Source organism: Lepisma saccharinum, chromosome 4 (genome assembly GCF_977018435.1).
Source record: "Lepisma saccharinum chromosome 4, izLepSacc3.1, whole genome shotgun sequence".
In the NCBI taxonomy this organism is placed as follows: domain Eukaryota; kingdom Metazoa; phylum Arthropoda; class Insecta; order Zygentoma; family Lepismatidae; genus Lepisma; species Lepisma saccharinum.
The window spans coordinates 87,105,603-88,089,302 of record NC_139232.1 but is presented as its reverse complement, the minus strand read 5'-3'; the positions used below and the strand labels follow the sequence as shown (position 1 = coordinate 88,089,302).

Sequence of the window (983,700 nt, the reverse complement as noted above, 5' to 3'; positions counted from 1 at the left end):
AAGAAAAGAGACAGTAAATATCCAAAATACAAATGCTTCAGTGTGTATATCTTTAAAAGAAATGATGATGATAATAATAATAATGAACCTAATTCATACACAAAAATTTAGTTGCCAAGAGCATTCCACGCGTATTTTTTCTCCCGTATTATTAACGAAAGTATGACGATAACAGGACGTGGTCGACTGTCTAGAATGTTCGTTAATATCTTCGCGACCACTATACCAAATATCATAGCAATTATCACATTCATAGAAATGCTTCATGTAAAAGAATCAGACGTTGCAGCGAAAACTCCATTTACTTCCATTATAAGCAGACGAATACCAAGCACCGGGTTCAACACCAGCGCCTCTAACGGATCATTTTGGAGTGGAACCAGCCAGAGCGCTCAGAACTGTGCCGTTTTCCACACTACGTTATTCAAGGCGCTGTAACATATGTATACTATGTTAATTGATAACAGCGTCAAAATAAACGTTTTCAACCGATATAGATCGTCACGCAGCACAACACACCGAACCAAGTTAAAAGCAAACTAGCAAAGGAATTGTGGGTAATTGAGTTGGTGGGAAACGCCGCACGTACACAGGCCGTGTTTAATATTATCTGAAAAAGATAAGGTATAGGGGTATTTTAAAACATGTGAAAATTGTTATTAAGCTAAAAAAGAAACCTTTTCCGGAACTTTGTGTATTATGTGAGTAATATTTTGTAGCCAAGCGTATTTTTAGCACCAGAGAGAAATATTTTTTTCAAGCTTGTGTTTGGGGCAACGATACATTTTTAACAGCGAAGCCATGACATGCGATATTCTCACTAACCCTTGAAAAATGAAACAGGTTTTAGAACTACAGTAAGCAATTTGAAAGCAGAGTCCAGTCATAAAAACAGTACTAATATAAGTGTATGTTTCATGAAGTAATAGTATTGTGTAAGCTATGTCTTTTTTCATCACAGCATTGACGAAACATGAAAAATTGCATAGGAAGCCGTTGTCTACACTGTAGTGCCGAGCAGGCCCTAGGGAGGGGCAAATCAGGCATTCACCAGATAAAATAATTGTTGGTGTGCGGTTCATTTTGTGCTTCCAATAAGGAAACTTATCTGATTTTTCTGACTTAATTGTTTGTCCAGAATTGCTAAAATCATATTCTAAAAAAGTATTACAGTACAATTAAAAATCATGTAGAAATATTTCAACCAAAAATAGTTTATGTGCACTAGACGTTTAATTGTAAGTCTACCTCTGAGGCGGAGTGGTTATCACTGCGGGCTACTACGGTAGATGTGTCAGGTTCGAATCGTCGTCACGATTAGCCAAAAGTGGCAAAAAGTGACGTTAAATAACAAAAATGAAATGGTTTAATTACAGAATGAAATCATAAAGTGAAAATACTATGTTATATGATACAATGTAAATTCACTACAACTTCAAAATCCAATGAAAAGTAAACAAAAGAGAATTATGATAGAGAATATTATTAGGTATGATTAAAAAGTGCCACTTTGATAGGTAAAATAATAGTTTGATAATGAACGCACCCGGTTTTGTCATTAAATATGGTGAACGTCGCACCAGGGGCACATCGGAAATGAAAAGAAACAATAGTTCGTAAACTTTAATTAGCCCCTGTAATTTTTATCTTGAGCCACCCGTTTCCGTGGGAGCAAATTTTGTGCCAGTAAAAATGATTTGGATCCTAACCTAAGAACTTCACTCTTTTTAGCATTTATTAAAATCGATTATTGTTATTTACCGTCGCTTTTCTGTCACTTTTGGCTAACGCGGCGATGAGGATGGATATGATAAAATTTATGAATACCCATACTCATGTCAGGATTCGAACCCGGAACCTCTGGCGTCGTAACGCGCTGTGCTAACCACTGCGCCACGGAGGTCGACAGCATTTATTAAGGTTTAAAAATTTGTTCTTGGACCCTATTCAGTTGCTTCTCTTGGCAAGTTAAATGCTACCTAGTATGTGTAACAATAACAACGAACCATTTTGATTTTCTAAACAAGAAACTCCGTTATATTTACTATAAAATCGGGACCCAACAAAATTTTCAATCTCAATAGGAATATGATTTCAAATACACGACGCTACATATTAGACTTCGAAAGCTATCAAATACTTTCAAAAACTGCACGCCTTTACGGGGCATGCCATTGTAAATAAATTTTAAAAAATTCGAGGCACTTTCTGCACGCACCGTATTTTCAGGTGGTCTCTACGGTGATCGGGACTGTTAAGATTTTACGTATATTTGATCCAGCTGGCCCCAGTGGCGGAGTGGTTAGCACATCGTGCTACGACGCCAGGGGTCCCGGGTTTGAATTCCGGCCTTGGCGTGGATGTTTGTGAGTGTCCATTCATCAATTTTATCACATCATCACTCATATCCATCTTAGCAATAGCCAAAAAAAAGTTGAACATGATGCGAAATAAAATAAAGCAAATAAATCAATTTCTATTTGATTCACAGATTGCATTTAATTAATCCGTGGTGTGATACGAACAGAGAATGGCTGTTTGTGCTAATAAATAAAGGCTGTTTATGAAAACAAATCCGGACGAGTAAAATTTTTTGTGCGAAGCTGGAAAACATTGTATTTTTGGATTTTCGGGGATAAACAAGAATTCAAGAGCAATGTTCTAGCTCTAAAGGTACTAAGTTGGCAACAGTGCAAGCTCTACAGACAGCTGTTCTTCGCATTTGTATGATAAGATACGTCACACGCCAGTTCTGCAAAGTCAACCGTCAGTCAACCAATCAGAGAGCACCTTTGCTGGATGGATTGAATACGTCGAGCACGTGAGAGGAGATCGTTTCGAGCTCTGTGGAAATTTGCTGTACATGCTTCTTTAGTTTTTCTGTATTATCAGCCATGAACATTATTTGTTAGCACGCAATTTCTTGCATTTTCGCCATTTGAGGACAAGATTGTACAACTGTCGGCGAGAAACCATTCAAACAGCCAGGTAAGATGGATCGTAGTCAACATCGTCCAACACAGTAACATGGAATCTACGAATATTTAAGGTAATTATCATCCGTCGTGGTTTATCATTGAGTAAAATGTGTACAAATAAAGTGTCTGTAGCCGAATTCACATGTGAAATAGTAGTTTTTGTAATAACAGATTTTTATGAAGCAAGAATATATACATTTTGGAAACTGTCACAAGTCGACACTGCTGTGATTTGAATGAATGTACAGGTAGCAATTTTACTTGCAACGAGAATTTGGCACGATACAATGAGTGGGATATCAGGAGGAAAAGCTCTTTTGGGGGGAGGCACTTGCCAGGATTTAGGAATGAGATTGAAATTTCACTTTTTTCTTGAAATAAATATTTGTCAGCATGTTAAAACCTCGCAGAATGGTTTCAAACTCTTATAAAATTGCCTAGAAAAGCTGGAAAAATCTGCAATGTTTTTTACGAAAATAAGTGAGAAGAACCTGTTCTTTTCCAAGGATTATTATTTTTTTAGTTTATTCAACTCTCTCCTGCCTTTGTGCACATGGATAGCAAGAAATCCTACATCTAGGGTCCTCAGTTCAGCCTTGCGCGCCTTGACTGCGTAAACGCTTAACGGCCGCCCGGACGCCAACTCCCGTCAAATTCCGTGCAATATCTCCGCTATGAAAGCCGCTAGCTTCGAAATGATTTCCAGTTCTCAGAATTATAGTTACAATTACATTCGAAATAAGCACGTTAATTGTCACGGTGGATGTTGTCCTCGTGCTTCCACTCATTTTTGTCATGTTTTTAGGAAATTTCGCGTAGCTTTGGTAACAAGACACGCTAAAAGGGAACTTAAGTTTCCTAACCGCGTGGTGCCAGAGTGCCAACTGAAACACATGGCTTTGAGCATAACTTGTGGATTTCTTTCTTAACCCCATTCCATTTCAGTAACTTTGCGATTTCAGTTCAGTCGTGTTTTGAAAGTGGGTACGTGTTACAAGTGTTCTTGCGTTTTCCTATTGTTTTATACAGCGTTTATTAAGCGTATACTGTTCCAAGTGTTATTTGTGTTTTGCTTATAATAATTGCACACACGCACACATTGCAACAAAACGTAGGGCCTCCCTGATGGCGTCTTGTAATCAAAGGGTCCCGGGTTCGATTCCCGGTGGAGGCGCATAGTGGTTCGGATACCACTTTAATCTGTAGGTTCAGTTCCGATTAGCCTATAAGTGGACTTAAAACACCAATTCAATAAATCAATACAACGAAACTTTTTTATGTACGATTTGTATCTGATTACAAATTCTTGAAGGGATGTTCGTAGACGATTTTCAACAAAATTCCCAGGTGTGCCTGTTCCACACAGATATACCGTTCGAAACCTTGTGAACAAATTGAGAACGAGAGTCAGTTAAATTTCTGTAAATTAATTATGGGGAATATTAGTGGTGGGGTAATTGATCCACGATTAATATTCTTCTCTAACGAAGCAAGGTTCCATTTACAGGGAACAATGGAACCTGACTTCCGTTGTGAAATCATTTTGAATAAGGATATCTAGCCTATCTTTCTAAATTTAATTTTATTTGAAAAGAAACTATTCTTTATCACATTTTGATAAAAAATTGCGACTTTATCTCTCCTTTTCGAGCAGAAATGGGACCTATCGTCCATTGTTGAACTCGTTTTGAAAAAAGGATATCTAGTCTTTTCAAAATTTAATTCTCTTTGAAAAAATTCACTATCCTGCAATATTTTTCACATTTTGATCACACACTCTGACTTTAAATCTCCTTTCCCAGCAACAATGGGACCTTTCGTTCTTTGTTGAACTCCTTATGAAAAGTGATATCTAACCTTTTCCAAATTTAATTTTCTTTGAAAATAACTCACTGGCCTACAATACTTTTATCACATCACTTTCTAAGTTTCAGATTTGCAGCCTTGTTTAAATTTAACTTTCTTTAACAATCTCGCATTTCTGCAATGTTTCTCTCACATTTTTATCGCATGTTGTTCCATTTCCCAGTTTCCCGCCAAATTTTAGCGAAATCAACCGATTCAGTGTGCATGGCTACATGGACGTGTTTCAAGCTCATCTCGTAACTCGAACCCGCTACATATCAATCCCTAAACTAACGTGACTACTTCTCCCGTTCCTCTTTTGTCACCCTGACTTATTGGTTAGCGTTAGTAAGGTGTTTATCTATGGGGGAAATTGTAAAATAAAGTCAATGCAACAAAGCTTCAGACATTAGAAGAACTGAAGAAGAATATCAGGAGAGAAACTGTAACAATTTCAGAAGCTGAACTGTTGCGTGTAAATGGATATTTCTGAAAAACATGCCAAAACCTTGTGGATGCATCAGGACAACATTTCCAGCATCTCTTGTGACAAGATGTGTGCCTGACGACGCTTCGGCTGTACATTACATGGGTAATGTAAACAAACAAGAAACAAATAAACAAAAGGCAATGATTCATACAATATTTACCTTTTGTGCCAGGGTAAGTGCCATCAGTTGGAGCCAAGAGATTGTATAGGGTAGAATAGATGCTACAGTTGCAAATTACACACCACAGGGTTAGTTTACTTTATATGATATAATTGCTAGATAAGAGAACATGCATAATACACATGCCCCTTTCATTCCTACATTCACTCTCTCACGCATACTTAGGCATTTCAAAAGACATCATTAATTAATACAAATTTAGTTTCGGGTGATGTTTAAAGACAGTAGCATTGATTAAGTCTTTAAATATTTTTTCATTCAAGTTTCCGTTTCCAGGTATCTTATGTTCATTTTAAACATTTTATTTAGCTTTCCTTAACTTTTTGGTATCATAAAAATGAAAACTTCACGTCCCTATATATAGTTAATATACATGTTTTAAAGGCTTAGGTTTGTTGGAGGAGTAGCCATATTAAATGCAGATATGTGGCCTTCGGACGAATGTGTGCTTTATGGTGACATGTCAATCCTTCATTTGAAAGCTGAAATTTTATGTAAGTAAAAGCATGTGCACGTTACTATGCCTCTACAAAGAAAGTCCAAAACAGATTCTCACTCATAAGATTGTACAAATGTCTACAACTGAATGTGCCATGGATCCTTTAAAACCTGCTTTTTATTTCAGTAAATGGACCTCCAGTGCATTGCTCACTGCAGAAAACCTTGCAGCAAAATGAATCAAGTCTAAGATCAGTGCGCTTGGCAAATCACCTGACAAACCATCGAACCTGCAGGAACAATTTCCTTCATCTCGTCTATTCAACTGGTGTAAGTGTCTTAGAATGGTTGTAAAATTTAACTTAAAATGGTTTTAATTTGTTTTCCATTTGATATCAGAATTATTTTGAGCAATTAATATCAAAATGTAAGCATAATGTAAAAGTTGAAAAAAGTACTGCATGCAGTGGTGGTCTGCAAGGGGTAGGGCACATTCAAAATATATATTATATCTTAGAAGTAATGGAAGTCATACCAGCGGCATGTAATATAAAACTAACTAACTAACTCTCTAGCCTTCTTAAACTTGAAGTTTCATGGCTGCAGCAACACAGGCCTTCCATCTGTCCCTATCCTGAGCAAGATCTATATACGCTTTTCCATCCCTACAGATTTCCTTTAGGTCCATCACAACGTTATCCCTCCATCTTTGTCTTGGCCTTCCTACAGGTCTCTTACCATCAGGTTTCCCAACAAGAATCCTGTAAACTCCTCTCTCCTCTCCCATTTGTGCCACATGACCTGCCCTCCTAAGTCTTCTTGATTTAATTATTCTAATAATATCTGGACATGAATACAAATTATGTAGTTCTAAATTATGTAACCTTCTCCACTCATCCCTTTTAGGTCCAAATATTTTCCTAAGGATCTTATTTTCAAATACTCTCAATTTATGTTCCTCTTTCTATGTAAGGGACCAAGTTTCGCATCCATATAATAATACAGGCAAAATTACTGTTTTGTATATTTTAACTTTTAGTTTCTTAGATATTAAACAAGAAGACAAAAGTTTATGAAGAGAAAAGTAACATGCATTTCCTGAATTAAGCCTACTTTTTATTTCCTCTTTAATATAATTTTCATTTGTTAGTATTATTCCAAAGTACTTTTTGGAAACTGGTTCAAACGATTTGTTATCAATAATTAGATTTTGATTATTACCTAACACTTGGTTTTGGCCTGTAAGCATCTATTTAGTTTTCTCTTTGTTAACTTCCAAACTTATCTCTTTAATTGCTTTGAAAAATATTTTAGCATTATTCTTAATTGTATTTATATCATCCCCTAATAAGTCTACATCATCTGCATATGCTAACAACTGAGTCACACCATTTAATTTTAGTCCTTCGTTAGTTTCTTTTGCCTTCCTAACAGCATATTCTAAGGCAAAATTAAAGAGCAATGGAGATAATGCATCTCCTTGTTTCAACCCATCATGAATTGCAAATTTGTCAGACACATTAATACCCATACAAATTTTACATCTCCTGGCCACCTAACATCCTGGACAGCTACTACATCTAATTTATACTTAACTATCTCATTAACTGTACACTGAAATGCCCCAGGCCAGTAAAGGCTCAGAACATTCCGGGTGCCTAATTTAATATCCTTATTCCTAATGTAGTAGATCTTATCCTTAGTCCAGGGACCTCCCAAAGTAGTCCCCACCCAGAGATCAGAATGGGGGACTATTTTACCTTGGGAACATCCATGGCCTCATATTGCTGTTTCTTGACATGTCTTTTTACAGTGCAGAGTTGTCAGCTCTACGCCTAACCCCCAATATGAATGGAGGACTGCGCCTGTCGTTGGTCAGCTGATCCCTCGGATCTAGCTGGGAGGATCACGTAGTAGTCCACCAACCGTCCCCCACTTCTGCCAATTGTGGGACGCTCATAGAGCCGTGACAGGACAGCTCTGTAAATCCCAACAGAGCAAAATGTTGACTATTTCACTCTGTTGGTTGACTAACTGCAGTGAACAAGTTGCTGGGCGATGAGATCGTCACATCCCTACGCCACAAGTGATTTTTAAAGTACTAAAAAGAAATAATAAGCAGTAAGGTTTTATGCACTTTATAGACTGCCCATTGTAGAGGTTGATACAATAAAAAATGTACTTGAAATTACTAAACTCTCATTCTATTTATAACTTGAAATACGTCAAAAGTTAAGTAACTCAAAAAATAGTCAGTGCAAGTATACAGATTTATCATTAAAATTTCAACTTAAAAAAAAGTTTATTTTAATAAGTTCATTTTTCTTTCCACTTTGCTGAAGAATTAATGAACATTCCAGATTTTGCATTACCTACAGGGTAATCCTGACTTGGGAAAATGTTTTGTCAGCAAACAAAGTGCAACTTTTAGGCGTAAGAGCTTATTTTGCATATAATTTCACATCATTATTGTCACAAAATGTATAAGAATTCATTTCCTACTCTTTGAAATCATCTTCAATGTGTAGAGGCACAGATCTTTGGTAAATAAAAAAGCAAAATTTCGGTACAAAAACAGTCAATTCCGGGTTCAAAAGCAGTAAAATAAAATAAAATTTTGCTCTTATAGCGGTGAGAAAGAGGTACATAAAATGACATTTTGATTTTAAAAATGTGAATATAATCATAAATTTGATTTAAAAACTGCACTTAATACACAAAATAAATATATCCCTTCTAATAGCACATTTATGTCATTACCAGAATAGTCTATTCCTTAATAAAGTGGTCCATTTTTCTTTCTCAAATATTTACAGCAGAATTAATAAATTTTCCGTGAATTGCATAACTCACAGGAAAATATAAAGATAACACAATAAATTCAAGTCTTATTAAAGTTACTAATAATTTACTTTCTGACTTGAGAAAGTGTCACGTCGGTTTATAAACTCTAAATTTCATGTTTAAGAGTCTATTTCGTATTTTGCAGTTCATTTCGCATAATTTTGTGACAAGGCAGGGTAGAAAAATGTACCTCAAATCTTTCAGAAACATGAAAAATTAACATTACAATGTGTTATTTCACATTTCATGTTTTCATCAAAAACTAAATATGCATGTCCTTACTAGGGCTGAGCAGATACTATTATGAACCGATATCCATACCGATGATGATAACTCATACTGATTCTCACCGATACTGATACCGATGCTTGAAAATTATAATAATTTATAATTAATAATCATAATCAAAACATTAGTGTGGAAATATTACATTCCAATTACAAGGATCTATATCAGAGTTTTGCTTCAAAATATTCAAGAATTCATCATAATATTAACTTACCTCTTATGTAATCAAATAAAATACAATAATAATGTAATGCATGTAATATACAAAAATCAAATTAAAAATATGTAATACTTTAGAAAAATTTGCCTTATTTCATTTCTTGTATGTCCTGCTCTGTTTTTATCTTTGAACACTTGATATAGGCAAAGCTATGGTTTTGGCGGACCTAATTATTTGGCCAACAATCTGTCTTGGTGATTTAAAATTTGACTTTGTAGTATCTCACCTGATTCATTTCGCTTTATTTTCAAGTGCACGGTAACACGTCAGTATATAACTCATAAAACCAGTTTATGAAAACTTTTCAAAGCACATCGAACCTCGACTAGACTTCCCCAATTCCTTCTTCCAAAGTTCCTTTTGTTCAGTAAGGTACAGTAATGGACCCAGCCACCATCTAGCGGAAAACCTAAAAACAACCCCCCAACCCAAGTGTGGGTCCTAGGTCTCAGCCATATTGTGACCATTCACAATGAAAACATCCATAAACCCCTGGACCTCCCCCACAGCTCAGAATGTAGGGATGATGTTAAAGCAGTGAGGCAGGAAGTCGGCAGGCAGAATGTGACCATTGCTATGTTGCCAAATTTCATCCAACCCACTGTAGCCATCTTCGCTCTGATAAAGAGTGTGTGCGGCAAAGCAAATAAAATACAAGCATTGCAAACAAGTGTAAATTATTATAATTGTAGTTATTTTTAGATACATAAAGGATTGAGGGGCGTGTGACCTAAGGGTAGAACCGTGCCTGACTGCATGTGGTGTTTTAAATTAATGGAATTCTATTTTTCTGAGAGCTATTGGCAAACATCTATAAGCTTAAGATAGTAAATCCGCTAGCCCATTCCCAAAATCACAAATTGCACCCTGGAATAGACTCTTGAAATGTTTCCAGATGCTGAAAATGTCTGATATAATTTACCAATACAGATGACCTGTAACTGATCTGAAATGAAATTAGGAATGTTTCATAAAATACCAAGGACTTGTTCCCACTTTAATTTCTGCAGCTAAATAAACTTGACATTAACTCTGAAAAAGCAGAATTTTTACCCATATATTCATTAACAATAACAAAATGGCAGAATTTTGCACAAACTTAAAGGTTGTAGAAGTATTAGAACGGTAAAATTGTTGTAAATTCTACTTATAATTATAATAATAATAACCCGTGGCTCGACAGCCCTAGGCGATCTCCCGACTGCCAGCCTTCCTCCCACAATCCTACCTAGAGGTCTGGAGATCTTCAACCTGTATTGTGGTGACGTGGGGTCAGCACGTTGAATCCCAAGCCATTATGGGAGATTTCTGAGACTGGGGGCCTCCCCAATGGTGCAGTGGTAGCGTTGTCACCTTGTAATCAAGGGGTCCCGAGTTCGATACCTGGTGGAGGCAGATAGTGGTTCGGATTCCACTTTAAACTGTAGGTCCAGTCCCAATTAGCCATACTGTGTATAAAGTGGACTTAAAACACTAAATCAACCAACCTAATCTGAGACTGGGCTACACTTCTCACTTGTAGCTCCCCAATTTCCTCACAATGGTGAGTTGCCACAAGTCCTATACACAGGCCGTGAACCCAGGTGGACTCTAACCCATGCCGTCTCAAAGTCTGAGCCCAAAGCACAACACCTTAGACTGCAATGCCACGGAGGAGGACAAATTATACTTATGCTAATGCCGGTTAATCTGTCCTGTTTCTACTCCATAAAAACTCGTTTTGTGAGGACATATATATTTATTGGTCTATTTTCCGTAGATCCTTGGTGAAAGGGTATGGAAAATGCCATTTACAGAAATTGTTACAGCTTTTTGTGAAATGAAAATATTACTTTTTATCTATTGACACATTTGTGAGAGTTATAAAATTTTGTGAATTTCACAGTACACAATGAACAGGTTAATATATGTATATATGCAGGTTAATAGGTTCAGTAGGGTTAGCCACACATTTCTTAATCTCTGCCATTCGATTATTGTCATGTATCAGATACCTGTGTTTTATAATATTTGTTCAGCATAAAACAAAGTGCAAATACAGGGAGGTTATTTCAGTCGTTTACCGCGAGAGCGTCTGCCGCTCGGCTGCCCCTTCATGCAATAGGTCCCGGCAAATTACGTTACAGGAAGTCCGTAACAGATACCGCTTGTTTTGTAAGGTTTCCACTTTTCACAATTACAGTTGAAATAAGCACGTACCTTGTCACAAGGATGCTGGAAAAAGGTCCTCCCAAATACAAATATTTCTAGCACCTTATTACCGACATCTAATCTTAGATTAGACATCGCTACTTTATCCTAAGTTGACAGAAAGGAAAGACAACATCCTGGCACATGACGCAGACCGAAAGCATAAAATGATATTTAAAGGTAATAATAATGATGATCACAAACCTCCTGTGTTATAAGAGGTGTTGAAAATGACCTCCTTCAACAGCAATACAACACATTTCTTAGGTTCAAGAGATCCTCTCTCTCGTAATTGCCTGACCACTTTTCTGCAAGAGTTAGTTTTCACGTAATTATATCAAGATGGCATATTTCCAAATAGACACTGGCTTCTACCACCAACAGCAACAACAAGAGGGCATGCCACTGGGTTCACCACTATCACTAATATTTAGCAACATGTATATCGAGCACTTCAGGCACAGAGCCCTCACTCAATGCACCAGTAAGCCTAAAGCCTTGTCCACACCTAATGTATTGTCACTAGTCTTGCATGATCATGTCAGAAGAATCAAACAAAACATTGTGTTATGTGTAGACGACAGTTTGATGTCTTGCATGAATTTAATGAGATTTGATGACCGCTCGAAAGATGGATTAACTGGAACATTGTTTTCAAGCAAAACTGAAGATAAGTAATTACATGTACTCACATCTGTTACACTTTGCTTAATTTTGTGCCAGGTCTTGTTGATATTGGATGAGTAAGGTCTTATTTCTCAATTCCTGTAATTACTAGCATTAATAATTTGCACGTATCCATGTGGAAAATTATGCCAATCTTCATTTGCATGGAACAAATTGACATCTGAGAATTTGCCTCTCTTTAAGTAACAACTCTTAAGACCACCATGAGCAATGTGCAATTTTCTTTATTTTATTTTATTATATTTTTCAATCTCTTTCCACACACTGAAATTATACTTGTCAATAATGCTACATCCATGGTGTTTTTGGAACTACTGAGGAAGACTGAGAAAGGATGAATAGTGTAGATGCATGTTTTGAATCAGTCTTTTATGTCACACTTACATTATCATGCAAAACTGAGGACAAACCATTGTGTGGATCAGGCTTAAGACACAGGTTAGATATATAGATGATACATTCATAATGTGACCACATGAAGACCGCACTTGATTGCTAGACATTTGCTGTTCAGCTTGTTGGAGGTTGTGCAAAGTGTCTAAATTTTTTCTGTCTGGAAATTTTTTAAGTACCGGGTGCCATGAGGGGTATTCTTGTCCAGTGTCTTATCTGTTTCTACTCGATTATTGCATACGTTTTCTTTGATATTATCTGCAAGTGAGCCTGTTTGGTGAAGTACAGACATTGCTATGATGGGATTGACTGGGGTGTTGTGCAAGGCCTTATTTTAGTGATTCTTTCTAGACATCGCTTAAGTGCTCTCCTATTGATTGTACTTCATGGATGGTCCTGTTGATATAGTGAAGATGGCCTTGGTGTGTAGCCTTGTACACATTTGAGGGATGCAAGATTTGATAAGCAGTATCACGTGAAGTTCTGTAGCATAGGCATCGGGAGGTGGGTCAAACCACTAAATCAACCTTCCCCTCCCCACTTCCAATATCCATACATGTAAAATGTTATTCTTCATAACTCTATTAACTATACTTGTTTCAGAAGCTACTAGCTCCGTAGCCAACAATCCTATGATCATACGCATGTTTATGTTGGAGTGTGTACAGTAACATACCCAGGATTTGTGAAAGGGAGTTACATATACTGTTTTTAGCGGTCAGTCCTCGCACATGCATTTGGGAGGGCTACAGAATATCACCCCTCTATCCTTTTATCTATTACTCCCTCCCCTCCCCTCATTTTTGGAATAAATCCTTTCCTGTACAACTCACTTCAACTGAACCACAGCTTTCCTGGCGACGAATGATGAAAAGATTCTCTCAGGCTATCGACCAGGTGAGTTGTGGAAAAGATTCCATGCTTTTGAGAGCTAACGTCACTCTCATCTTCAGGGTAGAAGTGCATTCCTGAGTGTCAACTCTGTGTATATACATTCATGGAGGGGGGGGGGGGTTGCCAGTGAAGATGGCAGGCCAATCAGGTACCGTATCTGCTACATCCGTGCTGCTGGTAGACTATCGTTAGCCAAGCTGGGTCCAGTTCAAGCCCTGTGCACGATTGAGATTCTCTTACAATACCACCACGACTGTACGGACTCCCCAAAATACACAAGACTGCAGTGCCATTAAGACCAATTGTCAGCGCCATTGGATTCCCAACGTACAGACTCGCCAAATTCCTGACAGTCTAGCTTCAACTACTGATAGGCAAATGTGAACATCATGTGAAAAAGTCCACTCAATTCATCAAGACACTGCAGCAGATCAGAGCATCACCAGATGACATTTTAGTCAGCTTTGACGTAGTGTCACTCTTTACAAAAGTGCCACTTCAAGAGTCACTGGAATTACTAGAACGCCACTTCACACTGGAAATCATCAGTTTATTCCAACATACACTGACGTCTATTACTTCAGCTAAGGTGGACAGTACTATGAACAAACCGGCAATGTGGCAATGGGCTCCCCACTCTCGCCTGCCATAGCTAATTGTTTCATAGAAAACTGAGCACGAAGCCCTGCGCACAGCTCTGCTGAAACCTGGTGCCTTCTACAAATACGTCAACGACACCTACATTATCTGACTGCATGGTAAAGAAACTCTTCAGCCATTCCTAGGTCACCTAAGCAATCAACACCTAAATAACAAGTTCACCATGGAGACTGAGGAGAATAGCAGCCTGCGGTTCCTGGATATTCTTATCTGATGCAAGCCAGACGGATCCTTGGGACAAAGTGTATATCGAAAACTGACTTGCACCGATCTACATCTAAATGCCAATAGTTTTCACCACCCATCTTAACGAGCTACAGTACTATCCACCTAATTCCTCCGGGCCATCTCCATCAGTGACATGGAGCATCTATCAGAAGAAATACAGCATTTTTGCACTGCTTTCAGACAGAACATGGTACTCGGAACACAACATCAATAAAACATTAAAACAAGTACTGTCCAAGAAAACCAGCACACCATAAAATCTAGACACGCCAGGAAGGAAATCCAGACGAAGGTGACATGAAGATAGCCATCCTACCATACACTGGAAATCTCTGGATTTATGAGCTGAATTCTAGAATAGAATAGAATAGAACAGCACTACAAAGAACACCAAAGTTACATCAAGAATTTCCATCCGGAAAAGTTAGGAATAGCGGAACATTCAATCAATGAGGGCCATATACCAGATTTCAGCAACACAGAAATTATAGCCAAATCTTCCAACTACTGGGATCGCATCATAAAAGAAGCAATACTCTTGAAGTTCAGGCATTAGCATCAAATGAAGTTGCTTGGAGGAGTTTTCATCCAATTTCTTTGAATTACTTTATTCATGGGGAAAAATAGAATCTCAATCATGAAACGGGGCTCGACTGGACCCAGCTTGGCTAGCAATAGTCAACGAGCAGCGCGGACGTAGCAGACATGGCACCCAATTGGCATGCCATCTTCACCAGCAACCCCCCACAAAAATGTTTATATACCAGGTTGACGCTCAGGACTGCACTTCAATCATGAAGATGAGAGTGGCATTAGCTCTTGAAAGCTTGGAATCTTTTCTACAACTCACCTGGTCAATAGCCCGAGAGAATCTTTTAATCAAAATCCTTTTGTTGGTCCCAGGTGACTGCCACCAAAAATTTATTATTTCTGGCATGCCGCCGAGCCCATCACCAGCAATCTCAACAACAACAAACACCTTCAAAAACTGTCCAACCTATGTCACCAATCTTTTCATGCTGGCTGCATTCTCTCACTTCCACTCCCACCTAGATTCACTCCCAAATCCACATAACCGCTAATGGCTGATCCTCCCTTGCCGTTGGCCCCCCCCCCCTTCCTGTACCACTACCAAACCCCCACGAACACCAAATTTGCACCCACAATGCTCACACCTTGAAAAATAACCTGTCCACGGACAAACCCAACCCCCACCAGACCCATGGTCACCAATGACACTATCCTATGCCAAAAGAAACAAACTACTGAATTTATCCAACTAACATCTCACTACTGCCGAAAGAGATGTTATCCAAAGGCCTCACCTTCCCCTCCACAACTCCCCACATGCAATTCTGCCTGCTTTTTGATATCCAAACTTTTGCCAAGAACCTCATTTCTGGACTATTAACCCCTTGCTCCAGACCACAACCAATGAAACCCACCCAAGCCTTTTCCAATTTTGTCCACCTTTCTCCCAAGATCCTGCCTCTCTGCCCATGAACCACCCCCTGGGGAGGTACATGACTGCCATCATCTCCACCACCAGTGACAGCTTATTCCTAGACGATTTCCACAACAAACCTAACCTCAACTCCTCCCAAGAAAAAGCCCTTCAACATCTCTGGCACAACCATAACATCAAAATCCTCCTTGCTGTCGAGGGGTCCACCACAGTGGTCTTAACTCTCAAGATTACCAGGTGGAAGCAACTCGCCAGCTGACACTCTTCCACTTACAAATCCACCATGACTGATCTTTCAGCCACACACCTCAACAAAATCCACGACATCATCCACACCCGAGGTCCCCCTGAGGGCCTGACAGCCTCTACCACAATATCATATCAAAAGTCTTGCAACATTTCAAAAACCTCTTTTCTTTGCATCCTCTGGGTCTGCAGATAAGTTCACATAAAAGAAATACCATATGTCACAAGATATTTTAAAGTGTTTTAATGATATATGAGAATTATTAGGGAGTTTTTTTAATGCCGGTAAAAGAATGTGATGAGTTAGTATGAATCGTTAACTAGCCTTTGTTATTTTATCCTCAAATTTTACAAGTATCTGTACCGGTTCAAAGTGGTATGAGCTCAGCCCTAATCAGCACTCAAAAAATTTTATAAAAGCCTCAAAAAAGACTAATGATGGACTTGTAGCCTAATTTTTGTGGTGGAAAATCTAGGTTAAGAAAACCTGAATTTTCAGCATGTGGTCATGATGGAATCAATAGTTTTTATGTTAAAAATCATTGCAAAGATATGCTCTTTCTCTACAAAGAATGAAATTTATCCATTTAACGAAAATTTTAAGTTTTTTGAACATTGTGGAAAATTTCAGGTCAATCCATACCAAATGGTCCAGCACTGGTCAGACGACCATTTTTAAAAATCTTCATTTTTTTGTTGTTCTAACCCCTATGCAAGGGTAGTTCAAAACTGGCATTGTTTTTCTAAAACTTTACTTCGTTTCAAAATGGCGGCCATTTTTGTTACATGACTTGAAGCATTTTTGGCCTACATTTTATGTTCTGTACCTTTTTTCACCATCTCTAATGCAAATGGCTGAAATTTAGGGCCAAAACTGACATTCAGTTTTGAAGAATTCAATGTTTAGAATTATTTACAATTAAAAGTATTGTATTTATTAATTACATCATACAAATGACCTAGTAAGCCCATTAGTAGCTATTATGAATGAAGAGGTGTGTAAGACAGAGATTTGTCAGAAGAGGTTAGTTCCATCAAAAACATTAATTTGGGAATTCACTGCACTTAGAATAATTCAGATCAATCAAAGGGCTACTGGAGTAGTTGCAGCTTGCCCCTAGCGGTACTCCACTTGCATGTCTTAACCTGTTCAGACAAACACCTGCCTTACATACCTTTTCATTTACAATAGCTACTAACAGGCTCACTATGCCATTCGTATGATGTAATTAACAAATACTACAATTTGTTACGTACAATAATTTCAACTGCACGATAGTTCATTAAAAGTAAACATTTATAATAATTATTTTGTAAGAACGTAAATTTGCCAATTTGTCTGTTTTTGCCCAACTTTACCCTGATGTATGTAACTTTATCTATGGAATATTAATGTCTATTTTTTTTTTCAGGCACCTCATTGAGTATACTTTACATTGTAAATAGAGCAGCTATTGAGGCCAAAATTTTGAAATGAAAATGAAAAATGATCATTTTCAAAGAGCTGTAACTCAGTGGAAACCAGTAACAAGAACTCAAATATTTCGTGCTAAAACTTTGGATGAACGTATTTCCTCTACAAAAAAATATAGCTCTGATATTACATTACTTCCCTACCAAATGATTCTGAACATTGATTTCTCTTCAAAACTGAATGACAGTTTTGGTCCTAAATTTCAGCCATTTGCATTAGAGATGGTGAAAAAAGGTACAGAACATAAAATGTAGCTTGAAATGTACTGAAAACAATGTTTTTTACCCCAGCTTTCTACCAATTTTTGTAACTGATTTATCATAATTGTCACAACTGTCTGCAAAGGCCAAACATGCTTCAAGTCATGAAACGAAAATGACCGCCATTTTGAAACTAAGTAAAGTTTTAGAAAAAAATAGTGCGTTTTGAACTACCTTTCATAGGAATTAACAACAACAAAAAAATGAAGATTTTAAAAGTGGTCGTTTGACCAGTTGGACCATTTGGTATGGATTGACCCTGAATTTTCCACAATGTTCAAAAACTTTACATTTTCAGTACAAGGAGTAAAAAAAACATACATTTCATTCTTTGTGGAGAAAGAGCATGTATTTTCAATGATTTTCAACATAAAAAACTTTTGTTTCCATCATGCCTACATGCTGAAAATTCATGTTTTTCCACCATAAAAATTAGGCTACAAGTCCATTCTTTTTTGAGGCTTTTATAAAATATTTTGAGTGCTGATGTATTTTTTTCTGACATCCTCATTATTTCATTGAGGTTTGTGTAAAATTTCAACCTGCCACTAATCCCCCTTTTACTTGTCACCCAGTATCTCCCAACTTCAAGAAAATCTGACACACACTACCTTTCCTCCTTCTCATCCTTAACAGTGATCCAGACACCAGAAACATGTTCCCGACAAGCCCAGAATTGCTTCAAATGATCCCCCCTTCCCCCCTACCTCCATAACATCCTGATCCACCATACCCCACTAACTAAACCATTATCATTTTTTTTCCATTTTTGGAATGAATCCTTTTGTGTACAGCTCACTTTAACAGAACCGCCTGTGATCCCTCATTGTTTCCTCCATCCAAGCACTGTCCCAAGCACGTTTCCTGCACCATGCTTGATATTGGGCCTAACACATAAAAACCTCATACCTATACGGTCTTTTTCCGCCATGCCCCCAAGAATAAAACCTACCATCTTTCCACTAGCGAGAAATTTTGCTGTTGAACTCACAGACACCATGTACCAATCCCAGGTGAATTGCACTTGGGAACTGTCCATTTCCATCCAGTCCCTAATTAAAATCCTGTTGTTGGCCCCAGGTGACTGCCATGAGAAAAAAATATTCTTTATGCCTCAGATTCTATCACCAGCAATCTCAACAACAAACACCTTCAAAAACTGTCCAACCTCTGCCACCAAGCTTTTTAGGCAGGCTGCACTCTCCCCTTCCACTCCCACCTAAATTCACTCCCAAATCCACATATCCCCTACTGCCTGATCATCCTTTGCCAGTGCTCCTCCCCCTCCACTACTGAACCCCTCGTAACACCAAATTTGCTCCCCCAATCCTTGCACCTTATAAAGTAACCAGTCCACAGACAAACCCACCCCCACCAGATCCATGCTCAGCAACAACACTAACCTATGCCAAAACAACCAAACTGTACTGAATTTATCCAACTAACATCTCGCCACTGCTGAAAGAGATGTTTTATTCAAAGGCCTCGCCTTCTCTTCCACAACCCCCACAACCAATTCAGTCTGCTTTTTGACATCCAAACTTTTGCCAGAAACCTCAGATGGCAACATTTCTGGGCTTAAAACCCCTCCCTCCAGACTACAACCAATGAAACCCACCCAATCCTTCTCCAATTTTGCCAGACTTCCTCCCAAGATCCTGCCTCCCTGCCCATGAACCATCCCCTGGGGAGGTACATCACTGCCATCATCTCCACCACCACCAACAGCTCAATCCCGGATGACTTCTACAACAAACCTAACCTCAACCCCTCTGAAGAAAAAGCCCTTCAAGACCTCCGCCAGTTTGACATTTCAACCACACACTTCTACAAAATCCAGGACTTCATCACACCCGAGGTCCCCCTGAGGGCCTGACAGCCTCCACCACAGCTGTGCTCATCTCAGACAACCCTCGCTTTTGCATACTGCCAAAAATCCACAAGCCTGGCAACGCTGGTAGACCCATCGTGTCCAGTCTGGTCTGAACAAGTCCACCCAGTAATGTCCCCCATCCTCACCACCCTTTGCTTCCCACAACCCCCTTTCCCCCCCAGTGGTGGTTGTAGGTTTTCATGACAGAGTTACGTTACTCTTTCTTAGCTCCCAAATTTCCTCACAAAGATTGGTAGACACAGGTCCCACACACAGACCGAAATATCAGGAGAAAAGATATGCTTTCCTCCAGGAGAGAGAAACCCGCACACATCCCGTAGCCGGAGCCCAAAGCATGATGCCTTATGCTTAATGCCCAGTGAGACACTGAGAAACGTGGTAACAGAACATCTGTTGTCTGCTTCTATTGAAATCAAATGGTGTAATGCCCACTACAGGGACATGCGTGGAATATCCGTGCCAGAAGTCTGCATTTTATCTTAAGGGTTATCGCCCACGTCTGTTGCCGCATTTCTCCGAATCTCAGTGGGTGTTAAACTTTAGACCACATGGTCACTGTCCGGGACAAGATCATATAGTGTATCCTTACTAATACAGTTTCAGTATTTTCTTTTAATTAAGCCATATTGGCTAGAGAATATAGTTCCCCAGTTAGCATCTGTTTTGGTATTATAAATTTTTCCTGATGACATCTCTTGCCTCTTTGACTAGAGATTGCTAGGATGTTGACAACTTGATTTTTTTGTAGTTTGCATCATTTGGTTGATACATTCAAGTTGGTCTTGGCCTATACATCCACTTGGTCTATTAAGTTGTAAAGTCACTGATAAAGAGATTATAGTGCAATTTGAAGACTGAATTCAAACTTGTGTAAATAAGGTATCATTCTTAATATGGCTGTCTGCAACACAGTGTAATAAAATACCAAGTACCGTGCGTCCATTTCGATCTGCAGCCGAGAGATCGGGAGAAGCGTGGCGGGCGGCACTGACAGATGCAGACATTTGCGGCCTGAAATGCCCGCTTATTTTTATGGACATATGCAGACATTTATATAAATATTGCAAAACGAGCACTAACCTGTGTTATAAGAGTATGGTTTTAATTTTAGTAGCTTAGTGACTGTATGTGCCGATGATTTTGACATGCCCACCTCTTGTGAAACACGGCGTAGAGGTTTGTTTGGAGAACGTTCTAACGCTGCACCAATATCATCGAGTTTTCCTTCGGTTAGAATCCGTCGTTTTTGCTTAGGTGTTTTAAAATTTAACGATACAGTTTCTCGTAATTTAAGGACAAGATGTCTAACCGTATCTCTGTGTAGAGTTGAAACGCATGGGAATTTCTGTACAAATTACCTACACACGTCTCGACACGAGTTTGTTTTCACGTAGGTACGTGTCATACATAAAAAAATCTTTGTTCTAACGTGAATCTTGCGGCTGGCATTCCATTCGTCTTACTGACACGTCACACATACACACTACAATAACACAAACAAGTAACTGCAAGTAACAAGAATAACACTCTTGCGCACAGTACGAAATTAACACGCTCTTGGTTTACATTGCTCGCCACTATATTTACAACTCTGTCTTCATCTAGTCGCGAAGGAACAAAAAACTCGAGCTCGGAGATTTCGGATTGCAAGGAAGCTCACGAACACTATTGACTTTTAACGGTTTCTTCTACAGCGTAATCTTGATACAGTGTTACACATTCAAAACCTCCAAACGATCCCAATCGGCACAAAACTCTTTCAAGGATATAAACTTAAGCAGGACGTTACTGGTCAAAACTATGATTAAAATGCTTTATTATCTGTGGCTCTTAACATAGTTTCTAAAGCGTATTTTTTTTGTGTATATAAGAGCAGAACTTGGATGAATTACAGAACTTTTGCGTGTTATAACACAGGTTAGTGATCGTTTTGCAATATTTATATAATTGTCTGCATATGTCTATAAAAATAAGCGGGCATTACAGGCCGCAAATGTCGGCATCTCCGTCAGCGCCGCCCACCACGCTTCTCCCGATCTCTCGGCTGCAGATCGAAATGAACGCACGGTATATGAAGCATCAAACTTCATTGCAAAAAAATAAGGAATGGGTACAATACTTGACAATTGCAGTGTTTCTCAACTACCAGGCTGCGAGAAGTTCTCCTGAAATATCATTTTTGCTTTGTGCAGCAATTTTAATTAAGAAGCATTCTGAGAAGACTTAGTGTTCTCGAATGAGTCAAAACCTCTCAGATCACCTAAATACAAGAAAGGTATTTAAAAGCTTTTTTTTTAATGGATTTACCAGGCTGTAACCTCATGAGGGTTAAAAACACTGCAATAATACTGCTGTCTTTAACTAGATCATGTCCTAGTTGGATTGAACTATTGTAAAAAACACTAAGATGCTGACCAAGGCAGTTTATTAAGATATAAAAACTTAACGTAACTAGTTTAGTTCTTCGTCTGAGGAAGACCCTGATACAGGTTTGAAACTTTACATGTTAAGTGTTTTTATATCTTAATAAACTGCCTTGGTCAGCATCTTAGTGTTTTTTAATATGGAAACAAGGCTTAATTATATTATAATTGAACTATTGTATATGTAGCAAGTTTTACTGTGAACGTGGATTGTCACGCTTCATTTATTCCAGTTTGATGCAACCATGACTGACAGCTAAATTAATGCATTATATTTGATCAGGAATAGGCCAAATTACAAAGATCATTTCCTACCATACAGTTTTTTTTAATACTTTAGTAATAATCAGTGAAGTCTTTCTCACAGAGCTTAATATTACGTCGTTCGGAAAGTAAGTTCCATCATGCAATAAAATGAAAAATGTAAATAGTAACATGACCTTTATAGGGGTGAGAATATATATACATGGTACAACATTCACAAATAATCGCCATAAGAATTCAAGCATGCATCACAGTGAGATACCAACTTTGTTATACCCCTATCATAGAACGTTTCTGCCTAATGGAGAACCATTGGGAAACTACACGTTTCAGTTCTTCGTCAGTACCATAATGTTTTCCAGCAAGGAATGCTTTAAGGTGGAGGAACAAATGAAAATCAGATGGGGTAAGATCAGGATTGTAAGGGGGTGTGGTAGTTTTTCCCATTGGAAGCTCGTCAGAAGTTCCTGAATTGCATTTGCCACATGCGGACGAGCATTGTCATGTAGGAGAATGACACCCCGACTGAGCATGCCACGTTGTTTGTTTTGGATTGCATGATGCAGGTTTTGAAGTGTCACACAATAGTTTTCGGCACTGATGTGCTGTCCACGCTCCATAAATTCCACAAGCAATACTCCATGCCTATCCCAAAACACAGTGCACATAATTTTTTTGTTCGTAAGCTTTGGTTTTGGTTGCGTTTTCCGCGGTGACGCGGAGTGACTCCACTCCATGGTGATTCGTTTCTGTTCTGGGGTTTCATGCAAAACCCATGTCTCGTCTCCAGTCACAATCCGATCCAACAACTCTTTTCCCTCCTCACTATGCCGTTTCAAAAACTCTAATGCACTTCCCATTCTTTCCTTTTTGGCATTTTCGGAGAGCTGGTGAGGGACCCAACGATTACACAATTTGCAAAATTTCAAATTCACTGTTACAATTTCATAGAGCACAGTTCTGGAGATTTGTGGAAACTCTAATGACAGCTCAGACAAAGTGAATCGTCTGTTCTCCCTAATCTGCTCTTCCACTAAACGAACCAAATTGGGATTCACAACAGACGGTCGACCACTTCGTTCTTCATAGTGAACACTAACCCGTCCACCACGAAACTGTCTCATCAATCTTCTTACCATTGAAGCATTATTCCTTCTCCATACACCTCACAAATCTGACTGGATCTCCGCAGCTGGAACATTATGTGCATCCAGAAAATGGATCACTGACCGCACCTCGCACGTGGCGGGAGTTCGGATTGTCCGAAACATAAAACTACGCACTACTCTCCTGACCAACTTGCCTCAGACTGACGTCTGCACTTCATCAAGGTTGTGGCTACACAAGGTGCATGCGCCACTTGCAGCGCCACGGTATTCCATCAGTGGAACTTACTTTACGAACGACGTAATATTTATGCATGGTTTGATGCAAGCCCATTGCACACAATTTTGATTTGCCATGAATATCTTTAACCGTCTTTATTGTGGACCCTCAAGACTTACTCAGTCTAAAGTCCTACAGTGTTGCCCATCAAGTGCCTTTTGCTACCATTAAACAACCCAATTTTATACAAACTAGTGTTTTAATTATACTGGAAACAATAATATTGCATATTATTAATGAGAAGGCTAGTGCTTCAATTCACTTAAGTCTCATCATATTGGGCTTAATAGATGAAACTTGTATTTTGACTTGTTTTCTGTATAGAAACTGATAAACATAATTATTTACAGTGTCATCAGAAGAGGCATGGTTCAATGCATGTGAAACTAAACATGCATCTGTGTACTCCACACTGTGAAAATAAAGAAACTGTTTGTCTTTGGGTGGACTGTAACTTTGTGAGTGTTTACTCATCCTTATCTTCGCGATTAGCCAAAAGTAGTGCAAATGCGAAGTAAAATAAACCAATTTTAGGAACTCTGAATCTTTGTCTGCAATTTTAGTACACAAAGTTCCATTAAAATTACCTCTTTCATCAGATTTCTATGACTTATGCTAGAGAAAATTTTTTGCTTTCTTGATCACATTGGCACTGCCCATCATAGTAGCTGCCAGCCGCCACTGCTATATCTATGGAAGCAAGTGCTTTTTCTGAGGGCAGAGCCATGGCACAGCAGCTCTCTCCTTAGAGGTGCCTCTGGAATATAGTATGGTCTATGGATTTCAGTGTTAAAGACACGTTATGACTAGGGACGTGGAGTTTTCATTCATTACTGCCTTTGTATCAAAACTTCTCTTGTATGTGTGATGTGTTTAGTTTCTTGTTGAATGTCTACCCACCATTAATTTCCATGCAATGGTGTATTTTACCTCCGTGATAGGTAAATTCTGAATATAAATTAATGATTTGAAAGTGTCTGCACATGGCAACCAATGCTCATTATACCGTGTACGCTTTTAGAAGGAACAGGAGTTCAGCCAATACAGCCAGTGCTATTGCGCTGTTAAATTCACTGTGTGTCCAATATTCAACTACTCTATGTGGTCAGAAGTATTCGGACACCCACCTGAAAATAAAGTACAAGTTTGGACAACTCTCTATCGGAAACACTGGCTGTCAATAGAGTGTTGGCCCACCCTTAGCCTTGATGACAGCATTCACTCTCACAGGCATACTTTCAATCGGGTGCTGGAAGGTTTCCTGAGGAATGGCAGCCCATTCCTCGCAGAGTGCCAAAATGAGAAGAGGTATTGTTGTGGATCGGTGTAGTGTAGCAGGAAGTCGACGTTCCAAAACATCCCAGAGATGTTCTATGGGTTTCAAATCAGGACTCTGTGCAGGCCAGTTCATTAGTGGGACGTTGTTGTCATCAAACCACTCCCCCACAAGCCCTGCAGTATGGACGGTTGCTCGGTCGTGTTGAAAGACACAATTGTGATCCCCTAACTAGTCTTCGATGGTAGGCAGCATGAAAGCTGTTAAAATGTCAATGTAAGCTTGGGCTGTGACATTGCCATGTAAAGCAACAAGGGGGCCAAGCCCCCTCCAAGAGAAACATGACCACACTGTAACCCCGCCAACTCTGAATTTCATTGTCCACACTATACAGGCTGGTAGATGTAGTTCACCAGGCATTCGCCACACCCACACCCTACCATTGGATCGCCACATTGTGTACTGTGATTCATCACTCCACACAATGGTTTTCCACTGTTCTATGGTCCAGTTTTGATGCTTCTTGCACCACACGAGGCAGCGTTGGGCATTTGTCTGTGTGATGTTTGACTTATGGGCATCTGCTCGGCCATGGAAACCAAGTTGCCGCATCTTGTGCCAAACAGTAATGGTGCTTGGAGCAGATCCTGATGCAGTTCAGAAGTCCTGTGTGATGGTGGCGATGGATGATTGACGATAATGCTGTACGACTCTCTTCAACACTCGATGGTCTCTGGAGGTCAACATGGGAGGTTGGCCTGCACGCTTTTGGGTTGTACACATCCCTTTACTAACATTGGAAACAGTGGACAGAGGGATTTTTAGGAGGGTGGAAATCTCACACGCATACTTCCTACACAAATGGCACCCAACCAACTGACCACGTTGAGAGTCTGAGAGTTCCTTAGACCATCACATACTGCTGTCTCACACTGTCCGCAGACTACTGAGTTCGCTGACTATGTGTTCAACGTGGTAGATGGCAGTACTGTGTCACCCTCTATGATAAACACACGTTTCGCGGTGTATCCGGATACTTTTGATCACATAGAGTATATCTATGTTTAATCCTCTCACAACTGTCCTTTGTGGCATAAGTGTAAACAATAAGTGAATAATTTAACATTGCCATTGCTACGAAAACTCTGAACTCAAACTGACTCAGACTCACAATGTTCTAGAATGCCCATGACAATGATGAGTCCTTATTAAGGGCATCCATTTTTCGTTTGTGACAAAACGAAATGATACGAAATGAACTGCAAAGTGTGAAATAATCTCTTCAACATGAAATTTAGGATTTATTTACAGACGTGACACCTGAGGTCTGAATTATCCTGAGAGTTGTGCAAATCACGGAAATTGATTAATTCTACTGTAAACATTTGAGAAGCAAGAATGGACTCCTTTATGCAGGAATAAACTTAATACTCTGATAACTATATAAATATACTATTAAAGTTAATGGGACTTGGACAGTCAGGTTCAAAAAGTGTTGCACCATCTTATGATGAATCTTAAAGTGGTGAATTTTATGAACTTCTTGCACGGAAGGAAAATTCAGTGTTTAACTTGCACGTGGCAGTTTCCTAACTGTACAATGTTGCACTCCTGCCATAGGTTGGTCGCCACAGACAGGCTCTGCGTGGTCCCACCCGGTATTTCTCCTAAAACCGTATGCTGTATAATCTCTCACATGTGGTCAAATTTGTGGTAAGAAGCTTCAGTTGTGCATGTGATGTGTTGATTGCATCATGCTTTGCTTCAACCTTCTCATGTGATTAATGTTCCATCTAGGCAGTTCCAAGTCATCTATAACTTCATCCTGTAATGTGCCACTTTCCACTTCTATCCTGTCTTACTTTTTCAATATTTCCTTCGCTTTCACTGAACTGATCAACGAACATTTACCTTTAAAGTCTACTTGCAACTGTTGGTTGATAAACTAAGCATGTTTGAAATCAAAGCATTATTCACTCCTACAACTTGAGGCTCATGTTTATTTTCTTACACTTGTTTAGGAGCATTGGGATGGATTCACTAACTAACTAACTCTCTAGCCTTCTTAAACCTGAAGGTTCATGGCTGCAACATCACAGGCCTTCCATCTTTCCCTATCTTGAGCAAGATCTATATACTCTTTTCCATCCCTACCAATTTCCCTTAGGTCCATCTCAACGTTGTCCCTCCATCTTCGTCTTGGCCTTCCTATAGGTCTGTTACCATCAGGTTTCCCAATAAGAATCCTGTGAACTCCTCTTTCCTCTCCCATTCGTGCCACATGACCTGCCCACCTAAGTCTTCTTGATTTAATTATTCTAATAATATCTGGACATGAATACAAATTATGTAGTTCTAAATTATGTAACCTTCTCCATTCACCTGTCTCCTCATCCCTTTTAGGTCCAAAGATTTTCCTAAGGATCTTATTTTCAAATACTCTCAATTTATGTTCCTCTTTCAATGTAAGGGACCAAGTTTCACATCCATATAATACTACAGGCAAAATTACGGTTTTGTATATTTTAACTTTTAGTTTCTTAGATATTAAACGAGAAGACAAAAGTTTATGAAGAGAGAAGTAACATGAATTTCCTGAATTAACCCTACTTTTTATTTCATCTTTAATATAATTTTCATTTGTTAATATTACTCCTAAGTATTTGAATTTGGAAACTGGTTCAAACAAGTTATCAATAATTAGATTTTGATTATTACCTAACACTTGGTTTTGGCCTGTAAGCATATATTTAGTTTTCTCTTTGTTAACTTCCAAACCTATCTCTTTAGCAGTTTTGAAAAATATTTTAGCATTATTCTTAATTGTATTCACATCATCCCTTAATAAGTCTACATCATCTGCATATGCTAACAACTGAGTCACACAATTTAATTTTAGTCCTTCTTTAGTTTCTTTTACCTTCCTAACAGCATATTCTAAGGCAAAATTAAAGAGCAATGGAGATAATGCATCTCCTTGTTTTAACCCATCATGAATTGTAAATTTGTCAGACATATTAATACCCACACAAATTTTACTTTGTTTCACTGGTGCATATTTTTATCATATTAACAAGCTTCTTAGGTATTCCAAACTCTACTAATATATTATATAATTTATCTCTTTTGACCGAATCATATGCTTTTTTGAAATCAATGAATAGCTGATGGACATTTTGATTATATTCCCACTTTTTTTCAAGTGTCTGTCTGATGTGAAAAATTTGATCTGTAGTTGATCTGTTACGTTTAAATCCACATTGATAATCACCTATAATTTCATTAGCATATGGGGTTAGTCTTGTTAAAAAAATGTTAGATAATATTTTGTATGTTGTTGAGAGTAGAGAAACTCCACGGTAATTATTGCAGTTCGTTTTATCACCTTTTTTAAACACAGGAACAATTATGGATTCTTTCCACTGTTGAGGTATTTCTTCTTTATTCCATATTAAACAAATTAATTTATGAATTTGACATATTAATGAATTTCCACCATATTTAATTAACTCAGCTGGTATTAAATCAATGCCAGGTGCTTTGTTATTCTTTAGCCTTTTAATAGCATCTTTAACTTCAGTCAAGTTAGGTTCTGAAACTAAAGAGTTCTGCTGTGTGTACTTCATTTACTTCAGATTTATCTCCCACATGGACATTTAAAAGGTCGTTAAAGTAGTTCTTCCATCTATTTAGAATATTGCTTGGGTCAGCTAGAAAATCACAGTCTTTATCTTTTATCAAGTTTACTTTAGGTTGCCACCACTTTCTAAACTCATTTACACCTTTATATAAATCTCTGATATTTTTATTTTTGCTGTTTGTTTCAATTTCGTTAATTTTACTTTTCAAGTAATCTCTTTTTTTTTACTTCTAAACGTGCGGTTAACTTCTCACTTTATTCTATTATAATTGTTTAGATTTGTATCATCAGAGTTATTTAACCACCTAAGTCTAGCCTGATTTCTAATTTCTATTAGATTATGACATTCATTATCAAACCATGGCTTACTTTTTCTCGGTTTGTGGTATCCTATACTTTCTTTAGCTGCTGATTCTATTGCATTACGTATGTGCTCCCAATTCTTATTTATGTCTGTTTCATTTATATTTTCATCATCATTTAAATCCTGCAAAACATCAAATCTATTTGACAGTTTAATTTGGTAATCTTTCTTAATTCTTTCATCAGCAAATTTTCCTTTATTAAATTTTAGAACTTTTAGATTTTGTTGCTTATGATTTATCACTGAGAGTCTTTCTCTTAATTTAGCAATTACTAAATGGTCACTGGCACAGTCAGCACCTCTGTGTACGAACGTCAATTATACTAGTATGCCTTCTCTTATCAATGAGAATATGATCTATCTGATTATGAGTTTTACCATCTGGAGAAGACCAGGTATATTTATGTATATCTTTATGTTTAAAAGTGGTACTTTTCACAATTAAATTCTTTGAGGTTGCAAAAGTAATCAATCTTATACCATTATCATTACTTAATTCATGAAGACTTTCTTTACCAATCGTGGGTTTAAATGTCTCTTCTTTGCCAATCTGTGCATTACAGTCACCTAACAGAATTTTCATATCATACTGAGAAAATTTATCAAAGACCTGTTCTAACTCTGTATAAAAATCATCTTTAGTATTATCATCTTTATCTTCCGTTGGTGCATGTATGTTCATTAAAATAATTTTACATCACCTACCCTGTAAAACTGCATATGATATCCTATCATTAATAAATTCTACTGTTTTAAGAGCCGAGATAATTCTATTATTTATGAAAAAGCCTGTTCCAAAATTATGATTTTCAGTACCACCATAGAAAAAAGTATAATTTTTAGTTTTACAATTCCCTTCTCCCAGCCACCTAACTTCCTGGACAGCTACTACATCTAATTTATACTTAACTATCATTAACTGTACACTGAAATGCCCCAGGCCGGTAAAGGCTCAGAACATTCCAGGTGCCTAATTTAATATCCTTATTCCTAATGTAGATCTTATCCTTAGTCCAGGGACCTCCCAAAGTAGTCTCCACCCAGAGATTCGAACGGGGGACTATTTTACCTCCAGAATATTTTACCTTGGGAACATCCATGGTCTTATATTGCTGTTTCTTGACATGTCTTTTTACAGTGCAGAGTTGTCAGCTCTACGCCTAACCCCCAATATGAATGGAAGAACTACTACACAAGACAAACACAAACACATTAGACAGCACAATTACTACACAAGACAAACACAAACACATTAGACAGCACAATTACTACACAAGACAAACACAAACACATTAGACAGCACAATTACTACACAAGACGAACACAAACACATTAGACAGCACAATTACTACACAAGATGAACACAAACACATTAGACAGCACAACTACTACACAAGACACACACAAACACATCACAACTATAACACAATATAAACACAAACACACCACAACTACTACACAAGACAAACACAAACAAACAAATTAGACAGCACAACTACTACACAAGACAAACACAAACAAACAAATTAGACAGCACAACTACTACGCAAGACAAAACAAACATACTAGACAGCACAACTACAACACAAGACACATACATACACACCACTGATACTACACAAGACAAGCAGAAACACATTAGACAGCATAACTACTACACAAGATAAACACAAACACACTAGACAGCACAACTACTACACAAGACAATCCCAACCACACTAGACAGCACAACTACTACACAAGACAATCCCAACCACACTAGACAGCACAACTACTACACAAGACAAACCCACATACAAGCACACCACAACTACTACACAAGACAAACCCAAACACACTACACAGCAAAACTACTGCACAAGACACACAAACACATAACAACCACTACACAAGAAAAAACACAAACGCACAACTACTACTACACAAGATTATGAAAAAAAAAAGATTTAAGGGAAATGGTTCCAATGCAACATATGTAACAACGAAAATACAATTCATTTCCTGGAAGTTTCGGTTTTGACTTCAGGATGGATTAACCTTAGCTTAGTTGGAGGTAGTGGGGGTTTCCAGGCCCACCACTTCTTGATTGATTGTTTGATTTGGTGTTTTTAAGTCCACTTTATGCACAGTAAGGCTAATTGGAACTGGACCTATGGTGTAAAGTGGAATCCGAACGATGTGCCTCCACCGGGTATCGAACCCGGGACCCCTTGATTACAAGGTGATGACGCTACCACTGTGCCATCGGGCCCACCACTTCTTGTTTTTTTTAAATTCAATTCTGACTATATTTATAAAAATTGAAAATAAATTACATTCTTTCTTAGGGTCTTCCCAATATTTCTGTATTACTTTTGTTCATAAAATTCATAAAAGTAACGTACATATTCTCCTTGTGGACCTTTAAGCCCCCTTCCCCCTCTCCTTTGTAGTGTGTTCGAACATGAAGGAATGAATGAATGATTTATTGTACTTTGCTTTTCTGCCACTTTTGGCTAATTGCGAAGATGAGGATGATGAATTGAGGGACAATCACAAACAGATATGGACAGCCCACAACACAAGTTCTATAGAGGATTATACTGGCTATGGGTACACCCCATAGCCCTGTTAGTCTGCAAAATGAAGTCCAGGGTGTACTATGTGGAAGAGACATGACGTGTTCTGACATGACACCCATGCCTGTAATGATGGTAATTTTTGTAAATTTATTATAATTACTACATACAACTGCAAGTAAATGAGGAATAAAAGCAATGATGCAACAAATATATGTTTTATGTGTGTAACACTCATTCTACAACTCGTTCTTACTATTTTTTTTATTAATGATGATAATTTTTGTTGATGGATGATGGATTCACTATTTTAATGAATATTAATTTATCTCGTAACTGCTGCTGTTCAAGCAATTTTACACGTAATAAATTTTTTGAAAAGTGTAGTGTGTTCATGAAATTCCTCCTCCCTATTTTGAATAAATCCTGGCAGTAAATTTAATGAATAAGCGAGTTAATTTTTCCTGGTCATTTATTACATGCAGCTACTTTTAAGTGCATTTCAAGTAACTAAAGAAACAATCAAGCTAGAGTCATATTAGGAGCTATGCTCAACACCTGCTTCATTTCTAATTTCATTTCAATGCTACTTGAGAGGCTAAGATATTTCTTACTTCATAAAAGTTTCCAGATGTAATACATATTTGTGTAATTAATAATTGATTTAGTAAGTTGTTGCAATTCTTGTTTAGTTAGCAATGTTTTGTTGCTAAAGCATGTGAAAATAGCACTGAACACCACAAATCATGGCCAGTTTTTATGCTTTAGCAACAATGGATTTACCGGGTAATGCTAATGAAAGTAATTGTTCTATATTTTTTTCTGTTATTGTTTTTCATTGTCATTGAGTATTATCTCTTTGTTTTTCAATTGCACCTTTTTCTTTGGTTTAATATTTTTCAATTGCACCTTTTTCTGTAGTTAATTTTGTATACTCAAAATGACATTGAAATGCACATTAAAATACTGTAACATCACAAAGTTTGTGAAACCTCTATTACATACTTTTGAGTACAGTGGTTGTAAATAGATCTGATGACACTGTACAATATTAACCATGAGATCAAGTGAAATGACATAATTCACTGAAATTGGAAACATGGAAGGAACTCTCTCATACTAGCAAAGCTTGAGCAAATGATTTTTGGAATGATCAAATATATATAGAGATGGGACACATTGTAGTTTTTGTAATAAGGAGCCTTGTGGGGCACATTTTATTGTTGAGGCTACTTCAAACTCTAGGTTCAACCTATTAGCCTTCCTTCATGTGTACATTTGAAAGGTCCCCTTATCTTGACCAAAATTGGCTTTCTCAACAAAATCTAGAAGATGTACACAAATGTATGGTACTCTGTGGAATACTCGTATGAACGTCAAATTGAGACCTTAGAGTAGGTTCATCTTCCAATATCCCCCTCCCAATTCTTGTCAGTGGTAGTGATGATCTCAAAGTGGTAATCAAAGTATGATGATCACTGAAGGCTGTCATCTAACTTATGTAATTGTTGATTTCAACTCTTGGAAAATGTACCCCCCTGTCTAGTCGTGAAGCACTATTTGTGGTAACGTATGTATACCCTGATGCATTTTCTTGTTCTTTTTCACACATTCTTGAGATTTAATTCATGTACTGTTTTCAAGAGCTAGTGAAAAGTTGTATCCCGGTATTTGATATGAATCAGAGAGCACACAGATGAAGTCCCCTGTAAGGTACAAGGAGCTGGCACTCCATGCAATGTATTGTGGTACGTCATACATGTAAAAGTTATGCCTCTCTTTCTGGTATCATGATCCTGACAGAGCATAGACGTTAACTATAGACAAGGATCCCATTTTTCAGGAGATTATTCTTCCATTGGAGTCCTTTTTAACTTGGGTGAAGGATAATCCTTTATGGTACTAAAATTGCAGTTCCTGTACTACTTGGCATGTAATTGTTATATTCAATATATTTGTTATGGCAATCTAAGCACTTTCTATAGACTTTCTGCAGTGGTGTTACATCAGTATTTGAATTTTGTAGGAAAGTGCGGTGAGATTTTAACTTTGTTTCACTTTGCATTTTTTTTTGTTAGCTACCCATATCATTGCATTTGCATATCCTATTTAACGCTGCAACTAACCAAATTATAACTAGTATACACTTTATGTTGTTTATATTCCCTATAATTATTTGTTACACTGGTAGTAGTTTTCATGTACCAGTTTTCTCACCTTCTGTACCAGTGTTATTTAACATTGTGACGACTTCCTGAGGAGTTAGACTGAATTTTGAAGCACTCTTTTGGGAGTTGTTTCCCATTTTGCTGGTGGAATGTCATTTAGCTACTGAACTTGCTTTTTCCTCTAATTTCTGTTTCGTTTGCAATTTGGATTTTGGTTTTCTTTTAAGACTAATTTGACTTACCTTCATTTTGTTGCTGGTGTTGGTCTCATAGCTTGAGAACAAGTCGCTGTCTTCTTCAGATTTTCTTTTTTCCACTTTGAGGTTTAGTGGTGAGGTCGTCTTGCTGTAGGATGTGGTGTGTGGGGGACTTTTACATGTTGTCTTCCTGCTTCTCTAAACTAAATGTGGTTGTTGTTGTTGCCAGTTGGATTTTGGTTGTAGTGTTTTTTTATTTTTATCCCTTCTTGTTGCTCATGTTCCTTGTCAATATGTGACTGGTAGATGGATAGCTACTTCTTCTGGTTGTTCGGTTGCCTGCAGTTGTGATGTACTTGCTGTTTCATCTACATTCCAGTCATTGGTCAAATTGGGCAAAACTGCATCACTGTAAGTTCTATTTGGCCATGTTGGTACATGCAGTATTGTTGATTTTCACCATTGGTAGGTATATACAATGTTCATTCAAGCCAAAAACCTCGCAGTAGGAGGTCTGACTAAAATAGATCATGTTAACCTTATAATTACCGACAGTCACAAAGGATGGAATAGGCTTTTTCAGGGACATACCAAGTGTACCCCACTGGACACTTGGTATTGGAAATTTGTGCTCCATGTTCATTCCATTGGTAACATCATCTACAGTGCCATATTTGCTAAGTTTTTCATGCACTTGCATATTATGCACTTTGACTGGTAAATTGAATGCACAAATGAATTTCACTACCCTACCTGTGTTACTTAATGTCACTTTCGTGACTGTCCCATTATTGTAGATGAAGTTTATTTCACCAGGGTATTGTTCAAGCAATTTTGTCATCCTTCGCAGTCACACTAGTTTCAAATACATTTTGCATTTGTTGAAATCTGTGTTGCAGAGATTTTGTTAAGGTTTAATTAGAACGAGGCAAGTGAATAATAAGACAAGAACTTAGAACTGTGTTAGTGCTTTTGTTTAGTAAAAAATAGAACGACAAATATGAATCAAGAAAATACCATAATCATAAGCTTTGTGTCTGTCTCTGCAAAACCCAGTGCAATGAACGTTCATGAATTTATACGTGGACAGTTTAACCTTAACGACACACAATTCAATATTTTTAAATTACCATTTTCTACCTGCAAAGACAAAAATGGTGATTGGAGGGGGGAGGAGGGATAGATACATTTACTGCTTTGTTTTTTCTTGAGTTTTTCACTGCTTTGATTTCAAAATTTTGATTTTCTGAAAATATTTTTGGGGCTACTGTAGCCCCTCCAGGGGCTTATGGATCAGGCACTTTGAAATATATTTAGTATTTTATATTTTCAGTTTCTAGCATTTTCCTATTAGCACCAAGAATATATACATACATAGTGTTTTTCTTTTCTGGGAAGAAAGATTCTGGTACTCTTCAAGTTGTTTGTTATTGGGTTCATCATAAGAATTACTCAAAATTTTGTGGTGTGTTTATAAATGATCTTGCATCCATGTAGGTGTACACAGATTGCACATACAAAACTTTCAATAATATTAAATATTAGTTTATTCTCATCCATGAAAAGGTGCCAGTACAGCGTACCACCAGAAAAAAGCAGTGTGTGTGTGTGATGCAGACAAAATTAAAAATCTGGAGATATGGAAGAGAATAGTCCCGCACCTTGGTCGTGCAATCTAAGGTGTCAGTTTTTGGGCTCGGGCTACAGGACGTACGCTGGTTCGAGAATTTAACAAAAAAAGAAGCAGTTATACAATGGATCTTGTCAATGTGTCATTGATGTAACATAGCAACTTATCTATGAAACAAGTAGTCTGTTTGTTATTATTTAATTAATAAATGAAGATTTTTATCAAATTTTAATTATATCCCAAATATCATCAGGCATTTCAAAATCATCATCTGTTTTACACAAGATGGTGGCTTACCCCACTTGCGAAGAAGTGGGTCTATGTTGCCATTCTCATTATTTAATTTCATCCAGTATTCTTCTGCGATGAAGCCTCCCAGACATTCAAATCTATATCTCTTGTCACTATTTTTAAACCCTTCTCCTCGATGATGATGATTATGAGAGCTGTCAAATTCATTCTTGGGTTTAAATTTATATTATGTCCAAATCATGTTTGTGCCATCTTATTACCATTTTTTTTAATATTTGCCCTACATAATCTTTTGAACATGAACAATTTATATCCTTCTGTAAATTTCACATCTGGCATTGTTTTTTTTTATTTTATATTCATTAAATGTCCATTCCAAATTTCTTGGTGATTTAAAAACAATTTCCAAGTTAAATCATCTTATATATTTGATAAAGACTTAACTACTATTTATTTACTATACTAAAAAAAGATTGCAATTATATGTGAGAATCCCTTGTGGAATGGAATGCAGACAAATTTCTTTGCAATAGGTTTCTCATCTGTGTCTGCTTTTCTTTAGTTTTCTTATAACTAATTTTTTATTTGGTTAATTCTATTAGTGTTAAAAACCCTTTTCTTTTGCTACCTCAAAGGTTTTTTTCTTCATGATATCTTCATCATTTGAATGTAGTTTATGGTCCTTTTAGAAAAAAAAAATAAACACATTGTTCACTGTTATATGAGAAGGTTCTGAACTGGCATGGATGTATTTTTTTCCTATTAATTTTTCCTATGGACTGATGTTTGAATTGTTATCCCAGTTCTTTTGATTTTCAGATCAAGAAAATAAGTTGCATTGATGTTTAGGATTGACAAGTGTATTAATTGTCCAAATTATTTTTCAAGTTTGTTCGTGCATTTTATTTCATTGTTAGGCTTCTTTTAGGATTAATCTTTTTAATATGTTCAGAAATCATGGAACTGATGCACAATATAGTTATTAACTGCACCTAGACTTGCATACCTCAGCAAAATTTTGAAATACTAAATTTAGTACTTGATTTGTAATGTATTTCACATTAAAATTACACATGATGATGATTTCTAATAGAAGTGTGATATTGAAAACTATAAAAAACAGCTTACTCATTGTTCCCATATGTTTTGAAGTGTGATTGATTTTACCACCTTTCTGGCAGCATCCTCAAGCATGTATTTCTTGCTGTGGGCTTGGTGGCACTCATTGATAATTTTATTCCTTCGGTTCAGTGTGCTAGTACCTTCATTGTCCAGTAATGGGAGATTTGGTGTATGTAGTGTAGTGCTGCCTCCTAGAGGAAGAAGAAGCAAACTACTGTTGCTATGGATATAGTCTGTGCAAACAAGACTGAATGTGGAACATAATTTCGTTATAATGTAAAGTGTAACGTTGTTTGAGAGTTTTCTTAATAAATCCAGTTTATCTTGTTAATGCATGTGTTTGCATTGCACAACAGTGTGGTGTCAGCAGGTTTCAGATTTGTCTGCTTTGATCTAGTTTATCCATTAAATTAGGCGCACACAGGAGATGTACTATGTACATCTCTACATTTGATCTACCAGCTGTAGAAGTATGAAACCGGAATTTGTTTGCAAGAGGTAAACGGCTGGTGTTTGCAACTGAGAAACAATATTTTATTCAAAGTAAGCTCCATTGCTAGTTACACATTTCTCCCACCTTTCCGGCAGGTTATGAATGCCACGCCAAAAAAAAAGTTCTTCTTTTGAAGCGAACCAGTCCGTGAGCCATGTTCGTACATCTTCATACGAATTGAAGCGCTGTTCTGCAAGAGCGTGTCCCAGTGAGGCAAATAGATGATAATCTGAAGGAGCCAAGTCGGGAGAATATGCCGCATGCCCTAGTATCTCCCATTTGAACGCCTCGATCGTTTCCCGGACCCGTTTTGCTGTGTGTGGTGAGGCATTGTCATGGAGCAGGATGACCTTGTGTTGCCTTGATTCATATTCCGGCTATTTGTCACATAATGCTCGATGTAAATTGATCATTTGCTGTTGGTAGCGATCTGTGTTAACGGTTTCACCGGGTTTTAGCAGCTCATAATAGATTATGCCCTGCTGATCCCACCAAACACAGAGCAGTGTCTTTTTTCCAAAGCGATTTGGTCTTGCAGTGGATGTCGATGGTTCGCCTGAATTCACCCACGATTTACGACGCTTAGGATTCTCCAAATATATCCATTTCTCATCGCCAGTCACTATGCGATGGAGAAACGACTTACTTTTGTATCTGGCGAGCAGCATTTGACAAGTGGTCTTGCGGGATCCTTGCTGTCTTTCATTCAGTTCATGCGGAATCCATTTGCCCGCTTTCTGCACCTTTCCCATAGCTTTCAACCCAAGAGAAATGGCTTTCTGCGTCACATTCAATTGTTCCTCGAGCTCCTGCTGCGTTTGGGTATCATCTTCATCCAATAAGGCTTGCAATTCGTTGTCTTCGAACTTTTTCGGAGGTTTCCCACATTCCTCGTTTCGCAAGTCAAAATCGCCACTTTTGAATTTCTTGAACCACTCGAAACACTGTGTTTTCCTGAGAGCATGTTCGCAGTAAGCTTCGACAAGCAATCGATGCGATTCTGCGGCGGTTTTCTTCAAATGATAACAGAACACCAATGCTGTCCGCAAATTGTAGTTCGTAGGCACAAAACTCGACATGTTCCGGGTGTGCAACACCTTCCTCTGTCTGGCACTCAGGTTACTGTGTTCCGATATAACGTCCTCGGGAGTGGCAGGCAGCAGCTGGCGCTGCTTACGCGATCTTCCCGTGCCCTCCACTGCCGGCTAGCACCATCTGTCGGCCAATTCCGGTTTCATACTTCTACACCTGGTAGTTTACATGAATGCCCAGAGTTCAAGCATGTTTCTTTGAACATGATGATGCACCAGGAGGGTGTGGGTGTCCACATTTTTATGATAACAGGAAGCAGTCTTATTTATTGCATCAAATTTGGTGTTGAGGTCAGCAGAGATGGTCACTAGTTCCTGGATAATGTTTGCTTGAATAAACCTTGGCATGGTCTGTTTTATGGTTCTCATTGATGAGGTTGTTGCAAACAAGACCTCTCCTCCTTCAGTCAGTGGTCTGAATTCTACCTTGAAGTCTGAACTTGTTCATTCCTGTATATTTGATCCTATAGAGACAACTGATCACATAAATGCTATTTATTTTCATTCAGATTGTGATACTGTTCGAAGATTGTTTCAGTGTGATGCCTATTGTGATCAGTATTGATTGCCTATTTTTCAATTCTTACTACAACTTTACAGTTTTGGAAAACTACCCTGTTTTTTTTTTCTGTTTTTGATTGCTGGCTTCTGTTTTGTGAAGACCAGGATATAAAGTTCATGTAATATTCATTACTGGTGTCCATGTAGGTGTGGAATTTCCTTCTGAGAGTCTTCAGGTTCTGACATCAGGTTAGGGCTATTTTTAAACTAGTTGGTCCATGTATTATTTTGTTTCTTGGTGTGGTCAGTGGTTTTGAATTTTTTCCTACTGATTGTGAGGCCAACGTGGTTAGGAAGCTGCCACAAAATCAGTGAAATACATCGCACTTCAAAACTTGATGTGGAACAATGAGTAAGTTGTTTAGAATAGATTATCTTCCTCTACAAACCTGACAAACTAATTTATTTAGATATAACTTACGATTTTAAACCAAAGTTGTCCATTAAATTCAATTGCTTATCCCAGTGGACCTGACTGGATAGAATTTATATACTAATAAGCATTATTCCTGTAAACTGCATGTAAAGGATCCCATGCATAGTTTTTGTTACAAACAGAATTTGTTTTTTTGTTTCTTTTTTGTGTTTGTGTATGATTCTGTATGCTTGCCAAGGTCCTGTGTAGTTTGAAAGAGCCAATAAGATTTGAACTTTCAGCCCTCCCCCATGCAACGAGGGAGGAAGTATAAATATAGCCTGTGACAGAGGACAGGACAGAGAGTGTTTATGAACCGGATAGCAGAAGGGAGAGTGATCTTCAGTCTCCAGTGGCCTCCCATGAGAAAAAGCATCCCGAGTCAGTTCTGCCGATGCTTAGCTTCCCCTTGGCAGTTCTGCTATGGGGCTCAAGTTAGAGGAATGTAATAATGTAAATTAGAGAATTATTGGAAGAATCCGAGCCTTGTTTTGTTGAATTGTAAATAAATGTATAAAGCCCATTTCTAAGAGTTTTCAGCCATCACCCTGCAACATTAATTCAGTAAGTTCTTGCCTGTGATTGATTCTTTGGTTTCGAGAGCTCTGGTGAGGAACGGGATGGGAACCCAGGACTAACAAGCCTATGTAGTTGTTTATTTGGGTTTTTCCTGCCAGAAGCGGCCTGGTAAGGTTGGAGTGTTGCGGAACATTTTGGAAATGCGTTATTGGTATATGATTCTTCTCCATTCCAAGAAAAGTTTTGCATTAATGCCAGTGTTACATATTCCTTCTAAAAATATTGTTTCAATGTGAATGTAACCTTCTGCATCTACACTGGGTAAATATATACTTGGTATTGTTGTCACACATGGCTTTGTTGGATTACAGCTCAAAAAAAGGGACTGATTTTAGTTTTTGAAAATTCACTAGCTTAATACACAATTTCAATGACAATTGCAGTTAATTTGTGTGTTAATTTAAATGCAATTTAACCAAAAATGGTCAAATTTGAATGAAATGTCTCTTAAGATTTGTCAGATCTTCCACAATACAAACCCATAAAACCTCTTTCGATTCTGCTCTGACCTCACAGTTGGTGCCATTATCATGTGTCACCCACAGAATTTGTTATTGTGATAGGAAGTACTGTACAGCAGCATTCCTATGCAAGCAATTTTATTTAAGTCAGTGTTAAATTACAAATCCATTTTGCATTTCCTCTTCTATATCTAGTTGCATATTAATTTACCATTGCCACAGAGCTGGCTCAGTGCTGAGAATGTTAAGTGATCTACTTAACCTCCCCCCCCCCTTTTTTCTTCCCCTCCTCTATGGAAGTTCAGGCTTTGAGTCCCAGCATGGGTGTTTGTGAATGTCCTATCATCAATTTAATCCAATCACCACTCAACCTCAATGTTTCAATTAGCCAAAAGTGGCAGAAATTTGACTAATAATAACAAAGATACAAATACAGAATCATTGTGTATGTAGATGCCTTAGTCATAAGTTGCAGTGCACTGATTGTGTGAGAGTATGAGGTTCTATTGAGCAGATATGCAGTACATAACAACTGTCTGCATGTTCTTGTCTGAAGTCCATGTTAATTGGATATGCACCTCTTAATTTGTTTTTTGTTTCTAAGTTGGTGTATGATGGTCGTGGATTTTGGAATTGTGTATATGGCATTAGCTGTTATTTCACATTCATTCATAAGAATGTAAGTGTTGTAGAACAAGGAGTTCCATTCTATTCAGTGATTAACTAGATTGTTGTTTGATTCATTGAGGTTGTCTTGGATCATCTGGTTGGTAAATTTTACTAGAGTCCAAATAAATTAGTGATACTCTTGTTGGTGTTTAGTTTGCCTATAAGGTGTCTGAAGAAGGCCCTGATACAGGGTCGAAACATAATGTTTATACATTATTAAAACTGCCTTGCTCAGCAGATTTAGTGTTTTTGTAACATGGAAACAAGGCTTAATTGTGTTTTCATTGAAATTACCTGACTCTTCATAATCTCAAACTAAAAAAATTACTTTCCACAATTTGAATAATCTCCTTATAATCATGATCCCAGGTCAACACCATCCGGTGGAGGAACATAGTAGTTAAGATGTCATTTGAAACAGAGGTCCAGTCCTGATTAACCTACATGAGCATAAAGTGGGCTTCAGATAAAAAAAAAATGGGGTTTTCTCCCCTGGGTCGGTACAAAATCTTTAGAATCCTGTATACTCCTAGTGTTCTCCTAATACTTGAAATGGGTAAGAGTATTTTTCCCATCGTTTTTCAGTACAAAATCAAATTAGCTTTCACTTACATGTATTTCCTGAGAGATGATGTACTTTCCGAGCTACATTGTTATTATTTGAGTGGGGTTAAAATGTAAATCTTTCTCATCACATCGAACAGTCAGATATTTACATGGCAGTTCTACATCTGTGGTAATACAATTAGTTCTTTGGGATTTATGAATATTGCAAATATAACAGAAGTGGACAATGAAAGCTAATTTTACATGGTTTATTTTTAGTACTACTCTTTCATGAATATTTCGGATAAGGGGTTGAACCACTAAATGTCCTCAACCAAATTTTGTCCAATAAGTGTTTTGATTCTAATGAAAGCAGCATTTCTAGCTACTAAGCTATGAAGCCAGTTCTTAGTCTACAAGAATTTAATCTAGTTCCTTTCTATTAACAAAAAGTGCAGTGGGAATGTTATTGTGTTCAACTATTATGGGAGAATTGGTCACTGATAAATTTAGAAAATCCATCACTAAATTGTAGCTGGAAGTAGTTTATCAGCAATATTGGACAATAAATTTTAGATGCATATTCTGTGATTCATAAATTACTGGGAATTCATTTTTTTAAAAGATTATATAAACTGGGTGATGAAAATTGTATGGTACTAGTTATTGCCTTAATCTGTGTGTGAAGTATCTGGTATTAAGAAGTTGGTGTTGTACCGTCATTAAAAATGCATGGTGTTGGAAGTGATGTAGTGGTAAAAATTGTCATTGTTACAGTGGAAGAGAACTTCAAAAATTTGCCTGCATTTTCTGCTTCCAAGCACTGCTTATATGTTAGTTCAGAAAAAAATAAATAACTTCAGTAAATTTTAATTGCCACATAATGGTAGCTGCTCGACAAAGTCTGTGAAATGACCAACAAACATGGTCATAATTTTGCTAACCCACTACTTGGTGGGTCTGAAATGAAAGGGATTGGTTGATTTGGTTATTTTAAGTCGATTCTGTACCACTTTTGGCTAATTGCAATGATGATTGGAAAAAATTGTAGGACAGTCGCAAAGAACACATCCATGCCTAGGCTAGGATTTGAACCTGGAACCCCTGGATTTGTAGTATGCTTTGCTAACCATCAGTTGACATTGAACTGGTCAATTTTGAATGGAATTGCAGATGCATTTTAAGAAAAGGGCATCCTCAATGGCGTAGTGGTAACGTAGTAGCCTTGTAATCAAGAGATCCCAGGTTCGATTCCCAGTGGAGGTTCATGGTGATTTGGATTCCACTTTATACTGTAGGTCCAGTCCCAATTAGCCTTTCTGTACATAAGGTAGACTTGAAACGTAGAGATGTGACGACCTCATCGCCCAGTGACTTGTTCACTGCAGTTAGTCAACCAACAGAGTGAAATGGTCAACATTTTGCTCTGTTGGGATGTACAGAGCTGTCCTGTCATGGCTCTATGAGCGTCCCATAATCGGCAGAAGTGGGGTATGGTTGGTGGACTACAATGTGATCCTCCCAGCTAGATCGGAGGGATCCGCTGACCAACGACAGGTGCGGTCCTCCATTCATATTGGAGGTTAGGCGTAGAGCTGACAACTCTGCACTGTAAAAAGACATGTCAAGAAACAGCAATATGAGGCCATGGATGTTCCCAAGGTAAAACATTCCGGAGGTAAAATAGTCTCCCATTCGGATCTCCGGGTGGGGACTACTTTTGGAGGTCCCTGGACTAAGGATAAGAGCTACATTAGGAATAAGGATATTAAATTAGGCACCTGGAATGTTCTGAGCCTTTACCAGCCTGGGGCATTTCAGTGTACAGTTAATGAGATAGTTAGGGATAACCTTGAGAGTGACCTAAAGGAAATCGGTAGGGATGGAAAAGAGTATAGATCTTGCCCAGGATAGGGACAGATGGAAGGCCTGTGTTGCTGCAGCCATAAACCTTCGGGTTTAAGAAGGCTAGAGAGTGAGTGAGTGTGAGTGAGGTAGACTTAAAACAACTCACACATTTTAAGAAAGCACCCCCACACCCATTGTATTATCTCTACACATGCATCCTATCCCCAGCTACAAATTTATATTTTGCCACACTGTAAATTGTCTACTCTTAACAGTAGATCAATTGGGGTTTTGAAATGCTACTGTTTTCAGTTGACCTTTACTGCTGAGGTTTCCTACTGTGTTTGCTGTTTTGTGTACTGTTATACTTTTTACTGTTTTTCCTAGTCCAATAATGCTACTTTTTTTCTATGGTTTTCAGTAGAACCTAGGGTGTTTTCAAACATATACTGTTTTCAGTGTATTGCCATACAAAAACAGTACTATTATCAATAATGAAAAAAGTTCTTATCTATACAAAGTAATGGACAAATCATATAAAACAACTAAAATGTCTGGTAAAGCATGAATTTGGAATCCTTGCATGAAAAAATGTAGCTGGGTAATGCTCCTATGGTTTAACATGGTGACAGTGAAACAGCTGGTGGGTCGCTTTGCGAAAATTTTGCTAGCTTAGGGGGATGCCACCCTCCCTCCCCCTTCACTTCGAGTATTGTTTCACATACAAAAAAATATAAGTATCTGGTATTAAGAAGTTGGTGTTGTACCGTCATTGAGCATATTGGCTCCTTTTTTCTTGCTCTCATGTTTGTTTTGGAAAAGTGCTACAAGGGATTGTTGGAATGTTTCTATTCCACTTATGCTGTACAAATTATCCTTTTGATGTAGAACTGATGCTAGTTTATAAATCTCCATAGAATGAACCATGTCTTTCACATATTACCTTCAAATACTTTGCAAATTTGAACTGCTGGTTAATATATCGAAATTTCTTTCTACTGAGCTGCGATTACAAATAGCTATCGCATAATTTCTTTATTCCTTACTTCATAATGATCTTTGGATTTGACTATCCATGGTATACAAGTTTTTGAAAGATTCAGAATTTGTAATTTCTAAAATCTACTTTTCTAGAGCTCCACTGGGTATAAGAATTCTGTAATACTATTCGTTGCCTAAAACTGTGTGTGAGGGTCCCATGCATGGCATTGGTAGCGATATAGTGGTGTAGAGTATTTTGCCAGTGTGGGCAAAATTCTTCGCATTGTTATTCCTAATTCTGAAACAGTAGTAATTTCATTGCAAACCTGGTTCTGAAATGCATCATACTTCATTCAGCATTTACTGAAATTTGTCTCCAAATCTGGCTAATGTGTTACAGGAGGGACACATAACAAAATAAACTTCAATTTTGGTTATCTTGATGACTCGAAGACCTTCCAGTTTCCTCCTTGGTTAATGACACTTGATTTCATTCAAGGACCGAACACTTTTGGCTATTCATGAAGATGGGGATCAATGATAAGATGATGGTCAGAAATTTAATTTTAACTAATAAATGTGTGAAATACTGTAGCACAAGTTATTTGCCTTCTGAAAATATGCCAACTACAGGTTTCATCTTTCTTCAACTTTGCTATTTTCCCTATTGCCATCTGAGACTTTTGCATTGTATAGTAGCACATCTGACTCCAGACCTGAACTAGGAGTATGGTGGTGGATGAGCAGAAATATGTAAAAATATAATGGTGGGCAAGCCTGCACTGAGGGGTAGAGTGTAGCAGTGCAAGGGTGCCCACGATATTTTTTTTCTCAGTGAGGGCAAAGTAAGATTTCACATTTTGCTCTTCAGCCACACAAACTTATATTTTTCATTATTGTTATTATTTAAGAAATCATAACTCTGAAAATTGGTGTTGTTGAATCTTTGGTTCAAATCTCAGCCTGAGAATGCATCTTTTTTGTGAGTGCCCCTTCATCATATCATCACTCCTCCTCATTGTCGCAGTTAGCCAAAAATAGCATAATACACAAATAACTTAATTCAATCAATCATAAGTTCAGACTGAATTATACAATTTTATGGAAACTCAATTAGCCATGGTTCCTTTCCATAAACATCTATCCATGGATGTCTGGAAGGGGGCAGAGCCACCCCCTCCTACTGGAAAATGAATGTCCATCTAAAAAGTATATATTTCACACATAATTTAATTTGACATAGTAATTTATGTTAATTATTATGAGTGTGTTGAAGGGACATAATAATTTCAGACTGAAGCAGTGTTTTTTGAAGGGGCAACACTATTATGGAGGAAAATATACCTCCTGGCCCCCCTCCCTGGAGAAAAATTGCCTTGCTTGCTCCTCCCTGGAAAAAATCCTGCAGACGTTCACACATATATCACTTTGTTGTTGGTTGAACAATAGTTAAGTCTTTGTATTTACTGCACTATATGTGTCTAAAATTCTTGCAATTGATATTTTTTAGTCAAGAAGTGCAAAGACAATAAATAATTTAAAGGGGGAAATAGTGTGTAGAATTAGATTTTCACTGTGTCTGGAAGTGGCAAAATTTTTAAGTCTCGAACGTCTGGAGATTGTAGATATTTCTTTTCCCAATTCCATCCAGACCAAAAATTTCCTAGTTATGGCAGTTAACAGGATTCTAATGTCTCTGGTGAAATCATTTTCTCATTTTCAGGACATAGCAGTTATTTGCTGTAACTTACAGCCTGTATATCATAGAGAACAACATTATTTGTAATAAAATATCTTGACAATTTCACCATTCCAGATATTGGGGTTGGGGGGAGGGCAGTTTCCCCTCTGTGCCTTGGGGGTGTCGTTTTAGCAGTGACTGATCACTTGACCCTGCAGTCTTTAAATTCTTTAAAATTCAATATTTGTCAACTAGAAGTTGCAGTTCATGTGAGACACATTTTTTCATATGTCAGTATTCAACTCTACCAATTTAATATGGTTTCTAGTTCCCCATCCCCTTGCCTCTAGCCTATTGGTCACTGCAATAGGTCAGTAGCTGTGGTTTCAGGTAGTCTAGTGCATGAAATGGTTTTCTATCTCCTTTTATTTCATCAGTGGAACTTGGGGAAAAAGTTTTTTGCAGTCATTACAATACCTACACCACAAATTATACAAATAGCATAATACAATGATATGTTTTTGAAGTTTTATGTATGAAACTGCTAAATATTGTGTGTGTAAGGACACAAAATTATTTGCAAATGTTGATTTCTAAATTTTTCTCGGTAAGCGAGGTACGAGACTGTTTAATTTTAGTAGTGTTTTCTTTAAATATGATAATATATCTGCTGCAAATACAAGAATTAATGAATCTAGTTGAATGGGCATACCATCAAAAGTGTGTACAAACTTCATCAGTTTTCCACACTTTACTGCATTGCATTTCTCTCATTACATAACTTTTCTAGCTTCAAGTTAATAGTGAATAAAAAAATGTTTAATGAACCCGTGAAGTTTTGATGGGGATGCATAAAATGCAATCATTAACTTTGAAGGAAGGAAATATCACTATCTAAAGGACAATTGGTAACCAATAAAATTTACGTAGTCAAGAAAAAGATATTGTCTTTACTGTGACTGTACAGCTGTGAAATCGCCTGTTCCTTTCTCTTCTGTATTGCCACAAGCAAAAATAAGAAATTAACATATGTCCCCTGTGGAACATATTTTTAGTTTTTCCCTTAGCAAATTCTCAATATGCATTTCTAGCTTTGATGGTTACGGGAACATTTTATTCCAGGTGTTTATTTATACGTTCTGTATATTATAAAATGAGAAACTAAATTGGCAAAATGCAAATTGCCAATTTATTAGTATAGCAAGTCTTTAATCCTAAAATGCCATACAAAGGTCACAGTAGGTCCTCTCTTAATGTATGTTCATACTAGTAGGAAAATAGCCAACATAAAATATGATTGGAACATAACTTTTGGGATGTGTAAGTTAATAACACAAATGCAGAAATAATGGTTATATTTAGGAAACTTGAAAACAATTATTCTGTAAACACTGAATACTGTCTAATGACATTTTTTTCTTCTTGTACTTGTTCCTAGTGGCCGCGGTGGCTCAGATGTCGACCTCCGTGGCAAAGTGGTTAGCAGAGCGCACTACAACGCCAGGGGTTCCGGGTTCGAGTCCCGGGTAAGGCATGGGTATTTGTGTTTGTCCAGATGATACGAAACTGAGAAACTGTAACAATTGAAAAGTGTAAAAGTGAGAAAAAGTGTAAATGGTGGGGGATACCTCCGTGTAGGGGGTATTTCCTTTAAATAAAAAAAAAAAGTCTAACACATCTGACTACCATGCTCAAGGTCCCGGGTTCGATCCCCGGCCGGTTCAAATCCGGGAACTTATCTAACGTTGGAAACGGCTCCGGTGCCCACCCAGCATCGAATAACATGGGTACCTGGGCCCTGGGGGGTAAAGGCAGTCAGGGGCGTGATGCTGATCATGTTACCCCCACACCCCCTATACACCTTCAGGCCTGGTGCTAAGCACAGGGGAGCACTTTACTTTTTTTTACTTTTCTTTACTTTTTTTTACTTTACGTGTTCCTATATTTTTAACTTGAAAGAAAACTGTACACTTATGCTCATGGTGCTACCATTTCCTGGTTTATTCCTTACTTTTTTTATAACATTAAAAGAGTTCATTTTGCACAATTGTCATGGTAGTGGTTGGTGTTCTGTAACATACGCTTGTGCATCTCTGTATATACATATGAATGAGAGCAAGTTATTTCCCTCTATTAGTATTTATTTATTCAGGGTGTTACTTTCTGTGAACTTTCATGAGATTAATTAGGTCAGATAATGTAGGTTTATAATGTTTTTCTCAATTACAATTGTTTGCAAAGAATCAAAATTATGAATGTGGATGTCCATGTATGTCTGAAAATGTAAAGTGCAAAATTTATTGTATTAAATCTTTGTTGTAACTTGTTCAACAATCTGGCATACACAGAAATCAACATTATTGTAACTCATTACTATAATTCTTGAATTTCATGTTCTGTAATATTTTGCATTACTATTTCCTGATTTTGTTATTGAAATCTTGTAATGTTTCGTTTCTTATATTGCTTGTAATTGTATTCATCTTTATTCCATCAAATCTGCTCATTGATATAAACCATTCTTGAGAAATGTAATTTTGGACCAAAAACACTTTCTGCTTTGTTTCTAATAAAACAAAAGGAAAGGTTAAACTAGAATATTATTACCTCCAAAAGTTAATGTGGAAATTTACATCCTGAAATGCCTGTAGTATGAAATGTACTAAATTCAAGGTAGTGCAGCTTTTTTTCTTTTTTTGGACAACCATAACAAGCGTTGGGAAAAAAAACACAACCTCCAAAATGTGATTGGAAAGAAATGTAATTGTTTCTAAAAATGTGAACCTCAGCAAAATCCTGTTAACATGCGTTCATCTTTTAGTTAATATTTCAGTTCCAATTAATGTGGCTCTTACTTCTCAGACTATATGGACCAATGACTTACAATCTAAATGAATGCAACTAGTTTATTTATGCAGAGAATTAAATTTCAAGTTGGAAGTATGGGAGATAACAAGCAGTATTACTAGTCTGTTATTTCAAAGCTTTGAACCAGCTGTATGGGGAAAGAAGAGTTAATTTTTAAAATCCATTGCAGTGATAGTTCCAGATTTCTTCCAGTGCTAAATTATTTAGTTTTGAAGCTTTTGACTAGCTGTTTCTGGTTCTTAGAGAAAGCACCATTTGAGACACATTTGTGTTGCCAACAGAACTACAATACATGTCATATATACTACTTAGTATTGTTCTAAAGTGTTCCGACCTGTTAACTTTTCCATACTAGTGATTGCTTAAGTTTGTGCCAATCCGAAAAAAAGAAAATATCATCTGCTGAACAGTGGACTAATGGAAAACAGAGAAGCATCACTTATGTGCATGGTGTTACCACTTCCTAGTTTTTTCCTCACTTTTTATGCCATTCAAAATGTTCATTTTGCACAATTACCATGGTGGTAGTTAATGTTCTGTATGCACATTTGTGCATTACTGTTTAGCTTATTTGCATAGGCCTCCCCGATAGCGCAGTGGTAGCGTCGTCGCCTTGTAATCAAGGGGTCCCGGGTTCGATACCCGTTGGAGGCACAAGTGGTTCGGATCCCACTTTAAACTGTAGGTCCAGTCCCAATTAGCCTTACTGTGCATAAAGTGGACTTAAAACAACAAATCAACAACCAACAACAGCTTATTTGCAGCCTGGCTTGCAAAGGGGATTGACAGTAGAGGCGACAACACTGCATGGTTTCTGCTGGAAATGTCAACGTTCAGTGAGTATAAGAACTACAACAGCCAGTGGCATATTCTCCCATGTTGCCTGGTTAACTGCCAGTAAAGTTCTTTTCATATATGTAGAAATTGTCAAACTTCACTTTTTGTTTTATTTGCATGCCTGCTTTCTATTATATCTAACTAATATGTAATATATATACAATAAATAAATATTGCAGCAAGCCAGGTAAAATTTTTAGAATATGCCACTGGTTACAGCTTATGCAATATGTGGTTTATCCCATAACATGGAATAAGCATTAGAAGGGTGTTTTTACACTCTCCTTGTATTCAGGGCTGCACTCCCCAATATTTCCATCTCAATAGTACATCATTTCTCAACCCATGGGGCACGATGTACTGCTGAGTCCTGAAAGGGCATTTAGTGGATGGTGAAGTCTGTCTTGAAAATTGATTTACTGTGTCTTAAAAAGCTATTACATGAAAATTACTAAGATATATTGATTTAACAAGTTAAATTCAATCCACATTGAACATAGTCTAAACTCTACATTTCTGTTATTCCGGCTGTACCATTGCTTTTTACCGGCATCTCTCTGATGTTTAACTCAATTCATTTCAGTCACAGCAACGAGTTCTTAATTATTTGTGTCGCAGGCATGTAGCCTTAAGGTGTTGCTTCATATTTCAAGGTGGGTCCCAGACTCAAGGTTGAGAATCACTGTAATAGTACATAGTTCTCAATAGTTATAAACTTCATTTTTAATTTCCATGCTTCCAAAGCACAGACCACAAAAGCAATTTTTTTTTTGAGAATCCTATTTATATGCTTTTGAGCACATGAAATTTTCAGCTATTGAATTTAAAAAATACGGTCAGATTATAGTTTTTAAATTTATATTTAAATCCTTTGATCTGAAATAGAGTATGCTCTGGAAGTAAATTTTCACAACTCTAGAATAAAGAGGTGGTTTGTACTTAGGGTTCTTTATAAAATGTCAGCTTCAGTATACATATACCTATATACACATAGGTAGCAAAGTGATTTTTTACCTCCAGTTTCGATGTTTTAGGGTACATTCACAAAATTCCTATTTGGATATTGTTGATAACTGTACTTGAAATAAATAGAAAATATGATTAAACATAAATGTATTTCATACCTGCATATGATTTATGTAAGAACAAGTTTGTAGCTTTTCATAATAAAATGAAGAAATGAGTGTTGTTCATTGTAGCAGACAGGAGTGGGGATTAGGGAAAAAAAGGATATTTTAAAAAAGAAATTTGCATTCAAATTTCTCAAAACCTATAAACAATAAATACTTCTATAATAAAGTTAATTGCATTTAGGGGCAGGTTGAAACATTATAGTGGCAATATTTGGGGATTTGTTTCTAATCTTTTTTTTGTGTGTGTGTGTGTGTGTGTGTGTGTGTGTGTGTGTGTAGGTAGAAATTCACATGCAATACTTCGTGGTATTGCAAATTGTAATTCTGTATATGGTGCAGAACTGTACTGTGTGAAGGATAGTGGTTCTACCGTGGTGTTAGAGTAAAGTTTTTTAGAATAAAATGATATTACTATCAACCAGAGCCTTAGCAAGGGCAGTTGGTGATTTGCTGAGGGGGAGAATATATCAAATTAATATTGTCAGTTTGCAAAGAAATGCTTAAATGTTTGTCTGCAATGTAACCTTTTACTAAAGTATGGTACAGTTTATACTTTAAAACAATGTCATCAACCTGGTCACCAGTATTGCCAAACCTTCCTTCTGGGGTGAAGCAAATGACGGGAGCGTATTGGTAACAGCAGCCACGTAACTTGGCACACACTAAGCGTGAATCTTTTAAGAAAAGAAAAAAATGGGGAAAGTAATATCTGTGCTTTAGTCTTGTGTATATATCTGGTTGACATTTGGCATTCTAATTCTGTTTGGGAGTTTAAATTGTAGAGTACCTCGCATTCCTGAGCTACTCTGTCCTTTGTAGAAGGCAGGAAATACAAAAGAATGTGTTTACTACAGCAGTATGCATTTCTAGCAACAGGAGGGAGAGGTGAGATTATTCGGTGTTTGGCTTCGGGTGTAGGAGGAACGGAAAGGATCAATTGGAGGGAGAAGGGAGTATAGTGATAGGAGTTCAGGAGAGAGTAAAAGAGAGTGTGAGTGTGTGAACATAGGAGGACTTATTGATCAACTATTCAAGTATGAGACGGGTAATTCCTTTCTCTAATTATGTCCCTGCAGATTCAGTCTTAGATCATAAAACCCCAATTTGTGCATCGCCATTCATTTCAAGAGTATTGATAGAGTTATGTACATTAAGGCACGCCTCAAGACGAAGGCTAGATCTAAGCGAGTAGCTGAGTTAACGCCACCCAGATATGGTCCCAGCACCTATCAATATTACATGAGGTAAGGCTAGGTGTAATATGTAGTAATAGACGGTTGCTAGTGGTGTTATATGAAATAAAGCTGAGATTGATATTAAGGGTGGGTTCTATTTGTTTTCTGACTAGAACTAGACACCTTGCACAATCCTGAAGTAAGGAAGTTGTGGATTTTTTAGTTTCAGAACACTGCTAAGTATCAGCAAACCCGGTTTTAACTTTTGAAACATGCTGTATGAGATATAAACAATTCCTTGAGCCTGAATAGGATGAAATAGACTCCATGCCCGAATCTGCATAACACTGTTACTTGCACATTGTCACTTTCCTTCAATTCTTCAAGACAATTGATCGGCTACAGTCGGGAGTAGCAGGATTGCTACTTTTCCCCACCAGCTATCAGCTGGACTACCACCTACCGAGTGCAGGTACCTATTTACACAGCTTAAATTTTAAAAAAATATAGAATATTGATTTTTTCAATTTTGGGCCTAAATTTACCTTTACAGGAACTAAATATGAACTTAAACCCAGGGTGCTGCTGCTTTTTCAGTCCAGTTAACCCATTAATGCATGGTGTCCGATTAATCGGACACTGACATATTTGCATTTTCTGTAACACTGTTTCACTTTAATTGGTTATATTTATCAAATCTAGTTCCTTGGTACCTCTGTGATGCATATGTCACCCCACGGGTTTGGCAACATTGTAAATTTCCCGCGAAATTGTAAAGGAGTGAAACATATTGAGTGAGCTGTACTACGTTTCTGCGTAACGGGAAAGATAATTTCAATTCATATGTAGGAGTTGACATTTATCCGAGATGTGTTTTAACAAATATGAATAAGAGACATTAGTAATCAAACATGTAACACTAATTTCTGCATTAGTTTTATCCCTGAGCTGCTATTGCGAGAGAAAATATAGTGTCCGATATATCGGACACTGTGCTCGTTGAGCATTTTATGCAGATTTTCCATTTCCTGTAAAATTTTCGATACCTTTGATGTTTAGACATTGTCAATTTATATATATGTGTATGTATGTGTGTGTGTGTGTTTGTGCATTAGTGTGTGTATGTGTGCATTAGTGTGTGTATGTATATATGCATGTATGTGTGCGTGTTTATGCATTTGTGTGTGAATGTGTGTGTGTTTATGCATTAGTTTGTGAATGTGTGCGTGTTTGTGCATTAGTGTGCGTCTTTGTGCTTTAGTGTGTGTGTGTGTGTGTGTGTGTGTGATCAAATTTTGGCTAGTATGGAGAATGAAGATATGGAGGAGGAGGAGGAACAACTCATTTATGTTACACTACCAGTGGATGCCAAGGATACAGACGAAGACTGTGATAAATCTAATGATGAGCATGCGGCCAAACTAAACATTTTTTGGCGAAATACGCTAATGAGTGTTTGTGAGGTGCAAACTAAGATATGAAGTTGTGTTGATTGTGAAGGTTCATCCAGTAATGTAGCGTCTACATCTACCACTACACATAACACTGGTGCTTGAAAAATAATAATAATAATAATAATACGTCTTCAGACAAAATCAAGACCCTTGTGGAAGAAAAGTCTACCTTCAATCTAATTACAAACTGAGTGCTGCCCTATTGAACCATCTGAACAAGCACGAAACTGTGAATCACCATTAGACTTATATAATTTATTTTTTGATGAGGACATGCCAAATCTTATAACAAATCAATCCAAATTGTATGCTTCGCAAAAAAATATTGATCTTGATTTGACGAAAGAAGAACTTCTTGTTGTTCTTGGTGGTCTCTTGTTGTCAGGTTATGCAAAATATTCAAACAGACGTATGTTTGGTCAAAAGAAAAATATACTCCTTCGATTCTTTCTGAAATCATTCCTTGTGATCGGTTTGAGACTATTCTGCATAATATTAATTTGAATGACAATTCACAAATAGATGAGTCCGATCGTCTGTACAAGATACGGCCATATTTCGAGAAACTTTTCTTCCTCATCTTTCGAACAGCATGGGGGTGTGGACGAAATACTTTCCATCGACGAGAGTATGATTCCTTACTACGGGAGACACTACGCAAAACAGTTCATTAGAGGAACGTTGATCCATTTTGGGTTCAAGAACTGGGCAAAAAAGCTCTAGTAGTGGTTACATGATAGATTTCCAGTTGTGCACAGATACAATCTGATATCGGACCACTGGGTTCTGTACTGTAATAATAATAATAATTTTGTGTATATTTGTTGATTTCTGTTGCGAATGTTTCCATTTGTATTGTTTCTTCGAAATATGTGTATGTATTTATGCAAACATACATGACCAGTGGCGACGATTAGGGGGGCAGTTGCCCCCCCATTTTTCATCACTTTTGTACCTGCACTATGATAAACCTAATCTGCAAAGGGAAATATACTGTCTTTGCCCCCCTACATTTGGCACCTTTCCCCCCCCCCCCTGCAGCCCGGTTTTGGAACCCAATATCCGCCACTGCATATGACTGATCTTAAGTGTTTTATTTTCTTTTGCTTACATATTTTGCACAGCAATACTTTTTCCTTGGGACAGCTATTTATAGACAAAACATGAAAGTGATCATTGTGCACAGTGTCCGATTTATTGGACACACGGAAGTGATCGTAGTGCACAGTGTCCGATTTATCGGACGCACTGTATCTCTTACATACAGTGTAAAAATAAAAATGTATCGTATATTGTGTCTTATTTGAATTGTACTGATACCAAAACCATGAAAAAAATTTCATGAAAGGGGTTTGTAAACTTTATGCATTAATGGGTTAACATAGAGCTTTTTAACTTTCAATTGGTACTTGAATAGAGCTGAGGATGGATTTTTAGGGCAGATTTTATTTCTTCTTTGACGAGAACAGGACATCTTGTGCCATCATGAAGTAAAGAAGCTGTAGATTTAACCTAACTACCATGCAAACTGAAATATTGTTCTAGAATATAACTTTTTAATTTGTGATAACTTTTTTGAGGGGGGGGGGAAATCAGATATGCTATGAATGTTGGACATAATTGGCATTACACTCAATCATTTCCTGTTATTCACATTTGTATATATCCTATTTTAAACGGTTGGACACTAAAGAACCATCTGTCTGAGAGACTGGTCAACTTGGCCCATCAAGCAGGGACAGGTGGGAAGAAAGTAGAAATATGTGCTGCATGCCAGAGAAATCAATTCGATTTGCATATAAGGCAGTGGAGTCGCCAGAAATTTTTCATAGGGTGGGCTCAAGGGTGGATATAATTTTTTTAGGTGGGTTCTGGTTTGGTGGACATGGACATGGGTTGGCACTTAGAATTTTCCAAGGTGGAGTGACGTTTCATAATGGTGCCCCCCCCCTCCTCCTTCCCATCAATGCATTGTGCTGTATTGGAGAATTTTTGTTCGTGAATGCAGTTATTACAAATATTTTTTAGGCAATTTTTGTTAGTGTTAAGAAATTCGGCATTTCCTGTATTTTGTAATATGCTAAAGAAAAGCTTCTCTATGCTTTTTCAAGACAAATGAAGCTTATAAACAAGCAATGCAATGATGGGGAAAATAGTTCTCAAGTGATAACATTAAAAAGGATTTAGTTTATCAAAAATAATTTAGTCACAGTTACTGGAATAGTAATTTTAATATTTTTCCTTAGTGTTGTAGGTTTTCTCAGTTTTTATGTGTTAAAATTTGATCATTTTTGGCACCCACAGAAGACTAATCCCAGCACAATTCAAGTTCTTCACTAAATTTATTTAAGACTAATTTTGCAAATTTTTTTAACAATTTTTAAGAGAAGAGAGGAAATATTGGCATTTTGTCTACCTTGGTTTTAAAATCCTCTTCTCAAAAGGGAGTTGGTTTTTGAAAAGAGGTCAACCAATTCAAGGAAATTACCTTTATTAGAACTTTGGTTCGATTCGTGATGCCCTCTTTGCACTTTTCCGTGAACAGCAGTGTTTCATAATATGTCTATAATTTGTGTCAAATATTGTCTTATTTTATTTGAACCACATGCGCTTCATTTACTAGACTACAAACTTACACTTCTTTACCTTGTTCTTTCATTTTACACCCACCACAAAATGACTTCGGACCTCATAACAAAAGGACAAAAAATTCAGAAAATTCATGTGAAAAGCTATTATTTCAGATTCCGTAAAAAAAATTTCATTCCATGTCCAATATTTACTCTTAGTTTCCATGGAAACCTTTCTAACAATGGAAAGTTGAATCTCATTTTTAGCCATTGTTGTTGTTTCCATGGAGATGATTTGAAATAAACAATTACCTAATTTCAAATGCCCATATCTCCGTTGCTAATTAACATAGAGAAATGATTTTATGCACAATGAATTCAGCTTGATGCCTTCTATCGGATTCCATAGAAAATTTCATTCCATGCCAAATATTTAGGCTTCGTTTCCATGGAAACCTTTCTAACCATTGGAAGTTGAATCTCATTTTTAGGACTTAAATTACTTCCGAAATCTTAGTGATTCCATGCCCAAGCGCATCCAAATGGTTCTCAAAAGTAAAGGCAACATGACTCCGTATCCATTTTTTTTTTAAAACTAACTAACTAACTAACTCTCTAGCCTTCTTAAACCCGAAGGTTCATGGCTGCAGCAACACAGACCTTCCATCTGTCCCTATCTGCAAGATCTATATACTCTTTTCCATCCCTACCGATTTCCTTTAGGTCCATCTCAACGTTGTCCCTCCATCTTCGTCTTGGCCTTCCTACAGGTCTCTTACCATCTGGTTTCCCAACAAGAATCCTGTAAACTCCTCTTTCCTCTCCCATTCGTGCCACATGGCCTGCCCACCTAAGTCTTCTTGATTTAATTATTCTAATAATATCTGGACATGAATACAAATTATGTAGTTCTAAATTATGTAACCTTCTCCACTCACCTGTCTCCTCATCCCTTTTAGGTCCAAAGATTTTCCTAAGGATCTTATTTTCAAATACTCTCAATTTATGTTCCTCTTTTAATGTAAGGGACCAAGTTTCACACCCATATAATACTACAGGCAAAATTACTGTTTTGTATATTTTAACTTTTAGTTTCTTAGATATTAAACGAGAAGACAAAAGTTTATGAAGAGAGAAGTAACATGCATTTCCTGAATTAAGCCTACTTTTTATTTCCTCTTTAATATAATTTTCATTTGTTAATATTACTCCTAAGTATTTGAATTTGGAAACTGGTTCAAACGAGTTGTTATCAATAATTAGATTTTGATTATTACCTAACACTTGGTTTCGGCCTGTAAGCATATATTTAGTTTTCTCTTTGTTAACATCCAAACCTATCTCTTTAGCAGTTTTGAAAAATATTTTAGCATTATTCTTGATTGTATTTATATCATCCCCCAATAAGTCTACATCATCTGCATATGCTAACAACTGAGTCACACCATTTAATTTTAGTCCTTCTTTAGTTTCTTTTACCTTCCTTACAGCATATTCTAAGGCAAAATTAAAGAGCAATGGAGATAATGCATCTCCTTGTTTTAACCCATCATGAATTATAAATTTGTCAGACATATTATTACCCACACGAATTTTACTTTGTTTCACTGGTGCATATTTTTATCATACTAACAAGCTTCTTAGGTATTCCAAACTCTACTAATATATTATATAATTTATCTCTTTTGACCGAATCATATGCTTTTTTGAAATCAATGAATAGCTGATGGACATTTTGATTATATTCCCACTTTTTTTCAAGTGTCTGTCTGATGTGAAAAATTTGATCTGTAGTTGATCTGTTACGTTTAAATTCACATTGATAATCACCTATAATTTCATTAGCATATGGGGTTAGTCTTGTTAAAAGAATGTTAGACAATATTTTGTATGTTGTTGAGAGTAGAGAAATTCCACGGTAATTATTGCAGTTCATTTTATCACCTTTTTTAAACACAGGAACAATTATGAATTCTTTCCACTGTTGAGGGATTTCTTCTTTATTCCATATTAAACAAATTAATTTATGAATTTGACATATTAATGAATTTCCACCATATTTAATTAACTCAGCTGGTATTAAATCAATGCCAGGTGCTTTGTTATTCTTAAGCCTTTTAATAGCATCTTTAACTTCAGTCAAGTTAGGTTCTGGAACTAAAGGTTCTGCTGTGTGTACTTCATTTACTTCTGATTTATCTCCTACATGGACATTTAAAAGGTCATTAAAGTAGTTCTTCCATCTATTTAGAATATCGCTTGGGTCAGCTAGAAAATCACCGTCTTTATCTTTTATCAAGTTTACTTTAGGTTGCCACCCCTTTCTAAACTCATTTACACCTTTATATAAATCTCTGATATTTTTATTTTTGCTGTTCGTTTCAATTTCGTTAATTTTGCTTTTCAAGTAATATCTTTTTTTACTTCTAAACGTGCGGTTAACTTCTCGCTTTATTCTATTATAATTGTTTAGATTTGTATCATCAGAGTTATTTAACCACCTAAGTCTAGCCTGATTTCTTATTTCTATTAGATTATGACATTCATTATCAAACCATGGCTTACTTTTTCTTGGTTTATGGTATCCTATACTTTCTTTAGCTGCTGATTCTATTGCATTACGTATGTGCTCCCAATTCTTATTTACATCTGTTTCATTTATATTTTCATCATCATTTAAATCCTGCAAAACCTCAAATCTATTTGACAGTTTAATTTGGTAATCTTTCTTAATTCTTTCATCAGTAAACTTTCCTGTATCAAATTTTAGAACTTTTAGATTTTGTTGCTTATGATTTATCACTGAGAGTCTTTCTCTTAATTTAGCAATTACTAAATAATGGTCACTGGCACAGTCAGCACCTCTATGTGTACGAACGTCAATTATACTAGTATGCCTTCTCTTATCAATGAGAATATGATCTATCTGATTATGAGTTTTACCATCTGGAGAAGACCAGGTATATTTATGGATATCTTTATGTTTAAAAGTGGTACTTTTCACAATTAAATTCTTTGAGGTTGCAAAAGTAATCAATCTTATACCATTATCATTACTTAATTCATGAAGACTTTCTTTACCAATCGTGGGTTTAAATGTCTCTTCTTTGCCAATCTGTGCATTACAGTCACCTAACAGAATTTTCATATCATACTGAGAAAATTTATCAAAGACCTGTTCTAACTCTGTATAAAAATCATCTTTAGTATTATCATCTTTATCTTCCGTTGGTGCATGTATGTTTATTAAAATAATTTTACACCACCTACCCTGTAAAACTGCATATGATATCCTATGATTAATAAATTCTACTGTTTTAAGAGCCGAGATAATTCTATTATTTATGAAAAAGCCTGTTCCAAAATTATGATTTTCAGTACCACCATAGAAAAAAGTATAATTTTTAGTTTTACAATTCCCTTCTCCTGGCCACCTAACTTCCTGGACAGCTACTACATCTAATTTATACTTCACTATCTCATTAACTGTACACTGAAATGCCCCAGGCTGGTAAAGGCTCAGAACATTCCAGGTGCCTAATTTAATATCCTTATTCCTAACGTAGATCTTATCCTTAGTCCAGGGACCTCCCAAAGTAGTCCGAACGGGGGACTATTTTACCTCCGGAATATTTTACCTTGGGAACATCCATGGCCTTATATTTCTGTTTCTTGACATGTCTTTTTACAGTGCAGAGTTGTCAGCTCTACGCCTAACCCCCGATATGAATGGAGGAACTACTACACAAGACAAACACAAACATATTAGACAGCACAATTACTACACAAGACGAACACAAACACATTAGACAGCATAACTACTACACAAGACACACACAAACACATCACAACTACTACACAAGACACACACAAACACATCACAACTATAACACAATATAAACACACACACACCACAACTACTACACAATATAAAAAACAAACACACATACACATACACACACTCGTGGAAGTGATCGATTTGCAATACCGGGACGGCGCCACTCGTGGAAATGAGCGATTTGCAATGTCGAAACGGCGACAAGACGCCACTCGTAGAACTGAAATTTGGCGCTCACGTATAGAAATTCCTAAATTATAATGCACAAATCAGGAACAGTAATATGGTATCTGATAATGATGATGCTCTAAAGAATGAAAATCTGTAGAGTCATTGGCAAACGCATGTCAAATTCAACTGTCTATGGACAAGCACGTATCCAAGGAGGGAGGGGGGGGCTTAGGGGTCTCAACCCACCCCTCAAAGTTTTCGGTTTACACTAGATAAAATTAGGTTTTTGGTTTATTTTAGCTTGAAATAAAAAAAATGTAACGATAATTTAAGGAGAGAAATAATTATCGAGGCAAGATTTTTTGCTGTATCTAATAGGTTAATAATAGCTTTTCACATGAATTTTCTGTATTTTTTGTGCTTTTGTTATGAGGTCCGAAATCATTTTGCAGCGGGTGTAATGTAGGACTCCCACGATATCTGTGCAGCTTTATGAGCCTGACTGGTCGCGTTTTCGAAAACCAGAATATTTATCCAGAGCTTGTTTACAGTTATTAAAGTCAATTTTGTGAATGTGACTATCTCATGTTTGCTTTCCGTTCCAAAGAACAGTTGAATCAGCTTGAACGCTGTATTCCAACCATTTAAGAGACTTAATAAAACATTAAAATACTGACCAAGGCAGAATCTATAGTATAAAAAATATATACACTAAAAAGGTGTTTCCACCCTCTAACAGGGTCTTCTTCAGATGAATATTCACAATATATAAGGAATCTATTGTGAATATTCATCTGAAGAAGACCTGTTCGAGAGTGGAAACACCTTTTTAGTGTATATATTTTTTATACTATAGATTCTGCCTTGGTCAGTATTTTAATGTTTTATTAACATGGAAGCAAGGCTTAACATTAAAAGACTTATAACAGACAGCTTGGAAACTTTTCTTTATACTGCCAAATCTTTTCTGAGGAAAATGCATTAATACAGGCTGTTGTGGAAGTTCGTTTGGAGTTGCGGCAATATTGCTGGGAAGAGAGTTTGAAACAGCAGTCACTTACCGATACGTCCCCTTCGATTGTGTCTTCTGAATAAACTTAAACTGGTGAAATACCTTCAAATTCCTCTATGCTGGCATCAAAATGCCCTTTATGGATGGCATTATCAAATTTAGACTTTTGAGTATCTTGTCTAAAATAATAGGATATACTAACTTGTTTGCCAGACATGTTAAGCCCTCTTGATCTGCTTGCACTAACAAAAATTTCATCCTCACACAGACGCAATCACAAAAGAGTGCTGATTTACACACAAATTTTCTCCAAATAAAGGCAAGATAAGAAAATATATGGGTACAATATGTAAACGTGCAATACCATGCCACTAACTTCGCCACCAAATGGAACGTTGCGAATGAACCATGACTGTTAAAATCGATTTGTTCAATTGTATAAAGTCGAAGGAAAACAAATTATCAATGATGCCGATGCTCCAAGAAGCACAAAAGAATGAAACAACAATCACCAAGAGTGGAAACTGATTGACGAAGCATTCAGGCATCTCCTAACTGCCGAACAATGATGTTAATGAAATGAGATCAACTGACATGGAGAAATGTTCTTCATTTTTGAAGTGAAACTGAGTTATGCTAGTCAGTTGTTGAGGCCGCTTTGTGTGCTTTACAATAATATAATACCTCATATAATTCTTTAGCAGTTTGTTATTTAGCATAGCGCTAACCTGCCCCTGCACTGCAGTTTATCATGCAGGAGTCCCTACGCCATCCTCTCACTAAGTACAGTACATCTTATTTGAGCTACATGCACACTATTTAGCATAGCGCTAACCCACCCCCACAGTTTATCACGCCGAGGTCCCTATATATATATGGCGCTCGCTCTCTGTGTATCTCTATGCATCCATAAAAAAAAACTGCCTCAATCCATCTGGCCTTGTATTGGAATATCTGAAAGAGTCTGCAACTGTCTGAGTGTCTGAGAGTGATCATCAAAGCATAGAAACGTATTTTGTTATATAAATATAATAATTGCTTGAAGACATGTTATGTAAAACGTTTGAAAATTTGCAAATATATGACCTGTTGGTGATTTATTTCAAAAATACTTCAGATAAACAGCGCAATCCCCTCTGGACTGCTGTTCCAATAATGGAACAAGTGCCCCAGAGATCAATATAAACAATATTATGCAAAATGGTGAATAATTACTTGCCTATAAAAGTGGTTATGCGAACCTTTAAGAACAACATAGATACTGTACTATGTAGAACTATAATACATACAAGTCCAACAATCCTTTGTGGGAACGTTTTGAGAAAAACATGTTCAACGCGAAGTATTATTATTTCAGTTTACATATTGTGCTGAAGCTAATATAGCAGAAAACGACTTCCTCAAAGCAAGTGGCAGTTTGGTCTAGTGGTTAAGACAGCTGCTCCACAATCGAGAGGTTGAAGGATCCAATCCTCCCATCGGCAAGAACTTTTTCAGAGGCATGTGTTCATCCTGAAGTTGTATGATTTCAGTTTACATATTGTGCTGAAGCTAATATAACAGAAAATGACTTTTTCAAAGCAAATGGCAGTTTGGTCTAATCACTCCGCGACGAGGCGAGGTAGAGAGCAGACGTGTCTAGCGAGCGCTCCCGAACTTTCGTCAAGTAGAGTATAATCAACACTCGGAATTAGTTTTCTACAGACAGGTGAATATTATATTAACAGCAGAGCGAGCAGCTCAGTACCAGTGACATATAAGTGAACGTAAGTAATTTCTGAGTCATGCCGGTCAAAAGGTTAAATACTTTGCAATTTTCCTTCACCCGTGTGCAGCAAAGACCGACCACGCTCGCCATCCATGAATGGATGAGAGATGTAGTGAAATTGCGCATTGCGGACGTATTGAGTATCGAAGTAGACTTTGTAAAACACCAAGTGTTTGTTAAATTAAGCACCGAACAATTTTGCACGGAAATAATAGCACGTAGTAAAGGAACCTTCGTATTCACAGACGATACGGGAGAATACGATATACCAGTACATAAAGCAGACAAACCTGTCACAATCGTTCGTATCCATCTAGTGCCCATGGAATTACCAGACAGTGCCATAACAACCGAAATGTCCAAATAAGGAATAGTACAAGCAGTACGAGATGAAGTTTATTCCACCACCCTCCCCTACCCAGTCAGAACGGGCAGGAAAATAGTACGCATCATCCTACAAAAACCGGTGCCATCTTACATACAGTTAAATGAAGAGCGTTATTGGACTACTTATGAAGGACAACCTAAACTCTGTTTTAGATGCAACGAGCAGGACCACTTACATCATCAGTGCCAGAATAGGGTGGCAAGGCCGACACGCACTGCTGGATACGCTGCAGCGATGGTAAATACACTCCCCAGTTCTTCACACCCTCCGAGGGATTCAACTGCTCATGTCCAGGATATCCGAACCATTTTACCAGTACCGGCATACCGACAGGCTACACCAGAGGACCACAAGGAACAACACGAGCAGATGGAAGTCACTGAAGACAACGAGACCAAGGTCAGTACTAAGATCTCCAAACCCCCACAGTTAAATCCGCAAGAAAATAATGCAAGTGATGGGAACAAGGAAAGTGTGCACGAAAGTGCAAGTGAAAGTGTAAGTGGGAACGAATCTATAGTTCCATCCACCCTATTCGAATTCCCGAATCAAGACCCCCAAACTCCAACAAGTTCGATGTTCACAGCAGCAGAATTTCCAGCACCTACCCCCAAAAAACCCCGCTCACGATCCGCCAGGGATGCGAGGAAAAATGCAACAGACCACATGACCTTACGTCCGAAGAAACAAAAAAAGGATGACGTGGTAAGTACAGCAGTAGAAGTACAGCTCAAGCCCAAGAGAGAAAACCCTATTCAACCAAACCCTTTTTTAGGAAAAGAGGAAAAAAGCTTAGAACTAATAGGGACAGGGACACATAAACCAAGTGATACAGAAATGCCTACAGTTCATATCTCGGGTAGTGAAGAAGAGATATGAGTGAGTATGCCCAGCGTCAAAAGTGGAACAATTGCAGAGCATAAAGTACAAAAAATAATTAATGCATTGCTTAAATAAGATCCTGCCAACCCTAATGTACACATTTACATTAGCAACGATTAACCTTAACAAATTACAAAGTCAGAATAAACTAATGGCGTTAAATGATTTTCTGTCACAGTCGGATATTGATATCGCCTTCCTACAAGAAGTAGGCATTGACAATTTTTCACCCCTGACAAGGTACAAGGTTCATAATAATTTTACTGCCACATATCAAGGCACAGCAATAGCGGTGCATCAAAGAATTGAATTACATAATGTCACCTTCCACCCATCAGGAAAATTAATAAGTGCGGAATTAGGTCCTTTGTTTTTATGCAATGTATATGCGCCTTCAGGAAGTCATAATAAGCATGAACGAGAACATTTCTTTTCGACAATCTTAAGTCCAGAATTAACATCGCATACATTAAATGCGTTAGTGGCTGGCGATTTCAATTCCGTCCTAGACAGGCAAGATCAACAACCAGGTTATAATTTCTCCCGGGCACTCTATGAATTGACAAAAGGTTTACAGTTAAAAGATGCATGGAGTTGTAAAAATAGAGACCAACCAGGATTTACACATTTTACAACTCGAAGTTCCTCACGCATTGACCGCTTTTATATAGCGAAGGGTTATAAAGAAAATGTACAAAGTGTAAGTGTGTTCCCTGTGTGCTTCAGTGATCATAGTGCCTTAATTTTAAAAATAAAATTGGAACAAAACAAATCACATATGGGAAGAGGATACTGGATGCTAAATTGTTCCGTATTGGCGGATAAAAATTATGAACTGTTAATAAAAGACACTTGGCAAGAGTTAGTTAGGCGTAGATCACCTAGTAAGACTCTGACAGATTGGTGGGAATTCATTGTAAAACCAAAATTTCGTTATATTAGTAAAATGTATAGTATAGACAAAAGTAGAGATTTTAACAACATGTATAATTTCTATTATGCCGTGTTACACGACTTACAAAGTCAAGCTTTACAAGGTCATGTAAATAAGCCTTACATTAACGAGATGAAATCAAAATTACTTTCTTTACACCGAAAAAAGAGAAGTATCGTAAAAATCAAAAGCAAAAAGTTACCCTTGGATAATGACGAAGAGGCAAATTTATATCATATTTTACAAGAGCATAGACATGTTAAAAGTCACCTAATAACAGAGATAACAGACGCTACGGGACAGGACACAACTAATCCTAGAGTAATTCAGAAGACATTTTTACAGTATTATTTAAACTTAATGGGTCAAGCTTATAATCCCTTAGAAACAGAGTGGGACTTCACAAACCATGTGACAGAAAGACTAACAGAAGAAGAGCGTACGGAAATTAGTAAACCCTTTACGAATACCGAAGTAAGAAATGCAGTTTTCAAAGCGGCCAGAAATAAATCAACGGCAGAGGATGGCCTGCCCTCAGACTTTTACCAAACCTTTTGGAATCTCTTTGGGGATGTTTTCACGCAATGGGTTAATGAGGTATTACAGAGTGGGAAATTAGGGTCCTCAAGTCGAACAGGAATAATGGTTTTTATTCCAAAAAAACTGAAACCCAAAGTGGTTTCTGACTACCGCCCGATTACAATTCTAAGTAGTGACATTAAGATCATTAGCAGATGCTTAAACACCCGCCTATTTCCTTACATGCACAAACTAATAGGGGACACCCAATATGCATGTAATCCTCAAAGAACGATTCATCAATTATTACAAGCCATACGTGACGTAATCATTACAACACAAAACCAGCAAGCTAGCAACGCAATTTTATCGGTGGATTTCTCACAGGCTTATGATAGAGTTAGTCATAAATATATGTACAGTGTTTTAAAGGCTTTTGGTTTTGGAGACACCTTTATAAAATGGATACAAATTTTGTACGGAGACATTCAGTTAAAATTAAAAATTAATGGGTGTTTCACGAAAACTTTCCAAATGAAAAGAGGGGTTTTACAAGGAAGTCCACTTAGTAGTGCATTATATGTATTAACACTGGTTCCCTTACTTAAAAGAATACAAGAGATAAATGAAGGCATTTCTGTCATGTCAAAAACGATACAAGTTAGTAGTTTTATGGACGACATTACATTATTTTTAAATAGCGAAAGGGATTTGGAGAATGCCCAACAATACTTGAAATATTTCGAAAATGTCTCGGGCGCAAAGCTAAATGTAAACAAAACGTTTTTGTTACCTTTGGGAGTCAACAATTTGTTTAGTAATAACACTAGTGTACGTGTAGTACAGAAAGTAAAAATTCTAGGTATACAATTTTATGCAAATATTAGTGACACCATTGAGCATAATAGTCGGTTAGTAACCGAAAAAGTGATATATACTTTACGTGCAAATCAACTCAGGTTTCTTTGTTTGAAATCGAGAGTGAGATACGTAAATATTTACGCTCTATCGAAGCTTTGGTACCTATCCAAGACATTGACCTTGTCCGCGAAGCAAACAGCCAGGGTAAAGCAACAGGTTGGTAAATTTCTCTGGCATGATTCAGTGTTCCGTGTGGCTATGAGCGAGCTATACCTCCAGGAAAAGAGGGGAGGTATGAATCTAAAGAGTGTGGCGATACAATCAAAAGCTTTATTTATCCAAAGCGGTCTTTCAGCGATATTTTCTCCAACTGAATCCACCACGCAACGAATAATAATTACAATGTTAAAAGATGTACCATTAACAGCACCAATGGATATAAAAGTTATACCCAGAGAATTAGCGTTTTATACTGAGTACGTTATACATACATTTTACAAAACTGTGAAACAAACTTATGATTGTCCTTCTGTTAAACAGATTTACAGAGAGCAACTTAACGCAAATATAATAACCGTTAGAATTGAAAGAGAAAATCCACAATGTAATTGGAAACAAATATGGAACAATGTAACGGCGAAACACCTAACGAACAAGGCATCATCTATATGGTACAAAGTGATTCAACAAGTTATTGTAACGGCAGATAGATGTCACAAATATGGTTTTAGTAATTCTCAAAATTGCTATGATTGCCAAGCACCAGATTCGATTACTCATAAGATAACAGAATGTAAGAAAGCAGCCACAGCTTGGTCAAAATTAAGAACAATGCTAAGTAGAATTTGTCGTATTTCACCAAACCAGGTATCAGTAAAAGACATTATTTTACCAGAGTTCCACTTGTTTCCAAGCACAAAGCAACAATCAGTTCAGTGGCTTATAGCACAATACTTAATGTTTGTATTTCGTGTGGGGAAAAATTATAATTACTTGGACTTTGGATTAACTATAAGACAAGAATATCAACAAATGTCGTTAGGTTATAAGAAATTACACTATGCCAACTTTCTAAATGTAATACTTGAATAACATATCTGTAAGAATTGTAAAGATTTACTGTAATTGTTGACTAAAATGGAATAAAAAAAATTAAAAAAAAATAAAAATCGTTAAGACAGCTGCTCCACAATCAAGAGGTTGAAGGATCGAATCCTCCCATCGTTAAGAACTTTTCAGAGACATGTGTTCATCCTGAAGTTGTATTATCTCAGTTTACATATTGTGCTGAAACTAATATAGCAGAAAAAACTTTCTCAAAGCAAGTGGCAGTTTAGTCTAGTGGTTAAGGCAGCTGCTCAACAATCTTGAGGTCGAAGGATCAACTCCTGCCCTTGGCATGAATTTTTTTCAGAGATGTGATTTTTAGTAAAATGACAAGAGGTGCCATCTAATATCAAATGTCTGAACTATCATCAGAAATTTTTCAAAAATACCCCTGTTACCTCGCTCAGTAAGGGTGTTTGCTCCCAATTCCCCGACCTTTCCCTTGAGTGACCATTGTCTTTGATTAGGTAATTGGAGGTATGTGTGAAGGTAGTTGTGGACTCTGCGAGCCCCGACGGGTATGGCCCCTTAGGGCGGTATGGGATCCAGAGATGGAGCCGAAGAAGGGGTGGAGAGGTTGAGAGGAAGTGAGGACTTGGGTAAAGTGGAAGGTAGAGAACACCAGAGGAAGCTCAAAACCAATGTACACCCTCAGGATTCGAACCCGGGACCTCTCGATTTGGAAGCAACACCCTTATCGATTGAGCTAACAACAGCATTCACTTGATGTTCTTTGGAACTTATATTTCAATCAAGTATGACCTGCTCATTGCCTGAAAAAAGACCCACCTTTCTCGGAGGAGATTTGAACTCGCAACCTTTCAAATTCCAATCAGCCCTCTAGCAACTGAGCTAGGGTGGAACACTAACAACATTTCTTTAGAACTTGTATTTCAAGAAGGTTTGACTTGAATGTTGCCTGAAAAAATATCTGACTTCCTCGTAGGAGATTTGAACTCGCAATCTTTCGAATTCCAATCAGCACTCTTACCAACTTTTTTTTTTTTTTTTAAATTTTTAATTTTTAAAGGAAAGCCCCTAAGCGGAAGCTTTCCCCATCACACTTCATTCACTCATATCATTTACATTTCTATTTCAGGACTTTTCAGGACAGAAAATCACAAATACCCATGCCTTACCCGGGACTCGAACCCGGAACCCCTGGCGTTGTAGCGCGCTCTGCTAACCACTTCGCCACGGAGGTCGACATCAACTGAGCTATGGTCGAACATGAACAATCTTTCTTTAGAACTTGTATTTCAAGAAGGTTCGACTTGAATGTTTGCCTGAAAAAAGATCCAACTTTCTCGGAGGAGATTTGAACTCCCAACCTTTTGAATTCCAATCAGCACTCTTACCAACTTTTTTTTATTTTTTTTATTTCCAATTATTCACACAAATACAGTAATCTTTACAACTCTTACAGGTATGTTATTCAAGTATTACATTTAAAAAGTTGGCATAAAGTGATTTTCTATAATCTAAAGACATTTGTTCATATTCTTGTATTAGAGTTAGTCCAAAATCCAAGTAATTATAATGTTTTCCCACGGGGAACTGATTTTTGCTTTGCACTTGGAAACAAATGAAACTCTGGTAAGGTAATGTCTTTTGCTGATACTTGGTTTGGTGAAGTACGACAAATTCTGCTGAGCATTGATCTTAATTTTGACCAAGCTGTTACTGCTCTCTTACATTCTGTTATCTTATGTATAATCGAATCTGGAACATGACACTTATAGCAATTTGGAGAATTGCTGAAACCATACTTATGACATCTGTCTGCCGTGACAATTACTTGTTGAATCACTTTATACCATATAGATAATGCTTTGTTCGTTAAATGTGCAGCCATTACATTGTTCTATATTTGTTTCCAATTTGTATTGAGGATTTTCTCTTTCAATTCAAACTGTTATTATGTTTGCGTTAAGTTGTTGTCTGTAAATCTGTCTAACAGAAGGACTGTCATAAGTATGTTGCACAGTTCTATAAAATGTATGAATAGTGATCTCGGTATAAAACTTTAATTCACTGGGAACACTTTGTATGTCCATTGGTGCTACACTGCTCCACAAAACTTAAGCAACTCGAACAAAGTAGGACTAAATGAAAAGAAAATGTCAATTCACCAAGTTTAATGAACATAAGGAAGGTACAGATGCACAATGCAACACAAATGAACACCAACAATGCAGATATGGTGTACAGGGTGGCCAGAAAGTTCAACACCACTATAACCCTACATGAAAAGCTTGCATCTGAGAGGGCACAGGCTGGCAATACGGTGTGTAACACCTCGAACAGACACACAGGCATGACATCTGACCTCCATTCTGTGGATCAGAGTGGTTATCAAGTCTTGAGAAAGACAGGGCCATTCCTCTAAGCGGGCTGTCTGCCGTCCAGGATTTGTTCGTGGTGGCGAAATGCACTGCACTATTCTTCGCCCAAGAGCATCCCAAACATACTCGATTGGATTAAGGTCCAGCGAGTATGCAGGACATACAATATGGGCAATGTCTTCTGTCTCCAGATAATCGGACACAATATATGCACGGTGTGGGCGTGCATTGTCATCCATAAAAAGTAAGTTTGGTCCAAATGCTCCATGGATGTTGCGAACACGTGAATGGAGAATTTCATCCCGATAACGTTGTGCCATCAAAGTTCCATGTTCCACAATATGGAGGTCAGTTTTCCTATCCAGCATGATACCACCCCACACCATGATGGAACCACCTCCAAAGGACGGCCTTCAACAATGAACTTAGGGTGATATCGTGTTCCTGGCTCTCTCCACACGGATATCGGACCTGAATCAGACGATAGGCTGTATCGAGACTCATCAGAGAACATTAGTAGTGCCCACTGGTCTTCTCCCCATTTGACATGTTCCTGACACCATGTGTATTGCACACGTTTGTGCTCCCGTGTCAATGGCACACACAGTACAGGCCTCCTGGCATACAGTCCTGCTTTACTCAGCCGCCTACAAACATTTGACGACTAACACGTCGTCCCGTAGCTTGAAACAAATCATTTGCCAGTTGAGAGCAGGACTCTTGGTAGTTACGTCTGGCAGTGATTGTGAGAAATCGGTCATCAGCTGCTGATGTCGTCCTCGGATGGCCTCCTTCATGACGTCTACTGACAGTAGGACCATTTTTTAAGCAAAGCCACAACCTGACACGACACTTTTATTCACATTGAATTCACGTGCCACTTCCACTTGGAACCGACCCATTTCCAGTCGTCCAATTATTCGACCTCGATCAACGTCACTCAAATGATGTCTACGATTCATTTCAAGGTGTCTACACTTGATATCCCACTCACTAATCACCACTTCACTGCTTGAGGACTGGGACAATACTAGGCTGTGGTTTGCGCTGGCAGGCACAAGCTGTTAATCTTGGTTTATAAGGTGCTGCTCACGCATTATAGAGAGCATTCGCACTGCCTGTGCTTCCTTATGTTTGTACATGTCTCATACAAGTGTTGAATGGGCACCACATCTCACCTATCCCACGTTGTACAGAGTTGCTTAAGTTTTGTGGAGCAGTGTATTAATGGTACATCTTTTAACACTGTAACAATTGGAGAATATACCGCTGAAAGACCGCTTTGTATAAATAATGCTCTTGATTGTATCTCCACACTCTTTAAGTTCATTCCTCCCCTCCTTTCCGGGAGATATAGCTCGCTCATGGCCACGTGGAACACCGAGTCATGCCAGAGGAATTTACCAACCTGTTGCTTTACCCTAGCTATTTGCTTTGCTGACAAGGTCAATGTCTTGGATAGGTACCAAAACTTTGATAAGGCGTAGATGTTTACGTATCTCACTCGCGATTTCAAACAAAGAAACCCGAGTTGATTTGCACGTAAAGTATATATAACTTTTTCGGTCACTATCCTACTATTATGTTTGATGGTATCTCGGATATTTGTATAAAAAAAATACCTAGTATTTTCACTTGCTGTGCTACACGTACAATAGTGTTATTGCTAAACAAATTTGTTGACTCTCAAAGGTAGCAAAAACGTTTTGTTTAAATTTTAGCTTTGCACCCAAGACATTTTCGAAATTATTTGAAGTACTTTTGTGCATTTTCCAAATCCCTTTCGCTATTTAACAAAAGTGTAATATCATCCATAAAACTACTAACTTGAATCGTTTTAGACATGACAGAAATGCCCTCATTTATTTCTTGTAATTTTTTAAGTAAGGGAACTAGTGTTAATACATATAATGCACTGATGAGAGGACTTCCTTGTAAAACACCTCGTTTCATTTGAAATGTTTTCGTAAGACACCCATTAAGTTTTAGTTTTAACTTAGTGTTTCCGTACAAAATTTGTATCCATTTTATAAAGGTATCTCCGAAACCAAAAGCCCTTAAAACACTGTACATATATTTATGACTAACTCTATCGTAAGCCTGTGAGAAATCCACTGCTAAATTGCTTTGTTGACTTGCTGGTTTTGTGTTGTAATAATTACATCACGTATAGTTTGTAATAACTGATGAATTGTTCTTTGTGAGTTACATGCATATTGTGTGTCCCCTACTAGTTTATGCATGTAAGGACTTAGGCTAGTGTTTATGCATCTACTGATAATCTTGATATCGCTACTTAGAATTGTAATCGGGCGGTAGTCAGTAACCACTTTAGGTTTCGGTTTTTTTGGGAACGAAAACCACGATTCCTGTTCTACTTGAAGACCCTAATTTCCCACTCTGTAATACGTCATTGACCCATTGCGTAAAAACATCCCCAATTAGATTCCAAAAGGTTTGATAAAAGTCTGAGGGCAGGCCATCTTCTGCCGTTGATTTATTTCTGGCCGCTTTGAAAACTGCATTTCTTACTTCAGTGTTCGTAAATGGTTTGCTAATTTCCGTTCGCTCTTCTTCAGTTAATCTTTCTGTTACTTGGTTCGTAAAGTGCCAATTGGAGTCTTCGGGATTATGAGCTTGGCCCATTAAATTTAAATAATATTTTAAAAATGTATTCAGAATTACTCTAGGATTAGTTGTAATCTCGCCTGTGTCGTCTGTTATCTCTGTTATTAGGTGACTTTTAACTTGTCTATGCTCTTGTAAAATATGGTATAAATTTGCCTCTTCATCATTATCCAAGGGTAACTTTTTGCTTTTAATTTTTACAATGTTTCTCTTTTTCTGGTGTAGTGAAAGTAATTTGGATTTCACCTCGTTAATGTAAGGCTTATTTACATTACCTTGTAATGCTAGACTTTGTAAATCATGTAACACGGCATAATAGAAATTATACATGTTGTTAAAATCTCTACTTTTTTCTATACTATACGTTTTACTAATATAACGAAATTTTGGTTTTACAATGAATTCCCACCAGTCTGTTAGTGTCTGGGTGATCTACGCTGAACTAGTTCTAGCCAAGTGTCTTTTATTAGCAGTTCATAATTTGTGTCCGCCAATACTGAACAATTTAACATCCAGTATCCTCTTCCCATACATGATTTGTTTTGTTCCAATTTTATTTTTAATATTAAGGCACTATGATCACTGAAACAAACAGGAAACACCCTTACACTTTGTACATTTACTTTATAATCCTTCGCTATATAAAATCGGTCAATGCGTGAGGAACTTTGAGTTGTAAAATGTGTAAATCCTGGTTGATCTCTATGGTTACAAACACATGCATCTTGTAACTTTAGGCCCTTTGTTAGTTCATATAGTGCCCCGGAGAAATTATAGCCTGGTTGTTGATCTTGCCTGTCTAGGACGGAATTGAAATCGCCAGCCACTAACGCATTTAATGTATGCGATGTTAATTCTGGGCTTAAGATTGTTGAAAAGAAATGTTCTCGTTCTTGCTTATTATGACTTCCTGAAGGTGCGTATACATTGCATAGAAACAAAGGACCTAATCCAGCACTTATTAATCTTCCTGATGGGTGGAAGGTGACATTATGTAAATCGATTCTTTGATGCACCGCTATTGCTGTGCCTTGATATGTGGCAGTAAAATTATTATGAACCTTGTGTTTTGCCAAAGATGAAAAATTGTCAATGCCTACTTCTTGTAGGAAGGCGATATCAATATCCGACTGTGACAGATAATCATTTAACGCCATTAGTTTATTCTGACTTTGTAATTTGTTAAGGTTGATCGTTGCTAATGTGAATGTGTACATTAGGGTTGGCAGGATCTTATTTAAGCAATGCATTAATTATTTTTTTGTACTTTATGCTCTGCAATTGTTCCACTTTTGACGCTGGGCATACTCACTCATATCTCTTCTTCACTACCTGAGACATGAACTGTAGGCATTTCTGTATCACTTGGGTTATGTGTCCCTGCCCCTGTTAGTTCTAAGCTTTTTTCCTCTTTTCCTAAAAAAGAGTTTGGTTGAATAGGGGTTTCTCTCTTGGGCGTAAGCTTTACTTCTACTGCTGTACTTACCACGTCATCCTTTTTTTGTTTCTTTGGACGTAAGGTCATATGGTCTGTAGCATTTTTCCTCGCATCCCTGGCAGATCGTGAGCGGGTTTTTTTGGGGGTAGGTGCTGGAAATTCTGCTGCTGTGAACATCGAACTTGTTGGAATTTGGGGGTCTTGATTCAGGAAGTCGAATAGGGTGATTGGAACTATAGATTCGTTCCCACTTACACTTTCACTTGCACTTTCATGCACACTTTCCTTGTTCCCATCACTTGCATTATTTTCTTGTGGATTTAACTGTGGGAGTTTAGGGATCTTAGTACTTGCCTTGGTCTCGTTGTCTTCAGTGACTGCCATCTGCTTGTGTTGTTCCTTGTGGTCCTCTAGTGTAGCCTGTCGGTATGCCAGTACTGGTAAAATGGTTCGAGTATCCCGGTCGTGAGTAGTTGATTCCCTAGGAGGGTGTGAAGAACTGAGGAGTGTATTTACCACCGCTGCAGCATATCCTGCAGTGCGTGTCGGCCTTGCCACCCTATTCTGGCACTGATGATGTAAGTGGTCCTGCGCGTTGCATCTAAAACAGAGTTTAGGTTGTCCTTCATAAGTAGTCCAATAACGCTCTTCATTTAACTTTATGTAAGATGGCACCGGTTTTTGTAGGATGATGCATACTATTTTCCTGCCCGTTCTGACTGGGTAGGGGAGAGTGGTGGAATAAACTTCATCTCGTACTGCTTGTACTATTCCTTATTTGGACATTTCGGTTGTTATGGCACTGTCTGGTAATTCCATGGGCACTAGATGAATATGAACGATTGTGACAGGTTTGTCTGCTTTATGTGTATATCGTATTCTCCCGTATCGTCTGTGAATACGAAGGTTCCTTTACTACGTGCTATTATTTCCGTGCAAAATTGTTCGGTGCTTAATTTAACAAACACTTGGTGTTTTACAAAGTCTACTTCGATACTCAAAACGTCCGCAACGTGCAATTTCACTACATCTCTCATCCATTCATGGATGGCGAGCGTGGTCGGTCTTTGCTGCACACGGGCGAAGGAAAATTGCAAAGTATTTAACCTTTTGACCGGCATGACTCAGAAATTACATATGTACACTTAACGTCACTGATACTGAGCTGCTCGCTCTGCTGTTACGATAATATTCACCTGTCTGTAGAAACAAATTCCACGTGTTGATTATACTCTACTTGACGAAAGTTCGGGAGCGCTCGCTAGACACGTCTGCTCTCTACCTCGCCTTGTCGCGGAGTGCGTACTGAACTGCAGTGGAACACACATAACTTTTGATCAGAATGTGTATTTCTAGAATGTTGAACTTGAATGTTGCCTGAAGAAAATAGACTCACTAATCTTGGAGGAGATTTGAACTCGCATCCTTTAGGATTCCAAACAGTGCTCTTACCAACTTTTTTTTTTTTAACAAAACTTTATTTTATCAGCATATATACAAAATAGGTCTGTTTTCTTAACTAATATCTGTTAAAAGTATTGTATAGAATTTTTAACATAGTAAGTAATATAGTAAGAGTCCCATTTTCGCTATCTGATACAAGATTTTTGGCGTAAACATACATTTGTACCTGTAATATAAATATACATTTTTTCATATATTAAATACCTGTTTACACTTTCACACCACAAGTATACAATTATTGTTTTCTAAACAACACTGAGGTAGTTTCCAAAATACTCATACATTTTTGGATATTGTAACATTTTCCATCTAGTTCTTTTTAAATACTGTGTGAACAAAATGCTATTGCTCTCATACTTTTTACAAAATACATAATATATTGTATTAGCTATTAACCAAATTACTGTATTGTTTTTCTTTTCTGGAAAATATTTGAAATCTGGTCTTGTACACATAGACGGTTGAAAGTACTGGGGTGCTGTTCGACATATTTGTCCTAGATATGTCATTAGGCATTTCCAAATTCCCTTTACTCCATTACATGTTGCTATTCTATGCTCAGTGGTGTCTATCTCTCTACATATGTGGCATTTATTAGTTGTTAGACTCTTGATATTATGTAAGTGTTCATTAGTTGGTATAATATCATGTATTACATTGTACCAAACACTATACACTCATGTATCCAGAAATTTATTATTTAAATTTTTCCAAATATTTTGCCATCAGTTATTGGGAAAATGTTTTTCAATGTGGTGAGTCGGTATCTGCAACTGTTTGTGAAACAATGTATATAAGTATTGTATGTATAAGTATGTATAACAAGACAACAACAATATGACAACAAGATGGCGCCAACGAGCGAAGACGTGCTTTTATCAGTTCCTCTCAAATTGAAGACAAAATATGATGATAAATGTGCAAAGTGTAAAAGATCTGTAAAAAATGGAATTCTGTGCGACATGTGTGACGAATGGTTACACTTTAAGTGCGGCAACCTGAATGCCGATGAAGAAATCGACCAAAACAGTGAATGGTTCTGTCCGCAATGTGAAAACGGAGAAAAAAGTGTTGAAAATGAGGAACTCGCGAATCTTTTGCTGGTAGTGAATCTACTGCAAAGTGATATAAAGGAGTTAAAAAATGAAAATGAAGCCCTGAAAAACAGACTAGAAACTATAGAAAAGGCAAAGGAAATAACAAATACTACATCCTCATGGACTCAAGTGGTTAGGAAATCAACAAAGAAAAAACATCACATCGATAGCATACATTTCGAAAGTAAAAACAGATTTTCTACACTACAAGATTTCCAGACTGAAGAAATACACCCAGAAACTAATTCGAGAACGTACAGAAGAAATGTGAAGTCAAAAAACACAACCACAAACATCTCGAAAATAGAAGAATCGAGTGTTAGTCAACCAGAAGTGCTCATCTATGCTGATAGTCATGGTAGAGGAATGGCAGAAAAAGTGAAGAGTCAGCTAGGCGATGTTTCAGTGTTAGGTATTGTCAAGCCAGGTGCAAAAATTGGGCAGGTTGTAAGTAGCCTAAAACCTCAAAACAAAGAAATCAGCAGCTGTGTAGTACTAATGGCAGGTGCAAACAATGTAGCATGCAATGAAGGTCACGATGTGATATATACATTGGAAAAGAAACTACCTGAAATAAGAAACTCTAAAGTGATCGTAGTTAATATACCAACGAGATACGATCTCATACCAGAATCTTGTGTTAATGTGGCCATAAAAGAGACAAACAAGAATATCAGACACCTGTGTAAAAACTTTAGTAATGTCGATATTGTTGATGTAAGCAGGCTAGAGAGAAACAATTTCACAAATCACGGCATGCATCTGAACCGATCTGGAAAAGAAAAGGTGTCAAAAGCAATAGGTACGGTGATAACTGAATACATTATAAACCAAAGAAGAAAGTGCAATCCTATTGAACTGAAATGGCACCCCATAAATAATCAGGAAAGTGAAGTGGTAAATGGAAAGAAATATAGTGATGTGGTAAATAGCGGAAAAGTCTGTCTTGTGATAAATTGTGAAAAATGCAGTAAAATGGTAAGTGATGAAAAAGGTAGTGAAGAAAATGAACGTTACAGTGAAATGAGAAAAGATGAAAAAGACAAGGAAGTGGAAAATGACAAAAGAGTTAATGTAAAACAAAAAGAACCAACTGCACGAACATCCGATAGAATAAGGAGTGTTCCGGGCAAATTTAAAGATGATTTTTTATTGTAAAATGTAAAAATGCAACAAATATTGTAAATGTTAAACCTAAGGAACAGGGTCTTACAACCAATAGTTTCTCTCAAATGAAGAAGAGAGTTATACAATGCAATATTGTGCATCTAAACATTCAAGGTATTACAGGCAAAGTGTTAGATTTAGAAATATTCCTAACCGATGAATGTTTAGATGCACATGTACTGTGTGTTACTGAGCACTGGCTGTCAAAAGATGAAATTACTTACCTTCAAATTCCTAATTTCCACCTAGCTAGTTTCTCATCAAGGTCTCTAATAAAACGAGGGGGAACAGGCATATTTACAAAAAATGATATAATTGCCAAACAAATTGTCCCCAAAACTGTGAAACCTATAGAAAAACATTTTGAAGTTAGTGTTGTACGTCTTGCACAGTATAATTTAATAATAGTATGTTGCTACAGAACACCTGATGCAGACTATACAATATTCATAAAAAATCTGTCAGTATTGTTAGATGAATTAAAAAGTTATACATGCGAAATTGTGGTATGTGGGGACCTAAACATTGATTTTCTAAAAAATACAGGACGGAAACTGCACTTTGAAGCCACAATAAACACTTTTGGCCTAAAGCAAATTATAACTACACCCACGCGCATAACGAAAGACACACTCTCCCTCATAGACCACATGTTAATAAGTGTACACTCAAAAGAGTTTCAATGTGAAAACATATCAGTCCACTTCTCCGACCATGAAGCACAATTTTTATGTCTCACATGTAAAAGAGAAGCTACTGAATATCATAGAAAGCCACTAAAAATGCAGAAACGTAAATATGATGAAGGTTCTATACTCATGTTTATTGGAAAACTAAACAGCGAAAATTGGGAAGATATTTATAATTTACCTTCCACAAACGAAAAATTTAATCTCTTTCTGAACAAAATTATCTTGTTACACAATGAATGTTTTCCACCTAAACAAGTTATCATATCCACTGAGTGTAAACCATGGGTCACAAACGGAATCAGAATCTCAAGTAGAAAACTAAAAATGCTCCACTCTGAAAGTAAGGTGAATCCCAATCCATCTTTTCTGAAATATTACAAGAGGTATAAGCAAATATATAAAAATGTACTCCACCAATCAAAAATTAATCATAATGACCGTAAAATCAATAATTCAAACAATAAATGTAAAACAATGTGGGAAATTATAAGAAATGCATCAACAAAACACCAATCTTTACATAATAATATGGTGATATGCATTAATGGAAAAGAAGTCCAACATCCCCCTAATGTTGCGAATGCTTTCAATGAGTATTTTGTAAATGCAGTTCCAAATAAAAGGAATGGGCTTATGGCTGCTCCAGAAGAATGTTCTACACACATAACAGTAAATGACAAGTCCTTGTTCATTTCCCCCATTACTGAACAGGAATTAAAGATAATTTTCAGGCGTATAAAAAACAAACGATCTTCGGGCATTGATGAAATACCAGACTTCCTAATTAAGAAATGTTATAGTTCCCTATGTCAACCATTACTACATATAATAAACAATTCCATTGAACAGGGTATTTTCCCAGACAGGCTAAAGATAGCTGTTGTTAAACCATTACTGAAGAAAAATGACCCAAAGGATTTATCAAATTACAGGCCCATTTCGCAACTCTCAGTCTTCTCAAAAATTATTGAACATGCAATAATGATGAGAGTAGAAAATTTCTGTAGTAAACACTCAATCTTAAGCGTGTCGCAGCATGGTTTTAGGTCTGAACGAAGCACGAAAACAGCATTAGCAGACTTAGTAGAATGTGTCACACAATCGCTGAATAATTGTAATCACACGGTAGGAGTCTTTTGTGACCTATCAAAAGCTTTCGATTCTGTAAATCACGAGATATTGCTGTGGAAACTTCAAAAACTTGGTATTCGTGGACTACCACAAAAGTGGTTTCAATCTTACCTTACCAATAGAAAGCAAATTATAGAAATCGCTAACACCACAGCAAAAGGATATGTAACACATCAGCACTCCACCATGAAAAGTGTAACATGTGGGGTGCCTCAGGGAAGTATTCTTGGCCCTCTTTTGTTTCTTATGTACATAAATGATTTACCAAATGTTATACCCGAGGCAAATGCAATATTATATGCTGATGATACAAATATTATAGTAACAGACACTTCCAAAGATGCTCTACAATCTAAGGCTAATAACGTATTAAACAAATTAGATGACTGGTTTTTAAATAATAATCTACTCCTCAACAGCAAAAAAACAAATTACATTACATTTTCTACAATCCAAACCAGAAACCAAATAAGCCTCAATCTAATATCTGGGAATACACAACTAGAGCCTAAAAAAAAATCAAAATTTCTGGGTATCATTCTGGATGAACACCTTAGCTATACAGAACACATAAACACGCTACAATCAAAATTAAGTAGTGTGTGCTATGCCCTTCGAGAAATGGTAGACATCTCAAGCACCCAAACTGTCAAGTGCCTTTATATGGCAAACTTTGATGCTGTACTAAGATACGGGATTATGGTTTGGGGTAACAAGGGCCACTCCAATGTCCTTTTTATGCTTCAAAAAAGAGCTATAAGAATCATAACTGGAGTAAGGAAAACTTATTCATGTAGAACTCTTTTCCGTAAACTTAATGTGTTAACTCTTCCCTGCATATACATTTATGAATGCTTAATTTATGTTAAGCAAAATATTTCCAACTTTGCCACAAATGAGGAAATACATGGCCTAAACACAAGAAATAAAGACAAACTTCACATAAAACACTGCCGCCTTAACTTATGTAAGAAAGGTCCCTTAAACTCTTCAATAGACCTCTACAATAAACTACCACAAGATGTGAGGAAAGAACAAAAATTGATGATATTCAAGCACAAGATAAAATCAATGCTTCTGAAGCATGTTTTTTATTCTATAGCTGAATACATGGAAGCAACTTTTACATAAGACAAATGTACATAATGCAGTATAATCACATATTTTTCTTGTAAAATTAAATGTCAAATGAAAGTGGATAATTAGTATCACCTAGAAGTAGGCTGCAATGTTCTATATCTTCTCATGTTATATTTTTTTTTTTTGTTGTGATTTTGACATAATACGAGAGTAAGACCTAATTTTTTACAATTTTTGGCTGTATATTTTGTATTTGTAAAATCTATTAATGTAGTATTGTATTGTAATGTAAGTATTGACATGTCCTATATTACCATGTACTGTAATTTGTACACACCGGTAGTCCTTGGACGCAAATAAACTAAACTAAACTAAACTATAAGTATTCTGGCGGAAGCACCACATAACTGAATTCTTGCATCAAACTTCGTAGATATATCGGTCCTTCTGCGTAGATCTGGCAGATTTTGGGGTGGAAATTCCTCCATCCATAACTGTATCCATAATGATGTAATGGAATCTTCAATGCCATAGAGCGTATAGGATCTTGCCAGGAATAGGGATTTGCATTTGATCTCAATATTTGTGAGCTCCAATCCTCCTTTTAGTTTCATTTGCCATAGATTGGATAGTGGTATTCGAAAAAAAATTCCATACCACATAAACCAACCAATTGCTGAATTCATTATTCTGAGGTATTTTTGATTGATTGGGATCACTTGGGCTGTATAGTTTAACTTACTAAACATATATGTTTGTAAAAACCACACTCGTTGTATCATGTTCAACTGTCTGCTTCGCATTTTATAACATTGTATGCGAATGTCTCTCGCTATCTTTTGCCAATTGGATTCTAACATTTGTTCCTCGTCCCTGTGAAAAATTATTCCTAATATTTTAATTTCCTGTACATATGGGATCCCTATATCTGGATATTTTTGATCCCATGTGCCAAAGGGTAGCACCTTTGATTTTTCCATATTTATTTTGGCCCTACTAGCACGGCAGTATATATGTATCGCTGCCATCATTTTTTGCATTTGCTCGTTTGTGGTGACACAAGCAGATAGATCATCTGCGAAAGCAAACACTTGGTTTTCCTTAAAGGCGTGTATCGCGTCGGGAGTAGTTTTCCTGGTATATTGCAGGAAAGGATCCAGGGTTAAAGCAAACAAGAGCATACTTAGTGGACATCCTTGCCGAATTGATCTTGCATATTTATTTGGGACGGCAGGAATCCATTGACCATTATCCGAGATGTTGCCTGTTGATAGAAACCTTTCAAAACATTAATAAATTTATCACTGAATCTGTATGCCTTTAGCACCTCAAACAGGTAGTCATGCGACACTAAATCAAACGCTTTTTTTAAATCAAAAGAAAGCACACATGCATCAAGTTTCTGCACCATACGAGGGGTAGTCATAAAGTTTTAATTATCACCTCGAAAAAATAAAGCTGCGACCATGAAACTTGGTGATGATGTTAGTCCTTCTCTACATATTCACCCTTCAATGCGACGCATTTTTCCCAACGATGGATGACTTGGCAGAGACCTTGGTTGTAGAAGTCTGCATTTTGGCTGTTCAGGAAACGTTCCACCTCGAAAATCACCTCATCGTCATTCTGAAAATGCCTGAAACGCAATGGTTTCTTCATCCGAGTAAAGAGGAAGAAGTCACTGGGTGCCATGTCAGGAGAATATGGGGGGTGAGGCAAAATTTGATAGGCCAAAGAAGCAGCATGTATGACTGTGTCCTGTGCGGAATGAGCTGGGGCGTTATTGTGGAGCAAAAATACCCCCTTACACAGCTTCCCGCGAGGCTTGGTCTTGACAGCCTCCCGTAACCTCGTCATGAGATTTCGGTAGTATGCTTCTGTGATGGTTTACCCCTTACGAGCATAATCTGTTAGCACCACACCATGGCAGTCCCAAAAAACACCCAGCATCACCTTGCCCGATGATGGTTTGGTCTTCGCCTTTTTCGGCGGTGGTGAATCCACATGTTTCCATTGCTTGCTTTTCTCCTTTGTCTCGGGGTCATAGTGATACACCCAGGACTCGTCCATGGTCATTAGGCGGCTAAAGAAGTCATTTGGATAGGCCTGACACAGTTGCAACATTTCCGCTGCTGCCTCGGTTCGGCGGACTGTTTGAACGGGTGTGAGCAGTCGCAGGACCCAGCGAGCGGCGAACTTTGTCATGTTCAAAATGTCGTGCAAGATGTTGAAAACTGATCCATGACTGATTTTCACTTTTTCCACTATCGCCTCGATTGTGATACGCCGGTCTTCGAGCACCAGGGCCTCCACTTCTCTTGCGATTCCCAGTTCTTCACAGAGAGATGGTCTGGCACTTCGTTCTTCGTCATTCAGATTTGTTTGACCACACTGGAAGCGTCTGCGCCACCTAACCACTGTGTCATATGATGGTGCATTGCAGCCGTACACTTCCACCAACTCAGCATGGATTGTTGCAGCATTGTTCCCCTTCAAATGCAGAAAACGAATTACTGCAAGATACTCCACTTTATCAATGGGCTGCGCCATTTTGTTTTGGCTCCTCTAGCGGGGTGCTACGGTACTGTGGCGCGAGGATTTTAATGTGTACCAGGACTGCAAACATGTACCTGCAAACACACAAAAAATTAATTACATAACTTTATTTTTTCGAGGTGATAATTAAAACTTTATGACTACCCCTCGTATAGCAGGATATCAGATTGCGAATGCCTCCAACTGCACTGAATATGTTATGCTTTTTGCCAATGCATGTTTGTTTCTCGCTGAGTATCCATGGTAAAACTATCTTTAACCTATTTGCTAAGATCTTTGCCATTAATTTATAGTCACAATTTAGTAATGTTATTGGTCTGTAGTCGTCTACTTGTTTTCGTGTCTTTTTTCGGTATCAATATGATGATGCCTTCATTTTGTAAAACTTTTCCATTTTTAAAGGCATCTTGTATGATTTTGATTACTTCATATTTTATAATCTCAAAAAACTGTAAATAAAACTTGTAACCAATACCATCTTTTCTTGGTGCTCCTTTAAGTTTGCATGTTCGTAACACTTCATGTACTTCTTCTATTGTTACTTCAGTATCTAAAAGTTGTCTATCCTCTTCTTGCAAACCATTAGTTAGAGATTTCAGTAGTGTCTCTCTTGCTTCTGATTCCCCCTCCCTGGTCTGATAAAGCTCTCGATAATAGTCATAAAATGTTTGCATGATTCCTGGCTGACTCACATGCGATTCTCCACCTGAATCCACAATATTGTTTATCATGAGTGTTTTTTGTTGTTTTTGCATCCATACATAGTGATACATCGAAGTTCTTTCATCTTGAATTAAATTCTTGGAATTGGTTCTTATTGTTATGCCTTCCATTTGTTGCCTCTGGAGTGTTAAGATTTTGGCTTTATACTGCTGTATGGCTTGGTAATTTTTGGTGACATCTCTCCTTTGACATGCCACGTGTAAACACTGGTAATAAAAGTTGATCAATCCGTTTCTGTCTTTTGCATTTTCTTTTCCATACCAGCAGAAAAAAGTTTTTTATTTTGGTTTTACATATCGAACCCACCAGTCATTATAATTACTGTAATGCTTTTGTTTTTTACACCATTCGGCCCATTTTTGTTCAAATATTTCATTGATATGTGGAAGCTCTAATAACTGTATATTTAGCTTCCAATATGAAGGACCCCTGACTAGTTTTGTTTCTTCCAGGTTTATTGCCATTTTTATTGCCATATGAACAGTAAAGGGTGCTGGCAAGGCTTCTATGGATGTTATATTTTTTATTTGATCTGTATTTGTATATAACCTATCGATTCTCGATCCAGATTTTTTATTAAAATATGTAAATATTATATCCTGTCTCTTCTGTAACCAAATATCTTTCAAATGCAATTCTTCAATTAATGTTGCAAGTGCTGGACTCTTTTGTTAGGCTCCTCTACAATCGCTGGGATTCAATACCTGATTAAAATCACCCCCAAGTATTATTTTAGATTCATTTAATGGTAGCAAATATAATATGTCCTGATTATAAAATTGTTCACGTGATTGTCTATTTTGATTACCTGAAGGTGCATAAATATTTACAAACGTATAGTTGGTACTTTGAAAGCTAATGCCTCTCCCATCTACTAACTTTTTTACATTATTAATGGTTAGGCCGTTTCTAACAAGTGTTGCTGTCCCACGGCCATTTGTACCAGTATTAACTATGGCTTCGTAACCATATATTGATGGGAAGTCACACATACAAACTTCCTGCAAAAACAATACGTCTATGGAGTGTACCCTTACAAATTCTTCTAACATTTTACATTTTACAGGTGAAAAGATTCCATTAATATTAATAGTACATATTCTAGTGGTATACACCATTAATAAATGAATAATGTAGCACACAGTTAATAGTACTTTACGATCTCCCCTCATAACGTTGAAAAAAAATTATACAAATAACAAATGAAATATCAAATTAAATTTCTCTTTTTAGGGTTTACTTCTTCTGTTCATTACTCTATTCATACCTCCTACCTCTCTCACTGATCTCCTCTTCGCTACTGTGTTCTCGCTACCTTTCGAAGTATTCTTCGTCCATTTTCTTGCACACATCTGCTGAGATTTTTTCCACTTTGACACTGAAGTGGCACTTTCATCACTTTCTTCTTCGGTATTCAATTCACTTTCCAGCTCACAGTCTTTCGATGGTCCCTTGTCCTCCTCTTTTTGGACATTGTCCTTTGCCGCTGGGATGGGAGGAAGATCAACTGAGTTCCCTTCGTCCTGCATCTGGTCATCCTCCATTTCTTCACTTACTTTTTCCTCTTGTTTGTCTAGGTGGGAAGTTCCCGGTTGTTTTGTGTCTATCGATAAGATTTTCTGGTTGTGTTCTTCCTTTGTGGTTTCCGTATTTACCGGTGGGAACAGTTCCACCGGGCGGGTGTCACTTGGCACATTCTTTATCCCCTTATCTTGCTTTTGTTCTTTTATCACCTTTTGTAGACCTTCCGACCTGTTTTGATTATTATCTGGTTGGAACTGATTTTTCACGTTCGAGGAACTTCCCTGTTCCACTATTATATCACTATAATTTCTCTCTCAGTTTTTATTCACATGAAGCGTTGTTATCTGACGACTATCACATTGCCAGCTATCGTGTCCTTCTTTTCCACATGCCCTGCACGTTCTTGGCTGTCCGTCATATATCACATGGCACTGATGAGATTTTACTGTAATGAACAACGGAATCTGTTTTTTTAGTTCCATTTTCACTATTCTCACCCCGTTGTAAACTTGATATTTAAAGTTTTCAGACCACGTTTCTTTGTCTATACATTCCACCTTCCCAAATTCCGTCATATTTTCTTTCACACAGTCATCATCTAATTCTAGTGGTAAATTAAACACTCTTACCACTTTTCTTTCCCTCCCCACATCACTCAAAAGCACTTTTACAGTTTCACCATTTACATAGCAAAAGTTTGTTTCCGGACCACATTTCTCTAATATTCGCGTCATTGTTGCTTCTCTGATACATTTTACGAAAACACATCGAAAATGCGTAGGTATTTGTATTCCCAAGATCTCATCTACATGGAGTTGAAATTGTCCATGTATAAAGTAATGAATTTCTCGTGCCGATGGCCTCGGTGCCCCAAACAGAAAACTTATCTGGATGGTATTTTGTCTAACGATATTCATCTTTTTACTATTCTAAAGTACTTTTCCAATTCTACTTAGTCGCCAGCCAACTGCACCAAACGCCACAAGCAACACACACACGGCACTCCCGCTCATTATTTCCTGAAGGCAACTTTTCACTGACCTTCATGGAGCAACTAGTTTCCGCGTCCGCTCTGACTGAAGGCTTCCACGGAACTCTTGCTCCAACTGAGCTATGGTGGAACACAAATAACCTTTGATCAGAACATGTATTTGTAGAACGTTTAACTTGAATGTTGCCTGAAAAAAGATCAAATTTCTCAGAGGAGATTTGAACTCTTCTCTTTTCAGATTCCAACCAGCTCTCTTACCAACTTTTATTATTATTATTATTTAAAAAGGAAAACCCATATGTGGTAGTATAACCATCATTGACTTTTCACAACTTTTACACATCAATTGTTACTATTTTCTCTCTTTTTTTCTCAGTACGGACAAATACAAACATTCATGACTTAGCCAGGATTTCAACCTGGGACCTCTGGCATCGTAGCATGCTGCGCTAACCACTCCGCCATGGTACTTGTATTTCTATCAAGTTTGACTTGAATGCTGTCTGAAAAAAATCCAACTTTCTTGAAGGAGATTTCAACTCTAGTGCTTTCGGATACCAAGCAGTGGTCTTACCACTTTTTCTTCCTTTCTTTTACATTTTATTTCAGATGTTACTTTTACATCATTGTTTATACAGAGATCATGAGTACATAAATTTACAGAACATCTAAATGTTTGCCAAAATTTTGAGACACTGTGATATTCTGCAATTGTTTCCACCTAGATCATTTGAGATACATTGATCAAACTTTTACTACATATAGTATATTTTATGGGCTATTAAGCACATAATGACATTATTTTTCTTTTCAGGTTAATGTTGAAAATCAGGGAATAAGACACATTTTTGGTTGAAACCATTGTGCCGATAGATGAGATATTTTGGCAAAGCACATAATTAGAAATACATTTCTAGCTAACTCTGCAAATTTTCTACATGCATACATTGGTAATCTTTTTATATCGCATAGTCATAACTTTGTTGGAACTACATTGTGTACTAGTGTGCACCACATGCTACATATGTCCATTTCAAAGAAAGATTTGTGAAGATTTCGCCATGTATTGAACCAAGTAACAATAACGAAGTTTCTTTCTATTCGTTAGTCTGCAAAGGAAAGTTGTCAGTTCCAAAGTTCATGCAGATGTTTTGACATATTATTTCCCTTCAAATCTATGGAAAAATCAACATAACTCCATTCTTGAACAAATACTCATAAATACAAAGGACCATTTTTTAATCTATTTAAGAGATGGATTTTGCCGTGTAAAATCATGGGTAAATATCTTATATATGCAACCACATTGACGTAATTGACCCATCAAGTAAATGCAGTTTGTAGTTTCTAGCTAACAATAGCAACATGCATTAGTTTTTAATGTTTCATAGTTCTAGTCCACCTGTCATTTGTATTTCACACTTACTATTTTTGTCCAATTTAGTTCTAACAAATAGGACTCTTGTTTGCTCTTTTGAGATTAAAAAGTTATACCCAAGATTTTGAGTTCATTTACATATATCATCACAATATCCGTGCATTTGGGTTTCCATTTGCCAACAGTTAAAGCTTTTGATTGTCATGTTTACTTCGCCACTTGCAGAACAATTCAAAAATATTACTTACTCTCTAGCATTCTTAAACCCAAAGGTTTATGCTTACAGCATCACAAGCCCTCCATCTGTCCCTATGGCAAGATCAATTCATCATTACAGATTTCCTGTAGGTCCACGTCAACGTTATCCCTCAATCTTCATCTTGGTCTTCTTACAGGGCTCTTACCATCAGGTTTCCCAACAATAATCCTGTAAACTCTTTCCTCTCCCATTTGTGCCAAAATACAAACATAACATTTATTAAATTTTGTAGTTGTGTTGTCGTCTGCAAATTTAAATTTATGTTTCAAGGAAAACATTCGCTGCCCATTGGGCTCTGCACCAAATATATCAGAGTAGTGGATCCAATGTCAAGGTACAGCACCTTGAATAACATAGTGTGGAAAACGACCCAAGAAACTAGTTCCCAAGACGGATGACAACATAGATGGCAGTGCGATCAGTACGGCTGTTAATTTTCTTATGAAAGTAATGCGGCTTAGTTAGTTTTTGGAATACATTATGTAGATTTGTTTGTCTTGAAAGGCGGTACATTAATTGATGAAAAGTTATATTTGTGGAGTGATTTGCAGTCATGAAATGGCATTAATTTGGAAAGAAAAGTAAAATAAAATTAATAAATAAATAGCATGCGTAACACAAGAAGGAACATCACAATGTGATTCCAGATGTCAGGTGTTGGATTGTGTACTAGAGTTTATTTTTCTGTTATTAGAATATAAATAGTATCCTGAGAGATATTTCATATCAAGCCAACAAACCACAACTGTCACTTGGAAGTGAGCAGTCGGTAATCAACCAATGCAGCCTTCCGAACCATAGGAAGCTCTGACTGCACCGTTTTCTCAAGGAGATTTTAGACCAAAGCAACACGCGACAAACGATACGGGGATTTCACACCAAAGCGACACGGGTTCTTCGGTCCAAGGCAACTTCATACCGAAGTGACATGCAATGCATGTCGCTTGGAAACGAGCCAATCAAGAGCAACATTTTACATCATAGCGCCATGACTGGCAGACAGCGTTCGGTTGGTGAAATCCTCAAGCGATAAGTTTCGCGTGCCGCTTTGGTGCGCAATCTCCCTAAAGCAAGACACTCATTGCATCGTGCATGCGCAAACAACAAACCACGGCAAGATGTTGTAAGCTATTGTGGAAATGGTCCAGTTTGAGCGACACAAAGGTGACAAAGCGATATGTGTGGCTTATCGTGTTGCCTAGATCTGTTGTTCTAATGTGCGGTTTATCATGTTGCCTAGATCTGTTGTTACCACAATTAGCAGCAAACGCTTGCTAATAGACTGAAGGCACCATGTCGCTTTCACTTAGTTGGGAACTCCCCCTGTGGCATGTCGCTTCGGTCTGAGCACCTTTCCTTTAAGGAGCTTTCTGACCGAAGTAACAAGTAGCACGTGAATATGCCATATGAACGTGTCGTTTGCTGTTTGGACCCTCATGCGCAATGAATGCTATTTTACAGTCTGGAAGTGTCTGTGTCACTAGTCACATCAGTGTGAACATCCAGTGTCGCTTGTCCCATTGGTCTGAAAGTTTCTTTACACTCATGTTGGCACTAAGTAAGTTTTGTGGGTTTCCCTTGTATGTCGATGGCACTAAGTAAGTTTTGTGGGTTTCCCCTTGTCGTTTCATGCAACCATCATTATAAAAATACAAATACTTCAGTGTGTATATCTTTAAAAGAAATTATGATGATTATAATAATGAACCTAATTCATATACAAAAGTTTAGTTACCAGGAGCATTCCACGCGTATTTTTTCTCCGTATTATTAATGCAAGTATAACGATAACGGGACGTGGTTGATGTCGACAGTCTAGAATGTTTGTTAATATCTTCGCAACCACTGTACCAAATATCATAGAAATTATCACATTCATAGAAATGCTTCATGTAAAAGAATCAGACATTGCAGCAAAAACTCCATTTACTTCCATTATAAGCAGACGAATGACATGCAGCTGTACCAACACCAGAGCCTCTGGCGGTATCATATTAAGAGTGGAACCAGCCAGAGCACCCAGAACAGTACCGTTTTCCATTCTACGTTATTCAAGGTGCTGTAGTCAAGTGGAACAGAAGCATACGCAAAGGGCACCCTTGGCAAATGAATCTTGGCAAGAGTATTGGCAGAGTCACAATTGATATTGAGACTGGAGGTTGCCTTTCCACGAAAACCTTTCAAAACAGATATAAAATCACTGAAATGATAGGCTTAAGGTACTCCAAACAAATATTCATAAGTTTACGTGAAAAGCTTTTGCAAAATCCAAGGATAGTACCTAAGCTGCTATTTGTTGCAAGCCATCAACTCGCATAGCCACAGCTGAAAAAATATCGAGTTTTACTGATGCATGTTTACTGTACACTAAAGACTGCATCACATGATGCTGGATTTGCTAGTTGTATTTGGACTACTGATGATCTTTCTTGCCTTCTACTTTTCGCCTCACGATACTTGTTACCACACTTGTTGGTAGTCTTTTGTTCCCACAAGGCATCGTGCATGGCAGACAAGTTAAAAATATGGCAACTTAGAGGAAGAATGTTGATTGAGCAGTAAATGAAAACATCCACCACTCGAAAACCAGACAAAAAAAATATATATTTTCCTTGCCAAACTCAGATTATCTTCACATGAGTAACTTCCACTCTCATTTGTTACCACAGCAGCTAGTAGTGGACAGTTGCAATTAGAACACAGATTAGCCACCAAAACCAGTTTAGCACACATCATTTCTAGCCAGGGAGCCAGTCCAACATGAACTAGGGCATTCCTATAGGAAATCCAGTTCCATGGGATTCAGCCTTTAGTAAAAAAGATAGTATAGGTTTCAGTCTATTAGTAATTATTTTTGCCAAAATTTTATAGTCGCAGTGTAACAAAGTTTTGCTTGACTGCTTTATATTACTTTGCTTTTTGTCCACTTTTGGCTAATTTGCAAAGATGGGAATGAGTGATGTTATAATGAAATTGATGAACAGACACTCGCAAACATCCAGGCCAGGATTCGAACCTGGGGCCTCTGGCATCATAGCACGATGTGCTAACCACTCCACCACGGGGTCTGGCAGTGTAACAAAGTAATCAGCCTATAGTCAGTCACTACACACTGATGAGAATTTTTTTGGAATTGCACCTTCATTTTGTAACACACACCTACTTCGAAACACATCTTGAATTATTTTGACCATGTGTTTAATAAATGAACCAATTATAACAAGGAATTTTTACTCTTATCAGAACAGGTAACGTTAATTATCACCATTCATATTTTGACCATCGAAACAGCATGGACTGTCCACTCAAATTACATCTGAACTAACCGGGGGGGGTAGCTATTCTGCCATTTCCATCTATACGTTTAAAGTGTAGAGCACATATTTTAGTTGGATTCTACAAGAGGTATTTCACATACATTCAAAACAACAGACCCATTACTTATAATATCAAATTTACTGAACCATGCAATATTAATTTACACTAATACTTATCTACAAAAAAATTCAAATGCAATTTTATTTCTGATATATTTTTATTTCATTTATTGCAGCCATAAATGTAAGTAGAAAAAGATCAACAGATTTCCAAACATGGAGGAAAAAGGAATAATAAACATTATTAATCAGAACTTAATAATTCTATGAATGAAAATATCCACAAAAACAGCTGTATTGTGTAAGGTATGAAAAATAACACTTTCAGTATGAGAAATTAAGGATTTAAAAAATCTTGAAGATAGGCATGTTGTTAATTGTAACCACTTTAATTACACTAGTCAACAACCATTTTGCAACATCAAAGGTAACATGTGTTCTTAACTAATTCGGATGTGCTGATTTCAGATCTGCAACTGAAATTTTTGTATCACGTAACATTTCAGAGATACACGTGACGTCATATCCGGCATAACGTGGATACGTTATTTACATTTGGATTCCAAGGCCGAATGTTGACAGAAACGTTGAAACAAGCGTATTATAGCTACTTCGGGTGCAATGTTAGTGATAAAGACAAAGTGCGGGCTCCCCATGTGTGCTGTGTGACTTGTTATTCAACTCTTGTGAGGTGGTTTCGTGGAGACAAAACCCGTGCTATGGCATTTGCGGTGCCAATGGTTTGGCGTGAACCGAGTAGCCATGCTGAGGACTGTTACTTCTGCCTAACAAGCATACCGGGACATTCTAAACGAACACAATCCAGTATTGTGTACCCCAATATTCCTTCCGCTATGAGACCCGTACCACATTGACCTGAACTCCCAATCCCTAGCCCACCCTCACGTTTAGAGGAATCTCTTGGAGAAGAAGAATAGCCACCCATCCCATCCACTTCCAATGATCCAAGCTATTTTCCACAACCAGAGATGGAACCACTCCTTGTCGACCAGTCCAGACTGAATGACTTGGTTAGAGATATGTATCTAACTAAGCAGCAGGCTGAGGTGCTTGGATCTCGACTTCAACAGTGGAATCTGCCGGCTTCCGGAACTAGATTTACCCATTTCAGAAAGAGACATGAACAGTTTTCAGGCTATTTTGAAATGAAAAATTCCCTCTGTGTATGTACAAATATAGACGGTTTAATGGATAAGCTTGGGTTGGAGCACATTCCTGAAGAATGGAGTCTGTTTATAGATTCATCCAAAAGTAGCCTGAAAGCAGTGTTGGTACACAATGGCAACCAAAAACCATCCATACCAGTCGCACATTCTGTTGAGATGAAGGAAACATATGACAGTATGTCTGTCTTGTTAAATATGATTCCATATAATAAGTACTGCTGGCAGATTTGTGGCGATTTAAAGGTCATTGCCATATTAATGGGACTCCAAGGTCGGTTTACAAAGTATTGTTGTTTCCTTTGCTTGTGGGACAGTAGGGCTACAGAATCGCACTACACTGCGAAAAACTGGCCTCCGAGAGAAACCTATATACCAGGGCAACAAAATGTGAAGTATGCTCCATTAGTTAATTCTAACAACATATTGCTTCCTCCTTTGCATATCAAATTAGGCCTCATGAAGAATTTTGTAAAGGCCATGGACAAAGATGGAGATGGTTTTGCATACCTCAGGAGCTTCTTCACAAAACTAAGTGATGCTAAAGTGAAAGAGAGAATATTCGTTGGCCCCCAAATTCGGAAACTGTTAAGAGATCACAACTTTGATAGGAAGTTAAGTGTCAAAGAACTAGCTGCCTGGAAGGCTTTTAGTGCAGTGGTGAATGGATTTCTGGGCAATACTAAATCACCAAACTATACTCAATTAGTTCTGGAACTCCTTGATTCTTATGCAAAGCTTGGATGTCGAATATCGCTCAAAATCCACTTTCTCCACTCCCACCTGGATTTTTACCCAAAGAACTTAGGAGCCGTCAGTGATGAACAAGGGGAACGATTCCATCAAGACATTCGCACAATGGAGCAGAGATATCAAGGTAGATGGGATCCTCACATGATGGGGGATTACTGCTGGTTCCTAGTTAGAGATAGTGATAAATATTACAAGAGGAGGAAATAAGGGTAAGTGCATCCATTGTGATAGCTGTATATTGTGTATATTACATATACACACACACACACACACATATATATGTGCGTGTTTGTATCTTGATCTCTTTCACATCTTATTGATGATATTTACTCATACAAGTGTAATAACTGCATTCGTAACCTAGTTAAAAATACAAGTCACGTAATATATTTTCATCGCCTTCACTACAATCCTCTTTACCAGTGTAACACAAAAACGTTACGTGTTACGACATTTTTACTATCATTTTCGTGTTCAGGAGGTTCGATTTAGTTAAACTGGCCCTTTTTTTCCCGTGTTGCAAAAAAAAAGTTTAAATTTGTTGACTAGTGTTATTGGTATTACTGACTAGTATTACAACTAGCTGTTTCTGAATATATTTATCTCTATTTACATTGATATGTACAGCTGAAAGGGACTTGTAGTCATAACAGGAAATTAATCAACAATATTTTACTCACAGTGACAATTTTCTACATATAAATAAATAATTCCTTTTCTACAGAAACAACATTAGATATAGCTTGAACTTATGTAAGTGCATGTTACAATCCAGTAACAGATCATGATATGAAATGTCTAACATGTTATGCAAATATTTGCACATGCAAGTCCTAGAAATTGTAAAATTTTGGAAAATAAGTAAAAAATAATGTATGATATTACCCTTATACTTCTTTTACTCCATGCTTTTTGAGTTTGCTTTACCATTACACTATCTATAGTTGAAAAGTCTTATATTTTTATTAGTTGTACATATTAACCAAGCAATTATGGAAAGAGGAAAGTTATTGACAGATTTCTATCATTGATAGTATTTTTCAATCTTTGTTAATAAATGGTACATTCTGTGACAACATGGCAGCAATATAATTTCCCAATGGAAGTTGTGAATACACATAAATTCCAGGATATGTTATTACAACTAGTGATAAAATTTTTAAAATTAATTTGGTCAAAATGTTATGGGAATTAATATTTAGCTTTACTCCCACAGTGGAAAGTATTCATTACCATACTTCAGTTGTTTTGGATATTTGAATGTTCGCAATAAAAAACAACTCATGCATTAAAACCATTCACTCATATCTACACTCAACAATTTAACTTATTTACAAACACACTATCAATCAACTACCCTTGCACACGATTCTGTCCATATTATTTTCCCCCATGTACACTGGCACAACATGAATATCATACAGGAAAATGTACATGTATATATGGAAGGGCAGGCATGCCACAATGAACTTTTCTTCAACACACACACAAAAAAGGGGGACTAATAACTGACTGAACTGTCCAGTGTATCTTATACACATTTGTTTATATACACCTACAAGCACTTACTGAACCATAATTATCAAGGGAGTATTTAAAATTATGTACAAAATGATATGAACACAACACAGAGGTTTTTAAGGAATAATGTTCAACATTCGTGTCACTTGTATCACTATCCTTACACTTGCTCCATCTTGTGTTACACTTTGTTACTGGATTCAGGCACAGCTTTCTCGTACTGGATTATTTTGATTATGATATTCAGGCTTTTGGTCTTGATCCTTCTCGCCAGTACTGGACGACACTGTACTGTTGGATGAGGTTGCACTGTTCAAGAAAGCACTACCATTGAAAACATTGAGCTTTCGTTGACTAAGAGGGCCGTGCCCACCCCCGCTGCTACTCATGGTATTTTGAGAAGACTGGGATGTAGGGTAGTTTGGCTTTGAGTAAGCGGGTATATCATCTGGAAAGAAATAAAAAGGAAATATGTAATTAACTTCAACAACTGTTTCTTTGTACTGAACACCATAGGAAATCATATCACAGAAATAAAGACAAGTAAGATTTTGGCTAAATGTCCATGTCACCACATAAACTATATCAAAGCAATGAAATACAATTGCAATATGCAAATAACTACTGAACTTTCTATGGTAGGCATATTTTGAAGGGACAGAATGGGGATAACTAATTTTTTACACTGATAATTGACAGGTAATAGCATGGATTTGATCATAATTTTACAACTAAGAATTCCATGGTGAGCTGGTAACTTAGTGAAATGATAAAAGTTGCACAATTATTTCATTTTGCAATTCTCCTTATGACACTTGAAGAAAATACCATGTGCTCTGATAAAACTTTGAATGGTTTCAGTTTTTTCAGTTGTTTTTTTTCCAATATGGGTTTCTACTGCTATCCTTGTATTAAAGACTGCTCATTGGTTTTGAGGCTGTATTGTACATTAGTCATGTTAGAAGACACTTTTTTATGATATATTTCTGAACTTGTCAGGGTATGATATAAACAGAAAGAACCAACTCTCACAAAAAATAATGCAATATGTATTTCTAATTTTATTACCATGATTATTTAGCACAAGAAAGTTAAGATAAATTGTTAATTAAAAAAAAAGTAATTAAATCTCTACAACTACCCATCCCTCTTTTCTTTCTCCCACCCATTCTAAAGTGTTACATGCTTGTGGTTAGACATATTAGAGTTGTTTGCATAACACACATTCCTGTTTACTAGTTCTATGCAAATGCTCTACAAGGAAATAATAGTATTTTTTTTCCTAGTTAAAGATTTGTCAAATTCTAAAAATTTATGATTGATAATCGTTAGTTCCATACTAGTGATTCCATTAGTACATTCACTAGAACATTCATTGAAGTTTATGTAGTGACAAATGATAAATATATTCTCTCTTGAGCCACTGATCAGCGATTTACAATCGAACATAAGAATAAACTTCTGCAGTACAAAAAATTGTACTATCCTAGAATATTAGATTTCATTCAATTCGTACAAGAGTTTTGCACATCTTCATTGTGTCACAGGCACCCAGTTATGTAAAAAATAATGCACCCTTATTACTTGGAACTTTCATTGGCTTGAATGCTTCTTAAGAGTGTACAGTAATATTGTTTATTAACAGCGATAAAATTCTTTTACATGCAACTTCTAAGTGAAAATATTAGGGGGGGGGGCAACCATTCCTATCAGTTCATACATTATTGTATTGTAGAAATTCACCCTAAGTAATCAAACACTTGCAGAACCTCACAACCAGGTAAAATAATCCTAGGTAATGATGAAATGAGATTGTTCAGATAGGACATGCAATCCAATAAACAATGTAGAGGTCCCTTCCCTTTGACCACCACCTATGGTTGTAAATTATATAAATTTTACCTATCCATATATTTCCTTTGGGAAGGAGAATGAGGTGTAGGGTGCTGAAACATCAGGTCCACTGCAAAAATAAAACTGCACGTAAATACTTTACATGTATGAAATGATGGAATTAGTTCTAACAGGCAGTACTGTATCAAAAGGTAAGCCTAGGAGGTTTGTGAATATTTCATTGCTACAGTTGAACCTTTTTTTTTATATTACTCAAATTCAATTTTATGGTACATCACAAGAAACATGTTTTAATTTTTAAGGAGCTCCCTCCAGAATATAAAGAAATTTAATTAAAAAATCATGTCTAATACTTTTGACATAATGCAACATTAGGAGTGGGACAGATTAGTAACAACATTAGCATTAGTATGAGCATTCAATTGACTAAAACAAACTTATTCTTATTGTACTTGAGAAATTGGTGGACAAATGAAATATCTTGGCCAACCAAAATCACCAAACATGCAATTTTCATATCAATCAGGATTTTAATAGTGATACACACGTCTTGCCTCTTCCCCTTCTCTTCCTTTACCAATGCACACAGAGAAAGGGGGGGGGGAGAGAAGAGAGAAAGGTTAAAAGAAAAACAGATAATGAGCTTTTCCTACCAAAAGAGAGGCAATGTGAAAATATTACATCTACCCTCTACTCCTCTTAAACAAAACTCCCTGATGACACCACCGTGACTTGGTTAGAATATATCCATAATTTTCATTGTGACAACATGGACAGTAACCGAAAACTCTTATCAAATATTCCATGATAATGTATTTAGTTCAAAAGAGATTAACAAGTGGCTAGTGACAGCTATGGCAACTTGGAGATATACTGTCAGCAGTGTCTTAACGATGTCACGTATTTATTGTACAAAATATCCTAACAGCACTAAACCTAGCTTGCCTAACCTATTTACATGTTTATATCTGCTATTAGATGCATATCGTCCCACAGCATTAAGCTGTAAGGCTTTGTGCTTGGATTACGGGACGTACACTGGTTGGAGGCTCCTGGACTCAGCTTTTCTCCTGAGATTTTGGCCAGCGTGTGGAACCACCCACCACTGTGAGAAAATTGGGGAGCTACAAATGAGTAGCTTAACCTGGTCATAGAAAACCTACGATAACGACTGGGGGTTCGTCGTGCTGACCATACATCATCCTGTAATGGTTGAATGATCACCCACCTCTGCTGAAGCACGTGGTGAGGCCGGCAGTCTGTAAGTAGGTCCTAGCCCTCACCATGGGATATTTGATGCTATTTGATGTACATGTGAGTAGGTAAGGCAGGTCAGGTTTGGTGCTATTAGCCTCTATATCTCAAGGTTGCTATAGCTGTCAGTAGCAGCTACTCAAGACATTAACATTAATGTTTATCACTACAAAGAAAGAACTAAGATACCTTTCCTATTTTGCCCTGATGAAGCATTTTGGTTCCTAAAAGAATGAGGATCATTTGGCCGGTCTAATGAATTAATAGTATGTCCATTGTACTGCTTCTTGCGATGAGCTTTGGGATAGGGAGGTCTAGCGACCATGGCACTATAATTTGAATCTGTGCTATAAGGAGATGAAGGTCGTTTTGGGCGATGGTATGTTTTCTTATGCCTTCTTCCAGGATGAGGACACACAACCGAGCCCTGTAATAGAAGAAAAATATATATTCACTGAATAAATCCTGTCCATGACATGCTTACATGCAAAGACAGAGGAGGTTTTCTCTCTATTTATAAGTCGTTTTACAATGTAATTAAATATTTTGGTACAATCATTGAATTTATAAATAAAAATGAAAAATTAAACTACATTTACAGCATAGTAAATAGCAAAAAAATTATAATTTTGATATCTTGGTTTTGGGAGAGATGATCTTACTTTTTACTGTAAACTATCTTCAGTAATTTGAATTGAATTTGAACATATTCTACCATTTGCTCCTATATTTAGTACTTCTGTACATCCAAGCCCAGGCCCGGATTTCCCACTAGGCCTCATAGGCCTGGAACTAGAGCGGCACTTTGGTAGGGGCAGTACGATTGTTTGTTTTAAATTTATAAGGAATACCTAATTCTCAGATTGCCTCTTTTTTTCTCCGGACACACGAATGGAATGACTTAATGTAGTTCTATTGTAAATATAAGTTAACGAAGAATATTTCTTAAGAGAGAGAGAGAGAGGCTAGCAGGGCCTGGAACTAGTTTACTAATTTGTTGTTTTAATTACAGACATTGTTGTTTCGAAGTATTGTGCTGAGCCGAGTCGGCGATTGCGGCAAGAACATGGAGCCTGCCGCTTGCTTTTGAAAGACAACACCGGCTTGGCTGTGCTGCAGGAACGCAGTTCCTTGTTATTACCGGCATTGGCCGCATATCAAAAGCATGTGATTCGCGTTGAATTGTTGAGAATTAAACTGTCGGCGCAAGCATTATTAAAGGGGTTTCGCATTGTACTCTTCTACTGTTAGTTGCACGAGAATATTATTCAAGAAGTAGGTGGTGTGTTGCATCTCGCGTGTGTCAGTGTCTGACGTGCATTTTTTGGGGATAAGTTTAAAATGTCATGACGCTCATTATGAGTGTCATATCGCTTTGTTACATTTTTTGTATGTAACTATCATTTAATTAATACTGCATGTTGTTATTAGTAAAAATAGTAATACAGAAAATGATTTTTTTCATTATTGATAAACAGTATGGGGGGCGGCAGAGCTTGTTTGGCCTAGGGACGGCAAAGAGGTAAATCTGGCCCTGTCCAATAAATTTTACAGTATAAGTGGTGTCACTGGATAATCTACGTACAATTCTATCTGTTATGAACTAAATACAAGAAAAAATATACAATTAAATTATTGAAAACCTCTTACAGTATGATTCAATTAAATGTCTAATACAGTAAGCATAAACATAGGTTTATCCACACACCCCCAAAATTTCCTCAACATCCCACCAAACTTTTTCACAAAGGCCCAATTTATCGTCATTCTGGTTCTAAATTTACCATTACAATGTTTCTTCTGACAGTAGAATACTGCCAGTATTTGGAAGTAATGGGTTACTTGCAATGAAGTTACTATTTTTTAGCAGTGGTAACTGTAAACATTGCTTCAATTGTAATTATCTGTCCTTTATAATAAAAATTAATTTAGATTACTGTGCCTGCACCCCTTACCTTTTGTCCATTACTATAACTAGTTACTTCTTGAAATGATGTATTGTTAATCAGTTACTTATTTAGGCGAGTGGTACAGGTAGTTTTGTACTATACCATCCTCAAAAATCACACATGGACAAGACCGTAATTAATATTTATGGTAAGTTGTTACCTCTATTTTTAAACACTGGAAGTGAATTACATTTAATAGGAATTACTACTTTTAATTTTTGACTGATTAGTAAAAATTAACACCTCACTTAATATTATTTATTATTATTATACATGACATTAACATTTTATGCATCTTGGGCTTGTGTTGCACAACCCACACATGTGCTAATGACTGTATGCAAACACATATGTAACCAACTCCTTGAAGCTGGACAATCTCTGAAACACTAGATAAAAACAAAAAAATTTCAAATTTGTATGCACAATTGTGTTTTCATTATGTTGTATACATCTGTATGGATGCATGAAGTACCATGAGTAAAAATTACAAAGAATGATGACATCTTTTAAATCTATACAAATGTGGATGCCTTACATGTTGACAACTTTTCAAAGAAAAATAAATATCATGGTAAATTATGCATATATTATACCTGCACTTTCATCCCTACATTTTCTGCTGCCTGAGTAACCGCTTGGGCAAAATCTGCTTCTGCGTAGAATGAGGATTCTCCATCACTACAGGAACATGATCCTTCACTGCATGAACTACCTTCCCACGAACCAGCATTTTCTCCATTGACACTGGACTCTGGAGTATGGTCCCCCACTCGCGCATAGTTCTCAATGTCACTATAATCTGGCAGACCTTCTACATCAGACTCTAAATGACTTCCTGTAGTGACAAATTATAAAAATAGAATAAAAAATTTGGAAAATAATTTTATGTGAGCAATGTAAATGATAAGTAGAAATGAGTGAAGACTTAAGAGAGAACCAGGGTCATATGGAACAGAAAATTTTGAATTCAACACAGCATTTTCCATCAAGTTATTGTTTTTGCATTTCTGGAATGATAACTGCCAGTTCAAAGATATTTCTGACAATCTATAGTTCAGCAAATGCCGAACATTTACAACACACTGCCGTTTGAAGTTTCCAGACTGTTTGGGACCCTGCAAAATTGTGAAGCCATTTCCCAAAGTCAAGATTGAAGTGGAATTTTTTTCGTAATGCCTGTTATCAATATTGAGGGATTCTACACACCACACTACACCAACGTTTTATTCTACCGCATGTCTATTTGCAATCTATGATAAAATATAGTTTCCATATCAGAGCGTACTCTTATGTGAGGAGTGAATTAACGATGAAAAGCAGGGTTACTGAAATACACAAAACTATTTCAAATTACCCACGGAGACATCAAACCAGCAGCAATAGAGAAATCTGATTTCCATAGGTACAAATATCATAAGGCAACAGTGCATTACACAAATTTTCATTATTCTTTACCTTTACGGAATAGGTGGTCTAAAAACCCCACTACATTGATACAATTCAGAACAGCTGGTGTATATCAACCCATGTCATTTGTCCAAAACTACAGATTAGTGGATCTCACATAAATCAAGTATCAGCAGTAAAAAAATTAGAATGGTACAAACACTTTTTACAACCAATGTGGTCACATATACATGTCTTGCTTGTTATTTGCCATTTCATGCATGTGTGTTGTCACCAACTATGTTCTCTGTACCATGGTTGCACATACGCATTTCATTTCTTTGTCCTCTCTCTTTCAGCCAGCATGCTACTTGTAATTTGTGGAAGTTATCAAGATATTTTCAAGATATATCTGACATGCATAGTTCAGAAAACTTTGATAATTAAAAACCAACAACATTATTGCGAAGTTATTGAAGAAATCTCCACATACATTTGTCAATAGTAACTTTTTTTTTCTCTCAAAGAAATGGTAGACTGAACTGTCTGGCAGAAGACTTCAGCTTCCGAAAAGAATACTTTGACTGTCAAACAAGTAAAGAATGTATTCCTAAATGAAAAGACTGAATAAGATATTTCAATTGAAGATTTGGAAAGCAATTTTCATGTCACACTTTGGTATTGGGTATTCAACATGGTATTGAGAGCACAAAGTACTTTACAACATTAGTTTGCAAGAATTCTAACTTGACAGGGAAAGGGTTAAATTATGAAATAAAAATCTCACAAACTTACCTCGATCCATATTCAAATGTTGTCCATTATTTCCTTGCATGTGAATCCTATTAGATATGGGTTCAGACACTAGGCTTGGAAGAGATGACTGAATACCTCTGTCCATGAGAGGATTCCCGGTACTACCATTTGGTGGGGACTGGTAGTCACAATAATTTGAAAATCCAGGGCCATAGATCACAGATCCGCTTTCATAAATACCGTCACCACCTTGAGGTTGATATGAATTGAAACCCATTGGGAAGTTAGGTACGGGTGGTGGATGCTGTTGGGGAGGTAATAACTGTCCACTTAACATGGGATACCGTGACATCCCACCACTACCCCCGTATCCTCCACCGCTACTTCCACTGTAGTTCGAATGGCTTTCCAAATTTCCTGCATGGTGCGGAAGCCACGAGTAACTGCCTCCACTGCTACCTCCTCGTACAGGTGGTAGTGGAGCACCATTATTTTCACTAAAGTGCATCGGGGTTCCTTCCCGTGACATTCCATGGAGTCCTCCAAAACTTGACATGTTCCCACGTTTGGCAAGAAGGGGGCTGCTAAAGGCCTGAGTGAAATTTGGAGAAACTCCTCTTATTGAGCTGGCACCTGAGTTTGGAAGTTGCTGAAACGAAATGTATAAATAATATTATGAAAATATATTTCTGAACTGCAAAAAGAGATTAAGGACAATGAGTACAGCTTAACAGGCTTGTGTCAGATGGGGGCCTTCCTGATGGCACAGTGGTAGTGTTGTCGCCTTGTAATCAAGGGGTCCCGGTTTCGATACCCAGTGGAGGCACAAGTGGTTCGGATCTCACTTTAAACTGTAGGTCCAGTTTCAATTAGCCTATCTGTGCATAAAGTGGACTTAAAACACCAAATCAAATTTTAAAAATCAAATCGTGTCAGATGGAAGCTGGATTTTTATGTGGGTGCACACAGATATACAACTTTCAAGACATATTCTAGGGATTTTTTTTTCCTTGTATGGGTGCATTGCTTGCTTGCATTGTAGAATTATTTCTCTTGTAGTCTACGGTTTGTGTTTTTATGCTTGTAATAACTGTAGACTACAAGAGAAATAATATTCTAGGGATATGTAACTTAATATGCTGCCCAAAAACACATGAATGGAAAGAAGTTTTGTTCAAGAGGAACTTTGCTTTTCGGGAAAAGCAACACACTACTCTGTTAGTGAAACTTTTAACTCAAAGAGTGAGGTGTTTTCATTTTCCATAATAAATACATGGAAATAGACACACACGTAATGATAGTTTTAATTAACTTAATAACAGACATAAAAATTCACTCAACTACAATTTGAAGATAACTCCACAATCTAGATCTCTTTTTTTCTAATACTTGCAAACATTTTGACATATTGAATTACAAATTGATGGTCCAGCAATGTTTTCCAAATTTCTTGATTTTTAAATTTCTGTCTACTCACTAACACTGTCAAAATATTGTGTTATACTTAATATTACTATATAATTAAGTTGCAGCCTTGGTCACACAGATACAAGTGTTTTGTTTTAAATATATATGATGATCTACAAAAAGTTAAAACCCACATTACAATAAGGTAGGAACAGTTGAGGTTCTTCATGGAACATTTATGTTTTTTACATCTGGTGCGAGCCTCAGCAACTGAACGGGTCACAGGTGGCGAAGAAGCTGCGAATAAGGGGAAACCCAAATAAGCCATCCCAGACCAAGGTGGCAAAACTATCAGGGTGTGGAGGGTGTCCAATGACATGTACATACTCAGCAAATACCACAAATACCCATCAACAGCCTTGTGTCATGGCAAATAAAAACCGCCATTAAAGTGTTTGCTCCCACTGCCTTGTGGGCCTGGAGGGATCCAGAAAGGCTAAGGGAGTTGGAACCCTAACAAGGGTGTATCTGGGAATCCACAGGTGGCAGCCCCACCATCCATGTGTAGGCTGTGACAGGCCCGATTAGTAGACAGACGAAAACATAAAAAATCGAGGAAAGAAAGAAGCAAACCAGACTGAAAATTTGAGATGATGCAGGCTACGAATAGGGACATTGAATATTGGAACACTGACTGGAAGGACTGAAGAAATTGTACAGGGAGGTTATTGCAGCATGCCACCGCTTCAGCATCGGCCGCTTGCCGGCCCATTCATGCAACAGGTGCCGGCAAATTGCGTAACAGATAGCCCGTAACAGAAACCGCTTGTTTTGTAATGTTTCCACTTTTCACAATTACAGTTACAATTACAATTGAAATAAGCACGTACCTTGTCGCACGGATGCAGGAAAAGGTGTCCTCCCAAATACAAATATTTCTGGCACCTTATTTCTGACGTCTAATCTTAGATTAGTCATCGCTACTTTATTCTCAGTTGTCGCGACAGCGCCTGCAGCTTATCGGGGGTTGGGTGAGTTGTCAGCCGCGAGATGGCGCTTCATACTGCACGTGTCGGCAGTGATGCCAACCGTAGGGACATGTCCCTACGCATAGGGACTTTTCACTAAATTTCGCCCGCGTAGGAACGTAGGGACAGATTTTGCCAAATGAGGGAAAACGTAGGTACTTTTTTCAATCTTGGTAAATTACATTTTATGAATTAGTTTATCTGGATACTTTAGCGAGGAGGAGAAAAAAGAACTAACTAACAGATCTCCATCAGAATTTTGGAACATGTTATCGGTTACCAAAAACTTTCAAGGCAAGTTCCTTTTTGAAAACATTTCCACTCTCGCGAAAATAGTGCTAACATTGCCGCATTCTAACGCGGAAACGGAAAGAATATTTTCAATGTTAAGTGATACAAAAACAAAAAAGGGAAATAAAATGGGACCAAAATTGTTAAAGAATGCAGGAAATACAGCATCACCAACCAACATCTATCTCTTCACAGCAGCAGCATGTATGACTTCAAATAACATAATCAACAGTAAACGACTCAACGTTATTCATTAGGGGTGTGCTGGATTCTTTACTTTAAAAAGTCGTTAATTCTCGACGTTTTCTGCCTTGTAAGTTTCTGGAACTTATCGAAAGTTGTAAGTTTTTATTCTAGAAATGCAAAAACAATCACTTAAAGTGAAAATGACTTGTAAAATTCGAGATTTCCAGTGCTTCGGGAAATTTCGAACATTTCCCGTCCAGAAAATTTTCCGACTTGGTCGGGAAATTGCAAATTTTTCAGTCCCGAATGTCGGGATTTAAAAAAATTACCGTCCCGATCCCGTCCCGACCCAAAAAATTCTGTCCAGCACACCCCTATTATTCATTAAGGCAAGAATTTACAATACCGGACCCTTCTGTAATTTCTATGCTACGTCTTATACTCACGAAATAATTATTCGTGATTATTTATCTCAAGTTAACATGTTGGGGTGAGGGGGAAAAAATGTTCATTAACGTGTAGAAGTTGTAAAATAAGCTTTTCAATTCTCGCAATGATTCTCCGTATACAAGTATGGTAGCCATATTTGTTGATATGAACAAATTAAAATTAGTTACGCTGTCTACAGCGTTGCCACACTGTTGATTTCATACTTGGAGAGCATGGATCGTGTAAGAATGGCGGAAGAGAACAGTAAAAAAGTTGTTAATGTTGTACAGATTGTTAGGTGGAGTGTGCAGGAGGATGGCTGTGGGCTAATTAATAAACTTATGGATTTCAGTATATTGCCCAAAGAACGTGCTTACATGTGACAGCGACAATCACGATGTAGAAGAACTGATTTGATTACAGGTAAATTTGGCAACAGTACATCAATCATAAAATTGCAGGATACGAAAATGGCCTTCGATGATGAACGTTTGCCGTTAAAGTGCTACGAAAATAATATTTTTTATCGGTTCGTAATCACAATTACCGCAAAACCATTCAGGAATAGCCCCACTGACCATTCTCGGTAAGTTTAGGTTAAGTTAGGTTAGGCAAACATAGTTAAAATTTGGGCTCGAAAAAAACATGCACGGGTAGCCCAACAAACCATTGACGGATAGCCCCACGAACCATTCAGGTACGGTTAGGTTAGGTTAGGATAGGCAAACATAGTTAAAATTTGGGGTCGTAGTAATATCAGGAATGTATATTTCGTTTTTTAAGTATTGGAAACACAAAATCTTCCGGTAAATAATAAGCAATCGTGCCGATCGCGGACCACTCAATGTCACTTATTTTGCAATTTCTACACGTGACCCCCCAAATTTTAACTTCAAATTCGTGATTAGGAGGCCTCAATTAGTGAGTATGCGAAATATTACAAAAAATCGGGGAGAGGTCCTGTATTGTAAATTCGCTCCTTCATTAATTGTGGAAGCACCGAGCAGAAAGATTTGGTAAGTAAATGTGTATATTTTATCTTCTGTTTGCATGCTCATGAGGTGTTTTTTTTTTAGTCACTTTACTTGGCGTAGGGACATTTGGTCAGTTGTAGGGACATTTTGACTACGTCTGTAGGGACATTGCCGAAAAATGGTTAGCAACACTGTCGGCTACCAGACAGTGAGTCTACGCTCATTCATGTTCACTTCTGTTCGCGTTTATCAGTACGCGTTTTGTTTATACTGTGTTATTGAGTTGGTGTGCTAGTGCTTTATTGTGTGTTAATTGTTATTCATTCATTACTTATGTCGTTAAACAAACATAGAGTTTTTATGTACGATAATTACGTGAAAACGAATTCTTGCAGAAAAGTGGTCAGGGATTACGATAGACAGGATCTCTTGAACCTAAGAAACGTGTTGTATTGCTGTTGAAGGAAGTCATTTTCAACATCTCTTATAACACAGGAGGTTAGTGATCATCATTATTATTACTTTTAAATATCATTTTACGCTTTCGGTTTGCTTTATGCGCCGGGATGCTGTCTTCCCTTTCTGTCAACTGAGGATAAAGTAGCGATGTCTAATCTAAGATTAGATGTCAGAAATAAGGTGCCGGAAATATTTGTATTTGGGAGGACACCTTTTCCTGCATCCGTGCGACAAGGTACGTGCTTATTTCAATTGTAATTGTAACTGTAATTGTGAAAAGTGGAAACATTACAAAACAAGCGGTTTCTGTTACGGGCTATCTGTTACGCAATTTGCCGGCACCTGTTGCATGAATGGGCCGGCAAGCGGCCGATGCTGAAGCGGTGGCATGCTGCAATAACCTCCCTGTAGATCTAATGGAGAGAAGAGGAATCGACATCTTTGGAATGAGCGAAAAGAAATGGAAAGGAAGAGGAGAAATGAAATTGAGGAAAGACTATAAACTGTACTGGGCAGGTAATGAAGAGGGCAGGAGAAGTGGGGTTGGATTTGTGGTCAGAAGTGGAATAAGTGAGAAAGTCGAGAGGGTAAATGACAGAATAATAAAACTAAAAATGAATGTAAGAGGGAAAGTAATAGAAATAATTCAAGTGTATGCCCCACAAACAGGATGTATAAGGGAGGAGAAAGAAGAATTTGAAGAAAACTTGGAAGAACATGTAGGAAAGGAATGGCAAATTGTGATAGGTGATTTTAATGCGCAAGTGGGAAGAGACAGGAAATGGTATACGGAAATACTTGGGAGCAGATGGATGGAGACAGAGGAATCAGGAGGGAAGGAGGCATGACAAAGCGTATGGCAGGCACAAGCTGCAACTTTGAAAAACTAAAGCGGAAATTACAGGGTTTGGAAATTTTACTGCATTACGGAAAATTTCGAAATTTGGGCCTTTACCCCCACTTCCCCCAAGGATCTTTAATTCTCGGATGTTACTTACAATGTTGCTTTTTACTCATTCTTACATTTAGAATTAAAATTGTTCAAAAAGAGGCAATAGTTCAGGAGTTATAGCCTTTTATATTCAATTTATCCCTTAGTAAGAAAAGGGAAACAAAGGGCTTTTTCAAACTGCACTTGCTAATAATAGTAACAATGGATTAATTGTTTTGTAATTACAGTATATAATACCTTTAGACGTAAACTAATGAACAAAAAAGGGTCATTCCATGTCAAATCATCCAGGCCATGTCACCCACCATCCCCGATTTTGATGAAATTCGGTATACTGTCACAGAACTTTTGATGCTGATTACAAAAATGACAACTTTTTTGAGTTTGGTCAAAGGGTTCAGAAATTACGAGTTTTTAAAAATCTCCGTGTACGTCACATGCGGCTCCACTTTGAATGACACGCATTAGGTTATAAATTATAGTATCTTCTCTCAGGTTTGCTGAAGAAACTTCAAGTTTCTTTTCTTTTGCTCAGGATAGTGTAAGCTTTCATTTAAATAAGGTTTCATAAATCATGTATCATAAATCATGTATTTTATGTATAGTTTCATGTATTTTTTTAGAAAAATAAATGACTAACTTCAAGAGCGAATTTCGTGCAATGCCCCCCCTTCAATTTCCCCCAAATTTTATATACAGGTAGCTCAGAGTGGGTACTAATGTTTGATGGAAAAATTGGGATGGGCGGTTCAGAGACAGGGTGATAAAAAAATAATTTGCATTAAAAGTTAATCTCGTTAAAAATGCTTATGTATTTAGCACAAAGTCTGAAGTATAATATGTTTTGAGGTGTAATATTCAAAATTTCTGTTCACTATGTGTGAAGGTAAGCATAGGCGTAACCTGGCGGGGGCAAAGGGAATCATTTGCCCTATCCAAAATGTATAGATTAATTAAAACCTACAAGTTAAATATATTTTGTGAACCTCCTGGTACTTGAGGAACAAACAAAAAAAGAGTAATTATTGTGATTTTTCAAATGTATTTAGCAAATAATCTTTGACACTATTTTAATGGGATGGAAAACTTTATGATTCTCTCAACCCAAAGATAGTTCCCAAGTTATGCCCATGAAGATAGTACCGAAAATACTTACTCGATTGTATTATATACATTGCAAAAATTTCATGCACTATAAATTGTGCCGTTCACATTTTCTGTTCCCAACTGTAAAAAAAATATATCTGTACCTTCACTGGAAGCTACGTAAAAGGATTTTCTTGGAATTGCCGGCCTTTCAAGGAAGCTATGCTTTGTTGCATGCTAATTTCATCCACGCTTTACTTCAATTCATATCTACTTGTATGTGAAAACTTCAGTGTTTTAAGTGGACTGTCGAGCTAGAAAAAAGTCATCATCGAAGTAGTGGATCTTTGGATCTTGTTGAACTTGGAATGTAGGAGAAAGAAATAGGTGGAAGTGGAATCAATGACACCATATTCAAAATACCATGGTCAGCATACAAATGATTTCTTAATTAAAATCGTTCAAGCAAAGTTAACTGTGTTTCATCATTTATTTGCAGTAGTAATGTAAGTATATGAAGACATAGTATGTACTAGAAACGCAATTTGTAATTTTTACACAAATCAATGATCATTAACTGTAAGTTTCTTTCACAGTAACTGTAAAGTAACTCACAGTTACTTTCAAAGTACCAGTAACTGTAACTGAGTTACTTTTTAAATGAGTAACTGAAACTCGGTTACTTGTAAAAAGTAACTTACCGAACACTGCAAATAGCCTGTAGCCTAAGTTCAAAACAGTGCATTCTTAATCTTCCTGGTGCTGTTGTATAGTACTATGCAATCGCTGACACATTGTAGTGCGGGTTGTTGTCATTTCACCTTACGTGATTAATAAGAAATTTATGCCTCTAATACTATTTCTATGGAATTGGTACTTCATTGCTGAACTTGTTACTTGATACTGTTCATGTCTATACAAGTCTTCTAAGTGTTCCAACCACCCCATCACAAGGAGATTTTCTGTGGTATGTGGCAAAAAAAGGTCCATTTGGAAAAACTTCAATCAGCACAAATGAGTATTATTAATTCTTACTTCATATTACGTATCTCCGTGAAGAGTAGCAAAAAAATAATTCCATATTGAGATAAAATGCACAAAAAGAAGAATGTTCTCGAAGAAAATTTGCTAAACTTGGGAATGCTAATGATGAGGATTATAGTTTTTTTTAAAAATTGAAGACAGTTGAAACTAACTTAGATACAGTGGAACCTCGATTTTACATTGTTCAGGGGACCAAGCTGAAAAAATCCTGAATGCAAGAAAATGTAAAAGCTAGGAAAATTTCTTAGCAATTTGCTATTTTGGGACCACCAAGATTGAATGTAAAATGCAAGAAAATGTAAAATCGAGAAGCTTGAAATCTGGGTTCCACTGCAATTATTATTTTAATTAATCTATAAATTTTGAAGGGGGAAATGATTCCCTTTGCCCCCGCCAGGTTACGCCTATGCTTACCTTCACACATAGTGAACAGAAATTTTGAATATTACACCTCAAAACATATTATACTTCAGACTTTGTGCTAAATACATAAGCATTTTTAATAAGATTAACTTTTAATGCAAATTATTTTTTTATCACCCTGTCTCTGAACCGCCCATCCCAATTTTTCCATCAAACATTTGTACCCACTCTGAGCTACCTGTATATAAAATTTGGGGGAAATTGAAGGGGGGGCATTGCACGAAATTCGCTCTTGAAGTTAGTCATTTATTTTTCTAAAAAAATACATGAAACTATACATAAAATACATGATTACTGATACACTGATCTGAAACCTTATTTAAATGAAAGCTTACACTATCCTGAGCAAAAGAAATCAAACTTGAAGTTTCTTCGGCAAACCTGAGAGAAGATACTATAATTTATAACCTAATGCGTGTCATTCAAAGTGGAGCCGCATGTGGTGTACACGGAGATTTTAAAAACTCGTAATTTCTGAACCCCTTGACCAATCTCAAAAAAGTTGTCATTTTTGTAATCAGCATCAAAAGTTCTATAAATATACCGAATTTCATCAAAATCGGAGATGGTGGGTGACATTTTCACAAAATTCTGGATGATTTGACATGGAATGACCCAAAAGTAAGAACTGAAATACAGTGTATAGTTTTAAAGAAATGACTCATTAATTGCTGCCGCGTTGTAACATGTGGTCGGGCCAAACTCCACAATCGGGCCTTTGCCCCCTCAATCCTTAATAGTCGGACAGAGCTTAAAATGTTGCTTTTTACTCATTCTTGCTTGTAGAATTTATTTTCTTCAAAAAGATGCAGTAGTTTACAAGTTATATACACTTTTAGAAATCTATCTAATATGGCAGTAACAAAGGGAAACAAAGGACTTCTTCAAACTTTGCCTGTTAATAGTAGTAACAATGGATGTATTGTTTTGTAGTTCGAGTATGTTATACATTCGTATGTATACTAAAGATAAAAAAGACAAAACTGAAATATCGTGTGTAGTTTTTGAGAAATTGCATGCTAATTGCTGCAGCACGCTGCTGGTCGAAATATCGACCATCCGGCGTTAAGGGGTTCACATGTGGCAGTTGAAATTTTGACAGTAAGGAGGCTAAAGATTAATGGTATCAGTAATTTTCTAGCAGCAAAAATTTCATATCAGTCTAACCCTCCCAGTTTATTTACTTCGTGTATCTGATTCTGGCAATAACGACATTCAATTTTGGATTCTGAAAGTTAGCTATTTTGCTACTAGATAAGGGTTAGTTTACAAGAGTGGAAATAGTAGTACACAAAATATACCATAAAAAAATTGGAGACAGGAAAGCTTAAAAAATAAACTAGGGTAATATCCTGAAAAATGAAATCAAAATATCAAAATCCTAGTTTAGTCATGTTATATGTGACTGACTTATGATTGACTATAAAATGTTTGTATGAATCTATTAAGTCTCATAAAAAAATCCATGTGAAAAATATTTTATTATACTGTAATTAGGAAATAAGAACAACTGATTACGTTTACTATCAAGTTTATAAATACTTGATCTAGTATCATCAATTGCACATAAGAATTTGTTATTGCTTTCCTGTTCATTACACAGAAATATGACAGTTATTGTTTTCTGAAATACATCTATAACAGTGTAATTTTTATCAACATATAAAGAATAATTATAGTCTAAATCTCCAAAATGTAACTGGGTAAAGTACATTTTAATACGAGCTTTGTAAAGAAAAATCAAAACTTTCAAACGATTACATAATATCAGAGTTTCAAAACTTTAACATCCATACATATATGAATTGCTTTAAAAATTGGCATTGATTCTAAAAACAATACAAACATTTTTTTAAAAATAGAAATTAAAGAATACTAGTAATGTTTTACCTGGACTAATAAGCGGTTATTTGGTGATGCACGAGTCCTGGCATCACTTGGAGTGTCAGGCCGTGATGCTTGGTCCGTGGGTGGAGGGTGCTCTGGTGGTGGTGGAAGAAACTCCACCCAATTTGGAACCAGCCCTGGCTGTTGCTGCTGGCTTGGAGGAGGAGTGTTCAGTGAGAATTTACTTCTCAGACTCAATTGCGGTTTCTTTCGATGCGAAGGGATGCCATTCTCATCTGAAAAGAAATACAAGTAGCAATAGTACTTATCCAGATAATATACATGTATAATCTGATTATACACAGTGCATATCAAACAATGGATGCAAGGTAAAGCTAAGAACCTTCTATATATACACACTTTTTTTTAAAAAAAAATCACAACCTTATTCTTTCCCCTGAAATAATAAAAATCGCAAGAAAAATAATATATTACATTCTGATTTTATACATCACTAGAAATCGTAGTATATTTATATGCAAAATGCAGGAAAATAACCAGAGGAAAGTGCTTGAAAACTGCTAAAATTATTTTAGTTCACAAAACATTGTTAACACATCTTTTGACAAGAGAAATTTAACAAAGGAAAAAAAGGCTTATGACTAACTGAAAAGTTACGCGATAATTGTGGCTTGACCAGGAATCGAACCTGAGTTACTGAACCAGTCCTTCCTTTGCCCAATTTTTTGCTTCTGCTGAGAAATGGCTCAGTATGCTAAAGACCCAGGTTTGATTTATTGTTTATTTATTGATTTAGTTTATTTTATTTTGCTTTGTGCCACTGTTGGCTAATTGCAAAAATTGGAATGAGTGATGATGTGATGAAATTGATGAATGGACACTCACAAACACCCATGTCAGGATTAGGACCCGGGGCCCCTTGCATCGTAGCGTCATGTGCCAACCACTCTGCCACGGGGACCGGCTGGACCCAAGTTTGAGTCCTGGCCGAGCATGCAACTTTCATTTAAATTTCTTCATAACGTATCATGCCCAAGGCATGGCTCGAAACTGGGACCCCGGGCGCCATAGTCCAATAGCCTAATCATTTCATAAAAAGGACCCGAGTATGAAAGAAGCTGGAAAGAGCTTCTTTCAAGCAAATGCCACCTGCGATCTTCAGCGGATGTAAAAATCCGCTGATACGAATTCTTCCGGAATCGCAGGAAAGATACTGTAAACACAGCCTTACGCTGAAAGCACCGTTATTGAGAGACGCGGTCTCTCAACGGCCGAAGTTCGAATTTCGTTTAAATAGCTTGAGAGAATATTTCTCGCCCCAGTCGCACAGTTAGTGCCTCGGAATTATACAAGTTGTTGAACTAAGAAAGTTATGGCATAAATAGTTGTTTCCGAACATTACAAAAGGAGTTACAGCGAGGAGTAGTACAATATCGGAAAGGAGTTTTATTTCAGGAGAGTTTCATCAATGAACCAGCGAGTCGATCGTCACTTCCAGATCTACAGGTAACGAACGTTCCTCTATCCTTGTCTTTCATTCTCTCACACCCTTGCCAGACCAGTCAATTGTAGTATTTAAAGTTAATCGTGAGTGTTGTTCTTATTTCACGGGGCTCGCCCCCTTGCTTAGTTAAGCATAGACGTAGCTTTTCAGAGCTATACCCCCCCTCTTACGATACACCTCTCGCAGCCAAATAACTTTGAATATCAGGCTTCACATAGCCTATCTACAATCCCTTAATTTAAACGATCGGGACTTTGTACGATAATACATCCAGTGTGTACGCCAAACCATAAGGTTTATAGCATTGTGTATACTTAATCGTATTTAGGCATGAACTATTAGTAATCAAGTTTTAAGGTTCCACAAAATTAATGAATTTGACCTCTTGTTATTTAACATTGAATTTCTGTCATTTTTTGGTGAAGATGGGTGGTAATAAGGTGAAGGAACACTCACAAGAAGACCAATACCCAGACTTGGACTCCAACTCAAGAACTTTAGTGTTCATATCAAACGTGATTGGTCACAAAAAAATAAAAGTGATTTAAAGCCAAATTGTAGGTAAGTTATTGTAATATAATTCAAACTCCAAAGGGACATGAAAAAGTTTGAATATTCAAAATTTGAATTAACAAAAACATTACATTATTAAACATGATTTCAAGTTCAAATTAAAGAGAGAGTACTGATATTTCATGCACAAAAGGAATTTTAGTATTAGATTGGTTATTATAGCAAGAAAAAGCTACAGAATATCACAATTATATTACACTTTATCATGAAATGATAAAATATTAAAATAATATCTCCAAGATACTTCAGTTGCACCCTATTGTGTTATGGCCATACTAGAACTTACCCATATATGAGCCACCCAGTTCAGAAGTTGGGCTACTGGCTTTCATAAGATGAGCCTGTTCAGGATTTGTATCTGTAGAAGATAATTCTGCTTTCATGCAGGAATCATTGGAGCTGGATGTTTTTGCTTCAGCATTGCTACCCATGGCAATGGGAACAAACAACTGTCCATTTTCCTGAAATACAAAAATTTGTACAATTTCCTTATAAAATTTTAACTGTTACATATTTCAATCTTTTGGAATGTATTTTTTCAATATTTTCACACAAGTTACAAATTAAGAAAGATATACTTTAAAAAGACCACAAAAAAAATCATTTTTGCAAGTTGAAGACATGGCAACAAAGACATTGCTTCATATATGCATAAATATAAAAATATAAAATTTTGGTGTTATAGCGGTGAGAAAACTCATCAAAAGCTGTATATAAAATGACATTTCTGTTTTAAAATTGTGCAACATACTCCAAAATTTGATTTAAAAACTGCACTTATTACAAAATAAAACCCTTCTAATAGAACATTTATGTAGTTACCAGAGTTTTAAGTTTATTACTGTATAAAGTGATCCATTCTTGCTTCTCAAATATTTACAGCAGATTTAATCAATTTTCCATGAATTGCAAAACTCGCAGGATAATTCAAACTTGAGAAAGTGTCATGTCGGTAAATAAACTCTAAATTTCGTGTTTAAGAGGCTATTTTGCATTTTGCAGTTCATGGCATGGTGCTATGCACAGGGGAACACTTTACTTTACTTTTGCAGTTGATTTCGCATAATTTCGTGACAAAACAGTAGGAAAAAGTCCTCACACCTTTCAGAAACATGAAAAATTAACATTACAATGTGATTTCACATTAACGCAAATTTTAAAATATTGCACTATTCAAATACTTCTGAATTGAATGTAAACAACAAGCTGTATGCTGGGTGATGCCCTTGTCTGGAGTGACTGTTGTTGAATGTCGGGCCAGGGGGGAGGGGTCTATAAGTGGGTTGAATTTATTCCATTACTTTGACCCATAATATTGATACTCAGCACTGTTATGTCTAGCTACAATACTACTAGCAATGTAGATGATTGCTGTGTATTTTTTTAAAAACTCAAAATTATATAACATCATCTGCTCTAAGTACTTACCACATTATCTCTCCGTTGAATTGAATTTATAAGTGTTGTTGTGGCATAAGGTGCTGGAGGTTCAGATTCTTTCCGGCTATAAAATGTAGTAAGGTTTCTTGTATCTACTTCAGCATAATCTGTTGCAGAACTTAAGTCATTTGTGGGGCAATTCAGAAGTTTCGTTTCAGACATATTAGAATCCTTATCACAGTCGGCAGGCCTCCAGCCTCGATCAATCCAAAGTGTTTCCTTTCCATTAAGATTTAGTTGTGTGATGTCATTGGCATTCACCACAGGCACTGTAATGCAAGTGCCAGCTGTTAGGGCACAAAGTTCATTAGTATTACAGTTGCTTACATGACAATACATTTTTAATAACGTTTACGTGTAATTTAAAATGTAAACTAAGGTAACAGTGAATGATATTAAAGTAATTTTTAAAAAGTTTTATATTATCAAGATTTGTGAAGCATTGTTTTTCTATATCTAGGAATTATTATATTCTTAACAACATGCCTATTTTTAAAATCTTGTGTACATTCATTACTAGGTGATGATGTAAATACAATTAAGAATAATGCTAAAATATTTTTAAAAGCACCTAAAGAGATAGATTTGGAAGTTAGCATAGAAAAAATAAATATAGGTTTACAGGCCGAAACCAAGTATTAGGTAAAAATCAAAATTTAATTATTAATAACAACTTGTTTGAATCAGTTTCCAAATTCAAGTACTTAGGAGTAATACTAACAAATGAAAATTATATAAGGGCAGGAAATGTGTGTTACTTTTCTCTTCATAAACTTTTATCCTCTCGTATAATATCTGAGAAACTAAAAAGTTAAAATATACAATTTTGCCCGTAATATTATATGGATGTCAAACTTGGTCCATTACATTAAAAGGGAAACATAAATTAAAAGTATTTGAAAATAAAATCCTTAGAAAAAAACTTGAACCTAAAAGGGGATGAGGAGACAGGTGTGTGGAGAAGGTTACATAATGTAGAACTCCATAATATGTACTCATGTCCAGATATTACAATAATTAAATCAACAAGACGTAGATGGGCAGGTCATGTGGCACGGATGGGAGAGGAAAGAAGAGTTTACAGGATTCTTGTTGGGAAACCTGATGGTAAGAGACCTGTAAGTAGGCCAAGACAAAGATGGAAGGGTAATGTTGAGATGGACCTAAAGGAAATTGGAAAGGGTGGAAAAGATTGGATTGATCTTGCCCAGGATAGGGACAGATGGAAGGTTTGTGTTGCTGCAGCCATAAACCTTCAGATTTAAGAATGCTGGAGAGTAAGTAAGTATATGACAACTAGAAAATATCTCTTGACCATGGCTTTTCATTTTTCAAATATTCTCAATATCTTTAGCCAATGTACAACCTGACACACATTGTGTGTAGTATGTATATTTTGGGAATAGAAAACACACCAGAAATTTGCCTCAATTAAGTTTACATAAAACCATTTTCCCTCCAATTTCTGTTATTTATTACTTTGCCCTTTGTTTGTTTTGTATTCCATTAGTTCTGAGAATGACAAGGGTCAGCTCAGTGGTTCAGTGTGCTATCTGATCAATTTTTGACCACCAACGTTCTGAAGTTCAAGTCTCAACCTGGGCATGTGTACTCTTTGCAAGTGGCCTTCATCAATTTCATTTAATTATCAACATTATTGCAATTAGCCAAAGTAGCAGAAAAGTTACAACTAAATAACAAAAAGTACAAAATACAACAACAGTGGCGGATTAGCATATCCTCAAGGCAAAAAGTTTCACACATTGCACTGATTGATTGATTTAGTTTATTTTACTTCGCGTTTTGTGCCTCTTGGCTAATTTGCGAAGATGGGGATGAGTGATGAAATGATGAAATTGATGAATGGACATTCCCAAACAACCAAGCCCGAGCAGGATTCGAACCCGGGATCCTTGGACACATTGCACTGAATTGATTGAGTTAACTTAGTCATGACATTCAAGTGTAAGAAACATGACAAGCATGTTGTGTAGTTGAAATTCTTTAAAATATCGTGACATGAAGGTATACATACCATTTAAATGACCCAATTCCTTCTTCATTGCTTGTCTCCTTCTGATGTAGAGCATCACAACAAATATAACAATCATCACAAACACCATGCTGCCAATCAAACCGATGAACCAGGCTTCCTTCACAACGCTTGAGAAATCATTCTCAGACCCTTCACTGGGATGGGCCTTGGGATTGTGAAGCAGCGCCGGATCCATGACGAGGGTAACAGGGGCCGAGTATGGACCAGGTCCAACCTTTGTGTAGGATACTACTCTGGCTGTGTATGTTTGTCCCGTAGTTAGATTATTCAGAAGAACTGAGGTGGTTGTAGCATTCAGGGTCATTTGTGCAAGCAGCTTCGTTCCATTTCCCTTCACTTGAATCTAAAAGGTGGACAAGAACTAGCATTAGTTACATGTGGAACAAAACATTCAAAACTTCATTCCATTTAAGTGAAAGAAGGAAAGAATGGTAAGAACTAGTAAATATTAATTTAAAATGGAAGGAAACATACGAATCAGGAGACAATTCAGTACTTTTCAGTATAACCACATAACCAAGGAATAGAGATAAAGATGCTATTCAAGAAAATGCAGTGCAGCCAGATGTGATTCCTAAATAATGCTGCTGATGTGTCCTAACACCATCTATGATTCTGCTCTGAAACTGCAATAATGCTGCATAATCTTGGATTAATTTCTGATTGATACATGTTTCCCATACCCTTTCAAATGTACAGGAGGTCCAGAACTTGCAATCAAATTTACATTTTCACATGAAGAAGTAACTTGAGGTCTATTACATGTCCTGCAAAATCTGAATACATATTTCTCTTCTTTTTAACATGTTAAATAGTCTAAATTAAATAGATAATTATTATTCTTTAGATTTTTAAAATGGTCTTGATGTCATCAATTTTAAGACCACATAACATTTACATAGAACATTACTTCCAATACAGACAATCACTAGCAGCCAGCTGTTGTTTTATCCATAGACTGACTATTTCAATGGCCATCACAAAATGATGAAACAAAGTTGTAGACGAATGATAAATATAAGGAAAATGGACATCAAAATTGCTTTTACGTTAAAAGAATGAGAAAGCTACCAAAGTCTTACTTTATATCCCAAGAGGACACCATTATGATGCTGTGGTGGAGGAGAAGACCATCGAACAAATGCTGCCGTTGCATTTAGCATTCCCGCTTGCACATTGTCTGGAGGAGCTGAAGGAACTGAAAAAAACATGATTTTTTCTAAGAATTTAATTCAGTCACCATTCAAAATCGACAAATTAAAATTAACATCTTGCAAAACTCACACATACTTCTAATGAGAAAGTAACTATGTTAAGGAAAGAAAATCATTGCATTCACTGTTGAGGCTGAGGCTTATAAAAAAAACTTTTATCATGCTTCTGTCACACACAAAAGATAGAAAGCTCTGAATTCTATGTGGTGGCACATTATGCATTTGTTGAGTGAAACATGAACATTAGGTAGAATGTTACAAAATGTTAATAGTAAACTCTCAGTGTTAAACTTCGCTTAAATTACATGTGTGTAGCAGTAATTATTTTCAATGAAAAACAGAATTTTCATAGAAATATCTAGCACTAACTAAAGATATTTACACAGCCAAGAATCATACAATTCCTACTAACAGCCATTCCAATGTTTTCTCATTTGGCTCTTGAATGTACTTCTCTCAAAAACTAGCAATAATAAGTGTAACTTTATAATGACTGAGCTATACCTACCATCTTCCATTGTCTGCACATTCTTGGAATTTGATGGTTGGCCTTCTACAGATTTATAGAATGGCACTAGGAAGAACTCATATTTTGTAAATTTCCTTAAGTTTGTAATAATATAGCTTGTAGCACCAGCATTTAAAACAGTCACCATGTTGTACTTTTGTGATCCACCAGACATGTCTCGAAATCTTACATAGAAGCCTTCAACATATTCATCTGCACTTAATATCTGTAAAGAAAATTATGGTATTACTGCATAATATGTGAGGTGATACCATTTACTACAGCAACATATAATTTTATGATCAAAAAAATTATAATTGATTTAGGAATAAGCACATTTGCCTAATTTTGTATAATTTGAAACTCAAAATGTAGTACAGTATAAGTACACCCTGGTGAATTTACAGCAATGTTACATTTGCTACTAACTGGTCTATCATAATACATGGCTGTATGCATTATGCCCAGGGTGTGAAATCATTGAAAACTGGTGGGAGGGGATAAAGTTCTTAATCTACAAACCAACCCCCCTCCCCACAAACATATGTGTAAATTATAAGATATACATATTTGAAATGTTATTAAAATTATAAAATAAATTACTCACTGAAAATATATTATGATTATTAATTACATAAAGGAAATTAATTTGTTACTTTTATACATATCAGATAGTGTAAAGCAGCTACCTAATTGCTTTACTAACCGGTTCAAGATGTTAATAAATTATGAAATAGTTGAAGTGGTTTTATTATGTGTAAGTTTTTGTTTAGTTTGTGCTTTATGTTAATAAAAATCAATTAGATTTCATAGTTATCATTGTTTTGCATTCTTGATTTACTTTTATTGTGCATATTGATGTTGATTTGTTAATGATCTCTTGCGAGAGAGAAAGCATTCAATATTCACAACCACACTAATTTGTGTGTGTTTTCAATATTATTCTTAGTAAAGTGTATTTAAAATTAAGAGTAATTGCTTATCTTTTGTTTGTTATAACAAAAACTCTCCCTCCCCCGGAAATTTTTGGTGGGGGGGGATTTTTGAAACAATGATTGTTGGTGGATTTCGCACCCTGATTATGTCTGTACTTCAGGTTCATATCTGACATGCGTCTTATCACTAGTGTGTGGATTTTTGCCTATTTGCCTTTTTTAGTTCTATGTAGTTTTACTTTGTAGGCTTTCATGTTTTAAGCTCATTTCATGCTGTTTCTGGTCTGAAAATGCAGTTTATAGTGTCTATGAATGCCTATTTTGCTTAATCATGCCTATTCTGCAATTTTTGCTTACTTCAGCTTCATTTTAATGCACCTTTGACTGTTTAAAGCTGAGAAAGCTATGTCTTTGTTAATATTGGACTGACTGAAACCTGGTCCTTGCCAGATTTGAGGGTTGCAAGGGATGTCCGATCTTTGTAGATTTCAAATGTCCCTCAATCAGGATAAGGTAACTGGACAACTGGTTGGTGACTCATGCTTGGACAAAATGACGCCAATGCACCCCTTCATTTTTTTGCCAGCTGAAAGCTTTGAGTCAATCAGTACACTGAAGGTTCCCCATGCTATTCCTGAGCTGGGCAGAAGTGTTTCTTTTTTTAGCATTTGTATCCAATTTTAGTGCCCTTTTGATTTTCAACTGCCTATTTTCATGATTTTTAGTTCCTATTTGAGAGTTTTTTAGGTTTATAAATCCGCACCCTACTTATCACTAAAATTTGATATTAAAATCTCCCCAACCATGGCCATCAAATATTGAGTTCTTTGTATCAAATAACACAGTTTTATGTAATACAATATCACAACAAAAGAATACATACACCATGCATAAATCTAACAATTATTTAGTGTCCATGCATACAACAATGTTATGAAATATAGCTGATACACTGGTATTTAATGTCAATGTACTGTGGATCATCTCTTGACAATATGTCTGTAAAAGTAATACCATCTTTACGAAATGATTAAATTCATATTTCAATTCAGCTCACAATCAAAACTTGGAGAATACCTACTTTGGATGGGACAAAATATTGGAAAGAAATTCCAGTATCACTGAGACTAGTTTTATAAATTAAGCACATTCATTTAAATTCTGCCACAGATTAAGAATGTAGGAAGGGAGAAGAGCATCTAAAGACACAATAAATGTTTGTTTAACAAAGATTCAAGATTTGGTTGTTTCTATACACTATATTCACTTCAATTGTGAGAAATATATATGCATAGTAATGTTGTTATAGGTGTGAGAAAGGACTACGTAAACCAGCAATAAGTAACAGTTGGGTTGCACCACTAGAGTGCACTAAGGAGATGTGGATCAAGTATCACTTGTGTAGATTTTTCCAAAGTTCACACAGAACATTTTAAAGTACTTGTTCCTTCCTGCATGCTCTATGATAGGATAAAGTGTTCTGAAAACCTGTAGCAAACATGATTACAAAATTCACCAGCGATACCATCTACACAATTGTAATGGTTTCTAATTGCTTTTAAATACTTTCTTTGTCTTGCAGGTTTGAACTTGCAGATGTATAGTATTATGTCATGACGATAGTTACAATAATAGAAATTACATAATAATTACAGATTTGTGTGAAATGAAAAATATTTTCAGTCACTTTCCTGACCCCAAAAGTCACCTCACATCCCTGGATTGCACCAGGGGTATATTCATAATTTTCCATTGATAATAACCCACAGCGCGACAGCCCTTGAGAGCCTTGGCTTACCTACCGACTGCTGGTCTCCCTCCCACACTGTTCCTCCGTCACCTGTTATAGCATGGAGATCTTAGACCAGTATTGGGGTGACGGGTGGTCAGCCCATCGAACCCCCAGCCGTTGTAGGTCTTCTCGACCAGGTTACCGCTCACTCATTCGGAGCTCCCCAATTTCCTCACGATGGTGGGTTGCCACCGGCTCTATACGTAGGCCGAATAAATTCCGACCAGAGCCGGATTCGAACCTACGCCGTCCCGCAGCGAACGATCTCAAGACGAGTGAACGCCTTAACCCGCTCGGCTATGGAGGAGAGCATGTAAAGTCCATTTCAGAGAGACTTCATTGCATTTTAGCATGAAAACAAACATTTATCAAATTGCAGGGAGTGTTCGAACATTCTCAGAGGGGTGTTGGGAGTGTGTGATAAATCAATGTGTTGCACATGTTCCTCAAATATGAACTCTGTAAAATCTTTGTGGTGCACTCAAACAACAACTTCCCACACTGGACTTTGACCTTTGCCAACAAAGTCAGCTTAGAAGATTCCTCTTAGTTTCAAAAACTGCAATGATATTGTGAATTCTGGAAAATTATATCTGTCTAGATGTCCTTCTAGAGCATTCAGGTAATTTATTCACGTGGTTTGCATTTGATGTTGTCTAGACATCCATGATAGAAAATAGGCTTATGATGTGATGAAATTAACACAAATATCTAAACAATAGCAAAACCACTTGAAAAGTCACCTCCGTGCTCTTATAGGAATTGTAAAAAGATGTGATTATCTCGAATTTACAATATCATTGCAGTCTTTCAAAAACAACTTTGATGCTACAGGCCAGTTCTAGATACAAATAAAACATAGTACAAGTTTACCACTGCTTTTCCTTACCTCCCAGATGAGTCGCACAGCTGTAGAACTGATTGCTTGAACCTCCTTCAGCTCGACAACATTTGTACTTAATCGATTACGTGCTTCATCAAGATCATAATCAGGTACATTTCGATCTGAACCAAGAGTTCGAGCTTTGTCTGATACTGGACTTGGCAAGGAAAGACCATGAGAATTTTCAGCACGAACTAGGAACACGTAGGAAGTATTTGGTTTAAGATTTCCAACTGTGTACGTTTCAGAAGTCACACGGTGAGCCGAGACTACCCAGCCCGTTTGCAGGTCACTGCTGAAATATTCCACAGTGTAGCCAATTAAAGGGGAAGAACCAACTTTAGTATTTCTTCTCCAAGCCACCGTAACGGAAGTTTCAGTCTGGTTCACAATTTGTGGTTTAGTTGGTAGCCCTGGAAATGTCGATGGCTCTGGCGTTCGATGAAGATTTGGATTTGAAGGATTCTCTACTGTGAGTGAGGCTGACCAAGATGTTTCACCACTCTCTGATGATGCTGTGCAAGTATACAAACCAGAATCTGTAAACTGCAAGTCTGGAATATAGAAAAGAGGAACACTGTTAACCATTGTTCATGAATGAGTATTACTCCTGCAAAATAAATTTTAATTGAATGAAAATGCATTGCTTAAACTCTACATAAAGTTTACACACTTTTTTTAGTTACATTTTATGTAAATTTCATTGCTACAATGTAGATCAACTGTACTCTTACATTTATGTCCACAAAAGTACATTTTCACATTGTCAAAGTGGAGTCATTTATATATAGGGTGGTGCGGTGCTGAATGACACATTTCAAATGGCCATAGATAATATATGGAAACAGAGAAAAATAAGCGAAACTGTATATAAGTACATCCAAGTATGCTATTTATTACTTGTAGATTACAAGCTGTTTCTTGAAAACCACACCAGGAAGATGGTCTCCGTTTACATCAATGCATTGCAAGCGTGTCCGGAAGTTGCCTCATCAATAGCCGCAACTTCATCAACGATGTCTTGATGGAGTTCTTGAATAGTCTAGTTAGTCATCATATGCCTCCGGAACACTCTTTCAAGAACCCCATGAAAATATCTGGTACACTAAGGGTGGGCAGCCAAGCAATGTTGGCAAAATATGAGAGAACAGTTTCGTACACAGGTAAAAAATATGTCCTTGTACGTTCTAAAGTACAACTGTGACTGACTGTATGAAGCGACGTCGTCTCCTCTACTGTTCCCTTTCCTGCTTATTACCAGAGATGGCCACTTGACTTTGGCCTCCCAAGGCCCAGCCTCCAAGTAGAAGGTCAGCATTACATGGCCTCAGCCTCCGAACTCGAACTTGTCCAGATCCTGAGGCTGGACATCTCTGGTTATTACAAGTCAGTTGCGGCTGGCAGTTAGTATGATGGGTAGTGCCAACGTGATCAAGAAATCGAAAAATTTTTGCTAGCATATGTCATATAAATCTAATGAAAGAGGTAATTTTAATGGAACTTTGTTACTAAAATTGCAGACAAAAATACAGAGTTCCTAAGATTCGTTAATTTTACTTCGCATTTGTACTACTTTGGCTAATTGCAAAGATAAGAATGAGTGAACACTCACAAAGAACACCGATGCCCAGGCCAGGATATGAACCCATGAGCCCTGGCATCGTAGCATGCTGTGCACGGAGGTCAGCCCGAGTTTCTATTAAAATTTCGATGCCTGTTACCTTTACCACTTTTTTTTTTTAAAAAAAATAGAATTGATTTTTAAATCTGGTGTCGGATGGCGAAGTTGTTTAACTTTGAATTTAATAATGTATAGTACCTTGGAAAACTGTGTATGTAATAATGCTCTAATCTGACTCATCTTCACTGACTACCCTTCCTTTCACACACCATCAGACACTTTCACTTCACTAAAAAGAAAAACACTGAACAATTAGAGACACCAAGTCGAAAACAGTATTCTCGCCTTCCATTGTTTATAATTTGCAACCCAAGCACGGCAGACGAGACGATACATCAACAATCTGTGTTAATAACATCTGAAATATGATTATCTGCTAAATGAACTGTGGATCTACAATTTTTAAAATTCAATGCAAGAAATTGAATTATATCTCCAAGCGAAATTCTTATACAGTTAGATTTTCTGTGTGATTTTTTACAAATATTAAAGTAAAAACTCCCTTTGATATTTAGACAATTCTTTTTTACAGAAAATGTATTCAATATTGTCAACGTCAGTTGCAACACGTGAGTGTCTGTGTGCATGAGAGCAAGGATATATCTTTTCTTAAGGAAGAAATCTATAACAAAGTCTGGATGGCTCTTTAGACGCATCTATCTAAATGGTTATTTAAATTTGAGGAAGATATTACATTCGTTCTTGCCAAGTAGGCAGGAAAGTATCTTTCTTGCGAATTACTTCTCCAACGAGTATTACAAATCGGTCAGGATTAGTCACTTCTCTATGAAGTTTGCAACTATGTCAACACAATGCGAAAGCTCTCGCGTCGTGCCAGCCATTTCCTGCGGAGACTTTGTATGCCTCCGTGCATGCCTTTGCGCAAGGGCAACACTATGCTGGCCCAGAGCAAGTGAAAGAACAGCTGAGGATGTCCTGCAGGAACTGAGGTGGCTGTAAGCTCGAATGCTTATGAGATTCGAATCTCCTTGTTTGTAAATGTATTAATTTAACTATACTTTGGTGAAGCAAGTGCTTTTTCTGAGGATAGAGCCAAGGCACGGCACTACGGCTCTCCACTTAGAGCCGCCACTGCAACAAGGTATAGTACAATATTCAAATTTGAAATGTTTGAATTTGAATTAAAATTTTTGGGTGCATCAGCACTGAGGCTATTTTGCACACGTCACACTATACGGCCAGTCACCAAAGCCTCGTTACTCTGCAGTCCAGGGTGTACTATGTGGAAGTGAGGTTGACTATTGGGTGCACTACATGGAAGGAGCACCCCTTACACCCCCAAATTTGAAATGTGTCAGTGTACTCCATGCCACCCTATATTTAACACATAAAACAATGTAATAGCCACAGACTAAAAACTTGAAAATCTTTGAAAATTGTATAATATACTCTTCAAGGTTTCTATCTGGGGCTGGCCATCATAAAAATAGTAAATCCAAAAAGGGGGAGAATAAGATACACATTGCATTTTTGACAAACTTGATTTTAAATTAGCATTATTCACTTACAGGCAGGTTTGTGTGCACTAGCAATTAAACATGTCACAAAATAGGTTATAAAATGATGATGATTTGGAGAATTGGATATTCCGCACCTCCTCGAGAATTAAATCGAATTTTTAATATACAGATTTCAATGTTTCACGTAATATAAAAGTGGTTCCAGCATTAGGAAAGCACAAATAATGGAAATATTTGATCCCAAAATATGACTCATGTAAGTTAAAACCTGCAATTTCGGAGTACTTTCACCACTTTTGTTAGTAAAAACAGTTTATATGCACGCTAAAATAACGAAAGAACACATTGAAAATAACTATCAGTACCACACCTAACAATCCTAACCTAACTACGTAAAATTATAGCTGCTGTTGTGGAAAGTCGTTTTGGGCACTATATTCACTTGCACGAAGCCTTTGGGCAGTTCTGCTACATGGTAAAGTAACACGTTAAGGTAACAGAGGTACTTTACTTCACAATAACACATATCCACGAGCAAAAATTAACTGAAAACGTTCATAAACAACAAAATCTTCATAAACCATGCAAAATATTTCACTTTCGCCAGGGAATACAGAGGGTCAAGGGTAACTAAAATGATATAAATAAGAACTAGCAGTATAGAAGTTTCATTAATATTTTATGATCATGAAAACCTTTTAGAGGTATTATTGGCATGTTGGCACTGATGCAGATGTCTTTGATGTAAATAATCTGCTTGTAGTCTAATGCTCCTAACCCCCCCCCCCCACACACACACACACCCAGAGTGGTGAAACCAGAAAATGGAAAAGCAGACACATGTGCTTCATGTAACTATGCCAATGACTAAGGTGTCGTCATCCATCGAAAGCAGTAGTGGTGATTAGGGGGCAGTAAGTCTACTGTTCATCTGGCATTAGTTGATGTGGGTGCACTACATAGAAAGCATTCTATAAGCAGATGTACTTTTATAAGCCATAGAAGCCTTGACTTCTCCATATTAACAAAGAGGAAAACACATATTTGTCATACCACTGAGCATAATGGAAAGTTATGTTGGGGCTCCTGCGTAGTCAAATGGTTAACACTCTCACCTTTGGTGCAAGCAGACTCAGGCTTTATCCCAAAATTTCAGCATTGACCCATCATTTTGAGAACAATTGGGGAGCTACTTCACAAGAAGAAGTAGCAAGATCTGGTCTTGAAGGTCAGAAAAGAGTGGCTATAGCACACAAGGCACTGACAATGTGTTACCCAATGAACAAGCAGCTTGGAACACCTTGGCTCTTAGAAGGCCGATGCACCATGGAGTTTCTTTTCATAGTTTGTGTGTTATCTAAAAGCTATCAAAATTTGTACAATTCAATCTTGGTCTTTATTATTGTATAGAAATGACCATACAGTTGTGTAAAATAGAGCACTCAACTATTGCTGCCAACTACGATTAATATTACTTACCATCTATTTGTAGTGTGCCTGTATCAAGAACAGTAATTCTTGGGCTTTGGCTGACAAGGGGAGACCCATTTTTGTACCATTTTATCCTTGGCGAAGGAGTCCCAGATGCCTGGCATGGAAGCATAGCAACAGATTTTAGAGGTAGAGTCTGATTTGCTGGTCCAATTTGAATAATGGGTGGTGGAAGATCATCCAAGGATGTCACCTCTAAAAATGCTTTCACAATAGTAGAGCCAGCCACACTTAATGCAGAGCACACATAAAACCCCGTATCTTCTCTTTGCACTCCTTGGATCATTAGTGTTCCCTCAGGCGTAACATGCAGGTGCCCATACTTGTTCCCTGGAAACATAAGCTGTTGGTTGCCTTCTTTTGTCCAAAATACTGATGGTGGAGGATTGCCTGCGGCAACACATTCGAACGATGCGATGCCGTTGAGTCCAACTTTTTGGTCATCAGGTCGCAGATCGAAGGAAGGAGGAGCTGTGGACAGAAAATAGTACATAGTTTATTGCCAAGGATCTAATCAGTATTCACTGCAAGCTACTTAAAGATATAAAAGATAATTGTATACTTAAAAGGTACTAGCACAGTGAATGATTAAGTTTAAGTACAAGTAGCAATAATTGCTATTAAACATACAAATAGTGCAGATTTTTTAATAACAGGTTAACATGTCACAAAGTTCCACGAACTTGGAATAAACAAAAAAAAAATTGGATTAGATAAGTTTACTGAATCCAACATTTTGTTGTTGAATGTCAGTACAGTTGGATTCAGCAAACTATGTAATCCAAAATACATTTCAAAATACATTTCCAACTTCACTGAGTTTCATGATCATAAAAAGAAGTTTGTGAAACATTACCTGTTAAAAAGAAACATTAATCAATGAACTGTGTACATATTTTCTAGCACAAGGAATGAGACAGTTCCTTGTGTCAAATAGTGAACTTTCACTGCATGTGACAATTGGAGGGCTAGATAGAACACACATGATTCACAGTAGCAGAGATTCTTTTAGTAAACTGTGTAAATTAGAACCTTGTTATTAACCAGACATGTCACAAACTAACTGAAGGTGGGAGGAGGGGGGGGGGGTTAGTAGTAAACTGACTTGACATGATCAAGGATATTTTAATTTGTTCTTGTAAAAGTTAAATATGTGAAAAATCTGGACACTTTTGTAAGCTCCACATATATTGGAGAATGTACATTGATAATATTATATGGATTATTTGAAAAGAAAATGCAATAAGAAATTAAAAGAAATAGTGTTCTATGAAACAACCCAAATTACAGAACATGCAATATATAACACACAACATAAAAGCTTATCTTTTATATATCAACATTTTACAAAACTTATTCAACTCACAAATGAAGTGCTCTGACTGGAGAAACCCAATGTGTCATTGACAGCATATCATACTTAAACCCTTCCAAACTTGTCCACGTTACTTTCAAAGTTTTATATAACTGAACAGAAGATTTGTTAAGATGATACACATATGCGGTCTACATCATAAAATGAAATCACATATAGTTGAGGAAAACAAGAGAGGAAAGAAAATTCCAAAGATACGAAGTGAATTACATCTCTAATCCTTTGGAGACAGAGACTGCATATCAATCATAGAGAAATGGCCTTCCGAACTTCACCAAGTATGAGTGGGAAACTTGTTTCTCGCAAGTTCACCTCATTTCCAATGCTTCCTACACTCCAGACAGCCAACATCTACTTTGAGGCAAAATTGCTTTCAGGGAAGACAAAAGTTTTGTCATTAAAACTGCTCCAGATTGAAAAGGAGAAGGGGGGATGAAAAAGGGCAATAAAAAAAGCTGGGGGTTGCTTGCTACTGCATGATATTTTTCAATGGTTTTGAGTTGATTAAGGGGAGGAAGAGGAAAACAGAGGGTGGGATTCTGGTGTTTTTCACAATGAGACAGCTCAAACCGAAATATCTTATGTGAACAATTTCTTAGGTTTATATTCTTCTTTCCCCTGGAACACCAACCATAGAAAGGATTATATTGGGCTTTCATTGAATGTACCCAAATTTCTTTATTAGAAACTTCATTTGTATATTGATGGAGGGGTGACTATAGGTTATGTCCAGTGTTTGAAAGTAACGAAATACTTGTAATGCAGGTAAAGTAAGAATTACTTAATTTGTAGAACAGTAACTGTAACTGGTTACTTTTTGAATTGAGTAACTATAATTTCTCATAAGAAATTAATAATTACTTTTACAGTTACATTTTGCACATTTTAACAGTAATTAACAAAATTATATTTTTGCTGAAAAAAAAAGTAGAAATACATTTTTTTAATCGCAGAATAATTTTTTGTGTCACATAATGTATAAGTTATCAACTAAAGTAACTTTGTTACTTTGTAAAATAATGGCAACTATAACTAAAAGTGAGTAGTGAAAAATTCACTTCATTCTTACGGGAGAAGTAAATTGAATGTTATTCCCTTTTCAAATAATTCAAAATAAAGAATTACCCTTCCCAGGAAGCCTCTGAAAAAAGTTTGCTTGTCCCTTCCCCCCTTGGGAAAAAAAAACGTCCTGGTACCCACATGTTTGTATCTATCTGAAAATAAGTAAAGGAGTTTCAACAGTTAATACCTTGAGCACTTAATGAAAGAAATTCGTAAATGTTTCCATAATAAGGGAATTCTTTGTTACAGGCCCAAATTTTACATAATTTTAAAAGTATATGTCTTACTGAGAAACACTTACAATGGACAAGAAGGGAAGCCCTTGCATAAATCGTGCCAACTACATTCTCTGCTTCACAGATATAAAGCCCTTCATCTCCTGCAGCAACATGTTCAATGTGGAGTGATTTGTCATCTTGGATTTCGGCCCGGCCGATGGGCATCTTCCCATCGTCTCTTCTCCAGAGGATGTTGGGAAGGGGGTCGCCACCCACTTTGCATTGAAAATCAACGTTTCCATTCACCAGCACCGTAACATCCTTTGGCTTCTCTTTGAAAAACGGCTTTACTGAAATTACAAAAGGAAGAGTATAAATTGGAACAGAAATCATTAAAATGTAAGGAAAGTTCGCATAAAACTACAAGAAAATTGGCAATAGTCTACCCAATACAATATGAAAAATATTCTGTGTTACTCCCGTCCCGAATGCCGGGATTTAAAAATTTCCCGTTCCGATCCAATCCCTGCCCAAAAAAATCTGTCCCTCACATTCCTAGTTTTACGTAATCACGTAATGAGAAGCCTGCAGGTTTCTTTTCTGCCTTTTTATCAGTGCTATCCGCATAGAATTTACAAAATACAACTTTCAGGCAGGTTCTTCCGTGATCATGGCTGTTACCAAGTGGCGGCGATTTGGGGAGAAAGGGGCCCTCACACTTTTGGCCTCCCTGCTATGGCCTCTTAATGTTTAGCCTTATCTATAACCAAGAGAAAAGTAAACTGTCCTTGTTTATATATATTTATATTGTAATTATATATATTTATAATTTTATATGTATTTATATTCAGGCTGAGCCGATGTCAATGTATCGGTATCGGAAAGTATTGGTTGTATTTTGTTCACCGATACTTTTCGGGCGTTTTGGTCTTTCCCGCAAAATGCCACGTGACATTTTCGAGGAGTATAATTTTCATGCAAAATCTGAAGTTCCATATATTCGGCAACAATATTATGCAGAATTGTGTTTTTCGTGTTACGTAGGAAGTACTTCAATGTTCTCATTCAACTGTTGAATATTTTGAAGGAAATCTCTGATAAATGGATGCTTCTAATTGGGCTGGAACACTCACCCAATAATATTAATCAGTAAAGGTAAAAAAAAGGTAAACTGCTCCCCTGTGCATATCACCACGCCATGAAGGCGTATAGGGGGTGTGGGAGTAACGCCCCACACTTTCTTGATCCGGTCGTGAGTGGGGGTGATGTGATCAGCATCACGCCCCTGACCGCCTTTACCCCCCCCCCCCCAGGGTTTCCCCCACGTACCCATGTTATTCGACGCTGGGTGGGCGCCGGGGCCGCTTCCATCGTTAGAAAAGTTCCCGGATTTGAACCGGCCTGGGATCTTCATTCACGTTTGCAAAATTTAGTACATGAAAGTTGCGTTCTTAAAAAATAATAATAATAATTCATTAAAGAAAAAAGAGCTCTTATTTATCTGGAAAACGAATACCAACCTCCTCACAAACAAAACATTTCACAACATTACCACTTTTACCATGAACACAAGCATTAGGTACTTTTCTAAATCTTACACGTCTCTAGTTTTAAAATCCTTGTTATATACTGAATATACGAGTAGAAGAAGATAGGAAATCTCAGACAATGACGATAATATACTGCCATTTTGGATTCCTCTGGATGTACGCATACCACTTCAGACGTGTCTTTCGCAATACTTTTTAATGTATAGCAGCTACTACTGAATAAGCATCTTCATTTATGAGCTTCATTCACATTTCTCCTATCCTATCAGATGGCAGCACTTTCAGTGATCTACAAGATGCCCGCCATCCTTATGATCGCAAATCTGCTTTCATTACAGGCAGATATCATTAATACATAAAATACAGGACACAAAATATGCTCACGCCCATCATTACATAATAAAAAAGAAAATGACAGTTGCGAAAACACATAAATTTTGCATTCTAATCGCCATGAAAGCGACGAAGCTCCTCGAGAGTACCTTCTGATATTGCGTTTGTTATTTGCAGCTGGCAGTGAATAAAAATTCGCTTTCATACGAAGCCCTCTTCTCGGGAACCTGGCTAAAAACTTACATAAATCATCGCCCATTTTTCTTCATTAAAGCTCGCCATATTCAGATATTCATGGCTTAACACAAGAAATATAGGCTATGGGAGGAGTTCATGAGATGGGGAAGAGAAAGAGGCTTAATTTTTCAGACAATCACATGAAGAACTTTCCAGATACCATCCTCTTCTTTTAGTGGGCCTTTTGGGGATTCTGGTGCTTGCATCTTAAGTTTTATTACCGACCGTAAAGCCATATTAAGCTGCGGATGCGAATAAGGAATACGAAACACTATCAGCTTCCTTTCCACTTTTCTTCTTCATCTTCTCTTGCTTCTTCTTCTTCTTAAACTCTGGATAATGCACACATTCATGGTTTCAGAAAACTTCCCGGGTTCTTTCCGTGAAGGAGAAAAAGTGTTGTAAAATCCTTGAACGAATTATAAACAAAAATTTTTAAGTGGATTTTTTTTAGTACACTGGCTCATGTATTTATCTCCTCCCTCTTATCTTTGCGTTACAGAATTTGTACCTACCACAGGCTTTTAGCTGTAGGCAAGGAAACAAAGTGCAACTTAACGTTGGTGTGAATTAACCAAACCCATTACCGATTTGTTAAGAAGATTTACAAAAGAACTGTTTCCTTAGGTTTTTGTGAATTTGGGTAAGCGGTAACATTCGTTTAGAGCAAAATAAACTTGAGGATGATCTCTTGTATGCTGGAAACTTTTGCCCAAGTTTACAAGTTCCTAAAATCTTGGTCTGTTGTGATATGTAGAAAGATGTAAATGTAAAGAATGTACAGTTTTTGTTTTCTTTTCATACGTGTCTCGTTTAATGCTACTATCAATGTTAACATCTCATTTCTCAGATATCAGTATAATTCTGATAAAATCTGTTGACAGGTTTTGCTCAATTTTAAATTGGAATCTTGTTGGCATATGGATGGAATTGTTTTTGTTTTTTTCATTTTTTGTAAGCATTTTCACAAATATAAATTATAGTATTAATTTTACAATCAAGAATTTCTATCGTCGAGTGTATCTATAGATTTGAATTTTTCTCATTACTGAACTTCAGATTCAGTGGCATTTTTCAATATTATTTCGGAAGCTGTGATTTTTTTTTTATTCTCTTCGTTGGTGTAGATATGCAGATGGGCTACTCATGCAGTTCATACGCTGTATAATTGCACCACTATTATGCTGACATCCAGAATATACTTGTAAACTAAGAATTTCCAAACTTTACGAAATAGTTCAGTCTACAATAATAGTTCTATAGATGGAGTACACTTCGCCGGGATAGACTTAAGTGGATCACTTTATAGATCCCTCATTCAGTACTGTGGATCTCACGGCAACATTTACATATTATACACCGTCATTCATTAAGTCACATTTTAGAAATTCACCACAGATAAAACAGGGCGTTTTGTGTGTTGGAATACGCAAGAACTTCTTTGTCCGTTGTGATTCCGCAGTGATGATTTCGAACAGGATTTCTGGAGCTCCCACTACTTGCTAATCTCCAGGAACTTCGCAATCGTATGACCGCTGCTGTGGCACTGATCGACCGTGATATACTAACACACGTGTGGGACGAAATGCAGTATCAGTTAGGTAGCTATCGCGTCAGCAGAGGTAGACATGTGTGTGAGGCATGTACACAAAACTTGGATAATTCGTTGTTGTATCGGCATAATAATTATCACTGTCACTTGTATAGTTTATCTGTAGTAAATTTCTAAATGTTTCACAGAATTATGAATCACCCTGTACAGAATTTGCCATTATTTAATACCCGGATATTGCAAAAATTTCACGACACTTTAAAATGCGTGCCTTTATTTTTAAATGCGTACCTTTATTTTAAAATGCGTGGCTTTATTTTAAAAGGCGTATCCTCTCGGATATGATTCACAGATTGCACAGTCAACACACTAACGTTGCCACAACGTTGTATGCATGTTGTATTTATGATGAATGTTGTATGTAGGGGAACAACGTTGTGATAACGTTGCATCAACGTTACAAAAAAAACATTCCACTGAATAGGCTTTAGTTTGGATGGTCACCACCATGCGCCACAAGCGTGAGATGGGAGTGTTTTGTTTAATATGAATTTGTGTGTGCACTGTCCACCAAAGCTTATATTTCCTACAGCGTACACTATTGCAGATGGCAGTGCGACTCAAATGCAAAACAAACATAAGTTTTAGCAACACAAATAAGGATAACTTCGATTGTAATTAGTGAAAAAATGTGTTTTATTATCCTTAGAAAGATGTGTGAATATTGAAGTTGTAAGGAAGATCAGAAAATGAAATGTGGTGAATATCGGAATATGGCGAGCTTTAATGAAGAAAAATGGGCGATGGTTTATGTAAGTTTTTAGCCAGGTTTATTTTAAATATGCATTGTTTTTATATTCGTAAATTACACAGGCAGTAAGGTAATGTTGAAAAAAAAAGTTGTGGCAACGTTAACCCCTTACATACCTAACGTTGCCACATAATGTTCAGTATATGTTGCCACAACGTTGTCAACCTACGTTGCAGCAACGTTGAAATAAATGACCCTTAAACGTTGACACAATGTTTTCACAACGTTGTATCAACATACACTGAACATTGTAACAACGTTAGGTATGTTAGGGGCTAACGTTGCCACAACGTTGTGGTAACATTACATTGTTGACTGGTAATTAAAAGCAGCATTATAAGAAATAGGAAGAACTATATAAGAACTGTACAGGAAGAAATGCACTGATTAATACCATTCGACTACCGCCAAGTAAATGCTACAATTTTTGGTCCATTTACTTACCATGTACAGTGAGTACTGCCGGGTTGGTTTCCTTCACTCCTACCATGTTCTGGGCCACGCACTGGTACTTGCCTTCATCGCTTTGGCGGACATCTGTGATCATTAGATTGCCTCCATCAACAATGCGCAACCTTGGAAGCAATATAAAAATGTAAGTCAGAAATGCCATAACTTCAAAAGCATCAAAAATGACAAATTACATACAAAATATTGACATTAAAAAATTGTACGATGTTTTAATTTTTTAGCCTAATTCAGGTTTCTTGAGTTTCCCTTGTTTTTAGAAGTGGTTCCAATGGGCAGATGAGGGTACACAAAAATTCTCACAAGTTCGGAGTACGTCACAGTAATCAGACCTAAGTATATGTTGCTGCATTTGACGTTATTTCTTTCTGGAATATTGGGCATAAAAGGGGAGATTTATGTCCCAGCCAACCCCCTTCCCCTCGCGTCAGGCATGGTTATTTCGTCCCTTTTTAAAATCAAAATTTTGTTCACTAATGTCAAAATTGTGATGATAACAATAAGTTATCAAAACTGAATTGGCAAGCCACTTATAATTCAGCATTTCTACTATTCTGTAAAAATAGTAAAAGTATCCTCTAGATGGAAATACCGTTAGGAAAATACCTGATATCGTATATATTTATAATAAACAATTATTATTTACATTGCATACAGAAATAAATTTTATAAATGTGATTTTACATTTCCTTTACAAATTATAAAACTCCCCTTTTTCTTTACTCTGGTGCATCAGATCATTGGTATGCAATTGTTAAAGTCAGTTTTGAGATATTTTAGAAGAAATACCAAAAAAATGAAGCATGGCATGTTCTCTCGAATTTCATTGTTCTGAGCTCCTCTGGGACAAAAAAGAAATATGCAAGGCTCACTTTACGAATGAATCTGTCCTAACGAACGACAGTATGAAGTGGGATCTGAATCATTGGACTGGGCACTCACCCCCCTCACTTCGTTTCTTTGCACATAATTTTTGTCCAAGGTGTAGTTCGACCGACATTATTCTCTTCTTTTTACTTAGATTTTTCTTCTAGGTTAAAGTTAACACTGTCATAATTAATTTTACATAACGTTAAACGTGTGAATGGAAACTGTGCAGTATAAATTACACAATACTACTAAAATTCTATGTACACATCCTTTCACCAAAGATGGACAAATGGGGCACTACATTCCCAACTCTCTATTACAGTACAAATCTCCTTTTTGTTCACAACAGGGTAAATCACAGAAATAACATAAAAATATTGGAGAGGGTTGGAACAAAGGAACACCAGCGCCGCCACCATATTTCATTTGAAGGGTGACGTAAACTGCCTACTCACCCCTGGCGCGCGTTATTTATGCCGAACTGTGGAGGCACGGTGCTGTTTACTGCATTACCCCAGGCCAGCACGGCGACGCTTCGGAAAAATAAAACAAGAGGGAAGGCTACTGTAGGATGTCAAAAGTTATACGATGATCTTTGTATTCAATATTTCTCGAGTCTGCGTTGATCTTGCGGTAGTGCGTTTCGTTTATTCTTTGATTGGTCCTTATGGTTGACCATGAAATACAATAATTGTAGGGGTGTAAGGGGTGACCTTCCACGTAGTACACCCAAATGTCAACCTCACTTCCACGTAGTACACCCTGGACTGTATTTTGCAGACGAACGAGGCTCTGGCGACTGGCCATGTGGCCAGTATAATTCTGCGTGGTGTCCTGTTTTTGTCCTTATGTGTGCCGAGTGCTCGTTTACAGCCTCAGCTTTTAACCTAAGTCAGAATGTTTTAAGATTTTAGTTATGCGACGTTACAGCTATGTTATTTGTTATGGTAAGGGGCTGGAGGTGACGGGTGCAAAATAGTCTAAGTGCTGACGCACCCAAAATGTTACATTCAAATTCAAAAACAATAATTGTAATTCTAAGCGAAAATCAGTATTCGAAATCTGCAGTGCTGTTTCAAAAAAAAAAAAAAAAAAAAAATTGTGTGTGCTTTGTACAGTCACGGACACTTCTGGGCTATAACGATTCTATTGAAAGTCAATACGTATTATTACAAGCCAGACGTGCCCATGGCTGTACGTATAATTTAATTTGCATCTAGACACATGTTCAAGGAGAATGGAAAGAGGGAGGACATACATGGTGCTACATATCAAGACATTATGACATTGTTGCATTTCTTTTTTAAATGAAGTTTGAGGGTTTTTTCTTTCTTTTTTTTACTGAGTGATGGTGGAGGCACATATTGGTTCGGACCCCACTTTAAACTGTAGGTCCAGTCCCGGTTAGCCTCTCTCTGCTAAAATTAACTAGTTGACGATAACGTATCCACTTGAATACTCACCTTTTCGATGTATCAAGATCCAGTGTTTGCTCGTTCTTCCGCCAGTTGACACTAGGTTCCGGATGTCCCTTTGGTGGTCCACACTCCAACAGCGCAGTTTCACCCTGAGCTACCCGAGTGTCCTTTGGTTCCGTTCGAAATTCGTCCCTGAGCACTGGAAGAAAAGAGATGCAGGCATGTTAAAGCAAAGTCAGCAGTTAAATCACGATTTCAAATAGACTATCTAATGTAGAACTTAAAATGTTAGCTAGGAATCAATCTGATCATATCTCCAACTATATGCTACTGTTGAAACTATCACAAACGCCCACGCCTCGCAAACGATTCGAATACGTGTTCTGTGGTTTTGAGGTTAGGCCAGCACAATGAAACTCCCCAGTCTGAGCATCTAATATTTTTACGTTTCAGGATATACAGATGTGCTTCATGTGGAAATGTTGTAATGTGCATCACGGCCGCAGTGTCGCTGCAATCAATCGTATTCTAAAATGGCGACTTATAATTGATTTGAACCAGCACACAAGACATTTAAAGGAGGGCAAGGCAGGCACGGCTCCCCTGGAAAATGAATGTCAACCTAAAATTACATTGTTCACACACAGAATTTGTTTCAGTGACAGTAATTTATATTAATTATTCAGAAGGAATGTGATAACTTCAAACTCAGGGAGTGGTTTTTGAGGGAGCAACGTTATTGTGTGGGGGGGGGAGAGAATGTGTCTCTCGTTTGCTTACTCCTGGAAAAATTAATTTGCTTAACCCTCCCTGGAAAACATTCCATAAAACAATAGGTAAAAACACTTGTGTGAGATTGACTATGCTACCAAGGTGAGATGTACTGAACTGAATTGAACGTACCTGAAAATTTTGTGAGTTTCGCTATCATGTTCACGTTTAGTAATAGTTGTGTACCTATTTTCCATCAGGGTGTGTTCTAGTGTTGGACTCTCATGCTCGTCAATTCTATGTGCTTCACACAAAATTAATTTTCTCGAACCACTCCGCTTTCTGAGCAACCAACCGGCAATATCGTTTGTCGACTTTTTAACTACATCCGAATCGTACACGGAAGTCGGTACATGCATCAAAGAAGAACCAGGAGGGTGAGAGGGGGGTGAAGAATCAATTTATACAGCCGCGCACCAACCATGCGAAGGCGAATCAATTCCTTCCACTTCGCCAACCATTCATATATTGCTCGTGTGTCCTCACTACTCCAGCACACACACACGCACACGTTGAAGTCTTCTTTTTCACTTCTGACTCACCCAGATAGCTTAGCTTGCCTTTTCCACCACTCATTCCCTCCCAACTTTTGGTCCTGCCGTCGACATTTCGGATTAGCACAACGCGACGCTCTATTAGTTCACAAATTTACAGACAGGGAGGGGAAGGGGGGGATTTGGGATGAACGCCTCCTCTTCTTGAGTCGGAGGGTAAGGTCATGTCTAAAAGCGCCCTGATATTGGCAGTTCATGCTTGGCTTGGTTAAGCGGATGCAAGATACAGTGTTGCTAACTCGGAGTCTCCTTTTCCCTAATCTTGCATAGAAATCAAAAAGTTACTTTCAAGGGTCTGAAAGCCCCATGGATCAAATATGGTGTTTATGATCTAGCTTCACCAAGTAGAATAGGGTGGTCTTTTATTCAAGGGTTCCTGGCTTCGATTCTAGATTTCTGTACTTTGAGTGATTGAATGTTGCTATCCTGCTTTTTTGGGTAATCGCGACGATGAGAATCAGTGATGATATGATGAAGGTTCGCTCTCAACGGACACCCATGCCCAGGCCGGGATTCGAACCCGGGATCCCTGGCATCGTAGCACGCTGTGCTAACCAATCAGTAGGGAGACAAATTTATGGTATATAAAAACTGTGGAGGGCGGTAAATAGAATGTTAGCTCAGCGGTATAAACCAGCGGTGGAAAAAAAAATTGGCACACACTTTTTCATTATGAGAGAAAACAACATACAAAAGAGCTATAAATTGATAAACTACTTCATTTTTATATACTGTACACATACACAAGTACTTAGCTGTCCAACCAAAAATAAAACATCAACACAAAATCACTTCATTTCTAAATTGCATATCTCAAGCGATTTATTCATTGTATGTGTTTATAGGATATCCTTACTGTCCAACATATAAAATAATCCCTACTGCACATACACAAATACATGTTGAAAATCACATGATGATAAACAAAATTCATTCATGACGGAACAAAAATGACACCATTGTTTCCCTTGATGTGCGGGAACAGACTAATCTTATCGCTGCTACAGCTAGAAAGTTCAATGAAACTGGAAGTTGAGTAGACCTTCGGGGGAAGAAAGGAATGCAGCTTGACAGGGAGCGAAGTTTTCGAACTGAGATTATGTGCATGGGAAATCCCAATTTGCAGCGTCTTCCTGATGTGATCGAAGATAAAACGTTCTTCAGCTGCAAGTGGTAGGAAACTTTAGGTAAACGTTTCGTTACAAATCGAGAGTTTGCGCGCACAACCTCGATTGCCTGTTTTTGCGTGTTTTCTACTTAATTTGATGATATTTCACGGTTATTTCGCGAAAAAGCGTTCATTTCGTGGAAAGCACACATTTCGCATTACTTCGCGAATAAAACTCATGCATATTTCATCATTGTAGGTGTAGTTACGTGCAGAATGTTCAAAATTGCATCTTTTTTTCACATTTTGCGATTTCGCGCATACGAAAATTCAATGTCCCTACCAATCAGCCATGGAAGTCCGCTATTCGGCACATTGAACACACTTTTTTTAAACTATAGGTCCAATCCCAGTTAGCCTACTCGTGCTGGATTGTAACAAGGTTACTTAATTTTTTAGATTAATTTATGGGGTGTAAGGTGTGGCCCTTTCTAAAGAAACCCCAGTGTCAACGTCCCTTCCACGTAGTATATATACACTGTACTGCATTTTGCAGCCTAACGAGGCACTGGCGTCTGGACTCACACACAGCCATCATAAACTTTCTGTGCGACTCGTGTTGTCCCTATATTGTTTGTGATTGTCTCTTCATCATGCATCTCATCATATCACCACTCATTATCATCTTCGCGATTAGCCAAAAGTGGAAGAAAAGCGAAGTAAAATAAACTAAATCAATCGATTAATGTATGATCGTATATTTCATTTAGAGACGTTTACAGCTACAGTAGCACCAAGCTTTCTTAAACCTCGGAAAACTACAGGCTTACCCCCATGCTAGTTTCAAAAGCGGTGGTAGATCTATACCTTCCAGTGTGTTATGCCTTACTAAAAACTAAAACTAAACTCAGTGGTACAGTCAACGGCAAAAGATAATGGTAGGCAAATTGTCCATCGCTACTTTCATTGATTTTTATTTTACATCCTGTGTGGTTTCAAGGAACGAAATTATATAGGTTCGAAGCACGTATTGCCCTCTGCTTATTGACGTTTTTGTTTCAATAATTATCATCACATTGTGTAATTTCAAACCGAATGAAACTGGTAATGGACATTTCGCCTACTCTTTCTTTTGCCGTTGGGTGTAGAAGCGCTTTGAAGAACGGCCTGTCAAGTGACTTTTCCCTGGGTGATGCATTGTCAGCGCATCAAGTCCCATCGCCGCTGTTATCTGGCTTTCAGACTTAAATTTTTCAACCCGATTTCCTCACAAAACCGAAATCCGGAGGATCGATTCCGAAACCACTCGCACCGACGGTGAGAGCGCTAACCTCAGGCACAAAATCTATACGCATAATTGTAGGGAAACACTGCAATCCACTAAACAAAATGAAATCCGGCGTGTGCCTAGTTTCATTACCAAAACCTTACGGTTGGCAACCCTACTAATTACGAGACGAAAACGGCCAAGAGGCTGTTGGACCCACTGCTAGGATGATGCAGTAAAACAAGACAACACACACACGTCATCTCCCATTGTGGGCCCTCTGCAGCGTTTCCGTCCAGGCGCCCGAGGACAATGGCAGTCCCTATCACTCATGCAAGAACTGTCGTGCTGATAGCAAGATGCTGAAGACGGGAGAATCCAAGCAAGATAACAATTGCACGAACCAATGGGTGATTGGGAGACTGCATGAATCACATCCTGCCCCTCCCCTCTCCCGGCAATTGTCACATACGCTGTCAACCGCTCGCGTCTCTCGCAATCACACGCGCCGCGGATAAATCTTTGGGTGACGTCTTCGCTTCTTTATGGCTCTTTTATAATTCAATTGTGAGCAGTGGCGTGCCAAATGTATTCGAAAGGGGGGGGGTTACGTATACTTTTTTTTAGCAGTCAGCCACATTTTACAATCTTTTCCTACCTTTCACGTTCTTTCTTTTAGAAACACCGGGTCAAAGTGGGGGTATGACCCGCCACCATCCCTCATTGAGCACGCCACTGATTGTGAGTTATCTTTTCGTGTGAAGAACAACTTTCCTTTTCATGAAATTGACGATGAAGTTACAGGATACTCTTCATCTGGTGTTAACTGACAGCGTAATTTATCGCAGGAATACAAACAATTCTTTCTTTTCCTGGTCGACTTAGAAATTTCTCACTAGATGGCACTGATTCTAAAATATGCTTTAATTTCTCCGCTTCCTACTTCTTTTGTCAACACATTGGCATATTGAAAACGATTAAATTGCAATAATAACAAGTCATTGTATAAAATTAAACTTTGATTCAAAATTTTGTGTAATTAAATCGAAATCATACTGTGACGTAAATAATCCTCCTTAGCAATTCGTTAAAATACCTACGACTAACAAATCGAGAAACAATATTCTGTTTAATAGTCCGTAAAAGAAAACATAGCAAGTGCAAATTATGTAGCAAATGAGCAAGAATAAACTTTATAGAAAAAAAATAATGATGAAAGAAAGGTTTGTCTCACGTAGCCCCCCCCCCCCCAAACACTAAAAAGCTCCCATACCGCTGCGACGTTTGCTAAAATCGGAAATTGCAAAATCTCTTGCGGCAGACGTCTTTTGTGACTGAACAGTGGCTGAGCTTCCTCCCCTTTCGAACTTACTCAGCAAATTCACCCCTCGGTGCTTCCTTATCGACTGCTGATATTTTCCACTTCAGTTCACCCTTACTTTTTCTTTTTTTTCTGCTTCCTTTCTTTTTTCGGTTTCGGAAGGAGGGGAACGGTACAAAAAGGGAGGAGGGGATAGACGATCTAGTTTCCTTGGCAGACACTTGCTAAAGCTGGCTACAATCTTGACTTTGGCATTGGCGATTTCCGCCAACTGGCCAGAGCAGGAGGGAGCCAGAAACCGTGAAACTACATCTCAATCTATGTAAGTGACTGTTGATTTCTCCTTGGTTCCTTCTCAATAAAAATCGAACGCAACCAAACTCCAAACTCGAAAATAAGTGTTTTGTATTTTCTATTTTGCATGTTCTATGTTGCTCTTATACAGTGGAGTCCTCAAGGAAGGTTGGTGGGGGTCATAACCCCCTCCCGGTTCAGTATTTCTAAAAAAAACGGAAGTCAAAGGCAAGAAAAGGGGGTCAGAGGAGGACTCACTGTTAAAAAAAAGTATACGTAACTCCCCTTCGAAAATCCTGGACACGCCACTGCTTTTCTAACTTATTAAGTAGACCTAGGTGTAGCAAGGATGAGGATGAGCTGATGAAATAGACAAGGGAACAAAACGCAACGAAATATCCACCCAGGAATCGAACTTCTGGCATCTGGTCTCGAAGGGAGCAGTTTTAATCAATCATATCAAACGCGGTCGATGGATTCGTGTAAAATATTACTTGTAGGTTATGAGGAGTTACACGAAGTCAATGGGGCTGCTGCAACCCAGAAGTGTCCATGATTGTACTAATAGGTTTACCGAGACATGGAGGATGAAGGAAATACAATACCAAGGAAGATGTAATAATCTGTCGGTGGCATTTGTTGAAGGAAACATACCAAAACCACAATCAGTATAACCTCTGAATCACAGACCGTGGTCTAAATCAATCATCTGGACGTAGATCTCAGAATGCATCAAATCAGGGTTGTTTGATGCAGCAGGTGCATCAATTGACAAGGAGTGAAGGTGTAATCTTGGTTTCTTTGAAATGATCGCGTCTGATGCAACAGAAATATAAGGAAACTAGACAAGACAAGTTGAAAATAGAGAGAGGAGTTGAGGACGACAGAAGAAAAGAGAACTAGACGACATATTGGAAATAAAGAAGAGTCAAAGATGACAGAAGAAAAGAGAACTAGGCAAGACATGTTGGCAAGAAAGAAAGAAGAGTCAAGGATGACAGAAGAAAAGAGAACTAGGCAAGACATGTTGACAAGAAAGAAAGAAGAGTCAAGGACGACAGAAGAAAATAGAACTAGACAAGAGATGTTGGAAAGAAAAAAAGAAGAGTCAAGGACGACAGAAGAAAAGAGAACTAGGCAAGACATGTTGGAAAGAAAGAAAGAAGAGTCAAGGACAACAGAAGAAAAGAGAACTAGGCAAGACATGTTGGAAAGAAAGAAAGAAGAGTCAAGGAAGACAGAAGAAAAGAGAACTAGGCAAGACATATTGGCAAGAAAGAAAGAAGAGTCAAGGATGACAGAAGAAAAGAGAACTAGGCAAGGCATGTTGGCAAGAAAGAAAGAAGAGTCAAGGATGACAGAAGAAAAGAGAACTAGGCAAGGCATGTTGGCAAGAAAGAAAGAAGAGTCAAGGATGACAGAAGAAAAGAGAACTAGGCAAGAGATGTTGGAAAGAAAGAAAGAAGAGTCAATGATGACAGAAGAAAAGAGAACTAGGCAAGACATTGTGGAAAGAAAGAAAGAACAGTCAACAACAATACAAGGATATAAAACTAGACAAGACAGATGGAAAAAGGAGAGAAGAGCCAAGAACTAGAGAAATATAAGAAAACTAGACAAGGCTGGTTGGAAAAAGAGGAGAGAGAAGTCAATCGCTGAAAATTTGATACTTTAAAGCGAAAGGAAACAAAATGTAGTTTCAGTCATTTAACATTTTTCTACCGATAAAATAACATAGGATGAAATTGCTACGTGATATCACCTTCTCGTAAACATTTACTACATGAAATAATTCCAAGGTACATAACCGAAACGAATATAAGCGAAACAATAAACTTGTTTTTTATGTGCGGTTCTGTTCTCACAGAGAAAAAAAATATTACGTGGCTGTACAAGAAAAACAATAGCGCCAACGTTTGTTGCCTCTCCGATAAAATTATTATCAATATATACATTTAAGGTGGGAAAATAAAAAAAAACTGCTAATAAAAATAATACAACAAAAATTCTTTATTTCCGCCAGCACACCCATTTGCATGATTTAGAAAAAGTTTGTTTCTCGCAGGGTTCTTTTTTTAAACCTGGAGAGATAAAGAAGTGACGTAAAATATCGTCATGTACTAATGTAAGATTACTAAACACTATGCTATCAGAGAAAAAAAAAACCTTTGTATTAATCTAATTCCAGTTATCTTCTCGAGCTTCTTATTGTAATAAGCTCTATATGAGTAAGTAAAGACCAAGAGACTACATGGATGACGTAGGGATGGGCACTGGAAGTGATCATTCAACATGTGATCTTTTGACGAGTGTAAGTAAATTAGTGATGTATTCTTGTGAAGTTCAAATTTGAACCTACACCCATCCCGGGAATCTTTGGAGCAAGGGAACAAAAAAGAAGTTATCTGAGAACGTATAACTCGAGAGGGCTCAACCAATGAATCTCTTGAGGAGGAGGAGTGCACGGAGGCGGAAACGCGACTGCAGCCACCAGCAGTTTGCAGCAGCGTGCGTTACTTTACTCCGCCCACTAGATTTCTACCCTTCTCTGCCGTTATGCACGTCCTTGCTCCACAGATTCCCGAGAGAGGGCGGAGGTGAAGCATGACATGCATTATTGTCGAGTGTGCCATCATTTATTTCACTAATCATTCATCCCCAACATCGTGATTATCCCAAGAGATAGACGTTAAGCAACAGAGAAAGAAAGAAATTAAAAGAATAACAGAAATAAAAATAAAGCAAGAGATAAGAGAAGGAAATAAATAAAATTAGCAAGATACAAAGAAAAAAATATCACGCCTTGAGAGTATGAGACCGACGTTTCACAGCTGCATAACTGGTTGCATACCTTCCAAATCCAAAAAGCGCAAATCTCCCAGAAAAAGATGATTGAGATAAAGAAAGGAAGTAAAATTAGACATTAGAGAAATAAGAAAGAACGAAAGAGAGAGACAAAAGAGATAAACGTTGAGAACTACATGGATAGTATACTTAAACTTAGTGGCCACTTCACTCACACCTTGTGATCGAAGGATCCCAGTTTCATTTTCGGCAGAGGCACATTGCACATCGATTCACATTTCATTATAACCTGCTTCCCTCGCTAGTAGCTTACGTGTGAGTCAAGTGAACTAAAACTCTGACCCTGACTGTGTACCAAAATATATCACGCCTTGAGAGTATGGAACCCGACGTTTCACAGCTGCATAACTGGTTGCATACCTTCCAAATCGAAAAATCTCAAATCTCCTAGCGAAAACGGCTGCTACCTTAGCCACGTCTTAGAAACTGATTAATGCCCTTCTTCAGAAACGGGCACAAATTCTACAGAACCTAATCAGTAGCACCCAGCTTTTCCCTAGCTTCGTCTTATCCCCCCACAACTTCCTTCGCGTCTTTTTCTCCCTCATCCGCCTCCCTTCCCAGCTTCCCCTTCCTTGGCAAAACGAATCTACAACCTAAACGACCACCGAGATAGCGCTGGCAGAATGGGAAGTTTTACACTTCGATATTAACTACACACGGGGGACACCAGAAGCTAGAGAGGAGGGGGAGGGACGTGTCTTAGAGCCTGCAGCCTCCCTCGTCGTTTCTAGGGAAACCTAAGAACTCAAAACTGCCTGGGTCGTAATCCTCTGCGTCTCCTCTTTCCCTTTTTCCCTTCTTTCTGTGCATGTTTTTTTTTTTTTCCTGGAGAAAGTTGCAGGGCTGTTAATGCTTGTTTGACGCTTTTTTTGGTTGCTCTTGGACCTATCTCTGCATTTGTCTTTGCACATAGCAACCGCATGTCCAGTCTAGAAAAGGAATTGTCCCAAAATTTAAGGGATAACCTTTCTCTTAACGTTTCAAGTAAGATAAACTGTCATACTCAAATATGCATCTGGTGGGAAAGTTCACACATAATTTCTGAACTCAGTGCAAGCAAGTGGTGGAAAGCAAGAAATGTTGAAGAAAACTTAGTGATCAAAATATCAAAATTGTTAGTTTTTGAATCGACATACGTCACCTTTCTGCCTTTTTAGGCTAATCGTGACACAGCAGTTGGGAATGGCAACTTGAAAGCTAAGAAGCTGGTACATAGCACTTCGGTATGGCAACTTGCAAACGAGAAGGCGAGTACATAGCAGTTGGGTATGGCAACAGGCAAAAACAATGTCAGAGAAAAACTTGAAACCTTCACAAAACGGCCTTTACAATACATATTGGTGGATACTAGAGTGTCTATACTCTCTGCTACACCGAGTCCAGATACAAGCACAAAATCCTTTCAAAATATCAAATTACTCTGAGTGAATTTACATCGAGCCACATAAAACAGTTAGCCTTTGTTTACGTTTCTTAACCTGGAGGTTGCTATCCGGTAAAATCAAGCCATCAGAATGATACATGACAATCAGAGCTATACGTACCATTGCTTTCAATCCAATTAGCAGAATTGCTAATTTCCTTGATAGCCACACTCAGCCTCCTCCCCCAAGCGCCATTATCCGATTAAATTCTTATATAATTTTCCCGGAAAAGAGAATTACCAGTGTTCCCAGCGAGCTGTACGAACGTGATTTAAATGCATCGCCGCCAACCACTGGTGGACTGGATTTTCCCTTTTTGTTTCCACGGTTTTGTGCCTGTTGAGGGATCATGTTAATTTTGCACGTTCAATCACCGCTTACTGGACCAATTGAAAACGCACATATGTACATACTCGGAGGGTCGATGTGCTCAAATTATAGATGCTATGAAGACATGAGTAGGGTTATTGAAAACAAAAAATTCGACAACACAGTGGGAAAGTAATGAATGAAAACTTCTTTGTAACTCGATCTTAAGCCTATGTTTTTTTTTCTCTTTGTGAGTTTTGTGAAAGATTTGGTGTTTGGCCCACCCCTGAACGATGAGACTCGGTGTAGTACACAGACTCCTCTCAGGTACAGGTATAGTGTTAGGCAAGGACAATATTCACAGCACAGAGAAATAAAACCACATTACTGCAGTATGTATAAACTGAAAGGTTTTATTCTTTATTTATTGAAATTATAATGCAAACAGGCTCAGTACGAAGGCGAGGATTTCGCTTTGTCGATGAATTGACTCAACTAAAACGCATAAACTCAATGCGTGGCTATCGGCAAGCCTATGATCACATAGACCTAGCTTGCGTCCCGAACTACCACACCAAGAGATATGCAATGATTCCAAATTAATCCTTAGGCTAGCTTTATTATTTAACGTAGAATGGTTGCAGTATTGTGCATAGCATCAATGCATGGCTATCGGCGTACCTATGATCACATAGGCCTAGCTTGCCATACCATACCAAGATGTATGCACAACACCGAGGAGTTCCTTTTAAGTTTAAAAGCTTCGTCGTCCGTGGCGAAAGTGTGTGATATTTCTTACTCGATATACTATTTTCGAGAACACAGATTCAAGTACAGATGAATCACTCACTATCTACAAAAGGATACTATCAACAACTGACATCTACACATGTTTCTTCTTCCATTAGCATCACAACCCTTTGTGGGTTTTAGCTTTCTCAGACAAATCATTCCAATCTTTCCTCTTCTTTGCCATTTCTTTCCAATTTCTAACTTTGAGAATCTTTAAATCTTCGCATACATCTTCAATCCATCTCATCCTAGGTCTTCCAATTGGTCGCCTTCCCATAGGTTTCCATTCTAGTATACGTTTTATAGTTCTCATGTTATCCATTCTTTGTATGTGGCCTAACCATTTAATTCTTTGACTTTTAATATATCGTATAATGTCTGCACCATTGATTAATTTTTCTAGTTCCACATTATTTCTTATCCTCCATATATCATGTTCTATCTGTACCGGGCCAAAGATCTTCCTTAAAATTTGTCTCTCAAATATACTTAGTTTATTTCTATCTTTCTGTGTTAGGGTCCAGGTTTCAGCAGCATATGTAACCACTGGTCTTATCATAGTAAGATATATCTTCATTTTTGTATTTCGTTTCAGAAGTTTCGATTTTAACAGGGATACATTTGCATAATAGGCCTTATTACCTTTCCTTATTCTTTCATCTATTTCAGATTCTATTTTATTGTTTTCATTAAGTATAGATCCAAGGTATGTAAAATTACTAACACATTCAAAGGAGTAATTATTTATTAATATTGATCTATTATTATTCATGTTAATTCTATTAATATTCATGTATTTGGTTTTCTTTTCATTAATTTGGAGTCCTACTCTTGCAGCTTCCTCTACTAGGTTTATAAACGTTTCTGAAAGAGCTTTCTTAGTTCTTGCTACGATAGCTACATCATCAGCATATGCTGTTACTTGTTTTAGTCTCGTACTGATGTCTCCTCTTACATCTAATTTTTTAATCACCGAGTCCAAAACTAAATTAAATAATGTTGATGAAAGAGGATCTCCTTGGCGCACTCCTGTCATGACATCGAAAAAGTCCGATCTTGCATTTTCAATTTTAACTGAGGCTCTAGTGTTTTGAATTGTCATTCGAATTAATCTTACTAATTTATTTGGTATTCCAATTTCTTGTAGCCTTTGTAGTGTTGTTGGTCTATATATTGAATCGAAAGCTTGTTTGAAATCAATAAACAAGACATGCAAATCTATATCATATTCATAGCATTTCTCAAAAATCAAACGCATCATCAGGATGTTATCTGTAGTACTTCTGTTGTTCCTAAATCCACTTTGATACTCTCCTATGATGTCTTCAGCATAATCAGTTAGTCTGATGTTAATTATTGCTGCAAGTATTTTATATAGGTTGTTTAATAGTGATATGCCTCTATAATTTTCACAGACTGTTTTATCTCCTTTTTTAAGTATAGGGCATACTAGTGCTATGTTCCAATCATTTGGCATTTGTTCTCGATTCCATATATTAATTATAAGTTTATGTATTCGACGATACATTTCTTTTCCAGCTGCTTGTATAAGTTCACTATTCATATTGTCAATTCCTGGTGCTTTCATCTTTTTAAAGTTTTTAATTACTGTCTCCACTTCTTCGTATGTTGGTGCATCAACTAATATGTTTTCATTATCCTGCTGATTCATCGTATTCCTATAGGGCACTTCTAAATCCTGGTTGTGTTGAACTCCCTGGAAGTGTTCTTTCCATCTATTCATTATTTCTGCTTGTTCAGTTAGGATTTGACCATCTTTGGATTTTAGATTTCTAGTTCTTGGTTTATACTGTTGTGTTATAACTTTCTGGGTTCGATAGAATTTTCTATATTCTTTTTTGGTGTTTAGGTCTTGTAACATTTCTATTTGTGTTTTTACTGCTTGGCGTTTCTTTTCTCTACACGTTTTCTTAGCATGCTTTTTCAGATTTTCATATTTTTCTCTATTTGCTCTTGTAGTTCTATTAAGACATCTATTTCTAGCTTCATTTTTTGCTTTAACCACCTTTTTACATTCTTCATCATACCAATCTTCATTTTTTTCGTATGCTTTGGTTCCTAAAACCTGATTAGCAGTACTATCTATGATGTTTCTTAAATTATCCCATTCCACTTCTACATCATCTTCTTCTCCTATTTCATCAAGTTTCGTTTGTATTTCTTGTCTGTATGTGTTTTGTATAAAAGATTTCTTCAATTTTTCTATGTTCCATTTTTTAGTTTTCTTGTATATTCCTTCATTAACCATGCTAATTCTTTGTCTTATTTTAGTTCTAACAAGATAATGATCCGTATCGCAACTAGGTCCTCTATATGTTTTGACATCAATTATTAATGTAGCTCTCCTCTTATTGATCAATACATGATCAATTTGATTACATCGTTGTTCACCGGGTATTTTCCAGGTCCCTTTGTGGATTTTTTTATGCTTAAATCTAGTGCTACTGATATCAAGATTTTGTAATTGTGCTAATTGTATCAGCTTTTCTCCATTGTGCCTGTTGAGGGATCATGTTAATTTTGCACGTTCAATCACCGCTTACTGGACCAATTGAAAACGCACATATGTACATACTCGGAGGGTCGATGTGCTCAAATTATAGATGCTATGAAGACATGAGTAGGGTTATTGAAAACAAAAAATTCGACAACACAGTGGGAAAGTAATGAATGAAAACTTCTTTGTAACTCGATCTTAAGCCTATGTTTTTTTTTCTCTTTGTGAGTTTTGTGAAAGATTTGGTGTTTGGCCCACCCCTGAACGATGAGACTCGGTGTAGTACACAGACTCCTCTCAGGTACAGGTATAGTGTTAGGCAAGGACAATATTCACAGCACAGAGAAATAAAACCACATTACTGCAGTATGTATAAACTGAAAGGTTTTATTCTTTATTTATTGAAATTATAATGCAAACAGGCTCAGTACGAAGGCGAGGATTTCGCTTTGTCGATGAATTGACTCAACTAAAACGCATAAACTCAATGCGTGGCTATCGGCAAGCCTATGATCACATAGACCTAGCTTGCGTCCCGAACTACCACACCAAGAGATATGCAATGATTCCAAATTAATCCTTAGGCTAGCTTTATTATTTAACGTAGAATGGTTGCAGTATTGTGCATAGCATCAATGCATGGCTATCGGCGTACCTATGATCACATAGGCCTAGCTTGCCATACCATACCAAGATGTATGCACAACACCGAGGAGTTCCTTTTAAGTTTAAAAGCTTCGTCGTCCGTGGCGAAAGTGTGTGATATTTCTTACTCGATATACTATTTTCGAGAACACAGATTCAAGTACAGATGAATCACTCACTATCTACAAAAGGATACTATCAACAACTGACATCTACACATGTATAGAAATACAAATTCACATAGTGCACTCTCGCAAACATGAAGATACATTAAGCTACTCATAACAGAGCATAAAATACAATAAACATTAAACAAAAGATATACATTACAAACAGGGTGTAATATTACATATAATAGCACATTTAAGTGTCCTTTCATAAAAGTATATTATATCAGTAACATATTTTAAAGTTGTGACGTCACATAAAAATATGGATCATATCAGTTTTGTGAAAGATTTGGTGTTTGGCCCACCCCTCCCTGCTACCTTTGAAGGACTTTTGAGGATGGAGACTTGACACCATCACACAAGTCAATCTACGAACTGGAGAAAGTGTAGGCTGAATTTGATTATCGTCTTGTCGTGTGTAGGGTTGAACTTGGGAGTACACATCGTTTGTAAGTAAAGTCTCAGGTGTGCCAACTTTCATCTCAAAACCATTTTTCATTTAACTAGTTGCAAACCTCTATTATATTTAGAGTTGTCGACATTATTTTGATTAACTCTGTACACGATAAAAAAAAAAAAAATAAACAGGTACAACAGCAGAGTGGTTCGATGGTTCCGTGCTGAATTCCAAGGTTTCGACTTAAGATTCCTTCTTCTGTGAGCGGTGTTACCATTCACTTTATTCCCGATGGAGGCGAAATGAAGGCTCGAATCCGATATTTAACTTTAGTTCCAGTTTGAATTAGCCTGTCTCATCATAAAAGCCCACTTAAAACACACTTTATAGTAGAACCACACACAAAAGAACCTGCACAAACATGCGACTCCTGTGTGCTCCCGCGTGGAAAGGAGGGACACAGTGGACCATGCTTCCTTATGGACAGAGTTGAACGAATGGAAGGGAAGGTGCGCGAAGGATTTTGGCGGAAGGTTCTTTTGTTTGTGATCCCTCTATACTAAGTTTGTTCATGGTCAAAATTTCGCTCAAAATTTCCAGTAGCTACACCTCATATTTACTCAACATATCTGCAACTGGAGTACTGGCAAAACTAACGAAGAGGATACCCAAAGTTAAACGACACATTAACAGAAAAATCATTGTTTCATCTTCCAAGAGCACTTACATATTCTAGAAATAGATTAAGGATTAACGTAGTGATTACGTTTAATGCAATGCATAAACAACGTCTTTGTCAAATATTCATAAATAAATAATAAAATTAATAAATATCAAGAGCTTGTTACAAATCTGTGATTTGTAATTAAATGTGCTATTAATATATACCCTCTAAGAGGAAATGCCTGATTGGTCCAATTTGTTCACATGTTTTATGATGAGTTACAGTATTGAAAACCGTTGTCGCCTATGTGAAACATTGTGCTTACGAGGATATTCCCACTTTATTATCAATAACTAACAGAGTGGATAATGTTGGAATAACTCTCGCACGCTAATACCTTATAATTAGTGTTAAATCTTATAAAGTACAAATGGACGAAATCTTTATGTCCTAAATAGATTAGGTATATCCTTGGGAGCTTCGTGCACGCTTAGCATTTTGATGAAACCATCAAAACATATTTCCTCTATTCAACTCAGCTGCTTCTATGTCAAACAGAGGGCGTAGTCGCAGCGTTCATCCGCCAAATACGCAAAACAACTAAATCTACAAGCCTATTGTTTCCCTCCCTTGCAGCTTTTCATCCTTAATACGCCGTTACCCTCCCTTCTCCACTCCCAATCTCATCATTCTCCACGCTTTCTTCGTGCGGGCTACACCTTTTGTAGCTCCCATTGTTGAGGTAGGGAAAGGACGATGCTTTAATGGAAGATCAACACACACAGCCATCCTCCATCTGCTTGCACTCTTCTTTTCGGTAGCAAACAATTTCTCCCAGGCTTCGCGTGCATTTCGCTTCATTTATGTTCCTCATCTCGGTTGTGATGCTGTCATAGAAATGTTGCACGCTTGTTAGGAGCGCCGTATATTGTGCTTCGTATTCAGTTCAAAGCTTCCACGGGTTGCCAGTAGCCGGGGAATTGTTGGGCAAATACGACTTTTTTCAAATTAAAGCTTCCTGCGTTTCAGTATTGGAATGAGCATTTGTCTCAATCCTTCTGTTTTATAAAATACACATCAGACTGATTAAGACTTAAGGCAAGTTTGAAAAATGTTAAAAACCTGGAAATATTAGGTACTCCACACCCTCTCGCGGACACCGAATGAATACACGCGAGTTTTCAAGGTGACCGACTCATATCCTGGAGTACACTCGTTCAAATCCTATGGTCTCTCAGAATAATCGAGTTTTCCGTGCTTTCCTCCAAGGCAATCCAGGCAAATGCTAGGAAAATATAGCGAAGATCACGTGCACTTTCTGCCACAATCACAAACCCTTTCATGTATTTATAATTTATTTTACTTTGCTTTTCTACCATTTTTGGCTAATCGCGAAGATGAGAATGGTGATGTGATGAAGGGACACTCACAAAGAACACCCATGCCCAGGTCGGGATTCGAACCCGGGTCCCCTGACGTCGTAGCGCGGTGTGGTAACCACTCAGAGTCATCACATAACCATATCATAGCGGTTAATCTGATTGAAAAATAAGGGTAGTTGATTAAAATCCACACACATCTAAAATTCATTTGCTGGTCCCGGGTTCGATTCCCGTTGGAAGCACCCATAATTTCAGTGTTGATCTAAGATCGTGAGGTCGATTGGAGATACACTTCAAATGGAAGAAAAGAAAAAGTAGTGGTCTTCTGAATCGAAAGCCAAAAAACAGCGCCAATGGGACTCCATGCGATAAGCACGTTACCCAATGAGAAAGTCGCTTGGTAGACCCTGGCCCTCGGAATGTTTTTGCGCCATGAGCTTAGTTTTATGTATATGTGTAGGATTGTGCGTGTGTGTGTGTGGAGAGAGAGGGGGAGCGGAACAAGATGTTTGCGTTTTCTGTGCGAAAGAATTGAATCCGTGATAGCTTAACACATCCGGCAAAATCACGGACAAACAAGTGCTTCTTTATACCAGTTTTCCTTTTCATTTCGTGTTTATTTCATTTACATTTTCTCGATTAACCAACTGAAGTAGGAATGGCGCACAAAAACGAAAATGTAAATACAGGAAGCGAGACAAAGCGTGAGAACATTCTCAAAATAATCGCTTAATTAATGAACAATCACTACCATTCTATGACAAAAACACAAACGCTCCTGGCAACCCTGCTTGGCGTTCACAGTTAAATAGCTTTCTCCCTCTTGCCTTTCCAGAGCACAATGTGGGAGCAGATTTTTTTGATCTTCCAATATATATAATCATATTAATAATATTCAACGATAAAGAGCCGAACAATACACTCCAGGCAGAATGAACAGAACCAGGTTTCAATGGACGAGACGAAGGGAGGGGGCTTTTGTCAAAGAGAGCCCCCCCGGCCCCTCAAAGAGCGTCCATTGTGTTGGCGTATTGCTTCCGAACAAAGGATGTAACAGTGGGTCTATTCACCGACGTGCTCCTGGCGAGCGCCATTAACAGTGACCAAACGGTGCGTTACCATTAGCTACATGATTTTGTGGCTGCAGAGTTCAAGAAATTTGATACTCGTTGTTCCTGAAGGGGAGAATTAGATGTTACGCTCAAGTTTCGTTTGGTTTTCTGCAGCTTCAATGTTGCATTCGAGTCGGAAAGACATCTGCTGCTCTAGAAATAGCTTAAAAAGGGAGTCAGTGGATTCATATATAGCTGCTGGCTGTGAAACATCATGTTATATGCCTCAATTCTAGTAGAACATCTCTTGGATTTGTGTTGTAACTAGTTGGCGAGCCTAAATCCTCTACAACCCTTTGCGCATGCGCGTAAGGAGCGATTCGACGCACGTGGTTGGTAGATAACTGATAAGATAACTTGACTACTTGGCAGATGAAATTGCTAATCTACAAATTAAATGTGAGCTTTCGTGAATGACCTTACAGTGTCACCATCTGGTGATTCAAAAATTCATGGAAGTGTTTTTTTAAACCAACAGCCTTTCACCTGCTTAAAAAAAACTGCTTTACACATGTATATTCTCATGGCTGGTAGTGGAGTGGATCCAGAAGACATGTTGTATTGGGCATTTCCATTCCGGTTACTCAGCACTGAGATTTAATACGAATCCCAAGTGTTTTGCTCACTCAAGCAACTGAAGCTATTTCCTCCAGTACTTATGGTTTTACTTATGTTACATGGGATTTACCTTCTGAAGCTATTTCCTCCAGTGCTTATGGTTTTACTTATGTTACATGGGATTTACCTTCTGAAGCTATTTCCTCCAGTACTTATGGTTTTACTTATGTTACATGGGATTTACCTTCTGAAGCTATTTCCTCCAGTACTTATGGTTTTACTTATGTTACATGGGATTTACCTTCTGAAGCTATTTCCTCCAGTGCTTATGGTTTTACTTATGTTACATGGGATTTACCTTCTGAAGCTATTTCCTCCAGTGCTTATGGTTTTACTTATGTTACATGGGATTTACCTTCTGAAGCTATTTCCTCCAGTGCTTATGGTTTTACTTATGTTACATGGGATTTACCTTCTGAAGCTATTTCCTCCAGTACTTATGGTTTTACTTATGTTACCTGGGATTTACCTTCTGAAGCTATTTCCTCCAGTACTTATGGTTTTACTTATGTTACATGGGATTTACCTTCTGAAGCTATTTCCTCCAGTGCTTATGGTTTTACTTATGTTACATGGGATTTACCTTCTGAAGCTATTTCCTCCAATGCTTATGGTTTTACTTATGTTACATGCGATTTACCTCCTGAAGCTATTTCCTCCAATGCTTATGGTTTTACTTATGTTACATGGGATTTACCTTCTGAAGCTATTTCCTCCAATGCTTAAGGTTTTACTTATGTTACATGGGATTTACCTTCTGAAGCTATTTCCTCCAGCACTTATGGTTTTACTTATGCTACATGGGATCTAACTTCTTAAGATATTTCCTCCAGTACTAACGGTTTTGCTCAAGTTGCGTGGTATCTAACTTCTGACGAAATTGTCTTCAGTACTAAGGGTTTAGCTCAGTATAAGCTACACCGGACTAATGACTTTACTCAAACTACAAGGATATCTATGTACCTTCTGAAGCTATTTCCTCTGGTACTAGCGGTTTTACTCAACCTACGCGGACTGTCTATCTTCTGCACCTATTCCCTCCAATAGTAATTGTATTACTCATGTTACAATGAATGAATGAGGTTATGTTACGCCGCTTTTCTGCCACTTTTGGCTAATTGCTACGAACCTAGGACTTACGGTTGTACTCAAAACAAGTTACGTGGGTATCTATAAACTATTGAGGTATCTTCTCTAACGATTCGGTGTAATATGAAATAAGCAAGCACTCTTAATTTTACACAATATATTCTCTATTTTTTATCTTCAAGATATTTGAACACAATATTTGAAAACCATCCTTTTTACTCGCTTAATTATTGATTTTGTTTTTATTACTGACGCAGGGCATTCACCACAAATATTATGGGTGTTACTCATCATCTAGTAAACAGTTGGACTTCTACCGGAAAGAAATTAAATACTTGTGTTCACTTATCTAATTTGTATTAACAGTTGATATTCCAGCAGTGCAGTATTGCCTCCACAGTCTTCAGATGTAGAATGACACTAATGAATGCCTGCCCTGACCTCTCGCGGCCGCTTTGGACACTACCCGCTCCTTGGCCAGAAGTTCATTAGCAAAGCGATTAATCGAAACTGTCTCTCGAGAAGATTGGCTGGATTGAGGCAGGGTGGTTGGGGGAGGAGGAGAGGGTGTGAGAACGGAGCAGAATGGAAAGGGGAGAAAATGAAGATACGAAGAAAAAACAGAGTGGAGAGAAATGAAAGCTCCAGATTTCCTTAAAGAAACGATCTGGGTGGAAATCAGGACAAAGAAAAAGTATTTTTGCTTTCTTCCTTCAATCTTCGAGGCAGTAGAATTGAGGCTAATTCAAACCAATCCGATTACTTTAAAATATATTTTTTTTAAGGAGAAGCTTTTCTTAAGCTTTGCCTCTATTTTTCATGCGTCTTTTGTGGCCTTTTTTTCACAGCGAGAAAAGAGCACTGAAAGAGTTTTTTCGTCTCTCTCTCCAGCAGATTTTAAAAGATAGCCCGCACTGTTAAAACATCAACTAAAAAGCATTAAAATTTTCTTCCTTCCTCCTCTGTCGAAGAAAGAATGTGATTTCAGTTACTAGTTATTTTTCTTAGTTTGTGTAGCTTTTTTCTGCCACTTTTGGATACTCGAGACGATTAACAATGATTGGACTGAGATTTGAGCCCGGTGGCGAAATTGTGATTCTCAGCGAATGGTTTGTATTGTTTCTCTCTACGGTGGCTCAATAAGTCACTTAACACCCCCAGTACAAGGCCACTGCGGCATGGAACGTGAAAATGGCGATGACCAATCGTTGCCTCGCCAAGGGGGAACCGTCGCACGACCCCCTTCCCATTCAAATTTCTGAAGTTGAATTCAAGATGGCGGACATCAAGATGGCTGCCGACCATGTGGGTGACGTCAATGTGGTTCCCCCTTGGCAAGGCAACGATTGGTCATCGCCATTTTCACGTTCCATGTCGCAGTGGCCTTGTACTGGGGGTGTTAAGTGACTTATTGAGCCACCCTGTATATAACATTTATGGCTTTGTGGACTAGTATCTACATTTAATTAGCTATGTACGTAAATTTATATTTAGCTTCTTTCTTTCTCTCTCTCTCTCTCTCTCTCTCTCTCTCTCTCTCTCTCTCTCTCTCTCTTCCTCTCTCTCTCTCTCTCTCTTTCTCTGTGACCGTATCTATCTCTCCCACTCTCTCTGCCCCTTTCGCTTTCCTTTTTTTTCTCTCTGTCTATCACTTTTCTCTCTCTATCTACTATCTCCCTTTGCCGTTCTCTCTAACTCACCCTCTGTCGTTCTCTCTATCTCTCTTTCCTTTTCTCTCTCTCTCTCTCTCTCTCTCTCTCTCTCTCTCTCTCAAATGATTCTCCTGTTTTATTTTTTTAAAAAAGTTTAATCCTTCCCAGTTAAGTGAACAATAATAACGATATGATGCAAGTGTGCAGTCTTGAGGCTTGTTTACGAAAGTATCGAATGAGACCGAAAATGGCAGTCTCGTCTCGATTTTACAGAAGATCGTCTCGTTCTCGGTCTAGTCTCGACAAGTCTCGAAGGATCTGGTCCCTGCCTTGGTCTCCGTATCCTCAGTAAAAAAAAAATGTGTCCGGTACTTATGAAATCGTAAACAATACAATGAAACCGAGAAGAATCTCGTTCTTGAATAATGCAGTGCACATTTTCTTCCTATACCCTAATGTTTAGTGTTATTGTTGTAATCAAGTGATACCTGGGTTCGATACTCTGTGAGAGAGCACTTCAATGGCTTCGGCCCCAAAGATCCAATCCCCGATTATTTTCTCTGTGCACAAAGCAAATTTAAACTCTGCTCTTTTTTAGATTGTTAAATGAGAATAGGACTGGAAATCACGAATCTATCATTCCCAGTTCCGGTCCGGTCCAAATTCACCAATTTAACTCCACAAAGCCATTTCATTTGGGGTCATTGTGTCTGACCGCCCGCCGTTTGCGCTTCGCTGAGTTTGTCCGCAGATTCGCTTCCGCTGTCAAAACTTTTCCAGCGATGACAACCGCTGAGGCCATCGGTGATGCTGACGCTGTGTCATCAACGGCTCACCCCGATCCTGATGCTGCAAAAACCTTCATGCTTATTGGTTAAAAATTGGCGCCATTAAAATAAGGTCTCTTTGTTCTATCGCTGATGGATATTTAAAGAAACAAAAAAATATTTTAGGTTATTTGCGACAAATCCTGAACATTCCTTCTGCACAGTCATTTGGTTCGAGGTTCGAGTGGAAAAAAAGTGAGAGCTAAGAAGTTTATAACCTAAAATAATCTAAAAAAATTACCTATAATTACCTTAAAATTATTAAAAATAATTTTCGCTCTTGGCTTTTTTCATAATTTACAAGAGAGTAGCTGAATAATTGATAAAATCCATTAAAACTACCGAAACAAAGAGGAAAAGTAACTTCAAGGTTGCATAAAATACATCGCAAGGTGTATAATATTGCGCCTTGGTTTCGATTAAAGGCGGACTTGCTGAAAAGACAATGTCGAAAAATGAAATATGTAATTATGCTAGCAAATGGATCTAAAATGAACGAGACAACAGGGCAGGAGCCAGGAGCATATATATTATAGTCTAGCTAGGCTATCTTTGAAGCCTGAGGTCTAGAGAATAAAATACAGGAGAAAAATCGACCAGAAATTGTAAATAATATTATTGATATCAGTGAGATGATGATGATGATTCTGGGGTTGGCAACGTGATTTCTTATGAGTTGGCAACGTGATTTCTTATGAGTTGGCAACGTGATTTCTTATGAGTTGGCAACGTGATTTCTTATGAGTTGGCAACCTGATTTCTCATGGGTTGGCAACCTGATTTCTCATGAGTTGGCAACCTGATTTCTTATAAGTTGGCAACCTGATTTCTTAGGAGTTTGCAACCTGATTTCTTAGGAGTTGGTAAATTTATTTCTATTCATAGCCTAGGACCACATGACATAGTGAGATTGCCCAGGTCTTGGACTCAGTATACGCCACTGGCAGGAGCAAAACTAGACTTCAAAAATTATATTAAGGACATTCGGGACAGTCTCCACGATGATCTTCCCAAGCTCTTCCCCCGTGGCAGTGTTGCCAACTTAGCTCTTTTGGAGCTAGGTCTGGCTGCACTCGTTTGGCTGTAATCCGGGGCGCCTGCCCCCGTCCTCCACTAAGATGCCATCACTGGTTCCGGCACGTGACGTGATATTGTTATATTGGCTGCGTCGAGCCCCCCCTCTTATATTCTCAGCTACTTTTTTTTAGAGCGCCGTGTTGACGTGAAATTGACTTAATATTGTTATCAGGGAATCCTTTATTTTCGATTTCATACGACCATGATTTGGGTGATGGCGTCGGATCTACATGGTGAAAACTAAGAATAAATTGTCATCAATTTATAGTTAACGGCAATAGCAGCCCCCAGCCCCTTTGACAACTAACATTACTCTAGGAAGCACTGCGTAAATCTAGCTCCTTGAAAGTCAGTTTTAACTCCATTTAAGGTGAAATTTAGCTCCTTTATGCGCATCAGGTTTGGCAACACTGCCAGGATGGCCGTAGGAGGCAAGGAAAAATGCATTGGGTTTATAGGGAGTATTATTTGATTTGATCTCTTGGGAATATCAAACTTCCGATGGAACAGAAAATGATATCAACGGAAAGAGGGTGGTTTGAAGATGTGTTTGACAAGCGGAAAAGTCGAAATTTCCATTTGATTAGCCGTAACTTGATGTTGAAGTTGATTTCCCATAAGGAATACATGGGATTCCGAAAATTATTATTCAAATATCGTGTCCAGCTTAATAATCAACATAAAAAAATGCTTCCACTTGCAACATGGAAAGAAATTCACTCTTGATACACCGATTTCTTTTATTTTATTGATTTTTTTTTTAGTAGCAGTGCCCACTCGGGCAATATTGAAATAAATGCACAATTGGTACGTAACTGTACCTCCTCCCCTTAAAAAAACTTATGGCAAACAGTCTTTTAGCAGGTTTAGCACTGTTAGACCCAGAAAAAATATGATTCTTCATCAACTTCCGAGACTTGTGATAGGAGTTGCACTTGTGTGTCGATTTCAACGTTTAAGAAGACAGTTCTAAAATTTGGAGGAAGAAGAGTTCACGATAAATTGATTGAGAAATCGTTAACTTAAATGAACGTCAATTGTTTTCTAATACAACGTGTTAACCTTTTTGTGAAAGAACTTATGATACATAGACGAAGACGGCATGAGTACTTTCAGTGTAGGAAGGACACGCCCTTTGACAGCTGCCGACCGCAGAAACGGGGGAGAGGGAGAGAGACCACCAAAAGCCACCAAACACATGGTGAAGACAAGAACTAATATTGCATCCAATCGCATTGCTAAATCTCCTCCACACGTTCACACGTGCGTAAAGCTCCCCCATCCTTCCCTCTATTGTTTTAATATATTCTTCTACCCTCTCCCTACCATCTTGCTCCCCCCTTGCTCCTCAATTTTTTAACAGAAGCCTTCCTTCAGACACCCCGTTCCAGATTCCTAACATATCTTCTCCCAATTTTGGCAGCTACCTTTGAAACGGGAGGGTCGCTAACTTCCTCTTGGAATTTTGAAGAGCGTGCGGATGCTGCGTGCGTGAAAAGCTTTAACGAAGGCGACTCCCGCGAGGGGGGCAGGAGAGAGGAGAGGGGGATGAGCTATGACATCTCTGTGTGTTTTCGTTGCAGATTTGGGTGTCGGGCATGTCCTGGTGTTTCCTGTTCGCAGAGCTAATCCAGTGGAAATTGCCACACATCAAGATGGCTCAGCTGTTGGTTAAGCCCGTAAGCTTACATCTGAATTCATTTCTGTGAATAATTTCAGGCCTGTTTTTGTTCGCAAGAACGTAAATGCATTAACAATGACAATTACGAGGCGGATTAAAGAATATATATCGAACTGTACCTTCATGCATCAATTGATGAGTTTTTATGCACGTTGCTATGCACGTTGCTGCGTATCCTGGTCGATTCCTGGCGCCTTCGGATATATTTTGGAACAGTAGACTTCTTATATTAGCAAATTGAAGACTTAAAACAACCTTTTCCCCAAACAACTTCATTGCACGAGAAGTGCCGACTGAGAGATTGAAACCTATACATTTGTCAACATAAAACTAGATTCCAATAGTAATAGTTTTGTATTCATAACTAACACATGGTACATAACTTTTTACAAACTGTTTACTATATTCGATAGTCAGATGTTTCTTTTTGGACATGTACGTTCATGAATTCACACCATAAAGTCACCACAACTCAACATAACATAACATTGTAACTTTTATGCTCGTCACAAGATACAACGTCACGATTAATCCTGGAGGTAGAATATTCGACCCGAAATAACCGAAAAACGGAAATGTTGGGCCTGTATGAACGCCAATTTATGTTGAGCTTTTCTTCAGTTTGACAAGTAATATACACACTATTCCTTTTCCCCTTTGTGTCAATTTCATAATGAAAGCAGGCCTCCAGTTCATACTATGAACATATCCTGCAATTTGTTATCTTTGCATTACAATACCAATTAATGGAAAACGAAGGTAAACATTTTTCGTACCTAATGCATGTTTGTATAACAGAGCCATCGTGCATTTAATTAACTTTTGCTTCGTTTACATAATATGAACTAACAAACTATATTCCCACGTTAAGGTTATGTGTACTTCAGAAAGTCATGTATTCCCCGAGTACCTGACATTCACAACTGATGGAACAGAACAAAATTACTATCCACAGTGTAGAAACTCTCACAATATGCACATGTACACATAAAAAAAAAAAAAAATTAAACCCATTGCTTCACTACATTATAACTAGGGGAACGGATTTTAAGGTGCGGCACCTTTCCAAAACATACCGATCGTTTCAGGTATGTATTTAGGACATGTAATCAAGTAGAATGAATACACTTTCCTGTACCATTTATCACCTTTTTATTCCCTCCTTGATGATTCATCATCTTTTACCTTCCTTCTCTTTCACGTTTTGTTAAAAAAAAATTGGACAGAAAAACAAATAATTTTCACTCTTCTTGAACAGCTACATAAAATCCTATGGTTTCATTTTGTAAAGCAGAACGAGAGCTATGAAATGGTATAATATAATCATTGCAGCCCCAATAGTTCCCAAGATAATGTAGCAAAACACGCAAGAGAAAAAACAAACTTCAACAAAACCTATTCGACAGAACAACAGTTCTCTATGCGGTCCGCGCTCATTATATCCACAGTTCTCTACGCGGTCCGCGCTTATTATATCCACAGTTCTCTACGCGGTCCGCGCTCATTATATACACAGTTCTCTACGCGGTCCGCGCTCATTATATCCACAGTTCTCTACGCGGTCCGCGCTCATTATATACACAGTTCTCTATGCGGTCCGCGCATATTAAGGAGCAGAAAAAGAGAACATTGAATAAAGGCATTTTATCGGCACCTTTTTGAAAACATTTTCAGCACTTTTTTTTCCTTTTCCCGACCATAATTTTGAACCTCAAAATCATTTACCTAATTATAACAACAAAGCCACAGAATATAAACAGTTAGGTCAAATCCGGCTTAGACCATTTAGCCAACTTAACAGAATGCATGAGTTGCAGCAGTGATACAAAAATTGGAAGCATATTGCTAGGAGATCTCTGTTGGATCCAGTCAAATATTTCGCAACATAATGCTGACGTTAAGCTAATTCAGTTCGGCTGATAAAAAGGACGGCTTCTTGCCGCTACAGGCAATCTCAGCACTATCAGAGAGACACTGCATATGTGGAATTTCCTCCCTAGCTAATGCACAAGGCTTCCTTTTCAGCTACTGAAGGAACGGTTCGCGGCGTTAACATAAACAAATTTCTCTTTCAACTTCCACCGGCACGAAATCAGAAAGACATTCCATCTCGTTAGCGCATGCACAGCTGATAAGTCTTCATCAGATATCGAGCTTTGATTTTCATGTCGGTGCCAGAACTAAATGGATCCTTCTGCCGCGAATCTGCATGGATTGGCGCACATAGCAAGTATAAATTGTTGGGAAATCAAATATGATAAGGACGGAAATGACGAGAACGGTGGTTTGAAATGTACATCCGGCGGCATACTGAATGACACTAAGGTATAGGCCGCATACGGGGGTGCACTTCACTAGGGCATGCTACCACACATGCGCCTGGTTCCTACTTGGGGGTTGGAGACAACATGACTTTAAGGGGCTGGATGTTGTGTGGTGAGAAGACGAGGGAATATGTGCTGACTGAATATATTTGGTCATCACACGTCAGGCAACGAAAATGTGGGGAGATACCAGAAAGAATATCATTACCAGGACAAGGCAAGCTGTAAGAAATGTGGACAGACAAGGGATGAGGAAATCAGGATTCTTACAATGTGATTATCTGGAAGGATCCCACGAGTACAACTGTAGGGTACAATCGAAAGTAATAGCAACGCAGGTATAGGCAAAGCGATTGATTGATTTGTTTCATTTTACTTTGCTCTTCTGCCACTTCTGGCTAATCGCTAACATCGGGATAAACGGTGATACGATCAGACGAATGAAGGGACAATGAGTAACACACATGGATGACACAACACGAGCCCCACAGTGGATTATACTGACGTGAGTGTCCACCAGGTTCATCACATCATCATCACTCTCATCTTCCTGATTAGCTGCCAAAAATGGCAGAAAAGCGAAGTAACATAAGCCAAATAAATCAATCAATACAGACGCCAGAGCTTTGCTAGTCTGCAAAATACAATCCAGGGTGTACAACGTGGAAGGGAGGTTGACATTTGGGTGCTTAAGAAATATCACCTCTTTCACCCCATAGGAGAAATGAAGGAGGGGAGCAAGTGTAAGCGCAATGTTCTTATTGTACAACCACCGGCAAAAAATGGAACACATTAGTACTGAAATATTCGCTTCCCTGCAAGGCGGTATGTGTGTTGCCTATCTCAACGGTGGTGGTAGAAGATTCCATTGAGAATTTGCTACTAAAATACACTTATCGCTGTACAGTTAGGCAACACACATAACGCCTTGCATGGAAGCGAGTATTTCAGGATATAGGTGTCCAATTTTTATTGCCGGTGAGTGTACATCATTGCCTACAGTTAGGCATTGTATGATACATACAGCCTATGGGCTCGTAAACACCAAAATATCACTACTTCACAGCACAGTACTCTACAACCAGTACTTCCTTCTAGCGACTCAGGATCTTTCTCTTCTCCTCGTGTTGAAACCTCCCGTCGTTCAATAGCTCCTTCCTTCCCCAACCATAAATAATTATGCAGAAGTGTTCAGTTCAGCCCTCTACGCTTTTTGAAGAGTACTAGACGTTTTCACTGGCTCTTGAACTTCCTTCCCCCCCCCCTCCCCTCGTCTCTCGCCTCCAGATTTTCTTTTCTCTGCCTCTCGGGAGTTTTGTCTTCGGCCAAAAACCGCAGGAGGAACCTCTGTCAAGTTTCTTTGTGCGCAACAATTCCGGGAAACAAAAGAACTCTGCAACAATAGAATTACTTTTTCCCCGGGACTTACTAATGACCGTAACCCTGTTTTCATCAAATAAAGAAGATGGGGGAAGATCCGGTGGTTCTATGAATCAGACCATCATAATTCTTCCTTTCGCGTGTATCACGAAAATTGTTCACTTGTACGAAAACGTCACAGGTTTCCTGGTAAGAAAAAAGCTTCGTCCCATATGCTCCTTGCACACAGCATACATCCGAGATTGTTTCATGTTTTTCGTACTAGATGGCAGTGCGACCTTCACAGTGCACATTGCATTTAAAGTGAATAGCATTGCTTTTCTACACGATGCATGCTTATGTTAGTATTGTCAAAAAGAACCATTCTCTTTACATTTCTTTACAATACTTCTTGTTTTTCTTTCATCTAGACCTAGAGGTAACGATTCCAAATCATTGTACACGATGTTACTTCATTATTTCGATTCTTCTTCCTTATCCTTGTCCCATCAACGTTAGTCTATCGAATTCCTCAGTGTAACTTGGACAATAAAAATTAAATAAAGTATTATATTTATTGGTTTGGAGATTGCTAGTTGAAAAAGCAACGTTTTAGGTTGGTTCATTTCGTTCTATTAAACTGTTAGGGAGAGATTGATGCCTGAAGCCCGATTATGGCTTAAAAGGTTGTCAGTTTATTCGCAAATTTAACTTATTACAAGTGGATGAAGTAATCATTACATCATTTTCCCTTCAGACTGTGATACTAACAAAAATATATATCACCCAAGACTGTAACGTTTAAAAATTCAAGCACAGATATTTAATGATGAGATTTTTCTCTGGATATTGCGACTAGAAAAGTTCTGGATACGAGTTCAAAAGCTAACACCATCCTCATATTCATGACTCATGAGTTACTGCAGATGAAGATGAGTGACGTCACTTCTCGGAAGGTTCTTATCAATCGCCGCCAATAGAATGTTACATATTCACTACATGATATCCTGAAAATAAAATTGTAAAATTACTGATATGACGATTAGAATACAAGCTAGGAACTTGTAAAAAAGAAAAGGTGTACTATTATATCTTTGGTCCGCAACAGTAAAGTTGCGGACCAAACAAGTAAACAATTCCTCTTCTTTCGAAAAAAAATCTCCACGATATTCGGAAATTCTGTAATTTTACATTCGTTTAAAATACATACGTTCTACAACATGCAAGTGGATCTGCGTGTGGTTTGCTCTATGTTGTCTATATATCTGGGTAAGTTTCTCATGTATATAGCACGAGGCTGGGTGGGCCATAGAGTTGCTTTATGCGGGGACAAGGCCGGAATAATTCCGATCTTACATCACCCATCCCGGATCTCCCGCATGGCAGTCAAGAGTCCTACCGACTAGACCAAAGCGATTCTTCTTGTCTAGACATGTGATACAGGATAGGTTAGGTGCCACGAAACTTTTGCAGGTACCTAAACAACAATGAAGGAAAATCATAAGAATGCTTTAATGATTTTGAAAGATGTAATTTGGAATATCATAATCGGTTATCGACTGCAGCGGAAATTTTCGAAAACCACCCTAGCGACGGCCAAAGATCCATTGCAGTAAATTCTAATTCTATAATTCTCAAACTTTAACTGAAACGAACATTTTAGGATCTCTACTCTTCCTCGGACTCCCCCTGTCTAAAGGACACCCGCTTTATGCATAGGCCTACATGTGTATCAATCCGCGGTACAACACATGCACTATATCTTCCAAGAAAGCAATTCCTTTGAGAAATACTACGGCAGTACGCATTTCCACTAAGCCGTAACGGATTGAACATTTGGCGCATTTACAAGTAAGATATAAAGAGGTGGTTGTTACAATTTGGCAAGCGCAGGATCTTGGCTCCATTTCAAATTGATTGCAACATTTGAGAAAGGTGATTTTAAAGCTTGGACTTATAATCAATTAATGTCTTCTCATCTCGAGAGAAACGGGAAGGGGTTAATGGAAACGTGTGGAACACGGCCAACGAGTCATTCAAGCATTAGCTACGAATGAGAAATTGCACATGTGGTATTAAAGCGTTTTGAAAAATTGGGCCTGTAGAAAAAATATTGCCCGTTCATGATATACTTCGGCTGTGGAACTTCTCGCAGGAGATAGAAAGACGAGGCATTTTGACCGTTTCAGTGGCTTTGTTTGCTGAAGTCAAGTCTACTAGCAGAATGCCAAAAACCATTCAGTTACAGCAAGTGTAATGTCTCGATCCTCATTCATTTTTCTGCGTCTTCATTACGTCTTTCCTATGCATATTCAACTTTTCTCTCTTTGATGATACAACCCTCTCGATCACAATTTATTTAATCAGAGTTTCTCTTTGGAATATTTTGTTCCACTTTGTTACATCCAGTCCAGCGTATTTCGTTCAACTCAGTCTCGTTTAAAATTTGCTTTACTGTGAAACTTATTGAGGTGAGGTGTGGTGTTTATGGTCTTGAAGACCTAATTATCCACAATCGGGACTGGTCCTATAGTTTATGCTGGAATCCGAACCACTATGTGTCTAGATCGGGAATCGAACCCGCCGACAAAGCGAGAAAAGAGGTTTACCGATTTGTTTCTTTTAACGTAATTGAAAAAGTCAAACGGATAACAGAGATGTGTCGACGCTCAACAGGATAACGAGATGGGAATTTGTAATCTAAAACAAGGCCAAAAAGAAAAAACCAAGCATCATTTTTCATGATGCAGAGATTGTATTAAGTATCGTTTCTGTATCATCCCCATATACAACCATTTCAACAAGCTTCATTTATATTGCGTACCTTAAATGCACCTAGAACTAACTTCGTTTCTATTTCACTTTGTCTGCTATTAAAGGTAAAGGTAAAGTGCTCCCCTGTGCTTAGGGCCACGCCATGAAGGCGTATAGGGGGTGTGGGGGTAACGCCCCACACTTTCTTGATCCGGTCGTGAGTAGGGGTGATGTGATCAGCATCACGCCCCTGACCGCCTTTACCCCCAAGGGTTTCCTCCAGGTACCCATGTTATTCGACCCTGGGTGGGCGCCGGATTTGAACCGGCCGGGGATCGAACCCGGGACCTTGGGCATGGTAGTCAGAAGCGTTACCGACTGAGCCACCGCGGCCACCTACGCACTGTAAATTCAGCTACGACTAACTTCATTCCTATTTCACTTTGTCTGCTATTACGTACCGTCAACTAGCTTCATATTTATTTCACTTTGTCTCCCATTATGCACAGGAAATGCATCTACAGTTAGCTACATTTACACTTCCCTTGTCTGCTAAACCTGTATGCTGATCCGAGACGAGAGACCTTAGGGATTCGGGAGCGTAAAGAATACTGTGCGACATGCGGCTCAGCACACGATACCCTAACACACAGGTGCACAGATACATCTCCACACGAGGCACAGCATATTTCTCACTGGGACACCATATCCCAGGAGGAAGGAGAAGCGAGCTTAGATAAATAACTCTACTCCTATATTTAATGTTCCGGTGCTTCTTCATCAAAACAATGTTTTCTTTTGTCTTTCATCAAACAATGCTATTTGATATATTCGCATCTGTCATGCATCTCCGCAAGATTTACTTCTCGGGCAAGGTATTATGTATACAAGGCAGGTGCCTCCCCACGTTCCCAGCATTCCAGAGGAGATCGATGCTTGGTAAATGCTTCGTTCGTCCTATCGCAGCTGTTGTCTGCAACAGTATCCTCCGTCTGTTATTATTTCCCTTCCTGTTTGTTTTTTGTTGTTGTCTTCTATTTCACATCAAAAAAGATTCGTTTGAAGGGATGCGAAAGAAATACATCACAGAGACATGTGGGTAAAAATAGTTTTCAAGAAAGATCTTTTGTATTTAGTACCCTGCCCTCTCTCGCCTTTATATAGGTATGTCTTTTTCTTTGCCATCTCGTCACGTGAAGAATGTTGTTCTGTTCGTATCTATCTGCAGGAAAAATTATAAAGTTCCAAGTAAATTCAAGTATCAACGATCCTATAGCAATACTAATACATTTGTAAGAGTTTTAATTCCACAAATAGTGAACCTGTGCTTTATCGGGCTCCTCTGCTTGGTCACTGTGACAAGGAAAGATGAACTAGTGGAGAAACTCACTGGAGAATTATAACTTATTTGATTGATTTACTTTAGTTTAATTCGCTTTTGTGCCACTTTTGGCTAATTTGCGAAGATGGGGATCAGATATTGATGAATGGACACTCACAAACATCCATGCGCAGGCCGGGATTCGAACCCGGGACTCCTGGCGTCGTAGCGCGATGTGCTAACCACTCTGCTAACCACTCCGCCACGCTATAACTTACGTAGAGGATCTGAACGAACACGTATGAAAACTTGCAATCTTGTAGATGATGACTCGGTAATTTGTTAGGTAAACGTCGGATGGCTTCCGTGACTGAGGTGAAGGTATGACGACAGGGGGGAATAAAACGAGGGGGAGTAAGCGAGACGGGGCTTTCTGGACGGAGTAATTGGAGACAGAAGGAGGTCGAAACGGTGGAGGAGACGTTACATCTTCGTGCCGAGACTGGGTAAACCCTACCTTCCCCTCATGAAGTCTGCCATTCTCAGTCAGAAGGTATTGGTTCAATGTAATCTCTCGTGTCATTTCCCGAAGTCAGGTTTAGTATCCCTATGCACCTCTCAGGGGGGTTTATGCTAAGCGAGTGGCGTACCTGAGAGTTACGTTACGCTTACTTGAAATTGAAACCCAAGATTCCTATTTCAGTTCTGCTAATCATTAATACAGAGTTAATTACTAGGGACGTTCAATATATAAGTTTCCCTGTGCTATAAAATATTGTATAAAGCAATGCCATTAAAAAGAAGCACATGGTTGACAAGCGCCATCCTTCGTCTACAAGGAACAACAATCGATTCGTTATCAGACGTGAAGGCGCATGCGCTCAAGGGCGAAAAGTAAATGCTTGTTCGGAAAACGCGGGCTCGCGTTATACGGAGTTCAGAAGCATGGATGCTAAGGGCGCTCTGCTGATGGACTTTTTGCAACGAGGAAGAACAATTAATGCTGACCGTTATTGTCAAACATTGGATAATCTGAAAAACGCAATTCGACATAAGCGACCAGGTCTCCTGTCAGCTGGTGTCATTCTTCTTGACGATGACGCTCGCCCCCACTCAGCAGTGCAAACACAACACAAAATTGAGAAATTGGGGTAGGAACGGCTGCCCCACCCTCCATACAGCCCCGATTTAGCGCCGAGTGATTTCCATCTATTAAAGTCTGAATTGAAGGGTTTCCGTTTCGAAACAGATGAAGAAGTGAAGCTGACTGTGAGAATAGTGCTCAATAGCCAGAGCCCTGATTTTCTTGCAAAGGGTATGGACAAATTGGTGCAACGGTGGGACAAATGCCAGAATCTCTATGCGGATTATGTGGAGAAGCGAGGAAGGATCCTCCTACACACGTATGTATAGTTTTCTAATGTATCTTAATTATTTTTTTTACAGCATACGGAAACTTATATATTGAACGACCCACGTAATTTAACAACAGTCATACTTCATACAATATTTCTTCCCCCACCCACTCTCTCTGCATCACACAAATCAGATTACCTCCTTGAAAGATTGACTGACTTCGCATTCCTGCCACTTTTTGGTTCATCGCGAAGATTGGGATTAATGGTGATTAAGGGACAATCAAAAACACTTGTGGACAGAACACTAGCCTCACAGGATTATACTGGCTGTGAGTTAAGACGCCAGAACCTCCTCAGTGTGCATTTTTTAAAAAATATCTTCTAATAAGCTACATAGTAAAGGAGTTTCGATTCTGAAACGTTCATCTCGGTTTTGGTATTGCCTCTAACAGAAAAAGTGAAAGACTGAGATAGGAACTGAAACATAGAGAAGAGAGAGGGACAGAGGCGAAAATAAGCAGAGAAAGGCAGTGAGAGATAGACCCAAGAGAGACAATGAGTCATAAAAGGGTGAAAGAAGGACAAGCTCGCGCACGCGTGTGTGCGTGGAGAGGAGGAGGATTTTACAATCCCGCTTACCAACAATAGACTCCCGTATTCGATTCTGGTGTGGCACAGTTTTGTGATTTAGACCGAACGTTGGTCCGTACATTCAGTCGAATGCAACCCATCTTATGCATGAAAAATTTACAACGAGACGAGGGTAGGTATCGGGACAAGAATGAAACCGAGACAAGCATTTACAACTTGAGGCACGACAGGGTAGGTATCGGGACAAGAATGAAACCGAGACAAGCATTTACAACTTGAGGCACGACAGAGTTTCCTATTTCGTGCCAAATTTCGTCTTCGTCTTATTTACACACTCTCAAACTCTTTCTCCTTCCTCTCTCTCTTCCTCATCTAGCTCCGGTGTTTTCTTTCTCCTTCACGTTCCCTCCAACTCCTGTTTTTCTTTCTTTTCCTGTCTCTCTTATCTCTAACTACCACTTTTCTTTCTCTACCACGCTCCGTCTACATCCTGTCTTTCTTTCTCCCCTCTCTAACTCAATGTTTTCCTTCTATTCCTCTATTCCTCTCTCTCCGACTACCACTTTTCTTGTTCTTCCTACTACTCAAATTGCCAGCCCTTATTTTGTTCTCTCCTTCTTTATCAAAGATCCATCTATCTTTCTCTCAAGTTCCTGTTTTTCTCCCTTTCTCTCTCATTCCATGTTTTTTTCTATCTCTCATTCTCTCTAACACCGATCTTACATTCTCCTCTCTCTTTAATCCCATGTATTTGTATACTCTTTCTACCTCAAATTAGTCTTGCTCTCCCTCTCTCTCTCTCTCTCCGTCTGTCTGAAACGACTAGCCTTGTTCTTGCACCCACACACCCAAACTACCAGTCTTTCTCTTACTTTCCACATCTTCGTCCCTCCATCCCTCTCTTTTTCTCTCTGCGTGTGCCTCCGCCGTCGAAAACCCGTTCTCCAACCCTATCGGAAATGTGGTTTCTCACCGTCACTGGGAGGAAGCTAGGCGTGAAGGAAATGGCAGCGACCTTCCCATTTGTTTATCACCGAAGAGAGAGAAACGATTCTGCATCCACTTCCATGCTCATCTCCGCTTGCTCATCTTGCCCCCATTTCTTTCCCAATTCCATTACTGGTGTGTTCTTGAACCTGCATCTCGACCCCGGCCTATAAGCCATAAATAAGCATGTACCACGCAAGAATATTCAGCAGTGGTTCCAGCTTGGTATTTTTCTCACTAAAATGTAGAAACATTGATGCGAAATTATGCACGCAAGAATTACCAATGTTGCCAAAGACTTGTATCTCCGTGAACAGTTCCGCTTTTGCACTGGTGATATCTTTGAAATTTACAAATGTGAAGAGCTAAAATTTTCACCAATTGAACACCTAATAGATACTAGTTTAACGCAACATAAATTATTTTGATTTGTTCGTACGTATCTCTGTGAGGGTCAAATTGAAAGTAAACAGCTGACATGTTTCTAAAGCTTCGGTATCTCGGGAATAATTCGAACTATAAATATGAAATTTAGTGGATGAATAAGCTGGGTATTCTCTACATGATGCGATCTCGCACCTTCTCCATTTGTATGTTCCGTAAACAATTGACACATATGACACAAACTTTCTAAAACAAGTTCTAGGGGGGGGGGGAGGGGCACGGCAACGTGCGGGGTCCTCAGGGAAATGGGAAAGTATAGGGAGGAAGTAGACGCAAAAATGACAGGTTTCAAATATTGGGCAAGACTCCTAAATATGGAGGATGGAAATCTAAAAAACTTGCGTTACAAGCGCATAGCGCATAACAATGAACCAAAGGAACGCCAATGGGGAACAATGATAAAGAAGGAACTATACACCATAGGGCTGGGGTGGATTTGGGAAGGAGGAGTTGAGGGGTGGGCGGGCATGCAGGAAATGGAGATCATACGGGACAGATTGGATTGATTGATTTAGTTTATTTTACTTCGCGTTTTGTGCCTTTTGGCTAATTTGCGAAGATGGGGATGAGTGATGAAATTGATGAATGGATATTCACAAACAATCAAGCCCGAGCGGGATTCGAACCCGGGACCCTTGGCGTCGTAGCGCGATGTAGGGGACAGATTGGAGAACATCAGCAAACAAAACATTTTGGCAGAATGTGCGGTGAAAGTATCTTTAACTTCGGCACAAATCGTGGATGGGGATAGGCAATGGGGAAGGCGAAAATACATAGACGTGTGTGGAGCGAGTGACAGGACGGGTTTGGCATGGTTCAGGCTAGGGGGGTGGGCACAACTCAAGCGCGTGAGAGAAGACGGGAGTGCAGAATGTCCAATGTGTGGGGAGGACGAGACGAAATTCCACATTCTCCTTCAGGGCAAAGAAACAGCAGAGGCTAGACGGAAATATATAAGGGATATGAATCTAAAATGGAGGGGCTAATGAGGGCCATTACGTGGATGGAAATGGCGGGAAGGGAGGAAACTCAAAAAATGGACCTGGGAACCATCCTACATTACGTCTGGACAAAGAGGGCGAATAAGATAAGGGACGGGAGTGAAAGTGCCTGAGAGCGGGATGTAGAAAGCTTCTTGCTGACAATATAATAACTAGTGATATCAGTGTACAATTATGAAGAAAAAGTTGATAATTTTAACGAGGGAAGAACCCACAACTAATATGATTTGATACTTAGTGTCTTAATTCCACTTATGCACAGTAAGGCTAATCGGGACAGGACCTACAGTTTAAAGTGGGATCCGAACCACTGTGTGTCTCCACCGGGTATCGAACCCGGGACCCCTTGATTACAGGACGACGACGCTACCACTGAGCCATCGGGGAGGCTCCCACAACTAATACGTATGAAAGGTGAAGTTGAACATGTGAGGACATGAGGGGATATAAAAAAAATTAAAGAAAGAAAAAAAAACTCATCGATGTATGGAAATGTGTGTACAGCCGCAAAGGCTCATACTGAAATAAACCTATATTCTATTCTATTCTATATATCGTCTCGGTCAATCTGTCCGTCTGGCTGCCAATGGGAGTTAAAAATTAACTAGTTGCACTGACTTAGCAGCGCAGGAAATCATCGAAGCTACAAAGATAGAACTGTGTATTATTAATTCACATTCAATTACTAATTAATTGTAATTATCCTCATTGGCAATTAGTTAGAAATCTATAACCAATATACTGGGAGATGGGACAATTATTAGTTCCTACAGAACATGTCGCGATTACGTAGTAATTTGCAGCACAAATGTTTCAAGCAACTAAGGTGGTGTTATCGTTGAGACAGTCTTCAACTTAGTATAGTTGAGGCAAAACATTTCGTAATTACCTGAATGCTAAGTTTAGTTTTTCAGTGTGCAATCATCGGTCAGGTTTCAACGTTCTACCTACAATCATCAGAACAGTCTTTTTTGTACAACTTTGCATGTCAAGATTTGTTTTACAGACTAATTTCATGCAAGTAGTCTTTCTAAAACATTACATTCATACCAAGTTCTGTTTTGTAACCTACTATCATGAGAAAATTCTTTTCTAAAACTTATATGCATGCAAAGTTTTACTTTTGACCCTACTATCTTCAAAGAAGCGTATTTAAAAATTTTCATCAGCACATTATTTTATGAAATTTTACATCCTGCCAATTGTTGTTCTCAAACTGCTATCATCAGAACAGTTTCTCTAAAACTTTACATCATGCAAACTTTTGTTTCTGAACTTATTATCAACTGAACAGTCTTTTCTAAAACTTTACATGGATATCTACGTTTTGTTTTACAATCTACTATTGGAAGAGCTTTTCTAAAACTTTACATCATGCCAACTTTTACTTTTTAATCTACTATCAACAGAAGTCTCTTCAAAAACTTTACATGAATGTCAAGTTTTGTTCTTCAACTTCAAATAAATATATGAATGACTATTTATCTGCTTGTTAGAAAACACGATTGCAATTCTCATGCTTTACCAATTACGAGCAGCTCACAAGTATAACTATAAATCCTTTGTGTAATCATAACTTCCCTTCTAGAATAGAACATTTAATGAAATAAGGTTGCTAACACTGTTTTCTTGTTGATTTTTCACCCCAAACAACCAAGCGTGCAGCATTTCTGGGAATGTTAACCCCGCCTTTACATAAACACTCGAGCAAGAAGGAGGCAAGAAATAGAAAGTGGGGTTCAGGGTCTTAAATCAGAAAATAATAAATTTTATGCTCTCCCCGAAGAAAGAGACAAATGCGCTTGGTTGGGAAGAGGGGAGAATTTCCCCTTGTTCTTTCTCTGCTTCGTGCTGAAAGTCATAACGAATGTTCTCGAAATGGATTACACACTTCCATCTTTTCCCTTCCCTGTAGCCATCTTCCTACTTTTCTTTTACTTTATATCTATATCTATCTATCTACTTTTATTTTCTCTTTCACACATATGTTGTCTATTTCTAGTTTTCGCAGATGTTACATGTAATCTTTCACTTTAACACTTTTTAATTATTTTTCTAATGTGTAGTTATGCTAGATTTACATGGAGAGAGAGAGAAAGAGAGAAGGGAAGAAATACTAAAGAGTTAGGGACAGTAGACAAGAAGAATGACAGAGAGAAAGAGCAGACAAGAGAAGAAGGGAGACTAAGAGTTAGAGAGAGAGAGAGACAGAGAGAAATAGAGTAGACAAGAGAAGAAGGAAGACACAAGTTAGAGAAAGAGAGAGTAGACAAGAGAAGAAGGAAGACAAAGAGTTAGAGAGAGAGAGAGAGAGAGAGAGAGGGAGAGAGAGAGAGAGAAAGAGAGAGATATAGCAGACAAGAGAAGAATGACTAAAAGAGACACAGAGAGAACGACAGTAGATAAATGAAAGAAGACTAAGTTAGCGAGAGAGAGATAGCAGACAAGAGAAGAATGACTAAAAGAGACAGAGAGAAAGACAGTAGATAAATGAAAGAAGACTAAGTTAGAGAGAGAGAGAGAGAGAGATAGCAGACAAGAGAAGAATGACTAAAAGAGACACAGAGAGAAAGACAGTAGATAAGAGAAAGAAGACTATGTTAGTGAGTGAGAGAGAGAGAGGGGGGAGATAGCAGACAAGAGAAGAATGACTAAGAGAGAGTCAGAGAAAAAGATAGTAGACAAGAGAAGAAGGAAGACACGAGTTAGAGAAAGAGAAAGTAGACAAGAGAAGAAGGAACACTAAGACTTAGAGGGAAAGAAAGAGCGAGTAGACAAGAGAAGAATAAATTCTAAGAGTTTGAGAGACAGAGAGAGAATATACAAGAGAAGAAGGAACACTAAGAGTTATAGAAAGAGTAGACAAGATAATAAGAGTTAGAGAGAGAGAGTAGACAAGAGAAGAAGGAAGACTGAGAGTTAGAGAGAGAGAGATAGCAGACAAGAGAAGAATGACTAAAAGCGACACAGAGAGAATGACAGTCGATAAAAGAAAGAATACTAAGTTAGAGAGACAAAGAGAGAATAAACAATTGGAGAAGGAACATTAACAGTTAGATAGAGAGAGATTGATTGATTGATTGATTTAGTTTATTTTACTTCGCGTTTTGTGCCTCTTGGCTAATTTGCGAAGATGGGGATGAGTGATGAAATGATGAAATTGATGAATGGACATTCACAAACAACCAAGCCCGACCGGGATTCGAACCCGGGACCCTTGGCGTCGCAGCGCGATGTGCTAACCACTCGGCCACAGGGTCGGGCAGATAGAGAGAGAGAGAAAGAGAATAGACATAAGAAGGAACACTACGAGTTAGTGTCAGAGAGAGAGAGAGAGGGAGGGAGAGAGAGAGAGAGAGTAGATAAGAGAGGAAGTAAGTAGAGGAGTGAGAGAGAAAGCAGACAAAAGAAGAAATAATACTATGCGTTAGAGAGAGACCTGCATCCACATATCGAGGATAATTCCTTTATCTGGATTTCTATCCATCATCCAGATAATCTGTTGCTTTCAGAACATTTAGGATAATCTGAAAACCGAATACGAATTTCCCAGTCGTCTCATCTCAAAACAGGAAACTTTCACAGTTTCGTTTCAATATCCACTCGCAATAACCCCTTCCCTTTTCTCCATAGTTTTCGCAGTCAATTAGTCTTTGGAATTTCTGCTTCGTCCCAGTCTCTTAATTAGGGTTAAAATCTAGTGGATCGGGATATCGGGTTCCTCAAGGAATGGAAAGAAGATTCTGTTTTTTTCTCCCTGTAGGCGATTTCATCCGAGAACTGGCGGGCACTTTAATTTGCGCTGGAGACGGGGAAAACGAACCGATGAGAGACGCTAATGGTGGAGGGAGCCCTTACGGATGCTGCATCCCAGGGAGATGATGGAGAAAAATATCTCGCTTCAAAGGATCTGCGTGTAAAACTCTTCAAATCTGGTTTCTCGAGCATGTAAAGGGCTGAGAATTAGTGGATCTATTAGGGCTATGGTCGCTGTCTGTTGGTTTCAAGACTGGAAACTATCTCTTTCGAGACAGTAGTGCTCGTGTAAAATTACTCATATCTCACGAACTGCTGGAGGGATAAAGATAAAATCTGAGAGATAGCGTTATTAATTACTGGATGGTTCTGCCGATCTCCGTGACGGAGTGCTACAACGACAGAGGTTCCGGGTTCAAATCCCGGCCTAGGCATGTGTGTTCTTTGTGAGTGTCCCTTCATCAGTTTCATCATTATCATTAATAATCCTCATCTTCGCGATAAGTCAAAACCGAAGTAAAATAAACCAAATCACTCAATCGATGTATCTTTTTTTTCTCTGTCTCTCTTTTCCTCTCTCACACACAAATTCTGCAATGTTTCTATCGAATTACAGGTCTGTCTTTCTGTCTCCTAAAAAGTCAGGCTACTTCTTTCTTTCTTTTTCTCAAAATCCCTGCATTTCTCGTTCTTCTCCTTCACACTCAGATTTTCTCATTCTCTGTTTCATACTTTTTCCCTCATTCTTTGCGTTTCAAACTTCGAGTGTCTTTCTCTCTCTCTCTTTTTCCAGTAATTCTCCTCGCTTTCTCTATCTATGTCTCTCTTTCGAAGTGCAATTCTCTATCACTCATTCAAACATCTTCCTCTTTCTATCTTTCTAATTTATCTCAAATTATGATTCTCTCTCACTATTTCTTTCCAATTACAATTTTCTTTCTCAAAATCTGTTTTCCTCTTTCTTTCCTTTCCCTTCTCAAATTCCAAGAATTTCTTTCTTCTTTTCCTCAGAAATATCAAGTTCATCTTTCTGTGGCTCTTTCTCATATTCCCAGTATCCTTCTTTCACTCTAAAACCCTCTGGCTCTCCATTTTAACAACCCTCTACATGGGCACCAATAATGTTAGAAAAATTCTCATGATTATGCAACATGTTACACAGCTACATCTTTATGCGTTTCCAGAAAACTTTTTACAATTAAAATAGACTTTGTGAGCTCCCTGTATATAATATGCAAAAGACATCTGAACGAAGCATCCAGTAAATTCCTAATATTCTACAGTACAATACGGGATTCTTCGAACAACAATTCAAATATAAAGACAGAAAGAGATCCCTTAAAGACAGGCAATTTAATTTTGACAAGAATGAAATAGCTAAATAACTAAATGAACAATACGAGGGAAATAACAATCCCCTTTCAACCCTTTTATTCCTTGGTTCCTTTCTTGAATACGCATTCTATTTCCATCAAGCGAGGGGAAAAAGAATGGAAGATGGGATACACGTGTGCACCAAGATGCTAAGAGAAAAATCATCTTAGGGACTCATCGATTTTTATATTATTCTTCCCTTGTCCCACCCTCCACCCCTTCTCCCTTTCCCGCATTCCCTTTTTCCTTTATCCTGCACAGATATCCTGCTGAAAGGACGTCTTAGATACACATTGTTCTCCTCCAGTCTTGAGAGAAGAAAGGAAATGAAGCCTTCTTTCTATTAAGACTATTTGTCGAGCGGAGAATCAAGAGATCTAAACTTGTTTCGTTCTTCGCAACAGATCGAACATTTTTTTTGCTTTTATTGTGGTGTAAGAGAATAAAGGTGGAAATGAAGGGGAAGATGAAAGGACCTTCTTTAAAAAATGTTTTTTTTTTTCGCCTTTTGAACCGACAACATTGTATGTAATTGAAATTTCTTAACAGGACATTTTCAAGTAATGAAGCAGCAACCACTGAGAGACATGGAGGAGTTGCTTCATGATGGAAGGTAAATCATTTCGATTTTAGGAGAGGATACTAACAGTGAGAGAGTGTGTGATATATATATATATATATTAGGGTGTTTCATTTTGTAAGGCAAAAAATAAAATGTGAAATTTTTGCAGACTTTGCTTACGCCCCGAGTCTCAATGATGTAAAAGATATATATTCCAAATTTCAAGAAGATTGGATAATATTTAGAGGTTGCACACTTTGATCACTTTTGTACAAGAAGGCAAAAAATACGATTTTTCAATGTTAATAATTTTTATTGGGAAAACTAGAAATTACAAACTTAAAATAATAATAAAACTAGACACTAAGATTAATAGCTAGTATGAGAGGCAAAATATGTGTTATATTAATCAACTTTGAACGATGCAATCCCTTCTTTTGTTCGCTTGGTGACGACGTTTCTGCGATGCTCGACTACCCTCAACAAGAATTGTTATTCTTGTTCGTCCCTGACCGATTCGTTAAACTTTTTTATCAGAGAAATTCCTCTTTCTGCGGTGTCATTGACCACCTTAAGAGCGTTCACATGGCTTCTTAGAGAATCACTACCGTATTCTGTCACGTCGTGGACCCCAAACAATTCAAAAAAGTCTTTGTTTTATTAGTAACGAAATGGCTCAGGTATTTTCCTTCAAAAACTAGGTTTTTACCCTCTAATCGTTTCATTTCCTTTTTCTTTGCAGGTTTGGTTTCTAAATTTTTAGTCATATTTTCCTTATCAGCCTGAGTAATGCGTTTGTCCAAAAAAGCCAATCCTACGTTTGTTTCTGACAGATACCAAAGGTGTCTCTTAGCAACTGTGAGAGCACTTTTTTGACGTCTGCATCTGGGTAAGTGCTCAGAAGCTGTAGCATATCCAAATCATTCTTTGGAGCCCATCGACTTACAATTGCCTCGTGCCAAAAGCCAACATATATGAGGCTGACAAAATGTGCAACCCGTTTCATTCCTTTTAATTCTTGTTGAGGAATATTCAACTGTTTAGTGAAGAGGACAATTTTAAGTGCATATATTATCTTTGACATACCTTGCTTGATGCAGAGCTCCTGCGATCCTGAAACTGAAGTCGTCTTGAGACCAACCTCCTAGGTACAGGAGTGAGAGTTGAAATAACTCTTTGTAGTCTACTCTTGGATAACTTCCGTCTTTTAGGACATTTTGGATGTAGTTAACCATTTTCACTCGTTGTTCTTCTAGAAAGCCTTGAACGGAACTTTCTTCATCCAACATTGTCGTATGTGACTTCTTATCAAGTGAAGCCCACAAACTTTGGAACTTCCGAAAAATCTGGATGTCAGGACCACTTGATGGTACGCCACAACACTCCTCGAACACTCCTTTCAATATTAGTTCATGGGTGTGATGACGGCAAGCCAACCACAACAATGTTCGTCCGAATTCCCTTTCAATTCTGGTGCATGCTCCTTGGATCAGTCCTGTATTAGATGCTGTAGTATCGAAACACATACCGATGATATTGTCACGTAGCCCAAATCGGCCCACTTCCCGAATAACTACTTCAGCCATCAGCTCACCGGTCCTTTTCAGGGCAACAGGTACGCCAAGAAAATGCTCAAAATCTTTGCCAGTCACTAGAACTGCAACTCTATCTCCCAAAGTTTTGACACTCCCATGGGCAACTGAGGGCAACAGTTTACTATCCCAATGCAAGAATAAATGGGGAGGATTTTCAAAGAGTGACTCTTCGATTTTCTTTTCCATTTTACTTCTATTGATCGCCCGAGCTCGGTAAACGGTAGCTGGAATTACGGAAATTTTTGAAACATCGTGGCCAAGGCTCTTTGCAGTTGCTATAAATGAAGTACTTGCTTGTCGAATAGAGAGCTGTTCTCGATCCCAAGTAGACGTGAGTGTCTGATCAAGAGGTTTTAATCTAGGACTTGAACGTAATTGTTTCGTTGCTGGAGGCGAAAACTCAGCCTCTTCGTCACTAGGTGCTAATGATCATGGAGATGAATCTTCCAGTATAACTGTCTTATTGATTTCAGCGATAGCTTTGTAATGTGTATTCTTATCTGAATCATTTTTGTCTTCTTTTGTACACTTAGTTCTTATTTTCGAGGCGAAAACCTTGTCTACTCCACTCATTGACGAACTCATACGATCTTCTCTTTGTGACCTAAGAAATTCTTTATCTTTTTGTGATACGCTAGTCATGTCCATCACATTTTGCCGGTAAGTGTTAAATAACTCGACGAGATCACCTTTCCAAATGTGCCGTTTCACATTTGCTTTATCCGTGTTTCTCGATTTCTCTTTACCCAGATTTTGGTATTCTTTGTACAGCTTCTGTATACCGGCACGGATATTCTCCTCCGTCTTAACAGGGATATTTGCTGTAGTTTAGTACTGGTAGATTTATCAGCATCCGAAAGTGTTTCTTTCATTTCCTTGTGATGGTAAATATAAACTAAAAGTACTTGTTCCTCTGAAGGAAGTCGAGCTCCTAAAAACTCACCACTAAGCACCTTTTCTAGCAGCCAAATTCCTCTTTTGGTTCCCATTTTAAAGTTCCATTAGTACAAAGCACTTCAATATTAGAAATTTCACTCGTTTGAGATAAAAGTGATCAAAGTGTGCAACCCCTAAATATTATCCAATCTTCTTGAAATTTGGCATATATATCTTTTACATCACTCAGACTCGGGGCGTAAGCAAAGTCATATAAAAATCACACCTTTGGAAAAATGAAACACCCTAATATATATATATATATATATATATATATATATATATATATATCGAGTTAAGGTAGAGACAGGGCCATTTTAAGGGTTACAGCGAGAGAGAAAGAAAGAGAAACATTAACATTAGGGGTTAGAAAGGGTAGAGAGAGAAAGAGAAAGAAGAATACAGAAATATTACGGATTAAGAAAGAGAGAGAGGCAGATAAGGACGACTGAGAATTAGGAAGAGAGAAAAATAGGCTGTGAATTGCAGAGAAAGGGAAAAGCTATGAGATAGAAAAAGAGAGATAGGGCAAATACTATAATGGGGGGGGGAGACTGGGAGTTACAGAATAGAAGTTGGAATGAAAAATGAGTGACAGGAAGAGGAGTTAGAGAAATCGAGCCTTGGAATTATTAGAGGGAGGAAAAAGACAGGAAAAAAGACGAAGAATAAGAGGTGAAGAAATTGAAGCGAGGGAAACATGCAGACTGGAAGAATGAGAGAATACGTGAGAGGGAGGGAGATATATGGATTAAATAAGAGAGACAACAAATTTAAGAGGAAAATATTTTTAGCAAATTCAGGTTGTTTAATAAAGTAGGTTGCTTCAAATTTTCGAAAAGAAAAGGAACATGTAGGAAAACAGGGAAAGCTAAAACAAAATAAACTATATCTCATCTATTATGTATATAAAATAAGAAACCATATCATCTATTATATACCTATCTCTTCCTCTTCGAACTATTTGAGACTCGATCGTGTAAAGTGTAACATGATTTTTGGAATAATTCTATGCTTTCGAAACTTGCTATGATATTAGAAATTTACATTTGTTCAGAATTTCTTCTTTAGTATCACCGTAAGCCTATTTGCTATAAAAGATATGGACAACGAAAGCAAGCTACGTAAAGCTTCAGTAGAGTATTCGCTCTAGAGAGAATTTAAAAGACATGTAATTTTTCAGACTTCTTATCACAGATGTTTTCTGAAACTGGGGAAAGGGAGGGGGGGTGGATTATCGAAAATATCTTTGCAAAAGATGAAGGCTCAGTAGAATCTTCACGCTACCGCCTTGTAATGACGGGGTCCTGAGTTCGCACCTCTCAGTGGTTCGAATCATCTTCAAGCGGTACAACCCGCTCGGGCTTGGTTCTTTGTGTATGTCCATTCATCAATTCTATCATTTCATCACTCATCCCCATTTTCGCAAATTAGCCAAGAGGCACAAAACGCGAAGTAAAATAAACTAAATCAATCAATCAAGCGGTACAAATCAGATTAAGTTTGATTTGACTTGACTCTTTGTTATTTAGCGTCGCTTATATTCACTATATGGTTAATCGCAACGATGAGGATGAGTGATATGATCAGGCGCGTCGCATGATAATGTTCGTATGAGCACGTGAACACACATGTATGTGTCTTCAATTACGTACATATTAAATGCACCCCCCCCCACACACACATACGTATATTTATTCGAAGAAATACTTTTTGTTGAACGAGTATTTACACACAATTTACTCTGACACGACTTCTTTCACGTCCGATTACTTTTCTAGATAGTTGGTAACACTGACTCCCACGGTGTTCCACGGAGGGCGTTGAACAGAATTGCTGTGCGTGTTGCATGGAGCTGACAGCTAAGGGGCTGTTGGCCACTATATCCGTAAGATGTTCACTTCGCTGTGCGAACACCGATGCAAGCGGTAATACTACTTATGGCACCAGAGTGTAGCAACGCATGTCTAGGGGGACTCGAAAAGGTCTGCGCTACATAGTTGCAAACTTTACCGAGAATTCGCTAAACCTGGCGGATTTTAAGCGAGAGAGGGATAATTTCCCCTAGGTCCTTCTTGTATTACTTCAAATATAGCGTGAATCTGGGGGGAAATTCTTTGAAAATAAATTGAACCGTTAGTCTCAATTGAAGATGAAGTTACAAGGGAGAGGAGTAAATCTGCGTTCAGTACAAGAACATTATTGTGAACACTCGTATGTGAACCGCACGCGACGCCACTGGACATGATGAAGTTTGATGAAGGAACACTCACAAAGAACACACATGCCCAGACTGGGATTCTAACCGTGAACCCCTGGCGTTGTAGCACGTTGTGCTAGCCACCACGTAAGTCGGTGCTGGTATTAAGCGTTTTGGTGCATAATGTGGACTATTTTTACGTTACTGGCGATAGCAGTGAATGTATTAATACAACCAATCCAGAATTTCTAGTACTACTTGTCCACTTGAAGGGGAAAAAAAACTTAATTTTTCTTCCCGTTCTAGAAAGCTCATGCACATTTGCCAGTCACCGCATCTCCCTCCTACCCCTTGCACCAGACCTCCTTCAAAAGGCACACGGGGGCATTATACAGCTTCCGGTTTACCCTTCCTCGCAGACCACTGAGCAGAAAACGCGGGGAAATTCTCTTTAACTCCGCATCTGTCAGCCGAGCAAATGTCTCTCTCTCTCTCTCTCTCTCTCTCTCTCTGTCTCCCTTCTCTCCGAGCCAGAGTGCCCTCATCTCAAGGCGGATGGTACCGCAGGATGCCGAACAGAAAACCCCCCTTGAAACTATGGCTCACAAACTGCTTCCTCTGTGAGCGTGGGGCGGTTTTAACAGCAGGAGGAAATTTGGATGAGAGGAACAAAGTTTCAGGCAGCCGTTGTGCGGGTCAAAGCGACGACATTAGAAGCGCCGAGATCTCCCAGTCTCTTGCCAAATGAAACTGCAAAACTTTACGAGTACGAAAGGAGAACATGCACGATAAAACGGATGCGCCCCCAAACAATAAACTTACTAAGCACTAATATCAAACAATCAAATTATATCTGTTTAGTATTTCCTCAGACTTACACGAAGCCAAAGATTAGATTCGGATTGAAGATTTATGCACACTACCACTTAGATTAATATGTATAAAACATTAGGGCCTCCCCCATGGCGCAGTGGTAGCGTCATAGCCTTGTAATCAAGGGGTTCGATACCCGGTGGAGGCACAAGTGGTTCGGATCCCACTTTAAACTGTAGGTCCAGTCCCGATTAGCCATACTGTGCATAAAGTGGACTTAAAACACCAAATCAATAACAACAATAAAAAAGTATAAAATATTAATCAGGATTCATTAACTACATTTAACTTCCTCTCTTCATATTCAATAAATATTCGACATATTTACGAGGGGCGTTCAAGTCAATCGAGGACTTATTTTTTTTCCAGGTTTAAATAGACGCCTAGGCTGGAGGTTTTGTATGCAGTAGGAACTGGCAACTGTGTGCTGTTACTGGTAGGCGGCGCTTATTTCCCGCGCTTCTGCATAGACCGTTATTCAAGATGGCGGACAACAGTGTGGACGTCTACATGGAACAGCATGTTGTGATGAAGTTTTTTAGTGAACGAGGACAGAAAACCTGCTGAAATTTACAGAAGACTTCAGGCTCAGTACGGTGATGAGACACTCTGTCGTAGTAAGACATTTGAATGGTGTAAGCGCTTCAAAGATGGCCGTATCTTTATTACTGACGATCCCGGTCGTGGTGGATCACAGCCCACGCCAGTCATTCCTGGGAACATTCAGCGCGTGGAGCAGCTGATCCTGGACAATCGTCGCATAACCTGTCGTGAAATTGCAAGTATCAATACTATACTATCAACAGTGAGTATTACTGCAGTGTTCTGCGTGATGTGCATAAGAGTTTATGGAAGAAACGTCCGGGTTTCATCACAGAGGGTGTTCTCTTTTTGCAAGACAATGCACGACAGCATACCGCTCAACGCACATTCCAAACATTCAAGGAAATCGGCTGGGAGATATTACCACACCCCCCTATAGTCCTGACTTAGCGCTAAGTGATTTTCACCTGTTCGGACCCCTGAAGGAATTCCTTAGAGGAAAACATTTCAACACTAATGATGAAGTAAAGAATGCTGTCCTACAATGGTTCCGCCGTAATGATAAATCTTTCTATGCCGAAGCATTCCAGTCGTTAGTTAAACGCTGGGATAAGTGTATAACTGTAGCAGGAGGTTATGTGGAAAAATAAATCCAGTTACCACACTTTGAAATTTGTTCTTCTATTTTTTTTAAAAAAAAAAAGTCCCCGATTGACTTGAACGACCCTCGTACATCAATATCCTTGCTAGGACAGTTGTTTTTATGCATATTTTAGGAATCTTGGCTACATAATGAGTACGTGCTCTTATGCCGTCCGTCTTTTACCTATTAATGTGATAATAATATCAATTATTTTATCTATTTTAATAATTATTACTATGATTAGACCGAGTAATTGTATAAAAGTCCTCCCCTGTGCTTAGCACCACGCCATGAAGGCGTATAGGGAGTGTGGGGGGTAACGCCCCACACTTTCTTGATCCGGTCGTGAGTGGGGGTGATGTGATCAGCATGACGCCCCTGACAGCCTTAACCCCCCAGGGTTTCCCCCAGGTACCCATATTATTTGACGTGGGTGGGCGCCGAGGCCGCTTCCAACGTTAGAAAAGTTTCCGGATTTGAACCGGCCGGGGATCGAACCCGGGACCTTTTTTATTAACGTATTAATTATAAACATTGTTTAATAATAATATTAGTGTTATTTTTTGTGAGATACTTGGTTTGTGAATGCTTCTAGTACATGTCACATTATAAAACTACATATTTTCGCACTGTGACTTGTTTTATTCCGCTTTATTTATATATTTTTTTTTTTACAAGTAAGAGCACTTTTTGCGATATACCGTTGCATATTTTTGGGGCTCAAGCCTGACGGCTACCCCTCAAATACGAGACTGTATGGTAGTACTCTGAAGGTAGCTTACTTACATATACTGGATGAAATGTTCAGTCCTAACTATTCAGTCATCTGAGTTAATGAAATCATAATTACATTTGTACTCACAAGATGTCAGGTTCGTGGTGTAATGGTATAAGACTTCAACTCACCTGTAAAGAAAACAAGAAGGCATTATTTTAGTTGTGAAAAAATTAGTAGTTATTACTTCTATCACACTAAATGTTTTTGCACCAAAATATTTGTTAGTCTATTTACATAAATAAAGTTTCTATGGACCAACACATTTAGACATTAATATAAAATTTGGAAATGCACCCAGACCAAAGTACACGATATATTTTAGAGTAGTTGGACTAATTTCTCTTATGTTTGCTGTATTCTTAGTTTTCTTGTGATTTTTAACAGAAAAGAAGTTTTATGCTGATACACATGAAGATTCGTTAGACAGGAACGAGGAGAGAATGTGAAAAAGAGATACAGAAACAGGAAACAGAAGCAGAGGGAAAACGTGAGAGAGAAATATTGAAAAAGATAAAAAAGAGAGAAGGGGAAGAAAGAATGAAAAAGAAAATAATAAGAAATAAAAGAGTCAGACAGTAATAAGAAGAGAAAGTAACGAAAAGATACAACAAGGAGAGAGAAAGATGAAAAAATATATAGAGAGAGAGAATACTGCAAACTGCAATAGAGAAAGATTTTGAAAGAGAGGGGGAAGGAAAAAGAAAATAAGTAGAAAGAGTCAGGAGAGAAAGTGGTAAAAAGGGATCGAGAAAAAAAGAAGGAGAAAGAAATATGGGAAAAAAGCACAAATAGTTAGAAAGGAATAAATACTGAAAAAGAAGATAGAGGAACGAATCAAGAAAGAAAGAAAATCAAAAGGAAGATGAAGTACGAAGAAAGTAAGATGAAAGACAGTTAGACAGGAATAAGGGGAGAGTGGCAAAAAATAATCGAGAAACAGAAGTAGAGAGAAAGAAGGGAAAAAAGAAAAACAGAGAAAGAAAGAAATATTGAAAAAAGATAGAGAAGGAGAGGGGAAGAAAGATAATTAAGAAATTAAGGAGAGTTGAAAATAAAGGGTGAGATTAGTAAATAAATTGAGAAACAGAGGAAGAAAGAAAGTGAGCAAATACTAGAGAGAGAGAGAGAGAAAGAGAGAGAGAACCCATCTGAAAATATTTTTTTCTCATTGAGTCCAGGCGAAGGATATCGGTTATTGAGCGTATGGGTATTCTAGGATTTATATGTCGACAGCGCTAACGAAAAGAGCTGAAGCAACTTTATTTTTGGCAGACATTTGATCTTGGCTTTAGAACACGATTAACCCAAAGTATTTATTTATCTGACTCGTACCCTAGGCTTCCGGTTGGATTTGGAGATGCAGGATACGCAATTTCGAAATGGTGGCCTTTGCGAGAGTCACACAAAAATGGGCAGAATCGTAAAACCGCTAAAAAAAAAAGTGGAGGCGCCACAAAATCTGCTTCAACTTGTTAGCATAATTAAGATCAAGGGAGAGGTGGAGAACAAATTACGTATGCTACAAGCGGAGTATGCTTTTGGTGATTTCGATTCTGGGAGAATGAGGAGGGTTATGTGAATTTGCATTTTATACCTCTTGCGGACTCCCCGCAGGTTAGACGCTGGAAATGAGTCAAAATGTCTCTGATAGAGAAGAGGGGAGGAAGGAGAGAAAGGGGAGAACCACGGAGGAAAAGGAAGTAGAAAGAGATAATAGTTGGGAGATAAGGAAAAGAGAGCTAAAAGAAGAGGGAAAGGATGTCAAGAGAAAGCAGGAGGCATACAGAAACAGAAAGATACAAAGAGACAGGGGGAAAGAGATACAGAGAGGGAGGAGATACGGAGGAAAGGTGACATAAATCGGGAAAGAGATAAACAGGATAGAGGTATACAAAGAAATGGCGATAGTAATACAGAGAGAGAAAGGCGTGACAGAAATGGTAGAAGCATACAGGGAGAGGAGAGAGCGGTGGATGATAGACATGGAAAAATTAAATAGACACAAAGAGAGAATGGGAGAGAGAGATGATGGTGCAAAGGAAGAGAGGTAGAGGAGGAGGCATGAAACATTCACAGAGAAAAAGAAAGAGAAATCATATGGGAAAGAAAGACGGAGAAAAAGAATATAGAGAAAAAGGAAATGGAAGAGAAAAGGAGATACAGAAAAATAGAGAGGGGATTGAAAAGGAGATGGAAATATGACTAAAAAGAGAGACAAATGGGAGAGAAAATGAGGCAAAGACGGACGGAAAGAAAGGGGAAGGGTAGAGAAAAGTAGGTAGAGACAGAGAAAGAGAGAAAAGGGATTGAAAAACAGAGAAATAATGAAAGGAGATGTATAGAGAGAATTGGAGAGAAAAGGAGCCAGAGAGAGTGGTAGAAAAGAAGGTAGAGTAAAAGAGGAAGAGGAGAGAAAAAGATAAAGAGAGTAGGGGAGAGAAGAGTAGATGGAGAGAGAGAAAGGAGGAGGTCTAGAAAAGAAACACAGAGAGGGTGGGAGAGAGAGAGAGAGAAGAGCAATTCTAACATCTACTTGTAATCTTGCCCATTTCCGTTAATCACACACGAAATTTACTCCATTCATCTCGGCACGCGGTTATGGAGGCGTAGAGATACTACTCCTCTTGGAGGAAACTTTCTGAATTAACCCTCCGAAGAGGAAGAAGAAAGCAAGGAAGTTTTCGACATCACAAAAGTTCCAGGACGTGGGTGGAACTTGCTAAAGACAGCCGATGTCAATGGCTGGAGTTCGCCAATTTTTGACTCCCTCCTGTTGCGAACTTTTGGTAGCTGTTTCCAGCCGTTCTGAGTTCAACTCTCCTGGTTTCGGGGGCTGCCGAAGTTAAACGACTGCTAACGCTTACAATGGCTCTATTAACGTTGCTGCTTAGCATAATAGAATGTCGTTTCGTGCTTGAGCAGCGAGATGGCATTGCCGCTCTTTACAAGCAACCCCAGGCGATGTGGGAAAATGCGCAGCGTTGGAGGAAACGGGGGTTGTGGGGGGGGGGATTAAAGGTGGGGGTGGGTGTTTGCTGAGGATGTTGGATTGAGGTAACGACGTTGCGAGCTTCATCCATTTTCGTCTCCGCTACGATGGAGAGTCGCGGCAATAGTAAAGCAGTAAGTTAACACCACGAGAGTCAACTCAAGTTTATTTCTTATTGGACTTTATTGATTTATTCGTAATTCGTTCCTTTCATTTTTGATTCTTTCTTTTCAATACGCATAAAGTATTATTCTTATTTGATATCCTGATTCTTGTCGTCAAGTTTACCTTCCCTGGCTTCCATTGCTATTGGCTGGTTCACGTGTTACTCTTACCGTATGGATTCTGCTGCCCATACACCTGCCTTTAGTACAGTGAGATCCATGAGCATTACCGTGCAAATTGTCCATCGCAATGTTCGTGCACTTTATTTGGTCCAATAAGATCTTCAAGAATTAAAAGAAAACTCAAAACAAGCCTGTTGACAACTTCTGCACCAGCATACATAGAAATCCATCGCTGATGTACGAGAAAAAATAATGAAAATAGTCATGGACAATTTGCACGGTAATACTCATTGATCCCATCGTACATATTCTGTGATCCTTAAGGTTTAGCTGGACCTTCGGCAGACGCCAGGGCAGCTCTTATTATAATTATCCTCTCCTTTCGAAAAGGATATTTGAAAATCCCAAACATTACATCTTAGAATTCCTTCTAGAGCATGTACGTGAATCTTCATGTGGTTTGCTTTCTAGATATTATTAATAGTTTAATAGGCTTACGTAGCCACGAAACTATTGGGAACATCCCAGCAACACCAAAAGCAATTCTAAGCTGATGTAATTCTTCAGATTTTGGAATATCACTACGGTTTTTCGGAAGGAGGAGATAATTCGAAAAAAAAGCTGCCCTGGCGTCGAACAATGGTCTAGCTGAGCCTTAAAAGGGCAGGATGACTATGAACATGGCTGACGGACTGGAGTATTTTTTGTTTCGTTGCCTTCCACTGCAGTTGACTGCTTCACTGGTGTTCTTCTTGCAGTATGGATTCTGCTACCCCTACGTCTGCCGTTGGGAGTACTACTCTAGTATTGAGTCTGTGGTCCTTCCAAGGACCGAATGGCTGCGAAGGTGGCTTACTATTTGGCTTTTGTTGCTGTGACGTTTCCTTTCCCTCACTTCCATTGGAGTTTTGTGCCTCACTGACGTTCTTCGTAATGACTTCTACATGATGTGATAGTTTATATGGTTGTATCAGGGGCGTATTTTCCAGGCTAGCTTGGCTATATGCGAAGCCTGAACCTTAGAAAGCAAAACACTGAACAGAAATATTTTAGAAACCGTGTGAATTAAGCTGATTTGAAAAGGAAGATAATGGCGATTCTGAAGTTGGCAACCTGAATTCTTAGGAGTTGGCAACCTGAAATCTTAGGAGTTGGCAACCTGAATTCTTAGGAGTTGGCAACCTGAATTCTTAGGAGTTGGCAACCTGAATTCTTAGAAGTTGGCAACCTGAATTTTTATAAGTTTGCAACCTGTGTACTGTTAGGATGGCAACGTGGTTTCCGTGAAGACGTCAAGAATAAGTCTAAGTATTCTCCCTTCCTCCATAGCCTAGAACCAGATGTCATAGTGAGAAAGCCCAGGTCTTTAGACTCAGCATACAACTTGAGAGGAGACAAACAACCAAGTCTCGGAATTTTTAAAATACCGTACTACATGGTACTATACAGAGTGTTCCCAAATTAATAATATGTGACTGCAGTTTTTATACTTTTTTTTAAACGATTGAAGCTTATTTAATGGAGTGCCAGGAAGAGAGGAAATTATATACGTTCTTTGATCTCTCTTATAAGCGTCAGGCACATTAAAAGATGGTAAAATACGACACTAACTGCAAGTTATGGCCACAAACCCATTTCGAAAGTCCTGTGCACGCCACTGAACTTACTGCAGCTTTTTGTACGAATGCGCGTTCGTACAGTTATACCATGGTCGTGTTTACCACTTCTGCCACCAGAGTCACTGCGAGGCGTTCAATTGTGTTGTATCGCTCTCTGTTATCGTACCGAAAATCTTTATAACAGTGTAAATAGAAAAATTAGATATAAAGTTATTTGGAAACGCGTATTAGTGAAAGAGAAAAAGCCAAGGCGTCGTTTCTGATAAATTAATGACAGCTGTTATATGTTTCAAGCCCACTATATTTTATCTTCGTATGCCTAGTAGTTTCGTTCTTCCCAGGCAGATAGACGCGTCTGTTTAAATAAGCTGTAACATTGAGTCAGCCTATCCACTTTCATCTCTCGAACCTCTACTGGTCTGTTATATACTTGCCATACAAGCATACATTTTATTCAGCTTCGCCGGTTGGTGACCCCCAACACCCGTAACATAATGTTCTCATGTTTCGTGTGAGTTGGCAACTCTGAGAGGTTTTAAATGTCCTCTCATCGCCCATCCTCACAGTAACAAATCTGCGTTCCTCCAAACCGCATCGATCCGCGTCGCTTTATTTTTGAGTCATTTGGTTCCATCACGAACTGCACCACACCCTGATGTACAAGGGAAATGCGCTCACCCACGCGGGGAGGGGGTACGGCGTCCTTTGTGGAACGATCCCGACGCTCGTGGTAACGGCATCACGCACCGGAGAGTTTTGTGGTGGTCCCATTAAGCGAGAAGCAGTTGAACGATTACTACGAGAAGTTGAAAACCTACGAGAATATTCTTATTCTTCTATAAGATCAGCTTGGGAGCATATATCTGCTGGCGAAGTATCTGGAGATTGTCCCCGTTCTGTTTGGAAATCCTATAGTTGTTGTCTCCTGAAAACCCATGGGATTTGCCTCTACTGATGGCAAAGCTCGTCGGGTTTGCTTCCGAACAGTTCGGAAGAACCATGGGGTTTGCCCCCAAACAGTTTGGAAGAAACATGGGGTTTGCCTCCAAACAGTTGGAAAGAACCATGGGGTTTGCCTCCAAACAGTTCGAAAGAACCATGGGGTTTGCCTCCAAACAGTTCGAAAGAACCATGGGGTTTGCCTCCAAACAGTTCGAAAGAACCATGGGGTTTGCCTCCAAACAGTTCGAAAGAACCATGGGGTTTGCCTCCAAACAGTTCGAAAGAACCATGGGTTTTGCCTCCAAACAGTTCGAAAGAACCATGGGGTTTGCCTTCAAACAGTCCGGAAAGCCCATGGGATTTGCCTCGATTGACTGATTGATTGAATTGTTGTTTTAAGTCCACTTTATGCACAAAAAGGCTAATCGAGACTGGGCCTACAGCTTAAAGTGGGATCCGAACCACTGTGTAATGTGCCTCCAACGGGTATCGAACCCGGGACCCATTGATTACACGACGACGTCATCGGGGAGGCCCAGGGTTTGCCTCGAAACTGTTTGGAGATCTCCTGGGGTTGATCTCCAAACTGTTTATAAGTTCACTTGGGATTGTCTCCAAAACTGTTTGGAAAGTCCCCAGGTTTTTCTCCAAACTGAAGAAATCCTGGGAATTGTCTCCAAACTGTTTGCAAAGCTAAGATTGTCTGCAAACCACAGAGCCTCTGCACATAGTCTCCAAACCATTCACACGTGCCAACTATTTGTAACAGCGTACTCGGAACTCCTTGATTAACAGTGAGAACACATTCCAGTGTTTCAAGACTCCACTTTACTTGCAAGCATTAATTGAAAAGCTGCTCTCATTGAGGGGACACAAATCATGGATCATAATTATTCACCAGAAACAAGAACCTCACTGGAAAAAACCTATATGCCGAATGATTTCTAACTTGACAATTAAGATCATGTGATAACAATATTATATTCAACATCTCTTTTTCTTATCTCGCGACATTTTCCATGGCACAATTTAGATAATTAGGACGAAATTCCTAGGGGTAGCAACTCTGAGGAGCGGAGAGGAACTCCTACAAAGGCGTTGAAGACGTTAAGATTCTGAGGACGAAGACGGCTAAGTCTGAACAAGAGCACCATCCCGTTAACGCAATTACTTAACACGAAGGAGTCCTTTGGGCCGTGGATGCTTCAGTGAGGAGAGGGTGGAGCCTGGAAGTTTCAGGGACACAAAAGGGGTTGAGAAGAACCGAGTCCCCGCTGCCTTGTTTTTCACCCTCTCGGCAAACTCGCTTTGCCTTTTCTTGTTGACGGCGGTTGGTTGTCTGGCGCCGTAGGACTCCAAAACAGTAGCGCGTCGTCTGTTGAAGGGGAGGAAAAAAGATAACGTCGAGAATACTATTCAGGGAGATGTGACAGATGAGTTGTTGGTGATGGGAGGCAAACTAGTTATGGAGGAAACGGTTCAGATGAGACTCATCTTGATGCTTGATGTACGTCACAGAAATTATGTCAGTCAATACCATAGTTACTTCACAGTAGAAGTGACATCTGGTTTTGAGATTGAGTTTCTTTTTCTTTTATGTCCACTTTGTGTGCAGAGAAACTAATCGGGACTGGGTCTGCAGGTTAGTGGCACCTGAACCAGTATGTGCCACCACCGGATACCGAATCCGGGACCTCTTCATTATAAGGAGATGACGTTACCAATACGTCATCAGGAAGGCCTGTGGACTGCCATCGCACTAACCCTTCCCTAGTACCCTTTCGGAAATCATAGTTGAGAGAGAACCGAGCGATAACAGTTGTGGACCCTTTTGTTTAAACGGAAAATTGCTTCTTTAAAGATTCATTTCACAAAACTTGTTTCTAGTCTTCAAAAACTGCCATCGGTCTTCAAAGAAATCTGTTTTCGGTCTTCAAAGAAATCTGTTTTCGGTCTTCAAAGAAATCTGTTTTCGGTCTTCAAAAATATCTGTTTTCGGTCTTCAAAAAAAACTGTTTTCGGTCTTCAAAAAAAACTGTTTTCGGTCTTCAAAAAAAACTGTTTTCGGTCTTCAAAAAAAACTGTTTTCGGTCTTCAAAAAAACTGTTTTCGGTCTTCAAAAAAAACTGTTTTCGGTCTTCAAAAAAAACTGTTTTCGGTCTTCAAAAAAACTGTTTTCGGTCTTCAAAAAAAACTGTTTTCGGTCTTCAAAAAAACTGTTTTCGATCTTCAAAAAAAACTGTTTTTGGTCTTCAAAAAACACTGCTTTCGGTCTTCAAAAAAAACTGTTTTCGGTCTTCAAAACAGTTTTCGATCTTCCAGAAACTGCTTTTGGTCCTCCAAAAAAACTATCGGTCTTCCAAATTTCCGTTCTGAGTTAGAAACTAACTTTCAATTTTGAAAGCAAAAGGTTATTCAGAAAATCGAAAGAATTAAAAACTTCAACAGCCCTAAACAATACAGTGCTTACGCGGAACAAGACAGTATGACGGATTAACAATTTTCCCCTGGCACGACAGCGGACGTCTTATTTTTCAGCTCCCACAAACTTTTTTACTGTTAGTTTCAGAAACTCTCGAGGATGACTGCTAATTTTAGACATAAGTAAGTAGAAGGTGGATCGTCATCTAATCTCATGTTACCTGCCAATTTCTTCTTCATCTTAGAATTTTCGAGGAGATCGGTATTAGTCTTGTATTAGATGTCTCGGGTACTTTCTGCCTCTCCTCAATCTGCCACTGTCTCTTGTCTGTAAATACTTTTCAATTCTAGAGGGTCCATAGAAAAATCTCAACCTTTAATGCAATGTATGATCTTCCTCCGTGCAATATAGGATATCAGTGTGACAAATTAGCAGCACATTCTTCCACTACACCAACGTTCGCCAAGCCCTCAGGCACGCATATGATCTGGCAATAGTGACGCCGAGGCCCTCAGCTGGTTTGGCCGCTCATCAAAAAATAAACCAGGGTAGGAAGCCCTGTCGAGCATCGTGCAAGACAGAAGATCACGGGCGGCATATTAAGTCCCATCATGCACCTCTTCGCCTCCCATGATCCCTCGCCAGCCACGTGTACGACATCGTGCCACGTGCGGAACCCTACTCCACCTTTTCAATGTAGGTATATGTCAAAGGAATTGCCCGCATATCTCCTCAACACAATGGGACAACCTTGCATACCACAATATTCATTCTTCGGTCGGTTCTCCTTTGCTCCTCATTGTGCTATTTGGCGCACATGTCCTCTTACCTCCGAGCTATCTAAATATAAACCGGCATTTCTCTGCTTGTAATGAAGAATGCGTACTGCTCTTCCAAGCATCCTGGGGGCTTATATTCATGAAGTCCCAAGGAACAAATGAAAGCTTCCGGCATTGAAATATGCAAAGTTGTTCTTTTTTCGATCGTCAAATACGCTTGAAACTGGACTCGTTATTTCCTGTGGAGGCTCTAAGAGTTTTCCAAGATGCCTCTAGCAACAATGGCGTATAGAACATCTGTAAAATAAGACTTCTTGGGAGAACCAATCTCAAGCCCAAAAAAATTAAGCCCAGGACATATTACAGAAGCAAATCGCTAAAGGATCTGAAACGTAGTTCTTGAACGAGCTTCTCAAATAATTTCAATATGAAATATTAAGGTGGTTATATGCATAGACGTACCTACGGGGCGCGCGGGGGTAGAGGGTACACCGTACCCCAAATTTTCAGGATCATTAAAATTTACAAGTTAAAGGTAATTTGTTAATCTCCTTGGGCCTGAGGTTCATGTTCCCCACCTCCACCCTAGCAAAGCCACATCACGCTGACAGATGGACCAATCAGAGATGAAGACAGGGATGGTCTCTGGTCTTTTTTGGTAAATGAGAAAATCTCCCGGCTATTCGTCATCTGGATAAGAACGGCGGTTTTATTTACTTATTTCAGGACAGTCCAAATATAATTTATAAGGATAGCTTCCCTGCAATGTCAGTACTCTTCGTTCAAATAATAGATTCAGACCATATGGAGTTTTTCTGTTGCAGTGTCTTTCAGGCAAAATGTTAACGACCTTGCTTTTGGAAGAAGCAGTTCCGGGTTAGTTGAAATTTAGTTGCTGACACACTATCGTGAAGAAAATTGGGAAACTACTAGAGAAGAAGTACCAGGCTCCAATTTATGAAGGCGACGATCGGACTAGGCAGGGTGCTGATGCATGGCCCAATGGAAAACTGCTTGGATGCTTTGCTTTCAAAAAGCTGCTTTTCCACGTAGTTTAGAATATCGTTCATGCGAATAAGGGTTTTCTTCGGAATTACGTTTTACGGATAACCCGGCAATCTTTGTAGCTAAAACTCTCTTGTTCGGATAATCCAATTATCCATTCTGCAGATAAATCTTCATCTGGCTTTCACCAACCCCTGTTGGAACAAGTTCAAGAAAAGACGGGAAGAAACGCAGCACAAGGCAGATTGAGCCTCAACTACAACTAATGGTTTTATTGCACAGACAGTTCTTTAGCATCAACAACAGAGCCTATTGGGCGGAGTATTGCCCTTTCTTCAACCCCAGTACCACCCCCAAACAACCCCTCACTTTTTTTTCCCTTCAACACAACAAAAGCCATTCGCCAGCATCGCACGTCCTAACAATCAAGTCTTGTTGTCGACGATGTCGCCTTGCACGCATGTACGCGAAAGCTACGCACTTGGCTGTAAAAGTGACTTTTGTCAGCAAGTGTTGTAGGCTATATCCTCCCTCCCCCCTCCCCTCGCAACCATTCTCCCGATGCTATTGTGCGTGTCTGACTCCAGATGGCACTGACAGATCGAAATGAATCACATGAATCCCACCCACCCTAGCGCAAGAGAAAGAAAAAAAAACGAAGCAAAAGTGAAAATCATTCATAGTTCACGCTGAACTTTGCCATCTAACCCAGTAGTCAGACTCCACATCATCATTTCTTTCAAACAACCCTGAAAGCGACAGTCATAACTCAAAATTCGTCATTTGTTACGGACTTCAGGGGGTGTGGGAGAGATAGGGTGGGGCGCATGCTAGAATAGACATGTGAGAAGAGGGAGGGCTGCGGGGGGGTTCCAGAACGGAACATGAGACGGGGTATCTCGAACAAAGGCCTATCTGTGTCATTTCTTTCCTTCGGTGTCTCCATACATTTGTTCAGCAATTAGGCGGAACGAACATATTAACTTTCAGACACAATACGTCTTTTGTTCGACGCTAATACAGTGATCAGAGTACACAGATCGAGAGTAAAGTACATAATCCAAAATATATGGGCGTAAATTAGTAACCTTGGGCGTGAAGGACGAACAAATGTTCCAAACATGCTTTTTGGGCTGTGTATTTTGTTACAAAATCAACCCATATAAGTAAAGGCTACGAATAACAGCAGCTTTTCACAAGAAAAATAACCTCACAAATTCACCTCAGCATTTTGGAAGTTTTTAGTAACGAACACTAGGTGACTCTGCCTCTCTGGTATCCCACACATCGGCCATTTCACATACTAGGAAAGTTCAAATCAGTAGCATAATGAGAAAATTTGGTAGTTATTACGACCTAAAATATGAAATCAGCTACCATTTAAAAGAGAAGTGCGAGATAATTAAAAATAAAATTTGATGAGAAGTCCTTGGTTTCATTGACAACATGCACGCACAAGTGTGCGTGCCATAAGTTCCATATTGGGGAAATGGCTCTCTCGCACTCTTCACTCTTACTCTTACTCATCTCCTCTCCTTTAATTACCTCTTTGCCCTTCTTGTCTCCTCTGTGTAGAAAGATATTCTAGATTCGAATCTGGGTGTATGTGTGTGTTGGATTCACAGAGCTATTATTTATTATCAGCTTTAACCTAATTAGCAATAACAGCTTCATCAACCCATCACTGGCGGCATGCTCTATATTTCAGCATCTTATAAATAATTAATAATTGTCTCAAAATAATCACACTCAATCTTCGAGGACAAAGCTACATTCAAGAGAAATTATTTATTCTTCAATTTCTCCTTTCTTTCTTGAATTCAAATTTTAAAAACTTTAATCTTACTTCATATTTATAATTTCCAAGTTTCTCTCAGACTTCATGCATGAACTGTTTTTGAATTGCTTCAGTTCTAAACAAATAGCAACAATAAGAACAAGTCACCTGTTTGGAAACTCCTGGAAAATTTCTCATCTTTGACTTGCGTGGTAAAACAGAACTGAAATCGTTATGCATTCCTCTTGCAGAGTTCTGGTGGGCGGGGGTTGAAGGGTGAATGAAACCGTGAGGGGTCTAGAAGGGACGGAGCGAGTCCTGTAACAGACCCCATCGTGTAATAGTTAAGAAGATGCGATAAGCTCCGAATGCCCCCACAGTTCGACAATCAACCCTTATCTCGAGTAGGACGGTGGTATGAGGGGCTGGAGGGAGTGGAAGTACGAATCACGCACGTGAAAGGGCTATAAAAGCTATGCATACTCGGTGCAAGGTGGAATTGAGCGGGGTTCCCCCCTTTGCGCCACGCCAATTTCTTCCTGCTCTCCCAGCTGTCACGAGGGTGCACCGGCAGTGTCCCCCCCCCCGCCTCTCCCCTGCCCGCGAAAGACTGAGTTCATGAGCAGCATGGAATTGCAGACACACGCAACCCCATACCTTCATCATACCGCAACATGAACGGGCTTATATATTACATTCAGCGCATTGGTCAAATGGAGGCGGCTTCCGTATTATTTCATTTTGTTTGCATTCTCGTGACGAAGTACTATATCCTTACCTCATTCCCACCCTCCTTTGGCAAGTAAATCGTGTTCGTGCCTACAGTTTGTTTGGACAAGCAATAATATTTTAAGTAGCTCTTTAGGATCTTACTCTCTTCCGAGAAAGGAGGTTTCCTTTCGCAATCTAACCACCGAGATCTGAAGACCACATATACGAGGGTGAATCAATAAATATAGTAGCAGAGCTGGCCACCAGAGCCCGCCAGCTGTGATACTAAACGTCTGACATCACTATCAAGATGGCTGGACTCCTGCAGTGGTGTGGTTGAATTTCTGCATGCGAATGGCACATCATCTACTGGTGGATAGGTACGGAGAGGCATTTGAGTCAAGAAAAGATGTAGTTGTGCTAAGGTATCATTTTTGTTGCACGTGAATGCCACGCCTCATACAGCGCCGTGCACTCATCAGCGTGTACAATGTACAATTTCCTGTATAGCAGGGTGAATATCACATGGGAAACGTGCAAAAGGGATGTTTACTTAATTTAATTACTTGAGATGCTTTGTAGTGCATATATTTGTGTTCTATTGTTCACGTGCTCAGTGGGTAGGGCAGTTATTCAACGCGTTATCAGGGATGAACTCTAAGAACTAAGGAAGAGACAATCAATAGTACTGACATTTCTAATTGTGGTGAATAATATAGTTTCGCACCTATGGCATAACCATCGGCACTTCCCTTACCACCGAGTTAGCAAAACTATCTCGGTGGGCCTATCCTCAACTTAAATGATATTCCGTTACAAATGCGTTTTCTTACGCCTTCTCTCTTTCTTTTGGGCATCAATTAATCAAATACGGAAATATCCACATAATCAAAGCTTTTTCTAAAAGGGGACTTGGGACAGCAACAGGGGCTGGCATAACCAGATGCTACATTATGATATCCAGTTTAGCCACCATAAGTGGACTAAACTTGAGGAGACGTTCCTCTTTCGTCGATCAATGGGGAAACACTGTTTTCTAGCTAAAGCCCACTGGCTCTTTTTATAGTCGGGGTAAACGTCCGTGGACGTGGACCCCGTAGCGTTGGAAAATTCCACTGCCAACGGTCCTTTGTAAGACAGCTAGCTCCCCCAACCGGGGAGGTAAAAACAGGGGAATCTAACATCCAGCAAAGCACAATCCAATAATATACACTTACATGCAAAATTAACATAAAAGTACACTTATGGAAACATATTACTAAACCCTACACCTTGTAGCTGGCCAGCAATTAATTATTACAATATACCAAAACCAGTAATGGTCAATCCGACCGTTACAGGTATCATTTTTGTTGCACGTGAATGCCACGCCTCATACAGCGCCGTGCACTCATCAGCGTGTACAATGTACAATTTCCTGTATAGCAGGGTGAATATCACATGGGAAACGTGCAAAAGGGATGTTTACTTAATTTAATTACTTGAGATGCTTTGTAGTGCATATATTTGTGTTCTATTGTTCACGTGCTCAGTGGGTAGGGCAGTTATTCAACGCGTTATCAGGGATGAACTCTAAGAACTAAGGAAGAGACAATCAATAGTACTGACATTTCTAATTGTGGTGAAGTCGATTCGATTCCAGTCGTCCAGTGTTTGTTTTAAAGTAATAGAATCAGGGAATCAGTAGTTCAGAATAAAACACACTATTTTTTGGTCCTATTACACAACACACAGGATTACACTGAAAGAGTCGACTTTACCACTATTAGAAACCTGAGAGAGAGGAGAGAAGAGATAGAATAGAGAGGCAGAGGAGAGAAAGAGAGAAGGGGGGAGAATGATGCTTTCTCTCTTGATTCCTTCTCTTCCTAGTAGTCACAGTTCTTCCCGATAACGCGTTCAATAGTCCCTCAGAGTAAAGAACGTTCTCCTGCCACCTAGGGTTGACAAAGAGAATTAACACACTGAACACAATGCATGTATACGAACTACTTCACACATGAATACAACACAATTAAATACATGCACTGCAATATCCCAAACACTACTTACTGATTCGAATTGTGAATATAAATATAAAAAAACAACACCTTATGTAAAGATAAAAACATCATCTTATCACATTTTCTGCCCACTTTATCAATTTTTCTTGCAACAGATTAAAAAATCGAAAGCAACAATTAATACTTTTAGCAACTAGCACAAACTTGTATAGTGCAAGTATCGAATAGTACCCGTACCACTGGACTTCAATTCTCATTTTATGTTAATTTCCCCCAGCGGGTTGTACACAAGAAACAATACATCCATGATAATTTTGACAAATAACTACTGAGGATCATTGTTGGAGAGGAAAGGGAATCATTGTTGGAGGGAGATGGGAAAGCACATGATATCCATGTACTATATACCCCTCAATCTTTTTTTCTTCACTGTGTCACTATTGTCAGTGTCAGTGTGTGTGATAAATGAGCAAGCAATAAAAACTCTCCTTGCTTATGACTATAATTTAGAACTCATCGCGACTTTTTTCCGTTCCGAATCAGATCAAAACGTTGCACAAATCAAGTAATTGTACAGCGTCTGCCTATAACCACTCTGGGCCTTTAATATCAGACATTTAGTGACTTGGGTTTTAGTGTGGGGGAGGTTGTAATTTGAGATTCAGATTTTGCTCTATAAATATACTCATTATGTGGGATAATGGCTTTATAATAACCATAAGGGTAGCAAAGTTTTTTTAAAATAATATACCTGCATTTTCCCTACCCCTCGTAATCGCGACAATGACTTTCTCATTAAATGCTACCACTATCTTTCTACCCTTTGTGCTACTGTATTTTATACGTAAGAAAAATAAAACCACGTGGAATGTGGATTTTTTGTGGAATACTCATTAGGATGGTTAAAATGTTGTACCAAGTTCCCTACCCACTATTAACTTGATGTCGCGCCTTATACTACGTATCTTTAATTATGTATATATGTGTAGATATAAAGGTCAAGCGACATCCTTCGCACTGCAATGTGTCGTGAAGGCACATTGCAGATTTTTGGTGGTGATCAGCACCACGTTCCTGCCGCCTTCATACCCTGCTTTCTGCGGGTTGAGGCAAACACCAGGTTAAATAGGAAAACAAATACGTGCATACACACACATGACTGATATGTAATGGCTGCGGTTATCGTACAATCACGGACACTTCTGCGTTGTAGCGATTACATTGAAAGTACATTAGGCCATTAACACCCAGAAGTGGCCGTGACTGTATATAATATATGCAGCATCTGCTTGAATGTATGCTTCAATTCGATTAAGAGGTCTGCCACTGTAGTGGGAGTGATTTGGGAGATGACGCCTCTGATCCCTTCTTTGGATATTAATTTTCTTATCGTACACGATGGCCTTTACGTGTCCCCACAAGTAAAAATCCAAGGGTGTTAGGTCTGGCGATCGTGATGGCCATTCACCTATGTAATCTGACTTTTGCATTTGCATCACCCTGTAGAAAAACTGTCCCCAGGTACTCGTTTATTAAGAGGCTGGGTGAACTCCAGAGGCCCTCCATGCATATGCAGGGATATTACTGGAAAAATCCCACCTGATTAACCCACCTCGGGAATCTAACCCTGGTCTCCCGCGTAACCGTCAGCTGTCACCGGATTGGACCACCGCAGATCTTTGTCTCGCACACTTAAACATTAGGTAATATTTAATGAGATCATGGAAAATAACAGTACCCATTACTTACGTATTTGTCCTCTTATATTTAAACTTTTTATTGCAAATTATTCGATAGCCATTCCCTTATACACGATTATTACAACACCAGTAAATTCCAGCATGCAGCGCCATGAAACGCCAGTGCACTGCCCATAATGTTCAACGAGCGAGTTTAAACTAACGAAAACTTCAACCGCCCCAAGGCCTGGAGCAATCAGAGAATCGTATTTTCAGTTGGACTTCCCAGTTTCAATATTGGATTTGTGTCGCCGGAGTGCAAGTCAGCTCGCTGTTCGGTCCACTGACGTTCGATCGTTTAACGGCAAACGCTGGGGGTTGTCAAGAGCTTAAATTCCGCGGAAAAACCTCGAAATTCTGACCGCTAGATGTCGCGCTTTGGTTATTTAGTTAAATCCCTTATTTTGGCGTCACCTTTACTGGCTTTTGCTGCCAATACGTGCAGGATATTTATGCTTTTCAAAAAGATGAAAACTCAAATCAATGCGAATCGATTAGAAAAACGTGCTCGCCAATTCAAAATTTCTTAAAATTATTTCTCAATTACGAATGCCTCGATTTTAAAGCTAACTCTGTCCTGGGAAAATCTGGAGCGAGCGAACGGGAACAAGTAGTATTTGCGCAAGTAGTGCTTTGAGAGGAGAACGTAGCTGCAGCTACCAGCCGTTAGCGGAAGCTCGCACGGCTTTGCTCCGCCCTCTCGATTTCTCCCCTTCTCTGCCGTTATGCGTAGCCTTGCTCCAGAAATTACTGAGCCATATACCCTGTCTCAGCTATCTGGGGGATCGAGTAGGTAACGTGTTTATTGGTGGAGTCGTCTAGCGTTACCACTTGTGCAGAGATTTGTTTCGTTCACCTTCCCCAGAGATATGTGGGACAGATTAGATTACGGTGGGAAAAAATGTTAAGTTCCTGTATTATGCAGTAGGACAGTAGAGAAGCTTAGCGAAAGAAAAATGAAGTTCATGTATTATTCCTTACCCTAATAAAACTGCACACTTGGATTTAATCGCATTCATTTGTTTCGTTTGGAAGTTGACACATTCATTTCGATTACTTGGAAAGCAGCCATTAGAACGTACAAATTCAGATTTGATCTGCCTTCGCCTCGTATACAAGCTGTTTATTAATCTGCAAAATTGGCTTAGGAGTCGTAAAACTTGGCTTACGTTAAGATTAATGTAGTTATATCTCACCTATATTTCACATGCTTGCTCCCTCTCCCCTCACTTCAATGAACCTGCTTTTTTTTCTCCTCTTAAGCCATCGCTCTTCTTGTTTTTAGTTTACTTTTCCGTCGCTAGATGGCAAGCTGAATCGGGTAGTTGCCAGACGCGACTAAACGCGACACGAGAAGCCGTGCTAATGGGTGGCCATTTATCAAACAAGCGACTGTAGGAGAGTCGCCGTTCAGCCAAAGTAAGGGAAAGTGACGAGAAGGGGGCGGTAGCGAGGGGGAAGGGGGTGGTTTGAAGTGGAAATGAGAGTAGATTGAGGAAAAGTGGTACGATGTTAAATCCGCCTGCTCCTGCTAGTGACATCTAGTGACAGCTTAAGAAACGATTTCGTGAAGAAAGGGAAGAAAATCGCTCAGATAGGCATTACAGAGGCTCCGTGTCGAAAGACAAGATTTCTTGTTTGGTCTTGGATTTTGCTGGAACTAAAAATATATTCAGTGTTGGATTTAGGAAGAACCTATGCCCAGATGTTTGGGATGACGGGGTTAGTACAATTAAGGATGGTTCAGAAACGATTATTCACCAGAAAAACAGTTGTGGCTTAACAGAAAAACTTGTATACGATTTAAATGGTGGTGACGTTGGAAATGATCTGTTCGAAACAGGCATGCAACGCTTCTGAATTGAAACCACGCCTTCTCGCCTGGATACTGTAAATGTTGTATTGGATTCGTCTTGATGTTGTAAATGGTGTTTCGGCGTGTCGTCTTGATATTGTAAATAGCGTCTCCAATTCGTTTAGATGTTGCAAATGGTGACTCGGCGACATCTTGATGTTGTAGATTGTGCCTCGGCCTCTTTTAGACATTCTAAATTGCCTCACCGTTTCGTCTCGATATTGTAAATACTGTCTCGGTGTTGTTTTGTAGGGGTGTAATCTTACACCCTTTCACTTAAGGGGATGATATTTTAGCATGGCACTCAAATGTCTACCTCTACTCAGTTAGTGCACCTAAGTACACTACATTGTTGCAGGTTAAAGTGAATGGAACCACAGCCAAAAGAAAATCCTGTGCGCTGTTGCGTGTAAGCGTGTTCTGTTTTGTACTGAGTGAACCCTGAGATCGTAATTTTAGTTATTCGATACAGATGATAGAAGTCTTGAAACTTCCCTGGAGACAACTGACGAACAGATTTCTCTGGATATCGACCAGAGGGCAGAGTTCTGGAAGGTTTCCGAGCTAACGAGAGCTCTTGCTGATGTGGTAAGCGTGCATAAATACATTGAACTTTCATTTGCCGGAGACTTTCTATACGTTTTAGGCTTTCAGAGGGCAACAAACCACTGTTCTTCACTGGTGCGTGGGTGTGAAGTAGGTGTAAATCTTTAAAATGACAAAAATGATGTTGTGAAGCTTACTTGATCAGTGTTGCAGCCTTGAGGTTTTTTTATACATAAATAACAGTTGATACCTCGTGCAAATTTGAGCTGTATACAGTCTGTCATGTAATTTTTGTAGGACTATTTCATTTGACTGTCCCTCGTATATTTAATTACTGGGTAATGAGCCCGAATAGTCATAACTTTAATATCAGTCAGTTTTGTACTGTAAATTGTTTGTAAACAGTGCGCGGTGCCTTCTGAAATTTACTCGACCCAGATAACAAAAGTATTATGATTATCAAAATTTAATGTTAATTATAAGACCACTCATTTTGTTAACTGGTGTCCATTGTAAATATGCCACCGACTGACACAAAATTCGTCACCCAAAGTCATTTCTGATAATTCCGGCCAGAATTCTTTTTATCTCGATCTACAGTCACATCTTGAAAGGGAGTTTCACAGACTTAAGGTTGAAGGCGAAGAGAAAGTCTGAAAAAAAAAGAAGAACATAGAAAGAATAAGAATTGACGCATACCCTTCCTTCCATCCTCCAGAAATCCTGGAAACGGGAGTGGCGGCTGGAATTTAATCTCTCCAGATTGCATCCCTCCACTGATTTGCATTATGAATCGCTCCACGATGCTCTCTGGTCGATCCCCTTCATAAAACGAGCGACCGGGAAAACCGCAGGAAGATTTCCCAAACTCAAGAAAAGGGGACGAAAAGAAAAAGGCAAGGATAAATATGTATGGATTTGTATTTTACTTGGATTTTTTTCTGTTTCATTAGGTAAATCGCGACGATGAGGATGGATGATGAAGTTTACGCTATTCATGACGGAACTCCTCTATGGCCGGCTCGGACCGTTGATCTGAAACATTCTACACAAAGCAACATTCGTGATTCGCCCAAGCACTTAACGTGTTCAGTCAACCACAATACTGTACAACACCTCGGTGTTATAAGTCTACTTAATGAACAGTAAGGCTAATTGGGACGAGACCTACAGTTTAAAGGGTGATCCGCCGAACCACTATGTGCCTCCAGCGGGTATCAAACCCGGGAGTCTTTGATTACAAGGCGACGACGTTACCACTACGCCACCGGGGAGGCTCAACACATTTTTGAGGTATTGCCTAAAAGCAGGGCGGGCTTTATAATGATTGGGTTAATTTACATTGCATTTCTGACACTTTAGGTTACTCGCCAAGATGTCGATGAGTGTCAAGAACACCCATGCCCAGGACGGGATTCGAACCCGGGACCCTTGTAGTAGGTAATTACTTATTGAGTATCGATTTTAAGTGCACTTTATGCACAGATAGATCAATCGAGACTGGTCCTACACTTGAAAGGAGGGTCCGAGCCACTGTGCAATGTGCAAGAATATTGCATTCCAACGGGGATCGAACCCGCGACTCCTTAATTACAAGGAGACGACATTGGGGAGGCACAGTAGTGGGCTTATAGAATTACCTAGACTGTATTATGCAATTACTTTTCGCTCCCTTTCAGACTATCCTCTTCTATAATGTCATCACAATTTGCCGTTCATTTTTTTCTAGTTTGTCCTTTTAGATTTACTGTGATCTGTTTTCCTGTGGTTTCCATATGGATTTGTTATGATTTATATCAGGCCTGGTCAACCTCCAACCTGCCATGTTTGTGAAAGAGCGCTCTCGTATGCAAATATGGATTACAGAGCGAGCGGCCGTACTGTAGAGCGCAGCGGAGCGAGTTAAGAGGATGGAGGCTTCGTCGGTTACGTTCTTGCATGGAGAAATCTCCCGTCATCAGATTCGTGAAACAGAAGATCGTTTACGTGAAAAACAGAGCGCGTTTTGCTAGATTATTTTTAACCTCTCAATTTCCTCTACTGCTCTCCTGCTTATTGACCGTGATGTAAAGCGTGCACGCGGGAATTTCCTCTCACCGCACAGAACGTTCGTTGGCCTCCACAAGTGCACGCAAGTTACTCAATCAGACATAGACCTGATACACACTCATTTCTCTTGCTTTTTTAGGAATAGGATTCTCATGACTTAGCATATTTTTTTCTGTTGGTAAGGGTGATGTGTTGCCCAAACATATAGAAATTCATATTATGAAGAAACTAATTAAATTAAGGCACTTTTTAAGGGCATATTTTGGCATATTTGGCCATTTTTGCGTGATATAGCATATTTGGATTGATTTCCGATCATATTCATCATATTTGTGCACTTTCAAGAAATATGCAATCATTTTCGAAGTGGATTCGTTCTTATTACCATGTTTACTCCAGAGTTTCTTTTCTTTTTGGACTCTAGCAAAATCATTTTTATTTGAAAATTTAGAGAAAGTATTCATTGTGCATTTCAACTCAGGGCCCATAAAGTGATGTGAAAATATCTCAGCATTTAGATATTGATGCTTGAAACAGTCCAATTATAATGGCATATTTTTCAAATTGTAGTGCATATTTTGTAAAATTTTAGGTTATACGAGCATATTTTATTTTGCATATTTTGGTGATTTTAGGTCATAAAAATCCTAGCCCTCATACAGGGTGGTGCAAAAGTAAGTTGACAGTTTTATTTTGTATTTTTTGTATGTTACATTGAATGGTAGTATTGAGTGAACTCGATGATCCCCAGACATTACACCCTTGGATTTCTTTTTCCGCGGTGTGGTGAAAGAGAAGGTATTCTAAAGAATACTAAACCTACTTGGAAAATGTCGAACTGTCAACTTAATTTTGTACCACCCTGTATTTTCCTTTTAATTTACGTTACGAAGGAAGATATAGCGAAGTTGAGAGCTATCTCTGTTGCAATTGAAAAGCTATGTAATTAGACCACGCGGATTCTTTCAAAGTTGAGACAGCAGCTTCCATTTCAATGGCTATTTCTATATTTCCTTCGTAATCGAACCTTCCTCAACAAGGTTCACCGTTAAAGAAAGAGCAAGAGATGTTGATTGTTAGACTATGTTATTCTCTCTCTTTTTCTCTTCACTACATATCAAAAAATTATAAAGCATCTTCTAGAGAGAGCAAACTAATCTAAAACTCCAAGTACTGGCCCATTCTATTTCTTCTTTTTGAACAGTTCAATAGGAACTTAACGCAACCTTCGTTGTACACGTTCATCCATCAGCCTGTGCTAGAGACACTGTGTGTGGCAGTCTGCGTTGTCTGTTAGTCACGTGTCCTCCACGCCCACCCCTATTTGCATACAACCCCACCTGGTACGTTAATGATATGCACTCCGACGGCCCTCCCCTTCCCATGTCTTCATGCGACCCCCCTTCATCCTTCACAAATTGGTTTGGCTCGGAAAGATCACTGTAGCAGCTGAGATCTAGTGTACCCAAAGCATGTGTATCTATAGAGATAGAAAGAGATTGTTCCTTGCCTTTAAAAAATAATATGCTTCACACCACAGAAATAACATCTCCATCGATTTCCCACTTTTAGAAGAGCCGAAAAGTTTCAACAACAAAGGAGAGAATTTAAGGGCTTTAGCAAGAAAAGTAAACATTCTCAGTGTAAAATGCTACACATACGTTAAAATGAAACATATCTAAATTATTGTTTTTACTTTAATTATTATGATCGTTATCTTGCCTGCATAACGTATGTCACTTCCGCCAGAAATTAATATTTATTACTTGCGCCATCTTGTGTTTGTCACGTCAGTTCCGATTTGACTATGATATACAGGGTGAGTCAAAAGTCAGGAACCACAGTTTTATTCGCTTCAGTTTATATTGTCTATATGAGATACTCAATATTTGACCCTCTGCAGCAAGGCACGTGTTCAGACGACGCTCCCAGTTCTTCAGGACACTGAGGATTGTGGCAGGCGGTATTTGAGAGGCACATTCCGTTATCCTCCCTTGCAGATTGTGTGGGTCGCGAATCGGGGTGGAATAAACCATTGCCTTCAGGTGACTCCATAGGTAGTAAGTAATTAATTGCTACCATATCAGCAACTCAAACACATTAGTCACACTTTAGTCTTATGATTCATGACTTTTGACTAATCCTGTATTAGTAATCCTGTATAGTAAAGTACCGTAGCTGAGATGTTAAGATATTTTTATTTATGGGTAATATTATTAACACACCACTCGATATTGACTATTTTCAAATGTAATTTATGCATAATTTTATGTAAGATTACTTTTGCTTTCAAACTGTTTTCAGTACTGTAACATTATGTTATAACATAGGACCGACCAGTGGCGGCTCCAGATATTCTGATATGGGTGGGGCCATAGGATGTAAAATATTTGGGTCGGCGTATCTTCAAATAAAACTCATTCTGATATTCACATTGCTATTATGTAATCTTGACAAGAAAAGTTTCCATTAGTTTTTGCCTATTACATTTTGACAAGGTTGGCGAGGGCCCATTCAGCCCACCTTTGGCGTCGCCCCTGGACGCCTTCTTTTACATACAAAAGGGCCAAGAAAGAGTATAGGTAAACAGGTTTCTTGTAATGACGACCCGAAAGTGCAACCAGGTTGTACAGTACTGTTAACTGGGATGCATAACTTCCAGGATGGAGACCGTATTATTCTGAAAAAGAAGGTACTGGTTCTCGTAAACGAATCTTCACGTATGCAACCCACATGAGATTTCACTCCCATGCTTTCAGTCAACTTTATGCATCGGAACTTCGTTTGCAGTGGGATTCAATAAGTTTATTTTTTATTATGTAAAAGTAACATAGCAGCAAAACAAAAATAATTTTGTCTTAATGGAAAAAGCATTTAGGAGGAAAAATTGGAGCGATGCTTTCAGTGACGTGTGGATAAATCTCGGGGGATCTGATTGAGCATCGGAAATCGAACACTGAACCCACTGATTACAATTCAATTACGCTAGCGAATTGGGTTCGTGTTTGTTGACGATATTTTGTACTGTGCACCTTCGAGTTTATCAGCTTTGTGTCAGATAGTCAGATCTTATATCTTGATCACACTTACAGCTGCCTAAAATAGGCTATGACACCTCTTAAGATGTTCTAAAACCATACAAATAGACTGAATTTACTTTAAATATCAGTACTTTTGCCACGCAGACTTAAGACAGCTTTAGACGAAAGCATTTTCCTTAGCATTTATGCCATGACCAAAAAGCTACCGTGTAAAATAAGAAACGTTATGGCATTTCAGATACCATGGCATTTCTCAAGGATAGGCTCGGTCCGTAGCATTTTTCGTAGCGTAACCAATCAGAAGCGACCTCATGGTCACGAGCTATCTGTATAAGATTTTTGGAAGCATTTACGTAGCATTTATGTTAGCAAGAATGTTAAAGGAAATGCTTTCGTCTAAAGCCGACTTTAAGCCACTTTCTCATTTTTGTCGAGTTACTGGGATCAAATTTGGCAGTTAACTGAGCTGACACTTTTGCACATATGATTATTTTCAAAAAAATAATTTAGATAGGCAATTTTAGGCACAAAAACAGTAATATAAGCGCTACATACCAAAATATACACTCTAGGCCACTACAAAACAATGCCAACACTTGCAAGGTTACAGGCTTCTCAGATGGTGTAGCAGTATATCTCTCACCTAGTAAGCAAGGTGTTACGGGTCCAATCCCCGATAGACACATTGCACAATGGTTACAAACAAACTTTTAAACTATTCGTCCAGTCATGGACGTCCGCAAGATATTTTCCAGGAAGGGGCAAGCAAGATTTTTTTTTTATCCAGGGGGGGGGGCAAAGGAGGTATATTTTTTCCATAATAGTGATGCCCCCTCAAAAAACACTGTTTCAGTCTGTACTTTCAACGCACTTATAATAATTAAGATAAATTGCTGTGACTGAAATGAAATTATGTGTGAAAAATATAAGTTTTAGGTGGGCATTCATTTTCCGGGGAAGGGGCGGGTGCCCCTCCCCATCCGGACGTCCATGGGTCCAGTCCAGATTGGTCTATCTGAGCATAAAGTAAACTTGAAACAGGCTTTATGAACTTTTTGACTTGCAAATTTACATGAAACGTGAGTACCAAGTCCGTTTTATACTCAAATAGTGTAATCGGAACATGACCTACAGTTTATGGAGGGATTCGAACCATTACCAATGTACCTCCACCGGAGATCGAACAAGGAACTTCTCGATCACAAGACGACAGCGTTAATACCACCACACGATCCAGGAGGCCTTAAGACATATTATTAATTTTTCGTGAATAAAAAAAGACGTGAATCTTAAAATCCGTGATCATTTCGAAAACATTTTGTTCGCACCTCGTATAATTGGAAGGTGTCTCTTTAAATGCAACGCACCGACGTTTCCAACAGAGGAAGATTACTACAGCCGTTCCTCCGGCGTGAATGGGTTTTATTATCCGCCTGTGACATATTTCCCTCGCAGCCTCTTACGTCGAGGAGCGTGACGTATGCAGAGCACGACACTGACGCATGCATATGCTAACCTCCTGCATGCGTAATTCGTGGCCCGAGGTTTTCACGAAATGTTATTGTACTCCTGGGCCGAGCAGCGCCGTGGCTGTAAGAGGAGTTCTGAGAGCCACTCGTGTGGGCGACGAACTGTCGACATCTCGAGGGTGCTTCTGGTGGAGGTGCGAGAGTGCTGCCTCTCTGCGGTTCGCTCAAGAACCATATCTTTTTTTCTTTTAATTCATTTTTGGATTGTCTATATCCTCTGCTCCCTCTGTGTCTGTTCTGGCTTTCCGTCAATTTCCAGAGCTATGGAGTTGTTCAGGGGAACAGCTTGGTATCTATCTGAATGCCCAAAAATGATACGCATAGACAATGTAAAAATGTAGATAATACAGGGGGATCAGAACTATGGACTTGTTTAGAGGAACAACTGGTACCTGAATGATCTAAAATAACACGCATAGATAATGTATAAAGATGCAGATATCAGACCTATGGAGGTGTTCAGGGAAACAGCTGGTATCTAAATGCCCTAAAAATCGTACGCGTAGAGAATGTATAAAGATATAGATACTAATAAAGGGGTAACAGACCCATACATAGCGTCATGCTAGGAAGAGAGTATTTCAGGATCAAAGTGTGCTATTTTTATTGAGCGTGACTGTACATCTCTTCCTTTAAATCGCTTCTCCAATTGGCATGAGTTTACAATACCGGACCACTCTCCAATTGCTACAAAATTTCGCCTACTTACTAATTTGGGTGTCCTGATGACGTATCTGTAGTTCATATTTGGCGGTCACTTGTTAAAATTGTACATTTATGTGTAGAACTTGTAAAATAACCTTGCGATTTGCCACGGTTCATACACAGCAATTCAGAACCATCTTTCTTTCGCAATTCATTAATGGTCTTCCTTTACGCACAACAATCTGGCTACCTTGAATATTGACATCAGACGAGGAATGCCTACGAGGTTAGGTTAGGCCTGTTAGGTTAGGTTTCATTAGCATAAATACAAAGAAAAATTAATATTTTCGCTAAGAGACGCGTTACCTTGTTTTGCCTAACATGAAAAAGCTCTCTCCAGTGACGTCAGAACACAATGTTGCTAAAGTGTTGTGCGATAAGTGACACCCATTCGGGGAAAATGGCGCGTTCCGAGGAGCTGCTGTTCTTATGGTAAGGTTACGTTAAGAAAACATAGTTTATTTCGTTTTTTCTCTATTTCCATACTCGACCGCCAATTATTACATGCAGATTCGTGATTAGGAGTTCACAATTAGTGAGTAGGCGAAATTTCATAGAAATTGGAGAGTGGTCCGGTATTGTAAACTCGTTCCCTCCAATTTTAGAAGGTTTTAACGTGAACAATCGTACATGTAACATAACAAATGTAATGAATAAGAATTCACGATAACACTTGAACGTCAAAAACCGTTGGTATACTTTGTTTCTCTACATTGTGAATTACATTCTAGTAGACGATTAGAATGAGGTTATACTTTCAGAATCGTAAGAGGTTGTTTGGAATAGAAGACGCTAGGTGGCAGACGACTTCATCTCAAGGAATAAACAAGAATCCGGATATTTTTTCCAGTGAACTTACATTCAACATAAAGTTTCATTGTTGCATTTATTCCTACTGTGAGCGCGTGATTATTTTTAAATCCACAGCACTTTTTATCATTCCTTCTTTGTTATTCACGTGAACACACTCAGTATGGTAATATTGACTTTGCTTAAGAAATTTCGCAAGTGATAATTATGCTAATTTAATTTTGTTTAAATTTGCATAAAAATTAGCAAGCAGGCAATGAAACAAACATAATGGTATTGAGAATTCACTTTCCTTTTCACAAAAACGTTCATGAGAAATGGAACTAAAACAAATTCAAGGTCGAAATTATTGAGGGACTTACCTTCCGGTGTGAGCGTGTCGCAGCGACCAGAGTAACTGTACTAACTGGAAATTAAAGAAAAGAAAAGAAAAGAGAGAGAGAGAAGGGAATGCAGAAACTAACTGCAGGATTGAAAGGAATGAGAAGGGTAGCCCATGAAAGAGAAAAAAAGGTAGGAATATTGAAAAACAAGAATGCAAAGATGGAAACGGAAGAACGCGACAAGAATACAGAGAAGCGAAAGCAGGAAAAAGGCAAAAGGTGAGGCGTAACAGATTTTGATATAACACAATTCGTGTGGAGGTAGAAAATGAGAGGAATAATTATGTAACTCACAGGACGTCAAACCTGTCGGCTTTGTTTTCGGGACGCCTTTACATCAAGAGTTGCGACCACGTCCTTGGACGTGATCTGCATGCGAAAACGCCTGGATCTATTCAATGTGCGATTGCGACTTCTTCTTAAGGTTTCACGCTTGTTCGACATGAGGACACTGGAGTTCGTTAACCGTTAGATGCTCCTGAAGTCTTGGGGAAACGTGTACATCATTGTCCAGGTACTGTGGAATGACCTTACCTTTCGGAAAAGGTAACGACACGATCTCAAACAGCATTCAAACAGTCATTTGTGGTTCGGAGAGTCGACTTCAATGGCACGTGTACACAGACTGTTCATCGCCATTCTCATCCGGTTGATGTGCGCTGCGAGGTAGTGTGCTTGAAAATAATAATGGACAATTCACTTTGTCTCGGGAATATGTGGAGCAAGGACGCGCATAACGGTACATAAGGGGAGAAAGCGAGTTGGCGGAGCCCTGTTGCAAGCGGCTGGTAGCTGCAGACGTTTCCCCCTCCGTGCACTCAATTCTCCCTTTAGCTATTGAGGGACCTTTACACAACACATATGCGCGTCTACTGCTTAACAATTGTGATTTTATTTTTCCAAGTACTCGGGAACACTTGTCCAGGATTCGAAGGTGGAATCAAGAGCTTCGTAGCGCGTTACGCTGACCACTACGCCACGGGGGCAGACTCGCACGTCATTTTACAAACAAATGTGATTTAGCAGATCATCCAAACATACACATGCGCGCATCAATTCAACACGCATATCTACTCGTGACGAATAGTGGTTTAATATATCGTCCAACAAAACACGTAGTTCCATGCACTCGTAAACAATAATGGGTTAGCATACACCATCAAAAAACCAATGGTGTGTTAACATACGCCGTCCAACAAAATACCTAGCTCTATGTACTCGTAAATACTAGTGATTTAACACGTCGTCCAACAAAGCACGTAGCTCTATCCACTGACGGTAATACACAGTCTAACAAAATACGAAGCTCTTATCTACTCGTAAACAATGGTGGGTTAGCATTCACCGTCCAACAAAATACGGATCTCTACGCACTTGCAAGAAATTGTGGTTTAACGAACACCGTTCAACAAAATACTCAGCTCTAGCCACTCGTAAACAAAAGTACTGTTAGACAAGTCTCTCAAAAATCTCTTAACACAAAGACATGAATGTCCTCCACCACTTTATACACACACGTACATAGATTTACTGGCCAGAAACTCAGACACAACATTATCAAACCACACCGCCATCCACGGACTAAAAAAGCGTTGCAAATTTCTTATGACGTTAATTTGTTCCTCCATCTTCCTTTATTCCTCATTAAGAGCACTTAGGGATACGTTGCAACACCAACGGCTCATTTCATCTTATGGTACTTGATTACAGAGAGATGGGTTGTTGAGGGCATTGCAAATACTCTTAATTCACACGTAAATCATTAGTAATTGCTTCCCACTTGCGGCAAGTAATTTAAATATCACTGAACCTCGTCATTAGGATAAACAGCACGTAGGTGCTAAGGTTTAGTTTCAAATGTTTCATTTTCTTGTCTTAATCATACGTGTCCTTAGTTAAACAAACAACTAGAGAACTTCAGGATAGTCAGTCCCTGGTTTTCACCTGTGTCAGCTGTCTTTGCACATATTTTTACAGCATATTAGATTTGATTTTTACTTAGCGACGTTTTCCTTCCACTTTTGTTCAAGCGGGAAGATGAGAGAATTGATGATATGATGAAACTGATGAAGGGACACTCATCAAGAACACGCATGCCAGCCGGGATTCGAACCCGTCGTAGTGCACTGTGCTAACCACTCCGTCTCGGAGGTCGGCTAAATGCTGAGAGATGTAACTTCCTGGCTACCAAAAAGCATCGCTAAGAGGTAACATGTTCGAGGAGCAACATAAGAAGTCTTTAATATTCACTGGTTATCACCATGCTAACTACATCGATCGTAATACTCGGACGAAAAACACCTATATACGAGTAGATCGTAACTCTTTCACTCCTCTAATCGTAACTCCTTCACCCAATATCTACGAGGAGGTCGACGGCAATTCACACTTAACACCCTTGCACTCAATCAGTATCCATTACAAAGCATATCCGCTACCAGCATATTTTTTTTCTGTACCAGTGACACACATTCCCTTGTATCTGCGGATATTGATAATAAATCGTGTTCAAAGCGCCATAACTTTATAATGACCCAGTATATTAGCAACGACCTAGGTCCATGAGCAATTTATCCACGACGCTAGACTGTTTAGGGGGTTCCATATACCCCCTCGTCCCATTAACTTTCCGGACAATTTCCCCACAAGAACATTGCCCCTTTTTATATTGGCTCTCGCCCCCTCGTCTTAAACTTCTAATGGGATGCTGTGATCTGCTTTTGGAGCGGGTGCTTCTATGAGAAATGGGACGTTTCTGTCTTGTGTCGGAGACAGGGTAAGATTTCCGAGTTCCGAGCTTGTATATTCCTGTTGGGAGTTTTTTCCCTCTCTCTCTCCTCCCCTCCTCTTTTCGGTCCAGGAAACGAATCAGATAAGAGTCGGCGCCTTATTAGATAAATAAGACGAGACCAACGGTCGGCCAGACTCTCTTACATGACTCGCTAACTCACTAACTGACCCAACCCAAAGTCAGGCACAACTTTTCTTTTACCCCCTCTGTCTGTCTGATTCTTTCCTTGTTTTTTTCTCTCTTTCGCTTATTATATGTCTACGTCTCTGTATGTGTCCTTTCTCTTCATTCATCTCTTTCTTTCTCCCTCCACGTCTGCATGTCTCTGTCTGTCTGTGTGTCTCTCTCTCCCTCCCTCTTCCTTTCTGTTTACTCCTCCGTGTTTCTCTCTCTCTCTCTCTCCCTCCCTCTTCCTTTCTGTTTACTCTTACGTGTTTCCCTCTCTCTCTCTCTCTGGTTATTATTCTGTGTTCCTATTTCCTGTTTCTGTCTCCCCTCTGTCTCTTTCTTCCACTGTGTTTCTCTCTCCTGTCTATTTATTCCTCTGTGACTCTCTCTATCTCCTCTGTCTGTTTATTCCTCTGTATCTCTCTCTCTTTCCCCTCCCCTCTCCCTCTCTCTCTCTCTCTCTCTCTCTCTCTCTCTCTCTCTCTCTCTCTCTCTCTCTCTCCTCTGTTCATTCATCGGTGTCTCTCTCTTCCATTCTCCTATCTGTCTGTTTATTCCTCGGTGTCTCTCTCCCTCTCTAGCACCCCCACCCCCACCCCTACCCCCTCTGTGGGTGCGTGCGTACATAAGTATGTATGCGTGTGTGTGGCTCTGGATACCACGATTTCTCTATCTTCAAATCAATTTATCATAATTCTCTCTCAAACTGGCTAATTCTCAAAACAATTCGAGGCAATTCAATCAGGCTACAAAACTCATCAAAAATTTCATACTGCGTCGTCGATTAACATAATGAATTTTCACAGACGAATGGCGTGGATCTTAAATGCTAAGCCATCACCGAAACTGGCCATGTGGACTGATTGATTAATTCTGGAAGTCGCAATTTGATAAACGTATCCGTACATACGTTTCTAAGCTTGAATCTGGGTAACGCGACATTTGCTTCAATTTGCACGACTCGTGGAAACAAAGTAACCACTCAACATGACTAAACATAAACATTTCTACTTTTCACCGTCATTCTGCCAGAATGCAGGCACTGTTGCGTTTCTTAATTAAACACTGGACTGATTATATACACTATTTAATGTACACTGACACTGGACTACATTGGAATGGAGTCGACCACCTTGTAGCAATGTCTCTCGCTGTTTTCTCGTACAGTGCGGGTATTTCCCGATAAGTACCACGCCCTGCACAGTCTCCGAAGCAGAGTCTGCACTGTCCTGCCACCTAGTGGCGACAAGTATAATGAATACTTAAAAATATAAAAATTTTCATACATTGATAACACAAATAATAATACATACACTAATCTATCCCAAACATAGTCCCCCCTCTTGATCGAGTCGATCAACAAAAGTACAACTAATGATCTACTGGAAGAGGCACTAGTTTGTTAACTGGACGTTTATAAGTTGAAGACGAAGTGCGAACAGTTGCAACACGCACTAGTCCATCCGCACCAGGATGCACTTGTTCAACTATAGCAAGTTTCCATGTAAGTGGAGGTAGGTGATCTTCCTTCACTAAAACCACTGTTCCTGGTTCCTAATTCTTCTTTTGGGTGTTCCACTTGGCCCTCTGCTGCAGGGAATGCAAGTAGTCCTTTGACCAACGGTCCCATAGTTGTTGGTACATCTGCTGCAATTTCTTCCATCTGGATAAACTGGATTCTTTGATGTTAGTTAGACTAGGCTCAGGAAAACTAGTTAGGGGTGCACCAATAAGGAAATGGCCAGGGGTTATAAAACTGGGATCTGTAGGGTCATGTGGAATACTGTGAGGGGCCTTGAGTTAAGACAGGCTTCGATTTGAACTAAGAGTGTTTCAAGTTCTTCGAAAGTGAGAGCAGAGTTCCCTACGATTCTCCTCAGGTGATGCTTCATGGACTTCACTCCTGCTTCACAAAGTCCAGCCATATTTGGGCTATTGGGTGGTAGAAAATGCCATTTGAATCCTTCCTGAGCTGCATGGTCTTCTAAAGACTTGTTGAAGTCTGATGATTGGAATAAATTCTTCAAGTCTTGTAATTCACGATTGGCACCGACAAAATTTCTTCCGTTGTCGCTGTACAAGTTCAAACATTTTCCTCTGCGTGCTGTAAATCTTCGCAAAGCAGCAATGAATGACTTGGTGCTGAGATCTCCGACCAATTCTAGGTGTATAGCCTTGGTGGCAAAGCATACAAATACTGCTACATATGCTTTCAGCCTTGATTTGCTTCTAGTGATTGACGGCTTGATGATAATTGGTCCAGCGTAATCAACTCCAGTGTTTAGAAATGGTCTAGTGGACTGTATTCTGGATGATGGTAATTGTCCCATGAGTTGGTTGGAAATAGATGCTCTTAATTTTAAACAAATGAGGCACTTGTGCAGAATAGCTCTGACCACTTGTCTGGCTCTTGGTATCCAGTACTCCTGTCGTAATGAAGATATAAGGAGTTGCGGTCCTGCATGTAATAGCCTGTGGTGTTCTGAAAGAATGATCAATTCAGTTAAATGATGCTTCGGTGGCAATATGATTTGATGTTTGCTATCATATGGTAGCTGCGAGTGTCTAAGTCTTCCTCCAACTCTGAGTTCTTGCTTGTCATCGAGGAAAGGATGCAAGTATGAAATTTTACTATCCTTTAACACCTGACTGTTAGAAGATAATTCTCGTATTTCCTTGCCATAAACTTCGTGTTGCACGCTTCTAATGCAAGTATGCAATGCTGATCTTAAGTCACTTGCTGACAATGATCCTATGTGTTTCTCTTGTTTGTTCCTCGCATTGTGTAGAAATCTCAAACAATATGCAATCACTCTTTGAAGTTTCAATAACGACGAAAATCTGCTGATAAATTCTATTGTTGGTGCATTTATGACTAGACTTACTGTAGTTGTTCTTTGTTCTTCAAGTTCATCGAGTTTGAAGTCATCATCCCTTGACGATGTTGGACTCGAGGGCCATGCTGTTGTTGGAAGTGATAGCCAATCAGGGCCATGAAACCACATTTGAGAGGTGTGTAGTGAGTCTACATTTGTCCCTCTGCTGATTAAATCTGCGGGGTTCTGTGCTGACACTACATGTTTCCAGTACTGAGGCTTCGTACATTCTTGAATTTGTGAAACTCTATTCGCTACAAAGGTTTTCCATCGTCTTGCAGGTGATGCAAGCCACGCCAGTACGATCCTCGAATCGGTCCATAGATTGATTCTACTGACTTTCAATTGTAGTAGTTGTAACACCTTGTGTGTTAGTTTCGCCAGCAACAAAGCAGCGCACAATTCAAGACGAGGAAGAGTGATCCTTCTTATAGGTGCCACACGCGAACGTGAACAAAGTAAATGTACAGTGGTTTCACCATTTTCATTTGTTGATCTAAGATACAAACAACAGCCATATGCAACTTGCGATGCATCTGAAAATCCGTGGAGTTGAATGTCAACCACTTTTCCTTGAACTAGCACAAATCTGTTAACTTGTATCTGATTAATGTTTGGTAACTGTTGAAACAAACGTTTCCACTCCATGTTGAGCTTATCTGGTAACTTATCGTCCCATTCCATGTTATGGAACCATAATTGTTGTAGAAATATCTTGTAAGAAATTACTATTGGACTCACTAGTCCCAAAGGATCAAAGATTGATGCGACAATAGAAGCTACTTGTCGTTTAGTGATGTTGTCTTCAAAACATGACACTATCTCCTTGTTATTTGCTTGCAATTTATCGGTGACTGGATCCCACGTGAGGCCTAAAGCCGTAACGCTTGCTCCCTTGTCGAACTGAAATGGTAGTTGCATTTCTCTATGAGTAGCTGGTACTGCTTCAAGAAGTTCTGGATGATTAGAACACCATTTCTTCAAAGTGAATCCTGCTGAATTCAGTAAATCGATTAGTTCTCCTTGCAATTGTCTAGCTTCTTCAATACTGTTGGCTCCAGTGAGAAGGTCATCAACGTAAACATCTCGTTGTAAAACTTTGGATGCATTCGGAAACTTGGTTGCTTCCTCTTCAGCTAACTGCTGCAATGTTTTGGTCGCCAAAAACGGTGATGATGCCAAACCAAATGTGACTCTTGTGAGCTCGAACGTTTGTACTGGCATATCTGTAGATTTTCTCCAAAGTATGCGTTGAAACTTAGTGTCATCTGGATGAATCAGGATTTGTCTGACATCTTCTCGGCGTCTGCCGTAAATACAACCTTGTGCGTTCTGAAGCGAAGAGCTATAGACTGAAAATCGTCATGTGTGGTTGGACCGACCATCAGTATATCGTTTAATGAGACTCCATTTGTTGTTTTTGCTGATGCATCAAAAACAATTCTGGTTTTCGTGCTGCTGCTGCTAGGTTTGAATACTGGATGATGTGGTAAATAGTATGACACGTCATAAGCTTCATTTGGATCTGGTTGTACTGGCTTCATGTGTCCCAACATTTCATACTCCTCGAGTATTCTGCTATACTCCTCTTTCAACTCTGGTTGTTGTTGAAACCTCTTCTCTAACTGATGTAATCTGAATAATGCCTGGTTGTATGAATGTCCTAGCTCTGTATGATCTGATCGAAATGGGAGACGAACAATGAAACGCCCTGTTTCATCTCTGGTGGTGTGTTGATTGAAGTGGTTTTCACAAGCTACTTCTTCAGCTGTTTTTGGTTTCAAGTACATTTCCTCCAACTCGAAAAAACGCCGTAATTGAGAATCCAAATTATCCTCCATGCGCACAAAACATGCTACTGTGGGTGTACTAGGTTGTACAGGCTGTTCCATCCGACCAGCTAAAATCCAACCTAATTCAGTATTTTGAAGAACTGGATAGTTTTCATCTCTCGTTTGTCTTTCAGGAAGAAGTAAGTGCAAGTAAAGTTCCGATCCAATTAGTAGATCTATCCCTTCTGGTTTGCAGAAATCTGGATCTGCTAACTCAATGTCGGTTGGTAGGTTCCAATGTTCATGATGAATAACTTGAGAAGGTACGTTCCCTGTGATGCGTGGGAGTATCAGACAAGTAAGTGAAGTCTGGAAGTCTGACGCTCTTGAGCGCAGCTGAATGTCTACACTGTGCTTGGCTTCCGATGAAACATTATTGATTCCTCTGATTGGAATATGATTTTTCTGCTTTCGCAACTGTAGTCTCTGAACAAGATCTTCCTTGATGAAATTTGACTGAGACCCACTGTCCAGGAGAGCTCTACATGTATGTGGCTGTCCCCTAGAATCGACGACTTCTACTAAAGCTGTTGATAGCAGAACGTGTGATCTTGGTTTACTCTTAAATGTGCAGTATGAAGATTGTACTGAAGTTGTCCTTGCAGCTTCATTCCTCATGTCTGGTGAGTCATTCCTTGGTTGGTCTTGCCTTAGAGGACCTCCTCGTTTACCGCCTTCGTCTGGATGCAACAATGAATTGTGTTTCAATCCACAGCGTCTACAATTACCTGAAGTACAGTTCCTAAAATTATGATTCGATCTGAGACAATTATAGCAAAGTTTGTTATTGCGCACACACTCTTGTTTCTGCTTCAGACTGGCGCCTGCAAAAGACTTGCATGAATATAATGAATGTGCTAATTTACAAAAATAGCATTGTGTATTTGTAGTTGTCAGGTAAGAATTTGACTGACGGATGTGTTTCTGTTTAGGGCTAACCTTGTGTTCATTGATATTTTTGTTTACGTGAACAGACTTCATTGATTCCAAAGCTTGACATTTTTGTTCTAGAAAGGTGAACAGTTCCTTTAGTGTAGGGAACGACTGATTGGTATGGCTTAATTCCCATTCCCTTCTTGTGTGAGAATCAAGTTGAGCCAAAAAATGATGTATCAAAATAACATCTTCTAACGGTGTTTGTAATTCAAGAGCTCGAAGAGCATTTAAGTTACTGGTGACGTCATTGATGAACTGACGTAATTCTGTGGCATTTTCCTTGTTAATTGCGTTCACATGCAAGATGTTATTGACATGACTTGCTGCTATCAGTCGTTTATTTTCATACCTATCCTTCAACAATTGCCATGCAATATCGTAATTTGAATCAGTCATGGGCAAAGTATCTATAAGTGTTCTTGCTTCAGATTCCAATGATGAACGCAAGTAGTGAAATTTCTGTATTTTAGGAATATTGTCATTTGTGTGAACCATAGCCTGAAATGCATCTGAATATGCTAACCAATCCTGATAATTACCGTGAAACGTGGGTAATTTGATGTGCTTGGTGCCTAATGATGAAGCATTGTTTACAACATCCGAACCATCTGTAGGTGCAGCTTGTGCTTGTTTATGTTTCTCTATAATGGATTCCATTTTACCCCGTACCTTGTAGTAAACTTCTTCAAAATCCTCCCTGTGAGGTTCGTGATTCTCGTTTATATCTTCTACTTCTAAACGTGTTTGAACTTCATCATATTTTTCCCACAAAGGTGTTAAATTCTGTAAACGGACCCTTACCTCTTGAACTTCCCCCGTATCTTCAAAGGCATTGACAAATGCTTGTGTTCGTGTTAACTGGCCCCTAAATCCAGCTCTCTTACGTATCAACACTCTTTTCTCTTCTTCATCCATCGCGAAGGAAAGAGGGCAAGATATGTAGGAAATAGTACGTGAGGGAAGAGTAAACAAAATATGGTGCGAGCCTAGCTAACTACTGACCTTGACCTGAAGCTTCCCTGGGTGTTGGCGATGACGTCACTTCAGCCGACAGCAGGATACTGTAGTGGATGCTTGAAACTGTCCAAATTTATGATACTGAGTCCCGTGATGAGTTATCGTAACAGATAACTTATTGTCCACTGAATACAACCGTGTATAATTCGGTCTTGTAACAAAACACTCGACGTACGCACGATATAACAATACGGAATGTCTGTTCAAACCACACGCGTAACGGTTGTGATCGAAAATTACACGTAATACGTAATAAGTACTGTGACACAGAAAGTTCTACGATTGAGCACATAACATGCAACCATATATTGACGTAAGTACGAATGTCAGTACACATCTGTAACTGGAACACTGCATACAAAGTCACTTCGATACCGCGCGAAAACACTCGTTCTTTCCATGGCGGGCGAGTTGAGACGTTTGTTCTGATGCGTAACACGTCATATCTCACAGAGATTGTTCACTTGGTAAACTAATCCTGCCCGGAGATGACCATAAAATGTTGCGTTTCTTAATTAAACACTGGACTGATTATATACACTATTTAATGTACACTGACACTGGACTACATTGGAATGGAGTCGACCACCTTGTAGCAATGTCTCTCGCTGTTTTCTCGTACAGTGCGGGTATTTCCCGATAAGTACCACGCCCTGCACAGTCTCCGAAGCAGAGTCTGCACTGTCCTGCCACCTAGTGGCGACAAGTATAATGAATACTTAAAAATATAAAAATTTTCATACATTGATAACACAAATAATAATACATACACTAATCTATCCCAAACAGGCACTATTAAAAGATCAAAAGCGGATAAGAAACAATAGGAAACGTGTCTGCTCATCCACAAAAATCCCACTTGGGTGCATGTATCTATGACAAGAAAAGCTTTTTCTAGTCTGGCCCGCAGCGAAAAACCCTTTCGCCTTTAATGTCTTTAATTATGGTGTAATTACCGGAAAACATAAAATAAACCGGCGCTGGCTTTCTTCCCCGTCCGCTTTTTTCCACCAGCCAGGAATGGCGAGGTAGGAAAGGAAGAGCGAAATGATTTCGAGAGTTAAGTCGTTCTTGTTATGGTTCACTTCCATTTCGGTTCGGAGCGTGAACCAAGATCACTTCAGGGTGAAACGGCACGCGGTGGGCCGGTTATCGCGAGAGAAAAAAAAATCCCTCCTTGCTCAGGGATATGATTTTTTCCCCTTTCGGGGCCCCAGTTATCCCCGGCTGATGATATAACCTTCTGGCTGCAGTATTCGTTCTGCGAGGGGGTGTGTGGGCAGGATCGAACGGCCTCTGGGAAGATTGGCTCGTAAAGTCGCTGTGATTCGATTGCTTTCGCAGCATTTCCATGCGGTTCGGCTGTATCTTCGCTGGTTTCCCGGTTCGATCATGTGGTGCCATCTACTGATGCTGAAAGTTACTAACCCTTGCCTTGAGGGGACTTAATGTTGTAATCGGATTATACTGGACCAAGTACATTTTCAACAATAGGGAAAATATTAGTATAATGTTAACGTAAAGCTGAAAATTAACCTTACTAAAACTGATAATATCTCACTGCTTACTTTATTGGATAAGAGAGAGAGAGAGAAATGAAAGAAGAAGCAGAGAACGTGAGGAAGGAAAAAGGGAGAAAGACGAAAATAAAGGGAGGAAAGAGGGAGTGGGCGACGGAAAAGAAAGGAACAAGGAGGGAGAGGAAGAAAGAAAGGAAATGAGCGAAGAGGGAGAGAGAAAAAGGAAAGGAGCAAAGAGAGAGAGAAAGGAAAGATGCAAAGACGGACAGAGAGGGGGAAAGGAAAGAAGCAAATGGGAGATAGAGACAGAAAGCAAAGGAGCAGAGAGGGCGAGGGAGATAGGAAGGAGAACGTGAAGGAGGGAGACAAAAGAAAAGAGGGGAGAGGAACAAAAAAGGAGAGGCAGACAGAAAGAAAAGGAATTAAGACGGAGAGGGAGATAGAAGAGAAACGCACAAAGAGGGTGGGAGACAAAAATGAAAGGAGCAAAGCGAAGAGGGATTGAGAGAAAGGACAGGAACAAAGGGGGAGATTGTGACATAAAGGGAAGGAGTAAAGAGCGCTAGGGAGATAGGAAGGAGAGAGAGAGAGTGAGACAGAAAAGAGAGGGAGGTAGAAAGGAAAAGGGTAAAGAGGACAAGGGAGACTGAAGAAAAAAGGAACAAAGAGGGAGACAGAAGAAAGGGAACGAAGAAAGAGAGCAAGAAAGGGAAGGACCAAAGAAGTAAAGAGAAAGAAGAAGAGAGAGGGGGGAGTAAAGGAGATGAAGAGAGAGAAGCAAAGAGGGAGATAGGAGGGAAAAGGAGATACATGTATTTGTATAACCACTGGCCTATGCAAAACCATTCTAATGTATGAAGTATCGAATTATGCTACAACCCGAAAACATTTTCATTTTGATTCACTACTTCATTCAGGATTGCATTGTGAAATTTCGCTCTATATGTGTAAATTCTTTAACAAGACGTCGCACAGTTACATGAAGTCTGGAATATTACGCGCGCACCATGGTTTTTACATGTCTAGAGCGCAATGGAATATTATTTTTATATTAGTCTAGTGTCAACAGATTCTCTGTTGTCCTATTTACTGGGTATTGTATCGAGGGGAAAAAGAGAAGCCACTCTCCTCCGCAGCCCCCCCCCACACACACACACAATCTGCTCTGAAAAGCAAACAAGAAGTGACATCACACAGCCAGTAAAATCATCACCCTCCAACCCCCTTTCCCATGTTTGTTTCAGTCCTTCAAAGTGAACGTTTTGCTGAAATCCTGAACGTTCTTCATTCCTCCCCTCCTTCTCTTACCCTCCCTGGTCGCCCCTTTTGGGGGCTTCCATCAAATGTTTGCTTTTAATTAACCAACTTATTCATCGCCCCCCAACCCCCCTCTCTCCTACTCGCTTCCCTCATTGCCATACCGCTCCCTCGAATTTCACTGACGGTCTATGCCAGAGAGCAATTGCAAGAGGAGAGGGGGTGGACATTTTTGGAGTGACTTTCCGACCATTTTCACCCCCCAATCCATAAACGTTTACTGCCGGGATTACTCTAATGAGGTACCAGATACCCCCCAACCCGGAAGCTCACCCCCACCCTCTTCCACCCCACATCAAATCTTCTTCATTAACGCTGAAGTCACCAATCACAGCGTGGCCCGACCTGCTTTCAATTTCCTTGGTGGACGTCAACCTGATCTTCAGCTAAGAATCGCGATTTTTTTACCCCTACCAATCTATCATCCCCCGCAAAGGCGTTTCAATTAGATTAACTCCAGGAATTCAAAAATTTGGGAGGAAACTGTGAGGAAATACACAAGGGACACCTCCACAGCATTATTTAGTTATTGCCATGTAAAAAGGAAAAGAAGAATAAAGTTCATATGAAATAACCTTACAATTTTCTCTAAAAGATGGCGGCACTAATCTCACCCGAGATTGGACTTGGAACACACAACCAAAAAGAAAAGACAGAGCAAATTGTACAGCTCCAATAATAAACAATATTAAAACTAGGTTTGTGTTCTTAAAAATAATAACAATAATTTTGAAAGTAGTTATTCGAAACATTATTCTTTTGTAGTAACTCTATAGAAGAATTATTTTCAGCCCATAAATATTAATAAATGGTAACGATAAAATTTTAATTACATGAAAATAAAATATAACTAAAGATTAACTAACTAACTCCCTAAACTCCTAAATTCCTAAACCCGAAGGTTCATGGCTACAGCAACACAGGCCTTCCATCTTTCCCTATCTTGAGCAAGTTCTATATACTCTTTTCAATCCCTATCGATTTCCCTTAGGTCCATCTCAACGTTGTCCCTCCATCTTCGTCTTGGCCTTCCTACAGGTCTCTTACCATCAGGTTTCCCAACAAGAACCCTGTAAACTCCTCTTTCCTCTCCCATTCGTGCCACATGGCCTGCCCACCTAAGTCTTCTTGATTTAATTATTATTAATAGTGAGATTAGTGCCGCCATCTTTTAGAGAAAATTGTATATTTAATTAAAATATAACTAAAGAAGGACTAAAATTAAATGGTGTGACTCAGTTGTTAGCATATGCAGATGATGTAGACTTAATAGGGGATGATATAAATACAATTAAGAATAATGCTAAAATATTTTTCAAAACTGCTAAAGAGATAGGTTTGGAAGTTAACAAAGAGAAAACTAAATATATGCTTACAGGTCGAAACCAAGTGTTAGGTAATAATCAAAATCTAATTATTGATAACAACTCCATTGAACCAGTTTCCAAATTCAAATACTTAGGAGTAATATTAACAAATGAAAATTATATTAAAGAGGAAATAAAAAGTAGGTTTAATTCAGGAAATGCATGTTACTGCTCTCTTCATAAACTTTTGTCTTCTCGTTTAATATCTAATTAAACTAAAAGTTAAAATATACAAAACAGTAATTTTGCCTGTAGTATTATATGGGTGTGAAACTTGGTTCCTTACATTGAAAGCGGAACATAAATTGAGAGTAGCTATTTGAAAATAAGATCCTTAGGAAAATATTTGGACCTAAAAGGGATGAGAAGACAGGTGAGTGGAGAAGGTTACATAATTTAGAACTACATAATTTGTATTCATGTCCAGATATTATTAAAATTATTAAATCAAGAAGACTTAGGTGGGCAGGACATGTGGCACGAATGGGAGAGGAAAGAGAAGTTTACAGGATTCTTGTTGGGAAACCTGATGGTAAGAGACCTGTAGGAAGGCCAAGACGAAGATGGAGGGACAACGTTGAGATGGACCTAAAGGAAATCGGTAGGGATGGAAAAGGGTATATAGATCTTGCTCAAGATAGGGACAGATGGAAGGCGTGTGTTGCTGCAGCCATGAACCTTCGGGTTTAAGAAGGCTAGAGAGTTAGTTAGTTAGTTAGAGAATATGGAAATAAATTTTGATTTATGCAATAATTTTGTGAACTATTGGAATTTCGTAGGTAACTTGTAATATTCATTTTATGTACATGAAGAGCTCAGTCGATTCTAGAGAGCGGGATTCGCCACATTCAAAAATATTCACTAGCAAACAAATTGGTACACTTTAAAAATGTTTGAAATTACGGTTCTACTTTCAATATGACGAAGTAAATATTTGTATTTTTGTACAGTTTTGTTATTTCTTTGCTTTCCTGTCTTTTTTGTTAATCGCGACGACGAGGATGAATGATTATTACATGAAACTCATGCAGACACATTCATAGAAACGTCCAGACTGAGAACTCGGTGGAGAAATGAAAGTTCAACTCTCACCATGGTGAAATAAGGAATAAGTTTCAATGATGTGCGTGTATATATGCGCGCGCGTGTGTATGTGTGTGTGCAAGAACTTTATCACTATCATCAAGTGCAAAATCCGTACCAGAAAAATGAAGAAGAAAAATGATATCTCCACCTTCACATTTCATCTTCCATATATTACGTCACGATTAAGGCCATCTAATACCCTAGATTTTCCACATTCCACTCAATACTCCGTACTCCCCCAAGGGGCGAGATACGTTGCTGCTTTATGAAAATTCCTTCCCGATACAAAATCTCACATCCACCGAGGCAGATAGGGTGCGCTAAATGAAGATTTCGTCGAGGGGGTTGCAAAATCATTCAATATATTTCCTCAGTTTCCCTTTCTCAGGCCCCCTTCCCTGCAAAGAAGAGAAAAACCTAGACGAAAAGCACTCTCTCCTCCCCCACCGCCCTTCAACCTACGTCGCCTCTAGAGACTGTATCTTAAGCAATCTCCAAAGTTCATAGTCCCTCGGCACCATGTTATTAAGTCTCCGCCACCCTCGGCAAGGCAACATTGTTCTCGAGTTTTCATTTCTGGAAGTCAAAACTGTGACCGGCTGAATTGGAGATGCAGTCTTGAAAGACCCAGGAGAAAACATCTGCTTTGCTGCATCCGAAACAGATAGTGCTACCGCTTTTGGAAGTGTATCCTGGAGGAATGTCATGGAGCCAGTGTGTGCAGACGGTATATGGGATCGTTTGGAACACACGGGCGCTGAGTGGTGCCGTAGATCTTGGTGCCTTTTCCAGCATTCCTTCCTCCTGGCCTCTGCGGCCCCCAGATTGTATCTGGAGTTGTTGTGTAAACGGTGCTGTTCCAGGCATCTGTTGCCGCAATGAATTTTGATGGGGGACAATCTTTCTGAAGGTGCAGGGAGACATTTTTTTGAGCTGATGAACTCTCGAGAACAGTCCTCGATCTCTTGATCCAAACGCGCTGAGCATAACAGTAACGGTATGGGTCCTAGTTTGAAGACTTGATCCGTCTGTGCAGAACACGTATGTCATCCTCAACAAACGTTATTGTCACCCACTTAAACATACATAAGTTCAAGGAAAGGTTTAAACTTTCGACAATCACAATTATTTCTTACATAATCATGTTCAGACTTAGGGCCTCCCCGATGGCGCAGTGGTAGCGTCGTTGCCTTGTAATCAAGGGGTCTCGGGTTTGATACCCGGTGGAGGCACACGTGGTTCGGATCCCACTTTCAACTGTAGGTCCAGTCCCGATTAGCCTTTCTGTGCACAAAGTGGACTTAAAACAACAAATCAAATCATGTTCAGACTTGTATTTGTCCATTACACTACAGAGAAATATAAAGTTTTCGAAAATAAATACCTATACAACAAGCTGCTACTAATATTACAAGCACATCCTGGATTTGAAAGTAGCATTAACTTATAAAATATCTCAAAAATATATTAAATATGAAGTGACATGGAGCAATGAGGTAACTTCCGAAACCATATATTGCACATACTCTATTAGACACTCCAAATCTTCGATAAAACTAAATCTTATTTTTAGTGTCGAATGAATATATGAGTAGAAATCAAAATCTTTTACGTTTTATAAACATCAAGGACGTTAAGAAGCGGCATCTAGTGCCCAACAATGAAATGTTAGACAGCGTTTGCGACGAAGTCGTTGGATAGTAGATTCAAATCGTGGGCCAAGTGTGGACGTCACATTCAGTATTTTCCTTTATTTATATATTTTTTCAAAAAAAATTTAACACTACTGACAATGGAAAAGTTTCAATATATACGTCACGTATCCCACAACACTCACAAGTATTAAGTTTACCTGAGACAGGGAAAAAACACAGGACATTAATTAGAAAAATCCAGAAATATATATGTCAAATCGCTTAAAATAAGCGATTGAAATATGTAAAATAAAAATTAATATTGGTGTCTTATTAGTGTACTTTATCGATATTTTAGGAGTTTATGCGACTATAAGTGCTGTATAAGAATATGTAAGAGTTAAAATAAAAAGAAGCCGCGGTAGCTCAGTCGTTAGGGCATCTGACTACCATGCGAGAGACCCGGGACTTTTTCAACCTGTTCAAGCGGCTCCGGCCCCCACCCAGCGTCGTATAAAGTGGGTACCTGGAGGAAACTCTGGGGGGTAAATGCGGCCAGGGGCTGATCACATCATCCCCAGCTCGGCCAAGATCAAGAAAGTGTGGGGCCCTAATCCCACACCCCCTATACGCCTTCATGGCGTGGTGCAAAGCACAGGGGAGCACTTTACTTTTTTAAAATAAAAAGAGGACATTATAAGAATAAGTAAGCCAAGAAGACTCGGACAGCAATAAAGAGCTTAGAGGACCATTGAAACCCACAGAAAGATAAAGAAGAAGTTAGACGGACACTATTCACAGGGACAAAAAGGAAACTTGCAAGTCATGGACGTCCGCAGGATTTTTTCCAGGGAGGGGCAAGGAACTGTTTTTTCCAGGGGGGGGGCAACAAGGCACATTTTCCTCAATAATAGTGTTGTTCCCTCAAAAAACATTGCTTAAATTTGAATTTATCATATTCATGCAATAATTAACACATATTATTGTGGCTGTAATGAAATTATATGTGAAAAGTATATAATTATTGGTTGACTTTCATTTTCCAGGGGGGGCACGGCCGCCCTTGCCCCCCCCTTACGGACGCCCATGTTGCAAGTATGGTCAAGATTGGATTAATCTTGACCAGGATACCGACAGAGGAGGCATTGTACTACAAAGTCAAAGAATGTCTGCGTTTAGGAACCCCAGACAGTCATGTAGTTAATTTCAGCTAAAATTAAGAACATTACCGCATCTACATCTGGGTAGAGTTGACTTTTCGGTAGCCTCGATATTTCACATGAAACAGAATCATTTTCAGTCTGCGTACCACGTCCGTATTTAGATATCTATGTACATTACAGCATTACTGGTAATAAAACCCCATCATTTAATGATCAACCCTCGTACAACCATACCCACCATAATCCAAAAAAGATAGAATAACAATGGGCCTTTACCACGAAATGCAATACCAAGAGACTCTCGTCATATCTCAAGTTCGCAATATTCACTGCACGGAGCATGTGTACAGAGGGGGAGGTGTGGGAGGGGAGAATGCCCCCTACTCCAAGTGGCCTTTCCTCCAGGGTATCGTTGAAAATCAGTCTTTTCCTCTCGAATCCTCTCTTCTCTTAAGCCACCCGATTCCATCCCCACCTCAAGACCCCCCTAACCTCCCCCAGAGGTCCCCGGTGCATTATTATTACCAGAAATCAATAAAGAAGGGATTTGGGACTATTACACACGAAATAAAATGGCGAGCAATTTTCCTTCCCATAATTGGCCTTCGGAATCACTAACCCAACCTCTGCTCTTCTTCTAGGCTCTTTTTCCTTTCCCCTCTCTCTCTCTCTCTCTCTTTAGACTACCCCGTCCTCTTGTTCTATTCCTTGCTTCACTTTCGCAGAGAAACCCTTCACCGTTCTATTAATATGGGCTTTCCTCACATCACGGTATATCCAATGCAGGCAAATAGCTGGATTGAAAGCCCACAGGCAAATACTCAGGATAAAATCGAGAGAGAGGGGTATCGCAACGATACAAAGGAGAAAGTAGGAGAAGAAAATGAAAACCGTCCACCCTTGGAAAGTTGTTTTTCTAATCTGCCATTTTCTCTTTCCACTATTTTTCAAAGGAAAAATTACCATATCTTGGAATCCTTTCAAATCCAAAGGAAGATGGGGGAATATTCAGCAACAAGCATTGAAGGGAGAGATGTTGAGATGAAAATATAAGGCTTTCAGTATTTTCGTGCTTCGTGGTGAATTGTACACAGAATACGATGAAAACACCGTATACATTTCATCATATGGTTCCCATTATGTCAGCTTCTTATTAGATTCCTTATCACTACAAAAATATATTCTCCTCCAAAGACACTTCAAAGATTTCTGCGATTTCCCGATCAGCCACTCAAGGTGAATGCCGGGATGCACTTGACGACTCCTTCCATTTCCCTATATTTTCATTCAATCCTTCTATCTTCTCCGCCATAACTAATTAACTCTCTAGCCTTCTTAAACCCGAAGGTTTATGTCTGCAGTAACACAAGTCTTCCATCGTTTCCAACCTTACAGACTTCCTTTAGGCTCATCTCAACGTTATCCCTCCATATTCGGTTTGGTCCTCTTACAAGTCTCTTACCATCAGGTTTCCCAACAAGAATCCTGAAAACTGGTTAATTTAATGGTAGAAATAAGTGGTGTTAGAACGAAGCAAATAAACAAGTTCGACGATTAGGAGCAGCACAAATCTATAAAAAAATTGTCATAAACATGTTTTTGCTGATGTTAGTTGGGTGACAGGAAAGCATAACTTTTATATACTAAAGGCAATGTATGGCTATTTAGAATAAATGACTTTATTGAAGTATATACACAAGGCAAGCTGATTCAGTACGATGGGTCAGTTTAACGTCTTTTTTAAACTTTTGTTTATTGAATGTTCCATTGCTTTATTGCTTTCTAAATTGTTTTCCCCGTTAAGTTGACGGATTTAGGGAAACTTGCGCCCCCTCGTGTCCTCCGAAGCTCATGGAAAAACGTCTGTATCAAACTGTTTCCATAGAGGACTGGGATATGATTCCGGTCCAAAGAAACACCTTCTTCCTCAAAATGTAGTTTACTGTTTATACTGTGTGTAAAAGAGGGTACCACTTATGCACATTCACACACAAGCTTTCTTAATTTCATGCACGCATAAGTCATATTTAAGTCTCGTGCAGTACTCGACAGTCAAACACAGTCAATAATTTCATCATAAACAACCAAATAATTAATATTTTTGAAGCTAGCCTGTACGAAACATGCAAATCAAAGCTTCCTCACTCATAAACTTTCCAGAATTAACGCTTGATGGCGCCACGGGCGAAAGGAATATGGATTTATCTAAAACGGTAACGGGGCGATGCATGATTTATGCAGACACTGGTTGTAGCTGTCATTAATATTGTTTATGAATGGGCGTACTCTTGGTTTTCATTATTGATGTTCAGCCAACCCATTCCTTAATATGATAATAGTCATCCTTACACTCTCAGATTTTGTTTGTAGTAGAGGTAATCGAGTGTATGGTATCATGTATCATGTCTGCTTTATTTAGAGCCGAAAAACTCAAGCCAGGTGTTAGTGTAAATGTTTTCAAGATGGCCACAAGCGCAACCAGTGGAAATAGAGAAGAGTCACATAAATTTTCATTGAATGTTGTATTCAATTCATTAGAGTAAAGAATTCAAGTTCTTCTACCTATAATAAACAAATATTAATAAGGTTTAAAAGAAAGTGTTTTCGATATGTTTGTGCTTCTTCTTACACATCTATGCAAGAATGGCTTCAATAATACCAGTGGATTTCAAGTAAAATTATCTAAGAGTGTGTACTTTTTCAATTTGTTTTTCTTTCCGTCAGTATAATTTTAAAACTAAGACAAATTTTAAAAGAATAGTTATATTTATTGTACTGAAAATATAACCATTGCATAGCATTTAGATAAAATAGAGCTACTTACGACTGACGACATCTTTGAACTCGGGGCAAATCATTTTACTCACCTGCAAAGAAAAGACAAAAATTATATACATTAAGTTTACTTTACATTTAACATTTAGAATATATAGAAATAAATTCAGATAGAAATAGAGTATAAATACAGTAATATGTGAATTTTCACGCGTTGTCCCCTTTCTTCATTCAGCTTTGTTGTCTCCTTTTTTAAAAAAGAATCTGTTTGTTCATTATCTTATCTCCCTCTTCAACAACAATTCATCGTCTACTCTCTTTATAGTGATTACTTACAAAGATATAAGACTTTTTAATGGTAAAAGACATATTCAGAATCCTAAAAATCGTTAAATAATTTCCCCGAATCGGTGTCGGACAGGAATTTTTTTTTCCCGATCCCGGTAACAAAATTTCGGGAAGCGTACATGCATGGCGATTAGTAGATTCTAAATCTTGATCCAGCCACCGGCAAATATAAGGCAAATTGTCCATCACAATGTTCATATATTTGTTTTCCCCAACATGAAGTTCGAGAACTGAAGCAAGCAGGAGGAATAAGTACAAGACAATTCCCTAAATACATAGGATGAAGAAGAAGAAAACGAAAATACAGTGATGGACAATTTGCCAATTGCTATCTTTGTACAGCTGATTGTATAGTAGGATGCACACGTATTACTTGACAAATTGTCCATAACAATTGTCATTAATTTTTCTCCCGCAATCTTCCTGTTTTTTAAGGACTGGCCTTTTATGGTGATGCAGAATTTGTCAGCAGTTTGTTTGGTATTTTGTTTATATTCTTGAAGCACATATTGCCTTAAACAAAGACCATAAACATGGTGATGGACAATTTGCTTGGTAATATGCCGTGTCCACAAATTATTGGTCGATTTTGTAAGACGATATTTTCACAAATAACGAAGAGAAATACATGATATTAGCGCCATTTGAAAGAGCAATATTTGAAGTTTTACACAGACCTTAAATGCAATCGATGTGATCCCAACGTGCGACAGGGCAGATGTTCAGGTAGTACTCCCATTCTAAGCAAGCCTTCTCATGCTTGTTGTGTGTTAGGTGAGCAATTTCTTCCTGTGGGGTTTCATCAAAGACAAAGTTTACGTTCCTCAACTTCCACAGACACTGTCAGAACTGCAACACCACCATCGAGAACGTCACACAAGACATACTTGAAGAGGGTTTGGCGTGAATGGGGGTATTGCCTGGACATCTCCCGGGGCACACATATAATTCATCCAAGGCCAGTACAAAACTTCAAACATCGCTCTTTCACATTGTGGTAATATCACGTCTGTTTGTCCAATATTGTTGAAACTATAGTATTATAAAATCGTCCAATAATTTGTGGACACGATGTACTTATGCATCCCGCTGTACAACTCCTAGACTGGTAAGTACTTGGGAGTAGTGATGGCTTGAGTGTGGTGCTGATCCAACGGCCAACATCAGTATCAGAGTGCAACGCCACGCTTTACTTATGTTCTCAGCTTGACTTTCCTCCGGATATCTGCATCCTCGACGAGTTCCTGCTCTTGGAGCGTTTTTTGTGCAAGTATCGCCGATCAATTCCAGCCGAGCCGAAATCCTGTTTCCTCTTCCAATTGTGGTTTCCCGATCATAGCTGCGTCGTTACAGCTTCAGGAAGACGGGGAACTTTTACTCTTTGATGCAACGGCAACGGCGGCTTTCCCGCGCACACATCAAAGCCAGGAAAAAAATGCGAAAAAAGAAAGAGAGAAGAGGTTTGCAGAATTTGAGAACTGCTCAAAGAGGCAACAAACCTTGTTTCCTTTTCGCAGTGTTCGTTAATGAAATATTTGTCAAGAGGCAAAACAAAAGGACATGTGAAGATCATTATTCAAGTGGCGCTTTGTGAGTATAATGAACCAACACCTTCCTACAACTGTTTGTTCTCTTTATTTAAGTTGAAACGCGAGAAAGTATGCTAAATTTTATAAATTAAGGATGTGGTGCAACTATTGGGTTTTCACATGGATAAAATGCATGGCATGTTTACTGGAATTTACTGAGAACCTTCCTTCTATATAAAGTGGTGACTTATTCTTTTACCTCCATTTTTCAGAGGTACAAAGCAAGGCGCCATCTTGTTACCTCTACCCCTTGCCATAGGAAGGCAATTTTGAAGGCAATTTTCATTACGTTGAAACTGGTCACAATACACAGACACAGCGTGTTTCAAAATTAGTCTTGGTCACCTCCGTGGCGAGTGGTTGGAAAAATTCCCAGGGGATTGAATCTCGATCTGGACATGGGTGTTCTTTGTATGTAAATAATAATAAAAACCCGTGGCGCAACAACCATTGAGGGCCGGGGCCTACCTGTCGGCACGCCTCACTCCAATCTTATTCGACTCATTCATCACCCGAGGAGGGACATCATCTAACCAGTTTCAGGGTAACGTGTGGTCAGCACGACGAACCACTAGTTGTAGGTTTCCCTGACCGTGTTACGCTACTCATTCGTAGCTCCCCAATTTCCTCACCATGATGGGTCGCCACCTGTCCCACACCCAGGCAGAAATCTTAGGAGGAAAAGTAGTTACGCTTCCTCAAGGAGACTCGAACCTGCGCGCGTCCCGTAGCCATGACGCCAGACCGCACGGTGCGTGGCCTTTTTTGTAAGTTTCTCTTTGTTAATTCATGGTATTCTGTCACTTATCTTCACCGCGATTAGCCAACAGTGAAAGAAAAGCGAAGCTAAATGACAAATCAATCAAAATTAGGATTTCAAATGGTCCTAGTATATACTTTGCAATTGTGTACTATAAAGAAAACATAAGACTTATCCAATTACAGTACAACGTCGTTTATCCGCATTAATTGGGACCGAAGATTATGCGGATAATGATTTTTGCGGATAATCAAACATGTGTTTGTTTAACAAAGAAAAGCACGTACAGTACAGGTTTATTTTATACATACAGTACACAGTACTACATACGTATACAGTGCAAGAAAACAAATAAATTACAGTACTGTACCTGTACTGTGTTATTGACGAATTCAAAGTTGCGTGGCAGGTGTTCCCACCCCTTCAGCTTAATTGTTGCAGTGTCCATTACTCAACTTTCCTTCTGGGTTTGCGGTTTATTAAAAAAAAAAAAAAAAAAAACAACTAAAACACATCTAGATCCAATGTACAATTGAAGAAATTGCTTAGATTTGTTCAAAACTGAATCTTGCTTTTTTGTGAGTGTGCGGATAACTGACGTTGCGGATAATTGACGTGTGATAATCCGGTAGATATCTAGTTTGCATGTGTGGTTATGTTTTCACCTAGATTTTTACAAGGTCGTCTCGGTACCATCCTCACTTAAATGACATTACATTCCACCTCCCAGCAGAAGAAAACATCTGAATAAGATCCCTTCCAAGGTGAGAAAACGGCATGGCAGACGTCTCCAGAGTTATCTGTACAACATCTTGTAGATCTTCAACAAACAAAGATGTTCCCAAGTGTCAACCTGTACAGAGGATGCCTTATACGGAGCAGACAACTTCAAAGTGTTCCGCTCGGTTTGGCGCACGTGGCCTCCATAAAGATTCCCAGAATTTTGCCACTTTTACGCCGCTCTGCGTAACGTCCGCCTCGCGACGCGTGTCACCTCGTTGTCTCCGTCTGTGCGTGCGTGTGGGTGGGTGGAGGAAACAGGATACCTTCTGGGAGACGCAATTCTCCCGCTAAAGAACAGCCATGGGGTGTGTGTTCTTTGCTCCGGAGCTACTGCGAACCTCTGAGGACACATACCAAAAGCTGAGACGAACAAGCGTGAAGAATTGCGTAGAGGAGGTTGGGGGTACCCAGGGACCATCTTCGGTTCACGTCTTGGTACGTTACCCTGGGATAAAGCCTCACATTGTCGGCTGGGGCTTCTCCTCTTGACATTGGAGAAGGCCAAAAGGCTTGAAGACCAGTGTTGCAACCTCTGGTTTCTGGCACGTATGAGGCAATTTGCACTCTGGCTAGGTCGAAAATATGAACCACGCAATTTGTATCCATCGAGTTACGAGGGCAGATAAATCAGCCCCCCCCCCCGCGATCTCTTTTCCACAAAGGCAATTCCATGCTCCAGTAATCTTTTTCATGCAGATACACACACACACACAAAATGCATGGTCTATAAAATGAAACTATCCACCTTAGACCATTTTTTATACACAAAACACAGACTGATTGCACCGTGACAATTGGGATGCTATTTTGCAAGCCTCATAACAGCGGCGATGGGACTCGATGCACTACCACGTGAAAATCCGCTTGCCAGGAGTTGATCCTCAGAGGCCTATTGTTCCAATTAATTTATTTGCATCATTAATTATTACTATATTTTATAACTAATCCTAACCGATAAAACAGAAATTCAAGGTTGACGTGAAAAGTAAGGAAGATATCTGGAAAGAACACACTCTTCCATGAGTGGCTAGAACAGTATAATGTTTTCTATTAACACAATCCCCCCGATGGCGTAGTGACAACGTCGTCGCCTTGTAATCAAGGGGTCCCGAGTTCGATACCCATTGGGAGGATCCAACTTCACACGTAAGTCCAGTACCGATTAGCTTATCTGTGCATCAAGTGGACGAAAAATCAAACAAACAAACAATGTAGTTAATTCCTGGCATACCTAAACCGAAGGTTTCTTGCTACAGCAGCATAAGACTTTCGTCTTTTCCTATCCTGTGCAAGATCAACCCTGTCTTGAACATCATTATCAATTTCATTCAGGTCCGATTTACTTTTGTCATTCCATTTCTGTCTTGGGAGTTTCCATAAGTATCTTACCATCAGGCTTCCCAATAAGGATCCCGGACTTTTTCTATTATATCTAATGACCCGCCACCTAAGTCTTTTGGACTTAATAAATAAATTCCAATTATGCCGTTGTGTATCATGAAACCTGTTCCTATCGTTGCATTTCTTTTAATTCCAAATATTTATATTATCATTTTTCGAAACTCTTCATTTATGCTACCCTGACGACTTTCGCATCCATATAAAATTGCAGGCAATATTACGGTTCTGTACAAAATTTCAAAATTTTCGCCTGTCGTTACGATAATTTGCCATGGTTTGCAACACTTCTCTAAATGTTACGGAAACTTCACAGGGCTGCACCTTGTTTACATCTGTCGTCAGTCGCGGCAGCCCTTTGATCGTTCCACCTTGACGACCGACCGCCGAAGTCAAAGAGGCTCAACCGGCATCAATTCTCCAGGTTTACTTCTTCCTTATTTTCCCCTCTGCACACACAAACGTATGGATTCCGTCTCCACACACGCACACTTATATATAAACTCACGTAAGCACACATGGCCTACTCGTTCGTCCGACCTGGAAGTTTGAAAATTCACCTTTTGCATGTCTTTTCTATATTTGGTTGCGGTATAAGTCACACGCGGGAGCGGGTATCGGCACGGAATCCTTCCGCCCATGCTGATCAGGTTGATGTGGCTTTGCTAAGGGCAAGAGAGTGAGTGAGTGCACTGGAAATTCAATTCATGAAATGAGGCAGCCTTGTTTGTTATCCGATCCGCTAAACGTCGCTGTGTGCGTAAAGGAAAACGGAATATAATCAGCATAAACAAGTAGGAATAAAGACCGGGCCGTAACTTGAGATATAACTTTGAGGGGCAGAATTAAACTGGGCCTAATTTTGAGAGGTCAGAATTAAATAGGGCCTAATTTTGAGGGGTCAGAATTAAATTAGGCCTAATTTTGAGGGGTCAGAATTAAATTAGGCCTAATTTTGAGGGGTCAGAATTAAATAGGGCCTAATTTTGAGGGGTCAGAATTAAATTGGGCCTAATTTTGAGGGGGTAGAATAAAACTGGGCCTAATTTTGAGGGGTAGAATAAAATTGGGCCTAATTTAGAGGGGGCAGAAAAAATTGGGCCTAATTTAGAGGGTCAGAATAAAATTGAACCTAATTTTGAGGGACAGAATAAGATTGGACCTAATTTTGAGGGGTCAGAATTAAATTGGGCCTCATTTTGAGGGGTCAGAATTAAATTAGGCCTAATTTTGAGAGGTCAGAATTAAATTGGGCCTAATTTTGAGGGGTCAGAATTAAATTGGGCCTAATTTTGCGGGGTCAGAATTAAATTGGGCCTAATTTTGAGGGGTCAGAATTAAATTAGGCCTAATTTTGAGGGGCAGAATTAAATTGGGCCTAATTTGGAGGGGGCAGAATTAAATTAGGCCTAATTTTCAGGGGGTAGAATCAAATTTGGGCCAAAAATAACGTCCAGGATTATTTGCTAAATAACTGTGACGTTTGCGAAATCACATTACTCTTTATTACTTTGCTCCTCAGGTATCCTAACTTGTAAATTTTAATAAACCCCAAAATTTGGGGGCGGCAAGTGCCCTCTTGCCTCCGCCAAGTTACGCCTTTGCCACTAAGTACCAATACAACGACAGACTATTTAGTATTCAACCTCAAATCGAAGACCGTTGTCCATTCATTTCCATAGTAAACATCAATGTACACACCTTAGCTTCCTAGCAAATGGCACTGTAGGCTGTTCAGTTCTCAGCAAATAAGAACTGAACACTCAGATTGTAGCAAAGTGGCACTGTACAGACTAAAGATTCGAGAAAATAGCGCTATAGACGGTTAAGATTCTATCAATAGGGCATTGTTGACGGTGTGGTTTCTTAGAAAAACAACACTGTAGACTGTGCGGTTCTCAAGCGATACAGTTTCTTGAAAAAGGACACTGCAGACTGTGTGCTTTCCTACCAAAATGGTACTATAGACTGGGTTTTCTAGCAAAAGAGCAATGTAGACTGTTCAGTTGCGTAGCAGAGAGCACGACAGGGTGCTCGGTTTCGTAACAAACGACACCGCAGACGGTTAGGTATCATAAAAGGACCTTCTACTCTTTGGTTCTCTAGCAAAGGGTACTACAAGCTGCTCGGTTTAGTAGCAAAGGGCGTAACAGACTAATCGGTTGCGTAGCAAGGAACGTAGCAAAGACGGTAGCGAAAAGCACTGCATATTGTTCAGTTCTGTAACAAAAAGTCACTGAAGACTATTCGATTCTGAAGCTACAGGGAAATGTATACTGTTCGATTCATGAACAAAATTCACTGTAGACTATTCGATTCAGCAACAAAGTCAGTGTAGGCTGTTCGATTCAGCAACAAAGTCAGTGTAGGCTGTTCGATTCAGCAACAAAGTCAGTGTAGGCTGTTCGATTCAGCAACAAAGTCAGTGTAGGCTGTTCGATTCAGCAACAAAGTCAGTGTAAGCTGTTCGATTCAGCAACAAAGTCAGTGTAGGCTGTTCGATTCAGCAGCACAAAGTTCACTGTAGACTGTTCGATTCAGCAGCAAAGTTCACTCTAGACTGTTCAATTCAGCAGCAAAGTTCTCTAGACTGTTCAATTCAGCAGCAAAGTACACTCTAGACTGTTCGATTCGGCAGCAAAGTTCACTCTAGACTGTTCGATTCGGCAGCAAAGTTCACTCTAGACTGTTCGATTCAGCAGCAAAGTTCACTCTAGACTGTTCGATTCAGTAGCAAAGTTCACTGTAGACTGTTCGATTCAGCAGCAAAGTTCACTCTAGACTGTTCGATTCAGCAGCAAAGTTCACTCTAGACTGTTCGATTCAGCAGCAAAGTTCGCTGAAGACTGTTCAATTTAGCAGCAAAGTTCACTGTAGACTATTCGATTCAGTATCAAAGGGCACGGTAGAATGTTCAGTTCCATAGGGAAGGCAAATATGTATTTGAACACGTTAAGATATAAAGTATCAAGCAAAAGCAAAACTTAACTCCTAACATTTTTTCTTTCTTGTTGTTGTTGGTAGAATACATCACCTTTTCAGAATTCATGGGAACGAAACTTGTTGTGGCTGAAAACTTTTTCTCTCTTCCCTTCCTTTCTTTTGAGGGAGGGATGTGGGGGTGGGGGAGTGAGGAGGAAACAACTCCTTCGGTCTCTGTTTCTCCGGTAACGGGACGCAAACTGGATCAACTGGGGTATCAGCACCGGAAAAAATATATATGGTCCGGATAAGCCGGAATGGAATCTGGAAAGGTTTAGTTCTCCATCGGAAATCGAATGCGGAACCCTCTGGTAGAATATTCCTTTTTCTGGATTTCTTTTCCTTCCTTCTCTCTCTCCCTCATTTTTCTCCTAGGCGACAGACAGAACAGGAGACATAGAATTCACATTAAAGCATCTCCCTCAGCAAATAAGTCGATCCAGGTTCCACAGGCCCGTGGAGGAAACTTGTTACCTCCCTCAGTTCATCCAAAGCAGGGCACTTTATTTTCGAAAAGCGACGAATCAGGACAAAAGAGTTACGAGAAACTGTCGAAGCGATGTGGATCCTGGTTATAAACAGTTTACGGCACACTTGAAACATACCGACAGGGATGCAGTCGTTTAATTTATCCTCTTGCATCGTACGCTTTTCCTTTGTTTTACATTTTGTTTCCATGGCAACTGGGAATCCATGCATTTGTTCATCATTTCAACGAACACGTTATTGGGAAGAAGTGCTCTTCAGAATTTCCTGTAAAGGAATTCAAGCATCCTTCCGTGAGTCTCGTTAGCAATAAGAAAATAACACACTACTTGGACGCAATTCACTATTTCGTAAAGGAATTTATAACAATTTGTTTGAGTAGAATTCTCAGAAATTAGTGTCAATTGCATGGATTTTAGCAACAAATGAAAATGTATCTAAGCAAGCCCAATTTGGTACGTTAAACAACATTATGGCTGAGTTGGACCTTTGGCTGACTCCAGCGAAGCAGTTTTCGAAATATCTATCTCTTTTCGTAAAACCTCTTATCATGTTCACATCTTGAATATTACATCTGCTTAGAAGAGCATCCACGGGAATCTTCGTATGGTTTGATTTCGCTGTTGTCTAGGTACTTACAATAGTTTAATAGGCTTACGTAACTACGAAAATAAACTCTGCTACCTCTACTATGAGTTGGCAACCTGATTTCCTATGAGTTGGCAACCTGATTTCCTATGACGTGGTAACATGATTTCTTATGAGTTGGCAACCTGATATCCTATGAAGTGGTAACCTAATTTGTTATGAGTTGACAACCTGATTTCTTATTAGTTGGCAACCTGATTTCTTAGTAGTTGGTAAATTTATTTCTATTCATAGCCTAGGACCACGTGACATAGTGAGAAAGCCCAGATCTTGGACTCAGTATACGCCACTGATCTACAGGTTAGTCAATGACCACTTTGTGAGATCATACGTCATCTACTAGAATTGACGTCACACCACCTGACGAGTATTCTGTTTTATCCTAGCATTTAAATTTTGTGGTTCGGACCTTTTATGAACTACTGTTATCCTGCGAGTAAATTTTCGTGTGTGCCACTGAACCCATGAACCAAGTTCACACTCAAGGTCTAATGATACAATCTATGCATACACGTGCTGTTCGCAATTTCATGCACATTAAACAGAATAATTTCGTGCTGCAACAAATAAATACCCTCCGGTGCTTACAAAAACACAGGCGTGTATTTATCATCATGGCTTACAGCAATCGCAATATTTATCTGCAACGAGTCAACGAACACAGCTCTCGTGTCGCTTTCGAACGAGTTGTTTTCAAGGTCGCATTCACATGTTGATGTCGCTATGAGTCTAAACCCCATTTCAAATCCCGAGTCTCGGTAATTTTAATCTATGAAAACTTTTTACTAATTCAGATGTTCTATAGGTTGCGTAAAAGCAGTTGCCGAGTTTGTTGCGCAGAGATATGCGCTGTAACGTCCTGAGCATGCGCAGAACTAAAAACATTTGGAGTGTGAAACCTTTTTTCTGCAACGCCAGACTCTACACTAGCATTCAACGTGCACAAAGTTTAAGAGTTGAGTTGTTTTGTTTTTAAGTCCGCTTTATGCACAGAAAGGCTAATCTGGACTAGACCTACAGTCTAAAGTGGGGTTCAAACCACTATGTGCCTCCACGAATATCGAAACGGGATCCACTGATTACAAGGAGACGACATTACCACTACGCCATCAGGTTGCAACCTGTAGTTCATGCATGTCATAACTTACAGCATAACATTTGTATTTTTCATTTTGCGTTGCTTTTTTTGCAACTTTCGGCTAGATGCGAAGATGTTCATGATTATTAGATTGCATTGACGATAGCACAGTGGTAAAGAACTATACGTGCCCACGTCAGAGCACGAACTAAGAACCTTCGGTTGCGAGTCTAGGACTATAACGCGTTCGGCAATTCAGACAGTTCTTAAGACTTGGTAAACCAATAACATTTGAAAAAGGAAAAGAAAATATGACGATGCTATAAAGAAGAATCGATATAGGAAACCACGGTTGTTAAAGATCCATGAATTTTTAATAAATCCAATTCCGGTCCAGCAGAGAAAATCAGAAAGTGTAAATGCGTTCTGGACCGCAAATATTTCAATTCGGTCCAGAAACTCATTTTCCTGATCATTTTAAATACGGTCCAGAAACCTTTTTTCCGGATCAGTTTAAATAGGATCCAAGTTCCGTATTGAAATGAAACAATACGCAACTTGGACCGATCCGGTCCTATTGCGGAACCCATTAGAATTTATGGGATCCTGGACCTTTAACAACCCCGTAGGAAACTGTAACATCGTGCACCCCAAAAGGCGGCTTTGCATTGTGAAACAAAGAAATAAGCATTCAAGCCACCCTTAATGGTAACACTCTCCAGTACCACAAAGAATAAAGCAGAGCTGCTGCTTCTAGATTCCACGCGACCAAAAGCTGCCATTTGTAAGTACGGGTCCATCCTACCCACTTTTTGTTGTACATCTGTAAGTATCCCTTCTCAATGAAAAGAGAACAGCGATTAAGAAACAGGGCACAACCATCGACAAAATGAAGAGGCTTTTCCGTTCTTTGGAGGATAAAAAAAAATGAAAGAACGAAAACAGAGGATGACTTCCGACCGAAGAAAATAACCAAGTAACCACAGGCTTCCGTTAATCCTATTATTGACAGGGAAACCCCAAGTGGCAAAGCCGCTTATAAAAAGACACTCACTTAGGTCTTAAAAGCGATATTCTTCTTCCTTGTCCCCAGTAATTTTCCTGTCGCTTATTTCCCTGCTTCAAAGGTGAAGCTCTGCATCCGTTGCTAGCGTGTTACGAACACCATTATCATTGTCTCCGTAGGTGCCCCTTCATCCTACGTTCGCTTACTGGGCATTATTTGACCACTACGTCTTCAAAGGGTTCAGTTTTCTTTTTCTGTTCTCCTTCCATCGCCACAACAAAGGACAAAAAAGAAACTGGTTGGCTATTTGCCACGAGATCTTCGAGATGGTCAGCAAAGAGAAGTCGATTAGGACACAAGTGATTTACACTTTTTTTTTTAGCTGTCGCTTGCACAAACGACACTGAACTTTGTTCCTGGCTCTGTGCGTTGTTTTAGTGTAAAATCTGTCATTTTGATATAAATTTGAAAGGGTATATAATACATTAAGTTTACATATGGTTGGAGGTTTTTCCATTGAGTTGGATTGATTGATTGATTTCGTGTTTTAAGTCCACTTTATACACGGTAAGGTTAATCTGGACTGGACCTACAGTTTAAAGTGGAATCCGAACCACTATATGCCTCCACCGGGTATCGAACCCGGGACCCCTTGATTACAAGGTGACAACGCTAGCACTGCGCCATCCAGGAGGCCACATTGAGTTGGAAATTGAAATGGTGTTCCGATGACGTCAGTTAGATGGAGTTTTCGGGAACTGTGTACGAGGGTGTGGCCCTAACGGGGAGCAGGGCATAGGCATGGGTATTTCATTGTGTCTCTCCTCATCGATTACACCAGATCATTCATCCTCACCGTCGCGATTAACCCCCGAGGTAGAAATGCGACGGAAAAATAACCGGAATAGAATAAACGGAAATTTCACCTGAAATCTCTGGGTAAACGATAATGCACTATTCAACCAACACAAATGCACTTTTTGCAATACTTTTTAGAGATGTTCCAAGAACACTTTCACCAACTTCGTCTCTTCCTGTCCTTTCATCTGCCGAATAACCTCGATTAATCACACGAAAAATTATATATCTGTTGGGAAGTCGAGCGAGTGGTTACCCTACACTATGACGGGAAGAGGTAAGCTCGAAATTCTGAGCACAGGAAGGATGTACCTTTATTATTTGTGACCTCATGCATTCATCTTCATTGCTGAGATTAACCTGGAAATGCACAAAACTTAGTGGCGCAACAGCGCACTGAGGGTCAAGGTCTACCAAGCTGTGTTTCATTGAGTCATGTATGATCAATGCATGAAGCCTCTTCACCGCTGGCTTTCGCTAGGTCCCTATACTTGTTTTCAAGCAGTTCCACAATTGTCCTCATAAATGTTCGATTTTTTGTGCTCCCGCCGGTGATTGAATCTCGAACGGTTTGTACCAAAGGCAAATGATCAATTTTTCATAGAACAACACGCGAAGCTGTAATGAAGAGAGTGTATCCAGAGCAGGTGGTGTTGGAAGGAGATAGTAAAACAGAATTTTACTTATGGATTATTTGTAGGTTAATGTAAGGGTAAATTCGACTTCTGGGGTGTTGGAGAAACTGGGGTGGTTTTTTTATTGATTTATTTTACTTCGTTTTTCTTCCGCTTTTGACTAATGGCGAAGACGAGATTGGATGGTGATAAGATTTGATTTTGATTTGATTTAGTTTATTTTACTTCGCGTTTTGTGCCTCTTGGCTAATTTGCGAAGATGAGGATGAGTGATGAAATGATGAAATTGATGAATGGACATTCACAAACAACCAAACCCGACCGGGATTCGAACTCGGGACCCTTGGCGTCGCAGCGCGATGTGCTAACCACTCGGCCACAGGGTCGGGCTGATGGTGATAAGAAAAACTGATAAAAGGACAAACAGACATGGACAGGACAGAACAGGCCGCAGAGAGGATTATACCGGATGTGGGTCCAGACGCCAGAGCCTCGTTAGTCTTCACAATACAGTCCGGGGTGTTGTACGTGAAAGGGTATCTTGCAGCCCGAGAATGAGATGGTGTAAAGGAATGTTGGGACTTCTGTGGATAAACCACTACCTGCAAGGTTAGTCCACTCTGTATTATTAGTAGGGAACGGAACTTTAGGTAAATAAATGTTGTTGTTTTTCTGCGATAAGATAGAGACCCTCGTTTTTGCCAAAATTCTGATCATAGCCTTATATGTCAACACAGCAAATTTTATTTGACATAAAAACACATATTTTCCAGTTTTCCGTATGGAAATACATATTTTGCGAATTTTCATTTTAAATACATAAAATCGATCATTATCTTCAGGTACCTCGAAATCCTCGAAGGAAAAATATTTATTCTCCGCACCTATTTCATATCGAGAGTGTTAGGTTTGTTTTGTCTTTGAACACGCTCGCTGGCATATTACCCCCACTGGATCTAACGCACAAGTGCTAATGTCTAAATGTAGAGATACTTTTGGGGAAAAAAAACAAAATTTCCAAACGTTGTGCGAAATTACATGTGTTTTGGAAGACGGTGAAGTAGAGGAAGCTTTGGAAAACTTCAGCGTTAGTGGCATTCGTGCTTCAAATATGCAAGACTTGTTTCTTGTGACGTGGAGCGATCTTTCTCACAATATAAGATCCTCTTTAGAGATAATCGTCACAGATTTACAATGGAGAATTTGAAAAAAAAAAAAAAACGATGGTGATCCACTGCAACTCTTCCAAAAAATAGAAACTGATTTCAGGTGTTTAAAATGCATGTAATACTTTGTTTTTGTTACCAAATTATTTTTTTTTATTTTAGTGACATATTTTCCTGTTCTTATCACATATTTTCAACATTTATGAGACATAAAAAAAAATATTTCTGAGTTTTTTTTAGCACATAAAGTTCCGTTCCCTAATTATTAGGCTGTGTGTATCCGTCACATACCTCAGACCTTCGCATATAAGAAACCGATTCTTTCATTACGCAGTACCAGTGGGTACTCGCAGTGCCATTTGCCAGCAAATTTATTTCCGTCTGCCTTTTGTGCTTCCAACCGTCAGCATCGCCAAATCACCGCACGTAGCAGAAAACAACCCGATGGATTTGTTGCAAAAGCCGTAACGGTGTTCGATAAATATGCATGTTGGCTCCTCAACCGCTGGCTAAGCAATGGATGCTGCTTCGATATGTTGAGCAAACCGGTTTCACAGCTTCTTGCGGACAATAGAATCCGGATCCACGCACAACTCAAATAAACAATCCGAGCCTCCCAAAAGAGTATTGGTTGTCTGCACGGCAAACCAGTAAGGAAGACCCAGGGGTGTGTATCAATGATTCTCCGGTTCCAGTGGTCGGAATGGTTTTTCTGGGCGCTGTCGCCATTGTCTGCGCTGGAGTCGTCATCTTAAGTAACCAAGTGACCTTCACGTCTCGGTAAGTTGTTGACGCGTGTTGAAAAGAGGGCTGGGTCATTGGAACAAAAACATGAATTAATGTGCTATTACTGGGTGGTTAGTAGGAGTCAACATTTTTAGGCACTAACGGAAAAAGTGCATAAATGTTGTTTCAACAGATGTCTAAATGGATAAAATATTTTTTTCTTTTAATTTTATGTTTTTCCGTTTTTTGTTTTCATTCACTATTCAGTCTTATCTGGGGATGGACGATATCGAAAATTTCATATCGCGATATATCGTCAAGAAAATATCGTCGCAGACGATACGATATTTTTTCCGTATCGTGATATCGGCTATATATCGTCTCCACGATAAGTATCGCCAAATAACGTGACGATATATCGCCAACACGATATATATCGTTAAATATCGTAACGATATATCGCCAACACGATATATATCGTCAAATATCGTGACGATATATCGCCAAAACGATATAAGCTAGTCTTATCCTTTTGAAGCCGACTTTCGTGGCGGAGTAGTTTGCGCAGCGCGCTACGACCCAAGGGATCCCTGGTGCGAATCCCGGTCTGGGCACGGGTGTTTTTGGGTGTCCTTAATCAATTTCATCACATCATCAATCATCTTCCTCTTCGCGATTAGCCAAAATCGGCAGAAGAGCGAAGTAAAACCAAATCAATCAATCTAATCCTATTCTTTCTTTCATTTCCCCTGTGTTTCATCTAATATTTACTGTATTCCTTATCTTCTATCACCCTCGCTATGGACACACATGCAAGGTGTTTAGACTAAAATAGGTATGGACACAAAATCCGGATTTCAAATTATCCGATATCCGTTTAGGATGCAACGGATAATCCGGATATCTCAATAATTTGGATATCAGGATAATTCGGATATCCGGATAGTACGGATAATCGAAGCATCCGAATAATTAGGTTATCCGGATAATAAGAATATCCGGATAATTCGGGATATCCAGACAGTAAAGATTTGATGAATGATTTGTAGAAAATCCGTACAATGAAATACGAACATGATGAATAGGACATCTGGATAGTCTGTAAAACGAATGAACTATATAACTGGCCGAATAATGCGCAGATTCGGATGTACAGACATTTCGGATATCCGGATAATTCGAATCAAAATATCCGGATAGAAAATTATCCGATATCCGGATAAAAGTTTACCCGGATCTGGCTATATTAGTTCAGACGACACAGACGGTGGTCCAAGAAGGTTCACACCACATTTTGGTCAAAGTTTAAACTCAGTGTTTTCAAAATGGTTTTCATTACAGCCATTTACCTGTGTTGTCTTAACAGCACTGAACTTAAGCGTTGTCCTAAATGTTGCTTTAACACCATTTATTTACACCGTAGCCATCACGATTCAATAGAATTACTGACAACCTCAGATCTCGCAGTTTTTAATGCTGGCCTAGAATTGAAACAGGTCGAGAGGAACGTACAATCTACGAAAAGAATATGGATATGAGGATTCAGATAATATCCAAAGATTAATACTGCTTGACCTCCTTGTGCGAGCAGGTCCGAATGACACGAGGTGACCCCTCCACTCGCCTAATCTTCCAGCAATCAAGGAACCTTTCCGATCGAGACGCATTAGCAGATTCGGTACGTCTCGTTAAAGGCCGGTCACATTAGTCCTTGGGTGGTTTGTCCGAGGAGATAACAAGTCGGGAGTAGTGTCAATATGTACCTCTGACTGCAACTCTGATTTCTTGACCAAACGACCACAAAAAGTTAAAAAACTCACTTTCTCTCCCCGTTCCGCGCCTCATTTATTACGCTGACGATGTTTCACGGGCGCAAAAAGGCAGTGATGAGTGAAAGATGAGCTCTCATCTTCTCATCCTCTCATCTTCTCATTCTCTCATTCTCTCATTCTCTCATCTTCTCATCTTCTCATCTTCTCATCCTCTAAAATGTTTGTAGATCGTGACCTTTGTAAACCTCTCTCTCGAGAACGATGTGCCACACACACACACACACACACACATACACTCACTTTCTCTCCCCGTTCCGCGCCTTCTCTCATCTTCTCATCTTCTCATCTTCCAAAATGTTTGTAGATCGTGACCTTTGTAAACCTCTCTCTCGAGAACGATGTGCCACACACGCACACATAGACACACACACACACACATACACTCATTTTCTCTCCACGTTCCGTGCCTTATTTATTACGCTGGCGATGTTTCAGGGCGCAGAAAAGCAGTGATGAGTGAAAGATGAACTCTCATCTTCTCATCTTCTTATTCTCTTATTTTTGAAGGACCAAATGTTTGTAGATCGTGACCTTTGTAAACCTCTCTCTCGGGAACGATGTGGCACGCACATACACACGTGCGCGCTCTCATCTTCTCATTTTCTTATTCTCTTATTCTCTTATTTTTGAAAGATGAGTGTATTTTATCGTAATTTTCCAAATCCGGGACCAAATGTTTATATATTGCGACCTACGTAAACCTCTCTCTCGGGGAGGGAACGATGTGCCGCACACATACGTGCGCGCGCTTATGTATTGTAACACAAACAAACAAACAAAATAATAATAATTGTTGTTTTTAGGATACCTGGCCCCTATAACCTCGCCAGGGTGCGTGGTGCCCAACCAAAAATGTAAAAGTTTTCTAATGGCTGCGGTTATAGATTACCGCACCTCTGTAGAGTTTCACGTGTTTTTTTTTTTTCCCCCAAACTTCCATGAAACCCTACAGAGGACCTCCGTAATGCATGCAACGTGTACTAACGACTCTAGTGTTATTTGATGTTGTGATATTTTTTGGATATAGAGGTTTATTATGAGATAGATAAAAATAATTATGTTTATTATAATATTTTCTTGATGAAGATGGAGAATGTATGTGTGTGTGTTACAAATAAAGTTGCATGCTTATTTTCTAGTGTGTGTGTATATGTTTTTGATGTTTCGACAGCATCTGAAACGATAAAAAAGAAAGAATTTTATTGTTAATTTTCTTGTGTAAAAACAACAACAAATTTTTTTGTGCAAATTTTCTGATTGTCTCGTGCTATAGTGCAAAAAGATATTGTAGCTGATAGCTAATGAAATTGACATTTGTAACTGATCTGAACTAGTGAAATTCGTATTGTGCCATTGTAACTGATTGTGCTAGTCCAAAAAATTTCTTATTGTGCAAGAAAAGATGTTAAAAACCTGGTTAAAACTGCTCTGTGACCCTCTCGTTCTTCACGTCGTAGGCGAAGGACTTCTCTGCAATCAGGATGACACTACATAGGGTATCCTCGGGCAAGGCATCGTGGAACTCGCAGACGACCTTGATGTTGGTTCGATCGTTGACCACCACCTGCTTCCTCTTAGATGTGTTGATGACGGTCATGGGTCTGCGGATTTTGAATTCGCTGGGGGTGTAGTACATGTCCACGCTTCCCTCGGTCACGCGTTTGTAAGCCGTGTAAGCTTCGTAAAGTTTGAGGTAATCGTCTTTGGCCACGTCGAGGTTGTAATTCTCGCGCGGGAACACTTCGTTGCGTCCATTCTTCAGATAAACGTTCTTGATCTTGCAGTCGTCGAACTTGCTGGAATCTTTTTCCTGATTGTTATTGCGCCCGGTCTGAAAGAGCACTACGACGAAATCTGGCATGTCGAACTGTATGTTGTTGAACTGCGTCGTCACGTCGAATTCCATGTGACTTCCCGACGCTATTTTCTGCACGCACTGGTAACCGTGAAAGTGAATCGGCACCTGCGGACTTTTCAAGATCTCCGCTTTGTACTTGAGGGCGTAGTTCGTTTCGTATTCCACCACCGGCATTCTCAATTCCATGCTCCGGATGACGCACTTGGCTGCTTCGGGTAAAGTGTTGGCTATCGGCGTGGTGGCGTCCGGACCCAAAGTAGAGTATCGCATCAGTGCGTCGTTGTCGTTGGCCGCTCTTCGAAACGTAACGCGCAGTCCTCCCTTCCACATGATCTCCTTGTAGTCCGAGAAGAAACCAGGCAGCAGACGCATGGGAAAGAGCACCGTGTGACTTTTCGTCGATATTTTGGTCCCGGCTTCGAATCCCCCCGCTTGATAGTATGCTGCGTCCGTTTTGGATAATTTCAACGTTCCCACTGCCGTCGACGTGATGCCTGGATAATCTATTCTGTCGATGACGGTATTGTGTTTCCTCACCTCCACCTGCGAGAACAGGTGAGGCACGAAGTTGTCCACGAGTATCAAGTTTGCTGCTGCGGGAAACGCGTCTCCGCTTTCTTTCTTCACCACGTCGAATTGGAGGTAGAGGTCCGCTCTGTGAGGATGAACGAACCCATCCCCTACGTCCACGTCGTATTCGATCTCCCTGTTCGCCTCGTTGAGATTGGCGAACGTGCGACGGTTGGGAGGGAAAGATTGCAATTCGTAACTTTCGATTTGCTCCATTTTTTTTTTTCACTATGTATGTTATTTATTATACGTTGATCTCCACGATGGCAGTAGTTGTTGCACCTGCGAAATCCACCACGTCTCCTTTCTCGTTCGTCACCACCAACTCTATGTCGTCTATGCGGTTGCGACATACTGGAAAATAGATCGGCGAAGAGGGCGTGTAGATGATCGGTTCCATGAATTCGGAACTTGGTTTGAAAGTGGCTATGATTCCCGTCTGCTTGTGACTTCCTAACAATCCGTCCGAGGATTTCGTGATCATACCTTCTGCCACGTTACAGTGTACGTTCAGAGTCTCTATGGCCAAGAATTTAGGAATGTTGGTTGCTGTGTGCTTGATGCCAGCTTCGAGTTTGGTGTCGTTCTCGAAACCTAAAAGTTCTCCCATGGTGCCCAGGTCCACGGTCTCCGTCGCGGATAGGATTTCCACTCTGTGAGTGACCGAATTTTGAGAAAAGTATGTGCCTTTGGGTAACTGAGCTTGCAAAGTGGAAAGATTGTATTGTCCTGGCGTGACGACGATGTGTTCGCTTCCGACGCTAATTTTGTTGTTGTGCTGCGTAACATTAGGTATGAGGTACATGCTGTAGAATGCACGCAGAGCCACGGATTTAGGATAGACAATGTCGTCGTGCAGCGTGAGTTTCAAGATTGAAGATTCGCTCGTGAGATGGAACACGCCCATCCTAGTGATGCTGTTTCAGGTTCCACAGTACTTTCTGGAAATCTTCGACCGTAGGGTTATTTATTTTAGAGAAAAACGCGAGCACGGAGAGGCAGAGATGACCGCAGTTCACGTCTCCGAAATCTTGAATGCGTTCGTCGTTGTAGTATATAGAGGTTTCGCTCGTTTTCAGATAATGAATTAAATTTGTAGGTGGAACACCTCCAAAAGAATCGAAAACGAATGCTTTATCATCATTTTTGTGGTAACATATCCAATGCGTGCCTGGATTTTCTTGACCGTCCAAGTTGACTACTCCGCATTCTCTTCTTTTAACGCTTGAAGGTAACGAGTCGGACATGAAAACTCCTCTGAAGTGTTTGATTTGTAACGGTTCGATCAGAGATTCAATGTCTCGATTGGTGAGTGCTTCTGTTTCTTTTTTTTAAACTTTTTCATCACGCCCTCCCCCTTTTTCTTCTCCATGGCCAGGTTGTGACGTTTCTGTTCTTCCAATTCCGCTTTGTTCTTCTTTGAGTCGATGACGGTTTTCGCGATGGCGGCACTTCCGCCAGCCAAACTTCCAACGGCCCCCAATGCTGCTAGGATGGCCGGGATGCTGAATATGAAACCTCCGATCTTTTGCTGTTTCCGCGAACGCTGCAACCGTCTCAATTGAGGTGTGCTGAGCAGTAATTTCATTCCGTGTCCTTTCGACAAGCAAGAACGTTTCTTCTCGCGTTGTTTCTTGGTGAGTAACCCATCGAGGGCACCTAGATTTTTAAGATTGGAGTATGGTATCTGGTACACGACACCCTTGGGCTTCATGTTGATGCTCTATGTGTTATTTTCACGGTATGTTATTTATATATATTCTGAGATTTTTCTTGCGTAGTTTTTTACGGTATGTTATTTATATATTTTCAAGGCCTCGCAGTCGCTACACAAATTCTATTACGTGCTTCGTTTTCTTGCCAAGAAGTTCCTTTGTCCCCTTGTACACGATTCGAGTTTTGTTCTCGATTAAAATAGATAGCTTCTCGTCGGATAACATGTTAGCGTATCGATCTGGTAAAAATAGACTGTATTGTGCGTTGAGCAACAGGCGTACCTTGGGACCATACTGGGTAGAAACGATTGAACCGGAAGTTATCGTGTAAGGTTTGTCGACTTCCAATTCCTGAATTTTTACATACTCGACTGACAAATTTAGCATTTGTTTTAATGCTTGGAGATCACTCATTTTTTCAGTTGTCATATCGAAGAAGAGAAAATTTTCAGTGTGTGTATGTTAGAGAAATTTAATTGTTTTTTTTTCACGATGTGAGTTATTTATATATACCGAAGATTATTTTTTTCACGATGTGTGTTATTTATATATCAAGTTTTTTTGACACGTATATATTATTATTTTTTTTAACAGAGGAAGAAAGTTCGTGCTTCGGAAAACGCGAGGATGTGCGTAGTGATATCTCCCTTCTCCTGCATAGACTTGTACCAATCATCAGTATACCGTCTTCTTCCCTGCATCGCCTCGTTTAGTTCGTCCGACCTCTCGTTCAATTTCTCCCCTGCAGCCGAAAGCAGAATGTTGAGATCACCGCACCTCAGGCCGCTGATCTCCCGAAGAAGGTCCTTGAGAACCATTTCACAAGGGATGCGAAATTCCGGCATTGTTCTTGCTATGATTACAAGTTTATTAATATCTCCGTTTACTACTTTCTTGAATATTTTAGATAGTAGCTCGGGTGGCAAATCGGTTATGCAAGCCATGTTGTTTTTTTTTTTACTGGATGTTATTTATATACCCCACCCCAATTTTTGTTTTGTGTTCATGGCGATGGTGGTGCCTAGTGCGGCGACCCGTTCACCCAGCGATGCGTCTCTGCTCACGAACCTTTCGAAAGCTGCGTGCTCTAACTTTCTGTCTGCTTCGTGACGTGCGTTCAGATCTGTCTGCGTGGTGTTGTAGGCGATGTCGTGATCTTTGCATGCGGCGTCCAACGGATTCACACCCTTGTCTCCTCTCTCCAATCTTTTCTCGAGTTTGGTACCCGGTCCGCAGTACTGGTAGCCAGGTAGATGCATCTCGAAAGGTAACTTGTTGATGATGTCTTTCACGAGTCCCTTTCCTTCGGCCACGTTCCAGAATTTCGGAGGCAGCGTGTTGATGATTTTGATCAGGTAACCTATGCCCTTGTCGTCGTTCACGATGAAGTTGGAAAGTTTCGTGCTAATCATGTCCACGATGCCAACCTTCTCGTTGTAGAAATTACGGTTGCCTGCATTCTCTTCGCCGGCTATCACCAACAATCGGTCCACGAGCTTCCTCACGTCGTCCACCCAAACGAATTCTTTGGGTAACGTGTTGTAGCGTTTGACCCCGCTGCCTGTTTTGACCTGGTTCCAAATCGGTTTGATGAGATTCCTGTACTTCTCGCCGCTGCTCGATTTCACCCTATTCTGCGAGGCGTCGTTGTTTTGGTACAAGGCATCCGTCATGATCAGAATTTCCTTGTAACTCTGGTAATCTTCGTCGGTGTAATCTTTCGGCTGCTTTTTGGCGACGAGTTCCCACAGTCCCACCGTACCCGGATACCTGTTCCAACTATCCTTGTCGCCTAAATTGACTTTAATATCGTTGCCTTCGAAGGTCACCTTCGATTTCCCAATCTTCCACACCACACCGCCGCCTTCGCTGGTTTCCATGCTGGGATACAATCCGAACACTTCATCCTTGTCGAATTTCCCTGTACTCAGGTAGTCTCGTGCCAAAGGTCCCAACTCGATTTTATCCGAAGACGACGACGTGCTGCCTATGGCTCGACGTCGTGCCGGTGCATCCTTCAGCTCGAACGGCGTCGAAGGAATGCTTGAAATAGGCGTGGGTACAGCGTAACTTTTAGCTGCGAGCGGTACGAGTTCATTAATCAAATTTTTATTTTGTTCTGTGACACTTTTAATTTCTTTACCTAGACCGCTGATGGCATCAATCACAGGTTGATCCTGACGTTTCTTCTCTTCGTAGAATCCGCGATTCTCGGATTTCCAACCTTTGAAGCGTTTCGCGAGGTAATCGCGAAGCTTGAGATTTTCGTCTTCGATTTTTCGTTTCGTCATGACGTTATTTATATACGTCGTTTCTCACAACGTTGCAACGTTTAGAAAGTCGTTGATTTTGTTTCTGTATTTTCCGTTGTTGGGTTTCCTCGTCATGTCGATCGTCACGAATCCGAAATCGTCACCGTTCCAGCAAGTAGAGCAGCAGCCTTCCGAAAATTGATTGTAGTTCATGTCTCCGCCTACGTAGTCATCGTACGCGTGCTTGAGGTTGGTGTGATCTTGACGAAACAAACATATGAAATTAGCGTTGTCGCGTACTAACTGTTTTGGAATTTTGGAAAACGTTTGAGCTAGGTAGAAGCAATCCATTCCTTTGTGACGACCTTGCGTGAAAAAGTTGCGAATTTCATTTTGATTTTCCAGGATGGCGTCGTCGAACACAACGACTGAATTTTCACGACAATCGTCGAGTGGTTTTATTTCCGAGGCGAACGTTGCAATGTCCAGACCATCGTACAGTTTCATCAGTTGCTGGTATTTGGATTGCTCTAAACTTTTCGAGAACACGTACAGGTGCCTGTTCTTCCAATCTAACCAATTCGGTGCGAGGAGAAAATTGTCCACGAGCAGTGTCGTTTTTCCACACCCCGAAGGACCTACGATCAGACAGCGAATGCTGTCGGGAAGCAATTCGCCGTTCTTTTTCTTCGTTTGACTTTCCGAATTAGGTAAACGTTTCACAACATTCCACGTACTCATAGAATCACTTCGTTTGAATCGATCCAACTTGTTTCCGGAAGTCCCAGCCATTTCACCAAAAGTTTGTTGCCTCTCTTGCGCAAAACTTTTTCGATAAGGTACGTGTCGGGGTATTTAGTTTTAGAGAGTTCCTCCTCGTAGAAGCGCCCCAATAAAATTTCACCGCCACTGTCTTTTATTATATACGTGTGACGGTTCCCGGGTAGAACTCGAACCACGGTAAAAAGTTCAGTACTCCAGTTTCGTGTAAAACCCCTGTCGAACGTTCGCTTCAATTTACTAACCCTCACCTGTTCTCCAATTTTGTATTTAGCTTTTTTTGTCGTGGGCGTGTACTTTGGACAGTAAACGCTAGAAATTAAACGTTGCTCGTCAGACCTGGTAACGTCAGCTGGCTTCATGCCTATCGTTGCGTGCCGTGTGTGATTATAGTCGTTAACAAGTTCCGGAAGAATAGTGACCCACTTGTAGCTTCCCTGAAGCGTGAAGCGTGACCACATGCGCGATTTCAGAGTGCGATTGAATCTTTCCACGATGCTGGCCTTGACGTCACTGAAGGTCGAGTAATGTTGAACGTTGTGTTTCCGAATAAACTTTTGGAATACGGCATTGTAAAATTCCTTCCCTTTGTCCGTGTGCAGAAACCGAGGTCGTCTGCCGCCGCTTTCGCGAAAAATTGTCTTGAATGCTTCCGTGACGCACGTTCCTGTTTTCGCCTTCAAAGGTAGAGCCCATGCGAATTTCGAAAATGTGTCTATGATGGTGAGGAGGTACTTGTTGCCCTTGTTCAATTTATGTACGTTTTTTAACTTGCCGCTACTCATTTCAACGAGGTCACTTTCCCAGAGGTCGTCAATTCCCTTGGTTACCACAGCCAAACGTTTGTAGTTGCGGCGTGCAGGTTTATGCAATTCTTGGACGATAGCTTGCCTAGACATTTTTTATTATTTTTAGAGATTACGTTTCAAAAGAAGCACCAGCGTGATGGGATTCAAAGAGGGTGGCACTTCGCTCGTGTTTTGAATGATCAGCTTATCGCCGGCACTCACGTCGAAAACGGTAAGATCTTCGTCTTCGTGTATTTCATATATGTTGCGCGTTTCGTTCCAACGTGCCAGAGGAATGTTTCCTGCTTTCTGGACGCCACGATTCGATATCAAAGTCATGGTGGGAACGCTAGCTTTTCTGCCGTGAGACCAGTACGAAAATTCGTTTATCTGAATCGTGCCATCGAGGAGAAACTTATAGTATGGATGATAAGGGTGTAGCATGTACAGTTTGTTACCTTCGACGAATGTGGAGATTCTCTGTTGATTGGGTACACTGTTGATTTCGATGGCTTGCAGAGAATGCAGTTTAGCGAATTTAGTATCGACGCTAACGAGGTTGCTGTGAAGCTGACCTAGTGTGTTTTGTATGGGCAGCAAATGTTCGACTATGGTACCCGTTACGGTAGAAAATGACGGTTTGATTTTCACTTCCACGTTCAACTGCTTGTAGCTTTCGTTGAGTTCTTGCAACTTGGCACCGAAAGAGGCCAGCGTCGATTCCTGCGTTGATTCCAGCACTCCAACTTGATCTCTGATGTTGACAACAATGTTCTGAAGGTTCTCGATTTGATTCAATTTCGAGCTCTTCTCGGTAAGATCGTTCACGATGATTCGCATCTCTGTAAACTGCATGTGAAGGTCGGCGACGCTCTGCGAAGTGGGCAGCGTCGACACCAGCGAAGCAAGTTCGTCTCGAATCTGTTCCACGTTCGCCGTTTCCGTTTCCAGTCGTTTCAGCATACGTGATATGTTCCTTTTCAAAGCGTGTAATTCTTTGGAGGTAGGGAGATTGGCCACTTTACTCTCGAGATCGCTCAACGAACTTTTGATGTCACTCGAATCTGATAGTGCCGTCACCGCCGTTTTCAATTTTTCCAAATCTTCGCTCGAAGGCACGCTCGTTCGTAACGATTCCAAGTCACCCTGTATGTTGTCCAGTACGTGATGAAAATGAGTAAGATTGGATTCGACGTTCAAATTTTCCAAATATTGGATCTTCTGCTGAACCGTGCTCAACGTGTCCTGAATACTCGTCAACACACCTGCTTCAGCGTGAATATTTTTAATTTCTTTGTTGATCAATTCCAAGGACGCCTGAAGCGTAGCGATGGTGGTTTGAATGTGTTCGAAATCTTGATAGGCCTCCAACTGAATTTTTATGTTCGCGACGCTTTTACCGATGACCTGCAGTTCGTCCGACGATGGTAGGTTCGTCATGGTATCTTCCAAAGTCTGCAACTTGGATTTAATTTCTTCCAACGTGCCGGTGAATTCTTCTTGTAATTTGGAAACAACAACCTGCAAGCGTTCTACATCAATATCATTCACCACGGTTTGAAGTTCAGAGAAATTCTTTTCTATTGCGGAAGTTCGCTCTTCGATTTCGAGTTTCAATTTTTCCAAATCTTCATTTTTCGATTGAAATTGCTGTAATTTGGCCAAATCATTTTGAAGCGAATCCATGCTCAACTGTATATTTTGAATGTTGTCGTAAGAAGGTACGTCGACATAATTTTTTATCAGTGTTTTCAGTTCGGAATCGATTTTCAGAATGGGATCGAGACATTGCGTTTGGAGCGTAGCGATTTCCGACTCTAAACTTTTGTTTAAGGTCTCCTGTAAAGCGATCAAATCGGTCCTCAACTTCTTAACACGAACGTCCAACATGAGAATCTCTTCTGCATGGTCTACACGCTTGGTGTTGCCGAAAATATCGTTAGGCATTTTTGGTTAACGGTTATTTATAATAGGATAGACGATTCGTAATTCTACGAAGAGAGGAATAAGTTTGTCGTAGTCTCCGAGGAGTTCCACGTAAAGATAATCTCCTGCAGACACATCGTACGACATGTTAGAAAGTATCTTGTCGTGCTTCATTCGAAAAATGTTCTTGCCGGTAGAAATTTTGATTTCGCCTGCGTTTTCCGGATTCACGGTGATTTGAAGTTTCCCGTCGATCGGAATTTCATAGAAATGTAAATTGTTATTGAAGACGTAAAACATCTTGCCCACATCGTCATTCAGTTTCGTCCAAATGCTGTTGAGATGAACAATCAGTAAACCATTGAGTTTAGATAATACGGAAGGTAAGAGGTTATTGGAATTTGGTGGTGCAGTCTCCATGTTGATCTGTTTGCGGAAGCCAAAAAGATTCATTGTCTTTGTTAGTTATTTAAGAATACGGTCAAAGTTTTTTTTGTAATGACACGCAAAGTTTTTTTTTGTTTGCTTGCGTCACAATACAGGCACGCGCGCGCACGTGTGTGTGTGCGACACATTGTTCCCGAAAGAGGTTTACAAAAGTCACGATATATAAACATTTGGTCCCACAGTTGGAAAATTACGATAAGTTGCATTCAAAAGTTTCAAAATATCATATAGTAGAATTTTTGTAGAGTGGGTAGGCAACACCGACGAGCCTCAAATAATAATTCAAGACTCGTCGGTGTTACCAATTCCTATTTGTAGGTTAGCTTAGCCAGTGAAAGATCATATAGTGGAATTTTCTTCGGATGGGTTGGCAAAACCCAAGCCTCAAAAAAGGAACATCCAATAGAGTTGCCAAATATAAAAAAAAGGCAATAGACCCCCCTCATAAAAGGCTACAGTAAAAACCCACAGGTCGCCAACTCTGTGCCCCTCAAAATATACATCATAAAAGGCTACGATGAGCCCCACATGATGATTCGAGCCTCAGTGAAAAAACCCAGTAGGTTAACAACACTGTCAAACTACGGCAGTGTTACCAGATGTAAACAAAAAAGCAATAAACCCCCCTCATAAAAGGCTACAGTAAAAACCCACAGTGTCGCCAACTCTGTGCCCCTCAAAATATACATCATAAAAGGCTACGACGAGCCCCACGAGCCCCAAATGAAAATTCAGTACCGGGCCACTTGTACTACAACATTTTCAAAGACACTGTCGTACTTGTGTGCCGGGAAAGTGAATATGTGCAACCAAACTGTGCTCTGCCCCACCGAGCCCCAAATGATGATTCAGAACTCTCTATTTGCCCCTACTGTCGGGGTCGGAACCGATTTGCGAGGCAAATCGTGCGTGGCATTCATTTCCTCTCATGGCCCGTGTTCCTCGAGCCCCCAACCCCCCGGAACCCAAGCCAGAATCCGATATTCACTTGCCAATCCGAGATTCATTATTAGCTGGCAAAAGGCCAGCAGGAGGGGGACTAAGAAGGGTACGCCCATCTGCACTTTCCCATTCTTAGGGCAGTAAACGCCAAAGCACATACAGGGTGTTAACCTAAAACATCGACGAACTTATACACCGTGTTCTGGACATTAAGGCGAACAAGTTTGTAAGTATGCAACCACGCACCACAGATTCAACGTTGCCACTGACATTTATTTTTGGAGGGGGACAACTATCATACCCAGTGCAAACGCCTTCACGATAAAGTATGGAGACTCTAGCTTGCTCCAACCAATTTACGTATTACCATTCTTACACTCTATGCATCCAATAAAACCAAAAATGTTCCGAGTTTTACTTATTAGACGCTATGCTCATACCCTATAGGCTACTACCGCTGTTTTCTACTGAACGAATTTTCCTTGCACTTTACGTCTTGAAAATACGTGTTTGTCCTACAGTTGAAACCATACCTAACAATTCCCACATTGGGATACTCCATTAGGCAAGTTGCACATATTTTCAATAAGCTTCGAATTGGAAGTACGTGATGAAAACTGGCATAGTAATCTCAAAAGAAAAGTCAGCTTGAAAATATATCCTCGGGAACAGCGGAGGCGATTTTGCCACTTTTGGCCCCGCACTATGCTAAACCTGAAATACCAAGGGAAAGTAAACTGTCCTTGACCCCCCCCCCCCTAGTTTTGGCACCTTGCCACCCCCTTCCAGTTTTGGATCCCAGTCGGCGCCACTGCTCGGGAACTAGTTACCATATACCATATTCTTAATTTCCAGCAGATCATTTCGAAGTATGAACGTTCCCACTAGAATATTGCGTCGACGGAGTTCTTTGAAAATTTGCAAGTATTCCTTTGAAACACAATGTTAAAATGACATCAACAACTTCATAAAAGGGGTGCAAGGGGTGACCCTTTCGGAATGCACCAAAATGTCAACCTCACTTCCACGTAGTACACCCTGGACTGAATTTTGAAGACTAGCGAGGCTCTGGCGTCTGATTGACACAGTAAGGCTAATCGGGACTGGACCTACAGTTTAGTGGAATCCGAACCACTATGTGCTTCCCCCGGGTATCGAACCCGAGACCTATTGATTACAAGGCGACGACATTGCGTCATCAGGGAGACCTGGCGTTTGGACTCACAGCCAGTATGGTCAACTGTAGTACTTGTGTTGAGTGCTGTCCATTTGCGTTTGTGATGTACCTTCATCAATTTCATATTATCACCATTCATCACCTTCGCGATTAGCCAAAAGTGGCACAAAAGCTAAGTAAACTAAATCAAGCAAAGCAGCGTTTAAAACATTAGCAGTACTATTTTGAAGTTTGGGAGTTATTGTAGATTGGCAATGTGTTTCCGACTCCCAAAAGTACTCACTCATACATAAGATTCAAACTGCGAAAAGCAATTCCATCACAATATAAGCAATCGGTAAAATTAGTCCCATAAAAACCTTTATGAATGGCGATGTTATTCGCAATTTTTCTAATTGATGCAGAACACACTTACAAATGTATTACTTTTGAAAAGCTGGGATTGTTAACTTCCTCATTTCTTCATTAAATCCCTATTAACAATACATTGATCTACTTAATAGTAAATTGCATTTAGTATAATTGAAGGATTGGAATCGAAAACAAAGGAATATCCATTGTGCTTACAGCTTATACACATTATACAGTATGGGTAGAAGGATATTCCATACGGCCTATGCATAAGGTCAACAACAGCCAATAGGCTTAACGTAACTGCCAGCCCGTGCGTAGAGGATTATGGGATTATTTCTGCCTTTGGAGATATAGATTCCGGAACCCATAATATCTCATTTCGCTGATTGATTGATTGACGATAACACCCCCCAACCCCCTTTCCCGGGGGTCCTTCATGGATCTGGAAATTGTGCTGGGTAACGATTTGCGGCGTTCTTCCAATGAGCTGACGGTTCAAATTACATTCCCCTCAGCGGCAGAGTATCATCGTCCGTAATGACTGATGCTCAACTGCTATTTGAAATTAATAAACAACGTGACGTATTCGTCGCAACGTTACTAGTTGAATGAATTGTGACAAGCAGTTTTATCCCAACGCGAAAAATTCGCGAGAAATCTGTTTGTAATTAAATGCGACACATGTGATCAAAGTGCAACTTTATACCTTTAGGAATGAAAACCACTGTATGCCCCAATAGCATATTCGTAGCGGGATTCCGGGTTAGATCCCTGGTGGAGGCACATTGCACAATGGTTCTCACTTTAAACATTAGGTGCAGTCTCAATTAGCCTACCAGAACGTAAAATGAACTTAAAACATCGTAGAAGTCCATCTAATGATTAATGAATCATGGAAATCTGACATTCTACGGAATGAATTTATTTCACGGAGACACACTAGAGTGCAGCATTATTAGTAAGCTGCTAACACTTAAATATATTCCTAACCATTGCTTACTAAACATATCCTGTAACTGTTTTAGATTTTCAATTTTTTCTTCCTTTTTCACTATCTGGCAAAGTGACCCTTTTCAAAACGCCAGTTCTTGGATTTTTATTTTTACAAGTTGGGGTTGTAGCACATTTTTATGTTATGAATGATATACATAGCTCGTTCACGGTTCCAATACAATTCTTAACGAGGTAAAGACTATAACAATAGATATTAAAGAAAAATATCACCACAATATCTTGGATACAACACACTATAAAAATATTAATTCGTCGAAAATGTAAGTTCTTACACATACTTCAAACCGGCTTATTTCTTCGGTATTGATCAGGTCCAAATCTCCCAAATGTTAGGAGTCGCCATGAAAATAATGTACCCTCTCAATGACGTCCGCCGTGAACATACAACACTGCCATCGTACACTAGCGGTAGAGATATTTCTATGTACTTAAAGAAATGAAGGCTTAGCTTACAGCTGACGCGAATAAATGGTGTGCCATCTACAGGCTGTTGTTGGAAAGCATATATTTCGTGCGAATATCGACAGATCGTGCTATATCAAGAGTCATCCCATCATATGAAACACCTGCTCCGTATGTGTCGGCTGCCTTCCCCTTCCGTCCGCTGTGAACGTGGAAACCAAGCGTTCAAATTTCCCTCGCAAAAAGAACGGCGTGCTCTGGTTGGCAGAGAACAAAGCACGTGCTGTCTCCAGCGCTCCTGACAGTGGGTGGAAGAACTCACGTCATAGCTGGGATGGTCTTCCAGGAGACAGGCCACCTAGTGGCGGGAACTGTACCAGCCCTTTCCGCATTCATTTTCCTTTGAGGCTCATCCGATTCATAACGCACCACGCTCCAAAAGTGGAAACGTGCTAGCCCTTTTCGAATTTCCAAATCGAGTACATACATTTCGCACGAGAAAGAAGAGTAATATTCAAAAGCCTGCCAAGTCTAACATCCGAAACGTTCGCCAAAAAAAAAGCATAATGAATAAATCAATACCATTTTAATTGACAAAGACCCCCAAATCCAGGAAAAATTCGCTGAGGGGAGAAGAATTTAGGGAGTTCTCTTAAGGAGAGGGGTAAAGCAAAAAGGAAGAATGATGAAAATGGGGGACAAAGAAATCGCGGAGGTACAGAAGAACACGAAATTAACAGAGGAAGGAGGGGTAGGAGGTGCCATTTCTCACCGAAAGAAAGAGCAGAAGATATGCTCACTCTCGCACGCCTGCACAAAAGTACTCTTTGTCCGTTTCGAGAAGACGGTGTTAAAAAAAAAAATACCCCCTGCGAAAGAGCGCTGTTCAGATTTTTCCCTTTTCACAAAACTGTCGACGAGAGGAGTGTGAAAGAGACAGATGGTCTTTCTTGAATATCGGTTCCAAAGAACGATTTCCCATTATCCTCTCCTTCTGATCCACCGCCCACTATTATAATCGAAATACATAAAAAGGGGTAGAAAGGGGGGAGAAGAGGGAATTAGAATCCTTTCGTCTTTTTGGAGAATTTATTTACCGAGACCGGGTTTCTTTTGATCAAAGATGGGGGGAAAGCGAGAGAAGTGGGAATGTATTTGTTATTAGCTTTCTTCGTTTTAAGCGATCGAGATTAGAAGTTGAAAATGTCAAAGGGTTCATTTAGAAGAGGAAAATAGTCCTCTAAGATTTAAATATTTGTCTCTGAATTTAAACCGCGTTCGGCCCAAGTGTTACTTTTCAGCACTTTCCAAATCTTGACATTTCTAGCATTAAACCTCACGATATTGACGCTATTGTCAACGTAATTTGCATAAATGTACGTGCAGCACACCAACTATTTCAAGATAAAAGAAGCTCGGATTAAAACTTCTAATCAGCAGACGACGCTCTACTCTTCTTTGTAGCTGATCAATGGTGAATTATTCATTCTTACTTTTGAACTTTTAACCACGGTGTTATTTTTAAAATTACCAAAATCACACACTACCCAGAAGACGGAGGCAGAATCAGCCTCCTAAACGTTGGTAATTTTAAAAATAACACAGTGATAACACAGTGGTTAAAAGTCCAAAAACTAAGAACGTTCTACTCGTTTCCGATCGGCAGAGAAACTGCTGAGCGATTGATAGGGCGGGTAAAGTAGTAGATTGAACCAAACGCTGTTTAGTGGGAACTTTGATCTAGCAATTTCACTGTGAAGATTGAATTGATTGAATACTTGTTTTATGTCCACTTTATGCACAGAAAGGCTAATAGGGACTGGACCTACAGTTTAAAATGGGATCCGAACCACTGTGCCATGTGCCTCCACCGGGTATCGAACCCGGGACCCCTTGATTGCAAAGCGACGACGCTGCCACTGCGCCATCGGGAATGCCCCTCACTGTGAAGAATCGTCAGAACTGTGGTCTAGCAATTTCACTGCGAACAATCGTGGGAATCGTGGTCTAGCAATTACACTGCGAACAATAGTGGGAACCGTGGCCTAGAAATTTCACTGTGAACAATAGTGGGAACCGTGGTCCAGCAATTTCACTGTGAACAATAGTAGGAATCGTGGTTTAGCAATTTCACTGTGAACAACCGTGGGAATCGTGGTCTAGCATTTGACTGAAAACAATCGTGGTCTAGCAATTTCACTGTGAACAATTGTGGGAACCATGGTCTAGCAATTTCACTGTGGACACTCACGTGTGCGTATTGCATGAGCTGATCAGTCACGTCAATTCCAAGATCTACATTTGTAACTAAACGTTTCGATTATATTCTGTGCTGTAGGCCAGCTTCATTTTCAAGCAGCTCTAAATTACATATGTATATTGCTTGTGAAGTCAATGATAAAGCCAGGTCAACTAGCGTTCTTGTCACTATGGGTTTGGGATCGAGTTCTGGACTGAGTACTGGTGTTCGTCTCACAGTTGCGGTTAGCAGAAAGTGACAGAGGAGCTATATTAGATTAAGAGATGCATGGGGTTATCATCATCAGATAATGGTCCAACGCCAAAATTCAAAGCCGCTCTCTTGTCATTTCTAAACTTAAGAGAAATTGAGGGATTTATAAGCTCCCCCACCCCTTTCAGGATGGGTAAGATAATTTTAAAACGATGTTTACACGACATTTCTGTTCTTCATTTACAAATGAATTTAACTTCAAAGCCAGCACTGTTCGTGCATACTCTGTGAAGGAAGGCATATGGAAGATAACAATGCTAACCTTGACAGACCAACCACGTGCGTTCCGTATAATAGACCCTCCTGGAAGTCAATTCTCCCCGCCGTGATGGACGTATATCAAAGTGAGCATCGCGGGGCGGCACAAACACCGTATTCACAGCAGACCAATTTTCTCCTCGCCACCTCCTCTCGATTCTCTTTCCATCAAAAACACAAACAACAAGGTTGGTTTTGGCAGGGAAGGTGGATTCCACTGATTGAAGGAAAGCAAACAGTTCCCTTTCTTCTGCCTCTGATTATTATGGACGGAAATACCCCGGCATAGGGAGTGGATTCGTGTACGGGAATTGTACATTTGTATTCTCCATCCACCACAAGAAGGAAGTTAAATGTAAAGAAACCATGTGACTTCTGAGAAATAGTTCCCTTCTGTTGGTTCTAATTATTGTTTTGCCCATGGGAATATTGGTGGTAGCTCTACAGCTCGTAATATTAAGTCCCATAAATTCAATGTAGCAGCTACGTTGAATGATACGGTTTTGTCACATACACCACATTCTTATATTCTGCCATTCGAACAACAACAAATAGGATTCCTCAGAAGCCGTGTTCACATTGATTGCGTTCTTACAGCTGATAAATATACGCTTTCAAGGGGGGTTGTAAGGGGTAACGGTTTTTGGAGACACCCAAAGTTAACACTCTTCCACGTACTGCATTTTGTACACTAGCGAGGATCTGACGTCTGGACTCTCAGCCAATATAATCTGCTGTGGGGGCTTGTGTTATGTTGTCCATATATGCTTGTGGTTCTCCCTTCATTCATTTCATCACCACCCATCCTCATATTTCGCGCTACGACGCCAGGGGTTACGGGTTCGAATCCCGGCCTGGGAATGGATGTTTGCGAGTGTCCATTCATCAATTTCATCATATCATCACTCATCCTCATCTTCGCAATTTAGCCAAAAGTGGTAGAAACGAAATCAAAATTAAGAAAATCAATCTATCTAAAATGAACTAAATCAATCAATTTTCAAAGGGTAAATTAGCCGATTACGAATTATTATAATAGCGGACTTATAACATAATCCAAACCGATAGCATAGTTTTCATTATAGTCTGTTCATTTATCCGGTAAAAATGTGATAGTAAATTGTAAAGAGGAGATATCCCAACATATTTGATGTTAAGTGGGTGGGGTACAGTTAAGCATAAGGCGCTCATTTATTGTATATAATACATAAATTTTGTCTAATATTGAAAAAAAATCCTTCCTTGTATTCGAGATTACACATGTATATTTCTCTTGTGGGACTTTCAAGTAGCTTTGCTCTAGTCGTTAAGGCATACTTCTTATAAGGGGTTCATACAATATAATGTACAGTCACGCACACTTCTGGGTTGCAATGACCTCATTTACTTTCAATAGAATCGCTAAAACGCAGACGTCTCCGTGACTGTACACCATGGGCCAAAGGTCAGGATCGGATACTGTTTATTGTATGTACAAGAACGGATAATTCGCAAGAGAGATTGATGTAAAAATTGTCCTAAATTGAGACGTTTATCCTCCTCACATACTTTGTGTGATAATACTTCATCTATTTCCCGACAGAGGTCAGTCAGTCTTAACACTGTCGTTAGGTATTAGTATTTCTGACAGATGTCAACATGCCAAACAATTCAACCATTGCCAGCTGCACTGATATTAATCCTACCTCTCGTATGGTGCTATTTTACTCTTTAATTTATTTTGAGTTCAAATACAGTTTATGCTTTAATTACCGCAATTTCCTTCACGATTATTTTGTATAATTTCCGATCATAACAGCGCACCTTGTACTTAAATGTAATACCAAGTGTCTATGTAGGGAACTTCGGGTTTAGTTGTGTTTTTTTTTGGGGGGGGGGACAATATTTTGTTCTCATAAATAGATGAACAAATGCACAATTTTTAAAATCAATACAAGAAATTAAAATAAAATACATTAAGGAGATTGCAATATTAATTATCTGCCTCATCCATGGAATGGTGGGAGAGGTACAACTCTTTCCATACTGTAGCAGTCCAGTGGCGGAGCTTGGGTTCCAAAACCGGGGGGCAAGGTGCCAAAACTGGGGGGGCAAAGACAGTATATTTCCCTTTTTATATAAGCTTTAGCATACTGCGGGGGCAAAACTTGTGAAAAGTGGGGGGCAACTGCCCCCTCGCCACTGTGTAGCACTAGCATAAACGCACACGAGTTCAGAAATAGGGCTCCACAAAATATCAGTCTCGGCCATAGTATAGATGATATGATTGATTGAGTTGGTGTTTTAAGTCCACTTTATGCACAGTAAGACTAATTGGGACTGGACCTACAGTTTAAAGTGGGATCCGTACACAATGTGCCTCCATACAGATGATGTGGTTGACAGATTTGTGAAGATCGCAATCAGAACCGACATGTGTAACATATATGCCACATAAGTCGAGGGTTCCGGGTTCGAATAATGACTGGACTAAGGTCATGGTCCTTCGTGTCTATTCTCAGATTTATCTCACTAATCCATCATTCATGGTCATGGTCATGAATTCAGAAATATTAAACTATACAACAGGAGGACCACACTGGCTTCGCACCAATTTTAATTCGAAAACTACAAAACTTTGAAAATACATCACGTCAAATGACAGTACTTCTCTGAGAGAGGTGGCACTAAAAAAGAGGGCTCTTTTAATGGGACGTCATTAAAATAAGTACAACAGGATTGATTACCGAATATCAGTTATCAAGAGTGGCGGAAATACTTGGCCCTTCTTCTCCTCTTTCTTGTTCTTCTACCACTCCCCCCTTCCCTCATCCGAGGTGGGGAAAGGAGTACACAAATGAATCACAACCATTTAACAGTTGAACATCGTCGTTCTCAAATGTTCCCGGAAATGGGCTGTCAGAGCAGTGTTCCTATTTTTAAGATAACACATTAGGGCATCGCTTAAAGCTATATTTCAGCAATATATCCAGCGCTTTGGAGAGGGGAGAGATGAGGCTTTGACAAAATATTGTGGTCTTAGAGCATGCGAAGCTGCGCGTGCGAGAACACCCCCACACAGGATGCGTTTATCACAAGGAATGGGACAAAACATCACGTGGCACAGGGAACGGAACTTAATTATTGTCTCGGAAAAAGAAAATGTTCCGCGAATCGTCTCGTATGTTTCTTGTGGATTGTTTATTTGGTTATTTTTATTCGTGTAACGTTAGGCGAGCCAAGAAGTTAGCATATGTGTGGCAATGTTAAACCAGAGGTAGAGTTAGAAGTAATCCTCCCCAGAAAAGAGCTTAACCCGTTCCTCCACTTTTGAGGGTGTATATTTTGACTTACGCCAAATTCGGGAGTCTAACCCGAAGTCTTCGGTGGTGACATCATATTTACATAGTCAATGTCAAATATCCTGGTTTGAATTGTTGGAACTGCACTGTGCTCGACATTCTCCTTGATAATCGCCTCCATTATAACATTCATACAATAACAATCGCATTCACATAGGCAACGAAACTAGATTTGAGACTGGCCAACTACAAATAAACAAAAGTGCACATCAGACCCACATAGGATTCGCCAAAAGAATCGACGTCAAACCACATTCTGGAGACAATGTCCTGAACGGGCCACGCTTACTAGATGTGGCAAAGACAAGCCTTTGCTTCGGATATTCATTAAATATCAGAGTACCTGGTCACCTATATATGCTGCTAGCTAAACTTGATTGATTATCACCTAGCACCTAGGCTATTTGCACCCGTCATATTATACGGGTACCAGCCTCTTATCCTTAAAATATGATGACTAAGTTAAAAGCTGAGGCTGTAAAGAGGAACCCTGCACATAGAAGAACAAAATACAGGACAACACAAAACCCTACAGAAGATTATACTGGGCGTAGGTTCAGACGCCAGAGCCTCGTTGGTCTGCAACTGGTTGACTATTTGGTTGCCTTCTCAAAAAGGTTTACTCGTTACACTCCTGATAGCTCAACTGTTGCGTTCTAGGTTAATGGGGGGTGTTAAGAGAGGGTAATGAACATTGTTCGCTCAAAGTCCAAACCAGTGGCTTCCCAGGCACCAGTCCGTCACATTATATACTCACTTGCATCCAAGTCGCGCACTAATATCCAACCTGACTCTCTGCTTCGAACTCTGACACAAGTGAGCTGTTGCAATATTATGGAGAGTAGGTGACAGGATTGTTCGCTATGATGCATGTGTATCATGCACATTCGGTTGATTTGCTTTATTTAACTTCGCTTCTTGTGCCGCTTTTGCCTAATTTGCGAAGATGGGGATGAGTGATGATATGATGAAATTGATGAATGGACACTCACAAACATCCACGCCCAGGCCGGGATTCCAACCCGGGACCCCTGGCGTCGGAGCGCGATGTGCTAACCACTCCACCACGGGTGCCGGTGTTCATGCATATGAAAGCAAATCCTTCAAGCAGACAGTCACTCGCATGAGATAACCGTAATCTGCTTTGGTTCCTGACCCGATGGTGAATGGTGTCCGAGTGGTTACGGTACTGCGATAATGCCTTGATAGAAGGTGGCGGTTCGCATCATCCTTCCAAATTTGAGGCATTATCTTACTATCATTTGTCACTGTCTATAATATGAGATCAGGCCTGCAATTGAATAATTACGAATATCCATGCCTGCAGCACGATGTTTATTTAATAAGGTACCATATGGCACGAATCGTCTGACAGAAATACAAACGCCCAAAATGGAGGGAAATCATTGAGCAGAGCACCATCTATCGACGAAAACTGTAAGCTGACAGAAGGCAAGAGCAATATTAATGCCTCGAAAAGACACAATTTTCGCCTGACTGCTGCCGTTGGTCGACTTCTGCTGCTAATGGATTTAAATTAGATCGCATCTCATCTTTCATCTGCATTGTCCCAGCACGCATAGCGCTTTTGCTGGGCCGAACAGGCCATCTATCTATCTTTGACAGTCACAAATGGCCGTCGGACGGGCGACGCGTATGGAGTGTCGCAAAGACAAGCCTTTGTTCGGGACAGTCATTAAAAATACACTCGATGTTTCTTCAGGAATAGCATTGGTTATCCCTACTTCCCCTTCGAAATGATAAATGAAGGCGAATCAAAGGGTAGGAAGTTTAATATTCTTTGGATATCGTGCGGACCCAGAAGAATATAGGATTGGACGGATTTTCAATATCATATTCTTCTGTTACCTCGTTTATTATGAAGCTTCCCTTTTATTCCTAGTCCGTTAAGTTGAAGCAATGACAGAGAAATAGATTAATGAAGCATTCGCAAGTTTTATGTGAAACTGAACTCTGTCTCTTGCTATTTGGAAAAGGGTGTCCCTTTCCTTGGGTGACATCTAGGTTCGTCGACTCTTCTACCGGCCTTGTAGACGGATGTCCACATGAAGTGCCTTCACAACAATGATCGGGGGATGTATACGTTGCTACTGAACTTCCCTTGGTCAATCTTTACGTTGTAGGCGAGGGTATAAACAAATAAGCTATACATGCGTTTACCGGGATTCGACCTTTGGGCTTCCGGTGGTAAGGATTATCGTTCGATACCCGATGGAGGCACATAGTGGTTCGGATTTGGATCCTACTTTAAACATTAGGTCCAGTCCAGATTAGCCTGTGCAAAATTTAAACTAAATTCCACCAACAAAATCACTTTCTTAAACCTAGTAAAGTTAAGTTAACGTCAAGAGCGGCGCCTACAAGGTGTGAAGGGGTGCTACTCCCCACCCATTTTTTAAAGCCTGTTTATCAATTGAAAACAAACTCATGCAGTGTCATCTTCTGTTATTAAAACCATATACACCCTGTCCCAGCTAACTCTGGAGCACGGCCGCGCATAGCACCAGAGAAGGGGAGGAAATCGAGTAGTCAGAGCGAAGTAGCACACGCCGCTGCGAAGGCTGGTAACTGCAGTCGATTTCCTCCCCTCCACGCAATACCTTCCCTCTCACGTGTTCATTGGTGAAGCCGTCTCGCGTCACTACTTGCGCAGAGACTTTTCTTTCGTTCGCCTGCTCCAGAGATATGTGGGACAGGGTATAGTCATTTTGAGTGACGAATGTTAAGTATTGAAGTGAGACAGCTATTATTATGTACAGCAGGCAAGTCACTGGTTTCAATCTGAAAGAAAATCTTCATTTCCTGTATATGTTCTTGTGGTCAAAATAAGCCAAAATAAAGCAAGTTACGAAATTTTGATTTCTATGGGTTATTTTCAAAGAAGACTTAAAACATAATCGGTATCTGATATAGTATCTAAAGCATGTTGCACGCCTTCTTTATCAAGATCGCACCCCCTACATTTCATTTCGCACCCCCAGATTATTAATCCTGGTTCCGCCTCTGGTCGGCGTACTCTTATTCAGAAGCACGTGGGTTCAAGCTCCACGACCCCAGATTTTCGTGGTTTGGCTTGCTACCTTGAACAATGCCACGTCACACTCGTTCTTTTCCCTTCCTTCATCGTCGCGATTAGACTATCACTACAAGTGACGTACGTCAAATTCGGTCGACAATAAAAACGCCATTAAAAAATCTATCGTTTACAGCACGTATTTTAATTTCCTTTCTCTTTGTATGGCTGAGCGGGTACATGAAAATGTGCACAAACAAAGGTAACAAAGACCAACAATTTGTTGTGTCTTTGACCAATATAAACACTTATTTATATTGTTCCGGACAGCGACAAGGCAACAAATTACACCCGACAGGACAGACTAAATGTCAATATATTTCCCGGGACAAGAGCACAGCGCCATTAAAAGTGAGCGAACTCTAGAAATAGGACGGTTCGTGCTAAGAGAGAAGCTGCGAGGGGAAAATTCGGGGCCAATGCGCTGTGATCAGATCAACAAAACATTCCAGTAGATTTAAGAAGAGCCTTCGTTGTTCTTCCCTCTGAACGCAGGTCTTGGCAAAGTCTACCGTAGCCGTGTTTTCGCCTTTGCAAAGTTTCTTGGTACGAACACACAACAGACGTTTGTGGAGAAAGCAACTGTGTTTACCAGTGTGACCTGCTGAAGAACATTTCCATCATGGGCATACCACGATGCCAAAAGAAACTTTGAAAAATCTCATGTAACGCCAAGGGAGGTATTCGAAATAATTAGGTATGCTTGGATTAAGTAGCCGGTAACGCATACGTCCCACGTTTGATCTGGTTGAATATCGGTCGTTCGAATACCTGAACAGTCAGTTTTTTACCGATTTGACCACAATGTACTACTAACTATATCGTTTCATAAGAGAATCAAGGTTCACTCACATTAACTTATGGTGTTCTGCTTACTCCTTACTGTGATTAGATTGGATTGATTTGGTGTTTTAAGTCCACTTTATGCACAGTAAGGCTAATTGGGACTGGACCTACAGTTTAAAGTGGGATCCGAACCACTATGTGCCTCCACCGGGTATCGAACCCGGGACCCCTTGGTTACAAGGCAACGACGCTACCACTGCGCCATCGGGAAGGCCTTTACTGTGATTAAAAATCATGAAATGAATAAGTTAATATCAATTAAGGCTGCGAGGCGACGCAATACATATTAATAAACAGTGAAATGCTTATGGATATTTAGGTGAAGTCGTTAGAAAGGGTAAATGTTCGGCTAACTAACTGGTACTGATGAAAGATTTCAATCTAGTAATACATGCAGACAGTTTTAAAGAAAAATGTGATAGCAAGAAATACAGTAATATTGCAAGAATTCATTACCAGGAAATGGAAAATATGAATCGAATCTTTCAGCAATATTGTTAAACTACCTATTGGCAGCCCAGGGATGTAACAGTAGAGACACTCGCTTTTGTTCCTTTTCCAATATTTATTAAGACACCTTGACTATGCGAACCCGAATGTGCAGCTCACTTCCAGCAAGCCACTTTCTCCTCACGCTTCCCCAAACGCTACTCCCCGATCAGCCACGACTTCCTCCCGGCCAATGTCTTTCAGTTTCCATTACTCAACAATGGAATTTCCCGATCAGAAGTCGCACCTGCATTCCTACTTCAAAATCTCCCTCTCTGTCCACAATATTGAAAAATGTGGTGTGGATCATCCAACAGTAATGTAGAATGTGAAGGACATCATTCACCGTTAGTGCAAAATGTGGGACGCATCATTCACTATTCATGAAGAATATGAAGCGCAACATTCAGCATTCATGAAGAATGTGAAGCGCAACATTCAGCATTCATGAAGAATGTGAAGCGCAACATTCAGCGTTCATGAAGAATGTTGAGCGCATAATTCAGCATTCATAAACAATTTTGAGCGCAGCATTCGGCATTCATGAAGAATGTGAAGCGCATCATTCAGCATTCATGAAGAATGTGAAGCGCATCATTCAGCATTCATGAAGAATGTGAAGCGCATCATTCAGCATTCATGAAGAATGTGAAGCGCATCATTCAGCATTCATGAAGAATGTGAAGTCATTTCAAGAAGAATTTAAAGCAAAGCAGGCAGTATTCATTGAAAAAAATATGTGAATTGGAACGAATGGAAAACGTCGCTGGCCCGAAAATGTTTTGCTTGTCTTCCGCAAGCCTCGATAACAACTAATCTAGTTTCGCCTGCTAGTGGGCAATGCTTAATCCAGTATTAATTTATGTTCTGCTATGAATCTGCCGTGAACGTCGCACCAGCCAATACATAGTACAAGACCCTCGAACCAGTGAAGACCTCACGTCCCCCTTCAAGCCACCCGACCGAGATGGAACGACAGAAAAGATGAGGAAAGCAAAAGCTGGAAAGTTGCCTCCGAAGCAAGAGGAGAGAGAGAGATCGTTGCCATGGCAACGCCACGTGTCCACGGATAGGAGAAGCCAAGAAGATTCAGTCAGAGAAGGGACCCGGGCAGAAGGAAATAAAGGCTAAATACATCCCGTTACCTCGTAGCGGTGTGAAGCGACTGCGTGGTGGGGGGAAGAGTTTCTTTGTTGGGATCCACAGGGGTGATAGAGGGAGAGGGGGGAATAAAGGGGGGTGGGCCAAGAAATGAGGCTTCTTACATTATCCGAGAGAGATACGATGGTCCTGGGAGCGAGAGGAAGCTGAGACTCGTGCTGCGAATGGAAACTGTCTTTTTACATGGAGTTTGTTGCCGCTCAAAGGCGAATGTGTGCCTACTACTGAAAAGATGGGCACGTCCTGGGAATACAGAAGGATGAAAATGCTAAAAAGCATCCGTTACGGGCACTTCCTGGGTTCTTCCATTGGCGTAGTCCCATCGTCTGCCTCTTTTTTTTTGTGATGTTGGGGAGAAAACGCACATGGAGGTTTGGAAGAACCAGAGATTTTTCACGCATGGTTAAGTTGCGTGTCCAGGTATTCATGCTGGGGGAGAACGTGAAGCCAAGTCAACTGGAAGTCAGGAGAATTTTGTGCGATTTGCAAAACAAAAAAAAAATCTCGTACTTTTTTTACGATATACAAATAAACAGTAATTTATCGACACACGCAACACTTTCCTAAAATTTTTCACAAAGGTCCAATTTAGGGTCATTGAGGCTCTAACGTTACCCATTATACCTTTTTTAATGTAGGCCTCCCCGATGGCTGTGGTAACGTCGTTCCCTTGTAATCAAGGGCTCCCGGGTTTGATACCCACTGGAGACACATAGTAGTTCGAATCCCAATTTAAATTGTAGGTCCAGTCCCGATTAGTCTTCTGTGCATAAAGTGGATTTAAATCACCAAATCAACCAACCTTTCTCAATGCAAACTCATCCCCTCCCACCACAGACGGAGAATTTAGGATAAACCCCAGGTAATAAACATTACTGTGCTTTTATTTTCATGAAAGAAAAATTCGAAGTCTGCAATTTTGAGCCAATTACCCAAGTAGAGCAGGGATAATAAGTAGTGGGGATGTTATTATGACTTGGTAATCTGTCTCGTCTGGATTTATAAACATGTGTTTTGTTCTCAAGGGGAGACTGGTAGGCTGTCTCACAAACACACGTTCTTATCAGCGAACGGATTTATATGTAAATACAATTTATTTGTGAAGCTGGAATGAGTTATATTTTATATTATCCTTGAGCATCATGGTATGGAGACTCGAAAAATGCAGTTTTTATATTCCATATTTCTACATATAGGCTATTAGGGTTTGGCTCATACTTTGCATATTTTAGTTATTTTTACATATTATTTCCATATTTCAGAACATTTCTCAACATATACTCCATATTAGTGCAATAACTACATGTCCCCGTGTGACCGAAAGAGTTGGATGAATTTCTTACGAATAACTGACAAATTTGAAAGACACTCCCATTACTTCATGCTCCCATTACTTCATGCGATACTGAACGCAGTTTTAGTCAATATAAATCAGTCCTAAGAGACAAAAGAAGGAAATTCACGTTCGAACACTTACAACATTTTTTTATTCATTATTTTGGAAACATGAAATGAACAAATATTTTGTGTTGTTTTACAATTAATATTGTAAGCGTACTGTACTTTATGAAGCTCGTGTAGTGTCTTACGATATTTTGTTAAAAATGTAAATTTTTACAATTTTAGGTCCGTTTTGGTGAAAATAACTAAATTAGTACATATAAATCCGTTGCCTGTTCATATCGTAGAAAGAAGCCAGCCACATTGAAAGAGGGGAAAAAAGAAGAAAAGTAGCGAAACTAGAGAGAGGGAGAGAAACAAGAGAGAATACGGAGATACGAAGAGAAATAGAAAACTGGGTGAAAGAGAGAGAAATAAAATGAGAACAAGACAGAGAGTAAGATAATAGAGATACGGAAAAAGTAAGAGGAGAGGCTGAGAAAGTGAAAGAAAAAATAGGGAAATAAAAGGGCAAAGGTGAGAGGGGAAACAGAGAGAGAAACAAGAGAGAAGGGGGATAGAAATGAAGAGGCGAGACTGCAAGAGGGAAAGAAACACGACATTGAGAGACACATCGCAGAGCAAAGAGAAAAAGAGAGAGACAAGGACACAGAGGGTGAGAAAAACAGCGGAAGAAAGAAAGATACAAAACCGAATATACAATAGAAAAATATGTAAATAAGAAGAGAGGAGTAAGTTCCAAGACAGATACTTAGACGAGGGACAGAAAGATTTCGAGAAGATGTAAAAAAAAAAAAAAAGAAAGGGTTACAAACTAAAGGGAGAAATAAATAAGTACGCAATTTTGGCATTTTCTAGGGGGACCTAGTGACCCCTCTACTGTAGGGATGGCCAGATCCGGATCCTGGCGGATCCGAAATCCGGATATCCTAAAATTTTTCAGATCCGGATCCGGATCCAGAACTTTCGGATCCGTATCCGGTATTTTTGGATCCGGATCCAGAACTTTCGGATCCGGATCCGGTATTTTCGGATCCGGATCCGGTATTTTCGGATCCGGATCCAGAACTTTCGGATCCGTTTTGCCATTCCACATGCGCTTCTTGGGAAAGTAAGAATGTGCTTATAACATATTGTTACCCGCTAATATATATATATATATATATATAATACACACACACACACACATATATATAATACACACACACACACACACGCACACACACACACACACACACACACACACACACACACACACACACACACATATATATATATATATATATATATATATATATATATATATATATAGTGCGTGTGCGTGCTCGTGCGCGATTTGTAATTAATTAATACAAGGGAGGTCTAAGTCTCCTCCTCCGATTTGCATGAAACTTGGCAGGTGTATAGAGGTCCCCCCTCAAATGTCAAGATGAGGAAAAATTGAAGTGGGGATCTGACCCCGAAACCACCCTAAATATGGCATAGGAAGAAACAGGGGGCATAGGGCCTCTCTATACACCTGTCAAATTTCATGGAAATCGGATGGGGACACAGGGGTCAGATGATCCCCACGTCAATTTGTCCTCATCTTGAAATTTGAGACGGGTTTTGCCCCCTAAAAAAGTTTTTTAGCCGAAACAAAAAAACACGTATTTCTTCCTTTGGGCCCCTCTATACACCTGCGAAGTTTCATGAAAATCGGAGGGGGACACAGGGGTCAGATCCCCACTTCAATTTGTCCTCATCTTGACAATTGAGTGGGTTTTGCCCTGTAAAACCGTTTTTTTAGCTGAAACAAAAAAACACGTATTTCTTCCATTGGGCCCCACTATACACCTGCCAAGTTTCATGGAAATCGGAGGGGGACACATAGGTCAAATGCCCACTTAAATTTGTCCTCATATTGACATTTGAGGGGGGTTGCCCCCTAAAACAGTTTTTTAGCCGAAACAAAACAAACACGTATTTCTTCATTTGGGCCCGTTTATACACACAGCTGCCAAGTATCATGGAAATCGGAGGGGGACACAGGGGTCAGATCCTCACTTCAATTTATCCTTATCTTGACATTTGAGGGGGTTTTGCCCTGTAAACCCGTTTTTTAGCTGAAACAAAAAAAACACGTATTTCTTCCATTGGGCCCCACTATACACCTGCCAAGTTTCATGGAAATCGGAGGGACACAGGGGTCAGATCCTCACTTCAATTTGTCCTCATCTTGACATTTGAGGGGGTTTTGCCCCCTAAAACCGTTTTTTAGGTGAAACAAGAAAACACGTATTTCTTTCTTTGGGCCCGTTTATACACACACCTGCCAAGTATCATGGAAATCGGAGGGGGGCACATAGGTCAAATGCCCACTTAAATTTGTCCTCATATTGACATTTGAGGGGGGTTGCTCCCTAAAACAGTTTTTTAGCCGAAACAAAAAAAAACACGTATTTCTTCCTTTGGGCCCGTTTATACACACAGCTGCCAAGTATCATGGAAATCGGAGGGGAACACAGGGGTCAGATCCTCACTTCAATTTGTCCTTATCTTGACATTTGAGGGGGTTTTGCCCCCCTAAAACCGTTTTTAGCTGAAACGAAAAAACACGTATTTCTTCCGTTGGGCCCCACTATACACCTGCCAAGTTTCATGGAAATCGGAGGGACACAGGGGCCAGATCCTCACTTCAATTTGTTTTCATCTTGACATTTGAGGGGGTCTTGCCCCCTAAAAACGTTTTTTAGCTGAAACAAAAAAACACGTATTTCTTCATTTGGGCCCCACTATACGCCTGCCAAGTTTCATGGAAATTGGAGGGGGACACTTAGATAACCTCCCTTGTTAGTCTTACACTTTGTAATTATATAACACTGCATATATTATAATGTTCTATTTTAATTTGTAAAACTGTAACTGTAGAACAATTGTATAATTTTTGTATAACATTTCTATCTTGTTATATGTGTTAAAGGTTTCATCCTGGAATGGAATGTCTCACATTTATGTGTGTTTTCATTTCCAATACATTGGAATGAATACATATTCGTTTCAATGGCGTTTACAAAATCACCTCTGACATTTTATGTTAAACAAGTAAGATTTTTTTTGTGCACGAGTGTGTTAGCCGATGCGTAGCAAAGTATTTTAGGAACAACACTTGAAAAAAATTCTTGTAGGACTAACTAATGAAAAATTTCTTTGTAATCAAAGATCATAATACCTTTTAAGGTGTGGTAATATTATAATGGGATTGAGATATGAAACTCTCGGATCCGGATCCGGATTTTCGGATCCGGATCCGGAACTTTCGGATCCGGATCCAGATCCGAAACTTTCAGACCCGGATCCGAAATTTTTGGATCCGGAACTCTCGGATCCGGATCCAGATCCGGAACTTTCGGATCCGGATCCAGAACCGGAATTTTCGGATCCGGATCCAGATCCGGAACTTTTGGATCCGGATCCGTTTGGCCATCCCTACTCTACTGTCCTGACTCTCTCTGTGGAAGTCCATGGCCAAATATTAATCGCATATTGAACTACTAATCAGAATAGCAGTAGATTTGTAAACCGAAACCCTGACAACCGACACAACAAAAACATAGTTTCGAGTTTCACGAAACTGGTCACGTGGACGGAATGAACTTTTGGTTATGCACTTTCCATTATTTGAGGAGAAAATTATACAAAATACAACAAATGTTTGGGATCGGTGATGCTATAGAGGCACCTCTCTACTTACAAAAATGTGTTTGCCAGCCAAGCAAGCCCTGAAGGTCACTTTGAAATTGGAGCTCACGTTGTTGGGCTAAAACATCCTCTACTCTGCTTCGAGTAATTACAAAGCTCTGAGCGGATGTAAACAGCCTACAACAGCACTCCATGCGGCCGGAGTGGTTGGTTTGGCATTCGACGCTAACTCCATTAACAAATATTGTTGGTACATACATACGGAGTGCATTAACGTCTCGTTTTTCATCCAGGTTTAGAGATGAGAAAGAGCATTGGGATAATACAGTGAAAGTTGGAACAAAAGTGAATTTCACCTTGTTTGATCTAGAAACCATGGTTGTCTTGGAAAAATTAATGGAAAACTTGAGCTGATGTGTGTCAATCTTGAGATCTATAGCTTGTGGGAGATCTTTTGATGTTTCCTTCTTTTCTTTTTTTGGAACGGACTCAATGAGGATATCACCGATACAATTTAAAACTGTCTTGGCATGTTACAGGAACGAGTTCAAGAGTTTGCTTTTTTAAGTCCACATTATGCACAGATAGGGTAATCGGGAATTGACCTATAGTTTAAATTAGGATCCGAACCACTGTGTGCCTCCAATGGTTATCGAAACCGGGACCTCTTGATTATAAGATGATAACGTTACCACTACGCCATCTGGGAGGCCCCTAGTTGCAGGAACGAGACTTGGTGGTGGTTGTATGTGCGTATTTTTGTTCTTTTACGCCACTTTTGGCAAGTCGCGATGGTGAGGATAAGTGACAGATAAAATTGATGAAGGAGCGCTAAAAAAAAAAAAAAAAAAAAAAAAAAAAAAAAAAAAAAAAAAACACTTGCTAAGAACCAGGGAACCTAGGTGGCAAGATTGAAGTGGTGCATTCTGTTCATAAGCGTCGCGAGCTCCCAAACACCCCGCCCCCCCAACCCCAGAAATTGGCATCGTTTGTTTCAAATTACAAATAACAGTACAAAGGGTATGGTTTTGATCATTGACAACATAAATAAAGTTAAGACAATTAGTATTGCAGCAGAATAACATAGGAGAAAACGAGTTAGCTCGAAAAATACTAGAGTGTAAAAACCTTGCTAGAACTTGAGATTACCATATTCTACCACCTACTTCAAGGAATAAATGGTTCCATGAGTTTCCAAAAGCAAAAAATGAGGTTTTTATGTGAGATGTCACAATAATAATAGTGCATTGGCAATAACATAATAATTTATTATCAATTTATAATTATAATAATCGTCATTTTTTTTACTATTCAATTTTATTGTCCTGACCGCCCCTTCAAAATTTTCTGGCGACGCTCATGTTTCCTTTTCAACCAATCATAATATAAATCTCAACTCCTACGCTTTCCCTTTTAGTTCACCCGAGCCTTGACCAAACAAATCACTTCAAATACTCTTTCCGTAGTTGAAAAACTGAAGTAAGTTCAATATAAGCACCATTTAAAAGGACTTCCTAAGAAAAAAGAAACGAGGGAGTCGAGGAGAAAAGCATAACATTATCCGCCATTTCATTGTGCATCAACCCCCACCCTCCTTCTCTCAAAGCAAACCACTCAAACCACATATGGCTTCTATATTTGTTAAGCAAACACGGCACTTTTAAGAAAAGTGAAACGAAACATGAACAAGATCTGCTTTCACAGACTATATACGCTTCCTTTCTTGAAAAGCAAAGACACTTTAATAAGAGTGCTGAGAGCGCTGCGAGAACCGTCCCCTGGCCAAAGACGTTCGACATCAGAAACCGTAGCAGACACCTGGAAATGCTTTTCCGATATTTCCAAGGCGTACATTTCCTGTCAGTCGCTTCTGACTCGACAAAAATGTCTTTCCTATCCTACTTAGCACAGATCGACGGTCCTCCTGAGCTAAAATAGCCTTACAAACAGGAACACATGTCGAAACCATATGCATATGCTTTCAGAAGTACTTACCGCTTATGTTATTTGAAGCGTGGGGTACAGCAGCTGACAGCATTTCAGGTGTTCCTTTATACGTCACCTTTTTTTTCTGTCCTCTTTTTCTGGCATGCTGAGAGGCAAAAGAAAAGGTGGAGACTAATTTTAAATACATTCCAGTACGACGTGTAGGACGAAAATTATGTTGGAGAGCGTCGTGCCTTCTTATTCGTTGTAACATGCTACTTTTTGATAAACCATGTCTTATTTAGTATTCTTTTAGTATTTCTTGCGATGGATGCAATGGCACATCGCATGTGTTTCCAAGACAATTGGGTGACACATAAGTCCTAATAGGAATATCACTACAAAATTCAGACGCACCACAAAACTTATGTTGACGAAAACCATGAATCGAGAGCTCTTTTGCATGTGTCATATACGTAGTAAGCCCTATCGTATGTTAAAATGAATAAGCTGCATGTTAAAAATGCGGGTAATAGTACAAAAACTCAGAAATAAGTGGACTGACCACAATAGAAAAGGTTATGAAATGAAGGGTCGGGTGTAAAACATGGTAAATGACATTTTGGTCATTTTTGCGTTACAAAGTAAAATGTGCCATCCTTCAATTTTCGAGTGAAATTGCCATGTCATACAATTTGCATTGGTCTCAGTGAAGCCTTCTGAAATTGGTAAACACAACACGAAAACAATTTATCTACAGTATAACTTCTAATTACCTTTCTTCTTAATGATCTCAGAAATTACCAAAATGTCACCATGTTTTACACCAGAGCCCTTCAAATGTTAAGTTAAAAAAAACACATTAATTTATGGCTTGCAGAAAGATTTTACGTTTAATATTGTCGGGAGGGGAAGGGGGTGTACAGTGAGATCCATTAGTATTATTGTGCAAATTGTCCATCACCATGTTCGTGCACTTTATTTGACCCAATAAGAGCTTAAACGTTACAAAAGTTTATGATGTAAAATTTGGATGCGATGTAATGTTCAAGATTTTCAGTTGAATAAAGGGGGGTGGAACGTAACGTTACAAAAGTTATATTGGGAGCTTTAGATAAGAATTAACACTAAATGTTTTATTTTGAATACATAAGGAGGACTCTGATATTACAAAAGTTCATGTTTGGGACTTTTGATGGAGTTAAATGCTGGATAAAAATTATGAAATGTATGTTTGTATGTAGGCCTATGATTGAAATATTCGGGTGGGAACTTTCCATTAATTTCGCCCCGATACAAGTTGACCAAAACCATGCATGTGTCGTGCAGTAAACCCTGTCTTTCTTAAAATGAATACGCTGCAAGTTAAGAATACGGGTAATGGGCTTGGAAGACCCACAAATAAGTGGACTGACCAAAAACAACGACCAAAAGAATGTTCGTTATCGAGTAACAAGCATGAAACCAGACAAGCAGAAATTCTTAATAGAATACAAATAACCTCTTTAGATTTATCATACCCAAGTATCAGGCCTAAACAAGACCTTACTAGAAGTTCCTCGGCTTATCCCCTGTGTTTTTACAACAAGAACCTCACTTCGTATGCTACCCATATCTATGCATGCATGCATACATGATGATGGAAACTGGATACATCCGCGGTCGCGCTTTTTAATGATGATAAGTGATGTTTCCATGCTTCAAAGCACAAGAAGATTATACGTTTATGAGAAACTATATCTTTATTCGCCGTCCTAAAAGCAGATTTATGTGACTCTTGTCATATACATCACTTGCGAAGAGGTTTTAACATTTTTGTTTCGTGGCTCGAGCACGACTTCTAGTTGCAAAATTTTATGCACGACCCTGTCTCGCTACTTAAAAAAGAGTCACCTTGAGTACGATGGAATGATATGACGACAAAGAAAGTTATGAAATGTTACGTCAAAAATCATATTAATTTATGGGATTTGGATGGCAAATATGTTAAAAGACTTCAGGTTGAATAATGAATGCATTGTAACATTACAAAAGTTTATGTTGGGAGACTTAGGATGAGATGCAACGTTTCAAGATTTTCAGTTGAATAAAGGGGGATGGAATGTAACGTTACAAAAATTATAGTGGGAGTTTTAGATGAGATTTAACGTTAAAGGTTATATGTTAAATAAAGAAGGGGGAATCTTATATTACAAAAAAAAATGTTTGGGAATTTAGATGGGAGTTAATGTTGAATAGAAAGTTTGAAATGTATGTTGGCCTATGAATGAAATGTTAGCTTAACGTAACAAAAGTTCAGGCTGTGTACTTTATATGGACAGAAATTTGATATTTCATGTTGAATAAAAACAAAGCAGGTGAAAGCAGTTAATATTGTAAATTTTCCAATGTGAATGTTTTATGAAAAAGGAAGAAGGAGGGAACGCAATGTAAAAAAAAAATGTTACAATAGACCATCTGTATCAGAGTGAGAGGAATGAATTTTAATGTTAAACATCAAAACAGGAGGATACCGAATTTTATGCATGTGGAATGGAGAAACCAATCCCATCATGCTGTTACAAATGCATTAATTGATAAAGTGAATGTATTCACAAATACATAGTGTCTGTGGGCTCTTAAAGATACAATGTCATTTTCCTACAATGAAATTTATTCTCACATACAACTATTATTGTAAACATTATTTTTTTCGAATGTCCTTCTAGCACTTCTAAAATATAGGCTGGAATAAGATTTCTGGCAGCAGAATACATCTAGCTCTCGATCTTTTACCAAAAAAAAATACTCGTTACCATTAACAGAAAAAGGAGTGTAAGAAGTTATCCTTTGGTGTTGTCCTAATTGCGAACACGTGTTACCTGAACACGAATAACACTATATTACCTGAAAGGTTTGTGTCCTAATTGCGAACACATTTTTCTACTTTGGTTTTTGGTTTGAGTTGGTGTTTTTTAAGTCCACTTTATGCACAATAAGGCTAATCGGGACTGGACCTACAGTTTAAAGTGGGATCCGAACCACTATATGCCTCCACCAGGTATCGAACCTGAGACCCCTTGATTACAAGGCAACGACGCTACCACTGCGCCATGGGGGAGGTATTTTTGTACTTTGGGAACTACAACTTTCTCTCACACTTCCTGACTCTTTTTGACTCAGTTGCAGATTTGACACTGGCCAGTGCCTGATGGATGACTCTTGGCTTACAAGTTTCAGTTCAAATTGAAACATGTCAGTTACAATATATCGAAAACTCAACATGATTATAAAGTGGTCGAAGTATGTGCAATTTAATAATGAAAGTGCGACCTGTTTTCTTTTTGTACGAGTACATACGGCACAATTCGTAACTGAAAAAGGGTTAATACAATTTTATTAACTTTGTCAATTCAAAATATAAATTTGAACTTTATTGTTATCTCTGTCAATCAAGTTGGCTACGGATGTTACAAGTTAAATTACCTGTCTCCCTGGGTCACTGCCCTTACTTCTTTTTGAAAACAAGCATTTCAGTTACATGTGTTCGCCCTGACACCCAAATGTCAACCTTTCTTCCCCGGAGTGTACTTTGCAGACTGACGAGGCTCTGTCATCTGAACCTGCAGCCAAGATAACCCTCTATGGGCTCTATGGGGATTGTGCTGTACATGTGTGATTCTCACTTCATCCATCTCATCGCATCACTATTCATCCTCATTGCTGCGATTATACAAAAGTGGAGGAAAAGCAACGTATAACCCAATTCAACCAACTTTTAACAGAAAGCCTGTGAGATAAATTACCTTCAAAACCCTCCCCGATACCCAATCTCTTTTCGGATCAACTACGTTGCACTTCCATTCTTCTATGGAAAGTATAAAATTTATTCGTCACCATGGAAACCAGAGGGAAATATATCCCCAGCCCACAAGACTGTCCTCAACACATCAGACAATAGCCTCGAAAGTGTTCCCCTCTCGTTTCTTCGCAACAATGCCATACCATAAAAGTAAAGGCTGGGGCAAGAGTATCCCCCCCCCGAAAAAAAGTATCATTCTCGACCGAGCCATATTCCCCCTCAATCATAGCGAGCGTGAGGTTATGTATTGTTCACGCTCACCATGTTAAAGTGCGACGGGGATCGGACAGGAGAATCGAAATGGGAAAACGTTTCGGAAAACTGGACGAAAAAAAGGGGGGGGGGTCGATATCGAATCTGATCGATTGAGGGAATAAATATTTCTGATCTCTCACTTTTTTTTCCGTCCACGTTGCATTCTTCTTCCGACAAAGGGTCTACCCTCTCGCCATATTTTTCACGGGTCTCCTTAAAGTGAAGCAGTCGTCATTCATGTCCGAATCTTTCCTTTTCTTCGCTTCTTTTCTTCTTCTCGAACTTTCCTCCCCTTTTGTGCTGGAATATTTCTCACCTGCTACTTCACAGACTCTCTTGCAAGACGCGTTCCTCATTGTAGTCCATTCAAAAATGTCCGTTCCGTTTCATCGCCTCTGTTCCATACTTGGCAAATATCGTGACACACACACTGATATTTGGTTCTAAAGAGAGGTAACCGAAGTGGTAAAGTAAAGTAGAGCAAAGTTCCCCATGTATGTAGCACCGTGCCATGAAGGCACATTAGGAGATTCTCGATCTCGGATATTTTGGAGGTGATATGGTCAGCACCACGCTCCTGCCGTCTTTAGCCCCCAGGTGCCCATTGATTTGAGGCTGGGTGTGTCTCCAGAGCCACTTTATGAAGGGACAAGGCCGACCTTAGCAGGAATCAAACCCAGGTCACCAGAGTGGCAGTCAGATTCCCTACCGACCTATTTATTTTTCGAAAGGAATACCCCTAAGCGGTAGTATCCCCTGTTTTTCACATTGTTTCTCAATTTTCACGCATATCAATTTTCTCTGTATTCTCGTTGAGACAAACACAAATATCCATGTCTTACCCGGGATTCCAACCCGGAACCCCTGGCGTCGTAGCGCGCTCTGCTAACCACTCCGCCACGGAGGCCGACAAGCTAGACTACCGCGGGTATTAACTGCAATGGTGATCTCATTAAATTGACGATCGGACAAACACATGACTCGAGCCAGAACTCACCAAGGATTCGAACCTAAAACCCATGCTTTCGTAAAAGTGTTTCGCTAGCCACTAGGCCATGCAATAAAACAGAACTTCAGCAAGTACTCGCACATCACTCTACAGCCGGCATTTACAAAAGAAACGAGCGCATCTCCAAAGTATCATCTTTCCTGAATATGCACAAGCAGATGACATAATTTGTACCATTCACATCTCTCTTAGTGCGAATTATTGGGGGATGCCGGGGATTCCCCAGCAAAAGAAAATGATTTTTAACCCTACCAGGGATGTTTTTATGCCTTCTCAACGAAAATGGATTTGAAAGCATACAGTATACCATTTCACAACTATGTAACAAAACACATTCGTGTATGCTAATAGTCCAGTCATCCAAAACTTCCATGCCGCAAGGTATGCTGCCTTGTGGATTGAAAAAGGAGACCATTCTCCAACTGACCAATGTCACCAGCCATGTATTAAAGTGTTCACAAGAAACTTGCAGGTAGATCAGATGGATTTTTAGTTCAAACTTGACAATATTAATTTGGCCAAGTTATGAGTGTTACTAGTTCATTAGGTTTTTCGGGTACTGAGTTTGGGTTTTCCTAAAATGTAAATATATGTACAAGGTATTCCCAAATTACATATAATAACCGGCAGCAAAAGTTTAGTTTACCGACTAGTAACATATACAAATTTGCGTACCCAAAAAAACCTACCTCCCAAAATTAAATCACAAATTCGCCACTGACCCCCTAAAAGAAAAAAATCTTAATTCGCACAGTGTCTCCTATGTAATGAAAATAATGTGCAAAGTGCCTTAACTTAAGCAAGCTGAATGCAAGTACTTACCAACCACAATCTACCCAAAAGAGCAAACATATTGGTTGAACTCACCTAAAAAGAAAGAAAGAAAATATTAATATATCATTTTTGCACTGAAAACACATACAGAAAAATGTTTCCATTTAAAACTCAACGTAACACCTGTGGTAATACTATGAACAGTGATGTGCCGTAGACTATAAGTTTACGTCTACATGCGTTGTCTACACGTAATCTACGCGTAGATTACATTGGGTTGTAGTTTACATAGACTACGTAGATAATCTAAAGTGCATTAAAATTAATTTTCAAGGCTTTCATGAAAGGAAAGTGAAATTTTCAACTATATTGGTTCCTAACGAAATGAAAAGAATCCTACTTACAACAAAATTTATCTTCTCTTCTATTATGAACTATGGAAGAAGATAAATAGCATGCAAAAAACAACAACAGATGGCAGTTGTGAGGCAAGAGTGGTCTTTTCCCCATAAAGTACTAGAATATTTCCTATATTAGATTTCTTCCTATATGAGAAATTGTTCGAATTTGAAAGAAAGAGTATGAAAAATTCTCTTCACACATCAGCAACTGATACGTAGTATAGTTTTCATTTAATTCCACGGCGCCCTTTGTTAAGTTATCACCTTTCGTCATGTTGTTTACATAGATTACCTAATCTACGTGTATAAAATAGTCTACGTGTAGAATGTAGACTATTGTTGTTTACGCGTAGACGCACATCTATGAAGTCTCATGAAAGTCAAAAAGTAATAACTTAGGAGGGGAATAAAATAATCATATTAGAGGATAAGCCGAAAAAGTCCACTTATATAATAACACGAAAAATCAAGGCAAATGATTAATCATAATACAGAAGTGTCACCAGCAGATCAACAGTCTTGGCCTCCCCACCAAATCCTCATCCAGACAAATGACTTCCATCCGTCAGGTCGCCACAGGAAGTGACGTTGCGCTGTCGTCACGGCCATCTCAGCGCACGCTAATCCTCGGAAAATGACATCGGCGACATTCCGGCAGAACTGAACTTCCCCTTCCTTGTAGCTGGAGAGGGATTTCATCAAGTTCCTGTTTAGGCCAGTAGTAGACTTAAACGGACAAGACGGTGGAAATGTGTCCATTACTTCCTCCCCCCATTTTTTTTCTCTCTCCCTACGTGTCTGTCCGTCTATATGTGTCGAGAAGCAAACATTCCTAGTATTCTCATTCTTTTTTGTAAAAGGATTATGGTCTGTGCCGAGTCTGTTGCAACGTACCAACTAAAATACTGTTTCTTCCATAGCGAGTTGTATCCTTAGAATTTATGCAACAACGTCAATGTGTTGGGTGAAGCTGCCACAGGTCCGTCGATGAAATTATTTATGCCGAGTAGGGTACAGTGGGATCCATACGTACTGCTAAGCAAATTGTCCACCATCCTGTTTATACTGTGTTTTACGCAATAGAACTTCAAGAATTGAAACAAAACGCCAAACAAGCTGCTGACAACCTCTACGTCACCATACTTAAAAATCAAGCCCTTAAAAACACGAAGGAAGCAAGAAAAAATAATGAAAATACTTGTGCATCCAACTGTACCCACCAATACGTTAGAATTTTAACGAGGTAGAAGTTTGGTGATTCCACCCTTAAGAGAGAAGAATCACTGGCAAATAAACACAAATATTTTCACACGATTCAATTTTTTATGTATATAATAATTGGTGGATTAAGGAGACACGGGAGTAACTTCCCGCGAAAAATTTCTTCAAAAATCTTGCATAAACGTAAATATTAACTGGATAGGATACGTTCTTGACGCCTAAAATTGCCCACCCACATTGAAATCTAACCCCCCTCCCGTCCAAAATCAATGTAACTTTCACATGGGCAAACAGATAAACGGACATGACTGTTGCACGAAGATACTTTTCTTCAGTTGTTGCTTATTAGTGTCCTTAAACGGAATCATTATTGCCAAATATGTGCAATAATGCATTCTCTGTTGCACGCGAATTCAGCAATGAGAGGTACACACTAGTGGCTTTTTGTTGCTAACAATAGTTTCTAAAAGAAAATATCGTTCAATTACTATCCGTTTCATGCCATATTTTATGGGATTTTACCACATTTCCATACAACACAATGGGTTTACAAACAGAAAATGATGGTAGTTCATACGTAATTTCTTTCACGTCAAACCAACGGGTTGGTGGTAGATTTCCATTTCCATTACGACAAACCAACGTGTTGGTAGAGCATACGTGATTTTCTTTACGACAAACCAACGAGTTGGTAGAGCATACGTGATTTCCTTTACGACAAACCAACGAGTTGGTAGAGCATACGTGATTTCCTTTACGACAAACCAACGAGTTAGTAGAGCATACGTAGAGCATACGTATTTCCTTTACGACAAGCCAACGAGTTGGTAGAGCATACGTGATTTCCTTTACGACAAAAACCAACGAGTTGGTAGAGCTTACGTGATTTCCTTTACGACAAACCAACGAGTTGGTAGAGCTTACGTGATTTCCTTTACGACAAACCAACGAGTTGGTAGAGCATACGTGATTTTCTACGTCAAACCAATGAGTCAGCAGAGCATGCGTGACTTCCTTTACGTCAAACCGAGTTGGTAGAGGATAAGTAATTTCCTTTACCTCAAACCAGCGAGCTGGTAGAGCATACGTGATTTCCTTTACGACAAGCCAACGAGTTGGTAGACCATACGTGATTTACTTTACGACAAGCCAACGAGTTGGTAGAGCATACGTGATTTCCTTTACGACAAGCCAACGAGTTGGTAGAGCATACGTGATATCCTTTACGACAAGCCAACGAGTTGGTAGAGCATACGTGATTTCCTTTACGACAAACCAACGAGTTGGCAGAGCATACGTGATTTCCTACGTCAAACCAATGGGTTGGCAGAGCATACGTGAATTTCCTTTACGTCAAACCAGCGAGTTGGTAGGGCATTGTGATAAAATGGAGCTTAAAAAACGTTCATAAGTAAGATAGGTGCATACTTGCTTTCAGACTGAAAAGAGTGACATAAGTTTTTACAGCATTTACTGTTGACAATAAAGGCAACTTCGGGGTAAAGAATCAAGGGTGATCATCTACCATCTTCCAACAACAGACGACGTTGGCACAGGATTTACGGTTAAGGAAGGAGGGGGATATCAGAGACCGGGAATACGTGCAAGGATGATGGATGCGTCAGAAAAACTGCTACAGGTTCTTCCGGATGATTTATTCGATTGTGTCTGCGTCGTGAAGACAACCCGGGTGACGATGGGAACAAGGGTAAACAGAAGGTTAGAGAGAAGATCGAAGCTTCTATGCAGTTCTGATTTCTTCTTCATCTCCTCTTGCTTCCAGCAATATCATTATTCCCTTTTTTCATTCCTGGGTCGTGATACAGTAATAATATAGGCGGCGATAAATAATTCATCTGAAATATCAAGAGAAGACCATGCCTAACATAAGTCAGCTATTTTTTCAGATTTAGTAACTATAGTACAGTGCATTCTTTAGCTTCCCTAGATTTTTAATTCACGTTCAGACTTCAGTACACACCAGCCCCATCTACAGTGTCAATTTTAATGGCGGGTCAAATAGAAACGCAAAGGGAAGAATACATATTTCATACGGGAATAAAGTAAAACTTAAGCCATTAGTGCACCGTGGAGGGAAGTCTTGCGTTCAAGGAAAATCCCGCAATGTTTGAAATACAATTACATACGTTTAGAAAAAATCTTAAGGGAAAATACATATTGCAGAAATACTGGAAAAAAAGTTTGAGAAATTAGTAAGTGCAAATTGAAGATATGATGAAGTTAAACTTACTTGGTTTATTAACATCGCCTATCACTTTTGAATTTGAATTTCTTGCATTGAGTTTGAACTTTGTTTTAAATCCACTTTTGTGCACAAGTAGGTTAATTGGCAATAAATAATAGTTAGGCTATAGTTTTAAGTGGGATCCGAGCAACTAGGTGCTTCCATCTGGTATCGATTACAAGGCGACGACGCTACCTCTACCCCATCGGGAAGGCCCTTGTACCACTTTTGTCCAATCGCGACGATGAGGATGAATGGTGATTCGATGAGATGGAATGAAGGGACAAACCCAAACATGGACATGATGTGATGGCAGTGGATCTAATAGGCTGTTTGACCGCAAGTTCCTTCGTAGGTAAACGTGGCAACAGCGGGTCACTGCCACAGAGGCGGCGGAACTAAAGTGACCGTGGATTGAGACATCGGAGCGCCATTTGTCTGAAATAATGCAGTTTCCTGAAGAAATATATTTGTGTCCACGCACATTGAATACACTTCCAGAAAGCAAACTGAGCAGCTAAGAGTACTATCTAATCTAAAACTGAGCAAGAACTTAGTGAAGCACTAAACTTTCGATTAACTTATCGTGTAAGCTCCTTAAAGTGACACTAAGCAGTATCCACAAAGATTGAGATAAGGTACACTAGCTTGCGTAACATATCGTACTAGTAGACTGTCGTGCATTGGCGAGACAAAAGGGTCTCAAAGGGGAACAAAGACGGAGTAATCTAGCAGCACGTCGCACCTGATGATGACGTCATTTTCTTACTTTTACGCTCTCTTGGCTCGCAGATGAAAGGTACGATAAACAAGCAAAATATGTCCACATAATTCTTTGCAAAATGTACACGGGGGCAGATCCAAGCCTCGCCAACTTCCTACCTTCACCGTAATGTTTGATTCAGAAAATATCCAGCTGCTTCTGGGAATTATCCCTCCACTTTTTTTTAACCCCCCCTTGCCGTGCCATTTCACGGGGGGACTGGGGGGTCATTACCGTTGCACGCTCAACCCATAAGCTTCTGGTGACAGGTCCTCGTATATCTCAACTGCTGTTACGGTCTCGATGCGCGTACTGTGCAACCCTCCCCAGCACGGTAAAGTTCTTTTTTGCTAGTTGGCTTATCAGTTAATTTATTAGTCAGACTTATGCCCCTTGTAACTCTGCAACCGCGTTCGATAACTAACCTCCCCCTGTTTCGCTTCTCGCACCCCCTTTCTCACCCTCCAACCGCCACCACCCATGCATAATTTGCAAAAACCCTTTCCCGTGCTCAACTGCCGACCGATTCAAGGCAAATTGCTCCGCTAAACAGTGCTGCCTGTTTGATATCGACCACTCGTGAGCTCTTCTACCAACAATTCATTAATAGCCTGTAAATATCTTCATTCCATCAAAGAAAGGGGGGACTGTTTTGCTTTGTTGATACAGTAAACGTGTGATTTTCCGCTTTCACAAGTCGAAGTTCAAGTGCATAGTACGAACATGCGAACCCACACAATATTTGCTCAACGGCTTCATGAAATTCAATCACCCTGGGTGATTTTGTTCAATGTAACATTTTAGGTAGACAAAAACTGTAACAAATGCAGCATGTAGAAAAGAAATGCTTACATGCAACAATTAGTGCAGTGTATCCCGGTGTCAGCCTGGTGCAAGTAAATATTCAACCAACTCACAGACCTCTAAACAGACTGGAAACGATATGCTTTTGTTTAAATCCGCGCATCTTCGCTCGCGCATAGCCTTCGGGGTAGAAAATGGCGGAGATGCGCATTTCAGCCCCTTGTTGCTTTCTTATTATGAAAATATTATTTGTACTCAACTCATAACCTTCAAAATTCCGGTAGTTGTTGCAAGTAGAAATATGAGGTACGCTCGCCACCATGATAGTATCCCCCGACTTCGAAATTTTGGGCTTCAAGTTGACCCATGTTAAAAAGGCTCACGTTTCCGGTTTGTGAACCAAGTAGACAAAATAGCGCAGTGGCGTATACTGATGCCAAGGTTTCTGGGCTAGTCACATGGCCTTAGGCTATGAATAGAAATAAGTTTACCAACTCCTAAGAAATCAAGTTGCCAACTCATAAGAAATGAGGTTGCCAATTCATAAGATATCAGGTTGCCAACTCATAGGAAATCAGGTTGCCAACTCGTAGGAAATCAGGCTGCCAACTCGTAGGAAATCAGGTTGCCAACTCGTATGAAATCAGGTTGCCAACTCGTAGGAAATCAGGTTGCCAACTCGTAGGAAATCAGGTTGCCAACTCGTATGAAATCAGGTTACCAACTCATATGAAATCAGGTTACCAACTCATATGAAATCAGGTTACCAACTCATATGAAATCAGGTTACCAACTCACAAGAAATCAGGTTGCCAACTCCAGAATCACCATCATCATCTCACTGATATGAATAATTATTTACAATTTCTGATCCATTTTCTCCTGTATTTTATTCTCTAGACTCCAGGCTTCCCAAATACCCTAGCTAGCCTAGAATATACGCTCCTGGAATAGCGGTGTTCCAAGTTCAGAAGATTCAACAAACGTCTGCCTGCTGCTTTAAGCGTTCATTTGATTAGTTAGCACGCACCACGTGACCATACACCACACATTACACTGCTCCAGAACGTAGTGCAAATGGTGCAGACACCAAATACACTACTTGACACCAAAAGAACGAAGTAGACGAGTCAGTCTTGCACCCTGTAACCAACTAAACGCGCGACTACAGAGTCAAAAATTGCAAAGAACTAGACGGGGCTAATAGTAGCTACAAGACACACACACTAAGTGGGGGGGGGGGCAAGGGAGTCCATAGTAAGTAAACAGGATATTCAATAATATTATATATATTTTTTCCAATGGCACAGGCTGGAACCTAGAAAAAAAAGGGAGCGATCACAGACACAAGCAAGAGGGCGCAGAATACGGATTTCTTGGCAAATCTAGAAACATACATCCACGTAAGACAATGGAGCTCAGTAGACCCAGTGTCCGGGTACTGAATCATCATTTGGAGCTCGAACCATCATTTGGAGCTCGGTGGGGCAGAGCACAGTTTGGTTGCACATATTTACTTTCCCGGCACACAAGTACGACAGTGTCTTTGAAAATGTTGTAGTACAAGTGGCCTGGTACTGAATTTTCATTTGGGGCTCGTGGGGCTTGTCGTAGCCTTTTATGATGTATATTTTGAGGGGCACAGAGTTGGCGATACTGTGGGTTTTTACTGTAGCCTTTTATGAGGGGGGTTTATTGCTTTTTGTTTACATCTGGTAATACTGCCGTAGTTTGACAGTGTTGTTAACCTACTGGGTTTTTTCACTGAGGCTCGAATCATCATGTGGGGCTCATCGTAGCCTTTTATGATGTATATTTTGAGGGGCACAGAGTTGGCGACCTGTGGGTTTTTACTGTAGCTTTTTATGAGGGGGGTTTATTGCCCTCTGTTTACATCTGGCAATTTTATTGGATGTTTCTTTTTTGAGGCTCGAAATTATTATTTGAGGCTTGAAATTATTATTTGAGGCTCGTCGGTGTTACCAACCCACTCTACAAAAATTCTACTATATGATTTTTCACTGGCTAACCTAACCTAACCTAACCTAACCTAACCTACTCTAACCTAACCTAACCTAACCTACTCTAACCTAACCTAACCTAACCTAACCTACTCTAACCTAACCTAACCTAACCTACTCTAACCTAACCTAACCTAACCTACTCAAACCTAACCTAACCTAACCTAACCTAACCTACTCTAACCTAACCTAACCTAACCTACTCAAACCTAACCTAACCTAACCTAACCTAACCTAACCTACTCTAACCTAACCTAACCTACTCAAACCTAACCTAACCTAACCTAACCTACTCAAACCTAACCTAACCTAACCTACTCTAACCTAACCTAACCTAACCTACTCAAACCTAACCTAACCTAACCTACTCAAACCTAACCTAACCTAACCTACTCTAACCTAACCTAACCTAACCTACTTTAACCTAACCTAACCTACTCTAACCTAACCTAACCTAACCTACTCAAACCTAACCTAACCTAACCTACTCTAACCTAACCTAACCTAACCCACCCTAACCTAGCCTAAAGCAAGGAGCTAATTGTACAACAACTTGTACCTAATTGTACAACATATACACAGACATAAAAGAGAGAGCCTTCCTGTAACTTACCTCATGTACAATTTATATGTTTTTACAACTGTGAAAAGAAAGCATATGTGTTCTGTATGCACACATTCATTCTTATTTTTCGAAGTTGAATGAAAACACGTGTTTTTACGCTCTCGTAATACTGACCTTGCCCCAGTGATTTTAAATTGCTTTCATCCGGTTTTTTTTTTTGTGTTATTTCCGCATGCACGCAACATTCGCTTTCAATAGTTTAATGAAATACAGAAGGAGTGTTAGTTTAGCAGGTTTTGAGTTTACAATTTATTAAATTAAACAATAATTTATGTAAGATTATACTTGTACTTACCGAACACAAAATAATAAAAGCACATGTGAATCTTTGCGTGTGTTCAATGTTATATGACGACTGAGTAAAAAATAATGTTGACTCCCCGAAAGATAAAAGTTCCCGGTTCGATATCAGATGCATGCAAATTTTATGTTTTGCTCTCCAAAATCTTGATTTCTATGTTTGTGCTATTTGCCATACAGCAGAGGAGAAGAGGGGAGAGGGGAGGGGAGGGGGTACTATTAGCGCCATCTATTAGCAAACAATAGAAATAAAAAGTAGGGTCAAACTTTTTCAACACCCAAAAATTTTAAACGTCCTCGTTTAGTAATACGATCAGCAAAAGACGTTTGAAAGAGTACTCTTAGTCGATAAAGCTAATTGCTAGGGCCCATATATTGCTAAAATGTTCTTTAATTTACATATTTCTCATACCGCCATATGTTGTTCTAGTTGACTTCTTCCAAAAAAATGCTAATTAGCGAGAGTTAATTAAGCAAGGCAAGTAAAAGAAGCAAATAGGACAATATGTGGCGGCGTGGAAATATGTAAAAATTCGACTCGATTCGAATTAAAATTGGAGGATATTTTGCATTTTTTTCCTATAATGTACAAAACATTTACCGTACATAATTTTTTCTATTTACAACAGTATAAAATAAGAGGAGTGTGTGACAATATCCATATTAATTAGGAAGGTATGTTGTATGCTAGGTTAGCTAATTGTGTCTTCACTGTATAGAGGAAAGATGGAAAAAGAGAGCTCTACAAAAACTAACGCTCTTAACAATATTGAACGCCCCGTGAAAATTATATATAAATAAGGCATAAACGTATTATCTGCTTTCATGTCAGATTTTCCCGACCTGTGAGCTGTAGTGTTTAGGTGACAAGCAACGCGCTCAAATATAATACCGTTGACAATATTGAACGCCCCGAGAAAATTATATATAAATAAGGCATAAACGTATTATCTGCTTTCATGTCAGATTTTCCCGACCTGTGAGCTGTAGTGTTTAGGCGACAACCGACCTGCTGAAATATAATACTGTTGACAATATTGAACGCCCCGTGAAAATTATATATAAATAAGGCATAAGCGCATTATCTGCTTTCATGTCAGATTTTACCGACCTGTGAGCTGTAGTGTTTAGGTGACAAGCGGCCCGCTCAAATATAATACCGTTGGCAATATTGAACGCCCCGTGAAAATTATATATAAATAAGGCATAAGCGTATTATCTGCTTTCATGTCAGATTTTCCCGACCTGTGAGCTGTAGTGTTTAGGGGACAAGCGACCTGCTGAAATATAATACTGTTGACAATATTGTACGTATATTGTATTGTATAGGAGACTAGAAGCATATAATTTGGCGAAAAAAAACCCAAATAAGATCATAGAAAATAGTTAAAAAAAAAAAGTGAGCAATTATATTTTGCATTGCACAGCATTTGGTATTAAATAACATACCCCCAAAAAATCTCTGCATTATGCGTTCTGTAAAAAATTGCCCTACGTGCCAAATTGGTGTGTCAAGTCAACATTTTCAAAGGCACTGTCGTACTTGTGTGCCGGGAAAGCGAATATGTGCAACCAAACTGTGCTCTAAGTGTGGAAAAAATATTTCTATTGACAACTTCAAGCGACACCAGCTTACTTGCAAGAGCACTGGAACATCTCTACCGCAACCTTCCAAGCGAAAGGTAGAAGTAACCTCCCTCAATGCATCGCCACCTGCCAAACGCGTCAAGCTGGCGAAGAAAGCAGACCGATTTGCGTTTGAGCATTTATTAGAAGACTTTAACATAACATCAGACAGCTCATGCGATGTGCGTAGTTTTCTGGAGAGCGAGCGAGCTAAGATAATATCCATCCTCAACGATGCATTGGCTACATACTCCACTAAATTCTATGCTGTGCTATGCTGCAAGTATAAGAAACCATCTGATGAAATATATAAATTCTTCCATGCGACAAAAGCAAAAACACTGCATCAGGCAGATATCACTGACCTCGACAGCATCTACGACAAGTTTGTCGAGGAGTTTGTGGCAAAGCACGAGGAGCATCAGGCTAAAGGCTCGGGCGGTTCGCTGTGTGGCGACCCCCACGAACTTTGTCTGACGCTTAGCAAGTTCCTGCCACTGGCAGGGTCTAGCTATATTGCCCTGCCACCCGAGGTTGAAGCAAGGAAAGCTGTTCTCAATATTCAGAACAAAGACACCAAATGCTTCCTCTGGTCGGTGCTGGCAGCATTGCACCCTATACCTAGGGAAAACAATCCACGCCGTGTTGCACACTACAAGCAGTATGAGTCGGAACTGGAGGTTGCAATGGCCGGGATTGCCTACCCTGTAGAAGTCTCGCATATTCACAAGTTTGAGGTTCGTGCTCGTGACTTGTTGGGCCTGCAATTAGCCATCAATGTTTACGGTCTCACCGAGAACAAAAATGAGGTCCATCCCATCCGGGTGAGCAACGTGGGCAACAACAACGAGGTACGAGAAATCAACCTCCTGCTCATCAAGAACGAAACCCATCACCATTACACCCTTATCCGTTCCCTCTCTCGGCTTGTTTCGAGCCAACGGAGCAAAGACAAAACCCACGTCGAGGTGTGTCGCAGGTGCTTGGCTACATTTAATAATCGAGAACAGCAGGGTTACCGGTACATCAGAGGACCCAACATTGCTGCTGAGAAGCTAGCTCGCCACATGTTCTACTGTGGTACCAACGAGCCTGCACGAATTATCCTGCCCGAACCTGGTGCAGTAGAGTGCTTTCGCATGCACAGTGCTATGGTGAAGCATCCTGCCTATATTGTAGCAGACTTCGAGGCCTTTCTTCAACCTCTGTCTAACTGCGAGCCCAACCCCGAAACATCTTCTACCATTCCTTTCCAAATCCACGAGGCCTCGAGTTACTCCTATGTTGTGGTGTGGCGAGACCAACATATTGCCTCCGAGCCCTATGTGTATCGCGGTCCCGACCCGGTCAAACACTTCCTGGAGAGAATGCAACAGGAAGCCATCAAGATAGGGAAGGTGCTGTTGGCCCCCAAGCCCATGCTGCCTCTGTCTCCCAAAAACAAGCATCAGCACGAAATGGCTCTAAATTGTCCTGTTTGCAACTCGGTCTTCACTGACGATAACAAAAAGGTCCACCACCATGACCATTATGGGACCGGAAGCTACATTGGCCCGTGGTGCAACAGATGTAACTTGAGAGCCAGGGACCCGCGCTTCATACCGGTCTTTTTTCACAATGGCTCGGGATATGATTTCCATCACTTGGTTACACATCTAGGGTACGACAATGCGAGAATCAATGTCCTGGCGCAGAACGAGGAGCGTTATATTAGCATCAGCAAGTGGGTGCCGATCCCCAACTCAAGCAAGAGCATCGAGCTTCGGTTCCTCGACTCTCTGAGGTTCCTCCAGGCAAGCCTCGATGCTCTTGCTGGGAAGCTCAGAGACGACCAACTAGCCATTACCACATCAAGTTTCCCGAACTTAGATGTCGCACTCATCAGACGTAAAGGGGTCTACCCCTACGAATACGTCACAGACCCTTCCAAGTTCGAAGAAGAGTTGCTGCCTCCCCAGGATAAGTTCTACAGCCAGCTGAGAGGTTCTGGTATTACCGACGAGGAGTACAAGCATGCTCAGTCTATGTGGGTCGAGTTGGGTTGCCGAACTTTCGGTGATTACCACGATGCATACCTGAAGCTTGATGTGACGCTTCTTGCCGATGTGTTCCAGGCGTTTCGGGCGACTGCGATAAACATTTACAACCTGGACCCTGTATATTTTTACAGCCTTCCTGGACTGGCATGGTCGGCCATGCTCCTGCTGACTAAAGTTAAACTTTCACTTATCACCGATAATGATATCATGCTTTTCATCGAGAGAGCTATCCGGGGCGGCATGGTCCAAGTGTCGCAACGCTTCGCACACGCCAACAATCCCCACATGGCCACTGGTTACGACCCCTCCCAACCATCAAGCTACATCATGTACACTGACGTGAATAATCTTTACGGGCACTCCATGATGCAGCCACTCCCAACAGGACAGTTTGAGTGGGCTGACCCCTCCAACTTCGACATCGAAAAAGAGTGCGACGAGTTTGGGTTTTTTGCAGAGGTGGACCTCGACTTCCCCGAGAAGCTGCAGGATACATTCTGTGACCTTTCGCCTGCTCCGGAATTGAAGTGCCCACCTGGCTCGGATCAACCGAAGCTCGTCATGGACTTGGAGCCCAAAAAGCGTTATGTGCTACACTACCGGAACCTCCAGTGGTTAATGCTGCAAGGGGTCTCGGTCAAAGCAGTTTACGGCGTGCTCTTGTTCAGGCAGTCTCCATGGTTGAAGCCGTACATCGAACTGAACACCAAACATCGCACTGATGCCACTTCGGAACTTGATCGCGATTTTTTCAAATTAATGAACAATGCGGTATTTGGGAAGACCATGGAGAATGTGCGAAATCGCGTTGATGTGAGGTTGGTGACGAAGAAAACACAGTGTCGTCGACTTGTTGCAAGCCCGCTGTTTAGGTCTCGAACAATTTACAACGAACAGATGTCTCTGATTCACATGAACCGGGGCAAGGTGCTACTCAACAAGCCCATCTATGTGGGAGCTGCAGTTTTGGATCTGAGCAAGTTGTGCATGTTCGAGACATATTACGGCATACTACGTGCACACTACAACCACAATATCTCGCTCCTCTACACAGACACGGACAGCTTGGTGTACCATGTTCGCACGGCCGATGCATATGGTGATATAGCCAAAGTTCCAGCTCTTGTCAAGCTCTTCGACACATCGGGCTATCCCCAGCTAAACCGGTATGGAATTCTGCCCCGGAACAAAAAAATACCCGGCAAACTCAAGGACGAGAAAGACGGGGATGTGATTGTGGAGTTTGCTGGACTTCGTGCCAAAGCCTATGCGATCCGGGCTGAGGGTTCAGTAACAAAAAAGGCAAAGGGTGTAAGCAGGCAAGTGGTTCGGGAGCACCTCAAGTTTGAGGATTACCTCGAGTGCCTCAGAACAAAATCGCCCATTCTACAAAAAGAGCATCGTATCCAAAGCGTCGATCATGTGCTTACAACTAATATTGTCAGGAAAGTTGCTCTGGATGCACACGACGACAAGAGGTGTATTCTTGAATGTGGGGTCCATACACTTCCGTGGGGCCACTATCGCCTCCAAACTAGTAAGGCCTGCCCAGAGTGCAATAAAAAGTAATAGGCAATGCGAAAAAAAACAATTTTAATTTACTTCCACTTCCTCGATTACATGCATGCATGGCACAGCAAAATTAAACTTCTGGAAACTGCTAATTGCAATTTGTACTTATATATATAAAATTCCACATTTCTTATTGTGTGCTATTTTTTTTTTATTTATTTAAAACTGTTCAGTTACTCTTTCATTCTTGACGTCATACACAAATGTTTTCTCTGCAATAAGAATGACACTGCACAGAGTATCTGCAGGCAAGGCATCGTGGAACTCGCATACAATCTTGATGTTGGTACGATCGTTGACCACCACTTGCTTCCTCTTAGATGTGTTGATGACGGTCATGGGTCTCCGTGCTTTGAATTCGCTGGGCGCGTAGTACACGTCCACGCTTCCCTCGGTCACGCGTTTGTAAGCCGTGTAAGCTTCGTAAAGTTTGAGGTAATCGTTTTTGGTCACGTCAAGGTTGTAATTCTCGCGCGGGAACACTTCGTTGCGTCCATTTTTGAGGTAAACGTTCTTGATCTTGCAGTCGTCGAACTTGCTGGAATCTTTTTCCTGATCGTTATCGCGTCCGGTCTGAAAAAGCACTACGACGAAATCTGGCATGTCGAACTGTATGTTGTTGAACTGTGTCGTCACGTCGAATTCCATGTGACTTCCCGACGCCATCTTCTGCACGCACTGGTAACCGTGAAAGTGAATCGGCACCTGCGGACTTTTCAAGATCTCCGCTTTGTACTTGAGGGCGTAGTTCGTTTCGTATTCCACCACCGGCATTCTCAATTCCATGCTCCGGATGACGCATTTCGCTGCTTCGGGTAAAGTGTTGGCTATCGGCGTGGTGCCGTCCGGACCCAAAGTAGCGTATCGCATCAGTGCGTCGTTGTCGTTGGCCGCTCTTCGAAACGTGATCCTCAGTCCTCCCTTCCACATGATCTCCTTGTAGTCCGAGAAGAAACCAGGCAGCAGACGCATGGGAAAGAGCACCGTGTGACTTTTCGTCGATATTTTGGTCCCGGCTTCGAATCCCCCGGCCTGGTAGTACGCTGCGTCCGTTTTGGATAATTTCAACGTTCCCACCGCCGTCGACGTGATGCCTGGATAATCTATTCTGTCGATGACGGTGTTGTGTTTCCTCACCTCCACCTGCGAGAACAGGTGAGGCACGAAGTTGTCCACGAGTATCAAGTTTGCTGCTGCGGGAAACGCATCTCCGCTTTCTTTCTTCACCACGTCAAATTGAAGGTAGAGGTCCGCTCTGTGAGGATGAACGAATCCGTCGCCTACGTCCACGTCGTATTCGATCTCCCTGTTCGCTTCGTTCAGATTGGCGAACGTGCGACGGTTGGGAGGGAAAGACTGCAATTCGTAACTTTCGATTTGCTCCATTTTACATGTATGGTTATTTATTATACGTTGATCTCCACGATGGCAGTGGTAGTGGCACCTGCGAAATCCACCACGTCTCCTTTCTCGTTCGTCACCACCAACTCTATGTCGTCTATGCGGTTGCGACATACTGGAAAATAGATCGGCGAAGAGGGCGTGTAGATGATCGGTTCCATGAACTCGGAACTTGGTTTGAAAGTAGCTATGATTCCCGTCTGCTTGTGACTTCCCAGTAATCCGTCCGAGGATTTCGTGATCATACCTTCGGCTACGTTGCAGTGTACGTTCAGAGTCTCTATGGCCAAGAATTTAGGAATGTTGGTTGCTACGTGCTTGATGCCAGCTTCGAGTTTGGTGTTGTTCTCGAAACCTAAAAGTTCTCCCATGGTGCCCAGGTCCACGGTCTCCGTCGCGGATAGGATTTCCACTCTGTGAGTGACCGAATTTTGAGAAAGGTATGTGCCTTTGGGTAACTGAGCTTGCAAAGTGGAAAGATTGTATTGTCCTGGCGTGACGACGATGTGTTCGCTTCCGACGCTAATTTTGTTGTTGTGCTGGGTGACGTTAGGTATGAGGTACATGCTGTAGAATGCACGCAGAGCCACGGATTTAGGATAGACGATGTCGTCGTGCAGCGTGAGTTTCAAGATTGAAGATTCGCTCGTGAGATGGAACACGCCCATCCTAGTGATGCTGTTTCAGGTTCCACAGTACTTTCTGGAAATCCTCGATCGTAGGGTTATTTATTTTAGAGAGAAACGCGAGCACGGAGAGGCAGAGATGACCGCAGTTCACGTCTCCGAAATTTTGAATGCGTTCGTCGTTGTAGTATATGGAGGTTTTGTTCGTTTTCAGATAATGAATTAAATTTGTAGGTGGAACACCTCCGAAAGAATCGAAAACGAATGCTTTATCATTGTCGTTTTTGTGGTAACATATCCAATGCGTGCCTGGATTTTCTTGACCGTCCAAGTTGACTACTCCGCATTCTCTTCTTTTAACGCTTGAAGGTAACGAGTCGGACATGAAAACTCCTCTGAAGTGTTTGATTCGTAACGGTCCGATCAGAGATTCAATGTCTCGGTTGGTGAGTGCTTCTGTTTCTTTTTTTTAAACTTCTTCATCACGCCCTTCCCCTTCTTCTCCATGGCCAGGTTGTGACGTTTCTGTTCTTCCAATTCCGCTTTGTTCTTCTTCGAGTCGATGACGGTTTTCGCGATGGCGGCACTTCCGCCGGCCAAACTTCCAACGGCCCCCAATGCTGCCAGGATGGCCGGGATGCTGAATATGAAGCCTCCGACCTTTTGCTGTTTCCGCGAACGCTGCAATCTTTTCAATTGAGGTGTGCTGAGCAGCAATTTCATTCCGTGTCCTTTCGACAAGCAAGAACGTTTCTTCTCGCGTTGTTTCTTGGTGAGTAACCCATCGAGGGCACCTAGATTTTTCAGATTGGAGTATGGTATCTGGTACACGACACCCTTGGGCTTCATGTTGATGCTCTATGTGTTATTTTCACGGTATGTTATTTATATATATATTCTGAGATTTTTTTTGTGTAGTTTTTTTACGGTATGTTATTTATATATTTTCAAGGCCTCGCAGTCGTTACACAAATTCTATTACGTGCTTCGTTTTCTTGCCAAGAAGTTCCTTTGTCCCCTTGTACACGATTCGAGTTTTGTTCTCGATTAAAATAGATAGCTTCTCGTCGGATAACATGTTAGCGTATCGATCTGGTAAAAATAGACTGTATTGTGCGTTGAGCAACAGGCGTACCTTGGGACCATACTGGGTAGAAACGATTGAACCGGAAGTTATCGTGTAAGGTTTGTCGACTTCCAATTCCTGAATTTTTACATACTCGACTGACAAATTTAGCATTTGTTTTAATGCTTGGAGATCACTTATTTTTTCAGTCGTCATATCAAAGAAAAATTTCAAAGTGTTAGAGAGAAATTTAATTGTTTTTTCACGATGTATGTTATTTATATATCAAGTTTTTTTGACATGTATATATATTATTATTTTTTTAACAGAGGAAGAAAGTCCGTGCTTCGGAAAACGCGATGATGTGCGTAATAATATCTTCCGTCTCCTGCATAGACTTGTACCAATCATCAGTATATCGTCTTCTTCCCTGCCTTGCCTCGTGCAATTCATCGAACCTATCGTTTAATTTCTCCCCTGCGGCCAAAAGCAGAATGTTGAGATCACCGCACCTCAGGCCACTGATCTCCCGAAGATGGTCCTTGAGAACCATTTCACAAGGGATGCGAAATTCCGGCATCGTTTTTGCTATGATTACAAGTTTATTAACATCTCCGTTAACTATCTTTTTGAATATTTTAGATAGTAGCTCGGGTGGCAAATCAGTTATACGAGACATGTTGATTTTTTACGGTATGTTATTTATATACCCCACCCCAATTTTTGTTTCGTGTTCATGGCGATGGTGGTACCCAGTGCGGCGACCCGTTCACCCAACGATGCGTCTCTGCTCACGAACCTTTCGAAAGCTGCATGTTCCAATTTTTTGTCTGCTTCGTGACGTGCGTCCAGATCCGTCTGCGTGGTGTTGTAGGCGATGTCGTGATCTTTGCATGCCGCGTCCAACGGATTCACACCCTTGTCTCCTCTCTCCAATCTTTTCTCGAGTTTGGTACCCGGTCCGCAGTACTGGTAGCCAGGTAGATGCATCTCGAAAGGTAACTTGTTGATGATGTCGTTCACGAGTCCCTTTCCTTCGGCCACGTTCCAAAATTTCGGAGGCAGCGTGTTGATGATTTTGATCAGGTAACCTATGCCCTTGTCGTCGTTCACGATGAAGTTGGAAAGTTTCGTGCTGATCATGTCCACGATGCCAACCTTCTCGTTGTAGAAATTACGATTGCCTGCATTCTCTTCGCCGGCTATCACCAACAATCGGTCCACGAGTTTCCTAACGTCGTCCACCCAAACGAATTCTTTGGGTAACGTGTTGTAGCGTTTGACGCCGCTGCCTGTTTTGACCTGGTTCCAAATCGGTTTGATGAGATTCCTGTACTTCTCGCCGCTGCTCGATTTCACCCTATTCTGCGAGGCGTCGTTGTTCTGGTACAAGGCATCCGTCATGATCAGAATTTCCTTGTAACTTTGGTAATCTTCGTCGGTGTAATCTTTCGGCTGTTTTTTGGCGACGAGTTCCCACAGTCCCACCGTACCCGGATACCTGTTCCAACTATCCTTGTCGCCTAAATTGACTTTAATGTCGTTGCCTTCGAAGGTCACCTTCGATTTCCCAATCTTCCACACCACACCGCCGCCTTCGCTGGTTTCCATGCTGGGATACAATCCGAACACTTCATCCTTGTCGAATTTCCCCGTGCTCAGGTAGTCTCGTGCCAAAGGTCCCAACTCGATTTTATCCGAAGACGACGACGTGCTGCCTATGGCTCGACGTCGTGCCGGTGCATCCTTCAGTTCGAACGGTGTCGAAGGAATGCTCGAAATAGGCGTGGGTACGGCGTAACTTTTAGCTGCGAGCGGTACGAGTTCGTTGATCAAATTTTTATTTTGTTCCGTGACACTTTTAATTTCTTTACCTAGACTGCTGATGGCATCGATCACGGGTTGATCCTGACGTTTCTTCTCTTCGTAGAATCCGCGATTTTCGGATTTCCAACCTTTGAAGCGTTTCGCGAGGTAATCGCGAAGCTTGAGATTTTCGTCTTCGATTTTTCGTTTCGTCATGACGTTATTTATATATGTCGTTTCTCACAACGTTGCAACGTTTAGAAAGTCGTTGATTTTGTTTCTGTATTTTCCATCGTTGGGTTTCCTCGTCATGTCGATCGTCGCGAATCCGAAATCGTCACCGTTCCAGCAAGTAGAGCAGCAGCCTTCCGAAAATTGATTGTAGTTCATGTCTCCGCCTACGTAGTCATCGTACGCGTGCTTGAGGTTGGTGTGATCTTGACGAAACAAACATATGAAATTGGCGTTGTCGCGTACTAACTGTTTTGGAATTTTGGAAAACGTTTGAGCTAGGTAGAAACAATCCATTCCTTTGTGACGACCTTGCGTGAAAAAGTTGCGAATTTCATTTTGATTTTCCAGGATGGCGTCGTCGAACACAACGACTGAATTTTCACGACAATCGTCGAGTGGTTTTATTTCCGAGGCGAATGTTGCAATGTCCAGACCATCGTACAGTTTCATCAGTTGCTGGTATTTGGATTGCTCCAAACTTTTCGAGAACACGTACAGGTGCCTGTTCTTCCAATCTAACCAATTCGGTGCGAGGAGAAAATTGTCCACGAGCAGTGTCGTTTTCCCACACCCCGAAGGACCTACGATCAGACAGCGGATGCTGTCGGGAAGCAACTCGCCGTTCTTTTTCTTCGTTTGACTTTCCGGATCCGGTAGACGCTTCACCACGTTCCACGTACTCACAAGATCACTTCGTCCGCGTCGATCCAACTTTTTTCTGGAAGTCCCAGCCATTTGACAAACAGTTTGTCACCTTTCCTACGCAATACTTTCTCGATGAGGTACGTGTCGGGGTGTTTTGTTTTAGAGAGTTCCTTTTCGTAAAATCTTCCTTTCAAAATCTCGCCGCTACTATCTTTTATTATATACGTGTGTCGGTTTCCGGGTAGAACTCGAACCACCGTAAAAAGTTCCGTGCTCCAATTTTTTGTGAATCCCTTCTCGAAGGTGCGTTTGAATTTGCTGATCCTCACCCGGTCTCCAATTTTGTATTTAGCTTTTTTTGTCGTGGGTGTGTACTTTGGACAGTAAACGGTAGAAATTAAACGCTGCTCGTCGGACTTGGTAACGTCAACTGGCTTCATGCCTATCGTTCTGTGTACCGTTTCATTATAGGTGTCGACGAGTTCCGGCAGGATGTCGACCCATTTGTAATTTCCCCGAAGCGTGAATCGTTTCCACATGTGTGTTTTCAAGGTTCGATTGAATCTTTCCACGATGCTGGCTTTGATGTGACTGAAGCTCGAATAATGTCGAATCTTGTGTTTTTGAATAAATTTTTGGAATACGGCGTTGTAAAATTCTTTACCGTTGTCCGTTTGCAGAAACCGTGGTCGTCTGCCGCCGCTTTCGCGAAAAATTAATTTGAATGCTTCCGTGACGCACGTTCCCGTTTTCGCCTTCAAAGGTAGAGCCCATGCGAATTTCGAAAACGTGTCTATGACGGTGAGAAGGTACTTGTTGCCCTTGTTCAATTTATGCACGTTTTTCAAATTGCCGCTGCTCATCTCCACGAGGTCACTTTGCCAGAGGTCGTCGATGCCCTTGGTTACCACAGCCAAACGTTCGTAGTTGCGGCGTGCAGGTTTATGCAATTCTTCGACGATGGCTTGCCTAGACATTTTTTCTTAGAGATTACGTTTCAAGAGAAGCACAAGCGTGATGGGATTCAAAGAGGGTGGCACCTCGCTCGTGTTTTGAATGATCAGCTTATCGCCGGCACTCACGTCGAAAACGGTGAGATCTTCGTCTTCGTGTATTTCATATATGTTGCGCGTTTCGTTCCAACGTGCCAGAGGAATGTTTCCTGCTTTCTGGACACCACGATTCGATATCAAAGTCATGGTGGGAACGCTAGCTTTTCTACCGTGAGACCAGTACGAAAATTCGTTTATCTGAATCGTGCCATCGAGGAGAAACTTGTAGTACGGATGATAAGGATGCAACATGTACAGTTTGTTACCTTCGACGAACGTGGAGATTCTCTGTTGATTGGGTACGCTGTTGATTTCGATGGCTTGCAAGGTGAACAATTTGGCGAATTTAGTGTCGAAGGTGACGAGATTACTGTGAACTTGTCCGAGTTTATTTTCGATGGGCAGCAAATGCTCGATTATGGTATCCGTTACGGTAGAAAACGACGGTTTGATTTTCACTTCCACGTTCAACTGCTTGTAGTTTTCGTTGAGTTCTTGCAACTTGGCACCGAAAGAGGCCAGCGTCGATTCCTGCGTGGATTCCAGCACTCCAACTTGATCTCTGATGTTGACGACAATGTTCTGAAGGTTCTCGACTTGATTCAATTTCGAGCTCTTCTCGGTAAGATCGTTCACGATGCTTCGCATCTCTGTAAACTGCGCGTGAAGGTCGGCGACGCTCTGCGAAGTGGGCAGCGTCGACACCAGCGAACTAATTTCGTCTCGAATCTGTTCCACGTTCGCCGTTTCCGTTTCCAATCGTTTCAGCATTCGAGATATGTTCCTTTTCAAAGCGTGCAATTCTTTGGAGGTGGGGAGATTGGCCACTTTACTCTCGAGATCGCTCAATGAACTTTTGACGTCGCTCGAATCGGATAGTGCCGTCACCGCCGTTTTCAATTTTTCCAAATCTTCGCTCGAAGGCACGCTCGTCCGTAACGATTCCAAGTCACCCTGTATGTTGTCGAGTACGTGATGAAAATGAGCGAGATTCGTTTCGACGTTCAAATTTTCTAAATATTCGATCTTCTGCTGAACCGTGCTCAACGTGTCTTGAATGCTCGTCAACGCTCTCGCTTCAGCGTGAATATTTTTAATTTCTTCGTTGATCAATTCCAAGGACGCCTGAAGCGTAGCGATGGTGGTTTGAATGTGTTCGAAATCTTGATAGGCCTCCAATTGAATTTTTATGTTCGCGACGCTTTTACCGATGACCTGCAGTTCGTCCGACGATGGTAGGTTCGTCATTGTATCTTCCAAAGTCTGCAACTTGGATTTAATTTCTTCCAACGTGCTGGTGAATTCTTCTTGTAATTTGGAAACAACAACATGCAAGCGTTCTGCGTCTATATCGTTCACCACGGTTTGAAGTTCGGAGAAATTCTTTTCTATTGCGGAAGTTCGTTCTTCGATTTCGAGTTTCAATTTTTCCAAATCTTCATTTTTCGATTGAAATTGCTGTAATTTGGCCAAATCATTTTGAAGCGAATCCACGCTCAACTGTATATTTTGAACGCTGTCGTAAGAAGGTACGTCGACATAATTTTTTATGAGCGTTTTCAGTTCGGAATCGATTTTCAGAATGGGGTCGAGACATTGCGTTTGGAGCGTAGCGATTTCCGACTCTAAACTTTTGTTTAAGGTTTCCTGCAAAGCGATCAAATCGGTCCTCAACTTCTTAACTCGAATGTCCAACATGAGAATCTCTTCTGCGTGGTCTACACGCTTGGTGTTGCCGAAAATGTCGTTAGGCATTTTTGGTTAACGGTTATTTATAATAGGATAGACGATTCGTAATTCTACAAAAAGAGGAATAAGTTTGTCGTAATCTCCGAGGAGTTCCATGTAAAAATAATCTCCTGCAGACACATCGTACGTAATGTTAGAAAGCATCTTGTCGTGCTTGATTCGAAAAATATTCTTGCCGGTAGAAATTTTGATTTCGCCTGCGTTTTCCGGATTCACGGTGATTTGAAGTTTCCCGTCGATCGGAATTTCGTAGAAATGTAAATTGTTATTAAAAACATAAAACATCTTGCCCACATCGTCATTCAGTTTCGTCCAAATGCTGTTGAGATGAACAATCAGTAAACCATTGAGTTTAGATAATACGGAAGGTAAGAGGTTATTAGAATTTGGTGGTGCAGTCTCCATGTTGATCTGTTTGCGGAAGCCAAAAAGATTCATTGTCTTTGTTAGTTATTTAAGAATACGGTCAAAGTTTTTTTTGTAATGACACGCAAAGTTTTTTTTTTTGTTTGCGTGCGTCACAATACAGGCACGCGCGCGCACGTGTGTGTATGCGACACATTGTTCCCGAAAGAGGTTTACAAAAGTCACGATATATAAACATTTGGTCCCACAGTTGGAAAATTACGATAAGTTGCATTCAAAAGTTTCAAAATATCATATAGTAGAATTTTTGTAGAGTGGGTAGGCAACACCGACGAGTCTTGAATTATTATTTGAGGCTCGTCGGTGTTGCCAACTCCTATTTGTAGGTTAGCTTAGCCAGTGAAAAATCATATAGTAGAATTTTCTTCGGATGGGTAGGTAACACCAACGAGCCTCAAAAAAAAAACATCCAATAAAATTGCCAGATGTAAACAGAGGGCAATAAACCCCCCTCATAAAAAGCTACAGTAAAAACCCACAGGTCGCCAACTCTGTGCCCCTCAAAATATACATCATAAAAGGCTACGATGAGCCCCACATGATGATTCGAGCCTCAGTGAAAAAACCCAGTAGGTTAACAACACTGTCAAACTACGGCAGTATTACCAGATGTAAACAAAAAGCAATAAACCCCTCTCATAAAAGGCTACAGTAAAAACCCACAGTATCGCCAACTCTGTGCCCCTCAAAATATACATCATAAAAGGCTACGACAAGCCCCACGAGCCCCAAATGAAAATTCAGTACCAGGCCACTTGTACTACAACATTTTCAAAGACACTGTCGTACTTGTGTGCCGGGAAAGTGAATATGTGCAACCAAACTGTGCTCTGCCCCACCGAGCTCCAAATGATGGTTCGAGCTCCAAATGATGATTCAGTACCCGGACACTGGGTCTACTGAGCTCACAAGTTATACACAACAAAATCATTACAAGTAACAATGTGTACGTTCTATTTGAAACGATAACCATGGTTACTGTTCTCATTAGTGTCAATGATAGTGGTGTAATGATTAGTTCAAAGTTTTACGAAGCAATTCCTCCCAGGTTCGAATCCATGGTACGATGTATATACTTGTGTTAACCTCATGACCTACTCCATATTTTTTTCCATCAACAGTTATGATTGCTTCAGAGAATCATCATCTTTATTTCTTAACTTTCACATTAGCATTTCAATGTTAAAATTTTGCACTGGCAACTAAAACTGTGAAAAGCTGAATTATAACAATTCTAAATTAATAATTTACCCCTATTTTCGTGACGGAATATTAAATAGCAAGGTATTTCACCACACGAAACAAAACAAATGACAAATTTCGACTAATAAATTACGCTTTTGAAGTGCTTAACTGTGAGCTTTGTTTGCACGAGCCCGTTTTTAAATTTAAAAAAATTACACCGAACACACGTTATTTCCCACACCACTTCCTATTTTCTTTCTTCTCTTTTTTCTCTGTCCGTTTCCCGCGTCTTCGTACGAAAGTTGAGCTGTGGTATTGTTTTATGTTATTTTAGTTTAGCTGCATTTATTCATATATTCATTTCACTGTAGCTTTATCAATTCACACCTTGAGGAACATGTTTGATATGCTTCATCCTGCGCCTGCCAATGTGTTCTTTCTTCTGTTTTTCCTCCAATTTCTGTTTTCTTTATTCCTTCGGCCTACAATTCTGTATCTCCTCTGGGCGATCGATTTCATTACGAACTAACTACTAACGCTCTAGACTTCTTAAACCCGAAGGTTTACGGCTGCAGCAACACAGGCCTTCCATCTGTCCCTATCCTGGGCAAGCTCAATCCAATTTTTACCATCCTTAAAGATTTCCCTCAGGTCCATCTCAACGTTATTCCTCCATCGTCGTCTTGGCCTTCCTTTCTTTTACTTCGCCTTTCTGCCACTTTTGGCTAATTCCGAAGATGAGGATGAACTTTGATATGAAATTGATGGAGAGACAATCACAAAGAACTCCCCGCCCAGATCTGGATTCTAACCACGTGTTTTTCTCGCTACCTCCACGTCTCACTAAATTTTCCTTTGTCATCCTGTCAACAGTCTCTGATATTACCACGTTGCGAAGGTTACCAGGCCATTTGCTCGTAATTAAATTCCATAATCTAAAATACATATCCGAAAATAAACTTCCCATTTGAAGGTTGGTAAACCTTGAAACTCTTCATATTGTTTCAGTTAAGTGGTTTTTGGAAGAATGAACAGAACACAAAATGAAGGGGTAAGGTACATGTAGGTTTGCAACGAAGCGTTGAACGACTTCCTTACTTTGTTTTTCCTTCAGCATGGTGACTGTCCATGTGATACAAAATTATTACTGTGTTGTCTCGGGGAAAAAAATGAACGTTTGTTTGGAGACAGCCATGTGTGCGAATGCCGTCAACCGCGACGACAAATACTGAACGAAATGCTTCGACGTAAATCCCATTCTAAAACAGGAAAACAAGACAAGTTAGGGCTCACAATTTGGAAAGATCATCCTATATATTTATGGGCATGTTAAGTTTTGTAAATAAATTTACAACTCGCCACTAATATATGCGTTATGCATATTTACTGGAACATATTCTGATCATTTTATTGCAATTTTTCAAAAGGTAACTTTTACGCCATCTCTCTAACTGGCAAGCGTGAGTGTGGAAATTTCCACATTGAATAAAACTTATATATTAGTAAAATATTTTTCATGTATTCTGTTTTGTTTCGCTTTCCCTGAAGCGGCGAATTAAAAGACCAAGGAACATTTGAATATACTTTTGAGTGTCGCGCCTTAGCCCCTGACCCCCCTTGTAGTGCCTTGGGTGATGCATATGTTGTCACGAGATGAAGATTTTATATATACAAGAATTACACAATATATGTGGAAATACCAATTGAGAAACATGAAAATATTTACTTAAATATGATTTAAAATGTTGGAAATATATTTTCAAATATAATATTAAGTACAATGAAATAAAATTATAACGAAATAATGACCATTATATCAGCATGCTCAGTAATGAAGAAAATTAATTTGTATATTGTAAAGCCATCTAAGAATAGCTGTAGTATTACTGTATCAGCTAAGAATAACTAGTATTATTCTATCGGGGATTGGATTTCATTTAAATAAGTATTGCCGTGATAAATATTTTCACATACGTTCCATCTGAAATATGATTGTATCTAGTGAATCTTGATCTCTATGTCGTTTTTCAGCTGATTATTTTTTTGGCCAAGTCCAGACAAGGTTCGCACATAGAAGATGCCAAACTTCTAAAGTGTATGTTGTGTCTGCATAAAGAAACGTTATACTAAATGTCAATTTATGTAAAAATTATATACAAATGTATAGAAAATAAAGTTAATGATGTATGCACTCTAAAGCTGTATGAAAGTGGCTCCACGTGGCGCCAAGACAAAACCGTTCTCGTTTCATCTTCGAATCTCATTCTCTAAGGAAGTCTCGGGAACGCTTCCAAAACTCACATTTCCGTCCGCAGTCAAAGTTAACGCCTTCTGACCAATCAAAACTGGATTGTCGATTCGCACGAACCTATGCATAAAGTACCGCCATCAAAACCAATTACAATTTGCCTTCCTCCTCAGAGAGTTCTTCACAACTAAATGGCATCTTCTTCCCCCCTCGTCATTACCGATAACGCAGAAGAGGGGGCGAGGATGCTAATGTCAGCATCGTTGGTGGGTGATTGGTGAAAGACGATGTGACTGAACAGAGATTGCTGCAGGAATATGGAGACAGTGGGGGAGTTGAGGGTTTGAATTAATGGATGGAGGGCAGAAGTCATTCCTTCATTATTAAATTGCACATTAAGTGAATCGTTGAAGAAAAACGGTTCTACGCTGCCGGCAGGAGCTCGAGAAGACAATTCTCTGGTATCATAAACTCATTAGTCTCCCGAGGCTTTTCTAAACATACCCGGCATTCCTTGTTTACTGAATGTCGTTAAAGCTCCTTAATTAGAGGCAATTTTCCTGGATCACCATTTCTTTTGGCGTTTGCTAAGGCTGGAGAAAAGCATTAGGGGCCCCAATATGACGAGGAGTTTTCTTGCCACAGAATGGTGCTCAGAATTCGAGTAATGAGAATCTGTTTCGGTAATGAAAGTGGAATTATGAACTTCTTGCAAGAAGCATAGTGAGGATTCGGTTTCAGAGAGTTTTTACGATATTTCGCTTTATATTTCGTAATCTCTTACGTATCATTATCTTCTGTAGACGTTCGTCATCCATGGTCTCGTGTTACTGTTTCTTGACATAACTTTGAGTTGTCAGCTCTACGCCTAACACCCATTAAATGAAATCCTTAAAAAAAATATTTTGACCTAAAAGGGATGAAGAGACAGGTGAGTGGAGAAGGTTACATAATGTAGCACTGCAGAATTTGCATTAATGTCCAGATATTATTAGAATAATTAACTCGAGACGACTTAGTTGGGCAAACCATGTGGCACGAGTGGGAGAGAGAGAAAATTTACAGGATTCTTGTTGGGAAATCTGATGGTAAGAGACCTGTAGGAAGGCCAAGACGAAGGTGGAGGGATAACGTAGAGATGGCCCTAAAGGAAATCGGTAAGGATGGAAAAGATTGGGATAGAATAGGGACAGATGGAAGGCTTGCGTTGCTGCTGCCACAAACCTTCGGGTTTAAGAAGGCTAGAGAGTAAGTTAGTAAGACGTTTGTCACATTTTTATCATTTTTGACTTCTTTTTACAATACTGTTATTCTTTTCAGTATTTATCCAAACACTCCTCTAACAACCTTCCAAATGTCCATAACTCCCCTCTAAAATGTTCCACAAAAGGCCCAATTTATGGTCAATTTGGGTTTAAATTTACACCTCTCTAAAACGAACTTACACCCCCCCCCCCCCAGATCTAAAATTCTGAATAAAAACCTCTGATTCCTTTAATTCTCCAACTTAAACTTTCACAACTCTTTAAGCTAGTATCATCACTATTATACCTTGAATTGCCATTGTACGTACAGTCAAGGTGTATTTATCGAAACTGGAACGTGTCAAATAGCATATGGTTCAAGGCCAAGAGAACATGCTCGTAACACTGGGTATAAAATTGTAACTCTAAGTTAGATCTAATTTTGCATAATTGTTATTCGAAATTCAAGGATCTTGTGTGTGTTGTTTAAGTTAACTTTGGGGTTGATTTTAATTCCACGTACAGATAACTTAACCCTTATACTGTTAACTTCATCTTTCCAGTATTTATCACAAGTTCTATGCACGCCCATCGATGATTCGAAAGTTGCTGAAACATCGTTTTGTACCCTGGAGTTACTAATCAACTTTCTGACATGTGAACAATTTATCGTCTCTTACAATCTCGGTCGACCGATTAAAACACAACTAACTCTTGTTACAATTTTCTGTCTGAAGAGGTATAATCAAAAGTGCCATCTGACGAAACAAATTTAAACTACAAATATACACACACTCACACACGCACCGTGGTGAAATAGTAATGAAACTTCTTGCTAGTTGAGTGGGTTTAGAATTGGCGAGGAACTTGAGGCTCAATTGATCATCAAACCAAATTCTCCTCCACACATGACAGATACGAAATTGTAGCTTTCCTGGCGACGTGACATATGTTTGTTCTACATTTTTTTCATTCAAGTATACATATTGGTTTCGGTATCCCTATTTTTTTCAAGAGCTCTGCTATCCACATAATACACATTGCTAAAATATTGCTCAAAATAAACAATACGTTAGTGCACAATATTCTTAAGGCAAAGAGATTGAGAAAAAATAACCGGTAGATGTCTCTACTATTACCAGTTTCCTCTTGTGTGTTGTTAATAAGACACAGTAATGCATTTTTCTTCTTCTATTATTATATATTTAAAAAAAAAACATTTTCATTTTTAATTCTCACTATGGTGACTACTTTATTTTTCTAGCAGTGCAGATTTAAAAACCAGATATCACAATTACTTTTTCTTCGTTTTATTTTCTTATTATTATAGAGGTGTTGAGAGGTTTTGCATTTACGTATCTAAATTTGGTCAGTATATATACCGCGTTTGGTACAACCTGTCCCGGTTCCCGCGCTAGTTGCTCCCTGGCTTTTCTCGGTGCTGGGGAAAGTCAAAGCCAGGCAGCCAATTAAAATACGCAACGTCGCAACAGCGTCTACGTAAGCGCCTCTCTTCTAGCTTCCATTCGCTCCTCGCTGACCAGCAGACGATTTTTTCCTCATTTCTCATTGGTACCGAAACTGTCGAGCGCTCCCTAGCGCGGGAAAGGGGACAGGTTGTAACAAACGCAGTATAACTTATCCCATTTACTTGAACAAGTGCTCAATATTGTCATGTAGCAGTTGGTCAATATCATTGGACTCAGTATAAAGGAAACACGTTTTCATTCTCTCAATTCCATGGAAGAACTCGAATAAACATGACACTAATTGCATTTCAGCCGGATAAAGCAATGATAAAAGTTTCCATACGGCTGCTAGGGATCAGAAGGTAACTTCCGGTTATCTCTACTTACACTTCCGGTTTTGGAAAATCCATCGTGCGGTACCATCAGAAGGAGAGAGCGATACCGAAGACCCACCCACCCTCACACCCCTCGCTTCCATATAAAATTCTCACCAGTACCACCACCATCACGAAGCCGAAATTTATGAGGCCATGCAGCATCTGGGGATATTAGTAGTATGCATCATTCCTCCCCCTTCTTCCTACAGGCAACCCTCTTGCAAAAAGGGGTTTGGTCGGGGACCAGAACCGTCCAACAGCTCAAGCTGTTGCAACTAATAAATTTCGTCCCCCACCCTCTATCCACAAAAAAGGCGAAAAGCCTGGTAAAAAAACGGTAAAGGGCCGACAAAAAATGTACCCTTTCCAACTATCCTTCGTTGCTCTGCCACAGTTGTTTGCTACTGTAGTAGCTGTACGAAGTTCACGGTTCATGGACTTTCAATAATGGAGACCTAACCGTGCGCCCTCTGGTTTACTCGTCACGGTTCACCTCACCTTGATGTCCTACCGTCGACTTTCAATCACCGAATCCACGCCCATCGCCTGTAATACATATACTATCTCCAGCAGTCATCTATGCTTCCCGTTTCCTCCCCTCCTATCCACGTTCTGTTCTTCTGGGCTATACGTCATCCCCTGTTTTCATGTCGAGAGGTGTTGCCACGTGTTACAGGGAACTTCGGCGTGTACTGTTATTGGCAAAGATCCAATAAGCGACCTCCACGTGTCAAGTTCAATCTCCTAATTAATCTGCAGGAGGAATTACGACATTATTGCCCATACTGCTCTCCTTGCTTCGTGGGTTCCACAGAGGGTGGACCGAGCAAGGACTAGGGCAACACGAATTGCAAAAGGGTCAGCAAGGGAGAACATGAACCCTGTACGACACAGTGTCACTCAATGATGGTGCACGGATCCATATATAACAATTACTCTAAAACTTCTTCCCCTCTAGTCCGCATACATAATTATTAAGTTTATTTGAAAATTATATCTGTTTATCATGATGTCAGTCTTTATCGACAAACTAGAGTTTTATTTCTTTATCTTGAAACATGAAAGGGCTTGGCATTGTTATTATTAGTGGTGTACAGAAAAGAAGGGAAGAACCCTTTTTAATATTGTGGATGTTGAAGTTTAATACAAATAAAAGTTATACTTAATACAAGAATTGTGTATTGCGAAGATAGGTATATAGCGTGGAAGAAAAAGAGTACAGTAATTTTATATCCTTCAAACTTGGTGGAGGATTTATTAGGTAGTTAATCAAAATAACTTGCCATAACACTAGGGACAACAAACCAAGGTTATTAGAAGTATAGGTTGGGCCAATCCGTTGTTTACTCGTGATGACGAAACGACGGTAAGAGGTGAATTTATCCATGAAATGAATTCCAAATCTATGCGCTAGTGTTGCACTATGCAGATAGGAAACCATGCCAGAAACTGAACACACGAAATCGAGTACACAAATGAGCATTTCCACCCATTTACATTTTGTGGCTTCAGACAAATTGAAAATAAATATAAATAGGTACTTATTGTTATTCGGGACAGAATATTATTGATCGGAACGGGAATTTTTTTTAAATCCCGACATTCGGGACGGGAAATATTCGCAATTTCTCGACTAGTCGGGAAATCTCAAATTCTCATTTTCACCTTAAGTGATTTTCTTTGCATTTCTGGAATGAAAACTAACAATTTCCGATAAGTTCCAGACACTTGCAATGTAGAAAACGTCAAGAATTAATATCGTTTTAAAATGACCATTCGGTATTTCCCGACTGCTCGGGATCCAGAAATTTAGGGAAGTCATCTTTCCGATCCCGGTCCCGACTTTTCGAGATACCGCACACCACTTGTTATTATTATTTATTTTAGTTCAGCACAAGATACATTTTCCAAGTACGTTGAACATAATATATACGTTACATGAGTCATTCCATGCCAAATCAACACAGATATGTGCAATTTTTAACCTGACCATCTCCGATTTCATGAAATTTGGGGAGTTGAAACTATGCATAGAACTTAGTAACTATGAAATTTTTTAGTCTCGTGCGTCTTGTAATTGTTAAATTATTCAAGGTCAAAGTTAGCATAAATTGCCCTTTTTGAGCCCGCTTAGCTATACTAAATCTGCTGTAACTCCGCCCCTATTTTGCCTAGGAAGCTCAAATAAAGCTTATTGTACAGGGAATTGAACAAGCTTTCCAGTGATATATAACAACCCCACCTTTGGATAAAAATATAATTTTGTCACGTGACCTTGACTTTTGACCTTGAATATCTCAAAACATGTAATTACCAAAAATCGTGAAAAAACTATATTTGGTCCCTCATACCAAAAAATCATTCTGGGACTGCAATGGGATCAGAAGATACAAAATAATATGTGTAAGTATGTGACTGATAAAAGCCCCATTACATGAACTATGAAGAGTCAAATGTCCCTTAACACTCCCTACAAAATGTGAAGGAGTTATCCTGGGTATAATTGGTCATGAAAGAAATAGGTTAGGCACAGGGAGATCCCTAGCCGTGTGTGTCAAGCGCAGATCCGGCATATTGTTGACCGCCATATTGAATTCAACGCAAAAATTTCAAAGGAAAGGGGGTGATGTGATATATCAAATGAGGCTAGAATTTCACGAGAAATGAAGTGACGAAGGTTTATCCAACATATATTTAACCAGCAAAAATTTATTACTGCATGCTTGTAACCATTTTCTCCTTTTCGAGGTGTTAAAAACAAAGCATTGGAATGCTCCTAACGTTGTAGGAACTCATCGAGATCACGCTGACATCTTGGGAGAGAAAGAAGTATACGCACCATTCATGGGCGCCCTGGAAAACGAAATTCAACCAAAAATTACATATTTCACACATATAATTTAATTTCAGTCACAATAATATGTGTTAATTTTTGCACGAACATGATAAATTCATATTTAAGCAATGTTTTTTGAGGGATGAACACTATTATTGTGGAAAATATGCCATGTTGCCCCCCCTGGAAGAAAAATACCTTCCTTGCTCCTCCGCCCGACCCTGTGGCCGAGTGGTTAGCACATCGCGCTGCGACGCCAAGGGTCCCGGGTTCGAATCCCGGTCGGGCTTGGTTGTTTGTGAATGTCCATTCATCAATTTCATCATTTCATCACTCATCCCCATCTTCGCAAATTAGCCAAGAGGCACAAAACGCGAAGTAAAATAAACTAAATCAATCAATCAATCCTTGCCCCTCCCTGGAAAAAATCCTGTGGACGTCCATGGCACCATTGCATATGATTTTAATCAGCTACATTCACCAAATAGTTGAATAGTGAAGAATATTGGGAAAAGTATCTCAAACAATTACGTGACACTTCCTTTGGAACGAAAAATTCTTCAGTGACGAGGCAAATTTTTATGTTCACGGTGAAGTTAATAAAAATAATATGCAATACCTGATTTGCTCAGTCGAATGGTTGTTGCTGGTAAGCTAATTATGTGGTATAATGTATGGCGAACGGAAATGGTTGGTCCATATTCAACAACGGAACCTTAAATGGTGAGGGCTTCTTGAATTTGTTAAGTGAACAGGTTTTTTCACCCTTGCTTACGGGATATGGCACTTTTCGAGAGTTTTGAAACAGGACAGAGTGTGTGTGACCACACTATGTAGACATTTTCGCAATTTCTTCATGGTAATTTTCTAGGTAGATTGATGGGCACACGGGGATCTATTAAAAGGCCTGCACATTCCCCAGATCTAACATCTTAGGAGGACTTTTACCTTCAGAAACATTTGAAGAGAATGGTGCAGGCACTAAAAGTCCCTGATATTGACCATCTGAGAAAAGGCATAGTTGCTGCTTGCGATGTTGTTGCACATGCTACATTACCAAATGTTCTATGCGAGTGTGAGAGACGTCAACGAGTGTGCTCACAGGAACATTGACAACATTGTAATGTGCATATATCGTAAGTGAAAGATATATGTATAACTTGTTGCTGGCGTAAGATACGTTGGAAAATCCTTCGTCACTTCATTTCTCGTGAAATTCTAGCCTCATTTGATATATCACATCACCCCCTTTCCTTTGAAATTTTTGCGTTGAATTCAATATGGCGGTCAACAATATGCCGGACCTGTGCTTAACACACACGGCTAGGGGTCTCCCTGTGCCTAACCTATTTCTTTCATGACCAATTATACCCAGGATAACTCCTTCACATTTTGTAGAGAGTGTTAAGGGACATTTGACTCTTCATAGTTCATGTAATGGGGCTTTTATCAGTCACATACTTACACATATTATTTTGTATCTTCTGATCCCATTGCAGTCCCAGAATGATTTTTTGGTATGTTTTAGAGTATGGCATGAGGGACCATATATATTTATTTTCACGATTTTTGGTAATTACATGTTTTGAGATATTCAAGGTCAAAAGTCAAGGTCACGTGACAAAATTATATTTTTATCCAAAGGTAGGCTTGGTATATATCACTGGAAAGCTTGTTCAATTCCCTGTACAATAAGCTTTATTTGAGCTTCCTAGGCGAAATAGGGGCGGAGTTACAGCAGATTTAGTATAGCTAAGCGGGCTCAAAAAGGGCAATGTATGCTAACTTTGACCTTGAATAATTTAACAATTACAAGACGCACGAAACTAAAAATTTTCATAGTTACTAAGTTCTATGCATAGTTTCAATTCCCCAAATTTCATGAAAATCGGAGATGGTCAGGTCAAAGGCTGTGTTGATTTCGCATGGAATGACTCATATACGTTTTTCAAAAGGATTCTTCGGTCACCGAGCTTTGGATTCGTGTGGAAACGCTAACGTGAATCATGCTAATGCTAGAATCTGCAGTGCGCATTTCTGCCCAGATTATGTACGTAATCTGAAAAGTCAACTTTTAGGTTTACATCGAAGAAAGATCCTTAAGCAAGATACCTTCGACTCCTTATTATGAGCAGGAATGTAGGGAGTATAATCCTAGTAAATACTTCGCCTACCATTTCTTTGCCATTGGTGTACAATTCTCTCTCGCTTTTTCCCTACATATTCACATAAAGCAATAAAAATACAAACTGCTAACTTTTCATTCCATTTTGGTTATTTATTAAACGATACGTGTTTGTATTTATATTTGATAAATTTACTTTGCTCTTCCGGCCATTTAAGTCAATTGAGTTGATGAAGAAGTGATAAAATAGATGAATGACCAATCACAGTTCCCCTTACTTACAAGAGCGACCACAAGAAAAAGAACCTTCCTCCTCTTCCGTTCAACTCGGACTATAAGAGAGCATGCTCCACTCTCCCCCTCCCCTCCACACTGGAGTACGGTGCACAGGAGTCGCGAGTCTGCGCAGGTTTCTTTGCTTGTGGTTCCACTACAATAGTAATATAAAATTGTACCCTCACCTCACTTAGTTCTCCGGCAGTTTGTTTCTTTATACATCATATATGGAGAAGATACAATTCAATCTATAGTTGTACGTACACTGTATATAACACACCTTATTACTGACTTCCTTGACCCTGGATGTGCAGGGTCAAGGAAAACAAAGAAATGAGCATAATTTTCTCTTCGGTGACGATGTTGAACCTAAACCAAAAAAAAAAACTCAAATAATGAATTCGACAATGTAAATTGATGAGATTTAGTAAATCATTTGATGAAGTGAACTAATTCTGAGTGGACTAATCGTAAAGGACATAATCAACTCAGATAATATTACTTCTTCATGGTATGTGACGTAAACCGTTTGACGGCGTTAGTGGTTATCGCATCTCCTTTTCCACAGCCTGTAGTACACATCCTCATCTAGACATTGTTCTTGTTCTGGTGTTTAATATCTGCATACTGCAACACTGTCGTTTTGTCATTTCACGTGACTTCACATTGAAGTGATGCATTCACTTGGCCGGTTACACGTCATCGCACGCTAGCTAAAACTTCAACCGTTACCATGGTTTTGGGCCAGGGCTGCAACAAACTAACACATTCACATTTCCAAAATCACTTCCATTATCCAGCAACATTCATAATATCTCTCACCTCACAATCCCACAATCAAATGTTTTAAGGTTAGTCCATAACCATAACAGACTACCCAATTGAACAAAACAAATTACGTCATAATAGACAATTAACATATTAAACATATCAAACACTTAAAATGATACAATAAATGGGTGCGTATCACACTGAACTATGACCCTCAGGTTGATTTGCCGAGACAGCCTTCGATATACAGTCATAGCCATTGAACTTCATCATGGAGACTGAGGGTGATACTTCAAGACGTAAGCCTTTGAGATACATTGATTGCCAATGAACTTCATCGTCGAGTTTCAAATTGATTCGTCGAGACTTGCCTTTCAAGAGACAAATTCACTGAACTTAATTGTCGAGACTTAGGCTTTGAGATACACGCATAGCCACTGCACTTAATTGTCGAGACTCGGGTTAATCTGTCGAGACTTAGGCTTGGCAGTGGAGGCCGAGACGATCTGAAGAAGGCCGTTTCGAAATCGTGACAACACCAAAACCCACTGGTAACTCGAGATGAGATCAAGTAAAAATCCTGGCATTTTTATTAGTAGAGACTTCGACTGCCTTCCCTCGGCATGGTTTCCACTCTCGCTAGAAGCCTTAACGTCTTACAAAACCTCCTTGAACATTTTCCTCACTTTGCAGGAAGTTTACGCAAAAGAGAACCGACGCAACGTCACAACTAAGTGTTTATGAAAATAAAAAACTCTGAAAGAAAAGTTGTAGCTGACACTAAGCACCGGAAAAGGGGGCAAATCTGCAATTTAATCAGCACTGAACGGTTAAGTCAAGATTGTTTTCTCCAAGATGTTCAGAGCGACAGATTAATTTAGGAGATGAACACGTAAAAGGATCCGGGAGGTACGAGACCTGACGCTGTCTGAGAATCTTAGTTCTCCCGTCTTCCACCTTTCAATTTTCTCCTCCCATCTCTTTTTTCCTCTCTCGGCGAAAATCGAGAAAACACTGGGTGCTGGTTTTTGAAACTGCTTCTTGACATCTATCGTTTATTTTTCTTGTAGTCGCGATCCGATACAGACGTGGAAACTTGAAAGTTGATACTTCCTTGACGTCATATTTCTCTTTTTTCTCCAGCCCCCCTCTCCTCTACCCCATACACATAGATAGATATATATCGTACATATATGAAGGTATGGCCGTACAACGTTCACAGTGTGTAGGGGCACCAAGACGAAAAATTTTCTGAGTAACGTTCATCTCGTTGAGGGCTTGTTCTCGACGCTGCTATTTCTCGAAAAATGGCGTTTTCTACGACACTCGGAGATTTACAATCACAATAAATTAATTAAATACCCATAGCAAATAGCAAAAGGTATAGGAAGCGTTTCTTGAATTGCGTAGATGGAATTCATTTCATAACAATAACAAGCTGTGGCACAACAGACCATTGAGGGCCCGGCCTCATTCCCACCTGATCCCACTCACTCACCCGAGGTGGGAGATCATCCAACCAGTTAGGAAGTAACGTGTGGTCAGCACGACGAATCTGCAGTCGTCGTTGTAGGTTTTTCATGACCGGGTTACGCTACTCATTCGTAGCTCCCCAATTTCCGCACGATGGTGGGTGGCTACCGGTTCCATACACAGGCCAAAATCTCCAGAGAAAAGTTGTTACGCTTCCCCCAGGAGATTCGAAACTGCGCACGTCCCGTAGCCGGACGGCGTGGCATGGCCACGGTGAATTTAAGGTAATCTTATTTTAACTCAGCTGGAAAAAGACTGAATCGAAGAACAACGTTACCTTTTCATAAAAGACTGAACGTTACCAAACGTTACCAATTGGAAAGTTACAGATGGAAGAAAGTTACCAGTTCATAAAATGGCTGTTGGAGCAACGTTACTAGCTAGAAAAGGACGTTACTAGTGGGAAATGTTAGAAAGTTAGACAGTTGCTGAATCACAGTACAACGTTTGTTAGAAAGCTGCTGAATCACAGAACAACAACGTTTGTTAGAAAGTTGCTGAATCACAGTATAACGTTACAAGCTGATAAAGGATCGATAGAGCAACGACCAAGTGAAAGAATAACGTTACCAGCTGATAAAGGATCGATAGAGCAACGACCAACTGAAAGAATAACGTTACCACCTGATAAAGAATAGATAGAGCAACGACCAACTGAAAGAATAACGTTACCACCTGATAAAGAATAGATAGAGCAACGACCAACTGAAAGAATAACGTTACCACCTGATAAAGGATCGATAGAGCAACGACCAACTGAAAGAATAACGTTGCCAGCTGATAAAGGATCGATAGAGCAACGACCAAGTGAAAGAATAACGTTACCAGCTGATAAAGGATCGATAGAGCAACGACAAACTGAAAGAATAACGTTGCCAGCTGATAAAGGATCGATAGAGCAACGACCAACTGAAAGAATAACGTTGCCAGCTGATAAAGGATCGATAGAGCAACGACCAAGTGAAAGAATAACGTTACCAGCTGATAAAGGATCGATAGAGCAACGACCAACTGAAAGAATAACGTTACCACCTGATAAAGGATCGATAGAGCAACGACCAAGTGAAAGAATAACGTTACCAGCTGATAAAGGATCGATAGAGCAACGACCAACTGAAAGAATAACGTTGCCAGCTGATAAAGGATCGATAGAGCAACGACCAACTGAAAGAATAACGTTACCAGCTGATAAAGGATCGATAGAGCAACGACCAACTGAAAGAATAACGTTACCAGCTGATAAAGGATCGATAGAGCAACGACCAACTGAAAGAATAACGTTACCACCTGATAAAGGATCGATAGAGCAACGACCAACTGAAAGAATAACGTTACCAGCTGATAAAGGATCGATAGAGCAACGACAAACTATAAGAATAACGTTGCCAGCTGATAAAGGATCGATAGAGCAACGACCAACTGAAAGAATAACGTTGCCAGCTGATAAAGGATCGATAGAGCAACGACCAAGTGAAAGAATAACGTTACCAGCTGATAAAGGATCGATAGAGCAACGACCAACTGAAAGAATAACGTTACCACCTGATAAAGGATCGATAGAGCAACGACCAAGTGAAAGAATAACGTTACCAGCTGATAAAGGATCGATAGAGCAACGACCAACTGAAAGAATAACGTTGCCAGCTGATAAAGGATCGATAGAGCAACGACCAACTGAAAGAATAACGTTACCAGCTGATAAAGGATCGATAGAGCAACGACCAACTGAAAGAATAACGTTGCCAGCTGATAAAGGATCGATAGAGCAACGACCAAGTGAAAGAATAACGTTACCAGCTGATAAAGGATCGATAGAGCAACGACCAACTGAAAGAATAACGTTGCCAGCTGATAAAGGATCGATAGAGCAACGACCAAGTGAAAGAATAACGTTACCAGCTGATAAAGGATCGATAGAGCAACGACAAACTGAAAGAATAACGTTGCCAGCTGATAAAGGATCGATAGAGCAACGACCAACTGAAAGAATAACGTTACCACCTGATAAAGGATCGATAGAGCAACGACCAACTGAAAGAATAACGTTGCCAGCTGATAAAGGATCGATAGAGCAACGACCAAGTGAAAGAATAACGTTACCAGCTGATAAAGGATCGATAGAGCAACGACCAAGTGAAAGAATAACGTTACCAGCTGTTAAAGGATCGATAGAGCAACGACAAACTGAAAGAATAACGTTACCAGCTATACAAAGACCAAAACAGTTGAAGATTGGAAAAGGGTTGGTTAGACGAGGCGAAGGCGACAGAAAACTAGAGCACGTTGCCAGTCTAGACGAAATTACCAGTTGAAATACGCCTAAATTTTTTAAACATTTCCAGGTGGTACATGAATGAATTATACAAACTGGGCAGGGCTGAATTATGCGAAATGTTACCAGTTGAAGCAGGACTGCATTATCACAGAGGGACAAGCCCCACACAAACGAACAATTCGCCACTCCGCAGGGCGAGAACTGCCGCCATTATTTCCCGCCAGTTTCGGAGGAGAGTAATGCGAGCCGCTCGCGAGATGGATAAAATGGATCACAATTCCGGTGGAGTCAGCAGCCCGTGGAGAAAAAAAAAGAAGAAAAAAAAGAGATGGGTTTTTAGTACAGGTGCCGCCTTCCTGGTTAACTCGTAGCAAAGGTGAAATGTAATTGGCGCTGACAGTAGCTTTAGGGGGGAGGGGAGATCAGAAGGAGGTAGCTCTGTGTAAGTGTTATGTGGATGAGGTCAAAAGAAGTGTTGCCAGCTGGGAATATTTAAATAAAAATCTTAGTAAGATTATTATAATCAAAGTTTTTTCACAGGAGGGCAGTCATAGAAACTTTAATTATTATTATTACTACTATTATTATTATTATTATTATTAATATTAATACTTTACAAATTGAAAATATTTTGGCTTTGTATACAAGTTCAGACTAGAGTCTCTACTATTTAGATAGAAACTGGATTCTCCTTGCTTCCTTTCAATAAACATCTATCACTTTGTTGATGAACAGTTATTTGTTGTTATTTTATTGGAAATGGCAGTTAATTACTGTAATTGATAGCCTGTAAATTGCAGAAAACCACATTATTTGTAATAAAATATACCGCTACAATTTCACCATTCGAAATACATAAACTTTCCCAGATATCTCAGGGAGGTCAAGTAATCGCCTGCCCCCCTCCCCTTCGCGGGCGCCCTTCGCTTTAATGCTGTTGTACAGCTGCATCATGTCTGCTCACTCCACCTCCCTCCCCCCGTGAGGTTTAATCCTATTTTTATTTAACGTTGCTTTTCTGCTACTTTTAGCTAATTGCGACGAAGAGGACGAGTGATGATGGATGATGTTATGGAATTGACGAAGGGACGCTCACAAGGAACATCCATGCCCATGCCGGGATTCGAACCCCGGTACGCCCTGGCGTTGTAGCGCGCCATGCTAACCACTCCTCCACGGAGGTAGGCAGCGTGGTTTAAGAATTGAAACAAAAAAAGCCAAAAGCATTTTCAAACATGACTAATACATGCCCACGACAGGATTTGAACCTGGAACGATCTGCAGAAGGATCGTGAGTCCAGCATTCAAAATAGCAGACGAGGTGGCGAACACCAATAAGCAAAGGGGAATACATATTATTCTAACAGCAAGGACGATTTACCTGTTGTTGTCTTCTTCGTTTACGATACAAGAAAATACGTATCAATCTGTGTAATTTTTGCGATTACACCTCATAACTGGTAAGCAACAACTTTGACAAGAACACAATCTTGTTATTCTCCAAACTGCAGATTTATATATGCTCTAGTGAGAACAATTGGGCTACTGTAATTGATAAAAAACTTCTACATTATCTATCAGCTGCAACGGACGACTGAAGGCCATCTACAGGACATATAATTTATGCAGGCCTACAAAACTGTGGCCTATGGATCGTATATTTGACTTTTGTTAACTATCAGCAGGATTTTACCAACAATGTCTGTCAGTATTCTAAGTTATGAAATTACAGTGGAGTCGCAGTTGTGCAATCACAGCGCAGAACGGTTATATTGACAAAATCTCGTTTCCCTAATGGCTGTTTTAAGAAGGGGGGATTTTAAAGTGTCACTTCTTTCCCAAGCTGTGGGCATAATTGGCTGTTTGACCGCCAGTTCCTTCGCAGGTAAACGCGGCAACAGCGAGTCACTGCCGTAGAGCCGATCTCCGCGCCAGTTCCTGGCTCTGCGCACTTATACCGCTAGCTGTAAGATTATCAATTTTGCCTTGACTCATCTCACTCAACAGGTCGCTAGGTGCCGTGGCTTGCCGCGAGTTGATAGCTTCCTGGAGATGAGGCCTTGCTCGAAAAGGTTTATTATCTCATTTTTCTTTCTTTCTGAATTTGGAATTCACTCCAAAATTCAGTGAAACAGCCCCGATGGCGTAGTGGTTTAAACTGTAGGCCCATTACCCTTTCTGTGCATAAAGTGGACTTAAAAACAAAACTCAAACTTATTCGTCACACTGTTTCTTGCATATGCCAATAGGTCCTCTGTCCCTGCTATCCCTGGAGCAAGCGAACGAAAACAAGTCTCTGCGCAAGTAGTGACGCAGGCGGATCCACAAAAGAGGACGTGAGAGGGAATGGGATTGCGTGGAGGGGTGAGCGCGACTGCACTTACCAGCCTTCGCAGCTTTGCTCTGTCCACTCGATCCCCCTCCCCCCTTTCTATGCCGCTATGCACGGCCTTTGCTCCAGAGATAGAGCGGACAGAATGTATTAATGAAGACGCCCCTTGGCGAGACTGCCCGAGACGAGACATCAGAAATCAATACAAAATCGAGACCACACATTCACGTCGCGACATTGAAACGAGAATATTAACTATATAACACAAAGATAAGTTTGCTAGTGCTTCACAGATTATGTCGATCACAAGACTACTCGTCGGTGTACATGAGTACGTCCGAATTCAAATTAAGAGAAACTCTATTCCATTACGGTCCACCATATTTACACGAAGACCTTTGACAACGCAGCAGATAACACCCAAAGAAGAGTAGACCACGCACAGTTTTTCACAAATACGGCAGCGCATCCCTTCTCCACTCCCCCATCAAGCTACTAATTGCTCGAGGATTCCCCCCTCATTGCGTTGTTTTTACGCGTAGAACTTGCGTGTCGCGGGCAGAGGGTTTCTGCACACAGGGGGATGCTGCAAAAATATATGATAGGGGAGCGCGTCTCCCTTGCCTACAGACTCTATACGGCCAACTGCAAAGATAAGAATGCAAACACTGAAAACAGAATGTAAAGTTGCCGCGTAATTGAATTACCAATTATCTTTGGCAAGAGCAAACTATCCTCTAGATTAGGCTTCTGTTTGCCAACTCAGTTTTCAGTTAGATGGCCATTTTGCTTTGTGCAATGATAATTCCCTGAACATAAGGAAATTCTGCTTTTATTTTCTTTCAGTGCTCTCCTGTGAGTCTCCAAAGTTTTGATGTGAAAAGGAACGGAAGAACTGTACCATTCTGCATGGATGACAAAGGAAGATCTTTCTACATGTTTCACTACTTGATGACTATTCATTTTAAGCTGAACTATATAGGCTACTCTATATTCACTACAAAAAATTAGTTCCAATTCAATATCTCCTTTCTGTTTTGTTGATTTTGAAAACCCTTTTCCATCTTTGATGGCAATAGGACCCAATGACATGTAAACCTTAACTTCTCTCGCAAGAAAATGAACAAAAAGTTACATGTAGGCAATATCCTGGAAACTGTTAACATACTTAACAAAATTTTCAAGTTTATACGGTACCAAACTTCCTTTTCGTGATGGCAACATGTCCTCCTCCTTGGTGCAGTGGTTACAATGTTAAGATGTGAAGTTGGGTTCGCCTCGTGTTTGTTCTCTCGTTTAGATCGTCAGTTCTCCGTTATCAACTTCCCGTTTAGCTTAGGGAGCTGGAAAAAGCGATGCAAAGTAACCGAAATATAGGGATAGTTCCTGCCCCGGAAAAAACTTTCAACGGTCTCGTCTCGCTTCGTGAATGTGCATCGTTATCGGTCTTGTCTCGGGTTGAAATGCCTCTGTCGTTCTCAATATCTAAACTCTAGTCTTCATCTCCAATGGAATGTCCACTAACCAGTGATGTGCCGTAGACTATAAGTTTACGTCTACATGCGTTGTCTACACGTAATCTACGCGTAGATTACATTGGGTTGTAGTTTACATAGACTACGTAGACAAACTAAAGTGCATTACAATTAATTTTCAAGGGTTTCATGAAACGAAAGTGACATTTTCAACTATATTGGTTCCTAACGAAATGAAAAGAACCCTATTTGCAACAAAATTTCTCTTCTCTTCTATTATCAACTATGGAAGAAGATAAATAGTATGCAAAAAACAACAACAGATGGCAGTCTTGATGCAAGACTGGTCTTTTCTCCATAAAGCACTAGAATATTTCCTATATTAGGTTTCTTCCTAGGTGAGAATTGTTCGAATTTGAAAGAAAGAGTATGAAAAGTTCTCCACACACATCAGCAACTGATACGCAGTATAATTTTCTTTTAATTCCACGGCGCTCTTTGCTAAGTTATCACCTTTTGCCATGTTTACATAGATTACGTAATCTACGTGTATAACATAGTCTACGTGTAGAATGTAGACTATCGTTGTTTACGCGTAGACGCACATCACTGCCACTAACTGAAAAAGGGAATGTCCACCGAGACAAACTAAAACATCCCTACAAACATGCAGCGTAATTTTGTATAAGACAGAAGTACAATCATTTAGGAAAGTAAGTAAGTTATCCAGAGTTAGGTAATGAAAAGCTGAAATCCATCTCCGAAACAACATTAATATAACAGCATGGTTATAGGCCTTTTTAATAGCTTATTCTCTTCCGTCCTCCCTACTGGAGTTTTACAAAAGTCCGCCCAGTTTTGAAATCCGGTTAGAAACTCCATCTACCGGCCGTTGAAACAAACGCCATTGTTTCCGCGCGTGTTTCCATCGCCCAATCTGATTTTTGGCGCAGAAAATTTCAGCTTTCCCAGGTCTCGTTCAATAACACCACCCTGCATATCTGTTTAGCCGAGGCTCGTCTGCACGGGGTGTAATCAAGTTTTATGCCTTCTACGGATCGTTTAAAACCCGGCAGTAAAACCCTGTCGTTCCAGAGAGAAATGAAGATCATCGCTTGCTTTCTATCTCATCTAACTCCTCCAACATGTTCCTGGCGGAATTCGCTTATCCCACCTCGGATAATGAACAACGGAATAACGTACGATCCAACCAGGATGGGTATAGGGGAAAAGGGTTAAATTTTGCAAATTTTATTACACAGCGAACCCTCTTTTTTTCCTTTGTGTGGGTAATGAAATTGAGGTGCGCGAGAAGAATTTTTAAACACCTTCTCCCCTGTTTTTTAAAAAAATCTGTACGTTCTGAAATACCCACTTGGTTGAGATTATGTTATTTAAACTTTGACTTTCAGAGTTAGTAGTACAGGGGTGTAACGGTAGCCTATTGAGAAGGCAGTCAAAAGTCAACAACGTAGTACGCTCCGGTGACTGGAGTCTTAAACGCCAACAAGGCTCTGACGTCTAGACCTACAGCCAGTATAATCCTCTGTAAGGTTGTGTGTTGTCCTGTGCTTTGTCCATCCAGGGGCTGAGTGCCCCTTTACAGCCTCAGCTTTTAACAAGGGTAAGGAGATTTTTGTGGCCCATAGAATGTGATGGGGTCCAATAAGTTTATTTCAATCAATCAATTAGCAGTACACGATTCGTTGGGGGTTCTTAAAGGTCAAGACTGTACTGTTGAAATTTCACACTTTCAGTCATTGGCTGTACGGGATAGCCCGAACTAGTCGTATATTTAAGGCTCGGCTGGGCGGGTCTTTGACCGACGCTAGATTAGATGTTTTCGAATTTTCCACTCCGTTCGAAAACCGTTGTGATATTCCAAAATCTGAAAAAGTATATCTGTTTAGAATTCCTTCTAGAGCATTCACGCGAATCTTCATGTAGTTTGCTTACGCTGTTGTCTAGATATTATCAATAGTTGCGTGACTACATAAGCCTATTAAACTATTGTATTGATAATATCTAGACAACAGCGAAAGCAAACCACATGAAGATTCACGTGAATGCTCTAGAAGGAATTCTAAACAGATGTACTTTTTCAGATTTTGGAATATCACAACGGTTTTTCGAACAGAGTGGAAAATTCGAAAACATTTACTCTACCGTCGTTCAAAGGCCCACCCGAGCCTTAAGAGAGCAATTTGGTTATATCTGCGTGTGTACTTGAACGTTCAGCTCCCAACTATTCATCCAGAAAACCACGTGGAATTTTGTTAAAAGCAAAGGCGTTCTACCACACCAATTACTAATGGAACAGTATTAAATTAACGCCCTTTTAAAGATCTTCCACGTTTCAAACCACCTGAGGTATGAATCCAGGTAAGACCGGAAGAGAAGCAAAAACGTTTTCATCTTCATTGTAAAGCCGAGTCGTGAAGAGACCAGCGAAGCATCAAAAATTAGCCCTCCCTCCCTCCCTCCTCACTTGTTATGTTTTATAAACCGAGCGAAATAACTCCTTGCTAATTACTCAGGTACAAAGATGGAAGGAAAGGGGGAAGCGCTAAGAAAAGGGGGAGGGGAGAAGATGCGGAGAAGAAGCCTTTGCGGTAATAAAGTGCCAACAATAACGGTCTCTTCTGGTGATAAAGAATATTAGTAAGCTTTTGGAAAAGAAGTGGCTTGATGGGGAAAGGGAAAAGTCTTGCAAAAAGAAGACCGTCTTAATGATCTTGTGCTACGGCTAATATCTTGCATCGAATGGCAACGGAGGTGGGCTAATAAACGACCGTATTGAAAGATCAAGAAGGATGAGTGTTCGCGCTTCTGATTTTTAGAGACACTATGAGTTTTATTGTTTCCTCGACGCCTTACAGTTCATCTTTCTTTGCTTTGGTGTTAAAATCTTGATGAAACACTTTGTTATTTATTTATTGGACGGTTGGGATTGGTGCACAAAGTTTATCTTTTGTTTCCTGCTCCTTTGTAACGCACGATGTGTGTTAGGGAGCTTTCAGACCTAAGCGACACGCGACAAGAGCCGTTGCTTGGAAGCAAACCTTCAGTAACCTTTCGAACCGAAGCAACATGACGTGTGTGTCGCTCGGGCTGGGCCGTTTTTTCAATGGGAGAATTTACACCGAAGCGACAGGCAACACGTGTCGCTTGATAATTTCACGCAGGCTTGTGCGACCTGTCATGCCGCTGCGGCGGTGCGCAACGTTGCTGTTGATTGGCTCGTTCCCAAGCGGTATGTGTCGAGCTGAAATTAATGGCGTACATAGTGTCGACTCGGTCTGTTGTTCGCGCGTAAGCCGTAATTACTGAAGATTTCGTGTCGCTTGTCAAGTCAGTGTGAATCCCTCTGTCGCTTCCATCTGAAGCATCCGTAGATAGATTTCAGACCGAATCGACAAGCGACACGTGGCATATGCCGTATGGGAACAAGCTAATCAGCAACAACTTTTCGCATCGTAGAGACATGACAGGTCGCACAATCGTGCGTTCTACTGGTGAAATCCGAGACACGTGTCGCCTGTCGCTTCGGTGTGAAATCTCTTTAAAAGTAACAGCACACAATAATAAGTGTCTCTGTCGCTTCGGTGTTAAATCTCTTTAAAAGTAACAGCACACAATAATAAATCTTTTTTGTAGGGAGACATCCGAGAACTTCCAGACCGAAGCAACAAGCGACGCACAGATGTGGTTCACATTGGAGCGACAAGCGTAAGCAAATATTCACCGCGCATGTGCGAACAGACCGAGGCGATACGATGCACGTCATTGCGAAAATGTCCCACTCCGAGCGACACGTGCAGCTTCTCGTGTCGCTTCGGTTCGAAATGTTTCAAGCAACACATGTCTCTTGTCGCTTGTCATGTGTTGCTTCTTTCTGAAAGCTCCGAAAGTCTCGTCTGAGACTTGTACGACAACTAAAATGTATGACATTTGAAAATGTTATTGTACTTTCCTTCGTGCGTTACCTTCTAACATGCTACGTTTCTCTACTATCCTTACGGTACAGTATTATCTTGAAAAAGATGTCACGACACAGAACTAAAACAACAGTGAAGCACGGAACGCTCTTCTCAACTGCATGTTGATATGTTTGGATAAACGGCCAGAACAAACCAAGAAGATTTACTCGCTAATAAGTGGCAACATGTTGTTCACACACTTGTAATTCGCATGCAAATGATGGCCATTCCATCGTTGCAAGGCTTGCGTGGAGTTTTAACTCGGCGCCGAGTAACACGAACGAAGCTGACACCCCTTACGTCTTAATCTCTTATAATGCCATCACTACATCGAAAAATATACTATCGAAAAATATACTATGAGAGAGAGAGATCAGAGGACATTAGATCAGGGGCATATAATGATTTTTCTACAGAGAGCTAATCTATTAATACTGGAATATGTCGCGAGCCACGTTTCGTTTTTCTTACACTAAAACTCATCATGACATGACATACAATTATACGTTTTATAAGTATTAAGAAGGGCGAGATTTAAAAACTTGGTGGACCGGATGTGGTCCGTGTGGACACAGCACACTGTCTCGGGATTCTTCGAAAAAGGCCGCGCATAACGGCAGAGAAGGGGAAAGAGCGAGTGGGTGGAGCATAGCAGTGCGCGCTGCTGCAAAAGATTGGCAGATGCAGCCGTGTTTCCCCCTCCATGTACTGACTTCCACTCTCACGTGTTCACTGGTCGAGTCCCTCACGAGTCACTACTTTCGCACTTGTTTCCGTTCGCTTGCTCCAGAGACAGGGTGTAGAAAGTTTTCCAGCAGCCTTCGACAGAGCCTCGGAAGCTTCAGTGTAGCCAGTTACAAATGTAACAGAAGACAAAGTTTTCATGTTCGTCGATTGATTGGTTTATTTTGCTTCGCATTTCTGCCACTTTCGGCTAACTACGAAAAGGAGGATGAGTGATGATATGATGAAATTGATGAAGGACGCACAAAAAACGTCAAAGCCGGAATTCGAACCTATGGTTGCCTTCCAGGTGCCCATTTACTAGAGGCTGAGTGAACCCCCAGAGCCACTCCATGCAGTGGTAATTGCTAGAAAAATTCCACCTGAAATAATAAAGTACCACTAAAAATACTAAACAGTTTCAATGTCTAAAAATGTAGTGGTAATTTTCCGTATTTATAGTGCACTCTTGTTCCTGAAGCTATGAAAAACAATGTGTACTCTTAAATTACCAAACCATTGTCTCGTATTATGAAACACTAATGTATCCCAAGATGTATGTTATTACAACCTTTCAAATGCCATTTCTTCAACAAAACGACCCATTGACAAGTTTCTCAACAAGCCGAATTAAAACAGAACGACAATGTAAAATGCTTTTTTCACGACTCGCGCAAACAACCATCAAACATCAAAACAAGCTTCTGTTCACAGTTCATTTGTCCCGAAAGTGGAAGACTACGTGCCATATCATTAAGCATGCTGAAACATGGATTCCTCAGCAGCATCACAACCATTTCCCCCGACGGCCGAAAGCGCTTATAACTGTAAAACAACAGCTATTGACACTGGGAATGATAAAGCGTCATCAACGATGCCATAAAAGCGAGAGGATAATGTCGTTATGGAGAACACCGTCTTGGGCATCAATGGCATTAGCGCTACCGTGTGTTGGGCCATAAAACAAGAGCGATCAATAACAAGTCCACCGTTCGGCTAATGTGTATTCCAAGTTCTCACTACTGGAATTGAGAATTCTGTTTGTTGGCAGTGTTACAAGCTGTTATCCGCGAAATCTTGTCAGGGCTTAGTGCAATGTTTGCTTGCAGTTTCTCTGATGCTCATACTACATCTAGAATGCCAAGTTCGTGGAAGAGAATGTGAGTAATGAAGTGGTGGACCTATCGAAATTCCTACTAAAAGGCTGAGAACATCTGCAAAGAGGAACATAATTCACAGAGAATATCAGACAAAAATGAAGATAACTAACGAAGTATCTCTAAAAAATGAGATTCTTAAATAAATATTGCAAAATACCAAAGATTTAACGTAATATCAGCAAAAAGAGGAAAGTAATTCACAAAACACGTTAACAGCGTGTGAGAAAGGACCGAACAATGCGTGATGCCATCTGTCCTCGCAGAACAGAAATCATGACAAAAACATTTCAAAACACAAAATCAATAATACAAACAGAATATGCTGTCACGTAACATTCCGGAGAAAAATGTAACGTCCTGAAAGCGAGAAAAACAAATCATAAACCATTCGAAGAAAGCAAACGGCCACAAGATAAACGATAGTCTGCGAAGCATAACTCTGTCCTCTTCGCTCCAAAACGTGTGACGTAGTCAGCGCGTGACTCAAACACAGTAGCGTACGCAGGATTTCATCTAAAACTTTCTCCAAATTCACATTGCCATTGTTTTATTATACTTTAATTAATTAATAATACTCATAATTAATTAATAATACTTATAATTAATTAATTAGTTGAATTACTACTAATAATACTACTAATACCACTACTACTATTAAGTAGTAGAGATCTACATAAATATACTATTTATGAAAGCAATAAAACGAAATTAATTTCTAGTAATTCGATTTTTAACAAATTCTAGAGCATATTTTCTTTCTTACGAAATAATTGTCTATTTAACGAGATGGGACATTTTAAGCGTGAAGAAAATCCATAAAAACAAGAAAATATATTAAAATAAATTGAAATAATCAAAGTACGGAACTCATCCAAGAAGCTGCGGGGGTCTGGTCAGTAGGGCATCTGACAACCATGCGGTCGATCGGGATTAGATTCCCGCAATTGGTTGGAATTTTTCCGGCTTTGTCGCTGCATAAATATCCCCGATAATTCAGATCTGGATTGTCTCACTGTTATTACCAACAAAACATTTTACAATAATTAAGCTTATTGTCATTTGAATTCAGAAATTCAAACGTGCCGCGGGAAGGCGGACTGGTGACTGAGTTATTCTTGTCGGCCTAGCCTTTGTCTATACATTATCCGCTTTCAACGAACCAAGAACTTTCTTTAGTTAATGCTCATTGTTCACACAAAAAAATAAATGATCATTGAACATTGTTGCAGCAGAGATACAAAACAACTTTTTTTGCTCTTTAAAATCATAGTTGCCCTTACATATTATTTTCAAGAATTCGTGTTTATTTTCAAGGCATTCACTCTTAAAGACGCGTTTTTGGAATGCTGTGCTTTTCTCCGTGCTGCATGGGAATAATAATTCAAATTATATTATTATTATTATTATCATCACATGCCTAAGCAAGGCCAGAGGTTTAGTAGCTGATCTTGCTGAAACCTACAATTTGAATTTATGTTGATGTATAAGACTGTAGGATCCACTGTTTTATTTTATAATTATGTATTCAATTTTTTAATTTTGTATAACCAATTTTTACATAGTGATATACCTGGTTGTTTAATCGTTATCATCACTTCAATAAATATGATTATTATAGTTAGAAGTGGAAAAAAGAGGAAGGTATGACTTGATGTATCGTGAAGTAAACTGCTTGGGCTTCCAAAAGAAGAAATGGAAAACAATGTGGATGATAGAAGACGAGGAAGGATGTGAAATCACAGACAAAAAAGGAATATCGAATGTGTGGGGAAAGTACGTTGAAGAGCTCTACCAGAAAGAGAATCGCCCAGACAGTCTGAATGTAGAAAATGAAGACGACGTGCCTGACGATGAGAAAGGATACTATATCCTGAATGAAGAATTTGAGCAAGCACTCAAAGAAATGAGGAATGGGAAAGCAACGGGCACTGATGAAATTCCTGTTGAACTTATCAAATGCCTGGGAGATGGAAAAAGAGAAATACTGCACTTATGCAATGAAATCTATGAGAAAGGGGATTGGCCACAAGATTTCACGGAGACTGTTTTGGCACCTCTGCAGAAGAAAAGCAATGCCAGAAAATGTTCTGAGTACAGGACAATCAGTTTGATATCTCACTCGGCAAAAATTCTTCTAAGAATTCTGAACAGACGCTTATACTCGAAGGTCAGTGGCGAGTTAGAGGAAGAACAGTTTGGTTTCAGGAAAGGAAGAGGTACAAGGGATGCAATTGGTTTACTGAGGACCATTGGGGAAAGATATTTAGAGAAAGGAAAGGAGGTGTTTGTAGTATTTGTAGACCTGGAGAAAGCCTTTGATAGAGTGAATTGGGTTAAACTTTTAGAAATTCTGAAGAAAATTGGTGTAGATTGGAAAGAGAGAAGACTTCTAAGCAACTTATACATGAATCAACGAGTTAAAGTGAGAACAGGAGACGAAATGACAGAAGGCTGTGAAATTGGAAGAGGAGTACGACAAGGATGCTGCCTATCGCCTACTTTGTTTAATATTTATTTAGAAGATATAGTGAAAACTTGTTTCCAGGGCACAGGAGGTGTCAAATTAGGAGGAAGAAGAATAAACTGCATAAGATTTGCTGATGACATGGCATTATTCGCTGAGGATGAAATAACCATAAATAGTATGTTAGAAGAGTTAAACAGCAGCTGTGAGCAGTATGGGATGAAGATTAATGTAAAGAAGACAAAGGCAATGGTTATAGGACGGAAACCAAGGAATATTAATGTGAGAGCAAACAGTGAAAGAATCCAGCAAGTGGATAGCTTCAAGTACCTCGGATGCACTATAAGCAGTGACATGAGCTGCAACCAAGAAGTGAAAATGAGAATCGCAATAGCAAAAGAAGCTTTCAATAGAAGAAAAAATGTTTTTTGTGGACCCATGGACATAGGTCTAAGGAAGAGATTAGTGAAATGTTTTGTGTGGAGTGTAGCACTATATGGTGCAGAAACCTGGACGTTGAGAAGAAATGAAGAGAAACGACTCGAAGCTTTTGAAATGTGGACATGGCGAAAAATGGAGCGTGTAAAATGGACGGACAAGGTAAGAAACGAAGCCGTACTGAAAAGAGTTGGTGAAAAAAGATCTATACTGGAGACCATCAAGAAGAGGAAAAGAAACTGGTTAGGACACTGTCTAAGAAGAAACTGCCTGCTAAGAGATGCCTTGGAGGGAATGGTTGAAGGAAGAAAAGTCCGTGGAAGAAAGAGATATCAGCTTATGGATGATATTAAATTAACTGGGTCGTATACTATTACGAAGCGTAAGGCAGAGAACAGGGAAAGCTGGAGATTGCAGTGAAAAACCTGCCAATTAGGCAGAAAACAATGAATGAATGAATAGTTAGAAGAATACACAGTTAATTGCACAATATTATATAACAATAAACAATTATTAGTATCAGAGTTAATAGATCTCGTTGAAAACTGTAACTTGAAGTGTAAATATGCTAACCTGTTATGTTATGTTATTCTACAGCTTACGTATTTTATTCGTGTAACTTTGTACTTTTGTATTTGACTTAGTGCTGTATTAGGTTTCATACTGTGCTCAACACTTATTATTATTATTATTATTATTATTATTATTATTATTATTATTATTAGTAGTAGTAGTAGTAGTAGTAGTAGTAGTAGTAGTACTGTTGCAGGTCCTTGACAGTGATAAATTGGTCATTTTTATTTTTTCCACAGCATTTTTCATATTATTTCAAAAGCTCAAGGGGGGGGGTTAAACCCCGTAACCCCCCTTGCGTACGCCACTGCTCAAACATCCAATCAGCTTAAGTCACATGTTCCATCGGTGCTGCATGATTGGTTGTTTGTTCTATTGGCGCGCTTCCTAGTGGACCGAAGGTTTGGCGCGAAGAGAAGAGAGTTGGGAATTCAGTATTTTCTAACTTACTCGTTGTTCGACAAGCTCTAGTTAAGTAATTTTTATATTTTTTTTCTTTTTTCAATATTTCAATATCCCACATTCAAATTTCTTTGTAAACATAGTCAAGTGGAAGAAAAGGCTCCACAGCATTAACTTCGCCATGTAAAAGAAGACTTAATAAATAAATAAATAAATAAGAAGTAGTATCTGCAACTACTGAGCGTGTTCCTCAAGAAAACTTCTGGCAAGTTTTTGACTAGCACGTGGATTTTGGGTATATCTACATCTGAGCAGATGTAGATGTCTTACAAAAAATAGGATGCGAGGACAGGATAGTTCAGTGCAGTGGCTATGGCGTGGCTATTTCCTGCACAACAGGAAACCACATCGTTCCGAACCTCTAGAATACGTTAAGCGAACGAAACCTGACAGTGGACCTTTACAGATTTCCTTTGTTGAGCATCACCAAAAAGAGGGGAGGGAGGACATATTTCCCCCTTCTTCCAAAAACTTTCGATTGAGTTTCCGGAAATGCATATTGGCTGCCGTCTCCATTGTTGGGTTTCGGCTGTGCTCTCTTGTTCCCGAGGCAGTGCCCTTGTAGATCGCTCGATGCCAATCCGGACGACCCACACACGGATTCCTCCTGCACCACAGAGGGCAGATTCAATTCCATCTTGCTCATCCATTCTTTCTGGTCCCTCCTTGAACCCGAAAATTTCCCTTCCAGAAGTTCTTAAAGGGAAGCCAGGTTTCTTTTCTACCCGGCGTCTGCTATTTCACGTTCCTGCCCTCTTTACCGGGCTGTCAGTTCCACATTCAACTGGGATCCACTTCTATTTTTTTCCTCTTTCTATTTTCCATTCACCTTTCTTTCCCCTCCTACTTCTCCTCCCCTCATCATTCCTCTTCCCCTTTATACGTTTGTCCCTTCAGTCCTCCTCTTTGCGATTTCGGTCCCCGACTGGCTCAGGGGCCGTTTCTGGACTAATGAAATTTCAGGGTCGGGTGCCATTCGGATGCTGAAGACTTGGAGGAACCGCGACTCCAGACCTGCCGCTCGTTGGTCACAGAGGGTGCGGTGGATGTAAGTGGCTTGCAAGGGGAGAGCAGGCAATGGCACAGTTCCTTGCACTCCCAAGACTTTTCTTCCAGACGGCTTGCATGTCTTCCGGAAAGTGTTGCCATCCATTGTTCTGGAATGGCGCCAGAAACGGATGTACACTGAAAAAACATTGGTTAAAGCTATACAGACAATGGTCCAAGGTGATTCACACTATTCTAGTCAATGATTAACCTCAGTAGGGTTAAAATGGTGTCCATACTTTGATGTACCAAGAATAACAGGACATGTAGTATAAAGTGTAAAGGGTCTTGTTGGAAAACCTGATGGTAAGGGGACTGCTGGAAGACCAAGACGATGATGGAATGACATTATCAAGATAAATCCGAAAGAAGCTGGAAAGGATGGATAAGGGTGGATTTTCTTAGTCATACTGCAGTAATCAGGACTGGACCTACAGTTTAAAGTGGAATCCGAAACAATATGTGCCTCCACGAACCCGGGAGTTATTTGTTATAAGGCGACGACGTTACCACTACGCCATCGGGAAGGTTGGATCTTGCCTAGAATAAGGGCAAGTGGAAAACATGCGTTGCTGCGACAATAAACCTTCGGCTCTAGGAGTGCCTGAGTGCAATAATAATAGATGAAAAATAGCAAGAGCGGGGGAGGGGGAATTTGAATGAAAAAATTAACGATGTATTATGATATTAATTTAGTTACGTAATTTATTTATTTGTTGTTGTTGTTTCTTTTGTTATTTACCACCGCTCCTGTTGGCTAATTGCGACAATGCGGATGAGTGATGTGATGAAAGGGCCTCGCTAAGGAAACAGACATCTAGGCCGGGGTCTGAACCAGCGATCCTCTAGTTATGGATGCAATAATATTAATATTACTATTAATAGTAGTAATTAGCTATATGCATTTATCCTCCTACCCAAAGTAAAAATGGTATAATTCGCTCGTTGCTCGGAGGCAATTCTCGTAAGTAGATGAGCAGGAATCTCAACTCGTGCACAAACCCTGATAAAGCACAAATTCACGATTTCCTTGAAACTTCACAGCATGTAAACTTATTCGAACTGGAAGCTAACCAAAACAAACCTTGACATCGAAGCTGAAGAAAGCACAATGAGAGGTGAGACGACGTTCTGCATTGCTGTCATAAAGAGAGAGAGGAGTTCGCAAACTGTTCTCAGAAGTGGCAATTACCCGCCTCTTTCTGCAATGCTTCAACACAATTTTTCGACAAACAAGTGTTTCGTAAGACTGCATCCAAACATGTAACGTGTATGTCTTGGTGTAAAGACTGACTAGACTATAAGGGCATGAAATAAAGTTTCGCATTTATTGCAATTCTGTCCAACTTTTCTCGAATATTGAGGGTGTATTCGAAAGCATGTATTTCTCCTCATGAGTAACAATTTCAAGCAACTCATTACGTCACTTATTAAGGTAAATAAGCGTATTGAAAACAGGGCACTATTCACAAATGTGTTTAGGGTGTTTAGAATGCCGTGTGAAAACTCCCTACTCTTCAGTTATCAGAACAATGTTTTGGCACCGAGATCCCTAGATTTCAAAGTGACAGCGTTATTTTTTTTCTTTGTGTACACAGGGTTGCTCCGATTGCGTAGTGGTGACGTCATCACTTTGTAATCAAAGGGCCCAGAGTGGAGGCATACAATGGTTCCGATCACACTTTAAACCGTATGCCCAGTCCGGATTAGTGTTTCTGTGCATTAAGTAGACTCAGTACTCTAATTCTTTCTGTTTGTGTGCATTGTACAGGTAAATTAGTTAGCATGTTCCTTGAGTACTTAAAAAAACTGTAAAATTCCAGCTCCATTCTCAAACCAAGGCGTGTACATTTGCATCGACTCCTCCAAAACCAGACCTATCTACCAATCACTACATTCAATTTTTAATACATTTTAAACATCTAACGCGATTAGCCACAACAGTGAGTGTCCAGTGCTCTACTTGCGATGAGGGCCCAACCTTGGAACCTTGCGGGTAAAAACATGAATACTTATTGATTTTGATACTTAGGTTAGCTTTTCCGCAACTTTTGACTAATCGTGACGATGAGGATGAGTGATGAATTGTTGAATTGATGGGGACACACATAAAGAATATACATACCTAGGCTGGGATTCGAAACCGGGACCTCTGGAGATGTAACGCTGTGCTAACCACAACGTCACGAAGGTCGGCATGAATAAATACTTATTGACTTGATGAGGAAACTCTGTATGTTCAGGGGATTCCTTGGTTTAACATACAAGAAACATATGAGGAAACCTTCTAATGAGAAATCCTGATTCCATACAGGACAGGACACTACAGTAAAATTCTTCCCCAGACCAATCTTGTTAGCATTTCAGCGTAGTTTCATTTCAATCCATCAATTGAAACAACTAGACTTCGTCGCAGATCCTCCCAATTTGCACCACTGCCCCTCATCCCCAAAAACCATCTCCTGCTAATGGTTCCGATCGATGTTACCGCTACATGTCCCCATGGACACTCGGAGTCAAACCTGCGTAAAACCGGCAACACTGCGTCTCTCACCCCCTCTCCCCTCGCTATTGGGTTTCTAAAGCCTCCTCTCCCCTTCCCCATGGGAGCAGGTGAGAAGGTTTTGTTCGGAAGCTACTATAGTAAGCGTGAAGAAAGTAAAAGCAAGAAGAATAATGACCTTTCTTGTAAGAAAAACCGGTGTTCCGTGATCTAACACTGGTGTATACATCCCTGAGCTAAGCCAGGCATTGATAATCTTTCGCCACCGTCAACTTCATTGTTAGCAGCTGGCACTGTGTCCTCTTGAAATACTACCCCAAGAGCGTGAACTATAAATATTGTGTTGATCATGACGGGATCGACTAACAATTACGATCCAGCATTATGCTGAGATCAGATAACCAGTTCTGAAACTGCCTTATGGATGGCTTGCCTTCACCGAGAATCCACCTGACCAATAGTAGTACTCCATGATTCTAGTTCCCGGATATCAAATAAAGAGTTAATTCATTCGCTAAATATGACGCCCCGTTTAAGCTATTCTAGTAGAGCTAAATGTGACGCCTCGTTTAAGCGAATAGAGCTAAATATGACGCCTCGTTTAAGCGAGTAGAGCTAAATATGACGCCTCTTTAAGTGAGTAGAGCTAAATATGACGTCTCGTTTAAGCGAGTGGAGCTAAATATGATGCCTCGTTAAGCGAGTAGAGCTAAATATGACGCCTCTTTAAGTGAGTAGAGCTAAATATGACGTCTCGTTTAAGCGAGTGGAGCTAAATATGATGCCTCGTTAAGCGAGTAGAGCTAAATATGACGCCTCTTTAAGTGAGTAGAGCTAAATATGACGTCTCGTTTAAGCGAGTGGAGCTAAATATGATGCCTCGTTAAGCGAGTAGAGCTAAATATTGAGTGGAGTTGGTGTTTTAAGTCCACTTTATGCACAGTAAGGCTAATCAGGACTGGGCCTACAGTTTCAAGTGGGATCCGAACCACTATGTGCCTCCACCGAGCATCGAACCCGGGACCCCTTCATTACAAGGCGACAACGCTACCAGTAGAGCTAAATATGATGACTCGTTAAGAGAGTAGTTAAATATGACGCCTCAATAATCGAGTGGAGTTAAGTATGTTACCTCGTTAAGTGTGTAGGGCTAAATACGACACCTTGTTGAGGGAGTAAAGCTAAATATGACACCTCGTTAAGCGAGTAGGGTTAAATGTAACGGTTCTTTTGCTACAAAATAATCTAAATAAAAGATACAACTATTCCAAAAAACAGCAATTATTATAGCGCCCTCGCAGATGATTTTAATGGTATAGTATTTGAAAAATTGTTAACAGTAAAATATACCCTTTCACTTTACAGATTTAAATACTGGTTGAGATGTTTGAATATAGGTTACGTTTTGTTTTCTTTCTTTTTTTAAAAACATACAATACAGTATGACGCTCTGAACACAACGCCGAGCAAATTTCCATTTCTCCGGCCAACAGCGACTGAAAAATTCAATACTTTTCCGGTGTAAGCAAGCAAATGTATGACGTATGTCGTGTTGCAGGAACGGCCATTGGAGCCGACGCTGTTGAAATTAAGCTTTCTAGCGTGAATGGCCATCATAAACAATGATGGACTGCGCCAGTTACATAATTAACTGCTTTCAGTACATAGAGGGAGGGGAGACTATAACAGACAATGAATGACTGGACACAGAACCATGGATGCGCATAAAGGAGAAATTCAATTTTCATACACATTTAATGCGGATGTACCAGAAGCCCAACCAGCTATAGGATGAACGCGAACATGGAGATATATTCTGCACAAAATGTTAGCGGTTGCTCAAGCTACCATTAGTTGCAATACTGATTTTCAAGTCTATTTTCAACAGTGGAGGGACAAAGCAACACCAAAAATGTTTTAAAATTTAACTTAAAAATGTTTAGAACATGATGTTCATGGTGCGGATATGATTGTTTGCGATGGACGTTAAAGAGGACAGGGAATTGTGTTTTTGTCAATAGAATTCGAAACCCTGACTAATGGATTACAAAGCTTAGCCACCTAGACTACACACAGAACTTGAAGTACATGAAAGCTAACGTCATACATTATTTTATGCATACATTAACACATTTATCTAATGTTGGTTGGGCATACAAATGCAGAGGAAATAGAAGCCGGAGTGAACTTATTTAATGTTTGTTGGTCATACAAATGCAAACGAAACAGAAGCCGGGGTGAACTTAATTAATGTTGGTTGGTCATACAAATGCAAACGAAATCGAAGCCGGGGTGTACTTATTTGATGTTGGTTGGACTTACAAATGCAAACGAAATACGTAGAAGCTGGGGTAAACTAACTTTAATGCTGGTTGGGCATACAAATGCAAACGAAATAGAAGCTGGGTGAACTTACTTTCACGTTGGTTGGAAATACAAATTAAAACGAAATAGAAGCCTGGTTGAACTTACTTTAATATGGTTGGGCATACAAATGCAAACGAAATAGAAGGCGGGATGAACTTATAATGCTGGTTGGGCATACAAATGCAAACGAAACAGAAGGCGGGGTGAACTTAATTAATGTTGGTTGGGCATAAAAAATGCAAACGAAACAGAAGCCGGGATGAACTTAATTAATGTTGGTTGGGCATACAAAGGCAAACGAAATCGAAGCCGGGGTGCACTTATTTGATGTTGGTTGGACTTACAAATGCAAACGAAATACGTAGAAGCTGGGGTAAACTAACTTTAATGCTGGTTGGGCATACAAATGCAAACGAAATAGAAGCTGGGTGAACTTACTTTCACGTTGGTTGGAAATACAAATTAAAACGAAATAGAAGACTGGTTGAACTTACTTTAATATGGTTGGGCATACAAATGCAAACGAAATAGAAGGCGGGATGAACTTATTTAATGCTGGTTGGGCATACAAATGCAAACGAAACAGAAGCCGGGGTGAACTTAATTAATGTTGGTTGGGCATACAAATGCAAACGAAATAGAAGCCTGGGTAAACTTACTTTAATGCTGGTTGGAAATACAAATTAAAACGAAATATAAGCCTGGTTGAACTTACTTTAATATGGTTGGGCATACAAATGCAAACGAAATAGAAGGCGAGATGAACTACAGTACACAGCCATCATTATGATCATTATGTGCATTTATATCGTGGAATGTCTATCGGTGCATATATGAGTCTCGTAACTCCAACATAATGAGCCAGGAGTTTCTCAGGTAAATGTCCGGTCACTGCCGGGGTAAACGGAATGCAATTGCGAAGTACGAGGACAAAAAGGGCCGGCAGTGATCGGAAAAGAGGTCAGATCGCTTTGAGAGAGAGAGTAGGGCTGGAGGTTTTGAGGGAGAGAGCTGTTCGAGACTCTGCGTCCCCGAACAGGGTAAGTTCCATCTTCCCTTATGTGTCTGTCATTCTCAATCACGACGTATACGGGTTCATAAACATATTTCATTTCGCTTATTTCATCTGGTCAAGTGTGTACCTCATCACAGTCCCTTTTGGGGGGGCATGTGCTAAGCGAGTGGCGTACCTGAGGGTTACGTTACGTGGTGAAGATGCCGGGCATCTGGAGTACTTTCTGTGCCCACTGACACACTATTTTGGGACCCTTGTGGACTCTTGATTATGTAAATAATTTGTTTCTGAGGGGAAAAAAAACTCAAGATCTTTGATAAACTATGCAACCAAACTATAAAATAACGCGGAAACAAACAACAAAATTCGATTAGAATTTCTTTTTTCAGTCCACTGACACGCTAATAATTTGAACCATTATGTCTCCACCGAGAGATCGAACCCGGGACCCGTTGATTAACAGGAGACAACGCTATAGGGCAGGCCAACAAAATTTGAGAGTCGAGATCGACAGAAAATATGTAAACACGACCATAAAACCGAACAATTATGGAATAAAGTAACATGGTGCATTAGGAAAATTTGAGAAAATTATGTATCCATAAGTTCAGGGAATTATGCAAAATTTTATTCAGTTGGCTGTTTTTTTATTTTTTATTATAGTTGTGTTGCATCGCTTTTCTCTCTCTCGAAATGAATCACTATGATTGGGATTCACACGCCTTACCGTGAATTCGAACTCAGAACCTCTGTCCTTACAAATGTTTACGCTAACCAAACCACGAAATTGGTTTACCCGACGATAACATGATTCATGTAATATTTATACAGATTTAGTTAAAAACCATTCAAGTTGAGGAAACTATAAAATTGAGCAACATTCATGAATTATAACGTAACAATTGGTAGACGTTATTGACGTAACATTCAGCAAGCGTTGGCTAAGAATGACGTAACATTCAGCAGGCGTTGGTGTAGTTAAGGGCAACACTCAGCAGGTGTTGATAAAGTTAGACGGAACACTCAGCAGATGTTGATGAAGTTAGACGCAACACTCAGCAGATGTTGATGAAGTTAGACGCAACACTCAGCAGATGTTGATGAAGTTAGACGCAACACTCAGCAGATGTTGATGAAGTTAGACGCAACACTCAGCAGACGTTGATGAAGTTAGACGCAACACTCAGCAGACGTTGATGAAGTTAGACGCAACACTCAGCAGACGTTGATGAAGTTAGACGCAACACTCAGCAGACGTTGATGAAGTTAGACGCAACACTCAGCAGATGTTGATGAAGTTATACGCAACACTCAGCAGACGTTGATGAAGTTAGACGCAACACTCAGCAGACGTTGATGAAGTTAGACGCAACACTCAGCAGACGTTGATGAAGTTAGACGCAACACTCAGCAGATGTTGATGAAGTTAGACGCAACACTCAGCAGACGTTGATGAAGTTAGACGCAACACTCAGCAGACGTTGATGAAGTTAGACGCAACACTCAGCAGACGTTGATGAAGTTAGACGCAACACTCAGTAGGTGTTGATAAATTCAAACGTAAAATTCAGCAGGTGTTGAAGTTCAAGGCAACGCTAAGCAGTTGTTGAGAAGTTTAAGTGCATGTTGAGATTTGAATAGCTGCATGTCATCATTCAGAAGATGTAAAGCACAGTGATACCTCTTTCACTGCTTTCAGGTAACAAAGGCCAGGGGGATACAAGTAAAAAATAACGATTATGAAAGCACACAGGAAACAACAACTGGCGTGAAAACCTGGCGCTGCAGATCAAAATTTCAAAACGCTACTTCCATCTGCACTCCGCCCAAAAAGAAAGCATAACAAAAATCCTTTTAATCCTACCGTGCAAAAGTTCTCTGCCTAGTGTAACTCTACCGGAGTGGTCTCTTTCCCTTTATCGACATGTCTAATTATTGTAGGGGGCGATTTTAATCACGGAATTAAAAAAGAGAGAGAAAGAACACACTGCTGCTAAAGCAAACCCGGCACGTGTATCTTTCTTGTCAAATGAGTGATGTCGACGTTTTGAACACCGTGCTGTTACACACGTTATCCCCGCGTTGGAAGATGGAATGAGAAAAAAAAATGCAAACATAATCCATGCCAACGTGCAACCCTCGTCCTGGCTCTGAAGCTAAACCTGCACTAAAAAGAGAGAGCGAGAGAGAATTCTGTATCACTCGCCCGGTAGCAATTTACCATTCGAGGCACAGATCTGCCCTGGGATTTCTCACTTCGCCCACGCCGCAACGCGTATCTTTTTTGCGGATTGCAGATGTGTCCAGGATGCAGGGAGATGGGAGGGATGCTGGAAAAGGAGAGAAAAATCCTCTTATTGAGAACCACGGCACGTATTCCTCTCCCCGCTGCTTATAACCCGAGAGGTATTAATTCACAATTTAGGAAAAATTAAATTCCTACACCGCTAGATAAGAACATATGTTTTCACGGTCCTAATCTGTTCCATCCAATATACTGTTGGGTTTGCGTTCTCCGTCGGAATAAAGATGACCTATCTTGGTTATCACTACACATTACATGAGGTTTCGCACACACATTCACACATAAAGAACAAGACTGTGCTTGTAGCTTTACGTTATACTTCAAATAAAGAAAACCACACACGACTGCCTTTTCCAAAGTGAACATGTCATCTCATTCATACTGCTGAAAATTGACAGTAGCAGGGATAAATTACACAGTAGTAACAGAGATATTATTGCATTTTTGGGAATATCACGTCGCTTTATTTAGACATAGGTGTACTGGGCCCGGGATCTATATCCATAGGAGCCAATTTTTGTATAGTATGGGGTGGGGATTTCGAAAACGACTGCAATGACTACATGAGTGAGCAAGCATAAAGACCTTTCTAATATGACGTATTTCTAGCAGCGGCTGGTTAACTATTAACCTGAATTTTTCAATCTTAAAATGGATCTTGATATTCTGGGGTTTGGGAGATATTAATGGTTACCAATAAAAAAAACTTATGTATGTTAATTAAACTATGTATTGTTTAATTTACAATATTATTACGTCCTACGCTTGATCTTATAACTATTTGTAATAGGCCCTACTGGTCTTTAAGTACAAACGTGAATGGGTAGCTTATGAATTGTGATACATGTGTAATAGTGTGTTGACTATACATACTGCTGGTGAGAGAAGGTATCAAGTACAGGTGAAGCAAGGATAATAAATAGCAAATTTGCCACATGAAAACCGTGAACTTGTAATCTGTAATCGTGAACTATTTGCTAGTGAATACAAGTTTAAAATTGAGTTTCCTTAGTTGCATGCCACATCAACTGTTGTTTGTTGATTGTTGTGTGTATACATGCTATGTGACAGAATGTAACTGAAACAAATATTTCATTGTATTTGTTGTATGACATACTTGTAGAAATATATTTTTTTCACGTTAACGGCAAAAGAACATTACTAATTGCTGCTTGAAGCTGATAAAATGACATGGTAAACACATTTTTTCCCTTCATGCTAAGTCGCAAAATGACGCAAATTTAGCATTTTATGTGATTTTTGGGATTTCTCGAGAGCTTTACATTTTGGACACGCGTGGTTGTACCTTGTGCATTTACCTTGACACGAAGGTGCATGGGGGTGTGGAGGTGAATTCCCACACGATCTCGATCTCTGTAATACTGGAGTGACGTCATCAGCACCACGCTCCTGCCGCGTTTAATCTCCCTCGACACACACACAAACTCGCATCACGATTGCAGCCAGTAACGCATATTAGGGGATGGAGGGGCTTTATGAGAGGCATTACTGGTAAAAAATCCACCTGGGATCAGCCACCACGAAATTCGAACCCGGGTCTCCGGCGTCCCAGTCGTACACCATACAGACTGGACCGTCGCGGCTACCAGTATTGTTACAACCCAGAAGTGTCCCTGACTGTACATGAACTGCATGAACATGCACAAGAATGGGGGAAGCATTTCACTCCCTATCTTTGGTAAAATTCTAGGACATGCCTCTATCGGCGCCACTTTTCCGTAAAAACGAAACAAGTAACTTCCCATTAAAACTCTTTTGATTTTCCCGCTACCGAGGAAGAGAGAGAGAGGAGAGCCCGCTGTCACACCACGCATCGCCAACACTACAAACGAAAGCATGCAACACGGGAGAGGGCACGAAATGACGTGTTCCCTCGTTTGAATCGTGATTGACACGACCGGGATCAGCATCTGCACTTTGAACTTCCCATTTGTGGTGATTGACGTCCAATTTCCACCCGGAACTGCGAGGCCCTTCTCAGGGTACGTGACGGTAACTCCAACCGCGCTGTAACAATTGCAATTTTTACCGATTCTCTAGGCTCGCTCGCCGACTGCGAGATCACGGTCGGCTATTACTGATTACTGTCGTCATTTCCGGCGCGTGGTGGATCTTTTGAATCTCGAGAGAACTATAACATCCTGAACATTAGGAGTTACATGCCTACCACTCATTCTGCAAAACAAAATTCCCTGATTTTCCAGCTGCTTTTAAAAAACGTTCCACACTACAGTGTGCCGTTACTATTTGGTACACATGAGGAGATGTACTGTATTGCGTAGGAATTTCAGCGAAAAATGCAGGCTCGACCAGAACTCGAACCTCTGCCATTTCTCTACAAACTGAGCTACGGGATCCTATTAGCAAGTAAGTGTTAAGTTCGAATATGAATCTTAGTCAAATGAGTACGTTTATTCAACATTGAAAATGAATCACAAAAGATAAAATAACAGTCTTTCAAAATATATATTGCCAAATCACAAAAGCGCTTTTAAAAGAACGGTGTGACGTGCGTTTTCGGTTCCTTAAGTTTGCCCGGAACATTCACGCACAACTCTAACTAAGGTACTGGCTGTGAATTACAAGTTGCACAAATTAGTTCTGTCGCGTAGAGAGCATTTTCAGTGGCAAGCCACTGGCAGTACAGATAGTGTCAGGCAGGGACGGCGCCAGGGGTGGGCAAGGGTGGGCAAGCGCCCACCCAAAAATTCCTGTGCCCACCCGATGGGCCCGGTGTCGGGAAAAATGCGCCCGGGAAAAGTGCGCTCTCGCAATAAAAGTGGGAAAAATGCGCCCTCCCCAGAGTAACCACAATGAAAAGTGGGAAAAATGCGCCCAGCACACACGACCTTCACCAATATGATAATATGTTGATTAAAACAACCTTTACGCGGCTGCCCCTCACACTTAACACTGGATTGGGACTGTCAGGAAAGATATTTTTTTAAAAAGTACAGTAAAAACATTATCTTTTCTTGCGTGTTTAGAAGCTGGAGATGATGATGTCCTTTGTCATATTGTTTTTTATTTTACTTTTGTAACTTTTATTTTATTTGATTGAAGTTTTTATTTACATTTGTATTTCCATTTCTTGTTGCCTCCGTTGACGATCTTTTGCTCTATTTTTTGGACTTCTGAGGCACTTCGTAAGGTCCTTGGGTGTGCTTGTTTTGTAAGTGTGTAAAATTTTGCTAATCTGTTCATCCTCTTCGTTCCTTCCAAACCGATGCTAGCCCTGTCATATTTGTATCCGCTGTATTCCGCTTCCTTCTTCAGCGTCTTCAGAAGGGTGTAGAAGTTGGGATGAAGTCGAACTTTCTCAAGCAGCTTTTTGTTCCACCCTTCGACAGCATTGTTCATGCGGTGCTTTGCATCTCCAGTGCCACACATCAACTGGTAGATTTGGATTTTGCAGCCATTATTGTACGAAGTAGTCAAGAAACGCTGTCAGTTTCTCTCCTGCTGGCGCCGTACTATGGATTTGGAGCCACCCATCTTCAACGTCCTCGCGGGGGATCATTGCGATAGAAGCAAGCAAATGAACAGAGTTAGATAACCGGGAATTCCAACCCTTCAATGGATTAGTTGGTGAATGTCATGTGTGCTGGGCGCATTTTTCCCACTTTCTAATGTGGTTACTCTTAGGAGGGCGCATTTTTCCCACTTTTATTGCGAGAGCGCATTTTTCCCGGGCGCATTTTTCCCTGATTCGATTGCCCACCCAATCAAATTCAATAAGTACATATACTTGGAGATATATGAATAATTCGAAAAATAAGTGTATTCTGGTGTTCATAACACGTATATTTTACTTGTGAATATTATCTATGTTAGAAATATTCACATATTATCAACCCATAAAAAGCCAATTTTGTCATTAGAAAGTGAAAGTAATTACTAGAGCTATTGAAACAAAAACTGTGATCAAATGAATACTTCCATGATTAAAAGCAGTTAGTAGGCTTAGGAGGCTCAAATTTATGCAGGGTATGATCAAGATTAGATCAGAATTTAGGTTGAACTTGAGGACTGCAGCTCCGAGCCTCCACATACGTACATAGATCCCGGCCTGGGCATGGTTAAAATAATCTCCAAATAAACAAATAAAAACATCATCTTAGCGTTACTTCCTCCAGCAACAAAATACATTATCTTGACTTTTTAATTATTATTATTAGAATAATTTAATCAAGAAGACTTAGATGGGCAGACCATGTGACACGAATGGCAGAGGAAAAAATAGTTTACAGGATTCTTGTTGGGAAACCTGATGGTAAGAGACCAGTAGGAAGGCCAAGACGAGGATGGAGGGATAACGTTGAGATGGACCTAAAAGAAATCGGCAAGGATCGAAAAGATTGGATTGCTCTTGCCCCGAATAGGGACAGATGGAAGGCTTCTGTTGCTGAAGCCATAAACCTTTGGGTGTATGTATTCCAGAGAGTATAATATAGTTTTAATTAGCTCTGCACTAAAATTCCAGAAGTGTCCCTTTTTTATTTCATTACAATTTTTAATACTTGTTATCTTCAAATATCAATATGGTATGCGAAATATCAACTTTATATTCATTATACTAATAAGAAGGAATCACAATAATCACTACAATACTGCAGTGAATAAATTTTAATAAACCAGTTATGTATGGAAAAAGCTACAGAATTATTCAATTGCTAATGAGTGGCTTATTCTATTTAGAAATCCTCGTCCCGCACATAAATTTTGCCCAATGAATCAGCCGAAAATGTCAACAGAATCTGTAGATGCAGCTGAAGTAAAGAGAAGAAAGTTATGTTACGAAGTATCCATAAGGCGATTTTATTAGTTTGTTTTTAAATCCACTTTTATGCTCAGATAGGCTAACCGGGACTAAACCTACAGTTTAACGTGGAACTAGTGTTGCCCACGAGACGAGATTTTGGCCTGTCTCGTCTCGTGGAAATGCTGTGAAATGCTGTCTCGTCTCGAAAATATTCGTTTGTCAAAGGGACACATGATCAATCTCGTCTCGTCTCGAATTTTTAAAAGCCTGTCCCGTCTCGTCCCGTGGGCAACATTACGTGGAACCAATGTGCATTGTGCTTCCACCAGAGGAGGGGGAGTCGAACACAGGACCTCTTCATTATATTCCGACAGCGTTATGCCTTTGGAGAAAAATATACAGAAAGAACTCGCACAAAACGTGGCATTTTATCACCATAGAAGATGCGTCAATTTTAAGATGGTGATTGCCTGAGACAAATATTTGAGACTTTCGGAAAATAACATCATTGTTCACGGAATTAGCTGCCTTGATCCACTAATGAAACGCTGTGCAATTAAAACTAGCATCTTAACTTTCTAAGAGCTATGAATGCAACTCTATTTTTGGAAAAGTAAGTTGTGGTTCATTTGTTATATTTAACCTTTAAACAGCCGAGCCGGTTTACGAAAGTAACCCCTCTCTAGCCGCGGCATTTGCGCGCGATTTTTAAATTTTTACACTTATTTCAGGAAAACGTTATATCTCTGAGACTATTTGAGCAATCTACTTCGGATAACTTTTGTTTGAAAGCAAAAACATCGGAGCACGCGACCGTGTACAATTCAGATAGCACAAGTGAGAAAAACGGGGTTGGGAGGGGCCAAGTCCCCAAATTTCAATGAAACAAATCTGGTGTTCGCCCCCTCTTCTCCCCTTATTTTAGGAAAAGGGCGCAAACTTTTGCATTGTTTTTAAAGAGTAGACCTCTTGCAACAAAGTGAAACTTGTTTTAAGTCCCTAGTTCTCAAACAGGCTGAAATATGACGCAATATGTACAATTTGCATTTTAGCTAAAAATAGCTAATTTGCATATTAGGGAAAGGGGGAGGGGGTGGGTTTTCTTCCTCATGACATTTCAAAGTCTTATCTCAACATCTGTAAGCGTTTACAACCTCACATACAATTATGAAGGTCCTAAAAGCACGTGAATGTTGTAATCGGCACCATGGGTCATATATGACCCATTGGCTGTTTAAAGGTTAAAGTCATTTTTCTGCTAATTTTGATAATGACGACGATAAGTTTCAATGTTGATTAGATTAAAGTAACGAAGGGGCGAAAACAAACACAAGCTGACACTCAAAATACAAACCCTCATAAATTATTACTTTGACAGTGGTTCCAGGCGCCAGGGACTCGTTGCCCTGAAAGAATAAAGTCTCCAGGGTATGCTGCACAGGATAGAGGTTGACATTCTAGTGTGTTCGAAATGGTCACGCCATGCAACCCAAGTCATTATGAAAAATATATGAATTATTACTGGCACGGTGATCAACTTCGATGAATTCCTTGCGTCCTAAATCATTTTGATACCTCAAAAAATATGTTCATGTAACCAACCATATGTGTATTGCTTCTCCCGCATTAGTAACATGACAGTTCAGAAAATGAATAGCAACTTAGCTAATAATCTCTTCAATTCTGAACAGATTTTTCAATCTTACTTGTTTGTGAGTGATATTCTGCCAAAATAGCCTTTCATTACCCTAGGAATACTTCATGGACAATGAACAAAGAATTTGATTTCCGTGAGTGTTCTAAATCATTCCTAATAAGACGTTCATTTTAATCCAAACATTCAGTGGCGGCGATTAGGACCGGGAAGTGGGGGATGCAGTACTCCCCGCCACATTTTGCCACCTCACTAGGGCCTTTTTATGCTAAGCCTTTTCTACCAAGAAAAAGTATATTGTCCCTGCCCCTCAAATGTTGGCACCCAATCGCAGCTACTACTAACATTCAGATAAATTTCTCAGGTGTACAAACCTTGTAAGCTAAGAAAAGTTACCCCGAAGGAGTAAGAAAACTCAGTCAAAAACTCGTACGATGAAAATACTATGCTCAGGAACATGCATTTAAATTACGAGAAACTTCACGATTGTCTACCATCGCACTTTCTATCATTGTCGCCGAATATATAAAATCAAGTATGTGCCTTGTATTTGCAACACAAGCTTAAACCTAATTCACATTTATTTCACTGTATTAACATGCATGAAAGAATGTGATTTGGGGTATGGCTGCGCATGGGTAAACACTTCCTTGAAATGATTGTGTCCATCAGAGACAAAGTGAAAGGAAATGGAACAAGATGCGAGAATATATTACAAAACAATAAAGAGGAAAACAAGAAAAGGAAAGGGAAAAGAAGTAAAAGGAAAATCGGGAGTGTAAGAGAGAGAGAGGGATACATACGTCTTACATACACATACGCGTATATACTATATATGGTCTTACATTTATACTGCCCACCCTAATCTATCAACAATAAGCTTTTGCCACCCGGTCGAAAATTTCTGGCGCCGCCCCTGTGTCAGGGGTGCATTCGTCGTGGTGATTTCAAGATGGCAGTCTTGTCTTATCAAAGACTACCGTATTCTATTCATTAGTTCTTAGTCCTGACCATTTCTCTCATCTTGCATCTTCATATATTCGTCATTATATATTCTGCAACATCAGTGATTGAGATTACAGAAAGAGGTGGTTACACCATCGGGAAAGAGAACTTAGCACACACGAAATAACCTTGTCGCACTCGAAGACATTAAACCGAATCAAATTTCAATTATTACGCGAAAGTAACCACATTCTATGAATTTTAATGGCCTCTCCCAACTATTTCCCTTACGCACAAACTGATTGCGTTTGCTTCGGAAGGTCCTTTTTAGTGCACCTCGAATTGGCCGAAGCACATCCACGTCACAATACACTCCCGCCGTGGTTCGCGAACCCACCATTTGCACTTTCCACGAAATTTCCCCGTTTTTGCATAATGCATGAAACGGTTAACATTCCTTTCCCAACCCCCCACCCCATCCCCCCCCTTTTGCATGGGCAGAGGGACATGGGCGGAAGCTACGGGGAGAGAGGGAGGGGGGTTCTCATCTACCGCAGGATTGGTTTGACTTTAGAAGCGACACGGGGATGGTGCCTGCGTTGGTTTGTTTGTTTGTGTGTGTTTGTACGCTGGGGGGGGGTAAGGGGGTTGGAGGGACTAAAATTGGATGTGACTAGAATACCTGGATCAAATTTTGAGGGAGAGATTTGTACGCACCGGAACCGGGATGATGGCGATTCTGGACCACTTTGAGAGCAACGTCAGTCATCCGACGAAACGCTGAATGTGTTAGTCATGAGCATTAGGGTGGATAAAATGTGAATATGGTTTCCATTAATATTTATTTCCATACAAGCAAAACGAGTTACAGCAGTTATGGAAAGAAATCCATTAAGAATAGGCAAACCAATTTGGCATATAAGTATATTAGGTTGCATATCGCTTAAGGATGTAACATCCAGAGTTGTGATTTCAGAGTAAACTACCTCAAGTGAAATTACCGTAGCGCATCTAAACATTAGATAAGAACAACATTTCTTCAGTTCATATCTTGATATGCAATATACCCTGTTTAAATTTCTGGATGAATAGAGGAATCAAGCTCGCAGCAACGAGAAAAAAAGTTTACTTTTCGGGTATTGACAAGTTGAAAGCACTGACTGAAGAGGAACTACAGGTACGTTAGTGCTCTATACCCGAATATCCTGATTTCCCCTATGACGTTGTGGTACCACTGGCGACTTGCAATCAAGTAATACCTGGCTTGATCCCCTGTGGAGCCATATTGTACGCTAGTTTGGATATCACTTTGAACTCTATACTCTGTCCCAGGAAGCTTCCAAACTAGCCGACTCGCTTTCCCCCCTTATCTACAGTTATACGTTGCCTTGCTCCAGAGATTTCCTGGATAGAGTATAGGTCCAGTCTCAATTACACACTGCTTCGGGAATCTGCTGAGCAAGGCTGCGCATAACGCTAGAGGAGGGGAGAAAGCGAGTGGGCGCAGCTGCAAACGGTTGGTTAGCTGCAGCCGCGTTTTCCCTTTATGCAATCACTTCCCCTCTTATGCGTTCATTGGTCGAGTCCTTTCGAGTCACTACTTGAAATTCCAGGAGTAGAGTGTAAACCAATTCAGCTGTGTACAGTCAGCGGCAATAAAAATTAGAACACCTAGATCCTGACACACTCGCTTCCCTGCAAGGTGTTTTGTGTGTTGCGCAACTATAGCAAATTTCAACGGCAGATTTTGCCACCGCCGTAGAGTTATGCAACACACATAACGCCTTGCAGGGAAGCGTGTATTTCAGGATCTAGGTGTTCTAATTTTTATTGCCGGTGACTGTACGTTGGAAGCTCGGATATAGACCGAAGGAAGCCAATTGCAAAGCTCCAAAGAGAGAGAAAATTTAGAGCAACAGCACGAAAACAAAGTCGTTAAATAAGGAGAAAGGACGGCCGAGACTGTAGCATCGGTTAATTACAGAAAATGCCAAAGAACGCAGCAAAGAACAATCGACACGGAGGAGGAAAAGAACAAGCCCCGTGCCAAACATAAGGTTACGAGATTTCTTCCTTATCAGAGAAATGCCACCGGAGACAGCCACGGTGAGCTAAAGGTTGGAGGAACGAAGATAGAGAATGCTAGTTATTCCGGAACCCTTCTGTTTCAACCCCCTCCCTCCCTATTTTTTTTTTTTTTTCTTGTAAGGGGGTCGGAAACCCAACGAACTTGAACTTCTTCCTTGGCAGAATTCCAGCAGGAGAGAGAGAGAGTTTTGAAAACCACCGACCGGCGTGACTCGACGAAAGGGATCGAGAGGTCGCCACGGTAGCTACGAGGCAGGGGAAGGCCTGAAAACTTGGTCCGGTTCTTCAGGGGAGGAGGGGGGCTATGCTGCATCTTTCACTGCCCTTCCCCCCTCACTTTCTGTAATTCATTCATTTCTGTATACAAGGTATGAGTCTCTAGTATACAAGGTTTGACAACAATGTCAAGATGCCCAGTATCTTGGTCTAGGCACAGTCAGTACGAACCACAGGCTAAAATCCTGTCAATGGCCTATTTTTGTTTTAAGGTACTTTTACCTAAATTTTCTACCAATCTCGACGACGAAGAGGAATTGATGAACTGATGGCTATGCTCATAGGTTAAACGGGATTAGGCATGTTTAGCCCAGAGTGCTGCGACGCGTGGGATTCCGGCCTGGACATGGGTGTTAAATGCATCATCTCTCATCGTCGTCGTCGCGATTAGTCAAAAGTGACAGAAAAGCGACTCGAAGCAGGAACCTCTTCATTACAAGACGACGGCGTTAATCACTACACCACCGGGGAGGTTACTGAGCTGATACAATACATGGAACAAACATACATCCACACTTTAACCAGGACTCGACCCCAGAACCTCTGCCGTAGGAGCATCATTCGCAAAAGGGCCCGGCGACAGTTATGTTCGACTTCTCTAGAGATGCCAGGGGTAGAGTATAAGAAAAGGAAAACATTGAATAGTATATAGAACATTGATAGATGACGCTATGGTTCTCCGCACCTACATGAAATTCCGGAAGTTAAACATTTGTATTAAACCTACGCTTACATTTACAATATACGTGAATTAAATTCAATTATTCGCGTTTATTTTTGAATACATGCATCACTTACATGAACAGCCGTATCGTTAATTACATGAATTTTGGAATGAAACTGTTAACCTGGTGTGTTGATTCCATTCCAGTTCTTGATTCCACAATGAGTACAACAAAGTGACTGAACCTAGTAGTGGGCAATTTGCGTCCAAAATATTTTGTGTGAGCGACTGTATATCTCCAATACAAAAAACACACACCCCTATTTTCGATTCGATCTTTCCGAATAAAAATTGCATAGAATTCCACTTATACCGAAAGTGTGGTACTATTCCTCAATACAAACTTGGTCTCAACGTTGATTTTCTATCTCCGAGTTGATCGTAACGTTGAGGAAGAACTGATGTTATAGTGTCTGGGACACGAATAATGGTATGGTATATCCATGCCTTACCATGAATTTCAACCTAACCTAGTCATTTCTCATTGTCTCACCAATTATTCCTAGACGTTCGTCATTAATAATCTTGCCCATACATTAAACTTTCAATACAGAGGAGACTTCAGGGCAGGGCGACCTCCTTGAGTAGCGACAAAACTTAAATTTTAATTATATAAGCATGGCTATTTGTTTTCAAAGAGTTGTTACAAACCAGATATTCCATATTGGAAACAATAACACGAGATAGAGTGAAACGAGTTTAAGGAAAGAGGCATAGATGGCAGCACAAGATAAAAGATTATAAATAAATTGTTAGAGGATAAGTATTGATTTGGCAAAAGTGAAAATATGATGCAAACATGCAAAGAAAATGAAAGCAATGTATAAAAATAAATGGTAGATGGAGAGGAAAGCAAAAATAATTTTCATCACTCAACAAGTTCAATCGTAAAGAAGTGGTCAAGGTTTTTATTGAGAGTGGAAAGTACCACATACCCATATCATCCGAAGGGTAATTTTCTTGTATTATAGTAGATGTTTATATGCTGTGAACAGCGTGATACCTTACTGATACCTTATCCCCATATTTTCATGTGGAGCGTTTTCCAGTAGATGCAGCATGAATACTGTATCAGGCTTGTTTTACTCCTCACACATACAGTATGTACCAGTCTTATTCCTACAGAGGTAGTGCGAAAGTGAAATGGTACAAGTACACCTCTGGAGACCAAAAATGAAAAACAAATCTTGCTCAAATGATGTTCACAACAATGGTACATTGTTATCTTCACTCGCTTCCTCCACATCCTGTGGTCAATATCTGATCCGAAAAGGTATATTTTGGTCTTTCTTATTTGAACAGATGAAATTGTTCCAGAACTCCTGGTCTTTATGAACAGGTTTTATTTCATTCTCCCATGATATTCCTCTCTGTGCAATGTACGATGAACGGTTCAATTGCTCACTGTCCTTCCTGTTGCATTTTCCACCGTGACCTCAATTTCGGAACATTTCATTTTTCGATTAGCCTTAACTTTTCTCACCTCGAAACCCTCCCTTCATCCGCTTAGCCTCTTCCCCTTACGTCTTCTTGCCTGATTCTTTGTTGAACCCTAATATTTGAATTAATTTACTATATACTGAACAGTAGAATGAGATTTGTTCACTAATGACCTTATTTCCCTCACAGAATGTCCTCAAGAATCACCCATTACGAACAGAATGTCCTTTAAGAGCAAGAATCACCCATTACGGACTGCACTGGTAGCAATGACAGAGTGGCTACACAGACCTGCACCTGAAGCTGTACGTACAAAAACGCTGTGTGCTGTACACGATGATTGGCATGGTCACTACATAACTCATGCGTACGAACAAGAAAGGTACAACATGAAACAACTTCAAACGATTTACAATACTCTCTATCCAGTACAATTATTGTATCTCGCATTTTTTTGTACAAATTATCTTCTCGAAGGTCCTCCCTGAATACTGGACACCTTTCGTTACAATATTTCGCAAACTGACCACGTACAGAGGGGTTTCATGCAATGTATACAGCCTGTACGAACACGTATGGTACCTACTGTAGCATGATCTCAACTTTCGACGAGACGCACATTGACTCAATTGGCGTATCACGTCATCCAGAACTTGAGCACCAACCGCTTCTGTTCCCCGACTTCACACCTAGCTGACATATTGCCAGGGAACGTATGTTTGTACTACACTGTTTGCTTTTTGGGTCCAATCCGGCCAGTACAATCTGTCTTTGTCTGTCTGTTTACAGGACGTCGTTGGCTGACCGCGTTTCCCTCCAGTCAAAGCATATTGCACCACCATTGGAAATACCGCGCGTGCATCCACCTTCCTAATTAACGTCAAGATTTCCCAGAATTCCAGGCTTCTTTTCTAGAAAGGCTCAGGTAGGGGCAATAAACATGCCAAGAGGGTGTAATCACCTTGTAACGAGTATTTTTCTAAATCTCTTTATCTCTCCAGACAGCAGCAGCTGAAACTTAACCATGTCAAAGGACATAGTGTTTCAAATGATGCAAGAGAATGTGCTCAAGCAGACGTTCTTTAACGGTAAGCTATTTATAAAATGGAATTTCTAGCTTTTGATGTTCTGTTTCCTATTCCATTCTCACCTCAGTTCGTAGATGAATATGATATGGCAACACCATCAACATGACAAGAAACAACACAATCTAAATACGTACTATCAAATTGTAGTAACAAAAACGTATGAGAGAAGAGATCCAATTAATCTTTCCGAGGCAACTTTTGAGTTACATTTGCTGTTTTCAATGCACATCAAACCCGATATTTGAAATGTTCACAGGGTGTTTGCAGTTTAATGCACGTCAAACTCAATATTTGAAATGTTCACAGGGTGTTTGCTGTTTTCAATGCATGTCAAACCCAGTATTTGGAATGTTCACAGGGTGTTTGCAGTTTTCAATGCACGTCAAACTCTGTATTTGGAATGTTCATAGAGTGTTTGCTGTTTTCAATGCACGTATTTGGAATGTTCACAGGGTGTTTGCTGTTTTCAATGCACGTATTTGGAATGTTCACAGGGTGTTTGCTGTTTTCAATGCACGTCAAACCCGGTATTTGGAATGATGGCAGAGTGTTTGCTGTTTTCAATGCACTATAAGCATTGAATTTAGAATGATCAGACGTTGTTTGGATTTAGAATGCTCTGACTCTGTTTTCAATGCACGACAAGCGCTGTATTTAGAATGCCTCAACTCGTGTTTGCATTGAGTTGAAACGATCCCATCCCAGTGAAACCCGGAAATGTCCGTGACTGTACAAGCACTGTATTTAGAATGCTCATACTTTGAATACACGGCAAGCACTGTATTTAGAATGTAGAAGATGTTTGCTGTTCGCAATGCAGGACACAATCCTACTTGAGTGCTTGGGGGAAGACGTACAGGGCTTTCTCAAGGTGTACCGAAGCAATTGATCCATGCTGTAGCACAAGGGGAGGAGAACTAACATGGAAGGGGAAGGCGTATATATAGATCGTTGCCAGGAAGGGGAGCAGACCAGCGTGGAGGGAGTCCTAGAACATTACGTGAGACAGGGGTGGTAGGGGAGGGATGGCAACACCCTCCAGTCCATAAAGAATGGCAAGGTGGTGTGGGGGCAAAATGGAGGATTCTGAACTGGGGGAAGGAAAATCGCGAAAGGAAACAGGTGAAGTCTAAGTGGCGTGATGATGCTGACGTTCTCGGCTTTGGCTTTTCGTTCGAGAACACTCGAGTCATGAGAAATAGCTGCTTTAAACAGAACTGCTCTGATGTGGCCTTTTTCCACGCCGCCATTTGTACCCAACCACACTCGATATAACCACTTTGGCTAATGATCCTTCGAGACCCTCATTATAAGGGGTAAAAATCACTAGCGGTTGTCAGAAGTGTTCTTAGCTGTGAGAAATGTTTGGCAAAAGTCAACTCCATAGAAAGATTGACTAATAGACGGTTCACATCTAGTGTTCTACCAGAGGTTCCTAGTTCGAGTCATGGCCTGCGCATGAGTGTTACCACAGATAAAGATATATATAAGCAGATCTTCATCTAAGGCAGGAAAACCGGTGCACGGACTTCCCACTGGGAACGGACCCTCGCAAGAAGTTCCGGAATAATACGTTGAGAGGCGCTGAGAGGCACATCTCGAAATCTTGCTTCCACTTCTTCTGCCACAAAAAGACAAGAGATGGCACTGCTAAATTTCAACAGCTGGCAAGCCTGACTTCACCTGAACCATTGCCCTGCTCTTTATCTGTGGTGTTACTTTGTGCGACAATAAATATGGAACACCTAGATCCTGAAATACTCACTTCCCTGCAAGTCATTTTGTGTGTTGCCTAACTACGGCAGTGGTAGTTGTCATTTAAAACTTGCTATTAAAATTCCCTTATCGCCGTAGAGTTAGGCAACACACATAACGTCCCGCAGGAAAATTAGTACTTCAGGATATAGGTGTTCCATTTTTATTGCTTTTTATACCTTCCATCAAATTAATCTAATCATTCATCTTGACAGCCACCTTTGCATTGGCCATATAACAGATAAGATGCCTTGAATAATATAATTCCAAAACCTATTTGTATGAATAAACAAACCTAATGTGTACTTTAGTTATCAATCAGATATCTGGACTGCAAGTTTTACTTTGATATTCTTTCTAATATCTAGTATTATAAAAGTGAAAATTTATTCCAGAAATTCCAAAGAACCATAATTTTGCACAAGACTGAGAATCATAAGAACGAAAGGAACAAGTTTCTAAACTGAATCCCTTTTAGGAGTCGAATCACAAGAACCGAATCCAGAAGTGGAAGTGAACTGCTTGTTCATTTTGCAGCTTTTTCTCTTGCAGACTCCAAAATGCATGTAAATTCCAGACGATCTGCAAAATTCCCTGACACTTCTCTAAAAAGTCAAATTCCCTGTCATTTCCGTTTTCCAGACCCGTAGCAACCCTGAATTTGTAGAATATATTTTAGCTTTAACTTGATTAGGTGTTAATCTTCAAATCGTGAACGAATCGACTGCGTAGTTTATAGAACATTTTCTAGCATCAATTTGGTTAGGTGATTCCTTCATAGGTTAATTGTCCTCACCAGAGTTTGTGCGTTTCTGTTAGTCAATCTCATAAAAGCAAATGACCTTGAGAAGTAGATGTGCAAAGTTCTTTATATTTATGCCACGGCTAGTATCTACAGGGTAGGGTTCTTGTTAAAAATGAAATCAGAAGTAAGCCTACCAATGGAGACAGTTAATCGAGTATATTATATCTTTCTTTGTACACGAAGATTATAGATTTTTTACACGCCTAGTGCTGCCATCTCTTTTTCACTTTAGCAACTATTTACAAGTATTAGGCCTATTGGGTACGGAACAAAAGTAAAATAAATATGCAGAAAACAAGCAAATACCATTTCTTTCCCGTACAAGAAATCATATGAATAGTGAAATTTCTAAATAAACTTTTCACACAGTTTGTGCGAATGTAAGTGACCTTTAGGGCAGAGAGACTTAGTTCACATTGCATTAAAAAGAGGAAAGAGATTTCTCACGTGGGAAATGCAACAAAAGAATGGAAAACTGTACGAACATCATTCACGAGTCACTTTGGCAGAAACTTCAAAACGCAAAAGGAAATTCCAAATTACTGGATTAAGTGAAAACAAACGTTAATGGAAAAATTCCATTTGTGTCGGTACATGAAAGCCCTGCCAAAATACGCACTAGTTTATTAAGAATTTTTCACGTCTTGTTACTCTCAAACAACTTAAAGTAACGAGATACGTAATGTGCTTTCTAGTTCATCAATGAATAAAACTTTTCTTACTTACCTTTTATGCAACTTAATAATCATACTCTGTCACATCATTAAATCAAATACTGGATAATTATAATGAAAAGTCAATATGTGCTTTCAGAAACAATGATAATGTGTCAAATGTGGTCATACAGAGTTGTTTGAAATCTATTTGCATACTGCTGAATGTGTTGGGGGGGGGGGGAGGGGGAATATTTCAATTATGCCTAAGTGATGGTGTTTGTGCGAAAATTAGTATGCACACTCGTGTTCACAAGCATATGTACTGCAGATTGATTTACATATATCGACCAATAATAATAATACTAATTATATTTCGGGTGTTTGTCATAATGACGATAAGAAAAAGACTGAATGAAACAGAAGAAAGAAAAAACAATGAATGTTCTGTTCAGGATACGAACCCAGAACTTGTGAACACATGCACTCTTCAATGCATTTAGTCAACGAGGTAGCAATAACAATAGTAATAGATGCGACCATGATAGAAAGTAATTACATTTATCAAACAACATGAAATAAAAAGAGCTCAGTATTGGAATAATAATAATGTTAACCTCTACCATCGTTACGTAAGAAATAAGCTTCTCCGCCAATAATTTTTACTTTTCTAGTAGGTAACGATTGTGTTACTTATTATTTTCTACTTGTTTTACAACGATTTTGTATCTGCCCCTCAAGTCTGAACAACGCTAAATTTCTTTACAACATTTACTGTGCTTTTACAGTGAAGAAGTGCATTGTTTCTGTGAGATTCTTCAAGTGGATGCCTACAGCCATCAGTACCATTGGACCAGAAAAGATGGAATTGCGAGCGCAACCAATTATGAATTTTCACAGCGATTTTGTATATGCCACCAAGTCTGAACCACGCTAAATTTCTTTACAACATTTACTGTGCTTTTACAATGAAGAAGTACATTTTCTCTGTGAGATTCTTCAAGTGGCCATCAGCACTGACCAGAAAAGATGGGACTTCCGAGCGGAACCAATTATGAATGCAGGAACATCCCTTAGGGGACCATTATCGGCTACCCTGTACTGATTTAAAATGATAGTCCTGTGTACGCACGTGCACTGCAGTGCGCCGACTGAAATCGCTTTTTATACTTCACGGTACGCTTCACAAAGGGATTCTGGCCGCACTTTCTGACGGCGTACTCTCAGAGGGAGGGAAACGACCACACCTGGAACATAGCGTGCACGACATCAACCCTTGCAATCTGGTCCTTTCAACCCTCTGACTGATCTCCCTTGCCGAGCCTGCATCCGAGAGCCCAACCCACCCTTTAGCAGCTGAGGGTGTCGGAAGATCCAAATCAAAGAGAGAAAAAGGGGGGGGGGGCACTTTGCATTAAAGTTACCGAATGCAACAAAAGGGTGGAAGATTAGGGGGAAGAGTCCTGGATCTCTTGAGGACACGGTGCGTGTGTGAGTGTCTATCTGGCGGTTGGTGCTTCTTCATTAAGCGTCTTATCATGACCAATTTGCAGCGCTGCTTGTCGTCCAATCAGGTGGCTGCAAGAAGTGGAGGACCTCGTCGAGGAATCTAACTCGGTTTCAGCAATTATTTCCGAGTCCTCGCCTCTGCCCCCAGCTCCCAAAAAGCGCTGCAAAGGTTGGAAGCCCCATTTCACCTTCTCATTTTGGGTAATTTTCGGAAATAGTTAGCCAAGAAAATTGCCCTTGCCTGGGACTGAGGAACAAGATCATGACGTAGGCGCTACTTTCCTACACTATGTCGGACAGAGAGAGAGCAAAGAAGCTCAGTGGGGAGAATGAGAGTGAAACGAGCTTACTAAATAAATAAATCTAAGAAAAAATCTACCAGAGAAAATGAGAACTTGTGCAAAGGCCATTATCTGCAGGTGGGCAATTCAGCATTAATATTAACACGGGAACGAGAAAACTCTTTCCGTGGGAAATGCTATGGATTTTCTCCATTAGTTGGTTACCTGTGTTCAAAGGATATCTGAATCGTATTGTTTACACCAAAACACGTTGCAATTATTTTTCTATGCGGGTTTGTTTACGCATACAAGCCAAATGAGAAAGAATAAGTGAGTAGCACCATCTATGCCTCTTAAAAAAATACACTGTTGAAAAGCTTTATCGAGGATTGATCGATTGATTTGGTTCAATTTACTTGGCTTTTCTGCCACTTTTGGCGAAGATGAGGATGAGTAATGATATGATGAAATTGATGAAGGGAGGACGCGCACAAAGAAAGCCACGCAGGTTGACGCTTTATCGAGGAAAAGCTTATTCTGTTTGAAGCAGTGTACGCTGTGTTCAAACGTCGGAAAGGTACATGTACTATTTACGTACGTATACATATACACACACTGTCTCGGGAATTTGTGAGCAAGGTCGCGCATAACGGTGGAGAAGGGGAGAAAGCGAGTGGGCGGAGCAGCAAAACAGTGCGCGTTGCTCTAAACGGCTGGTAGCTGCAGCCGCGTTATTACATCCATTCACTCACTTCCCCTTTCACGCGTTCATTGGTCGAGCACTCTCGAGTCCTACTTGCGCAGAGAAATTGTTTTCATTCACTTGCTCCAAAGATTGCAGAGCAGACAGAGAAAATGTCCATAGTCATCTGTTTTCATCGCCGTAGTTATGCTAGTTGCAGAAATACAATGTCGCATTCTGTTAGTATTATTATTATTATTATTATTATTATTATTATTATATCTGTTCATCCAAAAAAACAAGCTAAGAAACACTGTTTTTCCGAAAGTCGAAATGAATATCCGGAAATCTAACGTTGCATATTGCTGATGATAAAAGTGGAATGAATGAAATTACATTCTCAAAGGATGCATAGTGAGAATTTGCGGTTGAAACCGTTCACTAGAACCTAAAAATGGGAATTCTACCATGAAGAAATACATTTCTTAACAATATTCCACCTAAACATATGTGATCATGACCTTATGAAACAATTTCCACCTATTGAGGTTCTGTACTGTCTGTCAGACATAAGAATCCCGTTTTTCCCTCCAAAGTAAACCAATAATAATCGTTCAACGCCTCAGCAAATGACACCGAAGCTGATTGGCTGTTGGTTGGGGAAAACTCCCGCATGGCGAAAAGCTGAGCAAAGTTGTGCTGTCTCAGCTCAAATCCAAAATACAAGTAGCTAAGGCGTCGATTTGTAGATGGCTCTAGACACCCGGGAGGAAAATTTTGATAGAATGAAAGGGAACAGAGGATGAAAGGGGAGAAAAGCGAGATCTGAAGAATCGATTTAAAAGGATATTGCAAACGTGTGCTGTGGGAACAGTATATTTGGAGCCATGACACAAGGGATGATTGGACTGTCTTGAAACTTTCGGAAAGTCCTTGGCAGGAAATTGTATACCTACCATCATGACAATTCTGTTCCCAGTTGACTTTTTCTTATACTTTTCATTTGTCTTGTTCAAAACGTTTCCATGTTAAAAGTCATACGGTAAGCCTACTTCAGAGAAGTTGTTCTTTCGAAAGAGTTATTTCAAAGTGTACGCGGATAAAAAGTGAAGACAATGAGGTAAAGGCAAAACTATCACCTCTGCATTGGGGGTATGGAGGTCTCGATGTCGACCATGATGGTGGCTAGGTGAACTCTAGAGCTGCTCTCTGGAGTGGCATTTGGAAGTCAAAGAAAGAGATAATTGGATGATAATTTTAAGGATTTGAACACAATTAAGATTTATAAGGGGAAGGGAAATTACAAATAGGGGGTTCTGAGGCTGACAAGATACTAAGCCTACAGAAATAGCATTGTTGCCACAGAACGTTTTGGAAAAACATTTACGTTAACCACAATTTCATCAACTATTGATGTTAATACCTGTATGGAACACTAAAGAGCAAAACAAATCAAAAGTAGGTTGCGACAAAGGTTAACAATCTTGAAGCACTTTCAGCAAACGCGACAATAGCAGTTACTTCTTGATAAGTTCCACACATCTTGGTTCCATCGTATCGACAGTACGTAAACAGCTTCATCGTTGTAAATTTTTAATATTTCCTTGTAAAGATAAATGACGTCCGAAAGTTACGTGCCTTTTCATGCTTTGAGCAAGTATGCAAAGAAAAAAGGGTGAACTTGTGTAAATTTATCGAGAAGTAGCTATAGATCTGTCGGTGCATATTATGTATTTTAATCATAAGGAATTAGTAAGTTTCTACTCACGACCCAGGACACAAATAGTCTGCCAAGTAGTATCTCCACTTACCTAGAATAGAGAGAAGAAAATACGATAAATAAGCACAACTCATACATGATGTATACTACTGTACTGTAAAATAAAGAACCGATAATTTCAGATAGCGTCGACAAAGCAAAGTGTTTCATGTTAATACTCATAATCTTCGCAGGATTGAAAAGAAAGCAAAAATCATGTTTCATTTCAGACATGCAATGCATTATTCATTTCTAGACAAAAATATGAACACTAAAACTTAAACTATTATTCTTTATTCCGAGATTTCCTGACGAGATTCTCTGGCCAGGGATTCCTTACTCCATTCTCTGGCCAGGGATTCCTTACTCCATTCTCTGGCCAGGGATTCCTTACTCCATTCTCTGGACAGGGATTCCTTAATCCATTCTCTGGACAGGGATTGATTAATCCATTCTTTGGACAGGGATTCCTTACTCCATTCTCTGGACAGGGATTCCTTAATCCATTCTCTGGACAGGGATTCCTTACTCCATTCTCTGGACAGGGATTCCTTACTCCATTCTCTGGACAGGGATTCCCTAATCCATTCTCTGGCCAGGGATTCCTTACTCCATTCTCTGGCCAGGGATTCCTTACTCCATTCTCTGGACAGGGATTCCTTAATCCATTCTCTGGACAGGGATTCCTTAATCCATTCTCTGGACAGGGATTCCTTACTCCATTCTCTGGACAGGGATTCCTTACTCCATTCTCTGGACAGGGATTCCTTACTCCATTCTCTGGACAGGGATTCCTTACTCCATTCTCTGGACAGGGATTCCTTACTCCATTCTCTGGACAGGGATTCCTTAATCCATTCTCTGGACAGGGATTCCTTAATCCATTCTCTGGACAGGGATTCCTTACTCCATTCTCTGGACAGGGATTCCTTACTCCATTCTCTGGCCAGGGATTCCTTACTCCATTCTCTGGACAGGGATTCCTTACTCCATTCTCTGGACAGGGATTCCTTAATCCATTCTCTGGACAGGGATTCCTTAATCCATTCTCTGGACAGGGATTCCTTACTCCATTCTCTGGACAGGGATTCCTTACTCCATTCTCTGGACAGGGATTCCTTACTCCATTCTCTGGACAGGGATTCCTTACTCCATTCTCTGGACAGGGATTCCTTACTCCATTCTCTGGACAGGGATTCCTTACTCCATTCTCTGGACAGGGATTCCTTACTCCATTCTCTGGCCAGGGATTCCTTAATCCATTCTCTGGCCAGGGATTACTTAATCCATTCTCTGCACAGGGATTCCTTACTCCATTCTATGGACAGGGATTCCTTAATCCATCCTCTGGACAGGGATTCCTTACTCCATTCTCTGGACAGGGATTCCTTAATCCATTCTCTGGCCAGGGATTCCTTACTCCATTCTCTGGACAGGGATTCCTTACTCCATTCTCTGGACAGGGATTCCTTACTCCATTCTCTGGACAGGGATTCCTTACTCCATTCTCTGGCCAGGGATTCCTTAATCCATTCTCTGTACAGGGATTCCTTAATCCATTCTCTGGACAGGGATTCCTTAATCCATTCTCTGGACAGGGATTCCTTAATCCATTCTCTGGACAGGGATTCCTTAATCCATTCTCTGGACAGGGATTCCTTAATCCATTCTCTGGACAGGGATTCCTTAATCCATTCTCTGGACAGGGATTCCTTACTCCATTCTATGGCCAGGGATTCCTTACTCCATTCTATGGCCAGGGATTCCTTACTCCATTCTCTGCTCAGTGATTCCTTACTCGATTCTCTGGACAGGGATTCCTTACTAAATTCTCCGATGTAGGATTCTGTACCGGAAAGCACTTCGTGGTCTCAGTCTCAAACATGTCCATACAAGTTGGAAAAATACAGCCTAATAAAAAGAGGAAAAAAAACGATAGAGAAAAAAAGGGACGTAGGAAATGAGAAAAGGCAATAAAAGTGAAACAAGAACGATAACAAAGCAGATTCTGTCCTCGCTCCAGAAAAAAAGGATATAAGGACAATTTGCCGAACGATGTTACGATACGCCTCATTCATAATTGATGACTCCCTCCGTCGAATCAAGTCCGGAATTCGTTGAGATAGACTTGCAAGACGCAGCACCGCAGTGACGGACGTAGAGGCATTGTCAAGAAGGTTGAAAACCTGCCTGTCTCTTCCTCCACAGGTCTCAATGGGAAAACGAGGACCATTATCTCAACAGCCTCGAGTTTTGAAAAGTCTCAGAACAACTTTGGTCTTCGTCTTCCTTTTTTTCTCTCTTCCTGCTTCCAATTCCGCTCGCGAATCTCGCCTACGTCAAAATCTTCCATCCCCTTCAATTGTGAAGATACACCGGAGAGCCTCCTTCCCGTTTCTCCTTCTTTTTGGTCTTGTAGTTTCCAATCTCATAAAAAGAAATGAAGGAGAAGGAAGAAATAGCAAGGGGGGAAACGAAATAATATGAAAGCAAGGAAAGTGGGGGAAAAGAAAAACTTTCCACCTGCTTGTGGAGTATTGTGTTTTCGTGTGGACAGTTGACGTCAATAACAGGGACCACGAAGAGGAAATCAGCCGATGGGAGCTCCACGACTGGCGACCACATCCATTTTCAAGCCCTGCGGACAGAAGAATTGTTCTTTCAGGACCGTTCTAAATAACCTCAATAGTTGTTTCGACGAGTATTCACAAGAAATAAGCTATCCAGTGAGTGTGTACATGTATTCAAATTCAATAACTAGAGTATTTCCTCTAAGCTATACAAAAGAAACTAATTCGCTTGAATTAACCAAAAACGTTTGGCTGAACTTTGGAATCAACCAAAAAAGTTTTTGAATTAAACAAAAGCCTTGTTTGAGGTTTCTAATTGACCAAAAATCTCTGGTTGAGCTTTCTGTTTAGAAATCAGAACCAAAATGCATTTTAACTTGATTATCTGGTAACTAAACCAATTGGCCCAATTTGATCACAATTGCTTAAAGTATTGGCGCTGGTGACATATTCTTCACAATATTCTATAATGTAATGCACCCAGAAACATGAAATGATTTTCATTCGGTTGAGAAAGGACCATTCTTTGAAAATAAGGCTAAAGTTTGCCTACCCTTCTAAAAAATAAGAGGAAGAAGAGGTGGCAAACTCCTCATTTTTATGATTTTTTCATTGAAAGTTGGGCCCGCGGCCCACCCAATCCCTCTTTATTGGCTTTGACGTTTTGATTCCTGCACAGTTGCATGCCCTGATGTTCTAGCGGAAAAACAAAAGTTACCCGAAGTAGATTGGACAAATAGTCTACGAGATATAACATTTTTGTCAAATAAGTGTACAAATTTAAAATTCGCGCCAGCTTCCATACGTAGCTTTGGAGTCTGGGGGGGAGGGTCCTGGGTGGGTGGGTTTTCTTCCACATGACATTTCAAAGTTTTATCTCAACATCTGTCAGCGTTTACAACCTCACATACAAGTATGAAGGTTCTAAAAGCACATGAACTTTTTAATCAGCACGGTGGTCCACTAAAGGATATTCCTCCCAATTCCATTGGTTAAAGTACTGAATCACAAACTAAACGGTTCTACATCCGAATCACTCAGAATACAACAAAATATACAGATAATCATCTGAAGACAAGGGAAGAAGTTTCTTTGAAAACGCAGCGTGTTAGAGTAAAGAGAATTGGGCAATTAAGACTGAATGCTAATGAAACACCATTGTGACCAACGTTCCGAGAACAATCATGAGTAACTTGAAAGTACCAAGTAGGAACCCACAGTAACAGAAGTTTTGGTAATACAAGATGAGTCTTGGCAACTGAACTGAAACCACCCCTTTCTCTCTCAACCTCCCCGCGCACACTATAATCACAACGACACTCTTCACAGAAGGAAACAGAGGGTTGGCTGTCTGGTCTCTGCGGGAGACAGCGATAAGGCGGAGGATTTCATTCAAAAGCAGCCCAACATGGAAGATCATTAGTGAATACAAGCATAAAGGTATGTTGCGCGTGTGAAAGACAGCGTTGTGTACAGTGCTTCCTGAAAGTCACGATCAATTTCAACTTCCGAGGAACAAGATGACAAGCAAAGTCTCGACAAGACGGTGGAAACGCGACGACAAGTAGATAAGGATGGTGGAATCCTTGTGAAACGAAAATAGCATGATTCCAAGAACAATTCAATGTGTGAACTCAAGATAACGTGGCTGGGAATTCCATCTCATTGAAGAGTTTCGCATTTTTGAGTAGGCACCCCCTCACCCCCGAATAAAATCTACGGTAGAGCTTAGTAATTGTAACCTTACTTGCACGAAAACTACACTGAACAATCAACTTTGTTCTAACATAATCTGTTGTAGCTAAACATCACTATAGTTTTGCATGCATGTAAACATGTACTCCACAATCCTCCAGTTCGTAGCTATGTTCTTTGTACCCTCATTCAATGTTGCAAAAAGGTTCTCTTCCCTCTTGAAGATCAAATTTCACAGTTCTTCCTCTCACTGCAATGGAAATTGAAATTTTAACAGTCTTTATTCACACAGCATTAGAAATTGAAATTTCACCAGTTTTTCCTCGCACTGCATTCCGAATTGAAATTTCAACAGTTTTTCCTCGCACTGCATTGGAAATGGAAATTTCAACCGTTCTTCCTCGCACTGCATTCCGAATTGAAATTTCAACAGTTTTTCCTCGCACTGCATTGGAAATGGAAATTTCAACCGTTCTTCCTCGCACTGCATTCCGAATTGAAATTTCAACAGTTTTTCCTCGCACTGCATTGGAAATGGAAATTTCAACCGTTCTTCCTCGCACTGCATTCCGAATTGAAATTTCAACAGTTCTTCCTCGCACTGAATTCCGAATTGAAATTTCAACAGTTTTTCCTCGCACTACATTGGAAATGGAAATTTCAACCGTTCTTCCTAGCACTGAATTCCGAATTGAAATTTCAACAGTTTTTCCTCGCACTGCATTGGAAATAGAAATTTCAACAGTGCTTCCTCGCACTGCATTCCGAATTGAAATTTCAACAGTTTTCCCTCGCACTGCATTGGAAATTTAAATTTCAACCGTTGTACGTGAATGAGTCTCTGGTGAGAATTACAGCTTATAGAATAATACCTTCGTTCTTTCGTCCCAGTGTCGCCTATTTGTGAATGGTGTACCCTTACAACCACGGCATTTATTGCAAGGTGTGGCAAGTTATTTCACCCCTTCAGAGCTTTCCTTTCGTTTAATATTGATTGATTGAGTTGGTGCTTTAAGTTCACTTTATGCACAGAAAAGCTAATCGAGACTGGACCTACAGTTTAAAGTGGGATCCGAACTACCATGTGCCTCCACCGGGTATCGAACCCAGGACACATTGATTACAAGGCGACGACGCTACCACTGCGCCATCAGGGAAGCCTTTTTCGTTTAATAGCTATATCTATAGCTAAAGGACTTGTCATAGTAAAAGAGGTAGACAGTAACTTTTATATCGCCAGATATTAGTTAATATTTTTGCGTAAAACAAATATTTCGGTGTATGAAGCGACAATGAGGAGGGGCGATGACTTAAATGTTTGGTGGGGAAATCGATTGCTCATTATTAGTGTAGTATTAATTATTAAGACTTTTAAAAGCTTCTCATCTTCTCAAACTTATGACTATCCACATAATCTTTATTGCGGACAGTACATTCTCCAAATTTGATTTGTAAACTTGAATCTCCTCTTTATGCTTTCTTTGCGCTGGGTAAGAACTAGCAATTTCGCTTTACTATACCTCTCAGTGGACATCTCACACTGACACACATCCCCTAGTCTTAACCAGGCCACTCTCGCCACAAATTTCGTCCTTCCTCACTCATGACGCTTTCCTACTCTTCCTCCTGCTAATAAAGATGCGTGGAAAAAAGCAATTACTACAGCTTTAAGGACATTTACACATCGCCACTCTAGCACTCCAAAATGTCCTTTAATAACGCACCAGAAACCAGTCATGCACTACCACTCTTTTTGCTAGATTTCCCCGCAGTGCGCTTCGTAATCTGATAAGGAGGAGGAGCATTAACTCCGTTCGACAACACGCCAACTTTGCCGTTCGTCTGTGCGGCCATTAATGTCATCTTAATGGCGCTGGAGGAAAGCAAGGGAAATCTCGTACAAAACCCTTTCTCTCCCATTTACAACTCCGTATACTGCCTCCAGGCTATCTGACTACGGGTCTTCTTTTTCTTGTTCGTTTTTATGCAGAGATGTCAGACATAGATTGCATAGCCTGCGTAGTATCGCTGCCTGATTGAATCGCACCATTTTGTCTACAGGATAGAAGTCTTTATCCTACCACCCTCTCTCCCCCTTCGATTTCTTTCGAGCACAAATGACGCCATAAATCTAGAAACAGTGAATGATTCAGAATGAATGTGAGGACAATAAACCTTGAAGCTTCAGACTTCCCAAGTCTCAAGATTGTAGTCTTAAGGTTCAAGAGTAAGTTATGTTCCAATATTCCAAATTCTCGTTCACTCAGTAGTGTATCAAATTCTAAAGATTTCAATGAAGTGTCAAGTTACAAGGCAAGTTCGTTAGTGGGCTAGAGTTGGAAAATGTGATATCAACCAATCACAATTAGATTTTGTTGAAAATGTGACCAGAAGCCGCCACAAATTACTCAGTCTTGGGACTTGTATCTTACGGTTATAAGTTCACGCAGAAAGGCTAATCTGGACTGAACCTACAGTTCAGTTGGTCCCAAATCACTATGTACAGTCACCAGCAATAAAAATGGGACACCTAGATCCTGAAATAGCCGCCTCTCTGCATAGCTTATGTGCGTTGCCTATCTACGGCAATGAGTGAACCTCAATAGCAAGTTCGGCCACCGCCGTACAGTTAGGCAACACATATAACGCCTTGCAGGGAAGCGAGTATTGCAGGATGTGTGTCCCATTTTTAATGTCGGTGACTGTACTTCAGTCGGGTATGTTTCTTTCACATAATCTTAGGAGTGTCAGCACTGTGAAATACAAGACCCTGTTTTCTATCCAAGCAAACATACACCAATAAATACTTTGTTTTACTAACTGTTTACAGTAGAACTACGTAAACAAGAAGTAAAGATACCCCCTGCTTATAGGACTTCACACACCCACAGTCTCGGTCTCTTGTAGACAGCACCACGCTCCGACCATGAGGTTGGTCCCAAATACGCATTTACTAGAGCTACTCCATGCATGGGCATTGCTGGTGAAATCGCTCATTCCGGGAATCGAACCTGGGTCTCTCGCGTTGAACTAGAACATGGAAACCGAGAGATCGTGCAAGCAAAAGAGAGAGAGAGAGAGAGAGAGAGAGAGAGAGAGAGAGAGAGAGAGAGAGAGAGAGAGAGAGAAGAAAGGGATAGAGAGAGGGGGTGTGGGTGGAAGAGGGAGGCTACTAAGTTTCCTCCTTCCTCGCCATTGTTACCGCTTTTCAGCAGCCTGGCTACCCCAGTGCATATTCTCCTGTACTCAAGTACGTATTTAGGGGGGTCCAAGGGGTCCGGAACCCCCTCGAAAGACTTACAAAGTACAAAAATTAAATAATGAAAAAAATAAAATAACTAAAATTAAATAATGAAAATATACTTATTGTTTAATCGAGGGTTATTCACTTCCGCCAAATTCATTGGAAGGCAAAGATTATATTGTGATCATATGACTTTGAATGACACTACCAAATCAGATTAATGCAAGATTTATTACTACTTATAACGTAATATTCATATAATATCACCAGGAACTTTACTTTTCGTCAACTGGATCGAACATCCTTTTTTTATATTCAATAAATATTAGTTTTTTTTATTTATTTGACATTAATTTCCTTGTCAGGGCAGCTTTTTCAATTTATTTTTTTTGTACAAATTTTGCCCCATCTTAACTGCAGGTAAGCTAGATAATGAATATGTGCTATTATATCACTATTCTTGTACCGTCCTTTTACCTATTCATGCAATAAAAATATAATAAAAACATTTAAAAATATTTAATTTGAATATTTTAACTAGAACTATTTTAATTAATTTTATATAATTATAATTATTTTAGTTTAAACATTATTATTATTAATGATTATAATAATATTTTGAGACACTTTGTTCGGATCCCCAGCCGAAACATATTTTTAGATACGTGCCTGCCTGTGCCGTCTTAATCTTCACGGACAGAAAAAAAGGCAATGTGAGAGAAAGAACAAAGGATGAAGAACGGATAGCAATAGCGACCAAGGATAAGAACACAGCCCCAAAGGAGGGTATTTTATTTGTAGACCCGAATGACCAAGATCAAGGTACATTTGCGCACGCGCATTTTCTGGACAGGAGAATGACAAAGGACAAGCATTCGACACCTTCATTTTGTTCCTCGAAAAGTGTCTTCGTGTTGTTTTGTCTTTCAAGATTTGAAAGTGTAGCCATTAGCCGATTGCTGGTTGGACGAAGAGGATGCAGAAAATGTTGTAAGATGTCATTAGTTTCTTTCATGAATTCTGATGGTAAGATGATGTGGGATCTGAGACGAAATGCGAAGAGAAATAAAAATGAAGTTAAAGAATACACGTTTCATAAAAGTTTTATATTTCACATGGAATTGGATCTGTAATAAACATACACAGTGTCCATATTCTGAGGCATTTCTAGTTATTTCTTTATAGAATAAAAATATATTACCACTAACACGCAATAAAATTGTGACATCAGATCCAAAACTATGAAACAGATGAAATTGTGCTAGGACAAAAGAGCGCCATTTGGTGTTTCGTTGTTATTTTCGGCAATTTTTACAATTGGTACGACAACCACAGTATACAGAGAATGACAATAAAACAGTAGTTATTATCCAACACTAAAAATGATGCACCTAAGTGGAACAAGAATGAAGACGAAGAAGTACATTTTATTTACTTGTGTCATAAATAATTTCTGATGATATTTGAATTTCTAGTAGCTATAGAATTCACCTTCATAAACACAAAAATGCCAAACATGTACTATATTTCTAAATTTTGTCCTAAGAGTTTCAAAAAAAGTGTTTCACAGAGTATTATCACTCGGAATCAAAACACATGCCTAAAATCGTATAGAGTAACTGTTTTATTCATTATTTATTTGGGTACAGAGGGATTTCACCAGTTGCTCCGTTTTCAACTATTTTTAAACTTTACTAGTTTTTCTCTTTCAGCGCCACCCATGGGTATTGCCAGAAATGTTTGCAGGAGGGGGGGTCAGGTCATTGATAAAAGCTGAATAGCAGATAATAATAATAATAATAATAATAATAATAATAATAATAATAATAATGGTTATCATTGTTATTATACTAATAACTATTATGAACTAATAGATCGAATTTATTATTATTATCCTAGGAAGGCCCTTCTACTCGATACACCAAATGAATGAATATCTAGCACAGCTGTCTTTTATTCTTGTTGCATGTCATGCAGTTAGTGTTACTGAAGTTAATAGTTATTCTATTCTGTAACTAACATTAATACACAAAAGTTAGGAGAAATTTTTAGTCACAAAGATTATGTTGTGCGACTCCTGATATTAACCTTAATTTTTTGGAATATTGGAATCAATTTATTCTTTCAATCATATGGTAGATACACTGACTTTTTCTATCTAACGCAGTTTTACTGTTGTCATCCTGTTCGCATGTTAACTAATTGAACCTTATTTCTGATACTTACAATAAAAATAACAAGCGCTCTTCTTTTTTTAACTTCAAATGAAAGATGACAATATCCAAGGAATGTTGACAGACGGAAGGAAGTTGCGGCATCTTGTTTCGGCGCCTAGAACTAAAGTAGGTTCTACTGGATTTGGCAATATCTACCCCAAGTACTGCTGAAGAAGCTGTGTTGGCTACTCGCACATATTACAAACCCGAAAACAAAAGCCCTTGCCATCTTGTTCCTACCGCCCGGTAAAAACGTCCTGTTTTACGGGCCTCCCAGCAATTTGCGCGTTGCAAATCACACTTCCAAGCAATTCCTGTCAACTTCATTACTGCTTCCACGACTTTCCAATTTGCATACGCGCGCTGGAGACCTTTTTACCTTCTCGCCGGCATTTCATTAAAAATGAACCCGGGTCGAGTCAGTGCTTTTTTTAAAAAAAGAAAACAAAAAGCAGGCTGCATGACAGGTCTTTTCAGACCAGTTGCGGGTAGTTGACTGTCCGAGTTTCGCTACAGGGAGCTTGGTCGACGAGCACTTCGTAGTGGCGGACCACCAGGGGGGAGGCAGAGAGGCGGCGCACCGTAATCTCAATGACCACAGCAGCAGGCGGTCACTCCCGACGGTTTGCGAGCCGTGAAGCTAATGCTTCCCCGTTCTCCATGCGGTCGAGTCCAATCTTTCTCCGGCAGAAATTGCCAAATGAAATTTCCAACCTTCAGTCTTCATCCCGATTGGACCACGAATTCATATACAGTATCTGCGGTTTATAGACATCCAACTATTGAATGCAAATTCCTTTGAATCGTTGAGGGGATTTTCAGAAAACGCAGCAATATCCGATAAATACCAGAGGTCAGGTCATCGCGGTTTCGGCTTCGACCCATTAAACGTCGTTACCTCTACCTCCACGTTGCACAAGATGTGAATTAGCACCTGCGTGGTCCGTGATGGAGATCGATAAAGCTTCTGATTAAGATTTGGGCGGCTTGTCTCGATATCTCGGATTTCAAAGGTATTTCCGTTACAGATAAACTTACTTTCCTTTATTTTGTTCACAGGTATTGCTTTTCTGGGGTACGATATATAGAAATATCTCGACAACATTGACTAACTTTTTTCTGTCTCAACGTTCTCTTCGTTAGCTATAGTTTGTTTTAAGTCTGCTCAGAATGGCTAATTGGGACTGACCCTACAGTTTAAAGTGAGATCGTGCGAACCATTAAATAATGTGCCTCCACCTGGGATCGAACTCGAGACCCTTGATTACTATGCGTTAACAATACGCCGTTGGAGAGGCCCAAAGTGTACTCGCGTACTTAACCCTATGCCGAAATTAGACAAATAACTGGAACTGACCTTAGTTACTTTGCGTTGTGTATGTAAAGTTACAAGAGGAAAAGCATGTACTGCACAGAAGAGATGTGTTACCTGTGTAAACACCTAGATGTCCTTCTTGTCAGACAAAGTAGCGGTACCGTGTTGGGGCCAACAGACGAGTGAACGCAACTTTAAACAAAATAACGGTAGCTGTAATGCGTTACTTCTGGCAGCAAAGTAACTAACTACAATGTGTTACTTTTGAAAGTAAAGTAACGGAAACGGTACCGCATTACTTTTGGTAGCAAAGTTACCGTAACGCGTTACTTTTGGTAGCAAAGTTACCGTAACGCGTTACTTTTGGTAGCCAAGTTACCGTAACGCGTTACTTTCGGAAGTAATGTAACGGTAGCACGTTACCTGTGGAGGTAACGGATACTATAACGCGTTACTTTCGGAAGCAAAGCAACGGAAACTTTAAAGCCTTAATTTTGCTTTAACGCGTTAGTGTTGGAAGCAACGTAACGCAAATCTAAATCATTCATTTTTAAATATAAGTAACGAACGCGTTACTTTTGGGAACAAAGTCCCGGAAATTGTAACGCATTTCTGAAAATACTGTGATACAATGATCATACTTCACGATACCTTCGTATATACTTATTTATACATCGCAAACGATTATTAGTTACTAATCTCAAAGTATAAAAAGGTGCCAGTACGGAAAACTTTATGTAATGCAAGAAAAAAAATAACGCCTATATCATTAGCACCAATGACTTTGGTTATTTTACATTGCGTTTCTACCTCTCTATGGCCATGACAGGGATGAATGATGAAATCATGCTGTGACGACAAACAAGTCATCCAAGATACCTTACACAGGAGGACGCCTCCCCGATGGCGCAGTGGTAGCGTCGTCGCCTTGTAATCAAGCGGTCCCGGGCACATAGTGGTTCAGATCTCACTTTAAACTGTAGGTCCAGTCCCGATTAGCCTTAATGTGCATAAGCTTAAAACACCAAATCAACCTTACACAGGATTCGAACCTACAACGCCCTCCCTTTCCAACACGCCACGCTGAACCACACCGCCACAGAGGCACCGACGTAGCGTACGAAATCATCAGCTTACCACCATTCATAACTCAGTCGACTTGACCGCACGTCTATGCCTTCGGGCTCCGTATCATGGACATCACGGAACGAGTCGCATCCCGTAATCTCCAGCATCGAAATCCAGACAAACGGAGCGATGCCCAGGAATCCTGGAGGGACCACCAGACGAGCGAACGCAACACATGTAACCTGAGCTCCCCTTGAAGACCTCGCACCGTCTCATCCATAATGCATCCTTCCTGGCGACGTAAACAATGTAAAAACCTTACAGTTGTTTATTTCCACAGGTGGAAGGGACAGTTACGTTTTCCCTATATGGAGAACGGATTTTCCAGTAGCAGCTGTTCCAGCAGGTTTGTGTAATAGGAAAGCGAATAGACGCGGGCAACTTTCACCACATCTTTCCCAACAGCTGCACGCGACAACTATAAAGCATCTAATTTCTACGTTGTGGCTTCAGCTAGAAGGTAGAATCACCTTCCATCCATTTACAGCAACGTGACTTAGGATTCATGTATGAATTACCATTCTGGTGTATTGCAGGATTAAGTACACGTCTCAGCTTCTTACAAAGATGACGTAATTATGAGAATTAATTGCTTTTGTTCCAGGTTGTAATTAGAGAAATCGGATTTGCGTTCCCTCTTTATAACCTCTTACATAGCTGATCCTGGTAGGATTTATTCAGTCTCGTTTCTGTTTTGTGTCAAGTCTCGTGCCTCCGGATGACGTAGCTGATTCGCTTTTCTGCCACTTAAGGCTAATCGAGAAGATGAGGAGTGATGATATGATAAAGGGCACAAAGAACACCCATACCCGGGCCGGGATTCGAACCCAGAACCCTTGGCGTCCATTAGTATTTCCACCATGCAACCTCTGTGCTAACCACTACGTCACGGAGGTCGGCTGAGGATGGCGTAGTGGTAACGTCGTCGCGTGCAATGGAGCGGCCCAAAATTCTATCCCCGATGGAAACGCACAGTATAGAGGTTGTTGATCGACTGAATTAGGTTACTTCCACTTTTGGATAATCGCGACGATGAAGATGAAATTGATTAAGGGACATTCACGAAGAACAACGCTCGCTGTAATGAAGGGGCCCCAGGTTCGATCTCAGATTGAGACACGCAGCAAAAGTGGTTGGTTCTTGATTGATTGAATTAGATCATTTTGCGTCGATTTTTTCCACAGTTGGATAATCGCAACGATGAAGGGACACTCAACAAAGAACGCCCAGGCCAGGATTCGAACCACTCCACTACCGTTCTTCCCGATCAGTTCATCCTGCAATGCTGGTTCTACACCAAAAATATCTCCCCACGGGATTCGAACCCGGAACCTCTTGTCGCAACCATTAGGAAACTTCAATAAACAGCTACGCATAGCAAGACTATAGAAATTTATACCAATTTTTCAAAATTCTGCGATCTTTGTCTTTTTATTTTACACCACTCTTGCCTGAAGGATCTTTCAGAAATTTTCTTTCTACGACTCTTGTTTTACGCAGCATAAATTCGTGATGACCTTTTCCGCGCTTTCTTCTCCCTCTCAGTCTCCATCCTTTCTCATCTCAGCCACAGAGGATGCTAACTCACGCTTCTTATGCGCCATCATCTCTCAGTCCACATTTCTTCACGGCTTTCCAACCGTTTTTGTATATTTATGGAACATTTTATCCGCCTGTTCTCCATCCCTTCTTCTCTTAACCCCTTACTCCACCAACCCCCACCCTTCAGTCTTCGGCAACATTCTTATAATCTACTCACGTTCTGTTGTCTCTTCCACCCCCGTCACCTCCCCTCCTTCTATTTTGTCTTTGCTCTAACTCTTCATCCGAGGTACCCCGCCTTTCTTTCTCGTCTTTTCCTCACCATGCCACTCTCTCAACCTAGCTTATTTATGTGTTCCTCGCCCTGACTTGAGCCAAGCCCAACCTCCCCCTCCCCCCCTGCAATCCCCCTTCCGACTAAAAGCGGTTTGTCCCCCCGGGTAAAAATTCTCCCTTTCCCGTGTTAAAACCCACACAGTGTGTTTACAGCTGACGAATCTCAACCCAAAGTGAAAAGTAACAAATGAAGAATTTTCGTGCTGCAAGGGAGTAAAATTAGACAAAAGAGCTTGGAAGAATATAGAGGGCTCGAATCAAAGAAGATGGAGAAACATACTTGATTGATTTGGTGTTTTAAGTCCACTTTATGCACAGTAAGGCTAATCGGGACTGCACCTACAGTTTAAATTGGAATCCGAACCACTGTGTGCCCCCACGAGGTATCGAACCCGGGACCCCTTGATTACAAGGCGACGACGCTACCACTGCGCCATCGGGGAGGCTCTGGAGAAACATAAATAGTTCAATGGAAGTAAAATAGTGAATCAACTATAATTATTATTTTTGTTCAAAAATGAGACGGCTGGCTCCTCAGTATTTAATTGCTCTGATGATCCACTTATTGACGGTAATCCAGACGTTAGGACATCTGACTGCTACACCGAAGACACCCTGGTTCGAGTCCTGCGAATGGGTGATCTCAGGTAAGGATTTTTATCTTTGCAAAAGGGGTTCTGGGACTTCCTCAGTCCTCATCAGTATATACTTGGAGATAACTTAGGGGTAAAGGTCTCCGGAGCATGGTGCTGACCACACACACCTGCACCACGACTCTTATGGAAAATATGTGGAGCCCTGCCTCTATTGCTTTCATACCACAGGGGATAATGTTACAGTTTCAGGAACAAAAAAATTAAATTAAGGACACTCTTACGTACAATACCCACTCCAATCGTACAAAATTTTGATCACGGTACCAGTAATGTTTGGCACCTTGCTTAAACTGACGACATCATACGGGTAAATAAATCTAACTCACATGGTCGGTCTCTGCAATACCGAGATTAACAATTCAATGTCTCAAACTGCTACAGAAATATTATCTCAAAGCTTGGAATTTGTGCGAATTAGAACGCTCGGATCTCAGGGGAAAATAGTTGTAAAGTCTACTGAAAAGCATTCATCGATTTCGCTAAATTTGAACCTGGATCAATGTATCTGCGCCACATAGTCAAAGCATGTCAAAATGACGAAAGACGACACTATTTTATCTTGACTTCGTTCAAATGCTATACCAAGCCTATCCTCCAAGGTATCTCACATATAATTGACATGCTTGCAAAATTGTCGACTTGTCTACTTCGTTCCCCCTCTTTTCAAACACACTATATTTTACTCTCGTGGCGATCTCAGTTGTGAAGCGGATGATCTACCAAGAACATGTGCTGTCTTGAAGCAATGTCGTCAAGTGCGCTGTTGGCGCGTTGAAGAGAAGTACAATGAGCCAATACGTTTCGACTGTTATTTTCCGCCACGTTCATCAGAGTTCACGCGATGGGGAAAACTACCCGTATGTGCTGACAATAAGTTTGATAACGTGGGGTAACTCCGATTCTCTCTTGCTTGGTTCGGCGAGCACTGTTCGGTACCTTGGGACACGAAAGTGAACGATGACAGCCGAACACAATTCAACATTGGGACACGAAAGTAAACGATGACAGCCGAACACAATTCAAGATTGGGAGACGAAAGTGAACGATGACAGCTGAACACAACTGAACACGGTGCGAAATCATTGAAAACTGGTGGGGGGGGGAGAAAACTTCTTAATCTACAAACCCGCCTCCCGCACAAACATATACGATATACATATTTGTAATGTTATTTAAAGTAAAAATAAATTATTCAATTAGAAATATATTATTATTATTTACATAAAGGAAATTAATTTGTTACTTTTGTACATGCCAGATATTGTAAAGCAGCTAATTCCATTACTGACTGGTTATAAATGTTAATAAATTATGAAATAGTTCAAGTGGTTTTATTATGTGTAAGTTTTTGTTTAGTTTGTGCTTTATGTTAACATAAATCAATTATATTTCATAGTTATTATTTTCTTGCATTCTTGTTTTACTTTTATTGTGCGTATTGATGTAGATTTGTTAACGATCTCTTGAGAGAGAAAGCATTCAATACTCACAACTACACTAATGTGTGTGTGTTTCCGATATTATTCTTAGTAAAGTATATTTGAAATTAAAAGTAATTGCTTATCTTTTGTTTGTTATAACAATAACTCCCCCCCCCCGGAAATTCTTGGTGGGGGATAATTGAGGCCAAGATTGTTGCAAGATTTTGCACCCTGCAACTGAACCTTGGTACACGAAAGTAAAAGATGACAGCCGAACACAATTCAACATTGGGACACGAAAGTGAACGATGACAGCCGAACACAACTGAACCTTGGGACACGAAAGTGAACGATGACAGCTGAACACAACTGAACCTTGGCAAACGAAAGTGAACGATGACAGATGACAGCCGAATACAATTGCATCTTGGGATACGACACAACTGAACCGATTGCTGATTGCCAGCCGCCAGCTGATAAGGTGTCCAGTATAACTGTGAATAAACTTCATTGAATCCTCGGAAAAATTTGGCAAATATTGACATCGAGGAACGTTCTAGCGATACAATTCTTTGGGTCTGTGATCTACGTTGCACTAAACTCGCATTACTTTGATCACAGTTCCACCCTCTCTGCTTTCTAGGTTCTAATTTAATCTATTTAAATTTGGATTCATGCTATTTTCTGCCCGTGTACCCACCCATACATCATATTGTCGAAAGGATTCTGAACATACAGCACTTAAGCGGATGACTAATTGTCCGAAACCCACTTTAAAAATCAACGGATAATCCGGATAATACCAGCCATCCGTTTTTCCAAATCCGGATAAGTCAGTATCAGCTATCCCGATGGTACACATTCGCTTGGCTGGAACTCTTCGGTGTCAAGTGTGTTGGCACTTGGGGTTCGACAAATTGAGATTGGTTCGTGAAGAACTTAGAATGTTGTTTCGAAAGATAAGGACCGTACATTTGCACGCCAGTGTAAAGAAGTTCCCTTGCCAATAGCTTGCATCTGTTACAAGTCCATGTTTTCGAAGCTCTTGAAAACAATGCGTATGTCCCTGGGCTGTTGTGTCGGAGGTCACCATTTCGTGAGTGCCTGGAAGACGAATCGTCAATAAAGTTGTAAATCTGACTTGACACTTACAAAAGTCTTGGTTAATGCACGCGCTAAAAGGTTAGCGTGTAGTACGAGTATAGCAGTCCTTTGCTATTGGCTTCATGGCCAGTTTTCAAGTGATCTGGTGTTGGCATTTATCATCATGGTCGAGTAAGATTCGCTTTTTGGCGGCAAACTATTTGCTTCGATTTTCATAAGTTGTACATGAAACACGATTTGTGAAAAGGTTAATTAATATTCTGGCCAAATCGAACAATAGGGCTAATGCAACAAAACAAGTCTGAATTTGATTGTGAAATTCTGCAAGTCTCGACATGCAAAAAACGGATTCATCAATAACAACTCACTCGTATTACTATCCTGGTATTTTGTGTTTATTGGTATAACCAACCACACAAGCGGCATTAATACACTACTTCAAGATGGTACACTGCAATTCTACTTTTATACTGGTTATTTGACATCGCTTTTCCACCTCTATAGTCTAACCACGACAAGGATGAGTGGTTAAATGATGACAAGATAAACAAAATGACACAATGCATCCATGATTTTCACCAGATTTCGTCCTAGATACTTCAGTTTCGATGGTGTTTCGTTCCTATTTTCAGTAGATTCTGGATGTGTTGTAACTAAGGGAAATTTTCATTACAAGGGATTTCGCTTTTTCTATTGTAATGTTACCATAACTAAATATTTATATCTACAAACATAAGAATAATAAAATTTCATCCTCTGCAATTGCAAGGCTAACTCGTAACTCCTTGCCGATAGGATTCTCGCAACACTAGTGCATAAATGCATAATTATTCGAAATTAGCGCTGAAGAAAAGCGCGCCAACAGAAGAACCAATCCGATATCGTCTTTGAAGCTGATTGGGTGTTTGAATTACTTGCGCGCCATTGTGTCAAATCGTGACGGGAAGGAAATACCGCACAGACTATAAAGGCTGTTAAAATATTTGTATTAATTACTGCCTAAATAAAATTTTCTTAAAATGACCCCAACGGACCGCTACTTTCTAACAAGGTTTCCTGGACTCATTTAATTCTTAAAGGTCTTTCCTTTTCGTCGGGACGTTACAGTATTTGATTAAGCACCACTTTCGTGTCGTGCGCGAAAGAAGAAATCAGTGAAGATGAAGAGAGACGGCGAATCCTGAAGATGTCTCCATTCTCAGCGTGAAAGTCTGTCATCTTCACCGATTTCCACGGTAAGGGTGGGAGTGGCAAGCAGGAGAGCTAAGCTACTCCTCAATCAAATCCACTGACGTCACTGAAGATTTCTGGGAGGGTGGAGGAGGGGGGTGGAGAGGGAGTTTTCGCTTGGATTAACTCTTTCGCGAGACGAATGGTTTTAATTAGTGACGGACAAAAGGAGAGGCGGCGAACGTCAGGTGGCAGGCTTTGTCCCGCTTTTTCGGATCCGTTCTTGCCTTTCACGGACTGTGAATTCAGCGAAGGCGAACCCCCGAGATTTTTATTTTTGGGGAGTTCTTTCTGCGACACTCGACTTCGGAGATGTCGTTGCCAATGACAAGGCGAGAGAAGTCACTAAGCTGTGTCTCTCTCTTTTCCCGACGTTATAGGACGAAGTGGATGACTTCCACCACATTTGAAACTTGCTTATCAAAAGCACCATATTCTTGATTTGATTTTATTGACATCGTTTTCTGCCACTTTTGGTTAACCCCGAAGGGATGAGGATGTGATTCGAACCCTGGACCCCTGGCGTCGGAAGACGATATTTAATGATCAGTAAGATTCGCAGCAGTCACTTACCAACTGGTGACTACAGGTGCAAATATTTTAATCAATGCTCCTGCATACAAATGGGTACCTGAGGTACAACTTGGAGGTAAACGGGATCGGAGCGTGGTGCTGACTACTCAGGGGTCGTAGGTTTGAACCCTCGATAAGCCACGGACATTTCCTTGCGTTTTAAGATAGCTTAGACAGTAATTTCTACGATCAGTTCATAGGGGAGGAAAATGTATCACCAGTGAGGTGCCCAAGGGGGAGATTGGGGGGCGGAAACCCATTTTAACTCGGTATTTCCAAAATAATAATACTAAAAAAACAGTCAAATGCAGGAAAAGGTGGCGAAACATAGGACCAACTGCAAAAAAATAGATATGAACCCAATATTTATGTAATTCTTGGCTACACCCGTGTAAACCATACAAAATCTTTGACTTTGAACATATGTACTCGTATTCTAGAGCATCAAGAACGGTAGAAGGCAATGGCGTATGCAGGGGTGAGTTGATGGGACTACATCCCATCCGAAATTGAGAAAATCAAGACTTGTGGAATAAAAGCAGTAAAGATCTCGGGAAAAACCCAAAGTTGTAAATCCAAACTCCCTCTAAAGTGGCCAATTATCATTTTGTCTTGTCACACCTTTAAAAATGACGGTTCAAAATAGTAATCACGAATTTTTTTATAATGTATCCCACCTTTATCTAGAACGATATGCACTTTTACAATTCCAGCCTCTCCGGGAAGAAAAAATCCTGCGTTCACTAGTGGTAGAAGTTAGCTGAAAGAGGTGCCAATCAAAATTTGTACTTTCGGCCTGTGATTTATTGAGAATACGATGGTCAGCTACAGAAAGTCTCTCAACCTTTCCTTCCTTCCCTACGTCACCTCGCCTGACGTTTCCTATTAGTCGGAAGACAGATATTTACTTCCGGTTAGTTAGCCATTCCGGGCTGAAGTTGGTATCGACCCTATTCCCGCCCCCTTTCTAGCAGTAAGGTAAATGTGGAACAGTAGCGTTACAATTTAATGAATGCTTTCAAATTATACATCAAACAAGGCCCCTGTCGAGGGCTTTAAATATGCACAACTCTCCGGGAACGCTGTAATTTCATTCGGTATTCTCTTATAGCCACTCGGGCACCACGATCTGTCTTTTCTTCCGCATCAAAGCAGCAAAAACCTCACTTTGTTTGCAGTAGTACCATCCCTAGTCGTAAGATGTCACCACACTCAGAGTACATGTTAATATCGTATTATTTCAGGAATGTTAAAACGTGTTTCTCAAAACTAAGTAGAAATAAATCGTTTTTCAATAAGCCTAGCAATATTTTGCATCCTGCCGGTACCATCAATCCTGTACTGCCATGGTATTGTTCCCCGATAAAATATTTCTCACTTATATATAATACCTGACTCACGATAAATTATTGTGTAACAATGAGGAAAATATAGCTATTAGTGAGGACCAATTTTTTCCCCCCTATGGTTCGCAAACAGCGGCGCTAGTGTAAAACGTGTTATGTAGGTGTGTGTGTGTATGTGACAGTGCAATTAGATGTTGAATAAGATCTATTCAATTGTGGAAATAGCCGCACAGGTTGATACAGTGAAGCGAATCTTCATGATTATAATTACTACATGAATACATCCTTTCTGTCACACACATCCACATTTGTACCAAGGAACATATATTTTTTTGTTCTGATTCCACTTAAAATTGTATAGGTTTGGCCTGCTTATACATTTATATGTATAGTTTGTTTTAATTATTTGCTGGACATGTGTGATGGATCAATATCTACATAAATCCAGTTTTCTGGATTACGATGGGGGTGGGGACGTGCCCCTCTGACAACCACCTCACGATGTTCGTGTACGTACGCGATGTACAGAAAGCAAAATATGTTGAGTAACGTAAAGAATTTATAAATTATGCACAAAAAAAGATGAACCATGGAGACACATGTGCACGGGCTTATACAATTCTGGAAAGTGAAGCGTCACGTGTCTGCTACAGACATTTGAGTACGCACGATTTTTTTCGGGAGGGTTTGGAATTGTCAAGGTGTATAGTACATAACTTCTTTCTAGTGGGTCGGTACACACATATTTCGAATATTTAGGATTTACTACTCTCGGTTGATTGATTGATTTGGTGTTTTAAGTCAACTGTATGCACAGTAAGTCTAATCGAGACTGGACCTACAGTTTAAAGTGGGATCCGAACCACAGGTGCCTCTACCGGGTTCGAATCCGGGACCCCTTCATTACAAGGCAATGACGCTACCACTGCGCCATCGGGAAGGCCCTTACTACTCTCGAAAATGGCAATCGGGGATCATTTTAAAAGAGTTGGGGGGGGGGGGGTTGCATTTACCACTCAATGGCCCCTCTGTGCGTACGTCAGTAGCTCCAGACACCAAGGTTGCCAGTTCCTGTACTGAGAGCTTCCCATATTGGTCAGTGGCATATTTTATTTGGTTTTGCACAAATTTTCACTGGAGTGTGGCAACTTCGAAAAAACGGCCCCAAGTTCTTTCACCCTTCTTCCTCTTGGAACAAATGATGGAAGAACGGTTAATTTGCAGATGTTCACGAGTACATAGGATATATATATATATATATCTTGAATTGTACAAAAATTCTTCACAAATAACTCTCTCGATGGGGATATTTTAGAATTTCAGGACAATACTTTGGAGGTATTGGTGTGTCTACCACACTCCAAACAACAAGATATGGTTACTTTCGGTACAGGTTGGCACCACTGACTTCAATATTTCTTGGCGGCACGTTATAGACTTGCCTTCGCCTACGTGCCCATACATTTGAGGGCGCTCGATGGAGAATAGTGGGATCGTTACCTTCATCAAAATTTTAAAGGCTACCAAACAAGGTAACACTGCAGGAGCTTGAATTTTTTACGAAGTATTAACTTCGAAGTGGCGCCTGTACAAGGGAGGCAAAACCCAAGCAAATACAGTGAAAGGAACACAGGTCAGGAACAATCACTACCCGAGTTAACACACATACAGAATCCCTTTCGAAGTACCCAGGTAGGAACACAGGTCAGGAACAATCACTACCCGAGTTAACATACATACAGAATCCCTTTCGAAGTACCCAGGTATCGCCTTGTCCGTTACATCGTTCAGTTCACAATACACACCTTTGGACGGTTACAGAGCATTGGCTGTAATGTGGATATTGGGAATAGTACAGGGGGGAGAGAACGAGACATTTCTAAACAAAATTCGGCTAAAGAATGGTTCAGGTTCGAGTCCTGGCCTGTCCTGTCTAATCATCCGTTCAACATTTTCATGTCAAATATATACATGTAAAAAAAATGTTAAGTACACGTTCTTGTACTAACTCCGTGTGCTTTTGAATCAATAAGCACAGATAGATGGATCTTCCAATATCATGACCGCTGTATGTGCTCAAATGTCACTCTCTTTTCTACCTTGGCTGCATCCTTTGCAGGCTGACGAGAGACTGGTGACTTTGGCCACAGCAAGGATAATCATCTGTGGTAATTTGTCTTTTGTCATCCATATATAACCGGTGGAGGCACAAAGTGGTTCGGATCCCACTTTAAACTGTAGGTCCAGTCTCGATTAGCGTTAGTGTGCATAAAGTGGACTTAAAACACCAAACCAATCAACTTCATCGATCTAATCTTGCAACCATCGTCCCGATTAGCCGAAAGTGGTATAGGAGCGACGTCAAAGAAGAACGTTTGTGAAATAATTTGAAGTTTATAAGCATTAGTTTGTTTAAATAAGTGATTATATTGAACAACGTTTGTTTTAATTTTCTCTCCATAATGGCTGACGAATTTGGCATGAACAGTGTGTCCTACTTTGGTGAACTTTTAAAGTCATTTCCGATATCTTCTGCCAAAACGTTGACAATGTTTGTTAGTTTTGGTTTGTTTTAAATTCACTTTATGTACAGGCAGTCTAATCGAAACTGGACCTACAGTTGAAATTGGGATGTAAACCATTACATGCCTCCACCGGGTATTGAACACTGGGCTCCTTCATTACAAGAAGACAACGTTACCACTACGCCATCGGGGAGGTCCCTTAAGTTTTGCTGTGCTCTTTATGGTATTTCTTTTAGTGGTTTCCGACATACTATTGGGAGTTCTTATGCAAATAATACTTTAGACACTGACTACGACGCTAGGGGTCCCGGGTTCGAATCCCGGCCAGGGCATGGATGTTTGCGAGTGTCCATTCATCAATTTCATCATATCATCACTCATCCTCATCTTCGCAAAATTAGGTAAAAGTGACACAAAAAGTGAAGTAAAATAAAGCAACTCAATCAATCAATTTAGACACTCAAATAGCTCTTCCAAATTGTGGAGGAAAACAAACAGTTGCAAATTTGATCCCCAACATACGAGTATGGAAATAAACATAAGAGCAAAACATACAACAAAACTATAATGAAACCGTTATGAAGCCCTCCGGTGCTTTGGGTGGCCGGAGCGTGGCTCAGTTCACGGCACCTCAAGAAGTGACCGATATTGTGAATGTTCTAAGTTGCAATATGGAAGGGATAGCTTTGCTTTTTACCTTTGACAGGTGAACTGTAGTGCTGGACCATGGAACATACTAATTTTATGTTGCACGTAAACTTGCCATTGCCACACCACAGACCAAACGTTACCAAACAGCGTGGTTGGTGCAGTCTCGACATGTAACTTGTTTTGACGTCTCTGAAAGCATAACCACAATTGTGTAACATCTGCTTGGCGGTTTGCACAAACGCAACGCCTATTCACAAGTACCGCTTCGTAAGAACCGCGGAAAACAACAGCTCGGCATGAATATTTTGTGCGTGATGTGGAGATTTTGCGCGTTGCGTGTGTCACGCAAGCTTTCCATGAATAGCCGGGTGTGAAGAAGACCCAATTGAAAGTTTGGGGAAAGGGTTTTCTTAGAAAAAGCATGGAAATTGACATCTTTTCATTATCCCCCCCCCCCCCCCCTAAATTTGACGATCACAGGTTTCATTTGTGTTTCTCGTTAGCACGGAGTACAGAAGATGGCGTTCTTGCCCATTCTTGGAAAATTGAGGGAACCCATACAATGCCACCAGACAATGGTAGTGGTTAAAATAAAGAAACTCGCACATAATTCACTTCATAATTTTGGTAAGTCATAAATAGATCATCACGTGTCTCTTCGATGTTGCCAATTCTTGTAAACACATCCATGTGGACATGTGTTGGATACACTGTAATTATAGTATATCTTCCCACGCTCAACCTCAGAGTGTAATTTAAATTATTTAATTGCGTTACGATCAAATGGCAAGCTGCACTTCAATGCATGTTCAATATTTTTCAATTTACATTATTTGGAACGTGCATACAACAGGGAAAAGAGGCTTTTTCGTACACCAGAAACAAGTTGACCGATTTAGTTCAAATGCGATACCGGATGAGTTCTTCAATATCCGCCCATTACGGAGCAGTAATATGATTTGCGCCTTCTATCTGGATGTATGTGGCCGTTTTTGTTCAAATGCAATACCGAAACAAGGTATCTGGTGGCTCTTGAAATTCCGAATCAAAATCTCTAAATTTATGGCAGTTGTTTCCTCCTTTGCCACCACTCCCCCCTTCCGTCCCTGGCTACTCCAAACCGCTCTCGCTCTGTGTTTCAAAGGTTTCATTGCCAAATTGCAGTGAAAGTTACAGGTAATCAGTTCCACGAGATGCTTAATTTTAAAAAAAAATAAACAAAATAGGCGCCATTCCTTCAAATTATACAATTTCTGAGTGGAATATATCATGTATTTTTCTTCAATGTAATACATTTAGTTTACGAGAGAGAGAGATGAAATGTATATTGAAAGAGATATAGTGACTCATTTTAGCACAGACATGATGATTGTAATGATCGCACACACAAAACTAACAGTATTCTCCCCCTTATCCTAAGAATATCATGTAAAGCACGTGACATTTGCTCCAAACAAATACGTATCTGCATCAGATTCCACGTTTTGTTTACTTTTTTGCCCATAGCACTGTATCCAAGACTTGGGGAAGCCATCCCAGCGGTGGAAGACCGTGTATCATGTTTCAAATGGTACCGTTATATCCCACCCCTTCAACGGGGTAAAAAAATATTTTCCTTTGGACCTGTCACATGCTACTATATGGCCTTTCTTTAGGATTCAGACAGTAAATTCTTCCCTCTCATTTCTCCGCCTCCACCCCAAATATCTCTTCGCACTTTCCACCACCCCCGTAACTCAATGACACCTCATTCTCGCTTCCAGTGCTTTTTCTCCCCCTTTTTCAACCCCCTTCTTGCCTCTCACGCGTGTGCATCCCCCGCCTAGCTGACCCGACGCTTGGGAAGCCTCCTTCGGGCCTATGAATGCCTTCCTTGGGAGGATTGTAAAAATAGACACGTTTTCGGCCTAGGGCCCGGCATCTCGGCGCCCTGACATCTGTCCCACCCTTTTCAACTTTGGGGTCGTCGGGGTCAATGCTTTCCTTCAACCCCCTCCCCTCCCAACTCGTTGGAGATGTTCTCTTGCGTGTACATTTTGATGTCCGATTCTTGTGGTTTCAGACTGTGCTCATCCGTAACTTGACTGGCCTGTTTTCTAACACAATAACACTTGTTTGCTGTAAACATAATACCGACTATCTTGAGCTGGAGTTTATGCATAATTTTTCATCTGTGGATTGTAAGATCGTACATAGGGGATGCAAGGGTAAAGATAAGAGCCCAAATGACCATAAATTGGGCCTTTTGTGAACAATTTAAGGAAGTTATGAGGAAATTTGGGTGATGTTTTGGGAGTGTGCATAAATCACTGATCTGGAGGACCTATAGCATTGGCAGCCACAACGAAACGCAAACAAACAGACCCTTAATTTAGTTCGGGTTACATCTCCGAGCTGGAATCAATTAAAAGTTAAAGAATCATGGTGAAATTTACACAGCGAGGGGATTAATGACGTGCCTAAGAGGGGTTGGTGGGGATTAAAACCCCACTTAGTGCAGAAAAAAAAACTTTAATGCAAAATACGGGTCTATTACGAAAATACTGGACTCGCTCTACATATATCTACTTATTAGGGCCTAGGTGTTTCCTAGAGTCGCTTATGTAGGGACATTAAAGGAAAACTCCCATCCCTGTAATTGAACCCGGATTTCCTATTGTGCGGACTAAAACACGATTTACAGGTAATGTGTAACTAGAATGTCATGACTCATGATAGCTAAGTACATAAAAATATAATAAAATATAAACATGAAATATAATAACATATTGAATAATCAAAACCCACTATTCATACAGATGTTAAATGCACTATGTACAATTCCGAGGTGACTTGTTCACAGATATCGTCACGATTTTAAGATTATATCAACATAAAATCTAGTCATGGTTCACCGTGCATTCTACAGTGTTTTCAAGGTAAATAAGAGAAACTTACTGAATCCAAGTTCTAAATTAGAAATATAGTGCATGACGGAAAATATTTTAAAATAGATTGTAGAACTGTTGTAAAACGTTTATTGTTGTCGCGAAGGATGCATATTGTACAAATTTGAAGTTCAAGTAATAACGCATTTACAATACTGTGAAGTTAAGTAAGATCTGTATCGAAAGGCTTTTGCAACGGAAAACAGTGCGAAACAAAAGAACATGGCTGGCTGCTCTGTACAGAACGCCTTTTTGACTCAGCAGCAGCGCTCCTAACGGCGGAAGCAGTAAACTAAACACTAAACTGGATGAAACAATGTGGAAAAGGAAACAGAAGTACGTTTTCTACTGTAACGTTTCCTGATCCATTCAAACAGTGAGACCTTGCGGAATCATTGTGAAACTACAACGATTAAAAGTGCAGTAAAAGATTATCTTCAGGACACTCTGGCCATGGCATAAACTAGATAGGACCAAATCGGCTCGCTTGCGGGCATCAGACAAATGCAAGGATGACTTCACAAAAGACTATTAGAGAAACCACGGAGCAACGAACCCAGGATGCAAATTTGACACCCGGGAATTATAAATATGGTTTAATCCCGAAGGCACGTGAACTGAGGGTCTATCTCTGTGGCAAAATCTCTCGCAGACACAGATAAGTGATGGCTTTGCGTGACCCGAATCTTCCGAGCGTACATTTATGTAATCACGTGATTCGGGAAGCCCCCGTGAATCACCGAGGGAGGGCCCAGACACTGCGGCTGCAGCACAATCCAGGTAGTTCCAGGTGAAGCTGCGAGAAGGAAAGCTTCGTAAAAACGAGAGAGAGGATTACAAATATGATACTAAAATGTGCACGTTTTGGACTGAAATTGAGGTCAAGTCAAACAACTATTTATCCCAAACATTACAGGATATTATTTTTTCATGAATATGCTATTATTTCGTGCACAAATGTATTATCCTGAATGTAAAGAAAGTGTGTTTTTGTTTCAATTTGTACATGGTATACACACATCAGTGTCCCTGCGTTTGAGTGGGCCCACAGTTTAAAAGGCATCGAAAGGTAGCCAAATGGGGGAAAGCATCACACACAGCATAACTGTGAGTGCGGGGTGCGGGGTGCGGGTGCGGGCGTCATTCATATATAGAGCGATCCATTGAAGTGTAGACCGCCGCGTCTGTGATTACGCTATCGGCAAGCTACAGTCCATACCAGCTAACTGTAGACCAGGCGAACGAGAAGAAGTATCTGCTTAAGTAGTGCTTAAGTAGGCTGCACCAATGAACAGTGAGAGAAACGGGATTGTGTAATGGGCGACGGGAGTTTCCCGATTTCCTCCAGCGTTGCAAACTTTTTGAAAAGGATAATACTGAACGCACATGGCAAACGAACCATATTTTTATCTCCAGGTCCGTACGATTGGTTTAAGAATTTCTTAGGGAAATATTAGGGATAAAACTGCAAGAGCAAATTTTCACAAGCCGTGCATTTAGCGTACGGTCTGGACCGTACTACCGTACATGTATGGTCAGGACCGTACGGTTGGCAACGCTGTGCTTTCACCACTCGATTTTCATCTTCCTCCTCTGCCGATATGCGCGGCCCTGCTCTACACTTAGCTGGTATGGACTTTAGGCCCTCGCGGCCGTATGTCGGCACTGTAGACTGTCCGTGAATCAAGCGCGCAAGTTTCCGTAACTAATATAAACAGTGATTTATTTACTTACCAATTTATGAAAGAAGGTGCTGAAACTGGCCACGCTCGTTGTCCACACATTTATGACATCTCTTGATGAAGTTACCCATAACTCTCTGCAGTTCCCGTTGATCAATGTTGGAAATTTCTTTGCGGATGTTACGCTTCAGTTCTTACGGAGTGTGTGGATTTGACTCGCATAGAGCATTTTTTTATCTACCCCAGTGAACAATAAAATTTTCAAAATTTGTAAATCGAATATTCTGAGGTTCTCAAATTACGGTAATGTTCGAAATACTAGCGATGAATTTTGAAATGTTTTTCTTTATTTTAAAGCATCGTCGCATTTGGGTTCGCATGTCGGAGAAAAGTGAGGGAACTTTATAATTTTGTCCCCTCCACTATCTTTTCTTAACGTGATTAGCCCGTAAAGGAAGCCAAGCCACATTAGTCACAATGGAGACCAATACAAAAGAATCGAAACCGGAATGGGAAAACGCCAGAAGCCATTGGCAACCGATGCGTCAAGCGTCATCAAGTATTTTTGGTTGTGTACGCCAGAGGGACCACGAAATATTTACAAAAGACCGGTTCGTTCTAAGGTTCAAGATTACTTCTCTATCAGAGCCTAAATTTAGTTACTAATCGTCCTGCACATGTAGTGTAACACCTACTTGATAACAGGAAAACGCCATAATGGGGCGGCTTGTAACCGAACACAATGGGTTCGTGTCATAAAAATGGCTTTGGGCATTGTCGACAATGGTCGTGACATTGCGTTAAAGACCAGGAGTAGTAATTTACGCCGATATAATAAGTGCTGTGATGTTACGGACACTTTAGCAAGTCATCTAATAATAACTGATAACATACAAAGCCTGTGCGTGTGGTAGACCGACAAAAGAGGGGAGGAAATCAACCTAAAAGTGTCTTACAAAGATTGCGAATTTGCCTCGAGCTCCTCTCATTGTAACCACGAAAAAAAGTGCTGAATAAAAGGATTTGTAAAAACAGCATGCTGTAGCATGCACGGGTATGCCATATGGCAGCACTTACGGACTGGACAAAAACTTCAGATCGAAACAAAAGACAGTACTTGCCATTTCGTCTCAATGAACAGTTGAGTACCTGTATACTCCTATTGTCTGCCGTCTTCAGCGAGCAGTCTTCCGTACAGTACCTGTCGTTTTCTCCGCTTGATAAAGACTTTTGTTGATAATTTCATGTTGGCTTTGAACAAAGCTTATGGATCAGTTCTGTACTGGACAATGGAAGCTTCTACTTTTTATCTTGTCAAAATTTTTCTTCGTGAAGCCTTTATACTTCCACTTATAGTCTCGTTATCAACTCCTGCCTGTCGTTATAAACCTTAACCTATATATATCTACCCATATTTATCATCCTTCGTTACATTTTATCACATATAACTTGCTCTGTGTTCCGTTTTAGTATATATCCCTAAAATTGATTCTTGTTCTTTCAATATGGTACTGTCCGACCGTTGAAGACCAGATTAGCTGAAGAAGACGAATCGACACAACCAAATTCGACGGTTGAATTGCAATTTTAATTACGGAAAAGAGTAAATAATGTTCTATGGATAAGCAATAATAGGAGTTGAACAAAACAATGGAGTTCCTAACCACTCCCCCCCAAAGAAAGATGGGGAGAGAGAGAGAGGAGGAGGAGATAATAAACAGCTTAGCCACGGACTAACCACAGGAGAAAGCGCACTTTGACCACAAAAGGGTCGGTCGATCCCTTTTTCACAACTCAACCACAAAGCAACATTGTCAAGTGTGATAATGGGGTCAGAGAAGAAAAGAAAGAATTAATTCTTCCAATACTCCACATATCTTGACGTCATTCCCAAACCCTTCCCTTTCAGAATCACTATTGAATCCGTTAACAATGCAGGACACGAGGGCTTTTCTTCCCGCCGAAAGGATTGCTTCACAAATTCCAACGTTGTCACACGAATCAGATGCACACGATAAGCAGATGACTTGTGTTCTCAGAGGGCGTGAGCGCCAATTCCCACAGACATGGTTTCTGGACCACCTGTTCGGTCTGGGTCTCTCACTCATCGCACAAGCCTCAAACAACCTCGCTTCCTTCGCCTTCTGACGTCAGCCGAAATGCATTATTGTTAGGCTAAATGACTTCGTTGGTATGTTTAGTTCTCTTAGTGCTGCAGTCCCAAAATTTTCACAGGGTATACGATAATATTCTTGAAACGTTAACTTTATTGCCATTAAATATATGGATTAAAGGATATAAATTCTACAAAATATAATGTCAATCATGATTAAATACTGATGATGATGATGATGTTATACCCATAATTGGCATAAAGGAGGAATATTGCAATAGAGAATGCATTAAAAAAATAGATGAAATCCGTAGCTTGTTATTGCACGATTGTACTTTATTTCCTTGTCGATATTGCTTTTGTGAATTATCATTTCAGTTGGTGTTTTAAGTCCACTTTGTGCACAGTAAGGCTAATTGGGACTGGACCTACAGTTTAAAGTGGGGTCCTAACCACTATGTGCCTTCGCTGGGTATCGAACCGGTGAATTATCAGTTTTCATGCTTTTAATGACTTCAACAATACAGCTAATAATTACACAAAAAAAAAACTTGGGAAAATACTCATATAAAAAAATCGAAAAAAGTAATAATTCTCTCATTTTTCGTTCTCTCCGTGTAAGTGGCGGTGATTGGGTTCCGAAACTTGGAGGAGGGGGGGGGGCATGGACAGTTTACTTACATACAGTAAGGGGGGGGCAACTGTCTCCCTAATAGCCACCGCTGCTCTGTGTTGGAGATACAACAGACAATTGTGGCTCTTGACGATTAATAGTCCACCGCCAATTGTTGCGGAAAACAGAAACAAGAGTATTGTTGAGATTTTTGTATGTAAAGTCCAACATCTGCATTCGTTTTGATAACAAAAGGCAGTTCCCAACGAAACGAAGGTTGAAGGTACAGTATATACATTTGTACCGGGAGTTATACGCTAATATCAAACCCTCGATAAATAAATAGGTATATTGTTGTTCCAGCCAAGAAAAACTGCAGAGAAGGCGAAAAGCGTGGGAGGTTGGTTAAGGCTTGTGCCATAAGTGAGAACTGTTTGGTCGTGGCCGAACGGGGGGGAAAAAAGATGCGCGTGAACAGTGGGAGGGGGAGGCCTTCGAGAGGTGAGGATGCATTAACGCCAGACCACACGTGGTGTGGGACAAAGAAGTCAACAGTTCTATGAAAGGAACTGGGAGTGCAAAAGGTCACATTCTGTTAATTCGAAGCAGGAAATATGAAGGAACGTGTAATCATTTCGTGCGAGTTGCATTGGGTATTGACTCACAAGGGTTTTCTTTGATTCTTCCAGTGGTGTGGAGACATTCCTTGGCTTTTCACGAGGCTAATCCTTGCATACTGATTACACGGTTCACCGCTTGCTGATCACATGGTGCTGAAAGTAATTTCAGCTCTTTGTGTCCTGTTATAAATTTCTTTCGGTTTAAGTGAACCACACAAGTTCCGCTTCATCCTTGTGTGTCAGTATTAGGCATTTTTCTGCATTCTTCTTCACAATGTGAGTACCAATTTCAAAATATGGCGTTGTGTATTGCACTATGTCATGGAGGCAGGCACGTATCTAGAAATGTATTGGGGGGGGGGGGCGAAACAAGTGTCTCAGAAATAATAATAATATATATGTTTATAATAATTATATTATAATTATTATAAATTAAAGAAATATTGATAAAAATATGTAAATTAATTAATATTTTATTATTATTATATTAATAGGTAAAATTGCGGTATAAGTATAGAAATATAGAAGCACATATTCATCATCTAGCTTACGTGTAGTTAACATCGCTAAAATTTGTATAAAAGCAATTTCCCTGGCAAGGAAATTAATGTCAAATAGATAAAGAATTGAATAAATAAGCTATTGAATAACAAAGAAAAAAGACTTAGTTCTAGCTGACGAAAAGTAGAGTTCTTCATTAATATTTTGTTCATATTATCATTAGTAGATTGCAAAAATCATTTTGACATTGTCCTTCAATGCCATATGTAATCCTTGGTTTCCAAGGAGCTCGACGGCAATAAATAACCATCGATTATGCAACAACTAAAGGAGTATATTTTAATTTTAGCACTTGGTAAGTCTTTCGGGGGGGGAGGGGGTCCGGTTTACTAGTGGAGGGGAAGTCGGGTAGAGCCCTCGCACATTGTCCATGGAAATGGAAGTCATGTGATGAACTCAAAGATAGTTTTCAGTCCGGCTAATCGGGACTGGGACTACAGTTTTAAGTGAGATTCGAGCCATCATATGGTTCCATTGGATATCAAACCCTTCACACCTTGATTATAAGGACACAGCGTTGCCGTCGGGGAAGCCCCGGAAGTCATGTGATCCCGTAAGGCTGCCACTGATAAAAGGGTGAATGAACTCCAGAGGAACTTAGGCAGGGACAGAAAAATTCTCAGCTGGAATCGAAGACAAGTCGAACTCATACTTTTCACTGTTACTTTTCAATTCGTCTCATAATGGCGAACAAATGTTCAACTAATAGTAAAATATTTCAGTACAATATGTAGACCTTGGATTTTTAGGTTCTGAAAAGTGTGCGTTTAGGTTCCAAAAATAGGCTCTAAAAATCCTAAAATAGGCTCGAAAAAACTTAAAATAGATTCTAAAAATCCTAAAATAGGTCCTAAAAATCGTAAGTTGGCTCGAAAAATCTTGAAGTAGGTTCAAAAAAACTTCAAATAGTTCAAAATTCCTGAAAAAATGCTGATTAGGTATAGTCACCGGCAATGAAAATGGGACACTATATCCTGAAATACGCACTATCTTGCATAATGTTGTGTGTGTTGCCTAACCCTACGGCGCTGGCAGAACTTACCATTCTTCGCCGTATAGTTAGGCAATACTCTTATTTCATGTTATCCACAGTCAAACTCTGCAATTTTGTCTGTGAGGATCACCTTATATGCTGAAAATAATCTTACACCAAAAACATAGTCAGTGGTGCAAACTTCAATGCTGAAATGTTAGTCTGCAAGTCGTGAATGCCACAAAGCACCGAAGTGACGCGAAAGTGAGCAAAACCACACAGATCAGAACACTTTGGATTGTACAGGTAGCAGTGGCACCAGACATTTTGCTTTGTTTGCAGCTTTGAAACCCCACCATGAACTTGGAGGAAGGGAAATCGACAGAGAGTACGTTTCAAACACGTTCGTCATTGAATCCTTTCGTGATCAAACAAAGCAAATGCCTCTGTGATATAAAAAAATCATGTAAAACCTTTACAATTATATAAAAACAAAAAAAAAGGCTTCATTTAGGAGCATATAAAGCTAAAATAGGTTCTAACAAGCAAACTAGGTTTATTAAGCACAATAAAACTTCATCAGTTGTTGCGTTTCTTAACGAAACGCTCGCATAACTTATTATTTCTTACATACCTGTAATCGAAAAAATAGGTTAAAAACCTAAAACCCGAGGTCTAATAATATGTACATGTCCTGTCAATATTACCACTTCCACAGCTTAAAGCAACGCACACTATTTCAATTCAATGATAACAGAATTTGGTTTAATTTGATTTGATTATTGTGAGAGCGCCAACACACTACTGCGAGGACACAAGGACAAAAGTCACGATCGGATACTATTTATAGTTCAAGAACGTATTAATTCGCAAGCGAAACTGACGTAAACAGTTGTTCGTTGAGAGGAGTGTTTATCCTCATCGTAGGCGGCCTATGGTTATGTGGTAATAATTCGTCTGTTTTCCGATAGAGGTCAGTCAATTACAATGTTGTGGTTAGGAGTCAGTTTTCCTGATAGAAGTCAGAATACTGCAGTTAAATGTTATGTTAGAAGCTGCACTGGTATTAATGTTACAGGTATTGTTTCTGTATTTCACTCTATCATGTATTTTGTTCAGTTCAATACAGTTTCTGCATTGATTACCGCATTTTCTCTCACAATAATAATATTATATATATATATCCAATAGTGACCTTTGGACCATGCTGTATATCAAAATATAATTTAGTGGTTTGTAAATGTATTTGTTTTTGTTTTGTTTTTTCTTAAGAAAATATATCTTTCGGTACTTACTTTCTGGATAACCCTCGTACTTACAGGCATTGTTGATATTCTTTTATTTAAAAACAGGAAGAAACGAAATAGTTAGGTTTCTCTCTGTGTGTAAAAGGAAGACACATATAGCGTGTAACGTGGATGTAAACAACATCGTCTTGTCAGGCTGAGAGGCGGACTTGACATTTACTAATCTCGCAGAGCACCAGGTTCTCTTGCACGAAGCATGTAAAGCTCGAACCAAATGAACTAAAAATCTTCCCGAAATGTGGATTGTGTCGTTTATGACGCTTGTTATAATGGTCCGAGTACACAGCAAGCGTGTCGCGTTCGGAGTCGTTTGGGAGAGCGTGTATGTCATTCGTCTCTGGTTACGACCCATTTCAGAGGAAACGACGTCTTTCGCCGTCGACGAAGCATTCTGGATGCTCGATTGGAAACCTCGCGTCTTTCGTTTCAACGCTGAAAATTTTCGTTTTTTACATTATTTTCGAAGACACCAGTGCCGCGTTCAAGTGGAGAAGTCATATACTTGGAGAATATAAAAAAAATAATCTAAAAATGTAGATGTCACATTAAAGGCTGCAATTTTGATATTTACATTTCTTTATAGAGCCAAGGTACTGTCTTGGTTACCTTCCGCCCGGATATAAAATAGTTAATGAATTCAAAGAAGTTGTTCATTCAAACAATAATATGCATTACAATGTGGCCGCGGTGGCTCAGTCGGTAACGCGTCTGACTACCATGCTCAAGGTCCCGGGTTCGATCCCCGGCCGGTTCAAATCCGGGAACTTTTCTAACGGTGGAAGCGGCCCCGGCGCCTACCCAGCGTCGAATAACATGGGTACCTGGGGGAAACCCTGGGGGGGTAAAGGCGGTCAGGGGCGTGATACTGATCACATCACCCCCACTCACGACCGGATCAAGAAAGTGTGGGGCGTTACCCTCACACCCCCTATACGCCTTCATGGCGTGGTGCTATGCACAGGGGAACACTTTACCTTTTTTACCTTTACCTTATATGCATTACAATACTGACAGACGAAAGAAGGTAACAAAAAATATATATATAAAAAATAAAGACTATACAGAGAGAAAGAAGAGAGAAATAGTGGGAATTCACAAGGTTGGAATGAAAGCAAACAAATATAGACAAAAATTACTAAATGAAACAACTCTCTGCATTTCGCAGCATGCCGTGAAGGTATAAGGAGCGCAAGTGATGTGATCAGCACTGAGCTCCGGCCGCCTTTACCCTCCAGGGTTGCCCTCAGCCAACCATTCACTAGAGGGCTGTGTCACCCACAGAGCCTTTCCATGTCGTGACGTGAAACTGCTGGAAAGATTCCCAGCTGAAATCAGCCACACTGGGAATCGAACCTTGGTCTCCCATGCAGCAGTCAGACGACCTAACAACAACTCTCTCTCTCTCTTGCATATATAAAGATGTTTGAGAGAGATATATTTTTAGTTATTTAGCGTTGCTTTTCTTCCGCTTTTGACTAATCGCGATGACACTGGCGTATGTATGCAGAGAGGGGCTGAAGGGGGTACGCACAGCTTCCTCCGAAATTTTGAGAAAAATCAACGTTTTTAAATAAAGGCAATGAAGAACTCTGGCAAAAACCAGTGGTAAATGCAAGCCTGCCTTAAAATGACCCCTGATTGCTATTTTTGAGAGTGGAAAATTTATAATATACGAAATATCTTCTTGTGTATTCAGCCCCCTAGAAAGCAGCTATACATCATCAACTATTACAATACAGAATGGAGTATCCAGATTAAGAAAAAAAAAAAATCAGATTTGTCGGAATCTTGAGCGAGACGAAAGAAAAGATCTTTCGAGATTAAGAAGTTATCAAATTACATTTACGGTGAAACCTGACTTCACGGAGATTAATTCTAACCTCTTCGTGACCACCGCCGCCACTAAAAATCCCAAGGAACACCAAACCTTTGCCCTTTGGGATGAGACGGGGGGAACCGAAAGACAATGATTGCCGTTATCAAAATTCCGTTTAGTATTATCTTACCCGTCCTTCACGCTATCTTCTTCCCTTTTTTGAAGGATGTGTTTATTAAAGAACTCCCCGCCTTGTGAGCATGGAGAACGTCACCGCGAAAAGGATGTCGGCGGTTTTTGTTCTACAAAAGACCATTTCCCGCCCCCGGTAAGGAAGGAAGAAAAAAATAAGAAAGATGCGCTCGCCGTCTCATTTGTGCTACAGAAAAACATCTTCCCCCTTAACACCCCAGCGTTTTACCCTGTCTCGCGTCCAACCCCGGTTTGCTAATTTAGGTCGTTTTCAACCTTCTCCCCCGTTTCTTGTACATTTTTTTCAAGATTTTTTCACCCCTCCCGCCGTTTAGAAAAGGGAGGGTAAAGACGAGACGAGAATGTTGCCTGCATTTTGGTCCTAATACCTCCCTTTTGCGACAGTTGTGAAAGGCTTGAAGATTTCGCCTTTCCTGAAGAAAAATTCGTTCTAATCTTCATTCTGAATGGATACACTGAATGAGGGCCTCCAGCTGTTGGTGCGAAGCCCCCTCCACCCCTCTCCTTTTCAGCAACCCATGTTTTCACTCCATCCGCATCGCATCCCTCCAAACTACGTGAGGTAACAGTCGTATTCTCGCGTGTGAACTTGCTCCACAAATCAATTTATATTGCGAGCAAGCTTCCTCCAGCGTGTCGTACAACATAATAAAAAAGCTCATTAAAATTCGCCGACATCACTTCCTCTACAGTCTTGTAAACGTCATCACAAGATTTTCTGAGCTTGTGCTCAATGTAGGTGGTCTGCTCTCAGATGCAACACATATATGGACCTGCAGTTCATAGTGTGAACAAAATCACTCAAATATGTCTTGCCAATAGTGGGATAGGTTTTGTAAAATCGAGAGAGGACCTGTTCCGTTCGAGAATTTAACACATTTATAATGTAACGATTAAAAAGGAAGTGCCAAAATCAACATTGCTATATTATGGGACGTATTCAGAAAGAAGGGTGGTGGTTTTCAAAATATATTTGAATATAGATCGTGTTTAACGTATAGCCATGGTTTTAGTGTATTTTAGGTACCATTTATTTTCTAATATTTGTATAATTTTGAGATGAGACCGAGAATGAGACAGTTTTTTTTTTAATCACCCACGAAAAGGAACTCGTCCCGATACTGTTTCCACTCTAAAATATGGAGCACAGAATACAAGTCACGATAATGTTTCCACTCTAAAATATTGAGCACGGAATACAATTCACGATAATGTTTCCACTTTAAAATATTGAGCACAGAATACAAGTCACGATAATGTTTCCACTTTAAAATACTGAGCACAGAATACAAGTCACGATAATGTTTCCACTTTAAAATATTGAGCACAGAATACAAGTCACGATATAATGTTTCCACTTTAAAATACTGAGCACAGAATACAAGTCACGATAATGTTTCCACTCTAAAACATCAAGCACAGAATACACGTTGCCAATCGCCATACTGTTTCCACTCTAAAATAGAGAGCACAGAATACACGTTGCCAATCGCCATACTGTTTCCACTCGAAAATAGAGAGCACGGAATACACGTCGCCAATCGCCATACTGTTTTCACTCCAAAATAGTAAGCACAGAATACAATCAAGAATAAACCGAAAACTGTAACTATGATAGAATGGGCTGCTGCATGCTGGGAAGATGTTTTTTTTGTTTTGTTTTTGTTTTTTCATACACATTTTTCAACATGATCAATGGTTCAAATAACCAGATATAGATTCTCAATTCTTGCCTAATCAGGCATAACACAAGTCTCTACCTCCATTCGGTACGTTGATTATATGATTTTGAATGAAATGGGGTCACTGGCATTGTTAAATCTTCTCCAAACGAACATAATTTTAATCTACTGAAGCATTGCAGGAAGAATACGCAATATAACTGAAATAATTACAACAGAATGGTTTCCAGAAATGTGCAAAGTTAATGTATTGTATTTTACTTTCTCTTCCCCTTTGAACGATCAATTGGTGATTTTTGTTGCAAAAAGAATGTAGGTGTTGTTACCCAGGATTCGATCCCAGAGTCCCCGGCTATGCTGTGTATGCTAACCAGGGACGTATTTAGGGGGAGGGTCCAGGGGTTCTGAATACCCCGAAAGAATTAGCAAGTACATAAATTAAATTAATATTTTTGCTTTGTTCTTAAACTAATTTTGGTGATCTTCAATACACGCAAGTTAGATAATGGTGTACGTGCTGTTACATAATAATAAAATAATAACTCATGGCTCGACAGCCCTCGAACGGGGCTGGGCCTATCTCCCGACTGCCAGTCTCTCTCCCATGATACTACCCAGAGGTGTGGTGATCTTCAACCAGAAGTGGGGTGACGTGGGGTAAGCACGTCGAACCAGCCGTTGTAGAAGATTTCCGAGACCGGGTTACGCTACTCACTCGTAGCTCCCCCATTTCCTCACGATGGTGGGTTGCCACCGGCCTTATACACAGGCCGAGAATCCAGAGACTGAACCCAGCCGGACTCGAACCCATGACGTCCCGCAGTCGGAGTCCAAAGCCCAAGGAGGAGGACACGTGCTGTTACATCTCTATTCCAATACCGTCTTTTTTATCTATTGATGCAATAATAACAATACAATATCAATTAATTTAATACTTTATTAATGTTTTAATTTTAATTTAATTATTTTAATTTAAAAAATATTATTATTATTTCTGAGACATTGGTTCGGAAACCCTACGAATATTTCTAGATACGTGCCTGATGCCAACCACTACACCACCAGCGGAAAGTTACGTCTAGAATTGATATTCAGCAACTAAATTACATAACTAACCATATTACAAATGCAAAGTACATTATAGAAAATCGTTACACTTATCAAGACAGAAAATATGACCGTAATACATTATTGTCTCCTCTAACAATAAATACACGCACTGACAATTATTTCCTTATGCATAACTAATTCTATTTTACAGAAGCTATGCTTATTACAGGATCCACAGAGGGGTTGAACAGTCCCATCAGTGACATTGACAATATTTATGACCTTGGCAAACAGTCATCAGGAACAACTTGACATTTCGGCCCGAGGACGAGAAAAATGGCCTTCCTATTGGTCTACATGGCAGCGATGCAGGCACAGGGAAGAGGGGGGGGGGTGTTGCTGAAAGGGTCGGATCTGCCCTTCCTCCCAGCGAAGGGCTCGATCCTATTTATACAAGTTGAACTTGTGATGAATGTGCAATGCTGGGGACAATGCATCCCCGATTCCCTAACGTTTGCCCACGTGACTGCCAGTCCCAAGTGATGTGTTTATCATTGGGACACAGGAAGGGGGGGTGACATGGCGGGAGTTTATATTCGACAACGCGGTTATCTCTTGCGAAAATCCGCTCTTTGCTAAGTACAGTGGGCTGGAATCAAATAAATTTTCCTCCCTCGTTGCAGATCGTGCTGGTACTGTGAATGTCACCTCAACAATGCGGTTCATTCATGCAAGGAGACATCCAGATTTCACGTGCTGCCCATTGTTAACCCTTGCTAGGCAACGCACCGCCTGTGCTGGTACCTCTTAATGTCCGATTTCATAGTTATGTACCAGACGTACACATGTACAGTTACAAGAAAAAGGTCAAGTAACCCGCAACACGCAAAGAATTTGCACATTGCATAACGTTTAAGGATATGTGTTAACAGCTTTAACCTGAGGGGACTTTTCTCTGAGGTTTTGTTATAATGCCAGTCGGAAAGAACAAGGAGCCGTGATGGTTCAGCAGGTTTGGTATCTGACCGCCATGCGGGAGATCTGGGTTCGATTCTCGAGATGAGTGAGAACATTTACAACAATTTCCTTACATAAGAGGCTCTGGGGATGCAGCAGCCTCTCTCATTAATGGGCACCTGAGGAGTTCAAAGCTGGGCATTGATATTGTTTGTGAGTGTCACTTCATAAATTTCATCATATCATTCATCTTCACGATTAGGCAGAAGCGGTAGAAAAGCTATGTAAAATAACCTAAATCAATCAATGAATTAATTAAAGTCTTACCTCCTTTCACCCTCTTCAGGATTAATATACGTGTCATTTACTTTCTCATTGATTTACACATTATCTAACGGTTTTCATTGTCAGTAAACACAGGCCAGGTCTAACAATTCCGCCAAATTATCTCAAACAATCGCACTATCACCTTATCACTTGCCCACTCTCAAAACAGACAAGACGAAAGCTTTCTCTTCAGTTCTGTGGACTAACTGACAATAATTCAAGTTGAACTTTAACTGACAACGACTTTCTACTTGTGTTTGCTGCGAGACAAGAAACGTCATTAAATTGATTGAAAGGAGGGGCAGACACCCCCTTATTGTGCGAGCTTGACACTTTAGCCATGAAACTCATCAGGTAATTGGAACGTTAATTTACTACAAGTCACGTCACGAGAGCCAATGGTTGCTATGGAGACGAAAACAAACTTTTAAGATCGATGAGGTTCAACAACGTTGAGGAGGTAAAAAAATAAAAAAAAACACTTTCAAGACAGAATAAGATTGGAATAACATGCCATCAAGTACCTGTTAACAAGGGCGTACTTCGTGTCGGATCATTTTTACGAAGTAATAATTTCATACATAAAGGAAGAAAATATGAATTTTCAATGAATCATGCAGAAACTCTTGACGCATTGGTGTACAAAGTAAGGGATCAATCGTAAATGTCATTAAATTGAACTTTCTTAGGATTATTATTAGTTTCGGCCCCCTTCTGATTAATAGCAACGAACCTGAAAGCCCTAGATTTGGGCCTTCGTACATATGTTTCATGAATAGTAATTGTAGCATTTTCTATTTCGGTTATCTTACGTCGCTTCTCTACCTCGTGGGTTAATAGTGACGATGGGGATGATTGATGAACTGAGGACATGACTGACACAACAAATATGTAGCCAAGGCTTGAATCTGGGACCTCTTGACTTCATGGAACGTTGCGCCGAAGTAGTTGCTGCGGTGGTAATAAATGAAAGAGATATTATTATTAAAAAAAAGAAAAGATGGACGAGAATGAAGAGATGACTACAAAAGCCACTCTGAAATCATCGCAAAAGTGGGACAAATTAAGCTCAAATGCGCAGAAAACTTGGGTCAGCAGGAAGTGGTAGAACCGCGGTGCTACAGGGTATGCGACAAAACAAATAGACTATGCTTAATAAGTCTCTGGACCAAGTCCTCTTTGCAAGGAGTGACTCGGTTGGCAAAGAGATTGCAGCCAAGGACGTATTTAGGGGGAGAGGGTCCAGGGGGTCTGGACCCCACCGAAAGACTTATCAAGTACTAAAAATAAATAATGAAAAATATATTCGTTCAGCCGTAGGCTGCTCTGCCACCTAAACCTTGATTGTGTACGTACCCTATGTAACCTTCAAAGAAGGTATTCTACGTGTAGATTACGTGTGGACAATACATATAGACGTAAACGATGGCCAGCACGGAAATATGTAGATAGTGTAAGTTCCCAAGGAAGAAATGGGACATTAACAGTGATGTGCAACACATTACACAATGAATTACAGAACTGTAAGCTGCAAGATTGGCTACATCTCCAAAGGCACTTCTTTACGTGTAATACGAAACGCAACAAGCACGCGCGCCTTCACCAGAAAAAAATAAAAAATTATAGTCATATCATCCCGTGTATAAGAAACGGCAAAGAGTTGTCTTGAAGCAAGAGCTCCCAGCTAATCTATCAACACAATGTTTTGACTCACCAGGGCCTGTTTAGTCAACTTGCACACGTCCGCAAGATATTAATTAAACGAATCTCATCTTGTAATGGGTATGGACCATATTACGAAAGCGAGCCAAGTGTATCTCCCTCCTGGCGGACGAGGTTACGTAAATAAAATCCATCTTCCCGTCGACAGGCAGAGGTGTCCGGATGGCACCTGTAGATTTACCCTGTTCTCTTCTCGTACTGTAACAGGTGTCTTGAGAGGCTGACAGGGTGCAATTAGTGCCACTCCCCATGTCAACGGAAAGATGTCCGTGGGTGCAATGTAAACTCTAGGGAAAAATATTCTTTTTGGCATCGCACCACGTAGCATCAGGAATGCTTACTATGTTCTCGTGTATCCAACATGTCCTGTAGGGACAATGATTAACAGTCACATATTTTCTTTCTTAATAAGCAAGGTGGTCCTCATAGTACTGGGTGTCCCATAAGTCTGGAACCATAGGTATTGTTCATATTACCCTTTCTTCTCTTACAGGTAAACCATGGCACTGACTCAAGGAGGAGCGAATCCAAGTTATGTTGTGGTGAGGACTTTCAACACATTCTTGAACTGTATTGTACAATAATAAGTTCCTAACATGGACTTGTTACGTTCTTCTCCTATGGTGTCAGACTTATTGACCACCCGGTACTGGCTATATATTCCTACTGTTCAAGTCTTACCTGAATGAATTTTAAGAATCAAGATTAGGGGAACCGGGGTATTGCCGAACACTTACAATATGCAGGGTGTTTCAGCCAGCACGGAGACCGTCTTTACAGCAGTGACCCTCTGTGGCCGAGGTCAAACAGCCAATTAGGCTTACCGCTTGGGCAAGAAGCGGCAACATTAAAACCCCTCCTTCCCGAAGCAGCCAGCAGGGAAACAGGATTTTGTCAAAATAACCGTTCTGCACTGTGAATGGACACGGTTTGATACGACGACTCCACTGTAAGCTTTGATGGTGAACTATGGAATTGTTTGAATACATTTTAGACACTGCATAGATTCTAAGAAAACCTTAATACCTTCCCGTTAAAATCAACGACACAACAGGAGCCCAATGGAGGAATATATTGGACTTGGGTCCACACGCCAGAGACTCGATAGTCTGCAAAATGCAGTTCAGGATGTACTACGTGGAAGGGAGGTTGACATGTATGTGTCTTCGTATAGGGTCCACCTCTAACGCTTACTGGATTACTCAAGAAATCAACAAGTGGTTCATACTCAGACGGACACATTTCTCTTCGACATTTTTTCATTATTTTTTTTAGAGACTGAGCATGTTTGAAGGTCTGGTTCTACAGTGAAAACTAAGATACTCTAATACCGTCTCCGTTGGCTGACAATCAGGCTCTAGCCAGCATTTTGTTGCTGTTGCTAAGCAATAAGCTGGAGAGAGGGAGAGAGAAAAAGAAAGAGAGAGAGAGAGGGGGGAGGGAGAAAGAAATAGTGGATGAGGATCTCTCTCTCTCTCTCTCTCTCTCTCTCTCTCTCATTCTCTTTTTGCTCTCTCCTCTTTCTTTTTCTTTTTCCTCTCACTCTCTTTCTTTCTCCCTTTTCTCTCTCTCTCTTTCTTTCATTTTCTCTCTCTCTTTCTTTATTCTCTTTCTCTCCCCCTCTCTTTTTTATTTCTTGTCTGTCTGTCTGTCTGTCTCCGCTGCTAGCTGTGCACTCTGTCAGGCAATCTGCATGGCAGTGTTCTCCGGCGGGTAGACAAAGCGATTTGATCAGCCATCTGCCCGTTTATGTGACAGGATTCGCCCAAAGGCGGTGGTGCTGTAGGTGCCTGAACTAATTGCCGAAAGGATGGACGGAGCCTGTCAATTATCCTTTCCCGCACCTGCATACATCAAAGAGTCCTGTAAGCTGTCGACAGCAACGGCAGGAAGGTGCATTACCCAACGAAGCTCCATGTCACATTATAATTTATGGCACAGTTCGGTCTCTATCAGAAGAACGCAGGCGAAACCATTGCATAATTACGAAACCAGCGAATGGGGCCTTCTGAAACTCCCATCCAGGGTAACCGTACCATAGTGGCTTGAACACACATCATAAGGGTCTTTGTAGCGTATGGTCAATATATCTTACTCAGGCCACGATCAGCGGAGTGTACTTTCTACCGTATTGTTGTTTTGTGGACATGTCGACCACACCTCTTCATTTTCTGCCTACAGCATCCGCATGGCCTCATCCAACGTTTTCTGGTTTATTTGACTAATGCATTCCCGCCTTTTCCTCTACAATCATTCCTCCCTTCTCTAATGATCCTCTCACGATGTTGCATGTGTCCCGTTTTATCACGTGTGCTCTGTATTTGCTTAACAAATTACGTCATTCGGTCTGCCTGAAGATGTCAATGTTTCTATAGGTACACACCTTTATCACCACATATTTTTCCCCCTATATTTAGTACTGAACGTGCAACACAATTTTAAGTATATCCTTTCAAGTTTATTAGCTTAGTGTAGAATTTCCAAGGTGGAGAGGTGTGAGGCAGTTTTTAGAGTGGGTAAAATAAAATTTAGTGACGAAACGACCATAAACTGGGTCTTTCTGAAAACTTGTAGAGGGTGTTGGTTAAGCGAATATATGCAGTTTGCGCTTATTGGTCGCTGAAAAAGTGGCAGAATCTGTTTTCATGATCTTCTGGCCTATGGAAGTGCAGAATTTGATCCAGCATTCCTCGTACATATGCCAATAGATTGAAAATTTTATTTTGTCACCATATAAACAATGGCAGCACATGCACCACGTGTTCACACTTATCTACTCCTGTCTTGTGCTATCCAGCAGGAATGGTGGATTACCACCTTCCGAAGAATGAATAGTCAACACAGCAAAATGTAGGAATAACTATTGTTGAAGAACCTACTGTTTTAATGCAGTACTATCATGAAGAATGTACAGTCTGTACAGCAAACTGAACGACTACCGAACTACCTGACAGCATGCTATCATGTAGCGTGCATGTACATCCATCTACTCGAGCGATCTGCTATTAACAATTACGTGTGGAAACCACCTGCTCTCTAGGTGTGGTATTATGCAGTGCATGCATCTTATTTGCTGTACAGGTGTGCTATTATGAAAGAAGTTATGAGTAAGCATATGCCCTATTGATATGAATGCAGACTAAACGCATCGAGGTGTTTGTTTTATGTTCAAATAACCACATATCCTGCAATCATGAAGTACGAAGATCGTATTGCAGCTGGAAGTACAAATTAATTCACCTTCAGTACGAGCTCTTGTAGAGGTCTCCCTCCCCCTTCCATCACCCTGTTAACCATATATAGAGAAATTTTTACTCATTAATTTTCACTCCGCTTTACTGTTTATCTTTCCTTTCTTGTTCATAGGTTTTCGTCTTCTTTTCTCAGTCATTGTATCTGCTTCTGCCTGCATATTCCCTCTTTTCCATTCAGCTAGTCTTTCCTTTTTTGTCTAATTCTGTTCTTTACTCTTCCTCTCCCTCTTTTTGATCACTTCCTTATTTCTCCTCCCTCTCCCTCCCTGGTTTCTTTATTTATCCCCTCTCTCTCTGTGTGTGTTTGTGTCTTCTTCTCCCTTCTATTTCTCTTTTATCCTCCATCGCTGTGCCGTTTGTCTATATTTCTTCTTGTCGTCTTCCATGTCTTGTCTCTAGCTTGTTTATTTCGCTTAGTGTGTGTGTGTATACACACACACACATACATAATGTAGAAATTGTAGTTTTCCTGGCGACGTCATTCGAACAAGTGTTCTCTGGTTACCAGCCACGTTACAGCGCTGTTAGCTTCCAATGTTTCAAGCGCGCACACTGCCGTCATTATCATTCCCTGATGGCGAATCTCTCTCTCTCTCTCACACACTCTCGCCATCTCCCTCTCTTTTGCTTCTTTCATTATCTCCCTCTCACTCTCTCTCTCTCTCTGGGTGTGTATCATTCCTTCATTCCTCTTCCCTTCTCATATTATGAATGTATCGCATGTTTCAAATCTTCTATTCCTTTATCTTTTGAAACTTTCCTTTCTTGTGGAGATCTAAACGCAACTCCACTTTGTTATTATTTTTTCTTGTTATTTGTTATCTTTGTTATATTATACCAATTTGACCCCTCCCAGGAATTATCATTATGATGGCACTACAATATGACCATTTAGATTAGAACAACAACTATCATACAGCTGCATGTTTTAGTTTAGAAAAAACATAATCACATTGCTTCTCCAAACCAAGAAACGCCACGGAATACGAAACCATTCTTCCACGTGACATCCTCAACCACTACAAAAATATTTGTGTTCCTTCCAGTTAATCAAACACGGACGCAGAAGAACCGGTACCTCAGGGTACACAATAGAATAAGCAGTTTGAAGCACAGAGTAAGACCATTCCATTCAAAGTTTGTACAAACACTATGCGCTTATTTCCATCTTCAAACAAACAAATGACGGATGCGTCTATTCAGCTGTCAACATAGCTTTGACAGTGGTGTTTTCTCGCGAGAGTTCTGACTAGTATATGGGTGTTTCGACGAGAATAAACAGTAAAACGCCCACGTTAAGACCGAAACCAAAGGTTTCCCCGTTCATTCAGAGATACAAAGAGTACGAAACCACCTCATGCGAACGCAATTGTTTCTAAAGTAACATGTGCGTAAGTACGCACCGGTCGTCCAATAGCCTGAGGTTCTCATTGGCTATTCGGAACAAGTGAAAGTTCTCATTGGGCTTCCTGCCAATATTCTGAATATTCCCCGCACGGTCTTTTGCAATGTAAACGGTTACGTTATATCAAAACTTCGATCGCAGCTGCTTCTGCAGACGAAACCCTCGGAAAATTCTACTCGGTGGTGTTCCAAAGTTTTGCTTACTACTTGCATACCTAAATTTCACCTTTCCATAATTTGTTGTCAGAGAGCAAGCATTGAAAAGCTTCACAATTGCGCATAATTCATCCTAGCTGTCGGTGACATGCTCGTCGGTGGAAAATTTACAAAGACATGCACCAATTGTTCTTTCTGGATGTAGGATGCAGCCTTCGAAACCAGCTGTAGGGCAAAACCTTGCAAGAGCGACTTTTTAGGTTCGTATTCTGCTTGCTCAAACATTGCTAACAGCCAATTCGGATTCGATCCTAAGTTTGTTTACGACTTACGTCATCCGTTCATCTCGTGATTGACGCGTTTTCCAATTAATAGGTGGCAGCATTGTCAGCCTTATCTACTTTCGGACAATGTGCATAGCAGTATATAGAAAGAAGTTTTACACGATGACTAAAAAATTTAATTTCCTATCAATTTGTTTCATAATATATTAGAACCACGAGAAACAAGTTTGTCCTAACGAAATCGATTCAATTGTTCAAGATCACTCGATGAATTATAGTTTATATAGGCACATAACATTTTGAAGGATTGTTTCACAACTAGCTCACACTATTAAAGGGTTGTACTTAATACCTTTCAGTACAGGAAAAGTTCAATCGTACTTTTTACGTGTTGCGAGTTTTCTATAGTTTGAGCATGAGAGACACATACTGACGTGTTTAAATTCCTTGTTAGAAATTAGAGTACGGAAAATAACACTCCGTTACAGGCGTCTGTGGAGCAAGCGGACGAAAACAAGTAATCTGTGCATATGGTGACTCGAGAGGGCTCGACCAATGAACGAGTGAGAGGGGAAGTGAGTGCATAGAGGGTGTGACGCGACTGCAGCAACCAGTCGTTTGCAGCAGCGCGCACTGCTTTGCTCCGTCCACTCGCTTTCTTCCCTTCTCTACCGTTCTGCGCGGCGTTGCTTCACGAGACTCCTGGTAAGTAGTTTACATTATTTTGTTTGGTTCTTGTATTAATCTATAGTACGTTGTCAATTTTTGACACTTATTCTTATATTTACTAATTTTGAAAAATTTTGATATTTCACGTAGAGACATGGTTTGTTGTTCTCCCCCCCCCCCCCCCTTCTCTCTCAAACACACAAAGAGAGATGATCAATCTGTGGCGTGCCCAGGATTTGCGAAAGGGAGGGGGTTACGTATACTTCTTGTAGTAGTCTGTCCTCATTTTCCTACCTTTGACGTTCTTTTATTAGGAATACTGCGCCAAAGGAGGTGAGGGGTTGTGACCCCTAGCGACCCTCCTTTGGGCACACCCTGGGCATAATTGCAGACAGCAATAATCATATACGATGATAATAAATGCGTTCCTCTAGGAATACAAGCATGTGTTCAAACATGGAATTTTTAAAATGTAGAAAAGAGAACGATACCTTTTCCATTCGATACTTTAATGCAAGGATGTTATCGAAACGAGACTTGGTTACGTCTCGTCTCGTGTGTGTAGAGATCTCTTCCACGATCTCGTAGGGCAAGTCTCTGTCTCGTCTCTAACTACATAGTAGAGTCATGGACAATTCTGGGTTGTAATGATGCCATCGAGAGTTAATGGGATTGTTACAACCCAGAAGTGTCTGTGACTGTACAAGCAACATAACACAGCGTGTCGCCGTACAAACGTTCACAGCATAGAGAGGCGAACAACTTGCCTTCCTGAGGTTTTTGGTGTGACGCCTCGTTTCGACGCTACGAACCCTCTGAAAACGAAATTTTTCCTCCTGTGTATGTATGCAACCACGCAGCAAGCATCACAATCAACTTTGCAATTACGATGGGCAAAATATATGACCTATCTATGAATTAACAGCTAGCTATCAGCTTGATATACCCTAGGACGCATTACACATATGTAGGATATAATAAAAAATCGTCCACGGAGAAAAAATTAAAAGGAGTGAAGACTAGAGAGTTTTCCTTCCTTGGTGAAACATACGAACACGTTCCGAGGGAACTCCCCTTAACTCTTAACCGCAAGAATACAAACGTCAGCTCCAATCTCACTCAAAAGCATTGTTACTTTGTTTGCCAATCTCCGGAGCCGACTTCTCCAGTCCGCATCTCAATCCATTCTCTCTCCTCTCTCTCTCTCTCGCTCTTGTCCCTTCTCATCTCGTTCTTCTCCATCCATCCCGCACTGCAGCAACGAGACAATTTCTCCAGGTAACCAACCGTCACATTGTGTCACTTGGATCGCTTACCGTTGCTTGGCAACCAAACCGAGCGATGAAATCAACTCCGGAGAAGGCAGGGAGATGCTTGTCACGGGCGAAACCGGTTCCGTCGAGATATAGGATTTCGGTGTATTCATTAGCTCGGTGTGCGACGTACGGTCTTGTATGGGGGGGGGGGGGGGGTGAGGGAAGGGAATAGCTGAGATGGGCTGTGGTGGAATCGCTCTCAACAAGGACAGTCTTTATATGGCTCTATTACCTGCATCAGCCACTTGAAGCGTTTGACAGATAAAATGCAGAACTGAGATGAAATTCGAAGGAGGGATGGAGGAGACATCTTCGAGATGCTGGCATCTAACTCACTCTCTGGCATTTCCAAATCTGCCCACATTTCTAAATGTCTCTGGGGTGTAAGGGGTGAACTAGACACTACACCCTTAGCTGCAGTTTTGCAGGCTAACGACCGTCAGGAGCCTGCGAGGGAGGGATGGAGGCACCCTAGAGACGAGAGACGTTGCCGTCAAGGACGTATTTAGGGGGAGGCGGGGAGTCGAACCCAAGTCCAAAATTAAATAAGAAAACTATTTATTTTCTTCTGTAGAACAGCTGTTTTTATGCAAATGCTTAATCTTAACTACATATAAGCCACATAAAGAATACATGCCTTTCTTTATAATAACTAATAATAATAATTTACCTAATTAAAACTATTATAATTTAATCTTATTAATCTATAAAAGTTTTAATTGATGCTTTATTATTATTTTTTATAATAATTATTATTATCTATTATTACACGTAAATTCTACGTAGATACGTGCCTGGTTGCCGTTTAAGTCTCATTCATTTAAAAATCTGCATGTTTTTATCTTTGGGGTGTAAGGGGTGACCTCTAAAGACGTTGTACACTCTGGGATGAATTGTTTGCAGGCTGATGAGGCTCTGGCGTCTGCACTCTCGGTCGGGATAATCCTCTGTGGGCGTATGTTGTGTGGTCCTTGTGTGTTTGTGATGTCCCCTCATCCATACCATCACCATTCATCCCCCATTGTCGCGATTAGCCAAAAGTGGTAGAAAAGCGACGTAAAATAAATCATAAATCATTCCATCCCTACCCGGGGCAAGATCAATTCAGTTTTGGCCATAGTTATGAGTTCCCTTCAGGCCATACTGGAGTATTTACGATAAGGCCGCCGCCGACCTCCGAGTGGTTAGCACGAGTGATGACGTAATGAAATTGATGAAGAGACACTTACAACAAAGAATGCCCATGCCCAGATCTAGATTCGAACCCGGGACCACATCCAGTTGTTGCATTGACGCAACTTGCGACTTAACTTTTGGGGCAGAATCGAAAATATTCAATCCCACGAAAATAGCAACCAGAAGTATTGTATTACATAACTGTTACATTTGCGAAATCATAAAAAAATATTAATTACCTTGCTCCCAAGGTCACAGGAAGTTAACATTAACTTGTAAAAAAACAAAAAAAATTTGGGGGGAGGAGGCCACCGAACATTTAGGTGGTGTATGTGAAGAATACGTGTCTGCAATCCACGACTGTAGAAGACGGACACATGGTTTGGACAGAAAAGGTTGCGTTGTTACTGATTCGTCAGATCAGTCTGCAAGGACATCGTGGTAGTATCCGTCGATGTGGCATCCGGATATCTTCAGCACGTTGAAATTCCACATAAACAACCCGTCAAAGGAACACTTCTCGTTGGAGGTTGGGGGAAGAAGAAAAACTGCTTTCAGCGGCTCCGAAGAAATCGCGTAAGCTACTGCTGACGTAACGGTGTGTCCGTTGCTTCCCGAATGAGACAAAACAGCCATTTACGTCGCTTGTCAGGCTCCAGGATCTGGATATAAACCTTCCCGAGTTTCTGTGAGCGTTTCAGCGAGTGTCAAAAGTGGCGAAGACGGGTAGAAAATAGTGGGTGGATTTTCCACTGGCTTCGTCCGACGTGCTGGATCACTAACATTCACGGTGTGTCATTTGATGCTGCAGACAGATTTCGGATGGTTTCTCCCCCTCCCCTCTCTCTTCGATCTATTTCTAAACATCTGTCGGTTTTCAGCAACTTTTAGTTTTCCAGTGACAGGGGTCGGGGGATTTCACTTTGAAATGGAGTACGACTGGAAATGTATATTTCTTTTTTATTATTATTATGTAAGCCCACCTTATGAACAAAGGCTAATCGGGACTTGACGTTGGATCAGAACCACTGTGCCTTTACCGGGTATCGACCGCGAGACTCCTTGACTACAAGACGAGGGAATTTTCGCGTGCAGAAATGGGAAGAAAGGGTGAAATTTCCTTAGACAATGAGTAACCGAGGGAAATTTTCTTATAAAATGGTGAACCAAGAACAATTTCCCTTCGACAAAGGGGTAAATGGCCCTTAATTTTGAAATGAACGCAAAGAAACGCCCTTGCAGAAATCGAATCCAAAGTTTCTGGATTCTCAGCGTAATTTGTGGGAATAAAGATGTTCATGAAACCAGAAATAATAAGCTACCATACATGCATAATCATTACAGACGCTTATTATGATCCAAAGAAACAAACAAGTAAGAAATTGTGAGCTGATAATACGGTAGTGTGTGTGAGACCCAAAAACTTCAACATGCTCGTTGTACAGAAACGACCCTTTAAAAGTCTGATACGAGACTATATCCAAGATTATAGTTCTCGTTCGAGGTTCGACTTATTCACGCAAAGCAATCTGACATCAACATGATTATGTGTAAGTAGGTAAGTAATTGATCGTTATAGTAGATTTGATTGATTGATTTGGTGTTTAAGTCCACTTTATGCACAGTAAGGCTAATCGGGACTGGACCTATAGTTTAAAGTGGGATCCGAACCACTATGTGCCTCCACTGGGAATCGAACCCGAGAACCCTTGATTACAACGTTACAGTAGAATAGAAGGCATTAAAGGCAACTGTGAAACAAGGTTGCATATGTTCAGGATAAGATAGTTGTTTCTCGAGGAAGTGAGGTGTCAGACAGACAGGTGTTTTAAAGAAAAGCTGATTGCATAAACGAACTCCATACGCTGTGAAAGTGTGTGCACGTTGTTGTACATGTTGTGTGCGTACATACGCGGTGGGACTCGAGATAAACAGGAGATCGCCAGCCAGACGTTTTCAAAAATTCCTATCCTTTCGAAGAACAGCTATGGTATTCTAAATGCTGAAAAACTACAACTCCGTATAATTTCCTTCTAGTCCTGCACCGTTGCCGTGCGGTCTTTTCATTGGCTCCGGCTACAGGATGCGCGCAGGTTCGAGTCTCCTGAGGAAAGCGTTACAATTTTTCTCCTGAGATTTCGGCCAGTGTATGGGACCGGTGACCACCCACCATCGTGAGAATACTGTGGGAGCTTCGAATGAGTAGCATAACCCGGTCACAACAAGGACTGGGGGGTTCGTCGTGCTGACCACACGTCACCCAGTAACTGGTTGGATGATCTCACACATTGGCAGATGGTACTGAGGCCGCCAGTCGGTAGGTAGGCTCATTCGTGACGGGTCGTTGCGCCATGGGTTATAGAATTACTTGTAGGAGTATTCACGTGAATTTTCGTATGGCTTATTTCTGCTGTTGTCTACAGATACAACAGCAAAGGCAAACCACACGAAGATTCACGTTGATGCTTTACAAGTAATTCTATGCAGATGTAATTTTCAGGGTCTGAAATATCATTGCTGACTTCGGCCCAAGGTCCAGCCAGCGTGGGCTTCAGACGAGACCGATAACGAGACAAACTTCCTAAGTCTCGTCTCGTCTCGATAAGAACCAAACCAGGCAGTCTCAACATGCTTGACTTGCACTGCGTCAAACGCTTGGGCAAGATCTTCGGAAAAGTTCACAAGGTTGCAAGGAAAAAACACTATCAGAAAGATCAAAGACTTTTATTTTTAATAAATCCTTCGCCTTCTTTTGAAGTGGACAGTGGCCATCATTTTCCGCCTCTTCCTGAACACGCAGAAAAGCCCAACGCGAAAGTGGAACGCGACAAGCAACAACTAGAAACGCGTGTGGGAAGAATGCAAATTTCTTCTTTCTTTTCTTTTTTTTTTTTTGCCCGCACTTAATGATATAAATAAAATGAAACGAAGGAGGTATCAAGCGGGAAAAATCGTTAGGATAACAGCGTCCAAAGAGCTACCGCCCAATACGGAGACACGGACAAGATAGTGCAGGACGTGCGCCGAATTGGAAAGATGATTACGGACTTGTATAGGAAGTTGGTTGTCTCTTCTTCGAGACGATTACTGGCAGGACGACCTCTGCTATGGTGATTTGGGCAGATAACATCAACTGATAAATTGAAGGAAATTATAGTGGCTCGACGATACCCGGTGAAAGTCGGCAGCACAGTGCTGCAAGAATAGGCGTGGTGACACGGTCTCTTAGGCCTGAGGTCAATTAAGCACCGGATTGCCTACGCTGTATTCTCGATTTTTGATTTTAAAATTCCGGTATCGGAGGCACAACAAGAAGTAGATTTCGTCACCAATTTTCCCCACTTTGCTCCGGCTAATATCAAAATGGTGCTTGCTCATTGAATTAATACTGATTATCAGGTAACTACCGAGTCTTCATTACAATAATATTCATCATGTCGGCTATGCTGATGAGTGGGTACTTGGACTGAAAAGAGCTGGACCTACAGTGCTTATCGCACCTCATCTTGACGTGAACGCCACCTCCCGGTAGAAAGTGAGACGAGAGGGTGGGTGGGTCCATGTCGGAAACTGGGATTGTTGTTTGGGATCGGGGAACATATGGCAGAGTGATGAAGTGGAAGGTTTCACCATTCTTCAAGTATTGCTTCGCTTTATCATTCTTTCCAGGTCCAAGTTGTTGTATTGGTTGTGATTTGAGTCTTGTTCTTTCGCGTCGATTTTCTTCCACTAATCGCGACGATGAGGATGTCTTGATATGATGAAATTGATGAAGATGCACTAACAAAGAACACCCATGCCCAGGCCGAAACTCGAACCCGGGAGTAATTGATTACATGTTTAGGAAATACATGGCAAAACCGCGGTTCGAAACCTGATTTCAGATTGCCAAAACTAAAGCTTTGTCACAAATCCCAAGACACAAAGATACGCAAAGAACAGGAAAAAAATCATTGATACACGTAAAAACAAACTTGTGAAGTATGAATGATACCATTCGCAGTTAATTGATTTGGTTTATTTTACTTCGCATTTCTACAACTTCCGGCTAATCGTCAGGATGAGGATATGATGAAAGGAACACTCACAAAGAACACCCATGCTCAGAAAGGTATTCGAGCCCGAGACCCCTGACATCCTAGTCCGCTGCGCTAACCACTCCCCCACGAAGGTCGACATTCGCAGTTAATAAAGACATTCATTCACCTTCTGAATTGCAGAGGTAGCAAACTTTCCACAAATAATAAATCAACTATTAATGTAAACATGCTGTGGATACGTAGAAACTGAACACTGGGGAGTCTTACCAATGAGTACGCGAAACAGTTTTCGCTCTTTCTCCCCTCTATCACCTCTCCTACCTTCTCAAAATGCCTAAGACAGTGATAAAATTGTCTGTACACTTCAAAATTTTCCCACGCCGCTCATGGTATCGGGATCGAGTCTCGCCCTGGGAATGGACCCTTTTGTGAACGTCCCATCCTTTCATGTTTTATCAAATCACCGTACATCACCATAGTCACTAAATATACAGAGAAGAGACCCAAAATCAGCAAATGTCATATTCAACTGATTAAGACATTAAATTCTCTTCAAGTTTTGATTTTTCGGTTTTATAAATTAGCTTTTGAATAAAATGTACATTCAAGGAAATGTACTCGGTCGAAGTTCTCATCGACGTGTTTCAGAAGACAACTGAAATCGCGCTCGAATTTCTTCCACATTCTTTATTAACACTTCCAGACGACATTATCTCCGGTAATTTCTTTGCACTTTAATGATTGATTTGGTCTCTGCATAACAGAATACAAATTGCGCACTGCTGCGGAGTCGCCATTGTGCTTTATGCGATCGTGGCGCTGCATAGTGAAAGAACGGTGAACTTCGAGGTCATGCAATAATTTTTTTGAGTTTCTCTTTTGTCACTCGCATTCCATTATGTTTCATAACCCTTTAGAAATGATGAATTGAAGTGTGGGAGGTTTGAACGGAACGCGCTGTATATTCAGTTCGATCCTGAAAAGATGACATTAAATGCAAACAGGGTTCAAGAAAAAACTAAACACCAATACACCAATGCAAGAAAGAACTAAACACCAATACACCAATGCAAGAAAAGATGTTGAGTTTCACACACATGGAAGAATTCTTGAAAATAGAGCCGTATCAAGTTACAAGCAGAGCCAACGGGTGCTAAGGACCAGTGGAGAGCCATAAATCCCATTGACGCGTTTGCTGTGAGCAAAGCATTCTTGGAACGTATCTCAAAAGATTGCATCACAAATAATGTCCAACTTCCTCTGGTCAATGCCAGCCACTGGCATGCAGACAGGTTTTATGCGATGCTAACCGTCAACACGTGACCACCCCGTTGAACCCTTTTTGCTGCTGCTACGAACTGCTTGCTCTGTGAATGTGTTTGTGTGTGTTGTTTGTGCTCTGTGACCTGAGGAAAAACCACTCTTCTGTGGGCTAGATTATGGCCTTGATTCTCACGAATGGCCTGTTCTATTTATGTCACTAGCCATTGCGGAAAAGCTTCACATGGGTGTATCCAGCGCTTTTAGAACGTGTGATTCGTATTACAGCATGCAAAAACAAGATGTATTGGCAAGATGGACGAAGAATGTGACCGAAAGAGTATAACCACACTTTTCTGTGAAGAATGTGCTGCTTCGGTGGCAAAGGCGTCGAGTGTCGAGTGGTCGAATCATGATGTCACTGCCGAAGGTTCCGGGTTCGATCCCTCCTGCATATGACCTTTCCTTTATTAATTTTACTTGTAATTACCATTCAATTCTCATCCTCGCCATTGGACCTACCTCCGTGGCAGAGAGATTAGCGAAGCACAATACGACACCAGGGATCCCGGGTTCGAATCGCGGCCTGGGAATGGGTGTTCTTTGTGAATGTCCCTTCATCAATTTCATCATATCAGCACTCGCCCTCCCGATTAGCCAAAAGTGGCAGAAAATCGAAACTAACCCAACCAAATCAAATCATCCGCGCCATTGGTGAAAGAGAAAAGTACACTGTAGTAAGGTAAACCCGCTCTCGTCTTTGGTGCGACCGGTTCCGGGTTCAACTCCAGGAGGTATCTCCCAATAACTTTCATCGTGAGGAAAAATAGAAAGCTGCTAGAAAAGAAATATCGGCTCCAGCCATGAAAACAGCGCCGATGGAAGTGGATACAACGACCACCCGTCACCTAACCAAAAGCCATTTGGTAGACTTAAGTTCAGCGATCGCATAACTTTCCGAGAGATGGCATCACTTCACACTTGGAAAGATATTGCAAGTTACCAAGGGTGAACTACAGTCTTGTGATAGTTCATAAAAACATTAAACTGGAGTATATATTTCGCGTTAAACTTCCATTTGCAAAATGTCCAACTTACGAAATTTTAGATCTTCACAATTACCAGTTTGTGAGATTCCATAAAATAATTTTAGATTGATTGTGATTATGATGATTGGACAAGTCCAACGAGCGTATTCCCCAGCATTAAAATTTATCATTGTAACTTTGATCGTTAGTGAGCTGCCGATATGCCCCCAGTAAAAAAATCGATACTTTTATTGGCATGCGAATGATCGTCTTAAAGTCAAGGTTTCTGTGCGACTGTAAATGATACCGGCGGACTGTCCGCAACCTATATGGTAGGTGTGCAGTCAACATGAGGACTCACGAAAGCTGTCATCTTCTGCAGTGTGTAGAGACAACTAACTATTCATATGCACTGAGATGACTCCACAAGCTACCGGATAGAATGTTTTCGCGATTTCTGTCATTGGTTTATGTTTATTCTTCACCGTTGTAATTGTAGTTATTGAGTTGGTCGTGGCGGAGTGGTTAGAAGAGCGCGCTACGTCCTGAATTCAAATGCCGGTCAAGGCATGTGTCTTCTTTGTGTCTCTTCATCCATCCTCATCGTCATGAATAGCCAAAAGTGGCAGAAGAGCGACTCAAAATAACCAAACGAATCAAATTTATGTTTGTGGGGCAAGGTCGCGCATAACAGTAGAGAAGGGGAGAAAGTGAGTGGGCTGAGCAAATCAGTGCGCGCTGCTGCAAACTGCTTCTAGCTGCACTCACTCACTTCTCTCACGCGTTGATTGATTGAGCCCTCTGGAGCCACTACTTGCGCAGAGGTTTGTTTCCGTTCGCTCACTCCAGAGATTCCAGGGACAGAGTATAGGAAGGTCGAGGGATAGATGAGAGGTCAAAGAGTGGATGGAAATATACTGGGAACACACAAGGTCGACACAATTTAACATGGCCCAAATTGTTCGGTTCTTTCCTTTAACGCAACAAGCTTTTTCCTTCCATAGCAGAGTTTAGACAATTTCTTTACTCCAAAAGCCGAAAAGGGAAAAAAAAAAAAAAAAAAACATTTCTGTCTCCACCAACGACCAAGACGACACCACAGAAGATGGCGATGAGGTTTTTGGTACCACGTCCGCGTACAAACACACGCACACACGGCGGCAGCCGCCGTCTGTAAATCTTCAAGCTTATTGTCTTTAAACGCCTACCGTTGCCATGGCGACCAGAAGTTATTACCAAATCGTGACCTGGAGTGTCTGCTGCGAGAAAATGGCCTTACCCTGTCCGGCAGAAGTGTTCGCTATCAAAACTGAAAGATACGATGTGGAAAATTAAAAATATTGGATTCCGGGTAATAAAAGTTGGTTTCACTAGAGGAAGACGGGAGGTCTGCGGATTGAAGATTCGAAGGGGTAGCAAGTTGGAAGACATCGGAAGACGACACCGACCGAGGGGGAGGGATATAAGTTATTGAAATGACGCCATTACCGTAAACTGAAGGCATGCCTAGCACGGATATCTCCTTTGAACAAGGAAGATGAAACTACTTAAATTCTACGAGTCAACTATATCTGTCGTGGCTCACGAAATAGATTATATAAATATCGACGTGCTCCTTGAGTATATCTTGGCCAGCGTATACGAATAACCATTTAAGAAAAGAAGAGATTCCGATGCCTACATTCTAAGGACGCCGATGAATTCGACGATAAACATATCCCAAGGAATCTCGAACAACATAGAAGTCTTTAGTGAACAAACGGAGAACTAAGCCATGCTAATAATACTTAGGAAGAACAATGCCAATCGTAATAAACAATAAGTACGGAACAATGAACAAAAGTGTGCAATGAAGAAGAAAGAAAAGGGTTATAAAACCCAAAGAAAGATACGATCCTACGTACTGCCCGACTTGCCCTGAACTTTGTCGAAGGCTTTCGTTAGATCGATAGAGAATTCAAGTAGACGGTGGATTCTGCGTTTTTGTATCATTTTTAAGTATTTTGCTACCATAAAATAATTCAACGTCAAAACATTTCACTTCCGTACAAAATACATCCAATTAGCTTAGGAAATTCTAGGGAAGAAAACATGAAGTGAAAAATGAACTACAAAGTAGATCAAAAATGTAGTGACTATAGTTAAAGTACTGGATTGTCTTGCAGAACCTTATTATTTGTTTCATTTTCTGCCTAACAAATACATGTTTGACAAATCATGCTGGAGTCAACAATTTGTTTTGATTAATCAGTGTGAACGTACAGCTACGACAGTAGCGAAGATAGGGTGTGAAAACGGGTGGGGGCCACTGCGCACCCCGCACCGGTTAAAGATAAAGGAAAAGCCTTTCCTGCATATTTCAGCATGCTATTAGGACACGTAGGGTGTGGAGGTAGGTAGGAGTCCACACATTCACGATCTCGACCGCTGTGAAGTTACTGTGATCAGCACCACGTTCCTATAGCCTTTGTAGTCAGGTTTGCCCCTACAGGTATCCATTTCATCAGAGGCTGTGTGAACCCCAGACATGTAGAGATGTGTCCGGGAAAGTTCCCACAGAGATCACCTACCACGGGAATCGAATTCTGGTCTCGCGCGTGGAAGTCAGACGCCATGACGGTTGATTTCGAAAATTTGAAACTAACTACAGGCACAATAACAGCGACAGTGAATTATTTACACAAGGGACTGGGAGGAGAATGTTTTATGGAAGTTCAGTTTCTAAATATATCATGTACAATGAGTAATGAGTATTTGGGGTAATAGTTCATATAACCAAAGTTTTGAACGGACGCTGAAGTTCTACTTGAGTACCAACCGAAGGTGACAAGTACAAGGGCTCCTTGCATTTCCTCAATAAGCAAGGCGTTGTCTAATAATGGTTTGCGAAGAGGCATGAAGTTTGAGGGAAACTCCCCTGCCGACAGCGCTGCAAGAAATCACAACAGCCACCAGAAGATATTTCCCTAAAGCAGCTCGACAGTTCCTCCTTGCTGCGGTCTAATTTCGCAAATGGTCTTGTCAGCAAGATCGTTTGGGTACAGACCCCTTTCGCGCAGTGCTGACAAACGAAAGTTAATCCAAAGCTTCCCAAGTTTGGGACTTCTTTGGAGGATATCGACGGGAGTACGGGAAGCGAGATCTTAGGGAGGATTTTTGTGACGCCGTTCTTGTATTCAGAAAGGATGGTAATCAAGTAAATGGAAGACGACGTCATGGGGGATGTCAGTTCTATGAAATTGCAAAATTTCACCCCCCCCCCCCCCACACACATATATATATACGCTGAAGGAATCTCACTTCTGTTTAGTTACAGATTACATTTGATTACATTAATCAAGCTAAGACAAGGGTTGGTTTACAAAATACTCCAACACTGTCAAAAAATCCACCTTATGCTCAGATAGGCTAATCGGGACTGGACCTGCAGCTTACACTGGGATCTGAACCACTGTGGAATGCACCTCCACGGGGGATTGAACCCGTGATTCTTTGATTACAAAGTGGCACGCTACGCCCACTACACAGTCATCCTGAAACATCCGTACCACCTCTCGGAAATGTTCTGAGTAGTGTATATTAGGCGGTTCAACGCAATACTTTGTAGGTATCCTCTTTTTTTATCAATTGAATATCACTTTTTGACATATTTTGACAATTTTTTGTCAACGTTTTAGCGTTTAGCGATGTTTTTAGTACAATTTTCAATTCAAAATTTTTTTCCCACTCATACTTGGTAGGTATATCACGATCTTACGTGATACAACTTAACCTATCTTTTTTTTCTTACGATTTTTTAATTTTTTTACGATCCTAAGTGATATAACAACCTATCATTTTTTTTTATTTACGCACCGAACTAACCTACAAGGGATTCTGTTTGTTTTAATATTTTAAAGTTTTTTCACATATTTTATATAACCTTGTTGATTTTTTTTTTAGTATGTGGCAATTTTTGTTACGAATATTTTAAAACTGTTCCGTCACCCTCTCGTTCTTCACGTCGTGGACGAAGGACTTCTCTGCAATGAGGATGACGCTGCACAGAGTATCGGCAGGCAGCGCATCGTGGAACTCGCAGACGACCTTGATGTTGGTTCGATCGTTGACCACTACCTGCTTCCTTTTCGTGGTATTGATGACGAACATCGGCCTGCGTGCTTTCAATTCGCTGGGCGCGTAGTACATGTCCACGTTTCCCTCGGTCACGCGCTTGTAAGCGGTGTAAGCTTCGTAAAGTTTTAGGTAATCGTCTTTTGTCATGTCGAGGTTGTAATTCTCGCGCGGGAACACTTCGTTGCGTCCATTTTTGAGATAAACGTTCTTGATCTTGCAGTCGTTGAATCCGCAAACAGATTTTTCCTAAGTCTTACCGTTTCCAAGATAACCCCACTTCCGGTCGCCATTTTGGATTTCCGAGCATAGGTTCTATTCATACTTTTTCTCACATATAGGCGTACGTGATGAATCCGCAAACAGATTTTTCCTAAGTCTTACCGTTTCCAAGATAACCCCACTTCCGGTCGCCATTTTGGATTTCCGAGCATAGGTTCTATTCACATTTTACTCACATATAGGCGTACGTGATGAATCACCAAACAGATTTTTCCTAAGTCTTACCGTTTCCAAGATAACCCCACTTCCGGTCGCCATTTTGAATTTCCGAACATAGGTTCTATTCACATTTTACTCACATATAGGCGTACGTGATGAATCCGCAAACAGATTTTTCCTAAGTCTTACCGTTTCCAAGATAATCCCACTTCCGGTCGCCATTTTGGATTTCCGAACATAGGTTCTATTCATACTTTTTCTCACATATAGGCGTACGTGATGAATCCGCAAACAGATTTTTCCTAAGTCTTACCGTTTCCAAGATAATCCCACTTCCGGTCGCCATTTTGGATTTCCGAGCATAGGTTCTATTCATACTTTTTCTCACATATAGGCGTACGTGATGAATCACCAAACAGATTTTTCCTAAGTCTTACCGTTTCCAAGATAATCCCACTTCCGGTCGCCATTTTGGATTTCCGAACATAGGTTCTATTCATACTTTTTCTCACATATAGGCGTACGTGATGAATCCGCAAACAGATTTTTCCTAAGTCTTACCGTTTCCAAGATAATCCCACTTCCGGTCGCCATTTTGGATTTCCGAACATAGGTTCTATTCATACTTTTACTCACGTATAGGCGTACGTGATGAATCCGCAAACAGATTTTTCCTAAGTCTTACCGTTTCCAAGATAACACCACTTCCGGTCGCCATTTTGGATTTCCGAACATAGGTTCTATTCATACTTTTTCTCACGTATAGGCGTACGTGATGAATCCGCAAACAGATTTTTCCTAAGTCTTACCGTTTCCAAGATAATCCCACTTCCGGTCGCCATTTTGGATTTCCGAACACAGGTTCTATTCATACTTTTACTCACGTATAGGTGTACATGATGAATCAGCAAACAGAATTTTCCCAAGTCATGAATTGGAGGGTTCTATGACAACCTATATAAATTCTCGTAAAAGAACAGAAAAAAAAGAAAAAAAAACAATACTGTGGTCATTACAACAAATAGTCTTCTTCAACCCCAATCCAACAACCCAAAAATCACCATCCTAACTAGAACCATGTAACTATCTGCCATCTGTTAGAGGTTTTGTGAACTAAGTGGTGCTTTGTTTGTGTGTAAAAAAAATGCAATGCTTTTTGCACTTGGTTATCATCACCTAACATGTTATTAATTGTTTTTTAAAATTAATTACAACTGAAAACTAATAATTAATATTATCTAAAGTTACTAATTAATATTATACAAGTAATTGATATATTTTTTTTGTTCTTGTTGCTAGTGTTGGGTAATTATAGTTGTTGCAAAATATTAGCTCTCGCGTATGACAGTTTCTGAGTTTTGTTGGGTATATATAGACGAATCGAAATTTTACATGGTATGTTAAATTGTATGTTAGGGTACATGGTAGGAGAAATCATTGTATATTAGAGCGCTCTTTTAATGATTTGCCTATAACTGCATACAGGCAGCCGTAAATTTAGCATAAAATATCCTGATCCTGTTTCTTCTAGCATATGCGACGTTTGTTGTGCTGGCCTCATTGGGGGAAATGTGATTCTCCCATGATGTCATCTGACTTACTAGCATATGCGATACGAAGAACAGGTGTGTATGTGGCTTACTAGGATTAGGCTCATGGTAATGAGGTCCTAGTAGCTGAAACGTTGTCGGGCTATTTTGCATTTTTTTTTTTTCAAATATGAATTCGTTAAAACTGAACTGTCTCAGATTTTGAGTTTTGTATTCGCCCCGAGAAATTCTATATAAAATAACATACCTGGAAATTATATTCACGTTAAGTTGAATTTTGATTTTTTGTAATCACCCCGAGAAATTCTATATAAAATAACGTACCTGGAAATTATATTCACGTTAAGTTGAATTTTGATTTTTGTATTCGCACCCAAGAAATTCTATATAAATAACATACTTGAAAATTGTATTCACAGTAGATTGAATTTTTTGAGTTTTGTATTCAACCCCAAGAAATTCTATATAAATAACATACTTGAAAATTGTATTCACAGTACATTGAATTTTTGAGTTTTGTATTTGCCCCAAAAAATTCTATATATAAATAACATACCTGAAAATTGTATCGCTATATACTAGACTTTTTGATTTCTGTGATTTTCGAAAAAGCAATGGCATCCACCACCAGTTTCAATCGTAAAAATGATAAAACTGAATGTGTCACTTGTGGGAAGCTAATCTCAAGGAACAATTTATCGGTACACAGGGCAAGATGTAGCGAAACAGGTTCGAGAATTAATCGTTCCTTACCTTCTAAGCCTTGTGCTCGATGCGGAAAGATGATCAGCATTGCAAATTTAAGTAAACACCTCAAAATTTGCAAACCATCGACCGGACAAGCATCGAAAAGGAAAATCGATAATGCAGATACGGAAGCTTCCACTTCCAAGCAAATTAAATTATCTAATAAACGCAAACCAATTAGATCTGCATTCAACGACCAACTCCAGGATTTTTCAATTAAGTCAGAACCAGGCCGTGACATCCTTAGTTTCTTGGACGAAACGAAAGCATCTGTACTAACTATTTTGAAAGATAAACTTGAAAACAACTCTATAAAAGTATACGTTGTTCTGTTTTCTGAATACGAGAAAGCTGATGGCACAACGAGTATTTTTTATCATCGTACAAAAAACCAGACTCTTCATTTGGCGGACGTCGAAAATTTAGACAACTTCTATTATAAAGTTACCAATGAGCTGGTTAAGAAACATGACGATTTCGAGGCTAAAGGGTCGGGATGGTCTCTGTGTGGAAGTCCTCACACGTTAACTGTTTACGTGAACCAATTCTCGCCTCTTCGCGCTTCCAGCTACGTTCCTCTTCCACCGAACATTCAACACAAGAGGGCTGTGTTAAATATACAGAACAGCGATAACAAGTGTTTCCTTTGGTGTATATTGGCAGCACTGCATCCTGTTCATTGGTCAAATCATCCAGAACAGGTTTCTAATTACAAACAATACGAGTCCGAGTTTGAAAGTGTAATGTCTGGCATCGAATACCCGGTGACATTGTCGGATATAACAAAGTTTGAAAATCTTGCAGGAAAACGCATCGCTATTAATGTATATTCCTTCACGTCAGATAAATATCTCGTTCATCCCGTCAGGATAAGCGATATCGACGATGACGATGCTCGTGTGATTAATCTTCTTCTCATTTCCAACGAGGATGTTCATCACTACACGCTAATTCGTTCTCTACCACGTTTGGTCAGAAGTCAAACTACCAAGCATGAACATTGCATCGAAGTTTGTCCGAGATGCCTAACCACGTTCGACGATCAAAAACAACTCAATTATCGAAAATACACCGGACGTCAAATCGCTATCGATAAACTTGCCGAACATAAAATTTATTGCGGCGACAACAGACCGGCTAGAATGTTGATGCCCGAAACGAACGAAGTCGAAGAATTCAAAATGCACAAGGCATTGTTGGAACATCCCGCAATCATCGTCGCAGATTTCGAGGCGTTCCTCAAACCACTCTCCTACTGCGAACCGGATCCTGAAATTTCATCCACAACGCCGTACCAGCTTCATCAACCAAACAGTTTCGGCTATGTTGTTGTGCGACGTGATAAAATAAATGAAGCATATATATACCGCGGACCAAATGTAATCGAACACTTCCTGGAAAAAATGGTGGAGGAGGTTGAGGTAATTGGTAGCGTACTGCTTACATCAAAACCGATGGCACCTTTAACTGAAAATGAACTTCAAAATTACAATTCCACTGAGGTGTGTCCGGTATGTGATCAAAGTTTCACTGATGAGAACAAAAAAATATTCCACCACGATCATTTCAGCGGAAACTACATAGGTGGAATTTGCAACACGTGCAATCTTAAAATCCAGAAACCTAAATTCATCCCCATATTCTTTCACAACGGAAGCGGATATGATTTTCACCACCTGGTGAGACATCTTGGCTACGATCCGAAACGTATAGGTGTCTTGGCCGAGAATGAAGAACGCTACATTAGTCTCAGCAAGCAAGTGTCGATTCCGGGAACGAAAAATACAATCGAGATGCGCTTCCTGGATTCGTATAGATTTCTCTCTGCAAGTCTGGATGCTTTAGCGAACAAACTCACCGACGATCAATTTAAAATAACTAGAGCTAGTTTTCCCAACGTAGACATAGAACTCGTTAGACGTAAAGGGGTTTATCCTTACGAATATGTTAGTGATGGTTCTAAATTTAACGACGACGCTCTCCCACCTCCAAGAGAATTTTACAGCAGACTCAGAGAGAAAGGAATCACGGACAAAGAACACCAACACGCGCAACTCATGTGGGAGAAATTAGAATGTAGGACACTCGGAGACTACCACAACGCATACTTAAAATTAGACGTGACAATACTCGCGGATGTTTTTCAAGCGTTCAGGAAAACGGCAACAAATATTTATAAATTAGATCCAGCGTATTTCTACAGCCTACCGGGATTAGCGTGGTCGGCAATGTTATTCCAGACAAAGGTCAAGCTGGAACTGATATCGGACGTTGACATGTTACTTTTCATCGAAAGAGGGATACGAGGTGGAATGGTGCAATGCGTACAGAGACATGCAAAAGCTAATAACGTACACATGAAAGAAGATTACGATTCAAATCGAGCATCGAATTACATCTTCTACGCCGACGTTAATAATCTCTACGGACATGCCATGGTTCAGAAACTTCCTTACGGGGGATTCGAATGGTTAGATCCCACTTCGATAGACATTATTCATTTCGACGATAGCGAGTGTGGTTTCTTCGCAGAGGTAGATCTCCAATTCTCCGACCACCTGCACGACACGTTTTCGGATTTGCCTCCGACTCCCGAAATCAAATGTCCACCCGACTCGGTTCAAGACAAGCTTTTGTTAACATTGGACCCTAAACAGAGATACGTCGTCCACTACAAGAATCTCCGGTTTTTGATTGGGAAGGGTGTTCAGATAGTAAATGTTAGAAGAATACTAAAGTTTAAACATTCCACGTGGTTAAGACCTTACATAGAGACTAACACACAACATAGAACAGCTGCCACTTCCGATTTAGACAAGGACTTCTTTAAATTAATGAACAATGCGGTGTACGGAAAGACCATGGAGAATGTTAGAAAGCACGTAGACGTGAAATTAATTTCCGATAAGAATAAATGTCGGAAGTGGATAGCCGATCCTAGATTCAAGTCGAGAAAAATTTACAACGAGAATTTGGCACTTTTCAATCTAGATATAAAATTGATGAAATTCAGAAAACCAATTTACGTTGGCGCAACGGTTCTCGACTTGTCGAAACTTTACATGTTCGAATTTCATTACGACGTGATGAAACCCTTCTACAATGATAAAATATCACTTTTGTACACGGACACCGACAGCTTCATTTACAGCATACAAACACCTAACCTATACGAAGACATAAAAAATCCTTCCATGCTTGAGTATTTCGATACTTCGGCGTATCCTCAACCCAACAGATTTGGGATTCCATCTCGTAACAAAAAAGTCATAGGTAAACTGAAAGATGAATGTAACGGTGATATTATTGTCGAGTTCCCGGGTTTGCGTTCGAAGATGTATGCCATGAGAACAGAGAGTAGCGTCACGAAGAAAGCAAAAGGTGTGGGCAAAAATACGGTGGAGAACAAACTCACCTTCCACGATTACATCGATTGCCTTTACTCACAATCGACGATACTAAGTATAGAACAAAGAATCCAGAGCGTCGACCATATCATCACCACAAACAAAGTTAGAAAAATTGCGCTGGATCCCGATGACGATAAGAGGTGCGTCCTCGAGTGTGGTATTCACACATTGCCTTGGGGACATCGTCGTTTAGAAATAAATAAGAATTGCGCACAGTGCAAATAATTAGCACTCACCACCACACACAACAATTTTCACTAACTCAAAAAAACAAAACATTTTGTTACTCAGTAAAAAAAAACAACTTTGTCATTACAAAATAAAACTTTGACCGTATCCTTAAATAACCAGCATGCCTATGAACTTGTTCGGTTTCAAAAAACAGATCATCATGGAAACTGCACCGTCCATATCAGATCATGAAGTCTTACCTTCCGTGTTATCTAAACTCAACGGTCTGTTGATCATTCACCTCAACAGCATTTGGACGAAATTGGATGAGGATGTGGGCAAAAACTTTTACGTCTTCAACAACAATTTACATTTTTACGAAATTCCGATCGGGGGGAAACTTCAAATCATCGTGAATCCGGAAAACGTAGGCGAAATCAAAATATCTACCGGCAAGAACATTTTTCGAATCAAGCACGACAAAATGCTTTCTAATATTGCGTACGATGTTTCAGCAGGAGATTATTTTTACATAGAACTCCTCGGAGATTACGACAAACTCATTCCTCTCTTCGTAGAATTACGAATCGTCTATCCTATTATAAATAACCGTTAACCAAAAATGCCTAACGACATTTTCGGCAACACCAAGCGTGTGGACCACGCAGAAGAGATTCTCATGTTGGACGTTCGTGTTAAGAAGTTGAGGACCGATTTGATCGCTTTGCAGGAGACCTTAAACAAAAGTTTAGAGTCGGAAATCGCTACGCTCCAAACGCAATGTCTCGACCCCATTCTGAAAATCGATTCCGAACTGAAAACGCTCATAAAAAATTATGTCGACGTACCTTCTTACGACAACGTTCAAAATATACAGTTGAGCGTGGATTCGCTTCAAAATGATTTGGCCAAATTACAGCAATTTCAATCGAAAAATGAAGATTTGGAAAAATTGAAACTCGAAATCGAAGAACGAACTTCCGCAATCGAAAAGAATTTCTCCGAACTTCAAACCGTGGTGAACGATATTGATGTAGAACGCTTGCACGTCGTCGTTTCCAAATTACAAGAAGAATTCACCGGCACGTTGGAAGAAATTAAATCCAAGTTACAGACTTTGGAAGATACCATGACGAACCTACCATCGTCAGACGAACTGCAGGTCATCAGTAAAAGCGTCGCGAACATAAAAATTCAATTGGAGGCCTATCAAGATTTCGAACACATTCAAACCACCATCGCTACGCTTCAGGCGTCCTTGGAATTGATCAACGAGGAAATTAAAAATATTCACGCTGAAGCGAGAGCGTTGACGAGCATTCAAGACACGTTGAGCACGGTTCAGCAGAAGATCGAATATTTAGAAAATTTGAACGTCGAATCCAATCTCGCTAATTTTCATCACGTGCTGGACAACATACAGGGTGACTTGGAATCGTTACGGACGAGCGTACCTTCGAGCGAAGATTTGGAAAAATTGAAAACGGCGGTGACGGCACTATCCGATTCGAGCGACATCAAAATTTCTTTGAGCGATCTCGAGAGTAGGGTGGCCAATCTCCCCACCTCCAAAGAATTGCACGCTTTGAAAAGGAACATATCACGTATGCTGAAACGACTGGAAACGGAAACGGCGAACGTGGAACAGATTCGAGACGAAATCAGTTCGCTGGTGTCGACGCTGCCCACTTCGCAGAGCGTCGCGGATCTTCACACGCAGTTTACAGAGATGCGAAGCATCGTGAACGATCTTACCGAGAAGAGCTCGAAATTGAATCAAGTCGAGAACCTTCAGAACATCGTCGTCAACATCAGAGATCAAGTCGGAGTGCTGGAATCCACGCAGGAATCGACGCTGACTTCTTTCGGTGCCAAGTTACAAGAACTCAACGAAAACTACAAGCAGTTGAACGTGGAAGTGAAAATCAAACCGTCGTTGTCTGCCGTAACGGATACCATAGTCGAGCATTTGCTGCCCATCGAAAATAAACTCGGACACGTTCACAGTAATCTGCTCGGCGTCGACACTAAATTCGCTAAACTGCATTCTCTGCAAGCCATCGAAATCAACAGCGTACCCAATCAGCAGAGAATCTCCACGTTCGTCGAAGGTAACAAACTGTACATGTTACATCCTTATCATCCGTACTACAAGTTTCTCCTCGATGGCACGATTCAGATAAACGAATTTTCGTACTGGTCTCACGGTAGAAAAGCTAGCGTTCCCACCATGACTTTGATATCGAATCGTGGTGTCCAGAAAGCAGGAAACATTCCTCTGGCACGTTGGAACGAAACGCGCAACATATATGAAATACACGAAGACGAAGATCTTACCGTTTTCGACGTGAGTGCCGGCGATAAGCTGATCATTCAAAACACGAACGAGGTGCCACCCTCTTTGAATCCCATCACGCTGGTGCTTCTTTTGAAACGTAATCTCTAAAAAAAAAAAAAAAAAAAAAAAAAAAAATGTCCAGGCAAGCCATCGCCGAAGAATTGCATAAACCTGCACGCCGTAACTACGAACGTTTGGCTGTGGTAACCAAGGGCGTCGACGACCTCTGGCAAAGTGACCTCGTGGAGATGAGCAGCGGCAATTTGAAAAATGTACATAAATTGAACAAGGGCAACAAGTACCTCCTCACCGTCATAGACACGTTTTCGAAATTCGCATGGGCTCTACCTTTGAAAGCCAAAACGGGAACATGCGTCACGGAAGCATTCAAGACAATTTTTCGCGAAAGCGGCGGCAGACGACCACGGTTTCTGCAAACGGACAACGGCAAAGAATTTTACAACGCTGTATTCCAAAAGTTTATTCAAAAACATGACATTCGACATTATTCGACCTTCAGTCACATCAAAGCCAGCATCGTGGAAAGATTCAATCGAACCTTGAAAACACACATGTGGAAACGATTCACGCTTAGGGGAAATTACAAATGGGTCGACATCCTGCCGGAACTCGTCGACACCTATAATGATACGGTACACAGAACGATAGGCATGAAGCCGGCTGACGTTACCAAGTCCGACGAGCAGCGTTTAATTTCTACCGTTTACTGTCCAAAGTACACACCCACGACAAAGAAAGCTAAATACAAAATTGGAGACCAGGTGAGGATCAGCAAATTCAAACGCACCTTCGAGAAGGGATTCACAAAAAATTGGAGCACGGAACTCTTTACGGTGGTTCGAGTTTTACCCGGAAACCGACACACGTATATAATAAAAGATAGTAGCGGCGAGATTTTGAAAGGAAGATTTTACGAAGAGGAACTCTCTAAAACGAAACACCCCGACACGTACCTCATCGAGAAAGTATTGCGTAGGAAAGGTGACAAACTGTTTGTCAAATGGCTGGGACTTCCGGAAAAGAGTTGGATCGACGCGAACGAAGTGATCTTGTGAGTACGTGGAACGTGGTGAAGCGTCTACCGGATCCGGAAAGTCAAACGAAGAAAAAGAACGGTGAGTTGCTTCCCGACAGCATCCGCTGTCTGATCGTAGGTCCTTCGGGGTGTGGGAAAACGACACTGCTCGTGGACAATTTTCTCCTCGCACCGAATTGGTTAGATTGGAAGAACAGGCACCTGTACGTGTTCTCGAAAAGTTTGGAGCAATCCAAATACCAGCAACTGATGAAAGTGTACGATGGTCTGGACATTGCAACGTTCGCTTCGGAAATAAAACCACTCGACGATTGTCGTGAAAATTCAGTCGTTGTGTTCGACGACGTCATCCTGGAAAATCAAAATGAAATTCGCAACTTTTTCACGCAAGGTCGTCACAAAGAAATGGATTGCTTTTACCTAACTCAAACGTTTTCCAAAATTCCAAAACAGTTACTACGCGACAACGCTAATTTCATATGTTTGTTTCGTCAAGATCACACCAACCTCAAGCACGCGTACGATGACTACGTAGGCGGAGACATGAACTACAATCAATTTTCGGAACGCTGCTCTTCTTGCTGGAACAGTGACGATTTCGGATTCGCTACGATCGACATGACGAGGAAACCCATCGACGGGAAATACAGAAACAAAATCAACGACTTTCTAAACGTTGCAACGTTGTGAGAAACGACGTGTATAAATAACGTCATGACGAAACGAAAAATCGAAGACGAAAATCTCAAGCTTCGCGATTACCTCGCGAAGCGCTTCAAAGGTTGGAAATCCGAGAATCGCGGATTCTACGAAGAGAAGAAACGTCAGGATCAACCCGTGATCGATGCCATCAGCGGTCTAGGTAAAGAAATTAAAAGTGTCACGGAACAAAATAAAAATTTGATCAACGAACTCGTACCACTCGCAGCTAAAAGTTACGCTGTACCCACACCCATTTCGAGCATTCCTTCGACGCCGTTCGAACTGAAGGACGTACCGGCACGACGTCGAGCTATAGGCAGCACGTCGTCTTCGGATAAGATCGAGTTGGGACCTTTGGCACGAGACTACCTGAGCACGGGGAAGTTCGACAAGGATGAAGTGTTCGGATTGTATCCGAGCATGGAAAGCAACGAAGGCGGCGGTGTGGTGTGGAAGATTGGGAAATCGAAGGTGACCTTCGAAGGCAACGACATTAAAGTCAATTTAGGCGACAAGGATAGTTGAAACAGGTATCCGGGTACGGTGGGACTGTGGGAACTCGTCGCCAAAAAGCAGCCGAAAGATTACACCGACGAAGATTACCAAAGTTACAAGGAAATTCTGATCATGACGGATGCCTTGTACCAGAACAACGACGCCTCGCAGAATAGGGTGAAATCGAGCAGCGGTGAGAAGTACAGGAATCTCATCAAACCGATTTGGAACCAGGTCAAAACAGGCAGCGGCGTCAAACGCTACAACACGTTACCCAAAGAATTCGTTTGGGTGGACGACGTTAGGAAACTCGTGGACCGATTGTTGGTGATAGCCGGCGAAGAGAATGCAGGCAATCGTAATTTCTACAACGAGAAGGTTGGCATCGTGGACATGATCAGCACGAAACTTTCCAACTTCATCGTGAACGACGACAAGGGCATAGGTTACCTGATCAAAATCATCAACACGCTGCCTCCGAAATTTTGGAACGTGGCCGAAGGAAAAGGACTCGTGAACGACATCATCAACAAGTTACCTTTCGAGATGCATCTACCTGGCTACCAGTACTGCGGACCGGGTACCAAACTCGAGAAAAGATTGGAGAGAGGAGACAAGGGTGTGAATCCGTTGGACGCGGCATGCAAAGATCACGACATCGCCTACAACACCACGCAGACGAATCTGGACGCACGTCACGAAGCAGACAAGAAATTGGAACATGCAGCTTTCGAAAGGTTCGTGAGCAGAGACGCATCGTTGGGTGAACGGGTCGCCGCACTGGGTACCACCATCGCCATGAACACAAAACAAAAATTGGGGTGGGGTATATAAATAACATACAGTAAAAAAAACAAAAACAACATGGCTTGCATAACTGATATGCCGCACGAACTACTATCTAAAATATTCAAAAAGGTAGTTAACGCAGATGTTAATAAACTTGTAATCATAGCGAGATCAACGCCGGATTTTCGCATCCCTTGTGAAATAGTTCTCAAGGACCGTCTTCGGGAGATCAGTGGAATGAAATGCGGCGATCTCGACACTCTTCTGTTGGCTGCAGGGGAAAAATTAAACGAGAGGTTGGACGAACTGCACGAGGCGAGGCAGAGCAGAAGACGGGGCACCGATGATTGGAGAAAATCTAAGCAGGAGACGGAAGAAATCATCACGCACATCATCGCGTTTTCGGAAGCACGAACTTTCTTCCTCTGTTAAAAAAAATATTCGATACAAAAAAAAAATCTCGTGAAACAAATATATATATAAATAACACACATTGTGAAATTAAAAAATTCTCTAACACCCTGAAATTTCTCTTTGATATGACGAGTGAAAAAATGAGTGACCTCCAAGCATTAAAACAAATGCTAAATTTGTCAGTCGAGTATGTAAAAATTCAGGAATTGGAAGTCGACAAACCTTACACGATAACTTCCGGTTCAATCGTTTCTACCCAGTATGGTCCCAAGGTGCGTCTGTTGCTCAACGGACAATACAGTCTATTTTTACCAGATCGATACGCCAACATGTTATCCGACGAGAAGCTAGCTATCTTAATCGAGAACAAAACTCGAATCGTGTACAAGGGGACAAAGGAACTTCTTGGTAAGAAAACAAAACATGTAATAGAATTTGTGTAACGGGGCTACGCGGAGTATATATAAAATAACATCCATTGAAAAAAAATCTCAGAACATTTTATATATAAATAACATACCGTGAAAATAACACATAGAGCATCAACATGAAGCCCAAGGGTGTCGTGTACCAGATACCATATTCGAATCTAAAAAATCTAGGTGCCCTCGATGGGTTACTCACCAAGAAACAACGCGAGAAGAAACGTTCTTGCTTGTCGAAAGGACACGGAATGAAATTGCTGCTCAGCACACCTCAATTGAAAAGATTGCAGCGTTCGCGAAAACAGCAAAAGATCGGAGGTTTCATATTCAGCATCCCGGCCATCCTGGCAGCATTGGGGGCCGTGGGAAGTTTGGCCGGCGGAAGTGCCGCCATCGCGAAAACCGTCATCGACTCGAAGAAGAACAAGGCCGAGTTGGAAGAACAGAAACGTCACAACCTGGCCATGGAGAAGAAAGGAGGAAAGGGCGTGATGAAAAAGTTTAAAAAAAAGAAACGGCAGCACTCACCAACCGAGACATTGAATCTCTGATCGAACCGTTACGAATCAAACACTTCAGAGGAGTTTTTATGTCCGACTCGTTACCTTCAACCGTCAAAAGAAGAGAATGTGGAGTAGTCAACTTGGACAATCAAAAAAATCCAGGCACGCATTGGATATGTTACCACAAAAACGATAATAACAAAGCATTCGTTTTCGATTCTTTCGGAGGCGTTCCACCTACAAATTTAGTCCATTATCTGAAAACGAACAAAACCTCTATATACTACAACGACGAACGCATTCAAGATTTCGGAGACGTGAACTGCGGTCATCTCTGCCTCTCCGTGCTCGCGTTTCTCTCTAAAATAAATAACCCTACGATCGAAGATTTCCAGAAAGCACTGTGGAACCTGAAACAGCATCACGACAATGGGCGTGTTCCATCTCACGAGCGAATCTTCGATCTTGAAACTCACGCTGCACGACGACATCGTCTATCCTAAATCCGTGGCTCTGCGTGCATTCTACAGCATGTACCTCATACCTAACGTCACGCATCACAACAACAAAATTAGCGTCGGAAGCGAACACGTCGTCGTCACGCCTGGCCAATACAATCTTTCCACTTTGCAAGCTCAGTTACCCAAAGGCACGTACCTTTCTCAAAATTCGGTCACGCACAGAGTGGAAATCGTGTCGGCGACGGAGACCGTGGACCTGGGCACCATGGGAGAACTTTTAGGTTTCGAGAACGACACGAAACTCGAAGCTGGCATCAAGCACGTAGCAACCAACATTCCTAAATTCTTGGCCATAGAGACTCTGAACGTACACTGTAACGTGGCGGAAGGAATGATCACGAAATCTTCGGACGGATTGTTAGGAAGTCACAAGCAGACGGGAATCATAGCCACGTTCAAACCAAGTTCCGAGTTCATGGAACCGATCATCTACACGCCCTCTTCGCCGATCTATTTTCCAGTATGTCGCAACCGCATAGACGACATAGAGTTGGTGGTGACGAACGAGAAAGGAGAGGTGGTGGATTTCGCAGGTGCAACGACCACTGCCATCGTGGAGATCAGCGTATAATAAATAACACACATAGTGAGAATGGAGCAAATCGAAAGTTACGAATTGCAATCTTTCCCTCCCAACCGTCGCACGTTCGCCAATCTCAACGAGGCGAACAGGGAGATCGAATACGACGTGGACGTAGGGGACGGGTTCGTTCATCCTCACAGAGCGGACCTCTACCTTCAATTCGACGTGGTGAAGAAAGAAAGCGGAGAAGCCTTTCCGCCCAATGCAAATTTGAAACTCGTGGACAACTTCGTGCCTCACCTGTTCTCGCAGGTGGAGGTGAGGAAACACGGTACCGTCATCGACAGAATCGATTATCCAGGCATCACGTCGACAGCAGTGGGAACGTTGAAATTATCCAAAACGGACGCAGCATACTATCAAGCGGGAGGATTCGAAGCGGGAACCAAAATATCTACGACAAGTGACACGGTGCTCTTTCCCGTGCGTCTGCTGCCCGGTTTCTTCTCGGACTACAAGGAGATCATGTGGAAGGGAGGACTGCGCGTCACCTTTCGAAGAGCGGCCAACGACAACGATGCACTGATGCGATACACCAACTTGAACGCCGACGGCACGCCGATAGCCAACACTTTACCCGAAGCGGCGAAATGCGTCATCCGGAGCATGGAATTGAGAATGCCGATCGTGGAATACGAAACGAACTACGCCCTCAAGTACAAAGCGGAGATCTTGAAAAGTCCGCAGGTGTCGATTCACTTTCACGGTTACCAGTGCGTGCAGAAGGTGGCGTCGGGAAGTCACATGGAATTCGACGTGACGACTCAGTTCAACAACATACAGTTCGACATGCCAGATTTCGTCGTAGTGCTCTTTCAAACCGGGCGCGATAACAACCAGGAAAAAGATTCCAGCAAGTTCGACGACTGCAAGATCAAGAACGTTTATCTCAAAAATGGACGCAACGAAGTGTTCCCGCGCGAGAATTACAACCTCGACATGACAAAAGACGATTACCTAAAACTTTACGAAGCTTACACCGCTTACAAGCGCGTGACCGAGGGAAACGTGGACATGTACTACGCGCCCAGCGAATTGAAAGCACGCAGGCCGATGTTCGTCATCAATACCACGAAAAGGAAGCAGGTAGTGGTCAACGATCGAACCAACATCAAGGTCGTCTGCGAGTTCCACGATGCGCTGCCTGCCGATACTCTGTGCAGCGTCATCCTCATTGCAGAGAAGTCCTTCGTCCACGACGTGAAGAACGAGAGGGTGACGGAACAGTTTTAAAATATTCGTAACAAAAATTGCCACATACTAAAAAAAAAATCAACAAGGTTATATAAAATATGTGAAAAAACTTTAAAATATTAAAACAAACAGAATCCCTTGTAGGTTAGTTCGGTGCGTAAATAAAAAAAAATGATAGGTTAAGTTATATCACTTAGGATCGTAAAAAAATTAAAAAATCGTAAGAAAAAAAAGATAGGTTAAGTTGTATCACGTAAGATCGTGATATACCTACCAAGTATGAGTGGGAAAAAAAATTTTGAATTGAAAATTGTACTAAAAACATCGCTAAACGCTAAAACGTTGACAAAAAATTGTCAAAATATGTCAAAAAGTGATATTCAATTGATAAAAAAAGAGGATACCTACAAAGTATTGCGTTGAACCGCCTAATATACACTACTGTTCTGCAAACCTCGGACCGTGCAAGGAGTAGGCCTAAAGCACTCGGTGTTTACAAAATGCAATCAATGACGGCTTGTAACCACACATTCGCACACATTATTAGCATTTTACCAACTAGGACGACATTTACAAGAAATGAAGTCAGTGGCGGCTCGTTTGCAGTCCCATGTTTACTGAGACTTTTTTGCTTCTATTAACGTGTACTTTCACCTGTGTCAGTTTGTGCTATTACTTATGAGACACCCTGTATAATTGTAACTTACAATATTTCTTATAGTCTTTGTACTGAATTCTGACAATTTCTTTACTGATAGTTTGCAAAATATCAACTACCATGTTTTTTTTTTTACAGTTTAATGATAGTAACACTATTTACTGTTTTTCATGATTAGTATTTTGTATATTATTCTACACAAAATGCTTCCTATTTTTGCCTATAAAAAAATATTGAGTTTTAAATCAAGAGAAATAAAAGGATGTTTGCAGTTTACATATCCTTTCGAATGAGCTTCACCCCAACAGTACATATATTTCATTTCCTTTCTTTTCATTTCTTAGAGCCTAATAAACACCATTAAATGATTATGAGATTATTGTAATTACGCCAAAAGTGATTCTGATATCTTATTGTATAAATATTTTTTTACAAGTGATTTCAATCGGTGATTTTTTTTTAAAAAATCACCCGATTTAAATTAGTGATTTTTTAAAAAAAAATCACCAGATTTAAATCAGTCCACCTTGATGGTGACATTTGAGGGAATTTATTGTGTTGCATCTGGTATACAATATGCATTATGTTGGTAGCAAATGAAGTCATCTTGCAATGAAGAAGGGAAAACCTTTTCTTCACAATTGTTATCCGATTCCCACAACTACAGAAATGTTAACCTAGAGTTTGTTAATTCTAAAACGTTAGTAACTTTGGAGTTAGAAAGGACTGAAATGTGGAGTAACTACTTTTGCTTTAAATAACTAGCCCTTGCTGGATTTGGGGAGTATAATACGCTGGCTTTTATAAATTCAAGGGCGTGCGATGAGCAGTAAACTACTGTATTAGTTTATGTCTGGTGCGTGGTCATTTGCTCCGGTTGCTATTGGCTTACACCCTTCGTACTTACCACGTCCTTAAGTCTACTGAAATATATACAAGTACATACTGAACAATTCTGTGAATTTGGTTAATTGATTGTTTGATTTGCTTGGTTTTACTTCGCTTCTTCTGCCACTTTCGGCTAACTTGCGATGATGGGGATGAGTAATGATATGATGAAATTGATGAATTGACACTCGTAAACATCCATGCCCAGGGCAGGATTCGAACCCGGGACCCCTGGCTTCGTAGCGCGATGTGCTCCACCACGAGGACAGGCTCTGTGAATATGGAACCGATGACAAGTCATATGCAGAGTGTAGCGTTGTTACCAAAATTCGGAGTGTACATTCTAAGTCACTTTATTCATGTATTTTCCCATGCCGGGACTCGAGGCTAGGAGTCTTCGGAAGACATCAACGGGAACCATTTTTGTTTGGTTCCGCCATCATCTTCCGATAAGTGAAACTTTGTCCTCGATTGATATTTTAAGCTCTGATCTCGTTAAATTCGGTGTCCCAGATCCTTGAGCACGAGTTGTTGCGCCACACTTATCAGATGAGTGGTGGCATATTTCAATAATGATTTGATATTTGTCGTTTAACGTTGTTTTTTAGCCAATTGTGAGTAATCGCGACGATGATGATGACTGATGGAAGGATGAAACTGATTATGGAACACTCATAAAGAATGCACTGACCGGAATTCGAATTGAGACCCCTGCCGTCATAGCGCATTGTGCTAAGCACTTCGTCACACAGGTAGGCATATTTCAATAATGAAGAAAGCAAGGTAAAGAATTAATTACTTGTTTCATCATCGCTACACATTACGATAAAATAAGGATTTACATGGTCTAGTTTCCTGACGGTTTCACATGTAGGCCAACATATGGAACACTCCTCAACATCTGTTCCATAAGCTTTTTCCCCCTTACCAACACACTTCTCCCTGCGTGGCATTTTACCTTGGTCGTGATTCTTTAGGGCGGTGCCCGCCACCAAACCCTTTAATAAATCTGTGTGGATTTTTCTATTAGCGTGGAACTTGAACAGCAAAGCAAACGGAGAAAGTAATAACCCAGGGAGAACGCAATGGCCACCGAATAGACTGGAAGCTATATCGATCTTCGTAAATAAGTGCTTGTTTTTCCAGAAGCAATGAGCACTGCAATAACAGCGAGGCTTCAGGTTAATAACAGGGACGATGCTGTGTTAGTGGTGCAAACATACACACACACGCACGCACATTAAAGTGCGTGTACACTTTAGAACGAAACGCAGACGCTAGAAGATGCCGTTGGCGTTGGGTTTCCAAATACATATGTTTAGTCTGTTGACAAATGACATCACTAGCAGACGATGTACATAGCTTAGGTATAAAATTACCAGGTTTTGGCTTCACCTATGAAGGTCACTGTGTCTTCGGCGTGTTTAGTTTACCATACACGTTGCACGGCATCGTGGTGAACAGATGTTTCTTTAATCAGGATGTATAGCATTCTTTGGTGTACACGAGGTCACTGGGAACTTTAGTCACGTTGGGTGGAGTTTTTAAACTTATATCACCCGCACTGCTTTCAATGAAATCGTATTTGAATGAACTGAAAACAAAAAGTTTCTTAAGTGGACAGCTTCATGTCCAACGATCTTATCAAAACCTTTCTTCTATCTAGAAACGGTAGCAATATTAACAATTGAAAACCGGGAATTAAAAAATTGGTGCCATGTTGTTAATTTCATTTTTAATTATTTATTTTATTTCGCTGTTCTGCCACTATTGGCTAATCGCGAAGATGAGGATGAAATAAATGCAGGGACAAACATACATGGACAGCACGTAACACAAGCCCCACCCACTGGCTGCGAGTCCAGACGATAGAGCTTCGGCTGTCTGCAAAATGCAGACCAGGGTGTAAGTGTCATGTTGGAAATGTCACATTCTGTTCTTTGTGTTGTCAATGAGCAAAGGTTAATATAATATAGTTGTAAAGGAGGTATCTTCCTCTGCTAGTAAACTGTACAATCCTATCATACTAAGATGTGAGACAGCTTCTTTGGTCATTCACCTTGATCCGATCATACAGAGAATGTTACAAAATTGACACTTTCACCGTTTACATTTAGTATTCAATTGTGCAAGTTCACCTGAAGAAGAGGTGTGACAATTAGAAGCATGTGGTAGAAGTTATGATCTGCGGTATGTAAGTCAGGATCTCTTTTTTAGGTTAGTTGGCAATTTGCAAGACATATGTAGCAAGCAGCCACTCTTAACTTCATTAACAGTTCAAGGTAGGGAGCTTGACTGGAATTCAATGAATGTTGGAAGATGGAAGCTGATATGATGACTAATATGCTTATATGGACCTCTAGTCATTCTGAACTGTACCTTGCAAGAATGTGGTATGAGGGAGTGTCATGTGGTGGAAGTTCTGATCTGCGGCCAAGATCTCTATTGTATGTTCGTTGCAATTTGCAAGACATATACCAACAAGTAGCTACTCAGAACTTCGTCAATAGTTCAAAGCAAGTACCTTGACTTGGATTCAATTGTTGTCAGTTTGAAAGTTACAGGTGATCATGAACACAGTCTGGTGTAATCTCAACTGGGGTTGAAAGCTACTTTGTGACCGTATCTACTTTCTAATATGGTTAAGACTGATGTGATGACTAATATCCTTATATTCTGAAAATAATTATGAACCTCGCAGTCTATCTGAACTGCAGCTTGCAAGAATGTGATGAGATCAACTCATCCACTAGTACGTTTCAGAAAGTATGAACGATATCATTGAGCAATATTAATGCAAAAAAATAGAAAGAACAGAGCATTTACAAGAAGGTAGGTCTCGGTGGGTGGGTGGGTGGGTGGGTGTGTGTGTCTCTCTCTCTCTCTCTCTCTCTCTCTCTCTCTCTCTCTCTCTCTCTCTCTCTCTCTCTCTCTCTCTCTGTGTGTGTGTTTCAAAATAATGTTTGGCAATGGAAGCAAACAATTCGGATACAGTCGCACATCTGAAGGGAAAGCATGCAATACAACAAGACTAAAAATAGGAACCAACACACATAAACATTACGAGAGGCCTATGTCTGATTGACGTCATCCAAGCCTGGGGATACCTGCCACATTATTCCAAAGAAACCGAAGCAGACGCCGTCCGCATAAAAGCCTCTTTGGTCGAGACGCCCAGAGGGTGGCCAGGGAAAAAAGAGTATGTGGCCATTAAAGTCTCCTCATCGTGCTTTACGGGGCCATGATCCAACGCGGATACTGCCACGCCAAATGCGTATGAGCTCTTCCACCCTGCAATCACCTAAAAAAAACCTTCAATGGCGGGACCACAGCCTTGCGGTTAGCAATTTGCGCCGGAGGGAAGGAACAATGTAAGACTTTTTTTCTTCTTTCAAGCAAGCAACTTTTAGGCAATCATCCCTGGTAACCTCTCGCTTGTTCCTTGTCAGCAAATTTTTACTAATTAGGATTTGCTTTCGTTTATCATTCCATCTCTACCCATAAGCAGTGCGGAACTAAACCTTTGTTTTTTTGCAAATCCCCTCCAGGTAGAGAGCCAGGCGTAACTAACCAGGTGCAGATTCAACTGAATTGATGACTGTATCCATGGCGCCAGAAGAAGTAAGTCTAGTAATTACATGTATATCTGCTGCTCCTGGACGCTGGAGTTCATTAACCACTGCTGGAAGAGGATGTAGCGAGGTTTCTACTGCGTCCGTGGTACAAATTAAGGGCTGGAGAGACTACTGGAGCCACTGGAGAAGGTATCATCCAGCAATTTAGCCTACCTGCAGCCGTGCATTATGTGTTTCATTAACGGATAGCCCTTCTATCATTACGAAATTCTGTAAGTTGTACCCTGGAACATCTTAATCACTCAAGGATGGGATTCCGGCTCCAGTAGAAATCAAACGGCAATTCCGTCGCTGGAATGCGATTTCTGTTTCTCCTCGGGGGCAAATTGAGAATTGTAATTACTGGCCCATCTAATTGCAGCCTTTTGATATCTAAACAAGGGCATCTTGTCTGGACGGAGATGTATGCAAATTTCGGAAGGCCTTGATGCAGATCGTAACGATTTTGGATTATAGAGTGGAAGGAGAAATTCGCAGGCAGAAGCGAATGGTGCAAATTATCTTCAAAGTGTTGCGAAACGATATCTCCTCCCTTTTCCACCATAAAATTTTGTTTTTGCGTCTACATGTGAACATATATGGATTCGTTCCCTCCTTCTTTATACCTTTGGATTATATAGTTGAATATGATCCAAGGTCTTCATCATATGTTCCCTTGATACGCAGTTTACTTGTTTTTCAATATTCCCTTGGGTTTTTTTTTGGTTTTTTTTAACGTAAGCTGATCTTACACAGAGGCTGTTCTCGTCTCATCAATAATAACTGCGTGTATTTAACACGTCATTATTTAGTCATGTACAGGACTTCTGTTCTGATTGGTAGAGGTGTTCTAGACTCGATAGACATCATAGGCGTTGTGAGAGCACTCTTGACAAAATCTGACGACATGGAGCCTTGTAAGCAAGGGGTCCGGGTTCCAGACCCGGTGGAGGCACATAGTAGTTCGAATCCCACTTTAAATTGTAGGTCCAGTCCCGATTAGCCTTACTGTCATAAAGTAGACTTCAAACTCAAATGACGACAACGACAGGGTTGGGAAAATACGTGTAAAAAAAAAGGTTTTTTACTTGACACGTAAAATACGCGTAAAACTAGTAACACGTAAAATGTGAAATACGTAGACTAAATCCACAATCTAAAGACACTAACATTGAATATTTGTTACGCGAAGACACTTTTCGGGAAAGCAGAGAATAACCCACACATACGTCAACTGATGCAGGGTTAGAGTGAAATATGCAACGATATAGCTTATCATAAATAATAAGACCTAGAAGTATAAAACTTAGTTCACATAAGGGTCTATCAATTGTTTTACCTATGATGAACAGCAGCCTCTACGCCTAAATGTGCTGAAAATGTGCAGAGCCCCTCCAAATAATTTTGCTTAAGAGGATGTAATGTATTATTTTGCTTCTCTTGTAAAGTTAACTTTGAATTGTGGTACATGAACTGAACTTTAAATACACATTTGAAATGTTCTACACCATCAACTTGGTGGGGGGGGGGCCTGAGACGATTAATCCATCAACTTTTGGAGGGCTATGACCAGAAACAGCAAAACACATGACTTATTACTATATACTAAGTATGTAATTATGAATATTGTTAAAATTTTACTAAAAGAGTTCCAAAAGACAATGTGCATGAACTAGGGTAGTGGATGGGACGTTCGGGCTACAAATGGCTCTCACATGACATTCAGAACGAAATCATTGATATATTACGGATGCTATTATGGTTGACGAAACGTGCGACATATCCATCCGTGGACAATTAATATTCTGTATTCAAACTGTGAATAAAAAAGTTGATGTTTTTGAGGAATTCATGGGCATTTCTGAAATTCTGAACACTGAAGCCAAAACTTGAAAAAGAGAGAGAGAGAGTCATTCATTAATTTATTTCAGTGATCAGAGCCTCCACCCCATAATTTTGACAAGTCGGCGCCCCTGCTCCAAACTGACCTACTGTCATCATTACATACATCTCCAACGTATGGTGGGTGTAATCTCGCAATACCAATGATCTCTGTTCAAAATCCGCGTAATGCGCTTGACCTGTTAAGGATTTCAACGTGTTATCATTCATCTCCAACATGAAATCGACTAATCGAGTCTTCACTGCAAATTTGCTGTATAACTAGCAAGGATACTATGATGCTTTCCTAAAAATGAAGGACACAGTTTTAAACGAGCTGTGGAAATTAGAATATGCAAATGCCATAACTGCGTTACAACAGCCCGAGATATCTATGTTGTGTAATTGTATTGCGATTGACCTTTTCACAAGCTGCAAGCCGAGAAGAAAAGAAGACCTGAGGGGATTTTCTGTATTTTCCGGTTGCTAAGCAACGCTCTTTGTTGTCTCTCGGGGCCAGGTGAGTTAGGAATATCTGGGCAACGGCGGTGCGCCATATAATGCTGTTTGCGAACAAGCTGCATGAAAACTTCAAAATTAACTGCGAAATGGGCTCGCTTTATAGTGCGTCTGGAAGACTAAAGAATGAGGTTTTAGAGGAAAGATGCCATGATGAATTTTCCTCTTGTTCTGTTTCGTCTTCTGAGCTCAAGCTGTAAGCCGTCTTGCGGTTGAACCCTGGATAAATTCTCAGAGGATGTAAGAAGGGAACTTGCTTGTAAGGGAAAAGGTGGAAATAGGAAGTAGAGGTTTGCACAAAAGACATGTTCGCTACCGGAGGAAGAGGGAGCGTGATAAGAGCCGCTTCGATGTTTCGACTGTAATCTGCGGGCACACTCGGTGGAAAGTGTACAAGCACGCATTACTTTCGCCCGTACAAGGCAATGCTTTCAAAATAATCACATTGCTTGAGAGAGTGCGAGGTAAAAAGAAAGAAAAAATAAATGAAACTGCGACAGATGTGCACCGTGAACTGGGAAAGTTGCGAACGAGATCCGTGGATTCAACTTGGGCATGGTTATTTAATCGCGTCTATTGATGGAATTGGTCTGACTGTCGTGAAAAACGCCCACTTTGATGATATGGAACCATAATTCTTTATGGTATCCTACGGGGAAACTTTCTTCATATTTTATCCATCCATATTCAATGGCGCTTTAGAAGCTGCAGTGTATAGTACACACCATTGATACTTACACGGAGGGAAAGTATTCTTTTGATTAACCACACCTTTCTTTATGAAATATGCAACGAAGATTGTTCACACCAACCAAATCATGCACATTTGTTTACAATTACCAATTAAATTGGTCACATTTTCCTTTACGGTTACCAAATTATTAGTTCAAAATTATCAAATTTTGTAAAGCCTACCATTTTTTTTTCAGATGATATGTATTTCGGCATGATAAGACTTGTACGTTTAATTTTGCCAAAGAATGCCTCGATAGTTAACACTCTATCAGACATGCTCGTCAGCTAGCCTTTGCTGTTCAGGGCGTACTTTTTTTGTGACTTTACTGATTAACGGCTTTTGATTAGTGCATTCATTCTTTCGCAGCTTTGATAATCAATGCAGTCTTTGTATTGAAGTTTCGCTGATTAGCACATTCTCTGCTTTGCAACTTTGATGATCAGTGCATTCGCAGTTTTGCAGCTATGACGATCAGTGCATTCTCTCTCTGTCTTGCTCTTTTGCTGATACCTACAATATTAATTTTTCAGCTTTACTGATCACATACACTTTACCTTTGTATCTTGATTAGATGCACTACTTTTTGCCCTTTGCTGATCAGATGCACTACCTTTTTGTAGCTTTCCTAATCAGATGCACTACTTTTGCTGATCAATCAGCCACACTAATTTTTGCAGCTGTGATGATCAGATGCACTATTGCAGCATTGTTTGTTAATCACTTAGACTAGTTCTTTGTAGCTTTCTTAATCAGATGGAATGGACTGGTTTTTTTTTCTGATAAATCAGTCTCACTGCTTTTTACAGCTGTTATTTTCAAATGCACTACTTTCTGCAGGATTACTAATCACATGCACTATTTTTTGATGCTTTGCTAATCAGTTGTAGTCTTTTTTACAGCTTTTGATTGCCTACAACACTTTTGATGCTTTTAATGTGCTTGTAACAAAGTAACCACGCCGTGTATGGAAGACAACAATAAATAATGCCTTCTTAAGCCTCCTAAGCAAGGAAATATATTTCGTAGGAAGATCTAAAGACTAGCGACAGGAATAGCCATTACATTTATCGGCTGTTATTTTCAACACGCTGTCCCACGATAGAACGCACGAAGGTCCATGAAGAGGTTTTACAATAATTAAGCTTACTTTCAAAAACAAACAAGATAAAAAATTGAATGCTTCTTGTCGTGAGTTTTTATTACAAGCTACCGCCTGGTGGCGTGGGGGGAATGGGATTTATTTTCGCTGCCCTAACGTGTCGGTGGGGAGTAGACTATCTTTCACCTGCCCAGCTGGGTTATCGCGGTGTCGTGTCGGTGTGTGTCGCATAGGATACACGATCGTCCCTCCCTCCCGGGGCACGAGTCACCAAAGCCTCAATCACACGCACGCAAACCGCAAGAATGGGCACTACAGGGTGCAACAAAAGTATAATGCGTTTTTGGACTATCAGTCTGTTTTGCTACTATTTCTTTGAGCTTTGACGTGATTCCTTTTCATACCGTGCTAGAAAGTGTTTGCGCCTTTCTTAGGGCCGGTTTAACATAAAAAAATTCTCTACAAGACAGTAGCAGCAGCAGTTGATAACTTAACTCCTACAGTTTTTCCTACAGAGAAAACTGCGAAATCATTGCATTATTTAGGTTCATACGTTACTTAATTTAATAAACTGGTAAAATATGTTCAAATAAATTATACAATGGCACGCTTTATGTTAATGTAAAGTAGGAAAGAAACCAAACCCTCTGCGCATTTTAAGATGCCATGGAATCATGGGCGTGTGGGCGTGATGCAATCAGCACTACGCTCCGGTCGCCTTTACCCTTCAGGTAGCCTTTTCTTAGAGGCTGGGTGAATCCCAGAGCTATTACAAGCAGGAACATTGCTTAAAAAGTTCCCACCTCGAATAAAATACCCATGAATCGAACCATAATCCCCTGCGTGGCAGTCAGACTCTGTACTGATTGGATCATCACGTTTTATGCATCTATACAATATTTATTTTCAAACAATAATATGTCAATGCATTAATATGATTCTGAAACAGCCAAATTGAACTTGTTAGACATACTCAAACCATGTCTAATGTAGACATTTAATTTAATTTTATAGTTTTATGAACAAAATAAGTCAATCCAGTGAACACAAATATCTGAAATAATAAAATGTGAATATACTGGAAGTATAAACCTTTATATGGGTATGGATGTACAAATAGAATGTGAAAATCAAGGGAAGGTAACAATCGTGACGAACACGATTCGACGTCTTTGCCCGACTCATTTGCGATTTTTGTGCGTTCTACTTCTTCACGTTCATAACAGTTTAATAAGTTATTCATTGCCTGCACCATACCATTTAGGCTGTTTGCAAGTTCTACTCGGTGATTTATACACACACACACCAAGAAACTTCACCAAATTTTCTCAAAACCACCCTAATTTCTTTTTTACAAAGGCCCAATTTACGATAATTTTGGCTCTAAATTTACCCTTACACTCCGTAAATACGAAAATACATCCGAGAAATAGAAAATTCTGCAAAACCCCTGCCTGTCTGCCGTAAAACACACTATATATTGTTAAGTTCGGTCCCATCCATAACGTCTGACGTTTAACATTGGTGCAATTCAACGATCATAGACTGGACTTCCTGTGGAGAAGAATGTATCAGCACACGCGCAGTGATCTCTCGCGCATGCGCGTTAAGGTGTAAAAACGTCGAGTGGGCGGAGTTTGATATTCAACGTCAGACGCAAGACTTGCAACGTAATTACACATATAATACGAATTTCTCTACAAACATATAAAGGGTAAACATATATCTGTACTTACCAGCAACTTCCAAAGTAGCGTTCCTGCTCTGCGCCTTTCCAACTTCATTCTTCGCCACGCACCAATAGACGCCGCCATCTTGTTCCTTCTTCCCGTGCACCACTCGAAGGAAGAACAGAGAACCAGCAGGGAGGAGAACGCGATGGGACTTCTGGTCCACTGGCGCCGGCCTCACCAATTCCCCATCCTTGTACCATTCGATCGTTGGTTCTGGCTTTCCCTCTGCCTTGCAATTCAAGGTCACTGGTTCGTTCTTCGCCACTATTATGTCAGACGGATGCTCTGTTATACGAGGCGATCGGTATTGACCTGCAATACAAAGAATTAGACAATTAATAACTGGACATTTGTTCATGCAATAGTAATACATAGTAATACACTGCAGCATCACAAAGAGCGAGAGCCGTTGCTGATCACATCATCTCTCCACAGCCGACACCGAGAACATGTGGGACCTTACCCCCACGTTCGCTGACCTCCATGGTAGAGTGGTTAGTGCAGTACGTTACGGCGCCATGGGTTCCGGGTTCGAATTACGGCCTGGGCATGGGTGTTCCTTGTGAGTGTTCCTTGTATGTTCCTTACCCTCCTATCACTCATCTCCATCGTCGCAATAAGCCAAAGGTGGCAGAACAGCGATTATAAATAAGAGAAATCAAACAAAAACCTCCACACTTTCATGGTATATTATTACTTCCAAATTCGAGACGAAATCAAAACTTTTCCTTCGATTGATTGGCTTAATTTTAAATCGATTGTCTGCCAGTTCTAGCTAAGTGCAAAGATGAGGGACGATATTGATGAAGCTGATGAAGGAACACTCACAAAGAACCCCCCTGGCTAGGCCGGGATTCGAACCCGGGACACCTAACGTCGTAACGCGCTGTGCTAACCACTCCCCCACGAAGGTTGGCGCTTTGCCTTCGAGACAGACGAAAACTAGATACGAAACCGTAAAAATGTATGCAACTCACCATTCAAGCACCTTAATTAATTATACAAAAAAAAGAGTGGAAACATTTCAATTAGGATTTGTTTCCACGACAACACAACAGCTGAAGCACAGCACTAACGAGTTCATTCATGAAATACCAACATGCAAAATCGCAACTCACCATCAAGCTAGCGGAAAACCTTTTATCAGCGCCAATTCATCTACGGGTATTCCAACCAAAGTAGGCCTTGCGCAACAGAGTGCACAAGCATGAAGCAATTTGTCCTTGCACTCCATAAAGAGGAACAACGAAATGTCCACGAAGAGTGCAACATTCCTGATCCGACAAAAGATCCAGCTGGAGAAAGCTCCGGTTCTGTTACAATCGGCATGTTTCAAATTCTGTACGCACACCATAACTCGTTCCATGCCATTCACATGGTTTATTTTCTTCCAGAAGGAATGCAGTGGCTTGTCAACTTTTTTTTTTTTTTTTTTTTTTTACCTCTTTCCTACAGGCTTCCTCCCCGAACCGCCAGGTGAATTCACTGAGGCCGCTGAGATGATGAGCGTTTGGATGAAATCCTGTTTTCCCCCACATCTTCATTAGATTATAATGGTATTCATTTCAAATGCAAGCCATTGGTTGCTGGGTTGGTAGATGGATTTGCCCGAAACCTTCCACTGACTGAAATGGATGATGTTTATCCTGGATTTCTTTTTTCTTCAAGGTATAAAGAACTTGCATGATGGTAAACACTGTAGTGTTCCCACAATCGTGTCCACAGAGAACACGGCAACGGCCTTGTTATCTAATGAAGACAGGCTACATCACGTGTGACGATAGTTCCGGGTTCTAGTCCCGGCCTGAAAATGCTAGTTCTCGGTGTGTCTTAATCAATTTCAGATAATCACCCTGCACCTCCATCGTCGCTATTAGTCAAAAGTGACGCAAAACAAAACAACGACAACAATACAAAATATATGAAGTACACTATTGAGGGTTTCTGTTCACCTCGTAAAAAATCAATAAGAACTCTCTTATCGTTTACGGACAATACCCTTTCAAAATCGCGGAAAATATTTTTTTCGAGACAAGTCTACCCCGGCCTCAGTAGCGGACTGGTTAGAGTAACATTCTAGAGTTCAAGGATCCCAGGTTTAAACCCTGATTGATTTGGTTTATTTTACTTCGCATTTCTCCCACTTTTGGCTAATTGCAAAGATGGAAGATGAATGATGATGTGGAGAAATTGATGAAGGGATGATGAGTGATGATATGGAGAAATTGATGAAGGGACACTCACAAATAACACCCATGTCCAGACCGGAATTCGAACCCGGAACCCCTGGCGTCGTAGTGTGGTGTGCTAACCACTACGCCACGGCGGTCGGCAAAAGTCCGAGACTGTAAATTGAAAGTCTTACATGAGACGAAAACTATACTGTAATTACTCTCATGCCGGCAGTTCAAGCCCAGGTAAGTGAGACACCTGAGGAATATAATATGCACAGACTATGATCCTGAGGCACGTGCCCCCCCTGTCCTCGCTTTTAGAGCCGACTTTCAAAGTAAGTGTAGTTATCATCCTGGATTTATATTTTGCATCAAAGATCAGTCTGTTGATAGAAACCTTAAAATTCAACCCCAATCTGTGATACTCAACGTGCAGCACTTGACCGACAATTTCTGATAGAAACCACCTCGTGATGAACAGTCATCATCTGCTACACAACACCCTTGAACGAAGGATGACAGTTCATTGAAATATAGCTCCGAAAAGTTCCTCAATCTTCACACGTTTTGCTCATCACTTCATCCTGTCAACCCTCTGCAGCACTTCGAACACTATGCATCATCTCCGATTCTCAAGTATCATTAATAATTTGCGGTCGCGGCCATTATTCACGACCTCTAGTTTCGGAATGAATTAACCATGGCTCTGCTACCACAAGGGTCTCCTCCCCCACCATCCACCTCTTCGCTTTTAGCTTGCCCCTTCCCTCCCTAACTTTTGCACCCTTCCTTTTCCGGGTGCACTGAATGATTCAGGAGTCCACGATCTGGTGGTAAGAGCAGCTGATACTGCAGATTTTTCGGCTCCGGACCTCGGCCACAGAGCTTGCTCGCTCTGTAGCCAGATGTAGTTGATGAACAAATGCATGGTAATGCAGAAACTTTGGTGATAGCTTACAAGGGTACATCGGGTAATTTTGGGGTTGGATAGCTGTGTGGTTGGTGATCTAATTATCTACTCGTAGTTCACAAGAGTCTTGTTCTTTTGGGGAAGCATATTGTGATGTTCACTACCACGTACGTCCTGAGGGATTACTCAAAATTTGGAATGGTATCTAGGTACTCCCGCCGCTATCGTCTTGTGGCAATAACTTCTAATCTGATGTCCCGAAGGGAATGTCCAACACTTGCCAGAAACCTGAAAATATTGGTATCAACAAGATACTATTGAAATTTTATGGGTGTGATGCACTTGACTATTGGAATAGAAAGCATGAATTGTGGAAACGTTACAAATGTGGTGCTAAGAGAATGTTGAACATCTCATGGATGACTGAGGTAAGAAGATATTCAGCTAAGAGTGAATGAAAGGACGAACATATGGAATATAATAAGGTAATAAATAGAAATGACTGAGCACATACTCCGACACAGGAATGCAGAGAAAGAACACAACTAAACTCAGGAATGCAAATGCATTATGCTCCATATAAATGAAGACGATGATCATGTTCGTAGACTATAGAAAGTTTAAGAATTAACTCAGGCGATGAAGAGCTGTAGCAAACCAATGGCAAAATAGAGGACTAGAAGAAGAAACTACTGAAGCAAAGCGAAGTCTGAATGGGAATAAGATCAGACAGCGGCGAATTTGGTGGATTAAGAACAGTTTCACTTGATCTTAAAAAATCCATGACACTTTTTACCGAGTTAAAAAATTCTGTGGTGGTTTTATCCGAGTTCAAAATTTTGGAAATTTTTTATCGGAGCCTCAAAAATTCTGTGAGAGTTCGAACTTCGAAAATCCGAGAGTTTCATCTGAATCTAAAATTGAGACAATTTTGATTTGGTGGTAGTTTTTCTATCCTTAATATAAGTGCGATCTGAAAGTTTTATCTGAATCTAACAAAATCTGTCTTAGTTTCATCTACGCCTAAAATTCTGTGACACTTTTGTCTGAGTTTCGAAAATTCGCAAGTGATTTGTTTGAATCAAAAAAAAAAAAAAAAAAATACGACAGTCTTGTCTGAATATGTTGTGACAGTTTTGGCTGAATTTTAAAATGTGACAGTTTTCGCATGTGTCAGTATCTCTATCTTTAATATAAATGTTGTCCAAGTTTTTCGAGACCCTCCACCCAAAAAAAAACAAACTGATAGTTTTATCTGAACTCGAGAACAGGCGCATAAAAAAAACAAAGGATTACAGGAGGGACCAACGTTACAATAGGTCAGAAACACCAAATTGGACAGTTCAACTTTGTCGTGATTTAGTACGAACACTGAAATCTGGGCAGGATTTTGCAGCCGACCAACAGAGCTGAAATGGGTGAAGTCCTGCCTGAACAAATAATTCTGTTTTGTCTTTCAACACGCCAGCACCAACAGCTCCAGTGCTTTCGCTTCAAATTGATGAATGCCTCTGGTATTTGCAAATTCATCCGGCAAAAGCAAATCGATTCCATTTCGGTAATGCAGCCCCGGGTATCGTGTCCATGTCCTCCACTCGAACAAGTTTTAGTAGCCTCTGGTCATCTCTCTTTTATATTTTCGTCGGTTCCTCTCTGGAAGGTCGGGATGATGGAAGGAAATGCGGGGATTGGGCACGGACGATCAATAATCGTAATTGTTGGACGTTACCAGTGTAAACATGCACACGCGAGTACACGAGTAAGTAAACACAGGCGGATCCAAAACACGCATGCACCAGAGTTGTGACTGTTTTCAAATTGTAAAATGTATAATCACTTCTTGTGTAAAAGAAAAAGAAGGAAATGTTATAGCATACTGTTTTGTTGCGTAGCAACCAGTTGTTGAAAACAATTGAAGAGAGATAACAAGAACGTTTTTTGCATATAGTTCGAATCATAGTAATTGGTGCATAATTTAATGTATTTTATTCAGTGAAAATAATAAGTATACTCATCAGAGAACAGTGTTGTGATTTTGAACTATATTCATTATTGTTATTTCATAATTTGCTGTGAAGTAGAACAGTTATTTACTGAGTATAATATAAAATGCTCAAGCCTCTACGACAATAGCAAAAAGTGGCGACCGTGTGACAGGACTCTGAAGTTAAGTAGTTCTTCGGATGAATTATGTGAAATATAATCTCAGTAGGTCTGGGATTGAAGCGGATTCTAACTGCATTTGATTTATATTCAAGTATTTAAGTGTGTAAGTTTATTTTCGTTAATGAAAAATGTCTTCCAGAGATTCATCTAAATCTCGTAGCAGAAAGAAAACTGCTATGCAATACGAGGGCACACATCTAGCAACGTTTACAAACGTTCAAGGTCAAGAAGTTAATTCTGATGATAAGACTGATACCAGTACTCGCAAGGTGGAATGTTGTGGTGATACGAAAGCTGACATCAGATTTGTTCAGTGCTATAAATGTCTTTCATGGTTTCACTTTTCTTGTCTTAAGTTGTCACTTGTTCATTGGTCTATTTATTCTACTACGGTAGAGAATTACTTTTGTAAATCTTGTGAACCTAGCTATAATCCATATGAATTGTCAGCTTACAAAGAGAGTATTAGTCCTAATTTTAACGATCTGCTAGAAACAATCAAGAGCATTCAGTTTGTGGTAGTTAATTCTAGCAAAGAATTAAAATCTCAGCTTGAGGATTCAAACAAAGAATTAAAATCTCAGCTTGAGGATTCAAACAAAGAATTAAAATCTCAGCTTGAAGCCTCCAATAGAGAATTGAAATCTTCCAGCGAAGAATTAAAAGCTCAGCTTGAAGATTCCAACAAAGATTTAAAATCTCAGCTTGAAGCTTCCAACGAAGAGTTGAAATCCAAAATTGAAGCTTCCAATGTCGAATTACAGTCTAAAATTGAATCTATGAATTTTGATTTTAAGCAGGTTAATAACCGTATAGACGTGTTGGCTTCTGATGTAGCAATAAGAATCGAATCTTTAGTAGAAACGTGTGTAAGTTCAAATGCAGAATTAAACCAGAAGTTGCAAGAAAGCATGCGAAATTATGACTGTAAAATATCAGACATTCTTAGTATACAAGATCTTCGTGAGAAACAAATAAATGAAATTGAAGGTTCTTTGCAAGGTGCAAAAGACGATATAGGTAAACTCAAATGTGGATTTGATGATTGTTGTTCGCAAGTTGAAACATTCGATTCCAAGGTTTCACAGTGTTTCGAAATTGTTAATCAGTACGATAATAATTTGAAACAGCTTGCATTGCGTGTTGATGTCATTGAGAATAATATGCAGAAACCAGTTAATGTAAATTATGGTGGTGCTGATTGTACTGTTACAAGTACTTCTCATAACAAATATTCTAATACGAACACTCAAGTTCATGGTAATGATAATGTTGCAAATCGCCAATCGAGAAGATTAAATGTAAGGCATTATTCTGGAACTGGTCATAATCATGATTCTGGTTTGAGTGATTCAGATGGAAGTTCTATTAACTCTACGGATACTACTAAAGTAAAGACGTTTTATGTAAGGGAACCGCATCTTAAGCATGTAAGTTGGAAGCAAAATCGCAAACAATCTAGTTTACATAATGCTAGAAAGACGCAAGAAAATTCTAATTGCTCTTGTATGAATAGATCTAGTTGTATTTTAAAGGAACACAGAGTACAAACTGAGAATAACATTGATGTTTCCTCGAATAACGCATTTCCTGAAACAACATCAAATATGTTAGGTAGGCCAGAGGACTTCCGCAGTTATGGAGGATATTGTAATTTGAATTACACAAACTATCCTTGCACTTGGTGTTCCGGTTCTACTAATTATACTCAAATTCATCCAGACAGGTCTGATAACACAGCTTCAAGAATGAATAATACACAGAGAGCATTTAATTCTCATAATGAGAACGATGAGTCTAGAAGGAAACTGTTTAATCGTTCTTACCCTTGCACATATTTTGCTGATAATCAACAGTCACCAAACATTCATGATAGTGCATTTGTGAATGGAATAGAAAATTGTAATGGTGCATATAATTTTCAAAAAGATTGTAATGCAAGACCGAACTCTGATTCTTTGCCCTTGTACATGAGGAAAGATAGACATTTGAAGTTAAATGAATTGTCTTTATTACCAAAGTTCTCAGGTCGAGTTGAAAAGCAATCTGCAAGAGAATACTTGGAACAATTAAACTCAACATTAGATCTGATAGGAGTTCCTGCTGATAAACGATTGCAGAGCATTCAGAATTGTTTTACAAATCGAGCAGCTTATTGGTTTAGAACACACAAAATATATTTTTGTTCTTACACTGATTTCGAAAGTAAGTTTATTCAACAGTTTGCTTCGCCCGAAATGTTACAGTCACAGTTAGCTGTTTTAAGGAATCAAAAATACGACCAAAATGCACATGGAAGTTTAGAAACCTTTGCACTAAAAACACATTCTACATATTGTAATTTAGTGAACAATCCGAATGATGTTGATGTTATACAATTGATAATGAGCCAGTTGCCTGATAATGTTGCTAACAATATCGCTTGTCATAGTGTTCAGACGATGGATCAGCTTACAAATATGCTTTGTAAATTAGATGTTATTAGAACTAGTAGGAAAGGACTTATGCATTTACCTGAAGATTTAGATTGCGACAAGTCTAACAAAGGTCTTAAGAAGAATGAACATCAAAGATTAAATGTACGACAAGTAAATATTCGACAAGCAAGAAGTACTAGTTCTTCTTCTACTCAAACTCTGCCTTCTGATAATTTGGGTGCCTCTGTTGGAAATAGTTCAGACAATGTAAACCAATCTATGAGTTCAAGATATAATGAAAGTAATGCTACTAATTTTGGAAATTTCCGACGGAATAGAAATCAGATGTTTCCTCGGAATTTTTACAATACTGGCAGGTTTTACCGTAATAATAATAGAAATATCCCGAATGAGAATTCCAGACAAGATAATGGTCTTCATTTTAGGCAGCCTAATTACAGATTTTCTAGGAATGGTTACTATAGTAATAACAGATCTTTGTTTCCCTCTGTTTATGAAAATTGTCCACCACAAAATCAAGATGTGCCAGTGGTGAGTGATGCAATGAGGAATCAGCCCAGCAATATGCAAAGTAATATAATGACGAGTACATCTAATACTGGTGTAAATCCTAATTTGACTCAAAATCCAACTTCTGGTGTTCAGTCTTTACAATTTAATGATGCTAGGCAACAGCAGTTGGAAAGGCAATCTACTTTAAATTAAAGTGGCAGTCGGAAGAGCCTCTTTCCCTCTGCACCACCTACAAGAGGCACAAGGAAGAGTCAAATGATTCATATAATGTTTGTGATGCTATGCAATTTTCCAATGAAAATGCATTAAGTAACTTGCAAATTAATTTTTTGTTAGAATGGTTTGAGGAAGAACCTGACTGGGTTATTAACGATGAAGATATTCCTGTACCTTTAACAGAAGTTCCAATTGTACATGGAATTATATGTCAATTGCCTATCATTTGTACAATAGATTGTGGTAGCCAAGCAAATGTTATGAATTATGAGGTTTGGTGCAAGATATTATCATGTATTGGTAATCTTACGTTAGACAAGGTGGATGACATTAGATTATGTGGATTTGCTGGAAATAAAAAGTGCAAAATTGTCGGTTGTAAGACGATAAATATTCAGATTGACTGCGAATACTTTCCAATGGAATTTTTCATTTTAAAAGAACTTAATGCAGACATTATTTTAGGTGTTCCTTTCTTACGAAAGTACAAGGCAATTGTGGATTTTAGGAATCAGAATATAAGTTTAATAACTTCATCAGGAAAGCAAGTGTGTACAACATTAGATAATAAGAATTCTAGTACGATAAGTGTTGAATCTGACAAGCTTGTATCTGATGTCAAGCACGATACTGACATAACTGAGAATAAATTCCAGTCATGTAGAATGTTGAAATATGTACATATGTTAGATATTGAAACAAATTATATGCCTTCCCAGAGGGATATTCACGAGAAAGTATTTACAATTGAAGATATCGGTGACTCACAGAAACGTGATTTATTTTCACTCTTATGGAATTATCACGAACAATTTTCTGACAAACCAAGACATGCCAAGGTAGAACCATATAAGATACAGTTAGACAGTGACGTACCTATTGCCACGGCACCTTATCCTATACCAATTTCTAGGAGAAAGAATTTAGAAGAAGAACTCGCCAAATGGGAAAGTTGGGGTATCATATATCAAGAATCTTCCCCATATTTAAATCCTCTACACATTGTGCCAAAACAAGGTGGTTTATGGAGACCAGTAGTGGATTTTAGAAATTTGAATAAGCATGTCATCAGTCCTCAAGTTAGAGTTGAACCAATTCATGAAATGTTACAACGATTTTTGGGATCAAGATATTTCTCTTCTATTGATTTATCGTGTGGCTATTTCCAAATCCCATTAACTCCAGAATCACATCTTTATACTGCTTTCTCATATCGTGGTAGACAATATTTATTTCGATATCTTCCCTTCGGCATACGATCTGCTGTGTCCATTTTTCAAGACAGGATGAACAAAATTTTCACGAGAGAATTCAACAACTTTGTTGTTTGCTATTTAGATGATCTCTTGATCTTTAGTAAAACTTGGCAGGAGCATTTAACACACCTGGAAGCTGTTCTGCAAAAATTGAAAGATGTTAATATGTCCATCAAGTTTTCAAAGTGCAAATTTGCTTCTAAAGAAATTGCTTTCCTTGGACATATTGTTTCTGGAAATGAAATTAAGGTAGATAGTAGCAAGAATTCTGCTATAATAAATTTTCCAACACCAAATAACAAAAGGTCACTTCGAAAATTCTTGGGTTTAGTTAACTGGAGAAGAAAATTCGTGAATAAATTTGCAGAAGTTGCCCATCCGCTTTATGAACTTCTAAAGTCGAATATTCTCTGGACGTGGAAGGAAGTGCATGTGGAAGCTTTTGAAAGGTTACGTGATTTGGTTATATCTCCAGAAGCTTTAGCACAGCCTAATTTTTCTAAACCTTTTAACATAAATGTAGATGGTTCAAAGAAAGGTATTGGAGGTGTTTTATGGCAAAATGGAGAGACACCAGAAGATAATCCCAGGATTATTCAATATGCAAGTAGAGTTCTTCGTGGTAATGAGTTGTCTTACAGTACACATGAAATCGAATGTTTAGCAATTATTTTTGCTTTTGAGAAATTTTATATTTATGTAGCAGGAACTAAAATTAATTTGTTCACAGATCATAAATCTCTTTCTTGGCTGGAGTCAGCAAGAACTTTAAATCCACGTTTAAATAGATGGTGTTTAAAATTGCAAGGTTTTGATTATGATATCCACCATGTTTCTGGAGTAAACAATCAAGCGGCTGACACATTAAGTCGATATCCCGATACTACTACAGGAAATATTTCTTTATCCGAGTTGTTTATTAATAACTTAAAATTGGATATTATTGAAGAAGATACTTTGGAATTCTGGAAGGAGTCTCAACATCGTGACGCATATTGTAGTGCTTTAATTCAGAAGATAGAGAACGGAAATCTTTCCAAGTCTTGTAAGACTCAGTATGCTTTCCAAGATGGCATTTTATTTTTAAAATGTGTTTCTGAAGATAATTGGAGATTAGTTGTGCCAGTTTCATTAATACCGAAAATCTTACATAAACTGCATGATATGCAAGGACATTTTGGATATAGAAAGGTTTTCAGTAAATGTAAGAAATTATATTATTGGCCAAAGATGAACTGCAGTATTAAACAGTATTTGAATAATTGTTTAACTTGCGCCAGAACTAAACAAGCTGTTTTGAAAAATGAAAAGGATGATTTACACATTTATTCTACCAGTCCACATTATTTGATTTCAGTTGATTTGATAGGACCACTTCCGAAATCTCAAGGTTACACATTTATATTGACTGTAATAGATGTAATGTCTAAGTTTCTTATGGCATATCCTTTAAGGAAAGCAACATCTAGAGAAGTAATTAATAAATTTAAACTGCAATATTTTTATCATTATCCTGTATGTAATAGTCTACTGTCTGATAATGGTTCGCAATTCAAGTCACAAGAATGGAAAACTTTTGTGGAAGAATTTAAAATAAGGCATATCACAACTTCAGTTTATTCTCCGTTTGCCAATCCTATTGAACGATACAACAAGGAGTTAATTAGATTATTAAGACTCTACATAAGCAAAAATCATGAACATTGGTCAAAATATTTAAGTTTTGTTTTAGGACTATTAAATAACTCAGTATCTGAAGTAACGGGATACACTCCAAATGAATTATTCTTGCATCATGAAATAAGAGATCCTGTTTTAAACCAAATTGATTGGCCTGAGACGTTGAAAGCAGTTCCTTGGAAATATAAGTGTTTAATTGCCAAATCTCGTTTGAAGGAAAAATATAAAATTAAGCCTAAAGAAACCAGTGATAGATACACAAGGATAGAGAGAAATGATATAGTATTAGTCAAAAACCATGGACAAAGCAGTGCTGAGTGTAAACGAATACACAAATTTATGGACTTGTGGCTTGGTCCATATTTAGTTAAAGAAATTAATGGTAACTGTTGTGAATTGTTGTCGTTGGATGGAAAGAGAACTGTACAAACACATAATGTATCCAATTTAAAGAAATTCAATTGCAGTCAGGAAAGAAAGGACGAATTATGTAAACTTAAGTAATTTCAAAAGATTTCAACAGCCTTTTATTAAGAAATGTTAATATGTTTTAAATAATTATGATATGTTTTAAATATTTTCTTTGTTAATTAATGACAATATGTATGTCAGGAGAAAGTCTGTTTTCTTTGTAGTTTTTCATGTTCTCTAAAAATTTTAAAACCGATGTTCTAAAATTTTTCTCCGAAGGAGGGAGAATGTTGTGACTGTTTTCAAATTGTAAAATGTATAATCACTTCTTGTGTAAAAGAAAAAGAAGGAAATGTTATAGCATACTGTTTTGTTGCGTAGCAACCAGTTGTTGAAAACAATTGAAGAGAGATAACAAGAACGTTTTTTGCATATAGTTCGAATCATAGTAATTGGTGCATAATTTAATGTATTTTATTCAGTGAAAATAATAAGTATACTCATCAGAGAACAGTGTTGTGATTTTGAACTATATTCATTATTGTTATTTCATAATTTGCTGTGAAGTAGAACAGTTATTTACTGAGTATAATATAAAATGCTCAAGCCTCTACGACAATAGCAGAGTGCGTTTTTTTGGTGCGTGTCTCGTAGGGCATCGGTGGATTAGCAATTCAATCTTCTATGGGCGGTGTTCTCTGCATTGCAGTCAGTGAAACCAATACAGATCTCTCCGAAATAGGGGCAATTGAGGGGGAGGGGGGATGTCCTGAGTTCATACAGTCCCGTTCATTACTCTAACAATAATAATATCGTCCTACTTCCTTTCAGCTATCACTACACTCGTACTAGGAATGGTATCGGGAGTATTCTCGTCCTAGTCGTACATGAAGAGATGTCTCGTTCTAGCTGCAATTTTTTATTGGCTGTGTTACACTTATCACATTACAGTGCAACAAACACGCATTATCATGCCGTGTGGCTTTTTGAGCTGAAAGTTGTGGTCAATCAAAACAGATTTCTTGGTTAGGAGCTTGCGCAGTACAACAATTTAACGGGAGGAAACCCAACATCCCTTTTCAGGTGTCAACTTGTAGTGTGGCTATCAGAAAATATCAAACAAGCCTCACGTTCGAGCTGCAATCTGTCGTATGCTTTCTGCAGTGCAAGATGATTCGTGTAATTTAGCCACAGCCCGTTCGCACCTATATTTCCAAGCGAAAGTCTCCACATAATATTGTGTGTGTGTGTGGTTGTGTACATACAACATACGTACATTAACTTATAAACATAAATAATTCCTCTGTACATTGCAACGAGTCATGGACACTCATAAGGGGAAGTGGCAGGAAGAATTCACAAGGAACGACACGTGTCGCTTGGGAACGAACTAATCAGCATCAACGTTTCACACTGTAGCGGCATGGCAGGCCGCACAAGCCTGCGTCCGACTGGTGAAATTCACAAGAAGAGACGTGTCGCTTGTCTCTTAGGCGTGAATTTTCGCTAAGAGATCCACACAGTCATGATTGATTTGGTGATTTTCGCTTTCCGCCACTTTTGGCTAATCGCGAAGATGAGAATGGGTGATGATATGATGAAATTGATGGACACTCACAAAGACCCATGCCTAGGTCAGGATTCGAACCCGGGACCCCTGGCACTGTAGCGGGCTGTGCTAACCACTATGCCACGAAGGCACGGAGGTAAAACACACATTCATGATCTCAGCCATGGTGGAGGAGATGTAATCAGCACCAAGATTCAGCCCCTTTTATCTCCCTCCCCCCACTGCCCTAAGATACATTACTGGTTGGATGAAACCCAGGGCAAGGGTACCTAACGTAGGGGTATGATCTGAAAAATTCCCAATTGATATCACCTACGTTGGGAATCTAACCCAAGTTTCCCGTGTGACAGAAACTGATGGGAAAATGATATCTTACCCTCACATAGTAACTTTAATGGAAGATAGTGGGCAAAAGCAACTAGCCAGGCAGTTGGAAGGGCACTACTTCCCGTTTCTTATGTACTTAGTTCAGCAACAATCCAGTTCCACGCGTAAGCAGCTTTAAACAGAAGTGACATGCGAACTAGAGGGTACTTCTGCACTGCAAAATTTAGGCCGTAAGTACGGAGACTTTTGTATCACCCTGTGCCGATAAAAAAAGCAGGCCCATCCTTATTTAAATTCTTACAGCCATACCTGTCAACAGCCACCCCTTCTGCATAAACAGAGCACACACAGGGAGGGGATGTTTCGCAAAGTCTTCCGTTGAAATCACGGCTCGACAAAGTACGTGACTTATTGCCGGGCGGAATGTTGACAAGTGAAATGCGCTTCGATAGAGTACCAGGGCCAATCCTTGAAATTAACTGCATTCCTTCTGCCCCCCCGAGTCGATTTGTTTCAAATACAAGCTATTTCCAGTCACGATATATAGGGAAGCGATTCGTCTGTGTCATGTAGAGCGAGGTAACGCGAACATGCAATGCAACCCCCAGTACGAGACTTTCCATGAAAGGGTGACGTTAGCAACCCCTCCCTTTTCCGACACTCACGCATGCATGCGCATACTGAAACTCGCAATCCATCACAGAGGAATCGGGTCTGCATATCAAGGATATTTTGCTATCACGCGAGCATGATTTCTGTGTCCTTCCTAGAGTTGCCATTAGCCTCCCAAGATACTGCAGACTTGCTTACTATTATCCTCTTGGTTTGCATCTATGCCTCCATGGTAATACGCACGCTAGTGACCTCTTGCATTATTCCACGTCACTTAAGCCTTCTTAAGGTCTCCACGATGAGAGACTTACAGATATGAGGGTGGCGTAAGGGGTTAGAGCCCCTTCCTCGTTTTCTTCCTCTACGTATCTATGTAGCATAGTGTTTGGTGGTCATCACCGACTGAAACACTTGTTACACCAAATAGATGAAAATTGTGAATGCTTATGTATTTTAATATTAGCTAATAACAGCCGGTGAAAATATCGATGCACAGAAACTGTTCCTAGTATTTGAAAACACTGGCATCACTGACTTATTTAACTGCTACTGATTTGATGCAAAGTTATATAAAGCTCCAACTGATTTGAAGCACTACAAATTTACTTCTGACTTGAAGAAAGGTTGCACGAGATTGGACGGTATAAATCTGCTACCGATTTCAAGGAAGATTGTACGATATAAATCTGCTACTGACTTGAAGAAAGATTGTACACACAGAAAACTAAATGCACCAGAAATGCATTAAAGTGTGTTTTGTGGCCTCTGCGAAGAATTTAACGCATTTCTGTATATCGTAAAGATAAATGTCAAAGTCCATCACATGATGCAAATAAAGTATTTTTTCTGTCGAGAAGCACTTTAATGCCTCAGCAAATGCGTTTTAGATGCACCTTCCTGTGGGTATCGTATACATCTGCTACCGATTTGAAGGAAGATTGTACGGAAATGTCTGCTTCTGATTTGAGCAAGATTGTACGTTACAAATCTGCTACTGATCTGAAGCAATACAAAGCAAATTTGCAACTAATGTGAAGCAAGTTTACATAAACCTGGTACACATGTGCAAATACGTAAGTAAAGTTACCCCTGGACGTGACAACATGTCCTGAACGAATATGGGGGTGATAAGATAGGGGGACAGCAGATTCAGTCTCCGGTATGGACTGCAGCCGCTCCATGCAGGCTGACAAATTCATATCTGAAAACATGGAAACAGCCACACTGAGATTCGAATACAGGTCTCCCGCGTGGCAGCCAGACCTTCAACAGACTGGACCACGTCTTCAGCATACTTTCCAGACAGCATACTCGTGGGTTATAGTTCCTGGACAGTAAACTGGACACATTCTGGTTCAATATTCGCTTTGAGTTTGTATTCAACTGCAGATGTAACAACCATCGACCTCTTTATCCAAACTCGTACCTCCTTCAGGTAGCAAGATTTGCTATTAGGATTTCATGTTTCCACAATCACACTCGAATGACTATCACGAGTCAAAGTGCTTTCTGCTGTCTGTTGTAGTTTTGGTGAATTGCCATTATCCGATAATTTACGACTATCTGGAACACTTAATCACATTTGCAGGTGACCTAGCACATTGCACAGTGCGTTAGGTGGCAAAAAGAATCCTGTTATCATGAAGTTGGGAATACAAGACCCAGATAAGTAGCTCAATGGTTTGTGAAGCTGGCCTTATAAAACGCCTACAAGCGCCTACACAGCGACAGGACATGAAGCAGAACGTGTCTCCGTGGCAGCTACTAATGTCCTGGCGATGTTGACATGTGGAGCTCTGTATTGATTCATGCGGTTGAAATGCTTTGACATGACCAGAACTGCAGAGCTCTAAAGCGGTGTGGTAGTCTTTCGGTTGTGGCCGGGAAAGCATATCCATGTGAAGCTATAGATACTAAAGTTTGCATGATTGTGTCGATTTGCGAAATATCTTTTGACTAATATATTACATTGTTAATGGTGTCGTAGGAACAGACTCCCACTGCTCATATGAACATGGTTGCTAATTTTACATGGAAGTATACCAATTGAGACCAAAAGCCACAGATATGGACTTTTAAATGAAAGATAAATAGCCAATCCGCTCTCTCTTCTCGTCACTGTACAGTGACCGGCAATAAAAATAGGACACCTAGATCCATCATATCTCTACTGCGCAATCGCCAAAGTTTCTATTCAATTTCTCTTGAGGTTCACTCATCGCCGTAGAGGAAAGAGAGGATTTCAGGACCTAGGCGCGCTCATTTTTTCTGCCGCTGACTGTACAATGAAGCTTAGAGGTAAATGAACTCTAAACGAACAGAGCTTTATTCGTGGACGTTTCTCTTGCACTATAGATGTTTACGCTTGATAATTTTGGCACTCGGGTGGGGGGGTGGAGGTTCTATGTAGGGTATCTCATTTTTGTTAACCACTTTGTACCTACTTCTCGAAATATATCCATATACTCATATCAAATTTATTTTATATGGTGGTCAAGGACGGTACAAAAAAAGAGGGGAAGAGGCAATATTTTCTTAGGGGAAAAACACGTTTAATATACCACTATAAACCATACAAAAATATCTATTTGGGCTGTATATTTCTCGAGTTTTTCTTGTTTTACGAGGATGGTATAGTGGGGGGGGGGGGCGTCATCGTTGAAAGCGTTAACAATTAAGATACATATGTTTGGTAGTTTACAAATGCGATAAACAATTTTCGATTGTACAGAAGATAGAAATAGGTGACCGCTAGTAAGATCCAACCGTCTTCAATCACCCTTCTTGCCTACATAAACGCCTTCGAAATTACACTTTAACACCATCTGATAAGAAACTTGGCTCTAATTGTACATGTTATCGTTATTTAACATTATTTGATATAAGCTCCATGCATATGTACTCTAATTGAAACTGGTACTACAGTAGTATATTCCGAGCCTGGAAAAATGTGTTTTTAAGACTACTATATGCACAGAAAGGCTACTCTCGACTGGACCTACAGTTTAAAGTAGGATCCGAACCACTATGTGACTCCAGCGGATATCGAACCCGAAACCCCTTGATTACAATGTGACGAGTTACCATCGAAGAGGCCCGAAATTATGAGGAAACTACAATTACGATAACGAGAAAGTCAACTTATTATTATAATTATTATCTTCAATTTTAATTAGTGAAAAGAAAGCTGCATTTATCAATATATATGCAGAATTACTTATTGATAATTGTACGTGATGACGCAGCTGAAAGTATTACCGGTGAAATTATAAAACGTTTAAATAATAATTACATTAAACCATTCCGGAACGTTTTTAATCGTACCTCATAGTAATATCAAAAGAAGCACGCCTGTACTTGGATCATAATCTAACTATCATCAAAGCAAATTTCTATGTAATTGGAGATTTTGTTGGCATCAACAAAACAGGGACGATAACTAATTTTTAATTATCTTTCTAAATTGAAATTACAGAGATATTCCAATTAAATTGGTTCCATTATGAGATAATAATAGAGCGAGAGAGAGAGAGAGAACACGGATAATTTGCTCATTACAATCAGCTAATAACGACAAAACATTCAAAACTTGAAGAATGAATGACATTTGAAGGGGAAATTGATTTTAAACACATTTCTTCTTGATGTCATTTACCCCTACAAAACCACTTTCGCGAAATTTCATTACGGGACGACAATACAGGTTATTCGAGCTGGTACGATTGAATGAAATTGCATTACATAAACAAACATTGACAGTCGCAGGCCATATATCTAGATCGATGAATTTGTTTGAAAGCGACTGGCATGTACAATCGAATGAGTTAAGTAGGCCTCTCCATTTTGATGTGCTGTAATTCTCTCTGTTCTCTTCATTAGGCGGGAAAGTTGAGCGTTGGCAGGGATGTTAATGATATATATGAAGTTCCCTTTGTGAATACAGGGTTTGTAAACGCTCTCATCTCATTCCGATCAAAAGAGAAAATGTGTGAGAGAATTCACCGAGGTCGCTTCAATGACATCATCAAAAATGCCCCCAACTCTTGTCTGAATATACCCATTTTCAATTAACTTTTGTAAGCTCACATGAAAGGGCGCTGTATATTCTTGTTATTTACACACGCTTTAATTGTTCCCGTTTGCATGATCGTTCAGAACGGGATAAAGGCTTGAATAAGTGGGGACAACTTGGTTCAAGTCATCTGTGAACTTGTAATTACATATATTCTCACTTCCTTTCAGATATAAACATTTTGCTGCGACATCTGTAGTTTTCTTCGGCATGCAACTTAAAAACAAACTAGGCACTCGTTTTTCATCAAGCAAGTGCACAACTTCGGTAACGTTGCACTAAAGTTAATAAATGCAATAATTAATATGGGAGGTGGGTTCAGAAAGTTCTCGGAATGGCGCAGTTGTGGCTGAAAGTTATATGGCAACCCTGTTTCAATGTGTGGTACTTCTGGTTTATGGCAGGTGGCGCTGCGATCGCACCTTCCAGTCTTGAGAGAGACACTGTTCAGTGCAGTGTTGGGTAGAACCGGAGATCATAGTAGCAACGATAAGATAATAATGCAAAGGACAGCTTTAAAAGTAATGATGTAATACCATGACTTGCAATGCTATATAAGTTCATAAAATTACATTATATGATAATAGCATCGTCTACTTTGCTGCACCTTTTGACTCTCTCTGCACTCGCGTGTCTAGATGGTTTCCACTACGTTCTGGGGTGGTGAGTCGTGTGCTGTATGATCACGTTGTGCGTGCTAACTAATCTAATGAACGTTTGAAGCAGCAGGCAGACATTTGTTGAATCTTCGGAACTTGAGCATCGCTATTCATCTACTTGGTTGAACCTCATTTCCTTCCACCGGGATACACCTGCACTACACCGAGTGTCAAAAAGAGTAATTCTTCTTTTGTGTGGCTGGACCGTACCTTCCAGGAGCGAGCGCTTACATTCTCTGACGGAGATTATGAATATAAACGAGGGGGAGGCATGTTTTAATAGTCTTCTGCCATATTTTCACATGAGACTTCTTTTTAGAAAAAATAAGACCAATCGGAAGGCTAGAATTACCACAGGCATTTCACAGACACTCTTTGGAACATGTTAACGTCTTCTGAGATATAAGAACTCGATATCGGCGTTTGAGCTGAGTTGGGGACGGTTCTGGTGAACTGACCAACTACACGAGTTTTATTTTTCTATTTCTCTTGCAGAATAAAAATATTCCCTCTCTTTTCCGCCCTGGCAACGCTTCAGAAAATGAACTGGTTGTGTTGATCTTGCACACTCGCAGAAAAAAGAAAACTAATCCCGCGCACACATACAGACGCACTTCATTCTTTCAGCCAGACAAACGTAAAAGGGTTTTGGTCTGACGGTGGGTGCGGGCGGCTGCTTTTCAGCTTTTGGTCTCTGTCCCTCCGCCCTCTGACGAGACACCGGCAGTTGGTGGAAGTCGGCAAAGACAAACACATCCCCGTACCCGGCGCAAATACAACCAAAGTGGAATGGACTCGTATTACGACCCCTCGTGTTATGATGAAAGACGAATAGAAGCAGAAAAAAAGAACGAAAATAGAGAGTGCCTTCTACCAACCCTGAAAATGCCCATTTCTCAGATCATGGTATCCACGTTGAAGACCACAGAATACAGATCATAGGCGTTGCGTTATTAACAATAAGTATTTTAGGCTCTCCACTGTGCATAGCAGCGTGCCACAGTAGGCACATGTGGATATACTCGTATGTTGTTATGGGTTCATTATTTTTTAATAGAAAACTATACACGTGGAAGAAGCTTTCGTGTAACTGGAGATGTTTTATTCCTCTGTAGGAGACAAATAGATAATATATATATATATATATATATATATATATATATATATATATATATAGCTCCGCACATTCTTCGATTTTGATCATGATGGAGGTGATTTGATCAGCACCACTTTTCAGCAGCCACCTTCCCAGGTGGCGGATGATATCTCTCTCTCTTTTTACCGTGCTCATTCCTATGCTCAATGAAGATTTATTGTCGGTTTCACAAGTTTCCGTGTTGGGAGTTGCTCCACAGTGGCGGTTTCTGCCCGTTTACACACTGGCACATGCATACCCAAAAAAATCTGCACTGCATTTCATTTTTATTAAACTTATTCCTTGAGCACCATCCATTTCAAATCATCAAATGTGCCCACGCCACTACGTCTTCCATTCCCTTCCATGCTTCACGAGTGGCTCTGCCTGACGTTGGTCTCTGGTGTAGACTGAGGCTCGCACCTTTCACAGTGAGTTACGTTTCTGTGTTATCAGTAAGAAAGAGGCAGACTTTTCTGACTTCGGCGAGTGGTCATTACAAGGACTTTCTTCGCACACAAATTTGTGAGTGACCACCCGTACGCATGCGCTGGCATTCTCTTCCGTCATATATTGCTGCAACCCAATTCCATTCAGTACTGCTGAGGTTTTCTTTTCTTTAAGAAAAGGAAAATTTTGATAGTACAACAAAGAGAAAATCCCTCCGATTGTACCATCATCGAGTTTTTAATATCTATGCGAGCAGCGGGAGAGTAAATCATTACCCCTTCATCTTTATCCAGTGTAAATATATGTATAATAAATAAATAACGCTGAGGTGCCCCAATATAGGCAGTAGCACAGCTCATACCCGTAGCAGTAGTCCTGCTAGTGCCCCTTTGGGGGGTGTAGAAATGTTAATGTATTAACTTTTAGAATTTACCTAATCGTTTGAGTAACATTGTACTAGTATTGGGTAACACTATACATTAATACTTTAACCTTCCTGACCACATTTCGTCGTCAACTAACTCTCAAGTTAGTAAAATATCTAATGTTAGTTTTAGCCAATTAAGGGGGAGCCACGGGATAAATGTATTAGAGACTGAAAAGCGAGGTCAGTATTATTTACGACAATGTTAATCGAGGATTTGCTATTGGGATTATAGGTCTTATGCAAATACTCTAAGCGGTCTAAACTGCACATGAATTCAAGTATTTAGTAGAGACATCTATCGGCTTTTATCGAATTAAATTTTGCCAATGAGTCTACCAGAAAGAAATTGAGCAGCAGGGTGAAAATGGGCACAGCATCGAACATATATAATCTCTCCAACTACTTCATCAAATCACTGAACCCCATTTTGACGAGATCACAAGCTGTTTTCTTCCTTGAAACGAAGATTCGTTGTGACAGCAACAGAAGTAAGAGGGCGACGAATCGAAGTAAAAAAAAATGAAAAAGAAGAAATTGCTTGGCATCTTCCAAGTCCATTTTTCATTCTTGCTCGTTCTGCCATTTCTTTATATTTTTTTACCCTTCCTTCATGTTCTTAGTAATACCATTAATGTTCATCTCTGGCTGCCCCCCCCCCCCCTTGAAATTTCTTCTGGAGTCCACGCCCAAAAACCAAGCCACACTCCGCAGTATAAGACTCATAATGGTAACGATTTGTCAAAGTTTTATTCGGGAGCGGTTTAATGGGGTGTAATGGGGCAGGTCTCTCTCTCTTTCAGTTTTTTTTTCCTCCTGCAAGACGGAAGTTTTTCTCTCTTGAAGATCAAAAATGCAGCTTCCTTTTTTTTTTTTCTTTAACCAGGCCGCCTCCTTCCGTTTTGCAGCTTGTGTTCTGCGCGATGTTGCCAGAAAATGCCTGGACGCAACGGCATTAAGAACCACAATGCTTGTTTTTACATTTATCCAGGATCGATCAACGCGAGCTGGAAAGGTTTCCAGTACAATTGCTGTAATTTTCCATCTACATCCCTTTGGTGACGATCTCTCACAATTTTCTGTTAATTTGAAAGCACCTGGCAACACTGATGCATTTATCCTTTCTTGTTATTTACCCCGTTCTGCACTTTCAGGCAGGAGTTTTCTGGCTAATATCCTCCTCCACTCTCTCTCTCATTATTCTCACACCATTTTCCCTTCATGGTAGCACTTAAGGAAATGAGTTCTTATTCCATTACAGGAGGTTATAGATTTCAATGTAATTTAAAACATGAATAATATTTGAGGGTACAGCAGTTACCTTGCATGTACTAAGTAATGAGGAGGGTCATGCACCAAGCATTTGTATATGTTACCACTCTATTGTAAGTTAATCTTACTTCGTTGAAACATATTATGCAGTACACATGCAAAATTTTCAATAAAATATAATACATTCACTGGTGGTACCATTACACCTTTACATAACACCATGTGCGTTACTTCACGCACAAACAAAAAACAACTCGGTTATATTCTTCGTTTTCGTCCGCTCCTCTTTTAACGCTACAGTAGCGCTGTTCGCTCTGCAGTCTACACATCAATACAAGATCGCTCTTCCACAGAAACTGCTGTTTAACAAGGTCTACGGTACTATTTATTCAGCTTCAGGACATCCCAACTCAGGAACTATGGAACTTCCAATGAAAACAGTACCATTTCAGGAACTGGTCTATACCAGTTGAAAATTTCAGTGAAATGTCATCCCAACTAAGAACGTCTTACTAATTACCTCGGGGGAGCATGAATTGGCGTTTGAAATAGTTGATATTACGCGCACATTTGTAACTGCTAACTTAACATGAAAGCAAAAGATCTGCAATACCTATACTCTATTATAGGAAAGAAGACACTCCACGTAAAGCATAGTACTTTTCTAGCAGATAGATATAATATAAGCAGTATTTTAAGGTGCAATATAGATAAGACACCTCTCCCCTTCCCTCCCGAGGGAGCGGCTCCTGAGTTGGGAACATTCCACTTCAAACAGTACCCGTGGAAATATCGGTTCCTGAGTTGGGAACATTCCACTTCAAACAGTACACGTGGAAATATCGGTTCCTCAGTTGGAAACATTACACTTCGAACAGTACACGTGGAAATATCGGTTCCTGCGTTGGAAACATTCGACTTCAAACAGTACACGTGGAAATATCAGTTCCTGAGTTGGGAACATTCCACTTTAAACAGTAAACGTGGAAATATCAGTTCCTGAGTTTGGAACATTCCACTTCAAACAGTACACGTGGAAATATCGTTCCTGAGTTGCGAACATTCCACATCAAACAGTACACATGGAAATATCGGTTCCTGAGTTGGGAACATTCCACTTCAAACAGTACACGTGGAAATATCGGTTTCTGAGTTGGGAACATTCCACTTAAAACAGTATACGTGGAAATATCTGTTCCTGAGTTGGGAACATTCCACTTCAAACAGTACACGTGGAAATATCGGTTCCGGAGTTGGAAACATTCCACTTCAAACAGTACACGTGGAAATATCGGTTCCTGAATTGGGAATATTCCACAAGCTGAGTTGGGACATCACCTACGGCACATACTAAAAAAAAAAATATATGCTACTCAGTTGCCACCCTAAATTACGCCAACTTGCTAGTCACCATAATTGATGTCACCCAAATTGAATGTTTAAAAGGCCTTTATGCTTCGTATTGTTCGGTGTAACTATACTTACTTACTTTACTATATTTCGGTGATTTTTACATTACAAAAATCACATGTAATTATATTTAAAAAAACCTGTACAAATCTGCGACTCCATCTCAGTTGAATGTACCAAAACTTCTTCTCAATTCACCTTCTCACCTTTCTTCCTTTCCAGTTTTCCACCCTCTCTAGCCCGAACTTGGAACACACACACAAAAAAAGGCTTATCTGACCCAACGGGAAGCTACAAACATTTCGGAAATAGGAAGCGACGCACGGCTTGGTTTCCATGGCAACGCTCTCTGCCTTTAAAATTCAGAGGCTCAGGAACTGGTAATTAAGATTACAAAGGATGTCGTAACTACAGCGGCTGTGAAGGTCCCGAGTTACTGTGGTTTATGAGGGGAAAGAGTGCAGAAATTCTCGTATACTGGGAAGAACCAGAAAGGATAGGTACGGTTGGTAATGCGGCACTTGGCTTAACGACGCACCATGTAAATAAATCAATCCAAATCTTGAAAATATTTCTGCCCCTGGGTGTTAATACAGCTGCGCACTTGCTTTAGTACAAATTTCGGTAGTTTCTTAGCATTGTATACTCTTTTCTTGTAGTTTCTTAGCTTTGTATACTCTTTTCCTGTAGTTTCTTAGAATTGTATACTCTTTTTCCTGTAGTTTCTTTGCATTGTATACTCCTATCCTGTAGTTTCTTAGCATTGTATACTCTTTTCCTGTAGTTTCTTAGCATTGTACACTCTTTTCCTGTAGTTTCTTAGCATTGTATACTCTTTTCCTGTAGTTTCTTAGCATTGTATACTCTTTTCCTGTAGTTTCTTAGCATTGTATACTATTTTCCTGTAGTTTCTTAGCATTGCATACTCTTTTCTTGTAGTTTCTTAGCATTGCATACTCTTTTCTTGTAGTTTCTTAGCATGGTATACTCTTTTCCTGTAGTTTCTTAGCTTTTTATACTCTTTTCCTGTAGTTTCTTAGAACTGTATACTCTTTTTCCTGTAGTTTCTTAGCATTGTATACTCTTTTTCCTGTAGTTTCTTAGCATTGTATACTCTTTTCCTGTAGTTTCTTAGCTTTGTATACTCTTTTCCTGTAGTTTCTTAGAATTGTACACTCTTTTTCCTGTAGTTTCTTTGCATTGTATACTCTTTTCCTCTCCTAGCAATGCGAGTACACTAGCAGTCTTCAGTTCTTTACTTTCGCCCCTCCTATCTTCTACTTTTTTGGGTTTAATTTGTAAGTATTTCCCTGCTTCACCCTACCTTTTCAAATTGATTGATTGATTTGCTTTATTTTACTTCGCTTTTGGTGCCACTTTTGGCTAATTTGCGAAGATGGGGATGAGTGATGACATGATGAATGGGCAGTCATAAACATCCATGCCCAGGCCAGGATTCGTATCCGGGACCACTAGCGTCATAGCACGATGTGCTAAGCACTCCGCCAATGGGACTCAACAGAGCTGGACCACCAACGAATGCATGAGAGGGATTGCAGAGAGGGCGAAAGGCGGTAGAAAAGGAAGATAAAACAGAGAGAGGAAGAATGGGGAAAATGGGGGGGGGGGGAAAGATAAGATATTCTATATCTCACTTTTCTTTCTCTCTCTTTTCCTCTTCCTCCTCATATTCCTTCTTTCTCTCTCAAGGTTCCTAGGTTTCATACACGATGGAGCCACCTTAAACGGTAGATCTAGTCCCGATTAACCCATCTCCGGATAAAAGGAGACTTAAAGATAGAATGAAGGAAAGATTCCTTCATTCCCTTCTTCCTTCCTTATTTCTTTAATTTCTCCTTTTTTCCTTATTTCTTTTCTTTTCTCCCTCCTACAATCTCTCACTTTCAGTATCTCTCTTCCTCTTTCTCTCCCTTTCTCTCTACATATTCTATCGCTTCCTCTTTCTTTCCCTCTCTCTCTACATATTCTATCTCTTCCTCTTTCTTTCCCTTTCTCTCTACATATTCTAACTCTTCTTCTTTCTTTCCCTTTCTCTCTACATATTCTACCTCTTCCTCTTTCTTTCACTTTCTCTCTACATATTCTACCTCATCCTCTTTCATTCGCTTTCTCTCTACATATTTTACCTCTTCCTCTTTCTTTCCCTTTCTCTCTACATATTCTCTCTTCCTCTTTCTTTCCCTTTCTCTACATATTCTCTCTTCCTCTTTCTTTCCCTTTCTCTACATATTCTATCTCTTCTTCTTTCTTTCCCTCTATACATATTTTATCTCTTCCTCTTTCTTTCCCTTTCTCTCTACATATTCTATCTCTTCTTCTTCTTTCCCTTTCTCTCTACATATTCTATCTCTTCCTCTTTCTTTCCCTTTCTCTGTACATATTATATTCAAGAAAGAGGGAGAGAAGTAGAAAAAGCAAAAGAGACAATATATATATTTTCATTTTTCCTTTCTCTCTCTTTCATACTCTTTCTTAAGCAATAGCTTGCTTAACATATCCATAATTAAGACAGCTTCTTCCTAACTAACGGCTAACTGAAAAATTGTTCAAACTGGCTGAATCGATGAGTGGAATTTGGACGACTTTCACAGAAAACAAGAAGGAACCGGGGAAAGAAAAGAACACAAATAGCTGAACGACGGCAGAAATTTCGTTTGGAATTGCTGAGAAATCAAAGCGACTGGAATGCAATGGAAGGAGATCATTTACTGTCAGACATTTTGGGGCAAAAATAGCCAAACTCGTATTCGCCGCTAATTTGTGCTACTCGGGACAATTTTTCAACACGGAAATTTAGAGAAGAACACAAAAAAAGAGAAGTATGCCAGAGCAGATAGGTGGGAAGGGCACAGAAGAATTTCACCTAAAAAAAAGGTAGAACAAAAAAGGAAATTTAGAAAAGTTGACGAAGGGAAAAGAACCCACCCATCCCCTTTGGCTTCTATTTTGTGCTTAAATCTCTCCTGACTTTTCACCGTTAAACTTCAACCAAATGCTCTTTGGTGTGGTTTCATTGCATATTCCTGAAGACCTCCACAACAGACACTGTGGCAGAATCGCCCCAAACGAGATGCACGCACGCACTCTTCCTGCACCTCAATCCAGTGTTGCCAACTTCTCGATTATTTTCCTAAAAAAAACTTTTATTGTGTCCTTAGTTCGGCTAGCGGCTTTTCTCTATTATCTAAACTCAGCACAAGGAAACTTTCAAAATAATTCTCTTTAAATACAAGATTTGAATTATGTTCAGTCGATAAGTTAGTTTTCTAATAAATAGTTGCTTCTTAGGTTTATTTAGAGCCCGAAAATGCAGTTTGCATGTCTTAATAATGAATCGTCATCTTCAATTACCGCTATAGAAAAACTATAGCCTATGGTGCACACTTCACAAGAAGACATATTTTATTTTCAAATATTCATGAAATATTGTGGGTAGTTCTGTTTACTGGTAAACTAATTTACATAACACGACAGTTACAAATGTTCTAAGTCACAAAATAAAATAGTGATATGCAATTACCTCAATATACCATTTTTAATATAACTTTTATTTTTCAAAAAAAGGTGTATTAAGGTAATTCCTAGCACTATTTAATTTCGTCACTCAGACTTATGTCAATGTTTCCAAAAATTATGATCATGAAATCTGTTCCCGTACACATCATTTGTTTCGTTACCTTTACTGAGTATAAACTACAGTGTGTATATATATGCGTATAATATATATGTATGTATACTAAGCTTGTTTCTACAGGGTGAACCGTAATCCGGGAACCATACAAATACGCGTAAAGTAAAAATGCAAAAAGCCTTATGATTATGTATTAGGTAGCATATATCTTTGATATATACTACCTAATCCCTCCGCCGATATTGAAAATCGCCATCTGTAATTAAACTTCATAAATTATAGGATGTAGACATAAAATGAAAAAGTGGTTGTGCGACCACTCAACTGTATGTAAGATGGTCTAAAAATTACAATGATGCAATAATGTGTATGTTTACTCATTTAGAAGGTACTGCGCACAAATCACAGTGAAGTATTCTGAAATGTATTTCATATAACATTTACTTTAAAATGAATACAGATAGATGGGAACAGATTTCATGATTATTTTTTTTTGGAAACATTTACATAAATCTGAGTATTTTAACAATTCTACTGTATAAAAGTTGTGAATATTGCATCTGCACACGTCTGAAAAAAAATATTTTGGTGGTTCCTACAATTTTTTAAACACAATACCAAACGCAGAAACGAAAATGTGAAAATTGAAACAAGTATGTATAATTTTTGAACTCCAGTAACACAAAGTGCATGAACTGTTACTGATAGTCTTTCGGTGCATTAAAATATACATAGAAATATATCAAAGAGTACTTTCATAGACTGCTGTTGCTTATGGCGCATAAAATGCATAAATTTAAACCAATAATTAAACGTTTAACTGCTCCAATTGATGCATTTATAAGTTATGTGTGTTGTTACCATAAATTTGCATTACGGTGCCTACGAAAAAAGACAATACATGTACCAATTGATGCATTTATAGTTCTGTGTGTTGTTACCATAAATTTGCATTATGGTGCCTATAAAAAAAGATAATACATGTACCAATTGATGCATTTATAGTTCCGTGTGTTGTTACCATAAATTTGCATTATAGTTCTGTGTGTTGTTACCATAAATTTGCATTATGGTGCCTACAAAAAAAGATAATACATGTAGCAATTGATGCATTTATAGTTCCGTGTGTTGTTACCATAAATTAGCATTATGGTGCCTACGAAAAAAGATAATACATGTCGTGGATTTCTACTTTTTATTTTACTGACTAAAAACGGAAATTTCACTTAGCTCATCAAGGTACTTGCACTGTCTTCAGCTTCACATGTATTTCCATTGTTGAAACTTGGGGAGTATTTTTCAATACTAGCAGTTGGCAACTTTGCTTGAATTCCCTTGTTTCGAATGTTGCCATGTGATCGATAGCCTGTGTGTTCCCTACCCTACCCATACCATCTAATGGTTCCAAGGCTTAACAACCTAATGGTGGTGCAATGGGGGGAGGAGGCAAAGGGACAATACCACACACCCACCCTCAGGAATCCAGGCGCTTTTTTAACTTCACTCTTCCTGTGTTGGTATGTGTGGGTGTGGGAGCGTATGTGTTTGCATATGTATGCAGTCCTTAACGCTCGTTTGTTGTATATATATTATCTTTCTTATCTAAATATGGTAGATACACTCACTCTCACATATATAAATCCAGGAATTGATAAACTCCACACACCAAATAGTCTTCTAATGTTAAGAAACTCCACACACCAAATACACCAAAAGCAGTCTCCCTAATGTTAAGAAACTCCACACACCAAATAGTCTCCTAATGTTAAGAAACTCCACACACCAAATACACCAAAAGCAGTCTCCCTAATGTTAAGAAACTCCACATCCCAAATACAGAAAAAAAAAAAGTTTAGCCTAATGTTAAGAAACTCCACACACACAAAAACAGTAAAACCAGTCCATGATGTTAAGAAACCACATTTAACAAAACGTCAAAAGCAGTCTCCATAGTGTTAAGAAACTCCACACACCAAATACAGCAAAAGCAGTCTCTCTAATGTTAAGAAACTCCACACACAAAAACAGTAAAAGCAGTCAAGTTTCCAATACAGCAAAAGGAATCGCCACACACAAATACAGCAAAGAAGTCTCCCTGATGTTAGGAAACTCCACATTAAATGCTGACCAAAGTTCAATCTTCGCATTAGAATTCTTAAGAATGTTCTACTACTGTATCTCTTTGTCTCCTGACACAAAGTTGACACTTCCTATTACACTTATGTAATAATGCATGAAACCATTGCGCTCCTCATAATTTCAACATTCATAAAATATACCCTCGGTAGATTAACTTCACATCAGATGGAAGAAAGAGGAACGTATGTAAATATTTCAGCAGCATAAATAAATCATGCCTTCCACGTGAAAACGGGGCTTATTAAAGATTAAATCCATGCGGAGGAGTGGCTGAAAATGTTGAGTATTGGAAATCTTTGGAAAATAGAAGAACACGGAAGTTACAAAGAAATTCGTAGGCGGTTTCGTTTCACGATTCTGTTTGAAGAGTTGAAACTCTTGAAGGAAGGTAAAAATCACCTATTAAACGTTAACTTGTTCTTTCCTTTCTCTTATGCACGTCTGTTGCCAGTAGTAACTGGCGGAGTCGTTTAAAATTTCTTGATTTCCTTTTTTGTAATATTGTGTTTTTTTCTGCCTCTATAAGCAAGGATGTATTTAGGGGTCCAGGGAGTCCGGATCCCCCCCCCCCCCGAAAGACTTGTACAAAAATAAAATAATGAAGAAAATAAAAAATAAAATAACCAATATTAAATAATGAAAATATACTTACTGTTTAATTGAGGGTTATGCATTTCCGCCAAATTCATCGGAAGGCAAGGATTATATTGTGACCATACGACTTTGAATGACACTACCAAAGCAGATTAATGCAATATTTATTACTACTTATAACGTAACATTCATATAATATCACCAGGAACTTTGCTTTTCGTCAACTGGATCGAACATCCTTTTTTATATTCAATAAATGTTATTTTTTAAGTTATTTAACATTCCTAGTCAGCTTTTTTAATTTAATTTTTTTGGTACAAATTTTGCCGATTATAACTGCACGTAAGCTAGATAATGAATACGTGCTGTTATATCACTAGTCTTATACTGACCTTTTACCTATTCATGTAATAAAAATATAATAAGAAATTTTAAAATAATTAATTTGAATATTTGAACAAAAAAACTATTTTAATTAATTTAATATAATTATAATTATTTTAGTTTAAGCATTATTATTATTATTATATTTATTATTATTATTATTATTATATTTGAGACACTTGGTTCGGATCGCCCCCCGAAACATAGTTCTATATACGTGCCTGTCTGTAAGCTAATCGCAACGATGAGGATGAATGAGAATTGTATGAAAATGGTGAAAGGACACTCACAAAGAAACACAGATGCTCGGACTCGAACCCTCAACCTGTGGTGTATTAGAGACAGATAACAGATGACTTCCAGATAGGCTTCCGATGATCAAGCTGAAGTAGTGCTCTGTGATTTGCAGTGGCGTCGCATGGACATTTCGGGTGGAAACGCCAAGTCCGAAGGAAGGGTCGGCCCTTTCTTGCTTAATAATTTACTTATGGTATTAGTCGCCACAGGTATTGTTTATTTGCCTCAAGTCAGCTGGGTTTTCAATAAAACATCATCAATGCATGTTTTAGCTAGACAATTAGATGCTTCACTATGCTACAAATGTTTTGAACTCTGGTGTTTTATACCTTTTTTTATATCTTTCTGCATGACGCAAGTCATTAAAAACCTACCTGAATCACAAGCGCCTCTGAACAACAGTAGACGTCATTGTTGTGGATGATCCAACTACTGATTAATTTGGTTTATTTTACTTCGCTTTTCTACCACTTTTGGTTAATAGCGAATATGAATATGAGTGATGATATTGATGAAGGGACACTCACAAAGAACACCCCGTGTTTACGCCGGGATTCGAACCAGGGACCTCTGTCGTCTTGGCGCACTGTGCAAAGCAGAGTGGATGATCCAAATATCGTACACTCTACTGACGTAACAGTGCCAATTAGTAATTCAGACCACTGTTTATTACATCTTGAGAATGCTGATAAACATTTTAAAATAAATTTTGTCCAGAGACCATTCGATGTTAAGAGTTTTCAAATGAATGCTAAACATTTCCATTGACACAATATTAAGTAGTTAGATAATAACGAAAAAAATACAATAAAAAATAATAGTTTTGCGGGTTAAGTGGTAGAGCAGCCACAGGCTGAATTTCTACCACGAGGACTTCACCAACTTATTTGACAAAAACTGTGTTGATCTTTTAGTTTCTAATGCACATCGCTGTTCCTGCGATAAATTGTACAATGCAGTGGCCATTAAGAAGCGGTATATTTGATATTGGTAAAGTTACGTCAGTCAATATTGCGTATTGTAGCATCACATAGCACGAGTTGCATGAGCGCGAAGAGCGAAGAACCGGTTAGGAATTCTACCGCTGTCGTCTGCTTCAGAAGGCAGAAAGGGTCACATGAACCAATTACGGTAGACCTCTGTGCTCCGTACGCTGGCGTACGAGAGAGCATTTACACGCGTGCTGTAGAAATCGAAAAAAGATGCCAGAACGAGTGTTAAGAGTGGAGCGTTGCAAGCGGATCGCGAAAAATAGCTATTATAATGCCATGAAGGTCAAACATATATGAAATTAGTCACAATCACAGCATTTAAGCATTTTTGAAATTTTAAATCTGGGAACGTCGGGCTACGGGCGTACTATAACGCTACGCCACTGGTGATTTGAGATTGTTTAAATCACACTCTACGCTCGGATAGTTTATAGGAACTGGACCTACAGTCTTAAGTAATGTGAATTGACACCGTTACCACCATCGCACAGGCCAGTGAAAAAAGAATACTCATTTTCACAATGAAATCAAGGTAAGATTTTAAATTTTGGAAGAACGGTTTATAGTCTACTGCAAGTTGTAGCCAAAGCGGTTAATTTTGGTGGGAACGCAGTCCTGGTCTGTCATCAGCCAATCAGAATGCAGCTTTGTCTTCAACTAATTTGGGGCTTCTGCACTTTGTGAAGCGGTTGACTCAAAAAAAAAAAAATCTTAAAGAGGGCGCTGATACACCTGGTGACTATTTTGGCAACCCTGTTTCCGTATCGCATCTGGCATTATTGGATTTGGAACGGGGCCTGCCAAGTCTCCTAGAAGAAGGAAAAAAAGAAGAAGAAGAAATCGTTCCACTCAAGAGTAAAAACATTACGGCTACGTGTCCTTCATTTCCGAAATTTCTCTTTGGAACTTATTTGGCTGGTAGGACGCCAAACAAAACATCAATAAAAATGAAACCTTTCCTTTCATCTCGTAAAGTGCTAACTGAAAAACACATGTTGAGTGTTTTGTCAAGAACGTCTCAAAACAGGCGCTCGGTGATCGTCATTTTTTTCTACCTCCTGGCGCCTAAATAGCGCTGGGTGAGTTTGTGACGAGCGTTGCAATTAAATACAGGCTTTAGATGTTTTACATGAACGCTAATTTTACACGAACGTAGCGCTGAAAGGAGAACCTTGGGTGGTATGCGTTTGATATATTTATGATAGTTTTATTTTGGTGCTTTTAATGTCCTGCGCCGACAGTCATGATGATCCAGTGGGTGAAATGGATTTCTTTCATGCATGGGCTAACGTAACTGCCGCTCTTGATGATGTAGTATTTAGTCAGGAATATAAATGGAGAACATGAAGGTGTGCTCTGACGCATGGGCATATTCGAATAAGAAATAGTGTCGAACTAAAAATAATGAACATGATTACGATTTGCTGAAGACAAGCAAATCAACGAATCTGAAAATTTTGGGGTGTCTTTCTTCTATGAATTAAGCACTCAATGAGATGGAATTTTCCAACTCTGCCTCTAAGGAGGGGAAAAGGAGAGCTGAAATTTTGATACATATACTTGTAATTAAAATACCTCACAAGATGGCGCCATATATATTATACATCTCAATATGGTTGTATTTTGCAGAGATGTACATAAACGGGATAATGAATACGCCCATTATTCTTATGAATGCTAGTTTGTGATACAAACTAACGCTGTACTGAAATAATGTTCCTTAGTTATTGATGTGAATGGTATACTGTCTGGTACCTTCTGACATTGACCTGAACTTATGTTTCATAATTACTCATTCATTCTGTCCATCGTATGGTTTGAATTACGAGACTTCGTTCATACAGGTCGAGAATGTCGCTAGAATTGGCATAAACGTAGGAAAATCAGTGTAATTGTAAATTACCACTACAGTGAGAGTGGGTGGCGACTAAAGTGATCCACAAACTTATTCTCACACCATGCACCTCCTCTCTCGTACCTGCTAAAATGTGAGAGCACCTTCTCAGAAAATGAGTGGTATAATCCAAAAGTTCGGGGACTCGGTTCATAATAGTTCCTTACTGTGGTGATTAAAAAACACCGATGCACAAATACCTTCAAATTAGTCGCCTTAGGCGACGATACACTTTTGCCACGTGTGGTAAACCTCCCGTAATGAATCCGACATATCTTGGCCGTGTAACTAGATTTATTCAACACACTTGTGACCACTGAACAAAGTTCATTTGCTTTAACCCTAGATGGCAGGAGCCTACTATTTTGGGCATTTCCATCCGTTTAAAGCATCGAAATGCTTGGAAAACAACGAAATTCTTGGAAAACAATGTCTCGAGCCCAGCCAGTGCATTTCGAGAAGGTGAGCAGTGGAAAATGGTGGAAGCATAGTGCGTCATTTCGTTTACCGTTTACAATGAAACATGACCCACACTTACCAGCGCAGTATTTTAAATATAACGTGAGTGCATTCTTCGCATTATCTACCGCTGTCTTTGGGATATATTTCTACCTGCTAATCGTCTTCGAGGATGCGTGTAGATGGTAATCTCGATTTCGAAGCAAAGAACATCGGCTGCCTTGTGGCATCGTTGCCACACTGCTGGCTTTGCCGTTGCCGTCACTGTCCGAGATATATTTTCCAGGGCGGTCATGAGGGTAGAGACACACAACTGCGAGGGGCAAGGAGCATGGAACATATCCGTCTTGAGTTTGTTCCATACCGCCGAGCGGCGTTCGGCAGTTTGGGACTCGAAAGTAACACAACCGAACCGACTGCTGATTGGTTATTTTCCAGCTGCCAGTTCCAATTGCGGAAAGTATAGCGCGCCACCGTATCATTTGGGACACGAAAGTAAACGATGAGAACCGAACACAACCGAACAGACTGCTGATTGGTTGATTTCCAGTATAGCGCCACTGCAGCATCAGTGTTAAAGCTACAGACATACATGTGGATTACTCCTTTCGTAGGGCCGACTGTGTGGACTTCAAAACACAGGATCCAACTTGGATGCTCAGCTTCCACAAACAGAGACAAGACACTAACGCTTGTCCGCCTCCTTCTTAAGAACAGAGAAGAAACTCATTCCTTCACTGCACCACCCAACAACACTGGCAATGGCCCAGGTCTTCGTTGTTAAAGCGAGGTTGTACGGGGCGTGGAGAGATTGATTGCAAGATTTGTCACCAGAGGCTCCGCGGAAAGAAGCCAAAACAGAATGAGAAGCACAAAAACAGAAGATAAACCAAAAAAAAGACGCGCATGGATATCAATGAACTCAGAGCAGCAACCTCCTAGTTGCATTTTCATATATCCGTCATCAACCACCACGCAGACACGCATTAAGTTTAGAGGAAGGAGTGGAAGGAGAAAAAAACGTAGCTTCGATGTTTAATTTCGTGTACCGAAAATACTGCTACCGCAGGAGCGTGTGTCGTCTGCTTTGGTAGAGTCATTTAGTCTGCTCTTGCAAAAACAAACAGGCTGTGCATGGGAAGGAGACAAAAAGAGGAAGAGGAAGGCTGTTTTATCGAGATGGAACAGATGGAATGGTTGTTATGGGCCCAATTTCTCTTCTGAGGGGGTGGTTTTAAACCCGTCTTGGAAGCATACGTTTCGGGACGCTGAGTTATACGTTGCAGACGACAATGGAGGGTCAAGGTGGGTTGCAACACGAAAAGTAGAAATCCTACTGCTTTAATATTATGTTACGTGATACGTACCCACTTAATTTATGAATCCAGTGTTTAATATGTTAATTATAAAAATAAATACTTGCGTTATTCTATGACGTCATAATTTGTTTTACTCAGTTTTGTAGTATGTGCAATGGTTATTGACTAACCTTGATATAATTGAATGTTGGTTGCTATGTAAGGTATTTTAGTGATTCTGATGGCTGAAGTAAGTGACTTTTAAACTGAATGTTTTAATTTGTGTACTCGAGTAATAATTTCGAGCTTAATACAGTTTTAATTCTAAAAAGAAGTTTATTTTCGAGTGAAAGTGTGTGTTATGAAGAGAAACTGAAGTTTTAAAGTATTTTAATTGTGAGAGATTTAATATACTTTGTATAAACGTACCCGTAAGTGATTCCCACGTCTTGAGAGGCCTCATAGTAGGCTGATACGTCTTGTGTTCACTGGAATAGATTAACTGTAAGTATATCCACCGAGTTTCAACCGGGAACGTAACATTCGTTATTGTTTTTCTTTTTTGTATACCCACTAATCAAAAAAGAATGCATCGGTTTTCTGAGGTTTGTTTTAGCCCACTTGATGCACAAAGACAGGGCCTAACAGTTCAAAGTGGGACCTGAACCACTATTAGTCTGAGGGGTGTCCCCAAAAGGCCAATGGCGTGCCCTGATGATGTAATAATCCCCATAAAGGATTCCATTCACGTGTCATCTGCATCAGCGTGTATGCTACTACCTATTACTGAAGGTAATATTTTATAGCTTTACTGAATACTTTACTTGATCGCACCTCCCCCTTATTCTTCCTATTGTGCATCTAGCGGGTTATATTTCGTGATAAAAAAGTAAAGTGCTCCCCTGTGCTTTGCACTACACCATGAAAGCGTATATGTGGTGTGGAGTTCGGGCCTCACACTTTCTTCATCACGGCCGAAGGTGGGGGTGGTGATCAACACTATTCCGATCCCCCTCCTCCCTCGCCTGATCACACATATTGCAGCAAGATTAAGCAAGGTGTAATTTTTTTTACATATACAGTAAAACCTCGTTAATCCGGAACCTGATAAGCCGGATTCGCTTAAGCCGAACAGGTAATGAAAAAAAACAACAGAATGCAAGGTTCAGAATGCAAGGTTTTAAATGTGGCTAGAAGTCAAGAAGAGAACTTCCCAAAAAAAAGGCAGTCAACCACTGATGAAATTCTGTTTCCCGCAGACTATGTACTGTACTGTATTTAGGCCTATGCCCTTTAAATACACCATAATAAACGTGTTCTGTTGCTATAAACGGAGTTTTAATGCACTTTCTACTGTTCATTTAGGTTATTTCAGTTAATCAGGACTTTCGTTAAACCGGTCAACTTATCCCCCATTAGTCCGGATTAACGACGTTTTACTGTATTTTAGAAAACCATACATGTTGAATTTTATATTGTCTTAAAGAAAAAAATCCACTCATCTTCATGGTGCACCCCTGATGTGCCTCCACCGAGTATTCAACTCTGGACCACTTGATTATAAAGCCGACGACGTTACCATTATGCCATCCGAGAACTCATCGTTTTTCTGCATCTTCGATTAATCATGACGATGATGATTAACGATAAACTGATGAAACTGATGATGGGACAAACACAATGATATCCGAGCCTTGTACAGGGATGGACTCTGGCACCTTTGGCTTCCATGAAAGTCACGGCACTGAGGCAGGCCACTTACTCACACACTCCTATTACTTATAATGTAATAGGATAGGGTAGGGCACCCGTGAACTAGGAAAGTTAGACAGTACGCAGATATACATAGCTCTATTACTTCCTTGGTTTGCTTCCTCTTTAGACTAATCGTGAGGATGATGATGAATGATGATTACTGTTCCACCACTATATCTGGGCGCCACGGTGTAACTGATGAATTGATACGCTGGAATACGAACCCGAAACCTTAGCATTTAAGCAATGTCCCTAGAGCCACACAAATTCTACACTATTCCACAGCCTGGCGTTGTTAGCGCACATTCGGGGCTGACCAACTAATCAGAAGGCAAAACACACACACAGCCTCATCCAGCTTGTTTGCCAGTTTTAATCCCTCTCATACAGTGAACAATTTTACCCCCGCAGTTTGGGAACGAGCGAACAAACACCCTCCCCTTTCCAGCATGCCCTCTCCACACACACACACACCCTCATCCGACCGTTCACCAAACCTTAATGTGCACTTGCCAAACCAACCGACCATCACCACCGAGATAAACAGCACAGTTATAAATGGGATTTTGGCATCGACGCAAATGTGCATAAATCTTACCTTCCTATGCACAAAGCAGAGTGGCCCCTCCCTCTTTTCCGCGCAATCACCAAACACAATGGCCCCATTTTGCAAACGATAACTTGTTGTGGAATCACTTTTGCCTGGCTAACTAGCTCTTTTTTTCCTCCCCTGCTAATGAAACGAGTCAACAACAGCGAGAATGGGGAGAGAGGAAAAAAACAGCGTGATTTTCGGACGGATGTTTGATGCGGATGTCGAAAACAAAAATACGATCAATTCCGCAGAATTGAACATATGCAAATTGTTGTGCTATGGCGAGTTATGCAAATCAAAGATGCAGTTTTTTTTTTTTTTTCCACTGGTTGGTTTGGCTTATCTCTGGAGCTCTTCATTATTCCATTCCGCTCGTGAATGTATCCCCCATGCATGCGGGGTGCAACAGAAAAACGTTGGAAACCGCAGAAATAACCGGTACTTGGAAAATGCCTCGGATCGATTGTACCCTCTAATTCAACAATGAGGTGGACTGACTACCCCGCGAAAGGAAGGGAAGCAGCATGGAATAAATGTGAAGTTAAACTTGAACTCAATACTGAGTGCAAAGCGATATCGAAAGAATAGGAACAGAATGGTTTGGCAGTAATAACTTAACTAACTATCTGAAGAGAATAACTTGAAAACTGTTAATTGCTGGATAGAACCACGGCAGATATAAGCTGAATGAGGAGAAACGGAAACTGAGAAACGAAACAAATCAATGATAAAAGAACTCAATTGAGGAAAATACAAAGAGATAAACAGAACAGAGCAAGAATAATCGCGAAGAGTAAGCACTAAGGGAACAAGCCTGGCGGAGCAAAGCAAAGTATTCTGACAAAATGAAAGAATAAGCACGGCTTGAAAAACTTGGAATAAGTTATAACTGTGAAATGATCCGCATAGGCGATATATGATATGAATACTCTGCAACGAATGGTAATCTACAAAATATGGAAGAAATGGAATAAACTGGAAACATGCGCTTGGAAAGAATTAGAACGGAAGACCGGAAAAAGAGTGAAATGAAAAATACAAAGAATGGAATTAACGTGGAGTAGATAACAATAGTACTCAGGGCAATATAGAAAATGTAGAAGCATATGGAATAATCTAGAAACGTAAGGAAGGAATGAGAACGATGGAAACACAAAGAACGTGAAGCACATGCTATACAAAATGTCGTGTCATATCAAGTAAAGTGGCTGAGATTTAGAGATCACTATTATTTTGAAAAAGTGATTGACTGTGCTAGGTTACCAGAAATCCAAAAGTTGTAGAATTTCATTTGTTACGTCACCACTCGTACTTCCAGTCATTGCTAATTTTTAGGTATAAACAAACAAAGTGTAGATACGAAACATCAAAGAGAGAACGGTATTTTCACAGGAATATAATTTCCGGGTAAAGATCTACAAACATCTGGAGGAAATGTTTTCGAATTTCCTGCTGCAAATAAAAATCCATGCTTTTTCCCTTCACGCAGATTTTTATCTAATCTTCACTGTGGGTGGGGTATTTGCCGGCTTTCGTAGGAGGAGATTACGAGTAGAGCACGGATTTTTATAAAAAAAGGGGTTTAAAAATATGATTTGTAGCCAAATTACGATCCCGCTTGGTTATGCAATAAAGCCATGGGCATTAAATCAAAATAATCTTCAGTGATTGGGCGTTTACCGAACTAATGCCTTGAGAGACAATTTCGAGTATCAAAAATCGTTCGGTAGATGGACCTGCACCAGAGAAAAAAACGAAAAACACCATAACCCGTTCGATAAAGTGACTATGAAAAAATTTAAAGACTTGAAATATAATGCTTTAAATGATGAGTTACGATCATTGGGTTCGTGGCATATTGTTGACGTATATGGTCCATTTATCCAGCATCCCCGAGGCGCCTCCACGAAAAGATCACATCGGTCGTAAACTAAAAGTTTGTGATGGGTAATGATTTATCCGGCCAAGCTGGAGATCACAGTTGCAAAGGTGTCGCAGCATCACGCTGCCGAATACCTTAGCGCCACATGATCTCCCAGCTTCCGATCCCTCCCAACCCCATCCCTTTGCCAGATTTCACGCTCGGCGCCTGTGGACCGTCAAGACCGATTCCCCAACGTCTTGTTTGCGAGCGTGCTCATTTAATGGCACCGCCAGGTGTTTGCCACTGGAACCATACTTTGATACTTAATATTTCCGGTGTTATTAAAAATGCCCCGAGAATGTATGAACACATGGACATGTTTTTGGCCGTAAATCTTGCTTCTCCGGCATTCTCAGCATGTGGACGTGTAATCTTATATAAGGGACAGATCGTCTGAGGGTTGGTAACCAACGAAAAGAGTGTGGTTAAAACCTTATACCCCTCTCTCTGCTAGTGCACTGGTAGATCAGTAACGTTATGGTTGTTTTGTTTAAGAAAAGTTCCACTACATATATCTTCCAGATTCTTTGTTGTAATAAGGAAACCGCGCTTCGCTTTCCTAGCGTATTCTCTGTCAACTGTACCAAAGAAGTCAATGACTTTTGAGAAATCCTACAGGCTCTTCGAATGGCAGCTGTGGAGGAATCTTGCGCCTAGAAATATAGTGCATGTGATAAAACTCATACCACTCAACGTAGTTGTTATATTGAAGTTGTGGAACTTCATATTATGAGCTGTACAGCTACGACCAAAAAATACTCCGAGCAAAATCAAAATAACACCAGAACTCAGTTACTGGAAAGGAACTGTTTCTCAGAAGTCACGTGGTTGTGTTTAGATTCACTTCGTGCTTACAGTGGATGAATAGACTTTATTTTCACCCATGAAACATTTTATGAGAGAAGCACTCTTGATAATAGCATGTGTACATACAAATATGTATGGATTGGATTCAACTTAACTCATCGTGTGTGATTGAATGAAGTATGATGATCAATATATATATATATATAAAGTGCTTCATACTACTTGCATGGTTAGTAATCAAGGGATCCCATTTTCTATAAGTGGTGAGGGCATATTTCATAAAGTGAAAACCTCGCCCCGCGTTTCAAATACACGAAGTTACACATTATGTGCTGTATAAATACTTCAAGTCTGCCTAGTATTTCTTTTATTGCACACGTACACCCCCTCCCCTTCTCTCTCGAAGGGAGCCAACTGAACTCTCTGTTCGTAATGCATGCAAAGAGTTAAATTTTATTGGTCAGCACAGTGTCCTGTGTATAGTTTGAAACTATTTACTCCTAAAAGTTGAGACGCGGTAGTCTAGTAGGTAGGGTGTCTGACTGCTATGCGGGAGACCCGGGTTCGGTTCTCGGGGTGAGTGATCTAAGGTGGTAATCTTTCCGGCCTTCTCCCAGACTAAAGCGGCTTTGGGTTTCACCCAGCATCAAATAGGCTACATGGGTACCTGGGGCATCACTGAGGTGGAGGTAAAAGCGGCCAAAGCGTGGTGTTGATCACATCACCTACAAAATGGCCGAGATCGCATCCCGCTGTATATGTCTCGTGGTTTAGTGCGAAGCGCACGGGGATCTTTACATACTTGCTTTACTACTACAAAAAGTGTATTTTATACTAGTATATGCATTTCAATGAAATCACGATCCCGCTTGGTTATGCAATAAAGCTGAGAACATTAAATAGTAACAGAATTACATAAGATTATGTACATATTTTAATGCAATAAGGTAACGCTTACTTTTCTACACTGATATAAATGACGTAAGATATATATTTAGAAGTAAGAAAGCTGGTGTAAGGTGTGCTCAGTAATCAACTGCTGAAACGAACGGCAGATGTCAACTTAGCAACTGCTCCGGAAGTCACGTGTACGGTGCAATTTTTCTTCCAACATTATGTGTCCGCTTCCTGTAGCCATTGCACTTGATAAAAGTTACGGTGTAATTTCCAGTTTGAATTCTGTAACATACTCTTCATGGTTGGTTGGCTTGGAAGAAGCACAACTGTCTCCTGGATATAAATTCGGGTTTCAAAGTTGTAGTTCAAAGAAACCATGAACTTTTGCACGAAAGTTCTCTCTTAATACGCTGGCTCTCTATTATGAATATGTCAATATTCTTGTTGCAGGGGACATATTTTCTTTTAGAAATATACTTTATAAAAATTTACTTTCAAATTAGTTAGGCATGTTATGATCAGAAATGAAAATTATGATCAAGAAGTGAACTTTGGTTATTACCTCCCAACGTCCTCATTTGAGGACACTGGAAGTTATCCCATTTCCTCCCAAGCATATTTTGTGTCACCGAATTTGGTTTTCAATCATAAACTCGCTTTTAAAAAAATGTGTAATTAGTTTTTCGTATTACTTATCCATAAATTGATGAAAATCGCTGTCCTCAAATGAGGACATTGGTAGAATGTCATACAACACTTTTTTGTAGTTTTCTTTTGTAGGTTTTGTTGGTTGGTTTCTTTTGTTTGTTTTATATATTTATTTATTTATTTTTGTACTTTTGTATATAATATTTTGTTTACGATATTCTGTTCACAATATTTTGTTTAAAATGTATATATAGCATTTCAATATTACGATTACAATATTTTGTATATAATGTATATATAGCATTTACAAAATTATATTTACAATATTTGTTTACCAATATATTTAGCCACAACACTGTGTAACGGAAATTTAAATGGTGTGGTATACCTAATAACACTCAATGTAGAGCGTCTTGGCGTCTTGACGCAGTAACGCTTTAGGTTTCCTTTTGCAGGACTGCAGCTGGCACCTTCGTTGTTCCGACCTTGCCCTGATGAAATGACGAGCTCACGTCGTACCTGATGTCTGGAATAACTTGTCCGAGATTCATTGCACGAGTCTTCCAAGTGTAGGATCTGATCAGTTTCTTGGTGATATGCGAAACTCTAGGAGATTCAGGGCATTTGAGCCATGGATCATGTGATATAGAATGCAGGCATTTTCAAGTGTCATATCTAGGAGACGGGTAAAGAGTAGCTAGTACCATTTCTTAGCCATTATTCCAGTTTGGTACTTCCCTACCAACCAATCGTGATAGTCCACTCCACCCATTTAACTGTTATAATTTTTTTTATCACTTTTGGCTGCAGGATCCCAATTTTCTTCTTCTCTTTTTTATTATACCTGAAGGCAGTTGACACCGTATGAACAGCGTCGTGGTTAGTGGCTACAGCCACGAATCTATTACCATTCCATTTCACTATCAACACCTCACCTTCTGTGTCAAAACGAAAGTCTATTTTCCGTCGTTCTTCTTTTGACATTTCTTTGTTTTTTTAGGGGACAATTTCCCAGCCAATTTTCTCTAATAGTTCCTGTAGCTCTGAAACACTTTTCGCTCAAATAGATAACTAGGTCGCGGCTGGTAAATAGGTTGTCAAAGTAGACTTCGTGGGCTGTAAGAACCTCCACACACTCCAGCATTTGATGGAGAACTCTGGATCCCAAAGTTAATTTTTGGTTTTCTTTTACGGCACAGGTGTACAACTGAAAATTGTAGCAGTAACCAGAAATTCCACATAAGGCCCAAAGTTGTATTTACCATTGTCACACAGTACACACCACTTACCAATGTCCTCACTTGACGAGATCCATTTTCAAAGCTACAGGAACACATGAACTCTTGCTATTTTGGAGTAGAAGGTTAAGTTATGTGTCCATTTGAGTCTCTAATACCACCTAATTTTTTTTCACAAGCTTTATGTTTTATGGAGTCTTGAGTTTTGGGAGAGAGACAATTGAAAAGGCTAAAAAGTTACAGGTTTGGTTAGGTAGTGGTTATCATCAGCTGCAATTTTCAATTCCTATATTGCCAAAAATTATAGCTTTTATGAATGCTATCTCGTTCAAAGGTGGCACAAATGGATTTGAACCTCTTGCACGACGTGAAGTACACAAAAGGTATGTTTTGGGACGCAGTGTAAACATTTTTCAAAGCTAATAGCAAAGATCACAAATATGAAAAAAATCAATCCCAATGTTTTACTTATTTATCAGATTTCAAATTAAGCAGCCCAAACAGCTTTCAGAAAAAAATCAAACAACAGTGTAAAAAATGAATATTATATTTGTTGACCTCAAATGAAGACACTGGGAGGTAATGGGTGGTGACAAAATATGCTTGGGAGGTAATGGGTTAGCATAAAAATATAATTTGCGAAGTTGGTAATAAATAACGAGCAGTATGTAGGCGGTTGTGCGTTCTGCCATATCTTTTTCAAAACATTGCCCATCATATTAGATTGTTCGAGTTCAAAATTTGCTTAAAACTATGGAACATGTAATGGGACTTTAATATCAGCACTAAAAGTAGTTTTCTTTGTTTAATTTGATTGCTATCTACCAATTGTAGCAGAGGCTTAGATTACTTTTACTGTTGTTTATTCTATGACCAATAATACAAAATATCCTATAGTTTTACAAATAGCAGTTGGTATTTTACATAGATTACGAACCATAGCATTACGAAGCACATCCAACTGCAGTATAAGTCCCTTGCAATGTCTTTTTGTATTCTAGAATCCAGATAAAACTCCACATGCCAGACCTTTATGCCTTGTGACGCTCGACTCATTCCTTTGAGTCCATTTATTTGAAGAAAGCCCGTTTTCAAATTACCCAATAATCTGTTTTGAATCCCCTCACTGCAGGTAGACAGATCTGAAGTTTCTTCTACGTAGACAATGGTAAAGGTGGGGAGGTTCGCCATGTTACAACAGCCTCAACTGCCAATCAACGTCATACTCCGAACTCACTTTAAGCTTAAATACTGCTTCATTGCCAACAGTAACGAGTAGCCTTTTTGTTCTTTTGTAAAGAGAGAGAAAAAAATCCTTACGAAATCCACATGGGATGTAGCATTTTGTAAAAAGTGTGCGTGAAAGGCGAGTGCGTAGACTGTAAATTAACTTCCAGAGGGACACGCCCGGTGTCACCTACTTAGACAGGCCAATACTTCACCTGCAAAATGCTGGAGATGCATGTTCGTTAAGGCATGTGATGGGGAGGTAGGGACCCGACGATTATTAAAAACTCCTGTTTTTCCCCTATGGAGGATGATGCAAGAACATCCAATCTCGCTTGTAATGGTTGTGGAAGGAGAAGTCAAGGAACTTGCCTGCAATGAACCATCAAGACAATGCAGAAAATTTGCATCGAAGCAACGTGCTGGTATCCGCGCCCAGCCCTCAGGGGTTGTAATGTCCATCGCTAAAGAAACCATTACGAAAGCCAATCGGGAACTTGCTAAGTAAGTGTCAATCTTGTCAGAAGGGCTATCTGTCCGCCGCCCATATACCCTATGCTTATCTATCGTTCATCAACTAACAGGTTGACCAAGAGTGGTACCATGAAAATACAACGAGAATAATTCCAATTGGCTACGGTGTAACATTGAAAGTATGACGATCATCACAGGGTGATCTTATATACGTATCAGTCACATTAAGCGTATTTTTGGCTAGCTTTAATTTTAATTTCTATGAAATGTAATTTAATTTAACATACAGAGTACTATTTTATATCATAGAAGTTAACGTAAGATTTACAATACTCTTGTCATTAAATTTTAACAGTCTGGCTCTTAATTTAGAGAAACGGAAAGCACAGTCCTTTTCGGTTAGCACATGCGCATTCATGACGTCACCTCTCTGTGCTGAGGCTAGAATGAGATGACGCTGATAACCGCTTTGAATATTAAACATAGAATACATACACTCATGTTTGTCATTGGTACAATAGTGAGGCATATAAAGAAACCATCAAATTTAATATTTCAAATTTAAATATATTAATATTTCATCCTCCAACAATGAAGATAATAATTATGAATTGCAATTGAGTGTCACAAACATTTTTAGAAACTAATTCGTTAAGCTATGCAATAGCCACGAATACTGCAAAATCGCCAATCGCTTGGATGACAGCAGAAATTAATGAAGTAACATCATAAAACACTTTATTACTTAGTAATTGTACTCTTTCTTTTCATTTTTCATTGTGTTAATGTGATGTTGGCACTCCTCTTATTTACAAAATATTCGTTCTCAGAGTTCACTAATTTTAACTGATGACATTTCTTTAAGATTCCTGACATAAAGTGCTCGTTTTCTACCAATATCCTCGTATATTCACCCCCTTCGAGTATGATAATTCTATTCAATAGCGTGAAAAGCTTTAGACTTGACAGCTACCGATATTTTGTTTAATTATCTATTTTTTTAATGATAGTGTTGATGTCCTTAATAGAAACGTACACAACACCTGAGAAGAAAAACAAAAACATTTCTGTTCTGGTTGTTTGTTCAAAATCTGGTTAACTTTAGATTTCTAACATCATATTTGTCAGAGTAAAAGTGACATTTCAGAGGAAATAATACAACTTTTCTAAAATTTCACTAGATGTTGTTAAAACCAGGGGCTGTTATAGCGGAAGTTTGTGTCCTATCATTCTGATATTTGTGTGGTTGAAATTGTTAGTTACAAACATATTAGAGTTAGAGATAACTACTTTTCCAATGTCTTTGGCTGTAATTTATTAGCATAAGGCGCATTAGGAATTTGCTTCCTCATAATATTCAGATCATGTCAGCGCGCATGACAAAATACAACCGCGCAGGCGCGGGAAGCTACGAGTCCGATTGCGAATCTTCTGAATGGTACGTCACTGGGCACGTGCTGACATCTACGAATCTGTGATGAAAGTAGAAAATACCCTTGAATTATGCAAATCCATACAGAGTGTCAGCGTTGATGTCCACATTATTCCTTCAATAAAAATCTAGATTCTTCTTCTTTCAGACATCACACATCAGCAAGAAGTTCCTATTAGGTAAGATCGGAATCTCCCATTACAACATATTCCCCCTTCTCCCTTATTCATCAGACGTTACAAATGTCTCGATCAATTCGTTCCCGACCAAGCCATCTCCTGGCTGAAGTCTGATTGGATACTGCTTATTCCGAAGTCTCCATGCAAGTCAAAGCAGACAATGATAAAAGGACGGGGGAAGGAAAAGGGGTGATTCCCCGTGTGTAGCGAACGTTAAAAGCGTGGATCCCCCAGGAGACCAGTGTTTGTTGATCCTCGTGGCTTCGTCCATTTGCCGGAGCAAGGCTCGCAGTGCCTGGGGGAAGGACTGTTGCCAGAACTGAATGAAAAGGGGTGTTGGCTCCGGCGGCGAACCACCAGGGAACCTGCGATATAATAGAGGACGTAGGAAGAGTTGACGGCGTGGTTTTGTCCAAGGCTTCACAGCTTTTCTCTTCCTCTCCCTCGCCTGTTTCTCTCTCCCCTCCATTTGTCTTTCATCTTATTCGTCGCCTGTCTGCACGAGGGAGCTTTACTTAAGTGAATTAAGAAGTTGGCGTATACCTTTCCTCTAGTGGTCTTGTTAGAAACCAACTACACTCGCGCTGATGTGACGTTTCAGCCACGTCCTTCCCGTTTCATATTATCCGCAGCCTCGAAACCACAGTTTTACATGGCACTCAATCTAGAAAAGGTTCTCAAATTATTTCTCTGGGAATGGTCAATCGCAATTCACTTTTGGTGTGTGAAGCAATACCAGATTGTTGAGTACACAACTGTTCTGTTTCGACTCCCAACGGTATAGATCCAATACACCACTTGACAGGTTTTGGACCTCAAACAGTTCGTGTAGATCGCTTCTTATCTTGTAGTTAGGGTATTGATTGGTTTATTGATTTAAAATTGGTGAGCGGGTCGGCACGTATGGCCATTTTGCACCCTTCAATGTTTACAAGGAAATATCCTCTTATCTAAAAGGGGTGTATGTGCGAAGTTGTAAAGGAACCTGTACAGACAAACACAAAACATTAAAAAGTAAGAATGAACTAAAATCTTCCTCACAGACAGAGACTAGGTCCTATCAAAGTTAAAAACATTTGGTAAAACATTGTCGTCATCTCTCAACAGGGGTGACAGACAGTTGGGAAGATAAATTCCCATTCATTAATCCTGTTGGAGAGTAACAATACGAACCCGAGAGGAAGACAACAAGGAATGAGTTCATTATAGTCGACCTTTTTCGATCATGTAGTGTAATAAAAACATTGACGTTCACGACAAATTTGCTCCAATACCAATATTTTCTTTATTACGGTTCAAACTTTCTAACTTCGTCTTGTATGATTTCTTTCGACCATCCCCCAATTCAAATAATGGCTTTGTCTTCGGAGTTTTTTTTTTTCCAAAGATTGGGGCATTAACCTAAGGACAATGAAAATTTAGTATCAAGTAGCCAATATGATGTTCAGGAGAGACATTGTAGTTGTTGGAATTGGGAAGCCGAGACAGATTGTGAATTACGTATTATGAAAGAAATATGCTGTAAGGGAGGAAACGAACTAATAATTTGATTATATGAGATGATTGATATACAAGATAATAGATGAGGCGTTGAACTGCTTCGTGGTTTTCACTGGAAGAAGATCTCAGATTTGGTTCAAGTTGGATGGTTAAGGTTTGGGTTAGAAGTAGTTTACGTTAGGTTTGAATTGGGAAAAAGTTAGGTTAAGACCTGAAGAAGGTTAGGTTAGGTTACGACAGGAAGAAGAATAGGTTAGGTTGAGCTTCGAAAAAGGTTATGTCAATTGCAGCGAAAATTTTGGTTAGGTTGGACTTGATGAAGGACAGGACAAATTAAGTTTAGTTGTAAGCAGGCGCCATTGAATGTCTCTCGTGTACTTCGCCATCTATCCATTAAATTATAAATTATCAGAATCATGAAAAGAATAGGTGTAAAGAATAGGTGTTATAAGTAGTGTCAGTTAAATATATACGTATCATAGGAACTGTCAAGGCAAGCAGCAATGACACGAGAAACAAAAAATACGAGAAAAAAGTCATGTTGTTGTCCTCTCAAGGAGGAAAAAAATAATAAGCTCTGGTGAGAACATGGTGACGATAGTTTTCAACACTCAGAGCAGAAAATACAGTGCATTGTCTCCCACTAATAAGTACGTCTGATAATTATAATTGCTCTTTGACACGAGTAGCAAAGTCTTCCGTTTAATAAATCTCCCATGAGAGTAGTGACATCTTCATTTCTCACATTAAAACTACACGGAAAAAAGCGAGAAACTACACGTCATGGGCGAATCTGGAAGTCTGCACGCACGCCCGGCCAATGGTAGGTCACGACAACAAACCTTACCAGTTTTCACACTTTCGCGTACGCCACACTTAAAAAGAAAAACAACACAGCACAGCACCTTCTTTTAAAGGACGATAAATTTGAGTTACGTCCCATAACCAGTAGCCGTAAAAGAGGACTTGTTTTGGCATCCATCTTGGCTAAATTTTCACGCGAGAGACTGTTCTTATATGCTGAGCTACTATGGTGCCATCTCTCCTGCTGTTGAGGAAACTAGTTTGGTGGGAGTCGAGGAGGATAATTCATTGCGTTCGCGGCTCAAATGAAAAGAGGATCTTTTTTCGAAAGGCATAAAAAGTTGCTTCTTGTGAGCTTTTGTACTAAGTGTGAGCATAACAATGTACAAACAGGCTTACCACCATGAACATGAGCTTCTTATTTAGCGTATCTCGCTGTGCTTCACCTCATCAGTTAAAGTCTTTATTCATGCTTTCCCCTACAATATGGATTAGTCTAAAAACAGTTCTTCAAGACTGTAAGTCCAATTAGCACAACATGCTAATCAAGAAACACTGTCAGTAACAATTCAGAGTATTAATGGCTGGCCGGGATTCAAACCCAAAGACTCGGGAGATAATGTCCTGATACCAATCCGGCAATAAGAAAGCAAATGTGACTTATTCCTTATTTCTTATTTACGGATTACCTCACCTTTATACCCGTTTCGGTTAATTACGACGATAAAGAGAATAATGTAAATGAATGAGGAAATTAAATCCAAGAAACAATCATGAAGCATTGACATTCGTAGAACAATAACGTTAAGTTCTGGCGTACATAATATTAATCTAGTCTTCTTACCTTACAGTAGAATGTACATAAGGAGAGACTTACCTGAAAATAGAAATTAAACAAATTAATATATATGCAACAATTTTATTATGTGTGATACTTAATAATAAAATTTACATTTAATAATAATGAGGTGTTAAAGATGTTCAGATATGTCAAAACATAACATTTATCATAAAATACGACTTTTAGCAACACAATTCTCGCATGGATATCGAAAGTGCATTGAGACGTTTCTGCCTTAGCAAAGACTTTCTTCTAAACTTTGTTGCTTCTAAAAACCGCCACGATATTCCAAATTCTGGAAATTTAGAGCAGTGGTTTCCAACTTCAAAAGGTCCGAGGGCCAAAATTATATCCAGCAGTTAGATTGGCGGGCCGCATTTGGGGGGATGGGGGGATTAAAAATTACAAAAATTGTAAGTACTGAACTGAGAATGTAGTACTTACTTTCGCATGACCTAAATTTCTAAAATTAGGCATTAAAAACAATGGAATCACAAATCAAAATTTTATAATTACAATTTATTTCACAAAAACCCAATACTTATGGATGAATTGAAAGAAATGAAAAACACACCATACAAATAAGAATCCTTCATAGTAAGTGTTCAATGGGAAAATTGAGGCCGATCTGCTTCTTTTATTAAAGTTGGAATATTCACTTCAATTTCTGTATTTGAAAGTCTCGGAAGGTGAAGCAGTGAAGAATCTACCAATCGACTTCTGTAGCGGTTCTTGATTAACTTCATTGAAGAAGAAACCCTTTCACACGTGTATGTGCTGCCGAACATCCATGTCATTCTTTGTCCAAAACTACGAAGGTTTGGAAAGCGTTCGTTTGAAAGGTATTTGAAAAACTCTGGCCCCTTTTCTTGGCCAGTTTGAAGAAACACGTTCGCCTTGCAAATCACACAATTCAAGTTGGAGAGAAGCTTCTTGTTCTTCGATGTTAACGCCAAGAGGATTGCTAAATAGCTGGAAGCTGCTTTAAGTTCTTCAAAATCTTTAATCTAGAGTCAAACTCATCCATTATTTCTTTAATATTTGCACTGAATTAAAAAATGTCCAGTGTTTCTTCATCTTCTGCTAGCCGCCGACAGCTTGGAAAATGGACCAGGTTATTCCTCTCCAAAGTAACGTTGAAAATCTTCTGTTTATTACGAAACGCATCTATCTTTCCCATTAAATCTGACACCAGCTGGTTTCTTCCCTGCAGCTTCAAGTTCAGTTCGATCAGATGACCTTTGATATCTGTTATAAACGCCAGTTGTTTAAGGAAGTCCTTACTCTGAAACTGTTCCTTCAGTAAAAATAGAACGTATTTTAATAAAAATACATAAACTTAATGTATTTTCCAAACTGGCTTCGCGGGCCGCCAGTTGGAAACCCCTGTTCTAGAGCATTCAAATGAAACTTTGTATGGTTTGCTTTCGTACGGAAATGTTGCGAATATCTAGACAACAGCGAACATACGCAGATTCGTGTCGATGCTCTAGAAGGAATTCTAACAAGACGCAATTTTTCAGAATTACCATATCGTGGCAGTTTTTCAAAAGGAGAGCAGTTTTCATAAAAAGTATCTTCCGAGGCAGGTTTGCAAAACACAAAAAATAAGATGTCTTACTACGAATACATTTACAGTTCAGCCACATCTCTCATGCCGAATTTTATAATTCGGTCTAGAGAGGGCATCCTGTAGACGAGGAGAATTATCTTTATCTTACTTGCAATATAACCCAGTTTATACGTTTTTGTACTCTAGGCCTTTTGTGTCCAATCATTTTTTCTTATTCTCGGTAGTCACTTCACGAACACAAGATCAAAACTGAACTAAAATGAAATTAATATCTGAATACGCAGATGAAAAGGAACAGATGTTAAGCAGAATAGTACACAATAACCCGTTCATTATCAAGATTTTTTAAAAATTCTTTCAAAGGAAAGCCATTATTAATCTCACGAAATGGAACATCTGATTCGACATCACGCATAACATGACAGAAGAGTGGACTAAAAAGAGTGTAGCGTGTCGTGCTTTGATTGATCCAAGCTCTTTAAAAACAATATCAAAAACGAAACACTGCCATCTGGCGTGATTTCTCCTTGGTATCCCTACTTGCAGCAAAATAAAAAAAAAAATGCCGGAAAAACATTCGTTGTACAGACCGGATATATTTTCAAATATGAGGAAGTTTGAGTGAAACAGATACTATTTCGCATGAGGTCTACGTTTATGCAAATATTGTCAAAATGCACGCAAGTCTTCATATGAATTCCTGCTAACGTACAGTTGGATGCATAAGTATTACCAAGTAAATTGTCTATGTTTATTCTCTTTCTCTTTGTTTTATGCATGCAATGAGAGCTTCAAGAATATAAACAAACAAGTTGCTGACTGACAACCTTTGCAGCAGTGCACGTCAATATCCATTCCTACAAAGCACGTGGGACGCAAGAGAAAAATTAATGAAAATAGTCATGGACAATTTGCCGAGCAATATTTGTGCATCCTGCTGTACAAATGTGATAGGAAATTTGAACCAATCGATTGCTTGATTTGGTTTATTGTACTTCGCTTTTCTTCCAGTTTAGGCTAATTACGAAGATGAGGATGAGTGATGATATGATGAAATTCATGAAGGGACACTCACAAAGAACACCCATGCCCAGGCTGGGATTCGAACCCGGTACAATTTGAACCAATTACTAAACCATACAATTACATATTATGAACATACAAACTTTGGGTTCAATGCTAAACCATGAAATTAAACATGAAGACAAAGAATCTTCCGGCTAATCACTAACCCATATTTGAAGGACAGAGAAACAAAAATATTTCCAAAAGCTATGGGTCTAGGAGTCAAAAATAATCCTTAACATTTGGTTTTATAGGTTTACATTGAGTTGTGTAGTCACCAGCACCTTTAACATAATGCATAAAACCTTTATCCTACCAATTGTGACTGCTCGACATTGTATACTTGGAGATGGAAAATTGGTCCCTTTCCTTTGAGTTACAAGCCCTTTCAAAGAATGAATACAAATGTATTGTTGATGTTAAGTAAGGGAAAATAAGGAAGTGAAAACAATGAGAAAAAAGAAAAGCGACAGAAGAATATCTTGGAAAGTAATAAATAGAAATTGTTAGAAATATTGTCATGAGTTTCAAAAATGATTCGTGAAAGTACTCTTGAAGTGTACAATTTTATCAGTTTTTGAACTCATAAATAACAAAGAAAAATTAACTTTTTGTTCACGGTTGGTTTTCTTGAGATAGTAATTGGATGCTGAATAAACTTATTATCAGTTATTTGATACATCAATTTTGTCCATATTAGTTTTCGTAGATAAAATCAAATCACTGTGTAATATTAATGACAATTTTTTAAAGTTTAGCATTCTACTAAGTTCCATCAAATTCAGCACCCTCTAGAGTATACTAAGAAAATTATAATTTTGTAAAAAGTATATCATCAATTTTTAAAATTGACACCATTTTAAATAATAAGGGTTATTTTGAGGTCTCCCTGTGAAATTACTAAAATTGTTGTTGGACAATAAAATCCAAATACACAACAATTGCAGTTTAAATTAGACTTCCTTATCGTCTACAAAGCATCTAGAAAGTGGAGGTGTCAAACTTTTCATGAACTTTGCAATGATACAATTCTTCCCATTTGGAAGTGCTTTAGTGACAAGTGTCCGAAAGGTGCAAGACATTCGAGAATGGTCTCGCAGTTCTGTCTTGAAACCTTGGACCGGAAGTGGAAAACTTTCGAATTGCACTTTCAGTAGATAAAACTGAGGACACGTTGTTCTTCCCGCTTCTTTTTCACCATACAAATCACACAGCATTTTAAAAATGTTATGATACATACATTTCCACATATTAGAAGAACATGTAGGTTGAAGTTACTGACTTTGTATACGTGATTTCAAACAAATGAACAACGAGTCCACGAGTCAAGCCTGTAACGATGCGTGCGCCGCACTGTCGTGTAGATTGCTTGTTTAATTGGTGCTTTCGAACTGCACTAGGTGACGTGACTTCCGACAAGACCATACTTCAAGCCTGCTCTTTGTAGAGGCAGTGTTTACTTCTTGGACAACAGCTTCAGGACACTGCATCCTTTAAAGATCAACTATGTCCTTCGTAAGGAAGTGCCTTACGAGTATAGGCATGACGCTACGGATCTCCCAGGAAGAATTTTATCCATTTTTCACCCAGAAGATGAGCAGCTATTAATTCCAAAAATCCCCGTCATGTGCCTTAAGTAAACGATAGACTCGGGGCAATAATTACGTTAACAAACACCTCTATTTTTCATTACGAGCAGTCACGACTCGGCTGAAGCTCATTTTAAAACCCATTACGCCAAAGAGATTGCCTTCGTGGAATGCTCTGGAGAAATTATTGACTGGAGATTACAGAATTCCCCGACTTGGCGCACTCCTGGAAGTTCTCGAGAGGTCAAAGTGTGGAGGTGAAATCTGGCGCCTCTTTTCAGACACCTCGTACGGGACGTGATGCTGGGTAACACCCACAAGCTCCGCCTATCGCGAGGCGGTGTTGAAAGAGGGTCTTCTTCTCTGTGTGTACAAACATCGATCCGCCAAGGCAAACATAATAGATCAACATGTAGAGTCAAACCTGCTTTGTCCACCCAGAAAACCTGGAGAAGAGCACACAAGTGGTTCTCACCCTTCAACTGTTTCGTAGCACCTCCTGTAACGTGATGCCCATTCAGGTCGGGCATTGTTGATAAAAATTTAAATATTCGTGGTTAAAAGATAAGAAAATGTGGTATTTCCATTGTCGTGTATTGTTACGAAACTTGATCCATCTAGAAACAATGGAATTACGGTCGAATGGAAAAGAAGTGTTCCAACAACGTTCACCTAAACTCAACAATTATAGTTTCGTACGTTTTGCTCTCTGTTGGGCTCAACTTCATAGAACTGGCATTTCTCGAGAAAAATAAGTAAAACATCACGTAATGGCTCCGCCGCCATTTTTTCAAACATGGCCGCTGAAGACGCAGACCAGGTTTGTTTGGTATATACTCTGTTCCGGGAATCTCTGGAGCAAGCGAACGAAATCATGCGTCTGAGCAAGTAGTGACTCGAGAGGGCTCGACCAATGAACGTGTGAGAGAGGGAGTGAGTGCAGCTACCACCCCTGCTTTGCTCCGTCCACTCGTTTTCTCCCTTCTCTACCGTTATGCGCGACCTTGCTCCACAGATTCCCGGAACAGAGTATATAGTTTGCTTTCAAGCTCGAATCAGCTAATCGGGGGCCCGGAGACCCCTTCTGCAGATACCCAAATGTCAACCTCTCTTTCACGCAGCACACACTGGACTGCGTACAGCAGTCTAACGAGGCCCTGGCACCTGGACTTCAAGCCAGGATAATTCTCTATAGGAATTGTGTTGTGTCGTACATTTGAGTATGTAACTGTCCCTGTATCCACCTCACCACCATTCAGTCTCATCTTCGCAATTAGTCAAAAAGTGGCAGAAACGCGAGGTAAAATAAGTCAATGATTCAAGCTAACCGGGGTTGATTACACAGTCGGTCGGGGTTAACAGTATGTATTGAAACTTGCAACCATGCTTTCTCAATCAGTTGCTTTGTTTTATTACAAAAAATTTAAAAACTGAATTATTATTTTGGTAGGACAAAAAGCCTTCGAATGAGACCGATATCTGTAATTTCGCCATAATTGTAATACCTATTTTTCCCTCTTCACCTAAAATTTTATCTAAATTTCCCTTCACGTAGCAACACTGCCTCCATCCTGCATACTCTGTCATTGCGGTTGCAGTAATCGGATAAGGTATATTAGTATGTTTTTTTTTTTTTAAAAATGTCAATGTACAAGAGGAATTTATGAAAAAAATCTCTTAAAGTGATATATTTCTGCTTATGTTGGTTAAATGTTTTTGATGTGCTTTGTAGTATAATTCCCTACCCTTATGTAGGCGTTCTTCAGAATATGAAGTATCCCCCCCCCCTCTCTCGAAATGATTTAGATTGCCTCTGTTTGAAGGAACAGTCTAAGTCCCAAAGTGGAGTTTGCCGTGACCGAAATCATTTAAGACCAAACCTGGGGGGCAATTAGCCTCTCTTTGATAAACAAAAATGTGCAAATGATGGCTACAAAAATAAGAAAATAAAAAAATTACGAGGAAAGGGAGGCACAGGTCCCCCCCCCTTCCCAAAAAATCGATGAGTCACAGTCTAGAGACCGTCTGCTCTGAGAGCCAACAGATGTTAATTGGACTAATGAGCAGACCTTTAAGGGCAGGAGGAACAGTTTGTGTCCAGCCAGACGCGAGGACCCTAGCTGCACCTTCCCCACCGACCATTTACTTCCGCCGAGATGGGAAAAGACAGATCTCTGCGCTGGATGGAGAAAACTCAGCATTACGCTTATTGGAGTATTATTTTACTTGTTCTCTTGGGAATATCAAACTTCCGATGGCGTACAAAAATACAAAAGAGGAAATAGGACACCCTTAATCATTACGTAATCTACTATATGCTTTCTTCGAATGGGTTGCATAACATCTGGATACACACTACTATTCCTAATTCGGGTGAAACACGTGACTTGCCTTGACTTCATTCAAATTTATATCGTTAGTGTGGTGCACAGTATTTTTGTAGTGTGAGCGCGTTGTTTTCCTGATATACAAGTGAAGTTGAAATCATGGCTGGTGTTTGTAGATCACTTAATGTTCTTGGGCGCTTCGGTCCTTATAGTGCAATCTTGACGAGGAGCCAAGTCCACCACAATGTTTGCCAGTTATTGTAAGGACACCCATGTGCACATGTGATGGCCACACGCCTCGTCAAGATTGTGAGGACAATAAGGCCCTAGTATCTTTAAGTTTTGTCCAGCACTATACATCAACACCCTTCCTACATTCCCGACAATCTAGAGCTTCGTTCGAAAACTAATTAACGAACTCCATATTCATTTCTACAGCCGAAAGTCATTACGAAGAAATCCGCAGCTTTGCAATCGCGAACGAACCTAACAATATGATAATATTTTTCGAGCGATGAAGTTAACAGTCAGCAATTCTGCAAGAAGATTATTAAAAAAAAGGAAAAGTAAGGCAATTCAATCTTCTCGGAGCATCTAGTTTAAGCAGCTAAGTCAGCAGATAGAAGCAGCCACTGCTGGAATCAATATCTGGAGTCGAGGGAGCTCTGGGATCCTAATAAAGGGACGTGGGATTTATCAGTCCATAGCTTCCAGGAGATATTTGCACTAAAAAGGCCCGTGCTAATGGATAAACTGCTTGCGGTGCGCTTTTATCTCCTTCGGTATTGAACGGTTCAGAAGTTCCAGCGGGGCTGGAGTCTGCTGGAGAGATGAATCTTCAAGAGCAGATTATCTGGAAGTTATCTCGGCGAGTCTAGCTAGTGTGTATTCCTATTTTGGTCCTTTAATTCTTTCATTGATTGATTTCGCTTCCCTTTTCTGTCACCTTTGGCTATTTTAGAAGATCTGGATGAGTGATGATATGATGAAGGGACATTCACAAACTTGAAAATAGCACCCATGTCAATGCTGGGATTCGAACCCAAAACCTTTTGGCATCATAGCGTGTTTCGCTAACCACTCAGCCACGGAAGTCGGCACTTTTTCTTTCATCTTTCACTTTATTCACATTTCCGCTACTAGTAATCTGTTGTCGTTCCCTTCAGTTTACATAAAGGACTCCAACCAAGACATTAGTTGTATATTAGCAATGAAATTACCCAACAGTCAACCTTACTTCCACGTAGTACATCCCGGTCTTACAAGCCAACAAGGCTCTGGCGTCTGGACTCACGACTCCTCTGTAGGGCTTCGTACGTGCTGCGTCATACATATATGCTTGTCAGGAGCATATATTCGAGGCTAGCTAGGAAATCTGCGAAGCCTGAAGCCTAGAAAGTAAAATACTGAAGGAAAATCAGTTCGAAACTGTGAATTAACCTGATTGAAACAAAAAGATAATGGCGATTCTGAAGTTCGCAACCTGAATTCTTTGGAGTTGGCAACCTCAATTCTTTGGAGTTGGCAACCTCAATTCTTTGGAGTTGGCAACCTCAATTCTTTGGAGTTGGCAACCTCAATTCTTTGGAGTTGACAACCTCAATTCTCTAGAGTTGACAACCTCAATTCTCTGGAGTTGACAACCTCAATTCTCTGGAGTTGACAACCTCAATTCTCTGGAGTTGGTAACTTCAATTCTTTGGAGTTGGCAACCTAAATTATTTGAAGTTGGCAACCTAAATTATTTGGAGTTGTCAACCTAAATTATTTGAAGTTGGCAACCTAAATTCTTTGAAGTTGGCAACCTAAATTCTTTGGAGTTGGCAACCTGAATTCTTAGAAGTTGGCAACCTGACTACCGTTGTGATAGCAACGTGACTTCTTTGAAGATATCAAGAATGAGCCTAGTTTTCTCCCTTCATCCATAGCCTAGGACGAGGTGTAGTAAGTTAGTCCAGTTCGCTTCTTGATTCAGCATACGCCACTGATGCTTGTGATTGACCATTCATTTCATTTTATCACAGCATTCATCCACATCGTCGCGATTAGCCACAAGTGGCGACGTAAACTAATTCAATCAATGAAGGTTTCCGAATGGACACACACACTAACATAAAACAAAAGCTGGCAGATTACATCATACAATCGTCACAATGTATTCACTTCCCAGTCTATGGTTTTCAATAAACATCCTCTGTTCGAAATTGGAAGTAGTCAGTCAGACAACTGTTAAGTCTCTGGAATCTGTGGAGCAAGGTCGCGCATAACGGTAGAGGAGGGGAGAAAGCGAGTGCGCGGAGCAAAGCAGTACGCGCAAATGGCTGGTAGCTGCAGCCACCCTTTCCCCTCTCACGCGCTCATTGGCCGAGCCCTCTTGAGTCACTACTTGCGCAGAGGACTTGTTTCCGTTCGCTTGCTCCTAAGATTCCAAAGGACAAGAGCGTAGCTGAGACGGCTTCAACGGAAAGTGCAGTTTCGCGGATTCGAAGACAAATTACTGGTTTAATTTCAAAGGCGTTTCTAACCGATGTAGGACATTCCGGGCTACATTGTTACGTCACTCGGGAAATCAAAATAAATCCGGACGAAGGCATCCGTTGCTTGTTGAGAGGAGAAGGGAGATCTTGAAGGAACCTCGCATCCACTAAGGTCGATGACCTTCTTGTTCCGACACCTCTGCAGATCTTTCAAAATATACCTTTGGCAATTAACAGGTATTTTAAACGCAGGAAGATCCCAATTACAATCTTCGGGTTGAAAGCGCCCAGGGATGTTAATTGAAGGATTTATAAAGCGGCTCGGTATCTGGAGACTTCGGTTTCGAATCTCGGATTACCCCAGTCTTCTCTCCGAAGCATTTCGAAGCGAGGACGTGTTGAGCGACGGAACATGTGTAAGTTTGAAAAACAGAGAAAAAAAAGTTGGAATCTTTCTTTTAGGCGTTTAAGAAGGAAACGGTGCCAGGAGGCTTCCCAAAGACAATACGAAAGTCAACAGCTCAGACACGCCTTGCAGATACCACAGCGCCATACGGAGGAACCATGGCACTTTGAAGACGCTGAAGATTGGCAGGAGTTGCGAGGCAGAGGAGATCGTTAATCCGACATGATCCCCGGTCGGGCTCTGACAAAGCAATGTTTCCAACCAGATGCTGGCGGAATCTTTTAACACCAGAGGTCGTGAGACGTTGAAAGTTTTTGCAACGGGGCAGAACCGCGGTTCACAAATTAGGGGGAGTCCTATATCATTTATTTTGAGTTTATGTAACTCTTTCGGGCCTCAACACATGTGCGCCCTCTTCAGAGGCTTGTCCTGTGTGTACGGGTGATGAGCGAAGTTAATTTCTGGTGATGATATCGAGTCGAGACGAGCCAAGGCAGAGCTTGGCACACTTCCGTTTCCATTCGCGACTGAGGAAGCTCGCGTCTTGTGCTCTAATATAGCAAATTCCAGTCTCATTCTCCATCTCGTCTCGGTATCTACTTTAATCTCATTCTCATCTCAGTCTCGACCGGAAAGATGCTGATCTCGTTTCCGTCTCCGAAATAAGGATTGATTTGATTTTTGTTCTTTACCGTCGCTTTTCTGCCACTTGTGGCTAACCGCGACGATGAGGATGAGTGATGATGCGATTAAATTGATGATGGAACACTAGCACAGAACACCAATGCCCCGGCCAGGATTCGAACCTGTAGTGTGATGTGCTAACCACTCCGCCACGGAGGTCTGCTTGAAATAATGAGTACACGATATAGTGCGTTTCAAAAGTCATGCAACCTAAATTTGAATAACTATAACGTGAGATATTTACAAAGGCTTTTCTGCATCGGAAAGCTTCGTCCATTCATTTTTTTCATGTACACTTCTGATTCCCAATTTATTCCATACAGGAACTTCTACAGATTTTTATTCTGAAGCTGCTATGGTCATAATTCGAAGGTTTGAGATTGTCACCATGCTAGTGTGTGTGTTTTGTGACAAACAGGGGTCATGTGCGGCATAATTTTACATGCAAAGTCGAAAACTAATATTTCAGTGGCATGTAATCTTGGTTACCAACGTTAGCAGTCCAGAATTTCAACAGACGCAACAACAAGCACCGAAATAGTGACCATAAAACTTGTTCCGTATATGACGCCGAATTTGAATCGAGTGCTATTGTTTTGTTTCGAGGTTGGCAGACCTGTTCTTACCAATGTTGGTATCTGTTGTCATGCCGATTAATGTAGCCTCAATTGTTTTGACTCGTTTGTTGTGGTTACGATCAGGCAAATCAGGCAAAGTTACTCCTTCAGCATTACTGCACTGGCCCGACTTCAGTGTGTTTGGAGGTCCCGGGTTCGATACCAGTGGTTCGGACCCAACTTTAAACTGTAGGTCCAGTCTCGATTAGCCTATCTGTACAGTCAGCGGAAATAAAAAAAAATGAGACACCTACATTCTGAAATGCTCGCTTCTCTGCAAAGCATTATAAGGTGATAATTTGATTTTATTAGCAAATTTTCAATGGCAGATTCTAATACCCCGTATAGTTGGGCATCACACATAACGCCTTACAGGGAAACGAGTATTTCAGGATTTAGTGTTCATTTTTTATTGCCGGTGATCACCATCAAGTGTGCGAGAGATATGAATTTTCTTAGACAATTTCCTTCGGGGATGGCAACACTTATCCGAAAGCAAGACACTCTTTTTATCCACTCCACAGCTCATGGCAGAGACAGTACTCGCGAGGTGGCAGCTGCAGGGTAGACAGCCAATGATGTCATTTGGAGCAGAAAAAAAAGAAGGCACGAAACAAAAGATACCTTGAGGAGTTTTTGGCAACAAACAGAATGCACTTTCCTCCTCTTCTCACGGTAGCTGGATAAAAATAAATCCTGTAGCAAAAAGCGACACAGGAATCCTTCCCCTGTCGACAATCCATTCTCAGCAGTGGGTGATAGATATATAAACACGAGGCTCGAGTTTTAATAGTTTGTGAGGTTTCCGTCAAGTTTGCGCTGGTTGCTGTAAAAATTCGAAAGGTTCGAATGCTGACAAAACAGTTGGAATGGGTTTCAGACACAAGTTGGCGCCACTTTAACCGGCAAATAAACAAATACAGGCACTTTCCAGCTTCGAAACCGCGACTCTTTGCTTCAGATGTACCTTTTTTCGAGAAAAGTGTTAAGTTTATGGGTAACGCGGATTGTGGGTTCTAATCTCAGGTACTGAACGATAGTTTCTCGTTTGTTTTCAAGGCGAATGCTCTCCAACAGAGGTCATGACCTCTTTAGAAGTTCCTTGTCCGTTTATTTTTTTCACCCTGTCACGTTCCCGCAACTGCGGGATGTGAGTGGCTCGACACTGTATCTGTAAACAGACACACGCAATCACAGGAACAAAGTTAATAATTTCCCTGTACTCAGCATCAGGAGATCTCCAAAAGTCCGCGCTGAAACCATCTCAGGTGGGCAGAAAGAACGACTCGAACCAGCGGATTTGTTATTATGGTAAGTCAGTTAGTGTACATCGGGGGTAGAAAGGAGCGCGAGGCTGAGAAACCGGGTAATTCGGGATTTAATCACGGTAACTTCTTAAATATCCGCCTGAGATCGTCCTTATGAACTTTACTCAGTATAAAAACCTGCGGGGTGTGAGCGACTCAACACTAGGCCTGTAAACAGACCCACGCAGGCGCGGATACCAAAAATCAACTCTTTTTAGCAACGAAAATTCGGCGTATTTATATCCGTTTTGAGTAATCTAGAACCCTTTTCTAGCAAGTTATGAAGACGAAATCTTTCTCAATTTACAACAAAATGTGCAGCTTATACACAAGTTAGTTTTGATAAATTTAGTTTTGATAAATTATCTAAAAGGTTCTGATACATATTTTGGAGTTAATAAATATTTGTACATTGATAAGTATAAAATTTAAACATTTCGCCATTAGTTTCATACATAAAGGTTAGTACATCTAAATCTTTCGATTTTTGATTGGCGTTCATTCGATCACGTCATAACATTTAGTTTATCGGAACAATCAACTCTTACTCTTTTGGTCATAAGTTCATAACATATCTTTTAGTTTTAAACTTTTAAACTTTGCACCTTATACATTTTTTTTACAAATTTATCAAATTAAGCAGGGCGTAACAACCCTTCCACGATGTAGGTAGGAATGGGACCATATTAGTGTGACGTCACGCTGCAAGATTGAGTACAAACAATCTTCTCACGTGTTTTGTTTATGTGATAACATTGGGCTTTTCATTGCAAGGGATAACTTTTTTAAAACTGTGACAGCAGTCATGAAACCAAATTATGATCTGTATCGTACATCAATGTAAAGATGAGATTTCGGAGAATACGTCTATTATAATATAACGTCTATTGTATTATAACACATACCTTACAGATGAGAATGTAAAGAATAAATGGGAATCGAGTAAAAAGAATGCTCCTAGTGGCGTCCGATCCGCAATCGCAGGCAATGGGTGGCGCCGCTGCAGTCACGTGAGGCTGCTGGTTTCCCATATATCCATAGCGGCAGCGTGACTGCACTTGAGATTATAAGCCACTACGCCATCATGCCGATAAGGTTTCTTATATGGAAATGCATAACGGCTGGCTATTTTTAACTTGGCGTTATCTTGAACAACGAATTGACATGATACCGTTAATAAGTGTGAAGATTAACGGAAAAATGCATAGAAAGTAAACCAGTCGAATAAACTAATGATATAATGAAATGCACAAATGAAATGCATTAAATTTCGATTCAAATAAAGACAAGCACTCCAGTATTTCCCTTCGCTCATCTTAACCTCATTTTCTCTTGATGCATTACAATGCACCGGATCAGAAGTTCTGATCAAAGCCGAATGAAGGAAACACACATGGCTGTCTCAATTGATGCATTGCGAATGAAAATTTAAACTTGATGCATTTTATTTTCTGTGCATGGAAGGGAGATAAGGTTGGAGCTGATTGGATTGATCTGGAACAGATTGGATTGATCTTGCACAGAATAGGGACAGATTGTGTTCCTGCAGTCATAAACCATCGGGGTTTAAGAATGCTGGAGAGTTAGTTAGTTAGTAAATGGAAGGGATGAAACTTTACACTTGTTGCCAGGAACACCTGAATCTATTGCGGGGATTGTCCTTACCCCGTATGCGCACCCTGAGGGCAAATCTCGTCTCTACTTCTATTTTGCTAATTGTAATTCGTTTTCCTTACTATACGTAATTGTGGCATTTAGGATAATGAACGAACAGGCACATTCATGCCTAACCCAGGATACGAACCTGGAACCACTGATGCTGTAGCAAGCTGCGCTAACCACTCAGCCGCATATGACGTCTAGACTGTGACAAGTCTCGTCTCTGTACCATAGCGACACGTGCCTCGAAGCTTGTGCCAAGAACGGTGCGTAAACTACACATGCGAATGTCCAAGAAACCTAGCCAACTCTCCTTGTTAACATTGTGTTAAACCATTTGACAAACTGACAAATTTCTCTGTTTACTTGCTACCCGTCTATCCAAAAATCCTTGCTTGCTAACTCTGGTTGCTTCCACACCACGACACAGGAAAGGGATTTGCTTGATAACGTAAAGCATATGTCAGGGATATTTTTACCCCGTTGAATCGAATCCTTCATCCCACACATTTTGGTAACCATTAATACTACCATCTCCTAGAGTTTGGGGTACAATTTCCCAATTTGGCACGTGTACATTCTTGTGTACATCTCGGATTGCACTGTGGTGACCACTCCGCCACGGAATGGAGACCTTTATTACAGCATTGAAACATATAAGAAAAAACTTTCCAATTCAAATCCAAGTATCTTGCATGAAAGTTACATAATTCAGAACTGTATAATTTGTATTCGTGTCTAGATACTACTAGAATAATTAAATGAAAAAATCTTTGATGGGCAGACCATGTGGCACGAATGGGAGAGGAAATAAGAGTTTACAGGATTCTTGTTGGGAAACCTTATGGTACGAGACCTTTAGGAAGACGAAGATGGAGGGATAACGTTGAGATGGACCAAAAGGAAGTCTGTAAGGATGTAAAATATTGGATTGATCTTGCCCAGAATAGGGACAGATGGAAGGCTTGTGTTGCTGCAGCCATAAACATTCGGGTTTAAGAAGGCTAGAGAGTTAGTTACTTAACTATATAATAGCCGTTAGAAACGGCAACGATAGCCAAGTTGGACTGCAGGGAAAATTGACAGAGAGAAAGAAAAGAAGGGAGGAAAGAGATCGAGAAAAGAGAGAGAAAAAGAGAGATGAGATATATCTTGGAAGAACCTCACCCCCTCTCTCTCACACAAGGAGGGAGGGAGGGAAAGAGAGAGAGAGAGAGGTCTCCTCTCCTCTCTTCTCTTTTCTCCCATCTTTCTTTCTCTTTACGAGAGAAAGAAAGAAAGAAAAAGAGAGAGAGAGTATACTTTCTCTCTCTCTCTTCTCTTTCTTTCTTCTCTTGTTCTATCTCTCTCTCTCTCTCTCTCTCTCTTCGCCGAAAAGAAAGAGGAAGAGAGAGAAAGAGAGACCGCAGTGACAGAGAGAGAGAGAGAGAGAGAGAGAGAGAGAGAGAGAAGAGAAATTTAGAGACACGAAGAAGAAAGAAAAGGAGAGAAATGCCACTTTCCAGAGAAAGAGAGAGAGATATGGAAGAGAGAGAAAGAAAGATGATGGGAGAGAGACAGGGAGAGAGAGAGAGAAGAAGAAACAGATAGGAAGAGATAGATAGAAGATATATATCTCTCTCTCTCTGTCACGTTTCTTAGGCAGTCTTACACCATCATTTCACCAGTCAAGATTTACAGTGAACAAGTTAAAAGTTGTTAAATGGGATACCAAAATGTGTGTCCCTAAATGAGTCTACAGAAACAAGCATAAAAACAGCCAGTCCCTAGGACAATCCAGATGACGCAGCGTATCAACACATGTGGAGACGTGCGACGCAGAGAACAGAGGGAAAAAAGTATAGAAACAAAGCTCCGAAGAGAGAGGGGGGCATAAGAGTTAAGTTGCTGAAGTGGATGGCGTTAAGTGCGTCTTTCTTTCACTGGAATCACCTTCATGCAAAAAACAATAGAAAAGGAAGAAGCGCATATCTTGGAAATGGTAAACTTGAAGACCAAAAAAAGAGAACAGGTCATTCCCAGCTTGGGAAAAGAAACGACTCTCTTTCGATCCGCGGATTTATCGGTTCGAGACATCTACGCGAGCGCCACCAGACGACGATTGTCGATTGTCTCGAAAGCAAGATAGGGGTATCTGAAAGACCCCCATTGCCTCCACTGAATACGTTCCTGAGGTCTTGAATTCAGCATCACGACCCAGGAAGAGAGAAGAGCCGCGAAGGAAGGAAAAGAAAGAGTTCAAGAAAAAACCAAAGACCGATTTATCAGCTGGATGCAAGTTCTGGACGTTTACAGCTGACCATATGGATCGATAACGAGTAGGAAAAAGGCAAAGGAGAAAGCTATCGCAAACCTATCTACGGGACGAGCGTTAGCAATTTGGAAAGTACCAGATCCGACACCACTTAATGCTAGTTAAAACTGGCACTAATTTTCTGCTTCTTTTTTGGATATTTTACATTTCTTTTCTAACTCTATCTCTCTCTCTAACCAGACATTCGGCTGTCCTATAAAAATAATGAATCAATCCATCATATCTTACAACTAATGAAAAGTTACAGAAGAACAACTGTATCTTATTTTCCAAATAATATATTGTACTAGGTTGTTTGTTTTTAAATCATCTCTACGTTAATCGTGGCGATACACAATACACTTGTTTATGCAAGGCATTTGTGCTGGTAAATGAGCCCTTGGTAAAACCAAGTTCTTTCAACCAAATTGATGAAATAGGAGCTTATTTTATTAATCGTTACAAATCTGATACCAACATAATTAAACTGATGATGAAAACTCATCTAGAATGAATTCGATCCAGGATCCCTTCGTTTGACAGTTCCGTAAGCACGTTGCTATAGAGCGACCACAAGGGGAAAAAACCATCGCCGAAAAGTGTCCGCACGGCTTTCCCTTCTTCCGTTCAGCTCGGGCCATAAGAAAGCATGCTTTACTCTGGCCCTCGCCTTCACGCGGGAGTACGGTGTACGGGAGCCGCGGCAGGTTTCTTTGCTTGTCGTTGTTGATTGAAGATATTGAACTCTGTGTGTGTGTGGGGGGGGGGGGGGTGCGTTATACCTCACATAGTAAGCTACATAGGAAAATCCAGAGGGGGCCACTCCGCGACTTGCACGTTATTGGCTAGAGCTTGTGACGTCACCAAGAGGACACGAGCGGAAGAAAGCTATGCGTACAATGTAGCAGATGGCACATGAAACGCTGTGTTTTCATGCATCTTTTGATATTATACACCAAAGCTGTTAATTTAATTTGACAACAAGAGATCAAATACGCGATAGAGGAATAAACTTATTCCCAAACAATGCATAGTTTATTTTTCAGACATTATTTGCGTGATATCTTGTCCCTGTAGGCTGTAGTCCACTGCCGGCTTTTCTTTCCAGCTAACCTATTGCATTTATTTTAAATGTCTAATTCTAAGGAAAGTTCTTGTCCGGGCATATTCTGATACGATTTTTTTACTGAATGTCCTGCGATTTCCCTTTAATAATTTTATGCTACTTTTAAGATTCTCTAGTTGATCGCCACGATGAGGCTATTTTTTTTTTTTTGTTATTTAGCGTCTTCTTCCACTTTTGGCTAATCGCGACGAACAGGATGAGTGATGATTAGTTTAAATTGATGAAGGGACACTCGCAGTAGGCACGTATCCAAGGGGGAGCTTAGGGGGCTCAAGCCCCCCCGAAAGTTTGCGGTTTACAATAGATAAAATGAGGTTTTTGGTTTCTTGTGGTGGGAAATAAAATAATGTGACGATAATTTAAGGAGAGAAATAATTATCGAGTCAAGCACGTATCCAAGGTTGGAATCAGGGGGCTCCAGAACCCCCTTCAAGAAATTACGCTACATAAAATTAGGTTCATGGCTTCTTGAATAATGTGATGATAATTTGAGAGAAATAATTATCGAGGTAAGACACAGAATGTTCTATAACCCTGTTATTGTTAATAGCGCGTATCCAAGGTGGGATCAGGGGGCTGGAGTGCCCCTTAATTTTTTTCAGTTTACACTACATAAAATTAGGCTTTTGTTTTCTTGAATAGTGTGCCGATAATATAAGGAGAGAAATACTTACCAAGGAAACACGGAGAATGTTCTATAACCCTGTTGTTGATAATATTGCACTAAAACTTTTCTTGCGCTTTCGGTGTTGTCGCAGCACTATGTAAAGACTTGTCAGCCATTGGAAGCTGCAAACGTTGCGCCACATGTAGGGCGATTCATTGTAATTTTTTAATCTGTGGAAAGCGCGAGAGGGAACGTTCTTGAATAAGAGAAGGAGTCGAACTACTGGCAACATTAACGAATCGTTTTATCTGCAGAAAGTTCTAGAATATAATGAGGTTAAAATACGCGGCTTCAATTTCCAAGTTGATCTGTACAACAGAATCGGTTAATGAGAATTCAAAGGTAAGTGTGGCAGTTCATATGTCGATTAGTGATCAGTCAGTGTCCATTGGTGGCTTTATAAGATCTAGTGATTCGAAGATGAAAAGGACTAAATACCGTAAAGTAACGAAGTCTACTACTAGTTCCAGTTGGGGTCCAAAGCTGAAGATATTAACGACAGCGGAATTTCCGGAGCCTCAGTGTAGTGCTAGTTCGGGTCGAGGGCCGCCGAAGGGATCAACAACAACCCAACAATCAACAACCAACAATCTGCGTATTACTCTGTACTGTTTTTGATCCACATGGATTTTTGATCATACCTTCATCCATTTCATCTACTCACCATTCATTTTCATCTTTGCGATTAGCCAAGAGGGAAAATTATACTTGAAATAAAACAAAAGCAATACAAATACAAAATAAAAATAATGGAACGATTATGCACCCAGCGTCGAATAACATGGGTACCTGGGGGAAACCCTGGGGGGTAAAGGCGGTCAGGGGCGTGATGCTGATCACATCACCCCCACTTACGACCGGATCAAGAAAGTGTGGGGCGTTACCCCCACACCCCCTATACGCCTTCATGGCGTGGTGCTAAGCACAGGGGAACACTTTACCTTTTTTTTTATGCTGTTACGTTTTCCTGTATAATAGGCTCGTCGCATTTATCAGCCAACAGTCAGAAATTGCTTTTCGGTCGAATGATACTTCTAATAATCGGAGGTAAATGCAAGCTGAGAATTATAATTTGGTCTCTTATCCACCTGAGTTGAGGATCTAAATTTTTAGAATTTATTTGTAACAATATTTACTACTGCGAGGAATTAAAAAGAAACTTACGGCTAATTTCAGCACTGGATTCCTATTCTGTAATAGTTACATTTGTTGTAAGAATATAATTAATTTACTTTGTATACATATTACATTATCCATCGCTTTTCCTAATTAAATCTCATACCATATCCAACACACACAAAAAATGTGTTTTACTAATAATACAGTGCGCAATTAGAAAATAAGTCTTGTGAAGCAACACAAATATTGCTTCCCCGATGGCCTAGTGGTAGCGCCGTCGCCTTGTAGTCAAGGGGTCCCGGGTTCGATACCCGGTGTAGGCACATAGTGGTTCGGATCCAACTTTAAACTGTACGTCCAGTCCCAATTAGCCTTTCTGTACAAAAAGCGGACTTAAAACGCCAATTCAATCAAGCAATACACCCAATGGTGGGTGGCCACCGGTCCCATACACAGTCCTAAACCTCAGAAGGAAAGTTGTTACGCTTCCCCTAGGAGACTCGAACCTGTGCGTTCCGTAGCCAGAGCCCAAAGCATGACGTCTTAGACCGAACGGCCACGGTGTGCGACTAAATATGCACTAAGTTTTAAAAGCAAAAGTACCTTCTGCGCGTTGTAACATGCCATGAATGAATATAGGAATTATGATTCACAATCCCGGCCATTTATGAAGGTGGTGTTAGCATCACGTTCCGGCCCCCAAAATACTATTTTTTTAGACCCCTGGTGAACCTCAAAGCAGTTTTCATGCAAGGACGTTGCTGAGAAAATCCCCCTCGAGATAAACCACCCTGGGAACAGAATCCTCGTCTTCAGGGTGACAGTCAGATTATTTACCGACTGAACCAACGAGGCTTTTTAAAGCACGTATAAAATAAATTAAAGCCAGCAAAATAGTATTATATTTGTACGGTATCTTTAAATTATATAATAGACGTGTATACAACACATTATATTGATAATACAAAAATCATTGATCAATTTTTCCTTGCTTTGATAAGTATGCTTTATATTGAATAGCTTCTTTGGGCATTATTTACATGACAGCTCTTCTCATTGATTGACGAGAAGATTGAAAGGCTGTGCAGGGGAGAAATGTCTGTCCTGTAAGTCGTACATTATATTTTCAGCACAATTTCTCAACAAACGCACATAAAGTAAAGTAACACAGTGCAATTGTTAATTAGTGTTGGCTACCTACGAGATGTTCAAAGTATTATTTTCGCGGGCGATGTTTCAACTTCAAAGCTAATAAATCTTATCTTGCACTCAATATTCAATGAAGCAATACTTAGAAACTGAGTTCGGATTGTGTAAAGGTTTTTGAAAGTTGCATACGTGATGGTATGGAAGGCGAGTGTGGAAGTAAGGCCAGAGGCGAAACCACGATTTTTTGTCTGGAGGGGGCAAGTGCCAGGATAAAAGTACCAATAATAATAATAGTAATAATAATAACATTAATAATGACACTATTATTACTAGTGGTAGTAGTAGTAGTATCAAAGACGTTATTATCCTCATAAATTACGCAAAAGGGAGGTAGATGTCTGTGCTAAAGCATTAATTTGGAACAAACGATTTGAAATATTTTTTCAATACCAGAAATTTTGCATTAGCTAATAATTGAAAACAAGCACACAAACTGTATTTTTGAATGGCAGAAAATGAATGTTAAATGCATGCCGAAGATATTTTTTTGTACATATAACATGTATAACTTTCATATGTTTTACACATATGCAACATTGAGCGACATAAAATAAGAAAATACATACCTATGCAAGATGCTAACACTAAATTATGTACGTATTCAAAGTTTATTCATTACATATATACAAAACATATTATTTAAATACATCACATTACAGAAAACAATTATATTGCGAGCGAAGCGAGAAAGAAAATTTTTAGATCCAATGTTTGCAATTTAAAACAATATTGATTTAATCGGGAACAAATAATATCACATGGTGACAAGGCATTCACTCTTTCACAACTTTTTTTTAAAATTTAGATTATTTTGCTCTCGCCGCCCCCTAGCTACGGCTCTGAACTTGACGAGACTGAGAAAAGCAGGCACTGCAAGCGAAGCGAGCAAGAAAATTTTACGAAATGTATTTTTATTTGTATAAAATTTGAAATAGAAGGGGGCAATTGCTCCTCTGTGCCCCCTGCAGGTGCCTTTGGCCATCAATGTTTGCCCCTCCTAGAATTGACTTCCGTCGAAGGTTGGGGGGCAATGCCCATGCCCTCCTTTTGGTCCGAAATTTGGAGGAACAAATTGAATCAATCCTGTTACAGCAACTTGTTTTTTGGGAAGCGATGATCACTTTATTCCTGGCGATCTTCTTCTATTATTATTGCACGTGGCAAGAGAACAAACAGGGTGATTTGTTCTAATTCTACCGGCATTCAAGAAAAGGTGTGTATAAGTAAATAATCGACACATTTATCTCAAGCTTCCGTATACGCTAACGAAGTAAGTTCCATTCTGTCCTCTTAATGACGTCATAGCGCGCAAAGAATCATGGGAAAAAATCTCGAAACCTCGGGAATGGCATACCTTATAAAGATACCTTGAGGAAAATCTATGAATTAATTAGAAATTCTTTATTGTTGTTAACGAATATTTATGGATATTTTAGTCAATAAGTGCATTTTTATTGTGGTTATTTTTATGTCATAAAAATCTTACTTCTAACAATGCAAACTATTCATAACTAACGTAATTTGTAGCTTGTATTTTTTTCCTTTACATGCAGATAAACCAGTGGCACATGACGATTTCGGAACAATATACATGAATTTCATGTTACCTGTCTTTACATATTTTTCGTTTATAGTGTGTCTGTTTCTTTCAATTGCTTACATATTTGTTTGTCAATAAAATTCAGTATTGCGCCATTTCTCTAGGTTTCATTGACTAATGCAGATACAGTTGGGAAACCAACGTTCAAAATATAATTTCTCTAAAAATTTGGTAATTTTTATCTGATTGCAATATACCCGCCATCTTAAGTTCACTTAATCAGGTTTCAAGTCCCGAAAACCGCAAGGCAGATATCAAAGCTCCGTTTGTTTGTACTTTCTTCTTTACTGACATATTTCGCAAATAACCCCTTATAATTCTGTGAATAGTAACTGCGGTCAGCAGTTCTGTAGTGACCGTGACGGTATTTCCCACAAATCCACCCGAATCTTAAAAAATGCACAGGAATGAAGAAAACAATCGAGACATATATTTCATGGTCTCACATTTTTTTTGCATATTTCAGTTATTTATTCTACATATTTATGTACATATTTCGCGCGTTTTGGCTACAAAAAAATCCGGAGCTTATTGTAAAACACCCCTTTGTGATAAAATCAAAATATGCCCAAAAAAGGGCGTGTGTTGTGTCGTCCGCGTATAACTGGGGCAACGTACCCAGCCCGCAAAAGGTCAGAGCGCATTAAGATGGATTGTATACACAGCGTCCCTATCATATCACAGCAAGTAGCCGGTTGTGTTTAACATGTCGTGGCTCTGGCAATGTACGCGGTTGTTAGCTGATTGTTGTGCCGCGTGCTTTAATATGATTTATGTATCGCGTGTCACGGCGCCTACCCTGCCTTGTTTGCAGATAAACCGTACACCTGCTTATCGTCTTACGGGCAAAACCTCGTTCGTGCATGCCCCCGCTGTGGGAAAGGAGAGACGGATAAAGAAGGGGACTTAATTACGGAAACGATATTAAAGCAGAAGAATGCCCAGAACAAACACTGAAATGTTAGGAGGTCTTGAAACGTAAGATGTAGACGGAGGGAATGTTATTAACGAAATAATGATGATGTGTGGGTAAGTCGTGGGGTAGTATGGTTTTGGTAATGTTGGAATTATGGTGTTCAAGAGTGTTACTGGATGATACAGCATATTGTGTTTCAAAAAGCCATACGAGTAGTTGCAAGAAGTACATTAATTTAATTAAATGAAAAATTATCTTTTCCTTACTTTCCTTATGTTCTTCCTTCGTTCTCTAGCGTTCTATCATTATATATTCTATATTCCACTCTGTCCTCTTCCTTGGTCTATCTCTCTTTTCTCCCATCTGCCTTCTTTGTTGCCTTTCTCTCGCTCTAATCGCACTTTATTTTTAATTCCGTCTGCCTCCATTTTGTTCTGATTCATCCCTTCTTCCTTCACTATCTTCCATCACCCTTCTCCCCCCAATGTCTTAGTCTTTCCCTTTTTGATCTTCCATTCTATCCATTCTCTCTATATTTCACTGTCTTTCATTCCTTCTTCATACCCTCCCTTTTTATCCTATAATGTCTACATTTAAATCCAGCGTGCTAGACACCATTTTTTCTTTTTCAAACAACAACATTAAAAAGACCTGCTGCATTTCCAACACCTAATTTCAAAATTCGGTTAACTAACTAACTCTCTAGCCTTCTTAAACCCGAAGGTTCATGGCTGCAGCAACACAGGCCTTCCATCTTTCCCTATCATGAGCAAGTTCTATATACTCTTTTCCATCCCTACCGATTTCCCTTAGGTCCATCTCAACGTTGTCCCTCCATCTTCGTCTTGGCCTTCCTACAGGTCTTTTACCATCAGGTTTCCCAACAAGAATCCTGTAAACTCCTCTTTCCTCTCTCATTCGTGCCACATGGCCTGCCCACCTACGTCTTCTTGATTTAATTATTCTAATAATATCTGGACATGAATACAAATTATGTAGTTCTAAATTATGTAACCTTCTCCACTTACCTGTCTCCTCATCCCTTTTAGGTCCAAAGATTTTCCTAAGGATCTTATTTTCAAATATTCTCAATTTATGTTCCTCTTTCAATGTAAGGGACCAAGTTTCACATCCATATAATACTACAGGCAAAATTACTGTTCTGCATATTTTAACTTTCAGTTTCTTAGATATTAAACGAGAAGACAAAAGTTTATGAAGAGAGAAGTAACATGCATTTCCTGAATTAAGCCTACTTTTTATTTCCTCTTTAATATAATTTTCATTTGTTAATATTACTCCTAAGTATTTGAATTTGGAAACTGGTTCAAAATTCGGTTAGGAACATAAAATATATTTCCTTGAATAAACGATTGATTAATTTCCTTAATTCTACTTCGCTTTTTTTTGCCACTTTTATCAAATTTGCGAAGCTGGGGATGAGTGATGAAATTGATGAATGGACGCTCACAAACAAACCCGGGACCCCTGGCGTCGTAGCGCGATGTGCTAACCACTCCGCCGCAGGGACCGGTTGAATAAACGAGACCAACCAAATTCCAACATTCAGAAGTGAATATAGGGCTGTATTCTACAATTAACAAATAACAAACGGTTTCCCTTCGGTAGATGAATCCAGTAAAAATCCATGTATATCGTTTTTTTACTTCGCTTTCCCACCTACTTTTACTTGATCATGATGAAGTTGGGAACAAACAGTGACGAGATGTACTAGTCCGAAAAAAAAAAAAACGCCCGAATGTGTTTCGAAAAGCAATAGTTGCAAAGATATACGCACATCAATCGAATGGAATATTCTCTTAACTTTTCGGTTCGTGTTTTCCTCTTTTCCTCTTGCGTTCTCTCTCTCTGTCTCTCTCTCTCTCACCTACATCGGTCTACTATTCTTGTTCCTTCTGTGTCTCTTTCTCTCCCACTGGTAGCGTCGTCGCCTTGTAATCAAGGGGTCCCGGGTTCGATACCCGGTGGAGGCACATAGTGGTTCGGATTCCACTTTAAATTGTAGGCCCAATCCCGATTAGTAATTGCAGTGCATAAAGTGGACTTAAAACACCAATTCAATCAATCAATCAATCTCTTTCTTTTTCTTTCTCAATATTTTCAAATATCTTCGAATCATTCATTTTTATTTTTATCCCACTCTTTCTTGTTTCTTCTCACTCTCATTCATTTTTCTATCTTTTTCCTGTTTTTCTTCTTTGCTATCTTTCTTCCTACTCATTTTTCTTTCTTTCTCTATTCTCTCCCTCTCCTTCTTGTTTTCTCTATCTCTTTCTTCTTTGCTTTCTTTCTTTCTCCTTGCAGACATCTTCGAATCATCCTTCAGCCAAACATTTCGTCATCCTTCCTAGCGGCGACGCTCTTCACAAAAGGAAGATGGTGTAGCTTTTCAGCTACTTCTACATCCTTAATATCCTCGTCCTTCCAAGGATAAACAACCACCACAAAGCAACCTGAAGGACCCCATGTGCGCCATAACATCACCGAACACCATAAAAGCTATTGGGCCGAGGCAAGGCGAGCAAAAAAAAATAGTGCTCTAATAAATTTCTTGTTTATGGCGTCGGTTAGGAAAAGGCAACAGCAGTGTTCATGGGCTCTTCCAGTAATAATTACAAAGGGTTAGGGGGACACAGAGAGAGCGAGAGAGAGAGAGAGAGAGAGAGAGGAGAAAGGAACGGAAAGAGGAAGAATAAAGAATTAACAACGACATGAAAAAGGTCTATTTTTAGCTCGCATGTTAACCTTACGGCGTATATGGATTGCCGATCGTCAATTTCCTCTGCAACTAAAGGAAATTACGGTCTTCTATGAAGCGGGAAAATGGAGAACACATTGCGTCACTTTTTTCTTTTTCTCTCCCCTTTGGGACGTTGCGAGAAAGAAACCAGATCACCTTGTTGTCTTGTGGCGCGCTTCGGTAAAGAGCATATCCGCTTCTTTATATCCTTCGGTTCAATGAGGTTCAAACTGGAAAACTCTCCACTTAAATGGCACTATGTTTCCCCTGACATCTGTGATTTGTTTTGGTAACTTTTAAACAAGTAATTGTATTCCACTTCAAGGCTAGTTGAAAGAATGGGTCAACTTTACACACAATATTACACAGATGTATTCGGAAGCACTATTAGGCTTTAGAAGCACTGTAAAGCCATTGGTTCAAAGTAAGATCAGTCAGAGAAGTTTCTGCCAATCAGATTAAGATTCTTGCTGTGGGTTTGTTTTAATTTATAACCAAGTACTAAACTGATCTACAAGCAGTGATGTGCCGTAGACTACAAGTTTACGTCTACATGCGTTCTCTACACGTAATCTACGCGTAATTACATTGGGTTGTAGTTTACATAGACTACGTAGACAATCTAAAGTGCATTAAAATTAATTTTCATGGGTTTCATGAAAAGAAAGTGACATCTTCAACTATATTGGTTCCTAACGAAATAAAAAGAATCTTATTTACAACAAAATTTCTCTTCTCTTCTATCATAAACTATGAAAGAAGATAAATAGTATGCAAAAACAAAAACAGATGGCAGTCGTGAGGCAAGAGTGGTCTTTTCCCCATAAAACACTAGATTATTTCCTATATTAGGTTTCTTCTTAGGTGAGAAATTGTTCGAATTTGGAAAAAGGGTATGAAAAGTTCTTCACACATCAACAACTGATACGCAGTATAATTTTCTTTTAATTCCAAGGCGCCCTTTGTTAAATTATCACCTTTTGCCATGCTGTTTAAATAGATTACGTAATCTACGTGTATAAAATTGTCTACGTGTAGAATGTAGACTATTGCTGTTTACGCGTAGACGCACATCACTGTCTACGAGACAAATAGATTGTGGGAAATGAAACACAACTGGCAATTGTAATCCATTAACCTCGCCACAATGAGGATTGCTGTTTCAATGCAAAAAGTGGCAATCAGGAGCAAAACGCGTGTTCATGAGACCGAAATGCACTCATAAAATATAAAATCCTGATTGAAATGTTATTTTTAATTGCTAAGCTCTTAGACAGGGATAATTTGCATTGTCAATTTGTGATCACATAAAAATATTCAGCTACAAAAGCGACAGGGAAAGAAGAGGACAACATTATAGCTGTTTTATTGGATTGCAAAAATCGAGACTGTTATGACGTCATTCAACTCAGTTCAAATTTCTGATGTGGCAAATGAAATATTGAATCGCCATCCAAGTATATATCAAAACTCTCCCCCGGCCCTTCTACGCGATACCAGTTATCGATTTTCGATATATTGTGTTTGTCCCTTGTGACAAGCGACAATTTTTCCACTGCTCATTTTTCCCCTTTAAATTTCATTATCACTGCGAGCTTCAAAATAATATTTCCCTTTTCATAATGAAATTTCTATTGTTTTAAATCCGGCAACTCATTGCGCTCTTTCCTTTTGACGGATCATAGGGGATTCTACCGCTGCTGCGAATGACGATTGTATTACAGTAGCTCAACACAGACATAAACTCGCGATAGAATCAATAACAAAGCCACAGGATAAATGACCGTTGGCAGAATATGGTACCTAATGGAAACAAACGAAACCTAAAACTAATTGTTAAAAAATGATATACATATACACTATATACATAGATATATATATATATACGAGGGCAAGTCAAAAAAATAGGTCGGAAAAAAGCTATAAAAATTACCAAAAAATTGATACAAACTTAGTGAAACTACTCTATGTCCTTAAGTCTCATTGTAATTCCCATCGATATAGATATATGGTAACTGTCTATTATAGCCCGAACGGATTTCTTCAAATTTACAGGAGAAACTACTTACTGAAATCACTTTCTGTATCATTGTCGAGGTTCTTGAAGGTATTTTCTTTCACGGAAACTAAAAACTTCACCATAGAATGCTGCAGAACAATAAATAATCAGTTATTACGTAAGGAACTTGCATCTTCTGTAACATTAGGCCGTTGTTTCCATTATGTACGTGCAGATGGCGCGAGCGTCGAAAGTCACGCGGTCTCAGCAGTGTTTCCAAACGTGCCTTTTTTTTACGAGAATTTTTTTTTTTAACTATGCTTACCTAACCTAACCTTGCCGGAAATGGTCCGTGGGGCTATAGTGAAATGGTTTTGGGGCTATCCGTCAATGATTTTGGGGGCTATCCGTCAATGGTTCGTGGGGCTATCGTGGATGGTTTTTGGGGCTATCGTGAATGGTTTTTGGGGCTGTCCAACAATGGTTTATGACGACATAATAAACACGAAAGTAGGTATTTTTCGGTTAAGAAATGAAAAGTTGACACTATTTTATGGAAAAAGGCATAACCTCACCTTGAAGAATCTTCCGCGATGCAGAATAGGTAAGTATCAATGCTAAAAGTAAGGAAATAAATGAGTGACAGATGTTCGGGCATTACTAGACAAGTACCACATATATTAACACCACTGTTTTTTCCAGTGCCCTGATACTTTTAAGTCCAAAAAAAGAAGCAAATTTGTACTTCACGCTCAACATCTTTGCAGTTACATGAACACTTTTTAAAAATTCAAAAGGATATGCATTACGCTTTAGAATAAACAATCAAGATTCCCAATTACCGTTGCTAACATTTATACTGCCATCTACTGAAAGTTTTTTGAAAATACTACAATCATCAGCTAACCCTGTGACCCATTTAATGACTTTCCCTCGTATGTGTGTGTGTGTTCTTGTGAAAGTAACAATTTGAGGAAAAATATAAAATTTAAAACAATGGCCTCCTCTACAAAAGACTACTCTCTCAAAAGTAAATGTGCCAAAAACGTTCCTAGCTATTAAAACCATGTTTGTTCTTTGGTGATCTATAGTCTGCAACCATGTCCAAACGCAGCAGAGCGAGGAGAAAAATTTGACTACTTACAAAAGACAAATTTGGATGTTAACATGTGAATACTGAAAGCTCTCCTCAATTCTTTGTCTCTCTTCCATATAGTATAACGGACACCAATGTCTCCCCGACTCGAACGTGGAACCTTTGGTGATGAGATTCAACAAAAAGTGTGCAATTCAGCACGTTGAACGGTAAATAAATATACGAGAGATCTTATTAATCCTGTTCGAGAGCAAATAATGTGCAAGAAACTTTATTCATGGTTACCGAAACCAAAGAAAAGGTACAATAAAGCTTATTATGCATGTTCGAGTGCAAATAAATGTGCGAGAAATTTTATTCAATCTGTTCAAAAGCAAATAAATGTGCGAGGAATATTATTCAACCTCTTCGAGAGCAAATAAATGTGCGAGAAATCTTATTCAACCTGTTCGAGAGCAATAAATGTGCGAGAAATCTTATTCAACCTCTTCGAGAGCAAATAAATGTGCGAGAAATTTTATTCAATCTATTCGAAAGCAAATAAATGTGCGAGAAATCTTATTCAACCTGTTCGAGAGCAAATAAATGTGCGAGAAATATTATTCAACCTGTTCGAGAGCAAATAAATGTGCGAGAAATCTTATTAAACCTGTTCGAAAGCAAATAATTGTGCGAGAAATCTTATTCGATCTGCTCGAGAGCAAATAAATATGCGAGATATATTATTCAACCTCTTCGAGAGCAAAAAAATGTACGACAATTATTATTCAACCTGTTTGAGAGCAAATAAATGTTTTTCGAGGAATCTTATTAAACATGTTTGAAAGCAAATAAATGTAGGATAAATCTTATTCAACCTGTTCGAGGGCAAATAAATGTGCGAGAAATCTTATTCAAACTGTTCGAGAGCAACTAAATATGCCAGAACTCTTATTCAATCTGTTCAAGTGAAAATAAATGTGCCAGAAATCCTGTTCAACCAGCTCGGGGGTACATACAGATGCCAGAAAATTTGAACAATCCGTTTGACAACTAGTAACCGTGCTAGAAATTCTGTTGGAGAGGACATTTCCGAGAATAACGAAACAGAAGTGAAAATTTGTCACTTGAGAATGCATTTAATGAAGGGTGATTTTCCTTCACACATTTTTTTTTTTTTTTTTTTACATTTCGTTGCTTTAATTATTGCTGCTCTTATTATTATTCGCAAAATATTACACATTTCCTGCCAGAATAAATATTTCGGCGATATCAAACACTGCGGTTTCTTTAATTACGCACTTGCCAACGAACAATATGTGAGTGCGTATATCGTTACGCACACGCAAAGAGAGAAATGCACCATAGGTCCTCTAATTAAATAACTTATTATTGTTTGGTAGGTTGGTTCTTCGTTTAATTAATTGTGCTATTAGGTTAACCCCGAAAAGACGACAATGTAAAAAAACGTATAACGAAATGGGATATCATGTGTGAGTTTGTTCAGAGGACCATAGGATAAATTATCTGGAGAGGCCAGAAAACATTAAGGGGGAGTGAAGGGAGGGGGTGAAGTCATAAGTGGACTATTCAATCCTCTCTGCTACAGGGGCAGATCACAGGATAACATGTTGCGAGGTTACTAGCAGGCACCCAGCCAGGGCGAGGGCTACGGGGTCTGAACCCCCCCCCCCCCGAAATTCTACAAATATCTAATTTAAATAGTGTATACTGGTAAATAATTTTACTTCCTTAGCAGGATTAAACATTAGATCGAAAAACGTTTAGTGGATAATAGAAGAACCAGTTATATTTTTATATTCTACAATTTAATCCAAAAAATAGATGGATGCACAGCTCTTAAAATGTATAGTTTTCTTTGTGAGAGGACCCTAACTTTTTAAACTTTTTTTTAAATGGAATGTGCAAAAATTAATAACAATAACTATAAATTTCAGTATACTAACAGTGCAATATGTAAGAAAAACAATGGACAACACTTGTGGATCGAGTAGCAACGTCTCCCCATTTATATAATAATAATAAATTTAGATTAAAATTGGTTTATTTTTAATAATTCATAATAGTTATTATTGTAAAATGACAATTATAACGGTGGTAATAATTATTATTATTATCATTTCTACTAATCAAGTTTCGTAAGTGGCCTGCCCCTCTCTAAACACTTTTCTGGCGACGCCTGTGCTGATAAGGGATGAGACACAACCCCCGAAATAAAATCCTGGCTACGGGCCTGGTTAGGGTGTACAAAAAAGTTCGATAACACTTTCAAAAAGTTGATGTGAAGAAACTATTAGCATAAGTACACAAGGAGTCGCCTAACCGTTGGGTTGAGTTGAGTTGGTGTTTTAAGTCCACTTTATGCACAGTAAGGCTAATCGGGACTGGACCTACAGTTTAAAGTGGGATCCGAACCACTTGTGCCTCTACCGCGTATCGAACCCGGGATCCCTTGATTACAAGGCGACGACGCTACCACTGCGCCATCGGGGAGCCCCCCGCCTAACCGTTGGATCTACAGGGATATGTAAAGAACCTGGTGAATGTCCTTCCTCTTCCTCCCCCCAACTGAGGGGGAGAATGGAGCAGTCACACAGGACATGTTGGACTGGGTGTCGGTAGAGTTGGATTATCGTGTGGACATTGGTCGGGTCACACGTGTCTCCCACATTGAATGTTTGAAAGATGTGCTGTGGGAAAAAACAAAACAAAGAAAAAACCTGAATATATTGCTTACAACGTATCGTATTGGTGACAGTAATAATTTTCTTAGTTCGTCCAAAAACATTTTTGAAAGTGTTACCGGACTTTCTGAACACTCTGTAGTATAGTAACTCATTTGAAATCAATAAAAAATTATAATATATCTACTTCATACGTGACTAACGGTTTCCTAATATTTGGACTATGAGTTTTGTATGTGATTTATGTCCACATAGGCTAACAGGATCTGATCTACATTTTAAAGTACGTATATGCCACTGTCCAATGCGCCTTATCGGGGGCAAAACAAGAGGCTAGCGATTACAAGATACCAAAGTGTCACAGGTACATAATATTGACTTGCGTTGTGTATGCCAAGCTTAAAGTAAGACTTCGAAAGTCATTTAAAAGCGAGAAGATGGTTAATAATTTTTATCACACGTGTCATAATATTTGAAAAAATGCTAATACACATCTTTTGTAATCTAGAAAGTATGTTCCCTACAAATAACGGGTAACATCTTTCACATGGAGACACACAAAACAACAGCACGTGCATCTATTTAGTAAAATGAAAGCAGTGACCTCTCTTGCTCACCTCTGATTTGCGAACGTTAACTGCCTAGCGTTAACCAACCTCTAACCTTAGTTCATATTACACATTTATTTCGTTCTGCGGCACCAACGGGTATGTAACTTTGCAACAATTAGCTACGTGGACGGACAAGAGGCAAAAAAATGTACGTGTGAACAAACATGGAACAAGGGCGATAGATTTACATACCAAAACACGACATCCCTCGTTTCGGATATTGCTTACCGTATTGATCTGCAAGGATGCGATGCACACGCCATATTGTTTTAATACAGGTCTGCAAATGGGGGCCAGGTAGGGATCGGCGGGTTATAAAATAGGAATAATGGACCCGAACGTAGCACAGCTCAATTACTTCCTGTACGGCAGTTTGCCTCTGCGCTTTTCTGTTTCAGGAACGCACACACACGCACACTGACGCATGATATAAAAAAGTGAAAGCGAACGTTACACGCAGGCTAACTGCCCTGTTACTCTTCTCATGCAATAGCGCTGTTTGCTTTTGAAAATGATCCCTTTTTGTTTTACGAGGAGATTGTGCGATACAACGGGCTGTGAGGAAGAACATGCTGATGTTCTCCTCCTCTCCCCAGCACACACACACACACACACACACACACACAACTTTGTAAGAACCGTCGTGGTGTTCCGATACTTGCACCTTACTGCAAATCGCCTTTTTACTGCTTAGAACTCTTGAGTAAGTTCTTGACGAGGACAAAAGAGGCTATTAATGCGAAAAGTTTAGTCATCCCACTTGGCTGAATCAATACGACAGGTTTGGGTCAATCTAACGATCTGTGAATAACCTAATTTTGTGTGACGTCATAGAAATAAAACTGACTTACAGAACACTGATCTACCTAACCTACTCGTATTTCGCATTTTTTTTTATTTAGCGTCGCTTTTCTGCCACTTTGGGGTAATTGGGTGATGAGGATGAGTGATGATTTGGAGAAATTGAAGATGGACACTCACAAAGATCCACGCTTCGATTGGGACTCGAACCCTGGAACTGTGGTGGGGGGATCGGAAATCCTTCACTTAACGCGCTCGGCCACAGAGCCGGCTAGTGTCACAAACACCAAAACGAACACAAACGTCTTGAAATTAAAATGACGCTTTGCCCGAACGTTTTGTGATTAAAGTAATGGTTTGCTCATACCTTTTGTGAGAAAAATGACGCTTTCCTAATACGTTTTGCGATAAAATGATGCTCATACCTTTTGTGATAAAATGACGCTTTGCTCATACATTTTGTGATATAATGACGCTTCGTTCAACCTTCTGCGATAAAATGAATCTTTGATCAACCTTTTGCGATAAAAATGACGTTTTGCTCATACCTTTTGCGATAACATTATTCCTTGCTCAAACGTCTTGCGATGAAAATGACGCTTTGCTCAAACGTTTTGTGACTAAAGTAACGCTTTGTTAAAAAAAGTCGAGGTTCCTGCTTACAAAAAGGCTGTACGTACGATTCCGTGAACATTGACGATACGAAACAAACAAGAAAAAAAAAACAAGATTTGAAATCGGTGCGAATAAATTTCATAATCACAGATCACCTTTGAGGCTATCATAACTGCAAGATTTACGACCAGTAAAGACTCAGTGGCGCCATCTTAAACCTGGTTCTAAACAGAGACCAGTTAATGAAAGGAATTGGGCCCTAAAGCCACAAAGCTCCGGGACGCTGCTAGGATAAAATGAATAAAAAAAACCCTCAGACGGCACCAGAAGGTAACTCACTTCAGCCAATCTGTCTCGTATTTCTTCCTTTCTTTTTCATTCTCCGTGTTGCCCCTTGTTATTGTTCCCTAATTACAGGCTGGAAGTTGACGGACAGTGCGCACAAAGTTAACACTTCGAGGCGAAGTTTTGCCGGTACAGCGAACACCTCATTCGTAGACAGTGTTGCAAGGTCATCGGAGTTAGATTGTGCTGGGAGCAGGCAGGAAAATAACCCATCGAACTTCCACCAGTTGGGATGGTAACGAATTCCACTACCCTTGATCTTCCTTCCTCTAGGAATCGAGGTGACCTTTAAACATAAACGAGAACGAGATGTAACCAGTGTTTTCTATGCAAAATACCTAAAGGCTGGTTTACACTAGGCAATTTACTTTTTGCAAGCATTATGCTCGGTTCCAGTGAAGCCAGATAGTAAAATGCATCATTTTGTGTCCGCTGACGTCAAAATCGTGTAAAAGGAGATATTGAACTGCATTCTAAATTAATTGAAACAAATTAAGTAATCTTAAATTACAACATGAACTGTATTATTTTTAAAACTTTTATTTCAACTATGACGCACCCAGTTTGTTTTATTTGTGCTTTCCAGTTACTCTCACGTCCTTTACAGCCTCCAAGACACAAAAGGTATCTATTCTCGTCATCTAGTCGACTCCAGCGATTCAAAGCCATCCCTGCAGTGAACGGCTCTGGAGCTCACCCAGCATCTTCTAATCAATGGATGTGGGCAACCATCGGGGGGAAAGGCAGCCGCAGCATGGTGCTGATCACATCACTTCCACGTGGCCGTGATCGAGAAATGTATGGATCTCCACACACAACCTATTTTCTTCTATGGCACGTTGCAGGTGTACGGGTCCTGGGATCGAATACCGGCTTGGGCATGGGTGTTCTTTTATAAGTGTTCCTTCATCATTTCCATCATCACTCAGCTTCGCGAGTAGTCAAAAGTGGCAGAAAAATAAACAAACAAATAAAGACTTCCAGTTTCGGCAGGTCCAATTCTTCACCAAATTTCACCTCTAACGCTGTAAGATTTACCCAAGACTGGGCAAACAAGAAGAAACATAACCGTTAAATAAGGACACATTTTTCAAATGTACTTATTAGCACACTCAAAAATAGTTCAACATTTGGCAACACTGTTTGCAAATTAGGGAAAACTTGCAGTGGGTCTGCGATCGAAAAACAGGAGCCCAAAACAAAGACAGCTGCTCTTTTGTTTTGTCAGTAAAGTACATGACGGCCAGAGCCCAGCGCTGCAGCTTGTAAACCCTCCCCTCCCCTTCGAGACTTTCCGCACTATGTACGACATAACGGTGAAGGCCCCAACAAGATACGTTATAAAAACAAACACAGCATTATCATAAGGTGCGAGTAATTTGTGAGCACAAGTCTTGTACTTCCGTTTTGAGAAAGGGGAGTTGGGGAACGCTCGTTGTAATGTGTAGGTTCCAACAGTTGAAAGGCATGGAGTTCTGCCTTCAATAAGCAAGCAAGGAAAGAAAATGAATGGGGCTTGAAAGTTACAAAATTTAATTTCTGTGAAAAAGTGATGAGATAATTGTGAAAGATACAAAAGCAGCCAGATAAAATATATTTAATAAAAGCTATTGAGCAGATATTATCACGAAAAGTGGAAAGCAAACCGTGAAAAAACTGAAAACTAATGTAACAGGCGCGATTTTTTTAAAAAAAGAACTAAAGAAATACTTGTGAAATGAAAAACAAAAGTAATAAAAATAACAAGAAATAAACAAGTAAGCAAAACGGGAGACTTGAAACGAAAATCTATGTAAAATAAAATACGGGAAACGAAACTCTATGTAAAAGAAAAGACATGAAACGAAAATCTCCGGAAAAGAAAAGACGGGAAACGAAACTCTACGTGAAGAAAAAACGGGAAACGAAACTCTACGTGAAGAAAAAACGGGAAACGAAACTCTACGTGAACAAAAGATATGAAACGAAAACATACGGCAAAGAAAAAACGTGAAACAAAAACATACGAGAAAGAAAAGACGGGGAAAGAAAAGACGTGAAACGAAAATCTACGTAAAAGAAAAGGTGTGAAACGAAAATCTAGGTAAAGGTTATAACAATAAAAAAATGAGAGAAGGAAATGTGCGAAACGAAAAGTTATTAAAGAAAATAAGTGAAACTATAAAATAAGTAAGCACAAAATTGAAATTGAATGACGTAACGGACACTGGGCTTATGTTCAGGTACATTATATTTCTGCCACGTGAAGAATTATTTCGATCCGAATTGAGATTTCAGAACCATGTCCCCATCAATTGACTCTTGCGACTTGACTGTGTACTTCTAGGTGGGGTTGGTTCCTTTAGTTTCAGCGTCTGAAACATATTTGACAATGAAGAATTAGGTCTGTAGCTATTGTCACAGCAGCACGAAGATATCACCTGTCTGTGAGAAATATTACTGTACAAAACTTATTTCCGATGTTCCTCTCAAGCCACGTGGGAAAAAAAATTCACGTGGGATGGATGACCTCAAAAAACTCTACAAAGCGTGTCAGCGTGTTTCTATGTGTTTGAAGATTGATCTCGTGAAATTCTCGTCACGACTCTGAAGATGTCAAGTAATTACAACACAATTCTTAATTTTCTACATGTTTCATTTCTCTTCGTAGAAAAACTGTCATCCTCCACGTTCCGGTAATTCTTTACAGTCTTTAGAAACAAAACGATTCTGAATATAGAGATATATATATGCAGTTTCATTGAACAGAACGATTCTGAATATAGAGAGATATACAGTTTCATTGAAGTTAATATTTCACGAGAAACTATGGGCAATTGTCAGTCACCTTATAAAGAAAATGTTAAAGAAAATGTATGTAAGATTGTGGTTTTGCATTCATATAAAGGACGACCTGTAGAAATGTTATTGATAATAGTAAAGTAAAAAATTAAAACTACTAAAAGAACATGAATAATTGGGATTCATTCCTTAAACATATCGTTTCGTTCATCATTTTCCCCATAAATAAATATAACTTTGAACCAGCACCATCTTTTAAAAATATTTAACAGTAAAAATGACGCAGTGTAGAGAGAAGATAAGCTACATCCTAGATAAACTACATATTATGAGCTGCTCTCTTGCTATCCTCGTAAATATCAGGAAGAGAACGAGAGCAAACTCTTGGAGAATGAGACACGCTTCTGTCGAGACTTTGGGTTGATATTTGAAACTATTTACTCCGACTTACCAAGCAGATATCTACCGAAATTAAACATACAAGCCATTGGTGACAAGTGTAAAACTCTACGGCCTACTTGCGAATATTCAGGATAAAATTACGTTTTGTGAGGGTTCGTAACGTCGAAACAAAGTGTTAAAAAACGTTATTAAGAAGATATGTTTGTCTTAATGACCTCTATATGCTTGCTGTATAAGCCTGTGAGGTGACACAATGTATATTTTGTTTATAAAAGATATTTCCAGACACTGGAATTTGTCCTTCGATTCTTAGACGATTTTAGAGACGGATAAATTGAGACAGACCGAAAACAAGACAGGCATTTACAACTCAAGTCAAGTCTAATCTCGACACCATCCTTAGTCGTGACACAGAGTCAGGACAATTAATTCTCTGTGGCTTGAATCCTGGGCTTGTCTACTTGTATTTATGATTCTCCCTTCATCTAATCAACCATTCATCTTAATATCTAATCACCATTCAACCTTCACATGCCTATTGAGACCTTAAAAAAAGCTATTCATGGAATGGAAGAATAAGTGTCAACATGAAAGCAATTTTTGTAAATATATATTTCTTTCGTAGTTTATACTCAATTACATAATGTAATTACTTTCTAGTGTCAATTATGTATTTCTTCATATATTAAATACTATAAATGGGCTCACACTTGTTGCATTATGTTCGATTTGCAAATGAATAAACAGGCACTGTAAAATTAAACTATTGTTAATTAATAATTTACGTAAGGTTTTACTTTTAAATATTACTCAGGAAGAATGTGGACTTCAGTCTCAAAAGTTTAAATTTAAATTCACTGCAGTTTAGAAGGTAAATAAAAATAACTTCTATTCTTGATTTTTACTGTGTTTATGTTATTTCCATATTTTATGTAATTTAAAATGTATTATATTAGTATCTCCTTATATATATATATATATATATATATATATATATATATATATATATATATATATATATATATATTTGTACATGGTGGTAAAGATCTGAAATACTGAGTGTAAAGATAAATACGATGTGCATTGTAGTAATTGAAACATTGTATTCATGTAGGCTATTTTTGTACATAATAGTCAGATATTTTATTCCACTCTCTTCCATTAACATGTATTATTATTATAACTCGCTTTGTTAACTGTTGTGTACACATTTAATTTAGCGTTCTTATGTTTTATGTTTATTTACATTTCTGCACAATAATATTTCTTATCAAATTGTAAATTTACAAACTCACAACAGAAAATGTGGAACACTGTAATTGGGCATTTGCCTGTTGTGTTTAATAATAAATAAATAAATAAATAAACCTTTCTGGCCAAAGTGATAATAAGCGACGTACAGCACTCTTAGCTTTCCTGCCTCTTTAGACCAATCGTGCAGATCAGGATTAATGATAAGTCAATAAAATCAATGAAGGCCTAATCCTGGGCTCAAGCATGTGACATTTGGTGACGAGATGAACAGTAAAGCACACTTTTGTTAAGAAATGCGTTATCTAAATTGTCCTTTGGACCGAAAAAGCAGGTTTAGAAAACAGGAACTGAAGGAACGGTTTTCAAAAACTGAAAAGTAGTTTGTGCACACAGTGGCGTGGTCAGTGTAACGCGCACGTAGAGGTCCCAGGATCGAATCCTGGTGTAAGGCACGAATGAACCATTGTTTGAAGTTTCTATTCAGTCCAATTTATACTCAGACTAATCGGGACTGGGCCTACAGTTTAAAATGGGATCCGAACCACTGTGCCATGTATGACCAGCAGGAATCGAACTAGAGACTCTCTGATTACAAGGCGAGGACTTCACCACTACGTCTTCGGGAGGTCCGAATATAATTGTGTTTGTCATCCTTATCATAAATGATCCCAGTCGTTGAGGTTAGCCCAAGAGGTAAAAGGTCGACGTAAAACAGCCAAAATAGAACAATATGCGCGTGCGTACACCAACTTACATTGTGACAAGAACTTGGCCCGCGCTTTACAACCAAGAACTCGGCACTGTCGCTAATTTCTTTCATATCATCACTGGGACCAGATTGGGTGTATCAACTAACATCTGCTGGACTCTCTTTCATTTCGGTAAAATTGAGAAGAAAAAAGCATTCCGCAATTCGTTACTTTCTTTTCCTCCTTTTTTGTACCTTTCTTTCATTTCTGCCCGGGCATTGAGAAGATTACTTGCTGTTGCTAAGCAACGCTCTCGGAGTCGTAATGAGAAAAGCTGACAAAGGGCTCTCCCTTGAAGAGATTATTAAAGAAGGGCAACAGTGTATTGTACCACGCGACAAGAGGCGAAGGGAAGGGGTGCGGATGAAAAAAAAATGGAAAGAAAATTTGATTGAAGTACGATGCCACCTTAGGAGATAGGAAAAACTACTCTTTTTTATCCTGGAGGAAGAAGAGTTATTACCCAAATTAAATTTCAGTGCATCTTGTGACTACAGGCTATAGGGCAATTTAGTAGAATGAAAAAAGGAAATTTGAACAAATTCTTATTATATATTTATTCTCATAAAGATTCAAGAGGAGAGTGCTGAAGCGATGTTAAAAAGCAGGTTAGAAGGCATAGAAAAAAAACTTTATTACTAATAACTATGGTGCTAAAAGGATGGAGGTGAGCAAAACAGTGGATGTTAAAGAAAAAAAAACATATAGCCTGGTTCAGATTAGGGGGTGGACGCAGTTTAACTCTTGCATTACGACGGTATTCTTAAAAAAAAGTACTGTCAAGGTAGGATTTTCTACCCATCTTCAATTTACAACTATATTAGGTTAAGAAAATACAAAGTTAATGCCTGATATGATGAAACGGAAACTTTAAAAACTCAATATATCAGAAGTATTGTGTGGAAGTTAAAATTAAGGATGTCCAAGTTTCAAGTGACTTCAATCTCATTGTGATTTACATTTTTTTTTACTTGATACACTGATATTATTCAAAGTTTAAAATGTAAAATTTATTAGTTTTCATTGTTTTACATACAAAATTCTTGCATGACAGCACTTTCCAATTGAAGCTTAAATATCAGAGAGTTACTGATTAGAACGGTCACTTGATCAACTTCTACGCTTTTGGCAAAACGCTTCTATGATCAGCTCTGCATTCGTGGATTTGATTAGTTGTTTTAAATCCATTTTATGCACAGATAGGCTAATCGGGACTGAGCCTACACTTTAAAGTAGGATCCGAACCACTGTTGCATGTGCCTCCACCGGGTATCGAACCCGAGACCCGTAGCAACGTTATCGTCTTGTAATCAAGGGGTCCTGGGTTCGATACCCGGTGGAGGAATATTGCACAGTGGTTCTGATCCCACTTCAAAACTGTAGGTCCAGTCCCGACTAGCCTCACTCACTTAAAACAAAAACTCAAAACCCGAGACCCCTTGATTACAAGGCTACGACGGTACCAGTACTCCATCGAGGAGGTTCGCATTCGTGGCCTATTGATCAGAGTGAAATTAGGTGTGTCGTACAGGTCTTCACATGCTTGGATGGTAAGTATTTTAACTCAGATTGCTGACAAGTTAACAATCTAAGGGCATTTCTTGCCGCCTGTGAAGTCGCAAGGACCAATACTATATCTCCTGGAGAAGTTCTGTGAACAGGAATGCACGTAAAGTCTTATCACTACAGTACAGTCACGGACACTTCTGGGTTGTAACGATTTCATTGAAAGTCAATGTATTCATTACAACCCAGAAGTGTCCGTGACTGTACGACTGTACAGCAAACCCTAGAGGAACTTTATCAAAAAAAAATATAAGTTGCTCAAACAGAAGTTTCTAAATACTTTACAAATCTTCGATTATACAATAAATTCACGGAAGAACTTGCACAATATTATGAGAGAACTTGAACAACATTATGGAAATTGGTCAAGTAGCCACATTATATTAACTAGAAGAAAGACATCTACATTGCTTCTTTCAAGATTCTAACTGAAAATGCTGAGAATGTTTATCAGCGAATGGTGCGTTTGAAAAGAACTCAAAAGATCTCTTAGTCTTCAGTTGAGCGCCATCTACAACTACTTCTTTAACTTATGAAGGCGGAAGATAATTCTACTTTCCACGTCACCCTCATCCTCCTTGACTGACCCACTGCTACTAATGAAGTCTACCGCAACCCAGAGGACCCCACGGGCTATTACCAAGCACTAATTAGACATTCCATCTTGTGCTTCATTAGAGGGGAGAGCCGCTTGTTGGTTGCGGGAGTTTAAAAAGATCCTACTCCCTATGGTGATGTAGCACCGTCTCTTTCATCAATCCTCCTTTCCATGCTTGATATTTCGCCCTCGGAATTAAAACTGATGCCATCTTGACATCTGAAGACATTCTCTTTGTTTCTTCTCATTGGTTTTTCGCTTTCGGTGATGCTACATGCGAGTAGGCAAGAGTGTGATGGACAAGGTTGGAAATTGGGGTGAATTTCACAATTGCATTGCAAATCCAATGGTAGAAACGCCTTGAGGGTATTTGGTTTAAGTTCCCTTACACCAGAGGGCAGTGCGTTACGAAAATGTACAACTGTTGAGCTGGGATTGTTGAAATGTTCTTCTAATCAATTGTTGCCGAGATTATACCATTGTTTATTTATTTCTTCTCAAGGACTGGCATGAACGGATCGAATTAGAAAAGAAGTCTGGTAGATAATTGTCGATTCTTTGCCAAAGACATGCACGATTTCTTGAAAATCGTACTGAAAAAAGTCGGATTCTCTTCACACTGCACCTTCAAGTAATAATGAAACTGTTTCACAACCAAAGCACACAGAGCGGCATGACTCATTAATATACTTTTTAGAAGTTTGTTTTTAGTCCACTTTATTCGCAGATAAACTAATCGGGACTGGACCTGCAGTAGGATTTCTGAACCAGCAAAAAAATTGTCCTCATGGGATATCAATCCCGAGATCCCTTGATTACAAAGCGACGACGTTGCCAATGGGTTCTGGGGTGTAGTGGACACGTGGTGCCACTGTAAGAGAAAGAGATTGAGTCTCATTCTTGTCAAGAACCGTACTGGAGGGTCGAGTCTAAACGCACTTTATTCACACCTAAACTCCTTTTGACTTTCAGAGGTCATTTCATACAATTTACAATACAGTAAAACCTCGTTAATCCGGACTAATGGGGGATAAGTTGACCGGTTTAACAAAAGTCCGGATTAACTGAAATAATCTAAAAGAACAGTAGAAATTTCTTTAAAACTCCGTTTATAGCAACAAAACACGTTTATTATGGTGTATTTAAAGGGCACAGGCCGAAATACACTATACAGTACAGTACAAAGTCTGCGGGAAACAGAATTTCACCAGTGGAGTTATCTTGTTGACTCCTAGCCACATTTAAAACATGCATTCTGCATTTTTTTCCTTTTTAGCCTGTCCGGATCAAGCGAAGTCCGGCTTATCGGGATCCGGATTAACGAGGTTTTACTGTATTATCGTAATTGCTTGACGCATTTTTATGTTCGAGAGTAAACATGTACAGTCACCGGTAATAAAAATGGGACACCTGTATCCTGAAATACTCTCTTCCCTGCAAGGCATTATGTGTGTTGCATAACTCTACGGCGGTGGTAGAAGTGGCAATTGAAATCTTGCATTAAAATTCACTTATCGCCGTCGAGTTATACAACATACACAACGCATTATTGCCGGTAGGTGTACCTTCATTTAATTTGTGCCAATGCCAGATGGAGTAAAATATGCTCTCCCCCTCCCAAAAAAAAAAACAAGATTTCCAGTGGAGCAGTAACGCCTCGTGCTCAAAGCCTCCAGGAACATCAATGTGCACAACACAAACAGGCCGAGAAAGAATACAACAACGCCTGGGCCGCGAAAATGGAATTATAAAACCCGCTTGCATGACTGCCAAACAATGAAAACGTGACTCATTTGAACTCCACTGACACGTGACGCCGAGTTCCCGTATGGAGAAGGCCGCACGCTTGTTGTCGTGACGTCGGAGGAAGGCCGAGGGATTTCGTCGATATCCGCCAACGCCAGGCGGGATCTACGATTGATTGTTAGCTCTAGACGAGAATCTGCAATCCAAAAATTCGCAGGGGTCTTAGTCGAGAATTGCATGCAAGGTGTTTCAGGCACGCGAGTCATCGCAAGGCGATATTTGAGTCTATAGGGATGCAGCACGTGGACTGTTATCATCAATCATGAATTCCTTTACGTGTCTCTTTTTTGTAAATGATCTGCACAGGTTAAACTTGACTGAGTGGGGTCATACTACAGCAGCTATTTAGATTCAGTTCTGATTAGCCTATCTGATCATAATATAGACTCGTAGTTTCAGTCCTGATTAGCCTATCTGAACATAATGTAGACTCGTAGTTTGTCCTGATTAGCCTATGTGAACATAATGTAGACTCGTAGATTCAGTCCTGATTAGACTATCTGAACATAATGCAGACTCATAGCTTCAGTCCTGATTAGCCTATCTGAACATAATATATACTCGTAGTTTCAGTCCTGATTAGCCTATCTGAACATAATATATACTCGTAGTTTCAGTCCTGATTAGCCTATCTGAACATAATATATACTCGTAGTTTCAGTCCTGATTAGCCTATCTGAACATAATAACTCAAAATTATCCTCTTTTCTATTTCGTAATCCGAGATCCGAACTACAAGTCTGTAAACTAGGGATGGCAAAAAAATACGGATAATGAATATCCGGATTTCAAATTATCCGATATCCGTTTCGGATGCAACGGATAAATTGGCTATCCGAATAGAGCACATTTGATGAAGAATTTGTAGAAAATCCGTACAGTGAAATACGAAAATGACTAATAAAAGAATGTGGATAACCCACCCCGTAAAACGGATAAACGATAAAACTGTCCGGATAATGGACACATTATCGATATCCGGATAAATTATCCGGAAATTCGGATATCTGGATAATCAGTGTATCCGGATAACAGAATATCCGAAAACCGGATATTTGAAATCCGGATCGAAAATTATCCGATATCTGGATAAAATTATATCCGGATTTGAACATCGCTACCTTGATTGGTTGATTCGGTTTATTTTATGATGAAAATAATGAAGAGAAAATCAAGAAGAACACCCATGCCCGGGGCGGGTTTCGAATCAGGGACTTCTGGCGTCGTAACGCATTGTGTTAACCACTCCGGCGCATACGTCGGCAATCCATAAACCTTGAAACAGCTATCTAAATATGTACATGATCTCATGTACAAGTACTAAGCGTCCACCTCTGCCGCGCTTTCGGAATTTAGTATCATAAGAACTAATTTTTCTGATCAAAACTTAAATTCTTTCAGTTCGTGTGTTTCTTGAGCCACCATGACCTTTCTTGATGGAGTCGTCAGGGTCAAAAGCTCCGAAACAAGAGGTTCTAAGTTCGAAACTTCGACAAGACATGGATATCACGTATGCTCGTTGTCCTCATCCATTCCATCTGTTCATCATTCATCATCATCATTATCGTGCTTGGTCCAAGAGGTAGGTCATATAAGCAAAACAGATAAACAGACCAATCTGTTTTGTTCCCCTAAAATACACACAATTTGCTTATTTTCACACTGGATTCTTCGAAGGCGTTAAGTTGGTGCATATACAAACACTAATTTCACGCCATGGCTAAAAACAAAAATTTGGAAGCTTTTCAGGGAAGAACAAATGTTTTCTCTACCCTACCACGGATAATGGAGTCTGCTCCAGCAGCCACTATCTCCCCGTGGAGTTTGGCAAGGGGTGAGAAACAGCTCCGTTGGAGAGGAAGGAACGGTGGCCCCCTCTCCCTGGAGCCATCACTAAATTTAAATACGTCCATCAACACAGCTGGAGAAAAATTTTGTCAGCTTTTAAAGTCACATGGTTTTGTGGTAGGTCTATCCCCCTTGGCGAAAAAGAAACGACTGAAGTAATAGAGGGGTCGGCGGGATGGGAACCCCCTGTTGGGATTTCCGAAGGGGTGCTTTTGACTTAGGTCGAACTGGGCGGAGTCATGGTTGGCAGGTTGGGGTAAATTTTTCGGGTTTCTTCCGACTGGGAAAGAAAAACAGGCAGATGGCTATCTCAGTTCAGACACCTGGCAGAAATGCTTTCCACTCGAGCTGCACAGATTGTTTCGACAATATCTCTCGTTCCGAAAAACCACTAAAAAATTATATTTGTTTAGAATTTCTTCTAGCGTATTGAAGTGGTTCTTCATAGTTTGCTTTCACTGATGTAACCACACACCCACTCCACCCACACTGAACGGATACAAGGTGACCTCAGTGGCGGAGTGGTTAGAACAGCGTGTCACTGCGCCAGGAGTTTCGGGCCCAAATTCCAACCTGTGCACGGGTGTTCCTTGTGTTTTATCTTATCACTCATCCTCATCCAGTCCCGTAGCCAGGCAGGGGGCTGGGGGGGCTGAGACCCCCTGGAACTGCCGTCAGCCCCCCCTGGCACCGTCTTCAGCCCCCTTGATATTAGGCAAAACTATTTTCTGTAATTTGATTGCAGTGAAGAGTAAAAAATGTAGACAGCAGATATTATTTTGCTCAAAACTTTCGTGAAGGACCCTGAACAACAGCTAATACATTTCTTCTTATTATTTATAAGAAGAAGTATAAGTAGCGGCAAGTGTTTAGAAGATGTTTTCTCTAGACTCTAGAAGGTTCTTTCACAGGACAGCTTCTTTATCTGTACGTTCGCTGCCCCTGTTGCGACCTCCCGTTTAGACAGAAATCTATGACTTTGATGTCATCATGCAAATTCCCTCCGTATCTGCGTCAAAGGTCAACAGCTACCATGTTTTGGAAACGAAGGGGAGTTTCATTGCTTCCGCCGGGGGTGGAATGTATTGTAGGCAATACGATTGATAATTGTGCATTTTTTCTAGTGTGATATAAATATCTGTATCATCAAAAGTAGTATGGGGTGTGTAATGAGGGATGATATCAGTGGCAGCCAACACTTAAAAAAAACACGTTTTAAAAGATATAGAAAAAATGTAGTATTTGTATGATATTTCTAAAATTCATATAATTTAATGACGCCCATACACATAATTTACCTTAATTTAATACTGTTAAACTTTTGAAAATTGAATTTGGTTTACAAAGCCCCACTGATAAGCCGTGAGCGCCCCCCCCCCCCTGAAGATCAGTTCTAGCTACGGGCCTGTCCTCATCACGAAAACGAAGCAAAATAAACCAATTCAACCAATCAATGAAATGATGCAAAATAATATGTCTTGAAATACTAGGAAACCATTCTCCTTTAGAACCCACTGACGTTAATGCCCAACCTATATGCCAGCATACGGGTTTCTATGGAGAAAGTGTCACCGTTCGGAAGACACCCAATTATCGACTTCTCTTCAGACTAACGAGGCTCTGGCGTTTGGACTCGCAGTCAGTATAATCCTATGTGCGGCCTGTGTTATGTCTTGTTTGTGTATATTTGGGACTGTCCTTTCATCAATTTCATCTAATCACTTTTCATTCCTTTCTTAGCGATTAGTTAAAATTCAGATTCTTAACGCAGGTGTTAAAAATTCCTCAGATCCTGAGACATACAAACATGCATAGACCTTGTGTGTGTGTGTGGGTGTTGTTTAAGAAGTAAGGCAACCCTAAATATGAATGGTTGTAATTTCAAAACTGCGAGAGACATTTACAAGAGGTTTTCTACATTACAAATCCTCATCCATGGAAATATTTTGAAATACTTATGATTGTTAGTTTCACACATGCATTTTCAGAAATTATTCTCAAACAGCAGCATGGTGTTGTGTTACGTTTCCAGAATATAAATGGACTCTCATCAGCAAAATCTTCACTGCTGATGACAGGAGACAATATAATTTAAAGCGTTACCAGGCAACCCTGGGAAAGCAGACGATTCGCCTACGCTGGCAGGAACACTTGTGGAACGGGGAAAAGAAAAGTGTGAAAAGCTGCGTGAAGGGGTTTGTATTCACTGAAGCAGAGAAGTCCCACGGAACCATCACTAAACCGAACGTAGGAAGTGATTTTGGAGGTCAAAACAGATAAAGAGCCAATAGGGGGGAAGAGAAGGAGAGAGAGACGTGAAGAGTAAACGCGCAACTTTGAAAGCTATGGCTATTTTTGGTTCGCACAGCACAGATACTGTCTGCCAATAAATTCTTTCTTCTCCAGAAGGTCTTTCAGTGCGCTGACAGTCACATAAAATGACGAGGAGAAAGAATTCCCAGGCTCCCTTCGACAAGACTGTTTCCACTCCTAAGGAGTCAGTAGAAATTCATGATCCACAAAACCCTCGGCAGCTGAGATAAGTGCTCGAATCAGAAATCACAACTTTGAACACATTGGTTTCGTTCGAGGCTTTCATGAAAACAAATTTACTATACTGTGGCACTTTTCTAGTTAGGCAATACCTAGCGGATATTTATCTACCTGATTGTTTATGGACAAGTTATTTATTTCCTTTACAGTAATTGCAATGCCAATCCATTAGATGTAAAGTTCAAGTCCGGATTGGAACGTCAGTTCGGTATCTTTGGCATATCTCGAGAGGAAGCAAACAGGACGCGTATCTGGTTTCGAGCCAGCACCTGTTTCTCTGAGAAGCGCACTTTCACCTGCAGTCTTTAGACATCCAACACGAACTGCGACAACGTTACACTCCCAAGGTTTCCACATTGCATAAAATAATCTCTAAACAATCCGAATTGGCAACATCTTATTCACTGCACGTGGTCTTGACAAGTACTGTCATTTCCTAAAACGGACGCTATTGGTGGGAAAGGTTTGAGAGAGGATTTCCTGGCCTCCACTTGGACCTGACACATTGTTGTCAGAGGAAAACTGATCTTTCGGAACTTTCTTTGAAGTAAAGTGGCGTTCCAGTCAGGACTTGAAGCATAATTGTGAGCCTGTGGTCTGCTTCGTGGTTGCATATAGATGAAATTACATTTTCGAAACGAGTTGTTTATAATTTGACATGTCCTTCCCGGACGTATGAACAGACTGTTGAAGTACACCATCCCGCCTGGTATACATGAATCTTGTAGCTGGAAGTTACGAGATTAATGGAAGTGCATGAGAGAAAAATTGTGCTGTTACTTTGATTTTTTTGTGTGTTTCGTTATGATGTACAAATTTTGTTCTTACTTGTATAATCAAGATAAATAGATTCTGAATTCGGTAAATTTCTCGTATCGGACAAACGGATTTCTTCAAATTTACAGGAGAAATGACTTACCGAATGCAGTTTCTTTAGACTTGTGGAAGTTCGGGGAAGTGTTTTCTTGCATCGTTCATTGAATTTTCCCGGTAAATCATCTATTTTTTGATATAAATGTGTGACCGATGCACGAAAGCTCTTGCATCCATTTACTTCCATGTGGATGTAACCTGTGTCTGATGACGTAATCCCGGTCAGTGTTTCCAAACACATGTTTTTGTAACTGTAGAAGGTACGTTTCCACAAATGGTTTGTGGGGCTATGTGTCAATGGTTCTTGGGGCTATGTGTCAATGGTTCGTGGGGCTATGTGTCAATGGTTCGTGGGGCTATGCGAGAATGGTGTGTGGGGCTACGCATATTTTTTTCGAAACCAATTTTTCACTATTGTAACCTATAGTGACTCTACCTAACCTAACCTTACCGGAAATGGTTCGTGGGGCTATGTATGAATGGTTCGTGGGGCTATGCATCAATGGTTTGTGGGGTTACGTAGGTATTTTTGGGTGCAGTGGGTGTAAATACTGCATGCCGAGTACAGTAGTGAAACTGTTACCACCATTTTGCGTGTTACTGAAGGCAAAAAGAAACGAAGAAAACTTACTCGATATGTCGCAAATAGAGCTTATTTCCGTGAAATAAGCGAAATGCCACCTTCAGCAATGTTTCTCAATGCAGAATACATAAGTATGAATATTCAAATTAAATGAAGTAGCAAATTTCAGCTGTTTGTCCGATACGAGAAATTTACCCTGAATTCATATGTTAAAATGTAAGTCCTGAGTTTTGTTCTATTTATTGCAAATCTTAATGTTTTCCCGTGCCCTGGGAGGTATAATGAGTATACCAATGTACAGTCTCATGTTGCTCATTCTAAATTTGCATTGAGAAAAATATATTCATATGGTTTTTAATATCCTATGGTGAACCTGGAACAACCGTGTCAAATTCGAGACGAAACTTAGATCGAGACGAGAACGAGAGATCGCCTAGTGTACTCTCGTCTCGGTACCATCCATCTCTACCAGTGTCAAGCAATCCACAATTCAATATCTCATACCTTCCTGTACAAGTAGAGAGTCAGTTGTGTTGCTGTGTTAAATGAATGGTACAAATAACTAACACAATAGAGAATACACGTATTGTAGCTTTATGAATTGATTGACATCTTCACTGATCTCAGCTGAAGTTGACAACAATGAAATTCTCTGAACGTTAGTGACAAAGATTCTACATTAGTGTGCAATACTGCGTCGTGAGGTAGTTGGTTAGTGCACCTGATGTGTACAAAAATTAACAGGTCTGTCGTACTTGCTTCTTTTGCTTTATTCTACTTCGCTCTTTATGCCACTTCTGGGTAATTTGCGATGATAAGGATGAGTGATGACATGATGAAATTGATGGACACTCACAAATATCGATGACCAGGCTGGGATTCGAACCCGGGATTCCTGGCATCGTAGCGCGATGTGATAACCACTCCGCCACGGGAGGTCTGTCGGATTTTCGATCTCCACCACCCGTAAAAATAAATGTGTTCACTGAAAACGAGGGAAGAGGTGTGTACTCTCTGGAAGAGCAATGTTAGGATAAATATATTTTAAAGAACTAGACAATGGATAATGTCCAACTAACATTGCATGCTAACAATAAAATTCTGCTACTTGAACAAACTTGTTAAGAGTATATAGTTCGCTCTTTTACACTGTGACTACTCTAGTGGCAGAGGCTAACTTAAAGGATTTCAAGAAAGGATTATTGTAGATTACCATATATGTATTCAAGGGATCCTTATTCCTATTGTCCATTTTGATAATTCTGAGGATAGCATTTCACTTAAAATTGTAATCTCCCCTGCCATTGGGCATAAACTGTCAGACTTTGCGAAACTTTCCATCATAACTACGAACATTTACAAATTGCACATGCCGGCTCCCGTGGCGGAGTGGTTAGCATAGCGCGCTACGACGCCAGGGGTCTCGGGTTCAAATCCTGGTCTGGGCATGGATCTTTGCGAGTGTCCATTCATCAATTTCAGTACATCATCGCAAATTATCCAAAAGTGGCACAAAAAGCGAAGTAAAATAAAGCAAATCAATCAATTAATCAACAAATTACACATACACAAACACATGTGTTTGTGTGTACGTACGTATGTATTGTATTACAATGAATTTAAATTAACAAGTTAAAAATTAGTGTTTCATTTTGAACTACGAAGCTTTTGACTGATTCTACCTGCGCTTGCTGTTCTCTCACTCCAGTATCCTGTACCGCTACCGCCACGCCACACATCCATCTACATCACAAATGATTAATGGCTGGTTCTTGAAGAATGGTAGAAAAATGGCGCTGAGAAAAATCTCTTCACTCAACTACGCCATCCTATATTACTTTTCCGTCACTCTTTCCCTGTTCATCAAAGTATCCAGTTTCTACCTCACTGTTTCCTGTTCCCTATTTTTACCGTTTAATCTATTTCTGTTATTCTTTATAGCCCATTTCTTTACACGGTTGTACGCAATGAAGCTTGAAATTATTATCAATTATTTCCTTCAAGTGGCGAATACCGTCTTCAATGCAAGAAATAAATCAAATTACATATCTTTTATGAAAACTCAATATGCTGACCAAGGCAGAAATTTCTTTTATTATAAAACATAAACTAAACGTAACGTTTCAACCTTCTAGCAAGGTCTTCTTCAGACTCTGCACCAAGTACAAATGTAACAAGGTACAAAACAGGAGGATATATATACACAAACATGTTACATTTGTACTTGGTGCAGAGTCTGAAGAAGACCTTGCTAGAAGGTTGAAACGTTACGTTTAGTTTATGTTTTATAATAAAATAAATTTCTGCCTTGGTCAGCATATTGAGTTTTTCATATCATGGAAACAAGGTTTAATGGTGTTATATCTTTTATGTTGAATGCAGGAATTTGTAATACAGAACGAAGAAAAAGTGGAATATTACACTGTTCTTTGCTATTGGTGTCAGAAATTTCCACAAGATGTATGTAATTCCGGGCAAAAAGCAAGTATTTTTTTCAAGTTGGAAAATTGTTAAAATGTTTGAAAATATTATATTTTTGAAAAATATATTAATATACCATCGAGGAAAACTGTACAATGGCTGTTAGGTAAAACGCTTGTCGATGATTTGTTTTAAGTCTATTTAATGTCCACATAGGCCTAACCTAACAGACACCTAGAGAGAGTAATGGGATTCGACCTGAAACTAACCTCACCAAACTTATGTCATGTCCATTTTGGCTGTACAACGTCTCTTTCTCTACCTCTTGGTTTCATCCCGACGATGAGGATGAACTGATGAATAAATGATGGGTAAAAACAAAAAGATACACCCGTACGTTATCTAGGGTTAAAACTCTTGGTACCTCTGGTTTCTTAGGGTGTTACGCTGATCACTTAGCAAGCAGGGACGGGCCCAAGTGTGGGCCAGAAAACAATGTATGATAAAATTAAAATTGAGATGTGTACATAAAAATAAAAAAGGTAAAGTGCTCCCCTGTGCTTAGCACAACGCCATGAAGGCGTATAGGGGGCGTGGGGGTAACGCCCCACACTTTCTGATGGATATTGTTGGAAACATTTGAGGTTTCATATCCGGTACCTCATGTTTCGGAGCCCGCTCTACGAACCCCCGAATTATGGAGGTAGATCTACAGAATAATATGATTTTTGTATATTCGCTATTAACACAACATAGTGCTAATAAATGAACAGCTTTTCATTATTACTATATCATGTTGTGAAACCTAAAATAACACATTTTCAATGGAACATTTGAATTTACAGTTTGTTTTTACTGCTATATTTGAACTTACTATAAATTGAACCATAAATCCTTCTTTGGATCACGTAATAACAATCTGAATATTTATATATACGTACAGGGTGAGGCAAAACTCCGGCACCACCTTTATAATTTGAAAACGAATTGACGGAGGGCGATGAAATTTCGGATATGGGTAATTGGGGTGGGGGCACACCAGATGGGGCCAGTGTGTATAATGGCGGCCATCTTGAAGGTCGCCATCTTGGGATTACATCCAGATTTTCAAATGGGAAAGGGGTCATGTAGCATATTATTTTCAAAGATGTGGCCCAACCAAATTTTGACAGACACTCAGTGGCCCATCCACACAGAAATGCTGGCAGCCCTACGGCTGGAAATTTGTGGTTCACCTAACGACAAAACAAATAGTAGGCGAATTGTACGCCATTTTCATTCAATCCCTTTTCCAGAATACGATGATTATAAAAACGTCAATATGCAGATGACGTAACATCAACAGAATTCCATTTCATAAGCCAACAAAGAATGTAGAATAAACAAGAATGAAAATTGCAACGGACAATTTGCTGCAATATCTTTGCCGTTGTTGTATGTAATAATAATAACAACAACAACAATAACCTTTGCGAGAGTAGAAATGAGTACTGCACTTAAAACTCGAAGAATAGAGGAAACGTATAACATAAGAAATAATTCTGTTACATCGTCCGCTACAAGACGAAAACGACCTCCTCCAAGCCGAGTATTTCAATCAGGGCTCGTTCCGTTTCCCATGTCGGGAGGCAAATTTAAAGGATCGTAAAGACACGCCTTCTCTCCACAATTCCTTCACATCGTGAAATCTTATAACGCGAACCGGAAATTGAGAAAAGTTTTCTAATTCCACAGTAAAGCAAATGTTGTTTGCACACGGAATGACAAAACTTCTCCCCTGTTGCCTCGAATCTCAATTGTTGCAGAAGTTACAATGTTTTGAGAGTGAAATGTGAAAGACAGCAACCGTAGTGAACGGGCACGTATTTAGAAATGTATTTGGGGGAGGGGGTCCGACCCAAGTGTCTCAGAAATAATAATAATATAATAATATAAACATTTAAATTCAAATAATTATTGGGTTGATGCATAAGTTCGTGGCGTTTATTTCAACGTGGCAAAAGTTTTTTTTTTATTATTTCAGATTAATTTGAGATGAACAAAAGACAGAAATTAATCAGTAATATAATTTCCTTCATTGCCTATGACTGTCTACCAACGCTGGGACAATTTCTCGATTCCATGCCTGAGAAATTAACTGATTTCGGGTTAAGGATGTCGTCAAGCCAAGTTTGAAGAGCACTTTCGTTATCAAAAGAGTTTCCTTGAAGATTGTTGGATTGAGAGCTGAAATGTTGGAAACCTGCGGGCGCAAGATCTGGGAACAATGAAGGATGTGGAAAACCCTCCCAAATAAGCTCTTGTATAGCAGCGTTTGCCATGTTAGAGGATTGTGAACGTGCGTTATTGTGTTGGAGCAGCACTTGATGCAGCTCTCCTGGCCTACTCGCTGATTTGTGTTGGTATCCTGAACCTTACCCGTGGAATGGAAATGCCACAGGATGGTTGAATTGTCACATTTGCTAATTCTCGGCTCGACTGACGTGGATCATCGTGGATTAAAGCGTTTAAGCAGTGTCATCAGAGCCCGATGGTCTCCCTGGAAGTGGAGAATCACTCAAGTCAAAATTATCCCCTTTGAAAAGAGAAAACCATTTTCTTGCCCTGTATTCCCCGTTGGCATTCTCCCCGTAGATTACACACATGTTTCGGGCCGCCTTTTCTGCCTTTGCTCCAGTGGCGTATACTGAGTCCGAGATCTGGGCTATCTCACTGTCACGTGGTCCTAGGCTATGAATAGAAATAAGTTTGCCAACTCCTAAGAAATCATGTTGCCAACTCCTAGGAAATCAGGTTGCCAACTCATAGGAAATCATGTTGCCAAACTCCTAGGAAATCATGTTGCCAACTTCTAGGAAATCATGTTGGCAACTCCTAGGAAATCAGGTTGCCAACTCATAGGAAATCATGTTGCCAACTCATAGGAAATCAGGTTGCCAACTCATAGGAAATCAGGTTGCCAACTCATAGGAAATCAGGTTGCCAACTCACAGGAAATCATGTTGCCAACTCATAGGAAATCAGGTTGCCAACTCACAGGAAATCAGGTTGCCAACTCGCAAGAAATCAGGTTGCCAACTCATATGAAATCAGGTTGCCAACTCACAAGAAATCAGGTTGCCAACTCACAGGAAATCAGGTTGCCAACTCACAGGAAATCAGGTTGCCAAATCACAGGAAATCAGGTTGCCAACTCACAAGAAATCAGGTTGCCATCTCCAGAATCACCATCATCATTTAACTGATATGAATAATTTTATTTACAATTTCTGATCGATTTTCCTCCTATATTTTATTCTCTATTCTTCAGGCTTCGCAGATAACCTAGCTAGCCTAGAATATATGCTCCTGCTTTGCTCCTATGTTAAACTCAGACCGAGGAATATGTCGGAAGTGTTCGTTTCTTCCACTTGACACTTATTGTTCTTCAACTCACAAATAACACTGCCTTCCTTCAAATCTTCAAAATTCAATACGTATTCAAAAGCACGACAATGTCACTTTAATTGATGAACGTTAAATAATAAACAAGCTCCTAACACCGCAGTGTTGCCATACCAAATACAAACGCTACCAACTTATACATCAAACCCAATACATTATAATTATATTAAATTAAAATAACATTGTATTGTTATTATTACATTAATAGTTAAAAATCGGCATAAGAAATAAAGTGAAAGCATGTGTTCATTATCTAGCGTATAGTTAAGTTCGCTAAAATTTGTATGAAAGCAATTGCTCTGGTAAGAGAATCTGTGCCAAATAAAAAAAGAATTTAATAACAAGAAGCAATGTTAGATCCAGTTGACGAAAATTTAGTTTCTGAATAATATCTTTGATGATGTTATTCAGCGGAAAGAAATAACCCTCGATTATAAAGCAAATACGAAATATACATGTTTTCATTGTTTAGCTAATGTTACTATTTGGGACTGGAACTACAGTTTAAAGTAGGATCAGAATCACCATGTGCCTCCACCGGGTATAGAACCCGGGATCCCTTGATTACAAGGCAACGACGCTAACACCGCACCATCGGGAAGGTCCCTTGCTGGGCAAGGAAATGACGTTCAACCAAGTAGACGGATAGCGGTGTTCATGTTCAGAAGATTCAACAAATGTCTACTGCTTTAAACGTTTGATTTCTTAGCACGCACCACGTGACCATACACCACACATTACACCGCTCCACAACGTAGTGCAAACCCCAAATCAACACCGAATCAACGAAGTAGATGAGTCGGTGTTGCACCATGTATAGTCGACGCGCTAGCTACATTAACGACCGGCTGGCTTTGAAGTCGACGGAGCGCGCCCACCAGCACCAACAATGTGACAGACTCCACGTGCAGTAGACGAGCACAATGACAGCTGCGCCCATTGGCTCAAGGACTCCACGTGGAGTAGACGAGCACAATGACAGCTGCGCCCATTGCCTGAAGGTTGAGCGTCATTGGACGAAAACAACTCGCCCGCTATTTATCTCCACCCACGTTTGTGGCGGTTCCTTTGTTCTTCTTGCAACGTAGTAAACGCGTGGACTATAACCAACTAAACGCGCGAGTCCAGACGCCAGAGCCTCGTTAGTGGCAGTAAGGCGTCTTCTGCACCCTCCTGACAGTCAAGATTTGTGAAGCAAAATAACTGGTGGTGAATTGCAATGAGTTTTTGTGTTAAACGCATATATCTTCCTTCCTTGTGAAATTTCCAGTGGCTTCACCATCATAATTGTAAGAATAAAAGGGGTAGCAAAAACTTTACAAGCAGGCTAGACAGTTGCTGCATCCAGGGCGTAGCCTGCATAATACGTCCATTGAGGGACATTCAAGAGTTGGGCTTGTTTATGCCACGACTGCAACAGATGAAACATTAATGTGACAGGATGGCGTCCTGCTTGTTCCTGTCACTTACCCAAAGCGCCACAGTCATTAATTAATAAGCTATTTGCTGGAAGGGGAAGGTGAGGACAGCGAAGCTTGTGACAGACTTTTCAATCAGCATCTTTTAGGTTTGCTAGAGACGGGGACATGTTATGCAAGGGCGCCATCAATCATGTCTTTGCAACGACGCATAACATTTAGTGTCGCGACAACAGGAACGCCAAGACAAGGCATGTCGGTGGGAGGAGACCAGTACAAAACGCACGACTGACGGGCCGAAAGATGAAGATGGAAAGAGATGAAGCGCCTAGGAAAAAAGCTGGATAATCGAAGCACACGCACTATCTGTGGATAACAACCATGGAAACCTGATGACAACAGCTGAATATGACAATAGATTATACCGCTAGCATTTCCAGCTGGCGGCATTTCCAGCTGGCTGGGGAAATGAATGAATGGAGGGGAGAACGCTGCTGCATCTACCTGCAGTTTACACTGCTTTGATCTCACCTCTTGCTTTCTCCCCTTCTTTACCGTTACGTGAGGCCTTGCTCCATACTTTCCCGACACAAGAGTGTAGTAAACGGTGATCCAAGTTCAAATGCAATCTGAATTTACAAAAAAATAATCTCAAATATGGACATTACGGAAAGTCAGTTGTATTGTTACGAGCACAAGTGCAGGTGACTACTCAAGCTTAACTTATCCTTCAAGGAAAGAATCTTGGTTCTTTCTGGAAGTAAAAGCCTTTCCGCAGACAGCGAAACAGCGAAAAAAAGGATGCAGATGGGAAGCACCAAATGGATATAATTAAAGTTCCCCTATTCAGAGACCTCGGGAGCCCGTTCGAAGCATCGGGTTGGGAAAGTTCAAAATTTTCACCACCAGGTGGAAATGTGGCGCTGAAATCTGGTGGTTCACAGCGAACAACATCCTGTTGTAGAACGATTGATCACACTTTCTTTCGCTTCAAAAGGATCATTCACGTTCTGTAGTGACATGACGTAAAAATAAAGTTTTGCATGTCCGATTTCAGCGCCACGTTTCCACCTGGCGGTGAAAATTTGAACTAATTATTTTTTTTCTCAGCATTCGCTTCCGCATAGTCTCGATAGCCTCCATACCAAGTTTCACCGCAATCTGATGCTTCGAAAGGGGCTCCAGAGGGCTCTGAGCAGGATAATATTTATTCTGACCACCCTGTATATACGTGACAATCCACCACCATTATTCCAATACGTAATACAGACATTGTCGTATCCTCCAGAGTGGAAATCGATCTGTCTTGCAGGACCCACGCGAAAGAGAACGACATGCATGAACCCATCATCTGCCTGAACTCGGGAGAGGTACCCTCTCTTACTCTCGGTCCCGGCCCCCTCGTGTTTGTACAGCTTCATTGATTTAGAGTCGTGATGTGGAAGCACCCGGCGATCTCAACGCTGTACACGTTTCAGATGCTAAACGTGAGGCGGAATACGTCACAGCGATTCTCTTCTCTTCATTCCCCAGCGTTCAATGAAGCTCAAGAAACAACGGATTACTCTAACAACACGCATCAAGACTTGGGACTTCTTCTCATTCACACGCGATTCTTAGGCACCTTAGAATCATGCATCCTTCTGGGTATCAGATGATCTAAAAAAGAAGCTTCAATCCTCTCATATTCAAGAGTTTCATGTTGAAAAAGTGGTAGGTTTGGGTTTTTGGTTTATGATAACACGGCCAAGAGAAGCAAGAATTTGTCCAAGAAGCACGTCTCATTCCAGACTTTCGTAAATTCAAAATATGTGCACGTACACATCTACACAGTAACTTGCTGAGTACATTTTTAAAGGTGTGTTTCAGTATTTTTTCGTATTATCATATACAGGGTGTTCATAAAGTCCCGGTACCATTACAATGTTCATTACATTTGTAATGGTACCGGGACTTTCTGAACACCCTGTAAATTATTTCAAGATTAAATACGAAATCTAGACTCTCTCTTCGAGACCACGACGAGAACAGAAACGGTGTTTAGAGAACGAAACGAGACCAAGAACGAGTCTACCTCTCTCTCTATATCTCCACCCCAACTCGAGACGAAACAAAAAAAAGATTTGATTTTTTTTAATGCTATTTAGCGGCCACTTTTCTTCCACTTTTGGATAATATCCACGATGAAGATGAGTGCCGATATGATGAAATTGGTTAAGGGACACTTACACAGAAAGAATACCCATGCGCAGCTTCAGGATTCTAACCCGTGACGTCGTAGCAATCTGTGCAGACACTCCGCCAAGAACGAGAACGAAGAGCTCTGATAGGCCAAGAGAACACTGCTGTCACCAGTGTGGAAACATTCATGTGATTGATTTGGATAATTTTACTTTGCTTTTCTGCCACTTTTGGCTGATCGCGAAGATGCGTTTGTCTGTTTGATTTGCTGTTTTAAGTCCACTTTTATGCACAGATAAGTTATTCGGGACTGGGCCTACAGCTTAAAGTGGGATCCGAACCACTGTGTAATGTGCCTCCACCGGGTATCGAACCCGGATACCCTTTATTACATGACGATGACGTTACAACTACACCATCGGTGAGGCCCGTTGCGAAGATGGGAATGAGTGATGACATGATGAAAGGACACCCATGCGTAGGCCAGGATCCCACATCTGGAGTCGTAGCGCACTCATGTGATGACTGCCAAGGTCTTCCAGCAAACAACAGACCACAGCCGCGAGCGGTATCAGGATACCCCTTCTGTGCTAGAACTGCACAGCTGGAATCGAACCCGCGACCTTATCGTTCTCAAGACGACAGAGTTAAGCCACCACACTGTTTATAGCTACTGTTCCAGTCTTACGGCGGGCGTTCCACATGCTAGCATGATAAGTGGGAAGCGGGTAAGTGACCAATCCATCGCGATAATAAACGCAACCCTTTCCTTCCTTTTCCTCTTTATTTCATCTCCGGAGAGGGAGAGGGAGGGAGAGGGAGGGAGAGAGAGGGAGAGAGAGAGAGAGACAGGCAGACAGAAAGAGAGAGAAAGATAGAAAGAGAGAGAAAGACAGACAAGAGAGAGAAAGACAGAAAGAGAAAAACAGACAGAAAGAGACAGACAGAAAGAGAGACAGACAGACAGACAGAAAGAGACAGACAGAAAGGGAGAGAAAAACAGACAGAAAGAGACAGACAGAAAGGGAGAGAAAGACAGACAGAAAGAGACAGACAGAAAGAAAGAAAGAGACAGACAGAAAGAAAGAGACAGAAAGAAAGAAAGAGACAGACAGACAGAAAGAAAGATACAGACAGAAAGAGAGAGAAAGACAGACAGAAAGAGAGAAAGACAGACAGAAAGAGAGAGAAAGACAGACAGAATGAGAGACAGACAGAAAGGGAAAGACAGAAAGAGAGAGAGAGAGAGGGAGATACAGACAGACAGAGAGAGACAGACAGACATAAAGAGAGACAGGTAGAAAGAGAGCAGCCGTAGAAAGAGGTGCACGCAGCACATCCTCCCGCGACGTCGCAACTCTCGGTGCCACCGATGCTGTCTGGTTGGTCTGCTGCGAATTGCCCACTCTCCTTGCCAGCATATAGGTTGCCCGCCGTAAGACTAGACAAGCGCTATAGCAGCGCCGAAAGTAGGACAGGAGACTGACACACACTGATGAAACCACACTTGATATGCATAAGCCTCCTGCTCCACCTTTCTCCGAGAACACCTTGACAGTCGTCGTTCTTTCCGGCATCAAACTTTTTACCCATCCTTGTATTTTTCTTGCGGCCGTGGTTGATTCTTTGTGAACCCCAACTCTTCAAGCTGTGTGGCATATTAAGTTAGGTCTGACGTCCTTTGTGGCAGGGACAGGGGGGAGGAGGCCCCGCAATAAGGAATTCGATTGAGAGATATTGAATTATTCATGTCTGAAGTGGAGGAATAGCACGAGAAGGGATGGAAGAAGGAAGGAAGAAGCCGAGGCAGAGAATCCCAACGATGTAACGTCTCAGTCGTCACAATGACGAAAACTTAAAAAAGGAAAAGTTCATGCCATAAGTTACAATGTTTTTATTTGGTCTACCGTAGGAAAGCAGATGCTCCTTGTTCGGGTGCGTACAAAGGCCACTGACGGATTAAACAACGCTGATCTAAGTCGGAAGGGAGGGGTTCAGAAACAATAAATATTGCCCTATGAATTTTCTGGTCAGCCATACGCCGTGTTCTTGTACGGTCTGGAGCAGAAATGGGTTGTGCGCACAAACTGAAAAAGGTGCTTGTAGATTTATTATACTTGAACTTTTGATGGAACCATCGCTGAAGAAATATTTGTAGGTCTGTTGGTGTGGATGTCGTTGCCTGGACCAGAGAGAGAGAGGATCTCCCCCCCCCCATACACACTTTTCTCTTTCTTTCTCTCTATTTTACTTTCTCTTTCCCTATTTTCTTTTTCATTTTTCTCATTCTTTCATCTCTGGAGAGGGAGAAAGAGACAGACAGACAGAAATAGAGACCAGAAAGAGAGAGAAACAGAGAGACAGAAAGCAAGAGATAGACAAAGAGAGAGAGACAGAGATACAGACAGACAGACAGACAGAGAGAGACAGAAAAAAGAGAAAGAGAGACAGACAGACAGACAGAGAGAGAGAGAGACAGAAAAGAGGGAGAGAGACAGAAAAGAGGGAGAGAGACAGACAGAGAGAGAGAGAGAGAGAGAGAGAGAGAGAGAGAGAGAGAGAGAGAGAGACAGGCAAAAAGAAAGAAAGAGAGAGACAGACTGATAGAGAGAGACAGACAGAAAGAGAGAAACAGACAAAGAAAGAGAGAGAGACAGACAGAAAGATAGAGACAGACAGACAGAAAGAGAGAAACAGACAGAAAAAAAGAAAGAGAGACAGACAGATAGAGAGAGAGAGACAGGCAGAAAGAGAGAAACAGAAAGAAAGAAAAAGAAAGAGAGAGAGACAGACAGAAAGAGAGAAACAGACAGAAAGAGAAACAGACAGAAAGAGAGAAACAGACAGAAAGAGCGAGAGAGACAGAGACAGACAGACAGAAAGATAGAGAGAGAGAGAGACAGACAGAAAGAGAGAAAAAGACAGAAAGAAAGAAAGAGAGAGAGAGAGAGAGAGAGAGACAGACAGACAGACAGACAATAGAGAGAGACAGACAGATAGAGAGAGAGAAGACAGACAGAGAGAGACAGACAGAATAAGAGAGAATGGAGAACACAATTTGAGGATCGAGACAATACCGAGGCTGACTTTCGGAGACTGTAGGTCTCTCTCGAGACATTGGAATTACCAAAACCACATTTGTATTAATATTAGACTTGAGAAAACATAACAAAAGGATATCTATCCAAAATATTCCAATATTTTATTTACTTCAATTGCTAAGTTACTTTATGAGTGGCAATTGTGAACCTATGCAGTGCGTGGTTAAACACACATTCAAATTTAAATTACTTGTCTTAAGGGTTCGTAGCGTCGAAACGAGGCGTCAAACTCGAAAAATAAAATCCTGCTCCTTTCAATATACGCTGTGAAAGTTTGGAGGCGAGAAGTTACACCTGGCTATATGTTGATCATATATTTTGAGGATGAAAACGAGACAGAGACGAGAAAGAATGAGACTGGACTGCTAAGCCTCTAACATATTTAAAGTACTACACAACCTTATTTCGAATACGGATTTACTTTTTAATGTTCACGTATTTAATATATTTTTACCTACTAATCTGCATTGTTCCTGAAGTAAACAATGTAATGATAAAAATAGCCAGTAAGGAAGCAAATGCAAATTTATACCAACTCCAGACTACAACGAATCAGTCTTCAACCTCGAGATTATATCTGCATAAAGTAAATCTTTCTTATTGCACAATAACAAGCTTCTTACAGATAACAGTATTGAACATTTGAGCAAACATGAACAAGGCACGAATGCTGCTGTAGCACGAACAACCTTGGCTTCGAGAATTGTAATAAATACTCATGTTCTACATTCATATGAATAATAGCCTACAAATTGTAGAGATGTTTTGCAAGGATTACTCCTGGCTTTTTACATGACATAATCTCTATGCATAGATTACTACGAACTTTGTCCATAAATAGTGTTCTCGGAACTGAATTTGCAGCACCATCTTGTGAAACATTTAGCTACAAGATGGATGGTAACATGGTGAATGTTACTCTAATAGGAACAGTTTAAAAACAAAAGGATTTGAGTCAGTAAAGGTGACGCTATCGGTCGTAAAAAAGATAAAAATCAGTAAAGATCTTTACAAACATGTTTTGCAATATGTGCCTATCGTAGTACTATCGTTCTCCAGTAGTCATATCGATTTGGCAAATTTGTTATATAAAAGCACTTCTTTCAGACTGAATACTGATTAGTGCCCTCATGATAAACGTCATAGAAGAGATAAGGAAAATGTGTGGAGATTAGACAAATATACGATAAAGCAAAGGAGGAAATAATGTAATATGGGAAATATAATACAGGATAGAGCTGGAAAATAGGAAAATATTAGATAATGGGAACAGTTGAAGAACGATATAGTAGAGAGAACGGAAGGGAACATGACCAGAATTTGCTGACAAACATATTCTCAGTTTCTCGAAGGCGGAAGGGAACATGACCAGTATTTCCTGACGAACATATTCTCAGTTTTTCGTAGGCGGGACGGAACATGACCAGAATTTGCTGACTAACATATTCTCAGTTCCTCGAAGGCGGAAGGGAACATGATCAAAATTTGCCGACGAACAAATTTTGTTTCTCGAAGGAGAAGGGAACATGACCAGAATTTGCTGACGAACATATTCTCAGTTTCTCGAAGGCGGAAGGGAACATGACCAGAATTTACTGAAGAACATATTCACAGTTTCTCGAAGGAGAAGGGAACATGACCACAATTTGCTGAAGAACATATTCTTAATTTCTCGAAGGAGAAGGAGACATGACCAGAATTTGCAGAAGAACATATTCTCAGTTTCTAGAAAACACAAGCGGAAACATAACCAATATTTACTGACGAAAATATTATCAGTTGCTCGAAGGCGGAAGGGAACATGACCAGAATTTGCTGACGAACATATCCTCAGTTCCTCGAAGGCGGAAAGGAACATGATCAGAATTTGCCGACGAACAAATTCTGTTTCTCGAAGGAGAAGGGAACATGACCAGAATTTGCTGACGAACATATTCTCCGTTTCTCACATGACCAGAATTTCCTGACGAACATATTCTCAATTTCTCGAAGGAGAAGGGAACATGAGCAGAATTTCCTGACGAACATACTCTCAGTTTCTCGAAGGAGAAGGGAACATGACCAGAATTTCCTGACGAACATATTCTTAGTTTCTCAAAGGAGAAGGGGACATGACCAGAATTTGCAGAAAAAAAAATATTCTCAGTTTCTCGAACGCGGAAGGAAACATAACCAATACTTACTGACGAAAATATTAGAAGCTTCTGAAAGATGGAATCAATCATAACCATGGAGACAAGCATAAAACAGAGAACTAATGGTTGTATTCGCACCGTAATTTATTTCCGCATTGACACTAGACGAAGGAAACAGTGCCAACCCACCTGTTGCTATAGTAAGGGCAGTAATGGCCAATGTGTCGATAACAGAGAAAGGGCGGAAACCGTACCTTACCATTAACTCGTTCACCACTATTATTGAATGAAATGCTAGGCTGCTCCAGACACTAATTTCCCCACCCACTTTTCCATTGCCAATGTTTTGTCTTCTTATACCATGGTTCGTGAGAATGTGTCACGTGTTAGGAACTTTTGATACACGAGAGATGGTAAAATCAGAATGTGTCACGTGTTAGGAACTTTTGATACACGAGAGATGGTAAAATCAATCTTTTAGTCTGACCTTCGTAGCGCTTCGATCAATATAGCTTCTGGCACGGCATTAAAATACACCAAACGACCTCACCTTTCGTGAATTATTTATTTATATATACACGCACACCACCAGAGATTTTCCAAACTGTAAATCAGCTGTACGTATTAATATAATATGCACGATATATACATAGTATATTATTTACTTATGGCCGTACGATTAGGTAATGGTAAAAACGTACTGAATCTGTGGTTTAAAGTGTGCAACCAAACAACTAAAGTACGGCTCACAAAAGGAATCGAATTCGTCTTTTTAAATTTTTGATATTTGTTATTTAGCATCGCTCTTCCACACTTTGGTCTAATCGCGACAAGGCAAAGGGTAATCATGCCGCGTAGTAATTTTGTCGTCTCGTAACCAAGGTTAGAGGGCTGTTATGCATTTGAAGCTTCGGAACGAGTCACAACTCTCGAAGCAGCCAATCAACTAAGCGAGCTGCTGACGTCATCTCAACCCAGAGCCTATCGTTAAGCCCCTTGCTCAGGCTCTACACGCCCACTAGGCTCGCTAGACAGATTCGCTCAGCCCGCTGGAGATGTTCCGAACGTAATTCGTCTCTAGAAGTACACTGCACAGTGGATCGGATCTTAGTTCAAACTATAGGTCCACTTTCGATTAGGGGTTGAGGTACAGTTTCGTACAGTCACGGACACTGCTAGGTTGTAACAATTTCATTGAAAGTCAATGTTTTCATTACAACCCAGTAGTGTCAGTGACTGTACAACGTGCACCTTTGTGTTGCTGGTGTGCTGTAGGCTCTTGTCAGTATGATATCATTTTATTAAATGTAACTGGCAAGCCAAGCACTTTTTTCTACAATGGGCATTTATCGCAATAATACTGCAAACTTTCATGTACTGCAGGTTGCGTGCAATAAGGATAACCCTCCTTGAGTTTGCGAACATATTGAGGGTGCAAACAGTCGGATAATGGTATCGCAGGATAGCACTATATTGCACCGTATATATCCCACTGCGTTGGTGGGAGATCTAGCAGCCAATGTCCGGTTGTAAAAGTGGGGCAGCGCTAGATGCGAAAGGGAGTATACGACATGCAATATCACGTGATCTATATAAGCTTCAGAGTCCCTTTCTCGTACAATGCCGTTTCCCCTCCTCCACATATGAACGATTAGTTGGGACGTAGTGCGACCTTCCCGTGTATCACGAATGGAGCCAAGCGTCGCTAACTTAAATGGTACAGCACAACATACGTAGTTGGACGTAACGCCCGTCCTTTGCAATGTGTGTCAAGGAATGCAATGGAACAAAATTTCCAAGATTTAATTTCAATATATTATCATCATTATTGGCAGTAGTGGTATTATACATGTCTCGTCTCCAGGAGATGATTCAACTTCGTGACGTCAGTATATCTCCCGAAATACTTGGGAATAAAATGTCTGGAAAGTCTTATAAGTGCCCTTGGCAGACCAGCAATCTGAGAGCTATTGTTATTGTTTATTAATTTGATTTATTGTACTTCGCCTTTCTGCCCATTTTGGCTAATCGCAAAGATGAGAATTAGTGATGATATGACAAAATCAATAAAGGGACACTCACTCACACAGAACACCCATGTCCAGACCGGGATTCCAACCCGGGACCCTGGCGTCCTAGAGCGTTGTGCCAACCACCCGGTCATGGAGGCCCGCAGAGAGCTTTGGGCCACATAACTTACATTAGAGATTATTATGAAAATAATGCAATACTTTTTAATATACATTCAATACACAGCAGAAACTATGATAGAAACCAGTGTGAAGATATAGTAATAACTAAAGGTGGGTGCACATTTGTAAAGCCCTGGAAAATTCCTCCCATGTCGGGTGTATATAGGTGACAAATTAAGAAAATGTTCATCGGCTACATTTTATATTTGTACCCCTTGTGGTTCTCGAGAATTGGAGATATAAGCTGAACAGCCTGACGTAACGATATCACAGTCGCCTTTGTAGCCTAGTGGTTAGCGTCGAGTGTTTCCAAAGTTGAATTATTTAGTTTATTTTTACTTCGCATTTCCGCTACTTCCGGCTAATCGCGAAGATGAGGATGATACGATGAAATTGATGAAGGGCTACTCACATAAAACACACACACCTGGATTTGAACCGGGGATTATTCTTGGCGTGGTTGCGCGCTGTGCTATCCACCCCGCAACGGAGGTCGGCAAATTAAATTAATGAAATATATCACGTGACCTAGTACAGGTTTCAGGTTGCTGGGCAGAGCTAGTACGTACTGGAAGGGTGGATAGATTAGCTGTTGTTGACAACGTTGTAACTGTAATTTGTTAACTGAGATAAGCACCCGCGAAAGAAATTAGTTCTGCGAAAATGGATTCCTTGCAACGTCAATTTTAAGGCTCTTACAGTCTATCGTCCCTGACGAAATGACAATCTAGAAAAACTGAAGCACATTTTATTCGCTTTCTTTACGACTTTCCTGCCACAACTATCAGGAACAAATAGGTTACCCCTAAGGAAAAACAGTTTCCAACAAAAGAGCAGGTTACGGACAAATAACCAACACAATTTTGCTTACAGAATCAGGCGGGCCATCTATTGGCGAAACTATTAAGCAAACACGTTCTACAAAGGAGACATAATTGTCTTACAACAGAGGCACCATCGCTCAGTGACTCACACCGACAAGTGACCCTAGGACGATATTGTTTCGCTAGAAGTTCTCCCGTCTCCGAAAGCAATGACCCCAGACTGGGAGGTGTCGGAAGGAGGAGTCTTTGATTGCCATCAGCGCGGTCCCTCTGTCCCTAGCACAATTTCCCGCCGACCCGAATCTCCCATCAAGGGTGGTCAGAGTCGATGCACGAAACGATACAATCGAGTTTTTGGTTATCGACTGCCGAAGCCAGGAGGAACGACCGCACCTACTCTTCTTCCCATATATATATATTCTTCTGCTCCCCCTCGTCTGGACCGTGGATGTCTGTAGGAGTGTCCACATTTTACGGGAGACGAGACAGACCAGAATTGGTTTCCAAAATGGTCATTTCCCATGTGAAGGAGGGATTTTATCGGTTACCAAAAGGGAAATTTCCCTCCCTTTGGGACCTACTGCTTACCAAAGGAAGTATCTACTTTATATACACACGCGTAAATACATTTAAGCCCAGGCACCTAGCGATACGTTGCGTGAACATGAAACTCTTCCCTGTTCCTCCAAAAAATAGTTATTTAGCAACATGGCCAGTTTTCTATCCACATTAAAATATTCAAAAGGAAGTACACGATATTCAGCCTAAAAGTATGCAGTCAGAAATAAATTACTATTCACGGTATCGACTCCCATAGCCGCTACTTTCTGGACAGGCGTTCATTATATCTTTTCAAGTACCTTTCCGATTGTCCTCATCATGCTGGCCAAACATAGAAGGTGCCGTTGCAAAACTCTATATAAAAATATATCTACACATAATGCAGATAAAACACTTAAACTGACACACGCTTTCAGAATCTGCACTCAAATTTCAGATAGCATTAACAGTTTTCAAACTTTTGGCTCATAATCTGGAAATAAATGTAACTGTATTCATTGTGTATTAGCCCCGTCTAGTTCGCTGTACCTTTTGACACTAGTTGTAGTGCAGATGTATCCCAGTGCAAGGAAATGTTCCACCAAGTAGACGAATAGCGGTGTTGAACTCAACAAATGCCTGTTTGCTGCTTTAAACGTGCATTTGATTAGTTAGCACGCACCACGTGACCATACACATTGCACCGCTCGAGAACGTAATGCAAACACCATATACACTACTTGACACCAAATCAACTTAGTAAACGAGTCTGTTTTGCACCATGTAACCAATTAGACGCGCGAGTGCAGAGAGAGAGAGTAAAAAAGTGCAGCGAACTATTATAATGGAAAACTTACGTTTGGGTTAGAATATAAGCATGCGTATTGAGAGTATGTGATATTTATTAACTTTGGATGTTGAAAAACAGCTGCACATAATTGTTTTAAATGAATCAGCATGATATAATCATCAATGGGACGAACCGCAATTCCTGCCAACCATTCCCCTGAATTTGTATCATCAATGGGGCGAACCTAATTTCCTGCCAACCTTTCCCCTGAATTTGTATCATCAATGGGACGAACCGAAATTCCTGCCAACCTTTCCCCTGAATTTGTATCTGTTGTGAACTCTCGTCTCGGTTACAAGTTTTCAAACGAGATTCGAGACTAACCTCGGTCTCGGCACTGTAGCTGCACCACATCCACAACAATTAAAACCGGTCGAGAAACCGGTTTACATGTGAGAAGTTGAAGCGAGCGCCCAGAACAGTTCCACCTAATGTAAAGGTCCCCTAACAAAGGGGAATAGCTTCATCAACAGCTGCTGGGCAAAACGCATGGAAATCACCAATAGAGAGACAGAACGGAGTTGGTTCTCTGGTGACCAGCAAGTGGGTGTTCCAACCATGTTACTCACAACTCAATTCCGAGCAGTCTTGTGAGCTGCGTCGTCTTGATTACCGAATGGAGAGTCTCGTGGGAAAATATATGGTAATGGACCAAACGCGAAATGTGCTGCCATTACTTGCGGGGGTTATTTATCGTCGCCAGAAACTAACACTGTGGCGCTGACATGCCAGCGAAATAGAGCCAGTACTACCAGCCTTTCACTCGCCCTAGGAAACCTGGCGTGCGTGTGGGAGTCTGACCACATGGCTTGCAATTTGCCTTTTACTAGATTGAGCACCGAACAGAAGAGGCTAACACATAATGGCACGGCACATAAACGCACCTGAATATCGATTACAGCGTGAAATTATACTTGACACTCTAGTGGTTGATGCTACGTGCTCTACGGCTGCGAGTGTGATCTTTTCAATAAACTATCCTCATTTCTTTCATCTAACTTTGTACGGTGAATGCAGCAGAATGTATATGAAGTCTTGAGAAAGCTGCTACTCTATCATTTAGGATCTCAAGGATATAGCAAAGCACAAAAATCCACAGTTATTTCAAAATTCCCATACACTTGTATTCAACTTGTTTCTGCAAGTTTCGCTAGAAGTTCTCCCGTCTCCGAAAGCAATGACCCCAGACTTTACTACGAATATGCACCACAACTACAGCCTGGCGCAAAAGCACTTCATGATTGTTGGTCTTCTATCAGAGCTACAGACTTGCACTACTTTGGAAAGGAACTACTGTTTGGCTTATTTCAGAACTACTGACTTGCACCGAAGCAGTACATGGTGTTTGGCTTCTTTCAGATACGGACTTACACCAAATCACTCCATGAGTATTTGGCTTACTTTAGAACGAACTACCGACTTGCAAGAAAGCAGTCCATGGAAGTTTGGCTTATTTCAGAAATTACGGGCTTGCACCGAAATAATCCGCAAGTTTCTGGCTAATTTCATAAGAAATACAAACATGCAGCAAGCATTACGTGTTCGTTCCTAACAAATGGGGGGAGGACAATAATACGATAACTTACTTCACCTAAATTTCCGAGAAAAGAAACTACAAGAGTACTACGCTACTACAGAAAATATGGATTTCTTTCCGACTGAATAAAGAGGAGTTGATCCCCCAAAAATCGCTACGATCAACTTCAAATCATTTTAAGTTAAATCAATACAAATGCGTATTGTCAGTTTCAGAATAATACAAAGTTAGACCATGGTTGTTCAGAAATGTTGTGCGAGTCACACCAAGTAAGACAAAGATCCAAGTCTATCGTTGAGTATGAACTACATTGAGACATGACTTCTGCCGGCAGAAAGATTACAGGGCAGTGACACTAGCCAATCAAAATATGAACTCCTGGCCGCTGTTGCGAGGCATGGTGACCAGCAACGATCTCTCGAATCTCGAAATTAAATTACATACCAATATTCTGTTTCGGCTTTGCTTCCCTGGAACCAATTGATAGTACTAATCCTGTTTTTATTGTCAATTTCTAGTTTGATGTCCATAAAGCAGATGACACTGAAATGGAGGGCATTTACATAAAAGGGCTACGCAGATCATATTGACATACATTAAATTCCTGGTGAGCGACATCCATCGGATGAAGGTAATGTAAAGCAAATCAACGCTACCCCCTCCCCCCTCTTTCCCCCCAGATGCAATATTCCATCCCAATTCCCGGCTGTCCTCTCTTCCCGCAGCTGGGTATCAAATTCGCGCTGTCTGGAACGCTGGGAATGCGAGAGGAATTTCATCAGAATATGCTGTTTACCGCCGAAGTTCATAAAGCCGAGCGTTAGATTAAAAAGAAATAAAATTAACTCCCGCTCGCGTTCGGTAACAATGCTACTTCACTGTTAGGCTCATGCGTCAGAATTCAATTTTTCGGCTTGCACAAACGTGCAGGATTAAAAAAAACAGTGATATTGGAGCGTGTACTCGTAGCTTTGCATACATGTATCCGTAAACCGATAGGTTACTAGTGTAAAGATTAAAGTGTGTATGGTGACACAAACGAACAGAATGTGTTTATGTTGCCATGCAACTTGATAGTTTTTCATAGTTGCAATTGTTGCATCAGGCAACAAATCGGACATTTGTTATGACTAATGGTATTTCCAAATTTCTTTGGGTTTTTTTGTACAAAATTCAGAATTTTCTCTTACATTTTTAAATATTATTTGTTTTCTTCAGAACTATAGACATGCATCACGGCTCATTTCAGAACTACCGACTTTCACCAAAGCAATTCACGAGTGGCTGGCTCATTTCAGAAAAACTACCGACTTGCACCGAAGCTATCCATGGGTGTTTGCGGCGTTTGTCTCATTTCAGAAGAACTACTGACTTGCACCACTTGCACCAAAGCATTCAAAACACTTCATGGGTGTTTGGGTTATTTCACAAGAACTACAGACTTGCACCGCCTGCACCAAAGCAATCTATGGTTCATTGAACCACTTCAGAAAACATACTTATTGGTGACAGTTTAAAAGAGGTTTCTTTATTTGCGTAAAATTGAGAAAGAACAGAAAATGGAAAGGATTGTTCGTAGAAGAAAGAATGGAAGAAAAAGGAAGAATAAATAAAGAAAAAAGAAGAGCCAACAGATAACAAGTGAAAAAGAAAACAAGGGAAATAGGAGAGAAAAGAGACGAAAGAAAAGAAGCAAGAGATAGAGGAAATTCAGAAGAACATGGGAGGCAAGTAGAGAAAAAACACACAGAGAACAAAGAAATAAGAAGAAAATAATGCATCAATAGACACAGATATACGTGTAATTTTGGTTTCTTTGAAATCATCATGTCTTGATCTTAGGGCATGACACGGGACATCAGTACCATTTGATGCATTTCTGTGTATTTTGACTCATCAAAGTGCATTAATAGCAGATTACACACATTAATGTGTTACTGGGGGTCAACATATTGTGTTAAGTGACATGATTTGGGTTCCAACACCACTGATAGCAATGCTATTAGTACAGCTTATATGTACTTCTTCCTAACTTGAGGTGGAGGAATTACGTAGTACCATGCTGATAGAACACTAACATCTAGAAAACCCTTTTACTAATTCAGTTTACTTTAAACTGACTCGTACTACAAAAGCCGTTGAAAAAGGTGCGTAACGAACATCATCAAAGCAATTAATTTCTGTGTGGAAAAGTTTCTGCAAAATTTCCCTACTGAATTTTTGGAACATTTCGTACAAACAATGTAAATATTTCCCAGGATGCATTAGCACAACCGTCAGGTATTTCTGTTTAACTCCGGTCCTGCTTTTGTTGCATCAAACACGGCAATTTTCGCTTTGTTAAACCGTTTTAAGCCCACCCTTTTAGGCCTGGCAGCATAATTTTGCGTTCCGTCGGGTCGCTCATCCGACGGGGCGAAATGACTGCTGGATCGCCCCGGGGTTAGCGCGTGTCCAGTTGTGCGCGAAATAGGGAACGACGTAAAGCACGCATCTAACAAGCTCTGTTGTTTGGCTTTACGCACTTTTTTCCTCTCTCCTGTTCTGCAGGGGTAAACAGTACACTACAACGTCAAGCATTTAGCTTGGTTGTTTTTGCAGCACAAGTTGAATTCATCAAAGCGAAGGGAATGTACCCAGTTTAGCCACTTTTTGCGAAAAAAAAAAATCGTAAAAAAGGCTAGATTTGTACCGTAGAGTTCTGCGTGCTGTGAGGAACAGGGATTTTTTTAAAAAAATGAAACAAAAATGTTTGTGTTGTTTTAAATGTGCCGCCGCCAAAAACTCTTGCTCAGAAGTATATATATCAGTGGCGTATACTGATTCCAATATCTGGGCTATCTCACGTGTTCCTAGGTTATGAATATAAATCAGGTTGCCAACTCAGAAGAAATAAGGTTGCCAACTCAGAAGAAGTCAGGTTGCCAACTCAGAAGAAGTCAGGTTGCCAACTCAGAAGAAGTCAGGTTGCCAACTCATAGGAAATCAGGTTGCCAACTCATAGGAAATCAGGTTACCAACTCATACGAAATCAGGTTACCAACCCCAGAATCAGCATCATCTCACTGATATGAATAATATTTTCTACAATTTCTGTTCAATTTTTCTCCTGTATTTTATTCTCTAGATTGCAGGCTTCGCAGAGAGCCTAGCTAGCCTACAATATACGCTCCTGCTCTAGCCTAGAATATATATATATATTGAAGTGTGACTCAATTTAATATCGGGGATCGAGTGTCAATGGGATGTAGCAAATGACAAAACGAGAGGTTTAAGGTTCATAATAACTGTAAATGGGGCCCGTCCCGGTCAAAGGAAGAGAAATATGAGGTATAACTGAGTGAAATGCTCTCTCCATACTTATCATACCTGCCCGCTGTTCTTGATGAGTGCTGTCCTAGACGAATCTACAGGTCGTGTCCATAACTTGTCACGAGTTCGTACTTCGACTCCGACTGACGCTCCTCCGTTATCCCGCGCTGAGTGTATCGAATGGATTTATAAGTCAACTGAGAGTGATCTCCTTCCGGACTTCATGTTTTATACTCCTGCGGGACTACAGGTTATTACATCCCGTATAACCTCAGTGCAAAGGCATTAGGAAATGCAGCGCATTCGTGGGATAACTATAGGCAGTCGACGGAAACGTCAGGTTAATGAAGAGTGTAAAGATAGCATTAAACGAACCTCTTCTTTATCTTCACTCATTATACCTCATCAATATATATATGTGTGTGTGTGTGTGTGTGTGTGTGTGTGTGTGTGTGTGTGTGTGTGTGTGTGTGAAACCTAAGTGAACATGGGCCTCCCGGGTGGCGCAGTGGTAGCGTCAAGAGGTCCCGGGTTCGATACCCGGTGGAGGAACATAGTGGTTCGGACCCCACTTTAGACTGTAGGTCCAGTCCCTATTAGCCTTTCTATGCATAAAATGGACTTAAAACACCAAATCAACCAACCAACCTAAATAAAGATGGCCTTCATCCCCATGTCAATATGTAGTTTAGTACATCTTACCAATTCACAGTGACATACGAAAATGAGACGTTTGTGGGCTGAAACTGCCAAGGTTGGTGCTGCAGGGAGAGGATTTCGCTCAAACGTCAAATAGTTCGCACGGACGACGCTAGGTAGCGTACGGAATTGAGAGCTTCTTCGCTCGAGCGAATACCGCTCGAACAACCAAAACGAGCGGTGTACACTCGAAGTAGTAGTACACTATAACAGTAATTTGTCTGTGGTAGTGGGACATCAAATATGGATCGTGAAGTGAAAGACGTAGTCAAATTGATACTAAGTAAACACAAGTCATCATCCCCATGTTAAAATGTAGTTTGGTTGGTCTATCTTCGAAATACACAGTGATATAAGACAATTATATCGATAATTATGGGCTGAAACTACCAAGGCAGATATATTTACATGTATGTGTCTACGATTATTGTCACATTAAAATGATATTCCATTATATACGCTCGGGGGAGACTCGAATAAAGTGGTCCATGCAGTACTCTAGTGGAGACAATATCGATACATATATACCACAAAAGTTGTACAAGTAGCTAATATGGATAAAAAGCATAGGAGCTATGGTTTTGATTGACTCACAGGTTACTTTACATTGCTTTTTTATACCACTTTTGGCTAGAGATGAAATTGTTGAAGGGACGGACACTCACAAAGAACAACCATGCCCCAAGCAGAGTTCTGGACTCCTGACGTCGTAGCGCATTGTACTAACCACTCCGCCACGGCATATAGGAGAGATGGGTCTTGGAATACACTAAATTTTAGCAACCCAACAATTGTCAATCCAGCATCGGAACACAAATAAAAACGATGGAAGAAGCTATGGTTGCCAACTCGTGACGACTCTTTGTTCACGTTAGAACAGCTGCATGTGTGTTCATGTGTGGGCAACTATGACACATGAAAACCAATATTTGAGAAAATACACTTTTACCTCACCTATATAGCGACAAGACAGAAATGTGACTGTATATTGATCGACCATCGGCTAAATGCTTCAGACGGACCCCAGATTTGTATGCGGAGACCAAATACCCTTGAGGGTTTTATTCTCTGCTGTTTTGGTAGTGATGGAGCATATGAAGAACTACTGCTATCCTGACTATCAACCCATGATGGGATTGGTTCTGGACCTGGTACTAGTAACACTGAATTATGGCTGAAATCAGCATCAGTTTACTCAATATTTTCGTGTTATAAATTACAATGAAGGTGTATTTTCTCTTTTAAATAATAAACAATTCCATATTGTACAAATTTCAACGACTTCTTTGTTTAGAAATCAAATTGAATTGTTTCTAAGTTGTATTTTACTTAAAATGTTATCTAAGGTAACTTTATAAATATTAAGAGCTACAGTGGTTTAGTCAAAAGGTCGTCGGACTTGAGACCTGCGTTCGACTCCCGGGGTTGGTGATCTAACGTCCGAATCTTTCCGGCCTTTTCCCCGCATAAAGCGGCTCCAGGGTTCACCCAGCCTCAAATCAATGGGTACCTGGGAGGTAAAGGATTTCCTGATGACACCACCTCCAAAATGGCGAGATCGAGAATGCGTGGGGCTCTACCCTCGCATCCCCTAAATGGCTTTTATAAGTATTACATTACTTAAATTAACTTTAAAAACATTAAAGAAAATTATTTTTTAAGGGTTCAGTTCTTGTAAAATTTAATTCTTCAAAGAAATATTTCATAACCTTGCAATACATAAAAATACTATTGTTTCGTTCGATAATTGTGAAGACTTTCAACTCTCAGTTATTCTCATAAAAATGCTACAAATAATGAGTTCTTGTTGCGATTTGTCCCGTCGTAGATGCAAACTTGTTTCCATCCTCACAAAAGCGAGCATGTGTGCTCATTTTCAGCCTCGTAACACATAAAAATTAAGATGCAAAAAGAACAGGTGTGCAAGCAACAGCCACAATTCATGAAGATATGTGGGACAAAAAAAAAATCTGAAGTAATATGCATAGAATAGGCGACAACTCACACTTACACGCAAGACACGAGTCATTGTTCTCTGTCAGACCTTCGACAGGTATGGGCATTCTTTTCGTGCCGCCTCTGTTCCGTATCTTTTCCTCTTGGTTTGTCACCGAGGGTATTCGTGTCAATTCAAAAACTAAAAGTCAAAGGTAAGCCATTGCTACCCGACTGGTATTTTTATACCATAAAGGGAAATTTAAACGCAACTTACCACCTTCTTAAAACAATGAATAGTTTTCGAAATACCTTTGCATTCATAGGCGCTTCTGGGGGTGAATGACAGAAAATGTATTCCTGAATCCGGTTTTCCGTGTCCTTACTGTATGAGAAGATAAAGTTAAGGCTGTTGGAGCTCTGCTTACGACATTATGTACTATGGTACGGTTCAAGACTAATCCATGCGTTTCGAGTATTGCGAACTTAAAGAGTGTGATACACCCCCATATACATACGAAAATACCATATGTGGTTTGTAGTTTCACATTCACGTCTATTTGGACATTTGATCAGTTCCTAAGTTACCGCTTTCAATTTATGAAACTCGTCTTTATACATTACAGCGATGTGAGGGTTAATTGTTGTTTGGTCTTTATTATTTAGCACCGTTTTTCTGTCACTTTTGTCTAGTCGTGACGATGAAGATGAGTTCCGATATGATGAAATTAACAAAGGGACACTCAGAAAGAAAATATATACCCAGGCCGGGATTCGAACCCGTGACCCCTGGCGTACAGGTGCTAACCACTGCGCCACGGAGGTCAGCGATATCTGGGCTAAAAGTGAGGATGCTAAATTTGCATATTTTTCATCTTGCGTCGCTTTTCTGTTTTAAGTCCACTTTATGCACAGTAAGGCTAAAATACAGATTTCAGTTTACCTAAGATATTTCCCCTAATCGATGTTATTTTATCTACTGGCTTATGTTATTGATTAGCACAGTTGGCCAAAATAATCTCTAAATAAATTTATGAAAGTATTTTTACAAAGGCAATAAAGGATTGGTTGATTTGTTTTATTTTACTTCGCTTTTTGCGCTACTTTTTGGCTAATTTGCGAAGATGGGGATGGGTAATGATGTGATGAAATTGATGGACACTCACAAGCATCTATGCCCAAGTCGGGATTCGAACCCGGGACCCCTGGCGTCGTAGCGCCATGTGATAACCACCGGAAAATGAAATTATGTATGGTGCAGCACAGTAGCTTGACATTTTTTGTCTATTAAACATGTCAGTGACATCTGTATAGTACAACAGTACACTAGGGTGCAAGGAACGCTATTCGGGATTGGCCGGGAATTTGCTTTTCGGGGTGGGCCCCACCTTCTTCCATAAAAGTGCGTTCAAAATAATACTGAAATAACAACTAGTGTGCTTATACATAGCAGCTGCTGTATTAATAAAATATTACTTTTTGAACACATTAAACTCAAATAGCAGAAATTTTGCGTTTCACGGTTTACAGAATATGTACATGTAAAATTCTCTGCAGGCACTAAAATCACGTTAAATGCAAAATTTATGATATTTCACGATTTGTATTTGTTCTATTTTTTCTTTAGATTCGCTTCTCTGCCACTTTTACCATTGCGTTGAGTGACCATTAGACAAAATTTAGGGACATCCATAAAGAAGACGGGACGAGGTAAAAAGTCAACCAATTAATGTGCACTCGACTCAGCCACCGAGCTTGCTATTTCACGACTTCTTATGAATGAAAAATGTGTGTGTAATAACCAATTTCAGTCAACAATAAACAGTTTCCACGATTGCACAAAATAAGTCTGGCATACGATATAGTTTTTGCCTGAGATTTCTGTTGCCTATACATTCCCTTGCATAACATTTATTTAATTATTTACTTAAAGTTTCAGATAAGGTGCTGAAAGACTATTTTATGCTGAAACTGTAGCAACAAGAAAAAATGAACAACAAAACTAGAAAATACGAGATGGCAGACGAAAAAATATATATATATATTTTTTACACGTACATTCTTAGCGATTGTCGGGAACTGTGTTCTGAAAAGAAAATATCAATATTTACAGGCAGGTTATTATATAAGTGGGGGACCCTATAGTAAAGAGACCGCTTCTGGAGAGAGAGCCTTGTAGAGGGAATGTGAAAGAGCTTTACGTTACGGGTTGGCCGTGCGGGTACTCGTAGATTAAATTGGTTGACAAGGAATTCGGTTTTAATTTTGCCATTAATGATTTTATGCAAAAATGTTATGTCTGCTAGTTCGTGACGAGTGTGTGGAGACTGGATATTCAAAATAGACATAACCGTTTTATGGAGGTATCTGAGAGAAGGTATTCTATGGCGAGCAATGGCGAGGAAAAAGCTTAGAACAGAATCAAGCCTGGAAAGATTAGTTTTACAAGCCATAGTTACAATCAAGCCTGGAAAGATTAGTTTTAGAAGCCATAGTCCAGATGGGAGAGTAGTATTCAAGAATGAGAGATTTGAAAAACAGTCCCTTTTTGATGGGATTGTTTTCGAGAGTATAAAATGAATTTTAAAAATATATAATTTTGTTTCTGTAAAAATAAATTACACTGAGAGCACTTCAACGTGGCAAAATATCTGAAGTGGCTCGGACCCCGTAAGCCCATGGCTGGCTACGACAAAGACAGTGTTCACAGTTGAGAATAATATATGTAACATGAGTCAGTCTACTTTTGCAGCACCATGTACGCTATAACATATGGCTAAAAAATATTTCTAAAATGAAAATCGCGCTTTAAAATGTTTATTAGAAATAAAATTCGATCATGGAGTGTGGGGCAAATACATTAAGCAGAATGTCGATGATGTAATAAAAATTACGACTTTTTGTTCCTACAAGTTCGAACTTTCCTAAAATATTACTGGAAACCTCTTTGAATTCGTACGCTACTATCTTTCTTATTCAGGTAAGTCGATAATTTGCCTTATACATGACAGGTGATTTGTATAGTAGCTATATAATGGGGCAATGGTATATTTTAGCTATTTTTCTTTTTAAAGTATATGTTAAAACTAGTTACAATAATTGCACCGCTGCTTGCCGTGGACGCGAAATGACATACTCATGAAGAGTCAGTCACCCATAGCTATATGCACCAGTTTTTCACCATTAAAAAATAATAGATTGCTGCCGTTTTCGCAGTAGCAAATGTAGGCAACGGTGTTAAGATTTCGATAAACGTAAAGAAGTATTCCTCATTTTGTTAGCAAGACGTCGAAGCATATCGCTGAATGTTACATTGTTAACAAAGTACCTAGAAACTTGAGAGTATGCATTGAAACGTGCATATTGTATGGGTTGGAAATTACCGAACAATTGCAGCAAAATACGACGAGTGAAAGTAGTAACGACGATTTCGAATTAGGCTATGCATGTTATTCTTTTTTACGTCGCTTCTCTCTCTCTTTAGGCCAATCGCGGCGACGAGGAGGAAGTTGGAATTGATTCAGGGCACTTTTGAGTACGCAGGATATTTTTCGGAAGGGGCTGGAATTGTACAAGTGAAGTAGTTCTAGGTAAAGGCGGAATGTACTATATAATATTTTGTAATTATCAATTTTAATCTTTGTTCAAAGACAAGTATGGTAATCGCGTGTCATTTTAAGGCGAGCTTGCGTTTACTAGTTCGATGTTACCCGATTTATTTTCATTTTAAATTTGTGATCTCAATTTCGGGAGGGGCTGTAGCCCCATCAGCTACTCCCTGCGTACATCAGTGATACAGGTTTATTCTCCGCCAAACACTCACGCCCAGGCCGGGACTCGAAACAGTAGCCTTCCGGTATAGAGATCCCGGGATTCCGCTAAAAGCGCTTGGCCGCCAAGGCGAAGGGGTTAATCTAGGAGACCTATCGTGATGTTGCCTTTGATTATTTTATTTCGATCTTCCAGTTCTTTCGATAATCTTGACGGCGAGGATGAATGATGACCATTAGATGAAATAACAAACGCGAGGAAATAAAAAACTCAAGCCTTGGACGGAGACAAACCCGGAACTTTTCGAAGGTAAGATCGTGCATCGAAGATGTGTGTGGCGTTTGACAAGCAGTGACGCCCTACCGTGGAAAATGAGTCAAATGCGAAACTGATTATTATACTTTTCAATCGCTTTCCTGGACATTGGTTTCGAAGTTACATCAATGGAGGTCTACGTTTGGACCATATCTACACTGGTCTCAATCCCACCTACATATTGTTATTTTTTTTAAATATAAGATCATCGGGCGCGCAAAATTTATATTTACGCAGTTACAAGTTTGTAATGTATTCCGCAACCAAGCGTGTATCGCAAAATGAGACTGTAAAAATCAATTTTACGGTAATTTTACGTCATTCCATAACTTATCACTTGATAGTAACTCAAATCAACTCTCGTTTTATATGTAATGAGCGACATCTATGATTTTTTGACAGGCGCTGAACCTTACTGCCTAACCTACTCACTTCAAACTTCCCAGTGTTTAAGTAACGATCTCATTCAAAATAAGATAGGTGTAGAAGTAAGTGTTACTTTTCAACCTGAGCAACTTTTACTTTTCTACTTAAAAAAAGTTACTTCAAATTCGCTGTAGAATATATATATATATATATATAAGTGAAGTAACTTGAGATATAGCTAGCTATATGTATATCATTTGTCCCTACTGTATTTTTAAAAAATATACGTATTTGTACCAGATTCTAATGTCCAGGGATCCCACATTCGATAGCCGGTGGAGGCATATAGCGGTTCGCATCCGACTTTTAAACTTACATCCAGTCGATTAGCATTAAGTGGACGTAAAACGCATCTTCAGAATGATGTTCGACACACTGAACTGACATAGGAAAATATTTACGATTCCCGCCGTGTTATTAAAAAAACTATATGAAAAAAATATGGTGAAATTCGTATGAAACACTTTAATGATCACTGAAACTACTGAATACACGTTATTTCGTGACTTAGTATGCATTGAAAATATGTTCTGAATTAACTTTATATGCACTTATATGCAATTTCGAGCAATGTTTTCAATGTTAACACGATTTATTTCAGGGGGAGGTTGTCCACTTTATGCACAAATAGGCTAACTGGGGTTAGACCTACAGTTTACAGTGGGGTCCGAACTACTATGCTTTTTGATTGATTGATTGATTGATTTAGTTTATTTTACTTCGCGTTTTGTGCCTCTTGGCTAATTTGCGAAGATGGGGATGAGTGATGAAATTGATGAATGGACAATCACAAACAACCAAGCCCGACCGGGATTCGAACCCGGGACCCTTGGCGTCGCAGCGCGATGTGCTAACCACTCGGCCACAGGGTCGGGCTCGAACTACTATGCGATTCCAACAGTTATCATACCCGGGACCCATTTTCTTATAAGGTGCCAACGTTAACACAATTATTTCCGGGCGAAGTGTCCGTTGCTGTTGCTTGCTTGGAAACAGGGCAACGGCAGACATTCAACAAAAGTTGATGTTATTTTCGAATTCATCATCTCAAAATCTATTGTAAAAATTTCCACTGGCATAGCTCATGTCCCAAACATGCCAGTGGCATTGTTGAATTGCTGATGGATGTAATGCACAAATCGAGGGTAAGGTTCGGAGTACCAACGTGCGTCTCCGTATGCATCATGTGAAAAGATTTACTTTGCATTTGTCGCTTTCCCGACACTTCTAACTAATCACGATAAACGAGGAAGGGCACTCGCAAAAAATGACTCATACCAGAGACTCTGGCCAGGACTCGAACCTGGAACGGTGAGATCGTGGGTCAACGCACCCGGCCACAGAGGTGACTTAGTTTCAGCTCGTAAAGTACATAAATGATATGTTACATATTAGTGAACTTGCTTAATATGCTTATAACTACTAACGAACTTGCATGAAAGTATAAAAACTTACCAAATATAGGCACCAGGGCAGAGAGCAGTACCAGTATTTGAAGGCTAAGACGTGATACGCTGGCCATTATAGCGGCTAGTCCGTCCTCCTACGGAGAGGACCCTATGAAGGCACTGCAAGATGGGGTGATACACTAGCGCATAGCGTACTAAATTCAGCAACAACACCGCTAAGATTCAACTCCGAATGCAAGTCGGACACTTTGGAGGACGTAGGATTTCAGACAGATTTCACACGCTTTACATTCAACGCACATATCGTTAAAAAAACACTATTCACTCAATAAGATTGTGTTCCGGTGGCGTCGATATATCCTCCGAAACACGCTCATGTATTTTGTTATTCACAAATATCCCGTTTGTGCAAGCACGTGGAATATAGTAGGACCGGAGCGAAATCGTTAGCTTGCTATCCTAAACCAACAGCTTGTCGGGCGAATACTGTAATGTATTTATCAACACTTTCATGATCACTGACAATCACTCACTCACTTTAGACGCGGGGCTGGTTCAGTAACACACACTCTCACAAGTATCCACACATTGTTTGTGCGTACCCTTGATGTATACTTGCGTCAGACCACACATCCTCCTCTGCCTGACATATGGAAGGGCATTTCCAATGGCTTGTGTTTCGGCTATTGGATGCGATCATAGCAAACGAAAGCTTCCTGACGGTGTGGAAGATGTTGAAAGGTGGCACCATACACATATGCCTCACATGGTCCCGTCGAAGCTTCTTTTCTTCCCCTGGTAGGGCGAACGCCTCGTGCAAATCCACACACACACTCCCGGGTGCGTGATACGTAAACTTTCCCGAGAGTACCTGAAACACTTTTGCGGCCGACGGCCAACTCGCAACTGGAGAGTCCTCGCTCAACGTATCGAACGCACGCTCGGCTAGACTCGGCAGTATTCGTGAAGCACTTCCGATCCTTGCCGACCAGCGATACCAACCCTAGCTTAATGATGCTAAACCTAGCACAATTTGAGTTTCGTTGGCACATGTTTGCATAATGGGAAAAATCTAGCATAATTTGCAAGCTTGCTTCTCTGGGAGGGAGAAATTGGTCTTTACATTCTAATTATTATGCAATTAAATATATAATGATATAAATCCCTTAAAACCAACAACAACAAATAATTCAAAGAAAGAGGAAGAAATCTCTTCCATGCCAAATATTCACTTCAAAGAACGATATTTTGAGAAATTACATCCAGATATTAATTCCTGTCCAGGGACATGCTTTCCCAACCACTCTCTCTTCTCTTCATATTTTCTTTATTCTCCCCAGTTTTACCTCGCGAGGAATCTACAGAAAGTCGTGGGGCACAAAATAAGACAAATGGTCCGCTGTGTAGTCGACGAATCATCTCAAGCTTTCTTTAGTTCAATGTTGGAATCATATCGGATAGCAGATGCATAACTTAAAATTACAATCATACGAAAAATTACTAATTATCAATAATAGTAATAATTCATTATTGTTATTATATGGATCATAGCACAATTTATAAGCATTTACCGTAATTTCACATGGATCATAGGCCAATTTATAAGCATTTAGCGTAATTTCACATGTTGAACAGCACTTTTTCTTATGGGGTGGTTGGCAACGCTGTTGCCTACCGCTCTGCGTACATTTGTGGGGTCTGCCTCCCTTCCACGTTCTTGTGTGACGAATGGGATAAGTTGAATTGCACGGGGAGATGTTACCTGCATTGAACCGGTACTTTTGCCGTGGTCGGGCGCTGGGCGTACGCCGAAGACCTTGACAGACAGCCCAGAAGGCAACGACACCAAACCGCGATCATAAGCTGAAAAAAAAAAAGCATACCAGCCCGCTTCCCCAATTTGCTCTTTTGCTGCATCAGATACACATCTCCCCTTCTTCCTCCAGCACGAGCCTGGATGTCCACGTAATGGTTCCTGTTCCGGATGGCTAATCATCCTAAACAACGACTTAGTGTTCGGCTGCTTTCATCATTCACTTACTTTTCCACAGACGACTGAGCGTCATAATCTCTTCTTCTACATCAGTTGTTCTGGATGGTGTACTATTGAACCGATATGTCAAAGTAGGAACGCTGCTTCTATATGCTGTGGTTAGCTACTGTACTGTGAGGCCTGTAAGAACGAAGTTAATCTAAACAGAACCACGTGACTTGCGACAAAAAGTCCTACGTGTTAGTTCTGGTGTTATTTTGTCCATGAATATACATTGACTGGAGATGTATACAGGCACGTACCCAGGGGCCACGGGGATCATGCCCCTCGTACTATGGAATATTTATTGAAATTGAATTTAAAATTATGGTTGCGTCAGCAATTTTGCACCAGTCACGTTCTACGGTGTCCAGCCCCTTGCCATAACAAATAACATAGTTGTAACGTTGCATAACTAAAATCTTCGGTTAAAAGCGGAGGCTGTAAAGGTGCACTCAGCACACACAAGGACAAAAGACAGGACTACACACACAAAATTATACTGGCTAAAGGGCCAGTCGCCAGAGCCTCGTTAGTCTGCACAAAGCTGTCCAGAGTGTACTACGTGGAACGATCGCCGAGTAGTTTTAGTTTATCACCATTGATGCAAGGCTACCAGGAGTGGTGGTGAATATGGGGCGTGGAGGAGCAGTTGCCCCTCGAAACGAAAGTATATTGCCCTTGCCCCGCCCCCTCTCCTAGTTTTCGGAAATAATATATTGACCATCAATAGCGTCATTATTACCACAGAAAAAAAATCATATTTCAAGTCAACTTTCAAACTTCTGTAACTAAATTTCTCTGGCTGTTCCCATCTTTGCAATCAGATAAAGGTTTCAGAGAAGCTACAGTACTGGCCAAAAGAGTGTCAACTTCGTGTTTTTTTCGCATACCTCTTGCCAATGTTATCCGATGAGGATGAACGTCGCATGATATGTTGTTGAGGATGTTTCTGATGCTCAACGCATGTATTTTGGTGGAAGTGTAACATTTTCACCATAATATTAAGGAATTACAAAACCCGCCGAAAAATTACTATTGTACCTATCCAGGCTGGTTATTGATTGTAACAATGTGTACCAGACATTGTCCAATTTGTGTTCAGCATTACACATTTCTATGTTTTCAGAGTATGGGTACTCGCCGTGGATGCACCAATCTGTCTCCGGACATGCAGAGAGGCATTGCTAACGGACGCGCACAAGGGCGAACACTGCAGGAACTGGCGACACAGTTTGGAATCACTAGAAGTGCAGTATCGGAATTTCTGAGGCGGTGGAAGCAACAGGGAGGTGTTGTTGAAGGAATCCCATATAGGACGACCCAGGATCACGTCAAGACACGTCGACAGGACCATCCTCCGCATCAGCAGAAGTAACCCCAGACTGACGTCAGCCAACATTGCTCGGGAGCTATCATTCCCAACCACCCCGTCGCCATCTTAAAGGATCATCAGATGTCGTCTCCAAGCGGCCGGTCTCAATGGACGTCGGCCTGTTAAGAAACCGCTGATTTCTGCGAAGAATAAGAACGCCAGACTTGCATGGGTAAAGCTCATCTGGCGTAGACCAGGAGAGATTGGAAAGATGTGGTCTGGAGCGATGAATCTAAGTATTGCCTCTTTGGAACAGACGGAATAGTGTGGATTAGACGTCCTGTCGGCCAGAGATTTGATCCCAAGTTTCAACTTCCCACAGTTAAGCATGGAGGGGGATCTGTGATGGTGTGGGGGTGCATCACTGTCAATGGCGTCGGCCTACTATGCCGAATCAATGGTATTATAAACAGTTTCCAGTACGAGGACATACTGGAGAACACAATGAGACCTTTTGCTCTCCAAACCCTTGGCCGTAACTTAACCCTCCAACAAGATAACGACCCAAAACACACATCCAAGCACATCAGCAACTGGTTCCGCCGCCGTCGCGTTAATGTTCTCGAGTGGCCCAGCCAATCCCCGGATCTCAATCCGATTGAGCACATGTGGAAGGAGTTGGAGCGTTGTCTGGCAGGGAAGAGAGCACGAAATGTTGATGAGAAGTTTGCTCAGTTGGAGGAGGAATGGAAGAAGATACCAGTCTCTTTTATCCACAACCTTATCGACTCCATGCCGCGTCGTTGCCAAGCAGTTATTGACGCCAAAGGCTTTGCCACAAAGTACTAGATGCTGTTTGTTAGTTTTGTGTTCATCAACACCAGTTTTGACCTTTCCCGGTGAACTGAAGTGCAATATTTCTTTATGTTCGATGGTGTGTATTTTTTTTCTATTTACATAAATTTGTTCTTTTTTAGACCATTTCACAGTTTGCCGAACCACTCGGTTATAAGTCGAATGTAATCCATTTGAAGATGTTTTGGTGCAAATATTGTGTAATTCTTGCAATAAATACCTCAGTTACATTAAAAAAAACAAAAGTTGACACTCTTTTGGCCAGTACTGTACATGTAGAAAAAAGTGAAATGTATTTCCATCCCCTTCTATCAATGGGTACCTGGGGCCAAAACGTGATTCTGATCACATCACCTCCACTAATGCCGACACCGTGAATGCATGGAGCCCTGCTTCTATGCAGGGAGGCTCTCAATACCTTCCATTTCCACCTATTTAAACAATGCAAAGCCGTAGAAAAAATTCGACGCAAAATAACTAGATCTACACGTGCTATCATATCCCTCAGAGGTTTCGGATTCGTGCCCTGGTTGACGTATTATAAAAGTGTCGTCCATCATAATTTCGTTAGTTCATTCTAATCGTCTCGATTAGAGGCTTGTGAGTCACGGGTTCGATTACCAGTCAAGCACACACTTCCGGTCTCTGATTTGCCCATCTGTGCATAAAGTGTACACACACCGGCATAAAAATGAGGTTACCTAAATCCTGAAATACCCACTTCCCTGCATGGAGTTACGTACGTTACGTTGCCTAACTTCGTGGCGGTAGTTTCACTTCCTGTTGATAAGTTGCTATTGAAGTTGTCGTAGAATTAGGCAACAAACACCACGCATTGCGGGGATTTCAGTATCTAGATTTTATTGCAGGTGACTGTACATAAAATGTATGACGAAAATTATCGTCGCGGTTATTGAATTGATTGTATTGTTGTTTTAAGTCCACTTTATGCACAGAAGGCTAATTAGTGCTGGACTTACTGATTAAAGTGGGATTTGAACCAACATGTGCCTCCACCCGCGAGCCCTCGATTACAAGGCGATGACGCTACCACTGCGCCATCGGGGAGGCCTATCGTGGTATCCAATGTGTAGAAAAGTGGAGTAAATCCACGATAGAAAGAAAATTATCACCTAGTCGTTTTTGGTATTGAACGTCATAAAATACCCAGCAACCAATCTTTCACCTGTATGCTTACAGACACACTTCACACCCATGCAGGCGCCTTTCCGATAGGTCCAACGGGACGAACCAGTTACCTAGCAACCGATCGAGCGAAAAAGATTTATGTCCAAGGGTAATTGCGAATCGCCGTACATCACGATTTCAGAATTGATGATAAACGGTCTCTCGATGATGATGATGACTATAATCATCAATGGCGTGGCATCACTCGCGCCCTTGCAGGTGATAATCGACCACGGGTGCAGGAACTGGACAGAGGCCATTTCAGCGGGTTTTAAACATCGAGGATCTTCAATTGGTTGTGTAGCTGTGGGGTCGAAAAACTATTTTCGTTTGGTTTCATGTATCGAGAAAATGTTTCCACGTGGTCTCTGATTCGGATTGTGACTACTAATATTCTCTTCTCGTATTCTTCTTCTTCCTTTCGCCCGTTCTTTCTATTTCTTATTTTCTATTTTTGTCATTTTTTACTCCTTTCTTTCTAGCTTCTTTTCCCTGTTCTCTCCCATTCTTTCAATTTATTTTCACTTTTGCTTTCTCTTTCCTCCTTTCTTTCGTTTCACTTTTTACTCTTTCAATCTTCTTATCGCTTTTTGTAATCCTTCTTTCAATTTTCTGTGTCGTTTTTTCCTATTGACTTTTCTTTGCTCTTCTCTTTCTATCTTCTGTTCCTTTGATTTTTTCTCTTTCTTCCACTTTTGCTCTATCCTACTTTTTATCAGCTATTCGCTTTTCTTATTCCTTCTTTCTGTCTCAATTTCACCTTTTAACTTTTTCCTTCCCCCTTTACTTCTATCATTTTCCCATTTCTATGGTTAATTCTCTCACTTTTCTTCCACGCACCCTTTACTTTATTTCCTTCTCTGTTTCTATCTCTACCTTCTCGTTATTTCTTCTTTCCACTATCTCTCTTTCTCCGTCCTTAACAATCTCCTCCTTTTGTCTCTCCAAGCATCCTTCTCTTTACCTTCTCTCTCCTTTTCTCTTGTCGTTCGGTCCAATTAAATTCAAACCAATTTTCTCACAGTTTCCTTCTTTTCCATGTTTATATTTTCCGTCTCATTCAAACTCTTTGTATTTGTTTGAAAAAATCAATGTTGCCAACAGTACGGTGCTGACCGTATATGTACAGTAATTTCATATCCCACACGTCCTGGAGAGAGAACTGTAGATGTATATATATCGAAAAGAATTAACAATGATACGCCAATATTAAACTGCGATACTAAAGTTTTCAGTCTGCTGTGGTGGATGAGCAAAATTTAAAAAATATAATAATTATGTTCTCTGAACACAGAAAAACTTCAAAAGACCGAATAGAGATATTGGTAACGCTGTTTCTGTGTACCCTATTGCCTGGGCAGGAGGGGGACTACTTATTTTCTGAGGGGGTACTAGCCCACCTTGTTTTCGATGTCACTGCTATGTAGCAGTGAAGATTAGTAACAAACAACTTTCCACCAGTGGCACGAACCTAATTCGAACATGGTTTTATATACAGCCAACAATGGAAAGGATTGTTGCGGGATTTACAAAGGCGCACGCCAAGTCTCATAAAAATTTATTTCACGCTGTTGACACTAGCTTATATGATTCTCAGTAAGGCCATAAAAAGTGTAACTGATGTAGCATGCAGATAATAGAAAAGAGATATGGAAATTAAAATATCAAGCCTACACGCTTACGTAATAACTACCACGGATGTCCATAGTGTAATAACTTCCTTGAGAGTAAGGGTCATAAAGTTGTTCAATTATGACAGCTTCATGTTCAATTTGTTATTCGCGTGCTCACATATATTTGACGCTATGTCAGGAAATGTGTAACATACTTGATTGAATGTTTCCCTTAGTTTATTTATTTCCAGTGCACAAATTAGGGTCCGTCTACGAGATCACTCTGCGTCGACCAGTGACGAAAATTTATTGCCATCGCAAGAGCCTTGGGTAAAAATTTACTATAGTTCAAACACCTATAATTTCTTCGTTTCGTCAATTTTTGACATTCGTACTTACCTTTGGGGAACATTCCTTAAGATGTATTGACGTTTTTTTGATCAAAGTAATTGCAATTTTTCACATTACGGGTACTTCTTTCTCGTAGTCTTTTCGCTTGCCTCAGACACAATATGGCGCGTACACCTTCCTAGATAATCGCGCGTCGTGCTTGTCTTTTGTCGATTTTCAGTCCAAATTTTCCACCGATTCCGGGCTCCGCCCCTGGGGTAATTGACCTACCGCTCCCAACCGCTACCGCGGCCCCGCCTCCTTCGCTCCGCTACGCTCCACTCCGGCAACCCGGCTTTCTCTATAGAGTCCCTGTTAAAGGCATGTTAGAAATTGGCCGGAGTCACCTGCCCCCAAATGAGCCCCAAACTTTTAAATTTGAAGAAATGCGTTTCCAGGATACGGAAAACTTACCTGAATTTCACCACGCATCCACGACACGTCATATTAGGCATATACCCACAGCCCATTCCTTCTAACGAGTAGCTTACATTCACTGCCACATTTTCGACATTCCTTTCATTTCTTCAATTTCCCGTGTTCAATTAAATTAAGAAATCCACCGGATCTTCCACACCCGGTACGAATTTAACCACGGATCCACGACACGTCATGTTTCTAACTTTCGTTGCAAACACAGATAGTTCGAAACACTGGATACCCAATGAACATGAACAAAACACAATCACGACGCGTGATGATGTACGAAGGCGCCAAAGGCTGTTCTCCGTCGGAGCATGAATTTTCAACAAAGAATATGAATTTCCGCTATGAAACATTCCCATATCACACAAAACACCTTCCCGATGTAAGTGAATGCTACAGGAACTTATTACCGTAAGTAGTCTCTTCTGTAAAAATGATGAAATGTGTTTGAACTATAGTAAATTATTACCAAGCCTTGAACCTAGCCCTCCTAACATAACCACACAGGCACTGTTAGAACTAGGCGGAATTGTAATTGCAATAAATGCATGTGTGGTTAGGTTAGGAGCGCCAGCGGAGGGTTGTTAAATTCTAATGGGTTCTATTGGGCTCCGCTGCAAGACCGGAACCATTTTTCTCGCACAATTTAAATTCGGTTCAAGTTGCTTATTGTTTCATTGAAAAATTCTTCTGCACCGTATTTTAATTTTACCTGAAAAAAGGTCCCTGGACCGTATTTAAATTCATCCGAAAAAAGGTCCCTGGACCGTATTTAAATACTTTACAGATAAAAAGGTTCTTTACGGTCCAGAACCCATTTACGTTTGCTGATTTTCTCTCCTGGACCGGAATTGAATTTCTTTAAAATTCCTGGACCTTTTACAAACCTGGGGTTGTTAGCAATCAAGTTTCGTCGCTGGTCGACACAGAGTGAGCTCGTAGATGGACATTACAAATTAAGTGCATTGATTACAGGTTAAATAAAATCTGATGGTCATATCATAACAATCCACAAAATGTTCTGCAAGAGCTTTATTCTTGGATCTGACCACTTGCATTAGAACAATATTACAAAATATATTTGATAAGGAAGGAAGTCGCGTTTTGGCTTTTGTTTACAAATATCTCACTTCATGATTACAGCCTTCTGTCTTTCAAAATATAACGCTTTCCCACGGCATGGTGGTCACGTCATCGTCTTGTAATCAGGAGATACGAGGCTCGATACCAGGTGGAGGAAGACTGTAGGTCCAGTCCCGATTAGCCGTTGTGTGCATAAAGTGGACTTAAATTCACTCAAAATCTAGATACATAACTAAATAAGGATTTTTAAGTTTTATGAACACTTGTTTTGACTACAGTGATATCTGAGGTAACGCCAGATGTTCTATTTTCGTCGACTCCGCGGTCTATGACTGACGTCACTGGGAGGACAGATTCTTCTATGCGAGGAATTTCGCAAAGAAAGATACACAGATTTATTATCATTATTTTTTTAAAAATTATATTTGTTTCAAAGACCTCTTTATGCACATGAGACTTAAGACTCGATATACAGTATCTGTAGTTTATAAGTTGTCATTGACCGCTGCGAAAATAAAAGTGTTGCCCCCCCCAAAAAAAAAGAGGTTTGCTCAAGTTTGTTTGAAGTCCACTTTATGCACATAGGCTAACCGGGATTGGACTACAGTATAAAGTGGGATCCGAACCAGTATGTGCCTCCACCAGGGATCGAACTTGAGACTCCAGGATAAGCAAAGTTTTCAGTGTATGAATTTAATTTCATGCATTTTAATAAATATTTTCGAGTAGGATTCATTTCCCGGGAATGAGTCAACAGTAGCCCCAAGTAATCGGTGGAAATACATTTCAAACAGTCCGTAGATACAGCGGCGTGCCCAAGGGGGGTTGTTGGGGGTCATAAGCTTCCTTAGGCAAGCATTCCTAAAATATAACGTCAAAAGCAAAGAAAGAGGGCAGAATAAAGACTGACTACCAAAAAAAGTACACGTAACCCCCCTTCGAAATCCCTGGGTACGCCACTGCATAGATGCTTGCTAACAATTGTTTGCTGTATTGACCTATAGTGCAAGAGGCTTAACCTGGCCCGGCTCCCGCCAAAACCTTCTCTGTCGTCTGCAGGACGTTGTTGCCACTGGTTTCGGAGCAAACGTAGCGACAGGCCGGGCTGCGTGCGGTAATTTGGGGGGTGCAAGCACAAATGTCTCCACCACCATTCACGTTCTTGACAACGTGGCAACAAAGGACACGCGAAGGAAGCGGCGACCCCTGGTAGGCAGAGGACAAAGCAGGTGCTGTGTCCAAAGCTTCTGCCAATGGTTGAAAACACTCACGTGACGCTCGGGAAAGTCTGCTAGCAGAAGGAAATCTATGGTTTGGTGCGAACTGTGCCAGTGTTGCCACATGAAGGGAAATTTCCCTTTTGAAGGGAAATTTGGAGCTAATTTTAAGTGAAAAGGGAAAAGGGAAATTCGATGAAAAATAGCGAATTTTCAGGGAAATTTTAAGGCAGACTAAACATTAATTATATTAAACATTATAACAGATTCCAGTTTTGAAAATGAGAACTTATTATTTTTTTTATTTTGTCGTATACTTTGTTCTGAGAGGAAGGGTGGAATTTGGGTTGACCCACACCTGGCTACCGTTTGGGGATCACAAAAATGTGATTTTCCACACAAACTCTTCATATGTGCGCCTTAATATATGTGTAGAATATTTTTAATTTTCTTCTGATGGTGTGATGAAGACAAGGGGCATTGGCCTCCCTAAATCCAATCTCTGTTTGTGTTTTTTTTTTACTTTTTACTGATGAAAATCTTCAGTTGCCAACTATAATATAGTTTTAGCTTACACCTCAAAACAAAAAAATTTAGCTTGGTTTAGAAATAAAATGTAAATCTTCCAAAAAAACATTTAAAAGTTATTGATTTTATTGTTTATTGATTTGGTTTATTTTACTTCGCTTTTCTGCCACTTTTGGCTAATTGCAAAGATGGGGATGAGGAATGATATGATGAAATTTATGAATGGACACTCACAAACAGCCATGCCCAGGCCGGGATTCGAACCCGGTACCCCTGGCGTCGTAGCATTTAAAAGTTAAATTGATTAACATTTTATACATACATACGAACATGGGTCAACGATAATATTTAATTATTATTATTATTATTATTATTATTATTAATAATAATAATTATTATTATTATTATTCTTTAGATGAAGGGAAAAAATGGGCGAAAAAGGGAAATTTTACCCCTTGGAAAGGGAAATTGTGCTTACAGATTGTGGCAACACTTAACTGTGCCAGGTTAAACCTTCTGCACTGTAAATGCTTCCATCAAATTAGTTGGTTGCTGTTGTTGTATGTTTCTTCACATTGTGGCTTTCAAAATGATATTTTCAGATTTTCAAGAGAAGCATTTGTCGCAAATATTTTTTGTAAACATCTTCAGCGCATTGATCAATTTCGCAATATTACCGGGGGAGCTCAAGCATCCTGAGCCCATCTCTGGCTAAGTCGATATTATCAACCAACCAGCATCAAGCAGTCTAAACGCACGGCCATGAAATTAGGCGGATGGGAGAAGTTCGCGCTGTTGCCACGTCGGAGGTTTAAGAGAATGAAAGATCGCATTGTAGAGTTGATCTTTGTAATCCATGTGATACAAACTGACATTATTTTCTCGAAAGGTCAGGAATGACACACAAGTCACCCGGAGATTGATTGATTGATTGATTTAGTTTATTTTACTTCGCGTTTTGTGCCTCTTGGCTAATTTGCGAAGATGGGGATGAGTGATGAAATGATGAAATTGATGAATGGACATTCACAAACAACCAAGCCCGACCGGGATTCGAACCCGGGACCCTTGGCGTCGCAGCGCGATGTGCTAACCACTCGGCCACAGAAGTGACCCGGAGAGAGGTCGGTCTGACGCTCGAACTAGGCAACGCAGCCCGGATGACGTTGCCACACAGTGCGCGGGAACCAGCGACCTTTGTCTCGCTCTGGCGTTGCTTTTCCCATATGTGGCACCAGCGCAATTCTGCCCAGCCGTCTATTTTCGTGACGGTGCGTTTAGTATGTAATTGCAAGATCCTTGAATACAGTAACAAGTCTATTGCTAAGGCAGCCCGATGCATGACGTCATTATTTTCACTAGTGCGTCTGTGAACGTTCCAACAATCAACATTGGATAGGAAAGAGCTGCTCATGAATATGTACCATAACAATCAGCGATGCATAATGTAGAGACCGATTGCAACCGGATGCCCCCCCATGATTTTGATGGCAAACCGCAATATTCTTTTTTCGATGCATGCAGGATACAGTTCCCTCTCACACGCGTATGCTCGCAGATTTACGCATCACCGCACGCATGCACATACAGAATTAGTTGATGGAGGCAGTGGTTCGGTGGTTGTGGGTGTTCGCCAACTGTGGGGGAGTTTGTGGGGTGGGAGGGGAGACGGTGGAATCAGCAGTTGTCGGTCGTCTCTTGTGGACCATGGTTAGATGAGCCTGCGTTCAGTAACTTGCCAATTGTTTTTGCAACCGTCCATCTGCTTTGGCACGGCCAGTAATCAATTCGCAAATACCGGAGGACCAGAAACTTTTTTTGTCTTTTTTTTTTCAGTCCAGGGGTGGGGGATGTTCCTCTTTTGTAAACACCGCCATGTGATGAACAGGCTAGTCTAATGGACGGGTTGAACGAGGCTTGCAGCGTTCGGTACCACGTGTAGTACATGGGTGGACATAGAAACCTACACAGTGTTGCAATTGGCGTTATCACCCCAGAGGCATAGCCAGAATTTCTCGCAGTGGTCAACATGTGCGAAGCTTGTCTTCCAAAATCTCACTAAATGTGCTTATTACCGTTATCACTATGTACTTTCACTGGGTACCGAACCCGGGGCTCATTGGTTACAGTGCGCTGCCAGGAATCCCACGGAATAGGGGATAAAAGGGCGGACCGCGCTATACATTTGGGGGGGGGGTTTCTCCGTAAAATATTAAAAATAATACATATTTTTCTAAAATAATGCTAAATAGTTTCTATCTTGGTACAATGCTGTGCATGTGCAATGAGGAGGAGAAGGGAGGAATCGGAACACATTTCTTAGTAATTAGTTTACTTCAGCCGGTTCCAACTCACTTTCGCTAATCCCTTAGATGAAGAAAAGGAGGAATTTATGAAGGTGCAGATCAAGTATAGTGAAGCCGCGACTTCTGTGCACCGTACTCCCGCGTGGAGGGGAAGTGCAGAGTGGAGCATGCTTCCTTATGGCCCGAGCTGAACGGAGGAAGGAAAAGATGCGCGGAGACTTCTCGTAGAATGTTCATTTCCTTGTGGTCGCTCTATAGTGTTCAGTACAGCTATAAAAGTGACTTCCAGTAATAGAATAGTAGTAGACATGCTGTCGAAATTAAATATTTCATGGAGATTATGATGAGCGGACGCGCCAATGCAATTTGAGGGGGCACCCGTGCGTGTATTCAATATACAAAGCGGCTGTATGTAGTGAACTGAACACTATTATTACCATATACAAGACTCGTTAATAGAATAACATTTCTAATAGAACTATTGATTGATTGATTGGTTTCGTTATTTTGCTTCGCAAACACTCATGTCCAGGTCTTGATTCGAACCCGGGATCCCTGGCGTCGCCGCACGCTGTGCTAACGAAGGTTGGCTCTAATAGAACTACTACATTGCATATACAGTTTATTGAGTTTATTGAGCAATTTTCACACCGAAAGTACCCCTGAGGGGCTTTGGTGCATGTACATTACAAAATACATGTTGACATCGCACATAATATATATCTATACATCAATTTGGCAGAATTTTTTTTTATAATGTAACATATGTAACATAATATAATAGTAAAACATACATTGACAAATTATTTCTTGAAGTGAACTAGTGCTGTAAAAGTACATAAAGGGTTTTCCAATAAGGGCGGGTCGATGTTGGCAGCCTGTGGCGGCCATGTTGTTTTGGTGGCGTCTGTCTAATATGTTGTTTCCTTTTCAGGCACTGATGCCAAATCACCATGGCAAGTTACACGATTGAGCAGCGCGTCCAAATGATAAAACTTTATTATCAAAATGAGTGTTCGTTAGTGCAAACGTTGCGCGCGTTGCGCCCATTTTACGGCAGACGCGGTGGCCCTTCAAAGTCGACTCTCCAACGTTTGGTGGCCAAATTCGAGACGACCGGTTCGGTAAACAATCAGCCAACACCCGTACGTCAAATGAACGCCAGATCGGCTGAGAACATCGCCGCGGTCTGTGCAAGTGTGCAGCAGAACCCGAGGCAGTCAATTCCTCGCCGTGCACAAGAACTCGGCCTTTCGCAGACTTCAACTTGGCGAATTTTGCATCGGGACTTTGGCCTACACCCGTACAAGATCCAATTGACCCAGGAGCTCAAAGTTAATGACCATAGACAACGCCGTTTGTTCGCTGACTGGGCTTCGGAGCGTTTGGAAGAAGACCCCCAATTTTGGCCGAAAAATCATCTTTAGCGACGAGGCGCATTTTTGGATGAATGGCTGTGTTAATAAGCAAAATTGCCGTATATGGGACGACTCCAACCCACACGAGGTCCACCAGGTGGCATTGCATCCACAAAAAGTTACAGTTTGGTGCGGATTTTGGGCCGGCGGCATCATTGGTCCGTACTTTTTTGAAAACGACGTTGGTGAGGCCATCACCGTCAACGGCGAGCGCTACAGAACGATGATAACCGATTTCTTTTGGCCCAAATAGAACGATATGGACATAGACGACATGTGGTTCCAGCAGGACGGCGCTACGTGCCACACAGCGGACGCCACGATGGACATTCTGCATGAACGATTTGAAGGTATGGTTATCTCTCGCAGAGGTGACGTGAATTGGCCACCAAGATCGTGCGATTTGACCCCGCTAGACTTTTTCTTGTGGGGTTTCCTGAAGTCGCAGGTCTATGCCAATAAGCCGAAATCGACCGATGCCCTTAAAGCCAACATCACCCAGGCCATCGCTTAAATTCAGCCGGATCTATGCGGCAGAGTCATTGAAAATTGGACCACTCGGATAAGTGCCACCGTGAGAAGCCGCGGCGGACATTTGAACGATGTTATATTCCATACATAATGGCATACATGGGCCTTTCAAATAAAAAAAGAATTTCGTTCATACCTCACACACAGCTTGTTTTATTCCATTTCAACATCGACCCGCCCTTATTGGAAAACCCTTTATTATATAGTGTATACAGTCTAAATTTTCAAGAAATTTTTCGAATTTCTCGTTTACGTTTACAGCCATATTGTTTATAAAATCCCATGTTTCTGATTTAAGCGCGTTTCTGAATTTTGAAATGTTCTCATCATTGTTTGTAGGTCTAATAACTCTGAATTTTACGCGTGGTTTATGATTTCGCTTGTCTTCTATTACGTTTACCTTAATAAGCTGAGAATCATGGTCAGAAAAACCTATGCAAGTTTCTACTGAATATTTATTAACGTTTATATTGGTAAAAATATTGTCTATTGTACTTTTTGTTTTGTTGGTGATTCTAGTTGGAGTTGTAATTGTATGAAACAGACCAAAAGAGTTAATTACATCCATAAAACTATTTCTTTATGCTGTGTCTTTAGATACATCAATGTTAAAATCTCCACAAACAACAATATTCTTTTTGGAGCTTTTTGTTACGAGATCTAGTACTAATGTTAACTTGTTTAAGAATACATCCTTATTTCCACTAGACGTTCTATATATTGATATTACACATAAGTTGTAAATAGCTATTTCAATCGCGGAGCATTCAAAGTCTTATGATAATTGTAGGCATGATATCAAGACTAACAACGTTCTTATTTTATGTTTACACATCTACATCTTGTACGGATTCGAACTTCCTGCCCCCGGCTTGGTGACGCATTGTATTTTTACAACATAATAAATGGCGTAGCCAACGAAAGTAAACATCACCACACCTTGTTCAACTTGCGGTGGAGGTTCTCAAACTACAAATACAATAGAGGTTTCAATGATCAATTGTTCCTTCAACATGGCTAAGGCAACAATTTCTCTGCCCTTTTTCTTCAAACCTTACCCACCCATGGCCCTTCCCCACCGTGCAACAACCCCCCCCCCCCTCCCGACCCAAGCTGTCGGCTAGACGTGAAGCCTCCGCCCTCTTGCCACCTCTCAAGTCTGTAATTAGGGACACAGTACCCGCTCCCCCCGCGGGCATTGCACACGAGAATGGTAGCCCATCCGCTATCAAGACCAGCGCCAACGTACCCACTCGACCGTCGCATTTTTCACAGCATTTTTTGTTCTCCATCGAGAGAGAGAAAGAAAGAGAGATGATCAACAATGATTTCCTCTTGCATTAGTATCGAGCTGGTGGCATCACCTCATTGTTGTCCAAACCAATAATTAATAACTCCATTCAGCTTCCTCAAGGCAATCCCATGGAGGCAAATACTTTGTATATTATCCTTCAGTGTCAAGACTTGTCTGAACCTCGAAGGGAATATTTGAAAAAATTCTCGTTTGGGGGGAAAAAGCCAATGATGAGGCCTGAAAACATAAAATCACGCTACAACATCGAAAGGTCTTTTCGAATTGATTGCATGTGTGTTTACGGATACATTTTAAAAATATCATGTCCAGTTGCACAATATATCTTATCTGTAGCTTAATACCCAGTGATCAGTGGCGTGTTCAATGTTTTTTTTGGAGGAACTTCGAACTAATATATCCTACCGACTCTGTGGCCGCGCGCAGTAAATGGCCGACTTTTGATCTCGCAATCGTAATTCCCCGGGTTGGAGTCCCGGCCTGTGTATAATGTTCTTTGTGAGCGTTTTCTGCATCAACATCGTCTACTCATCCTCATCGTCGCGTTTAGACCAAAGTTGCAGAAAGACGAAAGCCCTGTAATTAGTTTGATTCCAACCCCCCCTCCTCCCCCGCTCCCCTCCCAGATGCATCAGAATTCTTTCTTGGGAAGTTTCATGTGGAGCATGAGCTTTCGTAACCCTTTCCGAGCTTTGAGCGATCCCGCGTAGCCAAGTGGTCATCGCTCTCGCCTTTAGTGCCGGGGGTTCAGAGTTCGATTCACGCCGCGAGAGACTAAAATTTGGGTGTTGACCAAGCATCGAGAGGACAATTGCTCGGAAAGATGAAAAATGGGCCTCCTTGATGGTGCACTGGTTACGTCGTCACCTAGTAATCCATAGGTTCCGGGTTCGACGCCCTGTGTTGTGTTGCTGTCTAACTGACGACATACCATAAAAAAAAGATGTGTACAGGTCAGACATGTAAAAGAGTAATTTTTTCGGAAATTGTTTAAAGAATAGAAAATGCTACTCTTTTAGACTTTGGGAGGACTGGACATCAGTCTCAATAATCCCAATCTTCTTGGTTGTGTGTCCAGTACGTTTCACACATGTCGGAGTTGGTGAAAGTTTGATGTAAAGCAACAGAGTAATAGAGGAAGAAAGAGAGAAGGAAGATTCGGCGGAAAGAAAGATAGAAAATAGATATCATGTGACAGAGAAAACAGTAGAAAGAGACCGGAAAAGAAAGGATGCAAGAGAGGGGAAATAAGGGAAAGGAAAGAGATAAAAGAACAACATTAGAATCTATGGCCACCGAAGACAACCCACATGAAAATCTTTTGTTCACCCTTGAGTCCCCAAAACCCAATTATCTGGAGACGCTACTGTCAACCATGTAAATATAATACTATTTTCGAGAATTGTTTAAACGTATTTAAATTGTTTTAAATTGTTAAAGCCAAAAGGTTCTAACCTTCCGTGTGCAGGTATACCCACATCTACTTTTCCAATTACAACATATCAAGTGTGGTGAAAGTTGTCTCTATGATATTACTTGAAATAAAATTACTACACACACACACACACACGCGCGCGCGGAGAGAGAGAGAGAGAGAGAGAGAGAGAGATATGCAATTTAGCTTTCCAAATCCTTGTTTCTGCTGTGTGTGTCTGTGTGGGTGGGTACCATGAGTTATTTTAGTTCCAAATGGTAATTCCAGTTCAAGAAAAGCTATTTTGAAGAATAAAATAGTTGATTAAAACAACTTCACGGTGTTCCAATGCCCAGCCTCGACCACCTGTTCGCACTGCCACTGCCTCCTCCAAGCAGAAGAACTGAATTACAGCTCATTCTTGATGACTGCCACGATTGCAGCCACTGCAGTACCAAAAGGCAAAAGGACAACACACACACACACGAGGCAATATTTGTACACGGTCTGGGAACTCACACACGAGGCCCCGACGCAGTGACAAGTTAATTAATTCATTAATTTCCCCTACTAATTGACTGATCAGGCATGGTGGCTTCACCCGGCGGCTATTTGGAATTTAATAACGGGAAGCACATGACATGACAACACGGAGTGGCATCATATTTCACTCGACAACAGTGCCACAAGGACCCTTCGGATCTCTCACAAGATTCCTATGAACGATTAATTCAACCTTTGATGGCGATTCGCGGATCCAAAGCCCAACTGATCATTCTGTGTTGGGCTCTAAGGGCAAGGGGTGACCCTTCCACGTAGTACACCCAATTGTCAACCTCACTTCCACGTAGTACTAGTACACCCTGGACTGGATTTTGCAGACTAACGAGGCTCTGGCGTTTGGACCTACGGCCAGTACAATCTTCTGTAGGACTGTTTGTGTTGTCCCTTGTCTTGTCCTTATGTGTGCTGAGTGGCCCTTTACAGCCTCAGCTTTTAACCCAAGTAAGAATATTTTAATCTTCCGACATTACAGTTATGTTATTTAGTTATATTCTAGTTACGGTAAGGACGGGTAATGTGACGGGTGTAAAATAACCTAAGCGCTGACGCACCCAAAATTTCAAATTCAAATTGTCTTAAGTGTTTTTGCTGTCTCTCCCTCAGCTGTCATTTTTACTTTGTTTACTAAGTTATCAGAATTGACTGTATGTTTACAAAGGAAAGTACATCATATCCTAGGTTTTTTCATATGTCCATGTACACTCATCGGCAATAAAAATTGGGCACCTAGAACCTGAAATACTGGCTTCCCCGCAATGCGCTATGTGTGTTGCCTAGCTCTCCGGCGATATTAGAACGGTCCTATTGAAAAGTTGCTATTGAAGTCGGATCATCGCTCTACAATTAGGCCACACGTAATATATTGCCTGAAAAACAGTATTTCAGGTTCTAGGTGTCCCACTTTTATTGCCAGTGACTGTACATTTGTACCAGCATTACTCTGCATTTCCATTACTCTTTGAGTGAAGTAACTCTAATTCAGTTACTTTTAAGAAGTAACTTCCAGACGAAGTAAGTTTCCTTTACGAAACAAAGTGAAAGATCTTCGTGGTATGATGGTGGATGAGGGCTACAATTATAAATTTTACAATTGTTTTCGCCTTACTGCTACATTTTTTTGCTGATCGCGACGATGAGGTTGAGTGATGATGAGATAAAATTGATGAAGAGACACTCACAAAGAACAACCATGCTCAGGCTGGAACTCGAACACTGGCGAGATCGAAAGTCGACCACTTGACCACCGAGCCAACACAGAGTAGGTTTTCGCCCTCCATAAGGAATGCATGGGGCTAAACACATGTGTTGATAGTATTTTTGATAAAGTTTATTAAACTTAAAAATGAGCAACTTGCAACTGCCACACAAGGAGAAATGTACAAACAACAGTTTCCCAGGGAGAGAGCAAGGAATATATCCTTTGAAATTGTGGCAATGCTTTATTCTGAAAACGAAACAGCCCTTTAATATTTATTTTACTTTCAAATGTAAAAAGCACGATGAACCAAATGTAAATTTTTACCACTCGTTTTCCAGAGGGAGGCAAGTGCCCCCTTCCCCCTGGCTGGATAACACCTAAGGTTCATTATTCCAGCGCATTTCGATAGAATCGGAATAAACGTGTACCTTATGCTCTTCAATTGCTATTGTTTTTCAGTCCTTCATGTCAAGAACTGACAGGACTTTTGACGTCATTACAATACTATCGCCAACCGAACATGTACGAAAACACCAGTTGTAAAGTGTCTGAAACAAGGCCCAAGGCGCATATCTTTCTTTGGGAGGGACAGGCCAGGTCTATTTCAACCTTCCTCAGCCAAACTTGTTGACAGGTTGGGTAAACACTGTGCGTAGCAACAACCCCTGGTATAGCTATTTCCCTTGTCCAGCCCTTATCCACCTCATGTCCACAACCACCCCTGGACAGCAATAAAGACATCTTGAAATAAAGGAATAAGCAATTCGTCTCAGTAACTTTCTAAAAACGAATCGTAAATTTTCGGGTGAAAAGCGGGAACAACAAAGACGGACTCCAGTGACAAACACTGTCAAGATGAGGAAACAACAGCCTATCCCTCCCTTTTTTGTTGTTGGCCGCTTGCTGACGCCATTGTGAGGCGGTGGGTGACGCACCATTGACCGTCCAACCGTGTGAAACGTTTGTTGGTAAAAGAGACATTCTCAAAACTTGAAAGAGCATGCGTGTGACCTTTCCTGCAAATGATTGTCTTCGCTTCTCTATCTGGATGTCATCATGTTTTCATACCAAGATCCACAAGGCTATTGTATTCAGCGGAATCATAGCTATTCTATTATCAACTTAGTGTAAGTTCATGAAAATGCTCATGGCAATGGCATAGGCGTGCATAGACCCTCTGATTAAGGGGGGGGCAGAAGCCTTAATAAATGTTCAGTCGGAGAAAGAAAATTTTTATTCCATTTCACTGTTTCATTGTACTGATGGGTACCAAACAGGGGCGTATATAGTGTGTGTTCAGACCAACCGAAAATCACTCTATTAGCACAAAAGTTCTCTGTTGCTCCCCCTATATTTTCCTTTTCTATGGTTGACTAATTTACATATAAACATGACTTCGTACAGTGTATTCAAAACAACTACACATAACTTATTCATTTCCAATGTGTGACCAATTTATTCTTCGACCCCGTAACTGGTCTAACGAATGAAATGCGTGAGTCTTAATAACAAGTAATTTGCTGGAGAAAGATGTGAGATGGTCCAATTACACAGGAAATTAACCCGCCGTACTCGCTTGGAACTTTTGTCGGCTTGAAAATATTGTTTAAAGATGATAATATTGTTTAGTAACGGTAATAAGATTTCTCTATACTAAATTGTGTGAGAGTGAGTATTAGGACAGACAACTGCCCCCTACTCCCCCCGTGCGCACGCCTATGGGCAATATGACTGATGTGTTCTCACCGTTTAAATTTGGCACGGCTTTGACCCTTGAATTTTTTTTCGTTTATTTTAGCGTTAAGTTGAACTTGAACTTGAATTTGAATTTAGAACAATGGTCCAGTCAGAATAATGATGAAGTTGATAGGACGTATCGATAAAAACGCTGATTTTTCTGAAAACATCCCATTGCGTTTTAATATAATCTTGATTTTTCATGATTGCGTAGTATGAACAGCTGTAAAGGCTCATACGCATTTCAAAATAAATTCTAAATTCTATTCTAAGTTGAACGAGTGGTCAGAACAACAAACGTTATAAATACCTAACTGAACGTAAATAATGTAAAATAATATTATTTTGCATACTAGAAAGCGCTGAAATTCAAAAAGGAGAAGGGTCGTACAGTCACCATTCTTTGTTACGGATATCACCTTATTTGAAAAATCTTCTGCAGGAAATGTTGCGTTACGCATGATTTTAACCGAAAAAAAACAGTTGAATTGGAATCGTATCCATGCGCCAGTGAATCTATAACTCTGCCATGTTTACGTACGGTACAGACACCCAATCACAGCAGTTGATGCATGGAAACCGTTATCAAGTTTACAAAGGCCATTTCCCTCACGTTGTAATCCCCCGCCCCCTTTCTCTCTCTCTCTCTGATGGCAACGGAAATTCCGTTCGAAAAAGAGAGAATCGGAGGAAGATGTTCAAAGAACACAACCAAATATCAGGCCATCTATCTTCCACGGGGCGTCAGTTCTTTCAGTGACGTACATCCGGCGTGTCAGCTTTTGGTTGTTGCTTCCGAAGCTCCAATGTGCAAACCAGGCGTGAAGTCGAACTCGACTAACCGGCTACGGTACCCTTCAACAGCGCTGCCAACTGTGACAGTTTGAAGCTAAATTTAGAAGCTTTCCTTCCTTCGATACAGTTTTTCCCAGCATATTTCTAAGTGTTTCATTACCACCTGTTAAATTTCTAACTTTTTTATGTCGTTCTTGTACCATTAGGTGTGACGATGTTGAATGAAGCACTATCAAAAAAAAAATATATATATATATATTCATTATCTGTGATTCCGGGAGCGCGCTATTCTAAATAAACAAAGTTTGTTCTGTTCAGAGACTGGATTTGCCGTTTAAAGTGAAATTCGATCCAATGTCTCCCAGAAATCGAACGCCTTGTTTCCTTGGCTACGAGTCCACAGCTTTAGCCATAAGCTATGAGACGTGAGCGCGTGCGTCGACTAGAAGAGTAGAAGAATAACTTATTATTGTTTTATAAGTTTTATTACGCAATGATATTCAGAGACTAATGCCTGAATCACACGAGGCTAGAATTCCTAGTTGGACTTCGACTAGTTGTGGTGGTACTGGCTCATCTGCTAGTGTTCGCCTACCACAATACTTGTTATAGTCGTTACGTTAACGACCGGCTGGCTTTGAAGTCCACGGAGCGCGCCCACCAGCTGCAACAATCACACTCAACGCACAGTGTTGCCACACATCTACTCTACGCCACCTTGTCCCTCCGCGCACAAGCACCTTCCCACGGTCACCACATTGAAGTTGCGAAGTACGGCAACAGCATATCCGCAGTCATGTGACTGAGACTCCACGTGGAGTAGACGAGCAGAATGACAGCTGCGCCCATTGGCTGAAGGTTGAGTGTGATTGGGCGAAAACTACTCGCCCGCTATTTATCCCCACGTAACAATAGTATTGTTCCCATAAGACATTGCGCAGAACAGACCAGCTAAAACGATGGACGAGCGATTTGAAGAACTTTGTAGGAGAAAAGCTGCTGCTCGTAAAAATTAAAACTTAGAGATTCAAAGGAAAGGATGGGCTAGAAATTGGCTCGGAAGAAAATATGGTAATAAACAATCTTTTTAATGTACTCGGATATGTAGCATATTCATATATGAGATTCACAGGATCGATTAAAAAAAATATTATGTTCAACTAAATATGTCAAACATTTAATAGAATGGATTTTCATTATCGGCTAATCACATTTGTCGTACACAAATCTCATCGCTTTCAATCTCAATATTAATATCGAACAGCGAATAAAAACAACCAACACTCGAAATCCACAGAAAAAAATCCATGACCAAACATTCGCTCTGATTGGTGTTCCACAGAATCTAGCAGATAAAGCCAGTTGCAATTAAAACACGGTCTAGTCGTCAAAACGTCTAGCAGCCAGGTTGGCAGCCAACATTTCCAATCAGGAAGCCAGTCCAGCGTCATCTAGGGCATCCCTATACTGGTATTTCCAGTTCCGTGTGATTCAGCCTTAAATGTTGAAAAATAGATCAGTATAAGAACATACATATATGCCTTAATGAATATTATATTTCTCAATTTTTTAAAAAATATTAAATATCGAGGCAAGCATAATTGGATTTGGCATCTAGGGGAGAGAAGCCTCGGTCTTGTCTCGCGATATTGCCGTTTGAAAATTGAGCTTTCTTTGAGACCTGGCGATAGTAGACCGAAGGAGGACGTAAAAATCGAGATGGGTCCGAACGAGGCCATTATCGTCAAGACGAGACCGAGAAGGCTCTTTAAAAATTGAGACTTTTGTTGAAACGAAGTTATATGTTTGCATTGCGAAAGATTGTTTAACAAGGGATTTCGCTTTTTTTTTTTTTTTTTTAACGAAATCAGTATCTATTGTCGACATATCGAGTAATTATTGTTCGTACTTTTCTCGCTTCCTGAACGCGCAAACTGGCGGGCAAATCTTGACTTCCGTTGTGTTTCAAACGGCAAAGCAGTGTTTCAACCTTCTTAACAGAAAAAAATCCCGCATAGCCCCAAAAACCATTCGGGATAGTATGACCATTCCCGCAAAAAACATTCCCACAAAGTCCCAAAAACCATTCGCGACAGCCCCACGCACCATCACGATAAGGTTAAGTTAGGTTGCTTTAGGTTCGGCAATATAGTGAAAAACTGTGAGTTTGGTAATACTTACCGGGGATTACTTCATCAGATGCTTGCAACATCCGGTTCAAGTACATGGATGGAAATGCAAGCAACAGCTTTCGTGCATCGGACGGACATTATTATAGAAAAATACATGATTTAGCGGCTAAATACATTGAAAAATGCGAGAAAACACTTCTACAACCTTCCGAAATTACACAGAAACTCAATTCCGTAAGTACTTTCTCCTGTAAATTTGAAGAAATCCATTTCCCGGCTATGACATTTTTACCGATTGATTTTCATTTTTTGGGCAGTTCAGCACCCAGGCTATTTTTTCCCGTCATACAATTTGGGGACAAGCCCCATAACTAAAACAAAACTGAGAGCATGTCCCTGATAATAAAATAAAATAGGTATGTTAAAAACCTTCTAACTCAATTTTGAAAACTAGTCATTCACTCACTCTCTCCGAGGACTGAAATATCCTTACCTATCAAAAGCCGAGGCGTAAACCACTCACAAGGACAAGCACAGGACAACACGACTCCACAGAGGAGTATCCTGGCCTTGGATTCAGACGCCAGACCCTCGTTGGCCTATTACCAGGGTGTACTACGGGGAAGTGAGGTTGAATTTTGGGTGCCTTACCAGAAGGGCATCCCTTACAAAACCTTGAAGCGAACTGTTTAACTGAAAAGATTCAAATAGAATTATGTAATGGAGAAAATCCGCTCACTTGAAATGAATTTCTCTCTGTACTGAATACATAGAAAGTAACAATACGCCCTTATTTTTTAAAAAAATAGTAATTTATTGAAAAATATCACTTGTTATGCTCATCTAAAATACCAAAAGGGAGTTAAGCTTAGACAAGATTTGCAAAGCATAAGAACCACAACACACTATATATACGATTATGTATACTTTTTATGGTATGCTGGCTAAAAGCTATTGTAAGATAACTTCTGTAGGCCTATTGCTTTATCATGTAAACAATGATTTATTTTATTCATTTAGTATTATTTGATTTATATTAAAGAATTATGGATTATAGTAACTGCAAAACCTTACCACAGAACTCAGAAAACAATGCAGCTAGCACACTCTAGCGGCTAGTTCGAGAAATAACGATTGGTCCATCTCTTCCGGAATTACCATATATATTTCGAAAACCGAGACGACCGAAATTGAGACTTTGCCAAATCTCCTTCGGGATTTCTGTAAATTAAAATGGAGAGTACGTATGTGGAAAATTTGCTTAAATTAAATGTAACGTACTATGAGACTGTTGTCTGCCTGATTGTGCAATGCAGTGCAGTTTCGTCTCGGCAAGCCAACACGCACTGAGCTTTTTCCTGCATCGACGCCATATTGGAATCACGTGATAGCGTGATCACCTGCACACACATCATTCAGCAGTGTGGGCAGAACAAAATTAAAAACAATTCTCAGTGTAAAAAAAAACAAAAACATTTCGTTGTAATAAACCTTTTACTGTCAAGTGGTAGCTTTTTAGAATCCTACAGAACACATTGTATTATAACCGTAACTGCTTATGCTAGGTAAGTTTTCTTTGAAAAATTGGCAACACTTTCCTGTCCTTGTTTTCGTCTGTCTTCCTCGCCGTTCTGTCATTTTCACCATTCCTGCAAGACGGACAGGGCCAGGTGAGGACGCACAGACACGCGCTACAAACTCTGTAGAAGCGAGGACACGTGTTACGGCGAGAAGTCCCAACAAGCAGGAGTGCCAGAATGTAACCTTGTGGTCTTCTTCAGAACTGCTTAGCATATGCGACGTACCTTGCATTGGAGACGTCTGTAATCTTGAAGAAGAGTAAAGAGCTTTAGTGTCTTCAGGAACACAACTTGTACACAGTCTAAGTTCGAGTGAGACTCAACCAGTCTGAAGATTCATTTATTCTCTGCAATTGATTTGTAGTTCAAAGGTTTCGACGCAATTTTCTCACCTTGCAACAAAGGTTTATCACTCATTCTCCAGGGAGAGATTCGTCCTTGCTTTGTAATCAAGGGGTCCTATGTTCGATATCCGGTTGAGGGACACAAGTTTCTCCCAGTAGTCTGTAGAGCAATGCAGAGCGCAACGGTAGAGGATGGGAGAAAGCGAGTGGGCGGAGAAAAGCAGTACGCGCTACTGTAAACGATTGGTAGCTGCAATCCCCTTCCCTCTCGCGCGTTAATTCACTCTCACGAGCCCTCTCGTGAGACCTGCAGGGGACTTGTTTTCGTTCTATTGCCCCGCAGATTCCTGGGACAGGGTACACTAGTTTGAATCCTACTGTAGATCCAGTCCCGATTAGCTTATCTGTGGATGAAATTAACTTAAAACAAAAGCTCAAATTCCAGGAAGACATTTACTCTGAGCAATCCAATGGGCAGCAAGCTTCAGTAAGTATAGAAAAGTGGTGGATACAGAAAAATATTAAGCAACGAGCCCAAGATAGTCAGATTTTCTTCAATAGTCTAGTTTTTGTAGCTTTCACCCCATTGGTCATTATATAAAATAGGGCTTCACAGATGGCGCAGTGGTAGCGTTGTCGCCTTGTAATCAAGGCATCCCGGGTTCGATACCCGGTTGAGGCACAATTGGTTCGGATCCCACTTTAAACTGTAGGTCCATTCCCGATTAGCCTTACTGTGCATAAAGTGGACTTAAAACAACAAATCAATCAATCAAATATATAAAATATTTCATTTCTTTAAAAAAAAAAATGTTGGCATCCTAACAATTGCCGCGGCAGCTCTGTTACCTTAGAGTGTTGTTCACCCAATTTAGATAGAGCCATAAGCACCACAAAGTTACTCCTATCCTCTTCTTTCAAAATGTCTCTCTCTTTCAAGAAAGAAAAGGAAGGGAGGAAGTGAAACACTTTTTCGTCTCTCTCTCTCTTTTTCTTTCTCTTTCTTCCGAAAGAGAGAGGAGAGAGAGAGCAAGAGGGAAAAAAATGTTTTTCTTCTCTCTCTCTTCGTCTCTTCTAACTTCCTTCTCTCTCACCGGGGGAGAGAGGTAGATGAGGAGAGAGAGAGGGAGAGAGAGAAATTGAAAGGAGATAAAGAGAAAGATAGAAAAAGAGAGGTCCTCCTTTCTCTCTGTTCCTCCTCTCCTATTACTTTCTTTCTCTCTTTACATCTTCCTCTCGCTTTCTATTTTCGTCCTCTTTCTTTCCTTCCTCCCTTTTCTTACAGAGAGAGAGAGAGGTAGAGAGAGATATAGATAGAGAGGAAGAAAGAAAGAAAGAGAGAGAGAGAGGGGGGGAGGGAAAGAGAGAGAGAGAGAGAAAGAAAAATATTCATGTGAGGCCAGTATAACATGACCAACAGTGTAAATTATACGCCTTGTTTCGATGTCTGGCTTGGTTAATTTACGTAGCTTTACTACTTATTGGGTTCAGGAAGAATGGTAAACTGATGAAACAACATAATGATACATCGATGCCTTGATCAGGGTTCATTTTATGGAAAATTATAAAAAGATATGACTCAACTGAAAAGTCTATCATTTATATAGCAGCAACCTCTATCTTCTTTTCATAAATGATGATGCTGTTGTAACGTGCGCAAATGATTTTCAACATCCGCGTGACTACGATTAGTTGTTTGCCAGTTCGGAACTTCAACCTAGTCTGTCTACATAATGTCTACTCAAGGGGAGATAAACACTAATACTCTATGACAATTGTAGCTGCAAAAGCTTACTTATGCTAGAAGTTAAATTCTATTCAATACTATTCTGTCCATGAGTTAATGGGATCCTGTAGCGTGAACAGAGTTTTCATAAAATGGTGATAGAACTCTGTTTTCATAGTTTGCGACTACCATATCGTTCAATTTCTTTCAAATATTTCAGTTGTGTTTTATTCATGCCAAAAATATGATGAAGATATTATGTGTTTCAACAGCTTGGTTAGCCATCTAGCGGGAAACAAAACAATATCTGGATTAAATAGAAACAACTTCTTACGACTCGTCCAGGTTAAGAAACACAGCCTTGTTATAATTTCCTGAAGTCACACATGAAACCAATATTTGTTGTGGCTGATGATTGTAGGGTACACAGAGAACGGAGTTTGTTTGGAAAAAAGTTTCTAAGAACCAAACATTTGTTTACATGGTCGACAAATTAATCATTGTTCACCAGAACCAAATTTCTGTTGTAATCGAGCACATTTGTGAAGATTTTCCAAATAATTTGGTCAAATTTACAAATTTAGTAAATCCTACTTTCAAGTTGAGACTATATACGTAATACCATTATTCATTTATTGCAAAAATTCCAGATACAGCACAGATGGCCATTTTACACTGAAATTATCAACAATGGAACCAAAAACTAAAAATAACAAAATAACACAAATTGAATAACAAGTTAACAAAAAATGAGTCAAGAAAGCACTATTATAGCTAATGGCGATCTAGGGTTGTGAAACCTGGATATTGAATAAGCACATTGAACTAAAACTCTTGCTTGATCTTTGAAAGAAAGATAATGCCAACATTTTTTTCCTCGACTAAAATAGACAATGAAGTATGGAGAAAAAGAAGCAAATGAGGAAATCGAGTCGTTGATTAGGCAGAAAAATATTCCAAGAGAAATAACAGCTAGAGAACTTTCATGGATAGGGCACGTAGAGGAAATGCAACAAAACAGAGTAACAAGGAAAATAACCTCGTGAAAACCAACCTCAACAAGACGAAAAGGAAGACCAAAAATTAAATGGAAAAATGATGTACTTGAAGATCTGAAAACAATGGAGATAAAGAATTTGAAAAGATGTGCGCAAGATAGAAGAAAGTGGATGAAAATCATTGAGCAGGCGAAGACGCACATAGAGTTGTAGAGCCAAAAGAAGAAGAAGAGGTAAATCCTACTAAATTTGTTGTTTATAATTATCAAAATGCTTAACAGAACATGTTTTGTTGATTTAGAAACATAGGTTGACAAAGAATGGTAAAGGTGACGAGAAGAGACCAGGTCCAGATATGAAAGATGAGATGGATTCAAAAAGGAAGACTTTCCATCGATTCTAAATGAGGTGGAAAAACGATTCTAGAGACCTCTTCTTTAGACTTCCACATTACTAGAACTAGGCCACATCTTGGGGTTAAACATTTTGCAATGCGTAACGTTCATCGCTTCAAGAGCAACGCCTGGGCTACTGAACGAAAACCAAGGGAACAGGGAGGCCACAGACCCTTGCTTTTGAATCCAAACAAGAGAAACCTTCCAGACTTGAGAAATGATCCCTTCAGACCCCTTTCCTCTATTATAACCTCCCTCCTTATCCCTTAATTCATCCTGGAAGTCATTTTGGAAACCTTGTATCTTAAATGGATGTCCAAAGGATGAAGCCAATTTTCGACTTCGTCCTGAAGAAAAAAAAGAACATCCCATTGTCAGCAAGAGGTCCGACCTAGGGTATACGATTCTCCATTACAAAAGGGGGGAGGTTAGGTAACGGAGGAAACAAGAAATATGAAGGGAAAAGGTAGCTTGATACGTCTGAAAGGGGCTCCATCGGACAGTCCGCAAAGCCATCTTTAATGTCTAACAATGCACCCATCACCTTCACCCCAGCTGCCGTGCAGCCACTCATTGTCGCTGCAATCGTCCCTCACAACGTAGGACAATGATACCTTTGTGGTCCCTCCTTGTAATAAATGACTCTAAGTGCTACTACAGCGTTTTATGAGGACCTTCCCGTTGATGATATACGTTACATCTTTCTGATATTTATACACACACATACACACCGGCAGAAAGGGATGGGGGATGAGGGAAGCATTCTTTGGAGGTATGCTATTGTTGAGAAAGGAAGCTGTAAGAAAAGCCAGAGTGAGAATAGGTTACGGGAGGGGAAATTTGACACTTACGTCGTAGGCTCTTTCTAAGCTTTGTCCTAAAGTTGGCCTAAAATATAACTTTTCTGGTAGGTTAGGTTTGGTATTGTTATTGCTTACGGGAACCAAGTTTATGTTTTTCTTGATTGTATTTAATGAGCTAACATTTCACTCCCCTAAGTCAGCTGTAGACTCTTGATCTGAACAATTAAGCTAATGCCGAGACCGACGAGACAAGAGCTTGTAAATCGAGACGAGACTGAGAAGGTAACAACCGAAGGTATTGTCGTTAACATTTGAACCAGTCGTAGGCCAAAGCAACAAGAGCTAATAGTCATGGGCGTCGCCAGATATTTTTATAGTGGGGTCAGCCTACTGATAAAACTTAAATAGTAGAAAAAACAAATAATAATAGTAATTATTATTATTATTAGCGTGGTTATGATTGAATTATGCAATAACAAATATCATCTTCTATATACAGGATGATTGGTAATTCGACCTATTCCTGGAAAGGGGCAATACTGGAGCACATTTGCAGCAAATTTGACCCTATGCACCGTGGGTCGGAAATCAATGGGTTTCGAGTTATTGCAGTTTGTAGATTTTCGTGACATATTCCGACTTGCGACCAAAAAACTACTAATTGTGAAAAAACTACTACACCCTGGACACTCAATCGACACGTTGCTAACAGCTGACGAATGAGTGACTACTGGGGAAAAAATTCATGCCCAAAATCCCCATACCCACAGAAAAAAACAGTCATTATAGCACACGTCATGAAGAAATTTGGAAATTATCGTTTAAATGGAACAGGATTACTCAAAAAAATGGTAACACACTTAGCGTAAAAATTACGGATAAAACTTCCTCGTTTCATAAGCTTTCCAAAAATATACAAATGTTGTCAACTGGCACACGGGTTGGAGGAAAAATCTGAATATAAAGCGGAGAAAGCGCGTTGTAGACCTCTTTGTAAAGTGAAAAGAAGTTGTCGGTTGTGATAAATAAAGGAACGAAAATGAGTGAAATAATAATGTTATTTACCATTCTCATGATTCCAGGTTGTCAGAATTAACTGTTACGAAAACTACAAATCCTGTTCAAATTGCCTCCCCCGGTTACGTATGCAATACGCGTACTTCAGACACAGTCACTCGCGTTGACACTCAGTCTCTTATGTATTGGGCGGCTGTCACAATTCTCTCTCTCAACTCTTCTTGGGAATACACTGGTGTACTGTAGACTAACTCTTTCATGTGAACCCAAATGTGAAAGTCGCATGGCGTCAAATCCGTACACCTCGCCGGCCAGAGAATCGGGCCGCATCGACCAATCCATCGCATGGGATAGTTGTCGTCCAGCCACTGTCGCACACCCCGGAAATAGTGGGCTGGGTAGCCATTTGTAAATTATACCCGTTTTTGTGGCGAGCGGCACATCCTCCAGCAGCGTCGTCAATTCTTCCCTTCGTTTTCGTAGGTAATGCCGTTTAGGTTTTGTGGCAGATAGAATAGCCCCTTCACATGATTGTGGATGAGTCACATTTAGTGAGAATTTTCTCTGGTGAGCCTTTTCTTTAGATTTTCTGGGGTTATGACCCTTAGCGGACCAAAAATGCGCATTATGAAAATTCGTAATACCATCGCGGTCGAATTTGGATTCGTTCGTCCACAGAATTCTTGTCAGATGATGGGGGTCTACAACGCGCCTTCTCCGCTTTATATTCAAATTTTTCCCCCAACCCGTCTGTCAATTGACAACATTTGTATATTTTTGGAGAGCTTATGAAACGAGGAAGTTTTATCCGTAATTTTTACGCTAAGTGTATTACCATTTTTTTGAGTAATCCTGTTCCATTTAAACGATAATTTCCAAATTTCTTCATGACGTGTGCTATAATGACTGTTTTTTTCTGTGGGTATGGGGATTTTGGGCATGAATTTTTTCCCCAGTAGTCACTCATTCGTCAGCTGTTAGCAACGTGTCGATTGAGTGTCCAGGGTTTAGTAGTTTTTTTCACAATTAGTAGTTTTTTGGTCGCAAGTCGGAATATGTCACGAAAATCTACAAACTGCAATAACTCGAAACCCATTGATTTCCGACCCCCGGTGCATAGGGTCAAATTTGTTGCAAATGTGCTCTAGTATTACCCCTTTCCAGGAATAGATCGAATTACCAATCACCCTGTATATAAAAATGGATGTATGTGCGTATTTATATATGTATGTATGTTTGTTACGTCATAACTCTCGAACGCCTGGAGCAATTTCAACCAAACTTGGTACACGTATCACTTGCAATCTGGAAAGAAATACTATGGGGGGTAAGACACCCCTGGCATCCCTAGGGTGGGGGTGGGAAGGGGGTGACATGTAAAACTAATCGAAAACGACCAAATTATTGTGGAATCCATAGTTTTCGGGGTCGCTAACATGAATAGTGACACTCCAAATGCCCTTCAAGTTCAAGTTCATCACCTATCAGCATGGGGGGCGGGGTGAGAGAGGGTGAAAAATAAAATGTAAAAAATGACCTACATTAGTGTCGAATCCATAGTTTTCGGAATCGCTAAGCTAATTGGTGATATTCACGATGACATGAGAGAGAGAGAGAGAGAGAGTGAAAGGGAGAGTGAGAGGGAGACTTGCTTTCTCGATCACGGAGGCAGTCTATTAAGTACTGCAGAGTGGATTTAAGATCGCCATGTTTCTCCCACGGACAACTTTAATAGAAGATTGGGAAAAATATATACCCGGACAACGCCGGGTAATCAGCTAATAAGTAAAAAAAATAAACCAATTTAATTCCTAATTTATATTTTCATTATTATCCTTAGGAAGCCTCTTCTACTCGATCCATCAGATGAGTGAATATCTAGCACAACCGTCCTTCATTATTATTATTATTATTATTATTATTATTATTTACATTTTGTACAGTTAGTGTACTGAAATGCATGGTTCTTAAAAATGTTGTAATTGACTTTTACACACCTTCTCCGAGAAAAAGCTTTATAAGTTTGGAGAAAATTTTTTCCCCTAAATTTATGTTGTTTGACCTCTTACATAAAACTCTAAATTTTGGAATTGTTACAATTGTGGAACCATTTATTCTTTGGATTAAATGCTAGAATCCGAAAATATAACCTGGTTTCTATATTTTATTCTGAATTTTCGATCTAACGCAGTATTCACTTTGGTTAGTTGTTAGTCTGTTAAAATACTAATTGAACTTTATTCCTATTATTAACAATAATAATAATGAGCTCTCTGCTTGTTTGTGACTTAAATGAAGCATGCCAATTTAAAAGGGATTGACGGACCGGTTAGACATCTACCCCCACCCGCCCCCTAGACGCCCATTGTAATGATAAAGGTTTTTTTTCCCCACTTTATGTTCATGTAGACTAATTGGTGCTTAACCTATAGTTTAAAGTGGAATCCGAACCACTGTGGAACGTGCCTCCACCGGGAATCAAACCCGGGATCCCTTGATTATAACGTCCAGTTTAAGTGTATTGTAGCAAATAATAAATGTTTGGAATAGAGAAGCAATGGGAAATGGGGAAAATTACTCTAAATTGAAAAGTCAATGAACCGAAAAATGAACAAATATTTACTTATCTGAGCTGAGACCAATAATACGAAAACAAGGCTGAACATGTGACGATATGGTAAATGGTTCAGATATCCCGGTCAACTGGAGACAGACTGGTAGAGAAGGCTCCCGGAGCTTTACCTTCGCGATGATAAATAAGGCAAAGTAAATTAATAAGTAAATTAATGATTTCGTTATCGAGTGTTCCAGGTTAAAGCCCTGATATTAGGCATAAGTGTCATTTACGAGTGTTATTTCAGCTTCATGTAATCACCATTATACCCTCATCGACGTGATTAACCAAAAGTGACAGAAAAGCTATATAGAATATTGAAAATAGAATGGTTTTGCTATATTTAATATGGAAATCAAGATAAGTAAGAGTAAGAAATTCTTGCTGGAGGAACACAAAACAAAACATTCATAAGTGGAAACCTTCTTCATGAACTTCCTCTTCGGAATAAGACTACCACAAAAAATGAACTGATCCAGTGATTGGGAAGATAGAATGATTTCCTAGAATCAATCTGTTGAAGGAGATTTCAGACCAAAGCCACAAGCGTTCCACGTGCCACTTGGAAATAAATCGAAGTAATACAACAAGCTGCAGCTGTCTCTCAGACTAGACCCTTTTCTCAATATCGCGCATCGTGTCACCTCAGTCTTGCTAGCGCGTGCGGAGAGAATGCTTTTCTTCAGACTGGTTTGGATTTTCTAATTTTATCACAGTATTTTCGGCAATGTATTCACCTCCTCTCATCAATTTCATGAGTAGTCACGATTTAAAAAAACAACTAATTTCATCTTATTTAAAGAATTTCCTGTGGAAATACTGCGTTATGCGGGATTGTAACCGGAAAACCAGGGCTCCATCCAGTCTGAAGAAGAGCAATCCATCCTCGGCCACGGTCTTCCCGTTCCACCTCTTCCCGATCCATCGCTTCTCGAAAAGTGGGCGTGGTTTGTCCCGATCCATCGCTCCTGATAACGAAAGTGTTTTTTCCGGGGACAGGTGTTCCCGATTCATCGCCCCAGAATTTGAATAATCAGATTATTAGTATGAAAACACATTCTTGCGTTCCCGATGTTGCAGCCACAGAAGTTGGCATACATAAAAACAACTGCAGGAAAAGAGCGAGGGAAGAACTTTCATCAGTTACGAAGATATTTGAGGAGGAAAAGTGAGATAGAGGTCTGGAGTTTATCACCACCCTGCCGTCTCTATCAGGCTTGAAGTCGAGCATGTATGGAGCTCGTGCAACATCCCTAGGAGTTCCGTTGACAGTGGATTCAGTGAAAGACATCAAGTTTTCGCGAAACATCTTGAAGACATCAGATGAAGAACAGTTTCTTCAGTTTGATGAGTATTCTGCAAGAGATGCCAGAATTATTGGGTTTGGTTAGGTTAGGTTAGTTACATATATTGTGTAGGCTACCTACTGTACATTTATTTATTTATTTGCTTATTATTTGTTTATTATTTATTTATGAAATGCTCAGTTGTTTATTTACTTCTTTTTACATATTTATGTGTGTAACAACGTTTGTTAGTTTAATTTGTACGTGTTAAACAGATTTTTATATACATTCTGTGAGTGTTCATTTCCTTATTTTCGGAAGCAATGGATCGGGAACACCTGACCCAGAAAAAAAACACTTTCGTTATCAGGAGCGATGGATCGGGAAGCGATGGGACGGGAGTAAATCCTTAGACCGAGGTGACGCGATGCACGATAATGAGAAATCGCCCGTGCCGTTTGTCGTTTCTCACTTCGATGTGAACCCCTCCGAGTCTCTCGTCGCGTAACGCTTCGACCTGAAACCCCCTAAGAATATCATCGCCACAACCAGTACTATACTGCTCTGTTTGCAAATACCATTGGTGGATCCTGCGTGCATTACTATTCTTCCAATGGGCCTCCGAAAGAGATTTGTTGCCCCATACTCCAATCGGCATGTGGCCTTCTTTCCCCTGTTCCTACACGCGAGATCGTACCTTAGGTGGTGGAAACGGCTTGATAAGTGACTTCCACGGCCAGCCGACAACACAGCAGGTGTTAAGATGACTTATAGCTTTCATTGGAACGAACAGTCTCTCTCCGAACAGAGCTATCAGCTATTGTTAACCCAATCACGTTGGAGCACCAGTAATTCATGCATCCCTCGCGTCCCACATATTACCCAGCTCTCTTATTGCATGTTCCTGATTATCTTATAAATTAATTGCCATCATCTACCCCCTGTAATAGGCGGAATACACACTGTTCAATTAGCATATGTATGAACAGCATATGTGATTTCTGCATATTTTTTACTTCGGGATACCGGAGCTGGTACGGTGGGGGATGTGATTTCTACCAATCAAATAACTTTTTGCATAGTATTATAACCTAATTTGTAACTAATTTACACTACAAAGACCTATATATGTATAGCAAAAATGTCATAATTTTTAGTGACTTAACGTCTACAGATGTAATAGGCCTAATAGTAGTTTTAGGTTATGTGATGTGGAAACCTCTATCCGAGAATGAAAGCCGTGCGTCGATTTTCTGCCACTTCAGGCTAATCGCAACGACGAAGATGAATGATGATATGATGAAGTTGATGAAGGGACACTCACAAAAAACACCCATGCCCAGGTCAGGTTTCGAACCCTGGACAACTGGCGACGTAGCGCCCTGTGCTAACCACTTGGCCGCGAAGGTTGGCCGCGAAGGTTGGCTTTGTCAATATAAATATAAACATTCAATGCAGTATTTGTAATTAAATTTGTATTTTTTCGCAAATAAACGTTTCCAAAGTTTATTTGAAACCTGCTTTATGCAGGGATGGACAAATAAGTACTGGAGACACAGTTTAAAATTTCGACTGAATCACTATATTTTACACTTTTTACTTGAGCGCACCACTACAAACTCATTTCATTGATATGCAAATGTATTCTAAGAACATTTTGCGGAAACTTTAGACACAAAACTGTTGTGCAATGGATAGAAAGACGGTTGCAGAATTCCAAAAACCAGAAAAAAATACTTGGCATTCTATTTGTTTTACGGCATATCTTGTGTCTCCATCTTTACTTCATTGGTGAAGTGTTATCCCCTAATTTTTCTCTACTTGTTCGACAATTTACTTTCCTCAAGAGTAATTGTGTTTCATTTTAATTTCATTGTTAGTTATTAATTTCAATTTTTGTGGAGTGTAAGGGGCGACCTTCGCTTAAGTTACCCAAAAGTTAATCTAATTTTCATGTAGTACAACCCGGTAACTGCAAAGTTACAAGCCATCGAAGCTCTGCCTGTCTGTGCACACAGCCAGTATAATCTTCTGTGGGACTTCCGTTGGTGTGTGTTGTCCTTGTGTGTTTGTGGTGGTTCTTTCACCTGTTTCATCTTATCACAAGTTCATACTTATCGTCAGGATTAAGTGGCAGAAAAGCGAAGTAAAATAAATTAATTCAATCAATCAATGTTTGTTCGATACCGTTTTTATCTGCTGATTCTTCCACTCATTGTCACCATTCTGTCCGTTCATATATTTTCTGATTGATTGATTTTCTTTATTTTACTTCGCTTTTCTTCCACTTTTGATTGAATGATTTTTTATTTACTTCGATTTTATGCCAGTTTTGATTGATTGATTTCCTTTATTTTACTTCGCTTCTCTGCCACTTTTGATTGATTGATTTCCTTTATTTTTCTTCGCTTTTCTGCCACTTTTGGCTGATCGAGAAGATGAGGATGAGTGATGATATGATGAAATTTATGAACGGACACTCACAAAGAACAGCCAGACCGGGATTTGAACCCAGAACCTCTGGGGTCGTAGTGCACTGTACTAACTGCCATATGGAGGTCGGACATATATTCTCTGAATTAGCACATAATTTTTCTGGCATTTCTACAGATATTCCGCAAAAATTCCAAAAGGAGAGGATTAATAAGGGAAGTATGTCAGAAACCACTTTAGACTTGGTTTTCCTGAATAATACAAGGGAAATATAAAAAATTTCGCTACATTTACCTATCCATAATTGCATTTACATTTATTTTATCAGCAGTTTAATCCCACCCCTTAAAACTCCCGGGATCCCCTATGCAGATGATCCACATTTCATATCCGAAAGCAGGGCTAGCTTACTTTAATACTCTAGCTGTTTATTATACGCAGCTCCAGAGCGAATCTAACTACTGACGTTGCACAGCAAACTCCACCCACTGAGAGCATTTCGACCTGCACGCGCATGCGTCAATATTTACTGCGCATTACCTTATGCATACCTCGTGTTAGTCTAGGTTCGCTGGCTGGAATCAGGATTAAAATGGGCACATGTTAGAGAAAAGTTTTTGCTCACATTGAGTTTGGAAAATGTCTGTTATTACCTAGGACTGCGATCAAGGGTTTTAAATTTCCCATATCTTCAAGCCTTGTACAGTGTCTCTCAAAAGTTTTAGGACAACGACATTTTAAACTAGGCAACCCAATTTACACAAGGTGTTGGTGGGTTGCGTGTAGAGTTAGGCTCAATTTCAGGGTTGCCACATGCACAATAAATATTTATAAAATACGCGAAAGAAATAAAAACAAGTATTAGTGTATAAAAAGTATTAAAAATATCAATATTATATCGCAAGTGACAAAATTCTTTCTGAAAGAAAAATAATAGGTTTTCTAGCATTTCATCGCTGATGAGTCTACAGAAAGGAGAAGAGGTGAGAGAAAACGAGAGGTGACAAATGACAGGAGAAAGAGAAAGCGAGAGGAGAAGAGGAAAAGTAGAGGAGAGAAGAAAGAGAGGATAGACGAGGAGAGGAGATGTAGTGAGGAGAATGGAAAAATATTCTAGGAGAGATGAGGAAAATGGAGGAAAGAAGAGAAAAGAGAAGGAAAACGAGATGAGAGAAGAGTGGAGAGTAGAGTAAAGGAGAGAAAAAGAGAAGAACGAAAAGAAGAGGAGAAAAGTGCGTGGAGTCGGAAATCTAAGACAGGAAAGGAGATACGAGGAGTGGAGATGAGTGGGATGGAGATAAGATGCGAGAAAAGTAGGGAAGGCGATATGAGATAAAAGCAGAGCAGAAGGAGGGGAGAGAAGAAGGAGAAGGAGAAGAGAAGAACAGAAGGGACTGAAGAGAAGAGGTAGTTGCAGAAAATATCGTTTCAGCGTCAAGAATTGATGCATTGGTCAAATTATCGACATGAAACATTCAATAACATTTTGAAATGTATTGGAGAATGTATTAAATCGGTGCGAAATGCCTTTTAGCTTAGTTCAGAGCAAGGTAAAATCTTTCATGTAAGATCTTTGATTTTACCTGCGATTATAACACTAAAAACATGAATGTAATTTTAATATTTATAAGAATTATCCAATTTTTGTCCAATTCTCGGTTCGTTGAAATGGAGATTTTGTAATTTAATATTTCCCCTCCCCCATCGTTAATTCCAAACTGAATCATTCCGTCTCACAAGGGGTGAACAATGAACACAATGGGATAGGTCTAAAACTTACGAAAATTTTCTGCCACCGGAAGGGTTTGAACCTACGACCGTCAGATTGACAGTCCTGAACGTTAAACACTACACTACAAGCTTTCGCTCCTGAAAGTAAGTAGAAGGAGCTGACCAATGTGAAATGTAGATGCAACTCTCCTCCTACATGTAATGTGCAAACCATACTTGTTTGTAACAAAGAAAACGAAGGTAGTACGACTCGGAGAAAATATTTAATGGAGACTTGCACATGATGAGAACTTTTCATTCGATATTTGCGGAGGTATCCTTGCATTCAACTCGAGTGGGAAAAGGGGTAAAATTAGTATGTCCTGAATTAACACAAATATAAATAGTTATTTCATTAATATTTGTCAATGTCTTTGAAGCAGTACACAATTATCGTTAAAGTATTATAATTCACGATCTTATACTTGAAAATATCCCTTTGAACGTGTGTCAATTCATTTATTTGTTTATTTTGTTTAAAAAATCCATTTGCAGAACAATGTAGCTACTATACACTGCTATTACAATTAATGTTACCATGCTCTTGTTTGTAATAAAAGGAGAATTAAAAAAAGAACACCTCCTAAGGAGGATCGAACCTAGACCACAATCAATGCTTTCAAGAACTCTAACCAATACACTACGCCCTTTGCTTCTCTTGGAGAAACAGTTCTTAATTATTCTGTCGCGTGAATATTGTAAACGTTATCCTGCAAAAAGAAGTTGAATACTCTGATATAGCTCTGTACTTCTAGAATTACCCTATACACATGCATTTGAAAATTAACTCTGAATTTATTTCTTCGTTGTTAGTATATCTAAGCTTGTGAATATATTTTATTTTTAATTTTATAACGGTTACATGAACATCTAGGAAATAGTTCCTTATAATAACCTCAGGTTGACCAAGTTGCCAATACAAACAAATGGAATACAGATTGTCTTCGAGCTTACATCGTTAAAAAGGAGCGGGTACGCGTATTACTATCCCAATACTTATTCAATAAGGTTTCTTGGTTGTCAGAAATTATCACTTAAACTATTGCATGTTGAGCTAGTGCCCACCTAGCCGCCTCTGATGAAATCTGTCATTCTTCAGATTCTCTTTAAAATTCGACTCTGGTCACTCGTAACTTGCTGGGTGCATCGAAAGACAATGTTTTGCGATAAGAAGCGGCCTTGAATAGCGTGAGTGAGTCACTTGAACGCGAGCAAGCTACGCTACCAAGGTTGTCTGCCTTTGAAAACCAAGTCATTTTTTTTCACCGTTTCCGAACGCGATTGCTATTGTAGAAGTATATATTCTCACAAAAGAGCAAGAAAGAAAATTAGACCAATGTTCTCCCGTCGTTTGAAACCAAATATTATCTATTAAACGAAAAGTTCACGATTGTCAATAAACCTATCTGAGCATAAGGTGGATGTAAATAATAAATTTAATACAAAGATTCTCCAAAATTTCTCTCCCACTGTCTACGTCACTAACGTCAGGCCAGTATCCAGGGTGGCATGGGGGCCATGCCCCCCTCGAACCCTGAAATATTTAAATGTGAACCTCTATCAATAACTACGAAAATAACATCGTCGATTTTAGAAATGTGTAAACATTTCAATTTTGTTCTTACATAAATGAATCTGTTTCTTGCGCAAAAGTCTTCAGGCTGCATATTGGATGGTTTTAGTTTTATAATGCAAGGCTAGCAGACGTCCGATTCACCGATTTAGTCAGGACAGTGCGCTACTTTCAATCCCTGACCCGACTTTTTCGAACTGCAATCGTGAGATGCGAGAATGTCTCTTTGTTATTGTTGTTTTCTTAACTCACAATTAGACATGTTTTTTATTGTAATAATAATTCCTAGTACGCAACATTTAATTTATAAATATATTATTTTCTAAACAAATTGGGAAGCTCCGAGTGAGTGAGCGTAACCCGATCGAGAAGACCTGCAACGGCTGGGGGCTCGTCGGGCTGATCCCCCGTCACCCCAATACTGGTCTAAGATCCCCACGCTACAACAGGTGACGGAGGAACAGTGTGGGAGGGAGACCAGCAGTCGGTAGGTGAGCCAAGGCCCTCATCGGGCTGTAGAGCTATGGGTTATTATTATTATTATTTTCTAAACATAGAATTATCATGACTTTTGAATCGCGCTCGCACTATTTGAACTATTTTGTAATATCTGTCTCTCTCTCTCTCTCTTATCTATACACACCCACACACACACACACACACACACACACACACACACACATTAGGGTCTGGCCACTCCCTCAAAGAAATCCTGCGTACTGGCCTGGTCTACGTCAATGACAGAAATGCAAACAATACTTTTATTTATATTTAACCCAATCAAAGGAATGTGGAAGAATTTAAAAGAAATAAGAAAGAGCGGAACTACTGTTGCTCTACTATAAAAATTGTTGTCCTTCGAGGAAGAAAAATAAGAAGGATTTACTCCAGATCCCTTAACACAGTGTCCCACGAGTCTCTCTTGACTAATACTGTCAAATGTGAGGAATAAAATGTTCCGCCTGTTTACGTCTAACGTTGCGCAGATTTGGTAGTTCGCAAACGGTGTAATTATTTCGTGTTACCTTACGCAACAGCAAATACATTTCATAACACTGTTCTGAACACCAGACTTGCGTCAGTAAACAAGCATTTCGTCTGTTGCAGTATCACAGGAAAAGAACATCGTCCTGTAATGTTCAAGCCTCTAGATATTTTTCATTAATAATGTCTAATCACAATAATAAGTTAGAAGAAATAACTCGCATTTTCACAACTACCAATATTCTCGTTTTTCTTCATCACTTCGAAAATTATTTCTCGAAGATATCTGCTATACTACAAGAAAGCAATCCAAAATTGAAGTAAAAGTTCAACCACATGTATACCCAACTTTATTTACAATATTGGAGAGACAGAATACTTAAATATTGTTGTTTCAATCGAAAGTAAGGGCGTGATGTAGTGGTTAGAGTTCTTGAAAGCATTGATTGTGGTCTAGGTTCGATCCTCCTTAGGAGGTGTTCTTTTTTTTAATTCTCCTTTTATTACAAACAAGAGCATGGTAACATTAATTGTAATAGCAGTGTATAGTAGCTACATTGTTCTGCAAATGGAATTTCTAAAAAAATAAACAAATAAATGAATTGACACACGTTCATAGGGATATTTTCATGTATAAGATCGTGAATTATAATACTTTAACGATAATTGTGTACTGTTTCAAAGACATTGACAAATATTAATGAAATAACTATTTATATTTGTGTTAATTCAGGACATACTAATTTTACCCCTTTTCCCACTCGAGTTCAATGCAAGGATACCTCCGCAAATATCGAATGAAAAGTTCTCATCATGTGCAAGTCTCCATTAAATATTTTCTCCGAGTCGTACTACCTTCGTTTTCTTTGTTACAAACAAGTATGGTTTGCACATTACGTGTAGGAGGAGAGTTGCATCTACATTTCACATTGGTCAGCTCCTTCTACTTACTTTCAGGAGCGAAAGCTTGTAGTGTAGTGTTTAACGTTCAGGACTGTCAATCTGATGGTCGTAGGTTCAAACCCTTCCGGTGGCAGAAAATTTTCGTAAGTTTTAGACCTATCCCATTGTGTTCATTGTTCACCCCTTGTGAGACGGAATGATTCAGTTTGGAATTAACGATGGGGGAGGGGAAATATTAAATTACAAAATCTCCATTTCAACGAACCGAGAATTGGACAAAAATTGGATAATTCTTATAAATATTAAAATTACATTCATGTTTTTAGTGTTATAATCGCAGGTAAAATCAAAGATCTTACATGAAAGATTTTACCTTGCTCTGAACTAAGCTAAAAGGCATTTCGCACCGATTTAATACATTCTCCAATACATTTCAAAATGTTATTGAATGTTTCATGTCGATAATTTGACCAATGCATCAATTCTTGACGCTGAAACGATATTTTCTGCAACTACCTCTTCTCTTCAGTCCCTTCTGTTCTTCTCTTCTCCTTCTCCTTCTTCTCTCCCCTCCTTCTGCTCTGCTTTTATCTCATATCGCCTTCCCTACTTTTCTCGCATCTTATCTCCATCCCACTCATCTCCACTCCTCGTATCTCCTTTCCTGTCTTAGATTTCCGACTCCACGCACTTTTCTCCTCTTCTTTTCGTTCTTCTCTTTTTCTCTCCTTTACTCTACTCTCCACTCTTCTCTCATCTCGTTTTCCTTCTCTTTTCTCTTCTTTCCTCCATTTTCCTCATCTCTCCTAGAATATTTTTCCATTCTCCTCACTACATCTCCTCTCCTCGTCTATCCTCTCTTTCTTCTCTCCTCTACTTTTCCTCTTCTCCTCTCGCTTTCTCTTTCTCCTGTCATTTGTCACCTCTCGTTTTCTCTCACCTCTTCTCCTTTCTGTAGACTCATCAGCGATGAAATGCTAGAAAACCTATTATTTTTCTTTCAGAAAGAATTTTGTCACTTGCGATATAATATTGATATTTTTAATACTTTTTATACACTAATACTTGTTTTTATTTCTTTCGCGTATTTTATAAATATTTATTGTGCATGTGGCAACCCTGAAATTGAGCCTAACTCTACACGCAACCCACCAACACCTTGTGTAAATTGGGTTGCCTAGTTTAAAATGTCGTTGTCCTAAAACTTTTGAGAGACACTGTACCAGCGCAGACTAGATTTGAGCGTGAGGAGTGGATAATTAGATTTTCTATTCACTGGGAAAGGAGAGAAAAGGAAGGGAATTACAAAAGAACCACGAGAGTGAGGCTTGATGAATGTTTCCTCCTAAAGAGCCATTGTAATGGCCGTTGTGGATTGTGGAAGCGATAGAAATTGCCCGGGAACAAGCGCCGACTGAAGAGAGACAAAGATAACGCATGCGAATAGGAGAGAGAGAGAGAGAGAGAGAGAGAGAGAGAGAGAGAGAGAGAGAAAGACAGAATGGAAGCATAAAGTGTGTTTCAGTGAGCAGTAAAAACTGCCGGGACGAGGCTGTAACCAGTGTAGGTATCACACTGCAACAACAAAGGCATCCCCCTCCTCCCCCCTATTTCTCTCGCTTATCGTTCCGTCTTTCGCCAATAATTTGAAGACGAGACAGTTTTAGAAAGTCTCTCCGGTGTCGAATGCGGCAACAGAGTACTACCGGAAACGACGAAAGAGCAAGTCGGTTTCGCATCACAGGGTGCTTCAAAAGTTACCTGTCTTTCAAGAACCAAAGCTTCGACGTATCTCAAAGCTCCGTTCTGAAGAACTATGGCGTTTTCTTTATTTTTTAAAACTATGCAGACCAGTGTTTGGATGTTGTGGAATTTCATACTCTCTGTCCAGTGGCGTGACCAAGGGAAGGTTGGTGAGGATCATAACCTCCCCTCCTATCTGAGCAGTATTTCTGAGAAAAGAACGTCAAAAGCAGAAAATATAGAAAAATGAAGACTGAACTACAGTAATTAACAAATTATACGTAACGCCCATTTTCGAAAATCCTGGCCATGCTACTGGCTCTGTCTCAGGGATCTCTGGAGCAAGGGAACGAAAACAAGTATCTGCGCAAGTAGGGACGTAAGTGCATCAAGAAGAAAACGCGGTTTCATCTGCAAGACGTTCGCAGCAGCACGCTCTGCTTTGCATCACCCACTCGCTTTCTCCCCTTCTCTAACGTTATGAGCGGCCTTGCTCCACAGATTCCTGAGGAGGACACTAAAAGACAAGATGTGTGAGGTGATACTGTTAAAATTAGATTATTTTACGCAATTTTTGTGTTATTTCGGTCATTTTTAGTAATTTTTAAGTTACGTAACTGCACCTTAAAGGCACGAGTCAATGAAAAATAAAGATAATAATAATTTCTGATTTTACAAAAGCCATCGATTTGATTTGATTTTGATTTGGTGTTTTAAGTCCACTTTATGCACAGTAAGGCTAATCGGGACTGGACCTACAGTTTAAAGTGGGATCCGAACCACTTGTGCCTCCACCGGGTATCGAACCCGGGACCCCTTGATTACAAGGCGACGACGATACCACTGCGCCATCGGGGAGGCCCTACAAAAGCCATCGAACCTGATTAAATCACTCATTAGTTGAATCAAAGATATTATAGGTACGCTACTAAATAGAATTTGAAATAAATATGTGAAACTGACAACAATAAGCAAATTTTCGAAACAGTCATAAGGTAATCTCGGTCCTAATCTTCCCGATCTTGGTTATGGTGGTGATGTGGTCGACACCATGCTCTGACCCCCCCACCAAGTACCAATTGAAGTACCGCAAAAACGCTTATGCAGAAGTTGACGGAAAATTCCGGCTTGAGAACATGCAGCCAATTATCGAACCTGGATCATCAGATATAACAATAGCTTAATGCACTGCTTCTCAACCGTCGGGCTGCGACCCGGTACCGGGCCCTGACATCCATCATACCGAGTCGGGAGTGGTATAGTAGATACAGTGATTAATAACTATTTTAAACCCAACTTGATGTGTGTCACCAAGCGGGGACGTAATCGATTATACCATAATTCATTTATTGATATTTAATTTCAACGGTGCATTTAGGAGTAGAATTGTTCGGTTCGGCGCAGCACATTTAAACAAAAGAAAGGACTGATTCAGGTTAAGATACACTGGCTTAGTGTGTTAATTTGCTATGCACGATTCATATTTTCACTGAGTTCAACCTGAATTATCAGTGAGAATTGTTAATTTTACATTAATAGAAATTTATACTTATTATTAAATTTTTCAGAGCTCAATACTTAAGTTCTTAAAAAGAAACATTAATCAGATAACCACTCAATTCTTAATGCATTTGTTGAACTATGATAAAATATATAATTGCGCCATGTGTCTGTTATTATGTTATTGGAATGGTATGGAAACACACACTGCTTTGACTGTCAATTGTCACTTGATTCTTTTTACCATTATTTGGATTGTCTCCTATGGTTCCATAGCACGCCAAATATCGCCTGACTAAGGACTGGACCTACGGTACTACATCCGCACTATATAAACTTTGACTGTGAATTGTTGATAATTATTGGAGGGTAACATTCCCTGAATCCCCAATATGGAAGACTGTTACGCATTACGTTTTCGGTATGTTGTCAAGCCGCGATACTGATTAGTTTTGTTCCTTCATTGTTTGTTACACGGAAAGCTCCATTTCGAAAATACGAGCTATTCAAATTAAAGCTCGCTCGTAACAAACTCGTACTTGGATTTGTTCTCCCAATCCGTTTGTTCGAATATTCGGAAGATGTCTAGGAATAAGAAGGATAGTCCGTCCACATTGGCATCGGCTAAGGAAAAGCGTTTTCAGAAATTAACAAACAAAGCAGCACTAAAGCATATTGTCTGCTGCAATGTTGATCCTCTCTCTCTCTCTCTCTCTCTCTCTCTCTCTCTCTCTCTGTGTGTGTGTGTGTTTGTATGTCATTTGTCTCTAAATATAGTAATATGACAATGAAAAGGGGAGTAAATAGGATTATAATACTGTAACCACTCTTGAAACATGTTTACTTTCTTTGCAAATTGAGTCTCACTCCTGTCCCTTTACAGAAAAAAATAACACTTTTTACGTTTTAAACGTGTTTATTGAGTGTGTAAAACGCCTAGCTGAAGTACGAATAGTTGCAATGTCATTAACTGGACATCACACAAAACCTACCCCTTTGAGCGCCACCAAAAACAATTTAAACAAATTCCTCGAATTGGCGGTTACTTGCTCATATCCTCGTTTGGTAGGATCAAACACGTGTGTATCCGTGTGTTTGTTGCGCATGGGCATCTTCAAAGATTCTGTTGCGTCTTTACGCTCCGTTGCTGCCTTTACTTCTCGACAACGAAATGGTATTCTTGTGTGGGGTGGTTATTTAGGGTTTATGCTACCCTTTGTTAGCGTCAAAGCGACAGTGGCTGGTGGTGACAGACAGAACCGGGGTCCGGCAAGTGAGCCGTGCCGTTCCAATTAGATGAACGTCACTTCAAGGTTCTGTGTGCGCCGTGGTGTCCCGAGGGTTCCCTCTGTCCCACAGGAAGAGATGACATCGACGAGAGAAGGAATCCCGGGAAGAAAAGAAGGGAGGTTGATTGGATGTGCGGGAAAGGAAGCCCACGCAGTAGGTCGTGCCTTATTCGCTGCTTCTTAAAGAACTGGAAAAACAGAGAGAGAGAGATAATTGTTTTGTTTGATCGGAAAGGAAAGTGAACCCTGAAGGAACTTGAAATTGTGTTGTTGGATGTTCCACAAGAGGAAGATTTGACAATATTGAGACAATTTTGTCCTAACAAACTGCGGCAATGCAAAATTGAGTGTATTTACATGCTGTTGATATGCTCTCGCTCCAAATGGCAGGGCTTCATACAGAATGTTACATCTGGGGGTACAAGGGTAAATTGAGGCTCCCGTGTAACCAAACGGTCCCGGGTTCAATTCCCAGTGAGATTCTCCTAATTTCATCGCCAGGATAAGTTGGTAGTTACATAAAAAGGCCTGAAAACAGCGACGATGGGGCTCGTAGCGCTGACCAGCTTTGTCAAAATTTTAATAGAGAGTTGTTGAGAGGGTCTTTAGGGTGTATGTAAATCACTGCCAATAACTACCATCCTTTCCAAACAAGATTGGGTAGCAGTGGTGGCGATTAGGGGGGCAAGGGAGGCAGTTGCCCCCCCCCCCCCCCACTTTTGCCCCGGGACTATGCTAAATCTTATCTAAATCTTATCTATACTGTCTTTGCCCCCCAGTTTTGGAATCTTGCCCCCCTGGTTTTGGAACCCATTAGCGGCCACTGTTGGCTAGTAATTCTCCTCTTCTTGGTAATTTCCTTTATTAAATTACCTCACTTCATATCTGTACTATTTAGATTAATCTCGACCATGAGGATCTAAATGATGAATCGGATGAAAGTACAGGGCCCGCGGATTGCATCACGTACGCTAAACTTCACAGCACGAGCCGGTCAAATTTAATCTTGGATCTAAAAATATCCAAGTTTTCAGAAAATATAATAGTTTGTGACTGTTCTATCTTACAGCACAAGTTCATTTTTTTCTTGTATTAATTTCTTTAATGTACAAATGTAATTATTATTTATTTATAAACTTCAAATGTTAATGTTAACGTTGATGTTTAATAACGTTTGTTATCTCTTTATGATAAGTTGTATTACGTTAATGTGCCATAGTTACAAAAGAATAACAGTTGTGAAGGTTTGTGATAAAAGATTCTATGAAAGTAAAAGTAATTTGCTGCGCTTTCGTTCATACAAATATTCAGGTAATTTAGGTATGTAATCAGTCAATAGAAGTTTTTTCTTCGCCTACGTGAATTCTGAAAGATATTATTCAGTTAGTAACAGTACACACATAATTTTTCAACGACGGCAACAGTACAAGTTAATCTATGAAACATTTTTAAAATTAAATCATATCCCTTTGAAATTTAGCAGGAATTACAAATGATAAATACATCTATATTTACGGTAATGTTTTGCGGAACCGAAGGTTCTAACTTGTAATACTGAACAAGATGCAATTTCCTCATATATCTCATGACTTAATGATTCATCTTCATTGTGGTTATTAACCTAAGGTATCCTAGATGCATCAAGAAAACATGAAGTTGATAATGTAGTGCGGAAAACGAATTTGCTTTGAAAACTTGAGCAAAATGTTAGCAAATAAGCAGTAATCGGTAAAAGATGTAAACAGAAAAGAAAAGAAAAGAAACCTGTGCGTGCCCTATGCTTCGATGAAAATTCGATAGAAAATCGATCGGAAGTAATGACGTCACCTGGTCAACATAGTCCACACACTAAATCGCCGCGATCTTGAAATACAGCATCGCATTTAATTGTTGTTGTTGTCTTTAAAATATATCATAATTTCATCGCTAACTATTAAACAAACTTTAATGGTTCTTCTTTTGAATTGGAGTTATATTGCAAATGCCCTTAAGGTATCTTTGTTAATACTTTAAATGTGCTTTCATTAGATGTAAAAATTTTAAAATTTGATTAGAAAGCATATATAGGGTGTTTCATTAAAAAGTTAACTGAAAGTATCCAAAACACACCATGTTCAGTTATCTTTTTATTGAAAGATCCTGTACTTAAACACACTGTGCCAATTAAGCTTTTTGTTTTCGGAGGCCGCCCACCTAGTGGCTTTTTTCTGATTTAATTTTGGCAGGTAGTTTTTTTTTTTTTTTTTTTTTTTTTGAGCAAATTTGTAGTTGCCAGTCAGTAAACTAAACTATTGCTTCGCGGTTCTAAGTACCTTAGAATAGTGTTGTTAAAGGCCCATGAACCCAAAATTTTCTAATGGGTTCTATTGGGTTCCTCTGCAGTAAAGGAACCTTTTTTTCTCGCACAATTTAAATTGGGTCCAAGTTGCGTATTTTTTCATTCAAAAATGGTTCCTGGACCGAATTTAAATTCATCCTGAAAAAAGGTTCATGGATCGAATTGAAATACTTTACAGATAAAAAGGTTCTCTACGGGCCAGAACCCATTTACGCTTGCTAATTTTCTCTCCTGGACCGGAATTGAATTTATATAAAATTCCTGGACCTTGAACAACACTGCTTAGAACATCGAATCTAGGTCATTAACTGTTATGATAAGAATTACACATAATTTAGAAACACTACATGTACTTACATTCTAAGACAACTAAAACTCATAGACAAAAATAACTATCGAACTATTAACACCAAAAACTTGACGAAATTTCTATTACAGAGTTCTAATTTAACGGCCATCTGACCTTCCTGCAAGTTTCTTGTGAACATTTTAATACGTGTAAAACATCAGCACTATGCCATGAATACTTTGATGGAAAAACAGTCTGCTGTTGTCTCGACTTGTTGAGGTTGGTTAGTTGGGACACTTAGGGAAATGGGAAAATTAAGAGAGGAAGTGGATGCCAAAATGAGGAGCATTAAATACTGGGCAAAACTGATCCCCATGGAGGGGGGACATTTGAAGAAACTCTGTGTACAATCACAGAGAAGGGGGGGGGTAATGGGAGGCATTGGGTAGCAAGAATAAGGACAGTATTATACAGTATAGGGCTGGGATGGGTGTGGGAAGAGGGAATAGAGGGAAGAATTGATGTGCAGATGATAGGGGCCATACATGCCAGACTGGAAGACATTAACAAACAGAAAATTTTGGCAGAATGCGTCGCAAAAATATCATTAACATCGGCGAAAATAGTGGATACGGACCGAGAATGGGGAATGAGGAACTACGTGGATTTGTGTGGGGCAAAAGAAAGGTCAGGATTGGCCTGGTTCAGACTGGGGCGATGGGCACAAGTTAAACTAAAACGGGAGGACGGGAGCGTAGAATGCCCGTTATGCGGTGAAGACGTGACAAAATTTCACATTCTCGTCCAGTGCAAAGAAACAGGGGAGGCAAGACAAAAATATATCAGGGAAATAAATGAAGATAACATTGAGAATATAATGACAAGCGTTATTAGGAGGGAGAGACCGAGGGGGAGGGGGGAGAGGCGCAAATAAGGAATCTGGGAACTTTCCTACACTATGCCTGGACAAAGAGAGCAAAGAAGCTCAGTGGGGGATAGCGAAAATGTATGAAGGGAGGGGGGGGGGTTACTAAATAAATAATAATAATCCGTCGCGCAACAGCCCATGAAGGGCCTAGGCATACGTACCGACTGCCGGTCTCCCTCCCACGCTTTCCTTCGTCACCTCTAAGCGTGGACATCTTCAACAGTATTGGAATAGTCGGGGGGTCAGCCCGACGTATCCCCAGCCGTTATAGTAGGTCGTCTCGACCGGATTACGCTCACTCACTCGGAGCTCCCCAATTTCCTCACGATGGTGGGTTGCCACCGGCCCTATACGTAGGCCTAATAAATTCCGACCAGAGCCGGATTCGAACCTACGCCGTCCCGCAGCGAACGATCTCAAGACGAGTGAACGCCTTAACCCGCTTTTTTTTTATTATTAACAAAGGAAATACCCCCTACACGGAGATATCCCCCACCATTCACACTTTCTCTCACTTTTACACTTTTCATTTCTTACATTTTCTTTGTTTCTTATCAACTGGACGAACACAAATACCCATGCCTTACCCGGGACTCGAACCCAGAACCCCTGGCGTTGTAGCGCGCTCTGCTAACCACTTCGCCACGGAGGTCGACGCTCGGCTACGGAGGAGGACTACTAAATAAATAAATGTGAGAAAATTTAGGAATCACTCAGGTAACAGTGCAAGTGTAGTGAAAGAGTTGAAATAAAATAGTGTTTGTGAACTCCCAAGCAGTGTGAATGTTGAAGTAGACTGAGAAGAGGAAGGGTGTAGGAAAATTATACTAAAAAAAAAAAACCATCGTTGTATGGTATGTACAGCTGTAAAGGCTCATACTTGAAATAAATTCTATTCTATTCTAGATGGAGATTGGTGTACTCAGGGCTGGTACACAAGGACGTATTTAGGGAGGAAGGTACCCGAAAGACTTACCAAGTACTAAATGTACATAACATAATGTACTTTTTAGTATTTGTTAAACTATAATCGTTGGTTATTTACTCCCTATGAACTTGGAAAGCAAGGATTAGGTTGAAATGATACGACTTTAAATGACAGTACTAAGGACATAAGTACTACTTATGATAATATTCATAAAATATTAATCAGGAACTTTACTTTTCGTCAACTGGATCAAAAATCCTTTTTTATTATTAAGTTCTTTATCTATTTGACATTAATTTCCTTGTTTTTATACAAAATTTGGCGACCTTAGTTACACGCAAGCTAAGTAATAAATATATGATGTTATATTTGTATTATCATACAATCTCTTTACGTATTCATGTAATAATAATAGTAATGCAATATTAATAAATTTACATATTTTAATCAATATTTAAGTTAATTATATTAATTTAAACATTATTATTATTATTGAGACACCGGGTTCGGACCTCTCCCCGAAATGTATTTCTAGATACGTGCCTGCGGTGGTACACGATATTATACTTTCAATTCCATTTTCTTTAAGGGGGATAAAAACATTTCTCGCAGAGATAAAAATAATTTCCTTTTTCCGGGGATAATTCTTTTGTGTGGGGGGATCGCGGCATCCCCCCATTTAATTTGCACACTGCATAAACAAGCGAAAAGAGCAACACACCATTTAAAAGCTCGATACTATATCATGACGTGTCGTGCTATGGTTATAGATTGAGGAAGCCGCCGACGCATCACCCGAGTTCTTTGCGGGTGTAGGAAACCTGGCTCTTTATGTTCCACCCTGCAGCGTAGTTGTCGGCGGTTATTGCCCTAAAAGAGAATAACAGACGCAGAAACGTCTGACGGCCAGTGTGGGCGACAGGAAAGACATTTTCGTCAATTCTCTTTCCCACATGAATCTTGCCAACGCCTAACTGTAGGAAGATTTTAGTATACTTGCAAATTCTCGAAGCAAGTCCACCACGACAACCTCTTGTTTTAATTAACCAGTTGGTATTGATCTGTGCGTTGCTCTCTGCAGAACGTGTGGGCTGGGTATTATAAACTCGGAATTGCACCCACACACGATCCAATTGTAAAAAAAGCGAGCGCCTACACAGCGGCTTAATTCGATTTAACCACGGAGAATTGCGGTTGTGAGTATGGAAGGGGCAGCTAAGTAACAAAGCAGGAGAGGACTGGAGTAAAATTAAAAAACTAGCCTCAATTACTGCTTGTTTCGTTGTACGGCTTGGCTTCCAGGCGGTTGTTTAAAGCAAATGTCTGCGTTTAATCTTCATGAGCGTTTAGGGAGACCTCTATCGGAGGTTCTTGACTCCACTGTTTCATCGTGTTCATTAATTCAGTCTTTTTGCCGGTTTTTTCCACTTCTCCGCCTCTTTCCATTGCTGAGGTCTTCTTTATCCGCCGCTGCTTCTTGTGGTAAAACGAGGTAGATGCGTCAAAAAACACTGGCGTACGCAGAGGGGGGCTGATGGGGCTACAGCTCCCTCCGAAACTTTGAGAGTAGTGGTATTGGTACTACGGAGAGGACAGAATTTTTCAGAAAGGATGAGCCCCTCTCATGCAGTTTTGGCCACACTTAAAACTTGCTCAACATGCCCATATGAGTTTTTTGCTCTAGTGTAGCACCCTGCCTAACCCAAGGATTTTGGAAAAATGCCCCTCGGGAATTTTTCAGAAAAGAAGAGCTCTCTCATGCAGTTTTGGCCATGCTTAAAACTTGCTCAACATGTCCATATGAGCTTTTTGCTCTAGTGTAGCACCCTGCCTAACCCAAGAGTTTTGTAAAAATGCTCTTCGGAAAGTATGAACCCCCTCAGATTGATTTGCCTATATTTACAAAAATTGCATCAGCCAGATTTTTGTCTATAAACTTGTATCCATACCCACCTATACATATTTACTTCAGGTTTAAGTTCAATTGGATACCAGGTTCAATTTTTTTATTTATATGCAGAGCCCCTCTAGTCTAGCAATGACCTTGTTATGTATTGATTTTTGCTTCTTGAGTTGTGCGTAAACAACTGCCCGACCAATACAACGGGAAAAGAGCGAAACAAATATGCTCCCATGTTTTTATAATCTTTTGATCAGTCCCATGTTTCGGCCAGCAATAAATTATTTGTATGCCCGGGAGTTGTAAGCTAATAGATATAATCTATATTGTGTCTTTTCATAGAGAAATAACATATTATTTATCATCAAAGTCTGTATGCCTGGGAGATTATATCTATTTGACATAACCTGTTCTGTGTCTTTTCCGAGGGAAATTACATGTCATTTATCATCAGACTCAAAGAGAAATTCTTATCTACACTGTCATGGAAAATTACTTACCATCTATCATATTGAGGAAATTCCTTCTGGATATTTGTCGTACAAACTGAATTGTATTTAGGTTCGGTCATGTCGCAGAACTTGCAAATTCCTGTATTTAAACTTTTGGCAGATGTGTTGTTAAATTTGGGGGTAGGTAAAAGCTTTTCTGCCACGAGCAGAGGTGATATAGGTAGGTAACTGACGGCAAAGTGTTGGTATTATTATTCAAAGGGCTCTATATTTGAATCGGACTACTAGAATTGCTCCGTGACTCTTTCATTTCTTACATCATAAACATATGATTTTTCACCTATGAGAATAACACTACATATGGTGTCATCAGGTAATGCCTCATGGAATTCACAGATAATTTTAATGTTTGTCCTGTCATTCACCACAACTTGTTTCCTTTTTGAAGTGTTGATGACAAACATGGGTCTCTGTGCTTTGAATTCATCTGGTGTGTAATACATGTCAGTATTGCCAGTAGTGACCCTTTTGAATGCCGAAAAAGCCTCATATAATTTGAGGAAATCATCCTTGGACATGTCTAAATTGTAATTTTCTCTAGGAAAGACCTCATTTCTGCCATTTTTAAGATATATGTTCTTGATGTTGCAGTTATCAAATTTACTTGAATTTTTTTCCTGATTGTTGTGTCTCCCAGTCTGAAACAGTACCACTACAAAATCAGGCATGTCATATTGAATACTGGAGAATGAATTTGTAGCATCAAACTCATAATAAGAACCAGATGCGGGCTTCTGTACGCATTGATATGTATAAAATTGCAGAGAAATTTGTGGATTTTTTATTATATCAGCTTTGTGTTTAAGAGCATAACTGGCCTCATATTCAACAACAGGGATTCTTAACTCCATAGTCTGAATAAGGCATTTGCCTGCATCTGGTAAGGTATTAGGCAGAGCTTCCCCTGTAGAGTTTATTGCACTGTACCTCATCAATGCATTATTATCATTGGCAGCTCTTCTAAATGTGATTCTTCAACCCCCCTTCCACATAATATCTTTGTAATCTGAGAAGAATCCTGGCAACAGGCGCATGGGGAACAGCACTGTGTGATTTTTAGATAATATTTTCTCACCAGCCTCAAATCCACCTATTTTGTAGTAAGAAGCCTCGGTTTTGGATAATTTTAATGTGGCCAAAGCTGTGGAGGTAATGCCGGGATAATCCACTCTGTTTATAACAACGCCATGTTTTCTGACCTCAATTTCAGAGAATAGATGCGGCACAAAATTGTCTACAAGTCTTATATTTGAATTTGCCGGATAATCTGTACCATCGAGTTTTACAACATCAAATTTGATGTATAGATCTGCTCTGTGAGGGTGTATAAATCCATCCCCCACATCAAGATCAACCTCAATCTCTGTGTTGGGTTGATTTAAATTTGCAAATGTCCTCCTGTTTGGAGGGAATGACTGCAGCTCATAACTCTCAATATTTTCCATTGTATGTATTTTTATTTAAATATTAATCTCTATGATTGCAGTTGTTGTGGCTCCAGCAAAATCAACTAATTCTTCTTTTTCGTTAGTGACCATCAATTCGATGTAATCTATTCTATTGTGGCACACAGGAAAATATAATGTTGGGGATGGAGTGTAGATGATGGGCTCCATGAATTCAGAATTAGGTTTGAATGTTGCAATGATGCCAGTTTGTTTGTGAGTGCCTATGCCATTTGATTTGGTGATCATACCCTCAGCCACATTACAGTGAATATTCAGAGTCTCTATGGCTAAGAATTTAGGTATATTCATAGCAGTGTGTTTGATGCCTGGTTCAAGTTTTGTGTTGTTCTCAAATCCTAACAGCTCTCCTATAGTACCCAGATGCACTGTTTCTGTGGCAGATACAATTTCTACTCTGTGAGTGACAGAATTTTGACTTAACACTATACCTCTGGGTAATTGAGCATTTAGAGTGGACAGATTATATTGCCCTGGAGTGATGACAATTTTTTCATCCCCTACAGCAATTGTGTTGTTGTGGTGTGTAATATTGGGGATCAAGTACATGCCATAAAATGCTCTGAGGGCTATTGTTTTGGGATACACTATGTCATCATGCAATTTGAGTTTCAATATTGAATTTTGGCTGGTGAGATGGAATACCCCCATGATGTTTTAAATACCACAAGGCTTTTTGAAAATTTTCAATTGATGGTTTATTTATTTGAGACATATATCTAAGAACTGATAAACACAAATGTCCGTAATTAACATCTTTGAAGTTTTGAATACGGGCATTATTGTAATAAAGATTAGCTGATTTTAAATATTTTACTAAATTTTCAGGTGGAACACCTCCAAATGAATCAAACACAAATGCCTCATCTTTTAAATATTTAAGATAGCAAATCCAGTGAGTGCCCTGGTTTTTGAACTTATCCAAATTAACAATGCCACACTCTTTGTTGAGTGGTTGCTCTGGTAAAGAATCAGACATGTACACACCTCTAAAATGTTTGATGCCCAGTGGCTTGATTAAAGCTTCAATATCTTGGTTTGTAAGCGGCTCTTGTTTTTTTTAAACTTATTCATGGCTCTCTTAACACCTTTGCCTTGTTTCTCAATGGCCAGGTTATGGCGCCTCTGCTCATCTAATTCTGCCCTATTCTTCTTGGCATCTATTACTGTTTTTGCTATGGCGGCTGATCCCCCCGCCAAGCTCCCCACAGCCCCCAAAGCAGCTAAGATGGCAGGGATGGTAAATATGAATCCCCCCACATGTAATTTTTTCCTAGATTGTTGTAATTTTTTTAATTGGGGGGTACTAAGTAACAATTTCATACCATGCCCCTTTGCAATACAAGAATTTTTTTTCTTGCGCTGCTTTTTGGTCAAAAGACTGTCAATAGTTTTAAGAGATTTGAGACCTGCATAAGGTACCTGATACATAACACCCTTGGCCTTCATCCTAGGTTTATTATATATATATTCACAACCCCCACCCCAGTTTTTGTTTGGTGCTCATAGCTATGGTGGTTCCCAATGCTGATATTTTTTCACTTAAAGAAGCATCTTTGCTTACAAATCTACCAAATGCAGCCTCTTCTAATTTCTTGTCTGCAACATGTCTTTTGTCAAGATCAGAATGTGTGTTGTATGCTATATCATGGTCTCTACAAGCAGCATCTAGGGGATTGACACCAGGATCACCTCTGTTTAACCTATGATCCAATTTTGTGCCTGGACCACAATACTGATAACCTGGAATATGTAGTTCAAATGGCAGCTTGTTTATAATGTCATTAACCAACCCCCGACCCTCAGAAATATTCCAAAATTTAGGTGGTAGAGTATTAATAATTTTTATGAGATATCCAATCCCCTTAGTGTCATTTACTATAAAATTAGACAATTTGGTGCTTATCATGTCCATAATTCCAACCTTTTCATTGTAAAAATTGTGGTTCCCAGCATTTTCCTCCCCAGCTATCACCAATAACCTATCTACAAGTTTCCTGACATCATCAACCCACACAAATTCTTTAGGCAGGGTGTTGTATTGTTTGATTCCACTACCTGTCTTGATTTGTGACCATATGGGCTTGATTAAATTATTGTATTTTGCCCCACTGCTCGACTTGACTCTTTTTTGTGTGGGATCATTGTTCTGGTATAGAGCATCTGATTTTATTAATATTTCTTTATAATAATCATAATCTTGATCCGTATAGCTGCCAGGCCTTTTCCTAGTCATCAGTTCCCACAATCCAGGTGTGCCGGGGTACTTAACAAAAGCACCTTTTTCTCCGAGACGAGATTCTGAATAAACAATCAGATCATCCCCCATAAAAGTTACTCTGAAATTGCCAATTCTATGAATGATGCTGCCATCACTCTCTGTGTCAGCATATAAGCCAAAAACCTCATCTTTATTGTCTTTAGGTGTGGTTAAATATTTTTGTGCAAGAAGACCCAATTCAATAGGATCCTGACTAGCTTCAATTCTTCGAGGAGCAACAGGACTAGGTGTATGAATACTGGAAAGTGGAGTAAATGGATAATCTAATATGTTCCTTGCAGCTACAGGTACAAGCTCTGTGATCAAACTTTGATTTTGCTCTGTAACAGTTTTGATATTTTTACCTAATTCACTAATAGCGTCAATTATGGGCTGTTCTGCTTGTTTGTGTTTTTCATAAATTCCCCGGTTCTCTGATTTCCATCCCTTAAATCTTTTTACAAGATAATCTCTTAACTTAAGATCATCAATTATTGGCCTTTTCATGTTTATTTATTTATATTTCAATATCTAGAAAATTGTTGATTTTATTTCTGTATTTGCCACTATTGGGTGTTCTTGTCATATCAATTGTGACAAACCCATAACTGTCCTGGTTCCAGCACCTGCTGCAAAACTTGGAAAAATCATTGTAGCTCAAGTCCCCACCTACATATTCATCATGTATGTGTTTGAGGTTAGTATGGTCTTGATGAAACACACATATAAAATTGCTATTGTCTCGGATCAGCTGCTTGGGTATTTTTGAAAAAGTCTGTGCCAGGTAGAAGCAATCAATGTTTTTGTGCCGGCCCTGTGTAAAAAGTTTCTAACCTTGTTTTGATTATCCAGTATAATGTCATCAAACACAACAACAGAATTATCGAGACATTCATGAAGTGGCTTAACATCTGGTTCAAAATTAGCAATATCCAGTCCATCATATAGCTTCATCAACTGTTGATATTTTAATTGTTCCAAGCTCTTAGAGAAGATATACAAGTGCCTGTTTTTCCAGTCTAACCAGTTGGGTGCCAATAAAAAATTATCAACCATTAGTGTAGTTTTACCACAAGCAGATGGCCCAACAATAAGACACCTAATATTTTCAGGCAGCAACTTGCCATTTCTCCTATTCTAGTGTTCAGGTTCTGGCAGTCTTTTTATAACATCCCAGGTGCTCATATTATTATTTTGTTTGCATCGATCCAGCTGTTTTCCGGATGACCTAGCCATTTGACAAGTAACTTGTTGCCTTTTCTGCGGATGGTTTTTTCTATGAGATATGTGTCAGGCTGCTTAGTTTTGTTGAGCTCTTGTTCATAGAACCTGCCTTTGAGAATTTCTCCTCGGTGATCCTTTATTATATATGTGTTAAGGGTCCCAGGTTTAACTTGAACCACTGTAAATAATTCAGTGCTCCAGTTTCTTGTAAAACCTCTTTTGAATAAGTGCTTATATTTGCTGATTCTTACTTGATCACCAATCTTGTATTTGGCCTTTCTTATTGTTGGCTGGTATCTAGGATAATAAACAGTGCTGATCAATTTTTGCTCATCAGATGAAGTTACTTCAGAGGGTTTCATGTTGATTGTGGAATGGACAGAATTGTTATATTTATGTAGAAGTTCTGGAAGAATATTAAGCCATTTATAATTACCTTGAAGTGTGAATTGTTTATACATAAGATTTTTTAAGGTTCTGTTGAATCTCTCTACAATTGAGGCCTTGAGGTCACTGTAACTCGAATAATGTTTTATTGCCTGGCTTTTAATAAATTGTTGAAACACAGAATTATAAAATTCTTTGCCATTATCTGTTTGCAAATAGCGCGGGGATCTTCCACTCTGATTGATGATTGTCCTGAAGGCTTCTGTAACACATTTTCCAGTCTTGGATTTAAGTGGCAGAGCCCAGGCAAATTTTGAAAATGTGTCTATGACAGTGAGTAGATACTTGTAGCCCTTGTTGATTTTGTCTAAGTTTTTCAACTGCCCACTTGCTATTTCAATCAAGTCGCTCTGCCATAAATCATCTATGCCCTTTGTGACTACTGGGAGTCTCTTAAAATTATGTCTGGCCTGTCTGTGTAATTCATCAACAATAATTTTTCTAGACATAATATGTAAACAAGAATATTGCAACTATAGGGTGTTCAGCAGCTGAAACTACAGGATTTTCTAAATATAATTTGTCCCCTATTTGTATTTTAAATTCCAAAGAGCCATCATCTTCAGCATAGGCTGTTTCTAATGTATTGGGATCTGTAAAATCCTCTAACTCTACACTGGTGATTTTCACTTTGTTCTCAGCATTTGTTATTGATAAGGTGGGGTAGTGGTGTGCCTGTGGCTGAAGCCAATATTTGATCTTGATTGGTCTCAATGTGCCCCCAACAAAAAACTGGTAATAAAATTGTGCAGGGGACAGCATATATATTTTGCCACCTGGTGTAAATGGAGAATCATATTCTTTGTTGGGGATGCTATACAATTCAAGAATTACTGAATGTTTTGGATTCTCGATTATGCCTGTTATTTCCTTTTCTGCTGTGAGCAATCTGCTTGTTACAGATTCAAGATGCTCATTGATGGTCCTAACAATCTCTTCGTGCCCCGGCTTGATTCTTATGTCAATAGCAAGTTTTTTGTATTGTTGCACAATTTCTTGAAGCTGTGTGGCAAAAACAGACAGAGCATTTGCTTGATTGGATTCCATGGTCCCTAGCTGTTCCTTGATATTAGCTACAATTTGTTGCAAATTTTCAACAATTGCCAATTTTGAATTTTGAGCAGTAAGATCATGGACCTGTCTTCTGATATCCTCAAATAGGGCATGCAATTCATTAATATGTTGATTTGTTGGTAGAGTGGCCACTGTCTGAGTGAGATGTTTGATCTCTGCCTGGATATTCTTGATATCTTCTGATTTCAATATGCGATTCACAGCTCTCTTAATATTTTTAAGTTCCTGTGATGTGGGCAAATTTGATACTGTATTTTGCAAAGATTCAAGTGCCAGTTTTACATTGTTTAATTCAGAAGCATCAGCCACATTTTGCATAGCATTTTGGAGCAGGGCTATATCTGCCTGAGAGGGTGTTGATTGTTGTAAAATTTCAAGCTTTGTTTGGATATCATCGATCAAATGATGAAAATGAGATAGTTCAGATTCAGTGTTGAGGTTTTCAAGTTTTGTGATTTGTTGCTGGACACTGACAAGTGTATCTACAATCCCAGGCAATCGGGATTCTAGTACATTTGCCAAATCATTTTGCACTGCTGCTATTGTACCTTCAAGATGAGTTATGGAACTTTGAATTTTTCCAAAATCTTCATATGTTTCAAGTTGCAGCTTAATATTGGCAACACTCCGAGTTATTGCATTCAAAGCATCAGAAGATGGCAAATTGTTCATAAAATTTTCAAGTGTCTCAATTTTTTCTTTAACCTCGGCTATGGCATTGTTCAGAGGGTCCAGATTAGGTATCTGGAGTGACTGAATCTGTTCCTTTAGAGTGGAAATCACTAGATCAAAATCTTCTTGTGATTTTATGCTTTTGACAATTGTTTGGAGCTGTGCCTGGACATTATTAATCTGCTCCTCTAATTGTTGTTTCAATTGCTCAGAATTGGTGGCCTGGGTCTTAAATTTGGCTTGAAGAGCTGCTACAGCTTCTTCCAAACTTTGAAAATTATCCAATGTGGCCAGGTCAGTATATTTCTGAAGCAGCAATTTGAGTTCAGAATCAATTTTAAGAAGAGGGTCCATGCATTGTGATTGCAAATTTGTAATTTCTATTTGAAGACTGGCATTGAGTGTAGTTTGTAAAGCTTGTAAATCACTTCTTAATTTCTTGACTCTGACATCAAGCATCAAAATCTCATCACTGTGATCTTCATGTCTTGTATGGCCAAAAATATCATTAGGCATTTTTGTTTTAGTGGTTATTTATTATAGAGTATCTGATTCTTAATTCTATAAATAAGGGTATAAGCTTGTCATAAGATCCAGGGACCTCAATATATAAGCAGTCACCAGCAGAAACAGTATAAACAGTGCCAGAAATCATGTTTGAGTGCTTAATTCTGTAAATATTTCTCCCTACTGAAATTTTAACATCACCCTCAGGGGTTGTAATAAATTGCAATTGCCCACATACAGGTAATTGGTAATAATTTAAATTATTGTTAAATATGTACAATGTTTTGCCTGTTTTATCATCAATATCTGTAAGTATGCTGTTCAGATGAATAATTAACAAGCCACTCAGTTTAGACAGCATATCAGGAGAGGGTTGTGGTGTTGGCAGGTCCATAATAACCTGTTTTTTGAACCCAAATAAGTTCATGGGCATGTTTATTTATTTCAAATCATGCTCTGGAATTGGGCATTGATTGCCATTTTTCAAATCACAATGACCCCATGGTAGAGTATGTATGCCACATGATAAAATGCATCTCTTATCATCATGTGGGGCCAGAGCCACTTTTCTTACAATATTGCTAGTCAATAAGTGATCCATACTCTGGATTCTGGATTCTGATGTTTTGATTGTACTCTGGGATTTGAGACAATTTTTATAATCTTCAATTTCAAGCTCTTTTTCAACAGTTACTCTGCCAATGCCCTTGGCCTTTTTGGCAGCAACACCACTACATGTTTTAAAACTATACACCTTGGCACTTAACCCAGCAAATTCCACAATAACATCACCAAGTGTCTCATCTTTTAACTTGCCAGGCACCTTTTTGTTGTGGGGTTGAATTTTTGTATGTTCACTGGTATCAAAATATTGAAACAATTCAGGCTGTGACATATCTTGATAAACATCTTCTGTCTGAATATCAAGAATAAAACTATCCGTGTCCATGTACAACAGTTTTATATTATCACCATAAATAGGCTTCAACACATCATAATAGAATGTTAACATATGTAATTTGGACAATTCCAATATCACAGCCCCTACATAAATAGGTTTATCAAACTTAATCTTTGTTTTTTTCATGTTGAAAAGAGCCATATTTTCATCATATATTCTTCTATAATTGAAATTAGGCTTTGCAACCAATTTTTTGCTCAGGCTGGGGTCAGTAATTATTTTAACATCGGTATGTTTTCTGACATTTTCAATAGTTTTGCCATAAACAGAATTGACCATCAATTTAAACAAGCCCTTATCAAATTGGCTCTTTGCAGATGTTCGAAGCTCTGTATTTGTATCAATGTATGGTTTCAACCATTGTGAGTGCCTGAACTTCAAAACTTTGCCAAGTTTGGTCACTTGAACACCATGTTTCATCAGGAACTGGAGGTTTTTGTAATATATGACATAATCCTGTTTCGGTTCCAGAGTCATCATGAGCTTCTTCTGTTTAGAGCCAGGTGAGCACTTAACCTCGGGAATTGGGGGCAGATCAGAAATTTTATTGTGCAAATCATCAGGAATTGTCAGATCAACCTCTAAGAAGAGGCCATAGTCACTGTCATCAAAGTCCTGAAGATCCTCAATATTGAAATCTTCAACCCATTCAAGCCCTGCATATGGCAGTTTTTGCATCATGGCATGACCATAGAGGCTGTTTGCATCTACGTACAGTATAAAATTTGATGGCCGTGCTGGATCATAATCAGGCATATATTTGTTATTTGCTCTGGCATATCTCTGGGAACATTGCACCATGCCTCCTCTTATACCTTTCTCCATAAACAAGTACATATCTTGATCTTGGATCAGATCCAATTGCATTTTAGTGTTCAAAAACGTTGCACCCCATGCTAGGCTCGGGGCACTGTAAAAATATATTGGATCCAGTTTATAATTTTGCATAGAAGATTTTCTGAATGCCTGCAATATATCAGCTAAGAGGGTCACATCAAGTTTCAAATATGCCATGTGATAATCACCAAATGTCTGGCATTTTAAATTGTTCCACATCAATTGGGCATGGTGATAATCTTCATCAGTGATTCCAGATGCTCTGATTTTGCTGTAAAACTCTTCTTGTGGTGGCAGAGAACACTCATCAAATTTAGAAAAATCTGTAACATAGTCATATGGATATACACCCTTCCGCCTAATTAATTTCAGGTCTTGATTTGGAAACGTAGCACGTGTGATTTTGAATTGATCATCAGATAATTGAGTGGCCAGTGTAGCCAGGCTAGCAGATAAAAATCTGTATGAATCAAGAAATCTCATGTGAATAGGAACACCATTAACTTCAATTTTCTTGCTAATAGCAATATATTTCTCATCATTTTCAGCTAAAATATTTAAATTCTGCTTGTCAAACCCTTCGTATCTGATCAGATGATGGAAATCATAATTGGATGCTCCATGGCAAAATATGGGGACAAATCTTGGTCTCTTGATCTTAATATTACAGCTTTTACACAGGGCCATTAAGAATTTACCATCTGTATGAGAATGGTGATGTACCTTGATATTTGTATCTGAAAATTCAGAATCACATTCCGGGCATTTTTTTGCATTGTTGAAATCTTCAATCTGTTTTTCTGTTAAAGGCAACATGGGTTTTGATTTTAATAAGATGTTAGATGCTATGTCACGGCACTCATTTTCTATTCTATGTGCAAATTCTTTGATGGCATCTGGTCCCAAGTATGAGTGTGGCTCACTAGCTACACCATCCTGTACAACAACATAACAAAAACTGGAAGGTTCATGTAGCTGGTATGGTGTAATTGCAGATTCTTCAGGATCTGGATTGCAGAATGCAAGAGGTTTGACGTTTGATTCAAAATCACAGACAATATATGCTGGGTGCCCCAACAAGGCTTCAAACTTATTGAATTTTGCTTTTTCACTTGGATTAGGCATCACCATATGAACAGGTTTATGATTGCCACAGTATTTCAGATGCTCAATTAACTTGTTTTTGGCAATTTCTGCATTCACTTCCCGAACCCCCTTCACCATTTTTCTACCATCAAATACAGTTAAACATCTTCTGCACAACTTGAATATTGTATGAGTTTTGTCTAGTTGTGTTCTCACTAAAGCCTCAAGATTATGTATCAGAGTGTAATGATATGTGCCATCCCCTTCAATTAAGAGCAGATCAATCGGAACAGCAGAATCATCATCAAATGTACTGATTCTGAGAGGTTCTATCAAGCAATTGCCACGACCAGTGGAACAAATAAATACATTAATAGATAATTGCTTGCTATTGATATGCCTGGCCTTTTTTTCAAATTTATCAATATTCTGAACAGACATTGGATATTCTAAACCCTCCATTGCTTCATCAAAATCATGTTCATGTTGTTTGTAATAAGTTATTCTCTCAGGATGGCTTGAAACTGGATACAAAGCAGCTAAAATACACCACAAAAAGCATTTCTCATCTTTATTTTTTATGTTAACCACGGCTCTTTTGTTTTTGATATTGGCAGGTAATGGCAGATATGTAGATCCTTGTAATGGGTTGAATTCAGAAATATTAACATTTAACTTGTGGGGAGAGCCGCATAGGCTCCATCCAGACTCTTTTCCAGCAAATTCAGAGTGTTTAATATTCAATTGATCCATCAAACTGCTTATTATTCTGTCCGAATTTGCATTTGAGTATACGGGTACAGTTTCTGTTATGTGGGGCTGTGTAAATTTTGTGCCATTTGGCTTCTTATATTGTGTATACAATTTGAGGGACAGTTTATAAGAGCCATTTTGTGCTTTTAGAATTGCCTGCACATCAGGATTTATACTGTTCAAAAAATTCTCAATGCCACATCTTGGCTCTGATACAAACTGGTAATCTCTTAATTGGCTATTAAAACTGCTATGGATGGGTGCATAGCATGGCTGTTTTGCAGGTCCAGCATTAACAGGTACTTCATGCTTCCTTTTCAGACCAGATGTGGATGGTTGTGTTGATGACTGTGCAGAGCAAGTATCTTTATGTGTATATGTGAAGTATTGCATGTTATATTTTTTATGGCATTTGGGGCATGTTATTGTGGGAGTTCTGTATTTGTCCGGGTTACAAATCTTTTGGTGCTTGGCCCAATTAGGGCTGGATATATTCTTATTGCATTGGTCACAATATTTTTGATTTGGCATTTTTTCTCGTTGTTTATTCTGGGCTTCAATTCAAAATTTTATACTTAACAGTTAGGTTCAACTGTATGATTTGTATATTTAGTGTATATACTTAATATTATTAATATTAATATTATTAATAATTTTTATCTTCGGTTTTATTATATAATTTTTTGGGTTTTTAAATCAAAACTCTATGCCTATCTTATGACAGGTTGTAAAGCCAATAGCCTACAAGTGGGAAAAAAGAATAAATATTGATTCACACTGGCCGTCCGCAAATGCCTGCACAGACATGCGCGTCTAGCAATAGCCTTGTTATGTATTGATTTTTGTATAACAGGCTGGGAGAGCCTGACCCTAAATATGTGTGGATTGCAACAAAACAAGCTGGATGTGACAAATAACAGGCAAAATATTGTTCAATATACCAGAATAAAACAGTAAGTATGAGAAGCACTATAACAGCACATCTGCACTTCTCAACCACTCTCACAATACTGGCTGATGCAATGCAAAATCTCTTTATATACTCATTGGATAATAATTTGTTGCACAGCATGATGCAATAGCTCTTGCATCATAATTTGTTGCACAGCATGATGCAAGAGCTCTTGCATTGCACGTGCGTGTGCATGTGGGTATATGTGTGTGTGTGTGTGTGAGAGGAGAGGGGGGGGTATATGTTTATGTGTGTAGGTTTTTGGCCTAATTTGAAATAAATCCAAAATAATATCAATTTTTAACAAGCTTATGGACAAAAATCTGGCTGATGCAATTTTTGTAAATATAGGCAAATCAATCTGAGGGGGGTTCATACTTTCCGAAGAGCATTTTTACAAAACTCTTGGGTTAGGCAGGGTGCTACACTAGAGCAAAAAGCTCATATGGACATGTTGAGCAAGTTTTAAGCGTGGCCAAAACTGCATGAGAGAGCTCTTCTTTTCTGAAAAATTCCCGAGGGGCATTTTTCCAAAATCCTTGGGTTAGGCAGGGTGCTACACTTAAGCAAAAAACTCATATGAGCATGTTGAGCAAGTTTTAAGTGTAGCCAAATCTGCATGAGAGGGGCTCATCCTTTCTGAAAAATTCTGTCCTCTCCGTAGTACCAATACCACTACTAATTGAGAAATCCAATTTTCAAATAAAGGCAGTGCTGAACTAGGGTAAAACCATAGAGGTAAATGCAAATATCCCTTAAAGTAACTTCCGATCACAATTTTTGAGAGTAGAAAGTTCTAAATATTCGAAAATTATACGAAATGATTATGTACGAAAACAGCTATATATATATATATCCATCTCTACAATTCCAGCCCCCCCCCGGAAAGAATCCTGGGTACGCCAGTGACTAGAAACAATGACCAGACTACCACGATTTGGTTTCAGGGCAGCTGTGGTCGTTTTTGTTATTGTATGTAGCTTTGAGCTAATCGCGACGATGGATGAGTGAAGATTACATGGAAGCTTTGAAGGGACATTCACAAAAGAACATCCAGGCCGGGATTCGAATCCGGGGTGCGGGACCCAAAGTCGACAATTTAACGTGCCCTAAGCGGTAGTTTCCCCCATCATTCTCCTTTTGCAGTTTTTCACATACGTTTTTAATCAGTTGTCTGTTTTTCTCATTGAGGACAAACGCAAATATCCATGTTTTAACCGGGATTCGAACACGGGTCCCCTGGCGTTGTAACGCGCTGAGGACCACTCCACCAAATAGGTCAACCGCTCGACCAATGTGTCTGTTGCAAGGTTGTAGGGGCGACTTTCCTTTCCTATCCTACTGATGACGTCAGTGTTTCGGATCCCTTTGGTTTACTCACGTACATCTTACTGAGACACGGATATTTCGCTCTTAAAGACCAAGTAGTTGTAGAATGATCATTTTTTTTCACTGCATTGGCAAAGTCTTGCATGAATGTTTGCAGACGAAAGTTTTGACCCAAAGAAGTATCGTATTAATATCATTCTGTCCTGTAAATTGCATACAATTTACCCGTTTTTCTCAAAATTTTCCTTTTTTTCTGTTCTTACATTGGCGGGGGACTACAGACCATTCAACCCCTGCATTTGATTCGCCCCTGCCAAGTGTTAGATTTCCGAACTGGATGATTTCAAGTTTATTTTTTCCAGAGTGGTTCTAGGGTTCATCAAGCCTCTAAACAAATGATTACATGAGAGCAACACATCCTTCCACAAATGAACAAAAAATATGAATGCATGGGGTCTTACCTCCTCATCCCCCCTTCTTCCATAGAGATGGCCAAATCCGGATAAAATTTTGTCCGGATATTCTTAATTATCCGGATATTCGAATTATCCGAATATCCGAATGTGTGCATTATCCTGACAGTTTTATCGATGGTTTACGGCCTATCCATATATTATTTTATTCGTCATTTTCGGATTTCACTGTACAGATCTTCTACAAATCTTGCACCCGGACTATCCGTTTCATCTGAAACGGATAATTTGAAATGACGAAATCCGTTATCCGGATTTTGAGGCCATTCCTACAACAGATTACTGTTGTGGCCAGTGTAGCTTTAAATAAACAAGACAAACAGAAAACAGATGCCAACAGCAAGCCACTTCAAGAAGAAGTGCGGCGAAGCAACACAATGAAGAATTCCGGCGAGGTAGTTCTTGGAGACTTCAACACAATTTCAGTTCACAAAGATCCCACATTTTATTTCCCCGCAGCTGCTGAATTGGTTCTTGCATAATTCATAAAATGCCGTCCTGCTTTCTTGGCGCATTTCATTTGACGCAATTCCGAATCAAACTGCCTCTATGAATGGGCCACTCTGCGGGTGCAACAAGTGCAAGCGAGGCAACCGGAATTTCCTGAAATAGGCATTTCCAAGAAAAATGTGGGAAAATGTGAGGCAAAACCAGAATTATATAATTAATCATTTCTGCATCGCAAACATGTTGTAATTTTTTTTCCAAGACCCATTGTATTTAAAACGTACTATTTTCAAGCGTACTTTCTGTTGGAGAATAATGTGTGAAAGAACTTGGAAGGACAAACATACTGTATTGCGAAATGTTCTAATTGTTCTAAGGGGATTATTTATTGTTTTATCGAAGAACATTTTCGTTATATTCTGAAGTTTATCGTGGATATTTTGTACACATATGACGCCAGAAACAAGAAATGATTAGCAAAACAGATTACTGCTATGAAACATAAATATACAAAACAAGTCAAGAAAATGCCTATTTTTAGAATTACATAATACTGGGAAATTTCTGATCTAGATGTCAGTCAGATTTGAGGAAATAGGTTGATATTCTGTGACTTTTTTCTTGGTATGATGGTGTACGCGTTACATAGGGAGCAACCAAATGTTTATTTAAAAAGGAAGTGACGAATATCAAAGAAAGAGGCAGATAGAGAAAGTGTGAAAGAGAAATAAAGAGAGAGAAACGGAAAGATGGCGGGATAATGTGATTTGGAGATGAAAGAATAATGGCGAGAGAAAGAGAGATGCCGAAAGTAAGGGATTTGGAGATGAGAAAAGAGTGCAGAGAAAAGAGAAGGAGACGTTGAGAGAGCGATAGAGAGAGTCCGAAGGCGAAATAGAGAGAGAGAGAGAGAGAGAGAGAGAGAGAGAGAGAAAGAGAGAGCGAGATAGAGAGAGAGAAAGAGAGAGAGAGCGAGATAGAGAGAGAGAGAGAGAGAGAGAGAGAGAGTGAGAGAGAGAGAGAGAGTGAGAGAGAGAGAGAGAGAGAGAGAGATATGGAGAACACAGAGAAGGCGAGTGAAAGCGATTTGGAGAAGAGAGAGGAATGAAGACAAAGATATATTGAGGGGAAAGAAAGTGTGTGAGGGAAGTAAAGAGAGAGAGATGGCGAGGAAAAGCAATTTGGAGACGAAAGAAGGGCAAAGAGGAGGAGATATGTATTTTGAGAGGAGAGAAAAGTGTGAAAGAGTGAGAGGAATGAAACAGAAAGATGAAAAAGAGTGAGGTCTGTGTGTGTGTGTGTGTGTGTGTGTGTGTGTGTGCTGCAGCATTGTTAGATTCACGCAATTACTTTACGTTACGTTTTAATGTTACTTTACGAGCCAGTAATTGTAACTGTTACTTACTTTCAAAAAACAAACTTTCTAAAACGAAAAGAAACACCAGCCATTAAATTCTTAATCCCCCCTGCTATCTTTCTACATATACACATATTTCATCTTCGTCTCTCTTTATCTCTGACTTCTAATTTGTAGCTAATGTATATGCCAGGGGACAGCATAAAAGAAGAGCCAAATTATCTAGAAGTCTGTGAAATGTTTGAAGCGTTTTATATATGAATAATGTTCTTGGGAAGAAGAGCAACTGCCGAGACCTCAGTCCTCATGGGGATGTACGCCAAGATGTGTTAATATCATGTCCTTTCTTTGCGAAACAATGGTTTCCATATTTCATTATTCCTTTCACTCCCGTCTGGATTTCCTGGAGACATGCAACAGCAATTAGAGAAGGGGAAGAAGGTAGGAAGTAGGAATGGCATGCGTGATCCTTTCCTATGTCTTTTGAGGGGAAAGCGGTTGCTAAGGAATTAGTTAGGTTGGTTTTCAAGTCGTCAGCTAAGGGACCAGAAGTCAGTGTGATGTAGAAAATCACGAATTGCGCACAATTTTGAGAAAGTCACGTACAGAATATTTGCTTTTTTCTTCCTCAGACACAAGCACATTTTTTTTTCAAATTTTCATCTAATCATGTTTTAATGCTTTAAGTGTTTACAAAAATATGTTTTTATTGTTCGTTGAATATTATTGTTCTGTACTAGTTGGTAAGAAAAGGCGGCATTCAATTTCTTCGTTCGTAATTTCCTTATCCTGCCATCGTTAATATGAACTATCCGTTGCGCTAAAGGTACGAAGAATAAATTACGTGGGTTGTAAATAAAGTAGTGGCAACACTGTCAGGAAAAGGTCATGGCAACGTGCATGTGCTATCAGGCAGTGAGCAATCTCAGTTTGGGCCCATGTCGATGTGTGGAGTGCCAAAAGTGGTCGGTACAGCGAGTTCTGTGGTGTACGAAGGACGTTGAAATGAACACCATTTTCTGTACTACCCTAAAACATGTTTACAAAGGTAGAACATTGATTGTGGATCAAAATCCAGGTTTCATCATGGCAAAAATGCACGACAATGTCAGCAAGACTTGCATGAAGCCTGTAGCAACAATACCTAGCCGTATCTGATGGTTCTTTAATGCGTAAGTGTATTTCTTTAGGAGGTTGCGTCCTTGAGAACAACCTCAACATGAGGAAAATTGCATCATGCTGGGTTCCCGATATTGTCACCATTGTGCAACCATCAGGTAAGGCAAGTTATTGTTGCTACAGGCCAGTGGCGCAGGAACGTTTTTCATTTGGGGGGGTACAAAATGCATATATATATGTCCAATCAAGTGTCGCAATAATAATAATTAGGATAATTATATTAAATTAAAATATTAATTAATTAAATATGCACATTAATTAATATTGTATTGTTATTATTACATGAATAGGTAAAAGATAGTAAAAGAATATAAATATAACAGCAAGTATTCATTATCTAGCGTACGTGTAGTTAAGATCGCCAAGATTTGCACAAAAACAACTGCCCTGGCAAGGAATTTAATGTCAGATAGAAAAAGAATTGAATATTGATTGAATAACAAAAAAAGGAGTTACATCCAATTAACGAAAAGTAAAGTTCCTGATTAATATTTTATGGATATTATCATTAGTAGTGTGCATAAATCTTTGGAATCCTTCAAAGCAGTATGAGCCAAATTCCTTGCCTTCCAATAAGTTCAGCGGAGAAAACCATCGAGTATACAAGGTGCAGCAGAAAGAACTCCCGGATTTCATTCGTGAATAACAAAGCAACGATAGATGTTATGCAAAATTTTATTTCACAGTTGGAGATAACAAGGATTACCATTTTGTTTCCCATATGTACCGAGACAACTCCATGAACGCCCCTACTTTTTGAGGAAGACGGCACGCAGTTAATGTAACGTCTGACCGTTATGTATGGGTGTTACGCAACTTCCTGCAGTCACAATCGAACGAACGTGGCAAATTGGCTGTGTGGTTCCAACAGGATGTATCGATGAAGTCCCATAGCTACGCATAAAAATATATTTAAACAATTTATGGCAGATGTGTACCACAACAAATGCCTTTTAGAAGCCATGTATTTGGTATTTTCTCAGACATCTATAGGGTGTTGTATTAAAAAAGAAAAAAATGAGTTGAGATGGTTCCCAATCAACTCGTAAGAAGTCGATAACTTTGAAATATTTGTGACAAATTTGACAAATCATTTATTTGTAATATAATTAGCTGTACCTAATGACGCTCTTCAAGTACTGAAAGTAATATCATTCGGTACATTTACAAAACCGAAATCCTTCAGCTCTCAGAAGTAGCAAGGAAGACCATACGCTCAAAAGTTTATTCTTTCTTTTCAATTTTTGGTGGACAATGTGAAGAGCCGGCCAAGGTTTATTTTCGTATGTAGTGGTATTAAATGCAGATACATGCGTGTGTTTTAGGATGACATGTCAATTTCTCGTTTATGTGAAAAGGTAAACTTTAATGTAAGCAGAAGCATGTGCGCGTCACAGTTAAAGATTTTCGCATCTACAAAGAAAATCCAAAACACATTCCCACCTCGCCTGATTCCGTGGTGGAGGGGTTACCATAGCGCGCTATGACACCTGAGGTACCAGGTTCGAATCCTGGCCTGCACATGGGTGTTATTTTTGAGTGTCCATCAATTTCATCATATCATCATCACTCATCCTCATCTTCGCGATTAGCCAAAAGTGGCAGAAATACGAAGTAAAATAAACCAAATCAATCAATCAAATATTCCCATCTTACTCCCAGAGACCTTGTCAATCCAATCCAAAATCTATCAATAGAACCTGCAGTTAGTCTCATTTATCTCGTGCATTCATCTGACTAATGTAATTTTCTTACAATTTGACTTTAGAGTTTAACATAAAATGGCGTTGTGTTTTTGTTGCATTCGATATCACAATTAGATTTTAAGCAATTAATGTCCAATTATAAGTATACCTAATACATAGGAAAAAATAGTTCCCCCTCTGATAAAATCGCAAATTGCACCCTGTTTAAATGTCTAGGAAAGATTTCATTTCACCTAGGAATGATATCGCGATGCGATGAGTCGAGAATTGTCACAGCCTCATCTCGTCTCCTGTGTGGTGAGGTCCTTCTCGTTCGTTCGGCGCTCTTTTTTTTTTTAAAAAAAAATATATATCTTAATATATAGGTTTAAGTATAGTTTTCCCAACACCCTCTTACAAATTTATGAAAAATATGGGTGAGGTACAAGAGTGCATTGTACCCCCTCCCCTCCCCAAGTTGGTCTGCCGTGTCTCGTCTCATTCGTGTAAGTGTTCCGTTTCGGAAAATTCCATTATAAATATTCAAAAGAAAATGGGGTCAGTCATATACTCTTCTGATGAAGATTTGTATCTTATCTTCGAATCGACGCGACCACTGCTTTAGAAATGTGTACCCCCCCCCCCCCTTTGCGCAAAACAGCAATCGTCTGCAGCGTAATTGTCTGAGAGTCAATCTGATTCCATCGTTCCACACACATTTTAAACAATTTTGATCTCCTTAAAGAGGTTTCCAAGAACTTAGGTCAATGAACTAACTAGTAGCAAGCACAATGTAGTATAATAAGTTTACAATTAAATGTTTTGATTTTCTGTGGTAAGGACTATAATGCTTAAAATTTATAAACAATAATACATTTTTTATTGGGCGAATTGATAATAGGTAATTTTAACAGTAGCATCTTCCGTCTGCTGTCAAATTACCAAAGGGGGGTACAGGGGGTACAACTCGATTTACGGATTTAGGGGGTACAGTACCCCCTTCAAAAATTTGCGGGGGTACAATGTACCCCTGTACCCCCCCGTTCCTGCGCCACTGCTACAGGCTTCGTGCAAGTCTTGCTGACATTGTCGTGCATTTTTGCCATGATGAAACCTGGATTTTGATCCACAATCAATGTTCTACCTTTGTAAACATGTTTTAGGGTAGTACAGAAAATGGTATTCATTTCAACGTCCTTCATACACCACAGAACTCGCTGTACCGACCACTTTTGGCACTCCACACATCGACATGGGCCCAAACTGAGATTGCTCACTGCCTGATAGCACATGCACGTTGCCACTACCTTTTCCTGACAGTGTTGCCACTACTTTATTTACAACCTACGTATAAAATAACCGATTATATGCAGGACAATTAGGAAGTTATTCAGAAGTATGTCTTATTACGAGAAATATGTTGTAAAAACGCGAAATTGGAAAAATATGTCAAAATATGCCTTATCAAGTTTGTCTATTACGGCTGATTTTCTGTAAAGATCTCACCCCTGTATTCGATCGGATGCCAAATAAAAAAATATGTTATAACAAAACCTCGGGCCTTATTCATTACAACCAAGTTCACTGCACCCGGAGTTGACTGTAGTAGGAATTTTACAGGCAAAGGATAATGTTCAGTTTACATTGCATAAAATAATAAACAAAAATGCCACCAACATTCAGACATATACAAGACGAGGATTGGTAGGGGACGATTTTATCCACGGATTCTTTACCTACATGGGAAAAAAGTGTTGCAAATTCACAGAAACTCGTGTCAAAATAGCTTCGACAACTCTTGGCCGCTCTTTGGAAATTCTGGTAACTAAAAAAACCATTAGCAAAATTTTATCTAACACAGCGGAAACTATTATCCGGTTGGTGGTCAAGTAAGACTTGTCTGTCATTCACGAAAACTATGTTACATTTGCATCAGATATACATGCCAAAAGGTACTAATTGTTCTTAAAGTAATGGAAACGTAGCTGGCTGGCTTCGTGCGAGGAAGTTACAGAGGCGTGCGTCACCTTGTGAGTTTAAGAGGCACAAAGCCAAGACAGGCCGTAAAGCAATTTTCTCATGTGGTAATTAACTATAGTGTTCATTAGTGAAAGATGGGAAGTTCTCTTAATGAGTGATGTTTCTATTGCATTGTCATTTTGCGTGATATGCGTGCAGACGATTCTGCAATTGCTGGTCATGTGCTTGTGTGCGAATTACATTTTTATAACCGCACTGTAAACCATTCCGTGTGCAGGGTTGTGCATCGAAATTAGTGCATTTTAAGAAATGGTAAATACCTTTAAGTCCTATTTATGCATTCGGGAAGAATTGGACTTATATTCAAGGCTTTCAATGTTCACCCAATCGTTGAGTCTTTCTTGAGCTTATACAACTGTTTGTGTAGTTTTCAAATATTTTTATTTGATTTTTGTTATTTATAGTCGCTTTTCTGTCACTTCCGGTTATTCGCGACGATGAGGAGGATTGATGATGGACACTCACAGAGAACACCCATACCCAGGTGGAGATGCAAAGCCGGGGCCCATGGAGTCGTAGCGTGCAGTACTACTAACCGCTTTGCCACGGAGGTCGATGTATTTTCCAAAGGAATTAGTGTACATTATTGTGGAAGATTAATGGTAGAATTTGAGCTCAGACCATGTATATTACAAATTCAAATTGTAGTACACGTGCATGGCGTGGTGCTAAGCACAGGGGAGCACTTTACCTTTTTTTACCTTTAGTACAGGTGCAATAGAGTACATACCGTTCAAAATAGCTTTCTCTTTTTCGAATCTTTTTGAGTCTCTATTCCTACACACACACACACACACACACACACACACATATATATATATATACATGCATGTGTGTGTGTGTGTGTGTGTGTGTACGTGTGTGCGTATAATGGTAAAGCTGTTCCTCGTATATGGCAACATGCCGTAAAAGTGTATGGCTGGGATGTGAAAGTATGACCTCACACATCCTCAATCTAGGCCATTAGTGTAGGTGATGTGACCAGCACCACGCTCCGGCCAAAACTGAGAGAACAAAATTTCCTGACGCGTCGTGCTTGGCCAATGCATATGAAGTATGGAGTAATTTGCGTGCCTGTCTAAAGCATTAAGCCGACGGCCTGGACAGTATGTAGTCAGTCTCCTTTCATGTCACTACACAGAGAGTTGTATTTCGAGACTCATAGCTACTATGCTTATTGTCCATAGCAGCTATAAATTTTATGATATGTATATTTCGATATCGTCTATCCATCACAGTACACAGAAATAGGGGTTGTGTGACAACGCTTGAGTATTCTTCCTTGTGAGTGTTTGCTTCTCTTGTATTCTGTGGTGTGCTCAAGGAGGGGGTTCTCGGGGGTTATTGCCCCCCCTTTTGGCAGTCCTTACACAAGAACTCCAAAGGCAAGAAAAGATGGCAAAATGAGGGCTGACTATTATGAAATAGTACACGAAACGCTCTCTTTTGAAAATCCTTGGCACGCCACTGTCTGTATTTACAAGGACAAAATATATCTTCAGTAGAATTATGAAGAGGTTGCTTAGAACTTTATACAGACAGGATTTTCACCACTCCTCACTTGATTCATGAAAAGACGTTGATACAAAAGTAGCAGAAACTGAAATCACTATAAGTAGACTCTGAGCAGTCAAGAGGACAGCACAAAGAACGATGACTACTGGAGCGAGCATGTTGAAGGGAATGGGCAATGGACCAAAAGGGAAATAGAAAAACAGGCCTATAAAACACGAAAGAACATACAACTGGTTGCTGACTGGTAGAAAGGAGGGCCTATTCAGAACGAGTGGTCAGCGAAACTTGTCGGGTCACATAACCTCCAGACTAACATAACATGTGTGCGTGCGTGTGTGTAACGTAACAGGCTGAATGGATTAACAATGATAATGATGCATTCATATGTTAATTCTTGGGTACTGGATAAGGATGACAAACGATGTATCCACAGCGTCAACGTTATGCAGGGATATGATGTGCATGAGAAGAAGACCTAGCATCGCAAACTCAATTATGAATCGGTTAAAAATGTTTCAGTTGTATGGTTAATTTTTGCGAAGGAGGTTGGCTAAATTTGGCAATTTTCTTTTCGAAGTGGAGATGTTTTTTTTTTCTTCCCGTCCAGCTAATCTACAAGGTAAGAAGACCAGATCGACATGAAAAAGATGGTAACAGTGTCTATCTAAGTAAAGAAAGTCATACCCTTTCTTCTTCTCATATTGCTAAACATAAATTTGTTACAAGTGTGTTCATAAATTAAAAGAAATACCTAAAAATATGGTATTTCTTTCAAGTGAAACTATTGCTTTCACCTTCACATATATAACTCACTAATTCACGTACATTACAATAGAACATTAGCAACATGAACTTACAAAAAATTGCTATCAAGAAAACTGAAACAAGTTAGTTAGTTCCTATTTGTAACAAATCCCGTAACCATGCTAGATAGCTATAGATTGATTTTCTTTGAATTTGCTGGCCAAGAACTCGGATGAAAGGTTGTAGAATTTATAAAATTATGATGGACAGTTCAACACGTGTTTGGGAATTTTAAAAAGTCACTTAAGTTTAGCAAGGGACTCAAAAGAGTTCAATAAACCCTGAAGTACTCATTCAAGTAAAGAAATAATATTATCCAGTTGCCTTGGTCAACCAGAGGGCCCCCTCTATATCCGTGATGTAGGACGTGAATTTCAGCAAAATTTAAAGTGTATTTCTCAAAAAACGAAGCAAATATCGCCGAGATATTTATGCATCATTACCCGTGAAACGAATGAATTGAAATAGGTTATCATATCGTGGTGCAAATGTCTATTCATGTAGAGAATTACAGAACACGGGGAAGCTGTCTCGTGCAATGTCTCCACAATCAAAATTACTACCTTTACTAATGACATTCCTGAGGCTAATTATATGTATTTATGATTGAGAAGGATTTTTAAAAGATATATATACGTGCATAGCGAGAATATACTCATGAAATTGATGTGATATTTAACAGCAAAATTGTGAAAAAATCCACTTGAGAGAATCATGCTTCGAACTAGTTGAGAGATTTTTGTCATAAAGAAAATATACTGTAATTTTGGTTAGAAAAACACAAAATCAACAAGAATAAAAATAATGAGGATAAAATATTCTTTTAACCAGGCTTGGAATTGAATACAGTTTTTTGCCTGTGTTGAACAAGTTTCAATTGAACTGTAATGATCTTAGAGTGACATCTGACGTTTGTTCAGATAAACATTCCATTATAAAGTATAAAACTAATAGGCCTACACAGCGGTATAAAATGAGTACCAAAGGCCTACCAAGAGACGAGTGGTCAGGACATCGAGTCCCATCTTTTCTGGCATTCGAGACCGGTATAAGATATACGTACGTACATACCAATATTAATTTTGTATAATATACTTGTACTTCTTGTATGTTTAGATTAATTTTAATTGTACACGGAGAATGAAGATTTTATCTGCATAATTAGATTGAAAAACATTGTATTACACATAGACACACACACACACCCACACACACACATACACACACCCACACACACACACACACACATACATAGATTTAGATATATCGCAGTTTATAAAAGTTATACAGTTCGCGGCTTGAGAATTCAAAACTGTAATGTTACTGTAATTCGATACAACTTCTATATTTTCATTGGTTGAATTAGGTTCTTTTACTTCACTTTTTTGTCTCTTATAATTTCTCTCCAACTAATAGTTTTAGAATGAGAGGGAGGTGACTCTGTAATTTACAAATGAAAACATTTTTATTAATGTACACGCTCATATATACATCATTGATCAGTAGCTGATCAAACCCGTATAATTAGTTACGTTCAACATCCTTATCATTCGTACTAAATTCTTCCTATTTTGCATATATTATCTCTGTAAAAATTAAGATCAGATAGTCACTGTAATTTAGTAGCAGTTACAGTACATCAACGAAAAGTTAATGCTACATATAGCTACTTGCCATGGGCCAAATAAGATGATAGCTTCAAACATTTTGTACGGAAAATAAGAATGCTTTAGACCGAACCTCGCCCAAAGGCCTATCAATAATGTATCCTAAAAAATAATTACTTGAAAAAAAGGGCAAGATGATTATCGGATTCGTCCATAATGCCCAAAGCAGTTTGGAATAATAGGTACGCATCAATCTTTGGCTGTAGATGGCCCTAACTGGATGAAGAGGAAGTGTTGTGTCGGCTCGTGGGCCTCTTCTGGGTCTTCAACCAGGAACGGTTTCTTCCACGTATGAAAGATAAGGAGGGGTCGCGCTTATGTTGGTCGTTTATATCTTTCTCCTCGGAGCACTCGTCTAATCTGACCATCTCGCTAAAGTTAAGGAACTCCAAGTCGCTTGGGTGGTCTGCGGCCACAATCGTACTTTTCATAGCTGGAGAGAGAGAGAGGGAGAGAGAGGCAGAGAAAGATACAGAGAAACACACAGAGAGGAAAAGAGAGAAACAGAGGAACATAGAGAAAGGGGAGGAGAAAAAGATTGAGAGAGAGAGAAAGAGAAAAATACAGATAGAGAGGCAGATTCACACACACACACACATGCAGAGAGAGGATGACAGAGAAAGCGAGGTAGCAGAGAAAGAAATATAGGGCAGAGAAAGAAAGAGAACGTTAGAGAGAGTAAGAGGGAAAGGTATAGACAGGGAAAGACAGAGAGATAGTTACAGAAAGAGAGAAGGATAGAGAGAGACAGATAAAGAGAGAGAAACAAGGAGAATGAGAGAGAGATAAAAAGAGAGACCGAGAAAGAGACAAAGGGTGAGAGAAAATGAAGCGAGAAAGAGAAGGATAGCAAGAAAGAGAGAGAAGGATTAGAATAGAGAGGGAGAGAGAAGAGTAGGAATAAGGAGAGAGAAAGAGAGAAGGATTAGAAGTAAGAGAGGGAGAGAAAACGCTAGGAAGAGTGAGAAGGACTAGAAGAGAGAGAAGGAGAGAGAACGATAGGAAGAAAGAGAGAGGGAGAGAGAAGGATAGGAAGAAACAGAGAGAATGATTAGAAGAGAGGGAGAGAGAAGGATAGGATGAAAGAGAGAGAAAGAGAGAAGGTTTAGGAGAGAGAGAGAGAGAGAGAGAGAGAGAGAGAAGGATAGGAAGAATGAGAAAGGAGGATTAGAAGAGAGAGAAGGAGAGAGAAGAATAGGAAAAGAGAGAGAGAGAGAGAGAGAGAAGGACATGAAGAAAGAGAAAGAGACATAGATAAAAGATAGAAACACGGAGAAAGAGAAAGAGAGAAAAGGAGAAAGAGGTGGAAAAACAAAGAGAGAATGAGAGAGAAAGAGAGGGTAGGGAGAGAGAATGAGAACGAAATACACGCACTAGCATTCTACATAGATTGCTACAAAATATCCAGAATTTGTTACAAAAATCCACACAAGTCCATTCCTTGAAAAAACATAAAAATAATAACAAACGAAAATGATGATAGAACAATTGACTTCTGCTATCTTAGACGTCGACTCATTCGTAAACACGATACAATTGTTTTATTAAAAAAAGATATAAAGAGTATTTTTTAAACTCTTGCTTTCTTTCGTTCTCGTTTCGATGCTCTGGCCATTAACTTCGTAACTTGTGCTGTATTTTTCTCTTTCTTCAATCTTCAGCGATTCCATCTCAAGGGGAAAAGACCTAACGTGTGCGTGCATTTTCCTTACAGCGAGATTTTGACCTCTCTTTCCTCTGAGACGCACTAACTATTTGTTAACTTTAAACCTGGCGACAAAGCATGGGCTTAACCGAAGGTTAGAGAGCGCACAAGTTAGTTTTCTCGGATTTTCCTGACTTGTAATGGGACTCCCTTTGGACCGGGATCCAATCGGAAAAGTGAAAAGAAAGGAAAGAGGAGACTTTGATTAACTTTCCCTCCTGGAGTAAATCTTTTCCTAACTTTCGAAGACGGCTGGATTAGGCTTGGAAACTGTTTGTTTTCTTCCCGGTTCATTACCATTCCTGAACTCCCAGCCTTTTAAACTCCAGTTAATTATATTTAAATTATGTCCTTCCACGTCTAACGAAACCAATTATATTAATCCTTTGACCCGGAAGAAATCCTCAATTAATATAGATAATAGATTGGTTTAAGATTAGCTCCAGTGGTGTACAATGTGTAAGATTGCGAAAAGGTTATTCCAGCATTAACCACTGGCGTACCCAGGATTTTTTCTCGGTGTGAGCTGGAATTGTAAACGTATACCTACCTATAGCTGCTTTCCAGGGGGGCGGCATACATACTAAGATATTTTGTACATATACTCACAAAAATGACAATCATGGTATTTTTTTAAGGAGAGCTTGAGAGAGAGAGAGAGAGAGAGAGAGCTCCTCCGAGTTCTTCACTGTTTTATTTGATTTTTTTTGTCAAAATTTCGGATGGGGCTGTAGCCCCATCAGCTTCCCTCTCTGCACACGCCAGTGAGCATAACGGTTAAGAATTAGAAGATCTACCAAGCAAATTAATCTTGAGTTAAAGTAAATGGGTGTCCAGCTTATTGCGCCTTCTAATTTCTGTGGTAGGTTGTGTGTTCGATCACTAGCAGTGACTAGTTAATTCATTTACATGTATTTTACTTTACCCGAACAGTTTCTTCAATTACAGGTTAGAAATCAAACAAATGTACATACAATATAGTAAATACTAATAATTATATTAATACAATAATTAATTGTAAATTTACTTATGTTATAATTACTTTAATTATTTTTGGCGTTGTTTCATCATCGTGTTAAGGAGCGCAAACTTTTGAAAAACATTAGGAGGGCTGAAACACTTGGGTCTATAAATAAAAATCTCATAAATCCTCACTTCTATATATCATGTTTATGCACACCAGCAATGCATTCTTACTTAAAAAAAATATATATATTTATTGATTTCAATAAGCAATTGCAACGTCCTTCCCACGTGCTCGGCACAGCGCAGGAGTACTGGCACGGGCTGCGTTTTAAACACTAAACCCTGCAATTAGGTGGACGGCAAAAGTCTACCCATATGCGCTAACCTTTTGTCAGCCGTAGAACATGTACTCAGAATTATCTCAGGGCTTGCTGGGTGTAAGGAAAGACTATACCAGCTTAATATATATATTTTTATATATGTTTATTATAATCTCAACACAAGGGTGTCCGTTAGCACACTTACATACGTGTCTTTACCTGAAACCCTTACATTTACTTGTACCACGCACGTTCTTTTACCTGTACCACCTTTGGTCTCGAAGAGAAAAAGGGGGGCAGGGAACATCCAATTTATTCCTCGCTGTGAGGCGCCAAGGGGAGTATGGGGACCTAATTTTATTTAGGGCCTTGGTCGCCTCTGACGTCACGGGTTCCCCTGTAAAAGAGAGTAGGTTGTGCGTAGTACCCCAACCACAGCCGGGAATTGGCCGAAACCAATCGGTACTCCCGAATAACGGGCGCAGGGTAAAAGGATTAAAGGATGCCGCGACACCCCCGGCGTTAGCTGGGAATTGGCAAGCCAACCGGTGTCTCCTATGAAGGGACGGCAGGTTAGAAAGGAAGGTCCGGGTGCTCCCAGACAAGCCGGGCAGGTAGAACCTGGACACCTATCAGCCTAAGCGAGCGGACCAGGTAGGTAGGTTGCTGCTAGGCAAGGTACATAGAGATTAGGTAAAGCCATCCGAAGATTGCCGATCTTGCACGAACGCGTGACGTCACCGGAGAAGCAGTGAACTCGGCTGAAGCAGACGGCCCCTAGCATTTATATGGGAGATTCAGAGAGCGAAAGTATATTATTACTTTTAGGAGGGGGAAATATTAATTGTCATCCTCCAAGATGGTATTGAGGCATCCTTTTAATGATTAGTAACATAATTGAAAACGCGCTACTTTTAAAAGGGGGCAAAGTACATGTGAAAAAATGTATTTTGAAAATACATATTCCTGAAACTTTCTGACCGATCCGCTACAAAGAAAGTTGCGTGTTCTCCTTTAGAATTTCGTCATTTTACAAATTGTAATGTAATTTTAACAAAAACGTTGCATGCTAAAGAAGAATTAAACAGTTTAAAAAAATAATTGATTAATAGACTTAGTTTATTTTACTTCGCTTATCTGTCACCTAATCGCAAAGATGAGGATGCATGATGATATGATGAAATTGAAGAAAGGAAAGTAGACCCATGCCCGGGCGGGTATTCGAACCTGGGAGCCCTTGGAATCGTAAAGCGTTGTGCTAACCACTTCGCCACTTAGGTCAGCATTAGAAGGAAATAAACAGAAAATTGCATATATGTTTTAATATGCGAGAAACATTTGCGAGGAGGTTATTGAAGTAACAAATAATTATTACAAGACGTTGTGATGAAAATTATTAATATATCTGAAATGTCGAGAGTTGACCTTGCAGTCTCTAAATGTACTTTTAGGGTTACGCAAAACCTTTACCCAAATTGCTAGTGTAAATTTATAAACTATTAAAATTTAAAACTTATTCTTGTTCGAAAAAAGAAACTACCAAGTCAAATTAATATTTCGTATAAATACATATATTTATCTTTCATGAGGCCAAAAGAGTATTTGGAGGGGACAGTGGCTTGGGAAGGCTATAGCCCCGGATCTCGATCTGCAAAGGGGCTTCCAGTGGGAAAACATTGCTATGAAATAGTCCAGAAGAAGGGACGAAATGATTTTTTTAAAATGGCTCAAGAATACAAAGATATAAGTAGACATTTGACAAGCTTAGTCTAAAACTTACAATTGATATCGTACGTGTGTGTGGGGGGGGGGGTGGATACGTGAGGTAACACAGTGGAATATGATTCACAATACTAAAATTAAAATAAATATGTGGGAACAATAGAAATCAAAATATGTTGTAGCTAGTGACGGCGCAATAGTAAAGATGGAGGGGTAAATCATATTTTCCCGGGGCAATCACGTTGATTATTCCGTTACATATGACACAAAAATGCATATTTTGGCTAAAAGAGCATTCATTCATTTATTTATTTTTGTCGTTTTACTGAGGGCAGATAAAGAGAGAGAGATATATAAATTGTCGAACGAGAATAGGGGGGCGTTCCTGCCTCCCCCCCCTGTAGTGTGGTCACTGCCTATAGCTATGCTGGAGAAGAATGCACCAATTAATACACTATTAAATAAAACAGATACTTTTAAAACTTTTAATCAAATTAATTGTGAACTATGATTTAAATTTAGAGAGAGCACATTTAATTTGGATGAGTTAACTTCTGAAGCCTGCCATTTCCGAGCCTTCTTCCGGTGTAACTGCACTGTGCTTTGAGCCCTAGTTGCTGCGTTCAGGTGGCGGAACGAGCAGAATACTAATTAAAACAAATATGTGACAAATATATATAAAACAACGTGCAGAGTGCAGTGATATTTTACGGGAAGCAGCAGGCACGTATCCAGGGATTCCTTTCGAGGGGAGGCTGAACACCATTTTTTAAAGGGGTATCACAATTGTATGTTTAAGGCCAGTGGTGGCAATTGGGTTCCAAAATGTGGGGGGGGGGGGGGAGGTGGACAACGAGACAAGCATTAAGAGGCCACAGTGTGATAGTGTAGAGGCAAAAGAATGGGGAGCAACTATCTCCTAAATCGTCGCCACTGTTTAAGGCTGTCATTTTAATCAGAACGTGAAATCGGGACATTTTCTACCACTCAACTCCTCTGTTTCCATGCATTAATATTGTGTGCCGGAACCATCTCAGTATGTGTGTTTGTCCATTTCTTCTCATCAGGCATCAAAACATCTATGTACCAGAAGTATTTTTACGAAGGTGTTACACATGCACGAAATGCACAATCCACTCGACAACGCGAGATTCAAACTGTGTGCTGGGAACTGGACGCAGACAGTTCACGAATATATCTCTCTCATTCGAGCCTGAACACCACTAATGTGTCTTGTCCTTCCATATTTGCAGATTTTATAAAAGCCGAAATCCACCAAATTGTTCATATTCATGCCTAAGCACTCGCAAGTGTCCAAAATTGTCTGTTGAGTGTGTGTCGAACCCAGTAGCCTTAAACAAAAGTATTTTTTTATGCCATGAAATTCTCGGACTGCATACACAAAATTTGGTCCTGGCACAACCAAATCATCACTCAAAACTTTGATCTTCAGTTGATCTGTGCAGCTTATTTCTTTTTTAATAAATCGCTCCAATGCCCAGCCCAATACTGCCGAAATTTTCACTTTAGAGAGAGAGACCTTCGTCTCTTCGTCTTTCGACCCGAACTACTCGTAGCACTACTCGAAGTTCCGCTGTCGTCAATGTCTTTAGCTTTGGGACCGAACTGGAACTAGTGGTAGACTTCGTTACTTTACGGTATTTAGTCCATTTCATTTTCGAATCACTAGAACTTATAAAGCAACCAATGGACACTGACTGATCACTAATCGACTGTATAAATTGTCATACTTACCTCTGAAGTCTCCACCTATTCTGTTATACAGATCAACCGGGAAATTGAAGCCGCGTATTAATATCCTCATTATATTCTAGAACGTTCCGCAGATACAACGATTCGTAAATATTGCCAGTAGTTCGACTCCTTCTCTGAACGTTCCCTCTCGCGCTTTCCAGAGATTAAACAATTACAATGAATCCGAATCGCCCTACGTGTGGCGCTACCTTTGTTGTGCAGCTTGCAAATGCTGACAAGTCTCTACATAGAGTTCAAGTTCGCTACGACAACACCGAAAGCGTAAGAAAAGTTTACGTGCAATATTATCAACAGCAGGGTTATAGAACATTCTCCGTCTAGCCTTGATAAGTATTTTTTCTCCTAAAATTATCGTCACATTATTCAAGAAGACAACAACCTAATTTTATCTAGTGTAAACTGAAAAATTTCCTGGTGGGCGGGGGTGGGGGGGGGTGGGGCACGAGTTACGATCCCCACCTTGGATACGCGCTATAAACAATAACACGGTTATAGAACATTCTCCGTCTTGCCTCGATAATTATTTATCTTCTTAAATTATCGTCACATTATTCAAGAAGTCAAAAACCTAATTTTATCAGTGTAAACTGAAAAATTTCCTTGTGGAGCGGGGGCATCAAGCCACCTGATCTTTACCTTGGATACGCGCTATTAACAATAACAGGCTTACTATAGAACATTCTCCGTCTTGCCTAGATAATTATCTCTCAAATTATCACCGTACGTATTATTCAAGAAGTCAAAAACCTATTTAATCTAGCGTAAACTGAACATTTTCTAAAGGGGGGGTTTGAGCACCCTGATTCCCACCTTGGAGCTGTTAACAATAACAGGGTTATGGAATATTCTCCGTCTTGCCTCCATAATTATTTATCTTCTTAAATTAACGTCACATTATTTTATTTGACACCACAAGAAACAAAAAAATCTCATTTTATCTTGTGTAAACCGAAAACTTTTGGGGGGCTCAAGCCCCCTAAGCCCCCCACTTGGATACGTGCCTGGGAAGCAGTCACGTTTATTACACCCTTACATTTATATACAATATTAAAAAGTTCTGCTTTTAGATCTCGCACAATGCCTTTTTCACAAAAATGGGCATTTTTTATATCAGTCAAGCTGTGATATTTTAGATTTAGTCCGTTAGTTTTCTGATAATAGTTTTCATAGCTTTCCATAGCATTTAGGCATGATTTCAGTTGACAAGAACAAAATAATCTTATTTCAAAATATAGAGCAAAAAGAAATTCAACGCGCTTGTTAAAACTCCCTTACATTGGAAGCCTGGAGAGAACAAAACAGGGGTTCCTTCGTAACACGATTTCTTGAAAACCATTTTACAGATTTGAATCAACTTTGTGATAAATTGATTAGAAAGGATGAATCTTAACAGTAAAAGTTGTAACTCTTCCCCTGCTACTATATTTTAGAAGATATTCGTTGTCAAATATCTCAATATTTGCATAAGGAACCAGCCTTTTCCGTGCCGAGCTTCCCGACGATGACGTCATGCATCCACGGACAACTGCGCCGCCGAACGAGCACCCCCTGGCTGCTAGGCTCTTCTTCTTTCTTCTTTCTCCGTCCTTTCTTCTGGGATGGCTTCTAGTTCTCAGGCTGGGAGGCCAGTTAACCCTGGATGTTTGCCTGTTGACATCAGGGAGCCAACTGCAAGGTAGATAGAGATTAGGTAAAGCCATCCGAAGATTGCCGATCTTGCACGAACGCGTGACGTCACCAGAGAGGGAGTGAGCACCCCCTGAGCCAACTGAGCTCCGGGCCTGGCTGCGCTGGCTTTATACTCGCGGGGGCGGCGCATTGGTGGTGAAAATTTTAACTACAAGTACGCGTTGCTAACTCATTTTTTTACATATTGCAACCTTCGTACTGAGAAATGTCCAAGAAGTGACATTAAGAAAACACTAGTGGGAAAATCACTAGTTGCACGTGTCAATTTAAACTAAAACTGTGTGCATTCAGACAATACAATTAATATTGAGCCTCGCAGGACTCTTTAACGAATTGAACAGTATAAATGATAATAAATGATAACATTCACCGAATACAACGACCACGCAGGGTCGAAGCTCATAAACGTAGAGGTGGATCCGTTAACGTTTTCAGAATAGAGCGACCACGGAGGGTCGAAGCTAATAAACATAGAGGTGGATCCGTTAACGTTTACAGAATACAGCCACCACGGAGGGTCAAATAAAAAGCGAAACTAATTATCGTAGAGGTGGATCCGTTAACACATTTAAACTAGAAGTGTACGCTTTGCAGGGACTTTTAGCATGCACTCTTTACCCAAACCTTCTTAACAAAATACAATATTGCGACCGCGCAGGGTCGTTAAATGTGGCGACCACGTAGGGTCGTTACACAATTCACCGTAAATCACAATAACAAAAATATAATAATAACAACAACAATAATAAAAGGGCCTCGCCGATGGCGCAGTGGTAGCGTCGTCGCCTTGTAATCAAGAGATCCCGGGTTCGATACCCGGTGGAGGCACGTAGTGGTTCGGATTCCACTTTAAACTGTAGGTCCAGTCCCAATTAGCCTTACTGTGCACAAAGTGGAATTAAAACACCAACTCAAAACAATAATAAAAATAACGCAAATTGTTAGGTGGACCTGAGTCCCACGGGCCAATACCCTTGCCAAAATCGTCTTGCAACCTTTATACTCCAAAGAGGATATCGTTCAACCAAGTTTTGAAATAGAATAATTTGACAAAGGAATGTTGAGTGGATTTAGAAATTTAATCTCCCCTCCCTTCGGGAAACTCTCTAAATAATAATACCAATATAAAAAAAAAACACTACATATGCTGACCAAGGTAGTCTATATTTCAGTAAAAGAAATACTTAACAACGTGACGTTTCAACCCTCTATCAGAGTTTTCCTCAGAGTTGAAACCAAACTAAAATCTTAATTTTAAAGGTTTTTTTTCTTCATTTGTAGTTTTTTTCTGTCGTGGAAACAAGGCTTAATCGTGTTACCAATAATAAGGAATGATGAACTAGACAGTAGAATATTTGATATAACACCATCGACATTTTTTCTAGAAGTGTCTTCCTGGTTAGTCTTGGAATGTATGTAGTAGATTATAAAAAATAACCTGGCTTTTTCATAATTTTGTGACTTCCTGAGAACATTTATTTCTTATGCAAGGAAAGATGGGTACCTAACAGTTTCATACATCGGAGACACATTTCTTCATTTTTACAGAAGAAACTACTTACGGAAATGAGTTTCTCTAAGGTTTCCAACGTTAGTCGAGGTATTTTCTTTCATCGTGGAATCTTATTTGACCGGGAAATCATGTATTTTTCAATAGAAATATCTCACCGACGCACAATTGCCATTGCTTTCCTACGTGAACCGGATGCTCCATACGTTGGATGACGTAACCTCCTGTCAGTGTTTCCAACCCCCTTTTTTTTTAACTATGGTTGCCTAACCTAACCAAACCTAACCTTATCGGAATGGTTCGTGGGGCTATCCGTCAGCTACCCGTGCATAATGTACAATTTGCACACGTGACGAACACGATAGTAGGTATTTTTCTGTGAGGAAGGTTGGAAACACTGATATTCGAAAACAAAAGAAGCGATATCATTCGCAAAGTAAGCGATATTGCACCGTTACATGCGTTCGGTAGCACTTAGAAAAATGCGTTATTTTAGTAGAAAAAGTGTTTGTTTTCGTGTAAAAAGCATAATGGCACCTTGAACTGTTCCGCAATACACAATTGGTAAGTACAAACCATGCGAAACACAAAATATCCGATTTTAATGTGTCTCCGATCTATGAAACTGGTACCGAAAGGTGTATCCGAACATTCAAGATTGGAGACAGACTATGAGCCACGGTCACATATAGAGTAGATTGCTAAACAAATGTGATGTCACGATGGCATGGGAAGTAACCTTTGCTTGAGGCTAACATAATACTAATTAAAGTTTGCGAATATAGCCACTGCGCCAAACAGGGCGGGTAGAATTGCTCAATGGTATTAGTTTAAGGCATAGTCTAGAGTCGTTGTGAAGCTTCCTTCAGGAAGGGAATGGCATTGGTGACGAACGGAACGAACCAATTGACAGATTCAATTACCCAATCCTAGAAGTTCGTATATGGAACTGGATGCTTAATGAAGAACATTGAAACGCACTATCAGAGAGAGCGTTAGCAGGCTATGAATAAAGCAGCTCATCTGTGTAATTCAAAATTCAGACGACCCTTCAAAGCAGCCAATTCCTCACTACTCTTTTCCTACTTGGGCTCTACTCCGAATTTCCACATGCATAAAGGAGAGCAACAATGCGAACATTATCCCCAAGTTCGACTTTCGAGGTGGATAATAACACTTCTGCTAGCGCTCCCTCTCCTGCTCAGTTCTCGCTAGTTTTGTCGATTATCTTCGATTTCCCTTGATTTCTCTCCTCCCCGGTTGCCAGGCAACGGGATCTTCCAGCTCCGCAGATACAGAGAAAGGGAGATAATGGCATCAGCCATGGAAAGTGAGATGGAACCGAACAATAACCAAGTCTCCTGAACTGAAAACTATAGATGAAGAACGTCGACAAAAGAAAAGCATTGTGTAAGAGCTGGAATGTCTGTCTGTTGTTGATGAATTGAGACAAGAGGAGGATTCCTACACCTTGGGAAGTTGCATGGGATGGAGTTTGCGAATTTGCTGGAAGCGCATGAAAGCCTGTTGCTGGATAAAGTCACACGGGCTCTAGTGAAACTTGGATTCAAGACTGACTGATTGAAATTACAATCCTTTGGCTATTTCCAACACTACTGTGATAAATCCCATTCCAGCTACGAAAGTCCCAGCGAAGAGATGGTACCGAGACAAGTCTTGGTCTCTTCTCGTTTTGTCGAGACGAGTATTTACGATACCGAGACATAGAGAATGTACTATATGTTGTTCAACGTGTATTGGGAGGTTAAACAGAGAATCGAGAAGTTTGGAGATTTGAGTCGAGAATGAGGATGTTGCTTAGTAATGGAAACGACAATGGGAACACAGACTCCCAGACTCCCGATAACGTGCAAGACTTTGGTAAACTAGACTATTTTACTTCTGAAAACTTCATCTAAGAATTACTTTATTGTACGACTGATTCAGACATACTAAGCAAAGTTTGCTTTCGACCCACTTTATATTTATACTCACTGTTCAATGTGCTGTCGCCAGCGATAGTACTCCTTGATACAAATAAGATATTTTGCCATCGGGGAGGTACTTGACATTCCAACACGATATCTACCTGATAATTTACAGGCAAGTTACATATTTTGTTTGTAGTAATTGAGCAGTCAACCCTTAATGGCAATCTATAAACTGTGGTTGCACATATTCAGTATAAAATTCCGTTGTTTTAGAAGCTTTGTTGGGTCTAAACGAAGCATCGGACAGGAAAAGATTAGAAAAAAGAGTTGTTTTTTCTAATGGCCTCTACAGCAGACTCGGCGGCCGATGGCGGTAAGTGATTTTTGCACTCGCCCCGAAGTTCCGGGTTCGAATATCGATTGATTTCATAAAATTGTCACTCATCATCGTCGCGATTTGCCAAAAGGGGCAGAGAAGTGGCGTTAAATAACGAAAAGATAATGGTCACTATACATTGATTACAAGAAGACGCCTTCATTACCACGACACAGGAGGCGCGCGCACGCACACACAAACGCATACAAGGGTTGGAAAGAAAGTCGTCACGTTAAGAGAGGTCGTTGCTGTTCCCATTACGTCTAGTTCTAAAGGGAAGACATAGCTGTTATACCACTGATTGTAGCTAGTGCAGTGCATGCAGACGGACGAATATGGAAGTGGGGTTGTTAAATCTGACTGCTCTTAGTGGTTCTCAACCTTCTTAATTCCGGAACCCACCTTGCAAAATTACTTGTAGGGATGACCACCCAGTTTATAATAATATTTTTGCTGACATCGAACACTTTACCCCTCTTTTAAGCTTATTTATACAAATTACACATACTTCATTCTAGAAAAGTAAATATGTAATTTAGTAATTAGATTTAGTAACTTAAATGTAATAGGTTTTTAAAACACAGTAAATAAATTTTCAAGCCCGACTTCCCGACCCCCCAAAACGCCCCCTCGGGACCCAGCAGTGGGTCGCGGCACATAGGTTGAGAAACGATGCTCTATAGCGAAGCTTTTGAAGAGAGAGACAGCAGCGTGCATGAATCAAGATTGAGGTAGGACTGCACGTACTGCACTAACTGAAATGAGTGCATTAAACAGCTAGGCTTCCCTCTAGACCATCGTTTCTCAACCTATGGGGCGCGACCCGCTGCTGGGTCCCGAGGGGCATTTGGTGAGTCGCAAAGTCGGGCTCGAAAATGTATTTAATGTGTCTTAAAACCGTATTACATATAAATTACTAAGATATATTGTTTTAGCCATATAAATTCAACCCGTGTTGTACGTAGTCTAAACTCTACACATCCTTTATTCGTGCTCTACCATTGCACATTAGACACAAGAGTTCGGTGAGTAAAACATGTCTTTGTTTTCAATTTCAGCATGTGTGTTTAATTACATGTTAAACTAGAGTAAATTAGTCTTTCAAATAGCATATTTAGTTTCCCATAATGAAGTATGTATAGTTTTTTTAAGCAAGTGTAAAATAGGGGCTCTTAAGGTGAGGAGGGACAATTTCCCCTAGGTCTTTCTCGCTGGAGCAGCTGCTGATTACTGTTGCCAACTTCGCTCTTTTGGAGCCAGATCTGGCTCTTTCGTGCACTCGTTTGACTGTGAACTGTGGCACCCGTCCTCTGCCCCACTATGATGCCACCACTGGCTCCGGCCCATAAATACCAACTTTTGCCATGAGTGTACATGCCATGTACGTGACGTGCAAAATGCTATAGGCTGCGTCACCCACATCTTCTTTCCTCCCCATGTATTTTTATATATAGCGCTGTGGCTAAGATGAAGATGACAATTTTGTTATCCGGGAACCCTTTATTTTCGATTTTATATTAACATCATTGGATTATTGAGATGGGTGATGCGCCAAATCTAGGCGGTGAAAACTAAGAATAAATTGCCATCACTTTAAAGGTAACGGTAATAGCAGCACCTCCACCCCTCTGACAACTAAAATTACCCTAGTAGGCACTTTATGCAGCCTTCGTTAATCTAGCTCCTTGAAAGTCCTCTTTAGCTATATTAGTGGTGAAATTTAGCTCTATTATGCACATCAGGTTTGGCAACACTGCCAGGATGGCCGTAGGAGGCAAGGAGAAATGCACTAGGTTTATGGGACCATTAGTTTATTCGTTCTCACGGGAATATCAAACATCCGATGACGTAGAAAAGTACATGGACGGAAAAAGGACACGTTGAACTATGTCATAGTAGTAGGAAAAGTGGAAACTCTCATTTGATGAGCCGTAACTTGAAGTTGAAGTTGATGTTCCATAAGGAATACATGGGATTCGGTAAATACTAATTCATCATATTTTTCAAAAATCGTATAAGGCTTAATAATGAACTTAGGAAACCGCTTCCACTTGCCACATGGGGAGAAATTCATACTCTTCATTTCTGGCGGAGATCTTTTTAGTAGCATTGCTCATTCCGACGATATTGGAATAAATGCATGCCTGGTGCGTAATTGTCCCTCTTCGCCTTAAAGTACTCAATGTTAGCAAAAAATATGATGATAAACTGGGTGCACACCCCTACAGTACAAGTAATTCTGTCGGCGCCCATGTTTATGGGTCCCATGAAGTGTAATAACCTTCAAGTTGGGTCCCGGACTGAAAAAGATTAAGAACCACTGCTCTAGACATGCTGGGAAGAGCAACGCCCTCTATTGATCACACGCGACGAGACGACAGTGCTGCCACTACTTTCTTTCCAACCCTCGTATATATACGAGACATGTGACTAAACGTAGACGGAAAGGAGACAGCTGTTTATAAACCAAGACGAGACCGAGAACGAGATATGCATCCTTACTCGCGAGAAGAGACGATATTATGCCAGAGAGAGAGAGACGCACGCAGAGAATGAGGAATCAAGATTCGCATCCCATTATCTCAAATTAACTGAAGATGTGTTGGAGCGTGTTCTGCAGACAACGACATCCATTCCACAGCGTTATTCCGTACGATTCGCGTTGCCCGTTCCCCATTTCGCCCAGGTGATGGCGGCTTGCTTTGCGTATGCAAGACATCTTAATTGCGCGGAAAATCTTCCTATTAGCAGCGTGTTCTGCGATAACCTCAATTAGCTGGGAACCATTCAGAGCAGGCGCCGCTCCTAAGGCTTCGTTAGGCACTTCAAGATAGGGGGGGGGGAGTCGGGTGCGTGATTGCCTATTCGGCTTCCGGGGTCAGAATGACGTCATATTTCTGAGGCTGGTTCGTTAGTAGCAAGATTTTAGCAAAATGCCTTTTGGAAGTATTCCGTTGGGTTGGGTGAAGCATGTTACCAGCTGATGCTAATGAAGATTTCAGTTTGTTAATGTTTCAATTTAGTGTTTGTGTTCTATATTCCACTCTTCAAATCCAATGCACAGTGTACATATTTGTTTCGTCCTGAATTTCTGCCAGCATACATGGCCGACGTTATAAGTGGCAGCCAATAGCATAAGAGCGCGGGAGCATTTCAAGGACATTCCCCAGTGCCTGCTGTGATTGGTACAAAACACGGAGAGCCAATCAAAACGCCTGCCGGGCTTGCCCGAGTTGATACCTTCCTGGATGGAGATGAGGCCTGTTCGAAAAGGTTAATTAAACACTGTATTGTATTTGAATTTTGTATGTTCGTTATTTCACGTCACTTTTCTGCCTTTTTTGGTTATTCGCAACGATGAGGATTAATGATGATCAGGAAACAACACTCACGAAGAATATCCATGCGAAGTCCAGGAGACGAACCCGGAAATAATAATCACACATTCTTCGCGTTTTGGTACTCTGAACGTGGGACACTACAAGGTAAAGTATTCAGAGGGAGGAGAGCGAGAAAATAGTGCCCTGGAAATCCATGAGTAAGGCCTGACTGTAAAGGAGAAGGTTATGATTCCTTTTGTATAAATCAGTGCTTCATTTTCACATTTTTCATATGTTTGGTCATGTTTTTCAGAAATAATCACAGAGTTCTACCAGATTCTGGTAAAATTCCAATAAATACTGAATGAAAATTAGTGTATTGTATACTGTAGTGTATAAAACAATTGTTATGAATATGGTAGTGAATTATGGTCCCACGCAACCGAGAGCCATCTTGATAAAGTTGAATCCGCACGGAAACTCTCTATCAGGTTGCTATATTAAATGCAAAAATAATTATTATCACTATCTCAAATGGTTAATGGTTTAGTACATAAAGTAGGCTTTGCAATAACTTGTAGAATACCTGAATGGAACTTGAGGAACAATTCGAACATCTTTGAAGTGTGTTAGAGTTCTAGTAGCAAATCTTTTTGAAGGCTATGATTTGAAATATGATGAAATATATATATAAGGTGCACTTATTATACTCCGTATTTATTCTACACGTTATTTGTACTTTTGCACGTTTTTTATTTGACTTACTGCTTTATTAGGTTTTATCGCTTTATTATTTTAAATCCAACGATATCATTTACTAAATCCATTTCTTTGTTACTTAGCTGTATTTACATTCTCTTAGTCTATATCAGATTTCTACCCTTCAATATCTTGGCTAATCATGATTTTGTGGATAAATTGAACAGAAGGAAAAACTAGACACTGTAATGAGAAAGCACTTGGAGGTCAATGCATCGAGTCCCATCCGCTATGACCTGGCTTTCTAGACCGATGGCCGCGTCTTATTTTTAAGCAACTTCCCAATTGTGGGTTAACACCGAAATTTTTTAGGCTCCCATCGGGAATCAACCTGGGACTGATCGCGCTAACCATTCAGCCACGTGTGATGGTAGGATGAGACTGATGAAGAGACCACCACAATGAAACATCCACTCCATACATCGTGAGTCGACCACTCAGTCCCCTTGGCTACGTGTTACTTAGCAGTGCGAGCTACTACCATGCCCCAGCTTTCCCTTTAAAGACAGAAAAAAACAAATTGAAAAGTTAAAAAAAAAAAAGTCCGCAGTAATCATGAGTGGGGCAGATGCACCATATCCTCCAATGGGTTCCATCACCGCAGGATGTGTTAGCTTAACATGCTAACATGCTAAAGCCAACAATGTCTCCCTGGATACCGGCTGTAATTGGATCAATACGGGAACGGGAAAAAAGCAGGAATAACCATTGTTGTTACCTCTGCTATTGGTATTTTTTTCTTTCACCGCGATTCTTGTGAGCGCTTCCATCGGCCTTGTGGAATACAACAAATGGAAAAGCATCCAACCATGTCATCCCATCACACCTGGCGACAGAGAGAGAGAGAGAGAGAGATATGCAAATGAGAACAGATGGAAACACGTGTCGCTCTTATGGGATGGAATCTTGGGTGGTCGGGCGGGGTGCCGCTCGAGCCAAGCCAAGAGAAACAAAATGGCAGATTATGAGCAAATAAAAGAGACAAGGAATAGTGGAAGGTAAGATTGACAAGAACTGGTAAATCTGCATGTAGCCTTCCTCAACTGGAGACTGTAGCTGGACCAGAATTTGCAGTCTCGTCCCATGCCACGACATGCATGGAAAACTCGTCAATAACATGGAGGTATGGTTGGTACCTACTAGTTTAGTGCATGTCTCGTCTCGAATTTCAAGCGTTTGCCTTGATGTCTTGATGTCAGTCTCGTCTTAAGTTAGAAATGCATATCTCGGTCTTGATTTCTAACCACTCGTCTCGTTCTCAACACAGGTCTCGAGAATTAGTACCTCCATTTTCAATAAAGATACTTTTCTATGTCTTAATTCCTTTTGGGGAAATATCTCTAGATAGGCTCTTCTTCGATAAGTATTGCTTTCTTTCTGTCTGTTTGCTTTCTTTTTTATTCTATTCCACTTTATTTCATTCTTTCCTTCAGTGAAGGCGCCAAGAACAAAGAGTGGGAAGGCAAAAAAGGAGGGGGAATTCTTTTAATGGGTCAGCCACGTTTAAGTCTAGTGAAAGTAAAGAAAATGAAAGACGGTGCGAAAAGGAAGTAGACTGAGAGGAGGAGGGGTTTAGGAAAATGCCCTAAAAAATGTCATCCTTGTGTGGTATGCTGTAAAGGCTCATACCGGAAAATAAATTCTAATCTATTCTACAACAACTCCCACTTATGACAAAAGGATATTTATTTATCTCGTTTCTCTTCATCTCCTCACACTATTTCTGTACATTCCATCCGTATCATACTCCATATGTCTTTCTTATTCATATCTTTATGTGTGTGTCTACTATGAATGATTTTGAATATTTATCTTCTAAGGCTGTGTGACTGGAACGTACATGAGTGAGGGCTCTTTACCGGGGGTATGGAGCCCCCTCAGTGAAGACGCCACTGGTCTGATCTCGATTTTAAAGCAAACTTTGTCTCGGGCAGCATCCCGCCTTGCAACCAAATCAGAAACCAACTCTTAAAGTGAAACGTGTCAAAGCGCTGTTGCATTGATCAACGAAGCTTCAATATGCACACCACCATGTGTGAGAAAAAAAAAAGCGCTACCATACTAACCAATACTATGAAGTGGAAAGTTGTTTCTTACTAAATATTCTGCACCCTCGTAGAACACAACACTTTCTAGGAAATGCTGACATCTTGCAAAACAGGTTTCCGATGTCTGAATCAACGGTTTCTTGAAAAGATCAACGGTAACATGTTGTTTACCTGTTTCCGCCCACATGGGCTTCACCACGCGGTTGCCACAAAAAACAGAGATGGGACATGAAAGGCAGACAGGGACATCGTACCCGCATACACGTCTTCACATAGAAACACACATAAACATGTCATCGAACTCATTACGTATGATAACCTTCCTACACACCGCCTCTGCATGTGCAAGAAGTTTGTTTTCATACTTTCCATATAAAGAAGTGCAATATAGGAAGGAATCGGTAAAGAAAACATGACGGTACAAAGTGTTGCTTTGTGCAGAGCTTTCACTTTTCACTAAGAGGTCTCAGGTTTGATTTCTGGGTGTGTTGTGTGATTTCGCAGTGCAAAACACTAATGTTTTGGTTGAATGGTTATTTAATGAGCCACTTAGTCGAATACTGTTAATGTACTTGTCCATTACAGTGGCCATCTTGTACAAAAAGTTGTACTCCATGAAGAATGGAGCAGTGAGTGGATGTTCAATCGCCTCAATCAGTATTTTTTTATTATTATTATTATTATTATTATTATTATTTTTTAAGGAAAAGGAAAATAGCAACATTTGGTTTGAAAACTGTTATTTGGTATTGTGAAAATTTTGGAAACCTTTGAACATGTATTCTCATATCTTCTAGGTATACACAACAAAACTAATTGTTTAATCTTTTGGTAGATATAAGCAAAAATGCATGACGGACTTTACTGAATGTGGCCATATTTACTACCTAAATTAATTGGTAATTATAAATAAATGAAGCAGATCTCAACAGTATTAATAAAATAAATTTGTGCTGGTAGTTAATAGTATGTTTGTCTCATGTGAAAATTACCGTTTCTTCGTCAGCACATATATTTTTTTTTATTATTTAAAATAGACATTTATTTGGGCTTACAAAAAATGAGGTCGCCAGTGTGTGATTATCATTTCACCGCATTCTCTGTACAATTAAGTTCCTGAATTCTCTGAAACGTTTTGCATGCTGTCACATGTAACTAATTTCATATCAAAAAAGCTTCTAGATTAGATCTTTGATTAGATTGAATGTTTAGATTTTTTTGTTAGTTTCTAATGCAATGATGAGTCACAGTGGAAATTTAACTATCAGTTTAGACAAGACTAGGTGGTAGAAAAAGTAACTAAGTTACAGTTACTCATTTTAAGAAGTACCTGCTACAGTTATTGGTCATGGAGTTAGCTTTGCTTGAATGATCATTCATTATACATATAACCTTCTAACTGCGTTACTTGTAACTAGTTCCATACACTGACTCATGAAAGTTCACATTTGGAAGCTTAATTTAAGACATTTCAACAAATTTCAGTTTTTTTTTCAAAATTAAGCAACGTTCTAGGGTCTAGTATATCTTATATTTGGATTGGCGAAGTCGACAGCAATCTACCCACAGGATGTGTTGTCTTTCTTTGGTCGATCAAAACCTATGGCAATATGCAGATTTAGAGAATATGTTGGCACCAATGTAAACAGTCCGATGTTTTATCCACACACCGTCAACCATTTTCCCATGACTTGGCTTTGGGCTGAGTACGAATTCGGAGTTAGTAGAGCCCGAAAAATCACAAAGAAGTAAAAAGAATATGAGCTAAATTCTAGGTGGTTATCTCTTTTCTCCATCTCCCTTTCCCATTTTTCGCATTCCCTTACTTTTATTGTCGCATCGAAAGGAGGAAAAATGAAGAAGAAAAAAAAAGAGATATCGGCAAACTCGTGATAGAGCCACGTGTGGTGCGGGCATCGATTCCATTATGGCAGAACTTTTCATGTCCCGCTGTTACGGAGGCATAACTTGGGTTTTAACTGCCTCCACCTTTTTTCGGTTTACGGGCGGATTCCGAGATCCTGCAGAACTGCTGTTCTCTCCCTGCCTCCCCCCCCCCCAAACCTCCCAGTCGCTTTTTTAATCTGCCCTGAAAGTGCATATTGGAGCAGATCTCCCAGAATTACCAAGAGGAAAGAAAAATGATGGAAAAGAGAAAGGAGGAATCCTCTGGAAAGTCGGAGAGAGAGAAAGAGAGAGGATGGGTGGGGGAGGCAGAGCAATAAAAAAAGAGAAGAAAGGAAGACCAAAATTTGTCCACTTCTGAAAACGGCTTAACTTCATCTTTGTCTCTAGTAATGTCTCTTTTGTTGCCTGCTCCAAAATAGTTCTTTTTTCCCCTTTTATAACCTTTGTTCCAGGAAGGAAACCTAAATTTGTTCCTCACGCAGAATGAACATAGGAAAATGCTATTACTCTAACCGTGTAAAAGTTTTCAAGTACTCCTCTAGATACAATATCTTCAGTAGCAGACACAGATTGAAGACAAAGACTCAACTGCAATTACAATCACCAAAATGTATCTACATTATATCCTCGAAGTTTGTTTTAAGTCCGATTTATGCACAGATAGGGTAATCTGGACCGGACCTACAGTTTGATATACAGTCACCGACAATAAAAGTGGGACACCTATATCCTGAAATACTCGCTTTCTTGCAAGACGCTATGTGTATTGCCTAACTATACGGCGATAAGTGTATTTTAATAGCAAATTTTCAATGGCAACTTCTGCCACCGCCGTAGAGTTGGGCAACACACATGATGCCTTGCAAGAAAGCGAGTATTTAAGCATCTAGGTGCACCATTCTCATTGTCGGTGACTTTACCTCCACCGGTGTTCGAACCAGGGCTTCTTGATGACAAGGCGACTACTTTTCCACCCACTGCGTCATCGAGGCGGCTTATATATTACATCGTAATACCAATGCTGGTAAAGGATATGTAAGGGTCCTTTAATTATTTCTATTGACTTATATTTTTATTTTAGCATACGAGGTATCAAAATGATGTGTTTCCAAGAAACTCCGGCCAGCTTCCGTAGCGGAGCGGATGTGACTCGCTGGTAAGCCAGAGGTTTGACGTTCGAACACACTTTATCAAATCATAATTTTCGTTAATCATTCACGTCGCCGCGATTAAATCGAAGTGACGCGAAATAATCATAATAGACAAACCAATATAGCTGCAATGACGTAGTAGATATAAGCAGCGGGGCTGAGTGTGAAAATGTAATGGACACATTTCGGATATAAATGAAATGTAGGCCTAAGTGTCAAGATAATTATAAATATTATGTGAAAACTTCTCCGTTTCAGAACACACACTAAAACCCGCTAGATTACGGAGGTCTTAACGTAGAATTTAACACTCTTTCAATACAACATTTGAATCTGTACAATATGTTCCTGCAAAAATTTGTAAAGTTCCCATTATTGGATATTGTTTCGAGCACGTAACAGTACCGTAAATATCAAAATACATTTTTATTTGAAGATGTTGTCTACCTAAATATTTGAGAGCCATCCACTGTCACTCTCATACCAGAAAGTCTGAAGCTTGTCACAAGAGTATACATGAACTTGTGCAACAGTACATGTAGAAATATACTAGATAAGAAACAAAACGAAATTAAGATTTTCTCTTCTATTACTGTACATATAAACAAAGGAATTCATTCTTCATCAGATTCTAAAACAACTTTGAAATAGAACTGACTATTTAAAAAGTATTAAAACTATATTCTAAAAGGGAACTCAATTCTTTAAAATTTCCATGAAAAATCTCTGCACTGTCATCTACCGGACATAAATTATAAATACTACAATCCTCTTTACCTCTTCTCATTTCTCTGCTATAAGCTTTCAGTCCTCACCTTTACCCTCTTAGCAAGGTCGTATTTAGAGGAGGGTCCAAGGGGTCCAGACTCCACGAAAAACTAACGAAGTCCAAAATTAAATTTATATAGCTACTTAATTGCTTTGGTAGGATAACTGTTCTTATACAAATGTTAGTGATCTTAATTACACATAAGCCATATAAAGAATACATGCCTTTCTTTATCTGTTCGTGCAATGATAACAGTAATAATTATTATTAATTTACCTGTTAAAATATCATTATTATTTTAATCTTATTAATCTATTATTGTCATTTGTAATTTTTACTTATTATTATTATTATTATTATTATTATTATTACATGTGAGAGACTATGAGAGGACCGTCTTTCGAAATGCATTCCTACATAAACACTCGAATGTGACGTAGCAAACGATGAACTAAAAGAGGTGAAATCTACAAACCTGAATGTTTTCACCCTGGAGAGAATTTTCAGAAGAAAAAAAACTGCTCTGTTTCCTTTCTTTAACAAGTTCCAGATGCAAAACACAGTGAAGTTCATTGTAGGCTGACTTACATACGGTGTGCGTGAGATTTCATTGTTTCTCCTTATGAGAAACTTGCTCTTCTTGCTAGGAAACATACGCATTTGCTTGTACTCGTCATCATGACTGGAAATGCTCTTTACTCTAAGAGAACAAATAAAACAGGGGGAAAAACAAGCAGCGTATGAAATTTGCTCGTTTACCCCATTCGTGTGAAGTAGTCCTTGCTTATTTGTACAGGTACATACACACATGCTCACGCACATGTGTCGGAGGTGTTCAAGCGTGTGACACTGGGTAACATTTCTCGAGGAAGAGGTGGACAGATTTGCATTGTTAATTAAGTAAAGTGAATACGGAAAATGAATAGAAAACTTGGTCTGTGATTGTGCCGCCAGATAGTTCAAGCCGATGTTCTGTATTCATTTATATTAATAGGCTTGCTCCCATAACAAATCAACGGTGTAGTTTGAAGCAGATGCAACCGTTTGCATGAGCTGAAGGCTACGATTATGACAATCTCTCTCTCTCTCTCTTTCTTCCTCCATTTTTCCGGTTCTCTGTCTTCTTTTCTATCTTTAATTTTCTCTTTATTTTCCTTTGGTTATTTCACCCTCTGTTTCATTGTATCTTTTCACCTCTCGCCGTTCCTCTGCTCTATCTTCCTAAGTTTCCTTATTTCTTTCTCCTTCTGCTTCCCTATATCTTTATTTTCATCTTCCTTTTCCCCGTTTCTATATCTTTCCTTCTTTTGTTTATTCATTCTTTCGTTTTCTTGTTTCTCATACCTTTCCTTTTGTCTATTTATTCTTCAGTTATTTCCTTCTTCTTTTCTCTGTTTTCCTATATCTTCCTTCCTTCCTTTGTTTACCTTATAACTCCTGTTTCTATATTTTCTCCTGCTTTCTCTTCCTTCTTCTGTTTATATATATTCTTTCGTTCTCTCTTTATTTATATCTCTTCATCATGTTATTTGCTAAACAATAACTGATTCTGAAAATGTCCCACGTAAACTGTTTGAGTAAGCAGTCAAAGCCCCACCCTCTGCCAACAGCTCTGATCTGGTTGCCCCCCAGGTTTGGTACCCTAACGCCGCTACTGCACTTTAGTCATTAATTTTATTTTAAGTAAAGAAACTACCCTCCCCCCCAAAACACTTTACAAATGTACATTAATTGTTACGCACAATCTTACTCTTGCAGCACACCGTTGCAGACACTCGCACTGTATTTGAAGAATGAAACTACAACATTTGACACATATAATTACTGTTAATATAAAAGAAACTGTACACTATACTTTCAAAGAGTAATATTGCACGAAACTACAATTAATCAAAATACTTCTGAATAAACTGTGCTTGAACTTAGCTGTTGCCCGAGTTTGCCGAACGCTGACATTTCTAGCAGAAACCATAGAATATTATCGCCATCTACTGTCAATATTAGGTTAGAGGAAAACCACATTACAGGAAAGCAACTAGATAATGCATAAACGTATGCACAGCACACTAACTACTCTTGAATTGCCATGTCCTTAACACTTCACAAACCTTTGCTTCACTTCTTGTTTCTCATTCGTTGATTGGTTGATTCACTTCTATTTTTGACCCCAATTTGTTGGTGAGGAAGAATGATGAAATGGTAGCCGTAAGGAAGCGCTACAATGCCAAGGGCTCCATGTTCGAATCCCGGCATGTTCGATCCTTTGATTACAAGGTGACGATGTTACTACTACGCCATCGGGGAGACCCTAAAGGTTACTGACCTGAATTTTATAACGATATTTACAATCTATTAAGAACTGGCTTAAAGTTTCGCTTTCACTTGGAACACAAGGAGATATAAGTATAAGTAGAACACTGTCGTGGCTTTTTCATTCCACGTGTCATCTGAGAGTACTGAAATAACGGCTCACTTTATGTGAAACTACTTGAATGAATCACACAAATAGCTAGTTCCCTGTCTTAATCTCACCATATATTAAATTTGAGGGAACAAGTTTCACGCGCACACTTGGCTCTTTGAACAATATACGAACAATCGACCACGATTTACACCAGTCCATTACACCGGTGCAACCGGTGTATTTTCGCAAGACATCTTAGCAGCTTAGCCTCCAAACAGCACATCACTCATCCGCACAACCCCCGAGGTGACTTCAACCTGCAAAGGAAGGAGATACAAGGGCAGCGTTGTCAATGAACAGCGAGACGAAGTGATAAAGGTTGTTTCGCACTCGTGCACACTCGCAATCAGCACCGAAACCACCGAGAGTGCTCCACCCAGTCGAGGTGCACGAGTGTGTTATGCAAAACCAGCCCAGAGTGAGGTCAGGAAACCAGTTCATGAAGACGAAGCTGGTCAGACATTTCTCATTTGGGTACGCCAGGTCTCGGTAGTTACATCATTTCACGGCTGCCACGACCATTGCATACGTTGTGCTCAAGGAGGAAAAGGCATGGAAAGGAATGGTCACTACAGGGTACATGGTTTGTAAGCAACGTTTGGACTGTAAAAGTCGTTGGCCCAGAACTGTACACAAGGCTGAAAGTTCCTGCATTGTAGCAGCTCTGTACGGGAGCAGTGCACTTCATCTTACATCCTAAGCATATACCCTGTCCCAGATAACTGTGGAGCAAGGCCGCGCATAGCGGCAGAGAAGGGGGGAAATCGAGTGGCCAGAGCGAAGCAGTACACGCTGCTGGGAAGGCTGGTAACTACAGTCGCTTTCCCCCACTCCAAGCAATTCCGTTCCTCTCACGTGTTCATTGGTGGAGCCGTCTCGCGTCACTACTTGCGCAGAGACTTGTTTTCGTTCGCCTGCTCCACAGTTAGCTGGGACAGAGTATAGATTTGGATTGGTGCTTATTTTACGTCATTTTTCTGGCACTTGTTTGAATTGACTGAAAGGCTAATCGGGACTGGACCTACAGTTTAAAGTGGGATCCGAACCACTGTGCAAGTGCCTCCACCGGGTAGTCTCGCACTTGACTGTGAAAATGAAAGGTGATTCGATAATGTTTGGAAGTGTCAGTTGCTGTTTCCTGAGAAATTCTAACTGTAACAGCTAATTTTAAAAGCAAGTAGCTTTTCCTTAAAATAACATGTATGCATATATTCAGCATGCACGTGCATGTTAAGAAAAAGTTTCCACCTTGGCACAAAGCTGAAATATTTCCGATGACGCGGGGAAGAGGTAATCAGAATACATTTCCTTTAGCTGGTTCCAAGTCACTTTTGCTACTTATCGTAATTAAATACTTTATGGGGGTCATGACATCGTTTGGATTGGGGGCCGTCGTTAGCCTTGGGGGTGGGCATCCCTGAGTAGCTGCAACTATAACAGAGTTATTTCTTTTTAGCAACAGAAGTAACTTTATCTATAGTTAAGTTTTCAATTACGACACTTAAATTCTAACGTAAGGCAAGAGCTAAATTTGGCAACTCCATTTTTCCAACCATTCGTCTTATCTGGATGCTAAGGTGAAAGGATTTTCCTGGAATCTCCGAATGAAAGGAAGTCTCGTTGAATGCTACATTTAGAACATCCGCGCTTTATTGCAATTCGTCATTCCTAACTGCATGTGAAGACTTTAGTGTTTAGGGTGGCTTGCTGGATTCATTAGGACTGTGATAGCATAATGGAAATAAATCATTTTTAATAAGAGAAAGTGTTTTAAGATATATGCAAAACGTGTGATTGAATATAATATAGTGAATGAATACTATTTTGGTTAGTAAATATGAGTGTTGGTTAGTAAATTACCTCCAAAATCAAATTATAAATAGAAAGTTTTCTTTTAAATTCCTACATAGGAGTTATATCTGGGGCTACATCACTTGGGACTATCCACGATTAGTGCAGACTATTTTATTTTCTTACAATAGCTTACATTTGAAATGTAAATGTGCCTCTAGAGCAAAGATCACAAAAAAAAATTACATATCGATTATATTTTTCGCTATTTTTCAATATGGCAGTTTTAGTGCTAAAATAATAATAATTATTATCGATTATAATCGATCGGGTGTAATATAGAATGTCATCATACCTTACTTGTCAATTATATTTGCCAGTTCAGTTATTAGTCAGTTCTATTCTCAGGCGGAATATTGAAATTTTGGTAACGTTGTTGTATTGTAATCAAACGGTCCTCGAGGGAAACACTTTGCACAGTGGTTCGGATACCACTTTAAACTGTAGGTCCATCCCGATTAGCCTTACTGTGCATAAAGTGGACTTAAAACAGCAAATCAATCAATCAACCATTCCTTGATTTGAACTGTCAAGAAAAAGGTTGTCGACTTGGCTAACATTCTCGTTTCTTGTAGCAGATCAGTTTTCACTCGCTGTGTAATGCCAATGAATTCATCAGCGACACGACACGATTCTGTAATGAAAGCATGATCATTGCACTTTTGCACTGTATGTTACCCATACAAACAATAAAGCAATCCAAGAAACAAAAGAAGAGAGGCAAGAAACTTGCGAGGGCAATGACAATGCTTTGAAATGTCGAGCAGTGATAATCAAGTGACGACACTCTTCGCTGTTGCATTTGGGAGATGTTTGTGTGTATTCAGCCAGCGGCAGACTGGATACTACACGCGATTCTTATGTAAGTCAGGTTCATTCTCCCCGAAGCACTTGTTCCCGTCGCTATCTTGGGGATCTGGTGAAATAGCTAACAGGAAGTGTGCCGTTTGCGTGGAACATCTGGGGTTACTGAAGGTAGACCTATTAACGCTCTTCCCCACACCCCTCCTTGAGGAAACACTTTTAATTATTTACGAAATTCGCCATGCCAGTGCGGCTCTGACTTTTATAGATCTCAGACTTTGAAAAGTACCACTAATTACTACTATTATAAAATATATGTAGGTTATATGAGCATTTTAAAAATGCAGTTATTCGCAACTTCAGATAATGTAATTCCAGTGCCTCATTCTTCACCCTGTAACTGCGTATTAATTAAGTAATAACAATAATTCTTGTGCTTATGCAAATTTATTGTCTTACACTTAGTTATGCTCACAGTTGAAAAGGGTATTATTAAGCTACTAACTGTTGCGTATCGACAACCTCTGCGATTAGATTAGGTTCGACTCCTGGGCGAAGCGTGTATGTTACGTACTATAAACCTTTTCGAGCAGGCCTCATCTCCAGGAAGCTATCAACTCGGGGCAAGCCCCGGCACCTAGCGATCTGTTGGGTAAATCAAGGCAAGAATACTATAAACCTTTTCCTGCTCCCCAAAAAATAGGCAATACGTAGTTACGTCGTGTTTTTCCCATCATCTATCAGTCACTTAGAAGCCACTGTCTGCGAACAGAAGCCATTGTGTAACTTTCTCCTCCACTCGTGAACTTGTAGGTGTAGTAAGCATGCATGCAGGTATTGAATTTTAAATTTCCTAAGAATTTCTGCAAATTCTTTTATTTTTCCACAGGGCAAGAAACCACTGATCTTCCCTGTTTTAAGTGTGTTGAGGAGGCGCCATCTTCAAAATGCCAAACATTGCATTTCGTAGCTCACGTGATCAGTGTTGCAGCGTTGTTTACAGTGTGTTCTATATTTTTTTTCGGACTTCAAAAGTTTTAATTTTACTCTGAATGTGGTTTCAAGTCTAAGAGGAAAGCAACTAATTATGGAATACCAATCCTTCTTTTTGCAAATTCAGCTAATTATATCGAATTTAAGTACGGACAAAAATATATGTTACTTACATGTGTTTGTTATAGTACCCACCATTCAGTTACCTTAAAAACACAACAGGAACAAAAAGCAACTGAAAAAAAAAGTCAAAATTCTATGCTAAGAAAAAGTGCTTCAAATATGCAACACCACAGGAAATGAAGAAAAAGGGGCTTACAACATATTAATACTAGTAAAAATACATAACGCTGAGTTAATTACGGGTAAAGTAACTAGGAGGTATCCTGCTTCAGACATTCTGCAAGACTCTGTTCACAGGATTTACGGAGGACGAAGGGGGATTAAGCCCCGCCATATTTTCGCTTCATTGGCACTGGAGAAATCGTCGATGGAGTTATTTCCTTTGCCAGATGTAGCGTCATACAGCAGAGATATCCTGCTATTCTATATTATATATCATATTTAGGCACTTTCCTCTAATAATATAGGCAGTGAAATTAAATAAATTTTGGCTGGGCAACCAAAGCTAGATCTTTGACATGGGGTATATTCGAAAGTTGTCTCCGTACGAAATGGACACGATAACGGGATAAATTACATCAGGTCTGGTTTCCAGCATCCCCCAATATGTATTAAATATTACAAGCCTTGTACATTCCCAGGGATGAGCTCATTTCCTCCCAAGGAATGCCATTGGGCGGACAAGGTGCTGGATGACTCAAGGACAACAGGACAGCAGTCAATCTCGAAGAAGACATTTATATTACCCTCGCAGGACGATAAGGACCCATTGCAATCCCCATGCATACAAAGATGTCATATGAGGCATATGCGTTTCTCAGAGTGGTGATTATAAGCGTAGGATGGACCTCTGTGGGGTGTGGATCTTTCTTGGCGCCTCCTAACAACCTGCTGGGTAGGTTCGACTGTGGAACTGCATTTGGGTGTGGTGACCATAGACCCCCGGCGACCGAAACTCGATGTTCTCTATCTTTCCTTACTTTCGTTCCGCAGGAAAGTATAAAACAAGAAAGACAGATCGAAATTCTTCACTCAATCTACAACCAGTGTCCTTAGAACAGGAAGAGTAAGTTAATTAAGTCAATGCTCATGTCTGCCTGGCGCTACCGTAGGGCATGACGATACTGTGTAGTGTTGTAATTTAAGGGAACCAGTTATTCATCCTTGCGGGGCTACTTCATGTACGGTACTAATTCCTGTGCACTTGCAGGTGTTATATAAAAGCATCTAATCTTTGTAAGTCGTTAACAATGCTTGATTATACACACAGGTGTGCGTAGACCGTCTGATTACGGGGGAGGGGGCAAAAGCCTTGATGGAAGTTCAATCGGGGAAAGAAAAACCTAATTCCATCACACTGTTTTATGTGTAGCATAAAATATCATATCATCATGTGTTTCATATCCCCATATAGAAATGGAACTCATATTTACTTAGTAAATGAAAGACGAATCTATACAACATATATGCTCTTCATAAACTAAAACTTTCACACACACAAAGACAGATATACAGGGTAATTCCAAATGAATTATGCAATTTTACACAGTTATTATGACGTTAATATTTATCAGACAATGCATCAATATAAAGAAGAACTCTGGATGTTTTCCTCACGTGACTCACATTATAAAGATTCAACATGGGAACTACGTGCAACGCAGAAAAGGTCCAAACGATAATCAAGTAGTTGCTATGCACGAGACAGCAAGTCGTTGTCAACGGTTTCGAAGGTACTAACAATTCGCAGTTGTAACTTTGACAAATATTTCGGAAGGGTGAAACACATGCATTACTACCGAAACGCATACGGAAATGCCTTTGCACCATTGTGATTGAATCATTTCTCGATAGCTCCAACACACAATACGCCTTCTACTGATCACTAGCCATTTTGCGACACTGGCGATCCTGGTGAAACATCGGCTAAGCAGAATAAACCCGCTAAGTGGGAATAAAACTTCCAGAGTTTTTCTTTATATTGATGCCTTGTTTGATTTTCTATCATAAATAGTAACGTCATAATATCTGTGTAAAGTTGCACCATTCATTTTTAATTACCCTGTATATTAGAAAGCGTATATACTGTTTTCTGAACCTTAGAATGAACTCCTGCAGTCTTGCGAAAATATCATACAACATAACACTAATCGTCTTTCAGTTTGTACAAGATTTTAAACACCTCCACTATGTTTCTGACAGAAACCTGCGCGGTAAGAGTATCTGATGATGTTGACCGTAATTTAGTTCTTCTGTGCGATATCTTCGAGAACACTTTCGCACGAACAAACAACTTGTCACAGGATTAACAGAAATCATCTCCAGCACTTTATAAAACTATTCATATGTTGCAGTTGATGTAGTATCAGAATTATTCAACCACTTAAGCAATTTCCTATGGAAGTCGATTTAGAGCTGTTTATAAGCCAGACTTTCGCACGTAGCTCAGTCTCAATTAACTGATCGGAAATAAGCCTGATATCTTCTTCATTAGGTTAGCCTGTCCACTGCATTCACCACATTTACAGTTTCCTGACTGAAAGGAAGTGGCAAAGTGTTTGTACTTTGAATTCTTCCCCTTTTGAACTGGACTTAATTTTATTACGCATCATCTAGTCGGTGAGCCACTGTTTTTCTTTTGACTGGAGGAATTTCTATATCCAAGTAATTACATATTTCAAAATCTGGTTCAGTAATATGTTTGGTGGAGTTTCTTTAAGATATGTCATGACTATATAGTATTGGTAACTATAAAAATCAACTTAAAATGAGCTAATGTCTCTTAACATAAAGAAATCATTTGCTGTCACCTTCAGATACTATAGCGTGTGACAATGCCTCCCGCAGGATTTTTTCCTATGCGGAGGGGGAATTGGGAGTGATGCTTTCCCCCAGTTCAAAATAATTCTCATAAAGCATCCCCGACACCAGGATAATCTGCATAGGCACATAATCCTATGTCTCTCACAGCATCCCTCGACGGTACAATTTCAAAATTTGAATTATATGAAGACTTTCCGAATATCTCAGGAGGGCAAGTTCCCCTGACCCCCTCTGCGGGGGCCCTTTGTGTGTGAGCCTATTTCTCCAATATCTGCTAATCAAATATTTACGGAATGATTTTACGACGGTCGCAGCGTCAGCATGGCAAGCCCATTTTGTTAATGATAGACATGAACGTTCGGAAAGGGAGCAAAGGAGGCCACGGCCCCACTTGAAACTGAAAATCAACCACAAATTAATTATTTCATACATATAATTTAATTTCAGTCATAGTAATATATTGTAATTAGTGAAAGAACGTTGCAAACTAAAGCAATGTTTTTCGAGAAGACAACACCATTAAGGGGAAAAATTTACATCGTTTGCACCCCGCTTCGGAAGAAAATACCTTGATACCCTCTCTGAAAAAAATCCTGCTGACATCGATGCTGATAGAGACCTTAAGGAAAAAAGTTTCTGCACTGTTCCTTTTAAAATTATTTTGAAGATACAATTTCTAATTGGTATTTGAAGCTATATTGAATTATTCAGGAATGAAGTAGAAAAAAATTCTAACTTGAAGTATTAGGGGGAAAGCCTATGATTATACATCATGTGCAATGTTCAAATACACTTTATATCATAAAACTGTTTCAAGTTTATTCTAAAGCTGTTATGACATGACCAGAAACACACATATCAAGAATGGAACTTCATTATAAATATTTTAACTTGTAACCAACGTAGATTTACAGTTATAACCAGTGATGTGCGTCTACGCGTAAACAACGATAGTCTACATTCTACACGTAGACTATGTTATACACTTAGATTAAGTAATCTATGTAAACAACATGGCGAAAGGTGATAACGTAGCAAAGAGCGCCGTGGAATTTAAAAAAAAATTATACTGCGTATCAGTTGCTGATGTGTGTGGAGAACTTTTCATACTCTTTCTTCCAAATTCGAACAATTTCTCATATAGGAAGAAATCTAATATAGGAAATATTCTAGTGCTTTATGGGGAAAAGACCACTTTTGCCTCACAACTGCCATCTTGCATACTATTTATCTTCTTCCATAGTTGATAATAGAAGAGAAGAGAAATTTTGTTGTAAATAGGGTTCGTTTCATTTTGTTAGGAACCAATATAGTTGAAAATGTCACTTTCATTTCATGAAACCCTTGAAAATTAATTTTAATTCACTTTAGATTGTCTACGTAGTCTATGTAAACTACAACCCAATGTAATCTACGCGTAGATTACGTGTAGACAACGCACGTAGACGTAAACTTATAGTCTATGGCACATCACTGGTTATAACATATAAAGACACAGATAAACAAAGTCCATAATAGCTGCTATGCACAGACTATTGCACTTGGTCATAGCTGCCAGTTCACCAGGCATAATAATACAACATATTTGAAATTTCATGTGACAATTTGACAGGAAGACCATGGTTCCTTACGATCTTTTCTCTTTTTGTTTCTTGATGTATTATCGCAGTCGTGGTCAGGCACGTATCCAAGGGAGGGGGCTCCTCGACCCCCCCCCCCCTCGAAAGTTTTCGGTTTACACTAGATAAAAAATATTTTTCTTTCTTGTGTGAAATAAAATAATGTGACTAAAATTTAAGGAGAGAAATCATTATCTAGGCAAGACAGATTGTTCTGTAACGATGTCATTGATACTAGCACGTATCCAAGGTGGGGATCAAGGGGGTCGAGCCCCCCCCTTCCCAGGTAAATGTTTGAGTTTACACTAGATAAATTAGGTTTTTGACTTCTTGAATAATGTGACAATAATTTAAGGTGAGAAATAATTATCGAGGCAAGGCGGAAAATGTTCTATAACCCTGTTATTGATAATAGCACGTATCCAAGGTGGGGATCAGAGTGGTCGAGCCTTCACTCAGGGAAATCTTTCAGTTTACACTAGATAAAATTAGTTTTTTGGCTTCTTGAATAATGTGACGATGGAGATAAATAATTATTGAGGCAAGATGGAGAATGTTCCATAACCCTGTTATTGATAATAGCACCTATCCAAGGTGGGGATTAGGGGGTCGATCCACCCGCAGGAAATCTTTCAATTTACATTGGATAAATTAGCTTTTTGGCTTCTTGAATAATGTGACGATAAATAATTAAAGGAGAGTAATTATTGAGGCAAGACGGAGAATGTTCTACAACCATTTTACTTATTAATAATATTGTTAGTGCCACGAGTAGGACGATTCGTTGTATTATTTATTCTCTGGAAAGCGCTAGAGGGAACGTTCTTGAATAGGATGTAGAGTCGAACTACTGGTAATATTATCGAAATGCTTTATCTTCGGAACATTCTAGAATATAATGAAAATATTTAATATAATATAAATACCGGGCTTCAATTTCCTGGTTGATCAGTACAACAGAATCGGTTAGTAATTCGAAAATGAAGAGAACTAGTGACACAATTTCCCGTAAAGTACCGAAGTCTGCTTCTAGTTCCAGTTCGGGTCCAAAGTTGAAGACATTGGCGACTGTGGAACTCTCGGAGCCTCAGTGTAGTGCTAGTTCAGGGTATGAGCCGAAGAGGTCGAAGGTCTTTAAAGTGAATATTTTAGTTAGCAGTACCGGATATTGGAGCGGTAAAGGAAAAAAAAAAGCTGCACAGATCAACTGTAAATCAAAGTTTTGAGTGATGATTTATTTCTGCCCGGGCAAAATTTGGTGTATGCAGTCCGAGACTTCCATGGGATAAAAGGGACTTTTATTTAAGCCATTTGGGTTCGACAACACTCGAACACTTAACTACCAAAAGGGATAGCCGAAAATTTTATGAATGTCGAGAAGAGAAAGCAAGATGATGTTGCATATGTAGACATTTTAGGCGGAATTGTAGGCTCTGCCAGGACCCGAACCAGGGTCTCTGGCATACCGTGCCATTGCTCTACCCAGGATTCTCGAAAGGGGAGGGGGTGTGTACGTACACTTTTTTCGGTAGTCAGTCCTCATATTGTCAACTTTTTCTGCCTTTGATGTTTCTTCTTTTACTGGGCCAAACTCCCTTGGGCACGCCACTGGAGATAAATGAGTGAGCATTTTATCATATCGGGAGACGAAACTTTAGATATGTTGTGAACGGAAGGGTTTTCGCTGTCCATTAATTATTTCGCGATCCAGATGTGTTCGAGAAGACTTCATTTGTTTTGTGCCGATACCTATATGAAAAGACTGCTGAAGCTGTGACAGAGACAATTTTGAAGACTTGCGAGTGATTAGGCCGGAATATGAACAATTGGGTGGTTTTCGGCTTTGATAAGAGCTGCAGACATGGGAGGACAAGACACATGATGTTCAGGTTCGAATCAGAGAGAAAAACTCCAGAGAGTTGTCTGCGTCCACTTCGCAGCCCACAGTTTGAATCTCGCGTTGTGGAGTGGATTATCCATCCCTTGCGCGTGTAACAGCTTCATAAAAACACTCAAAGACACCATAGATGTTTTGATGTCTGATGAGAAGAAACGGACCAACTCGTTCTAATAAAAATGGCAGCCTTAAACGGTGGCTAGGATTTAGGGGACAGTTACCCCCTTTTTTTTCCCTCCGCACTATGGCCTCTTAATGCTAAGCCTTGTCTACCAAGAGAAGGTAAACTTTCCTCGCCGCCCCCCCATGTTGGCACCAAAAGGCCACCACTGGCCTTAATCATACACATGTGAGGTTCTATTTATACGCCTTAAAAATATGTTGTTCAGCTCCCCCCCCCCCCCCCCCCGCCCCCGAAAGGAATTTCTGGATACGTGCCTGGCAGTGGTTGCTACTTCTGAAAGCCTTGATTTACAACAATGCAACGATCAGTTAAAGGAAGCTTATTTGCAGTAGAGACATATGTACAATTACTCGTACTCTACCCAGATACAACAAATACCCAACTTCATACTAATTTCGTGAACAATCTCCATTAGATTTATCTTATAAGATGCGAAAATTCTTTAGAGCTGTTACAGAATACTCGAATAACAAATTTTATGTGCACAACAAATTTATTGTTATCTTATCTTCACAATATTTTTACCGCCAAGAACTTGGTTACATTTCCAATACATCTTTTATTTCACGAGTACGGTGGCGCCATACCGCGGCCGCCTTGAAAATTATGTTACAATTTGCCTGGCAGACTGTTAAATCCGCAATCAAGTTTTCCTTTTATTTGTTGTCTTCAAAAGAAAGTTATATTTTTTATAGCAAATGGACCGACCCTTTTAGCCATACGGGTAGGCAATGTTTTCCAGTTTGTCGTAACAATTCTTCGGGTTTTTATTATAGGACATAAAAAGCACATAAACACTTTTTGCGAACGATGCCAAATCATAGCTGAACATCTTTGTGACAACTGCTTTTGTCTTCCCTGTTAAGACGGTAGGCAGAATGCAATTTCTTTCTCCATGGAGGCTCCACCTTCTCCATTATATTCTATATCTTTGCAACATAATCACAATCGCGTGAAATCAAATTTGTTTGCTAGTGGGCATTTGGTAAGTTACAAACTGTTTCCATTCCCTTAATCTTGCTCAATGACCAAAAACGAGTTTTTATAACCATTTAATAACCCCACAACTTACTAGCACACACACGCTTCGCCGATGGCATAGTGGAAACGCCATCGCCTTGAAATCAAGGGATCCCGGGTTCGAATTCCAAACCCGGCAGAGGCACACATTAATTCGGATCCCACTTTAAACTGTATATTTAGTACAGATTAGCCTATTTGTGCATAAAGTGAACTTAAAGAAAACTTTACTCCAAACTTTATTAATGCATGCAGATAAACGTTACATATGTTGTCAGTAAACGTATTAAAATTCGAATGTATCTACACAGGTATTTCAGACAACGATAAAATTTAGCAATGTTGACTTTTAAATCAAGTTTTCTTATAGTACAACTTTTTTAGCTCTATATTTTGAAATTTACAAAAAAAAAATATTTTGACCCACCCTATTGTACGTATGTACGGTCACCTGCAATAAAAATTGGACAACTATATCCTGAAACACTGGCTTTCCTGCAATGCTTTATGTGCGTTGCCTAACCCTACGGCCATGAGCCGACTTCAATAGCAAATTTTCAATAAGAAGTTCTAGTATCGCCGAAGAATTAGGGAAAGCAGAATTTTTGGATATATGTCTCATTTTTATTGCTGGTGACTGTACATTGTAAATGTTTATTTGCTGGAACTGAATTTCTGGATACACTGTCATAGAAATTATTGTAAAATGCACTATTTTAACGTTCCTTCACACTAGGTCACTGAGATTACGTACGGTTGCTTAGAATAATAACATTGGCTGAAAATCGTTTCCTGTCCTTCAACGCTCTTCCTGACAGAGAGGCTGTGTCAACTGGCGTACGCAGGAGTTTGTTTTCGTGGGGGCTGGAATTATAAAGGTGGATAGTGCAATTCTGCTTTCTAGGTGGGCTGCATACACAATGCGAGTTTGCAATTACCGCTCTGGTTTTCCTCGAGTTCTTCACTGCCTTTGTCTGAAAATGTTAATTTTCTCAAAATTTTGGAGGGGGCTGTACCCCCTTCAGCCCCCCTATGCGTACGCCAGTAGCTGTGTCCGAAAGGTACAAAGAGCAGACTTGAAGTATGGTCTTGTAGGAAGTGACGTCACCTAGTACAGTTCGAAAGCGGCAATTAAACGAGCAATCGACACCACAGCGCGGAGCACGCATGGTTGCATGCTTGAGTACTTGTCTCGTGAACTCGTTGTTCATTTGTTCGAAATCAGGCAGGTAGAAAGCCAGCAAGTTGGTAGAAGTTCTTCTAAAGTGTGGAAATGTAGGTATAAGTGATTTCTATGGTGAAAAACAAGTGTTTAAAATGCGGGGAAAACAACGTGTCCTCAGATTTATCTACTGATCGTATTTGGCGTTGCAGTCGAAACGCAATTCGAAAGACTTCCACTTTCAGTTCACGATTTCAAGACCGAGCTTCAAGTACGGTCATGCATCTTTCGGACACAACCAAAACCTCTGCCAAATGGTGCAAGCTCAACGACCTTGGAAGACCAGAAGAGCCAGGGAGATACCTATCAACAATGGCAACTCTTCACTCATGCAATACAATAAGGTATATTTTAATATCAAGGACTAAATCGTTCATCTATAATGACATATCGCAGACCACCTCGGGTGTGACGCTAGATAGCATCGGTCACTTACATCCAGATCTGTGACAGGCGTTTTTCAATCTTGGAGAACTGGAACGTGATTCAACAGGAATCTCATACCACCACAGATCGTGAAGGATTTTATCGTGGCACAAGACTTTACCCACGCATTTCTTTCAACTGCATGTTATAATCACATGTGACTTGTGTCAGGCAGATAATGCCCCTGCACCCACTCGGGTTGGTTTGGTTGATAAAGGATCACACTTCCGTTGGATGAGTCATGCTTCTTCTTGATCCTCGAGCACAGGGTTGACTGCCATAAGAAAATGCTGGCCACGTGTTCAGTCAAGGGAACTGTGAAATGTGGAAGCAGTTTCCTCACTATCAAGGTTTGGTTTGATTTGCTGTTTTAAGTCCACTTTATGCACAGTAAGGCTAATCGGGACTAGACCTCCAGTTTAAAGTGGAATCCGAACCACTTGTGCCTCCACTGGGTATCGAACCCAGGACCCCTTGATTACAAGGCGATGACGCTACCACTGCGCCATGGGGGAGGCCCCTCACTATCAAGGAAATAGCATTATTACTGTAACAGTTTGGAAGTCAATCAACATCGAAAATACTGAACCACGTATTTCTTTAAATTGCTGTTTTAAGTCCACTTTATGTACAGATAGGATAATTGGGACTGGACCTATAATTTAAAGTGGGATTCTAACCAATGTATCTCCACAGGGTATTGAACCTTGTATCCCTTGATTACAAGGCGACGAGGTTAACACTCCACCATCGGGAAGGCCTACGCCTAACTTTGCGAGTTCTTAACTTCACTTTATGCACATATAGGTTAATCGGGACTGGACCTACAGTTTAAAGTGGTCTCCCAGTGGAAATAGTCCTCCTCCTACTTCACACTCCTAAGACGTCGTGCGCCTTGTAACCAAGGGGTCTCTGGTTCGATACCCGGTGGAGTCACATAGTGGTATGGATCCCACTTTAAACTGTAGGTCCAGTCCCAATTACCCCTACTGTGCATAAAGTGGACTTAAAACACCAACTCAATCAATCAATTCACACTCCTAAGAAACCAAACGTAATGAAATACTTGCAACTTGTGCGAACTTCTTGCCCTGCCATAGTCTGTGACCAGAGCTTAAGATAAAATTTTCACACGGACGAAATTAATTTTTGACGCCCCTCCCCCACTTTCCACCCTGCCACCCCAACATTATACCCATGTTCAACTACTTTCAACCTTCTTCCAAAAAAAAAAAAAAAAACCCAAAAAAAACCAACATGATTACATTATATATTTACGGTTTTAATGACGAAACATAATAGCCTTTTAAAAAAAAATATATATTGAAGTGTTTACTGTTAACGAACGCGTTTATTGTAGATATGTGTTTATTTAATACCTACATAATGACATCAATATATCAGTAATCTCTTAGCTTAAACTGATATATGATTTTGGAATGTACAGTCAGCGGCAATAAAAATGGGACACGTGCAAGGTGTTTTGTGTGTTGCCTAAATCTACGGGGATAAGTGAATTTTGGTAGCAACTTTCAATGGCAACTTCTACCGACACCGCAGTGTGGCGTCACACTAACACCGTTCTTATAGAAAGCTTTCACAGCGAAAGCACGCTCCGAACCATTCCAATACTGCATCATTACTAAATGGCATCGGTCCCGAACAAATACCTGCGCTACAGTGTTGCCAATTCCACATTCAAATTTTGCCGTTTCTTTGCGCCACCCTGTACAATCAGAAAGTAAGGTTTGGCGTTACTCAAGGAGGTCGGCGGTCCACCCAGCTGCATGGAACTACTAGTACATTGTGCCTTGACATGTCACATGGAGGTCTTGCTGTTGGTGATGTTCGATAACGAATTACTACACAATTTGAGAAATTACTTAATGTCAAACCGGACTTTAAAGGTTGCCCAGATGAAGATCTCAGTGTCTTAAAATTTAATTTACATTTCAAGCAAGCTAGTTGCCTTCATGAAGAAATGGATTTCAGATGCATCATGGCGATATTCGTTGGTAGGATAGAGCCTTGCATGGGAAATGTCAATGGTTGTTTCTGTCAAGAAGTTCTCTCTCATTCCATCATCTTTAACGCAGCCTCCCTCTTCGTCTGGCAGTGACAGATCGAGAAAGCCCAGATGCTAATGTTCCCGTTGACATGTTCATCGGTTATCAAGCGGAAATATGAATGATGAAGATGATGGAGACAGGGGCAAGGTCTCACAAGGAACTGCAGATAGGTCCGTGTGTGGCAACAAGAATTGAGGGACACAAGGAAAAAGAAGAAATCAAGGGTTAAAAAGAGAAGAATAGAAGTCTTGGCTGTGATAGAAGAACATCTCAAGAAATATTCATGCAGATAGCCTTTCTTTCTTTACGCAACTTTAATCGTTTGGACAGACTCAAAAGAGATAGTTTGGACCGATGAGGACCGGTCACGTGACTTTCAGACTTGGCGACCAGGAAAAATGTAGCCAGAATTTTATTTCTGGGGGGGGGGGGGGCTCATCGCATTTCAGCACGGGCGTCGCCAGAAATATTTGTAGAGGGGGTCAGGCCATTGATAAAACTTGATTAGTACAAATAATAATGACAATAATAACTATTATAAGTTATTGAAAATAAACCAATTCTAATCCAAATTTATTGTTATTATTACGTAAATAGACCTTGCTACTCGATCCACCCGTATGAGTTAATATCCAACACACACAACTGTTGTTTATTGTTTTCCTACATTTTGTACAGTTAGTGTACTGAAATTCATAGTTATTGTATTTTGTTATGAACTTTTACACATTTCGTTCAAATATGGCTTTAGAAGTTAGAGATACATTTGACTCATAAGGTTTATATTCTGTGACCTCTCACAGAGAAAACTATGTATTTTGGAAGTTGTGGATCCATTTATTCTTTGGATTAAATGGTAGAATAATAACCTGGTTCCTCCATTATAAACTAAACTTTTTTCTATCTAAGAAAGTTTTTACTTTGGTTAAAACATTAATTATGTTATTAACAACAAAAATAACAAACTTCCGCCATCTAAAGGTGAAAAAATGGAGTAGAAGCACTGAAAATGAATTTATCAGTATATTAAACAAGATGTTTAATCCGGCTAAGGACGTAAAATTAATTACTACTATACACTATTTAAATTACATATATATCTAGGATTTCGGGGGGGGGGAGGTGGCGGCCAGCCCTTCTTTTGGCTACCTACCTAACAATAGAAATAAATATGTATCACGGAGCCCAAAATAGTTGCTGGTTATATCTGTCAATTGAGCTTGCAAAAACCGACGCCTGCCATGTCATCGAAAGATTGAAGACACTGACAAAATATCCCCAAAAAGCTCTGCATCGCTTCACTTTTCTCGATCTGTCATGACGGGGAAAAAACTTGTGTTTAGGGAAGAATAACTGAAAACGACTTCAATAATTCATAACCCATTTTTCATTGGTCTGATCAATAACTTGCAAACGACAAGTAAGAGCATATTTCCTTTCAGAAACAGTATCTGCTTGTAAATATCCACTCGCCGGAGTGTTTCATCTAGATATAATGAAAGGAAAATCAATTTTTCCAGTTTTCTTCTTTTCTTTCTTCCGTTTTTCATTTCTTTGAAAGACGATGCATCACTGCCTACTTTAGTGGGAGTCTTTATCCACGAAACAAAATTTTCGTGTTTTGGCAACCTTCCCCCAGATGGCACTGATCTATCGTTGTAACGAATGTTCCCTCTACTTATGAATTGAAATCAAACCTGTGTAAACAACACAAAGAAAAAAATGGAGGGACTCCTTGTCATAATAGATAAAAATAATTTGAATAACATTGTGCAATTTTTTAATGCTGTAGTATTTTTTACACGCTGAAAGATAACTTGAAACAGTAGCATAGGTACACTGTAAAAACTTATTTGGAGAAATAACGGTCTAAAACCGTCAATTTCCGCTGACATAGAACTACCGTAAAAAATAACCGTGACCATTTTTAAAGTATTAACGGCCATTACGTAGTTAATCTAATTAATGTAGTTTTAACGATTCAGTATTTGAAAATATATTTACGTTACACTTAACTGCATTTTCTAATCATTATCTATGTTTGTGTATGATAAAACATTAAAATTTATATGAAAAACGGTTTCGTACCGTTTCTGTAAATTAAGAAGCAGAGGTAGGAAGAAAAGCAGATGGAAAGAAAGAGAAATATAAAGATTCAGAGGAAGAGAGAACGAAAAAACGAAGGTGACAAAAAGAAAGACAAGGATACAGCGGATGAAACTGAAAGAAATACAGACACAGAGAGGAAGAATAGGGAAAGTAAGAAAGGCAGATGAAAGAAAGCAAAGTGCAAAAAAGAGAGGAAAAGAGAACGAAGGAGAATAGATACAGAGGATGACAGAGAGAACGCGCGCGCGCAAAAGAGAGAGAGAGAGAAGAAAAGAGTAGAGAAAGAGATGAAGAAATAGGGAAAGAGAAAGACAGATGAAGAAATAGAGAAAGAAAGAGGGATGTAGAAATAGAGAAAGAGATAGATAACTTTTGAAGATGAAAGAGAAAGAGAAGGGCAAGAGAGAGATATATGAAGAAATAGAGAGAGAGAGATGAATATATATATATATATATATATATATATATATATATATATATATATATATATATATATAGAGAGAGAGAGAGAGGGAGAGAGGTGATGATGAAATAAAGAAAGAAAGATATAACTTTTGAGAATGAAAGAAGAAAAGAAGGAATGCATAGATTAAGAAAGCAAATGGAGAAAGACAGTGGGAGAATGAAACCAAGATCGCGAAGGAGAGAGAGAGTGAGAAAGATATGTGCGAGAGAGAGAGAGAGAGAGAGAGAGAGAGAAAGAAAGAGAATCTCAGTAACCATAAACTTAAAAGAAAAGTGCCCGCCTGAAATCCAAACCTCCCAAGTATTTTCTTTATAACCGCCACACTATTGGAATACTAGCTCTTTGAAGCACCAGGTCAGCTCCTGGAATACTGCAAAAAACCATCCAACAACAACAACATTCAGCAACAATTCGCTGAAGAACATAAACGACAGGGCCACACCCTCAGTATATTTGTTTTCATCAATTTAACTCCAGGTCCTAGCATTGATTTAACACTGCCTCATATCCACCTGAAGGTAGACATATATAACATGAACCATGATGTAGGTCCACACCTGAGGGCGGCTCACGAAAAAAAGCGCCAACTCATACGGCTTTATATCACTCAACTTTATAGCTTATCTTATGGGAATTGATATATAATATATCCCCCAGGAACACAATCTTTATTTTGTTGACTAACCAATGGCTCCTTTATGAGGGTCATAAAAACCGAGCTTGCAAGCAAATAAAAGATATTGCACAAAGAAGTCTGGAACGACGTCACCCTCACCACCTTGCTTATTCTCCATGAGGACATAAACCACTTGGGGCAAAGTGAAGTGTGCATGTAGTGGTTTTTGCCCACTTCTCGGTTCAGCGGGAAAACACTACAATTATTGTGCTGTGGGTGAGTGAGTGTGTTTTAATCATTAGGCGCGCCTTCGTGTGTCCACCCTTTTCTGCCCAGATGTAACAGTACTGCTCACAATCACGCATATGGTGCTGTACTTGAGCTGACGCCTTTGGTGGAAGGAGGAATGACTTGTGTGTTTTCGGCTGCTGCAGGTGTTTGATGGGCCGTTGTGATAAGGTCTGCGCCAACTGAAGTAGGGGGATTTGAATTTTCAGCCTTCAAGTCCCAGCATTAGGGCAGCATTTCGCAACCATTTGGGGTAAAGATTCTTGAAGTTGGAGTCCTGATTCGGACGCCACTTTACTTCAAAGAAAGTTCCGAAAGATCAGTTTCCCTCTGACAACCATGTCAAGTCCACGTGGAGCCCAGTATATACCCCACCCCCTCAAACCTTTCCCACAATAGCGTCCGTTTTAGGAACTGACTGTACTTCTCAAGTCCACGTGGAGTAAATGAGGTGTTGCCAATTCAGTTTTTTTAGAATTTTCATAACGTGAGGTTGCGGTTATCTTTGCAGGTTTTTTTTTTCTCTCGAGCTGTGTCAAAGATACCGAGCTGACGTTCGAATCAGGACTTCAACTATACAGTAGTCTTGAAATTCAAAGGATATATGACGATATGAACGGGTATAGCTCACGTCTCTTCATTCATGTACTTTGCGACCTCGGAAGACGAGCCTAGCTCGAGAGGACGAGTCTACTACTGTACAGCTCACCGCTCACGAGAAGATCCCCAAACGAGGGGAGACGGGGGGGCGGGGGTGAAGGGAAGGACCGGTCCATTTGCAGATTTTAGGGGTATCAGAAAGCCTTCCGTTGCGGTCTAATATCCTTTTTGAAAAGCGTGGGAGTTGATTGCGTCAATCACGCAGAGTGTGTCCTCAGCAACAGTTTGTTGTTTCTCTTTCAGTGGCCAGAACACTTTTGCATTGCTTATCCTGTGCATTATTAAGACTGCATTTCAAAGAATTTTAAAAAGAATATACGGCATTTGGTGAGCTTATAGATCACACACCCCTGTAAAACAATTTCACACCGTTTCCGTATAACTAATAATAGGCCTCATTATAGGCACATGTCTGAATATTCTAATATTTATTCACTATGTCCGTAATATTATACGGCTGTGAAACTCGGTCTCTTACTTTAAAATAATAACATAAATTGACATTCTGTAAGACATTCTGCCTTGGAATTGTTTCTTCCAGGCCTAAAGTCAGGAAATCGTTTTTGTAAGGTAAGTCGTTACTAAAATCACATTTCCGTTTCGGCATGGTTCAGATCTCCGTGGTTCAGATAGCTGATTCACATAACTTGACTTCTCCACTGACATGTAACAACTAAGAGAACAGCAGTTAAAAACTATTGTTTATTTCTGAATTCTGATGTCGTGAAACTCAAATCAAAGAAAACCGCAGCGTATCGCATATTCTTACCTATTGTTAGAAAATTGCTGATGACCATGAGCCGCGGTAGATATCAGAAAGGCTTTGAAATCAAAACCTTACGCGACGAGCGGCGACAACAGAAGAGACGCAAAAGCAACAATTTTTCTTTGTTGGAAGAAACTTTTCTTTCTTTGCGCTTGCAACCAGTGATGTGCCGTAGACTATAAGTTAACGTCTACATGCGTTGTCTACACGTAATCTACGAATATATTACATTGGGCTGTAGTTTACATAGACTACGTAGACAATCTAAAGTGCATTAAAATTTATTTTCAAGGCTTTCATCAAAGGAAAGTGACATTTTCAACTATATTGGTTCCTAACGAAATGAAAAGAATCCTATTTACAACAAAATTTCTCTTCTCTTTATCATCAACTATGGAAGAAGATAAATACAGTAGAGCGTCGATTATCCGAACGTCGGTCAACCGAACGACCGCTTAACCGAACTGTGTACTCGCTCACTTTCAGATATCTGCAATGAAAAAAGTACGTGACTTAGCTGCTCGTAAGCGTGTAGGCTTGCTTAGACAGACCAAAATAAAGGATTTTTTTAAACGTTAATTTTGTGTACTGTGTGTATTGTTCATGCAAAATGCGTATGTAATATGTACATATTTTTGTTTAATAAACTGTACCACATACTATATATTCCTACTAAAGTTGCCTTTGTACGTTACTTGTAATACATACTTAAAGAGATGCCTGTTTTTATGAATAAATTTACTGTACAGTACTTCTTTTTGGCAAATAAACATGTACAGTTCGATTATCCGAACAAACCATTTTTCCGAACACCCATGTCCCCCAATTACTTCGGATAATCGACGCTCTACTGTAGTATACAAAAACACAACAACAGATGGCAGTCGTGAGGCAAGAGTGGTCTTAAATCCATAAGACACTAGAATATTTCCTATATTATGTTTCTTCCTAGGTGAGAAATTGTTCGAATTTTGGAAGAAAGAGTATGAAAAGTTCTCCTCACACATCAGCAACTGCTACGTAGTATAATTTTCTTTTAATTCCAAGGCGCCCTTTGTTAAGTTATCACCTTTCACCATGTTGCTTACATAGATTATGTAATTTACGTGTATAAAATAGTCTACGTGTAGAATGTAGACTATCATTGTTTACGCGTAGACGCACATCACTGCTTGCAACTGAGTGTGTCGTATTTCTTTACTTTGAAATTGAAGACGGAAAGAATATTAACAATTATTATCAAATAACAGAAAAGAGAATATTTCCAATTTTCCTAAAAATCTGCCCGGACCATTTTCAGGACTCGAAAAACAGGATTAGCCCAGGTAAAACAGGACGTCTGGTGACCCTAAACGATTTGTATCGCTGCACCGGTTACAGCGAGCCCACATATGTTTCTCACTCAGGGTGCACTCCCCTAACTCTATTAGTGGAGTCGCCTGTCGTTACGTCACTGCACTTCCGTTGGGGATCATCTCCTGAGCGGTGAGCTGTACACCCGATAAGGGAAGTAGGTAGAAACATGCACGAAATAACGCTATAGTTTGATCAGAATTTCGTTTGTATACGCACGGTTGCTTTCCTTATCATCTCTCGCCTTGTTGCGTTTGTTATGACAACACATACTGCCGGCGACGTTACCTTGCGTGAAACTTGGGAGCGTGGTGCTGATCTCGCTCTCCTATTAATTTTTAAATGGTAATAGCAGTACCTGCTGATCAGTGTTTGGAAGTAACAGTTACTTCTTTCGAGTAACTCTATTACTTTTTGAAATTAGTAAATGTTCTCAGGTATAGTGGAACCACGAGCAAAACAACCTGCGCAGACCCGCGACTCCTGTGCATCGTACCCCCTCGAGTAAGGGAGGGGGAGAGTGGGCCATGCTTCCTTATGGCCCGAGGTGGAGGGAAGAAGGGAAGGCTGCGCGGGGACTTTTCGTCCCAAGGTTTTTTTTCTTGTGGTCGATCTTATAGTTTTCTTCTCGTAACGAAAAATCAGGTTAGCAGTTACTCCGTACGGTCATTTGTTACGAGCAAATACTTCGTACGTTAATTTGTTACGTGCAATGCTTTGTATGTACATTCATTTGTTACGAGAAAATACTTTGTACATTCATTTGTTACGAGCAAATACGTTGCGTGGCGTAATTATTACAAATACAAAGGTTTGCTTTCAATTTTCTTATCGCTATATTTTCATATTTAAATATATGAAGTTTATTGTATTTTAATGTAAATTAATGTTAACACGTTCGACGAGCTTATTTAGAACAAACCAACTGTGAAAGTAAGTCACAGAGTATAAAGGAACGGTCTTTGATTTGGTTTACTTTACTTCGCTTTTCTACCACTTTTGGCTAATCGCGAAGATAAGGATAAGTGATGATATGATGAAATTGAGGAAGGGACACTCACAAAGAACACACATGCCCAGGCCGGGATTCGAATCCGAGACCCCTGACGTCGTAGAACTCTGTGATAACCACTACACCACGGAAGTCGGCCAATGAAGTAACTGTGAAAGCAAGGCACAGTTACTTTTAAAAGTAACATTTCAAAACTAGTTACTGTAATGGAGTTACTTTCAGGTCAAAATCGGTTAGTTTTGAAAAGTAACTCTTCAACACTGCGTATTCTATAAATCATAACTAGACTTCGGATTTTTAGGTTCCTAAAATAGGCTCGAAAAACCCTAAAATAGGCTCTAAAAACCCTAAAATATGCTCAAAAAACCCTAAAATAGGCTCTAAAAACCCTAAAATATGCTCGAAAACCCCTAAAGTAGGCTCTAACACCACTAAAATAGGCTCTAAAAACCCTAAAATATGCTCGAAAAACCCTAAAATAGGCTCTAAAACCCTAAAATATGCTCGAAAAACCTAAAATAGGCTCTAAAACCCTAAATATGCTCGAAAACCCCTAAAGTAGGCTCTAAAACCACTAAAATAGGCTCGAAAAAACCCTAAAATATGCTCGAAAAACCCTAAAATAGGTCCTAAAAATCTTAAGTTAGGCTCGAAAATCCTGAAGTAAGTTAAAGAACTTAAAATAGTTCAAATTTCTTGAAAAATGCTGATTAGGTATAGTCACCGGCAATGAAAATGGGACACCTATATCCTGAAATACTCACTATGTTGCATAACGTTATGTGTGTTGCCTAACCCTACGGCGATGACAGAACTTACCATTGGAAATTTGATATTAAAATCCACTCTTCGCCGTATAGTTAGGCAACAATCTTTCTTCATGTTATCCACAGTCAAACTCCGCAATTTTGTCTGTGAGGATCATCTTATGTGCTGAAAATAGTCTTTCAACAAAAACGTAGTCAGTGGTGCAAACTTCAATGCTGAAATGTTAGTTTGCAAGACGTGAATGCCACAAAGCACCGAAGGTTAAAAACGTAAAATCCGAGGTCTAATCATAACATGTGAGCTAAATCACTGATGGTATATGTTTATTACACGCCAGATGTGGGACAGGTTTGCGCATGAATGGAAAGCCTTCCAGGAAAAACCAAAGGGAAGAAAATGACAGTTCGGCAAACACAGTGTACGAAGAACAAGGCTGAGTCACACAGAAGCAAGAAAATCTGGGTGCGTCTGAGACGCAGAAAAGAAAAGAGTCGAAGATAAATTGAGCACCTCTTGCCCCAAAGAGAGGGGAAATTTGACGGTTGGGCTGTTGGGGTTGACCCCCGGAGTCACCCTTGCCGGCGGCTGGGAGGTTTGGCGATGAAGTGGCATACAGGGAGTTCGTTGTTGGTCGCAGCTGTTCCTGCCCTGACCTAGTCGTAATCCCCCGCTGCTTTTGGCCGCCTGGTCGAGTCACGGGATATGCTCGTTTCCAAAACATTGGGATGCAGTCGGAGGGAAACCTGACTCCTTTCGGATGCTGAGAGGTTGGCCAGACACGCTTTCATGTATACCTGCTCCCGGGAAGGTCAGAGGATAATGGAGAGCGTTCGGATTTATCCAACTCCTCACTGGGGTTCGTACCGAGCAGTGCTAGAAGCTGAAATTCGTAATTGGGGGGATGCTTCTCGAATTTGGAGATACTGATTCTTTTGATTGATTTCATTAGCTTTTTTGTTTTAAGTCTACTTTATGCACAGTAAGCCTAATCGGGATTGGACCTACAATTTAAAGTGGTCTTCGAACTTCTACGTGCCTCTACCGGTGAAATACTTGTATAGACAATGCTGTAGGACGGGGGAGGGGTGCTCATTCAAATTAGCTGGGAAGATGCTTTATCAGCATTTTCATAACTAGAATCAAGGTTGTTTGATTTAAATCAGCCTTATTTATATTGCGATTTCAATCAAGGTCTAGATCATGTGATATATTACTTTAAAATAATGAAAATTGTACATTAATCTCGTAATCATTTATTTAAGTTCATTAGCCTCTCAGATACTGCAACGTTTTCACGCGAAAAGCATGCGAACGATATATGTAGTGATGAGATGAAGCTCAGACGAAAAGAAAATGTAACATGTAAAGTGTGAACACACAATTTTAGTTGCTTTTAAACTATAATTCCCATAGCCAAATATAACAAATATTTTGTTTAGAGTAATGTACAAAACACTAATAATGTTAAACTGTAAATAGTGTCATTATTATTAAGTTCTAAATACACATGACAGCTCATAAAAATTTTGCAAACTATCATTAAAAATTTACAATTCATGATGGGTTAAAACAAGGAGATGCATTATCTATATATAAAACAGTAATTTTGCCTATAGTATTATATGGGTGTGAAACTTGGTCCCTTACATTGAAAGAGGAACATAAATTGAGAGTATTTGAAAATAAGATCCTTAGGAAAATCTTTGGACCTAAAAGGGATGAGGAGACAGGTGAGTGGAGAAGGTTACATAATTTAGAACTACATAATTTGTATTCATGTCCAGATATTATTAGAATGATTAAATCAAGAAGACTTAGGTGGGCAGGCCATGTGGCACGAATGGGAGAGGAAAGAGGAGTTTACAGGATTCTTGTTGGGAAACCTGATGGTAAGAGACCTGTAGGAAGGCCAAGACGAAGATGGAGGGACAACGTTGAGATGGCCTGTGTTGCTGCAGCCATGAACCTTCGGGTTTAAGAAGGCTAGAGAGTTAGTTAGTTAGTTAGTTATTAAAAATCGCCAAAATTCAGCTACAAAGACTGGGAAAATACTTTAGGTTGCAATTATATAGGCAAAATGTTTTATATTACTGGAAGAAAGTTATTGCTTATTCATTAACACACTCAAAAAACGTTTCCAAAGTAGATTAAAATGTACAGAGAGACACGCATCAAGGTGAAATAAGAAAGTATAATCGGGAAATTCCCCAATTGTAAAATAAACTCGTGCCCTAAATCAAAGGGCAGATAAACTAACCGAGATTGGACATTCAAAGTAGGAAAAGCACTGTACAATGTATCTCCAACAGTACCCGTTGAATATAACATGATAGCATCAGTAATTTTTTGGGAATTAGAAGTAGTTCTGCGTTGACAATGATTGATTGAAAATTATATGAACTTGAGATTTCATTTTCTCAGGAGAAGCAGTCGCAAATTCCGGCGATATTTGACCTAGAATCTCTTTGTACCATCAGTTAACCAATTAACATTATTGCCTTGCAGAGACGTGCCCAAGGGGGGAGGGGGATTGCTGGGGTCATACCCCCCTCTTGAACCAAGTATTCCTTTAGAAAATAACGTCAAAACCAGGAAAAGATGACAAACGCTGTTGCCTTATGGTGTAGACTTATTTAACAAGTTAATGAATGGTTAATCCAGTCCAGATTAATGCAATTCTGTTAGACTTTATTTGTTTCTCTTTTACCATGGGAAAAGGACTGCTCAAACATTTCTTTCATCCCTTGTAATATATTGTTATCAATACTTTTGATAATAGTAGTCATCTTTTTTCGGTGGGGCACGTGGGATCCTCTATAGCGTCGCCATGGCCCTAATGGTCATAAACACGTGTGGATGCAGCATGTGATAACATCATGGAAGACAGACAGTAAACGGACGTGACCGAATGTTGCCGGGGTGAACGGAAGTGGGGGATTTTTGGCAGCTTCGCGGTGGTATGTCCACGACCACCCCCGTGGCATGAAGGAGCAGTTGTCTCACCCTCTATCTGCGAGGAGCTCTCAGTAAATTTTGCTTAGGTCATATATAAACAAAGAAGTTCCCTTTTCGGGTGGTTTTAGTCGGGGGAGGGGTGTTTCCCTACGGTCGTTTGTAGATGGGTAATACTAGGGTGTCTCTCTCCCTCAAGCGAACTTTGACCCCACCACCAGAGAGGGCGTCGTTTATGATGAGCTTTGTAAACAACTGCTGTTCTAGGAACGACAGAACAAGAGGAGGTCAGCATAGACAAAGAACAAACATAAACTATATTAGTTACACGGCATCATCACATTGATTTAGGGGAATCAACGCGTCTTGCATTTTCAATAATATTTTCTTTGGTTACAAAACTGAGGGGCAAGTTGAAAGGTTTTGATATCTGAATTACTCTCATTGTTGTTGTTGTATTTTATATTTCTTGTTACTTTATTTGTTATTACCTTGTAATGAAGGGATTCCGGGTTCGATACCCGGCGGAGGCACATTGCACAGTGATTCGAATTCCGCTTTAAACTGTTCGTCCAGTCCAGATTAGCTTTTCTGTGCATAAAGTGGACTTAAAACAATAACTCAATTAATTGCTATTTTATTTGGTTTTTCATGCCACTTTTGGCTAATCGCAACAATGAGGATTAGTGATGATTGAATGAAACTGATGAATGGACACTCACAAGAACACTCATGCACAGGTCGTTACTCGAACCCGGGACCTCTGGCGTCGTAGCGCGGTGTGCTAACCACTCCGCCACACTTTGCGAGTTTCGTTTCATCAACTTCATCATATCACCAATCGCGATTAACCAAAAGTGGCGGAAACAAACCCTCTCAATCAATCCATACGGTTTATCCGCAAAATGTCACCTCTACATAATACGAAAGAAGAAAACATTTCTGAAAAGTCGCAGCTTCTAGAAATGTAATCCGCCTGCATTCATCATTAAGTAGAACCCTGATGTAACATCACTTCTGGGGTATTATAACACCATTAAGCCTTGTTTCCATTATTATGAAAAAATATAAATATGCTGACCAAGGCAGTAATTTATTTTATTAAAAACATAAACTAAACGTAACGTTTCAACCTTCTAGCAAGGTCTTCATCAGACTCTGTATCAAGTACAAAAGTAACAAGATACCAAAAACAGGGCATTATATACACAAAACATTACTCCCTCCAGACTAATAGAAAGTTGTTTTGGAACTTTCTCGCAGGTGGCTTTCACTATACTTTCACCTAAAAGGCGAAAAAATATATACTTTCATATCGAATGTGAATTGGGCTTTATATATCACGCTCTTTTTCCTTCATTTTCTTCCTTCTCCTCTCCTCTTTCTCTCTTGTCCTTTCCACTCTTTCTAACACTTTCTTCCATTCTTTGTTTAACTTCAGTCCCCCATTCCAGTTCATTGTGTCTTCTTCACCTCTCTTCTCTATTTCCTTGGCTTCCTTCCATTTTCTCACTAGCATTCTCTTCTCCCTTCCTATCTGCTTAGCCTCATCCCACTCTATGTCATGTCCTGTTTCTCTCGTGTGTTTAAATATCGCATTTCTCTCTCTCTTAGAAGAAGAAGGCAAGTTAAGCTACCTTGATATATTGATGAAAAGGAAGAGAGGAGAAGAAATTGAAACCGCTTGGCATCAGAAGAAGTGTGCAGCAGGGGTATTCTGCCACAAAAGAAGTGATGTAAGTGAGGTGACAAAAAGAAATTTCATAAAGAATATGGAGGACAGAATAACGAAAATATGCACGAAGGAATGTGAAAAAGAAGGCAAAATAAATAGCCTATGGAAACAGCTGGAAAAGAATGGCTATGAGAAGCAGGATAGACTGGACATAAACAGAAGAAGGAAGAAAAGAGGAAGGGGAGAATTGGAAGAGAAAGAGAAAGATGAAGAGAAAGAAAAAGAGAGGTGGTTTGGAATAAGGAGTATGGGTGAGACCACAGAAAAGATATGCAAAGTGCTTAGGAAAGCGGGCATTAAAACTTACAGGAAGGGAGGGAGAAGCATCTTAGGAATAGCGAAGAATGCAAACAAGAAAGAGGAAAACAGAGAAGAGGAAGAGGAAGGGATTATCTACGAAGTAAAATGTAAAGAATGTCAGAGTGTGTACATAGGAGAAACGAAAAAGAGACTGAAAGATAGGTTGAAACAACATAGGGATGATGTACGACTTAAGAGAGAGAGAAATGCGATATTTAAACACACGAGAGAAACAGGACATGACATAGAGTGGGATGAGGCTAAGCAGATAGGAAGGGAGAAGAGAATGCTAGTGAGAAAATGGAAGGAAGCCAAGGAAATAGAGAAGAGAGGTGAAGAAGACACAATGAACTGGAATGGGGGACTGAAGTTAAACAAAGAATGGAAGAAAGTGTTAGAAAGAGTGGAAAGGACAAGAGAGAAAGAGGAGAGGAGAAGGAAGAAAATGAAGGAAAAAGAGCGTGATATATAAAGCCCAATTCACATTCGATATGAAAGTATATATTTTTTCGCCTTTTAGGTGAAAGTATAGTGAAAGCCACCTGCGAGAAAGTTCCAAAACAACTTTCTATTAGTCTGGAGGGAGTAATGTTTTGTGTATATAATGCCCTGTTTTTGGTATCTTGTTACTTTTGTACTTGATACAGAGTCTGATGAAGACCTTGCTAGAAGGTTGAAACGTTACGTTTAGTTTATGTTTTTAATAAAATAAATTACTGCCTTGGTCAGCATATTTATATTTTTTCTGGGGTATACTTTATCTCTTACAATCAGGGATAGGATCAACCTGGGGAGAGAGAGAGCCAGACAATAATCACCAGCTACTTCCCACAGAAAACAAAAGAGGAGGACGATCCTAAAGTACGAGGCAAGAAGTTTGAATCTTCGGAAAAAGACAGGATTACAAGGTGCAAGAACCAAGATCGCCGTTGGCTCACATCTTATTAAATGGGACCACGCTGTAATTTGGCGCAACCCTCCTCCAACCGTAAACATCCTTTATAATGAAGAATCCAACCCTTGATGGCCATTCTCAACAACACCCTTCAGTCGAATTTTCCCTCGGAATATTACACGTTATAACAACCGCAGTTGGTTATTGTCCAACCCTTTTGTATGCGGTCAGGGTTACCTTAGGATGATATACGACTAAGAATATGGTGGAAAAGGGATCACTATTATACAGGTGATCTTCTTGTGGTATAATCTGAAAAAATTCAATTGGTAAGGAATGATTACAACAGGATATATTTTAATAAGTAGTGCAGTAAACATTATACTTAAATTTTAAGTATGTTTCATAAAATAAAATAAGGAGTAGAAATTTTAATAAACTTTTAAAAGTGTTTGTTTAGATATGTTACTTAAAATTTAAGTATGTTTCTTGCACTACGTATTAAAATATATGCACTCCACAATTCTAATTTTTGTACCTTATACATGAAGTTATTGGAATTATGTTGAGGAAAATTTATTATAAGCAATAGAAATATTTTTCTTTTCTTACAAGTGCCACAAGTTTCAACAAAATCGGACCGTGGGACCTGAGATATTTCAATACGAAGATATTATCCACATATTTTATTAACCGGCTTGAAAAGAATATTTCTGAATTTTGTAAAAATACTCTAAAAAGACAATACTCAACAATAGATCCCTCTAACGGCGGTTAGGACAATAATCTAAATCAGAAACAACAATTCTTCTTGGTGTAAAGCTTTTGTCATGCTAACAATGGAATGGAGGTATCTAGGAATCTAGGACCTCCCCGAAGGCGTAGTGGTAATGTCGTCGCTATAAAATCAAGAGATCCTGGGTTCGATTCCCGGTAGAGGCAGATAGTAGTTCGGATACTACTTTAAACTGTACGTCCAGTCCAAATTAGCCTATGCATAAAAGAAAGGAAATCAAAATTCAATCAATCAAGTATCTGGGAACCCCAGGCCATCTGCAAAAAAAGTTGAGCCCATTTCCCGGTTCCAGAAGCTTTCCGAAGTCGATGGATTATACTAGAAATATCCAGATGTTAGAAACCAAACAGGTCTATTTTTGTTGCAATGTACACAGTGGCGCACCAAAGGGGAGACATTGTCCCCCCACCCTACCTTGGAATGAAATGAGTTCTAGGGGGGGGGGGCAAAGCAAACATTGACGTCGAAGTGTACCTGTAGGGGGCAATTAAACAACTTCAAATTTTATGCAAATAAAAATACTTTTCGTAAAATTTTATTCCTCGCTTCGCTCGCAGTCCTGCTTTTCTTAGTCTTATGAAGTTCCGAACCGTAGCTAGGGGACGGTGGGAATCGGCCCTGGGCACCGAACGTTCTAAATGAAAATAAGTTGTAAAATTGATTGATTGATTTACGCACAGAAAGACTAATCGGGACTGGACATACAGTTTAAAGTGGGATCCGAAGCATTGTGCCATGTGCCTCCTCCAGGTATTGAACCCAGGACCCCTTGATCACAAGGCGACGATGTTACCACTACACCATCGGGGAGGCACAAAAGTTGTAAAAGAGAGAATGCATTGGCGTCCCGTGAAATTATTTGATCCCTATTAAATCAACATTGATTTCAGCCTGCAAAAAATTGGATCCAAAAATTTACTTGCTTACTTCGCTCGCAATGTATCATTATTTTCTGTAATTCATTGTAATTTACCAGACGAGGAAATATGACTTGTCTTAATTGATTTTGTTTTAAATGCATGAATAATTGTTTCGAGGAAACGGAGCGTGCGCATTTGAGAGACGATTTACGTAATTTTTGCTGTTGGTTTATTGTGAAATGGATGAATTGGTTGTGTAATGTATTTAAATAATATATGTTGTATATAATATGTACTAAAGAAACGTTGAATACGTACACAATTTAGTGTCCACGTCGCTCCATGTTGCATATGTGTGAAACATATATCGTGCATCATAGTTACACATGTTAATGTAAAAAAGAATAATATTTGGAATCCATCTATCAAGCATTTTCTGTCTTTCAAAAATAGTTTGTGTGCTTGTTTTCTATTATTAATGTGAAATTGAACGTGTTGAAAAAATAATTCAAATCGTTTGTTCAAACACAAATGATTTAGTACCAACTTCTACCCCCTTTTTGCATACTTTATGAGGGTAATATTGTCTTTGATACTAGTACTACTACCACTACTACTATTGCTGCTACCACTACTACTACCACCACCACCACTACTACTACTACTACTACTACTACTACTACTACTACTACTACTACTACTACTACTAATAATAATAATAATAATAATAATAATAATAATAATGTTGGTCCCGGGTTCGAATCCCGGCTTGGGCATGGATGTTTGTTAGTGTCCATTCATCAATTTCATCATATCATCACTAATCCCCATGTGCCAAAAGTGGCACAAAAGCGAAGTAAAATTATACCAAATCAATAATAATAATAATAATAATGTTATAATAACATTATTATTATTAACATTATAAGTATTAGCATTATTAATATTAATATTGGTACGTTTATCCTGGTACTTGCCCCCCCCCCCACCAGACAAAAATTCGTGGTTGCGCCTCTGAATATACAAGCAAGCAACAGGTGGCTTTTACCGAAAGAGAGAAATATACCAAAATACATCATTAAGAGGAGATACAAAATATTGTTATTTTGATCATCATCATCAACAACAAATTTTGTTGGACATACAGCTTTGCATCTTGGTGTTTACGCCCAGCATTTATTTTAAGTGCATAAAGATAAATTTTGATCAAATTTGCACACAAAGTTCAAATACACTCCTACATATCTTATTCTTACATAACTACATTCACTCATTCATTAATGTATATCACATATTACAATTTCATTATTATCTTGAGATAATAGGGTTAGTCTCATAATCCTATCACGTATGAAGATTGGGCAAGTTCCAGTGACGTAAAAATCGTTACCCTTCGAGAACGTCACAGAAGTAATAAAATAATAGATGGCGAAATTTACTGTAAGTTATGTTATGTACACGTAAATTAGAATTAAAATGTAGCCTGAATAAACTAATACTTCTCACTAATGAGCTATATTATTTCTCTGTGTAAAGATTGGTCTGTTTAATAGTGTAAATCTTAATTTCTGGAAAAAGGAGTATTTAACACCGTATTCAATGGTAGTTTTATTTTTACTTCAAGAATAAATTCCTGTCACCCATGATGACAAAATATTTCTCATTTATATTTACTATTCTTCGTTTGAAAGTTGTTCAAAAACAAATTTATAGTAATTTGGTTATTTAAAGTTGTTTTTTTTTAGTTGGCTCTTTGGTCTTTCCCGATCCTTTATTACTTTCATTTGAAAATTTTGATTTTTTAAAAATTTCTGGAGGGGCTATAGCCCATCAGTGGCCCCTGCGTACGGCAGCTTATGAAAGTATAAGGTAAATGTTCCTGATCTGACTGTTGTTTCCTTTTTGTATTACTTCAGCGTTGCTTGTTAGAGAAAGGTGAGGACTTTCAATTCACAGCACCCTTTTTGTGGTTGTCCGGAAGAATTTCTCTTGGCATGAAATTTGAAGAAATCGCAGGCAACGGTGCAGTGCGTTTCTTGGAAACCTGACCATTTTTGTGAAAAGGCATTTCCGATCTAAGATTAAGTTTCCGCCAACTTTTAACAGATAGTTAACTGTAAGCGTAAGGAGGAGGGAAAACCACATTCTGCGCATTTCTTCACCAGATTCGAACCATCGCGAAAGGCAAAGAAGTGTTTTGTTCTTTTCCCGTGACAGCGTGTGAAAAATAGTGCCAGAAAGATTTTCGAGAAAACAAGAACACAAGAAAAACTGTCCAAGAAAAAGAGCCTTGTCAACATCTACTTTAGCAAAGCAAATTCCTGGAAGTGTCGGGAGCAAGAAATGATACAGAACATTGTGGCTCAAACCCTTTCACGAAATAAATAGCAACGGGAAGCTGGCAGACCCTGGAAGTCGAGTGGGACACAAAGAGAACGCTGTCCAAGTCGAAATCCAGGTCGCCATATCTTTTCCAATACAGCTGGGAAACTTGTGAATATTTCATGGCGCGGGACTGGGAGGAAGTGGAAGATATTTCTGAAAGGTTGGTCTTTTATACAGCGCTTTCTGAAATCATGAATCCCGAATGAAGCGGTACTGTTTTTCCTGGTTTCTTCTGTAAACTTTCAAAGTTGCTGAGTCATTGGACTGCCTAACGTTTCTGGAATCTATCGCTACAGGAGGGGTGTGGGATCTAAAACCCGGGGGGGGGCAAGGTGCCAAAACGGAGGCGGGCGGGCAAGAATAGTTCATTTCCCAGATAAGGTTTAGCATAAATGCGGGGGTAAAAGTGACAAAAGGTGGGGGCACCTGCCCCCTTAATCCCCGCCACTAGCGAAGAGTGACAGTTGCGCACGAGGTATGTATTGATTTCAATATCGTCGGAATGGGCACTGCTACTGAACATAGGACAAGAGAGTATGAATTTCTCCCCATGTTGCAAGTGGAATCGGTTTTTAAAGTTGATTATTAAGCTAGATGGACGGACAATTTCAACTTCAACTTAGGGCTAATCTAATGGAAGTTTCGACTTTTCATGCAAAATCTTCAACCTGTCCTCTTCCCGCTGATCTGTTTTTCTACGCCATCGGAAGTTTTATATTCCCAAGAGAACAAGTAAAATAATTTTCCCATAAGCGTACTGCTTGATGCGGGGAAAGGTCGGTGGGGGAGGAGGGACGGAACTTTCGGGTTCTCGCGACTGGCTGGACGTGGAAACTGTTCCTCGTGCCCACAAATAAATAGGGCTGAGTCGATATCAATGTAACCGTATCGAAAAGTATCCGTTGGAATTTATTTACCGATACTGGTCGATACTTTTCTCTGCAAAAATGCCACGCGAGACTTTCCAAGAGTCCAATTATCCCTGAAAATATGCAAAATTCGAAGATTCCTTTTATTTTGAACTAATTTTGTGTGAAAACATTGAATGTTTTGATAACATGTAATTTAATATTCTGATGCAATTCTTGAATACTATTTTGAAGTAAAATCTTGGAAAATTGAAGCATGTATTTAGAGTGAAGTACTTACACAATAATATTAATCAATATTTTAAACAAGCTTTTAATTATTACAATTTTCAAGCATCGGTATCGGTGGGAATCGGTGAGAGTTAGGCTCCCTTTAGACGAAAGCATTTTCCTTAGCATTTTCCTTAAGATTTGTACCATGACCAAAATGCTACAGTCAGGAGCGTATATTCTAGGCTAGCTACGCTATCTGCGAAGCCTGAAGTCTGGAGAATAAAATACAGGAGATGATGATGCTGATTCTGGAGTTGGCAACCTGATTTCTTATGAGTTGGCAACATGATTTCCTATGAGTTGGCAACATGATTTCCTATGAGTTGGCAACATGATTTCCTATGAGTTGGCAACTTATTTCTATTCATAGCCTAGGACCACGTGACATAGTGAGATAGCCCAGATCTTGGATTCAGTATACGCCACTGGCTACCGTGTAAAGTGAAAAAATCTTATGGCATTTCAGATGCCATGGCATATTTCATGGCATTTCTCAAGGATAGGCTCGGTCCGAATCATTTTTCGTAGCGTAACCAATCAGAAGCGACCTCTAGGTCACGAGTGCAAATTTAATGGCGGTCGCGTGAGATGTAAACAATGTACCACTTCACATTTTTAAAAGCCGATAACTATTCAACCGAGAGGAATTACGTTTCATATAAAACGTTATTAGGTACAAAACAATGGCGCTGCTTAAATACATACTTTACAACGTTTACTATACACGTATGGAAAAATATTTTAGTTATTTTAAATGTAAATGGCGTGCACTCAGCATAGATGGTGTAACTCGACGTGCCCTTCATGCTGTATATATATCACTGGCGTGCGGTGACATTTGTCGTTGGGGAAGCAGATCCCGAAAAATTAAGAAAACCAAGAAATCATTGCTTCTACATGTTCTGATATTGTTTCCTTACGTCTCTGGTATTTTAAGATTGTTTTCAATCTCCGAGTATCTGAAGGGGAGAGATGAATGTCCTGGTGCAGTTTTTCATTTATTCGAACTTCATTTGGTCTGTTGTCAAACGTATTTGTAGGGCCTCCCCCATGGCGCAGTGGTAGCGTCATTGCCTTGTAATCAAGGGGTCCCGGGTTCGATACCCGGTGGAGGCACCAGTGGTTCGGATCCCACTTTAAACTGTAGGTCCAGTCCCGATTAGCCTTACTGTGCATAAAGTGGACTTAAAACACCAACTCAAACCAAACCAAACTCAAACGTATTTGATGCAACAGACGAACGTGAATGATTGAAACAATTTTCACGATTCTCACACTTTGCAATATTCACAAATCCACTTTGGCACCACCTAGTTCTTTTCTTAGAAATAGTAAACAATGCCAACACTAAAGTTTCTGAAGCTTTCGGTTTGCACATAACTCGAACTTCGAGTAGTTTGAAAGTTGATTCGAGTAGTTTGACATTCACACACACGCACACGCACGCACGCACAAACACACACACACACACACACACATAGAGAGAGAGAGAGAGGGGGGGGGCGTAAAAAAACAAATAAAACAAATATAAATTCACACGCCCGAAAACAGTAACCTCGCAAAGCGCTTGTAAAAAAACGTGACCGCGGCCAGCGAGTGTTACCAACTCTATTAGGTGGATGTGTTTATGGACGTGTTAGATGTCTTAATAGACCGAACGCTCTGAAACGTTTATCTTTACATATAATATGCCATACTTATGTCAGCAATCATATTTTTGTGTTTCTCTTGTGCTTTGAAACTTTATAATTTACATAAGAATATATTTATTTAAAAATATGAAAATTGTAACTATTTGTTGATATGATATAACGCTGGCAGTATACATTATACGTGGGTAATTATTGGTGCAGTTCGCAACACTGAGGACATCAGCAGACTTCAACGATGGCACTCTGGCTTTATTTCAGCCCTTAGCGATTGTAAGACGAAGTTCCCCTCCATGTAAACTTGTCTCCCATTGGGTAATTCAAGGTCGCCTCTTTCTAGCTGGACCCTTTGCTGGCGCTGGCAAGACCAGGGTGATGTATCACAGGGCAGATGTTTTGTCAACACGCCACAAGAGGGTGCGGATGACTCCATAACGGAAAAGGACATACCTTGGAGGCTTGCAGCTTGATTCTGTTGAGTTAATAGGGAAATAATGAAAAACTTAAAGTTAAAGAAATAATTTTGTAAAATAAAACTGTGGGCCAGCACTACTAGCCTTGCTGTACTGGAGTGCACGCGCATGGTATATGATATACCTTGTAATCGCAAAAGCTAGTCAAAAAGTAATGCTTGCTTGTAAATTACTATGTGATGTAATATTTTTGGAAGCATTTACATAGCATTTATGCTAGCAAAAATGTTAAAGTAAATGCTCTCATGTAAAGCCGTCCTAACGGCATCGGTTCAAAATGGTATCGGCTCAGCCATACAATTAAATAATAATGTATCCTGCACTTAATCCTACAGGATGAAGTATAACGTATCCAAATGTTAAACAGTGGGCTAGCTTGTTGTGCGCCTAGTTATTCAATAATGCCAACAGATGTCGTGGTAAGACACATGTAAGCAACGCACTTGCCGCTCCGGCCAGATACGATAGTGGTCATTGCTCTCTGCTAGCCAACGCCACGCCGCAATAAGTTATTGTAACGTGCTGTGAAAGTTACTGGAAGAATAACCGCACTCTGAGCTTTTAGTCTTAAGTTCAATATTTCGGTGATGTCTTCATCCGCGGGAACGCCATTACAAACTAAAATACGTAGCTAAGTGCAATATTTCAGTGAGTAGGATATAATAGGCGCCGACGTAGGACACATTTTATGTATATTTACATATATAAAAGTATTGTTTATGCTATATCTATTCTTGTATAATCTTTTTACCTTTCATGTAATAATGTTAAATTAATTGACTTATTTTAATAATAATAATTTCCATATTAATATTATGAACGTATCAATTATAAACTTTACTGTTACTATTTATTATTATTATTATTATTATTATTATTATTACATGAACAGGTAAAAAGTTCTAGATACATACGTGCTTCTCTAGTAGTGCTACAAATGTCAAACGTCATGATGTTGAATACATTTTTGTGTATTAACTTTCTCATTTCAAATTTATTAAAATAGATTTTGGTAACTTCAACCTAGGTGATTCCTTATTAACTATTCGATAATTCTGAGCAATTCTGAGCGGCTACTAAAAACAAAATGATGCCGGTGAGCTATGACTTGTTCGCTGCTTGTGTAAACACATATCTGTTCACCAGCATATATGATTTTTATGGAGGGGGTTCTTTTCGTGTACCTGTTATTGTGGTATGCGGATTGATCAAGCAGGATGCATTCACAAAAGCCACCCTCAGCCTCCATTCACTCGGTCCAGCTCGCTCAAAGCAAGAAAACAACCTGGTACATAATTGATTCCGCGAAAATTGCCATCTCCTCCCCAACTAACCCAGCTAATTCCATCATATCAGGGTGGTGTGTCCTTTGTGCGTCCCTTATTCGCAATGCCCATTGATTTCCGTGCAATTGACCACTTGTAAATGACGTCTGGTGATATGTAATGGTCGGCCCTTAACGATCATTTTGTTGATGGATCCGTATTCACATAACTATCATTGCGCGGTATTGCATTTCCCGTTCCATGAATTGGAGAAGATGCTTCATATAACTTTGAACATCATGCCCTGCATTGGCCGATTCGTTTATTTTTTCCGGGTGTGCTTTGTTCGCGGATAAATACGCTTTCCAATTTCGGTATTTTGCTGAGCAAAAAGGGCGGGCTATTCCGAAAGACATATTGTTGTGCCGTGATGCTATAATTAGCGCTGTGAGCCTGAATGTGCCACCATTTTCTAGAAAATCATCACAAATTGTTCCTCGATGTTATAACAAGCGTTGTGAGTCCGAAATGTGTGACCATTTTCCAGAATAAGTGTCCGAATGTATCACCATTTCTAGAAAACTATCACAGTTTGCAGACCAGCGAGGCTCTGGCGTCTGGCCTCACAGCCAGTAAAATTCTCTGTGGGGCTCGTGGTGTCGTTCCTATATGTTTGTGATTATCCCTTCATCCATCTAATCACCATTCATCCCCATCTTCGCGATGAGCCAAAATTGGCAGAAAAGCTAAGTAAAATAAACTAAATCAATCTAGACAAATTTTCAACAATTGTTCATTTATGCTGTAATAAGAATTGTTGAGCCCGAATATGTCACCATTTTCTAGAAAATTATCACAAATTGTTCATCAAGTGTTGTCAGTCCGAATATGTGACCATTTTAGAAAATTATCACCTATTCTTCATTTCAGCAATGGAATTTCCTTTACTATTAGCTAATGTTGGTCATACGGTGTTTTTCCAAAATACCGTCATGACTTCGACGGCGTAATTCAAACTGCAGAATTTGTTTATATATTATTATTATTATTATTATTATTATTATTATTATTAAATGGTTTATGACAATTAAGACAGAAGCCACATTCCATGTATGTTAGAAATGCTATTTCAGGATGCAAATCAATGACAAAACAGGTTGTTGCTGTAAAACTGTAGCATTTTATCACAGATACAATTAACGACATAGACCAATATAAATATTAACATATGCAATGCTATTGTTGGTCTGCAAGTAATAGTTTGTTACAACTCCACTTTACATATAGATAGGCTAATAGGGACTGAACCTCCTGTTTAAAGTAAAGTCCGAACCACTATGTGCCTGCAGGGAATCGACCCCGACATCACTTGATTTCAAGGCAGCGACGGTACCACTACGTTATCGGAAAGGCCCGTATGTAAGTAATGAGTACAGTCATTTACATGGATGTCCGCAGGAATTTTTCCAGGGAGGGGCAAGCAAGGTAATGTTTTCCAGGGGAAGGGCCAAAGGAGGCATTTTCTCCCGAATAATAGCGATGCCCCTAAAAAAAAACACTGTTTCAGTCTTATATTATCATGTTCCTTTAATAATTATCATAAATTACTGTGGCCGAAATAAAAAATATTTGTGAAATACGTATGTACTTTTAAGGTCGACATTCATTTTCCAGGAGGGGAGTGGCTTCCCCTTGCCCCCTTCAGACGTCCATGGTCATTTACAACTGTTGTGGATCCAAATACACAAACACTTGGAATGAGAATATTATAATAATCCTACACTTTTTATTTATCCGAAATGCAATCAGATCCTTCATAGCAAACTTTACATCTCTACAGACAGATATCCATCTTTCATATACCGTACAGTACATTTACATTTCTGAACTACAACAGTACCACACATAGCCCATAATACCCTAACAAATTCCACATGATTTAGCGACAACACGGCTAGTTATGAAATATAGATTTCTTCCTGGAAGCTACTTAAACCGGCATCAAATTTGTGAGTTCGAATCTCAAATGTCCTTACTTTGTACTTCTCTATTGCACAGGCAAAAGATTAATATTTATCAAGAATCGTAGCTTTTTCTTTGGATGCCTCATTATTATAATCAAAATTGCTCGCTTCATGAGCGATAGCTGGAAGTAATCGAGGCAAACCCTCAATTTACAAGTGGATTACAGTAATTTACAACAATTGTAAAACGCTTCTTATGGAGACGAGCTATGCCAAGCTTCCTTAATATTCAGTCAGCCCGAAGACGAATCTTCCTGCTTTTATCTCTCATCTGTGAAGAATCTGGTTTTCTTCTTCTTCTATCTCTTCTTTTTTGGCGAGGGAAGGGCCAAGATGTACAGTTCGGCAAAGAAACACATCTGTCCCCATTAATTGGTGAGGAAGGATCAGACTACACCACATAAACGCCTTACCAATTGGACTCCCAAAGACCCTCCCTTGGGTTCGGGTGTTCTTTCGGCGATTATCTTCCACTCCAAAATCATGTCCTAGAAGTTATGGACCCAGCCACGTCATAATTCCTCCGGTTCTTATCTGCAACCTGGAGAACGTTCCTCACCTACGCCTTCAGCCGTTCGCCTTACAAGTCCTCCACCCATGTTGCCGAAAAGGTAATTTCGAATTCTTGCGGTAGCGGGTTGAAGTCTTCGAAGCTTTACGGACTACGCTTTTGCCGCTGGTGGACTAATGACGATCCGAGGCACTATTTCGGTGATTTATTATAATAAGCTAGGCTTTATAAACCGTGGTTGCGAGAAGCGTTTCTAGAAATGTGATCTGGGAATTGATGAGAAATGGCATCTTCTTTTTTTTCTTTTTCTCGTTGTGGTGGTGCTTTCTCCTTTTTTTCATGGGCGGAGTCCACTTTTGTTAATTCCACGAAATCGTATCCTTATGTTCCTTTACTACCTTCTAATTACGTAGAAGCTGGTGTAAATCACAAATCTGGAAAAATTACATGTGAGTTGCCGAGTAAGGATGACATACAATAGCCGTAACTAGGGACGTAAAGTTTTCGTTTTAACGATAACACTGAAAAGTTGAGGAAACCAAAATAAAATGTTTAAAATGCATTTGGGTACGTTATTGAGGCAAGTTCCCGGTGTTGCGGAATCGCGAAATAACGCGAATTATGCCACTTTTTAGAATAACACCGAATTTTGCACTTTAACGCGAAAAAAACACCGCGAAATGCGTAATATAAACAGGGAATAACCAGGGCCAGATTAAGACGAAATTGGGCCTGATGCTTTCAAGGTGAAAAATTTACTACGTCGTACTTACCGAACAATAATAAAGTGGCAGCAATCGCCAAGATATTGCAAAGAAACGCAGCTAAATTACTAAGTAAACTGTTTAACGTAAAATTGATAGCTAGGGCTAGGAAGTTGAGGAAATATCCTTTTCTTTTCCTAGTGTCCGAAGACGAGGCCCAACATAATATATGTTCATTTTGGGTCATTGTAGGCCAGAAAAAGGTGGGTTTTATTTGTCCTTTTTGGCATTTTTCGGCGTTTTTTCGCTTATTGTTCCTTTTTTAGCATTTTTATAGGTCTTAACGGCTTTTTCTTGCAACTTCACCTTCTCTCGACTACGTTTTTACTGCCCATTCTCAATTCGAATCATCATCAGATCATCAGCTCTTAAACTTCCTTTCTGTAGTAAATAAATAAGTAAATACATATATTTGAACCGTCCCTGAAACGAGAGGAAAACATTTTTGGACGACTGAAGCAGGTACGGTACAAGGTCCTTCAACCGTAACTTGTCTAGAAGGTCGCGCTGTAAGTGGCAACTTTCTCTTGTTTCGAAGCTTTCAGCACGGTGTATACGACCATATATAAATATACATTAAATATGTAATTAAAAATGAAGTTATTAATTAATTTGGATAACATTTATACGTCCTTTTTTTCCCGTTTTAAGGTCCTTTTTTTGATATTTTTAGGTCTTTTTTGGCAATTTATAGGTCTTCAACTTCGGAGCCAACTGATAGCCAACTGATAGCATTAACTTGAAATCTTCGGTGAACAATAAACGCAACGACGTTATAGTTACGTCACAGCACAAGGAATTATACGCGTAGTAACTGTATAATAAGTAACGCTGTGTCTAGGCGTCCGAAATTGGGGCTCCAAATTTCATTCTAAGATTAATTTTCATGTTAATATAGCAAAAGAAAACTGTTCAGCTTTCGGAAAATTCTCGTCTGTTTTCATCTGGGTTTATTTCAGGAACGGGCCTAATGCTGCAGCATCAATAGCACCCACCTTAATTCGTCACTGGGGAAAACCCTTCTTATGTTAAGAAAGAGTAGCCTGAACCGGTTTGAGTTCTGTCATTTCTAGTCTAACTTACACGAAACGATATTTTGAGTTCAGAGACAAATTTCTTGGCATTGTTAGGGAAATAGTCAGAACCAGGAACAGAAAAGAATCACTGTTCTCTGAGGCTGTTTTGCTTGTGCATCGTCTTCAGGCCAGTAGCTAGGGGTAAGTTATGAAAGGGGTGGGGGGGGGGGGGTTGAAGCCTAGGGCGCTAGTCAAGGCGTATTTTTATTTTTTAAATACAACAAAGTAAGAATGTGGGACGGGGTAATTTACACACTAAATATGCTAAACGTTTTTAATCAGAAATGAAAACTACGAACTTTTAAATATAATATTTTTAATGATTTTTTTCTGTTCTCTCATTCCAAAATTTGTAGGATGTATAACTAACTATCACAAACCATGACATAAGAAGAAAATATGGAAGGACGCACATTAATATTTCATATTTAGTGGCCGATGAGATGAAATAATTTTCCAAATGCATGAAATTTCTTCATTTCTCACAAAGGTAAACTTTAAATTGATTTATTTTTGTCATTAAATCTAATATTTGTCAAAATTTCCCAGAACCAAAGCAATGAGAAAATCTTATGCATAAAAGGAACAGTAAAAACGCATGCAAAAATAACAACGATTTCAAATTAACACCACCCAGTTTAGCCCTAAACCGGAATTGCAGTAAAAAATAGCTCCGAAATTCATGGAAACATGAAACGAAAGCTTCACGTGTAGCCATAACATAACAAGGTTTTACAAGTAATTGCTGTTTTCTTTCTTGTGTTGTGGCTGATCCATGTTTCCATTACATTGTGGCTCAGTAAAGGACTGGATTTAAAACACGCCCTTATGCCACCTGCCGGCCCGCGTGGCGGAGTGGTTAGCACATCGCGCTAGGACGCCAGGGGTCCCGGGTTCAGAATCCTATCCTGGGCATGGATGTTTGTGAGTGTCCATTCATCAATTTCATCATATCATCACTCATCCCCATGTTCGCAAATTAGCCAAAAATGGCACAAGAAGCGAAGTAAAATAAGGCAAATCAATCAATCAATGTCACCTACTCCTGAGTTTCACCGGTGGCGCAGTGTTAACGTCGTCGCCTTGTAATCGAGGGATCCCTGATTCGATACCCTGTGGAGGCACATAGTGCATCAGATCCCACTTTAAAATTGAAGATCCATGTGCATACATGTGCATACAGTGGACTTAGAGCAAAACTCACTGAAACTTGACCGCCTCTCCCCACATTTACGAGTATTTCCATGGATGAGTGTGTAGATTGAGAATATGCTACATTGTTCATTACAAAAGCACATAAGAGTGCATTATCGAGAAAGCTGCAGGAAGGTGCATAAAAATTGCATCGATTGAAAGAAATACTCTCTTGAATCATGTGAAGCACTTTGGACTTACCTTTACGATGTACAAAAATGCATCAAATGTAAACATGGTTCTTGGCAAAGACCAAAAAAACACAATTAATTGCATTAACCGACGCGTTTGTGGTGCAACAAATAGATGCATTTAGTTTTTCTGTGTGTAGAGTAAGATTAATTTCTGAACATACCCAGCTGAACACACGAATCGAGTTAGCGAGCATAGCAACACCCTAGAGCGTGAGCAAGAGGGTTTAGCGATTGGTGCTGGGTTGAGATGACGTCAGCAGCTTACTTGCTGATTGGTCGTTTCAGGAATAACGACTCGCTTTCAGGTTAAAGGAAAAATATTCGAAAATAATCTCAATATAACTGCATGTCATTGACTTGGATACCCATTGTCGTGCCCAAGAGGAGGTCGGTGGGTGTCATAACCCCCCTTTGGCCAAGTTTTCCTAAAAGAAGAACGCCAAAGACAGGAAAATATGGCAAAATGAGGGCTGATTACTAAAAAAGAAGTATACGCAAGCCCTCCTTTCGAAAATCCTGGGCACGCCACTGCTTCTTTTGCAAGGCTTTCCCTACATGTACTCAACTGACATAAAAGCTGGTCCTTGAGTAACACTCGTGGTTCATTAGGAAGATGCCCGGCCGCTTTCGTATTTAAAATAACCAACAAAACGACCGTTGGTGCGGCGCCAATACTTGGGTGTGCCTGATTTTAAGATGTTGACTGTGAGGCCGGCCGAGTCTTATGAAGAAAGTGAAGGCCACGCTGGTTTTTCTTCCTTCTTTTCCTCCCTGGATTGAAGGAAGTGATATGTTTTCATGGGCGTTCACCGATTTATGCTTTCCGCGCAGGTTATTAGCAATCATGGTAACTTTACACGGCTTTTTTCTTTCTTTTTTTCTCACTGGTTTTCAGTGCAAGAACAGGTATAAAACCCACGACTTAATGCACGTGTTTGATAGGCTGAGTAGCTCAATTCAGTTTTCTTATGGTACTCAATCTATTTATATAAAAATGTATGTATGTACGTATGTTTGGTCCGGCATAACTCTCGAACGCCGGCAGCGATTTCAACCAAACTTGGAATACGTATCACTTGCAATCTCGAAAGGAATACTGTAGCGGTAAGACACCCCTGGCATCCCTAGGGGTGAGGGTGGGAGGGGGTTGACGTGCAAAAATAATCGAAAACGACCGATATTACTGTGGAATCCATAGTTTTCGGAGTCGCTAAGATCAATAGTAACACTCCCAATACCGTTCCACTTCAAGTTCATCATCTATCGGGATGGGGGGTGAGAGGGGGTGAAAAATAAAATGTCAAAGATGACCTATATTAGTGTCGAATCCATAGTTTTCGGAGTTGCTAAGCTAATTGGTGACATTCACGATTACCAAACTTGGTACACATATGACTTGCAATCTGGCAGGAAATACTGTGGCGGTAAGACACCCCTGGCTGGGTAAACCTCACAACCGCCCATACATGGGCATAACTGAAAACGTCCAACATCTACTGTGTGGTAGTCAGACGCCTGACCGACCTGAGCTCTATTATTACACATATAGTTATTCTGTATGGTGGCAATTTGCGATGTCTTTTCAAGTCCACTTTATGCACAGAAAGGCTAATCTGGACTGGACCTTTTATTGGATCCGAACCACAATGTGCCTCCACCGGGTATCGAACCATGGACCTCTTTATTACAAGGAAACAATGTTACCACTAGATGCCTGCCCATTAGACTACCGCGACTCTGGTATATTATGCGAACAGAATTATTTATCAACTATATAGAGTTTACCAGCTGTATCTTTGCGGGTGGCCTTGGCTACTCCGCGTAGAGTGAGAGAGAGATACGTTTATGTAGTTGCCACCTACTCGCCCTCTGGGTGGTCGACAGCAAGGACAGAAAGCAAGGATAATGACGCGCAGCCGGTAGCTCCTCCCCCATGCTACTGCGCAGCCGGGCTTGGGCAGGGTTCACCCGCAAAGGTACAGCTCGTCAATTCTAGTAATACTAGAGAAATTGTACACAACCTAACCAGGCATCCAAGAAAATTAAATTTCGAACATTTATAGTCGGAGACTAGCAGTGACGATGAGATGTTAGTTTTTCTCTTATTCGAACCACTAACATGCCATAAAAAATAATCAGAAACCGACATTTTTGACCTGTGCTTCATTCGACCAATTAATGTGGAGGTCAGGCGCCGGGCACCCATCTGCTGAGCGACTTGAGACAAAATTAGATAAAGCAAAGGTCTGAAGCGACTCTCTGAGTGGCCCCAGAGGACAGCTTTGTTTCAGTCCTTCTGCGAGATAAGAAGTGGGAGAGGCAATGTCATAATGTCAATGATAATTTGATCGTATAAATTAATTCCGTGCTGATAAACCCGGGAAAATTACCCATATCACATGACCCCTGGACTCCTTTAGAAGTCATTGCAGCACAGTTTACTACGGCGGAAGAATGTAATTAAGTTATGCTCCTGATAGCCCCTCAAGAAAAAGGAAAGAACCAGTGGCGCCGATTGGGTTCCAAAAATGGGGGCCAAGTTACCAAAACTGGAGGGTGGGGCAAGGACAACTTACTTTCCCTTGGTATACAAGGTTTAGCATAGTGCGGGAGCAAAAGTGGCGAAAAGTTGGGAGGCAACTGCCTCCACCCCCCCCCCCAATCGCCGCCACTGGAAAGAACCTAGCCCGCAGTTGTTACGTCAATCTGTGATGAAAGTAATCTCACAATACCCTAATAGCTATTTTTAGTCGTTTAAGAGACAAGTAAAAATTTGACTATTCACTAAATAAGAAAATAAATTAAGTACATTTGAGAGAGCACAAGGCTAAATTTTCACCGACAATCCCAGCCCTGGTTATAATGCACGGCGTTTAAAACTCAACGTTAGATAGAGCTCAGTTCTCTAATTTCCTTGTTCTACGAACAGCTGTGCCTCTGCGCACTGTAGCGATTTGTCTATCGAACAGATTAGCAACACTGGTTCTCGCGTTTCGCTGCGCCGATCGCGGCACAGATTCCTGGGTCAGACTCTACATTAAGTCATTATACACTAACACAGTGGCGTACCCAGAAGAGGGCACGAAAAGGGGGGAGGTTACGTATAAATGTTTTAGTAGTCAGCCCACATTTTGCCATCTATCCTGCCTTTGATGTTCCTTTTTTAAAAGAAATATTGGGCCAAAGGAGGCTATGACCCTCACCAACCGCCTTGGGCACGCCACTGGACGAACACATGGAAACACTACATAAACAGGTACTAGTGTGCGAATTAACAGAGGGATGCCGGGGATCCCCCGCCCCCCCAAAAAATATCCCCAGCAAAAGAAAATTACTTTTATACCTACCTACCTGCAAGGGATGGTTTTATCCCCGTAAAATAAAATGAGATTGCAAGCATGTAGCATGCCATTTCTTAAATTGTAACAAATACAATTCAGAAATCATTTGTGCCCATTAATGGCCCAGTCATCAAAGATTCCCCTGCTGAAAAGTATGCAGCCCTCTGGATTAAAGGAGTCACTGCAGTCTGCAACTGACCAACCTCACCGAGGCGAGACAAAAAATATGTAGTACACCTAAAATATGTTAAGATGTGTCAGTCATTGTTTATTTAAAGTATAATTTGTGCACGCATGGGCTAATTGGGACCGGATATGTACGTAGTTCAAAGTGGTATCTGAATCCGGGACTCGTTGCAGACGATAGCGTAACCACTACGCCGTCGGGGATGCCCAATATGCAAAATAACATATTTTCATGTACATCGTTTTCAAGCGTGTAATTCACCAACTAACTACCTCTCTAGGCTTCTTCAACCCGAAGGTTTATGGCTACAGCAGTGATGTGCCGTAGACTATAAGTTTACGTTTACATGCGTTGTCTACACGTAATCTACGCGTAGATTACATTGGGTTGTAGTTTACATAGATTACGTAGACAATCTAAAGTGCATTAAAATTAATTTTCAAGGGTTTCATGAAAGGAAAGTGACATTTTCAACTACATTGGTTCCTAACGAAATGAAAAGAATCTTATTTACAACAAAATTTCTCTCTTCTATTATCAACTATGGGAGGAAGATAAATAGTATTCAAAAAACAACAACAGATGGCAGTCGTGAGGCAAGAGTGGTCTTTTCCCCATAAAACACTAGAATATTTCCTATATTAGGTTTCTTCCTAGGTGAGAATTGATCGAATTTGGAAGAAATAGTATGAAAAGTTCTCCACACAAATCAGCAACTGATACGCAGTATAATTTTATTTTAATTCCACGGCGCTCTTTGCTAAGTTATCACCTTTCGCCATGTTGTTTACATAGAATACGTCATCTACGTGTATAAAATAGTCTACGTGTAAAATGTAGACTATCGTTGTTTACGCGTAGACGCACATCACTGGGCTACAGCAACACAAGCCTTCCATCTGTCCCTATCCTGAGCAAGATCAATTCAATCTTTTCCATCCTTACCGATTTCCTTTAGGTCCATCCATCTTCTTGACCTTCCTACACGTCTCTTACCATCAGGTTTTCCAACAAGAATCCTGTAAACTCTTATTTTCTCTCCCATTCGTGCAACATAGCCTGCCCATCTAAGTCTTTTTGATTTAATTATTCTAATAATATCTGGATATGAATACAAATTATGCACTCACCTGTCTCCTCATCTCTTTTAGGTCCAAATATTTTTCTAAAGATGTTACTTTCAAATACTCTTAAACAAATTTCGCTTCCATATAATACTGCAGGCAAAATTACGGTCTTGTATATTTTAACCTTTCATTTCGTAGATAATATACGAGAATATAAAAATTTATAAAGAGAACAGTAGTCTGCTTTTTATTTCCTCTTTTATTCGCCGACATTTTTGCATTGTTCCATGCAAATGAAAAAAGATGTTATTACCTAAAATCGTGGACCAAATAATGGCTTAAATAATAGGTTTTAATGCGTACTGAATCAGTAATTCTGATTTTGCTTCCCTTTAGCTATCTCTTGTCTTCCAGTTCACTCGTTTCCTTGCATCCTGTTTTCCTTTCTTCCTTTGTGTCGCACGAGACACGTCGTCTGGTCTCCTTTTCACAAAACCCTGCTTTCTGATTTACGTCAGACACGTGCAGACGTGCTAACGGACGATTGTCACGTGTTTGTCTTGAAACGACTTCGTCTACTTCCTCCCCCTTTCCCCCGCCGCCCTTTCGGTCCCTTTGCGACTAACATACGCGCTCACACATACGCACACGTATTTCGGCATAATATATTTAGAGGGGGTAGGAGGAGGAGGAGCAAGGGGGACCTCCTGCAAGAACAACAGACTCTAAATGATCCCATCCTCCCACCGGAGCTCAGTTCTCAACTTGCACAAAGTGTTGCTTAAATTTCATATGAATGTGTGGTCCTCCTTCCTGGAAAGCAAGGTTCTTGAATGATGCGTCTGCACGTCAGGTAAATATGTGCGAGACTCACATTTGTTTTACTATCTGATGTTGCTGGAATTTCAAGAGACAACTCTTCTTTTTTGTGTGCACGTTCAGTTTTTTTGTAGTGAGACTAGCGAAGATATAATCTCACCATGGAAATATGTTTATCGAGTAAATGATTGTACCTCGTTGATTTCTTTATTGGCCATTTCTATTTCTAACGGAGGAAGATTAAATGATGAAAACTGAAAGAGCGTAAGAATATGAATAAAAATAAGAACGTGGGGTTGAACTAGCGTTTCGAAATTATTCGCCTGATAAAGTTTGTTCTATTCAATAGAATACGTTACCTAAAAATTTACGTCGACTTCCGTAAGTCGTGCCGTGTCCGTGATGTGCCGTAGACTATAAGTTTACGTCTACATGCGTTGTCTACACGTAATCTACGCGTAGATTACATTGGGTTGAGGTTTACATAGACTACGTAGACAATCTAAAGTGCATTAAAATTAATTTTCAAGGGTTTCATGAAATGAAAGTGACATTTTCAACTCTATTGGCTCCGAACGAAATGAAAATAACCCTATTTACAACAAAATTTCTCTTCTCTTCTATTACACTGTCCAACAATGGTTTTGTTAAAAGTAAAATTTCAATGGTTCTTTATGTTTTGCCACCTGCTGATTCTGAAAATGAAGTCAGAAATTGTCAATCACCCACCATTTTTTTGTAACAATAAAAATATAATTCTGCATTATTATTGCAGCATGCAGTCCATAATTAGCTGATTGGTAGGCAATATTTAAAATACTTTTATGTTGGTTGTTGATTTGGTGTTTTAAGTCCACTTTATGCACAGTAAGGCTAATCGGGACTGGACCTACAGTTTAAAGTGGAATCCGAACCACTACATGCCTCCACCGGGTATCGAACCCGGGACCCCTTGATTACAAGGCGACGACGCTACCACTGCGCCATCGGGGAGGCAATACTTTTATGTCTTTGCTCCAACAATACACTAGTAACTTTATGCCTTTGATGTCTGCATGAATGACAACAATTAAACTTGTTAAACAATCCAACTGAAAAATTTGACAACGATTAACTTTTCAACACAATGCTGTGATTTAACTGTTATGTCTACTTCTCATTTCAATAGCAAGTTGTCTGGAGGAAAGAAGCTTTTCTTGAGTGTTCTTCAGTTCCATTGAGTGTTTCGAAGCAAAGACAGAATCATGTCAAAGAAGTTGCGTAAACGACAGGAACATTTATTGTTATATCTGTGGTGAGTTGACCTTAAAAGCAAATAGGAGAACATTTACTCCTCGTGTAAGAAGAGCTTTGATTGATAGTTTGACAATAAGATATACGCAAACAAGAAATGGGCCCCTGATATCTGTTGTGCGAACTGTGTAACGCTTTTGAGTGGTTGGCTGAAAGGATCTCGTTATATGCCTTTTGGAGTTCCTATGATATGGCGGGAACCTAAGGATCATATAACAGACTGCTATTTTTGCTTGACAAATATATCTGGGATAAATTCGAAATCAAGGCATACAGTGAAATATCCATCACTAGAATCAGCAACTCGACCGGTGCCTCATGGACCTGGAGTTCCCATACCTGCTCCAACAGATGATGTAAGTGTAACGGAAGAAAGTGAAAGTGTTCCTAACAAATGTAGCGAATTGCATAATGATCCTGATTTTGTGGGGAGTGTTTCAACAGCTGAACCTCACTTAATAACTGAAGAGGATCTTAACTATTTAGTTCGAAATCTAAAGTTAAGTAATGGTAAAGAAGAACTGCTTGCATCGCGATTAAAAGGATGGCATTTGTTGGAGACTGACACTAGAGTTACTTTTTTCCGGCAACGCCAAAAATACTTTGTAGATATGTATGCTGAAGATAAGGACCTTGTTTTCTCTTGTAACATCGATGGTCTATTCGAGTCACTACGTGCTGTCCATAAAAGTGAAGAATGGCGTTTGTTTTTAGACTCTTCGAAAACAAGTTTGAAAGGAGTGCTACTGCACAATGGAAATAAATATCCAAGCATTCCCGTAGCATATTCCTGGGGCATGAAGGAAAGTTATGAAAACATGAAACTGTTATTAACAAATATCCAGTACTGTAAATACTCTTGGCAGATATGTGGAGATTTAAAAGTTAATGCTATCCTCTTAGGATTGCAACTAGGTAACACCAAATTTTGCTTTTCCTGTGTAAATGGGACAGCAGAGATAGAAAAAATCATTGTGTTAAAAAGAACTGACCGAAGAGAGAGTCACTCATCGCAGGACAGGAGAATTTTGTTCATCCACCACTTGTAAGTTCAGACAAAATCTTACTGCATCCTCTCCACATAAAGCTTGGTCTGATGAAGAATTCTGTAAAAGGAATGGACCGTGAGGGTGGTGGATTTATGTTCTTCAAAGAGAGGTTTCCGCGAATTACTGAGGCGAAACTAAAAGAGGGAATATTTGTTGGCCCTCAAATCAGGAAACTAATGAAAGATAATGACTTTGAAGAAAACCTAAATGAGCTGGAATTGGCTGCTTGGCAATCTTTCAAGGAAGTTTGCATAAATTTCCTCAGAAACTACAAGTCAGAAAATTACAGAGAACTTATCAGTAATTTGATTAAGAACTATCATGCTCTGGGCTGTTATATGTCTCTGAAGATACACGTTTTACACTCCCACCTCGTTTCTTCCCGCAAAACCTTGGGACAATGAGCGACGAACATGGAGAACATTTCCACCAGGAAATTGGTGAAATGAAAAGGCGCTACCAGGGAAAATGGACTCCAAATATGTTGGCAGATTATTGCTGGACACTAAAAAGAGATGTTCCTCAGGCAAAGTACAGCCGAAAATCAAGTTTGAAGACATTCTAGATATGCCATTGTAAATAATATTGCATCGTATCACTATAAAGCTATATAAGATTTGTATGTACCTGATATTTTGTATGTACCCTGTTACTCAAATTTCATGGGTGATGGATAAATTCTGTAATTAGATTTGAAATCAGCACATCAAATTCAATTAGAATCACCCACAGCTTCTCTTTTAACAGACAAAAATTTCAATTTTGTTGGACAATGTTATCAACTATGGAAGAAGATAAATAATATGCAAAAAACAACAACAGGTGGCAGTCGTGAGGCAAGAGTGGTCTTTTCCCCATAAAGCACTAGAATATTTCCCATATTAGGTTTCTTCCTAGGTGAGAAATTGTTCGAATTTGAAAGAAAGAGAATAAAAAGTTCTCCTCACACATCAGCAACTGATACGCAGTATAATTTTCTTTTAATTCCACGGCGCCCTTTTCTAAGTTATCACCTTTCGCCATGTTGTTTACATAGATTACGTAATCTACGTGTATAACATAGTCTACGTGTAGAATGTAGACTATAGTTGTTTACGCGTAGACGCACATCACTGGTCGAGGTAGTCGAGTGCGAATCTCTGTCTGGGCATGGGTGTGTTTTGTGAGTGCCCCTTCATCAATTTCATCATATCATTGGTTGATAGATTGATTTGGTTTATTTTCTTTCGCTTTTCCTGCCACTTTTGGCTAATTGCGAAGATGGGTATGAATGATCATACAATCGTATCAAGTAATAGGATTATTCTTTATTTTTTTTATTTTGATCTTTCTCCAAGCTTCATTTCACATAAGTTCATTCACTTGTTTACACCAGCCGTCCACTCCTCTCAGGTATTTGAATTATGCACAGTCGAGAGTTAAGCAGACTTCCAATTCCTGATTTATTGAGGCTGCAAGGTTTACAAGAGGTAAACAAGGAGTAAGCAGCTGAGAATAATAGGAAGGTAAAAACTCACGTATCAGCGTATAGGAAGTCTCCAGAGACAGGGGTTTAGAGGAACGGACAGACTCACTTTTCGTTTTGAGCAGAGAGAAGGAAGAACACTTTGGGAAGGAAAGATGGAGAGGAGTCAGCCTGAGTTAGGTGAACTACCTACGAAGCCTAGAGAGAGCCTAGTTTTATTTTACTATACGTTACCAATTTCATTATCATTCTTCTAAGTGTAGACAGGTAACTATCCTAACCATAACATGCATGATTCAGGTTCAAAGGTTCACAAAATTGAACGAATCATTATTTGCCATTTCTAGTTGTATAGTTAGATATTCTATTTCAGTTGTACCTTTCACAGCCAAGCATCCAACTTGTCATGAGGACAAGCGGTCTCATCATTAACGAGGATGAATGGTGATTAGCTACATTTTCCATTAAGCAATTGGGAGTGGTTGGTTCGATCCCATCATTCAATAGAATGATACCCAATGAACACAAATGTTCAAGCCGGGATTCCAACCCGGGACCTCTGGCGTCGTAGCGCGCTGTGCTAACCAATCTGCCACGGAGGGTGGCCAAAATCAACCTAAAAATTTATGTTCATACTTTTTTAAATCTTTTTCCTACTACTTGAGGTCATTACATATAAGAGGTGGCTAATTGCTGTTTTTATAAAAATAATGAATGAAAAAATATATGGCAATCTGTGGCGCGTCCAGAATTTTCGAAACGTCTTCTCTTTTTAGTGGTCAGCTTGATTTTTCTCATCTTTTCCAGCATTTGACGTTCATTTTTAGTGGATGCCTGGTCAAAAAGGGGTAGGACCATATCAACTCATATTGGACACGCCACTGATAGTAACTAATGCACCAAAACGACTTACAGACGGGAATATAAAATCGCGATTTAGACAATTAGCACGAAAGAGCCAGGCAAGAACATTAGAATTTATGCTTCCGTTTGTTTCGTGGTAGAAAGAGAGGAAGGAAGGAATTCAAATTAAGATTTCATAGCCAAACTGGAGGGAAATAAAGTGCTGCGTTACGTCGACGACAGAATGCTCTATTATATCACTTCAGAATCTATTGAATTTTTAGCAGATAATTCCAATTGCGGCAACCAAAATTCTTACTTTGTAACAGTTGAGGAGGAAGAAGAGGTCAAGACGCCGAGAAACACATTTTCTTGGCCATGTTGGATTTAAATATGGCGACCGGCAAACTACATCTGTTATCATATTTATTGCGATAAAATCTTTAGTATAGATCGTCCAAACTTGCAACCAATGGCAATCAAAATATATATCTTCATGGTATGCAACGGAGTAGAACTGCTTACTGCACGTAAACATACATTTGAAAAATCACGAGCTAAATTTTTTTGCTGGATAGCGTTCATAAACATAGCAATTTTACATTGTGTTCAGGAGGAATTTTTATATTTGTCTCTGGTGAAGGCCAAATGCCAAATCGTTGTTTTGAATAGCGCAATGTTACAGCGTAGATGTTTTCCCTTCCTGTGGGACTTCAGAAACATTTTTCGATTCAATTTTCATTCCAGTTTTCCAGGATAATAATTCCATTAAAAACCCACTTGCATAAGCAAGACAAGCAGAAATTTATCGCTTATCATACATCGACAGCGAAGATTGGGTGCTAAAACTGGGGGGTGGAGGAAAATACGGTTTTCTTTTTCTTTGTAGACAAGCCTTAGCATTACGAAGCCATAGTGCGGGTACAAAATGTGGCAACAACCAACAAGTGGAGGGCAACTGTCCCCCGCGCCCCTCTAACCGCCACCATGGCTTCGAAATCACTTTGGAAAAACGTTATTATTATTACTATTTGAAAAATAGGAAAGTGTATTGGCTTTTGGGAAGCAAGAGTGTAAAACGACTAAATTTGGTTCCAAACCTCTCACGTTGGCAACAATACTTCTATAAGACTTAATCCAGCCTCCAGTCGTCGAAGAGAAGAAGTGACGACTTATATCTGTTTTTAGCCCATGTGTACAAACCGAAGCCTACTGGACTGTAAATCATTAGCCTCATAATAATGGATCGCAGTTAAAAATCTGAGCAGCGCGAGACACTTTTAAAAAGACGGACACGTACTTCAGCTAAACGCTGATGCGCATTACCCGCAACGGCCTTTTGAATGTGGCTACTGACTATGAGACACCATGAAATGGCTTTACGGAGCTGTCGTGGTTATCTTGATGGTTGCCATCAACTTTCAAAGAGGCTACAAGCATTACGAAGAAGTGTTATTGCCCTCTGTAAACTTTTTTCCCTTCTTCGTTTGATACCAGGGTATGTCTTTTTTGACATCCAACAGATATGCACCTCTGAGGATGCAAGAATGATGATCTCTTTATTCGTTACAGATTCAAATACGTATATGAGTGTAGTTCTTAAGAGGAAAAATGTTTGAAGGGTTTTTGTGTTCCGTAGCGTCAACCATACAAGTTCATTGGAACTTTTAAAGTTACAAGCTATAAAATCGCATTATGTGGTGTAAAAAGACAACCAAGCGTGGTCTTACGAATGTTCAGAAGCGTTAAAATCGAACTCTCCCTCTGGTGTTAAAAGAATAATTTGAACCACATCGTAAAGTACTTTGAATGTACAATATATTTTGATATTTGTCTAAAGGATGAAATGACACGAGACTCTGGATCTCGTCTCGTTCTCGGTTCTTTATCGTAAAGTCTCGTCCAGACGACATACTGCTCGTAATCTATTTTGGATCACTATAACTTTAAACTTAGAAGAAAACAGATATTTGATAATAAATTGTTTGTTTGGAACCTCAATAAAAAGATGAAAAAACACTGTAGTTAAATACGAGCCTATTCTTACTTGACATAAGCATGCAAGTTAAAAGTAGTGAAACATCCACTATTTTGTGATAAAGCCGCGTGAATATTCTAAGAACTAGTGTAGTTTTATTGAAGTTTGTATACTGTATTGTGCACTTCATCTTATAAAATCTTGTGTAATCAATTAATTCAAAACTTAGCAAACTTAGCTTTAGAAATGTTAAGCTTTAACATGCCTGACATCTATTCGAATGAAGAAGAAATACATTTCTGAAAAATCCCCGATCAGCATCCTGCAGTAGTTTCCGAGTTAAAAAGGCCTCGTTGCGGACATAAGCTCACCGGCAAAAAGCTTACCAGACATAAGCTCACCTATATTAATGCAAAAGCGGACAAAAGCTCACTACAAATAATGCAATTGTATTATAAAATAATCATTGATATTTTTTTGACGGTGCCTGGTCGCAATTAGCCTTAAATCACTAGAACGATGCACCGGTAGTCCCACGAATCATGCACGTGTAGCCCCACAAACCATTCACGCATAGCCCCACAAACCATTCACGGTAAGGTTAGGTTAGGTTAGGTTAGGCAAAACTTAGTTAAAATTTGGGGTCGTAGTAATATCAGGAATATATATTTCGTTTCTTAAGTATTACATGCACAACGGATCCAGTCTTTCACTTCTTTTTTCACTATATATTCGTAACCATCAAAGTCCAATTACTTTTTCTCGTTTGCTTACTTATTACTTCCATTCTTTTGTCCTGCACTTCCTAACGCTACGCCCCTTGGAATTATAATGTTCTTAATCTGTTATCCTTTCATAATATTGGTCTAAAGTGAAAGGAACAAACAGCCAATGACGATAGAGAGGGGGAATATTGGGAGGGGGATATCGGAATCGTGTAAATATATAATCTAATATAAAAAATATAAATAAAATAATTATAAATAAAATTATATGTTTTATATGTAAGTGAGCTTATGTCCGCTATCGGTGAGCTTTGTCCGCACTTGTAATATAAGACTGGCAGTGAGCTTATGTCCGGTGAGCCTTTTGCCGCTGAGCTTATGTCCGGCACTCAAAAAGGCTAGCCACATTCGTTATTGATCTACATGTTTATAGAAAGTTGAAAGCATACATCCTCCCGTAAACTAATGTTCAAGTATCTTTCTTTGAAGATATATTAAATTTCTTTAAATTTGCATTTGTCTTTGGTTAGGTCTATTTAAAATATGAAAAGAGGAGTTCACGAGACTTTGGTAGAAGCAATCAATTTTAAGAAATAATAATAACCCGTGGCGCAACAGCCCTTGAAGGCCAAGGCCTACCTACCGACTGCCGGCCTCACTCCCATATGCCTCACAGCACAGGTGGGAGATCATGCAACTAGTTACGGGGTGACGTGTGGTCGGCACGACGAACCTCCAGTCGTTGTGGGTTTTCATGACCGGGTTACGTTACTCATTCCTAGCTCCCCAATTTCCTCACGACGGTGGGTGGCCAACGATTCCATACACTGGCTGAAATCTCAGGAGAAAAGTTACTACGCCCCCCCCCCACCCCCAGGAGAATCGAACCAAGGCGCGCCCCCTAGCCGGATCCCATGTATTTTAAGAAATCTAAACGTGACATAAAAGTCAGGCAAAAAAAGCCTTTTATGCCTTTGGCGTTATACACTAAAATTACATCCTTGGATACATTGTAAAAAATCTATAAAGAGGTCAAGACGAAGCGTCATAAACGGTAGAGCTAGTAATTAACTTTTAACTGAAGATCCTAAATCATTCACACAGCCTGAAAGAGAATGGATATAGCTCGTATTACAGCTCTCTCGCGAGGCCAGAAGGAAATTGTCCGTCGGCTACCTCTGGGCTGACAAGCGTGGAATTCGGGTGATGAGAAGCTCTCGGAACGGTCGTCCAAAATACGTTGCCACCGGCGACTGTGGTATCGTAGGAGGGGATTCAAAATAATAATAATAATTCATGCGCGGATGTGGTGCCCTCAGGTAGCATTTTCGAGAAACCGCATGCGATGGAATCTGTTGTGTATTCTTGCTTCGAGGATAATTAATTGCTCGTTGCATCACCGAATTGCAATTCGCAGTTCGAATGCCTTGAGGGTGGTAAGGATTGAAATTATTTATTATTAGACATTCAGATTTCCTTACTGGAGTGTGGTGGTAAGCAGTGGGAGTGTTGTTGGGTTTCATACCCCCCTCACCCTGGCCAGTCTTCCTAAAAAAAAGAACGTTAAAGGCAGAAAATATGGCAAAATGAGGGCTGACTAATAAAAAAATATATATACGTACGCCATTTCTAGAAAATCCTGGGAACGGCACAGGTGGTAAGATACGTGTAAGCAGTGGGAGAATGAAACTTTTTGCTTTGGGGGAAAGGGGTGTCATGCGTTGCTCGATTCAGATGTGAACACACACACTGTTTTTGAGAGAAGATGCACCGACATCAATAACCTAGAAAGTAAGTTCCATATACGTACTAACAAGGCTCAGAGATGGCGCAAGGGTAGCGTCATAGCCTTGTAATCAAGGGGTGCCGGGTTCGATACCCAGTGGAGGGTCCTACTTTAAACTACGGTATTCTACAAGTCCGTTCCGATTAGCTTTACTGTGCATAAAGTGGACTTAAAACATCAAATCAATCAATCAATCATATTTCCTAAAAAAAAGAGTGTTTCCCATTCTAGTTGTCCCGCATTGTTCTCGTGTGTTTTGGTCTAGGGCTTCTAGATGCGCGCAGGTTCGAGTCGGCAACTTTTCCTGAGGTTTCGGGGCAAGTGTATGGGAGCGATGGCCACCCACCATCCTCAATAAATTGGGGAACTACGAAGGAGTAGCATAACCCAAAATGAAACTGCAACAACGACTGGGAGTTCGTCGTGCTGACCACACGTCACCCCGTAACTGGTTGGATGATTGGTCACCTCTGCTGAGGCTTGTGGGAGTATGGCCGCAGTCGGTAGACTCTCAAAGGCTATTACGCCAAGGGTTTAATTTATTTATAATAAAAAATTAGGAGAGCAAATTTTACACCTCGCGAATTTGCCCAAACCCAATATAAGGTCTATATTTGCTGACTTGTTACAATACTCTCATAAGTTACATGATGATTGGAAGGTATTCATTATTTTCCTAAGCTAAATTTAAACTTTTGTTTTCGGGGATAAATTACGCGGCGAAAAATTGAAATTGTGCTCCCCATTTTAATGGGATATGTATATCTTCAAATTTCACTGCAATTGTGATAGTTCTCATGAAATTTCTAGTTTCCCCCTTTTGTGCCTAAATTTGTACCCGAATTTTCCTTTGTGGGGCAACACTGCAACAGGGATAGTGCGTTAGGGTGCTACACTGAGATAACGTCATTGGTTCGCTTGGATCCACGTAGGTGATTGGAGGCATCAGTCGTAACTTGATCTCAACCGTACAAATGGGAAAGCTTTTGAGGTTTGAGCTTTTAAGTCCACTTTATCCACAGAAAGGCAAATCGGGACTGGACCTACAGTTTAAAGTGGGATCAGAACCCCTTGAATACAAGGCGACGACGAAAAGGCAAAGCTGTTACGGCAGTAATCACACTCTACAAGTCAGTTTGTCCACATCTGTATTCATACGGACTTACATTCCCGAAGCACCAAAACGAGAATGCAAAAACAAACATATAAGACCGAGCAAAAGACCAACCGGAAATTTCCCCCTTCTCCTCTTGAAGGAGACGAAAACATTTATACAACTGTCTTTGTATTTGCCGCATCAGAGAAACACGAGGATCAGTTTCCAATCGGCATCTGTCCGCTTTTTCAAACACCATGCGAATTCTTCGGCCTCCCTCGCGCTCATCTCCGCTTATGACAAGCGGATGATTTTTGTGAGAGGGCGGCCTCTTTTGCGGAAAACGCTAGATCGACGAGTAAGCCTTACACACAGGACGTGCGGGGGAGGTGGAGCAGGGGGGCCACGGGCAGCAAACTGTCTTGTGTTTAGCATAAAAGTCCGGGAGGATATTTTTACAGGAAGGCGGCGTGCATAAACAAACCGGGGACATGCGGTGTGGATTTTTTCCCCCTTGAAGCTGTGCCGAATTGAGGTTTCTTGGCTTCCTGTCGGTGGAGAGTGCGTCTTGAGAAACTTAGGATTCTTTCACGTGTTTCTTTAACGAACGAATGGTCAATTGATCTGATGTAATGCTGCTTTGAACGTTATTTGGCATTTCAGTTTCCGGTTTTTCACTGAAACAGACTTATTACAAACAGAAAACTAGTTTTGTAAACTGAAAACAATTTTTCAAAACATAAAACTACTTTTGTAAACAGTAAACCAATTTTGTAAACAAGAAAACCGTTTCGTAAATAGTAAACCAATTTTGAAAACAAGAAACTGTAAACTGAAAATCAATTTTGAAAATATGAAACAGGTTTTTTTTAAAAAAGTGAATCACTTCTGAAAGCTGAAAATAAATTTTGAAAACCAAAAAAAACATTTCTGGAAACTCAAACTAGAAAAGTGGCCAGTTGATGAGATAGTGATGCATTTGAAGTTCCGTTTTCAAGGAAAGATTTCGTCGTCGCCTTTGTAATCAAGAAATATTGGGTTCGATACATGGTTGAGACGCATAGTGGTTCGATTCCCACTTTAAGCTCTACGCCCAGTCCAGATTAGCTTTCGTGTACATAAAGCGGAGTTAGAAATAAACTCAAAGAGAACAGATTTTTTGTAAAACAGAAAGCCATTTCCAAAAGCCTATTACCAGTTTTGGAAATCGAGAACAACTTTTGGAAACGGGAAACTACGCGTAGAATAGTGTTCAGTTTTTGAAGCCATATGACTCTTATCCAGTTTTGTAAATACAATATCAATTTTGGAAACAGAATTACCAGTTTTGTAAACCTAAGACCTAGTTTTGAAAACAGAAAATCAATTTTGAAAACCGATAGCTGCTTCGAAACTCAAAAAGCAACTTTGAGAACCAAAAACTAAAAACTGAAGATGAGAAGATTTTAGAGGCGGAAAAGTCGGATTTCGAAATATCACTTTTATTTAAGAATTGATTTTCAGTTTTTGATGAAAAACTATTTCCACAACACCAGCGGAAGAAACGCATTAAGAATAACCGCGAAAATAAGTTTGGCGCGTAAGTGAATGGAAGTGAAGTTACAACAGAATTTTTTTTATGAAAGAAATAACCACGAAACAGAAGAATGTGCATGTTGCTGTAGTTGAAGTCCTGATTCGAACGCCACTTCCAGTAAATGAGATATTGCCAATTCAGTTTCTTTATAGATTTCATAACGTGAGGTTGCGGTTATCTTTGCCAGGTTGTTATTGCGTTGTGCTATTCTTTTAATACATTGTGGATACCTTGGGAGTTTAACGTTGTCACAGTTCGTGTTGGATGTCTAAAGACTGCAGGTGAAAGTGACAACAGCGCTTCTCAGAGAAACGGGTGCTGGCTCGAAACCAGATACGCATCCGGACTGACGTTCGAATCAGGACTTCAACTTCAAGCGTAGAAAATTTTTCACGGCAACTGAAACAATTATTCAAAATCCGGATAAAATTAGGATGTAAACTTCTGGGTGTCCAAAGAATCAAAATATACTTAATATATCTCCCTCCAGCAACAAATGAACTATTAATTAAGCCACCAAGAAAAGCATTAAGCTACTCGATACCTCCATTTCTCTTCGACACTGGACGAGCTATGACTGCTGTGTGTGCGCAACGTGCCTGTATTACTGACAGTCGATGGTCAGACTAACTCCCGATCGCTTGGCAGGCACGTGCGTCATTTCGTTTCCTCTCTGTGAGCGCATGATTAATGGGACGTCAAAAACGGCAAGAACTTTTTTGGTTACCTTGTACATACAAACAGTGGTATACCCAGGTGATGACGGGGTAACAATACCATTTGACCGACATTTCTTTAAATAAAATCATCAAATGCAGAGTAATATTGCAAAATATAGGATTGACTCTTAAAGAGGAAAAGTACCGAAAATCACGTTTCCTTACCATTCCACTGGATTCAAGCTCAGATATCGGAAATTCTTCAAACACGTTCCCGGAGCATCTTAAATTGCTATTTAATTTTTTAACTTGTGTACATAAAGCTGGGGACAGTCTATGCGAAACTATGAGACCGAAATATCACTGTATAAATTGAGATAAATACACATGAGACGAAATGTTAACACCCTGTAATGTTCCCAGAAATTGACACAATACACAACACCGCCCTCTGGACTAGAAAGGCAGAGGAACACGTTGAAGATGCAGATTCCTCACTGGCGAAAGATAATAATTTCGGCGTAGGCGGAAAGAGATGTGACTTGAATGAAAAATAAGAAGCGAGGTGCAAATTCCCAGCACAAGGTACAATAAAGACATGACTCAAAGTTAAATGCGCTTAATTACAAGTGCTCGAAGTATGGGAATGTGTTCCGCCTGAGCTTGAAACTCAGCAATTGCGGTCGGTATGAGTCAACCGCTTTCCTCCAAGTATTTTGTCTGGTGTTTTCTAACACAAAGGTGGTTGCGCATTTTAAGTAGTCAGAAGAGGTTTCATAATTCGTTATCATGTTATCGCGCTACTTTTGTTCCTTTTTCATTAATTTCTTCCATTGTGTAGTAATTTCAAGTAATAGTTACTGGTAAAGTACTTACAAGAAATAGTTACTTGTACGCAGGCCCGTAGCTAGAAGTGATCTCCAGGGGGGCTCACGGGTTATCGGGGGGGGGGGTTAATTCAAGCCCATTCATAAAATAAATTAACAGTATTTAATGAAAGTAAATTACGTGTGTGGGGGGGGGAGGGGTCACATACCTAGGTACAATTACTACATATTCTTAATCTTTTAAAACATCTCTTGAAGTGTTAATTTGACTCATACTGAAATCATCCCGTACACACTCCACACTACTCTAGATGATACAGATATTTATATCACACATGATATAATGCACAATATTCAATCACATTGCCTGGTACATTCCACGCCGGCCGAAGCAATGAAACTGCCCTTCCTTCCCAATACTTTAGAGCTGTTGTCCTTTGATGCAGATGCGAAGGAAATTTGCACGTTGACATCAAAGTCACAGATTTCTGACTAAACGGGAGATCGCAACAGGGACATTGAAGGTAGACTACAGATAAAGAAGCTCTCCTATGAAAGAACTTATAAAGTCTAGATAATCTTCTAAATACTTGCAGCTACTTAGACTCATAAAGAAGATGAGCGAATGTCAGTGCCGTACGCAAGGGGGGGGTTACCGGGTTTAAACCCCCCCTTGAGCTTTTGAAATATTATGGAAAATGCTGTAGAAAAAATTAAAAATGGCTAATTTATCACAGTCAAAGATCTGCGACAGTAATAATAATAATAATAATAATAATAATAATAATAATAATAATAATAATAATAATAATAATAATAATTTGAATTATTATTCCCATGTAGAATGAAGAAAAACACAACAATCCAAACATAATCTAAGCGGCCGCAAAGTTCAATTTTGCAATTTTTTTTTGCAAAGAGTTGCACAGTGACTCTCGCGAGAATTGTGAAAATTCCTTGCTTGCTCCTTATTGCAAACGTTCTTCCCGGTACTGATTTCACATCTCCTTGTGAACTCTCAAGTGATGCTGAGTCTACATCCACATCATTAAATAATGTTGAAGAAGTCCTTTGTGAATCACCTAGAAGTGATAAATGTGTTGGAATGTCTATAAACTTACTTTCAACAAAAACATAGACTCAGTGGAATTTAGCAACATGTATTCTCGCGCTTCATCATCATCCTGGGTGAGTTCCATAGGTAAAGGTAACGTAAATTCCCCCGTGCATATAGCACCGTGCCATGAAGGCACACATAGTGATGTGGTGGGCCCCAAAGATTCTCGATCTCGAACTATTTTGCATGTGATGTGATCAGCACCATGCTCCGGCAGCCTTCATCCCCCAAAGTTGCTCTCAGGTACCCATTGTTATGAGGCTGGGTGCGGAGACAAGGCTGGATAAATTCCAACCAATTCCGGGAATCGAACGAAGTTGTCAGACTAGACCAGCGCGGCTCCTTGAATGAGTTTCATATTTCGATTATTTCAATAAATTTAATATATTTGCTTGTTTTTATGGATTTTCTTCACACTTAAAATGTCTCGCTTATCATATACAAATAACCGTTGACTAGACAATTATTTTGAAACAAAAGAAATGTAATTTTGTTCTATTTCTTTCATAAATAGCAGCTGCATTAGTAGTAATTAAACTAATTAATTAATTAATTATAGGAATTATTAATTAATTTATTATTATTATTAATTAATTAAAGTATAATAAAACAATGGTAATGTGAATTTGTAGAAAGTTTTCGAAATAACACCCCCCTTGATGAAATCCTGCGTACGCTACTGGCGAATGTAATAGCTGCTGTTCATGTTGTGTGGATTCATCCTTATTTAAAGTTGTGAGCTGTCTACATTTTCACTCTTCACTGTAAACAAATTATACAAAATAGTTTTACCTAATGTCAAGGGGGCTGATGACAGTGCCAGGGGGGCTGACGGCAGTTCCAGGGGGGGCTCAACCCCCCCTGGCCCCTGCCTGGCTACGGGCCTGCTTGTACGGCAGTTGCAAGTAATATTTAGAAGGAAAGTCTCCAAATCGACATATCATTTTGTTTTTTACCCTTCCCTGCATAGGCGCCGATTTGACAATCCTGCGTAATTTCCCGCTTCTTTGCATGCAAAGTTTCTGCATGCATAAGTTTTATAATCATAAATAGAAGAAATAGTTCGAATTAGAAATCTGAGGAACACGCAGAACCCTCACTAAATTTATGGAATTTTCATCACATAAGTAATATGTTGTTCCAAAATGTTGAAATTTATACATTGGACCTCTTACAAGGGGAGCCCAAGTGAAGTTGGAAGGGTCACCCCCGTTTCGGCGCCCCTGCTTTCCTAAGAGTAGAGGAGGAATTTTCCGAAGTGACATAGAGTACATCAAATTCCATACCAAAGTATAATAAGCAGCAATGTGTATTACAATATTTTGTTTCACAATATACATAGTTTTTTCACGAAAGGTACAATTTTTCCATTTGAGGAAATGGGTTCCTAAACCGACATACCAATTTCAATAAGGAATTAAATTACAAGTGGTAGCACTTCTCGGCTGTGAAATAGGGGTGTGTCAGTTTAGGAGGATGTCTAATGCAAGGATGGATACCTCCGCAAATATTGTATGAAAAGTTTTCGTCATGTGCTATTCTCCATTAAATGTTTTCGCCGATTCGTACTACCTTCGTTTTCTTTGCTACAAACAAGTATTCTTTGCACATTACATGTAGGAGGAGAGTTGCATCTACATTTCACATTGATAAGCTGCTTCTACCTGCTTTCAGGAGCAAAAGCTTGTAGGGTAGTGGTTACCGTTAAGGATTGTCAACCTGATGGTCGTGGGTTGAAACCCCTCCGGTGGCAGAAACTTTTCGTAAGTTTTAGACACATCCCATGGTGTTAATTGTCCACGCCGTGTGAAACGGAATGATTCAGTTTGGAATTAACGATGTAATTAACAAAATCTCCACTTCAACGAACCGAGAAGTGGAGAAAAATTGGATAATTTTTATAAAAATTACATTCATGTTTTTATTTGTATAATCGCAGGTAAAATCAAAGATCTTACGTGGAAGATTTGTTCTTGCTCTGACTCAACCAAAAGGCATGTCGCACCCATCTAATACATTATCCAATACATTTTAAAATGTTATTGAATGTTTCATGTCGATAATTCGATCAATGCATCAATTCTTGACGCAGATACGATATTTTCTGCAACTATATCTTCTCTCCTCTCGTCTCCAGTCCCTTCTGTTCTTCTCCTTCTTATCTCTCCTTCTTCTTCTCTGCTTTTCTCTCACATCGCCCTCCCTCCATTTCTCGCCTCTTGTCTCCATTCCATTCTTCTCCACTCCTCTTAGCTCCTCTCCTGTCTTAGATTTCCGACTCCACTGCACTCTTCTCCTCTTATTTTCGTTCTACTCTTTCTCTCTCTTTTAATCTATTCTCCTCTCTCTCTTTTCTCGTCTCCTCCTCTGCTATCCAACTACTCTTCTCTCATCTTGATTTCCTTCCTCTCTTCTCTCCTCTTTGCTCCATTCTCGTCATCTATTTTTACATCTTTTGCCTTTCTCCTCATAACTTCTGTACTCCATTTTCTTCCCTCCTTTGCTTTTCCTCTTCCCCTTTTGCTTTCTCTCTTCTCCTCTCTTTTGTTCCCTCCCGTTTCATCCCTCATCTTTTCCTTTGTGTAGAGTCATTAGCAATGAAGTACTAGAAAATTTTTCTTTCAGAAAGGAATTCTAATTTGCAACAAATGTAATACTGATTATCTTTTCTAGTTTCATACAATAATACTTGGATTTCTTTCTTTCGCGTATTTTATAAATATCTATCGTGCATGTGGCAACCCTGAAATTTAGCCTAACTCTACACGCAACCCAACAACGTCTTGGGTAAGTTCGGTTGCCTAGTTTAAAATGTCGTTGTCCTAATACTTTTGAAAGACATATAAAAGTAAGTATAAAATTAAAAACTTCCGCCATTAGCTTCTTACATAAAGGTTAGTACATCAACATCTTTATAAATTTTAATTGGCGTTCATTCGATTGCGTCATAACATTTAGTATATATTTCAATTACCTCTCCCTGATTTGGAATTCTAGCGATTTTATGTATCAACTCCACTCTTTTTGTCATAACATATCATTTAGTTTTCAACTTTTAACTTGCACCTTATACATTTTCTCTTTCTTCTTTTATAAATGATTTTAACAAATTTATGAAATTAAGTAAGGAGTAAACGACCTCCAATACTGATTAGTTTGTCTCACATTTAGTGCCAAGTTTATTAAAAATAATAAGATAAGAAAACCTCCTGACAACTAAGTCGTTTTTTCTCCTGCATAAATTCTATTATTTATTGTCCACTTCCTTTTCAACTTCGTTCTAGCAATCTCTACAACTATTTTATTAATGGAAAGGATTCTCTCGTGCTATCGACCAGTTGAGAACTGAAAAGGTTTCCAAACTTTTGAAAGCTAACGTCACTCCATCTTCAGGATAGAAATGAAGATGAGAGTGACGTTAGCTCTCGAAAGCTCGGAAATCACCTGGTTGTAGTTTCGCTTCAACATTCACTGTCAGGAAACCTTCAAATCTTACTTCAACTATTTTAGTGTCATATTATGTGTACATATACTGAATTTTGTGCACATTTTTGGTAATAAATCGTTCAATGTCTTTTTAAGAGAGATATTTCTATTTTGTTTTTGTTAGCTTAATATTGTTTTGCGGTGTAATAACTTTATGCATCGCTTTTCATCGAAGCCGCTTGAAAAAGAAACCTTGCTCCCTCCCCCCCCAAAAAAAAACGATTGGAAAGAGGCCAAAAGGGCTTTGTGTTTCCATTCTTGGCTATTCAGCATTCTATCCAACATCCAGGGGAGTTTTTGGTGGGAAAAATAATGCGTACAAAGAGGATGGCCTTACCCCCACCTATGACAAGAGGTTAGATTTTTTTGACGGGGGTTGCCTGCCAAAATGAAGGGTGGGAGGGGCAATTTAATAGAAGAGCTGCAGCGTGTGTGATGTCGTTTAGAGACGCTTCAATGTTTCAAAAGACCTGCCCGGATGTTGGGGCCGTCGGTTGCTTTGTCGCGATAGCTGCTGGAGAGAGAGCATCTGCACAAGGCTATCGCGCGCCGCACTTCAAATGTTGCCATATTTCTTGGATCATTGTTTAAGGTTTTTTTGTGCTGTCAAGAGCTACAACCCTTCAATATACAAACGATTGGTGTTCTTATTCAATGCTGTTTACGCAGGAAATATGGCTTACTTTGATCCGCCACAATAAAGATTGCAATAATGTAATGTTTTTTTCTTCTGGTACTCATTACTTCCATGCATACTTGATGGACGAGTTGCCAATTATTTCATTCTACTGGGTGTTCAGTTAAAAGTAGCTCTGTTCAAAGACATTTGTCTATGAGGCTATATTGCACCAGTAAAATAGAATACTCCATTGTAACGTGAACCGTGGTAGGTACTCAAGTCCATCCATGGCCGAATTTAGAGGGGGGGGGGGGGTTCAACCCTCCACAAAACTTCTGGCATCTTGGATTAATGGAAGTTCAGAAACCAAATTTGTAACACATTTTCAAAAATGTATTCGCAGTTTCACAAAAATACAACAGGGAAACAATCCTGGAATGACCGAGCTAGAATTTTCAAACATTTTGAATTCTGAAATTTGAGCGAAACTAATTTAATTCTCAGAATCGCAGCCCACCCGCGACCCCTTCATTTTCACTTCTGCTGTCCTCTTTCCAGTGCTGTTCCTGGATCGGACTGAAAATTCCCTTGTGATTGTCCCAAAATTCCAGTCCCAACTTTTAAATTCCCCCTTTATAAGAGTTCAAACCTAGGATATTCAGCTTCGTAGCACGTTACATTCAATATGCTTCACCCAGCGGTTCGAAGCCATATGCGGTCCTATAAAACACATACTTGTATAGTGCATTGTAGTTGTATATAATGCTGTTTGGTAAGCATAGGAACAATATGAGTGTCGGAAAATGGGATCGAACTGGTTCATAGACCCCCTTCCCCTCCTCTCTCCGAATGGACATAGTTTATTGCAAGTTACAAAAGAGCATAATGTTTGTTAGTTTTATTGTTAATAACGGAAATAAAGTCCAGTTAGTTGGTATTCCAACAGAAATACCAAAGAAAAACGACGTTAGATCGAAAAATTGAGGTTACAATACAGGCACCAGATTGTGTTTTACCATTTAATCCAAAGAATTACTGGTTTCCACAGTTTTCAAAATTCTAAAAGTTAAGTTTTATGTGAATGGTGAAGCAACATAAAATTTATGACTAGAATTTCTCTTTTATTTTTAAAGCATTTTCTTTTTCTTGATGTGCCGAAAACTTAATAACAAAATATAATAACTATATGATACGTAAAATAAATAAATAAAAGCAGTTGTGCTGCATATTCACGGTTCTGATGGATAGAGTAGAAAAGTCTCCTCAAGATATAAGGACAGCAATAATAATAATAATAATAATAATAATAATAATAATACGTTTCGAATTATTTAGTTTCTGAAATTTTAAAAAAATATTATTATTATTATTATTGTTTTTATTTCCATTATTCAAATTTCTTGTGACGCCCATGGGAACAATTATGAGTGAACCCCCCCCCCTGATTTTTTTTTCTCTCTACGGTCATGAGGCCATCGGTACGCACACTTCATTTCTTTTCATGATCCTTGCCATGCTAATGTTGATCGGAACCGGGTTACTTTTAACTGGGACACCCTGTACTGTACACGGAGTACTATACTGTGCATCAGGGCTGGAATGATGCTATGGAGTGACGCCATCCGAGAAAGGTGCAAACAGAATATTCAATCTGCTTAGTCGAGAGATAAATAACCAACATTATTAACTAAGTAAGTATACTGGTCGCATTTCCAGCTGGCGGCTGGGAAACGGCGAATGAGTGATGAGTTGAATTTTCTTCGACTTCCATCGGCATTTTCGAGTCACGAGAGACAGAAAGCTGTGAGCGGGACGAACCAAATGATCATCGGACACCTCACATGTTGCAATAATAATTTTAGCGCCAGAAATCAACGGGGATTAATGGAACAACTGCACACGTGGTCCTGCATAATGAAGTTTCCGGAACGACCAGCCACAGATCGGTATAAAACTGACAAAAAACAGAAGTACGCTTGGCATCTTTGCTTTGGGAGAGCGATGTTACTCCTACAGCTTTTACTTCGCAACTGCGTTTGTTGTCACCCATCGAGCCACACGATTGGGGAACCGAATGAACCAGAAATAGCCATGAAGGTCAGCAGCCAGCTGGAAATGCGACAAGTATAGAATAAAAGATTACAACTACAAAATAAATCACTCATTTCCTCTCGCAATATATTTCACCAAGCTTCACTGTTGTGACGTTTCTCCGGTGCTTAGTCAATATACGATATTTCGTGTTAGCACAACGTTGTACGACGCCAGCGGTCCAGGGTTCGAATCCCCGCCTGAGCGTGGGTGTTATTTGCGAGCGTCCCTTCATCAGTGTCATCACATCATTACTCATTCTCATATTCGCAAATAGCCAAAAGTGACAGAAAAGCGAAGTAAAATAAACCAAACGAATCAGTATTTCCCTCGTTTAGTGGTGAACAATGATATTTAATCTCATTGTTGGTTCGGAAATAAATTTCACGCCACATTACTCTTGCAGAATTCACGTCTGCACTGATTGGCTGTGTTCAGTTTCCCCCAAGTAGCAATGTTTTGCGTTAGTTGGTACTTCTGTCTTAGGAAAGGGACAAACAATTTAATGCAGTTTGTATTGCATTACTCATTGGTACAGTTTCGTCATTGCAGTTTTGCCGATATTTTAACTCATATTCTGTCCAGGTATCAACTCACACGAATCAAAATTAACACCAGCTAAACTTTTTACAGCATAAGATACAGTAAAAACTGCATATCCCGGAACCTCTATGAGAAGGAAACCTGTAAATACGGGAAAAAAAAGTCCCCAGAACGGACCGATTTTATACCTGAGGCGGAAACCTCCTTAACGCGGAAACGGAACACCATTTAAAGACCAACGAGATGTTTTTATTCTCAGTAAGACGGAAATTTCTTGCTTTATTTTTTTCGCTCGCAAGAAAACAATGCAATACTGTAAGTGGAACACGCCTCTGTTGCCACTCGCTTATCGGTAACATTGTCGATATGAAAGAATGCGCTACAATACTCATAGCTGTTACGATTCAGTTTCTCTCTTTCATCTCTTACCCTCTTTCTCCACCTTTCTTTGTCTATTTCTCCTCTGTTCTTTCGTCATCTTTCTATTTTTCTTGTTATCTCTTTTTGTTTCTTTCTTTTTTCTTCACTTTTATCTCAATCTTTCTTCACCTCTCTTATTCCATCTTTCAATCTTCCTCTCTCCCTCTATGCACATCGCGCTACGATGCCAGGGGTCTTGGGTTCGATTTTCTGAGTGTTCATTTTACTTCGCTGTTTGTGCCACTTTTGACTAATTTGCGAAGATGGGGATGAGTGATGATATGATGAAATTGATGAATGTATTGCATTTTTATTCATGTACGTACATGCATTAGTACTCTACATTATAAGTAATGTGAAATGAAAATCTGTCTTTCCATTATTTCCTGCAGCGCTCTATACTGTATTTAAAGTCAACCCTGTATAAGAAGGAAAACTGTTTGCTCTGAACCATCATGTTCCGGGATAGACAGGCTTTACTGTATTAGATTCTAACAGGCGACTACAATCTTTATTTTATTCGGCGTGCATGTGGACAACTACCTTTTAGTAGTTGGTGTCCTGCAGTCAAAAATGTTCAGTGAACACTATTCATTCAGGTTACGATTAGTTTGGTACCAATAAAGTAAGGTCACACTGTGCTCAAGCAATAATCGGCTTCGGTTTCGACAGCTGAGGGGCTTTCTAAATTCTGCTTGCAATAGAGTGAAGTTTTGCTTGCACCGTCAGTTAATGTTTAGTGAATTATTGTTGATGAGAAAATGTATACCTTATTCTTTCATCGCTATCACCATCTGGTGTCATCCTTGTAAGAAGGTTCCTGTAGTTTCCAATTTTTATTAATCTTCCAATAATCCGTATTCCTTTGCCTCACCAACGCGTTGTTTGTTCTATTCCTTCTTGATCAAAACATATTCTACTAAATTCATTTTGCTTCTATCATTCTGTCACTTAAAATCTGTCTCATGTCTTGAATTTCTTTCAAGTGCTTGTTTGTTTCGCATCCCTTCTGGTTTGATGAACCTCGATATTTGAATTGGACTGCCTTCTCCGCTGGAAAAAATATTGCAGGTTGTTGGTCTCTACTTCACTACTCATGGTTTCTAAGGTTCTTTTTTTCTTCTCTGTTCCTTTATCACTTTTCTGTCTACCTTTCTCTCTCTGTTTCTTCTTCTATTTCTCAATCTAGTTTTATATTTATTTCTATTTCTTCCTGTGTTTGTCTACCCCTTTCTGTCTTCCTTTCTTTTCTGTTTTTCTATCCTTCACTTTATCATTCTACCTTCATCTGTTTCTTATCTCTTTCCTTCCTCTTTTGTTCCTTTTTCTTTACACTTTTTCATTTATCTTATGATCTTCCTCTATTTCAGCCTATCTTTCTCTCTCTCGGTTGTTTCTTCGTCTAATTCACTACTGTCTTCCATGTTTCTTTCTTTCTTCTTCTGTTCATCCACACCTTTCTTTCTTCCCTCCTTCTACCTTTTTCTTTTAGATAACCTCCATTCTCCCTTCATCTGTTTCGTACCTCTTTCTGTATTTATTTTCTCATCTTTCTTTATTGCCGTTCTTCCTCTCTTTCTCTCTGAACTTCTATCTCATTATTTTTCTTCCATCACATAGTGGCAATGATGTCCTTGTTTCTCTTGGTATTATGGAGCCAATCATTTTTGCTTTTAACAAACAGACATTTATCCCTGAATTAATAGATCTGGATATCAGAACCTAAACAAGTTTCCATCAAAATTCATGTTTGAGCAAGCGCTCACTTGACGAGACCTCAAGCTTCATGTTTTCGGACCAAAACTTCATGGATTTGTTATCAAGCTTGCCACATCTGTCATTTATACGTCAAAGCCTTGCCTACAATGATCAAGATTTCCGTGTTCAGGCATGCAAAATATCCATTAAAACAATAGCTCGCGTTTTGAACCATATCGCCATATCGTGGATTGTAATCTGATCAACTATCCTGTACGGATACCTCCGTAACACACGGGAATACGACACACGCACGCACATACTCACACATGCTCGCCAGCATAATAGCGAAATGCGTGGCTTCTGAAATATTTTTAAGTGAGAGTCTACGCGTGGACGTGTACTCGTGGAATGAAATGGTTCGCCTTTTCCAATATTGTGAGTAAGAGACCTCCGCCTCTCATTGAGCACGCGAAGTGGTCGTTTGTCATGTGTGACATCGTCTCAATTACGGTCACATCCATGTTTTACGGTGGAAAAACTGTTAAGGTTGTTTATGCGGCACCGGGTATTTATAACGAGGCTAAACGAAATGATAGAAAGATAGCTCTTCTGTGGCTTTGAGAGAGATGGACAAAAATGCCAGGCAGAACAAAGCATTAAATTTCCATGCAGCTAACGAAATGAAGTTCTTCAATTTTTGTTTATTTTCCTTTTTGCTGTTAATTGCTTCCGTTACTTCTCCAATCAAACTCTAATGGGAGACTCGTGAACTCGCTGAAAATAATGGTTCAGTAGTAAATGTTGTGATGACCTGGCGCTTTGTTAGTATCACTAAGAGCTGCACACACCTTTATACATTAGAATAGTAGTCACGTGCACTCGTCCATTGTAAACTAGACACTAGGATGTATACATAGCCGTCCTGCCAAATTTCATTGAGCATTATGACATCATTCTAAGAGTAACTAAACTAATTGAAAATTATAAGCGACGAGTTGAAGATCATTGTTACCATCCATGAAATACTTTCGAGTTCTCTTGAAGGTTAAAAACATGCAATATATAAGTTATTTGTGGGGTGGGGTTTGGAGCGGTGGTACAGTCGGTGAGATTTCAGGTGTGGAATTTTAGAACATATCCTAGCATTAGGTGGCTCTGGGGTTGGGTGACAACCTGGGAACGTGGTGATGATCACATTACCACAATGACCGAGATCATGAATATGTGGAACCCCTATCTCCACCGCCCCTATGAACCTCCCTGACTTGTTGCAATGTGCAGGGGAAGACACACACACACACATACATACATACATCATACCTATATATACATAAATACAGACACATAGCTGTAACAGTACACAATTCATTCTCTCTGAATGGCACCGTTTTCAATGAATTGCTTCTATTACATCATTGTGGTAATTTCTTCCAAATTGTAAAGTGATTTGTTAGTATACGGTGTACGCTTTTAGAAGAAACATGAGTTCAGCCAATACGCAGCCAGTGCTATTGCGGTGTTGCCAAACTAACTGCAGAGGATTATAATATCATATCATATCATATCACTGCAGTATATAAGAACTCAAACTAACTCAGGCTCGCAGTGTTCGAGAACGCCCACGACAATGAAGGGTCATTGTGTATATTCATATTGACAAGAGCTTGTTTTGAGTTGCTGATTTAAGTCCACTTTATGCACAGTAAGGCTAATCGGGACTGGACCTACAGTTTAAAGTAGGATCCGAACCACTTGTGCCTCCACCGGGTATAAAACCCGGGACTTCTTGATTACAAGGCAATGGCCCTTTATATTGACACGAATTTAACACCCATTGTTTTCCCAAGACACAACAACTCAGCTGTTAACACGGCGGCAACGAAAAAAAAACGGACGGAAGGAAAATGAAAGGGTCATTGTGTGTGTGCTGTTCCCCAGTGTTTCTTCAAGAAACGATAACTCCGGCTTAACTGTACATTGCACTCCTGCCATTGGCTGATCACCACGGACACGCACTGCGTGGCCCCGCCCGATATCGCTTCTAAAACCGTACGCCGAGTAGCATAGCGCGGTTCGAGTCTCGACTAAGGCATTGATTATTTAATCGCTACCATTTGTCTGGGAATCCTCTAACGCATACATTATTCACTTAAATAACTAAAAAAAGAAAACATAATTGGACGAAGAGGTACTCGTGAGACAGCCGATTTCTGGAGAGGTTTCTACGACTTTGAGAGTTCGTGTCAGTTTCACTCATGGTAGGCATTTCCAAGCTTTAAAGAGCTTTGATTGGAGATATAACGTCACCCTCACTGGAGGAGATACCAAACGTCCATTGCCATCTCAAAGTTCGCAAATCTGCCTACATTCGCAGAATTCAATCACCACACGTCGACACGAAGGGATAAAAAGAATAACATTTTGTCATACATTTGTCCCAATATGGTCCAGTAACGCTTGATCCCAGAATAGAGACATTTCCGTTTCGGCTTCATGTGACATGAAGATACCGGTGATGATATTGTGTTCGTCGCAGGCATTGTAACGTTTCCCCAGTGGGAGTTCGAATTTGACAAGAACACTTAGCTACGCGATGCGGTATATCTAATGGAAAACAAGGATCTCTTTTTGCGTCAGTGACAGCTCTCTTGGAAGACTTCAATTCGACAAAAGAGTGTGGTCGAGGGCAAGATGAACGACAAGGCGTGTGGCCAATTTTTCACACCCATAATAACCGTGGAAACCATGATTCAGCACAGAGCGAAACAAAAGACAATGTCATAACTTCTTCATTGTCTTTCCGACGGTCCTTCGCCCAACCACAAGGATTACCATAGTCTACAATGTGCCAAGTCGTCATGCCACATACGTGGTCTTTTCGTAGAAAATATTTCTTTTCTTTTTCTATTCCAGCTATTGTTATGCGTCATTTCTTAATATACGAGTAATAACAGCTTTAATGAACTTCTCACTATTTATTTATTTATAAGTTTATTTTATTATATTAATTTATATGTATAAGTTTCAAATACAGTACCGAATGACCATTTCATACGGAAACTGTAACAGCCGGAAATGGTAATTATTGAAATGAAACTCGATACCCCGAGTTTAAATGTATGTTCCTTTCTGCCTCGTCCGATTTCGTCTCTATTCATAAACATCTGTTTTGCTCTTCCCGATCTTTCATCTCGGTTTCGTCTTGATTTTCGAAACATATAATACAAACATGATGTGCAAATGCACAAACTATCACAACGTATACAGATTCCTTAAGCAAACAACTTTTTCATAATTACATGTTTCTGTTTGACGTCTTGTTTCGACTTTAGGAGCACTCGAAAAGAGAAACTTCAATCTGACCATGTGTAACCACACAGCACAGGCTGACACTTGTCAGTAATGAGTTGATTTTGTATAATTAAAGGTAAACCGCTTTTAATGTCTCGATTTTAGGCTACAGATGTCTGCCTTATTCATGCTGTCATTTCGGTATCATCCCCAGAGTTAACGTTTCTCTATATTGCTACTGAAACCGGTGCTTTTCACACATATAAACTCTTTCTGTAGTGTTCCGATGATCCTTGCCACCAAATGTGGTGTGACTGATTGAAGATATATTTCAACACGAAAACATGGTAGACGATGAAGACATATGTACATTAAACACAAAGTCAAACAAATATTGAAGTATTTCCGTGAACTTGCTGTAATGAAAGGTCACTTTTGAGATTAATAACTATTACGTATACAGTTCACTATTCTGCACGTATGAAATATTTTAGCACTGTTATTTTAATGTTAAAGAACAGCAAAAAAAAAATTATGTTATTACAAATTTAATTACAATTTTGTTTAAAAATTATAAACTGTTGCTGTCTCCATCTGTGAAAATTATCTTGAATTATAACTGAACATTACTTTCAATTATACAAATGGGACGTAAGCAATTAAATCAACTTTCCATTAATTGAGTGGTTCTCTGCATTCAATATAATCATTTAATTTTTCTTTTTCCACACCTGCATTCATTAGAACACACCATGAGATGAGTAATCGTGATGACACATGATAAATTAACAACATGGACAATGAACTGTACCAAAATCGAGGTGGACGAAACGAATTAAAACACTAATTACAGCCACGGAACAGGAACATACACTAAATTGAGAAGTCATTTCTGCTCATTTTGGCTTAATGGGCATGTCTTCAACCGACTACTTCCTTCCTCTCACGTGATCTCCCCTTTATCTGATCAGTTTTTTCCCCTTTTCGGCATGTACCATTCCTAATCTTTTCCCCTAGCCTCAACAGCTGGTGTGCGCTGGGTATGTGCACTTGGCCCGGTACCTTTCAACCTTTGCAGCAAGCGTGAAGTCAATTCAATTAGTTAACGTCAGAAAATGTAGCGATCACTGAAAAAAAAACAACAACGAATTGAGTCCTTGAGTTGAAACCTGCAGCTGCTTAATTCATGGCAGTTACGATAAGATATCGTAACGATAAAGGGGGTAACACCCCCAGAAGGGAGGGGAGGCTAATTACACGTTAGTGAAACAACAAAGACGAGTATGTGTCTTGTGCAAGCTGGTGACCGACGATGGGACTGCACCATGCAAAAAGAATAATCATATGGTTGTTTTGTGTAAGGAATCATACTGTTAATAGCTATGCATTAAACATTAAACATTAACCACAAAATTTATCAGCAATTAGGACGGCGGTTTGTTTATACGCTTTTATTGCTACTGGTCATTTGTCAACCGACCCCTGTGCGTACAATATGTTACTCTTGCACGATGTTCCTCCCAACAGAACGTTGTCCATTTGTTGTACCAATGCCCGAGTACAATTTATCTTCATTTGTTCCGTCAGAAATTATATGTGACCATGTCATTTGTCATAATGTTTTGCGGAAAAAGTATGTGTAAAATCAGTGTAGATCCTATATTGACAACGAGCGCCAATGGAGGGTATTGATGAATTGAGTTGAAATACTCCTGGGACCATGACAGGCCTTCCATTCACCCCTTCCCCTAAATGAAATAAATTTGAACAAGAATGAAGATGCTCATCTAAGGATTTTGCCTATTGTTGTTTATACTTTAATAGTGGCGACGAGTGTGAATTGAAAACAAAATCTCCATGAAACTTTGTTTCCTTCACCTGCACACAGAACCCAAAACGTGTCAATTGACGCATGTATGTTGACTTCAATAACACATTAACGTGCTTGAACTGCAAATGATGCACTGTTTGGTGTGTCAAAATACACACAGAAATGCATAAAATGGCATTTTTTTCAGCTGGTGTTTCAAAATTTTACTTCTGATGCATCAATTGAGACAGATAAACGTGTAATTATGCTATCTCAAATGATCTTGTCTGAACCTTCCAAATGATGCATTTTTAGTCAATCACACGGAACACCAGCTGATTCAAGTGGCCTTTTATGCATTTCTTTGCGTATTTTGGCACACCAAACAGTGCATCCTTCGCAGTTTATGCACGTTAATGTGTTATTGGAGTCAACATACATGTGTCAATTGACACGTTTTGAATTCTGTGTGTGCTTATAGGAAGGCTTGAATTCGGGGCATAAAACTTGCAAACCCATCTAAATCAAAGCCTGGCAGACATGCCATACGAATATTTTTGTAAGTGAAATATGAGATCCTAAATAAAAAAAATACCGATTTTTCGAGAGAATAGAATAGAATGGCCTGGTGTTTATTTAAGCAGCCGTGTTTCGGCCTCATGGGCCATTCATACAAACAACTCTTGTCAGAGATACTATAAATGAATAAAAACAAAGAGAGAAGAAACATAATGATCATGATGATACAATAAAGATAATATAAAGATTTGATTGATTGATTTGCTTTATTTTACTTCGCCTTTTGTGCCACTTTTGGCTAATTTGCGAAGATGGGGATGAGAGATGATATGATGAATGGACAAACATCCATGCCCAGGCCGGGATTCGAAACCGGGATCCCTGGCGTCGTAGCGCGATGTGCTAACCACTTCGCCACGGGGGGATAATATAAAACATTATACAATAATAGAATAAAACATTGAATTGATTAGGATGTATACTGTGGAGTAAAGATAAGTAATAAGTCTTAAGTAGTGCATATTGTGTGTGTGGGGGGAGGGGGGTGTTAGGTATGTATTATATGATGTATAAGTGCAGGTGCAGGTTAATATAACTGTTATTTATAATACTCAAAATAAAACAATAATATGGTTTCATATTATTGGCGCTCTCGGACCACGGAAACGTATAGAGGACATCAAAACAAACAAATTTTCTCAGAAACATTTTTCTCGTTGGAGCGTCGTTTCGGCGCTACAGTCGTTCAAAAATGCGCGTTTTGTCGCCTGAATGCTGGCAACCACACACAACATTTGATAGTATTTGTGACGTCATATCCGCTCGTGAAGCGATGCGTTACAGGGTTGCCAGGAACACACATATTCTGTGAAAAATGACATAGCTACAATTAGCCACATTATGTACCGCAAAACAAGACGAGGAAACACGTTCTGTAACCTAACAGGAAGTAAACAAACGATACGAGAAATGGTAGAAAGAAAATATCATATCGAATTTGGTCTCGGCTTGCATGTCAAATATTTGCAAATCTAGTTACCAAGTTGGCATCTACAATTTAATCTATCCACTTCACTCTTCTGATACTAGTTGTCTGTGACGCACTGAACAGATGACAAAATAGAAATGAAAGAATTCAAAATTACAAAGGTAAGCAACACATAATATAATGTATATTCAGGGCATTATGAGGCAAGTGACAAAAATGGTTGAAAATACAGGGATATAAGTAGTAGTAATACAAGCTCTTCGACGACTGTGTTTATCTATGCACCGGATACACATGTAATAGTTTGCAACTGTGAACAGGGCAGTATATTCGCTATGTACTGATTCATAATTAGATTGTTATTGTGGTTGTACGTGCTTTAGCCGTAATGTAACAACGTGAACCTCGGATACTTCCGTTATCAGCACAAAAGTACCACAAGGCATCTGGATACAAACCCGTAGATATCAACCTTGCAATGAGATTTGCAAATATAATTGACATGTAGCTGGACGTAAACAGACACATGTAAGCTGCAAGTCCAATAAAATTTATTGTTGTTGATATTTGACACGTAGGCTGGGACAAAATCCGATATTGACACTTCATTTTGAATACGTTTTTTACCATTTCTCATATCGTTGGTTCACTTCCCCCCTTCCTCTGAGATGACTGCTGATCTTCTGGCTGGTAGGCTATGATGTTCGTTCTTCTGGATGCGTTTCTCGCTTCGTTTTACAGCTAATAATGTGGTTGGTAGTTTGTGTCATTTTTCACAAAATTTGTGTGTTCCTTGCAATCCTACCGGGCGCTGTTTCGCCGCAGGAAATGACGTCACAGATACAATCAAATGTTGTGTTGGGTTGCCAGCATCCAGGCGGCAAAACGGTCTTTTTTTTAAACGGCTGTAGCGTCGAATCGACGCACCAACGAGACAAATGTTCCTGAGAAAAATTGTTTGTTTTGATGTCCTCTATACGAATCTGTGGTCCGTGGGTGCCATTAAAATTACAACTTGTATATTAATATACAGTGTGTGTCTGTGTGAAATTTATGTCAGTGAGAATGGTGGCAAGTAGTGTGACTGTAGCTGTGAAGCAGCAGTATGTAATCAAATTTCTTGCGAAGAAGGAAGTTACTCCAGCTGAAATTTTGTGGAGACTGCAAGCACAGTGTGGGGAATAAACGATATCACGGGCAAGAATGTACGAATGATGTCAACACTTTGGCGAAGAACGATAGTTGCTGACGAATGAACCTCACGAACATGTTCGGTCGACTGGGACATGTAAGGTGTTATTCATGTGGATTTATTGGAGAAAGAGTCAGAATTAATGGCTAGTATTAATAAAGGTTGCCGTACGAAATGTCTTTCCCAAGAAAAGACCGGATGTTGTCTGGAAATGTCATTCTTCACCATGACAATGCCGACCCCACATGATCAATTTGACAGCTACAACTCGCACCTATATGCACTGAGAGGTTTTGCCACGTGCCCTTATACTACGGACATATCCATCAGTGATTATCAGATTTGTTTGAGCTCCTTGAAGAGCATCTGAGAGGGAAGGAACTGAAGACAGATGAAGCACTGACAAAAGATGCCCTGCAGTGGTTACGACAGCAGTCAACTTCCTTCTACACAAAATGAATCAGCGAAGTGCCACAATGAAGAGGAAGCTCAGAAGAAATACTTTGAAAAACTGATCTAGTTTGGTGCTTGCAGGACTTTACATTTTCCCCTAGAAATAAACGACTCGGTCAACCTTGAACGATCTTTGCACTCCCAGTACCAATATTCGTATCTGCAGAATGTGTCTTTTTTTTCTTTTGTCACCTACTCTTCGTCTTTCATTTCATCACCCTTCTGGCGACAGCAGCCGCAAACATAATCGTTTTTCCTACACCAGCACGACAACCAACAACAGCTTCAACTCGACACACATCAATAGGGATAGGATTTTTATGTCTTAAAATCACAAGAAATATGCAAAATATAAAAAATGCTCTTATGACCTAATATTTAAAAAAATATGCACTGTAATTTGAAAAATATGCCCTTAAAATTGAACTGTTTCACACATCAATATTTAACATATGCTGAGATATGTTCGCATAGTACTATTTTTAGTTCACTTTATGAGCCCTGAGTTGCAATGTACAATGAATACATTCTGTAAATTCCCAAATAAAAATGATTGTCTATTGTCAGCCAAGAAAGCTTTGTACTGAGAAAAGCTTCTTTCTACTTCGGCTGGCACAAGAGAAGCATATTTAAAGTAAACAATGTCATTCGGGACAACCTCTGTAGTATTGAGAGAAAATTTTTCACCCAATAAAACTCTTGCAATAGAGCACAATGTATGATACCAGGGCCGAGGGAAGGAAAGGTGGGGGGGGGGGGCGAACCGTGCCACCGCTCAGAGCAGCAAAATTTCGAGAGAAGAAAAAATAAGCTTATTGAAAACTTGAAAGTTAACTTGGAAGTTAATAAATGCATAAATGCCAACCCACTGTTTATCAGTAGTCTCACTTTAAAACCACTGAGTGTCACACGGTGGAAAGAAGATTCGATTCCTTAACTCCGTTGAGATGTCAAATGGGAGAGGTCTATGATGCGCTCCTTCAAATAACTGGCGACAATAAAACTGTCCAAATGGTCGCACATGAGGCTCAGTGTATTGCAAATAAGTTGCATGACCTTACATTCCTTTGCTCACTAGTTATCTGGTATGAATTTTTACTCCCCGAAAGTTAATGAGCAAATAAATGTCTTCAAAACACTAATCTACGATGTGTTAGATGATTTCTTGCAAACATGTCAGCGCTTTGAAAAAAGCAGGAGTGATGAAAAATTTCGAAGTTTCTTAGACGCCACTTGGCAGCCTGGCAGACCCTCCCTCCCTCCACTCGTGGAGGCGTTGGGGGACTGCGACCTGTGAGTCCCGGTTGATGAGAAAGAATTGACATCGAATTTAGATATAGATGATCCAAAGATAGGCAAAACAGTACAGTCCCGAAATCGAAAGAAGAAGCAGTTTCAGCATTATACGAAAAAGAATATTACATGCAAAGGTAAAGTTCCCTGTGCACATGTCATAAGGGCATATTTACGGGATGTGGGGGTAGGGCCACACACACATTCTCGATCTCGGGCCATTTTGGAGGTGATGTGATGAGCACCACTCTCCGGCCGCCTTTACCTCCCAGGGTTGCCCCCAGATATCCATTAATTTGAGGCTGGTACCGCTTTATGGGACAACGCAGGAAATAATTCAGACCTTAGGTAACCCACGCGGGAGATCCGGGAATATTACATGTAATTATTTTAAAAATCCAATCATATACCACAGACCTACAACGGTAAACATATGAAGTCAGGCCTTCATTTCTTTCCTAATACTTGTTACATTTAAGATACGTTTAAGAGAGTTGTCATAAAATATAATAATATAAAATTAGTGTCGCATTTTTTAAAGTTTAACTGTGGTCGAGCAAGGTATATTTTGTGCCCAATAGTATTGAAATAGCGTAACAATTATCATAATTTATTTTATAGTTTGATGTTTTACTTAGGAATGTATTGATTTTCAATTTCCCGTTGCTGCGTAATGACGGGGGGGCCCTGTATGATACCCTTTTTTTTTTTCGAATGCGAAAAAATTTAAAGTGCTTGCACTCAGAAGATTTGGGGGTAAAGTCCATTTTGTACACTGCATTGCAATATGGTTGGAAGGTAGTTCTCATAATTTTTCAGAAAATAAACAGTGATTTACACTTTGGAGAAATTTATCAATGAGCAAATATTTACTCAGAGTTATTTTGGATCAAAGTCCATTTTCTGATTTCAGTCCATTAGAAAAGTGGTTTTCGCCATTTTTCAGGAAATAAACTGGAGCAAATAATTGTAAAAAAATTAACCACTTGAGTGAACATGGGAGTAGAACGAATACACTTCGAAAAAAAGTTGTATATTCCTTGGAAAAGCAAAAATATGCTGAATATGACCGAAAATCTATCAAAATATGCTCTACCGCGTAGAAATGGCCAAATATGGTTAAATATGCCATTCAAAAGCACCTTAATTTAATAAGTTTCTTCATAATATGAATTTCTATATATTTAGGGAACACATCACCCTTACCCCCCCCCCCCCACAAATACGCCAAGTCATGAAAATCCTAACCCTTCACCTCACCAACGAGCTCACCGCATGAGGGACAGAAAACAGAGCAAACCTCAGTCATTTCTTGCTCCCTTCGAATTCGAAGTCTCTTATTTTCGTAAGAATCTGATTTCGAATCGTCCTCCAAGGTAAGGCACCTCAAAGAACATCCTCTAAATGGATTCTCTTGTCCTCTATATTCCTCCTCTTTGTCTCTGGCCGTGACATTTTATCACTTACGTCTGCAGATAACAGTGCTCACATTGGAAACCACTGACAACCATTGCATATGGGGGAAGCCAACGCCTCCAAAGTCTAAGTAACGCTAAATTGATGATTGATGCTATCAAGGGTGGAGCTGGTGTCCCCTTGGCATGAAGACACTTCGTGGAAAGGAGCTGAGGTCTGAAACCGATGGAGGGAAGAAAAAAAAGCAAGGCGTAGCAGTAGGGAGAGGAAGGAACGTGGAAGGTACAAGATAAAAAGAAGCAAAATGGTGCCGTACTATCTGATCGTCGTTTGTTTTATTTTCAGGGTAAGGCCTGGGCTTATCTTTCCCTTAATGCTACTTACAATGCATGAAGACGAAACACTATATGCTTTTAGTCCATTGTGTGTATATTTTTCCCATCTTATGCCTTCTACCCTTTCTTTACTCCCAAAGGAATTTCTCTCGGTGAATAAGCAATTTTGGTTCCGTTTCTTATGGTTGCAACAGTCACCGTTTGGAACGCATTCTTTTCAGGCAACTCTGCAGAAATTAAAAACGTTCTCCTGCAACGAGTCCAAAGTTAAGTACTGGTTACATCCTGAACCTGCAGCGGAAATTCAGCTTCTTTTTTCTTTTTTTGTTTAGAAATGATTTTTGCTTAATAATGTGTCCATTACTTTTTACAAAACTGCAATTCAGTCAAGAGCATGTGGGGCAATAATTATGTGAATGCCATTAGTTGATGAACTTACTGTCAAATCTGTGTGAATGCTTTGACTGTATGCTATTTCCTAATAGAAAATAGCTAAGTGTATTTCATGCACATGTAGGCTAATCAGGAATGGACCTACAGTTTAAAACGGTATCCGAACCACTATGTTCCTCTAGCGGGTATCGAACCCGAGGGGAAGTAGCAAAATTAAAGGGGAAATCCATGTGAGACCATCAGAGCTAATTTCAGGCTGTGATAAACTAGCAGAGATTATTATGAACTGTTAAGAGCACGCAGAGCATAATAAACTGTTAAGGAAAAGGCAGAGCTAACTGTAAACAGTTGGGGCAAAAGCAGAGCTAATTGTAAACTGTTGTGGGACAAATAGGGCCAATTGCAAACTCTTGGGAACAAGCAGAGCAAATTATAAACTGTCAGGAAACCTACAGAGCTAATTGTAGACGGTTATGAAATCAGCAGACCTAATCTTCAGACGAGTAGGAAACCAATAAAGCTAAAATGGAATCCTATGGTGCAACAGCCCTCAGAGGACCAGGGCATGACAAACGTCTCTTTTTTTATTTATTTTTGACTGACTCGTGGTCAGTGGTCGCCGCTGTTTTCTGATTATCGATACAGGAGTCCGCTACTTCTTCTATTCAAGTATCTCCCCAATTGTCCTCTGCACCGAAATTTTGATGCCCCCCACCGGGAATCGAACCCTGGACCGATCGCACCGAAGTCGAGAGTGCTAACAATTTGGAGCCTATAAATCTAAATGGTAGACATACGTATATATGCGGTAGACAGTTAGAAAATACATGAAGTTAACCTTCAGGCAGAAGAGAAAAAAAGCAGAATTAATATGTACAGTCACCGGCAATAAAAATGGGACACCTAGGTCATGAAATACCCGCTTCCCTACTGCGTTGTGTGCGTTGCCTAACTGTAAGGAGATAAGTCAACTTCAATAGCCACTTTTGTATAAGAGTCATTCCATGCCAAATCAACACAGATATGTGCAATTTTTAACCTGACCCTCTCCGATTTTCATGAAATTTGGGGAGTTGAAACTATGCATAGAACTTAGTAACTACGAAAATTTTTAGTCTCCTGCGTCTTGTAATTGTTAAATTATTCAAGGTCAAAGTTTGCAGAAATTGCCTTCTTTGAGCCCGCTTAGCTATACTAAATGTGCTGTAACTCCGCCATTATTTTGCTTAGGAAGCTCAAATAAAGCTTATTGTATAGGGAATTGAACAAGCTTTCCAGTGATATATAACAAGCCTACCTTTGGATAAAAATATAATTTTGTCACGTGACCTTGACTTTTGACCTTGAATATCTCAAAACATGTCATCACCAAAAATCGTGAAAAAAATATATTTGGTCCCTCATTCCATACTATAAAACATATCAAAAAATCATTCTGGGACTGCAATGGGATCAGAAGATACAAAATAATATGTGTAACTATGTGACTGATAAAAGCCTCATTACATGAACTATGAAGAGTCAAATGTCTCTTAACACCCCCTACAAAATGTGAAGGAGTTATCATGGGTATAATTGGTCATAAAAGAAATAGGTTAGGCACAGGGAGATCCCTAGCCGTGTGTGTCAAGCGCAGATCCGGCATATTGTTGACCGCCATATTGAATTCAACGCAAAAATTTCAAAGGAAAGGGGGTGATGTGATATATCAAATGAGGCTAGAATTTCACGAGAAATGAAGTGACGAAGGTTTATTCAACATATATTTAACCAGCAAAAATTTATTACTGCATGCTTGTAACCATTTTCTTCTTTTCGAGGTGTTAAAAACAAAGCATTGGAATGCTCCTAACGTGTTAGGAACTCATCGAGATCACGCTGACATCTTGGGAGAGAAAGAAGTATACGCACCATTGCATATGATTTTAATCAGCGAGATTCACCAAATAGTTGAATAGTGAAGAATATTGGGAAAAGTATCTCAAACAATTACGTGACACTTCCTTTGGAATGAAAAATTCTTCAGTGACGAGGCTAATTTTTATGTTCACGGTGAAGTTAATAAAAATAATATGCAATACCTGTGATTCGCTCAGTCGAATGGTTGTTGCTGGTAAGCTAATTATGTGGTATAATGTATGGCGAACGGAAATGGTTGGTCCATATTCAACAACGGAACCTTAAATGGTGAGGGCTTCTTGGATTTGTTAAGTGAACAGTTTTTTTCACCCTTGCTTACGGGATATGGCACTTTTCGAGAGTTTTGAAACAGGACAGAGTGGGACCACACTATGTGGACATTTTTGCAATTTCTTCATGGTAAGTTTCTATGTAGATTGATGGTCACACGGGGATCTATTAAAAGGCCTGCACATTCCCCAGATCTAACATCTTAGGAGGACTTTTACCTTCAGAAACATTTGAAGAGAATGGTGCATGCACTAAAAGTCCCTGATATTGACCATCTGAGAGAAGGCATAGTTGCTGCTGTTCTTGCACATGCTACATTGCCAAATGTTCTATGCGAGTGTGAGAGACGTCAACGAGTGTGCTCACAGGAACATCGACAACATTATAATGTGCATATATCGTAAGTGAAAGATATGTGTATAACTTTTTGCTGGCGTAAGATACGTTGGAAAATCCATCGTCACTTCATTTCTCGTGAAATTCTAGCCTCATTTGATATATCACATCACCCCCTTTCCTTTGAAATTTTTTGTTGAATTCAATATGGCGGTCAATAATATGCCGGACCTGCGCTTGACACACACGGCTAGGGATCTCCCTGTGCCTAACCTATTTTTTTTATGACCAGGATAACTCCTTTACATTTTGTAGGGGGTGTTAAGGGACATTTGACTCGTCATAGTTCATATAATGGGGCTTTTATCAGTCACATAGTTACACATATTATTTTATATCTTCTGATCCCATTGCAGTCCCAGAATGATTTTTTGGTATGTTTTATAGTATGGAATGAGGGACCAAATATATTTTTTTCACGATTTTTGGTGATGACATGTTTTGAGATATTCAAGGTCAAAAGTCAAGGTCACGTGACAAAATTATATTTTTATCCAAAGGTAGGCTTGTTATATATCACTGGAAAGCTTGTTCAATTCCCTGTACAATAAACTTTATTTGAGCTTCCTAGGCAAAATAGTGGCGGAGTTACAGCAGATTTAGTATAGCTAAGCGGGCTCAAAAAGGGCAATTTATGCTAACTTTGACCTTGAATAATTTAACAATTACAAGACGCACGAAACTAAAAAAATTTATACTTACTAAGTTCCATTCATAGTTTCAACTCCCCAAATTTCATGAAAATCGGAAATGGTCAGGTCAAAGGCTGTGTTGATTTCGCATGGAATGACTCATAAGATGTTCGTCTATCGCCGTGGCGCCTTGCAGGGAAGCTAGTATTTCAGGATCTAGATGTTTCATTTGTATTGCTGGTGACTGTACAATGCATATGAAGAAGATATGGGCTAGTTTAAAATGCAGGCGAGAAGAGGGTGAAGGAAGTATATTCTAAGAACGATTTAGAGAACAATGTTCATGAGCGGTCCTATGCGAATATGGTGATTGGAAATTTATTATTCCTTGTGATTTACATACAAATATTAAGTTTCTTCAAGAGCTGCGCATAACGGATCTGAGAAATAACAAGGGTTAGCAGAGCTAATTGTAAACTGTCGGCAAACCTTGACAGCAGAGCTAATTCCGTCTTGGGAATCCAACCAGCGACCTTCATAATAACGAATCAATCGGCCTTATCCCGCGCCCAACCGAACAAGAATTACTCCTCACTTTAATTACTTGGTAATTTATTGAGGCCTTGCTTTCGGCATAGGCGAGGAACGACCAATTACTCAACACGCCTTCTCTCAAGGCCTGGTGTGATCCGACACAGATGCAAGTCCGGCGGATTGTTTGCTATGCGAGCGCGTTGCGTGTGTGAACGCTCGGTATGCGTCATGAGCGGAGAGGAAGGGATGGATATTTCCCAGCAGCTGGGTGGCCATCATACATCTGTCCGGCGTCTCCCTGCAGTTTCCGTGTGCCCATTAGCACCGGGCACCGGTAGATCAATCCATCAGCGGTGCCGCTCCTGCTCGGTCAGATTCGTTTAACGTGATCGGAATCCGTTCACGCGTGAAGCAATACATCGCTCGTGTGTGGAGACCTACATATGCTTCTGGTTTTTCATATCACACCGCTGGACCCTTTATTTGGGACACGCTTCACTAAGCTTGCACGAGTGCAGGACCTGACTTGGAAGTTTCGTCGCTCCTAGGCGTAAAATGCTGCTCTTTTTCACACAATTATTTGTCAATATGGTGTGGAAAAGGTACATTACAGTCAAGGGGGAGGGAATGTCCAGGGGGTACTTAACCCCCCCCCCCGAAAGACTTACTAAGTACTAAAATTAAATAATGAAAATATACTTGTTGTTTAACACAGGGTTATTAATTTCCGCCGAACTTTTGGCAAGGATTATATTGGGGTCGTATGAGTTTGAATTACAGTTCCAAATATTGATTTGCTTTATTTTACTTCGCTTCTTGTGCCACTTTTGGCTAATTTGCGAAGATGGGGATGAGTGATGATATGATGAAATTGATGAATGGACACTAACAAACATCCATGCCCAGGCCAGGATTTGAACCCAGGACCCGTAGCGTCGTAGCGCGATGTGCTAACCACTCCGCCACGGGGGACGGCTACTAGATAAAAAAAGCTAGATAATGAATACATGCTGTTATCTCATTACCCTTATAACGCCTTTTTACTTATTCATGTAACACAAATATAATATTAATTATTTTGAATATTTTAATTAATTTATCATAATTATACTTATTTTAATTTAAACATCATCATTATTATTATTATTATTATTATTATTATTATTACTGGATATGTGCCTGATTACAGTGTCGTGGGATGACGTTATCAAAACTGCTAAGCAATCCTAGTAAAACCCCATCGAAATATTGAACACAACACTTAAAGCGCAGAGCGTAATTATTCTTCCAATCGCTTACACGGCAGATTATAGTAGCATACTGCGCCGTGGCGTTAAGCATACAACTCCCTTGGTCTGGACTGTAGAAGTTGCTCCACCAGGAATCGAACCCGGCATTTTTTCAACTACATGTGAGTAACAAGGGTGAGGGTACACTGGCGATAGTGACACACGAAAGGGGGGGGGGGTAATGTCCATTTTAGGGTAGTATACAGGCTAATTTTGCTCCACAATGACCAAAAACTGAACTTCGTGAAAAATTTTAGAGGGGTGTAAGGAAATTTTTTGGGGTGGGGCGGTATGGTCGTATTGGGGGTTTGTGATAAAACAGTGAGTATCTTCTTCCTTTAACTCTTCCACTGAGGCCCTTTTCCTCTCTCTTTAATTCTTAGCGTCTATACAGGGTGATTCAGTGAAAGCGTGCAAAAATGAAACAGTGGTGATGCACCACTGAACAATTTGAGATAGAAAACCTTGGGTTGGAGAAGCCAGCGTACCGAGTGGTGCATTACCAATTTCATTTTTGCACGCTTTTTCTGAATCACCCTGTATATGTTTCTTTTAAAGTGCGTATTTAAAACACTGTTTTATACGATATATCTATTTGGCTGGGCAAGAGTCCACCAGTGGTAACGCCCTGAGATCCGCAACCAATAACGGAATAAACGGAGCTCTCTGGTTCGTTGTAGCCTTCCCGGTTGTTGTAACAATGTCGAAATGTAAATTGTGCGTTGGGGGCGCTTCAAAACGAAATTACATAAAAAGGACAGTATGGGAGACCATGTGCATTCACAAGGGTTATCTTTTCGAAACTTGCCAGTCAAATGCAACCATATCAGATACATCACTGAGTCGGAAACCCCAAACAAAACAGTGGAGTAATATCGCAACTTTTACACAAAAAAACACCCGCCACGAGCCTGCAAAATGATCCTTTTTACCGAGGGTCTGATCTACGCAACAGAGTGACAGCAGCAGCTGGAAGATTATTGGCCCCTTCCCACGGCTTCTATTGTTGACATATCGAAATCGCAAGCGGCTCTTTATTGTTCCGCTTCGCTTGTCCCTCGTTTATGCAGGAACTTTTATGTGGGTTTTTATGGAGCCCATGGCTGTTTTCTTATCATCTGCTTTCTGGATGTTAATGTCTTTCTGACCACAAAACAGGGTATAATGGGGATAGATTGGTATAATGTTACTTCTCGCCTGTCGGGTTTGCCGCGTGGTTTGCCAAGAATGGAAATTAATATATTTTTTTGGAATAATAGTAATGTTCAATCTGGTACGGATTTTATATTGTAATTTCTCAATACGTCAACTTTATTAAGAACATAGGTTTCACAATAAAGAATTGTTATGGTTTTGGTCTTATCTAACGAACAGGCAAATGTGTAAAATTAGTACATGTTAATAAATCGTGCATATCTAAATAGCTTGATATCAAACAAGGAGTACCACAAGGAAGTATTCTAGGACCTATCCTATATTCCCTATACATCAAAGAGTTTAATGATGCACTAAAACACTGCAAATTCCACCAGTATGCGGATGACACACAAATATATATATATCATGCAGTCAAGTTGAATTCATCTAAGTCTTACATTTCAACTCTAGGCACAACGAGTAACCTCAAAAAGTTAGAACAATTAAAACTCCCCCTCCCTACACTGAATAATTCCAAAATACAGAAAGTAGAAATAGCACGCAACCTCGGCATAATATTGGACGAGAATCTACATTTGGGCCCTCATGTCACACACATAATTAAAAACTCGATAGCCAAACTGAAATAACTTTTTCCATTCAAACATATGCCAAGCAAAGAAACGAAAACTCACCTAGTCAACACACTTGTAATGCCAAAAATTGATTATGCTTCCCCCGTATTTATAAATATCAACAGTGCCACAAATTACGAGCTACAAAAACTTCAAAACAGTTGCATAAGATTTATACTGAATGTCAAAAGAAGAGAACATATTTCTCCGTACTTACAGGAACTTAATTGGTTAAACGTTAAGAATAGGAGAACATTTTTGGCATTGTCGTTATTGTACAGGATCCTGAACAATAAGGAACCAAGATATTTATACGATCAAATTGCTCCGTACAGGAAGAAAGGAAAACAAATTAACCTTCGTCAAAAAACACACTTCCCGATTCCTGTACACAGAACAATATTCTATGGAAATTCTTTCATAGTCACCGCAATAAAAGAATGGAATAACCTCTCCCCACCACTGACTTCAGGGGAGCTCCACCCTGCAACACACAAAATAAACCTAAAGAAGCATCTTTGTCCAAACAATAGTGCCTGGCTCTGTCTCTTCTGTAATGAATGGGAACGAGGTATTTGTTTTAGTTTTGTCTCTGTAATAATTGTATTCTAATTGTGGTTTTAGATTTAACTCTGTACCTTCAGTACATTAATTGTTTACATTATAAGTATGAATGTTTTATTTTTATTATGTTTATTCTTTCTACTGCAACAATGATTTTCAAGAAGTGTAAAGTTAGTGTCAATTGTAATATGTTTTTTTTAAAGGGTTGTTGTAAGAACGGCCCACGAGGCCGAAACACGCCCTCTCAATAAATACCATATTATTATTATTATTATTATTATTATTATTATTATTATTATTATTATTATTAATAATAATAATAATAACTTTCCATTTCCTGTATAAAACTTTCTTACGAGAGTAAAAAATCGAATGTTTGAAACAGGGTTCGAATCTGGACTACGTCCTTTAGGCGCCAAGATCTAATTCATTAACTACAGGAGGTTACTTTACGCAATATGAGTTTATTTTTTAAAAAAAAATACTCGCGAAATTGCTTCAATTTCTCTCATATTTTCTTTCAATTCTTCTAATGTATGGCTTCAGGTTTAAAAGTTTGATAGCTCAGCACCCAAACGTTATGGAAATGTGTGTTTCTTGTGCAAGGCGCCGGAGGATTTTTTGAAGAGTATGTTCGAATCGTGCTCTAACGTCGTCTACTTTCTCCTCAGCGAGCACATGCCGTTTTACCCGTCGATTCTTATGAAGAACATACCCTGTTTCCTTCAATTTGTTCACAAGTTTTGGAACACTGCCTCTGTGTGGAACAGGAACATTTGGGAATTCTGCTGCAAAAGCCTACTAACTGTAATTCGTGATGACGTATTAAATTGTACGTGGCATTATTAGACTGCAGAAAAGTACCAGTAATACGTAAACTAAAACTAAACAATCTAAAACACTTGTAAACACTGTAACATTTCACAAACAAAAGCTACCTGGATATTGAAGCACTGACGCGTCCAGAGAGACAGGGTATGCTAAGATCATCGTAAATCTGTGGGTTTAAATGCCGGCAGACGCGCTCTGACTTCCCGCCGCGATAGTCGCCACTACGCGGGCGACTTGACCGTGAAAAGCACTCTATAGTATAGAAAGAGTAACACAAGAGAATTGAGCATTTGAGTACTTACCCCACCCCTGCTTCGTTTGCCTCGTCTACGGTCGCTCTGAAAAAGAAAGATAATATTATAATTATCAAATTCCTAATTGGCTTTGATTACCAACACCAAGCAACTTAACAGCAGCCAATAGTGACAAAGAATTTAACAATGTTTGGAATTCAAGAAAGAATCTGCAACAATTGAAATATAACATCGCTTAGCAACTTGAAGAAAGACCAACACTTGATGATGGAACAGAAATGTGCAGAAATTTGCAGTAGATAATAACTGGTGCTTGAATAAGAGGATACAAGAAGAGCAAGCCAATCACGTGTCTCTGATATCTACTTCGTTCGGGCTCGAACCTTGATACTGGCAGGTACGTGTGAGAGACTGGCATTGTGTGCCACGTATGACATCACCTTTCTCTCTCTTCGGAGGTTATTGAGCAATTTAGGGTAATGGAGAAATAAATCTCACGAACTTTAATTTATGTGTTTCCCAGGCTATATCGTAAAACGTGACCATTTTAACCCGAGCGGCTATGTTCCTTTTATAGCCTGCAAAATGACCAAACCACAAAGGTGATAAATATTCAGTGATATCGATTTTAAGCTAGGCACATCAAGTATGAATACTGACCTTAAAGAGAGTTCCAAGATTTACGTGTTACTGTATGTATGGTGACGATGAGGATGCTTGATGATCAGTTGAAAGTGATGACGATACTTTCAGGAAGGAACACCCATAACCAATACGGGACTAGGAAAAGGAACCTGGAATGGTAAGATTGAGTAAAGTTCTGAAAGCTCTTCCCATTACGATTATATCGATATGGTAAGGTGTACTAAAATAACATTGGAAAGCGAGCCGATATTTCAAAATGATAATGATCATAAATCTCATAAAAGGAACTTAGAATACATGAAAATGTGGTAAAACACAGCATCAAATTCTAAAAAAAAAATCCCCACTCCCTCTATGGCCAATTCTTGGACACACATGAAAATCGGATTTTTCTTGTAGGCATTTTTCCATAGCGTACGACTGAACTATGTTTGACTTGGAAAATATATCGAGATATTTATTTTTGTAAGAAAAAGTAATAAAAAGTGATCCGTGCAACATTTTCCGCGGTGATATTTGAACCAGAGAACCAAGTATGAGCAATTCGAGCTTGTATGGACATGTAGGTTTATTTCCAAAAATCGTTTTCAGCGATTTTGTTTGGTACTCACAACCATTGTCTCACAAGATGGCACCATATACTAGCTTTTAAAAATTGACTTGTAAGTTTCATATATATACGTGTAGTAGCGTTCCCCAAATAGTTTTGAAGGAATCTGTTTCGTGTGACCTACAAATTATATGCAAATTAAAATAATGTTGAAGGTAGTTAATTTTTAAATCTATCAAGGATAGCCAAAAATTTTCGGATCCGGGATACTTGCTTTCGAAACCGATTCCTCGTACTCCCATTACGTAAGTTAATTATAACCGGATGTTATTTATGTTGTAACTGTATATTCTTATTTCTGAGAAAACTAACTCTACAATTATGTGCCATATAACCCCCCTTTCAAGATGGCCGCCATGATGCATACTAGCCCCATCTGGTGTGTGCCCCCTCCATTACCCATATCCGAAGTTTCATCGTCCGCCGTCAGGCAGTTCTCAAATTAAAAGGGTGGTGCTGGGCTTTTGCCTCACCTTGTATTATATCATAATTTTAATTTTATTAATATTTCCATATCGGGCTATCTTTGAAATCTACTCCAAAGAAGTTAGAAAGTTCAGAACTGAACTCGACGGTCAAAGTGAAGAAAGTTTAAACATTCTGATTCAGAATTGATGTTCTTGTCTGAGGGTCTGTGATTACACTATCCATTTGAGAAGGTCAAATCTATGTTGATATTCATCTGTCTCTTCACTTGTTCTTCCGACGGCCCTTTCCCTTGTCTTCGAAAGACAGGGAAAACTCAGACATTGTCGGTTGCCTCAAAAGATAAAAAATAAAGAGAAAAAGGTGGAACTAATCTGTTTGTCAGGTCATTTCTCTTCATCTGTCTAAGGTTAACGCAGGTGAGAAAGATTTTCTGCCTCAGTCCGTGCTAATAAGACTGAAGGATTGCTGTTAGCCCGGCTTGCCCTACGCCAATCAACATAGCAGATCCTTTTGCTCACACCTTTTTTCTTAAACCTCCATACCTGTGACCTGGAAGATTGTCCAGTCTTGAAATTCAAGCTTTCTAGAGTTGCTACATCTCATTCTGTTGCCGCCTGCTCTTTCTTTAACTAAGAAGGAAGATTCATTGCAAGAGGACCGCAAGAATAGGTCTTTGTCAGCCATCCTTTTCACCCCTTTTTCTTTCTTCCCTCCAAAAACAATTTGTTTTCCTCGCTAATTAAAATGGCTCGTCCCTATTATCCATTGTCAAACAAAAATCCCTCCCTTTTGTCTTCCCGTGTACAAATTTAAGGGAAAATTAGATGTTATCGCGGGATGTCTAGTAGAGTGGACTTGAAGGAGGCCAAACAAAGGTCCATGATGAAGAAAGGGTTTTTAAAGACAATGAGAATAAATACGTTCGAATTAGTTGAGTTTAGGATATTGAACGTTTCCCTTCTACCTCTTTAGCTAAACGCAACGATATTCAAGAATGGTGATTATATGGCGCAAAGGAATGAAAAAAAGACAAGGATCAACAATGTCCTTAGTGGATCTCCAACTCCAGAACATACGGAGATAGAATCGACACCTGAAAAGGCTGGAACTCAGTTAATCAATAAGCACATACAAAAACAAATGCAGGTAATTTTTGTATGCGCATGCGTACATACATCTCATACATCTCGATATGAGACTGCCGAGAGACTATGAGACTAGATCCTTGCAGATATTTGACGTGATATCTCGGAGAGAAAGAGGAGGGGGGAGGGAAAGAAAAGTGCAGTAGCCATATATCCGAGACACAGGAGGAAGTTTTCGCGTAATTAATAATGATGTTTGGTGAACAAACATTTTAGCCTACATGCTCTACTTAACTAGAAGTCATAGTATATGAGTTCTAACAGCTGTTAAGATTTTTTACAAAACAACATTCATAACCATTGGGATATAATAATATATAGTGAAATATTTTGTAACATAATTCCTTAAAATTATCATTTTCTTTCAAATGTAGTGGATATTTAAAATTTATAAAAGGTTCGTCAATTCAGTGCCATCTTCTGACGTACCAAGTATATTTGCTTTATACCGTTCAATACATAATTATTTCCCAATTGTCCGTTACTATTCACTAATCATGAGAGGGTTTGCCAGATAAGTCTGTAGATATTGTAAACCTATTCCTAGACTGTAGTGAGAGTCGGCTAAAATCTACACGCAGGACACGAAAATGTGTTAAAACTAATTCTAGAGGAAAATCATGAGAATAATATATGTGATGAAAAATGACGATCCAATCAGGACCATTGTGTGATCTACAATGCATCGTATATCGTGGAAGAAAAGCTGGCAGATCAGAACAAGCCTGAAGAGATAAAAGAGCAGGTAGATCCACAAGAACATGGAAGGAATACGTTTACAGCAATAGGGAAATAGTGGGAATACAGATATTGAGAAGAAGTAGCGACAGCATTAGTGGAAGAAGAAACAACTGCCAACTGCATTTAAATTTCGAGGTTCCTTTTGCGATCAAACCTTTGACTGCTTGAAATATCAAAGACAGAAGTACCAACCAAGAGGGGTCTGCAAAGACTGAGGATAAAGTACAAAGAAATGCATGACACAGCTGAGAAGATCGATGATAGAGTACAAAGAAATCCATGATGGGTCTATAAAGTTGGAGGATAGATAGCGAAGAAATGTATGACAGATCTGCGAAGATTGAGGATAGAGTACGAGGAAATGCATGATGTGTCTATAAAGTTGGAGGATAGACAGCGAAGAAATGTATGACACATCTGCGAAGATTGAGAATAGAGCACCAAGAAATGCATGATGTGTCTGTTGGAGGTCAGAGTACGAATAAATGCTGTAGTCCATTAGGGGATGCAGAATGATTGAAAACAAGCCAACAAGCATATATTCCTAAACATTACTTCCATGCTGGACATCGTTCGAGATCTAGCACTTGCTGGTTCGAATAAGCTGTACAAGCCACAGCAGTCCCCTGCATGCACAAGGAAAGGGAGGGGGACGGAATATGTATTGTAGGAAGACAAAGAACAATCGCACGCTTAGGCTCAGCCGAGCGTAGAAATGGCGAAGGGAACAGTGGAGGAAAAGGGAGGGTGAAGAAAAGCCGATTAATCCAGCAATGGAGCGAGTGGTCTGTATCCGATACGCCGCGGATCTCTCCCGAAGAACAAACGATAAACTAATCTTTGCATCTGATGAATCGTAATGAAGTTAAGCCTCGGCGTGGAGTCCACTCGGGAAGGATTTGGGGGGAGAGAGGGGGAGGATTGGGGGTCTGTTGGAGCCTTCTAACGATACCGACTGAACTGATTCCATTTTAATGAGTTCAAGATCTCGTTCCTTCCCGGAACGGATATCCGAAACGAGAGATATGAGCAGGAAGGAACTAAGTATAGCCCACAACAACTTGGAGAACCTCGTTTTAAGCCACTTTTTCAAATCCTCTTTACATTCCGTACAATATTATTCAGTGCGGCCAAAGAATAACTCCTTCTATGGAGCTGGATCTTATTCCCTTTTTGCGGGAACGTGGGAATTGTTTGTAAAGTACAAGAAGGTTCCAACTTACTTAATTTTACGCAACGTGGGTGGGAACTGGGAAACCCTGTATGCCGTATTTTTCACCTATTTCTCCCTGCTCGACAATTTGCTTATAATTCCACATGTACACATTAGAAGTTGCCTTGTTTGTTTCTATACTCGAGGATATTCGGACAATACTTTGATGAAATTACAACTGATTTACTGATGTTCCTTATTCTTCTTGATGTGGTCACTCCAAAGTAGAAAATAATTTTCAGCTATTTTTGAAGCAAAGGAGTTACATCAGTAACTAACTGCTTTACTACATCAACTAACTATAATTCGGTTACCTCTTTAACTAAGGGATTGTGGCACTTAAATCTTCAACTTAATTAGCTTACTAAATTCTTAACCACGTGTCTTCTACAACCAGGAAACTGCACTAGCATACTTTACTTTTCAACTATGTACAGGAAGACCAGTTACTTGTTAACCATGTAACTGTGGCTGAGTTACTTGTTAATGGTAACTCAGTTACAAACTCCTCTACGTAACCGAAGTTTTTATTGCTTCAACTAAGCGACTGTAGGTATGAATACTTTAATTAAGTACATGTACAAGTAGATCTTTCTGAATTCTTCAACTAAGTGCCTCTACATCTGCTTTCTCTACCCCTTAATAATTTCATCAATATGCCATTTCAGCGTCTGGGATGCCTCGACCCATTTTTTTCCATTCTCCTCTGATCTTGACCATCTTCTATATTTCTTGGAAGTCTTTCCTCTTTGTTTCCCTATTTCTCCCACCACGCTCTCCTACCCCTAGGCCTTGTTCCTTCTGGCCTTGTCTCCAAGAACTGTTCGGGTTTATTTTCCTCCTCCATTCTGGTCACGTGGCCAAATCTTGTCATTTGTCCTTCATAAGTTGGTTTACAATTGATGTTTGCTCCAGCTCTTCCCTTATTCTTTCATTTCCTACTCTGCCTTTCTTGGCTTTCCTACTATCTTTCCGCAGCACTTCATTTCTACAGTTGTTATCTTACTATGTCCCTTTTCTTTCGTTGGGCCAGCTCTTGCATCCATAAAGTAATATGGGGTCCATCATTGGTTTATATAATTGTAGTTCCTTATATAAGTGTAGTTCTTTATATAATTGTCGTTCCTATTTGTAGTTCCAAAATTGTCTGGTCCAATTGGTAGTGACTCTAAATAACACAAATCAACCAATTTTACTTATGCTTTTCCAGTACCAACCCACATCTGATACTTCCTCAAAAACTATCATATGACCGAGGAAAAGGAATGACGTAACATGAAAGCAGAATCGATTCAAGCCTTCCATTGTTCACTAAAAAAAGGGGAACAAGAAAGAATATCGCAGAATGACAGATCTCCGTTGAAGTGTGTCCGCGTAGGGGTCTCAGCAGGTTCCTTTCCACGACCGCCACGCAGCGGACGCACTGCTCCTGGTACAAGAAGACGAATGAGCATCGATATATCACCCGGACATGTGTCTTTGTGCCCGTGTTTTGCTCCCACGCAAACATATTCGTGATGAATTGCCCCGCCCGGCACAAAAGCCAACTCACCCCTCTTGGTCTCCTGCAATGGACACTTGGGAAAGGTAAAAGAAAAGCACTTACCTCGGCCAAGAGAGCAATGCGAACTTGTTTCTGTCGTTGTTTGAAGAGAGTTACGCGTTGTTTGTAGATGTTGATCAACTTCTGTTGGCTTTCTTGCCATTCGTGGCCGGGGAAAATGCATGGTACATGCACGTCTACAATATTTGAGAACATACGTAGAGTAGCTCGAAATAAATGTATGCTGTAGTACGTACTACGTCTACTAAGTTTGAAGACAGAGTATGGAAAGAAATGCATGGTCCTTCTACAATATTTGAGGATAGAGTACGAAGAAATGCATGGCGTATTTACAGGGTTCGAGGATAGAGTACGAAGAAATGCATGACGTGTTTATAGGGTTCGAGGATATAGTACGAAGAAATGCATGACGTGATTACAGGGTTCGAGGCTAGAGTACGAAGAAATGCATGATGTGATTACAGGGTTTGAGGCTAGAGTACGAAGAAATGCATGATGTGTTTACAGGGTTCGAGGATAGAGTACTAAGAAATTCATGGAGAGTGTAAACGTATTAGTTAGCGCGAAAAACTACATCAAGATATAGCCTCAAGGAACGGTCTGATTATACCAGATTGGGCCTCCACGATGGTTTAGTGGTAGCGTCGTCGCCTTGTAATCAAGGGGTCACGGGTTCGATACTCGGTGGAGGCACATGCCACAGTCGTTCGGATCCCACTTTAAGCTTACGTCCAGTCCAGCCTCTCTGTGCATAAAGTGGACTTAATCATAATGAAACTCAATGCATCAGATATGTACTGAATTGCATGTGGTATTTTCAATTATTTTTAATATCATACTATCAGTTCAGTTCAATATGATCTTAAACAAAATATATATATTGAGTTCATATTTATCTTTTATCTCCAACATGGAAAAAATTGTATATAAGTAATGCTTTTGTGAAACTGATCTGTTTAGCTTGGTACTGTTTTGGCTTGTTTATTTTTGTTTATTTCATGTTATACTTTTCTTGTGTTTTTAATCTTAGTCTATTGTTGTAGTGTTATTTCTTTCTGGTTTAAAATGGCTTCTGCTGTACTGGAAATGTCAATAAATAAATAAATTGACTCAATAAAATGCATGGAATATTTTATAAATTTGCTTCCAGATATACAAAGCTGTTTTGAATTCTTAAAATGTAATTAATCCATCGTGATTTTTGAGTAATGCTTCCTTTTTTTGAATGTACTAAATTAGGTTACTGCTTTCTTCTCACATGGGTATGCATAAACATTTCAAAAGACAAGGATACTATCTTAATTGCTTTTTTACACTAACAGTCTAAATAAATAAATATATTTAAAAAGTATTAAAAGCTACCTGGTGCTTTATTTAACTCTTTCACATATTTATCAGCAAATTAATAAGAACAACAGAAGTAAACCACTTATGTGAATTAATGATGCAGTGAAACGAATAAGTGCAAGAAAATGAATTTAAGTTTGATTCAAGTCCAAAAATGCATTTCAGCATGTCTGTCTTGATTCACCTTACTGCTTAATTTTCACTTGATGCATTAAAATGCACCGTCAGTCAGAGGTTTCAGTCAACAGTGAACGGTTTCACTTATCGCATTTGTCTCAACCAACATCCCCCAATTTTAGCCTTCTCTGCATTTTTTCGGGGCTTGACCAACAATGTATTACATATGCTAAGAGAATAAGAGAAGAACCTAACAAGCCTAACCTAAGAAGGAAGGCATATAGCCTAACAGTGAATGTATTTCGGCAGACGTCAGAAGGCGAAGGCAGGGAGGTTGGTTGAGGCTTGTGCGATGAGTGAGATCCACAATGAATCAAGACGCACTTAGTGTTTTATGATTGATACATTTGAAATTCATAAAATAAATTAGCTGATTTTTTTGTTTCTATATTGGTGACATAAAATAAGAAAAAGTTCAAATACAAAATAATAAGAATTTTAATTTGTATTGTACCATAGGACCTTGACGTCATCAGCAAGAAAAAAGAGGGGTGAGAAAATCCACTAAACTGTATATTGGGTATATGAAGCAAGCTTCTTTTTTGTCCTGTTGAGGGAGGGGAGTGGTGCACATTAGATCACTGGAAAAGGAAGGGTTGACAGCGTGAATACACTGAGCTGTAAATGCAGACATAAATGAGACCTTAAAAATCAATTTAACAAACGGAAAACTGTCGTTATTATGCAATCATAGGCTACCATTAGGTATATCTTCCCGAATAAGGTATTTGAGTAAGGGAAATTATCATAATGCCTACACCATTTCAGTGTTTACATTGCAATCAAGATCACGGTACTGTCCCTGGGAAAAGCAAACACAACGCATCTCAGGCGATATATTGCTTATCATATTGGCAAATGATTTTTTAAAACCAAGTACCAACTTACATATTCATTGAACAAGCAATGATGTATAACGACACGTGAAACCATTGTTAGAGGGGGCTGCAGATGCCTTCAAAAATGGCCACTGGCTGAATCGTGGCGAGAGTCCATTTACTCCCCTCGGCGTTGGCACGGGAAGATAAACAGAGAGTGTAATATTACATAATTACCCTTTCTCCAGGAGCACTCTGCGCCATTGGTGAATAACGGGGATATTGTTTCTAAGCCGGGGGGACAGGGGACATTATGTAAGGGTGCACCACAGTGAAAGTTATTTCTATGTGAAAGAACCGGTCTGTCCCGACAAGGTGGGAACTTACAGATGTCGCTCCACCGGGGCCCCATTCAGAAATTGCATTTTTGGGATGCATCAGATTGGAAAAAGAGATTTTGGGGGTCGGATGGCTTTTTTTCCGGTGGGTGGATGGAGGCTGAACGACCCTTTGGCACATGCTGTGGGGATGGTAATTCACTGCCAGATGATCTTTTCAAAGTAACAGTTGGTCGACTGCAAGGGTAAGGTGATGAACCAAATGAATTGGAACAATATTCCCTTCCTGTCCAATATGGCACGTGCTGCATTTTCTTTTTATATAGTATTCCCAAGTCAGCGACGACTATCGTCTTTGTATCATAAGTGACTCTATCTTATTGGTTGTGAGTTTATGCGCATTCCACATTTGGTTCGTTACTGCTGGACAGTCTATAAAAAAGCACATAGCACTACATATGTCATATATAGACATCGAGACATGCTGAGAAAGCGTGCATACCATAATTAATTCAAAATGAAATAAACGGAAATTGGACCAAGAAAATAGTATTTTAAAGGTTTTATTTTTTCAATATAAAGCGAATAGAAAATTTCGTGTATATATTGAATGCACATATGTAGAAATACCCTTCAACAAACACACTTATTAGATAGAGTGGTATAATTTGATTGATTGATTTGCTTTATTTTACTCGGCTTCTTGTACCACACTTTTTGGCTAATTTGCGAAGATGAAATTGATGAATAAACACTCACAAACATCCATGCCCAGGCCAGGATTCGAACCCGGGGCACCTGGTGTTGTAGCACGACGGGGGGCGGCTATTAGGTACATGGGTATAGTTCAATGCGTGAATTTACGTATAAAGTTCTTGGAGACACACAAACATGAAACCTGTATTGTTCGCTTAGCATCCACGGGAGCCTCAGCTGCCCCTGCCCTCTGCTTAGGTGGTCTTAATCATTGGCGGATTTACCGTGAGGGTCACGTAGGTACAAGCCCCTCCCAAAAGGGATGACTAAGTATTAAAAGAAGTATTGATAGCATTGTATTACAACGAACAAAATATGCTCGAGCAACCCTCTCCAGAGAGTAAAAGAATAGAACCAAGTATAGAACAAATACATGAATGGGAACTATATTTACTAGACACTTAAATAAGTCGACATTGGAAATCCAATCCGGCCTTCTTGGTTACAAGGTAATAAAATTAACTGATGGTCACAAAGCGAGAGCATTGTAGATAAAATATTTCACATGTGTGTGACAGTTTTGCTCAAAAAATAAATTCTTATGCTTATCTCTTAACTTAGAATTACTATCATTTCACAAAGATCTACCAATGTGTCACCTTATGATCGAAGGATCCTGTATTCCTTACCTGGGTGAGGTTTGGAGCCCACTTGGAAGGTCCAGTCCCGATTAGTTTATCTGACCACAAATTGGAACGTAAAACGAACCCTCTTGATGTGAATACCCAAAAAAAAAAAAAAACACCCACATACACACACCGCACACATATATATTTATACTGTTTTTAATATGACGAAAAAGCTTAAAATTGTATTAATTAAAGTGTTACGTATTTTAAGCTAACAGCCCATTCTGTACCTCCCCCAGAAATATGGTATAGATCCGCCCATGGTCTCAATGAATAGTAGAAGTTGGAGAATGAGAGTTGGTAGGGTTGGAGGCATATTTTGTAGGACAAGGTACAGTTAAAAATGTAGACACACACACACACACAGAGAGAGAGAGAGAGAGAGACAGACGCACACAAACACACAGACAGACAGACAGAGATGTAGGTAGTGAGAAAGCAAAAGACAGAGCGAGGGAGAGATAGAATCAGAGGGCTAGAGTACAGACACACAGAGGGGAGGGAGAGAGAGAGAGCAAAGATCTAGACAAGATACAGAGAAAATAAACAGCAAGAAAGAAGAAAAATAGATGAGCGAGTAGGAATAGGAGAACGACTAGAAATAAAGAGAGGTAGGAGATACAGTGACACACGTGGACACTCACAGAAAGATAGGGAGGATGGAGGGTTGGAGAGAGAGAGAGAGAGAGAGAGAGAGAGAGAGAGAGAGAGAGAGAGAGAGAGAGAGAGAGAGAGAGAGAGAGAGAGAGAGAGAGAGAGAGAGAGTGAAAGAGAGAGAGGCCTTGATTAATTTGGAATTCTGCGCATAATTTTTTGCGCCTAGTTTGTTTTAAAAATAACGAGACATCTCACGTCTGAGTAACGATTATAGCACCTCATTTTACATACTGGAAGATGGGGAGTAATTACACGTGACTTTCAGAGCGGCCTGGTGGATGTTTTACACAACCATCCCTCATTAATGCTATTGTTTCGGGCGGAAAACTACCAACCACAATTGCACGGGTCATCAATCTGTGTCAAATACTTGCGTGCGAAAGACCGAATTCGGGATACGCTGGAAACTGCACGTTCTGTAGGCTATAGGGCATGCTTGATATTCACTGTCAGGGTTCTACCAGTTCTATATTACTGGAACGAAAGTTGTTTTCTAAAGTTATCAGAAGGCCAATCCAAAAGCATCATGACATTTTATAAATTTAGTTCCAATTAATAGAACTAAATTTGCTGTGCGAAATCGAAAAGCCGATAAACTAAAAAAAAATATTGGTCTCGATATATATCGAACTTTTTGGAATATTTATTTTTCCGCCTCCAGCCTCAAACTTCGAACGCGTACCATACATTTTCTGGCACTCTAGCCTTAAAATTCGAACGCGCACCATACATTTCTTGGCACTCTAGCTTTAAACTTCGAAAGCGTGTCTTATATTTCTTGGCACTCTACCTTTAAACTTCGAACGCGTTCCATACACTTCTTGGTACTCTAGCTTCAAACTTCGAACGCGTACCATATATTTCTTGGCACTCGAGCGTCTTAAACTTCGAACGCACCCATACACTTCTTGGAACTCTAGACTCAAACTTTGAACGCGTATCATTCGTTTCTTGGTACTCTAGCCTCAATAGTCTAACACGTACCATGATTTTCTTCGTACTTTAGCCTCAAACACCCATGCATTTCTTCATTTGAGAAGAAAATATTGTATTTATCAAATTTATTATTAACCCGTGATTGCTAGCGTTTTTAGATAAGTTCAGGAATCTTCAATTATTGTTGTATCTTGGTTGTTGTTTAGGATATGGACAAGCTGTGCTACAAATGTCTTCTACCACATCTCAACTTGTCATCCACAACTGAAACAAGTATTCCTAATCGACACAAACATGTTGGTAGTAGTATTGTTCGACGTAGCGTTCGTTGTTGCATGCTTTCTAATAGCACGACTTGCATCACACATGAACCCTTGTGTGAATCTGAGGTCCCCAACACCCGTAAAGTTGTTGCAGCTGCTCATCAGGCTGAGAAACAGGGGATGAAATATTAGAAGAATAAGGAACCCAAGCTTTTTGAAAATAATTTTTCGCAGACAGTCTTCTTTGTATTTGGTTTACGTTGATACATTATATCATATTATTATTTTAAAAAATCGTGAATGTATACCACTTTATGTTTGTATTTCTTTACAAACATAACTGTAATTATTCGGATGTCATGAGTGTGTTACATACACATGTGATGTAGTTATATCAATATTGTTGAACTCCCAACTCTTTCTCCCTCCACTTCTCGGTATACGTACACTTGAAGCCAATACAATTATCAGCAGATAAATGTTTTAAATGACTATTTCGTTATGGGAAGAGATCAATTTACTTCATATCTGGCGTTTATAACACGGCGTGTCAACTTATTTACTACCCTTCCAATAGATGTTAGTCAAGGTTCATTCCCCATCAAACCATTGAACTTAATTACACATTGTTTTTTTTTTCTCGGTTTCTCAAAGCCTAGAAGAACGCTTTCTTATCCTCTGACCTTCCCTAAGGTCACAATTTATCAATAGCGAAAGGCCAATTGGAAAAATCTGGAGTGGGACACAAACCCACAAGTCCTCTAAAGGGAGCCAGACCCTGGTAAAAGATATATGGATTTATTACGTTGATATTAATTGACGATTAATTACAATGTCTGCTGCAAATGTTCGTCCCTCGCAGCGGCTCCTTTTGTCATGTGATAGCGGACCAAACGGCAAGCACAGGTTGCTGTGACCTTTCGTCTGAAGATGTTGACCCTTGGACAGCTTGGATGAACAATGGGTTCTATTAGGGCTTTAATTGCTTGTCACACTTAGGCCGCTCCGGTAATAGATCATTTTTTTTACTGTTACCCTATCCCTTCCCCACCAGCCGATGGTTTAATGCGATATTAGTTCCAGATATAGAACAGGAAGATCTGGAGAGTGGGTTAGGAGGGGAGAAATGTGATGTCTCCAAGAGTGTTTTCTAATGTCATGATTCAGCTTAATCTCCCCACGTCTTAATTGTTCGGAGAAAATGGATAGGCGAGAACAGCTTCATTTAAAATTGATAACAATCATGCGTGACCATGATCGTTTTGCTGAGGTAGCCGCAAATTGGGAGTGGAGCACAAATGTTTACCACTAGAGTCGTTTTCACGTTCAGAAGACACAACGGCGCTTATGGAGAAACCGCACAGTGTTGCCAATACAGCGCTAGATCATGTCGCCGGGAAATGATGACCTTCCTTCACAATGAAGGTGTTACATATTTTGTATATATAATGATAATTATATGTAATTATTAATATTAATATTATACTGTGAACGTTACAGTTACCCTTTTTACTATGATCCATTGCGATCACTACACACGCGAGTGTAATGCACGAATATGACACTTCAGAAATCACTTAAAAAAGTAAAAATCACTGAGAGCTCACTCAACAACTGAAAACACTTTTTCGGGAGAGGGAAAAAGTCTAAACAGACCAAAGTAGATCTCTCACTCAAGTAAGGGGAACCTGCGACATGGGTTAAAATCAAGTTGCAACCCAAACAAACAAATGAGTTATGGCCCGCGTGAACTGATAAGACGTGAATGACTCAAGCAAGGCATGTCATATTTCTATCTTGAAGCCCCATATTTTGTCACGTGTTGGAAAGCCTTTCAAAGGTTAATATGGTGTCTATGAATTTATGTGTACGTTGGAAACTGAAAGGTGATCTTCATTTCAGTATTAATGTCGACAGTAATGTAAACGAAAACAACGTGTATTTGCGACAGCACTAATGTTGCTCACAACAGCAGCATTGGAAATAATTGTCAATTATTAAATTTAAGTAATTTCAATTCTATTATAACAAACTGCATGAAGTTCATATTTTTACTGAATGGAAATAAAATAACAACTGGAAAACTTGGTGGTGATTAGCCGGAATGCTGCGGTGAGTCAGCTCAAGATGGCCAGACAACGTCTCCTTACTTCGCGCGCGGTTCGGGTTAAAAAGAAACTCCAAATGCATGGAAGTAATATTTCTGGGAACCTTTGAGTGGTTATAAAAAATAATTTCATTATTTTCTCCACAACTTTGTCGCTGGAAGTTTTTACTTGGAATTACAGAACAAGAAATGGCCAGCGACGACATTTTCTACTGCACGAATATAAAAAATCTCCACATACTTTATTTGAATATTTTTTAATGCAAATATGCTTTAAAGTATTGATAAATTCTGAGTACCACCATCACCTATGACAATTAAAAAACAGTGTCAATTTTTTTAATAATGAATGCTTCAATATTACGGCATGTTTCAACGTTAGGAATGAAAACAATGTAAAAATTGTGTTTTCACGGAAAATTTGAGTTTTTAATTTATCTAAAATTATGTAAGCAAGTTACCAGTTTTTTGTGTTCACCATCGTATTCTCTACAAAATTTCCTGCAAAACTGCAGGTACCGATTTTACTTAAGCTAAATTTGTAAATCCGGAAATTTCACAACAGCGCGCTCGTATTTCCCATAAGAAAAACATTGCCCATAAGAGCCCATTGTGTCTTCTGAACGTGAAAACGACTCTAGGAAGACTTTCTTAAATCATGAAGGAACAATGGAGCTTTTTTTAAATTGCAATAACGAGGTCATCTTTACTTCCAAGATCACCGAACGTATCGTATCCTCAAAACACTTTTCTTCTCAGTAATTGGTTGTCTGAGGTGGCTTGCGCAAGGGTTGTTGGTGGTGTTATATATTTATATATTAGCTGCGGTGGCGCAGTTGGTTGTCGACCTCTGTGGGGGAGTGGTCACCGCAACGCGCCAAGATCGCAGGGCTCCAGGTTAGAATTTTTGTTGAAGAGCTGATGGAATCCAGCCCCTCCCAAATGCAAGACATAGTAATTCTGAAAAACTATTTGGACGACCTATATAATTTGTAAGTTAAGATTTAAAGTACAGCGCCTTGAATAACGTAGTGTGGAAAACGGCACGGTTCTGGGATCTCTGGCTGGTTCCACTCGAATATGATACCGCTAGAGGCGCTGGTGTTGGTCTCGGTGCATGGTATTCGTCTGCTTATAAAGGAAGTAAATGGAGTTTTCGCTGCAACGTCTGATTCTTTTACATGAAGCAATGTGATAATTGATATGATATTTAGTACAGTGGTCGCGAAGATATTAAACATTCTATACAGTCGACCACGTCCTGTTATCGTTAAACTTTCATTAATAATACGTTAGAAAAAATACGCGTGGAATGCTTTTGGTAACTAATTTTTGTGTATGAATTAGGTTCATAATTATTATCGTCATCATCATTTCTTTTAAAGATATACACACTGAAGCATTTAGCATTTTTTATATTTACTGTCTCTTTTCTTCCGCTTTAAACTAATCGCGACAATGATGATAATGATGATTGCATGAAATGACAAGGGGAAACCCACAAAACTTCCTTAGTGCCATCGACATGAGTGTAAGGAAACTTTCAGACCAATGGGACAAGCGACACGGGATGTTTACACTGATGTGACTATAAGTGACACAGACACTTCCAGACTGTAAAATAGCATTCATTGCGCATGAGGGTCGAAACAGCAAACGACACGTTCATATGTCGTATTCGCATGCTACATGTTACTTCGGTCGGAAAGCTCCTTAAAGGAAGGGTGCTCAGACCGAAGTGACGCGCTACAGGGGGAGTTCCCAACTAAGTGACAAGCGACAGCCTTGAAGCGTCACTTCAGTCTATTAGCAAGCGTTTGCTGCTAAGTAATTGTGCGAACAACAGATCTAGGCGACACGATAAGCCACACGTGTCGCTTTGTCGCTTGTGTGTCGCTCAAACTGGGCCATTTCCTCAATAGCTTGCAACGTGTTGCCGTGGTTTGGTGTTCGCGATGCAATGAGTGTCTTGCTTTAGGGATATTGTGCACCAAAGCGACACGCGACACTTATCGCTTGAGGATTTCACCAACCGAACGCTGGCCTGTCCTGCCCGTCATGCCTTTACAATGTGAAATGTTGCTCTTGATTGGCTCGTTTCCAAGCGACATGTGTCGCGTCTCGCTTCGGTATGAAAGTTGCCTTGGACCGAAGGACCCGTGTCGCTCTGGTGTGAAATTCCCGTATCGTTTGTCGCATGTCGCTTTGGTCTAAAATCTCCTTGAGGAAACGGTGGTCAGAGCTTGTGTCCCTACGGTTCGAAAGGCTGCATTGATTACCGACTGCTCGCTTTCAAGCGACACTTGTGGTTTGTCGCCTCGGTATGAAATATCTCTCAGGATACTATTTATATTCTAATGACATAGAAAAATAAACTCTCATACACAGTCCAAGACCTGACGACCGGATCACATTGCGATGTTTCTTCTTGTGTTACGCATGCTATTTATTTATTAATTTTATTTTACTTTTTTTTTTTCAAATTAATTCCATTTCGTGACTGCAAATCACTCCACAAATATAGCTGTTTCCATCAATTCACGTACCGCCTTTCAAGCCAAACAAATCTATATAATATATTCCAAAAACTAACAAAGCCGCATTACTTTCATAAGAAAATTAGCACCGATACTGATCGCACTGCCATCTATGTTCTCATCCGTCTCGGGAACCAGTTTCTTGGGTCGTTTTCCACACCACGTTATTCAAGGCGCTGTAATTTAAAGTAAAAGCTACAGTATTTAAAAGGAAAAGGCAAGAGGAAGAAAGAAATAGAGAAGCAACAGAGACAGAAAGAATAGAGAAGTGAGAGAGGGAAATAAAGAAGAGAGAGATAAACAAAGAAAGAAATAGAGATGCCACAGAAAGAAAGAAAGAGAAATATAGAAGCAGGAGAGTCAGAAAGAGGGAGATGGAAGAAGAATAGCAGATGATCGGTAGAGAGAGAGAGGGAGAGAGAGAGGGGGAAATAGACAGAAAATGGAAGTGAAACATTGAAAAACAAGTGATCAAGAAGATAGAAAGGGGAACTAAAACTAAGAAAAGAGTTTGGTGAGCTCGTTTTTAAGTCCACTTGATGCACAGACAGGCTAATCGGGACTAGATCTACAATTTAAAGTGAGATCCGAACCACCATGTGCCTTCACTGTGTATCTAAACCTGTAAACCTTCATTACAAGACGACAACGTTGCCACTGTGCCAACTGAGAAAAAATCATAAAAAAGAGATACAAGGAAAGAAATAAACAAGAGATAGCCTATACCAATAAATGAGAGAAAGGAAGGAGAAGTAGATAATTTTTCCTTATTCCATTCTAATTTACCACAGCCTTGAACGAGGCTAGAATATCGATTTCGTCTTGATCTTAAAGAAATTGGCTAATTCTTGTTCTAGTCTGGACTCTTGACATCACAATTAATGATAACACTATTACTGAGATTAATGAGATCTGCACGAAATCGATATTAACGTCTACTTCCAGCTCTACAGAGAATAACGTATCGTACATACAAGACAGAAATCTTAGTGCAGGGGCATGAATAATGCAATATTTTCTTCTCTTGAAGCAAGCTACCGCGTAGGATTGTGCGTGGGACCAGGAGCTTCGTTATCTTGTGCGGCGCCTTTCCATTGAAGGTGTATGAGCTTCTTTTTGGCAACGACTTGCAAACACTTAACACCATGGCATTATCTTCATTACGGCCTCGGACGAACACAATGTCTTCATTGTTGGCGTGTGTGGACTATTGTTCTGTTAGCGCGTCGGGGTTAATTGCAGCGATAATTATGTACTAATTATAGACGGTGTTCTTCGTGGCGTATGCTAAATAGAACAGGTCATTATGACTGAGATGAAAGGCTGCGAATGGAAGAAAGTTGTCTGTAGTCGTTTTCTTGACAACTCTTTTTACGTCGACTGTTGTATTGTTCTGAGATTTTCACGAAACGGAACTCTATTTTCGTTAATAAGGTGTTGTCTTTTTTGTCTCTGATTACTATAGCAATGTTATTAGCGAGTAGTGTGACGATCCGTATTACAATTAGTAAATAGTTAATATTAAAATATTTACACAAATATCAACTAATACAAAATACCTTATACAAGAGCATTCTGGATTTTTTTTATTTTAAAATGGAAACAGGTGGAAATCGTGAATGGCAATCAGTTCGCCCAAAGGGGGGAACATTTTGAATTAAGTGTACATATCCTCAATACTTTTGTCTTATTAATACTTATCAAAAAAGCAATTTGTGCAAATTACAGTTAATTCAATATTGTTATTTTGTGTGTGATCAAGGATTGTATTTATTGTGTTACTGGCTTGCAATTTTACTGTTGGGCGGACTAATCGGGGCAAAAAAATAGCACTGAAAAGGGTAAATTAAAAGGAAGTACTGCAGATGGTGTGCTAGTTGCAGTTCTGAGGCTCCGCACTTCTCTCCAACCTATTCAACATAGCTGTCGTCATACTCTCATAAACCCCCTCGCGGCAATAACACATTTCCATATGCAGGAGAAGCTTACATGAATGCTATAATATTTACTATTATAGTGTCGGCGTCGCCTTGTAATTGAGGGGTCCCGGGTTCGATTCCCTGTGGAGGCGCATAGTGGTTCGGATCCCACAGGACATGTCCTTCCTGCGATTCCCCCTGTGGTTGCGCCGAGATCGAGAGCAAGTTTATTTTCCCACTACAGACTTATGAACAGTGTTCTTTCTAGTTGGGAGAAGCTTGCCCTTGCATGTGCCGAACTGTTGTGTTGGTGCTGTATCTGTGTGTGATTAACAAGAACAAAACTCAATGTAAAAAGCTTGACGTGGCGTGTTTGGTTCACCATGGAATCGTGTGTATGTGTTTTGGTAGAAATGAAAGGACATATTCCGTACGCAGTTTTAAGCACGCGATAATTTATGTTATTGTTTTTTGTGTAATTTACAATCTATTTGTGATGCAGATTTCGATTTATTTCTATATTTTATTTACTTTCGAAATCTTTGAATGACGTCAGACTGTTGAAGTACACGGTCCCGCCTTGTATATGTTACTCTTATAGCTGACGTCACATTAATAGTTTTTCTAGTTTTCTAGTAACGTTTTGAGTTATTTAAAGCATGTTTTAATTGCAAAATGCATTCTATAATTTTGTGCTGTTAATGTGTCTTTTGTGCATTTTGTTATAATGTATTAATGTTTTTTCACGTTTTTACATATATAATTTCCACTCTGATACTAGTCGTCTGTGGCGACGAAAAGAGTATAAATACGAGCCATTTGGCCCAGATTCTGAACCATTTTTCATTTGCAATTTGAAGTGCATAAATGTCTAATGTGCTTTCCTTAGTTTCTCCTTGGTGTTCGTTGGGGTGAGGTTCGTGTGGAGGACCAGTGTAGGTGCAATACACCTTACGTCCTTCTTGCTATACACAACTCGTTGTACCCTGGCACTCGCTGAGGAGTTTGTAGTTGCTTATTTGCCATTTTGAGTGATTATTTCGATGTTAACTTTTGATATGTGCATGGTCCCGAGATGTCTTGGTGCTCGTAGGGGTGAGGTTCGTGTGGAGGACTAGCGTGGGGTGCAATACACCCTACGGCCCTCTAGTTTTTCCAGAACTCGTTTTCGCCCAGGCGCTTATAGAGGGTCTCTGCGAGGACGACTTTGCTTAATCTCTTGTCGTGGGGTCACAAACCCTAAACCCTTGTCGAGACCGCTGTCTCAGGGCGTGATATTGTCTATATGTTTTTATATTATTTTGTCATTGTGTGTCTATTCTGAGTTGATATATTTTGTGGACATCATTTTAAATTTGTACCCTTGTGTACATTTTTATTATGAACTACATAGTCGTAATAAATAGATTCTGAAGCTGTATGTTAAACGAAAGTTCTGAGTTTTGTTTTGGCTGCAAATCTTAATATTTTCCCGTGCCCTGAGAAGTGTCAATTGCATATCATCATAGAATCTCATGCTGATCATGTATTAATATATTGACATTATTATTACTACGTTTCCATTGTTGAACCTTATATTGGCGAGTGTGTGTCACACTTTAAACTGTAGGTCCAGTCCCGATTAGCCTTACTGTGCATAAAGTGTACTTAAAACACAAATCAGCTCAACTCAACTATTAAAGTGTGTTGACAATTTAGTTCACACTAAAAAGGAAAATGTAATGATATATATGTGCTGTAGAGCTGTAGGGTTATGTTATGTTATATATATACGTATATATATAATGAACTTGATACAAGAAAAATTTCCAAAAATAGTCGCTAGATGTCAGAATCTTCCATTTCTTGTTTAATTACAAACTTTTAATGCACAGTTCGGTTTTCTTAACAAATACCAGTTTACTTAAGTCAGATTTAAAGGAATTTCAAAGTAATATAAATCCCATTTTCCTTAACCTGTCCTGCATTTCCTGGCTTGAATACATTGGCATTGAGTACAATGCAAAAATTCATCAAATGTTAAGTAATGTAATATTGTCAAATTATTAAGACGAGAATGTTCACCGTTCCGCGCATCCTATGTCGCATAATCCTTTATTATACTTACATCTAATCTTTATTACGTGTATATATATATATATCATATATCACCATTACATATAACCTTAGTTTATATATTCCTTCTCTCACACTACATCAAACATTTCAATTTGTACCTCTGTTCTCACAATGTAACTGCAAGAGTAATGACAACAGTATCACATTTAATACGTCTTATAACGATCTTGAGACATGTAGTTGCACTATAATCAAGTGTAACAACAAATTCAGCTTTAAACTTATAAACTCTAAATTTATTAGTACTTGGTACCTCATCACCATCAAACATCTTAAATTAACTGAGCTATAATTTGATCTATCTGTATACTCTTACCCCACCCAACTAGCAATAAACAAAGGGTGCGTTCCGAAAGTCTATACGAAACGAAAGCATTCAACGAGAATAACTCGTGCTCGTGAATCTGGTGAAACCAGTTATTTTACAGACTTATGGGACACTCTAGGCGAAAGCGCAGGCGCAGCGTATTGTTTAGAGAAAGTTTCGACATGGCGTTCAGTTGAAGGAATGTCCTTACGGCAAAAATAAACTCTACTGTGGACACTCTTACTCATTTTAATCACATTCTAAGAACGGTTAAGGCATACTCATCTTGTGCATGTTGCTTCATATCGCTATCTGTTAAAATTATAATACATTTTCCGAACTAGTGCAGTTTGAATCCATCAGCACGCGCGATGTCTGAAAGCAGCAGGCGATTCTCACCGAACAAACCAGCCTCCTGGCTCGTGCGTTTGGTGAATCTTGTTCTTGCACGAAACGCACGGACGCACTTATGGGAACGGGACCAAAGACTTGCTGTCACATGATACACGCAAATAAACCTCCTACTGAAAGTCAGAACAAGTTTGGTCAAAAATCATATCCCACTCCCATTGTATAATCATTGCAATTACATTATTTGAAAACAATAAAGTTAACACTCAAAAAAATTGGGAGAACCGCCATTTTTTTTGGAACTGACGTCCTGTTTCATTATTAAGGGTGCCAGGACTTAAGAAAGCGCCTACCTCTGATTGTATGGGGTTGGAGGTGTGTTTCTTCAAGGGGGTTCCCCCAATTGTTTTCACTTACACACTGTATATTTCTTAAATTTTGACCTTGTTGACTGAAGGTAGCATCTCTTTCATTATATGTGAAATTGGTTTATTAGACTGGGATTTCCAAATACAATGGCCTGTGAAATACGAACAAAGTGTTCAAGATGTCCAGATGGAGAATAAAAATGAACATTAGCTTGTGCTTCATTAATCTTTGTCTTCCAGCTGGCAATTGTAAATAAGTGAACGTTGTGCAAAATGTTACATACTACGACTAGGCGAACAATGTCTGTTCGTTGATTTACCAAAGGAATGGTTTGTTGGTAGCTTCATATTCTCGCATCGCCCGAAAATAAAAATTGATTGAGTTTCACAAGTAGGCTGTACTTCGGTGGTCATGGCCATTAAAATTGTCCTTATTTCTCTCTCTCTCTCTGCCTCTTTCGGCCTTTCTCTATCTTTCTTCTTCTGTCTCTCTATCTCTTCCTTCTTCCTTCATTTATCTAAATCTGTCGTCCTTGGTTTATCTATCAATCACTTTCTTTCATTCGCTCTCTCTTATATCTTTCTCCTGTTACTAAATATCTATCACTTTCATTTTCTCTGTGTCTGTCTCTCTCTCTTTCTGTCTCTAAGTTGCCAACTCTTTGTGTATGTGTTAAAGAGAGTCTTTCGTTTCTATAAAACATTCTAAAAATGTCTTGTACAGAATATTGAGGTTGGCAGGTGGGCCAGAGCCCCAGCACACCCCCCCTGTGGGGACGCCCCTTTTAAGGAGCAGAATGGGGAATCAACCATGGAAAGGAGAAATGAAAACTTTCCTCGGATATCTTTTTCTGACGGGTTTACCAGCAACCCGCCTTATATCATTAATATCCTGCACTGGGTGTTAGGTTACACAGCCTGATAAGACTAGAAATGGAAGTAATAGCAATTGAGCCATGAGCTCCCAAAAGGGAAGGTTGCTTGATGCTTATCCTTCCTTCTTTATTTATTTGTATCACTATCTATTTTACCTTTTTCCTACTTTTCTGGCTTGTCGTCTATCTTTCTCATTCTTCGATTTTATTTTTAGCTTCTTTGTTCTCTTGTCGATTGTTTCGTTTACTGTCTTTCCCTTTCCCCTTTTCTTCTTTATTCTTTCTCCCTTTCGATCTCTTTCTTTTCTCGCTCGTCTCTCTTTCTCTCCCTGTTTGACTATCTTATTTCTGACTGATTCTTTCTCTTTCTGGTTATTTCACTCACTCGCTCTTTCGTTTATTCCATTCTTCTCTCTCTCTCTCTCTTTCTCTTCGTTTCTCTCTTTATTTCGGTTTCTCTTTCTCTCTGCTACTACTTTCATTTCTTATTTCCCTCTCTTAATCTTTATCACACACAAGAAAAATCAACATATATCACTTCAAAACAAAACCTTTTGAATTTGACTCCTTTTGGAAACATTTTGATGATTGATTGAGTTGGTGTTTTAAGTCCCCTTTATGCACAGTAAGGCTAATCGGGACTGGACCTACAGTTTATCTGAACCACTATGTGCCTCTACCAGGTATCGAACCCGGGACCCCTTGATTACAAGGCGACGACGTTACCATTGCGTCATCGAGGAGGCTCCTTTTGGAAACTCTTCTATACTTGTCTTGTCTAAATTAGACAAGTGTATCTCTGGAGCTCTGAGAGAGCGAAAGTAAGTCTCTGCGCAAGAGTGTTCGACCAATGAACACATCCGCGGGAGCGGGATTGCGTGGAGGGAAAGCGACTGCAGCTACTTCTTTCCGCCAACTGTCTTTCTCCCCCTCTCTACCGTTATGGGCTGTCTTGCTCCACAGATTCCCGTGATAGTGTAACGACACAAATGCAGTTTTATTTAAGTAGCCATTAGAGTGATCCACATAGTTCTGGCTGTCAGAAATGTGAAAAGCATGGTCAACGTAAATCTCGACAGACGCATTTAATGTACACACTTTTTATGGTACTTGCTTGTTTTACATTTTCAACCATACATCCACTTCAGAAGTGAAAGTTACGACAACGATGGCCAACTCATTAAAGCAAGATATTAAGTTACACGACAAGAGCGATGGTGGTGTATTCTCTCCAGAGCAATAATCATTTCGGCGCTGCCTGCCCGGGTGTTCTTCCATCACAGGCGGCAATGCTCTTCGGCGAAACGCCATCTCCCACGCTCGGGAAAGCTGGCAGACGCCGCCATCTGCGTTCCGTAAATCTTTTCCTCCAACCTCCGAAAACTTTCTCCCGTGTACAACAACCAGTGCACGGATGCTGCAAGTAGGCAATCAACGTCCCACGGGCCATGTTAACTGCAAGTACAGGAAGCGTACGTTGAAGCGAAATATGCAAATCAGGACCATGGCTGCCTGGGTAGTCTAAATTGGGCCACGGAGATTATGCAGTTGCCTTTTTCCCCTTCCCTGATGCGCCAAACTCACTCCACTCCCAGAAGCGCTGTAAAGAGATTCAGGGGTTTAGTCAAATCACTGTTCTGCCTCAAACCTTCTTTGTCTTTAAGGGTGTTGTTAATCAGTTTTATTTTGAATTTCTAGCGATATAAACAATATTTCTTAGCAAACATGCACCTGTGGTTGTCTAGAACCTGCTTTTCCTCACCTTAGGCTATCATTTTGTTGATTTCCTTTGCAAAGATAAATGCTCCATTAGATTTATTGGCGCCAAAAAGTTAACACCTGTGCGCATGCGCTGACTGGAAGAGTCCACTGGCAAAATAGGGGTGGAGCGGATGAGGGTATTAGTTTGAGTGTAACAACACTGAAGTGCCACATATATTAAAGTCACCAGCAACGTCAAGAGCAGGACCATAGCCAGGGGGCTCATACGGCTGAAGCCCCCACCGAAATCCTTCAAATATCTGATATAATTAGTGTAGTGGTAATTTACTTGACTTCATTAGCACGATTAAGCATCTTGTACAAAAAGTTGTAATATATTGAGAAATTCATTTTCAGTTCTTCTCCCTTCCATGTTTTCGCCTCTAGATGGCAGCTGCTGATAAGGAATAAGCCCCCACCGAAATAAATTTCTGGCTACGGATCTGGTCAAGAGGGAGTCGTAAAAGCCATCAAAGCGAGCGACAATGAACAAAATAACCGAACACATACAAACTAAATGCTGATCTGAAACTACAGCGTTATTTGGCGAGTGTGTCTACCTGTCTCGCATGTAGACTCGTCCTCTCGAGCTAGTCTTGTCTACTGAGGTCGGAGAGTATGACTGTAACTAACATTATCCTAACAGACTAAGGAAGTTGGGAACTCATAGCATTAGGCAAAGATGAGAAATAAGTTGAGAGTGTCAGTTAGGATGAATGAGAGGGGCTTACCAAAACTTCTATTAGTAATGAAAAATTAATGAAAATAGTAAAAGTATGATGAATGTGAAAATAAATAGAGGTGACAATGGTGAAACGAGTCGGAGAAAACGAAACTACAAGAGGACAAAGTGTGGAGATGGGAAAGAAGGAACAGTGCTGTAAACCAATACAGTAGAAAAGGCTCGGCAAGCATGTAATGTAGAAAACAGAATATATGTGGAGACGATGTTTTATTAAAGTAAGAAGGAAAATTGTTACGATATTTCCGAAATATATATCCATATATTTGTTTTAGATGAGGCGTGTGTGCCCGGAAATTGAGAAGTTGTCATCAACCGTATCCTATATTTAATTTTTTGACAAGAGGCTTGTGATCGTTGGACGTGACGAGTGCTTACGTGCAGACGCGCTATAAATTCTAATTGCAATCGATCAATGGTTTTGATTGTCAAAAAATTAGATTCCTTTAATTTGGGGTTGATCTGTATGCTCATCTCAACTCCAAGTTAAAAAGAATTAAGAAACCAAGTTGTTGAATCCAGTTTTATTTTATTTCTTAAGACACGGAAATTGTATCTCATCTCAATTTCTTAGTTATAATAATAACAAAGGGAGGGGGGAAGGGAGCGGAATACTGCATAGACAGTCTAAATTCACCAGTTTAAAACCATACCAAACGACTCCTTTTTTGGGGTGAGGGGGGCTCTTCTTCAAAAGGACAAAGTCTTGACTCCCCTCCTCATTGCCAACGATTCTTCCTGCCTGCAGACTATTGACATTAACGTCCCGTAGACCAGCTCGGAAGATGGGAATCTAATTAACCGTTGAGATAAGTTCTTATGGCCCTGTCCTTGTTTTTCCTCATCTAGAAGAGTGCTCGGGTCCTCCGTAGTGTTTACTTCTCTCAACGTGGCGAGGGGGTCGTGATTTATAGATACGACAAAACACACCACCAACGCACCCTTGGCGGTGATAGGAGGATGCAGCGTCTTTCTTCTATCTAAGAGGATGGAGGCTGCTCGAAAACAGTTTCAGAGGGCACACAGAGATCCTAGATCCTTCCAAAATCGTTTTCCAAGGTGTTTGATATATGTCTTTTTTATAACACTAGTAACATCAATTACAACATGTTAAGTTTCCTGCAGATCATTGACACGGTAAGTAACGGCGCCATATTGGAAGCAATATTTCGCATGAGATTTGAATTGACTTGTAAAATAATGGAATTTGGAAAATGTGTTTGGCATGTAAGGTATGACAATATTATGTAATATGTGCCGTCTCATCATGTCACGGTATCTAGTGACATGTGAAACGCAGTTCGATATAAATTATTTTTTGTTTATTGATTCATTTTATGCACAAACATGAAAGTGTGAGGTTTGATCTTATTTTGTGAATAAACTTGTATCCGAGCCAGACACTCGGGAGTTGAGGACAGGTTTTTCTTGAGTGACAGCGGAACTGTCTTTTCGGCTTAGGACATGACATATTTGCACCAACGCGGAGATAAGGAAAGATTGTTTTCGCCGCTACCGAGCTTGAGTCGCGGCAGGCGTTCGAACCCATGTTCACGGATGACCAGGAAAGCCAGCTGGAGCTCAAGCTTGCAAGGATCGACGACGCGCACTTGACCGCGTTTCAAGACAATGGAGAGAGGTCATTTCCACCCCCTCAGAAAGGGAAGCGAAGCCATCTTAGCGTCATTCCCAACGGACGAATTTGAATCTCTCTTAAATACGCGGTGCTACCATTCCATACACAGTTTTTACCCGGATTTCATAGAGAGAGCATCTCCGCGCTACCCTCTCGCGTGATCATTGCTTTGTGTCCGTGAACTTTGTTTCCTTACGTACTGTGAGCGACTTGCAGATAGGGAGTTACCAGTGTGCGCCTTATTCTGCTGAAGATTACGCGGTGATTTGTTTTTGCCAAGCGTGGACTACCTAAGGATGGAGGGCTAAAGAAGATTGAGAAGGGAGCCCGTCGCTCCTCCTGACGCCTGCAACGACGCCGAAGCCAGTAAGCCAACGCCAAAGACGACACCAAAGCCAAACACTGCCCAAAGCCCGAAGGACGTTTTCAGAACGACGCCGATCGAATTCCCCCACCATAGAGAGATTGAAGGACGACTCCAGAACGACGCCAATCGAAGCCAGAGGGAGAGATTGAAGGACGACTCCAGAACGACGCTTCCTGAACGACGCCGAATCGAAGCCGTCACCAGAGAGATTCCGAACCGACGCGTGACCACGTACACCCGACGCTAGTGACGAGATGAACGCCCGAAGTTCTGAGGAGGTGCAAGTACAACAGATCGTCGCAATTATTCTTCGTCGCGATCGACCTCTGAGGACAATTTCGCCACAAAGGAACCGTGTGCAAGTCCCGCGTCCAGGAGAGATGAATGACCACGCCATGTAGCAGAGTCTGGTACAGTATACTTCAGAGGGTCTCATGTACATGTAAACGTGCGTCGTTAGTATCAACACCGTACAGTTAACGCCGAAGCCTCACTTATTAGCAAAGTTACTCAGGAAAAACCTAAACCTAACCCCCGTCTGATAATTTTTGGTATTGTTATAAAAAAGAGTTATTTCAGGTTCAGATGTGCTAATTTAATTGTCTGCATTCAGCGTTAGAAGCTCCATTTCATTTCTTTAATATTTAGTGTAAATTGTCAAAGTGTGCTCCATTTCTTGTGTAACCGACCGCCCCGTCGCGCCATTTAATTTGTCGATAGTTGACTGGTGAGTCCCTTTTAATTGTGGAAAGCGTAGTTGTTTTTATTGCAAGGTCGTGTGCGTGAAATAGTATTATTTGTTGCATAGTGGTTTTTAAGGTAATTTTTGCTCGCGCCGACGATTGATTAGTGTATTCCGGCAGCTGGAGCCAATTAAGTTTTGCATCACTATGTAATCGAGTAGTTGTTCTCATTGGACGAGAGAGGCTGATGTGTAATACCCCCGTCCGGGAAACTAGTATAAAGTCGAGCTTACGACTCGATGCACACGTTCATTCGAACGAAAGATTTAACCACGCCGACCCAATTGTCTTAGTTAACCGCTTTCCGAGGGCTGGCACTTAAGTTAATTTAAAAGAGCACAGGAGCTGGCAGACAAATGCCCTAAATTCACATAAAGGTTTAAAAATTAAAAGGAATGATATGTTAATGAGATCCATGATTTGTATCCATACTTCACATGTAAAAATACCTCATGTGTGTGAAAGAGAGATAGCGTGAATGTTGTGAGAGTGAGGAGGTTTTGTAAACAGTGGTTGATTGCAATATTTTTTTGTTGTTACAATACATATTCACTTTTTTACCGTTCGTCAGTGTTGTTATTTGACGTTTTTCAGGTACCGGATATTATGCTATTAGTGTTTTATGATTGTTCGAATCTACATCTCAAAGGTAAACCAAACAGTGTAACATTTCAAGGTATTAATCTCCGCCTCGCAATAGTATGACAATAAACGACCGTCTCAGTACCGAACTTGATAACTGGACCGTGAGTCACGACCGGTTTCCCGTACACATAACGACGTTTGGCCCCGTGCGGGGGTATGATTGACACGTCATTTCGGGGGCCGTGAGTGCACTCGTTACATTTGGCGCCGCGAACATGGGACGGCAACTTTTGTCATGTCTTTCCAGGAAAGCCAGGTTGCCAGAGCGGTAGAAATTTCATTGTTGTATACGTCATGCATAAAATTCTTGTGTTAGGTTCCTGATGGTGTGTGATTTTCGTTTTGTAATTTCGAGGGTTATTTTCATGTATTTGTCGTAGGTTCACGTGTAAGGACACGTTATTGGGCGTAATTGGTAAAAAAAGGGCAGATATTTTTTTCGGCGAAAGCAGCAAGGGCAGCTGCATAGGGCATTTTTATGTACTTTTTGTGTATTTTTTTGGTTGTTGGCATAATTTATGGCATCAGGCTGAGTTGCGGGATAAGGGATTCCCGACGGACCTCCTTTTTCTTTTTATGTATCGATTTGTAATTCACATTTTGTGTGAGCTCACGTAAGTTTGCGTAACTGTTCCAAAGTGCGACAGAAAATCGAGCAGATATTTTAGCGAAAGGCCTTCATGAGATTAAGAAATCGTCGTATAGACTGTTTGAACAAGAGTGACGTCATGATGGTTTGCGAGGCTTGTGGAAAGGAATTTGCTGATTTCGAAATCGACAGCGAGGGGGCCAGACCGGTTTGTCTTCAGTGCAAGGGCCCGTTGGAAATGGAAAGGGAGGTACCAAGTGCCCAAGGGGGTACATCGTCACGTGCGGACAGCGACCACAGCAAGGAACAAGATGACGTAGGAAGTGGCAGTGGTGCCAACCAATTCCAGCTTATCCTCCAGATGCTCCAAGGGATGCGTACCGACTCCGAGAGGTTGCAAGCCAACATGCAAGAAATGCAAACCGAGATGCAAGCCAACATGCAAGAAATGCAAACCGAGATGCAAGCCAACATCCAGGGATTGGAAACCAGAGTCCAAACCAACATCCAGGGATTGCAGGCTGAGGTGCAAGGGATGCAGACCGACGTACGAGGGATGGAAGAACGCCTCCAAGGGACGGTTCGCGCCTCCGGAGAAGAAGTGACGCAACAACTCCTTCAGACGATCCAAGAATCCGAGGCTCGAATCGAATCCAGGATCGCCAGGACCGATGCTCGCATCAATGAACAGGAAGCCAAGGTGGCAACACTGGCGCAGAGCGTGCGTGAACAGGAAGGAGCTTTGCAACACATCGGCCAGCAGTGTGCACAGCTGGAGACGGCCTGCAATCGGAGCAACGATGCCCTCGAGCGACAAGTGCGGCGAGCAGCGAGCATAGCGGAAGGGAATTCCGACAAGATAAAGGAAATCGAGGATAAACTTCAACAATTGAACGTAGCTGACGTCCCGGGATCATCGCGAGAGGCGGCAGCCATGACGTCATCGCAGCCAGCTGCGGTCCCCTCGTCTTCAAGGCGCGCGAGTGACGCAAGACCGACTACGCTTGTCAACGGGGGAAGCGAAGTGGAACCTGGACTACATCTTCCATCGCCGCGATCGTTCGAAGCCCAAACTTCAAACCGGGAAGATATACGGTCTGAACCAGCACCAACGAGAAGAGCTCTGTTCCCGCCGGAATATAAGAAACATTTCAAGAAGTTCTCCGGGGCCGACAGGATTTTGCCGTCTGCCTTCATTGAGGAATTTGAAGCAACAGCCCGGGAGTTAGGACTTGCGGATGGGGAGCGATTACTCGTGCTGAAAGGCCTAATGCAAGATCGGGCAAAGAACTGGCTGGATCGGAATGAAAGACATTTTCATTCATACTCGGCGTTTAGGGAAGCGTTCTTGACACACTTTCAGCGCCCCATGCAAGTGGAAAGGATGCTTATCCAACTGAGAAACGAGAGGTACGACAGGAACGGGGGACTTACTTTTTCGCAATATTTCTGGCGTAAGTTCAATGAGTTCCAGGCTCTCCAGCCACAGATGACCACGTCGGAGATAATTGCGGCCCTAATTTATCATTACCCGCAAGAGATAAGACGGCATCTCAACGGGGCGTGCGTTTTCGACGCAGAAGCCATGTCGCTCACGCTCGAGAACCTAAACCAGTGCGAAGAGGAACGCGAGAGGACGCGAAACGAAAGATGGACCAAAAGGAGGCGACCGGAGGATGAAGGAAACCGGGGAAACAAGCACCCACGCGTCCATTTCGTCCAGAGGAGGTACGATGGGCAGCAACGCGCTCCAGGAGCCGAAGTTCGTCAGTTTCGAGATGATCCGCCTTCGCCACGACAGAGACGCCAGTATCGGGGACAGAGACGTCGAGGTGGTCAAACTCCTAGGTCGCCGGGCCACTATAACCACAGCAACGACAACAACTTTTCCAACGGGCGAGTGAACAATGGTTATTATCAACGTCACCCCGACAGTAGACCGGAGAGCCCGCGTTCTGACTACGGGCACACAAGGCGCAGCCCGCCGAGGGTTCAAAGGAGCCCGACGCAAAACGCGAACGGTCCGAATCCCAGCAACACATCTCCACAGCCGGGGCCGTCAGGTCGTCAGCGCCGAAGGGAGGAATGGGATGGCGAAACATGGTTAAACGACATCGCGCCATTTTAGAAGTATAAAATAACATTGCGCCATACCCAGAGTGTATAAAATGTATATTTATTATGTAAATTGGAGGTATCATTTATATCATGTGTTTTGTGTTATCGAACTGGTTTACTTTTCTTGTACAGGGTGTTAAAAAATTTGTAGTCAAAATTTCATGCCCCTGAGTAGTAAAAATTTTATTCGACTACAGAATTTTTTGATCGGAAGGAGGGCGAGATGTCACGGTATCTAGTGACATGTGAAACGCAGTTCGATATAAATTATTTTTTGTTTATTGATTCATTTTATGCACAAACATGAAAGTGTGAGGTTTGATCTTATTTTGTGAATAAACTTGTATCCGAGCCAGACACTCGGGAGTTGAGGACAGGTTTTTCTTGAGTGACAGCGGAACTGTCTTTTCGGCTTAGGACATGACATATTTGCACCAACGCGGAGATAAGGAAAGATTGTTTTCGCCGCTACCGAGCTTGAGTCGCGGCAGGCGTTCGAACCCATGTTCACGGATGACCAGGAAAGCCAGCTGGAGCTCAAGCTTGCAAGGATCGACGACGCGCACTTGACCGCGTTTCAAGACAATGGAGAGAGGTCATTTCCACCCCCTCAGAAAGGGAAGCGAAGCCATCTTAGCGTCATTCCCAACGGACGAATTTGAATCTCTCTTAAATACGCGGTGCTACCATTCCATACACAGTTTTTACCCGGATTTCATAGAGAGAGCATCTCCGCGCTACCCTCTCGCGTGATCATTGCTTTGTGTCCGTGAACTTTGTTTCCTTACGTACTGTGAGCGACTTGCAGATAGGGAGTTACCAGTGTGCGCCTTATTCTGCTGAAGATTACGCGGTGATTTGTTTTTGCCAAGCGTGGACTACCTAAGGATGGAGGGCTAAAGAAGATTGAGAAGGGAGCCCGTCGCTCCTCCTGACGCCTGCAACGACGCCGAAGCCAGTAAGCCAACGCCAAAGACGACACCAAAGCCAAACACTGCCCAAAGCCCGAAGGACGTTTTCAGAACGACGCCGATCGAATTCCCCCACCATAGAGAGATTGAAGGACGACTCCAGAACGACGCCAATCGAAGCCAGAGGGAGAGATTGAAGGACGACTCCAGAACGACGCTTCCTGAACGACGCCGAATCGAAGCCGTCACCAGAGAGATTCCGAACCGACGCGTGACCACGTACACCCGACGCTAGTGACGAGATGAACGCCCGAAGTTCTGAGGAGGTGCAAGTACAACAGATCGTCGCAATTATTCTTCGTCGCGATCGACCTCTGAGGACAATTTCGCCACAAAGGAACCGTGTGCAAGTCCCGCGTCCAGGAGAGATGAATGACCACGCCATGTAGCAGAGTCTGGTACAGTATACTTCAGAGGGTCTCATGTACATGTAAACGTGCGTCGTTAGTATCAACACCGTACAGTTAACGCCGAAGCCTCACTTATTAGCAAAGTTACTCAGGAAAAACCTAAACCTAACCCCCGTCTGATAATTTTTGGTATTGTTATAAAAAAGAGTTATTTCAGGTTCAGATGTGCTAATTTAATTGTCTGCATTCAGCGTTAGAAGCTCCATTTCATTTCTTTAATATTTAGTGTAAATTGTCAAAGTGTGCTCCATTTCTTGTGTAACCGACCGCCCCGTCGCGCCATTTAATTTGTCGATAGTTGACTGGTGAGTCCCTTTTAATTGTGGAAAGCGTAGTTGTTTTTATTGCAAGGTCGTGTGCGTGAAATAGTATTATTTGTTGCATAGTGGTTTTTAAGGTAATTTTTGCTCGCGCCGACGATTGATTAGTGTATTCCGGCAGCTGGAGCCAATTAAGTTTTGCATCACTATGTAATCGAGTAGTTGTTCTCATTGGACGAGAGAGGCTGATGTGTAATACCCCCGTCCGGGAAACTAGTATAAAGTCGAGCTTACGACTCGATGCACACGTTCATTCGAACGAAAGATTTAACCACGCCGACCCAATTGTCTTAGTTAACCGCTTTCCGAGGGCTGGCACTTAAGTTAATTTAAAAGAGCACAGGAGCTGGCAGACAAATGCCCTAAATTCACATAAAGGTTTAAAAATTAAAAGGAATGATATGTTAATGAGATCCATGATTTGTATCCATACTTCACATGTAAAAATACCTCATGTGTGTGAAAGAGAGATAGCGTGAATGTTGTGAGAGTGAGGAGGTTTTGTAAACAGTGGTTGATTGCAATATTTTTTTGTTGTTACAATACATATTCACTTTTTTACCGTTCGTCAGTGTTGTTATTTGACGTTTTTCAGGTACCGGATATTATGCTATTAGTGTTTTATGATTGTTCGAATCTACATCTCAAAGGTAAACCAAACAGTGTAACATTTCAAGGTATTAATCTCCGCCTCGCAATAGTATGACAATAAACGACCGTCTCAGTACCGAACTTGATAACTGGACCGTGAGTCACGACCGGTTTCCCGTACACATAACGACGTTTGGCCCCGTGCGGGGGTATGATTGACACGTCATTTCGGGGGCCGTGAGTGCACTCGTTACAATCAGGCAGGCTATTGTTTTCACGTGTCTCGTTCTGTTCGCAAACTAAATGAGATTGTCACTATGGTAATGCACACCTGTAGGTAACGCACCACAAAAGACATATCTGATTCAGAGAGTTCGTCGCTTTCATCGTTGTCATGTTGGTCATCGACGTCTTCACCATTGTCTTCTCTGGAAACACTGAAAACAAGAATGGACTTCGTACAGGAAACACCTTGGCAAGGAATACATAATCCGAAACATTTTAAGCTTGCTTGCATGCAACTACATTCTCTATTACCGTTTTTGGTACAGAAGCTTGGTGGAAAAGCAGAGAAATATATTATGAGGATGTAAGCATGGACAAATACTAAAACAGAAAGAAGATCGAAAACTTGAAAGAAGAAACAAGAGTTACAAATTAGATGGAGAAAGGTAGAATAAGTGGAAAATTGTTCCTTATTTCAGGACGGGAACGAAGTGAACGCCGCCCCTCCCCCATTGTCCTTCGTCTGAACAGCCATGAATATCTCATTTGGTTTTGGACTTTTGTATCAGACTCTGAACACCGAATGCTTTTGAAGCGTACCGTACGTATCATACATAAGAATGAGTGTGTGATCAACAATACATTTCGTATCCGTTCACTTCTCAAACATCGTGATTTCTACGAACGCCTCCTGGCAGGATATTCAAGGATTTAACCTAGCATTCATTTGCTGCAGACGAGGCCTCTAGTGGCAACATGGATGCAGATGGAGAACCTGACCTGTCCATTCGTTCGTGAAAACGAGGACTTTGTTACACAATGAAGAGGTTGTCGATACGCCCACCAACTTTACATCAGCACCGTATCTGTGTTCAATGACACAAAAAAATACAGCAACGGTTATCTTTCGTGGTCGAAATGGCCCAATTCGACCGCGATATCTTCCGTTATGATCTCTCGCGGTCCAGCCTCCCTGATCGTTCTCCGTGATGACATGGCTCCGAGTCAATGATGCTGCGTCCAGTTCCGTTGCCCTGACGACGCCGTCTTGAGGCCTGATGCATTGTGCCTTCCCCTATTTTTTTGGGGCCCATTCGTTTTGATTGAGGACGCGGCTGTTTGCAGAGCCAGGTTAAAAAGTTACGAGTTGGGCGGTTGGAGATTGTCCAGGGTTTTATGGCTCCTCCAAGGAAGAAGTCCAGGTTGCAAATAGAGCAGAACGAAGCAGATAGGAGCGCCTTTTCAAATCTCGCACGGAAATCATCCCAAGCGTTGCCGGGCCCCACACGGTTACCGTAATAATTTCGCCCAGAACTATGATTTTCATTTTGGTAAGGGGGCTCTTTGAAAAATATTTCCAATCGTGTGTTCACGGCTAAACATGCTACTTTCGCGAACGACTATACATAGATTCAGACCCGTACCCAGGATTTTTTTGAGGCGGGTATGAATGAAAATATATTTAGCATGAACTTTATCCAGTTATAGCCAATTTCGCGCGACGATGAACGTTTTTCCCCCTTATGACGAAAGTGAAAAATAACATTACCTCCAAAATAGACAACAAACACTACTTTCCGGAACTTCTTCTTTTTATCAAGCTGTATCTTCTGGTGTGCCCCAAGACAGTGTTCTTGGACATCTTCTCTTCATCCTTTACCTTCTTGATCTTCCAAAATACCTTTCCGACTCGCACAGAAACCTCATTTTATTTGCCGATGATCGCAAAATATACAGTAAAATATCAAATTTCAGTAATATGGCACTTCTGCAAAAGAATTTAGACTCCCTGATAAAGTGGTGCGAAATATGGAACTTAAAAAAAAAAAAACCTAAAAGATGTACTACAATGACCTTCTCCTTGAAGAAAAGCAAGTTAAACACAAAATACTTCATAAATAATAATTGCAACACAGAAGGACCTGGGCATCATATTTGAGGACCTTTCCTTTTCTGAACACATTCGCAGTCATTAAGGGTTCCATGCGTATGTTGGGTCTACTCTTTCGTTTTACATAAATAACGAACACGTTTCACCTAAAATTGAATACTGTTCTCCCATCTGTTCTATGGCATGACCTTCAAATTTAGTTAGACTAAATTCTAGCCATTGTTCGTTACCGAATTCCATCCACTAAACACTTCTTCTGAAAATTTTAAATGTCCAACCACCTCACCAGAGACATAAACTGGCAGAGCATGTATTCCTGCACGAGATAGTTAATGGTACAATCAGAAGTGACCGCCTTCTGCAGGAAATTCCCTTCTGAGTGCCATCTCGCACAACAAGAAGCACTCAACTTTTCGCTAATCATACAGCGTTCCCTGTTGTACAGACTACCCAGCCAATACAACAAGTTAACAGGTCAAATTGACATTTTTGAAAATCAGGCACGTTTCAAAAGGCTGTTGTACAAAAATGTGTAAGGTTCTTTATTGGACGTAATTTTTTTGTTGTTTTTCTTTCTCTACTGTTATACATTCCAACGTAAAATGGCTAACGCTGCATTTGGAATTCTTTGTTAAATAAATAAATAAATACATTTCTTACATGCAGGACATTTATGTCTGATTTCAGTTTAGTTTCCCTATGAAAACAAAAGAGCTAATCAACACAGGTTAATGTCATTTTGGAAATGAACACCACAATATATATATATACCGGGTGGTTCAAAAGTCCCGGAACGGTCATATATCGTGAGAAATACACATCGAATCGGAAAACGAAAAAATACGTGTTCAATAAGTGAAAGAAAGCTATTCAATGATATCACACTTGATTCCCCACCTCCACCCTCTGGGGGTATGGGCGGGGGGCAACTGTAAAATTTTAAATGGAAACCCCATTTTGTATTGTAGAATCGGAAACCGGACTTCATTCCGAGTCCAACGAGATATCAACCATCCTCCTAGCTCAATTAGGAACGGAGATATGGCGATTTTACATTTTCGCAAAATAAAGGGGGGGGGGGAGGTGAAAATTTCATAAAACACAAAAAAAATTCAAAGGGACGTATCTCTGCCCCTAATTGAGCTAGAGTGATAGCGATTGCAGATTCGAATTCTGCACGTCAAGACCTTTCAATAGAGTATATGGAAAAGGGGGGGGGGTGTGGTCTACGATCACATGCAGATTCCGAATGCAATGCAATGCATGCGGCATAAATTTTCCCTCTGACCTACATGTATGTGTACACACATGAGGATTCGTCATTCACGAGTCTGACAAGTGACGGTTACACACTCATTCTTTCGCACAAAAGAGAATTTAGCTGGAAATTGCAGCGACCCAACTCTGGAAGCTTTGTTCGTAGTCGTTTCCACACAACGCATTTGAAAGCAAGATTGCAAGTAAAACGCGACCTAACGGACGAATATGTTATTCATACACTCATCTCCATGCTCCATCCTGGGATCTACCTTGCGTTATAATACCCTGCCCACATACACCGGATGCCATTTTCAGCTACAAGAGAAGTGACGTGTACAACAGGAACTGACGTAGAACCCGGAAACACACGCGGGGCCATAATGGGATCGAAAACAATGCGAGAGACGCTTCCGTTCAGGAATCACTATTATCATTGCAATTACCGAAGCATTACGATGCTCCGTCCCGAACCGAATTTGTTGTCCGGTGTTAATGCATCGCCAAATGGACGGTTGTAACTGCTTTGTTCAAAGTCAGATAGAGGGTATGTTGTAAAAGGGATAGAAGGGCATGTACCCCCTCTCTTCCAGACCCCTCCAGTAATTTGCTTGATAATCCAAATTTCCACCGACCTGACTTTACCTGCTAAAGCAGCCATGTTAACGCGTAAAATGGTTTTCATTTGGAGATTGGATGAATGGTGAGTGCTGCATCCTGCATTGATGTTCCGTTGTTTGCGCTTGTATGAAGGAACGTATGTTTCGGATCTACTAATTTGACCTGAGTGAGAATCGTGTTTCGCATATCATTCCCTACATAAAAATTAAACACAATTATAGAAGGTGAGATTGCATTATTCCATTAATTTCGAGCAAGATGCGAAGACCTCAGTGGCGGAGTGGTTAGCACAGCGCGCTACGAGTTTGAATCCCGACCTGAGCATAACAATAATAACCTGTGGCGCAACAGGCCTTGAGGGCCAGGGCCTGCCCAGCAGAGATGGGCGATTATCCAACCGGTTACGGAGTGACGTGTGGTCTGCGCGACGAACTCCCAGTCTTTGTTGTAGGTTTTGCATGATCGGGTTACGCTACTCATTCCTAGCTCACCAATTCCTTCACGATGATGGGTGACCGACCACCTGTCCCATACACAGGCCAAAATCTCAGGAGAAAAGTTGTTACGTTTTCCCCTGGAGACTCGAACCAACGCGCGATAAATTAAAAAAGACAGCTAAATTTTCTCCTTGTTTTAACCTATCATAAATTTTAAATTAATCAGATATACTGTTAGCCATCTGGATTTTACTTTCTGTTTGGATGAGGCACACCCTTACCACATTAAGCTTATTAGGTATTCCAAAATCAACTAATATACCTTTTATCCTATCTTTTAACAGAATCAAATGTTAGTCATTTATTGTTATTTGTTGTTATTTAGCATCGCTCTTCTAAAATTGATTGATTAATTTAGTTCGTTTGATTTAGTTTATTTTATTTCGCTTCTCTTCCACTTTTGGCTAATCCCGACAATGAGGATGAGTGATGATATGATGAAATTGACCAAGAGACACCTGGCGTCATAGCGCTGTACTAACCACTCCGCGGTCGGCGTTCTTGTTATACTTTTGCATAATCGCGACAATGAGGATGATTAAATGAAATTGATGAAGGGACACTCACAAAGAACAGCCAGGACTCGAATCCGGGAACTTCAGTGGCGAGATTCAAAGTAGTCCACTTAAAACACCGAGACAGAACTCTTGAAGCTGTGACTGTTTTTTTATCTTAAAATGAACTGTGAGTGTAAATCAAGTTTGCACCAGTCTGTTGCAATACCATTTTTGTATGCACGCTCTTCAAAGAACCACCAGCTCACGTGACCTCCAAGTACAGTAGCAGAACAGGATAATAATCTTAATTTTAGTACTGTGCTGGGCCTCTTGGAAAGTGCATTTTATGGTTAGCTGTTGTATAGTTTCACAGGTTTCAAGAGTGTCAAGCTTCCTCCCCTTAACGATATTCCATCCTAAGGGTAAGACCCACATCCACTTTTTCATGACCAGTTCCGGGATGACAACTTTGTGAAGAAAGATGAAAATACGATCCGTTCGGAATGACCTGCACGCATCCTAATTTGTGCGAGAAATGTAAGATATGGGGTACTTCAGAATCCAGAAAAGGAGAAAGTGTGAAGTTTCGAATTAAGGAGCTCATGAAATGGGCAGTTTGCAAACTTCCTTGAGCACCATTTTAGGTTTTGAACTGCCTATAAGGTCTCTCCAGGGCAGATTTACACCTTCGGTCTCTTTTATGTTCTTAGCTGTTATCACGTGTCGACTTTATGGGAATATGTTAATATAATAGAAACAGAGATGGCGCTGTTAGTTAGAATAATAGACTTGGAAAGAGGATAAATATATTGTTTTATGTATTATGTACAGGGAACTGTACTGCCGGTCAGTTTTTGCATTATATTATCACTCGTATATGTCTATTTGTATATTTAGCTGCTTCTTTAGTTATTACACACAATATCCGCATTACACTACAGATAAGTAAAGAAAATTGCACATTTATAACATGCTGTAACATGAAAAGACTGATTGATTTCGTTTATTTTACTTCGCGTTTCTGACACTTTTGGCTAATCGCGAAGATGAGGATGAGTGATGATATGATGAAATTGATGAAAAGACACTCACAAAGAACACCCATGCTCAGGCCGGGATTCGAACCCGGGACCCCTAGCGTCGGAGCGTGCTGCGCTAACCACTGCGCCACGGAGGTTGGCACAATGGCGACATATGAGGGTGATGTGGAGGCAGAGTTCCACACATTTACAATCTGAATCATTTGTGAAGGTGATGTGGTGAGCACCACGCTTCTGCCGGTTTTCCTACTATGGTTGCCCTCGGGTATTCATTTATTAGAGGCTAGATGAACCCCAGAGCACATGCAAGAAGGTACATTGTTATCCACCCCGGAAATCGAACCTGGGTCTCCCGTGTAGCAGTCAGGCACCCAACCTACCGGAGTACCGTGGCTCTTACATAGAGTTGACAGCCTAATTCAGAATAAAATGTGCATGTGTTGAATGTCATAACAACTGATGATCCAATTGTCCTGGTGTCTGATTACGACACAGGATTCCAATTTTCCCGTCGATGTCCTTGCATAAGCGATTCTGAAATTTACCTGACTTTCAATGATTAGCTACTTCCCCGGTACGGTGAGGTGAAGCAGACTATGGTGGAGTTCGAAAGTGTATGGAACCTCCAAGGGCATTGTACCGTAATATAGAGAAAAATAACAACCTGGACCCCAGTCCCTAAGCCGGATCCCCTTCCTGTTCCCCTAAGTAGGTGCTGCCAAGTGGTGGCAATGGGCGAAACACGTCAAGAATGACGAAAAGATTGTGTAGGAAAGGTATCAGCAGAAAAGTTCAAGTATCAGGTGCTGTAGTCCGCCATGACTTGTTTTTGTGCGAATGAAAGTTTGTACATCGATGCACAACAGTGGGAATTTTGCTAATTAAGAGAGAGAGATAAGTAGCAATCTTGTTACAATTTAGACACTAGTAAGTATTGTACTTTGAAATTATGGTAATGGTTTGTTTGAAGATACGTGTGGTTTTATTGTATCAACAATAAGACTCCACGAGTAAAATGTCCTACGTAGGACCCCTCAATGAATGCTTAACATTACAATTGTAATTGAAGCAAAGGGTCGTTACTCGTTAGTAAAGCCCTTTAACATATTGTTTCAGATGTTCAAGGGAAAAGGCAATGCAGGTGGGAGAAGGTGGGATGTCCAACAAATGGAAAGGACGATTAATGCAGGTAGGATATTGGTAGTCTATATTATATTATTTTTGTACATCTGTATTCTTTATGCAAGCTCAATAAATGTAATTCATTTACTACATATCATATACTTACATTTCTTTCTTCTTTTCCAATTTTTTGAACTTGTTAAAGGAGGGGTCCGACTTTGGCCACTTTTTCTCCGTTGTTACTTTTCGTCTCTTTTTTACAAAAATGCTTACTGGCAAAGCATCATGCGTTTTAAGGTGGATTAAGTTACTCAAAACGTTAGCAAACATATCAAAGAACACATTTTATTAAATTTCTAATAGGAATAATGTGCCATAATGACAGCAGGGATGAAAAACAAAACGGGGGTCCTACTTTCGTCACTTTCCTTGAGAATTGGTACATGAGGCTATAGCCTAACCCCAACTGGGGAATGGGAGTATTGTTTCATAATTTATTTTTTACTTCGTTTTTCTGTCACTTGTGGCTAAACGCGAAGACGAGCATGTCTGGTGATGTGATAAAAGTGATGAAGGGACACTCACGAAGAACCTACATGCCCAGTCCGGAATTCGAATCGAGGAGGTCGGAAATGCGAGCAATACAAGGGACCAGGCGACTTTCTCCCTAGTAACTGAATGCTTCATCCCCTCCCTTCCAGCGAAGAATAGAAGACCTATGCCTCTATTAATGAGAGGACCTTTAGACGTAATAGTACTGACCAATGTACAGCGATCAGCAATAAAATTTGGACACGCAGACTTAGATTCTGAAATACTCACTTCCTTGCAATGTATGTTGCCTAACTCTATGCTAATGGCACAACCATCTTTGGAAAAGTTCCTACTAAAATTCGCTCACTTACACTGCACAATAAATGCCAAAAATGAAATATATAGGATTTGTCATCTCATATGCATTACCATATCCTTCCTCACTTCCTTGATTGATTTAGTTTATTTTAATTTGCTTTTTTGCAACATCTGCTAATCTAGAAAATGAGTGACTTATTTTGTGTTTTAAGTCCACTTTATGCAGAGTAAGGCTAGTCGGGACTGGGCCTACAGTTTAAAGTTGGATCCGAACCAGTATAAGCCTCCACCGGGTATCGAACCCAGGATCCCTTCATTACAAGACGACGACGTTAGCGCTACGCCATCGGGGAAGCCCTCTCTCGAAGATGGGGATGAGTAATGATATTATGAAGAATTGATGAAGGGACGCTTAACAAAGAATGGCCATGCCCAGACCGGAATTCGAACCCGGGAGTGCCTGGCGTCATGGCGTTCTGTGCTAACCACTTCGACACGATGGTCGTCCATATCCTTGCATGTTATGCAATTGCGAAATCATCGTGTGTTTCGGATCGCCTAACTTCAAAAGTGCGTTGACTAATAAAAACGCTTTACTTTTCAATGTTACTCTGACTGCAGCGTACTCTTGCCCCTGACTACGTAACGATGCTTAAGACGACGAAGAGACTATGGTTCCTAATTCCACGATTGAAATTAAAGCGGTAAGTAAACAAACAAAAGAGCATCGCAGCCCCCTTCCCCGCAAGGAGATATTGCTTAGATTCCAAGAGCGGTTTCTAGGATCGCTCGCCCAGCTCCAAAGTGATATCTCCTCATTAACTTGACCAAGGTAATGGAGAACTTTAGAACCATCCAAGATCGTCGAAATTCCTCCTCGACCGAAGAGCACGCTGCTAAGTACCAATACCTCTTTTGCAAAGTAGGAAGCTAGGACATTCAGCGGTTTCGCCATTCATGCCTATTCAAAGGCCCTTCCCTTCTCTGGGACCATTGTCTTCTGCGAAAGCGAAGGAGATTAAATTTCAAGAATCACCCATTAGACAAAAGGCTTCTGGTCCTGGGTCCTTTCTGGATCTATACGTTTGCGGGTGCTTGGGGAGAGTACCAGAAAGTTCTTCCCTTCCGCGTCTTCCTCCCAAAACACGGGCCTTTTCTCCTTCTCCTCTGAAGCCATTGGCGTCGTTGCCAAAAGAAACCTTTTTCCCTCAACTTCCTGTATTGCCGGTATCTTCAAGGGGAACCCATCTCTGGAAGATAATTACACAGAGAGAGAGAGAGAGAGAGAGAGAGAGAGAGAGAGAGAGAGAAAGAGAGAGAGAGGAATCTCATTCTTATACCTAGTTGGAAACTTGCGTGCTGGCGAAGAAACAATGCTTTTCGCGGCGAAACATGTTCTGCATTCTGTCTCGGTTTCTGGGAAGCTTTGTTTCGTCTGATATGCCGACAGGCCTGTGAGCACTTTCTTTTTTCCTTGCGAGGAACTGGGAGATGAGCCCTCCACCCGCCTCCTCCGACTCTCCCTGTCCCTGCCACTCAAGAGTCTTTGCCAACTTTGTTACAGAGAATAAACGCTTTTCCTTCCGAAGGGGGGGCGGGGGGATAACTTCTTTTGATCAACAATATCATTGAGGTAAGCGACCAAAATGCATTTACCTCCAAGATTGCAAGGGTGTCCGCAACTCAAGCGGCCATTATCTTCCACAGCAAGAATTAACACCTGGAAATTTATTATTTTCTTTTCGAATTTTGTCTCCTTCAGCAACGTGATTAACTGCTGGGAGACAAATTCGAATTTTGTTCTTGGATCTAACTACACAACATTGGCGATCTGGAGGTATATGGTTAATTAAAGAATGGCTGATGACCTAAAGAATGAATTCAATTATAGTTTAAGTAAAATTAAAGTATCTGACAATTTAAATATCATGTAAAACGAGACGAAAGAAATCCACACCCAAAGGAGGCAGATGCACTAAAATATGGAGAACAAAAGAAGATATAGGCACTAAGACACGATAACAAAAGAAGATATAGTAGCAAAAATGGAGAACAAAACGACGTAGAGGCACTAAAACACGGAGAACAAAAGGAGATATATAAACTAAAACATGGAGAACAAAAGGAGATGCAGGAGCTAAAATATGGAGAACAAGAGGAGACATAGACACTAAAACATGAAGAACAAAATGAGATGTGGACACTAAATCACGGAGAACAAGAGGAGATATAGGCACTAAAACAAGGAGAACAAAAGATGTAAGCACCATAACACGGAGATCAAACGTAGACACTAAAATTATACGGAGTATAAAAAGGGAATGAAGACACACTAAGAGATGTAGGAATATTAAAAAGAGTATATTGATATTAATGTATGGAATGTTGCCACTAAGAACAGGCATTAAAAGATTTATGAAAATGGAGATATTAATATTTTTATGTGGGTTATTTTACTGTGATTTCTACCTCTCCAGGTTTTCCGTAACAAAAAATATTACTGAAAACGTGCAATAGCGACACTGGATTCAAAGCTAGGACACTTGGCTTCTTAGCATGTTACGCTAAATGCTTCACAAGAGAAGGTCGGAATGTGGGTTTAATTCTGGTGTTAAGTACCAAAATTCTATCATATTTCAACTGCAATCTATTCATGGAGTTGTTAAAGAAATTTGATATTAACTTACGTTTTCCTATTAGCAATAGTATTTTTAAAACAAAGAAAAATACTAAAAACTACACTTATTCCAGTATCCTGTAACTTTTTCTAGGAGCTTATTTGTGAAATTTTACTGGAAAATTCAAGTTACGCCATCTTGACACACGAGAGCTGAATGAAATAGTTTTCTAGCATATAACGTTCAGTCACTGAGTCTCAGGAATTCCCCTCTGGGAATATGGTAACATATAACCTTCATTCCTATTCGATACCCCTTTTAACTATATGCCAACATATGCAAACTCTTTCCTCTTCACCTCCCGGTACATACAAATGCAGAGCAACCCCGTATCTTTTGTGACGGTGAAGGTCACAAATAGGAAGGGTTGAAGGCATTCTCCTCCTTTCGGAGGAAGCCATTCTGTCTGCGGAAGGTGTTTCTGGTTTGGTCCTAGAGTTTTGAAACTTTTTCTTCCCTCGAAAGGGTTGTTTGGGCGCCGCGGAAAGGGTTAGCTACAGAAAAAGGCCCTTTTCTTCCTTATTTTTTAGCACACAGCCACGTGCAAAGTAAATGGAGCTGTGTAATCTTCTTTGTCGTCCATGGAATCTTTTGATACCGGCGTGGCAGGATTTGCCCCAAGCTGCAAGCCATTGAAGACTTTTGACATGCGAGGCAGCCACAAGGGACCATAGCCAGATAAAACGGGTTCTTATGTCTCCTCAATGGCAACATACACATCCCAAGTGTAAAGATCGCCACTTTCCAAAGGGATTTCAAAAAGTACTAATGACCCCCGCTTTCATGTTCTTGTCCCCCCGAGTTTCTTTGTGATGCTCTCCTTTTTTGATCCTGCTTTCCTTCTCTCACAATGCCCCATTTTCTTCCGTCTCTTATAATACCTTTGTCAGTTCAATGTCTACATTGCAAATCAAGGTCAGTTTGATACCGTTACGATCTTACAGTGTGTCGCAGTTTCTTTTTCTCTCTCCTTCCTTCAACCTTGGGTTATGAGGTACATCATCCTAAACATCGCTTCTTTGCAGACCCGTAAACAAGGAGGAACCAAAGGGGCATTGCTCCCCCCTCCTGAACTATGAAATATTTTAATGCGAACCTATGAAAACCTACGAAAATAACATTGACGACTTCACATATTTTGCCAGAATTTCAATTTCGTGCTTGTTTGTGGGGAGAAGCAGGCCACAGAAGTATGCAGTCTGCAATATTTGGTAATTTTTAAGGTTGAGCCGATACCGTATCGGTTGGAATCCGGTCTTTCACGGGGTTCGCAAAAATTCCGCGAGACACACAAAAAAACTTGCTTTTTATTTTCACCAATTTAGCACTAAAAACTATATTTTGTGATTGCATGATATCTATTTTAATATTCTGATGTAATTCTCGAATATTCTAAAGCAAATTTCTTGGTAAATTGATGCATTTAATATGAGAAGAATATTTAAACACCTATATTGATCAATATTTTGAGCAAACTTTAATTACTGAAATTTTCCAGTATCGGTTAAACAGGCAGCAATCACTTGTTATTTTTTTACCTTCGTTAAAAATACCGGAAATTTTTTAAACTTTAGTGTTTGCCATTTTAAATGAAAATTAAATTTTTGGCACACTAGTGTTTAGTATAATAAATTTTGGATTTCGAGAGGTGGTAGTGGCTTAATTAAATTTTAAATACTCCATTGCTTGAGTTCCATCGAAGCATCCACGACGTGGTGATTGTTCCAGTACAATGCAGCTTGTGGTACGTTCATTAGGAGGTACAATATCATGAAATAAACTGCAGGAAACTTATCTGTTGAAGGCATCCAGGGAGACTGATAGCCTCAAAATGCAATGTATGGGCTGAAACGGTTTATGAAGCAACATTCCTTAGCAACCGGCATTTTCAAGCAAAACTGCTGTCTGGAAGTTAAAATTATGATTGCAAAACCATTTGAAAGAAAATTCTAAAAATGTATTCTCAATAATTTTGAAATACCTTGAATTAAAGTTGTTTAAATACCTTTATGGTAGTATACATTTGCAGTAATGGAGGCGGATTAGGGGTGTTTGAGAGAAAACGCTTGGTTTTATTTGAAACCACTGAAAAAAATGATAAAATTACTTCGATGAATATGAAGTCCACGCACACTGTCCTCTCAGTGTTCATGCCTAAAAAAACTACCCTTCAGACAAAGGATAGCTATATTTGTTTGCAGCCAAGAGTTTTCTACTGGAACAGATTTCTACTTTCCTGAGCAACTTTTCGTTCAGTTCCACCCAGAATACTACTTACAATTGACAACAAAAGCTTTGGTTATGGCCTTCCCGATGGCACAGTGGCAGCGTCGTTGCCTTCTAATCAAGGGATCCCGGGTGCGATACCTGGTGAAGGCACATAGAGGTTTGGATCCCACTTTATACTGTAGGTCTAGTCCCGATTAGCCTTACCGTGCATAAAGTGGACTTAAAACACCAAATCAATCAAAAGCTTTGGTTAAGATTTTTAATAATCATAACAAAGATGCATTGTTTCGCTTACAAAATTTTCGTAATTGTAAACAGACTGACACTTTTTTGGTCAGGAATTAATTTAAAAAATGTGTTGAATCATTTATTTGACGACGGCTTTAAAATATTTATTATTGTTGGTGTCCACCGGCAATTACTACTGTAACTAAAAACTTAGCGTCACAAAATATAGGACTTTAAGGTGTCGCCAAACAACTTCACACTTATAATTTCATTTCAGTCACAGTAGTGTATGTTAATATTGCAAGGACGTTTGCCAGGAACATGATAACTTTAAACTGAAGTAGTGTTTCTTTGAGGGAACAACACTATTGAGGAGGGAAATGTGCATCTTCCCCTCTGGAAGAAGATACCTTGCTTGCGCCTCCCAGGAAAAAATATTGCTGACGTCCATGCTCTATTTCTCACATTTTCGCCTTTAGATGGCGGCTGCTGATAAGGGATGAGCCCTCCCCCGCCCGAAATAAAGTTCTGGTCTGAACTCACTAGTGTGTGAAATGGGCCTTACTCAGGTATTTGTTTCAAAGTGGAGTAGTATGAGTAAACCTTCAAGCATAACACAAATATCTCATGAGAATATGGCAAGATACTACAGTGTACTACTAGATGGCACTACAGTCCAAGTTACTTAATTTTTTTAAATTTATATTAGATTGCACATGCTATAGCTCATAAAAGTTTACTACATATGACAAGTTTTTTTTTAAAATTTAGTGCGTATATGTGATGGTCCCTAATATTTAAAGTAGAAACCATGTGTAAGAAGTGTTATGTTGAACATATTGCAAGAATTAACGGTTAAATTATTATAGTATGTTATGGTCCTTAATATTTGACAAGAGTTAACTTTTTTTTGTTAAGTAATTTATGTGACAGTCGCTTCGGTTACAAAGTAACACGCATGTTTAACAAGTTGAGAGTTAGTCTTGTGCTTGAAAACAAGTTTTGTTGGTAACATTATAGTATAGGGGTGACGGATTACTTCAAATTTACAGAAGAAAGTACTTACTGAAATTATTTTCTGTAGCGTTGTGGAAGTTCGTGAATGTAGTTTTGATCCATTTTAATGCGAATACATGTTGTTTTCTGCGAAAATCTGTGTCCGACACGCTGTTTCTGCTGCCGCCATTTGCTCCCTGCACGAGAGCACAATGTTCCGTGTGTTCGATGACGTAGCCCCGTAGTCAGTGTTTCAAACTCGCCGTGTCCAGTATTTTAAATTTTTTAATTTTTTTAAACTATGCTTTCCTAACCTAACTTAACCTAACCTAACCTTACGGAAAATGGTTTTTGGGGCTAACGTGAATGGTTTGTGGGGCTAACGTGAATGGTTTGTGGGGCTAACGTCAATGGTTTGTGAGGCTAACGTCAATGGTTTGCGAGGTATTAGCATAATTTCAAATCCGGTCACGAAACTAGGTATTTTCCGGTGAACGAGGTTGCAACACTGTATAAATCGACAAAACACTCGCACACCGCGCCCTGAACCAGTACGCTATCGCCCGCCATAATGTGTTACAGAATCGAAATAACAAGTATCAGTAAGTACTCGTAAATGTAAGAAATAGACATTATCTTAGTTAGAAATGCATTATTTCACCTTAGGAAATGTTCCGCATTCCAAAATAGTACGTTAGCAATGTAAAAAAGTGCGAAATATATGATTTATAGGTGTCACCCCCATACTATAATAGTACCGTTTTGTTTTTTTCAAGACACTTATACAGGAAAAGAAACATAAGATACGAGAAGAAAATATCCTTGAGAAAACTAACTGTAAGGTAAAACAAAGAGAATTTGAAGAGCCAATCGTCCTCGGGACTTTGGTGAACACGTGTCTCATTTTGCCAACCCTTTTTCTGTTGTTCTCTGTGGGAGCTCCAGATATAACATACACAAAGCATGTCTAAGCTCTTTGTGTTTGGGGTGGTCCTTCCTTGGGTCTACAGGGATGAAATATTCAGGGACCGGCAAAAGGGGCCGAGAGAAGGGGGGTGAGGGGGATCTTTACTGCTAGGTCCCATTTCTTCATCAAAAAAGTAAATATTTACATTAGAATGAAAACCCTAGGAGGACAGACACAAAAGTTGTTTTTTGGATAAAGTAAATTCTTTCTGTTCTTTTTCTCTTTTTTTTAACCCTCGGTTGGCAAGGGGTGTGTGTACAGTTGAGGACCAAAAAAGGGTTTTTTATTTTTCCTTCCTTATCCTTTCCGTTAAAGGATTGTTTCCTTGGTCCCTTTCCGACATACAAACAACGTGGAGGGAAACATGGACCCACTAGAGAGGCTGGTTGCTGAAATATGACTGTGATTCATAGCGGAAATGACAACCTTTGGACGAAAGGCAGACTCAAACTGAAGGTTCTGTGTTATGTTCCCTTTCATAACCTTGTTTATGAACCACGATCTTCCAAAAATCGTCTGTTTGACGTTTCGTCACCTGTCAAACTCGGGGAAGTCGCAAAGACAGAAAGATGAAATACAAATGGTCTTTCTATCCATGGGAGCACTCTCAAAGATAGTACTAATAATAATACATAATGGAAGAAACTTATACAGTACTGCAGATTCATTCCATATTTGCGTCCGGATCCAGAAAAGTTTCAAAGGAGGGCCTCAAGATAGTAAAATTATTTCCAGGAGTGGCTTGTTAAACCTCTCACACGATAGATAAACCATTTACTTTTGGAGTTTTCATCCATTCTTGATACAACCATAAAGCCAGATCTGTTCAACAAGTGCAAGTTATACGGCTTGTGTTTGCTCCATTTATATAGTGCATCATGACATCTTAACTTTACGGAAAAGTATAACATTATATATATCTGTTGGTTCACTCAAGAAATTATAAATATGTTAAAGTCAAAGGAAAATTATAGGAAGAAAAAAAAAACATTCAGCTAATAATCTATTAAGATTTAAGGAGCTTCGTAAAGAATCAAAGAAGCTGATTAATGCTGCATATAGAGCATATATTAGTAACTCCGAAGAAGCTATTAAAACTAATCCAAAGTGCTTTTGGGATTTTATTAACAATAAGAAGAAAGGGAATACTCGAGTGAATACAATGACATATAAAGGTACGGTTCTTGATTCTAATCAGTCTATCGCAGACTCGTTTGCTGAATATTTTAGTAGTGTCTATGAAAAAGAGGATACAGAGCTGTTGGATATTGGTAATTTAACCATGGATGTGAGTCACTGTTTAGTTGTAATGGAGATCAAGGAGGATGAATGTAAACAGTCTATTCGGAAATTAAAATCAAGTAAATCTTGTGGGCCAGATGGAATACCCTCGTATGTATTTAAAGGTTGTGGTGAGTGGTTATGTTATCCTTTATGTAAAATTTATAATCTGATTTTAAATTCGGGTAAGTTTCCTACTTTATGGAAGATAAGTAAAGTTTGTCCCATATTAAAATCTTGTAACCCTAGTGACATCACAAATTATAGACCGATTTCATTAATATCTGTACCTGCTAAAATATTCGAACAAATACTCTACAACAAAATATTTTTCCATGTTAAACCCTATTTATCTTCTTGTCAACATGGATTTATACCGAGAAGATCTACTGTAACTAATCTCGTTACCTTTACTCAATATATCGCTGAGGCAGTTAATCAAAATCAAGCAGTAGATGTAATTTACACTGACTTTGCAAAAGCGTTTGATAAGCTAAATCATAGCATCCTTTTACAAAAATTGGTACAGTTCGGTTTCTCGGATGATTTAGTTGCTTTATTTCAGTCTTACATATTGAATAGAGAGCAGTATGTTCTTTATAATGCTTGTTCATCGAGTACATATATTAGTCATTCGGGTGTTCCACAGGGATCCAATCTTGGTCCCTTATTGTTCTTATTATATATTAATGACTTACCTTCTGTTGTTAATTACTCAAAGTGTCTCTTATACGCAGATGATTTAAAACTCTACAAGAATATTGTAAAATTTAAGGATCTTACAGAATTACAGTCCGATTTGAGTGAATGCCATCAATGGTGTATAAGAAATAAGCTCTATTTTAATGTTGCTAAATGCTTTTCCATGACATTTACAAGAATTTCATCTCCATTTTTATTTAATTATACTATTGGTAATGTGCGTCTTCAGAGAGTCAATATAATTAAAGATTTAGGAATAATTCTGGATTCTAAACTAACTTACAAGAACCATGTTGATAAACTAGTAGTTAATGGTTTCAAAACTCTGGGATTTATATTTAGGAACACAAAGGAAATGCAGTGTAGTAAAGCCTTAACAGTTGTGTATAATGCTCTGGTGAGGAGTAAATTGGAATACGCTAATGTAATCTGGAGTCCTTACTTCCAATTATATATTGATAAACTCGAACGAATCCAGAATAAATTTTTAAGATATCTGTTCTTTAAAAAATACAAAAAATCGTCTTATGTGTTAAGAATACCTTATAATATGCTACTAACTGAGTTTGAATTTTCCTCTTTGAAAACTAGATCTGATATTGCAAAGCATATTTTATTATATAAAGTTGTTAATGGTCTAACCGAAACAGAAGAAGTTTTGCAAAGATTAAACTTCTGTACTAAACCTCATTCATTAAGATTGCGTCAACCGTTTATATGCACTTTTTCCAAAAATTTGGTCCATTAGAATTCAGTGGTCATTAGTATGTGTAGACTACATAATAATATTGTTAAGGATAAAATTGATGTAGATTTTGCATTCCCTTACGCAAAGTACATATCAGTAATAAAGGGCTACTATTCAAGACAAAGTTAAGATGTAACGATAAATGGTATTTAATTTTCTTATTTTTATGTTGTGTATTGTATGTATTGAATGGCACTTAACGTTATGGATTTGTATATTATCTTTTATGTTTATATGTTCGATAATCTGAAAAATTTCAAAATGAGAGTTGGGTGTATATCTTTTTTGTTTAGTGCGGGTTTTAATATGGAGTTTCGTTATACTGTTTGAAGTCTGAAGCTTCAGCTTCATGTATATTGATACTATAGTATTATTCTAGTTTTATAATTTTTATTTTGTTGTTTTAGTTGTATTATGTTTGTCGGTGGGTATATTGTATTGTATTTGTATTGTATTTTTTATCTTTTTATTTTCTTTTTTCATTTTTTGTGTTGCATAATGTGAGCATTGTTGTAATATCCCATTGTAATTGGAGCATTGCTCTGTTATGGGATTGCTTATAAATAAATAAATAAATAAATAAAATAAATAAGAGTTATTTTATGTACCTGTAACAAGAGTTTTCTTAAATGATGCTGCTGCAAATAATCCTCAATATACATGTATGCTTCGATTAGTTATTTCGAATTTTCGCAACTTCAGTCTAGTACAGGTCTGACTGCATAGTGTGAAAAAAGTACTATATTTTAGCTGCTATATATCTTTGTTGCCATAATAAAAAGGGTCCCTGGTTCTGTGGACTAGCCAATTAAATCCACCCTTGCCATGGAGGTTCGTACAGGGGTATCCCAGCCCCCGTTGGCGGAGTAGTTATCACAGCGCGCTCCTACGCCAAGAGAACCGGGTTCGAATCCCGGCCTGGGCATGGGTGTTCACGGTGTCCCTTCATCAATTTTATTATATCATCACTCATTCTTATCGTCACGATTAGCCCAAAGTGGCAGAAAAGAGAAGTAAAATAAATCAAATCAAGCAAGCAAGTAGGCAAGCGTAAGAGATATGTGGAGGTAATGCCCCACGCATTTACGATCTATGCTATTTTTTTTGGAGTTGATGTAATAAGCATCACGCTACGGACGTCTTTAAGCCTTTAACACACACACACACACACACCCTGGATTGACCACATATTCTTTTTTTACGATACAGTGAGAATTTTTCTGCATTTAATGCAACGATTCACTTTTTCTGTTGAAAGTATTTGCAGAACGTGCCAGAAAATTGGTACCCCTGAAATTATATACACCCCTCTCCATCTCTATCAAGAAAAATAGCTTCTCAAAACACCGAGACAAGGGGAACAATTCCCCCATTGTCTTCGAAGTCTCGCACAGATAAAGATAACTCTATCACTGTAAAAGCAACGACCCAATTCCACCCAAATCAACCACAAGCGCCTCGCCGAAAGACGGAATGATATTCCAGAATCTGCCACAACTGACATGTTGACATACGAGCTAATTAGCATACGATGGAGAGTGGCGCCCTTGCTTCCATAGAGGGCTACACCTACCTATTTGCACAATGGGTGTTGCACAGCAAAGAGGGAAGGAGAACGAGTGTGGACGTACCAGAGGACACCTCTTCACGTTGTCTGCAATTAGGCGGAAGAAAGGAGAAGAGGTAGATGTCCACAATGCTCTCGCCATGTATTTCAAGATGCTATCTCGAGCCGGCCACTATTTTACATGCATTTATCAAGATCTAAAACTCTAACTTGTACGTCATTTACAGTGATTTGGGTCATAGATGCCGTCATGCGATAAGCACGTGCAAAGGATCCTCCGTGGACAGGTGGACGGGCAGTGGGTGTTGAAGTGGATCGGAACAGAAACTCTTATTTTGCTATCGCTGCTCGTATTCCAATAAATGAGGCTGACGAAACATTAGTAGGTGTAAGCCTTGTTACACCGACGACAAAAGAGCACCTGTTGCCAACAAATTGTTAAATTAGATTCACAAGGAGTGCTCGTTATGTTACAACCTCAGCATTCATTTACATACTAGGCTAGGTTCACATATTAGCTGATATTATTTCAAAAGCATTTAATCTATAATTGAAGACTAAAATTGGTAAACGCTGTAAGTGCCACAATAATTCAAACACCGTTTTCCACATTAAACTGTGAAATGTGCCATGCTTTATAATGTGGTAAACGTGAAAAGTGGCTGGTAGTCCTCTAAGTAATTCAAATGTCGTGTAAAGAGGTCACTAGTGTGCACGTTCTTACGGGCTGATGTGCGGAACGATGCGATTTCCCAACACTTTCGCTTTTGGCACTTACAACGTTTACCATTTTTAGTCCTCAATTATACATACTATGGTGTTCACATGATGGATGGTGTTTACTTGTTTTCATTCATAGTGCTTGTGTAGTGGTGCATTGTTCACAGAATAGATTATCTTTACTTGTTCTTCGTGTTTGTGTAGTAGAACGTTGTTCACGGGACGGATATCTTAGATGTCTTCACTTGTTTTCATTAATAGTGTCGGGTGAATGTTTACAGCACTTCACTTTAGACTTTCTGCGGTACAGCTATTGTAATTGTACACGGTGATCTGAAAGGGTTATTTTTTCCCGGCGGGGTTGGCGGCGGTCAATACCATTAGTATTATCATAAATATCTCTGGGAAAAAAAATCTAGTTCATTGCTTGGATAGTTCATAGATGGCAGAGCAGGAAATAATAATAAGTAGTTCGGAAAACCATGGAAAACTGGAAGTAGAATTCAATGTCACTTATGAATTTTTTTAAAAAAAATAGTTTGTGTGATAGTTATAATATACTATATTAAATGTAGTAATAAAAATTAATAGTACATTACATTTTTGCCAGTCTGACACCGAAATTTTAAAAATAATAGAAGAGTTTATTATTCGTTTCGTTCAAAGTAAATTCTTAAGACACTTAAAGTACAAACTAGATGGTATATACCCTCAAATGGAATCCCGTGAGAACCTTCTCAGATATTTTAACCTAACACCTCTCAACAACAGACGCATCATGCATCAGCTCATTTTCCTCCACAAAATTTTAAATAATCTCATTGAAGCTCCTTTCGCCCTGTCACAGCTCGACTTCTACGTCCCCTCAAGCAAATTACGACCAAGAAGGCAACTCCTCAGCCTCCGTCGTAATAGAACCAACGCTCTGACAATATCCCCAAATTGGAATATGTGTAAAACATTTAATGATACCATCAAAAGTGAAAACAGTGTGGACTTATTTTGCCCGACCGCAATTTTGAAAAGGAATATACTAAAATTACATAAATTACGATAGAACCTAAGACTTGTATGTTTTCTAAAGGTTTTCTGTCTATATACTACATTCATCTGTGCAATATTTCAATAATGTTATCACAAAATTATTGTATAATGAACGCCATTAATGGGTAATATACCTGTTGCGTTCAATTTCTGAAATAAATAAATAAATAAAATAATTATACTTAGTTCCCGTAACATATTACATTTAATATAGTATATGTAGACTGGCAATATGTAATGCAACAAAATTCTAATAAACAGTTCTGCTAAATGTACCCTCATCTGGTGTATCGAATAGGACAGTCTTCCAAAGTATAGGTATAATCATAATAGGCGGTTTAATAATAATAATAATAATAATAATAATAATAATAATAATAATAAGCAAATTTTATTCCAAATTTATTTTTATTTTTATTAGTTTATAATTGTTAATATTGCATAATAATAAGCATTTTATTATTGTATAATAATAAGCATTTTATTATTATTATTATTATTATTATTATTATTATTATTAGGTTATTATGCACAAAGTTAAAAAAATACTATGATCAACATTACTCCGAATGGTTAACACAGTTGAATATGTCTACCTAAGAAGAAAAATGAAAATGATAAATCTTGTACAGAAGATTTTAACTTTCCAAATGGATAGTGAAAACTTTTTGGAATAATATAGCTTATAAAATTCCCAGAAATTCCCATAGGTATATCTCAATTCTCACATGCCTAAACAAGGCAAGAGGTTTAGTAGCTGAACTTGTTAAAACCTACAATTTGAATTTATGTTGATGTATAAGATTGTAAGTTGCACTGTATTATTTTATAAAAATATGTATTCAATTCTGTAATTTTGTATGACCAATTTTGATATACTGATGATGTACCTGGTTGTCAAATCGTGCTCATCACTTATAAAAATTATTATTATTATTTCCACTATTCAAGTTTTATCAATGGCCTGAACCCTCACCCCAAAATATTCTTGCGACGCACATGATTGTAACACAGTAACAGAAAGGTGATTGCCCATAGTTACATGGTCGAGTAAGTTTTTCAAGAACAGCGAATTGGAAGCGGTCGAATGAATCTTGATTGCTCCACTAGATATGATAAGGCTTGATTGCATTACCTTTGCCACCGAGGCACTCGAGGGTTTAACAGTAAAGTATCCAATACTTCAGAAGCGCAGGAACTGGATGACTTAAGGCCAATAACTTTGAACCCCGTTGGCTAGGGCATCGAGGGTCAAGGAACCAATTCGTTGCATTTAAATACCGCATATTACCGTGAAACTTCGTTTAATACGTCATATTCCCTGGAGCCACGTTCCAGACTGATACCAATACCTGGAGTGCCTCTGGAAAAAGGGCTGATGAAGTCTGTTCCAGCTCCTAAATCATCGACATTCTCCATGCGTTTTGGGGTTTATCTTCCATCTTACTTCATTACATTTGCTTTCCACTGTAATTGACGGCTCTTGAGTCTTGATACATAAATCTGCCGGTGAATGCTGATATTGTCTCCCGAGCAACTAACTGCCTGTTGGAAAAGTGTCCTCAGGGTACCTCAGCTCATTTCCTGTTACGCCTCGTGGTTTGGTCATGGACATGAAGGATGTTATCATGTTTTTTTGTACCTTGTGAGGAGTTCCAGGCAAACTTGAGGATTTGATGTGTGTCAGATGATTCAAATAGTTTATTGGTCCTGATTTGAATATCCACTCTTCTCACAATCAATGCAAACGTATTCGAAAATACAACAGTAAAAAGAGATGATCACAACCCTTTTAATCAATTTTATATCTTGAAACTTACTTGGTGACAAATGATGAAGGGATTTACTTGATTAGTTTCAGAAAATAATTCCAAGCAGATCCTAAAGATGAAAGTGTTGTAGCTTTTTTATGATGGGAAACCTCTGGAATTCATCTTGTCCAAACCTCAAGAGAATCTCTACAATGAACTTAATTCTGATGTGCGAATATTTAAGTACTGAAAAAACGCCATCTTGTATGAAAACGAGCACGTTGTTAATGCAAGACATGCATACGTTGTTAAGTGTACTTCTGATCCCAAATTGTAAGCCCTGTTCAAAATTCTCATGGTTTGCAGCTCATAAAAATTTGTATTCGTCCGGAAAGGAGAAAAAAATATTATCACTTCCACTAGTACAAACAGTGGATAGAAACGGACATTGATTGAAGACTAGACTTTGAAGCGGGGAAAGGTAGAAGTTAAATGCAATTACCAAGCCTGTAATAATGAAATGTAAAATGTTCCACTTGAATACAGTACTGAACAGTGGAGTACCTAGGTTTCATTTCGGGATTGGACAAGTTTTTCTTTTAAGGAGCTCCAATCTGAATCTTCTTTGATCTACTAACTCAAAAATTGCATTGCATTTGTACACCAGGATGTTGATAATATATGGGCAGTACTTCAGACATGAAAAACATTGAAGTCATGAAACCATGAACCATATTTAATTTCCGGTCGAAGTCATTTCGAGGACCCTATCGTGTTTATTTGTCCAATTCTCTCAGCGTATCTGAAAGAACCACAGGCCAAACAACAGTTCTCAGATTCCCCCCCGAATCCTCCAAAATTTTAATTTTAATGCGTGTCTTACCCCACCCTACAAAAGACCTGACCCTGTGAAAATGAAAAATCTACGTAAATCTATGCTAGTGTTGCCCATGGGACGAGACGGGACAGGCTTTTAAAAAATTCGAGACGAGACGAGATTGATCATGTGTCCCGAGACAAACGAATATTTTCGAGACGAGACAGCATTTCACAGCATTTCCACGAGACGAGACAGGCCAAAGTCTCGTCTCGTGGGCAACACTAATCTATGCGTACCAACGTAGGAACATTTGGTCTCGATATTATGAGAAAGAGTATTAATAGGCAGTGTTGTTGATTGTAGTCAGTGATGTGCCGTAGACTATAAGTTTACGTTTACATGCGTTGTCTACACGTAATCTACGCGTAGATTACATTGGGTTGTAATTTACATAGACTACGCAGACAATCTAAAGTGCATTAAAATTAATTTTCAAGGGTTTCATGAAAGGAAAGTGACATTTTTAACTATATTGGTTCCTAACGAAATGAAAAGAATCCTATTTACAACAAATTTCTCTTTTCTTCTATTATCAACTATGGAAGAAGATAAATAGTATGCAAAAAACAACAACAGATGGCAGTCGTGAGGCAAAAGTGGTCTTTTCCCCATACAACACTAGAATATTTCCTATATTAGGTTTTTCCTAGGTGAGAAATTGTTCGAATTTGGAAGAAAGAGTACGAAAATTTCTTCTTACACATCTGCAACTGATACGCAGTAAAATTTTCTTCTAATTCCACGGCGCCCTTTGCTAAGTTATCACCTTTCGCCATGTTGTTTACATAGATTACGTAATGTACGTGTATAAAATAGTCTACGTGTAGAATGTAGACTTTCGTTGTTTACGCGTAGACGCACAACACTGATTGTAGTGTGCACAATGTACGCAGGTATTGACGGCGTTGTTTACTACCAACTGGCTAAGCCTGGAAACTGGTCTTGTGGTGGAATACCACCTCGGCCTATGACTGAATATGTTTATGCAGATCAAGACAAACATGGGCCAGTCTTCCCAACTACCTCAGCCAGTTACCGCTTGTTGCAAATAGAACGGAGCACTTCTTTCCTTCTTGACTCCTCACGTTGCTATTCACATGTGACTTTGATTTAGGACTCTCAGCTGCAGCGGCGCCTATGCAAGGTAGCCCGGTGCTACATTCGGCGGAGTAAGCAACCGGACAGGCGCGACCAATTTTGTCCGCAACTGATGATTACGCTGCCGAGTTTGTTGTTCGGCGTCAGCCACGGACTTGCTTCGCTCCAGGCGTGCAGACGGTGGCTGGAGCCAATAAAAGATTGCAGCGCGGTCGGCCAAAGCCCCATGGAAGATATCGAGATCCACTTCTGCATATTTTAAGAGGACAATTCCACTATTCTTCTCCGGGTACTGGTACACAGAGCCGAGAATATGTTAACTTGAAGTATTAATTAGTTTCGCGAGAGGGATTTAGCTAACGCTGCATTTTGTTGATCTTACTTGGACATAGTTGCAAAACTGACGAGGGACAGTGTAAATATTGAAATATTCACCACAACAATTGACAGCAGACTAAATGCTCTGCTAATTGAACACGACAATTGATGTCTATTTCAGAACATGGAAAGAAGGAATAAAAAGATAATTGTAATTGTTGCTTTTTCTGTTCATTTTTTCGCTCTAAGTATATTTCCAAGTTTATAATTTTTAGTGGAATTAGCAATATTGTCAAAGTTATTAACAGTATACAAACTGACAATTCAAAAGGAACATATCGAAATAAAATAAACTGCTGTACTGTAGCCTTTTAGTTGAAAAGCAATACTTAAAATATGAGTTTCATATGTTTATTTTGAAAATGCCTTCTGTGCTGTAATTTGCCTCTTGAATGCCAATCAGTATTCTATCATGTTTTCAGTGGCGTATGCTGAGTCCTAGATCAGGACTACCTCACTTTGACACGTGGTCCTAGGCTATGGAGGAATGGAGAAGACTAGGCTCGCCTAAACCCCCGGTATAAGTGGTCTCTCTTGACGTCTTCAAGGAAGTCTCGTTGCCATCCCAACTGCAGCCAGGTTGCCAACTCTTAGAATTAAGGTTGCCAACTCCTAAGATTTCAGGTTGCCAACTTCCAAGAATGCAGGTTGCCAACTCCTAAAAATTCAGGTTGTCAACTACTGAGAGTTCAGGTTGCCAACTTCAGAATTGCCACTATCCTCTTATTGAAATGAGTATATTTATTCACAATTGCTAATTGATCTTATCTTTTATATTTTACTCTCTAGACTTCAGGCTTCGTAGATATCCTAGCTAGCCTAGAATATACGCTCCTGCATGTTTTGTAGAAATTAAATGCTTTCATCCATATATGTAATGGAAATAAAATCCGAAGTTAATGGTCTCCACTTAATATTTCACGAAACGTAGCGTAGGCTATACCCTGTGAAAATTTTAGAACTTTATCACTGGATATAGTCTGTGTGAATCTAGGATGCCCAAACCGTACTCAAATTATCAAGAGGAGCATTATCCCAGCGATTCTGTCAAAACCTCAGAACAGGAGGGCACTGTTCACAAGGAACATGAAGCTGCCAACAAGACAGACAGTTCCAGAGGAGAATCCCACACTCTCCGATACCCAAAAATAAACTTGCCAAACTCACTCCAGTTCAATACTTCCTTTCGACGAGCCGTGTGTGCGAGGACGGACAAAGTGGTCATTTATTGTCTTTGGCACTTGATGTGTGCATTTGGCGTTCCGTTTCTTCCATTCCGTTCTTCTTCTTCCCCAACCGAGAGGATGGTTCCTTCTCCTTCTTTCTCCCCCCGCAGTTAAAATATTGACTCAGAGCGACAGAAGTTGACTTGCCAAGGGGATGCTGAGGACGCGCCGACATCCTGTGTTTACCTTTAGCGTTATCGTCCATCGGGGTGAGAGTGCCTCGAGACAGACAGACAGACAGACCAACCGCATACACGTCCAGGAGGAACCGAGAACTTCACAAATCGTGTGGGGAAAGGAGGGTCGTCGGGAGGAGTCTTGTTTGGACGGGTGAGTTATTGCGGTCCAAGGGCAGAAGTTCTTTGTCGCGCCTGGATGTCTCGTGTGAGGAGATCTGTGATAAAATTTCAACATTTTTGGCAGTTCATTTTGGTTCCAGTCCCCAGACTCCAGAAATAGGTCACTGGAGAAGATAAAATATCAATAATTTCATTTTCTGGCTGATCACCACGCCATGGTTACTTTGAATCGAATCTTGGGCATGGGTGTTCTTTGTGAGTGTCATCAGTTTCACCATACCATCACTCATTCTCATCGTCGCGATTTTCCAAAAGTAGACGAAAAGCGACGCTAAATAACAAAAATCAAATCATTTTCAAGAGCCACGGCTGTCCTGTCGGTATGGTGTCCGACTGTCATGCTGGAGACTAGGATTCTATTCCCGGGGTGGGTGATTTCAGGCGGGGAACATTTCAGACAATGCCCCTGCATGAAGTGACTCTGGGGTTCACCGAGCTTATACTATGTGGGTGGTAAGGGCAGCCGGAGCGTGGTGCTGAGCACACCGCCTCCACACATGGCCGAGATGGTGAATGTGTGGGCACTACCTGCACACAATACCTCCATGCCATATTCTATTGTGGAAAGGATACGTTCTCTTTAATTTCATTTTAATAATAAGTATAGAAAGTTATATATATGTATATATATATATATATAAGGAGAGCGAATGAAATAATATAATGAAATGACAATACAGGGAAACAGAGGGAGAGAGAAAGGAAAAGCAAGAGGAAAACCAAAATAGAAAGAATGACAGAAAAATGTAATAAGAAGATAGTGAGAGAGATAGATAACAAGGGAATAGAGAAGGGGAGAGAATAAAATAATAGATTGAAGGGACGGCACAGGGAAATAGAGGAAGAATGAGGAGTGAAAGAAACAAAGAAAAAAATAGGAACTTTAACAGACAGAAATAAGTAATAGAAAGAGAAAGAAACAAAAATAGAATTAAAGAGCAATACAGAGAAACAGAGGAAGTAAGAGTATTGAAATATAGGGAAGCAGAGGAAGAAAAAGAAAGAGGTTGGGAGAAAGAAAGAAACACAAGAAAAGAGAGAAACAGAGGAAAAGAGAAAGAAAGAGAGGAAGAAAGAAACATATGAAAAAAGCAAGAAAGAGAGAAAGAAATAGAGAAATACAGGTTCAAGGGACGAGAGAATGAAGGTAGAATACCAAATCTTATCAGACATCGCAAACAAATCATAGCCAATCTGAAATATCCAGTAACGAAACTCTCTAGTGACGTCATAGGCAAGTACCTCAAAACAGCAAACAGGCACTTAGTAAACTTGCTTGCAACGCTACAAGTAACATATCAGATATAAAGGGGGCAACCCACGAAAAATGCCCACTTCCAGCCGCATACATAACATATTAGTTCAAAAGTATGGAAAAACCGTAAGAAAAGAGCAACAATATGACAACAGGGATAAGAAACAAATAAAAGAAAGATTTCCAAGAAGCCTTCTAACCAGTTCCAACACTTCCAGCTTATGCTCAAGGGAGCAAAGTTTCTGATAAAAGATTTAGCCCTGTTGTTCCAGCCCGCCACAGACAATGCTGCAGATGCGCCCCCTGGAAATTTGAACCGCGATACAAAATGGCCGTAGATTCAAGTCCCAGAAGCTTTACCAGCAGAAAACGCGAAGAAGAAAGGAGGAGATGCAAGATCCTGGGTTTACGACCCGAGTATTGCGTCGCATGGGAACAGTCGTGTTCCGTATCCTCGTGCGCGTATGCATGGAACTTATGAGACTCGCTCTAAAATATACAGCGTTATATTCCTCTGTCTCTCCTTTTGTTCTGTCAGTGGTAGCTGTGGAATGGGAGCTGGGATGTTCATATCTTTCACTTTACGCAGATGTTTCTCTGCTTTGAATAATGGATTCATTCCTTTTCTCGCAACGCTGTAAACTACGATTTATACTAGCCGGACAACTTTGTTTTGAAAAAGCAAGAAACAGTAGGTCAGTACATCTTATCTTGCATGTTAAAAAGTACTCGTGCCTTAACTCTATATTGTACAAAAGGATCTAGGTTGATTAATTGATATTTATAAATACATGTGCGTTAACTCTACACACTCTGTGTTACAGTAAATTAATATAAAAATTGCAGATGCAATCTAAAATTTGATTGCTCCCCTGTGCTTAGCACTAAAATGTAGTAGTAGTTGTGTGTTTATGTTTTTTCTTGTGTAGAGGTTGTAAGGTGTTTGGGTGTATTGTGCAGTAGTTGTGCTGTGTAGTGTGTTTGGGTTTGTCTTTTGTAGTAGTTGTGGTGTCTAGTGTGTTTGTGTTTATCTTGTGTAGTAGTTGTGATGTGCTTGTATGTGGGTTTGTCTTGTGTAGTAGCTGTGCTGTCTAGTGTGATTGTGTTTATCTTGTGTAGTAGTTATGCTGTCTAATGTGTTTCTATTTGTCTTGTGTAGTATTGGTGGTGTGTATGTATGTGCCTTGTGTTGTAGTTGTGCTGTCTAGTATGTTTGTGTAGTAGTTGTGCTGTCTAATTTGGTTGTGTTTGTCTTGTGTAGTAGTTGTGGTGTGTTTGTGTTTATATTGTGTTATAGTTGTGATGTATTTGGGTGTGTCTTGTGTAGTAGTTGTGCTGTCTAATGTGTTTGTGTTTGTCTTCTGTAGTAGTTCCTCCATTCATATTGGGGGTTAGGCGTAGAGCTGACAACTCTGCACTGTAAAAAGCCATGTCAAGAATCAGCAATATAAGGCCATGGATGTTCCCAAGGTAAAATATTCCGGAGGTAAAATAGTCCCCCGTTCGGATCTCCGGGTGGGGACTACTTTGGGAGGTCCCTGGACTAAGGATAAGATCTACGTTAGGAATAAGGATATTAAATTAGGCACCTGGAATGTTCTGAGCCTTTACCGGCCTGGGGCATTTCAGTGTACAGTTAATGAGATGGTCAAGTATAAATTAGATGTAGTAGCTGTCCAGGAAGTTAGGTGGCCAGGAGAAGGGAATTGTAAAACTAAAAATTATACTTTTTTCTATGGTGGTACTGAAAATCATAATTTTGGAACAGGCTTTTTCATAAATAATAGAATTATCTCAGCTCTTAAAACAGTAGAATTTATTAATGATAGGATATCATATGCAGTTTTACAGGGTAGGTGGTGTAAAATTATTTTAATAAACATACATGCACCAACGGAAGATAAAGATGATAATACTAAAGATGATTTTTATAGAGTTAGAACAGGTCTTTGATAAATTTTCTCAGTATGATATGAAAATTATGTTAGGTGACTGTAATGCACAGATTGGCAAAGAAGAGACATTTAAACCCACAATTGGTAAAGAAAGTCTTCATGAATTAAGTAATGATAATGGTATAAGATTGACTACTTTTGCAACCTCAAAGAATTTAATTGTGAAAAGTACCACATTTAAACATAAAGATATCCATAAATATACCTGGTCTTCTCCAGATGGTAAAACTCATAATCAGATAGATCATATTCTCATTGATAAGAGAAGGCATACTAGTATAATTGACGTTCGTACACATAGAGGTGCTGACTGTGCCAGTGACCATTATTTAGTAATTGCTAAATTAAGAGAAAGACTCTCAGTGATAAATCATAAGCAACAAAATCTAAAAGTTCTAAAATTTGATACAGGAAAGTTTACTGATGAAAGAATTAAGAAAGATTACCAAATTAAACTGTCAAATAGATTTGATGTTTTGCAGGATTTAAATGATGATGAAAAATGAAACAGACGTAAATAAGAATTGGGAGCACATACGTAATGCAATAGAATCAGCAGCTAAAGAAAGTATAGGATACCATAAACCGAGAAAAAGTAAGCCATGGTTTGATAATGAATGTCATAATCTAATAGAAATAAGAAATCAGGCTAGACTTAGGTGGTTAAATAAATCTGATGATACAAATCTAAACAATTATAATAGAATAAAGCGAGAAGTTAACCGCACGTTTAGAAGTAAAAAAAGAGATTACTTGAAAAGCAAAATTAACGAAATTGAAATAAACAGCAAAAATAAAAATATCAGAGATTTATATAAAGGTGTAAATGAGTTTAGAAAGGGGTGGCAACTTAAAGTAAACTTGATAAATGATAAAGACGGTGATTTTCTAGCTGACCCAAGCGATATTCTAAATAGATGGAAGAACTACTTTAATGACCTTTTAAATGTCCATGTAGGAGATAAATCAGAAGTAAATGAAGTACACACAGCAGAACCTTTAGTTCCAGAACCTAACTTGACTGAAGTTAAAGATGCTATTAAAAGGCTAAAGAATAACAAAGCACCTGGCATTGATTTAATACCAGCTGAGTTAATTAAATATGGTGGAAATTCATTAATATGTCAAATTCATAAATTAATTTGTTTAATATGGAATAAAGAAGAAATCCCTCAACAGTGGAAAGAATCCATAATTGTTCCTGTGTTTAAAAAAGGTGATAAAATGAACTGCAATAATTACCGTGGAATTTCTCTACTCTCAACAACATATAAAATATTATCTAACATTCTTTTAACAAGACTAACCCCATATGCTAATGAAATTATAGGTGATTATCAATGTGGATTTAAACGCAACAGATCAACTACAGATCAAATTTTTCACATCAGACAGACACTTGAAAAAAGTGGGAATATAATCAAAATGTCCATCAGCTATTCATTGATTTCAAAAAAGCATATGATTCGGTCAAAATAGATAAATTATATAATATATTAGTAGAGTTGGGAATACCTAAGAAGCTTGTTAGTATGATAAAAATATGCACCAGTGAAACAGAAAGTAAAATTCGTGTGGGTATTAATATGTCTGACAAATTTACAATTCATGATGGGTTAAAACAAGGAGATGCATTATCTCCATTGCTCTTTAATTTTGCCTTAGAATATGCTGTTAGGAAGGTAAACGAAACTAAAGAAGGACTAAAATTAAATGGTGTGACTCAGTTGTTAGCATATGCAGATGATGTAGACTTACTGGGGGATGATGTGAATACAATTAAGAATAATGCTAAAATAGTTTTCAAAACTGCTAAAGAGATAGGTTTGGAAGTTAACAAAGAGAAAACTAAATATATGCTTACAGGCCGAAACCAAGTGTTAGGTAATAATCAAAATCTAATTATTGATAACAACTCCTTTGAACCAGTTTCCAAATTCAAATACTTAGGAGTAATATTAACAAATGAAAATTATATTAAAGAGGAAATAAAAAGTAGGCTTAATTCAGGAAATGCATGTTACTTCTCTCTTCATAAACTTTTGTCTTCTCGTTTAATATCTAAGAAACTAAAAGTTAAAATATACAAATCAGTAATATTGCCTGTAGTATTATATGGGTGTGAAACTTGGTCCCTTACATTGAAAGAGGAACATAAATTGAGAGTATTTGAAAATAGGATCCTTAGGAAAATATTTGGACCTAAAAGGGATGAGGAGACAGGTGAGTGGAGAAGGTTACATAATTTAGAACTACATAATTTGTATTCATGTCCAGACATTATTAGAATAATTAAATCAAGAAGACTTAGGTGGGCAGGCCATGTGGCACGAATGGGAGAGGAAAGAGGAGTTTACAGGATTCTTGTTGGGAAACCTGATGGTAAGAGACCAGTAGGAAGGCCAAGACGAAGATGGAGGGACAACGTTGAGATGGATCTAAAGGAAATCGGTAGGGATGGAAAAGAGTATATAGATCTTGCTCAAGATAGGGACAGATGGAAGGCCTGTGTTGCTGCAGCCATGAACCTTCGGGTTTAAGAAGGCTAGAGAGTTAGTTAGTTAGTTAGTTAGTTAACTCTACACTATACAAAATGATCTAGGTTGATTAATTCATATTTATAAATACACTTGCGTTATAAAAAATTATCTAGGTTGATTAATTGATATTTATGAATACACGTGCGTTAACTCTACACTATACAAAATAATCTAGGTTAATTAATTGACATTTATAAATACACGTGCGTTAACTCTATACAAAATGATCTAGGTTGATTAATTGATATTTATAAATACACGTGCGTTAACTCTACACTATACAGAATGATCTAGGTTGATTAATTGATATTTATAAATACACGTGCGTTAACTCTATACTATATAAAATGATCTAGGTTGATTAATTGATACTTATAAATACACGTGCGTTAACTCTACACTATACAGAATGAGCTAAGTTGATTAATTGATATTTATAAATACACGTGTGTTAACTCTACACTATACAAAATGATCTAGGTTGATTAATTGATATTTATAAATACACGTGCGTTAACTCTACACTATACAGAATGATCTAGGTTGATTAATTAATATTTATAAATACACGTGTGTTAACTCTAAACTATACAAAATGATCTAGGTTGATTAATTGATATTTATAAATACACGTGCGTTAACTCTACACTATACAGAATGATCTAGGTTGATTAATTGATATTTATAAATACACGTGTGTTAACTCTACACTATACAAAATGATCTAGGTTGATTAATTGATATTTATAAATACACGTGCGTTAACTCTACACTATACAGAATGATCTAGGTTGATTAATTAATATTTATAAATACACGTGTGTTAACTGTATACTATACAAAAAGAAGTAAGGTGATTAATTGATGTTTAAAAATACACATGAGTTAACTTTATACTATACATGGGATGTAACTTGATTAACTAACCCTAGTTTACCCGAGGGTATGGGGGGCCAGGGCTGTCAGATCCACCACCTCTTGTTTTTTTGATTTTTCAATTGTGATTTTTTTTGTTAGAAAAATTAAAATAAATTACATTGTTCCCTAGGGGCTCTCATTACTTTTGTTCATAATATCATGAAGGTAATGTAATGTACCTTGAAAACTGCAGTCTTGTAGACAAAAGAGGTCCTGACTCTGGCGCACATCCAATCGTCGATGGTGTGTGTGTTCTGTGTCTTGTCCAGGTTTGTTTGTGATTGTCCTTTCATCAATAATCCTTCTCGTCGAGATTAGCAAAAAAAAAGTGACAGAAAAGCGACGTAAAATAAAACGATTCTAAACCCTCAAACCGAGAATCGTTGAGAAACATAATTGTAATGTTGCCAATATACCTAACGTCAACCTCACATTCTGCATTTTCCCCACCCTGACTTCCCCTTCCTTTCCCAGAATCTTTGGAGGCCTGGGCGTGATATATTCCCGACCCCTTGGAGAAGTTATTATTTAATAGCAAACCCTCCTCGAGACGACCTTAGCCCCTGGAACCCACCGGGTGAAACGGGAAGCGGTGAAGGAAGAAATTACCTTGAGAAATGGGGGGAGAAGCAGATGCTCCATCCCGCAGGCGAAAGTATAAGGAATAAATCAGCCCAGAGGCGGAGAGACGTGATTCCCATTTGATGATGGACATAGCTCACACATGCTGGTAATCGCGTTTCCATCGGCCAGAGAAGGAGGAAGATATATATCCTGAGATGTATGTGACCTTCTCGTCACGTACGCGCTGCACGTGGAACGGTTCTAGGATAGTCCGGTGGTAACTGCTCGCTCAGACGTTCCCTCCCAATTTCCGATAGCTGATTGGAAATTGCAAGTGAATTTTGACGTACGGTGTTCACCTGCCACTTTGAGCGCTGGTAGAATTTCAAATCCTTCTCTCGACAAGCTCTCATTTCTACACATGCTTTTCAAAATCTGATAATTGGCTAACATTTTTTCAGTGCAGTCAACTCCGGATGTAGTGAACTCGGTTGTGAGTGCCTTAAATGGAGCTAAGTTTACTTTCAAGGAGCTATATTTAGGATACCTAGATAAAGTGCCTCCTAGGGTAATTTTAGGTGTCAAAAGAGTGGGGCGTTGCTATTACCGTTAACTCTAACCAAGCCAAACATTGTTTATAGTGAACCCTCAGATTCGGTTATAGTGAACCTAAAATTTAATTGCCGATGAAAAATTATCATTATCATCATCTGTACTGTACTGTACTGTACTTATGATTACAGTTCTTCAAGACAAACCTTCTTAAATAAACTTTAAAGAAACGAGTTTCCTGCCTGATTTTCTTTTGGTAGCACATAGACCGACTGAAACGGAATTGACACATTCTGTGCCAGTCAAATCACCTTTAATAATCACCCCTGTCACTAATAACCTCAAGAGAAGCCATTTCGGTTTTAGCGAACTTCGGATATAGTCAACCAATTATTTAAATCCGTAGAGGTTTTGGTTCACTATTTCTACATGCAAGATCTTTGAGGTCATCTCAAAGGAAAAAAAACAACAACTTTGCGGCAAACTCAAGAATCGCGAAAATGAAGATAGATATTACAGAAACCCTCGTCAAAGTTATATCATCAGATTGTAATCTACTTTCTTTTGCCTGCGCTATATTTAATGTACAACTGCACGTTATGTATTCGTAAATATTTAAACATAAATACTTGATTATAAACTAACTAGATATTAATGTTAAAAATTATATCGTAAAAATGATATTTTTTTGTATAGTAATAACCAGTTGCAAAACGTATTCTTTCACAACCATAGGCGCCATCTATACTTCTATTTACGAGATAACTACTGATAGTGTGGGTACTATTCACGAGCATCGGTGGCTGAGTGAATAAGCACCTTTCAACTATTCAGGTCTTGCTGGCAGATATGTTTCGTCTAATGAAATTTTTAAAATAAATTCAGACCTTCCCTATAATGAGAAACGGATATTAGACATTTGAACGTAAAGTGGTATTTCGAATGCTCTGAAACATTGATGTATTTATAATTATTTAACTTCGTTTTTCTCCGCCTTTGGCTAATCGCGAAGATGAGGATGAGAGATGATATGATGACATTTACCTGTATGAAGGAACACACAAAGAATACTCATGCCTAAAGAACGGATTTTTATGAAGACAATTTTAGGAAAATATGAAATTGAAAATGCCAAAATGTGAAGAAATATGAAAATTTCTTTCGAAGTATTTCTATATTTAAAATATAAATGGAATAAACGATTTTGGTCACAAAATTACTTCCTCAGTACATACTGCACATCATACGCAGAACTCCTATTTATTGCAGTAAATGACGACAAGTTTCTTCATGTTGTCCGGAAGCAATTTAAATCTTCTCTCTGTCAAGAGCTTCGCTCCACATCACATGAAGTGATAGGAGCATACTTGTATCGTGCTACATTCTCTACATTAATATCTGCTGGAATAGGTGTGCGCTTACCTTCTAGTACATCCCTTACTTGGAGTAAGATCGAATATGATGTGTTGTTTGGAAGAACCTTTTCCATTTTAGCAAAAGCCCTTTTTCCCACATTTCCAGGAACTGTATAGAGGTGATGTTTCTATTCTTCCACATACTGCAAAGAAGTGTGCAGCGGTAGATGACTTCCTTCCAGTTTCTCCAGAGTTTGTGGAACTTTCTTAGAATGGGCATGGACGTAAGCAAACTCGCTCATAATACCATATGTTCCTCTGCAAAAAGTTTTTGTACCTGCAAGACACAGTTGGTAGAATCTGGGTCAAAGCTGTCAATTAACTGCAATGTAAAACACAGATCTTAATGTGATATTCAGATATGCAAAACTAAATAAATGAAACTTCCAAAGAAGACATTCAGCACATACCTCTTTCGTACAGTAGGTGCACAAAACTGTTTTCACATCTGTACGGTAACATTTAAATTCAGAGCACCAATCTCGAATTCCAGCTTTCGGCATCTTCCTATCACCTTCCTTGTTTCTAGCATACAATTCTCCACGTCCTGCTCACAACAGCCACAAGTCACAACAAACAATGACGCACAGCAGCTGATGGACGGAGAAATTCCATTCACTAGCCGCTCCCCCCCAAACGCCTTCAAGGGTTTGAGAACTGGTCATCCTCAGCAATCGCTGAAGATAAACATAGATTTATGGCCTAAGGCAACATGCTTTCGCAGCATTTTGTTCCAGAAATGCTTGGAAAAACCCAAAGAACAGGAAAAAGAACAAATATACCGTAAACATATTGTTGGCGTTTCCACGAAGATTTTTATAATATAATTAAGACAACTTCGGCATAAAACATTAAAATATAAACAAAATATGAAGAATTCGGTAAAATATGAAGCTTTTGTCAAAATATTATGAAATATTATTTTTTCATGCACAATGGAGTTTATGCCTATTGGAACGTATAGATCTCAAGTTTTTTCGCTGTCCGGTAAAAAATAGAGAATATGAAATTTCATAAAAATCCGTTCTCCACTCATGCCCAAAACGGGGTCCCCTGGGCTGACGCCGTAGCGCACTGTGCTAACCATTTCGCCTCTGGGGTCGGCTTGTTTATATTGACTTCGTTCTTACAGCGCATGGAGAAAGAAAGGGGATGCAGATTGCAGAAGGGGTGGTGGATTACATCCCTCCTAGAAATACCACCCTGCTCGTATGTAATATGTGTTCCATATGCAAGCTCACACAAGAGTGTCATCCAGAAGAAAGCACAAAAAGTAAGAAGGAAATGTTGTTTTCGAACTTTTTAAGACAAAAATCCAGCAAAGCACTTTGTAGTCACGTGACTGTAGGGGCACGGAATGAACACAAATCGCTTCCATTGTGCCACCCCTACCTCTCTCACCCTGCTCGGTCCAATTCCAACACAATTCTGTCACTGTTCAATGTCCTGTGAGAGGGGTGCAGCAGCCGAATGAGTTCGAAGAGAGGAGCTAGGAGGAGGAAATGAAGAAAAGTGAGTAAAAGGGGGAGAAAGAGAGTTTTAAAAAATGGAGGAGAAGTGCAGAAGGAAATTAAAGAAGGCCAAAAAAAAGAACAACGAAGAAGAAGATTTGTTGCGAGGGAAGGTTTCCATTTGCATCAGGTCCACCACCTTGCATTGAAACAGCAAGGAAGAGTTATGGAGGAAATAAATGACATTCTTCTTTGTTGTCACAATGGGTATGCATTCGCCCACATATATATCGAGAGCCTTGAGTAGAGGAAATGCTATAATGGCAGTAGATATCATTTAAGTGACGAATTGCCTATTGTGTGTTCTCTTAGGGGACGACAAATACGGTGTATCCCGCCAACTTATGATGAAATTCTTCGTAGCTCCATTTTCAAAGAAGTCTTTGTAGCCATCGAAAGGAGGAAAAGTGTTCATTATACGTATTTGATAGAAAACTAATAGGAACTGAAGCTGCCTCAGGTTATGGTTTTCAACAAATTCTCAATATTTTTAAAATTATTTTTGGCTCCGGGGTATCATTCTACACCCTTGATTTTCCGCGCATTTCAAATATTTTCCTGAAAATATTTAGTTCCTCATAACAAACAGAGTTTGTAAATAGCGCGGAAGGTAATTTTTTAGATCTACGTGTGATATACATTACAAAATATATTATTATATATATATATATATATATATATATATATATATATATATATATATATATATATATATATATATATATATGTGGTGAATTAGCAGTTATGGCCAATTGATGAAGTGGGTGAATGTTCACGAACATCAAATGTGCAAGGGCAAAATAGCAAAGTCATGATTCTGAACAAACATAAGGCCGACGTAGATAATTCAATTAATATGAAACAAATGAACATTAAAGACTGTCGTTCACAATTACTGACATCTTTTGCAGAATTGTTTAATGAGGATATTAGTACACCCATTAAAGATTTCAAGGTATCAATACCTTTACAGAAGAATGCTATGCCTGTGTTCAGGAAAGTGTACAGAATAGCATATTCATTACGAGATCAAATAAAACAAGAAATATATAATATGTGTAAGCAGAATATTATAGCTCCTATAGAACATTCAGAATGGGCAAGTCCTAATGTGCCAGTTAAGAAATCAAATAATTCTATACGTATCTGTGTAGATTACTCGAAAACGGTCAATTTTCAAACCGATGGTTTAGAGTATCCTCTACCAGATTTTCCTGATATTTTACAAAAAGTTCAAATAGGATAGTACTACACCAGGCTTGATTTACGTTCAGCATTTTTACAAGTTAGTTTGCATCCAGACTCACAAAACATATTGTGTTTAAATTATGATTCTCACTTGTACAGAATGCAACATTTACCATTTGGTACAAATGTTTCGTCTCAGCTTTTCCAACAGGTAATTGATTCAATTTTAACAGGACTGGATAGAGTTGCTGCATTTATTGATGATGTTATCATTTCTGGAGATAGTCTACAAGAATGTTTCCTAAGAACAAAACAAGTTCTGGAACGCTTTAAAGATTATAATGTTAAAGTCAATTTAAGTAAATCTGGATTCCTAGTGCAAGAAGTGATTTACTTAGGAAGACGTTTTACGGCAAATGGAATCACACTAACTGAAAAACATGTGCGTGTTATTTTAGAAAGTCCAGGGCCAAAGGATAAGGTTCAACTACAAAGTTTTTTAGGGATGGTTGCATTTCAAAGCCGTTTTCTACACAACTTGTCTTCTACAATACCACCACACCTATATCGACTTCCGAGGTAAGGCGAAAAATGGTTGTGGTCTAATCAATCAATGTGTATCGGAATTTAAGGCTGTTAAAGATGATTGTTCAGACACCTGCAATAATTCCATTCGACCCTTCAAAAGAAATAATCCTAGAAACGGATAGTTCTTGCTACGGTATTGGACGTCGATTAGGACACAAGATAGATGGCGAACATCGAACAGTGGCGTGTTTTACAGCTACACTTTCACCTGCTCAGAAGAATTACTGTCAGGGAGAAAGAGAGGCATTAGCCATTGTTTCGTCTGTTAAACATTTTTACTTATATCTGGCAGGTCAAAAATTTACAATATACACCGATTCAACGACTGCAAAATCATTACTTGATTCGAATACACCATTGCCAATGCAACACAATGCACGTTGGCAGAGGTGGAAAATATTCATGGCATCTCTGAATTACGAAATAGTGTATTCTAAGAAGGTTCCAATAGCAGCCGCTTCGTCAAGATTACCACTACCTGTAGAATTGCTATCAGATTTGGTTTTGACAGGTTATGCAGATCTAGAACAAAAGTTACAACCGTTACGAATATCGGAGATCAAGGAACATACAACACACGATGAATTGTTGTCTAAAATAACAATTTACGTTAAGAATGGTTGGCCAAGAGGAATTGATCCACAAATCAATGAAGAAGCAGTAGCTTTATGGAAGAAACGTCTGGAACTGTCAACAGAAGATGGATTGTTGATGTGGGGAAATAGAATTGTATTGCCAGAGACACTGCGATGCAAGTTTCTCACTCAAATTCATGGTCTGCACAGTGGCGTAGTGAGATTAAAACAGATTTGCAGAGATTTAGTTTGGTGGCCTAAAATGACTTCTGACATTGAAAGTTTTGTTGCAAATTGTGAGGCTTGTCAGACGAATGCAAGAGCTTCAGAAAAAGGACAATTTATATCATGGACACCGACATCACAACCCATGGAACGTGTACATGTCCATCATTTCTATTTCAAAGGTTATTTATTCCTGTTGTGTGTTGATGCTCACACGAAATTTTCGAATGTTTGGCAATGTTCTAATTTAATGGCTCAGGAAGCAATTGGACATTTAAAAAGCCAATTTTACATACTTGGTTCTCCAAAAGAGTTAGTCTCAGATAATGGACAACCCTTTGCAAGTTAAAGATGTTCTGCCAAAGGTTGGGCATTGAACTAAAGCATTCCTGCCCATATAAACCTTCGGGAAACGGGTTGGCTGAGAGAACAGTGAATACCGTGAAAAGGTATTTAACCCCCATAGGAGATATTCCAAAGGGGAATGTTAGAAAATTAAATACTGAAGTAGAATCACTACTGCGTACAGTAATACACTGGCATAACAACACTTCATTGCCATCAACTGGAACATCTCCAAGTTCATCAATGTTTTCTTACGACACTGCAAGTAATATAATCATTAAAGATGACACTAAAAATGTTCATTATGAATATGAGAGCTTTTCAATTGGAAGTAAAGTACATTATTACTGCCCTGAAAGAAAGATATATCGGAAAGGAGAAATTATTGAAAGATGCAGTTTTGCTGTTTATAAAGTAAGAGATGTATAAAGTGGCAGATACAGAAAGGTACACTATTCATTTTTAAAGATTCTTCAAGAAACGGGAGGAGATTCAAATCAGTCAGAAAGACCTAAGGAATATGACGATAGTGCATATCATGCATATTTATATCCTCCGATTAAAAATGAAATGCATCGGCAGGAACTAAGCGACAGTGAAGAACACAATGCTCACAGTTCGTCTCCGAAGCAAGAAAGTAGCTCATATTCGAAGGAAGCGAGCAGACTTGGTCCAGGAACCAGTTCGTCTTCGAAGGGAGGAACTAATCTAGGTCTAGAAACCAGTTCGTCTTCGAAGCAAGGGAAGAGTTTTGGTCTAGGACGTAGTTCGATGGGAAGAAGGAAATCTCAAAGAGTAAAAAGGACAAGAGTGTTTTACCCCTCATAAGTTTGTTTTCTCTGGAAGGGGAGAAGATTGGTATATATTACAAAATATATTATTATATATGGTGAATTAGCAGTTATAGCGAATGTACATAGTCTGTGCATTATGCACCTTGTTTATGTGTCTTATCAATGATTTAAGTTTTAATAATGTAATTTTAATTATGAAGTTCAAATCTTGAGACGTTTATTTCTGTTTATGTCATAAATATTAGGACATAACAACGTGCTACGAAACTTACGTTCTTTTTAAAATTAAAATTCCTTTCGTAACGTCAAGAAGATTTTTCAGGGATTCTATGATGGTGGATGATGGATTCATGTCACAGGCGCAAGTCTGAAGATTTCGGATCATGGATTCATGTCACAGGCGCACGTCTGATTTTTCTTTTTCTTCTTATGATTGACTTGTGCAATGGGAACATTTGAAAATGCGATATGTTATTTGTGTGATATATTGACGGGTTGTACATTTCAGACATTGGATTTCATTTATGCGACTTCAGAAATTGGAATTAATTATTTCTTTTTGGCAACTGCAGGCCGAAAAGGGGAGGGTTGTATTTTCTAAATGACTTGTGGGATGGGATAATTTGCGACTTCTTATTTTTATGATGGGACTGGCGTGGAGGGTGCTATTCTGTGGAAAAGGATAACAAGCACTTTCAATAGTATAGGACTTGCTTCATTTTTGGACTTTGAAATTTAACTTCGACCGCAATTCAGTGCCTGGCCTTGGTAAAAAGAGGTAAGTTACCTTCTTAGGTTTAATTTTAGCCTTCATTTTTGGTATCTTCGTGTGTCAATGCGGAAAACAGTGAGAAATAGTGTTGGGGGCAGGTGACTCCGGCCAATTTCTAAGATGCCTTTAAAAGGGACTCTATAGATAAAGGCGTGGCCGCGGTAGTGGTAGGGGGCGGTAGGTCAATTACCCCAGGGGCGGAGAACGGAATCGGTGGGAAATTTGGACTCGACAATTTCAAACGACAATATCTCAACTTCAAACGGCGGTACATTCGTAAATACTTGTTTCCGCGCTCCAATTTTTTGTTCTTCATAATTAGCATCACATAATCTTCATAAAAGAACAAAAAAAAAGAACTTCCGATATCGAGGTTGTAGAATGGGACACCGGACCCTAATTTTTAATATTTTTCAAATAATTATTAAATTTTTTGTTGTATCTACAGGGTGGGACAAGTGTCATGCTCTTATATTAGTATCATATTACTATGATGAAATAAAATGTGGTAATCAGTGCAGAAACAGTATTAAACTGAAGAAGATACATTAGAGTGAAACAGGTTTTTTTATACCTGGAATGCTTCACAATGTAGCTTGTAACTGCAACATTCGGACGGACATCTATCGGAAACCATACGAATTATCGCCACACAACGTATGTGGGGAGGATAATCATTCCTCTTAAATTATTACGTCAATTTCTTTTACGAATAATACGTTCTTCCTCTAAGAAATAGTATCCGATGGTGACTTTTGTTTCATGGTGTACATCTTGTTAGACCTACGCATAATTCAGTAGTTTGACATAAATCTACAGGTTAGTAAATAAGCACTTTATGGAATTACGAAATTGCGTCATTATTTACTAAAATTGACGTCATAACACATGAAGAAAACTATCCATTCCTTCAATTACACTCATCAAAATTCCACAAAACACAAACCAAACATCTTTCGATAACAGCCAGAATCTATTAAAAACAGGAAAAACTTGCAAGCTAGTCCATAACCATACACAATTCTGTTTTTTAACATTTTACATGTCGAGTTACTCATGCTATACTGATGTGTAATAACTTATTTATAAGAATACAAACAAGTTAGCCCTTCAAGAATATATTACAAGCTGTGCCCAATCTGTTCGACTATACCATTGTTGCATAAAACCTCATTGTAAGAGAGGATATGCCTGGCCAAGGTGGCTGTTCTAAGGATATGATAAAATTCAAGTATAATTCCCGGTTTTCAAGGTGAACTTTCCAAAAATTCAAAGATTGAGTTGATGTTTTTTTAAGTCCACTTTGTGCACAATAAGGCTAATCGGGACTGGACCTACAGCTTAAAGTGGAATCCGAAGCACGATGTGCTTCCACCGGGTAACGAACCCGGGACCCCTTGATTACAAGGCGACGACGCCATCGGGGAGGCAAAAATTCAAAGATGTTTTTTTTTCTATTTCATCCTTATATATTACCGCCTCTCACCACCAACACACATATACACACACAAATATATTAAGGGTCTGTGTGATTTCAATGTATCCCAAAATTATAATTCAATTCAGTTAAACGGTATGTACGTATCTAAAATATTTAATTTCACTTGCGGACTTGATATTTCACACACTCAGACTCGATATACATCTACAAACACAAGATTACTCCGTCTGTCAGACAGATTGTTACTAACAAAGTAAGCGGATTGAGAGAATTCTCTTTTATTTTCCACGCAGCTTTCTTTACCTTCGTCGATAAAAATAAAAACTAAACTGTGAAGAACTTGCCTTCGAAAATATATAGATATGTATAAATTCAGTGGGATTTGAATTAATAAAAGTCGCAAAATTCCCTGAATTCAAGGAATTCCTGGCGAGCAGCCACCCTGCTGGCGAAACTCCTGATATATATTCCTGCCATCGGAGCGGAATCAATGTGTAATATTCAATCACCTTCGAATCTCCTTCCCCCTACATCTTGGCAGGAGCACGCCATCCTCTATCTTGATTTCCTTCCCACCTCGAATAAGTGATTCGAGCCGCCCTCCGCTGTGCATTCGATTGGATTATGCTCCCCCTGACTGTCCCCAGCTGCAGGACATAGATAGCAGTACCATGATCCCCCGCAAAAAAAGGGGCGTGATCAGGAAAAAAAAGCAGAAAATTTAATTCTGAGAAATCTACTGCTCTGATTGGAGCTCTAGCCCCCCTTATCCATTGTCCCCTCGCCCTATCCCTCTATTAAGATTTCTCGCTGAAGACAGGAAGATATGTCTATGTTGTGTGTGTGTGCATATCTACATTCGTGGCTTATCCAATTATCCGTTAATCCGTGGATTATGGGGGGTGAGCTCCTGCATGTGGTTCAATTTCGAATCAGAATTGGACAGATTACCTCAAGCATATGATGTAATTTGATGAACTCTTCTCCGAAAACATCGACTAACTCAGTTCCTATACAGGGGCAACTAAATGTATCTATTAATATACTAAAGTATGTTACAGTTTGATGCATTTTTATGTAACGCCAAAGTGCATCACATGATATATTTTGCTTTTATGTCAAGCTGTACTTTAAAGCATATTCATACGTTTCTTGATACACATTTTCCCATCCCGTAGCTAGGTTTTTTGGCGTCCTAAGCAGGATTGTGGTCCCCCCCCGGTTCCCCTCCCCCGCTTACGAATCACCGGGATATCAGAGGTTACACATCAGCTTGCATAAAAATCATGAAATTAAGATTTAGTTTTTTTTAAAAAAAATTATGATTTTATTCATTTAACTCGGATTCTTATATTTTAAATCCATTTAAAAAAACATGCTTAGAATTGCTTGTAGCCTATGTTTTTTGCACCCTAGATATAGATGTTTTTTTTCTAGAAAGGCTTTTTCTAGTAAACGGCTCTGTAAAACATTTGAACAGTTTGATTAAAGGAAATAAAAAAAATACATGTAAATATATAATTTTCTGTTTCTGATACTGTATATATGAACCTACTATGGTGATGTTTGTTGAGTGAGTTATTGAAACTATAATGATATCAGTAACTTTTTTACAGTGTGAAAATGAAACATTCTGGATGTACACTATAATTGTAACTTAAAGTATTTTTTATGGTCTTTGTGTCAATAATTTGGCATTTTTTTTTAATGATAGTTTGCAAAATATCAGCTACCATGCTTATTTACAGTTCAATGATAATGGCACTATTTAAGGTTTAACATGACACTCCACATTGAGAGGTTTATATCATGATAAGTTCATATGAGGTAAAATATTTTTGCCCTCCAAATGTTGTGTTTCTATGAAATCTATATGTATCGCTTGGTTTCGATTGTATGAAACACTGTACTGTTAATAAGAATAAACAAGTATAAGCACATCGTATCAAGTAGGAATTTAACACCATACCAATTTCCTGTTTACAGCTCGAATGGTTTCTGAGGTAGAGAGATTGAAAATCTCGTACTTTCAATATAGTATTTCCTAGGTCTTCAATTCTAGAATATTTTAAATCTTCACATGTGCTAGTTTTCGAGATATCGACAGGTCACTTCCGATCGATTGTTGTCTTTCATGGCCAGACAGACAAATGTATCAATCGAATTGGTTTATGTTTGGTTTTGGATATTATAGTATGGGTTCCTCTGTCCGTCAATTTATATTTATAGCTCTGATAGTTAACGGAATACCGATTGTTGACAATAATGGACGGACAGACGAACACGACTTTCCCATACATAAAGATATTTATGATTTATGATGTCAAACTCTGCACTTTGCGAAAAATATACGAAACACGAACATTTTTATGACATCATTAGACCTCGGATTTTTAGGTTCTAAAAAGTGTGCTTTTAGGTTCGTAAAATAGGCTCTAAAAATTCTAAAATAGGTTCTAAAAACCTTAAATTAGGTTCTAAAAACCTTAAATTAGGCTCTAAAAACCTTAAATTAGGCTCTAAAAATCCTGAAATAGGTTGCAAAAAGACTTGATTTGGTACAAAATTCCTGAAAAATACTGATTAGATACAATCGTTAAAAACAAAATTTCAGAAGAACCGTAATAACCAAATATTAACTTTCTAAACAAATTTTCGTTTCTTTATATCATTTTCAAAATTATCTACAAATTATTATAATACTGCACTTGTGCTGTTAGAAAAAGTTATATGTTGATATGAAAAATGAATTACGTATGTATCATTTGCTGCACAATATCAAGGTGGCTTCTTACTTGGAATTCCTTGAATTCCGGGAATTACACGTGAATTATTGGCACCGGAAATTATGCGTGAATTATTGGCTCTGGAAATTATTCATGAATTTTGTCAAGACATGAAATAAGGTACAATCGGAGGTTTTCTCTATTCCATTTTTTTCTCCATAGACGTGAAAAATTGCAACTTTTATTAATCCATATCCAATTAAATTTATACATGATGTTTATAAATGCCCTGAGGCAAGTTTCTCTAAGTTTAGCTTTGATTTAATTCATTTTTTTGAGGATGAAAAGGAAAGCTACACAGAAAGTAAAACAATATTTTCTCAATTAGTTTACTTTGTTAGTGCCTATCTGACAAACGGAAGATTATTGCAAAATAATATATCTAGTTGATTAGGTAAATCTCTTGTTACATTGGAATCATACAAACCCTTTATCTTGTCAATATTTCTGTATGTGGAAGGGAGGGTGAGAGTCGATAATACGTAAGGTTGGAATAGAGAAAACATTTGCTTGTATCCTTAAATTTTTGGAAAGTTCACCTTGAAAAACAGGAATTATACTTGAATTTTATCACGGTCCTAGTGACCACCATGAATCTTTTTGCGTTATCCACACTCAAACTCCACCTTTTGTCTGGGAGGATCATTTCATATGCTGAAAATTATCTTTCAACAGAAACATAGTCAGTAGTGCTAATTTGAATGCTGAAATATCACTTCGCAAGGCATGAATGCCAAAAAGGACCAAACTGACTGAAGTGAGCAGGGCCACACAGATCAGAAGTTTGTACTTGGGACTGTGCAGGCAGTAGAGACGATTGGGTGCCAAAACTGAGAATGGGGAGGAGGGGGGGAGCTGCAAGGACAGTTTACTTTATCTTAGTAGGCAAGGCTTAGCATTAAGAGTCTATAGTGCAGGGGTAAAAAGTAGGGGGGTGCTGTCCCCTTTCGCCGCCACTGTCTGCAGGTAACAGTGACCTCAGACATTTTTGTTTTGTTTAAAGCTGATAAACATCGTACACTTGGAGGGAGGGAAATCGTCAGGAAACATGTTTCAAACACGCCAGTCATTGAATTATTTCGCCACCAAACCTACTAAATACCTCTGTGAGATATAAAAATCCAGTAAAACCTAAAAAAAATATAAAAACCTAAAAAAAAAAGGTTTGATTTAGGCACATAAACATAAAATAGGTTCTAACAAGCAAAATAGGTTATTTAGGCACTATAAAACATAGTCAGTTGTTTCGTTTCTTTATGAAACTCCGATATAAACTTGTTATTTCTTATTTACCTGCAAAGGAAAAAATAGGTTAAAAACCTAACAACCAAGGTCTAGACATCAGGTTACATTAGATTACTTGTCACTGTTAATACTATAATCTTCAAAAGTTAGATTATGGAGAAATATTGATTTTTATCAATCTACATGCAAAATTTTGATTATAGTTTATCGGGAGAGAATAAATTAAGCAACGAAAATAAGAGAAAATGTCTCTCACAAGTCTCGTGTCTTAATAAAATGCAATTGTGCCATTAAAAAACCCCCATCTTCAGTTAAATTTCCCCGCACTAAGATAAATTTCCCTTTCTGTGGTAACACTACCTTCGAAGAAAGGAAGAAGATTACAGGAGAAGAGACGGTGAAATAATATGAAGTATGTTAAACATGCATGTCCATTCAATTCTCCTAACATTATTCTCTTTAAGACCAGGACAGGGGTCGTTCTCTGAGGAATCAACACTACGCAAGCCCAGGCACCTGGTGACCCGTTGGGAGTGAATGAGAGAGGGGGAGAGAGAGAGAGAGAGAGAGAGAGGTTAATCCTTTCCTGCTCCCCCAAACTGGGAAAATGATGGGTCAGATAGTTCAAGGAACTAACACATCTTTACCACTTTACCATACGTTTCATATTAATTAATCTATTCGATTTTGAGGACAAAACATAGAGTGTCAAATTTATATCAAACAAATAGCCTAGCTACTTATGAAAGCCTGCTTCGATTTTCATGAAGTGTCCGATGCAACACTACTTCTGTTACGACACATAACTCTTAATCTGTGAAAGAAAATATATTATTTTTAGAGTGCACATACAATACAGTTGAAAATAAAGTATTTGAATAAAAATATTTTCATTTACAATACAAACGACGGCAACCTCTCTCTCTCTATTATTTGAATTATTTTTCGTTCATAATTCATAATTTTCGTGTATTCTATGAATGTTGTCCTATCGATATTTATTTTGAGGTCGTAATTTCAATTAATGTAACAAGGCGAATAAATTTTACGTCTCCAGAATTTAAAAGCCTCCAAAAGTTGTCTCAATTATATCCTAGGGAGAAGTAATTGAAAAAATTAAAATAATCAAGGTTACTATTATTTTTAATATATCTGCCGAAAGATGTGAATAATTTTTCATTCTCGACGTAGTCTTGCTACAACCAGAAAGTACAATATCTACTTTTTCGTTATAAACAGAAATCGCAACCACAAAACTTTATCATCTGTTATTATTATTATGGATTAGATGTAGTAGTAGAATTATAATTATAACGATCAAATCTTGCCAACTATCAGGTAAATAGATTAGTCACCGTAATAAGCAATAAAAGGAATTGGAATGTGGCTGTTCACCGAGAGTTGCACTGTGGAATACGGAGGACAAGCCGGTTTCCCGAGCGAGGAGGCCGATCCTCGGGTAAAAAAACAACATAAAAATACAGCTTTGGAGCCAATTAACGGATTCGATTGAAATTTAAGACAGCCCAGTATCAGATTCTGATTGGCAAAATCCCCAAAACACAACATGATAGGAGGTGAATTAAGGGAGATATTAAAAGTTAAACAGCGAGAGTGGACGGCAATACGCTCTCTACGGAGCGACCGTGCAGAATACAATGGATCCGACGAGATGGTAGCATCTCTTCGAGGAGTCGTTGGAGATAGGGCAAGGAACTCAAATTACACGGACAAAGATAGAAGGGTAGGATGCCACGGTTTGAGTACGATTTAACAAGGCTTAGACCGAGAGGGTATCATAACGAACATTTGGAATAGCACATAAATATTTATTTAATTTATTTATTTATTTCGTCTTCTTTTACATGGCGAAGTTAAGGCTGTGGAGCCTTTTCTTCCACTTGACCATGTTTACAAAAAAAATTGAATATGAAATAATTAAAATATTGGAAAAAAGGAAGAAAAAAATATATAAAAAATTAGAGAGAAATAAAAAATACAAAGAGAAATTACATATAAGAAAGGCAATCTAACCTATAGATACGGACACACACACTCACACTCACACATACATATTTTTGCCCTTACACACGTACAAGCAAATACATAACACAACACTTACTTAAGCACAGTCCAATATTACACATACTTAAAACACAGTCCAAAACGGTATACTTTGACGATAATTCATCTTAACTATTACTCTAATTCATTTTAGTGCCTTACGTCCTTCTATCATTCTCTGCACCCGCCATATTAATAGGGAAATCAAACATTTAATTTTCATTGTATAATATGTGTAACTTTAACAATTATTTGAACGTCACAATTGAGGAAGAGACATGAATATCAGGTGGCAACTTGTTACAAAGGCCTGCTGAGGTAACAGTATTCAATGTTACGAATCGTTTCGTGTTTCACATTATCATCGACGATCGGAAGATCACAAAAGTGATCGTTCAATACTTCCGGTGGAAATTTATTCACGGATTCGTGGTTTCTCCGTTTCCCAACTCCCAGTATTTTCAATTTTTTCCAGAGGACGTCAGGTTTGCTTTCGTATGTTAGTAGTTCAGACGCGAATCGACGCTTTGATTTTCGTACTTCCTGGGTGCAACGGTTCCTCAGAATTCTGTAATTTTCAAGGATGGATGTGTTATAATCACCGACCTTGATCGCCTTCCTATATTTGGTGTACGCTTTGTCACGCATCGCCATAAGCCGGTGCAACTCGTCCGTCAGCCAGGGAGCAGGGGGACGCGAAACACGCTTCTTCCTGACTGGAGCATGTTTATTGTACAATTGGAGGATAAAGGTATTTAACAATAAGACTTGCTCATCCACTGTAGGTAACGTACTGATTAAATGCCATGGTACAAGGGCAGCGTCTTCATTTAGGCGGGCTTCGTTAATGTTTTTGAAGTCTCTATATGAAACTTGTTTTGCTTTGTATTTAGGAATGCGAAGATAATAGGACACGTAAATTAAATCGTGGTAGGAAATTCCAGGCACTGGTATTTGGCCATGGCGCGTTACACGATTTTAGTCAGAAACCTTTTCTTTTTTGCTACATAGGTCAGTATTCATATCTCCCAGAACGATCGTGTGTGAATATTTTGGTAGAAAGTTTGCAACGTCGTTCTCGAAGTTATCAAGGCGAGTGCAAGGTGGACGATAGACTACCGCCAGGAGGAGTTTTTGTTGACAGATACTGATTTCGAGGATTATATATTCCGATGAACCTTCATAGGCATCGGGCGACTTTGAGAGAATTTTGGCAGGGACGTCCTCGCGCAAATAAATTGCCACTCCCCCTCCCCTCTTTCCGATTCTGTCTTTCCTAAATAAACGAAATCCCGGAAGATGCACCAGATCGTCCGAAAGGCTCTCCTTCAACCATGTTTCCGAGACCAGTAAGGCATGTACGTCTTTGTTTATTTGAATTATATTTTCTACTTCTAGGAAATGAGCGAGAATACTTTGCGCGTTGATATGAATTGCGTTAAAGCTGCCGGGTGTAAGATTCAGCTGCGACCCAGAATATGGATAAACCGTTTCCGTTTGTAGCGCTGCAGTTGAGTAGGAAAGGCCATTGTTGCTGTTTGTTGGAGAGGTAGAAATGTTGCAAAGTTGGTTGAAAAAGTTTGACGTCGGCGTTGCCGAATTTACAGTACACAAATCGTCTCTATCAGCCATAATATTGCTTACGGTTTTTAGAAGTGCTGACAAATGGATGGAAAGCACTCATTTTAAACGAGATTACATATATTATTAGTTTAAAAAAGATTTGACTTACCATAAAAGTAGCGTTGATGAAAGGCAGGTGCAGTGAACACAGAAATAACACACTTCCATTAGATTTAAATTTAAAGACACTCAAATGGACGGAACGTATGCACAAGGAAGAAAAATTGATACGCAAAGAAAAAATAGTTTCACGCGCTTGTACACAATAAAAACACATAACACACACACAATTGCATTATTTAAACATACACTCATGAATCCTTATTGCAAATTTACTTTTCATCCCGCATTTATTTCATGTTGTCAAGTGCCGCTAGTGTTGTGACGGATACTTTTCGGCCAGTCGGTAAGAGGATGATAATTCTTCCATCTTGGGTCCACACGTTCCGTTGGCCGTGGCGGTCTTTTGCCTTCCGCAACACATCTTGTCGCACGGACGTCAGGGATTCGGTAATGAACAGCTTCGTCCCTTTCAGAGATTTCTTCCGCCAAACTTCGTCCCTGGTGCGGTAGCTGGTCAGACGAAAGATGATGGGCCTCCTTCCTTCACGGACGGCATCGGCGGCGGTTCTTCTTTGAGGGCCAAGGCGGTGAGATCTTTCGATGTGCTCCAGAGTGATGTGTTGTAGGTTTAGATTCCGGTGGAGAACGTCAAGTACCAGGGAGTCTGTATTTTCGTTTGATCTTTCAGGAATTCCATGCAGGAGGAGGCAGTTTCTCCGAGAGTACATTTCGAGGTCGTCGATTCTGATGGCATTTTCTGCCGTTTCCTTCCTTAAAATCTGCAGGTCGGACTTCACAACTTTGAATGTGTCTTCAACCTCCTCCTTGAATTTCTTGAAGGAAGCGCAGAGATCTTGCAACGGTGTAACGGCGCTGCTGTCCACGCTGTTACGGGCTGGCTGCTGCTCGACGATCTCTTGCAGGCGGCTCTCGAAGTCCCGTAGCCTCGACTCCACACCGTCTACCCGAGTTGAAACTGTATTGATAGATGGCTTCGACATTGTAATCTTTGATTATTCAATTCCTGGTATCACAACACTTCACGACGCTTATGCAAATAGTTGCAAGTTGCCGGCGGGTGGAATATATAAAGTTCTAGATATAAATATCTCAATGAGCCAGGCTAAATTCGGGAGAAATAGCGGAGCTCCAACTACGCGTAGACCATACGGTCCGCCATCTTGTCTTTAGCAAGCGGGGAAGTGCAAACCACACATTATCTTACACAACCTCTCGGGAACCATCCGCGCTTACAAGTACTCGCCTCGTGTGTCTTACCAATCAGTGTTGTGTTTAGTTCTCCCGGGATTGTTTACAATCACGATGGCGTAACGAGCGGGAAAGAGCCCACGTGGAGGCATTCAACCCCTTGTCTCCCTCGAAGATGCTGAGATCTAGAAGTGTGAAGCCTTACCGTCTAGAAGCCATCTTATTCATGAGAGAGAGAGAGTGAGATAGTGAATGTAGGAATGAAAGGGGCATTAATGTAAGTGTTTTATGCATGTTCTCTTATCTAGCAATTATATCATATAAAGTAAATTAACCCTGTGGTGTGTAATTTGCAACTGTAACATCTATTCTACCCCTGTACAATCTCTGGGGCTCCAACTGATGGCACTTACCCTGGCACAAAAGGTAAATATTGTTTTAATCATTACCTATTGTTTGCCCGACCCTGTGGCCGAGTGGTTAGCACATCGCGCTTCGACGCCAAGGGTCCCGGTTTCGAATCCCGGTCGGGCTTGATTGTTTGTGAATGTCCATTCATCAATTTCATCACTCATCCCCATCTTCGCAAATTAGCCTAGAGGCACAAAACGCGAAGTAAAATAAACTAAATCAATCAATCAATCAATTACCTATTGTTTATTTGTTTCTTGTTTGTTTACATTACCCATGTAACGTACCGCCGGAGCGTCGTCATACACACTAAGGTCGGCGCAGTTAAATAACTATTACTTTCACTGACCGATAGAATATTAGGTTTTATTGAATGTATGATATAATCAGTGAATAATGAAAACAATAAATTGTACATTTTCTTAAAAGTATAAAAAATGTCCAAATTCTCACCATGATTAGCTTTACACTTACTGAATTTTTACAATTATTGTAAAATTTAGACGGGATAATGGAAATATATTACTTTTTCGAAAACCTAAACTTAGATATTAATATTAATTTGGACTCCAATTTTGTAGTTTTGAAACCTAAAATCCTGATTGAATTTCCTTGCACCTAAGGAAAGTTTCCTTCAGTTGGCAACACTGTCTCAACGTCGCAATTATACAAAAATTACAGAAAAATGACGCAAAAGAAAAATACAAAGAAACTTTAAGATAAAACAAAATCTCTTAGCAAAATCTATTAGCCTAGAACGAACACCTGGACTTTCTACTTTCGACTGAACGAAGTCCCCTCGCAAAGAGTTGAAATGTAAAACGGAATCGAAATGGACATTGGTTGTTAAGTGGGATGCTGGTTGTTATGTACTGCTTAGCGAATCCTTTGTAGTCAATGTTAATTTCCTGAGAACCATGTTTTCTATGGACAATCACTCAAAGTTTTACTCTTATTTTCGACATCAGTGCCAAACAAAACGGCAGACTGCGTCATCATATTCACCTTTCATTTAGTGACACTGACATAATTATAATAATTTAATCAAAAAATAAATTAGTAAAGAATCTTGCAAACACTAGTCGAGTTACGTTGATGTGAATGCATATTCTTAGTCACTTGCGATATACAAACGAAATGTTTACCAACACGGCAAGCCCAGGGACAAGAAGAAATAAGTAATCTTATGTATTCTAAAATGACATTGAGACAGTGTTGCAAACAGACATCTATTCAATAACTAACTAACTAACTCTCTAGCCTTCTTAAACCCGAAGGTTCATGGCCGCAGCAACACAGGCCTTCCATCTGTCCCTATCTTGAGCAAGTTCTATATACTCTTTTCCATCCCTACCGATTTCCTTTAGATCCATCTCAACGTTGTCCCTCCATCTTCGTCTTGGCCTTCCTACAGGTCTCTTACCATCAGGTTTCCCAACAAGAATCCTGTAAACTCCTCTTTCCTCTCCCATTCGTGCCACATGGCCTGCCCACCTAAGTCTTCTTGATTTAATTATTCTAATAATATCTGGACATGAATACAAATTATGTAGTTCTAAATTATGTAACCTTCTCCACTCACCTGTCTCCTCATCCCTTTTAGGTCCAAATATTTTCCTAAGGATCTTATTTTCAAATACTCTCAATTTATGTTCCTCTTTCAATGTAAGGGACCAAGTTTCACATCCATATAATACTACAGGCAAAATTACTGTCTTGTATATTTTAACTTTTAGTTTCTTAGATATTAAACGAGAAGACAAAAGTTTATGAAGAGAGAAGTAACATGCATTTCCTGAATTAAGCCTACTTTTTATTTCCTCTTTAATATAATTTTCATTTGTTAGTATTACTCCTAAGTACTTGAATTTGGAAACTGGTTCAAACGAGTTGTTATCAATAATTAGATTTTGATTATTACCTAACACTTGGTTTCGACCTGTAAGCATATATTTAGTTTTCTCTTTGCTAACGTCCAAACCTATCTCTTTAGCTGCTTTGAAATATTTTAGCATTATTCTTAATTGTATTTATATCATCCCCTAATAAGTCTACATCATCTGTATATGCTAACAACTGAGTCACACCGTTTAATTTTAGTCCTTCGTTAGTTTCTTTTACCTTCCTAACAGCATATTCTAAGGCAAAATTAAAGAGCAATGGAGATAATGCATCTCCTTGTTTTAACCCATCATGAATTGTAAATTTGTCAGACACATTAATACCCACACGAATTTTACTTTCTGTTTCACTGGTGCATACTTTTATAATATTAAAAAGCTTCTTAGGTATTCCAAACTCGACTAATATATTATATAATTTATCTCTTTTGACCGAATCATATGCTTTATTTAAATCAATGAATAGCTGATGGACATTTCGATTATATTCCCACTTTTTTTCAAGTGTCTGTCGATTGTCAAAAATTTGATCTGTAGTTGATCTGTTACGTTTAAATCCACATTGATAATCACCTATAATTTCATTAGCATATTTCATTCAATAACTAACATTACTTTTATTTTTATTGTATTTATATAAATTGACGTTTCTTGTAAAAGTGATTGGTATTGAAGCGTTTTATCGTCCGGATTTATTTTTGCGTATAACGAAGTGTGTTAAAACTGCCATCTATGATAGATAATTAGGATTACGGTGAATCAAAACTATCATAAGAAGACAGGGAAAGCAAACCATACAAAGGTTGGCTTGAATGCTCTAGCTGTAATTCTGAAGGGCGATGTTTCTTTTCCAAAATTTGGAATATCAGCGTTTTATTGTAAAATAAAGGAATTTTCGAAAAAATTTTTGCTGGCGCAAGCCAAGGGCCAAATCCTCCATTTTAAATATAAAGCCTTAAGCTATAGAAGTTTGAAGTTATCCTTAAGCTCACTTGTTTTGTTGTACAGATTGGTTAATCCGGACTGGGCCTACAGTTTAAGAGGAATCCGAATGACTATGTGCTAACACTACGAACGTGGTGGGACTCCTTGATTACAAGACGACGTTACGCTATCCGGGAGGCTCTGGGACTATATAGAAAGACTCATCACACATACGGACAAAACACAGCCCTGATGATTATTCAGAATATATATTCAGGCACCAAAGCCTCGTTAGCCTGCATGAATGCAGGTTACAAGATATAGTAGTGTAAAGTTTAGCTACAAGGAAATAGGGACTTTCAGATAAGAAAGAAGTGCGTAGTGTCACGATTTTAATGCAGTTTTTAACTTACGTAACATGCCCATAAAAAGTAACAGCTGAATAGAAGGAAGCCGTACGTAATTTATTATTTGTGCCTCATGTAACTTGTAACTGGTTTCAGGTATGAACGAAAATAATATTCAACAAAAAAATATAACATTCCGTAATACGTTCAAACACTACATTTCATGGTACATTTTGAAGTACAAATGCATCGAATGTACCATACAACTCAACCACTTTTAAATGTGAACATTCATTCCGTACTATTTCGATTTGTTGTTTCATGTCGCTGCCTAAATGTGTTGATTCCACTTTACATACACTAGTCTTATCTTCCTGAATCTTGACCTTACCTTCTATTCCTTCAATTCGCGAGGCGAGAACAGCAGTGATTGACGCCTCGTCATCTGGCACCACCTGTTGGCTGTTATGGGCACTATCATTATCGAGTGACAATTTACCTTTATTTCACCACTCACAAAGCACTGCTAAGCCATATTTACACAAATGAATGTGTAAATAAGTTATTATAATCTTGCAACCGGATTTACGTATGAACGAAATAAATATTCAACAAAAACCGTACCGAAATTACTCGCCTCGGTACAGCGAGTAGGAATTGAATAGCGAAAACGTATGTATACTGGAACACACGAGTAGGTAAAGCTCTAGTCAGAAGAAATAAGAGCTTATGATACACAAAAAGATTATTATATTATTTGGTAAATATGCGATATCGCCCGAACGGATTTCTTTAAATTTACAGGAGAAACTACTTACTGAAATCAGTTTTTTGTAGCATTGTCGAAGTTCTTCGAGGTATTTTCTTTCGCGGAAACTGAAAACTTCACCATAGAATGTTGCAGAACAAGAAATAATCACTTTTTATGTAAGGAACTTGCATTTTCTGTAAAGCGACAACATTATGCCGTTGTTTCCCTTATGTACCTGCAGATGGCCCGAGCGTCGAAAGTCACTCGGTCTCGCCAGTGTTTCCAAACGTGCCTTTCTTTTTACGAGATTGTTTCCCCCTTTTTTTTAACTATGCTTACCTAACTTAACCCAACCTAACCTAATCTTGCCGGAAATGGTCCGTGGGGCTATCGTGAATGATTTTTGGGGCTATCCGTCAATTGGTTTAGGGGCTATCGTGAATGGTTTTTGGGGCTATCGGCCAATGCTTCGTGGGGCTATCCGTCAATGGTTCGTGGGGCTATCATGAATGGTTTTTGTGGCTATCCGTCAATGGTTTGTGATGACATAATGAACACGAAAGTAAGTATTTTTCGGTTAAGAAGGTTGAAACACTGCATACCCACTTCAAATCGACAAAACACAAGCACGACGCGCGATGATCCATGACGAGTGCACGCCATATTGTGTTACCCAAGCGGAACAAGGAAGACAAATAATGACTCGTAATATGAAAAGTTGACACTATTTTATGGAAAAAGGCATAACTTCACCTTTAAGAATCTTCCGCAATGCAGAAGAGGTAAGTATCAGTGCTAAAATTAACGAAATAAACGAGTGAGAGGTGTTCGAGCGATATCACATAATTATCTATTAGTTTACTAAACACACACATAAGTATTAATCTATACTTAGACAGTATGTTACACATAAGGAAAACTGTTTACGAAGCAAAGTCTGCAAAACGAAATTCAACATGACCTTTTTTTCTTAGTCTTAGTTTTCAGCAAACAAACTTTCTATGAACAACGAAAAAACTAATATAATAAAATTTGGTGTATCTAGAGCCAAAAACTCTTCTATTAAGCAAGATAATTTCACAGTAGGGCATGCCGTTATAACAGCTACTAACAATACAAAATTTCTTGGAATATTTATAGACGAGTGTCTAAACTGGAAAGTTCACATAGATCATTTATGCAAGAGGCTAAACACCGTATGTTACCAATTAAGAACCTTAAAAAATAGTTTCAATACAGTATGTATGCTAAATATCTATTTCTCTAACTGCGAAAGTATTTTGAGGTATGGTATCCAATTTTGGGGGAACTCGGCTCAATCGCAGAGGATTTTTAAAATTCAAAAAAAGAGCATTGCGTATTTTGGCAAATGCACACAAAACTGATACATGTAAACCTCTTTTCAAAAAATTCCGTATATTAACACTTCCAAGTTTGTACATACTTGAAACACTTACTGTCATACACGAAACAAAATCGAACTATCCAAAGAACATAGACACCCACAATTACAATACCAGACAAAAAGATAACTTCCACATTCCCAAAGTGCGGCTAACTGCATACCAAATGGGACCTTTTTACTCAGGCATCCAGTTATACAATATATTACCAAAAAATTACAAAAATTTTGAAAGATCCACAATCTTTAAAAGTAAAGTGAAAAAATTGTTATTGGAATACACATTATCTATATTCAGTTCAAGAATTTCAAGAATTAAATAACTTTATAAAATAAATGTAGATTGTATACACTATATAATATGTACTTTTACAGCACTAGTTCACTTCAAGAAATAATTTGTCAATGTATGTTTTACTATTATATTATGTTATATTATAAAAACATTCTGCCAAATTGATGTATAGATATATATTATGTGCGATATCAACATGTTGTATTTTGTAATGTACATGCACCAATGCCCCTCAGGGGTACTTTCGGTGTGAAAATTGCTCAATAAATCTCAATAAAACCCACTATCAGTGGTTGCCAGGTCCTATCTGAAATTCTTTTCTGCTATACATTTGCAATATTACCAAAATTAACGAGCAATACAACATATCTGGTTATAAACTTGTACGTATTTTGAATAATGAAGTGACACTGCATTATTCATTTTAACGCAGACACATCAAATAACACTATATGAAGAATGTTGCAATGAAAACATGTACAAACACCGATTTATCAAATTTTAAACATATTTAAATTTATTAAAATCTCTCAACATTAATATACCAATGTTTAGAAGATATTCACCAACATTTTCTTCCCTTAGGCAAAGGTATCGAATGACGTATATTTTCTCATTAAATTTTTCAAGTGTCATATCGAGAGTCTTAGACACTCTTAGGGTTTGTTCCAGTGGCGGCGATTAGGGGCGGCACCTGCCCCTCATTTTTTGCCACTTTTGCTCCCGCACTATGCTAAACCATATCTACCAAGGGAGAGTAAACTGTCCTTGCCCCATCCTCTATTTTTGGAACCAATCGCCGCAACTGGTTTGGTCTAGTTCTGATGTCTCTTTTTACGATTATATCCAGTTTCACCTAATTGCTTATCAGCACAAGATATCTAAAGTGACACCTGCCCGCCATTTTACGCAAAACAAAATTTCCGTTTCTCCTAATCAAGCTGAACACAAACACACGCACGCACGCACAAAACCGCAGGGATCTGTGGAACAACACCGCACATAACGGTAGATAAAGGGGGACAGCGGGTGGTCTGAGCGAAGAAATATGCTGTTGCAAACTGTTAGCTGCAACAGCATAACCCTCCATGCACTCACTTCATTGGTCGATCCCTCCTAAGTCCCTGCTTGAGCAGAGGACTTGTTTTCGCTCGCGTGCTCCACAGATTCCTGGGACAGAGTATAAGGTTATTGATTAAACCTAACCTAACCTATACTAAGGGTAATGGCTATTATATTACAGTTATTGCAAATAAACATTCTGCACATAAAATCTTCATCTTTTATTTTTTGTATACATTTTGGATGTGTTCCAAATTTGTTGATTGTAATATATAACAGAGGCTGTCTGATACAAGTTTCCCCAGATGTCCCTAATTTAAATATTTCCTTTTAGTTTAAATTAGGCAAAACTGGATATCCCTTTTCGCCTAAAATGGCGGTTGTGTGATAAAATACATTATTGTCAACTGATAACCCATTAGGCGAAATGGTTTGGTTTGAGTTGGTGTTATAAGTCCACTTTGTGCACAGTAAGGCTAATCGGGACTAGACCTACAGTTTAAAGTGGAATCCGAACCACTATGTGCTTCCACCGGGTATCGAACCCGGGACCCCTTGATTACAAGGCGACGACGCTACCACTGCACCATGGGGAGGCCCATTAGGCGAAATGGATTGTCAGGCCGTCACCATAGACGTCGGGAAAGGGGGAGCAGGCGAGGTCACGCCCCCCGGAAAATGAAGGTCCACCTAAAAAGTATATATATTTTACACATAATTTTATATCATCCAGAGTAACATAATTATTATAAGGGTGTTGAAGGAACATGATAAATTCAGATTGAAGCAGTGTTTTTTGAGGGTGCATCACTATTATGAGGAAAAATGTGCCCCCTTGGAAAAAAAAACCTGACCTTCTTGCCACTCTGAAAAGAATCCTGCGAACGTCCATAGCTGTCACCACCCTTGTCCCACAATATTTAAAATGCCTTTATTCATAAAGCACAAATCTGCAAGAGATATCTACAGTATTATCCAGACCAGATTCATGAATATTATGGACATCCATTAGACGTCCATGGGATATCGAGTCCTGGATATTGAGCTTTGTATATCCATACGATATTCCGTCCTGGATATCCAGAGAATCCCCAACTATGGATCCTCTGTGTATCCTCAGGATATCCCGTCCTGGACATCTAGCTAGAGAATACCCCACCCTGGATCTCCAGAGGATCTTCCGTCCCTGATATCACAGGATCATCCAATGGATGTCTACGGGATATTCCTGGATATACTCTGGATATGGGTAGCTAAAAAATTGAAATCAAAATGATCTTGCAAATGTTTAGGACTCTCCGATAGTGGTAGCGTCGTCGCCTTGTAATGAAGGGGTTTCGGGTTCGATACCCGGTGGAGGCGCATAGTGGGTCGGATCCCACTTTAAACTGTAGGTCCAGTCTCGATTAGCCTTACTGTGCCTAAAGTGGACTTACAATACCAAATCAATCAATCAATCAATCAATCAATCAAATGTTTTGTAACTAGATTGGTGTTGTTGAATAGACCTGTAGAAGCGTGTTCAACTACAATAAGCTGATGATTGCATATGGCCTTCCTATCCACGACGACCGTAATAACAGATGATAGAGACGATTTCGCCACACCACCGTGGACAGTGTGTGTGTGCAATATATCGGGACCGTAAAGAGGGGAGGGAGAGAGAGAGAGAGAGAGAAGAGAAAGAAGAGGCGCATAGTTACCGCTTGTACTTTGTCTTCGTCGTCCTGTACCAGAAGATTGAGATGTTGTCGCATTTAGTTTACGAGGACGCGGAAGGACAATAGAAGAGAGACCAAACGCAGGGAAAATCCAACCGTTCATCACCCAGATCACGTGAGATGGCAAAAGGGTCTTGGGAGGACATCCACCACCACCCTCGCATCTCCTTAGATCAACCTATAACACCGTGCACCCTCCCTCTCGGGGGATTGATTTCTTTCTCTTTCCAAATTATCTACCTCCCTCTCCCCTTCTTAGGTGCCTGGTTTGGGTGTTATGGAGACGGGAGGGGGATCTTGGAGACATTTATTTGCTCGCGTCTGGCAGTTTAATTGTGGCTAACAGCTCTTCCTGACCCTCCTATCTTAAGTTCTGGCTGGACTCTCATTCCTTCTCCCCCTCCCTCATCCCTCTTCTGCATCCTAGCCAGTGATGTTTCCAGCAGGGAATTTTCCCAGGAGCGGGAAATTTCGAAGCCGAAAGGGAAAATGGGAGAAGCATCCAAAAATGTGCAAGCAACAGAGAAATTAGACGTTATGCATTAATGAACTACACGTTTTCCCTCTACTTTACCCTGTCTCAGTTAACTCTGGAGCAAGGCCCCACAGAGAAGGGGGTGGGCTGATCGAGTGGGCAGAGCGAAGCAGTACACGCTACTGGTAAGGTTGGTAACTGCAGTCGCTTTCCTCCCCTTCACGCACTTCCGTTCCTCTCACGTGTTCATTGGTGGAGCCGTCTCGTGTCACTACTTGCGCAGAGACTTGCTTTCCTTCGCCTGCTCCAGCTCCAGCTCCAGAGATAGTTGGGACAGAGTGTAGTTGAGTACAAGTGCGTGAAATATCGTTATCATTTCAATGCAAACCCAGCTGATTATTTGTGTAATGAAAGAATCACTACAAGATCCTCTTTTTTATTTGTTTTTATGTATGTTCAATGCTATTTTTTTAGTGCCAGCTATACTTCCCTTTTATGCAGTTTCCAATGTATCCTGCTGTAGGGTTGGCATACGTGACGGTGAAAGCCAGCTTGCAGAAGGCGGTTATTCTTAAAATCTTGTCCTTTCAAACCTGAAGGGGTGGAAATGTCCGGTGCCGTGCTGTTAGCGAACGTGCTCGTATCGAACACGTGCTCTCAGCGAAGGCAGTTACTGAAGGATTTGCAGGTGCGTGCTGTTAGCGAACACGCAAACTTGTCCTGTCTTATTTGTCCTTGAATTTGGTCAGCATGCAAGTGTTGCCAGTGATAAGCCATCTTGCGTGGAGAAACACCCCAGTGGCTGTTGCCTCTTGACCTGACCTGACTCACCCCTGATCATTCTTCAATCGGGTCTTCCTTGTCGCACAACAGTTTTGCTACCTGGTGTTCTGACGTCAGACGAGGAATGCATACAAGGTTAGATTAGGCCTGTTAGGTTAGGTTCCATTAGCATAAATACAATAAGAAAATATTATTTTGGCTAAGAGAACTAAACATAGCTAGCCCAACCTGACAACGTAGGCATTTAGCCTAAAATTAAAAAGTTTTCTTTCGTGACGGCAGAACACAAGGTTGCTCAAGCGTTGTGCGATAGGTGAGACCCTTCTTCAATCGACTGTGAAACCAGCAAGATGAGTGAAATAGAATTAAACATATATAGGTAACAAAAACTTTCATGTAGTTAACCTAAATTGTTGAGGATCCTTCATTTAGATAATTTCGAACACAAAATGATTATAAGGTATCACTGGCAACACTTACATTTTGACCACTTTCAAGGACAAACAAGACAGGTCATTTTTCTTGATTCGTTTGGTGACAAGTCAACGCTTAGTTTTCGGTGGATATTTGAATTATTCTTAGAGGAACGCCGTATCCGAGTAAATTAAGGGACACGTTAAATTTCAAGTATATGCCTATCCGTCGGTGAATAGCCAAGTAACTTGTTGCGCGAAATTATTAGTTTAAATTTGCAGATTCAACTGTCAAGGTGTCCGGTTTATATTTAATCTGGGATTAAAGAGATTGTGACAGGGTGGAAAAAGAATCATCACAGTTTTGTTTTTATATAATTTCAAGAAAAAGCGCATAATTAGTTGTTGTAATTACAATCAAGTTTAGTCTATTTTTGCGAGGCAATTTTCATTATAAACAAGAAAGGGATGGAAATAGAGGAACATGTCATGTATGCTAGTGACAAGCTAGATACATTTTTGAACTAGTACTGCTGGTCTAGGCAAGCGTACGAACCTCTCTCTCTCTCTCTCTCTTATATATATATATATATATATATATATATATATATATATATATATATATATTTTACAGTGTTTGTTTCAATTAAAGAGGATCATGTCATTTCTTATGTGGGGTTATTTCTGAAGTAATTCTTTGTATATATTTAATCAACGAAATAAATAATTTTTTATATATTTTTAAACTGAACGTCTGGGTATCATTGAGATAAAGGAACTGAGCTTTTCCCGAATATCCATGGTAAAGAATATGGTAGTTATTCTATGTATTTTAATTCGATTAAACCGCAGTGTTAGTTTTTGAAGTGTTATGCTAATTATTTGCCTGGGGAAGTAACGAAGACAAATAACAGGTCGAACCAAGGCAGGTTTCTCTCCCCTTAAGAGAAATAGAGAATTACAATTGTGATGAAAACTGTAAGACCTTCCAGGTTATAACTTTAATTAACAGCGAAAACTGAAGATAAAACAAATTTCATAAATTTAATTTCTAATAAAAAAGAAAAGAAATTATGTACAGTCACCGTCAATAAAAATGGGAGACCTAGATCCTGGAATACTCGCTTCCCTGTAAGGCGTTATGTGTGTTGACTAACTACGGTGGTGGTAGAAGTTGCCATTGAACATTTGCTATTAAAATCGACTTATCGCCGTAGAGTTAGGCAACACACACAACGCCTTGTAGAGAAGCAAGTATTCCAGGATCTAGGTGTCCCATTTTTATTGCCGGTGACTGTACATGGTACAAGTACAAGATTGGTAAACGCTGTAAGTGCCAAAATAATTCAAACACCATTCTCCACGTTAAACTTTGAAATGTGCCGTGCTTTATAATGTGGTAAACGTGAAAAGTGGCTGGTAGACCTCTAAGTAGTTCAAAGGGCGTGTAAAGAGGTCACTAGTGTGCACGTTCTTACGGGCTGATGTGCAGAACGATGCGATTTCCCAACACTTTCGCTTTTGTGCCAACATTTACCACTTTTAATCCTCATTTATCCACCCTGCATTAACACAGCAATAAACCTAACTCTGTGGTGGTGTGGTTAGCACAGCGTGCTACGGCACCAGTGTTCTCGGATTTGAATTCCGACCTGGGCATGGATGTGACTGTCCCTTTCATGAACTCCATCATATCATAATTCATGCTCAACTTCGCGATTAGCCAAAAGTGGCAGAAAAGTTAAGTAAAATCAACATACCAATGTGCCCAATATTTTTTGGTGACATGCACCCATAAAAGCCTAACTTGAAGCTTGGCGTCACACCTCCTAAAATCGTTCGTACACACTTCTAGTTTGAAATCTCGGTATAAACCCTTTTTTGAAAGAGGGAATTTGAAGGCCGAAAAGGGAAATTTGTGGCATACGGCAGGCAAATTTCCCTCTGGGCCAGGAACATCACTGATCCCAGCACTAACCGTGTCCTTGTTACGTTTGCTAGCAAACTCCCAAGCTATCGATCTGGCAGCAGGCATCAGCCGTGGCAAAACCCAGAGTTCTGTCTGCTCCTCGCTCTGTTTTCCTCCCCCTTCCTTCAGATCTGGCCGAAAACATTCCGGAGTGTCTCCGAAAGTGGATAATCTCCCCTTGAGGGACAGAGTTATCAGAGTAAATTCATAGGGCGCAATTACAAGAGACGTCGTGATAAGGAATTGCTCCCGACGTGTCGGACGCGGGTTGCAAATTTCAGAACTGGTAGAGTCAAGATGGCAACTACATGGGCGGAGTTTGAGCTTTTGCTTTTTGGGGGGGGGGGGGGGGGGCAGACTCTGGGAGAAACATATGATGTACCTGAGGGTTATTGAATATCCCCTAGTTTATACGGGGTCCGGAGGCCTTCCACCGAAAATTTATTAATTAGTATATTGATCGTCAGTTTTAAAAGAAGCAAAACAGCACGATTATTGCATTTTGCATTTCATTATTTTTTTATTGATACAATACTCGTATTACTTTAAAAAGTTACGGTACAATAGTAAGCTTCAGAAATTTTAGAAAAATTAAATTGAAAAGTTCTTTTGATGCCTCAGCAGTAACTGTTGACTCAACACAAAGTCATTTTACGTTTTTCTTTCTTCAAACTATACACATCAATCAAATCGTCAAAGACCCGCTATTGCGGCGCAATTACCGCACATTACATCATGCCAAACGTCAATATTTGCGGTACGGCTTCATAACAAAAATGTAGTAACTGAATTTAATCATGTGTTATTTTTTAAGTTGGGGGGGGGGGCAGGGGGGGCCTCCAGAACTCCGCCTATGGGCAACTATCTTTGCATTTCCCCACTTGCACACAGAACTCTTAATGCATTAACTGACACCGTGATGTGTGAAATTTTGGTTTCTTTGAAATGTTCGTGCCAATTAATGCATTTTAGTGCATCAGCTGCTGATTCAAGTGCCCCTTGATGCATTTCTATGTGTATTTTCATGCAACAGAAATGCAACATTAGCAATATATGCAGTTCAATGTGTTAACGAAGTCAAAAGAATCATCCATACTTGTGTCAACATACACGTTTTTGATATTTGTGTGGTTCAGCGAAGGAACAAAGTTTCGGGGTGCAAGGGGTGACTGATCCCTTCCGAAGACACTCAAATGTCAACCTCTCTTCCACTTAGTACACCCTGGACTGCATCTTGCAGACTAACGAGGCACTGGCGTCTGCACCCATGGCCTGTGTTGTGTTGTCCATATGTGTTCGATTGATTTGCTTTATTTTACTTCGCTTTTTTGTGTCACTGTTGGCTAATTTGCGAAGATGGGGATGAGGGATGATACGATGAAATTGATGAATGGACACTCACAAACATCCAGGTCCAGGGCCGGATTAAGACAAAATTGGGCTGATGCTTGAAATCTTCGGTGAACAATAAACACAACGACGTTATAATTACGTCACAGCGCAAAGAATAATAGTAACTGTATAATAAGTAATGCTGTGTCTACGCGTCGGAAATCGGGGCTCCAAATTTCATTCTAAGATTTATTTTCAGGTTAATATAGCAAAAGAAAACTGTTCAGCTTTCGGAAAATTCTCGTCTGTTTTCATCTGGGCCTATTTCAGGAATGGGCCTAATGCTGCAGCATCAATAGCACCCACCTTAATCGGGCCCTGCGCAGGCCGGGATTCGAACCCGGGACTCCTGGCGTCGTAGCGTGATGTGCTAATAATTCCGCCACAGCAATATGTGTTTGTGATTGTCCTTTCATCCATTTCATTTATAACTGGCAGAAAAGCGAGGTAAATATAAATAAATTCAATTAATCAATCATGTATAACCCAATCTTTAAATCGACATAATTTTGTTATCAGAATACCCGGGATTTTCGAAAGGCCGGGGGGGGGGAGGGTTACGTGTAGTTTTTTAGTAGCCTGCTCTCATTTTGCCATCTTTTCCTGGCTTTGGCGTTTTGTTTAGGTATACTAGGCCAAAGGATGAGTTATGACCCCTACCAACCCCCCGTGAGCACGCCACTGGCTGTTACACTACAATGAAATGTATCTGGGTTGGGTTATACGATTTACTACATTCCATTTGTAATCTTATATGTACGTATTTATGTAAGAAATGTTTTGTTATCGAAATTCTTTTAAAATATACAGTCTCGACTAGGACACGGAATTGGATCTCTGACGTAGACACAGAGCAGTAAATGCATCAACTGAAACAAAAAAATGCATAATGTCTGTAGCTCAGAGCAAATGTCTGAGTGCATCATCGATTGATTAATTTCTTAATGTTTTAATTTACTTCGTTTTTCTGCATGAATGTGCATGAAGAAATGCATCAATTGATGCATTAGGGTATTGCTCGACATGGAAATAAATACTGACTTGCATCATATCATGCACTTTTGTGTTGCATTTACAAGTTATATACAAAAATGCACCGAATTGTAAATCTGACTTTTGGCAAAAGCCAAAAAACAGCGTGAACCGATGCGTACTGTGGGTACGGTACAGCACTGGCGTACGGCGAGGGGGCTGATGGGGCTATAACCACCTCCGAAATTTTTAGAAAATCATCATTTTCAAATAAAAGCAGTGAAGAACTCAGGGAAAGAAACCACACACCCCTTTGAGAGAGGAAAGTTCTGAAATAAGCCTCGTCATGTATTCCGCATCCCCTAGAAAGCAAGAATGCACTTTCACAATTCCAGCCCCTAAAGAAAAAAAAGAAAAAAACAACAACCTGTGTACAGTCATGGTAAAAAATTCTTCCCAGTATAGCCATAATATTAGTAGTCTTATGGGGGAAGTACTTTTTTCCATGACTGTACACCAGTGCGGCACAGCATGTAAACATTTCCATATTGCAAATCCTTTGATTGATTGATTGATTGATTGATTTGGTGTTTTAAGTCCACTTTATGCACATTAAGGCTAATTGGGATTGGACCTACAGTTTAAAGTTGGATCCGAACCATTATGTGCCTCCACCGGGTATCGAACCCAGGACCCCTTGGTTACAAGGCGACGACGCTACCACTGCGTCATCGGGGAGGCCATATTGCAAATCTTGGGGGTGGCATCATGGAAAGAGGAATGAATGGGTAAGAAAGGTGAAGATGCCTGCCTTTCGATAAGAGAGGGGAGGGGGATGTCTTCTGGGTGTAATTCGGCGAACGAAGATGAAGAAAGGCTCAGAGGCAATTTTTTTTTTTCCAGAGGAGGAAGTGTGTCTCAGAGAAGAACCGGAAAGAAGAAAATAGCTGGAGGGCCATTGTCGACGCCACAAAGCCGAAGGCACAAGGACGCCTGTTCTTTTCCCTCTAGCGGCACAGAAGGACACCAACGGCGCGTTAAAATAGACGTCGCTTGCGGCGGAAACGAGACCATTTCGTCTACGGTGCATTTCAGGTCTGACTGAACATCCAGTTTTCCTTTTCTCCAGTTTGCGGAAGCCAACCCCCAAAGTACTCGTTCCCAGAGCATATTTGCGGAATGTTTTTGCATGGATTGCGAACTTAACTGCGTCACATGCTTCGCCGTGCGGGAACACAAGTTTTTTTTTTAAAGCATAAATGGCTCGAAAATTAACACTTTAGTGGAATTCAAAACGTCTTTTAACAGGCTTCCTCAAATAGCTCCCAGCAATTTTGTGCCACCCTCTCTCCCTTGGTAAATTTGTCGCTGTTATTTCTGCCTGGGTACTTGCGTATAAGAGGTACCCGATGAAAGGTGCTCGAAACTATCTTATTTTAATTTGTTACGTCTGGAAATCACGATAAGAGAGAAACTGCCCTAAGGCATTTATGTTGGTGCTTCTTTGGAAATAGTACGAGTATACAATTTCCAGCCGAACCGAGCCGAGAGAGAGAGAGAGAGAGAGAGAGAGAGAGAGAGAGAGAGAGAGAGAGAGAGAGAGAGAGAGAGGATTGATTTTTGTTACTTTGCGTCGCATTTCTGCCACTTTTGGCTAATCGCGACAATGAGCGATGGTGTGATGACATTGTTGAAAGGACACCACAAATAACATTCATGACAAGGCCGGGATTCGAACCCGGGACAACATGCATTGTAGCGCGCTGTGATAACCACTCGGCAGGAGTAAGTGAGTGAGTGAGTGAGTGAGTGAGTGAGAGGAGAGAGACAGGGAGATTTTTTCTTAATCTTTTCGTTTCCAAGATCCAAAAGCAATGTTATTACTCAGAATCTCGAGACATTAGCATTTTTCAAGTCACAACTTCTCTCAATTACCACGGATTTTCCTGATAACGTAGCAAAAATACTGTCGCCTTGTAATTAAATGGTAACTCCATCTAATACTAGGGGCATATTGCACAGTGGTTAGGATTCCACTTTAAACCGTAGATACAGTATTAATTAGTCTACGTCAGCATTAAATTAATTAATTTCTTAATTAATTAATTTATTTATTTCGTCATTATATTTTCCACTCTATATGCATATATGCATATATGCATATTCTGTATATTCAAATATGGGTAACAATAGTATAAGCCGGAGACACATTAAACTCGTTTGTTTTCAAATAAAAATCATTGCTACTTATCTCATATGCATAGCGGAAGATTTTTCAAGCTGGTGATCACTTTTTTTCCATGAAAAAAGGGTTATTTTTAACATTATAATCATTTATTGGTCGTTGCTAATTCGGCGGGCAAATTTTGACTCACGTTGTCTATCGTCAGCTGATATGCAGTATCGTCAGCTGATGTGCGGTGTTTCAAAACTTATGCACCGATAAATGCCGCACAAACTATTCACAAAAGGTTTCTAAGCGAAAATTGAGGCTACTCTCTACTTTACGTCCTTATCTGCATGGTGATTGCTTCTTTGCGTTCGCGGTGCGCGATCGTGGTGCGGCACCCGGCATCTCTTCGGGCAAGTACCCTTTTCTTTTTACACTTTCTGTTCACAATAGCCCCACTATCCATTCACGGGGTCGAGGTATGCCTACGAGGTTAGGTTAGGCCTGTTAGGTTAGGTTCATTAGCACTCATTTCACCCCTAAATATGTGCTTCATCATCTAAAAAATTCCTCAGTACGTTCAATTGCGCATATCCGGACAACATCGGTTTTTCTCGATTTACTCCTTCAGGAAATTTTTGATCGCTTTGGGATTTAAGTTGTTGAATTCCTTATAAAATAAGCTTTCCAACGATATATGACACGTATTCCTTATGAAAAGGACGTAAACTAGAGTCTTACCTTACATTGGGAAAAAAAAAACCCGCTCACACGTCATCTTGTCAAACTTCCGCGTGGTTGCTACACTGTGAGGGGGTTACATAACCGAACGCACGGAACATTTGATTCACGTAGTCGACGGTAATGGCGGCACGAGCTATCGTACAACGGAGATGCATGATTGACGAAAAATACCTTATTTACAGGCAAAATACGTTGCACGATTCTAAAAAACAATTTCCCCGGCTTCAGAAAGTCCTCAAGAACGCAATTCCGTAAGTACTTTCTCGTCTTTCCTCCTGTAAATTTTAAGAAATCCGTCTCCGGCTTATACTACCGTTACCCAAATATGAAACAAAACCATGCGACTTCTAACAAGTAGTTTCTTTCCAAAATGTTAATCATAGGCGTGCATTCCAATACAGCAAGCCCAACAGTGCTGGCCCACAGCATTACATTTGCAAATACTTTTTTTTTACTTTGAATTTTTCCATAATTAATTTCTGCTGCTTTTAAACAATGAACTTGTAGTCCTTCCAATTCGTTCGCTTTCAACATGAAAACGCTTAGCACCATCTTGTAGCGATTTTACAAAACATCTGTGCAGGTCTGTACCCAGGATTTTTTTTAGGAAGGGACCAGGTCCGAAAATATGTTTACGTGTGTTTATATATATATATATATATATATATATATATATATATATATATATATATATATATATATATATATATATATAAAAATTAATAATGATCAATAAGGTTTCATACTTATATTATTCTTGCCTTTGTGTTTTATCTTTATTTTGTGTATGTTGCTATAAACCCGTACACAGGATTTTTTTAAAGGGGAGGGGGTGGATCTGAAAATGTGGAACAAAGAGAAGATCAGAAATGCTGTGAGGTTGATTGAACTAGGTTGGTTATTTTTGCGCTGCTTTTCTGACAAATTTGTCTATTCGCGACGATGAGGATGATGGTATGATTGAATTGATGAAGTAACACACTCACAAAGAACACCTATGCCCATGCTGGGATTCGAACCCGGAACACTAGCGTCGTAAAATACTGTGCTAAACACTCCGTCACGGTGGTCGGCGGTGCTGTTGGATTTTGTTGTTGTTTTAAGTCCACTTTATGCACAGTAAGGCTAATCGGGACTGGACCTACAGTTTAAAGTGGGATCCGAACCACTTGTGCCTCCAGCGGGTATCGAACCCAGGACCCCTTGATTACGAGGCGACGACTCTACCGCTGCGCCGTCGGGGAGGCCCGGTGCTGTTGGAGTATTAGATGTAACCACCATGCTATTGTAATATTTCAGCTAGAGCTGAACGTAAAAATGTAGAGTTGCAACATTAAGGTTCAAAGCATCGGAAAAGAAATGAACTCACCGAAATACTACTCCCCCTTCCCTCATCCAAATATTCATCCACACAATCGTTTACAGACAAGGGCTGTCACGTGACGTACAGCTCAGTGTTTGATTTGATTTGATTTATTTTACTTCGCCTTTTGTGCCACTTTTGGCTAATTTGCGAAGATGGGGATGAGTGATGATATGATGAAATTGATGAAGGGACACTCACAAACATCCATGCCCAGGCCAGGATTCGAACCCGGGACCCCTGGCGTTGTAGCGCGATGCGTTACCCACTCCGCCACGGGGGCGGCTACAGCTCAGTGTTGATTCTTTAAATTCAAATGTCAGAAGTATTCAAATAGTTCTGTGTTCCGTAAATTAACAATATTTTCAAATTTTCTTTAATTTTCTTATACAAACACCCATGATAATTATATGTTTAGAAAATAATATATTTATAAATTAAATCATACGTATTATCAATTATTATTGTAACTCTAAATGTGAGTTAACAAAAATGTTAGTTCCCACTATTGCGGGGTGTGAGTGACTCGACACTGTATCTTAACAGACACACGCAGTGATAAGAACTGAGTTAATTACCCACAACTCCTGTAGTCAGCATCATGAGGACTCCAACGGTCCACATTGGAACCATCTCAGATGAGTAGAAGAAAAGCTCGGGCCATAAGATATGTATGAGTTTTATCTAGTTTTTATTCAGGTAAGTTCATTTACGTACATGCGGAAACTAGGAGCGCGAGACTGAGATATCGGGTTCTTTCGGATTTAGAAACATGTTAACTTCTTAGGTATCCGACTGAGATCGTTCAAGGGAACTTTGCTTAGTTATAGATAAATTCCTGCGGGGTGTGAGCGACTCAACACTAGGCCTTGTAACAGACCCACGCAGGAGCAGATATCAAGAAACCACTCTCCTTGCCATGAAATGTCGGCGTATTTATACCCGATTTCTGTACTCTCCAACCCCTGACAGCAAGTTATAAAGACAAAATATTTCTTCACTTACATTATAATGTGCAGTATTTACATAAGTTGAGTTTGATAAACAATTCAAAAAATTTTGATACATCTTTTCCTGTTAATAAATACTTGTACATCGATAAATATAAAATTTAAAATTTCCACCATTCATTTATTACATAAAGGTTAGTACATGAACATCTTCTGAATGTTGATAGGCGTTCCTTCGATTACGTCATAATATTTCATTTATCGGAACAATCAACTCTACTCTTTTTTGTCATAACATATCCTTTAATTTACAACCTTTAACTTTTTACTTTATACATTTTCTATTTCTTTCTTTATAAATGTTCTAACAAATTTATCAAATTCAGCAAGGCGTTTCAAATATATATATAAATTTCGTCTGGTAGCCTGTAGCGGTGACAAAACTGGTCGGCAAGGACAATTTACTTTCTCTTGGTAGACAAGTGGAAAAAAGTGGTGGGGGCAACTGACCTCCTACGCCTCCCCCCTAATCGCCTTCACTACTGGTAGCCTTGCATCAATGGTTTTAAAACTAAAACTACCCAATATTGCAGACTGCAGACTTCTGGAGGCTGCCTCTCTACACAATAATCAGATTCATTTATGCAAGGAAAAAAATTGAAATTCTTACAAATTTAAAAAATCGTTGATGTTATTTTCATAGCTTTTTATAGCTTCACATTTATACATTTCATAGTTCGAGGGAGGGGGGCATGGCCCCTATGTTCCCTCCCCTGGGCACGGGCCTGCATCTGTGTATTTTGTCCAACACCCGGAGGCCAGGGAAGGTGACCTTGAACCATCCAATAACAGGCCAGCAGCTATGCACGATACCTTTACTCCGCAATCGGCAGAAGCTGAAATAGTAGCTACATTCGCAGTACATCAGTAAGGTTTGCTGCTGTATCTACTGTAGTATTGCAAACTGTACGGCTCAATATCTAGGCACAGGAGTCTTTTGTACAGAATACTGCCGTTACCAGTGTTCAGGCAGATCAGCGAAGCATTTTTTTAAATTTTAATTAAAAGATTTGGAGCACAGTAGACCCACAAAACTATGATTTTTGACGGAAGAATGACAGGGTCATTCCATATCAAATCAAGAAGGTCCTCAACCTTACATTTTTGGATTCGTTTGAAATTTGGCATACTGGAAGGGCCACCCGAGGTAGGAAAATATGCAAAGTTGTAGATCCATATATTTTGAATGTCCGAAAATACAGTGGTGCAAACTGTGCGATTTTGACAATTTTTTCCAACATCTTGTTGGCATTAAATTGCATTATTTCGGCAATCAGGGCACCTATAGAAGTGATTTAGACGGTGTTGGAAAGGTCTTGAAGGGCTCTTTCACACGGGATGTAGCATTCCTATGTCAGGGTAAAAAAAAAAAAAAAAAACAATTGAAGGTGGTGTAAAGAAAAATTTGGTAGCCATTCTCTCAAAAGTAAAAAACGTGAACATGTGACGCACATACAAATAGAATAACTTATTTATTTTTGATAGAAGTAACTAACTATAACACAGCTACCTCTCCAAAGTTATTTTCCGAAGACTGGTAACGGCGTTACGATAAAATCGTTACTCCTAAAGATCTGTTGTGCTCAAATGCTCCTACACATTAAAGCAACACTCACAAAGAGTGCCACCCTCTTCGGAAGAGGATACTGAGTGACGTAGAGAATGAAAGCGGGCGAAGATAATTAGAACGCATCTCCAAGGGGGTGACTCCCCTTTCACACCCGGCAATGAACCGCAGACCATCAATTTAGACAAGGAAAGGGGGTGAGTGGGGCTACTTCCAGGAAGCATAGCGGGTTTCGGTTCCAAAGGAGTCCAAGAGTGGGCGTTGATTGGTCGCCCAGCATGTGGTCCATCCTATAGGCACGCCCGTACCTCGGCCGCCTAATAATCACGGTAAGGGAACATGGCATGCTTTTTAACGGCGTAATTCGATACATCAAGGAGGATCGGGTGATTGTTTCGACCGGAGCGGCGAAGTAAGACGTGTTTCTCTTTATGAGATGCAATAAATTAGTCCGCGTCAAGAGTCCTTAGGTGTGACGTACGCATTCCGGCCTTGGAGGTATTAATCTGAGCTGACCACGCCATTCGTTAATAGGTACCACTTTTGTGGTTTGTGCTGATGTTCTCAAGATAATATGCAATGTAGAAATAGAGCAGGTGCGTGTAAATTGTAACCTGACACAAAGAAGCTTCTCTGTACAGTGGGCGTCAAATGTGGATTGAGTTCAGGAAAATAATTGTATATCGAATTGCATAACGTTCAAGGATATGGATAAGAGAGAGATGGGTTTGATTGATTAATTTGTTTTATTTTACTCCGCTTTTGTGCCACTTTTGGCTAATTTGCGAATATGGGGATGAGTGATGACATGATTAAATTGATGAATGGACACTCACAAACATCCATGCCCAGGTCGAGATTCGAACCTGGGGACCCCTGGCGTCGTAGCGCGATGTGCTAACCAGTCCGCCATGTGACCGGCGAGAGAAAGAGGGGGGGGGGGGGAGATTTCAGAGATGGATGGAACATGTTCCCTTACGCACCGAAATTGTCCTCGCTACTACGTCAGGGGTCCCGGGTTCGAACCTGAGCATGGTTGTTCATTGTGCGAGTGTACCTTCATCCATCTCGTCATATCATCACTCATCCTCGTAGTCGCGATTTGACAAAAGTGACAGAAAAGCGACGCTAAATTAAAGAAAATACAACAGACTTACTCCTCTATGTGATATTGCAATTATCAATATCTCGGAAACTGCAAAGGGTATTTAATTTATTAATATTAATATCCTTACGTTTTTACTCAATATTGATAAGATCTTTCCTGTTGGAGCATATATTATTGATTTTGGTATCTTGCAATCTTTGTAATGGCATATAATTAATGTTTCCTCCATAATTTAGCCTAGTCCTAACGACGTCATTAGCTGCTAAGTTGAGTCTACATATCTTGGGACACAGGTTTTTTATAGTGATTGTAAGTTATTTTTGTAGAGAGTATAAAATAGGAGTTGGCAAGTTTATTTGTGGAAATGCAGTGCCTGCACAAACATTCCGTACTATACAAATAGGTATAGTGCGTGTTAAGAACTAAATTAAATTATTTAAATTTTCTACAACTTGGATTGATTTTTATTTAGGAATGAACGAAGAAGGATTTCTCATGTATTGAGTGTCATCTAGTGTTTTCTATGGATTCTCGTGTTCGTGTTTTCTTGTGTTTATGAAAATAGTGTTCTTTTTGTGTAAGTAAAGAACATATCAACTTTGATGAGTATTTTAACGGGTTTGTATATATCGTTTCCCAACTACGAAAACAAGAGAGGCATTTACAACTTCGAACGAGATCGAGAGCGAAACAGGCTTCAAAATTCACGTTTTTCGTCTCTACAAGCGACTACAATGTGCGACACGAACCATGACCCCTTCATAAATGTAGTAGCGTTTAGTGTTATCTTTTTGGAGACGAGTCTGTGTGTGCTTGTGATGAATTTAGAAACGGTCCAGAAACCTTTTTTCCCGGATTAATTTAAATTTGGTCCAGGAACCTTTTTTCCCGGATCAATTTAAATACGGTCCAGGAACCTTTTTTCAATGAAACAATACGCAACGTGAACCGAATTTAAATTGTGCGAGGGAAAAAAAGGTCCCGATCCTGTTGCGAAACCCAATAGAGCTCATTAGAATGTATGGTCTCCGGGACCTTTAACAACTCTGTATAGGGGTTTTTGTGGAAGTGATGTGATCAGCATCACTCTTCGGCCGCCATTAGTTCGTAGATTTGCCCCAAGTACATATTTTGTTAGAGGCTGGGTTAGTTCCAGAGCCATTTTATGAAGGGGGAAGGAGTGAAAAAGTTCCCACCTGACATAAACAATACCAAATATGGAACCCGGGACTCTGACGTGGCAGTCAGACGCCATACTAACAAATGCAATTTGTCTATTTTGCTTTCGCCTATAACTTTATGATTCATTCTTTCTCATGTTGCATACAGGAGATGTAACACTTCGATCACATTGATAATTGAAGACTAAAATTGGTAAACGCTGTAAGTGCCACAATAATTCAAACACCGTTTTCCACGCTAAACTGTGAAATATGCCATGTTTTATAATGTGGTAAACGTGAAATGTGGCTGGTAGCCCTCTAAGTAGTTCAAAGGCCGTGTAAAGAGGTCACTAGTGTGAACGTTCTTACGGGCTGATGTGCGGAACGATGCGATTTCCCAACTCTTTCGCTTTTGGCACTTATAACGTTTACCACATTTAGTCCTCAATTATTGTAGAGTCGAATTACTTTCGGAACATCTCCAGCGGACTGAGCAAGGGGTTTAGCGATAGGCTCTGTGTTGAGATGACGTCAGCGGCTCGCTTAGTTGATTGGCTGCTTCGAGAGTTGTGACTCGTTCCGAAGCTTCAAATGCATAACAGCCAAATATGTTATGGAAATAATCTCCCTCTAGAGAAAAGTGATAAGTATAGCTGTTGTAGTGAAAAGTATAAGTTCCGTTATCGCTTGTTATATTCTGTGCTCAAATAGGATATTGGTGAAAGTTGTTGAAAATTGAGAAAAGTGTTCTGCGTATTTGGAACAAATACGTATGTGCTGAAAATGTTTATCTTCAGAACTTATGTTCTGCTCCTGTCGTATGAGTTCATTTGTCAAATTCCCTCTTCTGTATTGCTTTTCATGGTGACTTGAGAGAGCATCCCCCCCCCCCTCTTCCTCTCTCTCCCTTATCCAAACGTTTTTCATTTTTCCTGTTTCTTCGCCAGTAATGCGTTTTCTCGTGGTCGGCAATATCCGTCGGAACTCGACTGTTTCCGCCAGCTTCATCTCGTCGAGATCCTCGTTACACGTCGTTACCTCTAACCACCACTTTCCTTTCTCCGCTTCGTCTTCTTCTTTCTCGCTTCCTCTTCTTTCCGTTATTCCTTATCCAGCCTAGGGGATTTTCCATGTTTTTCGATTATAAAAACTGGGGGGAAAGGTCCTTAATTTCCATTCATGTTTAATATATTCCAACCTGAAAATATCAGATTGTAAATGTAACGTTCTTATGGCAAAATATATTTTTGAAAACAGATGTCATACAGTTTGTTTATTTGCTCGGGTTTGGTTATTAGTTCACTTTACGCATACAAAGACTAAATTGGACTGGACCTACAGTTTAAAGTGGGATCCGAACCACTATATAGTGCCTCATATGTGCCTAAACTGGATTTTGAGCCAGGGACTCCTTGATTACAAGGAGACAAGATTACCACTACCCCCTACATGTCAATCTGAAGTGATAAGTAAGAATGGTGAAATGTAAAATTATTATCTCCATACCAGAGTTCCTCTCTCCGCATTCCCGGGTTGACTCTCAATGGAGGACAGGTTGTCGAGGATTTGATTTGATTCGAACCCGGGCCACCTGTCGTCGTAGCGCGTTGTGCTAACCACTCCGTCATGAAGGGTCGGCTGTTCCCAGGTTCAAATCCTTGCCTGGGCATGGGATTTCCTTGTGAATGTCCCTTCATCAGCTTCATCACATCATCACTCATCCTCCTCGCGATTAGCCAAAAGTGGCAGAAAGCGAAGATAAATATATACCAAATCAATCAGTCAATCCAATGCATTCTCTGGTTATGTGTTTCAATGGAGTGGTCGGGCCGGCCCCCGTGACAGAGTGGTTAGCACATCGCGCTACGACGCCAGGGGTGCCCGGGTTCGAATCCCGGCCTGAGCAGGATGTTTGTAACAATTCCGTCATCATTCATCCCCATCTTCGCAAATTAGCCAAAGATGGCACAAAAAGCAAAGTAAAATAAAGCAAATCAATCAATCAATCATAGAGAGACGTGGGGTTTTAGACACAGGAACTCACGCCGTACAAACAAGAACTGTTGAATTTAGAATTCCATCCGATATCGTTAGCAAAGTAATTCCTGGAATGCTCACCGCCGGAGCACAACGAGATTTCAAGTACTGTTGTCCCCTTATTCTTTGCTTTACCACCCTCACGGACCCTAACCATACATCTTCCTTCTTTCCAGAAATTCAACAGCATTCCTTTTCCGGGTGGTCTATTATCGCCGCATTCTCCCAGCACGAGCGCGACAGTTTGTATTTCATTGTCACGAGGTTCCTAGGTAGGAGCATTCTTCCACCAGGATTCATGGGCAAACAGTGTCAGGATGCGGGGTTTGTTAGTGCAATATTTTTACGTTGCTTTTATGTGCGCAGTCTGCCCCGAGGAATCTTCGTTGTAGCCGGAAAAGCGCGATGTAACTCAGCGCCCTCTTTTATGCGTTTGCCTCGGGAGGAGACTATTTTGATTTGTCTAATTGCAAGATTTAGGATTGTTCGAACATAGTCTTGGTATAAACAGTAACACTGTTCGATGGAGGAAACAGAGGTATAGAGAGGCGGGGGGGGGGGAGAAATAGAGATAGGAAGAGAGGGAGAGAGACATACACAGAAAAAAGAGAGACAGAGAGAGAGAGAGAGAGAAAATTGAGATAGGGAGGCAGAGAGAAAGAAAGAAAGACAGAGAGAGAGGGAGAGAGAGAAAGAAAATTGAGATAAAGAGGCAGAGAGAAAGAGAGAAAAAGAAAGAAAGAGAGAGAGAGAGAAAGAAAATTGAGATAGGGAGGCAGAGAGAAAGAGAAAAAAGGAAAGAAAGAGAGAGAGAGAGAGAAGAAAAAAGAAAATTGAGATAGGGAGGCAGAGAGAAAGAGAGAAAAAGAAAGAGAGAGAGAGAGAGAGAGAGAGAGAGAGAGAGAGAGAGAGAGAGAGAGAGAAAGAGAGAGAGAGAGAGAAAATTGAGATAGGGAGGCAGAGAGAGAAAAAGAAAGAGGGAGAGAGAGAAAGAAAATTGAGATAGGGAGGCAGAGAGAAAGAGAAAAAGAGGGAGAGAGAGGAGGGATTTAAAGAGTGAAATAGAAGAATGGTAGCCATGTGCAACAGAGGAAAAATTAAGTTAGATAGAAAGGACAGACAGAAATAAGCTCTTTGCCTTCAGCCAAATCAGAACTGGATCTACTGCTCAATGTTGGATTCGAGCCAGATGTATCATGTGCCTTCACTGGGGATCCGAGACCCCTTGATTACAAACCATTACGCCATCGGGAAGATCTGAAATGCAGGTAGAGAATGATACGGAAAAAGATAGTATTGACAAAGATTGATAGATTGATTGATTTACTTTATTTTACTACGGTTTTTGTTCCAGTTTCGGCTAATTTGCGAAGATAGGGATAAGTGATGATATTTTGAAATTGGACACTCACAAACATCCATGCCCAGGTCCGGATTCGAACCCGGGACCCTTGGCGTGGTAGCACGGTGTGCTAACCACTCTGTCACAGGGGCCGGCTGACAAAGATAGAGACAAATAGAGAAAGATAAATGTAGTTAGAAAGTTGTGCTGAACAGAGGAAACCTGTTTCTGGTCGGAGTGGTCAGCGTTACGAGCTAGGAAGTCAAAGGTCACAGGTTCAAATCATGGGTAAGGCATGAGCGTACCATAGTCCATCCTCCATCCTCAACGTCGCGATTAACCAGAGAGCTTGAACAGTGTTAGCCACAGAAATAGAGGGAAAGAAGAAGAAGAGAGAGAGAAAGAGAAACAGACAGACAGACAGAGATACAGAGGCGAATGAGTCATGCAGATACCTTTGGTAGGTTCAGCCAACAAACAATGTGTGGCATCTTTGCGATGTGACTGACTGGTGACTTTGGAACAGAAGTGATATTCCAAGGTAAAATTTTTAATTATCTTTTCGTGGCTGTCTAGGGACATCCCTACGGGGAAAATATGATCGAAGGCTGGTGTTGATCACATCACCCCTAGTATGGTCGACATGGGGAATATAATAAGTGGTCCTACCTCCATATCGCATAGTTTAACGCAGAGGGGATGATTTTGGCTTTTCCTAAAATTAATTTCCTGATAGGATATAATGCAAGGAACACTTTTGACGCAACAATTGGCGTTTCTTATGAAACTGATTTCGATTAGAACTAAAATACAATAAATTCTCGACTGTGTATTGAATCGCGATCCCGGGGTACCTCTGGAACCTTCGTGATATCATACCCATATTAGCTTGCGACCTGACATCTACATATTGTTAGCCTCTGAATTCAGTACTTAGATTAAGGTAACAATAAATAAAAAAACATGTCACGACCATCTGGCAGGGTCTGCAAGAGAATGGCACATGCACCATCAAGGTACCAACCCCTAACATCACCAAGACATAGCGAAACCGCTATCTCCCTCTCTATCACTTTGCATGGCCATATCCCACTAATGGGAACACATCGTCTGTTTGGGCATCTTAAGAAATGATTCCCTCCCTTCTGAAAGAAAAGCCTAAGGAAACCCTGTTGTATTTTATTTTCGCGGTACACGCATCCCAAAGGGGATGAAGCTCCCCCAAGCGGAATGATGGGAAAAAGTAAAAAGAGGGGGATCCTCCCCCGTCCCCTACCTTGTCAAAAGAAACGTCTTGCCATTAATCACAGCATGGCACGCACAACACACCTGTAATGTGTTCGGATTCCCCTATGATATCAACATCCATTATTACCCACCCGCGGTCTTTTTCATTGTTTTTTGCATGCCCTTTCAATCTCCTTGCAATGGGTATCAAATTTGTATATTGAGGAAGAACCCAAGTCACCAACCCTCCAGTCTGTACGTGTTAGAATTATTGTTTTATTGTAACATATTGAACACTTAGTATACGCAAGCGGATTGACATATACGTGAAAAATAGCTGTCAACATTTGTTTGTCCGAAGTTACCACGAAATTCATCTAAGATCGATCATATCGAGTGTGTAGACCGATTTACGAGGGTTAAATGTATCGGCTATAGTGGTCGTTTTTAATTAAGTTTAAAAGCAGGAATAGATGTTAAAAACTTAATATTGCAACAGTTTTTACTGATAAGGTCGAGCTCTTGTTTTAAGTCCACTTTATGCACAGATAAGCTAATCGGAACTGGACCTACAGGTTAAAGTGGGATCCGAACCACTATGTGCCTCCACCGGGGACTCCTTGACTACAAGGCAACGACGTTACCACCACGCATACTGCGAGGCCCGAACTGGGAAATAGCACAACCTTTATTTGCTACCGTTTTATTTTCGTTAGAATTGCATTTGGTAGAGCATTCTCTGCACCTCTATGTCAAATAACAGATTAAGAATGAACGATGAAACGATGAGATCATATAGAATGTTAGATACATGAAAATATTGTAACATATTGACATGCACCTTTCGCGCTGTTTGTAATTGGGTCAGTGTTATAAATAATACTCTACGTTGCCTTCTGCCAATCGGATTTATCAACGGGGTATAGGCTCGTAGTAAGGGTACCTACCCTCTTTCACAGAGCATTTGAAAATTCGCGCAACCCAAACTTTGTTAGCTTATAACATGAAAACTGTATAAAGAAATATACATCGGGTTTTCATTATCATAAAACCTCATCCATTTAAATATTTTTTCATTACTTAACATCATCAGATTGTTCCAAGCAGGAAATTCTACAAACTAATCATTGGCGTTAATTTTTCCCAGAATGCTACTTTTTGGTGAGAAAAATATGTAAGAAACTATCGAATGATATTGATTAGACGTCTGATCACTGATACAATGAAAATCGATAATTTGTGACCGATATGGATCATGTGCAGCATTGTATGGGTTTAGGACGGCCGATTATATGGGTTAAGAGAAAAAGTTTCATTTTAGAGGCATTCAACCTTAGTAGGCAGGCCCGCACCAAGATTTTTTTCGGGGAAGGGGAGGGGCTCAGCCTTATCAGCAGCCTCCATCTAGAGGCGAAAAAGATGGAGGGGGTAGAAGTTCTGAAGATGAATTTCTCAGTATATTACAACTTTTTATGCAAGATGTTTAATCCTGCTAATGAAGTAAAATTAATTACCAGTATGCAATATTTACAACGAAATATTTGTAGGATTTAGGTGCGGATGGGGGCCAGCCCCTCAAGCTCCCTGCCTACGTGCCTGCCAGTAGGTCGAAATCGAAACTGTGTCAACAACAAACGCAAAGAGAGGGAGAGAGAAGAGAGAGAGAGAGAAAGAGAGAGAGAGAGAGAGAGAGAGAGAGAGAGAGAGAGAGCTTTTGTAAAACTTCTTGTCATAGTCAACAGGCTACACATTAAGCATTATAGAATTCATGTAATGACGGAGGTAAGTACCTCATAGACCTGCACCTTGTTATAGCCTTCGTAGTTTTTCAGGTCCCATACATAAGGTACATTTCTAATTATAATCTTCAGATAACTTTTGCTTCCATAATAATCATTTTAACAAGTGTTTATGACAAAGAACAAGGAACACAATAATTTTACCAGTTTCAGTTTATGGCGAAAACTTTAAAATCACTTTCCCAGGTAACCATAATCCCCATAAAAAAGAGAAAGTATAAAAATCATTGCTAAGAGTGAAAGATACAGGTTAGTAGCTAACCATCTTTTGCTATAAATACGTCATTTACTGAAAGTATATTATAACAATAGATATAATGTCATACAATATAGACTAGGCAATCATATCCGAAACTAAGTTCTTAATTCTTTCAGAGTTTAATGTTTCTTCCAATTTCCTTCTTCAAACTAATCCCCTAATTTTTCCTTTGCCTCCATCTAGCTTGTGGTGCTACGAAAGGTGCTTAACCTCTGTGAACACGAGGCCGATGACGCTTGTTACATCAAATATATCAGCCGGCATATTTGTTGCTTTAATTCCTCACCGGATGGAAAAAAAACACACTTGTCACGTGAACATTTATAAGTCACTCGTCATCTTAGTCAACAGTGTCAGAATCGATTTTCCAATATCTTTTTCTACACCGGCAGTTTTAAGTGTAATGCCATCAACATGGTAGATGACCAGCAAAAAGAGCCACAACGTTGCTGTACAAAAAGAAAGAAGAAGGGGTATGTTGAATGTGCTAAATAAGGCACATATATACCGGTTAAACACACAGGCCCTTTCCTCTCTGCGCCACACCCAGAGACCGAGAACTTAGCTGGTAATCCGATTATAACATTGTTGACTTTCAAATGCCTTGTCTGATTCTTGTAACTCGGCGAATAGGCTCGCCTGCTGTGCTAGTATAACAGCACTTGACTCGATTTGATGAAAGGCCAAGCTATGCTAATGGTTTCATCCTTTGAGTTGTCCACGTGAGCTGAATAAACAGAAAATGAAGAGAGTATTACGCTCAGCGGTGTGTCCTGGAATTTTGTAAAGAGAGATATGACTCCGTGGGTGTATTTTTGCTTCTTTTTGTCGGTAGTTGCTGCTGTTTTATCATCATTCCTTTTATATGGCTCTTTGTTCGTTTCATCTTAGCCTATAATCATTCATCATATTAACCAAAGATGGCAGAAGCATCGCGCTAAAGAACAAAAATATAATCAACAAATATGCATATTTACAAGGCTTATATGAATCTTTCAACAAATACTGGGAAATATTCTAGTTTATTTTCTAGTAGAATGAAATATTTCACTTCGTCAGACGACATCGGAAATGAAGTATAATGTTACAAGTTCCCGTAAGTTTAACATTCTACCATTAAAATTTAATAGTGTGCCAGTTCGTTGAATGACATGTGTAAACATTTAGACTTTGTTCTCAATTTTGTATTTGTTATTTTTGTGTTTTATGTTTCTTTATTTTTTGTTTGTTTCTTTGTTATTTGCACAAACATTTAGTATGTAGAATGTGTTTAGTATGTATGTTTATGTATTATATATCCATTGGGGTTAAGTGATAGAACAGCTGCAGGCTGAACCTCGCCCTTTAATAAAGGAAAATTGAAATTGAACCACTTAAAATACTAACACAGACACACGTTCATACATGGTAGTGAACTTTTCCAACCTTGTAATAATATCCAGAAAACTATACCGGAAAAGTGGCTGTCGAAGACTCAATTTTCAATGCCATATAACTACTGTAAAAAAAATAATGTTTTTAAAGTATTAAATCTATTTAAAATCGCATGTCAACCAATTTGTTGTTAAAGTGATGGTTAGGACAAGTAATTTTCAGATGAAATTGTTAAAGGGAGACTCGCATAGAACATCCATGCACAGGCCAGGAGTCGAACCTGGAATCTTCGGCGAGAAGGTTGACGACTTAATGCTCTAGACCAGCGGTTCTTCAACTGTGGTCTGCGGGATCCTCTCAGGGGGTCCGCGAAACCATCCCAGTGTTCCGCAAAGGTTCGGAAAAATACTAAGACAAGAGCATCTACACTTTAATGCTAAGAATGAATTTGAGAGAACGAAAATTATACAAATTTACGGTGTTTATTTATTGAGGTAAAAGTAGTTGAAGGAGATAAGCCGAAAACGTAGACGTGACTAAGCATCGCCAGTTGCTACAGGTTGTTATTAGGAAGAGTTCGCATGTCCCCTTATTTTGCTTTGCAACTGGATGAAAGCACAGACATTACAATCAAAGCAACACTGATATGCTACGTTAGGTATGAACATCTCAAAAGTGTTTACGAGGACTTACTCTTCATCTGCTATTTGACGCACACTACAGCTGAAGAAGTATTTGCCAGCTTAAACGCGTTTATAATATCTCGTAATATGGACTGGTTGAAATGGGTTGGAGTTAGCACAGATGGAGCACGAGCAATATCGGGAAGGCTTACTGGACTTGCAGCACGAATACAAGAAATCGCTCCGTCGGCAACATGGTTTCATTGCTGCTATCACAGGGATGCACTAGTAGCCAAGAAGATACCAGAAGAGCTTCAACAGACCTTAAATGAATCAGTGAAAATTGTCAATTTAAAAAAAGGAAAGTCACTGTATTCAAGACTTTCTGAGCAACTCTGCAAGGAAATGGACAGTGAATATCATCAACTTTTGCTTCACTGTGAAATTCGCTGGCTGTCACGAGGTAAAGTTTTGTAAGTTTTGAGAGCCGAAATAAGAATATTTCTCTTGGATAAGCAATTTCATCTCAGCAATCGTTTGAATGATTGAAGGGCTTACAGAAGCAGAAGAACACCAACTCATGGAAGTAACAACGGACAGTGCTCTGAAAATGCAGTTTAAAGAAACGACACTTGCAAACTTTTGGGCTTACTTACAGGATGATTTTCCTGGACTATCAAAGAAGGCCATGAAAGTATTAATGCCTTTCGTAACAACCTGCTTATGAGAAAAATTATTCTCTGTTCTCATCTATCTCAAGGACAAGTACAGAAACCGTTTGGAAAATGTAGAATCAGAACTTAATAGGATTCAGGTTTCTAACCTATATCACGACTTGTCAGTGAAATGCAACATCATCCCTTTCACAGGAAATAAGATTAACAAGTAGTGTTGTGTCATTTCTTGTTAGTATTCATTATTAATACAAAAATTGTATTTTATATACTTTTAATTAATTGAATGTAATTGCTACAATTAACATTACAATAAAATGAAAATAAAAATAAAATGTGTGCGTTCATTTAATGGTGAGAATCAGTGATGAAACACTAGACATAAATATGTACGACGCAAATTCCGGGCTTTAAACTTTGAGTTAATTCTTGGGGGTCGGTGAGGGCGAGTGATATCTGAAGGGGGTCCGCGGTGTAGGAAAGTTCAAGAACCGCTGCTCTAGACAACGACGCGGCCAAACCTATTGAATCAGACAATAAAATGATCGATCATGATCTCCGATAAAGATCACCTCAGCAATAACAAAATAGATTGGCCATTCAACTCCCTTCTCTTCGATGACGTAGCATTTACGATGTCGTCTTATAATTAAAGGTATACGTATTCGATACCCGGCGGAAGTACATTGTACAGTGGTTCGGATCCCACTGTAAATTATAGATGCAGTCTTGAGTCGCCAGGTAAAAACAAACTTTGATTTGTTTCTTCAGCTAAGGAAGAATTAAGAAACGTATGCATGAACAGCCATGCCTTACTTGAGATTCAAAAAATATAGAACTCTTGGAATCCCCAGAGCGTAGGCTGTATAACCAACCACACTAAATTGATTGACTGATTGATTGATTTGGTGTTTTAAGTCCACTTTGTGCACAGTAAGGCTAATCGGGACTGAACCTACACTTTAAAGTAGGATCCGAAGCACTATGTGCATCCACTGGGTATCGAATCCGGCAACCACACTAAATGTATGTATTTATTTATTTGACTTCGTTTTTTGTGCCATTTTTGGCTAATTTGCGAAGATGGGGATGAGTGATGATATGATGAAATTGATGAATGGACACTATCAAACATCCATGCAAAGGCGAGGATTCGAACCCGGGACCCCTGGCGTCGTAGCGCGATGTGATAACCACTCTGGCACGGGGCTTCAACCACACTAAAACTATTGAGTACATTTGTTCACTTTTGGTTAGCCCATCATTGCAAGTACGTCGGACGAACCTCAAAATGAAAGTAGTAAGTGCATTATTACTAGAGGGAACTACGGAATTAGACCACATTCGTGATAAACTTTATCTCAAGTTGGTTCAAAGCGGAAATGATGTTATTTTTCGATCCTCATTGTAACGCAATGAAAGGGAGTAAAAACTTGCAATTCTGGACACAAAATAAAACATAAAAGAAGACAGCGAAATGAAGAGAAGAAAATAGAACCCCAGAAACAGGCTGGACACGAAAAAGTAAACGTGAAGATAATTTATTTGAATAGAAGCAAAGGCGTAAAGTCCGCAACATTACAAATATAAAGTTTAAAAATCGTGGTTCTACAATAGAATGACTTCAGTGAAGAAAACGAGAGAGAGAGAGAGAGAGAGAGAGAGAGAGAGAGAGAGAGAGAGAGAGAGAGAGAGGTGTGAGCATGCGGAATAGGAGAGTAACAATGAAAGTAATAATATTAACATAATGAAGCATTATTAATATTTAAAAATATGGCCATAAGATGTAACGTTGTGTTTGGATTTTCAAAAATATTAACGTATTTTACCATCTGCTCATTTTTATGTGACGTTCTCAATTTTAGGATAACTTGTCAAATAAGGGAAGGGATATAATTTCCAGGAGCCATTCTTTCCGACACTACTGAGATAACTTAAAAAGTAAATGTAACACAAAATACAGTAAAACCTCGTTAATCCGGACTAATAGGGGAATAAGTTGACCGGTTTAACGGAAGTCCGGATTAACTGAAATAACTAAAACAACAGTAGAAAGTGCATTAAAACTCCGTTTATAGCAACAAAACACGTTTATTATGGTGTATTTAAAGGGCATAGGCCTAAATGCACTATACAGTACAGTACAAAGTCTGCGGGAAACAGAATTTCATCAGTGGTTGACTGCCTTTTCTTTGGGAAGTTCTCTTGTTGACTTCTAGCTACATTTAAAACCTTGCATTCTGCTTTTTTTTTGGCCTTTTGCCTGTCAGGATTAAGCGGCTTATCGGGGTCCGGATTAACGAGATTTTACTGTAGTTCAAAAGTAATTAAGAACGAGGATCAAAGGTCAACCAAATGCTAATGAGGTTACAACTACATCTACATATTAATCTGTAAACATGTAATTTAATAATTATAGAACACTATGAAACAATAATTTTAGTTAAAAGTGGAAGACGGGACAAATTACAAGAATTTAAAGAATCTTTTATCGTTGCTAGTTTCCTTCAAGACTCCGACGGAAGAGCAGAAGTGTTGAAACATTTCACCACAGCACCGACGCTCCATCTTCCGGGAAGAAGAGAAACCAAGCACGAAAGTGGGATAAGAGAAAATATCTTCCGAGGACAACATAAATCCAGGGAACGTTGCAGTGGACCTAAGTTTAATACGACCCTTCATCATTGTGAATAATGTTCCGGGCTCCAACGCTGAAACCTTTCTAATAGTCTGTGCTAGAGAGGATGTGCTCAAGGAGTGTTCATTCTCGCCTCGGAAACGTTATCTGGTAAAGTATTCATTTGTTTATGAGCGCATGCGTGTTTTATGATCTCAGGAATAGGAATGGAAAGCAGGCAAGAGAGGCGTGTAATATGTCCTTACGAGGGATGAACGTTACGAATGAAGACTTTGTACGGAAGAGAATACAACAATGTTATTGTCGTAACGACAATGCCACTTATAACAACAGCAACCTATAAGAGAACAAAACCATTTCCCTTCCTTCCAAGAATTTCAAGGGGTCCCGGGTTCGATACCCGGTGGAGGCACATTCTGGTTGAGATCCTACTTTAAACTGTAGGTCCAGTCCCAATTAGCCTTACTGTGCATAAAGCGGACTTAAACCACCAACTCAATGAATCGAAACCTTCCTAGAATTGCATTTATTCATTAGCATGACCAGGGGCGTGCCCAGTAGTCAGCCATCATTTACTACCTTTAACGTTCTTTTTCTACTTAGGAATACTGGGCAAAAGCGGGGTTATGGCCCCCAACAAAACCTCTTGGGCACGCCACTGACCATCGCCACTAATAATGAAACCGAGCACGATTTATTGATTGAATTAGGTTAATTTACGTCATCTTTCTTCCGATTTTGGCTAATCGCGACGATGAGGATGAGAGATGATGTGATGAAATCGATGGAGAGACACTCTCATTGAACATCCATGCCGGGATTCGAGCCCGGAACCACAGAAGGCAAACTATTAAAATCGAGACGAGAATTAGACCAGTTGCTTCGAGACTTGTCGACACGAGAACGAGACATAATCTCGACGAGATTTAATTTCTCTTTCTGTAAACCTGAATTTCTGAAATTTGAAAACCAAAATTACTTAACAATGCTACTCGTTGAGATATCCTGAGCAAATACTTACTTGATTATTTATAGATGGTTCATATAATTTATGTATCGTGTGAACCTGTACATAATGGTTAGATATAAAGTTCTCGAAGGGTTTTTGAGTTTCAAGTCCACTTTATGAATAGATAAGCTTATCGGGAATGATCCTACAGTTTGTAGTGAGATCAGAATCACCATGTATTTCCACCTGGTATTGAACCCTGGACCCTTTCATCATAAGGCAATGACATTACCACTATGCCATCGTGGAGGTCAATCTTCCAAGGATTCGTAGCATCGAAAAGAGGCGTCAAACTGAAAAGTTTTATTATTAAATCACCTCAAAAATTTTGTGTAATGACACAGCACTCGAAACGATATCGAGGACAGAACATAGTCTGTCAAGTTTTGGTTCGTCCGAAGACCTTGAATCACTTAATTTCTTCTGGTGTGTGTCATCCTCTAAACTTTCTGACATTCTTTCGTTTCAGTTCAAAACGTTGCTAAACACTTTGGAATGAGATGCACAAGTATTACCAAGCAAATTGTCCATCACTATGTTTATTTCCTTTGTTTTACTCAACGAGATCTTCAATTTAAAACAAAACGCTAAATAAGCTGTTGGCAACCCTTGACCCAGACCGCCCCCCACCCGAAATGTATTTCTAGATACGTGCCTGGATGCAAGAGAAAAATTAATGAAAATAGTCATGGACAATTTTGCTACCAATTCTTATGCATCCCACTGTACCAGACACTATATAAGTATTTGCGCATGCCCTTTCACTAATTGCATTTAACTCATCACTCATCCTCATCATCGCGATTATCAGCAAATGACAGAAGAAAATTACCTGAACTACATGCGATATGCAGCCCTTATATCTCCCAGGAATATCCAGAGATCTGTTGGGACTCACTTTCACTTATGAGCCTCTACATTAAGAACCACTATATAATCAAGAGACACAACTCTACCGAGAACAGAATTGGAACCGACAATATCAACGATGTGGATTGAACGAGCGTCAGGAATTCGTGAAGTCTTCATAGTTCAGTATAGCCAAATGTGGACATGAGCAGGTTGTATGTGGCAGGATTCCTAATTTGCAAGAAGCCAACTTAGTGGTCCTCCCACCATCCTTCTGCAGGGATTTACGACTGGTGTTACTCATTTCAGTTCGAACCACTTTTATACAGCGTGAATGCCCTTTGTGGTCGCTGGAGAGTTCAGTGAAAGTCGTTGACCAATCACAGACATCTTTACGAAACTTTGGCATATTACCTGCAAGCTTGTTTCTCACATGTAAAGCTTTTTAAATTTCAAGAGGACAGATGTGTAAACATGCTTATTAAGGAAAAAATGAATTTCTAGCTTGAAGAATGGTTGGCACAGCTCGCTACAACTCGAGTCCGTGTCGCTTGCGCCGAGTAATTTGCGCCGAGGGTTCTTATCGGTTCATTTCCGCCGCGACATATGTCAAGACCTATCTTGGTGGGTTTTTCCACAATCCAGAGTGTCATTACCGCCGCGCGCACGTGTGGTTATGACGTTGCCCAGCTGCAGCTGTGTTTATCTGATTTTATGTAGTGTATAATAATTAAGTGTAATAGACTGTCACATTTATGTTGCTTCCAAAGTGTACATTTACATAGTACTTGTAGAATGCTTGCAATATTTTAAAAATACTGTTTTTATAATGATTTCTTTAACGATTTTATGTAGTGTATAATAATTAAGTGTAATAGACTGGCACATTTATGTTGCTTCCAAAGTGTACATTTTAACAATACTGTATTTACAATGTTTTTTTAACTATTAACGATAAATGATTAATAGTTAATAGGCTGATGCTGATTTATGTATTTTGTGTTGTGAAATAAAATTGAAACAAGTAATCCTGTGTAACGTCTTTTGAAATGAGTAAAGAAAAGTCATATTTGACTCTCTGGATAGGTTTAACATTTCAGTGTAAACACAGCTTTTCAACGTCATAAACATACCTTTGATTTTATGTGTTAAGTCCAGTTTATGCACTATGCACCATGTACCCATCAACACACGTGCGCGTGGCGGTGATGACACTCTGGATTGTGGGAAAACCAACCAAGGAAGGTCTTGGCATATGTCATAACGGAAATGAACCGATAAGAAGCCTCGGTGGAAATGACTCGGCGCAAACGACACGACACCCTACAACTCCAGTGGTCTAGGGTTCGAATCCCGACCTGAGCATAAGTGTTCTTCCCCAATTTCATCATATCGTCACTTATGCTCATCGTCCCGATTAGTCAAGGTGGCAGAAAAGAAACGCTAAATAAAAAAAAAATCAAATTGTAGCTCCAAGCTTACACATAAACGCACACAATAATGAATAACTAACATGAGTGCCAAATATTTGTGATATTTCGATTCTCTGAAATGTGTCACTTGCTTGTAGCATATAGCATCCAACATTATAAAAGTACCTCTACTCAAAGATAAAGAAATCTGTTTGTATTTTCTTGCTGACCTCCATGACGGAATGGGTATCACAGCGCACTACAACGCCAGGGGTGCAGGGTTCGAATCCCGGCTTGGGAATGGGTGGTCAATTTCATCACATCATCACTCATCCCCATATTCGCAAGTAGCGAAAATTGGCAGAAAAGCGAAGTAAAATCGAAATGAGTGAATCAATGTATTATCCTATTTCTACGATGTGTATGGTCTTGAAGCTACTCGCAGCGATGAGGACGAATGATGATTATATGAACAAGGAACAAAAACAATCTAAGATTCGTGCCAGAGCAGGGATTCGAATAGAGGTTCTCCGTGAGTGGAGCATTGGGGCTTGCGAATATGTTCGTATGCATGGCACCTTCAGTTGTACAAACTTTCACACTAAATGACTCCGTGGCGTGTCAAGGGATTTCGAAAAGGAGGTGCGGGTTACTTATGTATAATGTTTTAGTAGTAAGGTCTCATTTTGCGATCTTTTCCTGCTTTTGAAGTTCTTTTCTTATGAATACTTGGCTACATACTGGGCACGCCGCTCAAATGACTCCGTTTCGGCAGAACTGACGTCCGCTCAAATTTCTACCAAACCAACACCTGCAACAAACCATACAGCGTCAACCACTCCAAGGCCAGTTGTAGCTGATTACAACTACACCTCATTATATCCTTTTATACTCCTTCACCCGCAATCCACGGTCCAATAAATTCACCCCTCAATTACGGGAAGTAGCCGCAATTCCAGCCTTCACGACAAGGTGTAAGTTATTTCGGGTACCACAGCAAAATACCTGGAGGGAAGTAGTACGGTACGTTCGTGAGAATGTGTTCGCCTGCAGCCAATGCAAAGAAGGGCCATTAATGTGGGCATGGCAGGGCAAGCACGTGGTGCTACCGGCAACTGTATTTCATTTGTAGCACGCCTACAGTAAGCAGGGCCTTAGATATCGTGATACGGATCTCAAGGGAGAGTAGGGGGAGGGGAAAGTGCAAGCTGAAATATCGCACAGCTTCTATTTGCCGACGTTGTAATTGGTGGGTACGAGACCTGTGTACCCATTCACAAATTCTGTGATAAATCTTCCGAAATTATCCGGCTAAAGGGGACATAAGGAGAGGAGATAGGAGTGACCACAAGAGGTGCAGATACAGGTAGGACCCGAAGATTTGGTGAATGATGATTGAGCGAGTGATGGGAAGGGATGACGTTAAGTGCAAGCTCTGACGTGCAAGTTGTTTGCATGCCTTTTCCTTACGGCACACTGTCTATTTGCCTTGTAATGATTCTCTCAGCAGTGTTGAGAAGAAAGTCGATACAGAAGACTTTGAAGGCCAGGACCTACCAAGTGGTCAGAGTTTCGATTCCCATCACTGGCGTTAACTGGCTTTCTACACTCTGTCTCGGCCTCTCGGGTATCTGTGGAGCAGCGGCGAGTAACGGCGAAGGGGAGAAAGCGAGAAGCAAAGCATTGCACGCCTGCTGCAAACGGCTGATAGCTGCAGTCGCGTTTTTCTTACCATCTCACGCGCTCTTTCGCTCTCAAGTCACATAGGATATTTTATATTAATAAATAAATTATTGCATAATAATAGAGATAATTAGTTGGATTATGGCTTGTTGAATCTCTCAGCCTCCTCTGGCCAATATCATTAAATTAATTTGATAAGTGCTGATATCATAGGCATGTTCCACTTCGGACACCTAAATGAATCAATTGTTAATGAAAATTGCTGCACAAATTGCTGTGCTGGACTGCATATCGCTTCAACCTTCCGACCCTGACTCGAAAACGGCGCCACGTTGTAATTCAAATTGGGAGTCTGAACGGGTGACAGTTCACCCCCTCAGCAGCTTTGATTTCTCACCAACACTAGATAGAGAGAAAGAGAGAGAGAGTATTTCCTCTTTGCCAGCTTGGGCTGCAAGTTGCAAACTTCAGGACAACCTCTCGCGGCCCGGCGGTTGAGAAACACTGCAGTATTGACAAACTCAATGAACACACCTTTTCAAAATGTCTCATTATGACACATTCCATATTAGCACATATCGCATTCCGTCCTATTCACTGTGTAAACCACTGTTGTCAACGATACTGTCTTCACAATAAATCTTTTCTTTTCTAGATGTTGGAAGTTTCTCTAAAATTCTGGAAATCAGAAATGGAAACTGTTTCCGGCACAGACGCACTGACATCTTAGACAACCCAATTCTATTGCCGATAATATTGAAGGTAAATTCAATAACTATAAACTCAATAGTAAACAAATAAAGCGTAAAAGTAAAAAAGGCGTACTAACACAATTAACACAAACGACTGTGGTTGAAATGAGAGTATATGCGTGAAATATATAATGTTAGGATCACTTTCATTTTCCAAGGTGTCTCCATGACTTGAACCCAGTACCACTGCCTCGGCAGAAGATCATGTTGACAGCTATCAATGTTTGCTTTTGTTAAGGGAGGGAAGAACAGTTTATGTCCAGACGCGAGGACTCTAAATTGCTACTCCCCCATAGAACTTTCGTCGCAGTGAGATGGGGGCAGAGAGGTCTGTGCCCTAGATGGTAGTAGGATAAGGAGAAAACTTACCATTACGTTTATGGAGCATTATTTTACTTGTTCTCTTGGGAATAGCAAACTTCCGATGGCGTAGAAAAACGCATGAACGGAAAGAGGACACGTTGAAGATATGACTTGTCGTAGGAAAAAGTCGAGAACCCTTGTTTGATTAGCTTAACAACCTGAAGTTGCTGCGCATGTTTTCTCCATAAGGAATGTATGGGAATCTGAAAAATCTTTTTTATCAAACATCATGTCCAGTTTAATCATCAACTTGAAAAATCGCCTCCACTTGTAACAAGGAGAGAAAATCATACCCTCTTCTTTTTAGTAGCGCCGGCCTCCGTGGCGGAGTGGTTAGCACATCGCACTACGATGCCAGGGGTCTCAGGTTCGAATCCCGGCCTGGTGATGGATATTTGTGAGTGTCTATTCATCAATTTCATCTTGTCATCACTCATCCCCATCTTCGCAAATTAGCGAAAAGTGGAACAAAAAGCGAAGTAAAATCAATCAATGAATCAAATCTTTTAGTATTACAGTGGAATGGAAATTAATGCAAACCTTGTGCAATACTGTCACTCTTCGACTTAAATTCGTCACAAAAAATTAATTAACATTAAAGAATGATTCAAAAAGAAAAAAAATGAATCAATTTTTGACTGAGCAAAGCAAGGAAATCTCACGGTTGAGTTGAAGCGATTACCCCAGGATTCCGCATTAACCTACCACCCCTCGTTTCACTGTGGCGAACTCCTGAATCGATCTTCGCCCACTGAGGCAGAGAGATATGTGCAGAAGGAGAGAGAGAGAAACATGCAATCTGAAGAAAAGTCTGCAGCAATGATTTTCAGATGAAACAGGAAGCGAGAGGCAAAGTTTCAGTGTACTATTCCACCAAAATAGTATGGGACAGTAGGGTTCGCTATTGAAGTTCATTGTTGCTTTCCACCAGGAAGTATCTTTTTATTGTTGTAACATAGCAAAAGTTGCAGTCGAACAGGACTCGAACCCACATATATATTTTCGCCAGGTTTCCACGATGCATCTGTTGCGCATGACAAAAAGTAACTGAATTAATTACACACACATCCCTAAACACAATATTCTGTCAACATGCAGGTGACATACCTGATCCTCCATTTTGAAAAGTACATGAAACAGTATTACGTGAGTAATGGACACCTTGGAGGACCCATAGTTATTTTCGGAAACCAAAAAGTCATAATCTTTTACCGGAATATTTTGTCATTAAAGCAGAACACATAGAAGAATGACAGGGTCAGAAATACTTAAGGTTTGTTTTTACGTAAGAACCTCGGAAACTACTAAATTAAAAACAACGACATATTTTTGCATAACAAATTCTAGGAGAAAAAATAGCTTTTTTAAATAAAATATTATACTTATTCTAGAATCTTTAGTACGGAACAAAAAGTGCCATCTACAATCTGCATTATAAATAACAGTACACCTGGACACGAAAATTCATCAAAGTTATAGCAATTCTATGTTGCTCAAAGTTGAGAATACTTTCCTTCGGAAAGTTGGGAATCAAGTTTCTTCCTGTGTGGGCTCTTCTCTTCCCAGCCAGGGAGGGACCAGGACGAAGGAATGCAAGAAGTGACAAATGAGCCCTGTATCCCTTCGACTGGACACTGCCCATCGTCGCTGAACTAATTTAGGGAACATGTGGCAGAAACTGGAGGATCCAGAGAATGACCAGGAGATGCTATTCCCACGGTTTGGTCAAAACGACGCCGGACAATCGGATTGGGCCAGGGGGACACGTGATCCACCAAAACCTACAGTTTTGGAATATAGTTTGGAAGAAAGGACAGTGTGTGACGAGACTTGAAATACAGAGTACCCGCCAAAGGTGTGACGAGACTGGAAATACAGAGTACCCGCCAACAGTGTGCGACTAGGCTCGAAAAGGAACATTATCCTCCAAAGTGCGTGACGAGACTTGGAATAGAGTAACTTACACGGTAGAGTGTGTGCATAAGAGTTCGAACCCGGGACAGTATTGTGTTATAAGTGTACAATCGTGTGTGACGATAAGTGCCAATCATGTGTAACAAGTGTATCCTTTTTCTTGTGTAAGTATGTTAGGTTTATGTCTTTATTAATTAAACATGTTAAAATCTATGTTTGTTTCCCTTATCACCTGGACACGAAAATTCATCAAAGTGAATTTGTTAAATTTGGTTTATTTTATTTCACTTTTCTGCCACATTTCGGGATGCGAGTTTTCAGCATTGCTTATTGGCTAATTGCGAAGATGAGGGAGTGATGATATGATGACATTGATGAAGGGACACTTACAAAGAACACACATGTACAGGCCGGGATTCGAACCCGGGACCCCTGACGACTATTAGCATATAGTGTAGAGGAACTCATTTATGGTGTCATGTAGACTTGAAACAAACACGTGACTAATGCAAGGTCTGCCATTGGCTAGACTTCTGACCTGCATGAGCAAAGAGTTTGGCGTGGCAGAACCTTGCCGACTGGGAGACGCGAAGGACACGCTTGACTAAGGCTGAGTATACTGTAGCTCCACATGCTTCCTTTTTTAGCCTGTATGGCCTGGTTTTGATTTGCCTAGCATTTGTATTTACATAGGCCTTTCATAGATATTCTACTAGTTTAATATTTGAAATTTAAATAAGGGTAGATTGCTCCGGGTCATATTGGCTTTGGGGGATTTGAGCAGGTTTGCAGTGCACTCGATATAGCCTCTATATTTACCAACTAATGGACTTATTGACTGTTTAATTGGACTTACCTTGTTATGTGTTATCCTTGGTAAACGAATGGATATGGTATTTAATGTCATGAATGAATGGAGAGAATTTTTCTTGCCATTTTTGTTGAGTTACTAGAAATGAGGTTCTTTGTTATTTTAATATGTTGATATGATCCATATTTTTATGTGACGTCACAACTTTAAAATATGTCACTGATATATTATATTTTTATGAAAGGACACGTAAATGTTGTGTTAATAGTTGTAATATTGCACCTTGTTTGTAATGTATAACTTTTGTTTAATGTTTATTGTATTTTATGCTCTATTATGAGTAGTTTAATGTTTCTTCATGTTTGCGAGAGTGCACTATGTGAATTTGTATTTCTAAACATGGGTAGATGTCACTTTTGTTGATAGTATCCTTTTGTAGATAGTGAGTGATTCATCTGTACTTGAATCTGTGTTCTCGAAAATAGTATAAAAGCGAGGATATCGCGTAAGAAATATCACAATTTCGCCACGGATCAACGAAGTTTTTAAACCTAACAAGAACTCCTCGGTGTTGTGCATACATCTTGGTGGTAGTTCGTGGCGTAAGCTAGGCCAATACGATCATACGTATGCCGATGGCCATGCATTGATGCTATGCACAATACTGCAACCATTATTCGTTAAGAAATAAAGCTAGCCTAATGATTAATTTGGACTAAAAGGCTAAAAAGCAAATATTGGCTCGGTTATTATTGCATATCTCTTGGTGTGGTAGTTCGGGGCGCAAGCTAGGTCTATGTGATCATAGGCTTGCCGATAGCCACGCATTGAGTTTATGCGTTTTAGTTGAGTCAATTCATCGACAAAGCGAGATCCTCGCCTACGTCTCAAGTATATTTGCATTATAATTGCAATAAATAAAGAATAAAACCTTATTGCAGTAATGTGGTTTTATTTCTCTGTGCTGTGAATATTGTCTTTACCTAACATTATCCCTGTACCTGAGAGGAGTCTTGTGTACTTCGCCGAGTCTCATCGTTCACCGCTGAGTATTATTAAGTTATTATTAATAAATATAATAATACGTTTAATAGTATAATAATACATCGCGTCTATTTTAGAACGTATCAATGTAATGGGTCTTGGATGTTAAAGTTTTTGGAAATTATAGTTAAACAAGGATTTGTTAATAAAATTTGAGAGTGTATATTATGTTTTAAATTGACCCGCATAACTATCTAACGTAGTACATTACAATACCTTCCACTGCGTAGATAAGCTAATCCCTGTCTCAGTCCTTAGTTTAATATTTTAAGGGAAAATAAGTAGTAAGGGATTACACGACAATTGAATACACGACAATGGAATACACGACAATGGAATACACGACCCACGGACGTCGTAATCAGTTGGATAACTAGTTCTACGGCCAGTAAGACTTTTCAGTAGCAGAAACAGTTCGGTGCCAAGGAACTTAGGTTACCTGGGAATTGAATTGAGGTAAGAGTGTTGAGGGGGATGTGGTAGTAATGTGTCACTAGAGAAACGCACATGAGAGAGGGGGGAAGGTGGGTTCCCTCCCCAGCGCAAAAAAAATCGAAATCTATCAGAAGACCACATGACACAGGAAGAAGAGGATGGTGGAGCGAGGGGTGAGGAAGATTGGAAAACATCGCAAACGGACCGTGGATTTTACGACACGACCATTGAGAGCAGAGGCAAGATTTCGATCTCCAGTCGCCCCTCCTTTACTTTATTGAGATCTTCTTACGACCTATAAAACACACTGCTCACGCACCAGGACCAGAAAAAAAAGACAGTCTTCGATCGGCAAATAAGCAGGTCCTGTCTATGTTACGCAGATGCAGGGCAGTCGTGTTGGATGCTATCGTTAACATTAGATCTGTTGATCCAAAGAAACAGTGGTGTTGCTGGATTACTTTGTGGTTACAGGATTTGTTACGTTGATGTGTATCCATGGCCATATATACAGGGTGATTCAAAAGTCAGGTTACATAGGAAAACTTGAGCGCTTGCTTCAATTCGACGATTCCAGTCGCATAAGACGTCTGCTAGTGTGGTGAGGGTGATTTGGGAGGTGACGCCTGTGTTCCTTTCATTGAGGTGGCCCTGGCTCCTAATTTTCTCAGCCTTTACGTGTTCCCGCAAGTAAAAATCCAGGGGTGTTAGATCTGTCTACAGTGGTCGCCATCCACATATGTAACCTGACTTTTGCCTCACCATTTATAGAGGGGTTTAACTTTCAGCAGTCCAACGAGTTACAATTTTAACACATATAAGCCGTTAATAATAATAGTAATAATTACTTTATGTTAATATTTTTATTTATAAATGGGTTAGTAATTATTCTTGTTATTATCAGTAAGCAGTTTACAAGTAATTAATAATATATTACCTCTTAAACAATCTCATTGCATATGTCTACACCTATTAACAACAACATTATTATTATTCGCTATGTTTATTGTAGGTGTCCATTCATATTTCTAATTTCAATTTTTGAAAATATCTGTCAAAATATTTCTGGATTTACGCTTTTTGAGACTACACACAATTAAGTGTTGCCAATTAGAGTATATTTTTTCCACTACAAATTCTGGAACGAGCTTAAGTTATGAAGAAAATATTATTGTAATTGAAGAATATGTGACCATCTATTGTAAGCAAAATATATATTTTTAAAAAGTATTTCAAGTTATACAGGGTAATTAGATGTATTCCCTGAAAGGGGTTAAAGTAGAGACAATTTGCAATAAATTTGACCATATGATACCCCGTCCGAAAATTAGTAGTTTTCGAGATAATCGAGTTTCTATTGTTTTTTTAAAAGATGACAATTTTCCACATAAAAATATGAATTGAGAAAAAACTGCTCATTGTATGGAACTTATTTCAGCGTTTTCTGATAGCTAATAAATAAGTGGTTCGTTGAAAAAAAAGTTTTCCACAAATAACAATCACATGTAAGTAACGGGTGGGTCTAAACTTACAAGTGATGATAAAAAAATGCACTCTTAGTTTACTTGGCAACGTATTAATAACAAAAATGGTATGACACGAAGCGTACAAATTACTAAAATTACTTCCTTGTGTCATCAGCTATCCAACAAGGTACAAATGTTCCTAACATTCACATTTGTGCACAAGAAATAATACTTCATTCATCTTCATGTGAATGGAATCAATGAACGATACAATTAAAGAACATTATACGTCTTGCTCAAAGTGGGCACCTCAGTTACGAATGCAGGCACGCAGGTTTTTACGGACATTTGGTCTCTTAACTCGTGATGTGATGGTGTCCTTGATGTGTTGACCAGCTGTTAAGATCCTCTCCCTGAGCTCTTGTTGCGAGTTTACCGGTGTCTTGTCATGTGGCTCCAAATGTAAAAGTCGCAAGGCGTCAAATCGGGGGATGGAGCCGGTAAGTCACTTGTAACTTTAGACCCACCCGTTACTTACATATGATTGTTATTTGGGGAAAACTTTTTTTTCAACAAACCACTTATTTGTTAGCTATCAGAAAACGCTGAAATAAGTTTCATACAATGAGCAGTTTTTTCTCAATTCATCTTTTTATGTGGAAAATTGTAATTTTTTAAAAAAAACAATAGAAATTCGATTATCTCGAAAACTACTAATTTTCGGACGGGGTATCATATGGTCAAATTTATTGCAAATTGTCTCCACTTTAACCCCTTTCAGGGAATACATCGAATTACCAGTCACCCTGTATAATGAAATGATTCATTGTTGATTTGATTATGTAATTAATACAAAATGTTTATGAAAGAAATGAGACGAGATTGGAAGGGTTATAGTTCTACAATGGTAGATGTAGGGGCATTATTTTTATGAATTAGATTTACATTTTATCAACATTGCACTTCACAGCAGCGATAGCACAATATTCTCACCAGAGTGGTCAGCGTAACGTGCTACGAAGTCACATGTCAATGGTTCGAATCATGGTTAGGCATTATCCAATCATCCTCATCGTAGCTATCAACCCTAGAGGTAATAAACCGATATAAAATAACAGAAGTAGAACGAATATTTTCATAGGAGTGAATTTAGAGATGACTTATAATATATACACATTTCTCTCTCTACTTTTTTCCCCTCCATATCTTCGTTCTTGCTTTTCATTTCCATTTATTTCTCTCTATTTCGTTCTCCTTCAATTCTTTTCAATTTTAATATTATTTTGCCCTTTTTCTACCTTTGTGCACGTGCATGTAAAGTGGTGTATCATAAATGACTAATTGTCAGAATAAAATGTTTATTGCAGTTGAAAAAATCCTCATGGGGGCTTCGCAGGTGCAGGAGGGTGGCGACGCACCTACTCTTGAACTTAAAGTGTACTGCAGACTCAGAGGATAAGCTGGGGGTGTACTTAATATTATTTCGTGCTGTGTGAATCATGCATGATCTGAAACTTCCACAAGTTTTTAATATATCACTAGAGGGAGCTGTACTATAGAAAAAAATTAGGAGCGTGAGTTGGCTTGTAAAGATATCTATAATACTTCCCCGAATGCAGCTTTATTGTGCTTTTTTAATCCACTTTTTCTGTGCCTTAGGTTCATCGCAACTATGTAGATGAACAGTGGAAATATCAAAGGGAGCACCAAACAAAACTGCGAAGAAGTAATTTTATCTTAAACATGTTTTTGTTATTTAACGACTGTTGACTTGTCCAATCCGTTACACGTTCGTTCATTGATTTCTCTGGTTGATTTTTTACTTCGCTTTTTCCGTTACTTTTGGCTAATCGTGAAGATAAGAGCGAAATTGACGAAAGGACAATCACAAACACACATGGACAGGACAAAACAGGTATCACACAGAGGATTATACTGGCCGTGAGTTCAGACGCCAGAGCCTCGTTAGTCTGCCAAATGCAGTCCAGGGTGTACTACGTGGAATAGAGGTTGGCGATTGGGCGTTTTTGCAATTGGCCGTCCATTGCACCCCATAATGCTCATTTGGATACTAAAAAAACCTCTTTGTGAATTAGGTTGCGTACACGTTTCCATAGTCGGCGTATTCTTCGCTTTGGCCTAACCAGAAGGCCTCATGGAGGGTACCTTGATCTTCTGGACTCCCGATAGTTGGCGGAAAATTTTGAATGTTCTGTGATCATTATGTTGTTTCCGAGGTGGTGGTGAGGGAGGGTGGTTGGCGAAATGCATCCACTTATTCTTCAGTTCTGCATGTCAGCAATAGTTGCCATATCTTTAACCCTTAACGACCGAGCGTGTTTTGCCGGTAAATGCCTTAAGGACCGACGCGTTTTCAGCGGGAATTTTAGATTTCCGCATGCTTTTACGTAAATTTTGATACCTATAGAACTAAGAACGCTAGAGTTAGAAATTATAGCTCATTTTGTTCAGTAAACATTGGGCTATAAGAGTATGGCATAAAAACAGAATTTTCCGTTATCGGTTAGGAGAAGAAAGAAAAAAGTATTTTTTTTATTTTACCAAATTTGAAAATCGCGAGCCCCCCATTTGGCAGCGCCGCGACGTAAATGTGTAAAATTGTACTTGCACATTGCCTGATATGTTTGGTAATATCGCACAAAAAATCAAGTAAATATTCAAGATAGTTTTCAAGAAAAAAAATATTTTCCAATGCGAAGCACAAGAGTATTTTCCAGCGGGAAATTTGAAGTTCGGCGCACGAGAATTAATTTTTTTTAGCTCAGGAACTAAGAACAATGGAGTTACAAGTTATAGCTCGTTTTGTTCAGTACACATGAGGCTATAAGCCTATGGCATAAAAACAGAATTTTCCGTTATCGGTTAGAAGAAGAAAGAAAAAATGTTGTTTTTTTTACCAAATTTGAAAATCGCGAGCCCCCCATTCGGCAGCGCCGCGACGTAAATGTGTAAAATTGTACCTGCACATTGTACCCCCCTCCCCCGCGTGCGACTTGGATGACAGCTCATTACCACTGAAATGAGAAAAAGAAACCCCAAAAAAATATTTTAGTGGGTTCATTTCCTTGCTAGAAGAGCCTATGCATATCCCAGAAATGAGAAAAAAAACAACAAAACAAGGACGTGATATTCGGGGGCTGACCCCCCTCCCCCACATAACCAAAATGACCTTGCTCATTGTTCATCACATACCTTTAGACTCATGCAGAACTCAAAACATGTATATCCAAAAATAAGCAAAGTCACAGGGTGTTCAAGAAGTCAGATATTACACGCAAAAGCACCTTTTCACCTAAAGGTGACAAGCGGTCATTGACGTAAATACCGGCTGTCAAATATAGGTGACAAGCGGTCCTCTAAGGGTTAAACCACCATTCTTGACCCTTCTCAACATGCATCATCTGGTTCCGCCGCATCACCATGACAACCACTCAACCGCACCAGCGAGCTCAACGCATCAGAGAAAGATTTGATTTGATTCATGTTTTTTAGCGTCGTTTTTTTTTGCACTTTGGCTAATCGCGACGGTGAGGATGATTGATGGTATGCTGAAATTTATGAAGGGGCACTCACAAAGAACACCCGGTCTTGGCTTCGAACCCCGGGACCCCTGGCGCCGGAGTGCGATGTGGTAACCACGGCGGCATGGAGGATAAGGCAATAGAGCATCGTCATCGTCGCGATTAGCCGCCAAAAATGGCAGACACTACATAACAAAAATGAAATTAAATCGAACACTGAGCTACATTTCATAAAGTTGAAATGGTTGGTTAAAGTATATGTACTCTGTCCCAGGAATCTACGGAGCAAGGCGGCGAATAACCGTAGAGAAGGGGAGACTGCGAGTTGGCAGAGCGAGGCAGTGCGCGCTTCTGCAAATGACTGGTAGCCGCACTCACTTCCCCTCTCACGCTTTCGTTGGCCGAGCCCTCTCGACTCATTATTTGGAGACTTCTTTTCGTTTCCTTGCTCCAGAGATTCCCGAGATAGGATACGCGATGATTTTCTGTTCCCATAACCAGTTTCCAAATTCAAGTACTTAGAAATAATACTAACCAATAAAAATGATATTAAAGAGCAAATAAAAAGCAGGCTTAATTCAGGAAATGCGTGTTACTTTTCTCTTCATAAACTTTTGTCTTCTCTTTAATGTCGAAGAAACTAAAAGTTAAAATATACAAAACAGTACATTTTTGCATGTAGTATTATATGGATGTGAAACTTGGTCCCTTATATTCAAAGAGGAACATAAATTAAAAGTATTTGAAAATAAGATCCTTAGGAAAATATTTGTACCTAAAAGGGACGAGGAGACAGGTGAGTGGAGAAGGTTACATAATTTAGAACTGCACAATTTGTATTCATCTCCAGATATTATTAGAATGATTAGATCAAGAAGACTTAGGTGGGCAGGCCATGTGGCACGAATGGGAGAGTAAAGAAGAGTTTACAGGATTCTTGTTGGGAAACCTGATGATACCTGTAGGAAGGTCAAGACGAAGATGGAGAGATAACGTTGGGATGGACCTAACGGAAATCGGTAGGGATGGAAAAGAGTATATAGATCTTGCTCAGGATAGGAACAAATGGAAGCCCTGTATTGCTACAGCCATGAACCTTCGGGTTTAAGGAGGCTAGAGACTTGGTTAGTTTCATAAGAAATACATACTACAAAAACTCTTTTGTTTCGGTTTAGTACTGCTAGTTAATAAATAACTTAAAAGTTATCTTGCACTTACTGGACTTATATTTAATCAAGTAGTTGATTCCTTCAAAGAATAGGAGGAAGAAGGACAGTTACCATTGCCTTAAGAAGTCTCGCCTTCAGATGACGCTTAAGAAAGAAACTCCTACCAACATCCATCTATTTCACTCCTTCTCATCTTTCTGAAAGTGTAACTTCGTAATTCCATCTTGTCTTCCAGTAATTTTCCAGATTCCACTTCTTATGCTGGAAGTTCCTGGAAATCTCCAAGCGATGTCATCCTGTTTCCTGTTTGCGACAGTTTCGAGTGACAACCTTGTTTGATTACGCTTCCATTCGGATTTTGCAATTAAAACGTGATACTTTTTTTTCTTCCTCTCTTCATTTCTCTGAGGCCTCGAGGCGAGTTGGAAGGCGAGCTGATGACAACCAGAAGACTTCACCATCCAGACGTCGGATGCGAAGCTTACAAACAGTTTTTTCCATCTCCCTTCAATATCGATCGTCTTCACGATCATGTTGCTTTTGATGTTCGGTTAATGTTTGCATTACCGATCTTTACATTCAGATCGTGCAACTTCTCCCCGTAATTGAATTGATTGTACAGTCACGGGAAAAAATGAGTTACAACTTGGCATAATGAACTTATTTTCTCTGATTTGGTACTTTCAGCTTTAAATCTTTTAATAATACCACAAACCCATTGACACGAACTCATGTTGTCCATTGATTGTACAGTACACGGACACATTTGAGATGAAAGGATCCCATTGAAATTACAACCCAGAAATATCCTTGACTGTATAAACATGATATTGCGCAATGGAAACTATAGAGCGTTAGGATGTATTAGTACTGTAGGACAATTTTATACTGAACATTTTTATACTCTTTTCCCACAGAGTTAATCTTCAGTTCTCTTCTCTCTCATTCTTCTTTCTCTCTCTCTCATTCTTCTCTCGCTCTCTTATTCTTTTCTCTCTCTCTCTCATTCTTCTTTCTCTATACCTCTCTCTCTCTCTCACTCGCTCTAATTTCTGTTTCATTTTCTCTCTCCGCTTCTCTTAAATCATTACTAGATCCATAAACATGACGTCGCATGATTCTCAGTACATGCATCATATACAGAGTGTCCCTGCTTGCATGTATTCTGTTCCAACATTACGGTATTCGGTTGTGTCCGTGGGAATGGTTTCGTTTTCGTGGTTAGTCCCTGCTTTGAAGGTCATATGGAACGCTCGCTACAATTGTTGCCCCATGGCTGATGTGAGCGGAAATAGCTAAAGTGCTGAGGAACGGCTAAGCGATGTGTGTGTGACTGCACGAACGACTGTACTGTAACGTAATGTAAGGTTCGCAAGTATTTTATAAGTTAAATAAATAGATCCATATGTTATAATAAATAAATATGTCATATACAGGGGTAGACAAAACTAAAAAATAATTCAAGAGTCAGCATTTTTTTTTCAAATACGGGCTGAGAAAGCCTTGAATCCAAAGGAAGATAAGTTATGAAATGTGATCTTAAAAAACATTTAATTTATTAATTAATACGTGGTTGGACTTAAACTAATGAATTCTCGCACCGGAGTGGTGTTCCTGAAGAAAGCTCAACAGGTAACAGTATAAATAACTATGCAATACCTTCCAATATATGACCAATTCTGCCATACCACTGAAGACTTTAAAAATCGGCTAGCGACAGTACAAAATTTTATAATGGCATAATGCATTACTATAATTTTCATTCAATGAACACATGATACAGAAAACACACAAACATTTAAAGCCACATACTGTATTCGATATTAAAAAAAAAGTAATGGAAATTTCCGTAAGCAAACTCGAATTATTACAAAGAAATAATAATTTAAAATTCAGGCGCCCTGTATCGTTAGTCATATAGGACCCGGGACTTTATGTTATAACATATTTTTTATTTGGCATCGGATCGTGTACTGGGGCGAGATCTTTACGTGTCTGATGAAAATCAGCCGAAATAGACCTACTTGATAAAGCATATTTTGACATGTTTTACCAATTTCGTGATTTTACAACATATTTTTTCAATTTTCTCGTAATAAGACATATTTCTGTATAATTTCGTAATTCTCTCGCACATAAACGGATAGTTCATCCTATTGTCGATGGCAGGATATGGAAATTACGGAGGAAGAAAGGTGCCGTCTTTTCTTAGTACAGAACAAAAATACCCCCACTTTTTTATCCCGCTGACAAGTGATAGCCATGCAAACATTATTGGGGAAAAATGTTTTCTCTCATTGTTGCACGGGAAGTAAAGAAGTTTCGTTCTCATTTCTTTGCCTTTTTCACAAATATCTGTCAAAAGTAAAAATAACATTCGGTACATTACAGCCCCTACTCTACTCTATCGTGTATGGGAGAAATTCGAGAGTACTGTTGTGGATATTTTTGGCTTTACTGGGAATCTTTCTGCATTTTTCCGACATATTTGTAATTTTTCATGACATTTTCCAATGTATATGACATAATTACATACATATTTTACAGTTTTATAGGACATATATCTAGGGGTACGGGGACTTCTTAGAACACATTTATAATTTTGTCCCAATCCTCCCTCTAGGAAATTCTTACGGGTGCTCTTCACAGGAACCCCATCTCTGCATAAGTGACATCCATAAACACACGTCCTGTTGTTTGTGGTCAAGAACTCGTCTCTGTGCGCTTTGGCTACAGAGGCAACATAAACACTGACAACAGGTCCAAGACAAGGGAGGCAGGACATCAAAAGATCCACGTCTGGCAAGTTCGCATGCAAGAACCCCGTAAACCAACGGAGACCACATCTGCCGAGTGGAAGGTTTGATTTTCAACACCACAAAAATAAACTCGCTGACTGGCGAATCAACGGAGCATGATACTCCTGCACAATGGTACAGCGGCGGAACAACTAACAAAGATTCCTTTTTCCGAAGGAGAGATGCGGTTTTCAACGTCCCCTCGATCCTTGGGGGCAGCCAGTGTGACCGACTGACATGTGTTCGCCATGCCAAGAGTCTGTTGGAAGCGGCACAGACAGACAGGCAGTTCGTTAGACTGAGCAATGCTTCATCAGAGAACCGTTTCATGCTTTCTGCAAACAAGGTTAACATTAACATTTCACTTCCTTTTTTTAAAAATCCTCAAATGACTCCAGTGGTGTAGCTAGGGTTTATTTTCGGGTCGGATTTAAACTACAATTATTATAAAAATTACAGCGTGTTGCAAAACTGTTAGGGGAAATAGTACTGAAATAACAATCTAAAGTCACTAATTTGCATAAATTATGATTACTAATATATTTTATGACTTCCAATAAAGTTGAAAAATTGCTCGGATATAACTAAAGATATCTATCATGAAATAATTGATTAAATAAATGAAATTTATTTGGGCATGTTTTGCATTTTCATCACATTCACAGATAAGGTTTTGCTGGAGGAAATTTTACGATGTCTTTGAACACTTCCAGGAGTCTGTGGAGCAAAAGAAACGAAGACAAAGTCCTCTGGACAAGTAGTGACTCAACGGAGCTCGACCATTGAACGATCAAATATATAAACACTGCATCATTTTATTAAAACAACATGTTTTAAACCACTTTAAATCCTCCAAGAACTTTCTATGGTGTGTCTCAACCGTAATTGTAAATTACATTCAACAAGTTGTTAAAATAAAGGTAAATCATTAACCTGATGGAGATGGCTAATTGGCAAGTCAGTCTGATGCATGTCATTATTTTCTGCTTATGTACACGTACACATGTGTTAATCTGTGTGTTAGGGGATTTTCGTGTGATGTATGTTAGAGACGCTCAAAAATGTGTACAAAACTACAATTCTAGACTGTCCAAAGGCACTAGCATGAGGAAAATTCATTGTAAATTGATTCATGTTTGAGAAATAAATACCATAATAAAAATTGTAATCATATTATTCTTCAGAATTTGGATATAAGAAGCACTCGTGAAGCATATTCCCGATACAAGGTAAACGCATATCGAACTTGCTAGTTTTCGTTATTCTAGTGTTGGACGAATAAACATTGCCTTTCAGCAGAAAGATTAGGATCTGCAATATTGACAGAAATCTCTGCAAAATGGTGGAGAATTGCCAATTCGCCCTCGAACAACAAATCATCTTGCGTGTTCCAAACCAGTTAGAGAGAGTCTCGTGTGACGGATGGGCGATCGTTGTTGATGGATGGTCCGTGGGGCTATTCCCAATATTCTCTCGTTCTCCTGTTCGTTTTTTCTCTCTGTGAAATGAAAGGAGCCTTAGGTGCCGAAAACAAGACTCATATGTCTTCAGTTTAAGGTTTATCTGATTTGCATGCAAGCCGACCTAAAACTTCGGTAACCTCGAAACCAAAATATCATTGTATAGTCACGGACATTGAAAGTCAATGTGATTGTTCTAACCCAGAAGTGTCAAAGATATGCCGAGAGAGGGAATAGTCCGAAATTAAAGAAAAGCATGACACTAATATCTCTGTGTGACCTGCTCATAGAGGGAGGGAGATTTGGAAATGCTTTCATAAGGCAAATTAGTGAAAAGTACCATAATTCTTGAGTGAGCGTTGCAATCTGAAGTTACTGTTATATGTTTTCGTGTATTTACAGATAGAGTTATGTTTTTTCATGGAAAGATATCGTTCATTAATCCACAACAACTGTCGATCGCTAATAAATTGCGTATGTACTAATCGGTTTAGGCAAGTAGCTAAGCAGGTCAGACCAAATACTTTAACCGTGTATTACAGGAGTTGCTCGAGAAGGTTAAAGTAATAACTGGACAGCTCACCCAAGCTATTGCGTACTTTGGGGGGATAATGGATTAAATTATCTCCCTCACTCAGCGGGTCGCCAAGTGCCTGGGCTTGCATAGGGATTAGGATATGTTTTAGTTTGTAGCTAGGAAATGGGTGAGTTTACTGGTCTGGCCAGGCTAGCTATTCTTTGGGGAGGGACATGACAAGGTTATGGCTCATCATCACAGGCCGACCTCAGTGGCGGAATGGTTAGCTTACTATACCCCAACTCTTTATAGTGGGACTTCCTTCTATAAAAAAAATCCCTTTCTTTGGGGGCTTCCACCTCTATTAGGATTTTTACCAAAATGAATAATTATTATCCAAATAACCAACTTTAAACAATTGTTAATAATTACTATTTTAATTAGCATATCATTATTAACCTTATATTATTACTCTGTGCATGGGTGTTCTTTGTGAATGTCCTTTGTTCAGTTTCATCATATCATCATTCATCCTCAACTTAGCAATTAGCCAAAGTGGCAGAAAAGCGAAGTAAATAAACAAAATCAATCAATCGATCACCATCACCGACGATGTAGACAATCTCTAGGCTTTCCCAGATGAGATGATTTTCAGAATAATTCTGCTAGGCAAGGTTAAAGTAACAACAAAGTGACAGCGGCGGTGAAATGGATGTCAAGTGACGTGCTTAGGTTACGTTCTTTTCAGTGCATTGTTATGCATTCTCTATATTGTCGCCCCAAAATATTACACCTTTACTACAGTCGCACCAAGAAGAGAAACACCCCGACCAATTTGCGAACTAAAGTAGACAGTCATTTGTTTACTCCTCTTGCAGTTACCACAGATCTGACCCCCGCGTTGTCACATTTATAACTTTCCTACTTTTCTTCGTCGTCTAAAATGAAACAATGTTAATTATTACTTCCTCCACTTGACACTGAATGAAGGTGACGACGATGTGTCGAAGAATGTTGCACGTTTTGGCAGGATTACATGGCAAGCAGGTTTCCCTCTTCTTGGTAGATCAGTATTCTCTTTCCACCAAAGTTTGCACTGTAAAAAATTACCGTAACTTTACATTGATTACTCCGTAAAACATAGAAGTTATTCACCGTACAGTCATTCTACAGAATTTTCCCCGTAAACAAGAGAAAGTTCAAGGCAGTGAATCCAACTTCTCTTTTACAAATACTGTATGCAATAAGAAATAAATGTATAAACACATTACTTAAATGTTATAAAACACTTATCTGTGCCGTGAATAGTTATGATTGATCCTAAAACGTATAAACGGGTTAATAAATACGCTCTTAAAAGTTGCTTCTCAAACTACAGTGGGTTGGTGCTACTGCTTTGAAAGAAACAAATGCAACGCAAATGTACGCCGAGAAGACGCCAGTCGAGACAAGGCATGGCGGCCATACTGTTTTAGAAGACAACAACGGCGAGTGTGTTCTGTGTTAGACAGTGAAATTATAAAAGTAAGTATTGAAGCCAAGGAGTGTAGTGTATAGAAGTGAATGTATTCAAAACATTCGCAATTCGAACGTAAGATATAGCCTACATATATTTTACAAGGAGGGAAGTGAAAATTGCATGTGAAACTGAAAGTAATTCCTAATGCAGGAACACGAATCGTGAAATACAACGTCCCAACAGCAGTTTAAATATTATCTCCATACAACAGAGCATATTTATTTTAGGTCATAATTTTAATATTTTTCGTGTTCATGATAAGGGGCTACTTGCTCTTGTAAGCAATGTTTTTTTTTAATTGTCCGGAATTGTCAGTATTTTATTGCAAAAGCAGTGTTCTAACCATTGATTGATTGATTGAGTTGGTGTTTTAAGTCCACTTTATGCACAGTAAGGCTAATCGGGACTGGACCTACAGTTTAAAGTGGGATCCGAACCACTTGTGCCTCCACCGGGTATCGAACCCGGGACCCCTTGATTACAAGGCGACGACGCTACCACTGCGCCATAGGGGAGGCCCGCAGTGTTCTAACCAGTTTTGCAACCTGTTCACATTCAAAATTTGCATTACCCTTGTATTTTGTATGTTGGGAAGCAAAATATAAAGGGAGTGACTATTTTCACCAGGTGGGGAAGCTAGCTTTTGTGCTATTTTCAACAGATTTTAAGCTGAATGTCAGAGTGTCTACCAAAATAGCAAATCCAAAATTCTTGACCTTTTTTTTTCCTTTTTGTTAACATGTATTTAATCACCCTCTACTTAAGGTATGGTTGGAAATTAAGAAAAATAGTTTTTACAAACCTTTACGCTGTATACTTAACAAACAAATCGAAAAAAAATTAACTACAACTCAAGGCAATTTTATCATAAATACCAGTAGAGGTATATAACAATGTAAATTCACTGTAGTGTAAAAAAATAGCAAAAAATCTTGACCACATGCATAATTTCTTGACTTTTTCTTGGTAGGCCTACTGTTGATTTCTTGACTGGTATACTACATTATGCATGTGCATCATTTACAATCTGGCCTGGCCTGGCCTGCTAAATGGATGTGTGTATTCTTTAATTGCTGATGTGTATGAAGCTTACATTGGTGGTCATTTCTTTCATTGTTAGGTTAGGCAGGTCAGGTTTAGGGCTATTAGCATTAAAGTTACTTCTGTAAATACTTACCAACACTTGATCATGTAATTTCTGGTCTTGCTATTTGCTATTTATGCTATTCTCTCTACCTGGTGATGTACCCATTTTTAATTTAAAATAACTTCTTAGGAGTAAGTTCATCGACACTGCCAATGAATGCAATAAAATAAGATAAAATACAATGTCATGGTATTATTCAGGTAATTACTTTTGCTGGTGCAAATAGACACATGCTGTTCCTCAGCACCAAATATAAATGGTGTTCACGTTGTTGTTTTAGTACTGAATGTACCATATATTATCGGTAGGCAATGGAATATTAATACAATATTCATATTTTATCCTGCAAGGAAAAATGTACATGTTAAGTGTAAAATTAGTTTTTATCCATGCTAGTACAGGATTCCGGTACTGATTATTATTGGTAGCCGATGAATGTCAAGTCTTCCTCATACATGCCTATTCTAACTTTTCAATTTTATGATGAACCAAATGTAACTTATTAGCACTTTTAGCACTTCATTATGTTAGGTCACATTAAATAACATTTTTAAATCTTTATTTCAGTGAATATCAAAAGCGGTCAGATCAAGAGGAAAGTACATAGTTAGACACCCAGTTGCAGATGTTGCTCAAATGTAAGTAGAAATATTCTGTCTAGTCAATACAGTAACAATTATGTGATTTTTTAAGAAGTTTGCTGTCCATTTCATTTTAATCTTTTTTCTGGCTGCCACATAAGTGAGTTTGGTAGCCTTTTTCGAAGTGACTATTTTCACCAGGTGGCGAGGCTAGCTTTTGAGCTACTTTCACCAGATTTTAAACTGCATGTGTATGTTCTGCAACCTGACCTGGCCTGCTACACGGATGTGGTATTCTTTAGTAGTTGATGTGTGTGAAGCTTACATTGCTGTGCATTTATTTTCGTACAGGAGACAAGTACTTCTTTTTTGCACATCACGGAGTTCAAAAAGCACCGCAAGGTGTTCTGATGTAGACTGGTACTACTAATATGTCACATAAGTACGAAGGGGGTATTACCTTCCTAAATGCTTTCTTTTGTTAGGTTAGGCAGGTCAGGTTTAGGGTTTTTAACATTAAAATTAGTTCTGTTCGGTAAATACTTTCCAACACCTGATCATGTAATTTCCGGTCTTCAGCATTTTCTGCTATTCTCACTACCTGGTGACTAGTAGTCACACCCATTTTTAATTTAATATAACTTCTTAGCAGTACGTTCAGCAATACTGCCAATGTATATAATAAAATAAGATAAAAGGCAATGTTAAGATTCAGGTAATTATTTTGCTAGCAAAATTAGCCCTACGTGCATGGACGTCCGCAGGTTTTTTTCCAGGGGGGGCCAAAAAGGCACATTTTCCTCAAAAATAGTGTTGTTCCCTAAAGAAACATTGCTTCAATTTGAATTTATGGTGTTCATGCAATAATTAACACATATTATTGTGGCTAAAAATGAAATTATATGTGTGAAATACATAATTTTTGGTTGACTTTCATGTTCCAGGGGGGGCACGGCCCCCCCTTTTGCCCCCCTTCCGGACGCCCATGCCTACGTGCTGTTCTCAGGACCTGGTGAAAATAGCCTTACATGCTATTCTTACCACCCGGTGAAAATAGCCCTACATGCTATTCTCACCACCTGGTGAAAATAGCCGCAGCCATAATCTTTTGTTATGATTTTCCAGTTCAAATGAGTTGAATGGTCATCCATCCATCTGTTGTTGAGTGCATGGAAACATTTGTACAATTTTCTATACTATAATGACATAGAATAGAAGCGGGATATTAGAAAACAGTTGATGCACATTTAGAATGTTTTGTATATGTAGAATACTTGAAATTAACTTTTTGGAAGTTAACCTAATATTTGTGACAATGTTTTGTTTCAGCTAGATAATTGCTTACATAATTGAAATAATTTCACTTAATTGTATGTTGGGTCTCCCCGATGGTGTAATGCTAATGCTCTGTCACTTTGTAATAGAGGGGTCCTGGGCTCAATCCATGGTGGAGGCACATTACACAGTGGTTGGAATACCATTTGTAACTGTGGGTCCAGTTCCAATTGGTCTATCTGAGTGTATGTTGTATGAAATGTATGTGAAGTGTATGCATAAGATTCGCCCTTCCATTTTGACATCACCTCTTTCCCCTTGTGTCCTCTTAACTCCATTCTCTTAGGGGTGAGGGGATAGCTTTAACTAATGTGCATTACAGGCTTTAAAAATAATAAAGGTATCAATTGTAAAATTTATGGTTTCTGAATCCCATGTTAGTCTGCAACTCCTATTTTGCAATTGCTTATGCAAGTGAACAATAAGTGATGTGCATGTGTGCTACTTTATTTTGAAGGGATATGTGCTTTATTTTCTTGTCCCCTTCCTTGTACTCCACAACTTCATCACAGTTTTACCTGAAACTTGTTGGTATGTAAGAAAAGCCGTGCATTACTATGAAAAAATCTAATTACTACAGTAGCAGTGTAATGGGGTGACCTTTTTAAAATGCATTAACCACATACCATACATTGGAAGTGTATGTGGGACATTTCATGAAAAGTGGTCCCACGCCATGTAAGTAACGAAATGAATTAATCAGAAAAATATTAGTGTTTTCAATAGCATTAAAGTTTAAATGTTTGTGAATGCATATAATATCCATATTTCACAAAAATTATTAGCATGTGTGTAGCCTATATGCTTCACCAACAAATGAAGTCACATTTTGCTAGATTATTGAAGCATCACACATGCCACATTTTTGATAATGCTTTTAATTCATTCAGGCTATGTCATCATACTCAATTTTTTTCATTTGTTGAGACACACCACAAAGTAATTCTTAATTGTATGAAATCAGTTAATTATAAAAATTTTAATCCAATTGCATGTCTAGAATCTTACTTTTTGTGTGAAACGTCACACACATAATGCTGGAATGCACCATGTATGCAGGCTGTGCCTGCTTTTATTATAGGTATGGGGATTTCAGGTCTCATGTGTGTGTGTTAGTTCATGGATATCTGAATGACCTTTTTCAGAGTGGCAAGCAAAACATATTTTCAACAAAAACATATCTGCTTCTGAAAAAGCCACTGCTTCAGTTTGAATTTCTTGTCTTCCTGCGATGACCATGTACCAGCCTTACATGTATGATTGTAATAATTAACACTGTGACTGAATTGAAATTATACTGTGAAGTATAGTGGTGATTTAGGATAGTATTCATTTTTCAGGTTGGTAATGCTGTCCTCTTACCTTCCCTCACCCCTTTCCATATGTCCATTGGCCTCATTATTGGTTTTAATGAATTAATTAATTGTAAGTACTTTATTTTAGCAAAATATCTCTGTTCCCTTTATTGAAGGGCTTGCCCTCTTAGTTATGACAGGTGAAAATAGCCATTGTTCTGACATTTGTATAGTTACGTCATGATTTCATTGAAGCAGGAATACGTAAACTTTTCAAATGAACTCTTATGTATAAAAATTATACATGTATCTAATTTATGAGAAGAAAAAAATATAACTGATTTTGTGCAGACAATTTAGGTAGGGAGATGCCGGAGAGGTAATTCTTACCTTCTCAGCAATTGATCTCCAAAGTGGCATAATGTACAAATGGTTTAAGCTAAAGAATATACCCCACACAGAATGTACCCCCTCCCCCCACGATTTCCTGCACACTGCAATTTTATTACATCTTAATTATGTTCCTGTGCAATGCTCTTGCACACTTCTGACAGAAATGCATGCAATTACCATGCTCTTTCAAAATCAAATCCTTTATTTGCCTGCGAGATGAGAGATAATGTGTTGCAACCCAGAATAGTCTGCAACTACATTTGTAACACTATACAAGAATTATTAGTACTGCACATCCACTATTAAATGTTATGGTAGTTTTTTTTTGTTTTCATATTTCAAATTTTCTTCCCCATCACACACTAGATTTGTGTCTGCATTTTGCAATTTCTTCAGTTTAAATGAAATGGGAGCAATTTGCATGAAATGTTTACATTTTGTTGTTTGCTTTGTCCTCATAAGCTAAATGTAGGGAATTTAGGAATTTACTGCACTTTTTGAAAAAAAAATATACTTCTTGTGTGCATCTTTGTTTATTTTATGATATTTTTATAATTTCAGGTGGTAACTGAGGCAAAGAACCTATCACTCCGCAAAGAACAACTTTCCAGGCTAATATGAAGGATGCATATAACAATGAAATTTGTCAATATTGTTTGAAATAAAGATTGCTTATTCTAAATGATCCATTATTTTTAATTAAAATCTATCCCAACAATAAATATCACCATTTAGATATCCAGCAAACCTAGCGAAGTGAGAACAGTTAACCATCAAGCCACACAATAGCCTAATTTTTACCAGCTTCTAATCTGGCTTAATGATAACCTGCTCTAACTTCAGGAGGTCCAGTTTGCTGGGTTTTTAATTGCTGATTACACTTGATTAATAACATAAATTTGCTAAATTAACACTAGATGTTATTCTAAACCAGCAATATTATGGAATAAGTGTGTGTGTATTTTTTTCTTTTCACATGTCCAGTCCTATTTTTCACTGCTATGTAAACACCGGTAAGCATGAATTTTACACTCCTATGTTTCAAACAATAATGAAACTTATACCCTGTAGTAGCAGCTATGTGCTTGGTGGAAGCATGATATCATGCTATTCATTTTAAAACACGAGATGAATACTAAAGTAGTGGTATGTTATTCGAGTATAAATGCTTTCATTTCTTTGCTTGTGTTTTAAAACTGAATATTATGCATTATGTTTTCAGGAAGCATGTATCTGCTGTTTTGATGTGTGACCTCCCGAAAGCTTATATAGTGTCAGTGCTGAAAAATTTATCTACAGTGTTCACATTTTCTTAATAGTTCAACTGCATGGTTAATCTGTGTAGATTTAAGGGTGTTCTGAAGTGAGAATCATTCAAACAGGCTCTGATTTACACTTACTACTAGAAAAGTAAAATCCCCACTGCCCGCAGGTTTCAATATTTCCTACCATGGATACTAGTGAATATACATTGCAGGTTTACAAGTAAGTATTATATATTGTGATTTTTTATATATTTTTGCAAACTACTGTATGATACAAAAACTATTTCAATGGCTTAAATTTATAATGTCAAAGTGATTTTAGTCACAATGAACTGTAACCTTTACAAATGCAATAGACTACATTGTGGAAAATGGCACAGCATATAGTTTTAAGCCATTAAAAGTATGTTGCTGTTAATATTGTTACAATGAAAAAAGAATGCAATAGACTACATTGTGGAAAATGGCACAGCATATAGTTTTAATAAATTAAAAGTATGTTGCTGTTAATATTGTTACAATGAAAAAAGAAGAAAAGCAAAATATTGACTGTCGCTATCACAGCAAATTTTCTGTAAAATTACGGTGAAATAATAGCATTCTTCACTGTTGCTATCACAGAAAATGTTCTGTATAATTACGGTGAAATGACAGTATCACTTACAGTACTTGTACCGTAACTTGAACGATCAAATTTCTGTAATATTACGGTGCAATGTCGTTCATAATTACGGTGAAACCACTGTAATTTTACGGTGACGCCACTGGCGCCCGAGCTGCCGGTGAGGTTGATACGTTCTATGGTACATTTACTTCACGCGTCGTATTATTTTACTATTAATATTAACTTAATAATACTCAGCGGTGAACGATGAGACTCGGTGAAGTACACAGACTCCTCTCAGGTACAGGGATAGTGTTAGGCAAAGACAATATTCACAGCACAGAGAAATAAAACCACATTACTGCAGTATGTATCAACTGAAAGGTTTTATTCTTTATTTCTTGCAATTATAATGCAACTATACTTGAGACAAAGGCGAGGATTTCGCTTTGTCGATGAATTGACTCAACTAAAACGCATAAACTCAATGCGTGGCTATCGGCAAGCCTATGATTACATAGACCTAGCTTGCGCCCCGAACTACCACACCAAGAGATATGCAATGATAACTGAGCCAATATTTGCTCTTTAGCCTTTTATTTTCAAATTAACCCTTAGGCTAGCTTTATTATTTAACGTAGAATGGTTGCAGTATTGTGCATAGCATCAATGCATGGCTATCGGCGTACCTATGTTCACATAGGCCTAGCTTGCGCCCCGAACTACCATACCAGGATGTATGCACAACACCGAGGAGTTCTTTTTTTAGTTTAAAAGCTTCGACGATCCGTGGCGAAAGTGTGATGATTCTTACGCGATATCCTCGCTTTTATACTATTTTCGAGAACACAGATTAAAGTACAGATGAATCATTCACTATCTACAAAAAGATACTATCAACAAAACTGACATCTATACATCTTTAGAAATACAAATTCGTATAGTGCACTCTTGCAAACATGAAGGTACATTAAACTACTCATAACATAGCACAAAATACAACAAACATTAAACAAAAGATATACATTACTAATAAGGCGCAATATTACATAGAATAACAAGGAAATTACGCTTTCTTTCACAAAATAAATATATTAGTGACATATTTTCTACTGGTGACGTCACATAAAAATATGGATCATATCATCTGCCCCTTCCTTTCGGAAACTAAGTTTCAGGAAGGAAGTTATCTACCTGGAGGAAACTTAGTTTTAAAGTACAAACTCTTTCCTTTTATCCTCCGAAAAACGCACCAGTTTTAGGTTATCCAAGTTAACCTTACCATATAATTCTTTAGTCCTTGGAATTAGCAATGTCACAACATTATTTTCCACTTTGTCCACTAGATAAGGTCCTATCCACAACATAAATAACTTTTGAATGGTCCTATCTAGTGAGGAGCTTAAGGAATGGTTTTTAACCATCACGAAGTCTCCAACTGTCACTGTCTTGGCGTTTCCCTTCTGTTTTAAATTCTTCGACAGCTTCTTCTTCTCCCTGACTTGGGCTAAGAATAATTTGGACTTCCAATCCGGTTGGGCTTCTTCCCGTTCGGGCCAATTGAAATGGGTTAGGATCTCTCTGGGTATGGGATGGTTGAAGAATAGTTCAGCAGGTGAATATCCAGTAGTCTCAGAAATGGAATAATTAATTAACCAAACAACTTTTGATATGTATCGAGACCAAGTCTGATGTTCTCGATAACAAAATAAACGAAGTAATCTGACTATCTCTTGATTTGCTCGTTCTACCATGTTCCCCTTTGGATTGTAAGCTGTTGTGCAAACGTGATGGATACCAAGCTTTTTGGTAAATTCGTGCCACTGCTTAGAGGTAAACTGAGCTCCTCTGTCGCTCAGGGTAAACGTAACGTTTGGATAGTGAGCAAAATATCCTCTCTGAAGCGTGTTTATAATTTCTGTGGTGCTGGCAGTCCGTAAAGCATATGCGGAGACAAAACGTGTACCCACATCAATAAGGCTCAAGATGTACTGGTATCCATTAGACCGAGGAAGCTTCCCAATCAAGTCCAGAGAAAGCATCTCATGAGGTTGCTTGGGACTGATATGAAGGGTCTCTTTGAGTATCCCCAATTTGTCTGGTTTACTCTGGGCACAAATTTCACAATCTCGGATGTACTGTATCACGTCATCCTTCATGCCTTTCCAGAAGTATCGTACTGCAAGTCGCTTCAATGTCTTGGATACTCCAAAATGTCCAGCTTCATCATGAATTACTTTCAAGAGAGGTTGCTTCATTACCACCGGAACACACAATTTCCAAAGGGACTGATTGTCTGATCCTCTCTTAAATAAAATTCCTTCTTGAATGCGATAGGAACGATGCAATCTGAGGTTAGGTTCCTGAGAATTTAGAGATTGGAGTAAATTTTTGCAGAATTCATCTTCAGATTGTGCCTCTCTCCACTTGTCGACGTCATCTATTTCTCCTCTTTCGGCCCATAGGTAGTTTATTCTGAATGTCTGCTGGCTATTTTCAGGATGAATCTGTGGTATATCATCAGCAGGATACCGAGATAAAATATCTGCCAGATCGTTTTGGCGACCAGAGACGTATACTATTTTATACTGGTACTGTTGGAGTTTTAAAGACCAGCGAGTCAAACGACTGTTCCAGTTACGGGCGTCTTGTAACCATACCAACCCTTTATGATCACTGTAGATAGTGAAGGGCCTACCTTTCAAATAAACAGCATACTTCTCAACTCCAAAGATTATGGCCAAACATTCTAACTCATGGATGGAGTAATGGCGTTCGTTCTCCTTGAGTTTTCGGCTTGCATACTGAATGACCTTTCTCTCTTCACCATCCATTTGGAAAAGAATACTACTCAATCCTTTCCCAGAAGCATCGCATTGGATACAGAATTCCTGTTCAAAATCGGGCTGTGCTAATTCAGCATCTCTTACAAGTTCATTCTTCAGTAGCTGGAAACTTTGTTCTTCCTCGTCTCCCCAAATCCAACGTTGATTTTTACCTAACAGCTTGGTGAGCGGTTCAGATTTAGCTGCAAAATCTTCAATGAACTTCCGCCTCCAGTTGGCGAGGCCAAGAAATTTCCGAACATCCTTTCTAGTTTTAGGTTTAGGAAATAGCTTAACGGCTGAATTTTTGTCTGGTTGGATTTTGATAGCATCTCCAGAAACAATGTGACCCAAGTAGGTAATTTCCTTTTTGACAAATTCACACTTTCGCAGCTTCACAGTCATCCCCACTTCTTGGAGTCGCTGCAACACTTCGTCCAGATGTTCGAGATGCTTGGAGAGTTCTTTGTCGAAAATCAGCAAGTCATCCATATATTGAGTTAGATACTCTTCGGTTTCAGGACCAAATACAGCATGCATGGCAGCTATGAAAATTGACACAGCACTAGAGATACCAAAAGGCATTCGAGCAAACATCCACTGACGTCCTTTATAGGAGAAGGCAGTACATGGTTGGCAGTCAGTTTTTACAGGGATCTGTAAATATCCAGAAGCCAGATCCAGATTTGTAAAATATCGAGCACCTTTAAATTTTTGTAAGGCATCCGAAATGGGCTCAACTGAATTTCGTGGAACACGTACAATTTTATTCAAATTTCTGAAGTCAATGCATGGGCGTACTGTACCGTCAGGCTTGTCGACTACAATTAAAGGGTTCAAGTAAGGGGAATTACAAGGCATTATAACACCCCATTGTCTCCACTTTTCTAATTCTTCTTCCAGGAGTTTCCTTTTTGCTATAGGTATGGGATATGGAGATCGATACACAGGTTCTGTGGTGGTGAGTTCAATCTCACACTGGAAGTTTTTAATAGTACCTGGTCTCTCGGAAAATACATCTCTATGCTTCAATAAGACTTCTTTCAATTGGCTTCTACCCCTTTCGCATAAAATCTCATTCGCATTCACCTTCTGAAGAATGTCGTCAGGACTAGCCGTCCACTGATCGACATGGGAATCTTCACGGACATTTCTTACATACGTCCCTTTCGAAGATCCATTATTCACGAGGTCCTGCTCTACCGGAACTCCGTCTACGGTGAGGGATAACTTCTCGCGCTGTAGGTCAATTCCTGCTTCATATTTCCTGAGGAATGGGTAGCCCAAAATAAAGTCAGCTTCGAGACCCTTCAAGACAAACATGTCCTCCAATAAATTTCTTCCAGCAATCTCCAGATATACTTGTCTACATCCCACAACTCTAGTTTTGTTTCTCCCAGTGAAATCAGTCAGTCTAACATCTGGACATGTTTGTAACTGCAATGACGGCAGCTTCTCTTTAATCTTCTTCCAAATGGCGTAGCTCATGAGATTACATTCGCTGCCAGTGTCCAGAACACAAATAAAATCGACGCTTGTTACAGTTGCCTTAATTAACGGAGCCCTGGGTAAATTTTCCTTTCTAACTGCCTGTTGTAGTGCTCTATCTAAACTTTGTTCTCCTTCATTGAGAGTCAGCACAACAAAAAGATGATTATCTTCACTATTTATAACGCTGACATCGGTTCCCAGAGAAGTCCAAGATTTTAGCCCAACCGTGATCGGGAACGAAGAATTCACGTTGGGCGACTGGCTAAATCCGACTGCATACCACTCGGATTAGCACTAGTCGATGGTGCCCAACAAAAGTCTCTTGTCATGTCGACGCTTTGACGTTGCTCGTTCGTCAAACGTGAAGCAGAAGGTTCAAACGGAGGCGCCGTCGCTCTGAAATTACTGGGTTCAGAGGCGTTACGTGAAGAGTCACGGGAATGGTCTTCTGGATCAGATCTGGAACGATGCGGCCCACGTGCGTAGTTGTTCCGGTCATCCCTTCTCGGAGGATTACGTCGTCTGTTGTAATTGGAATATCCATTCCTCTGGTTCTACATAACGGGCAGACAGATTACGGTAGGCTGAGTAAATGGACCATGCGTATTCTTCCATACTCATACCAAACTGCTTTGAATATCGACGAGATCTCACTGCGGTCAGCTGCCTTTCTTTGGCCTCTTCTGAAGCATATTGTTTGCGGAAACGACGGCAGAAATCAGAATAGGACCTGAACTCCAACTGATTTGCTCGAAACCAATGCTCAGCCTGGCCTTTGAATAACCGAGGAATAATTTCCAATCGGTATTCGTATGGAACTTGCATTAAATCAAAGTTGATATTGAGTTCTTTTAAATACTGTTCAGCATTCTGGGCTTCCAGGTCTCCCTTGAACTTGGACAAGGAATTAAGGTCTGCCATCCTTGGGGTTCCTGTCGTCGTTGATCGCTGAGTTCGCGGTGGTGACTCATCTGACCCGCTTCTCACATTTCCATGCCTTCGTGTTCGCTTCCTGATATTCGCTTGATACTGAGAGTCCGAGCTGGTGCTGGAAGAGGAGGAACTGCGATCTTTCTTCCTTGCTAGACGTTTCCTCTTTGCCCCTTCTTCATAACGACGATGCCGTGCCCTGGGAGATTCACGCTCTCTGTAACCTCTATCATCGCCCGAAAGACTAAAGGTAGGTGGAACAGCAGAGGCCACTTCATTAGCCCTTGAATCAGCAGTAACTCGTGGGCGACATACTTGTTTCTCTTTTCTAGTTCTCTCTCCACCTGTTCTGTCCATTGCTTCATTTAGTTCAATGTTAATGGTTGGCAACACTGCACTCTCAGCAACTGCAGACGGGTGACCAGCTGTTCGAGATCCAGTTTCTGTTTCCGTTTGCCGGGAAACGTGCATAGTCTCTAACTGATTCGTAAGTTGTTCTACCTGAGTCTTTATTTCCTCAACATCCTTGCTTCTTTGAGACACAACGACGGAAATCTGACTAATATTTTCTTGGACCTCAGCCCGAAACTGTATTTTGTCAGTCTCGGCCTCGGCCAACATCTGTTCTATTGTCAGCTGTTTTTCAATAATCCTATTGCACTCTCCAGTGAATCTCGAGTTAATATCCTCCACATCTGTGCGAACATTTTCTGTGGCTTTATTTACATCGGCTGCCAAGCTACGACGGAAGTCATCAAAGTCTATCTCTCTAGCCTGCCGGATTTCTTCAGAGAATCGCGCTCTAGTTTCCTCGTTCTCAGACTTCAGTTGTTGAATCTCACAGGCCATCTCGCCTATTTCAGCTCTTAATACTTTTATAGATTCATCGTGCTGCTTGCCGATATCATCCTTTAGCAACGCACATTGTCTGAGGATATCTTCCTTTAATATGTCAGATTGTCTACAGATATCAGCCTTCAGTGCTTCAGACTGTTTGCAGATATCAGCTTTCAAGCTGGTAATGGAATCAGCTTGCTGTTTAATATCAGCCTTCAATGTTTCAGACTGCTTGCTAATATCAGCCTTCAAGTTATTAATGGAATCAGCCTGCTGTTTAATGTCAGCCTGCAATGTTTCAGACTGCTTGCTAATATCAGCCTTCAAGTTATTAATGGAATCAGCCTGCTGTTTAATGTCAGCCTGCAATGTTTCAGACTGTTTGCTAATATCAGCCTGTAATGTTTCCATACTTTCAACTTGCTGCTTGCTAATTCCTTCAATCATGGCTTTTAAAGCTTCAAACATATTTAATGGATCAGATGTAATATTTGTAGACAATGATTCACATTCTTTACAAACGAAATCGGTAACTTCGTGGCTTTCAGATCGAACATCTAAGCCACAACATTCATAATGTAGAAACTTTGTACATTTCTTGCACACAAATGTGGTTTTATCTTTATCAATGTTCCGACAACAATCGGGAACATTAAGCTCTGAACTTGAAGCAAGACTTTTATTTGCGCTACGCAAATGTTTTCTTTCCATTTCAAACGAAGTAGTTCTGTGCTTTTCAACAAATATAAAAGTTTAGTGCTCTTGCACAATGAATCTCAACTTTAAACAATTGTCTTGCCCTTGTACACTACAAAATCGAGCCAACACGTTGAGCTGCCACTTGATACGTTCTATGGTACATTTACTTCACGCGTCGTATTATTTTACTATTAATATTAACTTAATAATACTCAGCGGTGAACGATGAGACTCGGTGAAGTACACAGACTCCTCTCAGGTACAGGGATAGTGTTAGGCAAAGACAATATTCACAGCACAGAGAAATAAAACCACATTACTGCAGTATGTATCAACTGAAAGGTTTTATTCTTTATTTCTTGCAATTATAATGCAACTATACTTGAGACAAAGGCGAGGATTTCGCTTTGTCGATGAATTGACTCAACTAAAACGCATAAACTCAATGCGTGGCTATCGGCAAGCCTATGATTACATAGACCTAGCTTGCGCCCCGAACTACCACACCAAGAGATATACAATGATAACTGAGCCAATATTTGCTCTTTAGCCTTTTATTTTCAAATTAACCCTTAGGCTAGCTTTATTATTTAACGTAGAATGGTTGCAGTATTGTGCATAGCATCAATGCATGGCTATCGGCGTACCTATGTTCACATAGGCCTAGCTTGCGCCCCGAACTACCATACCAGGATGTATGCACAACACCGAGGAGTTCTTTTTTTAGTTTAAAAGCTTCGACGATCCGTGGCGAAAGTGTGATGATTCTTACGCGATATCCTCGCTTTTATACTATTTTCGAGAACACAGATTAAAGTACAGATGAATCATTCACTATCTACAAAAAGATACTATCAACAAAACTGACATCTATACATCTTTAGAAATACAAATTCGTATAGTGCACTCTTGCAAACATGAAGGTACATTAAACTACTCATAACATAGCACAAAATACAACAAACATTAAACAAAAGATATACATTACTAATAAGGCGCAATATTACATAGAATAACAAGGAAATTACGCTTTCTTTCACAAAATAAATATATTAGTGACATATTTTCTACTGGTGACGTCACATAAAAATATGGATCATATCAAGGTCACCGTAAAATTACGGCTTTTTTTTTTACAGTGTGTATTTTTACAATCTTAACATGCTTACATGTAAATTGGCATGTAGTTCATACACCTCATGAGATTTTACCAATTTAGTTCATCCATTTTGACAGGATATGAAACTTTCTCTCTCTCTCTCTAAGCCAGCCAGGGTACAATTCATTCCTCATTGCAAGACAAGACGTTTTCGACAAAAAGAAGTACGTTAACAGAGCCTGAAGAAGGTTCATATCTTTTGTGTATTTGGAAGAGGCAGGAGAGAGCATATGTGGGGGGGGGGGGGGGAGAAAAGAGAAAGACCCACTCTGCAAACAAGATAGAAGAAACAACATGTTGCGAAGGGGAAAATCAGGGAAGACAGGGCATGCGTATCTGGAGGGTAAAAAACGTGGTAAGCCTAAACGGATGCTGTGTTCACAAGATGAAGCCTCCTGGAAAAAAGAGAGGAAAAGCCTCCAGTGGGAGAAGAAATTCAGGAAAACAGACGAAGATCGATACGCTGGGACTCAGCGCCCGAGGACATGCGAGATAAAACACAAATTGGAGATGCAACGTTTGACATTAGAGACGAAACAGTGTGGAAAACAAGATGAAACAGAATGGAATGAGGGGAACACAACGTTGTAAAAAAAAACTGAATAGAAACGCTAAAGGCAAGAGTTCTTGGAGGAAACTTGCTGTGAAGAAAGTGTATGGAGAAAACAGAAGAAGAATGTGAAATTCTCTTTGGTTGGTTATGAAGAGTTAGCGAGATTAAGGCATTATCTGCTTTGTTAATAGAGTGTAGCACTGATCAGCTAAAGAGAAAATAGTATCCGTGCTACGTGTTTATATCTCAGGAACTATTAATACCACAAAGAAAGCTTAATGAACAACGGGATTGTCCTAGATGAATGGTTTGGTCTTTTGACCACTGTACTTGGCTTTCGGAGACTCATTCTGTCTCCGTCTTCAGGGTAGTGGTATGTGGTATGTGATCATATACAGGTAATCACAGAACACACGATGTGTTTGGGGGATAGCAAGAGGGGGGGGGGGTTAATGCCTGGAAGGGTTATTTAATGCACTTGGGGAGAAGGTTGCAACCCAATCAGCCCAAGAATCTGTACGCCTTTTACATTAATCCTCGTTCGGAGACATTTAGACGACTCTGGATACAACGAACTCGGTTGCAGTGAACATTTTGCTACAGTTTATTGATTGATTTTCATTTATTTTACTTCGCTTTTCTGCTACTTTGGGCTAATCGTGGAAATGAGGATGAGTTATGATATTATGAAGGGACACTCAAAATGAACATCCAATCCCAGGCCGAGATTCGAACCCGCAACCCCTGGCGTAGTAACGCACTGTGCTAACCACTCCTCCACGGAGATCGGCACATTCGGCTACAGTGACGTTAAATTCTAGTTCCGACCCAAATATTTGTATTTATTTATTAAATTATTGTTGATTTAATAACACAAGTATTGGTTTCAAATACAAATATTTATTTCTCGGTCAAATGACTTTTGGGACACCCGGTATTACAATGTACTACGGGGAAGTGAGGTTGAATTTTGTGTGTCTTACCAGGTCACTCCTTACCCCCCCCCCCAAAAAAAAGAACATTTTATGTTTGATACTGTACTATATTTGACATTGTGTTTTATTGATGGATTCTATGCTAATCAACTACGTCTGCCTTAGGATTTTTTTATTTCTTCTGTCACTACTAACCTCAATTAAGGTTATATGATTAGTTTCAGGGAACTTCGGATATACAGTAGTGAACCAATTATCTGAATCCGTAGGGGGTAGCGTAGTTTACTGTATAGTACTCACCTGGATTATATTTAAGAAAATTTGGACACTCTTTTTATTCAAAGAACATTACTTAAATGAAAAACAATAATAAGCTCACATGAGGACTCGTAGCACTCACTAGATGCCCTCAGGGTATGGGGAATAATTCTTTGTGTTTGTTGTTCAAATAAAATCAGTCAAGTTTTTACTAAGAAAGAGAAGTATATTTTATCTTAGCAAGATAAATACTTATGTGCGTAATTCCATTGGAGTCAAAGAAATAACAGCGCTTAACCTCTCTTTTAAAACTCAAAGCCAAAAACAAAAGACACAACACAGTCCATAATTACCATGGCAACAGGTCTTACAAGATATATATATATATATATATATATATATATATATATATATATATATATATATATATATATATATACAGGTCAGTCACTATCCTGTGATATCATCAGTGATAGGTCTAAATATTAAATAACACTAGAATCACATACCAAATTACATATATTAGAATAATAATAAATATTTCTACAACTATGAAGAACAACAAACATTTGTACAACGTGACAATAAATTAACAATAATAAATATCAGTCCAAGGGCAAAGGACGTGCCCATTTCTTCAACTTTCATGAGCAGTAAAGCTTCTAAAGGTAAGGAAAAGGCACGCCCTCTGCTGGCCTACATCATATTCCAGCCAAAAGAACTTCGGTCCTCCTCGGAAACCAGGGTGACAAATATAATTAGAATAATTTGCGGTTGCCTAATGCTTTAGCGGCAAGACTTCGCTTTTCCTCTTGCGTGTTTAAGATTCCTGGCGGGAAACAGGGTTAAGATTAGTTAATTTTATTCCACTCGGCGCTTTGATAACATCCACTGTGCTCCAAGGAAGAAAGGAGAGACCGCCGTTAGTCAAAAGTTCCTGCCCCCACCCCCACAAGCTCTCTCGGGCGAAATGCTTGTTCTTCACATTTTCTGGAGCAGAGAATAAAACGCTCCGGGTAAACGCTTCTCTCAAAGTGGAAGTTAATTTCGTTGTGAGGCCAATCTTCGTTAGCGAAAATCTTACAAGTAACGGTTACTGTGAAAACTTCATTCTTGTTTTATGAGGTATCCCCCCTCCTCCCTCATCTTTTTTGGGTCGTTTTAGCGTTTAAAGATTGCTACAGGATGGTATTGCCTAATTGAACTAACCGTCAGGGTTTTAATGCTTTGCTTAAAAGATGTCAGAATTTAACGAGTAATATGTTTAAAGAGGATTGCTTCACACTTGTTTTGGATTAATTACTTCAATTTTTTCTATATTTCGTGTCATCATCCTGCCCCCATCATTGCTGTAGTGGCTATGAAGGGTATTCGGCGTCGAATCCTCTTGATAAGTCATTTCTAGGGTCCGGATTTATAAGCACAATCAAACAGTAAAATAAGCAAGTTAATAAGCACAAAACATTTTAAAAAATAAGCACCAAAATAAACAAATACAAGACAATCTGAAAAAATCATTTGTTTATTAGATTTCTTACCATATTCAAAGCTGTTACAGTATGTAAGGAAGGTCATCCTTAGATTTTCTTGTGTGAAGCTCCTGTGCCTGTCAGTGAAGAATGATTTGTACAGTGAAAATGTTCTTTCCACGTAGAATGACATTACAGGCGTATGTGAAAAACACAACAGTTCTTCTTCGGTGAATTCCTCTTCAATGTCTGTTTCTTCACCAGAAATCTTTTTATAAATATGACACAGTGTTTTGTAACCGGGATTTTTCAGTAATACCTGACTGAGCTTGTCGGACACAATTTTACCAACACCGTGAGTTTCTGAAGACAACGTTACTGAAATTTCATCAATGAGAAAAAGCGAATGTTGCAATGGATTTTTTCGAGCTTTCAACTGTGTTATAATACGAGGCAATTTGGAAAAATGATTTTGGATGTACTGTATCTTTTCTTGGATGCCGTTTCTCCCGTGCTGCTATTTAGAAGCATTGATCTCGTCATACCAATGCCGTCGTGTGATTGAAATAGGATTGAAATATGACAGATTTGGGTAAAATATGCTATTTTAAACCAAAATCATAAAATAAGCAAGCATAACCGTTTCCTGCAGAAATAAGCATTAATAATCACTTTCAACGTTAGTTAAATAGCTCATCAAGGTATGTAATACGAAGTATAACCTTTCTCCTTACTATTAGAAGGCTGGAAAATAATATGCATTTCGCTTACAAATCCGGGCTCTAGTAATTTCATTAGTTCCGAACCAGCTCGTAGCAACACAGACTCCGTGAAAAAGGTCTTTCTATAGACCTGACTCTTGTGAACTTTTTTGAATGTTTCAATTATCCCTTCCATAATATGCTTTTGATAAAAACATAGGAAGGAACAGGGAGTGTGAAAGATAGAAGCTTTGGAAGGAAGAGAGAATAAGTATGATGCATGCGTAAGAATAGCGAGAGTGAAAAATTGAAGCGTAGGAAAAAGGAGAGTGTAAGAATGACAGAAGAGTAGGAGAGAGGAGATAGTAAGAAATATAGAACCGTAGGAAAAAAATAGAATATGAAAGATAAGAAACGTAGGAAAAAGAGAGAGGAAGGAAGATAGAGGTGTAGGAAAAAGGAAGAGTGTGAACGATAGAAGAGGGAAAAAGAGAGAGTATGAAATATAAGAAGCGTAGGTAGGGAAAATGTAGAGTAAGAAAGACAAAAGAGTATGAAAAAGGGCGAGTAGAAAGATATGAAGCGTTGGAAAAAAGAGAGTGAGGAAGATAGAAGCGTAGAAGAAAGGGAAAGTAAGAAAGACAGAATAATAGGAAAAGAGAGAATCGAAAGAGAGGGTAGAACAAAGAGAGTAATAAAAATAGAAGCGTATGAAAGAGCAAGAGGAACAGAATGATAGGAAAAGAGAGAGAGAGTAAGAAAAACAGCTATAAACAAACCTTCCATTAGCCAGCGATTGGTAGCGCTTGCATGTTACGCCGTCGGTCGTGGGTGAGCACTGCCCTCACTCTTGCTTTTCAGGCATATTTCACCGTATTTTAATTTTTTTAAATTTATTTTTGTACCTCAAATGATCTCTTTATCCTTTCTCCTTTATTACATTTTTGTCACGAAATTTTTGTTTGCTTTCAAACAGCGTAATATATCGTCGAAGCGAACCATTCTAACCACAAGCTCATGTTCCTCAAAGCTTCCCTAAAGAGCTCTTGAGGCAGTTAGTTCAACTTGTGCTCCACAAATGTGACATAATATAGAATCAATTAGACAAGTTTCGTATTTTATATTAACATGACAGAAAGAAACATATAAGTACGAAAACTCACTAGAAACAGCTTAGACTTATTGACTAAATAATCCACAAATCTAAATAAAAAAACAAACAAATGTAACTTAATCGGCCATGGGTGAGCTCTGCGCTCGCTCTGACGACACTCCTTCCACAACAATGATCTCTCTCATATTGCCGTTTACGTTATTTCATTAGAATGTGATCAGATCACTCGTGACACTCTAAAAGTCAGCTAGAGAGCACCACAGGCCAATATTATAAACACTGTTAAACTGGCACAATTAAATTGAAAGCTAGCCGCGACCAATCGCTGGTTAACACACATTCGTTTTGAGCCGGACGGTGCCAATAAAGCCGTAATGTGCAGTGGTCATTGATCCTTGCAACAGGGATGTCACAAGCTTTGGCAACGGCGGTGGCCGGTTCGACGACGTGGTTGGTTTTCGGTGGCCCAGCCCCATACTGTCTTCTGGCGGGTGGCGGGAAGCGTGTACATGCCTTTTGCTCCATAGTACATCGTAACTTCCCCTAATAGCCAGTTCTAGCAATGAATCCGATTATGATCCAATTTTAAACTTTGTTTAAAGGCGACCGAAAACAAACTTTAACAATTTTTTTTTAACCTCTCCGTATCATTAGCATACACACTCCTTTATATATATATATATATATATATATATATATATATATGTATATATAGAGTCCAATATCTGGGCTATCTCACGTGGTCCTAGGCTATGAATAGAAATGAATTTACCAACTCCTACGAAATCAGGTTTCCAACTCTTAGGAAATAAGGTTACCAACTCATAGGAAATCAGGTTGCCAACTCATAAAAAATCAGGTTGCCAACTCATAAAAAATCAGGTTGCCAACTCCAGAATCATCATCATCAACTCAGTGATATGAAGAAAAATATTTACAATTTGCGATCGATTTTTCTCCGGTATTTTATTATCTAGACTTCAGGCTTCGCAGATAGCCTAGCTAGCCTAGAATATACGCTCCTTTTTATATATATATATATATGTGTGTGAAATTCAAATAGCACCATTACCTCAAATTCGTTCGAGGCTTAACTTCTGCAAATTAATCCCTTTGTCTCGGGCTACAAAAGGATTGGTGCAAGAGTGATCCTTCGTTCTGATTCTCTTTTGTTCAGTATCAGCTCGGAGACGACTTCGTCCCGGACAGCCCAAAAACAAACGACGATCGTAAATGATAGACGTCACCGTGGCCTTTGTTCTCGGCGTCGCTTTGTCGGAAATGACCGCTGGCCGTTCCGTTCCATAAAGCGGCCCTTTCCCCCATTCATCATCACCGTGGCATGCGCCGAACCACACACATTGTTTCGCCAACGGAGGAATTAATTCTGTCTTTTGGGATATGGTCGCCGATGCGATGTTCGTTGTGGAGTAGAAGGCACGCCGGTTGATATGAGATTTTGCAACGTGGAGGAAGAAATGATGTAATTGCAAAATTATCGTTTGTATATTCACGATCATACTTACCGAATGCAACCACGAAATTCGAGCAACGCGTCCCTGCCGGTCAAGGGCGCTCGCAGACGAGTGTCAGAGGGGGCGCTTGTACCCCCACCCCCCGCCCCCGAGATATAAAAGAAGATTCAAATTTTAAAATTGTAACCTTGAAAACATGGACAAGATGATACGTTATAATTCCGCGTTATATTATTATACTATTAATAATAACTTAATAATACGACGGAAGACGACGTTGATGCGTTCAAAAATCATATTATGGAGGTGTCTCAAGAAGATTGGAAAAACTGATTTGACAAATGGTTCGAACGAATGCAAAAGTGTATTGACAATAAAGGAGAATACTTCGAAAAACAATAAAGCAGTTTTCAATGCCAAATTCCTGTTTTTTCATTGTTAGGCTCAAAATATAAATAGTGACCCTCGTACTCAGCGTTGAACGATGAGACTCGGCGAAGTACACAGACTCCTCCCAGGTACAGGATAGTGTTAGGCAAAGACAATTCGTCACAGCACAGATAAATGAAACCACATTACTGCAGTAGATAAACTGAATGGTTTTAATCTTTATTTATTGCAATTATAATGCAAATATACTTGAGACGAAGGCGAGGATTTCGCTTCAACGGTGTTTTGACTCAACTATAACACATAACCTCAATGCGTGGCTATCGGCGTACCTATGGTCGCATAGGCTTAGCTTGCGCCCCGAACTACCATACCAAGATGTATGCACAACACCGAGCAGTTCTTTTGAGTTTAAATTCTATCGACGATCCACGGCGAATGTGTGTTATTTCTTACGCGATATCCTGGCTTTTATACTCTTACAAGAACACAGATTCAAGTACAGATGAATCACTTACTATCTACAAAAAGATGCCACCAACAAAACTGACATCTATACAACTTTAGAAATACAAATTCATATAGTGCACTCTCTCAAACATAAAGATTACTCATAATATAGCATAAAATACAATAAATGTTAAACAAAATATACACATTATAAACAAGGGGCAATTTACATATAATAAATACGTGTCCTTTCGTAAAAAAATAATATATCAGTGACATATTTTAAAGTTGTGACGTCACAAAAATATGGATCATGTCAAAGAAGTGGCGTGAAAGACAGCAGATTAAGTGCCTGTGTAAATTATTCTAGTGCTGGGGATGATTTATGAGAAGTCTCTTAACTGGGGCGAAAGCTCCTGCAGTCGGCCTTGCTGGCGGTGCCAATAGAGGGTCACAGTGGGGTATAGCCTACTCATAATTAGGTTTCATTGATTTGGTTTATTTTCCTGCTACTTTTACTAATCGCGAAGATAAGGATGAGTTGATAAAGGGACACTCACAAAAAACACCCATTTAAGGCCTGGGTTCGATCAAACCCAAGACCCTAATTTAGACTGGCCCACATTGACAAAATGTAATAGACAAATTTCATAATAAGAATAAAATGAAAATGTTTGATTGACGTAACAACAATGTCAAAGAGTCATTCCATGCCAAATCAACACAGTCCCCAACCTGACCGTCTCCGATTTTCATGAAATTTGGGGAGTTGAAACTATAGATGGAACTTAGTAACTTTGAAAATTTTTAGTTTCGTTTGTCTTGTAATTGTTAAATTATTCAAGGTCAAAGTTAGCATAAATTGCCCTTTTTGAGCCCGCTTAGCTATACTAAATGTGCTGTAATTCCGCCACTATTTCGCCTAGGAAGCTCAAATAAAGCTTATTGTACAAGGAATTGAACAAGCTTTCCAGTGATATATAACAAGCCCACCTTTCGATAAAAATATAATTTTGTCAGGGGACCTTGACCTTTGATCTTGAATATCTCAAAACATGTCATCACCAAAAATCGTGAAAAAAATATATTTGGTCCCTCATGCCATACTGTAAAACATATAAAGAAATCATTCTGGGACTGCAATGGGATCAGAAGATACAAAATAATATGTGTAACTATGTGATTATGTCACGGTATCTAGTGTCAAACGCAGTTCGATATAAATTATTTTTTGTTTATCGATACTTTTTATGTTCGAATATAAAAGTGTAAGGTTTGATTTATTCTGTGGATAAATTTGTATTCGAACGAGACGTCGGGAGTTGGGAGACGTGTTTTTCCTGAGTGAGAGCCGAACTGTCATTGCTTTGAAGATGACATATTTGCACCAACACGGAGAAAAGGAAGGATTATTTTCGTCGCGACCGGGCTAGAAGTCGCAGCGGGTGGGCGAACCCATTTTTCACGGATGACCAGGAAAATCAGCTGGAGCGCAAGCCTGCAAGGATCGAGGACGCGCGGGTGACCGCGTTTCAAGACAATGGAGAGAGGTCATTTCCATCCCCTCGGAAACCGAAGCCAAGCCACTTTAGCGTGCTTCCCAACGGACAAATTCGAAAGTGATATATAAACAAGAGTACTGCGATTCCAGACACAGTTTTTACCCGGATTTCATAGAGAGAGCATCTCCGCGCTACGCTCTAGCGTGATTATTGTTTTGTGTCCGTGGACTTTGTTTTCTTACATACCGTGAGCGAATTGCAGATAGAGAATAACCAGTGTGCGCCTTATTTTTGTGAAGATTACGCGGTGATTTGTTTTTGCCAAGCGTGGATTACCTAGTAATGGAGGGCTAAACGAGATAAAGAAGGGGGCGTCGCCTCCTCGGCACCCGCAACGATGCGCCGCTACCATCCGGTGAAGCCAGCCAGCACCAAAGACGACACCAAAGCCGAACACTGCCCAAAGCTCGAAGGACGTTTCCAGATCTACGTTCCAACCGAAGACCGTTACCAGAGAGAGAGAGAGAGAGAGAAGGACGACTCCAGATCGACGCCCAATCGAAGCCCGTTACCAGAGAGAGATGATTCCAGATCGACGTCCAATGGATGCCCGACACTAGAGAGATTCTGGATCGGCGCGTGACCACGTACACCCGACGCTAGTGGCAAGAGGAACGCCCGAAGTACTGAGGAGGTGCAAGTACACCATATCGTCGCAATTATTCTTCGTTGCGATCGACCTCGGAGAACAATTTCGCCACAAAGGAACCGTGTGCAAGTCCCGCGTCCAGGAGAGATGAATGACCACGCAATGTAGCAGAGTCCGGTACAGTATTCTTCAGAGGGCCTATGTCCATGTAAACGTGCATTATTAGTATCAACACCATACTGTTAACGCCGAAGTCTCACTTATTTGCAAAGTGACTCAGGAACCTCAAACCTAACTCCCTTGTCTGATAATTTTTGGTATTGTTATAAACAGGGTTATTTCTTGTTCAGATGTTCTAATTTAATTGTCTGCATTCAGGGTTAGAAGCTCCATTTCATTACTTTAATATTTAGTATAAATTGTCAAAGTGTGCTCCATTTTTTGTGTAACCGACCGCCCCGTCGCGCCATTTAATTTGTCAATACTTGACTGATGAGTCCTTATTAATTGTGGAAAGCGTAATTTTTTTATTGCAAGGTCGTGCGCGTGAAGTAGTATTATTTGTTGCATAGTGGTTATTAATGTAAATTTTTGCTCGCGCCGACGATTGATTTGTGTATTCCTGCAGCTGGAGCCATTTAAGTGTTGCATCACTATGTAATGGTGTAGTTGTTCTCATTGGACGAGAGAGGCTTATGTGCATTACCCCCGTCCGAGAAACTTGTTAAATGTCGTGCTCACGACTGGATGCATACGTTCATTCGAACGAAAGATTTAACCACGCCGACCCAATTGTCTTAGTTAACCGCTTTCTGAGGACTGGCACTTAAATTAATTTAAAAGAGCACAGGAACTGGCAGACAAATACCCTAAATTCACATAAAGGTTTAAAACTAAAAAGGAATGATATGTTAATGAGATCCATGATTTGTATCTATACTTCACATGTAAAAATACCTCATTTGTGTGAAAGAGAGATAGAGTGAATGAGTGAGAGTTTGAGGAGGCTATGTAAACAGTTGTTGATTGCAATATTTTTTTGTTGTTACAATATATATTCACTCTTTACCGTTCGTCAGTGTTGTTATTTGACGTTTTTTCAGGTACCGGATATTATGCTATTAGTGTGTTATGATTGTTCGAATCTACATATCAAAGGTAAACAAAACAGTGTAACATTTCAAGGTATTTATCTCCGCCTCGCAATAGTACGACAATATACGACCGTCTCAGTACCGAACTTGAAAATCTGGACCGTAAGAGTCACGGCCGGTTTCCCGTACACATAACGACGTTTGGCCCCGTGCCGGGGTATTAATGACACGTCATTTCGGGGACCGTGAGTGCACTCGTTACAACATGAACTATGACGAGTCAAAAGTCCTTTAACACCCCCTACAAAATGTAAAGGAGTTATCCTGGTCATGAAAGAAATAGGTTAGGCACATGAAGATCTCTAGCTGTGTGTGTCAAGCGCAGGTCCGGCATATTATTGACCGCCATATTGAATTCAACACAAAAATTTCAAAGGAAAGGGTGTGATGTGATATATCAAATCAGGCTAGAATTTCACGAGAAATGAAGCAGCAAAGGTTTTTCCAACTTATTTTTAGGCATCAAAACGTTGTACGCATATCTTTCACTTACGATATATGCACATTATAGTGTTGTCAATATTCCTGTGAGCACACTCGTTGACGTCTCTCACACTTACGTAGAACATTTGGCAATGTAGCAGGTGCAACATCATCGCAAGCAGCAACTATGCCTTCTCTCAGATGGTCAATATCAGGGACTTTTAGTGCATGCAACCTTCTCTTCAAATGTTTCTGAAGGTAAAAGTCCTCCTAAGATGTTAGATCTGGGGAATGTGCAAGCCTTTTAATAGATCCCCGTCTGCCCATCAATCTACCTAGAAATTTACCATAAGGAAATTGCTAAAATGTTCACATAGTGTGGTCACATACTGTCCTGTTTCAAAACTTTGGAAAAGTGCCATATCCAGTAAGAAGGATGATAAACCTGTTCACTTAACACATCCAAGAAGCCCTCACCATTTAAGGTTCAATTGTTGAATATGGACCAACCAATCTCGTTCTCCACACACTATACCACATCATTAGCTTACCAGCAACAACCATTCGGTTGGGATCTCTCTACCGTAGATTATCAAATCACAGGTATTGCATATAATTTTTATTAACTGTACCGTGAACATAAAAATTAGCCTCGTCACTGAAGGATTTTTCATTCCAAAGGAAGTGTCACGAAATTGTTTGAGATACTTTTCCCAATATTCTCCACTATTGAAGTATTTGGTGAATGTTGCTGAAATCATATGCAATGGTTCTCTCCCAAGATGTCAGCGTGATCTCGACGAGTTCCTAACACGTTAGGAGCATTCTTAATACTTTGTTTTTAACACCTCGAAAAGGAGAAAATGGTTACAAGCATGCAGTAATAACGATTTGCTGGTTAAATATACTTTGGAAAAACGTTCGCCGTTTAATTTCTCGTGAAGTTCTAGCCTGATTTGTATATCACTTCACACCCTATGTAATGAGGCTTTTATAAGTCACATAGTTACACATATTATTTTGTATCTTCTGATCTTATTGCAGTCCCAGAATGTTTTTTATATGTTTTATAGTATGGCATGAGGGACCAAATATATTTTTTTTCACGATTTTTGGTGGTGACATGTTTTGAGATATTCAAGATCAAAGGTCAAGGTCCCCTGACAAAATTATATTTTTATCGAAAGGTGGGCTTGTTATATATCACTGGAAAGCTTGTTCAATTCCCTGTTCAATAAGCTTTATTTGAGCTTCCTAGGCGAAATATTGCGGAGTTACAGCACATTTAGTATAGCTAAGCGGGCTCAAAAAGGGCAATTTATGCTAACTTTGTCCTTGAATAATTTAACAATTACAAGACGCACGAAACTAAAAATTTCCATAGTTACTAAGTTCTATTCATAATTTCAACTCCCCAAATTTCATGAAAATCGGAGACAGTCAGGTTGGAAATTGCACATATCTTTGTTGATTTGGCATGGAATGACTCCAAAGTAAAAAGAAAAATGTTCATTACAAGATGTGCTCGTTGACACGTTCTTTCAGTCAAAAGAACAGGATTATTTAACTAATACACAATAATAATGATCACATGAAGACTCGTAGCATTCACGTGATGTCTCTCAGGGTATTGGGTAATAATATGTCTGTTCGTTCGTTGGTTAAATAAAATTCAATGTCAAGTTTTCACTAAGAGAAAGGAAGTATATATGTGCATTAAAATCCATTTCACTCAAAGAAATAACAGCTTCTTACAATTCAACCACAGATTAACAAGATCGCTTACTTCCTATCTCTCCTTTGTAATCTGTGCGTATACCAAAAATGGCATGTGGAGCCACCCTACGGCGCCTTCGAAACTTAAAGCGTTGTCATAGCAACCTCTCCGCCAATCACGTCTTACTCTTGGCAGTGACAGTTGAATGCGTCTCAGCGCAATGATTCGCTCACCCCACCCTTCCATTCCTGCTTTTATTTTCTGCTAATAATTCGGATATATCTCGTAAGGTCGTATTATTTATTTCATTTAAGTGCATAAAAATGTTCTACAAGGATAAATACCGTTGTTCAGTTAATGCATGTTGCGTTTGAATGATTTCTACATCTAAGTTACGAGATATACCGTATTAGTAGCCCAGAAACACAACATAGGAATATAATTTCAAGTCTCTGAAATTCCAGCACGTAAATCATTCCGTTGTGCATGAAAAATTATCCGTGGCAATAAGTATTTTTATTTCGTATTCTCCCTATTATGCGTTGCTTTTCTGACATTTTGGGCAAATCGCAATTTTATCTTGTGTAAACTCTACGGCGATTACTTTGTTCGTAGGTCAATGCGTTTTATCCCTCCCTCGTCGTTGTTTATTTAGCGTCGCATTTTTCTATTTTATGCTGATCGCGACGATGCTATGAAACATTGATGACAAAGAAAGCTCTAACAGGGATTCGAACCCAGGACCCCTGCATTAACTGAACAATGGTATTTATCCTTGTAGAACATTTTTATGCACTTAAATAAAATAAATACTACGACCTTACGAGATATGTCCGAATTATTAGCAGAAAATAAAAGCAGGAATGGAAGGGTCGGGTGAGCGGATCATTGCGCTATCCAAGGTGTTCTAAAGGGCGCTCGAGCCATCTTGCAATATTTCCCAAATTATCTCTTTCTCTTCATAACAATTGCTGCACAGTTTAACGTGGGCGGCAAACTGCAGGATACAGCACACTTAATATCAGCAACTGTTTCTGATGCCGTCACTGAATGTCTAGTATTATAGGGGGATCGGCTGTAATTTTCTCCCTTGTGTACCATATTCAATCGCAAGATGTAGACATTTGTGATTTACCAACGTAGAAAATTCCATTCATTTGTCTATGGACTCATAAAACGAAAGACAAATGCATCCACTTTCTCTGCAATTGATATCAGTGAAGTACCCATTTGATGCTGAGGAATGCCAAGGAAACAAAATACAGGATTGGAAGGTTTTGTCTCAGGAAATAAGAATAAAACATAAAACGTATTATTAAGAACTACTAATGGAACATTAGCGTTATTCATCTAATGAAACCATTACAAATCGGCTTGGGGCTTGTACGTAGGTATGAAATATACTGGAATAAAAGATATATACATATAGCCAGTACTTGTTTTCCAAACTTAAAATGTGATGTAATATATTAACAGGACTTTCATCGCACAGTTTTTTCTTACGGGCTTGAGTCCACCTGGGTTCAGTCTCTGGGTTTTCAGCCTGTGTATAGGACTGGTGGCAACCCACCATCCTGAGAAAATTGGGGACCTACAAGTGAGTAGCGCAACCCAGTCTGGGAAATCTCCTATAACAGCTGAAGGTTCGATGTGCTGACCACACATCATCCCATTGTTGTTGAAGATCTCCACACCTCTAGATAGGGTTGTGGGAGGCAGACTGGCAGTCAGGAGATAGGCCAAGGTCCTTCCAGTGCTGTAGAGCAGTGGATCTCAACCTTTTTCAGTCGGGGACCCACCTTGAGTAATATTACACTTCATGGGACCCATAAGATGGGCACCAGCGGAATTACTTTGTAGGGGTGTGAACCCAGTTTATAATCACATATTTGCTAACATCGAAGTCCTCTTTTACAACAACACGGCCTGAATTTAAATTGTTAAAACAATATATCTAAGTAATTTAATGTAATAGGTTTTTAAGACCCAGTAAACAAAGTTTCGAGCCCAACTTCCCGACCCACCAAATGTCCCCTCAGAACCCAGGAGTGGGTCGCACCCTATAGGTTGAGAAACGATGCTGTAGAACCATGGGTTATGTTATGCTGTACATAAAAGTAAATATTTTACACTACAGTTAATTTCTATCATAACTTACGTTCAGTGTTCTGTAGATGAAATAATATTTTGGAAAATACAACATGAAAACTAGTTAGTGCCATTATGTAAATTATATTGTTAACATTAAATATACATGGAATCTAGAATAAAAGACTGAAATAAGTCTTAGAAATCCTAGATCAATTCATTTCCACTGTATTCAATGCTACCGTAATACTGTCAATGAAAGTCCATCAAATAAACCATTAACAACTAACTCACTATGGTGACATGTTCTATTTCTCGTGGAATTCTCAGAAACATTCCCGAAGAAAATAACAATTTCACAGTAAATGCACTACACTTTATGAGTTATTAATGATTCCGTAGAAAAGTAAAACATAATATATTATTGCTAATAACAAATGAAAGGGATAATAAACAAACACATTGTTATACAGGTACATGTATTTATTGAAACATTGGCAATTAATATTCTTTGCTTAACATATGACAATGCATTGAAGTCCTCCAGACTTCTTTATAAAAATATAAGACTTTAAACAGAACAGTAAAATTTTAAAATCATATTTTAAATAATCTAAAAGTAACTTCCAGCGTCCCATTTAAATTTCCTATGAAATTTTTCACACATGAAAAGCATTGAAGTAACGTCCAAAATTGTAAGATTGAATGATTTAGATCATATCACTAGTACCTCTTTTGAGAATTTAGAAAAAAAACAGTATATGCTAGCGGCATGCCACGGGGGCAAATGTTGGTGAAGCAAGTGAGCAAAGTGAAGACAGCATTGACGACATTCACAATCCACATTGCAATGTACTTACTTGGTTCTACATCTGGGAATGCATCATACATGAACTTGTTTCTTGCACTACACATACTCTTTATTCTTAAGTTTTGTGAATAATATCTTGTTGCCATATTTCTTTCCATGCATATCAGAGCTGTAAGAGAAAATAAATTATTTTAGAAACATGTAATAATACAACATAATGCAACAAGATTTACATATTTTCCATTTTTTTGCATAGTCATTTGTGATCTGAGGAAAAAGCTTGCCATCACAAAGAAAATATACTTAAAGGAACATCCATTTACTGGATCATTGTTAGTTTCTGTTGAATTGAGACCATACAAAAATAGCCATGTATAAAATGAAAGAAGGTCCATTATATTGGGGGAAATGTTACCTGCTTGTAAATATTTTATTTAATGTAATATGTTCAATTTCTTCATATTTACTCAATTTTTACATTATTTCTCATTGTAAGTTACATTCTTTTCTTGGAACCATAAAGTGTGGGACAATGCAAATACAAAAATTACTGTTATTGTAGAAGAGGGACATTGAACTAAATTTCCGAACCTACTCAACAGTTATGTCCCACTGCACCTTACTACCTAACCTAACTGGTGCCAAAAAAGAAACAACTTTGACTTACAATAACCCCGTCTAGTTCGCTGCACTTTTTCATTCTCCTTGCACTAAACCGTCTAGTTAGTTATACGGTGCAACACCAACTCGTGTACTTCGTCGATTTGGTGCCAAGTAGTACATTTGGTGTCTGCAGCGGGGCTAATGTAACTTGGGTTCTACACCAAAGAGTTAAATATAGTAAGATGCAACATGAATCGGAAGGAAATAAGGGAACTGTACGTTTGAACTAAAGCTGAATCGAATTCTATTCATGTAGGTATATAAGTACACATTGATGAACTTTTATGTAGATAACTGTATTTCCATCACTCTAATGCATATGTTTGTGCTAGGTGTAGGTTTGAGGGATTTTAGCATTATAAATAAGCTCCTATGTGATTATGTTGTAACAATCCGTACGTTTTAAGTGTGATAGGTTTCATCGTCTAAATATTGGTAGGTTTCATCGCCTAAGTATTTAGAAACTTTCCATGATCTGTTAAAGTTTATAATGTTTTCAATGTGGAAACGAAAAATCGGAAGCAGCGATTAGGAGCACGAGTAATCGAACAACATACGTTTCAATACATCATTAGTACTAACACATTACAATTTTCTGCATCTTTAACACGGACAAATTGTTTTTCTGAACTTTCAAATCATTTCAATGGTGATTTCCAGTATTTACGATGCCTTCGTTCTCCTGTGAAACTTGTAAATATCAATACATTACACAATCTGCACCATTACCCGTTCACATATACACTAATAATCAACATATGATATGATCCCATGTGTCATTCTACTTAAATGAAACAATACTAAAACCGAATTATTCTCTTTGACAACTTTTTCCCATAAACAAAATCATTTTTACACTGTAAATACACATGTCCCACATAAGAGTGAGCACAATTCATAACTAACTAACCTTTCAAGATTTCCTTTATAAAGATCAGCTCTGGATTCCCCTTTTTGGATTAGAACGACACACAGTATAGCACATTTTAGTTGTACTTTTTATTTCGAGAAATTCTTGAAGCTTTTGATTTCAAGTTCGTCGATTTATCAATCAACATCACATTCGTATGTGACGTCCATGATGGAACAATGTTTCGTCACGTCATGTATAAATAAACAGTGACTACAAAATGCGATTTTTATTATACATGTTTAAGAAGCGAAAGACGATTAATAAAATATAAAATCACGTACAATTGATTATTATTGATTAATAGAGACTTAAACTAAATTTTTAACGAGAAATTTAGGATTTGGCATCGATGGTCGCGCCGACTGGTGGCGACTTCGTTCATGAATTCTGAAATTTACCTTATTCGGCTTTTTGCCGCCGGTGCAACGGGCCTGATTCAACTCTGAGTAAAGACAAAATACAATCGTAATTCCCATGGCAACAGCTCTTGCAAGATATGTACATAAGGGTCAGTCACTATCCTGATATTATCACTGATAGGTTTAAATAGTAAATACCACAAGAATCACAACACGAATAACAGAGATTAAGATTAATAACAATAAACATTTGTACAACGAGATAAGTAATTAGGAAAGAACAATAAACATTTGTACATGAGGAAGGTAATTAATAACAAGAAATGTTAGTGCAATGGTAAAAGACGTGTCATCCTCACGAGAAAGTGGATTCCGTGTTCAAGTCACTGAGGTGATCCTATATTGGTATTGATTCAGCATCGTGAGGACTATTGAGGAGTCACTTGAACTGAAATAGTTCCATGTACAGTTGTGAACATTTCTAGGTTGCAACAACCCTTTTGATTTTCAATGCGATCATTTCCATCCCCAAGTGTCCGTGACTGTACGGGCCGAGGCTGTACACGCTACACTGTTTTTCATTTTCAATTTTTTATTATTATTATTATTATTTTTAGATTTTCTCCTTTTCATAAACATTTCTCATTGTAAAATACCCCCTCCTTGAAGGAACATTTTTTTCTATTTTTTAAAGCTATTATTGCACTAATAACATACTTCCTCATGGTGAAGAGATTATCTTGCGATATAAATATTGCTTCTGAGTTTCCACGAGCTGAAGATGAGATTGACCGCTCTCGAAAGTTTCTTTAATCCGGTTTGTAGTACACAGCTGTCGCCAAATGTTCATGATAACGGGAATTTTAGCACATAATTAATTGGATTTGCACACTGTCATGAAACGATTGATAGATGGCAGTAATTACTGTTTCTTAACTTTTGTTTACCTTTGTTAAAAGAGCTTCAGGTTTTGGAGGTATTTTATTTTGATTCTAGATTAAAAATGAAAACATATGTTCCGCAATGTTCAAGCACAACATTTTCCGCACATCCATTCTCATCATGTAAATATTTCCACACACTCCATATACACACATATATTCCGTTTACAAATAACGAGACCAGGGAACATTTGGGTGGATTAATAGGTTAAGGTCAGATCACTGGTCACACAAAAATTAGGTTTTATTTGTAATCCTATGTACAAAGCCTGAGCATAAGGTCGATTGTTTTAAAAGTTATTTTCCGGATTTTGCGCAATATCTCAAAGTTTTAAGTTATATACAACCGAAGATATAGCAAAAAACATACAATTAATTGTGTTTTAAATTAAGATACTTCTGCTCCGAGGTTGTTCCATTAATTATATCTGACTGCATATATAAAGTTTAAAGTAAGATTACTTTCATAGGCATTTTCAATAAAATTACTGCGAGTCTCTTTGGAATTAAATTACTGCAATACGACACCATCAGGGTGCAAATTAACTAGACCAAGTGTCCATTGCAACAGAGATACATTTTTATCTCTGTCAGGGATGGTTTAGTTTTCTCATAAATAATAGTAACACATTTTTTTCCGTAAATATTAAATACAAGCATGCTCACGAAGCATGTGCAATCGCTCACAACATATCCAACTGTAGCAAAGTTGGCTTTATGCATCCAGCTTATTATTAGGAAATACTCAACAAGTACTGGGGTACTTATTAGCATTACTATTGGTTAAAAATATAACTATATATTAATAAAGTTAATGTAATATTTTATGACTGAGGAAATGCAAGATTTCTCATTTCGTCAGTATTCATTTCCCATTATCTCCTTTCAAAAAAGAGAGAGTTTCCTTATTATGCATTTCCTGGTTACACACAAATCCAGCACCTCCTCCCCCATAGCAATTAGTTGAATTTGCATACTGCACGAAAGTACCAATATCTTGAATGAACGTAGACAAACACACTTTATTGTATCGTAAAATGTAACACATGACAAAAGACTTACACCCTACGAAGTCAAGCTTTCTTCTCAAGAAGAAGATGTTTGAAAAATTCATACACAGACCAACATATTGCAGTTGAAGGCATTTGGAAGAGAACGCGCGGCTTCATACCCTTAGCAAATCCCTTGACACCACTTACAGCGTACACTGTTTTCACTGCCCTTATCATCCCCGTTATTTTCTTCTGTTTCAGCGTCTCCAACGCAGCGACGTCCTGGGTGTTCAGCAGCGTCTTGCAGACGTCCAGTGGCGTGGTGACCGCGGCAGCAAACCCGCCTGCGATAGCCCCGCACGCCATGTGCACCTTCGGGTTGTACTGCCGCTCGCTGTTCAGCATGTTTGACAACGTCTCGTACGTCATGAAATGGATGCTTTGGAAGGGTATGTTCATGGTGAGCTGGGTGGTGTAGGAGCGGTAGAACGTTCTGACGCCATCCTCTCTGTACACCCTAACGACGCAGTCCCTCAGGGACTTATAAGGGCTGTTGTACATCTGCATCCTCTGCTTGACAGCCTCCGTGGGCGTCATGATCCCGTCGTGGAAGACAGTGGCCATCGCGCCTGCCCAGAAGAACACAACCTGGTCCATGAACTGCATTGGACCGTGTCTGGAACCCAGGAACATGCTCTTCAGCAGCTCGTAGCAGGTGAAGTAGAGGGCATGCGCAGGTCCAACGCCGACAAACACAGCGCCAATGCCGCGGTATGGCCTGGTCGCGCCTTCTTCCTTCACCATCCTTCGTAGAGCTTCAGCAACACCTTTGTAGCGAGCTCTGTCCGACGGATGTAAGCTCTGCATCCTGGTCTTGACGGAATCTATCGGAAACATGACACAATGCTCGCAAGTTCCAGCCGCTGCTCCGGCAAGCATGTGGTGCGAAATATTCTTTGTGTTTAACGATTCATAATCATCGAAGCTCATGATCTGAGTAATTAACCGAAAGAGGAATATATTTTCTTATATACATTACTGGTACTAAAGGAAAGAGACAGGTTTTGTAAGAAGCTACGCCATCTTGGCGCAGCTTTCAATGTCTCCTCGGTTCCTTAGAAACAAATTGATTGTTATTACTTCATTGTTAACAAGATAACAAACCACAATATATGTAACATCTACATACGTTCAAATATTCTCAAACTTTATGCATAACGATGAGTCGTATGGTAGTGTTTGAACGCTGGCAATAGACAACACTAGATAAACTTGTCATCAAATATAATCAAAGTGTATTACTAAACTATGTTTAAATCTTGAAAAATGAAAGAAATTTCTGGCTAATTTTGAAGTTCAAGTCAAGGAAATGGACCAAATAGAGAAATAGAATTGAGAAATCATTTTTTCTTTTTGTAATTTTATTAATGTAAGTCTTTTGATTTCCGTTTGGATCAGAGAGACGTTTAGAAAAACTAGAGAATAAATAAAAATTACTTCGACATTGAATGAGATAATACAAATGTCGCTCCTCTATTGTTGTTCTAAATTAAAACTGCAGCAATATAATGTCATCCTTCAAACGAATTGCCAGTTTTAAAGCTTAGGGATTTTCAATGTAATTTAGTGCCATCTGACGAAGATTTTTGGAAACATTTTTATGAATTGTGAAGACAGTAATCGGTTATAGTGAAATGTTGATTAACAATACAACAAAATCATACATATCTGAGTCAAAATCAGATATAATAGAAACATAATATTTCTATGCACTTAGTGAGGATTCGAAGAAATCTTTGAGTTGTGCAATTATTGAAAATGTTGATTTTTTTATTTAAGACCACTTCAGGCAAATCTGGACTGGGCCTTCAGTTTCAAGTGGGATCCGAATCACCATGAGCCTCCACCTGGTATCAAACCCGAGAGCCCTTGATTACAAGGCGACGATATTACTACTGCGACATCCGGGAGGCTCTCCCAAATATTGGAATGAACAGGGCAAGTTGAATTGCTTGAAACTTTCTTTATATTTAGCTTGAATTGATGATATCACCAATGATGACACAAAATTACGCTTTATTATCAACTTTCGTGTACAATCCTAAGGAAATATTTATAGAATTCGTAGCTGGACCAACAAATAACCGTTGAAGGCATTTGAAATAGTACTCTAGGAACAATCCCCTTGAAGAAAGCCTCCGAACCACCTATCCTGTACACAACAGCAATTGCCTGGAAAAGTCCTTTAATCTCTTTGCCTCCGGAAGCATTCAGGGCAGCTTTGTCTTGAGTGTTCAGCACTGTCTTGCACACATCCAAAGGGGTCGTCAGCGCAGCGGCAACACCAGCGGCTAACGCCGAAGACACCACGTGACTACCAACACTGTACGCACCACTAGGATTGGTGAAGGCCTTCAGGTACTCGTAGAGGGTGATGTAAATGCTCTGTCGCGGTATGTTCATGGCCACCTGTGTAGTGTAGGAGCGGTAGAAAGCTCCTGGGCCTTCATCTGCGAGTGTCCTCCTGATACAGTCCGTTGCCGATTTGTAAGGACTGTTCTTGATTTGTAGTCTCTGTTTGACTGCGTCGGCTGGCGTTCTTACTGCATCGTTAGTCAACGCGGCTGCTGCACCGGCAATAGCGTGCACCATATGGCTGTAATAGGGACTAGTAGCAGTTGGGATCATCAACAACTTTACTACTTCGTACGTTGTGAAATAGACTGCGTGGCTGACGCCTGTGCCCACAGGCACTGTGACGAAACCACGATAAAAGCTCCGGAATCCTTCTTGACTCACCATTGTACGAGCTGTGCTCCAGGTACCTTTGTAGACCTTCCCGGAGCTGTCCAGGGTTTGCATCCGGGTCTTTACCGAGTCCAACGGGAACATGACGAAGTACTCCGTGCATCCTGCCAAGGCTCCTGCAAATGCATTTAAGAAAATATTCTTTCCAACATCATGGTCATTGTGTTCGTGATGAACTTTGACTATATGATTTGATATATCCATCTCTCTACAAGATGTGACAGTTGCTGAGCAGCTTTCTAATTGTTGATGACAACAATGTAGTGTTCGTTGGTCGTGTGCCAATGTTCTGTGGAAGATACTACATGAAAACTCATGTTCTTTCAACAGTCTGAAAGGTGCAACTGGGTCGCCATCAGAGGTAGTGTTAGCATAGTTACACCCAAGAATTGGTGTAACTCAAAATCTAACCAAGTATTTGTGCTTTTTGACAGCCAATAATGTAACAAAATCACCATAGATGGCGGGGCAGGATTGAGACGAAATTGGGCCAGATGCTTGAAATCTTCGGTGAACAATAAACACAACGACGTTATAGTAACGTCACAGCGCAAAGAATAATAGTAACGGTATAATAAGTAACGCTGTGTCTAGGCGTCCGAAATTGGGGCTCCAAATTTCATTCTAAGATTTATTTTCAGGTTAATATAGCAAAAGAAAACTGTTCAGCTTTCGGAAAATTCTCGTCTGTTTTCATCTGGGCCTATTTCAGGAATGGGTCTAATGCTGCAGCATCAATAGCACCCACCTTAATCGGGACCTGATAGATGGTGCTGAACAATAACAATTCTGAATTAATACCAGAAGAAGCGTTCTTTACGCTAAGTCTGAGTAGACCCTACTTATAAAATCATTTTCAGTATTACTATACACACTTTTTTACAGTGGAGAGTTATGACAGCTTGGCAGATACGTCATTTGCAGCTATTATGTGAACCCACGCATGTGAAGAACAGTTTTATCATCAATAATGCCCACACTGCAGTTTAACGTTTTGTATTTATGCTATTTCAGCTCGTATTGCTTCGAAAAATATTAATTATTACACAGTCAACTGCATTTAGATAGAAAATCTGTTTTTTAAACAAGTTGGACTTATACAAAGTGTGTCATAACCTCCTACAGGCGACTTCACACTTCTAACTCTATAGACCAAGTGGATGGGCCAAACTCCATATACGTACCTACCTAATGTTGCTCACTATCAAATAAGAAGTTGTCAACAACGTGGCGAACTGAACCGGAAACAGATGAACTGTTTTCGCATTTATGGCTGTACACGAGTGATTATACTTGTGTTTTACTTTATTGTGATTAAAGCAAGGTGAATTGATTTAAATCACTTCAAATAAATAATTTATAGAATAATGTACAAAAGGATTTTGTAGATATCAAAATCACTTTTGGTGAATGTACATTAATCTCATAATCATTTAATGGTGTTTATATGCTCTAAGAAAGGAAAATGATGGAAATAAAATACATGTACTGATGGCGTGAAGCTCATACGAAAGGTAATGTAAACACACATTTCTCTTCATGAAAAATTCAATAATTTTTACAGGCAAAAATAGCAAACATCTTGTGTAGAAAAATAAACAAAATATGAATCATGTCAAACTCAAATAGTGTCATTATCATTAAACTGTAAATAAACATGGCAGCTGATATTTTTCAAACTACCATTAAAAAATCTCCAAAGTTCAGCTACAAATATTTACGTTAATATTTTAAGTTACAATTATGGAGTACATCCAGAATGTTTTATTTTCACTGGAAAAAAGTTACTGAAATTATTATAGTTTCATTAACACACTCAACAAACATTTTCATAGTAAGTACAGTATCAGACACAGAAAAATGTATATTTACATATAATTGTTTACTCGCTTTAATCAAACTGTTCAAATATTTTACAGGGTCTTTTACTACAAATAGCCTTTCTATAAAAAAAAAACAAAAAAACATGTATCTATACGTATGGTGCCAAAACCAATACAAGCAATTATAAGCATGTTGTTTTTAAGAAAACAAAAAAAAAAACACCCTGGTTTAAAGTGATACAACAATATTGTACTTTCCATCTCTTCAAGCATTAACTGTCTAATCTAAGCACAAGAATATAAACCTGTATATTGTTAGTAAACTTGTACACGATACACATGCAGTCAGTGGCGAAGCTCCTATGAGGCTTTTGAGGCTTAGCCTACCCAAAAAATGTTGAAATTAAAATGTTCTTGTACCCTGTAACAATCAAGGTTCGTTAAAACGAATTAAGCTATGTAATTCGAACGCTTGGCTAGCCTCAGAACCAACCTGTTGTGCTTCTAGTCATCTTGTGCAAAGTGCGTCGTTCACGCGCTGCATTGTTGAATGTTAATTTACTTGAAGTGCATGCGCGCGTGTGTTTGTGTGTGTGTCATACTTTTGCAACCAACAAGAATCGACGCATGGACCTGCTGTATATAAAAAAAATATAAGCAGATTTTTCAGCCTACCCAGTATTTACGCCTTAGCTTCTCCACTGCATGCAGTTAACGTGTAATTACATCTACATCGTAAGTGATTAACACTATTTGAGAAAGCTCAGTAGTTGAGTCCTCTTGACTACTGGATATGGAGCAAACATGACTTCCCAGTGGCGTATAGTTACGCCACAACTATCTGAAGTATAGCATCGCGACGAAATTTTACCTAGTTCTTGACTGGTAGTGTCTCTGTAATTTTTCTGACCTAAACATTGTTTCATTCTATTTTCATAGAAGTTAACATTCTATTGATTTATTTAGGTTGGTCATACTAAATTATGTCACCTAGTTTTTCAACTTTACGAACTCTTTTTTCCTTAAATGTGTCTCATTTTTATAACTCTAACATTAATGAAACTAAAAAAAGATGTCTGATGAAGGGAGCGAAACATTATGTCAAAGAAGTGTGTGTAAATGCTTGCAACAAACGTAAACTACAAGAAAAATAATCTTGGAAGAGACTGACTGAAGACATGAAACAGAACTAACAGTAACTTTACTTCTTAGTGAATACGTATCATGCAGAGAAATCTTCGATACATCGAGCGAACTTGACTGCCAAGTATGTAACATATCGTGACATGTCTATTACATTTCACGTGAAAGAAAAAAATCCGTCTAATATATTGCATGCTTCTGGGTTGTAAACGGCTTTGCCCGACAGCTTGAAATGCCAGTTTATGGCTTCCAAAAACACACCTTGAAGAAAGCATTTGCGTTTAATAGCTGTTCGATGAACCGTGATCGGCCATCTTGAAGGAAGCCCTAAAGTTTCTCTGTCGAGACTGAAACCATAATGGAGCTGCAGCAGGAGTAATGAGGTTGTAAATTGCAATTGCCCCATGCGTGACTCTTAAGTGTCTGTGCTTCTGAAAGGACAAAACGTTTTATTTTGAAGGTGTTGTAAAAATCTGGATTTACTGGAGGTTAAGGGACTAATCAATTTTCAAAATTAATGCTAAAGCTTTATATTGCTGCTACTCTTTGTGTATTGTTTTTGTAACGCATTTCTTAAAATTTGAGTGGAGCTGTCGTAAAGAGTGATAACACACACACACACACACAGAGAGAGAGAAAGAGAAAAAGAGAGTGGGAGATATATATACAGGGCTGAGTAATTGTTTTAAATCCGTTTTATGCACAGAAGGCTAATAGAGGCTGTAGCTATAGTTTAAAGTGGGATCCGAAACACTTCGTACCACCACCGGGTATCGAGTCCGGGACACCTTGATTACAAGGACCTTACCACTACGCCGTCGGAGATGCACTGAAAGAGAGAGGAAGATGTACATAAAGTACAAGAAACATATGAAGAGAATACAGAAAGAAGAGACTGAAATAGACGAAGACAAAAATACAGTCACACATCCCCCTCCCCCCCCCCCCCACACACATAAATTGTGCAACAAAATGGTGTTAAAGCTATACAAACAGTGGTCCCAGCACGTCCACCCCACATTTTGCTCAAACTTGTCTCTGTTGTTGTAACACTTGAAGTAAAAAAAAAGGAAATACCAAAACATGGCGTGGACCTCCTACGGCAACACTTCTGTATAGTTTCAACAGTGGCGTGCGGTGACATTTTCCGTTTGGAGAGCAGATCCCGAAAAATTAAGAAAACCAAGAATTCATTGCTTCTGCATGGTACGTTATACTGAAAAAAAAATAGCACTCTACCTGATACTGTTTCCTTAACGTCTCTAAGGGGAAAGATGAATGTCCTGGCGAAGTTGTTAATTTTTTCAAATTTCAGTTGGTCTGTTGTCAAACCCAGTTGATGCAACAGACGATCGCGGATGATTGAAACAAATTTCAAGATTTTCACACAGTGCAATATTCACAAATCCACTTTGGCACCAGGTAGTTCTTTCCGTAGTAAATAGTAAACAATGCCAAGTAAAGTATTTGAAGCAAACAAATAGAAATTCATCCGCCCGAGAAACAGTAACTTTTCACCTCGCAAGCCGCTTGAAAAAAGTGTGACAGCGGCCAGCGAGTTTTACCAACTCTATTAGGCGGATATGTCCATGGACATGTTGGCTGTCTTAATAGACCGAAGGCTCGGAAATGTTTATCTTCACATACAATATATCATCCGTATGTCAGTAATCATATTCTGTGTTTCTCCTGTATTTGAAACTTTATAGTTTATATAGAATATAAATTTTAAATTAGCTTGGTGGATATGCTACATCGCTGAAAGTATACAGTACAATTGGACACTTAATCGATCGTGCAGTTCGCAACACTGAGGACATCAACAGACTGAACCGATGACACTCTGGCATCCTTTCAGCACTTGCCGATTAGGGGAAAAAAATTGCCTCCACACAACGTACCCTCTCATTGGATCCTTCAAGGTCGCCTGTTGATTTTTCTGGCCTTTGGTGGCATTGCAGGGGCACGCTACAGGCTGGCCAGGGTGATGCTACGCAAATATTTCGCCGGGAGAGGGTGTTGATGGCCCCATAACGGAAAAGGACGAACCTTGGAGGGTTGAGGCAACACGGAAGAAATAATGAAAGACCAAAAGTGAAAGAAGTAATTAGTAACAGTTATGCTGTGTGGCACCACTGCTGGTCTTGGTGTACCGGAAAGCACGCGCATGAGTTTCAACGTGTTATTTTTCCATTGTATATGCACACACATGCATCCATACATATCATGCAAATGTTAATTTATTTTAATGGTGGTCCTATAAAAATTTCTGTAGATGGGTGATTTCATCCCAAATTTTACAGGTGCTGTGCACTCAACATCACGGATTTTGCTGAAAAAATATGTTAAAGGACCACATGACACATGCCCAAAAATAAAATATTTTCCATTTCTGTTGATTTGTTACAGTTTACAAGCTCACAAAGAAAGGCACTATTTGATAAAAAAAATTGTTCGCGAGGAAAATGATGCAATTTTCAAACCACTATAAATATTGTGCAAAGTACTTCAAAGCTTTATTAAGGAACATATTTATGAAACGCTGTTCAACTCTAAAATTAAAAATCAAAATACAAAATTTAGAATATTTCTTCAAAGTTCTAAATTTCCTTTTTGAAAAAGTGAAGAACCACAGGACCTGAGTGTTGCTGTGCTTATAGAATATGGAAACTGGACTAAGTATTTGCAATGCCATTTCTGCATTAACTTCTAACGTTATGTAGAAAATTCTTTGTATAAAATGACAAAAATCAATTTTCACCTTTTTTTTTAGAAATCATTTTCTCAAAAACACCCATCTCAAAATTTCTCAAAACCTTTTTTTCTACCACAATTTTAATTCAGTACAAGTTAACTATTGTTACATTTCAATACTGAACTTGGACAGTATTTAATTTTTTCCGGGAATAGGTTCATGAACCGTACATAAATTGATCCAGAAAAAAGGTTCCTGGATCGAATTGAAGTACTTTTACAGATAAAAACGTTCTTTACGTTCCAGAACCCATTTACGTTTGCTGATTTTCTCTCCCGGACCGATTTTTTTTTTTAATTCCTGGACTTTTAACAATCCTGGTATTAGTACATCCACAAGCAGAGGGGCAATAGTAGAGAGAGTTGCGCACATTCAGAAAACCTCAAAAATCTCTATGAATCTCCACCGCAGTGAAGATGAACTAATTCCAGCCAGTGGTTACCAATGGCCTGGCCATTCCATTTCAAACAGCGGTCTAGAAAAGAGACGGTATTTACATTCAGAACGCACAAAAGCTATGGATCGCAGTAATCAGCAATTTCCCCGAGATTCGGTCGCACAATGCAGGAAATATAAACTGACGGACGGCATATTGATGCCTGGCCTGCGGACGACGTGAATGCCGAACATTGCATATTGGGTGGCAACGGGGGAAAGGGGGGGGGGGGTATATTGACCAGCATCATTTGACGAAAGCAGTTGCAGATAATCAGTTGGTAAATAGACCGGAAAGAATAATTTCAAACAGCGATTTTCAAAGAGGTCTTTCATTGTTGTTTTATTTGGAATTTTTCGACAATGTTCAGCATAAAATTGTAAAAAATACTGTCTGTCTATCAGTGCTTTGTTGTTTTAAATACGCCAATCATAATTATAATACGATGGCGTTTTAAAAAAAGATAATAGCAAATTGAATATGAGATTTATAATTCAATTAGAGATACAAATGTCATTTTTCTGCAAAATGACACCCCCTTCCCTCTCTCAATACGCTTCACACTCTGTTTCACGTGATACAAATGATTCTGGTTGTGCCTTCAGCCAGGTATGCACCACTTCCAAATTAACATTGTTTTTGAATTGTTCATTAAAGTCCACTTTATGCACAGACAGGCTAATCGGGACTGAACATACAGTTTAAGGTAGGATCGAGAGCAGTATGGGCCTAAACAGGGTGTCTAACACGGGACCACTTGATAAAAAGACGACGACTTACCACTACACCACCAAGCAGCTACCCCAAATCTTTATCTCAAAGCGTCCTCCTTCATGGGCCCAAACATGATAATCAGGAGGGAGCAAGATCAGGAGTATTTGGAGGGTGCTGTAAGATCTGATATCTCTGTCTGAATGGTGTCAAGGGTTGCAGCGGCTGTGTGAGGACCTGCGTTATCATGAAGGAGAATGTCCAGGTACCCACTGTACATACAACTTGAAATACTTGAGAACCTCCGTGACAGTGATATATGTGGATGTCGATCCCATACTGACATCCAGTTCGCTAGCCAGAAGTTCACAAATAATGGCGTCAGCGCGACGCATCTTCTAATCAAAGACGATTCATAACAGATGTTCGATATTCTTAAATTCAGCTACTCACTCGTAAACTCTTCTCTCTACAGAGAAAAAAAATCATACTGATGCAGGATTCTTCTACGAATTTAATGAGGTTTCTCACCCCAGGACACAAAAATCTGATGACTACTCACTGCTCTTCTACGGTGCAAACAGCTGAAGGAGTGAGTCATCACTTTGTATATACTGCCCTTACGGCAGAGGACGTCATGTCATCTATTTGGTAACCTCAGCACCTTATCTACGAACGCATTCTGAGTTTGAAATTGCTGGGGGTGAGATAACTTTTTAAAGAATTTTAACAATAAATTAACAAGAACAATACTAAGAATAACAGAAGACAATGCACGAGTAGTAAATCAGCCGTATCAATTAATAATGCAACGAAATCATGAATGCAAGAAAATGCATAAATTTTTGATTCAAGTGCAAGTAAACATGTCAGTCAGTCTTCAAACACTTAAACGCGTCGTTTCAAACCAATAAAAATGTATGGCAACAAATGTTTCCATCAACGGCCAACCACGAAAAAAACAATTACACGCACAGTTATGTTAGTTAAGATATTGGAAGTGCGTAACTCAAAATTTTGTGTTCGCATATACAGGGTGTCCATAAAGTCTCACCTCACCCTGGGTATTGTGAGAACGGCTGTAAATAGGAAGAAATGGCGAAACACGTATTCCATTATGTTCAGGGGGAAATCTTTTCAGGCGAACCATTCCCTACCCGGGCATCCCACAAGGGGGTAGGCTAGGGTCGACTCAATTTTTCAAATAGCAAGGGGGCCGAAGAGTACGTCGTTTAGAAGGTCTTATCATGACAACAATAATACAGCAAATCCGGGATCTGTACGTAGCTCCAATTGGCAATGGCGTGAAATCAAATGTGGAGCATGACCAGCATTGGACAGGACTCTTACAGTAGTAATCCTAGAAAACATTGGAAGCTGGAAAAATGTTCCTACACTGTAGCATGATTCGGAGATATCCAGCAGTGTCTACAAATACGTACACCTCCCCCCCCCCCCCAAGAGATGGCAAGCGTCCGTACACAAAACCGCATATCATCGCGCCCCCTGAGATTTCTACCAGGAGGACAAGGACCGATATGCACAATCGCAACTCAAGTCAAATGGTGAAGGAGGCACGTAGTTACATGTGCAATGTCAACTGAAGGTAAATGGGGGGGGGGGGGTGTTACAAGATGTTACAACACGTACACCCCTAAAAGTCAAATTGAGCTTACCTACTATTTACAGAAGATGTTCGAAATGAGCCCCATTCACTTGTTTGAAGGAGAATGCAGAAATCATATCGAACCAGACCAAGTAATCAGTGTTACTATCGCGATGAAGATTCAACAGGACTATTCTGCTTGTGTTCTCGTAAGCAAACAGACCGGACCGCAAAAGTTCGAAGTGACATTGAAATATTGGACGTAGAAGAGTTGTAGTGTCGTACACCCTGTGTTCTACTAACGTGTTTCCTGTATCCTCCGTTACCGTGGTTCTGCTTCTGTGTGTGTATATTTGGTGGTTAAATTTTTGCAACGACAAGAAAAATGAATGGTGCCGGAAGGGCGCGTTCTGGCGCAGACAAAGTGGAAATTATGTTTCTTTTCGGTGAATGTGGCAGAAACTACAGTTCCACTGCTAGATGATTTAACGAATTGTATTCCCAACGCCCTAGTATTGACCATAAGTATGTTTCAGACCTTGTGAAAAAAAACGTCAATGACAGACGACGTCCAGGACGACCTCACATCGATGAGGCAACATCGATTGTTGGAAGTTATAGGACACGTGACTGTAAACCCTGAAGCGTCTTTCAGACAAATAGAAGAAGCAAGTAACATTCCACGGAATTCTATCAGTAAGGTGTTAACATTACACAAATTTCATCCTTACAAAATGCAGATAAAGCAAGAACTAGGAGATGATGATTTCGATGGACGAATTGAGTTTTGCGAAATTATATGCGACAGGATTGCTAACAACGAGAACTTCTTACACAACATCTGCTTTAGTGACGAAAGTTCATTTTTCCTAAATGGCTGTGTTAATAAACACAATGTTCGAGTATGGGCAGATGTTAATCCCCATGTTGTGAGGGAAGGCCTTACGCAATAACCTGAGAAGGTTAATGTGCGGGCAGGTATTTTAGGAAACCACATAATTGGAGCCCTATTTCTTAATGGCAATTTAAACGGTAATCTGTACCTGCAAATTCTACGTGACACACTGGATTCCTTGGTACCGGACCTTGTAGAAAATCAGTCGATGTCAATGGTGTGCCTGAATTTGATGCGGACAATATCGTTTTTCACAATGATGGATGTCCTGCACATGAACAAACATTATCCCAATAGGTGGATAGGCTGTCGTGATACCATCGAATGGCCTGCGAGATCGCCTGATTTGTTCCGAACGATTTTTTCCTTTCGGGACACCTTAAATCTGTTGTGTACCAAACAGAACCTAGTACTCTTGCTGATCTGCAACAAAGAATAATAGCAGCCTGTAGAGACATTTCAGCAGACACGTTCAGCAAAGTGCGACGTGCATTTCATACTCGTCTGTTCTGCTGCCATGAAGTGAATGGGGCTCATTTCGAACATCTTCTGTAAATAGTAGGTAAGCTCAATTTTACTTTTAGTGGTGTACGTGTTGTAACATATTGTAAAGCACCCAATTTGCCTTCAGTTCTACATTTAACTACGTGCCTCATTCACCATTTGACTTGAGTTGCGATTGTGCATGTCGGTCCTTGTCCTCCTGGTACCAATCTCAGGGGGCGCGATGATATGCGGTTTTGTGTACGGACGCTTGCCATTTCTTGGGGGAGGGGTGTACGTATTTGTAGACACTGCTAGGATATTTCCGAATCATGCTACAGTGTAGGAACATTTTTCCAGATCCCACCGTTGTCTAGAATAACTATTGTAGGAGTTGGAGTCCTGTCCAATGCTGGCCATGTTCCACATTTGATTTCACGCCATTGTCAATTGGAGCTACGTAGAGACCCCGGATTTGCTGTATTATTGTTGTCATGATAAGACCTTTCAAACGACATATTATTCTACCCCCCTTGCTATTTCAAAAAAATGAGTCGACCCCAGCCTACCCCCTTGTGGGGGACCGGGCAGGGATTGGTTCGCCTCAAAACATTTCCCCCTGAACATCATGGAATACGTGTTTCGCCATTTCTTCCTATTTACAGCCGTTCTCGCAATACCCAGGGTGGGGTGAGACTTTATGGACACCCTGTATAATTGGGACTGGACCTAAACTTTAAAGCGAGATTCGAGCCACTGCACTGTCCTCCCAAACATTACCATGATCTTGAGAGACACACAAGTAGGATTCTTGGGGTTTTGTTTACCAGAAGAATGATCCTTAGCGATACACAAGTAGGATCCTTGGTGTTTTCTTTACTAAAGAGTGATATTGAACGATACACAAGTACGCTCCTTTGTTTGGTGTTTTAAGTCCACTTTATGCACAGTACGGCTAATCGGGACTGGACCTACAGTTTAAAGTGGAATCCGAACCACTTGTGCCTCCACCGGGTATCGAACCCGGGACCCCTTGATTACAAGGCAAGGACGCTACCACTGCGACATGGGGGAGGCCCACGCTCCTTTGTGTATTGTTTACCAGAAGAATGATCTTGAGTGATACACAAGTAGGATCCTTTGTGCTTTGTTTACCAAAGAGTGATATTGAGCGATACACATGTAGGATTCTTGGGGTTTTGTTTACGAGAAACATGATCTTGAGTGATACAAAAGTAAACTCCTTTGTGTTTTGTTTACCAGAAGAATGATATGGAGCGATTCACAAGTACGCTCCTTTGTGTATTGTTTACCAGAAGAAGAATAATCTTGGGTGTTACACAAGTAGGATTTTGGGGTTTTGTTTACCAGAAGAATGATCTTTGGCGATACACAAGTAGGATCCTGAAATGACCCATATTTTTATGTGACGTCACCAGTAGAAAATATATCACTTGTATACTATTGTGGTAGAAAGCGTAATTCTTATGTTATCATATGTAAATTGCACCATGTTTATAATGTATATCTTTTGTTTAATATATTTATGCTGTATTATGAGTAATTTAATGTATCATTATGAGAGAGTGTATTATGTGAATTTGTATTTCTAAAGTTGTGTAGATGTCAGTCTTGTTGGTAGCATCATTTTGTAGATAGTAAGTGATTCCTCTGTAGTTGAATCTGTGTTCTTGAAATAGTATAAGTTGGTATAAGAGCTAGGATATCGCATAAGAAATATCACACATTCGCCACAAATCGTCAAAGATTTGTAACTTTAAAAGAACTCATCCGTGATGTGCATACATCTTGGTATGGTAGTTCGGGGCGCAAGCTAAGCCTATGTGACCATAGGTTTGCCGATGACTATGCATTGATGCTATGCACAATACTTCAACCATTCTACGTTAAAAAATAAAGCTAGCCTAAGGATTAATTTGGAAAAAAAGGCTAAGAGCAAACATTGGCTCAGTTATTATTGCGTATCTCTTGGTGTGGTAGTTCGGGGCGCAAGCTAGGTCTATGTGATCATAGTCATGACGATAGTCACGCATTAAGTTTATGCGTTTTAGTTGAGTCAAGTCATCGTCAAAGCGAAATCCTCGCCTTCGTACTAAGCCTGTTAGCATCATAATCGCAATAAATGAAGAATAAATCCTTTCGTTTTGTCTACTGCAATAATGTGTTTTTATTCCTCTGTGCTGTGAAATATTGTCTTTGCCTAACACTATCCCTGTACCTGAGAGGAGTCTGTGTACTTCGCGTACTTCGCCGAGTCTCATCGTTCACCGCTGAGTATTACTGAGTTATTATTAATAAGTATAATACAACGACTTAATACCAAATCTAATAATAATACGTTTAATAATAAAGCTTGAACGTATCAATCCTTGGTGTTTTGTGTACCAGAAGAATGATATTGAACGATACACAAGTAAGCTCTTTTATGTATAGTTTACCAGAAGAATGATCTTGAGCGATACGCAAGTAGGATTCTTGGTGTTTTGTTTACCAGAAGAATGATATTGAGCGATACACAAGTAAGCTCCATTGTGTATTGTTTACCAAAAAAATAATCTTGAGTGATACACAAGCAGTAGGATCCTATGTGTTTTGTTTTCGAGAAGAATGTTCTTGAGATAGAATCCAGGCCTACTGCTATGTAACAGAGCTGGGTGCTATCAGCATGGTGCCACAAGCATAAAGGAAACAAATGTCTTCTGTTGATCCACCTTTTAAAGATCTGATGATGGTACTAACGCTTATCCCTTGTAAGTATAGATTATTCCATATATGCTTATACACCCCACTATCATTTGCTATTACTGCGATGGTTGGTCAGCTTACAATCTTCCTAGTATCCCTACAGATAATGGAAGCCTATACTTTGTTTATGTTTCACGCATGACCATACTATCAGTCTTTGAATTTCAGTCTTTCATCAGCTGGAGTTATGAAAATATTGGATTAATCCGGATGACACGCTCATGCAATTGAAACGTGAACCCAACGTCCGTTACGTGCAGTGTGGGAAAAAGAGAGAGAAAAAAATTGAACATCCCCAAGCCCGGGGTCCACTTTGACTTCTGTGACAGACAACGGACAATGACGTCTGCACCAGATGGAAAAGGATGATGGATGAACACCAATAAAATCCGCTTATGAAAACCCAAATGGGAGGGAGATAGAGACAGAGAGAGAGAGAGAGAGAGAGAGAGAGAGAGAGAGAGAGAGAAATCGTTCTGAAACAAATTGCACCAGTTCACTACCGTTAATCTTCACACTGTCCCCCTTTTCCTGTTCATTCTCTCACCCTCTCTCTTCCAACTATATCCGTCTCATACATTGTGCGTAGAATGTCTGCAAGTGCAGGAGGAGATAAACTTATCTTCGTTAACTTTCTGTTTGCGCTGTCAGATTAGCCGCGGACAAACTCTCAGCTACAAGACGCGTTGTTTTTCCTTCCCAGTGCTTACACCGAACATGGTTTGGTGTGGCATATCGCTGTTAGGCTCCCCATGAACATAGTATCAAATTACACCAAGATATTCACAAATGCTGAAAGGGAGAGAGAGAGAGGATACCACTAAAATAATGGTAAGAGAGAGTGCTCAAGTGAACATTGTCCTCGAGTGTAGTATTTCCAGTATTATCACTTTGTGTAATCCGAGCCTCTGCAAGACATTGCTGGACAACTAAAATAATATTGATTGCTCTTCCTCCGCTCATACAAATCTTATGTAAACAAAGCAACAGGATTTGTGGGATGTAACTGTTTCCTTATTAGAAACCACTATTGGTAGTTCTTCAGCAGCAGTTTTGCTGGCAATCTTTCTGGAAAATGCATCATTTCTGAAAATGCATGCTCAAAAATGCTACTTACAGAACTCGAAGAGCATCAAGTCAAGGTTGTTGATGCACTTTTGGTTTCTTATAAATGACCATATCTGCCCTGTTCAATTAATGCATTATTTTAATGCATCACACGGAGAACCAGCTGACAAAAATACGATAACTTAGGATGTAATTCTCTGTGTATGTTTGTTGCATAAAAAATTCATCATTAGCAGTTTATGCACTTTATTGGATTATTGAACTTAATGTGCAGTGGCGTGCCCAAGGGGCGTTGATAGGGGTTATACCCCATCTTTGGCCCAGCCTTTCTAAAAAAAAAAACTCAATAGGCAGGAAAAAGTGGCAAAATGAGGGCTGGCTAATAAAAAAAGTAGGTATACGTAACCCCCTCCTTTCGAAAATCCTGGGCACGCCACTGTCTGTGTGTATGAATGATATGGAGGTGCTGACGATTGTAAGCATAGATGTGTATACTCAGATCTTCACCAAACATAGCAGGGATACATTGGATGTCAAGACACGTGGAAAAAACGTACAAAACAAGAGATTGGAGACATCAAAATTTTGGACGAATTTTTTAAGAATTTTCAAATTTTCAGATAGGAGGTTCCAGATGAGGTCAAAAACTACATACTCAGATCTTCACCAAACTTTGCAGGAATACTTTGCATGTCAAGACACGTGGAAAAAACGTACAAAACAAGAGATCGGAGACATCAAGATTTTCGACGAATTTTTTAAGAATTTTCAAATTTTCAGATAGGAGGTTCCATATAAGGTCAAAAACTACATACTCAGATCTTCACCAAACTTTGCAGGGATACATTGGAGGTCGAGACACGTGGAAAAAAAGTACAAAACAAGAGATTGGGGTCATCAAGATTTTGGACGGATTTTTTAGGAATTTTCAAATTTTCAGATGGGAGGTTCCAGATAAGGTCAAAAACTACATACTCAGATCTTCACCAAACATTGCAGGGATACATTGGATGTCAAGACACGTGGAAAAAACGTACAAAACAAGAGATTGGAGACATCAAGATTTTGGACGAATTTTTTAAGAATTTTCAAATTTTCAGATAGGAGGTTCCAGATGAGGTCAAAAACTACATACTCAGATCTTCACCAAACTTTGCAGGAATACTTTGCATGTCAAGACACGTGGAAAAAACGTACAAAACAAGAGATCGGAGACATCAAGATTTTCGACGAATTTTTAAGAATTTTCAAATTTTCAGATGGGAGGTTCCAGATAAGGTCAAAAACTACATACTCAGATCTTCACCAAACTTTGCAGGGATACATTGGATGTCAAGACACGTGGAAAAAACGTACAAAAAAGAGATTGGAGACATCAAGATTTTGGACGAATTTTTTAACAATTTTCAAATTTTCAGAAAGGATGTTCCAGATAAGGTCAAAAACGACATACTCAGATCTTCACCAAACTTTGCAGGGATACATTGGATATCATGACACGTGGAAAAAACGTACAAAACAAGAGATTGGAGACATCAAGATTTTGGACGAATTTTTTAAGAATTTTCAAATTTTCAGATGGGAGGTTCAATATAAGGTCAAAAACTACATACTCAGATCTTCACCAAACTTTGCAGGGATACATTGGATGTCAAGACACGTGGAAAAAACGTACAAAACAAGAGATTGGAGACATCAAGATTTTGGTCGAATTTTTTAAGAATTTTCAAATTTTCAGATAGGAGGTTCCATATAAGGTCAAAAACTACATACTCAGATCTTCACCAAACATTGCAGGAATACATTGGATGTCAAGACACGTGGAAAAAACGTACAAAACAAGAGATTGGAGACATCAAGATTTTGGACGAATTTTTTAAGAATTTTCAAATTTTCAGATAGGAGGTTCCAGATAAGGTCAAAAACTTCATACTCAGATCTTCACCAAACTTTGCAGGGATACATTGGATGTCAAGACACGTGGAAAAAACGTACAAAACAAGAGATTGGGGTCATCAAGATTTTGGACGGATTTTTTAGGAATTTTCAAATTTTCAGATGGGAGGTTCCAGATAAGGTCAAAAACTACATACT

The 983,700-nt window shown here is 39.5% G+C and overlaps 2 protein-coding genes, 1 long non-coding RNA gene and 1 pseudogene across 5 annotated transcripts; 1 reads left to right on the top strand and 3 right to left on the bottom strand.

Annotated features, from left to right (window-relative positions):
• Positions 1 to 92,574: 92,574 nt before the first annotated feature.
• Positions 92,575 to 591,825, bottom strand: LOC145986642 (roundabout homolog 2-like). Of its 3 annotated transcripts, XM_083120905.1 has the most exons (18): positions 590,977 to 591,825; positions 460,140 to 460,448; positions 137,932 to 138,085; positions 135,575 to 135,705; positions 130,731 to 130,997; positions 127,981 to 128,463; positions 123,346 to 123,893; positions 119,730 to 119,955; positions 119,090 to 119,205; positions 117,987 to 118,350; positions 115,940 to 116,238; positions 114,798 to 114,972; positions 112,477 to 112,709; positions 102,347 to 102,956; positions 100,759 to 101,000; positions 98,403 to 98,640; positions 97,008 to 97,068; positions 95,435 to 95,553 (listed from the first exon to the last, which is right to left on the bottom strand). In XM_083120905.1, the coding sequence occupies exons 1-18, from the start codon at positions 591,041 to 591,043 to the stop codon at positions 95,550 to 95,552; spliced, it is 4,527 nt and encodes a 1,508-aa protein (XP_082977031.1). In that variant the 5' UTR covers positions 591,044 to 591,825; the 3' UTR covers positions 95,435 to 95,549. The 3 variants fall into 3 exon arrangements, with proteins under 3 accessions (XP_082977029.1, XP_082977030.1, XP_082977031.1); XM_083120903.1 differs by lacking the exon at positions 97,008 to 97,068 and having other exon boundaries at positions 92,575 to 95,553; XM_083120904.1 differs by lacking the exon at positions 97,008 to 97,068 and having other exon boundaries at positions 92,575 to 95,553; positions 100,777 to 101,000.
• Positions 591,826 to 930,881: 339,056 nt separating this feature from the next.
• LOC145987256 (uncharacterized) lies at positions 930,882 to 936,430 on the top strand. Its single transcript, XR_014441642.1, has 3 exons — positions 930,882 to 930,999; positions 932,709 to 932,779; positions 936,307 to 936,430. It is a non-coding gene; the product is annotated as an uncharacterized LOC145987256 (long non-coding RNA).
• Positions 936,431 to 965,138: 28,708 nt separating this feature from the next.
• Positions 965,139 to 966,206, bottom strand: LOC145987255 (mitoferrin-2-like). Its single transcript, XM_083121771.1, has one exon. The coding sequence runs from the start codon at positions 966,100 to 966,102 to the stop codon at positions 965,194 to 965,196; it is 909 nt and encodes a 302-aa protein (XP_082977897.1). The 5' UTR covers positions 966,103 to 966,206; the 3' UTR covers positions 965,139 to 965,193.
• A 988-nt stretch (positions 966,207 to 967,194) lies between these two features.
• On the bottom strand, positions 967,195 to 968,124 carry LOC145986999 (mitoferrin-1 pseudogene; annotated as a pseudogene).
• Positions 968,125 to 983,700: the final 15,576 nt, after the last annotated feature.

What these genes read in the sequence shown, in the direction of transcription:
- LOC145986642 (XM_083120903.1), bottom strand. Translation starts at nt 591,043, where the DNA reads ATGGCCAGCGTATCACGTCTTAGCCTTCAAATACTGGTACTGCTCTCT. An exon ending in TGCCCTGGTGCCTATATTTG is followed by an intron (nt 460,449 to 590,976) that starts GTAAGTTTTTAT and finishes TTTGTATTGCAG; the next exon opens with GTCAATACCGATCGCCTCGT. An exon ending in TGTGCAGACAATGGAAGATG is followed by an intron (nt 119,206 to 119,729) that starts GTAGGTATAGCT and finishes TGTTTTTTTCAG; the next exon opens with TTCCTTCAGCTCCTCCAGAC.
- LOC145987255 (XM_083121771.1), bottom strand. Translation starts at nt 966,102, where the DNA reads ATGAGCTTCGATGATTATGAATCGTTAAACACAAAGAATATTTCGCAC.